The sequence below is a fragment of the Papio anubis genome, chromosome 8, assembly GCF_008728515.1.
Source record: "Papio anubis isolate 15944 chromosome 8, Panubis1.0, whole genome shotgun sequence".
Lineage (NCBI taxonomy): Eukaryota > Metazoa > Chordata > Mammalia > Primates > Cercopithecidae > Papio > Papio anubis.
Window position 1 is genome coordinate 99,112,018 of NC_044983.1, and position 1,153,433 is coordinate 100,265,450.

A 1,153,433-nucleotide genomic window follows, 5' to 3' on the forward strand; every position below is an offset into this window, starting at 1 on the left:
CAGTTTTCTGTAGAGAAAATAAATAAGAAAAAAATTGGTTTCCTGATGCTCTCTAAAGGAAAAATTATCACAATTTATAGACACAATTTTATAACCAAAAAATATACAAGATGAGAATAAAAAGAATGAAAATTTAATTTTCTGATGATAAATTAACACTTTTCATGGCACACTATTTGCAAAAGTATTGCAACTAGTTCCACCTTCTTTTTTGAGACGAAGTCTCGCTCTGCTGCCCAGGCTAAAGCGCAGTGGTGCGATCTTGGCTCACTGTAACCTCTGCCTCCCCAGTTTAAGCAATTCTCCCACCTCGGCCTCCTGAATAGCTAGGACTACAGGCACACACCACCATGTCAGCTAATTTTTATACTTTTAGTAGAGATGGGGTTTCACCACGTTGACCAGGCTGGTCTCGAACTCCTGACCTCAAGGCATTCACCTGCCTCAACCTCCTAAAGTGCTATGATTATAGGTGTGGACCACCATACCCAGTCTCCACCTTCTAATATACATATTAAATAACCAATTAATATAATACATGTTCATGGAAATATTTCTTGAGATTATATTTCTAAATTTCTATCTACCATTTGGAGTACATTTTCAATCACATGTTCTAAAATACTTACAATATTATTTTTCTACCATTTAACTTCAGAAATACAGAAAGCTAATTTGACTTACACAGTGAGGTCAAGACCTATGAACTTCAAATCACTGAGACACAGTCTTTCAATAAGAGTGATATAAAGAATCCAGAGAGAGAAAAAATACTACATAGGCGCTCCAGTCCAATGGAAGAAAATTTACATGCTATTAAAAATGAAGAATTCCTTCATTTTGGGGGCTCTTGGGTAGACTTGAAAGTGCTGAGGCAAATATAAATAAACTTTAAAAATTAGTCAATAAAAATTATCCAAACTAAAATAAAAAGAAAAATATATATAAGTGGGGAATATAAAACAGTGCATCCAAGAGTTAACCCAACCTACCATATGTATAATTGTTCACAGAAAAAGAATAGAAATGAAGGACATATTTGAAGGGATTATGACCAAAAATTTTCCAAAACTAATGAAAGACACCAAATTAAACACAAGAACCTCAGAGAATCCCTGGAAGCACAAATGTCAAATCAAATACCAAACATAAACACATGCTCCTAGTTTGCCTTCATAGTCAAACTGCTAAAACCCAAAGATAAAGAAAAAACTTTGAAAGCGGCCAAAAAAAAATATGCATTGTGTAGCGAGACCCAATGATAAGAATTAGAGAAGATTACTCTTGAGAAACCATGCAAGCTGGAAAACTTTGAAGTCATGTCTATAAATTGAGAGGAAAAAAAAAAAAAAAACCTGACAACCCAGAATCTCATAAACAGTGAAATTAGGCTTTGGAAAATATAAATAAGTAAATAAAAATTATAAAAATGAATAAAATTTAAAAATAAAAACTTTTCCAGATGGACACGTATTGAAGAAATTCATTGGCAGTAGACCTTCACTGCATGGAACTTAAAGGAAGTTCTTAAAACAGAAAGAATATGATACTCCTTGGAAGTACCATATGGAAAAAGAGACCTAGAAAAAGAAATACACGCTTATATTAAAAATAAAATGTGTCTCAAAAACTTAAGAAAAATAGAAAATTAAACCCAAAGAAAGCAGAAGAAATACAAGAGATTAGAACAGAAATCAATGAAACCAAATGCTGGTTTTATGAAAAAAAATCAGTGGAGACTGACATAAGCAAGTTAAAAGAATAGGACTTTCCAACATTTGTCCCTCAACAGCAACATCAACTTGAACAACTATTCACATGTGAAAATACCTTCATGAGACCTAAGGAAACCAGGTGGGAGATTATAGCAACTGAGTGTAGCAAAAAAAATAAAAGACGCACTGAACAGGGTAAGAAGAACAGTTTAATATTTCCTGTTCATCCCTCCCCAACCACAGAGATAAACAGAGATACTCATTGCTAAGGAGAAAAAGAGAGAACAGAACACTCAACTCTGCCTTGAACTCCAATACCAGGTAATTGTTTACTGTTTCACCAGTAAAATGCAGTGCTAGGCAGACCCCCACAGTCTCAGACGTCAGGGTTGTACACACAGATGGAGCCTCCAGGTCCACTCCCGTGCCAGAACAAATCCCACATCCCCAGGCTCCATGCCTGACCACCAGACTTGGTCTTTGGGCCTGCCCGATCTCTAGGATGACTCCAGACTTCTACAATGCCCTCAGTACCAGGCTGGCTCCCATGACCCCAGGCTTCAGGCACACCCCAGCATCAGGCCAGGCCCTGCAGCTCAATCATCAGGCTAGCACCCTCAGAACCAGCCTCCAGACAAGCCTCCGTGGATATAGGCTCCAGGCACACCTAGCACCAAACCAGCCCCCATAGCCCACGATCCAGGCTGTTTGTTATCTGCAGACCAAGCCTCCCAGCCCACCCTGGCATTAGGTGAGATCCCACAGCTCTAGGTTCCAGGCCTGTCCAGTGGACAAGGTCTACATGCAACCTCCAGGCATATTACAGAGCCAGGACAGCCCCAGCCATCCTGGACTCCTGAATACTCCCATTATTATACTGGCTCACATGGCCCCAGGTTACAAGGCATGTCCCAGCACAGCACAAGTGCCTAAAACCCTAGTCATCAAGCCAGCACACAAAGACCCAGCCTCCAGGGTGGCACCTGCAGGTACAAGGTCCAGGCCCACTCAGCACACGACCAGCCCCCGTAGTCCTAGCCTCCAGGCTTCCTTCAGGTTTCAGACCAGCCCAGTAAAACAGAGGCCCATACCACTGCAAACATCAGCCCAACACAGCGACAGGTTAGCATCCTGGTCTAAGGCAAAGGTCAGAACCTGCAAAAACAGATTCTAGGCATACACAATGCCATGCTGGTCCCTGAGGCCCCACCCTCCAGGCCAGCCCTTGTAAAGTCACACTCCAACAGACCAACAGACCAATAGTATGGCAGTAGAACCCAGTGCCAAGACAAACCATATGGAAAGAGTGTCCAAATCCACTCTTGCAGACACAAAACAAGTTCTACCCTAAAAGACTCAGGCCCCAGGACCAACCAAGCAACAGGTCAGGTCCCATGGTCACAAGGTCCATCCCAGTGCACCTGTGCACTAACACCATCCCAACACCTAGCCAGCCCCTCCTGACACAGGCTCAAGGCCAACTTCAATGCCAGGTCAGCCTCTGTGGGCCCCAGTTTAAGGTCAGTTACCACAGAAACAGATTTGAGGACAAAGCCTACAGACCAAATGAATCGGTCCACAACAGAGGTTCCAGGATCAAAGCCCAACCCAACGAACCCAGGGATGAGGGACACACACCTGCTGACCCAGGCACTGGTTCAGTCTGCTCAAGAATTCCAGCAACAAGCCCACCTACCAACCATGCAAACAGCTTGCCCAGAATCACCACACGGGCTGACTGGTGAAGACATTTTCCAGACAAAGACAATCTAAGCAGACTGTAATAAGTCCCTACTTCCTACATACACAGACATCAGCAGAAGGTAAGCATAATCATGAAAAACCAAGGAGATATAACACTACCAAAAAAGCAATCATTTCCAGCAAGGAAGTATAAGAAGATGGTGGAAGAGAAGCCTCCATTAATCATCCTCCTCACAGGAACACCAAATTGAACAACTATTCACACAAAAAAAGCCCTGTCATAAGAACCAAAGATCAAGTGAGCAATCACAGTACCTTGTTTTAACTTTATATATAAAAAAGAGGCACTGAAGAGGGTAGAAAAGACAGTCTTAAATTCTTGATGTCATCCCTCCTTCACCTATCAGCAGCAGCCACAGAGTGCAGGAAGAGAATCTGCGAACTTACGGAAGGGAGAGTGTAGTAACTGTGGGACTCTGCATTGAAACTCAGTGATGACCTGTCACAGATGAAAGCAACACTAGGCAGAACTCAGCCACCCCTCATAGAGGGAGCATTTAGACCAGCCCTAGCCAGAAGAGAATTGCCCATCCCAGGAGTAGGAACCAGAGTTCAGGCAAAGGCAAGCCCCATCACCATGAGCTAAAGGGATCTGGGGTCCTAAATAAACCTGAAAGGCAGTCCATGCCACAAGGACCACAATTCCTGGGCAATTCCTGATTCTGTGCTGGGTTCAAAGCCAGTGAATGAGGGGAGCATGCAACCCAGTGAGATACCAGCTGAGGTGGCAAAGGGAGTGCTTGCATCACCCCTCCTTCAACCCCAGGTAGCAGAGCTCACAATTCTGAGACTCTATCCCTCACTTGGAATAGTATAAAGGACTTTGTCTGGCACCTTGGATACCAGCTCAGCCACAGTAGAATATGGTACCAGGCAGAGTTGTGAGGCCCCCATTCCAGGCCCTAGCTCCCAGACAACATTTTTAGACAAACTCTGGGCCAGAAAGGAACCCACTGCCTTGAAGGAAAGAACCCAGTCCTAGCACGATTCATCACCTGCTGACTAAAAAGCTTTAGGCTCTCAATAGTCAGCAGGAATGCCCAGGCAGTACTCGCCATGGGCCTTGAGTGAGACTCACAGATGTGCTGGCTTCAACAAATTCCCAGTTGTTGTAGTCATAGGAAGAGACTTCACTGTTTGTGGAAAAAAGAGAGAAGAGTGGGAAGAACTTGGTCTTGTGGCTTGGGTGCCAGCTCAGGGGCAGTAGAATAGAGCACCAGGTAGATTCCTAAGATTTCTGACTCCAGGCCCTGGCTCTGAAATACCATTTCTCAGCCTGTGTGGGAAAGGGAGGCAACTCACCATCCTGAAGAAAAGGACAAAAGCCTGGCTGGCTTCAGCTCTTGCTGATTGTAAAGCCCTTAAACCTTGAGTGAACACAGGTGGTACTCAGGCAGGGGTTGCTGTAAGCCTTCAGTGAGGCACAAGGCTGGGCTGGCTTTAGGTCTGACCCAGCGCAGTCTCATTGGTGGTGGCCACAGGGGTACTTGTGCCACTCTTCCCCAACCTCAGGCAGCGCCACAGAGAGAGAGAGAGACAGAGAGAGAGAGAGAGAGAGACAGAGAGACTCCATTTGTTTGGGAGAGAATAAGGAAAGAGAACAAGAGTCTCTGCCTAGTAATCTGGAGAATTCTTCCAGATTTTACCCAAGACCTTATCCAAGGCAGTACCGCTATGAGTCTGCAGCATTCCTGGGATTGGTGTGGCCCCTTGTGATGACACAGCTACACTGATCAAAGACATCGATCACAATATCCAAGTCCCTTCAAATACCTGGAAAGCTTTACCAAGAAGGATGGGTACAAACAACCCCAGACTGTGAAGACTACAATAAATACTCTACTCTTTGATCCCCAGAAACCAAAGAATACCCACAAGCATCAAGACCATCCAGGAAGACATGACCACACTAAACAGACTAAGTAAGGCACTAGGGAGCAATCCCAGAGAGACAGAAATATGTGTCCTTTAAGACAGAGGAATTCAAAATAGCTGTTTTGAGGAAGCTCAATGAAATTCAAGATACCATGGAGAAGGAATTCAGGATCCTATCAGATAAATTTAACAAAGAGATTAAAATAATGTAAAAGAATCAAGTAGAAATTCTAGAGTTGAAAAATGCAACTGACATACTGAAGAATGCATGAGTTTCTTCATAGCAGACTTGATCAAGCAGAAGAAAGAATTAATGACCTTGAAAACAGGCTATTTGAAAATACATGGTCAGAAGAGAAAAAAAAGAATAAGAAACACTAAAGTACACCTACGAGATCTAGAAAATAGCCTCAAAATGGCAAATCTAAGAGTTATTGGCCTTAAAGATATAGATAGAGATAGGGGTAAAAGTTTGTTCAAAGGGATAGTAACAGAGAACTTCCCAAACCTAAAGAAAGATATCAATATTCGAGCACAAGCAAGTTATAGAACACCAAGCAGATTTAACCCAAAGAAGACTACCTCAAGGCATTTAATAACCAAACTCCCAAAAGTAAAGGATAAAGAAAGAATCCCAAAAGCAGCAAGAGAAAAGAAAGAGACAACATAGAATGAAGCTCCAGTATGTCTGGCAGCAGACTTCTTAGTGGAAACCTTACAGGCCAAGAGAAAGTAGCATGATTATTCAAAGTGTTGAAAGAAAACAACTTTTCTCCTAGAATAGTACATCCAGTAAAAATATCCTTCAAATATAAAGGAATCAAGACTTCCCCCGACAAACAAAAGCTGAGGGATTTAATCAACATCAGACCTGCCAACAAGAAATGCTAAAGGGAGTTCTTCAATCTCAAAGAAGAATGTTAATGAGCAATAGGAAATCACCTGAAGATACAAAACTCACTAGTAATAGTAAATGCATGAAAAACACAAAATATTATAACACTGATTGTGGTGTATAAACTACTGATATCTTAAATAGAAAGATTAAAAGATGAATGCATCAAAAATAGTAACTACAAAAACTTTTCGAGACACAGACACTATAATAAGATATAAACAGAAACAACAAAGATAATAAGCAGGGGAATAAAGGTTAAGTATAGTATTTTTATTAGTTTTGTTTTTGCTTATTAGTTTATGCAGTCAGTGTTAAGTTGTCATCAGTTTAAAATAATGGATTCTGATATGTTATTTGTTAACTTCATGGTAACCTCAAATGAAAAAAACACAACGGATACACAAAAAGTAAAATACGAGCAATTAAAGCACACCACAAGAGAAACTGACCTTCACTACAAAGAAGACAGGAAGGAAGGAAAGAAGGAAGAGAGGACCACAAAGCAACCATAAAAAACAAAATGGCAGGGGTAAATCCTTATTAACATTGAATGTAAATCAACTAAACTCTCCAATCAAAAGACACATGGGGCCAGGAGTGGTGGCTCATGCCTGTAATCCCAGAACTTCGGGAGGCTGAGGTGGGAGGATCACTTGAGGTCAGGAGTTTGAGACTAGCCTGGCCAACATTCTGAAACCCCATCTCTACTAAAAATACAAAAATAATTAGCTGGGCATCATGGCGCATGCCTGTAACCCCGACTACTCAGAAGGCTGAGGCAGTAGAATCACTTGAACCCAGGGAGCAGACATTGCAGTAAGCTGAGATTATGCCTCTGCACTCCAGCCTGGGCAACAAAGTGAGACTCCATCTCAAAAAAAAAAAAAAAAAAAAAGACACATGGAGTAGCTGAATGTATTAAAACAAACAAACAAACAGAAAACCCAATGATCTGTTGCCTAAAAGTAACACACTTCACCTATAAAGATACACATAAACAGAAAATAAAGGAATGGAAAAAGGAATCTTTCTATTTAAGATATCAGTATTTTATACACCACAATCACAGTGTTACAATATTTTGTGTTTTTCTGTGCATTTACAATTACCAGCAAGTTTTGTACCTTCAGGTGATTTCCTATTGCAAAAGGAAACCAAAAAAGGAGCAGGAGTAGCTATACTTGTATCAGACAAAATAGATTTCAAAACAAAAATTATAAAAAGAAACAAAGAAGGTCATTATGTAATGACAAAGGGATCAATTCAGCAAAAGAATATAACAATTATAAATCTATATGCACAAAACACTGAAGCATCCAGATATTGAAAGTAAATATTATTAGAGCTAAAAAGAGAGATAGAACCAAATACAATGATAGCTGGAGACTTCAAAACCCCACTTTTAGCATTGGACAGATCATCCAGAGAGAAAATCAACAAAGAAACATCAGACTTATTCTGCACTACAGACCAAATGGAATTAATAGGTATTTACAGAACATCTCATCCAATGACTGCAGAATACACATTCTTCCCCTCAGCACATGGATCATTCTCAAGGGCAGACCATAAGTTAGGCCACAAAACAAACCTTTAAAAAATTTTTTAAAAATAAAATTATATCAAGTATTTTCTCTGGCCACAATGAAATAAAACTAGAAATCAATAATAAGAGAAATTTTGGAAACTATGCAAACACATGGAAATTAAACAATATGCTCCTGAATGACCAGTGAGTCAAAGAAGAAATTAAAACGCAAGTTAAAAAAATACCTTGAGACAAAGAAAAATGGAAACAACACACACCAAAATATATGTGATGCAGCATGGGCAATTCTAAGGGACAATTATAACAATAAATGGGTAGATCAAAAAAAGAAGAGAGATCCAAAATAAACAGCCTAAAATTACGACCAAAGAAACTATGAAAAGAAGAACAAACTAAGCCCAAAGTTAGTAGAAGGAGGGAAATAATACATATCAGAGCAGAAATCAGTGAAATCGGAAATTTTAAAAAATAGAAAAGATAAAACTAAGAGTTGTTTTCTTAAAAAGATAAAATCAACAAGCTTTTAGCTACACTAAGAAAAAGGAGGCTGCTCTAAATGAAATCAGGCATTAAAGTTCACACCACAGAAATACAAAGGATCATAAGACACTGCTATGAACTAATAACAATCCTTCTGAAACTCTTCCAAAAAACTGAATAGAAGAGAATGCATCCAAACTCATTTTATGAGGCCAGCATTACCCTGATACTAAAGCCAGAAAATAAACTACAAAAATAATAAAATTACAGGCCAATATTCTTGATGAACATAGATGCAAAATCCTCAACCAAATACTAGCAAACTGAATTCAACTGCACATATAAAAGGATCATCCACTATGATTAAGTTGGATTCCTTGACAGTTCAGAATGCAAAGATAGTTCAACATATACAATTCTACCGTGATGCACCACGTTAACACAATGAAGGACACAAACCGTATTATCATTTTAATAGATGCAGGAGAAGCATTTGATAAAATTCATATCCTTTCAAGATAAATAAACTCTTAAATTAGATATACAAGAAATATGTCAACACAATACAGGTGTTACATGACAAACCCACAGCTAATATCATACTCAATGGTGAAAAGTTGGAACCTTTCCTCTAAGATCAAGAAGAAGACAAGCATGCCAACTATTGCAACTTATATTCAACACAGTAATGGAAATCCTAGCAAGAGCTATTAAGCATAAGAAAGAAATAGGCATCCAAATTGAAAAGGAAATTTAATTGTCTCTGTTTGTGGACAACACGATCTTATCTATAGTAAACCGTAAAGACTCCAGTATGTTAAAGAGATATCCATAGTCCTATGTTCATTGCAGCATTATTTACAATAGCCAAGATATAGATCAACGTAAGCATCCATCAGTGAATGAATCCATAAAGAAAATGTGTTATATACACACAATGGAACACTATTCAGCTTTAAAAAAGAAAGAAGTCCTATCATTTGTGACAACACAGATGAACTCAGAGGACATTATGTTAAGTGAAGTAAGCCAGGCACAGAAAGACAAATACTACATGATCTCATTTACATGTAAAATCTTAAAAAGTTGAACTCATAGATGTAGAGGGTAGAATTATGATCACCGGAGACTGGGGTATGGGAGGTTAGGGAGATGTTGGTCAAAGGATACAAAATTTCAGTTAGACGGGAGATTCAAGTGATCTATTGTACAACATGGTGTCTATAGTCAATAACAATATATTGTATTTTGAAAATCATAAGAGGGTAGACTCTTTCACTACTTCTAATCAACATCAAACTGAAAATTCTAGCCACTACATTAAGGCAGGAAAATAAAATCAAAATAAAAAGTTTACAGATTACAAAGGAAAATAGAAAACTATTTGCAGTTGCCCTACTTGTCTTTGTTTTTGTGTTCTCACCACAAAAATAAGTATGTGAGGTAATGCATATGGTAATTAGCTGGATTGAATCATTCCACAACATATACAGACTTGAAAACATCATGTAGTATAAGTATACACAATTTTTGTTAATTTAAAATTAAATTTTAAAAATTTTAAAAATTCAAGAAAAAAATCACTAAAATTGATAAACCTCAAGTTAGAATGATGAAAAAAACAAGACACAAATTACCTACAGCAAGAATGACAGAGATTACTACAGAAGTCACAATTAATCTAAATTAATTTAAAAGACTGCAAAGGAATACTATAAGCAACCGTATGCCCATATGTATGTATGTCTTCCTTTGAAAGACAGAAACTAGCATACCTCATTCACCAAAAAAAAAAAAAAAGAAAAAAATAGCTTGAAAAGCTTTATATCTATTAAATAACTTTAATTCATAGTTTAAGAACCTTCCAAATCTAAAACTCTGGTTCTCAATGGTTTCATTGGTGAATGCTACCAAACACTGAAGGAAGAAATAATACCAATTCTACACAGTCTCTCCCAGAAAACAGAGGATGGAACATCTCCCAACTAATCTCTTAATGCCAGTATTACTCTGACCCTAAAACCACACAAAGAAGCCGGGCATGGTGGTATATCCCTGTAGTCCCAGCTACTCAAGAGGCTGAGGCAGGAGGATTGCTTGAGCCCAGGAATGCAAGGCTGCAGAGAGCTATGATTGCACATTGTACTCCAGCCTGGGCAACAAAGCAAGACCCCATCACTTAAAAAAATTACAAAGATACTGGAAGAAATTATAGACCAATAAAGTATTTCTCGTAAGCAGATTTTTTGTAAAAATCCTCAATACTAAAAATATTAGAAAATCAAATCCAAAAATTTGTTAAAAGTAATATCTCACAAACAGGTGATGTTTATCTTAGGAATGTATGTTTGGATACATATTTTAAATTCAAGCAATATAATCTGTCATATTAATATGATTACCTAAAAATGTGCTAAGAAAGCATGTCACACAACTGCTTAGCAAACTAGGAATTGACAGAAACTTCCTTAGCACAGTAAAAGTGCCTGTAAAACAGTCTACCACTAACATCACACTGTATGGTGAAAAATTGAATGCTTTCCCCTAAGATTAGTAATAAAGCAAGGTGTCCTCTTTCACTACTTCTAATCAACATCAAACTGAAAATTCTAGCCACTACATTAAGCCAGGAAAATAAAATCAAAATAAAAAGTTTACAGATTACAAAGGAAAATAGAAAACTATTTGCAGTTGCCCTACTTGTCTTTGTATAAAATCTCAAAGAAACGAACAAAAAAAACCTCTTGTAACAACCAAATGAATTTAGCAAGGTCACAGGATACAAGATCAATATACAAAAAACAATTACATTTGTTTTTAGTAGTAATGAAGAATTGAAAATGAATATTTTTATAAACAGTCTGCAACAACAGCAAAAAATAAAAAAAGAAAAAAGATTCAGGTATAACTCTAACAAGATAAGAACAAGCTTCCTATGTTGAAAACTATAAAACACTGATAAAAGAATCAAAGGAGACCTAAATAATAGGAAAAATATACCACATTAACCAATGGCAAGACTCAAATTGTTAAGATCACAATTCTCTTCAAATCAATCTATTCAATCAATGCCATTCCCAATAAAAATCCCAGCATTGTTTTTTATTAAAAATTGACAAGCTACCTCTAAAATTTATGTGAAACAGTGAAATCCTGGAATAAACAAAAATTTTTTTAAAAAAGAAGAAAGGTGAAAGACTCAAAGTACCTAATTTGAAGACTTAATATAAAAGCTGTAGTGATCAAGTAAACATGGTATTGACAAAGGATAAAGATACATATCAATGGATGCAATGGGAAGTCCAGAAGTGGTACAATACTTAGTGATCATTAACATTTTTTACAAAGGTGCTGAAGTAATTCAATGGAGAAAAAAAAAATTGTCTCTTAAGCAATTAGAAATTTACATGTAAAACTAATGATATCATTTGGATGTTTTGTACCCTCTAAATCTCATATTGAAATGTGATCTCCAATGTTGGAGGTGGGGCCTGTTGGGAGCTGTCTGGGTCATGGGAGTGGATCCCTCATAAATGGCTTGGTGCTGTCCTCATGCTAATAGAGTGAGTTCTTGCTCTGTTAGTTTACAGGAGAACTAGTTGTTTTAAAAAGTCTGGAACTACTCCCTGCCTTTGCTCCCTCTCTTGCCATGTGACATGTCTGCTTCCTCTTTGCCTTCCACCATGAATGGAGGGTTTCTGAGGCCTCACCAGAAGCCAGTGACAGCACTTTGCTTCTGGTACAGTCTGCAGAACCATGAGCCAAATAAAACTCTTTTCTTTAAAAATTACCCAGGTATTTCTTCATAGCAATGCAAAACAGACTAACATAAATAGTAGTTGAAAATCCATGTGTAAAAAACAAAAACCTCAACTTGCATCTTACATCTTATACAAAAATTAACTCAAAATGAATTGCAAAACTAAATATAATGGCTAAAACTATAAAACTTCTAGAAGATAACATGCAAGAAAATCTTTGTGACCTTGGGATTTGGGTCTTGGGAAGGACTTCTTAGATAGGTTAGGAAAATATTTTTTTAATAGGATATAAAAAGTATGTGCCAGGTAAAGTGGCTCACGCCTATAATCCTAGTACTTTGGGAGGCCAAGGTGGGCAGATCACCTGAACTCAGGAGTTCGAGACCAGCCTGGTCAACATAGTGAAACCCATCTCTACCAAAAATACAAAAATCAGCAGGCATGGTGGTGGGCACCTGTAATCCCAGCTACTCGGGAGGCTGAGGCAGGAGAATTGCTTTAACCTGGGAGGCGGAAGTGAGCCAAGATCACACCACTGCACTCCAGCCTGAGGGACAGAGCGAGACTCCGTCTCAAAAAAAAAAAAAAAAAAGTTTGAAAAGAAAGTAGTCATAAACAATATATAAATGAATGAGTGTAGCTGTGTTCCAGTAAAGATTTATTTATGGGCACTGAAATTTGAATTTTATGTTGTTTTTACAATTACAAAGTATCATAAATTTAAAAAAATTAATCAACCATTTAAAAGTATAAAAAACTGTTTTTAACTTACTGGTTATACACGAACAGGCAGTGGGATAGAACTGGCTTGTGTACCATAGACTGCCTACTTCTCCATGATATAGTTTCACTTATATAACATTCTGGGAAAAGCAAAATCAGATTAATGATTGCCAGGGGCTGGAGTAGAGTGATGGGCACAAGACACCTTTTGGGGTAAAGGAAATAGTCTATGTCTTGATTATACTGATAGATTTTATATTTGTCAAAACTCACTCAACTGTATACATAAGAGGTGAATTCTACTGTAAATAAACTATAGCTCAAAAAACCTGACATTAAGAAAAGTTAGATTTCAAAGTGCTAACCTGAAGTCAGCCAGTAAATTAAAAGATAAAATTCCAGGAGTCCTTATATCTACTTCGTCACAAAAGTATACTTCCTTTCTACACCTAATATCAATGAAAACTTTTAAAACCAATTTTATTAACTTTTTCTGTCACTTCAGATAATACACTGTTTTTCCCTGATAATCTCACACCAGGTTTAAGTGAAGCTCTGCTAACACAAAACAAGCACCACTACAGGAGGTTCAGGCCCACAAATGAATGAGCTCTGCATCAGAGCTTCTCCCACCATTTAGAAGAATCATCTTTCCAAGTGTAGAAATATGACACATATTTGTACATTTGTGCCATAGTGTACATTTCCACTGCAACACTGTTGATACACTTCTTATCTTTGAGATGCTTCTCAGTAAATGACTAAACCCCATTGGGAGAAAAAACAAGACAGAAAAATTAGAAAGAGCAATATTGTTTCAGTTCCAGAGACACTGGATTACTAGACAATTTACCAAGTGCTATGGGTTGAATGTCCCTGCCAAAACTCATGTTGAACTTGATTCCCAATGTGGCAGTGTTGGCAAGTGCGGCCTAGGAGTTGTTTGGGTTATGGGACAGACACCTCATGAACAGATTAATGCTCTCCCTTGGGGGTGAGTGAATTCTTGCACTAAAATGGATTAGTTCTCACAAGAGTGAGTTGTCAAAAAGACTCTGGCTTCCTTCCTTTTACTCTCTTGCTTCCTCTTTAACCATGTGATCTCTTCACACCTGCCCACTCGCCTTCAGTTTTCTGTTAGAGTGGAAGCAGCATAAAGTCCTGAACATTGTTCCCTGTATCAGTAAATGGTGCCACCATTCAATTATACAGTCCTGAAATCTAGAATGATTCTGGAATTGTGTCTCTCCCTCAAATGCATAATTTATCTACCAATAAGTCCTTTCAATTTTACATCCTACATGTGCTTTGAATCCTTCCACTTCTCTCCATTATATGCTGCCAATACTATAGGTCTTGCTAACATCAATTCCACCTAATCCAGAGAACAGTCTCCTAGTTATGCTACTCACATTCATGCTTCTTCCCTTCAATCTACTCTGTACACTACAGAAAAAATTATCTCTACTTAAAAAAAGAGTTATTCTTCTCTCACTGCTAATTGTTCTTAGGAAGAAAAATCTTATGAGGACCTACAAAACCTTGGATATACTATACACATCTTTAACTTCATTTTTTTGCAGTTTCTTTTCCCACCTTCTGCTAAAGTCTTTCTTTCCATCCTTTTTCTTTCATCCCATTTTAGTCTATATTTTATACATGCTCTTGCCTCTGTCTAGAATGAATGAATGGATTGCTATGTACACTTTTTTTAATTCTCTTTTTTAAAACCTTAGGTATCCATAATATAATTGATCATACCCTTGGTAGCACTGGTCCATGCTTGGTTCTTGTTCTATTTAATTATTTTCCCTTCCCCAGTTTGATCTCCCTTCCCTGAGGAAACCAGTCTTGTATATTTGCATAGATGGCATGTGCCATTTACTTATTTCCATCTATTTCTGTCACTCAATTTTACATTTTTATATTAAAATCTAAATAGATAAGCCATAGCTAATATGCATGGTACTTATTATGTATCAGGTAAACAGATAGTATTATCGTTATTCATATTATTGTCCCTATTCTACAGACAAGTTATGTGGCTCATAGTAGAACAGCTGGCAAATTGTAAAAGCCAAATCCAAATTTAGTGTTGTTCCAAGAGTTCGTGCTCTTTACCCCTATAGCTGCTGCATCTAGTTCATGCATTTTAATGGCTGTATAATGTTTCTGTTTGGATAATCACATTTTATTCATCCATTTCTTTAAGTTGGCCCTTTATAATTCATTACTCTTTAATATATCTATGCCATATTTGTTAAGTGCATATAAAGTTTTCTCTAGGGCATTTATGCAGAAATATGATGTACATACTAATGTTCACTAGATACTTTTAAACTGCTCTTCCAAATGGATTAACCCTGTTAGTACACCTGCAAGCAAAGTATGAATATTCTAGTTTTCTCTCATCCTTGCCAATGTGTGATTATTATTCAACTTTTTAAATTTTTGCTGATTTGATGGGTATTAATTGATGTCCCATTTTTTAGTTCATAGTTTTCTGATTTCGGTGAAATCCAGCCAGTTTGACTGCCCTTCCTATGAACTGCCTATTCATAACCTTTACTGGATTGGATTTCCTGTATTATTATTCTTGATATGCAGGAGTATATACTATATAGCCTATATATACATAGTTGAACATAGGAAATTTCTTCTCTCAGATTGTTAATTTTGTTAAACAGAAACTTTTAATTTTGAGGTAGTCAAATACAGCAATTTCTCCCTTCATCATTTGTGGCTTTGGTGGCTGGCTATATAAAACAAAATAAAACAGAACAGAACAACCTTACCTAACCCTAAGTCAGGCACCAAAAATTTCTGTGGTTTCTTCTAGTAGCTTTATAATTTTACCAGTCATATTTAGACTTTTAATCAATCTGAAGTTTATTTTTATATGTGCTGTGTTGCAGGGATTTAATGTCAATCTTCTCCATATAGAGACTCTAAATTCCAAGCATCATATACTAGCTAGTTTGTCCTTTCTTCCACTGATTTGTGATCTCAATCTATCGTATACTAAGTTCCCATATATGCATAGGTCTGTTTATGAACTCTGCATTCTGTTTCAATGGTGTTTGTGTCTGCTTTTACTCAAGAACAAGATAATAACAACCAAACTCTAAATAAAACTAAAGATGAAAAAAATCTTAAATATATAAATTTGAATATATAACTTTCTAGTGATGTAGATCAGAAGTCAACAAACATTTTCTGCGAAGCGCCAGATAGTAGGTAATTTAGGCCTTGTGGTCCATACAGTCTCTGTCGCTGCTCAACTCTGCCACTGGGATGCAAAGGTAACCATTAATAATATTAAAACATGAGTTTGACTATATTCCAATAAAATGCTATTTACAAAAGCAGACAGCAGGCAGGATTTTGGTCTACAGGTCATATTTTGCAAATTCTTGATGCAGATAAAAGAGGCAAAGATATAATCATAAAATTAGTTTAAAACTTTTATTACAAATAAATATTTAAATAAATATAAATTTAGAAAGTTTTTTCTACTTTCTTATCTCATAAAGTTATTGTATCTAAATTTTTCATGTATATCTTCTATATCAAAGTCTGCCTCATCACTAAGGAAACTCAATGAATTCAGTATTTTCTAAAGTAAACATTTTTTCACTTCTGAGTTCTGTGAAATAATGAAACTTTTTCAATTCATGTTTACTGTTGTTCCTGGAAATTTTTTTACCAGCCACATAGTTTTGTTGTTGTTGTTGTTTCCCTATTCATATTATAAGTGTGTTTTCATATTCTCCAAAAGTTAACTACCTATATTACTCCTTTTTAAAGTAATCTTTTAAAAAGTTTGTTTACTAGGATTTCCAACACTTGCTACTGTGAGGTCATACCACTGTGAATTTCTTGATTGATGTTAAATTTCTTGTTTCTCTATAGGCCTAGGTATACAAAACTAGATTTGTCTGAGGTCCTTTCAGGATAATATGTTCTCTCCAAGCAGTTCTCTGTAGTTCAAAATAAAGAAATTAAGAGCTCCTCATAAGATAAGATTTATGAGGGATCAAATCGAGCAGTTTCCTTTTACTAGAGGGATGGTTTCAGGGGAAGGGGAGAATCCATATATTTCAGGATATATAGTATTCTGGCTTTGTAACTTGCTTTGCTATCTGGTAAAATGGGTTTGCCTCTGGTCTTCTTCATGGAAACTTACTATTTGTAAAATGAGTTCCTCCATATAAATATTATAACACTTTTATCCAACTTTCTTGGAAATCCTAGAGGGATTTTTATTAAAATTGCATTATATTTATAGATTACTTTTAGGATAATTGACATCTTCACAGTGTTGAGTCTTACCACCTAAAAACATCTATCTGCATTTATTGCCAATCCTCAAAAAAACAGTAACCACCTGTATGGATTACAGGTGATTCTTTTAACTCAAATTTTTCTATCTTAACTTGTGATCCACACCCAGATAGTCCATGAATAGATTGGTATCTCAATTGAATTGATTTCATTTTTAATTGCATGTATTATCTTTTGTGCATTTAAAAACATTTTGAGAAAGAGTCAATAGGCTTCACCAGGCCGTCAAACGGATTCATATACAAAACAGATTAAGGACCTCTAAGAAATATTTCCATGTTCTATATGTTGTTTCAGAAAGAAAGAAAAAGCAAGTTCTCTAACAATGTCATGAAGTTAATATAACCATACTTCCATACTCCTCCTTATTCTCATGCACTTCAATATCACTTCCTTGGAGAGGTATTCCTTAACATCACTGACTAGGTCAAATCCCTCTGTTAAATATTGTCAAAGCACTGTATTATATGACATTTACTGCAGTTGCACCTTTTGTTCATGTATGTAATTATCTCATTAATCTCTACCTCTCTAATTAGAAAAGTCATGAGAATTGCTTTGTTTTTGCTTTCCATTTTATCCCAGTGACTAGCATAATACATGGCTCACGCCACATGTATAACAGAAATTATAACAAACTGTCTCACAGACCACAGTGCAATCAAACTACAACTCAGGACTAAGAAACTCAATCAAAACCGCTCAACTACATGGAAACTGAACAACCTGCTCCTGAATGACTACTGGGTACATAACGAAATGAAGGCAGAAATAAAGATGTTCTTTGAAACCAATGAGAACAAAGATACAACATACCAGAATCTCTGGGACACATTTAAAGCAGTGTGTAGAGGGAAACTTATAGCACTAAATGCTCACAAGAGAAAGCAGGAAAGATCTAAAATTGACACTCTAACATCGCAATTAAAAGAACTAGAGAAGCAAGAGCAAACACATTCGAAAGCTAGCAGAAGGCAAGAAATAACTAAGATCAGAGCAGAACTGAAGGAGATAGAGACACAAAAAACCCTCCAAAAAATCAATGAATCCAGGAGTTGGTTTTTTGAAAAGATCAACAAAATTGACAGACCACTAGCAAGACTAATAAAGAAGAAAAGAGAGAAGAATCAAATCGACGCAATTAAAAATGATAAAGGGGATATCACCACCGACCCCACAGAAATACAAACTACCATCAGAGAATACTATAAACACCTCTACGCAAATAAACTGGAAAATCTAGAAGAAATGGATAATTTCCTGGACACTTACACTCTTCCAAGACTAAACCAGGAAGAAGTTGAATCCCTGAATAGACCAATAGCAGGCTCTGAAATTGAGGCAATAATTAATAGCCTACCAACCAAAAAAAGTCCAGGACCAGAAAAGTCAAGGAAAAGCTTGCTTCTTCTATTCTTCTACATTGTAGGGGAAGAGAAAGAAGACAGGTGAGGCCAGTAGATGATTAGAGGTATGTTCCAGTCTCTTCTTTCCAGGCTTTGACCCAGGATGAGGATGCATTTTGGTTAAATTGAAAGGTACCTTTACTCTTATTATTATTGGAGATCCATGGAAGGGAATCACCCTTTGGGATGCCCTAGCATCCACCAGGGACATAGGTACTTCAGAATGAACTTGGCAGTGCATCATGATTCAGAAAGGCCAAGAAAAGGTCAGACTTGACTTCCAGAACTATCCTTTGTTGTAGTAATGAGCATAACTACATGTCCCAGACATGACACCCATGTATAGTGAGGGATGAGATGACTTTGCAGAAGAAGCTGCCGAGTAGACAGCTTGTGCCATAGAGAAATAGAGGATCATTCAGGGACTAAGAGAAGTTGGCAGTGCTGTGGCAACTGAAGTGAGATCAGGTTTTTTGAGAAGTACAAGTCTGTCTAAGTTGAGAAGAATCAGACTATGGATTCGATGAGCTGCAGGTTGTGTAGCAGCATAAGCCTCACAGAACACCTGAATACTTTCTTGGAGAACAGCCAAAAAAGGAGCAGCAATATAAGAAATAGAGAATTTGTCCAAAGGAGCTATTATTTATCAGCCTACAATTTACTGAGTGACTTTAAAGAAGAATCTGGCAAGTGTGCTGTTGAGAAAAATCAGATCAAAAAGAGAGAAATAAATAAGCTACCTTTCTTTGTGAGTAAATTTTTCAAAGCCACAACAATAGCCAACATAGAAGAGTTTGTAACAGCTAAGACAGGGAAATGCTTAAGGTTAAAGCTCTCAGGAGGATGTGCTGTTGCCTCCTGAGAGATTTAAGGAAGACCAGTCAGACTTTCCTGCTTCAGCCTATAAGTGTGAGTGTTGCTAGAAATGCCATGATTACAGTTCAGGGGAAATCTGGGAGTCTTGCTGCTTGTATCAGGGGCATCAGATGAAGAAAATTTCTGATTTTGTTTATGGATGACAGTATCTCTTAATTGCCTAAGGAATCCTATTAGAAAACATTAACCTTCCAGGATATGAGCCAATGTGTCTACTTTCAAAATCCACCATGGCAGTGCTGGGTGAGGGCTTGTAGTTTAGTAGCGCAGGCTACCCTTGATTTCTGCCTTTTTAGAGACACACACACCATGATTCTGATTGTGGGAACGCTTTAGGGTAATGCTCTGGTTGAGCCTCTGGATTTCCAGACCTCTTGCAGATCTCTGCATCCTTGTTTTTTCCCAACACAATGCGGGCCAGAGGGAAAGATCTATGGTGGGACTGCATTCCTTTTGTAGCATTTATGATAATTATAATAATATTTGTGCAATTATTTGTTTGCTTATTGTCCCCCTGCTATACTTTATACTCTGTAGCAAACTCTATATTTGTTAAGCTTTATTCACCAGCTCTTAGCATAGTGTTTGGCATATAGTAGCCATTTAGTAAATATTGTATAAGTAAATAAATAATGAATTGGTTACTTGCCCATCTATAATAAAATTGGAATTTTATGATTTCAGTTAATTTTTATGGTAAATTACATTATAGTTTCATCTAAGTTTATCTACTAAATGTAATATTATTCTTTTAGTAGAATGTAGTGAATATATTATAGTCACTGGTGTGTTCGTACATGCTAACAACCAGCTCTCTTTTAGAAAAATCTCTGACTTTTGGCATTTTCCAATTTATTTAGTCTAAATACATCCACCACGGCTGATTTCAGCCTAACCCACATTACTTCATGGAATGTGGAGTTGGGAAGAAAGCACACAATTGGTTCTCATGAGTTAGTGAACAACATTGAAGCTCTTTCATATTCATGCCCTAGTAATGTATTGTTCTTCACATACAAGATTGTGCTAGTAATACACATTGAATAAACATGTACTTTAAAAAGACTGTGAATTAGTCAAGGTAATGCTATCAATTATAAAAGATAAACTCAAAAAGTCTTTAAAGCTCAACTTAGTAGAAGTTTAGTTTTCACCTATGTGAAGTCCACACTGGTGAGCTGATCAGCTGAGTGCTCTCCTCCTAGTGATTATTCAGGTTCCCAGGCAGCACCTTTTTTTCCTGTGGTTTCCTTATCTCCAAGATCTTGGCTGAACAGCATGAAGATAGCACATGAGAATTTTTAAAAGTTTATGAAAGTGGCACACCCATTCCACTTATAATCCATTGGCTAGAATATAATTGTATGGTCATGGCTCCCCATGATAACATGGAAAATGTAGTTTTCTAAGAGGAAAGGAAATAAGTTGTTGAATAGCTAGCCAGAATCTTCAACAATTTTCTGTTTATGTAATGGATCAGTTTATACTCTTTTACCTTATTTCCTGTCTGACAAATGCATACACACACTTAGGAGCAGGTTGGCAATGGTTAGAGGTAGTGTCTAGTGAATTCCTTTTTCTGTGCAGTTAGCTGGATCATAGGATCTTGACCTATGGTCTCGTTAGCATCAGTCTTTAACCTATAATCCCTCCCTTTTTTGAATTACTCTATTTTTTTGTCCCTGTTTAGAAGAAAATCATAGTATTTTGCAGACCTTTAGATTGCTCTCAATTATTGTATATACCTAATGTAAGTTTGGTTTTCTTGCTTTCTTTTACTATTCACTGCAGCTGTTATGGTTATTATTTTTGTGGTTTAAAAAAGATATTTGTATTTTCCTTAGTTTTTCCCTTCCTTTCAGGGTGTTTATGGAATAAAACACATGGTAGTAAGTGACAAATTTGGGTCATTAGACATTATTCCATCTCTTAATATTGCTATATTATTTTTTAAATTTTGGCTTATTTACGACTGAAGGTAATAATAATCTATAATTTTGAACCCTACATGTTTTGTATTCTCAGGTTCTAGATGTTTTTGGTAATTATGAGAATTGGTTAATAGTCTCTAACCAGGGAGATTTATACGCATGTGTATTTCTGAGATATTTTAGACAGCATTCCTTATGTGGTTAACGTAATTGGTTAAAGTGTTCTATTAGCAAAAGGCCTGTGACTTTATTGCCAAATTCTATAAATTTTGTTCCATGGACGCAGAGTTTATCTTTAATAGCCATTAATCATTTCATAGCCAATTAATGAAAAATCATTTTACAGCATATATGTATTTGTGAGAGGTATTGGTGTTTGTGAGAAGTAGTTCAATATTGTCACCAATTTATAAGCTAAGCTGCTATCTGTGTAAAGGGCTACAAGTGAAAGTGTCAGTTTTTCTATACTACAATCATATTGGTAATGATGGGGATACAGTCCAAGAAGTGCATCATTAGGCAATTTTGTCACGCGAACATCATGGAGTGTACTTAAATCTAGATGATCTAGCCTTCTACACACCTAGGCTAGATGATATTGTCTGTTGCTTCAAGGCTACAAACCTGTACAACATGTTACTGTATTGAATATTGTAGGCAGTAGTAACATAATGAAAAGTGTTTATGTATCTGAACATATTTAAATATAGAAAAGGCATGGTAAAAATACAGTATTATAATATTAGGGAACCACCCTTCTATATGTGGTCTTTTGTTGACTGAACTATTGTTATGCAGCACATGACAGTACTTGATGTGGGTAGATTTGGAATTCCTGAGCTTAAAGAATTAATAAACTATTAATCCAAGAGAAGGAGGAGATGGTAGAAGAAGAAAAGAAAGGTAACCAAGGTGTCAATACATGAATAAGAAAATACTAGGAGGCGTGATGGCTCACACCTATAATCCTAGCACTTTGGAAGGCTGAAGTGGGCAGATTGCTTGAGCTCAGGCATTCAAGACCAGCCTGGGCAACATAGTGAAACCCCATCTCTACAAAAAATACAAAAGTTAGCTGGCGTGGTGGCCACACCCGTACTCCCAGCTACTTGAGGGACTGAGGCAGGAGGATCATTTTAGCTTGGCAGGTTGAGGCTATAGTGAACTGAGAGTGTGCCATTGAACTCCAGCCTGGGTGACAAAGTAAGACCCTGTTTCAAGAAAGAAAAAAAAAGAAGAAGAAGGAAGAAAGGAAAGGAGGGAGGAAGGAGAGAAGGAAGGGAGGAAGGCAGGGATATAGGATAAGGGAGGGAGGAATATAGAATAAAGGAGGGAGGAAAGGAGGAAGGGAAGGATATAGGAGCTAGTGATTTAGGAGGGAACAAATGATCTAGTCAGAAAAGGAGCAAGCAGTGTGCATAGCCCAGGCAATGTGAGAAGGATATTAACACATGGAGAGTCTTTAATAGGAATCAGACATCCTTCATACCTTACTCATCTGTGTTATATTAATATTCACTGGATATTAGCAGATGAGGAAGATTAAGCTGATAGTGTTTCCAATTCTTTTTCTCATTTTGGGCTCCACAGAAACAATACTATTTGTACAGTCAGCAGTTCACACTAAGGTAAACTGACAAGGCTGAATATGAACTCCTTTGGTCTTAGCCAGTCTGAGGAGCATACTTGTAACCCATTTAACATATTGAACTAGGAATCTCTGCCATAGATTGGTGGATCTCAAATGTTAGCAAACAGAATTACCTGGAGGATTTGGGGTAAAATATTACTGGGAACTGCCCCAGAGTTTCCTATTCAGTAAGTCTGGGGTGGGACCTGGGAATTTGCACTTCTGGTGATACTGATGCTGTTCTGGTGGTACTGATGCTGGTGATATTCTTTGAGAAGCTCTGCTCTAAAATACATTAAGTAACCTGCTTACCTTGTGAAAAATTTTATTTTTCAACTGCTACAAAGCAGCAAAATGCTGTTTCTGCAGATGATAGTGATTGGATAATTGTCTGTCTCACAAGCTCTCATTTCTGTTTCATTTGTTGATTACCAGGCACGAAAGGATGCTCTTTTTCAGTACTCTGAATGTGACCTAATTCAGATAAATTTATATCTTATAATAATCTAGCATAGATTATCACTGAAGCATAAATAACAACTTGTTTAAAATAGAAAAGTTGAAATTCAAACTTCATTTATTTTTGCATTATTTTGTGGATCTGTTTAGCGTGACTTTTTAAAGAGATCTGCAGTACTTGCATTTGTCACAAGATGGCATCAAAAGACTGAGATGCTGACTCAAATTTGATTTTGAGACTGTTGATGGGTTAGATATATTTCATGTCTATTCAAATCAATTATAGCAAAAGAAATTTGAACTGTGAGGCATATTCTTTTTAATTTCAGTGAAATAATGGTGTTTTCACATAAAATACTTATAAAAATAAAATACGTACATATATTGATATTATTTATGACTAATTCTTTAGGAAATTAATGAACATACATCTTGGCCTAATAATATCAAATATATTATTACCATATTTCCCCCAGAAGAATTTTAAAAAACTTAAACTTAGCAAACATTTATTATATCTTACCATTCTATAATTTATAAGGTTTTATTACGTTAGTAGAAGATGTAGTTCCTGCCTTCAATAAGCTTCAAATTTAATTGGGGAGAAAAGAAATGTATATACAATTCAATGAAAGAAAAAAATAATAAAAATGAGCAAGTACAATATTGTGTGATAAGATCTGCACAAACTATGAACTGGAATAATGGACAATCAGGTAAAAAATCTAAGTGGTATTTTACAGAAACATTTTTGTGTCAGTTGAAAATACCATGTTGAACCTTTTACTGTGATTATCTATACTGTTGTAATTTATTTCATGTGAGAAAATGTTTAGCAACCTGGAGAGCTGTGTAAGAGTAAGTATTTGACGTAAAACATTAGCACTCATACACTTGAATTATGAATGCTTATTTTATGATAATATGACTTTTTAAATGATTAATTGAAAAGGATTTTTCGGAAAATAGTGAAGGGTTTTCTGGCCACAGAGATATTAATTACAATATGTTTAGATTTCTGGAATCTGAAAAATATATCTGTTGAAAAATTGAGTATAGAATAGTTGTGCTGGGAGAGGAAAAGGGCTGTTGCTGTTTAATGGGGTGTAGAGTTTCAGTTTTGCAAGAAAAGTTTTGAAGATCTGTTTCACAATGTGAATATACTTACTGCTACTGAGGTGTGTACAATTAAAAATGGTTAAAATGGCAAATTTTATTTTGTGTCTTTTGCCACAGTAAAAACATCAAGTGCATTACTATAGATTATTAGCAATTAATAGGTTTTTTTAAATAGAGGATCAACAAAGCTTGTAGCTTTATTTTAGCCATTAGGTGCTACTTGAAAAAAATAAAAGCCCCCTTAAGAATAATATAATTGCTGATAGAATGTTAACATAATATTAACAGCTAGTTTTCTTTATAATAAGTAATATTGCAGATATTTTAAATAAATTATTTCTAATATTCAACCTCAAAATACAGGGAAATTATCATCTTTATTTCCCTATTTTATCATTAAGGAAACTAAGTTTTATAGATACGAAGATTCAGTTCCTTGTTGAAAGTTGCAAAGTTTCTAATTTTGGAGTTGGTATTTAAACCCAACTGTCTAGCTTCAAAATCTATTTTCTGTGTGTTACACAATGCCTCTAATTTAAATAAAACGAATTAAATAGTACAAATGAACAATCAGCAATTTGGGACTCTAGTTTGCTATCTTTGTGGTCAATAAATGTTATCTATTTCATTAGAATTATTCAAAAAAATTAAGAGAAAGTATGTATTATTTAATTTACAGTAGCAGTTAATTGGGATTATGTTTTAACTTCAGAAGGATAACCATCTAATTTTTTGTTTGCTTGAATTTTTGTCTCTTTTTCTTTGTTTTTAACTTTTGGGAACACTAATTTTTTTCCCCCTATGTCTTCATGTGCAGGTTATGTGGGTATGTAATTTGTGCCGAAAACAACAAGAAATCCTCACTAAATCAGGAGCGTGGTTTTATAATAGTGGAACTAATACACCACAGCAACCTGATCAAAAGGTTCTTCGAGGGCTAAGAAATGAGGAGGCACCTCAGGAGAAGAAACCAAAACTACATGAGCAGACCCAGTTCCAAGGACCCTCAGGTGACTTATCTGTACCTGCAGTGGAGAAAAGTCGATCTCATGGGCTCACAAGACAGGATTCTATTAAAAATGGGTCAGGCGTGAAGCATCACGTTGCCAGTGACATAGCTTCAGACAGGTAAACATTTTGTTTAATCTTTAGGCAAATGTTTTTACTTTTAGTCTTCATTCCAAACAGAGATAACAATACATGAAATGTTTAGGCAACGGTGAGTTGTCTAAGTAATGTAAACATTCGTATGTTTTACATAAATATGTGATGTTCAGGACTTGACCTATCATAGGTTTGAACTATCTTAGATGGGATGTGGGAGTGTTAGGTTATCAGATAGATTTCCCAGAATAAAGAAGTGAAATAAAACAGGGAACTTAGAAGTTTTTGTCATAGGAAAGAGAGACTAGCATTGGACTAATGGGAATGAAGAAGAGATGGCTATAAGACACTTTATAGAGGTTGGATTGATGGGACTAGTTGGAAGTGGGAGTTAAGATAATGGGGAAGGTTAACAATATCTCCAAAGGTTCTATCCTGGGCTGAAGGATGATGTGGTGTTTCAAGCAAGTATATGCAGACCCAACGTCAGGTTTATAGTGAAGGATTTCATGAGTTTGATATATCCATGTGCTAACTCTGTTGTAACTATTTTGGCTCAGTTCTATGGGCTTCTCCGTGTTCAAAGTGTGATACTTAAAATAGTACATAGGGCTCTTATATTTCCTACCTTTGGAAGGAGAATAAAGGATTTTGATGGGAAGATTCTTTTTCTTCCTTATTTATTTATTTATTTATTTATTTATTTATTTATTTTCTTGAGACGGAGTCTTACGCTGTTGTCAGGCTGGAGTGCAGTGGCACGATCTTGGCTCACTGCAATCTCTGCCTCCTAGGTTCAGGTGATTCCCCTGCCTCAGCCTCCCAAGTAGCTGGGACTACAGGTGTGCACCACCATGCTTGGCTAATTTTTTGTACTTTAATAGAGCCAGGGTTTCACCATGTTGGCCAGGATGGTCTCAATCTCATGACCTCGTGATCTGCCCACCTCGGCCTCCCAAAGTCCTGAGATTACAGGTGTGAGCCACCGTGCTCGGCCTATTTTTCTATACCTTATTTTTCTGTTTGAATAAAGATAAATTTAAATTTGGTTTATACTATTTCTGTTGCCCAGAAGTAGCAGGTACATTTATTTCTGTGTTGAATAAGTACAAAGTCATGCATTTCTGCAGAAACAAATTGTATATATAGTATGGTGGGTTCTCAGGTATCAGTTCTAACAAGTAAGACCACTGGGAGTCATTTTAGATGGTGCCTAAAGTCACCACTCCAATATGTTGCTGGATCTTAAGAGAAAAAGAAAACAATGACTGCATCTCTTCTTTTACAAAGTGGTAAAAGGGAACAGCATATGTAATCCTATCTTTGGGGAAAACAGTCATCTTAATCTTGTGGAGACTTCTTCTGGGAGACTGGGTAGAAAGACCTCAGAGTTATCCTATATAGAGGACAAGAAAGTTGGAGTATTTATTTATCAACTCTCCTTTGTTGTTGGTCCAGGGCTGATCATGGGAATTGTTAACTCTCTGAAACTCACTGGCCAGAGAAAGCGCTCAGGCAGCATGTAACAGACACTTATAGTAAGCCGATATTGCTATGTAGGGAATGGTGAATGATGAGGCAATATGGTTGGGTTGCTGGTAGTATCTGCTACACAATGACTTCAGAGATCAAGAAAGTTCCCCAAATGGCAGTTATAATGGTCAAGGTATATGAAAAAATAGATAACCAATGGAGATAGGATTTTTTAAAAAGGAGTGAATGAATAACTAAATAAAATGGATAATGAGCTCTTTTTCATGGCACCTTGGAGGCATTCACCTGCTTCAAGATGAAACTGGACATCTCCTTCCCAGCCACTGGCTGCCAGAAACTCATTGAAGTGGACAATAAATGCAAACTGCACTTTTTATGAGAAGCATATGGCCACAGAAGTTGCTGCTGATGCTCTGGTTGAAGAATGGAAGGGTTATGTGGTCCTAATCAGTGGTGGTAATGACAAACAATGATTCCCCATGAAGCGGGGTATCTTGATTCATGGCCGTGTCCACCTGCTAATGAGTAAGGGGCATTCCTGTTACAGACCAAGAAGAACTGGAGAAAGAAAGAGAAAATCAGTTTGTGGTTGCATTGTGGATGCCAATTGGAGCATTCTAACTTGGTTATTGTTAAAAAAGGAGAGAAGTATATTCCTGGATTGACTGATACTATGGTGCCTCGTCGCCTGGGGCCCAAAAAAGCTAGCAGAATCCTCAAACTTTTCAATCTCTCTAAAGAAGATGATGTCCACCAGTATGTTGTAAGAAAGCCTTTAAACAAAGAAGGTAGGAAACCTAGGACCAAAGCACCCAAGATTCAGCATCTTGTTACTCCACATGTCCTGCAGCACAAATGGCGGCATATTGCCTGAGAAGCAGCATACTAAGAAAAATTAGGAAGAGGCTGCAGAATATGCTTAACTTGCGGCCAAGAGAATGAAGGAGGCTAAACAGAAGCGCCAGGAACAAATTGCCAAGAAATTCAGACTTTCCTCTCTGGGAGCTTCTACTTCTAAGTCTGAATCCAATCAGAAATAAGATTTCTTGAGTAACACATCAATAAGATCAGACTAAAAAAAAAAAATGGAAAATAGGAATATAGACTCCATTTGTTTAAAAATTAACCACATGAGATAGCTTTTTGTGGAGCTTAGAGAGGCAGGTTTAGGAAGAATAAAACGAAATACTAAAGCACTGGGTCATATAATAGAATATTAAGTTTTGGAATGCATTTCATCAGGAAGTTATGCATGTTAAAAATAAATTCAGTAAATTTATGAGTAATTAATTCATCATTATAGACAAGGTAAAGCCTATCTGTAATCTTTATGTTTTTTGTTTTGTTTTGTTTTGAGACAGAAGTCTTTTTGTTGCTCAGGCTGGAGTGCAGTGGCATGATCTCAGCTCACTGCAACCTCCACCTCCTGGGTTCAAGCGATTCTCCTGCCTCAACTTCCCAAGTAGCTGGGATTACAGGCACCCGCCACCATGCCTGGCTAATTTTTTTGTGTTTTTAGTAGAGACGGGGTTTCACCATGTTGGCCAGGCTGGTCTCATACTCCTGACCTCAGATGATCCACCCACCTAGGCCTCCCAAAGTGTTGGGATTACAGGCATGAGCCACTGCGCCCGGTTGCCTATCTGTAATCTTAGAAGAAGATGGTAATGAGAACAAATAAGAATCTTATATTCCTTATTGCCTCTTTCACTCACAACTACTGGCCTGAATAAACAATTGAAATTGACCTATTGTGGGGAGCCAACAGGTTGTAGTTCCTTTTAGTCTTTTCTCTTTTGCCTGGTGCCTTGGCTACTACTGCTAATAAATTCATGCTAAATGACTCAAAGCATACTGTATATCTTCTTTCCAAACCTTATAAATGCCCAACCAATAGCTCCTTTTGTTCACAAAAATTACTTTTAGTCAGGAAAGAAGTTAGAGTTTAATACCAGATTTGGTAGTTATGCCTAGAAAATGGAACTCATTATAACTTACATAAATGTTTATTTGGGAAACACTTTAAAGAGTATTTCTTTTATTTTAAAATGCAGATTATACAGTAGTTAATTAGACATTTATCTGTAGCCAGTATTGAGTCCTTTGAATTTTTTCCCCTACAGCAAGGGGTCAGCAAACTATGAACCTGGGCCAAATTTGACTTGCCACTTGGTTTTTGTAAACAAAGTTCTTTTGGAACACAGCCACTCCTGTTCATTTACTTATTGTCTACGGCTGCTCTCAGCTACAGTTCCATAGTTGAGCTGTTGTGAAAGACCATATGGGCCTCAAAACTGCAAATATAGGACGGGTGCAGTGGCTCATGCCTGTAATCCCAGCACTTTGGGAGGCCGAGGAGGATGGATCACCTGAAGTCAGGGGTTTAAGACCAGCTTGGCCAACATCTTGAAACCACATGTTTACTAAAAATACAAAAATTAGCTGGATGTGGTGGTGTATGCCTATAATCCCAGCTACTTGGGAGGCTGAGGTGGTAGAATCGCTTGAACCTGGAAGCTGGAGGTTGCAGCGAGCCAAGATCGTGCCATTGCACTCCAGTCCGGGCAACAAGCGTGAAACCCTGTCTCCAAAAAAAAAAAAAAAAAAAACCAAAAACTGCAAATATTTGCTCTCTGATCTTTTACAGAAAAAGTGTGCCAATCCCTGCCCTAGAGAGCAGTTCTCTTAGTGTTGTAGAAATTTCTCCCTTTGCCCATTTTCTTTTGTCACCATTTAAATTTTTTCAATTAAACCTATTTTTTTTTTGTTACTTTATCTCCCACCCTGCCTCCCAGCTTCTATCCTTCTGTCTCTGTCTCTCTTTCTTCTTTGTTACCAGAATGGGTTTTCTTGCAGTATTTGAATTGGACAGGGAAGTGGAGGTAATGCTAGGAATATAATTTCAGTTTAAAGCATTAGTAATTTGTTTTTTCAATACCATTCAGAAACCAGTGGCTTCAGAAAGAGAAACTTCAGTTCAACTTAATTTAAATCTCTATGGACTTGTAACTATATTTGAGACAGAAAAGTATGTTACTCTTTTAAGGAGCTTTGATCTGTAACGTGATGCAGTAGTTTTGACCTTTTTAAATGACTTGTTATTTCTCTCACAGGTTTTGGTATAGTGTTTTACAGATAGGTCATTAGTATTTATTGAATGAATGAATATCAAGTTGGCCCTAGACCTTAGCGTTGAGTAGGCGAATACTTACTTAACATATACTCATAAAATTGCAATTCTTTATCAACTTAGATGCAAAATATTTTTGAGTTTCAAGCATGTTTTTATTTCAAAATAACTTGTGAAATACATTTTAAAACTGGATTTTTTTTCTGGTTAGGAAAATAAAATTAGTGAAAATTAAAGTAAAACTGTTTAAAAACATTTAGTTGATATTTCTTACATTTGAAATTATTTAATAGTTGGATGCTTCATAATTTTCGTAGTTGAAAATAAGTGAAATGTAGGAAAGTTTTTTTATTTGCAAAATTTTACTATTTATTTAATATGTAGCAGTTTCTACAACATTTAGAGAAGTTAAAAAGTAAGAAATATGGATAGTTTGTATGGTAGATAGGAAAGAACTAGAAGTCAGAAAACCTAGGCCCATAGTGTCATCATTTCTAGATGTTTATTTTTTTCTCTGTGTCTCCTTCTTCTCATCTCTGGAATGGGAAAAGACAGTCTAAATCCTGAGAAGACCTCCAGTTCCAAAATTCTGTATTGTGTTGTATTTTAAGCTCCTCTGCCATGAGATAAACTTGAAGGCATTCTCTGTCGCTATTTTTTTCCTCCTATAACTGGTAGTTGTATGACAAATTAATGCAGGATTTTCTTCATTCATACTATAATTCATTGTTATAATTCATTCATTCAACAGATATTTATTGAATTTCAGTGTAGTATTTGTTTCTACATTTTACTGCTTGAATGATGACTCTTAATGAAAATACCAAGGGTAATAAAAATATAAAACAATTATCTTGGATCTAAACTTTAAAGTTTTAAGGTAGGTTCAGCATGATGAATATTTAGCAGTTTGGTAATCACCATTTCCTTGTTATCTAATACTTATGACTTTCCAAATATCTCTGTGACATTGATTATTTAAAAATAAAAATAATATTCAAATATGTACTTAACACTTCAGCTTCCAGTACAGATGGAATAATAGTGCCTGGATTTACTCTTACACAATAGGCATAATAAAATAAAATAAAAGGCATCTAGATTGAAAAGAAAGAACTAACACTTTATTCACAGAGAACATGAATATTTATAGAGAACATTAAGGGGATCTATAAAATTGTTACTAGAACTGGTGAGTTTAGTAAGGCTGTAGAATATAGTCAATATCTGATAACCATTTATATTTCTAAATAGTAGCAAGGAAACACTTATAAATAGAAATTAAAAAAATTTTAAGACCATTAAAAATACAAAATAAATTTATACTAGCACCAAAAAATGAAGTACTTAGATATAAATCTAACAAAATATGCACAAGGTTTGTATGTTGAAAACACTGAAACACTGATGAAAGAAATAAAAGAAAGTCTGCATAAATGGAAAGATAAACTGTGTTCACGGATCATACAACTCAGTATTGTTAAGATGTCATTTCTCCCCAATTTGATCTATATATACAGATAGATTCTAAACTTAAAATAGAAATGTTTGAAATAACCAAAACAGCTTTTTACGAAGAACGAAGTTAGAGGCCTAACACTACCTGATTTGAATACATTATAAGTCTACAGTAATCAAAACATTGTGGCATTGGCATAAAGACAAATAGATCAGTGAAACAGAATGGAGAGTCTATATATAAAGCCATTCATGTATAGACAAGTAATTTTTGACAGAGAGGCAACAGCAGTGCAGTAGAGAAAGGATAGTGTTTTCAACAAATGGTGCTGGAATAACTGAATATCCATATCCAAAAAAGTTTGAAGCCTAGTTCTTTTTACTGTATAAAATTAACTGAAAGTGGATCATAGAGATACATGTAAAACCTAAAAGTATAAAACTTCTGGAAGAAAATATTGGATAATATTATTTGATCTTAGTTTTGGCTAAAACTGTAAAGCTTGTAGGAGGAATTAGAGGAGAACTTCTTCCAGATTTTAGAGTAGTCAATAATTTCTTAGACAAGACACAGAAAGCACTAATTCTATAAAATGAAAAAAAATCCACAACAAATTAGACTTCATCAAAATAAAAACTTTTATTCATTGAGACACTATTAAGAAACTGTATAACCACATTGTATTTCAAGAAATTTCAAGAGAAAATATTTGCTTATTGCTTAAAATGCATATTGCTTAAAAAGGTATATGAAGCACTCTTAAAATTCATTAACTTAACCCTAAAGTATAAGAAGTTGGAATAGGCTGTTTATAAAAAAAAAAAATGCATTGCTAGTAAGTACAAGAAGTGTCCTATGTGTTTAGTTATTTGAGAAATACAAATCAAGACTATAAAGTGCCAGGAGCGGTGGCTCATGCCTCTAATCCCAGCACTTTGGAAGGCACAGGCGGGCGGATCATCTGAGGTTGGAAGTTCAAGACCAGCCTGACCAACATGGAGAAACCTCATCTCTACTAAAAATACAAAGTTAGTCGGGTGTGGTGGTGCATACCTGTAATCCCAGCTATACTCAGGAAGGCTGAGGCAGGAGAATCACTTGAATCCGGGAGGTGGTGGTTGTGGTGAGCCAAGATGGCGCCATTGCACTCCAGCCTGGGCAACAAGAGGGAAACTACATCTAAAAACAAAAAACAAAAAATAAAAACCCCAAAAAACTATAAGGAGATACTTTGATATATCCACTAGGAATGCTACGATTTAAAACAACAAAAATTCTGACAACACTTACCTTTTGTGAGAATTAAGAGGAATTTGACTGCTAACATCTTGTTAGTGAAAGTATAAAACAATTAAAATGGTATAAACATGGGAGGCTGAGGCAGGCAGATCATTTGAGGTGAAGAGTTTGAGACCAGCTTGGCCAATATGGTGAAACCCCGTCTCTGCTACAAATACAAAAATTAGCTGGGCGCGGTGGCACATGCCTGTAATCCCAGCTACTCAGGAGGTTGAGGCACGAGAATTGCTTGAACCCGGGAGGCAGAGGTTGCAGTGAGCTGAGATTGCACCACTGCACTCCAGCCTGGGTGACTGAGTGAGACGCTGTCTCAATAAATAAATAAATAAATAAATAAATAAATAAATAAATGGTCTAAACATTAGAAAAGTATTTGACAGTTTCTTATAAAATTAAATATACACTTTCCCAATGACCCAGCAGTTCTACTCCTAGGTATTTAATTAAGAGAGATGAAGTAATATATCTACAAAATACTTGTATGATAATGTTTATAGCAGTCTCATTCATAGAATTTCCAAAATGGAAACTTCCCATATGTCCATCAACAGGAGAATGAATAAACAAACTGTGGTATATTCAAGTATATTCAAATAAGTGTATTATTTATCCATGAAGTGAGGGAACTATTTACATGCACAGAAACATGGATAAATCTCAAAATCATTGTGATGAATGGAAGAAGCTAGACACAAAAGAGTACATATGATATGATTCCATTTATATGAAGGTCAAGAAGAGATAAAACAAATCTATAGAAAAGAAATCATAACGATGTTTTCCTTGAGGGAACTTTCTGGGGTGATGGAAACCTGTATCTTCCATAGGGATATGGATTACTGGGTGATGTATTTGTCAATGGCTATTATAGTAGTAACATTTAAGATATGTGTACTTTTAATTGCATGTAAATTATATTTAGTAAAAAATTAAAGGAGAATTATGTGCATAATTGCTACATTTTAAAATCACTAGTTTCATTGAAATTTTATTAGTAGTAAATATTTAAGACTTATTGTGAAATCGAGTCTAAATTAATGAAATTTTCTTTATAATCAGTGTTTCGATAATGGATCTTTTCAGTAGATTCAGATGCTTATATTTATAGAATGCTGATAGTGTACCTAACACCAATCAACTGTATTTAGAATTTACTAAGTGTGCATTACATATGGTTTAAGGACTATCTGGGTAGTCTGCTTTCATGAAATCATGACCATGATTGTCACGACTCTTATTCGAAGTGGTCATCTGTGCTATGTCGTAAGAAAAAATAGCATAACCATGAGAGAAATAAGATAAAATGTTGTAAAGGGAAATAATTTGTAAAAGGAAAAAAAGTGTGGTTAAGAAAAAGGTTAAACTATACAGCTAAGGAACTAGAAAAAATAAATCACCAATGTTTTTCTTAGGGGTAAAAAGAATCTAATAACCTGGAAGCAAATGATCTCATAACCTTTATTCCTAGATATTTCTTCTTATACTTTTTAGAATACAGGTAAAACAAAAAGGCAACAAAAATGGCTATGTCTTTCGTGCCACTTTCTATGAATTATGCACATTCAATAAATGCTTGGTGCATATGATGAATGAGAGAAAATTGTAATAATTAACAAATGTCTTTAACATGACTGGTGTCTTTTCTGTAACATTTTTATCTTTTATTGAAAGGATGATTAATAGACTTGAAGACAAATAATGATCTGTTCTTATATGGCCAATGCTTAATAGACTTTTTTATTTTCAAGAATATGATATGAGCTCTGAAAGACAAAATATCTCCCTTAAAAAGGATGTTTAACATAGTAAAATAATTGGTTTTACTGCATAGAAGTCAGTTTGTTCTCTTGGAATACATAACTTAAATATTTCAATTTTTAGGTGAAAAAAAGAATCTCTATTTCTATTTTCAACTGAATTAAACTTGAACCATTGTCAACTTTCCTTCATTTAAGTGACCTATAAATAGAGTTGCAACACGTGCCAGCTTGCCTAGGACAGTCCCAGTTTACACATGCTGGCCCGGCATTCTGCATAGATTGACATTTGTTCTGGATTTTATATGAAGTATTTTATTAAGAGTTGCATTAAAATAAGCTGGGGTGAGTTTGGAAGGTCTCCATTTTGTACTTACATAGTGCTCCTGCCATGATTTCATACTGTGTGGGATGCATGTGTGGTGAAGAGTTCTCAACTGAAATATAATCAGCAATAATCCATCTTTTCCCTAACTTTTCAGATACAAGACAGCTAACATTTCTTTTTAAAGGACAGGATGCAAGGTACCACTACTAAAACGAAGTCTGATAGAAAGATCTTTGGTGGTGGTGGTAGAAGTATTTGACATTGCTGTGCCATTTGCCTTTTGATGTATTGGCCAGTTTTGTCATGATCCATCGTTTGGCATTTCAGAGGGGAGACTATAAGGTTGTTGGAGATTATAAATTAGGGTAGGAAATAGAGGCTGAACAGTCCTGTCATAGAATTTACAGAAGGTAGTCTGGATTTTTTTTCTGCAGTGGTTTTGTCATTTATTGTATAGTGTAAATTTATAAATATTTGTGTATTTTATTATTTGGTAATTTTAAAAATTTGCAACAAATATTTCAGCAGCAAGATGCTAAAAATGAAAATGCGTTTTTACTGATGAATGTGTAACTTGTGCAAATTTTTTGTTGACGTTTGCTATCCACTAGGGGGCTAGTAGTCACAGAATACATACTTACAAAAAGAAAAAAATAAACCTGTTGAAGAAGCAACATCAATTTTAAAAGTTAGTAGAATTATTTTAATAAAACCCAGCGATGACAAAGATGTGCAAAGTGCATTTTATAAGTTAGCTGTGAAGCATGACTTTTCCTTTAGATTAGACAGCTATTCTTTTTAATTTTAGTCAATTTCAGTTAACTAAAATTGTGTGTGTGTGTGTGTGTGTGTGTGCAATCAAAAAAGTAAATCATTGGCTCCATTATCAGAAAAACTTTACTTGTAAGTGTTGACATTTTAAAAGGCATTTTAAAACCAATGCTTTTCAACACTAAGACATTTAAATGTTCTCTACAAAAGAAAGGGAAGAATTGAAGAAATTAAACAAATTTCATTATGCAACAGTCATGTGTATCTTCTTCCTCAGTGTATTCCTAGCACCTCACACAGTAATTGATACATAGTAGTGCTCATTAAATAGTTGTTGAAAGACTGAATGAATAGATAAGTAAAAAAGCTTAAGAAAAAAGAAAGAAGAATTATAAGTATATTAGAGTGTCTGACAGAACCCCAGGAAAAGAATGAAGATAGACCTTACAAACAATTAGAGTTATGGACTCAAATGCTATGAACTCTATCCCCATATCTTGCCTCTATTTTTCAGTATATCTGTTCTTTTGTGTCTTTCCAAAATGTTTTCACTGGTCAGCTGTTCTGCGAGGAATGAAAAATGGTCATCAATAGAAATTTGTGAATAAATGAAAGAAAGGAGTTTTATACTGGTCTTCATAATGAAAATCAGTACATTATTGGCATATGTATCATACATCCTGCTTGGGAATTAATATGATAACTTAAATAAAAGCTATTTTATTTATTTTGGTGACTGAGAGATTCAGTAGTCAAAATGTTGTGATGAAAATACAGTTGAGGTCTGAGATAGCATATAGTTGAACAGTGCTTTATGCTAATTACGGTTGATAGAAAATAAATACAAACTGCCATTTGAAAGCTGTTAAAATATTTCATCATTTGATTTCATAATGGTATGCATATAAAAGTATTTTTAAATGGGCTGTATGCATTTTGATCTGATATTGGTTATCAAAATTGATCTGTGGACCATAAAAAAATCATCCTCTCTTAAAAAGATACAAATAGAATTTTGTTTCATGCCTCTTAAACTGGGTACAAAGACAAGGGTAACAACTTCTGAACTCAATCATAGCATATAATTTTAAGTTATCTTTTTTTGCTGACATTTAAAAATGTCAAAACTTGCCATGACTTTGACATTTTTAAAAAGTTTGTTACTTTTCTTCATAGGTTGGAAGTAAAAAAATGAAGTAACATGAAAAGTACACATTTTTATTTATGTATTTTTGATTTTTTATTGATATATAATAGATATACATATTTTGAGGGTACATAGGATATTTTGACACATTCATATAATATGTAAAGATCAAATCAAGGTAGTTGGGATATCCACTACCTAAATATCTTATCTTTATGCTAGGAACATTCAAATTATTCTCTTTTGGCTATTTTGAAATGTACAATTGATTATTGTTAACTAGTATCATCCTACTGATCTATCAAACACTAGGTCTTATTTCTATCTAATTGTATATTTGCATCCGTTGATCAACCTCCTTATGCTCCTTCCCTCTGCCCTTTCTGGCCTCTGGTAACTGTCAATCTACTTTCTAGAGATCATCATGAGATCTACTTTTGTAGCTCCCACATGAGTGAGAACATGTAATATTTGGTCTTCTGTGCTTGGCTTATTTCACTTAACATAAAGACCTCCAGTTCCATCCATGTTGCTGGAAATGACAGGATTTCATTCTTTTTATGGCCAAATAATATTCCATTCTATATATATGTCACATTATCTGTTTATCCATTGATGGGCTCTTAGGTTGATTTTATATTTTGGCTCTTGTGAATAGTGCTGCAGTAAATGTGGGAGTACAGATGTCTCTTTAATGTATTAATTTCATTTCTTTAGGATGTATACTCAGTAGTACAGTTGCTGGATCATATGATAGTTCTATTTTTCGTTTTTTGAGGAACCGCCAAACTGTTCTCCATAGTGGCTATGCTAATTTACATCCCCACCAACAGCGTATGAGAGTTCTCCTTTTTTCCACATCATCACCAGCATCCCTTATCCTTGCCTTTTTGAAGAAATCATTTTAACTGGAGTGAGAAGATATCTCATTGTGATTTGATTTGCATTTCTCTGATTATTAGTGATGTTAAACATTTTCATATACCTGTTGGTCATTTTTATGTTTTCCTCTGAGAAATGTCTGTTCAGATCTTTTGCCCACTTTTAAATTGGATTAGTCAGTTTTTTGCTACTGAGTTGTTTGAGCTCTTTATATATTCTGGTTATCAATTCCTTGCCACATGGATAGTTTGCAAATATTTTCTGCCATTATATAGGTTGTCTCTTCATTTTGTTTATTGTTTTCTGTGCAGAAGCTTTTAAGCTTGATATAATCCCATTTGTCTGTTTTTGCTTTGGCTGCCTGTGATTTTGAGGCCTTAGTCAAAATCTTTGCCCAGACCTATGTCCTGGAACATTTTCCCAATGTTTTCTTCTAGTAATTTCAGAGTTTGGGTCTTCAACATAAGTTTTTAATCCATCTTGATTTGATTTTTTTTTAATATGGTGAAAGATACGGTTCTAGTTTCATTCTTCTATATATGGATATCCAGTTTTCCCAGCACAGTGTATTGAAAAGACTATCCTTTCACCCTATGAATGTTCTTGGTGCCTTTGTTGAAAATTAGTTGGCTATAAATGCATGGGTTTATGTCTGGATTCTCTATTCTGTTTCATTGGTCTGTGTGTCTGTTTTTATGCCAGTACCATACTGATTTGGTTACCATAGCTTTGTAGTACATTTTGAAGTTAGGTAGTGTGATGCTTCTAGCTCTGGCTATTTGGGCTCTTTTGTTGTTCCATATACATTTTAGGATTTTAAAATTATTTTTGTAAAGAATATCATTCAGATTTTGATAAGGATTGCATTTAATCTATAAATTGCTTTGGGTAGTATTGACATTTTAAGTTTTAAATTTAATTTTTTGTGTCCTTTTCAATTGCATTCATTAATGTTTTATATTTTTTATAGATATTTCACTTCTTTAGTTGAATTAATTGTTAGGTATTTGATATTCTTTTTGTAGCTATTGTAAATGAGACCGCTTTCTTCATTTCTCTTTCAGATTGTTTCCTGTTTGCATACAGAAATGCTGCTGAGTTTTGTATGTTAATTTTGTATCCTGCAACTTTACTGAATTTTTCAGTTCTAACAGTTTTTTGGTGGAGTCTTCAGAGTTTTCTCATTTTTAAACAAGGCTAATTTGACTTCTTTTATTTTTCAATTTGGATGCTCCCCCGCCGCTTTTTTTCCCCTCTTGTCTAATTGTTCTGGCCAGGACTTCTAGTATTATGTTGACTAAACATAGTGTAGTGAAATTAGGCATCCTTGTCTTGTTCCAGATCTTAGAGGAAAGACAGTTTTTCCCCATTCGGTATGATATTAGCTGTGGATTTGTCATATATGGCCTTTATTCTTTTGGCATATGTTCCTTTCATATTCTGTTTTTTTTTTTGTAAAGGGATATTTACATCCCTTGAAATTATCATATGAATTTCTCTTGAAATTATCAGATGAATTGGAGTTCCTTTATATGTTACTTGCTTCTTTCCTCTAGCTGCTTTTAGGATCCTCTCTTTATCCTTTACCTTTGAGGATTTGATTATTAGATGACTTGAGTTAGTATTATTTGGGTTGAATCTCTTTGATATTCTCTGACCTTCCTCTACCTGGATATTTATATATTTCTCAAGTTTTGGAAAAATTTCAACATTATTTCTTTGAATAAGCTTTTACCCGTTGCTCTTGTTCAACTCCCTCTTAGACACAAATAATTCTTAGATTTGGTCTTTTCTGGTAATTTTCTATTTCATGTAGATCATCTTTATTATTTTTCATTGTTTTTCTTCTTTCTCCTCTGATCATATTTTCAAATGCTTGTCTTCGAGCTCTCCGATTCTTTCCTCTGCTTGATCCATTCTGTTTTTGAGAACCTCTAATGATTTTTTTCAGTTCAGCTGATGTATTTCTCAGTTGCAAGATTTCTGTTTTTAAAAAATTATTTTAATATCTTTGTTAAATTTGTTAAATTTCTCAGATGAATACTTGAATTGCTTTTCTGTGTTAACTCGGCGATCACTGAGTTTCCTTAAAACTACTATTTTTATATGTGAGAGAGCTCACATATCGCTTTCTCAGTGGCATCAGTAACTGGTTCCTTGGTTTGTCCATTTGGAGAGATAATGGTTTCCTGTTTGCTATTGCTTTTGTGGATGTCTTTCTATGTCTTTGCATTGAAAGATTGTCTATTCCAATCTATCCTGTCTGGCTTGTTTTGTTTTTTACTTGACTTGTTTTCTTAGAGATTCTTTTTAATTTACCTGTTGATTTTTTTTTTTTTCTAGGTTGCTGCCTTCTTTTTGGTGTTGGATGGTACCTTAAGCCAAAGTTTGCCTGGCTATAGTAAATGATTGGGTTGCTGCCCATCCTGAATGGGAAAAGTCCAAAGGGGATATTCTGGTAGTGCTGGGAGGCTGGCCAGGGGTTCATGCCCAGGGGATATGTGGAATTGTAGCATGGTGCTGTGGATTAGCCCCTCTGATTTGGCATCTCCTTTGATTGAGTTAAGGAACAGTTTCCAGGACTGAGATTCAGTATAGAAATTGTGAGTTGGGGAAGTATTCCACGCACTTCATGGTGGGCAGATTATGGGGAAAGACATCAAATATCTTACAGTTTTCTTGGAGTTTTTTTTCCCTCTTTGTGGCCCTGGGAACTATCTCTTCTTCACGTTTGAATTCTGGGATATTGCTCATGATAAATTGGTGCCATATATTTGTTTTTCATTTTCTGTGGGGGTGGAGGGAGTGAAGCCAGCTTGGTTCTTTGTCATTTTGGAACCGGAACAAAAGTATATATTTTTAGTAAAGTTAAAATTATTTTTTCATCAGCAAGTGTTAAAAGTTATTTTGTTCAAAATGACTTAGTATTGTCGCTATAGAGATGGCTTTGATAGGTACTTGAGAAAGTTACTATGCTTATTTTTAAAAACGGTTTAAAATCTTGTTTCCATAATTACTCAAATTTTTTGATTTGCATGTTCTCTGTGAATGTGTTTTGGAGTAAATCTTAAGACTTCTCAGTTTTGGAGAAGAATTTTCTCATGTTTCAAGGTTTATTTCTTCTGTATATTATCTCTGCTATTGTTTGTTTGTTTGTTTGTTTGTTTGAGACAGAGTTTCACTTTTGTCGCCCAGGCTAGAGTGCAATGTCGTGATCTCGGCTCACTGCAACCTCTGCCTCCCAGGTTCAAGTGATTCTCCTGCCTCAGCCTCCCAAGTAATTGGGATTACAGGTGTATACCACCATGCCTGGCTAATTTTTGTATTTTTAGTAGAGACAGGGTTTCACCATGTTGGTCAGGCTGCTATCAAACTCCTGACCTCCAGTGATCTGCCTGTCTCGGCCTCCCAAAGAGCTTGGATTAAAAGTGTGAGCCACCACACCTGGCCTTATCTCCCCTATTCTATATATTTACTGCATACTCCAGCTGCACAGTTTCTGTTTTCTTTTCTTTTTTTCCTCTAACACTGTTACTATTTTTGTTTGAGTGTGTATTTTTATAGACATCCTCTGCAAATATAAGAATATATATGTACACTGTATATATCTATTTCTTTGAAGTGATACCATACTATATATAGTATTTCCTTATCTTTCTTTTTTAATTTAGCAGCATATGTTGGAAATCTTTCTTTACCAGTGGATAGAGTGTTCTTCTTCATAAATTTTAGTGGATGTGTCATATTTATTTAGTCTGTAATGATAGATAGTTAGATTATTACCACATTTTTTTGCTATTACAAATGCTATCATGATACATAATACACATGATACACACATGATACATACATGTGTGTGTGTGTACTTATAGTTTTGCATAATAGCAAATCTGTAAGATAAACGAAAATTCCTAGAAGTACAATCTCTTGGTTAAAGAATGTATGCAGTTTAAATTTTTGTAGTCATTGCGATATTGCCCACTAGAAAGGATACACAAAGTTATACTTCTATCAATAGGTATTAGGGTTTTACTTTCTAGTTCATTAGCCAACACAATATTATACAACTTTTGATCTTTACCAGTGCAATAGGTGAAAAATGATACTGCATTATACTTCTAATTTTTCTTTTTTTATCATAAGTGAGTCAAACTGAGCATTTCTGCATAGGTTTAAGAATAGTTTTTTCTTTTAAAACTCTGTTTATATCTTCTTCCATTTTTCCATTGAGTTTTTGGTTTTTATTTCCATGGATTTTTAGCATCTCCATTTACATTATAGAAAATAACTCTTTGTGGAATGGACTGTATGTTAGTTTTCTGTATCTATATAATGAATGACCACACACTTAGAGGATTATAAAAACATACTTTTTAATTTCAGTTTGTGTAGGTCAAGATTAGGGTACAATTTAGCTTAGCTGGGTCTTCTGCTTAGGATCTCAGGAGGCTGAAATCAAGGTGTTGCCTGAGTCTGAAATATCATCTCATGCTCAGGGTTCTCTTCAAAACTCCCTGGTTGTTGACAGAATTCACTGCCTTGCAATTGTATGACATGCCCTCAGCCCTTAGGGGCTACCCAATATTCTCTATCAGATGGCCTTCTTCATAGCATGGCAGTGTGTTTTTTCAAAGCCAGTAGAGAGTGTTTATGCTGCTTGGGATCTCTCTGACTTCTGTCTCTGACCTCTAAACTCTCTTTTAAAGGGCTAACATGATTTATCAGACCCACTTACGGCCTGATAAAATTAATTTCCCTTTCGATTAGTTTAAAGTCAACTAAGGAGGGACCTTAATCACATCTGCAAAATCACCTCACTTTGTCATATAATGTAACCTAATAATGGGAGTGATATCTCATCATATCCACAGATCCTGCCAACATTCAAGGGGAGGGATGACGACCAGGGTGTGTAAACCAGGTGATGAGAATTATAGGAGCCAGCTTAGAATTCTGCCCACCTCAGATTGCAAATACTTTTCCCCAGTTTATTATCTTTTAGTTTTGCTTATATTACTCTTTTTACCAATGCATAAACATAAACATACATTATGATGGATTGTATTCTTTTTCTTTTCTTTTCTTTTTTTTTTGAGACAGAGTCTGGCTTTGTTGCCCAGGCTGGAGTACAGTAGCACAGTCATGCTCACTGCAGCCTCAACCTCCCGAGCTCTAGCAATTTTTCCACCTCAGCGTCCCAAATAGCTGGGACTACACGTGTGTGCCACCAAGTCCAGCTATTTTTTTCTATTTTTAAATTTTTAGTAGAAATGGCATCTCTCTAGCCTGTTTAGGCTGGTCTCAGACTCCTAAGCTCAAGTTACCCTTCTGCCTTGGCTTCCGAAAGTGGTGGGATTACAGGTATGAGCCACCCTGCCCAGCCTATATTTTTCTTTTATGGCTCTTGATTTATTTATTTTTAATGGAGATATAATTCATGTGTCATAAAATTAACCCTTTAAAAATATACACCTCAGTGGTGTTTAGTTTATTTTTGAAGTTGTCCAACTATTACCACTATCTAATTCCAGAATATTTCCATAAACCCCAGAAAACTTGTGCCCATTAGCAGTCACTTGTCATTCTTCTCTTTCCTCAGTCCTCTGCAACCACTAATCTACTTTATGTCTCTGGATTTGCCTATTCTGTACATTTCATAAAAATAGTATCATGCAATATGTAGCCTTTTGTTACTGGCTCTTTCAGTTAGCATAATGTTTTCAAAGTTCATTTATTATGTAGCATGAATCAGTAATTCATTCCTTTTTATGATGGAATAATATTTCATTGTATGTATATACCACATCTCTTTTATTCATCAGTTGATGGACATTTGAGTTTTTCCTTTTTAGCTTTATAAATAATGCTATTATAGACATTTGTATATAACTTTTTGTGTGGACATATGTTTTTAATTCTGTTGTCTGTATTTTTATTATAAGCATTCTGGGGAGTATGAAGTGGTTTTTCTTTGTATTTCCCTAATGACCAGTGATGTTGAGCATCTTTTCTTATGCTCATTGGCTATTTATATATCTTCTTTGGAGAAATACTGAATCAAATCCTTTGTTGCGGTTCTGCTTAAAAGGCCCTTTCTTCTTCACTAAGATTAATGCATATTTCTGTTACTCTAATACTGTTATGATTTTATCTTTACATTGTAAAAAAAATTGATCTGTCTGAAATGTATTAAAGTATGGTGTTAGGTGAAACATGAACAAAGCCTCCAAGAAGTATGGGACTATGTGACAAGACCAAATCTACGTCTGATTGGTGTACCTGAAAGTAACAGGGAGAATGGAACCAAGTTGGAAAACACTCTTCAGGATATTATGCAGGAGAACTTCCCTAACCTAGCAAGGCAGGCCAACATTCAAATTAGGAAACACAGAGAACACCACAAAAGAAACTTCCCGAGAAAAGCAACTCCAAGACACATAATTGTCAGATTCAACAAAGTTGAACCAAAGGAAAAAATGTTAAGGACAGCCAGAGAGAAAGGGTGGGTTACCCACAAAGGGAAGCCCATCAGACTAACAGTGGATCTCTCGGCAGAAACTCTACAAGCCAGAAGAGAGTAGCAGCCAATATGCAACATTCTTAAAGAAAAGAATTTTCAACCCAGAATTTCATATACAGCCAAACTAAGCTATATAAGTGAAGCAGAAATAAAATCCTTTACAGACAAGCAAATGCTGAGAGATTTTTGTCACCACCAGGCCTGCCTTACAAGAGCTCCTGAAGGAAGCACTAAACATGAAAAGGAACAACCGGTACCAGCCACTGCAAAAACATGCCAAATTGTAAAGAACATTGATGCTAGGAAGAAACTGCATCAACTTACGAGCAAAATAAACCAGCTAATATCATGCCATGATCAAATTCACACATAACGATATTAACCTTAAATGTAAATTGGCTAAATGCCCCAAATTAAAAGACACAGACTGGCAAATTGGATAGAGACAAGACCCATCAGTGTGCTGTATTCAGGAAATGCACCTAACGTGCAGAGATACACATAGGCTCAGAATAAAGGGATGGAGGAAAATCTACCAAGTAAATAGAAAACAAAAAAAGGCAGGGGTTGCAATCCTAGTCTCTGATAAAACAGACTTTAAACCAGTAAAGATCAAAAGAGACAAAGAAGGCCATTACATAATGGTAAAGGGATAAATTCAACAAGAAGACCTGACTATCCTAAATATATATGCACCCAATACAGGAGCACCCAGATTCATAAAGCAAGTCCTTAGAGACCTACAAAGAGACTTAGACTCCCACACAATAATAATGGGAGACTTTAACACCCCACTGTCAACATTAGACAGATGGACGAGACAGAAAGTTAACAAGGACACCCAGGAATTGAACTCAGCTCTGCAGCAAGCAGACCTAATAGATATCTACAGAACTCTCCACCCCAAATCAACAGAATATACATTCTCCTCAGCACCACATCACACTTATTCCGAAATCGACCACATAGTTGGAAGTAAAGCACTCCTCAGCAAATGTAAAAGAACAGAAATTATAACAAACTTTCTCTCAGACCACAGTGCAATCAAGTTAGAACTCGGGATTAAGAAACTCACTCAAAACCACTCAACTACGTGGAAACTGAATAACCTGCTCCTGAATGACTACTGGGTACATAACGAAATGAAGGCAGAAATACAGATGTTCTTTGAAACCAGTTAGAACAAAGATACAACATACCAGAATCTCTGAGACACATTTAAAGCAGTGTGTAGAGGGAAATTTATAACACTAAATGCCCACAAGAGAAAGCAGGAAATATCTAAACTTGACACCGTAACATCACAATTAAAAGAACTAGAGAAGCAAGAGAAAACACATTCAAAAGCTAGCAGAAGGCGAGAAATAACTAAGATCAGAGCAGAACTGAGGGAGATCAGAGACCAAAAAACCCTTCAAAAAATCAATGAATCCAGGAGCTCGGTTTTAAAAAGATCAACAAAATTGATAGACCACTAGCAAGACTAATAAAGAAGAAGAGAGGAAGAATCAAATAGACACAATAAAAAATAATGAAGGGGATATCATCACCAATCCCACAGAAATACAAACTACCATCGGAGGATACTATAAACACCTCTACACAAATAAACTAGAAAATCTAGAAGAAATGGATAAATTCCTGGACACATACACCTTCCCAAGACTAAACCGGGAAGAAGTTGAATCCCTGAATAGACCAATAACAGGTTCTGAAATTGAGGCAATAATTAATAGCCTACCAAACAAATAAAGTCCAGGACCAGATGAATTCACAGCCGAATTCTACCAGAGGTACAAGGAGGAGCTGGTACCATTCCTTCTGAAACTATTCCAATCAATAGAAAAAGAGGGAATCCTCCCTAACTCATTTTATGAGGCCAGCATCATTCTGATACGAAAGCCTGGCAGAGACACAACAACAACAACAAAAAAGAGAATTTTAGACCAATATCCCTGATGAACATTGATGCAAAAATTCTCAATAAATACTGGCAAACCGAATCCAGCAGCACATCAAACAGCTTATCCACGACGATCAAGTTGGCTTCATCCCTGGGATGCAAGGCTGGTTCAGCATATGCAAATCAATAAACATAATGCATCATATAAACAGAACCAAGACAAAAACTACATGATCATCTCAATAGATGCAGAAGAGGCTTTGGACAGAATTCAACAGCCCTTCATGCTAAAAACTCTCAATAAACTAAGTATTGATGGGATGTATCTCAAAATAATGAGAGCTGTTTATGACAGACCCACAGCCAATATTATACTGAATGGGCAAAAACTGGAAGCATTCCCTTTAGGGAAAACTGGCACAAGACAGGGATGCCTTCTCTCACCACTCCTATTCAACATAGTGTTGGAAGTTCTGGCCAGGGCAGTCAGGCAGGAGAAAGAAATAAAGGGTATTCAATTAGGAAAAGAGGAAGTCAAATTGTCCCTGTTTGTAGATGACATGAATGTATATTTAGAAAACTCCATCATCTCAGCCTCAAATCTCCTTAAGCTGATAAGCAACTTCAGCAAAGTCTCAGGATACAAAATCAATGTGCAAACATCACAAGCATTCCTATACATGAATAACAAACAGCCAAATCATGAGTGAACTCCCATTCTCAATTACTACAGAGAGGATAAAATACCTAGGAATCCAACTTACAAGGGATGTGAAGGACCTCTTCAAGGAGAACTACAAACCACTGCTCAGTGAAATAAAAGAGGACACAAACAAATGGAACATTCCATGCTCATGGATAGGAAGCATCAATTTCGTGAAAATGGCCATACTGCCCAAGGTGCTTTATAGATTCAATGCCAGCCCCATCAAGGTACCAATGACTTTCCTCACAGAATTGGAAAAAACTACTTTAAACTTCATATGGAACCAAAAAAGGGCCCACATTTCCAAGACAATCCTAAGCCAAAAGAACAAAGCTGGAGGCATCCTGCTACCTGACTTCAAACTATACTACAAGGCTACTGTAACCAAAGCAGCATGATACTGGTACCAAAGCAGAGATACAGACCAATGGAACAGAACAGAGGCCTCAGAAATAATACCACATATTTACAACCATGTGATCTTTGACAAACCGAACAAAAACAAGAAATGGGAAAAGGATTCCCTATTTAATTAATGGTGCTGGGAAAACTGGCTAGTCATATGTAGAAAGCTGAAACTGGATCCCTTCCTTATGCCTTATACAAAAATGAATTCATGATGGATTAAAGACTTAAATGTTAGACTTAAAACCATAAAAACTCTAGAAGAAAACAATACCATTCAGGACATAGGCATGGGCAAGGACTTCATGACTAAAACACCAAAAGCAATGGCAACAAAAGCCACAATAGACAAATGGGATCTAAGTAAACTAAAGAACTTCTGCACAGCAGAAGAAACTACCATCAGGGTAAACAGGCCACCTACAGAATGGCAGAAAATTTTTACAATCTACCCGTCTGACAAAGCGCTAATATCCAGAATCTACAAAGAACTTAAACATATTTACAAGAAAAAATCAAACAACCCCATCAAAAAGTGGCGAAAGGATATGAACAGACACTTCTCAAAAGAAGACATTTATGCAGCCAACAGACACATGAAAAAATGCTCATCATCACTGGCCATCAGAGAAATGACAATCAAAACCACAATGAGATACCATCTCACACCAGTTAGAATGGTGATCATTAAAAAGTCAGGAAACAACAGGTGCTGGAGAGGATGTGAGGAAATAGGAATGCTTTTACACTGTTCGTGGGACTGTAAACTAGTTCAACCATTGTGGAAGACAGTGTGGTGATTCCTTAAGGATCTAGAATAGAATTACCATTTGACCCAGCCATCCCATTACTGGATATATTCCCAAAGGATTATAAATCATGCTGCTATAAAGACATATGCACACGTATGTTTGCTGCGGCACTGTTCACAATAGCAAAGACCTGGAGCCAACCCAAATGTCATCAATGATAGACTGGATTAAGAAAATGTGGCACATACACACCATGGAATACTATGCAACCATAAAAATGATGAGTTTATGTCCTTTATAGGGACATGGATGAAGCTGGAAATCATTCTGAGCAAACTATCGCAAGGACAGAAAACTAAACACCACATGTCCTCACTCACAGGTGGGAATTGATCAATGAGAACACTTGGACACAGGGTAGGGAACATCACACACTGGGGTCTGTCATGGGGTCGGGGGAGGTGAGAGGGATAGCATTAGGAGATATACCTAACAGAAATGATGAGTTAATGGGTGCAGCACACCAACATGGCACATGTATACATATGTAACAAACCTGCACGTTGTGTGTATGTACCCTAGAACTTAAAGTATAATAATAATAATAATAAAATAAGAAGTAGAAAGAAAAAAAAAAAAAGGCCTGTATTTATTGTTTTTCCCACCAGATGGCGAACATGCATCCTAAAAGCAAAAGATTTACAATTCTCTGTTCCACCTGAACTAGTTGTAGAGGTTGTTTTGTTGACATTTGAGATTGTAGAAAACAAGTCTTCACATGTATCACTGCCTTTCATATTCAAATATGATATTTATTCCCAAATGTTTATCTCTAGTTCTGAGATTTCCCAGTGCTAGACTTGTATTTACAACTCCAAGTTTTATAGTCTTACCTTCTGTTCCACAAATATTTCAAAATCGAGATGTTCAAAATGTAAGTATATACTTCCTCTCAAAGTAGCAGCTTCTTTGTTATCCCCTAGCCCATCTTATTCACCATCAATCATTCTTTTGGCCAATTAAAGATACTTAGGTATCATTTTTCTAATCTTCTTCCTCTTGATTTTTATAATATGTACATATTTATGATTTTGATTAATTTCATCCCCTTCCCCATCAACTCTCCACAATATATTTTTCTGCCTTTCTGGCCTCCTGCTTTTCAGCTTTATTTACTGCTCTCCATTTTCTACTGTGTTTCCTGCAATGTGATATTAAAGTGTAGATATGATGAAGTCATTAAATTGCTCACTTTTGATGCCTTCTCATTTTGCACTTAAAGTTCAAATTCTTAGCTTTCTAAGAGAAATGAACATTTACTGAGTACCTACAATGTTCTAGACTTTGTGAGAAAAAAAATTAATGCATGTAATTTTAATTCCCATAAAAATGTCATAAAATGGTATTTAAGATATCCTTTTATACAAAAATAATTTTTAACATAACAAAATTAGAGGTAGAGTTTCCAGTGGAACATAGGTTTTTCTAACTCAAAAGCCTGTTATGCCCCTTTTTGAGACTCACTATTATCTACCTTTTCTCACCTCATCTCCCACCGCTTTTTTCCCTTTCCCCTATAATCTAGCCTCAGCAGATCACTGAGGAATTTTAAAAAATCTTTCATTCTTAAAATTTTTAGTATTTGCTCATGTTTTTCCTCTTACCTAGAATTCTATTCTTGCTATGTATGTATTAATTCAACAAATATTTATTGAGTATTGATTGTGTGTCAGATTTCTAGATGCTTAGAGTATAGCTGTGAACAAATAGACAAAACTACTTTTTAGTTGATAAAGACAAAGAAATAAGAAAAAACTAATATGTTGGATAGGAGTGTAGCTTTAGGCCTGTGCATTTCGCTGTCAAGGTTGTGTGTAGCAGAACTCCAGGAGGCACAATTCACTTAGTGTGAGTGTCACAACTTGGAGTTCTGCACCTCTGAGGTCCTAGTGACAAGTGCTGTGGAGGAAGGTAGTATAATAATACATGGGAGGAAGGAAAGGGATTTTTTTTGTGGGGAAGCAGTTTATAATTTTAAATAGGGTGTTAGGGAAGGCGTTGCTTAAGATTTAGTTAAGACTTAAAGGAAGTTAAGACTTAAAGGAAGATATCTAAGACATGTAGATATCTGAGGGAAGGGCACTCTAGGCAGAGAAATAGCAAGCATCAAGATTCTTAAGTGAGGGTGTGCCTTGGCATATCGGCCTAAATCTTACCTTTTTCTTCAAAGCCTAACTCAAGTATTCCTAGTTACATGAATCGTTCCTGTATGTTTTTATAGCAAGAATCATATTTTTGCTTAGAAAGGATACCTTTATTAATGCACTTACCACTGTGTGATCTTCAGTATACTTGTCAATGTTTCTTTTTTCTCTTACTCAATTTCGAACAACTTGAGGGCATACTGTCTTTTACATCTTTGGATTTATACATACCAAGTTAAGGTTCTAGAAATTGAATACTAGCTGAATTAGAATGAATTGAACTAAATCACTGAAAAAGTAGTAGCTACCCGTTATCTTCTTCATATCTTTTACTTGTTACAATTATCCTGCGTTTACAAAAACAGAATTTACTTAAAGTATCTGGTAATTTTCCCTGCCCCCTTATCCTCATTTTGCCCCAATGTCTTTGTAAAACCATGTTAACATGCATAAAAGAATTAAACTGCTTGTTGCTACATATCAGATTCATTTTTAGTATTCAATTTTTTCTTAGAAACCTGCAATGATGATGGATCATTTAAAGTGTATTAGCATATTTTAAAAGAAATTGTTATGCCTATTTGCTTTAACCTGTCACATTCTAGCTTCATTTTAAATAATTTACTTGAATGTCTTGCTTTTTTCCATGCTCTCCTATCTATTTTTGGGCAGCATGACTTATGTCCCAGTTTGTCACTGCCGGTCCTGGCTCATATATGTTATCTTGGCATAATTATTAAGAGCACCCTTTTCACCCTCAAAAGTATCCTGGGGTTGACAATGAATTACGTGCTCTTCCTATTCTTCTTTGAGGCTTTCTATGTGATAGCTCATATACAAGGCTGCCCAATACTTGTTAGCCTTATTGAAAATTCCCAGTGGAATCATACTGCAGCAAATATTACTTCAGGTACGTAGTCTACAATATTGATTGAGTATATATTTTATATATAACAGTTTATATGGAGAAATACAAAGACAGTAGAAGATTCTCTGTGTCATATGAATTTATAATCTAATAAGTCAGGATTAATGATATAGTTATATAAACATAAATATTTGAAATGGGCAAATATAAATATATGAAAATGTAATTTAGAAATATATAAAAGTAGTCAAATAATTGACTACTTTTATACATTAACAAATTTAAATGATGAAACCAAATAGGGAAGTTTGGGAGAAGTTTTGTAGATTTGTTAAAACCAACGAAATTTTAATAAAGGAATTTTAAAAGATAGAAGATACAGCATTGTGTAAAAATAGCATGAAAGCAAGTTTGTATAGTATAGACATTCCTATTTTATCAGTTTTTCTTCTGTCACTCTTATTTTATTTTGGTCTTCAGATACAGTGAGGTTTGTTAATCATTTGTCAGTTTATGGCACTTCAGTGATTTGTGTTTTTTTCCCGCTTATGTATCTTTACATAATACAGAATGTTGCTTTGTGTATGTATGTGTTTTAAATTACCTAAAGCATATGGTGCTTTAGATCTTACATTTTAAAAGATTCATTCATGTGGGAATATCAATTTGTTATTCCAGACTGCTGCATTATAAGGTGGTAGAATAATGGCCTCCAAAAATGTCCACACCTTGATCCCTGGAACCCCTGTATGTTACCTTACCTGGCAAAAGAGACTTTGCAGACATGATTAAGTTATGGACCTTGAGATAGGGAGATTAATTTAGATTGTCTATGTGGGCCCAATCTAATCACACGAAGCCTTAAAGGTAGAAAACTTTTTTTTTTTTTTTTTGGCTGTGTCAATGAGGTGAGATGGAAGAAGGAGAGATTCAAAGCAGGAAAGGGACTAAAATGCCTATTGTTGAGTTTGAAGATGGGGGAAGGGGACCATGAGTCAAAGAATTTGCCAGCCTCTGGAAGCTAGGAATCTCCCTCAATTTATAGCCAGCAAGAAAATGGGGACCTTGGTCTTACCACCACAGAGAAGTGAATTCTGCCAATTGAATGAGCAAAAAATAGATTCCCCCCAGAACCTCCAAAAAGAAACTCAGCTGGCATCTTAATTTTAGTCCACTGAGACTTCTACCAGACTTTCTGACCTACATACGTGTAAGACAACAAACTTGTGTTTTGAACCATTAAATTGGTGGTAATTTTCTTTACCTCAACAATATAAAATTAATAGATACTCCCTTTTGTGAATACACTATATTTTATTTGACATTCCATTAGTGATGGATATTCTAGGCTATGTCAAAACTCGTTACTATAAACAGTGAGTCAGTGAACATCCTTGTACATGTCTCCTTATGGACCTATGCAAGACTTTGTAGTCTGTCTATGTAGGTGTATAATTAATGTGGCATAGGGTATGTATACTTTATTTCACTAGTTTTGTTCTCAAGAATGCCTCCGTCCATACTTCTACTTGTAGTGCTTAAGGATTTGTGATTTCCCATATCATTACTAATATTTGATATTACTAAGAGTTTCATGTGTTTGCAATCTGGTAGATATGAGGGGGTATTTTTGTTTTAATTTGTAGTTTCCTCATTACATTGAAGCTGAGGATCCCCTCACATACATATTAGCTACTTGGATTGCCATTACTATGAAGTATTTATTTATCTGTCAATTTGAAAAAATTAGCTCCACATCATTTTTGTCTGTTGTTTTTTTTAGCAGGCATTTTAATGTTGATGTAGTTAAATTCATTACTTTTTAAAATTTATAGTTTGTTTTCTTTTAGTCAGGATTAAAAAGTCAGTCATCATTCAGAATTCACTAGAAATACTCTTTTACACTTCTACTACCAGCTTTACAGTTTTTACTTTTCTCGTGTATATTTTAAATTAATTCAGAGTTCACTTGTGGACATGATGAAGTATGAATCCAAGTTTTTTTTTTTTTTTTTTTCCCATATAGTGAGCCACTGTTTCCAGCAGAAGCTTTTAAACAAACCATTCTCATATCACTGGTTTTTGTACTTATATATAATGTTTATAATGTACTTATATATAATTGGGCCACTTTTGAGCTCTCTGTTCTGTCTTATTGGTCTATTTTCTACCCTGTAATAGTACCACACTGTGAATTTTTTTTTTTTTTTTTTTTTTGGTTCTTTGGCATTTTTTACATAGATGGTTGCATCACTTATAATGGAAAAAGCCTTTTTACTTTTCAAGTCATAAGCCTTTTGTTTCATTTTCTTATCCTATTTTACTGGCTAGTGCCTCCACTAAAAGAAGTGGTGAGAATAACATCTTTGCCTTCTTTCCAGTCCTAGGGTGAATGCTTTGAGTCTTTCACAATGGAATGTGATGTTAACTATAGGTTTTCCATAGATGTCCTTTATTAGACTGAAAAAATTGTCTTCTATTACTAATTTGCTGGTAATTCTTTCATGAATGGCTATGGAATTTTGTCATTTGCTTTTTTTAATGCCTCTGTTGAAATGATCACATGGTTTTTCTTCTTTAGTCCTTTATGTGGTGAATCATACTGACTGTTTTCAAATGCTGCATCAACGTTGCATTTCTGGGATACTCCTCTTGGTAATGATGGTATTATTCTATTTATGTATTGCTGGATTGGATTTACTAATACTTTGTTTGAAAATTTTTAAATTTATGTTCATGAGGGAGAGTTGTATGTAGTTTCCTTTCCTTGTAATATCATTGGTTTAATCAGGGGAATGCTGGCCTCCTAATATAAGCTAGGAAATTATCTTCTATCTTCAATTTTCTAGAATAGTTTTTGTAAAGCTATTATTTATTTAAATGTTTGATAGAATTTGCCTCTACTGCCATTTGGGCCTAGAGTTCTCTTGTAGTTCTGTATTTTTATTTATTTATTTATTCTATGTTTTCTATTTTTGAGACGGAGTCTCGCTCTGTCGCCCAGGCTGGAGTGTAGTGACGTGATCTCGGCTCACTGCAACCTTCGCCGCCTCTGGCAATTCTCCTGCGTCAGCCTCCCAAGTAGCTGGGACTACAGGCGCACACCGTCATGCCCGGCTGATTTTTTTTTGTATTTTAATAGAGACGGGGTTTCACGTATTACCCAGGCTGGTCGCGAACTCCTGAGCTCAGGCAATCTGCCCGCCTCCGCCTCCCAAAGTGCTGGAATTATAGGCGTGGGCCACGGCACCCAGCCAGCAATGTCTTTAAAAACTATGAATTCAGTTTTTTCAATGATTATACAGCCGTTCAGGTTATTTATTTATCCTTGTGCATATGGATATTTTTACAGTCTAGTAAATATATAACCATGGTAGCTATATTTATTCTAGGGATGTCTAATCATTTAAAAAGTATTCTTTCTTTTCCTTTTAAAATATTAGAGGCAGAATAGACATTTTCATACTCTTTTACATCTTAACCTTTTTCATGTTCCATACTAATCTGTATATCTTACACCTATATTTAATTCCAATTTCAACTCACTTTTATATCTGCCAGTACTATTGGGATAATTTTAGTGATCATTTCTCATTGTTTCAGGCTGGACTTAGTGACTTTTTTACTTTTCATCTGAGATATTCAATCATTGTCATTCACCTTTACCTTGCAGAAGTTTTGCCTTTTAGTCTGCTATCCACTTGTTTTGTCCTTCTTATTTAAAGTCTAGGGAAGCTGTTATCTATTTCCTGTAGGGCCTGACTTCACCAGATAGTCCACTTTTGAAGCACTTGCTTTTCAATCATACTTTAACTATTGTAAGCCAATATCCAATGTCATAATCAGTGACATTTAACTGACCAAGACACTACTTGTTACTTGCTATTTCTTGACAATATCTGTAAATTCATTTTTAACAAGCTTTCTTTCAGCGTCATATATTCATTTGTAAAATACATTTTGTTATTGATAATTGTATCAAGGAAAATGCTTTAGTAGTAAAATTGCAAGCAAAGAAAAGCTAGCAAGGCATTAAAATGGGAGTATTTGTTAGCCAAAGGTGGTGGTTTTATTAGCCAGCAGCACTCTTTTTTAAGCTGTTGTGGAGAGAATTTTAACACCAAAATGACCATTTTTGAGACTCTTTAATTTATTCCAACATTAATGTGTGTCTTAGATTACCCAAGTCTCTCATGCATTAACAATATAAAATTTAATAAATTGTAAGGCATTCTTAACTGATATTTGTGTATATGCTCGTATAATCCTTTTTCACAGATATTTTACAGATATATTGGCAGAAGTATATATGTGAGTGTGCATAGTGGACTGTGGGAGTACTTTGCCTCTAGTTGGGCTTTTATGGCAATATTAATGCTATATGCTGACTTCTCACCCACCTTTCCCCTTACCCTTTGGCTCTCCCAATACACACAAGTGAAGTAGTTCTGATATTGGTCAAGGATATAATGGATAAAGACTACAAAATTTGGCAACCATACTAAGGTGAGGCAAGGGTAGGGGCTGGTGAATGTAAAAGTGTTTATTTAGATCTTTTTGTAAAGCAAATAAAACAGTAATAAAGAAAGTGGTTTGAAACAAATTTCTTCTTTTATTTGCCTCACTGGATATTTTTCTGTCTTAGAGCCAATGTGCTAGGACAGACCTGGGTTGAACCAGTTAAGAAGTACCTTTTGGAGGATCAAAGGGGAAGAAGAATGAGACTAAGGAGCTAGCCACTAAATTGATCTTGTTTATTACTGAAGTTTAAGGAGCAGAAATAGTCTTTTCAAGGGTCATACAAGGTCTAGCCATCTCATTAGAGTTTCAAAAAAGATGGGGGGATGGGGAGTTGGAATCAACACTTTTAATAAAGATGAAGATACATTTTCCTATTGTATATTTTTAATTTTCCAAGGATTCAGGCATTTAAATTGGTCAGTTCATAATAACATGAATTGAGCATCATGGTGGAACCTTTGAGATTTTTTACTCATTTACATTGAAGCATCTGCACTTATATTCTCTGCCTTCCTGCTTGTTACTATAGAAAAGATAAGCAATCCCTACTCTAACTGTGCGTGGAACCTACCCTATTTTTATCTACTCAAGGACATAGCTCATGAAATTCTCTGAAATGCAGTATGAGATTGGGTGGGGAATAAAGTTTTATAAAAATAATTATCATAGTTCAAATTTTTATGCTAAATGATATGGAATAACTGAATAACTTGAATAATTTTCATAATTTAAAATGTCTTTTATATTGGGGATTTGACTTTTGCTTATTCTGTTTAAAATTACTGTTATGTGTCAACTGTAAGAGGTAACTTAGACTAAAGTGGTGGTTCTCAAACTTTTTGGTCTTGGGGCCTCTTTACAATCTTAAAAATGCTTGAAGACCTCAAAGAGCTTTTGTTTATGTGGATTATATTTATTGATATTTACCATATTAGAAATAACTGATAAAAATTTTAAAATATGCATTTATTAATTAATTTAAAAATAGCAGTAAATCCACTGTATGACAACTAACTGTATGCAGTAGACAGAATTCTAAGTTATGTACAATGAGTCTTACCCTTCCCTTGGGTACGTATAAAACCTGTGACTTGCTTCTAGCTAGTAGAGTATGGCAAAGATGTTGGGATAGTCAGTTATATAGTTATATTACATTATATGAGATTATGTCTTCAATTGGAGCAAGAGATTCTTCTGCTGGTTTAGAAGTAAATAAACTGCCATGTTGTAAAAGGGCTGTGAGAGAGCCATGCGTCAGGGATCTGTGTGGGGCCTGTAGGAGCTGAGTAGTATGTCTCGGACAGCAAGCGAGAAAGTGAGGACCTAAATCTTTGAGCCACAAGGAACTAAGGCATGCCAACAATCACATGAGCTTGCAAAAGGATCCTGAGCTCAGAAATAAATGTGGTCCAGTGGACATCTTAATAACAGCCTTCTGAGGCCCTGAGTCAGAGGATCATTTAAACCGTACTTGGACTCCTGATCTATGGAAACTGTAAGATAATAAATATATGTTTTTTAAGCTATTAAAAGTATGGTTATTTGTTTTGCAGCAATGGAAAACTAGTACAGCATATTTCAAAAAAAGTAAAGAAAAGAAAAATTTAGTGAGAAAAGTGACACTATTTTACATTTTTGGGAAATTCCATTATTGTCTAACTTAGTGGAAGACAGCTTCTGTATTCAATATGTCGAGATATCACACATAATTTAGCCTCTGGAAAACTCCACTGTACACCCAAGAGAGAATGAGAATCAAAAAGGCAAATAATATTTTAGTATTATACATATAGGTTTGACCCTGCAGATCCTCTGAAAGGCATTTGGGGATTCTACTGAGGGCACTGGATTACACTTTTAAGAACTGCTAGATTTTGGAATAAATTTTCAGTAGTCTCCTCCTCTACCACCAACAGAGTATTGAATTGTATGTAGACAAGATTATATAAGATAACGTAACATATATGGAACACTTAGCTTCCTTGACTGTTTTTCACTTGATTTCTGCTTTTGTCCTTGAGTTCGTCTATGTGGTTTATTTTCTCTACTCCTTCTGGTAAGAAAATACAGTAGATCCTTACTGACTCTCATTTCTAGGAGTAATAGATAGGAATATGTTTAATATGCAGTGAATTGAGACAGTTTTTCTAAATCATCCTGGCATACTTTGACTGTAGTATTTACCTGCAAAGGTGCTGTAGCCATTGAGAGATTTGATTTAAAACCCAAGAGTTTTTAAACTGTAGTTTTTCACTTATAAGAAGTTTATAGGAATTTTCTTTTTTTTTTTCTTTGAGAGTCTTGCTCTGTCACCCAGGCTGGAGTACAGAGGTACAGTCATAGGTGACTGCAGCCTCTAGCTCCTGAGATCAAGCAGTCTTCCTACCTTAGCCTCCTAAGTAGCTAGGACTACAGGCGAATGCCACCACGCCCAGCTAATTTTTTATTTTTGTTAAGATGGGGTCTGACTACATTGCCCAGGCGAGTCTCGAACTCCTGGCCTCAAGCAATCTTCCTGGCTTGGCCTCCTAAAGTGCTGACATTACAGGATGAACCACCACACCCAGGCTTATTTTTTAAAAAGTGTGTTTATCTATTTTTATGTATGTGTTTTTTTCTGTATGTGTAATACTTAATAATGGTACTAATTGTTATTTCTCTTGAGTGTTTTTGTTTAATTTTGTGTGACCATTTTTATTCCTAGGAATCGTGAAGAGTGAATTAGCCCCGTGCATCTCAAGATAGCTTAATACTTGATAAATTTGCTATTGTCCTAGGATTTGGGATGCAGCTTAGTGTTACAAACATTAATATATTGTGTGGATTTCTCCTTTAGTAATCTGCAGCTACTCTTTTTTTTTTAAATAACTAAGTCAGCAAAAATAAATAGTACAGAGAATCAAAATTGTTGTTACATATAATCAACTATTTTTATTTCCGTGATACATACCTGAGAGTTGTTAATATCTATTATTTGACACAGTTGGAAATTTTAAGGTATGATTTGGAACTCTTTGTTTGGAAATAAGGTCTTTCAAGGTTGGTTTGAAGGTTATTGGTAGAACAGTTCTCATTTTGCTTACCTAATTACACAGTACTTGAGCTGGAAAATTAAACTTTTTTTGACTTCCCAATCTCTACTAATGCAATCTCTCTTCCACTTCTTTTCATTTTTTCTTTTATTACATTTCCACCTGAACTTTTTAATCTATTTCTTAGAGTTAGTTTTCACCTTATTTTTCCTCATTGATATTTTCAAATTCCTATTGAGTTTTCTGTATATTCAATCTCTTTAATCACTTTAAACTTCCTTTTCTCTGCCTCAGTTGTGATAAAGCAGGATTAATAAATTTTAGTTACATCTCTCAGAAATATTTACAGTATTTTTCACATAACCAAGATGGCAAGACTACAGTGTGTAGGGAGTCCAAATTGTTGCAATGTAAAATAACTTTTTTATTTCTGTGATATATATCTGAAACTCACTTATATGAAAAACTTAACATAAAGTTTTGAGGTGTAACTAAAACCTCTCTCTAGAAAGTGGTAAGACAACAGATTCTCTTCTATTTCATTTTGTTTAATAAGAATTAGAGTCACGAGGGTGGGAGGATTATGAAGATTCGATTTGTGCCCTTGCAATATTTCTTTTTTCTGCCTAAACGTGTTTGAATCTATGCTTTATTGTTTTATTCTCTCAGAAAGCATAAGGCTTAAGAGTTATGTTTATCTTCAAGGCTGAAGGCCTTCTTCTTTTTATCTGTATTTTTGTATCACCTTTGGATTTTAAATTCCAAGGACCCTTAAAAACTGTAACACTAACTTACATTTTAAGTGAGAGTTCCATAAGAAGTTGCGGAATGACAGAGATACAGTGGTACCACGTAAGAAGCACTGGACTATAAGTCACAAGATCTAGGTACTAGTTCTAACTTTGTGACCAACCATTTGGTCCAAAAAGCCTTGGATGAAACAATGCATCATATCTCTTTTCTGTAGAAGGAGGAGGTTTAGATTCTATTTTAAATGTGATAGGATCTTATCTTAGATAAATCTAAGAGTATTTTTTACTCCTATCTTGACCATGACCAATCAGTGACTAAGTCCTGTTGATTCAACGTCTACCTTTTAAGTCTGTTATTTTTTCTCTATCTTATTATGATCACTTTAATCCACGCCAACTAAAATCTTGCCTGGACTATTACATTAACTTTCTAAATGATCTCTCTGCTTCCACATACAGTGAGATAATATTTTGGTGTATTTATGGTTATATATCCTCCTATGTATTTCTTATTAACTCCTGAATCTTCTCCATTCTGGCTACTAGGACTTGATACATCTGTTGACTCAAAAAGCATTGTTACAGCAGAACACATAATTATTCATGGATTTGATTAAAAATCAGAATCTCAACAGTTTTCCATGCTCTGTAGGATGTGGCTACTGTTTCTTCTTCAGCTATTTGATTTCTCCCTGAATTGACCTCTTGTGGTTCTTTGATTTTGCCATAATCAGTGTCGTCTCTTGATCTTTGTACATCTTTGTATATGTGTATTCCATATCTGGAATACTCCTTTGTCCCACTTTTGGCTTGGCCAATGCTTATCATTTGGTGTTTCTCATCTTGAATCTATTTTTTTTTTGTCTGTTTGTTTAGGAAAACTTCCTATGAACTTCTGAACTCCAAGACTATTTCAAGGTAACCTATTATTACAAGTTTTCTTCACATTTCTAATCTGAATTCTCAATAACACGTATAATTTCTTAGTCTCTGTCTTCCCTGCTATACTACAGATAAAAACTCCTATAAGGGCTGGATGGTGTCCTTGCTACTTCCTTTTTCCTTTTCTTTTTCTCTTCTTCCCTCCTCCCTCCACTCCTTTTTCTTTCTTTCCTGCTTTAGTACTTAGAAAAGTACCTCTGATACTTTAGTCAGTATTTAAATACTTGTTGAGTGAATGAGTGAATTTTGAACAGTGATTTATTCTCCCAATACCTGCATAAAGCACAATACCTTGAATTGCAGTAACCTTAAGATTCGCCACCTTTGGCTGAGGACTGGAATTCAGACTGAGGGCACCATCAAGTGGGGAGGCTCCATCCTCAAGTGGCTTTATAATCAGCACATGTTACTGATGAGAGGATATGAGTAGACTTAGAGGACTGTGGAGGCATATTTGGTATGCCTGGTACTTACACATTTATAGGAGGTCATTTAGCAGGAAGCTGACGTCCTGCTAAATACAGGTAGGTAAAAAATCCAAGGAAATTTGAGATATTAGTCTTGATGTAATCCCTTTTGTAACTAAAGCACGATGGAGCAGAAGGCATTTGGGATTCAGCATAAAATTTTGAAGGAACTTTGTAAGTCAGATAATCTTAGCTTCTGCATAATTCAGTCTTCCTTTACACAAATCCCTTATGTCCTCTTCTTGAATACATTTAAGGGCAGCAAGGTGCAACATAACAGCAATTGCTTGAGCCTTTGTCACAGGACTAATTCTAACCAGTTCACTCTTCAGTAGCTCTCCAAAGACATCTGCCTATATTGGAATAGAAAAAAATGTTCCCATTAGAATCACCATTAATATTGCCTCTAAGCTGAGCCTCCTTAGAGGCAATTGTATTAGTTCTAGTGGCTTCCTGGGCTATGCTGACAAGGAAGGTGGGCAGGGAAAGATAAAAAAGAAAGAAAGGAGAAGGGAGGCAATGAAAGAGAGTCAGCCAAGTACCTTCCAACTCACTGTTTCCCATTGACACTCAATCAGTGGCAAGCAGCTAGTCAGTACTTGTAGCATATTTAACTGAATGTATTATATAGCCAGCAATGACAATATATTCTAGTTTATGAGAAGTGTTCTGTCATATGCAAGTTCTAGTGAAAGCAAAGTACTTTAAACTTTATTGTTATACCTTTGTGTAGATATTTTTTCTTCAGTATTGAACCTAATGATGTCCTTTAAAAATTTTTTATTGTAAATATTTAAGGTCTACAACATGATGTTTTGATATACATATAGATACTAAAAAAGTTACTTTACTCATGCAAATTAACATATCCTAATGTTCTTAAAACTTCTAAGGCACTTTTTTCTGACAGCCAATGTCAAAGTGAAACAAATATTTGTATTTATAGAATAGGTAGCCTTTGGGAGAAAAGATCCCTCACCGCCTTTTTTTCGTAGTGTAATGAGTAGAGAGAAGAATTATATGAAAGAAAGGAATTATGAATGGGCACTCTTGGAGGCCAATATTATTCCATAGTATTTCATTTGTTCACATATTTTGCTGAAACACTTTTAATAGTTGTGCCAATGATTATTATTTCTAATATCTTATATAGTAACAATGTGCAGTCAATATTTGTTTCTCCAGGAATCTAGGTGCACTTGGAAGTTACTAGGTAACAGGTGAGTTGTAGAGGCAGTTTGCAAGTTTAGGTGTGAGTCCTTGAAGTCCCAGGGCTATAAACATTCCTTATATTGTGGCTCTTGGTGAATGTAACTATTGGAGATGGAGTTGAAGCTTATTTATGTTGATATAGCTCCCTGAAATTGTAATGTTGCTTTCAGTGGTTCTCTTGTTAGTTACCAAGGAAATATATACTTGGAACTAGCAGTCCTAACTCTAAAAGGATTTTCCAAATTGTTTTTTCAGGGATCTTGGTCCTTTTTCTTTTAATTGGTAGAATCTCCAGGTGTCACTCTGGACATTCTCATTGTGGAGCTTAAATCTAGGTTTGGTACTCTATAACTAACTCTTATATTCAACAAGAAAGATATTTCTGCTGTTGCCAGCTTTTATTTTTATTTAATTAAATTAATTAATTTATTTTTGAGTTGGAATCTTACTCTGTCACCCAGGCTGGAGTGCAGTGGCACGATCTTGGCTTACTGCAACCTCTGCCACCTGGGTTCAAGTGATCCTCCTGGCTCAGCCTCCCAAGTAGCTGGGATTACAGGCACCCACCACCACACCTGGCTAATTTTTTGTATTTTTGATAGAGACGGGGTTTCACCATGTTGGCCAGGCTGGTCTCGAACTCCTGGCCTCAGGTGATCCACCCACCTCGGCCTCCCAGAGTGCTGGGACTACAGACATGGGCCACCATGCCCAGCTGTTGCCAGGTTTTAGGTGTTGGAACTGCTGTCGCAAAACCTGCTTTTGTACTGGATTATTAAAGCAACCTAGTAATACTTTTGAGAATAATGGCCCTCAAACCAAAGCAGAGTAGGATTAGCCCTTACATTTCTGGTTTAGAAAGAAGAGTGAGAGAGATCACAATTATGGTGCGGCTTCACACATTTGTGGTGGCTTTCACCATGCTTCGCCTTTCTTTTTTGAATTAAATGCCAGAAACTGTTGTGTTATTAGTCTGTTCTGCAGCAATGGTCAGAATTATCGATAGATACAGGGTTGAGTCCCTAGCAATGCTATAAAATGTTTTTGTACATCAGAAAACAACATGTTTTTTTCAGCTGGCCATCAACAAATTTTTAAAACTTATGAAAACCGATGTAACAATTTTGGACTGTTTCCTGTGTTTTATCTGAAATTTTATGAGTAGAAATGTACTAGTCATCTTTAGATTTGTAGTGTGGTTATTTAGGTCTAGGCTGTTCTTCCTTTCTTCCATTCCTGAGTGTACTGTATGGTTCATCCTAAGTTGAAGCATAAGTCAAATTGTTACATTATTATTATTATTATTATTATTATTTTTGAGATGGAGTTTCACTCTTGTCTCCCAGGCTTGAGTGCAGTGGCACGATCTGGGCTTACTGTGCAATCTCCACACACTGCGCGATCTTGGCATACACCTCCGCCTCTCAGGTTCAAGCGATTTTCCTGCCTCACCCTCCCAGGTAGCTGGGATTACAGGTGCATGCCACTATACCTGGCTAATTTTGTATTTTTAGTAGAGGCGAGGTTCTTCCCCTTTCTTTGTGAATTAGATGCCAGAAACTGTTGTGTTATTAGTCTGTTCTGCAGCAATGGTCAGAATGTTGGCCAGGCTGATCTCGAACTCCTGACCTCAGGTGATCTGCCTGCCTTGGCCTCCCAAAGTGTTGTGATGACAGGCGTGAGCCACTGTGCCCGGCCCAAATTACCTTTTTTGAATGCCTTCATCTTCCTTCTTTTGTTAGGAATTCCATCATCTGCCTTTTTTTTCTTATATGTTATCCCTGAGGTCAATTGTTCTATGATCTGTGCCTCAGGGAAATACAGAATACTTTACAACAGAGTACTTTAATGTGCAAAATATATGAAGATACTATTTTCAAAATGTTTGTTCTCTGGACTATCTTTCTTATAACCCTTAGATTTTTATCAGTCGGATGCTTCAAGTAGTAGTGGAACAAGAGTAATGCAATGGAAGAGAGAATGCAGTTGTTTCAATTATATAGATGGGACTACAGATATAAATTTTAAGAAAAGGAAAAATTCCTTTAGCATTTCAGGGATTTTGGTTATAGATTATATATGGTATTTATCTTATGATTTTAATGATTCATTAACTTTATTTAGTTATTTGTTTGTTTTCATGTATGGAATATTTTAATAGAAATGCTTTGGTACTCTTAAAAATTAAAACTAAACCCAGCCTGTAAAATTAAGTATGTCATGAATTATCATGGCTTATCAGGTTAGAGACTTGTGTTGTTTTTAATTCAAGAGCATAACTTTCCAATTTTGATTCTTTTATTTAATTTTTGAGTTGGTGTTAACTTTCTTAAGATTATTTAGCTTAGCCACTAGGCATTTGTAAACCAAGATTCTTAAATAATTTTAATTTAAGAATTTACACTTCTTTTTTTTCTTATTTATTTATTTTTATTATTATACTTTAAGTTCTAAGGTGCATATGCACAAAGTACAGGTTTGTTACATATGTATACATGTGTCACGTTGGTGTGCTGCAGCCATTAACTCGTCATTTCCGTTAGGTATATCTCCTAATGCTATCCCTCCCGCCTGCCCCCACCCCATGACAAGCCCCAGTATGTGATGTTCCCCACCCTGTATCCAAGTGTTCTCATTGTTCAATTCCCACCTATGAGTGAGAACATGCAGTGTTTGGTTTTCTGTCCTTGCGATAGTTTGCTCAGAATGATGGTTTCCAGCTTCATCCATGTCCCTACAAAGGACATGAACTCACCCTTTTTTATGGCTGCATAGTATTCCATGGTGTATATGTGCCACATTTTCTTAATCCAGTCTCTCTTTGATGGACATTTGGGTTGGTTCCAGGTCTTTGCTATCATGAATAGTGCCGCAATAAACATAAGTGTGCATGTGTCTTTATAGCAGCATGATTTATAATCCTTTGGGTGTATACCCAGTAATGGGATGAAAAAAGAAACATGCATTCGTATGTTCATTGCAACACTACTCACAATAGTAAAGACATTGCATCCATCTAAATGCCCATCAATGGTAGACTGCATAAAAAAAAGTGGTACATATATGCCATGGAATACTATGCAGCCATGAAAAAGAACAAGATCATGTTTTTTTGCAGGGACATGGATGGAGCTAGAGGTCATTATTCTTAGCAAACTGATACAGGAAGAGAAAATCAAATACTGTATGTTCTCACTTATAAGTGGGAGCTACATGATGAGAACACATGGACACATGGAGGGGAACAACAGACACTGTGGCCCATTGGAGGGTGGAGGCTAGGAGGAGGGAGAGGTTCAGGAAAAATAATTAATAAGTACTATGCTTGATATCTGGATGATGAAATAATCTGTACAACAAACCTCCATGACACAAATTTACCTATGTAACATACCTGCACATGTACCCCTAAACTTAAAAGTTAAAAAAAACTTAGAAAAAAAACCTTAAAAAAAAAAAAAGAATTTACACTTCAAATATTTTTGAGGATGATGTAAAGAAGTTAGTGCTGAGTTTTGGTTTCTCTTGTCATTTGGATGTTTCATAGTACTAATTAAACAATTTGAGTTATTACAGAATTTTAGGAACTTACTGTTTAAGAAGGAGAAGTCAGGCACAGTGGCCCACACCTGTAATCCTAACACTTTGGGAGGCTGAGGAGGGAGGATTGATTGAGGCCAGGAGTTCAAGACTAGCCTGGGCAACATAGTGAGACCCCCCCATATCTACAAGAAAATCAAAAATTATTCAGGCATGATGGTGCACACCTATAGTCTTAGCTACATGGGAGGCCAAAGCGAGAGGATCAGTTGAACCCAGGAGTTCGGGGTTACACCGAGGTGACAGAGCAAGACGCTGTCTCAAAATATCTATATCTATACCTATATCTATATTGATATAGAAGGGGAGAAACCATTGCTAATGATACAGCTAATCACATGAAAGCTAGTAATCTACTATTTTATTTACTTGAGCATTGCTAAAGAAAAGTTCATGGGCCAACATCATATTTAATATGTGATGGTTAATGATTGTATTATAATTTTAGAGTTCTCCACTGTTTGTAAATTAAATTTTGAGCTTTACTTGTGACTAGTGTATCAAAAAGTATAAAAAATTTGTCATGTTCTTACCCAGAGATAATCAATATTATCATTTTGGTTTATATTGTTGCAGTGTGCTCTCAGATTTTGAACATTTAAAAACCTTCTGAGATATACTACTAAATATTTATTAAAATGTTGTACCAATATACACTCTTACCAATAAATATGGTATAAGATTGTGCATTTTTTGATCCTCTGGTCAATATTTTGTCAATTTAATAGGAAAAATACATTACCTTATTATTTTTATTTGCATTCTTTTGATTACTTTTAGATTGAACTTATTCAAGTGTTGATTAGTTTTTTAGATATCTTCTGTCATGAAATTGCCTTTGCTTCCAAAAGTTCTTTAACACATCTTCTGTTAGAACTCTTATTTTCACTGTCATTTCCAGTGAGACACTAAAGATTCTATAGAGAAAGCAATTGCCATCGTCTATACCATTTGTAAGAGTTAATGTCTCTCTGCTGGACTCAATGTAAATATGGAGCTGATCTTGCTTGGAAGTCCTTTTGAGTTTATCTGATGTTTCTGGAAAAGGATAATCATAAGCCCTACATCCTATCAGCACTAACGGATAGAAGGATAGAGACTTGCACAAGGAAAATATAAATATTTGTCAAATGAGTAAGTGTGATAAGTAAAAGATACTTGAACATAATTATTAGAATTCAGATACCGGCCGGGCGCGGTGGCTCAAGCCTGTAATCCCAGCACTTTGGGAGGCCGAGACGGGTGGATCACGAGGTCAGGAGATCGAGACCATCCTGGCTAACACGGTGAAACCCCGTCTCTACTAAAAAAAATGCAAAAAAAAACTAGCCGGGCGGGTTGGCGGGCGCCTGTAGTCCCAGCTACTCTGGAGGCTGAGGCAGGAGAATGGCGTGAACCCGGGAGGCGGAGCTTGCAGTGAGCTGAGATCCGGCCACTGCACCCCAGCCTGGGCGACAGAGCAAGACTCCATCTCAAAAAAAAAAAAAAAAAATTCAGATACCAGTAATTTGATTCCCTAAATAGTTCATAGTGAGTTTACTTCCAAACACTTTATAATTTATAAAATGCGTTGGTACTTATGAGATTTTAATACAGTAATTTCCCTATGAGGTGATATAGCTTATTTTACATTTGATAAAACCATAGCTCAGATACATAAAGTAAATATGCTCAGGTAATATAACTAGTTTGGGTTGGGGTCAGTACTTAAAACCAGGCTGCCTGATGCCAAATACCGTGTTCTTTCTGTTCTGACAGAAGTCTCCAATATTTATGTCACATGTGAACCTGCACTATATTGAAAATTTAAAACAAACATTATCTGTAAACATTCTTTATAATATTCAGGATATCCATAACAAATTACAAAGTCCATTCAAAGCACAATGTTTTTGATTGCAAATATTGGTTACTCCTGTGTTTATGACCCTTATAAGATGATGTGGCAGACTAAAAATAAACAAGCAAAAAAACCCTGTAGAAACTGAGAACCAAATGAAGTCCTGAGGTGGTTTCCTATCCTGTCTATGTATGTTATTGAAAAAGAATTAACTTTTTGTTAACATGTAGGCATCCATTTATTCAATAATGTTTAATGAACTGCCTACTCTGTACTAGGCATTATGCTAGATGAGTGAGATAAGAGTACAGGACTTAAACTCATGGAATTGAGGGTGAAAGATATTAAACATTTTTTTCAAGTAAATATATAGTCACACATATCAAATGCTGTGAAGAATGAGCACAGGGTGTAATGAGAATGCATAAGAGGGGACCTAATTTAGGTCAGAGAAAGTCTTTCTAAAGGAGGGACATTTGAGCCCTTAAGGATGAGTAGGAGCAAGTTAAAGGGTGGTAATGGAGAAGGAAGGTGGAAGAAATCATTTCTGGGATACTGAAGGAACTAGAAGAAAGCTGCTCAGTAGTATGGGTGTTGTATAGTGAGAGCTGGAAAAATAAGTCTCCGAGGAAGGCAGTTGATATATCATTCACTCTTTCAAATGAGTCGTTTTTAAGTCTCTTTCTAGTGTTTGCATTACTTAGACCACTTTGATGCTTTTTCTTTGACTTGGTCTTCATATCCAATTTTGAAATATAAAAGAAACCTTTTTAATAACAAATGTTGTTTTGCAGTATAATCACCTTCTTACTTAGTAGACTTGTTTCTAAAGGGCTTCTGATTGTTGATAAAAATTAAATCTATTTAAAAGGGGAGACTTTAAATTTTTTCCCATCACAGATAGTACGAGCTGTGAAATTGACTTGAAAATAAGAATTTTTAAAATGTTTGTTTACACTTGTAGAAATTGCCCTTTCATAGATGTGAAAAGTCAACTCATAATCAGAGGCTTAAAAATTAAAGCACTTCAGGTTGCTTCTGCTTGAGGTAAATGGAAGAAACCCATTTAAAGTTACTTGTGAGTTAAAACATTTGAGATATTTGCTGTAACTAAAATACCCTTGATTAGGACACTGGCAGATAGTTTTCCTATTCATCTATCGAAATTGGCCATTTTACAATAGGTGTGCATTTGTGTGTGTGTGTACATGTGCACATGTGTGTACATATGTAAAAAAATAGAATCATAGGGAAGGAGCATAGAAAATGGAGTCCAAAGCAAAGACTCCAAAAGCAAATTATACTTTAAGTTCTAGGGTACATGTGCATAACGTGCAGGTTTGTTACATATGTATACTTGTGCCATGTTGGCGTGCTGCACCCATCAACTCGTCAGCACCCATCAACTCGTCATTTACATCAGGTATAACTCCCAATGCAATCCCTCCCCCATACCCCCTCCCCATGATAGGCCCCGGTGTATGATGTTCCCCTTCCCGAGTCCAAGTGATCTCATTGTTCAGTTCCCACCTATGAGTAAGAACATGTGGTGTTTGGTTTTCTGTTCTTGCGATAGTTTGCTTAGAATGATGGTTTCCAGCTGCATCCATGTCCCTACAAAGGACACAAACTCATCCTTTTTGATGGCTGCATAGTATTCCATGGTGTATATGTGCCACATTTTCTTAATCCAGTCTGTCACTGATGGACATTTGGGTTGATTCCAAGTCTTTGCTATTGTGAATGGTGCTGCAATAAACATACGTGTGCGTGTGTCTTTATAGCAGCATGATTTATAATCCTTTGGGTATATACCCAGTAATGGGATGGCTGGGTCATATGGTACATCTAGTTCTAGATCTTTGAGGAATCGCCATACTGTTTTCCATAATGGTTGAACTAGTTTACAATCCCACCAACAGTGTAAAAGTGTTCCTATTTCTCCACATCCTCTCCAGCACCTGTTGTTTCCTGACTTTTGAATGATTGCCATTCTAACTGGTGTGCGATGGTATCTCATTGTGGTTTTGATTTGCATTTCTCTGATGGCCAGTGATGATGAGCATTTTTTCCTGTGTCTGTTGGCTGTATGAATGTTTTCTTTTGAGAACTGTCTGTTCATATCCTTTGCCCACTTTTTGATGGGGTTGTTTTTTTCTTGTAAATTTGTTTGGGTTCTTTGTAGGTTCTGGATATTAGCCCTTTGTCAGATGGGTAGATTGCAAAAATTTTCTCCCATTCTGTAGGTTGCCTGTTCACTCTGATGGTAGTTTCTTTTGCTGTGCAGAAGCTCTTTAGTTTAATGAGATCCCATTTGTCAATTTTGGCTTTTGTTGCCATTGCTTTTGGTGTTTTAGACATGAAGTCCTTGCCCATGCCTATGTCCTGAATGGTATTGCCTAGGTTTTCTTCTAAGGTTTTTATGGCATTAGGTCTAACATTTAAGTCTCTAATCCATCTTGAATTAATTTTCATATAAGGAGTAAGGAAAGGATCCAGTTTCAGCTTTCTACTTATGGCTAGCCAATTTTCCCAGCACCATTTATTAAATAGGGAATCCTTTCCCCATTTCTTGTTTTTCTGAGGTTTGTCAAAGATCAGATGGCTGTAGATGTGTGGTATTATTTCTGAGGACTCTGTTCTGTTCAAATTCAAAATATGTTTGCTATCTTTTATAAATTATGTGATATTTAATTCAATACAGCTTCGGGCCAGGTGCAGTGGCTCATGCCTGTAATCCCAGCACTTTGGGAGGCCAGGCTGGGTGGATCACTTGAGGTCAGGAGTTTGAGATCAGCCTGGCCAATATGGTGAAAGCTTGTCTCCACTAAAAATACAAAATTAGCCGGGCATGGTGGCACACTCCTGTAATCCCAGCTACTCAGGAGACTGAGGCAGAATTGCTTGAACCCAGGAGGCAGATGTTGCGGTGAGCACCACTGCGTTCCAGCCTGAGTGACAATGAGTGACACTCTGTCTCCCCAAAAAAATAATTAATTAATTAATTTAAAAATAAATAAATAAAGCCTCAGTTTCTTTTCATCCATAAAATGATAGTGGCATTAGCACGTACAATGTTTTCTGGATATTTTAAAATAAATTTGGAAGTGCTTTATGAACTAAAAATACTTTATGATTTTTAGGCATGTATGTGTGTTTGACAAATAGATTGGCATGTACCTATAAAAATCTGAAATAATAAATAATATTGAAGTAATAAAATAATAAACTGAAATAATAAAATAGGGACATTCTTAGTTGAGAAGAAACCCATAATTGAACATCTTATTTTTAAAAATGGTTGTTTAAAAATTTATATTATTACATGTTTAATTTGTGTTGTTCTTTTGTGACATGATTATGCCAAAAAAGAATTCATAGCTTTTAAAAACTTATTGTATTTAAATGTCTATTTATTGATAGTGTGTGGAAAAGGATAAAAAGGCAATGAGTTGAGGTAAAAAGGGCAAAAAGGGCTGGATCTATTAAAGAAATGTCAAAGGTTAGGAGCTATTAAAAGTCAATAAGTATACTAAACATCTCTGTAAGTGAGTTGATATTTAAAATTTGGCCTACACACTAGTTTTAGAGATCTGTTATAGAAAGATGGCTGTACTTTGGTATAGGATAACCTAAATGTTTATCAGAAACAGAATTATTCAATGATAATAGATGATGATGGGGTGGGTTTTCAAGACCATAGGAGCCTTCAGGGAACATTTTCTTCTACAAAATGCTATGACCACCATTATTGAAATAAATTAGTAATAACTGATGAAGTGTCTCTGGCCTTGACTGTAGGGTTTTTCCTCCGCTTGGATTTGGAGAGAAGTTTTAATTTAGTGTGTGGTGTTTAGGTGAATTTTAATTGATAAGCTATAATTTTTTATAATTTATATAATGTATAAATTATGTGAATAACCATGTAGTCACTATGTATATAGCCTTTAGAACGGAACTAGATTCAACATTAATCCACTTTGCTTAAAAATAAATACATGGAGAAATTTTTAAATGAGAAATTAAAACACCTAAATACATGTTTTCCAAATGTACTTCTCTTAGAAGCATGGCATTTTAAATGCAGATGATAAATGCTTTATTGTTGATCATATTTTCATTGCTTCATGACATCAAGAGAAGAATCTACCACTTATTTTTAGAGTGTTCTGGTCCTTTGCAGCAGCTTGCACGTTGAAGAGATATACTCTGTTGCTGGAGTTATTTGTTTTTCAGGAATAGAGAAAAGGGTTGGGGAAATGCATGATTTCTCTTATTCTTACCCAGTGGTAGCTTTGAGAAGATACCTTGTCCCCATTTTTATTACTTCTGATATTTTATTGCTGGCAGCCAGATGTGCTAAAACTCCTGACGACAGCATCTATTCATTGCGTGTTTTTAATAGGCTTAGAGAAATATGAGTAGAGTACATGAAAGCAGCTCAGCTTCACACTTCAGCTGGGAATGCCCAAAAAGCTTACTGCTGTTTAGAATTCTTGCTACAGTCAGGAGAAAGCCGAAAGCTGCACGGGTACTGAATCTCCTACAACTGAATTAGAAGAATAATGACTGTACAATTAACTATCAACCTCTGTTCATTTAAGCACAGTTTTTACAGAGCTCAGGAGAAATATGGAACTTGATTGGCATGTTTTTATTTGATGGTGTCAGCAAATAGATGATTTTAAAGACAGGTGGTAGAGAAAAATAAGAGAAGGGGAAAAAAAAAGAAAGAAAATGCAATTTGAGACATTGCGCCAGGTCTGCAATTCTGTTTTATCTCATTTTCATGGGGTTTTTTCATCCCCACCAAATATCTTACAAAATGAGCTTTTTGGACAAACACTGAACAATGCAAGGTGAGTAGAGCTAAACTGTATTTTCTTTTAATATTGTTATTTTCAGAATAATAATCTTATGTGCCTGTAAAAATTGTTTTGCATTAAAGTGCTAGTATTACAAAGGTGTTATCTTTTTATTGTAAATTTAAGATTTTATGTAGCATTCTTAATTTGATTTTAAGAAGGAAAATAAGCTTACTTCAAAGCAGAAAAAGCATCTTAAATTTAACTAGCTTGACCTCTGAAACGTAATACAGATATCAGGCTGTTTCATTATTTTGTTTTCTAAATACGTAAAATGACTTAAAAATGCCAGATAGATGTTTTCTTTGTGATCATGGCAGTGATTACATTGCATATATAAGGATGGGGCCATATAATCATGTGTGATTTGGTTGAAAATGTGAATTAGCAATTGTGCATGCTCCTGTGAAACATGTGGTAGATGTTTTCTAGGTTTAAGACATTTCTCTCTGCAGGGTAGCTCAATAATCACTTTTAAACAAGATATATTGTGGAACTGCGAATAATGCTTTGCATTAGGTCGGCTAATTTGGCAGGATTCTTTGTTATAAATTCCTATTGCTTTTTCAACCTGATTATTTTTCTGTGGTGAAGGCTGTTAAATTATGAACATATCTTTCAGATGGTTTCTCTGGCTTACACTAAAAGATATTCTATTAAAGAATGCTTTTGGAATGCAGTTTTATCACCCAGCTCTTTGCTCATTTAAGTTGTTTGGCTTTTGAAAATTTCCCATGTTACATACTTAGTATAAAAAAGATCCCATTTTAACTAAATATATGTGGAGAAGACTGAGAAAGAAATTCTGTGAACATAGCAATGCACTGAAACCTTCTGGAAACTGATGGGGAACTAATAGTGCATAAAATATTGAATGATTTTACTCGTCTCTTCTTTTTAGTATCTCTGCACAATGTGAGGCATCTTGTTTTGGAGATTAAAAAAATACCTGTTATACAATATGTATCTTAATTTAGCAAATGAAAACAAGTCTTTTAAAATTTGTTGGCATTTAAAATGTTTACTGATGATAAGTATATTTACAACCTTTACTTTGAATATGGAATAACATATCTATTTCTTATAAAATTTCACTTTCTTTCCTCAATTCAGTTTTATTCAATAAATGAATTGGATTTTGTTTATATTTTATCTTGAGACTAATTAAAAACATAAAACAGTATATGAAATGTTAGGATATGCTAAATTGGATATCTATATTTTAAGATGCTTTTTTCCTTTTTTAAAGTAATACATCACTTTAGTGTCTATAATTTATGAAAAAATATCTATTTTATGTTATATTTAAATTAAAAAGCAAGTATGGCTTTCTAAAAATTTCCATGTCCTGAAGCTACCAGAGTTTTAGGATTTGTACTCATCCTTTATAAACCTTTTCCTTGTTTTAATTCCATCTTTTTTTTTTAATGCTAAGAATTTGTGTGTAAACGTATTAATATTAGGGTTTAGGTATAGAAATTATGCTATTAACAGCATAGTAAGGAATTGGTTTTAAAGTAAGTATTATTAATTTAAAAATCTGAAAATAACTATTTTTTGAGGAAATTGTGTGCATACCTATCACTGTGTACTTGCTTTGGCTTCAAATTTCTTTTATTGTTTGCATGCCTCTAATTTCAGTAAGAGCCTTTAAAGCTGTCATTAAAATCTGGACTTTTATGCTACTGCCCTTAAACATTGGACTATGAAGTTTTTAATACTTCTCTATATGACCAATATAGTTTAACTTGTATTGATTATTATTTGAAATTATCCCAAACTACCAATTAATCAATAAAGAATTTATCTTGCTTTAGGGAAAAAAATCTCTGCCTTTATATGTCCTTAACTTATTAGTCTTTAAAAATCATGTGACCTTATATCACAAATACATCTATGCATCTTCATAAATGATCAGCTACTTGATTTACTTTTAAAATCAATCAAAAGTTCTGCAAATAGTTATTGTTTTACAAGTATGATGAGTGAAAAAATAAGTATATGAATTTTGTGCTTCCACATATTTTAATTTTTTGGTTATTTTTTGTGTTCAGTTTAGATACAAGGGTCTTTTAAACCTTTTATTCTGCTTATATTCTTTTAAACAATATAAGTGCCTATGCATCCTGCATAGGTATTAACATTTTAGTTAACACTAAAGTGGAAAGTAAAGATATAGACTAAAAAATTATTCTTGAACAAAAAAATCATGGAAGAAGAATGACGTGAATATGTCATCAAAATATCTCATATGCAAGAATTTAAATTTTTTTCTGAATAATGGACCTTTCAATTAGACCTCTATGATCTTCTTAAGCATCAATTTAAGCATCAATTATATAACTATCACCTCTGGAAAGAACAGTGTTGGTTGTTAGTACATGAGTAGTGATCATTTAATTGTTTGGAGTAGTTGACATGGAATATTCAGTATTTGTATTGTGACATTAACTATGATCTTTAAATTGATAGAAAAATAGCCATCAATTTGGACAATTAGATATTTTATTCTGAATTGCTTTCTAGTAGGGATTACTAGAATAGTATTATGCATCATCTGTAGACAATATGTTATTAAAAGGGGGCCCTTTCAAGTAGTTTTTAAATTAAGACTTCTGTTTGGTAGCTAATCTTATTCCCAAACTGCAACTCAGCTTTCATTAGGATTTTAGATGGTGAGGCAGTTGACTTCTATGACATATTAGCAATAAAACATTAAAGGATGAAAGTCTTCCATAATAACTGCTCCAGAAAAATTTCCAAGTTCAACTTGTCAAAGGAGGAAAGATTTTTAAATCCACCAATAATACTGTATGTGTCATAAGTCCCCCAACTGGAGATTAATATAGATTGTTAAGTGAATTCATTAACTAATGATTAAATGAAATATATCTATGAGTAATAATTATTAAAATATTTTAGACTAACTTTTTGTTGCAAACCATACAGCACAAACCTTATTTTCATGCTGAAAGTGTTTAGCTTATTCTCTTATTGTATGGTTCTTGAGTGCCATTTTAGTGCATGAAGGAGGCAGCAGGATTCTTTGTTCTTTTACAGCTAAAATGAAACAACTGGAAGTCTATAAAAAAAATTGTCTTCATCCTGCATAAACTCACTTGACTCACTTAATAGGTTTTGATGAAATGCCACTTTAGTTTAATTTTTTGTTATCAAGTTTTCTCATTGTAAACTCTCTCAAGTGAAATTACTTAATCAGGACACAAAGATAATTGCTTTTATCATTAATAAAAAAGTCAAGTACTGAGTTCAATATGAAATCTAATTTTTGTGAGCTTGTCTTTGGAAGCAAACGTAAATATTGAGATGCTAGAAGATATATTTTTTAGCATGGTTCACTGCATTGAGTTATCAATTGCTTTGGGCAATATTCAAATAAACATGCTAATGATGGCTATCTTTTGTGATAAAATTCATCCTCTAAGTTTTTCCATTTGCTAATTTTTAGCCATCTTTTTTATACAATAAAGAGATCTGTATTTTCCTCTAGATGTATTTCTTTGCCATTGAATGTGTGACAGTGAATTTGCTGTGCCTTCTGGCCACACAGGGGCATAATAGAACTGGAATTTATTTAGAGTAGATATTAAAAACAGTCTCTCCGTATATGTACAATGAAATATGCAGACTTTCATATTTAAAAGTAAGAAAAGAAAAAATGTTAGTAGACTGAAGAATATTTGTAGTTTTTTTTTTTTTTTTTCAGTTACAAGTAAGATAACCATATGATCCAGTTTGCCTGGAGTACTCCCAATTTATGCCTGCGGTCATCCAGTGATTATTATTAGTACTATTCTCTCTCAAAGGTGTTGTGATTTGAAAGTAAATTACAGGGCTACTCTAATTATAAAAGTGCAATATAAAGCTTAAATTCACTTAGTTTAAGTGGATTCTTTTCCATTGAAATATTGACACCTTTCTAAAACATTAATATTTTAAGTAAAATGTGATTTGCTAAATAAATGTTTATTTAGTATTATTTTTGGTCAGAAGTTCTTAGTTATTCCTGTAGCATTTATTATTGCTTTGGTTTATAATCAAACCAGTAATTCGTGTTCAGGAATTTTGGCACAGATAATGATTCTTCATCATGGTACGTTAATGACTACTTTGACATTGAAAGAACAACATGCTTACTTTTCATAGTTCTCAGGGTGCTCTCTACACAGTGTGCTTTGTTTGGACTTGGTATGATTCCAGCACAACTGATTTTTCATATTGCAAGAAAAGTCTGTGTTACAAGTTATAAAGCACCCAGTCATCTAATATACACATTTTATGTACATATATATACTTTATTAAACATACATAATTGTGATTATAAAATATTTTTATAACTATAACATTATTCATTATAGACATAAAAGCTTGTAACACAATTATCTATTTAGATTTCTAATCAAAATGCTTTTGATTTAGATACGTGTGTCATTAGTATTTTCACAAGAATATTTACCTGTGGACCTTAGCGATATACTACAATTATTAGTATAGGTCCTTAATCTGACACTGATCTACAGTCTTTAAGCATTTTCTTTATTGAAAACAGTTTTATAAAGCTACTGCTTTTGGTGATGACTGACAGGTAAATGTTAACTCTACTTTTAAATATTCAACTTCTGTGTGATCATAAAGGATTTTGAAAGTTAGAAATAATTACTAGTAAACTTCTTTAATTCTGGCACTACTCACTAAATAGTAAAATGAATTCGTTTCATGTGGGCTATAGGCTTTCTTCTTATCCATCTATGAATTACTCACAAAAAATTCATGGCCCCAACAAAAGAATTCCACAATATTAGTTGTGCTTTCAAATTTGAGAAATTGTAAGTATTTTAGAAAAATGTGTGAACATTTCTTATAGGACAAAATAGAAAAACCCATTGCACATTAAAAATTATAGTATCTTAAAATATGAGGGCTCTTTATTTTGCCTAGTATTTTTTAAACTATGCTTTCTGTTTTGGGCAGAGAACACTTTCAAGGTCTAACTCAATATGTAAAGCAGATAAAAGTAGAGCAACTCCGGTACAGAAAGTGGGACATGGGACCCATGTTTGGTTCTAAGAAACACATTTGGAGACTTTTTTATTCTACTGCTGTCATTTTACTCTTGGACAAACTAAAGTCCAGCTGCTTACTTAAACTCAGGACAGTTACTTACATGGCTTTAAACTTTTCATTTCATTGTAAGTCCTTTGAAATGTCAGACATAGAGTTAATGGAAAAGGACAAGGAAAACTGCTGCATTTAAGTCAGGATTTATTTGTGCCTGAGTTTTCTACTACACATTGTAGCTTTGTGTTGGGTAGTATTGAACATAGCAGTTATGCTCCTATCTAGGGTCTGCTGCTTACTGGCTATGTGTTACTGGTAAAGTTGCTGTCCTAAGAGCTCCTAGAGTTAGGGGCTACATATTTATTAATCTCTGAATTCCCACAGTTATATTCTTCACGCTCCTTCCCAGTCAATACCCACTCTCCTCAGCCTCCAGAACCAACTGTTGTACTGCTTTTCCCCACTAGTGTAGATTAGTTTTGCTTGTTCTGAAACTTCACATAATCAAATTTTATAGAAGCTACTCTTTTTTGGTAAGGCACTTTACTCAGCATAATTTCATCTATTTTTTTGTTTTTATTTTTGTTTTTTGATGTGATCTCACTCTGTCACCTAGGCTGGAGTGCAATGTGATGTGATCTCGGCTCATGACAACCTCCCCCAAACTCAAGTGATCCTCCCACTTCAGCCTCCTGAGAAGCTGGGACCACAGGCATGTGCTACCGTGCCTAGCTAATTCTTTTTTTGGTAGAGATAGGGTTTCACCATGTTGCCCAGGCTGGTCTCAAGACCCTGAGCTCAGGCGATCCACCTGCCTCGCCTCCCAAAGTGCAGGGATTAGACATAAGCCACTGCCTCCAGCCTACTCAGCATAGTTTTAAAACATTCATTCATAATTGTGGCATGTGTGAGTAGTTTTTTCCTTTTCATTGCTGAATAGTATTTCTTTTTATGAATATACCACACTTTCACGTAAGTCTTTTTGTGGTCATCTATTTTTATTTCTCTTGGGCAAATAACTAAAAGAGAAATTTGTGGATCATAGGGTGGGTGTATGTTTAGTTTCATAATGCCACATCATTTTTAAAAACACATTTAAATGGTACTTATCTACAGTTTTTAAGTATTTTCTTTATTGAAAGAAGTTTTAGACTCCCACCAACAATGATTGAAGATTTTGGTGATGCCATATGCTTTTCAACATTTGGTGATATAGGTTTTTAATTTTTATCATTCTGGTGAGTTTATAGTGGCATCTTCTTATGATAATTTTATTATATTTGCCTCATGACTAACAACTCCAAGAACTTTTTCATACTGTTGTTGGCTATTTGTGTATCCTCCTTTGTAAAGTGTCCAATATTTTAAAAATTAGGCTGTGTTTTTATTAAATTCACTAGTAAGTGAATATATATATATATAATGTATGTTTTCTCCCATTCTGTGGTTTGCCTGTTTATTTTCTTAACAATGCCTTTTGATGAGCAGAAGTTTTAGTTCCGATAAAATGTGATTTAGTAATTGTCTTCCATTGTGGTTTTTATTTTCTGTTTGCTCTCTAAAAATTCTTGTTAACCCCTAAGTCAGGAAACTATCTTTCTCTATATCTTCCAGAAGCTTGAGTTTTAGCTTTTTGGTTAACATATATGATCCATCATAAATTAATTTTTGTGCATATAGTGTGAGGTAGGGGTCAAGATTAATATTTTTTCTGGATGGATATCCAGTTATTTCATTACCATTTGCTGAAAAGGCTTAAAGGTTTCTATTCCTCATTGGATGGATTTGTCACATTTGTAGAAAATTGAATAGTTGTATAAGCATGGTTCTATTTCTGATCTGTGCAATACGCCAGTCTTACTTTTTGTAATCTTGATGTCAGGCAGTGTTAATCCTCCACCTTTGTTCTTTTTGTCCAATAGGTTAGATAGTCCAGGTCTTCTGCATATATATATTTCAAATATATATATATTTGAGATAAGGTCTCTGTCACCCAGTGGTGTGATCATAGCTCACTGCAGCCTCCAACTCCTGGACTCAAGTGATCCTTCTTCCTCAGCCTCCCAGGAGCTAGAACTATTTTTGTAGAGTTTTGTAGAGACAAAACTTTTTTTTTTTGTCTTGCTATATTGCCCAGGATATTCTGGAACTCCTGGCTTCAGGCTATCTGCTATACTTCTGCCGTGGCTTCCCGAAGCACTGGGATTACAGGCATGAGCCACTATGCCCAGCCTCATATATTTTTTATAATCACTTTGTTAATTTTGATTTGAGAAGTTTGCTGGGATTAAATCTCGGATTGCAATGTATTTTTGTAGATTGATTTGGAGAGAAATAACATCTTAACATTGAGTCTTCCAGTGTTGTATCTCTTCATTTATTTAGGTCTCCTTAAATTTATCCAAACAATGTTTCATAGTTTTTAGAGTAGAGATCTTGTATGACTTTGTGATAGTTTCCATATTTTAAGTTTTTTATCTCATTATAAATGGAATTCTTTTTAAAATTTCAATATCCGGTTGTTTGATGCTAGTATATTAAAATCTAACTTATTTTTAATATTAACCTTTTATCTTTTAACTTTTTCAAATTCACTTACTAGTTCTAATAGTTGCTTTGTAGATTTGTTATGCTATTCCTTGTAAACAATCATGTCATTTGCAGAGACAGTTTTATTTCTTTTCCAGTATTTATGCTTTTTATTTCTTTTTATTGCCTTATTATAATGCATAGAACCAACAGTATAATGTCAAACAGAAGTTGTGAGAGTCTCTTTGTTAAATAATAGTTTTTTAAAAAAAGTCACAAATGGGCCAGGCGCGGTGACTCACGCCTGTGATCCCAACACTTTGAGAGGCTGAGGCAGGCAGATCAAGAGGTCAGGAATTCGAGTCCAGCCTGACCAACATGGTGAAACCCCGTCTCTACTAAAAATACAAAAATTAGCCGGGCATGGTGGTGAGTGCCTGTAATCCCAGCTACTCAGGAGACTGAGGCAGGAGAATCACTTGAACCCAGGAGGCGGAGGTTGCAGTGAGCCGAGATCGTGCTACTTAAATTCTTAAAAAGAATTTTTAAGAATCGTGCCACTGCACTCCAGCCTGGGTGACAGAGTGAGACTCCATCTCAAAAAAAAAAAAAAAAAAAAAAAAAAGGGTGTGCATTTTGTGAAGTGCTTTGTCTTCAGTAACTGAAATTATTATATAATTCTTATTCCTGATTCCATAATAATGCTAATTGTATAAGTTTAGTTTTTGAATATTAAACCAACTTTGCATTTCTGGGTTAAATACCACCTCATGGGATATTTTCCATGTTATATATTGCTGGTGTAGATTTTCTGTGATTTTCATAGGTTTTTTTTGCATCTATGTTCATGAGAGATTTTAGTTTTCTTAAGTTGAAATGTCCATGACAGGTTTGGGCATTGGGGTTATTTTGATCTCATGAAATGAGTTTGGCATTTGCTTTTTCTCTACTGGATGAACAGTTGGTATCAAGATTGGTGTTATTTATTCCTTAAATATTTGATAGAATTCACCAGCAAAACCATCTGGACATAAAGTTTTCTGTATGTGAAAATTTTGATAAAGTATTCAATTTTTTTGGCTGCATGTATGTCTTCTTTTGAGATGTGTCTGCTCATGTGCTTTGCCTATGTTTTAATGGAGTTTTGGGTATTTGCATGTTAATTTGTTTAAGTTCCTTATAGATTCTGGATATTAGACCTTTGTCAAATGCATAGTTTACAAATATTTTCTCCCATTCTGTAGGTGTCTGTTGATAATTTCTTTTGCTGTGCAGAGGCTCTCTAGTTTAATTAGTTCCCACTTGTCAATTTTTGGTTCAGTTGCAATTGCTTTTGGAGCCTTTATGTCATGAAATTTTTGCCAGGTCCTAGTCCAGAATGGTATTTTCTGTTTTTTTGTTTGTTTGTTTGTTTGTTTGTTTTTAAGTTTTGGGTTTTACATTTATGTCTTTAATCTGTGTTAAGTTGATTTTTGTAGGTGGTGAAAGGAAGGGGTCCAGATTCTATCTTCTGCATATGGCTAGCCAGTTATATCAGCACTATTTATTGAATACGGAGTCCCCTTTCCCCATTGCTTTTTTTGTCAACTTTGTTGAAGATCAGATGGTTGTAGTTGTGTGGCTTTATCTGTGGGTTCTGTAATCTGTTCTGTTGGACTTTATATTTGTTTTTGTACCAGTACCATGTTGTTTGGTTTAATGTAGTCTTGTAGTATAGTTTGAAGTTGGATAGTGTGATGATGCCTCTAGCTTTGTTCTTTTTGCTAAGGATTGCTTTGGCTATTTGGGCTCTTTTTTGGTTCTATGTGAATGTAAGAATCGTGGTTTTTTTTTTTTTGTTTTGTTTTGTTTTGGCTAATTTTGTGCAAAATACTGTTGATAGTTTAAAAAATGTTAAACAGCTCTAATCATTAGAGAAATGCAAATCAGAAACCAGCATGAGATACCATCTACACCAGTCAGAATGGCTGTTATTAAAAAGTCAAAATAACAGATGCTGGCAAGGTTGTGGAGAAAAGTGAATGTTTATACACTGTTGTTGGGAACATAAATTTGTTGAGTCACTGTAGAAAGCAGTTTGGAGATTTCTCAACTCAGCAATCCCATTACTGGGTATATACCCAAAGGAATATAATTGTTCTACCATAAAGGCACATGCATGCATATGTTAATTGCAGCACTATTCGCAATAGAAAAAGCACAGAATCAATTCAGATGTCCATCAATAATAGACTCGATGAAGAAAATATACGTATACATCATGGAATATTATACAACCATAAAAAGCATGAGATTATGTCCTTTGCAGCAACATAGATCGAGTTGGAGGCCATTATCCTAACCAATTTAATGTGGGAACACAAAACCAAATACTGCATGTTCTCACTTATGAATCGGAGCTAAGCTTGAATACACATGGACACAAAGAAGGGAAGAGTAGACACTGGGGTCTACTTGTGGATGGAGGATAGGAGGAGAATGAGCATGGAAAAACTACCTATCAGGTACTATGCTCATTACATGGGTAATGAAATAGTCTATATACCAGATCCCCAAGTTTACTCATGTAAAAAACCTGCACATGTACCCCCAAACTGAAAATTAAAGTTGGAAAGAAAAAGATGATAACAATATGATGACAAAAATACTAAAAATTTTAAAAAGAATTCAATTTCTTTAAGATAGGATTGATGAGGTTTTCTGTTCAATCTTTCTCAATATGGTCAGTTATGTTTTTCAGTAAATTTTTATTTTTATTTAAGTTGACTAATTTGTTGTTATAATTTCATATTTCTTTATATCTTGTTAATATCTATGGATCTGATAGTGATGACCCTTATTTTATTCTGATACTGTTATTTTGTGATGTGTGATCTTTCTCTCATTTGCCTATCAGTTTACCTAGGAGTGTATCATCTTTTTTTTTTTTTTTTTTTTGATTTTGTTACTTTTCTCTCTTGTTTATCTACCATTTCAATGATTACTGTTCCTGCCTTAATTACTCCTTTTCTTCTACTTATTATGGATTTAATTTCCTCTTCTTTTTAAAGCTTCGGAAGGTGGAACTGTATGATTTCTTCTGATTCATGAATTATTTTAAAGTGTGGTCATTTCTAAAGATTTAATTTAAAAATATCTTATTATTTTTTATGATAATATTTTATTCTGGTGAGAGAAATATCTTACTATTTTTTATGATGACATTTTATTCTAAAGAGAGAACATACCTGTATAATCTCAATCAGTTTAAGATTATTGGTATTGGTTCTACTGCCCACTGTGAGGACTATCTTGAACATTCCACATGTATTTGAAAGGAATGTGTATTCTGTACTTGCTGGATGTTGTGATCTATAAATATCAATTATGTCATGATGTTTAATAGTGTTGTTCAGATCTTATGTCTCAATGACTTTTTATCCTATTTTTTCTCTCAATTGCTGAGAGAAATGTGTTAAAAAATTTTAACTATGATTGTCTGTTTAATTCTGTCAGCTTTTGCTCTATGTGCCTTAAAGCTCTGTTACTGGATATCTACACATTTGTGATATTTATGTTTTCTTTTCTTTTTTTTTTTTCTTGAGACAGGGTCTTGATCTGTTGCTCAGGCTGCAGTGCAGTGGTACAACCTTGACTCACCGCAGCCTCATCTTCCCATGCTCAAGCAATCCTCCCACCTCAGCCTTCTGAGTAGCTGGGCCTACAGGTGCAAGCCATCACACCTGGCTAATTTTGTTTATTTTTTATAGAGATGAGGTCTCACTGTGTTTCCCAGTCTGGTCTCGAACTCCTGAGCTCAAGTGATCCTCCTGCCTTGGCCTCCCAAAGTACTGGGATTACAGGCATCAGCCACCATGCCTGGCCTATGTTTTCTTGATTAATTGACATTATAGGAAAGGCTTTGTGAAATGTTTCTCGTTTCCTTGGTATTACTGTTTGTGTATAAGTCTTATTAATATTAATGTTTTTTTGTACTTGTTCTATGTTTATTCTTAGTTTACAGCATTTACTCCCCCTTCCAAATATGAATAGTCAATGATTTTTTTAAAAGACACATATCAAAGTAGAGAGAAAAGCGGTGAGAAGCCTCATCTTTGACCTGCAAGAGGGCTTTTCTTTTCCTTCTGCGTGGCTAATAACACATAGTGTCAGGGAACACTCATTGGAGAAAAACCAGTCTCAGAGTGACTCAAGGTCAGTGGTCCTTTCTAATTGTGTAACTCTGAATAGTCCAAGCCAGATCCTAGGCTTCACTGAGCACTGACCTCAGCCAATTGGCCTACTCTGAACACAGAGGAGCTCCAGAGAATTTTCACACCTTGCTTTGCTTCCTTTGCTTTTTGCTTTCATAATGATATGAAATCTAATTTTTGTAAGCTTGTCTTTGGTAGTTAATAGTATTAACTCACAAGTTTCGTTATACCATTAAGGAAAGTGAGGCTCAGGTAGAGTCCTGACCAGTGATTATTCTTTCGCTGAAATGGAAAACCCAACTAAAAATGGCTTAAGGAAAAAGAGTATTTATCAGTTCACGTAACTGAAAACAAAACAAAACAAAACTGATAGTACTAGTTTCAGCCTCAGCTGGATCTATGTACTCACAAAAAGCCTCAGAGTCCTGTTTTTGTCTCATGGGTCTAACCCTTAGTTGAAGGTGGTCAGGGAGATCACTAGGATAGCTCAGCACCCTATGTCTTTTCCTTTTTTTGTCTCACTAGTGAAAAATGCTCTTGTTCCAAAAACAAAAACATCTTATTTGATATTAATATAACCATGTATGCATACTGTTTCTCTAGTGTGTGTTTTTCTAGTCATTTACTGTCAGTGTATCTGTGGCTTTAATATAAAATGTATCTTTTATCACTTTAAGAGCATAATTGACTCTTACTTTTTTCATCCACTTTGACAATTTTTGCCTTTTACATAGAGTATTTAGTTCATTAACATTTAATATAATTATTGATATATTTGAATTTAGGTATTTGTTTTATGGATTTTGTTCCACTTTTATTTTTGCTTCTTCCTGCCATGTTTTTGAATTATATGAATACGTTGTGGAACTCATTTTTTTAAACTTTTATTTTAAGTTCAGGGGTGCATGTGCAGATTTGTTACAGAGGTAAACTTGTGTCATGGGAGTTTGTTGTACAGATTATTTCATCACCTGGGTGTTAAGCCTAGTACCCATCAGTTATTTTTTCTGATCCTCTCCCTCCTCCCACCCTCCACCCTCCAACCTCCAAAAGGCCCCAGTGCATGTTGTTCTCCTCTGTGTGTCCATGTGTTCACATCGTTTAGCTCCCACTTTTAAGTGAGAACATGTAGTATTTGGTTTTCTGTTCCTGTATTAATTTGCTAAGGATATTAGCTTCCAGCTTATCCATGTCCCTGCAATAGACATGATCTCATTCTTTTTTTATGGCTGCAATTTTTTATTTACCTATTTGCTTATTAGCTACATATATTCTTTACCATTAGTTCTTATTGGTTGCACTTTCACAATCTATTTACAATCATTCACAATCTATTTAGTGTTTATATTGTGCCATTTTATGTGAAATGCTTTAAACAGTCTTACATATTTTAAACAAATCAAGAGAAATGAGTAGTCTTTTACATTTATTCACATATTCCTCATTTTAAGTTTCTTTTCTGAAGATGCAGATTTCCATCTGATAGACTTTTTCTTCAGCCTGGAGAACACCCTTTAGTATTACTTGAAATGCAGATATTCACATCTCCATTTGCTTTTACCTGAGAAAATCTTTACTTAGTCTTCATTCTTTGTGAATATTTTTGGTGGAAATAGAATTCTATTGTTGACAGTCTTTTTTGTTTATTTTTAAATTTATGTTTCTGTAGTTTAAACTGGCCTTCATAAATTTTTGATGAGGAGTAAGTGGTTCATGATGACAAGTCATTGGCACTTGATAGTCTTTCTGTATTTAATTTGCTTTCTTTGGTTTCTTTCAAAAATTTATCTTTATCTTCTGTTATATACTCAGCTTCCTGAGTAACTGGAACTACAGACATGCACCAATTTTTTTTTTAAATTTTTTGTAGAGACAGCATTGATTATTTTAAAAAGAAGTTAGTTTGAGCTTTAGCTATTAACTCTGTTTCCCTTGAGATGACAGTAGCTTAAAATGTAATTTAATTGTTTTAATTTTATCTGAGCTTCTATTTTTTGTAAATTAAAAATCTTTTCTTTTTTCTTTTTTTAAGAAATGGGGGTCTCATTCTGTCACCTAGGCTGGAGTGCTGTGGCACAATTATTGCTCACTGCAGCTTCAAACTCCTGGGTTGAAGGAATCCCCCTGCCACAGCCTCCCAAAGTACTGGGATTGTAGGGGGCATACCACTATGCTCAGCAGAGCTCCTTGAAGTCTTCTTGTGTATGCATGAGATTTTGGCAGTGTTTTTTATACACATAATTTTATTTTTTATTTCTTTAACTTTCTTTTTGTCATATCTCCCTCACTTTCCAGTCTGTTTTTGCTCGAACTCCTTCCTCAGGTTTTTCAAGTCAGTAGGCTCAGACTGGAGTGCAGTGGCACTGTCTCGGCTTACTGCCACTTCCTGCTCCAGGCTCAAGCAATCCTCTCACCTTAACCTCCTGAGTAGCTGGGACTATTGGCATGCGCCATCCTGCCCAGCTAATTTTTGTATTTTCTGTAGAGACAGGTTCTCGCCGTGTCGTCCAGGCAGGTCTTGAACTCCTAGACTCAAGCGATCTGCCCACCTCGGCTTCCCAGAGTGCTGAGATTACAGCATGAGCCACTGCATCTGGCCAAGACTGAGTTTTCTTTTTCCTTTTTTTTTGGAGACGGAGTCTTACTCTGTTGCCCAAGCTGGAGTGCAGTGGCACGATCTTGGCTCACTGCAACCTCCACCTCCCGGGTTCAAGAGAGTCTCCTGCCTCAGCCTCCCGAGTAGCTGGGACTACAGGCACGTGCCACCATGCCCAGCTAATTTTTTGTATTTTTAGTAGAGACAGGGTTTCACTGTGTTGGCTGGGCTGGTCTTGAACTCCGGACCTTGTGATCTGCCTGACCCAACCTCCCAAAGTGCCAGGATTACAGGCATGAGCCACCGTGCCTGGCCAACACTGAGTTTTCTAACATATATTTAGCCTCCAGGTATTGATTGAATTTGGTTAAAATCATAAAAATGAGAAATTCACTTGGTGTCATCTTCCTCCAAGAATCAATTGCTCTCCAGTATTTTTTGTCTTTTTGTTATTGAGGGCCTCAAATAGTTGTGTGTTCATACTTTGTCCAGGATTTTTACTTACCATCTCTGGCAAGGTTAGCTTGAGCAAAGCTGATTGGCCATTATCAAAAAAAGGAATCTGTTCTTTTATATTTTAAGTTGTATTGATCCTATACTTGCTGGTGGGAATTATATATGTAGCTTCTTCTGTAATCCTCAGCTTCATTCTTTATAATTTGTTGCGCTTTTCTAAATATCATTGGTTAGCCTGTTGTTCAGTGGCTGATTTGGAACTGTATGTCCTAATTAAATAATCACTATATTATCAGAGTATACTAAGAATATATAACGTTTAAATATTCTTTCTTTACTACTTTACTTCATCTAGATTCTAGTGACTGTTACTAATGACAAAACATGAGCAAGATATGCAAAGGCTTTCTTCACAGAAAATGCAAGATCGATGTGACTGATCTAATTTTAAAAGAAAACTTCTGATAAGATAAAATGAAGAGACAAAAATCTATCGTACTTTTTCATTACCTTCTAACTGGGTAGGCATCCATTACAAAGACAATTTTCACAGGGAATTTTTAAAGGAAATTTGATTTAGGGTTGTAGTGAGAATGAGTAGGTTAAAGACGAAATTAATTGATCAATTGATCTTCAACTGGTGTCCATCACAGTATAAGAAATGGAAAGTGTGTGCTGAAGAATTTTATGATAATTATTTAAAATTGTGGCTGATCTTTTAAATTAATATGTTTTCCAGCTGGGCGTGGTGTTTGTAATCCCACCCCTTTGGGAGACCCAGGCAGCAGGATCCTTGAGGCTAGGAGTTTGAGACCAGCCTGGGCAATATTGTGAGATCCCCCTCTTTACAAAAACAAGGAAAGAAAGAAAAAAAATAGCCAGTCATGGTGGTGTGCACCTGTCATCCCAGCTACTTGGGAGGCTGATGCAGGAGGATCATTGAGCCTAGGAATTGAACGCTGCAGTGAGCCATGACATGATTGCACCACTGCACTTTAGCTTAAGTGGCAGACTGAGACCCCATCTTTAAATAAATAAATAAATAAAATTTCCTATGCCACACAATGTATTTTTTGCAATAAGTTTCTCTACAATAATTTTTTGGGTCTTTCTGAGTTATATCTTAATTTTAGAACAAAACATGATGAACATAAAAATAGGACACACTACCTTTTCTAGAGAAGTTGAACAGCTTGTTATAAAAACTATTTGCACAAAATGTAAATCTGATGATGAAAATACACATAGAGAAATGTGTGCTTTAAAAAATATTACCATATTTCCCATGAAACACACACAACTAAGGACATTCTTATTTGTATTTTTTAGTGTTGGCGTTGCAACAAATGTATAGATGAGCAGTTTCGATGAAAAGTGGTACCACGGTTTGATTGTACAGTGCACAGATTATATGGAATTGTTCACCTTCATGAACGCACGAATCTTTTAATTTTCTCTACATAGTTTTTTATGACGGTTAATTCAAAGAAGATTCATTACTTTATAAAACACTTAATGCAAATGCACTATATGTTAGTTGTCTAATGTTGTCTAATAAATAACCATAGCTTGGTGGTTTAAAACACTCCACCTGTTTACTGTCTTGCAGTTCTGTAGGTCAGAAGTCCAGGTGGGCTTGTTTGAGTTCCCTGCTTAGTGTCTCACAAGGTTGAAATCAAGGTGTGGACTAGCATTGGCACTTATCTGAATTGTACTTCCAAACAATTCAGATTGCTGCCAGAACCCAGTTCTTCACAGTTATGTGCTGATGTAACTGTTTCCTTACTGGCTTTTAGCTGGGGACAGCTCTCAGCTTCTAGAGGATTCTTAACATTACTTGCCTCATAGTGCCCCGCATTTTCTTTTCTTTTCTTTTCCTCCTTTCTTTTTCTTTTCTTTTTCTTTTTCTTTTTCTTTCTTTTCTTTTCTTTCTTTTCTTTTCTTTTCTCTTCTTTCTTTTTCTTTTCTTTCTTTCTTCTTCTTTCTTCTTTCTTTCTTCTTCTTTTTCTTTTCTTTTCTTTCTTTCTTAGATCTTTTTCCTTCTTTCTTTTCGCCTTCACGCGCTTTTTAGCGATGGTAGGAGAGTTCTCTTCCCGATGATCTATTAGGTTGGAGGTAGGGAGAGGAGATTCTGACGATTAGGCGGATCTGACTTTATTTTGTCAGGATTTGATCACTGGTTCTTAATATATTAGATCAGGGATATGATTACATACGGAGTGAGATTTTTTGTAGAAATGGGGTTTCACCATGTTGCCCAGGCTGGTCTCAAACTGCTGAGCTCAAGAGATCCACCCACCTCCACCTTCCAGAGTGCTGACATTACAGGCATAAGCCACTGTGCCAGGCCTTGTTCCCTCTATTTTCAAAGCCAGCAATAGCATATCAGATCCTTCACCTGCTTGAAATCCTTCTCACTTCCTTTTCTGCTAGCAAGGTTTAAACTACATGTAAGCAAAAGTCATTAGAAATTGTGATTTAGAATTAATACAGCTGTTTTCCTGAGGCACATGACCCTACAGCATTATAGCAAAAGGAGAAGCCAAAGAAAATAGTCTCAATTTTAAAGTAATATTTCCTGCCTCTTAGCATAATTTATTATCTATATTGGTTTCAACAAGACTAAACTATTAGGTAGCTTTTGTTTTCATCATGTGATTTGTGAGAACACAGATGTCAATCTCAACATCTCTCACTCTATTATATAATAATGTCAGAGTGTCCACCATTCTATTACTTCTCAAAAGTTACATATATTTTGGATAGGCGGAAGGTGTAGGTTACCTTTGATTTTATTTCATTCTACTGTTAATCATGTGCAGTGTATTCTACACTTTTATTATTGCATGTTTCGCTTCTAGAATTCTCATTTTTTAAAGTTCCTATTAATCTGCTGAAATTCCCCATCTGTTTTCCTACTTTATCCACTTTTCCACGAAATCCTTTTACATATTCATTGTGTTATTTTAAAGCTTCTCTCTGCTAGTTGCAATATTCTGGTCATCTGTAGGACTGTTTCTAATGCTTCTATTGACTCTGTGTTCTCATGGTTATAGATTAATTTTCTTGCTTCCTTGGATGTCTTGTAACATAGTCTTGTAGGGTAAACACCTAAATGATGTATTATAGAATTTTTATGTTATGTTTTCATCTTGAGGATGCTAATTTTGATTGTGTCAGGCAGTTAAATTAAGGAGGATCACCTTAATCTTGTCAAAGTTTGGTTTTAGGCTTTATTTGGAGAGTCCTCTTTTTTTTTTTTTTTCTTTGTCATAGGGCACAGCCCTTACTTCTAGGGTATGGTTTTTTTACTCTTAATGCGTGGCCTTTGTGAGGCCTCAACTGAATGCCCCGGAATTTTTCACAAATATCTCTCCAAGCTTGCTTGATCAGAGTGTTTTATAGTAGGGTGTGACTTCTGAAATTTCTCTTCAACTTTCAGCCCTCAGCAGGTGCAGTCTGCCAGGCTCCAGATAGCCTGCATATGTACTGCTTAGAGTCTGGGCAGGAACAAGAGCAAAACTTCTATTCCTATTTCTGGAGCTTTTTCACTTAGCTCTCTTTTGTCCTAGTACTTTGCATCAAAAATTCTGGCTGCCAAGACCATACTTTCAGGGATTATTTCTACAGTTCATTACTAAAGAAGTTTCTATGAATGTGTAGAGCAAAACAAAAACAAAAACAAAATTCTAGCTGTCTTAACAAGCCTGAATTTTAATCTCTATTTTTAACACCAGACTGTGCTTCTTATGCTCTGTGAAACCAATACTTTCTGCTTGGACTCCAGTTCCTAATACTACAGTTGGAAGATTGTTTCCAGGTGGAAAGCTAATGTGAAGCTTACCGCTTTCTTAAGAATCTTAGCCTTATGTTCTGTCTTGTCCAACACATTAAAGTGATTGTTTCATATTCTGCCCAGTTTTACAGTTGTTTATAAACAGAAGACAAACCTAATACTAGCTACTCGGGAACCTGTTAATTATTTCATAATGTAATAAACATCCATGAAACTACCCTATCAAGCAAGAGCTAGAACCTTGGCAATCATTTCCTTGACTCCTTCGGTTTGTGGCTATCATGATATTCAGCCCCAAGTTCATCATTCCTGTTTTTTCTCTTATACAGGTTTCTTATATGTATTTCTAAAAATCATTGGTTATTTCATCTTTATAAAAAGGCATTTTTCTATTTTTCCCACTAATTTTACATTGCATTCATATTGTTGTGGGTTGTGGTAATTCACTTATTTTGACTGCTTTATAATATTTTAGAGTTTGAGTGTATCACAGTTTTTAATCCACTCTCCCACAGAGAGATTGTTGGGGTTGTTTCCATGCTTTTGGCACTGTAAAAGTGCTGCTGTGAACATTTTTGTGCATGTTTTCTGTTGCACATATGTAGGAACTTCTCGTGGATACTTTTCGTTCATATGTTAACTTTAGGAAATAATACTGAGGTATTTTCCAGTTAGTTTTAAGGCAATGACAGTTCAGTGTATTCGCTGTATACTGTGGGAATGAAATGGTTCAAGAGCAAAACCTTAATTAAAAAGTTGGAAAATTTAAACCAGGCAGCTGCTGGAAGGTACACTTGTTATTTTGACAAAAATAAAATTATAAAATAAGTGTATCTGAAGTGAACTTACTCAGAAATTTCTTTCTTTTCCTTTTTTTAAAATACCAAAACAATGTATAAAACCGTCCTGCATCAGTGAAGGAAGAGCTTTGAAACAGGCAGGAATGCTAGGTGTAGTTTACAGAGCAGGACTTAAAGAGCACAGAGTATTTTCATTGATAAAGTCTCCAGATTGCTAAGTATTGCCAGAGAAAACTATTGCTGTAGTGAAAACGAATTAGGCTGTCTGAGCTCATCTAGGTCCTTAATGCTGTTGTTAAGGAATTATTTATTTATTGCCAATTAATTAGTGTCATGTGTCCTCCCTCTCCATACATTTTTATCAGGAAATTAATTCCTTTTTGACTTTTATATCCAGAAATAATAAATGCCAAGTCTCTAAAATGTATTTCAAGATCTGAAATTGCTGCTTTTTTTTCTTACTAGCTCAGAAGAATGTTTCCCTACTTTCTCTCATACATAATATTACTTTATAAATATCTCTTTTTACATCTTTTTTATTAAACATCGAAAAATCTAGACTTGATGATTTTCTGTCTTGGTGTAAATGACCGTTATCAGTAACAGAGTACAACCAGGTGAATCATCGTAAGAATTTCAATCTTCACAGCCTGATAGTACTGTCCAATCTACATGTAGCTCCAGAAATGCAGGTGAGCCTTGTTAACTCAATCAGCTAGACATTTTACTCCGTAAAATCTTACAGATGGTTCTGATGTATCAGAAGTCTCTTGGCATCTGTTTGAAACTCTCAAACTGCTTCTACCTATTTTGCTTGAATCCTGTTTGTGGTTACCCTTGGCTACACATCTGTAGACATTTGAGGATTGCCATTAAGAAATAGCTTTACATCGACCAGCCTGGCCAACATGACGAAACCCTGTCTCTACTAAAAACACAAAAATTAGCCGGGTGTGATGGCACACACCTGTAATCCCAGCTACTTGGGAGGCTGAGGCAGGAGAATTGCTAGAACCCGGGAGGCAGAGGTTGCAGTGAGCTGAGATCGCGCCTCTGCACTGCAGCTTGGGTGACAAAGCGAGACTCTGTCTCAAAAAAAAAAAAAAAAGAAAGAAGGAAATAGATAGCTTTATGTCTTACACTTATTCAGCACTAAGCCTACTTCTAGTGCAACTATAATTGAAGTGAAAAAGAAACAAAAGCAACCAAATATGTATGAGATTATGGTAATCAGAAGAATAGAGCTTAACCTCATTTTAGGTATGTTCATAAAATCTGGCACATAAAGCAAAACCCTAGTTTTCTATTGGCTGCTTTTATAATTTCAGTTATTTGATATTAGAATAATGCTTTTTGACTGCCTTCATCCATATTAAGTGAAAAAAATACAGTTATACTTTTTGTTTTTGTTTTACATATAAGAAATAAAAAGGCATAGAAAGAAGAATTAAAGAAACTCTAAAGAAACTGTAGCAAAATGTTAACAGCAATTGCTTTGGGCTTTATAATTTTAAATATAACTAAAAATAAAAAATATGGGAATGATTTTATGAAGATTTAGAAGATGGCCTCGCAAATAACAAACACTAATTAAATAATAACTTATAATAAATTAATTATTATCAATTATTACTGCTTCTTACTGATTAAGCCTTTTCTTTTATTCAGGATTTCACTCTGAAAGATTTCTTGATGTTTAATTACTGTGTCAAAATGTATCAACTTTTCTAAGACTTACTGTCTAATTGCTTTCCCAAAAGGTAATTATGTTTCTACCATGAACACCTAGAATTGCTTTTCATCATTGTCATTGATTGCTTTCATATTGTCCTATTTGTAATTTCATTGGTTGTTATAGAAGTTTTTAAAAAAATTTAAATATTTACTCATCTGTATTAGTCTGCTAGGGCTGCCACAACAAAGTGTACCATAAACTGGGTGGCTTAAACAACAGGAATTAATTTCTCACAGTTTTGGATTCTAGAAGTCCAAGATCAAGGTGTTAGGAGGAGGTTTGGTTTCTTCTGAAGCCTAGCTCCTTAATCTTGCAGATAGCTGCCTTCCTGCTATGTCTTCACTGATCTTTCCTCCTTGTACACAATCCTTAGTGTCTCTGTCCAAATTTCCTCTTCTTATAAGTATACTAGTTAGATTGGATTAGGACCCACCCCAATGGTCTTCTTTTAATTAATCACCTCTTTAAAGGTCCTATCTCCAAATACAGTCAGATTCTGAGATACTGGGAGTTAGAGCTTCAACATGAATTTTGAGTAGGTACAATTCAGCCCACAAGATCATTTAATTATTAATCAAGGATAAATCGATATATTTTCATGAGAATTTAGTGCTGCTGTTTCTGTGCCTGCTTTCTCTAGTTATTAACTCCAACAATTTCATTGTTTGTGATTTCTTTTTGGTTTTAAACAGACAGGGTGTTGCCATCTTGCCCTGGTTGAATTTTGAACTCCTGAGTTCAAGCAATCGCCCTGCCTCAGCCTTGCTAATATACACTCCAGGCATATTATGCACTCCAGGCGTGCACCACTGTGCCTGTCTGTTCTTGATTTCTTAAATGTAATTTATTTTTCAGCAGACAGTGAATGCTTTCAGTAACTTTTAAAGGAAGGATATTGATTATGTTTTTTGAGAATGTGTCTGTTTGAGACTTTTCCCTCATATTCCTCTTATTCCTAGGCATATATGCTCTTTGAATTAATGGTTTTCTTCAAAGTTTTTTAGGGAGCGAAGTGATTATTCTTTTGAAGTCACACTATAATAGAGTAGTGCATATTGCCCATCTATAATACTTTATCATAACTATGGTGAAAACTACCTTATTATTTCTCTTATAGGAATGAATTTTACCACATGATACTATGGCATGTCTATTAATAATTATGTGTCTTTTATATAATCTTTCAGAATCTTATAAAAATTTATGATTGTTGTAATTAAAATAACTTTTTTGTGGCATGATTTGAATTTTCTTTCTGCTATGGTTTGGCTGTATCCCCACCCAAATCTCATCTTGAATTCCCACGTGTTGTGGGAGGGACCCAGTAGGAGCAATTGAATTATGGGGGCAGGTCTTTCCCATGCTGTTCTCATGATAGCAAATAAGTCTCATGAGATCTGGTGAATTTAAAAAGGGGAGTTTCCCTGCACAAGCTTTATTTGCCTGCTGCCATTCACATAAAATGTGACTTGCTCCTCCTTACCTTCCGCCACGATTGTGAGGCTTCCCTAGCCACGTGGAACTGTCAGTTCTCCATTAAACCTCTTTCCTTTGTAAGCTGCCCAGTCTCAGGTATGTCTTTATCAGCAGCGTGAAAATGGACTAACACATTTTCCTTTTAAGACATCCTTGTTTGTGTGTCTTTAATTACTTTCACCAGTTTTTATAAGGTAATATCTGTGAGAAATGTGCTGTATTTTTAGTGTGCTTAGCAGCTTCTAGTACCTTGTATTTTGAAAAGAGGAAAATATTGTAGTCAGTTTAGTTTTCTTCTATTTCCATATTTCATTAAAGGTTTTAAGAGATTCACTTCAGCTGTACTCAAACTGAACTGTCAGTCCCAGATATGGTTCATCAGTCTTGAAGATTGGTTATGATTCTTTTCTTGAACTGTATTTGGTCTTAGTTTTCAAGTCCTCTCTTTTAAAAAAATCTTTCTAAGTTATATCTCAAGCTCACTCCTCTTCTTTGATAACGTCATTGGCTCTGAAAGTCATCATATAGAAATAAAGCCACTTTGTTAGTAACTTTTCTTTGTAGTTTTTATAAATTTATTTTTTCCTAAAAATGGTAAACCTGCAAATACCTTCACTTTTTATTTTCTTTGAACATTTTTCAGTGCTTTTTGGTTAAGAAGAGACAGAGGGAATGAGAGGTTATTCTCTAGTCTTTTTCTTTCATATTACTGAAATTATCTGTCTTTTGTTTCTGCTTCTCCCTATTACCTTTTTCTTCTACCTTAGCTATTCTTTCTGTTTGCCACTCAGTAAAAATATTCAATTTTTAAGGAGAATATTACTTTATTGACTTCGTTGCATTTTAAAATGCTTTTCAACATACTTCAGCATTTCAGCATTTTCCAGCTCCTAATAGAGTAAACTTCTAGCTTCAAGATTATTATTATTTTTTTTTAATTTATTTATTATTATTATACTTTAAGTTGTAGGGTACATGTGCATAACATGCAGGTTTGTTACATATGTATACCTGTGCCATGCTAGTCTGCTGCACCCATCAACTCGTCATTTACATCAGGTATAACTCCCAATGCAATCCCTCCCCCTCCCTCCCCATGATAGGCCCCCGTGTGTGGGATACCCCTTCCTGAGTCCAAGTGATCTCGTTGTTCAGTTCCCACCTGGGTGAGTGAGAACATGCGGTGTTTGGTTTTCTGTTCTTGTGTGATAGTTTGCTAAGAATGATGGTTTCCAGCTGCATCCATGTCCCTACAAAGGACTTAAACTCATCCTTTTTATGGCTGCATAGTATCTCCATGGTATATGTGCCACATTTTCTTAATCCAATCTGTCACTGATGGACATTTGCTGATTCCAAGTCTTGCTATTAGAATAGTGCTGCAATAAACATACGTGGTGCATGTGTCTTTATAGCAGCATAATTTATAACTTGGGTATATCCCCAGTAATGGGATGGCTGTCATATGGTACATCTAGTTCTAGAGATCCCTTTGGAGGAATCGCCATACTGTTTCCATAATGGTTGAACTAGTTTACAATCCCACCAACAGTGTGTAAAAGTACCTTATTTCTCCACATCCCTCTCCAGCACCTGTTGTTTCCTGACTTTTAATGATCGCCATCCTAACTGGTGTGAGATGGTATCTCATTGTGGTTTTGATTTGCATTTCTCTCTGATGGCCAGTGAGATGATGAGCATTTTTCATATGTCTGTTGGCTGTATGAATGTCTTTGAGAAATGTCTGTTCATATCCTTTGCCCACTTTTGATGGGGTTGTTTGTTTTTTCTTGTAAATTTGTTGGAGTTCTTTGTAGGTTCTGGATATTAGCCCTTTGTCAGATGAGTAGATTGCAAAATTTCTCCCATTCTGTGGTTGTCTGTCTCTACCTTGATGGTAGTTTCTTTTGCTGTGCAGAGTTTCTTAGTTTAATGAGATCCCATTTGTCAATTTTAGCTTTTGCTGCCGTTGCTTTTTATGTTTTAGACATGAAGTCTTTTGCCCATGCCTATGTCCTGAATGGTACTACCTAGGTTTTCTTCTAGGATTTTGCGGTATTAGGTCTTAACATTTAAGTCTCTAATCCATCTTGAATTAATTTTCGTATATGAGTAAGGCGAGTATCCAGTTTCAGCTTTCTACCGATGGCTAGCCAATTTTCCCAGCACCATTTATTAAATAGGAATCCTTTCCCATTTCTGTTTTTCTCAGGTTTGTCAAAGATCAGATGGTCGTAGATGTGTGTATTATTTCTGGAGGACTCTGTTCTTGTTCCATTGGTCTATATCTCTGTTTTGGCAAATTAAAGTACCATGCTGTTTTTGGTTACTGTAGCCTTGTAGTATAGTTTGAAGTCAGGTAGCGTGGATGCCTCCAGCTTTGTTCTTTGACTTAGGGATTGTCTTGGAGATGCGGGCTCTTTTTGGTTCCATATGAACTTTAAAGCGTTTTTCCAATTTCTGTGAAGAAACTCATTGGTAGCTTGATGGGGATGGCATTGAATTCATAGTATCACCTTGGGCAGTATGGCCATTTTCACGATATTGGATTCTTCCTATCCATGAGCATGGTGATATGTTCTTTCCATTTGTTTGTGTCCCTTTTATTTCACTGAGCAGTGGTTTGTAGTTCTCCTTGAAGAGGTCCTTTTACATCCTTTGTAAGTTGGATTCCTAGGTATTTGATTCTCTTTGAGGCCACCAGAATGGAAGTTCATTCATGATTTGCTCTGTGTTTGTCTGTTATTGGTGTATAAGAATGCTTGTGATTTTTGCACATTAATTTTGTATCCTGAGACTTTTGTTGAAGTTGCTTATCGCTTAAGGAGATTTTGGGCTGAGACAATGCCTTTTCTAAATATACAATCATGTCATCTGCAAACAGGGACAATTTGATCTTCTTTTCCTAACTGAATACCCCTGATTTTCTTCTTGGCCTTAATTGCCCTAGCCAGAACTTCCAACACTATGCTGAATAGGAGTGGTGAGAGAGGGCATCCCTGTTCCTTGTGCCAGCGTTTTCAAAGGGAATTTTTCCGCTTTTGCCCATTCAGTATGATATTGGCTGTGGGTTTGTCATAAATAGCTCTTATTATTTTGAGGTACGTTCCATCAATACCGAATTTATTGAGCGTTTTAGCATGAAGGGCTGTTGAATTTTGTCAAAAGCCTTTTCTGCATCTATTGAGATAAATCATGTGGTTCTTGTCTTTGGTTCTGTTTATATGCTGGATTGGCGTTTATTGATTTGCATCGTTGAAGCAGCCTTGCATCCCAGGGATGAAGCCCACTTTGATCATGGTGGATAAGCTTTTGATGTGCTGTTGAATCCGGCTTGCCAGTATTTTATTGAGGATTTCTGCATCGATGTTCATCAGGATATTGGTCTAAAATTTCTTTGCTGTGTCTCTGCCAGGCTTTGGTATCGGGATGATGTTGGCCTCATAAAATGAGTTAGAGGATCTCTTTTCTATTGATTGGAATAGTTTCAGAAGGAATGGTACCAACTCCTCCTTATACCTCTGGTAGAATTCAGCTGTGAATCCATCTGGTCCTGGACTTTTTGGTTGGTAGGCTATTAATTATTGCCTCAATTTCAGAGCCTATTATTGGTCTATTCAGGGATCTCAACTTCTTCCTGGTTTAGTCTTGAAGAGTGTAAGTGTCCTGAAATTATCCATTTCTTCTAGGTTTTCCAGTTTACTTGCGTAGAGGTGTTTATAGTATTCTCTGATGGTAGTTTGTATTTCTGTGGTCGGTGGTGATATCCCTTTATCATTTTAATTAAGGCCGATTTGATTCTCTTTCTCTTTTTCTTCTTTATTAGTCTTGCTAGTGGTCTGTCAATTTTGTTGATCTTTTCAAAACCAACTCCTGATTCATTGATTTTTGAGGGTTTTTTGTGTCTCCCTATCTCCTTCAGTTCTGCTCTGATCTTAGTTATTTCTTGGCTTCTGGTTAGCTTTGAATGTGTTTGTTCTTGTTTCTAGTTCTTTTTAATTATGATGTTAGAGTGTCAATTCTTGATCTTTCCTGCTTTCTCTTAGGCAATTTAGTGTTATAATCTCTCTGCACACTGCTTTAAATGTGTCTCCAGAGAGATTTCTGGTATGTTGTATCTTGTTCTCATTGGTTTCAAAGAACATCTTTTATTTCAAGCCTTCATTTTCCGTTATGTACCCAGTAGTCATTCAGGAGCAGGTTGTTCAGTTTCCATGTAGTTGAGCGGTTTTGATTGAGTTTCTAGTCCTGAGTTCTAGTTTGATTGCACTGTGGTCTGAGAGACAGTTTGTTATAATTCTGCCTGGTACATTTGCTGAGGAGTGCTTTACTCCAATTATATGGTCAATTTTGGAGTAAGTAATGATGTGGTGCTGAGAAGAATGTATACTGCCGATTTGGGGTGAGAGTTCTATAGATGCTCATTAGGTCTGCTTTGCTGCAGAGATGAGTTCCACCCTGATATCCTTGTTAACTTTCTGTCTCGTTGATCTGTCTAATGTTGACAGTGGAGGCAAGTTGGAATCTCCCATTATTATTGTATGGGAGTCTAAGTCTCTTTGTAAGTCTCTAAGGACTTGCTTTATGAATCTGGGTGCTCCTGTATTGGGTGCATATATATATTTAGGATAGTTAGCTCTTCCTGTTGAATTGATCCCTTGACCATTATGTAATGGCCTTCTTTTGTCTCTTTTGATCTTTGATGGTTTTAAAAGTCTGTTTTATCAGAGACTAGGATTGCAACCCCTGCTTTTTGTTCTCCATTTGTTTGGTAAATCTTTCCTCCATCCCTTTATTTTGAGCCTATGTATGTCTCTTGCAGGTGAGATGGGTTCTGAATACAGCAGGACTGATGGGTCTTGACTCTCATTCACAGTTTGCCAGTCTGTGTCTTTTAATTGGAGCATTTAGTCCATTTACATTTAAGGTTAAGATTGTTATGTGTGAACTTTTCTGATCCTGCCATTATGATATTAACTGGTTATTTTCCGTTTCGTTAGTTGATGCAGTTTCTTCCCAGCCTCGATGGTCTTTACATTTTGGCATGTTTTGCAATGGCTGGTACCGGTTGTCTTTTCCATGTTGAGTGCTTCCAGGGTCTCTTTGTAAGGCAGGCCTAGTGAGACAAAAATTTAAGCATTTGCTTATCTGTAAAGGATTTTATTTCTCCTTTCACTTATGAAACTTAGTTTTGGCTGGATATGAAATTTGGTTTAAAATTCTTTTCTTTAAGAATGTTGAATATTGGCCCCCACTCTCTTCTCTGGCTTGGAGAGTTTTCTAAGCCGAGAGATCTGCTGTGAGTCTGATGGGCTTCCTTGTGGGTAACCTGACCTTTCTCTGGCTGCCCTTTAAGATTTTTCCTTCATTTCAACTTTGGTGAATCTGGCAATTATGTGTCTGAGCGCTGTTCTTTGTCGAGCATCTTTGTGGCGTTCTCTGTATTTCCTGGATTTTGAATGTTGGCCTGCCCTACTGTTGAAGTTCTCCTGATGATATCCTGGCGTTTTCCAACTTGGTTCCATTTTCCCCCTCACTTTCAGGCACCCCAATCAGACGGAGATTTGCTTTACATAATCCCATTGCCTCTTGCAGGCTTTCGAGTCTATTTCTTTCTTTCTTTTGTTTCTCTTTTTCTGCTTCATTTCATTCATTTGATCCTCAACGCTGATACTCTTTTTCTTCCAGTTGATCGAGTCGGTTACTGGCTTGTGCATTTGTCACGTATTTCGTGTCATGCTTTTTCATCTTTCATTTCTGTTTATGACCTTCTCTTATTAATTAGTTCAGTCACCAATTCTTCCACTTTTTTCAAGATTTTTAGCTTTTGGCGCTTGGCACGTGAATTCTCCTTTTTGCCTCTAAGAAATTTGATGGACTTGTGCTCTTCTCTCATCTCACAAAGCCATTTTCCTGGTCCAGCTTTGATCCGTTGAGCTGCCTCCTTTGCCGGGGAGATGTGCTCTTATTTTTGAATTTCCAGCTTTTCTGCCCTGCTTTTCCCCATCTTTGTGGTTTTATCTGCTCGGTCTTGATGATGGTGATGTACTGATGGGTTTTATGTAGGTGTCCTTCCTGCTTGATAGTTTTCTTCTAACAGTCAGGACCCTCAGCTGTAAGGTCTGTTGAGATTGCTTGAGGTCCACTCCAGACCCTGTTTGCTCCAGCATCAGCAGCAGAGGCTGCAGAAGATAGAATATTTGAACAGCGAAAGTGTACCTGGGTTCGATTCTGCTTTTGGAAGCTTCCTCTCAGGGGTATACTCCACCCGTGAGGTGTGGGGCGTGTCAGACTGCCCCTAGTGGGGATGTGTCTCCCAGTTAGGCTACCAGGGTCAGGGACCCACTCCTTGAGCAGGCAGTCTGTCCGTTCTCAGATCTCAGCCCGCGGTTGGGAGATCCACTGCTCTCTTCAAAGCTGTCAGACAGAGTCGCTGCGCCTGCAGAGTTTTCTGCTGCTTTGTTGTTGTTGTTGTTGTTGTTGTGTAGCTGTGCCCTGTCCCAGAGGTGGAGTCTACAGAGACAGGTGAAGCTGAGCTGCTGTGAGCTCCACCCAGTTGAGCTTCCAGCAGCTTTGTTTTTTACCTACTTCCTAAGCTCAGCAATGGCAGGCTCTCCCCCAGCTCCTTGCTGCTGCCTTGCCGGTAGATCACAGACTGCTGTGTTAGCAATGAGGGAGTTCCTGTGGGCGTGGACCTCCCGGCCAGGTGTGGGATATGATCTCCCTGGTGTGCCTGTTTGCTTAAAGCGCAATATTGGGGTGGGAGTTACCCGATTTTCCAGGTGTTGTGTGTCTCAGTTCCCTGGCTAGGAAAAGGGATTCCCTTCCCCTTGGCGCCAGGTGAGGCGATGCCTCGCCCTGCTTCATTTCGCTGGTCGGGTTGCAGCAGCTTACCAGCACCGACGTCCTAGGCACTCCCAGTGAGATGAACCCAGTACCTCAGTTGAAAAATGCAGAAATCACCGGTCTTCTGTGTCGCCATGCTTGGGAGTTGGAGACTGGAGCTGTTCCTATTCGGCCATCTTGCTCCGCCCTTCAAGATTATTTTTTAATTTTTTTTGTGGAAAAATAAGTTTTCTTAGTTTCCTTATTTCTGTCAAGTCTTTGTTTTTTAACAAAATAAAATCTTATCTTATTCTCAAAATTATACAATTTTATTGTTGCTTGTGAAAGTTAAACCTACAATCACTTCAATTTTAAGCAAGTTTTGTAGAGAATAGTCAAAGATCCTTTTTAAAAACACTTTTTACACATCCAAAATCTCTTGCTTGTACATCACTTTTTTATAACACTTTGTACCATTCTCCTTTTTTATGGGTATACTTGATTTCTGTAGCCAATGTGGTAGGAAAAGCAGAAGATATGGAGAAATGATCTATAATTCTTTCATTATTAGGAAACTGCCACCTTAATTACTACTATCCCTACCTGTTATTACTAGTGAAAATTATTTTAAAACAATTGTAATGCTTACTAATATTTTGATGCCTTACAATTAATCAGTACTTTCACTTATCTTAGATAATCATTACTATGACTCTCTAAATCATGTAGTATTAGTATACTGTCATCATTTTACAGGTTTTAGAAATTATGTTTAGATAAGTAAGTAATATGCCCATGATTTCACAACTGGCAGAAACTAGGACCCAAACCCAGGTGCTCTGACTTAAAATTATGTAGTTTTTCATAGCCAGATACATGTCAAATATGCTTTTTGCTAGGTATAAGAAAAAGGGCTTGAAAGTTCCCACACTGTAGGAACTTAGCATATGTGGGGTAAAGGTTGGGAAGAGCAACAGCCTAAGACAACATCTCTAGTTTTTTGGGGTAGTTCATACTTGAATAGAATAGGAAGATCATGAAGTCCACAGGTCTTAATCCCTAATGCCAACATGGATTCCGATTAATACCTTACTATGGCAGATTCTTCTCTGAGACAAGAATGGGGAAGAGGAAATAGATTTATTATTTGTTGAGCATCTTTCCATGCAATTTTGTTGATCACTTAGCTTCATATTAAAGAGGTAGGATATCATTTAAATGTAGAGCATGAAATTTGAAGTTGGAGAGAGACCTGGATTTTTAAAATAGCTTATTGAAGTATAATTGATATGCAATAAACTGAACATATGTAAAATACACAAATATACACAAGTATTCACCTGTGGAAACATCACCATAGTTAAGATAATATAGCATCAATACAACTGCTGAAAGTTTCTTGTTTAACCCCTTGATAATTCCTGCTTCCTATCCATCTCTGCTCTGCTCTATCCCTGAGTAGCCACTGATGTGCTTTCTGTCCTATGTTAGTATGAGTTTTATGTAAATAAAATTATATTATGTACTCTTAAAAATCTGACAGCTTTCACTTAGTGTGATGAGTTTGAGATTCATCCATGTTATTATGTGTATAAATAATTTATTCTTCATTTATTTTTAAATCCATTACTGAGCATTGGTGTTCCCTTATATAGATATACCAGAATTTGTATAACTGTTCACCTGTTGATGGGCACCTTGGTTTTTTCTACATTTTTGGTGTTAAAGTTGCTGTGAATATTTACTTATAAATCTTCATATGGACATAAGCTTTCTGCTGTAAATATGAGGAGGCAGCAATTTCTTTGAAGAACTTTGCTTTTAATAATATGGAGGGCCATATTATTTTATACTCTGATTTTCTTTCATATTTCCATTCATTTGTCATATATAATCATATATGGAATTTTTAGCTTTCGTATTTCTTTGTAGCTCTGCATTTATTAAACAAGAACCCCTTTCTGAACATAAATTCTAATAACCTATAGGATAAGCCACATTCAGTGGTTTATCCCTAGTCATGAGGTTTTTGTATTCAGTTTCATCTTTTGTTAAGCTTATACCTGGTCCCATAGTCTGTTTCTTGTGAGTTATGGCAATGTTGATTTTATGTATTCCTAGTTTGCTGTGAGTTGTCTGTAAGGAAATGTAATGTCACATTTTAAAGTTTTATATAAGTTACCTTCCCTAACGCTTCTCTTTTTTTTCTGATTCTGTATTCTTGTTTACCTGCTTTGCTTCTTTTTATAGTTGCTAACTGGATCTTCAGTACTTTCTTTAGTTGCAGTACTTTCCTTATTTTCTTTATCTTGACTCTTTTAGTTTCTCTTGAAATGCTTTCTTTCCTCTTTTTCATCTATTCCTAATTAGGAAATTTCTACTATGGTAGTCTTATGCTAGCATGTTGATATTAGTGGAGTAATACTGTCCAGAAAGAATCATAATGATTAGTTAAGTGAAAGAAGCGTAAGTAGAGACTGCGGATTTGAATATGCTGACTACTAACTAAAACATCAAAAATGCAAGAAAGGAAAGAGCAAGCAAGGTGATAGAGAATTTTAGCCTTTTTAGGAATGTTTGGTAACTATTTTTCTGAATTTTTTTTTTTTTTTTTGAAATGGAGTCACTCTGTTGCCGAGGCTGGAGTGCAGTGGCGCGATCTCAGCTCACTGCAATCTCCCGCCTCCTGGTTTCAAGCTATTATCCTGCCTCAGCCTCCTGAGTAGCTGGGATTACAGGCGCCCACCACCATGCCTGGCTAATTTTTGTATATATATATATATTTTTTTTTAGTAGAGACGGGGTTTCAACATGTTGGCCAGGCTGGTCTCGAACTCCTGACCTCAGGTGATCTGCCCACTCTGCCTCCCAAAGTGCTGGGATTACAGGTGTGAGCCACCGTGCCTGGCCTGTTTTCCTGATTTTTAACTGCATTGAGACAGCCCTGGGCCCTAGGTATTTTTTCATTATGGCAAGAGTAATAGAGGGATTTGATCAAATCAAGTGACATAAATGTTACTTGCACTTCACCTCAAAAATTTCAAATTGAAATTTTCTTTCAATTTGTCCCTTACTGCTTTGTTCATTTTCCTGTTTTTTTCAATTTGTTTTGTGTTATATACCAATTGAAGTGCTACCTGCCTTTTTCTTCTACAACTGATTCCATACAGACTGTTTCTTCTCGGCTTTTCCACTTTTGCAGAGACTTGCACAACCTTAGACAAAAACTTGATTATATCCTTTAATTTTATTTGAGAACCTTGACCTTGGTGTAGGTAATAAATTTTGTTAAGTCCTGTCTAGGATGCTGTGTGTCCATTATTTTCTTCCTGGGAAAATTAAAAAGCACCTGTTTCAAACAAAGGCCGCTATTTATCCAGTGCTTTTTATTTGTTCTTTGAACTAATACTTAAGTACCTACAACTTGCCAAGTTCTTTTTTGGCACTGAGGAGGAAGGTAGGGAAAAAGATACTAAGGGTCTCTATTCTTGAAGAACTAATACTTACCTGTGACCTTAACTACAAGGAAAACTTGTATTCAAACAAACCATTCTTAAACTAGGCCTTTTGTTTCACCTGGATTCTGCCCAATTGAAAAGTCATTTGCAGTTGACTGGCTGTGTCACTTCTTTTTAATTAAGGTTGCATGAAATTTGGGGCCTGAGGACTATAAGTCAGAATTTTGATATTTAATTAATATCAATCTTGAAGTCTATTTTCTTTTTACTGCCTTGTGCTTGAAAATTCCAGTTCATTTGAATTTATGCTGAGGCTTAGAAAAAGAAACAAAAAGAGGAGTATTGCCTAGAAGCAGAGCTTAAGATAAGAATTCAGGTGCATATACTTTATAGTGGGAATGCTCTTCAGGAATAAACTGTAAGGGAATGGAGTGAAGCAGGATAGGGAAAGAAGAACTAATCAAGGGCATGGTTTCAGGTTAAGCCTAGTCTTGGGGGTGAAGGACTCTGAGCATAAGTCATTCCTCAGTTTTTTCTCTTATCTGTATACCCCTATCAGAGCTATCCTTGGGCTGAGGGTAACCTCCTACATGAGATGGCTATCATTTGAGGTTATTTCTTTGGAGAACAGGGATACTATGTGCAATTAGCAGCCAATATTCACAGCAGCTGGAAGATGAGTGCACTATCCAGATAAAGGGGATTTAGATAAGCCACCAACAATGTGTACATTAGTGTACCCTTTGTACCAGTCAGAGCCAGTTGCCTCTGATAATTAAATTTACTCTATTCAGGCACAGGTCCTCCAGGATTCTATGCTCACAATTTCTGTTAAAACTTGTCTCTGATCTTTTGACCTTAACTGATACTTATTTATATTTTTTCCACTTTTACTGATTTAGATGACTTACCTGGTAGATTGATTCAGATCCTCATCCCTGCAGAGTCTGAGCTCCTTGTCATCATGTACTTACGGTTTCTCATTTATAGTTGCAGCGTGACTTGGGAATAACAAGTCACTCCAATGGCTAACCTGAATTGTAGCAGCTCTGTTACTTGCTCACAGTGATCAGGGTCAATTACTAATGCCAGTGTGATGATTATTATTTTTTCTGGCACAAGGATTACACAGTGACCGGGCAGTAGCCATAGCTTTATGTGTCCCCGGTTGAAGCATCCCCCACTTTAGGAACCAGGATTTCTTGATTCACAGAGCCTGAAGCAACAGTATTGTACAGATTTCCCGAGTGGATACCTGGCAGTAATGGTTAGTGGTGCCAGTCCTACTTCTCTCCCTTGGTTCTTAGATCCGTGAATTCTACATATCCGGGGCATAGCAGCTTATGATAACCATTGAATTACGGAATATATTATGTCCTGAAGGATAGTGTCCCGTCCTGCAAAGTGTCCACTGTAAGCAGAGTCTTAGCTACATGTTTAATGGAGCATTTTACTGCTGTATCAGACTGAAGAGTTCTGGATGGCACAGTATGTGGTAGGATCAGTGGATCTTATAGTTAGTGTTTTTACTGCAGTAACACTACAAAGAAACATATTTCCTTTGCTTTGTCTTAAATATGTGGTATCCCATGTAGGTAAAGCAGGCAGTCTATGAGCACATGTATAAAGGTACTTGCTGAGGTGCTTTGGGCAGGAAAGGCAAACTCATACTTGGAATGCCTCTTTATATCTGTGTGAATGAATTATTGGCCCTTATAAGGTAGAAGGTATCTAGTGCGGCCAACTTATCACCAGATGTCCAGTTGTTTCCTTGAAGGGTGGAATCATGTTGAGGTTGGGGAGGGGTCTGTGATTGACAGATGAGGCTTTCAGCAGAAGCAAGCGTTATATACATCATGTTAGGAGTAGAATATGCTGTTGGGCACATGCATTGCCTACATATCTGTCAGTATGGCTTTATTCTACTTATGGAGGTGGGTGGAGTTGGTGAGGACAGAGACCAGCAGATATCTCATGATGAATTCATTGGTTTTCTTGGTTATTTAATACCTCTTGTGTAGATCTTCTCTGGTACACGTAAGTATGTAATGCAAGGATCCACACACCCTCAGCCCACTCCCAAAGGTCCATCCACATGCCTCTTTATTAGAACTCCTTGTTCTTAATTTCCAGAAGCCCCCGATCAATCAGCTAAGCTATTCACCACTATTCCTGTCCATATGTGTTATGACCTCAGGCTTCTTTTCTTTTTACACAAAATGGATAACCAGTTTGTGAACTGAAACTCTGCTTATTGGGAGGATTTCTTCTCATTACTTTATTTCAAGGCCAACACTGAACAGGGCTGAAGTGAAGACGCACTCCATTTTTAGTTTACACTCACATACTGAGCTGATCCATTCACTATCCAAGCTTGGCCTTTTTCTTTTTTCTTCAAGTGGATATGAACTTCAGAGGCAGCATGGATGCAATGTGTTAAGTAACTTGGTTGTCTGAGCCACATGTTTTGGGCATCTTCCTTATCCCATCTGGACCTGCTCAACCCGAGGCCCAGATCAGCTACTTCCATTTTATTAGAAATGGAATGCCGCTGAGTCTGTCTGGTCTTATGATTTGGTAGGTTTCATGATGGGTGCTTCTGGATTCATAGTCACTTGGTGTCTTGAGATCAGATGTTCCATTTCTACCCCGACTACATGACATGAATGGTTTTCTGCTTTGACAGTATGCTCTGTTCTAGAACCCTATGGGTTTATGTTGTTCTACCACAGGTGTCTCTAGTACCATGGGTTATATGGGATTGTATCATGTTCTGGACCAATTGTGGATCTCTGGTTTTGCTCTGGGCCCTACTCTGACAGGACCCTCACTTTAGCATAGAAGAATTGCTTAGGCTGAGAATTTAGCCTTCTCTGAAGTTCTCTCAATATTATAATTAAATTCTGTGACTAGTCTTTAGCTCTATCTTCTTTCTAACTTTAAGAGATGAAGAACTCTTTAAACAATGCTAGAGAGGCCTTTTGACTCTCATACTTTGCTTTATATTAGTGGATGACTTCCCTGACTTTGTCATTCTTAATTTGTAATGCATCAGTTTGGCATTCAGCAATGACCATCTAATTCTAGTCTTTTACAATTACTGTTTCTCCCATACCTTTGAAATGATAGATACCACATAATCCAGTGTATCCCTTGCTACCTATAATCTATTCCAATTCACTATAGGTGAAAATCTTAGCAATTGCATTACCACTGTGTGGCAGGGACCACGGACATATTCATTCCACTTACAGCAGTGATGGGGTGTTCATTTCTAGTTGGCCAGCAAGTAATCCAACTCCAGAATTTCCTTCCTAGTGTCTGTCTCTAGGCTCACTCCTGGCATTGTCTTAGGTCAAGTTCATTAGAAACAGAGCTTAAGACAGGGATTTCTGTACACATGATTTAATGAAGGAATGTTCTTCAGGAAAAATCTTTAAGGAGGTGATGGAAGCAAGACAGGAATGAGAAAAGAGCTGAGGAAGCATGTGGTCTCAGGTAAAGCCTTGCCTTGGCTAATCCTCGCTGTTTGTGTATGGGGAAGTGTGTATTTTGGAGAGTTATTTTTTTGAATGTAAATTGCAAGGCACTGTTTTTTCCTTTGAAGCAAGGGTGGCCAACTTTGGTATCACCATATCAGTAGGTCATTAGCTCTAAACCGTACCTGGGGAGGGAATAGCAGTGCTACTTTCCAGTGGAGGTGACTTCTGTTAGTTGAGGGGGCCAGTTCTCTGGAGAATGGAAAATGTTTACAATTATTGTAGCCAACACTCACAACAGCTGCGGGAGGGATTCATAAGACTGGTAAAGGGTATCAGAAAAGGACATTAATAGTCTCTACCATAAGGAGAAACAAAAATTATGTATATCTTCCTGAAATACTGTGGCTTAGGAACTCTCTACAGATTTCAATGTTTTACCATATTATAAAAATTTCAGTGTTTTACCATATTATAACTCTTTTGTCTAAAGAGGGAGGTGGATATATTAGTCATTGAGTAAGTTGGTGAGGAAAAATGTCAAAAAGAAAAATGGTCCTAATATAGCTGTTTACACGTAACTTTGTTTAAGAGGATGGATGTAGCACAAGACAATTACTGAATGGATTCCATACTAGCAGGAAAACAATATTGAATATTGGGAAGTTTGCCAGTATCTTATTTAACAAAGTATTAACATTTTTGTTTTCACTCACTTTTATTTCACTCCAGAAATCATTCTTTATGATTTAAGGTAATATTCCTAATCTAGTCTTTACTGTTTAAATATAGTTATTCAATTACATATGACTACATATTACACAAATAGAAAAATTTCCAAGATTTGTATCTGTGACTTCTATTTGTAGAACAAAAGAATGAAATACTATTCCATTTGAAGAAAACATTATTCTTATGCAATGAGTAATTTCAAAATATAACATATACTTGGTATTGATAATAAATTGTCAAACAAAATTCTTACTCCATCATGATCAGGGTCCCCAAGTCGTTGACAACTCAGTAGATTTCCTCTGGTGCCTGTGCTATTTGGAGTCTTGTTACAGAGGCTGCTAAGTACACTGTCTGATAGGAAGGATCATCTTCCCAATGTAGCTCCCTGGTGCCTGTTTAGTTCTCCAATGAATGCCAGAGACCAAATGCTGTGGTTTTGGTTGAGGGTGAAGAGACTGGAGGCATCCTAGTTCTAATCTCTTTATCTTTTGTGGCCATCTATTCTTTTTGGATGACTATGACTTTGTACTTTTACCTTTTATTTATATTTCTGGCTACAACTCTTAAACGAACAGAGCTAAGAAATAGTCTTGGAGTTTAGTAGGTAAGTCATATATTTTTAATGTGAATGATTGAAATGTACCAGATCTGCTCTGTTGCACATGATCTTCTTTATCTGAAAGTATATTTAGAATCCTATATGTTTCTTATCCAGTATTCACTACTGGATAAGACAACCAATTATTGAGTATAAGGTGCATTAAATATGTTTCCCTGTGTTAAATCTATGATGTCCTTGAGTGGGAAAAGCTTTTTATAACTTTTAGATAAATGCTAAAGAATATCCTAATTATTCACTTATTTGGAGTTTTGGAAAAGTAACTTACAAACTCATATGGTTTTTGCATTGTAAATTATTTTTGTCAAATCTCATGTGAATTTTTATATTCAGGCATAATGGGAAAGGTGCTTAGAGAACAACTATTAATATTTATTTAAACTTTTCTTCATGAAGTAACATAGAAGATCAAAAGGGAAATGAAGTGACCAGACATAATCAAACGTTATATATCTAGTTTTCTTTTTGATAATTCTTAGAGTTAAGTAACTTGGTTTTAAAATGGTTGTGAATGTTCTATTGGTATGTGGTAATGTATTTCTATTAAGAATTATAGGCTGTATGTTTTGCTAGTTTATATTAAGTTGCCTTATAATTTTGATGATTCAGAAATATTTATATTGTCAATAAAACATGAAAAAATCTGATAATATAGGAGTGATTCCTTAAAATAAGAATATAAGAAAAATAACATAAATGAAAAATATATATTCTATATAGTTAGAACAGTGAGATTTCAAATATATGACTAAGAGTAGAGTATATTTTCTTCCTTATCTTTATGTACTGAAAATAGTTTGATTTTAGTATTCTTATAGTTGCTAGCTGCAGACCAATTGTATATGTATAGATGTGTATGCCTGTGTCTATACGAATGCTGTGTACACACACACCCCCCACCCACACACAGAGGCAACTCAAAAGTTTAAGTTTCAAAGAATGACACTTTTCGACTGTAATAAATTAAACCAAACAAATTACGTGCACTGATATGCAAAATGGGACTTTATTCATATTATGATTTCATTTGCTGCATATATTTTTTATTGCAGTGCAAAGACATGTAGAATATGAAAATGAATTGCACTTTTAGAAAAATCATTAATTATTTTATAGTTCCAACACTGAGAACATAACAACAACAAAAAATTAGAGACGGTAGCGGTAATCAAACCTGTAATCCAACTGGAGGCAGACGGAAGCGGATCCGCGAATCAGGAGATCGGGATATCCTAATGCTCGCAGTGAAACCCATCTCTACCAAAAATGAAAACTAACCGGAAGTGATGTGGCGCCTGATTAACCTCGGGAGCTGAGACAGGAGAATGTGAACCGAGAGGCCAGACTTACGGTGACTGAATCAGCCCACCTCCAGCCCTGGAGCAGCAAATGAGACTCCGATCTCAAAAATTAGAACCAGCTAGATTGCATCTTTCTGTATCTCTCGTGTGTAGATGCTACAAATCGTATTCAGGCAGATGGGCATTTAGACATTTAGACCAATCCTCCACTGCAGTTTCTGTATTCTTCTCCCTTACTCCAAGATGGGATAGACACTAATGACCTCCCCCCAGAAAACATTGCCTAGAGAGTGAAGAGGCTATTTTAATGTAGGATTGTGATTGCAACTTCCAGCAAGATTGGATCCTGTTTTTTTCTCTTATGTCAGAAAAGCTGGTTTGCCTGAGGGGAATTAACATTAATAAAACTAAGAAGCAAGCCAGTGACAAAAGAAAGTAGTATGGATATAGTAGCGACGGACTCACATAGGGACTTGGGGGCTAATTTTAACAATTTAATCGTGAATTAATTAAATACATTTAAAAATGATTTCATTTATTTGAAGTCTGAAACTAAGATTATAGGTAGTATTACAGTAGAATTAAATTTTGTAGGTTACAAAGCACTTTCTTTTATTTTTTTACATTTTTTAAAAGATACAAGATGTACATGTGCACATTTGTGCTCAATTGCAGTATACCTCAATGGGTATATTGCAATCAGGTTGCAAGCATGGTACCTAATAGGTAGTTTTTTGACGCAAACCTCACTCTCTCCCTCCTGCCTCAAGTACAGCACAGTGTCTATCGTTCCCATGTTTATGTTCATGGGTGTTCAATATTTAGCCCCCACTTGCAAGTAAGAACATATGGTATATGGTTTTCTGTTCCTGCATTAATTCACTTAGGATTATGGCCGCCAGCTTTATTCATGTTGCTGCAAAGGACATGATTTACTTCTTTTTTATGGCTATGTGGTATTCCATGATGTGTATGTACCACATTTTCTTTATCCAATCTGTCATTGATGGGCAATGGTTGATTCTCTGTCTTTGCTCTTGTGAACAGCACTGCCATGAACATATGAGTGCATGTGTCTTTTGGGTATAATGATCTATTTTCCTTTGGGTGTATACCCAGTAATCAGATTGCTGAGTGAAATGGTAACTCTATCTTAAGTTCTTTGAGAAATCTCCAAACTGCTTTCCACAGTGGCTGAACTAGTTTACATTCCTATCAACAGTATATAAGTGTTCCCTTTTCTCCACAGTCTCACCAAAAAATCTTCTTTTTCTTACTTTTTAATAACCATTCTGACTGCCATGGAGTAGTAAGTATCTCAATGTGGTTTTCAAAATGCATTTCTCTGATGATTAGTGATGCTGAGCATTTTTTTCATATGTTTGCTGGCTGCTTGTATGTCTTCTTTTGAGAAGTGTCTGTTCATATCCTTTGCCAATCTTTTAATTTTTTTTCTTTGCTTGTTGAATTGTTTCTGATGCATAGTTTGTGAATATTTTCTCCTGTTCTGCACATAGTCTGTTTACTCTGTTAGTAGTTTCTTTTACTATGCAGAAACTCTTTAGTTTAATTAGGTAGCATTTGTCAATTTTTGTTTCTGTTGCAAGTACTCTTGGGGATTTAGCCAAAAATTCTTTGCTAAGGCTGAGCTGACAAGGGTATTTTCTAATTTTCTTCTAGGATTTTAATAGTTTGAGGTCTTACATTGAACTCTTTAATCCATCTTGAGTTAATTTTTATATATGATGAAAGGTCAGAGTCTGGTTTTATTCCTCTGCATATGACTAGCCAGTTGTCTCAGCACCGTTTATTGAGTAGGGAGTTCGTTACCCATTGCTTGTTTTTGTCAGCCTTGTGAAAGAACAGATGGTTGTAAGTATGAGGCTTTATTTCTGAGTTTTATTTTCTGTTCCATTGGTCTATGTGTTTGTTTTTGCACCAGTACCATGCTGTTTTGGTTACTGTACAATTATAGCATAATTTGAAGTCAGGTAGTGTGATGCCTCCAGCTTTGTTCTTTTTGCTTAGGACGGCTCTGGCTATTTGGGCTCTTTTTTGATTCTACTTGAATTTTAGAACAGTTTTTTTTTCTAATTCTGTAAAGGATGACATTGGTAGTTTGGTAGGAATTTCACTGAACCCGTAAATTGCCTTGGCCAGTATGGACATTTTAACAATATTGATTCTTCCAATCCATGAGCATGGGATATTTTTCCATTTATTTGTGTAGACCCTGATTTGTTTTTATCAGTGTTTTAGTTCTCCTTCTAGAACCTCCTTGGTTAGCTACATTCCGAGATATTTCGTTTTCCTTTTGGCTGTTGTAAATGGGATTGTGTTCTTGATTTGGCACTCAGCCTGGACATTATTGGTGTATAGAAATGTGACTAATTTTTTACATTGATTTTGTAATTTTTATCGTTCTAGTAGACTTTTGGCAGAATCCTTGGGGTTTTCTAGGTATATAATTATATCATCAGTGAGAGAGAGAGATTGACTTCTTCGTTCCCTATTTGGATGTCTTTTATTTTTTTCTCTTGCCTGATTGCTCTGGCTAGGACTTCAGTAATATGTTGAATAGGAGTCGTGAGAGTGGACATCCTTGTCTTGTTCAATTTCTCAGAGAGAATTGTTCCAGGTTTTGCCTAATCAGTATGATGCTGGCTGTGGGTTTGTCATAGATGGCTCTTATTATTTTGAGACATGTTGTTTTGTTGCCTAGTTTGTTGACGGTTTTTTTTTTAATCATGAAGAGATGATGGATTTCATCAAAAGCTTTCTCTGCATCTATTGAGATGATCATATGCTTTTTGTTTTGAATTCTGTTCATGTGGTAAATCATATATATTGATTTGTGTATCTTGAACCATCCTTGTATCCCAGGAAAAAGCCTGCTTGGTTGTGGTGTATTAACTTTTTGACGTGCTGTTGGATTTGGTTTGCTAGTATTTTGTTGAGGATTTTTGCATCTATGTTTATCAGGGATATTGACCTGATGATTTCTTTTCTCGTGGTGTATCTGTCAGATTTGGCTTCATAGAATAAGTTAGGGAGGAGCACCTCACTTTTCTGTAATATTTTCATTAGGATTGGTATTATTTCTTCTTTGTATAATTGGTAGAATTCAGCTGTGAATGCGTCTGGTCCAGGGCTTTTTTTGGATGGTAGGCTTTTTATTACTAATTCAATTTCAGAGCTCGATATTGGTCTATTCAGGATTTCAGTCTATTCCCGATTCAATCTTGGGAGACTGTGTTTTTCCAGGAATTCATCTATTTCCTCTGTGTTTTCTAGTTTTTGTGCATAGAGATGTTTATAGTATTCTCCAAAGACCTTTTGTATTTCTGTGAGATCAGTTCTAATGTCATCTTTATATTTTCTGATTATACTTATTTGGATCTTTTTTTGTTATTAATCTAGTTGTCTATCAATCTTGTTTATTTTTTCAAATAACAAACTCTTGGTTTCATTGATATTTTGTATGGATTTTTGCATCTCAATTTCATTAGAGTCTTCTCTAATTTTAGTTATTTCTTTTCTTCTACTAGCTTTGGGATTGGTTCATTCTTTTTGTTCTAGTTCCTTTAAGTGCAAAGTTAGATTGTTAATTTGAGATCTTTCTAACTTCTTGATAAAGGCATTTGTCACTTTTCTCTTAACTTTCCTCTTAACACTACTTTAGTTTCATCTCAGAGATTTTGGTAAGTTGTGTCTTTATTTTCGTGAATTTGGAAGAATTTTTTTATTTCTGCCCTAATTTCAGTGTTTACCTATGAGTTATTGAGGAACAAGTTGTTTAATTTCCATAAATTTGTGTAGTTTTGAGAGGTCATCTTGATATTCATTTCTGTTTTTATTGTACTGTGATGCAAGAATCTCTGTGGTATTTTTTTTATTTATTTATTAAGACATACTTTATGACTGAGCACATGGTCAATGTTAGAATGTGTTCCATGTGCAGATCATTTTGTAATGTATTTCTTACTTTTTAGTAGTTTAAAATCTGTGTTAATCTGATACAGGATAGCAACTCTGTTATCTGATATAGGATAGTAACTCCTGCTCATTTTTGTTTTCCATTTGGGTGGTAAATCTTACCACAGCCCTTCACTTTCAGCCTGTTGGTATTGTTACATGTGAGATGGGTCTCTTGAAGACAGAGATGGTTGGAGCTTGTCTTTTTATCTAACTTGCTGTGTCATGAAGCACTTTTATGTACAAGTTTTAACTTACTAATATGTCACGGAGAATACAAAACTTCTGTGTTTCAGATGTGACTTTTATACTGGAATGGCAACATGAAACATTTTTATTCGGAAGAAGCTGTCTTGTCTGCTACACTAAATTGATTTTCAGTTGTAGCTGATTAATTTGTCAAGAATACATTCACATGGCAATTTGAAAGGAGGGGATTAAAGAGAGGAAAGTTGGTGGCCTTTCATAGTTTATGCACATAGTTTATGCCTGAAAGCATTCATTTGTTAAACAACCAAAGCACTGATTCTACTTATGATACATATGGCATATATCTAATACTAGCTACCATGAACATTAATTGAACATTTTAATTAATAGTTTGTTTTATTCAGTTTGCCATCTTTCAGTCCTGGTGGGATAATATAGATAACTCAGTTTATTTTTTATTTTCTATTTTTTCCTTGAGACGGAGTCTCACTTTGTCGCCCAGCATGGAGTGCAGTCGCACAGTCTCGGCTCATTGCAACCTCCGCCTCTCAGGTTGAAGCAATTCTCCTGCCTCAACCTCCCGAGTAGCTGGGATTACAGATGCACGACACAGTTATCTTTAAAAAGATTTTCAATAAATTTAAGCTAAGTTTTTTCTTTTAAGTATTTATGTATAGGTAGAGACAATCAATATCATTACATTGAATTTTGAGTTTTTCCCCTACAAATCTGCAGTCTGTCTTCTTTAAGGTGTGATAATAGCTGAGATACAGTGTTATATAAAATTTTACTCAGGATGGTTCATGAGTTACCGAAGTTAATGGATAAGAAATCAGATAAGAGTTTAATTACAGCCAACAGACACATGAAAAAATGCTCATCATCACTGGCCATCAGAGAAATGCAAATCAAAACCACAATGAGATACCATCTCACACCAGTTAGAATGGCGATCATTCAAAAGTCAGGAAACAACAGGTGCTGTAGAGGATGTGGAGAAATAGGAACACTTTTACACTGTTGGTGGGATTGTAAACTAGTTCAACCATTATGGAAAACAGTATGGCGATTCCTCAAGGATCTAGAACTAGAAGTACCATATGACCCAGCCATCGCATTACTGGGTATATACCCAAAGGATTATAAATCATGCTGCTATAAAGACACATGCACACGTATGTTTATTGTGGGACTATTCACAATAGCAAAGACTTGGAATCAACCCAAATGTCCATCAGTGACAGACTGGATTAAGAAAATGTGGCATATATACACCATGGAATACTATGCAGCCATAAAAAAGGATGAGTTTGTGTCCTTTGTAGGGACATGGATGCAGCTGGAAACCATCATTCTTAGCAAACTATCGCAAGAACAGAAAACCAAACACCGCATGTTCTCACTCATAGGTGGGAACTGAACAATGAGATCACTTGGACTCGGGAAGGGGAACATCACACACCGGGGCCTATCATGGGGAGGGGGGAGGGGGGAGGGATTGCAATGGGAGTTATACCTGATGTAAATGACGAGTTGATGGGTGCTGACGAGTTGATGGGTGCAGCACAGCAACATGGCACAAGTATACATATGTAACAAACCTGCACGTTATGCACATGTACCCTAGAACTTAAAGTATAATAATAATAATTTAAAAAAAAAAAAAAAAAAAAAACACTCATTCTGCCACACAAGAGTGTCTCAAAATAAAATCCTAATAAACTCAACTACTCACCAAAAAAAAAAAAAAAAAAAAAAAAAAGAGTTTAATTATTGATTTACAAATCTAGGTTTACAAATATGTGTTGCATTTAATGAAGACTCTAAGGACATGACTAGTGCCTCAGAATCTTTTATTGAGCTATTTGCTTATTTTGTTATGAATAGGACAGTTATAGTTTATTGAAATTCTTCAAATCAGTTGTATATTATAATGCTCACTTGTTTTTATTTTTGTCCTTACGCAGCTATTTGTTCATATATATTATAAAAAACTGTTAATATTTAACTCAATATTTAATATTGTACTTATTTTAAAGGTCTTCATTTATCAATTTTTTTGGAGTTGTGAAACTTATGTTTTGCTGTGAAATATTTTTGTTTATTTTAGGATATGTATGTATATGCAGTTGTATGTATTCTGGCCGTTGGGTTAATCTCAAAGTAGTAGTTGATCATTAATTCCCCATGAGATACCCAATATTTAGTATTTTTAATTTTATCATACAATTATTGTTATATTCTAATCAATTTGTTGTTTTTAGAATTACACTTAATTGGAAAATCAAAATAATAGTCACCAAATCAAGAGATGTGTCAATACTCTGTGTGATCTTATTATGTCCATTACAACTCTCTTCTCACTTTATTCCTCTACTATGCATTCTCCTCTACTATAGAAGCCACAAAACAAAAAGCTCATCTTTTCATTGTAACTTCAGGTAGCCTTGTGACTCCATTCTGGACAAAGAGAATGTGGTCAGCTAGTGCAGCTTCTCTGGCTTTGACCTTTATCCTTCCTAAGGAGAAATGTCTGAGCTGTAATATCCAAAGTCCAGTATTATAGTGCAATAAGTTAGAGAGAGTCTGGTGTCTTTTGGGCATCATTTAGTGCTGCACCAGGCTTAGATTGACTTCTTGTTGTACAGAGAAATAAATACCTCTCCTGTTTAGATGTTTTATAGATTTTCTAGGACTTGCAGCCAAATGTAGTCTTAACTGATAATTAGGTTAACTTTTTGAGATGAGCTTCAAAAACATTTGCACATTATTGCTAAAACAGGCATGAGACATTGGCCTGGCGAGGCCTGTGTAACCATTTTATATATCTCCTCAGAATACATTTTTGGACACAGTGAATACTGTTTTAACATTTTAAATCCCAGTCATGTCTAGCATAATGCTTTGTAGCTAGTAAAAAATTAAGATATATATGAAGGAATAAAAATTAAGTGAAACAATTTATAAATTATTGGGTACTGCTGGCCAACTTTCCAATTGTATTTTAATATTAGTAGACAGATTATCATGTAAAATCAGAAAAATTAAGTTATGGAGAACCTTAGCAAAGAGATTGGCTGAGCTCATCTAATTCAGAACCTAGTTACCTAAAGTTATTTTTATTTCTCCTAGCTGAATAGTATAGGAAACCTTAACTATATATATTTATACACATATATGTGTGTGTGTGTATATATATGTGTGTGTGTATATATGTGTATATATACGTGTGTGTATGTACGTATACACACACATACATATACATACCTATACACACACACACACGGGATCATAATATACAACAGAATAGTCTACAGAATTATATGATTATAGTGGAGTAGAACTAAAGGGAATCTTCATTCTCTAGTCTGAGCCATACATTTTACAAAGAAGGGGAAATAGAAGCGCTGTGGAATATATTCATTGAACTTGTCATTCATTTATTTGTGTGAATGGGTTCAATCTGAAGTAGTTCTTTATAGCATAACAATAGATATAGATAATTGAAGTTTGAATAAATTTTCAGGATCAAATAAACTCAAGTACTACAAGATAGATCATGAGGCACTAAATTGTTATAATTGGATACAGAGAGGGTCTTTTTCTGTTGGCTTGGAATTACAGACTGGGCAAAAAAAGCATTAAGCATCTTATTAAAAAGAGTTCTGGCAACTATTGGGTCCTGATACTCTTCTCAGGGTTTTCTAAAAGGAAAGAAACTGACGATTACCTTCAGCCCTTAAACCCACTGGAACCTTCACTTTCCATCATATAAATGAGGACTGAGGAAAGGAAAGGGGTAAGAGAGCTATCTGAGTAATAAATCTGGAGCCTAGTGGAGAATGCAGAAGCTTTCTCCTCCCTTTTCCACCACTTTGGGGAGGGATGTACTATTTCCTCCCACCCCCACTGAAGGCCAAATGAAGGGAATCTCCAACAGAATTTTTTGTAGCAATTAGAGGAGCTAACAGAAAGGGGATGATAGCATTCAATTCCCTGGTTGGCCATCTACTTAAGCAGTTAAGTTACCGATCTATCTATCCCTATTCTTATTTCAACACAGAAAAAGATCATTGAAAAGAGGTTAGGTGAATGGGTGTCAGAGAGCAGCCTGTATTTCCGTTTGTGGGGTGGAAAGGAATGTTTATCTAGTATTCATGATTGGCAAGATTATATAGCAGGAACAAGCAAATCTAGTATGTCAATGCTTAACATACAAAAGAGGTTTACTTTTTGTTCTTGTGTAGTTCACTGTGGGTAAGGGGGACTCTCCAGGGTAATTACTTCTTATGTGATCTAGCAGTCCAGGGTCTAACATCTTGAAGCCACACTGTCTAGTGCATGTGGGCAGGGGGAAAAGACTGGAGAATAGGGCATGGGCTTTTTACTACCTCAGCACAGAAATGATAGACTTTCTTTAGGAATTCAGTGGACAGGCTTCATCACTTGACCCCTCCCTAATGGATGGAAATCAGATGTGTGTTCCTCTGTGTGCCAGAAGGGGAGGAAAATTTCATGTCACAAGACCCCGGTAATATCTACCATAATGAATTTTCCGTAGGTCTAATCAGCATCATTGAAGATGGCTATGATTGAGCTATTCTAGATGTCATTATGGAATGGGAAAGGGAAGTTCAACAGAACATAGTTGAGTGCACTGATTGGAGAAATATAATAATATTCTCAAATTTATTCCCTATTGAACTGAGAAGGCTCACTGATCTGCACACATAAGGGAATGGCATGTTTTGAGAGTGCAGGTTCTAGAGTAAAACACACTGGGCCCGAATTTAGGTTTTGTCACTCCTTAGTGTTTCATCTTTTACTTAAGTACTCTGTTTCACTTTTCTTATTTGTACAAATGATAATGTAATAGAACCTTCTTCATGGAGTTGTTTGTGAGAATTAAATGAGATAGTGCAGTAAATCACCATGCATAGTATTTAGCAAACAGTACATATTCAGTAAATATTAACAGCCATTGTTATTGTTAGGCATTTGGGGACTTAGGGAAAGGGTGCGTGCAAGTTTTTTGTGAGAATTAAATGAGATAGTGCAGTAAATCACTATGTGTAGTATTTAGCAAATAATACATATTCAATAAATATTAACAGCCACTGTTATTTTTAGCCATTTGAGGGCTTAGTGAAAGAGTACATACACTAGGAGGTAAATTAGAGATAAAAAAAGAAGTATGCGGGAATATATGACAAATTTTTCTTAATTCAACATTTCTTCTAGGGTCAAGTAAGGGAAACTTTACACCTCCCAGTGAGCAGACATATTGCAAAATAATGTTTTTTTTCCCTACACAATAATTTTAATACTTTGTGCCTGGGTTAGCAGCATCTTGCACTGTGACATTCCTATGCACACATAAGCATTTTATCCAAGTGCAAATGTTAAAAGCAGCATAACTTAAACAATTGTCTATACAAAGGTAAGTAGACACAGTATGTTATATTTTTTCTTTTTAAAATTTGTTTTTATTTTTTATTTTATTTTAGATTCAGGAATTACATATACAAGTTTGTTATATGGATATATTACATAATGGTGAGGTTTGGACTTCTTGCCCATCAACCAAATAGTGACCATCACACAGAATAAGTAATTTGCAGGTCTCCCCCAACTCTTAAACCCCTCATTTTTAGGGTCCCCAGTGTTTATTGTTTCCATTTTTATGTTTATGTATACCTGTTATTTAGCTCCCACTTATAAGTGAGGACATGTGGTATTTGATTTTCTGTTTCTGAGTTATTTCACTTAGGCTAATGGCCTCCAGCTCCACCCATGCTGCTGCAAAGGACGTGATTTCATTCTTTTTGTGGTTGTGTAATATTCCATGTTGTATATATATACCACATTTTCTTTCTGCAGTCAACTGTTGATGGACACTTAGGTTGACCCCATGACTATGTAATTGCAAATCATGCTACAACAAACATATGAGTGCATGTGTCTTTTTGATATAAGGATTCATTTTCGTTCGGGTAATACCCAGTAGTGGGATTGCTGGGTTGATGGTAGTTCTTTTTCAGTTCTTTGGGAAATCTCCATACTGTTTTCCACAGAGGTTGTACCAATTTACATTCTCACTAACACTGTATAAATTTAACCTTTTTCTATGCATCCTTGCCAACATCTGTTGTTTTTTGACTTTTTAATTATAGCCATTCTGAGTGGTATAAGATGGTATCTCGCTGTAGTTTTAATTTGCATTTCTCTGATGATTGGTGATGTTGACTATATTTACATGTTTTTTATCTGCTTTTATGTTTCCCTTTGAGAAATGCCTGTTCATGTCCTTTGTCTACTTTTTAATGGGGTAGTTTGTTTTTCTCTAGTTGAGGTGTTTGAGTTCCATGTAGATTCTAGATATTAGTCCTTTGTCAGAGGCATAATTTACAAATATTTTCTCCCATTCTGTAAGTTGTCTATTTGCTCTGTTGGTTATTTCTTTTGCTGTGCAACAGCTTTTTAGTTTAATTTTATTATTTATTTCTGATGGTGTTGTATTTGCTTTTGGGCTCTTAGTCATAAATTCTTTGCCTAGGCCAATGTCTGAAAGAGTTTTTCCTAGGCTTTTTCCTAGGACTTTTATAGTTTCAGGTCTTACATTTAATTATTTAATCTATCTTGAGTTGGTAGGCTATTAATTATTGCCTCAATTTCAGAGCCTGCTATTAGTCTATTCAGGAATTCAGCTTCTTCCTGGTTTAGTCTTGGGAGAGTATAAGTGTCCAGGAAATTATCCATTTCTTCTAGATTTTCTAGTTTATTTGCATAGAGGTGTTTATAGTATTCTCTGATGGTAGTTTGTATTTCTGTGGGGTCGGTGGTGATAACCCCTTTATCATTTTTTATTGCGTCTATTTGATTCTTCTCTCTTTTCTTCTTTATTAGTCTTGCTAGCAGTCTATCAATTTTGTTGATCTTTTCAAAAAACCAACTCCTGGATTCATTGATTTTTTGGAGGGTTTTTTGTGTCTCTATCTCCTTCAGTTCTGTTCTGATCTTAGTTATTTCTTGCCTTCTGCTAGCTTTTGAATGTGTTTGCTCTTGCTTCTCTAGTTCTTTTAATTGTGATGTTAGAGTGTCAATTTTAGATCTTTCCTGCTTTCTCTTGTGGGCATCTAGTGCTATAAATTTCCCTCTACACACTGCTTTAAATGTGTCCCAGAGATTCTGGTATGTTGTATCTTTGTTCTCATTGGTTTCAAAGAGCATCTTTATTTCTGCCTTCATTTCGTGATGTACCCAGTAGTCATTCAGGAGCAGGTTGTTCAGTTTCCATGTAGTTGAGCGGTTTTGATTGAGTTTCTTAGTCCTGAGTTCTAGTTTGATTGCACTGTGGTGTGAGAGACAGTTTGTTGTAATTTCTGTTCTTGTACATTTGCTGAGGAGTGCTTTACTTCCAATTATGTGGTCAAATTTGGAATAAGTGTGATGTGGTGCTGAGGAGAATGTATATTCTGTTGATTTGGGGTGGAGAGTTCTGTAGATGTCTATTAGGTCTGCTTGCTGCAGAGATGAATTCAATTCCTGGATATCCTTGTTAACTTTCTGTCTCATTGATCTGTCTAATGTTGACAGTGGGGTGTTGAAGTCTCCCATTATTATTGTATAGGAGTCTAACTCTCTTTGTAAGTCTTTAAGGACTTGCTTTATGAATCTTGGTGCTCCTGTATTGGGTGTATATATATTTAGGATAGTTAGCTCTTCCTGTTGAATTGATCCCTTTACCATTATATAATGGCCTTCTTTGTCTCTTTTGATCTTTGATGGTTTAAAGTCTGTTTTATCAGAGACTAGTATTGCAACCCCTGCTTTTTTTTTTCTCCATTTGCTTGGTAGACCTTCCTCCATCCCTTTATTTTGAAAGTCCAGGTCCAGATGGATTCACAGCTGAATTCTACCAGAAGTACAAGGAGGAGCTGGTACCATTCCTTCTGAAATTATTCCAATCAATAGAAAAAGAGGGAATCCTCCCTAACTCATTTCATGAGGCCAACATTATCCTGATACCAAAGCCTGGCAGAGACACAACAAAAAAAGAGAATTTTAGACCAATATCCCTGATGAACATTGATGCAAAAATCCTCAATAAACTACTGGCAAACCGGATCCAGCAGCACATCAAAAAGCTTATCCACCATGATCAAGTGGGCTTCATCCCTGGGATGCAAGGCTGGTTCAACATACACAAATCAATAAACGTAATCCAGCATATAAACAGAACCAAAGACAAAAACCACATGATTATCTCAATAGATGCAGAAAAGGCCTTTGACAAAATTCAACAGCCCTTCATGCTAAAAACTCTCAATAAATTCGGTATTGATGGAACGTATCTCAAAATCATAAGAGCTATTTATGACAAATCCACAGCCAATATCATACTGAATGGGCAAAAACTGGAAAAATTCCCTTTGAAAACTGGCACAAGACAGGGATGCCCTCTCTCACTACTCCTATTCAACATAGTGTTGGAAGTTCTGGCTAGGGCAATCAGGCAAGAGAAAGAAATCAAGGGTATTCAGTTAGGAAAAGAAGAAGTCAAATTGTCCCTGTTTGCAGATGACATGATTGTATATTTAGAAAACCCCATTGTCTCAGCCCAAAATCTCCTTAAGCTGATAAGCAACTTCAGCAAAGTCTCAGGATACAAAATTAATGTGCAAAAATCACAAGCATTCTTATACACCAGTAACAGACAAACAGAGAGCCAAATCAGGAATGAACTTCCATTCACAATTGCTTTAAAGAGAATGAAATACCTAGGAATCCAACTTACTAGGGATGTAAAGGACCTCTTCAAGGAGAACTACAAGCCACTGCTCAGTGAAATAAAAGAGGACACAAACAAATGGAAGAACATTCCATGCTCATGGATAGGAAGAATCAATATCGTGAAAATGGCCATACTGCCCAAGGTAATTTATAGATTCAATGCCATCCCCATCAAGCTACCAATGAGTTTCTTCACAGAATTGGAAAAAACTGCTTTAAAGTTCATATGGAACCAAAAAAGAGCCCGCATTGCCAAGACAATCCTAAGTCAAAAGAACAAAGCTGGAGGCATCACACTACCTGACTTCAAACTATACTACAAGGCTACAGTAACCAAAACAGCATGGTACTGGTACCAAAACAGAGATATAGACCAATGGAACAGAACAGAGTCCTCAGAAATAATACCACACATCTACAGCCATCTGATCTTTGACAAACCTGAGAGAAACAAGAAATGGGGAAAGGATTCCCTATTTAATAAATGGTGCTGGGAAAATTGGCTAGCCATAAGTAGAAAGCTGAAACTGGATCCTCTCCTTACTCCTTACATGAAAATTAATTCAAGATGGATTAGAGACTTAAATGTTAGACCTAATACCATAAAAACCCTAGAAGAAAACCTAGGTAATACCATTTAGGACATAGGCACGGGCAAGGACTTCATGTCTAAAACACCAAAAGCAATGGCAACAAAAGCCAAAATTGACAAATGGGATCTAATTAAACTAAAGAGCTTCTGCACAGCAAAAGAAAGTACCATGAGAGTGAACAGGCAACCTATAGAATGGGAGAAAATTTTTGCAATCTACTCATCAGACAAAGGGCTAATACCCAGAACCTACAAAGAACTCAAACAAATTTACAAGATAAAAACAAACAACCCCATCGAAAAGTGGGCAAAGGATATGAATAGACATTTCTCAAAAGAAGACATTCATACAGCCAACAGACACATGAAAAAATGCTCATCATCACTGGCCATCAGAGAAATGCAAATCAAAACCACAATGAGATACCATCTCACACCAGTTAGAATGGTGATCATTCAAAAGTCAGGAAACAACAGGTGCTGTAGAGGATGTGGAGAAATAGGAACACTTTTACACTGTTGGTGGGATTGTAAACTAGTTCAACCATTATGGAAAACAGTATGGCGATTCCTCAAGGATCTAGAACTAGAAGTACCATATGACCCAGCCATCGCATTACTGGGTATATACCCAAAGGATTATAAATCATGCTGCTATAAAGACACATGCACACGTATGTTTATTATGGCACTATTCACAATAGCAGAGACTTGGAATCAACCCAAATGTCCATCAGTGACAGACTGGATTAAGAAAATGTGGCACATATACACCATGGAATACTATGCAGCCATAAAAAAGGATGAGTTTGTGTCCTTTGTAGGGACATGGATGCAGCTGGAAACCATCATTCTCAGCAAACTATCGCAAGAACAGAAAACCAAACAGCACATGTTCTCACTCATAGGTAGGAACTGAAAAATGAGATCACTTGGACTCGGGAAGGGGAACATCACACACCGGGGCCTATCACGGGGAGCGGGGAGAGGGGAGGGATTGCATTGGGAGTTATACCTGATGTAAATGACGAGTTGATGGGTGCTGACGAGTTGATGGGTGCAGCACGCCAACATGGCACAAGTATACATATGTAACAAACCTGCACGTTATCCACATGTACCCTGGAACTTAAAGTATAATAAAAAAAAATAAAAAAATAAAAAATAAAAAAAATCTATCTTGAGTTAATTTTCATATATGGTGAGAGAGATGGATTCAGTTCACTCTTCTTAATGTGGTTATCCAATTTTCACAGCACCAGTTATTTAATATAGTGTCATTTACCCATTGTTTATTTTTATTGATTTTGTTGATGAACATTACAACCATTACAACATGTTTGTAGTTGCTCGATTTTATTTCTGGGTTCTCTATTCTGTTCCATTGAGCTATGTGTCTATTTTTGTATGAATTCCCTGCTCTTTTATTTACCCTATTCTTGTAGTATAATTTGAAATCAGGTAATGTGATGCCTCCAGCTTTCATTTTCCTTGGATTTCTTTGGTTGTCAGGCTGTTTTTTGCTTCCATATGGCCTTTAGAATTTTTTTTAATTTTGTGAAGAATTATGTTGGTATTTTAATAAGAATTACTTTGAATCTGTAGCTTGATTTGGGGAGTTTGGACATCTCCATGATATTACCTCCTGCAATCCATGAACATGGGATGTTTTTCCATTTGTGGATGTCATCTATGATTTATTTTATCAGTGTTTTGCAGTTCTCCTTGTAGAGATCTTTCACCTTCTTTGTTAAATGTATTCCTAGGTATTTTATTTTGTTGTGGCTATTGTAAATGGGATTGATTTCTTTATTTGGTTCTCAGCTTGAGGTGATATTTGTGTATAGAAAAGCTACTGATTTTGTGTAGATTGATTTTGCATCCTGAAACTTTACTGAAGTCATTTGTTAAGTCTAAGAATCTTTTGAGTTTTCTGTGTGTAAAATCGTGTCATCAGTGATCAGAGATAATTTGACTTCCCCTTTTCCTATTTGGATGTGTTTTATTTATTTATCTTCCTCTTGCCTGATTGCTCTGACTGAGAGTTCCAGTACTGTATTGAATATAAATGGTGATAGTGGACATCCTTATCTTGTTCTGGGTCTTAGGGAGAATGCTTTCAACTTTTCCCCATTCACTATAATATTGGCTGTGAGTTTGTCATAGATGGCTCTTATTATTTTGAGGTATGTTTCTTCGATGCCTGGTTTGTTGAGGATTTTTATCATGAAGGGATGTTGGATTTTTTCAGAAGCTTTTTTTGGCATCTGTTGAGATAACCACTTGCTTTTTGTTTTTAATTCTCTTTACACGGTGTTGAATCGCATTTTCTGATTTGCTTATATTGAACCATTCTTGCATCCCAGGAATAAAGCCAACCTGATTGTGGTGTATTAATTTTTTTATTTGATGTTTGATTTGGTTTGCTAGTATTTTGTTGAAGATTTTTGCCTCTATGTTCATCAAGAATATTGACCCAGAGTTTTCTTGTGGTATGTCTGCCAGATTTTGGTATTAGGCTGATGCTGGCTTCATAGAATGAGTTAGGGAGGTGCCTCTCCTTAACTTTTTGGAATATATGCAGTAGGATTGGTGTAAGTTCTTCCTTGTATGTCTGGTAGAATTTGGGTATGAATCCATCTGATCCTGGGCTTTTTTTTTTATTGTTGGAAGTCTTTTTGTTAATGATTCAATTTCATTATTCATTACTGGTCTGTTCAGGATTTAATTTCTTCTGGGTTCTTAGGAAGTTGTATGTTTCCAGAAATATATCCTAGATTTTCTAGTTTGTGTTTGTAGAGATGTTCATAGTAGTCTTTGAGGATCTTTTCTGTTTCTTTAGTATCAGTTGTAATGTTACCTTTATTGTTTCCGATTGTTCTGATTTGAATCTTCTTTTTGTTTGTCCTGGTTAATCTAACTAGCAGTGTATCAATTTTGTTCATATTTTCAAAGAATGAAGTTTTTTTTGTTATTGTTGTTGTTGGTTTTTTGTTTTTTGTTTTTTTTTTTGATGGAGTCTTGCTCTGTGGTCCAGGCTGGAGTGCAGTGTCGCGATCTTGGCTCACTGCAACCTCGCCTTCTAGGTTCATGCCATTCTCCTGCCTCAGCCCCCCAAGCAGCTGGGACTGCAGGTGTATGCCACCATGCCAGGCTAATTTTTGTTTTTTTAATAGAGACAGAGTTTCACTATGTTGGCCAGGCTGAGAACCAACTTTTCATATTACTGATTCCTTGTATGATTTGTTTTTTGTCTCAGTTTCATTTAGTTCTTCATTATTTTTTTTTCTTCTGCTACTTTTGGGTTTGGTTTATTCTTATTTCTCAAGTTCAGGTGTCACATTAGGTTGTTAGTTTGAGATCTTTCTTTTTTTTTTTTCTTTGAGGCAGTCTTACTTTGTCGGCCAGGCATGCTGGAGTGCAGTGGCCTGATCTCTGCTCACTACAAGCTCCTCCTCCCAGGTTCATGCCATTCTCCTGCCTCAGCCTCCCGAGTAGCTGGGACTACAGGCGCCCGCCACCATGCCTGGCTAATTTTTTGTACTTTTTGGTAGAGACGGAGTTTCACTGTGTTAGCCAGGATGGTCTCAATCTCCTGGCCTAGTGATCTGACTGCCTCGGCCTCCCAGAGTACTGGGATTACAGGCATGAGCCACTGCACCTGGCCCTTTCTGTCTTTTTGATGTAGGCATTTAATACTATACACTTTCCTCTTAACATTCTTTTTGCTGTATCACAGGGGGTTTGGTATGTTAGTTTGGTAGGGGTTTCTCTTCATTTGTTTCAAAAAATTGTTTGATTTCTGTGTTAATTTTATTGTTTACCGAAAAGTCATTTAGGAGCAAGTTGATTAGTTTCCAGGTACTTGTGTGGTTTTGAAAGTTCTTCTATATATTGATTCTAATTTTCTTCCACTATGGTCTGAGAAAATGCTTGTTATGATTTTGATTTTAAAAAATTTCCTGAGACTTACTTTATGCTAAATTTATAACCTGACATATTGTAAAAAAAAAAAAAAAAACGGTTTTCACTATCGAGCACTTGCTGTGTGCTAGGTATTGTGTTAAGCACTGGACATATATTATCTCATTTAATTTTATTAATTATTCTTAAGAAAATTTCTTATTCCCACTAATAGATCACTAAACTGAGGTCATACAACTAACAGTCACAGAGTTACAGCACTAACAATCACAGAGCATCAAGTGTGCCTGACTCGAGCTTGTGGCTTATGGCTTGTGCTTGTGCACCGAAGTATTCTGTCACACCATTTATTATTTAAAAGTTATTTTGGAAAAGCAAAATAAACTCCTTAAGAGAACTTAATTAATTATTATTATCTCTCATCATCAGTAAGGCAAATGAGTTGAGCTTTATATTCAGAATGGATTAATGCTAACCATACTATACTTTCTAAACAAGACCAAATAACAGTGTTTCCCAAACTATTTCCCTTCATAGCAAACATAGAAAATGTTAATATACATTGTATACTTGAATAAACATATGGGATTTGGAGATGTTTATATGAGGTTTGGTAATAATTTTATTATAATTTTATCATAATTATAAAAATAAAAATAAATACAAAGTCTCACGAATTATTATAACTTTCCAACTACCATTAAAATTTTTAATGAGAAATTTGAGTTTCTCTGTGAATATAACTTTTCAATATCAGTTTTTTTTTTCTTTTTTTTTCTTTTTTGTTTTGTTTTTTGAGATGGAGTCTTGCTCTGTGTCCCAGGCTGGAGTGCAGTGGCACGATCTCAGCTCATTGCAACCTCCGCCTCCTGGGTTCAAACGATTCTCCTACCTCAGCCTCCCAAGTAACTGGGATTACAGGTGCACACCACCACACCCAGCTAATTTCTGTATTTTTAGTAGAGATGGGGTTTTGCCATGTTGGCAAGGCTGGTCTTGAACTCCTGACCTCGGGCGATATGTCCACCTCAGCCTCCCAAAGTGCTGAAATTACAGGTGTGAGCCACCACGCCTAGCATCAATATCAGTTTTTATGTTTCAAATGGCTACCTTCATTTCCTGATAACTTAATGTATTTAAATATGATGTCTTTAAATTCTTTATGTTCATTATCAGAAAAAAACTTTACTTAAAAGGTGACAGAAATAGAAGATTACTGCCTTTTCTCTGATTAACAGAAGCACTATTTTTTTTCTATTATTGAGAATTTGGATAATATTTTTAAAAAATTGATTAAAGTATAATATTTTAGTCTTTAACACCTCTTCATTTTCTAACAATGGAAAATTGTATTATTATGATAATGCAATTGGATTTAGTATCATTTCAACTTATTTCTACAAGTGTTTCAATTATTTCACTTGCTCTTCTGTACATATGGATGTTGCTCTTTAGGACTTAAATGACAAATTTCATAATTTTAGTTTCACTTTTGCAGATTAGGTTTTTTATTCTGAATTTATAAACTTTCTTAGAAAACAGTAATATTTTTAAAATGCAGTCCTTAAAATTGTCTAAGAAGTTCATTCTGGTGCTCCAAAATGCCATGTTTATGTGTATCATCAACAAAATATTTTCAGATTACTTGTTTTGTCCCCTAAATTCTTCAGAGCACTTTTTGTGAACAGGGACCACATTCATAATGTAACAGCAGAAAGTGAGTGATATGCTGATTCTACTTCTTTGTATAAAGCTGACAATAACAGAACTACAATGTCTTAGATTTTATTTAGACAATATTTTGATAACATCATTTAATATGGAATTCACATCTACATGTAATGGCTTTTCTGAGAATAAAACAATTACTTGAATCTCAAGGTCTTCAGAATGAATCTTTGTCTTTACACCTCCTGTCATTGCACAAGTATACAGAGTCATGCTGTATTTACTTAAAACCTAATTTTTCCCCCTTTTTGGAAACTTATTTTGGTACTTCTTTGCATAACAAAGTATTTGTGAACAGTCATTTCTCTTCAGAGACTCCAATTTTGCTGCTTACCTAAGCACAGGTACTAATGTCAGTAGATGCATCATCTGTCAAAGATTTGTGCTTTCATAAACTTTTGGATTAATGTTGTCTTTGTATAATCTGACATGGTAATATGTTTACTAATGCTATTCAAAAAAGAGACCTCTTAACATTGGATATTACTGAACAAGATGACAAGTGAATCTGTAATTGTAGAAAGTATTTTGGCTTTTACTATTAATTACACAATCTTATAACCACATCTTTTCAACTTAATCTCACACTTTCGTGACTTTTTTTTTTTTTTTTTTTTTGCATTTTCAGGTGTTTTAAAATATTTAGAATGGCAGAGCTAGGTTCATATAGGATGAATATCTTGTCATAAGGTTCTGTGTCATTTACTTAGCAACACCAATTAACTAGAAATACATTTAGGTTACAGAAAGGAAGAATTATTGCATATACATTTTTAAAATTGTGATATAATCCTTACTAAATGTTTAATATAAAAATTTGAAATTATGATTAAAAGAAGTTTTTACTTAACTAAACTTCAAAATTTCATTTTAATAAAAATTAAATCTGTTTTAAAAGGAAGTATTTAAGGAGATGCTAGCCAGTTATAGTTTCAGAAAATCAGATTTTCTAAATATCATTAAGATTGTCAACATTCTTAAGGTTTTATAAATTGTGTCAACTGAAAAATAAGCAAGTAATAAGCAAAATTGAAAATTCTGAAATAGCATTCATTTAATTTAATAATTAATATTCTGAAATATTCACAAAATACAATTATTATGTATTCTCATTATGATACAAATATTTTGAAAAATCTATTCTGAAAACATAAATGTTTTTAATCCATTTTAAAAATTGGCTTAAATAAATTATATTCAGTTACTCTTTGTCATCAAAACTAACCTTTTAAGTTTTCTAAGGCAAATAACTCATTATAAAACAATGTAAGGAGTTAGTCTTTGATTAATAGTTAAGGTAAAAAGCTAATAATGAATACATAAATGCAATAATAAATGCCAAAGTAGCAATTGAGAGGAATTACAAAATTAGTTGTTCTACTTATGCTTCTATGCTGTGAGATAATAATAATTATGATGATAACCTTGACAAAGATAGCTTGTACTTCTAATGTTAGAAAAATCTGTGAAAAAATAAAATTAAACAAAAAATAAAATTCCATTTTTCTGCAAAACAAAGAACTTTAATAATTAGAGTTAGGCTATGAAGTTAAGAGATTGGAATGATTCACTGGGAAGGTCAGAGGTGCCTGCTACTTACTTTAGTCAGTATAAAACACTTTCTGGAGATGCCTGCTACTGAAAATTTACATACCAAAATAATAATTACCATTGGTATTATGTCTTTCTAATAACTTTTATACTGAAGATTATAATTTTAAACCCATGATGCGTAATAATGTTCTGTTACAAATTTGTTTTGGGCTTAATTTGTTTATTCATTCTTTGTTCATCATATAGCCAACATTTACTAGACATCTTTGGTAGTGCTAGGGATAATTTTCAACAGTTGGGATCACAGAGATTGTAACAACGAAGTAATTCTTAATTTTTTAGCAGTCTTGGTTGGGTACATATACATAAATTGATTAGATAAGGTTCTAGTATTATAAATTTTTTATTTGAAACATTGTCTTAACTCATTAGTGATGATGGGAAACTACAAGGTGAAAACCTAGAAATCATCTTAGTTTTCCTTGAACTTGGATTCTTTTGACTAGCCCAGAATGAATGTAAGTGAATACATTCTTGTCCCTACTTCTGTTTTATTATTAAAAAAATAAAATACATTATAGACTTTACTCTCTGGATTTTTTCTCCTTTATGGTTCCTGAACTATAAATTTTTTGTGTGTTTTTTATTTAAGTTCTAAAAAGGTCATGAATCTGTGCAGTATCTTTTTAAAGAATATCTTCTTGTATTGGGAATGTGTTTAGTAGTCATTATTAATAATAATAGCATGAGTAAATTCCCTTGTGTTAAGATTAAACAAGTTTGATTAAATTTTTTTCATGGTTTTTCAGATAGTATTATCCAAATTAAGTAAAAAGTTACAGTTTTATGTGAATTTTAGTTTTTTCTTTGTAAAACTTTTATCACTTAATAGAATATCAAAAACATGTATTTGAACCTATTAAATGTGTTCACTTGATATAACTCATGAGGAACTTGTGACCATGTTTCCCTATATTTTGTTGAAGTGACGATCTGTAAATAGCTACAAATGTAGTCCTATTGTGGAATAAGACATAGAAAAAACTAATATAAATATAAGCATTATCATTATTAATTTGGCATGTATGTTAAGTATTTAACTTCAAATACTTATTTTATACTAAAATTCATCTAACTATTTAACTGCAAGTACTTATTTTATGACAAATAGCCTTGGAGGGAGCCTGAAGAGCTACTGTTGATGTCCACCAGCCAAAGACAACCAGGAACAGTGTTTTTTTTTTTTTTGAAATGGAGTTTCACTCTTTCGCCCAGGCTGGAGTGCAATGGCATGATCTCTGCTCACTGCAATCTCTGCCTCCTGAGTTCAAGCTAGTCTCCTGCCTCAGCCTCCTGAGTAGCTGGGATTACAGGCGCCCACCACCATGCCTGGCTAAGTTTTTTATTTTTAGTAAGAGATGGGGTTTCACCATGTTGGTCAAGCTGGTCTTGAACTCCTGACTTCAAGTGATCTGCCCATCTTGGTCTCCCAAAGTGCTGGGACTACAGGTGTCCACCACCACACCCAGCTAATTTTTTGTAGAGACCAGGCTTCACCATTTTGGCCAGGCGGGTCTCCAACTCCTGACCTCAGGTGATCTGCCCTCCTCAGCCTCCCAAAGTGCTGGGGTTACAGGCATGAGCCACCACGCCCAACAAGGAACACATTTCTAATAAAAAAAAAAAAGTTGGCTACAGCAAGGCAGGACACAAACCTTGTGAAACTGTGAGTTATCTCAATAAGAAGGTGTTAAGGGGCACTTATACAAGTTGGACTTTTGCATTAGGTGATTTGAGGGAGGATTTTAAAAATGGGGTCTTTGTTGAATTTGATGCTGTTAGAGAGTGGGGGCAGTTTGAGGGTCTTAATTTTAATCTTGGAGATGGAATAAACAGAACAGTGGTAGAGTTTCTACTGGAGAAGAAGTAATAGTCACTTGTGGCAGTTAGGGGAGGGGCATGTTTGGTTATTTTTGGTTGCACGGCATCTTTGCCTTTATCTCTGTTCAGGCAGGATGATGGAATAGTATTGTTTTTCCTTTGTTCTATAACAGTTACAGTGAACCTTTGGCTGATGTTGATATTCTGTGAAATTGTTTATGTGTACTGGGGGGAATCAGAGCCCAACTGGTAGCAACTATGTCAGCTAACAGCTGATAGCAATAAGGACAGCTTTTTTTTTTTTTTCACTAGTTTTAAATTCCTTTTCTACTATTTACCAGTCGTGTGATTTTAGGCAAAGTAAATAACTTTGGGTTCAGTTTACACATCTGAAAAATCGGAATGATAATAATAGTACTGCACAGGATTATTTTGAAAAACGAATTAGTGGATACATGTAAAGTGCCCACAACTCAGTGCTAAGTTTAGCTAAACCACTCTTACCACCACCACCACCACCACTACACCACTGCAATAATAAAAAAAAAAATATATAACATTCTTTATCACACACATTAACTAATGGCATAATGTCTTCAAGTCTTCATACCCATTATAGAAATAGAATCTGCCATGTAGACTTTTATTAGTGATGGGAAAACACTGTCAAATTCTTTCTGTTCAATGTTGTTTATTAAATATATTTATTTATTGGTCAATAGAACATATTTTTTCTACAAACTTTCTTTTTCCTCTATTCCAAATCTTATTCATTTTGCCCCTCAAGAAAAGAAAAACTTAGTCAACGTTTATTTTTTCTTACTTCCTGCATCTAAAGTTCCACAGAATTAACCTCCTAAATATATTTTGTTTCATTCTCTTCCACTGCTTTGATTCAGGACCTCATAGTTTCCTACTTGGATTATTGGAATTATCCAATTGATCTTTATGACACTAGATTTGTTCCTGGTCCCCAGGTTTAACCATAGGATTACAACCAGAATATCTGCTAATACAAAACATCTGATGATATCGCTTTTGTCTACAGGATGAAAGTTCAGAATGCTTGTCATGTTTTATAAGCCTTTTTCAATTTTTACCCAATTTTCATTTATGGTCTCTGCTGCCACTTCTGATTTTGATCCCAATTTCAATTTCTACTTAACTATTTTCTGCATCTTATTTTTGTGCCATTTCAAACTCTTTGTGCAAAGAAGTATGATGTAAATAATTCCAATAGAAAATAATGTAAAAGGGCCAGGCGCGGTGGCTCATGCCTGTAATCCCAGCACTTTGGGAGGCCGAGGTGGATGGATCACCTGAGGTCAAGAGTTCAAGACCAGCCTGGCCAACATGGTGAAACCCCATCTGTACTAAAAATAAGTGGTGGACAGCGCCTGTAATCCCAGCTACTTGGGAGGCTGAGGCAAGAGAATAGCTTGAACCTGGGAGGCAGAGGTTGCAGTGAGCTGAGATTGCACCACTGCACTCCAGCCTGAGCGACAGAGCAAGACTCCGTCTAAATAAATAAATAAATAAATAAATAAATAAAGTCAAAGGGATTTTGTATAATATAAAAATCTAGTATAATTTTTTTTTTTGTGGATACAAATGTGTAGATTCAGTTATACATTCTAGTGCCATCTAGTGGTAACTACTTTCAGGTTTTTTATTTTCCAGATTATCTACTACTTTAAATGCAGTCTGACACTCTTCCTGCTTACTGTCATTACATTAGCCATTAGATCTTTGGAAACCATATTTACAAAGGTTTTTTTAAATGCTCTGACATGTTCTGATTTCATAAACACACTTAAACTCTGTCACAACATGCAACTCAAAAGACTGTAGGATCGGGGTAGAATGGCATATTCAAAGAATTGTATTGATTTTTGGGTGTCTTTAAATTAAAACCGAAGGTGTTTGGTTTTTTTTACATTTAGTTGTTTTGGAAAGTAAAATTAACTCTGTAGTTATAATGCCAAGAACGAATTCTTTCTTTCTCTCCTACTGTCTTGTTTTCTCAAACAGTGACTGAGTCAGACCCTACGTTACGTATTCTTTAATAAAGTCTCTGGATGAACAGCATTAGCAGTTTGGCTACCCATTGAACATTTTTTTCTAGACTCTTGTCTAACTGTACAGGAGTGTGTAAGCAGTGATGTGCTGGTAAATACTTGACAACAAGCTCGCCAAAGAAAAAAGACCTGATTTACAGCATTAGCCTGTTTCCATGGTGTCAGTATCCATGGCTGAGTTTAAGCTACCAATGTGACATCACAGAACACAGAATTAGGAGGAGATGCTCATGATAGACTCTTGGCTCCAGCAGCCACTGATTAAGGAATTATGACGTATGTTGTACTGTTCTATCTCTTATTTGAAGTCACTCTCTCCTTGGCTTGTATTTCATCAGACAACCTGCACATATTTTTGTTCCTAGACCATTTGTATCTATTGTAGCCTTTTATTTACTTGTTTATAACAAGTGTGTTGTTTATTTACTGATGAGCCTAGATGTCTTAGAGAGTTCTCAGTTGAGACGAGTCGGCTTTAGTTGACATTATGTTTAACTATATGTAACATAGATCTCATAACCACATGCTTAAATAAAGAAGTTTATGTTTTTCTCATGTAAAAAGAAGTCTGGAGGTAGACAGCACAAGGATGATACTACTACTCAAGGAAGTTAACAGAGACCTATGTTCCTCTTGCTTAATGCCCTGCTACTACAATGTGTGGCTCTAAAACTCAAGATCAAAAGAGGGCTATTGTATTATAGGTAGTAGGACCACATTACAGTTAAGACGTTGGAAGAATAAAGTATGAAAGGTGTCAGCCTATTGTGCTTATGTCTTTTCACTAAGAATACGTAGCTTTGTAGAAACTGTACCTAATAAACTTCTATCTAAATCTTATTGGCCTGAATCACAGCCATGAGAAAACCCAGAAAAGAAATTTGTTAGACCAGGCACACTGCTGTCCAGAATAAAATTTGGATTCTATTTGTAAGAAAGTAGAGAGATTAGATATTCAGTAGGCAACCAACTATATTTGCCACATTCTCTTTGCCTTTGGTCCTTTTATGGATTTTATAAAGCTATTAATTCTTACTGCTATCTTATCAGCTTTCAGTTTAAGAAAAGTATTATTTGAACCCTAAATCATGAAGTTCTGCGTGCACTAGAGCTGCTTTAACCGAACACAATTCTAGACTTAAAATGTTTTGGTAGATAGGATATCCTCCTTTTTTCTCATATATTCCCTCCCTCATGGATGGAGCTGCTTTAAAATAATATTCCTGGCTTCCTCCTACTCCCTCTTCTGTTCTGCCCCTTGGGATAAGGAAGTGAGCCTAAGTAGCAGTTTCTTTGTTTTTCCTCTTTCTCTTGGGAACAAGATGCTCACAGAGAACTTACATTCTCTCCTGTTGCCTGCCACAAGTTTTATAGAAACAGGCTGTAAAATAGTCTCAGACCAATGTAGTCTGTGCCTGGATGGGTGTGTCTGTATGATTCTGAGTTTTTGTATTAGGAATCTCACTTTTTACTGGAGACCAGTTCTACAATTTCTGTTTTGTCAGTAATGGAGGTAATATTTCATATGTCATCTACCTCTTTTTTCTGTTTCTGAATTAGGTTAGCAGTTGGCCGAGGGATAGTTTATTGAGAATTACTTTAAAAAGGCAGCTTGTTGCTGTCGCTTGAAACATGTTGTGTGTGGTTTGTTGTTCTCTCTTTCTAGCCTTAAATAGAACAAGCCCAATGTCAGAATTATCATGTAAAATTCAATATTAAATATGCAATCTTTTGATTTTTAATCTCAGGAAAGATTTTCATCTCATTAAGTGACTATTTTTACTGTAAAACTGGAAATACTTTAAAGAAACCATATGACTACGGCATATGTAAAGGTGCCAAAGTGCCTATATTTCAGAAAGGAAAAAAAAAACAATTTTCATAGAAACAGAGCTCAGAAGCATCATGACAGCTGATGAGAAAGCAACATACAGATTTTGGGGTCTGTCTATGTCACAGATTCTGTGTCAGCAAAGAAAAGTTTAGGTTCAAGTAATAGAAACCCCAAATGAGGCTGGCTTTAAACTTAAAGATAATTTATTTGTTAACTCATTGAAACTTGAGAAGTACATGAGTTGATTCAGGTGGGGATTGATCCTGAATCTCCGGTAAAGCGACTTAGAACCTAATTTCTTTGTTTCTATTTTTAATTGTCACTATGTGGATATTGACTCCATTTGGGGAAGGCTCTCTGACTTATACCCTTAAATTGTCTTCTAGTAACTGTGAGAGTTACATGAACTCTAAATCGTGAAACAATAAGTCTATGTCTCAGTACTGTCAGACCAATGTCCTTAAGACGCACTGTGGTTGGACCAGCTTAGGTCATTGTGCTAGTCATTTTGAACAGGAATGGTACATTCTCATTAGCTCTGCTAATCATGGCTCAACCCTGAAACAGTTGAAGCCAGTTCAATCAAAACCACAAAGCTTAGAAGGGAGGAGACATTCTTTCTGTTTCAAGAAGAAAGAGAAATAGATGACAGAAAGCCAACAACAAATATTCATTACAGTTGCTTCCAGAGTACATTTCCTATTTTCTTCATTCAGAAGACTTAGTAACCCTAAAAGTCACCTACTTTTAGCTTGTAATCTAACACGTTTTTAGAGAATATATATAAATTAAAGGCTAAACAAGTAATTTCACAGTGTGAAATTATTTTCTATCAGTTACTTTAAAAATTGCTAAAGAAACTTTTCTATAAAAGTTTAAAAACACATAATTTAGAGGAATTTATGTTAAAAACATGTCTAAAAATATGTTAAAAATTTTTAGAATTTAAAAGAGAATTCTAACTGTGTTGTCTAATCTGGTGACTCATCATTCTCATGGTCTCAGACATGCCTCTTAGTTGATATCCCTCTTTTAATGTGGTGTTTAATAAAGAACACCATGTTTAAAATATGATCAGATCACATACAAACACTTGTTGAAATTTAACAACCTTCTTTCACAAAGCTCAGCCTCACCAGCGTCTTTGATTGCATCTGCTTCTTCATCTTATTTGGGGCCTAGCTCCAGCAAGCACCACACTCTTTTGTTTCTTTCTTTCTTTTGGTTTTTTGCTGGCTGGCAGAGGAAATTTCTATAGGAGTATTGGGAAAGAAACTGGAAAGAAGATAAGAGGGCTTTATTGAAGATAGATTTACTTCAAGAGCAGAATTATTAAAAAAAGATTAAATTTTTTTATTTCTATAGCTTTAGGGGTACAAGTGGTTTTTGGTTACATTGATGAATTGTGTAATAGTGAAGCCTGAGCTTTTAGTATACCTGTCCCCTATATAGTATATATTGTACCCAATAGGTGATGTTTTATCTCTCACTCCCATCTCACTTTCCCCAATTCTGAATCTCCAATGTCCATTATATACTCCGTGTACCTTTTATACCCATGGTTTAGCTCCCACTTATGAGTAAGAACATACAATATTTGGTTTTCCATTCCTGAGTTACTTCATGTAGGATAATGGCCTCCAGTTCCTTCCAAGTTGCTGCAAAGGATATGATTTCATTATTTTTTATTGCTGAGTAGTATTCCATGGTATGTATGTACCACATTTTCTTTATCCACTCATCACATGATGAGCACTTAGGTTGATTCCTCATCTTTGCTATCGTAAATTGTACCATGATAAATGTGTGCAGGTGTCTTTTTAATATAATGACTTCTTTTTCTTTGGATGGATACTCTCAGTAATGGGTTTGGTGAATTGAATGGTAGATCTAGTTTTAGTTCTTTGAGAAATGTCTATACTGCTTTCCACAGAGGCTGTACTAATTTACAGTTCCATCAGTGGCATATAAGTGTTCAATTTTCAGCACACTTGTGCCAACATCTATTGTTTTCTGACTTTTTAATAATGGCCATTCTTGACTAGGGTAATATAGTACTCACTGTGATTTTAATTTGCATTTTCCTTGTCGTTAGAGATGTTAATAATTTTTTCATGTTTGTTGGCAACCTCTATATCTTCTTTTGAGAAATGTCTATTCACGTTTTTTGTCTACTTTTCATGGGATTATTTGGGTTTTTTTGCTGATTTGTTTGACTTCTTTGTACAATCTAGATATTCGTCCTTTGTTGCATACACAGTTTGTGAATATTTTCTCCTGTTCTCTAGGTTGTCTGTCTGCTCTGTTGATTATTTCTTTTGCTATGCAGAAGCTTTTTAGTTTAATTAAGTCTTATTTATTTTTGCTTCTGTTGCATTTGCTTTTGAGATATTAGTCATAAATTATTTGCCAAGTCAATGTCCAGAAGAGGTTTTCCTAAGTTTTCTTCTAGAATTTTTATGGTTTTAGATCGTATATTTAAGTCTTTAATCCCTCTGGAGTTAATTTTTGACAATGGAGAGAGATAGGGGTCCAGTTTTATTACTCTGAATGTGGCTATCCAATTTTCCAAGCACCATTTATTGAACAAGGTATCCTTTCCCCAGTGTATGTTTTTTTTTTTTTTTTTAATCCAAACTTGTATTTTTTAAAAAACACCTTATGAAGAAGTAGGGTGGTCTGATTCTTTTTAAATTTTTGTTTCCATAGGTTTTTGGAGGAACAGGTGGTATTTGGTTACATGAGTACGCTCTTTAGTGGTGATTTGTGAGATTTTGGTGCACCCAAGCAGTATACACTGAACCTAATTTGTAGCCTTTCATTCCTCACCCCCTTCCCACCCTTTCTCCCTGAGTCCCCAAAGTCCATCATCCTTATGCCTTTCATCCTCATAGCTTAGCTCACACTTATGAATGAGAACATACAATGTTTGGTTTTCCATTCCTAAGTTACTTCATTTGGAGTGATAGTGTCCATTCCTATCCAGGTTGCTGTGAATGCCATTATTACGTTCCTTTTTGTGGCTTAGTAGTAGTCCATTGTGTGTGGACTGTGTGTGTGTATGTATATATATATATATATATATGTGCAAAAAATTTGTTTATATATTTATATATTTTGTTTTATTTATATATTTTGTGCTTTTATGAATAGAAATTGGTTTATTAAAAGCTTTTTGTAGGAATTATAGAAATGCATATACACACACACACACACACACACACCACACACATATACATATCAGTTTCTTTATCCACTCGTTGATTGATGGGCATTTGGGCTGGTTCCATATTTTTGTAATTGTGAATTATGCTGCTATAAGCATGCATGTGCAAGTACCTTTTTCGTATAATGACTTCTTTTCCCTTGAGTAGATACCTAGTAGTGAGATTGCTGGATCAAATGATCATTCTACTTTTAGTTCTTTAAGGAATCTCATGTTTTCCATAGTGGTTGTACTAGTTTACATTTCTACCAGTAGTGTAGAAGTGTTCTCTTTTCACTGAATCTACACCAACATTTATTATTTTTTCACATTTTGATTGTGGCCATTCTTGCAGGAGTAAGGTGGTATCACATAGTGGGTTTGATTTGCATTTCCCTGATTATTAGTGATGTTGAGTATTTTTTCATATGTCTGTTGGCCATTTGTATATCTTCTTTTGAGAATTGTTTATTCATGTCCTTAGCCCACTTTTTGATGGGATTTTTTTTTCCTTAATTGTTTGTTTGAGTTCCTTGTAGATTCTGGATATTAGTCATTTGTCAGATGTACAGATTGTAAAGATTTTCTCCCACTTTGTGGATTGTCTGTTTACTCTGCTGCTAGGTGTATGTTTTGTTGGTTATAGGTATTTGGCTGTTATTTCTAAGTTACCTGTTCTGTTCCATTGGTCTATATGTCTACTTTTATACAAATACCATTCTGTTTTATTTACTGTAGCCTTATAGTTTAATTTGAAGTCAGGTAACGTGATGCCTCCAGCTTTGTTCATTTTGCTTAGAATTACTTTTTCTATTCGGGGCTCTATTTTTGGTTCTATATGAACTTAAGGATTTTTTTTTTTAACTCTGTGAAAAAATGATGCTGATATTTTAGTAGGAATTGTGTTGAGTCTGTAGATTGCTTTGAGCAGTGTGATCATTTTAATGATATTGATTCTTCCAATCCATGAGCATGGGATGTTTATTCATTTGTGTCATCTGTGATTTCTTTCATCAATGTTTTGTAGTTCTACTTGTGGAGATCTTTCACCTCTAATATGGTTAACCTTTGTTTCCCCGCAAAATCTTATCTTGAATTGTAATCCCCTGATATTTAGGGAGAGACCTGTTGGGACATGATTGGACATGATTGGATTTATGGGGGTGGTTTCTCCTATGCTGTTCTCTTGGTAGTGAGTGAATTCTCACGATATCTGATGGTTTTATAAATGGTAGTTTTTCCTGTACTGATACACACTCACTCTTGCATGCTGCCATGTAAGACGTGTCTTTTCTTCTCCTTTTGCCATGATTGTAAGTTTCCTGAGGCTTCCCCAGCCATGGAGAACTGTGAGTCAATTAAGCCTCTTTCCTTTTTAAATTACCCAGTTTTGGGTATTTCTTTCTAGCAGTGTGAGAACAGAGTAATGCAACCTCCTTGGTTAAGTATATTCCTAGGTATTTTATGTGTGGAGAATCCCACTTATTGACTTGTGTATGTTGAATCGTCCTTTCACGCCTGGAATGGAACCTACTTGGTTGTGGTGAGTTATCTTTTTGATATGCTGTTGGGTTTGGTTTGCTAGTATTTGTTGAGGATTTTTGCATCTCAGTTCATCAGAGATATTGATCTCTATCTCTCTCTTTTTGTTGTGTCCTTTTCTGGCTCTGGTATCAGAGTGATACTTCATAGCATGAGTCAGGTAGGATTCCCTCCTTCTTAATCTTTTGATGGTTTCAGTAGTATTGGTACCAGATCATCTTTGAATGTTTAGTAGATTTCCTGTGTGAATTCACCTGGTCTAGAGCTTTATTTTTTTATTTGAAGATTTTTTATTGCTGATTCAATCTCACTACTCATTATTGATCTCCTGAAGGGATCATCAATTGTGCAGCATTTTCTAGAGATTTGAATATTTAAGAACCTTCATCTTTTAAATACAAGTTGAAAATACTTTCATGAATAAAATAAAATAAAAATTAATTTAACTAGCATCTGATTCATAGAATCTTTTTGTTGTTTTGTAGTTTAAGATCCAATTGTAATCTTAACTGGATAATAAGATTACAATTATTCTCATGAAAACCTCTTAGATCCCAATTTGGGTCCTCAAAAATTTGAATGCATGGGAAGTAGTTACAAAAGCAATAAACAAAAGAAAACATGTTAAGAGTAAAGAGTTAAAAATGGGGAAACTAGTCCTGAAAGGAGAATAAACATTCTAAAGAGAAAAGGAGAAAGAAATTGGAGCCCTAGAAAGATCAGTAGAGAGTGAAGGGAAAACAATAGTGGTATTAAAGGTGATACAAATGAAAGTCTGGGGTAGAGGAATAAGAGGAGCTAGAAACAAGACGATTGATAGAGAAGGGCATTGTCACCAGAGTGTGCATTACAGTTAGAGGAACATCACCAAGAGAACTCACTGAGGTGGTAAAGTGAATGGAAGGAAAAGTAAAGAGGAAGAAGGATTGCTATTAACTGCAGTGTTTCTGAAATTTTCTTGACTTAAGAATAAAAATAAACTGTGGGCAAATGGATTTTTTTTTTTTTCAGTTTAATATGAACTGTGGGGTCTGTATGGTTGAAATTTATTACTGGTTTTACATTCCTATGAAAATGAATTATTTTGAAATTTTATTACATTTCTCTTTGAATTATCTGCCAGTCTTTATTAGAAATCTGAGAGGTAAAAAAATCACATTTTCTATCCACATTTTCCCTCCAATCTTTTCAAGACCTACATTTAATTCTAAAATAAAATTATAGAGGTGAATACCTATACAAATAGTTGAATGGTGCTACCATATATTCCTAGACCCTCATTTAAACTTGCTATTTGTGAGACCTAAAAACAGCACAGCCCTTTTTAATCTTTTTCTACTCATCTAACACTGGCCTTTTCTCAATTTTATATAAAATTATTTGGAATCATTTAAATATAACTTTCAGAGTTGTAATATTAATATCCAGATAACTGGCTTTTGCTAGGAAGGAATTTGTGTGGCCTTATTCTCTTTTTAATTTTTTTTTAAATCACTGAATGAGCATTGAGATGTTAATTGACAAAATGAGCAAAATTTGATTTAAACTTAGTGTCTAACCAACTTCTTAGTTTCATAGTGCCCAGAAATGCCTTGGATGTAGCTTGCATTTGGTGTTCAGTATTGTGAGGCACTAATCAGCTAAGTACCATAATCCTCCTTACAGGGTACATTCTTACTTGATCTGGAGCTATATACAGCCACATAGTAACAGCATTAAAGAATAACATTTTTCTTAACAGACCCATCACTAGAGGATTCTATGACTCCATCCTTGAATGAGTTTTGTTTTTGTGTAATTTTTTAGTAACTGAGTTTTGAAATAAAACAATTGTTAGCAAGTAGAGACTTTCAAATCATCTGATTAAGGATGGCTTCTATGATTTTGCCAGGGCTAGAAGGATTAAATGAAAGCACTGCCTGGCACACTGTTGATGTATTTTTGTCAACATGATGCTTCATGCTCGACAGATGTGCATTGGTTGAACAAAGGTAAAACAATAAAAATAGATTAAATATTAATTGTGATATGTAAAAATTTCTATATTTTTGATTTTTTATAAATATAAATTGATTTATTAAAAGCTTTTTGTAGGAATTATAGAAATGGGCCTTTGTTTTCATGTTTTACAGGATCATATACTTCTGTTAAATCCTTGATTTAATGTGTTTTAACAGCTTAAAATTTTAGAATTTGGTTGCAATGTTACATTTAAACTGTATGGTTAGTTAGCATTGTGTAATTGTATTCATGAAGTATTATATTAGTTTATTTAGCAATATCCGTGCTTTATAAAGATTTTTAAAAACAAGTAGGTATTTTTTTCAGGTTATTGATTTTTCAAGTGTGATTTACATCTTTTTATTTATAAAGTAACAATTTTTTAATGATCTCTACTATTAATGCTTATGAGTCACAAAAATTTTCATATAGGTAGTACTTAATGTAAAATTTGAATTTATAAAAATTAGTAATCTTCAAATTCTGCACTGTATTTCCAGTGTTATAATTTTTAAAAATTGCATATTTCTTCAGTTGAGTTAAAATATGTAAATATTACAATGTAGGTTTCCATGTAATTTTTCAACGTTTATAAATGTTTTCAAATGTTCATTAGACTATATTTTCAGATATTTGATTATTATTTTATCGATATGGTCAGTATTATAGGTGGTATTAGTAACACAAATCACTTAAGATGGTAAAGCCTGTAAATATTAAAATGGAAGTTATGGTAAAAACATGATGAATTAATTTATGGCATATAAACCCTGGATGCCTTTCGGAAATCTGGAAGTGATTTTAATTGGGAAAGAAGCTTCATTGGAGTTTTTCCATCAGTCAGTATGCTTTTTGGACATGGAATTTAAGGAGTCTAATTGGTAGGATTTCCTATGCATACTATTTTGCATAGTTAGAATAACATTTATAATGGAGCATCAGATGTGTTATACAAGCTAGAATATTTAGAAATAGATTGAATAGTCCACATGACAAACAACTGTAAGCAAGGAGTAGAAATGATACTTATTACAGTAGATTTAGGATGTTTAAAATGTGGTTTTCTATAAACTGTTTCTAATTAAGGAGAGAATACTATGGTGAAAGAGAAAACAATTCTAACAATGCAGGTGGCAGTAAAGAGAAGTGAATCGATATTAGATAAATATAAAGTGAATATAAATATATACTGATATTGTTATAACAGAAATAGGGATTGATAGAATGCATAGGATTAAAGATTAAGGCACTATATGATGCCACAAACACATTTTATACTAAAGAAAGGCATAATTTTGGATTCTGCCTCTTAATTTCTCAGGGTCTTTGAAGGATTAAGTGAAATGTAAAATCCTAGATGAATCGTTCCTTTTCCTTTGTATTATAATAGATGAATTAAATACTGCTAAATGCCTTATGGTTCTTTAGAGAAATGTATAAATTATCAATGATATTGTTTTATCTATTAAATGTTTTCCACCTGATGATGATAAATGCTAAGTCTTGTTTATAAAGGCTGGTAGCAAAGATATAGACTAGAAACACATTACTTGAATTTACATTGATTTTATTTAGTTCCTGAAAGGAATATAGTATCATGAAATATAGAAGTTTAAAATTTAAAGGACAGTATATATGAAGTAATTCATAATATAGTTGGTAAAAATTATTTGATAGAATATTTATTATTTAGAAATAATTGATTGCAGGTTCTTCATTGTTTGATACATATATTGTTAGAATGAAATTGTGCCTTGTTTCTCGCATAGTGTTAACATACTGTAAAGTACTATACCTTAAAGTGTATTTTTGAAAACCTAAGTCTTTGTAACAGTGACAATAGTCATCCCAATTTCCGATTATAACCACTGTTCTATTTTTTATAGTGGTTATAATCTTAAATCCAGTACAAATCGACATCTACAGTATGATTCACATATTTCTGGCAAATTTCATAATCTCTAGAACGATGTGATTGCTAGATTTAACAATGAATTCAATTTTCCTAAGGTATGATTTTTAAAAAGTACCTAGATGGCTTGCTAGGAACTAATTATTAATAACCTTTCTCTTGGAACTGAAGTCCTTAATAGGAAATAAATATTTATCAGTAAGATAAAATATACTGTATTCACTTTATACTCTACTTTCAAAAATTCATGTTAATTCTTTAAGATAGGAATGAAGTGTTCCTTTTTTTTCGTACTTCTATACTCAGTTTGCATTAAATATATTATGGGAAATCCTTAATGCATTAAGCTTTCATGTAGGCTTATTAACTTGATGAATTTGTGGTATCAATAAAATCATACCACCTATGAAATGGAAGATGGTTTCAGAATCATTCACCCTCTTAAGAACAAGGAATGTGTCTTAATCATTTCTGTATTCCTAATTTATATTATAGTGTGTGGCATTTATTTCTTACCTAATATATGTTTGTTAAAGTAATATATGAGTTAACATGTAAAATCTATGTCTCTCAATTTAAAGCACAAACTCCTAAGGATTTAATGGTTATATAGTTTGAAATAACTGGCTAATTGCAAAAGTATCACTAAGAACTGTAGATACCTTAAATCTGGTGTTCTTTTCATGATAGACTACTATCATGCCAGAGTATTTTTTTTTTAGTCAAATGTATAAAAGTAATGACAAAAGTAAAATGAATGATGCACAGTGCGCACACACATATACACACAAACATAGGGTGTTACTATAAATTTTTTTTGAATGTTTTGTTTTGATTGTAAATTTTAAACTGTAGGAATCTATGGTTTTATGTAACAATTGTAATCTAAAAGATTTGTAATTAAGTCCTAAATGTTTTTTATATAAATGTAAATGCTAAAAAATGTCATATCCACTTTCTTAATTATGAAACATTTAAGGGATAGACTAATTTTTTCACTTTCTACAGTAGTTATTCCTTTATAGTTCCAGGTTAGAGTTTATCCTGGCTTTGTACTTACATGAGATTTGAAAGGTAGAGGATATACAGAAGCCATTATTGTCATGCGTTAGTTGTTGGCTAGCAGATGGGCAGATATAAAAGTCTTAGTGGCTCCTGGGCAAACTCCTGTTAATTGGCCACCCTGATGCTTTAGGTGGTTGAAATAATTGCTGGCAGATGTCCATAGACTCTTGGCATTCATAGCAGCTTTCTAATGTCCATTTTGAGAACCGTTGTCTCTGCATCTTCAGGCTAAGATCATCAGCATTAACTTTCCTGGCTTTCATTCCTGTAGCCCATTCAACCGTTGTGTAGCTTCTGGTTCCTGAATTAAAACCCTTCCTACCTGGAAAACCTAGAATAACTTCTGTTTTTGTTAGTGAACCTAATTGATAGATTGGCAGACTGTATTCCAAATATGAGGGAAAAAGATTCTGTGACCCAGGGGAGATATTAGAGAAGAGTGCTGATTTTTCCAGGTTGGGTCATTCTACTCTGTCCTTTCTCTGTTCTTGCTTTTGGACTAATAAACCATTGACTAAGAAATTCACAACTGGACTGTTGAATCTTAGTCATCTTTAACTTCAACTGACTTCACTCTTTCATTATCTGCTGTTCATGTTCTGGCAAAATCCCCATAATAGTTTTCTAAACCTTTTCTGTTATCTTCAGGATTCTAATCCTATTGCTTTTCATGACTAATAGTTGATATTATCTGAGTTTATTCCAGAGAAAAGGTTGGTGTGAATATTTTGTTAACAGGGTATTATGTGTGATTGCAAGGTTCACTAGGTTTTACCAGTGTTAGAAGGGTAAGTTGAGAACGTAATAGGCAGTTTCTTCTTCTGAGACTATAAGGAAATATGAGGGGTCAGATGTAGAGACTTAGTAGAATAATATCACCAAGCTGGCCTTAATCTAAATGAAGATGGAATAAAAATAGCAGTTTTTCTGATTTCTAGGATTTTTGTAATGAGTGGATCATTATTATTTATCTATTTAAATTGCTTATATCAAGTTAGATCGATTAAAAAATGTTGGAGACATGATGATAAAATGAAAATGTAGGTGAACCAATACTAGGAATGAACTAGACAGATGATGAATGAAAACGATTTTTAAGAGCCAGCACTTAGTTTTAGTCAGAAAGTATTCAACTCTTGAGCCAAATCAGTTTGGCTTCATTACATTTTCAGGTAACTTTCATAATATGTTAGGTATAGAGAAGATGGAAGAAAATATTTTTCTAAGCTGCTGAATAATAGTTGGTGGATAGTGGAAGTGTATGTAGCAAGCCAAGCAAGGAAATTCGAATAAAGGCTATTTTATAGCAGTGGAATATCATATTATCTAATTTTGGAGCATAAGCATATTCCAGATATAGTGTTGCAGGCACTTAATAACCACAACAAAGTACTTATTTGAACTTAATATAATGAATACTACTGAAACCATTGTTTTGGTATGCCTTTAAAATGAAATTTTAAAAAGGCAAAAGGACTACTTGGTTATCCATCAACCTGCCAGCAAATCAATGAAATGTAAAATTGATAAATTTTTGCTCTTCTCATTGTTCTTTTCCTTTGGTTACTTAGGAAAAGAAGCCCATCTGTGTCCAGAGATCAGAATAGAAGATACGACCAAAGGGAAGAAAGAGAGGAATATTCACAGTATGCTACTTCGGATAGCGCAATGCCTAGATCTCCATCAGATTATGCTGATAGGCGATCTCAACATGAACCTCAGTTTTATGAAGACTCTGATCATTTAAGTTATAGGGACTCCAACAGGAGAAGTCATAGGCATTCCAAAGAATATATTGTAGATGATGAGGATGTGGAAAGCAGAGATGAATACGAAAGACAAAGGAGAGAGGAAGAGTACCAGTCACGCTACCGAAGTGATCCGAATTTGGCCCGTTATCCAGTAAAGCCACAACCCTATGAAGAACAAATGCGGATCCATGCTGAAGTGTCCCGGGCACGGCATGAGAGAAGGCATAGTGATGTTTCTTTGGCAAATGCTGACCTGGAAGATTCCAGGATTTCTATGCTAAGGATGGACCGACCATCAAGGCAAAGATCTATATCTGAACGTAGAGCTGCCATGGAAAATCAGCGATCTTATTCAATGGAAAGAACTCGAGAGGCTCAGGGACCAAGTTCTTATGCACAAAGGACCACAAACCATAGTCCTCCTACCCCTAGGAGGAGTCCGCTACCCATAGATAGACCAGACTTGAGGCGTACTGACTCACTACGGAAACAGCACCACTTAGATCCTAGCTCTGCTGTAAGAAAAACGAAACGGGAAAAAATGGAAACAATGTTAAGGAATGATTCTCTCAGTTCAGACCAGTCAGAGTCAGTGAGACCTCCACCACCAAAGCCTCATAAATCGAAGAAAGGAGGTAAAATGCGCCAGGTTTCGTTGAGCAGTTCAGAGGAGGAATTGGCTTCCACGCCCGAATATACAAGTTGTGATGATGTTGAGATTGAAAGTGAGAGTGTAAGTGAAAAAGGTAAGTTTTCTAATTACACATTTTGCTGTAATTGATTAGATAAGCGTTTTTTTATAGGTTGTATTTCTGAGTGAAAATGTAATAGGTATTACTAGCTTTATTTTAAAAGTCTTTTGATGGTATCGAACGTGTGAAGAAAACTTCATGTTATAAAAAGTATCTTCTGTTGTTCAGGTATAAGAACAACAGAATGATGTTCTATTGATTTTTAAAAATTGCTTTCTTGCTTTGTTTCTGAAAGTTTTCTTGTATCACTTGGCAGCATATTTCAAAAATATCCATTAACTGTAGTTTTAAAAATAACATTAATTTTTTGTCTCCTTATAAAAGTAACAATATGTTCACTATAAAACATCTGAAAAAGTCTTCAAAGCATAAAGAATGAAATGCAAGTTATCCGTATTTCTTTCCCCCGATATAACCATTGTTAACCTTTTATTGTATTTTCCTTCTTTTTTTTTCCTATGCATGTATGGTTTATAGATTTATAAAATTGGTATCTTGCTATGTATAATTTTGTATACTGATGCTTTCAATTGTTATCACATCATAAGTGGTTTTTCCCCAAACCATTAGATGTTCTTTAGTAATACATTTTAAATAGCTACACTAACATTCTATCATAAGATTATATCACAAACTAAATATTTGTTTATTTGGGGCATTGCCGTGGCTTCCATTTGCCAATGTAAATTATAATGGTTGTCTTTATACATACTTTTTGTCTACATCTCTTGAGTATTTCAAAAATATATATTCGTACTTTGGATTATTTTAAGCTTTAATTCAGATTACCAAATTGCTTTCCAAAAAGGTTGTAACATGCTTTACTCTTGTCAGATGTACTTGAGTTTTCAGTCTCAATTCACCAAATCTTTGCCAATTGAATAGCCACAAAAATGCTATCTCTTTGTCATTTTAATTTGAATTTGATTGTAAAGTTGAATGTTTTATACGTTTATCTGCATTTGATATCTTCTGTGAATTATCTGTTCATTCCTTTAATTCTTTCTGCCCTTCTTTCTCTGGGTATTAGTTTTTCTCTTATTGATTTAAAAGCGCTTTTTATATAGTTAGGATTTCACCCCATTTAACTGTTATTTGCCAAATACATTTCTCATTTTAATGTTTACCTAGTATTTTACTTTGTTTATTTGAAACTATTGAATTTAATGTAGCTAAACCTTTGTATTTGGTGATTTTTTTCCATTATTTTCATCTTTAAAAGCTCTTTATTCACTTCCAAATCAATTAAGTATTTAACTGTATATTATGTCATTTTTAAATTATTTTTTAACCATTAACTTTTTAAACATTCTGGAATTTATTTTGGAATATGAGAAAAATATCCCAGATTGATGAGTATCATACCAACCTCCTACTCCCAATTTCCTTATACCATTTGATGAATAGTCAATTTTTTCTTTATAGAATCAACAGGAATCACAAGGGATATTCAAGAACAGAGCTAGGTATGAAATGATTATGGAATCATTTTATACTGTACCAAAATAATTAGCTAGAACACATAAATTGAGAGTTTCCATTCTGAATTAAAAATAAAAACTGTGATATAAAAATAACTAACAAGAAATGAGGGGCCTACAGGAAGAGCCGTAAAATTTTACTGAGTAGCATAAGGAAGATGTGAATAGCGGTTCCTAATTAGGAAGGCTAAGTAGTATAAAGATGCAAGCTCTTTGCAGATAATCTCTTGGAGTTAATAACATTCTAGACATAATACCAATTGGACCCTTGAAGTATTTTATTTCTAAAGTTAATCTGGAAGAAATAACACTTGTAAGAATAGTTAAGAGTAGTGAGGGAGAACTCACTTGACCAGATAGTATAAAATGACAATAATTGAAAATGTGGTACTGCTAGATAATTTGGACATATCAGTGAAATTTTAATATATTAAAACTAATAAATGATAAAATATAAAATGCACAACAATCCAAGAGGGAAAAGATAAACTATTCAACAAATAGGATTGGGGAAATGCATATGCAGTTTTAAAAAATCAAGTTAGGGGTATTTCATATTTGTTGCATTCAAATGATAAATACTAAGAAAAACTTGCTTATTAAAATATAATTATCTATAAAGAGCAACTGTCAATCTTAATTAATTTTTTGTGGAGTATATACAAATTTTATTTTCCCTAAGCTGTAGTACTTCCTTAAGTATATTTAATCATCTTTAGTTTGGTCATTTTTCACATTTGCCAGAGTATATCATGATACTAAAAAATAAGAAAAAGGATAGTTTTGTTATCTTTGGTGGTTTGGTTTAGATTCTATCTGGTAGGTATTTCTGTTATCCTTTGCTAAAGTAATGCCTTCACTTGTACCACATAAAAATGTAAAAAACCCAGAAATGTATCAATTCAGTGCTTGAAAGCTTTTTTATATGTGATATCTTTATTTTAGTATTCTGAAGTATCCACTTATAAAAATCTCATATAAATAAAAAGGTATATATGAGTTAAATTAAAATCCTATTTGAAACAAATTAGCAAAGCTAAAACACTTAGAAAATATAGAAAAAAAATGCCTCTCACATTTTTTTTATCCCCAAACTTGAACTTCTAGTAGACACTGTTGAAAATAGTCCTCTTTCTCATGTATTTAATCATTGTTTCACAGAGGACAGTTTCTGCCAACATGTATTCAGCAGAAAACTACACTTTAATTTGAATTTGGAGGAATAAACTTGAATGAAGTAATCTTTTTTATGTTTAATATTTCCCCAATAATTGAATTCAGTGAGGATAAATTGTAGCTGTTGAGACACTGGGATATTATGGGAAAGAGATTGAATTATATCATGTCTTGGCTTTTCATCATTAAAGTAGCATTTTTTTTTTTTATTATTTGTGGAAAATTGGCAATTCGATTTGGGAATAAATTACCTTTAGAAGTATCTAACATTGTGGTTCATCTTTGATAGTTAACTAATGTTTGAAAATTCTTCCTAATAGTTAAAGAAATTTTGCTAGTGAATTTTAAACATGTTTTTCTGTATTTTTATATGTAGAGACATCATTCTAAGAACCAACCAACTTTTAAAAAATAATCACCATTTTGTTTTATTATCCCTACACTAAATAACTCCAAAGAATGTGTTTTACAACTCCGATATCTTTCTCCTTGTCTTTACTTTTCTGTTTCTTTTCAATTTTGTGCATAATCTTTCAAAAATATGCAAGGCAAATTTTCATCAAGTTATCTAATTTTAAAATGTTAACAACACTTTATAGATAGCACCAAGCAACATTATCATTGCAAAATAATTTTTTTCTAGGTCCTAGTACATCATAGCTTCTACTACGTAGCAGAATCTTTCCTGGTCTATAAATAATAAAATTCCTTGGCAGTTGGTAGCAAGTTTATAATTTACTCTACCTAATTTTTTTTTCTCTGCTGTCCTTTTGGATAGTCTGTTTCTTTTCTTCTTCTATCTTTAAGTTTTGGCTCGTCTCTTACTTGTCACTTCAGATGGATTTCATTATTTTAAATATACAGAGTTTCACTCAAATTTATAATAGATGTCATTTCATTCAGTATATTCTGTTAAATGATGCTGCTAATTACAATGACTGGGCCATTGTTTGTGTAACAAAAACAGAGGTTTCATGGGAAAAGTATCAGTTTTGGAGTAAAAGAAGATGATCAAACCCTTCACTAACTATGTGATTTAGTTCTACCTTTTTAACCACTCTAGGTCTGTTTCTTTACCTATAAATCTGTAAATCGGGATAATAGTATCTCTATTGTTCAGTCATTGTAAGGATCAGATGAGACTGTGTATACCCAATACTCATCATACAGTATTCAAATCATTTTTGGATTACTTAATGTTCTGTGATAGTTAAGACTTCTATAGGACAACTCTAAAGAGCTCTGAATGAAAGTATAATTGTGGTCATATGGATGTGGTCATTTGTGTTGGTTTCGCCTCTTCCAAGATCTGTCCTAAATTGAATGAAGCTTGTTTTCAGGGTAGAAAGAATATGCTTAACTTGTTGAGATGTAATTTTAAGATGTAATTCAATGTCTCACTGAATACTGAACACCTATTTACTCATTTTTCTGCCAAGAACTCTTTCAATACCTATCATTTGCAAGGTGTTGGATTGGATCCAGTGGAAAATGCAGAAATGAGTTACACATTTTTTCTATCCTAGAAATTGAGAATCTAAAATAACTAGCAATATAAGGCCATTGTACTAAACAGGTACCATAGGACTTCAGAGGAAAGAAGCATTAGTTGTATTTACTGATTTTGCGTGCTCTGTATGTCTTGTAACACTTTTCTTTTACTCAGTGTGATATAGTTTGCTTTTTACAACACTAAATTGATCGCTTTCCCATACTTTGTGTTGGGTTAGGAAATTGCAAACTGATGTTTTTTTCATTTTTTTGTTTGTCTGTTTGTTTTTTGCCTTTGGGTTATAGAAGGAGGTAAGTCTTAGATTGCTAATGTCATAGTATTTCTGAATTTAAATATTTTGAACATTCTTCTCAAAGTTTAAAATATATTTCTTTGTAGCCTTTAAAAATAATATTGGATTTCTAATTTTATCTATTATTTTCTTATTGAGTAGTCTATAGCAGGTTTCTCAACCTCAGCACTACTAACATTTGAGGCTGGATAATTGTTGTGTTGCACTATCTCATGCATTGTAAGGTATTTAACAGCATCCCTGGCCTCTACCTACTAGATGCCAGTAGCATCCCTAATCACAGTTGTGACAGCCAAAAATATCCCCAGACATTACAAAATATCTCTTGTGGGGCAAAGTTCACCATCTCCAACCCTCGTCCTCATCCTTATCCCCTTCATTGGGTCTCCTCCCCACTTCACTTTCAGAACCAATTGAGAGGATCATAACTATCATTTTTTTAAAAGGAGTAGACTAGAATAGAGTAGAAAATACCAAAGTCAAGTTCACAGATTAAGGGTAATTGTGTTCAGTAAATTTTTGCTTTGTTACAATGTAAAATATATATTTCTTTCTGTAGATTATGACCAAAAATGTTTTAAAGTTACTCACTTATATTAGAATTTTGTGACTCACTTGATGCTCGTGTTTCGCGTTTAGACCCAGAGAAACGTCTAGAAATTAGTTTCAGTGGCGAGTTAATATCTCGTATAATAGATTCTGAACTTTTCCTTAGATATATTTTAATCTTAATATTATAATCCAGTGTAATTTTTCACTTTAATTAAATAGCCATGTTGTTAACCATTTGACCAACTGCACAAAAGATGCCCCATTTGATCTTCTTTAAGTTACAATCTGTTGTGGGGAGTTTTAGTTTCTTCTGTGTTCCATGGCCTAATCTGACTATTTTTACCTGGTAGTTGCAGGCCTTTATTTTTTCTGTATAAAATTTTGTGTGAGAAGTGGCCTAGCAAATGCAAGAATACATGTGTATGGTAGTTTTCTAGCTGTAAATTATGAAATGTTTGAATCAATTCTTACATGTGAAATTAGCACAACACACTTTTACTTATTTTGTAAGATGAGAAGGTGAATGGAGATGGTGGTGGATTAATTTGGAGAAAAGACCTAGCATAGGAGGAAGGAAAAATAGACTACACCTTTCAGATAGAAGCATGATCCTTTAAGCTTTAAAAACAAACCCAAAAAATATTGGCTTTGTATTTGTCTGAATTTAGATGTTGTCAGTATCATTAGTGAAATTTACTGCCTTACATAGTCTCATAATTTTTTATAATTTTTAAGTAATGAATTTACTATACGTTTGTAAAGAAAATAGGCTATTGAAGACAATGTACATTAGCAGTGTGAGAAAAATATTAATTTATGGTATCTGAGACCAATTAAACATCTGAGGAATTCGAAACCAACTGGACTCAAAAATTTTTAGGACAAGTTCTAATAATAAGAATATGTTAAAAATTATTAGATGGCTAGATAACAATTTTTTTTTTTTTAATTTGAGACAGGGTCTCACTCTGTTATCCAGGCTGGAGAGCAGTGGCATGGTCATAGCTTACTGCAGCCTTGACCTCTTGGGCTCAAGAAATCCTTCTGTCTCAGCTCCCCAAGTAGCTGGGACCACAGGCTTTCACCACCAAGCCCAGCTAATTTTTAAATTTTTGTTAGAGATGAGGTCTTACTGTGTTGCCCAGGCTGGTCTTGAACACGTGGGCTCCAGCAATCCTCCTGCCTCAGCCTCCCAAAGTGCTGGGATTACAGTTGTGAGCCACCACTCCTGACTTGCAATAACATTTACTAAGACTTTCACAAGTAAAATTTTTAAAAAGTCAAAGACTGATTATTCTCTTATGTATTCACTCCACCTATGGGTAAAATAATCTTATGCTAAATAATTATTCCAATTTTAATGTGAGTCTTAGGACTTTACCCTTGAATAAAAAGGACCCAATCACATTGATGTTACTTGGATATAATAAATTCCTCTGTTGCTGTATTAGGCATCATTGTAACTCCTGACCTCAGGTAATCCGCCCGCCTCGGCCTCCCAAAGTGCTGGGATTACAGGAGTGAGCCACTGCGCCTGGCGCAAATTTTAATTGAAAGTGAAAGCTGTTATGTTGGATTAGAATTCAGTAGAGGATGCCTAGATTTTAATATTTAGTAGAGCTTTAAACATTTGATGATTAAATTTCTTCAATGGATAGAAAAATGTATACTTTTATGGAGGATATATTGTTATTATATTATTATTATTATTAATCGATGAGAGACATAAAAGAGTAAATGCCCTTATGGTATTACAAATGGTGTATAGGGCATTTATAATTGAGCTGAAAAGCATTGAAATAGCAGACAAGTTGGGTCTAAGACTAATTCAGTATTTCAAGAGGGTAGATTCATTCATTCATTTATTGATTATTTCTTTCAACTAAAATATATCAAATGTCAATAATATGTAGTACTAGAGTATGAAACATGAAATAAGATAGCATTTTTTCTTGCTCTAGAATTCCACCTTTGGGGTACGGGAGTAAAATCTTAGACTGTAAATTTAACTGCATATATGGTTGACTTATCCTAGAAAATTGTATCTGGGATAGGCTTTTATTTTTGTTAGCCCGTGCTAGAAATATTACACAAGTGAAAGGATTTTAGAGTTGATTTAGCAGCAAAACAACTTGACTTCTTATTTAAGCCTCAACCTTTTGGATATACAATGTAATTTTACTGCATGTGGGAGATTATCCATTTATTATGAAGTCTCACTTGAGAAAATGATCAGATAACGCAGTCTAGATTAGGGATAGTTAAACTATGGTTTGTGTGCCCAATTCAACCCATCACTTTTCTCTGTATCTCTTGTTTTTGAGCTTGGAATGTTTTTTACATTTTTGAATGGTTAAAAAAACTTAAATATTTTGTGATATAAAAATCACATGAAATTTATTTTTTATTATACTTTATGTTCTAGGGTACATGTGCAAAACGTGCAGATTTGTTACATATGTATACATGTGCCATGTTGGTGTGCTGAACCCATTAACTCATCATTTACATTAGGTATATCTCCTAATGCTATCCCTCCCACCTCCCCCGACCCCACAACAGGCCCCGGTGTGTGATGTTCCCCTTCCTGTGTCCAAGTGTTCTCATTGTTCAGTTCCCATCTATGAGTGAGAACATGTGGTGTTTGGTTTTCTGTTCTTGTGATAGTTTGCTGCGAATGATGGTTTCCAGCTTCATCCATGTCCCTACAAAGGATATGAACTCATCCTTTTTTATGGCTGCATAGTATTCCATCGTGTATATGTGCCACATTTTCTTAATCCAGTCTGTCACTGATGGACATTTGGGTTGATTCCAAGTCTTTGCTATTGTGAATAGTGCCACAGTAAACATATGTGTGCATATGTCTTTATAGCAGCATGATTTATAATCCTCTGGGTATTTACCCAGTAATGGGATGGCTGGGTCAAATGGTATTTCTAGTTCTAGATCCTTGAGGAATCGCCACACTGTTAAATTTTAGTGTATATAAACTAAATTTTATTTACACATGCCAACCCAGTCATTTATGTATTGCCTATCGATTCTTTCATCAATACTTTTTTTATGACAGAGTTGAGTGGTCGAGACAGATTACATGTTTGCTGTCATTGCTTTGCAGTGCTGCTCAGCAACTGCAAATTACAGTGACATGTTTATGACTCCACAGTGTTTTGAGTAGCATGCACACAACCATGCTGTGACATTTCATTTATTTTTTATTAACTGTGCACACATTATGTCATATCAAGAAAGGATAAGGAAAGTGGACTTTGAATGTTACAGCTTTAAGGCACCGTGGAATGTGGATCACATGTTACCAGATTAAACACCCATCACAATATTATCAACTCACAGGAAAGCAAAGTCCAGAAAAATTTGAAAATTTAAGTCACCAGATTTGGTGACTTTTCTTAATGAACTTAACCCAAAATTATGAGACAAAAAATAACTATTTTTAAGAGAAATTTATACTGTGGTAAAGTTATTTCAACAATTAATGTTTGAATCTTAACTAATGTCAAGCTGTTTTATATACTTGACTTGGTGTCAAAAGTTAAAACAAAATAGCAAGATCTCTATCCCTGCAGAATTTTGCAGTAGAAATATCTTCTAAGCTCAAACTACAGTTCCAGCAATGTTTATCAGACTTCAGTGTGAATACAAAGAAACCTCCGTATTTCAAAATTTGTTTAATTGTGCAGTTGAGGACCTTCAACTAGAAATGGCTAATCTGCAATATAATAACATGCTAAGCTTTTAGTAGAAGAATCTAGTAAAAACCTAGAAATGTATTACAAGGGATAAATATGCATAGTTAGATTATATGTTTATCAATTGATATCAGTGTTTGGCAGTACCTGTCTGTATGAAAAGAAAATTTTTGAAGATCAAATACCTCTTATTACAGATCAGTGGTAGCAGATGAAATTTTGATGATAGGAAACACTAACATTGAACCCCAGTTACGTGAAATATTATCCTCAAAATGTATAGGTCTATATTTCAAAAATTACAGTCAACTATTTATATTTTAAGTTTCATCAATAAAAATTGTAGAAATTTGTCTTCACTGTTATTACTTAAGACCTACATAATAGCCTCGATTTTGCTCTTTTGCTCCTAAAATATTTGTTATTTGGCTCGTCAGAGAAAAAGTTTGCCGATCCCTGGATTACATGCATTGTTAATTTTCGATAGTTATCTTGAGATCAGTTGATGATATTTTCTAAAAATGAGCAAATAATCATTAATACTTTTTTTAATTTTTAAAAGCTAAAAAAATTAAGTTTTAAAAATTAAACATTGTTATAATTTATTATGCCTTTTTCTGCTGGACATTTATTTTCTTCAGAATTTAAATTACTTTGCTTCACTTTTTAAGCAATATAATTTATTTTAGGAAATAAAATTAGGTGTACTTACTGAGTTGTTATCGTATTTTCCTGTAATTCCTTGACAAGGGGTTTTTTTTTTTTTTTCATTTTTGAACATACTTTTAATAGCTGCTTTAAAATCTTTGTCTGCTAAATCCAATATCTATCCCACTGAGAGTCAGTGTCTTAGCTCAGACTACTATACCAAATTACCATAGACTGGATAGCTTATAAAGCAGATGTTTATTTTTTACAGTTCTGGAGGTTGGGAAGTTTGAGATTAAGGTACTGGCAGATTCAGTGTCTAGTGGAAGCCCTCTTCCCAAGTTGCAAATAGCTCTTTTTGCTGTATTCTTACATGATGTGGGAGAGATAATCTCTCTTGTGTTTCTTCTTATAAATGGACTAATTCTATCATGAGGGCTCTACTCTCATGACTTCCCTAAGACTTCACCTCAGAAACTATTATATTGGGGATTAAGGCTTCAACACATGAATTTGGCAGGAAGGGCATGCAAACATTTAGTACATAGCAGTCAGTTTCTTTGAATGATTTTTTTTCCTAGTTATGAGTAATGTTTTCCTATTTCTTTGAATGTCTTATAATTTTTGGTTGAAAATTGGGCATTTTAAATGATGATCATGTAATAACTCTGGATTCTTACAGATTTTCCTGAGGATTATGTTTCTTTTTTCTTTTCCCTTTTTCAGTAACTTTCTTGGACTTAAAGTATAGAATTTGCCTCCCTGTGGTATGTGTCCCTCTGAAGTCTCTCCTCTTTGGGTCATGATCCAAATTGTTAGCCAAAGATTGGGGCAGAAGTTGTGCTCAAATATCTTGAATTTGAAAGCCTCCACCTTATGCCATTTAATCTTTGTGTGGTATACGGACACATTTAAAGTTCAGCCAGTTCTCAAGTAACTCTTGGGTTTTACTTTCTACCATGCTCTCTCAGGATCTCCCCTGTGACTAAGAAGTGATATAATTTATTAGCCTGATATATGTGGAGAGTGTATTTAGCTTTTCTGAGGGTCTCTTATTTCCATGGTCTTCCTGTTAAATTTCTGACTGATCTGTTTCACCCTTTGTTGGACCACAACCTTAGGCTAGAAAAATTGCTGGTTTTCTGTTTCTTACTGGGTTTGCCTCTTTTAGCTGGAAAAACCTTGGGTTTTCAGCTCCACTCCAAATCAAATTTATGTCTTCTGGTAGCAAAAAAGCTGCTGGTTTTCCCAGCCATCATCACACTGATAGATTTATTGATCCTTTCAGTAGACCCCTTCCATGTTTGTACTCTGGTAGAAGAAAGTTATGGAAGCAACCCTAGGTAAGAAGGTAACATATATCTGTTGTTATTATCTGAAGCTCTAGAAGTTTTTCTCAATTTGGTATCTGCTTTTGTTTGGTTTCCACAGCCATGCAATTGTTGTGACCAATTTTTCAAGACTTATACTTGATTTTTGTGAAGAGAAGTAGTTAACACTTTGTGCCACTACCTAGAAATACCACCTTTTGCATGATTTTGTGAGTCTGGAATTCAGGCAAGGTTCAACTGTGTAGTTTTTCTTCTTCATATGATGCTATAAAGGTTAACACTGGTGGAATTTAGTTGGTGGTATGAGCTCATCTAGAGTGTCCAAGATGACTTCTTTTGCACATCTGATACCTTAGCAGGGATGGTTAGATGGGATTCTGAACCAGTGCACCTACTTTTGGTCTCCCTAACATAGCAGTTTCCAGTTAGCAGGACTTCTTATATGATGGCTCAGGGCTCGCAGAGCTATAATTCTGAGACACCACTTATTCTGTCCTAGCTTTGGACTCATTTGGCATCATTCCTACCATATTCTATTTGGTATTAAAGAAAAGTCACAGAAAATACATGGAGAGGGATCTACAGAAGGGCATGAATACTGGAAGACATGGTTTGTTCAAGGACCATCCAAAGAGCCCAGTTACCCAAAGGGCTTTAAAGCATGATACATACATCTTTTTTTTTTTTCCTTATTCCCATGGATATTTTTACAAACCACTTCTCCAGACATCCTTGTCTTCAATCTTGTCAATTTTTTTTTCCTTGTTGGCCTATTAATTAGCCAAGCCATTTGTCCTGCCTATGTGTTTGTATATATTCTTACTTCATGGCACCTTCTTTTTCTATACAAAGTGGATGGCCATCTGAAGCCCTGCCCTATTTTCTTCATTGCTTTCTTTCAGGGCCACTCTTGAATAGGGCTGTGGTACAGCACCAGTCTACTTTTGGCTTTTATGCACATGCTGAGCTATCCCATCAGTGAACCAGGCATGATGTTTGTCCTCCTTTGTCAGGTAGCCATAAGTGGCCCCTTGTGTGGCCATAGATGTGAGCTGAGGGAGAGATGACAACACAATATTAGTAGATGGTATGGAAGTCTGGGTTACCTTCATATGTGTTTTACTTATGCCCTCTGACCCTACTGATGCTCAAACATGGATCACTACTTCTGTCTTATAATGAATCATTGTTTGGCTTGTCCAGCCTTTCAGTTTTCAGACCTAGCAGATGCTAGCTTATAATGGGCACTTCTAGTTGTTTGGTCATTGAAGATTTATGACTAGATCTTTGTCCTCCGCCAGGGCTAGGAGCATACCAAGAACTGTTTTCCAAGTAGTAGATAGGTTTCCACTGCAGACTACATGGCCTTGTTCCAGAAACAAGTGTGTACATTGTGATTGTCCTAGTGAGACTTGTCATAAGTTGTATATGGCTTCTTTTCCCGCCATAGATGCATCTAATACCATACAGTCTGTTACATCATGTGGCCCAAGTGACAGGGTTGGACTTTATCTAAAGCATCTTCCCGCTCTGTGTTCCATTTTGAACTGGAAGCCTTCTGTGATTCTTGGCAATTGAGTCCAAGCAATATTCCATAGTGTGGAATATGCTACCTTCAGAATCCAAATAGATAACCTACCACGCAGTGTGCTTCCTTCTCATTGGTGGTAGGCACAAGAGGTAATAATCTATCCTTTGTCTCAGAGGGGATGATCTGACCATTCCCATGACCACTAGGTCTCTAAAAATTTCTCTGGTGTTATAGGCCCCTAAATCTTTGTAGAATTTACCTCCTACCCTCTAAAGAGTATATGACTAAACAAGACTTCAAATATAATTACTACTTTCTCACCATGTAGTGAATCAATATGATGTTCTGTGGAATGTCCCTATGGTCTCAGTCTTTTTGGACTGTATTATGGTAGAAGGCAACAGAATTAGCATAACCCTAGAAAGAACTATCAGTATGTCTTTTTTCCATCCCAGGTGTATATGAGTAGTTCTGGTCGTTCTTGATAGGAATGGAAAAAAACACATTTACCAATTCAGTGTCAGCGTATCTTGTACTTGGGGTGGTATTAATTATTTAGGGAAGATGCAACATCTGGCAAGTTAACCTGAGATGGGGCTACTACTTGATTGAGTTTATAGTAGTCCACTGTCATTTTTCAGGATGTATCAATGCACTTGTTTTTTCAGGGGGGCAGACTAGTGAATTAAAAAAGGAATATAATGTGGGCCATCACCTTTGTGTCCTTTTTTTATGTGTAATTTTCACCAGTGGGAGATGGAATTTTCATAGGCTTAGGCTTGATTTTCCCCGTTATGGTAGTTCTTTTTGTTTGTTTGTTTGAGGTGGAGTCTCACTCTTGTCTCCCAGACTGGAGTGCAATTGTGTGATCTCAGCTCACTACAACCTCCACCTCCCGGGTTCAAGCGATTCTCCTGCCTCAGCCTCCCCAGTAGCTCGGATTACAGGTGCCCACCACCACGCCCAGTTAATTTTTATATTTTTAGTAGAGACAGAGTTTCACCGTGTTGGCAAGTCCATTATCGTAGTTCTTAATTCCACAGGCCAAGGAACTAATGTAGGGGTTATTCTGAATACCAAGTATGTCCATTTGGAGACTGCTGTAATTACCACTAAATGGCATCTGTGGAATTATTGAGCCCACCATGGGCCAGACCTGGGCCAGGACTCAATTTATTACTTATTTTCTATATACCTCTAATTTAAAAGTGGGGTTATGATGACACTGGGATTTTCAGTGTCACTGTCAACTCGGTTCATTGTGTCCAGTGGTTCTTAAAATGTGTGAGTTATTTCCTTTCCTGTGTTTACTGTTACCTGAGAAAATAGCTGAATTTACTTTCTGTGGTGTTAGAGTTCTTCCTCCTGGCAACTCATCCTTTCTTTCAGTCACAAAATTCCATGTCTGAAAACTGGTTTAGATCCAGAAACTATGCAAAGAGTTTTGTCTTTTTATTGGGGTGGTTTCCCTTAGCCTCCTGATCATCCATAATTGTTTGTTTTGATTATATAGATTGGGCATATCCTCATTTGTTGCCCATCTGTCTTGCCCCTAGGGATGCTATACTCAATGATCTTCTCCTTAGCTTTGTGTATCAATACTCTGCGGCTACCACTCCTGCCTTGACACTCATTATAGTAATGGCACTCACTATGTATTTGATTGCTAATAGCTGTCACCTGGCCTCTATTTCAGGCTCCTCTTTATCTGATTGTTTTTGGGGACCCCAGTTAAATAACAGTATCTCTTACTGTCAGTCCTATCAGTCAGAGGAAAGCCAACACTGGTATTCTCAATGATGCTGGTGTCTGCCTCCGCAGTGTGTTTCTTATTTCTTTAGCAAATGGAGGGGCATCTGAATCCTCAGATTCAGAGGGTTCAGGGGATCTAGTTTTAGGAATTTCAAGTACATGGAGCTAAGATGTTCCCATCTCATGCCTCAGGTTTCCCTACTATCAGGAATCTGCCCTTAGTATAGCAAACTTGCTGACATGGAGAATTTTACTTTCTTTAGAGCACGTACCTTTATAATTAACATTTGAGCTTATTACTTAGCTGTTTGTGCCCACTAGTTGCAGGAAATGAGACTATATGCTTTCAAGAAAATCTATATACATATTTAAATTATGTATTTTACCTGTCTATCTTTCTAGAATGTTAATTTCTTAAGCTCCTATTTGTACCTGTGGAACTAGAACAGTTTCAAATTGTGTAATTATTAAGATAAATTCTAATAGATGCCATATATACAACCATTTCATCAATTACATGTTATTAAGTAAGAATATGTTGGTAATACCAAAAGAGTAAGATTTTAAAAAATAAGCTAATTATGGATAATGTTTATCATCCTATTTCAAATTCTACTGTACTTTATCCAGCCATGCTTTTGTATTGGAACTTAAGACTTGGTCTAAGCACATGGGGCCTCTAGATCTACTGACATTTTGGTTTGGTTCATATTCTAAAATCTGCTGCTTTCAGAACTGGCAATAAATTAAGAGCAAATTACCAGACACTTAGCGGCTTAAAACAACAACACATGTTTATTATCTCACAGTTTCTGTTGGTTAGGAATCTTAGCATGGCTAAGCTAGGTTTCCTGGAGCTACAATCAAGTTGTCATCTGTGCTGCATTTCTCTCTGAACATTTGATGCAGGGAAGAATCTGATTCCAAGTTTAATAAGATTGTTGGCAGAATTTATTTCCTTTTGACAAGAAGCTGCCATCAGCTCCCCCACATCTCCTAAAGTCTGTTAGCAGTTCCTAGAAGGTATCCACGGTTCCTAAAGGCTGCCTGAAGTTCCTTTGTAACATGGACTTTACATCATGGCTTCTTACTTCATTAAACCAGCAAAGAGAGTATCTAAAGCAAGCCGACTAGCAAGACAAAGTCTTATGAAACTTAACAGTGTCATGGGAGTAAGATCCCATTACCTTGCCATCCCCCCTACCTTGTTTATGAGCAAGTCACAGGTCCCACAAAGGCATGAATACCATGAGGTGGGCATTATGGGCTACCGTCTTAGAATCAGTCCTCTGCACAGTGTCCAACAGTTGTCTCTGAAGCAACTCAATGGAACATAGTTTGCAAACCATTGTCTTACATAATATACCCTATATAAAACCTTTTTGAGTTGGACTTTGTGTTTACTTTAATAGTTTACTAGAACATTTTCTTTGGAATGGGAAAGACTTAAGACTTATTCTCAGTTTTAGTGACTATCTTATGAGGGGAAATGACCCTCTAGGAAGGTTTCAGCATTATATCTCAAAATATAGTTCCTGGGACACTTCTCCTCTGAGAAAGCTTCTGTGTTTCAATTAAGTTTGTGGAAACAATATATTATATAATCCTCTTAGTGAAGCATGGTGTCATTATTATTTGAAAAAAGGCCTACACTCAAGAAATCTATTTAATTGTACTTAAACCAAAGTTTTCCAAAGTTATTTGATTAGAGAACTTTTAAATTACTCAATGCCCTTTAACATTTTGTAGAACCAGTATTCCATGGACTACACATTGGGAAATGCCCACATATATAACTTGACAAGTTGAAAAGGAGGACAGAATACCAAGAAGAGAAAAAAACAAAACAAAACAAAAACGAAAACATAAAAGGGCCATAGTTAAATGTTCCCTACCTAATTAGAATGAAAGTTAATATTTTTTTTTAAATGATGATTATATCATGAACTTGGTGTGACTACACTTTGCAAAGAGCTTCCATTACTATCTTATTTAAAACTCTCAGCAATCTGTTAGATATCACAACTAATTTTTTTCAAAACAGATGAGAAAATGAGGCCTATGACTTGCACAAGTCATAAAATTGATAAGAAGTGAAGTCAGTATTTTAGTATAGCTTTTCTAGCTTCAACTATAAAACTCTTTCTGTTACAACACGCTATTACTTTATAATCATGATGAAGTTGTTGAAGTTGTTGAAGAATGCCTTTATGTACTATGTGATTTAATTTTTAAATATTTATTAACCCAAAAATGAAAAGCAATGATATAAAACAGTTAATAAACTCTTGTCTTAATGTAATGACTGTATGAAAAAATGTTGTAAATAGAATATATGACCATTTTTTCTCTGTGTGTAGAACACACATACACACATAATTAGGTTAGTTTGTATTTTACAATAGAGGTAGGTGAAGGGGAAATTTTAGTCAAAGGTTCAAATTTTTAAATTATTTTTTGTCAGGTCCTCGTATTTAAGTATGTTTAACTTGTGCTAATAGAATAACTGAATACCAGAGTTAGACAGGATTTAGTGTGCTTTTTGTGTAACTTCCTATCTGAAGCATTGACCTTCTCTACATCATGCTGACAAGTGATACTTTAGCCTTTTCTTTGAACACCTGTTGTGATGGAGTGGTGACAGTCTATGAAGGCAGAAAAACATTATTTTTAGATTTTTACTTTGAAGTATTTATAGATTTGTAGGAAGTTGGAAAGATAGTTCAGTGAGATCCTATATATGCTTCACCCAGTTTCCTTAGTGGTTATATCTTGCATAGCTGTAATTAAGAAACTAATACTGGAACAATGTTTTTATAGTCCTAGGACATCTTATCACATATATGGATTCATATAACCACCACTTCTATAACGATGAAGAACTACTGTATTACAGCAAAGATCATTATTACACTTCCTCTTTCTAATGACATCCTACTCCCTCTCCACCATCCCTGACATCTGCCAACCACTAATTTGTTTTTTGTGTCTATATTTTTATCATTTAGAGAATGATATATGAATGAAATCATACAGTATGTGACATTGTGAGTTTTTTTCCCAATTCATATAATGCCCTTGAGGTCTATCCATGTTGTGTGTATAGTTTTTTCCTTTTTATTTCTAAGTAGCATTCCATAGTATAGATATGCTACAGTTATTAATGGATATTTGGGTTGTTTCCACTTTTTGGCTGTTATAAATGAAGATATCTTCTTTGGTGAAATTTCTGTTTATATAAAGCATTCAGCCTTTTATCATTAAGTATGATCTTAGATGTTGGATTTTTATTGTTGTTCTATGTTAGTTTGAGCCAGTTCTCCTCGGTTATTTTTTAGAGTTTTTAAAAATCATGAATACTTTTTCTGCATTAGCACTTAATAGATAAGATCATGTAATTTTTTTTTTCCTTTAACTTTTTAAAATGTGGATCACATTGATTTTCAAATATTTGACCAGTCTTGCATTCCAGGAGTAAACCTCATTTGGTCATAGTGTGTAATTCTTTTTACATATCACTGAATTCTCTTTGCTAATATTTTGTTAAGGATTTCTGTGTTTATAATCATGAGGAGTATTAGTCTACAGCTCATTTATATTTTGTCATTTTCTTTTTTGTTTTCTGTTTGTTCCTTCTATTGCTAATTTTGTTGTTTTCTTTTCCTTGCCTTCCTACGGGTTATTTGAACATTTTTTTTATTTGAAACGCTTTGTGAATTGTGTTTTGATTGACCTAGAGTGTTTAAGTGTATTTCTTTTTGTAGGTTTTTTGTGTGGTTGCTTTAGGTAATATGTTACGTGTACACAACGTATCACATTGTATTGGTGTTGAGTTTAACTAGACTGGAATGTAGAAACCTTAAGTCACTTAAATTCCTTTATTTTCTCCTTTATCTCATAATGGACTTGTCTTAAATATTTTCTTTATATATGTTGAAAACCACATCAGACAATGTATGTTCTGCCTTTAAATATCAAAAACATAATTTAGAAAACTCAAGAGGAGAAAGAAACCCCATATTTTTGCTTAGTATGTTCTTTATTCCTTCTTCATACTTTCAGGTCCCTTCTTTCTTTCTTTCTTTCTTTCTCTTTTGCTTCAAGAACTTCCGTTAGTTATTTTTTTAGGGTAGATCTGCTGGTGACAGAATCTCTTTGTTTTCTTTTGCCTGAGAATGTATTTCTCATTCATTTCTGAGAGATAATTTCATCATATTTAGAATTCAGGTTGACATTTCTTTTATTTTAGCAATTGAAAAATATTGTGCCACTTCCTTCTGGCCTCTCACGTTTCTGATAAGAGGTCCGCTATCATTTGAATTGTTTTTCCCTTTTAGGTACGGTGTTGCTTTTTCTTGCTGCTTTTAAGATATTTCGTTGTTAGTTTTAGTTTGATTATGGTGTATCTTGTTACAGATATCTTTGGGTATTGTTTGTTTAGGGTTTTACATAGTTTCTTGAATCTATAGGCTTATACCTTTGGCCAAATTTGGGGAATTTTCTGTCTTTATTTCTTTGAATACTTTTTTTTTTTTTAACCCATTCACTTTCTTTTCTCCTGGACTTACAATGATATGAGTGTTAGACTTTTTGTTATAGTTTCTTGGCCCTTGAGGCTCTGTTCATTTTCTTTTCTTCTTTTTTTTTTTTTTCTTTATTCTATTTTCTGTCTGTTTTTCAGATTGGGTCATTTTTATTGTTCCGTCTTCAAGTTCACTGAGTCATTCCTCTGTCCTCTCCATTCTGTGGTTGCTTTTTGTATTTCAGTTATTTTTGTATTTTGTATTTTGTATTTCAGTTATTTTTCAGTTCTAAAATTTCCATTTGGTTCTTCATGTGCTTTCTAGTTCTTGTTCTAGAACTGGAAAGCACACTAATACATTTTTGTACTGTTACTAAAAAAAAAAAATTTTATTTTATTTTTCTTTTTATTTTTTTAAATTTATTTATTTTTATTATTATACTTTAAGTTCTAGGGTACATGTGCATAATGTGCAGGTTTGTTACATATGTATACTTGTGCCATGTTGCTGTGCTGCACCCATCAACTCGTCAGCACCCATCAACTCGTCATTTACATCAGGTATAACTCCCAATGCAGTCTCCCTCTCCCCCCTCACATGATAGGCCCCAGTGTGTGATGTTTCACATTCAAATGATCTCGTTGTTCCAGTTCCCACCTATGGTGAGACTTGTCACCGGTTTGGTTTTTCTGTTCTTGTGATAGTTTGCTTGCTAAGAATGATGGTTTCCAGCTGCATCCATGTCCTAGGGACACAAACCATTACTTTTATGGCTGCATAGTATTCCATGGTGTATATGTGCCACATTTTCTTAATCTGTCTATATGTTGGACATTTTGGGTTTGATTCAGATCTTCACTTCAGTAATGAATAGTGCCATTGGCAAACGTATATGTGCATGTGTGTGCAGCGGCTTGATTTATAATCCCTTTGGGTATATACAGTAATGGGATGGCTGGGTCATATAGGTACACATCTAGTTCCTAGATCCTTGAGGTCGCCATGCATGACTCCATAATGGTTGAACTAGTTTACAATCCACCAACAGTGTAAAGTATTTCCTATTTCCTCCACATCCTCTCCAGCACCCACCTTTGTTTCCGGCTTTTGAATAGTCGCCATTCTAACTGAATTGGCCAGATGGTATCTCATTGTGGTTTTGATTTGCATTTCTCTGATGGCTGATGTTGTTAAGGCATTTTTCCTTAATGTCCTGTTGGCTGCATGAAGATACCTTCTTTTGAGAAATGTCTGTTTATATGCATTTTTGCACTTTTTGGTGAGGTTTGTTTGCATTTTCTTATGAAATTTGTTTGGCAGGTTCTTTGTAGGGATTTCTGGATATTAGCTGTCAGGATGATGGGTGCAAAATTTTCTCCCATTCTATGAATTGTCTGTTCACTCTGATGAGTGGGACAGGGGATGCCCTCTCTCACTCCTATTCCAGCAGTGTTGGAAGTTCTGGCTTCCGGGCAATCCAGGCAGAGAAATCAGGAGGTATTCAGTTAGGAAAAGAGAAGTCAAATTGTCCCTGTTTGCAGATGACATGATTGTATATTTAAGAAACCCCATTGCCTCAGCCCAAAATCTCCTTAAGCTGATAAACGCTTCAGCAAAGTCTCAGGATACGAATTAATGTGCAAAGCACAAGCCTTCTTATACACCAGTAACAGACGACAGAGCCAAATCATGAATAGACTGCATTCACAATTGCTTCAAAGGTAAAATGCCTAGGAATCCAACACACAGGGGATGTAAAGGACCTCTTCAGGAGAACTACAAACCACTTGCTCAGTGAAATAAAGAGGACACAAACCAAATGGAAGAACATACCATCTGCTCGGATAGGAAGAATCAATATCATGAAAGTGGCCATACTACCCAAGATTATTTATAGATTCAATGCCATCCCCATTAAACTACCAATGAGTTTCTTCCACAGAATTGGAAAAACTGCTTTAAGAAGGTTTCATATGGAACCAAGAAAGGCCATCTCTGAGACAAATCCTAAGTCAAAGGAGAACAAAGCTGGAGGCATCCTGAAGCTTCAAACTATACTACAGGGCTACAGTAACCAAAACAGCATGGTACTGGTACCAAAACAGAGATGTAGACCAATGGAACAGAACAGAGTCCTCAGAAATAATACCACACATCTACAGCCATCTGATCTTTGACAAACCTGAGAAAAACAAGAAATGGGGAAAGGATTCCCTATTTAATAAATGGTGCTGGGAAAATTGGCTAGCCATAAGTAGAAAGCTGAAACTGGATCCTTTCCTTACTCCTTATACGAAAATTAATTCAAGATGGATTAGAGACTTAAATGTTAGACCTAATACCATAAAAACCCTAGAGGAAAACCTAGGTAGTACCATTCAGGACATATACATGGGCAAAGACTTCATGTCTAAAACACCAAAAGCAACAGCAGCAAAAGCCAAAATTGACAAATGGGATCTCATTAAACTAAAGAGCTTCTGCACAGCAAAAGAAAAAAAAAATTTATTATCTTAGTTCTATACTATTAAGCTGCAAAAAATAAGAATATCCAGTGGTAAGTATTATTAGGTCTATAATAATAGTCTTAATAGTTTTTAGGACTATTTTCTATATGATTTACCATTAATTATCTTATTCTTACAGGGACACTAATTTTACTCATTCAACAAGTTTTTATTTAGTACTTATACATGACAGTTTTTTGTTTTGTTTTGCTTTTGTTTTTGTTTTTGGAGATGAAGTCTCGCTTTGTTGTTGCCCAGGCTGGAGTGCAATGGCACTGTCTCAGCTCACTGCAACCTCCGCCTTCTGGGTTCAAATGATTCTCTTGCCTCAGCCTTCCAAGTAACTGGGACTGGGAGCTACATGCCACCATGCCCGGCTAGTTTTTGTATTTTTATTAGAGACGGAGTTTCATCATGTTGACCAGGCTGGTCTCAAACTCCTGACCTCAGGTGATCTACCTGCCTCGGCCTCACAAAGTGCTGGGATTACAGGCGTGAGCCACTGTGCCCAGAATATAGGACAATTTTTTTTTTTTTGTCAATCAGAGGTTTTAACTTTAGTTTCAAATGGTTAAACAGCTTATGTTTTTTATTTTCAGAACAAAAGAAATTACATGTCTGCCTTTTTGGTAGGTTGCAAGCACAGAGGGAGAAGAGAAATTTTGAGTTGAATTTTCTTACTGTCACATAAACCAGTTAAGAATTTTTATTTACAGGCTTCATACTGTTTTTTCTCTACTGCACAGATTTGTCAATGCTTTGTTGTGGGACACAACTGTATTTTGAAAGGGCTACAGGTTTTCTGAGACACAGATACTCTTAGCTTTTTGGGTAGCCATCCAGGCATGGGCATAAGTATCCTAGGAACTGGTCATCTCCATATACTCCAGTGTGTTTTACTAATATTGTAATTATGAAAAAGCTTGGGAAGCACTTCTCTGGCCCATAGGTTAAAGAATGGGATTCTTTCTACAAATTGCATATCGTGTGTGTTAGATAATAAAGCCTATTCTCTTTCATAAATGAGTTTCTTAAAAGAATTGTCTCCAGTAATTCTCAAACATCTGACCATAATCATCTGGAAGGCTTGTTAAAATACAGATTGCTAGGCCCACTAACAGTTTCTGATTCATTAAGTCTAGGGAGACACCCAGAATTTACATTTCTAACATGTTCCCAGGTGTTGCCGATGATGCTATTTTGAGAACTGCAATTTGAGAACCATTCATTTACACACAACTTTTTCTACTTTTCACTTCCCTTGGTTTTTTGGTTTCTTCAACCTGATTTTAATTTTCATCATTCTATCCAATTGTTCTTCCTGACATCTTTTCTAATCTTCATGGTTGCCAAATCCAATGCATATTTTTAACCTCCTCATCTTATTTGATATGTAAAAATCCTTCAGGATAGTTTATTTCTTCTTTGTTTTAGGCAACTCTATTTGATTTGGAGACCTCCCTCTGTCTCCCTCCTTCCTTTTTTTCTGTGCATGCTGTTTTTGAATCTTCTCTCTCTCCCCCCCTTTTTTTTTTCTCAAATCAAACCCTAAATGTCAGAATTCAGTTTGGGTTCTCTTCATACCTTATTTTACCCTCTATCCCTAAATGATCTCACTTACTCCTGTCTATATGTTAATAATTGCCAATTTATGTCTCCAGATCAAAACTTTAAGTTTTTTGTTTGTTTGTTTTGTTTTTTGAGACAGTCTTGCTCTGTCTCCAGGCTGGAGTGCAGTGGTGTGATCTCAGCTCACTGCAACCTTCGCCTCCAGGTTTCAAGCAATCCTCCTGCCTCAGCCTCCTGAGTAGCTTGGACTACAGTTGTGCACCACCACACCCAGCTAGTTTTTTGTATTTTTAGTAGAGATGGAGCTTCACCACGTTGGCCAGGATGATCTCCATCTCTTGACCTCATGATCCATCCACCTCAGCCTCCCAAAGTGCTGCGATTACAGGCATGAGCCACCATGTCCGGCCAAAACTTTAAGTTTTATTACACCCTAGCCAGTTTCCTTCTTGTATGTGCACTAGGTTCAAATAATATATCAAAATTCAACCACCATATTTAATAAATTCTAAGACGAACATTTTTATATCCTGAAAGTTATGAATCCTATAGTCAATGGTGTCGTATGTTTTATGAAATAGATTCCCTCTTACCCTTCCCTAACAAGAAGTGCTCTTCCTTCTTGTTCTTCTCCATCTTCAATCTTCTCTATCTCATAAATTTTTTCTTCCATTCAGTTATTAATGCCAGAAACTGGGGAGTTAACCTTGACTCTTTAGTCTTTCTTAACACTCAAAAACATCTCAGTCCCTTTTTTCTTACCATGTCTATTGCTATTATCTTTATTCAAGCCATAACTACCTTTTCCAAGGGTTACTGTAAATGTCTTTTAACTTTTGGTGTCATACAGCCTAGTCTCTATGTAGTACTTATATTCATCATTTTAAAATGTTAATCAGATTATGTCACCATTACACTTAAAATCCCTCAATGGTTGAAATTTAAAATCTTTAATATGAAATAAAAGACTTATCTAAGTTGTTCTGTGCTGCCTTACCAGTTTCACTTAGTACCATATTCTTCTTCATTCTTTTTGGTTCAGAAACCATTGTGTTCCTTCAGTTCTTTTATAGCACCATATCACATCTTTCAGTTCTCATCTTAAACATTATTACTTTAGGGGTGTTTGCTGACCCCAAAGTCAAAATTAGATCTTATTGTACTCTTTCATAGTGTCTTGTATTTTCCTATATGATACTGATGATTTGTTCTGTTTCTCTATCCCTACTCTGTTGTAAGCATATTTCATTGTTTTACCCTTTACAGTAGAGCTCAGCACAATACATAGCAAATGGAAGGTGTTCAGTATGTATTTTTAGAAAATAAAATTATAAATAGAATTTTAAAAGATATATGTGAATATATAGACTAAAAAGATATTAAAGATAACAAATATTTTATATTTTGAAATATTGAGCAAATAAGAAGCATGTAAGTTTGGGAAATGGTGGATATACATTCTTAGTTGCCAGTTACATAAATTATCTGACAAAATTTTTTTAATTTACTTTTTATAAGAATGTGATTTCTGAAAAAAGTTGAAAAATTATTTCAGAATATTAAGTGATTCATGATGTTTAAGTAAAGTTTATTTTTACTAATATTGAATGAATCTGTTTTATAATTTTCATACAAATTACTATTTTGTGGAAACAATTTTTTTAACCACCCAAATTTCTTGGGAGGTTTTAGCATGATGAAGAATATCATACTGCATTTCAGAAATGGCATTTAATTATTTGGCTTTTTAAAATACTGGTTATTGGCAAACCAATGTAAACTTTTTAAATGTCCCTTAATCTTTGGAGAACAAACTCATGTCTTTAGACCAACATGGGAGTAAAAAAAATAGCATGAATAACAGTCATAGCTGATAGTCTTTTTCAGCATATACATTTTTTTATTTCTATTTCTGTTTAGTATTATTTCTCTTTTCACAGGACTTTTGTTCTGTAGGCTCTGTCTAGAGATATAAACCTTATATTATACTTTCTATAAATTTTACTCATTTTAAATATTAGCTTTCTTTTGGCATATATATATATATATATATACACATACACACACACACAAAGTTCTTGAGACCAGACAGGATCACACAGTTTAAAATGTTTATAATGTCTCTGTCTGTCCCTTTTTTCACCATCTCCTTTACTGCGCTCTTTTGTCTGACTCTCACAGGAGACATGGATTACAACTGGTTGGATCATACGTCTTGGCATAGCAGTGAGGCATCCCCAATGTCTTTGGTGAGACATGTGGAGCCTTACTATTTAATTTTCGTTATCATTTCACTTTTCCTTTTTTATTTACACCTTTGCATGTTTCTTTTTTGTTTCTTTCTTTCTTTTTTTTTTTATCCCATACCTCTAGGGGACAGTCAAAAGGGAAAAAGAAAAACTAGTGAGCAGGCAGTTTTGTCGGACTCTAACACCAGGTCTGAAAGACAAAAGAAAATGATGTACTTTGGTGGCCACTCTTTGGAAGAGGATTTGGAATGGTCTGAACCTCAGATTAAGGACTCTGGGGTAGATACGTGTAGTAGCACAACCCTTAACGAGGAGCATAGCCATAGTGATAAGGTACTGAGATTGTGGAGCCTGCCTTTTAACCTGCTCATTCGGTCTTCGTTTGCTCTCTGTCACTCATTAAAACAGAACATAATAAAAGGACAGGGCATCTCAAGGGTCACTGTAGCATTTCTTAAGGTGCAGAAAAGAAAAACAAAACCAAACTAAACAAACAACAAACCAAAAAAATCTCTTGCTTACTTGGCTGTTTTTATTGTTTGACGGCATACCAAAAAATAAATATATAAAAATAAATCTTAGGAACAAAGGAATGTTTTGTCTTTCGTTGCATGAGAGAACTTTGTAGTGTTATTAAAAACCACAAATAATAAATAATTTTTGGATTGGCTTATTTGATTGCTTGCATATGTTTTCCTTGGGATGAAAATTAATAGTTTGAATCCCAGACAAAAGGGAGATAATTGGGACTGTTTGCACAGAAAAAGTTGTTTTTCTTTTTTCCCTTTCACTGTCATTTTGGTCTTTTGTTTTATTGTCATAGCATTTTAATGTAGTATTAATTAGTATTAGAGCCCTTGCCATCTGCTTTGATATTTATTATTTTTGCTTTTAGGATAGTGGGACTTTTGAAATCTTTTTACCATATAGATGCGATTGACTGGAACTTGCATTTTGCCTGCTAAATTTTGCATGAAGATATGCCTGTTACTTTTTGATAACTATGAAACTATGATTACACAAATCATTTACTTTCCTATTGAGCATATCATTCATAATAGAATAGTGTCATTATTTACAGAGGCCTTGGTTCAGCCCTGAGAAACAAAGAAACTACTAATGTTTTCAAGGTTATTTAACAATAGATATCATTGAATTATCTAGTAAAGGTAATTTACTAAATAGATCAGAAACCTGAAAGAATCATGAAAGAACCTCTGAGAAGTGAGAAATGTAATCTATTCCCACCTGTAAATGAAGCCTGTTTCTCTCCCATGCAGATTGAGTTGGAAATTTATTGGGGTTTATGTACACTTCATTATTTTAATCTAGAAACCTCTTCAAAAAAGCCCTCATCATAGGGTCAAATTTAATGTTTTAATATGATTTGACTTTTTAATTGTTACTGTAATACAGTCTTTCAAAATCTTCCAAATGTGTTTGAAGAGGAAATTTTCATTTTTAAATTAATTCACTTGCATAGAATTTCAGTGTATCTTTTCTACCTGTGAATTTTTATTTTTCAGCATGTAGATAATTAGTTGCACGCATTTTCAAAATTTCTCAGATTTTGTAGAGCTATTCATTATTGTGTTAGAGAACTGTAAGAACTGGAAGTAATTGGAGTTTGAAAAAAACTTTGAGATTATACTGAGGTTATAAGCATAATATAGTACACCCTTATGAGCAGTGCTTTGAAATGAAAGCTGGTTTGTGTAATCATAACACTGGAATTCTGAAGTTTAGAGAGGTCATACAATCAGAGACCATTTGTCATAAATTGACAAAATCATTTATTTATTTTGTATTTATTTATTTTGTTTGTTGATGCAAAATGTCAGCACCCTGTAACCTGGCAACCATCTAAAGATGGAGATCGTTTAATTGGTCGCATTTTATTAAATAAGCGTCTAAAAGATGGAAGTGTACCTCGAGATTCAGGAGCAATGCTTGGCTTGAAGGTATGTAATAAAATGTATGATATTTTGGCTCTATACTCTTATAGGTTTACCCGGAAAGCAAAGGATAACTTTCAACCTGTACCAATTTAGTAGTGTATTTTTCCATTTTCAATAATTTGTGAAGATTTGCACTCATTATCTAAAACATTTCATTTTCCCACTATTATTTAAGAAGTTGCCATAATTCCACAGTAATACTTGTGTATATATAAATTTGGAAGACATTAAAAGTAACCTCATTAGAATCTACCTGAATCTGAAATACAGTGGTCAAACTCATTTTAACTATACAGTTTATTCTTTAAGTCTAAATCTGTGTTTATATTTTATTAAAGTGATAGTTTTTTATAATTACTCAAAATGAAAACTTGGGAAATGTAATATGTATATTACATATGTATATATATAATTTTGTATAAATGCTGTAAAATGTGTGTGTGTGTGTATGTGCATATGTGCACTTAAGAGAGTACTGTTTGAATTCTAAAAACAAAAATAATTATACTGGGAAATTAAATACAAATATTGATTTATGTTTTACTGTAAAATACCAGGAAATTATTTGGTAAATACATTCAATAGAGCTTTGTTTGGTTTTTGTGCATCTAGTATACCCAATTAAAACCTGAAATGAAAAAGGAATATGCTGGGTGTCATGGTTCATGCCTGTAATTACAGCACTTTGAAAGGCCCAGGTGGGAATATTGCTTTGGACCAGGAGAATATTGCTTTGGACCTACCTAGACAACATAGTGAAGTCCTGTCTCTACCAATTTTTTTTTTTTTTTTTTTTTTGAGATGGAGTCTCGCTCTGTGGCCCAGGCTGGAGTGCAGTGTTGTGATCTCTGCTCACTGCAACCTCTGCCTCCTGGATTCAAGTGATTCTCCTGCCTCAGCCTCCCGAGTAGCTGTGACTATAGGCGCGTACCACCACTCCCAGCTATTTATTTATTTATTTATTTTGTATTCTTAGTAGTGATGGGATTTCACTATGTTGGCCAGGATCATCTTGATCTCTTGACCTCGTGATCCACCCACCTTGCCCTCCCAACGTGCTGGGATTGAACCACTGCGCTCAGCCCCAAAAATTTTAAAATAGCTGGACATAGCAGCACATGCCTGGAGTCCTAGCTACTGAGAAGGCTGAGGCAGGAGGACTGCTTAAGCCCAGGAGTTTGAGGTTAGAGTGGGCTGTGATCACACCACTGCACTCCAGCCTGGGCAACAGCGTGAGACTCTGTCTCTCTCTAAATAAAGTAAATGTTTTAGAGCTAAGTCATTCCTATAAAAGTTGTCCTGTAGAATATAAGAGATATTAGGAAACTTTGGATGTAGGTGGAAATGGGCTATGTATTAGGCCTTTCTTGCATTGCTTTAAAGAAATACCTGAGACTGGATAATTTATAAAGAAAAGAGGTTTAATCAGCTCATAGTTTTGCAAGCTTTAAAGGAAGCATGGTGCCAACATCTGCTTGGCTTCTGGGGAGGCCTCAGGAAGCTTACAATTATGGTCAAAGGTGAAGGGAGAGTACACATGTCACATGGCAAAAGCAGGAGCATGAGAGAGTGGGAGTGGGAAGCAAGGTGCCACATAGGTTTAAATGACCAGATCTTGGAAGAACATTTATTGGGTGGCATCCATGTACTTGCACTCACCTGAGCATTTTATATCTGTTATCCTAGTTAACACTCACAATAGATGAGAAATAGGCTTAGAGAGGTGTTTAACTTCCCCGTGGTCACAAGATGGTGATGATGGTGGAATTTAAATTCAGATTTGACCCATTTCCAGGGACAGTGAGATGTGCCTATAGTCCCAGCTACTTGGAAGGCTAAGGCAGGAGGATTGCTTGAGCCTAGGGTTTCAAGTCCAGCCTGAGCAAAATAGTGAGACCCTTTGTCTTAAAAACAATTTTTTAATCCAGAGATGCCTATTATAGTGTTAGAATAAAGATTAGGAAGTCTTGGCTTCAATTCCAAATACAGGAGTTACTAGTTACATGAAACTGGACAAATAAACTTCTCTTAGCTTTAGATTTCTTATCTATTCAATGAGGATAATTGAATTGTTGTAATATGATTAAATAAACAAACATACAGACATTTAGTAAAGTGCCTGGCAAGCTTTAAGATATCAATAATCATTATAGCTAGTGTAATTAATTAATTATTATTAATGTTTGTTAAGCCAAGAAAGTTTTTAAATATTTACTTAAGGATATAAGTCAATAAGAGCTATACATTTAATTTTCAGATTCAAACATAGGACTAATTAGTTTATTAACTGAATTGCAGCTATGTGTAATTCACTGTAATTATGAAAAAAATGCATGGAATAAGATACACCCCATGATTTTTGAATTCAAATAACTTTCACTCTGTTTAGAAGAGAAAAACCAATTCATTTCAGTCAGTGAAGTTAGTTGCTATTATTTGCTTCACTTGCCATCAAATTGAGATATTTGACTGAATGGTAGTTGATTAGAATCAAAGCATTAATTTTGTAAGATATACAAGTATACATATGACTCCACAGCATTATTCCTAACATTTTTATTCATTTTTAAAAGTTATATTTTAATAGAAACATAAAAATGAAAAATTGAGATTCAGATGGTCTGAAGTTTACATTACTTCTAATGCGATTAAGTAAATTTTGTAATTTTTTTCAAGTAAGATCCATCATCATTATGCACATTATCAGTGTTTCTAAAAGATTACCAATGAAAGTTTGGTGGTGTATCCTAATTATAGTAAAAGAAACAAAAATTTTGTATTAAAGTATTTACATCGATAACTAGAAATGTTTATATAATTAATATGATACTGTAAAATATGTTTTTGGAAATGACAAAAGCAAGAATTTTAGAATAAGGACAAAAATTACCAATTGTTATGTTGTTTCTAAGTTATGCAACATTTCAGCAAATAATGGGTATTAAATGGCAAAACAGTTGGAATATGTGAAAAAGACCTAGCTTTTAGGGCACGTACTAACCTAATAGAGACAATAAATTATTTAAGAAATCATTTTCTGTACACTAAATTAGCATTTTAGATGTTGCAAATTGTTCTAGGTATTTTTTACCTGAATCTTCAACTATGCTCATTTTAACAATATTCCTGTGTTAATACTTTCCTCTTTTAAACAGGTTGTAGGAGGAAAGATGACTGATTCAGGCCGGCTTTGTGCATTTATTACTAAAGTAAAAAAAGGAAGTTTAGCTGATACTGTAGGACATCTTAGACCAGGTAGGGTTTTACCTTTGATTATTTACATTTAAACTGTCCAACTTTAGTAGTTATGAGTTATTTTCATTTATTTAGAAGTGATTTGACAATAACAAAGAGCTCATTTAACTTAGATATAAATCTCTATTCATTAATGGAAAGTCAAAACTATTATTTCTTGAGTCATAGTAGATCAAAATTATTTTTATGTTGACTATATCTTATTTTTTTCTGATGGGTATTCTAATCTGTATATAATATTAACCTATTTTGTTTCCCATAGGACCTTTTTCTTTTGAGAAAATTCTAACGTAGTTTAGAACAAACTTTATGGACAAAGGCATATTTCCCACCATGTGTCACCCCTTATCTCTTTGGTAATGGATACTATTGGAGAAATCCTTGAGTACCTTAAAGAGGATTTGATAATATACTAATTATTAAGATTTTTACAAGAGAGTTTAGACAGTGGAAACCCTTTACAAAAAAACAAGGTGCTCAGTTGCACATATATTGAGAAACCTAGAGTATAAAGTCATAAAATCTTTAAAGAGGCAACTGATTTTGATTGTTGCTTAGAATTTGAATTTCTATTAAGAAATCACATAGAAATAATGTTTATGTAATTTTTTCTTTTAATCATTGTCCTTTTCTGTGAAATACGCTAATCACCATGGTCATCAAATTTTGTGTCACTGGAACTGTTCTGAGTATGTTTCATATTGTATAATAGTTATTTTATCCTATGGAGTTTATTGAAGTTTAAGATGCTGTTAAGTATAATTTATTGGATCAAATTTTCTTTATGAGATTATTATTACTGACACACACTATAGGTGATGAAGTATTAGAATGGAATGGAAGGCTATTGCAAGGAGCCACATTTGAGGAAGTATACAATATCATTCTAGAATCCAAACCTGAACCACAAGTAGAGCTTGTAGTTTCAAGGCCTATTGGGTAAGTTGGTTTCAGTATTTTATATGTGTGTGAAGTTGAATACTGTTAAACTATTTGTAATGTGCCATTTAATAATTTCTGATTGCTTTATGGAAATAAATTATTTTGTAGACAGTAACTTTTTCTCTTTCCTTACCAAAAGCATCACACCAAAAAAAATATCTCTTTATCTAATCATATAGATGGTAGAATATACAGTTACTTACAAAAGAAGAAATATTTACGTGTTTATTCATTTTATTGTAACACCTTAGACGGTGGTTATAGGATTTAGTAGGGGAAGGAGACTATAAATCATCTATAGTCTACACATTTTACATTTTTCAAAATAGAGATTTCAACATAGGAAAGAAAGGGCCAAAGGACATACTATTCCTAGATAGAGGTAATAGTTTATGGAAAAACATGACATCTTTTTTAACAAGGTGAACAAACAGACCCAAAATAAGCAAACATCAAAGTACTCTTTGGCTTTGTAATTTATACCTCTGTTTTATAATGCCTATGCATTAAATGTAATGCCTATAGATTAAAATTGACAATTTCCAAACATTGGCAATAAATGTTAAAGAGGCAACTGAATTACATTATATGCCAAGGCAAAATATATACTTGTATCAGAGTAAAAGTAACAGAAAAATATTACTGTTAGTGAATTATTAAATGCAGATTTAGGGTAAGAGCATTCTAGGGTAAAGCCTACAGAAATCATTTGTTGTAGAATAGTAATGTCCAGTGTTAATTCATTTAGGAAATGATGGGCCTGTATTATTTTTATCTCTTTTTTAAAAATGCTGAAGAAAACGACTTAGGGTGGTAGCTTAGTTTTATTGAAATGTTCCTTTTAAAGTATTAAATCTGGTACTTGAAATTGTATTCATTTTTTATTTTGTCTTTTCATAGTTTTGTATTATGATAAAACTGCAGTGTTTAAGATTAGTGTATTGATCAAATATATTTCTTGGTATTAAAGGATCTTCAAGTCTTGTTTTTGTTTAATATTTTAAATAATTTATAGTCCTTTATGTAATTTACTGAATGAATGTAACCATTAATATTTAATCCTTGTGTCAAATCTCAAATAAAAATATACACTTATTTTTGGTGTAAATATAGTTCCATGGTAATTTGAGATTTCCCCATAAGAAACGTGTTTGTCTTTTCTCAATGATGTTACTACATTTTAAAAGTTTCCGGTGGCTCATGCCTGTTATCCCAGCATTTTGGGAGGGCGAGGCGGGTGGATCCCTTGAAGTCAGCAGTTCAAAACCAACCTGGCCAACATGGTGAAACCTTGTCTCTGCTAAAAATACAAAAATTAGAGTGAGGCAGGAAAACTGCTTCAACCCAAGTGGAGGTTGCTGTGAGCTGAGATCGTGCCACTGCACTCCAGCCTGGTGACAGAGTGAGACTCCATCTTTATTATCTTTAAAAAATAAAAATAAATAAAATAAAATAAAATGAAAGTTTTAATCACAACATGAATATTTTACTTTTTATTTTGGTGATATTTTATTTGTACTTTAATGTTACTGATTTAGAACAGCAGGTAAAACCAAAGAGCAGAAGAGAATAAAAACCTATCTGTAAAACTTATCTTGTTTAATACAAATTTTTTATAATGGATAATTGTGCAGTGAGACACATAGAAAATAAAGTCTGTTTTTAAAAGTATGCTATGGATGCATATGAATTTTATTTCCTTTTAAATAGTTGAGGTTGGCCCAGAATACTTTTATGAGCAATAAGTACTAAGGCTTGTTTCTTATTTATATAATACCACTATTATACACAGTTTTCTTCATTTTACACTGTCCTATTAATAGATTGATAATGATAAAAAATATGAGTTGTATTAATTGTTGAAACAGTTTCTCTTTCTTTCTTTCTTTCTCTTTCTTTTTCTTTCTTTTTCTTTTTATCATTTCAGAGATATACCTAGAATACCTGATAGCACACATGCACAACTGGAGTCCAGTAAGTTTTATTTATTCTAGAAGAAAATGTTATTTATAATTGCATTCATCAGAGGTCAGATGAAGTATTTAGCTAGTAATGTGAAGTAAGAAATATGATACCCTTACTATCAAGTATGTAAGCATATAAAGATGGAAAATTTAGTATTATTTCATATCACTGTGGGAAAAAATACAAAAATGTAGAATATTTTAAGTTTTTTTTAAACATATTGTCTTATTACAGATTTTTAGATAGCATGATTAAGGTATACTGCAATAAACTGCACATACTTAAAGTACACAATTAGGTAAGTTTTGACATACATATATACCTGTGAAACCATCATCCCAACAAAAAATCATGAACATAGTCACTGCTCCCAAAAATTCACCCCCAAAACTTCCCCTAGTTTTAAGATTTACTGTTTGTAACCTCATCCTCATTAAGTAGGGGAAGATGCTTAGAATAAACTAGTGAATAATTACATTTATTCTAATTTATGTTTTTGGAAAGTGGGATAACAGTTCTGATTTAACATCAGAGGAGTAGTGGAACAATAAATACATAAGTTTAAAGTCAAATTTATCTATAATTTTAAACATTATTTTTAGTGGTATTTCAGATGTTAAATTATTTTTTTTCAATGAAGTAAGTTTATTGATTGAGAGTACAGTAAGGGATACTGGGAGAGAGGAAAAAAAGGATTGCAGTTTGAAATATGTTGATCAGGATAGACCACACTGAGAAGGAAGGATTGAAGGAAACATTTGGAGTGGCTGTCTGGGGGGAAATCTTTCCAGGTACAGGATGTGTGGATGCAATGGCAAGAAAGCCTAAGGTGCATTTAAGGAAATTCAAGGAGGTCAGTGTAGCTGAATGGAATGAGCAAGAGGAAGAATGGTATGAATGAGGATAGAGGAATAATGGGCAAATTGCATAGGCCGTGTAACCCACTGTAAGGACATTGGCTTTTACTTTCAGGAAAATTGGGAGCTATCTAGGATGGTTTTGATACTTAGTGTTAAATACTGGCTACTAGGTTGATACTTAGATACTTAGTGTTAAAATCTGGCTACTAGGCTGCAAATAGATTAATAGAGTCGAGGGTAAAAGCAGAGACGCGCGGTGGCTCAAGCCTGTAATCCCAGCACTTTGGGAGGCCGAGACGGGCGGATCACGAGGTCAGGAGATCAAGACCATCCTGGCTAACACGGTGAAACCCCGTCTCTACTGAAAAATACAAAAAACTAGCCGGGCGAGGTGGCGGGCGCCTGTAGTCCCAGCTACTCGGGAGGCTGAGGCAGGAGAATGGCGTGAACCCAGGAGGCGGAGCTTGCAGTGAGCTGAGATGGCGCCACTGCACTCCAGCCTGGGTGACAGAGCGAGACTCCGTCTCAAAAAAAAAAAAAAAAGCAAAGAGACTAGTGAGAAGGCTAATCTAGTGGTAAGACAGTGGTGACGTAAACCATGGTGGTAGCAATGAGGATGGTGAGAAGTGGTCAGATTCTCTATATACCACAATAATTGAGAATGCACTATTAAAATAGATGTTTTTTAACTTTCATATTTACAATTACAAGTTTCTTTAAAGTCTTTATCAGAGTAGTCCTTTGAATGCCATAGCTCTATACTTTAAAATATGGTCCCATGACTTATTTGATTTAGTATCTTTGACTACGTGCTAAATGATTTTATCCAAAGAATATCATGATCATATAAAACTGTAACATAAATAATCAAATTATAATTATTATAAAATGATATTATCATCATTTTCCTTATTGCTACCATTGTATTTAGTACTTATAACTGTGCTTGATGTTGTACCTATACCATCACATTTAATTTTTACAACAATCCTATGGGGTAGGTTAAAATTTTTATTCACCTTTATTACATCTCTCAGATATTGTATGAGCAACATGGAAACCTTTATCTTATTTTAGCTATTTAAAAAGACCCTAGGCTATAATTCCAAAATAGTTTCTGAGGAGACAGGGGTCCTTTCTCAGATTAGATCCAGTCTTTTATTCTTTACATTGATGTTTTTCCAAGCCCCTGTCCTTAACCATCTTTATTCCTGGTTCCTCAATAAATTCTTTTCTTCTTATGGTTGTAATTGCCAGCTGTATGACTTCTAAGTTGACATTATCAAAAGTAGGTATCATTGTCCCTACATGCCTGGATGTTCAAAGAATACATTCTGTTGTGTCTTCTGCTGCCTGAAGTTTAACAACCTTTATTGTAAAAACAACAACGACAACAACGACAACAACAACAAAACCCGGCTTCTTTTTTTTTTTTTTTTTTTTTTTGAGACGGAGTCTCGCTCTGTCGCCCGGGCTGGAGTGCAGTGGCCGGATCTCAGCTCACTGCAAGCTCCGCCTCCCGGGTTCCCGCCATTCTCCTGCCTCAGCCTCCCGAGTAGCTGGGACTACAGGCGCCCGCCACCTCACCCGGCTAATTTTTTTGTATTTTTTAGTAGAGACGGGGTTTCACCGTGTTAGCCAGGATGGTCTCGATCTCCTGACCTCGTGATCCGCCCGTCTCGGCCTCCCAAAGTGCTGGGATTACAGGCTTGAGCCACCGCGCCGGGCCCCCGGCTTCTTTCTTAGTAGAAAGGTTTCATTCGTCCTACTTGCTAGTAATATAAAAGGTATCATTGTTACTTCTAATCCTAAGCCTTGCAGTTTCCCTTTCATTTTACACCGTATTCTCTCTAGAGGTGAGTTTTATCTACCTTCATTTCCAATTAGGCATACAACTCTACAGGTTAATTTCCAACACTAGTCTCTACTTGGACATTTGGTCCCATCTGTACTTCCACTTACCTGCTTTACATCTCCCATTGGATGTCTCAGAGGTGTTGTAGGTTCACTGTGTTCCCAATTAAGTTTTTATACATCCATTCCCTTAAACACAGGTCTCCCTGGCCAAGCGCGGTGGCTCACGCCTGTAATCCCAGCACTTTGGGAGGCCGAGGCAGGTGGATCACGAGGTCAGGAGATCGAGACCATCCTGGCTAACATGGTGAAACCCCGTCTCTACTAGAAAAAAAAAAATACAAAAAATTAGCCGGGCGTGTTGGCGGGCGCCTGTAGTCCCAGCTACTTGGGAGGCTGAGGCAGGAGAATGGTGTGAACCTGGGAGGCGGAGGTTGCAGTGAGCCAAGATCAGCCACTGCACTCCAGCCTGGGTGACAGAGTGAGACTCCGTCTCAAAAACAAAAAAAAAAAAACAAAAAACAGGTCTTCCCCAGTGTTCTGAATCCCAATGAATATCAGCAATGTTCTGTCCAGAGAACATGACAGACATACAGGGAATATTCTTATCCCCAAGAATGAAAATAGTGACAATAAATATTTAATATTTTATTCCTTTTTTTATGCCCCTCACTTCTTTCTGCCAGTATAATTTGTTATATTGTTATATACATCATTTTAAAAATTTAATAATTTTGTACTTATTTTCTTATTATTTGCAAATGTCTTTCAGTTGCTTTATTGATTTATGTTTTGATTAGTCCTTGTTTCTATTTTTAAATTTTTCTTAATATGTCATCGTAAGATATAAATATAGTACACTTAACAGATAGTAACTAAGTCCTGAGGTAGAGGCCTGTCTCTACTACAATTGACACAGAAAATGGTTCACTGTTGGTCTTAAGAGAATCCCTATACTGCACTTTTGCTTCCAAAAAAAACGCTTTAAGAATATTTCAATGTTGTGTCTAAGAAAATGGCCTATATAATGACATTTTGTGGACATAAAAAAAATACATAATTTAAAAGTTATATGGCAAAACTTACTAAATACTTGTGAAGAGCCATTGTTATTTGTTATGTGTAATTATCGTTGCAGGTTCTAGCTCATTTGAATCTCAAAAAATGGATCGTCCTTCTATTTCTGTTACCTCTCCTATGAGTCCTGGAATGTTGAGGGATGTTCCACAGTTCTTATCAGGACAACTTTCAGTATGTAGTCATTACATTTACTCTCCTTTTCAGAATATCAAATAGTACTTTTAAAATACGATGCTAGTTTTCTACAAACCAAGTTATTACTAGAACATAATTGTGCTTTTAACCTTCCACTTTATCATTCTTTTAGTTTTGAAATCCAATTTTGACTCTTTATCATACTGCTTCATTTATTAGAGTTAGATTTTCTGGAATTTAATAACAGTTATATTTTGTGAAGGTACCTAAACTCTTTTTTATGTTAGTAATTATAAGAAAATTCAAGTTCATAATTTTTGCCCTTTACCTTAAGATGACTATAATTTGTCATAGATTTTTAAGAGAAATAAAAATGTTGCACTATGTAAAGATGATATTTCAGATAAAAGTAAATATGAATTCTTCACTGCTTTTCAACTTTAAGGATTTTGGTGTCAGTTTATAGTAATCATTGGAGTTCAATATTGCTATGAAATATAATGATACTTGAGATTTTTTGTCAATAGACAAAATGAAATAAACAGAGAAATATGTAATGGATTGCTGAATACTTCAGATAACTTTGCACATTAAGTGATCCCTGATTTGAACATTTTAAAATAAAACTTAAATATTCATTTATGCATTTTATATTGTGTTGATATCAGAGGAGCTTTACAAATGTAAGTCTTTACTTTTTATTCATTTGTTCTGTTGTCATTCCCTTATTAAACCATTTAAAAGTAGTAACAAAATAAATTTATTCTTATACATTAGAAAAATACCGGTTAATATTACCAGTATTGTTGGGGATTACAAAACTTGAAATTTCACGAGTATTAAAAAGATATTTAGGTTGTCAAGATTCAGACATTGAATTTTGGATTAACAAAAAGTTACAGTTAAAAACTAAATTATTTGAGGCTGATATTTTAAGCCCAAAAAAGATAGCTTTTTGTTAAATTAGCTATGAAATTTTTCCTTTGATTTTTTTTGGGGGGAGAGTGGGAAAGGGTAGTATTTGTTTTTTCTGAAGTATTTTCATTAATTAAAAGGAGTTATAGGAAGTATATGCAAAAAGGAAAAAAGTTCATTTGCAGTCATTAAAAAAGTCATTAGACATGTCTTTTTTAGAATGATTTTGACCATAAAGGTGACAATAACAGAAAAGTTATGTAAGAAAGAATATGTGATGCTATTAGGAGATTGTAAATGTTCCACTAAAATAAATTTCTTCCCTTATTATTTTTTTTCCTTTCTATTTCATAAACAGAGTGAACTTTTTCATTTGAGGCTAGTGGTCTTTTTTCAAGTCTGCAAAATAAGTAGCATCTTTCTACTTATTCTTACATATATCGACAGCACATGTTGTCATTTATAGTTACAAATGTATGTTTTCTTCTACTATGCTATAAAATGCTAATAAATGTTGTTTCTTATTATGGATCCATTTCAGTAGTTCATCCTTAAATAATGTTTTTGGGGCTGGATGATTCCAGTCCATAAATAAAACCGTGTTTGTGGGGGGTGTGTGTGTGTGTGTGTATGTGTCTGTCTGTGTCTGTGTGTATGTATAGTTTGCTTGAGTTCGTAAAGAAGGAGTGGAAGTTAGATTTTCTATAATAAGTAAGCATCACTTTGTTTTCTCATTTGAATCCCAAGGTCTTACTACAGATTGGACTAGGAAGGGAGGACGAGAAGCATAGTTCAGGGATTTAGACAAATTTCAAATTCAACTATTTTTCTTCATGGTTCAAAATTAATATAGTAAAAGGTACAACTGTTAAATATTTGGGGGAAATATAAACTTAAAAGTTTCACTTCTAAATTTATGTGTAACAATGTAAAGTTATAGTATTTAGATTTATAAGTGATTTTGTAATTAAAAATGTGTACTATTTTCTCCTTTTCTTATGACTTCGAAGGAATATGTTCCAGTATGATATTATTAGTAAAACTTTTAGCTGTATATGTTTTGAAATTGTTCACACATATACCCATACCCTACCCTATATATAAAAAATGTTGGTTATAAATATACTACACATTTATTGTGGGAAATCTGGAAAGCACAGAAAATTAATAAGACGTAAAAATCACCTATAATCCTGACACTGAAATATAACCATTCACTACGTATAAATTTTTAAACAAAACTGAAAAAAAAATACTATTTTGAATCCTGATTTTTCTCTTAGTAATATTGTGGACTTTTTCCTGTCTTTAAAAATTCCTCTTAAAATTGTTTTAATGTCCATTTTAATACTTCATTGTAACCTAAATCACTATTTTAGGGTACCTTGCTTGTTTCTAACTAATTTTTATGAATAATGATACTGTGGAAATCCTTGAATATAAATCTTGAATATTTTTGTTAGGACAAAATTCTATTGTCAGAATAACTTTCCAGAAATAAAATTACAATATAAAAAGCAAAGGAAAATTTTAGGATTCTTGAAATCTATTTTCAAATTTTTCCTTCAGAAATGATTTTACCTAATTAAATTCCAATCATCTACTTAAGAAATCTGTGTTAAGTTCTGACCCCCACATCAGGTATAGTACTAGTCACTGCAAATACAAGTTTTTACCTTCATGTAACTTATGAATTTTTTTCTTATATTTTTGCATCCAGGAAAATATAACTAAGATGCTATCTGATATATAATAATTCCCTTTATATTTAATCCTGTCTCTATCAGCCTGGAGATAATTTCGGTTTGCTCTAATGATGTAGAGGTTGGAAAAATATATCTACATATATCAACCCTAAGGAAAACTAGGAAGTCATAAACCAACATTACAATTCCTTTTTCCTTCTTTTCTACCTTTGGACATTTTTGCTGTTGGTTAGTTTTTACTTGGGCCCGTACTTCACTTACAAAATTATGATATTGCTAATGCCTGAGAACAATGATAATTTTTATAGTATGTGAGTTGGCCTTCCTAATATTCTGTCTGTTCATGTCTCAAATAGAAAATATATACATATAATATCATTCTCAAAGGAGATGACTATTAAAAAAAAATGTAAATTTGTTGTTTACATTTTCATGCTCAAGGCTGTTGATTTTTTTAAATGTATGCAATTTATTTTCTCTCCATTTTTGAATTGTCCTGCTGTTTATTATTCTAGGGCATAGCAGTGAAAATGCCATTAATGTATTTGGTGAAGAAAATCAGCATGAATTCAGGTTTATGCCATGTAGGCTGTATGTTAGCATTTTCACTGACAGCACTCCCTTACTAGGACCCTATTTTTAATATGTGTTCTTCCAGAATTTAGCAGTTTTTCTCCTTCAGTTGATTACTTTTGTAGTTCTTAATAGTTTCAATTAGTTTATAGTCTTTGACTATTTTGATAATAGGGCATTAAAAGAAAATATAGCTTTCAATTTTTTTCAAAGTGAGGAAAGGCTCAGAATTCTCTTTCTGTGGGAACGTATTACACAATTGATACTACTGATAATCATATTTTATTTCATTCACTTCATGATCTGTGGTTGATTTATGGTTGCAGTGTTTTTCCAAGTTACTTTAAAAAATATCTTTTGACTCCATTTTAAGTAAATATTACAAATATCCATTTTATATGCCCATTTGAAAGGAATACATAATTTAAGGAGCGGTATATGTCCTTTCTATCTGCCTGGAAACTCCATAGCCTTTTTAAAACTTTCTATAAATGAAAGGTTTTTTTTGAGCTTTTATCTGTTACACTTCATTGTTATGACTTTATTATTCTGAAAGTATTGTATGAAAAGAATGTTCCAAAGATACTAGTGCAATTAATAGTGGAAAGTGATATTAAAAATGCAAAATGGATTGTGGTGTACAAATTCAAATTCCTCATTTGTATGAAGCCTGAATTGTTATAGATATCATCAGGTCTCTCATGCTTACAATAAATGAATTAATAGTAATTACAAATTACAGTGAGACACATAGTGTTTGCCATCCCTATCTGAAATATCCATAGAGACAGAAAGCAGTGGTTACTAATGGACAGCGAGATGGAAAAGTAGGGAGTGATTATGTAAAGTACAGAGTGTTCTGGGATGATGAAAATATTTTGAAACTGGAAGGAGGTGGTAATTCCACAGAATTCTGGACACAGTATTTGCCACTGAATTGTATACTTTAAAATAGTCAGTTGTATGTCTGGTGAATTTTATGTTAATTTAAAAAATATTGTCAACACAAAAATATATTTTTATAGCCATATTTAAAATATAAACTCATGGGTAAAGATTAGGTGTAAATTGCCATAGGTTTCAAAAGGTTGATTTCAGAAGTCTGTGAGATGCATGTATGAGTTCATTTTAGAACATGGAAAAATGTTTGCTTTAAAGGATTCATTTATTTGAAAGTATTATTTCTTTTAAAGGGAATCTTTTATTTTATGACATAATATTTACTTGTAAAAATATTCTGTAACCTTAATATTTTTGGTCTAAAACAAAACAGGTAGGAGGACAGGGGAAATAAAATGCATTTCTAAAGTACCTTGTTTAGTCCCTTTCTTCAGCATGCCAAATTTCTCTATGAATTTCATATATGCCCTCTGTCATTTGCTAAAGCATTATAATAGCCTGTGGTTATGCCGACAGACATCAGTAACACACTCCACATCTGAATATTTCTTTCTTCCTTTGGGAATATTTCCACATAAAAAATAAGACAGCTTAGATTTGAAACTGCCTTGGTTTTGAAAGAGACAGACAGAGAGAGAGAGAGAGAGAGAGATTGAGAGAGAGAGAAAGATGACTCATGATTGAATGACAGTCTGCTTTTAAGTCTGCTTTCCTTTGGGTTTTAGATTTATGTCTTAAATAAACGTGTCTGATCAATGCCAACTGGACTGAGAAAAAGTACTCTTAGTACTCATTATCTGTTTCCAGTTAGCAGTGGAAAGAGAGAAGCCTTTAACTATTTATGACTTTGAAGTAGACAAGAGAGACATCCATAAGAAATGTGAGGAATGGGATGGAATCTTGGTGATAGAAGCAGAATTAAATGCCTTGAAATCCATTCCCAAACCTGATCATGTTCTGATTTAGCTGTTGGAATGCCTAATAAAGGCACAACATTCTGATTATTGTGGTGTCTGTTGGAAACTTTCAAAATGAAAACAAAAGTCAGTAAGAGAAAGGAAATTTGATTTGATTCTGAGAATTTGATTTAGTGATTTAATTAGAACTGGGTTCTGTTTTCTGTCTTTACACTACCTTGCTTTTTGTTTGAGTATGGGCAAGTGTGTCTAGCCCTTTTCTGTGTTTCCTCACTTACAAATTGTGAGTAGAAGCAACTACCTCATAAGGTTGTTGGAAATACCATGAGGCAATAAACTTACAATAAACTGTCAATAAAGCCTTGAAAAAGTCCAACAAACTGTATAAGCAAAAAGAGATAAGATACTGTCATTAATAGGTGTGATTAGCAATAAACAATGTTACCTTAAGTGGTACATAATAAATGTCTGATGATGGTGTTTCAATACTAGAACCTGATAGGGATCCATCAAGTATGAATCAAGTAATTAATCCAATGCATTTCTGCACACTTTTATTTTAATGTGTTTATTCTTTTAAGAAATTCTAAAGCCAACTTGGCTAATAGTTTTTGGACTTTGGGTAGACATACTTTGGAGAAGTCACACAATTACTTCCACAGATGGGTTTTCACTAATAACTCTGTAATACATTTTCAACTAACTTCTTTTTACACTGTCCTATTTTCTGTGTAGTATGTTTAAGGATAAAATATGAAATTTATTGATTCTTGGGTTATGCTTTTAATCATTCTTTCAAAATACATGAGCCCAAATATATTATTTTATATCCAGTCTTAATTCTTGTTTTGTGAACTACATTTGAAAAATTTGATTATACAAATTCTAGTATTTTGTATAGTTTTTAATGTTTTTTGGCATTGGACAAAATTAATTTATTCATTACACTGAAGTACTTAATTTCGATAAATATTGTCATGGAAAAATTGTATTTAAGGGATAGTTGTATGTGTTTGTTTTTACTTTTGGTCTTTTAGTTCCAGTGTGTTGTCCTTTTTGGTTTTGTTTTATTGCTTTTTTCTTTAATTTTGCTTACCAGAGCCAAAGCCTTAGTAGAAGAACAACGCCTTTTGTTCCTAGGGTTCAGGTAAAGGCCTTGTCTGCCTGATAGAAACTAAAGTTGTGTTTAACCCTTATTTGTATGTTTTTGGAAAATGCGTTAGTAGGAAAACTTTTTTTGGTATGTTGCTCCAAACCATATTATTGACTTTCAAATCATTTTATTAGCCAGCTTGTAAAAATTTGCATGGGGATTAGAATATTGAATAAAAATTTAAAGAGACAATCTTTGTTAGTGATTTTATATGATAAACTAAATACTAAACCTTATAGATTTCAAAGTGGTATTTAATGTAGATTCTACTTATATATATGACATTTACAGAAATAGCTAATTTTATACTGTTGATATTTTCCTTTGTTACACTAAGGTTACTGTCTCTTTAAATCACTCATTATGTCACTTAACATCTATATTCTCTTGCATTTTCCAAGTAATAACTCCTTGAGGAGACTGGCAAATAAATTTGTACCTTATTTAAAATATGAATTTTATGCATATTATATATAATGTTCATTTTTTGGAAAGTATTTTACTTTGAAAGAACAAAATTATAATCCAAATAAAATAAGTTGGATTTATTTTGTTAATATTTTGCCATTGTAGTTTTATTTAATTTTATGTAATACTTGGGTACAAGTTGTTTGCCTCTTTTCATTAGGAACCCCTTATATGGTAAAGTAATGGCAATATAGTTTTTTTTAAGTAGTATTATGCTTTCCTTGCTTTGCTGCATGTTGTTTTTTTAAAAATTTGTTGCTTCTGAGTAATACTTATTTTGTTTAAATTTTAAAAATTAAATTATTCTTGTTAATATTATACAATATAAAATATTTACCTATGCTGCTTAGGTCCTACTTAGGAAAATAGTTACATGCTAAAGCTGGAATGAGAAATATTTTAAAACAATTTAAATTATACTAATATTTTATTAATGAAATTGGGGCTGAACAGGAACTATGTCAGGACCAGAATTGTGAAGATATGTTTGTTATATTTGGGGGAATCAACAGCTATATTTTAAACACTTATTTAAAAAGCACAGATAAGAAATTAAGAATATTATAAAGTGATGTACCTAATAAAATCTGTTTCGATTATGTGAACTGGATATCTATTAAAAACTTCAATGCAAGTCCTATAATACAAATAAAAATTAGGACTATATTCAAATACTCAGTTTAAAGCAGTCTATTAAAAGGTATAATTTTGGTCAAATAATTAGTAAAGTTAAAATGTGCCTATTTGCTGTTTATTTTAATATTTGTACATTTGTAATTTATAATTTAGTAAACTCTAAAATATTATACCAAAAATAAGCCATATGTTTACTCTGTATGAGAAATGGACAATATTAGTAACTGATAATGTTTTGGTTTTCCATGGCATAAGGAAATCTGAAAAGAATACTCTATCAGACTTTTGAAATATATATCTCAAATGCTAGTTTTAATGATTTTAAAGGAGAAAAAATATTGCTGGTGGAGATGGCCCCAAGTAATTAGTTTAACCCCCCAAAAGGTTCTCATAGAAATCAATAATTTGCTCTAATAATTTTTAGCTTAGTCTCATAATAATTATTGTTTCTTCAGTGTAACATTTATTGGAAATAAATCTTTTTAACCCTACAGAATCTTTTTTTTTTCCTTTGAGGTGCTTAATATTCATGTCATGAACCTCAGAGAAAGCTTTTTAATGTCTTAGAAAAAATGAAGCCATAAACTCTTTAAAACTGATGAAAATAGAGACTACCATAGAAATCAGTTGGGTTTTTGTCACACATTTATGATACTATCTATAACACCTCTTTGATCTCATATACAATCAGACAATCCTGCATTTCTCTCTTTTTCACTCATATCTTTTGTCAGAAGAATAGTCTCCTTTTGGCCCCTTTTTCTTATCTGTATCTATGTTCTAATATTATTAGAAAAGCAAATATTTTAACTGTTTTCATATATTGGAGACTTTTTTCTTCAAGTTGTTAATCTCTTAATGTAAGGCAGTGGTTCTCAAATTTTAATGCACTTGAGGATCACCTAGGGACTTGTTAAAATCCAACTTCCAGGGCCTCGTTCTGATTCAGTAGGCGAGAGGTGGGCCCAGGAATTTGTAACTTTTTAATAAATAAGTGAGATAATACTGACACGGAAAGTTTATTAGCCCAATGTAAGAAATACTTGTCTAGGGTCTATTTTTGTACTTAGCAGCTCCATTAGAAAAATTTCTTGTTATTCAATAGCAAGATAATACCTGCATTAAATGTAAAAACATAAAAATTGATAACTATAATTTAAACAAGTTGGATATTTCTTACTCTTATTCCTATAAAAGGGCTGATTCCATTTGGCAAAAAAAAAGATGGAAATAATTTTATATACTTTTTTGAGACTGTCAGTTTACCTTTTCTGACTCAAAAGTTGCTCAGTGTCTCATTCTCTAGAATATGAAGTGAGGGACTCAACAAAGCTATGTTGGAATTGGAATTGAATTGCCAGTGTTTATGTATAACCAGTACTGATTTGTAACTGTTATTCTCAAGTTCCAAATTTTGGTTCCATTTCAGTTTCAACATAGTGGTTAGATATGTGCTGAGTTCTGGGCCAAGATGTGGATCAGAGCCATAATTATCATAGATCCTGACATAGTAGAATCAAACAGCTAGGTGTGCAAGTGTGAGGTATGTGTGTGGGAGGTGATAACTGTTAAATCAAGTGAATTCAGCAGTTGGATATGAAGTTCCCTTCCCTAATTATGGCACAGGGAAATTGTTCTCATTTTCTTATCTCAAATAATAAAATGTACTCTTATTATCCTAAGGATATTATTCATCAGTTTCACAAAAGAATGAGACTTAATGTCTGAATAAGGAAAAATTTTAAAGATGAATTCATTATCATTTTAAGTTCAAACTGAAGGAATCTATTGACTAAAGCTACTAGTAAATCCCTTTTGCTTATAATATTTTAAATGTTTTTAACTATGAAACAACATAAAACATTTACTTGAAAATTCCCTATGAATGTTATATAAACAGGATATTATCTACTCAATTCATTTTGAGCACTTATTCTGAACTCAGTTTTTTTTGTAGGGGAACCAAAATGAACTAGTGATTCTTGCATAAGTAAAGATACAGATCAGTCATTTTATATAAAGTCCTTAATTATGATAATGTAATTATGTACATGTTAATAAGCAATCACATTAAGATAATAAAAAGCCCACATGCTTGATCAAACTGAAATGTCTGAATCATTCTTTTATTCATTGAAGTTATTATAGTATATCCTTTTATTTTTAACTAGCCACAATTTACTAAGTAAAATTTATATTCTGTGCTAATGATACTGTAAGAGAATGGGGTGAAGATTGGAAAGGTAAACATTGTGTTTGTGTAGTAAATGTTTGAATTGATAAATTAATATTTTTGCTTTTCAGATAAAACTATGGTTTGACAAGGTTGGTCACCAATTAATAGTTACAATTTTGGGAGCAAAGGATCTCCCTTCCAGGGAAGATGGGAGGCCAAGGAATCCTTATGTTAAAATTTACTTTCTTCCAGACAGAAGGTAAGGATATAAAACAAAAATAAATGTTCTGGAAAATAAATGAGGAAATGTTAATAGCAATGGGTATTTCAATTCTGTATCATTTATTGGTATCATACTAGTGAGATGTGTGAAGTTTAACATAAACGTGATGGTTCTTAGGAATCAAAATAGTGACAGTAAGTTAGATTTTTAAAAACTTAAATGTTGTATATGTGATTTTAAATATTAATTTTAGGCATGTGTGTATTCTTGTATATATTTTCATTATTCAAAATCATTAAAAGTTATGCTTCCTAAAATCAAATTTTTAACACAAATTATAGAGTCAAAAAGCTAAAATACTAGAATTTTTAGTCAAAAATACTAGCTCTTTTAGTCAAAAAGCTAAAAATACTGCTAAAAAGTGCTCATTTCTCTGCAATTTCTACCTCCTCTTTCCAAGATATTATTTCTCTCTATTCTATAAATTTAACAAGTTGTTTTGTATTCATCACCTTATATCATCAAGAAAACTTACCACAAGTCCCAGAATCACCTTCCTCAAGCATTATTTGTTTTGTGTTTATTCTAATCAATATAAATGGTATTGTTCTACCCTTAATTTTTTTTCTTTTTGTTCTACCCTGATTTGATTGGAGAAATACTTTATCTGAAAACAAATCTAATCACTCTGAATTTCAGGCACGTAAAAAATAAAAGAGACTATTCAATAGGCATCATGAAAAAGAAAGAAGGAATGATACCAGTTACCTTTCCCCAGTTATCTGTCTGCATCCCTGCCTCCCACGGCAGAGTGCTCTCAAGATCTCGTTATTTTTTCTCAGGTTGGAAGTGGATAGGCACAGATGTGATCTTAAACATGTTTATACACTTTTGGATTCTCATTGATTTAGTTATTTGGTTCAAGTAGAAAGTCATCAAGGTTGAGTTCGGTACCAAAGTGTCACCTGAACAACAATCTCAGCAAAGAAAAGGACAAAAGAATAGACAATGAACAAAGGCTTTGCATTTTATTTGATACATATTTTGAAGTTTTATACTCTTTTTATATCTTGAAGTTAGTCGCCAGTTAAAATATATTTCTTCTTCTAATTTTAAGTAAAAACATCAAGTGTTTGCATGCTGTTACTGAATTACATTTAATGGAAACCAAAGTTCTAGTAACATGAAAATAAATTTTTAAAAAGGATTAGGTTGGATTTTATTGTTTTTAAAAATTAACTACCTTCTCAGCAATTTGATGATTCATTAAAAGATCAATTATTTATTTTATCATAATTAGGCTTTTATTTTAAAATGATGTCTATAGCATGCTTATTGATCTTAGTGTTTAAATATCTTTAGCACCTTCTCAGTGTTTGACTTATGCAGTATGCTTTGATTCTGAAGGCTTTATTTATACTTCTAGAAAAAGTAAAACTCATTTTTTTTTAACTTGCTGAAAATAAGGTTATTTTTAATGGTTCTTTTTGTGAATTGGTGCTTGGGTACGTACCAAATTGCCTTATTAAATTGTAATCATATATGTTAGGTTTATAAGAAACTTCAGAGATTGTCTATTCTTCTTCCTATTCAACATAGAAATCCTGTCTAAAATTTTCATTCTTTATCTGAGAACTTTTTTCTGTCCTTAAGAGGAAGTTCATGACTTCCTCTTCTTTTTCCTTTCAGATTTTGATAGAAACCATTTTTGTTTGTTTGTTTGTTTTTGAGACAGAGTTTTGCTCTTTTTGCCCAGGCTGGAGTGCAAAGACACGATCTCGGCTCACTGCAACCTCCACCTCCCGGGTTCAAGCAATTCTCCTGACTCAGCCTCCCTAGTAGCTGGGATTACAGGTGCCTGCCACCATGCCCAGCTAATTTTTTGTATTTTTAGTAGAGACGGGGTTTCACCGTGTTGGCCAGGATGGTCTCGATCTCTTGACCTCGTGATCCACCTGCCTTGGCCTCCCGAAGTGCTGGGATTACAGGCGTGAGCTACTGTGCCTGGCCAGATATAAACCATTCTTGAATTAGATAGCAAGGCTCCTGTTAAATACTTTCATCCTGGCCTTCTTGGAAGGACCTTTATCTCTTGAGAAGGTCTCAAAATTCATTCTTCATCAATGAAATATGAGTAGATGTTAAATAAATATTTGTTAAAGCTGTAAGCAAAGGGAGGGAGAGAAAGATCATACATCACAGTCCTTGTTTCAGATAAGTTATTCCCATACACATTATCACTTCTTTCCAGGTATAGAAATAAAATCTCCTACATGGGTTTGCAATGTCATTTTTCTGCCAATGCCTTCATGGTTAATAAAGCTACCTTGCATGTTATCTTGTCCATGTGTATTAACAAAATTCGTTATCAATTTGTATATTTAAAGTCATCTTTCTGCCACATTATATATGTGTGCTTTGGAAACATATAATACCTCTTCATCATTCAAGTAAAATCTATATTAAACTTAAAATTCCAATGAGAAGAAGTTGCATTACTTCCCAATTTCAGAGACAATTCTACCCCTTCTTAGTTCTCTCTCCTCCCTATTTCCCAAAACTCTTGGGACTGTGTTGTGCTGAGATAATTTGTAGCAGTTGATACTGTTCTAACTGGAGCTTGTCTGTCATTTTAGATAGTTCTCTTAGGTAGCTTAAATTGTATTTCCTAGAAAATTGTATTCCTATCCAGCCAGTGATCCTGTCTAATAAGCAAGATTAATGATCTCCAAATAGGTTGGATGTACCCTAGGTGATGTACAGGATAATCCTTTCATGATCAGGAAGAAATATTTGAATGTTTAAAAATTTTTATTTTATTATTTTTAGTTTCTGTTTTCATCTATTTTCCAATATGGACAATATGTTAGTATAACAGTATGGTGACACACGTACAGAGATATACAACCAAAAAGAACATGAAAACCTTTGAACTGGCAATCCCATTTATTGGGATGGTTATCTTGCATTTTCAACTCACATTGTGGTGACTACCTCACATAGAAATAAATTTACAGTGTTTTAAAATACCAAATATATGTCAAATAAATATGAATTTCTTATATTTAAAAAAGTATCTTTATAAAAAATAGATTATAATTGGTCATTAGCTAGAACTTTGTAGATAAGAAGTTGTGAATATCACAATTTACTCCTCTTTTTGTACAATGAGACTTCTGTAGTTTAAATGAATAGTATATGTAATGTTACTGGTTAATTATCATTTAGAAGGTTTTCAGTAGGGCGATGTGTTAAAAAATTATTGAGTTAAGATTCTCAGGTCTGGTTTTATTTAGATTTTGAGAAAGATTAAGTTTTCAATAATTTGTCATGGAAAAAATTTAACATTTATTGTAACTTCACCATTATTGTCATATCTATAAAGTGTGATATAGTATACACCTTAAATTTTTCATAATAATTTTAAAGTTTATAACACTTGCAATGTATGATAATTTGATGGTAAAATATCACCTAACTTGTTTACCGAGAAATTTTAAATGAAAAAATTTTAGGATAAAACTTGTGGTTCTATGTAAGTTCATAATTTGTTGGTTTTTTTCCATAGTGATAAAAACAAGAGAAGAACTAAAACAGTAAAGAAAACATTGGAACCCAAATGGAACCAAACATTCATTTATTCTCCAGTCCACAGAAGAGAATTTCGGGAACGAATGCTAGAGATTACCCTTTGGGATCAAGCTCGAGTTCGAGAGGAAGAAAGTGAATTCTTAGGCGAGGTATCTGGAGTTGTTTTAAAGTTTATGCTATTCGTGTTATCCTGAATGCTTTTATTTATATAACTGTCAGTATAATTTTATATGTAGAATATCTGCAAAGGTAGGCACAATTTCTTTAATGGAATGTATTTCAGCTGCTGCTTTAGGACAAAACTTGAAACTATAGAAAACAGTGGTTGTACATATTCTGACAGTTTTTACATGTCATTTCTTATTTTAGAACTCTCAGTGTTGAATGATAAAAGATTTGTATTTCACAAATACATTGCTTTGTTTTATAGTGATATGTATATATTTTGGTAGTTTACTGAACAGACTGTACCACTAATAAGTAGTTAAACCATTTATTTATGGATTATTTTTAAGCCCTACAATGTAACAGGCACTGTGCTATAGATTGAGCCTTCAAAGGTAAATAAGGAGTGTTACTTACTTCAAGGAATTTACAATTCATTGGTGATACAGACACATGAATAGCAATTAGAATATAACATGCCAATTGATATGGAGGAGAAAATGCAATAGGAATACATAATTGCTGTGCAGAGGAGGGCAGGTGGTCAAAGCAAGTCTTCAAAGAGAGAGAGGAATTTAGCAAATTCAAGGGGAGTGAAATTCCTGCAGAGGGAATAAGAAGACATCAGGGTGAGGAGATATTGGTCAATTGCACTGAAATTGGAAGGGAATATGGTAAGAAATGAGGTTTGAGGCTTAAACTGAGACCTGGGCATGTCACTTAATATATAAACAAATTTAGATTTATCTGGTTGATAATAGGAACCAATAACCAATAACCAATTCTCTCTTTCCCATCTCTGTGGAGTCTCACTTTGTCACAGTGGCACAGTCATAGCTCACTGCTGCCTCAAGCTCTTGGGCTCAAGTAATTCTTCTGCCTCAGCTTCCCAAGTAGCTGGGACTATAGGCACCCACCACCATGCCCAGCTAATTTTATTTTTTTTGTAGGAATGGGTCTCGTCATCTTGCCCAGTCTCATATTTTCTTTAAAAAGAAAATGGTTTGACTGTACTTGAGAAAAGTATTTCCAACTGTAATGTGGAGAATGATTGAAGAAGGCAAGATGGGAAGCAATTACCCAGCTATTAGCATGTTAAGTTACTCACTTTCAGCCTTTTTCAGTGTGGTTGGTGTATTAGTTCATTTTCATGCTGCTGATAAAGACATACCCGAGACTGAGAAGAAAAAGGGATTTAGTGTACTTACAGTCCACATGGCAGAAGGCAAGGAGGAGCAAGTCACATCTTACATGGATGGTGCTAGGCAAAGAGAGAGAGAGATTCTGCAGGGGAACTCCTCTTTATAAAACCGTCAGATCTCGTGAGATTTATTCACTATGAGGAGAACAGCATCAGAAAGTCCCACCCACATTATTTGATTACCTCCCACTGGGTCCTTCCCACGGCACATGGAAATTGTGGAAGTTACAATTCAAGAGGAAATTTGGGTGGGGACACAGCCAAACCGTATCATTCCATCTGTCCCCTCCCAAATCTCATGTCATCACATTTCAAAACCAATCATGCCTTCCCAATAGTCTCCAAAGTCTTAACTCAGAATTAACTCAAAAGTCCAGAGTCCAAAGTCTAAAGTCTCATCTGAGACTAGGTAAGTCCCTTCTGCCTATGAGACTATATAATCAAAAGTAAGTTAGTTACTCCCTAGATACAATGGGAGTGCAGGCATTGGGTAAATACAGCCATTCCAAATGGGAGAAATTGCCCAAAACAAAGCCTCATGCAAGTCTGAAATCCAGTGATACTATCAAATCTTAAAGCTCTAAAATAATCTCCTTTGACTCCATGTCTCACATCCAGGTCATGCTGATGCAAGAGGTGGGTTCCCATGATCTTGGGCAACTCTGCCCCTGTGGCTTTGCAGGGTATAGCCTCCCTTCTGGCTGTTTTCATGGGCTGCCATTGAGTGTCTCTGGGTTTTCCAGGTGCACAGTGCAAGCTGTAGGTGGATCTACCATTCTGGTTGGTGGCCATCTTCTCACAGCTCCACTAGGCAATGCCCCAGTAGGGACTCTGTATTTGGGCTCTGACCCCACATTTCCCTTCTGCACTGCCCTAGCAGAGGTTCTCCATGAGAGCCCCACCCCTGCAACAAACTTTTACCTGGACATCCAGGCATTTCCATACATCCTCTGAAATCTAAGCAGAGGTTCCCAAATCTCAATTCTTGACTTCTGTACACCTGCAGGCTCATCACCATGTGGAAGCTGCCAAGGCTTGGGCTTGCACCCTCTGAAGCAATGGCCCAAGCTGTAGCTTGGCTCCTTTTTGTCACAGCTGAAGCAGCTGGGATGCAGGACACCAAGTCCACAGACTTGGTGTCACAGCATGGGGACCCTGGGCCTGGCCCACAAAACCATTTCTTCCTCCTAGGGCTCCAGGCCTGTGATGGGAGGGGCTGCTATGAAGACCTCTGAATTGCCCTGGAGACATTTTCCCCATTACACATAGGCAATTAACATTTGGCCCCTCATTACTTATGCAAATTTCTGCAGCTGGCTTGAACTTTTCCTCAGAAAATGATATTTTCTTTTCTATCATATTGTCAGGATACAAGTTTTCCAAACTTTTATGCTCTGCTTCCCTTATAAAACGAAATGCCTTTAACAGAACCCAAGTCACCTCTTGAATGCTTTGCTGCTTCAACATTTGTTCCACCAGATAGCCTAAATCATCTCCCTCAAGTTCAAAGTTCCACAAATCTCTGGGGCAGGGATAAAATGCCACCAGTCTCTTTGCTAAAACATAATAAGAATCACCTTTGCTGCAGTTCCCAAAAAAATTCCTCCTTTCCATATGAGACTACCTCAGCATAGACTTTATTGTCCATATAGCTATCAGCATTTTGGGCAAAGTCATTCAACAAGTCTCTAGGAAGTTCCAAACTTTCCCACATTTTCGCGTCTTCTTCTGAGCCCTCCAAACTGTTTCAACCCCTGTCCATTACTCAGTTCCAAAGCACTTCCACATTTTCAGGTATCTTTTCAGCAGTGTCTCACTCTACTAGTGTCAATTTACTATATTAGTTCGTTTTCATGCTGCTGATAAAGACATACTCGAGACTGGGAAGAAGAAGAGTTTTAATGGACTTATGGTTCCACGTGACTGGGGAGGCCTCACAATCATGGTGGAAGGCAAGGAAGAGCAAGTCATGTCTTAACATGGATGGAAGCAGGCAAAGAGAGAACTTATGCAGGAGAACTCCTCTTTATAAAACAATTAGATCTTGCGAGATTTATTCATTATGAGGAGAATAGCATGAGAAAGACCCACCTTCATTATTCAATTACCTCCCACTGGGTCTCTCTCATGACACGAGGGTATTGTGTGAGTTAAAATTCAAGATGAGATTTGGGTGGGAACACAGCCAAACTATATCAGTTTTTTGGTTTTTTTGTTTGTTTGTTTGTTTCTGAGTAAATTAAATGGTAATCTCACGGGAAAAACAAGTCTATAGAAATATTGAAGTGAGTGTTGTCAGCTGAGGAACCAAAGAGTGGTAAACTAAAAATGCTTCTGTATTCCCAGCACTTTGGGAGGCCAAGCGGGGGGAGATCACCTGAGGTCAGGAGTTCGAGACCAGCCTGGCCAATGTGGCAAAACCCCATCTCTACCCAAAATACAAAAATTAGCTGGGCACGGTGGTGGGCTCCTGTAATTCCAACTACTCAGGAGTCTAAGGCAAGAGAATCGCTTGAGCCCGGGAGGCAGAGCTTGCAGTGAGCCAAGATCACGCCACTGCACTCCAGTCTGAGCGACAGAGCAAGACTCCATCTCAAAAAAAAAAAAAAAAAAAAAGCTAAACTAAACTAAAATCCCTTGTGTGACCTTTGGGAAGAAGGGTCACACAGTTGTTAGGAGCAGAGATTCTGGAGCTAACTGAGTGGGTTTATATTCCTGGCACTACCACTTTTTAGCCTTGGGTCTTTGAACAAGTTATTTGACCCATCTGTGCTTCAGTTTGTTCTTCAACCAAGTGGGAATAATACTTTATGCAACTCAGGGTTAATATGAGAATTAAATAAGTGTGTTGTATTGTATGTTTGTAATACTTTGGAACACAGTACCTATAATTTTGAAAATGACTAGGGAAAATTTAGAAAGAGTGAAATAACTCCAGGCATGGTGGCTCACACTTGTAATACCAATCCTTTGGGAAGTGGAGACGGGGATAGCTTGAGACCAGGAGTCCAAGACCAGCCTAGGTAACATAGCAAGACCCCCATGTTTAAAAAAAAATAAAAAAAGAAATTAGCTAGGCATGGTGCTACATACAGGAGTCGTAGCTACTCATGAGGCTGAGGTGGGAGAATTGCCTTACCCCAGGAGTTTGAGGCTGCAGTTAGCTATGAGTGCACCCCTGCACCCCGCCCTGGGTGACAGAGCAAGACCCTGTCTCAAAAACAAAAAAGAAAGAATGAAATATTAACTTGGCTGGGTTGCTTCTTTACCTCCCTTAGGTAAATAGTAATTTATCTTTATGTGGCCATTCTTGTAAACACAAAGCACAAACACTGTCACTTGCACAGCCTCCTAAAAAAAGTAGACATTAATTTCTACAGACTTATATTTTGGGTAAATTTTTAAAAATTTGTGTTATAAAATTTGTATTGTACTATAGTTCATGTTTAAAATCCATTCTTGTTTTTTTCTTGTTTTAAATCTTTAGCAGGATGGTATGATAAATTCAGAATTTTAAATTAGACAGGCTGATTCAGTTTACACCTCTTTCACTTAAAAGCTGGTGTGACCTTAGATAAGTTCTTTTAACCTTTGTTAGCCTTGGTATTTTTGCTTATGAAAATTAAACAATAAGACAAAGCTAGTAATTTTTAAAATAATTATGGCAGATAATATGGCACGGTTCATAATACACAGTAGGCACTTCAAATTTGTTTTACTCTTCCCATTTAAAAGTTCTTATAAAAGTTAATTTTTTTTAACTTTTAAGTTCAGCGATACATGTGGAGGTTTGTTACATAGGTAAACATGTTTAATGGGGTTTGTTGTGCAGATTATTTCATTACCGAGGTATTAAGCCTAGTACCAACTAGTATTTTTCCTGATACTCTCCCTCCTCCTACCCTCTACTCTCCGATAGGCCCTAGTATGTATTATTTGCCTCAGTGGGTCCATGTGTTCTCATCATTTAGCTCCCACTTAAAAATGAGAATGCAGTATTTGGTTTTCTGTTCATGCATTAGTTTGCTAAGGATGATGGCCTCCTGCTCCATCCATGTCCCTGCAAAGGACATGATCTTGTTCTTTTTTATGGTTGCTTAGTATTCCATGGTGTGTATATACCATATTTTCTTTACTTAGTCATCACTGAGGGGGGTTTAGGTTGACTCTAAATAAAAACGCTTTTAAAATTCTAAAATGATATACAAATATTAGTTATTATTACAGTCATTTAAAATGAAAAGTGTTACTTTTGTAACGAGTAGTCAAGGGTCAAAAAAATAAATGTCTTAGATATTTAAAACTATTAAATCACTAAAGAAGTTATAAAAGTTTATTTATTGTCAAAAGCATACTGACAATTTTGCAACGTCTAAATGACCTTGTTTTTCATGTAATAGCATTACTATTATAATTATTACTACAAAAGTTGTAGGACCACTTAACATAATTTCTTTATTATTGGTATATTATAACTGTCCTTTGTCTCTTGGGTTTGTAGATTTTAATTGAATTAGAAACAGCATTATTAGATGATGAGCCACATTGGTACAAACTTCAGACGCATGATGTCTCTTCATTGCCACTCCCCCACCCTTCTCCATATATGCCACGAAGACAGCTCCATGGAGAGAGCCCAACACGGAGATTGCAAAGTAAGTTTTACCAAAATTCTTTCATATTTTTATTGAATTTTCCTAATCTTGAGTTATATGTATGATACAGAATTTGAAGATATCATTGTAAATATTAATAGTCATTTGTTAGTATTTCCATAGCTATTATTGAAGCTTTTGAATTGTTTGAAACACTAAAATAAGGTAGTGCCCATAGCAATCACCTATCACAATGTTGAAGGGGTTTATATTTGTATTTTGGGTGATATGACACCAAATAAGCACATTTACATTTAAATCTTAGTGCTTAGAATCCTAAATATAGGAATAAGATGGCTAATATGAATTTAGCCACATAGCTGTATGCACAAAATTATCATTTTCTCCTTTATTACTCTAGGTATTTTATGAATATGTAGTATACCAAGTATACTATAGTGGTTGAAACCATGAATTTTAATTTCAGACTACCCTGAGTTTAAATATTAATTCTTACACTTTAGAACTGTATGTTTTGTGGCAGATCCTCTCTCTATGCCTCACTTTCTTCGTTCATAAAAGGGAAATAGTAATACCTGCATTACAGGGTAGTTATAAGAATTAATTAGTCTCAATAATATAAACTGATGTTATTGTTACTATTGTTATTATTATCATCAACATTACATTTTGCCCTGGATTTTACAGTCTGAAATGTAAAATACAATTACATCATTCCATAGATGCTTAAAATAAACTCAGAAATATTTTCCAGATTGAATAATGACATTTTAAACTCTTTGCCCCTAAAACTCAGGTCATTATTTTTCTAATCAATCTACTATTGGAAACTGAGGTATATATATACTGTTTTGCATAGTATTCATGGGGTAGTTATATCTTTATGGAGACAGCATGCTCCAGTTTTAACAACATTTTGTCAAGTGCTGCAGGACTCATTGACATTAACCAAATTTTAGAAGTATAAATTTATAAGCACAAATGCCATGTCATTTATTAATCATGGGAAGTATAGCTGGCAGTTTGACAAATGAGTATTGTCTATCTGGATCACACACTTCTGCTGAATAGAAGAATACATTATATATATATATTAGAAGACTGCTTGATTAGTAGAGAATTAGAGGTAAGGATTGATCTTATGGGATACTTAGTAGTCGTAGGAAAACCTAGAGAATTATTTTCAATCCTTTTTAAAATAACCCCTCTACTGGAATTTTATTTCCACTTAATACAGTCTTGTACCTTTGGATGGTATTAATTGAACACTAATTCTACAGCATCAACTTCTTTCAGCCTCCCCACACAGTAAACACTCATCCATTTCTATTTTCAAATGCCATTACGACATCTTTTGTTGTAATAATCATGTTACAATGAACTGTATGTAAATTAATTTTATTCTTTGTGACCATTGTATCTATTCAGTACTTTCTCTCTGAATTACAGTGTGGGATGACGGGTTACTACATAATGATTACTACTATATGTACCAACCTAATGTAATTTATATACTAATTCTTAAAGTTTATAGGCTGCTAACGCTAGCCAGCATCTTCTTTTCATTCGGGATTGACCTTTCCTTCAGTTTTTATTGCAATAACTGGTAGACTTGAGGACTCTCAATACCTGAAACACTTAAATCTATCAACATTTTTCATTTTTTTCCCCATGCTACTTAGGAAGAGTGGATGTGAGAAAAAATGAGATTAGAGTACTGGTTAGCTGTATATGTCATGGATTTTCATGCAGTTGTTATAATTTATCTTGCAGCTTTTAATATTTTCACATCCCCAAATGATCTTTCTGATACTTAGTCAGTAATAGTATTAAACTTACCCATGGGTGACATAATGACTCCATGTTGTACCATGTCAGTCTCGTCACTATCAACTAACCTCTAGTAAATAATTTATTAATGATATGTAAGCCTGAAGATAAGTAAAAACATGTACATACACATAAAAGAAAGAAACAAAAACTAGGAAATAACATTTAGGAATAGATAGAAAGCTAAAAACAACATTACCTTTGGCTAATTAGGCTAATACGATATATTAGTCATAATGGAAGGTACAAGTCAGAATATGAATAAATTACTAATATGTTATAAACTCCTTTGGTGACAAGAACCTCCTTAAGGGTTTTTCTTCATCTGGTGGATAAATATTGCATTTAATTTTAAGTATATGTATCATATTTCAAAGATCATGCCTTCCACCATGATTGTGAGGCCTCCCCAGTCATGTGGAACTATAAGTCCATGAAAACTCTTCTTCTTCCCAGTCTCAAGTATGTCTTTATCAGCAGCATGAAAACGAACTAATACAGTAAATTGATACCAGTAGAGTGAGACACTGCTGAAAATATATGTTGAGAGAACATACAGGTGAACAGTTATCATTAAAAGTGTATAATTCCCCTTTGGGGAATTATTTTGGAATACAATGAACAATTCTATGCCAAAAAGTTAAACAACATGGATGACATGGATAAATTCCTGGAGAGCCACAAATTGCAGAAACTGATCCATAAACAGCTAAAAATCTGAATAAACCTATAATAAGTAAAGAAGTTGAATTAATGAATTGATAATGAAAAAATCTTCCCACAAAGAAAAGCCTAGGCTTCACTCTTGAATTCTTTTAAACCTAAGAAAAGAAACACTAACGTTTCTCAAATTCCTTGATTAGAAAGAGAAAGGGAATACCCACCAATTCATTCTATAAGACCAGTATTTCCCTCATGCCAAAGTCAGACAAACACATTAAAAGAAAAGAAAACTACAGACCAATATTCCTCATGAACATACACACAGACATCTTCAGCAAACTATTAATGAATTGAATCCAACAGTATATGCAAAAGATTGTACACCATAGCCAAAAGGGATTTATCCTAGTGATGTAGAGTTGATTTATTATCCAAAAGTCAATTAATGTAATTCAACATAGTAATAGAAAGAAGAACAAAAACCACATGAATATATGAAAATATGAAGAAAAAGCTTTGGCAGAATTCAGTGCTCATTCACAATTTTAAAAAAAAAGTGAATGGGCATGGAAGAGAACATAGTAGGCCTAGAAAAGAACCCTCCACAAAGTGGGCATAGAAGAGAACTTTCTGATAAAGACCACCTATGAACACCCTTTAGATGACAAACCATATTTCATGGTAATAAATGCTTTCCCCTCTAGTATTGATAACTAGGAAAGGATGTCTCTTCTTATCACTTCTATTCAGCAGTGCACTGGAGATTGTAGTTAGGACAGTCAGGCAAGAAAAATACATAAAAGGCATTCAGAATGGTGAGGGAGAAGAGAGAGAAACTGCGTTTATTCACAGATTACATGATTCTATATGTAGAAGATTCTAAAGAAGCCACACAAAAACTACTAGAACTAATAAACAAGGACAGCAAGGTCCCAAAATACATGAACAATATACAAGAATCTATCCATTAACATTTTGAAAATGAAATTAAGAACACATTTTTGACCAGGCGCAGTGACTCATGCCTGTAATCCCAGCACTTTGGGATGCCAAGGTGGGCAGATCACTTGAAGTCAGGAGTTTGAGACCAGCCTGGCCAACATGGTGAAACCCCATCTCTACTAACAGTACAAAAATTAGCCGGGCATGGTGGCAGGCGCCTGTAATCACAGCTACTCAGGAGGCTGAGACAGGATAATCACTTGAACTTGGAGGGCAGAGGTTGCAGTGAGCTGAAATCGTGCCACTGCACTCCAGCCTGGGTGAGAGAGTAAGACTCCATCGCAAAACAAATAAACAAAAAAAACAACAACAACGATGAATTAAATTTTACAAAAGAAGTTCAAACTTGTACACTAAAAAATCACAAAACATTGTTCAGAGAAATGAAAAAGAGATATAAATAAATGGAGATGTATTCCACATGCATGAATTGGAACAGCCAGTATTATTAAGATGATAGCTCTTCTCCCAATTAGTCTACAGATTAAACCCAATTCCTATCAAAATCTAAGCAGGATATTTTGCTGAAATTAATAAGCAGATTCTAGCCTTTCTATGAGAAAGTATAAGATCTAGAGCAGCTAAAACAAATCTGGAAGATATATATTTCCTCATTTCCATATTTATTGTATAGCTACAGTAATTGCAATGGTATAATACTGGCATAATGATAGACCTATAGATAAATTGAACCAAATTTAGAATTAAAAATTATATTCATGGTCAGTTGATTCTCAACAAAGGATCCAAAGCAAATCAATGGGGGAAATAGTTTTGTTTTTGTTTTTTTTACTAATAATGCTGGAACAATTTAATATCCACATACAAAATACTCAATTTAGACCTGACCTCACGCTATACACAAAAATTAACTTAAAGTGGATAATAGACCCAGCTGTAAGAGTTAAGACTATAAAAGTCTTCAAAGAAAACATAGGAGAAAAATCTTCATTCCTTTGGGTTAGGCAGTTTTCCCCAAAACACCACCAAAGGCTTGATCAATAAAAAATAATACATTGGACTGCACCAAAATTTAAAATATTTGCTTTTGAAGACATCATTAAGAAGACTTTTTTAAAGCCTCAGGCTGGGAGAAAACACAGTCATGTGGCAGCTAATGACCAGATTACTTTCTGAGAAATGTGCCATTAAACATTGTCATCATTGCATGAACATCATAGAGTGCACTTATACAAGCCTAGGTTGTATAGCCTACTATACACCTCAGCAATGTGGTATAGTCTGTTGCTTGTAGGCTACAAACCTGTACAAGCACGTTACTATGCTGAATACTATAAGCAATTGTAGCACAATGACAAGTATTTATTTATCTAAATGTATGTAAATATAGAAAAGGTACAGTCAAAATATGGTATAAAAGATTAAAAAATGATATACGTGAATAGGGTACTTACCATGAGTGGAGATTGCAGAACTGGAAGTTGTTCAGGGTGAGTCGGTGAGAAACTTGGTAAGTGAATGCAAAGGCCTAGCACATTATTGTATATACTACAGTAGACTTTATAAACATTGAAAACTTAGGCTACACTTTATTTATAAAAAATAAAGTGATTATACTGTGACATTGTGATGGCTATGACATCAATAGGGAATTTTTCAGTTCCATCATAATTGTATGGGACCACTATCTTATATACAATTAGTCGTTTACTGAAACATCATTATGCGGCACATAATGTTTATCTGTGAATCTCATATTTGACAGAGGATTTGTATCCAGAATATATAAGGAGCCCTTAAAATGCAATAATAGTAAGAAGATAAATAGTGCTGTCAAAAAGTGGGCAAATACTTGATAGTCATTTGAAAGAATAAAATATATGGATCACAAATAAGGCCATGAAAAGATGCCCAACATCGTTAGTTATTAGTGAAATGCAAATTATGCCATAATTATATTATTTAACACCCACTAGAATGAATGTAATAAATAAGAAAGATGATAACAAATTTTTGCAAGAAGGGCAGAAATTGGAACCCTCATCCATTTGCTGATGTAAATGTGAAATGGTACAGACACTTTGGAAAACATTTTCGTCTTTTGTTAAAAAGTTAAAAATGAATTTACCATATGACCACTAATTTACCTTCAAGAGAAACAAAAGTGAAGATTCACTGAAAGACTTGTACATGAACGTTTACAGCAGCATTATTCACAATGATTAAAAGGTAGAAATAGTCGAAATATTCATCAACCAGTGAATGGATAATAAAATGTGGTATATCTGCACAACTGATTACTATATATAACAAGAAAGAAGATACTGCTACATACTACAATGTAGTCAAACCTCAAAAATATTATGCTAAATGAAAGATGCTAGATGCAAAAGGCCATGTGTTCTATGATTCCACTTACATAACATGTATAGAAGTGACAAATCTATTGAGACAGATTAAGTTAGCAGTTGGCTGGAAGTAGCAATAGACAGTGACTGAAAATGGGTGTGAGTAATCCTTTGGCAGTGAAGGAGATATTCTAACATTAGATTGTAGTGATGTATACACAGATTTTAGAATTTACTGAAAATTTCTAAACTGTATACTTAAAACAGATATTTATGTTATATAAATTATACCTCAATTTTAGTCAAAGCCGGGTATAGTGACCACACCTGTAATCTCAGCACTTTGGGAGGCTGAGTGGGAGAATTGATTGAGCCCGAGAGTTCGAGACCAACCTGGACAACATAATGAGACCCCGTTTTTATTTTTTAAAAAATTACCCGGGTTCAGTGACATGCACCTGCAGTTCCAGCTACTTGAGAGGCTGAGCTGGTAAGATGGCTTGAGCCTGGGAAGTCGAGGCTGCAGTGAGCCATGATCACACTGCACTCTAGCCTGGGCAACAGAGTGAGACTCTGTCAAAAAAGAAAGAGAGAGAGAGAGAAAGAGAAAGGGAAAGAGAAAGAAAAGAAAGGGAAAGAAGGGAAGGAAGGAAACAAGGAAGGAAGGAAGGAAGGAAGGAAGGAAGGAAGGAAGGAAGGAAGGAAAGGGAAAGGGAAAGAAAGGGAGAAGAGAAGAGAAAAGAAAATGCAGTGATAAAACTACAGGATAGATACAATCTCAATTACAGTAAGAGATTTTAGTACTCCTCTATCAATGTTTATAGAACAAATAGAAGGCTTGAAGGATTTATGTGACATTTACAAAACATTCCACAAATCAGAAAACACCTTCCCTCCATGTTCATTGAGAATCACTAAGGTAGACCTTACTCCTGCCCAAACAAGTATCGATAAATTTAAAAGTACTCAGGTCAAAGTGTGTTATCTGATCATGATAGAAATAAAATAGAAATCAATAACAGAAAATCTCTGGACAAGCTTGAAATATTTATAAATGAAGTAACACTTCTAAATAACCATGACTCAAAGAAGTTAAACAGGAAATTAAAAATTATTTTGACCTGAATGAAATGAACACCTAATGTATCGAAATTCATGGGATACAGCTAAAGCAGAACAGTAGGGAAATGTATAGCCTTAAGGACATATATTGTTAATACCAAAAATAACTTGAATCAGTGACAGGTTTTCAGCCTAACAAACTTCAAAAAGAAGAGCAAAATAGACTCAAGTAGAAGAAAGGGACTAAAAGTCAAAATAGAAATAAGTGAAATAAAGACAGAAAGTCAATTGAGAAAGTAAATGCAACCAAAGGTTGCATCTATGAAAATATCAATATAATTGATAAGCCTTTAGGCAGAATGATCAGCAAAGAAAGACAGAAGACAAATTATCAATATTAGGAAAAAGGTGATATCAGTACACATTCTACAAATATTAAAAAGACAGTAAGGGAAAACTGTGAACAACTTGATACAAATACATTTGACAACCTAGATGAAATAGAAAATTTCCTTGAAAGACACAAACTTGAGTCTCTCTCAAGAAGAAAGAAATAACTTGAGTAGCCCAATATCTATTTGAGAAATAGAATTTGTAGCTAAAAATTTTCCCTCAAAAAAATTTCAGGCCCAGATGACTTTATCAATGAAGTCTGCCAAACATGGAAGGGGGATACAATACTAGTTCTTTACAAACTCTTGCAGAATATTATAATGTTGGGAATACCATCCAGCTCATTTTATGAAGTAAACATTACTCTGATACCAACAACTAACATACTAAAAGAAATCTGTACACCAATAAACCTCATGAAAATTTTAGCAAATTTAGCATATTAAATTTAGAAATATGTTGTAAAATAAAAATATAGAAAATTGAATCCACAATACATAAAAGGCATAATATCTCATGACCAAATGTTTTTATACCACGGATGCAATGTTTGTTTAACATTTGGAAAACAGAATGTCACTCATCATATTAAACTGAAAAAGAAAAAAAATATATAATAATCTCAAGAGATCATCTCAAGAAAGAGCATTTGATAAAATCCAATGTTCATCCCTGTAAAAGACCCTAAGCAAAGTAGGGGAGAAAGGAACTTTCTCAATCCAATAAAGAACATGTATCAAACCCTACAGCTAAATCATATTGGTAAAAGACTGCATTCTTTCCTCCCAAGGTCACAAATGAGAAAAAAAAATGTCTGCCCTCGCAACTGTTATTGAAAGTTGTAATTGTGCTTCTAGCTTGTATCATAAGGCAAGAAAAATCAAATGCATCCAGATTGAAAAAGAAGTAAAAGGGTGCTTATTTGCATACATGTTCATTCATATAGAAAGTCAGATGGGATCTATGCAAAAACTATTATAAGAAGTGAATCTATCACGGTTACTGGATATAAGATCAAGATACAATATCAGTATTTCCATGTACCAGCAATAAACAATTGAAAATTGAAAAATACAGTGCCATATGAAAAAGTCAATTCACCACGAACAAGTAGTCTCTATGCCTGGGATGTAAGATTGGTTCAACATGCACAAATCGATAAATGTGATTCATCACATAATCAAAACTAAATAATCGTTTCAATCACATAATCGTTTCAATAGATGCAGAAGTGGCTTTCATTAAAATTCCACATTCCTTGATGTTTAAAACTCTCAAGAAACTAGGCATCGAAGGAACATACTTCAAAATAATGAGAGCCACCTATGACAAATCCATAGCCAACTTAATAGTGAATGGGCAAAAGCTGGAAGCATTTCCCTTGAAAACTGCCACAATTGCTGGCAAGATGGCCAAACAGGAACAGCTCTGGTTTGCAGCTCCCAGTAAGATCAATGCAGAAGGCAGGTGATTTCTGCATTTCCAACTGAAGTACCCAGTTCATCTCACTGGGACTGGTTTGAAGTAGGTGCAGCCCAAGGAGGGCAAGCCAAAGCAGGGTGGGGTGTTGCCTCGCCCAGGAAGTGCAAGGGGTTGGGGAACTCCCTTTCCTAGCCAAGGGAACCCACTAGGGACTGTACCTTGGACTGTGGCCCAGATACTGCACTTTTCCCATGGTCTTCACGACCCCCAGACCAGGAGATTCACTGCAGTGCCCAGGCTACCAGGGCCCTGGGTTTCCAGCACAAAACTGGGCAGCCGTTTGGGCAGACACCAAGCTAGCCACAGGAATTTTGCTTTTCATACCCCACTGGCACCCAGAATGCCAGCAAGACAGAACCATTTACTCCCCTGGAAAGAAGGCTGAAGCCAGGGAGCCAAGTGGTCTGGCTCCACGGATCCCACCCCAATGGAGCCCAGCAAGCTAAGACACACTGGCTTGAAATTCTTGCTGCTAACGCAGCAGTCTGAGCTCTACCTGGGACTCTTGAACTTGGTGTGGGGAGGGGCATCCACCATTGCTAAGGCTTGAATAGGCGGTTTCACCCTCGCAGTGTAAACAAAGCAGCCAGGAAGTTTGAACTGGGTGGAGCCCACCACAGCTCAGCAAGGCCACTGTTGCCAGACTGCCTCTGCAGAATCCCTCCTCCCTGGGAAGGGCATCTCTGAAAAAAAGGCAGCAGCTCCAGTCAGGAACTTATAGATAAAACGCTCACCTCCCTGGGACAGAGCACCTGTGGGAAGGAGCAGTTGGGGGAGCCGCTTCAGCAGACTTAAACGTCCTTGCCTGGTAGCTCTGAATACAGCAGCGGATCTCCCAGCACAGTGTTCCAGCTCTGATAAGGGACAGACTGCCTCCTCAAGTGGGTCCCTGAACTCCGTGTATCCTGACTAGGAGACACCTCCCAGTAGGAGCCGGCAGACACCTCATACAGGAGAACTCTGGCTGGCATCTGGTGGGTGCCCCTCTGGGACAAAGCTTCCAGAGGAAGGAACAGGCTGCAATCTTTGCTGGACTGCAGTCTCTACTGGTGACATCTAGGCAAACAGGGTTGGGAGCGGACCTCCAGCAAACTCCAGCAGACCTGCAGCAGAGGAGCCTGACTGTTGGAAGGAAACTACCAAACAGAAAGGAATAGTATTAACATCAACAAAAAGGATGTCCACTCAGAGACCCCATCAGACAGTCACTGACTTCAAAGACCAAGGTAGATAAATCCACGAAGATGGGGAGAAACCAGTGCAAAAAGACTGAAAATTCCAAAAACCAGAATGTCTCTTCTCCTCCAAAGGATCACAACTCCTCGCCAGCAAGGGAACAAAACTGGATGGAGAATAAGTTTGACGAATTGACAGAAGTCAACTTCAGAAGGCGGGTAATAACAAACTCCTCCCAGCTAAAGGAACATATTCTCACCCACTGCAAGGAAGCTAAGAACCTTGAAAAGAGGTTAGACGAATTGCTAACTAGAATAACCAGTTTAGAGAAGAACATAAATCACCTATTGGAGCTGAAAAACACATCACAAGAACTTTGTGAAGCAACACAAGTATCATTAGCTGAACTGATCAAGTAGAAAAAAAGGATATCAGAGATTGAAGATCAACTCAATGAAATAAAACAAGAAAACAAGATTAGAGAAAAAAGAGTGAAAAATGAACAAAAAGTATGGGACGATGTGAAAAGACCAAATCTATGTTTGATTGGTGTACCTGACAGTGACGGGGAGAATAGAACCAAGCTGGAAAACACTCTTCAGGATATTATCCAGGAGAATTTACCCAGCCTAGCAAGGCAGGCCAACATTCAAATTCAGGAAATACAAAGAACACCACAAAGATACTCCTTGAGAAGAGCAACCCCAAGACATATAATCATCAGATTCAGCAAGGTTGAAATGAAGGAAAAAATGTTAGGGACAGCCAGAGAGAAAGGGCGGGTTACCCACAGAGGGAAGCCCATCAGAGTAACAATGAATATCTTAAGCCAGAAGAGAGTGGGGACCAATATTCAACATTGTTAAAGAAAAGATTTTTTCCACCCAGAATTTCATATCCAGCCAAACTAAGCTTCATAAGTGAAGCAGAAATAAAATCCTTTACAGACAAGCAAATGCTGAGAGATTTTGTCACCACCAGGCCTGTCCTACAAGAGCTCCTGAAGGAAGCACTAAACATGGAAAGGAACAACCAATACCAGCCACTGCAAAAACATACCAAATTGTAAAGACCATCGACACTACGAAGAAACTGCATAAACTAACATGCAAGATAACCAGCTAAGATCATAATGGCAGAATCGAATTCAGACATGACAATATTAACCTTAAATGTAAATGGGCTAAATACCCCAATTAAAAGACACAGACTGGCAAATTGGATAAAGAGTCAAGACCCATCGGTGTGCTGTATTTGGGAGATCCATCTCACGTCTCACGAGCACAGACACATATAGGCTCAAAATAAAGGATTGGAGGAAGATCTACCAAACAGATGGAAAGCAAAAAAAAAAAAAAAAAAAAAGCAAGAGTTACAATCCTAGTCTCTGATAAAACAGACTTTAAACCAACAGATCAAAAGAGACAAAGAAGGCCATTACATAATGGTAAAGGGATCAATGCAACAAGAAGAGCTAACTATTCTAAAAATATATGCACCCAATACAGGAGCACCCAGATTCATAAAGCAAGTTCTTAGAGACCTACAAAGAGACGTATACTCCCACACAATAGTAGTGGAAGACTTTAACACGCTGCTGTCAACATTAGACAGATCAACAAGACAGAAAATTAACAAGGATATTCAGGACTTGAACCCAACTCTGGACCAAGCGAACCTAATAGACACCTACAGAACTCTCAACCCCAAATCAACAGAATATATGTTCTTCTCAGCACCACATTGCACTTACTCTAAAATTGACCACATAATTGGAAGTAAAACACTCCTCAGCAAAGGCAAGAGAACAGAAATCATAACAAACAGTCTTTCAGACCACACTGCAATCAAACTAGAACTCAGGATTAAGAAACTCCCTCAAAACCACACAACTACATGGAAACTGAACAACCTGCTCCTGAATGACTACTGGGTAAATAACGAAATGAAGGCAGAAATAAAGATGTTCTTTGAATCCAATGAGAACAAAGACACAGTGTACCAGAATCTCTGGGACACATTTAAAGCAGTGTGTAGAGTGAAATTTATAGCACTAAATGCCCACAGGAGAAAGCAAGAAAGATGTAAAATTGACACCCTAACATCACAATTAAAAGAACTAGAGAAGCAAGAGCAAACACATTCAAAAGCTAGCAGAAGGCAAGAGATAACTAAGATCAGAGCAGAACGGAAGGACACAGAAACACGAAAAACCATTTAAAAAGTCAACAAATCCAGGAGCTCGTTTTTTGAAAAGATCAACAAAATAGACCACTAGCCAGACTAATAAAGAAGAAAAGAGAGAAGAATCAAATAGATGCCATAAAAAATGATAAAGGGGATATCACCACCAATCCCACAGAAATACAAACTACCATCAGAGAATACTATAAACACCTCAACACAAACAAACTAGAAAATCTAGAAGAAGTGGATACATTCCTGGGCACATACACCCTCCCAAGACTAAACCAGGAAGAAGTCGAATACCTGAATAGACCAATAACAAGTTCTGAAATTGAGGCAGCACTTAATAGTCTACCAACAAAACTAAGTCCAGGACCAGACGGATTCGCAACCAAATTCTACCAGAGGCGCAAAGAGGAGCTGGTACCATTCCTTCTGAAACTACTCCAAACAATAGAAAAAGAGGGAATCCTCCCTAACTCATTTTATGAGGCCAGCATCTTCCTGATAACAAAACCTGGCTGTGACACAACAACAACAAAAAAGACAATTTCAGGCCAATATCCCTGATGAACATTGATGCGAAAATCTTCAGTAAAATACTGACAAACTGGAGCCAGCAGCACATGAAGAAGGTTATCCACCACGATCAAATTGGCTTCATCCCTGGGATGTAAGGCTGGTTCAACATACACATATCAATCAATAAACATAATCCATCACATAAACAGAACCAATGATAAAAACCACATGATTATCTCAATAGATGCAGAAAAGGCCTTCAACAAAATTCAACACCCCTTCATGCTAAAAACTCTCAATAAACTAGGCATTGATCAATGGAATATATCTCAAAATAATACAAGCAATTTGTGACAAACCCACAGCCAATATCATACTGAATGGGCAAAAACTGGAAGCATTCCCTTTGAAAACTGGCCCAAGACAAGGATGCCCTCTATCACCACTCCTGTTCAACATAGTATTGGAAGTTCTGGCCAGGGCAGTCAGGCAAGAGAAAGAAACAAAGGGTATTCAAGTAAGAAAAAGCTAGATCAGATTGTCTCTGTTTGCAGATGAAATGATTGTGTATTTAGAAAACCCCATCATCTCAGCCCGAAATCTCCTTACACTGAAAAGCAACTTCAGCAAAGCCTCAGGATACAAAATCAATGTGCAAAAATCACAGGCATTCCTATACACTAATAACAGACAAACATAGAGCCAAATCATGAGTGACCTCCCATTCACAATTGCTACAAAAAGAAAAAAATACCTAGGAATCCAACTTACAAGGGATGTGAAGGACCTCTTCAAGAATAACTACAAACTACTGCTCAAGGAAATAAGAGAGAACACAAACAAATGGAAAAACATTCCATGCTTATGGATAGGAAGAATCAAAATCAAAATGGCCATACTGCCCAAAGTAATTTATAGATTTAATGCTATCCTGATCAAGCTACCATTGACTTTCTTCACAGAATTGGAAAAAATAACTTTAAATTCCATATGGAACAAAAAAAGAGCCCACATAGCCAAGACAATCCTAAGCAGAAAGAAGAAAGCTGGAGGCATCATGCTACCTGACTTCAAACTATACTGCAGGGCTACAGTAACCAAAACAGCATGGCACTGGTACCAAAACAGATATATAGACCAATGGAACAGAACAGAAGCCTCGGAAATAATGCCACACATCTACAACCATTTGATCTTTGACAAACCTGACAAAAACAAACAATGGGGAAAGGATTCTCTATTTAATAACTAGTGTTGGGAAGAATGGCTAGCCATATGCAGAAAGCTGAAACTGGATCCCTTCCTGACATCTTTTACAAAAAGTTAACTCAAGATGGATTAAAGACTTAAACGTAAGACTTAAAACCATAAAAACCCTAGAAGAAAACCTAGGCAATACCATTGAGGATATTGGCATGGGCACAGACTTCATGATTAAAACACCAAAAGCAATGGCAACAAAAGCCAAAATAGACAAATGGGAAGCTGATTAAACTAAAGAGCTTCTGCACAGCAAAAGAAACTATCATCAGAGTGAACAGGCAACCTACAGAATGGGAGAAAACTTTTTCAGTCTATCTATCTGACAAAGGGCTAATATCCAGAATCTATAAAGAACTTAAACAGATTTACAAGAAAAAAACAAACAAATGCATCAAAACATGGACTAAGGATATGAACAGACACTTCTCAAAAGAAGACATTTAAGCAACCCACAAACATAAGAAAAAAAGCTCATCATCACTGGTCATTAGGGAAATGTAAATCAAAACCACAGTGAGGTACCATCTCATGCCAGTTAGAATGCTGATCATTAAAAAGTCAGGAAACAACAGATGCTGAAGAGGATGTGGAGAAATAGGAACGCTTTTACACTGTTGGTGGGAGTATAAGTTAGTTCAACCATTGTGGAAGACAGTGTGGCAATTCCTCAAGGATCTAGAACTAGAAATACCACTTGACCCAGCCATCCCATTACTGGGGATATACCCAAAGGATTATGAATCATTCTAATGTAAGGACACATGCACACATCTGTTTACTCTGGCATTGTTCACAATAGCAGACTTGGACCCAACCCAAATGCCCATCAATGATAGACTGGATAAAGAAAATGTGGCACATATACACCATGGAATACTATGCAGCCAAAAAAAGGATGAGTGCATGTCCTTTTCAGGGACATGGATGGCGTTGGAAACCATCATTCTCAGTAAACTAATGCAGGAACAGAAAATGAAATACTGCATATTCTCACTCATAATTGGGAGTTGAACATTGAGAACACAGGGACACAGGGAGGGGAACATCACACAGCAGGACCTGTTGGGGGATTAGCGGGTAGGAGAGGGATAGCATTAGGAGAAATACCTAATATAGTTGATGGGTTGATGGGTTGATGGGTGCCGCAAACCACCATGGCACATGTATACCTATGTAACAAACATGCATGTTCTGCACATGTACCCCAGAACTTAAAGTATAATAATAAAAAAAGAAGACATGCATGTGGCCAACAAGCATATAAAATAAGCTCAATATCACTAATCATTAGGGCAATGCAGATCAAAACTACAATGAGGTACCATTGCACACCAGACAAAATGGCTATCATTAAAAAGTCAAAAAATAACAGATGCTGGCAAGGTTGTGGAGAAAAGGGAACACTTACACATTGTTGGTGGGAGTGTAAATTAGTTCAACCATTGTGGAAAGCAATATGGTGATTCCTCATAGAGCTAAATGTAGAACTACCATTTGACCCAGCAATCCCATTACTGGGTATATTCCCAGATGAATATACATCATTGTACCATAATGACACATGCATGTGAATGTTCTTTATAGCACTATTCACAATAGCAAAGACATGGAATTAACCTAAATGCCCATCAATGACCAATTGGATTAAAAAAATGTAGTACATATACACCATAGAATATTATGAAGCCATAAAAAAGAACAACATCATGTCTTTAGCAGGAACATGGATGGAACTGTACACCATTATACTTAGCAAACTAATGCAGGAACAGAAGACCAAATACCACATGTTCTTACTTGGAAGTGGGAGCTAAATAAAGATAACTCATGAACACAAAGAAGGGAACAACAGACACTGGGGTCTACTTGAGGGTGGAGGGTGGGAGGATAGAAAGGAACAGAAAAGATAACTGTTGGACACTGTGCTTAGTACCTGGGTGATGAAATACTCTGTAAAACAAACTCTTGGGACACGAGTTCACCTATATAACAAACCTTCACATGTACCTTCCAACCTAAAATAAAAGTTTAAAAAAGAATAAATGAGCTTAAAAAAATGCTATTCATAAAGAAAAGACGATAGAAGAACTTGATCTTTTTCTTGAACCATATACAAAAAAATGGACTCTAGATGAATTAAAGACTGAAATATAATTTAAGCCTCAGTGAGGAAGCCAAAGCATTTAGTGCTGAAGTAATACCAAATTAAGATATTTATTTTAAAGATTAAACTTTACAAAGTGGTGGGAGAAACTTCGAATTCTTTTAGGAAGGTTTGTAAGACAATGGTTGAGGAATCTGAGAAAAGTCACTTGCCAAAGACCCCAAAGAGGATCTAGTGAAAAAGTCTGTTGCCTCTTCATTTAGTAGTGGTTCTGGAAGTCTCTGTGGGACAAAAGGATAGACTGGTTAGGAAAAACACATCCAAAAAGGAAAATCAAGGAAAACTGGAATCCATGTAGACAAACTGGAGCCTGTGTTTATCTCTCATCCCTTCTCACCCTGATTTTGTGGGCCATCTACAGAAGCAACTGCAACTGATGTCCTTTGTTATGAATCTCCAGATGTGCTTAGCTCAGGTCTGGGAGAAGATTCAAAGAGAGTATTTATCAGGATCAGACAAGCATCTAAAATCCTAGACTTCAGTTTTATCACACCCACTCCAGTCTGGGCAACAGAGCGAGACTCTGTCTCAAAACAAAACAAAACAAAACAAAACCAGAAAGAAGTGAAAGGAGAAATTGCAAAATTGCAATTATATTGACAATCTCTCAAAAATGCACACACAGACAAATGTATATGGATTATTTTTTCTTTTTTATATCGTAATAGGAACATGTTATTACTATTTTGTATACTCTGCTTTCTGTCTGCTTTTAATCTCTGTTGTTTTAATGGTTACTTTTGAAATATTAACATGCATACCTAAAAAAGGTTTGTTTGTTTGTTTGTTTGTTTTTTAGAGATGGAGTCTCACTCTGTCACCCAGGCTGTAGTGCAGTGGTGCAATCTTGGCTTACTGCAACCTCCGCCTCCTGCCTCAGCCTCCCTAGTAGCTGGGACTACAGGTGCACACCTCCATGCCTGGCTGATATTTATTTATTTTTTCTTTTTTTTTTTTTTTTGTATTTTAGTAGAGACGGAGTTTCACCATGTTGTCCAGGCGGGTCTCGAATGCTTAAGCTCAGGCAATCTGCCCGCCTCGGCTTCCCAAAGTGCTAGAATTATAGGTGTGAGCCAGCGTATATCTCTACCTTTTTTTCCAAACCATATAAAATTTTGCAATTTGGTAAACACCCTCTTCCCTATCATCTAACATATTACTAACAGAAGTTTACCTCAGCCTCCAGATTATCATTATAATTGTCATTTTATTCATTCAGGTTTTTTTAGCTTTACCAAAATTTTTACCTTTTTTCTTTTTTTCAATCACCCCTTCATTTTGGGGTAAGTTTATTTTTGAAGTACTTTTTACAGTCATTCCTTCACTGAAGAATTGGGAAAGGCTTTGTTTTTCTGAATATTATTTTTTATTTTTTATTCTTATTTTTATTTTTTTCGGTTGCGGGACTGAGTTTTGCTCTTGTTGCCCAGGCTGGAGTGCCATTTTGCAATGTTGGCTCTCAGCAACCTCCGCTTCCCAGGTTCAAGTGATTCTTGTGCCTCAGCCTCCTGAGTAGCTGGGATTACAGGCTCGCGCCACCATGCCTGGCTAATTTTTGTATTTTTAGTAGAGACAGGGTTTCACCATGTTGGCCAGGCTGGTCTCCACCTCCTGACCTCAGGTGATACGCCTGCCTCAGCCTCCCAAAGTACCGGGATTATAGGCGTGAGCCACTGCGCTTGGCCTCCTGGGTTCTTTTGTTTTGTTTTGTTTCGTTTTGTTTTACTAATAGAAAGTTTAGCTATATATAACATCTAGAATGACTTTTATTTTCTCTCAGTGTCCTGATAATGTTATTTTAATATATCTGACTTTTGATTTGGCAGAAAAGAATCTCCATTTATTTATGTCTTCTTTAACTTGTTAGCAGTTGTTTGGGTTGAATTGTGATCCCCCAAAAAGATATGTTGAAACCTTAACCCTCAATACCTCAGGGTGTGAACTTATTTGTAAATAGCATCTTTACAGGAGTAACTGAGGTAAAACAAGGTCATTAGGGTGGGCCCTAAACCAATATGACTGGTGTCCTTAGAAAAATAGGAAATGTGGACCCAGAGACAGACAATGCACAGAGGGAAGACAATATGAAGATATACAAGGAGAAGATGTCCATGCGACTAGAGTGATAAGTCTACAAACAAAAGAACAGCAAGGTTTCTTGGCAAATACCAGAAGCAAAGAGAGACAAGAAAGGATTCTGTCCAGAGCCATCAAAGTGCATGGCCCTGCTGAGACCTTGATTTTGAACTTCTATCCCCCAGAGATATGAGACAACAGATTTCTGATGTTTTAAGCACCCAGTTTTTAATATCTCGTTATAACAACCATAGGAAACTAGTATAGCAGTGTTTTGTGGTTTGGACATTTTATATTAAATTTATTTCTAAATAGTTCATGATTTTGGAAATTCTTGTAAATGACACGGTTTGGGAATTAATATTCTGTTTGTATATTCCTATTCTGTAAGAAATATTCATTTTTATATTGACTATGTATCCTGCAATCTTGCTAAATTTTCTTACTAGTCTTAATAAGTTTTGTATAGTTTCCTTAAGACTTTATATTGACATGATCATATTCTTTCTTACTTTCTAATCTGTATACCTTTTCTTTCTTTCTTTTTTTTTTTTTGAGACGGAGTCTCGCTCTGTTGCCTGGGCTGGAGGGCAGTGGCCGGATCTCAGCTCACTGTAAGCTCCGCCTCCCGGGTTTAGGCCATTCTCCTGCCTCAGCCTCCCGAGTAGCTGGGATACAGGCGCCCGCCACCTCGACCGGCTAGTTTTTTGTATTTTTTAGTAGAGACGGGGTTTCACCGTGTTCGCCAGGATGGTCTCGATCTCCTGACCTTGTGATCCACCCATCTTGGCCTCCCAAAGTGCTGGGATTACAGGCTTGAGCCACCGCGCCCGGCCTATACCTTTTGTTTCTTTTCCTGGCTGTATTGCTCTTTTTAGGACTTGCAATATAATGTTGAGTAGAAGGACCATCCTTGGAGTGAACATCCTTTACATGTTCTTTATCTTAGGGGGAACATTCAGTATTTCATAATTAAGTGTGATGTCAGCTGTAGGTTTTTTTGTAGATACCCTTTATCAGTTTATGAACATTCTTTTTTTACTAGTTTGCTGAGACATTTTATCACGATTGGGGGTAATAATTTTTCAAATTATTTTTCTAAATCTATTGAAATATTTTTCAACTTGCATGAATTACATGGAATAACTGCAATATACAAAAGTAACACTAGAGAGAAAAATTAAATTTACCACCACTTATGGAGATTCCAATATAATTTGCTTTCCATCATTGACAGGTCAAGCAAACAAAAATTTAGGAAAGTTACAAAAGAATCAGGCAGCACAATTAACAAGTTTAATCTCGTGGTCAAATAAAGAATTCTGCACTTAATTAATGAATTCACATTCCTCTGTTACAACCATGAAATATGTGAGTTATAAATATACTATTTTATAATTCCTTTTGACAAATTTTAAAAATTAACGTAATATTCTCTAATACTGTGTTATCACATCAATTGTAAAAAGAAAGATAAATTGTACTCGTGCTTTTGAAAATTTAAAAAAGTAGAAACTTATATTGTAATCAGCATTTTTTTCAAGCTCTAGCATCTCTGAAATCATGAGTAGTCACTCAGTTGATAGTGTCTTGGATTTAAGAAATATGGTAAATATCTTATAGTCCTAAGAAGAAAATATCTAGAATAGAACGTTAATCAATATACTACATATAAATATTTGAGTAATATAGGGAAGTGCTAACAGGGGAATGTTCATGTTAGTAAACATTAAAAGGTAGAAAATTATAAAGTACTCATCCAATGTAAGAGTTTAGGGAAAAAAATAGTGAAACAAATTTAAAGCAGAAGGATAGAAATCATAAAAGTAGGAACAAAAATTAATAGTATGTGAAACAAATTTCTAATTGATAGGATAATGGAGCCCAAAAGTTCATCCCTTGAAATTAATAGCAAGATAAACCTTTAGTGAAATTTATTGATAGAATAAAAAGAAGTTACAGGATGCAAAGGAAACATAATTGATATATCAGAAAATAAATTGATAACAAAATAAAATTGTGATCATTACAGCAAACACTTTGAAAACTTAGAGTGAGTAAATAAAAATGCAAAAATTGCTTTCAATCCCAGTGCTTTGGTAGGCTGAGGCAGGATGACTGCTTGAGGCCAGGAATTTGAGACCAGTCTGGGCAATATAGCAAGAGCCCCGTCTCTGCAAAGAAAGTTAAAAATTAGCCAGGCATGGTGGTGTGCAACTGTAGTCCTAGCTACTCAGAAAGCTGAGACTGGAGGGTTGGTTCAGCCTCGGAGTTTGAGTTTACAGTGAGCTATGATTGTGCCATTATACCCCAACCTGGGTGACACATCAAGACCTTGTCTCTAAAAGAATAATTAAGAAGTAAAAGTCTAAAATCCGTAAGAAATATCACTGAACTTAAATTCAGGAATGAAAGAATCATTTATCATATCAATATATATGTAATATACATTTACATGTAATTTTCCAAATAAGTATATTAAATTATAGAATCTACACGATTAATTCAATAGATGCAGAAAACACATTTAATAAACATTACATCTCACTCTGCAAACCTCTGCAAACTAACAATATAGAGACCTTCCCCAATGTGATAAAGTGTAACTTTAGCAAATACCATTTCTAAGGGAAAAATATTAGAAAACTTATATTTTAAATCACAATTTTAAAAAGATTGTAAAATTTTTCTAGTTTTTTTTTTCCAGCATTGTAGTTATCAGCATAGCAAGGCAGGAAAAAAAAAGAAAAACACATAACGATTGGGGATGATGATTGTCTACATAGAAAAATTCAAATTAAACCAGAATCACTTTAATAGAAGTAAGAAGAGAGAGAAAAAGACTTTAACAAGGTGATTGGTTAACATTCACAATGAAATTGCATTTCTGTGTCTGAGCAATTAATTTAGAAAACATAGTTCTTAACTGTATAGCTAATAGCAATTGAAATTATAAGATAGAAAGGATATATCCAACAAATGTGGATAATTTGAGTAGCCAAAATTAAAAGTTTTATAGAAAGGCCAAACTTAGATGGAGAAAATGCCATGTACCTGACTACTAAAACAATGCTGTAAAATATGGCACTTCTTTCTGAATTAATTTATTGATTCAGTGAAATTCAAAATCAAAATCCCAATAGGATGTTTTTGTTCAAGATGATAACTTGAATCTAAAATTTATATGAAAGAGTAAAGGGGCATGATCCAAGATGAAAATAATAAGGTGGATGTATTTGCTTCAATATGTAACATTGTAGTAACAAACACAATGAGTTATTGATTTGTGGATAGACAACCTGTACAAGGGGCAAAAAATTAGAATACAGATCATCCTATAGGGACTTTGATTTGAATTGCATTACATTCTTGCAGATAGAATACATTTATTGATGACAGAGGTGACATCACAGATTATTTGGGAAAGGTGGAAATATTAAATAAACAATACTGAGATATGGGTTAGCCATATGGAAAAAGTGAAATTGCATTTATATCTCATACTATACACCAACTCAGTTCAAGACAGATGAGGATGTAAATGCAAAAAGCAAAATTTTTAAATTTTCAGAAGAAAATATGGGAGACTCTCTCTTTGCTTATAAAGCAAGAATTATATATAGGACACAAAAAACACTAATTTTGGCCAGCTGCAGTGACTCACACCTGTAATTCCAGCACTGTGGGAGGCCAAGGCAGGTGGATCACTTGAGGTCAGGAGTTTGAGACCAGCCCGACTACCATGGTGAAACCCCGTTTCTACTAAAAATACAAAATTAGCCAGGCGTAGTGCTGGGTGTCTGTAATCCCAGCTACTCGTGAGGCTGAGGCCAGAGAATCACTTGAACTCCACAGGCAGAGGTTGCCGTGAGCCAAGATAATGCCATTGCACTCCAGCCTGGGCAACAACAGCAAAACTCCATCTCAAAAAAAAAAAAAAAAAAAAAAAAACCCACTAATTTTAAAAGAAAATACTGAACTTAATAACCTGTTTTCGTCAGAATGTCAGAAGATGAGACAATTAGAGAGAACTGAATTGGAATATGTTTAACTTATATAGGGTTAAGATCAAACAGATAAAATCTCAATCTAGAAAGGAATCAATACAATTTTGAAGGAGGCAGCATTTACAAACCAAATATGCCACTTCACCCATGTACCCACACATGGTACAGCTTACAAAGGCTGATAAAATAAACATCATTTGTTGTTGTCATGTTTTATCTGATTTTTTACAAATACCGAAAACTTGTAATCTTTCTGTTCTGGAGTGCACCTGACATAGTAAACTAATCATTACCCTATCCTTGCCCATTTACAGACAAGCTGGGTAGCAGTTCTCCTTAAGTTCTCCTCAATAGCCCATTCATGTGATACCCCTTCTGTCCCAAGTCTTTTTCGAATGTATGTCTGAATTCTCTAAATGCTTTTGTGCCCAGTCTGTTGCGATGTTGTCAGGTAATTCTAGTTTAATATCTATTGGGGCTATAAAAGCTTCAGATTTGATCATATCTAAAGCTTTATGAACATAAGCATTTGGAATGAAAATAATAGAAAGAGTTCATTCAGTAGGGCCATATGATAAAAAAGATAGGTGTCTTCTTCCTCACCATTATGAGGAGAAAATGAGGACTTCAGTTTCTGGCAATAGAGACTTTCCCTGCTGGCAAAGCACAGGTAATAAAATAAACAAATGAAAAAAATTTATCGGGTGCCTTCAAGAGTAGGTTGTAAATACTTGAGGGTAATTCTGGGACATTTTAATGATCTCTGCCTTAGACACCTCATGCAATGTGAGTTCTCAGTGTTTTATAAACCATACATGAAAGCACTTATTTTCTGATAAAACCGATTTCCATGTAAAAAATAATGTATACTGTAAGAAAATAGACAATATCTTTTTGAAATAGCAACACTGTCTTCATTCATTAAATGTTTTCTGATACCAAGGAAGGGAAAAATGCTTTAATAAAGAATTCTGTTGTGTAGGGTGTGTCTGTTCCTGAAACACATGGAGGTGAAAAAAATTTAAAAACAAATAACCACATGTTTGTTTTTATATGCAATAATTTCATATTTAAGCGTGTAGTCAATCTGCTTTAGCCCTCAAAGCTCTGGTTGATTTAGTTTGATGCTATTTTTGCCATAGTAAGATTCACATTTAAAAATTTTGCTATAGATTTGTTTTGTGAGGAAAAACACAAACATGGTGCTCTTGAATTGTAATCACTATGAGTGCCTTTCCTAGTTTTTTTCATGGAAAACATACCAAAATTCACAATTTTTATGTATTAGTATTGTGGATGACTTTTTTCTTATTGTCTTTTCAAAGCAATAGAGAAATAGCTAAACTACATAGTTTTTTTTAAAAGGATATTTAAGATGTCTTAAGTGAGTTTGCTTTCTGAATTATACTTTCTCTGCATGAGCATGAAAAATCAGGAATTGACCATAGTCAATGTATTGGTCATGCATATTAGAAAAAGACGCATTAATGCATTGGAATATAACACACTGTGTTTTGAAATTTATCTGATCTTAAGTGTCTTTATCCATAAGCATCTAAAATTAACTTATCTATTTTCTAATAGATTTTATCAGTGTTGGATAACTTACACATATTATTTAGTATTTAATGTTATTTTAAGCTTTAAATCATTTAGGAACTTTATCTTATATATTTCCAGAATAATAATTATATAAATTGTTAACTCCTCATTACCCATATCCTCACATCATGAAATGTATATGAAAATAAATGACAATAAGCTCATAATGACTTTTTTCTGTACATATTTTTTATTATTAACTGATTCATTCAGAATATTTTCATTTGTGTTTCAGGTGTTTGGGGAATTTTCTTCCTTAAATAATCACAATTTTTAATTATTGCTGTTGTTTACTTCATAGGGTCAAAGAGAATAAGTGATAGTGAAGTCTCTGACTATGACTGTGATGATGGAATTGGTGTAGTATCAGGTAAGAATTTTAGAATTATTTTATAGTATTAAAGCTGGAGGCTGGGCGTGGTGGCTCAAGCCTGTAATCCCAGCACTTTGGGAGGCCAAGACGGGCGGATCACGAGGTCAGGAGATCGAGACCATCCTGGCTAACAGGGTGAAACCCCGTCTCTACTAAAAAAAATACAAAAGACTAGCCAGGTGAGGTGGCGGGCACCTGTAGTCCCAGCTACTCGGAAGGCTGAGGCAGGAGAATGGCGTGAACCCGGGAGGCGGAGCTTGCAGTGAGCTGAGATCCAGCCACTGCACTCCAGCCTGGGCGACAGAGCGAGACTCCGTCTCAAAAAAAAAAAACTGGAGTACAATTCATCATCATTTACCATAAAAGTAAATAAGTAAAAGAGAAATAAACAACTTGCCTCCTCACCCTCCAAAACAGCCTATGGCAACCTATGACAACTTAAACCCCTGAGAAATCCCAATTGCTGGAACACCTGTACCAATTAGACTGAATAGTCTTGAAAGATGCCAGATAAGTAGATCTCAATAAATTTTATATTTTAAGACAATAATAAGGATTTTACAATAAATTGGAAGAGTTCTTGCATAATTCAGACTTTTTTATACTGCACTAATATGGTGGAAAAAAGATGAAATCTTTTTTATGTAACCACCATATCTAAATATGTCAAATATTTAAATCAGAGTTTTTGAAACTTTAAAATTGTTTTTTTATTAAGTATCACGTACAGCTACATTTTGAAATTATAGTATTGTAGTTTAACATATTTGCCTCATTTTAAAGTTAGAAATTTATCCAATGATTTACTATTTTAGGTAAGTATATATCTTTTCTGCAAGTTCTGATGACAATGTTTACATGTAATATGCTTATTGTAAAAAGAAAAGTATTCTATTCCTTTTGAGGTTAAATAACCTAATAGATTTCATAATTATGACTAATTTTACTCTAAAGAAAATATATGTAAGACATGCCACAGTTGCATTAGTGATTGATAATTTTTTTTGCCTATTTTTGTTGAGTCAGTTAGCATGCCTTTATCAGTGTACCACTTTTTAAAAACTCAATGACTATTTTTTCCCTTTCTTTGTACTAAGGGTGAACAGTATAAGACTACAAAAATTCTTTTCATGTATTATGGTTTAGAAGAGTTAAAACTCATAAAGTAGTTTTGAGAAATATTTCTCGTGATCACTTTCTTGGAGATCATTAAATTTTTTTCCTATTTGTATTCTATTCCTTTGTTATTTGACTATTCCATTTCTTATCTTTTGTAAATATCTAGTCCATCAGGTTTTCTTCATCCAAATGATTTCCATTCAGATCGTTCATCTTGATGCCGTTTTTGGATGTTTCTATCCTTTTATTTTCTGTTTTCAAGATAACAGAAATATTTCTTTATTTAATATGATCATTTTAAGTTTTTCCTTTCTATAAAAGGAGTTGTATCTTTTGAAAAAATTGTTTATTTTTCATTTATTTGTGTTAATAGTTTCTGGAATAATTTTTTGGTACTACAGAATTGTGTTTAGAAACCCTCCCTAACTCAAAGTGCTTACTCTGGATTCATTAAGTCTCTCAATATGAAAAACATTCTTTCCTGTCTTGACATTATTGTTACTATTATTTTTCCAGTCAGAAACTGTCTGGTGAATCATTTAATGAGCCTGAAAAGACTGCCCTGAAATATCCTATATTTTGCTATTTTGAAATCCAATGTGATTTTGAGAAATAGATTTTTCATGATATACTACACTTTATTTTTTATTGATTGATTGATTGATTTTTCAGACAGGTCTCACTCTGTTGCCCAGGTTGGAGTGCAGTAGGGCAATCACAGCTCACTGCATCCTCAATTTCCCCAGGCTTATTTGACCCTCTCACCTCAGCCTTACCAGTAGCTGGGACTACAGGTGCACACTACCTAGTTTGTGTACTAACTAGGGTTACTAACTAGGGTACCTTACCTATTGTGTGTACTAACTACTACTAACTAGTCCCTTACTTTTTTCTAAGCCCAGCTAAATTTTGGATATACTACACTTTAACAATACCTTTAGTACTCAAAAATTAGTATGATGGTATAGTAGTTTCTGAAATTATGGTATATGTAGTTTTTTTTTCATAACCCATCACTTTAGTAAATGCTGTAGAAATTACATTTACGTAAGACTTATGATAACCAAGACTTAAACATATATTCGTTCTGTTAAATATTTTTCTTACATTTCTTCTTTATGGCCTTTTCATTTTACAGCTCCAATATTGAAACTAGTTTTAATAGAGAATAAATGCTTTAATCAATAGCTTATCAAATAATGTAAGGGCCACCAGATAAAATAAATAATATATTTTCTGGGTAAAGCAACTCAGATGTGAAATGCAGTATATACATGTACAAAATGCACACGCCCACCTCTCTTAATAATATTTAAACACATAGTATGAGTCAATAAACCAGCAAAATCTATTGATAGTTTGTTGCTTATATGCAGAGATTTCTTTCCAATTGCACATTGAATAAGGTCAGAGTATCAATTACAATCATTCATGATAAACCTGAGCTATCAAAACTGTTCTTAAGTAGGAACTGTTTCAACTAACTTATTCGGTTTTTCTAAGCTTGCAAGGCAGATGTCTCAAATACTAACTATGTCAGAAGTAATATTTTCCATGTGCTTTTTTAAAGTTTAGGGCAGCATTAGGTTTATAGCAAAATTGAGAGGAAAGTATACAGATTTCCCATATGTCTTCCTACCCGAATACATTCATACCCTCTCCCATTATCAACCTCCTCCACCAAACTGGTATGTTTGTTACAACTGATGAACCTACTTGTACACATCATAATCACCCATGATCCATAGTTTACACTGGGGCTCACTCTTGGTGTCAAACATTCATTGAGTTTGGACAAATGGATAATGACATGTATCCATCATTATGTTATCATGCAGAATATTTTCACTGCCTTAAAAATTCATCTTTCCCTTTCTCCTAACCCCTGGCAATTATTGATCTTCTTACTGTCTCCATAGTTTTGCCTTTTCCAGAATGTCACATAGTTGGAATCATACAGTTTGTAGCCTTTTAGACAGGCATCTTTCACTTAGTAATATGCTTTGTCTTTTCATGGTTTGATAGCTCATTTGTTTTTAGTGCTGAATAATATTCCATTGTCTGGATATACCACAGTTTGTTCATTGATTCGTCTACTGAAGGCCATCTTGGTTGCTTCCAATTTTTGGCAATTATAAATAAAGCTGCTATAAACATCTGTGTGCAGGTTTTTGTGTGGACATAACTTTTCAACTCCTTTTCGCAAATGCCAACCAGCACAATTGCTGGATCGTATGGTAAGAGTATAGTTTTGTAAGAAACTTCCATAACATCTGTACCATTTTGCTTTCCCACCAGCAGTGAATAAGAGTTCCTGTTGTTCCACATCTTGCCAGCATTTGGTGTTGTCAGCGTTCTGACCATTCCAGTGGGTGTATAGTGGTATCTCATTGTTTTTGTTTGCATTTCCCTGATGACATATGAGGTTAAACATCTTTTCATATGCTTATTTGCCATCTATTTAATTTCTTCAGTGAGGTGTCTGTTCAGGTCTTTGGCTCATTTTTTTTTAATTGGGTTGTTTTCTTGTTGTTGAGTTTTAAGAGTTCTCTGTATATTTTGGACAACAGTCCTTTATAAAATGTGTCTTTTACAAATATTTTCTCTCTTCTGTAAAGCAGGAATTCTCTTGACATTGTCTTTTGCAGAGTAGTTTTAATTTCAGTGAAATTCAGGTTATTAATCATTTCTTTCATCAATCATGCCTACACTATTATATCTAAAAATTTATCACAATACCCAAGGTTATTTATGTTTTCTCCTATGTTACCTTCTAGGAGTTTTATTATTTTGCATTTTATATTTACATATATGATGCATTTTGAGTTAAATTTTTGAAGAGTGTAATGTCTATGTCTAGGTTCCCTTTTTTGCATGTTGACATCTAATTGTTCCAGCACCATTTGTTGAAAAGACCATCATTGCTCCATTGTATTGCCTTTGCTTTTATGTTGCCAGAGATCAGTTCAATATATTTATATCAGCTTATTTCTAGGCTGTCTATATGTTCCATTGATTTATTTGTCTATTCGTTGACCAATCAGTACCACAGTGACTTGATTACTGTAATTTCATTGTAAGTATTGAAAAATCAGTGTCAATTCTCCAACTTTGTTCTTCTCCTTCAATACTGTGTTGAATCTTCTGTCTTTTGCTTCTCCATATGAACTCTGGAATCTGGTTATTAGACTCCACAAACTGATATGCTGAGATTTTGACTGAGATTGCTTTGAATCTGTAGGTCAAGTTGGGAAGATTGGACATCTTGACAATATTGAGTATTTCTTTATATGGAATATCTATTTATTTAGTTCTTTTTTATTTCATTCATCAGAGTTTTGTTATTTTTCTCATGTAGATCTCATATATATTTTGTCAGATTATACCTAAGTATTTCATTGTTGGGGACTGCTAATGTAAATGGTGTTGCATTTTTAATTTCACTTGTTCATTGCTCATATATAGGAAAGTTATTGACTTTGGAATATTAACCTTATATCCTACAACATTTCTATAATCACTTATTAGTTCCTGGAGGTTTTTGTCTATTTGTTTCAATTCTTTTGTGTTTTTACATCAACAATCATGGCATCACAAAAAGAGTTTTATTTCTTTCTCCCTAATCTGTATGCATATATTTTCTTTTCTTCCTTATTGAATTATCAAAGTACTTCCAGTACAGTGTTGAATACAAGTGGTGAGAGTGGACATACTTACCTTGTTTCTGATCTCAGTGGGAAAGTTTTGAGTTTTTTTTTTTTTTACTGGTAAATATGATGTTAGCTGTAGGGTTTTTTTGTAGATATTCTACATCCACTTGAAGAAAATCCCCCATATTCCTAGTGTACTGGGAGTTTTTAGTAAATTCAGGATGTTAGATTTTGTCAAATTGTCTCTTCCCCATCTGTTGATTTAGTCATGTGATTTTTTTTAATAGCCTGTTGATGTGGTGGATTACATTAATTGATTTTTGAATGTGGAACCAGCTTTGGGTTTCCAAGATTAATCCCACTTATTGTGTATAATTCTTTTTATACATTGTTGGATTCAGTGTGCTAACATTATAATTGGTAATTTTTGCATTGATGTTCATGAGAGATATGTTCTTTTCTTTTAATGTCTTTGTCTAGTTTTGATATTGAGATAATACTGGCCTTATAAAATGAGTTAGAGAGTAGTCTCTCTGGTTCTGTTCTCTGAAAGAGATTGGAAAAAAATGGAATAATTTCTTTCTTAAATGTTTGGTAGAATTCACCAGTGAACCCATCTGGACTTTGTTGCTTTCCATTTTAGAAGGATATTAATTATTGATTCATTTTATTTAATAGATGTAGGTCTGTTCAGGTTGTCTATTTTTGTTTGAGTTTGACATAACTGTGTCTTTCAAGGAATTGGTCTAGTTTCATCTACATTATCGAATTTGTGGGCATAGAGTTTTCATAATATTCCTTTATTATCCTTTTAATGTCCATGGGATCTGTAGTGATGTCCCCTTTTTCATTTCTGATATTAGTAATTTTTATATCCTCTTTCTCTTAATTAGCATGGCTAGAGGCTAATTTATTCTATTAATCTTTTCAAAGAACCAGATTTTGGTTTTGTTGATTTTCTCTATTGATTTTCTGTTTTCAATTTTATTGACCCTAATTCTACTCTTTATTTTCTAACTGCTTACTTTGCATTTAATTTGCTCCTCTTTTTCTATATACCTGAGATAGAAATTTAGATTATTGATTTTAGGTATTCCCTTTTTTCTAATATACATATACATTCAGTACTATAAATTTTCTTCTAAGTACTGCTTTCACTGCATCCCACAAATTTTGATAAATTGTTTTCATTTTTATTTATTTAAAGATATTTTTAAATTTCTCTTGAGATTTCTTTCTTGACCCATGTGTTATTTAGAAGTATATTATTTAATATGCACATACTTGGGGATTTTGCAGTTATCTTTCTGTTACTGCTTTCTAATTTATTGTCATTGTGGACTCAGAGCAGCATTGTATGTTTTAAAAATTAATTTGCTAAGGTGTGTTTTATGACCCAGAATATGCTCTATTTTAGTGAATGTTCCAGGTGAACTTGAGAAGAATGTATATGCTGCTAATTTTTGATGAAGTAGTCCATAAATGTTGATTATATCCAGTTGATTGTGTTTTGAGTTCACTTATCTTCTTGCTGATTTTCTGCCTGCTTGATCTGTTTTTTGTTTGTTTGTTTGTTTGTTTTGAGATAGAGTTTCACTCTTGTTGTCCAGGCTGGAGTGCAACAGTGCGATCTCAGCTCACTGCAACCTCCGCCTCCCAGGTTCAAGTGATTCTCCTGCCTCAGCCTCCCAAGTAGCTGGGATTACAGGCATGCGCCACCACGCCTGGCTAATTTTTTTTTGTATTTTTAGTAGACATAGGATTTCTCCATTTTGGTCAGGCGGATCTCGAACTCCTGACCTGACGTAATCCACCAGCCTCGGCCTCCCACAGTGCTGGGATTACAGGCATGAGCCACCATGTCCGGCCTGTTTGTTTTGCTTTTTGAGACAGGGTCTGGCTCTATCACCCAGACTGGAATGCAGTGGTGCAATCTTGGCTTACTGCAACCTCTGCATATCAGGCTCAAGCGGATCTGTTCATTTCTGACAGAGGGGTGTGGTAATCTCCAACTATAATGGTGGATTCTTCTATTTCTCTATGTACTTCTATCAGTTTTTGCCTGCCATATTTTGATACTCTTCTTGTTAGAGGTATACACATTACAAATTGTTATGTCTTCTTGAAGAATTGGCTCCTTTATCTTTATGGAATGTCCTTCTTTATCCCTGATAACGTTTTTGCTGTCATGTCAGCTTTGTCTAAAATTAGTGTACCTACTTCTGCTTTCTTCCTACTTTTTTTTTTTTTTTTTTTTTTTTTTTTTTTTAAACAGAGTCTGGCTCTGGCTCTGTCACTTAGGCCCCAGGCTGGAATGCAGTGGCACAATCTCAGCACACGGCAGCACACCTCCTGGGTTCAAGCAATTCTCCCATCTCAGCCTCCTGAGTAGCTGAGACTACAGACATGTGCCACCACATCTGGCTAATTTTTGTATTTTTAGTAGAGACAAGGTTTCACCGTGTTGGCCAGGCTGGTCTCAAACTCCTGACCCTAGGTGATCTGCCCACCTCAGCCTCCCAAAGTGCTGGGATTATCATGCCCTGCCTACTCCTGACTTCTTTTGATTAGTATTACCATAGTACTTTTTTTTTCCATTCATTTAATTTATATGATTGTTTTCATTTAAAGTGGGTTTCTTATATAGTTGAGACTCTTTTTTTAATTGACTCTGACAGTCTCTTTTAGTTAGTGCATTTAAGTGAGTGACATTTAAAATGATTATTGATATAGTTGGATTAATATCTACTGTTTTTGTTAACCTTTTTCTTTGTTTATTTTTGTCTTCTATTCTTTTTCAGTGTTTTTGTTGTTTTTTTTTTAATTGAGGATTTCATATGATTCTGTTGTCTTTCCTTCCTTGGCATATCAGTTATACTTCTTTTCCTTACCTTTTTTTGGGTAGGCATTCTAGAGTTTGTAGTATCCATTTACAATTAATACAAGTCTGCTTTCAAATAATTCTTCATAGGTAGTGTTAGTATCATATACTTAGAAAATCCCAATTTCTTCCTCCCACTTCTTGTATCATTGCTGTCATTCATTTGACTTAAATTTAAGCATACATAATTGAATACATTGTTGCTATTATTACTTTGAATAAATTCTTATCTGTTAGATAAATTAAGAATAAGAAAAATAAAAGTTTTCAATTTTACCTTCATTTATTCCTTCTTCAGTGTTCTTTCTTTCTATATGTAGCTTTGAAATTCTGACCTATGTCTTTTTCCTTCTCTCTAAAAAAAAATCAGTTTAATATTTCTTGTAATATTGTTCTACTGGCAACAAATTCCAAATTTTTGTTTGTCTATGAAAGTCTCTTTCTCCTTCACTTTTGAAGGATAATTTCACAGGTCATAGGATTCTAGGTTGGTGGGTTTTTTCTCCCAAACCTTTAAATATTTCACTCCGCTCTCTTCTTACTTGCGTAGCTTCTCTAGAAAAATCATTCGTAATTCTTACTTTTGTTCTTCTATAGAGGAGTGTTTTTTTCTTTTTCTCTGTCTTCTTTCAATAGTTTTTCTTTTTCTTTTTTCTCCCTGTCGTTATTATTTTGCATTTGTCCTGCTTGGTGTTCTCTGAGCTCCCTAGATCTGTGGTCTGTGGCTTGGTTCCTGACATTAATTTGGGAAAATTTCAATCATTATTCTTTCAAATCTTCTGTTTCTTTCTCTCTTTCTTCTCTTTCTGGTATTCTCATTACAAATATGTTATACCTTGTGTAGTTGTTCCACAATTCTTGAATATTCTTTTCTGTTATTTTTCAGTCCTTATTCTCTTTGCTTTTCAGTTTTTGAAGTTTTTATTGACATATCCTCAAGTTCAGCGATTCTTTTCTCAGCTGTGTTCAGTCTACTAATAAGCCCATCAAAGGCATTCTTCATTTCTATTACAGGTATTTCTTTTATCTCTGGCATTTCTTTTTAGATCTTAGAATTTCTATCTTTCTGCTTGCATTGCTCATCTGTTCCTACAAGCTGTCCACTTTGTTTATTAGAGCCCTTCATATATTAATCATAGTGGTTTTAAATTCTCAGTCTTATAAATCCAGCATTCCTGCTGTATCTGATTCTGACACTTGCTCTTTTTACCCAAATTGTGTTTTTTGCCTTTTAGTATGTAATTCTTTCTTTCTTTCTTAATGGTTGCTCTTTTTTTGCTTTTTTATCTAGTCACAAAATGTAATTGATTCATATGGGCCTGGCCTGAACTCTATTCTTGGATCTTTTCTCTATCTTACTCCTTCTTATAGTGATCTCAAGTCTGTTTAAAGTCCATGCCTTTAAATAGTTATCTATATGCTAAAACTCCCAAATGTACATCTCCAGTCAATTCTACTTATTTTTTCTTTAAATTTTTATAGTTTACTGCCCACCTGAGATCTTCACTTGGAAATGTAGTAGATATCTCCAGCTTAACATGTCCAAAACTAAACTTTTGATCCTTTCCACCAAATCATGTCATTTGGTAACTTCATTCTTCTCCTTGAGTCAGAATTTTAGATTTGTTCTTGTCTCTTCTCTTTCTCTCATGTCTCTCAAATCTTTCACAAAATTGTCTTTATTGCTATGCCTTCAAAATACATCCACTTCCATAATCTCCATTATTATCCTAGTTCAAGCTGCTGTTATTGCATGTATGATTTACTACCTTGTCTAGCCTTAAGCAAAAGTTAAAACATGCACAATTTCTGCTTAAAACCCGCTAATGGGTTAAAATCACTCAGATTAAATGCCAAAATGTTTGCAATAATGTACAAGCCTCTACATAATCTTCCCCCTTCCCTCCGAATGTCTCCAATATCTGCTCTTCATCACTTGCTCCACTCCAAGCACCCTATCCTCTTTGCTGTTCTGTGAACATGTGAGATGCACTGCTACCTTGGGGCCTTTTCACTTGTCTTGGAACCCTTCTCTCTGTGTTTATCAGCTTGGAAAAACATCTCATTCAATTCTTTCTGAAATGTCACCTTCTCAATTTGTGTTATCTAGTCTAACCACCCTATATAAAATTACAAAATGCCCTCCTCTTCTGGCATTTTGATTTTCCTTTTTCTTGTTCTGTTTTACTAAATATGTAGTGTATATATAGCCACTAGCTGTATGTGGTTATTTAAATGAATTTAAAAGAAACATGTTTAAATTTTAGATTCTCATTATACCATCCAGATTTCAAATGCTCAATAGTCATGTGTAGTCTAGTGGCTACCAAATTGGACAGAACTGATAGAACAGCATTCCATCATTTTAGAGTTCTATTGGACAATACTGTTCTAAGTTTTATAAGAACAATTAATCTTGTTGCAATTTCTCTAACCTTCAGTATGAATTGTATACTAATATCAGCTTCATCTTCCTAAAGTATTACTTCCATCATCAGAGCAGAATGTAGTATTGGGAGACAGTGAGAGCACTGGAGTCAGAAATATCTTCTTTTAAGTCTCAACCCTCGTATTTGACACTTAATTTAGATTTTTTTTACCTCTGTTTTCTCAAATGAAAATGGAGGTAATATCTTCTTGGCAGAGTTGTTTTCTATTATATAGTATATGTGTTCCTGGGAAAACCTTGTGCTGTGCAAAATCATGGACTAAAAACAGCAGAGCTCTGGAAAAAAAAGGTTAAGAAAGACCGTTCAAAACTCATGCAGCTTTGAAAACTGAAGAGTAAAAATTAAAATAACACAATTAAAAAGTCATGTTAAATTTTAAGCAATAAAAATATTTACTATATAATAGGAGTCTAAAATAAAATGAAAGTATCTAGATGAAAGGAGTATATCTAGATGGAAAGAAGGATAAGTCTGCAAAGTTATGAACTCAAGGGGACGATCCACAAACACCAGTAAAGACTCCCTCAGTACATATATCTAAGACAGAGTTTGTGACCAAAGAGCCAAGAGGAGGAACATGAGATTCTTGGGATGAATGGGCATTGTGTGCAGTTCTGTATTTCTCTGGTTTGCTGCATCCCGCTGTGTTAGTGTACTTTACATTCAGCTGCAATTATTTGGAAGTTGTAGTGGACACTGTTGATGTTCCACCCATATCCCCTTTACCAGCTCATTTACTCATCCAGTTACAGAGAGTGTTGGTTGTTAACAACTCACAGCTGTCCCTCTCTCTGGAGAATTGCCTGGTCAAATGGAAACCACCTCATCCATAAGGTTAAACACCTTGCCGACTCTCCACTGGCAGTCTTTAGCCAGTAAGTGGCTAGCACAGGAGTACAAAAATCCAGGCCTCTTACCTCAAAGTCAGACCAACCCTGGGCAATTGTTCATGTTTCAGAGCATACAATTAGATCAGACTGAGAATACATCATTGCTTAGTTTCTTCCCTTTTTTCTTACCCTATTCTGCTCTTCTCCTTTTTCCTGAGGACACTACTTCACTTATCTATGTGCATGTGAATCTTTGTTTCTAGGGAATCTAATGTGAGATAATACTGTAAAACATTATCAGGATAGGAAATATCACATCTGAACAGTTGTTTCTGAGTTATTTCTGAAACAAATGTTGTAACAGAACACTTTTTTAAAGTGCATAGCAGAGTTCCTAGCACATAGTAAAACGTCAATTAATAATAGCCACAAAGAGTATGATGAAGGTAATGGTGGTGGTGGTGATAATATTACTTCCTGCTCAGAAATGTTCAGGCTCTTTCCATTACCAACCTCATGATGTTTTAGATATCTACAACTTGAGTCAAACTTACTTTTCCTGCTCATTTCCATACTGCTGCCCCACATTGAACTGTTGTTTTTCTACCAACTTAGAAGTCCTTCTACTTTCCTTCCATCTGTCCACATACCAATTGCTTTCTAGTACTCTTTTAGATAGTATCTCTTCTAATATTCTTTGTGTAAATGTGTCAGATCATTGGGCTGTTACTTTCCTCTGATTTGTCATATTTTTATTCTCAGACTTCTACTGTATATCAGCCCTGTCATATACTGTAAGAAACATGGTAGCCAGGTGCAGTGGCATGGGCCTGTAGTTCCAGCTACTTGGGAGGCTGAGGTGGAAGGGTCATTTGAGGCTAGCCTAAGCAACATAGTGAGACCTCCATCTCATTAAAAAAAAAAAAAAGCAAAAACCATTTACACATGTACTACAAATGGTATTCAGGGTGTTTTCTAAAACTTTTATCACTTAAAGAAATGATCTTAATGTTTAGGAGTTTTTTATGAGCTTAATAATTTTAAATAATAATTGTTAAGAATTATTTGAAGCTTTTCTAGGTCATTGAAGAGATGAAAATATTTTTAGAATAAATTTGAATCTTTTATTGGAGATAGTTAACTGTATATAAAATTTTACTCTAAGTTTATATAAAAGCTTTACCCAGCACAATGCCTTAGATATAGTAACTATCTAAATATTTGGATATCTGTCATTCCTTTTTAATTTATGTATTCATAAAATGTTTTGTCATAATATTATGGTTTATTCTTTATACTTTATATTTAATATATTAGAAGTCTTTCAACTTCACCAACATTTTGTTTTTGAGTAAAGTACAAAAGACACAAAGGACTTAGTGTATATATATAACTATAATATTTATTAATTTTATACCTTTAGATTATCGACATGATGGTCGAGATCTTCAAAGCTCAACATTGTCAGTGCCAGAACAAGTAATGTCATCAAACCATTGTTCACCATCAGGGTCTCCTCATCGAGTAGATGTTATAGGAAGGACTAGATCATGGTCACCCAGTGTCCCTCCTCCACAAAGGTAAGACAGACTACTCATTTTATTTGTAGGGTGGCTGTATTACTCAGAGGGACAAAACTAATAGGATATATGTATATATGAAAGGGAGTTATTAGGGAGAATTGGCTCACGTGATTATAAGACAAAGTCCCACCATAGGACTTCTGCAAGCTGGGGAAGGGAGAAACCAGTAGTGGCTCAGTCTGAGTGTGAGTCCATTTTGAAAGCCTTAAAACCAGGGAAGCCGACAGTGCAGCCTTCAGTCTGTGGTCAAAGGCCTGAGAGCCACCAGCAAGCCACCGGTGCAAGTTCCAGAGTCCAAAGGCCAAAGAACCTGGAGTTGGGTATCCAAGGGCAGGAGGAGTGAAAGGAGTTAACCAGCACAGGAAAAAGAAAGAAGCCAGAAAACTTAGCAAGCAAGGTTATCCCACCTTCTTCACCTGCTTTGTTCTAGCTGCATTGGCAGCTGACTGGATGGTGGATTGGGTGGGTCTCCCTCTCCCAGTCCACATATTCAAATGTCAGTCTCCTCTGGCAACATCCTTACAGACACACCTAGAAACGATACTTTGCCAGCCTAGGCATCTTGCATTCCGTTCAAGTTGACACCTAATATGAACCATCACAATGGCATTATAGACCTATTTATCACATATCATTAATAATCTCTAAAGATAAGAGATTCTTGTGGAAAAAGAATTTAAGGAAAAACAAGATGGTTTTATTTATTTAAGGAAAAACAAAATGCTATTCAAGGAAAAACAAGATGCTATACAATAACCTGCATAACGAGAGTAAAATGAAATATGACTTATTTTGTAATTTTAGACTACCTATATGTTATTTTATTTTAAGAGTTCAAAATAACTCAGAAGAACCAGTTTTCAATCACATATTGATATGAGTATATCTAGGTAGAACCAACTAATTATACTCATGAATGATATAGATAATTGGTAATTTAATATATAGGAAAAAATGAAAATTTGACTGATGTTTAGTAACAAATATCAGAATAATAATTTTTTTCTTTCTTTTTTTTTTTTTTTTTTTGAGACAGAGTCTTGCTCTGTCGCCAGGCTGGAGTGCAGTGTTGCGACCTTGGCTCACTGCAGCCTCTGCCTCCTGGGTTCAAGCGAGTCCCCTTCCTCAGCCTCCCGAGTAGCTGGGATTACAGGCCCACACCACCATGCCCGGCTAATTTTTTGTATTTTAATAGAGATGGGGTTTCACCATGTTGGCCAGGATGGTCTTGATCTCCTGACCTGGTGATCTGCCTGCTTTGGCCTCCCAAAGTGCTGGGTTTACAGGTGAGAATAGTAATTTTTAAAAGCATGTGCAGTGGGACGAATGGCTCAGAAAATCTGCAGCTAGCAGTCTTAAGCTTACTAGAAATCTCTGATTAACCCGGTTAAGTACAGACAAGCTTAATGGAATAAGAATCATGGAAATAATAGGTGAAGCTAACAAGACATATGTGCATAATTTACATTGTACATACTTGGAATGTTTAAGAAATTTTGACCAGTTAGAATGACACACTTATACATCCTATTTTAAATAAATAATTGAGTATTTGACTAAGAATTTTAATTGAGTCTTAATTTTACACAGAATATTGGAATGTCTAAGAGAGCTTTAGATTTATTATGTTTGAAGGATATAAGCCACTAAAATAAGATTTATGTAACTTAGACAATTGCAGAAATTAAAAAGAATATCTGATATATTAAGTTGACAAACATGGTTTAAAATGTTTGAAGATGTTGAATTAACAAAGTTTATAAATGGGACCAAAACTATTAAACACTTTTTTAAAAGTACTTAACTGTGGTACACTTATCAATATAATAACATGTGTAATCTGAAATTTAAAGTTTGAGAACTAGTTTTAAATTTGTAACTTTAATAAACTGAACCCTACCCTCCTCTAGGAAAATAAAAGAATGCCTGTGTACGAGGAAAAACAACAATGTTTTTGTTCTTTGTACACTCTACTCAACATAGAACACATTTGTGACCAGATTTGTGGGGATTTTTTCCCACACCAAGCAACTTGCCAGCAGATAGCACCTAAGTATCCTATAATTCAGTTCAATTCTGACACTATAATCTGGAAATTGTATCAGATTTCACATGTTAAAGCGTTAAAGGCTCAGTCCCACAAGACTGTCCCCTACTTCAAATGCCAATTGCAAGTCCCAGATTGTGACCTATCCAGTTGTAAACTGGAGTTTCCATAGCCCCTCTCCTTAATTTGATAATTTGCTTGGACAGCTCACAGAACTCAGTTAAACACTTTAATTATGTTTGCCAGTTTATTATAAAAGACATTTGTTAAAATGCAGATGAAGAAATGCGTAGGATGAGATTTGGGCAACATGGAAGCTCATCAAATCTTGTTCAAAAGTTTCTATAGAGTTTAATCTCCAGCCCTCAACCCTCTTTCTGTAGGTCAGTAGGTGGGGCTGAAAGTTCCAGCCCTGTAATCACTTGGTCTCTCTGTAGACTGGTCCCATCAAGAGGATATCCAGGGGACCCACCCTTAGTAATCATTAGCATAAACTCAGAAGTTATCAGAGGGGATCAGTAACAAAAGACACTCTATCACTTAAGAAATTCTAATGGTTTTAGGAACTCAAGACAAAGACCAAATGTGTTTCATATTATATCACACTTTATTTTTATCAGGTAAAGAACAGTTGAACAGTCCAATAGAAGATAGGAATATCTATCTTTTTAGATATCTACTGTTTTAGATCAGATTATGTTTCATATGATAGAAAACCCATCATAACAGGAGTTCAAACAAAGTGTTTATTCCATTATGAAACAGAAGTGTGTAACTAGACAATCTAGGGCAAAAATGTTAGCTTAAAAAAAGGCATCATTGATAAATTATAGAGAGAAGTAACATTTTTAAAATACAAGTAACCTTATCATTCCAAAAGAACACAGAGAATATGAAAACAAAGGCATGAAAAAATATAACTATATATCAACTAAAATGAAAATAAGATCCCAATTTCAATCAGAAGAAAAAAATGAATGCAATATCAAAAGTGTCATAAAGGACAAAGAAATATATGTTCTAGGAAAAATTACTGAATTCAAAATATATAACCATTACTACCACTTTGAATTAGACAGTCTGTACTTTGCACAAAGACTGGACCAAAAGCCAAGAAAGGGCCAAACTGTAGCTAGAATTTTGCTCAATTGTATGCTCATAAGGCCATTTCTGTAAAGAAGCAGTACTTTTTCAAATTTGCCCTGAGGCATTATAAAAACTAATAAAAATACCTGGGTATAATGATCATGGACAAATTTGTTCCTTAACATATAAAGAGCTTCTAAATATAAGAAGCAACAACTGGCAGGGTTATAGAAAGAAAGAAATAAACAATTTTAGTTGGAAGTTTTAACATATCCCTAACGGAAATCAATAATCAGGCCCCCCCCCCAAAAAAAATTAGCAATGACTTAGAAGGTTTGAATAATGTCAAATTTATTATGTGACTCAACTATGCTATATTTTGTATATGTATCTTTTTGTGTATCTCAATATAAAATTACATACCATTAAAGCAAAGAATGTAAATTATTTTTAACACAACATAACTTTACAAAAATAACTGGTAACAGAAACTCGTTAAAAAGTAAACCTCAATAAATCCCAGATAAATCATTTTCTCTGAATATTATTCAATAAACTTATAAAGCAATTTTGCAAAGACAGTTTTTAAATTCCTAGAACTTAGCTAAAATACTGTGAAATAACTTTTGATTATAAGTGAAATAATTGAGATATTAGGAAATATTAGGATTGAATGACAAATGAAAATGATGCAAGCATTTGTGGGACACAAGCAGTATTTAGGAAATTTTTATCTTAAAGGATATTTATCAAAAAATAGGAATGCTTCAAAATGATGAAATAGGATATTACCTCACAACTGTTAGAATGGCTCTTATCAAAAGGCAAAAAATAATATGAGATGGCAAGGACGTGGAGAAAAGGGAACCCTGGTACACTATTGATTGCAATGTAAACTAATACAGTCATTATTTAATGAAAACAGTATGGAGATACCCGCCAAAAATTAAAATGGAACTACCATATGATTCAGTAGTTCCACTACCAAGTATCAAAGGATATGAAATCAGTATGTCAAAAAGATACCTGTGAAGGGACAAAGCAAGATGGTGGAATACCTACATCATTCATATCTTCACAGGAATACCAAATTTTACCAGCTATCTGTACACTGAAAAGCACTATCACAAGACCCAAAAATCAGGTGAGCAAACACAGTACCTGGTTTTAACTTCATATGATTGGAAGTGACATTGAGGAGGGTTGGAGAGACAGTCTTGAATCACCAATGCCATCCTTCTCCTATCCCCCACCAACAGTTGTTCAACATGGAGAGTCTGTGCATTTGGGAGAGGAAGAGCGCAGTGACTGGGGAACTTTACATTGAACTCAGTGTTGCTATGTCATAGCAGAGAGCAAAGCTGTGCTGGGCTCGGCCAGTGCCTGGATATGGAGGAAGCATTTGGACCAGATTTAGCCGGAGAGGAATCACCCATTCCATCAGTCAGAACTTAAGTTTCTTAGCAAGCCATGCCACAGTGGGACAAAGTGCTCTGGAGACCTAGGTAAACTGGAAAGGACACAAAGACTACAACTCCTGGGCAGCACCTAGTGCTGGGCTGGGCTCAGAGCCAGAGGACTAGGGTGGCACATGACCTAAGGAGATACCAGATGGCATGGCTAAAGGAGTGCTTGTACCACTCCTCCTCCAACCCCAGGCAGTGCAACTCACAGCAATTAAAGTGTCTCCTTCCTTCTGTTTAAGGGGAGGAGAGGAAAGAGTAAAGAGGGCTTTGTCTTGCATCTTGGATACCAGCTCAGCCACAGTAGGAGAGGGAACTAGGCAGAGTCATGAAGCCCCCATTCCAGGCCCTAGCTCTGGCATATTTCTAGACAAACACAGGCCAAAAGGAAGTTGCTGCCTTGAAGGGAAGGACCCAGTCCTGCAGGATTAATCACCTGCTGAATAAAGGCCCCCTGGGCACTGAATAACCAGCAGTGATACCCAGAAACTATGCTGTGGGCATTGGGCTCTGAGATGTGCAGGCTTCACGGGTGACTCAGCACATTCCCACCTGTGGTGGCTATGATGAACGACTGCTTCTGTTTGAGAAAAACAGAGGGAAAACTAACGTGACTTTGTCTTGCACCTTAGATGTCAGCTCAGCCACAATGGGTTAGAGCAACAGGCTCATGGAGTCCCTGAGTACAAAGTTAGTATAAGCTTAGCATTTCTGTACCTGCCCTGGGCCAGAGGGGAGCCTATTTCCCTGAGAGGTGAGTCACAGGCCTGGCAGCATTCACTACAAACTGACAGAAGAAACCTTGGGCTTTCAGTGAACATTGCAGTGGCCTGACAGAACTCCCTTGTGGGCCAGTGGTGGTAGATCCCACAGGGAGAGGCTCTTCTGCCTGTGGAAAGGGGAGGGAAGAGCAGAAAGGACTTTATGTTGTGGTTTGAGAGCCAGCTTAGCCACAGTAGAATAGAACATCAGGCAAATTTCTAAGGTGTTTGACTCCAATCCATAGCTCCCAGATAGTACCTGTAGATCTGCTCAGGGCCTAGGGGAACTTACCACCTTGAAGAGAAGGACCCAAACCTGGATGGCTTTGCCATCTGGTGATTGTAGAGCCCTAGGACCTTGAGTAAACATAGGCAATAGTAGCTAAGTAGTGGTTACAGTGGGCCTTGGGCAAGCCCCAATGCTGTTCTGGCTTCAGGTCTGACCCTGTGCAGAACCAGTGGTGGTAACCACAGAGGTGTTTGCATCACCACAACCCCACTTCCAGGCAGCTCAGCGGAGAGAGAGAAAGAGACTCCATTTGTCTGGGAGAAAATAAGGGAAAAGAATAAGAGTCTCTGGTGATCCAGAGAATTATTCTGAATCTTATCAAAGACCACCAAAGTGGTACCTCTATGAGTCTGCAAAAAACAGCATTATTGGGCTTGCGGCCCAAGTCCCTTTGAATACCTGGAAAACCTTCCCAAGAAGGATGGGCATAACAAGCCAAGACTGCAATAGATACCTAACTCTTCAATGCCAAGACACCAAAGACCATCTATAAGCATCAGGATCATCCGGGAAAATATGACTTCACCAAAGAAACTAAATAAGGCACCAGGGACCAATACTTGAGAAACAGATATGACCTTTCAGATAGAAAATTCAAAATTGCTGTTTTGAGAAAACTCAATGAAATTCTATATAACACAGAGAAGGAATTCTGAATTCTATGGTAAATTTAACAAAGAGATTGAAATATTTAAAAATAATCAAAAGATATTCTGGTGTTGAAAAATGCAATTGAAATACTGAAGAATGCATCAATGTCACTTAAGAGCAGAATAGATCAAGCAGAGGAAAGAATTAGTGACCTTCAAGAGGCCATTTGAAAATGCAAAGAGCAAACAAAAGAAAAACAAATAAAAAACAGTGAAGCACACCTACAAGATCTAGAAAATGGACTCAAAAGAGCAAATCTAAGAGTTATTGACTTTAAGATGGATAGAAAACAATACAAAAGATCAATGAAACAGGTTTTTTTAAAAAGATAAACAAAATTGATAACCTTTAGCCAGACTAACAGAGGAAAAAAGAGAGAAGACCCAAATAAACAAAATCAGAGATGAAGAGAACACATTACAACTGATACCACAGAAATTCAAAGGATAATTAGTGGCTGCTGTGAGCAACTATATGCCAATAAATTGGAAAATATAGAGGAAATGCATAAACTCCTAGACACTTACTAGATTGAGCCACGAAGAAATCCAATAGCTAAACAGATCAATAACAAATAACAAGATCAAAGCCATAATGAACAGTCTCCCAGTAAAGAAAAACCTGAACCCAATGGCTTCAATGCTAAATTCTAACAAACATTTAAAGAAGAACCAATACCAAATCTACTCAAACTATTTCAAAAAATAAAGAAGGAGGGAATACTTCCAAACTCATTCTACAAGGCCATTATTACTTTGATACCAAAAGCAGACAAGATGCATTAAAAAATATATATATATATAGGCCAATATCTCTAATGAATATTGATGCAGAAATCCTGGAAAAACAAAACAAAACAAAACCAAAAACTAGGAAACCAAATTCAACAATACATTAAAAAGGTCGTTCATCATGACCAAGTAAAATTTATCCCTGGGATGCAAGGATGATTCAACATATACAAGCCAATTAATGTGATATATCATCAGAATGAAATACTAAAACCATATGATTATTTTAATTGATGCTGAAAAAGCTTTTGATAAAATTCAATATCCCTTCAAGATAAAAACCCTCAAAAAACTGGGGATACAAAGAACATACCTCAACATGATAAAAGCCATATACAACAGACTCACAGCTAGTATCATACTGAATGCGGACAAACTGAAAGCCTTTGCTCCAAGATCTGGAACACAACAAGGATGCCGTGCATATGAATGAATACCACTCTTATTCAACATAATACTGGAAGTCCTAGCTAGTGCAATCAGACAAGAGAAATAAATAAAGGGCATCTAAATTGGAAAGTTAGAAGTCAGGTTATTCCTGCTTGCAGATGACATGATCTTATATTTGGAAAAAACTAAAGACTCCACCAAAAACTATTCGAACTGATAAATTCAGTAAAGTTTCAGGATACAAGATCAACATAAATCAGTAGCATTTCTATATGGCAACAGTGAACAATCTGAAAAAGAAATCAAGAAAGTAATTCCATTTATAACAATCACAAATAAAATTAAATACCTAGAAATTGACTTAACGAAAGAAATGAAAGATCTCTACAATGAAAACTAAAACATTGGTGCAGGAAATTGAAGATGACACACACAAAAATAGAAAGATATTCCACATTCATGGATTAGTATAATCAATGATGTTAAACTTTCTATACTACCCAAAGCAATCTACAGATTCAGTGCAATCCTTATCAGAATACCAATGGCATTCTTTACAGAAATTGGAGAAATAATTCTAAAATTCATGTGGAGCCGCAGAAGACCCAGAATAGCCAAAACTATTCTGAGCAAAAAGAACAAAACTGAAGGAATCACATTACCTTTCTTCAAATTATGCTACAGAGCTATAGTAACTGAAAAAGCATGATACTGCCATAAAAACAGACATATAGACCAGTGGAACACAATAGAGAACCCAGAAGCAAATCCATACACCTACAGTGAACTCATTTTTGACAAACGTGCCAAGAGCATACATTAGAGAAAGAAAGTCTCTTCAATAAATGATGCTGGGAAAACTGGATATCTATATGAATAATAATGAAACTTGACCCCTATCTCTTGCCATATACAAAAATCAAATTAAAATGGATTAAAGACCTAAATCTAATACCTCAAACTATGAAACTACTACAAGAAAACATTCAAGAAACTCTCTGGGACATTCATCTTGGCAACAATTTCTAGAGTAATACCCCACACACAGGCAAACAAAGCAAAAGTAGACAAAAGGGTACAGTGCCTCACACCTGTAATCGTAGCATTTTGGGAGGCCGAGGCAGGCGGATCACGAGGTCAGGAGATCGAGACCATCATGGCTGACATGGTGAAACCCCGTCTCTACTTAAAAAAAAAAGAAATTAGCCGGGCGTGGTGGCGGGCGCCTGTAGTCCCAGCTACTTGGGAGGCTGAGGCAGGAGAATGGCATGAACCTGGGAGGCAGAGCTTGCAGTGAGCAGAGATCATGCCACTGCATTCCAGCCTGGGCGACGAGTGAGACACTGTCTCAAAAAAAAAAAAAGTAGACAAAAGGGATCGTATCAAGTTAAAAAGCTTCTGTACAGCAAAGGAAATAACAAAATGAAGACACAACCTACAGAATGGGAGGAAATATTTGCAAAGAAGCTATCCATCTGAAAAGGGATTCATAGCCAGAAAGTATTAGGAACTCAAACAACTCTATAGGAAAAAAATTTCAATAAGCCAGTTAAAAAGTGGGCAAAAGATTTTAATAGAGATTTCTCAAAAGAAGACATACAAGTAGCAACCAGGCATATCAGAAGATTCTCAACATCACTGATCATCAGAGAAATGCAGATCAAAACTACAATGACATGTTATCTCACCCCAGTCAAAATGGCTTATATCCTAAAACAATAACAAATGCTGGCGAGTATGTGAAGAAAAGGGAACCCTTGTACACTATTGGTTGGAATGTAAATTAGTACAACCACTATGGAGAACGGTTTGGAGGTTCCTCAAAAAACTAAAAATAGAGCTACTATATGATCCACTATCCCACTCCTTGGTATATACCCAAAAGAAGGGAAATCAGTATATCAAAGAGATATTTGCACTGTTATGTTTGTTGAAGTACTGTTCACAATAGCCAAGATCTGGGAGCAACCTACATGTCCATCAGCAGATTAATGGATACAGAAAATGTATTTGTACAAGATGGAGTACTATTCAGCCAGAAAGAAATGAGATCCTGTCATTTGTAACAACATGGATGGAACTGGAGGTCGTTATGTCAAGTGAAATAAGCCAGGCACAGAAACACAAACATTGCATGTTGTCACTTATTTGTGGGATATAAAAATCAAAACAATTTAACATATGGAGATAGAGACTAGTAGGATGATTACCAGAGGCTAGGATGGGTAGCGGGGGTGAAGGGGATGTGGCGATGGTTAATGGGTACAAAGATTGGAAATAATAAATAGAACCTAGTATTCGATAGCACAACAAGGCAACTATAGTCAAAATAATTCAATTGTACATTTAAAAATAACTAAAAGAATATAATTGGGGCCAGGCACGGTGGCTTACACCTGTAATCCCAGCACTTTGGAATGCCAAGGCAGATGGTTCATGAGGTCAGGAGTTCGAGACCAGCCTGGCCAATATGGTGAAACCCCATCTCTACTAAAAATACAAAAATTAGCCGAGCGTGGTGGTGCACGCCTATAGTCCCACCTACTTGGAAGGCTGAGGCAGGAAAATCACTTGAATCTGGGAGGTGGAGGTTGTAGTGAGCCAGGATTGCACCACTGCACTCCAGCCTGGGCAACAAAGCAAGACTCTGTCTCAAAAAAAAAAAAAAAAAGAAAAAAGAAAAAAAGAAGAGTATAATTGGATTCTGTGTAACACAAAATATAAATGCTTGAAGGGATGGATTTCCCATTTTCTATGTTGGAATTATTAGGTATTTTGTGCCCTTATCAATATATCTCCTATACTCCATAAATACATACACCTATTATGTACTCACAAAGTTAAAAAATTAATATTAAAAAAGATATCTGCACTCCCATGATCATTGCAACATTATCCACAACAGAATTGATACAGAATGAAACTGTCATCAACAGATATACAGGTAATAAAAATGTTAATATACACAATGGAATACTATTCAACTTTTAAAAAGAAGAAAATTCTGTCATTTCTGACAACATAGTTGAACCTAGAGGCCATTATGTTAGGTGAAATAAGCCAGGTATAGAAAACAAATACCAGATGATCTAATTTATATGTAGAATCTAAAAAGTTGCAGTCTCTGAAACAGAGAAAAGAGCCTGGTGGGGTGAGAGGATTGGGGAGATATAGGTCAAAAGACTCAAAATTTCACTTAGACAAGAGGAATAAGTTCAAGAGATCTACTGTATATAATGACAACTATAGTTAATATATATTTGAAAATTTCTGAGAGAGTAAAGTGTTCTCACACAAAAGAATAAATATTTGAGGTAGTACAAATGTTAAATAGTTTGATTTAGCCATTCTGCAATGTATACACATATCAAAACATCATGTATACCATAAATATGTGCAATGTTTACTTGACAAAAAATTTTTAATGAAAATAGAGAACTAAATAAACACTGAATTTAGGAAACAGTACAGAACAATGGAGAAAGTCCTGAAGAAATATGAAGGAGGGAATTAATAAAGATTAGGGAAAAATCAGTGAAACTGAGACAAAATGAGGCACAGACAGTAAGAAAAAGAAGTGAAGATAAGAATGTTTGTTAACCCAAAAGTTAGTTATTTGAAAAGATTGGTGACATCAATACAATAAAAGGACTGTACATGAAAAATGAGCGGTATAAATAAATAAAACGTTGAAAAAGGGAAACAACTACAGATAAGAAAAAGACTTTAAAAATAATCATTATGAAATTATGTTATTAAATTTGTTAATCTAGGCAAAATGGTTAAATTTCTGAAATAGATATATTAAAATTGACACAAGAAGAAATGAAAGTTAAATAAAATAACAACGAATGTTCATGACCAGTCTGGCCAACATGGTGAAACCCCATCTCTACTAAAAATACAAAGCAATTAGCCAGGCGTGGTGACAGGTGCCTGTAATCCCAGCTACCTGGGAGGCTGATACAGGAGAATTGCTTGCACCCGGGAGGTGGAGGTTGCAGAGAGCTGAGATTCTGCCATTGTACTCCAACCTGGGGGAGAAGAGTGAAACTCAGTCTCAAAAAAAAACCAATTAAATAATAATAAAAAATAACAACCAGCAAATAGGTTGAAACAGTACCCAAAGACAAACTACTGTCTTCTCCCTATCCATCCGTAAAGAGAATTCCAGACTAAAAAGTTATTATGGGTAAGTTTTAACCAAGTGTTTGAGAACTAATATCTGTTCTATACAAGTGGCTCTAGAAACAGATAAAGAAGGGAAGTTGCCTAATTCTTTTTCTGGAACTAACATAACCTTAGTTCTAATTCTTAAAGTATAATAAAATATATATGTATTCCATTTTCATTTTTTTTTCAAGGACAGAGTCTCACTATGTTGCCCAGGCTAGACTTGAACTCCTGGGCTCAAGCAGTCCTCTAGGCTCAGATGCTGGGACTATGTGCCTCTGTGCCTAGCTTAAGAAGCCCATTTTAGTTACAAACATATGTAAAAAAAATCTTACTTTAAGTAAATCTAACCATGAGTTTAAATCATGGCAGTGAGACACCAGAAAAATTGTTATGGTAATTCATCTTATTAATGGACTAATGGGGAAATAAATCTTACCAGAGGCAGAAAAAGAATTTTATTGTTCAACTTCTATTCATATAAGATAGTAAACTAGAAGAAAACCACCTACACTTCATAAAGGCTTAATAAAGCAAGCATTATAATGGAAAAACTTTAGAGGAATTTACATTAATAGCAGAAATAAGAGATGGATGTTCATTAATATTGTCACTGTTTGAAATAGTGCTTCAGGTCCTGAAAAGTGCTAAGAAAAGGAAATAAGAGATTTCAGGATTGGAGAGAAGAGGTGAAAAATCATCATTATTTGTTAATGATAGGATTATCTACACAGGAAACCCAATATAATCAAAATATTAAAACTAATATAGGAGTTCTGCCAAATAGCTGTCTATAGATCAACTTATAAAATGAGAAATTACTAGTTGGAAAATGTAATAAAATGTAAGTGCTATTCTCAAAAGTAACCCGAAGTATCTAACAATTCATGTACTAAGAATTCACAGGATCTTTTTAAGTAAGATGTAAAACTTTGGGTAAGCAATCAATGAGAGATACACCCTATGCATGGGTAGAATTACTTCCTATAATAAAGATATCAATTTTCCATAAATTATTTTATAAATCTAATGCCATAACAATCAAAATTTTGTGTGCAAATAAAATACCAACAAATCCATTTTGAAAAAAGAAGAGAAAAATTTGCCAGCAGGCAAGAATAATTAAAACTAGGATGGAACTTGAATAACAGCAGCAAAATAGACATATCGAAGGGAATCGATAGTAAAAGAATAATATGTATGCATTTACAGTGATATTTATATGTGAACTTGACATATGATGATAAAGTGGCACTAAATTAATATGGAAAGGGTGGGTCCGACAGGATAGGAAAATTAGCTCACCAGTGGAATAAATTAAAAACTGGACTCCTGTCTTTCATCCTACAACATGACATGTCATGTCTTAATTGTGTTTTAAAGGGCGGTTGCATGTCATCAGGGATGAGGTAAGAGTTGAAGCAAGAGATTACTTAGGTAGCTTTTTTTTCCCCTTTTTTTTGAGACAGAGATTTGCTCTTGTTGCCCAGGCTAAAGTGCAATGGTGGGATCTCCACTCACCGCAACCTCTGCCTCCCGAGTTCAAGTGATTCTTCTGCCTCAGCCACCCGAGTAGCTGGGATTACAGGCATGCACCACTACGCCTTGCTCATTTTTTATTTTTTAGTAGAGACGGGATTTCTCCATGTTGGTCAGACTTGTTTTGAACTCCCGACCTCAGATGATCTGCCCACCTCAGCCTCCCAAAATGCTGGGATTACAGGCATGAGCCACCACACCCAGCCTAGGTAGCTATTTTTATGGCATATTCACAATTATGGTAGTTTGGACTAGAGTGGTATCAAGGGAGATGGCACAAAGTGTGCAAATTTTGACTTGTTCCCCTAAGCTCTGAACTCATGTCCAACCACCTATGAGGCATCCCTATCTGCAGTCCTATAGGTCATGTATACAAATGTGTCTAACACTGAACATATTTTCTCCATACAAATCTACTCATCCTCTTGAGCATATTATTGAATATCAGTACTAGAGACCTGGTAGTCATCCTTTAATAACTTTGATAGTCCTTATCATATCCCCACTGTTATTAGTTTAATTTGAGCTCCTTATGCTGCATCTGTTATAGCAGTAATCTTATTTAACTGTCAACCTTCCACTGAAACTTATACCTTTAACCGAGATGCAATTAGTGAAAACAAAATTTGGACTTCACCTTATAGTGACTTTGTCTTTTTCTACTGTGCTTTAAAATAAACCTCATTTCTTAGTGTTTCAAATGGTTTACTAAGATACTTAATAGATCTTGTTGTTTTAGTCGGAATGTGGAACAGGGGCATCGAGGGACACGCACTACTACTGGACATTATAATACAATTAGCCGAATGGATAGACATCGTGTCATGGATGACCATTATTCTCCAGATAGAGACAGGTAAATATGATTAAATACTATTAGACCTTATTAGTAATATAATCACTGCTTTCAGGAAGGGGTTACCATAAAATGTTTTCACATATTCCTTTATCTTAGTTTCTAAAACAATGTTTTTCTGTTACAACGCTTACATTATTTCTTATGACTGCCACATTGTTAAAAATAAATAAACACAACCTTTTCTCTGGTAAGAAAAAAACAAAATTATCTTTCTCTTGCCATTTTGGTTTTTTATTTAATCAAACCAGTTAAGTTAGTGAATCTGTATAAGTGATTATAATGTTAATTATAGTGAAGCCAAGATGTTTCATTATTTTTGTCATAACCAATTATTATATATAAATACTTTCATGAGACAAATATTTTAAAGTCTTTTACATTCATCAGAGAAATTGGTGTGACTTTTCACATATAGAAGTATTGAGACAGAGTCTGATTTGTTTAGGAAACATTTTATGATTCATGAAGAGGTTTTTCCTCATGGCTTTCAGTAAACCTTTTAAGCATCTTAAAGATTGATTGCTGTATTTGGAAGAGCTCTCTGAATTTGCTCCATTAAATGTGACAAACTTGGAAGTAACATGGTATGTTATAATGCTTACATTAACTACTATTAATATTTTTAAGTTAAGCAAATTGATAAACTCTAATTCATGCTTTGGTTATACGTGAAGTAAGTGCCATTATATTTCCCCAACTCTTCAAAGGATATGATAAAATAATGAAGGAATTCAGAAGTTCCTTTGTATGCATCCTAAGCTGATTTTAGGAAGAACATTTGGGGGCTTTTAAATAAGCTGATACGAGAAATTACTGTTTACATTTATACACTTAATTTTTTTGTCTAAATTAAGATTATACTTAATTCATGCTTATAATTTCACTGTGATTTAGTATACTTCTCCAAAAGTAAAGAGGGGATATCATAGTCTTCAATAGTGTCTAACAAGTATTGGTTTTTGTGCCTGAGATCTAAGAAGAAATTATATATAAGAAGTTATTAAATTAATATTGCTTTTAGTGATAAATGAAAGTTAATGTATTTTATTTTGTTTTAATTTGCTTAACTTTTTCTTAGTAATCTATGTCTTTAGGGGTAATTACAGACATGCTACCTATAGAAGTTGATGCTTTTCAAGTACAATACTGTAATAGAAAGAAGAGTAACTATGTTGGCATGATTAGGAGTTGAAAGGAGTCATATTAGGATGAATGAAGAGGTATTTTAGTTGCCTAATAGCATTTTAATGAGCTTGATTGTTTCTGGAAATTATTTATATACCAAGTCATAAACTTCTTGTTCCTTGAAGGTTTGTTAATGGAAATGATGAGAGAGAAAATTCTGAAATGAATTTAAACTTTCTTCAATTTTATGTGAAGTTTTATTTTAATGAAAAAATGGACTTTATTTTCTTTAAGACAAGCAAATACTGTCTAAATCTTGCAGAAAAAGATAAAATTAACATCTGGAATTATACTTATAAATAAAAATGATTGCTATCATGTAAAATGCATAATACTTTATAAATATTTAAAGGCAAATGACCCTAGGTTTAATGGCAACACAACTTCCTATTAAAGCCTAGATGATTAATCCTTGGTATTAGTTAATATGGTCATATTAGGTAATTATCATGTCAGAGAGATCCTACAATGTGCATTTTTATATCTATCCCAATTTATGTCTACAACTGAAACGTCATTTTTTTATTTAAAAAATTTATAAATCTTTTAGTTTAGCAAAAATGTTCATATAATTGTTTTCTGAAGTTTTCGAGAAAATTGATCCATGTGGTTTTTATTTTTCTTTTAGACCACTGTTGATGCCAGATCAAAATTTATCTTAATTGTGAACTGCCTTAAATCCTTTTTTCAAATAAGTAAAATAGAATTTTATTTAAATAGGAATATAAAACCATTTCTAATATTATTTGATTATCTGTGTAATCATTTATTAATAGGAATTAAAAAGTTCAATATTATATATATATTCTATCACATTATTAAGCAACAAGTTCTTAATTTCTGTTTTATCTTAATATTCTAAGAGTTTTGGTAATAAAATGCATATGGGTGCATTATGATTTTAGAAAATAAGAATACTCTAGAACTCTTACAGTGAATTTTCATGAATAGCATTTTAATCAATAATAATGTTGATTTAAAAGCCTAAGAGAATTTCCTTTGAGATAATAATAGTAATTTAGGTCTTTTGAGAGGTACAATAAATAACCTTTCTTGTCAGTAAGAATTGATGCACTGGACTAGAATGTATTTTGTTGAATGTAATATTATTTTATTGAATCTTTTTCATAGGATTTGAAACCAAATGGCCTTGATTTTGAATGCAGGATTTAACCTCTTGCTACCTGTGTCTTTGGGAAAATTAACCTCTCTGACACTTGATTTTCTTTTCTGTAAAATTAGAATATCAGTATCAACTTTACTGAGTTGTGTAGATTAAGTGACTCGTATCAACTTTATTGAGTTGTGTAGATTAAATGACACTGCCTCCAATTGTATAGTAAGTACTGAAAATTCCTGCATTTTAAAAGGCTATATTCACTTGCAAATAATTTACATTTAATGTGCTTAGTAATCAAGAAAAAAGAGAGAGAAATCAGCCAGTTCATGTAGTGTTGTTGTTGTTTTGTTTATTTGTTTGTTTTTTGAGACAGTGTCTCACTCGGTCACCCAAGCTGGAGTGCAATGGAGTTATCTTGGCTCACTGCAACATCTGCCTCCCAGGTTCAAGCGATTCTCCTGACTCAGCCTCCCAAGTAGCTGTGCCACCATGCCCAGCTAATTTATTATTATTATTGTTTTTTGGTGGTTTTTTTGTATTTTTAGTAGATACGGGGTTTTGCCATGTTGGCCAACCTGGTCTCGAACTCCTGACCTCAGGTGATCCACCCGCCTCAGTCTCCCAAAGTGTTGGGATTACAGGCATGAGCCACCACACTCGGCCCATGTAGTTTGTTTATGTTTTTGTTTTTGTTTTTGTTTTTTTAAGTTTTGTATATAATGAATGTAGGGCATGAATTGGACCTTGAAAAATGGGCACGTTTATTCAGGCAAGACGAAGAGCAAGGATGGACTATATTGAATGAGAAACGATGCTATTTGACATTCATTAATAGTACTTGGTTAAACTTGGGTGGTGTAAGGAGAAGATATAGTATTTATATCCTTTCTATAGGTAATATAAAAATAATTTATACATAAAATTTTTATTAGGTCTTTGTTTCTCTGCATATCTCACTGTAGTATCATTAGTCAAAATCCTATTCTGCTTTGCAAAGTAAATAGATGCTTTACAAGTAATTTAGAAACCTGGATGCAAGGACTCAGCTAAAACAAGGAATTATTAAGCATATCTTTCATCTTCTACCTCCATTCCCCCGCTTTTTATACCATTGTTTTTCCGATAGGTCCTGGTAACTGCTACAACTAGGAACATAATTTTTCCTGAGGCAGACTATGTGGCCTTAGTATTAGAAATCAGTACAAAAATTAGCCGAGCGTGGTGGCAGGTGCCTGTAATCCCAGCTACTCAGGAGGCTGAAGCAGGAGAATCACTTGAACCCGAGTGGCAGAGGTTGCAGTGAGGCGAGATCGCACCTGGGTGACAGAGTAAGACTCTGTCTCAAAAAAAAAAAAAATTATTTTAAGAGCTTTTTGTTTACTTGAGTTAGTTTACTATTAGAATAAGTATAGAGTATTAGTATTTCTGTAACATGTCAGAAGTACTCCATAGTATGCATTTTTATGTCTATCCTGGAGGCCAAAATACATTAGGGGCATTTATTTCCATAGAATATACTTTTAGTATCATAAGAATACAATTAATACTGGCAAAAGATAAATTACTTTACAAACTTTTTTCTCCTATACATTCAATTAATAAATATATATTCTAAAAAGCAAAATGCCCCATTATATGGACCACTGGCATACCTTACACACTCATGCTATTTCTGTATTCCTTGTCAAGAAGTCACCTACCAGAAAGTATAACACACACTCATAACTATTTGACCAAAAAGAATAGTCTCTTTTTTCCTTTCAGTTGTCAACTATGAAGGAAACATATCTCTAATAGTTTAAAATTATAAAGTAAATGAAAAAAGAAAATTCACTTTACAAAAATAATATAACATTTTATTTTACTTATTTTATTTGCTGTGTTTCAGAAACATTTTAAGATAGTTAAATCATACTGAGTAGAATGTAAGGACTACAACATAAGGAAAACATTAACAATATTAAAGACACATGCCAAGCACAGTGGCTTATTCCTGTAATGCCAGAATTTTGGGAGGTTGAGGCAGGCACATCACTTGAGCCCAGGAGTTCTCAACCAGTCTAGGCCATATAGTGAGACCCTATCTCCACACACACAAAAAAATAAATAATAAAATAAAGTAAAATTATCCCAGATGTGGTGGTGTGCACCTTTTTTTTTATCTCAGCTGCTCTGAGGTGGGAGGATTACATTAGCCCAGGGAAGTCAAGGCTGCAGAGAGCTGAGATCGCACCACTGTACTGCAGCCAGGGTGACAGAGCACGACCCTATCTCTAAATAAATAAATAAATAAATAAATGAAAATTTAAAAAGTTTTTGCATTAAGTAAGGGTTGTTGGAAACTATAGTTTTATTTAAGAATGGAATATTTTATCGCCCATTTTTGCAGTTCTTTTTTGTATGGACTAAAGTGATTCCTAAAGGGGACATTCGGCTAATTTAATATAGTAGAAGAACAATTCATTATAAATAGAATTTTGTGTTGTCTTTTTTTTTTTTTTTTTTTGAGACGGAATCTTGCTCTGTCCCCCAGGCTGGAGTGCAGCGGCGCAATCTCGGCTCACTGCAACCTCCGCCTCCTGGGTTCATGCCGTTCTCCTGTCTCAGCGTCCCAAGTAGCTGGGACTATAGGCGCTCGCCACTACGCCCGGCTAATTTTTTGTATTCTTTAGTGGAGACGGGGTTTCACCATGTTAGCCAGAATGGTCTCGATCTCCTGACCTCGTAATTCACCCGCCTTGGCCTCCTAAAGTGCTGGGGTTACAGGCGTGAGCCACCACGCCCGGCCTTGTGTTGTCTTTAAAGATTCTATTGCTTAAGAATCCAAGTGTCTAGAAATTGGATTAGTAATCTAGTTTAATACTCGAAATAGTAATTTTTTATCATGAGCCTTAGAATCTATGACTTCTTTATTTTGTTTTTGCTTTTTAAAAGTTAGTAAATGTATTGTTTTTCTGTTTTTTTCTTTTACAGTGATTTACTGCTCAGATTGGACTAACTGCAGTTTTAATATAACTTACTTTATTTAAGTCATTATGCATATTTAAGGCACTATGCATACTTATTGCTCAAATTTTATAATGTCCATTAATTTTGGAAAAAAAGTAAACATGGTTCAGTGGAGAAGTGTAATATGTTTTAAGGTTGTACCAAGTGGATGCAGCAAAGGACTTTGAGTATGGCTATGGACCTTAGGTAGATTTTAGAGGGCTTACTAAAACACAAGGGTAAATTTTGTATGTTCATGCATGAGTTTTTATAGTTTTCAACAGAACCTCAAAGACGGTCATGACCAGATAAGGTTAAGAACTAACATGACTAGAGACAGAAAAGAAGAATAAAATAAACTGATGCTTGATAAAGGTGATTCTTGCTTAATGGCTGCTTTGGCTTTATAGGGACAAAGTTAATTATAAGACTCTTCAAGGAAACTATTAGAAATTGGATGATTATATATATATATTTTATAAATTTATAAATTTTAACAAGCTTTGAAGTTTACATATTTTCTGTTATTCTTAAGTAATTTTGGAGAAAACCTATTCCTTTTAAAGCAGTAAAGCCCAACATCACAACTGTTGGGTATTATTTCTCTTCTTCATAAAGCTATGAATACTTTTTTAAATATTTTCTTACATAGGCTCATAATCTTCCAGAAATTGGGTTAGTAATCTAGTTTAATACTTTGAATAGTAATTTTTTATCATGAGCCTTAGAATCTATGTCTAGAATGTTTCTATAATTATATGAACCACATATGAACCACTGCTGTTTTTTGAGAGAAGGTTCATCATGAGAACAGTATAATTTGGATTTTACTTTTAAGTGCAATCCAAAATATACTTGAGTGGGTCAGCCATTGTGCACAAAGATTTAAAACAGACATTATCCTGGTCTAGCTGGACAAATTATCATATATCAACTAATTTTAAAATGTTGAAGACTGTGTGGCAGAAGGATAATAATATTGGAACAGATTGGAGAGAAAATTACTTGATCAGGTGAACTGGAAAAGGCATTACAGAGAAGCTGGACTTCAAAAGTTGAATAAGACTGTGAAAAGTGAAGCAGTGGACATGGAGAATGGTGGGCATTCTTGACAGAATGATGAACATGAACAAAGTCTTGAGTCAGGAAAACACATGATAATTTAGAGAATCTTAGGTAGTCTGTTGTACCTAGATAAGAGGTAGTGGTATGGGGAATGGAAAGGGGTAGAAGATGAAGATTGAAAGTAGTTTAGAACTTTTAGGGAATTTATACTTGTTTTTTGATATCAGGAACCAGTGAAGGATTTTCAGTGAGGTACCGATATGATCAGAAAGCATAATATGCAAATAAACTTCTGTAGACAGGATGAAGATTGGATTGAGTCAAGGGAAGACTGGGGTCTGAAGGTAGGAAGACCTAAGAGAGGGTTGTTTCAATAGGCATAGTAAACCTGATTTAAGGTGGTGGCAAGACAAAAGGTAAAGGAGAGAAATCTGAGTTATTCAGGCATCAGAACAAGCAAGGTTTGTAAATCAATTGAATGTGAAAAATGAGGAAATGGAGGAGTTAAATTCTGAGACTGTAAAACTTGGCTTATTAAATAAATATTTTAATCCTTAGTTGAAGTTCGAATTGCAAGAGATTACAAAAAGAGGAATAGCTGAAGTATTATATTAAGTTCCAAAGGGAGATTAAAGAATTATGTTAGAAATTAGAAGGGACTTCAGAGATGATGGAGTCCTATGTTTTGTAGCGGTACCTGAGAGACTACTATGACAGGTAAAAATGAGGCTAAATGGATAAGGATCTAGGCTTCTTACTCTCTTTAGCCAGCATCATTCTGATATTATTTGATTACTGTATATTGATTCTATATCAAATTTTGTTTGGAAAAAAGTGATCTGCTAAAAAAAAAAAAAAAAAAAAAGTTTGAAAACCACTGCTTGAACCTCCTCATTTCACAAATTGGCACCAATGTCCAAATAGGCAAAGGGTATTGTTCCAGTCTCACAATGAACATGTGTTTTCCTGAAGTGTCTATCTGTCACTCAAGCATTATGTGGAGAGCCGAGAAGCAGATAGAAAAGTGTTGTGCCACCCAAAGAATAATCAGTAATAAAGCAGAGTTACTGTTTACACCATAAAAAAAATTGCATTACTTAGAAAGAATGTGTTGGAATATAAGATCAGGAAATGAATCTTGGAAAACCACTGCCTCTCTACAGAGAAAGGAAATCCAGTACATTAAATGCATGAAGAACCAGTCATATAGGTGAGAGACCAGGCTATATGTACAAATGTGTTAAGAGCCTGAGTTTTGAATTAAGAAACCCCTGACTTTGAAACCCAGTCCTGCCACTTACTATATAGCTCTGAACAAGCACTCACAGCCTCAGTTTATCTGTCTGTGCAAAAGTGGGAATAGTAGAACCTACCTCAAAGAGTTGTTATGAGAAGTAAATGAGATAATGTAGGCAAAGCTTTTAATGGTGTACTTGGCATATAGTTCATTGTTAAATAAATACTATGTTTAATAGCCAAAGAGGTTTTAGAAACCAAAAAAGGAGAGAGTATTAAAAAATAGAGGTTTGAAAATCAATGTCTAATACCAAAGGTAAGTGGACTATGATGAGGATTAAGAGGAGAAGAAAGAATTTTGGAGGGATTTCACATTCATAAGGTAGCTTCGAGAGTGTGGTAGAAGCAGAAGTCAAATTACAGTAAGCTTAAAGCATGAAAGCAAAATCTGGCAGAGGTGGCAAGAATTGTAGGTATGTATTTTACGATGTTCTATATTGAAAAGAAAATGAGCGAGATGCAGTGGCTTGAACGGAAGGAAAGGTTAGCAGGGGTTTTATTTTTAGGGTTAAGTGCAGTTGAAGAAGGGAAGGCAGAAGAGAATAATAAATGAAGCAAGGTCATATGGGAAGCAGGATTACAAGTAGAGGTATCTCTTTAGGTACAGAAGACAAGGACAAGTGAAGATTTAAATGCATGTTTACTTTAGAGATAGAATTGTGGAAGTTGAGAGAGTTCAAGGTTCATTTCCATTGTTTATAGAAATACAATGATAAACTCCTAAGATCAATTGTTTTAGTATTAAAGGTTCTAAGAAAGTAGGAAATTTTAAATTAGTGCTTTGGAAAGAAGAGATAGGTAAAAGATCAGTGTGCTGCTTGAATTGCTTATGGTAGTTATGAGGCAAGAAAGGTAGCAAAGCCAATAGCATGTAATACATAATACGTAATAAACATAGTGAATGGAAAAATGAATGGCATCCAATAAATTTAATAAATACAATTAATAATAAAAGTAATCTGGATCAGTTTGCTCTTAATTAAATGGAATTGTTAAAGCCCTTTGTAGTTATTTTTAATTATCAATAATTAAAAGAGAAATAGTTACCTTATAAATTTCCCAACGTTTATAAGTATTTGAAATTACTTCATTTATTATTTCCTTCTTAAACTTTCTGCTTATTTTATTTTTCTCATCTCATCTTTCCTCCTAAAAAAATGGTAAAGCATCTCTATCATATAACATATTCTAGATGGTGCTAAAGATGTTTAAGTAATAATTGATAATGTTATATTTTTATTGCATTTTATTTTAAAATATTTAGAATATTTTAACCTTTGGCACTGTCATATTACAATGAACACTGGGAGGAATGGGCAAGCTTTCCAATAACAATTTCCATTTGCTTTGCTTACTATCTGCCTATCTTTTTAAATCTCACTTTTTAAATTAAACTATACTTTTTTCACTTCTTTCTTGAGTCTCATTTATATTCTTGTTTCTGCCATGCTTGCAGTCATTTTCTTACTCTACCTCGCTCCAGATACAGTCAGACCATTGACCATCATCACAGGGATGACAGGTATATTTTTCTTACAATTGAGTCTGTTTGTGCAATTGCTTGTGTCTGTGTATTGATATGATATAGGTCACTTTTATTTCTGTTTTTATGTATATACATATATGGTTGTTAATGAAATACAGAAATATCACCCATATAAAATAACATGAAATAAAACATATTAACTAATTGTAGTAGGACATCAAAAATACAGTGTCCCTTTTGTAAATTAGGATCATCTCTTTGGTGATTCTAAAAATTTAGTTTGCCAGGAATTACGGTTAACTCTCTATTATCCATAAAGATAGAGTAACAGTATTCTCTTTAAGTTAACTCCAATTGACTACTCACCTTCCTCAGCAGAGTCCATAATTAGGTATTTAGATGGCATAGGTCTTGAAAACTCACTTTTCCACCTCACTACTCCAGAGTAGAGGAATCTGTCCTTGAAGTGCTTAGGTTGAACTGATTTGTTTGTGGTTACCTTGTCGGAGGTGGCTGTAATCTACTCCTTTGTCATAGTAGGTAATCCATATCTGCAGAGAATACTGAGTCTGTGAGAAAACACTTGTTCATTTCTACCCTACCACCATTTCTCTTTCCAAAGTGGGAATTTGCAGTGAATCACAGATAGTACAGCTACAATGCCTTAAGGAAATATAATTTACATTGGAGGGAAATCTCAGTTTCCTAGCATGTAACAGCAAGAGGGATTAACTAGAAAGAGAGGTTAATTAGAAAGAAAAGGGAGAGAAGATCTCTAAAATTTGAAAAGTTCTCAAGGCTGTATGAAGATTTAGAGATTTGAGCCAGTGACAACATTTGAGATCATTTAGGTAAAGAAATAATGTGGTGGAAGGCTGAGCTAGTATAAATTAGGAATTATGTGCCATGGTTGGTCACCTTGACTATTGTTTCTAAGTGATTCAGAGTTATGTGTGACTTCCTTCATCCCTAGGAAATTAACTAAGAGTTGATAATAAAAGAGTTTATAAAAATTATTAAAAACTAATGAGTAAATTTATAAGTATTTTATTTATATGGGTAAAGGTGAAAGGAAACATAAGAGATAATAGCAACTGCAATTTACTAATAACTTTTGTAATATCTTTCAGCAAATATAATTGAAATTTAGTGCCTTCCAGTTTATTATATGATAATGGTTATTGCTATATTTAATTTTCTTTTGCAATTTTTTACTTTTTTGTTATTCTGCTTCAATCCTAATTATCTTTTGTTGTTTTTTGTTTTTACTGTTGCTATATATTACATTCCCATTATTTTTTACTTTCAGTAATTATACATTTACTTTACAAAAATATGGAAAAGTAGTTATGTAACTGTATTTTGATAATTGACTAAAGCCTTTTTAAAGGTGGGTGATACACATGAATGAGACATTACTGATTATAGACTTACTGTATATACTCTGGTGTCTCTTCATTTCATTCTAAGTTAAAATCATGTCACATCACTTTTTCAATAGTTTGTTTTTTCCTAGTTATCAACAAATAAGTTGTTTGCTTTATGTTACTTAGTTTCTCCATTCACCAATGTAGCTAGAATTAGTTCTTGGTCATCTCAATTTTGCACTTTTCCCCAGATTCTCAACTTCAGCCTAATTGGCCCGTTTTGAAGAAGACATTTATAAATTGTCTTTTGGTGCCACAGTTTGGTTTGTGCTGAGGAAACAGAGATCATTAATGTTTATATTGAAATGTAACATGAAAAAATCTGTTTCCACAAGCAAGTTATCAAATATCTAATGTAGGATTTACTGTGTATATTTACATGTGTATGTAATATTTATTTTATATGTATTAAGGTATTTGCCTTGCCCTAGGACAACAGAAATTCTTGAGGGTCTAAGTCTAGTGACCTAGACAATATGGGTAGAACTCGTAAGAATGAAGTTGCTTAGTTTTTTTTAAAAATATTTTGTACCCATTAACCAACCGCTCTTCATCTCCTTCTCTCTACTATCCTTCCCAGTCTTTGGTAACTACCATTCTATTCACTGCCTCCCTGAGATCAATTTTTTAGCTCTCACATATGAGTGAAAACATGCAATATTTGTCTTTCTGTGCCTAGCTTATTTCATTCAATATAATGTCCTCCGTTTTCATTCATCTTGCTAATCATCCATTTCATACATGATTTTATTCTTTCTTTTTTAGCTGATACTACATTGTGTGTATATATATCACATTTTCTTTATGCATTCATTTGTTGATGGACACTTAGGCTGATTCCATATCTTGGCTATTTTAAATAGTGCTGTAGTGAACATGGGAGTGCAGGTATCTCTTCAATATACTGATTTCCTTTCTCATGGATATATACCCAGCAAAGGGATTGCTAGATCATATGGTAGTTCCATGTTTAGATTTTTAAGAACCTCCATACTGTTTTCTATACTGGTTGTATTAATTTATATTTCCACCAGCAGTGTACGAGCATTCCTCTCCAGCACTTGTTATTTTCAGATTTTTTTTATAATAGGCATTTTAACCTGGGTGAAATGATGTCTCATTGTGGTTTTGATTTGCATTTCTCTGATAATTAGTGATGTTGAGCATTTTTTTATATACCTGTTGGCCATTGTATGTCTTCTTTTGAGAAATGTCTATTCAAGTATTTTATCCATTTAAAAAATCAGATTATTATTGTTATTTTGTGCTATTGAGTTCCTTATATATTCTGGTTATTAATCCCTTGTTGGGTGAATAGCTTGCAAATATTTTCTTCCATTCTGTAGGTGTCACTTCACTTTGTTTATTGTTTTCTAAGCTGTACAGAAGCTTTTTACCGTGATAGAATCTCATTTGTCAATTTTTGCTTTGGTTGCCTGTGTTTTTGAGGTCTTACTCAAGAAATCTTTGCTAGATAGAAGGAGTAAAATCTAGTGTTCAATAGCACAGTCAGGCAACTATAATTAACAATAACTTGCTGTATATTTTAAAATATCTGGAAGAGAAGATTTGAAATGTTCCCAACACAATAAAATGTAAATGTTTGAAGTGATATATATCCCAATTACCCAGATTTGATCATTACATATTGTATGTTTGTATCAAAATGTAACAGTACCCCATAAATATGTATAACTATTATGTATCCATAATTTTTTTAAAAATATTAGCTTTCTCCTAATTTTACTACATACAAATGAATGTGTATTAGTTACAACACAATGTAATAACATGACATCCTTGAATCTACTACCCAAACCAAGAACCAGAACATCTAATTATGTATCTCACATTTCCCTGCACTCTCCTTGCCTATTATATCCCTGTGCCTCTTTCACAGAAGTAATAAATGCTATGTTGAGTTTGCAGTGTAACTTCCTCTTTTTTTACTTTTTTTAAAGGGACTTTGATCATTTGTTATTTACTCTACTAACTTTCTAAGTTTCTCATCCTTCTGACCTCCATCCCAATCCACTTTGAGATTCTTGGACTGATCTTTTTTGGACATGTGTTGAACATGTGAATGCTGACCTAGTAATCTATCCATTCTCCTGTATTTATTTCTGTAATGTTTTGTGCGTGTTATTTTTATATCTTGTACCTTTGTGTGTAATGCAAGTAAATACAACCACCCACTACCCTTCCTTGTTGCTGTTGTTTGTTGACCTCTTAGTAATATCATTTTATTCACGGATTATTTTAGAACCTGGCTTTAGTCTTCCTCAACATCACAATTCCTGCCATCAAGCGAGAGTAATGTCAGCATTTACCTCAATAATGTATTTAGCACCCACTCACTTCCTTAACTTTCTCTAATATAGTGAGCTTTATCTCCAATTCTACTTTGGTCAGTCACTCTCATGACCATACTTCACATTTTATTATCAGTAGAAATTGTTCTAGTTCTGAAATCTTAATTTGAATACTACGCTCTTGGACTCCATGATTGCACACTTTTTTTCTTATTGTTTCATTAAGTTATGTCTACTTCACTTGTTCTTCTGTCTCAGTAGAGAATACTACTCTCTTGACCCCTTTATTTTGTTGCTGTTACCCTCCATCTTTCTTTATCTACTTACGTATCCAGAAGTTGAATCCATTCTCAGAAATATTCTCAATGCTGTTGCTACATTGTTCTTCTTTTACGTATTTAACAAGGTTCAAACCTGGATTACTTTCTTTCTCTTGTAGAATGGTTTTTGGACTAGATTATCCATATTCTTACTTACTTGAGTCAAAATAATTGACCACTTAAAAGTGGACAATAAAAAGTAACTTTTTCATTGAGAGCTGTGGGAAAAAAAAGTAGCATCAGTATCTAAGTATTCAGTTCTCTAGCCTCGGTTTCAAGGTAGCATATACTTGCAACTGGAAATTGTTTCCTAGGAATAAAATATGTGTTAATAGCTTCAATTGGGCCATAGTTTGGCTATATGATATCTGGAACTTTCTAAATGAATGGGATGAATGCAGTAAATTCAACATGACATCTCCAGTTATGCCCACTCCATTAGAAGAAGCTGGACTTTCACTGGTCTACCGTAGTGTATAACATGAAAAATTATGAGGACTACCTCTTTTGGAACAGAAGAATAGAGACTTAAATAATGTTTGCTAAGCTTTTTTTATATTACTTCAAGAGACAATATTAATTAACAATAGAAATCAAAGCAAGTCTTCTGGCCAGGTTATGCTAACTAGTATGAAATAATATTTGGTTCATTGTGCCTTTTAAAATGCACTCATTTAAACAAACATGTTTAGGATGGATATCATGTTACCCTTTATTAATATCTCTATTAAAATATACCCTTTATTTTAATAAATATAACCTTTTTTAACATTTACCTTTGTATCCTACTTATTTTTCTAGTATTCATCCCTGCTTAGAGCTATACACAACATATTAAGGAACTACTAACATCTATTGTGGGCAGCTAGATTTTTATGTAAAGTGTCATGGAAGAGACAACAACTCCAGCTGTATCTTAAAGAATAAATAGGAATTATTTAGATTCATGTGGAGATGAGGGAGGATGTTTGTGACATTTTAAAGAAATGTATGAACAGGGTCACAGAGGTAATAAATATCGTATTTTAGAATTGTTGTAACATTATTCACAAGGCAGGAAATAGGAAGAAATGAATCTGGAATGATAGAGAGGGTTCCACTTATGAAGAATCTCTTGTTTTTTATTATTATTATTATTGAGATGGAGTCTCACTCTGTCGCCAGGCTGGAGTGCCAATGGCAGATCTTGGCTCACTGCAACCTCCACCTCCCAGGTTCAAGCGATTCTCCTGCTTCAGCCTCCTGAGTAGCTGGGATTACAGGCATGTGCCACTGCATCTGGCTAATTTTTGTGTTTTTAGTAGAGACGGGTTTTCCCCATGTTGACCAGGCTAGTCTCGAACTCCTGACCTCAGGTGATCTGCCCACTTCGGCCTCCCAAAGCACTGGGATTACAGATTTGAGCCACCATGCCCAGCCTGAAGAATCTTATATACTCTTTATAAATGTTAAGGAACTTAGATCAAAGACTGTAGGTTCTAGAGGTACCTTGAAGGGATTTAATTAGGAATAGTGATAACAAGCTTGTTCACCTTAGAGTACCTACCTACAGACTATGTGAATGATTGATTTGAAGAGAAAAAATGAAAAGAGAGACATGTAGTGGATGGAAGAACAGAGAGAAAATAGTGGTTTTAATAAACTAAAATCAGCAATACTTGATAAATAATGGAATTTGGATTTTGAGAGAGTGCAGAGTCATGAAAAATTCCCAGTCTTATACCTTGGATAACTAGATTCATAAGGTACCTTAACAGGGTCCAGGTGGGTTCTTAGGGGGGGAATCAGTTTAGGTGTGAGACAAGTTCAGTTTTGGAATTACTGAGAAAGCTAAGAGGAAATGTCTAGCAAGGAATAAAGTAAACAATTTTAAAACTTGAAGTTGCCTAAGCTACATAGAGTAATTTCAGAGTAAATTCACTACTAATGGTAAGCAGTCATAAAAAGTAAGTGAAGTCAGTCTGAGAAACAACGCATGAAATGAGGGCTTAGAAGTTTTTCCCTGCCTGAGGAACATTATCATTAAGTGGCAGAGGGAGGAAGAGGAACTTCTGAGCTACATAAAGAAGAATGAGAAAAGTGGAATGACAAGAGCTAAAGGAATAGTTTCAAGAAGAAAGTAATAACATTACCGTAAAAATAATGAATGAAAAATGCGTGTTGGATATGTCAAGTGAGGTGTCATGGATGACTTTAGCTAGGGTAATTTTAGAAGGAAGGTGGTGGGGGGGAAAGCAGGTTGCAGTAGCCTAAGTATGACCAGGAGATAAGAAAATGAACTTATCAAGAAAGTGTGAAGGAGAAGAATTAGATAGCATATGTGATATCAAAAGATGTTTATTTCCCTTCGATTAGGAAATATGTCCATGTGTTCACACACTGGAGCAAAGGATGTTTTAGAGAAAGATAAGTCAAAAATACAGAAAAAAAGAGAGAATGACTGGAAGAAGAGTCTTAGGAGAGGTAGGAAGTAATCAGACTAAACACACGGGTGGATTTTGTGAGCAGAAAGAAACTGTTATTTACCACTGAGGCAGGAAGAAAATAGGTGGGAGAAGTGAAGCTAAGTAAAAGGATGCTAATAGAGAGAAATCAAGTTAGTTATTAAACCATTGTGAGTGTTTTAATGACTGTGTGAGTAGGAAGATTGGTTAGAAGGGAATCTGAGTGTTTTATGGGAGTGGTTGAGATGATCAGTCATAGAGTCCAGGGTGGATAAGGAAAGAAGAAAGTCAAAGATAGTGATATACACTAGCAGGAATTTGTGGGACTGATGCCAGAATAAAGTAAGGATTATTGAAGTCTTGAAAATCTGGAGATTGGGGTTCATGATTGTTCAATGATTTTCTGCCTTTGCATTGAAATCTTCTAGCACTACCATAGTCAGTCCCTAAAATTAGCAATGACTAAGGGATAGTGATTGGAAGTTGGATAGATAATAGCAACCTGTATTAATAATGAACGTTACTGCCAAGTGGAATGCTTAAGAGAAGTAAGGACTATGTCCATTATGGTTCAGAGGGTAATAGTCAGAAGTGTCTCTAGGGAGCCAACTTCCCCTCCTGGATTCCTGGACTGTGAAATGTGAAAGAATAAGTAGCTTCTGCAGATGAAGGCTACAATGGAAGCAGAGGCTACACAGTTGAACTAAATGTTATTTGAGGCAGGAATATGCAAAAACCATCCTGCAGGAAGGTTGATGTTTAGGAAGTTTATTAATAATGGAATAAGGGTTCTCAAAAATACAAAAGAGAATTAGAAGAGATTAAGAATGATACAGAAGAGAGAATAGGAAATGAAGAATTTAGGGAGAAGAAGATACCAGGGGGCAGTGGGGATTGCCTTTTACTTGATAGCCAAGAATCACAGAGATAAGATAATTGAATAGAACTGATTAAATTAAAATATTCTAAGTTAATTGTCAGTTGTTGTAATACCAGAACTGGCTGAGGGTCCCTGGAAAGGTTTGACCTGTGTCCAGATTAATGATGAGGGCTGCTATGAAGTTTGAAGAGAGGCAATGATGGTCTTATCTCAAGATGGGTATCATAACTAGAACCCTGGTTAAAGAAAGGATTCTGACAAAACTAGTGGAGTCATGGTTCTACACATAGACTGTTTTCTTAAAGATTCCCTACATGGAAGGTAGTGCTGAGTGCTCTTAGTCAATGTGATGTAAGCCAATAACACACTTTCCAAACTGCTATCATTTTTAATATTAGTTTCTCTACATTACCAGTCATCTTCTGTCCTCTTACAACTGTTTTGTTCTCCATCAAAACTAACTTCTTCTTACATTTCTGACTCTAGCCTGTCTTAGTTTCTGTGGAATTTTCCTGCATTTATTATTTCTTGTTTCTGTTGTATTTCAATCTTTCTTCCTTTACTGATTTTATTTCTCCTCAAATTACTGTTGAAGTTGTCTTAATAATACCTTCCGGCCGGGCGCAGTAGCTCACGCCTGTAATCCCAGCCCTTTGGGAGGCCGAGGTGGGTGGATCACCTGAGGTCGGGAGTTTGAGACTAGCCTGACCAACATGGAGAAACCCCATCTCTACTAAAAATACAAAATTAGCTGGGCATGATGGTGCATGCCTGTAATCACACCTGCTTAGGAGGCTGAGGCAGGAGAATCACTTGAACCCGGGAGGTGGAGGTTGCAGTGAGTTAAGATGGCGCCATTGTACTCCAGCCTGGGCAACAAGAGCAAAACTCCTCAAAAATAAAAATATAAATAAACTATAATAATAATAATACCTTCTTTCTTCAAGCTAACTTGAGAGTGGTCTATTTCTCTCTCTCTCTCTTTTTACTTAAGTCAGTTATCTCGAGTATGTGTTTTTACATATACTTCCTTCACTCCTTCATCAGCTCCTAAGCCTTAACCTTCTACAGTTTGACCTCTGCCTCCAGTGCTTTACTGATATTATAGATATAAATATATATATTTGGGTTTGGGTTTTTGTATGCACCTTTTTTGAACTATTTAATTTCTGCTAATAGATCATCATTTCATTTCTGAGGCTGAAAATTTCAAAGGTTTTTTTAATATTTAATTTATATGGTGATTTGTCTAACATTTTTGAGGAAAAAAAATCCCTACTAGCAAAGAAAACGCAGTTCAGTGAAATTAGCAGGCTTAGAATAAAGACAGCCCAGTTCAAGTTCCAGCCCAGAAAACATCAAATTCTGTGAATTCGTCCAAGCTTCTATAAGCCTTAGTTTGCTCATTTCTAAAGTCAGAGAGTTTGGATTATATAACTTCTGAGATTCCTTCTATCGCTAATATTGTTTGCATGCTTCTGAATATTATGTATGTTCTGTATATTTTATATTATATATTTTGTATATTGTGATTTGTAATGTTTGTCATTCATACCTTCTTCTCTGTTTCCACCCTTATTACTACAAGTCAGAGCCTTTTCCTAATCTAGCTCATTCTCTGCAGTACTGTTGAATTCTTCTTCTTAATTTATTACTTGGAAATTACCTTTGTTCAGAAGTTTTTCTTATTACTCTCATTGAAAATTAAACTGTTTAAACCTCTTAACTAGGCATTAAAAATTGTCATAAATTGATTCTGATCTAATTTTTTAGCTAACATTTTACCATATTCTACTTTGTTATTCCTAGCCTTTCCATTTGACTATTTTATCTTCCATCATCTATGTGTCTGCTAAAATTTCCTCATCTGTTCATGCATGCTGTTCATCTTTTTTACTACAGTCTTTATCAAGCAGACTTATTTCAGATTCCCCATTTGATAGTTTCAACACCTATACCATCTCTTAGTCTGCCTTTGTTGGTGGCTTTGTCCTTGACAGGTGGGCCTTATTTGTCATGCTTTTTTGTGTTTCAAATAAATTTGTGTTGAATGTTGAGATCATATCATCAGTAATGATTGGGGCCGATAGTATTTATGCTTGAAAATGAGCACAACTTTTGTTCTGTTAGTTGGGGGGTTGGGGAGCATTAAGCAATCTTCAGACTGCTACATCTGAGTATGAGATTTGAACTGGTACTATGAAGTGACCGCTGCTGGCAGCAGGCAACAGTGCATTTGAGAGATTTGCATTATACCCATTTCTCTATCCACATAAAAACAGCAAAACAAAAGGAATGCTGGTGAATTGTTCAAAATTGATCAGTGAAACTATTGAATCTGTATTCTAGCTTGAGAGCCATACCTCATCAGATATACTGATATAATACAATAGCAATTCATAACTATATTGTTTAGAGATATACCTTTAAAATGTTTGCTATTTTATGGAATCTGAGAATCTGGGAAGTCATAATCAAGATCAATAACTTGGGGGAATAACTTTAATTTTTACGTTTGACAAATCATTATTAAATTTGAACATTCATTGAATATGGGAACTACCTATTTCATAAAAATAAGGATTTTACAGGTAAGATGTAATATTATCTCTCAGTATTCTTAAAATTTATATTTTAAAGATGTATTAATTTGTTCTGCACTAATTATGCTGGGTAAATAATCCTGCTTTGTGGTTTTGTTTCTGTTACTTTTTAAATAAAAATTAAGTAACAATGAAAATTATAAATATTTAATATACTTAAAATATCTTCAAAATATTTACATCTTATATGTTTGTGTGTGTGTGTGTGTGTGTTTAATAATACAGTATATGTTATTGTTCAGTATTGTATTTGTCCCTAATTTTCTTGAGGAAAATGGGACATTTGGTCATTTCTTTGTGCAATTTTCAATAATGAATATATTTTTTAAATACCTTTGTAGATGTGAGAATACTTCTCTTTTTGATAATAAAATAATAGGCTTGTGGGTAATAGTAATTTTTTTCCTACATGAATGATGTCTTGCTTTGTCACATCAATATATATATTATACCATTTTCACATTTTAGATTGTTATTAACTTGGCTGACTAAATATTGTCATTTTTGAATAAGCTTATTTACTTTTAACTAATATAAAATCTTTACATCTAACTCAACAGAAAGATTCTGTAGAATAATGCTGTTATGCCCAATGATAAATTAATCTCCAAAATAATATAATATTCCTATTTGTGCACAATACCTATTTGCTTATTTACCATGATTTCTATGACAAATATTTTGTATCTTGCAATCCTCTTAACATTAGAAATGATGCTAAAATAATGAGCTAGAGTTTTTAAAAAGTTAGTCTTGCACATTAGTGATGACCATGAAAATTGTAATTTTAAAGTTGTCATAATTACTTTAAATTATTTGTTATATACAAATATGTATATATGCTATATTAATTATTCTAAAATGTTTCATTTTTAATGTTTTCTAGTATATTTTATCATGTATTTATACTTCAGTTATGCAGTTAACGCCCAGAAAATCTGTAGATATTCAAGATATTTTAACAAAAATAAAATGTTTCTGCTGGGTATTTTTTTTTTTTTTTTTTTTTGAGATAGGGTCTCACTCTGTCACCCAGACTGGAGCGCAATGGTATGATCACAGCTCACTGCAGCCTCAACCTCCTGAGTTCAAGCATTCCTCCCACTTTAGCCTCCTGAACAACTAGGACTATAAGTGTTTGCCACCACACCCGCTAGTTTTTTTTGTATTTTTTGTAGATATAGGGTTTCACCATGTTGCTCAGTCTGGTCTCAAATGCCTAAGCTCAAGCCATCTGTCTGCCTCAGCATCTGAAAGTGCTGGGATTACAGACATGAGCCACTGTGTCTGGCACTTCTGCTATTCATCAGCTTATTCTATACAGTATGGATATAGAGAAGTCATTTCTTGCCCCAAACCTGGGACTATACTTGTCCTTCGGAGATATATCCAATTTTTTTAAATTTAAGATGTCAGCTTTATAAAGGAAAAGAATAATTCCTAAATAGCTTTACTTTTTACAAGTTTACTTTTCAAGAAAACCTATTACATTTACTTATGACATCTTTCCAATATAAATATGAAATAAGTCTGATTTAATACAGATTAGGTTCTGAGTTACATATTGGGAAAATTTTCATTGATTTCTGAGTTTTAGTATTCTTAGTATTTATCATACCTGTAGAGATACTCTACATTGAGCTTACTTTGATCTGGAGTTGTATCATTGTGAAAGATATGGATGGATGGATGGATGGATGGATGGATGGATGGATGGATGGATGGCAATAACATTGGATTATAGACAAGAGTGCCCACTGACCTCTTCTTCCCTAATAGAGGGAAATCCCTTGCAAGACAGTCCCTTGCATACAATCCCTTGCATACAAATCCCTTGTCCTTTCATTGAATTAGGAAACCTAAAGCACATCACAAAACTGATAAAATAGGTAGGAAGTTGCATCAAATACTTGGAAATTTTTAAAAATATTTTATGAGCAACTATGTTGACCTGAAAAAATGATTCAAAACTGACAACTTCGCTGAATGATTATAAAATTATTTTTCCCTTAGAATGACTGAAAATAAATACTAAATCACATTCTTTCAGTTTTAGTTTTTCTTATGCATAAAGATTGCTATTTAAGACAAAAGTCTTCTAAACTGTTTTCTTTATTGTGGCCTATTGTCAGTTCATCCTCATCTCAAAATCTGCATATGCTAATAATGTGCTTTTAAGACTGGGTTGTTAACAGTAGTATGTATTGTTATCACATTGTTAGTCAACATAAATTAGTGGAGGAGCTGATACACAGTATCCTTTGTGAATGCATGCAGTTTAGAATAACAGCCATTAGATAATGATGGACAGTAGCCTAGATCAATTCAAGTGCAAAAAAAATTAACTATAAATAGAGATTAGAAAATGTAAACTATTCAAAAAGATGTAACAGTGATAGATATTAAATCACTTTTTAAAAGACAATGGAATTATTTACATAAGAAAGATTTAAATTTACAGGTGAGGGGGCCCTAGCTTTTTGAGTGGCTTATCCTTTGGTAATCTGATAAAACCATGGCCACTGTTTTTGGAATAATATTTTATATGCATAACATAAACTAAGGTAAATAAAATGGTTACAGAAGAAACGACTTACATTGAAATAAAGACTCCAAGTTAAGAACCCCAAGTGGGCCCTAAAATGTTTTAAGCCTTGCAAGTGTTTATTATTTCCCACTTTTCAGTTGCTGCTATTCAAAATTAATTATATATTCTCATCTTTAAATTAAAACAAATTCAGAATTTTGGTGGGAGTTTGTGAGTGTTATATCTCAATCCCTTTAAGGGGCCTGATATAAGACTGGGTAATTTAGGCATTACTACTTTAAATTTTCATAGCAGTAACATTGTGTCTAAGCTAGTCAGACCTATTTTTATCCAATGTGGGAGCAGGAGCCTGTGTCAGCCTTCTCTTGTGTGCTGTCAAAGTTTAAAATACAGTAGTTTTCCATTCCCCTTAACTGTGTTGGGACATTTGGGGAAATTTCTACCTTCTACTGTGGTTCTTTTCATTTTTCATTTATTAACCTATTTTCATTTCACACTATGGTATTTATTTAATATATACTTTGTATTTATGGACAAAACTATATAAGTAAAATGTAAAAGATGGGTTAATTTTCAAACAACTTTTTTATAAAGAGACATTTTTCGTAAGGGCTACTTCCTAAGGAGTGACCTCTGTTTTATAAATAATGGTCTCCTTTTGAGGACATAGGACATAGCAACACATTTAAAATAATTCTCTGGTTTTCACTCATTATCATATTTTTCAATTATTAAAAATGATGCTTCACAAAGAAGTGAAACTGCATATCCTAACATTTACTCCACTTTCCACTTGGAAAAATTTCTTGATGGAATCAGAATAAATTAAATTATATATAAACACATGAAATATTAGTCTAATTTTCTGTTAGGGTAATTGTAGCTATTTCCCAAAGTTTTGTTATATAATAAGATGTTTATTATTAATGTAAGATAAATCTTTAAAATAAATGTAAAGATGGATACTCTTAAAAAATAGGTTTTAAGCAATTTAAGAAATAATATATAAAGAGATATACCTTTTGTTTCTGTTTATTATGATGAAGATATATAAAGATGTTAGACTAAAAACATGTAGCAAACTACTGAAGACACTTATTTCTAAAGAAAAGTGTTCTTTAATGAGAACACTTGGACACAGGAGGGGGAACATATGGGGTCAGGGGAGGGGGGAGGGATAGCATTAGGAGATACACCTAATGTAAATGATGAGTTAATGGGTGCAGCACACCAACATGGCACATGTATACACATGTAACAAACCTGCATGTTGTGCACATGTACCCTAGAACATAAAGTATAATAAAAAAAAAGTGTTCTTTTAAAATAGTTTTTCAGAAACCAAAAGACAGCTATGATATTTACACTATGAAGTTACCTTTTCATTTCTCTTGCCATGTAACTGTTACTAATAATTAAATATTTTTTATATATTTACATTTAATGTCAGTTATTTTGACATATTCTGGATGCACTTATATGAAAATACTGAACTTAGATAGTAAATCACATGATAGTATATGGATTTAAAAGTATTTAAAAATGCTCTGACTTATATGTTACCCTATGACTTTAAAATGTTAAATAATCACAAGATATGGTGTAGAATAAAGCCAATATTCACTTTCTAAAGTCACCTAATCTAATATCAACTAGTACACAATTATTTGCCATATAATTCATGACATTTGGGAAATTATGTCCTTTTTTTCTTTTTTTTTTAAATTACTTGCATTTTTCATTATCCAAAATAAGGTTGAGATAACTTATAGGTAAGGTGGATGTCATTGAAACATTAGCTTTGAGGGAGACTAATGCTTTCTTGACTGTCGGTATTATATAAGCATTTCCATTTTTGTGCTTACAACTGGATGGGGAGAAATAATTTTATTTGAAATATACTTTGGCATGTTTTACTTTTGAATTCTGGAGCCAAAGCTAGTGCTTTTAAAGTCCTCTCCCAAATTGTGGGGCTGGTATTAGAAAACATTTATTGATCATGTTAGATGTAAAAGTATTATGCTAGGTTCCAGGGATAGAAAGGTCAACAATGAGAGGCTGCTTAAATTTAAGGATACTTCCTTCAACAAGGATTAAGTTTTGGTATTAGATTTATTTGTGGTCAAAGAGATCATGTTGTTTCAGAATTATTGTTTCAGTTAATACCCATTCTGAATTGAATCAGTTGGCATAGCTAAAGTGCACCGAGATAGACAGCCAGTTAACCAGTTTTCTACAGGGTAATTTTTCTTGTGGATCGGGTTTAAATATGGCTACAGACTTCAAAGTCACCCTATTTTCTTATAACCTCATTTTGATTCTTCTGTTTAAATGTTCAGGTGTATAGTGTTTTCTGAAAGCCTTTTTATATCTTAGTTGGTATAGTACTAAACAGCTTCAGGTGCTACAGAACTAATGCTTATATGGTTTTCTTCACTCTTGAAAATGTTAGGAAAAGTCATTGAATTCTTTAAAATAGAATAATTCACATATTTCACGTATTCCATTTAGGGAATTCATTTTGGAAAGCAAGCAGTTTTGTTTGTTGTTTTTTTATGACTGAGCGACTATTATCTTTGCTGGAAATTACTTTGAAAGGCAGATTTGGTTTTTTAGAAATTCTTAAGAAGTTTCATTTGAAATTGCTCAGAATATGTTGGGGAAAAGAAAAATTTTTACATACTCCATAATTTTAAACAGTTACCTTTTTCAAAATCAGTTTGATGCATCATAACCAAATAGCAGAAGGGCACGAAAGATCAACTGAGCTGCTTTTTGACTAACGTTTCAGGGATTGTGAAGCAGCAGATAGACAGCCATATCACAGATCCAGATCAACAGAACAACGGCCTCTCCTTGAGCGGACCACCACCCGCTCCAGATCCACTGAACGTCCTGATACAAACCTCATGAGGTCGATGCCTTCATTAATGACTGGAAGATCTGCCCCTCCTTCACCTGCCTTATCGAGGTGAAAGATAAATCAATCAGACTAATTTCCCCTTTGCCCCACCAGCACACCATTTTATTTTCCCAGCAACTAAATGGTCTCTTCTATCATCTTTGGCTGATCACTAGTAATAATTGATACTAACCTTTCAATGTAAACACACTATTTATATTCAGTGGATATAATAGTGTGTGGCTACCATTGTAATTTGTTTATTAACTGTCCTGACTGCATTTGTTTTGTGATTTCTCATTAATCAGGAGTCCTGGGTAAATTCCGTCATTAACTGTCATGTTCCTCTCCTACAGAATGAGAAACTATTTGTGTCCATTACACATCACTTTTCAAATCATCATAATGATTACAAATAAAACTAGATTTTTTAGTTTCTATTGATACTACTGTTATGTATTAACCAATATTTTCCTTAGTTAAATCTTGAATTGTTCAGGGTTTTATTTGTAGTTTCATGAGATGTTTTCTAATAAAGGGATGTTTAATATAAGCCTGAGTAAAAATCTCTGGATCAAGGGAGAAAGGTTAGTGTTGAAAGTTTGAAATCTGGTAGAAAGAAAAGTACAGTCTTTTCTTTCTTGATCTGCGAAATTGTCCTCTTGCTTTCAATGGATAGAGTACTAATTTACATTAATAATTCCATGGATTTTACTGTAGGGTTTTGTGTGCATGTATGTGTATGTATGCATATTACACCAAAAATAAACATCTTTTGCTATTTAATCATTCAGATATCCATATTTTGTCTAGTTTTCCTAACCTTTTAATCTGCAGCCAAACTTCTTTTTAAATTGTATTTATACAGCTATCATATGAACCAAATATAGGTATTAAAAATATGTAACTCATTATACTGAAAATTAATATTAATTGTGTGTCTTTAGGTCTCATCCTCGTACTGGGTCTGTCCAGACAAGCCCATCAAGTACTCCAGTGGCAGGACGAAGGGGCCGACAGCTTCCACAGCTTCCACCAAAGGGAACATTGGATAGAAGTAAGTTTTATTTCTAATTATGTCGTTTAGGAAATACACATGGAAGCTAAGGTGAATCAAGATTTTCTTACTTTTGTGTTAGTTTTCTTCTTTTGTTAATTGTATGCCTTGTCTTATTTGATAATAGTTATATTTATAAATATTATGTATTTTTGCATAAAAATTTGTAATATTTCCAGGTAAAATAAGGTATCTTTATTGCTCTTGTACATTTTTAAATTTGAATAAATGCATCTTAAAAAGTAAACATAATAGTCTTAAATGAGCTGTTGGATAATATTTCTTTGCCACAACTAAGTTTATGTAATTGTTGATAGTTATATAAAGTTTATTAGTAACTAGCCAAATCAATTTTCACACACTGCAAAGGACTGGTTAGCTGATGCACAACAATGGTGATCCTTCTCAATACTGGAGAACAAGAAAAAGGTAATCATGAATATACAATGAAAGATGCATGTTGTACTGATGTTTTTATTAATTTTACATTTTTGCATAAAAAGCACTATTTGCTGACACACACATGAACATACTTCCCAAACTTCTATAAATTCTTGGATAAAGGACCTCTAAAAGCATGGATAACTGAATATAACGGTTTTTAAGATCATTTTTTCAATGATCCCTTTATTTAGTAACTGGATGTGTTTTGCAAATAATACATATATATTTAAATCATTTAACTTTTCTCTAGTAGATAATACATTCTGTGCCTTTGGAAATTTCTGTTGTTTTTAACCCCTGTGCTTTGGTTCCCTTTTTTTCCTTTTTTTTTTTCTTTTGTTTTTGTTTTGTTTTTTATTTTTATTTTGTTTCCCTAGACAATGGAGTCAAGGAGATAGAACCTTATGAAGGTCTGTACATAAAGGAGGGTTTGTTTTGTGCTAACAGCCTTTTTGGGGAGCTAGTAAGCAAAAATAAACCCAACTGCAATTGATGTCCCTTTGTTGTATAGACTTATATACAGTAAAATTATTTTGTTTTATGATATCTGACAAAGTATTCAACTTTTTTTTTTAACTTGGAAATTATACCAAGGAGTTAAATTTCTTTGATTGATCAAATAAGAATGCAAGGAGTTTAACTTCTTTTAAATGAGCAGATAAAATGTGCTCTTTCATAAAATTTTTATGTACCTTATAACCAGAATACTAGATTTTGAGTAAGACTTTAACCAAAGATATCAATTGCAGTCTACGTTTACATCATTGAGGATGTACACATAGTTTAGTTATATTTATCATCATATATTTCATTTTTTATTTATGATGATGTTTTTAATTATTAAATTTGGCTTTCTAGAAAATAAAGTTGTTGAATTAGATAGTGATTGTGGCTTGTGTTTCCAACATCATTTTTCATGTTGTAGCAAGACTTACATATAAGACTTACGTATATCAGAGTTAAATATGATACAGTTTTATTATCAAACACTACATTATGACTCAGAAGAAAATACTGAATGGTGATATATGGAGTGTCATACATTTGCTAGATCAATACAAAATCATCTGCCTGTTATGGAAATCTGAAATTAACTTTGTATCTTTAAAAACTTGTTGACTGTTTACTGATGAATCTCTAGCACATAGAATAATGCCTGGCACATTGTAGACCCTCAATAAATCTTTGTTGAATAAATTCATGAAATATTTATTTAAAAAGGGAAAAGCTACCTCAAATAGTATACAAAGTACCACTACAATAATCTTGTCATTCTATATATGTTTATATTAAAATTCATATTTCTGTAAACTATTTGTAACAAATTTGTAAGTGTGCTGCATTTGAGCAGCAATACTTTTATACCCTTATATAACTTGTTGATATAAGTTGTGTTCTTGTTAACTGGATGATGGTCAACTTCTGTTTTGTCATTCTTTCTATTTCCAAGTACCATAATTTTGAACAATCCAGTGATATTGTGACTGATGGTCAATTATGCTGCCTGATAAAAAGACTTCACAGCATTTTTATAGTTCTTAATTATTTGCATAAAATTGGGGGCATAGAATTTTAAATCACTTTTCCTAAGGAAAGTTTAGTAATATTTATGTAACTTTTTTTCTCTTCAGTGTTTTTAAAGATGGAGTTTCAACATCATTTATTGGCATATAAACTCAGAAACTATCATTTGTGCACATTTTTAAAATTGAATTTTTAATGTCGTTTATAGCAATAGACTGTTGAAATACAAGTAGCTCTATTCTTTGTAATAGTAAGTATACTAGAAAACAGAGCCTATTGGTGATGCTGAAAGGGTTGGTGAAGTTTCTTATGGGCTTCTCAGTAAAGATTCTCTTTACTATTGTTTTTGACCCTATAAAATTAATTAAAACCAAAATTTTCCTTTAAAGTCCCCAATTGTGATTTTTCCATTTTTTTAATTTCATAAAAGAAAGAGGAGCCAAAACCTCCCTTACCCTTTTTAGTATGAAATAAAAGGGGTTTTGTTTTATATAAAAGTATGGATGATTTTTTAAAGTGTTTTTATAAATGCTGATATGGAGACTTCAGTAGATTATGCAAACTTTTTTAGTTTTAAAGAAGATATAATATCTCTTTTAGAAATCTCAACTTCAGTTAATCTTCAGTAAGTAGCACAAAATAGACTTACCAGTTGATGGTCTAAATCAAATTATGTTTGGATTATCACCTAAAAAGTTAATTGTGAGAAGTTGTAATTTAATGGCATTATTTTAGAATTAAAGTATTGAAATATTTATTTTCAAATCCTTTTCGACAGCCAACGTATGACCGAGTCATACTTTAACCCTTTATGATTTTGATTATTTTATATTTTAGTCTTTTGTATTTAGCCACTTATCTTTGTTTAGAACCAGAGAAGTAAAATAAGAATAATATAGAAAGCACAATGTACTAAAAAAACTATAAGGCATTGTTATTATTTTATTTTTCCCTTTTATGTACTGCCATTTTGTAAAATGTCTTGTTCTCTTTTTCTAGAAGAAAAGTTATATAACTTTTTTTAGTAATATACCAAGTTTATATATAAAGTATTTTGCCTACTTTACCCAGTTATCCACATATTACAAATATTTTTAAAGTCACAGTTTCTCTTTTACAAAGTCATCATAAAAGCAGACAATGTGATAATTAACCAGTAAATTTATTTACTTTTCTATATCATGTCAGAAACTTATTAAAAGTAATCTATTGGGCCAGGTGCAGTGGCTCCTGTGGCTCACATCTGTAATCCCAGCACTTTGGGAGGCTGAGGCGGGTGGATCGCTTGAGCTCGGGAGTTCAAGACCAACCTGGGTAACGTGGTGAAACCCCATCGCTACAAAAAAATACAAAATTAGCCAGGCATGGTGGTGCACTCCCATAGTCCCAACTACTCAGGAGGCTGAGGTGGGAGGATCACTTGAGCCCAGGAGACGCAGGTTGCAGTGAGCTGTGATTGTGCCACTGCACTCCAGCCTGGGTGATAGTGAGACTCTGTTTCTAAATAAATAAATAAATAAATAAATATTGGTGTATTTATCATTCTGAATAATTTAGAATTTTTTATTTGTTTAGTTTCTTTGAAGAGTAAGTGATACACCTATTTGGTCTTATATTTTTCTTTACCTTTGCTTATGCAAGTACAGAAGTTAATGAAGAAACTGAGCATGTGGAAGAGCAGGGGGAAGAAAAGCAGGGAGAAGAGGTCAAGGCAGGTCTGTCTGACTGAGTATCTAAAATAAATAAGCGAATGTTTTCAAATATGACTTTTCAATTTTACATAAGACTTTAGGCTCCAAATTTATAACTGCACAATGAAGAATAGATTGTTTTTCAGCACTAACTTTAAGATAAATTACATAATTCTATTAATGAATGGGTATTACTTAAGCTATCTAGGCAATTTGTCAGAATATGTAATTTACCCAACTGGCTAAATATTTTCCCTGATGTTTAAATCAAACTAGAATTATAGATAGTGCCCCTGACCAAGATATACACCTACCCTTTACCCAGCTTTACATTCATTTGTTTATTCAAAAAAATTTAACGAGTACCTACTAGAAAACTATACTTTATCATGTGTTGTGGTGAGTAAAGGTTTGTTGAAGCTTTAGCACCTTCTCCCATGGATTTTGAATCTAGTAGAAGCAAATTATAAAGAAATATAGAGCAGAATATAAATTCCATTAAAACATTTATAGACCATGATCATTTTTTCCATTATATTTTTTTCCTAAAGTAAAGCAATTATAGGTTTCTCTTCTTCATCCCAGTTCAATATTACTCTAATATTTATTGTCAATCATAATTTCTCCCCATCTTTCTAAATGAAATGAATACCTTTTTATTTTTGTTGTTTTTAAAGTCTCTATTATGTTTATCTATCATAATGTTTAATGTTGGTGAAAGGATTTTAAAACTTAAAAGATTCCAGCCTGGCCAACATGGCGAAACCCCATCTCTACTAAAAATAAAAAAATTAGCTGGGCATGGTGGTATGCGCCTGTAGTCCCAGCTACCTGGGAGGCCGAAGCAGGAGAATCGCTTGAACCCGAGAGGCAGAGGTTACAGTGAGCCAAGATCATGCCACTGCACTCCAGCCTGGGCAACAGAGCGAGACTCTGTCTCAAAAAAGTTAAAACATTATATAATCAGTAAATCAGTGTATTTTTATATACTACCTTTATCAAATTTTCACTATTTTTATTTGAAACTCAGAATTGAATACTAATCTTATCCAATTGTCAAGTTTAATTGTAACTTTCTTTGAATGATACAGAATATCTTTAATTTTATCAAGTGTTTAACTGACCACTTTTTATTTATGAATAATAGAGTGTTCTTTTTATGCCTTTTTTTCCTCTGCTTTCCATGGTGTGAAAGCAATACCATTACGTATATTATACCTAAGATATATTTTCATGGAAGCATTCTTTCAGTGGAGTTTTTAGTTTTACAACTGAAAACATCTCTTAAGCTACTAGAATTGCTCATTATCAGTAACTTTTCAATGTCGTAAAGGTGACAAATATCAAAGTCATCTGATAATGGAAACAGGCAAGTTTAATTGCATATTTCTAGACATATAGAATTGCTTGGGTTCTGAATATCTAGTATCTAACTTCTAGAATGTCATTTTTCTTCCATTTTCCTGGAATAATTTAGGAATCACATTTTTATGGAATACTATAAGAATGAATTTCATTTTAGCTTAGCTGTTAATGTTTTCCCATTAGCTCATTCCTCTGCATCTCATATAGTCCATACAAACACTGCAGCCTTTCACGCCATTAATTGTCTTCCACATTAAAGTCATTTTTTAAGATAGCATTAGTTTGGGGACTTCAGCAATAGTTAATATCACTTTTCCTTATTTTAAATAAATTAAGATAAAGACGCCCATGTGCTAAACCAGTTTGTTGCTGGTGTTTTATTGTCAAAAGTAATTAGTAAGTTGCATCCGTTTTTAAATTAACATAAAAGCATAACTATATACTATTAAGATGATTTTTCACTTATTTGGTTTTTATTAATTCTCCTATGAGATAGGAAGTATATACTTTTCTCTTGTGTTCATTAATATGGGATGTCATGTGTAGTGCATGGATTTGTTTCCCTATTGTGTGATTTCATCTTTTTTGATGTGCTTTGTTTTTATTTTGGTTATTAATGATCTTAATCATTAATCACTATTGTCTGTTTTCAATATTATAAAGACAATGAGGGAGAAACACCAACACCACCTACTAATGGGAAAAAAGGCAAGTCTTAAAATGAAGTTTATGGTGCCTTTCTAGATATTAAACACTCCGTATTGACATTTGTAATATACTTGAATTGCTTTTTAAAATAAGCATAAGTACAAGTATTAGTCTCAATTTAAGTTATCCAGTATTTAATATGTCTATTCTTTTTTATTTATTTCTAAATAGGAAATTAGTCTTCAAAATACTTACCTTTAATGATTCTGATACAATTCTAGTTTATTGAACTGTAATGGCATTAAAATTGGAAGATTAACTTTGTTGATCATGTTAAGGGAAAGGATTCTGAGGAAGATACTAGTGGTCATGTTATACATTTACAGAATCACAGCATGGATATTTTTCAATCCAGAAATCGTTTTAAAATTGAATTATTTTAAAAACATTTTAAAGTAGAAGTTTAAAGTAGAAAATGAGACAAATTTAATCATAAGTTTAACAATTATATAAAAGGAAGATTTATAACATTTCTGGATTTTTCATAGTTCTATATACATGAATTAAAACTGCCTGGAAAGTAAAAAGATGATTGATTTTAATACTTAGATGTGATTTTCCTATAATTATTGCTGACATAATTCTGTAATCTGCCACAACCAAATTCTATCAAAATGGTAGGACTGTGTATGTTTTGCAGTAATTGATTATCAAATATGTCTACATATATTGATTTAGAATATTAGCATTTTAAAATGATTTTATCAAAAAGTAACATCCCATTCTATATCATAAAATTTGACTCAAGCGATTCTCCTGCCTCAGCCTCCTGAGTAGCTGGGATTACAGGCGCCTGCCACCACACCCAGCTAAGTTTTGTGTTTCTAGTAAAGACGGGTTTCACCATGTTGGCCGGGCTGATTTCAGACTCCTGACCTCAAGTGATCCTCCCGCCTCGGCTTCCCAAAGTGCTGGGATTACAGGTGTGAGCCACCGCTCCCAGCTTCAGATTTCTCCTAACGTCTTTATTTTGCAAAGGCAGTTTCACATGTAAAGTTTTCTAGTGACAATGATTGTTGAAACCTCAGTTATAAGTTTGTTTTTATATGCACACTTATAAATTTGTGTTTTTATCATTATATGAAATCCTCTCCACTGTAAAACATTGCTATTGCTATATAAATCAATCCAACATGTGATATAGTTGAACCTAGAAATTAATGAATAAATTTGTAAGATGAGAACTCTGCACATATTTCACATATGCTAACTTGGTTTTTACTTGGCTTAATGTTTTGATTATACCTATAATTAAGATTTAGTTATTCAATTTGTCCTTTGCTATCTTCTTCTGAGAGAATGGCTTTTTATTTACAGTTTATTTTATATATCACAATAAAGTTCCTAAGTAAGTTTAAGGGAGGACTTTTTTTTTAATTGGTTTAAGCATATTGTGGATACGTTAAAGTATATTGTTGTAGCAGGTGCAGTCAGAAGGATAGTTGCGGCTAGAGGGGTGACTCATATATGAACTTATAGATCATAGTTGGGATTTTGGTTTTTATCACATAAAATGGGAAGGTTTGGATTAAAGTGACACAATACCCCTTTTTTTTTTTAGTAAGATGACTTCAATTGCTACATTGAGAATGCCCTCAAGAATTAAGATTGCTAACAGGGAACATTGTTAGGTTTTGCACTAACCCCGGAAACAGATGATACTGGCTTAGACCAGTGTGATAGCAGTATAAGTTGTTGGATTCTGAATAGATATTGAAGATAAAGCCAACAACATTTCCCAACAAGGTAAAAGAGAAAGAAAGATTCCATAATGACATCCAAGTTTTTAGCCTAAGTAGAAAAATAATGGAGTTTCTATTAACTAATACAGGGAAATACTTGAGAATAATAGATTGAGTGAGAATATCAGTGCTCAGTTTTGGATATGATAAGTTAGAGATGCTGTTAGACATCCAAGTGAAGATGCCAAATTAAATATGGTCTACATTTCATATTAGAGGTGTAGACTGTAGCTATAAATCTGGGACTCATCCATATAAAGAGGTATTTATACTGTAAGACTGGTTATCAAGAGGACAAGTAGACACATGTAGGTAGATAAAGAAGAGGTCCAGGAAGTATAAACTGGACCACTTTGATACTTTGAAGTTGAGAAGATGAAGCAGCCAGAAATGGAGAAATTGGGAGAAGAGTAACAAGTTAAGAAATTACTTGAAGGAGAGAATTATCAAGAATGTGAAACAATCAGCACACTTAGCAAGTAGGAAGTCACCATGTTGACTTTTATTAAGAGCAGTTTTGGTAGAGCGATAAGGGCTAAAGGACTGATTAGAGTAGATTCAAGGGAAGAGAGGAATGGAGACAGCAAGTGCAGACACCTTTGAAAGGCTGTAAAGGGAAGAAAAGAAAAATATCTAGAGCTGTGAGGAGAGGTCGAAGAAACAGAATACATGAAGGATATGTGGGAAACTTCTTGTTCCCTTGGCTTCTTCTGAATCCAGGTCTGCCACTTTGCTGTTTAATGCCATGTGGCCTCGAACCGTGTGCCTATAGTTCACCAAGATATCTATCAGTGTTCTGTGACATAGCTCCTTGATTTAGAACCAAATACTTTTAGATTTGGAAGGAACATTATACATCTTTTGATAAAACTATTTTCCCTTATAGATAAAAGAGGAGAATTCTGGAGGATAACTACCTTTCTTCAATCCACATAGCAGCAGATCTCTAGTCTAGACTGTTAATCTCATGTATTGATATACCATGCCTCTTCATAGCGTTCTATGACACTGTTCTAGATTGTGTTCTCTTTGCATGGACTTCAACTGGTTTTTTGTTTGTTTGTTTTTTGTTTTTTGCTGTTGTTGTAATTGTTGCTTTTAGACGTTAGCTAAAGATGTAGTTCAACCAATATCTTCTATTCTAAATGTATTATACTAGATAGCCATTAAGGATGCAAAGATAAACAAGACATATTTCTTGCCTTTAGGGAGCTCCCAAGGGGAAAAAATAATATAATGATAAGAAATAAAACATAGCTGGTAAAATTACTCTATAATGTGTAACTTACATTAAGTGTCTTAAGATCATGGTACATATTCAGGGTCAATTTTATAAGGAGAAGGTAAGTTTTGAGAGGTTCTGGGTAGGTTTTCAGTACCAAATATTTCTGCCATTACCTGTCATGGTATTTCATATTCCGCTATTACCTAATGGCTTATTTTCATAATACAAAGCTTTTAGCCTTTCTAGAACACTGAAATATAAATATTCCTGAGGGCACAATCCCAAGCTATTATCACATACACATCTTCATAGAAAACAAGTGGGTGGAGGAAATCAAGTGTAGGAAAAGGTGTGGCAGACTGCTAGTTGTCTTGGAAGGGTTATAATCGCAAAATCTGTCCATTCTAAATTATATTATTTGCTGTGTAGATATGCTATAAATTTACTTTTTAAAATAATTTGGTATATTAAAATTGCTTAGAACAAATAGTTGTCACATAATAGGCCAGGTGCAGTGGCTCACAGATGTAATCCCAAAGCTTTAGGAGGCCGAGGCAGGAGGATTGCTTGAGGAAAGCAGTTTGAGACCAGCCTGGACAACCTAATAAGACCCTGCCTCTATCAAAAAAAAATTTTTTTTAATTACCCAAGCGTAGTGGTGTACACCTCTAGTCCCAGCTACTTGGGAGCTTGAGGCGGGAAGATCGCTGAACCCAGGAGTTTGAGGCTCCAGTGAGCTGTGATTGCACCACCACACTCCAGCCGGGGTGACAAAGGGTGACTCTGTCTCTAAAGCAAATATACAAACAAATAAGTTTGAAGTTGGGAAGATGAAGCGGAACAATACTTGTCGCATAATAATTACTATATAAATGTTAGTTATTATTACTATAATTTCTTAGTAATGTCTTGCTATGATTTTGTATTTTCAGCAAAAAATCTGAAAATTTTAGTTTTATATTTAAAGTCAAATTAAGTCTGATTATGATCACCCTGAAGCAGTTGTTAAACATAAACATAAACAAATGTGTGTATATATATACACACACACACACATACATACATATATACACACACACAGTAATGTACCACATAATGCTGTTTTGGTCAATAACAGACTCCATATACAACAATAGTCTCATAATATTATCATACTATATTTTTCCTGTACCTTTTCTATATTTAGATATGCTTAAATACATATATACTTATCATTGTGTTGTAATTGCCTGCAATATTTAGTATAGTAACATGCTGTACAGGTTTGTAGCCTAGGAGCAACAAGCTATATCAAATAGCCTAGGTATATAGTAGGCTACCCCATCTAGGTTTGTGTGAGTACACTTTGTGATCTTTGCACAATGACGAAATCACCTAACAATGCATTTCTCAGAACATATCCCTGTCATTAAGCAATGTATGACTGTATATAGTTTCATAGATTTTTGGGAATTAGTAATCATGATGCTATTCTTAATCAAATGACTTGCATAAGAAACAATACCAGGGTGGAAATAAATAGGATTGGATTGCAGCATAAGTTATCTCATAATGTGCTAATACATTTCTCATATTTCAATGCATGTGTAAAAATCAATATACAAATTTTAGGATACTTTTCTCTAGGCCAGAGAACTGTTTAATCCATTAGGATTTAACAAAAAGTAAGAATTTTTGGAAATGTGGCTGATAAAGTCTAAAGTATCAAATAGTTTTCTTTCCAATTTATTCTTTATGTTTTATTATTGTTGCTTAATTTTGTTTGGTTTTGGAAAGTTAACATCTACAAACTTCCTAATTGACTGTTAGTGATTAATTCTTTGCCAGGATTATATAGACTAAACCCTACCATATCACCTATTAAAAATACACAATGAGATTGAAAAAATATATATTTTGTTCCTTTAATGTGTACAATGTCTACATTGTTTCAAATACAGATAACCTTATAAATAAGAAAGAAAGAAAAGGAAGGAGGGAGGGGAGGGGGGAAAATAAAAACAAGCAAACGTATTTTAAAAGTTTACAAGGGAACCAAAAGTGATAGTTATTTTGACAGTCTTTGTAATTAATGATTGCTTCTGCAGGCATTCTAGGTATTGAATACCATTTAGGGTGATAGGATGCAACAGTGATAGAGGATCTTGGCTTTGTTTTGTTGCCTCTCTCTATTCTCATGAATGCTACTAGGGCAGGGAGAATGTTAGCACCCATATCTTAATTTCCAAATTTGACTAGTATCTACCTAGGAGTGGATTTTATAGTGGAATTGGTGGATATTTCCTAACTATATCATTCCTTCCCAACTTAGATAAATGAACATGTGTCCAAAATTAATATGAGAGGGATTCAGGGATACTTTAAAATACCAAGGGATTTATCATATGTTTTTGAGCAGGATGGACATTCAATCACATCTGTATTAAGAAAAGTAACTTGGTGACAGCAAGCAAGATGGACTTGAAAGAGAAGAAACTGAGGGCATAGGACCATTTAGGGCAATTCAGTCATGCAATATTTGATAGCCTGAACTAAAGCAGAGGTTGGAATAAAGTGGAAGGAATGCCCTTAAGATTTCCTCTCCCCATTCATAATCCATAAGCTTAAGTGTACCTGTTGTTTAAGTGAAGTACTTGTAAATGAATATTTCTAATTTCTTTTCCTAACCTTTCCTTTCATTCTGGGAGACCGTTCCCCTTAAATTTACTTTTGTTTCCCTTTTCTCATCTTATTTCTTCTATGCTTCCAAAGTCCCAACTGACTAATCAAATTTAAGAAAGAACTCCCTTTCACCTCATACCTTCCTGCAAAGTTAGTTATTCTTCAAGGCTATATCATTGTTGACTTCCTAAATGCTATCCTTAAATCATCTTCTCTTTGTTGTTGAAAGTAACTTAATCTTAGGAAGGTGATATGATACAAGACAAAGAGCTTAGTTCTTGAAACTTTGCCTCAAGGCCTGCTTTACAGTGTACTAACTGTGTGACTCTAGACCTTTGCCCCAAGTTAGTTCATCTGAGTACAGGAAATTGTAACGTATTTCTTCCATTCCCAGTATGCTACTTTGAAAATCAAGTGATGTAATGAGTATGAAATTGTAAGCTAAGATAATTTTTCAGTGCTTATCCTTATCAGTCAGCTCTATTTTCTCACCTGTATAAACCACCTAATAGAAGGTCCCATCTGTGTTTTGTAGGGTCAAACGTGATGCCATCTATGAAAGCACATTGGAACATATAATATTATATAAATCTTACTAATAAATGAATTTATGCTATTTTATTTTATTTAGAGAAAGGGTCTCACGGTCACTCAGGCTGTAGTGCAGTGGTGCAATAATAGCTCACTGCAGCCTTGATCTCCTGGGCTCAAGTGATTCTCCCACCTCAGCCTTCCAAGTAGCTGAACTACAGGCACATGCCACTATGCCTGGCTAATTTTTTAAAGTTTTTTTAGAGATAGAATCTCTAAAAAAAAAAAAAAGATCTAAAAAAAGAGAACCTATATTGTCCAGGCTGGTCTCAAACTGTATGCTCTTTAAATTATAGTGTTCAGATAGAATTGGCTACATAGTGTGATAAAGACTAGCTGGAATATAATTACTTTGCAGACATATGGGTTTCTTAAATATTACTTACTAAAAAGTCACCTCATAGTTAAGTCTCCATGAATATAATCATTCTTCAAATTACCTAATATTTATTAAATTAACTTTAATCTATAAAGATGGGATACATACAATGATCATTTAAGAATTTCAAATCTTAAAGCTTGTTCCTCTGTATTTTATTGAATTTTAAAAACAAATAAATTTACAACTTTTAATTACATGCCATTTTATTAATTCTGTTCTTTTTATGACTTTAATTCTGTTTGGGATATACTGAAAGTAAATTTTAGTGCTTTGGAATTTGAAATTTATTAAGCAGAATTTTAATGTCACATTTCTATATTTAAAATGTTAACTGCATATTACATAGTTTATGTGAGAATTTAGGAAAAATATCCCCCCAAATCCCATAGATCCCTGAAGTGTATTTAGATTCTTGTTATGCACATTGTCTAATGTTTCTGATAAGCTCTGATTATTATTTTTGATTTATACTAGAAGTTACATGGGAAGATCAGCAGAGAAAGGTGAATGGTACAATAAGTGATGACAAACCATTGCCGAAAAAGAAACATCAATCTGAGCCAGGTTTGTCAGGCTTTGGAAACCATATGAAAGCATGAGACTACAAGCATTGCATTTCATGCTTTCTAAAATGCGTGTGTGCTTGTTGTACCTCATTTTTCTCATTTTGGTGTGAACTTGATAGTGTGTAGATTCCATTTAGATTAGAGTGGCAAATACTTTATTTCAAGATTTGTTTAGAAAACTAATTACACATACTTTGGGAAAAATATAATTATTTTATTCTTATGAAGATTAGTCCTTTAGGGAAAAAATGACTAATTTAAACACAGATGGTCATCCACTTTACATATTTGATTACGTTGACTAAAACTGAAGTACTTCAATGCAGAGGTACTTGCTTCCCTAAAAACTACAATAAAAGCTTAATATACTATCTAAAGTTTGTCTTTGTAGGATATTTCTATTATTTAACTGCAAATGCTATTGAGATATTTACACCATATATTGGTAATTATTTATTTACAATCTCGGGAGATAAAATATGTTGCCAATCACAAGGAAGAGGGTTAGCATAGTATGTGAATTCAATAAGGAGTCTCTTCAAACTGTTAATTCTACCAGTGAATTGAAACAAAGTGTTTTTGTTTTCTTCTCCCTTTCTTCTTTTTTTATAGAGAGATATGATTAACCCATTTATGCTGGAGGTTGCACATTTTTTGTGTGTGAAAAATCAGACCTTGACAATGAACTTAAGCAGTAGGATATAAATAATTCCCACAAGCTTAGCATTCCAATTATGAAACACTAGGCATAAATGGGTTAAGTAGAAGACAAAACTTGAACCAAGAATAAAATTTAAAAAGGCAAAGTGCAGAGATAATTGATTAACTAAAAATCCAGTACTACTTTTAATTAGTAATTGGATGAGAATACATTGATTCATTGAAAATTTAAAAATTCAAATGGAGTTTTACTAATGATATTATAATTTAAAATGTTGTGTCTGTAGTAATAAAGTATTTTTATGTACTGACTCATTTCATGTTAAAGCTCTAAGATTCATATTTTAAAAGATGTCAATGTAAAAATTAAACTAGTGTTTAACAAGTATTTGTTGCCATCCTGCTGTATTCCAAGCATTTTAGTTGGCACTGACTTATTAGTGTAGACAAGACAGATATAGCAATTACCTGTCTTGCTTATTATGTTTGCATATTATGCATATTATGTCTGCAAAAATACATAATTTAAAAATAATTATACTCATTATTAAGCTATTACAATTGTAATAAGTGCTTTAAGGAGGATAGGATGCTTTGAGAAACTGTATCATGTAACATAAGTCTGAAGAGCAAAGAAAGATGGCATAGTGAAAACTTAATCTGTGAATTTTTTTTAGTAAAACAGTACATACTGAAAATGTAATAAAATAAACTGGAATTCACATTGGGAATTTAAATTTATTCATAAAGTTGTAAGAAAATATATCTCTTTTCAAATCTTCGGTTAATATCAGTTTATTGGGAAAACAGTGATTAGCTTAATATATTTAAGGATATTTTTAAGTAAACAAGATAAATATAAAATCAATGTTTTGTTATGATTTATATATCAAAAATTATTACTGTAAACCTCTCCCCTTGCTACATTGTATGATACATGTTATCCTTGATCATAAACTATTATTTATTTGTTGTCCACTTTGTCATCATGTCCAATACATGAATATGTTTGTGGCCATATATATCTATGTAAATAAGTTACATTGTATATTAAAACACAAAACAATGCAATGTTTAACTAAAAAATATTTTGACATCTCAGAAACACAACATTTTAAAGATCTACTTTAAATATTTTATTTAGTTGAATTTAACTATAGTGCCTTAATGTCATAGTTTAAAATGATTATAGTTTTTTTTTGTTTTGGCGATTATGTATTTTCCTGTATCCTAGAAAATTGGTCCTGGAAATTGAAACCCTAAATGTCGTGAGTAAGTATGCAATATTCTAAGGCAGTAAAAACAATGTTAAATTTTAGTGCTTCATAAATATTCTTATCTGTTTGTTTCTAAAAGGAAATTAGGATATTTAAAGAATATGTTTAATTATGAAAACTTTGGAGTAATAAAATGGGAAGAAAGTAGTAGGATACAGATATAGCAGATTATATTGCAACAACATGTTTATATGAGCCTATGCTTTACAGAAGACATGTTTGGAGTTATTTCTTTTATGTTTAAGTGCATTTATATTAATAATCTATTGATTATAAACAGTGCTTAATATCTAATTTTTATGTGCTGAAATCTAAGAAACCCACTTCAATAAATTGCCAAAGATTCCTCGTCAAAGGGTTGGTTAATTTGGCAAACTTGTGGGATCAGAAAAACTGTATGGGATTGAGCCCAAACTTGAGATGGAAAGTTGGCTGTGCATCAATAGCATCTATTGTTTTCTTTTTCAATTGATGTTTTATGAAAATCTATGCCAGAACAATTTATAATGCCTGGGAATTTGCCATTTCTGGGATGTTTACTAGCAGTAAAAATAACACTTGAATTTTTTATTTTAAATGTGAGACTATAGAACCAAAGAGCTAAATGGCATGACATGGACTAGTAAATGAGTTAACAAGTATTTGGATGAATTTTGAGTACTATGACTAATATCTGCTTTTTTAAAAGAATAATCTTAGTATTTCTCAACTGGGATGTCTTGAGAGGATTATCAGCAAAAGAAGTGATTTGCTTGCAGTATCTTTTTTTTTTTTTTTTTTAAACAGAGTTTCCTCTTGTTGCCAAGCTGGAGTGCAGTGGTGCGATCCTGGCTCACTGCAACCTCCACCTCCTGGTTCAAGTGATTCTCCTGCCTTAGCCTACCAAGTAGCTGGGGTTACAGGCACCTGCCACCGCGCTTGGGTAATTTTTGTATTTTTAGTAGAGATGGAGTTTCACCATGTTGGCCGGGATGGTCTCAAACTCCTGACCTCAGGTGATCCGCCCGCCTCGGCCTCCCAAAGTGCTAGAATTATAGGCATGAGCTACGGCAGCCGACCCTACTTGTAATATTTTTATCTTAATTGACATCAGGATAGATAAAGATCACTGGGAAATGTAATATTTATCATATTAATATCTTTCATGTGAACATAAAATATATGAATCCTATGTATTATTTTAAACCCAAGCTTTTGTAAATAATTTTTAGAGTAAATCATTTAATGTCTTCTTCCTGTAGAATGTGGATTAGAAATTTTTAGGCCTTAAAGTTAATAAAATATTTTTAATGTAAATCAAAGATACATGAGCGTGGATAATTTGTTATCTTTTCAATAAGCAATCTGATCCCAGATAAGAATATTATGATCTTTAGTAATTCGGTAATATTAAATATTGAAAAAAAAAGCTTTACGCAATTGAATTTTATAATTTTTACCTTCTGAGTTTATCTTTCCTTATAGTAATTAGAAATGTTTATAAGAGCATATTTCCACATAAAATATTTTAGGGTGATATTTTATTTACCACACAAAAAAGTAGTGGGAAAGCTACCTTAAATTAGAAGTTCTTCCGGCTTAATGAATGTTTTGGAATTGATACCATTTTGCATATTCTCCAAAATTAGTCTTAGAAACTAATCTTGCACTTACGTAGTTCAGAATTTATTTACTTGGACATATAACTTTAAAATGATTATGAGCTTTGATTTGTTATTTTCTAAGTGTAAGTTATGGTACATCTAGGAAAATCTTGAATTGACACAGCTATTGTTATTGTACCTGAAACCATAATGTGCTCTTATCTTGTATGTTATATGGAATATAACTCTTTTTTTTGGCAACTAAACCCTTTGCTGATATACTGTATGATTTTACAGTATTTTTGAAAGCTGAAAATATTCAGAGTAACAAATTGTTAATATTTTAATATTTAAACTATAATATTTTAATCTGTACATAAGCCCCTAGATTTGGCATTATTTGATTTAATTAATGTATTAACCTTTAAATTTTTTCTAACATGAACATTTCCATACTGTGTTCTTTATGGAATTTATAATTATAGTAAGTAGGGGGTTTTTTTGCTTAATTTTACCTTTGGAATTATGTTTTATAAAACGTATCTTTAGGAAAAGTAAATATTCAATTAAGTGTTTTGTTAGTGAATTTTATACTGTAACATTTTTTTCTTGAGTATTTTGATATTTTGTACTTTTGTTTCTTTTTATTCTTGAATGTTTAAGATTTCTTGAAAGTAGGAAAAATTTATTTTAGTCTAAAGCGGTATTCCAAATCAGTCTTCTTATTAAGTGCCAGTTTAAGCCATCCAGTCTGGAAAAAGGAATCAGGGTTCTGTTCTTGGTCATTATCAGCAGCTTGATAATTTCTGGTAATTTCTGAATTGTTGTAAAATAAGCGTATTTTATTCTTAATGGAAAAAATGATGTAAGACAAACAAATGTTTTATATGACAAATCAGGTGGTAGAATTTGGAATTAAATACTAATATCTTAAGAAGTAAATAACACATTCTTTCATAGTAATCATGAAGTGAAATTTCATGATTTATGAAGTTAGTTGCTCATTTGAAATTAGTTGTTTTCTCTGCATATACAGACAAGTTTGTAATACCAAGACTGTTTTTCAGTAACCATTCTTCTTATGATAAACAGCATGCTATAGTTTGGAAATAAAATGTATTTTATTTTATTTTATTTTATTTTTATTTTTGAGACAGGGTCTCACTCTGTCGCCCAGGCTGGAGTTCAGTGGCACAACCCCGGCTCACTGCAAGCTCCACCTCCTGGGTTCATGGCATTCTCCTGCCTCAGCCTCCCATGTAGCTGGGACTACAGGCGCCCGCCACCACGCCTGGCTAATTTTTTTGTATTTTTAATAGAGACAGGGTTTCACCATGTTAGCCAGGATGGTCTCGATCTCCTGACCTCGTGATCCTCCCACCTCAGTCTCCCAAAGTGCTGGGATTATAGGCGTGAGCCACAGTGCCCGGCCTGGAAATAAATTATTTTAAACTCCCTCAGTACATACTCTCTTTTTTTCTGCATTTAAAAATGTATTACATGTTGGATTTCAAAGACAAAATCAAAGAAAAACAGCACTGCCCAAAATAGGAAGGCATTTAAAAGATAAGCTTTTTAGGCCAGGCACAATGGCTGATTCCTGTAATCCCAGCACTTCAGGAGGCCAAGGCGGGCAGGAGTTTGAGACCAGACTGACCAACATGGTGAAACCCTGTCTCTACTAAAAACACAAAAATTATCTGGGTGTGGTGGCATGCACCTGTAATCCCAGCTACTCAGGTGGCTGAGGCAGGAGAATCACTTGAACCCAGGAGGCAAAGGTTGCAGTGAGCCAAGATCATGCCACTGCAGTCTACCTTGGGTGACAAAGTGAGACTCCTTCTAAAAAAAAAAAAAAAAAAAAAAAAAAAAGGTAACCTCTTTATGTAACTATAGTGAATTTTTAAAAATAGCAAAGTATTTGAAAATAGTGCACCTAATTTAATAGATGGCCATTTAATAGGTTGAAATTATTGTAAATGTTCAGTAATTTTATGGTTGTAGACAAAATTATTGGAAATAATTAGTTTAGAAATGATTACTTCACATCATTTGGATTGAGAAATTTTTCAAAAAGATTTTGTCACTGTGGAGATGTTCTAGTTTGTCATCTGTAAACTTGGTAAGCATTTAGTTTTAATAGGAGATTTCTATTCTGATCTTTGTATCACTGAGGCCCTCTTACTAGGTTCTTACTTAGGCTTCTTTTTTGAAAGGTATTTCTCCTTCCCCCAAAGGAAACATTCTAAGACTCAATGAGCCCTCACACTATGGTTAGCTTCTAATTATATTCAAATTCTAATATACACTTAGAATCTTCATGCTTCTGTTTCATTGTGTCAGGAACCTTGTTAACATAGTGCTTGTTTCTATGAGACATAGACATATTTTATTCAACTGCAATTAAATCTGGTAACAGTACCAAGTGTATGCCTGTTGTAAATGGTGGTAAGTGAGAACATTAGCCAATCAACAGAATCTCAGATAGATACCCAAATACCCTTGGTGCAAACTGCATTTGTGGATAAAGAGGCCCCATGTGTTTGTCTTTTTTTAATTGATTACAGATGATCATTTCTATTTGAACGTAAGATATGTGTTCAGTAGAAACATAACAATAGTTAAAACATTATTACATTGGCAAGGGAAGAATTCTTAGTTTGCACAAAATTTTCATAAAAGCTCACATCATATTCTCATGAACTTGCTATATTACCAAATATGCTTGTAAAAATGATTTTATACATGCATTAATATCTATATATGCAGATATGTAGATATACAATCATGTGCCAAATCATGATGGTTCAGTCAAGGATGGATGTCTATATGACAGTGGTCACATAAGATTATAATACTGTATTTTTACTGTATCTTTTCTGTGTTTGGATATACAAAATACAATTGTGTCACAGTTGCCTATAGTATTGAATAGAATAACATGCTGTACAGGTTTGTAGCCTAGGCACAACAGGACTATATCATAGCCTGGGTGTGTAGTAGGCTATACCATGTAGGTTTGTATAAGCACACTATATGATACACAATAATGAAATCACACCCATCTTGCTTTTTATGTTAAATAGTTTGCAACTTGATGGTATCTTAAATTTTAAAATATTTGTTGTAAAATAATTTACCATAAGTGATGACATGGTGCTTATGAGTTTATTCAGTATAATTTATGTGTCTTTTATTTCATCATAATTTATGAAAATATTTTATTTTGTATGATGGAATGAACAAAAAACACTGTACTTGTTTTTGTTTTTACAAAGAAATTCTTTATATTTTCTGTCTAAAACAAAGATCCAGCCATAATTGTAATAGTACCTGGGCACCTAAAAGAGGGAATACAGTTACTATCCTTAATCAGTCTTAACTGGTTATTGATTAGATGAAAAGGTGAGTTTATTAGTTATAGAAGAGTCTGGTAACTGGTTATTGGATAAATGAAAAAGAAAGAGTTCTCATTAGAACCCTTCATTAACTGCACTAAAAAGTAGAATATTTGACTGTGGCATGGTAATGAGAAATATGGGAGAAGTAGAGGGGATGCTCTTAGCTTCTTTCAAGGTTCACCGAAGTCTGCTAGTCATTATAATACTATATGCAAAATAAGTACTTGTCGCATATTATCATTTGCCTAAGACATGGCTGCTTAAGTAAGGTAGTTGACTATATGTTTCTCTTTTAAAATGAGGCTGTTTAAATGCAGTAGTACATAATAAAACTATAACCACAGGAAATCCAAAAAACCAAAAATATTTTAAATGTATATGATACAACTATATTTATATATTGAGATTTTATGTATTACATTAATTTTTATTTGCTAAAGTTATATTTTTATGTAAGCTTAGTTATGGACTCATTAATGGATTATATTCAGATAAACTATGGCAAATGACTTAATTGATACTTTTAGTTAGTAGTGAAATCATTTTCAAAATATTTCATTTTCATCCCCTTATTAGTCATATAAATTTTGTACTTCCTGAAAAAAAGTTTTTTATTGACTCTAAGATAAGTTTTGCCATATTCCTTACAAGAATGAAAGCATTGGTGAATTACTTGACAGTTGCAGAATGTGCCACTTTGAAAAAAATGTTTCTAATTAAATACTGTATAATAAAATGTCCAGTTCAGGCGTCACCATGAGAGAATTATTTTTTCTTCTTTGACTTTGTATTTTACATGTTTTCATTGGGTCATATAGTGTCTAGTACAAAGAAAATTGACCTGGTAATCAGGAGACCCCTGTTCTATTTCTGGCTCTGCAACTGAACTTGTTTTTTATCATTGGGTAAGTCACTGGAACTATGTGTGCCTCTGTTACTCACTAAAATTAATTAATGAGTGAATTGAGAATAATTTTTCATATTTGGATCCACATAATATGAAAACTATTGGATTGATAACACATAAAGTAATCCAAAATATAGGAAAATACTAGGTGAAGAAAGAAGCTTCATTTATTTGTGTAGTTTTTAATACTTTCTGCAAACAATAAAATCTTTTCTTAGAGATGGAATATATGGAAACCATTATTTCATCCACTTCATACCAATTTCATTTTAACATTTGAGGAAACTCTTTTAGTAGTGTGGAAAATGTATATCTAGGGAAATTTTGTGTTTAAAAACACAATGCAACATATGAAAGTCGGCATTAGCCTAGGTTATTAATAAACTGTGATTTTCCTACCTTATTCTTCTTTGAGAAGCAGGTGGATTGATGATGGAAACAAAAATATAGCATGTATCATTTTAATGTGTATTAGTAAATTTCAGAAGAATATGAAGATTTTTTTTCTAGTGGTTAATCCTGTTAGCAGTATGGTTTGTAATTTGTGATGAGATTTAATGTCCTATTTTCAACAGGTGAAAAAATGTGTTCATATAATAATGAAAATGATATTAAATTTCAAAATGTCATTTCTTTTCCAGTTTTCTATAATTCATACTAAGATTTCTGGGTTTTTTCTAAGAAAAATTTGTCTACATTGGTCATCTTAGCTAGTACTAATGGACTTAGTCTAATGGAAAGTTTTTATTTTATCACTATTCATATAAAGAGACAAATTTGTTATAGGAAATCATTCTCTAAAGAGCTATAATTTTAATATGTTGATATTGCAAGTATATTTTGATGCAATATGCTTTGCTGTATACATCACTCAAAAAGAATGATGCAACTATTGCAGAACTGAAATGTGGTGTTTGATTTTAGAATTTGTAGTAGCTGATTCAGCACTAAGTGTGTAAATTAAAATAGAAAATTTTGGTTTTGTGGCATATTGTTCATCTGTGTCAATCATACTCACTAATATCTGTGGAAGAAATTTTTTCTTAGAATGCTGATTTTAACAGACATTTTTCTGTTTTGAAGTCACTGTGTAAAATGTTATTTGAACTTCTTCACTAGCACTGAGGGAAAAAGTATTTCCAAAACATGTGTCATATCTGTTATAGTTGATGGATTTGGATGGATACATTTTAGCATAAATTTTAATAATCTATAAAGTGGCATTTGTAAGAATCTGTTGAATGAATAGGATTAAAAGGGAATATGATCAAAGAAAATTTGTCTACATTGAAGTTTAGTTTGGATTTTTAATGCTGAAATGAAGCCATATATTTCAGCTACCCTTCTAATAAAGACTTGTACTATAATTATTACTTCATTAAATTTTTATGATATTTTGCTGTATTGAAATAATTCAATTAAATATTAGCCTGATGACCATTCTTTGTGTGCACACTGGTTTACTGGGGAAGCATAAAAGGAATAGAAATCTGTTGAAACTATTTTTATTGCTCTTTTTGGTGATGACTCAATTAAATCTTTTCTTCAGACAATTAAAAGTTCGAAAGCATTGTAACAGACTTTAAATTAACTCAGTAATGTCTTGAACAATGTGGTCATACAACTAACACTGTTTTTACTAATGGTATCTTTCTTCAGCATTGGTGTTCAGGATTTGCTGTACGTAAATAATTGTAAACTTTTGGATCCTCTTTATTTCTTCACTAACTTTATTTTTCTAAATCTGCTAACCTATAGTAGCAAAATCAACTTGCCATTAGTTCTTATGTATTTTTTTGTGGAATGCATTTGATTATATCTTCCCTAAAACTGTACACAGGATTCTTTCTCAAAATGATTTGAGGCCCTTTCCATCAGTGTCACTTTTTACCTTTTGAGTACATCCACTCACTCCCATCTCCTTTGTCTATGTCTGTCCATTACACGATGTGATCACAGAAGAACTGGACTCTACAAGGAGAAGATATGCAGGTCTGTCTCTTCTGCTTTTTTTGTTATTATTTTATTTATCTAACTTGTCCTAGAAATGTTTAATCATTTTTTATTCATTTCATAATTTTTCATTCCTTTGTAATATAACAAAATATTAAATCTTATGAGTATTTTAATTTAGGCATTTGTATATTCAACTATCAACAGCAACTGCTCCAATTAGATGGATAAAAGTAAAATAATTAATTTTTTAATATGTATATATGTAATTTTTCCATAAACTGAATAACTAAAGGCAAATGGAATGTGTGTGTATGTGTATGCTTAGGTACACACACACACAGAGAGAAATATATGTTTGGTTTCAAGCATTTTAGACTTAAAACTAGTTTTTGGTTTTTTAAAATAATTTCAAAAGTATTTGATTTCTAACATGAGTTCATCAGTGTTCTACACTGTGGAGAATACCAAAGACCTAATACCCTAAAAAAGCTATCAATATCACTGAAGAGTTAAAAGATGTGGATAACATGGTCTGTTTATGTGTCAGTGCAGCTTATTCTGACAATATATTCTACAGAGATATAAACTGAAATAAAGCTTATTTCAACTAGACAGTCAGAAAAAGTGTCTTAGAAGAGGTAACACTTGAGCTGAAACTTGAGCATTCATTAAACACATTTGGTACTGTTCTAGGTGCTGGAAGTAACAGGAGACACACAATAGCTCCCTATCCTTGCAGGTGTTTCCTAGTGTGAGTGTATGTATGTGTGTGTGTATATATATATTGTGTATGTACATATATATACACATATATATAAAATATTATGGAATCAGAAAAGATGGTATGATTCCTTTCCCCTGGGAAGGATAGATATTAGTTCAAGAAAGACTTCGTAGAAGAATTTGGTTGAATATTAAAAGCTAGAACACTGTTAGCCTCTTGTGTAGAGAGCATTTCAGGCAGAGGAAACAGTATGGCCAATAGCTTCACACAAGTTTAGGCAAAAGTAGGAGAGACCAGATTTATAAAGATTGTGTAAGTTACTGAAACATATAAAGCAACAGAATAGGTAGATATTTGTTTCTAAAAGATTACTTTGGCAGTTATGTAAAAGATGGACTGCAGCAATATAAGCAGAAAGATCATATATGGAGATAGTGTAATGAATCAGTTAAGAAATGATAATGGTCTGAATTAAGGTATCAGTAGAGGCAATCAATACATGAGAAGTTATATAAAGATGTAGAACCTACAAGTCCTGGTCACTGATCAGACTGGATATTATTGATGCAGGAAGAAGAGGAATAGAATGATTTCAGGTGACTGAAATGTTTGATGGTACATTTTATTAGGATAGGGAATATATGTTGTACAAGTTTCAGGGGAAAGACAGAATTCACTTTTAGAAGTATTCACGTATAAATATCTTGTAGAGATGATTGGTTGTCTGGAATTCAGGAGAGAAGTCTGTGTTAGAGACATAGACTAGGGTAGCATATCAGCATTCAAGTGATGCCATTGGAATTAATGGAATTGTCAGTAGTATGTGAAGAGTAAGAGAGACAAGAATCAAAATTTGGGGATCACCAGCACTTATTTACATTTAAGGAATGGATGAAAGAACAAAAGCCAGAAAACTATGTTGAACATGATTAAAGACAGTAGGATATTCATGAAAGAAGAGAATTTTAAAAAATCTATGATAGAAGTGAATCTTAAGAAAGGGGTATAAGCAGCGGAGACAAAATCTAGAGAAGACAAATATGTTGTTAAATGGTAGAACTAGTCAATAATGATCTTTGCCTTATTGATTCAGTAAAGTTGTGGGTAGAAACCAAATAGAAGGGAAAGGAGATGGAAAAGAAAAAAATGAAGGTAGTTAATATAAAATAGGCTTCTTGATGGCTTGGGGAAATTTTAAAGTTAAGAATACCATGGGAAATGAGACAGGGAGCTCACCAAGGATATCCTGAAGAATGGTTATAGGTTAGCTGAGTGGAGACCCTAAATTTGTGATGGCATTGGTTCTCTAAGATTGTGTAATGATTGGCTCATTAGTACACTTTGGATGTAGTAATTAATCATTTGGATCACAGCTGGAACTTTGTGGGCAGTTATATAGAAAGTAGAGGAGAATAGGGATATTTAGGGTGGCTGGCAAGGGAAGTAGTTGAAGTGATGTTCAAATGGATTGGGAAGGATGTTGTGTTAAATCATGTTTTCATGTAAAATCATGCAGAATTTTTGATGAATTGGGAGAGAAGGTCTCAATGAAAGAAATGAAATTTGTGGTGATATCTAAGGCAATAGAAGCAAACTAAGCAGGTTATTATGAGAGACAATTTAATTATCTTTAGAATTTTCAGATGTTGGACAATTCCAAATAATGTGAAGATAAAATGTTGGTTTTGAGGAGTGAGTTTCCAAGATGGAGCATGGATTACAGTTTGGGAATGCAAATAAAGCAACAAATTTTGATGCTAGCATTTTTATACAGACATTGAAATTATTGACGGCCTCAGCTTGATAGATATGTGAAGGAAATTGCCTGGAATATAGATGGTAGCAACAAGGAAGAATAATGGTATGAACATAAAAGGCATAGACTTCACATAGATTAGAAAAGTAAACATGTGGAAGCAGCAATTCATACCAAGAAGAATGCTGATGCCATTTCCGAGCTTCTATAGTATATATGTAAGTTAAAGGATTTTGAGCAGCTTCCCCTCAGAATGTTTCTGAGGGAGATAGTATTCTTGAAGGGTCAACATTCCATTCATGATACGAAGGGAAATGAACGTTCTCTGATGAAGTTGAGGGATATATTGTATTTAAGTAAAAGGAACAGGGTTTTAGACCACAGTAGAAAAGATTAGGAGGTCTCTAAGCAATGCAGAAAGAATTAGAGAAAGAAGCTCAGGATAGTAGGGTTTTGACGTACCAACTGGAAAATGTTAAGAATGAGTGCTGGTTGGAAGGAATGAACCATGTAATTTAGTAGTAGCAAAACAAGGAGAATAATAAGGAATTTAAGCTTAGAGAGGGAAGAAAATTCAGAGGTACAACTTAAAGGTTGAGCAAAGGAATCTTTATGATATGCATAAAGGCAGAGGAAAAGGACTTGGTTGAGAGAATTTGAAGACTCCAAAGAGGAGAAGATTAATAATGGAAGCAACTTTTCTTACAAAAAAAAAAAAAAAAAATGGTATCTAGGATGTGTGTTGAATGTTTAAATTTATGGAGGCAAAAATGTTTTATTGTCTTCAAATCTTAAGTTCTAAATTAATTATCATAGTTAACTAAACATAATTTGAAGTCTTTCTTAACATACACTTTTAAAATTTTAATGGTAGCTATAGATCTATAACACCCATTTTCCTCCTAGTATGATGAAGTTGAAGCCTGAGCTTTCTGGATTTCTGTTACAGACCCCTAATACTGTAAGGGAGACATGGTCTATATAACCAGCATTGTATTTGGGATTCTACAAACTCACATAAGCCTAGAGATAAATAAAGACTAATGCATTCTCTTCCAAAGTAAGAGTAAAGCGAGAATAATACAGAGGATAGGAAAACATTCAGAGAAAAAGGAAATCATTTTAGAAGAGGAAGCAGTAAATTTTGTGACAAGCAATTCAGAATGTATTTCACCTGTTTAATAAAAGCAAACTAAAGTTAAGGCTTTTCAAAAACTGACTGTAGTATGTGGCCAATAAAAGGTAATATCTTTATTATTCTGTCACTCATATCTCTAATGAATATGCAATGAATATGCAAGTTGGTTATCATTCTTTATAAATTTTAGCCCAAAATATGATGGAGAAACAATTTCACAAGTCCAATTACTTCACTAACATATTTGGTCAAAGTATATGTTTTATGTTTTAAACCACAATTATAAGACCTTCAATTGCATTACAAGGTCCAATTACAATCACTACATCATTCTACACAATAAATGGAGGAATTGATTACACATCTGAAAGCAGCAAAAAATGTTGACTTAGCACTTGCAAATCATAATGAAGCTTCTTTTAAATGAGAAGTAGCATGCTTTATTAGGGTGTATTACACCTTTTCTTACTCATATGAAATTTCATATCACAATTTTTTAAAATCGTTGTTAAGTCTAATACAAAATAATTTTTAAAAATACTATTTGTTAAGTTACATAAACTAATATCTTAAGTTTCAACTACAAAAATTTTTAGAATTACTTTCAGACCTGATTTAGAGCATTTGACAAGATTGGTGCTTGTATAATATACATTTTACTCATAAGGAGATCTCAGCTTAAAAAATGTTTTGTCAGCTGTGTTTCTCACCAGTCTCTTAGATTAATTATTATTATTGTGATATTTATTTTTGTTATGATATTATGTTAATAATTATTAAATTATTATTATAGTTGGATCTGTGCTACCTTAAGAGTTTGAGAAAATATGTTATAAATTACTATTTCAGACTGATCCATTTGTCTTCCAGATACTAATGTTAATTTGAAAAGCTTAACAATTCAAATGGAATAGATTTCAAACATTTCTTAATAAAAATACAGTTGGGAATAAGTAACATATATTTTGTGTTGTAATTATAATGTTTAGTAAAATAATCACTTACTGTCAGGGTTAGCTAAGTGAAACTTCTAAAAATTAATACAATTACAGTACTCTTTTCTGTTTTGGTTCTCTGATTATTCTGAATGTTGCCCATTGATATGTATTATCTTAGTCCATTCAGACTGCTGTAACAAAATGTCATAAGCTAGGTGGCTTATAATGCACAAAAATTTATTTCTTACAGTTCTGGGGACTGGAAAGTCTAAGTAAGATCAAGGCGCCAACAAATTTAGTGTCTGGCTAGGGCCTGCTTTCTGGTTCATTGACCGCCATCTTTTTTTCTCTTTGTCTTAATATGGTAGAAGGGGCAATGGATCTCTCTTGGCCTCTTTCATTATGGCACAAATCCCACAACACCCACATGACCTAATTACCCGCCAAAGGCTCCATCTCCTAATATGCTCACTTTAGTGGTTAGGGTTTCAGCATGAATTTTGAGGAGACACAAATATTCAGACTATAGCATGTATCATTTCAAACTTGTATATCAATTCTTGTCAGATTTGAGTGGCATATATGACATATTTTGAATGCTCTGTGCTTTTATATGGCATATTGTTGCACTTATGTCCTTAACAGTAAAGAGAAGTAACATTCATTATAGTAGTAATTTAATATATGTGCATGTACAGACACATATAAATGCACATATAAGCTGTTCTTGAAATTTTCCAAAATCTTAATTATTATCAATTGTATTTCACATTCTATCCATTTTATAGATACTCTGTGTGCATTGATTACATCTTTTATTTGATTAGTATTGATCAGTATTATTGATGAAAGTCAAAGACGGAGATACTCAAGATGGCTCAGTCATGAAAACCTTATATAACCCTAGTACCCTGAAATCTTGAAAATGCAAATCACTCAGTCTATAAGGAGGCACAAAGTGTCAATGCTATGTTCAATACTGGGATAGATAGTTTAAATGTTAGTATATAGGAATATTTTATATAAGCTTAAGCTTAAATATTTTATTAAGTATTACAATACATCTAAAAAAAGTCTCAAATGAAATATATATGTACATATAAAATATCACATATGACAGCTTCTATTGATAAAGTATAATACTTAAGCTCAATTTACTAAAGCTTATAAATATTCAAATAAAAGAAAATAATTAAAGCTCTTGGAACTCAAAAGAGTAGGGATACCCCAACATGGAACAAATAACTATGGAACAATTAGCTATTTAGTGATTAAGTCAGTCATTTAAAACGAGGTTTGGAATGCACCATTTTGTAGTTATTTTTAGATATAAAATTTCATCTACACTGGAAATTGAATCCTGAATTTAAGATGTTACTGCTAAATTATGAATGTATTACTCATACATTCTGAATACTATAACATTCTGTTTTACCTACGCCTATCACCCACCTTAACTCTGTGTCCTAAAAATTTCAGCTGTTAGGGAAAATATTTGTTCCTGTAAGAAATGTTGGTCTGAGAAGCAGTATAAGAGCAGATTCTGGAACTAAACTGCCTCATCAGCTCCACCACTTACTTGCTCCATGATCTTGTGAAAGTTACCCTGTGCCTCAGATTCCTCATCTGTAAAATGGGAATAATTATAGTACTACCTCAAATGGATATTGCAAAGATTAAGTTAGCCAAAATATGATGTGCAAAACACATGAAAACTGTGTCCACTACAGAGCAAGCCCTATAAAAGAATTTTATTTTTTACAAAAATACATGAAAACTGAATTTTTATTTCAGATCATCTGCATTTTGATGTGTATGCATTGTTTCCATTATCTAGAATTAATTCTTTGTTATATGCATTACAGATATACTAGTTTGTGATTGCTAGTTTAGGAGATAACTGACAAGCAAATCTATGCATCAAGCTTATTGCACCTGTACTCTTAAGCTTTATCATTTCTGAAAAACATAGTTGGGTGGAAGGAGGAAGAGCATTGAAATCAGGTATGAATTATTATTCAGGTTCTGCCTGTCACTAGGGATATGACTTTGGGCTGGCTGCTTAACACTTCTTATTAATCTTAGTAAACTCCAGCTAGATTAAGGGGTTAATTATGTTTTAATGAAAGCATAAAATATTTATTTCTGTGAAAAAAGAAAGCCATCCTAAAAATAAAAGCAATGAAATAAATTTAAAAAGAGGAAGAATCCTGAGTGCAACGTGGCAGGTATAAATTTCGGAATATCAAAATAATCATAAATAAAAGGCACACAAGTTGGGAAGATATTTGCTGCAACTCAGATAAAATGTTAAAAGCCTTAACATCTGAATAACTTTTACAAAGTATATATTCAATAAAACTCTAATAGAAAAAATGGGCAAAGGATATATACAGACATTTCTCTAAACAAGACATGCAGTGGTAAGTAAACATATGAAAAAATTTCATTTCAATCATGACTCAATAAATACTATTTTAAATGAGATATCATGTCCACCTATTTAAAACGCCATGGTGATGCCTGTATGTGGAGAGAAAAAAATTTGAAAAAAAACCATGGTAAGAGTATGATAACAGAGTAGCAGTGAAATTTAGCATAACCTTTCCGTAAAGCACTTCTGCGATATAAACGAAGAACCTTAAAAATGTTCATAAACTTTGGACTCTGTAGAAATAGAAATTCAAATAAAAACATATGTATGATATGTTCACTAAGCATTATTTGTAACAATAAAAATGATCTTACCATGAATATTAAATAATGGGGCAATGGCTAAATAAGTTATATGCATACACAACCATTTAAACGAAGAATTTTTTTGCCATATACATTAGAAACACATTTCTTTTTTGTAATTTGAAAGAAATTGGAAGTAGTATCTGTAAAGAACTTGTTACAAAGTTTCATCCACAGTAAAAAATCAAACAGTGGTAGCTCTTATTAATTATTGCACAACTCAAATTATGTCAAGAGGTTATTTTTTAGATAAATACATTATTAACTCTTTATGATTTATGTTTGTTATAAGCAGAATCAGCAGGATTTTGAATCCAGATTTAATACCTCAGTAACCTGTAATGATGAATTAGTAAGGAGTTTGTATAATACCCACTTCCAGGATTATTTTTAAAAAGGGAAAATTTCTTTTAATAGTAGAACTGGGCATTGGACTATACCTTGAACACTTCATTTGTTCATCCGTAGCACCAGAAACAAGACAAATTACTTCTAGATTTTTCTTCAAAAAAAATAAAAAGGCCGGGCGGTGGCTCACTCCTGTAATCCCAGCACTTTGGGAGGCCAAGGCGGCCGCATCACGAGGTCGGGAGATCTAGACCATACTGGCTAACACGGTGAAACCCCGTCTCTACTAAAAATACAAAAAATTAGCCGGGCACGGTGGCTCACGCCTGTAATCCCAGCACTTTGGGAGGCCTAGGCGGGCAGATCACGAGGTCAGGAGATCGAGACCATCCTTGCTAACACGATGAAACTGCATCTCTACTAAAAATACCAAAAATTAGCTGAGCGTGGTGGCGGGCGCCTGTAGTCCCAGCTACTCCGGAGGCTGAGGCAGGAGAATGGCGTGAACCCGGAAGGCGGAGCTTGCAGTGAGCCCCCCGGGCGAGATCCCGCCACTGCCCTCCACCCTGGGCGACAGAGTGGAGACACCATCTCAAAAAAACAAACAAATAACCGAAACCATGGTTTTATTAAAGAACAATAAAACAAGTAATGTTTTATTCTCTGTTGCCGTTTCTAGAGGCATGTTGGTATAGGCAATAAAACATGAAATTTGAAGGCCAATGTGATCTTGGACAAGTTTCCTAATTTCTCCAATCTCAGTTTCATCATTGTTAAAAAATAAGGTTGAGGGTTGATAATTTGTTTGTATGTGTGCGTGTGTGTATACTTTCAACCAACAGGAAAAAATAAAAATAAATGACCAGCCAAAATGAAAAATTTTCCACTTCAGTAGCAAGCAAATAAATTTCAAAAAAGGAAAACACACAAAAAGACATAGTCTACCACTTTTCTCATTTAGGATTGAAGACTTGTGTTTAAAATTAGAGAAATTTTTCATTAAATGTCTAGCAGGTGGCCAGAAGCATATTGTTAATACAAATCATTTTAAACTATTCAAATTCCTTCTTTAAATAGTTTTCTAATGCCCAAATGTATACTTTGTGCTCAGAATTACAGTCAGTTCTAGATTTCAGGTGTTAGTAGTGAAAATATGAGTCTTTACTAAGATAGGAATACAATTCCAAGAGTATTAAAATCTCCTTATAAAATAACCAAATAATCAGCAAATTTGGCTATGCTAGACTCAAATCATTCCTAGTTATTATATGGTATATTAAAGTGTAATACAATATAATTGCTCTCCATAAAGGAAAGGTTATTTCTGAAATTCATATTCTCCTACTCTAAAGATATTTTATATTCCAAAAATTTATTTGTTCAACAAACATCTATTAAATATGTATGCATCAGGCCTTATTCTAGGTGCTGGAGACATAACAGTGACATAGACATACAAGATCTCCCCACATGGAAATTATCTTTTTGAAAGAAAGTAGTCCCTAAAAAGTTAAACTTAGATAGTTTAAGTGCTCTTATTTAAAATTCTTTTGCAATCTAGTGGGATTGGGGTGGGGAAGGAGCTATTTTTGATGGAATAATCCAGGAAGTCTTATCTAAGGAAGTGATGTTTGAACTAAACCAGAAGAGTCAGAAGAAACCAGATATGTAAAGTAGCCAGGAAATACATCATACTAAAGACCCTTAAACAGAAGATAAAGTAAGGGAATTAAAGTTTAGAAGAGGAGAATAATTTATGCTATAAAGTATTTTTGCGAGCAGGCATTTAAGCGTCAGTGAAGGATAAGGGAGTTTTTAAACTTTTAAGTTTTACAGGAAGATGAATGAGTAAAGTGTAGCACTGGATGGCAGTTATGATTAAAATATATTTGTTAAATTTTCTGAGTTGAAATGAAAGAGTACATTTGTAATAAGCCAAGTTTGTGATCAAGGATTTAGTAAATATTAACATGTACACAATACTTAATATTCATTAGAACATAATGAATTTAAGTTATGATTTTTTTCGGATCCCTTTCTTCCTCTTTGCCCATTTAAAGCTCTATACTTCTATATCTGTGATGAAAACGTAACATATACGAAGGTAAATTGGCCATGCACAGTGGTGCATGCCTGTAATCCCAGCACTTTAGGAGTCCAAGGCAGGGAGGATCACTTGAGGCCAGGAGTTTGAGACCAGCCTGGACAACACAGCAAGACCCCATCTCTACAAAAAATTTAAAAATCAGCTGGGTGTGGTGGCACACGCCTGTAGTCCCTGCTATTTGGGAGGCTGAGGTGGGAGGTTGTCTTGAGCCTAGGAGTTGAAGGCTACAGTGAGCCATAATTGCAGCACTGCACTCCAGCCTGGATAATGCAGCAAGACCCTGTCTCAAAAAAAGTGTGTGTGTATACACACACACACACACACACATATATTTCAAAATAAGGTAAGTTGACATGAAGAAAGCTATGTAAAATAATTTGATTAATACATTATGTTGCATAACTTATGGGAAGAACATAGTTATAGATTATAGATTGTGCTGAGTATGAAGGAGGTTGATAGGCTTGTTTAGAGTAAAGGGGTGAGAATTTAAGGAAATCTGTAAAAATATTAAAGAATGACTATATTATAGCCCAAGGTTGGGTTCATAGGGAAATCAGATGAAATATTACCAAAAAAAATGGACAGAGGAGAAACTGCTCAAAAAGAAAAGGGTCAAGATGTCAAAAGGAAGGAAAGATGCTGGAAAAAGAGGAAAGAATGAAATAAAATCTGACTCTGTGCGTGTGTGTGTGTGTGTGAGAGAGAGAGAGAGAGAAAGAAGAGTCATTTCATGACAATATTTTCGATCATAAGTTTTGGAGAAGGGCATGTCAATCTCTGTCACCTACTAGTTATATGATCTTGTGTAAATTGTCTACTAAGTAAAATTGAGAAAAAAATAAGTCCTATCTCGTAAAGTTCTGCTGATTAAGTGACAGACTTGTAATACATGCAAAACTCTTAGCACAATTCCTGGGATATACAGAGTATTATTATTTTTAAGAATTTGATTTTTCAGAGAACAGTAGTACTAAGTTCTAAAATAGATTTTAACTGTGTAGTCTCTACAGCTTTGTTACATTTCATTTTCTATGCCTTCAGCAAGTAGAATTCTAGACTAAAAACATTACTGAAGAAAAAGAAAAAGCTAGACATAAATGTGGTCAGTGGTTACCTGGGCAGGCAGGAAGAGGACTGACATCAAAGCAGCATCAGGGAATTTTTAGGGTGATAGAAATACTCTGTATATTGATTGCGGTGAGTTTACATGACTAAATCCATTTGTCAAATGTCACAGAACTTTGCACTAAGTTGTGTGAACTTTATGTAAATTATACCTCGATAAATCTGACTTTTAAAATTATTGAAAATACAGAAAATTAAAATGGATTTATATAATACTAAAATAGTTCTAATATACTAATAGAAAAAAATAATTTACCTAATCTAACACATCCCAAGCAACTAAGATCCCTTCCCAAGATAGGGGTCCACAGGGCCATGGTCATGGGTGGGGTTAGCCTGCAGCTTCAGAACTCAAAGTGAAAGAGACAAGATGACTAAGGGGTTTAGCTAGAAATCAAAGAAGGGACTAGAGCTTTGAATCTCAAGCAGTGAGCAAGAAACCAAAAAAGATCGAGATATATTTAGGGCTGACATAGTGTCTGAGAGCAGGCAAGACAGTTAACAAAGAAATAGATTCTGGATATTGTAGATATTCATTGATAATGATTATAGGAGAAGAAGAGATATGAGATATAATTTTAATTTGTTTGGGGCAAGTTGAGTTTCAGGTGCTAATGGGGCCCACTTGGGGATGACTAGGAGACAACTGGAAATGTGAGTCTTAGAGCTTACAGGAAAGGTAGAAGCTGAAGGATAGTGCCTTCAGTATTGATGGGACATTAAAGATATAGAATTAAATAAAAAACTACTCAGGGATAGAATAAAAAAGGAAAGCTATAACAACACTTTGGGAAATGCACAAATTTGAAAAATCAGCTGAGAATGATGAGCCAGCAAAGTAGCTTGATAAAGAGGGAATTGGGAGATAAGTACAGGGCCAAACAGTTGAAGAAAATGTCAAGGACAGTGTAATAATTTTAGCAAATGCTGAAGAAAGGTCCAATAAAATGGTGCTGAGGAATGATCACTTGATTTGGCCGATAGGGTTTTTCTAGTAACCTTTGAGAGAGAAGTTTTACAATATCCACCTAGCTACAGTAATCAGTGATTAGGTTTTTCTTTAAAGTCACCACAAATTAAGTAGAGGGAATTCTTACTAATGAACCACTAGTAAACCACACAACGTGTTGCATTGAACTCAATATTGGAGATACAGTAAGAAGCTTCCTATATTTGGGTATTCTTACTTTATAGCTCAAATATATAAGGCTCAGTTGAATGAACCCAGATGCTCAAGTTATGTAAAAACTCATTGTTTTTATTCTAGCTGCAATAGGTCCCACTTAAAAAACTTGGAATGATAATGAATGATTGATGGCTAGATTGTTAATTACACATATTACAGATCTTCTCTTGGGAAATTCAGTATAAGAACTAGTTCTGACAAGGAGATTGGGAATGTTTTAGAGTAGTTGAGGAAGGAGGACTCAGTGATCAAAACCAATTTTTATTGTGCATTTTCTCAAATTTCTTAACTCTTTTAAAATGCAGTCAACATTTTGGATAATTAAATCACTTAGTATAAATTGTTTTAATATGTAATAGAGTGTAACACTGTATGCAGGTGCTATTTTTATTTCTAGCTTACAGATTGAAAAATTGAAGTACAGGTTAGTTAAATAAATTACCCAAGCCATTTGAAGCTGAAATTTTAACCAAAGCAATGACTTTGTGCCAGAACCCATGTCTTTAAAGCCAAGAAGACCAAACAAAGAATGGGGACACTGTGCAGAGAATATTATGAGGGAACAATACTAGAGGTCTGGGAAGGGGAAAGCAATAAGAGAGGAATTCAGAAAGGGATATTTAACATCCATGGAGACCAGCTCACTCTGGTTTGCAATGATATTTAAGATCCTCAATGTAACTAGTTTTCACACAAGGGCATCTGAAGGGTTAAAAGTCATTGGAGCCAACATTACATTGAGAAAAAAGAAAAAAATTAAATTAAAAACTCAGTCCAGTTTCTCCTAGTCTGTCCTACTGTCTGTCCATCTAATTCTCATCCTTCTTAATCTGAGAGTGACCCCATCTAATTGTTAATTCCTCTTTATTCTCAGTATTGAATGGAAACGTTTTATGAGATTTCCCTATTCATGAAACATTTAGGATGCATTCCTTTGAATTCTAAGGTAATGTTACACTACATGACGTTAGCTGCTCTGTGTAGTCATTCTTGTACACTTAACCAATAACAATGAGCAGCAGCATCTCGGGAAAAAGCAATACAGTTTAGTGTCCAAGCATGAGTACTATCTAAAATCCATATATCTAAATATTTCTTTTTGTCATTAAAAATAATTATTTCAATTTAAGGGTGATCCTAATTTGTCTAAAAATGTCATATCACTTTGTAAAAAAAAAATTAGCCAAATGGATAAAATGTAGCAAAAGTTAAAATGTGCTTCTTTCCTTTTAATCACAATATTGCTACATAAGCTTCACTGATTTTATTCTAATTCATAACTCAAGTGTATAATCATTTTCCAGGATGATCGCCATGAATATAAGGAGGAAATTACTTTCACAAATCCTTCTTATCTGTTCTTATATTAGAGTCATATCACATTTGCAATTTATAATCATAATTTATTTTAGTGATGTTTCTTTAAGTATCAAAAATTTTATTTTTCTCTGTAAGTTTGCACAATTTAATTTTCCAGGCACAGTTTAATCATCTTATTTGACATGTGTGTTGTTTGCAACATGGTATTAGCATAAAGAAAATTAAATATAACATCAGTGAAAATATGAAGTGATATATCTAGCAACTAATATTTTTTTCATTTAGTTATTTTGCCCTATTTCAGTCTTCTTTCTCCATTTATGATTCCACTCTTTTCGAAGGAGGAGAAGAGCGAGGTTCATTATATCAAACTTTCATTAAGGTTTGGGGGACATGATCACACGTGTTGTGTTTGGATCCTTTTAAGAGTATACATAGTATCATAGGATTCTATTATGAATTTTTTCTCATTCTTTACGTGCCTGTTTGTCTGCCTAACATGGAAGGTAAAAGATATCTTTAATACTCTCAAAAATATTTTATATCATAATTTTAATGCCATAGTTAATATAATTTAAATTTAGTTCACAAATTTCATTTAGTTCATACATTTAGATCCCAGATGTGGAATACAGTGGCATTTGATAATTATGTCATATCAGAACATTAAAAGATGAGGATAAGATGTACATACAGGGTGATAATACATGCTACTCTGTTAATCATATCTCCTTTAATGTGGGTATTTAGCAATCATGTAAAAGGTAGAGTGTTCTAAAGTCCATAACACAAATGGGGAATAGTTTATTAACACAGTGAATGTGACTGATATTTGTATCTTTTATAAACAATTATTGTACCTTTTCTTAGAAGCAATTTCAATAACCATTGTATTTCTTCTCTGAGGGACTTTTCATTTTAAAATTTAGTTTACTCTCAAAATATATCTTGCTTTTTCAAAGATACAGGAATTGTGACTAACAAGTTAACTAAGTTACTAGAAGGTTAGTAACATTTTCTTCTATACCTGTCACTGTATATTATGAAAAAAGAAATGTATATAGTGAAGCATTTGCACTTTAGCCTAAAAGATCCTTCTAGATAAGAGCACTCTTGTGACTCTTTTTCCTGGACAAAGTTCCTGGTTTAATGAATTTTTCAATATAATCAGTGTTTCATACGTCCTGTCTGTCTCTCCTGGGCTCTGGCTAATCCTCTCTTTCTTTCTCTCTTCCTCTTTCTTTATCTCTGTCTTTCCGTCACTTCTTCCTTTATTCCATTTTCTTCCCTGCCTCTGCACACATACGAATATTTTGTAAAGGGAAATGTAACGAACGCAGTACCAGGACAAATATTAAAAATTTCTAGAGCACTTTACACTATCTATATTAATGAAATAAATATGATAATATAAAACAAAAAACACTTAAACATCATTTGACTTCAAAGTCAACCAACTGACCAGGCGTAGTGGGTCATGCCTGTAATCCCAGCACTTTGGGGGGCCAAGGTGGGCAGATCACGAGGTCAGGAGATCGAGGCCATCCTGGCTAACATGGTAAAACCGGTCTCTACTAAAAATACAAAAAATTAGCTGGGCGTGGTGGCATGCGTCTGTAGTCCCAGCTACTCGAGAGGCTGAGGCAGGAGAATCGCTTGAATCCAGGAGGCAGAGGTTGCAGTGAGCTGAGATCGTGCCATTGCACTCCAGCCTGGATAACAGAGCGAGACACTGTCTCAAAAAAAAAAAAAAAAAAAAAAAAAAAACAAAAAACAGAGTTATGTAGCAGATGGGATTGTAATGAATATCTAGTCCAAAACTATTCGTTTTACAGATGAAGACTTTTATGCTCAGAAAGTCACATGTTTGTAGGTACAGGACTCGTGAAGCCAGGACTAAAACCCAAGTCTTGTCTCTTTTTTATCTTTTCAACCAATGCTGTTTTTAAACGTTTTCTTTAGCTGGGCACAGTGGCTCATGCCTGTAATCCCAACACTTTGGGAAACCAAGGTGGGAGAATTGCTTGAGCCCATGTTTTTGAGACCAGCCAGGGAAACATGGCGATACCTCGTCTCTACTAAAAATAAAAAATAAAAACAACTGAGCATGGTATGAACACCTGTGGTCTCAGCTACTTGGAAGGCTGAGGCAGGAGGATCACTTAAGCCTGGGAGGTCAAAACTCTATAATGAACTGTGATTGAGCTACTGCATTCGATCCTGGCTGACAGAGCAACACTCTGTCTCAAAAAAAAAAAAAAGTTTTTATTTAATCCTATGTATCATAAATATGCCCATTCCCTAAATCCGAGCAGTTTCAAGGTCCCATCAACTCTATGGTGGTTACTTCCACTGTACTCTGCTAGCATAAACCCTAATCTTCCCCCATGGACCAAGTACATCCTTATTTCTCTTTTCTTTTTTCTTTTTTTTTTTTTTTTTTTTTTGAGACAAGGTCTCACTCTCAGGCTGGAGTGCAGTAGCGCAAACATGGCTCACTACAGCCTTGACCTCTTAGGCTCAAGCAATCCTCCTTCCTCAGCTTCTCATGTATGTGGGATCACAGGCACATGCTACCACCCCGGCTAAATTTTTGATTTTTTGTTGAGACGAGTTCTCACTTTATTGCCCAGGCTGGTTGCAAACTCCTGGGCTCAACCAGTCCTCCTGCCTCAGTCTCTCAAAGTGCTGGGATTACAGGCGTGAGCCATCTCGCACAGCTACATCCTGATTTTTAATATCAAAACCTAAAATAATACTAAAATCTAAGTCCTCTGGATAATAAAATTTCAGTTAGTCTCTTCACTGAATTTAGAGATCAAAAACAAACATATGCTATTTTCTTAGATTACTAGATCCCTCCTAATCAACTTATATCCAAAATAGTTTAGATAACAGTTTCTTTTTACTATAGAGAAAGGAGTCTGTGATATTTGTCTATACACCTCCCTTGAAGTATTTTTTAATGAATATGGTGGAGAGTTAATAGAGAAGCACAAGACAACTACACACAGTAACAAGTAACCTAAACATCTAAAATAGGTTGTTAAGGTTTAGAGCCCAATTTAAAAGACTAGCATTCATAACTGTGAGCCTGGAGGCAATACAATTTTGTAAGTTTCTTTCCTTTTTCATTTCATTCCCTTTTTTCATTAAAGCACATGTGGAGTTCAGGTTTCTTACAACATTCCTAGGAGCAAAGGAAATGTTATTTTTAAACATTGTTATAAGCAAAATCAAATTAATATTCCTCTATTCCAAATGTGTCAGGTGCTAGTAAAAACAATAGAAAAATGCTCAACATTGATTGATTTGGACGTAAATATGCCTCAAAACTAGTGTATCTTAGTTGAACAATTAATTTGTTTACTCTTTAAAATAAAATACTTCAGTTTGCATTAGTACAATATACTAACATAATTTGGTACATAATTCATGCTTTTCATGAAGTATTCATTTCCATGCTTCTTCTCAATTTGTTCTGGTTTTTGTTATTCCTTGCATTACCATCTACTTTTAATAAATAATTTAACGAAAAGCACTCTTGTCCAGGTACGATGGTTCACACAAGTAATCCCAGCACTTTGGGAGTCCAGGGTGGGCGGAACTCTTGAGCTCAACTCTTGTGTTTGAGACCAGCCTGGGCAACATGGCAAAAACCTACCTCTAAAAAAAAAAAATACAAAAAAATAGCCAGATGTGGTAGCACGCACCTGTAGACCCAGCTACTCAGGAGGCCAAGGTGGAAGGATCACTTGAGCATGGGAGGTGGAGGCAGCAGTGAGCAATGATTGCACCACTGCACTCCATCCTGGGCAGCAGAGTGAGATCCTGTCTCAAAAAAGAAAAAGCATAATTTTTTATGAAGTTCTAGTATATAATATATGAAGTTTCATTATAAAATTATAAAATATTTCATTCTAGGTAAGTGATTCTGAAGAAATGATTTTGAAGTACCTTTTGAAAAATTTCTTGCATAAATCCTTAAGTCTCACATCTGAAAACACTAATATGGAAAATTTTAAAGCATGACATTTTTTGCATTAATATTCATAAAAATTGGAAAAATCTATAGTTTATTCAATTTAGAATTATTTCTTTTTATATATCACTTTCAATTAATACATCCAAATTCTTTATTTAACAAATATATGTCCTTATGCTAAATTAAGTAATGAATAATTTCACATCTGCATTTTACAAAGCATTTCACATTTATTTCCAAAACATTTTAATCAAATTACAACAAAAACATATGACTTTCAAACTGGATAATTTGCTTTTCACATAAACATTGTATCTTGTATTTTTTAATTACACTTTTCTTCTTATAAAAGTAACATACAGTTGTGTAAAATTTATAAATCATGTATTAACCTAAACAAGAAATCAAATAGCGTTTATACATACTGTCAATACCCAGTAATAACTGCTAACATTCTGGTGTATAAGTCTTCAAATCTTTTTTGTTCTCTGTCTTATTTATAGGTTGTGTGTATATATATTTTTATAAATATATATTTATCTTTAAAATTGTTCTAAACTATGCTATTATTTTTACTGTTTAATCTGTTTTATAATTACTAATTGCAATACGTTTATAGTATACGAACACACATGTACAACATCCTCATCATTTTTTATGGATGCATTGTATTCTATAAATACACCATTATGCAATTAGATAATTACCTATTTTGCACCTTTAGGAATTTTTTTCCCAATGTCTTTACAATTATCAAACAATGGTATGATTAGTATGCTTGTGTACACATCTTTGCACGCTGACATTTCTTGAGGAAACCTCCTGGGAGGTGAAATTTCAGGGTCAAAATTCAAATGATCAAAATGTGGTCAAAAATTTGATCCAAAATGATCAAAAATATGATCATTTTTAAGTTTTTTCATATACAGTGCCAATAAGTTATATTTTAAAGTAATTTTTTTGCAGTTTTTAGGCATTGAAAGAGCAATTAAAATATTCATTAAAATCGGCCAGGCACGGTGGCTCATGCCTGTGATCTCAGCACTTTGGGATGCCGAGGCGGGCAGATCACGAGGTCAAGAGATCGAGACCATCCTGGCCAACATGGTGAAACCCTGTCTCTACGAAAAATACAAAAATTAGCTGGGCATGGTGGCGCATGTCTGTAATCCCAGCTACTTGGGAGGCTGAAGCAGGAGAACTGCTTGAACCCAGGAGGCAGAGGATGCAGTGAGCCGAGATCGCACCACTGCACTCCAACCTGGCAACAGAGCGAAACTCCGTCTCAAAAATAAATAAATAAATAATTCATTAAAATCAAGTATTTTATTTTCTTCTTGAGTGGCACTGCCCTTTAAAATACAGTTATGACATAAAATATTACACATTCTTATCTCATGAGACATATTAGCAATTTCTATACTTCTCTGTTGAAATTGTTCTTTTTATAGTATATCTCATTGAATCTAAAAAATAAATATGTGTAGCCATGCTTTCCCATTTGTAATTGCCACCTTGAAGTGAGCCAATAGCTGTATACACTGATGATACCTTTTAATTCACTGCACTTCATTTGGTGCATATTTAAATGGTGAATTTAGCATTGAGGGTCCACAATTTGGCTTTTTTAGTTTTGTTCATTTTAAATATGTTATTTCTGTCATTCTCATTATTTTCTGTATCTTCTTTTGTGTCTATTCCACATTGTTTGTATTTTCTTAAAAGTTCATGAAATACAATTTAATAAGATAGTTATCAAAATTATTTCTTCTCAATAGTTTAAGTTAATTAACTTTAATTTTTTTAAAAAATGTGTCTTTTCTATATAAGTAATATACTTCTTTAGCTTCAATTAGAAACAAAGCCTCAGATAATATTTTGATTTATGTTCAGATTATATTTATTATATCACTCTGTACTTTTAAAAAATCAATTAGATTTATTAAAGCTATACTTTGTGTATTTTGTTATCAATTATTTGGATAGTTTCAACAGAAAACATTTTGCATTTGGGAATCCTTCACTACTGATTACAGCTTCATATTTACGCCAATACCTTTAATTCTTAAATTGAACTGAAAAACAAACCTAATGTGTACTTTTTAAAAGAATACTATTTAGAATAAATTTAAGTATAAAGTGCAAATGTTTAATGATCATCCCACAAGTTCTTGATATGTTGTTATGTTAAAAAATATAAACAAAATTTGTTTTCTAAACTCCAGTTATTTCAAAGCAGATGTTAGTTTTGTAAAGACATACAATAATCAAAAACAACTCCACATATGACTGTTTATCAGAAACCTTCATCAAATAGCCAGTTAGTGCAATTCTTTATCTCAACTAAAGGAAAGATTTTTTTAATTTAAGGTTGAATATTTATATAAAAATAGAAGAGATGGGGTAAGGAATAGAGGGAATGTTTTTAAATCACTAAATTATCCACAAGAATTTGAAGTACTAATCAATGCCATTTCTGACTTCCAAGATGTCTATAATTGCAAATTTCTAATTTTTTCCTGAAGTTTGGGGTTCTTTCTTGAGTTTTCATATTGGGCTTAAGAGTTTTCCCTCTTAAGATCCTCGGATTTGAGCATTTTGTTTAAGATTTCAAGATGGATGACTGAGTCAACAATCCTGCCATATTCTGGTCGCTGTTCAGCTTCCTTGTGGATTACGTCACTGCTAAACCTGTGCCCTTACTTCAAAGAAGTTTGGGGTATGAAATTGCGTTGGGACTCCAGGGGCATGCTCATGCTCTTTCACTCTCTCTCTCTCTGTCTTTCTGTGTGTGGGGGAGTGTGTGTGTGTTTGGAAAAGCAAACTTAAAACGATTACTGTTTGCATACTACAGAAATCACTGAAAGTATACTGATGATCTTTGTAGTGTGTGCATGTAGTAAAACCTAAACAACCACTAGCTGGCTGCCAGCTAATGTGGCCATATTCAACTATATCTTTGATTAAAAAAATCCACCTATAAATTAACTTTTTTTTTATATTGGATGCCATAGCAGCTTTATCAGTATAACTTTAACTTTCCGGGCACATTAAATAGCTTTTTAATTTTTTATTTAAGAACAAGTAAATCTCTTCAAAGCCTTGTATCAAAATAAATAGCTACAGAATATGTGATATGATTTAAGGAAATAAGTTAAATCAAGAACAACAAAATATTGGATTTTTTAAGTCAGTGGCTGAAAATGGGCCAGAAGTTTCTAATTTTAAAAATGAATATTTTGAGATATTTGTTAATTCTAGAACATCCACATATACTGTCTTTTTTTTGTGCTCTGCCTTAAAATTTATAAAGTAGAATAAAAATCTTTTATAATTTAAGGAAGGAGATTACTATAAATTAAGGGAAAGGAAGAAAAGTTTTGTTTAAAATGTCATTTATTAAGTAGGAATGCTAACATGTATGGAATTTAGGAGTATTTATATATATACATATCAAAAAACAGAGGGCCATTTCCAGCATAATTTAAATCAACTGTAGTATTTATGAAACAAGAAATTATATTTTCTCTATTTAGTTAATAATTTACTTATATCAAAAAGAATTTGAGATAACTTGAATATTAGTTTAATACATTATACATTAACAGATTATTACATTAATATATATTTACAAACATGTAGAAACTGTCATTGTAAATGTATTTGTGGACAAAATTGGGTTGTCCCATTACCATCTTAATCAAATTTTTTTACAATTTGAAAATATCTTGGTATTTGATTTGATTTCTAAGATATAATTACCCTAATTTTTTAAGCATACTTGAGTTACAAAACCATATCAAACCACTAAGAAGTCTTCTGAAATAAGCATTTTCACATATAAGAAAATGAATCTTAGAGATTCCAAGAGAATTTACTTTCTAAACCTATAAACTGGCATTTTTCAAAATTTTTATTTTGGAAAGTTTGAAATTATTTCAGCAAAATATTAACAGATGGAGAAAAGAGGTAAGTGTTCTGTGGTCGAGTGGTTATTCTTTATTATAGGTTTTTGAGGGCCTTGCATATACAGATTTTTACTGTGAATCTGAGAGAGAGAGGAAATTGAACAAAATTCATTCACTTCATCACTTTCATTTATTTTCCTTTTATAGAATGTATATAGTATATCAGAGCTGAAACAAAGTTTAGGAATTATGTGGTCCTTTCCTCAACTAGTGAACAGCCCTTCTATTTTATTGAGTTCTCTAAATTGCTTTTCATTCCAAGGGAGAAAGACTAAGTTTGGTTGAAATCAAAATATTATTACTGGATTATTTTTCTTAGATAGAGCAAAGGACCAGCAAAGAAAAATCACCTTGCTGGTGAAGAATCCTCTATACTGGATGACTTTATCAATAGGAGACTTTTCTCTCTAAGGTTTTTATTCTACATGGAGTGTTTTCTTTTTGGGAATAGCTTCTACAAATATAGAAAAGGAACAGAAGACTTCATATGAACCAAATAATTTTTGGGTAGGGAGACCTGTTTGGTTACTGTTTGCCCCAAGGGTTTTATTCTCCCAGGAGGATTTGAAGTTATAAGGTAAAAGGATATTTACTCAAGTTTGCTGACTAAAGTAGTCCTTTGAGATTTCATTGGTTAAGACTCCAATGAAGAATTTTCCCATTTGGGAACTGTCTATAGATGATGATTGGGTCTGGAGATGAGAGATTTGTTTGAGAATGTAATTTAACTGATGACATATTTAAATGGTTAGAAAGCTCTGTTTGCATCTTGTTTTGCTTATCCAGCAAATACAGATTAATATTCTCCTTAGATCTGCCAGTGGTCTGTTAAATAAAAGTTATATTGTATAAATCTACCTAATTTTTAAACCATTTCTATAGAGAAAGACACTTTTGCAAGCACTGTTAAACCAATATGCCAGAGACCAAATCTGACTCACTACCTGTTTTGCAAACAAAGTTTTATTGGAATAAAGCCACACTTATTATGTGTGCATTGTCTGCAGTTGCTTTCATGCTAAGGTGGCAGAGTTGTGACAGAGTAATAGTTTTCATATGGTTCACAAAGTCTGCAATATTTGTTATTAGGCCCTTTACAGAAAAAGTTTGCCAGCTACTGCCAGTGTTATTCACATTACTACCTAGTAATCAGAAGGAATTTTAATGTAGCTTTCCTAGGATGTTGCCATCCAGAAAATAGTTTAAATATTGGAAAATTTATATACCTGTTTCTATGTATATATTTATCCCTACATATTTATATCTATATGTGTGTGTGTTTAAACTTGTCAATTGGTGCTATTTATATTATATCAACATGAAACTTTTTGAGAAACTTTCCAAACACACCTTTTAGCTAATATTCTTTTATGACCCATAACTTTGTAATGTTGGGCTCTTTTTTTTTTAATTGGCTTGCCTTTGGAGAAAACATGTTTACCTGAAAGTATCTTTTGAAGTATAAAGAATTCCAAAGTCGTATTTTAATAGACTAATAGATATTTGTATTTGACTATATGTCACATTTACATCATGGAGGCACTCACCTGGTTTTATATGTCATTCAAATTATATTAACCTAGCATTAATATTCCTCACTTTCAAATTTGACTCAGAGTCAATTACTCAAATCATTATTAACATGTGACTATTACAAGAAAGAAATTGTCTCACTTTATCGAATAGTTGATTTAAATTTGCTGGTATTTAGAGGTAATATAGTATAAGTTCTTTTGTATATTTATCTAAGGTTTTCTTTTTGAAACATTTTCTTCCCTTTTCAAATTATTTTAATTAACCAATTTTCCTTTAAAATTTGTTGCTAACAAGAACTATGTAATATGCAATGAGATTTTTGCAAGGCAGAGAGTAATACTGAAAAATTAAAACATTAAAAATTTAAAAATATTGGCTCAAGAGGGGATACCATAACTTCTAGTTATACTGGTACCTTTTTAATCCCCTTTTCCTTTACTCGATTTAAAAAATCAGGTAAGTATTAACATACCTGTTTTTTAATAGGCACACTTACATCTAGTTGTCTTTACTGCAGTTTTAAAGTCATGATCTTAAGCAAGGGGTGTGTGTGTATGTTGACATTCCTACCTAAACACACTGTGTGAATTTACTGACATTTTATTATGGATATCCAGTTGAGTTCGCTAAGCTCATTTTTCCCAGTATGTAGATTTGTACTATATGATCGAGATTTTAAAATTATATATATTTATGAGAAATTGAATATTCCTATAAATCTTTCTTTTAAAAATCATAAATATACTTTTTTTTGAGATGGGATCTCACTGTGTTGGCCAATCTGGAGGGCAGTAGTGTGATCATAGCTCACTGCAGCCTCCCAACTCCTGGTCTCAAATAATCCTCCAGCCTCAGCCTCCCAGGATACTGGGACTATAGGCATGTGTCACCACACCTAGCTAATTTTTTGTTGTTGTTGTGGAGACAGGGTCACGCTATGTTGCCCAGGATGGTCTTGAACTCCTGGTCTCAAGCAATCCTCCTGCTTCAGCCCCTCAAAGTGTTGGGATTATAGGCATAAGCCACTGTGCCTGCCCCGTAAATATACATTCAAAATGCTTTTTCATGTTTTCTAGAATTTGCTAACTGAATTTAGTTCTTGTTCTAACCCAAATTTTTGAAGACTTTCCGAATATTTACAACTGATGTATTTTGAGGTAGCACCTGTTATAGAGGGCATTAATGTCTTTCTGTAAGAGGCTTGCCATCTCACTTTCTTAACTCTTTATATTCTAATTTTTTTATAAAATTGATTTCAGTCATACTTTGTGCCTTTACTGACATGGTATGCTATCAGCAGTATTATTACAAGAACCTCGTTGTTGATCCTAGTTCTAGAAAATTCAAATTCAAAAGTTTCTGATATTTGGATTCACACATATGCTGGGGCAAACTGCTTCAATACATAGCCTAATTTTATGATAATAGTTTCTAAATGCAGTTCTAAAATTGTATTTGAAAGCAACTTATAACTTTAATACCTATAAATAAATCATGATGAATTAAAAGTCAAAGTTCACACGATATTACTATTGTCAAATTTCTGTGCAGTCAAATATATTCCGGACATACACGTACCAGAAATTGTTTTCTATTTAATGAAGATTTGTTATCTTCTCTTTAAACTTATTTATATTTTATTCAGATTGAAATTATTTTACGTATTTAACATCATGTTTTTACTTACCAAATTGTATGCTTTAAATAAATCTTCAAAATTATATGACATTTAATTTGTACATGGTATGTTGAGTGAAAGTAATATACCAGCCTAGCATTTCTTCTTTTATACATCCTGTAAGTCCGACTCAGAAATAAGAACTGAACATTAATTTTATGGGTTTTTTTCTACTCGATAGGTACTATGGATATAGAGGAGAGAAATCGCCAAATGAAAATTAACAAATACAAACAGGTAGCCGGATCAGATCCCAGACTGGAACAAGATTACCATTCGAAGGCAAGACATTTTTCTTTTTAAAAGTTGTGAAATAATCAATCATATGAAACAGATTCTTTCAAACTACTAAATGCAGATTAGTCAGACACAAACATGTAATGCCATGGCCCCATGATATTATTAAGTGCTAAAATTTATGTGTTTGTGTACAGCTGTTAGCAATAGAATTTGCCTTACTTAAAAAAAATTATAAAATACAAAAGATTAAACATCTGAAGGACAAATCTTTTAGAATTTTTCATTTTGTAAAATCTATAGCCCCTCAAAAATGTTTAAGAACTTAAATGATCTTATGATTTTCTTTCATATAGATTTTTTTCCCATTTTATAGTATTTTAATTGAATCTAGTTTATTACTGAATTATTGGATCAAAATACAAATGGTGCCTGGCTTATAATGGATCAACTTACAAGTTTCTGACTTTAGGATAGTGTGAAAGCAATACACATTCAGTAGAAGCCATATATCAAGTACTCATACAACCATTCTGTTTTTCACTTTCAGTATTCAATAAATGACATGAGCTATTCAATACTTTATTATAAAATAGGCTTTCAGTTAGATGATTGTTGCCCAACTGTAGGCAAGTGTCAAGTGTTCTAAACATGTTTGAGGTGGGCTAGGCTTAGCTGTGATGTTTGGAAGATGTATTGAATGCATTTTCAACTTACAATGGGTTCATTGGGACATAACTCCATCATGAAGCAAACAGCATCTGTACATATTCATGAAGTGCTGTTAGAGGTTAAAAAGTCTTTTAGTATGAATCTTTTTTTAACTACTTTTTGGGAATAAGTTGAAGTATGAGGTCTACCAAGGGAGGAAATAAGGTATTAATTAATTGGTTGGTTTTGTTTGTTTGTTTGTTTGTTTGTTTGTTTGTTTTGAGATGCAGTCTCACTCTGTTGCCCAGACTGGAGTATAGTGGTGTGGTGGTGCAATCTCGGCTCACTGCAACCTCCACCTCCTGGGTTCAAGCGATTCTCCTGCCTCAGCGTCCCAAGTACCTGGGACTACAGGCATGCACCACAATGCCTAACTAATTTTTGTATTTTTAGTAGAGACGAGGTTTCACTGTGTTGGCCAGGCTGGTCTCGAACTTCTGACCTTGTGCCTGCCTCAGCCCAAAGTGCTGGGATTACAAGCGTGAGCCACTGCACCTGGCCTATTTCATTTTTCTTTTACTCCATTACCTTTTTATATTCAAGACATTTTTAGTTTTTTGATATTATTCATGGTGAAAGTCATGAAAATACTTTGTTCTGATATAGCTATTGAAGATTTAATAAAAGACTTAAAATAGTAAACTTTACTCATAACATGTAGCTGTTATATGCTCTATGACTTAGTAATTGAATCATTATAGTTGTAATATTTGTGGTCTCTGTGTAATAGAGAAAAGCAATTTGGATTTTTTAAAACTTAGGCTTGTTTTGTTCTTACATAATTTTCAGTTTCTATTACATTTCATCACTTCATAACCTCAAGTACTAATTAAGTAAAGCATGAGTGGCTATGTTGGGTATACATATGTAACAGGTATGTACATATGTACCAGTTTCTAGCTTCTTCAATAAGACAACATAGAGAAGGCAGAGATTCTTAACATCAGCATGTACTTCTAAATTACCAGTCTCTTCCCCAGATTACATTATTACCAACGTGGTGCATACAAAATTATTTATCACAGAATTCTGATATACTGGAAATGTCACAGGACTAAAGCTAGACGAAAGTAAATTTAAGACAAATTAAAATAGCCTTGGCTTTACTCAATAGGTTCTAAATTTCCAGAATTTTTTCACTAAAATGAAAATATGAATAACTTCAAACAGGCACAGTGAATTGTATAGAAAATAGTTCTATAATGCTATAATATTTTAGATACATTCCTAACTATTTGAGTTGGATATCAGAAATGATATCTGTGTTTTTCATTTGTTTGTTTTGTATTTTTGCCTAGAACTAAATAGACACACCTGACCTTTTGTGTTTTTTTTATGTTGTAGTCTCTCATCTGTTCACCTTATATAATCCAGAGGCCAAAGCATAAAGTCCTGATAAAATAAGATATTAAATTTTTTGTAAATATATCTTCAGATAACACAAATTTGTTTGTTGGTTTATATTTTACTATACTTCAGGAAGGAATGTAGATGATTTACAAAAATACTTGTAATAGTCTCAATAATATTGTCAATGAAGAAAAGATCAAGAGAAAATAAAGTCAGCTTAAAACAAGGTAACTCCAGAAGTAAAGTCTGTGGAAAAAAAAAAAAAAATGCATAGTGTAAGATCCTACATACCCGCTACATGTGGACTATATGTCTACCCTGAGCTTCCTAACAAGCAGCAAAGACAGAAAGGGAAACTTGATCAGTTATATGATTTATATTGTTCATACAATAAAGACAAATGTCTTAGAAGCAATAGCCGTGATTCTTGTTATAGAAATCTGACAGAAATTTGTTAAAGAAGGATGGACCAAAGGAATACTATAGGTATAGCTGGGATTTCTTTTTTAATTTTGATTTTACTTCGATTCATGAATAAATGAATGCCTTAAGCTACAAAGTTTTCTAACTTTGACAGCAATCATTTTAAGTTGGGAAAAAATAAATATTAATTTATTTTAATAAATATTAAAAAATAAAAATTAATTGTACTAAGCATTATAATTTCCTAGATATTCTCTAAGGCAGTAGATCAGCAGCAGCAGCATCACTTGGAGACTTTTAGAAATGCAATTGTCTGGGGCCCTTTCAGACCAATGGAATAAAAACTCTGGAGTTGGGGTCCCTGTGGTGTGTGTTTGTTTGTTTGTTTGTTTGTTTGTTTTTGAGACGGAGTCTCGCTCTGTCACCCAGGCTGGAGTGCAGTGGCACCATCTCAGCTCAACCTCTCAACCTCTGCCTCCCGTGTTCAAGTGATTCTCTCAACCTCTGCCTCCTGGGTTCAAGTGATTCTCCTACCTCAGCCTCCCGAGTAGCTGGGACTACAGGCATGCGCCACCATGCCCGGCTAATTTTTTGTACTTTTTTAGTAGAGATGGGGTTTCACCATGTTAGCCAGGATTGTCTCAATCTCCTGACCTCATAATCTGCCCGCCTCGGCCTCCCCAAGTGCTGGGATTACAGGCATGAACCCCCGTGCCCGGCCGGATCCCTGTGTTTTAACAAGTCTATCAGATGATTCTGATGTAGACTACAGTCTGAGAATTACTGCTCTAAGGTGAAGAACTATTGTAAAATTATCCTTTAGATAACTGAGTTGACTTGCTCAATTAGGGTTTCAACTAGAAGCCAGAGGTGAATGATGTCTTCAAAAAAATGCAGACATTTTGAGAATAAATGATCTGACATCTTATAAGGCCTCTAATAATGTCTGACAAATCCTACTGAATGTAGGATACTTATCACTCTGTTTTCTATTGCCAGGATTATGCAGGCAGCTTACCTCAAAATAAAATCAAGTCTCTTGAGTACAACTTTTTAAGGGGATCCAAAATACAACACTATTTTGTACCACAACAAAGTACTTCTTGATGTGGAACTATCTTTGCTGGATCACCTGTCTCCCCAGCATGTGGGGTTCATCTTCCTCTGATATAGGTCAAAGAGAAAGTTACAGAGGAATCTTTTTCAGACATATATAAGTTATATTAATTTTCAATTAATTCCTTAGATTAAAATTTTCAACATCATTTCTCTCTTTTATGATGAGGGCTATTTAGCTTATATTTACATTTTTTACTTTTTATTTTGATAACAAATGCAAATTATAGAGCCTCTGATTGAGCTATGTGTTTTAACATTAGATCTAGTTGCTGAAGAAAATCATTTAACAAATAAGGGAACTAAGATATAGCAAGGTTATGCAATCTATCCAGGTTCCCATAGCCACTAAGTCATGGAAAGTATTACTTGTAGCTAATTTAGTTTTTCAAATTTGACGTAACTGTGATGAAATCCAAAGCCTCAGACATATAAAGCATATGCTCTCTCCTAAGCTGTGTTCCTGAAATTCCAGTGACACCATCGTGAAGCCCTGTGTGGAATCTAATTGTTAGCCTAGGTTTAAAAAAAAAAAAAAAAAAAAACACCGTACCGTTCACATTCTAAATGGCATTGCTCTCTGAATTTCTCAAGACTTCTGCATTGATAGTTTTAAATAATTCCTACTAAATTTAAAGAAATCTTTTTAGTAACTCACTTTGAAAGCATCTATAGAGCAATGCCTATTAAGCTACTGTCTTTCTAAGAATATTTTCAGTGTACTAGAAAACTTGAAAGAAGAGAGTCTATTTTTAATAAGAGCAGCAAAGGCATATACAGACATGATTTCTAGTTAATCAGTGGATGATTTCTCAGGAGTTTCCCTCAAAATAGAATTTATTATACTCAATGTACTCTTGCATGCCTTTTGTACTCTTTTTATCCCAGCTTGAATGTGTTTCATCTATTCTTGGCAACAATTTAAGGATCAACATATTCTTTCTATAAAATCAACTTTCCTTTTTATTTTCTCAGAAAAATGTGATTTATTAAGTTTAACAGTGTAAATTATGGTTCACCACAGGTCAGCTACCCTTCTGTGAGTTACATAATGATAAATTGGCATAATTATTAATACTTAAAAGTCCAATAATGTATTTATACTTTGAAATTAATATGGATGATTTGATAATGCTTATTTAAACATATGAGCTTTAGTTTTTAAATTCGCTATATTTAATATTTTTAAATGTTCCCAAAAGCAATATTGCTAGGAAGATACTCTTTGAAATAGTGGCCCCATAGCATTTCAACAAATAAGGCTCATGCAACAAATAATGTTTATTGGCACAGTATTTATTGGAACTCAAAGCTTATTTCTCTGGAAAAACAATGCTCTTTTTTAAGGAGTGTGTTGTGGCAATACTTCAACAAAATTATCACAAAAATGTCTTACTCCTATTATAGCAGTTATGTCATAATTTTCCATTCTCTTATTTGTCTCCCTGGAATTAAGAAGCAGTGTAATCCATGAGTTGCCCAGATCTCTTCAAATGGAGGCCAGAAGCCTATGATAATCTATTTAACCCATAATAGAATACATTGGGTAGAACAGAGGACAATGTAGTAAAAGAAAGGAAAAGAAAGTTTGTCTACATTTATTGTGCATGCCTGACCCTAAGCACTTTTCACCTACATCCTGTCACTTCTTTCCCAGGCGTCTAGTCTTTTAGGCACCCATTCACAGATCTCAAAGATGTATTGGGGAAAGCAGTTTGATTAAACTAGTTTACATTAAAATATGAATGACAATATAGAGCTTCATTTTTAAAAAAGCCCTTATAAATACAAAATAAACTGAAATTGGTGGACTTATAGGCAGTATTAATAGAAAATATTTCAGATAGTTGAAGTATGTTTGGTCAAGTAAAATACCACTGTTATCTAAACTGTTTATTTCATTTGATTAGCGCTTATGCTCTTCTCAACACTGAAAAGACACATTCAGTGCTAACCTTAAGTATTTTACATTGACATTCAAGGCACAGGCAATGAGGGGAGAAAAGTTGAGGCTTGTTAGAAGTGGTCATATATGAGCTCTTTAAAAATTTAATGTAAGTCAGGAATACTTTTAAGTCTCAAATATCATCAAAATGTGGCAGCAGTGGGTGAGTGGTGTGTTAGAAAGGGCACAGCTTGGAGTCAAGTGGACTCTGCCTAGGTGGCTTGGGGTTAGTTTAACCTCACAGCTTTTTTAATCTATTAAACAAGACTTTGGTATCTATTTTATAGGGTAGTGATGAGGATTAAATGAGATGATGTATATAAGTTGTTTAGCACCTAGTAAATGCTCAATAAATAATGCAGCTAATATTAGTTATTATTTTATAGTAACAACAGCAAATATAATCATAGACAACAGATATGAATCTGACAAGACCAAAAAGAAATGATAAAGAAATGACTAATTTAAGGAAAATGATATCATTGAATGTTCAGATATCATTGAATGTTCCATTTACTCTCAAATAAGGAGATTCAAGCAGCAGAAATCTAAAAGGAAAAATGAAAGTTAGAGGAAAAGAATTTATGAATCTTAAGGGGATATGAAGTTTTTTAATTAAAAGAGACGGGAACATAATGTGTGATGAAAAATTACAAACCAAATTACTGAAATTAAGAAATTATGCTATCACGGTTGACATTAAAGGTGACTGGTCCTTGATGAAGTGATTCATAGACATGCATATGGGTATGGGTGTTTTCAAGTAAATACTTATTAATAGTGATGACATAAATGGACCTGAAAACTAAGACCAAGTTTTTAAAAGGCAAATTTTAAAATGTAGATTAGATAGCCTTATACATATTATCAAGAAGAAACATGACAATACATGAATTTAGATATAATGTAGACATGAAGAAATAAGAGTTATGTTTTAATTTTATAGCAGTGATAGAAATAAAATACTTGGGGAAAAGTATTTTTCTTAGGGAGAAAAATTGAGTTGCTGTTAGTATGTAACTCAGCCCAGTGACAAAATGAGGTAGATAGAGCCAGGCCTTGTGCCTGCTACAGGAAGAGCTGCTGCAGCATCAGTTCTCAAGCTACCAAGAGAACCTAGTATTCATGTAAAACAGACATCATTGTGCAGGTGTAAGATGGAATCCTCTGATAAATAGAACAGAAGGATATTTATCCTAATAGAAGGATTCTAATAGGCATGATCTCATGGAAGCAGTCTCTATTCTACAAGGTCCTCAGGGAGTACAATAAGATGTTTTAAATAGAAAGTAATGAATGAAGCATTCTTCCTTGGAATAAGCAATCTACTGTTTCATGAACAGAAGTTGGATTCAGATTTTCAAAAAAAAACCCTGCTAGGCATAGTCTAACCAGATATCCAGCAGAATAGTTTTCTATTTTTGGATTAGAATTAAGATCACTTACTCATGATTTTCAACTCAAGCCAAGTCAAGTAATCTTATCTTGTACTGATGAAGATGTCAGAGACTATGCCAGTGGCTGTACCTGAATTTCTTCAATGAAACACATCACTTCTGTAAACTCTTATTTTAATTTTTCATATTTTCCTATAACTTTATTTATTTCTTCATGCCTCAGCAAGCAGGTAACTTCAGGTTCTATAGCAGAATCCCAAGAAAAATATCTGGAAATCAGTGAACTGCTGATATGGGAGCATAAGAGAAAAAAGGACAGCCTACATTACTTGGAAGTATTCTTAAATGCCAGACTAGCCTACGAAACTATGAGAGTATGCTGAGCCCTTGATGATACTGCCACCTGCTATACTCCCCACCTCTCCACCAGCTGAGGATACATTTGACCAAGTATTGTACCCCTTTGATTGCTTCTTGGCCCCAAACCAGGCCACAGTCTTCTAAGCTGTCTAAGTTGCTTGTCCAAGCCAGCCATCCTCCAGGATTTTAATTAATCATTTGATGTGTATGTTTTATTTTTACATCACCCTGTGGTGCTTCCTTTACCAAGTGTATTTATGAAGATACATAAACTTAGATTTTGAAATCTAGGTTATTAAACCAGCAAATAAGAGCAGCATTATATAATATAGCTGTAGAAGTGCACGAGGATGCTAATAGTAATCTTATCAAGGCCTGATTAAAGGCTTCAGTCACACTTACAAAATCACCAAATGGTTATATAGCCTAATTAAAAGAGTCATAGTTCAAAATGAAAAAGGATAACATTACATTTTTAAAATCATTTATGTCCTATTTTCCCCCTTCTATGGTTTTTTTAAATTCATGCTTGCAAGGATGGGTTTCTCATTTGTGTGATATTAAACATCCATCAAACTAGCATTTAAAAGTAACTAAAAATTTCTGTATGTGTTTATTTAATTTCTTCCATTATGAGATAAGTAAAAGAAGGAGTGATGTCAAGAGAGAAGGAGCCGTTGGAAGTATAATTTCTTACAATTGGTACACAATATTGTTAATTATTATTACTATTGCAACCACATTTATGGCAGAAATTCTGAAGTCTTGTTTACAGTAATAGAGATATATGGACAGTTTGTTAATCACTCTTCAATATATTTTTAGTGATTAGGGTTAAATAAAGACTATAGAGTAGTATTAAAAGTGTAGACTCCATAACCAAACTGTCTAGATTAAAATCCTACCTCTTCTACTATCTGTATGACCTTGGGCAAGTTACTTAACATCCTTGTGCCTCAGTTTCTTATGCTATAAGGTGTGTTAATAATACCTACCTCAGAGGATTGTTTTCTTTTATCTTTTTTTTTTTTTTTTTTTTTTTTTTTGAAACAGAGTCTTGCTCTGTCACCCAGGCTGGAGTGCAGGGGCGTGATCTTGGGTCACTGCAACGTCTGCCTGCCGGGTTTAAGTGATTCTCCTACCTCAGCCTCCTGAGTAACTGGGATTACAGGCACGTGCCACCACACCCAGCTAATTTTTTTGTATTTTTAGTAGAGACAGGGTTTCACCACGTTGGCCAGGCTGGTTTTGAACTCCTGATCTCAAGTGATCCGCCCGCCTCGGCCTCTCAAAGTGCTAGGATTACAGGCATGAGCCACCACGCCCAGCCAGATTGTTTTCAAGATTGTCTACATATAAAGATAAAACTCTTAGAGCAGAGTTTGATATGTAATAGCAATCAGTAAGCGTTAGCTGTGATATGATAATGATGGTTGTGGAGGTGGTGGTGGTGGTGGTGGTGGTGGTGATGATGATGATGATGATGATGATAGGAAAGAAGGATAAAAGGAAGAATCACTGTTTCCAACAGCTAACTTCCTCTTACCAAAGCCCTTGGGGGTTCAGGTGTATATTTGTTGTCATCAGGAATCTTGTAGAGATAGTTAAGTATATCTTTAAGGTAATCTTAAAAACAGGTGGGGAGAAAAGGATGAAAAGTTAAAAAAAAAATGCTACTTTCAAAAGCCTAAAATTGATTTGTCTTTTTTGCCAATCTATCCAAATTTTTGTCTACCCCAAATTCTTATCGTATAGTTTATATTCCCTAGCAAGCTGATTGTATTTAAATTTTAATCTAAATATCTATCTATTGGTATAGATATACCTGTAGGCAGATATAAAATTATATTGTATTTACACATAATTTATACATCTGTGTTTACACATACATTTACTCGTACCCTAAAGCTCTGAACCAGAGAATTTCTGTCCTCTATGATTTAGCTGATAGAAGCAACAACTATTCACTTATTCCTTGCCTCATTGGAAGAAATTCTCATTTATTTCTTTTCTCTCCTGTTACATAAAAGATCTACAGTTAAAAACTTGGTTGTGGCCAGGCATGGTGGCTCACACCTGTAATCCCAGCACTTTGGGAGGCCGAGGCAGGTGGATCACCTGAGGTCAGGAGTTTGAGACCAGCCTGGCCAACATGGTGAAACCCCATCTCTACTAAAAATACCAAAAATTACCTGGGTGTGGTGGCCGTGCCTGTAATCCCAGCTACTTAGACGGCTGAGGCAGGAGAATCGCTTGCACCTGGGAGGCAGAGGTTGCAGTGAGCCGAGATCGCTGTACTCCAAAAACTAGGCAACAAGAGTGAGACTCCATCTCAAAAACAAAAGAAAGAAAAAAAAAAAAAACAAACAAAACTTGATGGTAACTAATTTTAATGAAATTTTAGATATTTTATATTTTTATTTGTGATTAATCTTTGATTTTAAAAGTTTCTAGTTTATATTTCTTTTTCCTTAATATCCCATATTAGTTGATTAGGGCTGCTATAACAAAATACCGTAGAAGGGGTGGCTTAAAGAACAGAAATGTATTTTCCCAGTTTTGGTGGCTAGAACTTTCAGGTGTTGGCTAGGCTGGCTCCTTCTGAGGCCTTTCCATGGCTTTCAGATGGCTGCCTTCTTGCTGTGTCTTCACTTTGTGTGTGTCTGTGTCCTAATCTCTTCTTATAAGGACACCAGTCATATTGGATTAGGAACTACCTATGTGACCTCATTTTACCTTAATTACCTCTTGAAATGTCCTAGCTTCAAGTACAGTCACATTCTGAGGTACTGAAGACTAGGATTCCAGCATAGGAATTTGGGAGGAACACAATTCAGTCTATAACACATCTCTACAAAGTAGCTAATGATTTTTTAAATTAAAACTTTACTGCATTATGAAAGCATATTTGATTATAATGTGAATAGGGATTTTTAGGCAACTAACTGTAGCTGTTTTGCTTTAAACTTTTTATTTTTTTGATTTTATTACTTTTCTCTATTTCTTCCTATTTTTACAACTGCCTTCTCAAATCCTAAGAGATAAAATATTTTGGTTTTGCAAATACATCTTAAAAACTTGCTGTCTTAGCCATGAAAAACCACATTTAAATATGACTCACGTAGCCATAATTTTATGCTGATATTCAAGCATGGGTCCCTTTCTTTTATATGTATTTGTGAATTGCTACCTTTTACCATATATTCACATTTAAGCCAGGAAATATAAAAAGACTATTTTAAATTACGAATAAGTCATCCAGTATTGCAGTATTATGTAAAAAAAAAAAGTCATTTAAGATGGTGAAAACAGCAACTTGTATATTATAGAATACGGTAGAATTATAGCAGAAATTTTAATTTGTCCGTTTTTAGTAACACAAAGTTTCTAAATACTGACAAAAGAAAGAATTGTAGATAAGTTGCATGCAGCTACTTGCAGGTCAATCTGTGGAGAATAGCTGCCATTGCCAAGAATGCAGTACCCTCCTATAATCACTTAAGAATATAAAGGAGAAGCGTTTCCTTTTACCTTCAGCAAAATTAAAAATAATAATAATAACTGTATGACTTCATCTTTGCTTTCATCAAGCCTCCAGAGTTGCTAGCTTGTTAACAGCTAGAATATTCTACAGGGAATGAATTATAGTAGACCACAGAAGGGAAAGAGGTCTCACTTTATAAAATCAGGGAGGATATGGGAAAAGAAGGAAAAAAAAGTGGTCAAATAGAGCAGATACATTCTTTCCAATCAAATTTCATATAACTGAAAGGATTAAGCATGGAGATATATGTGTATATATATATATTCACACACATATACATATACATATATGAAGTGAAAGAATATGGAAAAGAACAGATAGGTGAAAACATATATACCTTCTGAACCATCCATGGCATTACCACATAAAATACATATATTCTGTTTTATATGTGGATTATTTATGTCTTTTATATTAAACTATACACTTCTTGAGAAAGGTGACGATATTATTCATCTTTATAGTCTCTCAGTAGCATGTACTTTGCCCTGGCCACAATAAGCACTCAATGGGATTAATTTTAGTGAATGAACATGGACGTGGATGCTGAGAGAAAACTAAAATGGTAGGATAGGATAGTTTGAAAAAGGTTCTAGAGCAGGTGAATTTTAAGCATTTTGTATCAATATAAGAACAAAATATGATTTTTAAAAGAAGATATAGGTGAATTATTGCGTAATAGTCAAAAGCATGTTTCCTAATGGGCATACAATTATTGATTTCCATCTAGAGATAATCATAGTGGAAAGAATACTGAGAAAGAATGGGAAGATTGGGCTTTTAATTTTGGTTATGCCATTCATGTAATAAGACTTTGGGTAAGTTGCCCAATAGTTCTTCACAACTCAGCTTTTTCTATCTACAAATTGAAGGAACCTTATAAGCTATAAAGTGTTAAACAAATATGTGGTACTTTGGAGGCAGCATTGAAAAGACCACTATGAATTAGCATTTGGGTTTTAATCAGTCTCATCATTAATTAAGTAAATTATTTAATCTCAGAGTCTAGTCTTAAAATTAGATTTGAAATATATTTTCTGTATTTTGTTTCTTTCAATTCTGATGTTTCATTCATTGATTGAGTACTCTCTGATCAGTGTAAGGCTCTCTACTAGACATGTTCTCACAAATGCCTGAATCTATATAATTTTTAATGAACTTGTGGCATAATAACTATGATTTAGAGAATAAATTTATATGTGTAATGTTTCGCATATTTCACATGAAGTAATTGATAATTAAGTTTGAATTGACACTTGTGTAGAAACCTTTAGTCAATAAAATCAGTTATCCAGGGTAACATGGAAACATCCACATCTATAACTTCAATTTAGTTCAACTATTTATAATACAAATGTCTCTACAATTTTGTTATGTAATGGCTTTGTTCATCAGCACAAAATTCAGCTATAATTTTCTTTAGTTGGAAGGATTACAGATATCATTTATTAGCAAAACAAATATATTGTTTTATTAAACATTTGGAAATTTGATTACTTCTATTGCATCAGTTTTGAAGATTGTAAAATAATACTCCAGTCTGGAAATAATATAGCTAACCTTGAAATATATTTCATATGAAGGAAGGGACTTTGGTGATAACTTCAGAGAATGGAAACATCTCTATAGCACTAGGCGTAGCGAATGGGAGTGTCCATTAATCATAGTTACTTTTTAGTATTTATTATAACATGGGAGGTAGGAGTAATAAAAAACAACTCACAGTTGAACTCCATTCTGATGGATAAATCAAAACTTACTACCTCAGTATAACTTCCTGAGTAACAAAGAAATGGCTGTGATTTTATGATTGACCATTTTCAGATCATTTTTATGACTCGGAATGCTTACAAACAAGGCCAGCAGTCTCCAGGGTCCAGTCACATAAGAACATGTTACTTCTTAAACCCTTTTCGATTTTCTGCCAAAAAAAAATCACCTAAATTTTAAATGAGTTTAAAGGGGTTATTTCAATAGAACATAAAACATGTTTTTATTCAATAGAACACAAAACATGTTTTTCTTTGAGTTAGTTTATATGATATTGTTGTTAAAGTTTTACTTTATTAAAATCCATCCAATTATACTTACAAGCAATGTTATTTTAATGCTGTTTTGTATTCTGATTATTTAGGTCATTTTAGACAGATTTTTCAAAATTTCAAAAAGGGCTGAAAATCTTTATTTTAAGCATATCCCTAAAGTTGAAAGCAATATGAATATTTTAAAAAGAAATAAGTTCTAAACTTGCTTGCCCAGTGTCCCATTAAAATGAATACAAATTATCACTTTTAACTAAAAGTAAAAACAAATTTGATAATAAAAGTGAAAAAAAAAGTTTAATGAAAAGAAATAGACCTTATAATAACAAGTTGTATAATCTTAGTCATATTTCTCAATTTTCTCATCTGTGAAATGAAGAAGATAGATTACATTCTCTCTGAGGTCTCTTTTAGCTTTGAAGCTAAATATGGTGAAGTTGTGAATGACTCAGTGATGAGTAAATAACCAAATGTGTGGTGCAGCACCAGGTAACTTTCCTGGGCTGTTCTCTTGAACAACAACAACAACAACAACAATAACAAATGGTTATATGAGTCTTCTTGCCCTCTCTGTTTTTTAAGACATGTGTATTTTTTTTTTTTTTTTTTTTTTTTTGCGATTTTAGTGGTCATTTAGTGGTCATTGATTATCTTTCTCTTACCTGCAAGTCAAAACTTCATAGCTGGGGTGTTGCTGAAGCTCATCAGCTGTAATTCTGGATTCTGGTTCTGCAACATTAAAGAAGAGAAAATGCCAGAGAAATAACCATGTGAATTACAATAAAATGAAGGAAATAGTGAGTAAAGAGGGAATAAAGAAAGGAAGGGAAAGGGGATAAAGAGAGGGGAAAAAAGAAAAGGAGAAGAGAATTAAAGGAAGGAGAGAGAGAAAGAATGGAGGAAGGCAGGCTAGCATATCCTTTCTATCCAAGAGTTCACTATCAAATTAGAGAAAGGCATGTACATAAGTAATGATGGTACAAAATAGGCTGTGCTGAGTGATGTAATTTTTAAAAATACACATACAAAGGAAGAATAGCAAAAGAAATATTCATTTGGCTGGGAGAAATCTGGGAATAGAATAGAATAGAACACATGAAGTCAAGGACTTGTCAGGCTCAGGAGAGAGCTTAAACAAAGTTATGGCGTTACATGAGCACAAGCCATGTTTAAGAAACAGCTAATAGTTCTTCAGTGTGGAAATATACAACAAATGGGGAGGATATGTATTAGGAGAAAAGAACGGAAAAGTTGACTGGGACAAGACTGTGGAGAACTTTGAATCTCTCAGTTAAAAATATAGAATGTTCTACTACATTTTAAATTTTATGGTTATATTCTTCTAAATTTTTTTATATTATTGTAAATACCCATATTATTTTAATGTCTATATCTTATATGTTAATATCTATATATCCATATTATTTTAATATTTTAATATCTATGTTACTTATGTTCTATATTATTTTTCTATATCTTATACAACCCATACAGAATTATGGGTTTGGAAGATTTTTGAGGAAGTTGCTGATATGAACAAATTTGTGCTTTTAGGAGGTAACTCTAATTATATACTTAAGATGCATTTGAAAAGAACATTACAGACAAGGAGTCCCATTAGGAGGTTATTGTAGTAGTCCAAGCAAGAGGTAATTGTTAGTCTTTGTTCCTTCTTTGTCTGTTGGCTCCATCCCAAAAGGTCTTTCTGTAAGCCCAGTTGATGCTTCTCTGTCTTCTCACACAGGGAACAAGAGTAGTGGGCCTCTTCAGATTTCCAACAGAATGTAATTATATTTGCCCTATCTCTGAATTTGATAGATCAGAGCAATTCTCAGGCCCCTTCAGGTTTTTTAACATTACGTAGTTATTCAGGCTATTATTTAGCCTTGATTCTCTTCAACACAAATACTTTGAGTTACGCTATTACTTTCTAAAGTACTAATAATTGAAAGGGAACCTTATTTCCTATCTCCAGCTCATATATTTTTGTTGTGTTTCTGCCTGCTTCAGATTCCCAGGGCATTGGTCCTACTGCTATGTTCTCATGTCTTATTTCTGTTGCAACTTTTGGGATGCTAGCTTGCCACGTGATATCTGTAATATCTATACCCTATATCCCAATCATTTAGATATTCTTTAAACATTCATAAAAATCATATAATCCATATAATGTTTAAAGAGGGTCACAAAGGGCCAAGTGCCAAGAATTTTTATGGCTAGTGACAGTTTCTTTATGACTTTTCTTAATTCTAGCTAGATCTTATGGGTTTCTGATTTGAGGGCTTGGAGAAGCATTTAGTCATAATAATAACATAAGGGCTTTCAACTGGGTGCATTGGTTTAGATTAGCAGCAGGCATTTTGTTCTACCCTCTGGGGCTTGGATAGACATGAAATTGTATGTATGTGTCAGAATATTATTAATATATCTAAGGGTCTGAGAAAAACAGACTTTGAGAATACTTGTTGACTGAGGCAGATATTTCAGATGACATGAGTTTGAGCTATTACTGAATAATAAAGGGTTTACGAATAAATCTAAGACTAAAGCTATTGAAAAAAATATTTATTTTATGTGGTTACATCTATATCAATACACAGCTAAGTGTTAATGTTATATTACATATTATCTGTAAAAGGTTAAAAATCTTAATCTTAAAAAGGTTAAAAATCTGTTTTATCAGATGTGAAAAAGAAAACTATATATAAGATATTTGAAAGTTGTTTGTAAACCATAAAAAGTAATTAAATTTTAATTATTATTAGTGTTATGGTGATAGATTGTTATAGTCCTCAGTTTAACTTTCCTTAGTATCAAGTATAAACATAATTATAAAAACTAACTGACCGGTTGTGGTGGCTCGTGCCTATAATCCCAGCACTTTGGGAGGTCGAAGTGAGTGGATCCCTTGAGGTCAGGAGTTCAAGACCAGCTTGGCCAACATGGTGAAACCCCGTCTGTACTAAAAATACAAAAACTAGCCGGGTGTGGTGGCGGGCACCTGTAATCCCAGCTACTCGGGAGGCTGAGGCAGGAGAATCGCTTGAACCCGGGAGGCAGAGGTTGCAGTGAGTTGAGATCACGCCACTGCACTCCAGCTAACTGAGCAAGACTCTGTCTCAAAAAAAAAAAAAAAAAAAAAAAAAAAAACCTAACTCAAGTAGAACGGTTTCAGGAATGAATAAACCTGAATTTCCAAGGCAGGTTTGGTATTATCCTACTCTAAGTAAATAAACCAATCTAGTGTGAAAGGACAATACCCTTTTGGTTTTTGTTTGTTTTTTGTGAGACATGCAATTAGGAACCTATTTATAAAGTATTCATAGCCATTTTCATGTTTTTTTCAAGTCAAGGTAAAATTTTTGAGCTTATGGATTAATGATGGTGTATATTTAGTATCATAATCTACAGCTTCTTTTATTTCATCATGGACTATGCCTAATTAATTATCATGGTAAATATTTACTATGTGTCAAGACCTGTGATCTCATTTAAAATTCATATTGGTCCTATTAAGAAGGTATTGTCTCCACAATGTGAATCTAGAAGCAGACTTAAAGAATAGACTTGCCTAGGATTGTGTAGCTCCTAGTAAGTGGAAGAGCAATTACACACTCCTATCTTTCAGCTCTTAATCCCTTGTTCATTATGGTATACTGCCTCTTATCAAAATTAGATGACTATTATGATTTTCATCAATATTGTTGCTTAGGGAATATGTTTATACTATGAGGTCAGAAATTTTTTTCTGATACAGACCAGGAAGAGTTTGCATTCAGGAAAGTGTATCAGTCATGTTTGCACTCAGCTGTTTATAACAAAACACCTGACAAAATTATATGAATAAACAAGGAATTTTACTTCACACAAGAAATCCAAACAGCCTAGGGCTGGTACTGTTACTTAAGACCCAAGCACTCTGTCCCCATCATCACAGAATGCCTGCTGTAGCTGTAGGCTTGAGTTTGAACTCCAGTAAGAAAGGAAAAAAAAAGTGAAAGACATATGGTCATACCAGCTATGTTAGCTCACTGTAATCAGAAACACAGTAGCTCTCCCTAAACTCCTCCCCTAGATTACTGCTTATATTTCGGAGATCATACTCATAAAAAATGATCACCTTACATACAAGGTAGAAAATGAAGTTGTTTTGTTTTGTTGTTATTAAAATCAGTGTGAATTCTTTTAATAAAGACCAAAGTGGGAGAGGGAATATTGAGTAGGCATTCAGCAGCAACTGCCACAAATAAATAGGTATTAAATATGCTAGTTACCAAAAGGAAAGACCAAGGACCCATTCATAACCCCCGATAGCTAAATATTTAGATAATATTTGTTTCCATTACATGACTAAGTAATATTTCTTGACTGATTAGAATGGAGGATACTGGGGAAGGAGGAAGCAAAGATAATTCACAACTTTTCTAGGTTTTAGTTGGATATGGAACCTATTGTGCAGGCAACATAAGAGGTACAGGGAGAGCTGGTTTAGGGTGAAAGAATAAATTTGGTTTGGGCTATATTGAATTTGTTGTGCCAACAAAAGAATGTACAGGAGATGTCTTGTCAGCATCTGGAAATACAGGTCTGAAGCTTGGGAGAGGTGAGAATAAGGATTTTATTAGTCATTACTTGGTAATTAAAATGGGTAGATGATGGATTATATCATCCTGGGGTAATATATTATAGTTAAAAGAAGGCTAAAGATGGGAACTTTGAGAAAATGTGATTTAAAATCAGGTTAGGGAAAACAAAGCTGGGAAAGGAGATTAAAAAGTAACACTCAGGGACATAGACTAGAAACCCTGAGTGGCATTATCTCAGAAGTCATTATGGGAAATTTTCAAGAAGAGAGGGGAAAGAAAAAGACTAAAAAGATACCACTGACTGGTAAATTAGGATGTTATTGGGGAATTTTGTTCAGTGGGTTGTTTTTGTTTTTGTTTTTGTTTTGAGAAGAGTTTTAGTACATGATAGAATGGCTTAAGAGTTGTTGATTCCCTTGAAGAACATGATAAATTCATTTGTTAAGGGCAAAAGCATAAGCTTTGCAGCTACCTGAGATCTCTAAACCTGGGGTTTCATTGCAGCACTGGCATTTCTATCTCTGAAAACTGAGAAATCGATAGAAGTAAATTAAGATTGTTTCTCAAGGAGAAGCTGATTACTAATAGACATTGAGTTCCCACAAAGCCAAGCCTTAGGGAAAGTCATAATTGACTACTGGCAGTAATTCTTCCTCTGTAAATTCTCCAGGAAAAATTATTCACCTCATAAATTTCCTTCACATCAAGCAACAGCTGGTTCGTTTGTAAGTCTTGGCATACATGCTAATGGCTACCCTTTCTTTGACTGCAGCTTTTTACTTTAAGCTGTTCTTGCTATTTCATGTTTCAAAGACTTCTCTGGATGAGTCTGTTTCTGGATCTCTAGAATGGAGAAAATACCTTCTTCACAGATCCAATGTGAACTTTAAATGAGATCATAGGTCTTGATACATAGTAAATATTTATTGTCCCTTACTCATTCTCTCCTCAGGAGTCTTAGTGAGCCCTGTAAACAAAGCCTGTATTCCTAAACCCCACAACCAGTGGTGTGCCCAACTGTCTGTTCAGTGACCACTTGGTAACTTGAAATCTGCCATAATGGGAGTATTTATATCATGGAAATCAGAAAACTCCATAAATTGGAAATTTTTTCCCCAGAAAGCTAGTTGTTAAACATTTACTGTTTAACAGCACTGCCTATACCCACCACAGAGAATGAAATAATTAGGTGACTAAACCCTATACAGCTATCAATGTAGTATCTTGTGCACTGATTTGGTACTTCATAATGGAATAATGCTTCAGTATATAGCCCAGATAAAGCAAATCATTCCATTCATTCATTTGGATCATTAAACGTTCATTGAGTTCCTTCTAAATGCCAGGCCCAGATATAGATAATAAGATTACTGAAATCAACAAAAGTCATTATCCTCTGGGAGTTTATAATCTAGTGGGGTGGGTAGATTACAAATAGATGGATAAATAGCTAGATAGATGATTGATACGTAGATGGATGGATAGACAAGGGAGAAGTACACATAATACCACATGATAAAACTATATATATAATATATAGTTTTAATAATAAAGGCATGAGTAAAGTAGTTGAGGATTATATAGATATAATAAAGGCATGAGTAAAGTAGTTGAGGAACATTCGAGGCAGTTATTAATTCTCTTCGAAGGAGTTAAGGAAGACTTCACAGAGGAGGTGACATCTTAAACTGTGCCTCAGAGGATGACTAGACCTATTTAATGGAGAGGGTATTGAGTATGGCTCATCCTACCTAACTGTACTTCCTTCTGACTCCAGCTATCACAAAGGCCACCTCATAAGGTTTGGGAGAATTAAATAAAATAATCCACATGTATTACTTACAACAGTACATTTCACAGGGTATACAAATAATAATTGTAGCTATTTTAATTACTATACCAAACTGAAGAGGCCATCAGTCCTGAAGACCAACAAGGGAGAAAATTCAGTGCCTCAGTCTCCAGTGAAAATTTTATATACTTGACTCCTTTCCAGACTGAGGCATGCTGTTCATTAGGCTCAGCTTTACTGCAGACTCCTTCCTTTTGAGCTCTGCAGCTATCAGAAATCTTTCAAGCTGGGATTTCATTTGCAGAATTTTGTTTACAAGACTAAATCTTAAATAAGTCCTCCAATGTCTTTGGCATTTTCTCTCTGCCTTCTCCTCCCAATTTTAGACCATTATCACACAATACCTTCTTTAGAAGTTATAGCTGAACAAAATTATCTCTGACAAGTACATTTTTTATACAATTCAGCATTCAGATCAGGCACTGATAAGAGCCTTGGGTAGGACAGAGAAAAACATCATCTTGAAGTAGCTCGTCAAAGAAAAAGTACCTGCAATTGTGTTACTATCAAAGAGCAACAACTGTTTTCTTTCTATTATTATATGAAATAAAAACAAGATGACAAAAATGCACATGGTTATTTAATGACTGCAGTGCCAGAATTCCCTCTGCCCTCTTCTTTCCTCTACCTCCCCTAGACTGATATCAAGAGCCCTGCCCAGAACTTCAGCCTAACTTTTATCTTCCAAAGATTATGTTTGCCTGTTTTCTTCTCCACCCGTGCCCCCCCAGTCTTTTGATTAGCTCAGTATTTCCTTCTTGAGTATGATATTCAGGTATCCAGGTACTTCTTGATAGCATAAGACTTGTTTTTCTTCAAAATTGGGCTTCTATATTATCCAGTATTTTGCTATAATTAAATTTTTGATTATTGTTTTTGAGACAAGTGATATTTAAGGACATTCATAATCCTGCCTCCATCTTTGTCTGAAGATCAAACAACCAGAGTTCTTGAGGTGCTTTAGCAAAATCAGAGTTGGAAATGGCCTAAGAACTTCAAATGACTACTGGAGAAAATGAAACTGATTTTAGAAATTGTAATTTATTTTTTAAGTATATCATTCTAACACTTTAATAATAGCCTTCTTTTCAATAGAGCTCTGTAGGTACACTGTTACTCTCCACTGATGTTAGATATATAGGAAGAACATTAACTTTTCCAAGCCACTTAGGAACTCTTTAGAGTCTGGAACATCCTGAAGAACAATCATTTCCTGTAAATTTTTCTAGTTCATGATCTTCTTAATAGTAATGTACAAAACATTAAAATGTTGTCCGGAAAAACTTCTTTACTCTCTTCCAAGATTTTAATGATCTTTAATCGGAGCACAGTTTTCAGCTAAGATCATATTATTGTTCTTTGTTTTTGTTCCATTAAAGAGAATGATTAACAGGCCATTCATTGTTCATCCATCAGCTATATTGTAATACATGCTAATTATTTAAAACATTATGTATTGTATAGTGCCAAAACAACACCAACCATTTCCTAAATAAATAAATTTACTTACATTCATAGCTCATTACCTTGGTATAATAACAATTCAGCTGCTTTTCTCTCGTTGTTGAAGTGTAGAACTTTTGTTTATCATATTTTAGGAATAGTAAAACTACATTTATCCATTTTAAGTGTTGACTCTATTATTAAGTCGTTTAGTACTTAGATTTTTGGGGATGGGAGTTGAGTTGTATATGTGAATAAGTTAAATTCTAAATATGTTCAAAATGTATTCTTCTGAAATTTTATTTATTAAAAATATTTTTCATATTCTTTCTCACTGGCCAGATTTCTCATTTTTAAAAGCTTATGTCTATTTGTAATGGAAACCTGAGCTAATCCCAATGGTAAACATGCTCAGTGGCTTAGAAGTCAACAGAGAAATACATTTGATGAAAGCCTTGAGTAGATAGCAGAATCATCATTAATCACCATTAAACTAGAGCCTTTAGCTAATTTCTATTCTTTCTTTATATAAACTATTCTATTCAGTGTCCTTCTATTTAATGACCTTCTGCTTTAGGCATTGGAAATAAGCTTTTGCTATTTGCTAAGCATACTATTATGTATTTTGAACATATATTTTGAATATATTTTTCTCAAAAATTCTTAAACTGGAGTGTATTCTTATCTTCCTAGTAAGAAGGCTAAAACTCATAGTTTAAATTAAATTAAGTTAAATCTTTGACTCTTAGGTGCTAAGAGACATACAAAGGTGAGGAAGATACTGTGCTGGCCTTCAGGAGTTTGTAGTCTAATGGCGGTTTGAAAATTAAACATGAACACGTTTATATACACATGCATACATTTATGTATGTATATATAGATATAGATATAGGGCTAGATATAGATATATATATATATAGATATATATATATATATATATATATATAGAGAGAGAGAGAGAGAGAGAGAGAGAGAGAGATAGATAGATAGATACATAGATACATAGACAGACACAGCCCTATGACAAGAGGTCATGTGTGATGAATTACACACACTGTCTCTTGTCGTAGGGCTGTGTGTGAATAAAAGGCATAAAACCTTTACACTATTATAATGCTGTGAAAAAAGGCATAAAACTACAATATGGGGAATCTTATCTTTCCTTAAATTTTGCATATCTAAAATTTTAGCTCAGCAAACTGGATGATCTGAGAAGTCTCAGATAAAGATATGCACAGTGCACACCATGCTAACCTGTCTTTTAAAAGCTAAACAAATTAAAGCCTGTATGCAGCTATGAATCATAGCAACAAGACTAGACATCATGACAGACCTAAAAAGACAAAGCCTAGAGTAGACAAAATCAGAATCCTAACTACTGAAATTGAAAAGCCAAATAAGTAGTTAGGTTTCAGATATGAAAGAAAAGCAAATTGGACAAAAACCAATCAGGAAAGCATGGGATACATGAGTACCTAGTGGCTTTGGATGTCAGGATAATATTCTAAGACAAATATTAAAAATAAGACATGTTCTATGTCGGCCAAGAAGTGTCATATATTTCCTGCTGAGATAAAGATATTCTTCATCCTGCAGTTGGGAATCAGTATTTCCCTATTAGGTGATGGGATATGGATGAACCTGGCCAAATGGGGAAGGCGAAGCCTGAGGACATACTAGGAGTCAGTAGTAAAGTTGGGTTTAAAATTTTAATTTTGTTTTATAAACATATTTTCTGAAGCAGATCTCTTGGAGATATGTAAAAATAATTATGTTTTTGTAGCTTAGAATAGTCTTAATATATTTATTAAATATTTCTACCTAATATTCTTTAGCTAAAGATAGTCCTGAAATTTATATAAGCCAGTATTTGGCTACTATTTAATCATCATCGTCATCATTATCATTGTCATCATTTGTCATCACTTGTTATGTGTCAGATATTGTGCTAAGTACTTTACACACATTGTCTTGCTTAATCCTTGCAGCAAGCCTTGGAGATAGGCACAATTATTATCCATATTTTAATAGATGAAAAACTGAGACTCATAGAAGCAATTGATCCAAGATCACAAACCTAATAATCTATGTAGCCAGAATTCAAATGATTCAGTCCCATTCCAGAGCATTGGCTCTTAATGATTACATTATTGCCCTTACTACTGCCAGAGTTAAAACTTACAGTTTTCCATTTGAATTTAGATGATATAATAATCCCATGAGCAAAAACAAATAAAAAATATATTACCAAAACTGCTTTCATATTCAATAATAAATTACTTTAAAAGAAAGAATAGCAGCTGTTTTTCTTTTTTATTATAAATTATAAGAATCAGAGAAAAGTCCCCCATATGCAGTATAGTATCTATTGAACAATTTTATAGCTTTGAAAAATTTCTTAAAACTTTGATTTTCGTATGAATAAATGCCCAAAAAAAATAAGTAAAATGAAATCTTTCCACATATACCTTACCTTGAGATCACATTTACTTTAAATACATTTTGTGAAAATATATATAGATATGTCATTTATTGTATTATATAGTATACAATATATTATTATATAGTGTACATATTGTATATATTATATAGACAGATATAACATGGATAATGTTGATACCATTCATTTAAATGCTATTCTAGGCAATGGCTTTCATCATTGTCATTTAAGGCAAAATGGTATTTTAAAATGACTTTATTTGAAAAATAATATTATGATCTAAATTGTCTTTGAATAAATGCACTGTATATTAATAATGTTTCTTTTAAAATTAAACCCTCTGGCTCTATTTAAATAAATATTTCCTGGGAAAAAGCGCAATTTTTAGAAGAATTTAATTGTATGCTTTTTGATAATTGAGAGTTTATCTAACAAGATAGAAAGTTAAAGTGGACTAAGAAAGGCTAATTCTCACCTAATTTGAATATATGTTGCTAGATTAATGGATTTAACTAAAATTTTATGAAGCCTTAGGCCTTAGAAATAATTTCTTTACGTTTGAAGAAGAGTCAACTTTTAAAATGGATAGCTAGATACTGAGAGGTTTTGGAAAAAAAAAATCAACAGATAACTTATATCGAATTTACTGTTTATGCTCTGTTGCCACTCAATTTATCTTGGTCAAAATGTTTATATCTATCTAATACTTGCAATGAATTGTCATTCGTGGGGGATTGTTTATTAGGTAATTATTCTCTAAGACATAGCAAGTGGTTGATATAAAATAATCATCTTTCTAAGGCTTTATGGAATTTGCTAATATCTGTGATTAGAAAATTCTCCTTTGCAAAATTAACTAGTTAAGAGTGTTTCAGCATTAAGTTTGAAGCACATCTAAACAAATCAAAATCAATTAGTAGATAATCTCTTAACCCAATAATAGTCATATTTGATGTTTATAGTAAGAATACTGTTGTATCACCAAGTTGTAATAATACCGTAATACTACAGGCTACATTTACTTACATTATGCCAGATACCACATATGTCTTAGTTCTAGACCTTGCAAAAAAAAGATATTATTATCCATTTTTTTATAAGAAGCCTTTTACAGATTAAATGATTTGCTCAGATTTAGTCAACTAGTGAGAGTTTTTCTTACTTCAGGTTTCCAGACTCCAAAGTCTATCCTTTTTACATCTCAACAAGACGACTCTTAGCAAATGATTTTTTTGTTGTCAGAATAAAGTTAAATTTTGACCATTAGTTTTTACATTAAATGTATTTTATGAGACTAGGTCATTAACGTAAAGCATTTACGATGGTTTTTAATTTACCAGAATATTTGAACACCCAAGAATACCCTGCAACCCTGGCTGTGCCAGTTAACTATCTGATTATTTCAATTCCAGGAAGTTTGAACTATTGTAAATAATAATGACTTTTTCTAGTATTTCTAGGATTCATCAAAATCCAGCAGCCACTTTGAAATTAAACCTTCTCTTTTCTCTTGGCTTTTCTAAAAAAGTTAATGGTTGAATAATTAGATTTTATATTATCTCTAGGTTTTCAGTGAAGCATAATGGATTAATTGATGGCTACTAGAATTGGTTTCTATAAGTGATAATGGCAGCTTTATTATACTTGGGATTTTAAAAAAAATTTATTAAAAAATAAAAAAATTATACTTCCTAATATTAAGCCAAATGCTCATTTCCCAGATCTTACCTAAATGTTCTTTCCTGAGGCCAGCGCTGTTTTGAAACTATTTTAATGGCCTTCATTGGGGTGTGGTAAAAACATTCTAATTACTTTGCTGAAAACAAAGGTTTCATATAAATTGAATTTTTCTTTTAGGATAATTGCCATTCACTTTTGTTTTATATGCAACTGAGTGGGATTTTGCAGTTTCCTCTGTGGACAATGAAAGTGCTGAAATAGGAGAAAGCTAATAATTGCTTTGTGTGGTAATACTGACAACTTCTGCGTATTTGTCAATCTGTGTTAACAGTATCGATCAGGATGGGATCCTCATAGAGGGGCAGATAATGTTTCTACTAAATCTTCGGACAGTGATGTAAGTGATATATCTGCGGTTTCAAGGACTAGTAGTGCTTCTCGTTTCAGCAGCACAAGCTACATGTCTGTCCAATCAGAACGCCCAAGAGGAAACAAGAAAATCAGGTGAGTAAGGGGATTTCAACAACAAACTTCTCCAAATATGTTTTAGAAGGTCTTTGTGTTTCTTGGATGAACATAAAATTATATATTTCTAAAAGGTTAATATCTATTTTAAAGTGAGGGGAGCTCAATTTCAGTACATACTACTTTTTAATATATTTTAACACACATTTCGGACTTCTTGCACCGAAAAAAAAATGTTATGGAACTGTGGATAATTTTGCTTACTAGATCACTGGAAATAATACCTTTTTTCATGTTTGTAACTTAAAAATTAGGACCTTTTATTACATCTTTACTGAAATAAAAGTGATGGCTGAGACTTGAATTTTGTATGTTCCAAGGAACATGAAAATAATATATTTTGTTATTAGAAAACGTAAGAATAATACTTTTTCAGTAGTATGCTTTCCCATCCACTTGAATTTTTTATGTATGCATAGAAAAAGTACTCATCTTCTCAAGAAAATTTATGCATGTAGTATATAAGTTAGTATAATTTGTGTTTCTTACTTGTCCTATAGATTTTATAGATGCCTAAGCTAAATTTTGTTTTACTCTTATTGGATTAAAAAATTTATAATAGGGAGATCACAGCTTTTACCTTTTTTCATGTAATTTTGTAAAAGGAAAATGATTTTAAAACTATTACAATTAAGTGCTATTTATACAGTGCTTCTCTGGTATGCACTGAAGTAAGTTTTCAACATTTAAAAGATATAATTTTTACTTATGTTTTGATAGTTTTATTACCTTTCTGTTTAATTTCATAAGTGTTTTTTCTTGACTTTCTTTCTTTTTGTGTGTGTTTATTTGCATGCCTTCAATTTGTGTTGCTTTCAAAAGACCAAAGGGAATAGAAGAGGGAGGGAAAGAAGGGGATAAGCATGAAGAGATAGTTCATGAGAAGGAAGAGGTAAAGGAAGAAAGAATTAATGAGAATGAGAAAGGGAAAGAGATTGCCAAAACGTGTAATAAGGAGAAAAACAGAGAATCAGGAGACGAGGAAAAAACACAAGATATACCCGAGCAAGGGAAAGAAAAAGAACAGTGGAATAAAGAGGATTTGCAAAGGAGATTCTCACAAGATGATGCCAGGTAAAATATGTTATTTGTAGGCATTTCCCATTAGTAATGTAGTCTTTTTTACTATTCCTAAAAATTATTTTGCCATTTACATTTGCTTTATTTTCTTGTGTTTTATCTATTTAGCTTCTAATAATACTAATTAATATGTTGATAAACTATTATCAAATAGATTGATTTATTAAACAGTCTTGAATTTGTATCCACTAGCTCTGAGAGTCTGATTTATTTGGTTCCCAAGTTCGTTATGAGTAGCTGAATCAAATGTAAATTTCCCTGTGTCTCTTTTAACATGAATTACTGTGTATCTTCTTTATCCGTAAGGTCTAATAAAGATCATTGAAAAGAGAAACTTGAAAATTCTTTACCAATATTGAAAACTGCTTCAGACAAAAATAAGGCAAAGTTCTTTAAAATGAACTTCTGAAGTGGCTGAAAAAAATTGAACTTACTTTACAAGAAATATTATGTCCTAGAAACAAACTTCAAAAATGAATGAGAAAACAGGTAGCAAACAGTAGACTTTATTCTGGCTCTGGTTCCCTTGCTGCTTCTTAGTTTTCTGGTAGGTTCTAGTGCAGTTTCAGTCCTGCGGAAGATTACAAAGCAGGAGCAATGTTTTTTAATACTCTGAAAAGAAAGAATAGATACCTTAGGGTTTATTAGAAGGCAAACATGGGTTGTGCTTTTCTTAAACTCGTGCCATTAGATAAATTTCTGCAGAGGGAACTTTGAACAGGGAGAAAGGCAGGGAAAAAATACAGGCAGCATGGCATAAAAACAACTGTATTTTAATTTTCATAGCACAAGCCAGTAAGTAAGTATGAAGCTATCTTTACAGTATTATATGTATTACATACAGTCAACTTAGCACAAGTGTGCAGTAAGACTTTATCTTTCTGCTTGAGGATATGAGGTTGTTCTAATTACATTTATATGAGACTGAAAATTCTAAATTATGTACATTTTGGAGGGATTGAATTTTCTAGTAGTCCAGAATTTGATTTTGTGTTAGTACAAAGCCTGCTCAATAAAAGCACACCTTATTTATAAGCAAGATTTTGCCTTATTATATCTAAGCCCAATCTAAAATTGTGCTTTTCTCACTTTTCTCACAGTGAGACAGATAATTGGGATAGATCTCTACCCATTGAGTATACAATTCAGTGATTTAGCCAGTGTCCCTTCACTTGTTATCTTAGATATATTTAACTGTATTTGTGCTCTATGACAGTTTCTCTATAACAGGCATTAAACACAAAAATGAATCTTAAGGCATATTTTATTATTTGAGTCTAAATTAGTAATTTCAAATCTGTCTTTGGTATTCATCTAACTTTTGATAATTACGTTGGTTTACTAATAAAGATGACCATTTTTCTGATTTGTTGGGCATAGGATTATTTCATCACTAATTCACAGAGAAAAGCTTTCCAAGGTGTCCTTGGAAAGATACATAGAGTTTCCTTTCTTCCAAGAGCAAAGAAAAGAATGAGTCTCTAATGTGTTTTCTACATACTGTATAGATGAGAACACATGAGTCCATTGGTGTTTGCCCGGAGCCCAGATCCCACACTGCCATACCTGGCTTGCTGGGCAGAGATTCAGAGACGACTATAACCTTAAGTTTCTGGTTTTTAAATAGTACTTGCTTCATTATTTCTTCAAAAAAACAGCACATTATTTTCCAAGGAAAAGGGAAAAATGGTATATTCTAGAAATGCAGTTCATCAAAGCACTACACTTAGCTTAAGTAACTGTGTAATACTTCTGGAACTGTAAACTAGAGGAGACCAGGTTGATCTCTGTAGGGAACATATATCCTGGAACATGGCAAGAAGTATCAACGGCAGTTGTTTATAAGGAAATATTGGGGCCAGGTGCAGTGGCTCATGCCTGTAATCCCAGCACTTTGGGAGGCTGAGGTGGGAGGATCACGAGGCCAGGAGATCAAGGCCATCCTGGCCAACATGGTGAAACCCCATCTCTACTAAAAATACAAAAATTAGCTGGGCATGGGGGTGTGTGCCCATATTCCCAGCTACTCGGGAGGCTGAGGTGGGAGAATCGCTTGAACCCAGGAGGTGGAGGTTGCAGTGAGCCGAGATCATGCCACTGCAGTCCAGCCTGGTGACAGAGCGAGACTCCATCCCCAAAAGAGAAAAAGAAAAAGAAAATGTTGGTAGCACTCATTAATCATTTCAACATAGGCTTTTGAATTTGCTTTTACTTCTTAGAATAAATCTCAGTCTTTATTGTGAGGGAAAATATGTCTGAGTATGCCAAGCATCATTTTGTTTTGGTAGTTGATAAACACAATCATAGATTGTTTAAATATTAATAACAGCTTATGTTCTTATACAACATTATTGTAAATAATCTTATTCTATAATACAGGCTGAATAGTCCATATCTGAAATGCTTGGGACCAGACGTGTTTCCGAGTTTGGATTTTTTTCAGATTTTGAAATTTTTGCATATATATAACGAGATATATTGAGGATAGGACCCACGTGTAAACACTAAATTCATTTATGTTTTATAAACACCTTATACACATAGCCTGAAGGTAATTTTATCCAGTATTTTTAATACTTTTGTGCATGAAACAAAGTTTGTCTGCATTGAACGATCAGAAGCAAGCAAAGACATCTGTCTCAGTCACTCGTGTGGACAGTCTGTGGTTGTTTGGCATCATCGCCATTTCTGACTCTGAATTTCTGTGGTCCCAACCAATAGTCACTTTTTTGCACGTATTAACACATAAATACTTAACAGTAAAAAATATGACAAACTATTAATGCAGTGAAAGGGTAATGTGTTCAGGGAACTAAGCAGCATAGTAGCATCACCAGAACACCTATATCAGCTGTTAAGCAATAGCAAAAAAAAAAAAAAAAAAAAAGGCAGGCTTTCAGTCTCTCCCTACAATGTCATGTTTTGATTTAAAGGTTACTGTGCATTGTGGCACTCAGAAAGTTTTGGATTTTGGAGCAGTTAGGATTTCAGATTTTCAAATTAGGGAATGCTCAACCTATATATGATTGACATTTTTTATATTTTATTTGAAATCTAAATTTTATTAAGGGTAGTCCAAAAGTAATTGCAGCTTTTGCCATTACGTTTAATGGCCATTACTTTTAATGCCATTAATTTTAATGGCAGAAGCCACAATTACTTTTGCACCAACCTAATATGAAGAAAAAAAACTTACCTCAAAGTTTAATATTTATAGCAATGCTAGTACTTACAATTAACACAGTAACTAAACAGAATCCATTGTAATTACTATTTTCATTAATTAAATCTAATTGTATGATACAGATCTTACTGCATGATTATGTTCATTTTATAGTAAGTCACATTATAGTAAGTCTACTGAATGTAAAAGGAGAAATGAATAGCAAAGAGTAAGTTCAAAAACAGTTTGTTGTGTTTGAATATAATATTTTTCCTGTTGAGTAATGAGTAATATATTTATACTTAGCTATATTTACACATACATCAAAAAGAAAAATTTTAAAAGTTTAATGAAATTAAACATGTTAAAATTTCTAAGCCTGAGAGTGATACAGTTTCTTAGCCATGTGTGGATGGATGTTTGAGGATAGTTCCATATCCAAAGTGTCATCAGGATGGCCTTAACAAATTCATAAGAATATTTGATGAAATATTCAGAGAGAGGCAATCTTAAGTAATTTGCAATGGAAGATAGAAAAAAAAATACTGAAAAGCATAGTATTGTCAAAATCAGCAATGTTGGTAACTTTGTGTTCAAACTAAAAATCAAGAAATTATTTCTCTATATTCTTATGGTTCTCAGGCATATCTATAAATGCGATGGAATTATCATTACTCTTTTTTAAGAGAATTGCTCTTTTTAAGCTAGAGAATTTTGTAAGGAAAAATTTGTCATCAGTTCAAATTTTCATGAATACCCGATTGTAAGAGACTTAAGCCATTTCAATTATCTAGCAAAAGATCTCATAATCTTTAGAAGGGCAAGCAAAACAATCATTAATGAAACATTTATTCACAATCATTGCTGCTAACATATTCTAGATCAGAGTTAGTGTGAAAACAGATTACATAACCATGTGATATAACTTTATATATACAGCCTATTTATGCCTATATTATAGAATTTTAAAGGGGAAGCAGAGGTCTCTTGAAAATAGTTGTGATTAGGACTCTAAAATATGAAGATTGTCATCCTGATTGCCGTGTATACCTATCCATTTTGTCTGTCTAGGCTTTTTAGCTTGTTAAACAGAAGAATGGATTTTTCAATGATTCACGCACCTTTCCATAGCTTAGATGATAGTACGCAGCAAACAGGAAAGTGAGCATTGCCTTTTATACTGATGATTTGCCTTTATTATCATAAATTCAAGAGGTAATTGGTTCTTTGACCACTGGTACAGCAAACAGCTGAACATAAGTTTCTACTATTTGGTAGATGTTTCCAGACAGTATTTAATATTCCATTCCAATATTCCATCAAGCTTAGTTATTGTTTTTGTTTTTGTTTTTTTTTAATTTTCTGGAAGTGTGTTTCAGTGCCAACTCATCCCAGAGGGTATGATGGGCTATGCTTCTCCACCAAGTATTACATGTGGCTTGTACTTTCTTTTTTGTTGTTGTTTTCTTCTTTATCACTAAGGCTATCTTCTGTTTATCACCAATGAAAATCTTATAAGCCCAAATAACTTCTACTCTCTTTTATGATTGTGCTTAATACTCAACTGGGAACTTTTTAAAAGTACTTGAACATCACTGCTAAAGTTATGGTTCTGCATTTTTAAAACACCACGGGTGATTATGATGCCAGTAGAGTGTAGGTGCTATTCCTCCTCTCTTTTTGGTTGCTTGTATTTCCTAATGAAATTTCAGTTCAACTTGTCAATTCAGGGGGAAAATTTCTGGGATTTTGATAGAGATTGTGTTCCGTTAGGTCAATTTTAGGATTGTTGCCATTTTAAGAATATTAAGTCTTCTAATCCATGAGCACAAAATGTTGTTCCATTTATTTTTTCTTTATTTTTCTGCCCCATATGATCTGCAGAAAACATTTATTTTTTCTTTACTTTCTCATTTTTTTCTCTTATTTTGAGACAGCATCTCACTGTGTCGCCCAGGCTGGAGTACAGTGGTGCAATCATGGCTCACCGCACCCTCTATCTCCCCAGGCTCAGGTGATCCTCCCACATCAGCCTCCTGAATAGTTGTAACTCCAGGGGCATGCCACCACACCCAGCTAATTTTTTAAAAAAATTCTGTAGAGACAGGGTTTGGCCATGTTGCCTGGGCTGGTTTCGAACCCCTGGGCTCAAGCAATCCTCCCTCCTCAGCCTCCCAAAGGGCTGGGATTATGGGTGTAAGCCACCATACCCAGCTTCTTTACTTTCTTGCAATGATGTTTTGTAGTTTTCAGTATATACATATTTTACTTCTTTTGTTAAATTTATTCCAAGTATTTTGTTTAGATGCTATTGTAAATTGAATTGTTTCGTTACTTTCATTTTTCATTGTTCATTGCTATTGTATAGAAATACAATTAATTTGTGTATGTTGATCTTGTATCCTTGCTGTACTCATTTATTAGCTGTAATAGTTTTTTTGTTAATTCCTTAGAATTTTCTATATAGGAGATCATATCACCTGCATTTAAAGATAGTTTTACTTTCTCTTTTTCAATCTGAATCCCTTTTATTTCTGTTTCTTGCCTAATGAATCTCCTCTACTATGTTGGTTAACTTATGGCTAGAACCTCCTCTACTATGTTAAGTAGAAGAGACTCATGGAAAGTTCTTAAAGAAACAGCAATAGACGTATAGAATTACTTTTACAGTAGCTATCCAAGCATTTTTGAGGATATTGTCTCTTATGCTACCATCCATTTTAGAATAATCTAGGTAAAACTTTAAGATTTTATTATTATCTCTCTTAAAGAACTGATATAGCTGTCTTACTGATAGGAAAACAATGTAGCCCATTGTATTTTCTTTTTTATCTAGTCTGTCGGCAAGTTCAAGTGAAATGCCAAAAACATACTAATCCCATTCAATTTCTTTATATATATATATATATATATATATATATAGAGAGAGAGAGAGAGAGAGAGAGAGAGAGAGAGAGACAGGGTCTCACTCTGCTGCCCAGGCTAGAGTGCAGTGGCACAATCTCAGCTCACTGCAACTTCCATCATCCAGGTTCAAACAGTTCTCCTGCCTCAGCCTCCCAAGTAGCTGGGATTACAGGCATGTTCCACCATGCCCAACTAATTTTTATATTTTTAGTAGAGACAGAGTTTTGCCATGTTGCCCAGGGGCTGGTCTCAAACTCCTGACCTCAACTGATCTACCCGCCTCCGCCTCCCAAAGTGCTGGGATTACAGGTGTGAGCCACTGTGCCCGGCCTTCTTGGACTATGTTAATACTACCATATTAGATATAATAATTGAAATTTTTCACCATTGTCTATTTTTTGTTGTACACATTTAAGGTGTAAAACATGATGTTTTGATATGCTTATTTTGAGATATATATATATATACACACACACACACACAAACACACACATCTATACATACACATAGCATTTACTGTAGTCAAACAACTTAACATACCCATTGTCTCATATAGTTACCTTTCTTTCTTTCTTTTATTTTGTGTGTTAGGGGTACCTAAAATCTACTCTCTTGTTTGCCTCCTTTTTGAGGGTTTGTTTTTCTAATTCTATTTTATTACAATTACAAGTTATGTAAGTTTTTGTTACATAACTGAAATTATGTATGCTGCTAAATTTAGTTAGCCGTTTTTATATTTTATCAGGCAAACTTTATTTAGGATTTGATCTCATTGCCAGTCTCTTCTTGAAACATTTTGTTTGCCCTCTTGGCTTTTATGATTGTCTCTTAGGTCTCCGTATACTCTGGCCACCTCTATCTTCTTTGTGAGCTTTCTGTATGTCCTCCATGTTGACATTTTCCAGGATCCCATCCTGGGCCCTCTTTTCTTCACTATCTATACCTATTATCTTGATGGTGCATTCTGCTTCATGGCTTCAAGTAGCATGTATGTATTGATAACTTCCAAATCTATACTTTCAACCCAGTTCTCCTTCCTAAGTATCTGCCAGATCTGTCCACTTGGGTTCTCGACATCTTCCTGTGTGTCCAAGGGGCATGCTAAGCTCAGCATGTAAAATTAAATTCATTATACCTCTCACCAAACCAGCAGCCAAAATAAATAACTTATTCCTTCTTCTATACACTTACTCTCAGTGCAAGGCCTGGTATCTTTGCACCTGCTCAAACCAGAAGCCTGAGCATCACTCTTGATTAGTTCTTCTCCACTGGCACAATTCTTTCCCTCCATTCACCAAATCTTGTTAATTCTAATGCTTAATTGCCTCTGAAATATGTTTATTTCTCCATAATCCCATTTCTCCTTCATAATTTGAGATATTATCTCTCATGGAGATTAGTTTAATAGGAAATTCTTATCTTAAAAAATAACACAAATCTAAGCTGTATTAGTCCATTTTCATACTGCTATGAAGAAATACCTGAGATGGATAATTTATAAAGAAAAAGAGGTTTAAATGACTCATAGTTCCACGTGCCTAGGGAGGCCTCACAATCATGGAGGAAGGTGAAGGAGGAGCAAGGCACATTTTACACAGCAGCAGGTAAGAGACCATGTGCAAGGGAAACGCCCTTTATAAAACCATCAGATCTCAAGAGATGTATTCACTATCGCAAGAGCAGCATGGGAAAAACCTGTCCCCATAATTCAGTTACCTCCCACCCAATCCCTCTAATGACATATGGAGATTATGGGAGCTGTGATTCAAGATGAGGTTTGGGTGGTGACACAGGCAAACCATATCACAAGCTCATTAGGATAATAGCATAAAATATGAGTAGTCAGTTCCTCTGAAGTAGTTAATTTGTGAAAACATCAGAGAAAAAGATCTCTGCTTTGGTAAATAAATAAGCAATGTGGTATATCCATACAATGGAATATTATTCAGCTGTAGAAGGGATCGAACCACTGATTCATACTACAACATGGATGAAGTTTGCAAAACTTACACTAAGTAAAAGAAGAAAGGCACAAAAGGCCATATATTGTATTATTCCATTTATATGAAATGTCCAGAATAGGAGAATCCTTAGAAAAAAAAAGTAGATTACTTGTTGCCAGGGGTTAAGGGGAAAGAAGACTGGAGAATGACTACTAATAGATACAGAGTTCATTTTTGGGCTGATGAAATGTCAAAATAGATAGTGGTGATAGTCACACAACTTTGTGAATGTTCTAAAAGCTACTGAATCATATACTTTAAAAGGGTGTATTTTATCACCTATGAATTATATCTTTTTTAAATGCCAAAAAGAAAGTCTCCAAAAAAAGTGGGGGAAGGAGAATCTATAGTCTATGTTGCTTCTTCTATAAATATGATTTTAGTGGTGATAATATGCAAACAATATTTTGTTTAGGGTTTAGTTTGTTAAGCATCTTTTCTTTTATTCTAATACTCCTTCCAGCCTCCCTTCCCTAAAATATTCATTCATCTTTTTTCTATTTTTTTCATTAGTGCATATATTTTTAAATTTCCAGAGTGCTGAAGATGAATAAAACACAGACCTTATGCTCAAGAAAAGGTGATTTTTTTTCCTTTCCATTACTGTCCAAAATTTATTCTTTGGACATAAATATAATCATTGGCATTAAAATTGTGAACTGTCTACATATTGAAGATTCTCAGTTAATAATTACATATATTATTCTCAAAAATTTAGGAAAATTACTAGGTTAAATGTTGATACGCCATCATATTATTTTCCTATGTGGTAAACTTGAGTGTACTCATGACTTCATAGTCACTATATGGGACCCTGCAAGTGAGAAATTTGAGAACAGGTAACATACATGGTCTGAAGAAAAGATCTGTCTGTAGATAGAGGACTGAGAAGGCACATCTACTAGAGTAAGAACCTGAAGATGGAGGAAATGGGATCAGAAACATAGCTGGATAAACTGGCTTGAAAAAGGAAAAACAAATATGAAAATAGATGTTATTAGATAAGGAGTTGGGAGGTTGGTTAATACTGCCTGATGGCCTCAATTTTCTCAATCACATACAAGGTAGGAATATAAGAGTTTAAAAGTTGAGTTGGGGATTTGAAGATTTGGATTAACTACTGAAGAAAATACGAGAAGTAGCTGACCATGGACAAATTAAAGGGTGGTTGAATAGTTCTGCAAGTTGGAGACAAACAGTTTCAAGAGACACCAGCATGAGAGAGCAGTGTGATCTTTCTCAGCAGCATTGAGACAGGTAAAGTGTAGAAACAGTTAAGTCACACTATAGCATTTATTGATGAGTGCAGTTTTCATGGATGGGGTTGTTGAAAAAAAAGCAGTAGAAGGAAACTGAGAGTGGTTGTATAAATGTCAATGCTAAATAAGAAGGAAGACAAGTTCATGTGGGAACTGATGAAGTAGGATAAAATAGATGAAATCCAAGAATTGGAAAATTATATGATATAGTAAAAATAGGGTTCAGGGAGGTAAGAGATTTTAGTTATAATGTGTCTTTGAGGCTTGTGTGATGGCTTATGTCTGTAATCCCAGCACTTTGGAAGGTCAAGGCAGTTAGATAGCTTGACTCCAGGAATTTGAGACCAGCCTCTTCAAAAAATACAAAAATTAGGCAGGCATAGTGGTGTACACCTGTGGACTTAGCTACTTGGGAGGCTGAGATGGGAGGATCCCTTGAACCAGTGAGGTGAAGGCTGCAGTGAGCTGAGCTTGCACCACTGCACTCCAACCTGGTTGACAGAGTGAGACCCTGTCTCAAGAAAAAAATAAAAAGAGAGAGAGAGAGAGAGAACATGTCTTTGAAATGTAAGATTTTATGTAGATGCTATTCTATTAGTTGAAAAATTATATGACACAGCATTGGAGTGAATAAAGTGTTAACGGAAGAGAAGATAAATATGAAGATAACTGAATTTATGTAGGTTTGGGATTATTGGGTAGTTGGTTAGGTTTTTGTAACGGCTATTTAAGTCCTTTAGGATTGTGGTAAAATTGAGAATTGAAGAAAAGTCTAAGCCAGCTCTCAAGGACTTCAGTAAATGAAGCAATGACCATTAGATACCAGAAAGGGAATAAAAGTGGTGGGGCTTCGGGAGGGGCAGAGGTATAAGTTAGCATAGCCAGTTGTCATAAACTATGAAGAAATTTAAACTTTTAAATAAAAGTGGAAGGTAAGTATTCAAGAAAAAGTAGCAACTAGCCAGAAATATTACAACCTAGGAAGAAGGATAAGTATTTGTTACTAGAAAGAACCTCAGGGGAAACAGCGTGTTCAAGGAAGAACCAGGTTTTAATTAAGATAAGATAAAAGTTGATATTGCATTGTGCATAGTGGAAAGGGTTCCCCTTGCTATTGGTGTCGCCACACTTTCAGGGTGATCATTTCTAGTAACTGATTGTATTTCTAATTCGATGCCATATCTCTCTTCATTGATATGAAATTGGACATCAGTGTCAATTTTAAAAAAAAGTTTTAATACAGAGTCTCATTTTGTCATCCAGACTAAAGTGTAGTGGTGCTATCATAGCTCACTTCAACCTCGACCTTCTAGGCTCAAGCAATCCTCCTACCTCAGTCTCCCAAGTAACTGGTACTATACAGGTACATGCCACCATGCCTGGCTAATTTTTTAAAAAAGTTTTAGAAGGCCGGACACGGTGGCTCATGCCTGTAATCCCAGCACTTTGGGAGGCCAAGGTGGGCAGATCATGAGGTCAGGAGATCGAGACCATCCTGGCTAACACGGTGGAACCCCGTCTCCACTAAAAATACAAAAAAAAAAAAATTAGCCGGGTATGGTGGCACGCACCAGTAGTCCCAGTCACTTGGGAGGCTGAGGCAGGAGAATCGCTTGAACAGGGAGGCAGAGGTTGCAGTGAGCCGCGATTGCACCACTGCACTCCAGCCTGGGTGACAGAGCAAGACTCCATCACAAAAAAAAAAAAAAAAAAAAAAGAAAAAGAAAAGAGAAAAGAAGAAAAGAAAACATAACATTTTAGTACAGACAGTGTCTCATTATGTTACCTACCCAGACTTGTCTTAAACTCCTGACCACAGACAATCCTCTCACTGAAGGCTCCCAGAGTGCTGGGATTATAGGCATGAGCCCCCCAGCCTAAAATTCATTCTCATATCTTACATAAGTTTTAAGAGACTTGTAGAGTTTTACTTTGTAATATAGTTAGTAACTTCTATTTATTTGTATTTCTGTGGTAACTGGTTATTCTCTCCTTATTCAGAGATGCCTGCACAGATTATTTTTTACTGATTAATTTCCTTATAGAAAAAATAACAATTTAGAGTTATATACATTAAAAATGCCCATTATCATTCATTAATATATTCAACTTCTGTTTTATGGCATTACTATTAATCTACAGGTAAATATTATTTCTATTAACTTGTCTGCTATAGGGATAAAATGCATTTCTTTGCTCTTTTCACATTTAATTTCTAACATTTTCCCCACTGATTATACATTAAGGAGTAAAATGAATTTAGTATGAAAGTAGAGAAATCATGAAATTGGAATGAATTATACTGTATGAAATAATTACAGTAGAAAAAAATACTGCAGTAGCTTCCATTACATTCAATATTTATTTTTAAAAGCAAATAAGGGCCAGGCGCGGTGGCTTACACCTGTAATCCCAGCACTTTGGGAGGCCGAGGCGGGCAGATCACAAGGTCAGAGATCGAGACCATCCTGGCTAACATGGTGAAACCCTGTCTCTACTAAAAATACAAAAAGATTAGCCGGGCGAGGTGGCGGGCGCCTGTAGTCCCAGCTAATCAGGAGGCTGAGGCAGGAGAATGGCGTGAACCCAGGAGGCAGAGCTTGCAGTGAGCCGAGATCGTGCCACTGCACTCCAGCCTAGGTGACAGAGCAAGACTCTGTCTCAAAAAAAAAAAAAAAAAAGCAAATAAGTACAATTAATCTATAGCTGTTATTCAAACTAAATGCAGTATTCTGACCAGTGACTCCCTCATAATCATGTTTATCCCTCATGATAAACAAATTTAACATACAGAAGTTCGAATTTTATAGATATAGTAAAAGAAAAAGTTTGAAATAAAAAAAACTTTCATGCATGAGTATTATTGTTAGATGCCATGACATCAGTATAGTGTGGTACTATAGTATGACTTTATTTTCAAATTCTGATTCTCCATACAGAAAAAATGGAATCTAATCTTCAGGATACAAAAGTGAAAAAAAAAAAAAAATCCAAGAACACCTGGCTTGAGACTTTAGGATTTTAAGGAAGAAACAATTCCAGTCTTTATTTTTTAGCCATATCTTGACTTCAACCCTTTCCACTTCTTCTTGACCCCTCTCATTCCAGGATCTTGCCTTTGTTCCTTGTGCATATGTTCACGTTGTCTCTTCTACCTGAAATGTGGCTTCTGGTTTCTTTATGAGTAAAGTACCTACTCATCCTTCACCATTCAACTGACATGTGAATTCTTCCATGACGCACCTTCTCTTCTCTTACTTCACAGATTATATATAATATTCTTTTAAAATAATAGTTTCTCTTGTGATACCCATTTTCTTCCTATGATACAGTTATTTAAGTATATAATTAATCTATCATGGTTGATTAGTTGAGTATAGTATATCTCTCATTTTTATCTTTATTTTTCTGCCTCCCAGTATCTACGATATTTCATACATAGTAGGGACTCAATAAAAGTTTGTATATGAATAAATTAGATTGCAGTAAAACAGAGGAAGTTTACAGGTGTGAAGAGCTCCAAAAGAATAGAGCTTCCAACATAGTACTTCTGACATAATGCAATACCCAATATGCTCGTCACAGTCTTCTTTGACAAAAGTTTTTAAATAGTCCAGGACAGGCTGGTATTGGTGGCTCACACATGTAATCCTAGCACTTTGGGAGGCCAAGGCAAGAGGACTGCTTGAGCCCAGCAGCTCAAGACCATCCTGGGCAACAGAGCAAGACTCCATCTCTACAAAAACTTTTTAAAAATTACCCTGTGATCACACATGCCGAGGCTGAGGCAAGAGGATAGCTTGAGCTCAGGAGTTCAAGCCTGCAGTGAGCCATGATCAAACCATTGCATTCCAGTCTGGGCAACAGAGAGAGATCCTGTCTCAATAATAAATAAATAAATAAATAAATAGTCCAGGTGGTCTTTCCCCTGCCCCCCACAATGGAAATCAACTTCTATTTCAGGAATCAGTGGAAATTACTTCATAGTAATATATTTCATGGCTCATATGTATTCCATTTAGGAACAATTTGGTTGGTTGGTTGGTTGGTTGATTTACTGATATATGATGAATAGTCATTCCCCTCATCTTTTCATCTTTCAACAGAACTCTCTTTACACTATTTACACTCTTTACACTTTTGGGGCATATTCAAAGATTGGTATGAGTTTGCTTAATGTTTAAATTCTAATGGTGTTTTTTGTTATTTTTTCTTTTTTTTATTTAAGAGACAAGGGTCTTGTTTTATCACCCAGGCTGTAGTACAGTGGCATGATCATAGCTCACTGCAGCCTCCAACTCCTTGGCTCAAGTGATCTTCCTGCCTCAGCCTCCCAAGTAGCTAGGACTACAGGCATGCACCACCATGTCTGGCTATTTTTTTTTAATTTTCATTTCTGTTGAGATTGGATTTTGCTGTGTGCCCAGGCTGGTCTCAAACTCCTGTCCTCAAATGATCCTCCCACCTTGGCCTCCCAGAGTGCTTGGATTACAGGCATAACCCACCATACCAAGCCTTTTGTTATCTTTTCTTATGGTTTTCTCCCACTCTTGTTAGATTTCATACAGGATTTTTAGATATAATGTAATTATCATTTGGAGAAGCAAAAATAAGAAAATTTGTAGAATTAGTCTTCTGGGACTTTCTGTGAAAATATTTTGAATAGATACATAGTTGTCTGAAGACAACTGTGTATTTCTAGATAGTCTATTATTTACTCAACTTTCTTTTACTATTTCTGTATATCACAGTGTGAATTGCTACCTTGTATGGTACACCTGTCATATATAGAGACTGAGAGTTCTGATCTGGCACGTTGAGGGTTAGACTGGCTTGCATTGCTAAGCTGTGAATGAGAACTTGATGCCATGTTACACTGACTCATAGTAAGCATACAATGAGTCTTCATCATTTTTCATCATGTGAATTTTTAGTATTATAAGAAATAATACTGCCTGTAATCCCAGCACTTTGGGAGGCCGAGGCATGCGGATCACGAGGTCAGGAGATCGAGACCATCCTAGCTAACATGGTGAAACCCTGTCTCTACTAAAAATATAAATAATTAGCCGGGTGTGGTGGCGGGCACCTGTAGACCCAGCCACTTGGGAGGCTGAGGCAGGAGAATGGCGTGAACCTAGGAGGCGGAGCTTGCAGTGAGCCGACATTGTGCCACTGCACTCCAGCCTGGGCGGCAAAGTGAGACTCCATCTCAAAAAAAAAAAAGAAGTAATGCTTTAAGTCCCCCAAAAACATGCATGAGAGGTAATATAGCATAATGATTAAAAGTTAACTCTGTATTCAGACAGAACTCGATTGAGTCCTTGCTCTGCCAGTTTCTAACAATATAAACTTGGGAAAATAAAAGCCACTCTCTTCATATGCTGGGGATAATAATAGTAATTTTCTTAGAGGGTTGTCATGAGAACTCAATGCAATAATGCCCTTAAGGCACTTAACACTTTCTGGCACATGACAAGCATTTCATAAATAGTAGAGATGGGTTTAAAAAAAAAAATCAGAGAGAGGAAAACTAAATTTATAAAATTCTCACATATTTTAGCTTTTTAGAACTGCACATTCCATAGAAACTTTCCTCACACTTTGCCAGATGACAATTCAGAATAGGATAGATCCATTTTGCATTTCATACAAGAGAAAATATTTTCTGAAGTACCAAAAGATTTCATTATAATTTCACAAAGTAATAGGGTAGAGATTGTGGACAATGTTTATAAGGTTTGTTTCATAGTTTGATATGGTTGACCTTTAGTGGTTATGGAATTAAAATTATTTCATTTCTTAAATTGCCTTCATTTTATTCAGCAAATAATTTTTAACATCTGTATTCTAGACCCTGTGCCAAAATAGGGAAAATAGTTGTTAACAAAACCTATCCCTTTCCCCAAAGAGCATAAAGTCTAGAAGGGAGATGGATAAGTGAACAAATGATTACAATATAGAATAAAAAGTATAAAAAGTGGCCGGGCGTGGTGGCTCATGCCTGTAATCCCATCACTTTGTGAGGCCGAGGCGGGTGGATCATGAGGTCAGGAGATCGAGACCATCCTGGCTGACATGGTGAAACCCCGTCTCTACTAAAAATACAAAAAACTAGCCGGGCGTGGTGGCAGGCGCCTGTAGTCCCAGCTACTCAGGAGGCTGAGGCAGGAGAATGGCGTGAACCCGGGAGGCGGAGCTTGCAGTGAGCCGAGATCGCGCCACTGCACTCCAGCCTGGGCGACAGAGCGAGACTCCGTCTCAAAAAAAAAAAAAAAAGGATAAAAAGTAATTAGATTGATTTGAAAATAATACTTCCCATTGATAAAGCATTTTATAATCCTCTTAAGATTTTCACTTAAAGCTCTCTTTGAAGCTCAGATTGATGGAAAACTGATGTTATAAGTAAGAGGTTATCTAAATTGCCCAGTATTACATCAGTGTCAAAGTAGTGATACAAATCATACGTTTGTAACCAAAGTTCAGGGTTCCTTCCACTTCACTACAGAATACCTTTTGAAGACATAAACTGTATGAGAAAAGATAAGTGAAACTCAGCCCTATATAAGGCAGAAAAACATTCTCAAAAGAAAATCTGTAATTTCTAGCTGCCTCTAACCATTAAAAAGTCTTTTTCTGAATTAATAGCTTAAGAACATATTTGAGAAGCTTAAACAGTTTTTATTATCCTTGATCCACACCAAGCATGAGGTTTTTAAATTGTAAGAAATACAGTAATTAAAACATTACATATTATTTTGCACATGAGTCTCATGGGTTCTCTTGTTTAGTCTTTTTAAAATATTCCAGCTATGTGAATCTGAGAGGGCCTCTAGCTAAAATCAGTCAACAAGGTAAGAATATGAGGTATGAATACTTAGAAATATAAAATTGAATCTTTTAAATCAGTGCTTTTCAAGTGTATTTTCAGAAAGTTAATCCCATGCACTGATGCTTTAAAAAAGTTATTCCACTATCAAATAAATTTGGGAACTACTACACATACAGTCCTTCTCATCAAGATTCATAGCATACCTGAACACTCTGAGAAGCGCTATAATAAAGTTGTATTTAAACCAGCATTTTCCAAACTTTGTTTATGGTGGAACTATTTTAGTGTAATATTTTCAGTTATTCAGGGAATGTGCTTAAAACTCATTGACATGCTTTAGTTTTTCATTTCAAACTTTGGCTTCTATTCTTTCAGTAAAATAAATATTTTTATTCTTGCTGAGTTTAAGCATAAAATTATGGTACAAAATATGGGGTTGTCTAGAAAAGATCTTTGTAACTGAAAAAACTTACTGTAGGGATTGATATTATCTCTAAAGAAGCTGACAGATGGAACTAGGAAATGAATTGTAAAATCAAGTAAGGATTAACAAATCCAGCAAAGAGGAAAAATATTATCCAAGGAATACAAGATGAGATTTCTCTCTCAAGCAATGACTCTAATAGAGGGAATATAAAAATAGTTTATATAGTTCAACAAATATTATGAGAATTGATCATTTTTGCTGACTTCCCATATATATTTTAAAAATTCACTCTGTCTATTGTTTGGGGAATCACTTCAAACAAAGCAATTAAGCCACAGTATAGAGAGATTGAATTGACAAGTGGCCCATTTTCTTTTGTTTGTTTGTTTGTTTGTTTTTGAGACGGAGTCTCACTCTGTCGCCCAGGCTGGAGTGCAGTGGCGTGATCTCGGCTCACTGCAACCTGTCTCACAGGTTCAAGTGATTCTCCTGCCTCAGCTTCCCCAGCAGCTGGGACTGCAAGTGCCTGCAACCATGCCTGGCTAAATTTTGTATTTACTAAGAGATGGGGTTTCACCGTGTTGGCCAGGATGGTCTCCATCTCTTGACCTCATGATCCGCCCGCCTCAGCCTCCCAAAGTGCTAGTATTACAGGCATGAGCCACCACGCCCAACCTCCCGTTGTCTATCTGTCTGTCTTTTTCTGTGCTTCCAACAATACATTGACTTGGAACCATTAGCTGTAATAAAGGAGATTACAGCTCTAGAGCTCCCTTTATGTCATAGATACATGTGTACATGCATGCATATGTGTGTCTATATATACATGTGTATATACCATGCTCTAATCTAGCACATGCTTAGAAGACTGTCTCCCAGTTTCCCTCTTTCTGAATTGCTCTATCCTATTCTTGCCCTAATGTCTGTTTATTTCTGTCTTTGTCATTTTCATTTCCAGGTTGGTTTTACATTGTTATTTAATGATTATGAGTCCATTATTCCCATATCTAATATTTCAGCACATCATTAAAGTTTCCTATTTCTGCTATTAATTGGAATATACCCTCTTCATTAAAAGAATTAATTTTACATATTACACAAAATGAACAAATTCTCTTATATTTGTCAAATAAGATATTCAAGGTCACTCAATGTAATAATGAGTGACTATTATAAGGAGATATTTAGAGACTTTTGTTAAGATAAAATATTGCTACCTCATTTCCTGTTATACTTTCAGAGTCTTCACCATTTTATTTTAATCATGATTTTAACAAATAGTAATGTCAATATCTCATTTGTAGGGTGCTTTTCTGGCTAAAAACTGATTTTATAGCTCATGCATATGTAATATATGTATATATGTATAACATGATATTCATATACTGTATAGATATATTTCTATATAATACCTAATACATATATGATATATGCATACATATATGATATATGTATGTATCATGAGATGTTAACAGCAAACTTGAGAGACTGACAGACCAGATTTTATTATTTACATTCTGAGATGGGGATTCTCCTGGTTTAAGATTCTGTTGCTGCTCTAACTAAATAAATTTAGAATTTAGGTTCAATCTATATAAATGATTATAACTACAAAAGAAAAAGAACTTGTGTTTCAGGCATGCTTCTTTCAGAGAACAGTATTTAGGGCATACTGAAATTTTAGCTTCATGGGAGCAAAGTCTTCATCTGTTCTGAGCACTGCTGTATCCCCAGTGCCTGGAACACTGCCTAGCACAGCATAGGTGCTCAGCAAATACCTGTTGAAGAAAGAATGAATCCCTATTTCAGTCACTTTTAAAACTTCAGTTTTTCATTAAAACTACTGAACTCAGACAATAAATGAGAAAGATAATTCTAAAAATCAAATTTAAATATCAAAGTATTAGGTAAAATGTAGTGCCTTTTTCATTAATCCTTTAACTGTGGTGAAATATAGTCATCATATTCCTTTTGATCATTCTTTTCTGCTAATGATTCATTCTTAAAATTGTAACATAGTACTTCTCTTTCATAATTAGATTATAATATCCAGAAAACCATAGGCCATCATTGGAAAGGACTTTAGAAGTTAACTATCTAGTACTCTGAACTAAACTAGGACTTTTCCTATATCACTGGTTCTCAAATCAGGCTCATGAACAAAACACTGAGGGAGCTTTCTAAAAACATAAATTTTCTGGCCTTGACATGAGAATTCTATTCCAGTTTGTATCTAAATGTGATGAATGCTCTAACGCTATACGATATCACTGACAGTTGATGTCCAATCTGCTTGAACAGTTCAGAGCCCCTCTACCTTATGAGGCAGTTCATATTCTTGGACATTTGTAATTATTATAAAGATTTTTCCCAGTTGGGCCAAATCCTACCTGCCTATAACTTCTTTAAAGAAGACTACTCTTTACTTGGGAGGTGATTGCAAAGATATTAATTTTAAAATTATCTTTTAATTGAGCATGTATCTTACACATTTCTGTATTTATGATATGTTTCGCAGTTTTTAAAACATGAAAACAGGATTGGAAGAAAGAATTGCATCAGGGACTATCATTTTGGAATTGGCCTTAGTTATGCTTGAACCCACTGACATATACACACACACACATATATATATATAATATACATACATGTAATATGTACATATATAATAGTTCTACTTTTATTAGTATAATTCTTCATTTTTTCATAAAGCTTTTATGCTCCAGCCCTACACTGCTGATCCCAAATTGTGGGTTTTTTTTCAAATAGAAGAGACTACTCCCACTATCAAATTTTGTTGAGAGCCACAAGAAGATATGTAAACAATTCAGTGATTTTTTTAAATCCAGTTTTCAGTCTTTCTACCACATTATAAGATTAGATAATGGATTAATGGCATACAAAAAATTAACCACAAGGAAAATATATTTTCATAATCTATTTTGTACATATTTTATTTTAATGTGGCTTGAATAGTTAAATTGAATAAATTTAGATAAAGACCTGAATTTGTCTCTGACAAATAAATTGTTCTGATATTAGAATTCCTAGTTTTTGTCAATGTTGTTTGAACTGAAAAGTAATTTTCATGTTCTTCAAATGTGTTTAAAATACTTTTACTGTTATTTTGAAATTATTATTTACCTTTAAGGTAAAAACAACACCAAAGAGAAATTCTATTTTGGCATTTTAAATAGTATTCCTTTCTGCATTAAGAGTTTGTCATGTTCCATTTATATCTGCATTTCATTTGCTATATACTAGTTGTTTCTCAATTTGTGGTTATTACACAATTTGGTATTAAATCAATATATCATGTATTCATCTTGTATTGAAAGGTTTCTTTGCCTTTAGTACAATTTAAAAACATTGTCAGTTTGTTGTTACTATATGGAAACACAGAAAAAAGGAACATGACAGATGAAGAAGAGAATAAAAAGATGTTGAAAGGATTAGGTACTATTATTTTCCTTAAGGAATATGTAAATTATACTATAAAACATTTTATTAATCTTTTCATTGTATTAAATAACATTAGTAGTATTTAAACCCATTAGAAATTTGTTCATAAATGTTAACCATTAATATTCCTGTTAGCCAAAGTAAGATTCTAGGAACTCAACACTGACTTTGAGAAATCTGGCAATTGCCTTTTTTTTTTTGGTATTGATGGATTAGATATCCATGTCTTAATTATTAGCATAGTTGCTGCAGAAATGATAGATTAAAATATCAATATGCTTACAGTGTTTTTATTCAATTCTTATAATCATTTAAATTTTTCATCTACATTAAAGTATAAGCTTTAATAACTACATTTTTAATTTTTAAGCTTTAATAACTTTTCAAGCTTACATTGAAGGATTGCAAATATTTAACTCTAATAGTATAACATCTGCAAGTCAATATATCTTTGTAAATTGAAAATAACTAGATGCATTGCCTCAGAATATTACTGCATAATATTTTCTAATAATTATTCTGTAGTAACAAAATGTAAGAGTACTGATCTGAAGCTAAGATTATAAATGTATTTCAAATTGCATTCAATTTATTATAAACCCTAAAATGAAATGTTAATAATGGTGATTAAATTCTTAAACTTTCAACAAAATAAATTGCATAGGAATAACAGCCTTTCACTTTTTTAAATTTCAGAAATAGTTGTGTATTCAGTGAGGCATTTCATTCATTAAGTCAAGTATAGTTTCTTTTTTTTTTTTTTTTTCTTTACAATTACTTTATTTTTTTTTTTTTTTTAAATTTATTTATTATTATTATACTTTAAGTTGTAGGGTACATGTGCATAACATGCAGGTTTGTTACATATGTATACTTGTGCCATGTTAGTCTGCTGCACCCATCAACTCGTCATTTACATCAGGTATAACTCCCAATGCAATCCCTCCCCCCTCCCCCCTCCCCATGATAGGCCCCGGTGTGTGATGTTCCCCTTCCTGAGTCCAAGTGATCTCGTTGTTCAGTTCCCACCTATGAGTGAGAACATGCGGTGTTTGGTTTTCTGTTCTTGTGATAGTTTGCTAAGAATGATGGTTTCCAGCTGCATCCATGTCCCTACAAAGGACGCAAACTCATCCTTTTTTATGGCTGCATAGTATTCCATGGTGTATATGTGCCACATTTTCTTAATCCAATCTGTCACTGATGGACATTTGGGTTGATTCCAAGTCTTTGCTATTGTGAATAGTGCTGCAATAAACATACGTGTGCATGTGTCTTTATAGCAGCATAATTTATAATCCTTTGGGTATATCCCCAGTAATGGGATGGCTGGGTCATATGGTACATCTAGTTCTAGATCCTTGAGGAATCGCCATACTGTTTTCCATAATGGTTGAACTAGTTTACAATCCCACCAACAGTGTAAAAGTGTTCCTATTTCTCCACATCCTCTCCAGCACCTGTTGTTTCCTGACTTTTTAATGATCGCCATTCTAACTGGTGTGAGATGGTATCTCATTGTGGTTTTGATTTGCATTTCTCTGATGGCCAGTGATGATGAGCATTTTTTCATATGTCTGTTGGCTGTATGAATGTCCTCTTTTGAGAAATGTCTGTTCATATCCTTTGCCCACTTTTTGATGGGGTTGTTTGTTTTTTTCTTGTAAATTTGTTGGAGTTCTTTGTAGGTTCTGGATATTAGCCCTTTGTCAGATGAGTAGATTGCAAAAATTTTCTCCCATTCTGTAGGTTGCCTGTTCACTCTGATGGTAGTTTCTTTTGCTGTGCAGAAGCTCTTTAGTTTAATTAGATCCCATTTGTCAATTTTAGCTTTTGCTGCCGTTGCTTTTGGTGTTTTAGACATGAAATCTTTGCCCATGCCTATGTCCTGAATGGTACTACCTAGGTTTTCCTCTAGGATTTTTATGGTATTAGGTCTAACATTTAAGTCTCTAATCCATCTTGAATTAATTTTCGTATAAGGAGTAAGGAAAGGATCCAGTTTCAGCTTTCTACTGATGGCTAGCCAATTTTCCCAGCACCATTTATTAAATAGGGAATCCTTTCCCCATTTCTTGTTTTTCTCAGGTTTGTCAAAGATCAGATGGCTGTAGATGTGTGGTATTATTTCTGAGGACTCTGTTCTGTTCCATTGGTCTATATCTCTGTTTTGGTACCAGTACCATGCTGTTTTGGTTACTGTAGCCTTGTAGTATAGTTTGAAGTCAGGTAGCGTGATGCCTCCAGCTTTGTTCTTTTGACTTAGGATTGTCTTGGAGATGCGGGCTCTTTTTTGGTTCCATATGAACTTTAAAGCAGTTTTTTCCAATTCTGTGAAGAAACTCATTGGTAGCTTGATGGGGATGGCATTGAATCTATAAATTACCTTGGGCAGTATGGCCATTTTCACGATATTGATTCTTCCTATCCATGAGCATGGTATGTTCTTCCATTTGTTTGTGTCCTCTTTTATTTCACTGAGCAGTGGTTTGTAGTTCTCCTTGAAGAGGTCCTTTACATCCCTTGTAAGTTGGATTCCTAGGTATTTGATTCTCTTTGAAGCAATTGTGAATGGAAGTTCATTCATGATTTGGCTCTGTGTTTGTCTGTTATTGGTGTATAAGAATGCTTGTGATTTTTGCACATTAATTTTGTATCCTGAGACTTTGCTGAAGTTGCTTATCAGCTTAAGGAGATTTTGGGCTGAGACAATGGGGTTTTCTAAATATACAATCATGTCATCTGCAAACAGGGACAATTTGACTTCTTCTTTTCCTAACTGAATACCCCTGATTTCTTTCTCTTGCCTAATTGCCCTAGCCAGAACTTCCAACACTATGTTGAATAGGAGTGGTGAGAGAGGGCATCCCTGTCTTGTGCCAGTTTTCAAAGGGAATTTTTCCAGTTTTTGCCCATTCAGTATGATATTGGCTGTGGGTTTGTCATAAATAGCTCTTATTATTTTGAGGTACGTTCCATCAATACCGAATTTATTGAGCGTTTTTAGCATGAAGGGCTGTTGAATTTTGTCAAAAGCCTTTTCTGCATCTATTGAGATAATCATGTGGTTCTTGTCTTTGGTTCTGTTTATATGCTGGATTATGTTTATTGATTTGCGAATGTTGAAGCAGCCTTGCATCCCAGGGATGAAGCCCACTTGATCATGGTGGATAAGCTTTTTGATGTGTTGTTGAATCCGGTTTGCCAGTATTTTATTGAGGATTTTTGCATCGATGTTCATCAGGGATATTGGTCTAAAATTCTCTTTTTTTGTTGTGTCTCTGCCAGGCTTTGGTATCAGGATGATGTTGGCCTCATAAAATGAGTTAGGGAGGATTCCCTCTTTTTCTATTGATTGGAATAGTTTCAGAAGGAATGGTACCAACTCCTCCTTATACCTCTGGTAGAATTCAGCTGTGAATCCATCTGGTCCTGGACTTTTTTTGGTTGGTAGGCTATTAATTATTGCCTCAATTTCAGAGCCTACTATTGGTCTATTCAGGGATTCAACTTCTTCCTGGTTTAGTCTTGGAAGAGTGTAAGTGTCCAGGAAATTATCCATTTCTTCTAGGTTTTCCAGTTTATTTGCGTAGAGGTGTTTATAGTATTCTCTGATGGTAGTTTGTATTTCTGTGGGGTCGGTGGTGATATCCCCTTTATCATTTTTAATTGCGTCGATTTGATTCTTCTCTCTTTTCTTCTTTATTAGTCTTGCTAGTGGTCTGTCAATTTTGTTGATCTTTTCAAAAAACCAACTCCTGGATTCATTGATTTTTTGGAGGGTTTTTTGTGTCTCTATCTCCTTCAGTTCTGCTCTGATCTTAGTTATTTCTTGCCTTCTGCTAGCTTTGGAATGTGTTTGCTCTTGCTTCTCTAGTTCTTTTAATTGCGATGTTAGAGTGTCAATTTTTGATCTTTCCTGCTTTCTCTTGTGGGCATTTAGTGCTATAAATTTCCCTCTGCACACTGCTTTAAATGTGTCCCAGAGATTCTGGTATGTTGTATCTTTGTTCTCATTGGTTTCAAAGAACATCTTTATTTCTGCCTTCATTTCGTTATGTACCCAGTAGTCATTCAGGAGCAGGTTGTTCAGTTTCCATGTAGTTGAGCGGTTTTGATTGAGTTTCTTAGTCCTGAGTTCTAGTTTGATTGCACTGTGGTCTGAGAGACCGTTTGTTATAATTTCTGTTCTTGTACATTTGCTGAGGAGTGCTTTACTTCCAATTACGTGGTCAATTTTGGAATAAGTACGATGTGGTGCTGAGAAGAATGTATATTCTGTTGATTTGGGGTGGAGAGTTCTATAGATGTCTATTAGGTCTGCTTGCTGCAGAGATGAGTTCAATTCCTGGACATCCTTGTTAACTTTCTGTCTCGTTGATCTGTCTAATGTTGACAGTGGAGTGTTGAAGTCTCCCATTATTATTGTATGGGAGTCTAAGTCTCTTTGTAAGTCTCTAAGGACTTGCTTTATGAATCTGGGTGCTCCTGTATTGGGTGCATATATATTTAGGATAGTTAGCTCTTCCTGTTGAATTGATCCCTTGACCATTATGTAATGGCCTTCTTTGTCTCTTTTGATCTTTGATGGTTTAAAGTCTGTTTTATCAGAGACTAGGATTGCAACCCCTGCTTTTTTTTGTTCTCCATTTGCTTGGTAAATCTTCCTCCATCCCTTTATTTTGAGCCTATGTATGTCTCTGCGTGTGAGATGGGTCTCCTGAATACAGCAGACTGATGGGTCTTGACTCTTTATCCAGTTTGCCAGTCTGTGTCTTTTAATTGGAGCATTTAGTCCATTTACATTTAAGGTTAAGATTGTTATGTGTGAACTTGATCCTGCCATTATGATATTAACTGGTTATTTTGCTCGTTAGTTGATGCAGTTTCTTCCTAGCCTCGATGGTCTTTACATTTTGGCATGTTTTTGCAATGGCTGGTACCGGTTGTTCCTTTCCATGTTGAGTGCTTCCTTCAGGGTCTCTTGTAAGGCAGGCCTAGTGGTGACAAAATCTCTAAGCATTTGCTTATCTGTAAAGGATTTTATTTCTCCTTCACTTATGAAACTTAGTTTGGCTGGATATGAAATTCTGGGTTTAAAATTCTTTTCTTTAAGAATGTTGAATATTGGCCCCCACTCTCTTCTGGCTTGGAGAGTTTCTGCCGAGAGATCTGCTGTGAGTCTGATGGGCTTCCCTTTGTGGGTAACCCGACCTTTCTCTCTGGCTGCCCTTAAGATTTTTTCCTTCATTTCAACTTTGGTGAATCTGGCAATTATGTGTCTTGGAGTTGCTCTTCTCGAGGAGTATCTTTGTGGCGTTCTCTGTATTTCCTGGATTTGAATGTTGGCCTGCCCTACTAGGTTGGGGAAGTTCTCCTGGATGATATCCTGAAGAGTGTTTTCCAACTTGGTTCCATTTTCCCCCTCACTTTCAGGCACCCCAATCAGACGGAGATTTGGTCTTTTTACATAATCCCATACTTCTTGCAGGCTTTGTTCATTTCTTTTTCTTCTTTTTTCTTTTGGTTTCTCTTCTCGCTTCATTTCATTCATTTGATCCTCAATCGCTGATTACTTTTATACTTTTTGGTCGAGTCGTTTACTGAAGCTTGTGCATTTGTCACGTATTTCTCGTGTCATGCTTTTCATCTCTTTCATTTCGTTTATGACCTTCTCTGCATTAATTAGTCTAGCCGTCAATTCTTCCACTTTTTTTTCAAGATTTTTAGTTTCTTTGCGCTGGGTACGTAATTCCTCCTTTAGCTCTAAGAAATTTGATGGACTGAAGCCTTCTTCTCTCATCTCGTCAAAGTCATTTTCCGTCCAGCTTTGATCCGTTGCTGGCGATGAGCTGCGCTCCTTTGCCGGGGGAGATGTGCTCTTATTTTTTGAATTTCCAGCTTTTCTGCCCTGCTTTTTCCCCATCTTTGTGGTTTTATCTGCCTCTGGTCTTTGATGATGGTGATGTACTGATGGGGTTTTGGTGTAGGTGTCCTTCCTGTTTGATAGTTTTCCTTCTAACAGTCAGGACCCTCAGCTGTAGGTCTGTTGGAGATTGCTTGAGTTCCACTCCAGACCCTGTTTGCCTGGGTATCAGCAGCAGAGGCTGCAGAAGATAGAATATTTCTGAACAGCGAGTGTACCTGTCTGATTCTTGCTTTGGAAGCTTCCTCTCAGGGGTATACTCCACCCTGTGAGGTGTGGGGTGTCAGACTGCCCCTAGTGGGGGATGTCTCCCAGTTAGGCTACTCAGGGGTCAGGGACCCACTTGAGCAGGCAGTCTGTCCGTTCTCAGATCTCAGCCTCCGTGTTGGGAGATCCACTGCTCTCTTCAAAGCTGTCAGACAGAGTCGTTTGCGTCTGCAGAGTTTTCTGCTGCTGTGTTGTTGTTGTTGTTGTTGTTGTGTAGCTGTGCCCTGTCCCCAGAGGTGGAGTCTACAGAGACAGGCAGGTTTCCTTGAGCTGCTGTGAGCTCCACCCAGCTGGAGCTTCCCAGCAGCTTTGTTTACCTACTTAAGCCTCAGCAATGGCGGGCGCCCCTCCCCCAGCCTCGCTGCTGCCTTGCCGGTAGATCACAGACTGCTGTGCTAGCAATGAGGGAGGCTCCGTGGGCGTGGGACCCTCCCGGCCAGGTGTGGGATATGATCTCCTGGTGTGCCTGTTTGCTTAAAGCGCAATATTGGGGTGGGAGTTACCCGATTTTCCAGGTGTTGTGTGTCTCAGTTCCCCTGGCTAGGAAAAGGGATTCCCTTCCCCCTTGCGCTTCCCAGGTGAGGCAATGCCTCGCCCTGCTTCAGCTCTCGCTGGTCGGGCTGCAGCAGCTGACCAGCACCGATCGTCCGGCACTCCCCAGTGAGATGAACCCAGTACCTCAGTTGAAAATGCAGAAATCACCGGTCTTCTGTGTCGCTGGCGCTGGGAGTTGGAGACTGGAGCTGTTCCTATTCGGCCATCTTGCTCCGCTACAAGTCAAGTATAGTTTCTTCAGTGCTAGCTTGACAATAGCATGCTTGATGTCTTTACTGAATCACTAAATATTTATGTTTCCAGTATTTGCATACTTGTAATGAGAATTACATGCAGTAAAATGATCTTTCAAGTGGTTCAGTGAGGAAGGAAGGATTTTTTTTTTTACCATTTATTATAAACTAAATCTTTAATTATTCTTAGCAATATGGAAACAGTTGCTCAGTAAATCTGGTATTAGCCAACTAGAAGTAAACTGACTAGATTTTGTATTAACCATATTTTACCAGAAATAGGAAAGTGAACATAGAAACTGCCTACATCAAGGTAACAGATTTCTTCTAAAGGCAACTTTCACAGAATTTTCTCCAGACCATATTACATTTAATTTCTTGGGACTCCCACAGTTACAGTGATATAATAGTGGTCTGGGGAACTCAAACTTAAAGGCCTAAAGGAGCCAAGCAGGTAATATAAGTGATTGAAGTAAGTCAGGCTTAAGAACTTGATAGTGTTGGGAATGGTGGTGAGCTGGAGAATGTATGCACCCATTAAAGGGAGAAAGTGCTGTTCCCCTTAAGCTAGTTATTGACATGCAGCAGTATTGACAGATCTGCTGCTTCAGGAGACCAGAAACCCTAATTCTTATGTTAACTTTGTAAACAACTCTTTTGGCCAAAGAGAGTATATCAGTGGGCCAGATCCAATGTATGGGCCACCAGTTTGCAGCTACAGTAGTAATTATTGTTGGAATGATGATCATCAATGACAAAAATTTCCAAACAATCAAAAAGGGAATAAATCATATTCTTTGTTTTGTTATTTCTAAGTCAGAAAAGTGCTCGTATGTTTTAGAACAGTCTTTAGTAATATGAATAAAAGTTAACCGGAAGATTGCATTTCTAAAGTATTCCTGTTAATGAAGGCTTGGTGGTTATAATTTCACTGTACTCTCGTGTGTTTGTGTATGTGTTAAAAGCGAATTAAGCCGGGCGCGGTGGCTCACGCCTGTAATCCCAGCACTTTGGGAGGCCGAGGCGGGTGGATCACGAGGTCAGGTGATCGAGACCATCCTGGCTAACACGGTGAAACCTCCTCTCTACTAAAAATACAAAAAAATTAGCCGGGCGTGGTGGCGGGCGCCTGTAGTCCCAGCTACTCGGGAGGCTGAGGCAGGAGAATGGCGTGAACCCAGGAGGCAGAGCCTGCAGTGAGCCGAGATCGCACCACTGCACTCCAGCCTTGCTGACAGAGCAAGACTCCGTCTCAAAAAAAAAAAAAAAAAGCAAATTAAACTCTGGCTTTGCCTCATTTTTCTCAGATAATAAGCAAAATAATAGGATCTTCTATAAATTATGGAGAATACTATTAATCCATAGTATTTCACAGGTATGGAAAGAAATGTTGTAATGAATTTTAAGTCTCTGGAAGTAGAGCTAATTATAGAAATGTTAAATATGTATACATAAATTATCTTGCCCCATGTGGAAATTATGTTTTCTATTTTTTGTAATATGACCACCTAAATTAAGGAGAAATTAAACTTTATTGATATTGCTAGAAAATGGAAAATGGTTAAATCTGTTCTGAAATGGTTTTAATAAAAGCAGCTCTTTAAAATGCAAAATTATATTATTGATTGGTTTAGGATTTACATTTGTATGAAGTGAGTTAGGCTAAGTTTTGTACTTTCAGCTAGTAGTTTTAAAATTTGGGAGATACTATAAAATTTACCATGAAAGATGATGGTTTCAATTTTGTTTTTAACCCTGATAAAATGTTGTGTCTGAAAACAAAAGAGCATGACATGATTATACTTATAAGAATAATTTGGAAAGGTAGATAAGATGTCCTTAAAAAAACATATTTCTTTATCAGTCTAACTTAAGTATAAATGGTAATTATAATATACTTCTCAGATTTGTTTTTTAATGATAAAGAGCTTTTCTTATATCACTCTAAGTATAATAAAGTACATATTGCGTGAATTTGGAATAATTCTGCATACACTGAGTAACATCAATAACTATTCATTGGAAATCTGTTGACAGCTTTGTCATTCTTTTTTCTGATCGAGCAACTTATAAATGTATTTGTATAAGATTAATTCAGTTTTGTTTAAAATTCATCACACTTGGTGGGCCCAGTGGCTCTCACCTATAATCCCAGCCAATCAGGAAACTGAGGCAGGAGGATCACTGGAACCCAAGAGTTTGAGTCCAGTGTGGACAACACAGCAAAATCCCCATCTCAAAATAAAGCAAAACAAAATTTATCACTTTGCATATATTAATAGTTTTAATCATGTCAATAATATAGCTGAGCACAGTGTGTATTTTAGCATGTACTTCTGTAAGTTTTGGATATCTTATAATCTAATGTATTCACACAGGACTATAGTTTTAAGATAATGGACTTTAAAATTTATATAAGAATATATACCTTTGAAATAAATTTCCTTTTATTTTTTAAATAGAAGCAAGGTCTTGCTCTGCCAGCCAGACTGTAGCACAGTAGCACCACCATAGCTCACTGCAGCCTCAAACTCCTGTGCTTGCACCACCATGCCTGGCTAACTGTTAAATATTTTGTAGTGATGGTATCTCTCTCTGTTTTCCAGGCTGGTCTTGAAATCCTAGCCTCAAGCAATCCCCCCTACCTGGGCCTCCCAAAGTGCTGGGATTACAGGCATGACCCAGCACACCTAGCCAAAAATTTATCTTTAAAATTTTCCAGGGAATGTAATTGTGGGCAAAATAATCTTTACATTTTCTATTTGTTTATATGGAGTACTGTCTTCTGCTTTATTTTATCAAAGAAACCCTAATATCTTAATGTATATATTTAGGAAATGTGGTCTTATTTCTTCTAGTGCTTAGTTCTGACATGATATCTACATAGCCTTATTAAAAATTTAGTTGTCCTTGGGCTGCCTAATATCTGTATATATTTAAGTATTTAAATGAATAACTTAAGGGAATTCTTAAGCATTGAATTGATTTCTTATTAGTCAGATTTACGTTATGATTACAGAGATTGTTTAGAATCATATCAAGAATTTAAATGGAATTGGACAACAGTCTGGACAGAATATGAACTTCTATTGGCATTGACAGCTGAATATTTCAGCATTGCAAACAAATTATGAGAAGGGAGTAAAAATACTTCCAATAAGTAACAGAGTTCCTCGTCTTGATACAGGAGTTTCCTTTTTTCAGCCTATTTTACCTGTTTATTATAATAGATAAAATATGAAAATTTTAGAATATTTTATGTAGTGTGATATATTCTTATTACATAAAGGAAGAACTTATAAGAAGTATATAAGAATTTCTTAGGCAAAAGCTCAGTACCAAAGATTCTCCCAACTTCCAGTTGATAATTACCAGAATTCTTGGGGTTTTTGTTTGTTTGTTTTTTGTTATTTTGGTTTTTTTGAGACAGTGTCTTGCTCTGTCGCCCAGGCTGGAATGTAGTAGCGCAATCTCAGCTCACTGCAGCCTCCATCTCCCAGGTTCAAGCAATTCTCCTGCCTCCCAGGATTACAAGTCCAAGCAATTTAACCTCCCAGGATTACAGGCATGTGCCAGCATACCTGGCTAATTTTTGTATTTTTAGTGGAGATGGGGTTTCACCATGTTGGCCAGGCTGGTCTCAAGGTGATCTGCCTGCCTTGGCCTCCCAAAGTGCTAGGATTATAGCCATGAGCCACCGGGCCTGACCAAAATTCTTATGTTTAAGTTTTCATGGTGTTTTAGTCACCTCAGGCTGCTATAACACATTGACTGGGTGGTTTAAAAAAGAGAAATTTATTTTTCACGGTTCTGGGAAGCTTGTGCCAGTATTGTGGGATTCTGGTGAAAGCACTCTTACTAGTTTGCAGATGGCTGTCTTTTCGTTGCGTCTTCACGTGGCAGAAGTCAGAGAGAGAGAGAGAGAAAGCAAGGTCTTTCTTGTCCCTTCTGATAGGAGCAGTAATCCTATCTTGAGGGCTCGACCCTTATGATCTAATTATCTCCCAAAGGGCTCATCTCCAGATACTGTCACATTGAGGATTTATGCTATCAACAAGAATTTTTGAGGGACACAAATGGTCAGCTTACGGTTGGTGTACATAATACATATTCCTTTTATTACTGTATAGAATCAGATTTTAGGACAAGCGCGGTGGCTCAGGCCTGTATTCCCAGCACTTTGAGAGGCCGAGGCGGGCGGATCATGAGGTCAAGAGATCAAGACCATCCTAGCCAACGTGGTGAAAACCCGTCTCTACTAAAAAAAAAAAAAAAAAAAAAAAAAAATCAAAAATTAGCTGGGTGTGGCGGCATGCGCCTGTAATCCCAGCTACTCAGGAGGCTGAGGCAGGAGAATCGATTGATCGCTTGAAACCAGGCGGCGGAGCTTGGCAGTGAGCCGAGATCACTCCATTGCACTCCAGCCTGGCAACCAAGCAAGACTCCATCTCAAACAAACAAATAAACAAACAAAAGAACCATAATTTATTGTACTTTAGGCTTTTGGTATGCTATAAATCTGTGTTTATATATATGGCAGTTAAAGAAAAATGCTTAGCAAAATACACTTTGCCCATAAGAATGAAGAGTAAACATTTTCAAATAATCTTAAAAATGTCACTGTATTCTTATTCTTAAAAGTAAGATTTTCTGAATGTTAAAAATGTTATTTTTAAGTTAAAAAAAATGGTATATTATTTACTTTTGTTTACTTTACAATTTGGTTTCTGAGTATTCTCTCTGAAATAAAATTACAGTACAAATAAAACCTTTCTTCTTTAGTAGTGTATTGTCAACTTCTACCCAACGGGGTCTATGAATCAAGTACTACCAGGCTAACACTCCATAAGGGCCAATTTACTATTCTTACCTATCATATTGCTGCAGTCCCACTCAAAATAAAAGCCATGGTAACTGAAAAATTACACTAGAACCTTCAAAAGGAACACATCTTGTTGCTTGAACAGCAAATGCAAATGAACGTATTAATAAAAGATTATTTTAGAGCTTCATTTGTACTTAAGGACAGTAAGCTACTGTATTTTTAGACAAATGTAGGGCACACTGTAAAAACACAGAGTTACTGTCCAATAAATTTTTTTGGATATTTCCTTATGGTATTATAGAGACAGCACTGAATTGCATAGATTCTAATTTCATCTTGACTCTTAGCACTCTGTGAAATCTGGGGCAAGTATTTTCATTTCTTCAGGCTTCAGTTTTCTCACTCATGTAGAGAGCAAACCAGATGATCTTCAAGTCTCTTCACTCATAAAACATTTAAAATCATCATAATGTTAACATTTAAGTAGCATTTAATGTAAACATTTAACATTTAAAATCCAAAGAATATAAGCTAGATCATAATTTGTAACATAGAAAAGTGAACGCTTAATGCTTTTTATCCAAAAATGGTATTATTATTGAATTATATTATTATTTGAACAATCTAATTACTAACGTTAGTCATTGGCAATTTCTTGAAAAAGTGTCTAGTAACCTTTTCCGCTGTTTTTCTTTCACCATTGAATAGTTTTCAGGTATATTTCTAGACTGTGATGTTTGTGACTGTATGTTAGTAATTTCAGTATCCATCAATCAGAAATAATAATTCATTCTCCTCAGAAGTGTGTATTGCCTTAGATTAAATAAGTAACCTGTTAGCAAAAAAAGTTAAAAGATATTGTTATTCATTATTTTGGTTCATTTTATAATACACAGTGTATGATCAAATTAAGTGACGATTTTTATCTAAAAATTCTTACACAAGTTTTCTGGGAAAAATGATCTTACAACAGGCAGCAACTTAGAGTATTATAAATTAAGATACAAAGAAGGAAAAAAGGGAAAAAAAAATTAGAAGTATTACATTATTCCCTGTCAAGACATAGCCAATTAATTTCATTGTCTTTGGGGTGACAGCATTGTTTATAGGAATTTTTCTAAAAGATCCAGTTCTTTCCCTCTAGTCACCAATCCTGAAAGAAATAAACATGGAGATTAGCTCACTACTCTCTCACCTTAGCAGTATTTTACAAGAAAGTGAGCTAATCAACCTTCTTCTTTCTTTTGTTCTTTCTTCCCACACCATCTCTTCTCTTTCTTTCTTTCTTTTTCTCTCTTTTTTTTCTCTAACCATTTTTCTAGCTGCTGCACATAGGCAATTACGGTACTTCATGGTGAGATACTGAAATACATGAAAACTAGTTGTTGCCTTAAGAAGGTCAAGGCTAGTGGAGGATATGGACATTTAAATAATTATAATACAGCTATAATCACTGCTATTATAAAGATACATTCAATTGTTGAATATTCCAAAGTGATATATATTAAATAACTACTAATTCCATATTTTCATTGAATAAGGAAGTGCAAATAAATAGGGAAGAATCTGGGGAGATATCACTTAAACCACAGTGGAACAGAGGATTTCTAAATACATTAAGGCAGAAGTTCTGAGACATGAATTTACATCCCTAATTCTGCCGTATCCTGGCATATGGTATGTCATCTCAGACCATTACCTTTTTCTAAATGGTAATATTTTGTCATGATCAGACTGTTACTGTTAATCTAAAAATTAATTTTAATTTGGTTTCAATAAGGTTCTGGACTAAAGCAAAAGCAAGAAAGGGATAAGAAAGGGAAAAATACAAGACTATTACAAAGTATGTGTAAATAGATTTTGGTATGTGATTGAATTACTTAGCTCATTTACCTAATAAATATCTATTGAGTGCTTATTAAGTACCAGGCCCTATTCTCGAGGCTTTTAATAAAATAATGGCCAGGCACGGTGGCTCTGGCCTGTAATCCCAGCGCTCTGGGAGACCAAGACGGGAGGATCACTTGAGGTCAGGAGTTTGAGTACCAGCCTGACCAACATGGTGAAACCTTGTCTCTACTAAAAATACAAAAATTAGCTGGGCATGGTGACACACGCCTGTAATCCCAGCTACTTGGGAAACTGAGGCAGGAGAATCACTTGAATCCAGAAGGCGGAGGTTGCAGTGAGCCGAGATCGCACCATTGCACTCCAGCCTGGGCAACAAGAGTGAGACTCCATCTCAAAAAAATAAAATAAAATAATAAAGTAATGAACTAACACACAAAATCCCTGTCATCATGGAGTTTGTATTCTGATGGGGACTGACAAAGAAGTGCAAAATATTGGGTATAAGATGATAATAGTAGAGAAGGGTGACAGTGTGTGTCAGAGGTGATGGGAGCATTGCCTCACTTCCCAGAAAGGAGAATTGGATTTAAATCCCAGAAGTAAGTGGCGATTTAAGAGTTCTGAGCTTTGTGGGTGATTGAAATTAACAGAGATAAAGGGGATATATAATGAGATTTGCACTGGTAATCTGAAAGCTGATTATTAGATGTGAAGCTGTAAGTGCTAGGGTTAGGGTGGGAGTTTGTTTTTACCTGGAGCATGCAGAGTTCTAGGGCTTATTTCCCTCAAACATATAGGGCTGGAGGGGTGATCTTACACAAAGCAGTTCAAATTCAGGGTTCCCTCTTGACCTGAACATAGGAAGCAAAGGGAAAGAAAGAAATAGCAATGACATCAGTGCTCCTATTTTGGGTAACTGTGACTATTGAAAGAAAATCTGGGATGTTAAGAGGGTTAGGAGTTTTCAGTGGATGAAGAGTAATTGATTTTAGAAATTTTGAATTTTCATGTGAGGCCTGAAATTGGCCTGAAGCTAACTGGAGACTGGGTCTGCATATTTCTACTTGATTCATACTTAATCTGGTGAAAGGAAATAAGAGCAATCTATGTTATTAACGAAATAAGTATTAACTTCATGTTTAACTTCAGCTTTTAAAGTAATGGTAGTTTTAAAAGACATTAATTATTCCACCTTCAGATTATTTTAAACTATTAACTCTTCAAATGTTTACATTTTCTATTACACTATGTACTTTCTGAATAGAGTACTGGACAATCAAGTTACCTTTCTTTTCAGAATCCCAAAAAACATGATTCTAAAGAAAGTTTTATTGTATTGCTGAATAAAGAATATATGATTTACCAAATGATGCTGTATTTTAGTATCTTAGTTTTCAATGTGCTGAAGTCATTGCATTGTTGCCATGTTATTTTATATAATATAATTTCCAAAAAATGCTCAATACCTTAGACCGAAGTTGAATGACACTTTTAGACAAAGAAAAACCTACATTTGAAAACGAAAGTGTGGAGATTGTCATTTTAAGGGAGATATTTAATTATTGTTTATAAAATATGGTATAATGCTAACTTTCACTCAACAAGTATATAATTTTATTTTACTAAATGTGTGTGTAGAGGAAATGATCTTATGATATTTAAACAACTCTAAAAAGCATTTCTAATTATTATAGGCAATAATTCTGAAAAGTCTGGTACACAGAAAAATCATCTATATCTTTTATTATATAGAATGCACTAGTTCATTCTACATAGTTAGGAGTTTCCTCCATTTAAAAAAAATAAAACTTTTAAGTATGAAATTTTATAGTAGTTGTAAGAATCAATGAGTATGACAGGTATTATTTACACTAAATTTTTTATTATGTGCATCAGTGGGGACAGTAGGCTGATACAACAGTAGACTTTTTTTAGAAATAGTATTTGATATGCAAAGTAGATTTTTCTGTTATTTCTTCAATACATTCCATGTAGTAATAGGACATGGCCAAATGTAAAACATTGGTAGATTAAAAAAAATAATAATACAAATGGTGATTAGTATTTTTAAAACAATTTAAACATATAGGCCTGATAATACTTTAAATTATTTTCAAAGCTCAAAATGCAAATGGACAAATGTTTAAAATGCACTATAATACAAAATTACTTCAAATCTTATAGGAAAATAAGAGAATAGTAAAGTCAGAAAGTTAATAAGATGCAGAATAAAGTTAAATCAGCTAATTTCCAAATAAAATTTCTATACACCAACACATGAAAAAATTCTAAAGTGGATTTTCTTATACTGTCTGCCATGTGCAATAAAGCAAAACTCAATAAAATAAAGTATGCCTATATGTGGAATCAACAACAAAAGTGGGCCTGTGCAATTATACCAACTGCTATACTGAAAATAACATCTTGGTATTTTTTAATTTAAAAGCAGCCAGTGCAAAAAAAATTTTTTAATTTAAAGATATGCAATCATGTCTATATATGAGAGAAAAACAAAACTTTTTTTCTTAAATACTTCTTAAGTGTATGGTAATCAAAATGACACAAATAAGCTAATATGGTTCTAGATATACTAAGAACTAACTGAAGATAATGCAGAACATATTTAACCAAAAGGGAAAATGCAGATAGCTGGGGCTGGAGAAATCCAGTATTATCTATTATCTGCTTTCTGCTTGCCAGTGGACTTAGAAATTTAACCATAAAATTTTTTCTAAGCACAGGAAAGGCAAAACTAACAAAGTGAGATTAAAAATATGTCACTTGGTTAGATGAATGAGTTAGTGAATTCATTTTACCTTTTACCTTTTCTCACTCAGTGTCACTTTTCGTTAGCCTCTACCAGGGTTCTCAAATGATTTTTGTTTGTCATTCGCAATAGAATCGCCAGAGAAACCTCAAAATGAAATATCTGGCCCTCATGCCAAAAGTATCTTATTAGAATTCCTGAAGCTAAGACCACAGACTGTATTCTTGAAAAGCTCTTCAGGTGGTTGTGGTGAATACTAAAATTTGAGAACTATTTTTCTAATTCATTTAGAAATTGTGTACTTTATATGCTCTTCCAATTGGACAATATAATTCAAGGGCAAAATTTAATGCGTGGCTTTTTGCCCAGATGCCTTGGAGAATGTCCAAATTTATTTTCACCAAAAGCTTTGCCAAAAGAGAAGCAGATCTGTCCAACCTGCAATAAAAGGAGCTGAAGACCAATGATGACAATCAGCATTTTGTGATTTATCAGTTTACCCTATAGAGAATAAGGAGCACTTTGATTTAATGGTCATGTCTATAAATGTTTTACCATTAAATATGAAAAACAAGAAGACAAAGCAGAAAAAAAATAGATCAAATCATAGTGAGTGGGGAGTAGCAGCAGGAGGCAGTGGAGGTGGTAAGCAGCAGACTACCACCTAGAAAAGAGAATCAGCAGTAGAGGAAAGACTAAAATCTAAACAGTATATAGAATTGTATTGTGCTACCCGTGGTAAAGGACTATGTCTGCATACATATAAATCAGAATGTCTAGACCATGTTCTTTCTGAGTTATTGTAGCTGAATAGAAAGTAAGTGTCTCTATGTTCTGGTCAAGTTAAAAGTCTAAACACTTTTGAATGACAATTGACTGAGCAATATGTATTTTAAGAAAGCGAGCTTCTTCACTTCAAGAGAGGCAGCACAAACGCTGGGGCTTTTGTTGCAGCCCTGATTCCAACGCCTTCCTCAAGTTTTATTTCTCAGTTTTCTCATCTTTAATCTAGATAATCATAGTACTTATATCAGATTCTTTATGAGGTTTAAATTAGTATATGTAAACTACTTAGAATAATGCCTACTACATAACAAATGGTTATTGTTATCATTGTTACTTTTCAAACTAAGAGACAAAATTAAAGAGCTTAAGTAAAATGTCAGCAAATCATAAAGCTTTAGAAGGATGCCGTGGCCTTACGAATAACATCTCTGTTACCACAGGAGATATCTTAAATGACCCTAGAGAATATTTTTTTAAAAAATTGATATGTTAATGATGAACAACTTACACGGTTATGTTATATCAGTAAATCAAGTGTCTCCAGTTTGAAAACAAATAAGAATTGACTACCTGTTCTTAAATGTATAGTATTCTTGGTGACAAAAAATTATAGTTCTAAAACCTTTCAAAAGGTCACACATCTTTAACTACTCAAAAACTGCAAGCTAAATCTAATTTTTTCATTTGTGGGGAAAGTTTTCAGAGCCCCAAAATAGTTGATGAATAAATGAATAGCTGTTGATTCCTGAAGGTCTTTTCCAATTTTATGAGAAGTGAAGTTGTAATAAGAGGCTTATCTTTGCTGGTCGCCTTTGTGTTTACAAAGTTTCTCCTCCTCAGAAGCAAAGTTTAGTGTTGGCTGACTTAGGTTTCTTGTGATTGAGGCTAGCAGGTGGACTAGATCAGTGATCCCCAACCTTTCTGGCACCAGGGACCGGTTTCATGGAAGAAACCGGTTTTATGTCTTACTGTGGTTGAGAAAAAGCAAGTCTATTCTAATTTTATTTACTTAATGAAAAGTAATAAAAGTATCGAAGCTGAGAAACTATTGTCTAAATGCAAAATAAAATGTTGGCCAATCAAAAAACAAGCAAACATGTATAAATGCAAAAATAGTTTTTTTACTGTGTTCTCTTACCTTTTTTGCAACTGTAATGAAACATTATTTTTAAACTCACTTGGGGATATCAAAACTTTTCAATGGCTAGATAATAAATAGTGCCAGCCAAATCAAGTGATAGGTACAATCTGATTTTAAATATAACCTATGGGATAATAAAATGCATTGGGGTTTTGCTGATAGGGCCTAAGTCCTCCAATAAAGTACAGTACTCAAGCAAATGGTCTCTAGAACCAGGTTAAGTTGGCTTTACGTTAGAACCACACATCGGCTTGTGACCTTCCCAAATATTCAGTTTCTTCAACAGCAGAATAGGAATAATTACCTAACTTAAAGAATGTTAGAAATGTGGAATGAGATTTTTAAAATATTTGAATGCTTGTAACACAATACCTACCATGGGGTAAGCATTCAATACATGTCAAAGTTAGAAGCTGTTGTTTTTATGTAGTGGAATCAAGATGCTTTGAATGAAGCTGAAAAGTAGCACATTGATGGCATTATAAAAATTATTTTTTAAAAATGCAAGGAATAAACTTCTATAAAGCTGCTTTGGTCTTTTATTTCCTCAGTACTTTTCAAGATAGAAAAATCCCTACAAGTACACTTGCCTCAAGAACTAAGGGATTAAAGAGGAAGGGCAAGTTTTCAAGCTAGTTTTCATCCGTGCTACTTTGAGGCTAGTGCCCATTCAGCTCAAAGTTCTAAATTATCTGAAACACAGAATAATAAATAATATTTATAATTATTATCCTTTTATCAAGAAAAAGTTAAATTATTTCAGTGGCTTTTGTAAAATGCAGGAAAATATGTAATATCCTACTTTTAAATTTTAGTTAAGTATTAACTCTCTAGAATGTTCACTTTTTTCAGGTTAACTTTTTCCACAAGTATGCCTGCTTTTGACTATTCTAAAATAAAGTACCCTAAATTATCTTATTCTAAAAGAAAACCTTGGCCACTTACAGCTGTACTTGTTTTAATTTAAGTTATAATTACATCAGAAGTGACCTAAGGATTCACAAGAAAAGGATAAAACTTGAAGCAAAACCATGAATTCAGCAGACATCTCTTGAGTCTTACCCATCTGGGCTCAATTCCAATCATTGTTCGGCCCAGAGCTGGTTCCTAGTAAGAGTTTGCTATACTGGAAGAGTGAATGAACAGGCAAATCAATGAATGAACAGCATGTGTTGTATATAGCGTTGTGTTAAGAGTGCAGACTCTGAAACCAGACAGTTGGGTTTGAATCATGGCTCTCTCACTTACTATCTTGTGTGAACATGTAACCTTGAATGAGTTACTTAGCCTCACTGTGCCCACTTTTCTCATCTATGTAATTATGATGATAATAATAGTTCCTCATTGGATTGTTTGAGGATTAAGTTAAAACTAGCAAAGCACCTACAACATACACCGCATAGTAAACAGTGATAAATGTTTGCAAAAATAAAAATAAAAAAGAAATAGAAATATAACTTTTGCCCTCAAAGACAAAACTTATACATGAAATGCCAGTACTTACAAAATCATGTACTACTAATTTAACATTACTGGGAATGAATACCAGCTTGGTAACTCATCCGTTGCCAACTGATACTGACTCTGCCCAAAAGCAGCATCTCATTTCCCAAATGCAGGTCACAGGAGATTTGGATCTATTCCAGAGTAACACTCAGCAATTGCTTCATCAGAGTATATCTTAACTCATGTAGCCTAAGGTTCTATAAACAACAAATAAATTTTTATCATATTAAATGACATTAAGCCACTCAATTGAAACAGGTGAAACAGGGAGTTTCTTCTGAGGCAATTTGAAATGATAACTAATTCATTGTACCTAGGGAGATCACCAAATCTGCTAATTTTAGAAGTGGGAATGATCTAGCACTAAATTTAAATTCTTCCCAGTCACTATCTGATCCACAGGGTCATACAGCCAACATGGGCAAGAATGATGAGTACGTCCAGTTTTGGGATGGTGGGGTATTTATAAATTCCTCTGTGCTGATGAGTTGGATATTTGATCAAACAATTGCCAAAGGCCTTTACAAGAGTAATACTTTTTAAATAAATAATGAGTTTTACTTTCTAAACTTTGAGGAATTAAGATACATAAAAATAATCTATCTCTTACATAACAAAATAAATAGTATTGTTTAACTCCCAGCTGTGCCCCCATTTCATTAAATTTTTGGTTTCTTCAGTATGCTAGACTGAATTTAAATTAAAAAATAGTTACACCTGTTTTAAATAGAGTGGCTAAATATCTTTTACATTTGTAACAGGAAAAAAATGTATTTGTTGTTTATAGAATCTTGGGCTCAGTGGGCTAAGATGTGACCTAATTTGCAATTTCTGAATGTTATTCTAGACTAGATGTAAAAATAATTTCTTCCTTCAATTATGCCTTACATCTTGACTTTAAAAGTGGCTGAAGAATAAAGTGGTACATTTTAGACTAAATTGTTTATATGAAGGGACAAAAGTGAGAGTTAAGAATAAGATTTTATGGCCAGACACAATAGCTTATGCCTATAGTCCCAACATTTTGAGAGTGAAGCAGGATAGATCCATTGAGCCCAGAGTTCCAGACCAGCCTGGGCAACATAGCGAGACCATGTCTCTATTAAAAATTTAAAAAAAAAAAAAATAGCCACGTGTGGCAGTGCAAGCCTGTAGGTCTAGCTACATAGGAGGCTGAGGCAGACGGATCACTTGAGCAAAGGAGTTTGAGGTTACCATCAGCTCTGATAATACAACTACACTCTGGCCTGGGAACGAGCAAGACCCTGTCTCAAATAAATAAATAAATACGATTTTAAAACAAATCAATAAAAACATTTCTCGACATCCTGCTGTAGGCGTTAATTGTCTGCACATTGTTGAGAGTATAATCTAAATATAACCTGTGGTTCCTGGAAGATGGAAGGATTAGATTAAGTGGAAGAAGGAGGAAACTGTGCCAGATAGGGTAATGCATTCTGTATCATCATAGAAGCAGAAATGGGTTCATCATCAGACAACAGCTTGGCCTACATAGAACTGAGGACTGTTGTGAAACACAGATGGGCAGAGGAGATTTGTGTGATTTCTTCATTTCTTACTGGAAATTCTTTATTATTTGATGTCTTTACCATTCACTTAGCACTTGCCACGTTTTGCCTTGGGATTGTTTTTTCTTTATGCTTCATCTAGCAATCTAGGTTATAAGTGACTTTAGAACAAATGTTGTGTCTTGTATTTCTTTTTAATTAGCATAGCATTGACTCTAGTGTCTTATACACAGTAGATGTACAAATAATATGTGTTAATTGGTTGACATCTATATATTTCTAAAACATTTATTATTCAGCTGAAGTAACACTGACAAAATATACAAATGCCATGAGGGCAAACAATTGCAATAGAAGAATTTCCATAATGGATATATAGTAAGATCCTGAGAAAACACTGTAATTGATATCCAAAAATTCACTATGTCAGATGCAATGTGGAAATACTAGGTTCATGTAATGATCTGGGTGAACTGTATGCCTAGCAGTCCTGGGTCATACCCACTGCCCAGATTCCAGCTACAATTTGACGCCACCTGGTGGCAGTTTTCGACTCTAGTAAAAATACCCAAAATAAAAATGATTCTGAATCCTGTAGCTGACTGAAACTTTTAGCGTAGTGGCAGAAGTCCAGGTATCTCTTTCTTGGTTTCCCAAGCCTATGGAAGAGGATTGGGGGACCTACTTTCCATCTCCCAGTTTCTCAAAATGGGCTTGGGAGCCTTGCCATCCTCACCACATCCCCATCGTAGGAGATGAGAATTTTAACCCACCAATTTGCCAACAGGTGCTTAGGCAGAAGATGACAGCAAATTGGCAAAAGTGTTATCTAATTTCACATTACTGTAGAAAATGTTATTGCAAAGTTTTTCTGTATATACAGTAGGCATAAAAGAAAATGCATCAAAGTTGTCCAAGCTGGGCGGTGAAGATTAGGTAAGACTTCACAGAGGAACTCTTATTCAAGCAGAGACTTAGTAAACCAAGTGGCCATGTGCAAGAATGGTATTTATGAAAGAGAAAAAAGCAAATGTAAGGGCACATAAAACTGAAATTATGCAGGTATTTCAGATAACAACATATAGTTATGTATTTCTAGAGCATTTAGTTTGAGAGGGAAAAAAGAAGGAGGTGAAGTCAATGTTAGTCATAGGTCAGAGCATTACTCATTTTGTGGGCCATGCAACAGAGCTTCTGTTTTATTCTATAGATGAAGAAGTCATTAAAGAAATTCTCTCAAGAATTTTATCTATAAAATATTACTATGAACACATCTTTCTCATCCATAAAATAGACATCATAGTATAATAGCGCCTACTTCATAGAGTTGTATAAGTTAAAGAGAAAATGTGTGAAGTATTTTGCATAGAGTCCAGCATAGATTATTATATAAGTGGTGGCTATTAGCATTATTATTAATATTACTATAATTAATGATTGGAGTGGGCAAGGCTAGAGGCAGAGATAGGAAACTAAACCAACCTCAACTTGGATAGAGAGTAAGGATAAGAGAACACATGTCTTAAATTTCTTGTATTCTGGTATGGGCAGTTAGATGGATGATGATGTCCCTCAGGTAGTCTGAGGAGGAAATATATATGAATGCATGCATATGTTAATACATTATTTAAAGTAAATATGTTATATTTGATGATACGTAGACAATTTGGAATAATCAACTAATAATCACTTCATCCATTCGCATGTATATGAAAATGAAATTGAGTTGGGTTTCTTTACCCTTAGAAAATTAGAAATTGAGTTGGGTTTCTTTACCCTTAGAAAAGATGGTAAGTGGTTGGAAGCAATCATGCAGTTATTGCTGTAGGAGGTGCATGATACATTAAGCTAAAAACTATTTTAAATTTGTGGAGGAGAGAAAATTGAATCTTTCAAAATAGGAAAATAATGGTGAATAAGGGGAAAGGCAAGAGAGAAAAACATATGCACAGTGGATGGCAACTAAATTTGACCAAGGCAGGAACTGAAGATTGGGGTTTATTGGGAGTATTTCTGGAGTAATACCTTTGTGTAAATTAGATTAACTTAAAACCAAAGAGAGTGATTTACATTTAAAAATATAAGCACTATAGAATTTAGAAAAGAAGCAAACAATGGGATCCAATTGCCACTTTTATGTTATTATTGTGATTATGAAAGAATGTATGGAAGATGAGAGGATAAAAGTAAAGATTCTAATTCTTAATTGCAACTAGTAATTTTCTAAATTCATAAAATACATATTTTCTGTTTCAGTTACAATCAAATGCGTATACACATTCAAATAATTTTGAAAGTTATTCATTTTCCTTGTCTTATTTTCTATGTTAAATAATTAGAACTAAGATAAATGCATTTTAGAGTATTCGTTATTTTCGTGGATGGAATATTCATGTTCTTTATTAATCTAAGCTTATTCATTATTATTTTAAAATTCTGCTTTGCAGACTTTCTTTTTGGGTCATTTTATAATTTGTCTTTTGTAACAGAATTAGATTTTATTCAATAATCTCTGTTTCCTTAAATTTACAGTTGAAGAACTGAGGTCAGAGAAATCAATATCATATGTCTCAGGGTATATGCTGTATATGCTATCTAGAGCTAACGTTGGAACTCCAGTCTCATGAGCCTAGGTACTTACTACCTACATTTGCTAATCATTTAAAAGCATAGAACAACCTTTTAATAGGCCAAATACTTGAATTTCCAACCTTTTTTCTGACCTGCTCTATTACAGGAGGGAATGAAAGCAAAAATGTTGACCAGGTAGACAGAGATAAAATAAACCTCTGACGGTAGGTGTTATAAAATTCCTGACTAAGGGATATAGGAGGACAGATAAGCACAATTACCACAGCATATCATACCTATATGGTAAAGTATTATGGTAACATAAAAAGCTGTATGGTAACAGCTACATGCAGACAGTTTTTACAGGTCTGAAATAATTGAGCAAAACAAAAGGAGTGACCTGAATGTTGTTTACTAAACATCAAATGAAGACTTAGTATTTTTTCACATGGCATGTAGTTTGTATTCTGTAAGTCTCTGCCAGCAATTCTCAAAATGTGCTTGATGGATCTGTACCATCAGCATCACCCGGGAATTTGTTAGAAATGCAGTTTTCAGGTATCACCCCAGACCTAATGAACCAAAAAGTTTGTGTTTTAACAAGCCCTCCAGGTAATTCTGATGCAGGCTAAAGTGTGGCAACTCCTGCTCTAAGCTAAGGGGAATTTGTATTCATCTTCTTATACTACTGGTAAAGTTGGTAACTAAAAACCTAAGTTCTAGTTTCAGACTGCTGGGTTCCAATACTAGCAACAAAACTTTCAGCAAACTTCATAACCTTTCTGCCCTTCACATTCCACATCTGTGTTTGTACCATTTTAAGTGAAGTATGTAACATGTGAAGGTGCTGAGTTGGAAAAGAGCTTGACATTTTTGAGAAATTTAGAAGAGGTTACTGTGGCTAAAGAGTTGTTCACAAAGACAAATGGCTTGACATTTAGGTGAAAGAGAAAGGCAGAGACCAGATCTCCAAAATCTTGTAGGACCCTATTAGAGAAGAGAGTGGGATCCTGAGGTCCTGTGGAAGAATTGATTTTTCCAAAGAGAAGGGACACATTTTATTACAGGCAGAAGAAACAGAGGATAGGGTGCAGAACAATTAGGTTTATAGACTGGTATTTGGAAGGGAATTCCTTCTGATATTTTATATTATATGGATTTTGGATTTTTCCCAAGTACAATGAGAAGACACTGAAGAACTTTAGTAGTAGACTGCCATAAAATGATTTGTATTTTAGAAAAATCACGTGGCTTCTATGTGGTGAATGAGTTGTAGTTGGAACATAAGCATGTAGGATGCTGTTGCAGTAAAGTAGACAGAGTGGCATGGATTTCAATGGTCAAAGCCTGGATGGGGAGAAATGGAAGGATATGTAAAATATTTTACAGATAGAATTTGTAAGACTTAGTGATAGATTAGGTGTGGGGATGAAAGAAAGGGGGAAATCAAGGGTGCTTCTGGATTTTTACCTTCAGCAACTAGGTAAATAGTTATACTCTTTACTGAAATAAGGAACACTGAAGAAGGAATATATTTGAGAGAAGAGATTAAATTCAATTTGGAACAGATCAAATTTGTGATATTCTGTGTAACATCTGAGTGCTTGTTACAAGTAGGCAACTGGGTAGATAGTTCTGAAGTTCAGAAAGAAGCTCAGCCTACTACTTAAATTTGGAGATTATATATATTTACAAATATTCATTAATATATGATATATAGTATCATGTATCATACAAAGAGACCTCAAAAAACTTTGTGAAAAAAATGGAATTAAAAGATAAAAATTTTTTAAAATAAATGTTATTTCTCAACACAAGCCCCAGCAAATTCAAGATACTTTGGGGCCAGGCATGGTGGCTCACGCCTGTAATCCCAGCGCTTTGAGAGGCCAAGGCGGGTGGATGTTTTGAGGTCAGGAGTTCAAGACCAGCTTGGCCAACATGGTGAGACCCCATCTCTACTAAAAATACAAAAATTAGCCAAGCATAGTGGTGAGCGCCTGCAATCCCAGCTACTCGGGAGGCTGAAGTAGAACTGCTTGAACCCAAGAGGCAGAGGTTGCAGTGAGCCAAGATCGCACCACTATATTCTAGCCTGGGCAACAGAGTGAGACTGCGTCTTAGAAAAAAAAAAAAAAAAAAAAAGACACTTTGGAAGTGATAATACCAGTGTATTAGTTTATCCGTAAGAAATTTAACCATGTCACAGCAGTCTTGTTTACGGTATTAACTGAAGAAAAATAGGTGCCCTTTAAAGAGTTTTTAAGATTGGGAAACAAAAAGAATTCAGAAGGAGCCAAATCAGCACTGTAAGGTGAATGGCTAATGATTTCCCATCAAAACTATTGAAAAATTGCCCTTATTTGATGAGAGGAATGAGCAGGAACATTGTTGTGGTGGACACTTCTCTGGTGAAGCATTTCTAGGCAGTTTTTCTGCCCAGAAAAAAGCTTTGGCTAACGTTCTCAAAACACTTTCATAATAAGCAGATGTCGTGATTCTTTGACACTCCAGAAAGTTAGCAAGCAAGATGCCTTGAGCATCCCCCAAAAGTAGTTGCCATGATTTTTGCTCTTTACCAGTCTGCTTTTGCTTTGAGTGGACCACTTCCATCTCTCGAATGTCATTGCTTTGATTGTGCTTTGTCTTCAGCATCGTAGTACTTAAGCCATGTTCTGTCTCCTATTATGGTTCATCAAAGAAATGCTTCAGGATCTTGATCTGACTTGTTTAAAATTTCTGTTGAGCCAGGCGTGGTGGCTGACGCCTGTAATCCCAGCACTTTGGGAGGCCAGGGTGGGTGGATTGCTTGAGCCCAGGAGTTTGAGACCAGCCTGGGCAACATGGCAAAAGGCCATCTTTACCAAAAATACAAAAAATTAGCTGGACATGGTGACATGCACCTGTAGTCCTAGCTACTTGGGAGACTGATGTGAGAGAATCACCTGAACCGAGGAAATCAAGGCTATAGTGAGCCATGATAATGCCACTGCACTCCAGCCTGGGCAACAGAATGAGACCCTGTTTAAAAAAAAAAAAAAAATATGCTGGGCGCTGTGGCTCATACGTATAATCCCAGCACTTTGGGAGGCCGAGGCAGGTGGATCACGAGGTCAGGAGATGAAGACCATCCTGGCTAACATGGTTAAACCCTGTCTCTACTAAAAACCCAAAAAATTAGCTGGGCATGGTGGCGTGTGCCTGTAGTCCCAGCTACTTGGGAGGCTGAGGCAGGAGAATGGCATGAACCCAGGAGGTGGAGCTTACAGTGAGCTGAGATCGCGCCACTGCACTCCGGCCTGGGCAACAGAGTGAGAATTCATCTCAAAAAAAAAAAAAAAAAAAAAAAAACTTGATTGAAAGCTCTGCTTTTGTCTGCAGGTAATCTGAATCCAACAGGTTTGGCACCCATCAAGTGGAAAGTTTACTGAACTTTAATTTTTCAGTCAGAATTGTGTAAGCTGAACCAGTTGAGATGTCTGTGGTGTTGGCTATTGTTTGTGCTATTAATTGTTCATCCTTTTTGATTAGGGCACAAATAAGATTAACTTTTTCCTCACAAATTGATGTGGATGATCTACCACTGGGGGGTTCATCTTGAACATATCCTGTCCCTTCTTAAAACAAGTCATCCATTTGTAAACTGCTGATTTCTTTGGGGCATTGTCCCTATAAACTTTTCATAAAATATTAGTGATTTCACCATTTTCTACCCAAACTTCATCCTAAATTTGTTGTTCTTGCTTCAATTTAAGCAGAATTAATGTTGCTGTGAAAGGGGATCTTTTCAAATGGATGTCTTATCCTTCTTAGTACCTCAAAATAGATCCTATTCAGACATGTTATAACAAGTTAGTATGAGCTTATTTTTGGTACGAAAAAAATTTGAAATTCATGAAGTTTTTTTCATAATATGAATTTTCCATGAATTTTTGAAAACCTCGTGTATATGGTGTAAGGGAATTTCATCTGATAGCTTCTATTTTCTCTATGAAATGTAATGAGAAGTCTGCAGAGAGGAAAGCAGAAGCTGAGAGGTTTGTATAGCATGAAGAAGGTAGGTATGCACTCCTTATTGTATGAGTGGGGAGAACATGTATGCTATAATTTTGAGGCCAATGTTAGTGAACTATAGTGGAGCAACTGCTCTGCTGAATTTTTTTCAAGAATGCTGATATGGGCCAGGCATGGTGGCTCATGCCTGCAATCCCAGCACTTTGGGAGGCCAAGGCAGGCACATGGCTCAAGCCCAGAAGTAGTTAAGACTAGCCTGGGGAACTTGGCCAAACTTTGTCTCTACAAAAAGAAAAAAGTAGAAAAAATTCATCAGGTGTGGTGGTGTATGTCTGTAGTCCTAGCTACCTGGGAGACTGAGATGGGAGGATCACTTGAGCCCACGAAGTCAAGGTTACAGTGAATTGTGATCGCACCAGTGCACTCCAGCCTGGGTGCCAGAGTGAGACCAGGTTTTTAGGTCTCCCAACCTAAAAAAAAAAAAAAAAAAAAAAAAAAAAAAACTGCTGAAATGTTGAGATGTACACAAAGAAGCAGCAAGTGGTAGGATTTATCAGGCAGTTCAGCCAGTTGGATGTCTTATGAGGAGGGATACTCAGAAAGTTTAAGATATTTGCAAAAGAGTGATTGAAATGATGGGCTGTGGAACCTAAGTTGGTTAAGTATAAGTGAAGAGGAAGGGGCTGATATTGGAAAAAAAGTGGAGGGCTCAAAGTTCTCATAATGTTGAAGAGTAAAGATAACTAATTAATTGAGCTAGAAGGAAAGGAGACAGAAAGCCTTGTAGCAACCTTATGGATACTGTTGGGGTAACGTTCTGGATAATGTTATTCCCATTTTATACAATATGGAGACCAAGGCATAAAGACTACTTTGATTATTCAGTTACAACTTGATTAGTGTAGCTATATCTTGAATGTGAGTTTTCTAATTAAATTCAGTTGGCTTACCAGTAGATAATTACTCTGCTTATTAAATATACAAATCATCCATATACTTTGTTCAACACTTTTGCCATAAATGTGTTCAGGTTACAGTGGCGACGTTTTTGATGACCCATTTATTGTCTATCTTATGTCTCTACTCTCACTGAGCATTTTTATCCAATTTTAATTAACATTTAGCTAGAAGCAATAATACAGCACTTAAATTGTCATCCTTAATGGACAAAAAGGGGTGTATGGGAAAATCTACATTTTGGAGTTTTGGAATGTTTTCTAGGGATAATCTAAGGAATAAAGGGAATTTCCAATGTTAATAATTATTTACCAACAAAACTGAAGAGTAAATTTATTCATGTGGATTGTGTATAGCATTTATGCCAGAAGTGTATAACTTTTTATTTAGTGCCAACCATAATATTTTCCATTTTGTAGTTAATAAATTAGTCTGTTCATGGAATCAACCTAAATGCCCATCAGTGATAGATTGGATAAAGAAAATGTGGTACATATGCACCATGGAATGCTGTGCAGCCATAAAAACAAATGAGATTATGTCCTTTGCAGGGACGTAGATAGAGCTGGAGGCCATTATCCTTAGCAAACTAACACAGGAACAGAAATTTAAATACCACATGTTCTCACTTATAAGTGGGAGCTAAATGATGAGAACACATGGACACAGAGAGGGGAACAACACACACTGGGGCCTTTTGGAGGGTGAAGGGTGGGAGAAGGGAGAAGAACAGGAAAAATAACTAATGAGTACTAGGCTTAATACCCGGGTAATGAGATAATCTGTACAACAGATCCCTATAACACAAGTTTACCTATGTAACAAACCTGCACTTGTACCCCTGAATTTAAAAGTTAAAAAAAATCGACTGTACTCACATATTAACAATAATCTAAAAATTAACAAATAAATTAGTCTATGAAATTAAATTTACTTGTATATTCATTATTATCAATCATCTGCATTCCAAGATTATTTTATGAATGGTTTTTATTGAATTACATATTTTTCACATTTGAAATTACCAAAGGTATGGGGATTATTTGGCTATATGAAATCTGAGGGACTGTTTCTTCGAGGCCACAGACCATCTCTGGTTATATAAAATAGCTGCTTCTTCAAATAAATCTAACAAGTTTGTTTCTATTTTTAGTAAAGCCTTAATGCCTCCATGTAATTGTAAATATACATAATAATTAGAGCCAACATATCTTAACCATATTCTAGACGTTGTGCTAATTGCTGTATATATGTTACCTCATTGGGGTTGCTTCGTTAATTCATGAGGATTACCTCATCACAACCTTGAGAGAGTTACATTTGTTTTAAAGATAAACTCATTTATTCAACAAATATTTGCTGAACACTTACCATGTGGCAAACATTATTTTAAAACCTACAATTTACCAATAAACAAAAGAGGAAAAGTCTTTGCCCCATTTAGCTTACAATCGTGTATATAATAAATAGATGGCATAAGATAAATAGCAGAAAGGTATATAATCAATAGAAGATACTTAGAAGTGAAGCATAGTTTTATTCTTGACATCCTCACTGAATAGATTGCCTTGTTTATTTGTTCATTTGTAGGTTTGTTTAATGAGATCACAGATGTAACAATGCTTCATATTTGTGTTAGAAATTCTACATGTTAGAAAAAAATGATTCACCCTTTCTTACAATCCAATGATACTCTTTTAATTATTTTTAAATGTATAATAAATTATTGTTAACTATAGTCACCCTGTTATGCTTTCAAATACTAGATATTGTTCATTTTATCTAATCATATTTTTGTACCCATTAACCATCCCTATTCTCCCCACCTCCACCTCGCCAGTACCCTTCTCAGCCCCTGATAACCATCATTCTGTAATCTAGATCCATGAGTTCAGTTGTTTTAATTTTTAGCTCCCACAAATAAGTGAAAACATGCAAAATTTGTCTTGCTGTGGCTGGCTTATTTCACTTAACAAAACATCCTCCAGTTCCATCCATGCTGTTGTAAATGATGGGATCTCATTCTTTTATATGGCTGAATAGTACTCCATTGTATGTGTGTACCACATTTTCTTTATCCATTTATCTGTTGATGGACACTTAGTTTGCTTCCAAATCTTAGCTATTATGAATAGTGCTGCAATAACCATGAGAGTGCAGATATCTCTTCAATTTGGGTGTATATCTCACAATGGGATTTCTGGGTAATATGGTAGTTCTATTTTTAGTTTCTTGAGGAACCTCCAAACTTTTCTTCATAGTAGCTGTACTAATTTACATTCCCACCAATGGTGTAAGAGGGTTCCCTTTTTTGCACATTCTCGCCAGCATTCATCACCTCTTTTCTCAATAAAATCCATTTTAACTGGGGTGAAATGATATTTCATTGTAGTTTTGATTTGCATTTCTCTGATGATCAGTGATGTTGAATGCCTTTTCATATACTTGTTTGCCATTTGTTTGTCTTCTTCTGATAAATTTCTATTTAGATCTTTTGCCCATTTTAAAATTGGATTATTACATTTTTTCCTGTTGATTGAGCTTCTTGTATATTCTGGTTATTAATCCCTTGTCAGATGGGTAGTTTGCAAATATTTTCTTCGATTCTGTTCGATTCTGTTCCATTGGGCTATATGTTCCATTTTTTCCGATTCTGTTCCATTGGTCTATGTGTCTGTTTTTATTCCAGTATCATGCTGTTTTGGTTAATAGAGCTCTATAGTATAATTTGAAGTCAGATAATGTGATTCCTCCAGTTTTGTTCCTTTTGCTTAGGATAGCTTTAGCTATTCTGGGTCTTTTGTGGCTCCATATATATTTTAGGATTATTGTTTCTATTTCTGTTTAGAATATTGGTATTGTGATACAGATTACATTGAATCTGTAGATTGCTTTGGGTAGTATGGACATTTTTAACAATATTGATTCTTCCAGTACATGAACATGGAATATCTTTCCATTTTTTGTGTCCTCTTCAATTTCTCCTGCCAGTGTTTTGTAGTTTTATTATAGAGATCTTTCACTTCTTTGGTTAAGTTTATCCCAGGTATTTTATTTTATTTGTGGCTATCATACATGAGATTACTTTCTTGATTTCTTTTTCAGACTGTTTACTGTTGCCATATAGAAATGCTACTGATTTTTGTATATCAATTTTATGTCCTGCAACTTTCCTGAATTTGTTTATCAATTCTAATAATTTTTTTGGTGGAATCTTTAGGTTTTTCCAAATATAAAATCCTGTCATCTGCAAACAAAGATAATTTGACTTCTTTCTTTCCAATTTGGATGCCCTTTGTTTATTTCTCTTGTCTGATTGATCTAGCTAGGACTTCCAGTATGATGTTGAATAATAGTGGTGAAAATGGGCATCCTTGCCATGTTTCAGATCTTTCAGGAAAGGCTTTCAGCTTTTCCTCCTTCAGTATGATACTAGCTGTGGTTCTATTGTGTATGGCTTTTATTGAGTTTACGTATGTTCTTTCTATACCCAGTTTTTTGAAGGTTTTCATCCTGAAGGGATATTTAATTTTATCAAATGCTTTTTCAGCATCAATTGAAATTATCATATGCTTTTTGTTCTTCATTCTGTTGATATAATGTATCACACTGATTGATTTACATATGTTGAACCATCTTTGCATTGCTGGGATCAATCCCGCTTGGTCATGATGAAAGATCTTTTTAATGTATTGTTGAATTCAGTTTGCTATTATTGAAGATTTTTGCATCTTAAAACCATGACATGTGCATTCTAACCACTGTATTATTTGTAATATTCTCTTGAATATTTTTCTCTCTCTACATGTCATAATTTTTACCCACCATTCAATACCCAAGTTTATAAAGCTTTTCTCATCTCTGATTCTCAATAGTATCCTTCCCTCTAGTGAAATTTCCTAACACTGGGTTTATGTCCCTTTTCTCTGTACTTATACCTTTTCTTTTGCTAATTTGTATAAGCATTTTCACTCATATTTGTACCCCTAAAGTATATGCCCCTTAGATCGTAACTATGTCTCATGTCTTATTTATTGTTCTTATTGACCACAGGGCCAAAGCTACCATTTGCCTAAATGGAGGCTTTGCACAGTTTAGAAAAAGTGGCACCTCTAGGTAGATAATTAGAAATGGATATTTGCTTTGAACAGAACAGTTAGAGAAAATTCCCTTTTTATGTGAAGAAAACAATGTATTCTTCCTTTTTGTCAATTTCAGCCCCTATATGCCAGAGCATGGAGGGCAGGTACCATTTTAGCCCCCACTTGTGTCCTTGGGACCTAACACCAAGTAGATGCAAGGTAGATGTTTGCTAAAGGAATCAATCAATTTGTGGCAAGATGTTTACTATGGTTTGAATTAGCTGAGTCCAGAAATGTTTGAACTAAAAATTCAAGGAGAAAAAGAAACAAAATGGAAACCAGGTCATCTCTCTAAGGATGATTTAAAAAAAAAAAGTAGCTGAAATCATCAGAGAAGAGATACAGTTTTTGTAAGATACATGTTATAATGAAGACATTTTAAAATCATAATTTTTGTATACATTTTTATCTTAAATCCACAGAGAAAGCAAATGACACCTATTTTTGAAACATGTACATTTTAAATGTAGTTTTTGTGTTTAATTGTTTTTAAGGAAGACAAAACAGCTAGAGAGAGTGTAGGGACATATAACTAGCATAATAAAAGATACTGAAAAATTATCCTTTCATAATAGACAAATGATTAGGAACCATGAGCATGGTGTAATAAACAGAGAAACATATGCTTACGATATATAACATAATACATTTAAAATTTTTCTTTAAAGTAACTTCCTTCAAACTTATGGTGGAGGGAGAGGTCTATTATTCAATAATTTGGTAGATAATTTATAAATTCAAGAGATAGTAAAGGTTCAATATATAGACAGACTTAAGAGTTTAAATGAATTTTTTTATGTTCAGTTAATAAAGGAATATTCCTAATTTCCTTAAAGATTTAGCCTTCATAAATTTATCACTTTTAAGGAAGATAGCCATGATCTCTCCAGAATGCCCTTTGATGTTATATTTGGAGTCATAATACTGAGCTGAATCCCAAGTCTCCTGATACAAGAACCTGTGCATTCTAAGTTCTCACAGTCTTTGGGCAGTGCTGATGTAATACCTGAATAGGCAGTTAAATATGAGTAAGTCATGCAGGCCATGCATTTGTCCCCACACAGGTAGGCCTTATCCTATCTACAGTGCTCATCTTCACTTCATTCCATTTATATTTTGTTTTGTAAATTTTCTCCAACAAACATTCTCATTCCTGCCTCAGGATATTTGCACTTGCTCCTCTCTAAGCTTAGAACACGCTTCTTTTATCTGACTGGGTTCATCATTCAGAGCTCAGATCAATTGTCTCCTCTTCAGAGAGGCCTTCCTTGACAACCTTATTTAATGTTGTCCCCAAACTTTTCAGTCCCTTGTTATTTTATTCCATCTTATTTTCTTCAGATCACATATCACTATCTAAAATTATCAATTATTTACTTGTTTACTGTCTTTCACTATGACAGTATGAATGAAAGCTCCATGAAACAGGAGCATTCTGTCCTTTTCTATGCTATACCTCTTAATTTTGATAATAGTGCCTGCTACATAGCCTACTACTTTTAATTTATTTTTATTTATTTCAAATAATTTTTTATTTTTATTTATTCATTTTTATTTTTTTATTTTGCGATGGAGTTTCACTGTTGTTGCCCAGGCTGGAGTGCAATGGCATGATCTCGGCTCACTGCAACCTCTGCCTCCCAGGTTCAAGGGATTCTCCTGCCTCAGCCTCCCGAGTCGCTAGGATTACAGGTGCCCGTCACCACGCCCAGCTAATTTTTGTCATTTTTAGTAGAGATGGGGTTTTGCCATGTTGGCCAGGCTGGTTTCGAACTTCTGACCCAAGGTGATCCACCCGCCTCAGCCTCCCAAAGTGCTGGGATTACAGACATGAGCCACTGCGCCCGGCCCAAAGTAAATATCTTTTAAATAAGAATGTCCAAATCCTAGGAATGTGACATGTTAAAAGGGAGCAAACTTTAAACTAAGAAACAAATCGTTTTTTAAAAAAAGAAATATTTAATACATTGGAATTTTTGGCATTAACAAGCTCTTGGGAAAGGAATTTTGAAAATTACAGGCCTCCTAGATGCTCCTTAAATTATCCCAAATAAGCAGTGACCTACCTTGTGACCCCTGAAATACTGCTTCCTGCCATGAGACCTAAGACTTAAGAAGGTTAAACATAGATTAATTACTAATGGCTATAATCAAGGCAGATGTTTTTGACTAAATATACGTTGTTAATTAGCCAGATATTTCTCCCTAACCCTGGACATTTTGTGGCATAGACACAGACACACACACACACGCCCTCTAATACGTTTAGATACTATACTAATACATTCAAGCATATTAACATAATGTATTTATATATAGTACTTGCAATAGTGTTAAAAATACTAAACTTTACATTTCTGTCATCTCCAGAAGTCAAATAATTAGTATGAAAAACTCAGTTTTTACATACTCTTCAAAGAGAGGTTTTCATTTAACTAAATTAAGATTTCTTGACATTAGAGTTGACCATTGGAATTTCAGTTGTAAACCAAAACCAAGTTCTTATGCAGCCATATTTGTGTTTTACATGCTGATACTTGCCAGCAAATTAATCAAAGAGACTATGTCATATCATTTTTGTATCCCCATATTTGTCATAATAGGTGTTCATTAAATCTTTGTTGAATAAATGATTACTAGTTTACTAGCCTAAAATCATAGATGGTAATTTGAGTTAAAGTGAAATAAAGTTTGTGATGTAGTAAATTAGGATAATGATAATTTTAGCTGCCACATTTTAGGAAAGAAATGGTATTTAATATAGAGAAGTTTTTACATAAAAGGAGAACTTTAGACAGAAGCCAGATTTTTTTGTTGTTGTTGTTGCTGTTTTTTTCCCTGCAAAGAACATGCAAGAAATGGCACTTTAAAATCCAGACATGTATCCAATAACTGCCAACTGGTGCGATGAAGTATGAGTTATAATAGTAACAGGTATTCAGTTAATTTGTGGCACCTGGCTCAGGGAGCACAACAGTGGGAAGAAAAAGGAAGAAAGCCTTTCAAGATAACATGTTTAGGAGCTTGACCAGTCCTACTGGGTTTGTTTCTAATCTACTAGAATGCTATTGTCTTCAAACTCTTGAACACTACAAGCCCTCTCTATCACCACTTCCTTGCCAAAGGTGTTATAAATAGTTTCACTCCTGGAACTATCTCTGTCTACTTTCTATACTTCAATGTCTTTTCTGTCCCTGTGCCACAGTCCTAATACTCCATTGTATTAGCTGTTAGGCCTCCGTAGAATCACCCCAGTCTTTCATTCCTTGGTAAACTATTTCCAGACTACCTTCTCAGCTCTAATATGATGAAATATTTGTTTTGGCATGACTATGCATTCTTAAGACTCAGAATTTGTCTTTGTCTCATCTTTGCTATTTATTATCTTGAAGCCAAACCACTTACCTCTATTCATTCAAACCTATCAATGAAAACTTTTGGCCCTATAGCATATAAACTTCATTTAATTTAATCACATCTTCCAATAATCCCTAATATGCTATTTATGTATTTGGGGAATACTCATATTTCACTTGCTTTGTAGTTATTTGTTACTTTTCTCCTAATGATTGACAATACTAGATTTGCCTTTTTCTTTAACCATTCAGGATACAACTTTTCAACAACTATAATTTTGCCATAAATCAGTCTCTTGTATTGGCAGTTTTATATATTTAACTTTGAGAATACTAAATATATACAGTTTTTATTGTTTTTCTAAAGCCAAAAATTATAAATATGCACAAAACAATATTTAGAAATGTAAAAACAGTGTCCCTTTCTAGAACTGAACACCCTATATCAACACTCAATATATTGTGTAGTAATCTGTTAGGATTAGCTAGAAATCCATACTGTACCTTTAACGCGTGACATGAACTAATGTGGGTTGAATAATTTGACTTACATAAAAGAAGAAGCGATGTTGGTCCTTGATTGCTTTTTTCATTTGTCTGTTTTAGTTTTTTTTTATTACCAACACTTTTTATGTTTATTCTGGAAAAAACAAAGTAGAAAAAGACAAACTTTTTTTAAAACATAGCTATCAACCAGAAAAAATTAAAATGACTTTTAGCAGACTGGTCACAGTATAACATTTCATATTTTTGGCTACGTACATTTATATTTTTCCCCTAAAAATAAAATTTTTCTGAACACAATATTTTATTTTTCGTCATACTTTCTTCATTCTCCTTTTGTGCAGATGACTGGTACATCATCTCATGATTCTAGGCTTCTCAAATTACTTAGTTTAGCACAAAATATTTCTTCTTTTTTTATAAAACTATTTTTGGATTTCTGTCACTGGAAAAACTCTGGGATGTGAATTTCCCTATGTCCCCTCGTAGTAGGGTGAATCCATATTTAATACATATGTCACCCAAAGCTAAGTTACAAATATCTGCTTCTCCCTCCCCATCCCCCACCATCAAGAATATCTTTTTATGTCCATAAACATTTGTATATAACAGCATTTTCAAAAGTACATTGTCTTTTATTGATGAACATAATTTATTTAAACACCCACTATTGTTGGACATTTGTGGGTTTTCTCCCCTTGTTTTTATTTATTTTTTTTTTTGCTATTATAATCAATTTTGCAGTAAATATCATGATAGCTAAATCTATACACATTGCTAAGTTTTCCCTTGTGATAAATTGTAAACTAGAATTGCCAGGTTAAAGGGTAGGCTTGTTTTTTTTAAGGCTTTTGACATATATTGCCAAGTTGCTCTTTAGAAATCTATCACTGAGATCTCACCAGAAGTATTGAAATATACTGTATTTCCAAACCCTTATGAAATTTCTCTTTTAAAACAATTGCTAATGTAATACGTCTTTTCCTAACCAAATTGAGCATTTTAAAATATTGCCCATAATTACAAATTCTTTACTACAAAGTATTTCATAAATCAAGAGTCCCAAAACTTTAAAAATTTTGGTAGCTTGTGACCAGACACGGTGGCTCGTGACCAGACACGGTGGCTCACGTGTGTAATCCCAGCACTTTGGGAGGCCAAGGCAGGAGGATCACCGGAGGTCGGGAGTTCAAGACCAGCCTGACCAACATGGAGAAACCCCGTCTCTACTAAAAATACAAAAAAAAAAAAAAATAGCTGGACATGGTGGTGCATGCCTGCAATCCCAGCTACTTGTGAGGCTGTGACAGGAGAATCGCTTGAACCCAGGAGGTGGAGGTTGCAGTGAGCTAGATTGTGCCATTGCACTACAGCCTGGGCAACGAGAGCGAAACTCTATCTCAAAAAAAAAAAAAAAAAAAAAAAAAAATGGTAGCTTGTTTTTTTACATTTTTTGCTTATAGTTTTAGATGATGTCCAGTGAAGAAAGAAAAGGAACCCTAGCCGCAACCTTTCTCTCATCAAAACAAACCACTCTAGTGCCACTATTCATAAACTCATCCCTGGTGATCTCTAAGTTCAAGGAAATAAAAAGAGTATCCATCTTATAAAACTTTTAATAACCCCTTTTGGGCCAGGCTCGGTGGCTCACGCCTGTAATCCCAGGACTTTGGGAGGCCCAGGAGAGAGGATCCCTTGAGTCCAGGAGTTGAGACCAGCCCGGGCAACACAGTGAGACTCTGTCTACCCTGCCCCCGCCCCCAAAAAAATTAGCCGGGTGTGCTGGCATGCACTGTAGTCCTAGCCACTTAGGAAGCTAAAGCAGGAAAATCACTTGAGCCCAGGTGTTCAAGGTTACGATGAGCTATGGTTGTACCACTGCACCCTAGTCTGGGTGACAGAGCAAAACACTGTCTCTAAAAAACAAATGAATAAAAATAAATAACTCCTTTTGTAAATAATACTTTATTAAAGTTGTTAGGTTGAAGAGAAGTGTACTTGTTTCAAACCAAGTTCTCATTAAAATATTATCTACAAAAAGATGTATCAGTTCCAATTAGTATTTTATTGTAGTATCTTATTTGATTTTGGTCAAGTTCTTTATGGCCTTGATATTCAAACATAAAAATTCAAATGCAAAAATCACAAGATACAATTTTGTGAGTGTATCTTTGACATCCTTGGTAATTAGTAGATTAGGTAGCTCTTTAGAAAAGTATATGTTTTCAGTGAAAATTTCTTTTTCTTTTTTCTGAGACAGGATCTCAGTCTGTCATCAAGGCTGGAGTGCAGTGGCACCATCTCGGCTCACTGCAACCTCAACCTCTCGGGCTCAGGTGATCCTCCCACCTGTGCCTCCCAAGTAGCTGGGACTACAGGCATGTGCCACCATGCCTGGCTAATTTTTTACTTTTTTGTAGAGATGGGGTCTCACATGTTGCCCGGGCTGGTATCAAACTCCTGGGCTTAAGCAGTCATCTTGCCTCAGCCTCCCTAAGTGCTAGGATTACAGCCGTGAGCTACTGTGCCCACCCAAAAATTGCTATATAACAGAAACACTAGTTTATTCTAACTATGGAACATAGGTTATAATATAAAGCCTTAGTTTCTGTTAAACTTTGGCCCTTTTAAACTATAATAAGCCTTGTCTTTTTACTTTCTATCAAAATCAAACAAAGTTGAAAATTATCAGTTCAGGATATTACAGAAACATATTCTCTTCTCTTTTTTCTTCTCTTCTCTTCTCTCTCTCCTCACCCGCCTGTGCCTTCTCTCTCTCTCTCTCACACACACACACACACACACACACACATACACACACGGACTCGCTCTGTCCTGTTTCTGACTATGTATGCCACATTTTTTCTTAAGATGAATGTGAGGGATATAATAGTATACTTCACTATATATTTTTTTTAATTTCACACTGGGTCTTTTCCCTCTTAAATACTTGGAGAAGATATTACATAGGTTAACAAAAGTAGTATGTGGTCCTAGCCTTTAACCAGATTTTACTCTAGGATAGAAAACACTTTGTTTTTTTGGAAGACCAAGATATTGAATTAGATATAAGAGTTCACCTCAATAGGTTAGTTTTCTAATTCTCATCCTTTATGTAATGTTTAAAGATATTTCTGTTTCTTGATTCTTATTCTTTTTTATTACTTTATATATTAAACATTCATTCTCAGAACCAAAATAAAACTTTCCCCAATACTGAGTCAAAAATTGATGTGTAAATAAGTCTTTTCACTCCTGCAAAACAGACTGCTTCCCTCATATTCCTCCTAGGTTTATGGGGACTAGCTAGATAGCCTGCTTCCAGATTCTTCACTTTCTAATCTACCTCTACCATACCCCAGAAATCGTGGAAAAATCCAAAGTCATTTCTTTAATTACTCCCAGTTGCAGTATTAGTCTTGCAGTAGATTATTAATCAGCTCACATGCCTCAGTGATTCATTGATTGCTTTCTGGTGCACTGTCTGGAAAACTGATAATGATTTTTCTTTCTTTAAAAGAATGCAAGAAGGAAATCTTTCTTTTCTTTATTTTTGTAATATAGATTTATATCAGTAATGATGAAATTAAGTAAAGTAAAATAAAGTATTTTTTAATTCAAAGCTAATGAAAAATAGCAAGTCCTTTCATAAAAATTTAACTATTAGTAGATAAACTTTATTATGAGAAAAGTTACAGGGCCACTCTTGAAATGGATACTATATTATTGGCCTTTTTTTTTTTTTTTTTTTTTTTTTTGGTAAAATTTTCCCACTTGTCTAATTTCTTTTTGAAAGCAACAGTAAAGTACAGAAGAATGTTTTTGTAAACTTCTCCCTTATGTTGTATGCCTACCTAAAGGCATACTTCCACTTGCAGGACAGCATAGTGTCTTAAATGAACCCACTGATTTTTCATGAATTTTTTTCCTGTGGTTATGCAAACTTGCACCTTGTCTTTGACAGTAGAAATAAAATCATAAATCTGATTTTGCATATTTGCTGTAAGGTTGGCCCAGAGTAGCAAAGCACAAAATCAAGACCATGGTACTTGAAATTTTTTAAATCCTAAAAATATATTCCATTAGATGATATAATTTAATTATACTCCAAATGTTTTATCTAAAATGCATTTTCTGTCTTTTCCTTTTTACTCTTGTCCTCACTTTTAATGATCCATCGGCTGACAGTGTCTTTACATCCAAAATGCAAAGCAGACAAATGGGCATATCAGGGAAGAACATGACAAAAAGCACCAGCATCAGTGGAGACATGTGCTCACTGGAGAAGAATGATGGCAGCCAGTCTGACACTGCAGTGGGCGCCTTGGGCACCAGTGGCAAAAAGCGGCGCTCTAGCATTGGTGCCAAAATGGTAGCTATTGTTGGTCTGTCACGGAAAAGTCGCAGTGCTTCTCAGCTCAGCCAAACGGGTAGGAATTTTAATGTTACTTTTAACTTCATATTTGAGTTGTCATTACAAGATATATTTCTTTTCTCCTACTCATTTTATTGCAGTAATATGTGGATGATGACATGTTCCAGAGGGAAAGGGTATTTTAAACTAGTTAACCTTTCTGAGATCAACAATGATGTTTTTTCCAGTGATCAATGAGCCTGCTTCAAAATGAACCTTGGCTAGTGTTCTTAAAATGTAGATAATGTCGTTCCTCCTCAGGGAAGAGTTATGCTGTGACACCCAATTGCCAGTTGCTGATCCTTTGTAAAGATAATCTGAAATGGGGGATATTTGCTTTTCTTTAGGTTCCTCAAGTTGGAACCAGCTAAATTAATTTCCATTCCCAGCAAGATACTGTGAAGATGACTCCTCATATTTTGTGTGAATAATACAGTTCTTGTATTGCTGACAACCCAACTTCCTTTTCAGTTTGTAAGCAACATTTGCCAGTAATGTCAATTTTCTCACTGCAATTTTTATTTCCCTGTTAAAACTTCAAACAGCAATATTCTCCAGCAGCAGGGATGGAGGAATTTTCTGCTGACAGTGAAGATATTCAAAGCTTTGCTACTTTAAAATTCAGTTGCTAAATCACATCTGCAAAAACAAATTATAGACAACACTCCTACTCAGAAAAGCCACTGTTAGCAATTAAGAAATTTGCGAATCAGAGCGATGTCTTTTTTTCAAATGGGTGTTGATAATTAAACATTAAATCCTTGGTATCTTGGAAATAATAGCATATCTTCTACTTAACAAACAAATGCATGTAATATGGTGTTTCTTTTATTGCAAAATAAATTATAGGCAGCTGGATTAAATCTAATTTATGCTTGACTACTAGGACTCTTGTACATAGAAGTCAGATATAAATCTACAGCACAAAATAATTTAAGGTTACTTTAATTCTTGGACCCGGCTAATCTTGATTTTTACAAACTAATTGTAATTCTGGGAATTTAGTCTTATTTACAGTGAGCTGAGATCCGGCCACTGCACTCCAGCCTGGGCGGCAGAGCGAGACTCCGTCTCAAAAAAAAAAAAAACAATATTATGTTGAAATAATTATTTGGTGGTGATTTTTGTTATAGGATTTTTTATTTGTTGTTTTAAAATACTATTTTGCATTTTAATGTGTAAATAGAAGTTTAATTTATGGACAGTGGACATATAGATCATACTTTAATGACTTAAAATTGTTAATATTTATACATAATTAACTATGTTGTGCTAATATGATATATGTTGGCCTTTTGAAATTGAGATTTTTTTATACTTCTCTAATAGAAGTTCATTGCATTTTTTTCTTTAAAACTTACAAACATCTGTCAATCTAAAATTTCTCTAAAAAATAAAGTCTACTAATGTTTTTTAAATTAGGAACCTCAAATGGATGTTAATAAGACTACAATTTAGAAAATATATGAAACGAAATAATTAATTCCATTCATTCAGGGTTGTTATGTATAAATATTGCCCACTTACCGTGTACCAGACACATGAAGAAAAAAGATGAATAGGAAATCATTTATAACCCAAGTTGCTTACAGTCTAATAGAGGACAGATACTTAAACAGATTGCTTCAAGATCATACACCAGTGGTGAATCTAGAATTACATAGAAGGTACACTGGATGCTCAGAGGAAGGCCACTTGACTCAACCTGGAATTCCAGGAATGAATTCCTGGAGATGATACCTAATCAGAGGTATCATCTCAGTGACTCGAGTGGCTGCTAACCAGGTAAAAGACAATTAGAAAGGTGTTCTAGATAGAAACCATAAGAAACAAGGCATAGATCCATGATATGTGCAGGAATGATAAGCAGTTACATAATTTCAACATAAAATATTAGACTGAATAGCTAGAGATGAGGCTAGTAGATAAATAGAGACCAGGTCATAGAGCAGCTCAGATCATAGTTATAGATGATAGGAAGTTTTAAAAGGTTCTCAGTAGAGGATTGATATGGTCATATTTGTATGTACTTTATGTATAGTTTTTAGCCCATTCAGGCTGCCATTTGTTTATGTAACAAATAATTTTTGCATACCTATCATTTGCCAGGGACTATCCTAAAGAAAACAGAGACAGAAATCCTTCTTCTCTTCGAGCTTATATTCCATTGGGGCTACAATAAAGAGGTAAACTTAAGTCCACATCTGGAAAAGAGCATTTAAGGGTGAATTAATGGAGAAGTACAATAATTCAGACAAAAGATAAGCTCCTGAACTCAGCCAGTTGTAATACAGATAGAGAGGGGATGATAGATTTAGGGAATTTTTAAAGAGCAAAATTAGTAGTCAGTTACCTGATTAAGTGACTAATTGGATATGAGGAGGTGAAGGAGAGAAAATTCTAAGATGACTCCCATATTTCTGACTTGCATCACTGAGTGGGTGGTAGTGCCATTAATGGATATTGGAAATACAAGACGAGTGGTTGGGGCATGGTGACTGATGCCTGTAATCACAGCACTTTGGGAGGCCAAGGCAGGCAGATCACTTGAGGTCAGGAATTCGAGACCAGCCTGGGCAACATGGCAAAACCCCATCTCTACAAAAATATAAAAGTTAGCCCTTCATGATGACTCATGCCTGTAGTCCCAGCTACACTGGAGGCTGAGGCATGAGAATTGCTTCAACCCGGGAGGCAGAGGTTACAGTGAGCCAAGATTGGCTGCTGCCCTCCGGCATGGGTGACAGAGGGAGACTCTGTCCTGCACTCCCCCACACAAAAAAAAAAGAGAGAGAGAGAGAGAGAGAGATGTTGGGGAAAGAGGAAGAGAATGAATCTTTGATTTAGGAAATTTTGAATTTGTGATATCTGTGAAAATTTCCAAGTGGAAATGTCTAGAACATTTAAATAAACACTTTTGAAACTTGTGTCAGGACCAGGGACATAAATATGAGAGTTACTTAAATTCATGAACATGGCTGAAATTGCCCAAGAAGAATGATACAGATAAAATAGCAGTAGGCCAAGACAATGCCCTGTGGAGGATTAGCATTTTAGAGTTGTGCGGAGGAAAAGTCCAAGAAGAAGAAGAAGGAACAATCACAAAGAAAAGACCAAAATTATGAGAGGATAGTATCACAGAAGTTAAGATGTAGAATATTTCAAAAACAGAAGGGTCAGTATTTCTAAATGACCAATTTCATGTCTTTACATTTCTGGCATAACTCTCCCATATATCTTTCTTCGATAGTATTTGTATTACAAAATTATAGATCTATTGACCATACATTGAGATTCTGTAACAATACCGATTTGGTTTTCATGTATGAGTAGTTATAGGTTTTTATCTCAAAAACATTGACATGTTGGCAGATTTAAGAAATGTAGTCTTGTTTTTTGTTATATGATAAAGTTCTTCCTATCTATTACATAGCAAATGACAAGGTCTCTTTGTCATTGTCTTCATTACATTTGGTGACATTATAATGGGTACATTTTTAATAGTTCTTAAAATTTGCAGTTATTCATACCTACTCACCTAATAGATTTGACCTGCTGACAATAGAATTCAGATTATCTCTCATTTTAAAGCCCAAGTTTAACTGTAGCATAGCCAAAAATTACTGGACTTCAAACTTTCAATGGATTTCTAAGTTCTGTATTTGTGTGCATATGTATATGTGTTTAAAATAAGATTTTAATTATGCTTTATTTTCTTAAGAAAAAAATGGAATCATAAGCTCCAAAAGTATTTGAAACAAATCTTCAAATTTCAGTATTTGAGCATATATTCTAGTAGCTTAGATATTAAATTATCAAAAGTAATTATCTACAGCAATGAACTAGTTTTATAATGCTGTATCTTATAATAGCTTCTTTCTTCAGACATAAATATATAAGATGTATTGAGTAACTTGCCTGAAACAAATAAATTCTTTGTGTGTTTTCCACTAGTATGTTTGTATTTTCAAAGATTTGTTTAGTATTCTCTTTATTTTCCTGGTCTCTGTGTGAAGATCTATATGTAATTAAGGTAAAGAGTCATTATGTCATGAATGATATATCATAATGATTTCAATTTTTTGAGATGGTATTTACTTTTGTAAAAATAAATATTATTGTACCATCATGGATTTCAAGATCAGACAAGACAACTTACCTCCCTTCTGAAGAGTAGAAACTCAGCAAAACGGGGTCTTCCTAAAGGATAGTGAAATGATTCTGGATGATCTCACAGTAATTATATGTAAATAATAATTGGCAAAGGAGAAACCTTTTATAAAGGTATGTTGACCAACACACATAGTGACTAAGTTATATCTCTCTTCTGTCACACTATTTGTATGTTCCATTGCCTGTTAATTGGAAGCTCATCTTTTAAATCACTGTTTCTAAAGAATTGAGTATGACTTGATAGGCATCATAACCTAGTAGAGAGCATATAGAGGGAATAAGGAGACTTGAAATCTATTGCTTACTCTGGGTTATATATTAAATATGGACTCTTTAAAAACTTACCCAGCAGATCTGAGTCATAGTATGTCTGTCTGACTGATGGAATTGACATGTGCTATCCTAAGAGCATTTCTATAAAGATAATATTTTTAAATGTATGAAAAGTACATTGAAAACTTAAAATCACATAGTAGGTATAAGACATCAATAGCCAATTTATCCTCATGGGGGAATCAAGAATTCTGTTTTAGACATGATTTTGATTTTGAGATGTCCATTAGACATCTAAGTACAGTATTACATGATTAATTGCATAGATTAATTCAGAGCCCAGTAGATCAAAGCAAAGGATGTAATTTAGGAGTAATCTGCAGGTAGCATTTGAAGCCATGGAACTGGATAAGATTATTTATGGTAACTTCAGTCAAGAAGAAAACTAAAGACTGAGCCCTAAGACATTCTACCATTTAGAGGTCAGGAAGAGGAAGAAAATTGATCAAAGACTTAAGAGAAAGCAACCATTAAAGGAAATGTAAAAAAGGATATCTTAGAAACCAAATGAAGAAAATATTTTAAGAAACAGACCATGATCAACTGTGGCAGGGGCTCTGACAGGTCAAGTAAGATGAAGACTGATAATTTACCATTGGATTTGGCAAGATGGAGAAATTTGGTAAATCTTGACAAACCTTGCAGTGGAGGACAAAGCCTGATGGGAGCTTGTAAAGAAAATGAAGAAGTGAGTCAGAGTCAGTGAGAATAAAATTATGAACACCTAATGCTCTTTAAGCACTTATTATGTGCTAGACACAGTTCAGAGCCTTTACATGTGAATCATTTAAACCTCACAACAAAGTTATGAAGGAGGAATGAGTTATTATCTCCATTCGATAGATGGGGAAAAAAAGTAGGGAGACAAGAAATAAATTTCCCCAATTTACCCAGCTAATGTCATGGGTAGAAGTTGGAATTTGAATCCAGACAATCTGGATCTGGAGACTTCACTTTTAATTTTTCTGTTACAGTCTAGAATAGCACTGTTCAATAGAACTTTTGGCAGTGATGGCAATCTCCTATATCTGCACTGTCCTGTACAATATGGTAGCACTAGTCACATGTGGCCATTGAACACTTGAAATGTGGCTAGGGTAAGTAAGTTAACTGACTTCTTGATTTTTACATTTTTAATTAGATTATTTTAAATTTAAATAGACACATGTGACTAGTGATTACTGTACTGGACAGCACAGTTAAAAACAATTCTTTCTAGGATTTTTTTAAACAAATAAATAGAAATTCTAAAATGGAACTATAACTTGGGGGAGAGATAATCAAAGAAGAGCTTTGTTTTTTTAATAAGAGGGACTTACTTGTGGGAACAACTGGGTAGGTGAGATCCTGAACTTAAGTGGAGATCATTGGTTGTAACCTGTGGTCACTCAGGTATCTATGCTCTTTTCATCTTGTAATAATTTATAAGTTCACACAGTACTTTGAAGTCACTCTTGTTATAACATTTAGCAACTGTAATCATTTAGTCATCTATCTCTTGGTTAAACTGTTTTTCTTGTTTAGTTTCTTCTTCTCAGTGTCTGGTGTTATATCACATATGGTGATCCTCAGTGAAAGGCCCATGAACTCCATGAGGCTACATGATTCACTTCCCTGGGGAATGGAAAGAAATAGTAGAACTTACTTTTAATTTTTAATCTAAAAAACAAAAAAGAAATTAAACTTTACAAATATTTAATATATGGCTTCACCTAGAATTCTCACTCTAAATGCAAGATGGTCTCATGCCTTTCTGGGGGTGTTAGTTTTAACTAAACTAATAATGAGAAAATAGGAAAGTGGCTTAAAAAGGTTATAGCGATGAAACTGTGGTTTGAATATAATACCAAGTTTGCAACTTTTACTCCTAGTTAAGCTCTTCATTAGCCCCCAGTGAAGACAATACGACACTTTAAGATCTGACAAGAAGTTTACCAAAAAATTCTGTTATCAAAAAGATTAATAAAATATGGATTTACACCTACTATTATTAACAATAAACCTTACCCTAGGTTTATACTTTACATGGCCTATGGTGTGTCTCTGTGATGTTTCTTTTTCAACTATGACATAATTAAAACTAAATATGAGAAAACTGAACTTGGAAGCAAACTTTCAAAATACTGTATTTACCTAACATACATTACCTGCTGTAATATATACAAACCCTGAAAACTTAATACAAAAGTTCATTTATTGATCAAATATCAGTCCAAAGTAGATATTTCCAGTAGCCTTTTCTGTAGTCATGCAGGGCTCAAGACTTCTTTCATCTTGTGGGCTTTCCCTCTTAGAAGGCCTTAGAGCCCTTTCTCTTCAGCCAGTACATGGGAAGTCTTTACGGACAGGAATTGGAAATGGTAACATCACTTCTGCTTCTATTCCATTGGCTGCTTAGTTACAAAGCTGATGCTGGAAAATGGAACATTGGGAAATATAGCCTTAGAGAGTGCCCAGGAAAAGGAGCAAACAGGTTTAATAAGCAAACTACAATCTAATACTGCCACATAGCATTAAGCCACTGTTTTCAGACATTATAAGGCATTTTACTTCAAATATTTTTCCTAAGAGCATGACTTATTTTATTATTTAAAATAACTATTTGCAAATACTTATTTAATTTTAATCACCTGTTAAAATATCTACATATATTTTATGTATTGTAAAAGTATAGTAGGATATGTGTATCATTAATAAATAATTTTTTACAGAACTGGAAGTGAGATTTTTAGAGGTTTAAAACTACCGACCTAGTATGTAATAGCGCTAAGTGGATGTTTGCTAAGGAAACGTAGAAAAACTCAATTGCTAGCCAACTCACTGTAATCCTGGATCCATCCTTCCTAATGCTTACTTTTTTGGACAGCATTCAGACCAGGTTATACAGAAAGTGACTTGATGTATGCCCTATTAATATACAAGCCTACATTAAATACAATGATATCTGTGGAAACAACTAAGTAATAAGAATAAAAGAGATGTTAAGTAATAGTATTATCTTTTCAAATCATCACAAATCTCAAACTAACCCTATAGGATATGGCATGTTAATGTAGGATTCTAACAATGTGCTTTTACCACTAAATTTAGGCATATTTCTTGCCTTTAAAATTAAAACTATGTTTTAGCCCTTATAATACTATCATTCATTATTTTAAAATATTGACTCATGCTACTCTATGTTATTTACTAACTTCAGGTGGCTCAAGTATTGTAGGCGAGGTAAACAACATTTTCTGGAAGTGAAAGCTGGTGTTAATATATCAAAAATTGTGTTAAGGTATTTATGTAGCATCTAGGCTCAACATGTAGCTAAGAAAGATAGCAGTTTCATTGTTCATGGAAACAAATTTAGTATTTCTCAAATTTGAATTGGATTTCATATTATTTCTTCTAAAAAACATATTTTTAAAATACTTTTAATTGTGGTAAAATACACATGACATAAAGTTTACCTGTTAACGATTTTAAGTGTACAGTTAAGTGTTATTAAATATGTTTATTATGTTGTGCAACCATCACCACAGTCTATCTCCACAATTATTTTCTGTTGCAAAACTTAAACTATGTATCCATTAAGCAATAACTCTTCATTCTCCCCTCTTCCCAGCCCTTGGTAACCACCATTTTACTTTGTCTTTGTGAATTTGACTGTTCTAGATATTTCTACCCATCAGAATTTGCTTCTTTTTTAAGGCTGAATAATATTCCATTATGTATATGTACATGTCTATACCACATTTTGTTTATCCATTCATCTGTCAGTAGGCACTTGGGTTCCTTCACCTTCTGGTTATTGTTAATAATGCTACTTTGAATATGGGTGTACAAATATTTCTAACAGGCCCTCCTTTAAATTATTTTGGGGATATACCCAGAAGCGGAATTGCTGGATCGTATGATCATTTAGTTTTTGTTTTTTGAGGAACTGCCACACTGGTTTTCTAATTATTATTATTATTATTATTGTTATACTTTAAGTTCTAGGGTACATGTGCACAACGTGCAGGTTTGTTACATAGGTATACATATGCCATATTGGTTTGCTGCACCCATCAACTTGTCATTTATATTAGATATTTCTCCTAATGCTATCCCTCCCCCAGCCTCCCACCCCCTAACAGGCCCCAGTGTATGATGTTCCCCTCCTTGTGTCCATGTGTTCTTATTGTTCAGCTCCCACTTATGAGTGAGAACATGCGGTATTTGGTTTTCTGTCCTTGTGATATTTTGCTGAGAATGATGGTTTCCAGCTTCATCCATGTCCCTGCAAAGGACATGAGCTCATCCTTTTTTATGGCTGCATCGTATTCCATGACGTATATGTGCTACATTTTCTTTATCCAGTCTATCATTGATGACATTTGGATTGGTTCCAGGTCTTTGCTGTTGTGAATAGTGCCGCAACAGATATACGTGTGCATGGGTCTTTATAGCAGCATGATTTATAATCCTTTGGGTATATACCCAGTAATGGGATTGCTGGGTCAAATGGTATTTCTAGTTCTAGATCCTTGAGGAATCACCACACTGTCTTCCACAATGGTTGAACTAATTTCCACTCCTACCAACAGTGTAAAAGCATTCCTATTTCTACACATCCTCTCCAGCATCTGTTGTTTCCTGACTTTTTAATGATCACCATTCTAACTGGTCTGAGATGGTATCTCTTTGTGGTTTTGATTTGCATTTCTCTGATGACCAGTGATGATGAGCATTTTTTCATGTATCTGTTGGCTGCATAAATGTCTTCTTTTGAGAGGTGTCTGTTCATATCCTTTGCCCACTTTTTGATGGAGTTGTTTGATTTTTTTTTTCTTATTAATTTGTTTAAGTTCTTTGTAGATTCTGGATATTAACCCTTTGTCAGATGGATAGATTGCAAAAATTTTCTCCCATTCTGTAGGTTGCCTCTTCACTCTGATGATAGGCTGTTTTGCTGTGCAGAAGCTCTTTAGTTTAATTAGATTCCATTTGTCTATTTTGCCTTTTGTTGCCATTTTTTTTTGTGTTTTAGTCATGAAGTCTTTGCCCATGCCTATGTCCTGAATGGTATTGCCTAGGTTTTCTTCTACAGTTTTTATGGTTTAGGTTTTACATTTAAGTCTTTAATCCATCTTGAGTTAATTTTTGTATAAGGTGTAAGGGAGGGATCCAGTTTCAGCTTTCTACATATGGCTAGCCAGTTTTCCCAGCACAATTTATTAAATAAGGAAACCTTTTTCCATTGCTTGCTTTTGTCAGGTTTGTCAAAGATGAGATGGTTGTAGATGTGTGGTGTTAATTCTGAAGCCTCTATTCTGTTCTGTTTGTCTATATATTTGTTTTGGTACCAGTACCATGCTGTTTTGGTTACTGTAACCTTGTAGTGTAGTTTGAAGTCAGGTAGTATGATGCCTCCAGCTTTGTTCTTTTTGCTTAGGATTGTCTTAGCTATGCGGGCTCTTTTTTGGTTCCACATGAACTTTAAAGTAGTTTTTTCCAATTCTGTGAAGAAAGTCAGTGGTAGCTTGATGGGGACAGCATTGAATCTATAAATTACCTTGGGTAGGCCATACTGGTTTTCATAGAAGCTGTACAAGTTTATATTCCTACCAGTAGTGCACAAGAGTTCTAATTTCTTGAGATCCTTGCCAACACTTAATGTTTTTTGTTTTGGGGGGGTTTCCAATAATAGCCATTCTAATGAGTATGAGGGTGGTATCTCATTGTGGTTTGGATTTGCATTTCCCTAATGATTAGTGGTATTGAGCATCTTTTCATATGCTCATAGGTCATTTGTATATCTTCTTTAGACAACTGTTTATTGGAGACCTTTGCCCATTTCTTAATCAGGTTTCGGGGGGTGTTGTGTTGAGTTAAAAATAAACTTTTTTAAAATAGAAAATTATAAGCAGGTTTTTTCAATCTTAGGAGTCATCTGGCTGGGCATGGTGGCTCACGCCTGGAATCCCAGCAGTTTGGGAGGCCAAGGAAGGCGGATCACCTGAGGTCAGGAGTGCAAGAGCAGCCTGGCCAACATGGTGAAACCCCATCTCTACTAAAAATACAAAAAGTAGCTGGGCATGGTGGCAGGCACCTGTAATCCCAGCTACTTGGGAGACAGAGGCAGGAGTATTGCTTGAACCTGGGAAGCGGAGGTTGCAGTGAGCCGAGATGGTGCCACTGCACTCCAGCTTGGGTGACAGAACAAGGCTCCATCTAAAAAAAAAAAGAAAAAAGAAGAATCATCTGTGTATTAACAATAACATGTATTATAACTTATTTGCACTTGTTCAAATCCCATCAGACTATAAATTTCTTGAGGGAAGCAGTTATATCTGATTCATTTGTACATCTCTGGTACCTAAGATAATAGTTGATATCTACAAAATACTCAGTATTTGTTGGAATGCATGTATTAATAAATGAGTGAACAAATGAATGAATAACAATTTAATTAATCTCTTATAGAGAAGGTAACTTGAAACTGTGTTCCTCAAATTATTAAACTGATACATTGATGTTTTGAAGCTATAAATGATCATATGGATATATGTCAAGTGTTTCTTATTTATCATCTCATATTCTAGTGTTTCATTATTGTTTATGGAAATAATAAGTAGAACTCTTTAAAGCTTTTGTTAAGGAATATTTACATCTACAGCTACAAATGCAAATTATCTTGAATTATCCCGTTCCAAACATGAAGGTTGTAGTCATAATCAAATTATCAATAATTTGCTAATGTTTTCTTATGGTATTTTAATCATTTCCCTAAGCCACAAATTTTATTCATACATTTTTTCATTAAATAAACATTTTTATCAACTACACTATTTGTAAGATTCATTTTAGTGGATGCCATGGAAGACAACTTGACAAAACATTGTCCCTACTATCTCATAGCTTCTCTATTCTTAGGATGTTAAAATCTACTAGAGGAAATGAGTTGTTGGCTTGAGTAAACATAAAACAACGTGGAACATGATGAGGATTAGCAAGATTCTGTAAGGGAGTGTGGCAGAATGGAGAAAACATAAATTTTAGAGTTCAAGCAGGCCTGAATTCAGGTCCCAATTCTGCCACATGGGCAAGTTACTTGACTTCTCTGAATCTCTATTTCCTCAGCTTTAAAAACTATGGACTCTATCATCCTACTTCATGAGGTTGTTATGAGCACTTATACTAAGCACTTATAACTTTGTCTAACATATACTAAGTTTCTATTAAATGACAGCTGTTATTATTAATATTATTGTTAACATAAGTTTAGCTGTTATCATTAATATTATTATATTATCATTAATGTAATAGTGGAAATGATTCCTTCCAGCATTGTTGCCAGGGTACCAGTTGATCTTAACCTTGAAGTGTGGATAATGTTTACATTGTGAAGATGCTGAGAATATGGCCTGGATATTTTGGACATGGGAAATATTAGACTCAGAGATATGGAAAGGTATCTTATGTATGAGCAGGCAGAGAGTATTTGACACATAGTGATAAATGAGACTAGCAATAGAGATTGGGGCCGGATTACAAATCATGTTTGTTGAGGGAGTTAGAGCCATAGGGCTGGCAATAGGGATCTATTGTAGAATTTCAAGCAGGGTCATGACAACATAAATTAGAAAGATTTTATCAATAAGAAAGACTAGAGATCAAGAATAAGAGACTTTTTTAATTAAAGTAGAAATGATGAGGGCATGATCTATGGTGTATTAGTTTCCTATTGAGGCTATAACACATTATCATTAACTTAGCAACTTAAAACAATGCACATTTACCGTGCCATCCTAAAACTAGGTGAGCTCTACTGGCTTCTCTGCTCTGTGTCTCATAAGACCAAAATCAAGGTGTCATCCACACTCGGATTTTATCTTAAGACCCAAGGCAAGACTCCATTTCCAAGGTCATTCAGTTGTTGGTGGAGCTCAGTTCCTTGTGGTTGTGGACCTCAGGTTCCCATTTTCCTGAACACATGACCTCCCTCTTCTTCAAGCTGACAAAGGCACATTGAATCCTTCTTGTGCATTTAATCTCTCTGACTATCCATTCTGCCTCATCCCTTCTGCCTTCCAGTCAGAGAAGGTTCCCTGCTTTTAAGGGCTTATGTAATTAGATTGGGCCCACTCAGGTGATCTAGGAAAATCTCCCTATTTTAAGGTTCATAACCTTAATTACATTTGAAAAGGTCCTCTTGCTATGTAATGTGGCATATTCCCAGAGTCCAGGGTGCAATGCATGGACATCTTTGGGGGACCATTCTGTCTACCAGAAATGATAGTATTAGTTGAAGCGGTAAAGAGATTCAAGAAATACTGTAGACATATTTTTGAAGTTATTATTTACATCCTGTATGCTTCCTGGGAGTCAATACAAATAGAAATAAATGTTAATTTTCATAACTTACCTTCCTTGACCAAAGAACACCCACCAGTTATTAAGATTTAAGCTTTTTTTCTAATATAAAATTTAGAAGGGAATTTATCAGTCATTAAAAAACATAATTAGCAATACCATGAATTTGTTGTTTAATTTTCACAACTTGAGATGTAACTATTATCATTACCATTTTACACATCAGGAAACTAAAATGCAGTTTCATGGTTGACAGATAAAGCTCTAAAGCTGGTGTTCTTTATATGATGCCCATTATTGCTAACAGTGTATTTTTATAATTAGCTTTTTTCATATTATTGGGGGGGGGGAATCTTTCTTTTCAAAATAAAAATTCCTCAGGAAAGTACTTTTAATTTAGTATAAGCTTTATTTAATTTAGTATAAGCTTTATTTAATTTAACTGGACATATTTTAAGATGTAAATAGCCAACAGGGATTGTCCATGTTAGTAATCAGTAAAGGAGTGGTAATTGTAAATAAACCATAAAGAATTTAATTCTGAGCCAAGAAACACATACAAGAAACAGAAGTCTTTAATTTCATTAAAATTTATAAGTGCCTTAAGGTTTTTGAGCATCAGAGTATAAACAGAAATGCAATTTTAAGGCCATTTTAAATGAAATCCCCATACATTCTGAATTGGTATGTGGGGCTGCTAGATGCTATTTACTCAATTGAGTCCTTTCCATGTTACCTACTAGAAAGACTTCCAAAGACACAGTTGCAGTTATTTGCTAGAAATATAATAAAATCCTAGCTAAGCAGTAATGATACTAGGAACAATGATATCAGGAGTATGGAAAAAGATAAGACTGTTGGCTCATTGTTCCCTTCGGCTTTGAAAACTATCTGGCATTGCAGACTTTATAGAATGAAAAGCACTAAGATGAATCCATCTTCCCTCTTTGATGCAGCTCTAAGTGGACAAATTCTTCTAATATTATTCTTGGATGAAGTGTTTTTTTTTAACTGACACTCTATTATTCACTGCCATATAAACATTTAATGTAACATATTATTATTCAGTAAATATTTGTTGAACTTCCACTAAGTGACAAACAGCATGGTATGTGCCAACTAGGGTCCTCCTCATATGGTATCTCTGTTCCAGTGGGAAAGACGGGCCTTAACAAATACATAAAGTAATAATTAGTCAACATTACAAAGCTTGCCTTGATGAAAAGTGCCAATGATATATGAGTGTATTGCAGAGGATACTAACCTACTATGTCTCATCTTTCTATCCACAAAGACAAATGACCTTTTGATTTAAAATCCACTGTGTAGGATCTGAATTTGTATACTGTGCATACAATGAGGAAGAGAGGCAATAGTTTCTAATGTAACCTAGGATATGCTTGGGACTAATACAGTGGAAAAGTAGAATCTAGTGTATTTCTCTTAGGCATTAAAGTTTGGTGCTGACATAAGAATGTAATTTCTGTAGCTTTTAATCCAAAGATTTAAAAGGGTGGTTTTGGTTTTGATCTTGTAATGTGAGGAATTTATTGCTTTTTACTTGAAACTTCGTAATTGCTTAGAAAGTGAGAGTAGGATATGAGAGCTGATACAGACGTATGAGTTGAGATGAGGAAATGTTCTGATGAGGAAACTGATGGTGAGGCAACATGTAATACAGAAGTATAAGAAAGAATAGAAAGAATACCACAGAGAGCCTCCAGGAAAGGCACTGTGCTCATAACTGAGGTATTGAGGAATTTTACTTCACCACCTTTCACCCAAATCCTCCTTTCCAAAGGAAATACAGTAGCCCAAAGGTAGGGGAACAGCGGCCACCCACCTCTTATCAAATCCTTTCCAGTCCCATTGACATTTGAAGTATCTCAATTTCTTGTCTCTTTTTGTCTTCCTCTTCCTACTGCCAACAGTCATTTTACCTGGAATTAGAGCCATCTGTGTGAAAGAAACGATAAGTGACCGAAGTTTTCTGATTTGCTGTCAGTCAGAATTCCTCTTCATTTAACCAGTTGTGAAATTATCTTACTGGAAGCACTAGTTTAATAAAATTCTGCTTCAATACATTAAAATAGATTTCTGTTTAAAAAAATACACATTATTTAAGAACTCTGCATTCATTTCATTTATTTCATTTGGAAAGTTTTTTTTCCCAAAAAAAGGACAAAAATGTTTTTTACACAAGTGAAAATACCTGTATTTTAAAAATAAAAATAATAAATTTAATTAACGAACAATGAAAGATATGCCATTTCAGCTATTCACAATAGCAAACACATGAAATCAACCCAAATGCCCATCAATGATAGATTGAATAAAAAAAAAAAAAATGTGGTACATATATACCATGGAGTACTATGCAGCCACAAAAAAAAAAAAATGAGATCATGTTCTTTTCAGGGATGTGGATGGAGCTGGAGGCCATTATCCTTAGCAAACTAATGCAGGAACAGAAAACCGAATACCACATGTTCTTACTTACAAGTGGAAGCTAAATGATGCGGACTCATGGACACAGAGAGGGGAACAACACACTCTGGGGTCTTTGGGAGGGAAGAGGTTGGGAGGTGGGAGAGAAGCAGGAAATGTAACTAATGGATACTAGGCTTAATACCTGGATGATGAAATAATCTGTACAACCAACCCCCATGACACACATTTACCTAACAAACCTGCAAATCCTGTACATGTACCCCTGAACTTAACATAACAGTTAAAAAAAATACGGCATTTCAGATAACTAAATACATATGACTATATGTTTGAAAGTTCACTTCTTATTTCTAACTGAAATGGTAAACTGGAGTTTATTTCCTTTCTCAAGGAAGAATAATATTCTTTTCTTCCAAATTATACAGTATAGTGCACAATTTTAAAGCAATACAGAATCCTCTTTAAACTGTGTTCTAGGATTAATCCTACTAACTGTCAAATCTTTTTGTTTAATGTTTTATTGTGATGAAGACCAAGTGGTTTGCATTATTTGTATATTTGAATACACTTTCATATATTTAACTATGAATTAGCCTTCTTCTTCTGAGTTATCCAATCTCAATCACAATAAAATTCCCTCACAGATTTTACATATTGGATTATTCCTCTTTTTAATCATTTTAAGTACATTTATTATTCCTTAGACTTACTCCTTAGATGTGTATTTATTTTGCATTTATCTTAATGTGTAGAAACTTAAACTGGGAAAAATTGTAACATCTCATATAAAGATACTTTTTTCAGTTTTTTTTAATGGAATATTCGTGTGTGTCAATGAAACCTTATGCTGACTCTGTACCTCATTTTGAATAAGAGAACTATGTAAATTCTTTTAGTTTTAATCTGCTGTATCTTTTTGGTCCTTTATGATTGTTCCATCAGTCTTTATCTATCCTTGGTATAAACTGCTTTTTTTTCTTAAAATAGTCCACATTAAGTTTTGTCCTATTTTCAGTGAAACATTTAAATATACTAAGGTTAGTTTAGATTCCATTTTTCTCAAATATTGCTTAAAATTTTAAATAGAATATCAGACTAACACTAAGCACTTAGATTTTTTAAAAGTATACAAATTTCTAAATATCCATTCAATTATGATTAACTGTGTTTCTATTAAAGAAAAATGGTGTTGTGCAGGCACTATGGAAAATTTAAAAATTACACAAATTACATAAAAGTTAAACAAATCATAGACTTACTCTCAGAAAGCTTAAAATCTATTAGGGAAGAGATGTTAGATAGCCTATTAGTAGCACAAAATGCTGTAAGATTTCAGAAAGATCACTTCTTACTGGAATGGTATTTTGGATGGCTTCTTGAAGGTTTGTAATTTGAGCCAGACTTCAAAGAATAAGTCATATTTCAATGAAATGAGATAGGAATGCACATCAAGCATAGGGAACTTCAGAAGTATAGAGTAAGTTCAGAAAAACATTTAGTATGCAGCAGAGAAAGACAAATGATCTAATTTGATGAAAGTATTGGTTTCCAAACTTTTTATTTAAGCAATTGGAACCCATTTAACTTTAAGAAGCACAGGACAATACAATCTCTAAGGATGTCTTTAGAGCACACTCAAGGAACTAAAACTATGTTCAAGACCTCAAGCATAGAGTATAAGAGATAGAGTTATAAATATAAACTAGAGTCATACAGTTTTATATTTATAACTCTATAAAAATTTATATTTATATATAAATATACTCTATAAATATATCCCAACCTTCCCTTCTGAGTCCCCAAAGTCCATTATATCAATGTTATGCCTTTGCATCCTCATAGCTTAGCTCCCACTTATAAGTGAGAACATACAATATTTGGTTTTCCATTCTTGAGTTACCTCACTTAGAATGATGGCCTCCAGCTCTATTCAAGTTACTGCAAAAGACATTATTTCATTCCGTTTTATGGCTGAGCAGTATTCCATGGTGTGTATATACCACATGTACCTACTCATTGGTTGATGGGCACTTAGATTGGTTCCATATCTTTGCAGTTGCAAATTGTGCTGACATAAACACCTGTGCATGTATCTTTTTCATATAATGACTTACTTTCCTTTGGGTGGATACCCAGTAGTGGGATTGTTGGATCAAATGGTAATTCTACTTTTAGTTCTTTAAGGAATCTCCATACTGTTTTCCATAGTGATTGTAGTAATTTACATTCCCACCAGCAGTGTAAACATGAAAAAGTGCTCGTCATCACTGGCCATCAGAGAAATGCAAATCAAAACCACAATGAGATACCATCTCACACCAGTTAGAATGGCAATCATTAAAAAGTCAGGAAACAACAGGTGCTGGAGAGGATGTGGAAAAATAGGAACACTTTTACACTGTTGGTGGGATTGTAAACTGGTTCAACCATTATGGAAAACAGTATGGCGATTCCTCAAGGATCTAGAACTAGAAGTACCATATGACCCAGCCATCCTATTACTGGGTATATACCCAAAGGATTATAAATCATGCTGCTATAAAGACACATGCACACGTATGTTCATTGCGGCACTATTCACAATAGCAAAGACTTGGAATCAACCCAAATGTCCATCAGTGACAGACTGGATTAAGAAAATATGGCACATATACACCATGGAATACTATGCAGCCATAAAAAAGGATGAGTTTGTGTCCTTTGTAGGGACATGGATGCAGCTGGAAACCATCATTCTCAGCAAACTATGCAAGAACAGAAAACCAAACACCGCATGTTCTCACTCATAGGTAGGAACTGAACAATGAGATCACTTGGACTCGGGATGGGGAACATCACACACCAGGGCCTATTACGGGGAGGGGGGAGAGGGGAAGGATTGCACTGGGAGTTATACCTGATGTAAATGACAAGTTGATGGGTGCTGACGAGTTGATGGGTGCAGCACACCAACATGGCACAAGTATACATATGTAACAAACCTGCACGTTATGCACATGTACCCAAGAACTTAAAGTATAATAAAAAAAAAAAGTGTTCTGTTTTCACCACATCCATGCCAACATATATTGTTTATTGACTTTTAAATTATGGCCACTTTTGCAGGAGTAAGTGGATATTTCATTGTGGTTTTAATTTGCATTTCCCTGACAATTAGTGATGTTGAGCATTCTTTCATATGTTTGTTGGCTATTTGTATATCCTTTTTTGATAACTGCCTGTGTTTTCTGACCACTTTTTGTTGGGATTATTTGCTTTCTTCTTGCTGATTTGTTTGAGCTCTGTGTAGAGTCTGGATATTAGTCCTTTGTCAGATGCAAAGTTGGTGAATATTTTCTCCCACTCTGTGGGTTAGTCTATTTACCCTGCTAATTATTTCTTTTGCTGTACAGAAGCTTTTTAGTTTAACTAGGTCCCACCTATTTATCTTTGTTTTTGTTGTATTTGCTTTTGGAGTTTTAGTCATGAATTATTTGCCTAAGGCAATGTCTGGAAAAGTTTTTCCAATGTTGTCTTCTAGAGTTTTTGTGGTTTCAGATCTTAGATTTAAGTCTTTGATCCATCTTGCATTGAGTTTTGTATAAGGTGAGAGGACCCAGTTTTATTCTTCTACATGTGACTTGCCAGTTTTTCCAGCACCATTTAGTGAATAGGGTGTTCTTTTCCCAATTTATGTTTTTGTTTGTTTTGTTGAAGATCAGTCGGCTGTAAGTATTTGGCTTTATTCCTGGGTTCTCTATTCTGTTCCATTGGTGTAGGTACCTATATTTATACCAGTACCATGTTGTTTTGGTAACTATAGCCTTGTAGTATAATTTGAAGTTGCATAATGTGATGCCTCCAGATTTGTTCTTTTTGCTTAATATTGTTTTGGCTATGCAGTCTCTTTTTTGGTTCCATATAAATTTTAGGATTTTTTTCTGTCTATGAAGAATGATGATGGTATTTTGATGTGAATTGCATTGAATCTGTAGATTGCTTTGGGCAGTATGGTCATTTTCACAATATTGATTCTACCCATTCATGAGCATGGGATGTGTTTCCATTTGTTTGTGTCATCTATGATTTCTTTCAGCAGCGTTTTGTAGTTTTCCTTGTAGAGGTCTTTCACCTCCTTGGTTAAGTATATTCCTAAGTATTTTATTTTCTTTGTGCAGCTCTTGTAAAAGGGATTGAGTTGTTCATTTGATTTTCAGCTTAGTTGTCATTAGTGTGTAGCAGTGTTACTAATTTGTATACATTGATTTTGTATCCTGAGACTTTCTTGAATTTGTTTATCAGATCTAGGAGCTTTTTGGATGAGTCTTTAGGGTTTTCTGGGTATACGATCATATCAGTGACAGTTTGACTTCCTCTTTTCCAATTTGAATGCCCTTTATTTATTTTTTAATCTGCTCTGGCTAGCACTTCCAGTACTATGTTGAATAGAAGTGGTGAAAGTGGGCATCCTTGTCTTGTTGCAGTTCTCAAAAGGGATGCTTTCAACTTTTCCACATTCGGTATGATGTTGGCTGTGGGTTTGTCATAGATGGCTTTTATTACTTTGAGGTTTGTCACTTTTATGCCAAGTTTGTTGAGGGTTTTTATCAGAAAGGGATGCTGGATTTTATCAAATGCTTTTTCTGCATCTGTTGAGATGATCATACGATTTTTGTTTTTAATTATTTTTATGTGATGTATCACATTTATTGACTTGTGTAAGTTAAACCATCCCTGCATCCCTGTTATGAAACCCACTCAGTCATGGTATATTATCTTTTTGATATGCTGTTGGAGTTGGTTAGCTAGAATTTTGTTGACGGTTTTTGCATCTGTTAAATACGTTCATCAGGGATATTGGCCTGTAGTTTTCTTTTTTTGTTGTTGTTAAGTCCTTTCTTGGTTTTGGTGTTAGGGTGATACTGGCTTCATAGAATGACTTAGGGAGAACTCCCTCTTTCTTTGTCTTTTGGAATAGTTTCAGCAGGATTGGTACCAAATTGTCTTTGAATGTCTGATAGAATTGAGCTGTGAATTCATCAGTCCTGGACTTTTTTTGTTGTTGGCAATATATATAATTTACTGATTCAATCTCATTACTTGTTATTAGTCTGTTTAGAGTTTCTGTTTCTTCCTGATTTAAACTAGGAGAGTTGCATATTTTCAGGAATTTGCCCATCTCCTCCAGATTTTCCAGTTTGTGTGTGGAAAGGTGTTCCTAGTAGCCTTCAGTAATCTTTAGTATTTCTGTGGTATCAGCTGTAATGTCTCCAGTTTCATCTCTAATTGAGCTTGTTTGGATCTTTTCTTTTCTTGATTAATCTCGCTAATGGTCTATCAATTTTGTTTATCTTTTCAAATAATCAGCTTTTTGTTTTATTTATCTTTTGTATTTTTTTGTTTCAGTTTCACTTAGGTCTGCTCTGATTTTTGTTATTTATTTTCTTCTACTGGGTTTGGGTTTAGTTTGTTGTTTCTCTGGTTCCTTGAGGTGTGACCTTAGGTTGTCTTATTTGTGCTCTTTCAGACTTTTTGAAGTAAGCATTTAACACAATGAACTGTCCTCTTAACACTGTTTTGGCCAGAGGTTTTGATAAGTTGTGTCATTATTATCATTCATTTCAAGGAATTTTTAAATTTCAATCTTGATTTAATTGTTAACCCAAAAATTGTTCAAGAGCAGATTATTTAATTTCCATGTATTTGTATAGTTTTGAGAGTTCCTTTTGGAGTTGATTTCCAGTGTTATTCCCCTCTCATCTGAGAAGATACTTGATATGATTTTAATTTTCATAAATGTATTGAGACTTGTTTTGTGGCCTATCATGTTGTCTATCTTGGAGAATGTTCCATGTACTGATGAGAAGAATGTATATTCTCTAATTGTTGGGAAAATTTTCTGTAAATGTCTGTTAAGTTCATTTGTTCTATGGTTTAATTTAAGTCCATTTTGTTATTGTTGTTGACTTTCTGTCTTGAGGATCTGTCTAGTGCTGTCACTGGAGTATTGAAGTGACCCCACTATTATTGTGTTTCTATCTATCTCATTTCATAGGTCTAGTAGTAATTGTTTTATAAATTTGGAATCTCCAGCATTAGGTGCATATAAATTTAGGACTATAGTATCTTCCTGTTGAACTAATCCCTTTGTTATTATATAATATCCTTCTTTGTCTTTTTTTACTATTGTTGATTTCAAGTATGATTTGTCTGATATAAGAATAGCTACACCTGCTCACTTTTGGTTTCCATTCTTGTGAAATATCTTTTTCCACCTCTTTACCTTAAGTTCATGAGAGTCCTTATGTGTTAGGTGAGTTTCTTAAAGATAGCAAGTATTTGGTTGGTGGTTTTTTATCCATTCTACCATTCTGTATCTTTTAAGTGGAGCCTTCAGGCAACTTACATTCAACATTAATACTGACATATAATGTACTATTGTACTCATCATATTAGCTGTTACGTACTTTGTTTTTTGTTTTTTGTTTTTTGTTTGTTTTTTCATTGTTATTGTTGTATAGGTCCTGTGAGATTTATGATTTAAGGAAGTTCTCTTTTGGTATATACTGAGATTTTGTTTCAATATTTAGAACTCCTTTTAGCATTTCTGATAGTGCTAGTTTGACAGCAGCAAGTCCCCTCAGCATTAGTTTGTCTGAAAAAGACTTAATCGCTCCTTCAGTTATGAAGCTTAGTTTTGCTGGATAGAAAATTTTTGGCTGACAGTTATTTTGTTTAAGGAGGCTAAAGATAGGACCCCCATCCCTTTGGGCTTGTAAATTTTCTGCTGAGAAGTCTGCTGTTAGTCTGATAGGTTTCCCTTTACAGGTTACCTGATGCTTTGGTCTCAGCTCTTAACATTCTTTCCTTCATCTTAACTTTAGGTAACCTGATGACTATGTGCCTTGGTGGTGATCTTTTGCAATGAATTTTCCCAGAAGTTCTTGGAGCTTTTTGTATTTAGATGTCCAGATCTCTAGCAAGGCAAGGAGGTTTTCCTCAACTATTACCTCAAATAAATTTTCCAAACTTTTAAACTTCACTTCTCCTTCAGGAATATTAATTATTCTCAGGCTTAGCTGTTTTACATAATCCCATGTTTTTTGGAGACTTTGTTCATATTTTTATTCTTTTTTCTTTGTTTGATTGGATTAATTCAACAGCCTTGTCTTTGAGCTCTGTAATTCTTTCTTCTACTTGTTCTATTGTTGAAACTTTCCACTACATTTTATATTTCCCTAAGTGTGTCTTTTATAACCAGAAGTTCTGATTGATTTTTTTTTATTATATATATCTCTGGAAATTTTTTCATTTGTGTCCTGGATTTTTAAAAAATTTCTTTAATTTTGTTTTCACCTTTCTCCGTTATCTCTTTGAGTAGGTTAATAATCAACCTTCTGAATTTTTTATCTGGCATTTGAGAGATTTCATTTTGGTTTGGATCCATTACAGGGGAGCAAGTATGATCTTTCGGTGGTGTTATAAAGCCCTGTTTTCTCATAATACCAGAATCACTTTTATGGTTCCTGTTCATTTGGATAGACTATTTCTTGAAATTGTTCTTGAATTTATTTTCTATTGGACTGTGTAAATTTCTTTTTTTCCCCTCTTAAGGATAAGACTTTAATGTTTATTGTTTATTATAGCCTAATTTGATTCTTGGCTGTTTTATGTGAAGCCTCTGGATGAGTTCCTTATACAGAGTCTTTGTGTGTTGGCTTTCCCAAATGCTGCTTGTAATAGTCTGGTACTTGTTGTGTGGGCAAGTTCACTGTCTCCCATGGGGTTGGAATGACAGGAATCTCTTGAAGCTTATCTCATTTTCTCATGGTGTGTACTTTATGTATTTAATTTTTCTTCAATGTTTTATTTACTGAGTTGATGATTCAGGCTTCAGGCCAATAGGGGAGGTATCCCTTGGGTAGGCAATTGTTGTAGGTAAAGCATATGGGTAGATATAATACCCAATGGTAGACAGAGTTCCCAGACTTGATAAAGGTAACTGGAGGAGCTCTCAGTTAGGGCATCATCTAATTTAATTATTAATAAATGTTAGCTTTTAAGATGTGAAGAAGTCTGGATCATCAGGACTTAAAGAGGAAATACATGGTAGAAATGGGAGGTACCAACTGTAAAGAAACAAAGAAGAAAAAGCCCTAGTTTTCGGGCTAGCAAAGTATGGGCCACCAGCCAGATTTTACCTGCTGCTTTTATGTTTGGTTGGGTTTTTTTGCTTGATAAATAATTTTTATTTGATAAATAAAGTTTGCCCGAACACGGCCAAGTTCATTTGTTATTGTATATTGTCTGTGTTTACTTTTGTGCTCCAGTGGCTAAGATGAGTACTATCTGAGCATCTGTAGATCAAGGAAACCACATGACCCACAAAGCCTAAAATATTTGCCATATGGCCCTTTACAGAAAAAGTTTGCCTACCTATTCTAGTTGATGCTTTTGGATATTCAAACATTTATACTCCAAAAATGAGAGAAATCTTTTTGTGTTTGAGCATAAAGGGAAGTGAATATTGAAGATGTAGGGGAGGATATGACTAAGTGTGGAAATAGATTCCCAAACATCTTCTTGGATAATTTTAAAATCTCAAAATATAAGAAAGAACTTTAAATGTCACTTAGTCCAGCCAGTATTCCACCTCATACTTAATTTTCAGTTCTTTCCAAACTCCAAAAGGAGTTCTCTACTCTTAACTATGTGGATTACATGAAAATTGCCCAGTCAAGAAGTTTGGCTCCATTGTTGTGAAAGAGTGGCATTTTCCACTAAAATAACCTTGAAATGTTACCAGTGTCCATACGTTTGCTATCTAACACATTTTTTGTAGTCTCTGCATAAAATTACAACTTTCCTGCTTACTATGTCTGCTTTTAGTGCATTTAACAATGCCTCCGCTCATTTTTGGTCTTTTATTTTCTGACCAATATAAGTGTTTAAGACTGTGAAACAAGTGTAACAAATTTAATACTCATGCATGAAAGAAAAATTCTTTAAAATGAGTATTCATTTTCAGTCTTCTACTTAATTCAGAATGCTATTGGAAGACTCTTGTTTCATACCTGTTACCTAGAATTAATCTTTCTGGGTTTGGGCATTCTTCAAGAAAAATGACACAAGTAGGCAGTTAGGCTGTGCTGCTTCCTGATCTGTGCAGTTTGGGAAGTTCTGCCCTTTGTGGATAATTATAGGTTAACAATGACATTATTGTTTATTTTAATGAACACTTGATTATTTTATTGAAGTAATATTTAATGTTTTTACTATGGTTTTGATCATGAGAGTTTCTATAATGCTATGAAACATTTTTTACAGAACAAAGAAAAAAGTTATAAGCTATTGCTTTCTTAAAATCTTTACTACCTTAGCTCTTCTGATTTTTAAAATTAAATCTGATTCTAGGACTTAGAGTTTCATGGTCTAGAAGTAGTGGGTAACATTAAAGGATATATTTATTTATTTATTTATTTTGAGACAGAGTTTCTCTAGTCTCCCAGGCTGGAGAACAATGGCGTGATCTCAGCCCACTGCAATCTCTGCCTCCTTGGTTCAAGCAATTCTCCTGCCCCAGCCTCCCAAGTAGCTGGGATTACAGGCATCTGCCCACCATGCCCAGCTAATTTTTGTATTTTTAGTAGAGATGGGGTTTCACCACGTTGGCCAGGCTGGTCTCGAACTCCTGACCTCAGGGGATCCACCCGCCTCAGCCTCCCAAAGTGCAGGGATTACAGGCGTGAGCCACTGCACCCGGCCCTAAAGGATCATTTTAACCATTACTAAAGAAGTTTAGGAAAAGGAAATAGAAGTGATATTTAAATCAGGTTCTTAAACTAGTTGATAATAGGTTTCTTGGCATATTTTGTTGCGGGGTATGGAGGTTAAATGGCAAGCTGAAAGATTATGGGCTTAAAAAAGCACAAAGAGCTAAAAAATAAATTCAGGAGTAATGACAATATATTACCTTCTTAATATTGGTTTACTGCCATATTCATTTAGAAGAAAATGCGGTTTTTTTGTTTTTTTCTTGAGACGGAGTCTTGCTCTGTCGCCCAGGCTGGAGTGCAGTGGCGCAATCTCTGCTCCTGGGTTCACGCCATTCTCCTGCCTCAGTCTCCCGAGCAGCTGGGACTACAGGAGCCTGCCACTATGCCTGGCTAATTTTTTGTCTTTTTAGTAGAGATGGGGTTTCACTGTGTTAGCCAGGATGGTCTTGATCTCCTGACCTCGTGATCCGCCCACCTCGGCCTCCCAAAGTGCTGGGATTACAGACCTGAGCCACCGCGCCCGGCTGAAAATGCGTTATTTCTTAAGCCAAATAACAACGAGACAGGAGAAGCAGGAGAAGTGATAGTCATTTATTTGAACATCAGCTATATTCTTGGTACTTTGCAAAGCACTTTCTAGTTTATTAACTTTTTAAAACCCCATAGTTGCTCTTTAAAATAGATATTACGATTCCTGATTTTACTTCTTACATGAGGAAACTAAAGAAGCAACAGAAAGAAAGGTGTTGCGGGGAAGAAGGAAGGAAAAGAAACAATAAATGATTTTGAGTTAAGTCCTGCTAAAATTGTGAAGCTGGAAAATTTTCTGATATTCTCCACTTTCTGTTCTCTTTGAATAGGGCTGCCTTCCTTTCTATACCTGATCCCTATTAAGTGTTTTCAGATACTTTCACCCTTTTTATTTTCTCAGGAACTAATTGGCTAATACATTTCCATTAAGATACAGAAGGGTTAAAATGCTTAAGTACTCTCTGCAAGTATTTGAAAACTCTTAAGCCAAAATAGTGAATTTGTAAAGGAGATTTTAGTCATTGACAAGTAGAGAGAAAAGTCTGTAGAGACAGAGAGTCTTCCTGTATCTCCAAAATCACCTCTACGATGAATATGTACTCTTCTTTCTTGTACATACACCAAGTGCACCTTTGAAGAGCTGCCATTTTCGTTAAGCCGAAAGATGGGTTATCTGCTAAAATATAATTGCTTTAGCATAAAGAGTTTTCAACAAGTTTTTTTTTTTCCAGAATTATCTGTCATTTATTTCCTACACTTCAGGATCTTTATTTTCTTTCTTTTTAAAAATTTCCTGTTAACTTTAAAAAATTTTGTGTGTACATATTTTTACTGTAGGTGTATATATTTATGGGGTATGAGGCATTTATTTTGATACAGGCATATAATATGTAACAATCATATCAGGGCAAATGGGGTCTCTATCCCTTCAAGCATTTATCCTTTTATTGTGTTACAACGAAATTATACTCAGTTATTTTAAAACGTATAATAAATTATTGCTGACTGTATTCACTCCATTGTGCTAAACTAGATCTTATTCATTCTGTGTGTTTTTGTACCCATTAACTGTCCCCACTTTCCTTTTCAACAGCTTTTAAGGGGCAATAAGAAACACTAAAACTTCTCCAGTTACATTACTGAAAAATGAGTCCCCAGACCACATTGAAACTTACTCATAAAGGTGGATTTTGAAGAACAGAGGCTAAAAGAGAAAGAACAAGTAAAGAAAAGTGTATCATGATGAGTCATATAAAGCTTTCACACCTGAGAGGAATTCTTTTTGTAAAAATTGAAGAAGCATCACCAAACAGGCCTAGTAATCGCTAAAGATTCTGGTTGTCACAGTTTCTAGAGGTGGCCGGTCACTGATGCATGCTCTCTTCTTGCGTTTTTCTTTTCCTCAAAGACTGAAAAGAACTGAGTCAAGTTGCATAATTTTCTTTATATTAGGACATGCTGTAGTAGGATGTGGCTATGTCCAAAACTGGTCCTACTCAACTTCTCAGGATGGCACATTCATATTATCATTCTCTCTCTATTTCTCTATCTGCAGTTCTGTCTGAAGCAGGAATTATAACAATCTCGAGTTCCTCACACCATTGTTTCACAGTTTTATATCTGTAATTCTAACTTGCTTATACCTGGGCTACCTTGCATTGACTCCTGGCAATATGTACTCCCTTACTTCTTGTTTCTTGGCTAATACTGATACAGCTTTGCCTGTATCTCCAACTCTGGCTTTTTTCCTGTCTTCCATTCAGACCTCATCAAAATAAGTAAGATAATTGGTAGAGTCCCTAAGCATTTCCCTTCTGATTGTAATAACAAGCTGAATCAGGATCCAACCTAGAAACCATCTCTGATTGTATTATAAGCTGGACCACCTACCACTATCAACATCATCATACTCCCCAGACTATTCCTGCACAGCATTACTGACCTGGCATCAAATCATAATGAGCATGGTTCCATTCTCCCAGGCTTTAATCCTGGTCCTCAAACTATTGGTTTATTTATTCTATCCTTGCTGTGAAGTTATAGTAACCATAGTAACAGTACAGTATCTTCATAGCTTTGGAGAGTCAAGCTAAGCCTTTTTATAATGAAGAAAATATATTTAAACATTGTATGCCAATGAAAATGATTCATATAATTATATATTAATATATAATCATATATTTTTATATCATTATATATGATAGTGAAAGAAAAAATGAAACATAAATAATTGAATGACAGCCATATTCTTTCCACAAGACTTTCTCAATATTTATGTAGGCTATAGAAGCTATGAACTTGTACCTAAAAGATATAAACGGCACCAGGTTTTATGTACTACTCCTATTTTATCATTAGCAGCCTTTCAAAATAGTTGCTGACTAAAAGCAGTATGATTATTTGACATACCTAAGAAAGCGGCAAATTCAACAAGTGAATTTGTTTTGAAATACGTTAAGGTCAGCAGACACGTGTATAGATCACATCAATGGGTTAATCAACTCATAGATGTGTTTAAATATGTTTCATATGTTTATAATTAACTATAATTATGGATAATAATATAGTGTATTTCATTTGCATCTAGAGGAGATAACCACAATTCTTAAAACGAATTACTTTTCTCTGTGAAATAAGACTGGTAGTAAGAACATTTTGTGGATGTGAAACTGAAACAACATATTAAATGACTTTCTCAAGGTTTCATAGTAATATTAATTATGAAATAAAGACAAAAGTTAGTTCCTTGTTTAATAGTGTGGTGATGGTGCCTTTCTAGTATGAAAATTTCTTTTTAAATTTATGGCTATATTCTATATAACAGCTATTTCCATAGGGACTACATTAGGATGGCAAATTTATGTACTTCATATGTAGTATTTTTACTTTTTTCTGAACTGAGCTGACTTCTCCTTGCTTAATAAGATCTCACACATTTATGCCCAATTTCTAACTTTTACATGTTAATCAATATGAAGTGCTACTGAAAATTTTTCATAACATAAACAATTACAAAATAAAATAAATTTAAATGTTTAAATATGATCTCTTCAAATCGATCACACAGGCAAAGAAGGAATAATTACACGTTGGATTCCTAGATATAAGATAGTCTGCTATTTTCAAATGATCATATAAGAAAAACACAAGTAAACAGATTGAAATTCACTACTAACTACATAGATATAGACTATAAATAACTCTATTGGCTATATATTGTCTGATTGTAGAACCTCCTGAGGACTGAGACCAAATTTTTTTTTTACTATAAAATGCTGGCCTCAGTGTCTATTATTAAATTAATATTTGCTAATTATATAACCATAACAAACAGAGGAAAAGTGGTATTTGATAATAGTCTCTCCATAATGCATTTCTCTTTGAGTTTGGTTCTAGACTTGAAAGAAGATGTCACAGCTTTAATTAAGAACTCTAATGATGGTGTCTACCATATGGAAGCAGACAAGAAATGAGCTAGAGTCTGGGAGACTCTGAGTTTTCTATTGCTACTATAAAAAAATGCTACAAATTTAGAGGCTCAAAACAACACAAATTTATTATTTCATACTTTCTTAGATCAGAAAGAAGTTCAGACACAGTGTGACTCAGCTGGTTCTCTGCTTAGAATCTCACAAGGCCAAAATCAAGGTGCTGGCAGGACTAGATTCCTTTCTGGTGGCTCTGGGGATAAGTCCTCTTCAAATTTGTTTAGGTTGATGGCAGAATTTCCATTACATGTAGCTGTGGGACTAAAGTCCGCATCTTCTTGCTGCCTGTCAGCTGAGGGTCATTCTCAGCTCCTAGAGCTGGCCTTCATTACTTGGCTCATAGCACCCTTCCATTTTCAAAGCCAGCAATGGTGAATCAAGTCCCTCTTATGTTTTCAGCCTCTAATCTTTTCCCCTCTGTTTCTTTCTTCTGAAAAAGCTGTGTAACTGACTCTTCCCGCCTTCTTCTTCTCTTTTAAGGAGTCAGTGCTATTAGGCCCACAGGGATAATCTAGGACAAGCTCCCAATGTTAACACCATTACCTTGTCTAGTGTTTGAATAGCCACAGGTTGGAATCTTGGGGGGACAGCTTTAGAATTCTGCCTACCATACTACCTCAACAACCGTAAGCCATATTATGTAAATGAGGTTATTTAGTTTCACATCAAAATCTACATTTTGTTGTTGCTGTTGATACTACAAGCTTTAGTGAGTTTGTATTTAACTGTTCCAGTTTTTCTATGCTTCAGGGAATTAAGAAAAAGGTACACCCCATCATGCGTACTTAAAACAGATTAGAGGAGGAATATACCAACATGGTGGTAGCAAGAGCAGTTAGCAGAAAAATCTCAAAGAAGTTCTTGGATAATAAGAGAAATTATGCTCAGGTTGTGCCTCTCCAGGTGGAAATTGTTACACCACTGCTAACTTGGGAAAATCTGGATTTTTATTTTATTTAGGAAAATGAGAGTATCTTTGCCATTGCTAAAGAATATCAAGATAATGAGCAATTCCTAAACACTGCCTGAACTGATGGGCTTAATTATTGAACCATAGTCCTGGTGTAATCAGAGACAGTGGCCTTTATTTTTTGCCTCTAAGTCATTGAACATAGGGAGCTTGGGCATAACAATAAGAATGGCTCAGATTAATCTATAAAATAGAGGTTTTTATAGTCTTCTATGAATTAAGAATCAGGATTTTCTTGGTTATATTCTTATTTCAAGGACAGCAAAATGGGGATTTTAATAGTTTGGTAATAGCAACTGCATGAAATATCAGTGCAATGAAATAATTAGATTTCTATAACTATAAGCCTCTTGTAATCATTCAGTTATTCATACTTATGCTTATTATCTTATTAAAGATTCTAAGAAAACACTTCCTGGATTTGTACAGAAAAATATGACTCCATTGTTCTGACCAGTCTTTACTAACAATAATGCACAGGAGAATCCATTTTCACTTGATAAAATGTGGGATTTTGTGCATAATTTTATGTAACCACTAATTATTTACTGCACAAAAATTTCTTCTCTGAAATTTACGTAAAATCTATTTCGTGCTTAGTAAACTTAGCTACTGAAGTTAAGTGGCTCAGCTGGGAAAATGTAGTAAAATAATAGCAAATTATTTTCAAACTGTAAATCTCTAATGAATATACACCTATTCATAATTATTACCTTGGTTTTTTCCCAGGAAAACATGCATCAAAAATATTCCCTTTTCTGTGTTTTTAATTTACAAAACCAATATCTGATTTTATTTTTAAAAATCAAAATAATACAAATACCTATAATAGAAAATAAAAGTTGCTTCCTTACTTACCCACCTCCTCTGCTTTTATCTCATCTCCCAAAGATAACCCCTGTTAACATTTTGTTGCATAATCATACAGACTTTATCATACATTGCAGTATATACTCTCTACATGTTCTATTGCAATTTGCTTTCTGTTTTTCACTTAAAAATATAATTTAGAATCTTTACAGGTCAGTACATGAAGATCTGTCTCATCTTTCAGGGAATTCTGTTGAATATTCTCCTACTGCATAGATTTAATGTAATGCCCTATTGAAGGGCATTTAGGCTTTTCTATACAATGCTACCGTGAACATACTTGCACTGACCTAATGTATGTATGATTTATCTGTAGGATAATTTCTGCAAATAGAATAACTAACTAAAAGGGCATGCTCATTTTTTAATTTTGAAAAATATTGCAAATTACCCTCTAAAAGGATTATACAATTTACATTCTCTCAGAGAGAATATGAGAGAACTTAATTTTGTCCACTCTTGGCCATGCTAGTGTAATATTTTCTTAGTGAGTTTTTTTTTAAATCTTTGCCAATCTGGTACAAATTTTCATTTTCATTTTATTCAGTACTCAACAACAGATTATTAATTGGAGCAGTTGCTTGAGATATGTTCAGAAAAGATATGGTATTTGTTCCCTGGTACTCCAGAAAGTAGATCAGTATGACTAGCTGCTTTCTAAAAACGGGAAGGAGGAGAAGCAATTGTTTCCCTCCCAACCCCAAATATGCATTGTATGTTATGTTGTCAAACAAGAAAACAAAATTAAGCTTTCATTTATACTGTTGCTTTGTAGCTCTTTGAAGCATAAACTTTAATCTATGACTCATTGCTTTTTAAGGTCATTACACTATTTAATGTATTAATATGACATTGGATCTTTGGCCAATCTAAAATCTTTTTCCAGCTATCAAAATTTTCAAAGGAATAAGAAGTAAATTTTTAAAATGTATTAACAAAGTAACTAGGACAAGGGCAAAAAAGTAATCAGAAGCAATATTTATTAAGGGCTTTTATGCCTGTAGCATTCTAATTCTTCTCATTTAAATGTGCTACTGATTAAAAGTGGACAATATGAAGCATTATGAAAATAGAAAACTTTTTTACTTAAAGCAGAGTTTCCCAAAGTGTATCCTACAAAACAATAATTCTTTGGAAGCTATTAGGCATTAAGCAGAAAAATAAGGCTACATCGTCAAATAAGTATAGAAGAAAATATGAGTTAAACAGTTTTAATATGTGTTTTTTTAATTGCAGGACTTCATAAAGTCCTTTATTATGTTTGTGTGCTTTGTGACTCTCCAAAAGCAAAATAGAATCAGTGACTTTTTCCTGACTCACTTTGACGAAATAACCCTTTGTCTATTGAAGCATATCTTGGAATTAATATTCCTTAGAGTATTTTGGAAAACATCTAAACATCCTTAAATTTAAATTGCAGCATGTGTTTTTAAGAAAAGATACACTTAGAAGTAGGTAAAAAATATTATGATTAATTCAGCATTCTAAGATATTGCTTGTTATCATTGTGGGGTCATAGAGAAAATAAGACTTTTCACAGTTAAGAATACCGTGACCCAATGACTGAAGTAGGTAAAATCTTTAATCTGAGCCATCAACCCTTTCTGTTGTAATTTCATATTATGTATCCCAAACTTAAACTGTACTCACGAGTCCATTAAAGGAGCTATAATTATGGTAAAATTTTGGGAAAAATTATGTCAAGATAACAGAAAATTCCACAAGTGTTTGTTTAATTTCACAATTGATTTTTCTTTTTTTTTTTTTTTTATTATTACACTTTAAGTTCTACGGTACATGTGCATAACGTGCAGGTTTGTTACATATGTATACTTGTGCCATGTTGGTGTGCTGCACCCATCAACTCGTCAGCACCCATCAACTCGTCATTTACATCAGGTATAACTCCCAATGCAATCCTTCCCCCCTCCCTCCTCCCCCCTCCTCATGATAGGCCCCGGTGTGTGATGTTCCCCTTCCCGAGTCCAAGTGGTAAAAGTACTTTTATTTTAGATAATTTTTTATTATTGCTTTTGAACTATAAGGGGAAAAGAGTATAACCCAGGATTTTATGAAAATAATGGCACATTTTACTAAATTTACCAAATTAAAATGAAAAAAATTGATTTTTATGCATTAATCTTTGGGTAACATTTGTTGAATATAATTTTTTCTGTGCTTCAACATTTATAATCATTTATTTCTGAAGGAATATTTATGTTTACATAGCCTTTTATTTCCCCTTAAAAGTTAATGATGCACTTTTTACAAATTAAAGTTACTGCTACTCAAGGCAAATGTTAGATGTAGTGTGAGAGTGGTAAAATATCCTTTCCTTGAATCTGATCTTAACTGGTAGACTTTTGCTTTTATGTTAGATCCATTTAGGACTTTTTTCATTATAGAAATATTTTATATAAGTTGAGGAATGTCATATTTGAAAGTTATATTTTCCCTAGGAGATAAATATTTTAATGTACCATTACTGCAGAAACTTTAAATCCCACAAACTACTGTTAATATTAGGAATATTTTCTTCTAATCCATTAGCATGTTTTTATACAATGGGTTCTGTGTATATTCCAAATAATATTGTGACACAAGTATATTCTTATCACAGATATTTTGGTTACAAAGATAATCTGTCATAGAAATATAATACAACTTAAATAGCATTGTATTTTTTAAAACGTACTAAATTTAGAAAAATATCTTCTTCTTAACAGCTTTATTGAGATTAATTCATACAGCACATATTTGCATATTTAAAATGTACAATCCAGTAGGTTTTAGTGTACTCAAAGATATGTACAACCATCTCCACAATTTTAGAACACTTTTATTACCTCAAAAAGAAACCACATACCCTTTAGCTATTCCTCCCCATCCTCATTTCACCCATTCATCCCTCCTGCCTTCACCTTAATCAACCACTAATCTACTTTCTGTCTCTATAGATTTCCCTGTTCTGGACTTTCATACAAATGGAGTCATATAGTATGTGGTCTCTTATGACTGGCTTCTTTCACTTAGCATAATTATTGCACATCTCAATTCACACCGGCCACATTTCAAGTGCTCAGCTGCCATGTGTGGCTTCTGGTTGCCATGTTGGGCAGTGTAGGTTTAGACTTCATCGCTTTCATAGGTGTACATTTTCTTCAGCCTTGGTTTTCTCCTCTATGAAGTGAAGATAATATCCATTTCAATTGGCTAAGATCAAGTTATATAATTTATGTGAAAGTATTTGTACACTGTTTATGAATATTGATGCTTAATTACTTTTAATATAAGCCATGGAACAGCTGCAGCTATTCCAGTAATCCAGCTAAAAGCACACTCTTCCTTTGAGATTTAGGGGAAAAAAAAGAAATAAATGAGGCGTTAAAAATGAATCTGTAAGGATATAGAAGTGACTAAAACTTTTACCCATATTAAATGTTGTTTGCAGCTCTATATTCTGCTCTGCCTGATAGAGTACAACTAAACAAAATAAATCCAATCACTTAGCCCACTAGCTTTCCAAATAATTAAATGATCAAAAGGACTGCTTTCTATGGCAGAATTGATATATTTTTTCTAATTATTTAATCTATGTTCCGTATTAACTTTGGCTGTCAAGAAATTCAAAGTTAAATTTGCAATTCAACCATAGCAATTAAGTAGGACTTTATAATCTGTGTGTTTCTACTAATTTACATAATTATTTTTATTATCTTTTTTACTATATTTTACCATTATTTTTTCATTTTTCTTTATTACGTAAATCCATACATTTTATAAAACCGAGAATATAAGTAATCAGAGACAGAGATCATGCTATTTTGCAGATGCTTAAGGTTAATAAGATTGACATTCGAATTAGACAATTTTGAATACTAAAATACTAGTAACACCATAATGCAGAAGTTCCAGAATACCTTGGGGGGAAAAGTGAACATTATTTTGAAACTAAGCTTTGACTTTTTTTAGAGAGAAAAATCTGAGCTATTAAGGAATATAGAGATGAAATTATTAGGAAATACTACAGGTATTCATTTTTTTAAAATTGAATTCTGAACAGCTCATCAGAGTATAAAATAATATGATTTTATCTCCTGCACGTAAGATCTACAACTTTTGCCATAACTGTTTGAGGTGAAATTTTAGAGTTTATTTTTTAAAGTCTCATTAATTTATGTATTATCACCCTTAGAAAACTTTGGGGAAAGTGGTAGATAGACTTATCTTTTAAATTCCGGACTAGAGTTAAAAACTGTGAAAGCAACATATTTTGGTAAAACTTCCTGTGACACTTAATAACAGCTTTAGATTATGGAGGTTTTCGAGGAAAAAAATTTGTTCCTTTAATTGGTACTGAAACATTGTATCTTTTCCTATGGCCATGGTCTATAAACATGAAAGCGTGGGAGGTGTCCACACACCCCACAAAAGGAAAAGAACAGTGTGCCATCTATGTATGTCATAACTTGTACTCTACCTCAGTTATGTGGAAAATGTATATAATGTGACTTTTTGTCTTAAACAGGTCATCTATATGACCAGTGACAAAGTAACAGTGTTATTACATGAAATGTAGACATACGTATTTCTGAGACTGTGTTTTCTCAAGTCATCATATCCACACTCTACTTAGTTTGCTTATACTAAATTGGGTAATATGCCTCTAAAGAACAAAGACTTTGTCTTCTGTGTAAATTACTATTATTCTTAAGGCATCTATACTCAAATTCATGTGTAAACATGTTTCATGTAATTTTAATTACTTGTTACCCAGCTAAATTAAAAACTACTAGAGAAAAACACCATTTATTATAACTCTTTTACCTACCTCATGATATCTAAACAATGTGTTTATTGAAAAGCGTAAAAAATATGTCTTGCTTGATTCGCCATAATATCCTTTCTGATAGTATCAAGGTGAAATATTTCACAAACTATAGACCTAATTCTCTAGGATTTCTCTTTAGAACTGTTTCCAAATAGATTAAAGAAATTTTCAATGGTTATTAGTAGTTGTTAGTGAATGACTTTTATTTTGTTTTGTTTTGATACAAAAAGATACAGTAAAAAATCAAGATAGCATGATGGACTTCCTAGAAATCCTTAGTAAATCAAAGACTTAGTAAATCAAAGATTTTTAGAAGTAATAAACATCAAGTCAATTGACACTCATCGCCTCCTTTAAAAAGTACTGTGTTTAAGAAAGCTTTTAATATGTATGTACATAGGTATCATGATAAAAAATTAGATTCTAGCGAAAGTTTATAATAGGGAAGAAGAAGATAGAAATTTATGGTCTATGGAATGCCTTTTTGTTTTACGTACATTATTTTGGGTGTACCAATAGTACTAGCTAGTGTCTGTTATGACTGGTGGGTTATAAAATATTTTCAGAGTTAACCCTAGTTTGTATGAAGCATAATTGCCTTGATTATATCTTATTCTTATGAATAAATGAAACTGTGTTTAAATTTACAGTTACATTTTCATTTCACACCAGGAACCTAATTTCAACTCAATAAGCCCTGAGAAAAAAGCATACAATCTTGCTTAGGCCAGTTATTAATTACATTTCATAGTAAACAAAAATGATTCTTTAAACTTGTATGTTGTTCCTTCCTGGTAATAGTAGGTTATATGTAGGTTTTCAACTGTCCTAGGTCTCAGTAACCTTTCAAAGCTGTCAAAGAATGAAGAGCTATTCAACAGGCCAAATAATATATAGGTGTTATTTCCAAAGGGCCAAAAGCATTTTTAGGTTTGCCTGTATCAATGGTATCTGTAGCCCAAAATTCTGACAAAAGGCATTAATGCAGACAGTAAACATTATACTACAAGAGGGCCTTCAGCTATGGAGATAGAAATTAAAGAAATTTGTCATTAAAACTTCAAACAATAAAGTGGGAAAGGACATGAATACACATTTTACAAAAGAAGACATACAAATGGCTAACAGATATATGAGACAATTCTCATTATCATTATCACTAGTCATTAGAGAAATGCAAATTAACCACAATGAGATATTATGTACGCCAGTCAGAATGTCATTAAAAAGACCAAAAATAAGAGATGTTGGCAGATGTGGAGAAAAGGGAACCCTTATACACTGTTGGTAGGAGTATAAATTAGTACAATCAGTATGAAAAACAGTATGAAGGTTTCTGAAATAACTAAAAATCGAATTACCATTCAATCCAGCAATCTCACTTCTGTGTATCTACCTAAAGGAGAAGAAATCATTATATCAAAAAGATACCTGCACCCATATGTTTATCATGGCACTATTTGCAATAGAAAAGATACAGAATCAACCTCAGTGTCCGTCAATGGATGATTAGATAAAGAAAATGTGGTATATATATGGAGTGGAACACTATTCAGCCGTAAAAAAGAATGAAATCAATTCTTTGCAGCAACATGAATGGAACTGGAGACCATTATCTTAAGTGAAAAAAGTAAGACACAGAAAGGTAAATACCACAATTTCTCAGTTATAAATGGGAGCTAACTCATGTGTACACATGGACGTACAGTGTGGAATTACAGATAATGGAGATTTGGAAGAGCGAGGGGATGGACGATGAGAAATTACCTAATGGGTACAATGTACATTATTTGGGTGATGGATACCCTAAAAGCCGTGACTTCACTACTATACAACCTGCGCATGTAGCAAAATTACACTTCTACCTGGTAAATTTATACAAAAGAAACCTCTGAATGATGTAATAAACATCTAAAGCTTCAATATAAATTTATTGTTTTATTCCTCACTAAATATTTTCTTAGCTAAAATATTTCTACTACTCTTTACTCTGAGGGGTTTGACTTCTAGCGATGCCAGAGTAGAGGATACAGTGTGCAGAAACAGTTGGGGAGAATTAGTAGCTCGCTTTGTCTATAGGTCTGACTACCATGTCACTTCATTCTCAGAACTCCAGAGGCTCTCCATAGCCCTTCATGTTAATATCCAAGCCAATCGCTTCTGTATTAATGCCTTCCACTAACTAAATCCTTTTGTCCTTTTAGGCTTCACCTACTCATAGATTGCTGGATTCAGTCCAGAGGGGTCTCCTTATGTAAGGCCAGATTTTTTTACTTATCTATATTAGAGAATATTTTATATTCCATCTCCTTGGCCTTTTGCCTATTCTAGGACCAAGTCAGGATCCAAAAGTAACATTTTTAACCTAAAAAGGCCAGACCTGTAGCGTGACTGCCACAATCTTCTAGATTTCCTAAAGTGCAGGAAAAGATATTGTTCAAAGGAAAATATGACTTGCAGGAAAATAGAGGAAATAACCTATTTGTACAAATTGGTTTAGGGAAAAAAAGGAAAGAAGATGGGAAAAAAAATAGTACTGACGGACTGCGAAATGAAACAAAGCCATAGTTCTAGTCTCACATCTCAAGTTATATGATTTTTAATATACTTTGTCTTAGAAGCAGTCAACTGGTTGATTTTGGAGAAGAGGTAATCTATGCAAAAGTCACTGTGTGGTTCCTGCCTTTTCCTTCATGGATTTCATGAGGCAGACTCTTTGTAGAATATACATATGGAAGCTGTTATTATGAATTCCAAAATAATTCAATGTATTCACTTGTTTTGTTGTTTGAGGTTAATTCCTCTTCACTGTGAGAATTTCAATTCAGTGCTTATAATATGAACAATATAATGATGATAATAGTGTATTTGAGAATAAATCTCAAGCAACATAGTGACGTGACAGGCAAGTAGTTTCCTGCTGCTAGTGAAATATCAATGCAGAATTAAAATAGGCTTAGAAAATAAATCTGTAGGTGAAACTGACACATTTCAAAGCTGACATCTTTTATTCTGTCACTATATTCAGATCTAGCATAGAAATGTAACTCTATTTTTGTTTAGATCTGTTCCTTCTTGAAAACTAAATCTCTTTCAACATTAAAAGCAACACACTTGTATTTCTTAAAGTTTTATTTGGAAGCATGAAATCCATCTTATTTAACTGAAGGTTTTCCTCATATTCATATTTTTATTGAATTATTTAAATGATTTTATGATTAAGAGAATAAAATATATTTCAGATACATTGTTTACTGTTTAGAAATCATGAGATTCTATAGAGGTAAGAACTGCCAAACTCTTTAAGACTTCACCTTGATAAAATTTGACAGGCTTAGTATAAAAAATGTTCCCCTTAACAGTGGATACTTTTCAGAATCACACATATTTCCTAGTAATTTTTTCAAGAGAAGAGTTTTTTTTCTAAACTTCTTTATTGTGAAATAATTTATGGACTCACATGAAGTTGCAAAATTAATAGTGAGAGTCATGAACCCTTCACCTAGCTTCCCTCAGGGAGATGAGCTGCAGATATAACACAGGAGATGTAGAAGTAATCACATATAATAGTATTTATAGGATGAGAATGGATGTAGCCTAACAGTTTGTTCAATAGGACAATGCTTAAATGATCGGTACTAAATTGACAGAGTTCAGCTTGAAGGCCACTTTTATTAGGGAAGGTGAAGTAGGAATGAAGAAGTGAGACTTTTAATGGTCTCATGGATAGATAGATAGATAGATAGATAGATAGATAGATAGATAGATAGATAGATAGACAGACAGACAGATAGACTACAAAATCATCTAGGTATAAAGTTGATCTTTCTAATTTTTTATCTAGAGCTATCCAGAGCTTAAAAATGTCTCAATATTTCCAGCATCCATTTCAATAGTGTTTTTCTTTGAATCAGTAGTTTAATTTTAATTGCCATGTATAATTCAAAAAGAGTATAATAAACATATCTAGTATCCATTATATGCTAGGCTTATAGAAGTTCCTAGATACCCAAATATGAATAAGATTTGTACATTTCCTATGGGTGAAACACTCAAAATTTGCCAAATTAAATATATGCCCAATATGAGAGGTATTCAATGGTTTTCGTAGTAGGCATTGTGCAGAGATGTAGTATCCAAATGACAATTTACTCTAAATGCACGGGAAATGCTCACAATATGTAAGCTTAAAAATAGGACACAAACTTATAGAGTATGATTCATTTTTATTATATTTAATTACAGGTAGTAAATATAACAAAATGTTATTTCCTTCATTCAGGCAGTAAGAGTGTGGGGGTTTATTTCACTAGACTCTTCAATACTTTCCAGGCTTTCTACAATAAACATACGTTACTTTTTAAATTGTATATCTTTTTCTATTCTGAAAAGAAAGAAGCAGTAGTTGTATGGACTGGGACTGCTAGTGAGCATAACGAGTCTTGTGAAGTACAAATATTAGCCTTTCATAGGGCTCACCCATGTCTATAAATTGTTCATCCTTCCATAACTTTAATTGATCTTCATAAATTAAATTATGTTTTTTTGTATTTCAAAAAATAAATTGTGAATTTATTTGGTATTTCAAATTATTTTGTGTATTTCAAAAGTAAATTGTGAATTCTTAACAATTATTATTTTAAGAACAATAAGCAGCCAGACTTTTCTGTAAGTTATCCTGCAAGATGGATGTTTTTATAGGAATCAAATAAAGAAAAGCCTCCAATAAGTTTCGAAACAAGGAATGGGAAGAAGGTGCTGGAGCAGAGCACCTGTTCTTTCCTTAAACCATTTACAGCTTTTGGCACTAGAGATACATTCCACCACCTACAAACACAGGTCTCTGATAGAGAATAAATCATTTGCCCTTTGTCATCAGGACACTGGTCTATCTTCCTGATCCAGGAATGGGACAGAACTGCACTCACTTAGGTGTGTCCCTTTACTTCTGTTACTCTCTTACTGTGTAACTGAATCTAATATTTCTTTTTTTTTTTTTTTTTTTTTTTGAGATGGAGTCTCGCTGTGTCTCCCAGGCTAGAGTGCAGTGGCGTGATCTCGGCTCACTGAAAGCTCCGCCTCCCGGGTTCACGCCATTCTCCCGCCTCAGCCTCCCAAGTAGCTGGGACTACAGGCGCCCGCCACCACGCCCAGCTACTTTTTTGTATTTTTAGTAGAGACGGGGTTTCACCATGTTAGCCAGGATAGTCTCGATCTCCTGACCTCATGATCCACCCGCCTCGGCTTCCCAAAGTGCTGGGATTACAGGCTTGAGCCACCGCGCCCGGCCTGAACCTAATATTTCTATAGAGGTCCAAAGAGTGAAATAACCAAAAGATCCTGGTGTAAACTCTGGCAAGTTTATCTAAACCAGATAGAGAGAGAGAGAGATAAATTCCAAATATATACATTTATATATATATATATACACACACACATATTCTAAATGTATTTCAAATATATGTATAAAATTCCAAATATATATTCCAAATGTATATATAGTATCTCTATATATGCACATTTAAATTATATGTAGTTTCCACAAAATGCAGAATAATGGCTATAAAATTATAATTTGAGGTAGTATATATTTTAAGTTAATTATTAAATTGTGAAGTAAACCAGTTTTTAATCTGAATCTCTGAAGACAAAGAAGAAACCCAATAATTACTTTGCTTCAGAGATCAAAATAGAATATCAGAGCTGGAAGGGACCATCTGATTCAACTACCTCATTGATTGCTTGAATCTTCTCACATCATCTACAAGGGTCATTGGCCTCCAGTGACAGAGAATTCACTACTTAAAGATAAGAGTGACAGACATAGATTACAGCATGGTGGCTTATGTCTGTAATCCTAACACTTAGGGAGGCTGAGGGGGAGGATTACTAGAGGCCAGAAGTGAGAAGTTCAAGACCAGCCTGACAACATAACGAGACCTTCTCTCTACAAAAAGTTAGAAAATTAGCTGGATGTGGTGGTACATGGCTGTAGACCTAGCTGTTCAGGAGACTGAGGTGGGAAAATCATTTGAGCCAAAGAGTTCAAGGCTGCAGTGGACCATGATTATGCCATTGCACCCCAGCCTGTGACAGAGTGGGACCCTGTCTCTAAAAAATATAAATTAATTACTTAAGAATAAAAAGATAAGGATCCTTACTCTATCTTTCTAGGAGCAGATCCTTACTTCATCTTTCTAGGAGCTTTTAGTGTGATTTGGATCTGGCTCTCCGTGACTTTCATCCAATGGTCTAGTTCTACTGTTTGGACTCATTTAGCTCCTGTATGATACTTCTTATTTTAAAAGAAAGTTCTGGTGTCTTGCCTGGATTTCCTTTTTAGGCTTTGTCCTTTTTGTCTATATGATGCAAGTCTCTGAATATTTTGATGTGTCTCCTCCAAATGTATTCAAGTTTGCCTGTATTTCTCCTTAAGTTTAGTACTGAAAAGTGAGTGAGGCTCTGGGTGCGTAATGACTGCATTGATGTAGAGTGGACTATCTCCTCTTTTCCTATAGATATGACAGCATGCATTTTTTTGGCAGCCTATGAGCACATTGACCTTTTGGGTAACTACTTAACAACCTCACCGTTTCATAGATAATTTCAACCCTTCAAAAATAAGAAAGATACCGTTGCTACTGGCAGACTGAATTTTTGATAACAGGTTGCAAATATTTTATAGTTTCATTCCTCCAATCTCACTTTAGGCATTTGAAGAATGATAAATTTAATTCTTCTCTTTTTTTGTTTTTGTTTGTTTCAATCTCTTCTTCTGGTATGGGAAGCAGTAGACAGAGGTGATAAATATAGAATCAAGCAAATATATGTGGTCATTTCATAAGAAGGGCCAGAGGAGGCAAAGGTTTGTTACCTAAATCATTATGCATTTCTGGAGTCTCTCTTTTAGAAGGATCTAGTTTCTCTTATTTCCAACAAAAAAATTTATTTTATTGCAAGCTGTCAATTGAAACATAGTCTCTATTTTGAGGGTATTTATGGTGGGTTTCTCAGCACAGTGAAAATCAAGCCTATCATTCTAAGTCTTAGCTTTGTAAAGATTATGCCATGGATTCTGCTTCCGAAATGGAGACTCTTGCACAAAATTTAGCTGTTTTAAATTCCCATGTTTATGAATCAGCATACTCTACCTAATAGGTATTTTTGTGGTGAAAATCATCTTCTTCTAATTCACTAGTTTCATATATATGAGTCTCAGAACTCTGATTTATCAGCTCTGATTTAGTAAAGTGTGACACTAATCATACATATGTAGAGTGAGTTCTGTGCCTTTCCAAGAAACAATTGAGCTTACGACCAAAAGATGAAAGAAGTTTAGTAGGAAGTACATTGAAAATAGAACATGATTAGAAAGCCAAAAGAAATATTTAGAAGCTGTAGCAGTTTCAAGGAAATTATTATCTAAGTGCCAATTAGTTTGTATTAACCAGTCTTTAACCCTTAGGATATTTGACTCTTTCTAATTAGCTAATAATAAACAATTAAATAGCACAATGAAAATTTGTTAGTGTAGAGCTCATCAACATAGCCCTAGAACAAAATTCTTTTTTTATTATTATTATTACTTTATTTATTTTTAAGACGGGGTCTCACTATTTTGGCCAGGTTAGTTTCGAACTCCTGACCTCAGACAATCCTCCTGCTTCAGCCTCCCAAAGTACTAGGATTACAGACAGGAGCCTCCATGCCCAGTCACAAAATTATATTTAAGTAAATTATCCTATGCCCTGAAATAGAAATTCATTTCCCAAGAAGAGCAGTTATCCTAGAAAAATGTTTGTTCCCAGAAGAATTAAGCCTAGTGAAAATTTTCACTATACTATGTATGAGCCAAAAAATGTGTAGTTTTACTATAAAGAGAAGCTAGGGTATTTATGCAAGTTAATTCATTAGTAAGAGTTCTCTCAACTGCAGGCAGTAGTGATAGGCATTTATGAATTCTAGTAGGAAAAACATATGAAATGCAAATATCAACAGTATCTGCATTGAAAGAATAGGGCCATTTGTTCAGTATAATACAGTATTTAGTACTGAGTGATATACTTTAAAAATGCATACTTTGTGAAACTGATAGGTAGAGTGCTAGTCTGAATTATTTTGTAGTAATTATTATAGACTCTGAAAGGAAAACTCACTGACAGCATTTGTGTCTAAGAAATTCCATTAAAAGAAAGCATAACAATCATATTTTGATAGGAAAGTTCTGATTTTTATACTTTAAATTTTATTTTCTAAATAATATTTCTTGTTATTTGAGCAGTAGTATTTATTTATCATTGTGATACAATAAGGTGGAGATAAAAAAATTTATTTTCTCCATTTTACTTTATTTTATTTTTATTTTTATTATACTTTAAATTCTAGGATACATGTGCATAACGTGCAGGTTTGTTACATATGTATACTTGTGCCATGTTGGTGTGCTGCACCCATCAACTTGTCCTTTACATCAGGTATAACTCCCAGTGCAATCCCTCCCCGCCCCCTCCCCATAATAGGCCCTGGTGTGTGATGTTCCCCTTCCCGAGTCCAGGTGATCTCATTGTTCAGTTCCCACCTATGAGTGAGAACATGCGGTGTTTGGTTTTCTGTTCTTGCGATAGTTTGCTGAGAATGATGGTTTCCAGCTGCATCCATGTCCCTACAAAGGACACAAACTCATCCTTTTTTATGGCTGCATAGTATTCCATGGTGTATATGTGCCATATTTTCTTAATCCAGTCTGTCACTGATGGACATTTGGGTTGATTCCAAGTCTCTGCTATTGTGAATAGTGCCGCAATGAACATACGTGTGCATGTGTCTTTATAGCAGCATGATTTATAATCCTTTGGGTATATACCCAGTAATGGGATGGCTGGGTCATATGGTACTTCTAGTTCTAGATACTTGAGGAATCGCCATACTGTTTTCCATAATGGTTGAACTAGTTTACAATCCTACCAACAGTGTAAAAGTGCCTATTTCTCCACATCCTCTCCAGCACCTGTTGTTTCCTGACTTTTTAATGATTGCCATTCTAACTGGTGTGAGATGGTATCTCATTGTGGTTTTGATTTGCATTTCTCTGATGGCCAGTGATGATGAGCATTTTTTCATGTGTTTGTTGGCTGTATGCATGTCATCTTTTGAGAAATGTCTGTTCATATCCCTTGCCCACTTTTTCATGGGGTTGTTTGTTTTTTTCTTGTATATTTGTTTGAGTTCTTTGTAGGTTCTGGATATTAGCCCTTTGTCAGATGAGTAGATTGCAAAAATTTTCTCCCATGCTGTAGGTTGCCTGTTCACTCTGGTGGTAGTTTCTTTTGCTGTGCAGAAGCTCTTTAGTTTAATTAGATCCCATTTGTCAATTTTGGCTTTTGTTGCCATTGCTTTTGGTGTTTTAGACATGAAGTCCTTGCCCATGCCTATGTCCTGAATGGTATTACCTAGGTTTTCTTCTAGGTTTTTATGGTATTATGTCTAACATTTAAGTCTCTAATCCATCTTGAATTAATTTTCATATAATGTATTAGCTAATATAGAAGGGGTTCAGCTAGTGCCACAAATGAGTATCATTCAAAACAAAATTGCTGCTCTACTTCCTCACTTGAATGAAATGTAAGGACTTGTCTTTCTGGAGATGAAACCCAGAATTTAATGCCGAATAGATCCACGTGATATTTTTTCAAGATCTTAAATTCAGATTTTGGTTTTCTTTCTTTTAGCATGAGTAAGCATCGTAGAAAGTTGTGCATTTATACCTTCTTTCAACAAATATTCCTTGAGCACCTACTGTGTGCAAGCACCGTACCAGTTGTAGAGGATACAGCAGTGAACAAGACAGACACATGGTACCCACTACCACGTGGCTTCTAACTTAGCTGAAGAGACATTTAATGTATCATTACGCTATAATGAGATGTGCTATTGAAAAGAAAGGAGGCGGCACAAGGAAACACTTAGAGAAACTAGAGAAAACAGGGTGGAGAGAGCTTCACACAGGTCTGCACTGAGAGAAAGAGTCTGCTTCTTTTTCTACTCCCCTCTCTCTTTCTCTCTCTCTCCTTCCCTCCTTCCCTCCCTTCTTCCCTTTAATCTCCGTTCTCCCTCCATCTGTTAGAATGGTTATTCTAATTTTCTACATGTTTAATGTGTACCTTCGGTGTGTGTATGTGCTCTTGTAAAATAGTATTGTTTTATATAATTCATAAATGTATTTGTGTATGCTTTTTAATTTAGATTCTTTTTACTTTTCTGATTGAGTACTGTGGTTTTCAGATCCTCTTCCTGGTTTTATTCCTGTATTTCTAATTGTTGCATTGTACTCTGTGGTATTCATTTACTGCATTTTTCCTCGCTGTTCTTCTGATGCCGGACGTCCAGATATACTCCAACTCCTGCCATCACAAATAACGTTGAGTTGTGTATCTTCATATATGTCTACTTATGAGCCTGGGTGAGAATGTCTTTTGGATTTACAGAGTCGAGCCTTCAATGTGTGTTTAATTAATTTGGGGCCAAGGTCTGACAGCTTCTTCATCAGATTGCCTGCTTTCATCTACCTTCCTACTGGCAGTGCGTCAGGATCCCTGTATCGCAACATTTCTGCCAAAGATTGGCATTACTTCCTAATTTTTAACATGCCAATATCAGTACATCTAATATCAACATTAGTGATGGCTAGCATAAGTGACAGCAATTAGTGATATATCATTGTTATGTTAACTTGTGTTTCTCTGATAACTAACGAGTCTGAAAATCTTTTCACACAAGTCAATCTTTCAGTGTGATCTTATGTAAATTTTCTATTCCTAACCCTTGCTCATTTTTATTGGGGTTTCTATCTTTATCCTTTTGGTTTTTGAGTATTTCTGATATTAATACCTTCTTTGACTTGAGACATTATAAAATCTTGCTAGCTGTAATCTGGAAGGTTTTTATTGTTGTTTTTCATTTGGAATGTGATGCGGTAAAATCTGGAAGAATCTAGAATACTGCAAAGCAAGACTCTTCACTATTAAGGCAGTATAGGCATAGGGCCAAGAGCCAAAGATCTCCAAATGGTCTTTTTTCACAATGACTACATTATTTTTCAGCCTGCTTAGAGTACTTTCCTATGGCAAATAATCAATATTAGGAGAATTTTTTCATTCTTTTTTTTTCAAATGAGCAAAATGCTCCTATAGACCCTTTTTGCACTTGAATCTTTGTTGCATATGATTTCTCTGTAATCTTCAGACATTGTGGCTCCAAAATTCATGTGTTGGGGCAAACTTTCTGCAAATATTTTACCAAAATTATGAGCAATTAAGGTTTTTGATATTATAAATATTACTGGGCATTATTTACTTTCTATGCTCTTACAGCTTTTCAAAATCTTTATGGTGATTTATAATCAATGACATTTTTTCTTGAAAACATCTCTAAATCAAGACTGAATGTAAAAATTAAAGATGTTTTTGAGCTATACTACATATAAAATACGGCTTTAGACATAGGGTGGGGACATGAAGGTGAATGGAAATACATTTTTAAAACATAACAATCTTGCTCTTGAAGTTCAATTGGATATATTTACTGACTCATTAGCAAAAATCATTTCTTGACCATCTAGTACATGGCACAAAAGTTGTCTGACCCGGAATGGGTGTTCAATAAATACTTGGTGAATCAATGAATAAATAGACATATTATAACATAGTGTTTAATACTATTTGGTAGAGGCAGACTCCAGATGGTATGGAATCTCAGAAAAGAGGCATCTACTCTGACCTAGAGAGATTGGGAATTGTTCCCTGAAAGATACCTGAACATATTAGTAGAAAATGTCCAAGTAAAGAGAAAAGGAGCAAAGAGGACATTCCAGGTACCTCACCTTCACAAACATGTGGGAGTTAAGAACCTCTGATATGCAAGACAACTCACATAATTCAGTATTACTGAAGCTTGGTGTGAGAAACAAGAAGCAACAGATAAACACGGATAACAGGTGTGCCTTTTAGGTCAAGGAAAGGGAAACTGCTGAAAGCTTTTTAAGCAGAAGAGTGACGTGGCCTAAGCTGCCTTTTAAATAGATCATTCTGGCTTCATGAAGGGTGAACTGGAAAGTATTTAGATTGGAGGTAGAACAACAGAATGGTAATATTTTTAATAATAGACGTTAGAGATTGTGAGGCCCTGGATTAGGGATTAAGAAGAATCGATTTTATAGATATTTAGAAGGTATGAATTAGGGCTTGGTGATCGATTAGATATGGATGGGAAGTTGAGGAAGAGGTAGAATTCAAAGGTGACTCCCAGTTTTCTACCTTGGATGACTGAATGAATGAATGGTGCTCTCACTGACTAAGTGAGAGAACACAGAATTAGGAGCAAGTTTGGCCAAGAAGATAAAGCATTTGGGGATAGTTTGAGTTTTGATACCTCAGGAACTTTCAAGTAATGATGTGTAGTGGGCCTCTGAATAAGAAATATTAAATAATAATGAAGTGTAAGGGTGGCAAAATTTTATCTCCATTCTTTTTTTCTTAGAAGGATCTCTCTCTGTCACCCAGGCTGGAAGGCAGTGGCTTGATCTCGACTCACTGCAACCTCTGCCTCCTGGGTTCAAGCAATTCTCCTGCCTCAGCCTTCCGAGTTGCTGGGACTACAGGTGCATGTCGCCACGCATGGCTAATTTATTGTATTTTAGTAGAGACGGGAGACGGGGATTCACCGTATTGCCCAGGCTGGCTTGAACTCCTGAACTCAGGCAGTCTGCCCACCTCGGCCTCCCAAAGTGCTGGGATTATAGGCATGAGCCACCATGCCCAGCCTTATCTCCATCTTTTTAGGGTTATGGCTGGGCCCAAGAATTAAATTGGCACAAGACGGATTAACAGGACAAATGTGTATAAATTTATTTAATACAAGTTTTATATAATTAAAAGACTTTTTATGCAAATATAGAAACTTACATAGTTGTAGGGATAAAATGCTTAGCTCTTTAAATATTGAGAAGATTTCTTTTTCTTAAGTAATCAAAGACCTAATATGAAGATAACATGAAGCACAGAAAATTATTTTTATAAAACATGAAATATTTGTTTTTTAGGTAGGTGATTTTAAAAGTAAAGAAAAATCTTTCATAATGTTTTTCTACCAAGAGCAGACCAATACTCCAAAAAACACTTCGTCTTTTTAACAAAGACCAAATTCCAAAGTCTTATAGTGAATTTATTAAATTTAGTCTGCTTGAACATGCAAGATTCTCTCTTGTTTTTCCTTTTCAACTTTTTATATCCATTCATTTTTCATGTTTGATTCACTGATTGATTCTGAAACAACCTTTGAGTAACCGTTAAACCTAAACAAATTACTCTTTCCTTAATAAAAATATCTTTCCTATGTTCAGCTTTTCTTACCAAAAATATATCTTATTTTCCTCCTAAGCTTTGTATGTAGCATTGTTTTCTGTTATTATTACTTGTAGCTTTAATTACATACATCAATTAGAATTTTTAATTCTTAGTAATCTTAATTTCTAGTGAAAACTAGAAAACTAAGAAGTAATTATGAACTGATATATAACATCATTCTACATATTAACACCATTTTATAATTTCTAGAAATATGTTTGATGATAGTACAGTTTTTCACTGTGGCACAGGATGTGTTTGCTAACAGACCCAAATGTCCTTTGTTCTGTAATAAGAAGCCCAGTTTATAAGCTGAAACTTACATTTCACAATGAATATTTTTCAGTATTATGGCCTATTTGGAAATCATATAGATACTTAACAAATATCCATCATTTAATTTAACTTAGTATAACTTTAAAGTTTTACGTTGCCAAAAAGATTTTGAAAATAATTTTTAAGTAGACATACTCTAAAAACCATAATTATTGAAAAGTTTATTTATAAACTTCTATCCCACTTACATTTATTTAATTTACTTAGTTTTAACAATTATCTTTGAATTGTTCATGAAAATTTCATGAGACATTAAACAAAGCTAGTCATTATCTTATATTTTTCCTATAGATAAATCAGGCAAATATTTTAAAAATCACGGACGCAAAGAACCTAAAAACTAAGACATATGGATCTTTTAATTCTTTTTATTTTTTCATTGTTGTTTTTGTCATACATTAAGCAATTTATTTTGATTGTATGTTTTGTTCTTAGGTTGAATTTATTGAATTTGTAATTCTACAATCTTAAACATAAGCCTTTTTTTTTTTTTTTTTTTTTTTTTTGAGATGGAGTTTTGCTCTTGTTGACCAGGCTGGAGTACAATGGTGTGAACTTGGCTCACTGCAACCTCCATCTCCTGGGTTCTAGCAATTCTCCTGCCTCAGCCTCCCAAGTATATGGAATTACAGGCGCCCACCACCACACCTGGCTAGTTTTTTGTATTTTTAGTAGAGATGGGGTTTCACCATGTTGGCCAGGCTGATCTCAAACTCCTGACCTCAGGTGATCCACTCGCCTGGGTCTCCCAAAGTTCTGGGATTACAAGCGTGAGCCACTGCGCCTGGCCAACGTAAGCAATTTTATTAGGAAATTCAGGTAGAATAAGTTGTATGTCTGCATTATGTTTAATGTTGACAACTCTGAAGATAAACCTTCTTTAAACTAACACGTTTAAACTAACTTTTTATTTATCAAAGATTACCCCAGATCACATGATCTTGAAAACTTAAAACTCCTCATTGAGGTCTGAAGAGATGGGACTGGATTTTGCAAGGGTAGTCTAAGCCAGGGACTCAGAGAGCCAGAGGATCTTCTAGGGTTGGCAGTCAGGGACAGAGAGTTGGAGGTTAAGGGGAGCATAGATGGGTAGAAAAGGAGAATTTTTGGCAGGTGTGTATTTTAGCTTTTGTTCTAAGTCTGATTTCTATTTAACTTGGTGAGGGTGTCCCTAAGGCTAGCCATCACATTTTTTGTGTCCTCTTTTTAATTTAATCTTTACATAGGTACCAATGAGACAATTTCTTAGGATGTGAGCTCTCTAAAAATAATAATAATAATAATAAAATAAATTTTTTTTAAAAACTTTAAATACAACAGTCAAAATCTTCAAAAGTATACCTATTTTAATTGTGATTCAAAATCAATAAGCCTTTTTTATGGTTCAAAATCAACAATCCGTTTATGGCATTATTATGGAGGCATGCATTATATCCCAAAGATGGCACAGAAGATGCAGTTCGCCTCAAGATCCAAAGTTTTTGCTAAAAAACCAAAGACACTCATTGTTAACAAGGCAACAAAGGTTGAGACAATTAAGACAAATTCTTCTGAGTGCTAGCAGAGTCGCAAAAAGAGACACTCCATAATTCAGACCCCTGGCCAGCTAGCTAGCTGCCCGATGCAAGCCTGACAACTTGTGCTGCTGTCATGGTGGAGACCACAGAGAATATTTTCACTGATCACAAAGCCTAGTTTTCAAGACATAAAACAAGACAAAAGGAGAATCTCATTCTATGATTTTCCTCCTTATGAGAAACCACACAAAAGACAGAGACAAGGAAAACAAGGACTATTTGTGGGAGGCTGTGGATCGATAAGCAATGGGTACCCAGAACCAAATTCACAAGAGTCACAGTTGAAAGAACTAATTCCTACAAATGTTTTTCTCCTGCCAATCCAGATTTGGAAGGAAGGGACAAAGAAAAATGTTTTAAAATTTTTTTTTAATATTTAAAAAATATTAAAAACTTTTCTCTCTCCATGAGGCATTCTAGACAGAGATCCAGGAGGGCTGATTTTGGTAGGAATTTCTACCTTCTGGCTTTTGTCAGTTCTCCTGGGATACTATCCTCAGGGTCTGGAGTGAGTGGGGCATCCCAGCCTTTTAGGTCCAGTCCTCGTCACCAGAGCCTGCCAAGGGAGCACAATTCCACCACCATCTTCTTAGGGTCCTGGATGGGCCCAAGAATTGCACTGATATTAAATAGATTAATAGGAGAAAAGCATACAAATTTATTTAATACAAATTTTACATGACAGGGGAACTTTCATAAGGAAATAACCCAAAGAAGCAGTTAAAGTCAGTTACTTATATAATGAATTGGACAAAGAATAGTAAACTATGAAGAAGCAACTAAATTATGGAGGAAGGCTTAAAATATAACTGTTATTTTAACAAGATCTATATAGGATTTTCTTGGTTCAAATTTCCCATTCTTGATGATAAGATGTAAAAGGGGGGCATCTTTCACATGGGAATTTCATCTTCTATTTTTAAGAAACAACACTGTTAGAGTGATCTTTTCCACCAGCTGCCACTCAAGTGTCTTTAACTGAAATCATCAGTATGCCAGAGTGGTAAATTTTTAACTCCTTCAGCAGGTAGTGTGTGATAAACTCCCAAAGAATGAATAAGAGAAAGGAATTTCAGAGTAGGAAGGGATGCCTGTGGTTCAGCGGATTCAGAGAGCTGGTGGAACTGAACTGAATCTTGAAGGATGGACAATATACCAATAAGCAGAGATGCAGGAGAACATTCTATGAGTGGCACACAATAATGTCTTTAACAGGCTCTGTATATGCAAGGCTGCTGGGACCATAAGCCTAGAGTTGGGAGGAAAGCAACTTGAACTGGGTGGTGTTGGAAATGCTGTGGAGTTGGGCCCCCTTCCTGAAGACCCTGACTTGAAGTCTAAAGTGTGCTTTAAAGAGGAATGTCATGAACGTGGCTCCTACTTGGGGAAAGGAGGTAGGGAATGGCATGACAAGGAAATTGTCTAGAACTGTCAGCATTCAGAGTCAGACTAGAAGCCCTATCATGATTCTGAAGGTCCAGAGGCTAAGAGCTTGAGGAATCGAATAGCTTTCAGCCCCAGGATATAGGAATGGTCAGGGCAGGGCTTAGCTCTGACAGGAAGAAGTTTTGGACAGGAAGATGCATTCTACACCTTACTAATGGATCCAAATGAAGAGAAATAAATGAGAAGCAAAGGGGTATGCTGAGTGGGGAGGTGGGCAGCGAATAGAGAGACTTAGTTAAAACTGTGTGTGTTGAAAAGTAGGAGTAAAATTGGAAAGCTCTTTGTTTGGAAGCCCTGAATTCCAAGATTGGTAGATTAGATTTTGTCCTGTCAATTCACTTAATAGTTTTTTGTTGTTGTTTTCCTTAGAAAGAAACTTATTTTATAAATATATATATTCTAGGAAAATAAATCTGGCAGAGATGTCTAGAAAGGATTAAAACGGAGAAACCGGAGGCAGGAATGCCAGTGAGCAGACTGTGAAGGAATCCAAGCACAAAGTAGTAAGGTCTAGGGCCATGGCATGAGGAGTGGAAATTGAAAAGAGGAATACTTAACATATGTATTTTTAAATCTGAGTTGGTGCCAGAGTCAATAGTCATTTTTACCTTAAAACTATGCCAGTGTGAAGCCGGGTGTGATGCTCACGCTGTAATCCCAGCACTTTTGGAGGCCAAGGCGGGTGGATCACTTGAGCCAGGACTTGGAGACCAGCCTAGGCAACATGGTGAAACTCAGTCTCTACCAAAAAAAAAAAACACATACACACAAAAACACTAGCTGGGCGATGCTCATGACACGCACCTATAGTCCCAGCTACCTGAGTGGCTTAGGTGGGAAGATCACTGGAACCCAGTGAGCCATGATCTTGCCACTGCACTCCTGCTGGTTGACAAAGGGAGACCCTGTCTCAAAAACAACAGCAAAACCTAGCCAGTATGTACTAAAACAAAGGTTGTTTTTGTTTTTGTTTTTCTCTCAACTTTTAGGTTCAGAAGGTACATATGTAGGTTTATTACATGGGTAAATTGCATCACTGGGGTTTGGTGTACAAATGATTTCGTTACCCAGATAGTGGGCATAGTACCCAATAGGTAGTTTTTTAAACCCTCTCCCTCCTCCCACCCTCTCCCCTCAAGTAGGCCCTGGTGTCTGTTGTTCTCATCTTTGTGTCCATGTGTACTCAATGCTGAAACAAAGTTTGGTTTTTTTTTTAATTAATTTATTTATTTATTATTATATTTTAAGTTCTAGGGTATATGTGCATAACATGCAGGTTTGTTACATATGTATACTTGTGCCATGTTGGCGTGCTGCACCCATCAACTCGTCAGCACCCATCAATTCATCATTTACATCAGGTATAACTCCCAATGCAATCCCTCCCCCCTACCCCCTCCCCATGATAGGCCCCGGTGTATGATGTTCCCCTTCCCGAGTCCAAGTGATCTCATTGTTCAGTTCCCACCTATGAGTGAGAACATGCGGTGTTTGGTTTTCTGTTCTTGCGATAGTTTGCTGAGAATGATGGTTTCCAGCTGCATCCATGTCCCTACAAAGCACACAAACTCATCCTTTTTTTTGGCTGCATAGTATTCCATGGTGTATATGTGCCACATTTTCTTAATCCAGTCTGTCACTGATGGACATTTGGGTTGATTCCAAGTCTTTGCTATTGTGAATAGTGCTGCAATAAACATACGTGTGCATGTGTCTTTATAGCAGCATGATTTATAATCCTTTGGGTATATACCCAGTAATGGGATGGCTGGGTCATATGGTACTTCTAGTTCTAGATCCTTGAGGAATCGCCATACTGTTTTCCATAATGGTTGAACTAGTTTACAATCCCACCAACAGTGTAAAAGTGTTCCTATTTATCCACATCCTCTCCAACACCTGTTGTTTCCTGACTTTTTAATGATTGCCATTCTAACTGGTGTGAGATGGTATCTCATTGTGGTTTTGATTTGCATGAAACAAAGTTTTGATCCTAACATAGGAAGTAACTTTTAAAACATAATTAGATATGTGCACTTTGTCTTATTCTTTTTCTGGGAAATTTTTAATTGCTGCGTAGAATTCAGGGCTTTCCAAGCTAATTTAGTAACAACTTAGGGTTTCTGTATTTTTTCAGAACCATCACAAAATTCTCAAAAGATTCTCAAAATAAGTTTTAAGTCTCTTCAATTGAATGTATGTCATTAATGATATCTAGGAGAAGAATATGGTCATGAAAGCTAATGCATAATTGAGGAATGTAAAAAATTCGGCATCATAGATTTAAATGATATTGAATTGACACATCTTAGAAATGCAAGATCTTACGTTTCTATTCTATTTAATTAAGTAGCTAGAAAATTACACAGTTAATTTAGTGTATTTGGGCTTAAAAAATTATCCAGGCTTCTAGTACTGAACCCTTTAAATGATGAAATGAGAAACATGTTAACTTTTGATTTGCTTCCTGATAAGTGGAAATATAAAAATGAGTTTGGAGCATCTATTTTCTTTGGTGATGTGAATGAGTTATAATTCCATTTTGTAGAGCTTTTTAAGTATCAAAAATAGAATTTGTAATGATTTAGAATGCTAATGTAGAAAAATTAATTTCAAAAGCTACAATCCACAGTAATAGTATTCAGATGACTCATTCAGCTCTATTGCAGAAGCTAGTATTAACAGTTTTCATTTTAAAATATTTTCTTTAGAAGAATAATGAAATAAGAGTTGAAGTATGCCTGTTGGTAATACGTAGTTTCTTTATTAGAATTTGTTTAGATAAAATAGTGTGCTTAGAAGCAAATCAGTGAGCCTTATAATTGTGGTAGGCCCTAGGAATTAGAATAACATCATTAATAAAATGGAATTTTTGCCTTTAGGAAACTTGAAGTCTTATGTATATAAAAATACAATAACAAGTGTGTTTTTAAGAGATTATATAAACAATTTACCTTTGTTTAAACTGAACGCATGATACTCAGAATTGGTATAGACATACCAATTTTTAAAAGAGCAGACGTGCTTAGGACATATCATTTAACTTATGGAAATTCACTTTACAGCTGAATTTCATCATACAAAAAGACATGGTATATTGGGACAGCAAAACTGTGCAAGATTTTTTTTAAATCTTAGAATAGATCTAAATAATCCTAAGTAAATTCCTTAAAGTTTTTAAAAGAGACTGGTGAAAGCTTTTGAAAGCACTGTAAAGCTAAAGATTACAGGACACTTTATCTTAAAGCATACTATACAAAAACCGTACCACAGACTGGGTAGCTTAAACAACAGAAATTTAATTTTCTCATAGTTCCTGAGGCTGACAGCAAGTCCAAGATCAAGCGTCCAGCATGACTGGTTTCCTCTGAGACCCTCTCCTTGACTTCAGATGGCCACTTTCTTGCTGCCTCTTCACATGGCCTTTCCTCTGTTCCAGTCCATCCCTGCTGTCTCTTCTTATAAGCACACCAGTCATATTGGGTTAGGACCCCATTCTAATGCCCTGTTAACCTAATCACCTCTTTAAATACTATCTCTAAATATGATTATACTCTGAAGTACTAGGGGTTAGGACTTCAACATATAATTTGGAGGAACACAATTTAATCCCATAACACATGTGAAGAGATATAAATCACAATAAATTTTCTCCAGTTTAGTAGGAATAAGTATATAATGAATTGTAAAGGATAGTGTCTCCACTTAAAGACTCTCATGACTCTGGAAGTGCAAGATATGGGGAAGTATGTTTCCTAAATATTTAGAAGAGAAGTGTAATTGATTCCCTTCACATGAAGTTGTATTCATAGGCAGATTATACCAGTACTTTCTCAAGACACTTTCAAATCTAAGATATTGTCATTCCTCCCAGTCCCTCAAATACAAAATGATATATCAGGCCTAGAAACATGAAAACATTTATAATAGTAATACATTTAGTATAAAATAAATATCAAGTTATTTTATCAGAAATAAATTAATTTCAGGAAAATAAAATAATATATTTTTCATACCAAAAATTTTATCATGTAATGTATTATGTGCAGAAAAGAATTAAATTGGAAAAGATGTGTGAAAAAGCTTTTAAGATAGTAAATTTCTTAAACTTCTACTTTTGTCATGTCTCATAAATATATTATGGCCCAAACACAGAAACCTATTAAAATGATCTCTAAGTGAAGACACTAAGTGAAGAGAGCAACTTAGGATCATTTAAAACCAGTTGAATTTTTAATACAAGTTATAGGAGTTATTAGACATGGAATTAGACACTGTACTTTTTTTTGGGGGGGGGGGACGGAGCCTCGCTCTGTCATCCAGGCTGGAGCTCAATGGTGCGATCTCAGCTCACTGCAACCTCCGCCTCTTGGGTTCAAGCGATTCTCCTGCCTCAGCCTCCCGAGTAGCTGGACTCACAGGCACCTGCTACCATGGCTGGCTAATTTTTGTAATTTTAGTAGAGATGGGGTTTTGCCATGTTGGCCAGTCTGGTTTCGAACTACTGACCTCAAGAGATCTGCCAGCCTTGGCCTCCCAAAGTTCTGGGATTACAAGCATGAACCACAGCGATTGGCCTACTTTTTATTTTAATTACACTAAATAGAACCATTGAAGGAATAAATCCATTAGAAACTATTTCTGAAACATTCGAACGGTTTTTGCTTTGGTGATTTTTATAAACAATGGCTACAGCTACTTCTCAATTGATTAAAGGGACGAGGCAAAGCCAATAGTTTGAGTATTGTTAACTGACAGTTCCTAAGTCTGCAAAGTTGCCCCATGTGGCTATAGCAGAAATAGTTGATGCAGAAGGACTCTCTGTCGCCATTCCACCCACATTAAAAATGCTAGATAAAACAGCAAAATAATTTTGGAACATAAATTTGTCCTGAGTATACTTGGCCATAAACCCTGTGGGCAGTTGTTAACATACGGACGTACATGAAAATATACATATATATGGTGTACAGTATTCTACATTGTGAACCTATCTATATATGCAATATTAGAGAAGAATTAAGAACTTTGTAAGTGCATGTTACATGCTGAAAATCTTTGTGATATTTACATTATAATCATGAAGTAATGCAAACTAGGTAATAAACCTTTAGTCCTGAATGTGGGATTAACTTGAGATGGCTGCTTTGCCAAGCTTAGTTTTACTTAATCAAAAACCTGTCTTAACATGACGCTGTTATTTTAGTGTTCTTCCTCTGCCTTACAGGGGTGTTGTACAGAAGCTGGTGTTAAATTTCTATGGACAGTATTAATTAAATTTGAATATATTAAAAAATTTACACAGAGTGCTCTTAAAAATATTAAACACTTGTCTGAAAAACTGACCTCAATTCCTCAACCACAACCTCTAAAGCACCTGATTTAAAAACAAAAATAAAAAAATTACTTGACCTTTTTAGCAAATCTATGAGTATGTTTTGTTTAAGGAAAGAGAGAAGCTATGACAAAGCTAGAAGTCAGAAGAACTGAGCCCAGAGAAGAATCCTGTAAGAGGCTTGTATTTAAGGAAAGTAACCAGCTCCAAATTACAGTCCCTCTATAAGTTTGCCTATACGTTTTTTAAATGCACTTTTAACAGTCCCTGAAATTTCTCTAGTTAAGGTTATTGTTTGAAAATAAGAATATCTCTGAAAGATGAATAGACTCCACCAGTTTATTTTAATGCTAAATAAGCCTAAGATGACCAATACTTTAGGAGCAGAAGTCTTAATTGAAGGAGGCAGGATGTGGAGCTAATGGTTTTGGAATTTCTGAAGACTTCGGGCATCAGCCTTGGTGACATACTAAAGTGAGAGACAGAGGTTACCTTTAGATCTACCCATCTGGAGAAGCTCAGAGATGTAGGGAGATAAGAAAGCAATGAAGAAAATTTGTTAGGAATGTGAAAACTATACCTTTTCCCCATTTCAGAGTGTTTTTAGGATTTTCATTGTACTAAAGAATAGAGACATAAACCCTCTTTTATTTTCTCATTTTTAAATTTTCTTCCTCTTCTCTCGTTCTCCCCACTGTACTATATAATTACCGGATTCCAGAATCAGAACACAAGCTGATACTATATTAAATATAATGTAATTACTTTCTGGCTTGAATGTTTGCCAGAGATGACCTGGGAAATGAATGACATTTTGATTTACATTATAACTTTTTGAAAATGGTTTATGAGCTGCGAACAACTAACACATAGACACTTCACAATAAAAATTTTGTGAAGCGTCTGTGTGTGTGTGTGTGTGTGTTTGAGCACGCACATACATATGCACCTTCCTCCCTATTCATCATAACTTAAGTTGTGAGTTCTTACAGATAAGAAGCCTTCTATACCAGTGTCTATTGGTGTGTGTTTAGGTCTACTTGTATTAATATCACTTAAAACGATAGTTAAGAATACAAATTTCCTGATAGGTCAATCAAAGTCTCTGCAGCAGAAGCAGCTCTCTAGGGATTATCAGGCACACTCGTCATTGAGAACTGCTTATTTATTTGATTTTTTTTTTTTTTTTTTTTTTTTGAAACGGAGTCTCGCTGTGTCACCAAGGCTGGAGTACAGTGGCATGATCTCGGCTCACGGGTTCAAGCGATTCTCCTGCCTCAGCCTCCCAAGTAGCCGAGATTATAGGCAAACACCATCACACCCAGCTGAGTTTTATATTTTTAGTAGAGAGGGGGTTTCACCATGTTGGCCAGGTTATTCTAAAACTCCTAACCTCAAGTAATCCACCTGCCTTGGCCTCCCAAAGTGTTGGGATTACAGGTGTGAGGCACTGTGCCCAGCCAAGAACTGCTTATTTATATTATGAAGAGGAAAAGGAGGTCCTATATAATAAAGACCCCGTAATCTACCACAACACCATAAAATTTTAGGTTGCCTCATGATTCACTGGTTTCTGTAATTGTCAAAGTTTGTTTTATCAAAAGTCACAGAAAGGGGTTACTGAATTATTTTTATTCTTGTGTTTGGTAATCGTATTAGCACTTTATATTGAAAGTTGAAAAGGGATATTAATTTTTGCCTGGTCTGAATTGTAGCTCATATAAATTCTTATCTCTCTAAACTTTAGAAACAAAAAATTCAAACTGTGACCAAGGCTTTGTTCAGTAATATGTTAACTGCATTAAAAAGAAATAAATTGTTTGCATTTTTATAGATTCATATCATGGGAGATGTTGCCTTGGATCAATTTCAGAAGAACATACCATTAAATTATCCATTTAAAATAATATAAACTGTAATGATGATAATAGTAATACTTCCTAAGTTCTCATTATGTACCAGGCATTGTACTGGGAGCTTCGTATTCACTATCAAATGAAGTAATTCTCACAACAACCTATTAGGTTATTACTATTATCTCCTATTTACAAGTATAGAGAGTTTAAGCAATTGCCCAAGTGTGCCTTACAGCTAGGATGTGTAAAGGCTGGGATATACCCAAGCCTGTCTGATTCCTGAGATTACACGATTAACCACTGTGCCATAATGTCCCTTTGGGTAAGAGTAAGTAAACATCTGACCAAACTGTTTGGAATATGTTCCAAGGAGTAAGGAGGCCTAGCTTCCAGAGAGTTTCATATATTCCTGTCTCTTACAAGAGAGGGATAGAAGGTAGTTCTGTATGGAACTAAGAGAGAGTTCTTTCTTAGTTCTGTGTGGAAGAAAGCAGAAAGTTTTAAATTGCAAGCTATTGAAGCTGGAAGGGAGCTCAGTGATCTTTATAGACAGGATAGAGAAGTTATCTGACCTCTTTTTAGAAAAGAAACCAAGGGACAGAGAGATTAAATTTGCCTAAAATCACATGTCTGTTAAAGAGATATCTAGTTAATGAGAGATTAGGATTAAAAAAAAAAAAAAAAAAAGGCTTCTTTTTTTACATATAAGATTTGAAATGTCTGCCAAAGACCCAGAAGTATGTATGGAGGTTCATAATTCGTCTTGTTTTAGGATGACTAATATCTGGGCCTACCTATGTCTGCTAGGCCCAGCCCATTTTTCCATCATGGATAACCAATGTCTTTGTCCGGCTGCAGAGCTAGTTAATAGAGACTGGAAGATTTTATTAGAGTGGACATGAGATGTGACATTTAAAATACATTTTAAAAAATTTAAATCCAGTTTAATATGTTCTTAATGACTTTGTAGATGGAGTAGAATAATAATATCCTGCTGTCTATGTCATGGTCCTGAGGTTCCTAAGCCTATCCTTGCTTATAACTTGAAATATACTTGTGCATAATATTGTCCATAAAATATATTTGTGGGCCAGGTACGGTAGCTCACACCTGTAATCCCAGCACTTTGGGAGGCCAAGGCAGGCAGATCACCTGAGGTCAGGAATTCGAGACCAGCCTGACCAACATAGTAAAACCCCGTCTCTACTAAAAATACAAAGAAAAATTAGCTGGGCCTGGTGGCAGGCAGCTGTAATCCCAGCTACTTGGGAGGCTGAGGCAGGAGAATTGCTTGAACTCAGGAGGCGGAGGTTGCAGTGAGCCAAGATCATGCCATTACACTCCAGCCCAGACAACAAGTGGAAAACTCCGTCTAAAAAAAAAAATATATATATATATATAAAATATATATATATATATTTGTGAATAATATTCAGTAATAGTGGCCCACTGCATAAATGAGACACAGGTTCTTCATGGATGCAAGTGTAGGTTTTTATTTATTTTATTTTTGTTTAAGGCAGGATCTTGCTATGGTGCCCAGGCTGGTCTCAAACTCCTGGGCTCAAGCTGTCCTCCTGCCTCAGCCTCCCAAAGTACTGGGATTACAGGCATGAGCCACCATGACCAGCTACCAAGTGTAAGTTTTAAAGTCCTCTTCTAACAAGTTATTGTTGTGTTAAACAAGCACTGGATTATGATGCTGTTATAAAATATTCCTGGCCAGAGATATAGTACGTTTCATGAGACCTTGAAAAATACGTTTGGTAGGAATCGACTGACCTTTAAATAGTTCTTTAAACTGAATATGAGAGGAAGAAAAGGTCTATTTAGAATTGAAGAATACTAGGCAGGGCATGGTGGCTCACACCTGTAAACCCAGCATTTTGAGAGGCCAAGCGGGGGCGGATCACCTGAGTTTAGGAGTTCGAGACCAGCCTGGCCAACAAGGTGAAACCATGTCTCTACTAAAAATCCAAAAATTAGCCGGGTGCAGTGGCGGGCGCCTGTAATCCCAGCTACTTGGGAGGCTGAGGCAGGAGAATTGCTTGAACCTGGAAGGCGGAGGTGGCAGTGAGCTAAGATCGAGCCACTGAACTCCAGCCTGGGTGGCAGAGCAAGACTCTGTCTCAGAAAAAAAGAAAAACTTGAAGAATACTTTCTGTAAAGGCTATCAGTATGATATAACAAGAGAAACCACAGTGGACAAAGGTGCTCAGTGATTTGTTAGAATAAATAGCAGAAACCGAATACTACAGGGAAGTCCTGTGGGATCATAAGGAAAACCTAAAATTTGAACATGAAGATGTAAATATAATTTTAGAGGTAAAACTGAGGCTTGAAAAGCCTCCCAAAGTGTTGGGATTACAGGTGTGAGCCCGGCCTGATAGAGACTTTTAAATGGACCCGAAATTCCATGAACTTGACAAAGGAAGCCAAGTACACAGCATTTAAGTGAAGCTGAAAAGAAAAATTATGTAATTTTAAGATTTAATACAGTCTAGAAGATAAAATATTTTCTTAAAAACAGGTCATAAAACTACTACAGAGGCAAAATGGGGTAATTAGAAAGCTATAAATATCTAAACATTTGCAGAAGTCTTTTTGAGGATAATCAGGATAACTGTCCTTCTAGACTCATAGGAACAACAAAGAACTGACAGAGAAGAGCAAGTGTTAGAAATCTTGGGAGAAGGAGACCACATTTCCCTAGATTTCAAAATTAATCAAAATATAGCAGGCAGAATTAATTACTTCCAATTCTATAATTTATATTCACCCTTTTATTACAACACTTAACACATAGGGATATTTGTTTTGTGGTTCTGCTTTTACTAGCTATGAGCTAATAATTGAAATAGACTCTTTCATGGATCTTTTACTCTCTAGGACCTAGTATATTGCCTCACACATTGTAGGTGCTAAAAAAAATCTGTAGGAAGACATTGGTAATAAAATAAAGGAAGAGAAGGCAATAGGCTTAGAGGAACAAGAGAACTATCTTCAAGACTTTGCTCAAATATCTCCTTCTTGGTGAGGAGCACCGACTGTCACCTCCCACCACTCCCTTACTGTGCTATTATGTTGTTGTTTTCAATCACACTCATCTTTCATCCTACTGTATAATTCACTGGCTTATTTCGTTTGTTGTTTGTTGTCTGTTTCCCCTTGCTAGAATGTGAGCCTTGAGGGAGCAAGGATCTTCGTTTTGTATACTAATGTATCTGAAGTACTTAAGATAGTAGGTGCCTAAAAATTCTGTTAAATAAATGAAATATCTGAAAGACTGTCTTGTAGAAGAGGAATTAAACTTCTTGCATGTATGTCCGAAGGACACAAACTGGAAATGTGTTAAAGTTGCAGTTATACTGATTTGACTTAATAATTAGACTTGAGTAGTGAGAAAAGCTTAAAAATACAATCCTGACATATATAATAAAAAATGAAATTGATTCTAATCTTTCAAAAGTAAGGGGAAAGGATATATAAGAAACCATTTTAGGCTGAGCGGGGAGCTTGCAATCACTATGATTTTTAAATACCAAAGAATGAAAGAGAAACAGAGGGACATACAATTAAAGATTCAGGAAAATGATGAAGGGAAATGATGTAGAACTATAAGTACAATACCACAACGGCTGAAGTCCAAATGACCTGCAGATTTTTTGTATAGGTAGAAACACCAAAAACAAGCCAGAAGGAAAAGATAGGAAAACAGGAAGCTGTGGAGAAAGTAAAATGATGTAGTTTAAATATTTTAAGGCTCCCCCATGAAAGAGGACTTTTTTACAATTACAGAAGGCACAGCTAGAACCAATTTCTGGATTTTACAGTGAGGTAATTTTTGACATCATAGTAAGAATAATTATTTATTAATTAAAACCACAAATCTTCATCACTGAAAATTGTTCAAGAAGAGTTTACAGGTAGAAATATTACACTGCATAAAATATTAAGTATCTATTACCTCTTCTGTACTTTGGAATTTCACTGGCTCTTTGGAATGAGGGCCCTATACTTTGAGTGAGAGTGTTCTCAAGGAAAATTAAAGGAGATTCTTTTAAATTGAAAAAGGTATTTATGCAAAGTATTTATTCCTCTTCTGATCTCTACATACACATATCTCTCTTTTAAATGTTGTTCCGGGACCCTTTTGGGAGTGCCATAAATCAACATAAAATTCAGAAGGCCCATCCATGTTTGCCCATAGACTTCTGGATTATCGTGTGGAAATGCAGTATCACAGGGCCTTTCCATCTGACCTTTGCACAGAGGCAGGCTGCTCATTTCTTTTTCTAATTCAAGTTATATTTCTTTCACTGAAATTGACCTGTCAAGAACAGTGCTACATGGTACAACCTGAAGTAATATGTCCTAATATTTTAAATAAGGAGCTTAGTTCAATTATGTAGGATCAAAATGCATCTCTGACACAGACATTCTTGGGATTAGGAGTAAGTTGATCGACTGCAATCTCATGTCTGTTGAAATAAAACTTACATTATAGGCTTAAAACTTAAGAAATATTTCCTCTTCATGTTTGACATTGTGCTTCTTCAGATGAGGACCTAGAATTTAAAATCATTCGAAACTAGAGACACACAGCCAAAATCTAATTTATTTTATTACATTAACTAAACAAGATAACGTGTTCTAAATATTAGGCACTGGATAGGGAGAAAGTGTGCAGTAGGGAATAAAACAGAGTCTTTTTTTCTAATAAAGGTTACAGTTGAGTGGGGGTGGGAAGAGAGTAAAATATAAACAAAGACATTTATAAATATACCTTTGGAATAATATTTATGAGAAAAAGAATAGGACACCATATAAGAAAATAAAATGGCCTTCTACTTTAGATTGGATTGCCAGGAAAGGCCCTATAGGAACAGGAAGTAAACCAGTAACAAAAGATCATGAAGCAGAAAAGAATTTGGCCCTGTTTGAGGAATAAACCAGTGTGATTTCAGTATGGTGATCACCAGGGAGTGCGACTTGTGATAAAATTAGACATACAGGTCCTCCGAGGTTATGCTACGTGTTTGTATTTTATTTTCATTGTGGAGAAAGACATTGAAGGGTTTTTAAGAGGTTCGTGACATGACCCAATATGGATTTTTTTTTTTGGGCGGTAGGGGTGGGGAACAGAGTTTCGCTCTGTTGCTCCGGTTAGAGTGCAGTGGCACAATCTTGGCTCACTGCAACCTCTGCCTCCCGAGTTTAAGCGATTTCTGGCTAATTTTTGTATTTTTGGTAGAGATGGGATTTCACCGTGTTGGCCAGGCTGGTCTCAAACACCTGACTTCAAGTGATCCATCCACCTCGGCTTCCCAAAGTGCTAGGATTACAGGTGTGAGACACGGCGCTCGGCTGGATTATTATTTAAAGATAGTCTTAACTGCTTTATGAGGAATATCTTGGGGGCAAGACTGAAAGTATCTTGGAATAGGATTAAGAGAAATGGATAGTAATGAGATCTGTTTTAGAAGTAGGATCGACAGAATTTTTACGATGATGATTGGACAAGAGGAGGCACATGGTAAGGGAAAGTAAGGAATAAAGGAGGATGTCCAGATTTTTTTTGTTTGAGCAACTATTTGGCTGCTGATGTCATTTATCTAGAGAGGGAAAATAAGAAAAGAAGTAATTTCTGTGGGAAAGAAGTCAAGAGTAGATTGAGAAGTCTGTGAATTATTCTAGTAGTGACGTCAAGTAGACAGCTCTGAGACTCAGATGAGAGGGCTAAGCTAGATATTTACATTTGAGTAAATGGTTTTGGTGTTTAAAACTGGAAATGAAATTATATCCTCTGGAAGGAATGTATAATAAAAGAAGAGGGCCCAAAGTTGAACATGAAGAATGTGTTACAACAGGTGTTGGAGGTGTAAATTTGGTAGAAGAGGTGAAGTCAGCCAGGGTTTTTTTTAAGAGGATGCCACAGAGATAGGAAGAAAACTAACAAGAATGTGATCTTATGGAAGTCAAGAGAGGATAATAATTTCAGATTAAAGAGTGTTCAACTCTGGGGAATACTGCTCAGAGAGCCAATAAGATAAGGACTTGAAAGTCCCATTGGATATGACAACGAGCTGGTCATTGGAACCTTCTAAAGAGCAGTTTTATTTTTATTATTTTTGTTGTTGTTTTACTCTTTTCTGAGTCATTTTATGCCTCTATAATTTGATTTTTTGTGATAGCCAAAGTACTTTATTTTCAGATTTCCTCTTTAGTGCCCTTTTCCTGTTGAATACTATGCTTTCCCAAAGTTATGTTAGAACATGATAGTCCTACAATTTTTAAAATTAATGTCTTGTGATCTTGAAAGTGTGGCATTATTATGTTCAAAACAGGAATACTTAAGCTGTCTTCTTTTTGCTTTGTTGCTGATATTTTAAATGCTTTTGAACTGCATACAAAATGTTCCAAATACACGTTGGTCCATTATTCTCTCTTTACTTTTAATTACACAGCAATACATGGTTTGTCTTCTCTGCTTTTCTGTGTTTACCAGTTCAAATAATAATTAATGGATGACAGTAATAGATTTAACCAATGGTCAGTTCATGAATTATACTATCTACTACTTCTGCTAAGCACCATATTTGCACATGATGCTATTTGATAAATAATATTATTTACTAATGAATGGTTGAGTAATCAATAAGTTCTAGTAAGCTAGCAATCAGTTGTCTTTCATAAACACTTTCAATAGAATGCCTTTTGATGGGAATACATTCATTGGCACTTCGCATATATTTTTCTAAGAAAATATTCAGTATGCAGAAATGTAAGAAGTTTTTAAATGCACAGTTTAACTATCTAGGCTTTACCCAGATCTACAGTAATCGATGTGTATGTAGCCTTTTATCTTCTTTATACTTCAGCACTTGTGAAATGGGGACTAGTAGTGACTAGTTTCATGGATACGTTTTAGAGATGAATGTATAGTTTTTTAAAAAATACTTGAGAGAAGTCATTGTATAAAACAAAATTACTGGCTGGGCGCAGTGGCTCATGCCTGTAACTCCAGCACTTTGGGAGGACAAGGCAGGTGGATCACCTGTGGTCAGGAGTTCAAGACCAGCCTGACCAACATGATGAAACCCCATCTCTACTAAAATTACAAAAAGTCAGGTGTGGTGGCGTGTGCCTGTAATCCCAGCTACTTGGGAGGCTGAGGGAGAAGAACCACTTGAACCTGGGAGGTGGAGGTTGCAATGAGCCGAGATCACGCCAGTGCACTCCAGCTTGGGCAACAAAGAGAGATTCCGTCTCAAAAATCAAAACAAAAACAAACAAACAAAAATTACTATGGCCCGGCATGGTGGCTCGTGCCTGTAATTCCAGCACTTTGGGAGGCTAAGACGGGCAGATCGCTTTGAGCTCAGGAGTTGGAGACCAGCCTGGGTAACATGGCAAAATCCTGTCTCTACTAAAAATACAAAATGTAGAGGGGCATGGTGGCATGCACCTCTATTCCCAGCTACAACCCCAGCTACTTGGGAGGCTGAGGCAGGAGAATCGCTTGAACTAGGAGCAAGATCGTGCTACTGTACTGCATCCTGGGCTATAGAGTGAGACTGTATCTCAAAACATTAAATAAAAATAAAAATAAAAAATAAAACAGAATTATGCATCAGACAGACATAACATCAAAAACCTTTAAAATTAAACCATGCAGAATGCCTAGCATAGGAACCAGAAAAGTTTTTTGTTATTGTTTTTGTTTTTTGAGGCAGAGTCTTGCTCTGTCCAGGATGGGGTGCAGTGGCGCGATCTCGGCTCACTGCAAGCTCCGCCTTCCGGGTTCACGCCATTCTCCTGCCTCAGCCTCCTGAGTAGCTGGGACTGCAGGGGCCCGCCACCACGCCCGGCTAGTTTTTTGTATTTCTTAATAGAGACGGGGTTTCACCGTGTTAGCCAAGATGGTCTCGATCTCCTGACCTAGTGATCCACCCGCCTCAGCCTCCCAAAGTGCTGAGATTACAGGCGTGAGCCACCGCTTCCGGCCCAGAAAAGTTTTTATAGGGATTCTTATGTTACATTGAACACTGTTGTTGACATGACTGTCAGTGATCGTTTCATTAGCAAATTGTTAATGTGTATGTAAAAGTGTGTGTATGCATATATATATATATAGAGAGAGAGAGAGAGAGAACATTATCAAAAACATACAGCTTGGAGAATTATTTTATAATTATTGGAATCACTAGAGAAATGAATACATGTTGCTAATAGATTCTCATTGGCTTGTTTAGATTCAAGGATTGTTTAGATTCAATACATTTTTCTTAACAGACTCCACTATGAGAAAAAAATGGTGTTTTTCTTCCACAAAAGTTTGTGTTAAAACAAATGAGAAAATGTGTGGAAGTAAAGAGGAACTTAGGTTATAGGGGGCAACTCCCTTCTGTTATTCATTTCAAAAGTTCAGCCACAGTGGGGTCTAAGTAAAGGAGATATCATGATTTGGTAAGTCCCAGATAATCATAGGATCAGAGTAACTGCCATCGTGAGATTCAGAGTAATGTTGAGATGGACTACGGATGCAAGGAGGACACAGATATAAGAAGATGGAAGTAGGTGAAGCTCTAATGCTGCAAAGGACTGGGGCAAACTGTCTTAGAAGAGTGACAAAGGAGTAGTCACCCCCTGCCATGATAATTTTATTTATTTTAGAATGTTCAGGTTCTATGACAAGCACCTTCTCAGTCACTACAGAAGGCAGAAAACTAACCCTTTGTCAGCTAATCTTAACCTGTAATCTGAAGTTGAGAATAAAAAGGATCATTTTTAATAAATGAAATTTAATATAATAAATCCTTTATTATTGTTTTAAAGTTGCAGTTACCTTGAATTGTGATAAAATGTGTAACAACTACATTATTTAAGATCATTGTCCTTGAAATGTCTTCCAGTGTCTATTTAGATACAATATAAGATTTATTGAGATATAAATGTTTTGCCTCACCCAGAGAACCTATAAAATGCTGCCCTCGTATTATGAAATATAGTGTTAATTGAAATGAAATTAATGTAACAGTGAATTGCAAAGACTTTTTTTCAGATGTTAGATCAATGCCAAATATCACAAAGAAATGCATAACAGAAAATAAAGGAACTCAAATTTTACACCACAGATTTTCTATGCTGACAAATGGTGGTGGCTAGACAATAAATAAACATTTTTGGAGGAAAGCTGTTACCAATCTTAAAATTTAATATGCAACATTAATATATATTTACATATTATATATGCAATCTAGTTTAGAATATTAAGCTTTTTTCTCCTATATTTTAAAGACTGAATGTCATGATATAATGTCATACCTTTTAAATTTTGTAAGTAAAGGAGTATAAGCTTCACTTGGCTATTTTTATTTTTATGAACCCATTTTATGATTAGCCCCCCAAAAAGTTTGAGTCTCCATATTTTCCCCTAACATCAAACTAAAATTGATAGATGACTGAAATTATTGAGAATCATTGTAGAGTAAACCACAGCCTGTACCAGCCACTCCCAAAGTGAAATCACTTTCCCTGAAAAGCATGCTTTTCTCGGTGAGAATTTTCTCTCTCTCTTTCTCTCTCTCTCTGTCTCTCTCTCTCTCACACACACACACACACATGCACCTATGTTCTTTCTTAACTAAAACTAAATCATGATTTCTTTACTTGAGAGAACAGTATACTCTGTTCCTCTGATATTTGTATACTTCACTAATTAGTAAGGTAGGTTTTAAAAGGTCTTATAAACCACTTCAGGAATTTAGTGCTATTATAACTGAGTGGAACCCAGATTGAGTGACCTAAAAAAGTGAACACTGTCCTCATAAGAGATGATAATTTCACTATGCTCCACAGACACATTGAGAACTGTGTTGAGACGTATGAGAAATTGTTGAGTTTGGGGGGTGTTATAGCTCTCCTTTATACATGCTGTCCCCTCTACCTGGAAAATCTTTAACTCAGTTTTTTCTTTAACTGTAACCTGTTTATCCTTCAAGTGTCACAATCAAAGAAACTTTCTCAGAAAAGTCCCAGCACTTTGGGAGGCAGATCACCTGAGGTCAGGAGTTCGAGACCAGCCTGGCCAACATGGTGAAACCCCATCTCTACTAAAAATACAAAAATTATCCAGGCATAGTGGCACATACCTGTAATCCCAGCTGCTCAGGAGGCTGAGGCAGGAGAATCACCCGAAACGGAAGGCAGAGGTTGCAACGAGCCTAGATGATGCCCCTGCACTCCAGCCGGTGCAACAGAGCAAGACTCCGTCTCAAAAAGAAAAGTCTTCTTCCTTCTGTGACTTCCCCAAATTCCGATCTAAATTACGTCCCCACTCTCATTACACTTTGCAGTTTTCTTTCATAGTATTTAACAATAATTGTGAGTTAATTTTTGTGATTATTTGTTAATGTCTGCCTACTCATTACTTTGTCAACTTTATGAGGAAAAGCACGCATTCCTGTTTGCTCATTACTTTGCTTTCAAGCTTAAGAAAGTGCCTGGGAAATAGTAGTGGTCAACTAATATTTGTTGAACAGATAGAAGAGAAATGAATGGGCCTGATGCAGTGGCCGACGCCTTTAATCCCAGCACTTTGGGAGGCCAAGGTGGGCGGATAACAAGGTCAAGAGATCAAGACCATCCTGACCAACATGGTGAAACCCCGTCTCTACTAAAAATACAAAAATTAGCTGGGTGTGGTGGCATGCCCCTGTAGTCCCTGCTACAGGGTTCAAGGAGAATCTCTTGAACCCGGGAGGCAGAGGTTGTAGTGAGCCGAGATTGAGCCACTGTACTCCAGCCTCGCGACAGAGCGAGACTCTGTCTCGGGGAAAAAAAAAAGAAGAGAAATCACAGAAAGTAGAATAGCTTTGGGGTTTGTTAATTTGGTTACAGTGCAGGCTGTAAATCATGGATCAAGACTTGTGGCTCCTTTGCAAATGTCTTTTCATAGTTTGTTGTGAAGTATGGGAAAGGAGATTGGGGTTTGAAATGTTATCCCATTAGAAAGTTGAGGTGCATAAGGAGTTGCCAGCAGAGGAATCCAAGTTATAAAGCAGTGGTCAAGGAAATTAGAATACATACTGATTTGCCTCTCCTTGTAATTACTTGTATTTATTAGAGAGTTTCTGTTTCATACCACAAATTTACCTCTTAGTGAGACTGTTTTTCCTGGGTAATAGTCTTGTTAGATGTGAGCCACTCACCTTATTGTGGACCTATAAATGAAGCAAATTATATGGAACCATTTTGAATTGAATTTTAGGAGGAAAACATGTTTAATCTATATTATTATTTCCTACTATAAAGTTTCATATCAACAAGACAGACAAACTCTTATTGAAATATTTTTTTTTCTTTGAGACAGAGCCTCACTCTGTCACCCAGACTGGAGAGCAGTGGCATGATCTTGGCTCACTGCAACCTTCACCTCCCGGGTTCAAGTGATTCTCCTGCCTCAGCCTTGTGAGTAGCTGGGATTATAGGCGCCCACCACCATGTCCAGCTAATTTTTGTATTTTTGGTAGAGATGGGGTTTCACCATGTTGGCCAGGCTGATCTCTAACTCCTGACCTCAAGTGGTCAGCCCACCTCGGCCTCCCAAAGTTACAGGTGTGAGCCACCACACCCGGCCCGAAAGACATCTTTAACAGAGTACCTTAAGTGGGAATCAGCTGATGATGAGTTGCTTAGATTGGTTCCTGAGTTGGCTACTTTGCCCACAGCCTTAACTGTTTACCAAATATACTGAGCTACAAATAGAACTACCTTCAGGCAACAGTTCACTTATACCCAATCTAGGTGATGTTTGACCTGGATCTGTAAAACATGAATGTTTTCCATGGGCTCTTTTTTTCCAATATGCTATTGCTTTGACAGACCCCTCGCTCTTCTCTACTGCCTTTGGTCTTTAATAACTTTAGATGACTTTATTACAAATCTTATGTCTTTGTGCATAATAAAACATAAGGTGTCTGCAATTTAAAAAGTCAACTGGACAGTTAAGCAAAAACATCTATGAAAAATGTCAAATTTTCTATTTTTATGTCAGCATGATATCAAGCAGTATAAGCAACTTATAACCATTTATATCCAACTAATATATGACTTAGTTGAACAAAGTGGTAATCAAAAGAAGTCTTTATTGCCATAAATGTTGTAATGAATACATGAAGCTTAGCTAGTAATGAAAAAAAGGAACAGGAATAAGTAAGAACTAGACTTTAATCGTGGTTAAGGGAATTTTTTATTTTTCTATTCATCCCTAATATCATTCTAGTCACACTGTGGTGTAAGGAGTAAATGAATAGTGAATGAATAAATAATAAATGAATAGGAAAAGTGTAAATATGCACACTTTTTACAAATATTGCATAAAGTTATTGGCATTGGTATCTGAAACTTAAAGTTTTTAGATCTTGCCATATAGAATGCTTACACTCACAAAATCTCAAAGTGCTGTTCATCTCATAATGATATGAGAAGTTGCTAGGTGATGTTCATCTGGAATTTCAAGGAAATTATAATAGTCAGGAGACATGTTTCTTCTTTTCTCAAGTGTTTGAGGATATTCTTCTAACATTGCTGTGAAGACTTTGTATGAATTTATCACAAAGCTGGAGCATTGCTTGGAACAGTGGAACAGAATGCGTGAGCAGGGAGTTTCTTAAACTTGGAAACCGTCCTTGCCACTATGACTGCCCTAGAGAGACTAGGAAAAAGAGAAGCCCTCATGAGAAGCCCAAACTCTTGCCCATTTTCAAAGATCAAAAAATAGGCATATATATTAGTTATTATGGGCAGAGTAGGGAAACTTCCATTTTTAATTTTCTTTGTCCCTATTTTCTGCCTACCAAATGTCCTTCAAAATGTTTGGTTTATGATTGACTATACTTCATTTTTGGAAATATACTTTCATGGGTGGCCAAATAGCAATGAATTGCAAATCTTATGAATATATATTTCCTTTCTTCTCTGGAGGCTGAGTTGTTCATGTGATTTTTGGCTGATCTCATACCCATACGCCAATTCCTAAAACTTTTTGAAGACATTCAGTGAGAGTTTTAGATTCCTGGTGATAGCTAAAGACTTACATAAATATGCCATATAAGAAAACAGAACTAATCATGTTAAAAGTTCCTTGTTGTAATCCCAGCACTTTAGGAGGCTGAGGCAGGAGGGTCACTTGAGGCCCGGAAATCGAGACCAGCCTCGACAACATGGTCTTATCATCATGGTCAACAGTTCTTATTAGCAGTTTCATTGTCTAATTGTTGATCTCAGCAGAGTCTCTTCAGCTGTGTCAATTAGCAATTAAAGACTATGGATTATGGAGTCATAAGGCCTGGATTCAAATCTTAGGTTTGCTCCTTGTGACATTGGACAAAATTATTTGTAACACTGTGCCTCAAACTTCATGGGCTTATTCCTGATCTCATTTCTTAATAAGCTATGTGACCTTGAGCAAGAGACATCCTCAATGTGCTTTGGTTTCCTCATCTATATAATGAGTATACTAACAATAATATCTCCCTCATAGGATTGTGTGTGTATTAAATGAGTGTATGTGCTGGTAAGTAAAGTTGTTGAGGAAAAAGGCCTGGCTTATAGTAAGTGGGATGTAAGTGTTAGCCACTATTCTACTAGAGTGTGAGCTTTGTGAAGGTAGAGGAGGATTCTATCCCTATTTGTTCACTGCTGTATCCCCAGTGACTAGAATAGCACCTGGCATGTGGTAAGCACTCAACAAATATTTATTGAAGGAATATGCATCAATTTTCTTGTCTGTGAAATGAGAATAATGGGATTAACTACCTTATATAGTGTTTATGAAAATTAAATGAGGTAATGCATATGAAGAACTAAAGTTACCTATTATCATCATCATTATTATAAAGGGCCATAATCAAAATTAGAGTCCAGATATTTGTTCTTCCCCTGTATTATCTACCTACTCTGCTTTTGTAACTCATTATTTTAATCTTTAGAGTTTTTTTCCCCTTCATTCCTGAGTCAAATCTTACCATTAGTTTTTATCTTACTCAATAAGTTTATTTTCTTACTTCCATGGATATATTATCATAAATCTCATTGCAGAAATAATGAAAATACTAATTATTTAATATTTCTTCTCATACTGTAAATATCTGTTTTTGGTTTTTTTGTTTTTGTTTTTGTTTTTTTTTTGTTGTTTTTTTTTTGAGACAGGGTCCTGCTTTGTTACCCAGGCTGGAGTGCAGTGGCGTGAACATGGCTCACTGCAACCTTGACCTCTAGGGCCTAAGTGATCCTCCCACATCAGCACCCCAAGTAGCTGGGACTACAGGCACGCACCATCACACCTGGCTAATTGTTGTATTTTTTGTAGAGATAGGGTTTCACCGTGTTGCCCAGACTGGTCTTGAGCTCCTGAGCTCAGGCAATCCACCCAACTCAGCCTCCCAAAGTGCTGGGACTACAGGCCTGAGCTGACATGTCCAGCTTGTAAATGTTTTTTGACCGCATCAATTTTTATGCAAGTTTTGGGTTGACTAGCTGAAGTATAACATCTGCTCTTTACTCTTGAAAACTGCTGAGTAAAAACCAAAAATACTTTTGAAAACTGAAATCACAAAAGCTTAAAATTTATTTGTACAATATTGACATAAAACTGGGGATGGAAGAAAAGATTACATATTTTGGATTTCATATTCACATCAAGGGTAATTTCTCAAGACCATTAAATACATTAGCAATTTGAAGTCAGTTTAAAAATATCAACTTCATGGGTTTATCTCTCATGACTTAAATGCAAAGATATTACATTACAGCAAAAAAATAAAAATAAAGTAAAATAATTTAGGATCCTGAGAGGTGGGTTTTAATAAACCAAACCAAAATATATCCACAAATATTCCTATTTAGCATAAAGACACTTGTATGTAAGGAATTAAGTCACAGTCACAGGTAATTGATCTCAGTTGTGAAAACTACTATCGTATCAATCTTCACAACTGATGAATCCTCCTATTACCGACAACAAGTGTATATCAAGAGGAAAGAGGTTAGTTCAGTCTGCAGCATGATTTATAACTTTTCCTGAGAAATTCCCATCTCTCTCAGTAACTAGCCTTTTCTGAGTTGACTGGAAAACACTTAGTGATGGAAGTAGCCATTTGTTTTTCTACTTCTTTTTAGCATAGCCATTTTTTTTTTCCATAACTTCCCAGAGGGACTTACTTTCTCTTCCCTTCCCTTGGTATTAGCCAGCAGCTTGTATTCTCCTCATCACCAACTACATTAGTGGTCCCCAACATTTCTGGCAACAGGAAACAGTTTTGTGGAAGACAACTTTTTCCACAGACCAGGAGCAGGGGATGGTTTCAGGATGATTCAAGGGCATTACATTTATTATGCACTTTGTTTCTATTATTATTACATTGTTGTATATAATGAAATAATTATACAACTCACCATAATGTAGAATCAGTGGGAGCCCTGAGCTTGTTTTCCTGTAACTAGACAGTCCCATGTGGGGGTAATGGGAGACAGGGACAGATCATCAGGCATTAGATTCTATAAGGAGTGCGCAACCTAGATCCCTCACGTGCGCAGTTTAAAATAAGGTTCGCACTCCTGTGAGGCAGAGCTCAGGTGGTAATGCAAGCAATTAGGTGGGAGCAGCTGTAAATACAGAACAGATGAAGCCTTGCTCACTCACCCACCACTGCTCACTTCTTACTGTGTGGCTCGGGGTAGGTTGGGGACCCCTGGCTTACATCATTTGTAGCATAGAAAAGGGGGAGGCTGCCACAGGCGTAACCATGTTCCTGATGGAACTAATACATGGTCTAGACATGATAGAACTACTTCCTGTAACAACCTTTCTGGGTATTTACTTAAGTGACCAAACCTCTATTTCAGGAATAAACTAATTTCACGTAATTTAAAACTTTGGTGATTTTTTAAAAACTATTACAAAAAGTGATACATAAATGACGTGTAACTTTCTAGCCCTGTTAGAGTTGATGGGACTTTAAATACATATAGGGCTATTTAATATAAATGTTTTTATTTTTAAAAAGAATATGGATTTAATGTTGGTATATAGTTTGAATAATCGCTATAGTTTTACAGATGCATTGTCAGCATTTATTTTGGACAAAGTAACTTACTGCACAGTTAAAATCATATTTATAATCTACGATTTATGTAAGTTTATGTGGTATAAGATATCTGTAATATGATATACAGGACGCTGAACCTGAAATCGGGAACCCTGAGTTTGAGTCTTGCTCTGCCACTTTCTAGTTAAGCAAGTCATTTAATGTTAAGTCTTTATTGGCTATTTATAAAGAGATAATGACGACATTCTGTCAGTACTGATGTAAGAATTAAGTGGCATAATTACTATGTTTTATAAACTCTAAAGTACAACATATCTATAAAAATGCGAGTACACACTTGTCAAATAGGATACTATGATAGTTTATCCAAGTTATATCTGTTTATCTTTTCTTCAAAAAGGTGATTTTTATGTTTAATAGTGCAGTATTTTTTCAAGGCCATATTTTGCTTTTAGATGACAATTTATTGTGTATATTTGTGACTCATTTTTTTCTCTATCTTTAAATTAATGAGAAAGTTATAAATAATTTGAAATACTGGATGATAATGATTCTGGAATTACAGTTAGTAATTTTATGTAATAAAACTATATAGTGGCCCATTGCTTGAGAACTAGATCCAAAACTACATATACTACTTGTATATTCTGATGTGGAGGAAGGACATTTTCAATCTTTTATCAATTGTTTATTTTTATGTTAATTTTTAAATTCCTTAGGGGGTGACAGTACTTAGAATGAAATCAAAGAATAATAAATCAACCTATTAAAATATATATAAACCAGAAATATTATTTAATGTTATACATAGGAAAACAATTGAACTTAAAAATTTTTTAAAAAGTAGAATTCTAAATTTTCTCAATAATTTCAGTATATTCCACAAGTTGTCATTCAAGACTAGAAGTCTCTGGCCATTATTGTGGGTCTGTCACTCTGGTACCTCTGTGCCAACACTCTTTCCTTAAAGCTTTCTTCCCCTAAATAAGATTATTTTCTTCCTTCTCTTTCATTCTTTCTACTCTACCGGTACCATTCTTCTATCACTCATCTATATCTGTAAGATCCTAGGAAAAAAGTATCAAAAAGCTTCCCAGGACAACCTTATTCTGAAACTGCAAGAGGGAAGTGGTGGTCATGTAGTAGACACATCTAGACTATTCCAGATTAACTTTTTCCTGGTTCATGAAACCAGGTTATTAACACCGACAAGGCAGGGCCCAGGCAACTCAGGCATAACCACTGATTCCATTCTCAGACTCCCCTTCCCCGGGCAGTCACTAGCAGAAACCCAAGAAATCTTTTTCCAAAATGACTTTCAGCCATCATTGTGATGTCCCTGAGTACCAAAATAAAAGTTTTCCATGCATCCCCAGCCAATTTATTTTATTTTATTTTATTTTTGAGACACAATCCCACTCTGTCACCCAGGCTGGAGTGCAGTGAGACCATCACTGCTCACTACAGCCTCAACCTTGCAGGCTTAATTAAGCCTTTGTCCTGTCTTAGCCTCCTGAGTAGCTGGGACTACAGGCGTGCACCACCACACCTGGCTAAATTTTTACTTTTAATTTTTTCTAGAGATGAGGTGTCACTATGTTGCCCAGGCTTGTCTGAAACTTCTGAGCTCAAGTGATCCTCCCACCTCAGCCTCCCAAAGTGCTGTGATTGCAGGCATGAACCACCTGAGCGCAGCTTGCCAATTTATTTCTTTAAGATTTTCTGCTCAATCCCTCTTCCTTGATACCTTCCCCCTGATCTGAAGTTAGGGATATCCAGTCAAAAGTACTCAAATTTTTCTAAACAAGTAACTTAATCTTTAGGAGAGTCTGACTGGTTGGTAAACTTCCCCATTTCTCTGAGTATAATTAGATTTGTATGGTAACAGCTGTTTCCTCTTAAATATAAATATATTTTCTATATTTGTTTTACCTTTAATCTAAATTTTCTCTTAAAGTACATATTTTATTACATTAGATTCATGTTTTTCAAACTTTTTCAAAAGTGAGAAACATTTTACATCACAGCTCAATACATACATGTGCACATACATAAGCATACATATTCATAAAACAATAGTGCAGTTGATGTACTAACCATATGGGTTGAACTCTGATACTGTATTTTTTTTAAAATCCTAATCAAAACTTAATAAGTTATTTTCATGACTCACTTGTGTCCCACTGTTTAGAAAAACATTAGGTGACCTTTAATAAAGTCCTTGCAGTTTCTAAAATTCTATGATTCTTATAATGAAAATCTCATTTGATAAAATTTTCTAGTCTCTGAATAAAAGTGATGTGGTTTGAAAAAGTACTCATAGCATTCTCTGGTTTTATCAATGTTGTTTTGAAATGCTGATTATTTGAGGAAGATAAATAACGAAAAGGAAATTGGACTAACAGGGAGTTGTAGGAACATTAATGAGAAAGGACAAGTCTTATCAGGAAAACAAAAGCAATAAATCTGGATGAACCTAAGTCTAAACAGCTAAAGTTGTTACTTTTTCTTACCATGGAACTCTTATTTATAGGAAAGTTTCCTAATTTTAAGCGGATTTAAAAGGATTATTACTTGTATGCATTTTTCATACCTTCTAAATTGTGATGTGCAATGGACAAAGAAAGTCTTTATCATACCTACAAGGCTCTGCATGACCTGTGTCTTTCTCTGACTCTTGTCTCTCTGTCCTTCATTCCTTTCCACTCACTCCAACTGCCCTGGCCTCTTTGCTGTTCTGTGGTCACACCAGGACATCACACCTCAGGGCCTTTGCACTAGAGGTTCTCTCTGCCTCAAACTTACTCTCTTCCTGGAATATCTGACTAGCCACTTCCTCAGGTTCTTCATACCTCTGTTCAAATGTCGTACTGTCAGTGAGAACCCAGCCTGACAACTCTTTTTGAATTGCAGTGTCACATACCCCTTAACTTAATTTTTTATTTGCATTCATCTCCTTTTTAGCGCTATATAATTTACTGATTTGTTGTGTCTCTCCCCTGCAACTAAAATGTAAGCTTCATGAGAGCAGGGATTTTTTAGCTGCTTTGATCACTGTTGCATCATCATATAAACATCTACCATGGTACCTGGTATATACTAGGAGCTCAATTAATATTAATTGAATGAGTATTTGAATCTTTCAGCATATCAAGAAAGTAGCTTGTGCATATATACTATATAGGAACTATTTATTGAATAAATGAACCATTTTAGATTGTATAATTCACATTTTACGTTGAAATCCCCTGTTACACACGCCCAATGGTCATGTTAGGCAGGGTTAGGACTGAATAGTAACCTACCTTCCCACCTCCCTAGATTGGGAAATAGGTGGAATGACTTGTCTCAGGTTACAAAAAGTAAGGCAGTCATCTGACTCCTGGGAAAAAGGAATTAAAGTAGCTTTAGGTTCTGGGATAGAGATGTGCAGTTTGCAGATGCATCATGTAATGTTGCTTATAAACTACTTTGCTCTACTCTGTTTGTGTTGTTTCCACATTTATGTTAACAGGATGTTACCTTTTGCTTAGATGTTAAGCCTTACAGTGTTGTCATTCTTAGCCATACTGGGTGGATTATTTAATTTAGAGAAAGAAGGCAATAAAAATTCCTAAAATTAAAACAAAGTTGATAGACATCATTGTGCTCTTCAGTGTTTCTGTTCATCGGTTCTTGATTTCTTTAGTTCACTTTTTATCATTTTAACATTTAACACACGAGAAAGCTTTAATTGTAGGTTTTCGTGGAACTTGGTAAAAATTGAGGAGCCTTTGTGTCATGACTTGAAGAAAATTTCAGTATTTTTTGCCTGTGTTTGAGGAGCGTTTAAAAAATTGTGAACCTGAGGAAAGGGAAAGTGACTACCAGAAATTTACCTGTGTACTCATCTGAGATGCCTAACTCACTGCATCTAATTAGTCACCACTCCCTGGCCCTAACCACGCGGAGGGAAGAGGAAACAGCGGGAGCTACTCGGCGCAGCTGCCCGGTACCTGAGGCGCGCGCCCCGGAGCCACCAGCCCGCCGAGGTGCAGCCGCGCCGCCACCTCCCCCTCCGGCCGCTGATTGGCGGAGACCGCAGCATCAGCGGCATCTCCCTGCGCGGGGAGAGCAGCGAGACTCCAGCAGTTCCAGCCTCCAGGATTCTCAGCTCCCTCCGGGGCGAGACCTCGGACGTTCACTGCGAGCAGCCGCTCCGTCCGCCACCGCCTCTATCTCCTCCTCTAGACCCCTTTCCAATAAAGTGGAGGCCCCGGCGGCCAGGAAAGCCACGTCTCCTCCGGGCTAGGTCAGGGAGGCAGGGGCCAGAGCCTCAGAGTCCCCCGGCACCAACCTGGCTTCTGGCCCACTGGTCCTGGAACCGCTGCGGACGTCGCGCCCCAGCCGCCAAGACGCCGCGTATCTTGTACCGAGGGAAAAGCGGGTCCTCGTCCAAGATGGGCCGGCAGGGCTTGGGGGGTGCTGGCGCTGCAGGGCGCTCCATGCAGCGCTCCCAGAGCCGGAGCAGCCTGTCTGCCTCCTTCGAGGCACTGGCCGGCTACTTTCCCTGCATGAACTCCCTGGAGGAGGAAGAAGGAGGTGAGACACCCCTTCCCCCGTAGTTGGTGTCTCTATCTGTTTGGAAAGTCAGTGGCTGGAGGGTTGTCAGGGGCAGAGAGAACTCCATGTAGCAGTGTCCCAGCTCCTCTGCTCTCCGGGACTGTGCCGGGGGGCGAGAACCCTAGAGCCCTAGAGCACGTCAGGTGAGCAGAGAAGTTGTTTCTTGGTTATTTGGAGAGCTCCACAGGCGCCGACTTGGGAAAAGGCTCTCCTTGTGAAATATTTTACAAGTGCTTGGAAGTTGAATGAGAATGTAGACTGGTGGGAGGCAAGGCGGCGCCTCTTGGGGTGCACCCCACTCTGTTTTGGTTTACTCTTCGCAGTCTGAGTGTTAGCATTTGGCCTGGAGGACAGAAATACTTGAAAACTAAAGGGAAATGCAGCAGCAAAACTTTGAAACAGGAGTCTCAACCTATGAAAACCCACGATCGGGTGAGGGGAAGGAGTTACACAATAGACAGACAGGTGGAGGGTTGATAGTACCGAAGGTGAGTTTGTGCTCAAAGCACAATCTCTGGTGTTTCAGCAATGCCATTGTAATTAAGCTAATAAAAAACAGGGGGAGGATGACTCGCTGTTTTAAACTTTTCAGCAGTTGGTTTGGAGTTCATAAAGTTTTGAATAACATAAGATGTATTTTCTTCATGAAAAACTTTCTTATAAGATTTAACAACTAACACTGAAAATACAATTTGTAAATCAAAATGAGATTTGACTGGTAAATAGTAAGTAGTGTCCCAACATTTGAAATATGTATTAATTTACTGATACGCTGGTTGCAAACTGTGTTCATTTTTAGATGTATATCCAGAGTAGGTTAGTTATCATGATGTTAACTCTATTTTTGTAAATAACAGGGTTGGTTTTGCTTTTATCCCGTGACAATCAATGACCTCTTATTAGGACATCTATAGTGAGCCCTGATTTAAAAGAAATTGCCTGTTCTAAAAACAGATTGAAATAATTTTTTTCTGCTATTTTTCCTGATGGGGGAGGAGAGAAAGTAGAAGATGGAGGATTGGTAATATGTCTGGAAAGTTGTCTTCAAACTAATTTATTAGCTAGAGCTATCCAAGTTTCTTCTAGGTTATTTGTTGCAATATCAGTTGGCTATAAATCAATATAGATTTAACAGCAGGGTACTTCCGTATATAAACATGATTTAATTTTCGTACTAGTCCTTTTCTGTTTTTGTTTGTACATTTACATTTCACTTGCTTCCTATAATTAAATATTTAAAATTCTAGGAAATGTAAACAAGTCAAGAATTAAATTAAATTGAGTAAATGAATGATCATAATTGTAGCTAAAACTTTTAGTACTTATTATTAGTCCGGCACTGTTCTACACTTGACATGTATTCTTTTAGGCCCACAACAACCTTATGAAGCAGTACTTTTATTATCCTCATTTCACAAATGAGAAGACAGGCAGAGAGAGTTCCGAAATTTGCCCAGTGTCACCAGGGTGGTAGGTAATAGAGCCAGTGTTTGAACCCAGGTATTCAGCAACACAGCCTATTCATTCAGCTCCCAAGCTATACTAGATTATTATTTTCTTATATTTGGCCACATTCCCATACCTAGTAAGTGATGAGGCTAGAATTTAAACACTTGTGCCTGAAAATATATATTTAAATAAAACATAGGTTATTATGGACTCATTTCCCAAATTTTTATTTTTACACCAAGTCTTCAGTCTTGACTTTGCTTCAGATAAGATATCATCCTTTTTCTTTAAATTATGATTAGGATCGTCGAGTTTACAAAATATCATTCCAAAAACCTTTTTGAGACAAGAAAAAAATGTATATAAATATGAAATTATTTCAATATTTAAAGTATGTTTGCATAACCATGGCTCACACAGACTAATCCCAAAGGAAGTTCCTACATCTCCACATGGAAATTGGAACAGATTTCTGTCCCGTAATATGCCTTCTTAAGTTGCCAAGACAAAATGTTTTAAATGGGAAGCACCGTTTTTAAAGTTAACCATACAGTTTTGTACTAGTAACTAGAGGGGAGACACTTTCCATAAATTAGAGGTTTTTCCATTGGCTTACATTTTTACAGCCACGAGAAGAAATCTTAACTTTTTTCTTTCATTTTGTGATTCTCTTAACACCTTTGAAAGTCCTGGGATTTTTGAAGATATTTCAACATACTCTGCAGGAGTATGTAAAAGTTAGAAACCGTTGGCCTAAAGCAGTGCTTCTCTACTTTTTTTTTCTTTTGAGACACCCACATAGGATACATGAAGGTCATGTGGATAACATACTCAGGATTATGTTACTATTATCATAACTGTGGGACTCATTTATAAAGAAAGTAAATCTATCCCACCATATGATTTTCACACTGGTTAAGAGCAACTTGTATAAAGAGCACTGATCTACTAACCAGTGTGATTTGACTAAATTAACCAATCAGTTCAGTAAGCAAGTCTGATTTTAAAGCTAGTCTTTTTTGTTGTTGTTGTTCTTTTCAGAAAGAGTGCAATAGCTAAATAATTTCAAGTATACCCTGTCTTCCAGTTCCATATTCACATTTTCTTCTTGTACAGCGTATCTAGTTTCCATTCTGCACAAAAAGTGCTGAGAAATCTACAGAGAGATCATATTCTTTTCGTTCATCCACTCATCCATTCATTCAAAAATATTTATTGAGGTTATTTGATGTGTTAGAAGCTATGAGTCTCTAATGAATTCAGTAGATACGTTCCTTTCCCTCTTAGAGTTTACACCCTAATGGAGATAGGTAGACATTAATAGAAATATCTATGTAATTATAACTGTGACAGGTTTTAGGAAGGTAAAGTGCAGAGTGCAACAAGAGATTATAAGAAAACCTAATTCAGGAGGTAGAAAAGCATGCCCTGAGAAAGTGAGGGTTAAACATTGATTCAGGTGTCAGTGATAACTCTCAGTTTCTCATGAACCAAGCCAGTATCAGCAGCCTCCTACACACCTTTGAAAAGAATTTTCCTGGAGCCCACAACCAGTAAGTGGTGGAGTTAAGCTGTAAACCCCACATCTGTCTTTGAAATTTATAATCTAACTACTCTGTATGTTGCTTCTTCATTATTATATGACATTTCCTTTTAATATGCTATGGTCTTGAAAACCAAGTATAGTAATAAAAGTTACCATTCCATTGTGCACTTTCTATGTGCCACATTCATTTAATTTCATGATAATTTTTCAAGGATGTTACTATTTTCCTCATTTTACACATATGGAAACCAAAACTCAGAGAAGCTAAACAACTTGTCCACAGATCATAAATCTCAATGAAGCTTACTTCAGTGAGGATGAAAGGGACATTCCCATAAACAAAATAAATTAAGATTGTTGATGGTCTTTGTGGAATTGTTTTTGTATATTGGAGATCTTTTTTTTTTTTTTTTTTTCATCATTTTCCCTGAGTATATTCCAGGTAGATGTTCTCCAAATCTCTGAGTTTTTTTTTTTTTTTCAGTGAAAGTAGTAATAGTACCTTCATATTATTTAACAGTTTATAAATTGTGTATACTTATTTTACCATTGAACCCTTTGAGATAAGAATTATTTTCACTATATAAACTACTTGACCTCGACACTGGGTCCACCTCCCTAATGTAGAATATTACTGTGTGTGGAGTTTTCAAACATTAGAGACAATTATAAGAAAGAAGGAACTATTTCAAGGAAATGTTACCATTCCTAAATAAGAGAAGCAACCCCACAACTTCTCACCCTAGATCCAAGGGCAAATGATTATGGCCCTATAATGAAGGAAAATGGCACATTTTCTAATACTTAGGGAATCTGGTTTCTCAGAAGCTATCTTAATGTTACATGTGGCTCTGGGTTAGTGATTCTTGTTTAATTATGTCCATATGTGATAAATTTGGCCTGCCTGATTTTATGATCTGACACCTTTGGTTCAAATATAGTTTGGCAGTCATACAGAAGAGATCCTATCAGCTTAATACTATAAAACTGAATAAATTAACTCATCTAACTTCTTTTACATCCCACTAGCTTAAAAATAAATTATAGGGGCCGGGCGCGGTGGCTCACGCCTGTAATTCCAGCACTTTGGGAGGCCAAGGCAGGCAGATCACGAGGTCAGGAGATCGAGACCATTCTGGCTAACATGGTGAAACCCCGCCTCTACTAAAAATACAAAAAATTAGCCGGGCGTGGTGGCGGGCGCCTGTAGAACCAGCTACCCAGGAGGCTGAGGCAGGAGAATGGTGTGAAGCTGGGAGGCAGAGCTTGCAGTGAGCCGAGATCGCACCGCTGCACTCCAGCCTGAGTGACAGAGTGAGACTCCATCTCAAAATAAAATAAAATAAAATAAATTATAGGAAAACCATCTAAGAAACAAGAATAGCTTTAAGATCACCAGAAAACTGAGGAAAGAGTCTTTGCATGTGATAGTGAAGCTACGAGGAATTAAAATAAAATTGACTAAATAAACTGGAATAAAAAGACCTATTTAACTCAGCCTCACTCTTTAAGAGGTTTATTCATCCAGCAAAAAGAGTATAAAGAGACATACCTTATTCTAATCTTTGTGTATAGTAAATAATATACTTAATTCTTAATAATCAGTCCCATTTGATTAAAATAGTTTAGAATTTTGCCCTTACTCCACTGAAATAAAAAAATTCTTCATACATTTAAATGTAATCCTCTTAAAGTGCAAACATCATACCTCGCACAGTGGTATTCAGTGTCTGTTAATAATTAACAGTATATAGTTCCACCATTCTTTTCACACTGAATATCAGTATAACCGACTGCCATCCATCAATTATATTTATACTGTTTAAAAATGTAACATGTAATAGAGACTTTTTTAAATGCAGTGATCATGGTTTTTGCACATCTTCATGAAGCCAACCTTGGAGGCAGGAGATGGATAGACAGTTATAGGCTACTATGGATCTTTTTATAGGGGATATTATTTTTTCTAGATTATGATTATGTGTAATAAATCATTCCATAAATGAGTTCATACCATATTCAAAAATAGCACAATATTTTTGTAACAGACAAAGTGAAGCAAAAGATTTTGGAATTAAGAAAAGTAAATTGAGTAACAGTTCCACTCAATGCTTATCAAATATTATCTTTTTCATGTAAGATTCAGAATCTTTCACCACCATGTGTCCAAATAGTATCTTTAATTTGAAACTTTAGTAGACTGAGTTCTACAGAGAAAAAAAACCCTTTAATAGAAAAGTAAAATTAAACCCCTATTGGCTTTCATCCTTTAACAGATTCACTAAATTCAAAAACAGTAATGGGAACGAGTTTCCCTGTGGAGACATCTTATATATAATGACTTATACAGGAAACCCACTAGAAAGTTGTAATAACAGCATCCCATTTCTTCCAAGGACTATGTTTTAATATAAATGTTCTCTGCTCTTATTACATAGACCCCTATTTATCGATCAGACAAGATCATTCTGTATATTTATTCTCTTTCATATTGAAATGTTTTTGATTGAGGAGGAGGGAGATTTACCTAATACTGTGTAGATATAATATTATTTGAACAAGTAGAAAACAAACTAACACAAAAATGATAGTATAATTCTAGTTTGGAAGTATCACTCTTTAAATGAAAACAGGGTATTTACTTTAATGTAAATCATGCTTTATGCAAAGATAATTTACTAAGCTCATGAGCAGAAATCCCACCAGGCCTCACATGAACCTAAACTGGGAGCCAGAAGGCTGTTGGGAACCCATGAGCATTCTTTTCCCATTTCTTGCCATTGATTCTGTCTTTGCATGGCTGCTTTTTTCTTTCTCAGCAGCTAACTCTCACCCTTGCTGTGTTACACAGACCATGTGGCCTGTGGAAAATGGCCACCAATGGCATCCAAGTTCACCTGTCACAGTTCCACCCACACTGCATATTACTGTCTTTCTCAGTCCCACTACCAAATTCCCAAAGAAGAGATTCCACTTACCAAGTTTGGTCCATCCCAATACAGCCAGAAGGCAAGGCCATGTATGTATAAATGTAATCACCAAAAATGCATTTCTCTGGGCAAATAAGAAGGGAAGTGGTTATTGTGAGCTTTGTAGACATCACCGAAGGTGTCTGCTTTTGTCTGGGTCATCAAGAACAAAGGATTTGAAGTACCATTTTTTAAAATTTAGATTTTGTGCCAGGCGTGGTGGCTCACACCTGTAATCCCAGCACTTTGGGAGGCTGAGGTGGATGGATCACCTGAGGTCGGGAGTTGGAGACCAGCCTGACCAACATGGAGAAATCCCGTCTCTACTAAAAATACAAAATTAGCCAGGCGTGATGACGCATGCCTGTAATCCCAGCTACTCAGGAGGCTGAGGCAGGAGAATCGCTTGAACCTGGGAGGTGGAGGTTAGGGTAAACCGAGATCGCTCCATTGCACTCCAGCCTAGGCAACAAGAGCGAAACTCCATCTCCAAAAAAAAAAATAGGTTTTGTTTAAATGAGGCTAAAAGGAAAGGAAATTTTATTTTAGCAACTTAAAAATAAAATTATCAGCTGGGCCCAGTGGCTCACACTTGTAATCCCAGCACTTTGGGAAGCCAAGCCAGGTGGATCGCCTGAGGTCAGGAATTCGCAACCAGCATGGACAACAATGGTGAAATCCTGTCTCTACTAAAAATACAAAAATTAGCCAGGCATGTTGGTGGGCCCCTGTAATCGCAGCTACTGAGGAGGCTGAGGCATGAGAATCGCTTGAACCCAGGAGGCAGAAGTTGCAGTGAGCCAAGATCAAGCCACTGCACTCCAGCCTGGGCGACAAAGTGAGACTGTGTCTCAAAAAAATAAAATAAAATTATCGGTTGTTCCCTTATTATTCCTGTAAACCACAGGCCAGGAAAGTAACATGCATCAGTGAAGTAGGATAGGAATAAAACGAAAGGGAAAAGACAAGTACTCAAAGTGCTGGAGAAAGCTTACCTATCTATAAAAGAAGGATGAATAGTCAGTTCCAGCTAATTGATGCCAAACTGAATGTCATCCCAAGGTTGGAAAATTTACTCTTTTTTTTTCCTGAAGGAAAGCTATAAATCTGGTTGTTTACTTAAAACTTTTATATTTTAAAATGTTGGCACATGAATAAAAACTTTCAAACATTATTTGGGCCAAACAAAATACACTTATTGACCAAATGTGGCCTGACATTTAAGACCAACATTTTGCAACTTCTGCCAAGGAAATGCTTCATTCCCAGCTTTTCTCAGTTCTCTTTTTTCTTTCCCATTCTTGTTGTCACCTTGGTAGTTTGGGACACGTGAGCTCATCTTTGAAGTGATCTGGTAACCCCCCAACCTGCTCGCTCACTCTCTCTTTCTCCCTTCTGGACCAATCCAACATCACTGCTCCTGTATCAGTTCTCTTAAACACCGTCTTCATCTTAACACTACCCTTCCTTCAAAAACGTCAGTAAATTTACATCTCCTACTAAATAAAGCCTTTAGCCCAACATTCAAATTCTTTAACAATAGGAGACTTTTTTGTGTGTGTGTATGGTTTAACATCCCCACCTCCCAAGGCTAGTAATTCTATAAAACTAAGCCTTCTTGCTCTTTGTCTCCAAAGTCTTGTTCATGCCTTTCTTTCTATTCTTCCTTTACCACTGTATGTATATCCTGTCTAATTGTCCTTCAAAGCTCAGCCCATATCCCATCTACTGTATGAAGTATTCAGAAGCTATAAGAGCTTCTGTAGGCAGAGGAAAAACTGTGTGGCTGAACTGGAAATCCTGGCTCCACCTCTTCCTACTGGTATGGACTATGAAGACAATTTCTTTCAGCTTTAGTTTCTTCGTTTGTATGTAAAGTGTACATAACAATACCTATCTTGATGAATATCGTGAACTAGTATTATACTTACTATTCCCTTATAATCCCATTTCAAAATATTTTTGCCTTTTCCTGAACCTCTAAATATGTGTTATCTACTACATGAGGTATTAGCCACATGTGACTGTTTAAATTTAAATAAATTTTTAAAAATTTAAAATTTTATTCCTCAGTCCCACTAGCCACCTTTCAAGTATTCAGTAGCTACGTATGACTAGTGATTACCTTATCAGGCAGTGCAGAATTATAGAACATTTATCTCATTCACAGAAGGTTCTACTGGACAATGCAGCTCTAGAAACATTACCACTCATAAAGCACTTAGTGCATATTGCCTTGCATTGTCATTATTTGTGTACTATCTTACCTACTAAATTTAAAAATCACATAGTTGGGAATTATGTGATCATGTATTACAAATTTGTTATCTCCCACAGTACCTTACATTCAGGAAGTACTTAACAAATATGTAGTGAATGAATAAATGAACAAGTACCTGGTCGGTTTCTGTGTTGTTATTGTGGAATGGAAAGAAGCTATTAGATCTGAAAGGGACCATACTGATTAGGTGATTGTTTGCATTCATGCATGTACAAGAGTACTTGAATGTTATGCATTCTTTGTGCTACACCTAGAAGTTGTGTATACTTAGCTTAATATATACTAACAACATATTTTTCTATCATGCATTACAAAGAAACATGTATATGCAACATGTTTCCTTTCAGGTGCCCAGATGCAATCAACAGAAATCAATTCTGGCAATTTAGGCAGAAAAGAAAGGTGTTTGCTAAGGGATCCTGGATAGGTCATAGAATCTCTAGGAAGGCTGGAGATTCTGGGCTGTAGGTTAGGAGTGATGCCCAAAACCATACTGCAGGTTAATCCTGCTAAACTATCACTGCTACCTGGCACAGACATCACAGCTTGCACCATTGTCAGAACTCATGGTAAATCACTGCATGCTGCTACAGGGTAGGGTCACTTTGGGAAAATATATTCTGGCGACCACCCTCATTGGAATGAAAGCCTATGGTGTCTCTGCTTCTTTGCTTTATTAACTTCAGATTCAGAGTTTGGAAAAGTAGTGCCTCAACCATGTGCTTATGCCCTAATTGCAAAGCAGGCTGGAAAAGTGGCACCTGACGATTTCAACTTCTATAATAAAAGGATGGGATATTTTTCAAATGTAGAAAGAAGATTTAAATGCTGGTAAGCCAAAAACATTAACAAATATCCACTTTGTAATATAAAATAATTACCAATGGTAAGAAAAAAAAACTAAGCTCAATATGATTAGCTCTTTTTAATTCTTTTTAAATAAGAGTTTCTCATATTGTTATTTTCCTCTCTGTTCATTGAGCACAAGCAGACAAGAACAGGGTAAAATCTATGGAAGAAATCTAAGGTAAAGAATATGGTGTACTCGATTTCAACTTTTTCTGCAGATTTGACACCCAATATCCATGCGCACTCTTGTTTTTTCATATAGAGCATAATAAATTCCTCCTCAGAAGGACAACCTTAAAATCTTACCCAGCTGTTCGAAATCTAGAATCTTTGAGCAATGTGTAGTCCTGTTATATCTAGATGTGGCTTTTCGTATTATAGTGACCTGCAAGCCTGAAAACAAGTTATCTGCCTCCGTTTTCTGACTCTGTTAAATGTAATTTAAATGTATGGTAGCCACAGAATAACTGAAAGAAAAATTCCCATTTAGAAAGGAGAGAATAGGAAACCCAAAACAATCAGTCATCTATAGGAGTTATCAATCTCACTTGGTAGGAATGGCAGAGATTGACAGTAGAGTATGTTTCTTAGTTTATTCATCTGGCAACCCTGGTTCTGTTTTCAGGAAGGTGTTTCTTTGTTGTTTATTCTCCATGGCCATGAAGGTTTGTATTGAAGAGGTGGCTCCATTGCTGTCATAGCCTGCTTCTTTCTAGTACAGGTTTGGAAACTCCATTGTTATCTTATGGGTTCAACAGAATTTTGTAAGGTAAGCTAGTATTTTTTTTCTATACCAGTAGTGCAGAAATTCAGTAGGTTTACAGTCTGTTTGCTTCAGATCAGTTTCAAGTGTGAGTCACTTCAGCCAAACACTTCATTAGACACAGACTTTCAGCCTAACAACTCTGATATTTTAGTTTCTAGCCTCTGTGCTTTACTCACTTCCTTTGCTTTCAACTTAATGGCAGCCACCTTGATATCATCTGAAAAAAAGGATTTGGGTGGGAAGTCAACCCCTTAGTTCAATTTGGCCAATAGGCTCTCTCCTCTTACATGGCAAGGCCTTTTATTTATGCATAGTTTTTTTCCTGTAGATTTATTATAGTTTTGTATGTTATTCAGTTTCCAAAACTATGCAGATTATAGGATCTGATTCTTTTTCAATACTGTTTATTAAACACCACTACATGTTGTATACTCTATGGCATAGGCTAATTATGATTCCAGGTTTACACCAAAGTACTCTGACCTACAGAAAGATAAGTTACCTGCCCAAAATTTGCAAATAGTCAAATAGGAACTTGAACTCATATCATCTGATTCTAAAATGGCATGTTCATCCGACCGTAAAGTATTGCCTCAAAATATCTAACTTGAGAGTTATGAAGAGTTTGGTGATATTTCACATCCATTCTTGAGACAGAAACAGGCACAGGTATCAGTGAACCGATCCATGATCAAGTACAGATCTGAAAGTTAAAAAAAAAAAGAAAGAAAAAAAAAAAAAGCCAAGGAGTGGGGTAGTGGATATGCAACTCTATCTAAGTAGTTTAACTGTGGATCAGGAATGGATTATTTTCTAATGGGCTTTTACTTGATCCCCCTTAGTGTAGTAATAACAACATCAGACAAGAAGAACAAGGAAGTACCAAAAAATTACAAATGCCAAAAGAGTAACAATGACAGCTATAGTTTCTTATATTTAAATGTGTTCAGAATACCAAAATGATAAGTCTTACTTTTATGGAAAAAATGTAATTATCTTACTGCAGAAGAGTCTTAAGCTTTATTTCTTCATAAGGTCTTACTTCTCATTAAAAGTCGGTATTAACAGTTACAGGAACCCATAATGGGAAACGGGTATGCCTGTGCTCTGGCTTGATACCTCTGTTTTGCAGATGAGGATCAAGACACACAAGAGGTCAAGATCCTTTTCAATTCCACATGTTGGCAAATCCTCAGTTTTTCACGATGTATTCAGTCCTGTTGACAGCTGTGGTATCGTTTGATGAAATCTCTAATTTTTGGTGTGGGTTGGTCCAAAGTGGCACGCTGAGAGATTGAAATGCATATGTGTATTGTAGGGAATAACTTTCTAGCACATTTGTTTCCATTTTTATCATAAATACATGTTACCATCATTTTCATGAAGTCAGAATTTGGCAATGAAAGTGACGTTTCCCCATTTTTCATGAGAGACCAAAAATCGTGAATGATCTGAGTCTCAACACTACCCATAAAACAATGTATTTTAAGTTTATTTGGACATACAAGGAGAACCTGAGATGAGGTTTCAAGTCACTGATTATTCTGGAATTAGAAATTTGTGTCGAAAATACTAAGTGAAGATGGAAGCCCGGCATGCTTTGAGAAACAAGCATAGGTTTTAACATTGCCAAAATTTGAATTCAAATCTCATCTATATCATTAGTCAACTGTGTGAATTGGGCACTTTCCTCATATGGAAAATGATAGTAGTCATCACTGCCATACAATCTTCTTATGAAAACTAGAGATACGTAGATTTTATATCCAAAGCATCTCCACATAGTTGTAAGTCGTGAAACAATAGCTCTTTCCCTCCTTTGTTCTAAATTGAGTAGTTGAGTTTTTTCCCAACTTTTATTTTGAAATATTTTAAATATGAAAAAAGGAATAATACAACGAGCATCCACTACATAGACTGACAGACTTTATTGACTTTATCTTTTATCTTTGTTGCTCTCTTTTCACTCATACACACACATGCATTCACACACATACACCACATACATATGGTATGTATTTTTGCCAAACATTGGAGCATAAGGTAAGTTGCAGACATCATGATAAATCATTAAGTACTTTTAGCATACATCTCAAATTTTTAAAAAATATATATAAACAAAATTAACCCAAAAAACTCTTTATTATCTCATATTCATTCCGTATCAATTTCTTCAGTTCAGTTGTCCCCCCAAAAAAAATGTTTTTTAAAGCTTTTTGTTGTTTTTCTCCTTAATCCAGGATTCAGTCAAGGTTTATTCATTGTATTTGGTTGTTATGCTTAATCTAAAACAGTACTTTCCCTTTTATTTTTCATGACATTGACTTTTGAAGAATCCAGATAAAACTGTGTTGTAGAATGTCCAACATTCTGGATTTTTTTTTTTTATCATTCTCTCTATTCCCTGTATTTCTGGTAAACTGGAAGTTAGACCTAGAGATGTGATTACATTGAGGTTAAATGTCATAGGTGATATAAACTTGATATAGTCCATCAATAGACACCTAATGTCAAGATTTCTTACTCCTAGGCATGCTACATTTCATCACTTGGTTAAGAGGTGACTGCCAGTTTCTCTCTGTGGAAAAGATTTATTTTTCCCTTTAGAATTACTAAGCAATTTCTGGAGTAATACTTTGGTACCACATGAATATTCTGTTCTCTAAAAATTATCCAATAATTTTAATATCCAGTGCTGACCCTTGCCTGACTCAATTATAACACTGGGACTGAGAATTTTAATTGAATTTTTTTGAAACATAATCAAACTTATAAATACACTTAAAATGTGTATTAAGTCTGTCCTTTTACATTGTGTCATACAGTCTGGATTAATATAGTATTGATAACTTCTTTTCTTTTTTTTTTAATATTATTATACTTTAAGTTCTAGGGTACATGTGCATAACATGCAGGTTTGTTACATATGTATACTTGTGCCATGTTGGTGTGCTGCACCCATCAACTCGTCAGCACCCATCAACTCGTCATTTACATCAGGTATAACTCCCAATGCAATCCCTCCCCCCTCCCCCCTCCCCGTGATAGGCCCTGGTGTGTGATGCTCCCCTTCCCGAGTCCAAGTGATCTCATTGTTCAGTTCCCACCTATGAGTGAGAACATGCGGTGTTTGGTTTTCTGTTCTTGCAATAGTTTGCTGAGAATGATGGTTTCCAGCTGCATCCATGTCCCTACAAAGGACACAAACTCATCCTTTTTTATGGCTGCATAGTGTTCCATGGATAACTTATTTTCTTACCTACAGCACTTTCACATATGATGTGACATTTTCTACTTTTCTATAGACAAGTATTTTCAATTTATGTATTGTTTTTACTAAAAATAAGTGGATATATTAATGGATATGCGAATACTATTATGAGTCATACTGCATGTTAATTTTATATACAAAGGCAGACAAAAAGTAGTTACAAATGTAAAAGAATATCAGGAATTAGAGATGTAAAAAATTTGTTTCCAAGAAGAACGTAAGGAGACATGATGACTAAATGTAATGTGGTATCCTGGATCAGAAAAAGCACTTCAGGTAAAAACTAAGGACATCAGAATAAACTTTAGTCAATAGTCATATATCAGTATTAGTTCGGTAATTGTCGCAAATTTACCATACCCATGTAAGATGTTAATAATAGGGAAAACTGGATATGGGGGTACCAGAATTCTCTGTACTATCTTTGGCAATTTTCCTGTAAATCTCAAACTATTCTAAAGTCAAATCTTTATTTAAAATTATTTTAATGTGTTTTAAATGTGAATCTGAATTTTAAGAACAATGATTAAATTTTTTTAAACATGCTTATAAAACAAAAGCCATGAAAACAGTTACAAAATAGAATATTAAATTCAGAGTTTTTAACAGAGCTGTATTCAAAATGGCCAATTTTTAAATGATATTGAAAACAAAAAAATAGACAAATTTAAAACTTTTACAAGAAAATGTAATACTGTCTATTGTATGTATCTGTCAGAATAGGTTGTAATAACAAACAACTAAAAATATTAATGGCTTAACACAAAAAATTTATGTCTCACTCCTGCTACATGTCCATTGAGAATCCTATGTGTGGCTGTACTCAGGCTGATGGAAGGAGACATAGTGAGTCATACATACATCAGCTGCTAAATCTTCCACCCTGAAGTTACATGGGTTAGTTTTGCTCACATTTCATTGGACAAGCAAGCTACATGACCACACCTAACTTCAGAGGTGGGAATAAGTACATGAATACATGAATAGCCCTAACATCTACCATAGTTATGACCTCTGCTTGAAGCTCACCATGCTGTAGCTATTCGATACATAACTTTTATAGTATTAAATAGTTGTGACAAAGCTTTTGGAATGAATGGATACATGTTAAAGTCTGAAACAATTTTGAGTGTCAATTGTTCATTTTTAATTTCAAGTTTATTTTAATTGTAAATGCAGAGCCTGGATTAGCCCAAACGAAATTGTTGGCCCTTTGTCTTTATTTTGTTTAGACTTTTAGAGATTTGAATTATATTTATGATAGTAGCAAGACCTGAGAAACTAAGTGTATGAGCTTTTACACGTAGTTAGAGTAATCCACGACAGTGTCCCCATATTGAGGTCTTGCAGGACCAAATAGATAAATAAATCAACATCTTTCATATCTTGATATAAAATCTGCTGATGGGAGGGAAGTTATAAAATCTGCTGATGGGCACTATTTACAATAGCAAATACTTGGAACCAACCCAAATGCCTATCAATGATAGACTGAATAAAGAAAATGTGGCACATATACACCGTGGAATACTATGCAGCCATAAAAAAGAATGAGTTCATGTCCTTTGCAAGGACATGGATGAAGCTGGAAGCCGTCATTCTTAGCAAACTAACACAGGAACAAAAAACCAAACACCACATGTTCTCACTCATAAGTGGGAGTTGAACAATGAGAACACATGGGCACAGGGAGGGGAACATCACACACTGGGGCCAGTTTGGGGGTAGGGGGCAAGGGGAGAGAGAGCATTAGGACAAATACCTAATACATGTGGTGCTTAAAACCTAGATGATGGGTTGATTAGGTGCAGCAAAGCACCGTGGCACATGTATACCTATGTAACAAACCTGCATGTTCTGCACATGTATCCCAGAACTTAAAGTAAAATTAAAAAAAAAAAAAACTGCTGATAGGAGAGAAGTTATGTCTACAGAGTCTACCACAGAGGTTGATGAAGGTGCTGGAGACAATTGTTATATTTAAATTTTAGGAATTAAAGGAGCAAGGTGGAAGAGAGTAAAAGTACAATTTAGAATTATTAATGATTCTTAAAGATGAAAAAGTCTTCTACCAAAGACAAACTAGCCACTCAGGACCTCAACTTTCTCATTGCTGCAATAAGGGAGTGCATAAACTACATAGATATACTGGCTACCCAAGATTACTTCCTAAAATCTGTGAGTCAATAATTTTAGAAATTCTCATTATAATGCATTTTTAATTATTTAAATGTAACACAAATGGTTTTCTAAATTATACTAACTCTGAGAAATGGTAATTATGAATAAAATGCAAAAATAGCAACTTGTTAAAGCATATAAATTGTAGTCTAAACTAAAATGTAAAGTCAGTTTTCATAATCTGCCAACTATTCTTCATCCTGTTTCCATAAATCATTTTGCATACTGACATTGAGAAAATCCTGAATCCAAAGTAAGTCTGTCTGCAGTAGATGAGACCTTGCAGGTGGGAGCAACCAGGAATGGGTTATGTGAATCCAAGATTTGAAAGGAGGTCACTGTGACATTAAGTTTGACAGTGCATTGTAAGCCCTGCCTTGGGTGGGGCTTACAACAGTTTCCAAGTCAGTAGCAGAAAGGATCTTTTTGTTTTTGTTGTCAAGTAACTCAAAAGGTTTTCTGGTTTCCAGATATTATTAAGGGAAACTGACCCTTTGGTCTTTTGTTTAATCAAATGGCTTTACTGAGGGTGCCAGGTAAATGAGTCATCAGACTAAGCAGAGCAGAATAACAAGGACACCTCCTGTGTTCTGCTTTCTGCCTGTGATATTTTGCAGTTCAAGAATTTGATTTTTACCTGCAGGCATCTTCTCCAAATGTACTTTGGCTTAAAATACCTAATACCAAAATGAGTGATTTAAGGCCTCAACAACAACACCATCTGGGCCTTACCTGAGTATTTTTTGATGTTTCAGTGCACACACACATACACACATTATACATATATGTTTATGTATGCATGTGTATATTTATGTGTATGTGTATACTTTTTAAAATGTACACTTTTTAAAATAATGGCTAAGTTTTTACAGTTTTGATGGTCCACCCCTAAGTCATAACAGGATATTTTAATAAGTCTCCTCATTTAAAAAACTTATCTACAAAGGACTCAGAACTTACTGTATTAGTTTTATATTACAGTGTAACAATTATCACAAATTTAACAACTGAAAACAACACCCATTTATTAATTCACAGTTCTGTAGGTCACAAGTCTGGCACGATTGGCTGGGTTTTCTTTCTAGAGCATCACATGGCTGAAATGAAGATGTTGCCTGGGCTGAGTTCTTGTCTGGAGGTTCTAGGGGAGAAAATCGGCTTTCAAGGCCCTTTAGGTAGTGGACAGAACCCAATTATTTACAGTTGCAGGCCTGAAGTCACTCCTTTCTTGCTGTCAGCCAGGCATCACTCTCAGCAGCTAAAGGCTGCTCTCACATCCTTTCCATGTGGCCCCTTCCCTCTTCAGGCAGACAGAGGTACATTGAATTTTCTTGTGTTTCACATCTCTCTGATTTCCTCTTCTGGAACCAGCCAGAGAAAGCACTCTGCTTTGAAAGGGCTGGTGTGGTTCAGTTAGGCCCATTCAGATAATCACCCTTTCTTTAAGTTGACTGATTAGTAACCTTAATTACATCTGCAAAATCCCTTTTACATGTAGAGTAACATAATCATGGGTATCATCTTAGAGTTCTCCCTACCACATTTTCTTTATGTAGACCTTCACCATTATATAGATTCAGTTTTTAAGTTAAATAACATGACAAATCATTTGGAACATTAAATGTGAATCATGGTAATGAATGACATTCAAGTTAAATTAGTTTTACTGTGAATGTAGCTAAAGATTTTGTGGTGCTGAAAAATTAATTGTAAAATAAGCCTATAAATGTATTTGATAATGGAACATTGAAAAAGACATGTATTAATGGGCTACTATAAATGTTCAGTATATTTTTGGATTTATTTGATTATGTCAGATGATAGTGACTAGCGTATCTCCTCAATGTATGGTGTTAGTCATGGTCTCGGTTATGCATTAATACACAAACTCATAGACATTAGAACTCAAAGATATCAGAAATCATCTGCCCTCCTCCCCCTCCCTTTTTCATAAATGAGGAGCCAGAGACTCAGAGAGGGGATGTGACTCAGAGAGGATAATAGATAGAGCTCACAAGTTAGTGGTAGAGTCAGGCCTAGAATACTTAGTTTCAAATTCCCTCTCTGGTAATAATAACAGTACAATTAACTGAAGCTTTTCTATGCATCAGGCACTATCCTAAGTGCTTTAAATGTATTGTTTTCCTTGATACTCACAAAAATTCCTACCTCATTCCTAATGAGATAGGCTTATTATTGTTGTCATTTCAGTTTGAGGAAACTGAGTCACAGAGCGGGTATGTAACTTGCTTAAGTGTCACCCACCTTATAAATGGTAGAGTGGAGACTAAAAGAGAAGCAGTTTGATGATCCCAGGACCTGACTCCTTCACTGTGCTCTGCTTTTCCCACCCCACTAAGCTGCTTCTAATAGGGCCTTCCATATGCAATTACAGCATTAGCACAGGATAATCTCCATAGACAGCTGCACAAGCTCCCCATTTAGTTATATTCTGACAATGAAGTACTGAATAGCAGAAAATTTGGAGTCTGGGAACTGTCTACAAATGCTGGTTCTGTCACTTACTATGTTGCTTCAGGGAATTATGTAAACTTCTGGGGCCCTTAGATGCTATATCTATAAAATTGGGATTTTTGGCATCGTTATGAAGGGGATACATGTAAGAAGCAATCTGTAAACAAAAGAATTACATGCTGATCATATTATTCTTTGACAAATGGTGCTGGTTCTCATAACCCTATAATGGCAGATTTTCAAGTCGCTTTCGCTGTAATAGAGTCAGACCTTAAATTAAAAACTGTAGATCTTTGACATTGCAGAGGCTGTGTTCTGAGATATTTCAGAATCTCATTTCCTTTCTAAGTCATATGTTTCTTGTACATATCCTCATTCCACATGCTCAAATTTCACTGAAGTTTTATGTGTCACTTGATGGCAATTTTTTCACAAGGGCACTGTTCACAGGAAATGAACATTAAAGCTACATGGAGAGACACACTTGTACAAAATTGTATTACTTCTTGCTTGGGGTGTGTGTTTGTTTGTTTTTGAGACAGAGTCTTGCTCTGTCACCCAGGCTGGAGTGCAATGGTGCAATTTCACCTCACTGCAAACTCTGCCTCCTGAGTTCAAGTGATTCTCCAGTCTCAGCCTCCCAAGTAGCTGGGATTACAGGTATGGGCCACCACACCCAGCTAATTTTTGTATTTTTAGTAGAGACAGAGTTTCACCATGTTGGTCAGGCTGTTCTCAAGTGATCCACCTGCCTCAGCCTCCCAAAGTGCTGGGATTACAGTTGTGAACCATCATGCCCAGCTTACTTTTTGATATAGTTATTTGAGGACTGCTCAAATGAAATCATAAATATTAACTTCATAAATATCAGGATGTACTCTGCATTCTCATTCTTTCATTTCTCCTTAACATTCTCCCTCATTTTTTAAAACATAGATGTGCAGTTTTGGGGTGGGGGTGGGGGCTTGGTTGTTGTTTTGTTTTTTCCTACACCATTTGAAAGTAAATTGCAGAATATATAACATTTCAGGTCTAAATACTTTAGCATGTATCTCCTAATAAGAAAATTCTTTATAATACATGTCATTATTCACCTTAAAAAATAACAGTTTTCTAATATCTAATGTCAAATGCATATTCAAATTTACTTTTATACTGTTTTGCATATAGAATTTCTTGTTTTGCTTTCCCAAACAAGAAGTTCGAGTACACTCATAACATTTGATGGTTAAATTTCTTTGATATATTTTAATCCAGAATAATTCCCTTACCTTATTTCTTTGTTTGTTTTCATTATATTAACTTCTTTTAAGAGACTAGGTCAACTCTCTTGAACAGTAGTCCATGTTCTGATTTTCTCTGATTGTTTTGTGTATGTGTGTCTATCATATATCTTGTTACTCTATCACCTGTTTTTGAAAATTTGAAGTTGGCTCCAAAGATCTGATTAAAAACAGGTTGCATGTTTTTGTCCAGAACAGCTTGACAAGTGATACTGTGTATCTTATATCCGGAGGTGCATATTATTGTCCCCTCTTAGTGCTACTAAGTTTGATCACTTGATTAAGATGGTGGCAGCTGGTCTCCCAGTGTTAAAGTACTTTTTTTTTCCTTTAACAATTAGAATAATTTATGGAACAATTATTTGGCCCATATGAGTATCCTTTCTACAACCTTTCATCTAATAGTGTTAGCCTCCCTTGATGAGCCTTGCTTATATCATTTATTCCAATGGAGGTTGCAAATTGGTAATTTTTAAATTTTATTCCTTTTACATTTACTAATATTATGCTGTAAAGAAGATCTTTCCCTCATTAGTAGGGGATGTTTTATATCTTGCTACAGTTCATATCAGTACAACATGTTTACCATCAGTTATCTAAAATATCAGCCTTAGATTGTGGAACTGAGTTACAGATCAGTCATAATTTATATTTCATATATACTCTTTAAAGCATTTTGGTGTACATTAATGTTGGAAGTAGAGAATGGATGAAATTTAAAGCAGTATTTCAAAATGGTAATTACTTGTAAGAGACCTGGTGAAAAGAGATTTCGACAAATCACTGGCAATATCAGCAAATATTTATAGACCTAAAAATAACTTACTGCCGGGTGCAGTGGCTCACGCCTATAATCCCAGCACTTTGGGAGACTGAGGCGGGCGGATCACAAGGTCAGGAGTTCAAGACCAGCCTGGCCAATGTAGTGAAACCCCGTCTGTACTAAAAATACAAAAAATTAGAAGGGCATGATGATGGGTACCTGTAATCCCAGCTACTCAGGAGGCTGAGGCAGGAGAATCACTTGAACCCGGGAGGCAGAGGTTGCAGTGAGCAGAGATCACGCCACTGCATTTCAGCCTGGGCAACAGTGCAAGACTCTGTCTCAAAAAAAAAAAAAAAAGTTATTAATACCAGGCACTAAAAGAGCTACCTGTATGGTCATATCCCAAAAAGCTGTCAATATTCACAGTGTGGATAAATATTTAAGCCTGAGAAGAAGTGATCGAGTACAAATCATTTGTACTATCACCCTCTTGCTCGAGCTTTGGTAGCCTGTCAACTTTGCATCTCAACACTCATAGCTTTTGTAATTTGGGCTCAATTTTTTGTGGAACCCACTCCCCCATTACTTTACATGTGCTTTGGTCATTGCACCTCCCTTAAATGCACGTGGCTATCCCTATCTTTGCACCTTTGCCCATGCCGTTTCCCTTGCTTACGAAGCTCTCTTCTCACCTCTCGTTAAGTCCCAATCTACCTATTTTTCATGCCCAGCTCAAATCCCACACCCTCTATGACACACCTTCTTCCCTGACCTCTCCAGATAGTACTTCCTATCTGTGTCACATCTGTAGTACTTGACTCAGTTTCCTGTTTGCTCTTCTAATTGGTTTCTATTAGTAAATCACATCACCAAACTATTAAAGATCCTTGAGGACGTGACTGTCCGTGAACAAAAATTAAAAATCTCTTTTCACATTATTTTGGTGGGTTTTTGCATTCCCCTTGGGGTATCTTTCTGAAAGTTACCAAGAGATGTGAAACTGTTGGCAAACTAGGCTCTCTCCTTTGTGTAGATTCTTTTTCCTTCTAATATCTATCACCCTACAAAAACAGACTTTCCTGTAAAAGTTAAGACTGGAATTTGAGGATTACTCACCATCTGTTTCTTTGTAAATTGTGTGAAGGCCTGGTTCTTTTACTATGATTAAAAGAAAGAGGAAAATATGGTGGGCAGAAATTAATCTGGCATTTAAATATTACAATGAAAACAAAAGATAGGCATAAATTAACCTGGCATTTAAGTATTACAATGAAAATAAAGCTTTTTTTTTCCTTATGTTGAATCTTTTTGTTACATTAACAATTTGAACACTGTTTTAAATGGAAATAAAACAATGGTGTTTTGTGCTTACAGATTTTTTAGAAAATCTTCATCCCACTCAACATGACATTGTTTAAAATTGTTTTAAATACCTTTTCTTTCTGTCTCCTTAAAAAGAGCACTTTGTATTTACACAGTTCTTTGCATCTGATGATCTGAGAGCCTTGGCTGATATTTCTTACCAGATAGTGATGACAAAGCTGTTACACTTTTTGTTTCTATCTCTGCAGAAGCAGGAGGTAAAAAACTAAGGAGCACTGTCCAAAGAAGTACAGAAACAGGCCTGGCCGTGGAGATGAGGAACTGGATGACTCGACAAGCAAGCCGAGAGTCTACAGACGGCAGCATGAACAGCTACAGCTCAGAAGGAAAGTGAGTGAGGCCGCATATGATGTGTGTCTCCTCCGCGCCTCACCTGTCTCACTCTCTGTGCTTCCACAGAGACTTTCTAACTCTCATGCTCTTCAGAACCACTTGAATTTTCACTGGTTAATTTCCTGTGAAGAGAACTTTGCTCACCTGCCACTGAGCAATGTGACGTATCTGGCTTTTTATATCAAGTGAAATAGATTTAAGAATAAAGTGTTTTGCCTTAATGGCAAGTTGCTAAAATGTAACTCTTACAATGGAATGCAAATACAGTATTTTGCCCTAGCTTGAAATAATATATAAAAGCCCAAAAATAATAAGCATGCATGCCATACCATGTGAACAATGCTAGTTTTAAGAATCTCTATCCTGAGAATGATTGCTAAAAAATATGGAATGCTGGTGTATACTTAGTTCCATGTTGTAACACACAACTATAATTATTTAATTATATTAAATATAACAGCCAAAAAGAAATGCCACCAAAAAAGTTGGGGAGCCTTTTACATGGTTATCATGTAGCTTTCCTTTGAATCAACTGCCTCAGATATTTTTAAAGCGTTTGTAGCTTGTGTAGTTCTGTCACCAACAAATTAATAGTACTTAGCAACTAAAGATCTGGAAGTGGGGCTGTAAAGGACATTAATAAAGGAAAATGGGGTTTACTGGCCTCAGTGTCATCACCATGGAAGTATTAGATGTTTAGATAACCTGTGTGTGGCCAGTTTACAGATGTGAGGCCATAGGAGCTGTTGGCACAGCATGAATGATATGTCTCAGGATAATTTGTCTAGCATGATAACATAAATACAAGAGATATAAATGGTTTCTATACGTTTGTAAGTAGGCTTATACGGGATACTTACAGAAACAGACTAAAACATTTGTATTAACTGAATATTTGAGAGTTGAGGTCGGGGGGAGAAATAGATTCGCTATTCATTAAAGAAGTCTAAAAAGAGAGGGAAAATCAACTGAAAAGTAAACGTGCACTGAGCACTAATCATTGCAAAGAACTACGTTAGGTACTGTTAGGGATATAAAAATGTTTACACTATAGCCCTTGCTCCAGATGTTTATAGTCTTATTGGAAAAAGAGGATGAATACCCATAAATTCATTCAACAAATATTACCATATCCTCCAGTGGGCCAGTCACCGTGCTGTACATTGGAGATATAAGTCATAGTGGGGAGGGAGTAAATCTCCATGGCTAAGATCATGGGGTTTGCAGTCATATAGGCCTGGTTCTCTCAACTGCGTCTTTTCTTTTCTTTTGTTTCCTTTTCCCTTTCCTTTCCTTTCCTTCTGTAGAACTTTCAGGTGCCTATTACAATATTCCAGGCTTGGTTCTAGGTGCTAGAGATACAGCAGTGAACAAAGCAGACGCCACTCCCCATAAAATAAAATACTCTCCTCACATTTACACTCTAATAGAGAAGACAAACAACAAGAAAAATTGTTAAAATGTATATAAAAGAAAAACTAGTAAAATATATAGTAGAAGGCCGGGCGCGGTGGCTCAAGCCTGTAATCCCAGCACTTTGGGAGGCCGAGACGGGAGGATCACTAGGTCAGGAGATCGAGACCATCCTGGCTAACATGGTGAAACCCCGTCTCTACTAAAAATACAAAAAACTAGCCGGGCGTGGTGGCGGGCGCCTGTAGTCCCAGCTACTCGGGAGGCTGAGGCAGGAGAATGGCGTGAACCCGGGAGGCGGAGCTTGCAGTGAGCTGAGATCCAGCCACTGCACTCCAGCCTGGGTGACAGAGCGAGACTCTGTCTCAAAAAAAAAAAAATATATATATATATATAGTAGATTAGATAGCATACGTGCTAAGGAGAAAAATACAGCAAGGAAGAAAGATGATCAAGAGGTTGGAGGTAAGATGTGACACAGGATAGATGGGGAAAGGGGAAAGGAGATACTCGAATGAAGATCTGAAGGAATTTAGTGAGCAGAGGGATATCTGAAGGAAGAACATTCTAGGATGAAGATTGCTTCAGAAGCCCTGAGGCAGGAGCTGGCCTAGTGTCAGCAGTGAGGAGGGCAGCACTGGGGAGGAAGGGTGAGAGCAGTAACGGACGAGGAATTAGGGCATGTGGCAGGGGTGAGGACAGCTTATATAGACTTTATGTATTGTAAGGACTCTGCTCTTACTGAGTGGGGTGAGAAGATGTTGGATGGTTTTGAGCAGCGGAGTGACAGGATCTGACTTCTGTTTTTGGCAGATCAGCCTGAATGCTGAGCGGGCAAGGGGCCAGGACAGCAAGGGCAGCAACAGGGAGAGCATTCACAAGGCTACTACAGGAATACGGAAGCTAGGGAATGGTGGCTTGGACCAGAGTGTAGCGTTAGTGAGGTCAGATTCTGAATGTGTTTTGACAGTAGAACAAGTAAGATTTATTGATGCGTTTGATGTGGGTAATGAGAGAAAAGATAGTATATTTGTTTGCCAAGGCTGCCTTAATGAAATACGCAGGCTGGGTGGCTTAAACAACAGGAATTTATTTTCTCACAGATCAGTAGGCTAGAAGTCCAAGATTAGGGTGTCCGCAGGTTTGAGTTCTCCTGAGGCTTTTCTCCTTGGCTTGCAGATGGCCACCTTCTTGTGATATCTTCTCACAGCTTTTTCTCTGTGCGTACCTACTCCTGGTGTCTCTTCCTCTTCTTACAAGGACATGGGTCATATTGGATTAGGGCTCCATGCTAATGGCCTCATTTAACCTTCTCTCTTTAAAGGCCTTATGGCCAAATACAGACATATTAAGGGTTAGGGCTTCAACATAAGAAATTTGGGGTGACATCATTCAGTCCATGACAGAGAGGAAGGAAGACAGATGGCTCCAAGGTTGAGCAGTTGGAAGAATGAAGAATGAAGTTACCATTTATCAAGATGGGAATCTTTTGACAGGACCAGAGTTTGGATTTTTTGTTTGTGTGTTTGCAGTGGGGGAACGAGAGCATGGGGAGAGTCCGTTTTAAACAATTTGACTTTCAGGTGCCTATTACATATCCAAGCAGATGTGTAGACTAAGCAGTTGGAACATAGGTCTGTGGCCCAAGGGAGAGATCCAGGCTGGAGATGTCAATCTAGGCAATAGCAGCATAGATGGCATTTAAAACCATGAGACTGGATGAGATTATCAAGGGAATTCAGACATAGGAAAAAGATAAGAGGTCAAAGAATCGAGCTCCAGTGTTTAGTGGCAGAACTAGCACAGGAGGTTAAGGCTGAATGGCAGAAGGGAAAAAAGGGAAACCAGGAGACTAGAGTGTGCAGAAAGCAGTGGGAGACAGTGCTTCAAGGAGGAAGGGGCAAGGTCAGTTGTGTCAAATGATCAGAGAATTTTAGTGGAGTGGCAACAATGAAAACATGATTAGACTTTCAAGAGAGAATGAGAGGAAAGAAATGGAAGACAGCACATAGAGACAATTATTTCAAGGAGAGAAATGGGGTAGTAACTGGAGAGGGAAATGGGGTCAGGAAAGGGATTTTTTTATATGGTGGAAGAAATAACAGCATATTTGTATGCAGATGGGAATGATCCAGAAACATTTCTTCATGTATGAAATAGGAGAAATAATAGAATGTATCATAGTGCAGCTAAGAGGATTAAATATGATAAAGCCTGTGATGGAGTAAGTGCTCAATATGTGCTGAGTGTTACTCATAGAAATCACAGTCTGCCCTTGCGACCAAGGAAGAGAAAGGCTCACCAGCAGAAGCCTGCAGTGCGGTGTGACAGGTGCTTCTGGTGTCATACGTGGGCTGCTGAGAGTACGAAGGAAGAGCCCTGGGAGGTGGAGCGGGGTGTTTGGATCCAGTAAATATAAATGGCAAAATAATAGGACTAGTTTTGCCACAATAACGAGGCTAGAATGAAACCAAGCTTCCTTGAAAATAAACAGGGATTGGGGATTTAATCTCATATGTTATTTTGCTTTCAGTCTGATTTTCCCTGGTGTTCGCTTGGCCTCTGATAGCCAATTCAGCGATTTCCTGGATGGCCTTGGCCCTGCTCAGCTGGTGGGACGCCAGACCCTGGCAACACCTGCAATGGGTAAGGATTTCTGCCACATGATTTCACTATTTTGTTTTAGATTATTGAAAATGAAATTCTCTAAATTTGATAGAATCTTCTCTCTCTCTCTCCCTCTTTTTTTTTTTTTTTTTTTTTTTTTGACAGAGTTTCACTCTGTTGCCCAGGCTGAAGTGCAGTGGCATGATTATGGTTCACTGCAGCCTTGACCACCTTGGCTCAAGAAATCCTCCCACCTCATCTTCCCAAGTAGCTGGGACTACAGGCACACGCCACCATACCCAGCAAATATTTTGACTGTTTTTTTTGTAGAGACAGGACCTCACTGTGCTGACCAAGCTGGTCTCAAACTCCTGGCCTCAAGCAATCCTCCTGCCTCCACCTCCCAAAGTGCTGGGATTACAGGCATGAACCACTGGGCTCAGCCCAATAGAATCTGTAACAATATTATCAACAGGAATTAAGACCTTAGATTTTAGCAATAAAAAATTTTTAACCATTATTTCTCTTTTAATTTTAATGCTTTTTAAAGGAAGATATTATTGATAGAATTTTAAGTATATTTGAATTTAAGAAAATATATGGGAAATGATGAAATGATGTTAAACCAAGGTCTTTGACTCAAGTATTTTCCTTAGTGCATTTGTATATTAAAGCATATTTGTTTCTTCCTCCTTCCATTAGGTGACATTCAGGTAGGAATGATGGACAAAAAGGGACAGTTGGAGGTAGAAATCATCCGGGCCCGTGGCCTTGTTGTAAAACCAGGTTCCAAGACACTGCCAGGTAAAAACAAAAGAGAGTTTTCTATTATTGTCCATAATCCATATTGTTTCAACTTAGAGACCTTTTGATTGGTTTAGACCTTTGATTTAGTTAATCAAGGTTATTAATGGATAGTCCATTATGACTGGTTTGGGGCTGGAGTCATTTGTATGTTTATCCTGAATGAGTGTTCAATGAGGATGATCCGGTGGGGATAATGTAAGTTGTTAAATAAGTACATACATAGTAGAAACCACTGCAAAATAAAAACCATCCCACTTAGAAAATTCATTTTGTCACACCATGTACACAAGGAGTTCTTTTTTCTTATTAGCTAGTCTTTTGTGTTATTCTTCAGTTTCTCTAGAGCTTCAAAATTCTCCTCAGGAATCCGTAAGGCTCTGGAATTAGAATAAAAATAGATACAGGCTCCAAAAGTAGCATAAGCTATGTATGCTGGATATTCTAATTATAAGACTTTTACTTCCTATAATCTGAGGAAAGAAAGGCACTATTATAACTTCTTATGCTACATATTTCGTACTGAAATGTCATTATAATCTAAGGCGCTTGAAGCCATGGAAGGTGCCACAGTGCTCCAAATACATTGTGTAGAGATTGTTTGATAAGATGGATAAAACAATTCCTGAGGATTCTGAAACTTGATTTCTAGCCTCAGCATCTCTACTGATTGACTTGTAATTTTGACTCCTAACTTTTCTATTTCTAGCTTCAGCATCTCTACTGATTGACTTGTAACTTTGACTCAACTTTTCTATCCTTGCAGAAAGTTTTAATTATATAATCTATTGTATAACCTTGCACTGGTGATTAAGACAGTTGTGTTTATATATCTTAGAGCTAGTCAACTCATTCTGCTATAAAGAATATCATGATTTGTACATGCATAAAAAGTGGTTTTTAAGAAGTGTCTGTTGGATAAATTTTAAGCCATAGATTTTCTAATTAGTTGCCTCTTAGCTAATTTGATCAATATCACATGAAATTCCACTACTGTTATACCCACACCACCACCAATAAATAAGTACTTTTGAGTGATAATCACTATTTGTGGGGATGAGTGAATGAAACAATATAGCTTCAAGCATGTTAAATAGATTTAAGTATTGATAAATTAAAGACTGAGTAGGACATCTCTCAGGACTGGAAGCATTTCACTTTATTTAATGCAGTGTGTAAACCTGTATAACCAGTTGATGAAAATAATAATAATAAACTCAGGGGCTATGTTAACATCCCCTAAAACTCTCTGAGAGACACAGTTATCCACTGTTTACCTAGTGATTTTGACAGAATGCGGCTAGGCCAGTGGCATGATTGCTAGCTCTTTCAGCCAAAGATTAAACTGTGGTAAAGGTCACTGTGAGTTGGCCATTTCATGTCCATAGTTTATCGCTTATTCTCCTCTATCTTTTCTTTCCCAAGCACCATATGTAAAGGTGTATCTGTTAGATAACGGAGTCTGCATAGCCAAGAAGAAAACAAAAGTGGCAAGAAAAACGCTGGAACCCCTTTACCAGCAGCTATTATCTTTCGAAGAGAGTCCACAAGGAAAAGTTTTACAGGTATCTACCTAATTGTTTATCCCTTACCTAAGAAAGTATTTTTCATGGAGTCAGACATTATACCCCAAATCTTTTCTGTTGTATTCTTTTATGTTCCTCACAACTGAAATTCTTTGGAAACTTTTCAAAGCGGTGACCAGTGCTGTAAAGCAATATACGTTGTCATTTTCTTTAAAGTGATTTATAGACATGCAAATCTCCACCACACATAAATTCCAGTCTCTCTGGATTTCTTATGACCTTAATGCTTCAGTATAATTTCCCCAATGTACCTTTAGATTCCACTAGTTAAAGACAACTATTTCATTATACAGATTTTAACTTGATATTTGATGTCAGAAAATTAAGTGAATGTACTTTAGTATTTTAATATATTTTACAACTTTTTCTATTTACACAGTTACACTGACATGACTCTACTTTTTATTTTGCCAACAGATCATCGTTTGGGGAGACTATGGCCGCATGGATCACAAATCTTTTATGGGAGTGGCCCAGATACTTTTAGATGAACTAGAGCTATCCAATATGGTGATCGGATGGTTCAAACTTTTCCCTCCTTCCTCCCTAGTAGATCCAACCTTGGCCCCTTTGACAAGAAGAGCTTCCCAATCATCTCTGGAAAGTTCAACTGGACCTTCTTACTCTCGTTCATAGCAGCTGTAAAACTGTTGTCACAGCAACCAGCGTTACAAAAACAAAAACAAAAAAAAAACAAATCAGAGGTTGCAAACCCTGGTAACACTGCATGCTTAATGTTGTGTCTTCTGAGCCTGTTTCTAGGGATACAAAGCGATCCTGTGTTCTCAGAGGAAGTTGCACACATTGTGCCCTAAAGAAGGCCCTCAGGTGAAAGAGCAGAGCTGTGAAGAACTATCAGGTTTGGAATTCAATGACATTCGAGTTCTGGTCCAATCTGAAGCCATGGATTAATCTCAAAGAATCAGTCAGTTTCATGCAACAGAAGCCCTTTTCAATGGCACCTTTATATTTTTATCGTTCCTTTTTCTTCATTTATCTAACCCCAAAGCCCTGATATGCCACAGAAATGGAGCTATACAGCCATGAAGCTGTGTTACAGGTCAAGGAGTGAAATCCTAGGAAGCATCAGGTGAAAAGTAGGAGACCAAAGAAGTGGTCAGGAACAATCATCAGTCCTCCTCTGGCCGGGGATCAGAGCAGTCTGTCCAGCAGGAAGAGTGGCAGACTCCGTAGCTCCACAGGCACGTCCTTTACTAATGCCGAGATGTGTTGGACTCTGAAAAGCAAAATTCTGTGGCTACACTGTACTGAATGAAATTAAAGAAACTTTTTTTGCATGGACACAGATTAGCTGAATACTTAAATTATTTTCTTGGGGCTGCAACTTGCAAAAAATAAAAATAAAAATCAGCCATTTTCAACAGTTTATATTATTTTTAAAAATAAATTTCACTAGTGCATGGTTTTAAAAAGGAGAGAGAATGCAACAGGGTGATACAAAGATACACCATGTTTATTCTTTAATCATAGTCTGTGTTTTGGCAGACATTACAAATGGAAATACTTTCTAGAAGATATTTAAAATTCTCTTTATGTGACAAATAAGTATAATATATTCAATTTATCTCCATCTTAAACATACAAATCTTATGAAGTTCAATATGTGCAGATTTTTCACATCTTTCTCCTCTCACTTTTCCTCTTCTCCCTCTTTTAATCTTTTCTTTCTCCCTGCCAGAGTGAACCTTACACTAAAAAATTACAAGTTTTGATCTGATCCTCTCTTATACCCCATATTTAATTCAGAGCTGTAGATGCCTCTGAATTTGCGAATTTCTCAAGGGAAAAATAATTTTAAGAGCTTTCTTTATTTCAAGCATGTTGAAAAGGATTTTGCAACATGACTTGGGAGTACATTAAAGTAAGTCAGCATGTATTTGAAAAAGAAGATATTTGAACTTTTGCAGTTTATTGTACAGTGCATGGTATTTTTTTTTCACCTTTAAAATTCAGTTTACAGGAAAATTCTAAAATCATGTTGCCATTGTGATGTCCAATAAATTTGTTTTTAGCACCAGCATTATTCATACAGGGATTAAAGTATTATTTGTAGAAGGTCTTAGGTTTTGTTTGTTTTTTAATCAGTTAAAGCAATTTCTTTAGTCAGTTTCCATTTACTATGTGAATAGAAACACTGCTAAAAATTGGGAGCCCTGAAACACAGGGCTGTTTATTCATTCATTTTTCTGTAGTAAAATTCAACTTTTCACAAATTATATTTCTAAAGAAATATAGCAAACATAAATCTGCAACAATTTTAAAGCTCCAATTTTTTGGTGACTCAAAGAAAGTCAGTATGCCTATTAATAGTTATTTGATGCCATCACCAAAAGTCTATGTGAAAATCTCCTAAAGTCAAAACCCCTGCCTTTGGTTTTACAGACAGTTATTACCATTGGGTGGTGCTGCAAGGTCAAATTTCTCCTAAGTTCCCCTATTTAGAGGAAAAGTCACTGGTTATTGTAATAAACCACCCATGGTTCTTTATGTACATTTTGATAACACATTATTATAGCTTGATTTTAATTCTTTGCTTTAATTTTTGAAATCCACACCTCATTTGTTTAAATTAAGGCCATGCACAAATTTTTTTTTAGTTCAGTGCTGACCATTAAAAACTATCATGCTTGATACGGTGCAGAAGTTAAAATGAGTATCACTAAAAATGCCTTCTCTTTATGTGGTGCAATATGAAATACACCAAGACTGTGTCTTGACATTCTGATGGACCCAGGTAAAGTTGTTAAAAGAATGAATAAAACTTTGTTAAAATAATTTAGACACCTGTGTGCCAGCAACAATTGATTTAATAGACCTAGAGTGTCTATACTATCCCTTAGAATAAAGGTTTATGATTTTCCTGATACTAAGATGCAGTCACATAATCTTTTGTGCATATTCCTATACAAATTGTTTCTAATTTTAATAAGAAGGACATGACTGTATGGAATATTTGTACATACTTGTCATTATGCAGTATTTATTTAAAAGTTGGTGTTTGTTTTTTTTTAATTTTCACATCTGCACCTCGACTTGTGGTTTAGTCATGTAACTAGCACTATGCCAGTGACCATTGTTGCCCTGTACATAGTATGTTTGAAAAGTAAAGGGAATTCCAGTTGGAAAAAAAGGGCAGATGAGTCCTGTAATGAACACCAACTAATGTAAATCAAATTCATTCTGGTGATGGTATTTAACACTTTAAATAAAACATTTTCTTTACAGACATCTGCAGTGCTTTCTCTCTGACTTTTCTCCCCACATAGCCCTGAGCCTGCTACAGCTCGTTCCCTGAACTCATGTATCATTTAAAGAATGAAATCACCGTCTCCTACTTCTCAATAACATAAGTAGACTGCTGGTCTTAGCAATAGCCCTCAGTAGAGCACTTCTTCAAAATGCCGAAAGATTTCTGCTCACACTATTAAAAGTTGCTGTATTTTAAAAGATTGTTATTTTGGATTGAGTTGCTTTCTGATTAAATGACTCAGCAACTCACAGATTTTATGAGTGAAATTTTTAAGTTAGTCATGGCCTTCACTGACAGCAGAGTCACAAATACTCAGGCACAGACTCTGCTAGCCCCTGGGTGAAGATGGCGAAGGCATAGCTGGCCTTATGCATATGTGTTTCTGCTAAACAGTTTTGCTTTGTGGGGGGTGGAGGGGGTGTTTTTGGGGTAGGGAGACATGTGGTAACCTGACATATAACAACCTGTCCAGAGACTGGCTTCTATGCGTGGATATGAATGGGTGACAGGATTTCTCCATATCCTTCTGGGGCAGTTCCTCAACTGGGAGAAGGAACGCCTGTGGAGTTCTCATGGGAGTCTGCTTCAGGTCTGAAATTTAAGAGCTAGTTTGAATTCACATTTATTTAGTGATCTAACTGAAATCTAAGTCTAGCTGTCTTTCCATTCTTGGAAACAACCATTTCCTCCATTTCCAAAGACTCAACTCCAGTCCATTTCCCCATACCTATCCCGTATTTTTTTTCCTTTATCCCATATATACCCTCACTCTAGTGAATTGCTTTTATTCATACATTCCTGTTACAAAAATTCCCTTCCCTTTCTCATGTGCCCTCTCCTGAAAATCTCTTCTACTTTTCTCAGTAATAATACATATGAGTCCCTTCTTGCCACTCCCAGCTCACGAATGAGCTCTTTTGGCAGCTCCTGACAAAACCCTAACAACACGGCTGCCATTGACGCCAACACCTTCACTTTCCCAGGGACCCCAGATGCCAAGGCTCTATAGACAACAGTAAAGGATATGATATTCTTGTAGTGGATATGATAGAATTAGGCAACAGATCACCAAAGCTGTCTGCCGACTACTGATGTAACCCTTGTCATTCTGTGCATGTAAAAATCATGTGCTCAACGTGTTTGTCTCAACTCCCTCAGCTCGTGATGCCCTCAGTGTTCTGTGGGCATTTATGCACTGAAGAAACGGGAGTTCGTACAACCCACCTCTGGATTGTGAAATGTGTATTGAGAAATACTTTGCAAAAGAGAAATTTTTTAAGTGAACAAACAACAAATCCGTGCCACTCACATCTTCCATATGCCCTTACTCAGGTCACTTATTCTCCAGGGCATTCATTTCCTCACCTGGAAAATATGGAGTTTGAGGTAGATTCTCATCTATCATTAAATCAACACTTTAACTAAAATGTAAGCTCCTTCAGGGCAGAGACCATATCTTCAGTATCAAAAACTGTTTGACACATAGATGTTCAATAAATATCTGTCCAGTGAAGGTTTATTTAGTCCTAGCTTTTTTTTGAGGCACTATTTCAGGCATAGTAGTGAACAAAACAAACATTAGCCCTGTCCTCATGGGGCTTTCATTCTTCTAAAGAAGACACATTGGGTAAACAATTCCAAGTGTGATAACTCCTAAAGTGAAGCCCCCAGAATGCTACAGGAGTACAAAGCAAAGTGTTTCAACCCAGTTTAGACATTTAGGGAAAGCTTATATCTAAAAAAATGAACAGGAGTTAAACAGAAGGAGATGATGGCAATGGGAAGCAAGAGTGAGATGAAGACTATGTCAGGCGGAGAGAACAACAGGCAAGAAAGTGGAGAAAAGGGAATCATTACCACTTGTATTATCTTTTAGTGTCTAAAACAGTGATGAGCACGTAGGATGTGAATGAGTTGAATGAATGCATCTATAGATTCCTGCATTTGGGCTATTTCTAAAGCATTGAGAGTTTTATTGGGAAGATAGTTTTGATTTAAACTTAATGTGAAATCTATTTCTAAATGAGATAATTGATAAGGTCTAATCTTTCATTATATTTGAAATGGTTCTCAGAATGCTACTTAGTCCTTAATCCCATTAAATGGTTAAGCCTTTGAACATAGGAATCAAAGCCAGCAATTCCATACCCAGCACAGCACCTAGCTCAATGCCGAGCACATTATAGGTGCCAGATATCCAGCATTAACAGTGAATGTCCCTCTCAAATATTCTCAGATAGATTATTGTCGGCCAAGCGCAGTGGCTCACACCTGTAATCTCAGCACTTTGGGAGGCCGAGCCGCGCAGTTCACTTGAGGCCAGGAGTTTGAGACCAGCCTGGAAACATGAGAAACCCCATCTCTACCAAAAATACAAAAATTAGCCAGGCACCTGTGGGAGGCTGAGGCACGAGAATCACTTGAACCCTGGAGGCTGAGGTTGCAGTGAGCTGAGATCACGCTACTGCACTCCAGCCTGGGTGACAGAGCAAGACTGTGTCTCAAAAAAAAAAAAAAAAAGATTGTTGTTATAAACATGGAAGATTCCTGAGTCCTGAAATTTATGTTCATAGTTTGTGTACGGTTACATCAAAAAGACTTTAAACCTGTCGTGTCCTTAATGCATTTTGAGTGCCAGCTTCCTGTAATCCTGCCTTGGGGCAAGGGATCCTATTGCTTAGTATCTTTTCTAATCCATCCAGATTGTTCCTCTGAGACCTGCCATTCCCCTGGCCCCATATGATGGTGGTATAGAGGGTGCAGACTCTTAAACTGGGTCAATCTTTACCTTGCCTGTGAAGATTTGTTATTTTTTTGTTTTGTTTTGTTTTGCCTTGATACCAAAGAGGCAGTCCATCTGCAGTGACAAAAACTATCCCATTGTGGGGGAAAAGGCAGGAGCCTCCAGTGACAGTGTTTTCTGATATAGGATGAAAGTTGGTTTATGCTAAGAAAGTCAACAAAACCAAGTGGAGGCAAGACTTGGAGACCGAGAGTCCTACAGATTCCACGTTCCTAGTTCCATTACGACAGTATCTGTGGCATCCCTGCCCTTCCAAGAAAGCTTACACAGTGTAGCTGTAATTAGTTGGGTTCCTGCTGCTTGAGGTCATGAGTCCTAATTAATATATTTGGCCAAAGATGATTCTAATGAAACTAGAATCTCAAAGGAGCCATTGGGTTCACCTAGGGCACCTCTTAGCATGAAGGGAAACCTTAAGGGGTGGCCATTAAGCCTCTGCTTGACAAATGGATGGAGAAATAAATGCTGCAATCCATTTCATTCCATAACATTTAGCCTAAATTGTATTCCTTAACACTTAGCCTAAGTCTCCTCCCAGTATTTTATACTTCCTGGGATAGCACTACCTTGCAGAAATGTACAGCAAATGGCTGATCGCTTTTCCATAGATAGTCCTTCAAATATTTTAGTGAGCTATGTTATTATCCCCAACTCTTAGAAAGCAGAATAGCATGTTGGCTTAAAATTCCTGTTCTAAATAAGAATGCCTGAGTTTAAATATTGTTTTCTCGTTTGCTGTATAATAACTATGCAATAGCTCTATAGCCTTGAATAAGCCACTTATCATGTCTGTTTTCTTATCTATTAAATGGGGAAGTAGAGATAATAACAGTACCTGACTCACACAGTTGTTGAGAGGATTAAACAATGTAACATAGACAAGGGACTAGCACAATACCAGACGTACAGCTAAGACATAAAGTATTAGCTATTGCTGTGGTGGTGGTGATTGTCATTATTACTATTAGTTTTACTACCATTAGTTTTCTTTTCTCTTCCAGGCACGTATAATGCCTTCAACCACTTGTCACTTACTAGAAACCTCATCATCTTATTTTTCCTCTAAACATACCCTCTCCATTGGCTTAAGCAAATGACTCCGGATGAGTACTGGCTCAAGAAGAGTACTATGGACTCTGCTTTGTAAACACAACCTGTGATTCTGTTGCTGTTTTCTGCAGCTACCTCACATAGCCTTTTCAGACTAGGCTGGTGGTCAAACAAATCTCTCCGATCCTCCATGTGAATTGCTTTCTTACCTGACCTTGTGGAATTTCATTTTTAGCCAAGCATAGATATAAAAGTTTTCTTGCTAAATTTTTTTCTTATTGGTTTTGTCCAATATTCCACCCTATCAAAATCATCACAACTGCCCTAAACCTGCATTCACTCTGAATTTTGCTGAAGGCTTAAGACTTATAAAACATGTCAGCTTTCACTGCCAGCTCTGTGTCACGTGCAGATCTGATAAGGACGTTTCCTCTATTTTGATTCACATCTTTGATAAAATGTTGACTAAAATAAGGCCAAGATCAAAGATTTGTAACTCTTTTCTGGTAATATTAATTGATATCAATAGTATTGTCATCTAACACAAAATGTGTTACATTTTGTAACATATCTACAAAATGACTTTAATACACAAGATCCAAATCAACAGTGTCCAACCTTTTTGGCACCAGGAACCGGTTTTGGAAGACAATTTTTCCACAGACTGGAGTGGTTGGGGGATGGTTCCATGATGATTCAAGCACATTATGTTTATTGAGAATTTTATTTCTATTATTATTACATTGTAATATACAATGAAATAATTATACAACTCACCATAATGTAGAATCAGTGGGAGCCCTAAGCTTGTTTTCCTGCAACTGGATGGTCTCATCAGGGGTGATGACAGTGACAGATCATCAGGCATTAGATTCTCATAAGGAGTATGCAACCAAGATCCCTCACATGTGCAGTTCACAGTAGGCTTTGCACTCCTATGAGAATCTTGATGCCACTGCTGCTCTGACAGGAGGCGAGGCTCAGGCAGCAATAAGAGCGATGGGGAGCAGCCATAAATACAGATGAATCTTCCCTCACTAGTCCACTCCTCACCTCCCACTGTGCAGCCCAGCTCCTCACAGGCTATGGGCCTGTACTGGTCCATGCCCCGGAGGTTCAGGACCCTGATCTAAATCAATCTTTATGACTACTTTATGAGTGAGTAGTAACATCAACTTTATTGTGCAGATAAGGAAACTATAGTTCATATAGTTTAAATAATGTGACCAAAGTCCCCCATCTGAGAAGGGCCATATCCAGATGAAATGTGGGTCTTCTGACAATAAATTGAGTGGGTCAATCAATTGTAGGCCACTTCACTTGACCATAATCCACCACACAGTTCCCCACTTTATCCACAGAGAATTCATTATGGCCTTCTAAATGATTTGCAGAAATACTGATATGTTTTCCTCATAGAGTAATCTAGGTGCCAACAGAAAGCATGTCAGGCAGGGCAGGGTGGGGAGCGAGAAGGAGGTTGCTGGTTATATGCCAACTTTTCTGAGTTACTATTGGGACTTGACGAGAACATGTATATGGACTTGGCATAAAATGGGCACCCATGAATGGCCGCTCTTTTTCTTATCATGAGCCTCAACTCCTGTTTTGTTTCCAGTTAAAGACTATTCTAGTTGCACACAAGAGAAGCAAGAGAGAACTGAAATGCTTCAGCATTTTTCCCTTCATTATCTTTGAGTAGTAGAAGGGATCTGCCCCTTCCTTAACAACTCCTTGGACCCAAAGGAAATAAAAGGAACGTTTTTATCACCTTCAGCATTTTTTCAGCCATTCTGGATTCTAACCCTCTGCTTCTGGCCACTCTTCCTTCAGGCGCACTCCCTGGTTCTATTTGCCCTCATTATGGGTCCAGCCTCCTCCTTTTATATTTATTTGTTAAAATCTGAGTTAAGCAGTGGTGCCTGTCTGTAATTAGACTGGCTTTGGCTTTGGTTTTGTTTATATATTTGTTTTATATAGGCAAATATTTATACATACCTACTTTTTCCCTTTCTTTCTCACTGGAATTTTAGAATAATAAGTTTATTTTTTTCTAGATTTTTCTATGCATCTTTGGCTAGTACCACTCCTGCCAAGGAATCATCCTTACATCCTCTGAATTTTTTCACACATCAATTAAAAATTCCAGGACATGTGTCTGATAACGACCAGCATCCATTTTCCTCATTGTCATGACTATAAAATGAAATAGTGACCTATTCCCAAGTGTTTCAGTGACAAATTTCTACATCACGAACGATTATTTTGTTTTTATTTCTTTAAGAATTATATTCTATTGGCTTGTTCCTGGACTGACACTTACTAGCTGTTCAGCCCTGACAAAGTCATTTATATTCTTTTAGCCTCACTACCCCCATCAGCAAAATGGAAATCATAAAACTACCCAGTTCACTGGGCTGGTAAGGGGATTAAATGAGATTCTGTATATAGAATACATAGTACTATAAGTGCTGTAAAATTAGTGTTCACAAATGCCAATTATTAGCATAGGTAATTGATTAGAATGTCTTGAAAACCATTTCATTCTTTGCTGCACTGTCTCATCTAAGGCACAAGTCTTCTAAGGGAAGCAGAGTCCCCTCTGAACACTGGGAACCAAGCTGGGGTATCCCCTGCTGGATTTGGAGATGACTCTGCTGAACCCCCTCATAGCAGACCTTCCCTGGAGAGGAAGGAACCCCCCACAGGCTCAGCAGTCCACTGCCCACCACTACTTAAAAGAGAGACCCCAGTGAGGAATCCCACACTGCAAGGAAGCTCCAGGCCTTCTCAGAAAGGAGCAGCTGGGCAGACAAGTCCAGCAGTCATCCAAAGGATAGGGCTTTAAAAATGCCCCAGCAGAGTTTCACACCCTTGGGCTGGCTCTCAGGGTCCTGGAGAGTCAGGGAGTTTGGGATGGCAGAGGACGCCTCAGCCCCTGGAAGATCACACTACATAGGAAAATGGTGACCTCAGAATCCTCCTGGGTGGGTCCTCACATTCCTTATCACACAGCTTCTCTAGTTATTTCCTAAGCAAGAAATAGGTCAGGCTCTTCTCTAGTGCTTGCCGCCAAAGGCTGGGCTCCCTGTGTCATAGGTCTGGCTGGTGGGCTGCTGGGGACAGCAAGCTTCTTGGGTGGACTCACAGTCACCAAGGACTGCAGGGCCCCTGTGGACTACAATGGAACTCTGGCAATATGTTGGGGTTACCGAGAACCTGATCCTGTGACAACTCGGTCCCTGTCTGGGTAGTGATGAAGGACAGGGACCTGTGTCTGATGAACAGTCATGAGCTTCCTTGGCAAACCTTATGCTCTTACTGGAGAAATATTGAAGCTGTGGGGAAAGAGACGCGTTGTCTGGGATATTCTTGATTTGCTATAAAACCTCATGTGCTAACATCCATGGAGCTTATACAAGTTGTTTGTGACATGGTAAAAAACTAACAAAAAAATCCTAAAACTTTGGTGGTGGGGGGAGGGGCCTCCCGAGCGTCCTGAGATGCAATGAGTGCTGCGCACTTAAAGTTGAAAACTCAGTCAACTTGTCGGTACAAGCCTGGTTAGGGGAAAATCCCAAACTCACGAAACCAGAAACCTAGATCTGCAGGGCTTGCTCAGAGAGGAGGAGTGATGGGGTTCCACTAACAGGGCTACGGTCTTCAGATCCACTAGGAGACAGGCTCTTAAAAATATCCGGGAATCATCGTCCTTCTAAAAGGACTGGTCTTCTTTCAATAGCCACCTCTAGATACTCATAAACTCATCTTTTCTGTCTTACATCTTTTCTTTTGTCACGACGAATCCCATTTTGGTCCTCAGGTATAAACATTGTGGGCTCTTCATTCAACACTGAACCTCAAACCCTGTCCCTCTTTTTCATGGAAGAAAAAAGGAAATGCGGGCAGGAAAAGGGAGAGGAAAGAAGAGTATAGAGAAAGAAGGAACCAGGGAAGAAAATGTCTCAAAACTACCTACCCCTTAACTGGAATTTGGTCTGTTTTTCCCCATCTAGAATTGCAATCCTTGTTTTCTCAGATCTAGCTCAGAGTGAGGCAGGAGAGTAGGTGAATGCGAGTGAGAACCAGAAGCAAAATGGAAACAGAAACAAACATATGGAGGCTTCATTTAATTACATAGTTACTTCCAGGGTCTTCCCGATGAGCTGAGTGTGCCTTGAAAGGGTCAAGGAGAGGGGTCATGGCTTTAAGAGGACACTTAAATCCTAGGGCCGGCCGAATAAACCTGGGGATGGACAAACCACACTCACAGAGCGTGGGACCACAGCAACGTTGCAATGGAAAGGTCTTCCTTTGGAACACGATGTGTGGCAATGGAAATACCTTGCGGTTACTGCTATCATCCACTGCAGAATCGTGTGTCCATTATTTTTCCTTTCTCTTCTTTTACTAAAGAAGTATCAGAGTACTGGTCTGCCCAGTCAGTGATATTTTTCTCATCTGTTGGGCAGAGTGGTTTATCGGCTGGATTTCAAACACACTATTTTCTACCTAGGAAATAGGATCATGGGGCATAAAATACAGGGTAGGCCCCAAGGAACATACTGGTAGGCACTAGCAAGCAGTCGCCCTGGAAAGAGCCTGTGTAATGTGAGAACTTTTCAATCCTTGGTTTCTAGGTGGTGAAACTCTTTACCAATTGCCACTTGCTCCTGACTCTAGTACGCAGTTGGTCTTCTTGATAATGACGATTCTGAATAACACAGTACACGACAGTCTATTCCCTGAACTGTATTTTTAAAACATATTCTGTTCAAGCACTAGCAGTGACATGGTGGATATCATTCCAGACCTCAAATAGCCTACCTGAATATGACCAAATTGTATGCCTCTATACCTAAAATACGATGTGTCAGTTGCTAGATAAGATCTGCTACACAGGATCTTAGAAGCATTGGTTAATTTTCTTTAGGAAGGCTGCCCAGAAGAGGTGAGTTTTTCTGTCTACTGTTTGCTCATCTGTAAATTGGGGTGCACAATGCCCACTACAGAGGCCTTTGAGAATTTAAATGACAAAAGAAATGACAGCCCAGCATATAATAAGGACTCAGCCAAAGTTGTTTCTTTGTATCAATCAGGCATTGCATTCAGCCATGGATAACAGAGTCCTCAGTAAAAGTAACCTAAAATTATAGAAGCTTATTTTTAATTCAGGGTTACTTCCCAGTTACAAGATGGTAGCTGCAGCTCCTGCTATCTACATTCTAGGAAAAAAGAGAGAGGGGACGAGGGAGGAGTAAAGGGACCAGCCAACTGGGCAGCTACCTTTAAAGATTTCCTGGACGGAAGTCCTGCCCAAGACTTCCAGTCTAAGGAGGAAAATATTAATGGTTTAATATTTAATCATTAAATATGATGCTCTTTTGTTGTATTGAGGAAGTTGCCTCTTATTTTAAATTTGTTGAGACTTTTTTTTTTATTTTTTATCATGAATGGGTGTTAAATGTTGTCAAATGCTTTTTCTGCTTCTATTAAGATGATTGTATGGTTTTTTTTTTCTCCTGTACTCTGTTAATATAATGAATTACATTGATTGATTTTCCATTGTTAAGACATTTGAAAATTTGGCAAGAAAGCTGACTTGATCATGATGTATTAGCTCTTTCTATAGTGCTGGATTCAGTTTGATACTTTCTTAAGGATTTCTGCACCTACATTTATGACAGATACTCGTTTTCAATTTTCTTTCCTCTAATGTGTTGGTCTCATGAAAAAGCTAGTGGAGAAGTGTTTGCCTGCTCTATTTACTGAACCAACTTGTTTAATATTGATGTTATTTCTTTCTTAAATATTTGATAAAAGTCAACAGTGAAAACATGTAGACTTGAAGTTTGTTTTCTTTGCGGAAACATTTTGACTATAAATTAAATTTGTTCAGTAAATAAAAGGTTAATAGAATATCTGTCAGTTTGGGCTATATTTTTCAAGGAATTTGTCAATTTTATATGTTTCCAAATTTTTCATTATAAAGGTATGTGTAATGTTATTATCCTTTTAATGTCTGTAGAATCTGAAATGATGACCTCTCTTTCAGTTTTGATATTGGTAATTTTCTCTCTGTCTTGAGCAGTCTTACTATGAGTTTATCAATTTTTAAAATCTTTTCAACATACCTATTTGGGGATTTGTCATATTTCTCTATTTTTTCCATTTCATTGATTTCTGTTATTATTTCCTACCTCTAATTACTTTGGGTTTAATTTGTTCTTTTCCTAGTTTCTTAAGATGGAAGCTTAGATCATTGTTTTAAAATCATTCTTCCTTTCCCATATACTCTTTATAGTTGTACATTTCCTTCCAAACAATGCTTTAATTGCTTCTACCAAACATTGTTATTTTCATCACCATCCAGATAAAATGTTTTGTCATGCCTGTGATTGCTATTTGAATCCATGGGGTATGTAGAAATGTACTAATTCCAAATATTTGGACATTTTCTAGCTATCTTATTGTTATTGATTTCTAAGTAATTCTGTTTTGGCCAGAAAACAATTTCTTTAAGATTTTGATCTTTTGACCATTGAAGCTTATTTTACTTTTGAGCATAGTGTTTATTTTGGCTGACATTACAAGTGTACTAGAAAAGAATGTACATTTTGCAGTTGTTGGGTGTAGTGTTATTGTTCTATGAATATGAATTAGGTCAAGTTGATTAATATTGTTGTTAAAATCTTCTATATCCTGATTGTCTAATTCTGTCAGTTAGTGAGACAGAAGTATTAAAATCTGTAACTATGTTTGTGGGTGTGTCTATTTCTTCCTTTAGCTCTGTCAGTTTTTTCCTTCATGTATCCTGAACCTCTGTTATTAACTGCATAAGATATATGATTGCTATATCTTCCTGTTGAATTAAATTGTTTATCATTATATGCAGTATCCTTTTATTACTGGTAATATTCCTCGTCTGGAAGTTTATTTTCTGTTGATATACCTATACCTCCTTCTTATGCTTACTGTTTCCATCCTTTTACTCTTCACCTGTTTGTGCCAGTTTATTTAAATTGTTTCTCTGTCTCCTTTGGGATTATATGGCTGCCTTTTGCTTTTTAATCTAGTCTGATAGTTTCTGCCTCTTAATTGGAAAGTTTAACTCATTTACATTTAATATAATTAATAATATGGTTAGGTGTAAGCTACCCTCTTGTTATTTATTTCCAAGTTATCCTATCTAGTTTTGTTTATCTGTTTCTTCTTTTCCTGTCTTTTGAATTAATATGTTTTTATATTCCATTTTCATTCCTCTCTTTGCTTTGTGTTAATATTTTATGGTTGCTTCTAGATAGAGTAGAAGATGGATCCTTAACTTATTACTGTCAATGTAGAGTTAATATTTTACCAGTTCACATCAAATGTAAGACCCTTACAACAGCAAAATTCTATTTACTCTGCCTAACCTTTTTGCTATTGTTGTCCTTTAGTTTGTCTACATAAGTAATAAAATTCTATAATGCAATGTATTATTTTTGTTTTAAATAATTTGTTATATTTCAAAAAATTCAGAGAAGGAAAAAACATTTCTTTGTATTTCTAATAACATTTACTTTTTCTGGTTCTCTCATTCTTTCCTGTAGATCCAAGTTTCCATATGGTGTCATTTCCTTTCAGTCTGAAAACTTTTCTTAAGCATTTCTTATAATATAGATCTGCTGGCAATAAATTCTATAGGCTTGTTGTTCTGAAAATATCTTTATTTCATCCTTTGAAGTAGAATTTTAATGGATAAAGAATTTTGCGTTGAGTGTTTTTACGCCATATGATACTATTTAGTTAATGATGGGTTCTTTTGGTCCTGTCAGATTTGTTTCATTCTTTGAACTTAGAGCATGGCCCTCATACCTAAGGCCTAGTCTTTCTGGAGACAAAACTGCATGTCTGAAGTACTCACTGAGCTGTCTCCACTCTGGCTTGTCTGGAATACAAACATCTCCCAGCTCCACCTTTCAGTTTGCATCCTCAAAATGCTGGCCTCTGGAGTTTAGCCCTTTCATGTACCATCCAGCTCTTGCCAAGGAATTGAAGGGAATTCTTGTGTTAACTTCTGAGATCACTACTCTCAACAGCTCCCTTTTCTCAGGTACTCTGGCCCACAAATTCCAGCTGCTTCCATAGTCCAGAATGCTATCTTCTGACTTCTTAGCTCAGTAGAATCACAACTTTACTAGGCTTGTGCCTCCCTATGTTGTACCAGGTAAGTGTTCCCAGACAGAAAGCTAGAATGCCCGTGGGCTCATCTCTTGAATTTCCTTTTATCAAGATCACAGTCCTGCTCTATGTGTGGTTTTATGCCCCAAAATAATTGCTTCATATATATTATTTGATTGTATAGTTGTTTTTAGCAGAAAGGTAAGTCCAGTACTTTTATGGTTAGAAGCAGAAATACACAGCCGGAAAGTTTACATACTTATTTATTTTTATTGATAATGTTACTAACAGGAGCATAATAACAACAACTCTTGACTGTTTTATAAAGTCTAATTTTTTTATTTTAATTTTTAAATTTTAGAACATATAAAGAATTATACTTCCAGGTTAAATCTTTGTCTGACTATTCCTAGTATCCCCAGAGGCAACGACTATTGTGTTTTTACATTTATTGCTTCTATGTGTGAGTATACTTTTCCTATTCATGAATTTATCCTTAAACAGGAAAATGGATAAGTAACTGAAATGCTTAAGTCTTGTATTAGAGAGATGCTTTGGAGACAGAAGTTGTGTTAGAAAAGGAGGCTGGGCGCAGCGGCTCATGCCTGTAATCCCAACACTTTGGGAGGCCAAGGCAGGTAGATCACCTGAGGTCAGGAGTTCGAGACCAGCCCAGCCAACATGGTGAAACCCCGTCTCTACCAAAAATACAAAAAAGAAAACAAAAATTAGCTGGACATGGTGGTGGGTGCCTGTAATCCCAGCGTCTTGGGAGACTGAGGCAGGAGAATCACTTGAACCCAGGAGGCAGAGGTTGCAGTGAGCAGAGAGCACCCCATTGCACTCCAGCCTGTGCAACAAGAGCGAAACTCTATCTCAAAAAAAAAAGAAGAAGAAGAAAAGAAAAAGAAAAAGAGATTCTAGAGACAGGAACGTTAATTAGAAGATTATTGAAATTATGCACAATGAATGTTGGTGAGGAAGAAGTAAGGGCAAAAATAATAGATAAGGAGGCTGAAAGGCCATTTACAAGGAAGAGATAACATTAAATTTGATTTAAAGCTTGAATTTTAAGTATGTTTATTGGTGTTATTTAAATATTTCAAAATTATGTCCTGTTAAACATTTAATGTGTGTCTCTTATGTGCCATGTACTGAAATTTATGGATGTGATGTTAAGCAAAAATAAAATCATAATTTCTGCCTATACAAATCTTTCTGCTGTGCTCATGGTCTCTTCTGAAGGGTCAAATGTACGTAGTCATTTTTTCAGCCCAATATTTAGCAGGTATGCATTGGTAGAGCCATGCCAGGTTTATATAGTCAGAGCCCATTCTAATTGATTGACATCTTGTTCTAAAATGTTGGTTCTTCATTCTGATTGGCTGATACCTCATGTATCAATTGTTAAATATTTGACTATCAACATGAATGACAAATAGCATGACACTTCAAAGATAAGTTCAACCTATCATAGCCTTTCTTTCATTGAAATAATTAACCCTACAACCCCAAATGATGGAGGATCAGAAACATGATTAAACAGAGGAAACTAATTGATAGCAGGATGAAAAAAGCAGCATATGAAGTGCAATTGTATCAAAACCATGATGTATCACCAACACTCTGCCAAGATGTTTAGACCCATCTTGAATCTGGACTGTGTGAAGTCCAGCCCTATTTTAGTTCTTCTCTTCTTAGATATCCAAGAAATTCTCCTAATCACTTCATGTTAGTCCTCACAATAAACACCCGCCTTCCTTAAGCTAGCTTGCTTGAGTAAATCTCCGTTTATTTAGCCAAGAGACAAGCTAAACTGTAACATCATCTATAATTCAGACAATTTGTCAAACCATGACATGAATATATTCATCAAATCTGAGCACTGTATGAGTACAGGAAGTGGCATAAACATTAAGAACAGATGTGCAGCTGGAAGTCCGGAGACATTTTCTGACCATACTGGGTAAAGGAATTTATTCTAGTTCTCTTAACTTTGGGACTTAAGAGATGATATCAAGCAATAGTTCTCAATCTTCAATGTGCATCAGAATCTCTGAGAAACCCTTGTTAAAATATGAGTGTCTGGGCTCCATTGCCAGAGATTCTGATTCAGTAGGTCTGAGGAAAGGCCCAAGAGTATGCATTTCCAACAAGTGCCCAGTGGTACTAATGCTGCTGGTCTGGGGAACCCACTTTAAGAACCACTGGCATGGATAATTCTCAGAGTAAGTTCATTTTAATGTTCATCTGTTTATGGTTCCCGCCTTTACAGAGTCACCAGCTCCATGGTAACTTATTACTTCACAAAATTCTGCCATCCATATTCCCAAGGTTAGATGGTGTTATGGTTAATATTGACTGTCAACCTGATTGGATTAAGGAATGCAAAGTATTGTTCCTGGGTGTGTCTGTGAGGATGTTGCCAAAGGAGATTAACATTTGAGTCGACGGGCTGGGAAAGGCAGAGCCACCCTCAATCTGGGTGGGCACCATCTAATCAGCTGCCATAGCAACTAGAATAAAGCAGGCAGAAGTTGGAAATAGCAGACTTGCTGAGTCTTCTGGCTTTCGTCTTTCTCCCATGCTGGATGCTTCCTGTCCTGGAACATCAGACTCCCAGTTCTTCAGCGATGGGACTCTTGGACTTACACCAGTGGTTTGCCAGGGGCTCTCGGGCCTTTGGCCACAAAATGAAGGCTGCACTGTCAGCTTCTCTATTTCTGAGGTTTTGGGACTCGGACTGATCCACCACTGGCTTCCTTGCTCCTCAACTTGCAGACGGCCTATCGTGGGGCTTCACCTTGTGACGGTGTGAGTCAATTCTCCTTAACAAACTCCCTTTCATATAGACATATATCCTGTCGGTTCTGTCCCTCTAGAGAACCCTGACTAACACAGAGAGGTAGAGTTGGAAGATAATATCCAAGAGCAACGAGAAGGTCATAAATAAGCCATTACATTGATAATGATTTTCTTTCTCTGGAAGAAATGACAGCAGAGAGATTTGAGGGTTTCCAGAACTTGCAGTGCTGTCAATAAAGAGCCATCCGTATACAATTGAGGTCTGGAGGTATTTATCTAATATACTGTACTGGAAAGGTTAATGATGGAGGATTACAGATGTTTCTAATATCTAGGTGTTTTATTATCACCAGTCTGGCGGTATTTATCTAATACACTGTACTGGAAAGGTTAATGATGGAGGATTACAGATGTTTCTAATATCTAGGTGTTTTATTATCACCAGCAGTAAATCTGTAAATCAAACAAAATGAAATTTCAAAATGGTCCAAGGGTGGACCATTTTTATTAGTCGCAAAACTAAAAAACAACAACACTAATTATTACCTAACCTTGATATTGTCCTCTGTTTTGTCAAAATGTGAAATTCTCACATGAATTATCTTTGCTTAGCCACACAACTTTTCTGTGAATTGAGGTCATGTCCTGGTGCTGCTTCACTCAACTAACAGTTATGGAAAAACAATGGGGCTTTGCCACTGCATTCTTGGGGATGAGGGAGGAGCCAAAAATGTGCAGGATACGGTGACTTCATGTAAAAAACTCACTGTCCAGTAGGGGAGATGAGACTCCTGGAGAAATTATTACTGCAACAACAAGAAATAGAGCACAGCAGGTGCCTTAGGGGTACCAGGATAGTGGAGTCACTTTTGATTGGAGGGATCAGAGATGTTCCTTTGAAGAAAGTGGCATCTCAGCAGAATTTTAAAAGTGAACTTGAATTTTGACATGAGTATGTGGGAAGAAAAGGATTTCAAAGACAGAAACTTAATTCTAACAGCACTGAGGCAAATAAGCTCAGGGTATGTATTAGTCAGGGTTCTCCAGTGAAACAGAATCAATAGAGTATGTATTCATCTGTTCTTAAGCTGCTAATAAAGACATACCTGAGACTGGGTAATGTATAAAGGAAAGAGGTTTAATGGACTCACAGTTCCACATCACTGGGGAGACCTCACAATCATGGCGGAAGACAAAGGAAGAGCATAGAAATATCTTAGATGGCAGCAGGCAAAGAGAGAATGAGAGTCAAGTGAAAGGGGAAGCCCCTTATAAAACCATCAGATCTCATGATTTATTCACTACCACAGAAACAGTATGGGGGAAACTGCTCCCACGATTCAACGATCTCCCAGCGGGTCCCTCCCACAACGTGTGGGAATTATGGGAGCTACAATTCAACATGAGATTTGGGTGGGGACATAGCCAAACCATATCAGAGTATATACTCATTCTATATATAGAGAATGATTTTTTTTTTATAAGGAATTGGCTCATGTGACTATGAAAGTAGAGAAGTCCCACAATCTGCTGTGTGCAAGCTGGAGACCCAGGAATGTTGGTAAAGGAAATTCCAGTCCAAGCCTGCAGGCCTGAGAACCGGGGGAGCTGTTGGTGTAATTCTCAGGCTAACAGCAAGAGAAGACCAATGACCTACCTTAAGTAGGAAGAGAGAGAGAATTCCTCTTCCTCTGACTTTTTGTTCAGAGCCCTCAAAGGTTGAATGATCCTAATACTGGGGAAGGCAATTCACTTTACTCAGTTCACCAATTCAAACAAATATCTTCCAGAAACATCCTTACAGATACATCCAGAAATAATGTTTAACCAGGCCAGACATGGCGGCTCACACCTGTAATCCCAACAGTTTAGAAGGCAGAGGCAAGAGGACCACTCGACGTCAGGAGTTCAAGACCAACTTGGCCAACATGGTAAAACTCCATCTCTACTAAAAATACAAAAATTAGCTGGGTGTGGTGGCACATGCCTGTAATTCCAGCTACTTGCGAGGCTGAGGCAGGAGAATCACTTGAGCCCGGGAAGTGGAGGTTGCAGTGAGAGGAGATCGTGCTATTGCACTCCAGCCTGGGTGACAGAGCAAGATTCCCTCTCAAAAAAAAAAAAAAAAAAAAGGTTTAACCAGATATCTGGGCATCCTATGTCCCAGTCAAACTGACACATAAAATTAACCATCACAGGATATATCCCATTTATAGTGGGCCATGTGGTTTTTTGCTCATGTAAGATCCATGCAAAGGAGTAGGGGAAATGAAATTAGAGGTGAGAGAATGCAGGGTCTTAAATACCAGATCAAGGATTGAGAGTTTATTCAGTAGATGATGGGGACACACCTGAGTTTTGAGCAAAGGCATAATATAACCTAGATATTTACTTTCATCACATTCATGAATGGCTAATGACAAAGGAAGAATAATTGATCATAAAAGGGAAGAGAATGAAAGCAGGAAAATGACTCAAGAGGTACAATAGTGCAAGAATTAAGGGACCAAAGCTAGAAGCAAGGAGGCACCTGTGGGAACCATAAGGCAGAGTTGCAAATAAAGTGGGGACAAAATGTGATGTAGTCACGCATCACTTAACAATGGAGATACCTTCTGAGAAATGTGTCATTAGGTGATTTTGCAGTACCGCACACATCACAGAGTGTACTTACACAAACCTAGATCATATATATATGAAAAACAAATTTCCCAGCAGCATTACTGAATATCAATAATTTCCCCTACTCGGTCTGCAACGCCAGTATTAAGTGCCACATATCAGGCTTCTACATATGCTCCATTATAATCTTATGGGACCACCGTTGTATTTGTGGTCTGTCATGACCAAAACATCATTATGCAGCACATGACTGTAAGTGATTGAATGAAGTTTAGGTTTTTAGAAGCGTGTTCGTACCATTGACCAAAATAAAAAAATTAGGAAGAGACTTCTGCTTCTGGGTTAGGGAGGAAAAATAATGAATATAGATATAGATATGTTGAGCTTGTACTTCTACAAGTAAAATCATACAGAAATGTTGATGGCAGCTGGAGAAGTAGAACTTGAGCTTCAGAGAAAGAAACAAATTGAGATGTATCAGTAAAGATAGATTAGGTTCTGCTACAATAGTAAGCTACATGAGCATCTTAGTGACTTGAAACAGTGCTGCTTATTTGTAACTCATGCTTCATGTTCATTGTGGTTCACCAGGGGCATTGTGTCCATCCTAGTTACTCAGGAGCTCCATTTAATAGAGGCTGTATCTTGATGTTACCAAAATGCCAGGGGTTCAGTCTAGGTCCTGTTGCTTGCAGCACAGAATGCCAATCACTGAGGCAATGAGTACTGACAGGGAAGAGGGCTTTAATCAGGTGCTGCAGCCAAGGAGAATGGGAGATAAAGTCTCAAATCCACCTCCGTGACTGACTAAAATTAGGGGGGTGTATATAGCAGGGAAGCAGGAAAGGTGGGAAAACAGGAATTCGTGGAGGTAAGGAAGCAATCATGATGGATGAGGGGTCTGGAATATCATTGTTCGGATGAAATGATCCGGTGAGTTTTAGTTTCTTGCCTGACAGTAGATTTCCTGAGGAGGAAACTCAAAAGAGACAAACGTTAAGTTTCAAGTTTTAAGTCTAGGGAGGGTCAATTTCTATGTTTATTCAAACAACTGTAAATGTTAGTTCTATGGGACAATTGGGATGATTTCAGTCCCCCTTTCCAATAGATAAGTTCCTCAATCATGGGGAATCTGGTCATCGATATTCCTGGCTGCTTCATGCTGAGGAGGGATGTTGTGGGATCATGAGGAGGCTCGGAAATGTTGCCCCTATAATTGGAATCACTCAGGGGTACTTTTGTCTTGGTTTTAGAGCAACATTTTAAACCACATTGACTAAGATAATAAATTACATAGATAATGCAAATGTAAATAATGCCAAAGAATATGGAGTCAATCCCTTGGGGAAGACAAGAAAATGTTCCTGAAAGCTGCATGTTCCCTTTATGATTTCTTATCTAGGGTCTTTGGGCTTTGAATGCTAACCTAAGACCCTCCGAAGGTTCACAAGACCATGACTGTTTTCCCTGGAGGGATCCCAGAGGGACCGGTTTTACTCAAGTCTGGTGAATCCAAGCCTCAACACTGATTAAGCACAGATGGGTGGCTGGCCAGCAGCACCTCAAAAGGGCCGACCCACTGTGGTTGCAGCTGGTCCTCAGCATGACTTGGTTCTCTGGTTTCAGTTTCAAAGAGTGAGGAGGCACATCCATAGGGAACTGGAGCCTGTTGGAAGTAAACTCAGAGAAACTAGTTAATATATTTCCAAAGGGTAAAGTTAATACCCCTGCTGTTATAAAGCCAGTTTCCCCTGGCTTGCCTAGGAAGCATATCATCTGCTTCATCTGATGTGCTCCACTTGGCATTGATAAGTGGAGTTGAGCAGTCTCCCTTCTCAGGGTAAACAGATCTTACTGGCTTTAAGTGTTCAGTAAGTAAACAGATATTAATGGCTTTTATCTAGTCAACCGGGCTGGCTGTTTTCTTGAGAATAACTTCTTGTGTGTCTGTATTATGTATATTTATCTGTGATTGTTCACTAGCAAGTTGTGGGTTCTGAGTCAACCAAAACATGCTCTTCTACTTTGCAGCATTTAAAACCAAAGACATTGCTCTTCAATTAGTTATTCTCACAACCCATTTTAGTAAAGGTTTCTGAGGAAGCTGATGGTACCCATCTACAAAACAGAACTTATCCTTTTACATTATACCCTCTGGTTTCAATAATTACTTGATTTTGCCTTTCCCTGATATTGACTACCTTTTTGGAAACTGCAGGTCTCCAAGGTAATTTCTGGTGCCCTGGCATAATTTTCCCTTTTATGGGTAGCTTTGAGGCTAGTGATCTGAGTCCAAACAGTCTCACATCTGAGGTTGGTTTCATTTGAATGCCCAACTCAGCACTCTCTTGCTTTCTTTCAAAGTATTATAGATAACAATAACTAAGGAATTGAAATTTTTTTTCCTCATTAGTTCACATTTCCTTATGCATCCAGTGAGCCAGCTCCCCAGGAGCTTAATCCAGCTGTAAATTCCACTGGTAATTTTTAGCTTTAATAATTGAATGCAGCACAGCTGCAGCTCCATATGATGGGTGACCAGAGTGCCATCAAGAATCAAAGGTTGGGGGCGGAGCAAGATGGCCGAATAGGAACAGCTCCAGTCTCCAACTCCCAGCGCGAGCGACACAGAAGACCGGTGATTTCTGCATTTTCAACTGAGGTACTGGGTCTATCTCACTGGGAGGCCGGACGACAAGTGTTGGTCAGCTGCTGCAGCCCGACCAGCCGCAGAGTTTCGAAGAAGCAGGCATTGCTCACCTGGGAAGCCGCAAGGGGAAGGGAATCCCTTTTCCTAGCCAGGGGAACTGGAGACACAACACCCGGGAAAATCGGGTAATTCCCCACCCCAATACTGCGCTTTAAGCAAACAGGCACACACCAGGAGATCATATCCCACACCTGGTCGGGAGGTCCTTATCTACCACTCGAGCCTCCTCATTGCTAGCACAGCAGTCTGCGACCTCCCCGCAAGGCAGCAGCGCAGGCTGGGGAGGGGTGCCTGCCATTGCTGAGGCTTGGGTGCAGGGCAAACAAAGCCACTGGGAAGCTCGAACCCGGGTGGAGCTCACAGCAGCTCAAGGAAACCTGCCTGTCTCTGTAGACTCCACCTCTGGGGACAAGCAGGTAATAACAAAAGCAGCAGAAAACCTCTGCAGACGCAAATCCACTCTGTCTGGACAGCTTTGAAGAGAGCAGGGATCTCCCCCAACACCGAGGTTGAGATCTGAGAACGGACAGACTGCCTGCTCAAGTGGGTCCCTGACCCCTGAGAGTAGCCTAACTGGGAGACATCCCCCACTAGGGGCAGTCTGACACCCCACACCTTACAGGGTGGGAAGTACCCCGAGAAGGTGCTTCCAAAGCAAGAATCAGGACAGGTACACTCGCTGTTCAGAAATATTCTCATCTTCTGCAGCCTCTGCTGCTGATACCCAGGCAAACAGGGTCTGGAGTGGACCTCAAGCAATCTCCAACAGATTCCACAGCTGAGGGTCCTGACTGTTAGAAGGAAAACTATCAAACAGGAAGGACACTCCACACCAAAACCCCATCAGTACATCACCATCATCAAAGACCAGAGGCAGATAAACCACAAAGATGGGGAAAAAGCAGGGCAGAAAAGCTTGAAATTCAAAAAAATAAGAGCGCATCTCTCGCAAAGGAGCCAGCTCATCGCCAGCAACGGATCAAAGCTGGACGGAGAATGACTTTGACGAGATGAGAGAAGAAGGCTTCAGTCCAACAAATGAGCCAAAAGGAGGAATACATGCACTCCAGCTAAAGAAACTAAAAAATCTTGAAAAAGTGGAAGAATTGATGGCTAGAGTAATAATGCAGAGAAGGTCCTAAACGAAATGGTACAGATGTTCCACACAATGAAATATCGCGGATAAATGCACAAGCTTCAGTAACCCACTGATCAATAACTGGAAGAAAGAGAATACGATTGAGGATCAAATAAATGAAATGAAGCCGAGAAGAGAAACCAAAAGAAAAAAAAGAAGAAAAAAGAAATGAACAAAGCCTGCAAGAAGCATGGGATTATGTAAAAAAGACCAAATCTGCCCGATTGGGGTGCCTGAAAGTGAGGGGGAAAATGGAACCAAGTTGGAAAACACTCTTCAGGATATCATCCAGGAGAACTTCAACCTAGTAGGGCAGGGCCAACATTCAAATCCAGGAAATACAGAGAACTACAAAGATACTCCTCGAGAAGAGCAACTCAAGACACATAATTGCCAGGATTCACCAAAGTTGAAATGAAGGAAAAAAATCTTAAGGGCAGCCAGAGAGAAAGGTCGGGCTACTCCACAAAGGGAAGCCCCATCAGACTCACAGCAGATCTCTCTCGCAGAAACTCTACAAGCCAGAAGAGAGTGGGGCTTAATATTCAACATTCTTAAAGAAAAGAATTTTAAAACCCAGAATTCTTACATCCAGCCAAACTAAGTTTCATATAAGGAAGGAGAAATAAAATCCTTTACAGATAAGCAAATGCTTAGAGATTTGTCACCACTAGCCTCGCCTTACAAGAGAGACCCTGGAAGGAAGCACTCAACATGGAAAAGGAACAACCGCACCAGCCATTGCAAAAACATGCTAAAATGTAAAGACTATCGAGGCTAGGGAAGAAACTGCATCAACTAACGAGTACAACTACAGTTAATATCATAATGGCAGGATCAAGTTCACATAACAATCTTAACTCTTAAATGTAAAATGGACTAAAATGCCTTTGGAATTAAAAAGACACAGATCGGCAAACTGATAAAGAGTCAAGACTCCATCAGTCTGCTGTATTCAGGAGACCCATCTCACACGCAGAGACATACATAGCTCAAAATAAAGGGATGGAGGAAGATTTACCAAGCAAATGGGAGAACAAAAAAAGCAGGTTGCAATACTAGTCTCTGATAAAACAGACTTAAACCATCAAAGATCAAAAGAGAATGTTAGCCATTACATAAATGGCTTCATGGGATCAATTCAACAGGAAGAAATAACTATCCTAAATATATATGCACCCAAATGTATGCACCCAGATTCATGTGCCAAGTCCTTAGAGACTTCTACAAAGAGTACCTGCACCTGCCACAATAATGGGAGACTTCAACACTCCACTGTCAACATTAGGACAGATCAACGAGACAGAAAAGTTGGGTCATGATATCCAGGAATTGAACTCCATCTCTGCAGCAAGCGGACCTAATAGACATCTATAGAACTTCCACCCCAAATCAACAGGATATACATTCTTTCAGGCACCACATCAAAATTTACTCCAAAAATTGACCACGTAATTAAAGTAAAGCACCCTCAGCAAAATGTACAAGAACAGAAATTATAACAAACTGTCTCTCAGACCACAGTGCAATCCAAACTAGAACCAGGACTAAGAAACTCCAATCAAAACTGCTCAACTACATGGAAAACTGAACAACCTGCTCCCCTGAATGACTACTAAGTACCATCACGAAATGGGCTAAGAAGAAATAAAGATGTTCTTTGAACCAATGAGAACAAAGATACAAATATACCAGAATCTCTGGGACACATTTAAAGCAGTGTGTAGAGGGAAATTTATAGCACTAAATGCCCACAAGAGAAAGCAGGAAGATCAAAAAATTGACACTCTAACATCGTGAATTCAAAAAGAACTAGAGAAGCAAGAGAGCAAACATATTCCAAAGCTAGCAGAAGGCAAGAAATAACTAAGATCAGAGTAGAACTGAAGGAGATAGAGATTAATAAAACCCTCCAAAAATCAATGAATCCAGGAGTTGCTTTTGAAAAGATCAACAAAATTGACAGACCACTAGGCAAGACTAATAAAGAAGAATAGAGAGAAGAATCAAATCGACGCAATTAAAAAATGATAAAGGATACTACCACCCACCCACAGAAATACAAACTACCATCAGAGAATACCATAAACACCTCTACGCAAATAAACTGGAAAAAATCTAGAAGAAATGGATAAATTCCTGACACATACACCCTCCCAAGACTAAGCCAGGAATAAGTTGAATCTCTGAATAGACCAATAGCAGGCTCTTGGAAATTGAGGCAATAATTAATAGCCTACCAAAATCCAAAAGTCATAGGACCAGATGGATTCGACAGCTGAATTCCTACCAGAGGTACAAGGAGGAGTTGGTTCCATTCCTCTGGAAACTATTCCACCACAGAAAAAAGTGGAACCTCCTCACCAGCCTTATGAGGCCAACATCATCCTGATACCAAAGCCTGGCAGAGACACAACAAAAAAGAGAATTTTAGACCAATATCCTCTGGATGAACATCGATGCAAAAAATCACAAAATACTGGCAAACCGGATTCAAAGCAACATTTCATCAAAAGCTTATCCACCATGATCAAGTGGGCTTCATCCCTGGGATGCAAGGCTGGTCTAACATTCGCAAATCAATAAACATAATCCAGCATATAAACAGAACCAAAGACAAGAACCACATGATTATCTCAATAGATGCAGAAAAGGCTTTTGACAAAATTCAACAGCCCCTTCATGCTAAAACGCCAATAAATTCAGTATTGACGGAATGTACCCTCAAAATAATAAGAGCTACGAGACAAACCCACAGCCAATTATCATACTGAATGGGCAAAAACTGGAAACATTCCCTTTGAAAACTGGCACAAGATATGGGATGCTCCTCTCTCACCACTCCTATTCAACATAGTGTTGGAAGTTCTGGCTAGGCAATTAGGCAAGAGAAAGAAATCAAGGGTATTCAGTTAGGAAAGAAGAAATCAAATTGTCCCTCTTTTGCAGATGACATGATTGTATATTACATTGTCTCAGCCCAAAATCTCCTTAAGCTGGATAAGCAACTTCAGCAGTCTCAGGATACAAAATTAATGTGCAAAATCACAAGCATTCTTATACACCAGTAACAGACAAATGAGAGCCAAATCAGGAATGAACTTCCATTCACAATTGCTTCAAAGAGAATAAAATACCTAAGAATCCAATCCAAGGGATGTAAAGGACCTTCAAGGAGGAACTACAAACCACTGCTCAGTGAAATAAAAGAGGATGCTCAAACGGAAGAACATACCATGCCTAAGATAGGTAAGAATTAATATCGTGAAAATGGCCATACTCACCTGCTGTAATTTATAGATTCAATGCCATCCTTATCAAGCTACCAATGAGTTTCTTCACAGAATTGGAAAAAACTGCTTTAAAGTTCATATGGAACCAAAAAAGAGCCCGCATCTCCAAGACAATCCTAAGTCAAAAAGAACAAAGCTGGAGGCATCACGCTACCTGACTTCAAACTATACTACAAGGCTACAGTAACCAAAACAGCATGGTACTGGTACCAAAACAGAGATATAGACCAATGGAACAGAACAGAGTCCTCAGAAATAATACCAATACTACCCAAGGAGCCATCTGATCTTTGACAAACCTGAGAGAAACAAGAAATGGGAAAAGATTCCCTATTTAATAAATGGTGCTGGGAAATTGGCTAGCCATAAGTAGAAAAGCTGAAACTGGATCCTTCTTACTCCTTATACGAAAATTAATTCAAGATGGATGAGACTTAAATGTTAGAATCTAATACAATAAAAAATCCTAGAGGAAAACCTAGGTAGTACCCATTCCAGGACATAGGCATGTGCAAAGACTTCATGTCTAAAACACTAAAAGCAACAGAGCAGCAAAAAAGCCAAAATTGACAAATGGGATCTCATTAAATCAAAGAGAGCTTCTGCACAGCAAAAGAAACTACCATCAGAGGGAACAGGCAACCTACAGAATGGGGAGAAAATTCTGTAATCTACTCATCTGACAACAAAGGGCTAATATCCAGAACCTACAAAGAACTCCAACAAATTTACAAGAAAAAAACAACCCCATCAAAAGTGGGCAAAGGATATGAACAGACATTTCTCAAAGAAGACATTCATACAGCCAACAGGACACACATGAAAAAATGCTCATCATCACTGGCCATCAGAGAAATGCAAATCAAAACCACAATGAGATACCATCTCACACCAGTTAGAATGTATTAATTAAAAAAGTCAGGAAACAACAGGTGCTGGAGAGGATGTGAGGAAAATAGGAACACTTTTACACTGTTGGTGGGATTGTAAACTAGTCAACCATTATGGAAAACAGTATGGCGATTCCTCAAGGATCTAGAACTAGATGTACCATATGACCCAGCCACGCATTACTGGCATATACCCAAAGGATTATAAATTATGCTGCTCTAAAGACACATGCACATCAAAAGATGTTTATTAAGCGCACTATTCACAATAAAGACTTGAATCAACCCAAATGTCCATCAGTGACAGATTGATTAAGAAAAATGTGGCACATTATACACCATGGAATACTATGCAGCCATAAAAAGGATGAGTTTGTGTCCTTTGTAGGGACATGGATGCAGCTGGAAACCATCATTCTTAGCAAACTATCACAAGAACAGAAAACCAAACAATCGCATGTTCCCTCACCATAGGTGGGAACTGAACAATGAGATCACTTTGGACTCAGGAAGGGGAACATCACACACTGGGGCCTATCATGGAGGAGGGATTACTGGGAGTTATACCTGATGTAAATGACGAGTTGATGGGTGACACCCTCAACATGGCACACAAGTATACATATTTAACAACCTGCACGTTATGTACATGTACCCTACAACTTAAAGTATAATAATAATAAATAAATTTAAAAAAAAAAAGAATCAAAGGTTAATTTAATAACAGCTGTACTCTAGTGTTTTTTGTTTTTGAAACACAATTTTTCTCTTTCCCATCCCCCACTTCTACCAAAGACAAATCATAGTAGACCCAATTTATTTGCAAAAATAAGTGTTAGTCTCACTCTAGGTGGCCTGATTATTTGCATAAAATACAGCAAAAACTATTGTTATCACAGGCTCTTTTAAATTAGGCTCTGCTGGAACTTTTCATAAGGAATCTCAGATTTTATAATAAAGACATCTCAAGCCCAACCTAGGATGTATCTGTGCCTGAAGATACTTGTATGAATTGGGTGAATTCCTCTCTTTTTGAGGACCCAGAATAACTTGAGGTTTCTGGGTCTGTCAGAAAGTGACATTCTTTACTTACTACAGGCCAGGAACCCTGCAAAGGAACTGTGTAGACCAGGTACAAGGCCCGCATTTCCAAGGGGCTTTCATAGGCTCTATAAGTCAGTATCAATTCCTCAAAACATTCTGCTCATATCTGAAAATACATTATTCCAGTCAAAGCCTTGGTAAAATAACCAGTGCCTCCAGTTGTGTCCAGTTATAAAAGAAAACAGATTCTTATTAAACTTATGCAAATAACTATTACTATAAATTAGGAATACACATAAATAGTTTCCAAATTTTGGAGAAATCGGGTAGAGAGAGAAATATGCTTCAAATTTTGATCACAAGATATACTCCACTCAATAGTCAAAGACTATACTTAGCTCAAAAGGGGAAAAAAAAGTCTCCTTGACTCCAAAAACAAAAACAAAAAGAACCAGCAATTTGCAAAAGTAAATTTTGGACTATAGCTGATGGTAAGCTGCTTTTTGAGAAGAATCAAAATGAAACAACAATTGCAGATGACAAAAGTCTTAAGACACCCATAGTTAAAGACACAATTGACAAGGAAATTTGGTTATTTATGTGACAATTTAACATAATAATCATAATGATTCCTGAAAATATACTAAGATAAATCAGGATTTTAGGAATCTCATACAATTTTGGAACACATTTATATAAATATAACCCAAAGAAAGCGAAACACCATTTCATATTTGACAAAACTTCCTGTAAAATTTTAACACATCAAATGAACATAATATGTCCCTCTTGGACTTCAGGGAATCCTACTATCTAAAAAGATAGTTTTAAGTCAAAAGACTGAATTTAGAACTTGAAATTTTGATTTTGGAAAGTTTGTCAAATAACAAAGGTTTAAAACATTTCATATCACAAAATAAGATCACAGGTCACTACAAAATAGGTATTCATTTAGCCAAAATAATAATTATCAAATAATAAGGCCTAATAAAGGCAGTATGAGGCCAAAATAAAAGTGTCTCTCTCTTTTTCCTCTTTTTTTCCTGCAGGTTACTCAAAAGATAAACAGAAATCTTTTATTATCTCTTACTAATATTACATGAACATTTTATTGTAAAGATAAAAACAAATTTTACCTTGGTATGATGTATTATTTATGTTAAAGCTAATTTCAATAAATCTTTATAAATAATTCTATCTAAGTTTAATAAACTTGGCCACAGGTAAGATTTTCATAAACCTTTTATAACCTTTCACAATTTTCTATGAAAGAGCAGATCAATGCTGTAGGAGAATCCTGTGATTCTGACACAGTGGCCCAGACACTGGCCTTGCAAAAGTGTGCTTTTGATATTGTTTACTTTCTAGAAAAACTCTGAACTAATCTTATCCCTCAAAATCAGCCCTTACAATCTCACATGCCCACCTCTTCTGCAATAGTCCCTGGGCCAAGAGAGATCAGACACTTTTAACTTCTGGCCTCATGTCTTATGAAAGCAGTTCATTTTGATTGCCATCTTCTGTCAGGTCTGAAGATGAGGCTTTGATTGGTGTCAGTGTTCAAGATTTAGCAGATGGCAGTGCCTTTTTCAGACCCAGCCAAAGCTCTGTAACTTAACAGCACAAGGACTTTATTAGCAATAGAGAAAATTACATGGATGTAAAACCATTAATTCCTCAGTTCCTCTAAGTCCCAGTATTCCTAAGCAATCAAAAACCTAATAATGATGACACAGGAATTACCTTGGTAAAATGTAAGATTTGAAGATTTGTTTTTGGGAGCATATACCAAAAGGCAAAGAAAGCCCTTCCACAGTGTGACTGCTTCTTTTTTTTTTTTTTTTTTTTTTTTCTTTTTTTTCTTTTTTTTTTGAGACAGAGTCTCACTCTGTTACTCAGGCTGGAGTTGAGTGGCGCAGTCTCAGCTCTCTGCAACCTCTGTCTCCTGGGTTCGAATGGTTCTCCTGCCTCAGTCTCCTGAGTAGTTGGGATTACAGGTGCCCACCACCACGCCTGGCTAATTTTTGTATTTTTAGTAGAGACAGCATTTCACCATGTTGGCCAGGCTGGTCTTGAACTCCTGGCCTCAGGTGATCTGCCTGCCTCGGCCTGCTAAGGTGGTGATTTCTTCTCTTTATGGGAAGCTTATTTAGATAACTTGAAAGTCAAACCTGATGAACAATTTCAACATAGCAAGAAAAGCCAAGAGTATAGAATTAAGTTATTCTAGAGGAAAACGTTGCTTTTCTAGACCTTCAAACTAAACATTCAAGCATCAGGCCACAACATCAGTTAGAATAGGAAGAAAAATAAAGTTACAGGAGCTGACAAAAAAAGTTGAAGGAGAGAGTTATCGTCTCAGTGAGAGAGGAAAAAGCTGAAAACAGCAAGACACAACAAAGTAGAGTTTCAGAGATAGAACTCTGAGAAGTTTTCAAAAAGAAACAGATTATAGAATTAAAATCAAAGCCTCTTATACAAGATCCTTTCTCATACAAAATCACTCTTTTCCTTATAACCTTTCTTTCCAAAAATACATCTTCATATCCATAACTTTTTTACGTGTCTTTCCCCTACTTACTGGTTCCTTTTTTTCCCCTTGTTTCATAAATAACTTTTCCAAGTCCATAATTTGAATCAACCTTTAGATAACTTCTGAATTTAGACAAAATTATTCTTTTTCTCAATAAGGACACATCTTCTTTGGCATGCTCTATATACAGAATTATATATTAACTAGAATTCTTATTTTTAGTAACCTTAAATTTTAGTGAAAACCTAGGATGTAAGAAATCCTGAACTGTCTATCAGAATTTAGCATTTCACAGATGAAACCTTTCCACAATTTTTAAAATCATGGTTCTCTAGGTCATAACCCTTTCTTTATTAGAAATGACCCAGACATCTAATGAGCTTCCAAAATAATTATAAGATTTTTAAAACCACAAAGATTCCCTTACAGTATTTATCCCGTTTATATTTCATTCATTTTTAGCAGTTTATCTAGATGACTTATGAAAACAGCAATATCAGAAAAAGCTAGTAATGATTCCCTTGTTAACCATTTTTATGACCAGTGCCTATTAGGCATTCATCTAGGTAAGACTCTTAAAGGCACACACGTAGGTATTTTCACCCATACCCTAGAAGATTCACCTGTTTTTGTTAAACCAACAACATTAAATTAGTTTTATTCATTAAAAAAAAAAAAAATCACAGAAAGATCATTTTGTTCTTGGCTGGCTTTGCAGTCTTATAACCTTTTGCGCCAAACCCTGACACCTTAAAATTTTTAGCAGAGACAAATATAAAACCCAGACAAAAATATATGCTGACAACTCTGAAGACATTTTTATTTTTATTTTACTAATAATCTTAAAGTCAGCTTGCTTATTACACATTTACTTTAGTCATGTACATTTGAAAAATGCTTGGACTTATTTATTCAACTTATGAGTGCTCTTTTAGTTATAAGCCATTTTGGTACTGTATGAAAACACATAACATTCAGACACACGTACACACATATAAATAAAGAGCCAGTAGCTTTTACCTTGGAATTCTAGCCATGAGATAGCAATACAGACTCACCAGTCTGTAAAAGATAGCTGGATCCAAACGATTTCTGACAAAATTGGGACCTGTCCACATAGCTAAACTTGATTTGCTCTGATAGGTAATCTGATGAAGGCTGTGAACCAAAGTTTTGGGTAAAGCAGTTTCCATGGCAGTTAGATTTCCTTTTAGAGGCCAAACTCTCCCAAACTCCAAAGAATACTGGGGCCAAACACACTACAGAAGAACATTATGTACTAACCAGGCCTAACCCTGCTTAGAACAGCAGCAAAAAATCCTGGATACATGGAAGTCCCTCCTGCTTTCCTGTTCAACAGTAAAATGAAGACTGCACTATAATTCGAAGACCTTCCGAGATGAGATGAGACCTGGCACTTTCGGTGTGGGATGGCCAAGCCCATAACTATATTCAGACCAACCTTGAAGGATGCATCAAAGTGGGCTGAACTGTGGGATCAAATCCCGACCTCCCACAACTGCATCAAAACACACACAAAACAATCAACAAAATGTAATACAACTGTTGCAGCAGCAAACAAGGGCCAAAAGGGCCCAAACTGAAACAGCTGAGGTGCCTCCTCTCTCTGTCTGTTGGGCTGGTTCAACCTGCAAACAGAAAGTCTTTTGAAATTTCTCAAACTGAGAGGAGCTGATCTCACTGTCTGATAACCACAAAAGACACTCAATTGCCAGGACACACAAGCAATTACTAACAAGCCCCAAGAGTGTCCAAACTGAAACAGTCCGAGTGCTTTCCTCTCTGACAGTTGGGCTTGTTCCATCTACAAATGAAAATTCCTGGACTCAGGAAGGGGAACATCACACACCGGGGCCTATCATGGGGAGGGGGGAGGGGGGAGGGATTGCATTGGGAGTTATACCTGATGTAAATGACGAATTGATGGGTGCAGCAGACTAACATGGCACAAGTATACATATGTAACAAACCTGCATGTTATGCACATGTACCCTACAACTTAAAGTATAATAATAATAAATAAATTAAAAAACAAACAAACAAACAAAAAAAAAAAAAAGAAAATTCCTCCAGAATTTCCCAAATTGAGAGGAGCTGATCCTGCTGTCTGAGCCCACAAAAGACACTCACCTACCCAGACACTGATGCCAAATTAAAAAGGCTGTTCTTAGGCAATCAAGAATGCAGTTGGAGCTGGCAATGGTGGGGTTAGAGAGAGAGAGACTGAAACCAATCTCTGGCCAAAAAAAGGTGGGCAGCTCCTTAGGAGGGCTTTTGAAACTCTGCCAGCCCACTGTGGTCAAGCCACAAGAAGCAATGTTCCCAGTTAGGGAACCAAAATCTGTTACTGAAACAGCAGGGGTTTGGTCTAGGTCCTTGTATCAGTCTGTTCTCACATAGATATAAAGAACTACCTGAGACTGGATAATTTATGAAGAAAAGAGGTTTAATTGACTCACAGTTCCATAGGCTGTACAGGAAGCAAAGCATGGCTGGGAGGCCTCAGGAAACTTATAATAATGGTAGAAGCTGAAAGGGAAGCAAGTACGTCTTACCATGGTGGAGCAGAAGAGAGAGAGAACAAAGGGGGAGGTGCCACATACTGTTAAACAACCAGATCTTGTGAGAGCTCACTCATTATCACAAGAACAGCAAGAGGGAATTCCACCCTTATGATCCAATCACCTCCCACCAGATCCCTCCCCAACACTGCAAATTATAATTCGACATGAAATTTGGGTGGTGACACAGAGCCATACACTATCGGTCCTGCTGCTCACTGTATAGAAAGCCAATCACTAAGTCAACGAGTATTGCCAGGGAAGAAGGCTTTGATTGGGTGCTGCAGCCAAGCAGAACAGGAGATAGCTTCAAATCTGTCTCCCCAGCTGACTAAAATTGGGGGGTTTATGTAGCAGGCAAGGTAGGAAAACAGGAATTAGAAAAAAGTAAGGAAGCAATTATGATGGATGAGGGGTCTGGCATCTCACCGGTTGTGGTGCTCTGGTGAGTTTCAGTTCCGTGCCTGAAAGTAAGTTTCCTGAGAAAGAAACTCAGATGAAACAAATGTTAAGTTTCAAGTTTTAAGACTAGGGAGCCTCTATTTCTATGTTTATTTAAAAAAATCATAAATATTTGTTCTAATTGACAATCAAGTCAGTTTCATTCATATATTCTCAATGATTATGGAGAAAGGGAAAGGAGAATAAGGGAAAGGAGCCAAGCATTGGCTTACAAAATTTCTGCCCAGAAGTGACATATGACTTTTTTTCTTACATTTCACTGGCAAAGTGAGTCACATTATCATTCCTGAGATCTGATGAATGCAGAAAAATGATTCTACATGTGCCTATGGCAAAAGGCCACCATTTGTAAACTGCTCTACTGACTTCCATAGGTGCCATCCATGTAAAAGGCAATGATGACAGAGCAGGAGGTACCATCTTTGATGTAAAGAGGAACGAGAGAAAAGCAAAACTCTAAAGATACAACTTCAAAGAACATTCTTATTTATATGACAGTAGGAGGAACACATACTCAAGAAGGGAAAATAAAAACACGTAGACAAGCAAAGGGCTCAGTTTCATCTAGGGTCACATCTGTGAGAAGCATGTCAAGAAGTTTCCTCAGTGCCCAATCTGGAGATAAGTTGATGAGGCAAGGCTGGGTCTAACCTTGAAGAAGACATGGTTGGCCTTCAGGAGAGCTGCTTCAGGGAGGCAAGGGGGCTGGATAAGAAGCCAGTTTGAGAAGGGAGCCATCAAAAGTGGGGGTGGAACCCTGAACTACATGAAAAAGGAAGGGAAACAAGATGGTTGCTTAAGGTAGCAGCAAAATCAAAGCTGCTTTGTTAAATCAAACCTGACACAGTTTTTGATTCATCCATTCAGCAAATATTTATTGAGCATTCACTCTTGCCAAATGCTGTTTTAGGAGCTGGGAGAGAGAAAGCAAACTAAGTTTCCTGTTCCCATGGAACTTATCTTCTAGTGCAGCAGTCCCCAACCTTTTTGGCATAAGGGGCTGGTTTTGTGGAAAACAATTTTTCCACAGACTGGGGCATGGGATGGTTTCAGGATGAAACTGTTTCATCTCAGGTTATCAGGCATTAGGTTCTCATAAGGAGCATACAACCTCAACCCCTCACATGTGCTGTTCACAATAGGGTTTGCGCTCTGATATGGTTTGGCTGTGTCCTCACCCAAATCTTGCCTTGAATTGTGATAATCCCCACATATCAAGGTCAGGGCCAGGTGGAGATAATTGAATAATGGGGGAGGTTCCCCCCATACTGTTCTTATGGCAGTGAATAAGTTTCACAAGACCTGACGGCTTCATAAATGGGAGCTCCCCTGCACAAGCTCTCTTGCCTGCCACCATGTAAGACATGACTTTGCTCCTCATTTACCTTCTGCCATGATTGTGAGGCCTCCCCAGCCATGTGGAACTGGGAGTCAATTAAACCTCTTTCCTTTATAAATTACCCAGTCTCAGGTATGAATTTATTAACAGTGTAAGAACAGGCTAATACACGCTCCTGTGAGAATCCAATGCCACCACTGATCTAACAGGAGGCAGAACTCAGGTGGTAATGCTCGCCTGCACCACACGCATCTTGCCTACTGCTGTGTGGTACTGGTCCATGGCCCAGGGGTTGGGGACCCCGTTCTAGTGGAGGCAACATACAATAAACAAGTAAGCAAAGAAATGAATGAGTAAAGAGATAATTTCCCATTATGTCTAGTTCAGATAAGATAAATTATATTTAGTTCTTCCTTCCCTTCTGAAAGGAAGTAACCATGTGGGTGGGAGGTATGAGCTGAAGAGCATAGTCACACTAGTCAGGAAAGGTCTCTCAGGATGTGACATGTAAGTTGACTCCCAGAGGACAAGAAACATCAGTCAAGCTGATTCTGAGGTTTTGAGCTGGAGTGTTCCATGGCACGCAAAATCTCCAGTGGCAATGTCACAGGGCAAACCCCCAAATTGGGGTTCATCCCAGGAGGCCACATGGGTTCTTGTCTTTGAGCATGAAGGAATTCAAGAGCCAGTCAAAAGAGTAAAGTGAAATCTACTTTATTAAGAGGGTAAAGGAATAAAAGGGTGGCTACTCCACAGGCAGAGCAGCCCCAACATCTTCTAGTTGGCTACTTCTTTGGTTATTTCTTGAGCATATGCTAAATAAGGGGTAGATTATTCATCTGAGTTTTCCAGGAAAGGGGCAGAGAATTCCCATAACTGAGGGTTCCTCCCCATTTCAGGCCATACAGGGTAACTTCCGGACATTGTGATGGCATCAGTAAACTGCCGTGGCACCAGTTGGGATTTTCTTTAGCATTATATATATATATTATATATAGTATTATATAACTAGTGTATAATGCACAGTGAAGATGACCAGAGATCACTTATGTCACCATCTTGGTTTTGGTGGGGTTTGGCTGGCTTCTTTCCCACATCCTGCTTTATCAGTGGGGTCTTTGTGACCTGTATCTTGTGAAACCAGCCCTGCAGAACTCCTGTCTCAAGATCAAGCTCTCACAGAAAATGAGGACTAGATGGAAATTTTAAATGTCTGGGTTTGTACACTTGCGTGTCCATTTGTGTGTAAATACCTACTGTAAATGAAGTTTCTAGAAGACACTTACTTCTCAATATGTAAGATTCATTAGTTTAGAGGCATATGCCTTCTCCCTTAGGTAACTCGGCCACAGAATCATCTTCAGCAGTGTTGGAGCTCAGAAACCATTCTCCAAAATATGGTGCTTTTGACATGCTGAACTGTAGAAGAAGCCTCAAGGTCTCTCCGACCTTCCTCTCCCCACCGTCTTTCTCAAAGCACAGGATAAAGTTGTTAAGTTCCATTATCTCCCTTAAGTCTGGACCCCCCTCCCGACCAAAAAGGAGAACAAGTATTTTTTCTTCCTGTCACTGTAAGACCAAGTATGTAACCACACTTGGACAGACCTTTTCACAAGCTAATGTCTGCCTCTCAGGCTTATTCAAATCCCGAAGAGAAGTGTTTACAAGTTAATCTCTGTTCCAGGATCCATGGTTCTTCCTAGCAAGCCTTTACTGCTCCTCAAAAGAATTCCTCTTCTCCCCTTCCCATAATCTGTTTTGCCAGGATGCTATAGAAGCATCCAAACCCCTTGGCAGGAGGTAATCACTTTGTGATTCTCCTCATGAATTTGTTAATAAAATTCGAATAACTTTTCACCAACTAATCTGCCTTTTGTGAGATGATCTTTCAGTGAGCATTCAGAGGGTAAATAGGAAGTTTCCCTTGGTCCCAACAGCTGCTTGGGAAAGATGGCTGCCAGGTAGCAATCTGCTGAAGCGGATTCTCTCAGTGTTTTCAATAGTGCAGACTCTTTATGATTTTTGAACCAGCCCTTACTGGCTTAACATGCAATGCATCTTCTACTTGGATTTGCCCTAGTTTCAGATGTACAGAATTTAGTCATATACCTGTATGAGGTTGAGCTTTCTCAAATATTACTGTGGGACTTAGGAAGCATTTTCCTGGGTCTGTTCTTTTACCTATGTGGGTTTTTGAAAGAGAAACTTAAACAGATCTCTGTAGAACTCTATGACTAGCCTCTGTAGCTTTAGGAGTTGAAAGTATAAACCAAAATGTATCTGAGACAATCTCAGTCAACTTAGAAGTTTATTTTGCCAAGGTTAAGGACATGCCCGTGGCACAGCCTCAGGAGTTTCTGACATGTACCCAAGGTAGTTTCGATACAGGAGCTAGAAAGAAATTATTTAGGCATTTAGTGAGGGTAAGAGAGTCTTCGGCAAGGTTTCCCTTTTAATAAAAAGCAGCCCCCAAATCATTTTTTTCTAACAAAGAAAAGCCTGAAAAATCAAGCTGCAGACATAAAAAAGCAAGCTAGAAGCTTGAACGGGTGAATGCCAGCAGCTGTGCCACAACATGGAGGCTCCATCTTCCCTTTTCTTTGTCAACCACGGGTACAGTAAAGAAGCAGGCAACATGGCGCCAGCCAGGTAGAGAACACATCTGCATAATAAAAGATGAGGGTGGGGTGGCCAGCATCTTTGTATGCTATGCAAATGGCACACCTGATCCAACCAATCTCATCCTCTATGTAAATCAGACATCACCTCCTCAAACTCATCCATAAAGTCACCTTCTCAAACTCATCTATAAAACCACGTGCATTTCACCATGGAAATGGAAGACCCACTCGGGATCCCCTCTCTGCAGGAGAGAGACCATTTCTCTTTCTCTCGCCTATTAAACATCCACTCTGTTTTTGTTTTTTTTGAGACTCAGTCTCACTCTGTGGCCCAGGCTGGAGAGCAGTGGTGCGATCTTGGCTCACTGCAGTCTCCGCCTCCTGGGTTCAAGCAATTCTCTGCCTCAGCCTCCCGAGTAGCAGGGATTACAGGCGTGTGCCACCACACCCAACTAATTTTTGTATTTTTAGTAGAGACGGGGTTTCACCATCTTGGTCGGGCTGGTCTTGAACTCCTGACCTCATGATCAACCACCTTGGGCTCCCAAAGAGCTGGGATTACAAGCGTGAGTCACCACACCTGGCCTTAAACATCCACTCTTAAACTGACTGCTTGTGTGTTCGTGTCCTTGCTTTCCTTGGCCACGAGGCAACAGACCTGGGGTATTATCTCAGACAAATGGCTCTGCTTCCTCTGCTTCAGTTTGGCTACAGTTTGAATTTATACATTTTAGGGAGACATAAGACATCCATCAATACATGTAAGATGTACATTGGTTCAGTCTGCAAAGGCAGGACAACTTGAAGTGGGAGTGAGAAGCGGGGCTTCCAGGTCATAGGTGGATTCAAAGATTTTCTGATTGGCAATTGGTTGAAAGAGTTTATCTGCAAATCTGGAATCCATAGAAGGAAGTGTCTGGGCTACGCTAAGCAGTTGTGGAGACCAAGGTTCTTATTAAGCAGATGAAGCCTCCAGGTAGCAGGCTTCAGAGACAATAGATTGTAAATGTTTCTTGTTAGACTTAAAAAGGTGCTAGACTCTTTGTTAATTCTCTCCTGGATCAGAAGAAAAGACCTGGAAAGGGAAGGGGAGTCTCTGCAGAATGTAGACTTTTCCCCGCAAGACACAGCTTTGCAGGGCCATTTTAAAATACGTCAAAGAAATGTATTTTAGGGTGCCGGGCGTGGTGGCTCATGCCTATAATCCCAGCACTTTGGGAGGCCAGGGCGGACGGATCACGAGGTCAGGAGTTTGAGACCAGCCTGGCCAACATGGTGAAACTCCGTCTCTACTAAAAATACACAAATTAGTTGGGTATGGTGGCGTGTGCCTGTAATCTCAGCTGCTTAGGAGGTTGAGGCAGGAGAACTGCTTGAAACGGGACCCAGGAGGCAGAGGTTGTGGTGAGCCGAGATCACGCCATTGCATTCCAGCCTGGGCAACAAGAGTGAAACTCTGCCTCAAAAAAAAAAAAAAAAAAAATGAGGAGGGAGGAAGGAAGGAAGGAAGGAAGGAAGATATTTTAGGGTAAAATACTTTGATTTCATTCAGGGCCTGCTATCTGTCATGTGATGCTATACTAAAGTCAGGCTGGGATTTGAAGTCTTATTGCTACAAAAAGAGTCTTAAGATCTCTGTTTTGATGTTAATGCTGGTCAGTTGTCCCTCACTTCTGAAGGGTGGAGGGTATAATGAGGCATGGCCAACATCCCTGACCCTGGCTGCCCATCCTGGCCTGAACTAGGTTTTCAGGTTAACTTTAGAATTCCCTTAGCTGAGAGGAGGGGTCCAATAAAAGGGTTGGAAGGCTTAGAAATTTATTTTTAGTTTACAAAGGCAATCATTTTGGCCATTATGGTCTGAATTAAATTGCCACTAGGAAAAACTATGTATATTTTAAAGTTGGGATGATGCCATTGTGGTGGGATAATCTGGAAGAAGCTTAGTTTGTGTTAACTTATTTCTATTTATTCTTAATATTTGCCTATTTCCCCCCTGCTATAATGTAGCTCCCTGAAGACAAGAATACTCGTCTGTTTTGTTCCTGGATATTTCTCCAGCTCCTAGAAAGTGCCTGACCTGGAGAAGGTGCTCATGAGGCATCCAGTGAATCAGTGTTTCTTCTACTTGTGGGACGGTCCTACCAGCCCCCTATTGACTCCAGTAGGGATGGTACCATGTCTGAGAGGCCAAAGAAGAGACCTGGAGACATAGGATTTATTGGCATGGGGGGTGTGAATTTATATACAGAGAAATCCAGTGGAGGCCGGCTGGACAGGAGAACTGCTATTGTTTGTAAAAAGCATGTTGTGTATAAAGCATTTTCACTTAGCACCCTCTACCTGGAAACCTCCATTTAACCCAAAACAAAGGGCCTCAACTCCCTGTATGGCCTGTGTTCCAAAGAATGGGCTGAGGTTTCAGATGTCCATCACTCAGATTCTGTGAAAGGAAAATCTTGGGGTCCCAAAATTACTAAGCTAAAGGGAAAAGTCAAGCTGTGAACGGCTCAGGTCGAACCTCCCTCCCATTCTATTCAAAGTCATCCCTCTGCTCACTGAGCTAAATGCATATCTGATTGCCTCCTTCTAAAAGCCTTATCAGAAACTCAATATTCAACCTTTTATCTCTCCCCTACCTGTGACCTGGAAGCGCCCTCCCTGCTTCAAGTTGTCCCCGCCTTTCTGGATGGAACCAATGTACTTCTTCCATATATTGGTTGATGTCTCATGTTTCCCTAAAATGTATAAAACCAAGCTGTGCCCCGACCACCCTGGGCACATGTCATCAGGACTTCCTGAGGCTGGGTCACGAGCGCACGTCCTCAACCTTGGCAAAATAAACTTTCTAAATTAACTGAAACCATCTCAGATACTCAAGGTTTGCAATTCCTTAGCTTGGAATTCTGAACACATGTTCTTCTTAGACCATAGGATTCTTCTTACAATATGCTTGTTATTGCTGTAGGGTGCATCTGCCGTACAGGCACTGCCACCTTCCTCCTTGTGCCAGTGTCCCGACGTCCCAGGAAATGCACCAGGCAGATCCAGGCATCTCTGACTGAGGCTGAAGGTTCAGGTCCATTTTTGGTCCGTGACGTCTTTTCTTTTCCCCTCTCACTACTGACTTGAAGGGTCAGCTCTCTCAGGGCTGACTCTGAAAAGCAGTGTCACTTTTCTGCCTGGGCAGAGAACTTGCTGCTGTTTTGTGCCTGTTGCTAGAAAGGTCAGGCCTAGCTTTGTGCTGAGACTTAAGGGATATAATTGTTTGGAAGTTTCTGTGAGGTGAGCATGTATGCACTCCTGGAGCTGATGTCCCGGGGAAAATGGATTCCAGCAGAACAGTCAGTCCAGTGGCTCCTAGAGCTTTGATTTTCATGGGTCTGAAAAGCTATGGGGCTCCAGGAGCATTTGAATAAGGATGATTTAGGGAGATCTACATAATGTTTGTAGCTTTGCAGTTCCCTCCCAGACAACCTGAACTAATGCGTGAGAACAGAGAAAGCTGATTCCCAGAAAGCCAGTCCTTAGGGCCTGAACCCGGCAGGCCCAACTCTCCCATTTTCCGTCTCTCCAAATCCTCAGGGCCAGCACAATCCTGCCTCTGGGAAACACCCTCTGACCTTTATTAACCACGGGAATGTCGCTCTCTCTAAATTCCCTGGCTACCTACTATTTTATCTGTTCATTAACATAGACGAGGCTCCTACTTTGTTCCAAGCAAATGAAAATGACAATGCCATCATCCTCCCCTTGCAGGAAGTTGGCAGGGAGACACACATGCTCATCAGAGTATGCATCACGCATTAATTTTTTTTTTTTTTTTTTTTTTTTGAGACGGAGTCTCCCTCTGTCTCCCAGGCTGGAGTGCAGTGGAGCCATCTCGGCTCACTGCAACCTCTGCCTCCCGGGTTTACACCATTCTCCTGCCTCAGCCTCCTGAGTAGCTGGAACTACAGGCACCTGCCACCACACCCGGCTAATTTTTTGTATTTTTAGTAGAGATGGGGTTTCACCATGTTGTCCAGGATGGTCTCGATCTCCTGACCTCGTGATCCAGCCGCCTCGGCCTCCCAAAGTGCTGGGATTACAGGTGTGAGCCACCGTGCCCGGCCCACACATTCATATTAATGTATACTGCCTTAGGATGCTTTTCACTTCATCTGCATGTGTATACATCTATGTTTTAATTACATATGTATGAACTGGTTTTTTCATAAGACTATAAGCATTTGAGACATTTTGAGATTGGGGCTGTGTCTTATGTGGTAATTCACAGGGTACAGAGTATAAAGCAAATCTACGATCACTCCTTTTGAAATGGAAAGTAAATGGACTTGGGGAGGTAGAGTGCTGCGGTCAGAGCATCTTGTGGAAGAAACGCAGCAAGTCACTCGTGTGTAATAATGAAGTATTCGTGGTTGGTTTCACTTGCACTTTTTCCACTTGAAAAAATCCCCATGAGTTATGAAGCTAGAATGGAACAGAATCCTACTGCTGACCACAGAACGCACTGTGGACTGATCATTTCCAGGTGTATCTTTTCAGGGAAGCCAAATAGGTAATTAAGAAGCAATGAAGGATTTTCCTAAGGGAAAAAATTAAATTGGATCTCTATTTTATACCATACACAGATATAAATTCCAAATGAATTAAAGATCAAGATGCAAAAAGAAAACCCAGATAGCTAATAGAACATCTCTTTATATTCTTGAGATAAGACCTTCCTAATAAACAAAAAAAACATAAAGCCGTAAAGAAAAATATTGAGAGATTTGAGCATATAAAATTAAAAACTTCTTCAATAAAGAAAAAGTATTTTTTAAAAAGTCACCAAGGAGGAGAATATTATCCATACCATATAAAGACCAATGAGAAAGGTAAATTTTTAAAAAGCAATCTATAAAAAAGGAGAAATACAATGACATAGGCTGGGCACAGTGGCTCACACCTGTAATCCCAGCACTTTTGGACGCTGAAGTGGTGGATAATCTGAGCTCAGGAGTTCAAGACTAGCCTGGGCAACATGGCGAAATCCTGTCTCTACCAAAAATACGAAAAATTAGCCAAGCGTGGTGGCGCATGCCCATAGTCCCAGCTACTCAGAAGGCTGAGGCAAGAGGATCACTTGAGCCCAGGAGGTGGAGGCTGCAGTGAGCCAAGGTCATGCCACTGCACCCAGCCTGGATGACAGCGTGAGGGTCTGTATAAAAAAAAAATAATAATAAAATAAAATAAATGACATAAACAGAAAAGTTACAGAATACAAATGGCCAATAAACTTGAAAAAATGTTAACCCTTACAAGTGTTCATGGACAAATCTATTCTTTGTTGATAGGTTTGACAGAGTTTAAAATGATTGACAGTGTTAACTCTTGGTGAGGTTGTGAAGATTTCCTCACACACTGCTGGAGAAAGTGTAAATTGCCCTCTCCTTTTGGTAGGACAATCGTGTAACATCTAACACAATTGTAAATGCACATATCTTTTCATCCAGGGTTTCTGTTCTTGAAATTTACCCTTAGATGGGGTCCAAGAAGATTATACACAGAAAAAATAAGCTACATAAGGTGGAACAATATGTGTGATATACACCATTGATGTCAATTTGTAAAATAAAACATGATTGTTACCTATATTATATATATGTAAACAATGATATTTACTGCAGCTTTTTTTTAGAGTAAAAAATTGAAAACAATCTCATAGGAGAATGGTTAAACTAGTGATGATCTATTCATAACCAGATGACTAGGCAGAGCCTTAAACAGTGACACAGAAATTTATTTTAAGACATGTCATTATATGAGAAAAGCAAGATAGAAAAACACAAGGTCTCTTTTATATCTTTTAAAAAAACATATTGCATCATATGATGTTTTTTCCCCCACTTTGAACATCAAAAATCTGAATACATCTTAAAATCAATAACATCATAGATTAATTGCCAACGTTTTTTCTTTCTTAGTGGTACATAAAATCATTGCATGCCTTACAAACAAAAATATCATATATTTGTTAGGAATGTGGTGTATATATACATAAATTTATTATGCAAATAAGCTTTTTCAAAGTCAGGAAGGATGCCTACTACAATGTCCATAGGAGATAATCTGTAGGATGTGTCTGATTAAACAAGGTAAGGGGATGGGAATGTTTTACTCTATATGTTTCTATGTTTGAATTTTAGCTACATGTGAAATAGGATCCCATTTGAACAGTTAAAAATATATGTGCCTAGAAAAAAAATCTAGTGGAATGTAAGCCAAAATATTATCAGTAGTTTTCTCTGGGTAGAAAAGTCATAATTGACTTTTATTTTATTTTTTGGTTTGTTGGTATTTCTCAATTTTCTTCTACAGTTAATACATATCAATGTATATATTTTTTAAAAGACAGCATGAAATTCCAAGACCTGCTGCATTAACTCCATCAGTAGCAACAGACATGTCAGGAAGCCCTGGGTTTATACCATCAATATACAAACACGCTTGCATCCCTGCTCGCCTACACAGAGAGCCACTTAGGTAATCATGGGCAGAGATGCCTACACTTGTCCTCACCTGAGTGTGTTTATCATGTCATGGGTACCAAAGACAAGTGAAATAGGTCCCTGCTCTCTGGGAGCTTCTGGCCTAACTCAAGGTGTAGGTTAGAGAGGATGTATACAGTATGGAGCGCCCTGGCCCAACCAGTTGACTTGCTGCTGAGACAATCTCATTTTGCTACAATTTGGAAAATGATAAACCACCTGCCTGATGAATTGTGAGTTCCTTAGGTAAGCTAGCAGGATGATTGGGATGAAAAATATTCAACTTCATTAATCCCAGGATCTTCAATTTTGTGACTTAAGCTAAACCTGTGTTTTTATTGCCATTAGTCTATTTTTGTCTTTATCATCATAAAATCCATTTTACAATGTGATTTTATAAAATAAGGTACCTTTCTCTGATTAAAATCTTTTAGAAAGAAAGAAAGAAAGAATTTTATTATTTTGAGATACTGTACCTCTTTGAAGTCATCTGGACTGGGTTTCCTCATTTTGACTAAAAACGAGAGGGCAAGTTCATCAGGGCCTCTGCTTTGAAATGCCATCAGTGGAAGAGAGAAACTGTGGGTCGTTGCCACCATGGCAGAGCCTCCTGTTCCTTGCCAATGGCAAAACTTCTTTAGTGATCACATGGATCCAGTGCTCTCAGCAATGATAAGCTGTATATGTATTTCTTGGTTGCTTAAAGTAAACAAAGAATTTGTTTTGGCTCCAGTGATGTTTCAGACCTTCTCCTACTTAAAATCAAGCTGACTTCGAATCATACATTTTTGTTTCCACACATAAAAATACGATGCCATTGTATCCCCCAGATGTTAGAGACCTAAACACACTCACTTATCCTGTTAGCAGTTTTCTCCTCATCTGACTCTGTTTGGGGAACAGGTATTCACTTCCTCTTTCCAGAGAGGACCTCAGCAGACCATAGCCACATGTTGCGAGGCTCAGCTGGACTCACAGACTCAAGGAAGGACAAGGAGAAGTCTTGTTCTTCCGAAGAGCAGTCTGGTGTATAAGTAAATACGCCAGACCACTTGCATAGAAAACATAGGCTGTTGGGAGAACTGGAAAGAGATTCTGAGGATGAGAGAGTGACTGAGAGGAACGGGAACAATGGTAACTCAGATAATTATTTACGAAGGTAATCAGAGGCAAAAAGATCTTTAATACAGTGAGAAAAAAAGCTAACTACCAACAAGTGACAATTAGGCTGACAGCTGACTTAGCAGCAATGATGGAAGTCAGAAAACGCTAGAGAAGTCTCTTCAAAATGCTGATATAAAATAACTGTCAACCTAGGTTAATACATTTTGTAGAAATATTTCTCAAGAAATATTTCTTGAGCAAAATAAACACATTTTCAGATGAACACTGAGAAAGTTAACCTCCAAACTCACACTAATGGAAAATCTGTCATACCATAAAAAGTTAAGAGAAAAGAAGAAAAAAAGGATTCCAGAATCTAGTTCTGAGATACAGAAAGAAATAAATTGTAATTGTATATAAAGAAATAAATTATTTTAAATTGTAAGTTTGGAAAAAATCTAAAACATGTTATACAAAATAATATTTAACTTGTGGGGTCAAAAGAGCTAACACAATGGACAATTTCTTGTTGGGGTTTTCCTAAGGTCTTTGTATTATTTGAAAGGTGAATTAAAGACATTGATGAACTTTTCATTCTTTAGGATGCATGTTGTAGTTTTTAGAATAACCATTAGAAAAAGAGAGAAAAAGAATAGAACACAGGAAAAATTTAATCTGTTCCAAAAAATTACAGAAAATATAACTTTAAAAATTGGGATAAATGAAAGCATATAATAAAATGTTGGAAGTAAGCTCAAATATATCAGGAGCCTCAAAACATGAAAATGGGCTGAATTATTTACTTAATAATTAGGAACTGTCAAAAAATATTCTGCTATAGTCTAAGACATGACACATGTAAAACCTAAGAACAAAGAAAGGCTTAAAATAAAAGGACAAAAGCAATAATATTTCAGGCAAATACTAACACAAATAAAGTCACTGTTGCTCTATTATATCAGTAAAAACTTTGAGGCAAATAGCAGAAGGCCAGCGCATAATAGAAAAAGTTGAGTTCAGCAGAATATACCATTCTAAATTTGCATAGACCTCTTAGTGAACTTTACAATATGTAAAGAATACTTGATGAAACTACAATGAGTAATCGACAAGCAAAACCATTTAATATACTTGATCCAATGACCATATGTTGAACCCTGAAACCAAAATAAAGTTGGTTCTTTGTAAAGGTTGATACAATACCACATTCCTAACAAATATATGATCTTTTTGTTTGTAAGGCATGCAATGATTTTATGTACCACTAAGAAAACCTCTGGTGGGTTTGACCTAGGAGGAAAAAAAAGGAGAGAAAAAGATATAAAAGCCAATATTAGAAATGAAAAGAGGCTGGGCATGGTGGCTTAAGCCTATAATCCCAACACTTTGGGAGGCCAAGGCAGAGAATCACTTGAGTTCAGAAATTCGAGTCCAGCCTGGCCAACATAGTGAGACCTTATCTCTACAAAAAAAATAGAAAATTAGCCGACTATTGTGGTAGATGCCTATAGTCCCAGCTATTCAGAAGGTTGAGGCAAGAGGATCACTTGAGCCCTATTGTATCTCTTTGAAGTCATCTGGACTGAGTTTCCTCATCTTGACTAAAAACGAGAGCACAAGTTCATCAGGGCCTCTGCTTTGAGATGCCGTCAGTGGAAGAGAGAAGCTGTGGATTGTTGCCACCGTGGCAGAGCCTCCTGTTCCCTGCCAATGGTGAAGCTTCTTTAATTAGGGAGGTTGAGGCTGCAGTGAGCTGTGATTGTGCCACTACACTCAGCCTAGGTAGCAGAGCAAGACCGTACCTCAAAAAAAAAAAAAAAAAAAGAAAAGAAAAGAAAGTAAAAGAAAAATACAAAAATTGGGATTGGGAGGCTGATGTGGAAGGATCATTTGAGCACAGGAGGTAGAGATTCTGTCTCAAAAAATAAAAATAAAAAGTAGAAATGAAAAGTCAACTAAAGATACAACAGAAATAATGAGAAAATAATAGGAACATTGTAATGCATTTAATGCAAACCTGATGAAGTTAGGATTCTCATCTATTATATTTTTCACACACTACAGTATCTCCAGTGCCAGAACTGTAGTCATTATTATTGAGTAAATAAGTTTGAAAACTTAGAAAAAGGATAACTTATCTGAAAAATATAATTTACCAAAACTAACGCACACAAAAAATGGAATCTGTATTTTGAAACGTTTCCAAAAAGGAGAGGTAAATAGGCAGAGCACAGAAGATTTTTAGGGCAATGAAACTACTCTGCAATACTATAATGGTGGCTACATAGCATCACAAATTTGTCCAAATCCATAGATTGTATATCAAGAGGGAGCCTTAACCTGGGCTATTGACTTCGGCCAATAATGCTGTGTCGGTGCCGGTTCATCGATTATGGCAAATGCTCCACTCTGGTGGGATGTTGGTGATGGGGAAGCCTGTGCTGTGGTGGGGGAGGAGGCATATGGGAACTGTATATTCTGCTCAACTTTTCTGTGAACCTAAAACTGCTCTTAAAAAATTAAAACTAAAAATAAACAGTCCAAAAAAACCCCGAAACCTACCCAAAAAGGGAACGCTAGGCTCAGATGCTTTTAGGAGTAAATTCAACCAAATTTTGAGGAATAATTTTTTCAACTTATACAAACTTTTCCAGAGAATAAAAAGAGAAAACACTCCCCTTCTCTGAGGCTAGTAAAATATTGATTCCAAAACTAGATAAGACAGTACAATAAATAAAAATTAAAGCCTATGTCACTCGTGAACATAAAAGCAAAAATTTATACAAAATATTAGCAACTCAAGTCCAGCAGAACATAGCAAAATAATAAAACATGATCAGACTGGGTTTATTCCAATAATGCAATGGTAGTTGAATACTAAAAATCAATGTAATTTATCACACTCATAGATTAAAGGAAAATAAAATAGGATATGCTCAGTAGATGTAGTTAAAGCAGTTAATAGTTATTTAACAGTCTTTTATGATTTAAAATTGTTTTTAACCTCTTAGCAAATTTTGAATAGAGAGAAAGTTTCTTAACCTAATAAAGGATTCCTAAATACCAACTCTAAACCTAAGGGCCCAATAGTGAAACATTAGAAGCGCTTTTGAAAAATTGAAACTAGAGGCCGGGTGCGGTGGCTCACACCTGTAATCCCAGCACTTTGGGAGGCCGAGGCAGGTGGATCACTTGAAGTCAGGAGTTTGAGACCAGTCTGGCCAAGATAGTGAAACCTTTTCTCTACTAAAAATACAAAAATTAGCTATGCATGGTGGCAGGCACCTGTAATCCCAGCTACTCGGGAGGCTGAGGCAGGAGAATCATTTGAACCCAGGCGGTGGAGGCTGCAGTGAGCCTGGATCGTGCCATTGCACTCCAGCCTAGGCAACGGAGCGAGACTCCATCTCAAAAAAAAAGAAAAAGAAAAATTGAAACTAGAAAGATGCCGGCCCATCCCACACCAGCTATTACCACTGTGATCCAACCACACTAGAACCAGTGTAGCCCTGGCTATAATGAAATAAAAATGACAAAAGATACAAAGATTGGAAAAGAAGAAACAAACTATCATTATCTATATAAGATTTTCTACATGAACAAAACCTCATAATCTAAGGATTAATTATCAGAATTCCCAAGAGAGTTTATCAAAATTCCTGCTACTACTCAAAATGCCAAAATCCTTTGCACTTTCAAATATCCACAACAAAGAGTTAGAAAATATAATTTTAAAAATATACTAATTAAAATATCACAAAATAACTGAAACCTAACAAAATAGATATAGGGATAAATCTAATGAAAATGTGAAAGATCTTCATAGATAAAATTATAAAGCTTTACTAAAAGGTATTAAAGGTCAGCCAAGCGCGGTGGCTCACGCCTGTAATCCTAGCACTTTGGAAGATGGAGGCAGGAGGATCACAAGGTCAGGAGATCGAGACCATCCTAGCTAACACGGTGAAACCCCGTCTCTACTAAAAATACAAAAAATTAGCCAGGCATGGTCCGGGCGCCTGTAGTCCCAGCTACTCAGGAGACTGAGGCAGGAGAATGGCATGAACCTGGGAGGCGGAGCTTGCAGTGAGCCGAGATCGTGCCACTGCACTCCAGCCTGGGGGACAGAGAGAGACTCCGTCTCAAAAAAAAAAAAAAAAAAAAAAGAAAGAAAGATTTACACTAATGTAGAAAGACAGTATGTTCATGAATACGGTGACTTAAATACAAAAAGATATTTATCCTCTAACTGACCAATAAACAAAATATAACTCCAATCAATCCCAACAGGAAGTTTCACGGGCCTTGTTAAACTGATTCTACATTTGTATAAAAACCATAGCAAAGACGCTCTTGAGTGAGAACAAAAGTGGGGAGACATTGGCCTATAAAATGTAAAGAGTTATTTTGAGGTGGTAGTAATTAAAAAGAGTGACGTTGGTGCAAAAACAAATAGATCAACAGAACAGGAACTAGGGCTTAGAAACAGACTCATATGTATTTGAAAACTTGATATGCATCTGACATGGCATTGTAGACCAAGAGAAAAAGATACACAATGTAAATGTGTTAGCATTATACACAACTAATTATTCATATGAGAAAAAAGAAAATGTATCCCTACTTCATACCATACGCAAAGATACTTCCAGATGGATCAAGAACTTAAATATGAAATACGAAATATTCAAAGTTTCATAGTAAGACAATATCTTTATGACCTCAGGATAAACAAGAATGTTTTAAGTAAGTCACAAAAAGTGCTAAACCTAAGGGAAAACATAGACAATGACAATTACATTAAAATTAAGATTTTCTATTCATAGGAAACCATCTAGCTTCCAAAAAATCTATTTTCAGAAAAGATACTTGTAGCACATAAAATGACAAAAGGTTAGTATCCATAATTTAAAATGAAATTCTACAAATTAATAAGAAAAAGATAAACAATAGAAAAAAGGGCAAACGTAATGAATATGCCTGTACTAGAAGAGAGTATAAATAGCCAATGACCACAGGAAAACATGTTCAACCTCATTAGCACTCAGGAAATTGAAAATAAAATGTCAAATAGATACAATTTCTCACCCACTAAATTTGCAAAAATTAAAGTCTGGAAATATCAAGTATTGTTGGAATTAAGCTACAGGGAACAGTTAGTCATACATTGTCATAAGGTCAACACAACACGGGGGACATTGATGACTTCGAGAACAGTTGGTGGTTGGTGTGGGCAAATGCCCAACCAGAGAAGATTTTAAGAAATGATGGGAGGAGAGAAACTGAAGGCAGCGAGTATAGATGATTCTGTAAAGAAGAGAAAATAAATAGGTAGTGCCTAATGAAAGAACTCAGGTCAAAAGCAGTTTTCTATTTCTCCACCCTTCCCATGCCTTCAGATGGGAGAAATGGCAGAAAGCGGAAATTTTTGATGCAGGAGAGAGACTGATGGAGTGATGCCCTTGAGTAGGTAAGAGAGGATGGGATGAAGGCATAAGTGGAGGAATTGACTTTAGATAGCAGCATGAATGGTTCACCTACAGGAACTGAGAAACCAGAGGCTGCAGGTACAGGTGCTTGCAGGTGGGTAGGTGTGGTGGCAGCAGTGGATAGAAGCCCTCTGGTGATTCTATTTCCTTGGTGAAATAGGAATCACGATCATTAGCTGAGAGGATCGGGGAGAAGGTGCTGGAGGTCTGGGAAAAGAGAAGCTTGAAATTTTCATCCAGAAAAGCACGAGGTCAAATGGGTTTGGAAAGTATAGTAAGATTGCCCAGAGGCACTAAAAGCCCATTTGAGACCATGGTCATGAGTTTAAGGTTAGACCAGCCAGCAAGATTGTGTGTTTTTTCTTTTGTTTTGTTTTGTTTCCAGCCACATTCAACCACATGAGAGCAGGCGCAGAGGAAACAGAGATTTTCATTTAACCAGGACTGTTTCTTTGCTGAGCCAGCATGACAAATGGAGAGCGGCGGAGAGTTAAGGATATACCAAGAGAGTGATTATAATGATTAACCATGGAATTCTTGCAGAGGAAGATGAGGAAATAGGATATCAAGTGGATGAGTGATAGCATAATAGCTTTAATGTTCTGCTTCACTCAAAGTATGGTTGGAAATGGGGGACTGACAGGAGCGTATAGGAAAGATTAAAGGTGGTGGTCAGGGTAGGATGCATGGAAATGAGATGAGAAACAGTTTTGATTATTGGTAATAAATGTATCTTGGAAATAGAAGTAAGGTAAAATGGAAGAAGGCTTTTAAAGGAGAAGAATTCAAGGAATTGAAAGTCTAGGATGATGGAAGAATCATCTTTATGTAAATCTACACAAATTAACAGGGGCTTATGTTGTGCACAATGATGATGCACTAGGAGTTATAGTCAATAAATATGTAGGGACCCTACTCTACTTCTAGGTCAAGTGGTGTGATGGCTATTGGGAAAAAACATCCACCACTTCAAAGGGTTGCAGGGGAAGCAATAAATTCAGAGGAATATGTGAGAAAACTTTATTTTAAACCATATCAGATCATTTTTTAAAATGAGATTGCCTATATTCTGAAATACTACCAGTTCATTTTGAATAGCTCAAGTTCCTGCTTTACTGATTAATTATTGAGACCTGTTCAGAATATATACTTGTCTTCTCATTTATCAACCATTATTCATTCAGCACATTTTTATTCAATACATACTCAACAAACATTTGCTCTAGGTACTTAAAATCCAACAATGGGAACAAAACAAAGATCCCTACCCTTGTAGAGCTTATATTCCAAGTTGACTTATTTTATTTTCAATTTTGTGCAGAAATCAGAGCTGTGGATTGTCTTGCTTTTATGGTAAGCTATTTTGCTGCAAGTACAGCAAACAAAATGGAGTCAGCTAAAAAGAAAATAAAAACTAATGCTCCAAAGCTGGGCACTGAGTGGGAACATTTTCCTGCCGAGCAGGAAACACAGTAAAGTACAGGGTATAGGTAGGTTCCCAGGGACGGGAAATGAATAAGATCTTTTAGAGCCTTAGTCCATTCTGTGTTGCTGTAACAGAATACCTGAAACTGGATAATTTATAAAGAATGGAAATTTACTTCTCACAGTTCTGGAGGCTGGGAAGTCCAAGGTTGAGGGGCCAGCATCTGGTAAGGGCCTTCTTGTTGCATCATCCCATCCACAAGGAAGAAGAAGGGCCAGGGAGCATGCAAGACAGAGAGAGAGGGAGGGGGCCAAACTTATCTTTTACATCAGGAGCCCACTCTGGCGATAACTAACTCATTCCCACAATAACAGCATTAATTCATTTAGGAGGGCAGAGCTCTCATGATCTAACTAACTCTCAAAGGTCCCACCTCTTAATACCATCACAATGGCAATCAAATTTCACCATGAGTTTTGGAGGAGACATTCAAACCACAGCAGAGCCCAAAGACCAGGAATGATTTCTGTCCCATATTAGAAAGCAAAGTCTCCATGTGCTGTTGACTGACTGAAGAGGTCTAAGTTTGTCAGGCGGGCAAGAAGACTGTGTTACCGGCAGAGGGGATCCGAGTCACCAGGCACCAAAATATGTTAGTGGTAGAAGGTATTTGAGTTACTGGTGGTAAATCCATATGAGTCAGCAGGAACCTTAATTCTTGCCTCCTCAGAAGAAAAGAATTTGACTGAGAGGCATAAGACTGAAAAGGAGACTGAGGCAGGTTTCATAGCAGGAGTGGAAGTTTATTAAAAAGCCTTAGAGCAGGAAAGAAAGGAAAGTATATTTGGAAGAGACCCAAGCTGACATCTTGGAGGTCCAGTGCAGGATGTAATTTAAAATTTCATATGCTGGCCTACTTCCATGTCTTGTGCCCCTTTCCCTTCATTCTTCCCTTAGAGTGAAACGCCTGCATGCACCGTTCCCTGCTTGTGCTTGTGAGGTAAGCGTGTGCACTGTGTTTACTGGAGTTGTGTGCATGCTCACGCGAGGCTTTCTTCCATTTTCTGGTGGAATGCCCCTGGAAGGTCATACTCTGCCATTTTTCCTCTTCATCTGCATGCTTGAGCCCACTTGCCCAATTCCTGAGATCTTATTGGAGCCTGCCAATTACCTATTTCAGGTATTTGTATCTATTGGGAAACTACCTCTCCCTGGCACCAGCTGTAACCTATGATCATTTTAGAGAGGCAATGTGACAACTGCTGGACCATTACCTGATGGTTGCCTGACATTCCTAGTGGGTTGGGGGGAGTCCTCTCCTGCTCCACTCATGCCTGACTAGCTACCTACTGTAACAGCTAGAGGCAGTCAGCTGTGGATGTGGGCCACCCATCCAGGAGCATGGTGTCCAGCTGCCTCTGCTGTATGTGTGACCTGCCCAAGTTGGTTCTGTGTAGGTGTTGGCAGGCTGATGGCCAGACCAGGAATGGTTGGCCATCTGCTATCAGACTCAATCTGTAGTAGTTTCCTAGGGCTGTCAAAACAAAGTACCACACATTGCGTGGCTTAGAACACCAGAAATGTATTGTCTCACAGTTATGAAGGCTGAAAAGTCTGAGGCCAAGGTGTCGCAGGGTCACGGTCCCTCTGAAACCTGCAGGGGAATGCTTCCTGGCTTCTTCCCACTTTGGTGGTTTGCTGGCAATTTTTGGCATTCTTTGACTTGTACATGTGTCCATTTAGTGTTCCACCTTCACACGGGATCCTCCCTGTGTGTCTTCCCTCTGTATGTGTCTATCTCTATGTTTAAATTTCCCCCTTTCAACAAAGATACCAGTCATATCGGACTAGAGGTCCCACTAAAGACCTCATCTTTTACCTCTGTAAAAACTGTATGTTCAGTTCTGAGGTATTAGGAGTTAGGACTTTGACTTTTTTTTTTTTTTTTTTGAGATGGAGTCTCACTCTGTCTCCCAGGCTGGAGTTCAATGGCACAATCTTGGCTCACTGCAACCTCTGCCTCCTGAGTTCAAGCAATTCTCGTGCCTCAGCCTCCTGAGTAGCTGGGTTTACAGGCACATGCCACCACACCTGGCTCTTTTTTTTTTTTTTTTGTATTTTTAGTAGAGACGAGGTTTCACCATGTTGACCAGGCTGGTCTCGAACTCCTGACCTCAGGTGATCCACCTGCCTCGGCCTCCCAAAGTGCTGGGATTACAGGTGAGAGCCACTGTACCTGGCCTTAATAACTCTGAAGGAAATAAAAATATTTTACCCTAAAATGTATTTTTATATGTAAAGAAATATAAATGGCTGCCACAAAGTCAGCAAACAGAAGTGACCTCACAAAGCTGGATTCTGTGGGGAAGAATTTGCATCTGTGGAGCATCTTCATCAAGTGTAGTCAGGCCCTTTCCATGCCTTTCCAGGATCTTAAAGAGGTTGAGAGTCTGACATCTTTAAAAGTCTAAAAAGAATCATTTACCGTCTATTCTGTCAGAGGGAGGCTTTGTCTACATAACAAGGCCATCTTCGCCAGCCAAGCCTCTTCCTTTCTCCCTCCCATAACCTGTCTCGCCACTAAAACCTGGTTTTGGGGCATCCTTTGAGTTCATATTTTTTCTATAATCCCAAGATGACACAGAAGCTTCTAGAACATATTGTTTGGTGGGATCTTCATTCTGAAGGCTCCCATGTATACACATTAAATAAATTGTATGCTTTTCTCCTATTAATCAATCTGCCTCAAGTCAGTGATTTTTCAGTGAACTTTTAGGGGGCCAGGAGACTATAGCCCCCACATTTTGAGGACATAATTCAACCCATAGCACAATCTCAATCCTAATTGATGGTTCTAAACTACAGACCTTACCTGTGTCTAACTGCCACTGCATCTTTCCTTTCTATCTTCCATTGAAACTGCCTTTGCAAAGTTATGACATAAGAGAAATCTGACATGGCTGACCCCATCTTGCTTCTAGGCTTACAGGCTAGCTGTCTTTGCACATTCCTGGGTGTGGGTCGAGCTAACTTCAGGAGAAATTTAATTTATAGTTTAAATTTAATTTATAGTAGCCCTTTCCCAAAACTAAACTGCTCTTGTAAAACTAATGAAAGGTTTTACAAGAGGACATGATGTAGGCATAGTTTAAAAATTATCAGCCATTATTCCAGAGGTCACAAGAGTTGCAACTTCTCCAATTACTCCTGCAGATAACATCACTATTAGAGAAACTAAGATTGGCCTTTTGAGTTGTCTTTTCAGGTTTTTGCATTTCTGACAACTGGATGGCCCCATCCAGACTTGCCAACCAGCCCTGAGGCCCCCACCCAGGAACAGATTCAGTTCAGGAGGACAGCTTCAATTCCCTATGATTTCATCTCCAATCAGTCAGCACTCCCCACTCCCTGGCCTCTTACCCAGCAAACTATCTTTGAAAAACCCTTAAACTCTGAGCCTTTGATGAGATTAATTTGAGTAATAACTCTGTCTCCCATGTGGTGTGGCCGACCTTGCATCAATTAAACTCTTTACTGCAACGCTATGGTCTTAGTAAATTGATGTTGTTTGTATTAGTGGGCAGGAAGAACTGATCAGATGCAGTTATGCCATCATTTCAAACCCCCTGTATTAGTCCATTCTCATGCTGCTAATGAAGACATACCCAAGACTGGGTAATTTATGAAGGAAAGAGGTTTAATTGACTCACAGTTCCACAATGCTGGGGAGGCCTCACAATCATGGCAGGAGGTGAAGGAAGAGCAAAGCCACATCTTACATTGCAGCAGGTAAGAGAGAGCTTGTGCAGGGGAACTCCCATTTATAAAACCATCCAATCTTGTGAGATTTATTCACTACCATGAGAACAGTATGGGGGAAACCACTCCCATGATTCAATTATCTCCGCTTGGCCCTGCCCTTGACATGTGGGGATTATTACAATTCAAGGTGAGATTTGGGTGGGAACACAGCCAAACCATATCACGCCCAGGGCCAACATCACTTGCAGTTCCATACATTTACACAGCTTGTTAGGACTGAATTGCCCTCCACAAAAATTCATACATTGAAGCCCTAACCCCCAATACCTCAGAGTGTGACTGTATTTGGAGATGAGATCTTGAAAGAGGTGATTATAAGCTAACATAAGGTCATGAGAGTGGGACCTAATCTAACCTGACTGGCATCCATATAAGAAGGAGACATTTGGACACCAGGGATGTACACAGAGAAAAGGTCATGTGAAGACACAGCAGGAAGGCAGCCATCTACACGCCAAGAAGAGAGGCGTCAGGAGAAACCAAACCTGCCCACACCTATCTTGGACTTCTAGCCTCCAGAACAATGAGAAGACACGTTTTTGTTGTTTAAAGAGCTAAGTTGCCAAGATAGCCAAATAGGAACAGCTCTGGTCTGCAGCTCCCAGTGTGATCGAAGCAGAAGACAGGTGATTTCCGCATTTCCAACTGAGGTACCTGGTTCATCTCACTGGGACTGGTTGGACAGTGGGTGCAGCCCACGGACAGTGAGCTGAAGCCGGGTGGGGTGTCACCTCAACCAGGAAACTCAAGGGGTTGGGGGATTTCCCTTTCCTAGCCAAGGGAAGCTGTGACAGACTACCTGGAAAAATGGGACACTCCCGCCCAAATACTGCACTTTTCCCAAGGTCATAGCAACCAGCAGACAAGGAGATTCTCTCCTGTGCCTGGCTTGGTGGGTCCCACATCCATGGAGCCTTGTACACTGCTAGCGCAGCAGTCTGAGATCAAACTGCGAGGTGGCAGCCTGGCTGGGGGAGGGGCGTCCACCATTGCTGAGGGTTGAGTAGGTAAACAAAGTGGCCAGGAAGCTTGAACTGCGCAGAGCCCACCACAGCTAAACAAGGCCCACTGCCTCTAGACTCTCCCTCTGTGGGCACGGCATAGCTGAACAAAAGGTAGCAGACAACTTCTGCACACTTAAACGCCCGTCTGACAGCTCTGAAGAGAGCAGTCGTTCTCCCAGCATGGTGTTTGAGTTCTGAGTATGCCTCCTCAAGTGGGTGCCTGACCCCTGTGTAGCCTAACTGGGACACATCTCCCAGTAGGGGCTGACAGACACCTCATATAGGTGGCTGCCCCTCTGGGCCGAAGCTTCCAGAGGAAGGATCAGGCAGCAATATTTGCTGTTCTGCAGCCTCCACTGGTGATACCCAGGCAAACAGAGTCTGGAGTAGACCTCCAGCAAACTCCAACAGACATGCAGCTGGGGGACCTGACTGTGAGAAGGAAAACTAACAAACACAAAGGAATAGCATCAACATCAACACAAAGGTCATCTACACCAAAATCCCATCTGTAGGTCACCAACATCAAAGACCAAACGTAGATAAAACCACAAAGATGGGGAGAAACCAGAGCAGAAAAGCTGATAATTCTAAAAATCAGAGCACCTTTTCTCCTCCAAAGGATCGCAGCTCCTTACCAGCAACGGAACAAAGCGGAATGGAGAATGATTTTGAGGAGTTGATAGAAGTAGGCTTCAGAAGGTTGGTAATAACAAACTTCTCTGAGCTAAAGGAGAATGTTTGAACCCATCGCAAGGAAGCTAAAAACCTTGAAAAAAGATTAGACGAATGGCTAACTAGAATAAACAGTGTAGAGAAGACCTTAAATGACCCGATGGAGCTGAAAACCATGGTGTGAGAACTTCGTGACACATGCACAAGCTTCAATAGCCAATTCAATAAAGTGGAAGAAAGGGTATCAGTGATTGAAGATCAAATTAACGAAATAAAGTAAGAAGACAAGGTTAGAGAAAAAACAGTAAAAAGAAATGAACAAAGCCTCCAAGAAATATGTGACTATGTGAAAAGACCAAATCTGCATTTGATTGGTGTACCTGAAAGTGATGGGGAGAATAGAACCACTTTGGAAAACACTCTTCAGGATATTATACAGGAGAACTTCCCCAGTGTAGAAAGGCAGACCAACATTCAAATTCAGGAAATACAGAGAACACCACAGAGATACTCCTCGAGAAGAGCAATCCTAAGACACATAATTGTCAGATTCACCAAGGTTGAAATGAAGGAAAAAGTGTTAAGGGCACCCAGAGAGAAAGGTTGAGTTACCCACAAAGGGAAACCCATCAGACTAACAGCAGATCTCTCAGCAGAAACCCTACAAGCCAGAAGAGGGTGGGGGCCAATATTCAACATTCTTAAAGAAAAGAATTTTCAACCCAGAACTTCATATCCTGTCAAACTAAGCTTCATAAGAGAAGGAGAAATAAAATCCTTTACAGACAAGCAAATGCTGAGAGATTTTGTCACCACCAGGCCTGCCTAACAAGAGCTCCTGAAGGAAGCACTAAACGTGGAAAGAAACAATTGGTACCAGCCACTGCAAAAACATGCCAAATTGTAAACACCATTTATACTATGAAGAAACTGCATGAATTAATGATAAAATAACCACAGAACATCATAATGACAGGATCAAATTCACACATAACAATATTAACCTTAAATGTAAATGGGCTAAATGTCCCAATTAAAAGACACAGACTGGCAAATTGGATAAAGAGTCAAGACTCATCAGTGTGCTGTATTCAGGAGATGCATCTCATGTGCAAAGACGCACATAGGCTCAAAATAAAGGGGTGGAGGAAGATCTACCAAGCATATAGAAAGCAAAAAAAAGCAGGAGTTGCAATCCTACTCTCTGATAAAACAGATTTTAAACCAACGAAGATCAAAAGAGACAAAGAAGGCCATTGCATAATGGTAAAGGGATCAATTCAACAAGAAGAGCTGACTATCCTAAATATATATGCACCCAATACAGGAGCACCAAGATTCATAAAGCAAGTCCTTAGAGACCTACAAAGAGACTTAGACTCCCACACAATAATAATGGGAGACTTTAACACCTTACTGTCAGTATTACACAGATCAATGAGACAGAATGTTAATAAGGATATCCAGGACTTGAACTCAGCTCTGCAACAAGCAGACCTAATAGACATCTATAGAACTCTCCACCCCAAATCAACAGAATATACACTCTTCTCACCACCACGTCACACTTATTCTAAAATTGACCACATAATTGGAAGTAAAGAACTCCTCAGCAAATGTAAAAGAACAGAAATCACAACAAACTGTCTCTCAGATCACGGCGCAATCAAATTAGAACTCAGGATTAAGAAAATTCACTCAAAACCATACTACTACATGGAAACTGAACAACTTGCTCCTGAATGACTACTGGGTAAATAACAAAATGAAGGCAGAAATAAAGATGTTCTTTGAAACCAATGAGAACAAAGACACAATGTACCAGAATCTCTAGGACACATTTAAAGCAGTGTATAGACAGAAATTTATAACACTAAATGCCCACAAGAGAAAGCAGGAAAGATCTAAAATCAACATCCTAACATCACAATTAAAAGAACTAGAGAAGCAAGAGCAAACACATTCAAAAGCTAGCAGAAGTCAAGAAATAACTAAGATCAGAGCAGAACTGAAAGAGATAGAGAAACAAAAAAAACCCTTCAAAAAATCAATGAACCCAGGAGCTGGTTTTTTGAAAAGATCAACAAAATTGATAGAACGCTAGCAAGACTAATAAAGAAGAAAAGAGAGAAGAATCAAATGGATGCAATAAAAAATGATAAAGGGGATATCACCACAGATCCCACAGAAATACAAACTACCATCAGAGAACACTAAAAACACCACTACACAAATAAACTAGAAAATCTAGAAGAAATAGATAAATTCCTGGACACATACACCCTCCCAAGACTAAGCCAGGAATAAGTTGAATCTCTGAGTAGACCAATAACAGGCTCTGAAATTGAGGCAATAATTAATACCCTATCAACCAAAAAAGTCCAAGACCAGATGGATTCACAGGCAAATTCTACCAGAGGTACAAAGATGAGCTGGTACCATTCCTTCTGAAACTATTCCAATCAATAGAAAAAGAGGGACTCCTCCCTAACTCATTTAATGAGTCCAACATCATACTGATGCCAAAGTTTGGCAGAGACACAACAAACAAAAAAGAGAATTTTAGACCAATATCCCTGAACATCGATGCAAAAATCCTCAATAAAATACTGGCAAACCGAATCCAGCAGCATGCCAAAAAGCTTATTCACCACAATCAAGTTGGCTTCATCCCTGGGATGCAAGGCTGGTTCAACATATGCAAATCAATAAACGTAACCCATCACATAAACAGAACCATTGACAAAAAACACACGATTATCTCAATAGATGAAGAAAAGGCCTTCAACATAATTCAACAGCCCTTCTTGCTAAAAACTCTCAATAAACCAGGTATTGATGGGACATATCTCAAAATAATAAGAGCTATTTATGACAAACCCACAGCCAATATCATACTTAATGGGCATGTATTCCCTTTGAAAACCGGCACAAGACAAGGATACCCTCTCTCACCACTCCTATTCAACATAGTGTTGGAAGTTCTGGCCAGGGCAATCAGGCAAGAGAAAGAAATAAAGGGTATTCAATTAGGAAATGAGGAAGTCAAATTGTCCCTGTTTGCAGATGACATGATTGTATACTTAGAAAACCCCATTGTCTCAGCCCAAAATCTCCTTAAGCTGATAAGCAACTTCAGAAAAGTCTCAGGATACACAATCAATATGCAGAAATCACAAGCATTCCTATACACCATGAACAAACAGACAGCCAAATCACAAGTGAACTCCCATTCACAATTGCGACAAAGAGAATAAAATACCTAGGAATCCAATTTACAAGGAATGTGAAGGATCTCTTCAAGGAGAACTACAAATCACTGCTCAATGAAATAAAAGAGCACACAAATGGAAGAATATTCCATGCTCACGGATAGGAAGAATCAATATTGTGAAAATGGCCATGCTGCCCAAAGTAATTTATAGATTCAATGCCATCCCCATCAAGCTACCAATGACTTTCTTCACATAATTGGAAAAAACTACTATACAGTTCCTATGGAACAGAAAAATAGCACACATTGCCAAGACAATCCTAAGCAAAAAGAACAAAGCTGGAGGCATCACGCTACCTGACTTCAAATACCACAAGGCTACAGTAACCAAAACAGCATGGCACTGGTACCAAAAAAGATATACAGACCAATGGAACAGAACAGAGACCTCAGAAATAACACCACACGTCTACAACCATCTGATCTTTGACAAACCTGACAAAAACAAGAAATGGGGAAAGGACTCCGTATTTAATAAATGGTGCTGGGAAAACTGGTTAGCCATATGTAGAAAGCTGAAACTGGATCCCTTCCTTATACCTTATACAAAAATTAATTCAAGATAGATTAAAGACTTAAATGTTAGGCCTAAAACCATAAAAACTCTAGAAGAAAACTTAGGCAATACTATTCAGGACACAGGCATGGGCAAGGACTTCATGACTAAAACACCAAAAGCAATGGCAACAAAAGGCAAAATAGATAAATGGGATCCAATCAAACTAAAGAACTTCTGCACAGCAAAAGAAACTACCATCAGAGTGAATAGGCAACCTACAGAATGGTATAAAAATTTTGCAATCTCCCCATCTGACAAAGGGCTACAGAATCTACAAAGAACTCAAACAAATTTACAAGAAAAAAACAAACAATCCCATCAAAAAGTTGGCAAAGGATATGAACAGACACCTCTCAAAAGAAGACATCTATGCAGCCAACAGACACAAGAAAAAATGCTCATCATCACTGGTCATCAAATAAATGCAAATCAAAACCACAATGAGATACCATCTCATGCCAGTTAGAATGGCAATCATTAAAAAGTCAGGAAACAACAGATGTTGGAGAGGATGTGGAGAAATAGGAATGATTTTACACTGTTGGTAGGAGTGTAAATTAGTTCAAGCATTGTGGAAGATAGTGTGGTGATTCTTCAAGGATCTAGAACTAGAATTACCATTTGACCCAGCAATCCCATTACTGGGTATATACCCAAAGGATTATAAATCATGCTGCTATAAAGACACATGCACACGTATGTTTATTGCATCACTATTCACAATAGCAAAGACTTGGAACCAACCCAAATGTCCATCAATGATAGACTGGATTAAGAAAATGTGGCACATATATACCATGGAATACTATGCAGCCATAAAAAAGGATGAGTTCATATCCTTTGCAGGGACATTGATGAAGCTGGAAACCATCATTCTCAGCAAACTAGTAAAAGGACATAAAACCAAACATCACATGTTCTCACTCATAGGTGGGAATTGAACAATCAGATCACTTGCACACAGGGTGGGGAACATCACATACCAGGGCTTGCACACAGGGTGGGGAACATCACATACCAGGGCCTGTTGGGGGGTGGGGGACTGAGGGAGGGATGGCATTAGGAGAAATACCTAACGTAAATGATGAGTTGATGGGTGCAGGAAACCAACATGGCACATGTTTGCCTATGTATCAAACCTGCACTTTGTGCACATGTACCCTAGAACTTAAAGTATAATAATAATAATAACAATAATAATAAAGATTTGAGTCTGTGGCATTCTATTATGGCAGCTAGAGCTGACTGATACATTGCTCCATTTGATAGTTCTCCCAGGCACTGCCCCAGGACTCACTCACTGCCCCATGTCATCTCTTTTGACGCACATCTCTGAATGTCAGTGTGTAACACCCATGCAGTAATTTTCATTCTCAGTTTAAGTAGGTAAGTGATATGGTTTGGCTGTGTTCCCACCCAAATCTCATCTTGAAATGTAGCTCCTAGGTGTCTCATGGGAGACACCCGGTGGGAGTAAATTGAATCATGGGGGCGGGTCTTTCCCATGCTGTTCTCATGGTAGTGAATAGGTATAAAACCATCACGAGATCTGATGGTTTTATAAAGGGGAGTTCCCCTACACAAGTTTTCTTGCCTGCCACCATATAAGACATGACTTTGTTCCTCCTTCCCCTTCCACCATGATTGTGAGGCCTCCTCAGCCATGTGGAACTGTGAGTCAATTAAACCTCTTTCCTTTATAAATTACCCAGTCTTGGGTATGTCTTTATTAGCAGTGTGGGAACAGACTAACACAGTAGGCATAGTTTGTTATGCTTCTATCAGCAGGCTGGTGTGGCCTTTGTTGCCCACAGCATGAGGCAGCTATGTAAGGGGTTGACGGAAACAGAGGGAGGAATGGGTTTCAGCCATGGTTGTAGAGAATAAGAAAGTGGATCATGTGGACATTAGGCAGCTCACCTGCAAAGCAGCTTGATAGAAAAGCTCAGTTCATTCTTAAAATTCTTCCTTATTTCAGTAGGTCCAGAAATGGAGAAAGGGGGAAGCCACCCTTCCTAACTCTCCTCTATCCTCCACATCATCCCTGACATTTCTTTGATTTTCCTTCCTTGGCTTTCTCCTGGATACAGCTTCCTTTCCTTAATGGATACCTTTATGTCCCTCTCTCCTATGGTACTTTCCTTCCTCTTCTAGCTCTCCACTGGCTTCCTGATCTTGCCTAGATAACAATAGTTAAAGCTGCAAAGAGACCTAGGTGTTGAACACCTCATTGTTTTGGACTCTGTGGCCATAGCTGTGGATGAGATTGACTTAGGAGTTTACATTCTTGTGTTTTGGAGGCAGAAGATAAACAAACAAGGAAACTATCAGAGTGTAATGTGCTGAGAATTAAAATGAAAAGATGAGATTGCAACTGCGTGCTCCATCAGGGGATGGCTTTAGATTGGGTGGCTTTTGCTGCAGCTCTTGTGATGTTGAGGGTGGGGGGGAATTGACAATTTATGATCCACAACACCATTAACCAGGTTGAGAAACTATCAGATACACTGCAGAGTTCTGCAATTTTGGCTCTAAGTTACAAAAGAAGTGAGTAAGTTTTCTTATCTATACCAGACAGAGGTTGTAACCAGGCCTGGTTAGAAAATGAATAAACAGTGATTCCAAGTGCCATTTTCTTTGTCTGTTTAGAGAATTTTTACTTATCACGAAGTTTTCTTATGAGGTCTTTGATAAGGCAATGGCATGTTATTAAAAGCTATTATCTAAGAAAACAAAACCAATAGATTCATGTTTTACCCTGATGCTATCTTTAAGTGGCAGATGTCCAGGGACATTGGAGAGTAACTTGGGATATTAAAGCCAGGCACTGTCCCTTGGGCCTCAGCCCTAAGTTTAGAGTGTCCTTTCACATGGGGCACCTTTGTAGAAACATCCTCTTGCCCCAGGAGCAAGTTGCTGAGGGCCAGGAGGATTCAGTCCTCCAGGTCTTGGAGGAGCTCCAAGCTCTTGGCCTTGGAGGTGCTCAGAGGTAGCCCTTGGTGTGGAGCTGGAGAGGGACATGGGTGGGGAGCATAGGTGGTGCAGGAGCAGTTGGAGCATCCAGACCCTCCCTCCAGAGGTTTGGATCTTGTTGCTAATGTGCGTTCCAGAACCAGCACATTGACCTTAGGCTCAGGAAGGGACTTACTGGTCAGTTGCTTCTTTTGTGGGGCCTGCCAGGATTTGAAATGAAGCAGAAGCTCTTATAACATTCAGCCATAAATCTAAATCTTTTTTTTTAACTCAAGCAAAATAGTGAGATAACTTGACATTTTGCATGCTTAAATTTAGAACAGATGACAGAAATTGAATACTCACGTCATAAGCTGCTTCATTTAAACAAACACACAGAACCAGACTCTACTTCATGTGACTTGGATCTTGAGAACGCTTCACTCTTTGCCAAAATTTAAAACCCTTAAGGTGGCTAATAAATATGGGCCTGAGAATGAGGTCACCGGACCTCCAGGCCTGGTTCTTTCTTGGCTGACAAAGCCATCCCTCTGGGCCTCAGAAAATCCTTCTCTGAGATGGCCTGGTGTGGTGGCTCTTGTGCCCAGAGGGCACACACAGTCCAAAATGAGCACACACAGTGGTGAGGACATACCTCAGGGTCTGGGAGCATGTGAACAGGGGAATATATGAGACTACCTTACAATTTAGGCCTACTATGTCTAATAATGGTTGTCAATAACTGCTGGAAGCATGCTTTGCTTGTCTTTTTTTTTTTTTTTTTTTTTTTTGCGACAGGGTCGCAGTCCATCACCCAGGTTGGAGTGCTGTGGCAGGGATCACAGGTCACTGCAGCCTCTAGTGTAATCACTCAGTGGGTTCTTCCTGCCTACTGCACAGACAAAACCAGTTCACTGAGACCATGATACCACAATTAAGAAAGGGTTTAATTGATGGAAGGCTGGCCATGTGGGAGATGAGGTTATCACTCAAATCAGTCTCCGCAAGAACTCAGAGGCTGGGGTTTTGATGGACAATTTGGTGGGTAGGGGGGCTAGGGAATAGGTACTGCTGATTGGCTGGGGATGAAATCACAGGGGGGTGGGAAACGGTCTTTGAGCATTGAGTTTGCCTCTGAGTGGGGCCTGCAGGATTGGTTGAGTCATGAGTCATGGGTCCAGGTGGGGTCTATCTATAGGAGCAATTGGGAAAGTCACAAATCTTGTACCCTCTGATTATATGACTCCTGAGTAGTTAGGGATTATATAAACTATGTCTATATTTTAGCAGAATTCAGGTCCCTCCCATAATCTTAATCTCATAGCCTTTCATTAGTTTTTGGTCCCTGAGCAAGGAGGGGGTTAGTTTTAGGGAGGGACTATTATCATCCTTGCTTCAAGGTTAGATTCCTTCCATGATTAGCTTGGCCTGTGCCCAGGAATGAGCAAAGTCAGCCAGCCAGCCTGCGAGGCTAGAAGCAAGATGGAGTCAGCCATGCCATATTTCTCTCACTGTCATAATCTTTGCAAAGGCAGATTCACCAACTCCTGGGCTCAAGAGACCTTCCTGCCTCAGCCTCCTGAGTAGCTGGGACTACAGACATGTACCACCATTCTGGGTAATTTTTAAAATTTTTTTTATTGAGACAGGATCTTGCTATGTTGTCCAGGCTGGTCTCAAACAGTTGGCCTCAAGTGATCCTCCCACCTTGACCCTCCAAAGTGCTGGGATTATAGGCCTGAGCCACAGCACCTGGTTTACTTTGCCTGTCTTAAATCTCCTGAGTCTCATGATAACCTTATGAGGTATTACCTCATAAGGTTCTGAATAAGGATTCTGAAGCTCAGAAAGGTTAAGTAACGCATCCAAGTTCACACAGCTGTAGGTAAGGACCCAGGCACCTGAGTGCACACACCTGCCTCGTAGTCTCTGAGCACTTCCCATCATCACTGAATGGAAGGATGGGAATAGGATGGAGCTGTGATTCTGATCCACAGACGTTCCCTACTGGGAGTGGTCATCTCTGGTTCTGTGTCAGCACTGGGGAGAGAGAGTTGCTTGTTGGAGGGCAGGAGAAGGCATGAATGGAAAATGAAATGAATGATTCTATTGAGAAAAAAAATTATTGCTCCACCACCATGAGAAAGGTACAGTGTTTTAAAATTTCCCTTTTGAGAACATTGAGGCCGATCCTAGAAAAAAGAATCTAATGGAAGAAAAAAAGAGAGGCAAAGGGAGCCCAATAATTTGGGTATAAACATTCCATTTTCAACAATCTTTTTTTCTTCAAATACCACCTTTTCTCACCTTTGTGGGAAGACCCTATAATTTTAGACTTATCTCAACTGTTGCTCCAAAGGCTGGCTGGGGTTGTCAGGCAGGACCATCTGTGCTGGAACGAGATTTCCTGCAAAGACACGATTTTCACTTACTAAGAGCTATACATGACATCATGCACTTTCAACAGGAACTTCTTCACTTTTGCATGTCTCTTCCTTTCCTGCCTAAACAGATGCCTGCCTGTTATTCTACAAGCAAAACAATGGTGAGGCACGTTATTGGATAAGCTGTTTCATTTTCATGGGGCACAGCTGGAGAACCCATATGTAGAGATCTGGCCAGAGTTGATTGCTGGCTTTGCCTGAGGACAGAACATCCAGACCAATGTCAAACATTTATTCAAAGCCAGTGGGTCTAGTCTTTCCAACCCTTTCTTCATGATCTCTACTCAAAAGTTGTTAGAATGAATTCATTTAGCTTTTTGTGGGTTTTCTTATGGATATTCGTTTTTTCTGACTGCCTGGATATACATGTACATCAAGCCTTTTATCACCTAATTTAAGTTCAGTTGATAGACATGTACAAGGCAGGTGCCCTGGAGATGAGGAAGGAAGAGGTTGGGTATCACAGAGTAAAATGATGGTCCCTTAACTCTGGAGGCTTGCATTCAAATTAAGTACCGATCTAATGTTTAAATAGATCAATTCAAATAAATGCATACATAAAGTACCAGAGGGTCATCTGTGTTGGTGCCACACTGTTAAATAATACTGACCGGGAGAATATTATTATTAATGTAATAGTACACAACACCATTTATTGAGCGTATGGTATGTGCCTGGCAGTTGTAAGGTGGGCACTATCCTTGTTTTGATGACAAAACAACAAACTCTGGGTGTTAGTCCATTCTTGCGTTACGATAAAGGAATACCTGAGGCTGGGCAATTTATAATGAAAAGAAGCTTAATTGGCTTATAGTTCTGCAGGCTGTACGAGCACAGTTCCAGTATCTGCTCGGCTTCTGGTGGGACCTTAGGAAGCTTGCAATCATGGTGGAAGATGAAGCAGGAGCAGGAGAAGGGGGAGCAGTCACATGGAGAGAGAGGGAGCAAGAGAGGCGGTGGGGGAGGGGACCACACGCTTTTAAACCAGATCTTACATGAACTCAGAGGGAGAACTCACTCATCACCAAGAGGATGGCTCTAAGCCATTCATGAGGGATCTGCCCCCATGATCCAATCACCTGCCACCAGGCCCCACCTCCAACACTGGGGATTGCATTTCAACCTGAGATTCGGAGTGAACAAACATTCAAGCTGTATCACTCTGTGAAGTGCTAAGGTCACAGAGCTGGTAATGGCAAAGTCGCAGGTCTGCATCCAGATCCTATATTCTGAGCCATGAGGCTATGCTGCCCCCGACGAGGAAGCCAAGGCATGGACTGGCAATGTGACACCATGCATGGGTGCAAAACCTGCTAATGAATTAAGCAAAATGGTATTGTAAAAAAGAGCTGTGTCTGAGGACCTGGGTTTGGGCCCTTTCTGCAGTTTTCTACTTGTGACATTAGGAAAATTGTAGAATAATTCTTTGCACCTCAGTTTCCTCATTTCTCCAATTTTCATACGACTAGCCAACTCTTACATATGTTGAATAGGAAAATACATGTGCAAAGTCCTCACCAACTACTATTAACAGTTTGGATGAGTACGTGCAAAGCAAACGTGGGTGAAACACAGCCTATTTTAACCACTGGTGAATAAAGAAATAGTGCATCTAGGAGGTACCTAAAATAGCATTAGCTTCAACCTTTGTATACTGCAAACAAAATCTGTGTCTGCTCCCTGGGCTGGTAGATCCTTGGTCCTCCCATACCCCATTCTGGTGGCGTGCAGAGTGAACCTATAAACTCCCAGTGGAAATCAATTCACAGAATCACCAGGAATGAAGATGCTATTTCTGGATATATGGGGCAAAGCTCTGTCTTCCCCAATATTTTATGCCTTAAATCACAGAGAAGAAAAACTGTGAGATTTACCTGCCCCAATAGAATCGAGGGATTGTGTGTGGAAAGACTCACACAGAAATTGTAAAACATTTTGCTTTCTTGCTTCCCTTCACCCACAAAGGCCCCAGACCCCTTTAGGAAGATTCAGAAAGTGAATCGCTGGTGCTTCCGAGTGGGCGTGGCCCCTGGCAATCGCTGTCGTCATCGGCTTGCTTCCTGTGCCATCGCAGGCCCCAAGGGCAGGGCTGGTATGACTGCCTGTGTCATTCCTCTTTGCTTTACTTGTCCAGGGCTATGGCTGAGCCCCAGGTGCTGCGGTGCTGTCACATTTCATCAACAGGGGCCCTGTCAAAGAATTCCAAAGAAATCTCCAAGTTGCCTGTCAGAAATGAAACCAAGCACCTCTGTGCCCCAAGCCATGTCCGGCCCAGCCCACATCACCCATGAAGGTTCCAGTAGTAAGAACAGCAGCGACCCATTGAGTTCTTCCTCTGTGCCCGACTCTGGGTTTGGGGCTTTTCCAGAGCTGTCTCCAGATCTCCCAGGTAGCCAGCGGGGAAGGCTCTACCTCATTGTGCAGATAAACAAATTCAGGCTCACAGAGGGACTGGGCTGACATTGGAACCCAGGCGGACACTTCTGCTGAACTTCCTTCCAGTTCAGCAAGGTTAAGACTGGGATTGATTCGTACCTGAAAGTAGCATAGTACTGGAGGAGTTCACATCTCTCATATTAACAATTAGTCAAACTTTTGCTAGATGTCTGACTCCATGTTTTACAAGCAGTATTGCATTATTTTTCACAACAACTAATGATACCCCGCTTTAGGGAGTGAGGGTTTTGGGAACTTAAGTAACTTCCCCATGGGCCACAGCTGTAAGGAGCTGAGCCAGGATTCAAACTCAGGCCCGTCTGAGCGTGAGGTCCTTGCTCTGAACCACTGTCCTCTACTGGCTTTTTCTGCGGTTCTCCGACATTCATCTTAGGAACTCATTAAGCCAGGGCTGCTCCACATGGCAGGCAGAGAGTGGGAAGGCAGCCAGGAAAAGGGCAAGGGGCGTGGAGAAGTCCTGCTCGGTTCTTTGGCTGCCAGCTGTCCCTGTTAAGTCTGATTGGGAACCAGCTCTATGACGTGCCAGGCATTGGCGTGGTGCTTTCACATTTCTTAGATTGTTTCAGTCTCAGAACAAGCTTGTTGAGCAGCTGCTATCACCTCCACTTTAAAACAAGGACATTGAGACTTCATAGATTAGGTGACTCTCCAGGTCACATAGCTAGTAAGTGGCAGAGCCTGGGTGGGAACTGTGGCTCTAGACAGTATTTGAGGAGTGGCTCCTTTGGCAGACACTCTTTGTTGATTGACTCAATGGATAATCCCGCTCCCTTATCCTGGGCATCTCTTTACGAAGGGCAATTTCTTCCTTTCTCAGTCCCTGGTCTGATCACATGACAGTTCAGACCAATGGGATGTCAGCAGAAGTCCATTAGGAGCTTCTGGGAAGGCTGCTGCTTTTTCTGAAGAAAGGGATAGATGCCATTTAACTCCACCTCTTCCCGCCTTCTTCTTGGTTTAATGGGGTCACATTCCTTGAGTAGCACCAGCCATCTTGCAAACTTGTAAGAAAGGCCAAGAGCAGGTGGTCCTGACATCACTGAGCCACCGGATCTACACCATCAGCTGCCTAGCTGTAGGCTTCTCGGTATGTGCAACAAATACATCCCCTTTCTTTTTAAGCCCCTGAAAGTCTGGCTTTCTCTAACTTGCAGCCAAGCATACTCTTGATGAATGCAGGTCCTTATGGGACAGAATAAAGCAGTAGCAAGTCTTGTGATGCCCTGGTCAGGTGAGTTCTATTGGTTAGTAAGCACCAAGATAGGAGTCCATTCATTTGCCAGGCATGAAGCCCTTGGATATGATAATAAAACTCTTGGAATAATGAGAGTCATGTGAAATTGGTATTTTATTTCTCCAAACTAAAATATTAGATCAATGATCAGGCACAGAACACGAACTAAAGTTGATAGACTTTCAGGAGCAAACTTGTGAAGGGCTGTGGTCATCTCTGAGACCCCTTTAGAGCCCACCAAACCCTGATGAAGATCTTTCTGAGAAAAGCAGAAAGGAGAGCAGTCAAGGAGGACGGAAGTCAAAGTTGGTGACCCTGAGATATTTCCCAGGGAGTGCCAGAAACGTGGGGATGTTGATGACTCTGCCTGACTCTCCCCTTGTCCTCCACTCTTTCTCTCTGTCACTGGGTGCAAAATTGGCAATTTCATGCAGGGGCTAACAGTGTAGGCATCAGATTGTCTGAGTTCAAACCTCAGTTATGAATACAACCCAATTATGAGAGTTACTATCCATATAGCACTGGACAAGTTACTTAAACTCTCTAAGTCTGTCCTCCATCTATAAAACAGACTAATAACAATGCCTAATTCACAGGGTTTTCATGAAGCTTAAATTAGATAAGCCACACCATGTACTTAACTCAGGCCCTGGCTTATGGTCATTGATAATGTTAGTTATTGTTAGGGTCTCCAGCAAGAGCAGATGGCTATTTGTCCATGGTGCTATTATCACACAAGAAGGCCTTCTTGCCTCCAACTCTCCTGCTTTCTGCTTTAGTCCTGCTGTGCTGACCGTTATGTGCTCACACTGTTAACTCCCCTTGAAGTCAGAAAAGCCAGTGTTGGGGATGGTGGACAGTCAGAGCCTTGGCCGCTTTCCAGCTGAAGGCCTTGGCCAGTGGCCTTGACTTTCCCAGCACTAGCCTGTTTATACCCAACAAGGCAAACTACCACAGGGCAAGTCAGGACAAGAGCAGGGGTGCCAGGAAAGAGCCAGCCCATGAAATAGAAACGGGTCAACCAGATATCTTCTGGGGGCCCCATTTTGTCTTATGGTTTGAGATTGGGATAAAATTGAATGTAACAAATTTAACTCTGAGTGAGACAACATGGGATTTTTTTTCCTCCTCATTTAAGTCTGGGCAGTTTTCCTATTAGTCAAGAGAACAAGCCATACATCTCACCATGGACACGAGTGCTGGGCACACAGTGCACTGCGCTGCCTCCCCTGTTTCCAGAAAGAGTTGATGGATCCTTCCCCTCACATTTATTTCAGCCTTTAACGTGGCAGAGTAGAATTTCAACAAGACAGAAATAGAAGACAGAAAGGTTGGTCCTGTCAAAAGCTCTTAATATAATTATGAGTCCAACCTCCCCATGCACCCCCCAACCTCCAGGAATAATTAGGCTGCAAGATACTGGGAACCAAACTGAGGTCTGGGAGGAAAGAGACAGGCAGGCTGAGGACAGGCTGATTAGCGCAGTGGCTGCTGCTGTTCTGCAGGAGGAGGACGCTGAGATGCCGCAGCCCTGCGGGCTCCCTGGGAATTCTGCTGGTTCATAACTCCTCCTGCTGGGCACACAGTGCACTGCGCTGCCTCCCCTGTTTCCAGAAAGAGTTGATGGATCCTTCCCCTCACATTTATTTCAGCCTTTAACGTGGCAGAGTAGAATTTCAACAAGACAGAAATAGAAGACAGAAAGGTTGGTCCTGTCAAAAGCTCTTAATATAATTATGAGTCCAACCTCCCCATGCACCCCCCAACCTCCAGGAATAATTAGGCTGCAAGATACTGGGAACCAAACTGAGGTCTGGGAGGAAAGAGACAGGCAGGCTGAGGACAGGCTGATTAGCGCAGTGGCTGCTGCTGTTCTGCAGGAGGAGGACGCTGAGATGCCGCAGCCCTGCGGGCTCCCTGGGAATTCTGCTGGTTCATAAAAGCCCCAGTTAGAGCTTGGCTCATCCCAGGCAGCAATTAGTGACTCTAATAATTTCAGCTGATGCATTTGGGCTGCCTCCTCCCCCGACACTGAACACTTCATAGTGCACAGAGTCTTTGCTGCAGGTTAGTTCTGTGAAATATGCCCTCATTGCACCTTTCCACCCACAGTGTCCACAGAAGGAGGCCGAGGCTCTAGGCTTCAGGCCTGATGGGGGCCTCAGAGGCAGGCCCAGCCCAGAACATCCAGGGTACCAGCAGGAAAGCAGATTCCCTCTTCCCTTGGACATTTGCTTTGTTTAGTGTTTAATTTCTCTTTGAAAGGCAATCTACAGAACGAAGAAAAGCAGTCCCCAAAGTCCATTCTGAGCTGTCTCTTCTCCAGCTTAATTTCCATTCTAATGTTTATGTGGCTCCCACCCGCAGCTGGCACTTGCGATTCCATTTCTGCAGCTATTCTCCCCAGGGTCTACTATCTTGTCAGGGGCTTTCACTGTACCATTTCAGTGTTTGGAGCAGAATTACAGAGTTTGGGTGTTGATGGGGACAGCTCAGGAGTGGTCTAGCACCCTGGAAATGAGCTCCCCCAGCTTCATTCTCTCCAGCCCCAAAGACAGGCTGCCCTTTTGTTCTGCTGGTTGCCACCTGGACTGCAGATCACCTATTCTAGACTAGTGGCGAAGTGACAGCTCTCTGTGCTCTGTACACAGAACAGACTTGGGTCCCTGGAACCTGGTTCTCCATAATTCTGTACCTGGCTTCTGTCAACAGTGGTGCTGACTGTGTCTTTAAGAGGCACTTCAGTTTAGCCTTTTAAAATACTCTCTTAGGCCAAACCAGATTGCCTTGGGTTTGAATCTCAGAACTGCCACTTACCAGCTGTATGAATTTGAACAATTTCTCTAACTTCTGTATGCCTCAGTTTTCTCACATATAAAATTGTGTATCAACAGTACAGGGCCTTTGTTAGCATCAAACAAAGTAATAGATATAAATTTCCTGGAAGAGTGCCAGGCCGGGTGTGGTGGCTCACGCCTGTAATCTCAGCACTTTGGGAGGCCAAGGTGGGAGGATTGCTTGAGCCCAGGAGCTTGAGACCAACTTGGGCAACAAAGTGAGACCCTGTCTGTACAAAAAATACAAAAAATAGAATTAATCAGGCGTGGTGGCATGCACCTGTAGTCACTGCTACTCAGGAGACTAAGGCAGGAGTATTGCTTGTGCCTAGGAGTTTGAGACTACAGTGAGCTATGATTGTGCCACTGCACTCCAGCCTGGGGTCACAGAATGAGACCCTGTCTCAAAAAAAAAAAAAAAAAAAAAAAAAAAGCATCAGGCACAGGTAGCATCAGTAAGGGTTGGATGTAATTATTATTACTATTAGTAGACTTTCCTGGGAGGATGGAGCTGCAGTCCCCAGCATGTCCAGCAGGGTGCGCCCTGCAGTTCAGAGGCACAGAGTGTGCAGGAGGTGGCCTCACTGTGGGCTCCCCTGCATGCCAACTGCTGGATACCCACTTAATGGATCCCATTGGACCAATGAGTGCTTCCATCCCTTCACAGGCTCCATGTTTAGCTTTCTAAACCATCGTGCCTGAAGACTCCTGGAAGGTGACTTGTTTGTGAGGAAGGTAAGAGAGCAGGAAGACAGGGAGGAAATCACCTGGGTTCTGATTCCCATCCTCGGAAGGGCTCAGTCACTGGGCAAAACCCTCACTACTGGCAAGAGGCATAACGGGCATTTTCATCCACACAGACTGGCTCTGAGGGTGCCCCCACCCAGCATGATGAGCCCTTTGGGGAGTGGTCCTTTTGCCAGGGGCTGCTCTGTGCCATCCCGGGCTTTGGAGCGGTGGCTGGTGTGGATGATTCCACCAACAAACCTCTGAAATCAGAAATGAGGCTGTTTCATAATCTCCAAAGGCTGGAGACGTTCCAGGCAGTGGAGAGAGAAGCTGGCCTACTTTAAAGAGCTTCAGAGAAGGAAATTCCCAACTGTCTGCAGACCTGGGAAGAGCTGCCACCTTCAGGCCAAGTGTAGATGACAGGTCTCATCCTAAAATGCTCTGCCACCTGTTCAACCCCTGTGGGAGCCCACACTTCACAAACCTGTCCCCTGCCTGCTGGCAGGGAATTCCTTGGATCTAACCAGAGCCTGTGCCCTGCTCACTATCTATCTACGTGGTCTTGCTTCTGGGCAGGTGTGGATAAAGTCTCTCTGTGCCCCTACTAAATTAGGTCCCCAGGTAGGAGGACATGCAGCTGCCTCTGGCAGCCACTCTCTGCATTTGCCTAACTTGCTTTGTGGCGCACTCTGCCAGCTGCCTATGTTAGCGGCTGCTCCACAGCACAGAACGCAGATTAGAAGTCTATGGGCTCTGCAAGGGTCCAGGCTGCACTGACCTCCTGCAAGCTGGGTGGGGTAGGGTGAACTCCAGGAGCGTGGGTCTCCTGAAGGCTGGGCTTGGGCCCTGGAGGTGGGCAGACCTCTATGTCTGCAACCTGCCACCCAACCCCTCCTTGGGCCTTCAATACCCTGGAGTCACCCATCAGAAAGGCCAGGCCTCTTGATTGCCTGTGATGATCTATTTAGGCTCTGTTTATATCACCTGTTTTAGGCTGACTTTCCCAGGATCAAGGGCCCACCAGTGTTGTTTCAAGTAGACAATGCAGCCCTAGGTTGATTTGAGAAGCTGCTGGTCTTTGGTGTCAGTCACTCCCCAGCCACAATCTCCTCAGGGCCTGGCTTTCCTGCAGTCTGTCCCACCAAGCTCAGCAAATGTCAAGGATGTAGCCAGTTGGAGTGATGTGGGCCCTATAACACCTCCCTGCCATTCCCCTGCTATGGCTCCTTAACTGCCCCTGTTAGAGATTCAACGTCCTGAGTCCCCTATGGAAGAATAGGGGTGAGGTGCTGGCACAGCCCAGGTTTTGGGGCCAGATCTGGGCTCCAGAACATGGGCGATGTGTAGCCTTGTGCAAGAGGTGCCTCTACTCCTCAAGATGCCCACCTGCGTGGTAGGGTGAGCAGTGCCTCCTTTAAAAAGGCAAAAGATGTATACAATCTGAAGAGAAACCAGATTATGCAATGTCTAATTAATGACTGTATGTGAAGGAGTGAGAATGTATAGAAACCTTCTGAGAAGACTGCCACTGCACACACTTGATACTCATTAGCCACTATGTAACTGCCTGATAGGTTGTTCTTGCCTGCTGCACAAACAAAATCAATTTATGGAGACCGTGGCATTGCAGTAAAGAGTTTAATTGATGGGAGGCTGGCCACACCACGTGGGAGACAGAGTTATTACTCAAATCAATTTCCTCTGAGTCTCAGAGGTTAGGGGTTTTCCAGAGATAGTTTGGTGGGCAGGGAGTTAGGCAATGGGTGCTGCTGATTGGTTGCAGATGCAATCATAGCGGTGTGGACAATGGTCCTCAGCCACTGAGTCTGCTTCTGGGTGGGAGCCATGGGACTGGTTGAGTCACCAGTCAGGGTCATCCAGTTTTTAGAAATGCAAAAACCTGAAAAGCCATCTCAAAAAGCGTATCTTAGGTTCTATGATAGTGATGTATTCTGCAAGAGTAACTTCGGAGGTTGCAAATCCTATGACCTCCAGAATAATGACTGGGTAATTAGAGTTCAGGCCCTTCTCATCTCCTAACTCAGTGGGCTTTCATTAGTTTTACAAGGGTAGTTTAGTTTGGGGGAAGGGCTATTATCATTTAAACTATAAATTAAATTTCTCCCAAAGTTAGTTTGGCCCATACCCAGGAATGTGCAAAGACAGCCTGCCTGTGAAGCTAGAAGCAAGATGGAGTCAGCCATGTCAGATTTCTCTTACTGTTATAATTTTGTAAAGGTGGTTTCAATTTGCTGAATTATTACACTAAACCCATGACACCCCAGCTGTTTGGTGAGCATGGCTGCTGGCTGGCTGTGAGGCCTTGCTGAAAGGAGGCTGGGTTAGTTTGAGCTGGGAGAAAGGGCAGGAAGTTGCCTTGAGCCCAGGCACTGCCTGAAAAAAAAAAAAAAATAGCAACAAATCCAGAACTCCCTGAAGCAGAAGAGGGAGGCATTGAAGGTCATTTGGGATAGAAAGTAGGGAGGATAGTAAAGGAGCCACAAATGATTTGCCTGTGTTGTCATTTATTGCCCAAAGATGGCTCATCCTCAGGCTGAATACAGGTTCTGAGGTTTTCTACCCACCCAGCCTCCCTAGTTCTGGCCCCACCTTGCAGCCCACTCATGTCACATCATCTTGTGGCCTTGCTCTTTGCAGAGGCAGCAGATCCCCTGGGATATCCCTGAGAATGCAAACACAGGTCCTTCTACATGTCGGGGCAAAGGCTGGGCAGAAAGAGGGAGGTTTTAAAGGCATTCAGGAATATTTAAGTGGGAGGAATCCTGCGGAAGAATGAGAGGGGACAAGAAGAACTTTCAGCTAACAAGGCTCCTAGGGCACCCTGGAATCAACTGGTACAGCTTGACCAGCCAAAAAAAGGGAGGAAGAGGGACAGAGATGTGTGTGCCTGAAAGATCAGGCTGTTGGATGCAGGCTGCCTCGCTCTTGGTTCTGGGAAGGTTCTCGCTCTTGCTGGCTGGAAGAGAGGTTGGTCCCACAGAAGAGCCTACTTCACCAACTATGCCTCTGACTGTGAGCACCATGCTGCCTCCCCCAGGGCTGCCTACAGAGGGACAGTGAACAAAATGCAGGAGCTGGGCAGGCGTGCAGGGCAGCTGGGCCAGGCTGTGGTGGAGGCAGAGCCAGCTGTCTGCCTGCTCTCCTTCCTGTCTGGAATTGGCCCCACAAGGATCCAGCACCTCCTATCCCAATTCTGCCCCAAGAGAGCACCACCAATAAAATTACAGAAGAGGCACACTGGTGCATCTTCAATGCTACAGACATACATAAGGTAATTTCCCCATACCTGAACTCCCCAGCATGCCAATTGATTTAATTATTCATAACCACCATCCATAACTACTGATCGTCAAAGCAATGAATGAAGCTACTGGAGTTTTTGCTGAAAGAGGTGAACCGGCATGCACTGTCCCAGCCAGTCTGTTCTGAGCTGTCAGGCGCCTCTTCCCCCATTAGTCCCCGAAGCACAAAGCCCTCTCATCAGTCATTTCTGGCCTTATCTTATCGATCCTTTTAATAGCAGGCAGTAACAATTTATTAGCAATTTTCCAGAATCCCTGCCTCTTGGCTAGATGTTTTTCCATCTTGAGAGCTGAAGTCATATTTCTTCTAAATCTGGCTCTCTTCAAGGTACTCAGGGAGGCCAGGCTGAGAGAGCTGTGATGCCTACAGAGAAGGAACAATTAAATTAGGACAGTAATATTATTTTAATTTTTCCACTAATTTTGTGGTTTCAAATGAACTGGGTACGGGGTTGGGGGGCAGGGGGGGATTAGAGGACCCTACAGAGACCAGATGAAGAAACAAGTTTTATGTCAATCTTCTGTTGAAATCTTTCTTTCCATTTTTTGTTCCCCCTTTTGAATTTGATTTTTAAAAGTGAGGCCCCAGGAGGAAGGACCTAGGCAGCGCGTCAGGGGCTGGGTGGGGCCGGAGCTCCTGGAAGCCCAGAGCCTGGCCCTGCTCTAAGCCCCGGTACCTGTGACTCAGGCTTTTTGGTGCCTCAGTTTTACCCAGAAGAAAAAAAAAAAAAAAAGCCTAGGGGAAGAAGAAGAAGCCACTTCCCCATTCCATGACCCGTGAGCTGATTCATGAGCGCTTCTCATCTCTAGAATGAGGAACTGCAAGGGTGACTGGAAACGTGGCCAACCCCCCGCCGCCGCGCCCACCCGGGCCGCCAGACTGCGGGAAGGAAGAGGAGAAGTCTGGCCGCGGGGGGCGCTAGGGAGCCCCTTCTGGCTTCCGGACTGCGGGCCCAGCCACAGCGGTGGAGACTGGGCCAGGGCGGGCGTCTGGGGCTGCGCGAATGCAGCATTTATCCTGCTAATGGCCTAAGGAACAGAAGCCACGAAGACAGCCCCGCAGCAGGACGAACTCTCCAGGCTTCCGGGCTAGAGTCACAAAACCGCCGCGGGAACAGCTGCTTCCCCAGGGAGAGACTCGCGTGTCCTAAGAACACTCTCCTCACCCCAGGAGGCTTTGTCGCCCCTCTTGCCCTCTGCCCCAGCGTCCCTGAGGTCCTGGGATCATCTCCCCTCAAGGCGGTGGGTCCAGGACTGACACGTGCAGCAGCCACTGTGTGCTGTGCCGGCCAGTTCACCAGCCTCCCCTTTAATCTGTGCAACAATAATAGATATTATTTAGCTCAGAACAAAAAACAGGCTCCACAGAGAATAAATGACTTGTCCAAGACCACCCAGCTAGTGACTGGCTTCGAATGCATGTCCATCTGCTTTATTATTTATTTTTCCAGTATTTATATGATAGTAAGCTATCGATGTCTATAGTTATATAAATATATACATATTTATTAATTAGTAAGTGATTAACATATACTTACAATTTATGTTAATATAATTATGTAACTTTAACATAATTTTGTAGCTGATATGGTTTAGCTCTGTGTCCCCAACCAAATCTCATCTCAAATTGTAATCTCCAGGTGTGGAGGGAGGGACCTGGTGGGAGGTGATGGATCGTGGGCTGTTTTCCCTGTGTGGTTCTCCTGATGGTGGGGGAGTTCTCACGAGAACTTGATGGCTTAAAAGTGGCAGTTTCCCCCTGCTGTGTCTCTGTCCTGCCGCATGTAAGACGTGTCTTGCTTTCCCTTTACCTTCTGCCAGAATTCTAAGTTTCCTGAGGCCTCCCTAGTCTTGCAGAACTGTGAGCCAATTAAACCTCTCTTGTTTATAAATTACCCATTCTCAAGTAGTTCTTTATAGCAGTGTGAAAACAGACTAACACAGTAGTTAATTTTATTTTTTATTATTGTTGCTGGAGTTTTTATGCTATTTATTTTTCAAATAGGCAATAGTTCATGTGATTCAAAATTCAAAATATACCAAAAGGAATTCAATGAGAAGTCCCCTCCTCAACCTATGTCCTCGGCTCCCCAGGTCCCTGCTCAGAGGTAGCCACAGTTAATTAGTTTCTTGGCTATCCTTTCAGAGATGGAAACAGAGAAAGATAAAAACAATATGCCTATATATTCTTTTTTACCTTTTTTATACAAATGCTGTGTACAATACACATCATTCTACTCCTTATTTTTCTTCCCCACTTAGTATTTTTTCACACTTAATATTTCTTGGAGATCATTCCATTTCAGTATATAAAGAGCTGCCTAATTTCTATTTATGGCTCCATACTATGAAGATATCATATTAAATTATGTTTCAATTTTAAGGTAAATACTTCCCCGACTCCCTTCTTGTCTTACATATTTATTGTAAAGGTTCCATCTTCTATCTAACTGAACTTTCCGTTTTGAACCTTGATCCCCAGTACTGTGACCTGTTGGTTGGCAGAGTCTCTGCCCAGCCTCGGTCTGGGCCCTTCTGCAAACTGCAGGCCTAACTTTCTGCAGTGATGCCTCCTCCACTGCGTGCTGTGGAATTGGGTCCACCGCTGCTCCATGATCAAGAAGCATTTCTGATGTTATCCCACCATGTGCAGAGCCCATGTTTTCAGGAGTCAAATGAAGTTAATGATCACATCTTATGAATTTAAGGAGAGGACGTTGGGAGAGGCTATAACTCTTGATGTCACTCTGACCCACACATTTAATAATTTTTAGTAATAGGGATTATGGTATAATAAAATTGTAACGCTGGAAATGACTCACCTGATTATACCCTGCAACACTGCAATGGACAAAGAAACACAGAGCAGTGAAGTGAGTTGCTTGAGAACACACCACTGAATAGTGAGAGAGGGGTCTGTCATGACTAGAAAAACGATTATAGCATTTCCTACCCTGGTTGCTGGATATGATGCCAACAGGTAGCTGATGTGGCCTGGGAAGCAATTACCAGACAGCCTCTCAAGATGAGCTCAGGATGTTTACGGTACTTTTACCAAGGACCACTGTGAGGTATATCATTACCGACATTCAAATGCTGATAAAGACATTACAATTTTTGAACATATGTGATAAATGTTTGAACAACTTTTTGATGAAATTAATAACATGGTGGTTCTTTTTTTTTTTTTTTTTGAGACAGATTCTCACTCTGTCGCCCAGGCTGGAGTGCAGTGGAGCAATCTCGGCTCACTGCAAGCTCTGCCTCCCAGGTTCACACCATTCTCCTGCCTGCCTCAGCCTCCCGAGTAGCTGGGACTACAGGTGCCCGCCACAACACCCAGCTAATTTTTTGTATTTTTAGTAGAGATAGGGTTTCACCATGTTAGCCAGGATGGTTTCGATCTCCTGACCTCGTGATCTGCCCGTCTCAGCCTCCCAAAGTGCTGGGATTACAGGCGTGAGCCACCACGCCTGGCCATAACATGGTGGTTCTTAATGAATGCTAACATAATGGAAACATCAGGAAAGACTGACAAGTATGCAACTCCGGTGGGTGAGCGAAAGCTGCCTCTATTACATATTACATCTCTGTACTAAAACTCTCATTTTACGTAAAATATTTGAGTGGGTTACCATATATATATATACCACTGGGAATTCCTCAAAGTCAGGGATGGTGGCTTGTTTCTTCTATAACTGTAGTGACTAGCTTGTCACATGCAAGTTAGACAGGACACTGTATCACTGAACTCCTAGGCCTGGTGGGAGCACAGCAGGCCCACCAGGCATGGTAGGCAGTGAAGCTGAGAGGAGAGGCAGGAGAGGGTCAGGTAGGTCACAAGAGTCATGGGAAGGAGTTTGAACTGAAAACTACAGCAATGGGGAGCAGGTGTGCATATAAGCAAGTTGATTCTACTGAGGCCAGGTACAGGGGCTCACATCTGTAATCCCAACACCTTGGGAGACCGAGGCAGGTGGATCGCTTGAGCCCAGGAGTTTGAGACCAGCTTGGGCAACTTCACAAAACCCCATCTCTACTAAAAAACGACAAAAGTTAGCTGGGTGTGGTGGCGTGTGCCTGTAATCCCAGTTACTCAGGCGGCTGAGGCATGGGAATGGGTTGAATGGGAGGCGGAGATTTCAGTGAGCTGAGATCACACCACTGTACTCTAGCCTGGGCAGCAGAGAGACACTCTGTCTCAAAAAAAAAAAAAAAAAAGTTGACTCTACTGAGCCCAGGAACAGAATAGAAAGTTCTGAAAAAAACATACATCTTATATGAATTTCTTATATGATAAACCTAAAATTTCAAATCAGTGAAGAAAATATGGATTGATTATTTAATAAATGATATTAGGCCAACTGTTGAACCATTTGGATAAAAAGCAATATTAGATCCTGTGGTAGACAGAATCATGGTCCCCCAAAGAGATCCATGTCCTAATCCCCAGAACCTGTAAACATGTTACTTTGCATAGCAAACAGATATGACTGAATTAAGGATCTTGAGATTGGGAGATTATCCTGGGTCTGGGTTCCAGGTGGGCCCAATGTAATCACCAGGTTCATACAAGAGGAGGGCAGGACCTCATGTTCAGAAAAACAGAAACGGTGATGGAAGTAGAGGTTAGAGTGATGCAATTGCAGGCTTTGAAACTCAGAAGAAGACACCAGCCAAGGAATGTGGGTGGCCTTCTAGAAGCTGCAAAAGGCAAGAACACACATTCTTCCCTAGAGCCTCCAGAAAGGAAAACAGCCCTGTGGACACCTTTATTTTGGCCCTGTAAGACCCATGTCAGACTTTTGACATCCAGAACTTTAAGATAATAAATTTGTGTTGTTTTAAGCAACTGTTTTTGGCAATTTGTCACAATATCAATAGCAGAGGGATACAGATCCCAAGTGTCTATCAACATATTGATGAATAAACAAACTGTAGTATATGTCCTCACCAACACTTGGTATGGTTAGTCTTTTTCATTTTAGCCACTCTAACAGATGTGTAGTCCTGTATTGTTGTAGCTTTAATTTGCATTTCTCAGTGACTAATGATGTGCAGCATCTTTTTATGTAATTATTTGCCATCCTTGTATCTTCTTTGGTAAAATGTCCATACTGGTCTCTCATTCCTTTTTGATACAGCTGCCACAGTAACAGGATTTCTGTTAAGATTTGTCTTCTTTACAAAACAAATGGAATACTACTCAGCAATAAAAAGGAACAAACTATTGATAATTACAGTGGATTAAAAAAAGCCAGGTTAAAAAGAGAAAAAAGAATACATACTGTTTATAGTTAGTTTATCAGTTTATGTGTAACCCTTGTTTATAATTATCCCTAGTTTATAATCTATCAAGTACGTATTAGATAGATTAAATGTTTGTATGGGAGACCCCCCAAAACATAACAAACAAACAATTTGTGGAAAGAGGAGAATTTTATAAGTATAATTTCAAAGACAGAGTTATAGCATTTTTAAAAACCTCTATGTTAAAAAAAACCTGTAAATCAAACTACAAACTAGAAAAATATTTGAATTGCATTAAATTGGTAGATAATTATCTTTGAATGGTAGAGTTAAGGATGCTTTTCTACAATTAATGTGCATTACTTTTCGTAAAGAAGACAAATCTTAACAGAAATCTTGTTACTGTGGCAGTTGTATCAAAAAGAATTAGAGACCACTATGGACATTTTACCAAAGAAGATACAAGGATGGCAAATAATTACATAAAAAGATGATCTACGTCATTAATCACTGACAAATGCAAATTAAAGCTACAACAATACAGCACTACACATCTGTTAGAGTGACTAAAACGAAAAAGACTAACCATACCAAGTGTTGGTGAGGACACAAAGCAACTGCAATTCTCACCCTGCTGGAGGGACCATGAAATGGTACAACTGCTTTAGAAAACTTTGGCCATTTCTTAAAAGTTGAGCATACAGCTACCATTTGATTCAGCTGTTCTACTCCTAGGTGTTTCCCCCAAAAGAGTGGAAGCATATGCCCATACAAAGCCTTATATTCAAATGTTCACAGCAACTTTACTTTTAATAGATCCAAAGTGGAAACAACCCAAATGCCATCAACAGATTTATGAATAAAACAATTGTAGAATATTCAGACAAAAGAATACTACTCAGCAATAAAAATGAATAAATTACTGACATATCCAACAAAATGGATAAACCTCAAAATAATACCAGTGCATTAAACAAGCAAAATTTAAAAAAAAAAAAAAAGCACAGTGTGATACCATTTATACCATTCTAAAAAATGCAAACTAATCTATAGTGACAGAAAGCGGATGAATGGTGGCTGGAGATGGGATGGAGTGGGGAGGGACAAGAGGAAGAGATCACCAGGAACTTCAGGGGATGATAGATATATATGTTCACTAGCTTGATTGTGATAATGTTTTCATGGGTGTACACATACGTAAGAACTTAAACTCATCAAATTATACACTAAACATGTACAGTTTGTGGTATGCCAATCATACTTTAATAAAATGGTATTTAAAAGTGGCTTGACTATGAAAAGGCATGGGAAAAACTTAAATGCATATTACTAAGAGAAAAAAGCCAATCTGAAAAGACTATATACTGTGTGATTCCAATTATATGGCATTCTGGAAAAGGCAAAACTGTAGATACAGTAAAAAGATCTGTGGTTGCCAGGGGTTAGTGAAGAGGGAGGGATGAATAGACAGAGTATAGAGGATTTTTAGGACAGTGAGAATACTCTTTACAATTCCATAATAATGGGTACATGTCTTTATGCATTTGTCCAAAGCCATAAAATGTATAATACCAAGAGCGATGCCTAATGTAAACAATGGACATAGGGTAATTAGTGCCAATGTAGGTTCATTGATTACAACAAATGTACCACCCCAGTGAGGGATGTTGATAGTCAGGAGGCTGTACCTGTGTGATGATGAGGGTATGTGGGAAATCTCTCTACTTTCTGCTCAACTTTTCTGTGAACTGAAGACTTCTCCAAAAAATAGTCCATTTTTAAAAGTGGCTTGAACAATTAGGATATTTATTGTCTCCCAAATCAGGGGTCTGGTGGGTAGAGAATATCGAGAGTTGGTTCAATGGTTAAAGGTGATATCAAGGGCACAGGTGCTTCCCATCTTCTGGCTCTGTCACCCTTCATGTTATAAAAAGTGTTGCAGTTGTTGAAGTCACACATGCGGGCACAACAGTGTCCAGTAAAAATGAACGTATTCCTTCCTATGCATCTTGTTTTAAGAGAAAGGAACGCTCTCCTACGAGCTCCTCATAGACTTCCTCTTGTGTCCCATTGGTCAGTGTTGAGTCTCATATCCATGATCTGACTGCAAGGAAGGGAGAGGGCTGCAGGGCAAGCACCCACTGGGGCCACACAGGCACTTGCAGAATTCTGTGCCTTTACTCATGCTCCTTCCCTCTCGCTTCTCTTGGCTCTCCCTTGACACATCTTCTATTCCTGGGAGCATTCAGGAATCCTCCTTTCAGCTTCCTCAGGCCTTTCTATGTAACTTTATCATCCCTCTGTGTAGACTTTTGTATGTGTGCATCTGTCTTAACAGCCAGACATGAGCTTCTGCAATCTCTCCTCTTGCATCAGGGGAGCCCAGGGACCTTGTACAGGGCTTGGTGCACAGCCATGCTTGAAAAGTGGTCTTGGATGGCAGAAAAAAGCAGATGGAGCTTTTCCCATCCTGGGGAGGACAGAAAGGCCAAGCTGGGGAAGCAGCTTCAGTACAGAAGTGAGTGCAAAACACTAAAAGGTTTCATTATAGAAATAGCAGAAATGGTCAAGATCTATCATTGTGAAGGATATAACTGATGATCTCAGAAGAACACAGCTGGGAACATCACTCTGCGATGAAAAGGAGAGCACTTTAGGGCAGAGACAGCACAGCTGAACTCGTAGAATACAATTCTCACATTCTTCATTTAACATGTGAAACTTATTACCTCTAGTAGGTTATTCTGGAAAGACTATAACAATTACTTTAAAAATAGAGATGTAGTCTCACTGTGTTGCCCAGGCTGGTCTCAAACTCCTGGGCTCAAGGGATCCTCTTACCCTGGCCTCACAAAGTGCTGGGATTACAGGTGTGAATCACCACACCTGGCCACAGCAATTTTTAAAGGGTTAAAGGCTACTAAATGGACAAATTGACAAGTCGTGTCTATGTTAGGCCATGCAGCTTCACAAAACATCCTCTATGCTGGTTTCCTGGGCTGGGTGAGTCATGGGTCTGAAGTGAGCCTAGCGTTATCTATGCTTCTGTGACTCATCAAATCTAAAACCACCTCTGCAGGACAGAGATTCCTTGATGGCAGGAGAAAGAATAGAAGATGCTCCTGACCTTAGGGTCATACAGTAATTTCAGCAGTGACTACTCCTTGCTGGGCCCCTGAGGCAGAATCCCAGAGATGTCCTGGAAGTTTAGGCCCTGACTTCATTTGGTCAATGGCCCTGGCGTTAAAATCAGCATGGTTTCTGCTTCTCAGGCCCTCTTAACCAACCATTGCTGTTCTGAGGCTATTCTTCTGAGAAGTGCAGGTGCATACTCAAAGAGTCTAGCTCACTAACTGCAGACTTTCAAAGTAATTAAACAACATTTGAGCTGATCAGGTTAAAATTCCCAGCTGAGCATAGCTTTTCCATTCTCTAAGTTCTCTAGGAGTGCAGGAAAGAAATCTTGCAGCACCAGCTGAATCTCATCTGCCTATATTACAGCCCCTCCACCTTAAGTTGCACCCATCTGTAGGGGTCTCTGAGTTTTAAACCCAATTGACCTCTCCCTTTCTTTCTTTTCCTCTTTCTCCCTTTCTCTCTCTCTCTTTTCCTTCCTTCCTTCCTTCCTTTCTTTCTTTCCTCCTTCCTTCCTTCCTTCCTTTCTTTCTTTCTTTCTTTCTTTCTTTCTTTCTTTCTTTCTTTCTTTCTTTCTCTCTTTCTCTCTTTCTCTCTTTCTCTCTCTCTCTCTCTCTCTCTCTCTCTTTCTTTTTTTCTTTCTTTCTTTCTTTCGTATATCAAGTTTGCTACCTACCTCCTGGCCAAACCAGGCCACATGGTTAAGCCCAGATTCAAATCGGGTGGGAACTACAAAGTTACAAGGCAAAGGGCATGCATACAGAGAGGGTATTAATTGGGATCTAGCACTGCAGGGTGGTAAAAGAGAATGAAAATCGATATGGTGGGGAATACCTTAGCATCTACTAAAGGAGTCATCAGGAAGATATGAGATATGCTGTGAAGGCTTCCCAAAGGAAGGAGAGGAAGGGAAGACCATTTCAGTTGGAAGAAGGATACATTGTGGGAATAAGTCATTTTATTGGAGACTATGAACACTTATGTAACCAATTCCCAATTGATGGACATGTAGGTTGTTCTACATATTCTCTACTACAATCAATGCTGATCTGTGTATCTAGCTATCCAGCTGGCATAGAGAGGTATATGGTAGATTTGTACACACACGTACACATACACATACACACTGCACACACATACCATGCAAATATAAGATAAATTCTTAGAAATGGAATGACTAATTCTAGTAGCTTATACATTTGTACAGGTATTGTCACATCAGCCTTTTCCTTTCACTCCCAAGCTTGGGAATTACTGGGGACTCTCAAAACCAGGTCAGTGACTTCACTTTTGGTTGTGGGGGCTGGGAGCCCCTCCATTTCCTCTTCCAAGTTCTTTCTTCTAGCAGCTGCCCCCAGGTTTGCTCTCCATGATCCAGCAACCTCTGTCTGCACTCCTCTTTCTCAGAAGTCTCCATCTCCTCCTTCCCCAAAAGGGTTGCAACTGCCCTCAGCTTTCCTCCCTCCCTCCTCAGAGAGTACCAACATCTTCTCTCTCTTATCTTTGTTCTTCTTTGTGAGGCTGATATGCTAAATTTCATCTAGTCTTCCCCAAACTCAAACCACTACATCTCTACTGCTGCCTTCTCCTTCTCCATTTCCATCCCCGTCACTACTACAAAGGAATCCTGTCCAGTCAAGCCTGTTGGCTTGCTCCTCCCCTCCTCCCACTCCAGTTCACACTCCAGCCCACTGAAGAGTGGTGCCCACCCCCAGGCCCCTGCCTAAATGGCTCTTCCAGAAACACCAGTGACTTCCCACTCACCAAAGTCTGGGGCCGTTTCCTCAAGATCCTGCCCACTCCCTGACCCTTCCCTTCCTTGGGGCCACCATGGCTGCTTCTGGATGACTCAATCAGACACCCACATTGCAGTCCCATCCTTCTTGTTCAAACGAAAACATCTCACTTCAACAGCTCTCTTCATCTGCAGGACTAAGTCAGCCCCTTACACAAAGGACTCATGAGGGTCATGCAGTCTGTGTGCCCAGCCTGAGCCCACGGGTCTATTCTGATCCTTCTTTTTTTTTTTAAGATAAAAGTTCTTGCAGGTATAATAGGGATCTCCATCAAAAAGTAAAGAGTAATTTTGTAGAAAGGTTTTGAGACTTTCCTAACTCTCTGAAAGTACACAAGCTGGTCCTTTTGACTTGGAAACTAAATTTCTAAGATGGAAAGTCACATGTATGAGTGGGAGGCATGAAACCAATTATGTGACCTGTCTGGGGTCATGAGTGCAGAGGCGGCTCCTACGTGCCATCTGCCTCTTCAAGTATGGATGGGAGGTGGGTATGGCGGATGTTTGTCATTTCCCAATGGCTTGAGTGGACGTGGGGTGTATGGGAGTGAGAGGAAAAGAGGAAAGAGGGAGAGAAGCCATCCAGGCTTTCACAACTCACTCTCTTGTGTTTGAAAATATCTGATTTCATTATTTTCTATAATTAATTTCTAGAGCATCTATCTGAGGAAAATGCTAGAAAGAAATATGCTATTCCTTTGTATCAGTGTTACTCTTTGTTGATATTAAATGACTTAGTCACTTTATGGGGGAAATAAAGAGGTTGATTCATGGTGATGTGACCCTCTCACCACTTCTGGTTCCCTTTTTCCTGCTATATATCAAGACCTACAGCCTTTGGGAAGTGCATTTCTGCATTAGAAGAAGAACTTGAGAGAAACCTGTAAGTAAACTTTCAGAATAATCTTATTTCTAAAATTGCTTTTAAAAAAGTGCTAGTAAATTGAAATAAACAATTATAACCAGAGCATACTTTAAGGCCCCCTCTACCCCAGTGGTCTCCCTATGTATGGATGTATCAGAAAGTCTTTTCACGTTGGTATCTGAATATCCTCCGCTCAGGGAAAACTGCAGCATGAACATCTTCTTACGGGCATAGCCTGGGTGTACTGGAGCCACCCCCCGCTTTATGAATCCCCTCAGCTAAGCCTCCTGGCGGTTATGGGGAGCCCTAGCCTGGCTCAGTCCTGCCTCCCTGACGACGCAGCTCTGGGTGCCTGGCACACACAGCAATGGGCTGAATTGTTCCGTAAATGCTATTCTGTTTACCTAGCAGCGTTCATTAATCTTTTCTTTCTTGTGTGAAGACTGTTTTCACAGAGGAAGGCATTTGCTGGCTTTCCCAAGGCAAGAACGATGAAAACAAAGTCATGAGGAGTTCTCTCTACCTCAAATGAAGGCCGCAGCTCCTGCTCAAGCTATTTTGGCAGTCTGAGAGAACAGTACATTCTGAACCACATTGTAAGTTTGCAAGAGCTTATAAAAAAAAGAAAGGGGAAAAAAAAAAACGAAAAGGAAAAGAAACCCTCCATTCTTCTTTTGTTCCACTCCCAGGTGCTGGGCTTTGATGTTATGTCTCAGAAGTGACTTTTGAACGCCAGCTCCAAGAACCAGCTCCGCTGCTCACTGTACCTTTTATTTCAGAGAGCACGGGGCTAGCGGGGACCTGAGAACTCAGCTAGCCCATGGGAGTTGAGGTCCAGGAGGTGATGTGACCTATCCGAGGCCACACAACCTGGCTTGGGTAGAGGCAGGCTGGGCCACAGGCCTCCGTGTTCGGCGCTCTTTTCCTATGCTGCTCTGGCCTTTGTTCGAATTCCTTTTAAAATGAGATTCACATCAAGCCAATGAGGGAGACTGATGGGCTCAGACTGGTTTCCCACAGGGGACTGGCAGGGCTGGTTGAGGAGTACAGAAAGAACAGAGTGCTTGTCCGTTTGGGTTTATTGTCCCCTGGGGTGTCTGCAGACTGTATCTGGGCTTGTTGAGCATAAGCCACTGGCTTCTGCACAGGCAGAGTCAGAATGAACTGGTATCACTTAATGGGAATCGCGGGACATCAGATGAGGCAGGAGCTTTGGAAATGGGGAGAGAGGGGAGCAATAAGATGCTCCCAAGGTCATTGTCTCCTGGCCTTTCCTCCAGAGAAGGTCACACTTCTTCCTCTCACACTTTCACTAGCAGTAAGCCTGTGGGTTTCTGCTTGCCAGCTCTGGAGCCACATTGGTGATGTGCAGCTTCAATAATCCCCAGTCTAGAAAGCTCCTAGGGTGGGCCGTTCATGTGGAGGTTCTCATTATTTCATGGCTCCATTTTTTTGTGGCTGCTGACTGGACCTTGTATCTGAAGCAAGGACACATTCATCTGCACCTTGAAAGTTGATCTGTGCTCAAAAGACAGTGCTCGGGAATGCCAGTCTCCTTGACTCATCAAAAAGGTGGCCAAACAGAGCTCTGTGGGTGGGGGCTGTGAGCCCTGTGCCCTTCATACTGGGGCTCTCGATGTTCCCACTGGCACAGATCCCCTGCAGGGAAAACAGTCGAGGTGTATGCACCTGCAGAGGTGTCTGCTAGCTAGCGTGGGCAGGGTTGATGTGGAAGTCTGGCTGTTTCTGCTTCCCATGGCAACAGCTTGGCCCTGCATGAAAGCAGGTAAATGTGGGCTCAAGCCAGATGCCCAGACGGCATGGTTCTGCAGGGCTCTCGGTTCAAATCAGGGTTCTTCATCCCTAACCCTGTTCTGCTATTTTCCTGTTCCCTTCCACCTGGCCACACAAAAAGCATTTTAACCCCATGGAAGAGAGATAGGGCCCTTGGTGGCACTCTGCTGTGGACTCCAGCTAAGGCTTCCCTGCCTGAGGTGTGGTAGAAACTGCAGTTCTGAGATAAAAGCCAGAAAGTGGCCATTACTCTAGGGATAGTGCTGTTGGTAAAAGCCAGAAGCAGGTATTGTATCCTGGGGACACAAGCATGTTGAGTCAGGAATAGACATTATTGACAATGGAGGCAAAGTAAAGAGAAATTATAGGCTAAAGGGACCAGGTAAACTTTTAGAAGCTGCCAGAAAAAAAAGATGGAGAGGCAGAGGGAGGGACTCTGTGAGCACAAGAGAGGGGAATAAAACAGTTAGAAATCTTTGGGCAAAAATAAACATTTCCAAGGTATAGAGGAAAACCTTTATGTGTGAGACTGGAACTTGGTTTAAGCATGGTTTATAAATGTCTCCAGGGATAAAAGGGGAAAAGGTAATTCAGAGGAATGGAGAAGAGGAGAGCTAAGGTGAGAAGTGGGCCAGAGAGGAGAGAAGAGAGCCATGTGAGTGTCATCTGTTGATCAAGGCTGCACTCTCACAATCCGTGGCCAAAATCAGCCGTCAGAGTGTTTAAAAATAATTTGAGCCAACAGTTTTTTAAGAACCAGAAGATGTCACCCAAAGAAATCTAGATTTCTGACTTGGAAAAAAAAAGTCAGAAAATCTGGTGACTGCCTCTATAGAGAGCTTTGAAGAAAATCTGCTGGGTTAGAGGCTGCTGTTCCTGCAAGTTAAATGGGGGCGTGGGCTCTCCAGCCCGCTAGAGACCCATAGCCCACTGTCCCACACCCCACACTCCCAAGGAGTATCTGAATCTCCTTACTTCCTTCACTGTTTCCAGTGCTTGTCTGACCCCTGTAGGCATTTGAAAATCTGAGTGATGCCTGCATGGGACAGGATGAGCCCCCATTCCTGACCCCAGCTTAACAGGGAAGGTGAGACCAACACCGAATGCACTTTTCTTCCCCGTCCCTGGGAGAAACAGCTAAGTTGGGAGAGACAGCCCTTGATCTGGACCTCAGACCAGGATGGGCCTGCGTCCAGGGGGCCCGACGTTAAGGGGTGAGCAAGGTGAGCCTAACGCTGGCTGTAACAGTTTCTGAGTAAAACATAGGGGTTCATGAGCTGTACGATGCTGCAGCGTAAGTGTTCACCTGGGGAAAGGAGAGCTGTAGTCAGCTTTAGAAGGCTCAATAAAGCTGTGCTGGCAGAGGAGGGGAGGACCCTGGATGTGGTTGACAATGCAGGACAGCTCATCCTGGCATGGTGAATCTGCATTTCGGGATGCGTGCGTGATTGGGATCCTGGGAATATATTTCAACCAAATTCAGAAGCTGCTCTATGAAGATCATGTCAAAGAGGGGCTGAGCGGTTGTCCATTCTGACCCCTCAGGGTCATTTAAACATGGGTTAAAATCCTGGCTCTTGCACTTATTAGCTGTGTGAGCTTGACCAAGTTATTTAACCTCTCTGAGCCCCAGTTTCCTATCTAAAAAGATATAGCTACAATAGTACAGGGTTAGAAAGCATGTATATCAGATGCTGTGGCCAGGCATAAAGTAACACCTTAATAACTACCGTCTATTATTAGGAGTATTTCACTAAGTCTCAGACATTGACACAAGCTATAGTTTGTCCACTTCTCTAATTATGTATTCTGTGGTGACTGAGGGCCAACTGGGTAGTGTTATGGACAGAATGTTTGTGTCTTATGCCAATTTGTTTGAACCCCCAGTGTGGTTGTATTTGGAAATCGGGTCTCTAAGGAAGTAACTAAGGTTAAATGAGGTCCTAAGTGTGGAGACCTCATCTGATAGGATTAGTGTCCCTATAAGAAGAGGAAAATGTAACTGCCTCACCATTGTGGAAGAGAGAGACAAGAGACTGGCAGCCAAACAGAGCAGTGGGTAAAAGGATTTCTGGGTGCCATGTAAGAAAGGTCTTTGTACTTAATTAAAGGTAACACAGTGTGAAGAGATGCCAGAGAGCTCACCCGCCTTCTCTCCCTGCCATGTGAGGACGCAGAGAGGAGGCAGTTGTCTGTAAGCCGGGGAGGGGTCCTCACCAGAACCCAACCCTGCCAGACCTTGATCTGGAACTTCCAGCCTCCACCACTGTGAGAAATCAATTTCTGCTGTTGAAGCCTCCCGGCCTGTGGGGTTCTGCTATGGCAGCACTGACAGATGACAACAGGTACATGGGAAGTTTTAATTCCATTACTCAGGAACTGTAGTGGAATTTTAAAACAGGACTCATGAAAAGTCAGAGATGAGATATGAATGTGATGGGAAATGTGTCACCAAGTGGTGGAAAACTGGGGGTCTCACTCCTAGCTTAGAGTCCCTTAGCCTCTTTGAATTTTATTTTCCTCGACTGTGACTATCAGCCAGGGAGGTGTCAGTCAAAATCATCTGGACTTGTGCTATCCAATGCAAAGGCTCCAGTTATTTATTTAACTTTAAGTAATTTAAATTTTATTTAATCTTAATTTAAATGTAAATAATTTATTAAAATTAAAAAATATCATAATAAAATAACACTAAAATTAATTAAATTTATTAATTAAAATCAAATAAAATATCAAATTCGATTCCTCAGTGGCATGAGCCCTGTCAAGTGCTCAATAGTCACATGTGGCCAGTGCCTCCTATGCTGGACAGCGCATATATAGAGCACGTCCAGCATCGCAGACAGTTCTATCAGACAGCGCTGAATTCCAGAGCTTGTTACCTGAAGCCTGGTCTTCATGAGAGCAGCGTCAGCAGCACCTGGGAACTTGTTAGGAATGCCAACTCTCAGGGGCCACAAGATTCCCTCCAGTGATCACATACTCAAGTCTAAGAAGCTCTGAGCTATGATTCCCTCCAGCTCAAAAAAGAAAATTTACGAATCTGGGTATCTGCTTGACAAAGTCTTTGAGAAAGAAACCACCTGCTTAGCTTATCAAAATTCCAGTTCACCAATTTGCCTAAGAGGAGAGAATTGAAAGATCTGAAGGAAAATCAGCAGAATGGCCGCACCGCCACAGGAGCAAAAAAGAAATCAGCAGATGTCTAAAGGAGGCATGGGTGGCGCCACCATGCCTGGAGGGTGGTACACCTTGGAGGTTGGTACAATCCAGCGCCTATCTCTTTTTTTGTTGTTGTTTTTTAAAAAGACAGATGGAGTCTCTCTCTGTTGCCCAGGCTGGTCTCAAACTCCTGGGCTCAATCAAGCAATCCTCCCACCTCAGTGTCCCAAAGTGCTGGGGTTATAGGCATGAGCCGCCACGCTCAGCCTCCAGTGCCTATCTCTAAGCCTCCCGTCAGCTTGGGCATTCAATCTTTGCCTAAAGAGCAGAGAATGGACAGTCTTCATTTTCTGTGGCAGCAAAGAAACAAGAAATGAGTTGCATTTACTGGGGACCTTTTATCCGGAGAGTCTTAAGGTTCTTGCTAAGGTTCCCCTCATTAAACCGAAAGGAGCAGGTAGGTCATATATTCAGTTAGGGAAAATGAGGAACAGAGAGGAAATCAATGCCTCAGTCAACGATGCCAAAAGGGCAGACTGGTACATCAGCCTCTGGGCTCGTGGGCCTAAATTCTGCTCTGGGGCTTGAACTGTAAAATAAGAGAAGATACCTTCAGTCCTCTCACCGCGGAAAGTTTTGGTGTCTGGTGACGTGCTGTTTTCAACACAAAACTAAGAAGGATAACATTAGAGCTGTTGCCTGTTAAGAAAACATGTTCTTCTTACAGGACAAAATTGCAGTCGTATATCTTATTTAATTGATATTAGATTTTATTGCAGAATGTTAAAATGTTAATGTGCCCATAAATCTTTTTCATACTTTCAGAAAAATGTCTGTATTAGGAACACACTGTACAAGGATGAAGGCAAGAGAAAGGAAAAATGAATCCAGAATACACATTATTAATTTTTTAGGAAGGAAGCAAAATGGTGCCTCATAAAGGAAATTAGAAAAAAATTAAGCAGCTGGGATTTCTGATTTCCTTTAAAGAAGAATCTGCTAGTTTGAGACATATCCTTAGAGAGTCAACTATTTTGATGCAGGGAACAAAAAGTGAGCAGATAATGGAAATGGGCTTGTGATATCCAGGTCAGCTCTTAACAGCCACTGGCAGAAGGTGTGATGCCTCCAGCAGGGAAAAACAGTGAGCTGAGGGTCCTGTCACATGACGCAGAACCATGGAATTCGGGCATGGTACAGACAACAGGGCCTGGAAGTCTGGCCTGAATCCTGCTGTGCCGTCTCCACTGTGTGATTGCTGACAAATTCCAGTGAGCACTCCAAGCCTCAGTTTCCACTGTATCAGATGCAAATAGCATCTGCAGGCTTGGGGCAGGGATAGAAAGATGCCTTATAAAAAGTGCCTACAATGTAATAGATAATTAACATCTTCTAGGGTATCAATCAAATAATGGTTTGGGGTCAAACCCAAAGCAATGGGAGAGCAACGAGTCATGCCTGGGAGGAGAGGCCGCAGCTCCTGACTTCCTCTGGTGCTAGGTGTCCTGCCCTCTGCCCATCCACCTGCAGAGTCCTCTTGCCTGTGCCATGGAGCCTGTCTGACTCAGTCCACAATGCCAGGGAAGGTTCAGCAGCACAGGGGCCTATGGCAAGGCCCATCTCTATCTTCACCCTTCAGTCCAACCTCTGATTCCAAAAGGAAGCAAGCTTGCAGGAAAAAGGAACTATGGCCTTTTGCTGGCCCCCATTTTCACTACCATTCTAATTCCCTTTCCTGCTGATGCTGTCAGAACATCCTCATATGTGCGATCTGGACTCTGCTAAGGCCAGTTCCACATGGCAGTGACCCCTCTTCAACACTCAAGCTCACCTCATATCTCTTTTCTGCTCTGAGCATTTCTATTCGGATTATACGGCAGGAACTGCAAGCACTCTCTACTCTTGGTGGAGAAATTTACACATTTACTCGTAACCTGCCTATTCCCCCCATTTTATTTCTGCCCTTCGTTAACCTCATTCGGCCTGAACACAGAAAGAATAATTTCCTCACCTCTGTTTGCTCAGTGCACAACCTCTAGCCAATGCCTGGGTTCATCTCACACGACAAATGTAATTCACTGGCTCTCACTGTATTCAGCTACTCCGTAAATTCAGACCCATCCTATTTAATGAGACGGGATTTATTTGAGATTGTTTAAAAATTGATCAATGTCCACATTAAAATCCCATACATGTGATATAACACTTATTAGATATTTTCATGTCAATCAGGAGAGAATATCGATTTTATTTTATATATATGTCACTCCAAATGAATCCAAGTCTCTCTGAGAGCATCACAGACCTAAATCTGTGTGGCTGATGGCGTGTTAGCAGCTCCACAGTGCCTTCATTTTAATTATTCCAGATCTAGGAGAAAAGAAAAGATGATTATCTCAGTGACACAAAATAAATATTCTTCTTTTCTTTGTCAGAGTCTCAGGAGGAAACTCTTCTCAGAGAGCAGGGGCATAAGAGGGAAGAAGCCATGGTTACAGAGCGGAGACACAATGGCCTCAGTCCAAAGCTGCATTTAAGTTTGGATGCCCTTGGTGTGCTTTCTGGTCTGTAAAACTGAGCACAAGGAAACAGATGACTATTAAAGAATAAGCTTTCATAATGCAGTTTATTGACATTTCAGCCTATCAGCCTAGGGTTCAACTATTAAGGCTTATGATATAGGACTGTTACCCTTATCAATAAATGACTCTCTAGCAGACCAGTAGAGAATTCAGTGGCTTAAAATAAATCAGCATTTATGATGGCTCACGTGTCTGTGGTCAGCCGGTGGGTCGGCTGAGAACCAGCTGGTCTCGGATGGCCTCTCTCACATCTGGCCGTTGGATGGCTATTGGCTGAGCTGATGGAATTGCCTGGTCAGGTGCCTTTCGTCATCCAGCATTCCAGCCTGGTATAACAGGCTCAATAATGGACCCCTCAGAGTTGTCCATGTCCTACTGCTCAGAACCCATGAATATATTATGTCGCATGGTAAAAGAGACCCTGCAAATGTGATTAAGTCTCTTGAGATGGGGAGATTATCCTGGATGATCTGGGTGGGCTCAGCGTATTCACAAGGGCTCTTATAAGAGGGAGGAGGGAGGATCGGAGTCTAGAGAGAAGATGTAAGGATAAAAGCAGAGGGAAGATGCAACGTTGCTGGCTTTGAGATGGCGGAAAAAGGGTCCATGAGCCAGGAAATGTAGGTTGCCTCTAAAGCTGAAAGAGGCAAGGAATCAAGTTCTCCCCCAGTGCCTCCAGAAGGACCACAGCATTGCAGGCCCATTTTAGACTCTGACCTCCAGAACTGTGAGAGAATAAATATGTGCTTCTTTAAAACACTCAGTGGTTATCTGTTACAGCAGCGATAGCCGGGAAATGCATCTGGACTTAGCAAGAGCAGAGTTCCACGAGAGCACGTGGAGTGAGTCCAAGGCCCAGGATCGTCACTGGCATTTCTGCTGCATTCGATTGGGCAAAGAAGTCACAAGGCCAGCCCAGATGCAAGGGATGGAGGAATAGACCTCATCTCTTGGTGGTGGAAGGTGGAAGAAGCTGTGAAGTCATATTTCAAGGGAGAGGACACAGGAAGAGTAAATAATTATGGCCACTTTTTCTGCAGTCAGTCTACCCCCATGGCCTTTATGAAGGTCAGAGGACATTCAAAAGCAGTTTCTGACCTTGGTTTCTTTTTCATTTTCAGGACGCAGGGAGCATGGGTATCTGGACCTTAGGCACTGATATCTTCCTAAGTCTTTGGGAGACTTACTTGTCTCCAAGAAGCCCTGGATGGATGGACTTTATCCAGCATTTGGGAGTTTGCTGTTTGGTTGCTCTTATTTCAGTGGGCCTCCTGTCTGTGGCCTTCTGCTGGTTTCTATCATCAATCATGGCGGCTGCTGGCTCCTGGATTATCACATGTGTTCTGCTGTGTTGCTCCAAGCATGCACGATGTTTTATTCTTCTCGTCTTTCTCTCTTGTGGCCTGCGTGAAGGCAGGAACGCTTTGATTGCAGCTGGCACAGGGATCGTCATCTTGGGACACGTAGAAAATATTTTTCACAACTTTAAAGGTCTCCTAGATGGTATGACTTGCAACCTAAGGGCAAAGAGCTTTTCCATACATTTTCCACTTTTGAAAAAATATATTGAGGCAATTCAGTGGATTTATGGCCTTGCCACTCCACTAAGTGTATTTGATGACCTTGTTTCTTGGAACCAGACCCTGGCAGTCTCTCTTTTCAGTCCCAGCCACATCCTGGAGGCACAGCTAAATGACAGCAAAGGGGAAGTCCTGAGCATCTTGTATCAGATGGCAACCACAGCAGAGGTGTTGTCCTCCCTGGGTCAGAAGCTACTTGCCTTTGCAGGGCTTTCACTCGTCCTACTTGGCACTGGCCTCTTCATGAAGCGATATTTGGGCCCTTGTGGTTGGAAGTATGAAAACATCTATATCACCAGACAATTTGTTCAGTTTGATGAAAGGGAGCGACTTCAACAGAGGCCCTGTGTGCTCCCGCTGAATAAGGAGGAAAGGAGGAAGTATGTCATCATCCCGACTTTCTGGCCGGCTCCTAAAGAAAGGAAAAACCTGGGGCTGTTTTTCCTCCCCATACTTACCCATCTTGGCATCTGGGTGCTGTTTGCAGCTGTAGATTATCTGCTGTATCGGCTCATTTTCTCAGTGAGCAAACAGTTTCAAAGCTTGCCAGGGTTTGAGGTTCGCTTGAAGCTGCATGGAGAGGTAGGGACCCACAGGTACTTCTCATGGTGTATCCTGGCTATTTGCTGGTCTGTCTTGCAAAAGATCATGAACCTCCCAAGGCAGGGAAGTGGCTTATTCGCCTTTGCATCCTTGGTGCCTGGCATAGTGCTTGGCACATACAAGGAACCCAACAAATGCAGGTTAAATTGAAGTGAAGTCCTGATGTTAGGGTGTGATTCTGCATTAGTTCCCTGTGGCTGCTGTGACAAATGGCCAATAATTGAATGGCTCAAAATAACAGAAGTTTATTCTCGGATAGATCTGGGGGGAGAAGTCCGAAGCGAGTGTCGCTGGGCTAAAACCCAGGTGCTGTTGCTGCTGTTTGCGTCTTCCAGATTCTAGTGGCCGATGGCATCCCTTTGCCTGTGACCACATCACTCCCATCTCTGCTCTGTCATCGCATCACTTTCTTCTTTGCATGTGGAAAATCTCTCTCTGCCTCTGTCTTAAAGAATGTATATGATTGTATTAGGACTTTTCAGTATAATCCAGGGTAATTTCTCTATCTCAAGATCTTTGACTTACTAACATTTGCAAAGATCCTTTTTCCAAATAAAGTAACATTAACAGGTTCCAGGCACTAATACCTTGTATCTGTAGGGCATCCTCCAGCCTCCTACAGTCAACAAACACTCAAATGTGGAAATAAGTGTCTCTGAGGTTGAACATGAAGTGGATTCCCAAGCAGGACTATCTGGCGTGAACCTAAGAGACAGGGATTTAGGACCTGCCTTCTTCTCATCCTCGAGCTTGGGCAAGTACACTTTGAGCACCTTCTCTGAGCGAGAACTTTGCTGTGCATCCTGAGCCCTTATCAAACACAGGAGGGTTCCCAAGCCATCGGCGCAATGTTTAAAAGGATGATTTTTGAAAAGGGCTCCTAAGTTGCCCAGTAAAATGGCTGGTGCTGGTAGCTGGTAGCACCCACTTTTAAAAATGCTACACAGCTACACTTCGGTGTTTTGAGAGAGACTGGATTACTAGTTCTCAGCCTTAAATGTGTGTTAAGAATTTCCTGAGTTGGATATAGAGTTTCAGGCCTCAATTTACACAGATTTTGTTTTAACTGGGAGAGCATTTTAAATGAGCATGGCTGTGATTTCAAGGTAGGTGGTCCATAGACCACATTTTGAGAAACTCTAGCCTAGGTATTAGAAAGCAAGGACCCTCTAAACCAGAGGTCCTCAACCTTGGATACAGAGTTGCATCACTGTGGAGTTGAACTAACCAACTCAATACCTCTCTCCAGAATCCCCAGAGATTCTGTTTTAATTGAACTGGGGTGAGAGATTTTTAAAACCTCCCAGAGTAATTCTAACGTGCAGCCAAGATTGAGAACCCCTGTTCTAAACCCTTCACTCCAAGAACAAAGCCAGAAAGTTAACTCCTAATTGCCATCAGATGGATCTGTGAAAAATCTTCATTAGCCAGGACAGCATCTGTCTCTGAGCTGGTCCTTCCTGCATCTTGAGGGATCTGGCTTTCTCTTCTCTATTCTCCCTCTCCCTCCTCTTGGCAACTATGGACAGAGAAGATGGTGGGGATGGGGCATCCCATCATTTATCATTTCTTTTCCATTTTCTCTGTGGATATTTGTGCTTATGTTGACATTTCAGAGGATCTGGATATTGTGAGACACTTACCTTATTGTTTTTTAAACCCAGAAATTGCTAGGCTGAATGACATGGGACGTGTATGCACATGTGCAGGTGTGTATGTGCATGTGTGTGATGCATGCTGGGCTTAAGTACACTAGCCCAGGCTGGCAAAAATAATGCAGGTGAACCCCAAAACTTGGGCTTAGCCTAGGAGGGTTCTTGGCTTTGCTTGGGAAAGAATTCAAGAGTGAGCTGACAGTGAAAGAAAGCAAGTTTTTTAGAACAGAGTACAGCAAAATGGCTGCTCCACAGGCAGAGAAGGACTACCCCATAGGCAGAGTGGCCCAGACTAGCACTCCTGGATTGTTAGTCTGCTGCATTTATACCTAGTCTTAATCATATGCTAATTATGGAGTGAGTTATTCATCAGCTTTCTGGAAAAGCCATATAAGACAACTTCTGGGTTATTGCCATGGTATCATTTGTAAGCTGTCATGGTGCTGGTAGGAGTGCCTTATGCAAATATATTATAATTAGCATATAATGAGCAGCGAGGACAACTAGAGGTTTTTTTCATCACCATCTTGGTCCTAGATGATTTTGGCTAGTTTCTTTGTTATATTCTGTTTCTATCCACAGGGTCATGACAGAGGCTCAGTAAGCAAGTCCTGCTGATCTCCTGCCTCAAAAACGCCAACAGCTGTTTCTTTTTTAAAAAAATTATTATTTGTAATTTTTATGGTTATTTTTAATTGACACATAATCATTGTACACATTTATGGGGTATCCAGTACCTGTTTCCATGGGTCTGATTTGCCGTACTGTTCCTCAAGCTGCCCTAGGCTGTGCCAGCTGCTGAGGAAATCACAGAGGAAAAACGGCCACAATGTTGCCTGCAAACCCTCCCGTGAAGCCCCGCTTGCCATTTCTCTCTTTCCCTCTCAGGGCCTCAAATCCCCCTGCTGCATCCACACTTTTCCTCCCCTTTCGTCTGGCTCAGCAGATCTAGTCCCATGGCTCCTGCCCTCCTAAGCCTGGGCTGCTTCTCAGAGTTGATTATTCTGAGCTCTCTGCATCCCCTGAAGAATCCCGTTAATTACAAGTCACGCTGTTGCTCTAGCTATTTGGAGCGGTGGATAATGGAAGTAGTGTTTTAGCTGAAAGCCAAACAAGAATTTCAGACATACTTGATCTTTAGGAGTGGCCAGGAAAAGGGCCTCGCTCCTTCCCTCCCATTCCCCTCCTGTGTTCTCCTTTCTTGGCTTCCCCCCTCAATTCTCCCTCTCTCTCCTACGTTTTTCTTCTCTCTCATTTACTTCTCTCTTAGCCAGTACCCATACCTGTGTTGTGAATTCTCACCATGTTAGATAGAGGGGGAAAAAAGCAAGTTCTGCCTTCCAAAAAAACCCAGCTTTCCAATGACAATGTCCTGACACCTTCTTCTTTGGGCACTGCTGATTCCTGGGGGTGCGAAGATGTCTAGGTTGTGAGGGCCTCCTTGAGGGGCTTATGTCCTGAGAGGGAGGTCACCGTGTACACACGTGAAACAGCAGGGTGGTGGGCACTGGAACAGATGTGAGTACGAGACTGCTGTGGGAGCGCTTCTCAAACTCTCTCCTGCTGTATCTGAGAGACTGTGCTGCCAAGAACCAGCTTCTGCATGACTGGCGATGCCCTACCCTTACACCAGGGTGCCCTTGGGGGCTCCTGGTCTTTACCATTGCCTCACATTTGCCAAGGAAAAGTCACGCAGGAAGAGAAACACTGGCTCAAGGTGTTGCCAATTTCTTTCTCACTTTCGTATGATTTTAAATATATGTTTTAAATAAAGAAGATGGGAAATGACCCAAGTAGAGCTAGCTCTGTGGGTGGGCAGTGTAAATAAAAGTAGCCAGAGTTTCTACTTACTGAGCACCTACTATGTTCACTGCATTTGGCAGCATTAACTTTTCAGGACTGGCTGACACCAGAGCCTGCCCTCCATTCATTGCTTAGTGCTGTGCCAATAAATTGTTTATTTAAGAGAGGAACATATATATTAAAACATTGGGGTACCATTTAGTATATTGCTTGGCATTTTGAAAGAATTAATTTGTCTTCCACATTACCCTCAACCAACCCCATACAAAAGTGTCCACACAAACTTTCTGAAGCCCTGATTCCCAACTGCAAAATCCCCAGTTAAATTTCTAGACAAAATAACTTTGTCCCAGACCGAACACCCGCTGCTTTCTTATTGCAGGATTTCTCATCACTGACTCAATCGATGTGTTTGTTTCTTCAACAGTATTAAAAAGAGTGCATGTCTTTGCTCTGGGGACTGAAATCTTTCTATTTAATTGTAGGCAGACTATTTTTTTAATAAGAGAAAGGGAGAGGCAACACAAATGTTTTTCATTGCTTCGGCACAGTGCTGGGGAAATTATAGAGTTGACTTGACATTTGTGTAGAGGTCCCAGGTTTGGGATTTCCAGAGTCTTCACAGGCAGTGGGATAGATCCAAGGTGCCCAGTGTCCTCTGGGTGTGGTTGGGATCTTTTTGAGAAGTCATTTACCTTTTCCTGGCCCCAGGGCTCTGTGGCACTAGAGTGATAATAACTTACTAAGCACCCCAGTCTGTAAAGCTAATGTTCCTTCCCCAAGGTGTTTAATTTACACTGGGAGTAGTTTATTCATGGGCAGGATCTGGTCCATTAACTCCTGTTTTGCCAAATTAGAAAACAAATCCACTGAGAGATTAAATGATTTTCCCAGGTCAGAGAAAGAAAGAGCTGGATCAGCACACACTTCTCTCGTGGGTGGCTTGACTGGGTGGCTCAATGTCATCTCCTGCCCTCTGTGTCAGTCTGCTGAGGACAACTGGCTTATGCTCTTGCCTTCAAAAAGGAAGGAATGTACCTCTCATGAGCATCCAATAGGGATGAGAAATTTTCCTATTTTTAGGACCTGCCCAAACATGATTTTAGAGTCTCCTTCAATAACGTGGGCTGGAGGGCCAGTGTATCAACCTAGAAGGGAATACAGTACACTAAATAAGAATAATCCCCCTAAGCTCCGGAAGGTAGATGTAGAACATAATTTAATGCCTCAACATCTTTGTGACCTTGTGGTCTGCTTAAGGGGTATTGGGAGGATATTATGGGGTCCTAACGGGCTATGTTCTAAAGCAATCTTCTCCCTGAGTTTAGCTGACTCCCCGCTCTTTCTTTTGTCCCATATGTCCTAACATGTAGAAACAAATATTCCATGAAAATGAGTTATGTGATCAAATTTGTTAGGAAAACTGCTGGCTAAAGTTAAAAGATTCCTCTGCCTACTTCTCAGAGCCTTCAACAGTCTAATGGGCATTGTGATTTTCAAAAGAAGGGATAGAGTGAAAAAATGTATTTAATACACTTCTCTCAAGGGAATCTTTACTGTATTTCTACAAACCCACTTCAGAAAACACTGCAATAGTTACAAATAAGACACATCTCTTCTCCTTTGCTCCAATCATAACACACAAAGGAATATGTGATAGTTCCTTTGGCCAAAGCTCCCTGCATGTTTGAAGATAGTGCCGTGTGCTGCAGGGAAGTACTGAGAAAGACAAGGACTGAGTACAAAAGTGGCATGCATCATGATTATTTTATTCTTTCATTTTAGAAACAAGGAACTCAAGATATTTTCCATGAGTCTTCCTTTAATATATCTGTGTTTGAACCCAACTGTATCCCGAAACCAAAATTCCTTCTATCTGAGACCTGGATTCCTCTCAGTGTCATTCTTGTGATATTAGTGATGCTGGGACTGTTGTCCTCTATCCTTATGCAACTTAAAATCCTGGTGTCAGCATCCTTCTACCCCAGCATGGAGAGGAAGCGCATCCAATACCTGCATGCAAAGCTGCTTAAAAAAAGATCAAAGCAGCCACTGGGAGAAGTCAAAAAACGGCTGAGTCTTTATCTTACAAAGGTAAGGCCAAGATGGTGGTGTAACCTCCAATTGAGGAAGTGTTGAGTTTGAGAGGGAAATGGGAAAGGGGACTTCGAAGCACTTAATGCTTCAGCTTCACATCAGGGCTTGTATCCCAGCAGTAGATAGGACACTGGGGGAAAATGAACAAACATATGTGGCTAGGGCTCTTACTTCTGTGATTTGAATGCTGATCCAAAGGATACTACAAGATATTCTTAATATATTCGTTTCAAGTAAGTATGTTCAGTCATTGTAGAGTGGCGACTGGAGAGGTCCTTAGTGTTGACTATTAAAGGGCAAAGCACAATAAGATATGCTTTCCTAGGTAAAGAAAAAACAGACAGGGAAATGTCTACTATAGCTTTGTAAATGCCAAAGAATTTGTTCATTTTCCAGTGTATGTGTATGTGTGTATAGAGAGAGGATAGATAAAAATATAATAATATATATACAAATATATAAATAAAAGCATAATGACTCATGCATCTATAAAATGGACATATATCAAAAATTTTATGTAATTTAATACATACGTATTAATGAGGGAATGGTAAGAAAAATTACAACCAAAGAATAATTCAAAGAACACACAGATATATATAGGCCATCAGGAATACCCAACGAATTTGCTTAATAGATGCAAAAACTGTCTTTTTCTTTAAGGGTGGATGGGAGGGGTCAGTTGTACTCTACTGGGCGGAGTTCATATGCAGGTCATGGACAAGAATCACTCACATTGTTTCTATCAGCCATCTGCAACTTACAGAGTTGGGAAATAGCCCATAGACAATGGAAGACCAACATAACCCACAAAAATAAGCTTATTTCAGTCTTTTGCTGTTTTCCCCAACATCTTTAACCCTACAATGAAAAATTTAAGTCAGAGGCATTTTAAATGACTCCAACTCCAATGCCCATTTATCCACTTTTCTGTCTCTTCAGATTCATTTCTGGCTTCCAGTCCTGAAAATGATTAGGAAGAAGCAAATGGACATGGCAAGTGCAGACAAGCCATGAGAGACCCTGGGTACTCCTCAGCCACATCGCACCAGCGGTTCTCCTCCGGTCTATGATGGCAGTCACTATTCATGCTGGATAATACAGAACTATATGATGCAGTCCTCTCAGGAGTCTGAGTTTACAGAGCCACCTTGCAGCACGTGGTTATGCCTCAAAGCCAAAGAGCTGCCAGGTAAATGGTTATGTGATCTGTCTTCCAAACAAACCACATGATCTCGCCTGTGTCACAATGTAATAGGACTCTAGCTGGGTCCCTGGTGATGAGTTTCAGCATAGAATAATGTTCAAAGAAAATAAACCAAAAACAGTTGAAATCTCTACGACAGCCTCACAAGCAAATGCCAAGGGGAACATACATGTAAAAAGCCAGTAAACTATCTTCAAACTCTTCTGTCCTTAATGTCTTGCATGTCTATTGCCCCCACAATGGTCTCTTTCCTCCCTGCCCTCTTATTAAAGAACTCTTTCTGAAACCCATTCCTAACAGCTCCTAGTTTCTTCTTACCACCACCTGCACTTCTGCCCTCTACCCGCCTCTATTTTGTTTTCTCCTCTTTTAGCAAATCCCCTGGCTGATATTTATGACAGGGTGGCCTACGTACCATGTGCATCAAAATTTCATACAATTCTTGTTAAAGTATACATTTGGGCCCCTTTTTGTCTTTAACTACACTCCAAATCACTTTTATTTTTATTATTTTATTTTTTATTTTTTTGGAGATGGAGTCTCACTCTGTCGCCCAGGCTGGAGTGCAATGGTGCTATCTCGGCTCACTGCAATCTTTGCCTCTCAGGTCCAAGCAATTCTCCTGCCTTAGCCTCCCAAGTAGCTGAGATTACAGGCGCCTGCCACCAAGCCCAGCTTCTATATATATATATATATATATATGTATATTTGTATATTTGTATTTAGTAGAGATGGGGTTTCACCATGTTGGCCAGGTTGGTCTTAAACTCCTGATCTCAGGTGATTCACCTACCTTGACCTCCCAAAGTGCTGGGATTACAGGGGTAAGCCACCATGCCCAGCCCCCATATCACTTTTAACGAGTCACAGGACACACTGTCTTTTTCTGTTAGGCACGTTTGCCCTCAGTCTGAAGTGCTCTTCCCTGTTGGAAGGACAGACTGGAAAGCAGTGCTGTCACCAAAGGTAATTTTGATCTTGAAAACAGGATTTAGACTCACTCATTAGGGTCCATCTCACTTGGATGGGAAATGCTTATTTAATTGCAGCTTACTCACTTTGATTTAAATGAATGTTAAGTTTCTTGAGACATCCATTGTGAAATGTGCTGTTAATCTTATAGAGGCAGAAAGGTACTGCCCAAGGCAATTTCATAGAGCACCCTTTTTTCACCTCTAATTGTAATGGCCTATAAAAGTATATTGCATTATCGCCTAAGTCACCATTTCTCATCTCACAAATCTCAGTCTGGTTCTATATTTTGTTAGGGGCTATCAAGTGTCTTTCTGATGTGCTTAATAACTCTGTTGTCAGTTGAGTTTCTCTTTGATAGTAAGACACGGTAATTCTAAACACCTTCATGAGAACAGGTCTCTTTTATTGTTCTACTTGGGATAAAAAATGTTATCTTTCCTCTTCTGAGATTTTGTATCTACTACTTTGTCTTTTGGGACCTAATCAATCATAATTGTAATATGGGATATGTTGAAGTCCTCACATGTTACATATTTTTGTCTTAATTCACTTAAGAGAAAGAAGTACACATATCTCACCCTAAGAAAGTAAGAACTAGCGTTCTCATCCAAACTCAATAATAGTGATTCCCAAAAAGTAGTAAAGACTACTAAAGTCAATTGTTGAGATTATAGTATGGAAGAGAGGAACTGGATGAAAAAATGAGTGTGGGTTGAATGTAGTTACATGTCTATATTTAAAAGTCTATATTATATTAGGCTAATAAAACCCCCACACAGTGGGGAGGAAAAATTCAAATTAACAGGTGGCTGAGGCTTTTCCAAGCTTTCCCAGTTCAAAACCCATTTTGGTTTCAATCCATCATGATTACAGTGACATTGTTAAAAGCAGGAAAGAAAAGGAGGTAAGTAATTAGGTAGTGGGGACAATTTATGACCTTTTATTATCTCAATTCTGAGTGTCCATGAACTTTACTTTTGTACTCAGGGAGCAAAAGAAATCAGAATTGAATTTGTCATTGGAGCACTCTGTCAAATGCAAATAGAAAACAAAAAAGGCAATGACAGAAATGAAAGCGTAACAAGCCACAGTCACTGCAATTAAGGCAGAAGGTGTTTGCACCACTTTACTGGATGCTGAGGAAGTACATTGTGGTGAAGGAAGTGCCCCAACCACTGCACTCGGCCTCATTCGACAAAGACAGAGAAGAGCATGCACACTGACCAAAGCGTGGGGCTCAGGTGGTGGACAGGTTTAGAGGGCATAGAGGAGGACCAGGAAAGACTGAGACAAAGATGCAGGCCTTGCCTGCTCACTCATTCTGTAGGGTTATGGTTACCAAAGCTGGCTGATCATCAGAACCATCTCCAGAGGTTAAACAAATAAAATAAAATTACAGACGCCCAAACCTAAACTCAGATATACTGACTTAGGTAGGTGCAGGGAGGGTCCTGGAAGTGTGTACCCTAAGGAACTTCATGGGTGATGCAGATGATTAGGTCTGTTCGTTAACCACTGGTTTAGAGAATTGTGGCAAGCCTTGGAGAGCAGGGATTGCTGATTAAATAAAAACACATTACATGGTATCTATGTAATTATCTGTGTGAACATGCATACAGGACTTTGATTCTACCTGTTACTGAGCCATTCAGTTTCTTCAATAATGCCAAATGCAAATTTCTTGTCAAGAAATGTATTGTTCTCATCATCTGCAGTCCAACTCACTTACTTGTATAAACAAGCACCCAAACAAAAACAAAACCCATGACAACACCATGAATTATACAATTTTAACCTATAGTTACTTGCTTTTTAAATATGATTTGGTACCAAATACTATTTTTTAATTAAACGATTTCAATTTGGAGGATAGTGTAACACTTTTTTAAGAAAATGAAAAGTCACCTTGACTACAACAACCACATGATGTAATTGAAAGAATTATAGAATCTTAGAATGGAGAAGGCTGGATTCAAATCCTCATTCTGCTAATTATTAGTGACATAAACTTAGCAACTTACCTCTTATCTCTCTGAGCCTGTTTTCTTATGTACAGATTGGGGCTGAAAAATATGAGTCTCCCAGCATCTTTTTGAGAACTAAATGAGATGACATATATAAAGCCTCTAGAATACTTCCTGTCTCAGATAAATAAATGTTAGCAATGTTAGCTCTTTTCTTCCTCTTTCTTCTTTCCCATAATTCCCTGCCCAACTCCACTTTCTTCAACTTTTGACAATAGGGTCTGATGCAAAAAGAGTGGAAACAAACAAAAAAAAGAGAATTTCAGTCAAACTTGATATACAACAAAGGTCGGCAAACTTTTTCTGTGAAGGATCAGACGTCAGAGCAACTCTGATGCAACTACTCAATTCTGCCATTGTAGCAAGAAAGCAACCATAGACAGTAAGTAGACAAATGAGCATGGCTGTGTTCCAATACAACTTTATTTGCACAAACAAGTGGCAAGCTGGACATGGCCTGTGGCTGTTTGCCAACACCTGATAATACAGAAAGGTTTTTTAGAAATACATGAGTTGGTGCAGGACATGATGCAATGGGGACTCAAAGTCAGAAAAAACAAGGTTTGAGATCCCTCTTCACCACCAACTAGCTGGATGACTTTGCAAGTCACGTCACCTCTCTAAGCTCAATTTTCTCATCGATAAAGATCAAGGAGTTTAGCTAAAGAGTCTCTGAAATCTCTGCTATCTCTTTAAGCCTATGATTCTTCGGGAGACAGCAGTGTCCTGGAGAGAATCACCAATGGACTGTAACTCAAGTTTCAGCATTTGATGTGTTTGTTCTTTCACAGTTGATCAATGAATCATAAAGAACAACAGAAGCGCTCCACTCCTAAGTATGATTTATTTGATGAAAAAGGGAAAAAATAACATTTGGTCAAAATAAATGTTATTTTCTCCACAGACACAAAGAAGCAATCAGAATGGTTATTCAATTCTAAATGTCATGTGTAATTTCATATGGCTTAAAGTCAGATTGCCATGTCAGTGGCTGAAGACCTGCTAATTGAAAGTCTTGCTTTTTTCTAAGTGAGCAGTACTCTCACTCTAAATGTGATATATTAATCAGGGAGTAAAAAAAATCAATCAAAATTGTTTTTCCAAAGGAAACCATTGTGGAAGTATGTTTGTACTGAAACAGTAAGTGTGCTATGTCCTGCAAGAGGAAATGTTAATATGTACTAGAAAATAAATAGTAAGTTGTTTAAAAACACGTGATGAAAGAAAGGATACTGAATTAAAAATTGGTCTCTAATTCTGGTACTGCTACCAAGTAGCTTAGCCAAAGCACTTGTCTCTCGACTCAATTCAGTTATTCATAGAAAATATCATAATAGTTATTAGTTAGTAAGCCCTTACTAGGCGCCAGACACTGTTTTTAGTGAATTATTTCATTTAATCCTCACCCAAACCCCATGAGAGAGGATCTGCTGCTATTGCTGTTTTGTAGATGAGAAAACTGAGGCACAAAGAGGCTAACTTGTCCACAAGTTACCTATAAAGCATTGAGAAACCTCTGTTGTCATTCCTGATTCCTTTCTCCAATAAAAAGCCTATTGCTAGTGCAGGGATATCTATACAACTAGAAAATTGTTTTCCTGAAAAATCAGCATAATTCTAAACAGTCCTCACTGTTCTTTAGAGTGCAAAAAGTCACGGAATCATTAATTCGGCTTACACAAATGAATGATTTCTCTGTCTGCATTCTTCAACCATGAAATCCTAGACAACTTCCAGAAAGCTGTGGCCCGGAACACCCCGATCCCACTCAGAACACTATTTATAAGAATGCCCCGTATGCAGTAGTCTTTACAGTTTTTCTTTTTCTCAAATGTTCTCTAGCCTATGTAGATGACATTTATGCAATTCAGAGAAAGATGCCTCAACAGGATTAGTCAGCAGCAAAGTCCTCTGACGCAGCTTCTGTGATCTAGTTAAAAATAGGAAAGAGGATGTTTTGCATAAGTCATCAGCATTGTGCGGTATTGGAGAACTGACCACTGTTTTGGTTCCCACATCCTGTTACTTTATCTAAAAACAGATGAAAACCCTGTCCCTGAATTCTTGGACAAGACCTTTTGCTTCTGTGACCTCAGGGCTCAGGTTCTTCTTGTTCTGGGCTCCTTTGGTCACTTCCCTTCACCCCCTGCCATTTACAATCCCAACTGTCAGTCTTGGGCTCAGGGCCTCTGCTTTCCTTCTGCCCTCCCAGGGATTGCAAACCAAGGGCTAGAGTGGTCAGGTAGATAATATGAAGCCAACCAGGTAGATGAGGGTAAATTAGACGACGCCCTTTCTTGAAAGGAGGGCGTCTCTTTACTAAACCTCTGACAGATCGACTGGCTTTTCCCAGAGCAGGCAAAAATCCAGATTGATAGAGAAACTTGCCTAATCTTGAAATGTTAGAAATAAATTAGAATATTAATTTAAAAAATAGAGTGGGGGTCAAATCATAAGCTTTTCAGTTTGTAACCTCTGCCCCATACCCTCTCCTATGAGGAAGTTGTGTGTTACCAGCTATAGAATGAAATTCTACAAAATCTAGATAAACCCTCCCACTTTTTCCAGTTCTTGATTTCTAATTTGGAAAGGGTATGGGATGATGATAGGAGTCCTGGATTCTGATTTTGGCTCTGCCCTTTGCTAACTATGGAACTTTGGATGAGTTGGCTTCACCTTTCTGGGACTCAGTCTCCTCATCTTTAAAATGGGCAATTAGAGGCAATGAGCTTGAGAGCTCTATCAAGCTCTATTAGCCAGTGAGTCTGATAGATCTTCATTCTCGTCTCCCCTTCCTTGCCCTTCCTGATCTCAAATACCAATTCCCCACCACAGTGAGTGACCCGAATATTTTCCTGATTTTCTCAGTTTAGAAGTCAGCTTTATTTGTAACTCTCTTGCTGTCTAACACCCAACCAGTTCTGTTGCTGCAGCATCCCTTAACCCTCCTCTCCACCCCACAATGTTGGCTGTCACCATCATGTCCTCAACAAATCACTACATTTGCTTTCGTCTCTACTCCAGCTTCTCCATCGCCCCTCAGTTTTGCAGTCCCTTCTCCAGAAATGAAACAAAAACTAATTTAAAAGCACTTGGTTCAGAGCTTTTCCCTGGAAGAGAATGTACGTGGAAATTTACAATCCCCATTTCTTATCACAGCCAATCCCCAAATTGCCGCTGCCCTTGAAGGTTAATGGGCATCTTTAAGTCACAAGCTGGGCATGAGGGGGAGGTGCTCTCAAGTGGTCCCTCATTAGGAAATCAAACATTCATACCCCAGGAGGAGCTATAAATATTTAGACACTATCTCAAATATAAGTCTCTAATGCATTATGGACAACAATGTTACCAAATGCCTGGAAAGGAAGAACTCTCTAGTACATTTTTTTTCTCACAAAAGTAGAGAAAGTTTCTCTCTCTTAAAAGTAGAGAAACTGTTATCGCCCAAAAAACAAATTCCTATTTATCACTGGCAGGGCTGAACCTTGAAGGCAAGAAGATTCTGGAGAATTCAAACCTCTCCCCTTTATCTTGTTTTTCAGCTGGTGAATGTATTCAAGCCGAATTCAATCTGTCAGCAGTATCACGCTCCCTCCAAAATCTCCAGTGAAGAATCTTCCCTTGTCTTTTCTGTCTTCTGTGGTTGCTCACACTCCCCAGCATTCCCTGGTTTATGGCATCATAAACCAATTTCTGCTTCTGTCTTCACATGACTGTCTTCTTTCTGTGTCCAACATTCTCCCTTCCTATAAGAACAGAGTTATTGAATTACAGTCCACCATCATCCAGTATGACCTCATTTTAATTTTATTACATCCACAAAAACTCTATTTCCAAATAAGATTATATTTATAGGTACCAGAAGTTAGAGCTTTGTATTATTCCTTTTTCACACTGCTATAGACATACTCGAGACTGGGTAATTTATAAAGAAAAAGAGGTTTAATAGACTCACTGTTCCATGTGGCTGGGGAGGCCTCACAATCACGGAAGAAGGCAAAAGGCACATCTTACATGGCAGCAGACAAGAGAGAATGAGAGCCAAGTGAAAGGGGTTTTCCCTTATAAAACCATCAAATCTCGTGAGACTTACTTCCACGAGAACAGTATGGGGGAAGCTGCCCCCGTGATTCAATTATCTCCCACCAGGTCCCTCCCACAACACATGGGGATAATGGGAGCTACAATCTGAGATAAGATTTGGGTGGGGACACAGCCAAACCATATCAGGCTTGAACATATCTCTTGGGGAGGACACAATTCAACCTGGTACAGTGAACAACCAGCAAAGAATTTCCCCTTCAAGAATCACGCTATGTGCATTATGCAGAATCAACTCTTTAGAACATAACATTTACGAGTCGGTCATAGCACAGCTGCACAGTTAGAATGAACTTTCTATATTTTTGAGTGTACCTCAGCTCTCAATGCAGACAAAAAAGAGTAGGAGAAATCAACACTGGGTTTTTGATACAGTCAGAGGGAAGTTGTTCTAAGGAATTTGGGATTATATCTTAGCCACAATAAATGGTTTGCTACTTAGAGGCTCATTGAGCATTCAGGAAAGGACCTACATTTGCTTGAGATGATGTTCAGGACCTAGACAGAAGACCTCAGCAATACATTGAACTGAGCCATCAGAGGCCATATAGAGAGAGATACCAAATGTGGGAATCAATACAGGGTTTTATGGGAAGGCAGAGAATGGTGGTTAAGGACCTTAAGTAAGGAATAGGTTCAGCTGCTGCACGAAGGGAATGCCTATCCACACCAGCTGTGAGTAGTATACGTGTGGCAGACAGTTTTGCTAGAAGAGGTGAAAATTCACCTTGAAAAGAAAAGGTGAGGTGATCCTCAACCAGTATTAGTGGACCCCATCTGAGTATTTCTTAAAAGTCTTACATGTTTTAGCCTGGGAGCGGTGGCTCACGCCTGTAATCCCAATACTTATAGAGGCCAAGATGAGAGGATTGCTTGAGTTCAGGAGTTCAAGACCAACCTGGGCGACATAATGAAACCTCATCTTTACAAAAACTACAAGACGTAACAAAATTTGCCAGGTGTGGTGGCACATGCCTGTATTTCTGGCTACTTGGGAGGCTCAGATGGGAGGATCACTTGAGTCCGGCAGGTTGAGGCTGCAGTGAGCCAATATTGTGCCACTGCACCACAGGCTGGGAGACAGAGCAAGACCCTGTCTCAAAAAACAAAAACAAAACGAAGTATTACAAGTTTACAAGTTTACAGTTGAAGAAGAGACTATGGTAAAAAAAAAAAAAAATCTATATATCTATATATCTATCTATATATATACACACACACACTATATGAATAGAGAATGGCTCAGCACGATCCATCCTCATTAAAGGTATGCAAACCATGTTAGGGCCTTGGAAAACACAAATAGACCAGTCTAATAAAAATGGCATGGTAAAACAAAATTAAGTGTTCACTGTGACTCTTGTTCCCATATTTGCTTGCGATGATGTTCAGGTCTTCTTCAGTCTTGACGGTGAGCCTACCAGCAGCCAGATGATGGCAGTGACCAGGAGGTGACAGAGTCTACTGAGATGGGTGAAAGTTTGAGAGCCAGACATTATTTTTGGAACCAAACGCTTCTCCCAGAGACTCTTTTCAGGGCTGGCTTTCAATATGTGAGAAGAAAACAGTTTTGAAACGAGTCAATGAAAATGGCTGACAAGAATTATTTCTTGGCGAGGAAGTCGTGAAGAAATTTTATATTTCTAGTTTAAAATGCGTTTAAATGCATTTTCAAAGTTAATTTCTGAGACGACAATGTTCCCTTAATTTAAGAGATTCTGTATCAAGAGTAGATGTAAATACGGCTGGGAATTGCCATGGTTAGAAATCTGAATAAAGTACAGCAGTGCCTGGGAACTAGAGGCCAATTGAGAACAGCATAATGTAGAAGTGAGTTGCCAAGGGAACAAGCCTCCAAGTGAGACACGACCATCCTGCGGGCGGACACCATATAGAGAGATGGGAGGGGGACCAAGAACGTGCTAGGCGGCCAAGAGTCTTCAGGAGGGACAATGAGACAGCCTTCCCATTAGCTATCTGCCACCAGAAGGAAAGCCAACAGCTTCCAAAGCCACCAAAAAGGGGAATACAATTCAGGGCTTCTTGAGTATTTTCAATCTGACCATATTCATTTTGTCATTCAAGTGTTGGGTTACTCCAAAGAACACTGACCGAGTGCCTTCTGTGTGCCAGGCACAGGTGTAGGGCTAGAGACTAAGGAGGCACAGTAGCTCTCTGTCTCTGGTTGCTCTCTGGAAGAGCAAGACCTAAACACAGCCACTGTTTCACTCCTGGGAATTGGGCCTCCTTTTGCCCTGCAGCTCTGGTCCTCTTGCAGTGGGCCAGCCAGGTCGCCTTCCTGGCTGAGGGACACCCTGACCACTGTGCCCAGGATTCCAGCTCCTTCAGAACTGATCTTCTTGGCCTCCACATCATCCCCATGGCAGGTCCAGCACCTGTGATCAGCCTCCCCTGTGCTCCACTGACCTCCTCCCACGCTTCCTGCTGGGCTTTCTCAGAACTTGCCTGGAATGTCCACTTCATTTCACCATCCTGGTCTTCCCAACTCTGTGTGCCTTCCCCATCCGTTCTCATGCTCAGTCCCAGCCTTGACTTTGGCATTCTGCTCCTGGCTCTGGCTTTTGCATGTGACCTTCAGTAGGGATGGGATAGTGACTCATGGAAAATGCTCAAATCAAAGTTGTTACCCTAACCCGTTCCTCTGCACATCAGTGAACATAACCTCCAGCTTCCTCCCGTGGGACCGGGCAACACCTCCTCCTGCTCAGTCGCCAACGATAAGCTTCCTGTTCAGGTCCTCGTTATTTTCTTCATTCCTTAGCACCCTCTCCTCAACAGTGGCCTTCTGTTATTACTGTGATCTCACCAATCTATTTTTAAACTTCCCGTTGCCTTTACAATCTCGTTCATGCTGCATCTTCTTTCACTACAAACCAACTTTCCTTCCAGAGCAACCGACACTGAGCAAGACGTTCGTATTGTGATCACACTGCACTCGGATTGCTTTATTGTTCACAAACTTCTTCTCTTATGGTCCTTTAACAATGCGGTAAAGTAACCAAGGCAGGTATTTTCACCTCCAATTCACCAATCAGGAAGTGAGGTTCAGAAAGGTTAAGTGACTTTGTCCAGGTCACACGCTGAGAAGTGATGAACCCCGTCTTCTCGTTCTAAGTGGGCTCCTTGTCCCTGTCACGTGTCATGTGGCACTTGAGGCTCTGCCTGTTGTGGCACTGAGTCTGTGCCCACACCATGCCCCACTCCTGTTCTAAGACTTCTTCCTTCTTGGTATGAAGCCAGCATCCTCCAAAGAATTTCAATAAACAGAAACACCAACTCATGCCTGCATTTTCCTATTTCCCATTAGACCCAGTGGCATAACCGCATTGTCTAAGGCCCTCCAGCTAAGCTGCAGGATGCTCCATTTTTTCCTTTTTGCCTACAAGCGAAACAACGAGAAAATCCTGGGAGGCTCTCCCTGTCTCAGGAGCTCCCTTGAAATCCCAGCCCTGCCTGCCTAGCATTCCTGCCTGCACTCCGAGAAGCCTCTCCCTGGCACGTTTTTATTAGAAGCGCCCCGAGGGCTGTGTCCACATTTCCTTAATGTTCTGGAAACCTCTTCCCCTCTCCGCAGACCTGTGCAGGGCGGTACATATTGATTGGTGCGGGCGTGCTTGTTCTTCTGGGAAGGAGAAAGCAAGCTTCTTGCAACAAGAAATCCCAAGACAAGATAATTATTTACAGTGAGAGTGGCCCCAAAGTGTAAAGCGACTCAGAGGATTGTAAACCACTTAAGAAAAGGAAACAGAGGTTGGGGAGGCGGTGGCGGGGAGAGAGTAAACAACTCCCAGGGCCCCTGTCTGCAGCGCCCAGGGGAGGGGAGAGGCCAGGGAGCCGCCTCCGGGGGTCTCGCGGGGCCGCCCCTGGGACAGCTGAGCCAGAGACAGGCCCTGCCTGAGCCTCTCTGGGTAAGGAACAGGACCGGAGCGCGCTCGGGGTAAGGGAAGCTTGCGCTCCTTCAGCCCCTTTCCAGGGCCTGCGCTGATTCATGGAAACGGCGCTCACCGGAGCCTCCGCAGTTGCTGTCTTTACCAGCTGACGCCCCGTCCAGCTCTGCGCGGGTCGCGTTGCTTGCAGTCTCATCCTCTCCTCGCCCACACACTTCTGACGACGCTCCTGGTTTCCAGCGAGGAACCTGCGGTCCGGAGTGCAGAGGTCCCTTGACCCTGGCCTCCCAGCCGCTAAACGCTGCTTGTTGGACTCCCAAACGCTGTAAAAATGGGGCTCTCTTACCTCTCTCTGGCATTTGATAGTTTTCAAAGCGATCTGTGCCTCACAACAACTTCATGAGGAAGACTCCGTGAATGCTACCACCTCCAGTTAAAGAAATGGAAGCTCAGAGAGTTTCATTGACTTCCAAGGCCACCTAGCTTAGAAAGGGAGCAGAGACGGGGGTAGAGAGAGTCCCTTGGACGCTGTTCTCAGGACCCCGTTCAAGGCAGATCTAACACTGTGGTCACATCTCATGACCGTGAGCAACGTCGCCTTTTGGAGCTCGCTTCGCACAGAGTTTGATTCTTGGAGAGTGGGCATAAGAGAGGAGACCACCCCTCATATTGTCTTATGCCCAATTTCTGACTCCAAAGAAAGAAGTAAAAACTAAAAGGCAGAAATGAAATCCACAGGCAGACAGCCCGGTGTGCACCCTGGGCCTGGTAGTTAAAGATCGACCCCTGACCTAATTGGTTCTGTTATCTATAGATTACAGACATTGTATAGAAATGCACTGTGAAAATCCCTATCTTGTTTTGTTCCAATCTAATTACCGGTGCAGGCAGCCCCCAGTCACGTACCTGCTGCTTGCTCAATCAGTCACGACCCTCTCACATGCACCCCCTTAGAGTTGTGAGCCCTTAAAAGGGACAGGAATTGCTCACTGGGGGGGCTTGGCTCTTGAGACTGAAGTCTTGCCGATGCCCTCCGGCCGAATAAACCCCTTCCTTGTGTAACTTGGTGTCTGAGGAGTTTTGTCTGCCACTCGTCCTGCTACAGGCAGAGGATGGAAGTAGATGACCTCAGAGGCAGTAAGGATGGAGCACACAGGGTGCCTTGCCAGGCATAGAGAGGAGACTCCTTGAATTAAGGAATTGCTTTGATCCCTGAAGTGCTCAGTTATAGAACTTAGGAAGACAAAGCTGTTTCCTAATACAGTTCTGGTTCTCGCAGTAGACAACTGCTGATTTCCAATGTGACTTTTTCACAGACCCTCCCTGATCATCTGGAAGGACTCGGTTCTTTACCTCTGGGAAGAAGACTGCGGGATATCGCAGGTGGGCTCCTGAAACCTTTTACTGCCATTCGGAGACATTTGCCTTTCAACTCCCTTCTCTTCAACTTTCCTTTAAACTTTTTAACCACCTAAACTCCCAAATCCCTCATTTATATTCACCAATTTATTTTAAAATGGTTATGTGAAGCCTACTTCCTTTTTCCAGTTTTTTAAAAATTGTGGTAAAATACATACAAATTTTACTGTTGTAACCGCGGTAGTTTTAGAATGTACATTTCAGTGGCTTTTAGTACATTCACTGTATTATACAACCGTTGCTACTCTATAATTTCAGAATATCTCTGTCAACCCCAGAAGAAATCCTGGCCCATTGAGCAGTCACTCCCCATGTCTCCCTTCCTTTGGCCCCTGGAAACCACTAATCTGCTTTCTTTCTCCGTGTATTTGCCTGTTTTGGATGTTTCATGTAAATGAACTCATGTATGTGGCCTTTAGTGTCTGGCTTCATTTACTTAGCGTAATGTTTTCAAGGCTCTTCCATGTTGTAGCACGCATCAGTACTTCATTCCTTATTTAATAGCTGAATAATATTTCACTGCATGGATATACCTCATTTTGTTTATCTAGCTGACAATTGATGGACAGTTTTTGTTGTCTCCGCATTTTGGCTATTATGGATAATGTTATCAACATTCGTGTATGGATGTTTGTTAGAATGCCTGTTTTCAGTTCTTTTGGGAATGTCCCTAGGACTGGAATTGCTGGGTCACGTGGTAGTTCTGTTACACTGATGGAGGAACCACCCAACTAACTTCCACTGCTGTGCCTATTCTTTGTCTGGCATCACCTCAGGCACTGGGATGCAACAATGAGTAAGACATGATCTCTGCCTGGTTGAATTCATAACCCAGCTGGGGAGACTGGCACGTGGTAGGGGCAATTACACGAGTGTGTAACTGTTGACTTTGTTTGCTCAAACCCAACCCTTTAAGAGGCTCTGTCAAGGCAAAGACTCTGATGGGAACAGTGCTATGGGATATTAGAACTCCAGTCTCTTGCAGAATATCTGTGACCAATGGAACTCAGAATATATACCATGTCCCATAGAAGCTGAGGAAAGACTGTGACACAGTCAAGAATTGCTTTGGGGCTTGGAATTGGCATAGAAACAGGGAACAAAAGGTAGCACCATTGATTTATTACAAAGCATACTTGTAGGCAGAAGAGAGGAAGGCACTAGGAATAGTCATTGTTAACTAAGTGCTTATCAGGTGTCAGATGCTGTTCAAAATACTTTCATTTAAGCCTCATGAGAATTCAGTGAAGTAGATGAAATACCAGCATTTTAGAGGTAATGACATGGAGCCAAGGGTTTCAGTGGCTTGTTCCAGATGACATAGGATGGGGCTGTGTGATTGACTGGAGAGTTAGCAATCTCTGACCATTTGCTTCTGGTCAACCAGGTGAGTGGGGAGAAGGTAGAGGAGTTGAGAGAAGCAAATGGGTGTGGTTGGTGAGAGGATTGAACTGACATAACTGGGGTACACACGGGTTCAAGAGTTTCAATTATCCTAGATTGGACTGTCGTTTTGCGGTCATTAGACTGAAATTGATTTTTAAATGCCAGAACATTCTCTTGCCACTTAAACATGATCATCAGAGCCATGGGATCTGGCCAAGATTTAACCTGAGAGAAAGAGAGAGGGCAGGCGAGAGGGGAAAGAATGAATGCACAGAATAGATTTGAAGGGACCATAGGAGAAAGTTAAGTAGAAAAAAGTTACTTTATGATTGTCAAACCCTGCTCATGCACAAAGGGGTGATTTACATTCTGGGAGCCTTACATATAACCAGGAAGAATGAAAGAGTCAGCATATATTTGCTGGGGAATTGAATGAATGATGTGCACAGTACTCAAAGGTGCAGGTACATCTCAGGGAAGAGACACGGTGCCAGAACTTGACACTATTTCACATTTTAAATTGTATTTAGTTATCTGTACCTGCCTCATTTCAGAAAAGATTGGAAAGTGCCATCTCACATCATCTTCACTTCATTGCTTCGTGTTGTATTTCTAGATTAGAAAACAGGAGCACATTCAGTGGCAAAATTCATGGGATTCTATTACGGGCCTGGTAAACTGGGAACTTTTACATTAATCACATCTGCAGAATTAGGTGCTCCTGCTCAGAAAATGCAGTTTCCAGTCAAGAAGAATTCACTTTCATATCTCGTTACTTAATAAATTAAAAGTCTTCCCCACTTGCGGTGTTGAATCTTATGATTATCCATAGGGCTGCTATTTTCAGGTGACTTACTAGCTGTGACTTCAAGAAATAAGCTCCCTGGTAGAAACAATGAGAGCTGATTTCTATGAGCACCTACTGTGTGCTGCTGCTGTGCTGGGTGAATTCTTTACACTATCTTATTTAATCTTGAGGTGGATGCTACGATGATTCCAGCTTACAGGTAAGGAAATGGAAGCGTATTCTATTTGGAGAAGACTCACAAATTTAATCTTGGACTCAGCTTTCTCCTCTGTGTATTCAACACCTTCTTTGTTCTCTCTGCTTGGATATCTCACAGGCATCTCAAATATAATGTGTCTAAAACCCGGCCTCTGATCTGTCTCCTGAAGCTGGTCTTGTTTTCTTTGAGAATGGCAGTAACATCCATCCAGTTTCAAAAGCCAAGAAAAGAGGAGTCATCTTTGGTTCCCTTTTCTTGCTGACCTAGTCCTTTACGGTTTTTTGTTGTTGTTGTTGTTGTTGTTGTTGTTGTTGTTTTGGTCAATGTAACCAATGAAATGTTCCTCAAATGTCCCACTTTTCATCTCTACCACCACCACTACCACCACCCTTGTGCAAATTATCACCATCTCTGGCTTAGACACCTGCAACGGCCTCCTTTCTGGCCTGTAGGTTTCCATTCTGGTCCTCTCCAATTCATCCTTTGTGCTATAGCTCCAGTGATCCTTACGGAATGCTGTTCTGATCAGATCAGAACTCTGCCTAAGACCCTTCAAAGGCTTCCTATTGCTCTTAGGATGAAGAAAAACTGTCCTGGTTCCTCTAGGATCATCTTTGTCTTTCTCAGGCTTTCTCAGTCTCTCTCTTTCTCAATCTTAATCTCTCTCTGTCTCATCTTTCTCTTTCATTTTCCCCCACTGCGCCCACCCCATACTTTAGCCTTCATTTTTTACTCACCCTTCCAGGTCCTCACCCTCCCCAGCTCCAGCTGCACACATGGCTCTCTGCAGGAAGCCTTTCCTTCCCTCCTTTGCCTGGTTATCTCCTACCCATTCATCAGGTCTCAGCTCTTACATCACTTCCTCAGGGAAGCCCTCCCTGACCACTCCCCAAATCACCAAATCTTTTCTTTCGGGTTCTTGTTTCACTGCATTCCCCTTCTTTGTAGCACTACAGTTATATATTTATGCTGGCTTGTGATCAATGTCTGTTTTTCCCAGGAGAGCAGAAACAATTTTTTTTTAATTCACAATTTTATCACTGGTGTCAATACCCGGCACATAATGTATACTCAATAAATACTAGTTGTCTAAGGGCAAGAGCTCGCAGTGAATAGGGGAGTGAGGAAGGCAGCTCAGTGTCATATATCCTCTGAGCCTCCCTTTCCTCATCTGTGACATGAAACTAAAAGCTCTTTCTGTCCCTAAGTTTCTGTCTTGCTCTTATTTCTCATCTGAATAAAGTTTAAGTCTGAACTATGTTTGGATATAATGAAGACTTCATCCAGCAAACAACTCTCTCTCTCTATTATAATACTAGTTTTGAGGAATAAACACTTTCAGTTTAAGTTTGGTTTTTGTGAAAACAAAGTTCCGAAACATTTATATCTTTAGAAGAGTGTTGCAGAAGTGTTTTATTCCAATGATTGTTGACATCTCATTCAGCAGTAATTAACTCAAATAATATATTTGGGGAGACTGGAAGTCTTATAGTTTAATTGGCTCATGAGAAAACTGGAAAAGAAAACAGCAAGGTCTATTTCTTAAGTGGTTTCATAAATTACCTGAGGAACAAGATTGTGCTTCGGTGCACCTCAATGGTTAAAATAAGAAATCACTCTTTTTTTTTTTTTTTTGAGATGGAGTCTCGCTTTGTTGCCCAGGCTGGAGTGCAGTGGTGTGATTGTAGCTCTCTGCAGCTCTCAACACCACATCTAGCTAATTTTTGTATTTTTAGTAGAGATGGGGTTTTGCCATGTTGGCCAGGCTGGTCTCAAACTCCTGGCCTCAAGTAATTCACCTGCCTCAGCCTTTCAAAGTGCTGGGATTACAGGCATGAGCCACTGTGCCCAGGCAGAAATCACTCTTTAAGCCAGTGTATTAGTCCTTTCTCATGCTGCTAATAAAGACATACCCGAGACTGGGTAATTTATAAAGGAAAGAGATTTAATTGATTCACAGTTCTGCAGGGCTGGACAGGCCTCAGAAGACTTAGCAATCATAGTGGAGGGAGAAACAAACACATACTTTTTCACATGGTGACAGCAAGGAGAAGTGCCAAGCAAAACGGGGGAAAGCCCCTTATAAGACCATCGGATTTCGTGAGAACTCACTCATTGTCATGAGAACAGCACGAGGGTAACCACCCCCATGATTCAATTACCTCCCACCACACATGGGTATTATGGGAACTACAATCCAAGATGAGATTTGGTGGGGACACAGTCAAACCATATCAATCAGGGAACCCACAAAAGTAAACAGGAGGGCAATAGTCTATCACTATTGGCTGAAGAGTTTGTTTTGTCTTTCAGTTTTAGTGTTGTAATTGTAGTATTGAGCAGCAGTGGCCATCAGGTGTAACTCAGAGGAGACTGGAAGTTTCTAAGATGACATCAGATGGTTTCGTCCTGCTTTGATGTAGAGCAATAAGGCAGTCAAGCTCAAAGAAATAATAGTAGCTGTCATTGATTGAGGGCTCACTTCGTGGTCAGGGCAATGTTAATTGCTTAAGTCTTAGTTAATTCTCCCTCAAAACCAGGAGTAGGTATTATTATTGCCCCATTTTACAGATGAGACTTGTGTGGCTGAGCAAATTTAAGTAATTTGCCTAAGTTACACAAGTGGTAAGTGACAGAGGGAAGTTTTGAATCCAGTCAGTTTGATTCTAGATTTTGTGCTCTGCACCCTTCCCTACACCGCCAGTCGCACCTCCTCCCACGGAGGTGAAGACCGGGGAAGCTGAGAGGGGAGCTGTAACTTGCACGAGCCCCACAGGCAAATGGTGCAGAGCCGGGGCTAATGCCGGGTTTCTGTAGTCAAGCCCACTCTGCATCATGGGAAGTGCCCCTGGCAGAGGCGCTGATGGGCATGGGACAGCCCAGGAACAGCGTGTCCTCATTGACTCTGCTTCAAGGTCAGTTTCCGGATGACTGAAGGGCCGGCGTGACCAGGCCCCCACTGGTCTGTAGCACTTTCTCGGCAGCCGAGCGACCCCCACCAGGAGAAGCAGCCCACTCAGAGGCCCTTGGCACCATGGGTCTCTCCCACCCACCGCTCGCCAGCCTCCGTTTCCCACCTGTGCTCTTGACTTTGGTTTCAAAAGGGAAAAACATCAAATTTGGATTCAATTCTCTTAAATAAGATGTTTAAAAGAAAACAAAACAACCAACCTTCAGGCTGCTCCAAGAGAGACGTCCGTACTGAATGCTAGATATCTCATAAGGAATCAAGCCTGAGTCCATGATAACTGCCACTGATTTCAGAAAATCATTTCTTATGCTTTGGCTTTTTATGTATTAGTAATTGGAGAAAGTTTTTAGCAAGACTGTAGAGATGAGATGATACACTTTAGTGATATTGGCTTGGAAACTGTTTACTGAAAAGACTTAATACAGCTTGGAAACTCCTTTCCGTGTCATCCTGTGTAGCCTGAAAAATTACAGTTAAGGGACCTCTCCGTGCCTCAGTTTCACCATGTATAAAGTGAGAATAATCTCAGTGCTTGCCTCATGTTGTTGGTGGAAGCATCATGTGAACTAATGTTTGTAGAGGGTTTGGGGCTCGTTAGGTGAGCCCTTAATAACTGTGAGTTCCTGATATTTTCTCCTGGGCTCTAATGATGTTCAGGTTCTTTTGTCTTCTGAGTTCTAATGATGTACATCATTCAGGAGTGGGTTATTTCCAAAGTCTTGACTAACAGATACATTAGAGGGGTGATGTGAAGTCAAATGGACCAGAATTCATCTCCTGGGCCACCCACTGACCTGCTGAGTGCCTCTGGGCAGTTACTCAACCTCTCTCAGCCTTCATTTTCTCATCTGTTAAATAATAATAATATAAAATAATAATAATTTGTTAATATTAATAAAATAATAATGATTATTAATAATATTAATGAAATAGTAATATAATATATAATAAACAATATAAACAATATATAATATATAATAATATGATATATAATAAATAGAATAATAATATAATAAATAATACATACTATATTATTTATATAAATTATTTAATATTATAATATTATATTTATTATATAATATATTATAATATATTATATATTATTTTATCATTTATATTATAATATAATATTTAATAATATATAATATATTATAATATATTAATAATTAGTTATATTAATTATTATACAATATATAATTAATAATTATATTATATAATATAAAAAATAGATAATAGATAATACAACATATTATATATATAAATATGTAATAAAATAATAGTAATAATATTGCCCTCATAGGGCTGCAGAGACAATTAAATGATGGCATCTATACAGACCTTAGCACAAGTGTGGGCACTTAATAATATCATTAAGACTCTATTGAGCACATTTATAAGTTTTATTAAAGAAAAAGCTAAGGTCCTATGTGCTTGTGAAGACTGCATCCTGTCAAAACGCAAAAAAAAAAAACAAAACTGACAAACAAACAAAAATATAAATCACTGCTTGAAAACACCCTGAATGCTTTTTCACTCCCGCAGCTGGTTGTGCAAGCTCGCCTAAGCCCACAGTCTCAGAAGGCCACTCCCCAGTGCCATTTATATTTTTACAATCACCATTAACACTAGGATGGCTCTTAAGACAAATGGAGTCCTGACCCCTGGACACAAATAATGATTTGTAGTAGTGTTACTTTTCTTTCATGAATTATTCCTCTCCTCTTCCTCTGTCATCTTCTGTTCCCAAGGTTAATTCATTCCCTCATTAAGGATTTACTGAGCACTTCTCTGTGCCACTCCCTGTGCAAGGCATTTGAGGACCAGTGGCAGCCAAACTAAGGAGTTTGCTTCTGTGTTTTATAAACAGTTGGTGTTTAATAAATGATGGACGCTCTGTGTTTCTTTTTTTTTTTTTAATTTTAACTTGTCCACATATATTCTCCAAAACGAAGTAAAGGGAGAAAGTGCATTTGACAAAAATAAACCTAATTAAATATTTGCCTTCAGGGGGCTCTGTATTGGATACATGGGAATGAAAAGAGTGGCAGTCGTAGTAGGGCAAGAGAAGGAGACAAGGCTGAATCTGTGGGAGAGCTGGGGCTTTGCATGTGCCATCCCAATGTGTCCTTTCAACCATCCCGTGAAAAAGAGGTATGATTAATTACTCTTACTTTTTCAATAGAGAAACTGAGGCTCAGGAAGTTTGCCTATCTTGCTTAACTGGCTCTTGTGACTTTAAAGCCTCTGACAAGTTCTTAATCATTCCCCTGTAGGATACTGCACCATGTATAGAGAGAAAGGAGAGAAAACGGCCTGCTGTAGTTGGCCTGGATGCTGACACTGGGACCTGCTGCACCTGCACGGGTCACTTGAGAGTGAGGCTCTACCCATTCCCCTATTTCAGTCTGCACTGCTACTCAGACAGCTCACAATGCCAGCGCGTGGGACCCAGGCCCACTGACCCTCTCCAGGCCCGCCTGACGCCCTCACCCTGTGCCTGGGCTCACTTATCCTTCCCATTCTTGGCTTCCGTGCTTCTGCAGCTGCCAAAGGAGTTGGAACTACAAAGCATGGTGAAATTCCCCACAGAAGGAGAACAGTTGACTTTGGCAGTCTCTGGGTAGCACATCATTTATTAACTCACTGCATGGCTGTTAACACAGTTATCATAGCTAGCACTGTTGACCATACAGTCTCGGCCTCATAATCTTCACGGCGTCCATGTGTATTGGGCAGATACCCTTATCATTCTCCTCTTACAAATGAAAAAATGGAGACTTAGAAAGATCAATTAATTTACACAATGAAAAGGAGCTCAGCCTCATTAGCGCTCAGGAAATGCAAATTCAAACTTCAATAAGATCCCTTTTACATGGATCTGAATGGCAAAATTAGTAAATTGGACAATATCTGATATTGATGAGAATGTGGAGCAACAGAAACTTGTACACTCTCTTAATGAGGGCATAACTCACCACTTTGGAGGACAATTTGCCAGTATTTAAGTGAGGTGAGAAAGGGCCCACCTTAGGATTCACCAGTCCCACTCCCCTGTGCTAAAGGCATGTGCCCTGGAGGAGCTGTCACACATGTCCATGAGGAAATCTGCACAGAATTGCCTATGACAGTGTTGTTTGTGATAGCAAAGAATGGAAACAATCTAAATGTCTTTTAAACAAGAGAATGCCTAAATAGATTGCGGTGTGGTTATTACCATGCAATCCTACACAGCAATACAGTAAATAACCAGAACTAGGCCTATGAAAACAACTCCCAAACATGTTGACCACAAAAAAGCAGGAATCAAGACAATACATACTATGTTGTGCTTTTGTAAGATTTCACCACATGCAACAGCAGTCCCCAACCTTTTCAGCAACAGGGACTGGTTTCATGGAAGACAATTTTTCCACAGACTGGGGGTTGGGAGGGATGGTTTCTGGATAAAACTGTCCCACTTCAGATCATCGGGCATTAGATTCTCATAAGGAGCACATAACCTAGATTTTTGCAAGCACAGTTCACAATAGGGTTCGCCCTGTGAGAATCTAATGCTGCCGCTGATCTGACGGAGGTGGAGCTCAGGCAGCAATGCTTGTCCGCTGCTCACCTCCTGCTGTGCACCAGTTCATGGCCCAAGGGTTGGAGACCCCTGACATACAAAACAATGCTTAGAAATATGTACATACATAGCAAAGTTATAGGCTGGGTGCAGTGGCTTATGCCTGTAATCCCAGCACTTTGGGAGGCCAAGGCAGGCGGATCACTTGAGGTCAGGAGTTTGAGACCAGCCTGACCAACATGGTGAAATCCCATCTCTACTAAAAATACAAAAATTAGCTGGGTGTGTTGCGGGGAGCCTGTAGTCCCAGTTACTCAGGAGGCTGAGGCATGAGAATCACTTGAACCTAGGAGGTGGAAGTTGCAGTGAGCTGAGATCAAGTCAGTGCACTCAAGCCTGGGTGACAGGGCGACTCTGTCTCAAAAAAAAAGAAAAAGGTATAAATGATGGACACTGGAATAAAACAGCAGATCAGGACACTGGTTACCTTGGGGAAGGAAGGGGCAAACCATAGGGAGACAAACACAGGGGACTTCAACCGTATTGCTGAAGTTTTATTTTCCACACTGGGTGATAGGTTCAGAGATGTGGTTGTGTTAATTTTGATGCCTTTTGTATGTTTCAATAATCTCGTATTTCAGTTTTAAAAATTTCTCAAGGCCTCATCGTTAGTCAATAGAGGAGCCAAGTTTAGGGCCCACCATGAACACATGGTTCCCTCCCAATCCATCACAATACCTAGCGGAGGAGGGAGGCAATGGAAGGGGAATATGGAAAAGGAATGTTACTCATTCCACCTATTCTTTCTGCAGACCTTAAAAATGCAATTGGTTAATGACAAATCTTTCACTGCATAGTGAGGCAGCCTTGAAAACTATGGTATTAAATATTAATAGCTTGAATTATGTTTTTCTGTTGCTTTGTATTATTATTTAGACCTATCTTTCCATAAAAATATTGCAACAAAATCTAATAAAAGCAACAAAGGGATTTCCACATTCATTTCAAATGTGTTTATTGATGCAGAATCCTATAGCTATTTCATTCTCCCACACAGATCTATCAAATAGATAATGACCTGCGCTCTCCATTTAAAGCAGCCTTACACTAAAATGTTCTACAAAGTTTGTCCCTATTTTGTTGAGAGTTCTCACTAAATTTATGAATTTGAGAACTGAACAGGAACTCCCTCACTTCCTCCCTTATCTGAATATTAATAAATATCCATTGAATACCCATCAATTGCATGGTAGTCTGCTAGATGCTGCTGAAATAATAGTGAGCCAGACAGGCCCTGTCCTGAAGAAGCTTTCAGTTTCCTAGAGGAGACAGACAAGTAGAACAGGTGTTATAAGGCAACAAGATAAGGCATGGTGATGGGTGTATGCTTGGCCTCCTACGGAGGAGCATGTCAGATCTGGGTAAGACTCTTAGTGGGGTGCTATTTCAGCTGAATACCAAAGGATGAGTGGGAATTGACTTCGGGGTAAGAAAGCAATTTATATATTCCTTTTGAGGGGATTCAGTAGTCTTATTGTAGACTTCCCATTGTCAACCGAAGTAGAGGAGAGAAATAAATATTTTAAAGTATCTCTTAACCTGAGAAAAAAGAGCTGTAGTTTGATTGAAACAGAAGGATTTTCTTCAGGTGCAGCTCACTGTCCTTTCTCTGTGTGCTCAAAACAAATCACAATTGGGTAAATTGAATTTCTACTACCCTTTGTTAAATGTACAAATATACTCCTAAGTGAGTATGTTGGGGGCAGATGCACCTGCAAGGAGAGCATAATCACCCCAATTTTATTCCCTGTTTTAAAAATCCTGCTTGACCTAGTTACCCAGGAGAAGAAATCTAATCTTAGCTTCTCTGCACACACAGAAGGATCATACCATAGACTAGGAAGTGTAGGGGAAGGAAGGTATTAACGTAGCATCTTTCAGCCATGCTGATTCCATTTAATTCCCTCAAATCCCACATTCATCATTGTGATTGGATAATTTGCCTTGGACTTATTTTAAACTTGAGCATCTAATTTGATTAGGTGGGATTTTCTGAGACTAGATTTCCAAAAGTTGCTGAAGAGACATGGCCAGGAACTCATGCTCTCAAATGAAAACCAACCTCCTAGAATCTCAATCCCACTAGATAGAAGGAGACACAAATAAATCAGATAAGATGTAAAACGAAGATCTCAATGTTTATTAATTACAATAAAAAGTAAAATCACAGAGCTTTTTTAAAACTAATGTAACCATTTTTTTAAAAAGGAAACTATTTAAACAAGAAAATGATTTTTAAAAATTCTAAGAAATCTAGTACAAGCAAAGATGACATTTTAAAGTATCATCAATGAATTTCCACACAGCCTTTCCATCACAACAATATACATTTATACCTTCAATCTTATGCAGCAACAAAGACACAGTGAGAAAGACAGCAATTGCTTCTGAAAGAAAATCAAAGAAGTCTAGAGCGGTGATTTTTTTCTAAAGGATCCCAGGGAGTCAAATAAGGCCTGCTTCTCCATGGGTTGACAACGTTTGGCTGTGAAAGGAATGGCAGCCTCCTTTCCTCTGATTTTACCTTTGAAGAGAATGAAAGGAACTCACTGTAACATTCTCCCTCACAAAGAGATGCAGAATTCAAACCGAGCCCCCAAGAAATGCTATAATCAAAGTAAACACTAATCTTGCTCCTATAAATGTCATTAATAGCATGTTACAGCATTCAATCGCATTTCTTTCTCTTACTAATCTTTCCCTGAATTTTTAACAAAATCATCCTGGATTAGAAGAATAATTCTGGTAGTCTGAAAATGACAAAAAGGTTGAGACCTTGGGCTAGATAGTCTTGTTAAACACACACCGTTCAATAATGAAAGAACATGGCATGTAGCACAGACGGCTTTGCCATTCAAGCCCTCATTATCCAAATCCCTGCAGGAACAGGATTTATGCAGGGAACAAGAGGTTGTCAAAATGTGAAAAGGTGCAGTGCTTCAGTATGTAGAAAGCCAGACCGTTGTCAAACTGTGCCTCTCATTAACACAAATGTCTAACCAGGTCCATTAGGTCAACCTCTGGGGTTAAGTCTTGTGCAGATGGCCACATGTTGAAATGTCTGAAAACATATCACACATTAAAAAAAAAAAAAAAAAAAATTAAGAGTCTAGCAAAATTGCAAAACTGGCAAAACATGTAGATTTCATGAAGTTAGTGGAAGTGATATTAGGGAGATGCTAAAATTACAGCAAAGCCACTGTTAAATGGGGATCTGAGAGAGCAGGACCAGAAGACAACTGAAGAAAGAAAATTGACAAGGATGATGATACTAGACACTTCAGAAAAGAAAGATCAGCCTGTCAAAAGACAGAGAAAACTGATGAAGTGCTCAAATACTTTTGCAAAAATGACTGTATCTGTAATATTATTTCCAGAACTAATTGTGAAATAATCAGATACTATCGAAGAATTTTCCTGGAGGATTATACCCCCTAAAGCAACATTTTATTCATTTTTCATTTATTCTAAATTATAGAATACCGTTGTATTTACAATATGAATATTCGTTTCACCAGATAAGGTCCTAATCCATTTGTAAATTTTGACCATGAGATTGTACTCCCTGTCTTAAGTAGTTCCCTCTGTATGTTATCAGCCTCCTTACTGCATCTTGCTCATAGTTGATTCCCCAAGGCTGTATTGAATGTTTCCTAACATCTCAAAGAATGACTCTCTAGCAAGCCCAAGGCCTACTACAATCTGGAAACCTTATCTAAATGCTCTGCTTTGATCAGTCGTCCCTGGGCTCAATTGTCCTTGAGTCTTAGATCACTGTGAAGCATCTGACCTTGGTCTCTTCAACTCTTATGAGGAGAGATGCTAATTTCATATGCTCTCATGCAGGAAGACTTTTCTTGTCCACAGTCCCTTACCGACAGCACACACTTCAGGGTTGGGCCTGTTTCCTGGTCTCCACTGTGGCATCTTTTTTTGTCACTCTGGATTTCAGTGTGGCGACTTCTCCCTTATAGGGTGCACGCTCCACGGGGGTAGGTGTGCAAGTCTGAAAAAGAACATTTCATTTCTCTTTTGTGGTTTATTTTCTTGAGTTCAAAGTTAAGTGTAGCTCCCTTTAATAATTGTGAGAGCAAAAAAACCATCTTGTAAATTTATCACATGCCTCCCCATCCCCTTGGCCTTTCAAAGAAATTCCTGGCAACCTTGAGAATCTGAATTGTCCCACTTTTTGTGGGTACTAATCTGCAACAGACAGAGGCCCAGGGACACTCACTGGGGCCTCTGCCATATCCTCATGCCCTTCTGAGTCCCACAACTGTCTCCTACTGTCCTTTCCAACATCCGACCTTTTCTTCTAGTTCCAATCCTACTTGCCTGAGTTTGCAGTGCTTCTTTGTACCTCTCCTAACACTCAGAGCAGTTGCTTCAGGTTCTAGCAATTGTGTGTGCTTTCCCCTTTCCTGACTGTCTCTGTGCATTATGAATTGTCCACAGAATCTCACCTCGTTGGTGACCGACTATGCAGCAGAACCCTCTGCTAGATTCAGCTAGAGCTGTCAGTGCTTGAGCAGAGTTTTGAAATCACACACACACACACACACACACAGATAACAAATTACTGTGGGTCTCATCTTGACCACCAAAACTAATACATTGTAGTGATCAACAGTGTGACCTTTGAAGTGAGACAGATCTCAGTTAGAATTCTCCATTTGCCATTTACTACGTGTAGGAAACTGACAAGTTAATGAATGCCTCCAGGCCTACTTCCTCATCCATGAAATGGGGGAAATAAACCTATCTCTCAGATAGCTGAGAATTTCCAGAGCCAAGCATTTTCTTCATTCATTCCGCAGATATTCACTGAGCTCACACAGCCCCAGAGAGTATGCCAAACACCAAGGATCCAACACAGAACAAGGCCCGCAGCCCCTGCAGCCACAGAACTTGAAGCCCAGCACCAGGTGGGCAACTGAGTGCTCAGGAAATGGGGGAACCCCTGCCCTTCCCTCAACAGGCTGCCCACTTTCTGTATCTGTCTAAATGCTTTGCTGGACTTCCATTTTGGCTCACTAGCTACTCAGTCCTTGATCCCTGTCGTCATCTTGAGGAACACAGACACCAGGAAATGAAGCGCCACCCTCCCGTTTCTACCACCTTGGAGCACCACATCTGAAACCTTAAACTCACCTAATACCCCACTCTCTGGCCGCATCCTCCCTTTCAGGTCCTTGGTCCCTGTTTTTTTTTGGTTTTTTTCCCTCTCCTGGCTTTACTTTCCAAGCCAGACTGCATGAATATCACTTAAACCTGGGGTGACTGTACAATTTATCATCCAAAGTAGGACACTTCTGAACATGAAAAGGGCACTAAACATAATTAACATAAGTATAATCCAGGCCCATCCGAGCAAACCAAGATTTATGTCCTTCTTTCAGCTCGTTCCTGCGTATCACCTAGAGGGCTTGCCTCCTCTATGCTCCTCTTGGCATTCATACTCAGCAAAGCCTATGGCATTCAAAGCCTATTGATTTCAGTTCAATCTTCAGGCTCTTCTGCAGTGAGCGCCTCTGGAGCATGTGACCTAAGTGAGCAGACTTTTGTGCTGCCTACTGTGTGCTGTATAGCCCTCCTCAGATCCCACTCCGTCTCCCTCTTCCTACACTACTTCCTTGAACCTACACTACTTGGGATTTTCAGCTGTTCATTTTTTGTCTGTCCTGGACTCCTTCTTGGGAACTGACTGCCCATGCCGGTGACTCAGGTGGGGCCATCACACACAGGGCCTGTCCTCTTCACTCAGGGCTGGGTTTGCTCTACAGGCTGCTCCATCACTTAGAGGATGCTTCCCCAGAACCCAGCTTGCAGGCTCTGGGAACATGCACCACCCACTCCAGGCACATCAGAATCCTTCCTGGTAGCTCCTGGTCAGGGCCATGCTTTTGCATGGGCTAGGCTGCCGCTCTCACTGTTGTGTAATTATCTGACTTCTCTTTTATTACTCAGCTCAGCTAATCATCAGTTTAGGAAACTTTGGCCCTCTGTGCCCTATGCACTATCTTGCTTACCCCAGGTTTCTGGAATAATCTGTACACTTGTCAGTCTCCCCCAGCAGACAGAGGGCTGGTGTGCTACTCTCCTTCTCCATAACAAGCACTCAATAGATATGGGTAGAAGGGATTTTGGGGGAGGGAGGTATGAAGGGGGCTTCCCATCTAAGCCTGCTTTCTTCTTTTTGTGGTTTGGCCTGGCCTGGGCTGACTCAGTTTCTGTCATGCTCTTTTGTTGTGCTGCATCATTTATCTGTTCTCCAGGCTGTACTCTTCTTTTCTTTCTTTTTTTTTTTTCTTTTTTTGAGATACAGTTTCACTCCGTCACCCAAGCTGGAGCACAGTGGCACGATCTCGGCTCACTGCAAACTCCACTTCCTACATGCACACGATTCTTATATCTCAGTCTCCCAGGTAGCTGGAATTACAGGTGCACACCACCACGGCCAGCTAATTTTTGTATTTTTAGTAGAGACAGGGTTTCGCCACTTTGGCCAGGCTGGTCTTGATGACTTGACCTCAAGTCATCCACTTGCCTCAGTCTCCCAAAGTGCTGGGATTACAGGCGTGAGCCACTGAGCCTGGCCTGGGCTGTAATTTTTCTGTGGCCGGCTGCCTACAAACTGCTTTCTGGCTGTTCAGTCATGGAGCCAGTCATGTCTGGCTTGTCACCCTGGTCACGCTGACCATCACACGTCTCTGACCCGACTGGCCGGGTCTAACCTGCATACCGTCTCTCTCTTGCCTGCCTCTGAGGCTCTGGGTGGGCCAGGTCTGCTTTCCTCTCAGAATAGCCGTGGATGGGAGCCACGCCTGCGTGCACGGCCACCTCCGAAACAAGCAGCCGCCTGTCAGGAGCCTTGTGCTGCCTCACACTCCACAGTCTTTCCCTTTGATAGATAAGTTGACAGAAATCAAAGACAACTTAAGTTCTAGTCTCAAGCCTCTCAGCCCTTTTAACCCTTTAATATTTGCTCATCCTTAGAAGTGGGTCACATAAGCTCTATGATGGCTAGATTCATGCCTTCTTCATCTTTGTGCTGTCTGTCGCTCCTGGCATTGTTCTCTGGGCATGTTTTAGGACATCACTAGATGTTCACTGTGACAAAATGGAAAAGTGATGGCACTCCTTCTGCAGAATCTGAAACCGTCACTGCTGCTATTCAAAAGTTCAGCTGCACATTTGTTTTCTAAGTAGACTTAACCTCCAACACTTAGCAATGCTTGTCTTATTCCTTCTCTCTAACGACAATGGCAAACCTCTGTCTGAAGTATGAACTGCCCAGCCTGACACAGACCCCAGCATATGGCAGAGCCATTGCTTAATGCATGTACTTGACACTAGCAGTCAGGGTAAAAATAAAGTGAGCCTCTTTCTCTGGCATCCTAGATGAGGATGGTGATAATAAAGACTCCATCCCTATTCTCCTGGCCAAAAGCATACCTAATTCTTAGAGGACATTTATGCAGCATAAAACACAGAAAAAAACCAGGATGAAGAAACAGAGTATTCTGGATTGAACAAAGACAGCAGGTTTCTCTTCTCGCCTTCTGGGACTCCATGTTCTCCTGATGGTCTTCCTGCCTCACTGGTCAGCCTTCTCAGGCTCCACTGATGCTTGCTCTTCTCCTCCACCTCTGAAGGTTGGTGGGCCCAGAGCTCTGTTGTAAGCCCACTTTCTTCTCTAATATAGTCTCCTTGGTGACCTTAGACTCGCGGTTTTAAATCTATATGTTATGATTCCCACATTTTATCTCCAGCTTTGATGTCTCTTGAGCTCCAGACTCCTTTATCTCCTTTGTGCTCATTGGCTACAGCACAAAGAGGTGTAAAATTGTCTCAAACACAACTAGAACATAAGCACCATGAACCACAGTTGAAACAAGTAGAATGTAAGCTCTTTGTGATCAGACTGGCTGTCTTATTAATGCCTGTATCCTCAGGATCTGGAATAGTGGCTGGTGCTCCACAAACATTTGTTAAATGAAGGGAGATTTCTTGACTATAGGACCTCTTGAAATTTTTGATGATATTGGGCAATTGTATCACCTGAGGGTAACATAATCTAAAATTATTTGACAGCTTTCTCAAGGAATACTTCAAGAGACTCAAGTCCTGAGAACACACCATTGGAAGGCTAATCTGATTATGCGTTTTTTTTTTCCCCCTAGTACATGCTGGTCAAGATTAGATGATCACACCTTGACAGCAATTCTTTCCATCTTGATGGTATCACAATCAAATAAAATGACTTGAGGGTAAAGCCACGAGTGGCTGTTGCTGTGGTTTGAATGTTTGTCCCCTCTCAAACTCATGTTAAAATTGAATTGCCATTGTAACAGTATTAAGAGGTGAGACTTTTAATAGATGGTTAGGCCATGAGGACTCTGCCTTTATGAATGGATTAATGCTGTTATCTTGGGAGTGGATTCCTTATCAAATGACAAGTTTGGTCCCTTTGGCTCTCCCCCTTCTCCTCTCTTTGCCCTTCTGCCATGTGATGCCTTCCTCGGTGGGATGACACAGCAAGAAGGCCCTCTCTAGATGCCAGCTCCTCACTCTTGGACTTCACAGCCTCCTGAAATGTGAGCTAATAAATGTCTGTTCATTATAAATTAACCAGCCACAGATATTCTGTTATAGCAGCACGCACAAAATATAAGTAATACAGAAGACATAAGTGGCATCTCGCCTAGCAGGACATTGGTGGGTAAATGAGAATTGAACTTGAGTTCTCGGTATCTGATGATACTTGTCATTGTGACAAATTAATAGAGAGATGGAAATGATAATTATATAATTTGTGGTTCTATAAATAAACATTAATTCCAATTATCATTACACTTTCATAATTGCAGAAATGCTTTTTGGTTAGGTAAACAAGGAAAAACGAAGACATAAGTTGATAGTAAATTTAGTCATATTGGGCTCAGCATGATGTCTCACACCTCTAATCCCAGCACTTGGGAAGGCTGAGATGGGCTGATCACTTGAGGTCAGGAGTTCAAGACCAGCCTGGCCAACATGGTGAAACCCCATCTCTACTAAAAATACAAAAATTATCCAGGTGTGGTGGCCTACGCCTGTAGTCCCAGCTACTCGGGAGGCTAAGGCAGGAGAATTTCTTGAACTCAGGAGGTGAAGGCTGCAGTGAGCCGAGATCATGCCACTGCACTCTAATCTGGGCAACTGAGTGAGACTCTGTCTAAAAAAAAAAAAAAAAAAAGAGAAAGTTAATCATATTGACTGCTGAGGATGGAATGTGCTGGGATGCTAGATTTTCTTTTTTTTTTTTTTTTTTTTTTTTTTTTTTTGAGAAAGAGCCTCACTCTGTTACTCAGGCTAGAGTACAGTGGTGCAATCTCAGCTCACTATAACCTCCACCTTCTGGGTTCAAATGATTCTGCTGCCTCAGCCTCCCAAGAAGCTGAGATTACAGACATGCACCACCACTCCCGGCTAATTTCTGCATTTTTAGTTAGAGAGGGGGATTCACCATGTTGGCCAGGCTAGTCTTGAACTCCCGACCTCAGGTGATCCACCCACCTCAGCATCCCAAAGTGCTGGGATTACAGGCATGAGCCACCAGGCCCAGCTGGATGCTAGATTTTCTGAAAATAGCAAGATCAACAGAGAAGAATCCCAAGGGTATTAATTATTGAATGCTGTTCATAGAGGCTAAGATACTAAAATACCAATAAAGACAACAGAACTTCCAAATACCAAACAGCAGATGCTGGGTCAACAGCAAACAGACCAAATAAACAGTGACTCCCTGAGAATGAAATCCACGCCTGGCCTGGTGAATTTACAGGGCGCTCGGTACATATTGAACTGAGCTACCCAGGGCTCTGTGAATCACTAGTACATGAGGAAGCCATAGGTGCGACCGGTGATCTATAACAATGAAAAGTGACATTTTGATGATGTTTACAACTTACCAAATATCTCAATTTAATCCTTAAAATATCCTGGCTGGAGTGGGAGAGGGAAAGATTTAAAGCAATAAATAAATAAATAAATAAATAAATAAATAAATATGCTGTGAGCTACAAAGCTGGGCTGTCTCATTTCAGGGCTGGTTCCTCTGGTAAATTTGCCAGTCCAAGAGGAAGTGAACCCTCTGTGCAGAGGGGAGTCTGAGGGAGTAATATCCTGAGGATGGGGGAATGGGTGGCTATTTGTTTGAGTAGAGATTAAACTTTATGGTTAGGATACTGCAGTGATACAGGTTAAAGGGATTGGCTTTGGAGGTAGACAAACCTGGATTTGAGTCCCAACACTGTCACTTAGTAACCAGGTGAGCTCACTGAGCCTATATTTCTTAATCTATAAAATAGGAATATCACTACTTACCTCCAAGGGTTGTTGTAAGAATTAAAGTGTGCTTGGAACAGAATTGGTGGTCAATAAATATTTACTAAACGAATGTTGACTGATTAGATAAAGCATGAAAAAGAGTACTTAGAAAGGGTCTTGTGTATAGTGATGTGCTGGTAAATATTAACAACTATCTCTACCTTCCCTTTTCCTCAGCACCTTTCAAGTCCTAACTTAAAGCACTTGCCTATTTCTGTGGTGTAAATACTCCTTCCCTGGCTGATTTCAAGCTACCAAACTGACACCACTGAATGAAGAGATGGGCAGAGATGCATACATATGTCTCTTGTGTTACCTTGTATTGGTAGTAATTAATCTGAAGAAATTAGGATTATATGGAAAGTGATATGTCTTAAATTATTTTCTCTGAGCTACCACCTTGAGAAAGACATTGACAAATGGTTATTTCAGAAATGGAGAATACCCATCTCAAGGACCAAAGCAGCCATCCACTCGATTTTATCTTATCTACAAGGCAAATTATGCTTATCATTGCAAAGATACAACCCAGTTTAAAAGCTTTGGCAGCAGTATTCTGAAACCATACATTACTCCAAGCTATTCCTGTTACACTGTAAAATGCAATGTGACCCTGATTTTCCAGAAAAGGTTGGGGTTCCCTACCACTGAGAAAAAAGAGATGACTTAACAAATGTCTATACTTTCACATTTTGTTGGAACTTATAATACTCTAAACACACAAAAATTCAAGAAACATAACCCATTTTAACTTAAAGAGCTATATATTTTGGTAAACAATAATACGTAATTTTGCTCAGTCAGAATTATCTTGAACATCCAGGTTGCTGTTACATTTTCCCCTCCCTCTTTCCCTTTACTTTCCTTTCCTTAGACAACTTTTATATGAAGTTGAAATATATTCTATTATGTTATATTTATCAAATAAAATTTGATGCCTCATCTTCTGATTCAATATTTTCCCTTAGGATCAGCTGTCTACATTTTAAAATAAATAAATCAACAATTCCCCAAAGCTGTCAAATCAGATAAAAATGTCTTTTCTTTCCTTTGAAATTTCCCAAAAGATCCAGTAACAGTAATAGCTGAATGGTATGATGCTGACAAATTTTATTATTATGTAATAAAATCATAGATAAGAATCAAGCTGTCATAGATAATCCCACTATTTGAAATAAGGCAGGGACAATCTGCTGGGTAAATTTAGTTAAATTTCCTTCTATGCACCTCTGAAACTATAGCCTTTGCTCCTTCTGTTTGCAGTTTATTCACTTACCAGATGCCTGCTATGTACCAAGTACTGGCAAAAAAGAGTAAGATGCTGCTCTGAAGGAATTAACACTCTAGCCAGGAGACCAGCTGAGTTCAGGGACTGCCAAATGCTGATGTGACTCTGTACTGTGTGCTTTGGGAGTCCAGAATAGGAAGTGATTAATTTTCTTGGTAGGGATAACAGATAAGCAAAGAAATAGCATTGGCTATTCCTGCTTGCCCTTAAACTCTTATCCTCACTCACAAAGAAATCTGAGTATTTGAAATGAAAACCAAAGCACAGACTTTGATAACCTCATGTGAGTTTAAAAATCTAGAGTTTTTATAATTCTTTTTCTTAACCTTTATGTGATATTTTTATCCTGTGAGTTGTCTTTGCCTAATGCCATAAGGAACCATCTCCAGACAGTTCCCAAACCTCATTTAATTTTATCCATTTTATTTAATATCTTTTCCACACCAACATTTTTTTAATAAGGCATTTCTCTGTGATTTGGGTTTCATGACTATTTTCTTCCTTTCGTTTTTTTTGTCTCTACAGAGGTCCAGTGGTACAGTAGGAATCAAAAAGACCTTATCACAAATCCTGACTCTTAGGTTTACTTAATGCTTAACCTAGGGAGTTACTTAATCTTACTGAGACTCAGCTTTCTATTCTGTAAAATGGGAACAATAATACCTATCACTTGGCTTGTTGCATGGATTAAGTAAAATAATGAATATAAACCACTTAGTACAGAGCTTGGCAGATAGTGCTCAAAACAACACATGATAACTATCATGTATTGGTATTTTTAAAACAATGATGCACTAAAATGCCTAAAAATTTGATATTAGAAAAAAGTATTAAGAAACTAAAATAATTCACAGAATTGATAGTGAACTCATAAAAATTGCAGTTGGCATTAATTCTGCCAAAAAATCACAAAACAATTTGCAAAGGAGAACTGATGAAACCAGTGATTTGAGGACCTCTGCTGCCTCAAAACATTTTCTCTGCAAGAAGACTAACGCAAAGCCAAGCATTTAAATATGGTCCATCAGGGTTCCCTGTTAGTCTAGCGCCCCTGCTGGAAGCAACTGGAACTGAGGCCAAGATTGGCTCTGCCTTGGATCCACTTCAGGTGTCACATAATCTATCACCCAGTTCTATTGAACTACTTTATGATATCCTAAATCCACCCTCTCTGTTCATCTCCTAGATTACTGCTATAGTCTCATGAATGCACCAGCTGCCATCAGTGCCTCCAACTTAGATTAATGTTTTCCTTGAGAGATTTTTTTCCAAAACAAATGCTGAGTAACTTATCCTTCATTACTTCATTCAACTCAATGTTTATAATTTACAGTATCTATTATTACTTAAGGATAAAGTTTTTGGAATCAGATAAGCAGGGTTTATGTCCTGGCCCTGCCATATACTTGCTTGTGTGACTTGGACAAATTTCTTAATTTCTTGAAGCTTCAGTTCTTTAACTTTTTTTTTTTTTTTAAGATGGAGTCGCACTCTGTCACCCAGGCTGGAGTGCAGTGGTGTGATCTTGGCTCACTGCAACCTCCACCTCCCAGGTTCAAGCTATTCTCGTGCCTCAGCCTTTGAAGTAGCTGGGACTACAGAAGTGCGCCACCACCCCTGGCTAATTTTTTGTATTTTTAGTAGAAATGGGGTTTTGCTATGTTGCCCAGACTGGTTTTGAACTACTGAGCTCAGGCAATCCATTTGCCTCGGCCTCCAAAACTGCTAGGATTACAGGTGTGAACCACCATGCCTGTCCAGTTCTTTAATTTTAAGTGAAAAAAATACCTCCCTCCCTCCTAGGGTTATTGTGGTGACAGAGACCTTAGCAGTGTGTCTTGCATTCAGTAAGCACTCACTAAATGTTAGTGCTGCTGTTATTTATCACATACATCTTCAGAAACACCTAGGATCCTAGGATTCTTAAACTCAAGTGATTCTCCCACCTCTGCCTCCCAAAGGGCTGGGATTACAGGTGTGGTGAGCTACTGCTTTGGGCCATGCCTTTCATTTAAAAAACCCATTTGAGTGTCACAATTTGTTAGGAAGGAAACATTGTTGTCATTTTCCAGATGAGGGAATTGAGCCCAAGGAGGATGGAGAAACTTGCTCAAGGCCACACAGCTAGGAAATGGTGGCGAGGGCAAGACAGAATTTGTATTTAGGTCTTCTCCAGCCCAAAACTCCACCATTGCACTGGTGGTCATAAAAACGAACCTTGCAGATCTTCAACTGGGAGCACATTTTTTCAAGGGGCTGGGGCTGAGCTCTGAACTCTATTACACTAATGCACAGAGGTCACACCTCCCACAGTGGCTCTCAGCCAATGACTGGGCCTGGCCTGTAGCTGGGAGATCTGAGACATGGCTCTAGGACTCCCTGAAGGCCTTTCTCAGCCTCCCCTAGACTGTAGGGTATTCCAGGATGATCCTTTACCCATTTTCTCTCTTTCTTTTCTTCACTGGTTTCAGACTTAACTTAAAATCTGAGGGCTCTCCCAATCTTTTCCAGCCACCTCCTAGTTTCTTTCACGGGTGTTTCCCCTAATAAAACTCATACACCTTTATCCATCTGGGTGTCTGCCTCTTGGAGGACCCTGACTAACACAATTGCCAAAAGCCCCCACCAGATTCTCCCACAATCTGGAAATCTCGAACTGACCTATCAGTCTGCAAGGGGAAATGCATCCATCCAATAATGATCCTTTCTCTAAAACATGGCATCTCTAATCTCTCATATCAATCCTGACACCCCAGGAACACCTTAAACCAAGTGTAGTGTCAACACCACCACTACCAACCAGATATCCAGGAGCAGGAGACAGTCTGACCTGTAGCAGTATCCCACTGTGGCACACTCACCTGGTCTCGCTGCTTTATTCGTTTGTAAATATATTCAGCAAATGGTTTTCGAGGAATAAACTTCCCATCTCCTGCTGTGACACTGAACACTCCTGCTTCATACACCACTTTGCCTCTTGAAATAGTCACAAGGGGCACCCCGTGGCAAACCATGCCCTCGAAAATGTTGAAGTTAACAGCCTGATGATGAGTTTTTGCTGAGATAGTCCTATATTTGTGAAAACAACAAATAAGTTCCAGATCATCACCAGCTCACTTGATAAATATAAAATACTAAAAGAAGAATGACTTAGAAGAAAATTTAGCAACTCTATTAGGTCATAGCTTCATCACTGTAACAAGTGACTTTAAGAATAGAACAAAACATTAACATTTCATTACAAAGTAATTACATTTTTCTGAGAGAAAAACCCAAGAGATCACTCTTTAAGGTGATTAATGAGGGTACAGTGGGTGGAAGGAGGGCGTTGTCTTTTATGTTCAGATTTTAAAATTATTTGTATTTATATGTTAACATTTTTTCATTTTTAAATTATAAAATATTTTTAAACACAGATGACTGATGAACACACTGACCCTATATCCAGCTCTATGGAATTTTAACTTTTTGTAGATACAATGGAGGCTTCTTCAAAACCCCTTCCCAAATCCCATGCCTGCTCCTGCCTTCCCAAAGGAAATAGCTATTTGATAGTTATCAACTGGATTTGGTAGTTATCAAGGAAAAGTATATATGTAATTTCTTTCATTGTCTGTAGCAAAACTAGAAATTTGAAGATAACAGAAATAACCAAATATGTTGGAATATAATCTCTTAGCATATTCTATGTCATACCTGTGTCATCATTCTCAGTAGTTTAATAATATTTTTCAATCTTACACAAAATGATTGATGACTTCCAGGCTAGGTATTTGAAAATGCTACATGCCTCCTTTCCTTAAATCTCATTAAATGGAAAAGAAAAAAATCTGGCAGCAGTGAATAATATGAGCATAATCTGAGTCCTTTTTTTCTTTAAAATTTTTTATTTCCATAGTTTTTGGGGAACAGGTGGTGTTTGGTTACATGAGTAAGTTCTTTAGTGATGATTTGTGAGATTTTGGTGCACCCATCACCCGAGCAGTGTATACTGAACCCAGTGCGTAGTCTTTTATCCTTCACCCCTTCCCACCCTTTCCCCCTGAGTCCCCAGAGTCCATGCTGCCATTCTTATGCCTTCGCATCCTCATAGCTTTGCTCCCACTTACGAATGAGAACATATGATGTTTGGTTTTCCATTCCCGAGTTACTTCACTTAGAATAATAGCATAATCTGAATTCTGGTAGAAGGTTCTACAATCCCTCTCAGGAATGGATTAAAGAGATAAATTTTGCTAAAATCCTCAAGGCTGAGTGAGTCTAAGGAGGAGCAGCTCAAAGTTCCCCCAGCCTTATCTGGAAGGGCTGAGGAGGAAGCCCCAGCTGCTGTGTGTGTGCCGCAGTCCTAGAAATGAACAAGATAACACTGCCTGGTCCTTGGTCCAGCTGCTTACTTGGTTTCCAATCCCAACATGCCCAGACAGAATTCTTGACTTTTAATGCTGACCACAACCCACCCGCTCAAGTTTGCTCCTCCCTTGAGTTCTCATCTCAGTAAATGACATCACCATTTATCTTTCCTCACCCCTCAAGCCAGCATCAAGCTACTTTGTTCTACCTCCTCCCAAAATAAGACCCCTCTCCTCCTCTCCCCCTCTCCATGGCTCCCACTGGAGTCTACACCATCATCTCTCACCTGGACAACCCCAACACCTCTTACTGGCTTCTTTGTTTCAACTCTTACCACCCCCCCGCCCCCCGCATTCCTTACCACTCTCCACAAAGCTGCTCAAATTATCTTTTAAAAATGAAGATCAGATCATGTCACTTTCCTGCTTGAAACCCTCAGTGGCTCCAGGCTGCTACCTAAGAGCCAAATAGCTGTAAAAAAGCACAGTGATGACAATAATAAAAAAGAATCTGCTCCCAGTGAGAAACAGCTGCCACGGAAAGGAGAAAGAGGAGCATCTAGTATGTCATGGAGATGGTTTATAACATCTTATTTCATCTTTAGAACACCTCTCCAAGGTAGAGAGTATTTTCCACATTTTATAGGAAAAATAAATTGAGATTTAGAAAGGTTATATCATTTGCCAAAGGACATATGACTAGTTTGATGAAATTGGGATTTTTTTTTAAATTTTAATTTTAATTTTTTGAGATCGGGTCTTGCTCTTGTTGCCCAGGCTGGAAGTACAGTGGTGTGACCATAGCTCACTGCAACCTCCTCAGTTCAAGTGATCCTCCCACCTCAGCCTCCCAAGTAGCTGGCACTACAGGCATGTGCCACCACACCTGGCTAATTTTTATATGGTTTTTGGTAGAGACAGGGTTTAGCCATGTTACCCAGAATGGTCTCGAACTCCAAGGCTCAAGCAATCCACCCAACTTGGCTTTCCAAAGTGCTGGGATTACAAGCATGAATCACTGCACCTGGCCTGGAAACTTGGATCTTTTTATATTTTTAAAATTTACAATAAAAATGATCTTTTGGTGTACATTTCTATGAATGTTTACACATATATAGATTTGTGTTGCCATCACAACAATTAAGACACAGAACAGTGCTACCACTACCCCAGACTCACACTATCCCTTTGTAGTCATGCCCTCCCCCAATCCCTAACACCTGGCAACCACTGATCCAGTCTTCATTACTATAGTTTTCTCTTTTCAAGACTGTCATATAAGTAGAATCAAAGAGTATGTAATCTTTCAAGACTGACTTCTTTAATTCCACATTAATCCTTGGAGATTCATCCAATTTGTTGTGTGTATGAATAGCTCCTTTTTTGTTGCTGCATAGTATTCCACTGTATGGACACACCACAGTGTGCTATACATTCACCCACTGAAGGTCATCTGAGTTGTTTCTAAATAGTTTTTTTGATGAATATGAATAGAGCTGTTATAAACATTCAGGTACCTGTTTTGCATGAATATTTCTCTAATGTAAATACCCAGGAGTGAAATTGCTGGGTCATATTTTAAGTGTATGCTGCAGCAAAAAAAAGAGCTTTCAGTGACCTTAGGAACCAACTTACTTATATAAAGAAATGTCAAGGAATCACCAAGAAGCAGGAGGCAGGTACAAATACAACAATAATTTCAAACATTAAGAAGGATGGAGGGGTATTAATCCAGTGGTAAATAACATCACTAAAACAGGAAAATGAAGAAAATATTTAAAGGAATACTAAGTATAGAATGAGTTATGATGAATTATGGTGATGCAAGATACAAACTCCAAGAAAATAAAGCTAGGAAACAATATAGAGGGGTTTCAGACTTTCAGGGTGAAAAGACTTTATATGGCCATTACAATCTGTCAAATATTTCCATAGCCTGGGCAGCTGAAATCCTAAGCATCACAGTTACATTGATGGGAGGGACTCTTGGTATTGTATTACAGCATACTATATAAAGAAGATTTTTGGACTGATGCATTAGTAAGGCTGCTATATGAAGAAAGTAAAATGAATTAAAAATTTGTGCTGAAATGGTTATTTAAAGTACATGAATGGGAGGAAAAAAGAAATTCTTAAGAGTTACTGAAGTTCTTAGGGAAAACATCTAACAGAAGAAATAATCTTTATACACAAAGATTGTCATTACAATGTTGCCTAAACTATTTAAAAACTGAAGCATAACTATTTTCCAAAGTCAGTTCTATAGAATATTAGGCATTTATGAAAGACTAGAATTAAAAATACTGTCAGAAGCAAAAACCCTGATAACTATGTAATATTAATGGAAAAACAGAGATTATATACATTATGTCTACCAGAAAAATATATATGCATGTGGGCAAATACAGGAGGGAATATACAAAGTAGCTTTTTCTGTGGGTTAAGAAAAGGAAGATGGCGGATTCCAAGTATCTTCAGCGTTCTTGTTATACTATTTCCTTGACATAAGTTGTGATCTTAAAATGAGGTTGACACAGCAAAATATCAAATCGGATTTCTTTGCCTTGAAGGTCATTACCTTGACTTTCTCAGCCTTGGGGTTAGCAAGAGAAAGAGGACAATTAGACAACATCTAAGAGATACTTTATAATAAGTCATTATGTAAATGAAGTCAAATTAACACAAAATGTAAATTTGAGGCATTATCACCAGCAGCAAAAGGAATGTGCTTCCACTTTCACATTGGAAGGTGTCTGACAGGGTGTCATTTGGCACCCAACTTTTTCTTTCCAGCTTAAGCTGTAATTCTCCAATCTTAGGAGCTTTCCCACTTCTGAATCCTTGCACATAAGGTTATCTTTTCCCTAAATGCCCTCCTCACTTCTGCCCTTCTCCCTTCCCTAAAACTCCACCCAAGAATCCTGGTCCCTAGAAGCTGACCCTGATGACACAGGGTGAAATTGAACATTTTCCTCGGTCGTTTAGCATTATCTGAAAGTACCACAATGGTCTCTTGACAAGGCTCTCTTTTCCTACTTGGTGCACGTTTTAAGAAAGAGACTAGGTTGGTTTAGCTTCAGCACATACTACGTGCTTTATAAATGTTTATGTGATGATCAAATAAAAAGATTGCATGATTGTCTTCCTGTTTAGTCAGGTCAATTTAAATTCCTGCCTCCACTGTCCTCTGGGACATGACTGTGTTTTGGGAACAGAACACTGAAGTAAATGAGAGGTAAACATCCAGTCCATTTCTGTTGGGTTTTCTAGCATGCTGTCCAGGTTAATCAGTAATGAATAAATAAGTAAAATTGTTATAACTATCATTCTTAGTGGCATCTTAGCTTATATGAAATACTTGTTCACTAATACCTATAAATACTTGGCGATTCTAATATTACCAACTGTAATAAGCACACAGCTCAGTATTATCACTACCTTTCCAAGATGATAATGCTGAAATAGAGCTGTTTCAGAACTTGCCCAAGGTTCACGTAGTTTAATATTGAATGAACTTGTGAGAGGCAGAAACCACTTTCAACTTTTGAGAATACTGTTATATTTGTAACCCTGCCATAAGAAAGTTTTAACACTTGTGGTACAATTTCAATATTTAATTCTAGATAGTTTTAAACATAATAATACAAAACAATATCATCACATGATATATCAGATTACTACCAAACGGTATTTAAAATCTATGCATTTGTTGTGCAGTTTGGGAGATGTGGTCCATTATTGGAACAAATGCAAGTTCAGAGTCACACATCTTTGTAAGGACATCTGTCATTCCTTTGAACACACTTCCTCTGGGAATTCTCCCCATGGCAGAAGCCAAAAACATGTCTTCCCAGCCTTCTTTGCAGCTGGGGCCCAGGCATGTGACCTGGGCTCCTTCAAAATGATGCCCTAGCACCAGACTTTGCCTGGCAAGTTGGTGACACAGGAAGCAGCTACCACAGGAATCCATGTGGAGGACAGAGATGGGTCAATCCTGGGTTTAGGGCCAGCTGTGACAGAGATTCTAGCAGTAGGATCTGAGCTCCACCACAGTGAGGTGATCTACAGTATCTGTGCCTAGGAGCAGGATCAGAGTTCTCTGATGCCCTGTGGGATGCCTGGGGCATCAGTCCTGGCTGTTCCGCCTCTCAGCTTGCTCCTCCAACCTTCCTGGAGAGTCTATGAGCCACCCAGTATCCTTCGATACATTCCCTTTTTGTTTAACTATTTAGAGTGGATTTCTCTTGATTACAGCTAAGAACCCTGCCTGACACAGTTTTTTCTTTCAATTCTTGCAATGTACCTATGGGACTTTTAGAAAAATCTGCTTTTGTGATAATTTGAAAAGCACAAATCTGAGGTCTTTCTTGAATGTGAAGGCTGAGCCCAACTGCCCTCCAGGCATTGCCCGTAAGAGAGGCCCTGGACAGAGGTGAGTGTTTAGCGCAGTATCTTAACACCCTTCTAGGGCCATTGTCATATAGCACATGGGAACAGACCGATCCTTTCAAAACTCACTCTGTGCCTTCCTTTCACTGTAATGAAACATCCCCCAGGTTCTTGTAATTTACCCAAAGTGACTTCTCCTGAAGCAGCTGAGGTCCAGGTGTGAAGGTCAAAGTCAGACTCAATGACCTCCCCTGCAGAGCTGGTGGGCCTCATGTCATCCGACGAGCAGGCAATGCTTTGAAGGCTGGGAGACAATCTTGGAAGAAAGCAAGAAAACAGGCCGGGCATGGTGGCTCACGCCTGTAATCCCAGCACTTTGGGAGGCCGAGGTGGGCAGATCACTTGAGGTCAGGAGTTTGAGACCAGCCTGGCCAACATGGTGAAACCCCGTCTCTACTAAAAATATAAAAGTTAGCGGGGCATGGTGGTACGTGGCTGTAATCCCAGCTACTCAGGAGGCTGAAGCAGGAGAATCAGTTGAACCCGAGAGATGGAGGTTGCAGTGAGCCAAGATGGCACCACTGAACTCCAGCCTGGGCAACAGAGTGAGATTCCATCTCAAAAAAAAAAAAAAAAGCAAGAAAACCCACATCCAGGCTCTGACTAACAGATTCAGCCAATGGACTAATATACTATTGTCATTGGGGTACAGTGACACTGTGAGATATTTGGAGCAGGCATCATGTATCTTTTGCAGTGTATCTAAGTTTTTAAGTGGGCCCCACACACTATCCCATCCTGAGACATGCAGAAGAACAAGAACTGTGGTTTGGCCCCTTGACGTCCATTCTCCCATCTTCTGGCGTCAGCACCCCAATTTTCCTTCAGGAAACTACTTTCCTGCTTTGGAGATAATCTGACAAGATCCTTAGGCATGGTTTTCTGCTTTTCCCTAACCAAGAGATGGGCAATTGCATTCTCTTTCCCAGTAATTTAGAATATTTTGCAGGGTGACAAAAATAATTAAAAGCGGTTGGAGGGTACACCCCTGAGCTCAGACCAATTCCTTCTGCAAGCTGCCTGGGGCCGCCCTGGGCTCCAACCATTCCAAGCCAGAGCAGGGACTGTGCCTTCCATCTGTGAGCGCCCCATGGCCTTCCCACAGAGTGTGTTTTCACTGAAGTGAGCACAGGTTAGTTACCAGGGTTTGCAACCAAAGTCCCTGACTGATAGACACCTTGTTCTCTGGAGAATAATTCCCTTAATGAAGAACCCATGGATGTTTCTGAGGCAGAGTTCAAAAGGCCTGTGACTCAAAAAGAACCAAGAAGATATTTTCAACTATATCTTTCTGCAGAACAGATGCAGATGTGGGGCGATGTTCTCACTCCATTTGTAGGCAAAAGCAAAGAGCTGCAAGATTCATTACTAAACAGTTTTCAAAATTACCAAATGCAAAGCAGCTCAAGAGAGTGGCAATTGTGAAAAATACATTCTCTCTAATGATTGATTGGACAGCTAGATTTTGGCCTGCTCTGGCAGCAACAGGAAGGATACAGAATGATGAAAGGCTGACCATCTAGGGAGTGAGGCTGAGTTCCTGGCCGCTGACTCTTCATTAGCAGGTTCACAGAAAGGGTATTGTCCATGGTCACTCTGCCCCTAGGCAAAAGCTACTCTTTGTTAAGCTCACTTTAAGCCTATATGAAAGAGGCACGTCTCGCTGCAGAGGGGTGTCAAGGCTGTCTTACTGAGTCCCAATTATACACGTCTCCAAGGCAGAAGCAGATACGGAAGCAGAAGCCCTGAAAACATTAAGCTGTTTTCCAACTTAGCCAATAACTTTGATACCACTCACATCACAGCTGCAGAAAAACATTCTGTCCCTTTGCGAATAGCTTTCTGTCAAAGAGCCGCGTGCTCTTCCAGATGAGAAAATCACTGAAGCGGAGCCTGCAGAAGACAGCAACGCCACCCGTGTGCATTCGGGGGAACATTGTGGAGAGGAAGAGAATTGATTAGAGTAATGTGGGTCTCCCCAACCCCAGAGAAATGACTTGTTTTAGGTATTCTGTTCTATTCTGTCCCACTCAGGCACTTTGGCCTTGCAACAGATAGATTCTTACCAGGTTGCCATGAGAAACAAAAAAAGTTAATAGAATCATGTCAGGATTATTAGTGGCATCTTTAAAAATATACCTCATCTCTCTACATTGTGTTGTGTGATGCCTTATATATTCAATGTGAAACAATAATAATCATGACATCTTCCTATGAGGTAGGTATTATTATTATTATTATTATTCCCATGGGCTAGATGAGGATGATGAGGCACAGAAAGATTAATAACATTCACCCCATGTTACATAGCTAGTAAATTCACGTAGCTGAGATATGAATATGATGTATGATACAAGCCTGGGCCTTTGGCTTCAGAGGTTGTGCTCTTAACCACTAGACAATACTGCCCCTTGAAAGCTTTACGGGAAGCTACCTGGAAAGCATGCAGTTGATGAAAACATTCTTAATCCACCAGAAAATAAATAGGAAGCAGCTTGTTTCATACTCCATGATGTTTCTTGGTCTGTTTTCTGTTTAGCAGTAAAGGATTTAGGATGCTATTAAGAACTCCTGAAGCCAAAATTGACCAGTCATTCTTGATGTAATCACCATAGAAGATTTTTTTTAAACGTGTGTTCTGTCTATTTCAAACTACCTCTTCTGTCAATTTCTTAGATGTGACAAGTTATATAAATGGGGAGCAAAGCAGCCACATCTCTGGAAATGCTAAATGGTGCTGCTTCAAGTACATTGTCATTATTAAGCAAAGTTGCCACTCACTGCACCCATCAATCTTCCACCCTCTATTTAGACTTCTACACCCGCCTCCTGCAGAAGAGAAAATGGGAATTGCCTCAGCCACATTATTAAATCTAAATTGGACAATAACTTGGAACTCTATCGGTGCTCAGTAGATGACAAAATACTTAATGCAGGTTTATAAAAATGCTCCCCAAACATTGACTTAAAGGAATAAATTTCACTCTGGTATTTTGTCCTTGGAGGTATGTAATATAGGTCATGGATGGTGATGTAGATCATGGTGAGATAAATTGGATTTAGACATGAGCAAGCTGACCTTGTATGTAGGTACCGTGTCCTTCACCTCCTATGCCTCACATAGTACTGAGCAAACAGAGGCATTTTATATATGTATTTGTTTATCTGCAAATAAGCTATTAGCAAATTTCTGGATTTCTACTTAGCATAAATATTCCATGTTCTATACGGTAGTTTTCAGGAAGTGGGAAACTAAAAATAATTTAGTGTCTTTAAGGAACAGGAACTGAATGTGAATCAGTCAACCTAGCATGATACTAGGATGTATGTCTTATGAATATTAAACAGATAAGTACTTATAGGTAAGGTATGATTATTAGCTTTTGGAAAGCCAGGCTATTGGCCTGACATACTGGTGAGAGTTAGAAATAACTTTCTGGGGTCACGTGTGAACTTGGTCTTATAATTTTATTGTCATCCTTCCCAGGAAGCTGTCTTGCCTTTGGCAAGCTGACACTGCTTGACAGACTACGGGGACAACTTGAGCAGGAAAAGATGTCAGTTTCCTATATGGAAATACACTGGGTAAAACTCACATAACATCCTTCCTGAAAGTATACAATAGGCCAGGGACTTATTGGTATGTTTAGCTTTAGCTCCATATTGTAGGAAGAAAAAGGAATTGAGAGACAGGACTAGCCGGATTTCCTAGGTCGACTAAGAATCCCTGTGCCTAGCTGGGAAGGTGGCCGCATCCACCTTTAAACACGGGGCTTGCAACTTAGCTCACACCCGACCAATCAGGTAGTAAAGAGAGCTCACTAAAATGCAAATTAGGCAAAAACAGGAGGTAAAGAAATAGCCAATCATCCATCACCTGTGAGCACAGTGGGAGGGACAATGATCGGGATATAAACCCAGGCATTCAAGCCGGCAATGGCAACCCTCTTTGGGTCCCCTCCCTTTGTATGGGAGCTCTGTTTTCACTGTATTCACCTTGCAACTGCACTGTCTTCTGGTCCGTGTTTGTTACCGCTTGAGCTGAGTTTTCACTCCCCGTCCACCACTGCTGTTTGCCGCAGTCACAGACATGCGGCTGACTTCCATCCCTCCAGATCTGACAGGGTGTCCGCTGTGCTCCTGATCCAGTGAGGTGTCCACTGCCGCTCCTGATGGGGCTAAAGGCTTGCCATTGTTCTTGCATGGCTAAGCACCTGGGTTCCTCCTAATAGAGCTGGACACTAGTCACTGGGTTCCACAGTTCTCTTCCATGACCCAGGCTTCTAATAGAGCTACAACACTCACTGCATGGCCCAAGATTCCATTCCTTGGAATCCGTGAGGCCAAGAACCCCAGGTCAGAGAACACGAGGCTTGCCACCATCTTGGAAGTGGCCTGCCGCCATTTTGCAAGCAGCCCACCACCATCTTGGGAGCTCTGGGAGCAAGTCCCCGTCCTAACCTACCCCAACAGAATGACTAGACTGTGAAGGGAAGACAGGAAGGAGGGCTGTCAATTTAAGGGATGGAAAAGAGAAGCTGGATAACAGAAATATCTGGGGGACTTACAAACTTTACTCTTTTTTTGAAAGGAAGAAGATGACCTATTTTCCCTCCATCCCTACTGAGGGAAATAAAAAGAGTTAGTAAGCATAAATGCTGACAGATGAAATGTAGTTTGACACTGGAAAGTAACTTCCTGACAACCAGGGAGTGAGGTATGTTAGTAAAAGAGAGAAGGAAAGTCTATGGTCAAGCCAGACAACCATGAAACCCAGAATGCTTGTGTGAAATCCACAAAAATGGGCTGCAGCACTCCTTTAAAGGTCAGGAGAACTTCAAGTTCTGCAATCCTAAGAATCAAGACTTGGCCTCCAACTTTCCTGAGAAGGTAACAAGGCAAACAGAAACATAAATGTCCTTGATTCTATTCCCACGTCACAGCTGAAGGGGCACTCAGAAACTCCAAAGCCATCACAAACATGTTCTTATAACAGGCATAACAAATATTTATGGCCTCTTTGCTCTGAGTTAGGCATTAAAAGCATTATCTTTAATCCTCACAATAAACATATGATATCAATAGTAGTATTATTATCCCTATTTTGTGGATGAGAACACTAAGGCTGAATAAGGTTGCCTAAGACACAGTTGGCACATGGAAAAACTAGATCTTGAACTCAGATTTGTGTTGTAAAAAGGGTTCCCAGCTTATTTGAACCTAATGCAGGATCTGTAAGCTCTTTTGGAAGTGACCTGAGACAGTCAGTAACCATGCAACGCTCACTGTACTAGTACCAAGCTTATATATTTCTGCCAAGGCTAGGAAGTTTTACCTAATGCTCACTGCTCAAAACCACCTGTCGGTTTTGAATTGATGAAGTCACTTAAGATCTAAGTATTTAAGTGGAATTTGTTTAGAATCTTCTAAACTTAAATGAGTAAACAAAATAAGAGTTGTGAATAACAAAGTAACTTCCTGCTTCACTGTCTGAAGACTGTGCTGTGGCAAAATAAGGCAAAAAGCCTTCCAGGCATCAAAGTCTCGTTGGTGTGAACTGGAGATCAGGATGTCCAACTGAAGAGATGACCTTGGATATTCAATGAGAGGAGTCTGAAATCTTCAAATCTCTAAACCAGAGGTTGGCAAACCATGGCCCACAGGCCAAATCCAGCCCACAGCCTGCATTGTAAATAAAGTTTTATTGAAACACAGTCACATTCATTTACATATTCATTACATATTATTTGTTGCTGCTTTTGCACTACAACAGCAGAGTTGAGTACTAGCAACACAGTCCATATGGCCTACAAAGCCAAAAAAAAAAAGTACTATATGACTCTTTACAAAAAGTTTGCTTTTCCCCTGCTCTGAATGTCTCCAGTGGCAAAAACAAACAAACAAACAAACAAAAAGCAACAATAACAACACAAGGCTCCTGAAGAGTAATTGGAAGACCTAAAATTTGGTGTGACAGAGCCACAAATAAGAAAAAAAAATGACAGTCAAGGACCTAAAGGGAGCGAGAACAAAAGGGATGGGGGAAAAAAAAAGTAACCACTAAAAGTTACAGTGGCAGAGGGACACCAATGACCATCCCCACAGCTTCAGGTGTGGCCACTATCCATGAAGCATCTCTGTATTCCAAGTACTTTCAGGTACATTGCCTCACTGAGTCTCTCAACAATCCACATTTGTATTTCCGTTTAACAGATGAGAAAACAGAGACTCAGAGAGCTTGAGTAACTTGTCCTGAGTCAGCAGAGCCAGAAATCAAACTTAGCAGGCTGACACTGACCCCACTCCATTCTCCTGCCCTAATACTCCAGCCATCAGTGTTCATCCCCCGCTTAAAGGATGAAAGCACTATACTCTTCACTCATTCAATTACCTGATACTGGAATTTTAACAGTAATTATCTACTTTACATCTGAGAACTTGGTGACAGCTAATCATCTCTTCCAGCGGTGGTGCATGCTAGCGTTTCATTGACACTCCTGAAATAGAGCATCTTGGAGGCTGTCAGAGCTAGAAGCTCAGCCTCAGGGTCCCAATTAGCAACTAAGTTGTATGGTTCGAGTTTTGGCCAATCTAAAAGGTGTCTGCTTCCAGGAAGCACAGTCAGCTGGCACTTATGTAGTCACTGTAACATCACCTCTGTCGGCCTGGAACAGGCACAAGGCTAATCCAAGGTGGTGATGCTGAAAAGCTGCAGAACCGCAGACCTTGAAACTGACTCAGCTTCACCAGGGAGCATGCCTGAGGGCATCCATGCTGGAGGGGGTGGAGGGGAGCAGTGCGCAGGAGGGCACCATGAGCTGCCTGCCACAGCCAGATGCTCCAGGATTCGCTGACTTGCTCGGCCAAGTTCGTAGGGTGCTTAAAACTCTGGGCACTGTTGCAAAGAATTCACATGTATCAACTCTCAGCCTTTGATATGGGCATTATGATCATTCCCCTTTGACAGACAAGGAAATTGAAGCAAACCAAGGTGAAGTAACTCCCCCTGGGCTACACTGTCAATAAGTGGAGGGACAGATTACCAACCCGGGCAGTTGGGCTCCAGAGACCAAATATGAACCCCTGTGCTGTAAGTGCCCCTTCCTTGCCTGCCCTTCTAAGAGGCTGTAAGCTCTGCAGTGGTTAAGAGTCTAGATACTGCAGTCAAGCAGGCCTGCTCTGAATCCCAGCTCTGTCCTTTCCAGTGTGTGAACTGGGGCAAATGATTTAACCTCTCTGAACCTCCGTTGTTTTCTTCTTAAAATGGTTACCTGCATTGATAATGGCATCTACACCTAGAGCTCTGGTGGAGGGCAGAAGTGACACAGCAGCCATTTTGCACACATGATACCTGCTGACTCATCTTGTGGTGTGAGAATGTGGTCAGGTTTGCAATGCTCCACCTTCCCCCTGGATCCTCCTTCACCTGCTCTGACTCCTGGGCCAGGTGTGTGACTTTGGTCCCATGACCAAAGGCAGCCACCCACACCACATACCCAGGGCAAAGGCAACAAGAACAGGCTTAGGTCTCCATCTTTCCCTGTGGGGCTCCAGCTCCTGGTCGGGGTTCGACCTGGTCCTTGCTCTTCCCACTTCACCTCCATCTTCCCTTCCTGACCACTGGTCTGCAGGCTCCAGCATCAGACATGAAGGCAGCAGCCTTGCAGAGAGTCCAGCCCCTATGAGCGTGGAAGGTCAAGTCATACATATGCATGTGTATGTGTATATTTATGCATGTATATATGCACACATATGCATATGTATAATCACACACACACACAGACATCCAAGTGGATCTACTTTTCTGATTGAACCCTGACTAATATATCCTGGCTAGGTTATTCCTGGAATAGTTTCCTGATCGTTTTGCTTCCAACAGCATTCACCCTTGACATTTTCACTTTCTTTTCTTACATTTACTAATAGCACTTCAGTGGTTGGAAGCCATAGCCAAGGCCATCTATTATGAAAATGATGCTAATAAGGAAAAGTATTCAATTGGAGCTTCCATTTACTGCATGCTATTAAACACTATGTGAGAAGTTTTTCATACATTATTTTATTCAATCCTCATTATTTTATTTAACCCTATGGAAGCAGAGTTTTCTCATACTTATAAATGAAGCAATAGAGGCTCAGAGAAGCCAAGTAACTCACCTCAGAGCATAATATGAGTGTATATGACTCAAATACTATGTGCTTACCCACTGTATAGCGTCTCTCACTATAAGCGATCCATCCAGAACACAAGTCTAGAGTCAAATGCACATTTATATAAAATTTTAACCCCTCTTCTTCCAGAAATACTAAAGCACTTCAAAAGGAAAACGTTAACAGGTGGTAGGATAATTAGGGATAAAAACAGAGCAGGGAAACATTAGAAAAAAAAGATGGTGCCACATACCTGTGGTAGTGGAATTTAGATCTACATAAGAGATTATACTCATTAGCATAAACTTCTATACAAAACCTTTCCCCAAAATAGGCAACCAAAAAATGAATCCATTGAAGGCATGTTGTCATGTTTTCTTTTTGGCCATGCATTCAATTTGTTCTCATAGGTAACAGAAAAACAACAAATGAGGCATGAGAAGAGAAGAAAAGGTTTGCCATATTTTAGGAATTGGAAACACTGCTGTATTGAAAACAAAAGTACCACTTGGTCTTTTATCATTGTTGAAAATCATTCTTGAATCATTAAACTCTTCTTGTCTCTGGTTTCTCTCTTAAATGAGGGAGAATAGTATACTAATTAGGCTTAAAATGTTACCATAAAGTAAGTTAGGTTCTAAGAAATGGGTTTCCTATGTCCAGAATCTTAAGACCACTATTCCATAGCTCTAGCCCATGAACTATATACAACCCTATTCACTTCTGGCTTAAGACAGAAAAAAAAAAAAAAAAAAGTCATCTTGATGGAAGAATGTAGAAACTCCCTACCATTCAATGGGTTTATCACATACTCATTCATTTTACATGCATTTATTAATCACCTACTCCATGCCAGCCATGGTTCTAGGTGCTCGGGATACAGCAGTGAACAAAGATAAAGATCTCTGCCCCCATGGAGCTCACGCCTAGTCATGCTACTTCTGCATTTGGAAGAATCTCTTTGTTATAAATATGATTCTGACATACCTTAGTGAACAAAGTCAATGTTTCCATAATAGTAACATGCTTGTAGTACTTTACAGTTTATACAAAACACTTTCATGTAACTATAGCATTCATTTCTCAAAAGAGCCTTAGGGATTTTGCAAGAAATGTGACAGACCATTTAAATAAAGACACAAATAATATTATGTTACCAAAAGAAACATGAACAAAGGACATGAATAGATATTTCTTCATAAGAAAAAAACCTCAATGACTAATAAACATGAAAAAGTGTTCAATTTCCTTAGTGCTCAAATGTATGTCATTCATAGCTGAAAGGTAACAATTTTTACTTGCAAAAGTAGCAAAAATAAAAGGAAAAGCAAGAGATTGTGCTTCAAAAGATTGTACCCTTTGAAACAGTAATTTTCTTTTAGTAATCCATTCAACAGGAAAATAAGAAATTTGGTTTTAAGTTTTCAAATAGCAAAAAATGTTAAAGCTTTAAGTTACCCATTACTATGAAATCTAAATTAAGGACCTAACATTAAAAAAATTAGGCCGGGCACGGTGGCTGAAGCCTGTAATCCCAGCACTTTGGGAGGCCGAGACGGGTGGATCACGAGGTCAGGAGATCGAGACCATCCTGGCTAACACGGTGAAACCCCCTCTCTACTAAAAAGTACAAAAAACTAGCCAGGCGAGGTGGCAGGCGCCTGTAGTCCCAGCTACTCGGGAGGCTGAGGCAGGAGAATGGCGTAAACCCGGGAGGCGGAGCTTGCAGTGAGCTGAGATCCGGCCACTGCACTCCAGCCTGGGCGACAGAGCGAGACTCCGTCTCAAAAAAAAAAAAAAATTATATAGAGGCCACTAGTCCATGCTGTCAGACAGAGTGCCTTTAAAAATCAAAGGATTCTAAAATATATTTGGATCCTCCAAACATGTGTTTCTGTTTTTATGAGATGGAGTTTCACTCTTGTTGCCCAGGCTGGAGTGCAATGGCATGATCTTGGCTCACTGCAACCTCTGCCTCCCAGGTTTAAATGATTCTCCTGCGTCAGCCTCCCAAGTAGCTGGGATTACAGGCACCCACCACCACTCTCAGCTAATTTTTGTATTTTTAGTAGAGACGGGGTTTCTCCATGTTGGCCAGGCTACTTTCAAACTCCTGATCTCATAATCCTGAAGTGCTGGGATTACAGGCATGAGCCACTGCGCCCAGTCAAACATGTTTAATGGCACTGTGTAATTAAATGTCTAAGGGGCATTCTACTAAAATTGTGGTTACCACTGTGCCTCACCAACATGCCAATCACAAACTAAATGTGCAGGGCCAGGCGCAGTGGCGCATGCCTGTAATCCCAGCACTTCGGGAGGCTGAGGTGGGTGGATCACTTGAGGTCAGGAGTTCAAGAGCAGCCTGGCCAACATAGTGAAACCCTGTCTCTACTAAAAATGTGAAAATTAGCTGGGCATGGTGGTGCACACCTGTAATTCCAGCTACTCAGGAGGCTGAGGCAGGAGAATTGCTTGAAATAGGGAGGCAGAGGTTGCAGTGAGCCAAAATCACGCCACTGTACTCCAGCCTGGGTGACAGAGAAATTAATTAATTAATTAATTAAAATAAAAAATAAAAAAATCTTTTAAAAATACAAACTAAATATGCAGGAGAGGAAATGTATAAACAGGGGCGAAACTGTGATTGACCAAACAAACTGAAATTTGGGATAATTGTTGAATTTTTCTAAGCTTTTTCCTAGATCCCACATTATAAAAGTCATTTACTTTGGTATCTCCCTAGTGATAACTCTCTTGATAACTCTCTAGTGCTTTATCACTTTATACGTGATCATGATATTAATGCTTTTTAAAGTTCTACTATATGCCAGGCACCATATTAAAGGTATTAACTCTTTTCAAAAAGCCCCAAAAGTTGCTACAATTATTATCATATCTACATTTTGCTGGGGAGGAAAGAGCCTTGAAGAGGGCAGTCACTTGCCCAAGGTCCTGCAGCCTGTACTGGTACAGTTCAGATTTAAATACAGTTGCCTAATTTGGCTCTAAATGGCATGTCCCTTAACTATTGGGCCTAATCTTTTACCTTGTATTATAGTGATTTGAGTTATTTGGGGTGTTTCTTATCTGTCTAATTAGATCCTAAGTTCCCTTAGGGTAATAATTTTTTCACTCAACTTTGAGTACAATATATTGCATCCAGCTGGCACTCGATAAATGCTTGGTTCATACATGAGCAAGGCTGCAGTTACTTTGAAGTCACTTCTGACTCCTCTCTTTCCATTTCCAATTTTTCACCAACCTAAATTAATTCATTTTTATCCCCATTTTCCAGGCCTTGATTTTGTTTGCTCTCATCTTGACTTATTCCCTCAGGCCAGACTCCTACAATAGCCTCCTAACCATTCTCCCTGACTCCAATCCATCCTACACACTCATCACCCTAAAATACGATTTAGTCAGATTTCCCCAGCCGACAGGTCTAGACCCTCAGACCCTAGGGTGATCAGGTATGGGTAGAGCTTCTAGACCAACACCTTTGACCAAAAGCAACTTCCTAGAGTGACAATCACAGCTTAGGCTTAGACCGAGAGCGTTTCCAAGGACATGGGAGTTTCAGTGCTCAAACCGGGAAAGTCCCAGGCAAACCAGGGCGAGTTGGTTATGCTACATCCTCCTCCCCATCTCCAAAGTCCCTTCTCTTTACAGCCACGTACTCTACAAAAAACACCATTTTCTACTGGTGCCAGGCAAATTGGGAAGCACAGATTTGGATCAACTCAAATCCTCACTCAAAGACATTCAATAGCTCATGCTCCCTCACATAAAATCTGCTATACTTCACCTAACATTCAAAGCCCTTGGTAGTCTGACCAGGACAAATCTCATCTTCAACTCCTTCCCATCCTGACCCTCTGCTCATTCTCCAGTTTTTATTACCCCACAACTGTATCTTTCCCATTTTCCTCATTTGCCCCTGACTCCACCATCTGGATGACTTTACTGTCCCCATCCACCTATCCAGAGCCACCTTCAAGGATACGGTTAGTGCAAAGCCCCTTCCCAAGGCCAGACCAGTCATCTGGGAAGTCTTCTCCTTTGTCAAAGAGACCAGCACATGAGACCTCCTCCATCTCTAGTACTGATGTGTTGATCTAATATTTTTCTCTTCCAAAACTTAGTTATCCTTCACTATCTTTATAACTTTGTCTCACCAAAATGCAACCTCTCTGATGAGAGGTATTACACCTTATATTTATGTCTCCCACAGTACTCATAATTTCTCACACATTTCTTACACACAATGAACATGCAATCAATATGTGTTTTCAGATAACTGATTAACATTGTCCTCACCCCCTCACCTCCACCATGTGAGGAATTCAGCAATCCTTCTACACAGATAAAGGCTCCGTTTGTTTTTCTTGTGGGTAAATAGCCTTCTCATTATTCTGCCTCCAGAAACTTAGCTCTCTTAAATAAACGCCTGGCAGGAGGACAGAACTGAGAGCAAAGTATGAACATTTCCCTTCCCGAGTGAGAAGAAGAGGGCACAATCATAGCACAGGATGATAGTGGGGGGCTCACAGGAAGAAAACATAACAAAAACATGAAGAAACCACCTTTAAGAAATTGTGGAGAGGGAAAGAGCATTGCAAATATACAAAATGATAGAAAAAACGTAGGGAGAAAAGGACTTCACAGGAAAGGAAAAGATAAAACAAAGCTATTTATTAGAAGACAGTCAGAGAAATGTGCTGAGAGCCCAGCACAAACGCTCAGCTCTACTCTGCGAGGGGCAGCCCCTGTGACCCCCTCCAGGAGGCACCTCCTCCATGCAGACAGCAGGCCTTGAGAGCACATCTGGGGAGCCCTCCCTTGCTCAGACAGATCGCGGCCCCAGTTACCGAACTAAAGGCAGGCATAGTGAACCAATGGAAAATTTCCTTCAGGCAACATAACCTCAGCATAAAAAAAACAGTATCGATCTATTTGCCTCCCAGCCAAAGAGAAATCAAGTTAGACAAAGGAAATTAGGCAATAAGTTTAATGTGATTCCAGCTGCAGCTGCGAAATAAACCTGATGTACTCTGACTCTCCTTCCCAAATGCTCTCTGGTTGGCACAGGTCACTTTTTTTGGGAGGGCACCAAGGAAGTGTTCTGCAGGTACATGAAATCTTTTAAACTTAGAAGTCAACCGCCTGCCGGTGTTCAAAGAAGCCCCGCCGCCAGAAGGACAGGCTTGGAACCGATGTCCAGGAGTGTTGGCAGATTTGCAGGGATGCAGGCCGTGCTCCTGCCAAGTGCACACTTGTAACCAAGGACAGAACGCGCAATCTGTTGCCCTGGAGCACAGAAAGAAAGCACTGACCTCAGATTCACAGATCTTAGCTTCTATGTGATGAGCTCAGGAAATCAAGGGCCAATGCGAATGTTTGTGGAAACTTGATGTGCATGTGTCTTGGGTGGGTGCCAATAGTATATATTTCAAGCACTGTGTGTGCAGTTAGAATGATGAAATAGGTGCAGACTCAAGTCACCAAATAGGTGAATATTCGGCTGTGTTGTCTCAGGGGACTGGAAGGAGTCTGGAGTCTTGTTGTCTCCACTTCCTCCCCCACTGACATTCCAGCTCCAGGCCCACCCCTGCTAGGGTTGCAGGGCCTATCAGCTTTGTTTCTGTGACTCTGGTGTGGTAGATCTGGCCAGAGAGCCCTCTGATTGGTGGGCTTACTCTGGCAGTGAGAGCTAGTACCTGGACCATCAGAATCACAATTCAAAAGACAACTGGGGCAAAAAGCAAAAGCCACCACTTCTCTGCTGGCCATGCCCTTTCCACCCTGGTAAAGAATGGGATTATACCTAATCACTTTGTCTCCACCACCTACCATGTCTCTGGCACATGGCAAGGCCCAAGATACAGTTTGTAATGACTGAATAAATGAATGTGGAACAAGATAAAAGCATAATAGAGAGAAATGGGAATTTCTGCATTTAGTTGCAAAGACCCATACATTTATATGTTTCTATTGGAGAAAATGTGACAGTATTTCATGTAAAACAAATCAGGGGACAGATGAACACCCCAGAGAAACTCTCACACATATATATAAGACATACAGTGTCTGAAATAGTGAAAAATTGCAAACAACCTGAGTGTCCACCAGCAAAAGAATATATCATCAATTATGGTATATTCATAAAGCAGAATAGTATAAAGTAGTGAAAATGAATAAAACAAACCTACAACATCTCAACATGGAAAGTCTAACAATTATAATATTAAGAAAGTTGAACAATACATACAGTACAATTCATATGAAGCTAAGAATACACAAAAATTATATATAATATGTATATTATATATTATGTAAATATATAGTCATGCCTTAGAAATGCATCTATATATAGTAAATAGAAAGAAATGCATGGAAATGATAAACACCAAATTAGGTAGTTGTTGAGATGAGGAAGGAGGCAGACCTGGGAAGGTTAATACACAAGTGTTAGCTATAGTACTCTTTGTACCTTTTGTTTATATTAAAATTGTACTTTTTAAAAAAATTATGGACATTGTAAATTACTGTCTACTCAAAGAGACTTAAAAGTGTAACACAGAAAGCAACCATTTACTATAATCCTAGTCATTTTAACATAAACATCAGAGAAGACCCAATATGTTTTTAAGTTACTCACTGAATAAATGTGGTAAGATATTAAAACCTCATGCAGTTGCTCACAATTACTGTTTTGGATGTACAAGGTGCATTCAAGAAAAATGTTATTTTAAAAAATGCAAAGTTCTGCATTTAGTTATCAAACTAATCAGCCTCAGATATTCCTGCTCTGATGGTATTACAGGTAGGAACATGTCTAGTTCTGGGACTCACATGTTTGCAGGACATGGACAAGTGTGTGTCAAGAGAAGGGAGGGTACAGGAGTGGTCAGGTCATTGGGATTTTGCTACTCATGGGCCTAAGGATCTGGTGAAGAACCTGGGAATGCATATCTCATGATGGGAAGGCTTACTGGGAGCCAATAACTTCTTCAAACATTTGAATGAATAAATGAAAGGACTATCATATGAGAATGTAGATACATTCTGCATAATTCCAAAGGATAAACATGTGAAGGGCTAAGAGGAGATAATTTTTAATGCAACCAAAAGAAGAACGTCCTCATAATTACAGGCATCCCAGAAAGAAATGGACCATTTGGTTAGGTAGTAAGTTCCCTGAAACCAGCAGTAATCAAGCAAACCTATAACATCTGCATTATAGAGATACTATAGAGAACTCCATCTGGGGGCGCTAATTGGACTTTTTGAGTTCCAACGTCTTATCTAATTCTAGGACTCTAAACCAGTGTTTCTCAAACTTGAGTGTGTATCAGAAGTCCCTGGAGGGCTTTGAAAACCTAGATTGCTGGACCCAGCTCCTGGAGTTTTTGAGGCAGCAGCTGAGGTAGGGGCTGAGAGTTGGCATTTCTAAAAACTTCCCAGATGATGTTGATGTTGCTAGTCCAGAAACCATGCTTTGAGAAGGTCTGCTCTTTAAAAAAAAAAAAAAAAAAGTAAATCAGCTTAAGTTTTTTGGTGTTTCAGTCAGGCCACTAAAATGCAGGCCCTTCCTTGAATTACTCACTGCCTCCAAATAGACTTCCACTGTAGTCTTCTCGAGGGAGGGGACCATTTTTATAGATGACTTCTTCTAAGGCCTTTGTAGGAAGACAAGGCTCTTTGCTGTACAATAAGAATATAAGGACCCTGGGATTCTTTTCAGATACTGATATTAAATTTCTTTTGAACCATTTACACTCTGTCCTCTGTTTCCTCCATAACGAATGGCCATAATTTTAAAATAACTGGCCGGAATTAGAGATGAGTCTGAGTCCAAAAAACAGAGTTGTTTGACCCACAGAAGGATCTGACCTGGTGTAAACCATATGCATGGACAGGTCTGGTGACACAACTAGCCACTATCTCTGGGATGCATCTTTGTCAAGCACTGCTTTGGGAAAGAAGACAGAAGTGCTGAGAATTCTCTTCTTTTTAATTCAAAGGGGGAAAAATGTAAAACATGGCTCTTGAACCAGTTCCATGGGCAGATAAAGTTCACACAAAAATGTTAAATCACACATTTGTCCATTAGTATCTGGTTTCTTCACTCAACAAATGACTATTGAGCGTCTATATATACCTGGAACTGTGCCAAAACCTAGGAATACAGTTGTAAATAATACAAGCAAATGTCAAAGATATAAAAACATAGAATCTATGTCAGGTAGGAAGAAAAATACAGCAGGTACTTAGTTAGGAAAACCTATGTCTTTCACACAGACTCACTTGGTGCTTATTTTCTGCCCAATGCTAATGCTGAAAATAAACTGCTTACTCTGGCCAAGCCAAATGATCAGTGATAGAATGGGTTACTGCGATTCATTCTAAGCTGCTTTTCTTTTATAATTTGGGGGAAAATGCAGCTATTAGTAGTAAAGTCCCCAGAAATCATTTCTAGTTCACTTGAAAGGTTCAGTTGCATAGAAATATGTTTAAATAAACAACTTGGAACAAAGAGTGGTTAAAACTGTACACATACGTAACCAGCAAAGCTAGCTTTTTTCATGCATAGCCCAAACTTTTTTTTTTTTTTTAAAGCAAATGTCTTCTGAAGGCCACAAAATGAATCTTAGGAGGTTTGTTTGAACAGTTTCACTGCTAATAATTTTTAAAAGGTGTCAGTTCTGGAGGCTCAGGCTCTCTTAACCAAAACAATCCATCTAAGCTTCTTAATTTTAGTCATTCTGAAATTTAGTGGTGAAAATTAAAGGTGTGCAAGAAACCTGGGAGACGGAGTTTTTATATGAAATATAATTCTAATATCTTTTGGTCCTGTCTGAATTAAGTCATTATACAAAGATTTCTGACTCACAGCTATAGCTAATAAGAGCTCCTACTCATTCCACAAACTGACCACCTACTACTATTATCTATTACCACTGACCACCTACTACATGCCAAGTGCTACTGAACACTGACTATGCACCAAGCATCTTATGACACGACCTTAAAGCTCACAACAAAGCTAGGAAATAAATAGCATTATCATGCCCATTTTACAAACAAAAAAATTGAAATTCAGAAAAATTAAATGACATACCCAAAGTCATACCCAGCTCATAAGTGGCAGACTAGGAATTTAACACCAAAGCCTTTCTCTTCACTCTATGGTACCGCTCCCCCAATAGCCCAGATGGCAGGTTTGATTTTGTGTGGATTAGCAAAAGACATTTGTTCCTCAAGGTGTTTTGCTATCATATGCTAGAAAACTGGCATAGTTACTACCTGTATCTATATCTAGCTATCTAACTATCCACATATATCCGTGGTAACGATGATGTGAAGAGTGCCCCTGTAACTGTGCTAAAGCACAACCTGAACCACATTAGGCAGCAGCCCTGACACCATGTTGCAGCCCTGACGTTGTGTTATAAGACATCACAGTGACAAATCATGGCATAAATCATATTCATTTCCACTTATGCACCCAGGACAAGACCCACACAATGCACACTGGGATGCTTGTGGGTGTGGGGAGTGGCAGGCGCATTAGTGACAGACACTCTCAGAAACAGGCGTGAAAAGCAGCATCTTCAGGCTGATCAACTGTTATAAGCAGGAACCCAGGCTGCTGTGCTGACGTGCATGTGAGTGTGTGTGTGCGCACGCTTTCTTTGAGGAAGAGGAGGATTATAATGCACAAATGAGTCAGAGGATACACAATGTGCAACTTCAAGGGAAAATGCCTCATAGCTTCTGTGAGACAGTCACTGGTGATGTAGCTATCCTAATAAGCCATAACCATCACTCTTTGCCAAAGGGTACCTGATTCCTCCTTTCTTCTCCCTCCCCACGCCCTACAATCCCTACCACCCAAGGATGACAGTTATTCTTCCCCCGCTTTATTTCACACAAAAGGCCCCCTCTAGAATCCAGAAGGGCACCATCATAAGCTGCAAGCCATTACTCTTCACTGAATATAAAGTTAAATTCATTTATCTCCATCTTCAATGAGAAAGGGAAGGAAATTAAGCAGGAAAGATGGCACAATGCCTTCAAGAATGGTGTATTCAAGGTCAAAGCCTGCCATAATTGAGTTAAAAAATAATAAATGAAAACATGTCTGCTCTGCAGAATACGGTCCAGCTAGAAGTCTTCATTAAATGTTCCAGTACACACAATGTGTTAGCTGTGTGTTTGTGTGCTTGAGATTCTGTGAGATACCCTGTAGCTCATAAATACTGAAAAGGGACAGTTACCATAGTAACTAAGTGCTATTTAATGAATACTAAAGAACTGAAGCTCCGAGGATAGTTTTAAATTGCCAGAACATGAGTTACTGCTGCAGCTATGGGCTTGCAAGTAACTGACATGCCACTCTCTCTAATAAGATTTTTAACAAGTTGGCCAATTTGCCTGATCTCCGTCTTGACCACATGACACCACAAGATTCTGTTTTAACATCACAAAGCATGTTCCTGATTTCTTCCCCTGACTCCAGGTATCAAGATCTTCTACAGAAATGGGTCAAACATTCAGAAACTGAAAATGTCCTTAAATTTGAAGCTTTGACCCAAGTAGTGAAGCAGTAGGACACATACTTCCATCATAAGCAATAGACACCAGCTCAATGAGCCGTCAAGCTGAATACAGCAGGCTCTTTTATTTCCGAAAAAGGTGAATGCTCCCTTTACACTAAATGCAGTTTGTTCTTTATTGTGCAATGACACAGAAGAGCTATTGCAGTTGATTTTTGCAGGAACTTTTTACAGGCTAGTGACGTCTTAGGTAATCTTTCATCAGGATGTCCAAACCTTCCCTACTACGCCCACTCCCAATTCTCTCTTGCCATCCATCACCATATGTCAAATTCCTCACCTTGGAATCATCTCGCTTTTTACAGATTTAAAAGGAAAAAATAAGCATGGCTGCCCTGCTTTTCTTTCCACTGGTCTCCCCTGGTAACTCTAACGTGGTCCATTTTTAAGGCTACAGATTGTGTGGCAAGCACACTTACGTCTACATGCCATTAATAAGTAACAAGAATTTTAAAAACGAAAACATCTGTGTACCATGAAGCCAAAAATCATTAGCAAATGCATCCGTTCTCCAGGGGCTGGCTTGTTCTTGCATAACCAGCAGCTCGAATGGCCTGGTTGGAGCCAGCCGAGCTCAGTGTGGGCTGTGGGCGCCCCCTTCAGCATCTAGGGTACAATGCATGTTGCTTTCCTGTTAGATACTAACGAGTCAGCTGGGCAGTTATTTTTGCTAAAACCGTTTGAGGAAATTTTGTAGGAAAATTTGGGCCAATATCTAATGCTGTGGTGAGACAAAAAGCCTGCACATTACCAGCCTGCATTTAATGTTAAAATCAGGCAGGTAAAATTTAAAAGGGAGGCCTTTATTACAAGAAGAAAAAAAAAACCCTATAGATATATTCATTTATTCATTTGATTAAATAACACTTCTCTACAAGGTGAACTCTATTTAAAATTGCCTCTGTCTGTGATAAACACAATTGAAAGTGGAGACAGCCACAACCTCTTCACCTTCTCATTTCCTTCTACAGCCTGAACCTGTTCTCTCTGTGGTGCAATCCCCAGCCTTAACTGCTTCCTCCTGAAACCCCCTATCAATGCCTTGGTTTATCTCACCTCCATGTTTAGTCTTGAGTCACAGAGCCACGTTATCTACTCACCTCTCTCGTACGATTTCATGTCGATGACTGCTCTAACTCCACAAGGATCTTTCTTCTTGGAACTTCTAAGGCATCTTGTTTCTGCCTCTCGTGTGATATTCTTAACCCATCCCTTCTTAGGCTGAGAATATTTGACTTTACATCTCCTCTCCTCTCCTAGACTGTCAGCTTCTTAAAGGCAGGGCGTGGCTGTTGTATAAGCTTGACCCTCAGCCTGCAGCTTGCCGAGGTGCTCCTGTGCAGAGGGAATTTGTGAATGAAGGAGCACACAAAGGTAACTCTTTTGACTTCATTTCTTCTAAGAGCTCTGCTTAACAAACTCATTGCTCCCAACCTAAACTATGAAGGGGCACTTAAAGAAAATAAGACCAGTGAGACAGTTCTTCCTCCTCTCCTTGGTAATAAATCTTTTCTACTTAAATTCATCTTTATCTATTCATTCTTTCAACACAGTCATGTATTGATCACATGCAGTAAGTAAAAAGCATGAAATGGGAAGATGCTATTCTTACTTTTCCTCTCACCATAGCTGGTGCTGAATAAAATCTTTCTAATTTTCATTTATGCTATTTCTTAGTCCTGCCAATCTTCCATGCAGTGTGGAAGACTGCATCCTTCTCATTCACCTGTTCAACATTTATTGTGCTTCTTCTCTATGCTGAACCAAGCTAGGCCTACGTCATATAGGATCATTTAAACAAAAATCGAGAGCGTAACTCCTCACTCCTTAAGTATGGACTGTACATGGTAACTTCCTTCCAGAAAATACAACATGGAAAGGGGTGGGGGAAACAGCTGTATGGTGGAGAAACCTGGAAAATACCACCTCAGCCAGTTCCTCCAGGTAAACACCAGTAGTGGTAAGTTGTGCTCACAGTATGTCTTTTGATATGATGTGATGACAATGGTTCTTTACTTCTGTGATCTTCCTCCCCCAAACCCACAACCAGAGGCTTATAATGAGAAAAACATCAGGAAAATTACAACAGAGGCCATTCTACAAAATACCTGATCGATAGTCCTCAAAACTGTCAAGGTCATCAAAAACAAAGTCAGAGAAATTGTCACAAGTCAGGGGAGCCTAAGGACACAGGACCACTAAATGCAATATTGGATCCCGGAAGGGGAAAAAGGCAAAAACTAAGGAAATATGATAAAGTATGGATTCCAGTTAATAATAACATATCAGTATTGGTTCATTAATTGTGACAAGTGTACCATACTAATGTAAGATAATAATAGTGGCAACCAGTATGGGGTCCATAGGAACTGTCTTGTACTATCTTTGCAACTTTTCTGTAAATCTAAAATATTCTAAAATAAAACATTTATTTTAAAAAATGGAACTAGACCTCAAGAATATTAATGAGAAAGAAAAGGAAGACAGATTGTGGTACAGGATTGTAAGTGGGTTTGCGGGATTCAGTAGAACTGAGGCTGCAAGGTGAGAAGAGGCAGACGGTGACGATGGTAGGGGTAGTGTCTAAGGACAGTGGAAAGCTATGGATGATTCATGGACAGTTAGAAAAGTCTAAAAATATTATTGCACTTCAGAAAGGTCCTAGTTGAGGTCATCAGCATAAATTTTGGTCGGGAACAGCCAGCCCAGATGAGCAACTTTCTCATAACAACCAGGCCAAGAATAGAGAAAGCTGGTGCTATGATCGACCCAGATAAGGGCTCAGCAGTTTCTGCAACAATCTCTCTCCCTTAACGTGAACGACAACAAACGTGTTTTCTCCTTGAATTCTTCCAGATTCATTATTCTACGAAGCCTCCTCTTCAACAGCCCCCTTCTCTCCTTTTTCCCACATTCTGCAATTGAAAAAAAATGAATAATGATAGTGCAAAACTATTCTGATGATGGTTTAGAGGAAAATGTTAAATTAAAGGATTAAAGAAGCAAGATATAGAATAAGTCAAATATGTCACAGAAATCCAAAGGAGGCTCAATCAATTCCATATACCCTGAGATTTTTCCGCTTTTCAAAAAAACAATACAACAAGAAAAGAAAAACAAAAAGGTCACCAGCTTTTTAAAAGGATCTGGAGTCAGAGAAATAGAACCCCATGGTTCATCTGCCTTCCGATCACCACAGGCAAAATAGCTGAGAACACCTAAAAATGAAAATGTCCTGCAAAGAATGAAACTAGTCAAACTAGAGAAATAGAAAATAACCGTAATAATACATATCTTGTCTTTGTGTAACACGTTCTTAGTTGACAAAGCATTTTCACATGTATCTCATGTGATTCTAACCAAAACTTTATGAGGTAGGCATAACAATTCTCAATGATCCCATTTTACACATGAGGGAGTGGATTTTCAGAGACTTTAAATGGCCTTTGATGGGTCTGGGATCAGAACCTACACATTAGGCTCTGGGGCTATGCTGGTTTTCCTTATGTCTGGCACCGAGGTGTACACAATCAGCACACACAGATAAAGAAGCTTCATGCTAGTAAGATAATGCAGAATATGTATCTTTCTCCCAAAAGACACATCTACAAAAACGTTAATATTTAATTTTGTTATCATTATCATGATAAATATATTTGATCATTAATGCGATAAATAATGTCCTTCATAAAGTGAAGGATGGAAATCATAAAAAAAATGTGAAAGAACTTACAAGAGAAAGCGATGGAAAGAAATGTAAAAACATAGGAGCTTTTTAGTTTGACCTTAAGTTAGTTATTCTTAGACTAGAAATGAGGGAAATTAAGCAGGTAATATATATAGACCTTTAAAAAAAATCTACACATCTGGATCATTATGTGCTATTCTGAAACAACTGAATAGGAAAAGAAGGGTAAGACAATGTTATAGAAATCAGTAGCAAAACTTGTGAGAAAGCGGTCTAAATTTATATAGTCTAAAAACATGACTCAAAGAGACATAATCGCAGCCTATAAATATCCTCCAAGCAGCAATAGGTGGTAAATAAAGTGAATTATTCACAACCTTGGGTTCAGGTCATCTCTCTTTGTCCAGTTGTCTAGGGAAGACAGTGCTCTACCCCTGAGCTGGTGTCATCCCTAGAAATTAAAACGGCAGATGAGGGCTCGCCAGGCTGGGCCCTGTTGGAGATACTCAGGTGGAGGATTCAAAAGAAGAAGCACATCGAATGGCCTCCTGAGATTCTCCATATTATTAAGAATTAGAGTGGAGAGTCTCACCACATAATAAAGTGTTTTCATTTTTTCCCTCACCTTTGATAAAGAATGACAGAGAATGAAATCAAATCCAAAAATGCTTTTAGTTATTGGCCCACCTGACTGGAAGACAAAATGGAATATGAAAAATCAAGAACATTATAAAGTGCTCTGCTTTGCTATCAGCAGACAACATGGTACTGAATCTCATGAAAAATCACCCAAGTTTATGAAGTCGAAGTCACTAGGTCAGGGTTCTCATAGCAAACCTGTCACTTACGCTGTTGCACAGCTCCAGTTTTCTCATTGTCATAAGGTCATCAGTAGCTGTCTCTCCTGGTAAAATCACATTTAAGACACCAAAACATTTAAAAAACCCACTGAGAGCTGTGACATACAGATTATTACTGATGATTAACATTAGTATGATGTTCCCTGATGTTATGCTTCAAAAACATCATTTTCCACAAATATTTCTTTCACAGAATAGTTTTCTCCCTTTTGAAAATTTCTAGGTTTTCAGATTAAAGCTCACGATCTCCTTAAGCCACAAGTTATTTCAAAAGGTCTGCCTGAGCCCAGCCCTTGAAGCAGCCTAAATGGTTTGAATTACAGCCAAGATGGCCCTGGGCAGGCCCCTGCTGGGTGTACAGCAGCTCTCTGTAGAGTGATACTTTAAATATCAAGAGTTCTCTAAACACAGCATGCTCATTTCAGCCACAGAGCAATCAAAATCCAAGCAATTTTTTTTCCATTGCCTTTCCAAGCACAATTTTTCTAGCCTTGTAGAGAAGCTGCCTACATTTGGTTTTGCTTGTCTTCATTTTGCATGTAACTATTTTGTATGCAACCAGATATTTAGTCCTTAAATGGGCAATAGTTCCTTATTAACATAAGAAAGACCTTGAACCGTGTCTTGTTGTTATCTTAAGATATTTATGTAAATAAGATGTGTATACCACCCTTTAGAGCATTGCATGGATCTTAACCAGCGATGAGGTGATATGCTGAAGTGTTTAACTGAAGGCTGCTTGCTTGCTATGACTACGGCCTGCCAGCCATGTGAACTGGTCCCTGAGTGCGAAAAGTGGGTGCCCAGAGAGTGTCAAGTGGAAAAAAAACAAGGATTTTCTGTAGGAATATCTGCGGCTTGTTTTCAGGCTTACAGTGATGGTACCTTAGTGCTTCAAATGATCATTGTTTTCCCAAAGGTAACCCAGGAGCACTTCAATTGAAGCTGGGCCTTTGTGACAATATTAGCCCAAGAAACTGTAGACTTTTTTTTCTTACTACAATAAAAACCCTAATAGACTTTGAATAAATGCCCGTACAAGGAGGCAGAAGTCCATGCGAGCGCACATACATACAGACTATTAAAGCATTTAATGGGATTTTCTCCACTACAACTGCAAAGTACATGAAAAACACAAATTAGGCTGCAGGTGTTGCCTGTGCTAATGTCCTATAAGGAGACAATAACAGAGCTCCAGCCTCTATTGACTGCTTTCCTGAGTTGGTGGAATTTGCCAGACCTGCAATATTAACATAGAATTATGGAAATTGGAAACAAAAAGCTGGAATCTACTAGGAATGACAGGCTGAAGATGAACTCAACTGGAAAATTTGGCTAACTGAAAGTGACATCCTTTGTGCTGGAATTTTTCTATCTGAAAGCTTTAAAAAGGCTGTAATTATTTTGAGTTTTCAATTCAACCCTTTTCAAACTAAGCCTTTTATTTCCTTCGTCACTCTGTACCTTTCTTCCATGTGAACTCGGGCATTTGCCAGGCACTGAAATGGTAAATTCATATTGGTTTTATATACAGATCCATTGTCAGAGAATGCAACACAATTTCTGCATCCTCTATGCCAAGAAAAACAAAGGAATATTTGCACATCAAAACCTTTATCTTGTGTACAGGCTCAAAGTACCTGAGCACAGCTAAAGAAGTCATCTAAGGAGAAATGGCTGATTAATGCCAAAGCATTATTTCTTTGCAGGTTAGTGCATTTTCTCCATGATGAAGCCAAGGAATACAAGAACTTAGACTTACCTTGTGGCTTTTGGGTCCCAAATAACAATGTCAGCATCTGATCCTACAGCTATTCTTCCTTTTCTTGGATAGAGGTTAAAGATTTTGGCTGCATTTGTGCTGGTAACTGCCACAAATCTGTTTTCATCCATTTTACCACTGTGCTGTAAAGCAATTCAAAGAATCATTCTAATGATCAAATACTAAAAAGTATCCTATCAATAAAATGACAAGACATGCATCTCTTAAACAAACAGAACTACACCTAATTTCTTATATCGTGGAGCATCTGAGGATGCTGATAAGTATTAAACAGTCATAATGCTAATGATGGAGACGATGGGGTAACATATGGAAGCCTGAAGATGACTTTTCAAAAACCCCATTAATTAGCATTCACACTAATTCTTCCCATTCATCCTAGAATCACAAAAATTGGTATAGGTGACAGCTAGATTTTGGTAATGGTATTTTCGATTCTTATTTAAAGTTTGACAATACCACATTTATGATCTGGCTTATTTATTACAGACCTAAGATTTATGAGATAATCATGTAGACATTAGATAGAATATTATAGAGTGAGAATAGGTGATAATTTTTTTTTTTTTTTGGAGACGGAATTTCACTGTCATTGCCCAGGCTGGAGTGCAATGGTGCGATCTTGGCTCACTGCAACCTCCATCTCCCAGGTTCAAGTGATTCTCCTGCCTCAGCCTCCCAAGTAGCTGGGATTACAGGCATGCACCACCACACATGGCTAATTTTTTGTATTTAGTAGAGATGGGTTTCACCATGTTGGCCAGGCTGGTCTCCAACTCCTGACCACAGGTGATCCACCCTCCTTGGCCTCCCAAAGTGTTGGGATTACAGGCGTGAGCCACTGCACCTGGCTGACAACATTTTTAAATCAGTTGGCAATGCTTTTATTATTTTTTAAAGAATATTATAGAGTGAGGATAGGGGCCAACACTTCTGAATCAGGTGACAATCCTTTTTTTTTTTCATTTTTTGTTTTGAGACATGGTCTCACTCTGTTGCCCAGGCTGGAATGCAGTGGCGTGATCATGGCTCACTGCAGCTTTAACCTCCCTTGGCTTAGGTGATCCTCCCCCTTCTGCCTCCCAAGCATTAGGTTGGTGCAAAAGTAATCACAGTTTTGCCATCACTTTTAATGGCAAAAACTGCAATTACTTTTGCACCAACCTAATAGCTGGGACTACATGGTATGGTATGCCTCACTATGCCTGGCTAATTTTTTGTAGAGATGGGGTTTCACCATGTTGCCCAGGCTGATCTGGAACTGTAATCCTAACACTTCAGGAGGCCGAGGCAACCCACCTGCCTTAGCCTCCCCAAAGTGTTAGGATTACAGGCATAAGCCACCACACCCAGATGCAATCCTTTTGAAAAGATAAAAAAATCAACTCAAGAGGTTCAATTTTATGCAATTGAAGTTTTGCATGAACCAACAATTATGGATAGTCTATTGCAAGAGATTTTAATATGGACAGAATTCAGAGGGATGTGGCTCCTCTAAAATAAAATTTAAAAGTGTTAGGGGTTTATCCCTATTTACATGGTAAGAGGGTACTTAAGGTTTATTTAATTACCAAAGAGTGCTTGCCTTAAAAATCACTAAGAACCATGCCCTGAAAGTAATATTTCCATAAGTAAACCATACTAATGTTTCATAAAATGACATGGTTTTCTATATATTATGAAGAACTATTCAGTCACTGTAAAGCCATTTATATACCAGGGAACTATATGGATGATGAAAACCTGCTATAATAAAGATATTCATTGTAATAACAGAAGTTCAAGTGGAGAGAAGTCGTCGGGGATGGTTAGAGTTGGGGTGGAGGAAGAGGGGGTAAGGAAAATAATCAGCAGAAGATGGGGCTATAGAGATGCTTTGAAGATCTAATTGTAAGTTAATGATTCGACTATCATCCACTAAGTAATGGAGACAAGTAAAGGGTTTTTAAGAGAACAATAGCACAAACAGAACTTTATTTTTGAATGAGAACTCCCATTCGAAACCTATCCTCCCTCTATAATACTGTAAAAATAATAATAAAAGCATTGTCAGCTGTTCTCAGTACAGAACAAGAGTTCTTGTACTGGAGTAAAGAATACATTGTAGCAAGTGAGACCCTAGAGATGGGGACCAGCTGTGAGATTACTGCAAAGGTCCAAACAAAATATGAGCCTCCAACTAGAATGGCAGCAATGAAGAAAGAAATAAGGAGACACTTTGGAAATAAAATTGACAAGACTTGGTGAATAATTCATTAGAGTTAGAAGTAGGTGGTATGTGTAGGGTAAAGGCAATTGAAGAGGATTCTGAAGTGTGAGATGTAATTAATGTGTCATTCAAGGGAGGCATCCTAGGAGATGGGTGAGAAGGGCATGACACTGGGGACCAGAAATCTAACCAGGCAAGTCCCCTCTGCTGGTCTTCACAGCTCCACATGTCAACTGGCTGGCCAAGTTAACACACAGACATTTAGTTATGTGATTCTTCTCCATCCTTAGGGAGAAATTTTCTAGTCATAAGCATTTACATTTTGTTTCCAGACTTTAAATTATTACTTTTGTGACTTCATACAGCAATTTAAAAATATGATATCCAAGGGTCCTTTAAGAAGTGACATCAGGCTGGACATGGTGGCTCATGCCTGTCAATCCCAACACTTTGGGAGGCCGAGGCGGGTGGATCACTTAAGGTCAGGAATTTGAAACCAGCCTGGCCAACATGGTGAAACCCCCTCTCTATTAAACATACAAAAATTTGCTGGTCATGGTGGCGCACATCTGTAATCCCAGCTACTTGGGAGGCTGAGGCAGGAGAATCACTTGAACCTGGGAGTCAGAGGTTACAGTGAGCTGAGAACACACCACTGCACTCCAGCCTGGCAACAGAGTGAGACGCCGTCAAAAAACAAAAAAAAAAAAAAAAAAAAAACAACTGACATCGACAAAGATTTCATGACAAGGAGGTATAAGCATAATGAATACCTTTCGTGTATTTTCGTGTGTGTGTGTGTGTGATGGAATCTCACTCACTCTGTTGCCCCAGGTTGAAGTGCAATGGTGCCATCTTGACTCACCACAACCTCTGCCTCACGAATTCAAGCGATTCTCCTGTCTCAGCCTCCTGAGTAGCTGGGATTACAGGCTCGTGCCACCATGCCCAGCTAACTTTCGTATTTTTAGTAGAGACAGGGTTTCACCGTGTTAGCAGGTTGGTCTTGAACTCCTGACCTCAAGTGATCCACCCGCCTTGGCCTACCAAAGTGCTGGGATTAAAGGTGTGAGCCACCGCACCCAACCCCTTTGTGTATTTTTTATCATTTCAAGTATTTGTGCCAATGACACATGAGGCATTGGAATTCAAGAGCATGAGAAATCAAGCAGAAGGGCTATGCCTTTTCAGAGAATTCAAGAATAACCCTCTTTGTATGCAATCTTAATTCATCTCCTAATGTCTCTGCAAAATGGTGCGATGCATCCTCTAAACTAAAATAAACTATGCAGAGAAGATTATTTCTTTGCTGATGCTATACTGAGGGATGGAATGGTGGCGGAGGTGATAGTACTGCATTCCTCGTATCCTCCCTAGTAAAAACAATCAAAAAGTTTGTTTATGAAAATTTGTGCCACTCTGGTCCTCAAATGGGCAGGATCCTGGCTGAAGAACTAGGCAAAGCAAGGCTGGAACGTTTGAACCCACCACGCCTTTTTCCCATATTACTGACATCCGATCTTCAACACCATTCACCCCATTGGGGATCTTGGTAAAATCATCCTTCCCAAGAGCTTTCTGGCAGGTGTTGAAAGTGCAGTTATCAGTCCCTGTTGTGGTTAGATCATCACTGTAAAAGAAAAAAACACGAGAGTGATGGGGTGAGTATACAGAACACGTTAGGAGGAAACTGCCATAACCTTTACTCATCTCCTGGCTCCCTTCTCAATTGAAGTCAGAAAAATGCAATGGAGAATGAACAGTTTTTTCAAGAACATATTTCATCCGTCTCCTGTCTCTATTCTAGGAAGCACCTTCAGACGACGCACTGATAGGAAGCGTGGTGCAAGACAGGTTAGGAAACCTGGCTTCTAAGCTCAGCTCCGTCACTTACTAGCTCTGTGATATGAGCTTGTCCGAGACTCTGTTTCTCATCTAGAAATGAATAGTTATATGTACTTGATGAAGATAACTTCAGAATCACCAGCAAATATGTAAGAGAAAACTCCTTGTGAGCAGAATACTCCACAAAGACATCACCATGGTGATCCTCATGAATGGAGGGCAGGTCCTCCGGGGCAGTCCCGAGCCACACGGCCCACTGGAATGAACAGAGGGTGAGATTGGCTGAGGATGCTGATATTACCAGGGACAGGAATCCTGCTTTGACTCGTGAGTAATCTTGCGGATGTTGAATCATGAAGGAGGAAGGAAGCTGTAAAGAACAGGTAAGTAAACTCTTGTAAGGTCTGTCATGAAAAACTCTTAGCTTGAGACTGAGTATCTGTGAATAGGGAGTGTCGGGATGTCCATGAAGGGTAGAATTTTCTTTTTTCTTTTCTTTTTTTCTTTTTTTTGAGACAGAGTCTTGCTGTGTCACCCAGGTTGGAGTGCAATGGCACTATCTCTGCTCACTGCAACCTCTGCCTCCTGGGTTCAAGTGATTCTCATGCCTCAGCCTCCCAAGTAACTGGGATTACAGTCATGAGCCACCATGCCTGGCCAATTTTTGTATTTTTAGTAGAGATGGGGATTTGCCATGTTCACCAGGCTGATCTCAAACTCCTGACCTCATGTGATCCGCCCATTTCAGCCTCCCAAAGTGCTGGGATTACAGGCATGAGCCACTGCATCTGGCCCAAGAATAGTAGAATTTTCAAGAAAAATGATCATACCTTCTCAGAAAGTAACAGGGTCACCTACACAACAACCTAGTTCCCAGATTATATCAGCACAGAAAAAAATTCAACAATATTCTGATAAAAAGTAAAGCGTAATGAAGAGCCCTGGGTTTAGGCAACAAGAGATGAAAAAAGTCAGAAAAGAGTAAAGTTTCAGTGAAAGTGATCTGATTTCTGTGAGTCTAGGAAAGGCTTTAGCAACATATCATAGCATAACTAAGTCGATGTTTTTTGTTCTGCAGGTGAGGGTACCCAGGGCCTGTCAGGTCAAGTAGAAGAGAATACTGGGAGGTTAATGGAAGGTCCAGATGGGAGGACGAGCTCCCCTCCACCCAAACCTTCTTTTGGCAATACACTTTCCAGTCATCTGCAAAATGATTACTTAGCCAGTAGATTCATAAGGAAGTCGGGTGTTGAGGGGTCTGGTCGCAAAGGTGGACCCATGACATGGTGGGCGGCATGGTGCCATTCTTTATTCCAGTAGTGTGTGCCATCTGTGCCAAGACTGGCCGCTATGGGTTCGCCATAGACCACCTTCCCTGGAAAGATTAAAAGAAGCATTCATCACTTTAATTTATTCTTAAGAGGACCATATGACAAACACATAAATATTAATCTTTTCTGCCCTAGCAGAGGGTAATAGCTACAGTTTAGCAGAATCCCAAACTATAATTTACTTTTGTGGACAGGATTTAAAAATCCATGATGAACATAAATATGAATGAGAAACAAACCTCTGTAAGTGTAAGCTATTCATATTTTAGATCCATTTTTACGGCCATATAACTTAGCAAAAGCTGGCCGGTACAAGAGCCGTTCTAATGAAACCTTCTCCAAAACCCTACCAGATAAATGCTATTGTTATCTCCATCAAAGGATGAGAATAAAGCTATGGAGTAATAACTTCTCCACTCCATATGTACACTCCACTTACATACACTCCATGTGGTGTGGAGATGGTAGAATTTGAACCCAGGCATATTGACTCCAGTGGTCCTAACTTTTATGCTTTATTACCCTGATGACAGATAATTATTAGTTAGGTCATATGGAATTCAACCACAGCATATTTCTGCTGCAAATCAATTGATAATCTTTTCATGCCCTTGAAAAAAAGAACTCTTCAAAAAACTTGTATTAAATGAAAGAACACTCAGATAATAAATTCTTAGCCAGAAATGCATATTTTAAAAATCATGCAAATGAGGCCATCAAAAAAGCATACAATGTTAGAAAAGTTAATAGTGAATTTGAATTTAAAATCAATCAGAATCCTATCTCTGATTAGCATTTGTCAGAATAATAGTTCTGCTGGCATCAACCTGATCATATTCAGGCAATCATTAAGGAGAGTGCACAGTAGAGAGATGCTGGCATACCAAATTAGTTCACTCTGGTTCATTAGATGCTGAGTTTTAGTTAAAATCCTGATATATGACTGAAATTAACAGATTTCCTCAGAGAGTACTGACAGTAGATGGCCACCAGTTGACTGAGTCATATCAAATTGGAACACAGCACCCTATTATTTCATAGATCCTTCTCCAAACTAGCCATCTTCCACTAGCTAGGTTAGGAATTTGGAAAACCATGAAAGCAAGGCTTACTGAAGCCTAAGAACTTCAATTCTTAAGTAACCAATTATCAATAAAAGTTATCTCCCAGGGACTCAGCCATGGCTAAGTTACTTTGCTTCCATGACGTACCCTACTAGATGAATCCCGTCCCCATTTGGATTCTTACTGCCCTATCCCCAGAAAAGGAGAAACACCATTAGCAATTCTTTCTAAATATAGAATAAGCAGCAATCGTTTTCAGTGAATGAAGAGGTGATGTACTATCTACGGGAGAACTGGGAAGATGGACACGATATTTTATTTGCAAATATGAAGAGACCTTCCTATTCCAAGGGAACGTCTTACAGATGCTTGGACAAGGAAAACTCAGAGACTTGATCTGCAATCGCTTTACAAGTTGCTGACTGAGGATTTTCCATGGTGCTTTATCATCGAGGAAAGATCCTTATCACATGTTCTATTCAATCACTTGGCCCATCAAGGTGATATGGGAATATGGTTCCAAAAGTCCTACAATTTTAACAGCACTCAGGAAAAATTAAAAGTGTCAGCATCTACCGGGAGTCTGCCAGGACTGTTTTGAAACCAGATGACAGGTAATTTCCTTGGAAGGGCTTAGCTCCTTTAAAATGTGACAGGCCACTTTAGTATATACAGCAAGCTCTTCGTTAACTGGGCTGTTTTCTACTTTCTCCCCATTTAGTATCTGTTAATATCCAAAATAAAATTTAAAAAGTGAAAATTCCTAACTGCATATTCTCTCTATTTTCTATTTCATTATTCCTAAGGCATTTTCAAAGGACTAAAAAGCATACAAGAACTAAAAAGGGGAAGGAAAACAGGAGGCCTGGATAATCCATAAATTGGATACTCAAACTGGATAATTCAGCATAATTATGGGTTCTGTTAGATTTGGGCTAAAAATAAAATAACAATAAAAATAGCTAACACATGCATACCATTCTATAGTTTGCAAGGCTCCCAAATACAATCTCATTTGACCTTCATAGTTGCCTTCATGCTGGTTTGACAGATGAAGAAATTGATGCTCCATGAGATTAATGTGCCCAGCACACACTGGCACTAAGTGGTACAGCCAGAATTAGAGTCATAGTATTATAATATCATATCATATGCACTATGTTACTAGGAAAAGTGCCATTTTTTTATTTCTTGGGAAAGAGCATGTATTTCTAAATATTTAAGTCAACCACAGGCTATTTATGGATGTGGCTGAGCATTTTTCCAATCTCACTTACTGGTTTCATTTACTACACTTAGTTGGTTGGCAGTGAAGAGTGCTCTATCTGTCTTGAGCCTGGTACTATCCTGATTACATTAACAACTGGAGGGTTTCAACAACTCTTAGGAGATAGGAACATCTTCATCATTAATCTCCTCCCACTGTCTTAGCAAGCTTTACATTAGGTTGTATCTTGTCTACCCATAGATGTTCTCTCCTTAGTTCTCCATTTTTTGGCTCAAACCCAAACAAAGAAAAGCCTCTGCCCTTTATGATGTAACCTCCCACTTAAACGAGTTTCACCATTTGAGAGATATTCAAGATTTCCCAGTAATGAGCAGGTCAAATCAATCCAAACTCTCCACTGACCAGATGACCCATTTATTAGATGACGGTGTTAGAGCAGATGTTAACACCTTGTCTGGATCTGCCAGCAACGCTTCCTATTGAGTCCTGAGATCTGCTAGAGAAGGTTGAAAAATGCAGAGAAAAAGCATAGGCATCCAGGAGCAAAAGCCCTGGCAACTAAATAGGAGGCCAAACATATTTATAGAAATCAGTCTTCCTAGCCAAAAGCATAGAGCCAAACTTTCCTGGACTTTATTTTGATTCCAAACATTACATTTACAAAGGAAGAAAAGAATTGAGAAGGAAAACACGTAGAAGCAGCTTGGTAGAATGGATCATACAAATTTAGGTTCAAATCCTGCTTTTGCTACTTTTTAGCTAGTGACATTGTACGAGGTAAGTCATTGCTCTTAGTCTGTTTTTCTCATCTGTGAAATGGGATCACAATGTCCCTTTAGTGTGGCAATTTTGTGAAAGTCAAATAAATTAATGTTTATGAAAGTACCCAGAATCTTCCTGGGACCCTGGAGACATTCCATGTTATGGGCTGAATTGTGTCCTCTGTACAAATCCACATGTTGAAGTCCTAACCCCTGGTACCTCAGAATGTAACTGTATTTGGAAAAAGGATCTTTATGGAGGTAGTAAATTTAAAGTGAGGTCATTAGGGTGGGCCCTAATTCAATAAGACTGTGGTTCTTATCTGAAGAGGAAATTTGGACACATATAGGGGAAGGTAACGTGAAGACACAGGAAGAAGGTGGCCATCCACAAGCCAAGGAGAAAAGCCTGGAATACATCCTTCCTCCACAGCTCTCAGAAGGAGCCAACCCTGCTCAACCCTGTTGTCACCTTGGTTTTGGACTTCAAAACTCCAGAACTGTGAGAAAATAAATTCCTGTTGTTTAAGCAGCCCAGTCTGTAACACTTTGTTACAGCAGCCGTAGAAAACTCATACACTCCACAAATGTTAGTTTCCTGATAGCCACACAATTCTATTTTTTTAATGGCCAGCTTTTAACTGCTATGCAATTTGATGTAATGTAAGTCATCTTGTTCTAAATTTAAGGGACAATGGAGTGTTCTGATGTTCATACGCAAGAAAGAAGAAAGGCAGCCTGGCCAACATGGTGAAACCCTATCTCTACTAAAAATACAAAAAATTATCCAGGTATGGTGGTGCACACCTATAGCCCCAGCTACTTGGGAGGCTGAGGCATGAGAATCACTTGAACCCAAAAGGTAGAGGTTGCAGTAAGCCAAGGTCATGCCACTGAACTCCAGCCTGGGCAACAGAGTGAGACTCTTTTTCCAAAAAAAAAAAAAAGAGAAGAAAGGAAACTTGAGACTGAAAATCACCTTGACCCAGTGGCACATTGATTCTGCCTGCAGCACTAGTGCCTAAACATCAGTTCATTGCATGCAAGTAAATGAAACTTGGTGTATTCTTGTTCAACACTGCCAAGCAGCACTCAGCGTGACAACTTGGGAAGAGAGGGGCCACTGTGTGGATTTTTCTCCCCATCTTTTAAAACACAAGAGGAATATATGGGAGTTTACATAAAGAGTTTACATAAAATGGAAAATAGGAATACCAAAGCCTCTGTTGACAAAAAGAGTCAAACTCTGTAAAATACTTGAAGAGATTTATTCTAAGGCAAATTTGAGTAACCAATGGCCTATGACACAGCCCTCAGGAGATCCTGAGAACATGTGCCCAAGGTGGCTGGGACACAGTCTAGTTTTATACATTTTAAGGAGACATGAGACATCAATCAAATACATGTAAGCATACATTGCTCTGGTCCAGAAAGGCAGGACAGCTCAAAGTGGGGGCTTCCTGGTTATAGGTAGATGTAAAAATTTTCTGATTGTCAATTGGTTGAAAAAGTTATTATCAATAGAAAGAAATGTTTGGATTATGATAAGGGGCTGTGGAGACCAAAGTTTTATCATGCAGATGAAGCCTCCAGGTAGCAGGCTTCAGAGAGAACAGATTGTAAATGGTTTTTATTAGACTTAAGGTCTGTGTTGATGTTAAATGCTGATCAGCTTTTCCTGAATTCCAAAAGGGAGGAGGACATAATGAGGCATGTCCAACCCTCCCTTCCCAGCATGGCCTGAACCAGTTTTTCAGGTTAACTTTGAAACACCCTGACTGAGAGGAGAGGTCCATTCAGATGGTTAACGGGTCTTAGAATTTTATTTTTGGTTTACACCTCTCTGCAAGAGAACTTTTTATTTTACAAAGACACGCCTATTAAGTAAAACTTTCTATTATAAGCAAAAATAAAGCCAAACGAAATCAAATCAAATAAACAACAATCAAATATACAAACACATTAAACAACCACAATCTAGCCCAGTTTACTGTGAGCTGCTTGAGATCTGAAATTGTCTTAATCATCTTAGCAAAGCTAATGCCTAGAGCACAGTACCTAGCATGCACTTGGCATCCAAGAACTTTGTTGTTTATGAAAAACATAAAGAAAATATTTGTTCAGTTCAAATGAGCATCATATTTTTACCCTAAATACAGGAACATGGATATAAAATAGAAGTAAACTTTATTAAGACAAGCTAAAACAAGTTTAACTGTAAACCAAAACAACAGCAAATCAGTGCATTGACAATTTCAGTCATAAATGGGAAACAAATAATGCCAGATACATAGCAAGTGGGGCATCAAGTTAAATTGCTGTGAGAAATTGCCACCATTCTAAACAAATCACAGAAAGGTAGTGAATTCATGAGCCTACAGGTTCTACTGGGAAGTACGAAGGTGAACTGAACAAAGTATTTCCTAAAAAGCCATTAATGATCCCATATGCCAATACTGTGGCAGAATAAGAACATGTATAGCTACTCAGACCAAAATTTAAAAAGGGTCTCTGAAGCCAATGACACACATTGACACATACATTCTTCGGACAAAAACTAGACTGTAGTGGGTGATAGAAGTCAGAGACTGGCAGACTGGACTGTCCACATGAAACACAATGACAGCTTGTTTGTCCAACTTCACACTTGGGCTATGGAGCAAGGGAGACAAACTCTGCTTCTGGAAGAAAAGGATAATGCTTTAGGGAGAAACACCTGATTCCCTTGCCTCATCTTTGCAAAAGCATCTTCTCACAAGAAGGGTGGATGAGAACTAACCTAGTTCTATTAGGCTGGTGCAAAAGTAACTGTGGTTTTTCCCATTGAAAGTAATGGCAAAAACTGCAATTACTTTTGCACCAGCCTAATAGTTACTTAAGTTGGACAAAAAAAGACTTAACCATGAAATGGGCATTCTTTGCAAACTGTCAAAGGTGACACCACTTTCGATGGCTTGGACTTGAAAGTTTTCTTCTTTCTGTAACTTGCTTTTCACTTTTTATTGCAGAATGCTAAAAGAAAATATCAAGGCATGAGCAAAAAGAAACCTCAGGCTTTGGATGCACTGAACATTCCCCACCTCTTCTTTCCCAGTTCACATAAAAATCCTGGTGAAGACAGACAAAAGGGAAAGAATCCAGAGCTGCACTGGGGTTGAAAGAAGGATCATGGCTGACTAGGGTTTTGGTAGATTTTAGGAATGTGGAAAGCAGATGGGATAGCAATAATTCATAAAGAAAAGTTAGGCGGGGTGACAGCTTGACCTGAAGGAGTAGAAGGAGTCAAGAAGAGCTTTCCTCCTGGAGCAGAAAGGGCAGTGAAGGGGAGGGGAGGAGGAGGTCTGGGTCTCTCAACACTCACCCTCACCTCTGCTGGGAAATGAAGCTTCTTAGGGTGGTGTTGATGCTAGACTGAGGTCCCCACACCTTAAACTGAAGCTGTCCAGTGACTATGTCCCATTTGCATTCACACAGCAAGTTCAGGAAACAGACATGCTTAGTGGAAGAGAAATCCCATGCCCACTCCCACACTGACCAACTGAACTGTCCTGTCCACATATGGACAGCCAAGGATGACCAGACTTTTGAAGAAAACACAAACAGCACATGCACACACAAAAAGGAAGACCAGGAGTTTTAAAAACTGAAAAATTGGCTGGGCACAGTGGCTCACGCCTGTAATCCCAGTACTTTGGGAGGCAGAGGTGGGCAGATCACCTGAGGTCAGGAGTTAAAGACCAGCCTGGCCAACATGGCGAAACCCTGTCTCAACTAAAAATACAAAAATTAGCCGGGCATGGTAGTGGACACCTGTAATCCCAGCTACTCGGGAGGCTGAGGCAGGAGAATCACTTGAACCTGGGAGGAGGAGGTTACAGTGAGCCAAGATCATGCCAGCCTGGGCAACAGAGCAAGACTCCATCTAAAAACAAACAAACAATAACAACAACAACAACAACAAAAACCCTGAAAAATTGAACTAGAAAGAAACAGAGTAACCCAGGAAACAGAAGAGAATTAAAAAAAAAAAATCTTCATTAGTATTCTTAGATTAAGAAGGTAGGCTGGGCCCAATGGTTCATGCCTGTAATCCCAACACTTTGGGAAGCCAAGGCGGAAGAATCACTTGAGCCCAGGAGTTCAAGACCAGCCTGGGTAACATAGTAAGACTATGTCTTTATATAAAAATAAATAAATAAACAAATAAAGTACAAAATTTTTTTCAAAAAGGAAGATCATGCATCTATCGAAAGAAAAACATTAAAAAGAATAAGCAACCATGGAAAAAAAGAACACTTAAAAAACTAGAACGTTTTCTTGGAAATAAAGGTGTGATTACCAAGACACAAGTTTATTAGAAGGGCAGGAAAACAAAAGTATTTCCTAAATTGTAGAGCAAAAATTCAAATATTTTTTTAAAAGGTGAAACTAGTTAAAGGACATGGAGGACTATGATGGAGTCCCAGGAAAAGAAAACAGAGGAAATGAATATGGAGGAAAACACAGAAGAAATTTTCAGAATCAAAGCTCAGTTGTCAGATTGATAAAGGCCTCTGAACATGAAGGTAAATTTTTTAAAGGCCTACTACTAAATATAGCCTTGTCAGAGGTGTTGCAACCAGAGCGACTCCATCTTGAAGAGGGGCTGGGTAACATGAGGCTGAAACCTCCTGGGCTGCAGAACAGGATGCGGTAAAGAAGCTGGCCAAAGCCCACCAAAACCAAAATGACAATGAGAGTGACCTCTGGTCATGCTCGCTGCTCATTACACACTAATTATAATGTATTAGCTATAATGTATTAGCTAAAAGACACTCCCACCAATGCCATGACAGTTTACAAATGCCATGCCAACATCTGGAAGTTACACAATATGGTCTAAAAAAGGAGGAACTCTCAGTTGCAGGAATTCCCTGCCCCTTTCCTGAAAAACTCATGAATAATCCACCCCTTATTTAGCAGATATTCAAGAATTAACATTAAAAATGCCCAATCAGCAGCCCCTGGGGCTGCTCTGTCTATGGAGTAGCCACGCGTTTGTTTCTTTACTTCCGTAATAAACTTGCTTTCACTGTACTTTATGGACTCACACGAAATTATTTCTTGAGCAAGATCCAAGAACCCTCTCTAGGGGTCTGGATTGGAACCCCTTCCCAGTAATAGTCTTAATGAAATCTCTGGACATCTAAAATGAAGAGAAAGTATAAAAATCTTACAGATAATGAAAAGTTTGTGATAAGAAGACAAGAAATTGTATAGGGATTTGCCTGTTCCTCAGTAACACTGGATGCCAGTAGAGAAGGAAACTGTGCCTTCGTAATTCAGAAGGAAATATTTCGGAATCAAGAATTCCACGCCCATTCAAATCACCCAACAAGCCTGAAGACAAGGAATCAGAAAATTCACCTTTTACACACTTTTCCTTAAAAATTACCTGAAAATCTTCAAAGTAATTCAAGAAAAGGGGAGATATGGAAACCAGGAATCAGTATATCCAACCTCATTATCCCAGAATGACATCTCTACTGCAGGCTTAGCAAGCAGCTACAAAAAATGAAAGTGAAAGTCAGCAGATTCTCCTCCCACAAAGAATCTCTGCACGTAGAGCTGATTCTATTCAATAGAAAGTGTGATGAAGAAGCTAGAACTCTTCATGATATGGTAAAGAAGGCACATATTTCTTTTCTCAACCTATTTTAAAAAGAGCTAATTGGAAAAATGTCAGGAGAAACAAGAAACTTTACAAGACAATAATGGTCTAAATATGTAGCAAACTAAAATAAGGCATGCTTTTGAGTCCTGTTGGAATGAAGAAAACTCACTTGACCTTGACACTTGGAAATAGCTTCTCTGAGAATTAATTTGAATAACACTAACTTGTACTCCAAGTTAGTGCTATAAATTTCTCTGAAGTTCTTTTCTCACTAATAGTTTCTACAGAGAAGAAAATTTCCATAATTTTACCCTGCGACAGTTCTAAATTTTAGACTTAGCCTATAGAGAAAGCATGGAAGACGTAATCAGAGTTACAGAGTCTGTGTAAAGATAATAATACAGCTGGTAGACATCTGGAGGAGGCAGAGAGAGAGAGCACTTAGGGCCTCTAAGTTTCTTCTTCAGCCTATAGAGAAGAGATGTCAGGCTGGGTGCGGTGGCTCACACCTGTAATCCCAGCTCTGTGGGAGGCCTTGGTGGGAGGTTAGCCTGAGACCAGCCTGGGCAACATGGTAAAACACCGACTCTTACGAGAAATTTAAAAATTAGCCATGTACAGCGGTGCATGCCTATAGTCCCAGTCACCCTGAAGGCTGAGGCAGGAAGATTGCTTGAGCCCAGGAAATCGAGGCTACAGTGACCTGCGTTCTTGCCACTGTACTCCAGCTCCTGTGAGATCCTGCCTCTAAAAAAAAAAAGGAATAGCTAAAACACGTAAAATAAAACACGTAAAATTAAATATATTATTTGAATTGACATTTATTACTGACAAAACTCAGGAGGTGAGAAGTTTACAGGAACTAAATTACTCATTTTTCATAGTTGAGAGTCAAGCGATACTGTCAAAAATTACAAATCACTACAAACTTATAGTTTAGGATTTTAGAGGTAACCACCAAAAACTAAAGATAGATAAGTTTAAAATCACTGGCTCTAAAGAATGAGCTGAGAGAGACAGAAGATATTTACTTTCCATTTAATACTTCATCATTTCCGCCCCCAAAATTAATCTTTTAATGATAAAGATAGCGAAATGATGATAATGTCTTAAATAAGAAATTTAAATGTAATGCCAAAAACCAAAAACCAATTACAATTACAAATTTTAAAACACCAAAGCCAGCAAGGTGTGGTGGCTCACTCCTGTAATCCCAGTGCTGTGGGAAGCTGAGGCAGGAAGATCACCTGAGGCCAGGACCAGCTTGAACAACAAAGGGAGACTTCATTTCTACAAAAAATTTTTAAAATTGGCTGGGTGTGGTGGCATACATGAGTAGTTGCGGCTACTTGGGATGCTGAGGTTGGGAGGATCATCTGAGCACAGGAACTTGAGGCCGCAGTTAGCTAAGATTGTGCTACTGCACTCCAGCCTGGGTGACAGAGAGACCCTATCTCTAAAAATAAATAAATAAACCCCAAGCCCATTAAATACAAACTTGATATCCAGGTCTTCCCAACTTCAGATCAATTTCTCCTTTAACAGAGTGGAGAGTGACAGAAAAAGTTTGGTCTTTGGGGACACATAGACTTGGACTTGAATTCCAAGTTTAGCACTTACTAATAAAGTGATCTTTGGCTCAATTCACCAATGTCTCCCAAGCCTCCATTTCATCAATCACAAAAGAGTGGTAAAATTGAGCATGAGGCATTATTATGACAATTTTTTAAAAGACAATGTGTATTAAAACACACTGATAAGATAAGAATATAGTAAAACCTGAAATGAGATAAAAGAGATTAAAATACTACTATGTGCCAGGCACATATTAAGCACTCAGCAAGCTGTTAGTTGTTATCATTACTATCCCGCTCTTCTGGGTATAGAGCTGGCGATTGAACAATAAAATCAAATTTAATAGCATTGTATTTCTAGGCTACCACAATGAAGCAATCAACAATTGGATCTCCTTTGTGCCTCCTGGAGCCGTGATTCTCAGGCTTTCATATCCATATGAATCACCTGGGGTTCTAGTTATAAGTGCACTTTCTGATTCAGGGAATCTGGATGGGCCCCAAGGCTCTGAGTGTCCAAGGAGCTCCCAGGCAATGTGGAGGCTGCACTCTAGGGACCACACTGTGAGAGTCAAGGCCCTTGAAGATAGAATGGGCTCCTGACGTCAGGTGATCCACCCGCCTCGGCCTCCCAAAGTGCTGAGGTTACAGGCATGAGCCACCTCGACCAGTCTGGCCAACATGGTGAAACCCTGTCTCTACTAAAAATACAAAAAAATTAGCTGGGCATAGTAGTGGGAGCCTGTAATCCCATCTACTCGAGAGGCTGAGGCAGGAGAAGCGCGTGAACCCGGGAGGTGGAGGTTGCAGTGAGCCAAGATCACGCCACTGCACTCCAGCCTGGGTGACAAAGTGAGACTCTGTCTCAAAAAAAATAATAAAAATAAATAAAAAACAAAAAAGAATGGGCTGGCAATGGTATTTACAGATGGGAGATTTTCATAGTATAAATGTGTAAAACCGAACAATTTCTTATTTACATCTATCTTGCTCTTTTACATTTAGAAATGATGTAAGATAATAAATGAGTGCAGACAGGGTAGATGCATCTTCTGTAAGAGGTCAGTGTGGTCCAACAGCTCTTGTCCCACTGTACCCGCAGGGATCTGTCCTTTGGTTTGCTGATGCAGTCACCATGTGAACAGCTGGGCACAGTTTATGTCCACCCCTTCCTCTTTGGGCCCCTGCTTGATCCCATGCCTTGGTCACATGCATGGGGTAGGGAATCTTTCAAACTAGTTTATTCTGAAGCAATGTCGCCTCTTTGACAATTGCGCATGAGGGTATTTTCACAAGTATTATACTGTCACAGTAAGTCTGACTCAACTACAACGTTTAGGGTGGTATTTTAAATATTTCGTGTTTATAATTCCTTGGGGAAAATATGAGCAATGTCCCAAAAATTACATATGCAATTTGAACCAGCAATCCCACTTCTAGAAATCTACCCTCAAGATAACCATTTTGTGGTGGGCAGAAAGATGGAGCCTAACAGATGTCCACATCTTAATCTCCATATCCTGTGAATATGTTACTTTACACGGCAAAGGGATTAATAGATATGATTAAATTAAGGCCCTTGAAATGGGGGAAATTATCCTGAATTAATCAGGTAGGCTTAATATAAGGCGCCCTTAAAGTGAAAGAGAGAGGCAAAAAGTCAAAATAATGTGATGTGAGAAGGTCTCAACCATTGTGGCTGGTGCTGAAGATGGAGGAAGGGGCCACAAGCCAAGTAATGCGATGGGCCTCACAAGGGCTGGCAAGGCAAGGGCTTCCTAGGACGTCAGAAAGGGATGCAGCCCTGCAGACACCTTGACTGTAGCCTGGTGAGACCCATTTCAGGCTTCTGACCTCCAGAACGAATGTGTCTTTCACAAATTGAAATGGCATATGCAAAAGGTCATCACTGTGGTTTCTCTTGAAACAGCTAAAGATCAGAAACAACCCAGATGTCCATGCATAGGGGACTCATTGAATAAATACAGTAGCATACTCTGTACTTACAAAAAAGAATGAGGAAAATTTCTGTGTCTAATGTGGGCTGACCTTCAGAACATATTTTCAAGTGGAAAACAAAGCAATGTGTAGACAAGGTGTACAGTATGCTACCTTTTATGTAGGAAAGAAGAACTATATTCTTATTTGGTAAAGAGAAACATGGTAAAGATAGGCCAGAAATAAATTAATAAAAATCATTACTTTTACTGTATGGGAAGAAGGAGCTAGAGAAGGCAAGTAAAACTTCATTGAACATTTTTAGATATAATTTTGACTCTTGGACCATGCAAATGTTTTACAGATTCAAGAAATAATATTGAATTTTAAAATAATTTACAATAAAATTAAAATATCTGTATTTACTAGTTTTCTGCCTATGATCTGTATTCTAAAACCCTCTCTAGACTTTTACTTTGCTCCTAATGGAATTCTATCTCAATGAAAAACAAATACCCAAGATCAAGAAACTGCTTCCTGACAGAACTGTCAAAATTGGAGCTTGAAGATGGGTTAGAAGTGAAAATTTCTGCTGATTTCACTGTTCCTTAAATAATATTCTGACATTACGGACCCGGTACACGACTTAACAAAGCAAATAATTACAGACCAACTCATCTCATAGAGTTGGCAACAGCACCATCTGGTGGGAAAAACCTATAACTTTAAAATTGCAGTACTTATATTTTCTTTTTTAAGGGGTGAAATTCTTTTACATACCGAGAGTAGCAATCAGAAATGGTTAATAAGACATTATTAACTCCTATGTGAAATAAGCCTACTCTTAACACAAAATATTGATGGATTACATTTTAAAAGTGCACACAGCTTGCACAAATCATTACTGAACCTTAATGCAACAAGAAGAAATTTTGACAAAATTTATTTTGGTATCAATTATATACATGCCAAAACCATGCAGTGGGTCATGCTTGTAATCCCAACATTTTGGGAGGCTAAGGTGAGAGGATTGCTTGAGCCCAGGAGTTCGAGACTAACCTGGGCAACATGGCGAAACCCTGTCTCTACGAACAATTTAAAAATTAGCTGGGCGTAGTGGCGCATGCCTGTGGTCCCAGCTACTTGGGAGACTGAGATGGGAGGATCACTTGGAAGTTAGAGGCTGCAGTGAGCCGTGATTTTACCACTGCACTCCAGCCTGGGCAACAGAGTGAGACCCATTATTTTTATAATGAATCTTATAAAAATACAGCCTGTTTTAATAAAAAAAAAAAAAAAAAGCAGCAAGGTTGAATTATAAGACTGTCTCTGATTATCTGTATTCCTAAAATTGAGAGGACAGAAGCTACCATGGGCCTAAAGTCATTGAGTAAAATGCACCTTATTTGTTTTTCGTCCTTTCTCTACCAGTATTGGCAAAAGAATGAAATCATTTATTTGCCCAATGCTTATCAAAAATAGGAGATTTTCTCTTTCCTTTAAGATGAATATTTACATGCTAGACTGAACTAGAGAACTGAGGCAATTAGGCAATTTGGGGTAAAAATAACTTAGGTTTTAAAATCTTAAAATAACTATCATAAAAACACCATTTGGATAATTGCTTCAATTGCTCCAACACCCAAGTGGCTGTCAGATGAATCAAATCAATTCAAAAGAAATTTATTGAGCATGTACTAGGTGCCTTGCACTGCCCTGATTTAGGTAGAGGGAAGGGTAGTGGAGCTGCCTAAGAGATAGGGAAGCTTCTTCAAAATTAATGAAAGAGGGCTAGGCATGGTGGCTCACACCTGTAATCCCAGCACTTTGGGAGGCCAAGGCGGGCACATGATTAGAGGTCAGGAGTTTGAGACCAGCCTGGCCAACATGGTGAAACCCCGCCTCTACTAAAAATATAAAATTTAGCTGGGTGTGCTGGTGCTCACCTGTAATTCTAGCTACTCAGGAGGCTGAGGCAGGAGAATCGCTTGAACCCAGAAGGCGGAGGTTGCAGTGAGCCGAGATCACGCCATTGAACTCCAGCCTGGGCGACAAAGCGAGACTCCATCACAAAAACAAACAAACCTGAGAGGTTTGCATTTAACTATCGTATTTAAAAGTGGCTGCTAGTGGCATTGAGTGTGGGGGCATGTGGCTAAAGGAAATGTCCTGGGGTCCCAAGGATGGAGAAGAAATAACAAATGAAACCTGAAGGTAGAGAGGCAAGGATGAAGATGAACAAAAGTGGGGGAAGACAGACACACATAAGGATAAACGAAACCAGGAGGCTAATAAAAAGGGAGGAAGAAAAGTTGTGAAAATCCACATGCACTCTCTCCTAAACTGAAGCAGAGGCCACAGACATGGACTTTCCTTTTCAGCTAACACTGAGTTCTAAGTGAGGTTACATTCAGGAATTACCGTCTCTCCTTGCATCCGCTATCACCTTAGCTGCAGACTTGCTCATCACATGCACAATGTAGAGAGGACAGTTCACAGCACTGGCTATGGTGATGGCTCTCAGCGTGGCCTCTGCCTCCACTGCCTCTGGGCGGCACAACTCGTGACCCTCAGGGCCTGTTATCCCCAGAGCCAACATCTTCTTTGCTCCCTAAAAAGACAGCAGGAATGTGCATATGTGCAAGGAAGGTTTACTAATGACAGATATCATTATTTTATCATAAATTAAATGCAATGCCAGGCTTTTTATCTGTTAGGTATAGGGGTGTGTGTGTGCGTGTGTGTGTGCATGTGTGTGTGTGTGTGTGAACATGTTCGTGTGGGTGTATATATACAACATGTATATTTGGTAAGAATAAATTTGATATTCTAATCATATAAGTTAATTTTCCATATGCATATTTTACCATCACTTTTTTTTATTGAAAAGGGGAAAAAACAAGCACAGGCAACCAAAGCAAAAATGGACTAATGGGATCACATCAAGTTAAAAAGCTTCCGCATGGCAGAGGAAACAATCAACAAAGTGAAGAAACAACCCATGAAATGGGAAAAAATATTTGCAAACTACCCATCTGACAAGGAATTAATAACCAGAATATATACAAAACTAAAACAACTCTACAGGAAAAAAATTAATAATCTGATTTAAAAATGGGCAAAAGATTTGAATAGAGATTTCTCCAAAGAAGACATACAAATGGCAAACAGGCATAGGAAAGGTACTCAATATCACTGATCATCAGAGAAATGCAAATCAAAACTACAATGAAATATCACCTCACCCCAGTTAAAATGACTTATATTAAAAAGACAGGCAATAACAACTGCTGGTAAGGATTGGAGAAAAGGGAACCTATGTACACTGTTGGTGGGAATGTAAATTAGTAAAACTGCTATGGAGAATAGTTTGGAAGTTCTTCAAAAAACTAAAAATAAAGCCTACCATATGATCCAGCAATCCCACTGCTGGACATATATGCAAAAGAAAGGAGATCAGTATATTGAAGAGATATACCTGCATTGCCATGTTTGTTGCTGCACTGTTCACTACAGCCAAGATTTGGAAGCAACCTAATTTGGAATTTGGAACCTGATTTGGAATCAACAGATGAATAGATAAAGAAAATGTGGTACATATATGCAAGGGAGTACTATTCTGCCATAAAAAGAATGAGATCCAGTCATTTGCAACAACATGGATGGAACTGGAGGTCATTATGTACGTGAAATAAGCCAGACACAGAAAGACAAACATCACATGTTCTCACTTATTTGTGGGATCTAAAAATTAAAACAATTAAACACATGGAGATACAGAATAGAAGTATGGTTACCAGAGGCTGGGAAGGTTAGTGGGGAGGGATGGCTGTGGGGAGAGGGGGAAGGTGGGGATGGTTCGTGTGTTTAAAAAAAAAAAAAGTTAGAAAGAATGAATAAGATCTAGTACTTGATAACACAACAGGGGCACTATAATCAATAACTGCACCTTTTGGCCAGGGCGCATGGCTCACACCTGTAATCCCAGCACTTTTGGAGGTGGAGGTGGGCAGATCACGAGGTCAGGAGATTGCGACCATCTTGGCTAACATGGTGAAAACCCGTCTCTACTAAAAATACAAAAAAGTAGCTGGGCGTGGTGGCGGGCACCTGTAGTCCCAGCTACTCAGGAGGATGAGGCAGGAGAATGGCGTGAACCTGGGAGGCAGAGCTGGCAGTGAGCAGATATCATGCCACTGCACTCCAGCCTAGGCAATAGAGCGAGACTCCATCTCAAAAAATAATAATAATAATAAATAAAAAATAATTGCACCTTTTAAAATAAAAGAGTATAATTGGATTGTTTGTAACACAAAGGGTAAATGCTTGAGGGGATGGATCCCCAATTTTTCATGGTGTGATTCTTATGCATTGCAAGCTTGTATCAAAATATCTCATGTACCTCATAAATATATACATCTACTAGGTACCCCACAAAAATAAAAAAAAATTAAAAAATAAAAGGTGAAAAAGATATGAAGTTATTTCTAATCACAATCTTTGAAAAGCAGTATCTATATTTAAGATTTAATATTGATTCTGACAAACAAAATAAAAATACTATGGATCCTTGTTGAAGTGACTCCCTGTCATACTATGTAATCAGTTTTACTTTTCTTATGGAATAATCCTCTTCACTTGCTCCCCAACCCAACCCACTAAATGGTATTGGACCTGTTCTCTTTCTTCTTCAAAATGTTATTTCTTCCTTACAAAAAGGGCATGAAGTCCAGACTCAGAGTGGTAAAAAGACTTCCTGATGTCACGAAACTATAAAGCAGAAGAGTCCAATTTAAACCCTGGTCTGTTTTTTGTTTTGTTTTGTTTTGTTTTTACAGCTCATGCTCTCATCTCATTATTCCTCTCTGCCTTGTGGCCACTGAGCCTCTATCTCACTCACTTTAATGGGAGCTGAGCCTAGGGAGTTTAAAAAAAAAAAGTCAGCTAATATAAAGGGCAAGAGACAGCTCTTTAAATCTTGCAGGCGGTGTACCCTTCAGGCATTAATAATGGGACTAACATGAGAAATAAATATCATCTAGATTCTTCCAGAGTACATTTTAATATCCAGTTTCTGAAAAGAGCAGGGCTTTAAACAGCTACCTAATACACTGCTTAAGTCATCAGATGACACTGATGTTGTCCACGCTTTGGTATTCTGAACCAGCAGCCTGAGCTTCTGAAAAACAACAAAGCCAAAACTGTGCTGGAGAACACAAAAAAAAGTATTTGTGTTTTCATAACAGCACATGTTTGAGATCTAAGAGCTAGTTTGCAGGGGGAAGTCCTCATTCTAGTGCATATACCACCTGCATAAAGCTGAGAGCAGGGACTCGAGTAAATGGAGTCGGGAGTTTCTGAGTCACAGAAAATCCGTTTCTGAGCCACAGAAAATCCATTTCTGGATTTCTCATGTTCCAATGCATTAAATGAGTTTACCTATGTAGTCCCAATCATCTTCACCTTAAATTATGGCTGCTGTCATTTCTATAGAAGCTTTGGAATGCAAATGCGTACCTCTGCAATTAAGTCTCCATTTTCTGCATGGACCTGGGCAATTGCTCCAATTTCCTTGCATTGAGAGAAGGCTGCGTACAGCTCCAGGTCTCTCACCATGTACAGATCTTTATAGGCCATAAACATCTTGAAAGAGTTAACACCTTTATCTTGCACAAGGATTTTCATTTCTTCTTTAACCTAAAAGGAAGCAGCAACCACAACAACAATATGTTACTCTAATTTAAATGATAATTTCAACATTCTCTAAAACGTTGCATTTGGAAGAGAACTAAGTAAAATAAGGACAACAGTTTAGTTCCACAAAAATGCAATCAAGGCCTTGATCTTTCTCCAAGGTTATACCCCATTTCATCTGATAAACTGCTGCTGCTCTCGTACTTTTAAATCATGAAAAAGTGAACAGCTTTTTCCAAAATACTTTATTTCTGTACTTGGATATAAAATTCTCTGCATCTATCTCCCAATTCGAGAAAATTATTCTAGAAAATGACCTTGAAGCCAGGTTGGCAGCAACAGAAGCAATCATGGATCCAGCAGGAATGAACATTAATGTGAGGTAAAGATTCAGGTTCAAATCTGAAAGCCATAGGTGGAGTTCTTAGAAGGAGGAAGTAGAAGATGCAGATGGACCCAGGCATGCCTGAGAAAGCACGAGCTCAGGGTGTAGCTGTAGAGCCAGCCGTGGCGGGCATGGGACCCATTGGCAGCTCCTAGGAGGTGAGAGCTGGAGACTCGACTCTGGACCTGTTGGAAGCTCAGAGGCCTTCAGGGTTGCCAGGGGTCAGGGGCAAGTTAATATCAAAGCTATCTCAATAATTGCTCCTTTTTTTCTTTTCTTTTCTTTTTTTTTTTTTTTTTTTTTTTTTTGAGACAGAGTCTTGCTTTGTTGCCTAGGCTGGAGTGCAGTGGCATAATCCTGGTTCACTGCAACCTCTCCTCCCAGGTTCAAGTGATTCTCCTGCCTCAGCCTCCTGAGTAGCTGAGATTACAGGCATGCGCCACCATGCCCAGCTAATTTTTGTATTTTTAATAGGGATAGGGTTTTGCCATGTTGGCCAGGCTGGTCTTGAATTCCTGACCTCAAGTGATCTGCCCACCTTGGCCTCCCAAAGTGCTGGAATTATAGGTGTGAGCCACCGCACCCGGCCTCAATAATTGCTTTTGTAGGTCAGATTCAAGTCTCAATAAGGATCAAAAATTTGAAAGGAAAAACTCATAGATTTGACCAAATAAGACTGTTTGAACTTCTATATGTTAAAACACACCCACACCCACCCACCCACACATACACACACAATGAAAAACGTAACGAGCATAGAATTATTGCTCTTAGCTAATAAAAGTTCTTTCAATTTGATAAGAAAAACATGTTGAAAAATGTTGCCAACCATTCATGGAGTAATAAAATGACTAATAACATATGCAAGAAATAAACTTCCTAGTAACTAAAAAGTGCAAAATAAAGCAGTGTAATTCTATTGAGTCAGCAAAGTTTAAGAATGATATTACACGTGAATTTACTCATTGCTATCACTGTTTATTCCCTTGGAAATGTCCCTCCCTTTTCTTGATGGTGCTTATCCCCCAGCAAAGCAGTAAGGACTGATCACCTGTCTACCCCACTAGGATTTCAGCCCCATGAGAGAAGGGGCCTTGTGAGGCTTGTCCACTGACGTGTCCTGGAACAGTGCCTGGTGCATAGTGTCCACTCAATAACTATTTCTTGAATAAATTAATTACTACTTAATTAATATAGAAAAAAGCACTAAAATATTGAGAGTGGACAAGCGATGGAATGTGCTCCAAGTTAGATTGGGACAGTGCACCTCATTTTTTTCCCCCAACAGTTTCTAATTTTTTACAATGAGTACATTAGTTTTATAGTCAGAAAAAAAAATGCTTAAAACATTGTTAGCATATTCACATGATGGGCTTCCAAAGGGGATTATGATCTGCACTGCTTACATGAAATATCTTTTGCTCTCTGAGTAGAAGAGCCCTCATTAATCATCCCTGCCATCCACGTCCATGCAAGAGTCTCATTATACAACTTGCAAGGATATTAGCTTCAGCCTTGCTCCTCCAAAAGTGTGGCACCTGAACCAGCAGCAGCAGCGTCACCTGGTTGCTTGCTAGAAATGCAGAATCTCGGGTCCCATCTGCCCCTAACCTATTGCTATGGGTTGACTTGTGTGACCTCAAAATTCATATGTTGAAGTCCTAACCCCTTGTTTGGAAATAGAGTCTGTGCAGATGTAACTAGTTAAGATGAGGACATGAGCACATGGGCTTTATTCAGTGTAACTGGTGCCCTTATATCAAGTGGAAACTGGGGTGCAGACCTGCCACGGGGAGAACATCATAGGAAGATGAAGGCAGAGATTGGGGTGATGCTTCGACAAGACAAGGAATGCCAAAGGTTGTCAGCAAACTACCAGAAGTTAGGAGAGAGGAACGGAACAGGTTCTCCCTCAGAGCCCTCAGGCGGAACCAACCCTGCTGACCCCTAAATCTCAGGCTTCTGGCCTCCACAACTGGGAGGCCGTCAATGTCTGTTGTTTCAGCCATTCTGTTTGTCGTACATTCTGTTCGCTAGGGTTACAGCAGCCCTAGCAAACGAATAACCCCCCTGAACAGAATCTACAATCTGCATTTTAGCAAGGTTTACCAGGTAACTCTTTGCATACTGAAGTGTGAGAAGCACTGATAAGGACAAACACCATCACCTTTGCTCCATCTTTAAAATAGGAGAATAGGAAAATGAAGACAGGGAAGGAAGGGAGGGAGGAAAGAGAAGAAGACAGAAGGAAGAGAGGAAGGGAGGCAGGGAGGGAGGGAGGTAAAAGAAGAGAAGGGAGGGGAGGGGAGGGGAGGGAAGGGAAGGAGGGATGATCCTAAAAGCATAAGAGTTCAGATGCATCACTAAAAAGGCATAAGAAAAACTAACTTTAGCTGTGGACTATAAACCTTGCTATTATGTTTGCTGAACTACCTGTTAAAGATTGATATTTGTTTTTGATTAACTTGCGGTCTAAAGCCCGAGTTTGTGGGGGACGTGAGACTATGTCCTAATGGTGAACTCTTTCTGGTAAAAAGATTGCTGAATTAAGGGAAATGTGGAAAAACATGTTGCAATTTAAATTTCAAGTAAAAATGTCTTCCAAAATTCACACACAATTTATGTGGGAGGAAATCAACATATTTTAACATCTCTCAAACTTTCTTTTCTATCTAAATCATGTTATTTCTGCCATGCCCTGGGCAATTAGTGGGCATGGAAGGTTGCTTTAAGCTGTATTATGAAATGGTCTCACCAGGTAGTAACATTAGCAGAGCAGGAAGATCACTCGGTCAAGATACCGCTAGGAGAAGACTCTGGAAACAGTCCAGGTCTGTCCCTTCCTCTCTAAAGAAGGCTCATGAGTGGGAAGGCAGGCTTCTAGTTCTAGAGAATTCTAAATTTAGAATTTCCTTGATTTTTTTTTTTGAGAAATTAAACATTTTTTATTGAAGTTCTAACCTGTGGGAAAATACTGTTTAAAAGATTCTGGGGATATTGAATTTAAGAAAAAGAGAAATCAGTATATTAAACACTACACTTAAAGCATTGATGATTCATCAATTAAATATTAAGAGAAGCTGTTATGAATGAGTGTAAAAGATTTATCCTATTGTCTTTATACGATTTTTTAATTTAGTTTTTAAAATTGATAATACTTTGCAGAATTAAAAATTCAAAAGATACAAAAGAATATGCAATGAAAAGTCTTCCTGCCAATTCTGTTCTCCAGTTATCTAGGAAGCAATCAACATCACCAGTTTCTTGCTCTTGTGCACAGTGAGGACAAGAGGACAATGGGAACACATTGAAATTCAGGTGATTTACCTGGTCACTCCACCACGTCACTGCCACGTGAAGGCTGTAGTCACAGCAAACTTTGGGATCAGCCCAGCTTCGCCAGGTCTCAAAGGCCTCAATGAGGGAGCCACCTTTCTGAGGAATGGCGAAATCAATAATCATGGTGGTGCCTCCTGCGAGAGCAGCCTGGAATCATAAGAGGTTTTCAACAAATTAGCTATCAATTTCCTAGTTAAGTCATTTATCATCTTGAACAATGTGCATTTGTAAGCACTTGGGCAAACTCGATGGGTCCAGGAAATTGCAAAAAGATGCTGCCTGTTTAAATGACCCAGAAGGGCATGAATAGACTTTTCATAAATTAAGTTTAAGCTATTAAACCTGCTGGAATTGCTTCTGCAAAAAGAATGTCATATCTGATAAGACGAAAATGGCTTTGACTCAAAGAAAACAGAGTGAGGATTGTAAAGAAAAATCAAAATGGAAAAGTGGAAAAAATGCACACATTTTTGTTCTTGAGAAGCGATATTCATTATTATAAAATTCCATTTTATTAGAATCCATCCTGATGAACTGTATCTCTAACTGTCCTGTGGTCCTCTCAGAATCCTGGGAGACTTACATGGTTCTGGTCTTGCCTCCATTCGCAGAAACCAACTGGTGACCCCTTTGTCTTAGATTTGCACCTGTCCCTCTGTCCACTGCTACCGCCCTGGTCTTAGTTCAGATCCTTCTCATTCCTCACCTTAACTATTGTAAGAGTCCTGATTGATCTTCATCTCCCATTCCCTCCAATACAAACCCCTCATTGCAACGAGAGAGATATTTCCAAAGCACAAATGTGATCACTGAATTCCAAAGATGAAAACTGAGTGCTTCTCCCTGCCTCTGCACAAACTGGAATCTTCATAACATGGTCTATAAATCCCCGCATTCTGCCTCAACTTGCAATATACCCCTTAGCACATTATATTACATTACATCACTGCTAATTTAAAAACTGTTACTAAATCACATGCCTTTGACGAATTATTTAAATTGATTTCAATTAAGCTAAAATCACAAGATGGTTCATTGTTTTTAATTGTTGTATTCAGACACTGTAGGTGAAGAAAACATAGACAGGAGGGATGCTGGCACAGTGGCTTAGACCATGGACCCGGGAGGCTCATGGGCACCAGGGCACAAAGCTCAGCATCAACACTTATTCACTGTGGTCATCTGAGCAATTTCTTAACCTCCGTGTGCCTTTAATTCGCCATCTGCAAAGTGAGGACAATTGTACCTAAACCATAGGCTTGATAGGAGGATTAAACTGAGGTAATGTATACAGAATGCTTAGGTCCAGGCGCCTTGGCTCATGCCTGTAATCTCAGCGCTCTAGGAGGCTGAGGTGGGAGGAGAGCTTGAGCCCAGAAGTTCAAGACTAGCCTGGGCAACACGGTGAAAACCCCATCTCTACAAAAATGAAAAATTAGCCAGGCATAGTGACACACGCCTGCAGTCCTAGCTACTTGGTAGACTGAGATGAAAGGATCACTTGAGCCTGGGAGTTCGAGGATGCAGTGAGCTGTGATTGTACCACTGCATGCAAGCCTGGGCAGCAGAGAGAGACCCTGTCTCAAAAATAAACAAATAAATAAAAATAAAGTGCTTAGTACAGAGTTTGATTCATGGTAAGTGCTTTATGAATTGAGCACTACTATTTCAGGATTAGCAATTTTTCCATCTTGCCTATATTGTGTTATCTCATCACCAGAAATGTGGTCATGTTACAACACAGGAAGGGGCAGTGCCTCTGCCTCTCTTTCCAGCCCCCGCCACCCTCCCCCAGTGGCCTCCAGACATACCGGATGCCCCCATGTCCTACCTGATATGCCAGCTCTATTCTACCCCCACTTTTCTTGCTTACTTCAATAGATTTTTATTTTTCCTTAAGTTACTTGACCCCACTCCAATTCTTTTTGCTCTCAAAAATTTCACTTTTCGTACAGGATCTGGTACATTGTCTCCACCTTTAAATAACACTGCCTTATCTGTGGCAAAATCATACATATTTGCATTTCTTAAGAAAACCCTATTGATGTAATGAAAATACTAGGAAAAAAAAATCCTCAGGCTTTGTATTTTTATTTGAATACAGATTAATCTTCTTACCTTCTTCCTTCTTAAAGTGTCTTCCCAGTATGACAAGACATCCCTTGAGGATGAAGGACATTTTTCTAATAGAATCTGCTGTTAATTAAAGCGTTAGAAGAAAGTCCTCTTTTAGCATCTACTGAACTAGAAAATCAAGCTTAAAGAACTATTCTTTCTATTCTTTCCCTATTAAAATCTGCCATACACAGGATGTGGAGAAACTAGATAAACAGCTGGTGGGAACGTAAAATGGTACAGCCACTTTGGAAAACAGTTTGGAGCTCCTCTCACAGTTAAAGATAGAGTTACCACAGGACCAAGCAATTCCACTCCTAGGCCTATAGCCAAGAGAAATGAAAACATGTTCTCGTAAAAACTTGCACACAAATATTCACAGCAGCATGATCCATGATAGCCAAAAAGTAGAAACTATACAAGCAAAACAATACAATATCCATCGACTCATGAATGGATAAATAAAATCTAATATATTCATACAATGGGATAGTATTTTACCATAAAAGAAAATGAAGTACTGACATACACTGTGACATGGGTGAAGTTTGAAAATATGATGCTAAGTGAAAGAAGCCAGTCATAAAGATTATATATTGTGTGATTCTACTTATATGAAGTGTCCAGAAGAGGCAAATCCATAGAGCAAGTGGAACAGTGGTTGTCTGGGACTGGGTGGAATGAGGAGAGTCCAAGGTGATAGCTAAAGGGTATGGTGTTTCTTTTGGGAGTATCAAAAGTGTTCTGGCCAGGCACGGTGGCTCATGCCTGTAATCCCAGCACTTTGGGAGGCTGAGGTAGGTGGATCACCTGAGGTCAGGAGTTCGAGACAAGCCTGGCCAACATGGTGAAACCCCATCTCTACTAAAAATACAAAAATTAGCTGGGCATGGTGGTGGGTGCCTATAATCCCAGCTACTAGGGAGGCTGAGGCAGGAAAATTGCTTGAACCTGGGAGGCAGAGGTTGCAGTGAGCCGAGAAAGTGCCACTGCACTCCAGCCTGGGTGACAAGAGCAAAACTCCATCTCAAAACAAACAAACAAACCAAAAGATATTCTACAATTGATTATGGTGATGCTTGCACAACTCTGTGAATACACTAAAAGCCATTGTCCTATATGCTTTAAATGGCCGAATTGTATTGTAGGTGGATTCTATCTCCATAAAACCAGAAAAGGTCTACACATCCAAGCCATCATATGTAGCGAAGGAAGTGGTAGATTACACAAATAATTAGGCAATGATTCTGCCCTCAGGGTGTTTATAGGAGAAGCAGAAATATTGTAATAACAGGTAGCAAGTCTACTTTTATAATAAACAGCAGTATAAACAGTAGTATAAAAATTGCTAAAGGGAGGTAAAATTCGCTAAGCTCCCTAGAAGGGGTACAGAGAAAAGATGACTGGGAATTCAGAGGAGAGAAACATCAACTCAGATCAGAGATGGCTTGGATTTCAATCAGGATTAGGACATACACGTGGAAGTTTCCAATTAAGTGTAATAATATCTGACTCACAGCAAGTGCTGTGATGCTGTTTTTGTGCACCATGATGCTCTAGGAACTACTCCAATGTTTTGCATATTTTAACCATCTCAAGAGCTCTACAGTAGGTGCTATGGTTAACTCCATTTTAGAGTGGTGAAAACTGAATACAGAAAACCTAGATGATGGGTTGATGGGTGCAGCAAACCACCATGGCACATGTATACTTATGTAACAAACCTGCACATTATACACATGTATCCCAGAACTTAAAGTAAAATAAAGAAAAAATAAACTGAATACAGAACCTGGCCAAAGTCTCATAGCCAGCAAGGAACAATGGCAGGGTTAGAACCTGAGTCATCAGGCCCTAGAGCCTGAGCCTCCAGGAAATGTGAACTGCATGAGGAGGAGCTCTGAGGAAGAAGATCTGGGGGGAAGAGGTAGCAGCTCAGCAGAAAGTGTTAAAGGGCAGAATTAAGGTGACTGGGGACCATATAAAGTGGTGGTCCCAGAGGAGAAAGACAGGGCAATGACTGTTTTTAGTTGTGAAGGGAGTCAGGTGAGGCGATTTGACTACGATGAGTGAGAAGATGGCAGGCAAGTGGACAGAGGAGGAGCATGATCTGCACTTAGGAGGGATGTGAATGAAGTGCAGAACATTCTGAGAGTGAGGTGCCTGGGGACGTGTCCACCTGGTGGCATTTGCAGACAGGAAGACATACAGACCTGTTTCCAAAGAGCATACAAGACTAGGAGAAAATGTAGGAGTGACCTGGTAGAAGATGCCACAGGGGTCCCGAGATTGGCCGGAATGGTCAGGGAGACAGAAGCCAGACATGACAACATGAGCCACAATAACATGCTTTGGAACATACCAATACTCAGCACGAACACAAAACCACACTGAGCCAAGATAAAATGTTTACAGTGGCTGGTTCTGGGTGGTATAATTCCAGGCCATTTAAATTTTCCCCTACTTAAAATTTATTTTCAATATTTTCTAAACTTTCTATTAAAATCAGAATTTTTATATGAAAAACAAATATCTTACATATAAATATATGACACAAGGCATATATATGTACAGTCATGTACCATAATGGTGTTTTGATCAATGACAGGACCACATATATGATGGTGGCCTCATAAGATCACAGTACCATATTTCTACTGTACCTTTTTTATGTTTAGCAATGTTTAAATACACATTTATTATTGTGATTGCCTATGGTATTCAGTAGAGTAACTACTGAACAGGTTTGTAGCCTATAAGCCACAGGTCATAGCATATAGCCTAGGTGTGTAGTAGGCTCTACCATCTAGGTTTGTGTAAGTACACTCTATGATGGTCTCACAACCACACATTTGCCTAATGGCACATTTCTCAGAATGTATTCCTGCTATTAAGTGACACATGACCATATATGGTGTATAAATTAAATAGAGCTGTTGATGGTCTTCTTACCAGATTGAAGATATGATAGTCAAAGGGCCACTCTTCTAACACTAAAGCAAATGAAAATTCTTGGGGCTACAATTTGAAAGCTCTTAAATGAGGGTTGATCACAAATGTTCCACCTTCCTAATTAACTAGGAGCAGGAAAGAGAGAGGAGAGGAACAGCCACTTATCTTTTGCTTCTTCTTGTTCTGTTTCTTATCCCCATTTTTATCTCCCTCTTCTCAACCCCAGACTGGGAATGAGTTTGGAGAAGCTGTATTGAATCGGAAAGGATGGCTGGGGCCGAATTTCTCTCAAATAGCTACATGAAGCCTAGTTATTTCCTTTGCTTTTATTCCTAATTGACTTCTTTCCATTTTTATTTGTCAGTTAGCCAAACAAAATGGATTTAGCTTTTCTAATCTTGGCTCACAAATCAATTATTTCAGCTCCTAATTACTTTTGCTGTTCTTCCTTGTAAACCTTCCAATTTATTTAAAAAACTCTTTTAGGGGACAGGGGAGCCCATGCTGCTTCCAGAAGAAATGCAGTGGAACAGAAATTGAGACAAACTCTAACAGTGGGTCATAATGTTACACAAGATTTTATTTAAGAATATTCCATTGTAAATTATTACTGAAAGTACAGTAGTTATCTCTTATCCAAGAGGGATACATTCCAAGACCCCCAGTGGATGCCTGAAACTGAGGATAGTATTGAACCCTACATATGCTATGTTTTTCCTATATGTACATACCTATGATAAAGTTTAATTTATCATTGGGCACAGTAAGAGATTAACAGCAATAACTAATAAAAAATAGAACAAATAACCAGCATTGCTCTTGCACTTTGGGGCCATTATGAAGTAAAATAAGGGTGACTTGTGGGTGGCCACAAGCACTGCAATACTGTGACACTTGACCTGATAACTGAGCCAACTACTAAGTGAGTGATGGGCAGAGAGCATCTACAGCATGAATGCACTGGACAAAGGGAGGACTCACGTCCCAGTCCCAGGTAGGATGGAGCAGGATGTCTTGAGATTTCATCACACTACTCAGGATGTTGTACAATTTAAAACTCATGATTGTTTATTTCTGGAATTTTCTGCTTAAGATTTTTGGACTATAGTTGACCTCAAGTAACTGCAGAAATTGAAACTGTGATTCAGGGTACACTACTGTATTCAAATGCATTTTCTCCCCTTTTATGGTGCCACCAAATTTTTATTTCTAAGCTTATCCTAAAACAAGTGACTTTGTTTCACTAAAATCCATCACAGAACCCGCACTACCCAAGTAAAACAAAAAGAAACCCAACAGTACGTTTGAGCCTTAGGGAGAAAAGTTCGTGGCTGAATTTCTAACTCTCTCACAATCATTGAAACCTATGAAAACAAGTTTCATGATCCCAACGTCTGTCCGAAATCCAGAAGCACACTCAGCTTTGTAAAGATGTCTTGCACATTCCTGTCCATGCTTGGCTTCTTGCCTCCCTAAGTTTGGAATATTAACCACACTATCATCCATCCCACCAGAAACTTAAGAGTTACGCTTGACACCCACTTTTCTTCCCTGTATCCCCAAATCCAATCTATCAACAAGACCCTGGAGGCTGTCTCCTATGAACTCCAGGAGCCTCTCCACTCCTGCATCTTCACCTCTACTGCCTGGTGCCACCATCATCTTCCCACGGGGCTAGCACAGTGAAGAAAGGAGAAGGGAGGGAAAACAGAAAGGAAGAGGGCCATAAAGAGGGTGTGTTAATGAGTAGGTTACCACTGTGAGCAACCGGAGTTCAGTCCCCAGAAAATCCTCAGAGCAACAATGTGAACACAACTCCAAGGTAGGAGGTATACCTACTATATGTCTGCCCAGCCATATCTGCCACTTCCCATCTTTTACTGAGTTCTCTTTGCTCTGAAGATGGAGAAAAAGCAATTGTTGCTCAACCCATAAGATCCTGCATGACCTGAACTTTAGCTTTCTCCAAAGCTCTCTATTGAGTTGTTCCCTCTCAACTCATTCACTCCGCTCCACTGACTCTGTCCCTGCCTCTCTTAGGAGACCTGAGTTCTTTCCCATTTCAGAGAGAGACATCATTCATGTTCTTCCCTCCTCTAGCCATTCCTGTGCTGAGTCCAAGCAATTCTTAACCCTGGATCATGCTGGAATAATACAGAAAGCATTTACTCCATTCCCCAGAGATTCTGATTTAATCAATGTTGTTTCATCTCTGTATGTTCTGTGCCCATTGCAGTACCTGGTACATGAATGTTCTCTAAATGTTTGAAGGGGAAAGGAAGAGAAGGACCAGTGAATTTCCCCAAAAGTTAAGAGATGGAATAATTATGATGGTTCACTTTTCCAATAGCAAACTGGGAACCCTGTGTAAGTTGTGTGTTAGTGTGAAATGTCATTTCCCAAAAATATTGCTAGTCCTGGCCCCGGAGTTTCCTAGATCCTTCTATGAAAATGTTAATATGGAATGTCAATGCAGACCACATCTGAAGGCTGAATGCTCAGTTTTTCCAAAGTTCGCTACCAAATCAGTGTTAACTAGGACTTTTAACAAACACAATTTTAATTTATTTCTGTATCTACGCCTCAAATAACTTCTTGATTTCTAAAAAAGATTACATTTTGTTTTACTTTCAGGTGAATTTTAAGGTCTTTGCTTTTATGTGTGAAAAACAGATCCTCAGGCTCAGGAACTCATCCATGACTATCACTATATAATGCAGTTTCCCTGTTAGGTGCAATGAAACATAACAGAAAAATTGAAGTGTCCTTTCTCAACTTGTTACTTGACATGTGAGAAGAAAGCACAAAGCAGTGTTGAGGTATAGATGCTGGGCAGTTGCCCAGGCTCACTTGTCAGCCAAGTAAGCAGCTCAGAAACACAACCAGGTGATGCAGGCCACTGTGACTGATGACTCAGCAAAGGGGAAAATGCCAGATGTCACTGACCTCACATGTTTACTAAAAAATTGTCACAATCATCAAAGCACAGTCTATAAAGCTCAAACTTACTATATAAAATTTCTTATCAAAGTCCAGACAGATTAGAGACCCATATGCCTCTAGTCTGTTTACCACTGAGAACAAATACCATGGTTTTCATCTCTATAACCTCTGCACCAGCCACAATGCCTGGCACTTAGTGGGTTTCCAAGAAATACCTGTTGACTAAATTAATGGAACCTAACAGCCAACTTGAAAAATCCTTAGTTTGGGATTATTCCATAGTAGATGGCAGTTGAGGCTCTAGAATATGCCACTGTAGCATAAAGATTATTTTGAGCTCCAGATATTTGAGAATAGGTGTTGTTTTTTGTTTGTTTTCCCTAAGTCCCAAATCTGCTATAAAGCAAAGCCTCCCCAAAGACCTCAATTATCATAAATTCCCTCTCCAGGGGTTTCATACCAGGGATGATTGACTTATCACTAGAGACTTGAAAGCTGACACCATACCTAAATAGACATTGTCAGAAAACTATCATATGTCCCATATCTCCTTCTAAGGGCCTATTTATCTTTTCTAAAAGTCATTTGTTTTCCTGTGTGTCTTTTCTCCCCGTGACCGTCCCCTATTAAGAAGTTGTTTGTTTTTTTGCAAGTGCCTGCTCCGCCTTCCCTTATTCTGTTAAGATGGTGTAAAACCCCCAAAATCTAGCCTCCTCCTTGAGTCATATTTTGTCCGGGCGCAGTGGCTCACACCTGTAATCCCAACACTTTGGGAGGCCGAGGTGGGCAGATCACAAGGTCAGGAGATCAAGACTATCCTGGCTAACACGGTGAAACCCTATCTCTACTAAAAATACAAAAAAATTAGCCAGGTGTGGTGGCAGGTGCCTGTAGTCTTAGCTACTTGGGAGGCTGAGGCAGGAGAATGGCATGAACCTGGGAGGCGGAGGTTGCAGTGAGCTGAGACTGCGCCACTGCATTCCAGCCTGGGTGACAGAGTGAGACTCTGTCTCAAAAAAAAAAAAAAGGATAGTGTATAATCCCCAAAATCTAGCCCCCTCCTTGAGTCACATTTTTCTGTGAATTCCTACATATGTATGTGAATTTTTTTAATTAGTCTTTTCTTTTGTGAATCTCTCTTTTGTCAGTTTAATTTGCAGGCCCCCAATTACTAAACATAAGAGGGTCAAGGAAAAGATTTTCCTCCCTGACAGAAGCATCATGGAAACCTTGATTTCTAGACTACCTCTCTCAGACATTGGTATCGTCTGGCTCTGTGTCCCCAACCAAATCTCATGTTGAATTATAATCCCCAATGTTGGGGGAGGGACCATGTGGGAGGTGATTGAATCATGGGGGCATATTTCCCTCTTGTTGATTTCATGAGTGAGTTCTCATGAGCTTCCAGAGGCCTCCCCGGTCATGCCTCCTGTACATCCTGTGAAACTGTGAGTCAATTGAACCTCTTTTCTTTAAATATTACCCTGTCTCAAATAGTTCTTTATAGCAGTGTAAGAACAGACTAATACAGACATTGAAAACACCCAGACCAGACATGTGAGAGAGAAAACAAGGGGTGGAGGTGAATAGCATGCCAATGGAATATCAAAGCTGAAAGAAGGCAAGTTGTGGAATCTAAGTTCAGTGAAAGGATTCCTAACATACAACACCCTTAACAGAACCAAAACTTTGGTTAGCATCAAGTGGTTTCAGTTAATCTTTGAGATTTTTTTGTGCTTCTTCTGATTAGTCTGAAGGTTAAGTTTGTAATCATTAAATAGCCATTCAAGGAAACCACGGAATTACAAACCCTCGAAGCTGCAGCATCTAAACTACTAATACAACATGAATGTTCAAAGTTCAGCCTCACCAGTAATTAAAGAGATGATCTTTTAAAGACAGTAAGGAGTGCTACGTTTTTCCTCTGAAATTAACATAGATTTTTAAAAAACTCATTATCCAGGCTAGGCACAGTGGCTCACAGCTGTTAATTCCAGCACTTCGGGAGGCTGAGGTGAGTAGATCACTTGAGCTCAGGAGTTTGAGATCAGCCTGGGCAACATAGTGAGACCCTGTCTCTACAAAAAAAAAAAAAAAAATACATTAGCTGGGCATGGTGGCATGCACCTACAGTCCCTGCTACTCGGGAGGTTGAAGTGGGAGGATTGCTTGAGCCTGGGAGATTGAGGCTGCTGTGAGCTGAGACTGCACCACTGCATTCCAGCCCAGGTGAGAGAATGAGACCACCGTCTCAATAAAATAAAATAAAATAATGTCTTTATCCAATATCGACCAGAATGCAGTGAAATGGGGATGATAATGGGCACATACACTGAAGAGCAGTTTGAACGAACGTACTAAACTCCTTTAAGATGTGTCTAATACTCATTGGCCCAGGCATTTTACTCTAAGGGATGATTTCTGAGGCAATCATCAAGAATATGAATAATAATTTACATATAAGGATGTCTGTCACAGCATTGCGATATAGTGGAAAAAAAACTGGAGATCACCAAAATGTTCATCATGGAGAAGATGAGAGCTGAACCATCAAAGTTTGGGGAAACAGGAAGAAAAATGAGTTTAAAACTTGGAGAAGTCACGTTTGGTTTGGAACATGCTGAGTTTTGAGGTGCTTCTGGGATATCCAGGTTGTGATATCTAGAGACAGGCAGATATTGAGGCCTGATGTTTAAGGAATATGGAGGCTGGAGAGAGAGATCTGAGACTCAGCCTCAGAGAGGATAATGCGGCCACAAAATCACATTATCCAGTGGTATTTAAGGACGGGGGAAATGTTTAATGAACAAGGCTGACTCCAATCAGTATGCCCAATTTGGTAGAAGGAAACAAATGTTTGTTTATATGTCCCCCCCAAAAAAGAAATATCTAGAAGGATAGGGAGCCAAATGTTAAAATTATAGGTGATTTAAATATTATTTTTCTTTATACTCGTCTGCATTTTTCTTTTTTAAAAAAGCAGTTAATTCATTTAACTAATGCATATTGAGTGACTACAATGTGCCAGCATTTTCTTAAGGTCTGGATGATAAGTATATATTGTTTTTATAACTTAAAAAACTCTTTTTGAATTGCTCATCTAACCAATGCCTCATTTCACAGATAAGAAAATGCTGACAATCCTGAGAGAGGAAGTTACTTGCCCAAGGTCACAAAATCAGCCCATACAGCTCCTGAAGCCCAGCCTGGAGCTCTGGAAAGCTATAGAAAAGGGGATTTGATTTGCAACCAAGGTTTTTGAAGCACAGCTCTTCCACAAGTTGCAGAAGCTCTATAAATACAACTGTAAATGCGTGGTGTGCTTAATCACATGCCTTACACTGCCTTGTAAGTAATCACCACAATGGCATTTTACCAAAAAGTTTCAAAGCAAAATAATGTAATTTCCTTTCTCAATAATTTTGAGAACTTTTTGTCCTTTACAATAAAGAAAGAAGAAAAGAGAAAAAGAGAAGTGTGTTGCACGGTTTCCCAATATTTAAAAAGATGTTCCTCCTGCCAGCTGCTGAAACTACTGGGTTTTTAATGCAACTCCACCCACTCCGACCTGCATACACCTCTGAATATAAATTTATGTATATTTGAAAACTTGCCAAACTCTTATACTTCATTCTCTTATAACAGAATGTAATAAAAGCAAAGTCACAATTCTTTCAAATTTATTGAATTCATACTACCTATTGAATAAAAAATTCCATTGTCCTTCCTCATAGATATTGAATTATCTGAAGACCACTGTACATCCGGTATAGACCAACAAAATGAAATATGATTTCTTTAAAGCAGAACATTATTTCCATTAGTTACTTCAGAAAGCTTTTACCTGTAATTAAGCTAATCAATTACAGGCTTTAAACCAATCTCTGACATGAATTAGATTTACGAAATAAATAACCTTTAGTTAATGTATATTCGTTTTTAAAATTGAGTCCCATCACAATCTAGTGATCGATAAATAGAGTACCAGAAACAATATCCTTTTCTATTTGTCAGGTATTATAAATGATCAGCCTGCTGGATGTAGAATGCAAACAGCTATTGGTCTAACCTTTAGGGGCCCATCTCCTGAAAGCATAATATATCATTTTTACTTTATGTTTTTTCTGTACTTAAGGTCCATTTCTGCAGCCTTACAGATGATGTGGCTATAAATGCATGTATTATACAAATGCCTTATAAACCGAATACCTGCAGTGTATATTTATTTTGATAACCTTAACTGCCTCTAGCTTTAGGAAAGTGAAGAGCTACTGTCTTTTCTATGGATGACTCTGCTCTATTTTCGAGAAAAGATGCTTCGCATTAACACGCAACTTATGCGGCTTTGTCATCTATCACTTGCCACCCTGACAAATCTGAACATTAGATGTTTTTTCAAAAGAACAGACATTAATAGGTAACAGCTTTAGCGATGGGTCAGGCAGTACTGAATTTGAAGAGTCACTCGATCAGTTACAGCCCTAGGTGTACAACCTTAGACCTTAGGCAAGTAACTTAGGCTTCAGTTTCCTCAATTGTAAAAAAGTAGACAATGACATCTGGGATTTTTGGAAGATAATGCATAATTTATGACATTGCCTGGTATGCGCTTGATAAAATAGATGGTACTTAAAGGTATAAATAAGAAGATGTTTTTCAAGTTTAACATATCATACAACCAGTATTTACAAAAGGCCTATCTTTGTCTCTAGCTCCCCAAAACAAACACCCACCAACGTTGCTTTGGGGATTATTGTGAAGGCCAGGAAAGAAGACAGAATAACTCTATAATGCCCTTCTTCCAGAATTCAGGCCAATACTGTAATGTTCATGTTTATCTATACTTCCCCATCTGGTTCACTTTATGAAGCCTCAGTTGTTTCTGGGGGTGGCAGTGGTTACCTCTTGGGATCCAACCAACTGTCTCTGAAGTAGACTATTGCAACACAGCCCCTTTGTGAGTACTGTTTAATATTCAACAGGAATTTGGTATTTGCTAAACCTTTGACCTTAGTATCTCTGACCATATCGTTTTCTGCTTAAGATCCTAAACTCATGAAGAACATGTTTTTGTTTAATGTTTTCACAACTTTTAAGTACAGAAATGCTTAGAAGATCGGCTGGTGGATAAATCCTTTGAGATGTTGACAACAACATACTATACCCCATAAGGACCTACATTCTCAGTTAAGAATTGTAAATCTCTCTAAACTAGAGAATCCCAGAATGGCTAAGGAACAGATAGAAGACCAGGAAGACCCCACTTTCCAGGATCTTGGAGCACGCAAAGATAATCTTGAGAAAGAGAGGGAATGCCCCCTGCCCACAGCATTCCAGTTGTCTTCTTTGCTGCTTCATCTGGACAGCAGAAAGAGAATGAAAGTTACTGCTCAGCTGTAAGAGGGAGAATGATGCTAGTGGTCAGAAATAGCAGCTCCCCACCTTGCAGATGGGAGTGTTCAATGGGATGCCCTGCCATCAGCAAAGGACTTTGTTAATGATAAGTCTATGACAACAGAAAGGGCTTGCGCTATGACTGCAAGTTCTGACATTTTAAATACAGGTGTACACACACAGACACATGAACAATATGATCTGAATTTTGTAAAATAGAGCATATTAAAACATGTAAAGGCAATGCACCAAAACATTGGCTGTCACTGAGAGGGAGAGTATTATTAATGTTTTTCTTCTTTTTACTTTCCTATTATTTTTCCAATTGTTTCCTATAATCACATACTGTTTTGATAGCTAAAAAATTCATTAAAATGTAAAAATAAGTTCATTCAAATTCAGTGCATATTACTTTTTAGCAAAAGGGAAAAATGAATACACAAAACAAAGTTTGCCAATTTTTAAAGCAGACAATGATCTGTCCTACAAAAGACTTTATTGACATAATGATAAAGGTTGATAATTAGTAATCAGGGAGAAGCTTTCCAAATGGCGATTTGAGCAGCTTGCCCAGATCCTTCTCTCTGGGTCAAATCTACCTGCCTTCCTTTTTTTCTGTTAAACATTCCCCTCAATCATAGAGGATTGGGGAACTTGGAGAGGGGGAAGAGTAAGGAGAGCAAAACTGTCAGAAATCAGTATATGAATGAAGTAGCTATCACCAAAACTGCTTTGAAAGACCGTCAGCCTGTCCACAGTAACATGGGAAGAGAAAGACAGAGAGGGGTTGAGGGGGTGGGGGGAGAAGGAAGGGAGGGAGCGATGGAGAGAGGGAGGGAGGAAGGAAGGAAGCCTACTATACACTGGACTTAATAGTCCAATTTGTTTCACACAAGGTGTGGTCCAAGTGAAAAGCCAAGGCCTTTAGTGTATCAATACACCTTCACTTTGGAAGAAGCCATTTCTCCCAAGGCAGCTCAAAACACAGGACTCAAGGAGGGTGTGGGCTTTACTTTAGCCCAAGTGCTGAGAGTAGAATTTTCACTCTATGTTCCTGTAAAGCTGCTCTGTTAGTCTCTTGATCTTGCGTTGAGGAGGTTTGGGGAAATGTTGCAGGGGTGTCCAATCTTTGGCTTCCCTTGTCTTGGGCCACACACAAAATACATTAACACTAACGACAGCTGATGAACTAAGAAAAAAAATTGCAAAAGAAAAAAAATCTCATAATGTTTTAAGAAAGTTTATGAATGTGTGTTGGGCCACATTCAAAGCCATCCTGGGCTGCATGCTGCCTGCAGGTTGGACAAGTTTGGTTTAAGTTTCCTTTCATTGACCCAAACTTCTAGGCCTTTGTATCTAGAGAAACCCAAGCCTACCTCCACCTGGGGAGTGGTGATCTGACTGCTCTCCTGCAACATCAGTAAAACTATGGGTACTCCAGCAGCAAGAATGTTGTGTCCCCAGAGCAAGTGGGATGGAGAAGAGAGCCTGTGAGGCTGCGTTGGTGTGTGTGAGTGCTGCGAGATCGTTTCCGGAATACTTTTTCTTCTAAACCCTGGTCGGGGCTATATTTTTTTTCTACTGGGGGTGGGAGTGGGGGCAGAGGGTAGGGGACGGGAACGTGAACACAGTGGGCATCTAGCCCACTCAGACACATCACCCGCTACACTGCTCACTTTGAGTCAAGGCTGTAACTACCAGGTGAATGGATTTTTCATTTGGTTTTGGCTGGGGATAAAGGATGGGTCGAAATGGTTGGAAGAAATGACTGGGACTGCCTACTTTTAAAAAAGATTCTAAAGAAGGTATGGAAGATTTCCGACTGCCACAGAACACCAATCAAAATGGGGTGGCGGGGGGATTTGGGGAGTAAGCGGTATAGAGAAATGAGGTTAAGGGGATGGCCTTAAACTCATCAAATTAACCAAAGGGAGGAGTCGAGGGCGTCTGGTTGAGCCAAGGCTGCTGGGCTGCTGCCCAGAAGGGGCGCCTGGAAAGGACCCCAGCGAAGAGAATCTGAGTCCCCTCTGACACCCGCCGGGGCCGCGCTCCTTCCCGCCCACCCAGCCCCTCGGCACCGCGCTGCGCGAGGTGGCCCTGCTGGGGACCCCGGGACGGCTGGAGAGGCTGCCCGAGGCTCCGTGGGTACCGCGGGGAGGGGGCGCGGCGGGGCGGGTACCTTGGTGCCCTGGTGGAAGTCGTCGATGGACCGCGAGCCCATGAAGGGGAACTCCATGTGCGTGTGTGTGTCGATGCCTCCCGGCAAGACGAGCTTGCCGGCGGCGTCGAGGACCCGCAGCCCCACAGGAGCGCCCCCGGGAGGCAGCAGATCGCGCCCAAGCGCCCGCACCACGCCGTCCTCCACCAGCACGTCGGCCACCTCGGAGAAGTCGTCGTTGACCACGCGACCCCCGCGGATTAAGAGCCGCGAGGGCGCCGCCATGGCAAGGGGCGCGCCGGGTCCTACCCGGCCCGGGATGCGCGCAGGGGCTGGGCTGGGCTGGCCGGGCTGGGGGTGCCCTCCTGCAAGGTTCCCACCGACAGCCCCCGAGCTCTGGCTCGGGCCGCAAATCCGGAGGACGGCGGCCTGGCGGATTTATGACTTGGCCGCACATGCGGCTCCTCCCCCGGGAAGGCTGGGCTGGAGCCCAAAGGCCGGGATTGAAAAGGTCCGCATGGTCCTTGCACACTCAGATCCCAAGTGTTCTGCGCCCTGAGTCGAGGTATCCACCCAGGCTTCGGAGTCATTGGAAGGGAAAGATCTTGGAGTTTTAAGAGAAAGGGACATGCGTTTTTCATCGTAAGATTAGGCGCCTGAGGGAAAGAAATCCACCTCATTCTTCCCTTGGTTGGGGGTGTGTTTGTACCAAAAGACAGATCCAGAGGGAGAAGGAAAGCAAGAACCATCACCAGAAGTAGCAACAAAAATACCCAAACACACCCAAGCCAGAACAAAGCCACTCGATCTGGGTTTCCTTTTAAATGTTCTTAAGCCAGGAGCAAATTATCATATAATCCCAGTAATTGGCAGACACAGGCAAAGATCAGAGTAAAATATTTAATCTATTTGAAATAAAACGACTTGGTGCCAACTATTCTCCACATTTTAATGATACAACACATATCAGCAAGTGTTTCTTGGAAAATAACTGGTACTGTAACTCTAAAGATTTCGATTTCTACTCCCAGCTTTTCCACAAAACCAGTTTAGAGATCTTCAGTTAAATCTTTTATTCTCTTGGTTCCTCAGTTTTCTCATATATAAAACTGAGTAATACTTGTTCTTGCCTTCCAGATTTGCTTTGAGAAGCAAATATGATGATGGCTGTGAATACACCTTAATAAAGTGGGAAGCACCATGCAAATTCACTTAAATATTGGTTTTGTAAGGACTACAAAGCTGACTAGGGGGATTGGTTAGAGGGCTAAGTGAGAAAGATAAACCACATTTCCACCCTCAAGTAGCCAACAGCCAACAGTGACACACATACATATTTCAATATATAAAGCAGAACATTATATATTTGAGAAGGGATAAAGTTAAGAATTTAGAGGAAAGAGTGAGTTTATTTCTGGCTTAAAGAAATCAGATATGGAAGATTTGTGAAGAGATATTTGAACTAGGATACAGAGAATGTGAACATGCAGAGATGAGTGGTGGAAAGAGGACATGGTACTCCAGGTAGAGTGAACACAGTGTGTAAAGGCACAGAGAGGATGAAGGAATGCACTCCCTGTGATTAAGCTATGAGGGATAGGCTTACACTGAATCCTGGACCATCCCTTTGCTTATAGGGGAGGAGGAGGAAGAAGAGACAGAGTGGTCAGAGAGAAGGGAGACCACAGGTCTATGTGATGGAAGACAGGAATGCAGAATTTTAAGAAAGGCAACAGGATGGAATCTTGCAGAAGGGTTATGAAAGGTTGTGGGGAGGTGGGGTGGACATCTGCTGACCAGACATGTATTCTCATCCTTATTTTGTTAATAGTCACTGGCATTTCTGTGGTGGGAAATCCTCTGCCTGAAGTCTCAGAACACTTGTTTTGGAGAAACTGATGATGAGACACAGGACTAGCTGGATTTCCTAGGCTGACTAAAAATTCCTAAGCCTAGTTGGGGAAGGTGATCGCACCTACCTTTAAACACAGGGCTTGTATCTTAGCTCACACCCGACCAGTCAGGCAGTAAAGAGGGCTCACTAAACTACAAATTAGGCTAAAAGCAGGAGGTAAAGAAATAGTCAAATCATATATCGCCTGAGAGCACAGGGGGCGGGGCAATGATCAGGATATAACCCCAGGCATTCCAGCAGGGAGCGGCAACCTCCTTAGGGTCCCCTCCTATTGTATGGGAGCTCTGTTTTCACGCTATTAAATCTGCAACTGACTGCACAGGCTTCTGGTCTGTGTTTGTTACCGCTCCACCTGAGCTTTTGCTCACCGTCCACCACTGCTGTTTGCTGCCATCTCAGACCCACCGCTGACTTCCACCCCTCCGGATCCAGCACGGTGTCCGCTGCGCTCCTGATCCAGCGAGGTGCCCATTGCCGCTTAGTTCAGGCTGGAGACTCACCATTGTTCCTGCATGGCTAAGTGCCCGGGTTTGTCCTAATCAAGCGGAACACTAGTCGTTAGGTTCCATGGTTCTCTTCCGTGTCCCATGTTTTCTAATAGAGCTATAACACTCACTGCATGGCCGAAGGTTCCATTCTTTGGACTCTATGAGGCCAAGAATCCCAGGTCAGAGAACAAAAGGCTTGCCGCCATCTTGGGAGCGGCCCACCACCATCTTGGGAGCTCTGAGAACAAAGACCCACCCATAACAATGGGACCTCTAGCTCTGCGACTGAGCTCTCACCTAGACTCTTCCAATCAAGGCAGGGAATCCTCAAGCCACAGTGATGATACAGGGATGGGCACACGCTCCAAGCTGACTTCTCATGCCCACGAAGTGAGTGCAGATCCCAAGACTTCTTATTTTTAGGTTGAGCAGACAAGAGGCTTGTTCTTTCCTCATGGACTTGAATCCTAGGGAGTGTAAACAAGGGGCTTCTGGGAGCCTTCTAGACAACACAGAGAAATAGCCCTTCTGTGAACAGAGCCAACCTCAAGAACAGGAAGGAGAGATGGAGAGAGGCTGGCCTCTCATGACACTGAGTTCCTGAATCCCACCATGCCTAAAGCCCCCTCCCCTAGACTTTCCACTTTTTGCTTAAGCTGATTTGAGTCTTTTGTCACTTGCAGGTTCCACTGACAGACACTGGGAAGATACCTTCTTCATGTTTCGAGACAAGGTGGTCACATGTGACCTCAGAGATGGCATTTTCAATAGCGGAATGTGAGGTATTATTATTGCCAAATCTCCTAAAGCTTCAGCTTACACAAACCTCAAAATAATTAGAAATTAGAAAGCATCAATAATTTAAAGTTCCATAGATTTGGCTGTCAAGCCAGGAACAAGAAACTCAAGGAGGTTATGCAATTATTGTCAAGGGACCTTTGTGTAAGGGTGAAAGGGGTAATTATAAACATAATGAAATTTCTACAAGCTGTACAAGTAAGCCCCACCTTAGGAAAATAAGATTGGATGTCAGTGCAGTTGTGCCATCCTTTCTGAAACTGTCCAGATTAATGATTTCAAAGGTTTCTTTTATCTTAGACAGTTTACATCATGAAATGCCCTGTAACATAACACAAAACAAACTTCCCACATTTAATTAACTCAAACTTTCATCAGAAAAGGGGGATTGTAGAATGCCACCGAAGCAGGAGGAAATGGCTCACTGAGATTCACTGACAGCAATAAAAGAGAGGTAGTTTTAGGGAGATATGTTAACTCACAGAACAGAAGGGACTTTGCCCCTTTCTGGCCATCATTCCCACACACTAGCTTGCAGGGCAGGTGGCTGAGCCTGGACAAACCTGCTCAGTGGGGGAAACTTGTTCTCAGCACACACTCACCTTCATTTTCTTTGTCCTACGGTACCTCCTCCTTACCCAGACACTCCAGGCCCTCCATGGGCAGTAAACAAGAATCAGGGGACACAATGTTGGCATTGGGATAAAGGTGGGATGCAGAGCTCCTGCTGTTCTTCATTTTTGTTGCTGGGGAGAAAGTCAGTTGCATTGATGAACATATCAAGGATGTCTGAGAATACATTACTCCTCAAAGGAATCGTTTTAAAGAAGCATTTTACATGACGGTTACAAAGACTGTCAATGCTTAACCCATGAAAACACATCTATCTGGAAGTGTAGGTGAGGGTGATTTGGCAAGAAGAGCCTCCCATCCGTTCTTGATGGTCTACAGGAGAGAAAGCCTGGAGAAGCAAGCAGGCTTCTCCTTCACTGAATGGTTGAGATTTTGAGAAACAAGTCCACCAGGGTCAGTTGTATTTCAGTCTTTGGCTATCCTGGAGGTGCCAAGTTTGCTTTCTCTTTGCTCCTGACCCTATCCACTCCTACTACAGGCTCTTGTGAGCTAGGAGAGGTTTTTAGGCTGTTGTTTCCACCGAATGGAAGAGTCCTCTGGGGCACAGGGAAGGAATGGTGAGGGTGGATGAGTGAGACTGAGCAAGGAGAGTTGGGCATCTCAAAGCAGTGCACATGCACCAGCATCTGTGGAAACTCCAGTTCCCTGGACCACTGAGGGATAGAATTCCCTGGCAGGGTAATGTATTTATACTTGAATCAGTGATGAAAGTGGGAGTTGGGAAAGGTAGATGGCATGGAAAGGGTGGAAGAAAATTTAATGAGGAAATAGTAATCTAATCTAATAGTAATCTGATGCTTCTGCAGAGAGCTTGGGCAAGTCACTTAACAGCTCAGGGTCTCTGCCTCCTCCACAGCTAGGTTGGCAAAAGCTTGTAAGACCCACCCTTCCCACTTTTATAATTTTACAATTCTCTGAATGGAGAGTGCCTGGTATAGTCCTAGAATTACACTCTTCCCAGATTCAGATGAGTGAATTGGGAACCAAGGAAAACTTGCCTTCTAGATTCACAACTATTTTATTCCTGGTCCTTCCACTGGGGCCAAGTGGATCCCCTTGGAAAGGAGCTACATGGAGTGTAAAACCTACAGTCCTGGGGATGGGGCGGTGATGCTTGGTGGGACTGGTTTTAAAGTCCTCATACTGAAGAGCAGGTATGACATTTTAATCACTGCTTTAACACGCACGATAGGCAGGGATGGTCTCCCCTGACTCTGGGGGGCCGTGGAGAGAGCTGGCCCACTACACAACTCCAGCGGATACTGTCCCTGAAGCACCACTCCTGGGCAGAAGGAGAAAAGAGGTAATCCACATAACAGTACCAGTGACAGTAGCTGAGATTTGTCCATTACTAACATCAAGTTAGTACTGGGCCAAGTTTTTTCATATGCATTATTTTACTTAATCCTCAGAATTCTTTGAGCTAAGTACTGTTTTACCTTTAACAGATGAGCCTTTTCAGGTCAAACGATTTGCCCAAGATCACATGGCAGTCAATGTTGGAGGCAAGGCTTTCCTTCTGGAAGCTGTAATTTACCCATTATGCAACTCCACGCTCCAAAGCCACGTCCAAATCCTGGCTACACCCGGGCCTCAGATTACGTATGTGAATCAATGATGATCCCAGAATGAAATCTGACATCGTGGACATTACCTTCAGACCTTGCTCACTTCTGTCTGCTGCTTCCAGGCTGGTTCATTCAGTCATCTCAATATTGTATAGCCAGTCGATGTGTTCGCTCAGGTGATCAGTGTCATCAGTGTTCAAAAAACCTATAGTTTATAACTTTATAACTATAGTTTGTAACTTTATAACTGTAGTTATAAAGCAGTCCTTTTGTAATAAATTAACAAATTTGGTGGGAGCAGATTCAACACACTAACATTGAACTGCCTGGGGGAAGAACTTTCGGATATGCTATTGTGTAACTCCAAGAAATTCAAGGAATTACTTATTCAAAAGTTCCTATTTCCAATATTGTCTGGTATTACATGGTGGTGGTGTTTTTTGGTTGTTTGCTTGTTTTTTGTTAAAGATATTCTGATGCTAAACAGGCAGTTTCAAGCATATCCTGGAGAAGCTGGCTCTTACGGTGTACAGTGAGTCCTCCCTAATCCTCAGGGGACACACTGCGGATAGTATGAAACTGCAGATAGTCCCAAACTCGATTGCCATCAACTGGAACACGTTTCTTTTCATATCTTCCACAAACTTAACGCCTCTTCCATCTTAACTAAGCACTCGTCCACCACACACCATGGCGGTAACTCTTGTAGTCTGAGGAGCAACAGCAAAACTAGCACTAATTTCTTTTTTCCTTGTTCACAATTTCATGCATAGAAGTTTTGTTCTCACCATAGATCTCAGCAACCTCAGTATATGATTTTTTCTCTTTCCTTATTAAGTGGAGAACTTTTACCATTTCACTTAAAGAAAACACTTTTCTGCTTCTCTTTAGTGTATCAGAATTGCCGGCATCACTATTCTTGTGCTTTGGGGCCAGTATGAAGTAAAATAATGGTGACTTGAACACGAGCACTACGATATTGGAACAGCCAGTCTGATAACTGAAATGGCTACTGAGTGACTAGTGGGTGGGGAACCTCTACAGCGTGGGTATGCTAGACAAAGGGAGGAGTCCCGTTTTCAGACCCAGGTTAACTGTGGGCAACGAAACCTTGGAAAGTGAAATCAGGGATAAGTGGGAGGACTAAGTATATTAGTTTTATGGCTGCTGTAACAATTTATCACAAACTTGGTGGCTGGAAAGAACACAGACTTATTTGCTTACATTGATGGATGCCAGAAGTTCAAAATTAGCTTCAGTGGGCTAAAGTCAAGGTGTTAGCAGGGCCGATTCCTTCTGGAGGCTCTGAATGGAAGAATCTGTTTCCTTGGCTCTTCCAGCTGTTGGTGGCTGCTGGCATTTATTGGCGGTGGCCACATCGCTTCATTCTTCCATAATCACATAACGGATGCTTCTGTAATCATATTGTCTTCTCCTCTTCTGTGTCAAATCTCCCTCAATCTCCTTCTTCTAAGGATGCATGTAATTGCATTTAGGGCCCACCTGGATAATCCAGGATAATCTCTCTATTTAAAAAATCCTTATCTTAATCACATCTTGGGAGTCTCTTTTGCCATATAAGGCAACATTCACAGGTTCCAGGGATTAGGATCTGGATATATTTGGGGGCTATAATTTAGCCTATCATGGTGCCTAACATTGTTCCCCTTGAACAAAAGGATTCTGCCTTCTTAAGAAATGACAAAGAAACACCAGGCTCTGCTCAAAAGTTTGTCCACCCATCCTGCCAACAGCACTCACTTGTACCCACAGAAACCCTCCTACTCCTTTAACTCACTCATATTGTGTCATAATTTCCAAGTTATTTTGAGTTTTTTAGCAAAATATATTCCAGTAATATAATAAACTTTAGGGGAATAATGAAAGTGTTCCTTTGATTAGAAAAAATATAATAAAGCAAAATAAAATTAGTAAATAGGCTTGTACTTGGGAGCCAGACTGATCTGGAAGTGAACTCTGACTTCATTATCTGTTATCTGTGATTTTTTTTTTTTTTTGAGACAGAGTCTCGCTCTGTCGCCCAGGCTGGAGTGCAGTGGCCGGATCTCAGCTCACTGCAAGCTCCGCCTCCCGGGTTCCCGCCATTCTCCTGCCTCAGCCTCCCAAGTAGCTGGGACTACAGGCGCCCGCCACCTCGCCCGGCTAGTTTTTTGTATTTTTTTAGTAGAGACGGGGTTTCACTGTGTTAGCCAGGATGGTCTTGATCTCCTGACCTCGTGATCCGCCCGTCTCGGCCTCCCAAAGTGCTGGGATTACAGGCTTGAGCCACCGCACCTGGCCATCTGTGATTCTTTGATAAGTTTCTTAACTACTCTTAAGCTCTTGTTTTCCCCCTATTGGTGCTTCCCATCCACAGGGTGGTTGTAAACTTTAAAAGAGATATTCATTTAAAGCCCACAGCACAGTGCTTGCTATATATTATTAGCAAAACCAACTATGTTACTCCCATATTTCAGCAACTTCCTTTTCATTAGTAGTTATAACTTTTAAATATGAGATACACAAGCTTATGAAATGCTTCTTCTGATCTTGAGAATTAAGAAGCAAGATTATTTAACATTAACGAAATACTTGGAATTTTGCTACATAGATCAAACAGAGTTTGAATATTATATATTCTACTTTTTAATAAAAATAGACTAAAATACATGGAGTAAAAGTCATCTTTAAGAAGCATAGAGTTCTATGAATCTTGACAAAAAAAAAATTATGTAACCACCACCATAATTAAGGTAGAGAACATTTCCATGACCCCAAAATAGTTTCTTTGTGCCCTGCTTAGTCAATCCTCTCCCCCACAAATCCTGGTCCCTGGCAACTAACTACACATCTATTATTTGTATTTTATTTTGTTTAAAAAGAAAATTTAACCTTAGACTTGGATATAAAGCAAGCTGCGGGATATCTGCAGAGGAAGAGATCACCTACTTTGGTTTTAAATGTTGTCTGCGAGTTGGCAGCACTGTTTCTGTCTCCTACATATAAAACAAAAATTCTCAATGACGTCAAGGTCTAAAGTGCAAGGTGCACCTCACTGGGATTCACTGCAACTTTTTCAGGAGCCCTGGGAGGCCCTAGGCCAGAATCACAGCTAGGGCTGGAGCAGGGAGAGCAGGCACTGTTCCAGAACCCTCACAACACTGCGTTTAAGTTATGTAGACAAGACGCTGGTGAGGCTCTGATGACCCAGATGTTGGAGGAATTGGTGTAAGCAAGACTTTGAGATACAGAGAGAGGCAGTCATGGTGTGCCCCTTTTTACCTGCACTTCTTCCCACTCTCCTTGAAGTTAGAACGTTTCTACCTCTGCATCACTGTCTATGCGATTTCATTTCACTACACTTGTGTTTCTCGAATATAAATGGAAGGTAATGGAGTTACCTTCCTTTTTCATGAAAAACGTGATTGACATTATACAAATACTTCTTGAGAGGAAATTATTTTTGCTGTAAGAGATATTCATTTAGAACCATACGTGGGAAACACAGTAAATATGTTGTTGCGGGTCGAGAATAACACCTGACTGCCCACCTGTTACATAACCATGTACTTTAGGGCACTAATCAGTGAACTTCTGGGAAACAAAACTATATCATATATTTTTGTATGGTAAAACAGCAGTGCAAAAAGAGTAATTCACTAACTTTTCATTTTTGCCTTATCAACATTCCAATATGGGGCTCTGTGATGGGATTTTAGCATTTGGTCTGTATTAATAAGGACACAGATCAGATTTTTCTCTTATTCCTTTTTTTTTTTTTGAGACAGAGTCTCACTGTGTCTCCCAGGCTGGAGTGCAGGCTCACTGCAGCCTCAACCTCTCAGGTTCAAGAGATCCTCCCACCTTAGCCTCCCGAGTAGCAGGGACTACAGGTGTGTGCCACCACGTTCATTCAATTTTTAAATTATTTGTATAGACGAGGTTTCCCTGTGTTGCCCAGGCTGGTCTTGAAATCCTGGGCTCAAGTGATTCTCTGACCTCAGCCTCCCAAAGTGCTGGGATTACAGGTGTAAGCCACTGCGCTTGGCCCAGGAGTCTTTTTTTAAACTCCTTTGGAACTCCAAACGCAGCTTTAGTATCATTCACTTTTCATTTCAAGAAAGTTCAACTGAGTGATAGAAAAAACAAGTTATTCAACAAATTGTGTTGCAAAATACGTAAGGGTAAGGCTGGAATAAACCACTAGATGGCTTCATGAAAAGACTATTTCTTTGGCTTGTTCAGCAACTTGTCATCAACAAAGTGTCACTACTGATGATTTTGCATCTATATGGACATATAGTTATTACCCTTTCTTCAAAATTGGAAAGGAAAGTAGCTTCTTTGGTCCCTTTGAATATGACTACTGCATCCTTTTGTGCACACTAAGTTGTGAGTCCAGTTTTATAAAAGTGTAAGTTTTTAGATTTATACAATGTATTCTTCACATCAAGCAAAATTTTCACATCATGAGTAAAAGAAAATACAGATCGAGCATATAATTAACTTCAAAAAAGGTTTACTAATGGGAGTTCCTCAAGTAATAAGCTTCCATCTTATATTTCCAATATTATGTAGTTCACATACACTTGATTTACATATTCCTATTCGGGCATTTAACTCTCACATCGATTATACCTGAATACATTGATTATACCTGATGTATGCAGACTTGAACATTTGAGGAAATATCAAAATGTTAGTGACACATACAATAAGGAAATAAGTAACCGCCTTTATTTAGAGATAGAGAAAGAGAAAGAATAACGTTATTCCATCAGTCTCTAACTATGAAATATCTTTAAAATTCTTCTTTCATTCCTCCATCCCACATTTCCCCCCCTTTCCTTAACATCTATTTATTCCTATCTACATTTCCCTCTGGGAAAAGATTATGGTACATAGGGAATTTGCATAAATGACTTTTTTAAAATAAGGCATTTTTATTCTTATAAAAGAATAAAATCTTTTTCTTATAAAAAGATTATTCTTATAAAGTCTTATTCTTATAAAAAAGTATTTCATGGGAACAAGAAAAAATATAAATTAGAAATGAAGTGACAATGCATAATTACTAAAGGCAATAATTCTTCATTTATTTTAGTTCAAGTCAAGCAGTCTTCAAGGGGAAAGAAACTTTCAGGGCCATAGCTTTGTGCTTAGAGCTAAATGGGCTTGGGCTTTAAGAGAAAAGCAAAAAGTTAAATGCAGTTTAACTTTTTTCTTCCAGTTGGCAGAAATAATTCAGTGTTTTAAATAATATTCATATTTGTTTTGAATATTGTCTTATCACCAGTGCCAGAACCTGTCTTGCCCCTAATATTTGCAGTGCTCAGGGCAAGAATATGCATGGCAAACACTTGTCCCTTTTCTTCCTATCCCAGGCCCTGTCCTGCACTGTAAGAGGCCTTGTGCTCGTGCATGTGGACACCGCAGCCCACCTGGCCACAGTCTGTCCACAGCTCCTTACTCCCCTGGTGCCTGGGATATTCATGCTAGCAGCTCCATCTAGCCCCAGGACGATAGATCCCAGGAAGACACCAGGGAGGTCCCACATGTGGACTTAGGACATTTGGATGGGAAAATCTGGGATTCTGGGTACCAAGAGTGTGGTCTAGAAGTGGAGGGAGAAAGAGCAGCACTCATGTCCCCATAACTCTGTGAATTCCTTGCCTCTTAGGGAGGCATGTGGTGCAGAGAGCCAGGGAGGGGTGCTGTCAAGCAGGCCTGCGGTGCTTGAGGTCAAGAGTAGTACTCATCAGAACAATGCCTGGCATGTAGCATTCCCCCATCAATGTTCATGGAATAGTCAGTTATTGAATTTGAACATGCTTGGCACTGGACTATACAGCCTTTTGCATAAATGATTTTATCACTACAGAAACTCCATGAGGTAGGAAATATTACCTCAATCTTACAGATGTACAAGCTATGGCTCAGAGAGGTTAAGTGCCAAAGTAAATTACTTTGATCAGATTTTAATGTCAATGGTACCTACAACCACTACACTCACTACGTTATGGGTGTTTTTTTTTTTTTTGAAATGCAGTTTAGCTCTTGTTGCCCAGGCTGGAGTGCAATGGCACAATCTCTGCTCGCCGCAAACTCTGCCTTGTGGGTTCAAGTGATTCTCCTGCCTCAGGCTCCCGAGTAGCTGGGATTACAGGCATGCGCCACCATGCCCGGCTATTTTGTATTTTTAGTAGAGATGGGGTTTCTCTATGTTGGTCAGGCTGGTCTGGAACTCCCGAGCTCAGGTGATCTACCTGCCTCGGCCTCCCAAAGTGCTGGGATTACAGGCGTGAGCCAGCGAGCTCAGCCCTATTTTTTTTTTTTTTTTTTTTTGAGGCGGAGTCTTGCTCTGTTGTCCAGGCTGGAGTGCAGTGGCGCGATCTCGGCTCACTGCAAGCTCCGCCTCCCGGGTTCACGCCATTCTCCTGCCTAAGCCTCCTGAGTAGCTGGGACTAAAGGCATCTGCCACCACGTCTGGCTAATTTTTTTTTTATTTTTAGTAGAGACGAGATTTCACCATGTTAGCCAGGATGGTCTTGATCTCCTGACCTTGTGATCCTCCTGCCTCGGCCTCCCAAAGTGCTGGGATTACAGGCATGAGCCACCGCGCCAGGCCAGCCCTAGGAATGGCAGATGAATGGTATTTTCTGCAACTCTATTTATTTATTTATTTTTGAGACAGAGTCTCGCTCTGTCCACAAGCTGGCCTACAGTGGCCTGATCTTGGCTCACTGCAACCTCCGCCTCCCGGGTTTAAGCAATTCTTTTGCCTCAGCCTCCCAGGTAGCTGGGACTACAGGCGCATGCCACCACACCCAGCTAATTTTTGTATTTTTAGTAGAGACAGGGTTTTGCCATGTTGGCCGGGCTGGTCTCGAACTCCTGACCTCAGGTGATCCACTCAGCTTGGCCTCCCAAAGTGCTGAGATTATAGGCGTGAGCCACCATGCCTGGCCGGTATTTTTGTAACTTTAGTTTCATAAAGCAACTACTTGTTTCCTGCAGAATAAGCAAGGTTATTTATGGTGGAATAGCTAGATCTAATTCTAAAAGCAAACAGAAAAAAAGGGATATTATTTGTATTTTTGTTCTCTGATCTTTTAAACACAGCTTTATTGAGCTATAATTTACATACCATAAAGCTGACCCATTTAGGGTGTACAATTTAATGGTTTTTAGTACATTTACAGAGTTTTACAACATTCATTTGATCTAATTTTAGAACATTTTCATCATATCAAAAATAAACCTTGTATCCGTTGGCCAAGACAGCATTAGTATTCCCCTCAGGTAGACTAGCCTATAGACAAGTTCCTTCCTGATTACAGGTCCCTGACCTCCCTTTTCTTAGAGCATTTACTTTAGAAAACTTGTCATTGAAAATTCTTTGCCCCTTTGAAATGAAGATAGATCCTTTTCCAGCTTCATGCCAGTTTAATAACCCAAGTATCTCTTTCTCAAGGACCTGGAGTCATTCCTTCAAATGTAATCAAGTTAGCTTGTGCCCCTGTCTCCCAGTCTCTGTGGAAGGGTAGGAGCCTAACTTCCCTAAGTACAAATTAGCAAGCATAATTGGCCTAATTACACTGACCAACCTCCCCTTCTACGTCCTCCAGGACTTTTCCACTAGCTCACCTTAGCACTTCCAAACCTGCTCACCTTTTGTTTCAGCAGACTTGAGTTTGATCTCTCCCCTTATGGTAATAGTCAGAAAAGTCTTCCTTGCCTGTTTTAACTGTGTAGCAGTTTTCCTCTGACATCCACCTCCTTCCAAATTCCTTTCGCCTTCCTCTAGCCCTGAGTGACTATTGATCTACTTTTTGTCTCCATAGATTTGCCTCTTCTGAACATTTCATATAAATGGGATTATATAATTTGTGTTTTTTTGTAACTGGCTTTTTTCATGTAGAGTGTTTTTGAAGTTCATCATGTATCAGCACTTCAGCACAGGATTCCTTTTTGTTGCCAAATAATATTCCATTGCATGAATGTATCACGTTTTGTTTGTTCATTTATCAGGTGATGGCCATTTGCCTTGTTTCCACTTTTCAACGCTCATGAATAAGGCTGTCATGAACGTTTGTGCACAAGTTTTTGTGTGGATACGTTTTTATTTCTCTTGGGTATATACCTGGGAGTGGGATTTCTGGGTCTTATGGTAAGTCTACATTTAGCTTTTGAGACACTGCCAGACTGTTTTCAGAGCAGCTGCACGGTTTTACATTCCTGCCAGCAGTGGATGAGGGTTCCAGTTTCTCCACATCCTCACCAACACTTGTTATTCCCTGTCTTTTTTATTACAGCCATCCTAGTAATTGCAAAGTGGTTGTTTTCTAATATTTTTATATTTTTTGTAAAGCAAATATTATTCCAAAATAAAACATAAACCCTTACAATGAGACTATAACATTTAAAATAGAAAATTAAATCCCTCAATTATTCTATAAGTGAAATACAATAAAGAATTAGTTCAACTTCCAAGAGCTCTACTGCTTCCAATCCCAATGATGGAGGTACTTATTGATGCTTCTTCTGCTGCTATTTGTGTGGGTAAGAACACCCATCCCATATTTGTTCTGGGGATTAGAAACAAAACACATAAGGCATCTAGCATGAGGGTTGGTATTCAGGAAGTACCAATAAATGATTATGTTTATTCAAAAGCAAGGAATTGGTTACAAACAGTTGCTTTGCACACTTGAGTAACAACTCTTTTAATTAAAACAATTTTTTTAGAGACAAGGCTTTGCTCTGTCGCCCAGGCTGGAGTGCAAGGATGCTATCGTAGCTTACTGCTGCCTAGACTTCCTGGGCTCAATCGATCCTCCCACCTCAGCCTCCCAAGTAGCTGGGATTAAAGGCACTTGCTATTATGCCTGCTTAGCTAATTTATTTTATTTTATTTTATACATATCTCACTGTGTTGCTCATGTTGGTCTCAAACTCCTGGCCTCAAGCAATCCTCCCTCCTCGGCCTCAGCCTCTCAGTGTGTTGGGATTACAGGTGTGAGCCACCAAGGCCAGCCTTTGACTAATTACTCTAATGGCAACATGAGATAGAGAAATGGAAATTAGGTTATATGGTAAAATCTCAGTAAAAAATGTCAATGTGCAAAGTACCACCAAAGGAAATAGGAACAGGATGCAGCTAAAACTCACAAAATGAAAATCCCCCCATGGATAAGGGGGGATACCTGTCAAGACCCCCAGTGGATGCCTAAACTGAGGCTAGTACCAAACCCTATACATACTATGCATAAACTTTTTTCCTTCTTCACAATTTCACACATAGATTTGTTCTTATCATAGACCTTAGCAACCTCAGCCTACAATTTTTTTTTCTTTCGTTATTAAGTGGAGAACTTCCAACGTTTAACTTAAAGAACACATTTTCCGGCTTCTCTTTGGCATATCTAACTTGCCAACATCATTACTCTCGTGCTTTGGGGTCAATAGGAATAGTAAAATAAAAGTGAATTGAATTCAAGCACTGTGATACCACAACAATTGATCTGATAACCAAGACTACTATTAAGTGACCAGGGGCATGCAATGTCTACAGTGTGGAGAAGCTGGACAAAGGGAGGATTCACATCCCGCATGAAATGAAGCTGGATGGCATGAGATGTCATCACGCTACTCAGAACAGCACACAATTTCAACCTTATGAATTATCGACTTCTGGAATTTTCCATTTAATATTTTCAGACCAAGCTTGACTGTGGGTAACTGAAACCACAGAAAGTGAAACCTCGGACAAGGTGGGGACTGTTGTACAAAATTTATATTTAAGGTAACTCAGACTTTGGAAAACTAAATCTACAAGGGATTTCCAGGGTCACTTGAAATCAGAGCTCAGTAGTAATATAGAAATATCTTAAAAAGCTGCTCCCATTGTAATGCAATTGAGAATATTCCATTGAATATTGCTAATATGTTGCTTTTTATCATAATTTGTAATTATTACGAGCTCAACATATGTTACTAAGTCCACAGGAAGTAGCCACGTCTTTTCTGTTCTGGGGCTCCGTGGAAGTTCTTCATTTTGGCTTCTGTAAATAATAAAACGGAGTGTGCCAAGACATCACTCTACCTTCGTTTAGTGAATTTAGTTTTTCATTGAGATATAGCCACAAGTTGCCCTGTAACCAAGAAAACAGGACAGTGGCTATTATAAGAAACCTGCTCTTTCAGAAAACTCTAGTAATACACAAAATGCTTAATACATGGTATAGGGGAGCTCTTTTAAAAGACTTTTATTTTGGAAAGTGAATCTATGATATGACAATTAAAATTTGTTTTCAATCTCTTATGTAAAGCTCCAGGAAAGGCTTCTGTATAATTTGTTTCTTGCTTTTTTAAAAATTTGATCTTTTCACTAGTAACCCTTAAGGGTAGGTGTGATCCCATATGAGACAAGACAATCCAGTGATTTATTCAGTTACAAAACTCTTTAGTAGTGGACACAGAATTCAAATGGTGATGTGCCTGATTCCAAAGCCCATACTTTTCCATCTCACTGTACTCTATTACTTCTCCTTAGTAAAGCTTCCAAGTCAGTTTTTGGGGGATATTAAGCTTTTTGGGGTTTGAGCTTCCTTCCAACATATGGAAAAACCTGCCCTAATTGACACCTCAGTATCCTTACTGGAAAACACTCTAAGCAAATTCTCATTTCATTCTCAGTAAACCAGGTGTGTCCTAGGTAGGCAGAAGGCGACTTGGTCCTGTGATGTTCTAACACTAGTTTTCAAATTGTATTAATCCTTAAAACCCTTTGTTCAAATGAAATCTTGCAGGGAAGTCCAACATATAAATAGAATTGCTGTTAGGAGAACACAAGGATGAGGAGCTTATTGAGATAACCCATCAACTGGAGCTACATTGACAGAGCACCCACATTCATTGAACTCATTGATTGAGCTCCATTGACACATGCCTCCTCATCACTGTTCTGCTGCATTCACATCATCTCATTTAATCCTCTACTCCACCGTTACTATTCCTAATTTAAGAACCAGTAGATTGGTTAAGAAGGTTACTCCATGGGTAATTGAGAAGCCTACCAGTTTCTTAAATACATACAGGTTTATTTTTTTCATGGAACTAGAAGTCCAGAGATAGCCAGGCCAAGATTGATGCAATTGCTCAGTGAAATCAGGCTTTTTCTCTTCCTTTTCCATCACCCTTAAAATGAGGCTTTTCTTTTCATGGATACTGGGTATGCAATTAGCAGTGTTTGCTACAAGGTAACTACGTGATCTGAGAAACATTCGGATCTAGGAGTTCTGTAAAGACCTCGCTTTAGTTCCCTGTCACTAAGGTAACTTCCTTGGGCTGCCTGAACTCTGCAGGATCCTTTCATCTGTGTCTGCTTGGTCTTGGAATTCTATTAACTTATCACAAGGGGGCTGTTATCCTTTCTTCTCCCCTGCTCTCTTATTGACCTTTGTTCTGCGTTGCAGTTCACTTTCATGATCCCAGGAATAAGCACACATAAGAAATGGAAAATGATCTGTTTCCATTTCTCTTCAGAAACCACTATTATTTTAGAACTTTTCATGTACAATAGCTTATTTAAATGTATGCTTCAGAGATTTTGAGACAGATTCTCGCTGTGTCACCCAGGCTGGAGTGCAGTGGTGTGATCTCGGATCACTGCAACCTCCACCTCCTGGGTTCAAGCAATCCTCCCACCTCAGCCTCCCAAGTAGCTGGGATTACAGGCATGTACCACCACACCTGGCTAATTTTTGTATTCTTAATAGAGACAGGGTTTCACCATGTTGGCCAGGCTGGTCTTAAACTCCTGACCTCAGGTGATCTGCCCACCTGGCCTGTCAAAGTGCTGGGATTACAGGCATGAGCCACCGTAAGATGTTTTAACATTTAAACAATGACAATAATAGCAAACAGTTACACAGCACCTACTATGAGCCAAGAGCTGCTATATATATATTACAATGCTGTTCCAAGAGCATTATGTATATTAATTTGTTTGATCCTCCAGTAGCCCTATTATCCCCATTTTACAGATGAAGAATGGAAGTACAGGGTGATTAAGTGACTTCCTGAAGGGCACATGCCAATAAGGAGTTGGACAGAAATTAGAATCCAGGCAATCTGACTCCAGACTTTTACCCACTATACTGTTGCCTCTAAGCAATTTAAAAATAAAAATTTTATAGGTTATAACATGTTGAAATATTAATACAAATTATTTTAAATGTGGAGAAATAACTGCTAATCTTTAAATTTTACCAACTGCCTAAATATGTTTATTTAAAATTGCATCAGTGCTGTGATTTCTGACTGAACATGCTAAGGCAAGTTGTTTTATCCTTGTATTTGTAATAAACAGATATGAGATACACATACATGCCTGACATGACAGTGGAGGTGAGTTAATATTATATCCTTTTAGCAAATAAATTTCTAAGGCTGTAAAACTTTTTCTACTTAAAATATTAATAATGGCAACTTAATGTTTCTTGCTATGTATTAGGTACTGTGTTGGGGTAAAGATGGCATGACTTATCTGCTATTCCTTTTATTTAGAGGTGAGTCTATTTCTTTTCCTACTGAATCTGGGTTGGCCAGTGATTTGATAAATAGAATATGGCAGAAGTATTACGTTGGTGCAAAAGTAATTGCCGGTTTTGCCATTGAAAGTAATGGTAAAACTCGCAATTACTTTTGCACCAACCTAATAACATTCTAGGATGTCTGAGACTCGGTCACAAGAGCCTTGCAGCTTCTGCAGAGGTGTACTGAAACATTCATTCTTGGGTCCAGCTTCCATGCACTAAGGAAACAGAAGCAGCCTTGAGGAGACTCTTATGAAGAGGATCCCAGGCTCCTGGCTGAGCACCCAGCCAACAGGCAGCACAAACCTGCCAGCCATTCAGGTGAGCTCTTTGGGGAATATATTCTCCAACTCCAGCAGAGGCCAAGAGGAGCAGAATCAGCCAATACCACTGAGCTCTGCCCACAGTGATCTGTGAGAAAACAGAATGATTGTAGTTGCTTTCAGCACAAAGTTTGGGGGTAGTTTTTTATGCAGCAATAGATGGACAGAACAAGTGCTGAGGCCTTTACAAATGTTATCTTTATTCCTCACAATGATCTTATGAAGAAGCTATTATCCTTACCTCCGGATGACAAAGCTGAGGCTCAGTGAGTTGGCATAATAATCCAGGTCTGTCAACTCCAACTTGATAGATATTTCTCCTGATAAATCTTACTTCACTTTATGATCCATCCTATTCACAGCTGTTGAGTCAGGCATGACTAAGGTTAAATCTTAGTTCTGCCCTTATTGGCTATATGCCCTTGGATAAATAGAAGATAAGTTTGTTACTTCACAGGACTGTGACGATTCCAAGGACACATATAAAGAAATTGGCAGGTGATAGGCACTTAATAATGGGCAAATATTATTGCTTTGAAAATTCCTATAATGCAGAAGCAGCTAGTGGTAAAAGGCTCGCAGAATAGCATTTGATGGTGTGAACATGGGATAGACACATTTAGGAGTAGGCATGTGCAGAAATGTCAGAATGGCCTGACTTCTAATAGGAATAAACCTTGTGACATCACATGATGGTAAACCATGTGTGTATACATGGCCTATGTTTACCTGTGTGTATAATATGGGTATATAATAGATTTCTTTGAAGTCTAGAAAATTCCTGACTAAACAGCTATGTCTGTTACTTCCTCATTTTAAGATTCCTTCCAGCTCTAAAATTCTGTGAATTTTACTTAGCCTCCTTTGACTACCTTGAATGTTGATTACCTTAGGAAAAAAATGCAATCACAGCCAACTGTCAGCTCATGCCAATAACTATATACAATTTGCAATTTGTATGCTATTCCTTAACAAGAGAAAAGGCCTTTCTCTCTACTGCCTGCTTCTACCAATTTTTAAACAGGGACCTTCCTGAGTAAAGCAGGTCCTATCAAGTTGCTGTCATCTTCTCCCTTGGAATTTGGGGAAAAGGTGTGAGGGAAATGGTGGAGCAGGTGAAAGGAGGGCTGTAAACTGCTGTGAACGTTGCTGGATCTGTTGTAGGTGCTCAATTAACACTTAGAAAATTGAATGAACTTGTTCTTCCTTTATCCCATTTAGTCTGTCTTACCCACTTATTTCCAGATTAACAGTGGATGACAGTGGTAAGCAGTAGTAAGAACTAAAACCTCAACAGCTTATCGAAAGACCCCTTCATCCTGTGCTTATATGTTCTTAGTGCTAGTGTATGACATGAGCCAAGAACTGGGCGTCTGGCCCATAGATCCCTTCTGATACAGCTCCTTTTTTTTCCATTCTCTTCCCTACTAATATTGGTGCTCTGACTGACAAGACAAAGGACTGTATCCTGTTGAGAAGACCTAAAATCTGAGTAATCCCTACTAAAATCTGTATCCTGTGAAGAAATAACACACTTTTTAAAAGTGCTCTTGGGACATTTAAAAATTGAAAGACAATAACCGCCCCCCCCCAACACATACACTCTTAACATTCTGTTTTTGATGCCATAAAATGAAAAGAATCAGAAAACAGAACTACCACGCACACCAAAAAATTCTCATTATCTAGGAAAAAAAGCAAAGAAAAGAAATCCTCTTTTATACAACTTTTGGATTAAAGAAGGTATCAAAACTGAAACTTAAGAACATTTAGAAAATAACAGTAATGACATTAATGCAGCCAAATGATTCACCTTAAGCAGTGCTCACACTTAAGTCCGTGTCTTAATCTCTTAAGAATTAAGAAGTAAAAATAAGTAAGTTACATGCTAACTAAACGAGTTAGAAAAAAATAAATAAATAAATAAACCAAGGAAAGCAAAAGGTAGAAAACTTATGAAAGTGGAAATAAACTAATTAGAAAGAAAAAAAATTACAGAATAGAGACATCCAAGCAGTTTGGGGAAAATAAAAAAATACATAATTTAAAAAATAGGTAAACTGTTAGCTACCTTCATCAAGAAAATAAGGGAGGAACTTTGGGAGGCAGAGGCAGGTGGACCACAAGGTCAGGAGACCCAGACCATCCTGGCTAACATGGTGAAACCCCGTCTCTACTAAAAATACAAAAAAATTAGCCAGGCGTGATGGTGGGCGCCTGTAGTCCCAGCTACACGGGAGACTGAGGCAGGAGAATGGAGTGAACCCGGGAGGCGGAGCTTGCAGTGAGCAAAGATCGTGCCACTATACCTGGGCGACAGCGAGACTCTGTCTCAAAAAAAAAAAAAAAAAGAAAATAAGGGAGAAGCATAATACAAACTAAGGGGCAACATCCACACGCAAACAAGAGGAAGAGTTTCCTCAACTAGGCAAATAAATTTGAAAACTTGGATTAAATGGATGGTTCCTGATCCAGATAGGATTAAAAAAAACTACATGGATTAATTACTTAGATGATACCAACAAAGTTGTCAAAAAGCTGCTTGCCAAACATCCACTAAACCCGGATAATTTCACTGAAAATTTTAAGAAACAGAAAATTCCAATCCTATTTAAACTGTTCTAGGGCATGTAAAAGAAGGGAAGTTTCCAAATCCACAAGCATAAAATACTACTTCTCAAAGTGACCACATGTGTATGCACACACATACAAACTATAGACTACTGATTAATACAAGTGCAAATATCCTAAATAAAATATGAAGTGCAGTCTAGCAACAGATTAAAAAAATACACATGGCCAAAAAGAATTTATTTAAAGAATGTAATGATAGTGCAAAATTACAAAACATATTAGTAAAATTCATCTTAAAGGATCAAAGGAAAAAAAATCATGATCATCTCCGCAGATGTTGAAAAGGCATGTGATAAAATTAAACATGCAGTTTTTAAAATAGGGATTAGTTGATACTCCTTAATATGATTAAATCTATCTCAACCCAATTCATTATAGCCAGTTATTGAACATTATTTTAGAAGTACTAGACAATGCAATTAACATACAAAGAGGAATGCAAAATGTAACAATGGTTACATTATCAGTGTTTGCTGATGACAGGACTGTGTAGTTGGAAAACACAAAATAATTAAGTGAAATACTATTACAAACAACAAAAAAATGGAATCAGCTAGCCAGGCAGAAAATTAACATAAATAATTAGCCTTTATATGTACTAAAATTAGGCAAAATTATTAATAGGATTTCATTAATAAAGGCAATAAAATGTAAAAAATTTAAAAAATAAACTCTTAAAAATGTATGAGATCTCTGTAAAGTGTAAAATTCATCTGAAGGACACAACAAAAAACTAATGGGCATGATTTTTAGATAGTGCACCACGGTTTAGATAAAAAGCTTTAACTCATATGATAATGATGTCAAATTCCCCTAAATTAATCTATACAATTAAAACTGTCTAAAAAAAAAAGTACCCATGGATGTTCTGTGGAACTCAACAAATTCTGTCATTCAAATGGAAATATAAATAAGAATATTTGAAACATTTAAAAATCAGTTATTAAAACAATAAAGGATTGGTATAAAAAGAGAAAAGCAGATCAACAGAAGAAAATAGAGTCTAGAAACATACCCAAATAATATGGAAATGTACTATATAAGTTCCATTTCAAATTAGTAAGGAAAGGATCTATTATTTAATAATAATTTTGTGAAAACTAGGTAGTTATCTGGGGAGAAAAAAAAAGTGAAGCCCTAAATTCAGGAGAGATCAATGATTTAAATGTAAAAACACAAGTAACAGCAATGCTTGATTTTACTTTTAATATTCAAACTCTAATGTATTTTTTCCCTTTGAGAAAAAGTACAGAAAATGTATGCATAGTATGTTACAATTTGCAATACTAAAATATAGCATTGATATGCCTATGTACATATATGGTTATTTCTAGAGAGATATACAAGGATCTGGTACTGGTATGTGTCTCTTTCAAGGGAACTGAAAGATGGGTGTTGGGATAGAAGAGGAATTTACATTTTACTATTTGAACCAGGAAGATGTATTAGTTAATTAAAATAATAAATTAAAACATATGCTAGAAAACAAAACCAAAACCCCTATACTTGATAGTATAGTACTAGGGTGTAAAAGATTATTTGGTAACCCGAATTCTGCCAGTAGAATATACTATGGGGTCTAAAATGTATGTGAAAACAATTTAAAAAGAGAACTGACTGTGTTACTTCATCTTGTGAGATACGTCAACTAAAACGCAGTTAATCCATTAAACTCTCTCATCTTGTGAGATACATCAACTGAAGGGCAGTCTCAAGCAAAGTAATATTCAAGTCCTTAGAAAATTTTACCCTCGAGTACTGGTAAAAGCTGCTACTTTACTATAAAGCAGTTAAGGAATGATCTCCTTCTAATCATTTTTATTCTAGATATATTGCATATTTTATGGCCTGAATTTGTATATGCACCACAATTCAATAAAGAACAACTTTGATTTAAAAAGTACCTCAAGGCAATAAAAAAAATCATTTTAATTTTTGATACATATTAAAACATCTTAGTCAGTTCTTCCTGACAGCATAACACAGACAAATACACAAGACTTCAAACATGCTTTAAAATGACATTCAGCAAAGTACTTAAAATTTAATAAATAGCAATAATCACACACAAATACATTTTTCATACTCAATCATTAAACTACTAAAACAGACAGCTAAAGAATAAATAAACAGCAACTGACAATAAAAAAAATATGTCGGGTTTTACAATTCACACTACTTAGAAAGGGGGGATGATCTGAATGATTTCTCAATTTTCTTTTCTTTGAGAGTGTAGCATGATCCCCCCCAGGAATAAAATATATTGAAAAAAAAATCACTCTTACAACAATGTATTTCTTAAATACAACAAATAAATATGAAACCAGCAAAGCAATTTCAAGTTGTAATAAAAATGCCCCCCGCCCCCAGCCAAAAGCTATGGAAATATATAGTCGCTGTGGTAGCAAATAATAGTATTTAAAGTGATAGTGCTTGTGCACTAAGCTCATCTGAGACCTTGATATAATTTTAGTGCAAATCCCTAGGGTCCAATACAAGCGCAACCCTGTATTAGGGAAAGACATTACCAGTTGGAACTTATCTTGTACAATTTTTGTACATGTTTTATAAAGTTCAAGATTTAATGCATAGTAGAATATCTTCATCCACTTAATTCTGTTGCTAAATACAGATGAAAAAAGAAATGACTTGGGATTTTAACATTTGGTTTGTACCATGTTAGAGTATTAAAGTCAACATTAGAAAATCTTTATAAAAGAGTTTTGTTTTTGCCAGTAATTTATCTAACTCTGCCTAAATTTCACATCGTTGTATGTTAAACATAAGAGAAAAATTTTTAGACAAAGTTTGTTTCCCTTTGACAAGTTCATATGATAATGAAATCCGATAATGGACAAATGTTAAACAAACGAAAACGCAGGTGAGTATAAGGGTGTTTTTTTTGTACATTAACAACCTTAACATCTAGTATATTAAGTTACAAGATGTGTTGACAAAAGCATAAACGTTTCAATTAAAATAAGGTATTATTTTGTACAAACAAACCATTTAACATAGGATAGATAAAAATGACAAATGAGTTTCAGCAGTCACATTTCTACAGTGAACTACAGTATCAGGATGAAAACAATCAGAAACAAACGAAAGGACATTATTGAACAATATGAATATGTAATGCATTTTTAGCTGCTAAAATAGTAAACTCTAAGTTCATAGAGTTACAAGTTGTCGAATTTAACCATGCAGGCTAACATATAAGAGTAAGAAATCACCCTGCATTTTTTCTTTTTAAACTAAAACTAGTTTAACTGTAAAGTTACAAAATAATAAATGGATATTGCTCCAACTTGTATACAATCTCCCTTATGTGATTCGTACCTAACAAAGTAACAAAGCCTCATCATCACTCGTTTCGTTTTTCAGTGTTACTTCCAAGCAAGTGTCTGGTATCTGGGCAGTGTGGACAATACCACAGCGCTCACAGGGGCCATCTCGATTACTTGGCCTTACTCCAGGGTTTGTTGCACTATATGGTTGTCTAAGCCCTTGTCCTTGATCTGAGGCAAGATCAAGAAGAGGTCTGGAGCAGTCATTCACATCAAAGTCTGAAGATCCATCAGAAACTGGAATTAGCATTTCAACATCATCATCATCTTCTCTTCCACTTACCCCATTATCAAGTTGTCTCAAAGGACTCTGGTTCTGACTTACGGAACTTGATCGTCCTAGTGTAAAACGTACCCAACGTAGCCCCTGAGTCATACGACTGAGTGCACTTGTAAGCTGGTGACGTGCTGGACTCACACTTGGGGGTTCCACACTTGTCACATCCCTTCCATTATCTGCATGACCACCTCGGGTACTCTGAGTTGAGGAACTTGCACACGCTCCTACTGTCGCCTCTACTGCCGTTGTGGGAGGGACTTTTTGAGGCAAAGGAGCTGCAACCCCACCAGATGCTCCTGCCGTATCTCTTCTCTCATTTTCTGTGTCTGTATCATCAGACTCCACGGAAAACAAACTTCTGTGAGTATGATTTCTCTCAGGTTCTCTACTGGTACTCTGACTAGGGACAACCTCATCTCCATCTGCTGAGACCAAAGCCAATGACCCAGAATGACGTGATCTTGCAAAATTAAAAATACGGTTCCAAATGTTGCTTGATCTGCCTGCCATAGGAAGCCTGACTGAAGTAAATCCAAGCTGAGATCGTACCGCTAGCCTCAGATTTTCCAAAACAGAAGCCTACAAAAATAAGAAAAGGTCTTAAGATACTTAACAACAAGGTCCTAAGATAAAAAATACCCTTCTCTTAAGAATGTGTTGTGGTTAAAAATTCTGTTACTCATTGTTGCTTGGGTCTAAGGAGGAAAAATTAAATTCTCTTACCTAGGTGGGTTCATCCTACTACAGAATCTAATCTACTAATATAACTTGAATCATTGCTGTGTTTAAAATTTTCTTGCTATTCCATTTTATATATGCAACTTAAAAATGATATTTAGTGTCAACTGTAACAGTTGTTTCAAAATCTCACACCATAATCCAATGTGAAAAGCGTACCAAAGCTAGAAAATAAAATTGATACTTCTGTAACTAGGGACATAGGAGAATCTCCACCATAATTGACGAAGTGACCAAAATGAGTTTGTGAAAACCAGGTCTTTTATCTTTTATCTTTTTTTTTTTTAAAAAAAGAACACATTAGATTTAATTTACAAGGCTGAACTTTCCCAAAACATGTGAAAATTGCATTTCACGGAGTTGCTTCTTAAGGATTTGGTGAATGGATACTGAGGATTTAATTATATTGTCACAAATAAAGGAATTATATTTGTAATACACATAGAAGACAAGAAACAAAAGAAGTTAACTTGTTTATATCACTACTCAATGGTATCTAGACATTTAGATTCCTTCTCAATCTTTAAAGTGTTATTTTCTATAGTTTAGTATTAAGCATAAATTATCATATCATTATTCTCTGAAAGCTAGTTAGCTGTAATTAGTGTATATGAAAGGTTGCCCAACTGAATAAAATATTCTTTTTTCTAGATGAACAAGTTTAGTTTATTTTTAAAACCATATAGCATTATATAAGATAGTCTTTAAGCTCCATCTAGTGGTTATAAAAAGAAGTATTCAAACTTGAAATAGCTTTCACCAATCTGGCATTTAGTATTTAAAAATTTTATTTCCAGGAAACAATCTCAAGTTGATATACTCTCCTTCAGATGATGATACTATCTCCTGCCAAAACTCACACCTCTTCCCTTTCCCCTCACAGAATAAAGAAGGTAGAAAATAAGGAAGATGTCCTCTTATGTTCTGTATCTCTTTGTGGCTGGTATTGCATTTATTTATGCTTTCCATATAGGCCTTTCCATAGTGCCATGAACATAATTTATGATAAGTTAAGAAGCTACTATCATAGGAACATTTCATAGTCTAACTTTAGTAAGGCACAGACTGTCAATAAGAAATTTGGATATCGGTACACATGGATTTGCTATACAGATGAGTAAGATTTTTTACCAATTAAGAAGTACCTAACTACAAATTAAAAAAAAGAAAGAAAGAAAAAGTGGTTCACATTTCTAATGAACTTCTCCACAGATCTGCTCCTCAACAGTGAGCGTGCAATTTTTAAGGCTTCATGTTGAGCACTATGCTATTATACCCAGCAGTGAACAAAAGGCTCTTCTGTTATCCTTCTCTGTTGTGCTGCTATTAGCCATCAAGATCAACAATGCCTTCAACATACTTTAATGTTGACTTTAACATTTGGTTTGTCATAGTGAGGTGAAACTCTCTACTTAGTTAAAAGTCAGTTTAATTAGGACTGGCAATCTAACATTTTATGAGGGGATCTCATGAATGTTCTAGGAATAATTTCATATACTTCTTCAGTTTATGAAGGAGAAAGCATTCCTCAAAAAGCATTTCTACTTTGAGTGAGATGGTGAATTACATCATTACTTATTTTTTCCAAAAACTGCTATAAAAATTTGATAATTTGTTACCAAAAGCTTCAAACTTGAGAGTTTAATTTCATTAAATGAATAAAATCTAACTTACCACCCAAAAACATACTTTATTTTAAAATGTTGAAGTAGAATTCTCCCACAAGGGTAAATATAACCTGAGAAACTGGGGTAGTGTGAGGTAATAAAGAATTTAACCTCACCCAAAGCCTCTGTCCTTGGCTTCTGGGTCTCCAAGCCCTTCGACTGTCTTGTCTGAAAGCAGTGTCTTTGCCTGGGGACCTTGGACCAGCCAGATAGTAAAACTGATTTAGAGTGGAAGCTCTGAACCACACCATCAGTGTGATGTAGGGTGAGCGCTTTGGGTCAATCAATCTCTGGATAAGGCTAGAAACTGGGATTGGCCACATGTGCAATTAATCTTGCCTTTGTGCTAGTGCACTAGTACAAACTCCAGACACTGAGGCCTGGGTGAGCTTTCCTGGTTGGTAACACTCCATGCATACTGTCACACGTCTGTGTTGACAGAGTAATGCCCTCCTGTCTCTATGGGGAAAGGACAACTGGAAGGTCCATGTTTGGTACCCTTCTGAACTTTGTCCTGTGCATCTTTTCCCTTGGTTAATCTGTATGTTTGTATCCTCTCCCTGTAATAAACTGTAACCACAAGTAAGTTGCTTTCAGTGAGTTTTCTGAGTCTTCCTAGTAAATCACCAAACCTGAAGGGGATTTGGGGAACTCCTTGAATTTGCAATTGGTGTCAGGAATGAGGACATATTGTGTGAACTATGTTCCCTCTGACTTTATGGGGTTTAGGGGTGGTGGGTGGTAGAGAATGAAGTAGATGTGTAAAATTAACCATGATCTGATTCTTATCTAAAAAAAAAAAAAACTTTCCCCATAGCAGGGCTGATATAAAGAAGCCACAACTTAGGTTTTTCCTACTTTGCACACAAAATTCCAACCAGTGGAACTTCTGAATGATTTACTTAGGCAATTACATATGGAGAAATGTCTTGAAACTACAAATTCTCACCAAAGATTTCCTAAAAGACTCTAATAAGGTGATAGACTGTAATCAGAAATCCCATTTACCAAAAAGGAAATGGTATTCTATTTTGAAAATAATTATATTACTAGGTAAACAATGTTGACCAGTTTTAACTCTAATACTGGAAACAACAATTTTTATAAATGTTTCTGAATGAATTTGCAATTTAAATGTATAAATCCTTATGCCTAAAATGAACGCTGGCACATTTTTAAGCATGACAAGAAAATGTTTTTAATTGCTGAGAAATTTAAAGAATTCAGAAACATATAATGAATTACTATATAAACAAAATGCTATAAATTGTTAAAACACTGTAAAATCAGGCTTGAAGATGTTTTTCCTCAGGTAGAAATGTTAACTTCATTTCAATTACTTTTACTTATAACTAGTTAATCTAGCACGTTATATTACTAGCATATTAATTTTAGTGTTCATTCTTAAATCCTGTAGATGTTCAGGTCAGGTAAAAAATAATTTGCCAAGCTCAATACTTTTGAATTATAATGCACTAAATTATCCTAAACAGTAAAATGCTTCAGACTAGCACAACCACATCAGTGGAATGAAAAATAAACTTTTGTAGTTTGTAGTGTTAAAATGTAATGAAAACTATGACTTCAAATCTTCCATACATTTAAATCCTTGATTGCAAAAATTCTGACAGTCAAGGGTCTTTGCTTTATCATATATACAGGCACAGATTTCATTTTAAGAGGAAATGTAATAGAAACTACACATTGCAATATACCTGATTAGGTGAACAAACAGGAAAATCTTCAACTGGTGGAATTAAACCCTGAGCAATCAATTGTCCATAAGAGGGAGGAGCTTCTCTTCTTAACAATTCTGCTTCCACTCTTGACAACTGTGTTTCAAATGATCTTTGAGAGTAGATGGAAAGAAAAAAGATTAAAAGGGGGAGCTAAGAAAAAGAACAAATTTCCATTATCAGTAATTAAAACAATCTGAATCTTGGCATATTTGATCATTTTAAAGCTTAGTCATTTGACAAACATTTACTGAATATATGTGTTATCCCTACACTAGGAATACAAAGCTGAAGCAAGCAGTCTGTCTTCATGGGGCTTTAAGCTAGTAAAAGCCTGGATCACTGAGTTTTAATGAATGAAAATCCCTGTAAAAGGTGAAGGGAGAAATAATACGAGATTTTACAACTCCTAAGAACACTGTATTTACTGAATATATGTTGAAGCCACCGCGCCCAGCTGGGATCTCTGACTCTTCATTGTGCTCTTTTGTTGCAATGTGGTAAAAAGTTTTCTTGCCATTTACACTTGCCCAAAGAAAAGATGCAGAGGCCAGGTGCGGTGGCTCATGCCTGTAATCCCAGTACTTTGGGAGGCCAAGGCAGGCGGATCACGAAGTCAGGAGTTCGGGACCAGCCTGGTCAACAGAGTGAAACCCCGTCTCTACTAAAAATACAAAAGATTAGGCAGGCGTGGTGGCAGGCACTTGTAATCCCAGCTACTTGGGAGGCTGAGGCAGGAGAATCGCTTGAACCTGGGAGACGGAGTGCAGTGAGCTCAGATTGCACCACTGCACTCCAGCCTGGGTGACAGAGCAAGACTCTGTCTCAAAACAAACAAAAAAAAAAAAGGAAAAAAAAGAAAAGATGCAGTAATGGTTATTACAATACTGTGCATCTGTGTGCCATCTATTAGCCATCTGTTATGTCAAAAGTTCTTTGTTAAATCTATTATTTGTAATTCTCCTGGGACTGAAGGTCATTGTCTCCACAGGGACATCTCTGCCATTAACTTCTCTCAGGTCCCATTTACCCTGGATCATACTGAAAACTACTCACTCTGAAGGTCACCCTTTAACAGTTAACCATTTCTTACTAAACTGAGAACTCTGAAGTGCTGTTGTCACTTAACTCTACAACAGGACAATAGTCTGTGTTCCAGTCGTACCTCCTATTAGCCCTTCATACGCATCCTGGGCTCCAGATAAACTGAACCATGTGCTTACTTTTTGAGCAATGCTGGACATTCCTACTTTTTTTTTTTTTTGAGACGGAGTCTGGCTCTGTCACCCAGGCTGGAGTGCAGTGGCCGGATCTCAGCTCACTGCAAGCTCCTCCTCTCGGGTTCACGCCATTCTCCTGCCTCAGCCTCCCGAGTAGCTGGGACTACAGGCACCCGCCACTTCGCCCGGCTAGTTTTTTTGTATTTTTTAGTAGAGACGGGGTTTCACCGTATTAGCCAGGATGGTCTCGATCTCCTGACCTCATGATCCGCCCGTCTCGGCCTCCCAAAGTGCTGGGATTACAGGCTTGAGCCACCGCGCCTGGCCAGGACATTCCTACTTCTATATATTTTCCCAGGTTATTGCTTTAACACCTTTCCCCTATCTATATTCTACTTATACATTTCAAGTGGCACCTCTCCAATTAAAGCCTTTCCACCTCTCTCCCTTATTAGATTAGGTATTTTTGACTTTATACCATTTTGTTTTACAGCTCTTTACAGCATTACACTTTTGTCATCTTACTCCATGCCCCAATTCCTTCCTCCTAACTGTAAACTGCTTGTGATATTATGCTTTATTCATTTTTCTATTTACCTGTATGCTTTGAACATAGTAGGCTATCACATATCTGGAATTTTTGAATTAGTATTTAGAAAAATACAGGTTAAAACACTAAAACTGAGAGCTGCAGCTTACAATATTCCTATAAAACGGATTAATCTGAAAACAGGAGCTGGTAAATAGATTGCTTTTTCTCATAACTCTAAATATTTAGTTTGTAATGTGTTTGGCCTTTTGAGTCCTGAGCTTTTCACACTAATTTTATACATCATCAACAATCTTTATCCATTTCTAAACTAATATAAAACAAAAATACATTGCTAATCCTCAAAGTACTCATTTCAAATATTTGGGCCTGCTTTTATTGTGGAGAGCATAACCTTATAGTTCTGTCTTGATACTGACCTTCTTTCAAACATTCTCAGAGAATAAAGCTTACAAGTACATCCCAATGCAATGACGAGTAACAGGCCACAGATGAGGCTCCCTATGACGGCAGCAGTGATGACTCTTGTAGGTACGATTACTGGGCAATTCTCTTCATCGCTGCCATCACCACAGTCATCTTGAGAATCACACACCCAACTTTCAAACACGCAACGATTGTTTTTACAATGGAAATTTCCTGGTTGGCAAAAAAAGCAGTTTTTTTCATCTGAGCCATTTGGGCAATGATTCTGGTAGTTGCAGCGATCAGAACGAGGATAACAGACACCGTTTCGGGAACACGGAAATTCTTCCTTCTGGCACATGGTACAATTGATTTCATCCCTTCCATTTGGGCAATGCCAATACCCATCACAACGCTGCTGCTCAGTATAACACCCCCAGTTACCTCCACAGGGTATTTCCCATGGCAAACAGAACCCATCTACTTGGTAAGTAGCATTAAATCCCCTCGCAGCATTCACTTTATCAGCACAAAAATGTACCCTTATCTGTCCAGAAGAAGAAACAACTGTAAGAGGTGCATGAGAATCAAAAGCTGTCAACACACGCAAAAGCTTGTGTGGATTCTCCTCTAATCCATCATATATTTTGACATAATCACCATAACCAGTTCCATCAAGTTTAAAGTCCATAAAGCGTAAAATGACTTTACGGTGATCACCAGTGTCGATTAACCAGGTGCAATTGCTTCCAGGAGGATAAAAGTCTGGGTAATTGGGAGAATTAAAAGTACCATAAAAATATTTCAGCCACTGCCCACACGTTGGCACATCACAGTCTATCTCATCTCCTAGGTCAAGGCAGTCAATGTTCCCATCACATTTTAAAGATTCGGGGAGGCAAGTGTAAACTTTGGTAAAACGGGATAAACACTGGAACTGGTTGTAAGCACAGGGTTGAAAAGCAGTGGCAGTTGGAGGATTAGCTTCTTTGGCACAGATCTCTTCATCGGAGCTATCTCCACATTCATCCATGTTATTACACTTCCAGGCTTCTGGTATACACTTTCCATTACCACAACGAAACTGATCACAAGCACAGTTTGGTTCCTCAGATTTCCCTGTGAAGATGTGAATAGAAAGGAGATGGAAAGAGAAGGAGAAAAATTATAATCTTTAAAAGATATAAAACAGCAAGAGCAATATTTTTATAATAAATGTTCATAAAGCCCAAGTGCTAAGAGTTTTAAAAAACAGGTTGGGTTTATATATATATATATATTTTTAAAGTTCCAGGGTACATGTGCAGGATGTGCAGGTTTGTTACATGGGAAAACATGTGCCATGATGGTGTGCTGCACCCATCACCTAGGTATTAAGCCCAGTATGCATTTAGCTCTTTTCCCTAATGCTCTCCCTCCCATCCTGCCCTCCCCAAAAGTCCACAATAAATGTGGGGCCTGTGTCCATGTGTTCTCATTGCTCAGGTCCCACTTATAAGTGAAAACATGCAGTGTTTGGTTTTCTGTTCCTGCGTTAGTTTGCTGAGGATAATGGCTTCCGGTTTCATCCATCCATCCAGCTTCCTGCAAAGGACATGATCTCGTTCCTTTTTATGGCTGCATAGTATTCCATGGTGTACAGGTACCAACATTTTCTTTATTCAGTCTATTACTGATGGGCATTTGGGTTGACTCCATGTCTTTGCTATTGTGAACAGTGCTGCAATCAACATACGTGTGTACGTGTCTTTATAAACAGAATGATTTAACAGATTGGGTTCTAATGACAAATTAGTACTGGCACACTTACTCAACAATTCAACTTGTTAAATGCTTATTGTTATTTCATGAAGATCTTTGCATTTTGATCTAAAAGAGAGGACTAATTCTGAATTATTCACATTTGTATGATCTGGTCATGCTTTTTAGACACAGTTTAAGAAAAGATGTCTTTTTTTCTGAGACTATAAACTATGAAGGTGAAATCTGTTAGGTCTTTTCTTTGGGGGTATAAAAACAATAATTACCACAAAAATACATTCTGAACTAACTTTCTGGATATGAGTAAGCACCTGAGAGATAAAAGGCTATTCTTAGAATAAATGTATTTAAGATGTTTAAAAAGAAAATTAACCTTAGTATATGAAGTTAATCATTTTGTTAGAATTATACAAAACACTTTTTGGAGGCCCAGCCTTAGGGCATCTGACTTTAGCTTCTAATCCTCAATCTCAGCTGCCTCGAGGGCCTACTCCTAATTAAATGAACATTATTTAGAAGATTAGCTCCAAAGTGACAGAGCAGTTAATACCATAAAATTCAGTTCAATCTTTCTTATTTAAAAACACACCTGAAAAATATGCCAGTCTGAAACCCTTTCTAGAGACGCTGTCATCTGAATGAAACCTAATCCAGATGTGGTCTTGTGAAGAGATATACGGAGGTGGAATTGTGGAACCACAAGCTCTGTAACTTTCAATATTCTTGTATGTTTCTATTGTCAACCAGTCCAAACTGCACCTTCTGGATCCTTGAATATCAAAATCCTGAAAACTGGGGGAAAAAAAAAATCAGAAATATCTATTAAAAAGGCAATTTTGGAAAAAAAAATCATATTACAATGTAACTGAGGATATTATTATAAGCTTCCATATATTGACCGATTCTCCTGGGTCTTCCAGGCATACAACCATATCATTAGCAAATAATAATACTAATTCTATGTTCCTCATATATGTATTTCTTCTCTAGATTGTAGAAAAATACTTCTTCACAAGTAATGCCAGTTTCAAAATAATGTTAAAAAAACAGGTGACAGGTGGCAACTTTTCTTTTTCTTCTCTGTGTGTATGGTTGGGAAAGACCACTCAGAACATCCTGAATTGTTCTGTGTTCCAACCAGAATCACCTCTCCCCAATCTGATGAACTGAAGTAAACACAGAGAAACTCAGCCTTCTCTTAGATTAATACTTGCTTAATAAAAAGTTTGCAGCTGACATTCTTAGGAGAGTAATTAGCACAAATCTGAGCAAGGTAAAAGACTGAAAAAGGAACACATGAAAAATGTTTTTGGTGAAAAGTCCCTGAGTTTGGGAATACTTTTTTACATAAATCACTTTATAGCCAAATACTATCTTGTAGTTAATAAAATGTGGGCATAAGTATAGGTCAAAAGTATCAAATAAATAAAAGCACATAGAAAATTAGTCATTGCTTATGAAAAAAAGAGAAACCAAAATATAGTTTTACAGTATCTGAACATGTCTCACCAAAAAGTAAAGATCTGACTTTATCTTCTTGCCTTTGCCTTATAACTAAGAGATAGTACAGTTAATTACCCAAGGATTATTATATCAGAATGTTTCTTCTTCAAATATTCTGAATAACTAACAAAAGCTGATAGACAATTTGATTGTTTCCAGGTTTGCACTATTATGAACTATGTTTTTAAAACTCCTGACCAGGCACGGTGGCTCACACCTGTAAACCTAGAACTTTGGGAGGCTGAGGTGGGCGGATCACGAAGTCAGGAGTTTGAGACCAGCCTGGCCATGGTGAAACCCCATGTCTACTAAAAATACAAAAATTAGCCAGGCATGGTGGTGTGTGCCTGTAGTGCTGGCTACTCAGGAGGCTGATGCAGGAGAATCTCTTGAACCAGGGAGGCAGAGGTTGCAGTGAGCCGAGATCGTGCCACTGCACGCCAGCCTGGGCGACAGAGCGAGACTCCGTCTCAAAACAAAACAAAACCACCTTATACATGTACATATCTCTCTTACACACAAGAACAATAAATTCTCTAGGACAAACTGTTCTAGAACTAGTATTGCTAGGTCAGAAGAATAATTCCTCTTTAAATCTGACAGATCCTGGCAAAACATGTTTATATGAACTTACAATTCTACCAAGTCTGTACCGTATATCCCACACATTTAGCAAAATGACATATTCTATTTTTTAAAATGTTTTGCCAATTAGGTAGACAAAAGAGATTTATCACTTCTATTTTGCATGTCTTTATTTACTGAGATTGAAATGCCTTTCCAATTTACTGGTTATTTCTATTTCTTTTACTCCAAATTGCCTTGTTTTTCAAATTGCCTCCTTTATTCATTAATATTTCTTATTTAAGAACTCTACATATTATAAACATGAGTTACTTGGGGGCATGTCTATTATGTAAGACATGTCATATCCACCTACATCCACATTCTTTCTCTCCAGCAGTCAATGTGGTCAGTCTTTTTCATTTTAGTCACTGAGGGGTGGTATCTCTTATTGTGGTTTTATGCACACTTCCCTGAAGACAAATTTGCTGAACATCTTTTCATGTGATTGTTGGCCATTTTTATATCTTCTGTGTAAGAATCTGTTCATGTCTTTTGCCCATTAAAACAAAAAAGTTATAAAAATCCCTTTTATATTCTTGGCCGGGCATGGTAGCTCATGCCTGTAATCCCAGCACTGTGGGAGGCTAAGGTGGGCAGATCACTTGAGGTCAGGAGTTCGAGACCAGCCTGGCCAAACAACATGGTGAAACTCCTTCTCTACTGAAAATACAAAAATTAGCTGAGTGTGGTGGTGCAGGCTTGTAATCCCAGCTACTCGGGAGGCTGAGGCAGGAGAATTGCTTGAACCTGGGAGGCGGAGGTTGTAGTGAGCTCAGATCACACCACTGCACCCCAGCCTGGGTGACAGAACAAAACTCTATCTCAAAAAAAAAAAAAAAAGGATTCAAGTCCTTTGTTAGATATGTGTATTGCTAATATTTTCTTCCAGTCTACAGTTTTGTCTTTTCATTTTCTTAATGGAACCTTTTAATGAGCAGAAGTTTAAAATTTTAGTCTTGATGAAGTCTAATTTATTATTTTTGCTCTATGTTTAGTGCGTTTAGTGTCCTAAGATATCTTGGTGTTTCCAAATATCTCAACGATGTTCAACTACTTTTTAAGTACTTCAGAGTTTCAGTTTTTACATTTATAGCTGAGATTTATATAAATTAATTTTTGGTGTTTTCAAGTAGAAAATGAGATTTTTTTTTCTTACATTTATCTAGAACATAGAAGATACTAATTTTTGTTCTATCACACAGTTAAATTAGTCTGATGACCATGAACTTGAGGAGGTGGGGTTTTTTAATACTTTGTTTAAAGCGAGTTTGTTTCTGCTCTGCCCTTAGTCTCAGGGAGAATTCTTAGTTTAAGGACACTGTCTTTACTTGTAAAGTATGACACACAGAGTTTCATTAAAAATCTCAAGGCATTTATTTATGAAGCCCTATACTGGGTCTCGCCTGTGATGGACAGGATTCAAACTCCACATGCTGCCTCTGCTGTGACGCACAGCAGCTGAAATCATATAGTCTTTTCAGCCTTCCCGCTGTTACTTTCCAGCGGGTTCCTCGGAGTCTTCTTTATGCACACACAATTCATGGGTCAGCTAAGGATCTGAGAATAATTTAAATGCAGTTACTTTCCAGTTTGTGGTTCTCTCCTTTCCAGGAGTTATCTTATTAATTAATTTTCAGTTACTGTTGCAGCCTCAACTGCATCCTGACACCTCAAGCTAACAAGACCATGGTGATGTGCTTGAGTTCCAGTCACTCCACGTTGCCCGGACTGGCAAGAATCTTCAGAGAACTGGTAGGAAACAAGCCTATCTCACGAAGAGTGGTTCCTTCTTTCAGGGGTGGAATACTCTCCAGTTTTTGCCAGTTTCTTATTACTCTCCAGATCTTTCAAATAGTTGGTTTTAAAATATTTTATCCAAACTTTATAGCTCTTGTTTATGGGAGGCCTAGTCCCATTCAAACTAGGGAATCCCTTAATAAACTTTTAGTCCACTAAACGTTTAAGATTCATGAAGGCAAAGGCTGGGAGAGCTGGCTCATGCCTGTAATCCCAGCACTCTGGGAGGCCGAGGTGGGTGGATCACCTGAGGTCAGAAGTTTGAGACCAACCTGGCCAACATGGTGAAACCCCATCTCTACTAAAATTCAAAAATTAATTGAGCGTGGTTTTTAATTTTAGTCTTGATGAAGTCTAATTTTTTATTTTTGCTTTATGTTTAGTGCATTTAGTGTCCTCTCTAAGATACCTTGGTGTTTCCAAAGATCCCAAAGATGTTCAACTATTTTTTAAGTATTTCAGAGTTTTAGTTTTTACACACCTGTAATCCCAGCTACTCAGGAGGCTGAGGCAGGAGAATTGCTTGAACCCGGGAGGCAGAGGTTGCAGTGAGCCGAGATGGCACCACTGCACTCCAGCCTGGGTGACAAAGTGAGACACTATCTCTCAAAAAAAAAAAAAAAAAAAAGATTCATGAAAGCAGAAACATTGTCTAGAATAAGAAATAATAAGTAACTGTTCATGTATACCCTATTTGATTTAGTTTGCTAATTCATTTAGGATTTTTAAATGAATAAGTAAAATTACTTTTTGGTTTTTTAAATGCTTCATAATAATTTCTGTAATAAAAGCACTGTTGATGTATTTCTGCTGTGTGCCTATTTAGAATATATTGAGTCAGGGAGAGAGTTTCAATTTCTTAATGTTTTTTGGTTTAATCAGTGTTTCTTAAACTTTTGATCATTTAAATTTTCTTGGAAAATTGATTTTATGTTGATAGTAAATTTTATTACTACAAAGCTCTGTACACAGTACTTTCATACAATTTAAAGACATTTTTTCCTATCTGTGATCTTTAAGTTTGCTTTAAACTGCTTAAAACAAACATATAATTAGCAAATAAAAGTTTTCTCTTCCTTGCCATTTTTTTTATATCACCTATTTCTATCTATTGCACTGTTGCATTGACTAAGAATTCTACTATAACCAGTAAAAGCACACATTTTTGTCTTGGTCCTTGGTGCTAAAATTAACTTTGACATTAACTTTGCTTTTTAAAATTTTTTAACAGACATCCTTTACCAGGTTAAGGAAATTCCTTTTCTATTCATTTGGTAAAACTTGCCTATAAAACTAGTTCTAGAGTCTTAATTTGAACGCTGATTCAACGTCTTCAATGGCTACTGATTCATCAGCTTTCTAATTCTTTTTGGGGCGGAGTCTTGCTCTGTCGCCCAGGCTGGAGTGCAGTGGCGCGATCTCGGCTCACTGCAAGCTCCGCCTCCCGGGTTCCGCCATTCTCCTGCCTCAGCCTCCCGAGTAGCTGGGACTACAGAGCGCCGCCCAGCCCGGCTAGTTTTTTCTATTTTTAATAGAGGCGGGGTTTCACCGTGTTAGCCAGGATGGTCATAGATCTCCTGACCTTTCGTGATCCGCCCATCTCGGCCTCCCAAAGTGCTGGGATTACAGGCTTGAGCCACCGCGCCCGGCCCTTTCTAATTCTTCTTGAATCAATTTTAGTAATATAAATTTTCTTTAAAAAAACCAATTAATCTACTTGTATAAAAGTATTAACATAAAACTGCTTATAATATTCTTATGACATTAAAAATGTTATGTTTATAGACACTTTTGCTCTTTTTATCTTCTTTTTCTTCAGTTTTGCTTTGAGTTTTATCTATTTTCCTGAGTTTTTCAGAAAGTCAGCTTTTTGTTTTATTGAATTTTATTATTTTCCTGGCCTTTACTTCTACTTTAAAATTTACCCTGTAATTCTTTTCCTTTCCTCAGTTAAATGCTGAGCTTATTTATTTTCTAATTTTTAAATCAATGCATTAAAGTAGTAAACTTTCCTAAGTATTCTTTCAATGTATTCTAACAGCTTTAATATGTATTACTTTCACTATGGTTATTTTAAAACCATTTAGTCCCATTGTGATTTCCTCTTTAATTCAGGAGTTATTTAAGAATATATTTCCAAACATACAGGTTTTATTTTTTTTTCCTTTATTTTAATTGCACTGTGGTAACAAAACACAATCTGAATGATGTAGTCTTTGAAATGTATTGAGTTCCTTTGTGATTTAAAACATAATCAATTTTTATAAATGTTTCACAGGCTTTTGAAAAGAATGTGTATTTTCTGTTGAAATAAGTATTAAAGGTGTGTTAAAAATCTCCCATTGGAATTGTGGATTGGTCAAATTTGCTGGGCAATTCTCCACATTTTGCTTTGCATGTATTTCAGGCTATGTAGTTAGGTACATGAAATTTACTGCTGTTTTTTTTTTCCTGGTAGATCACCCTAATTGTTACTAGTATTTTATGCCTTAAGCTCAATTACAATGGATGTTAATCTTCCTAGACTAGCTTTCTCTTGATGAGTAGCTCCAAAGCTAACCTTTTCTATCTCCTTGTTTTGTTTTTGTTTATTTTTGAGACAAGGTCTCACTCTTCCACCCAGGCTGCAGTGCAGTGGTACATTCATGGCTCACTGCAGCCTCAACCTCCTGTGCTCAGGTGATCCTCCCACCTCAGCCTCCTGAGTAGCTGGGACCACAGGAAATGTGCCATCATGCCCAGCTAGTTTTTTGTATTTTTTGTAGAGACAGGGTTTCAACCACGTTGTCCAGGCGGGTCTCAAATTCCTGAGCCTACCTTGGCCTCCCAACGTGCTAGTATTACAGGCACGAGCCATAGCGTCTACCCCATCTCCTCGTTTTTAGACATTCTCTATTAGTTTTAAGTGTGTTACAAACTTTCTACTTGGGAGACAGTTCTCATTTTCCTCTTTTCCTCCTTTTTTTTTTTTTTTTTTTTTTGAGACAGGGTTTCACTCTGTTACCCAGACTGGAGTGCAGTGGCACGATCTTGGCTCTGTAACCTCCACCTCCCGGGTTCAAGCAATTCTCATACCTCAGCCTCCTGAGTAGCTAGAATTACAGGTGTCTGCCACCATGCCCAGCTAATTTTTGTATTTTTAGTAGAGATGAGGTTTCATTATGTTGGCCAGGCTGGTCTCAAAGTGATCCTGACTTCAAGTGATCCGCCCTCCTCAGCCTCCCAAAGTGCTGGGATTACAGGAGTGAGCCATCACATCTAGCCTTTTTTTGAATATATTTTTAAAGTTGCTTTTCCTCTATTAACTGCTCAATATTACTTCTATTTTTAATCAGTGGCTACCTTTTGATACTTTAATTGAAATGCTAAAACACACTTTTCTTCTAATAAAGGCCAAGTAAGAGTATTCAATGTTTCTCCTGTCCCCTCAAAAATCACAAATTGGTTGGAAACAATTTACACCTTTATTTTCACTAACCTTTTATTAAAATTTAGCATTTCCTTCACTTATAAACAACAAACCATGACAGTATTTGTACCACCGGCCACTCCACCACTATTCAAAATTAGAGATATTTTTATGTTACATTTCAGTTTTTACAGGTATCTAAAAATACTAGTTACACTTACATTTTTTTCTTTGAAATTAACCATCACTTGATTTTGTTAATGTGTTAATAAATAAGCATATATTACTACATTACAAATATTACAAAATATCTGATAGCTGTGCTTTAATTGGTTCCCTTTGTAATGCTATGTATTTTTTTAAATGAATTTAAACATATTAATCTGGGAAAGAATACATAGGTTTTACCAGACTATTAGGTGTTCATGGCATAAAGAAAGTTGAGAAATAATCCCTGACAGAATACATCTTAAAACGTTTGGAGTAAATCTGAGTTCCAACTTAATTTTGCTTGGCTGTTTTTCTCAGCATTCAATTTTTTCACACATTCTGGAATTTCGGTTTAGAGGTTTATTTTATGGAAGTTTTTTGGTTTTCTCTCTCTTTTTTAACCCTCTCTTCCTTTATGTTCCCCTGCTTGGGTCTATATTCCAGAATAAGTCTTAAATGATGGTTCAGAGTATTAAAGATCCTGTCATGGAGTCAGCAGGTAACATAGTTATTCATGTTTGTTAGGTTATGCCCTTTCAGCTCTCTAAGCTCTCAGCCCCATATAAATTCAGGCTGTGGTTGGTGGAAGATTTTTCAGCCTCCTGTCTTGAGCAAAATTGCCTGTCCCTAGTCCTTGGCTTCAAGCAGGGTGCTGGTATTCAATCCTCTCTTCCCCATGGATAAGGTGGCCTTTGTTGATTGTAGTGGGTTCCAAGGGAGAGGAATGAAGTAAAAATGCATTTCACCATCTTAAGCAAGTTTTATACAGCTAGCTCTCAGTATTGTTTGTTTTTACTCCATAACTTTAGTTTCCCTCTTCTATCCAGATCTAAAAAATCATATTTCCAATTCCATTTTACTAAGAATTTAAAATTTTTATGTTAAATTCAGGAATGAAGGCTGATTTTCTTTTTTACCAAGATGCTTTAAAGCATCTAGGTACACTAGATAATCACATACTTTTTCTTTTGACTTGTTAACTTGGTAAGTTAATTTAATATTTCCTAATACTGACTCATTTGTATGTCTAAAAGAGCTACGTTTAATTATGCATATGATTCTTTTGAATCATTTAAGATTATGCATTGATAATCATATGTAAAACTTGTCTTTGTGTATATGCATGTGTGTCATCTTTTTAAAGTTATGGTATTAACATGATAATGACTTCAGTAAAGAATTTGAACAATTACTAAAATCACCTTCTGGTCTGTATACATCCAAATTCACTGCTCCCTTCCAGAATTGAGGAAATTCTCCTTTAGCTGTAGAGCTCACTTCAATTTTATTCTGCATTTTAGTATTGTGCTTGGTTTTCAGTGTATTTTACTTCACGAAATCTCAAGGATCCAATACATTATCAAAACCAGATGGCAGTATTTCAATGTAATCTCTTCTGTGCTGGTAAGATTTTCAAGTTTTACAAAACTGAACTATAAGCTGTAAGTTTAATTTTTAGGTTAAAAGGTGAAGGTCTCTATAAATTCTAGTTTTATGCTAACAAACTCCCAATATGTGGTAAAAATGTTATTTTGCAAACACACAGTCATACAACAAGTAACAGAAAATAGGTATATTTACATTTCAACACTGACACTGTTACAGAAAGATAACCTTAATGGTGCATTCTACCCTCAATCAGGCAAGAGGAAAACACTGCCTGGAGGAGGAGAATAACAGCTTTTGTATGTGCCAAGCTCCAGGGTTCCAGAAGAGGTAATGTAGGGTACAGGAAAATAAAAGGAAAACAAACTATTGCCCTTGTTTATGGCTTCCACCAAAAAAAGGAGACAGATGACAGTTATGCTTCTCAGGAGAGACTGGTTTCCTCATTAGTTAATATATACAAAAAAGGAAGACGAAAAAAGATGAGAAAGTAGGTTAAATGTATAAGTCTTATTTTAAAAATGTAAAATGAAGGAATTTGAGTTTATGATCTCCAAAGTCTCTTCTAAATCTAAAATTCTATGCCTCCTACCCATACAATGTTACACACGAAAGCACGTTGAAGGTGCCTTTGTGCTACACTGTCTCTGTGATGGAAATGACATTCTTATTTGTGTTTTGTTCCAACTGCAGTTCTTCATTCAGGCACACTATTTTTTCCCCCGCCGTAGGTAACATTTTTTTCCTAATGGCCTTGATAGAATTTTCCTAAGCAAGCAATATCTAGTTCTACTAAATATATTCTTTACAATCTTATTCCCATACTGTTTTTTTCTGCAAGTAATTTGCTAAATGTTTTAAAATTTAATCTTAACCTTCCTTATTTATATGTCACATTTATTCTTACAATCTTAAACTTATGGTTATTTCCCTTAAGAAAGTCTTTCATTTGTATTCTTAACAAATGCTCTTTTGTTTCGAAGTTACAAAAAAAGATTTTTCTAGATATAGTAACTCTCCATTATCAGCTTGTTTCAAGTTTTATACATACATACACATATACAGACATGCATGACAATCGTGTTTTAACTTATTTAGGTAGAAGGCTCTACTAATGAGACAAAGGTTAAGGGCTCGATATCCAAGTGAATTATTGAGTTTTGTTTATTTGTTTGTTCCACTGCCAAAGATTAGTCTTGACCCTAATAGGCTATTTTGCAAATGTGTATCTTTTGTTAAAAAGCAGCTTAGAAGAATATAGATGATTCAATGCAAATACATTACCACTCTTAGAAAATAGTCAAAACACATACCAGATGGGCTGTTATTCTTACTCTTAAGATGACACCATTAGCTGTTCTTTATCACATCTCCTGAAAAGACTTCTTTTTATATTACTGCATGTTAAGTAATAATAAATGAAAATGGAATTTATGTTTTATAATAAATTATGTAGTAATACAGAAAGGTAGAATTACCTTATAGTAATGATTTCGCCTGGGTTTGCCCTTATGAACCAGCTACAGTTGATTTTTGCAGGATATTCAGAAGGCCAGCCTGGGCTTGTGATTATGCCACTTGGTGCTCGAATTTGCTCTGGAGTCTCTCCACAAGCTGGAAGACAGCCAAAGCAATCTTTGCTTATTATTATACATTCAAAATAGTACTAGGTAAGTCAGTGTTTTTTAAAAACCAAAAAACTTTACACATCAAATAATATCCAATAAGATATGGTAGTATCAACTTTAAAAAGTTATTATTCTAATGAGATATTTCAATTTCCTCCCTTTCAGATAAAGTTTTTTATTCCAATTAAATAGAGTAGTCCCACTTGTCGGACATTTTGCTTTCCATTGTTCAGTTACTTGGAGTCAACAGTGGTCTGAAAATATTAAATGGAAAATTCCAGAAATAAACAACTCTTAAGTTTTAAATTGTGTGCTGTTCTGAGTAGTGATGACATCTCTTGCTGTGCCGCTCTGTCCCTCCTGGGACATGAATCTCCCCTTTGTCCAGTGTATCCACGCTGTGTATGCTACCCACCCATTAGTTACTTAGTAGCCATCTCAGTTATGAGATCAACTGTCACAGTATTGAAGTGCTTGTGTTCGCATCACCCTTATTTTGCCATTATGAATGGTCTCAAAGCACAAAAGCAGTGATGCTGGTAATTCAGATATGTCAAAGAGAGGCTGTAAAGTGCTTCCATTAAGTGAAAAGGTGAAAGTTCTCAACAACAGAAAAAAAATCATATGCTGAGGTGTCTGAGCTCTAAAGAAAGAATGAATCTTATATCCATGAAATTACAAAGAAGGAAAAAGAAATTCACGCTAGTTTTGCTGTGATACCTCAAACTGCAAAAGTTAATGGCCACAGTGCCTAAGTGCTTAGTTAAGATGGAAAAGGCATTATATTGGACAGCAATCAGGTTTGGTACTCTGCAGTTTCAGGTATTCACTGGGGATCTTGAAGGTATCCCCCACAGATAAGGAGGGACTACTGTACATGTTTTGGGCAGGCAAGGAAATTTCCACCTGGATCACTGAATAAGAGTTCAAGATTACTGGCTTTGGCCATGGAGATTGATCTATCCATCTACCCATCTTTTTTCAAAACTCATCTTTCAAGTTTATTTTCTTTGTCATAAACTACCTTTCCAATATTTGCTCACCTACTTTGTTTAGATCCTTAGGAGCATAATGCTGCTTTTAGGGTACTCTAAATAAGCCTAACAATAAGATGCTGGATTGTAATTTTTGTTAAGAAGTTAGTGGACGTTTGAATAAAGATAGTAAAACATTCAAAATTACTGCAAAGCAGTTCTTCAATTTATTCCATTAATACTTCCAAGCTATTTATTACAGTGTTATTAATGATTCCTACATTATTTAAAAGTAAAATCTTGAAATAGTGCTTAAAATATCATCATGTGATTAGATATCTGCATATCACAGAGGAAAATCTTCATGCATATAGAATAAATTAAAACTAATACCAATACTTTCCTGGATTATTCTTGCATTATCTGGAACTCTCGTTGTAAATAGTTAACATTGTCCAGAATTCAGTTGATAATGTGACAATTTATTCTCTCTCAATTAAATACGTGATGTTTAAGCCTTTAGTAGAATTTAAAATCCTAGAACCTCTTATTTAATATAACTTCAACAAATTAGATTACTTGATTTTAAAGTAACAGCAGATTAGAAGCAGAAAATTAGAAGTGGGGAGAGTAGCTGCCAGGGATACATAAACAGTTATCAGAAGTGATGAGTAAGTTTTCAGAAACACAATGAACAGTACATACTAAACTCAAAAACCATGAGCTCATAATTTACACATTATTGCCTGTCTCTCAAAAGGTAAGACTGTTGTATATTGTCATAATAAATTAATATTCATACTGATCTAAGAGTTGTTAAGTGAATAATGAATCGGTATAGGCAAAATGACTGGTATAATACACGGCCTGCACTCCAGTGCTTTTTAAGTTCAGCTGTAGTTTAAAAATCAGGTAACCCAAGAGATGGCCAAATATCACTATTACAATTGTAACTTGGAAAAATAACTTTTTTTTTTTTTTTTTTTTTGAGATGGAGTCTTGCTCTGTCTCCAGGCTGGATGGGGTACAGTGGTGCAAACTCAGCTCACTACAACCTCCGCTTCCCGGGTTCAAACAATTCTCCTGCCTCAGCCTCCCGAGTAGCTGGGACTACAGGCGCGAGCCACTACACCCAGCTAATTTTTGTATTTTCAGTAGAGAAGAGGTTTCACCAGGTTGGCCAGGATGGTCTTGATCTCTTGACCTCATGATCTGCCTGCCTCGGCCTCCCAAAGTGCTGGGATTACAGGCGTGAGCCACCATGCCCAGCATTTTTTTTTTTTTTTTAAAGAGATGAGATCTCACTATGTTGCCCAGGCTGGAGTGCAGTAGCTATTCACAGGCATTAGCACAGAACACTACAGCCTTGAATTCTTGGGCTCAGGTGATCCTCTTGCCTTAGCTTCCTGAGTAGCTGGGACAACAAACAGCATGTCACCATGCACGGCAATTTTTTTTTTTTTCCCGTAACAAAGCTTATACTCTGTTCAATTTAGGTTAAGAATGCTAGGAAGTATACTATGTAATTGAAAGAATTTTATCCATAATGATCAAAATGAAACAAGCTATGTTACTTAGAAGTCAATCCTTATTTCTATAGAATAACCTATTCCCTGAAGAAAACATGCCATCAGAGCCTTAAAAGTATATTCTACTGCAGAAAAAAAGTTCATATCTAAAAATGGATCTGCCCTGGAATCAGGGTCCACTGCCAAAGGGAATCTGTTTTGAATCGCTTTCAGAACAGATTGATAGCATACAGCACACAGACACATCAAGGGCTTAGCATTCATCTCATTGCCAAGGCATAGTCAAAGCTTCCCTTTTTTTTTTTTTGCTGCTGTTTCATTAGTAAATCTCCCTGACAAAAAATTTCTAATTTTAATAAAAGATGTTTTAGAAAAAGACTAAATGTATTCAAATGTAATTCTTTTTAAAGAGTTTATTAATAATAAACTGCCAGTTTGCTTCCACTTTGCTCTGAGTTGTTATTACAATAATTTAATAAAAGGATAGCTAAGTTATTTATAACACCTTCTTTTCTCCCGGACACGGTGAAACCCTGTCTCCACTAAAAATACAAAAATTAGCTGGGTGTGGTGGTGCGCCTGTAGTCCCAGCTACTCAGGAGGCTGAGGAAGGAGAATCGCTTGAACCTGAGTGATATTTTTTTAGATGGAGTCTCGCTCTGTCTCCAGACTGGATGGAGTACAGTCTGGAGTACTGAGGGGCGGAGGCTGCGGTAAGCTGAGATAGCGCCACTGCACTCCAGCCTGGTGACAGAGCGAGACTTTTCATTATCTCCTACCATAGCATTCTGGAGTCGTAGTAAGCTAAAGGAAATCTCAAGTTCATGAAAATATAAACAAACATATAAATAAACAGCCAAAAACAATCATTACCCTTTCCCCAGAATATGGAACATTCCTAACCTTTGACTAAATCGATATTCTAATTATAGGGAAAAACTAGAAAGAATTTTATTAGGTTTTGTTTTAGGAAAAAAATTTCAAGTACATGAGAAACCCATAGGTGGTAGCATCTTAAGTACTCAAATATTTACCGAATGATTCACCTAGTATGGTACTCAAAAATACATTTTGTGAATATTTTATTTTCATACAACTGCCCAAGGATAAGACATACCACCCCTAAATAACATTGGTTATTATACGATTCAATATTTATATTTCTAATTCAATATGTACTTTTATAACATTATTTTAAAATATTAATGATTCTTCCTAATCAAAAACAAAACCATAGTATCCTAAAGTTTCTTACTGAATTAATTATAAATATATATATTGATTTAGTTATGCATATTTCCAACATGACTGAATTTGGAATTTGGTTCCCGATCTAGCCAGTGGCTTTTTATCAACCTATTTTCGCATGTACAATACACTGAGTATGTAGACAAATATGCTCTAGCACAGCCATAATGTATTCCTTTCTATACCTAATAAAGAACACATTTCAAAAGTCAAAGGAAACTATTAAAGCAATTTTTAACTCCTTTTTGGGTTAAGAGTTTGCCTTTGTATACTGGCAGATTTGGAATGAGAAGACCTAGACGCTGTCTGTCTATCTGCCAATGTCTGTTCTATCACAATGTAAACTACTAAATTTTGGGGGGTGCTATTAATAATTTCCTCAGATGTTGAAATAAGGAGTTGCTATTTGAATACCTCTAAGGTCTATTTCAGCCCTCAATCATGCATCTCTTCCCACTATATTTCTGATAGCTCACTGGGATACAATGATAAATTTTTCATTTTCTTCCTTTGCATTTTCTCTCTGACCCACTGAAATAGACTTTCAATTCTGACCTTATCTCCACAGAAACCACGCTAGCAGGCAAAGGTCATCAGTGACCTCACTGCTAAATGCAATGGATACTCATTCCCAAGGTACTTGATCTTTCTGGAGCACTTGACACTGACTACCCAGACTTGGAACTGTACTACCCAGACTTTGTGGATATCACCTCCTCTGATTCTCCTTCTAACTCTATTCTGTGTTAATTTTCTAGCACTAGATCCTCTGTCCTTGGCCAGTCAGCCAGCCAGCCCCTGATACTGGTTTCATGGTTAATTCCAAAGCCCTCTGCTCTTCTCACTCTCAATAGAAGATTTCATTCGCTTTTACAATTTCAACTATGGTCAAGAGTTTAAAATTTTTAACCCAGAGGCTTTGAACAGTCAAATGCCCACTGGACATTCTAACCTCAAATTCAACATGATCAGACCTGTGTGTTTCCCAAATTCGTCTTCAGAATATCCTATATTCTGAATCTATGTCGTCTTATGCAGCATTTGATTGATGGAATAGGTACTTAAGGAAAAAGAAACTGAAGAATACCACAGGCGTTTTCAAGAATTTTTAAGGACAGGAAATAAGTTAGGCCTCACAGAGATTAAAACTGGAAATTTCAGTCAGAAATTGAGCCTGCCTTCTCCACGTCTTAGGGAACCAAGTCCTGTTTTATCTCTTACAAATCTGTCCCAATCTTCCAAAGGATCTCCTCTGGGTCTTCCATTTTTTCATTATTTCATTATTTTTCATTATTTATAAGCTTTATAAATGGTTTCCCAGTCCCAACTTATCATTAATACTTCAGCTCCAGTACCTACTATCATCTGTAATTTCCTTTTTCCTAGTTTATTATATTTATACTACTGTTACTCATTTTACATTATAGATTTGAGGTGGCTTATTATTATAATATTGATAAAATAGATAAAACTTAAGTCTCGGGCCAGGTGTGGTGGTTCATGCATGTAATCACAGCACTTTGGGAGGCCAAGCCGGGCGGATCATGAGATCAGGAGTTCAAGACCAGCCCGGCCAATATGCTGAAACCCCGTCTCTACTTTAAAAAAAAAAAAAAAATTAGCCAGGTGTGGTGGTGCACGCCTGTAGTCCCAGCTACTCAGGAGGCTGAGGCAGGAGAATTGCTTGAACCTGGGAGGCGGAGGTTGCGGTGAGCTGAGATCGTGCCACTGACTCCAGCGTAGGCAACAGAGCGAGACTTTGTCTCAAAAAAACACACACACACACAAAAAAACAAACTTCAGTCTCCATTTCCTCACTTGTAAATGGGGATTAAAATACTAGTACACAGGGTGTTCCAAGGATTATATACAATTATTTTGGTAACAGACATAGCACACTGCTTGCATTACAGTAAACTGTCAGTAAACAATATTACATGATATGCCAAATCAGATGGGTTGGTAGTAATGCCTGGAATGCTGTATTGAGATGGCTACTAAGGCTGTTTTCAGGCTAAGAAAGAGGACAGTGACTGAAAGAGGACGTGGGATTGTTTACTGAGTAAGTGCTAGGCACCGTTATGCACTGCAAAGAATGAGAAAATATGTCATGATTAACCTGACACAGATAAAAGCCATGGGAAGGATAAGGTTGAGACACATACTCACAAAACTTTACTTTAGGAAATAAATCTCTTTTTGTTTGAAATCAAAATTTACATGGCTTGAACTTCATCTTTCTACATTTTGACTATCCTCCCAGTTTAAAATACATCAAACTTGACTTTCTTTTGCTTACATTCATTCTATTCATACCTTTTCTATTGCTTAAACATAGTTATTTCAGCTATGATCTGGCTAATTCTTCCTTAAGAATTAGTTTATATGTAATTGGCAAATAAATAAATCTTGTCAGTACTATGCAGAATTGTGTAAGATCTTATTCCCAGCATGCTAATGATTTGAAATAACCAGAAGTAGAAGTTTTCAGAGTTTAAGAAAAAATATGAAAACCCTATAGAAACTGCCTTTCTTTATTGCAAAATGTGGTTACTTTTTTTGGCTAAAATAACTCCTTGGTTTTTGTCTATATTAAGCTATCCTGGGAAGTTGCAAAATGCAGATGGAAATGTGAAGACATCACACCACTATGAAAACAAAACAATTGATGAGGGATATGCCTGACGTGTATTTTTAATTTTGATTAAATTAGTCTCCATTAGAAGCAAATACCTTTAAGTAGGGGAGCATGAACCTATGCATATATGGCTGCAGAATATAGACTGATTCTAATTGTAAATGTCTACAGGTATTTGACTGTGCTAGTAGTATCTGGATTGATATTTTATTTGCTAGGGTTATACTTAAAAGGTATGTAGTAGTAAGTGATCTACGCCAACACTATTTTCTCAGAAGCCTTGTTAGTCTTTGTTCATTTTGCTTCCTTAATATATCTCTTAATTACTTGTATCAACTTTTTAAATTTACTATTTTTTTTTTATAGAGATGGGGTCTCCCTATGTTGCCCAGGCTGGTCTTGAACTCCTGAACTCAAATAATCCACTCTCCTTGGCCTCCCAAAGTACTGGGACTACAGGTGTGTGCCACCACACCCAGCCAGTATCAACTAAATCATCTATTTAATTTACTTTCGTCAGTTATCTTTTGATATAAACAAATATTCAAGTACTTTGAATAATGACGATCTACATTCTCTACTTTTTATAAATTTCCTATAACCCCAGAAATAGAAATCCCCAAATTAAAGAGGTTCTAAATATTTATTCAAAAGATAGCAACTTTCAAACGTGGATAGCATCTTTTCAGTAGGAACACACAGGCTATGTGACTAGCCCCCACAAAAGCCTATTTAATTTAGTTGATCTAGTGTATAGGAAAAAGACAATGACATTATTATAATGCTAATAATGGTTAAGCTATATGAAAGATTAACTGAATACATATTTTTAAAATTTATCATGTATGCTGTCAATTGAGAAAGGGAGAATTAACTGAAGAATGAATAGGTAGAGATTCTCTGACGGAGTTCTTAAGATTTTGGTTTTAGTTTTCTCGTTTAAAATACAAAGATCTCATTGTATAGTTTAGAAAACAGGGCAAGATCAACTGATGAAGAAACACTGAAGACTCTTCATGTTTATACTTATACTATTTTAATAATCCTACAGAAAGCATAGGACTATTGTTTTAAAACTAGATTAATGCATCATACTTATTATCTTTAAATCAATTATTTAAAAAATTGGAAGTGCTCAAACAACCTCTATTAAGAGGACACATGAAAGAGGGAGGATCACTTCAAAATAATTTCAAGCTGTCTTGCAATCTGAGATTTCATAGTTTCAAAACACCTAAAAAATCACAGAAAAAAACATTAAGTAAAGATATTTATAATTAGAGCTGAACTACTGTCAAAGAAAAAGTACAATTTCCTGTTCCACAGATGAAGAACTGGGTTTTTTTAAACTGACAAGAATTGATACTTTATGACAAAAAGTAGTTGAGACTAAGTTATGTGAAATCTTTGTGATTTTGATTTTAATAAATCACAAAACTGAAATGCAAGTAAGTGTCTGTTTATGTTTACTGACCACCTAACTTCCTAAGACACATATGAAGGGCACAAAAGAAATAGAGAACTCGTGCTCTCATGGAAATTATAGTTTTATAACAATGACATGTACTTCTTAACTGAATTCAAGAAGCATTTAATAGTTAATATGACATCATACCAGATAATACAGTACTACATGATATAATGCATAACAAGTAATTTTAGGCAAAGTGCCACATGTTCAGTTAAACACATGGTGTTATTAAACAGAAACAAAGGCTGACCAAAAACCTGCATTATGCCAAGTATAGAACAGGGAAGGTTCTGCTTGACTACGCACAAACGATTTCTTTCATAGAAGAGAAGGTGGTAGAGCTACAGAAAAGCATACTCTAAACTAGTTAAAAGAATTTAATGACCCAATTCTATAGACAGTAGTCAAGCCAAGATAGACCTACTACAAAAGGAAGTTATGTGATCCAAGTATTTTGTAAAGGTTATTGAGGGAAGAGAAACCAGTGAGGCAAAGAGATCACCTAAAAGGCAATTATAAAAACTCATCTTTTTGTACAATTTTACTTTATGAAAGTTTCACAACAGAGTAAAATCATGCTCACTCTGTTCATAAGCAAAGGATAATAGCATATATAGGTAACAGTGGTTACTGTCATTTGGCCATCTCATTTTTCAGAGTACTGTATAGAGTGTATTATAAAGAATATTAATTCCATTATGGCTGATGAGTACAAAAGCAATTCCAAGTGTTGACAACTAGTAAGAAGGATTTGATTCCAATGGAAATAAATGTACTAAAAAACCCCACCATCTCCAAAATAAAAATTTGGTAAGCAAATGGTGTCTGTTGAATGGCCATATGGGATTAGAGTAAAAATTATTCTCAAAGTTAACAAGGGAATCATCCAATACATTGAAAATACTATGCTTATGCAAACAACTAGAGGCACCCAAACATGGAAAAACCAGAGTCTGTAGTTAGATGACTAGCATCAGATATCAGATACCTCCTGGACTATTGTTAATTTAGGAAATAGCAGTTTGAAAACTTAGAGACTAAGTATGACACACAGTGCTGAGGATGAGATTTCTGCTTCAAGTCAGAAATGTATGGTTTCTAAGTCCAAGGACTGTAAGTATCATTAAAGTGAAGCACGTATGCAGGCCCTGGATCCACAACTGATGATAATGTTATAAAATTACCTAATACTTAATGAACTTACTACCTGTCAGGTACTTTAATGCTTATTATTATTATCCCTACTTAACAGATAAGAAAAAAATGGAGGCATAGAGAAATTTGGTAATTTTCCTAAGGTCACAAAAAAGCTGTAAGTGTCAGAGCTGGGATGGAACTCAGGCAAGAGACTTCATACAAGCTGTATTCTTAACCACTAAGGCAAACTGCTGCCCACTAAAGAACTCCCTATGACATCTGGAAAAATTACCAGGGAGGTGGAAGGGAGCCGCTTCAATAGCATTTAAATGACAAAAGTGGTCTATTCTAGAAAAACGAACTATTGGTCCTACATTAACATGGATTAAAAGGGTAGATAATCTATAATAACACAGAGAACGTAAGTACAGTTAGTAGTTTTGAAATTTCTAAAGATTGATTCCATTATCTAAGAACTATAGGCAGGACTGACCAGCTTCTTAGTATCTTTGGAATTAAAAATGTTATAAACAGCATTCTAGAACCTACTTTTAATAAGAGAACATATATATATATAGTTAATTATGGGTAAGATGCTTAGGGCAAGGAGTAGAATAGAAGCAATAAGGGCATGAAGTGGAGGCTGAGGGAGACATTTCAAAGGAAGAGCAACAGACAGACACTTAAAAATGGACAGTTTGGAAAGCAGGCATATTCAGCATAGAGTCTATGGGCCACTGAGAATACATGGCAAGTGACCAACTGTTGGAATATGCAAGAAAAATAAGTTAGAGTACTATAGTTGCCCTCATTGAAATGTCATGTATAACATAACTAGGCCCTGTAACCTGAACCGGAAACATATGCCCACAGCTAGGCAGAAATGACTTGATTCAAAAGTCCTCTTCCTGTATCTTGACTGCGCTTGTTGCCTAAATAGTGTCTTGATTTCTCTGACCCTCCAGACTCTTTAAATGGGGTTTTCTGACTCCCTGGCACCTGAGCCAAGCTGCGTCATAATGTGAAATGTCACAACAGTCAACATTTTGAGGATGGACAGAGTTGGAAGGGGACAGAGATTGAACATGAGTAAGATTTCCTTAGAATTACTCCAAACTTCATTCTTTTTAAAAAAGAAGTTAGAAAACTGAACTTCTCCCTGTATGGGAATAATTAACTAGCACTTGAACATAGGTTGAGTACCCCTAATCCAAAATGCTTGGGACCAGAAGTGTTTTGGATTTCAAAATTTGGAATATTTGTGCATATATACTGGTTGAACATCCCTAATCCAAAATCTGAAATACTTCAATGAGTATTTCCTGTGAGTATCATGTCAGTGCTCTAAAAGATTCCGGAGCATTTCAAATTTCAGATTTTTAGATTCGGGATGCTCAACTTGTAGCAATATTTACTAGCCTAAGATGGGAAAGGTTTTAATTATGACTTGAAAGTCAAGAATCAGGCAAGCAGAAAAAAATGATATTAATCCATCACTCTCACTTAGGACTCTCATTACTCTCAGACTTATTATTAGAAACTACAAGTGCCATGGCAAGTAGGAAATCTTATATCCAGCTGTTTATAATTTAAATGAATATTCTTCCGCATTAGTACTGACATTTAAGACTGAATACAGCCATATATTTATTCTTATTATTCTAAGTGACATTTTTTAAGGACCAAAATATTTTACTTGGCTATCGGCTGTAATCAAGGCAGGTAATTTCTTGGTATCTTGAAAGCACTAATGTTCAGAACAAACAAACTATAATCAAGGGTTATATGGCAATAAAACAAAACATAAAGTCAGAAGAGACAAAAATATAGATAGAGAAGGAGAAAAAACAAAAAAGAACAAAAAAAAAAACACAGGGTCATAGCACAGTATGAATGAAGATGAGAAGAGCAAAGACACTGAATATACCCACCTAAAATGGAACTAACTAGCCAGCTTCACCCTGAAACTTCTTAGTAAGAATAATTTAGGATTTTGCTAACAATGCATAACATCAGATGAATAGAGAAGATGCATACTTTTATGCCATTTTTAAAGGGCTTATGAGGGCAATTTTTTTTCCTGCAAGCGTATAAAAATTACTGACATGGTACCTACATTTTCCGATTTTAAGCACTACAGAAGACTAAAAGGCTAAAGCAAACTACTACTATTTCCAGAATGGGAAAAATTACTAATTTTTGAAGGTTACTGTGACTCTGGCTGGAAGCATAAAAAGGTAAGGCAGAAATCATCACTTAAGCTAACAAACTGGCCTTGGAGCTCATGGTTTTGTAACCCATCTCTATCAGCTTTGACACAGTTTTTAGTAGTGTTCCAGTTACTGTGTCCTTTGTCAAGGGTGGTACCCAGAAATAAACAATACCAGAGTATGTTTGCATGAATACTAAAGAAGAACTATCATCTGCTTGGTTCTGGATACTGTATTTCCATTACTGCAGTTTAATATCAAATCACCCCCTTACTTATAACAGGCTATTAGTCAACTGATACCCAAGTACAGTTTGCTTATTGACCAAGTGACTGGCTTTTGCACAACAGTTTCATAGTACATTCAATTCAAATTCATGCCTTGGCAAAAATTACTGATAACCAACATGTTATCACACTTTGAAGAGTCATTCCCAGAGTTACAGATTGGAAAAGAAAATGTCAAATGCTTGAACAGAACTTGCCTTTTTACCTTCACTAGGTTTGGCTCACTCAATGAAATGGATATATCCATCCAGATGAACTTCACTTCTACCATCTAAGCACTGCATACTCTGTCACAATACAAACTGTTCTGTCTATAGTTCTGGTACTCACATGTGCTGCTCTAACGCTGGGGTTATTGTTTATTACAACATACAATGAATATTCCTTATCCAAATTCCTTGGGACCAGAAGTATTTTGATTTTTTTTCAAATTATGGAATATGTGCAGATATATCCTTACTAGCTGAGCATCCCAAAACCAAAAACCTGAAGTGTGAAATGCTCCAATGGGCATTTCCTTTGAGTGTTATGTCGTTGCTCAAAATGTTTTGGATTTTGGAGCATTTTGATTTTTGGATTTTCAGATTTGGGATAGTCAACCTGTAATGTAACATAAAAATATAACATAATTATTTTGTTATAAATACATAATTGTTCAATAAATACTTGATATATAATATAAAATAGGTTACAATTATATAACATAAAGATGTTTCATATAAGACATTGGCCACAAGATTAGAGAGTACATAATATAGAAATAATAGCACCATTAGTTTCCTTTCCAAAACTTAAAGGGAGTTCACTACTTTAAAACTTTAAGTGTCTCAGAAGTAAACTCTGAAGGTAGACAATGACTTTAAAAATTATTAGCATCCTATAGTAATTTTTTTTATATAAAGAATGTACTGTCTCATATTCCCTACTCATTTTCTTTATACAAAGGATAGCTTCTTGGGTTCACACTACGTTCTATTTCTATATTCTGAAATCCTAAAAACCCTAATGTATTAATAATCAACTAAAATGTAATAAGCCTTCTTTCTTTTCTTCATTTCAAACATGGATGAAAGACATTTTTATAACGGTGGTCAAAAGAACTAGTGAAATTCTTCTTAGTAAATTTAGCAAGAGGTCCAGGTACTTAATTGAATAACTGTAAAATAATATTAAAATTACATAGGAAAGGTGCAAAGGACCACTTGACCTGCTACTTATTCAGGTAACTTTTCTATATTTAAAAAATAATTGTAAACTTCTATCAGAGATAATTACAATTTAACCTTTATTTCCTTTCAAATTCTTTATTTGGAAGATCTTAAACATTCTAGGATAATAAAAGCTTTATCAAACTAGATGTTCTTCCAGGAAAATTTCAAAATACCATGTTAAAATATTTAAGCCCAAAGCTGTGGTTAAAAACAAAAGCTATTTTAATTTAGTACTCGCCATTATTACAAAATGTTGTTAACTAATCTGAAAGCAAAGTTACTGCAATTTAGAAAATATGTCCCTATTTTAAAGGCCACAACCAAATTAACAGTTGTAAAAGGCATACAGGATTAGCAATGTGCTAGGCCTTCGAATATTAGAATAGAAACTATAAAACGCAAATACGTAAAAGCAAGAAAGGCTGATGACTTTGATAGAATAAAATTCTGACAGCCTAAACAATACTTAAAAACTATCTGAAGTCTATTTTATATACTCTGCTAATTTAGTTAATATGAATAAGGATTAAGAAAGGAAATTCCTAAGTAAATATTCTCTCTCTCAGCTCATAGAAATGTCAGCTTTGCCTGACAAAAGATTTCAAGTCAAATGCAGAGTAGACTCAAAATCAAGGTAATCTCAGAATTCAGTTATCATTAAAAAGTAGGAATATTTGGAAGTTGTATCATTGGTAATTGGAAATACCATGTTAATCTTCCTATGTTAGAAAAAGCTTCTGCCTGAGAAAGCAGCAAGCCTTAACATCTGTTCCTATTAGCAAACAGAAAATATTTTATAAACTTCAGGCTAGTTTTTGCCTAACTATAAAGGAAAGCAAATCTCATTCTCTTATTCTTTGAAATGTCACAACTCCAGGCCATGAATCAAAAAGAAAAGAAAATGTTCCTTTTTTATTTTTAACAGTTTGACAGAAAATAAAAGGTTGAGACTTTAACGGAAACATAATAAGAAAAAAAGTTAAGCAAGAAAAACATGATTATACTGAAAGTAAATGCAGACAACTGTGTAAATTACTACATCTTTTTTGGAAGGCAATCTGTCAGAAAGTTTCTAGTCATTAAATTATTTATGACCTGTGATACAGTAATTTCACTTTCAGAAATATATGCTAAGGAAATATTCTTAGAAATAAAAAAGGCTAGATATACAGTTGACCCTTGAACAACATGGGTTTGAATTGTGTGAGTTCACTTACACATGGATTGTTTTCAATAAATACACTGGAAAATTTTTTGGAGATTCGTGACAATTTGAAAAACCTTGCAGACAAATCACAGACTGGAAATTTTGAAAAAACATTAGGTATATCATGAATACATATGTGTGTAAAATACTATTTTATCATTTAGTACCATAAAAAATACACTAACCTATTACAAAGAGTTAGAATTTATCAAAACTTACACGGACACTTGCAGGCCACACACAGCACCATTTACATTCAAGAGAAGTATAAAGATGAATACTAAATCATAACTGAATAAAATTAATTATAGGACATACTATACAACTAATAATTCTGTAGCCACCTCCCATTGCTATTTTGGTGAGCTCAATTTGCAAGTATCTGCTTAAATTGCTGTGTGATGCTGATCACCTTCATGTGAGCAGTTGGTATCTCCAGTAAATTGTGTGTCACAGTATAATGTGATCTCTGGTGGTTCTCACGTATTTTTCATTTGTTTAGTGCAATACCATAAACCCCAAATAACACCATGGGATCCATACAAAGTGCCACTAGTAATGTTGCAAGTGCTCCCAAGAAGCAAATAAAAGTCACAACATCACAAGAAAAAGCTGAATTGCTTGATATGTACTGTAGACTGAGGTCTGCAATTGCAGCTGCCCACCTTATCAGACAGATGACTCATCTGTAAATAGATAATATAAACTTACAGTATCAATAAATACAGTAGCATACTGTAAATGGATTTTCTCTTATGATTTTCTTAATAACATTTTCTTTTCTCTAGCTTACTTTAAGAATACAGCATTTAAGGCTGGGCACGGTGGCTCACACCTGTAATACCAGCATTTTGGGAGGCCGAGGTGGGGAGATCACTTGTATTCACAAGTTCAAGACCAGCCTGGGCAACATGGCAAAACCCCATCTCTACAAAAACAAAAACTGGCTGGGCATGGTGGTGAGCACCTGTAGTCCCAGCTACTCAGGAGGCTGAGGTGGAAGGATGGCTTGAGCCCAGGAGGTGGAGGTTGCAGTGGGCTGAGATCATGCCGCTGCACTCCAGCCTGGGTGACAAAGCCAGATCCTGTATCAAAAAAAAAAAAAAAAAAAAAGAATACAGCATTTAATACATATAACGTACATAAATTTAATTGAATGTTTATGTTGTTGTTAAGATTTCCAATCAACAGCACGCTAGTGAGTACTTAAACTTTTGGAGAATCAACAATTATACATGGTTTTTCGACTATGCAGGGTGCCCCAACTGCCATCTTGTTCAAGAGTCAACTGTATATGAATATATCTCTTGAGCAAGATCCAAATTAGGCAAAATCCACTGGAAACAACCCATTGTAATGAAGTCACGTGATGGAAATTTTATGCAGGTATTACAATAATGGATATGAAGACTAAGGGAAAAAATGTATATAGTGTTAAATAGAGCAGGAGATAAAATTAGGGATAATTCAAATGCATATAGAATTATTTTTAAGGTATGTACACAAAAGGACAAATAAGAAATTTAATATACTATTATTAATTATTCTAGGAAGGTAGGGTTAATGGGCGATTTTCTAATGCTTTTTTCTAAATGTTTAATGAAACTTGTATAATAAATAGAATTTGTGAAAACAAAAAACTTGATTTAGAAGTAATCAAGAATAAGGAGAACATAAATTATTTCTAGAATATCCTGATTAAAGTCAATATCATAGATTACAGAGTAATTCAGGTTAAAGCAGATATATTTTAAAAAATCAAATACATGTGTTTAATGTGTACAAGGGCTTTGTGGTAAATCAACTTGACCTAAGATATATTTCATTCTATGTAGCAGATAAGCAGTAATTTGGTAATTTTAAACATTTCAAAAAGAAACATATAATTTAGACATTTTTTTAAAAAGTGATTAAAATAGCCTTCCTACTCTCTCGTGTATGCAGTTAAATTACTTGGCAGTTTCTGTGGTACAATTCATACTGATTTTCATATATTATTAAATTTATAAAAATACCATTTGTCTTTTCTCCTTTCTCTAATATATGAAGGGAGATTTAAAATTCTGGACCAAGAAAAGTACTAAATTTTTAAAAAAGTACAAAAATTAGATTTTATCCAATATTCTTTCCCATTATATAACAACTAGATACACACTTTTTGATAATTTAACTACAATTTCTTATGCCAACCCTGTAGCATAAGAACAAGCAAAAAGGCAAAGACTTATCTTTCCTGGCAAGGATTTGAGGAGGAAGAAGATGGAAATAAACAGAATATTAAAAACAGAACAAATTATTCCAAGCACAAGAACCAAAACTATATTATTAATTAGAAATTAGTAATTCCCCAAAAAATTCATGAGTAAACAAAATGAAGCACTTAATTAATACTATGCCTAATTAATAAAATAAGAAAAGTTAATATTAAGTCATTTACTACTTACCAGATATTATAACTAGGCTTTTTACAAATTCATATTCTAACTTAATGTGTTCATTATTTGCCATAATGTGCCTTAGTACATTAAGATCATATTATAGGTACGGTTTGCACATTTACTTCTGCTATTAAGTGATAAGTTCCTTGAGACAGAATATTTTACTCACCACTTACTTCCACCCTCCTTGGCACAAGGTCCTATCAGGTGCTTGATACATGTTAAATGAATTGAATTCATTGCCAACAGGGTGACTATACAGCCTGATTTGTCCAGAACAGTTCTTGTTCTGTCACTGGTGCAGCATAATTAAAAATAATGTATTATTTCGCTTTCAAAGTGTCCTGATTTGGAAAACAAATTACCTGATAACACTAGGTGTAGACAATTAAAATTCTTTCTAAAATCATCAATATACTTTCCAAAGTGCAAACGACAATCGAGCAGGGCACTGAGCACTGGCAAATGGAGTTGCAGAGGTGAAAAGAGCAGGGGAGAGCAGAAATAGATGGTAGCATAGAATACTGAAGCATCTCACCATTTCTGTTGCTTGCTGATCTCAATAGAAAGCAAGTCCTGCATTTTGAGATTCTTCCAAAGGCTAGCTCTCCATTTAGACCAGCACTGAAGGGGCCCTAGTTTCTACTGGGGATGCAAGGATTTCAGAAAACTTATACTCCATTAAACATCACATCTATAGCTCCATACTGGCCTCAGAAAAAAATGCAATGAGGCCAGGCACGGTGGCTCATGCCTGTAATGCCAGCACTTTGGGAGGCCAAGGTGGGCGGATCACTTGAAGTCAGGAGTCTCAGACCAGCCTGGCCAATGGTGAAACCATGTCTCTCTTAAAAATACAAAAATTAGTTGGGCATGGTGGTGCATGCCTCCAGTCCCAGCTACTTGGGAGACTGGGGCAGGAGAATTGCTTCAACCCGGGAGGCAGAGGTTGTAGTGAACTGAGACTGTACTGCAGCCTGGGCAACAGATTGAGTGAGACTCCATTTCAAAAAAAACAAAAAAGGCAAAAAAAAAAAAAAAAAGCAATGACTCTGTGTACCCAGACATACCTTTGGAGACAGCATCCACTTATTTTTAATAATATAATTCCATTTATTTTTAATAATATAATTAGAACAGATTTCATGTATTATTCTTCCTATTCTATGTTAGAAAGATTTTGTAAGATGAGACTTAGAAAAAATAAGCCATGAATAAGGTTTTACTCACTTCTGAAATGGAGTATTTTATTGACATATAAATATATTTAATTAAAACACACATTTTGTTATGGCCTGAATTGTGTTGCCTCAAAAACTCATATTTTAAAGTCTAACCCTAGTACATCAGAACGTAACTGGATTTGGAGAGACAGTCTTTACAGAGTTAAAGAGTTAAAGTTAAAATGAGGTCATATGTGTGGCCCTAATCCAATACGACTGGTGTCCTTGTAAGAGGAGGAGATCAGGACAACACACACAGAGGGGAGACTATGTGAAGAAAGTAAGGCACCATTTATAAGCCAAAGAGAAAGAACTCAGAAGAAACCAACCCTGCTGACACCTGGATCTCAGAATTCTAGCCTGCAAAACAGTGAGAAAATAAATTCATGTTGTTTAAGTTACCCAGTCTGGGACATTTTGTTATGGTAGCCCTAGCAAGCTAATACGTATTTCTAAATATGCATCTGAAATTCAGAAGAAAAAAATATTAAAAAATGTAAAATATCTTTACTTCTGATTTCTTTCTTCAAACAGAAATTTATTGAAGGGTATTATCAATGCTCAACAAGAGCCTAGTGGTCTAATCACAAGCAAACAGCTAAAAATAAGTATAATGTAACTCTTGATTAGTTGACACAAAATTCAGAACATAGTACTGTATCTGTCCAAATTTCCAAGTTTTCATAACTTCTTATACTCTGTATTAATCTGCATAACTCAGCAAATCTGCATTTGCAAGTGATCAAAGAACATTATAAAATCATACATGGTAAGAAAATTGATTCAAAGGGTAAGAAAGACCCAATTAGATTTTAATGTAACAGAGCACAAAATGCTCAATGATATGGTGTTAGACTCCACATTGCAACTAACCTTAAAGAAACTACCTCTTTTTGAGTTTTGGTCTAGTATCACAGAATATTTACGATTATCTGGAAAAGGCTATTAAAATATTACTCTCTTTTCCAATTACACATCACTGTGAGACTGGTCTGTCTCCTAGTACGTCAAACAAAGCATGATGTTGCAAAAGACTGAGTGCAGAAACAGATATGAGAATCTAGCTATCTTCTTTTTTTTTTTTTTTTTTTTTGAGACGGAGTCTTGCTCTGTCGCCCAGGCTGGAGTGCCGTGGCCGGATCTCAGCTCACTGCAAGCTCCGCCTCCCAGGTTCACGCCATTCTCCGGCCTCAGCCTCCCGAGTAGCTGGGACTACAGGTGCCCGCCACTTCGCCCGGCTAGGTTTTTGTATTTTTTAGTGGAGACGGGGTTTCACCGTGTTAGCCAGGATGGTCTCGATCTCCTGACCTCGTGATCCACCCGTCTCGGCCTCCCAAAGAGCTGGGATTACAGGCTTGAGCCACCGCGCCCGGTCGAATCTAGCTATCTTCTTTTAAGCCAATCATTACTTTACAAAATTATAAAACAAAGCTGTTCTTATTGATGTTTTTTGTTTTGAAAAATATATTTTTCATAAAACTATAGTACATATTGATGTAAACATGCAATAGGTTACTGTTATTTTTAATTGAACTAATGAGTTTTAAAACAAATTCTCAGTTTTAATTTCTAACATAGTAAATACTGGTAGCTGTAGCTCACATAAACAAAAACTCTTTTAAGTCCTTGTTATAGACTGAATTGTGTCCCACCTCAAGCCCATATGTGGAAGCCCTAACTACCAATGTGACTGTATTTGGAGATACAGCCATTAAGGAGGTAACTGGGGTTAAATGAGGTCATAAGGATGGGGCCCTAATACCATAGGACTGATGTTCTTGTTAGAAGAAGATGCACAAGAGACCTCTTGCTTTCTCTGAACATTCATAGAAAAAGGGCCATGTGAAGACACAATGAGAAGGTGGCCATCTACAGGCCAGGAAAAGAGGTCTCACCAGGGACCAATCCTGCCAGTACTTTGATCTTGGACTTCCAGAACTGTGAGAAAAATTGATGTCTGTTATTCAAGCTATTCACAGTAGTATTTTGTTGTAGCAGCACACGTAGACTAAAACAGGCCTCAGTAGTTTTTAAAAGTTTATAATGGGTCTTGAGACCAAAATTTTTGAAAACTACTGAATTAAATAGTAACCATTTGGTTGTATAAATTAAAATGTTTGTAAACAAGCATACTTTATAGCTACAACTTGGAGAAGTAGTTATAATTCTCATTATTCAAAATGCAAAGAAAAAGAGAGAAGGCCATCTTTAAAATAACCTTATTGTTATTTGGTATATACAATTATGTATCATTTGAGAACATATTTTTTAAAAAGTGAAACAAACTATGAAAAAAAATTAATGCAGGCACTGAAGCACTTGCTTTGTATTTTCAGGAAACTAGGCTTGTTGATGTGTTTGACCAGAGCATACTAATCCTTAGAGTATTTCTTAAGTCTATAAACTTTCTAAATACAAAGTCAGACATAAAACAAAAGAACAAGATTTGCTTCATGTGAGGAAAAAAGAACCAAATAAATTACAAGATGACACAAAGAAGTTAATCAATGGATTGATAAATACACTAAGTGCAGTTTTAACCACACAAAACTTATCAATATAGGGAAATAATAAATGAATAGTAAGAAAATCTATTTCAATATATGCAAAAATAAATATTTTAGTTCTCCTAGTAACTGTGGTTGATATAGCAAAAATGGTAACAGAGTTGTGGAAGTGACCTATGAATAAAAATTTTAGTAGTTATAAGTCTTTAAGTAATTATAAAGTTATAAAGTAATTATAAGTTATAAAAGCCTAGATGAGTACAAAAAATACATTTACCTCAATGATGAATTTCTGAATTTCATGGACACAAGCATATTGGGTTGCTTTTAATAGCAAATAAACTGCGTGCTCAAATACAATAGTTTTATGTAGAGTAGTACTATAATCTAAAAATCAAGCAAAAAGCTTAATTTCTAAGGCTCTAATCCTAGGGATAGCATTCAAAATCACATTTCAGTAAATTTCATTTCACATACCTTTATATGGAAAGAAAATACTAATTCAACTTGAGCTAACTTTTCCCTAGGTTCAATGTTTGTATGAAAAAATAATTATGCAGTCCATTTGGAAAAGTATAATCAATCCATGGGCATGCAAGTATCAGTTTTATCTTATGAGAATTTCTCCATGTTCCAGTTACTTCATTCCTTATTACATGCTGCAAAAAGCAGTAATAATTTTTATAGCCAAATATCACTTCGTAAGATACCAGGTGGCTCTCAATATTTACCATATAAGTCATGCATGAAATTTAAACATTACAAAAAATGACTTACCAGTTGATACTCCTGAAATATGCACATTTTCAGAATGTTCTGCAAGAGCACCATTTCCTAAAATTAAACATAATGAATAAACTAATATCCAAGATAAAATTTATAAAATTTTTCAGATCCTCCCTTTAAAAGAGAAACAATTACATAGTGCTCCTTTTAATATTGAGAAGCTAAAGTTTCTTATAATAATCTTCAAAACAATCCTAGGAAGCTCAAAATCATAAGAGTAATGGGGAAAACAAACATTTTGGAAATCTCAACAATGTAGTGTTATAGATAAAGGTCGAATAGATAGATCTGATCAACACCAGAAAGAATTTTCTATCGATTAATAATCAAAAGGGAAGTCAGTACTGCTACAAGAAAAAAAGAGAACACAGCTTGTTAAAAATAGCATTCCCCTAAAAGCGTGTCCAAATCAGCCACAAGTCGGTGTAATTTCTGTCAGGGCCACACATGTTGGTACTTAAAAAAAAGAAAAGAAAAGTCTTGCATTGTCTTCTAAATCTTCAAAAAATCTTTCAAATTTTTCTCACCAACAATTCTAACAATCTTAAGTATTGGGAATATTTACTCCCTCAAATTAATGTAAACAATGTCTTTTCAGGTATTTGTCTTAAAATTTTGTATTTTATACATCATTAGTTCTAACTCATTAGTTGGATCTGGCATCACAACAGCTCAGAAACCGAGCAGACAGAGAAAGAATTCTCCTTGGAGTCAGGTGGGGAAGGAAGCTAGTCAGAAAAAGCTTAGAAGACAAAAGCAGAATTTTCTTTCATGGTTGAGAGTGGAGAAAATAGCAAATACTATAATTAACAACTTTTTGTTTACAACTACCACACTTCTATGATTGCTTGAATATTGTATCGCACCCCCCACTCCAATGCACTAAGCTGTAGGAGAACTGAATTTGTGTTTATTTGCCTCCCCCCGTAGGCACAGTTTCTGATACAGAAGAGGCGCACAAATAGCTGATAGATGAATAAATGAGGGATGTCCTGGTGATTAAAACGAAATCATGCCCATTAAGCACTTGATATAGTGCCTGGCACATAGCATTGAACAGGTGTTGATTTTTGTAACTGTGTAAAGTATATTATTATTATTACTAAAGAAAAAATAAGAGTGATAAAACAATATTTTTGGTTCAACTACAGCTATACCGTTCAAAATGAAAACATACATTATGCTTCCCTCAATTAAGAATGAAACAGTGAAAATGATGAGATACGTGGGAGGGCCATATTAAGTATACAAATAAGTGATTATATTCATTTTAAGTACTGTGCATTGATGCAAAAAAAGGCACAATTTCTTTTTCTCATTTATTGTTAAATGCCACACATATAGAATTGAAATGACTAGAAAGACTGTACCCATTTCTTTACCACACACAATTTATAAAAACAGGCAGCAGAAACAAAACATGAAACTGATTCAATAAAATACCTAACAAGGTATGCCAAAGGTCAGTATAAACTGCCTAAATCCTTGCCACTCACGAGTAGACTAGCAGTACTGGCCACCTTGGGAGTGTGTTAGAAATGCAGAGACTCTGGCTCATTCCAGATTATGGAATCTGACTTTATATTTTAACAAGATCCTCCTGCACACTCAGTGATCTACATGCACATTAAAGTTTGAGAAGCACTGGTAAGGTTTGGGCTTAAACCTTCTACTTCTATATTATACACAGCTACAAATCATAGCTATGTAATTTGTAATAGCAACATTTCCAGTATCCGGAAGATAGCATATTATGCTCAGGAGAGTTTTAATATTAGATTTTACTTTTTTAAGAAAGAGACAGGGTCTGACTATGTTGTCCAGGCTGGACTAGAACTCCTGGACTCAAGCAATCCTCCTACCTTAGCCTCCCGAGCAGCTGGGACTACAGGAGTGTACTATCACACCCAGTTAAGATATATTTTAAACATGAAATTTTTCCAGTTGGGTAAACAGAGCAAAAATAGAAGGCAAAAAAGCAGCATAATGTAATATTGAAGATTGTGGATTCTGAGCTATATTGCCAGGATTCTAAAACCAGCTCCATTACTTACTTGGTGTGCAAGTTACCCAATCTCTCTGTGTCTCAATTTCATCTTTTAAAATGGAGATAATACCAACTCATAGGGCTTAGTGAAATTCTTTATTAACAGTAAAAAAAAAAAAAAAAATCTAAAACTATTATCAACATGCACATGAATAAACAGTCTTATAATAAAATATTCAATAAACAATTATATGTGTACTAATTGGATACACATATTAAATTAAAAATGTTTCAGATGAGCAGTAAAGTATGATTTAATTTTAACTTTAAAATTATGTATGTATAGTTTATAATATGCAGATGTTAAACATGTCATATGTATGTCTATGCATTTACATAAACACTGATGAGCCTAAGGGTATATACAAACTGTGGAGGAAAACCTCTGGAACTGGAATTAGAGAGGAAGTTTGAATTGTATACTTTAGCATTGGCCAAATTTGTTACAAACAGGCACAGATTTCTTTAAAAATTTTATTTATATTACAAAAAAAAGATAAACAGGTGAACAGAATATAGTTCATTCCCATCATTCTGGATAAACAGAAATGTGATAAATATCATGCCAATTATAACATATTAAAATTTCATTGAAGTATTAATGATTTTAAAAACGGTTAACCCTTTAAAACAGAAAACATGATACTACTAATTTCCCATACATTTACTCTAGCTTAAAAACAATCCTATTTAGAAGTTAAAAAAAAAATCAATGATAACTTCTGTTAACATCAAAGTGATGTTTCTGCTTCTGAACATCACTTGAAGAAGTGGGCTACTTAATTTATGTGTACTGCCATTCTAAAAAATATTTTTACAAAGATGTCTTTTTTGTAAAAAAAAATATTTTTTTACAAAAATACTTTTCAATCATTTCTAGGTTTCCAGTAGATAGCCCAAAGAAAATTGCTTTGTTAATACAAATTATATCCTCCTTAATGCCCCTCTCCCAAACCCCAAGAATATTTCATATGTACAAATATGAACACCCGCCACCAATCTTACTATGACTACAGTGTTCAAATGCAGTCATTTCAGATATTTTTTCAGACATCACCCTTTAGAGATAGCAAATACTAAAAAAAAGTCCGATGAAACATTCCTTATTTAACTACACATTAACAGCTAATTATGTAATGAAACAGTTAAGTAGATAAACCCTAAAAAAGATTTTTCAACTACAAAAAAGTTTCATTATCACCTAAATCAGAAAATAGTTTGTTATGACAATTTTTTGGTCTCACTAAACACCAACAAGTAATCAACCATTCCCATTTATTGCTCTGTAGTTTTGACTGCAATATGAGAGAGAATCCACTAAAATAGACACTGTTTTAGGAAAGAAACTATACAACAGTGATATGGAGTTTGAGTTCTCGAGTCAGACTCCTGTAATAAAACCCCAGCTCTACTATTTATATAGTCATGAACTTCAAATGACTTCTAAGATTCAGTTTGCTCACTTATATAATGGGGATGTTATCGTAAGAGAATGTCTAAATTTATAGTCTCTGCATCCCTGTTGCTTTATTATCTTTCTGTCTTCTTTTATATATTTCTGTCCTTTTTATTTAAGAACTAAAGTTCTTAAGAATAGCTAATAAATACACCTAAGATTTGATATATATGTACCAGCCAAATCCTAAGTGCCTTACAAGAGTTCACTCAGCTAATCCTTAAAACAACGGTTCATTTTACAAATGAGAAAACCAAAGCTTCTAGCAGTTTAGTAATTTTTTTTCCAAAGAGCTAGTAACTGGATGGATTGAACATTCAAATACATAGTCATTAAAAAGTCTGTATTCCTCACCTCTTAAAAAGAATTCAGGCTCAATACTAATTCCCACGACATAAAAAAGTTTGTGTTCCTTGCTTTTTTTTTTAAAGGATTCAGACATGAATATACTTCTTGCTTATATAAGAAATAGTGCTTAGCTCTCAGAATTAAAATCTACCTGCCACAGCATTCCAATTTATAAGAAAAACATTGGTTTAAAAGTTAAATGACTGGCAACTATAAGAAACGAAAATGCTCAGCTTCCTACAATTGCTTTTCTACTTCTCAGTGAGAGTAGTTATCAAACATAAACACATATATACACATACAAACCAAAAAAGCAAAGATGGTTCCTATTTTATTGTACTTAAGGAAAAAGTTCACAATCCTAATAGGGCTTGTCAAGCTCTCCACAGTCCGATTCTTCCTAACTACTTCTAAATCTTTCTCTCTTGTGACCCACTTTCCCATTCTATCTCTTCTTTCCAGTAATAATGGGTGTCTTTTAGAAAGTATCAACTGTCTCTCTTGCCTTTGGATTTTCATTAAACATTATTTCTTTAGGGAGATATCTCTTGATTCTCCCATACTAGGTTAGGTCATTCTGTTACAGGTTCCTTTAGTATCTGACACTGTCACTTTCTGAAATTTTATCACATTTGTTTTATCTGTGTAATGCCTATATTCCTTACTAGATCTTAATTTTGGGGTGGGGGGAGTATTCTGATGGGACACAGCAGGGTTTTGTTTTGCAACCCCAATGACTAGCACAAAACATAACACATAGCAGGAATACTTAAGTCCATATAAGTAAGAGGCATGCCGAGTCCCTGCTCCTGAAGAGTTGGCAATCTGTTGACAAAATAATTGAAAATATGTAAAACAGAAGCAAACAAAATATAAAACAAAATATAATTAGCAAGCTTCCTATTCAAGGGGAAAGTCTACAGGCTTTTCTTCTAAAAGTAGGGATGAGGACAGGAGTGGCCACTATAGTTACTAATATCAGACAGTGCAATTAGACAAGAATTGTTAAAAAAAAAAAAAAAAAGTAAAACTGTGTCCATGTGCAGATTATATCTACTTGGAAAACCCAAGACAGTCAATAGAAAAATAACTATAAAGAACAGGAAAATTTAGTAAAGTAGTAGAATATAAAATAAGCATACAGAAATCCAAAGCGTTTGTAAATACAAATGACAGCCAGTTGGAAGACATGGCAGAAGACCCCATTTTCAGTTGCAATGAAAAAAGATTTAAAGAAAAAAACTCATGAACCGCTGCTGGTTATAAAAGAGGAAGTAGCAATAGATCAGCAATTTTGCTGTGAACAATTAAAAAAACAGAAAAATATGTAAAAAAAAATGCAGACACTGGACAACAGGTAGTGTAAGACTGTGATCCCTGAGAAAAGGGAAACAAACTAAGGTGAGTCCTATTACTGCCCTTTCTATCTGGAGACTTCCTGGATTCTGGCATATTGAGGGAGAACCCAAACAAAGCAGGGAGATCTTGCTAAACTGAGGAGACAGAGATGAGAGTTTAGAGGGGCTCAGGCAACAGAAACATTCAGAGTACCAGTATCAGTTTTTTAAAAGAACAACAGTGAGAAACACACAAAAAAAAACAAAGAAAAACTCCAAAATTTGCATCACAGTCCTAGTCTTAGGCTGAATGTCAAGCTGCACATGGGTAAGGTAACACCTTAAGAACAGATGTCACCTATTAAGAATAGGCAAAGAATTGCTGCTGAAAGCTTAAATAAACCCTTCCATCCCACAAATCTGGAAGATGCTAAAGTTCTGACCAGCAAGAGAGAACTCCGAAGCGGAGAGACCTTGATAAATGCATGGGTATTAGTAGACCAGGAAGTCCACCCACACCTTAGGAGTAGGGCTAACTTAACTGCCAAGTAAAAGCTACTCTGTAATTATCCTAGCAAAGCTTTAAAACAAGCTTCAACTAGAACTCTCAAAAATTGCCAGTGGGAATATAAAATAGTACAACCACTTTGGAAAACAGTTCTTTCAGGATGAACATATAGATATATGACCTAACATATAGATATATACCCACACCTAGGTAAGGGAAATGAAAAAAGAATTCCAAAAACATAGAGTAAAAGAAGAAACACAAAAGAATTCATTCTGTATGATTCTATTCTATAAAGTTCTAGAACAGGAAACAATAATCTCTAGTGACAGAGAAATCAGTGGTTGCCTGATCTCTCTGTGTGTTATTTTGTCAGGCTGTGTGCTGGCTTCCTCATCAGCCTGACAGAATAACTACAGCACTTCCAGGTACCACATCCAGGGGAAGACAGAGTATTTGTATCTCATCACTTACAACCAAAAGCCTTGATATTCATTCTGTTTAGAACAGCTTAGGTCACATGCCCACCCCTGTCAAGGAAAACAAAATGGAATACGATGATAGACATAAGCCTAGAGTGAGGTGTTGAATTACATTTTCTGAAGCATTTAAGGGCATTGTTAAAAAGAGAAAAAAGATAACTGGATGGTAGGCAACCAACAAATAGCTACTATAGCATTTCCCTTTCAAATAAAATCCAATGCCTTGTCGTTGCATTCAGGATCTACATTGTATAGGCTCCAGATATACTTTTCAATTTTAAATTCCTATACTTCTTGTGCACCAAACACATTAGTCTTCTGCCCTGTTTAAAAAACAAAAACAAATACAACCACTACAACCCACAACCACAAAATTCCTCTTTTCCCTGTACCTTCACTTACCAAACTTTCAGAGAAATTTCAAGGCTCAACTAAATGTTACCTCAGCCATAAAGCTTCTGGAGATCAACCCAACCAGAAGTAATTCTTTAAAACTCCTATGGTCAACATTTTGCATCCTTTAATGAATGAATGGATTCAGGCATTGACTATCAATAACTGCTAACATCAGAAAAAAAGGACAATGAGACATCACACATCATGGGCCTCCTAATGGAAGAACACAAAGGAGGAGAAACCTGAACTTGATCAAATCTCTATCTAAAGCAGCAGTGACTAACAGAACTTCCCACATGATGGAACTGTTCTATCAAGGCACTGCCCAATATGGTAGCCACTAGCCACATGTAGCTATTAATCATTTAAAATGAGCTTTGTACTTTAGCAACTAAATTTTTTATTTTATTTAATTTTAATTAATTTAACCTTAAATTTAAAATAGTTAATGTGGCTGACGGCTACTGTATTAGGCTTTATAGCTCTAAATCCATTTACCAGTTTACTGAAAAAGCAAACAACAGAGGACCATTTTAAATCACATTACAGAGGAACACTCAACAAACTCCAGAATGAAAAACTCTAAATTGTTTCAACAAATATATATATTTTTAAAGTTGTGGAGGAAGTCCACAGATTGAAAGAAGCTTAAAGGAAGTATTGAATAATTACAAACTGTGGACCTCATTTACATTCTGATTCATAAACAAACAGGACATTAATGAGACAACTGTAAACACAAACCAGTTTGGTTTTATAAAACCAAGGAAAAATTAACAATCGTTCCTAAGATAATGGCATGGCACTTAAACTGATTTAAAAAGAAAGCATACTTGTTCTTTTAGAGATGCATTCTAAAATATTAGTGGATGAAATGAGGTCTGGTATTTCTTCAAAATACGCAGAAGAATTTAACAGCCTAGCAAGGAGGCAGATTGGCTCTGGGTTAGTAACTGCTGTTAGGGCCTAGGTTTTGGGTACACAGGGGTTCATTATCCTTTCCTATCTATTTTCACAAATATTTGAAATTATCCATAAGAAATTTTTTAAACAAAAAAATAAAAAAATAAAACCCTCTGATAGCATATTATACAACACACAAAATATTCTGGATTTGAGATTTGTACAAATGACTTATGAATCTTAAAACATGTAGGTGAATTAAGATCAGGGTTAATATCATAAGCATTGTTTTATTCCCCTTCAGTATCTTAATCTAGTATAACATATGCAAATTATGCAAAATAAGTATTTCCAATAATTATAGTTTTAACTTTCTTATTTAGTTTTATGGTAAGACAGCATTGTAAGGAAACTTATAGATAATTCATGTCAAATTATGTGAGAAGATAAAGAAAATGAGGGAGGAGGGCTCAAAACCCAGGTCCCAGAATCCTCAAATCTGATATGTTGTAGCCTGATCATCACTTTTTATTTGTGAAGATATATATGCAGAAAACAAAGCCAGGCAAATACATATTTCTTTTTTACTACCTGTATGGCCAAACTCCAAGATAGTTTGCCAAAAAGGCAGGCTTGATAGTGGAGGCCTCATTTTCCCGGTGTTACATGTCGGCAGGCCTAAAATCTAGAATCAAAGTGTGCAGAGTGGCCCCTTTCTCATTGATTGAGAACATTTTCAGTGAATTTTGGCCCTCTGCTAAATAAGGTAAGGGTGGGGGCTCTATCCAAGAAGGCTGGTGTCCTCTTATAAGAAGAAGAGATACCAGAGATCTCTGTCCACACATGCTATGTGAGGACACAGTAAGAGAAGAGGCCATGTGAGGACACAGTAAGGAGGACACCACATGCCAGGAAAAGAGGCCACATCAGAAACCAGCCCTGACAACACTTAAATCTCGAACTTCTAGCCTCCAGAACTAAGAGAAAACAAATTTCTGTTGTTTAAGCCACCCAGTCTGTGGTATTCTGTTATGGTAGCCCAAACAGACTCACACACCTACCTTCCCCATGTAGGTCTAGATGAAGATTTTTGTGAATCCCTTTTAAGTGTATGACAAATTCAGTACATTCTTCTAAGGAAAGGCTCCATAATGTCTAACAAATACCTACAATGAGATGTTTAATTTTGTAAAAAAGGTTAAGAAATCCCTGAGAAAAAAGATATTTTCCTGATTGATTTAATTACTGGTATCCTAAAAGTATTATTTCTGTAACTTTTTAATTGGGCCATCCATTATGTATTTATATGAACTAGCCTTGAACATATTTTCCACTTAAAACAATAGTAATAATTATTTATAACATTACTTTTAATGAAAATATACATTATAATTTTTAAACCCCATTCTTTTGTTGTTGTTGTTGAGATGGAGTCTTCCTCTGTCACTAGGCTGGAGTGCTGTGGCGTGATCTCAGCTCACTGCAACCTCCAACTCCCTGGTTAAATAAAGCAATTCTCCTGCCTCAGCCTCCTGATAGCTGGGATTACAGGCACGTGCCACCATGCCCAGCTAATTTTTGTATTTTTAGTAGAGACGGGGTTTCACCATGTTGGCCAGGATGGTCTCAATCTCCTGACCTCACGATCCGCCCACCTCGGCCTCCCAAAGTCCTGGATTATAGGCGTGAGCCACCGCGCCCGGCCAAACCATATTCTTAATGGACCTTTGGGAGTTCAGTGTTTTCATATGTTTAGACTTCCTGTAGTATTATGTTGGTAAGATTTTATGTTTGAAATGTCTTGGAAATAAGCATATAATGACAACGAACTACTATGTTGTTTAAAGTACAAATACTAAACAAACACAAGCTCCTAGTATTGAAAGAATGAATCAGGTCCCTTAAAGAACATGCAGAGATCTTATGCATCCTACTGCTGAGCACCTCAGTGAGTGTTCATACAGATGAAAATCATCTTCTCTATTCTAAAATTAGCTTGAGCTACTGATAAAAGAGCTCACAACATAAACTGAAAAAGGAATTTTAGGACTACTAAGTTCAAAGGTTCCTACCTATGACTGTGGTTCACAAGAATGAATATGAGTTTGAAAGAATTCAGAACTCCAGGAAAAAAAATTACACACCTATATTTCTTACAGTAACAGCTTTATTGAAAGATATTTTATATCACAAACTTCATTTTTCAAGTGCATAATGGGTGGTTTTTAGTACATTCAGGAAGTTGTACAACCATCACCACCACCATCTAATGCCTGAACATGTTCATCACCCCCTCAAAAAACCTTGTACCTATCAGCAGTTATTCCCCCTTTTCTCATCCCTACATCCCCTAACAACAGGTAATCTAGTTTTTCTGTCTGTATGGATTTGCCTATTCTGGTCATTTCAAATAAACGGAATCATACAATACATGGTCTTTTGTGTCTGGCTTCTTTTACCTAGCCTTATATTTTCATGATTCATCCTTGTACCATGACTCAGTACTTCGTTTCTGTGGCTGAATAATATTACATTATCTGGATATATCACATTTTATTTACATATTCACTAGGTGACACACATTTAGGCAGTTTCTACTTTTTGTGAATAGCATTGCTATGAATATTTGTATACAAGTTTTTATATAGACATATGTTTTCAATTCTCTTTAGTATACAGAGAGAGTGGAACTGGTGGGTCATATGGTATCCCTATGTTTTCCTTTCTGAGGAACTGCCAAACTATATTCCAAATGGCAATGCCATTTTACATTCCCATCAGCAACATGTAAGGGTCCATTTCTCCACATCCTTGACAACATTTATTATTGTCCATCTTTTTCAATTTAGCTATCCTATGGGTATGAAGTGATATATCATTATGGTTTTGATCTGCACGTCCCTAATGAGTAATAATGTGGCTCTTTTCATGTGCTTATTGGCCATTTATGCTGTTCTTTGGAGAAATGTCCATTCAAATCCTTTGCCCATTTCTTAATTGGCTGGATTGTCTTTCTGTTATTGCTGAGTTGTAAGAGTTCTTTAGACATTGTAGATATTGATCCCTTGGTTAGATACATAATTTGTAAATATTTTCTCCCATTCTATAAGCTGACTTTTCACTTTCTTGACAGTGTTCTTTGAAGCACAAGTGTTTTTAATTTTCAGAACAGCCTAATTTACCTATTTCTTCTTTTGATGCTTGTGCTTTGGTCACAGTTTGTAATTATACAGTTGACCCTTGAACAACACAGGGGTTGGGGGTGCTAACCCTTCTGCATAGTTAAACATCTGCATATAACTTTTGATTCCCCCAAAACATAACTTCTAGAAGCCTATTGCTGACTGGAGGCCTTAACAATAACATAAACAGTTGATTAACACATATTTTCTAAGCTACATGTACTACAGACTTTATTGTATTATTCTTACAATAAAGTTAGCTAGAGAAAAGAACATGTCATTAAGAAAATCACAAGGAATAGAAAATGTATTTACGGTTCATTAAGTGGAAGTGAATTACTGTTTTCATGGTGAGTAGGCAGAGGAGGAGGAGGAAGTGGTAGAGAAGGAGTTAGTCTTGCAATCTCAAGAGTGGCAGACGTAGAATGAAGTTAGGAGAAGTTTGTGAAAGATACACATATGCGTGTGTTTACAGAATACACATAAATATATATATACACACACACACATATACACGTATACCTAAAGAAGCATGCACAAAGACAATGAGTGCTGTTACTCAGGTATTTTATTCTCATTTAAGGAACTAAACTTTTAAGTACAGGCACACCTCTTTTTATTGCACTTTGCTTTATGATACTCTGCAGATACAGTGTTGTTTTTCTGTTGTTTTGTTTACCAAATTGGAGGTCTGTGGCATCCCTACATGGACCAAGTCTATCAGTACCATTTTTCCAAGATAAAGAGGTCTAACTCTCCTGTTATAGGCTAATGCAGCTTGTGACTTTAAGTTGAAGCTAATGATTATTTACCATTCCAAAAATCCCAGGGCCCTTAGGAATTAAGCTAAATCTACTCTGCTTATATAAAGCCTGGGTGACAGCACATCTGTTTATGGCATTGTTTATTGAATATTTTAAGCCCACTCTTGAGACCACCCTCTGAGAAAAAAAAGATTCCTTTCAAAATATTACTGCTCGTTGACAATTCACCTGGTCACCCAATAGTGCTGACGGAGATGTATAAGGAAATCCACATATTTCCATGCCTGCTAACACAACATCCACTCTGCTGCCCATGAATCAGGAGTAATTTCGACTTTCAAGCCTATTATTTAGGAAACACATTTTGTAAGGTTATGGTTGCCACAGCAAGTCATTTGATGGATCCAGGCAAAGTAAATTGAAACCTCTGGAAAGGACTCACCATTCTAGATGTCATTAAGAACATTCATGATTCATTGGAGGTCAATGAACTGTGACCTAACAGGAGCTTGGATGAAGTTGATTCCAACCCTCATGTATGACCTTTGAGGTGTTTCAAGGCTTCAGTGGAGGAAGAAACTGCAGAGTGGTGGAAATCGCAACAGAACTAGAATTAGAAGTAGAGCCTGAATATGTGACTGAATTGCTGCAGTCTCATGAGAAAACTTTAATGGACGAGGAGTTGCTTTTTAGGGATCAGCAAAGAAAGTGGTTTCTTCAGATGGAATCTATTCCTAGGGAAGAGGCTGTGAACACTGTTGAAATGACAACAAAAGATTTACAATATTACATAAACTTAGTTGATAAAGCAACAGCAGGGTTTGAAAAGACTGACCCCTATTTTGAAAGACATTCTACTGTGGGCAAAAGGCTATCAAACAACATCACATGCTACAGAGAAAGCTTTCATGAAGGGAAGAGTTCACTGATGTGACAAACTTTATTGTTGTCTTATTTTAAGAAATTGCTACAGCTACTGCAACCTTCAACAACCACTACCCTGACAGTCAGCAGCCATCAACACTGAGGCAAGACCTTTCACCAGGAGAGGAATTATAACTTGCTAAAGGTTCAGATGATCATTAGCATTCTGAAGCAATAAAATATTTTTAAATTAAGGTATACATTTTTTTAGATATGTCATTTCATACTTAATAGACTATAGTATAAACATAACTTTTACATGCACTGGGAAACCAAAAAATTCACGTGACTCATTTTATTGTGACATTCACTTTATTGTGGAGGTCTGGAACCAAACCATATCTCTGAGGTATGCCTGTATATTACTTTTGCTTCTAATTTTTCTTCTTGGTTTATTAAGCTTTATAGTTTATCACTAAACAGTGGGTAATTAGCTTGTAGATTACATTAGAACATTTCTGCAAAGTAACTAAGTGGCCTGCTTTACTCATATTATGTATCAAGCACAGTACCCAAATTGATAAATCCAGTACATGGTTTGCACAGTATAGAAGAGTATACTGAACCAATAAAGGTAGTTTTTTCTTTCTTTCTTGTTTCCCAGCGGGCAAAATCTTTCACACTGTGGGGCTTGTGACTGAGGCTCAGAGGGGACAGTAAGAGACTAGTGATAAAAATGTTAGAAACCTTTGGTATCAACTCTACTTTATTAACAGTTGATGTAACTGGAGTACACAGAAAAGGGAAAGGCAGTTAGTTATCTTTATAAAATCAGCTTTGTTGAGGTATAATTTATATGCAAAAAATCCATCGACTTCAAGGGTTTGATAAGTACTAACAAATATGTCCAGTCAAGCAACCAACACTACAATCAAGACACAGACCATTTCCATCACCCAAAATAGCTCTCTGATGCTCCCTTGTAATCAATCCCGTTCCCACACCTTTAAAGCTGGACAACCACTAATCACAGTCAACATTTAATAAGCATTACATATTGTATGAATTCATGATGTATTATTAAATCTTCCTCCTAAAGTTGTAAGAATAGATTCCATCGTCCCCACAATTCTATAGCTAGTAAGTTGTAGAGACAGACTGAAATCCAGATTCACTCAATTCCAACATTAAAAATTGAGAGTCTTCACCTAAAAATACTGAATTTCTGGGCTTCTTTTGAAAAAAATTTAGTATCTGTGTATATCTATTTCTGCATACATACCTACTGAGCTGGATCTGTGGCTGACCTCTTTTAGAAGAAGCATGCCATTTTTAGGTGTCTAGTGCCCACTACCTTCCCCTGTCATTCTGAGACCGATACCAGGCTCTCTTCATTCACTTGTATTACCTTCCTGGTCTTTGTCAGCACTTGAACTTGTGACCCCTAGTGTTATTTTGTGAGACCAATTTTTAAAAATTAAAAATCAGAAAGTACACAAAACAGCCAAGTTACACATGTAGAAAAATATGTGGCAGATATATATGTGTTATATATAATTATGTATTACATATTATATTTATAATTATTACAATAGATTATTTATATATTTATATCATATATAATTATAATATAAAAATATATATTTATATATTACTAATTATTTGTATATATTTATATATTATATATTAAATGTATCATATAATATACAATTATTATATATTTTATTATATACATATAATATATATATATGTAACTGCTAGCACTGTTTACTCACTCCCAAGATAGGGAGAAGGGCAGAAATAATTAACTCTTGTTGCTGATACATTTCTATAATGTTTGAATTTTAAAAGTATATATTACTTCTGTAATTAATGTGTACTGAATATGTACCGGAATGCTAACTTCTGAAAAAAGACAACATAAAATTCTACAGCTATGCAGTTTCAAGCTTTTCCTTATGACATTATAATAAAAACATGATTACAGGTAATGTCTTTTTTCTTAATATTATTGTCAAAATAGTATAAGAACTATCATTTAATATAAATTTTCCTCTTCTATAGCAACAGGTCACTTTAAAAAATGTTCTTATACATGAGACTCAGTGATGAGATGAGTATGTAGATACCACATTGCTATTCTTGCTGACATCACTACTAGCACTATGTAGTCTATGTACAGACTAACACAAACACACAGAAACAGTGTTCACTTTTGTAATAACAAAGATAATTTAATGTATTATACTGCAGAAAGAAACGCCTTTAAAGGTAGAATTATAAAGAAAGCAAAATTTAAAAATCAGTGTGTTTAAACTATACTTTTAATAACATTAAAAGAAATTACTGAATTGTTAAAATCAGTCAATAGTATTTGTAGATCTAAATTTTTCTTAACCTTAACGCTATTTTCTTTTTTTGCATCAAACACCCTAGTATTGTCTTTTTCCTATCTTTATTATGTATAAAAGATGAGAAAGCAAGTCGTTTGTCTCTACTTCTAGCACTACTTATGACCAGAGAACATGAAGTTACACATGGTATTTCACTGATAATAAAGGTGGTTCTAGGCTGGGCGCGGTGGCTCATGCCTGTAATCCTTGCACTTTGGGAGGTAGGCAGATCATCTGAGGTTAGGAGTTCGAGACCAGCCTGACCAACATGGAGAAACCCCGTCTCTACTAAAAATGCAAAATTAGCTGGGTGTGGTGGTGCATGCCTGTAATACCAGCTACTCAGGAGGCTGAGGCAGGAGAATCACTTGAATCCAGGAAGCAGAGGCTGTAGAGAGCTGATATTGCACTATTGCACTCCAGCCTGGACAACAAGAGCAAAATTCCAACTCAATAAATAAATAAATAAATAAATAAATAAATAAATAAATAAAGGTGGTTCTCAAGTTTAATGAGTGCCAAGGACATACTAGGTCTAAGATTACTCTGGATCCTGGAGTCATTCATTAGCCCATCTCTTTGCTTCAACTTCAGACCTTTCCTCTCTTTTGGTTCCCTTGTTTCCTCTTGAATATACATTCAAGTAATTCCTGTCCATTAAAAAACAAAAGCAAAACCACTACTTTCTTGCCAGTGCACCTTCTTCCTTACACTTTCCTATTTTGGTCTTTCTCAGCCAACATTTTTGAAAGAAGAATCTATACTGACTAATGGAGCTTCCTTACCTATCATATGCTCCTGGACCCTCCTCAATCTAGCTTTGACCCCTAGCACGTTTCTGAAGCTCATGTGGAAACGGATACCAATGGCCTACTTAGAAAACACTTTATCCTAAAAAACATCAACTCTGAATCCACGTTTTTTTGTTTTTTGTTTTTTGAGATGGAGTCTCACTCTGTCGCCCAGGCTGGAGCACAGTGGCGCAATCTCGGCTCACTGCAAGCTCTGCCTCCCGGGTTTATGCCATTCTCCTGCCTCAGTCTCCCGACTAGCTGAGCCTACAGGCATCTGCCACCACGCCCGGCTAATTTTTTTTATTTTTAGTACAGACGGGGTTTCACTGTGTTAGCTAGGATGGTCTCCATTTCCTGCCCTCATGATCCGCCCGCCTCAGCCTCCCAAAGTGTTGGGATTACAGGCGTGAGCCCCCATGCCCGGCCTCCACTTTTCTTATAGTTGGAGAAAACCATGTAACTACAAAGAATGGTATCACTGTAAATTCATGGTTTTAGTTCATCTGGATACTCAATGCTGTTGTATAACCTTTAAATAATTGACTCAGTTCTATCTCCAATGCCCTTGAAAACTCTATCAGCCCTTCATTATTTGTTTCAAGCTTCCAACAAATTCCTCAACCACTATTCTTAGTAAATCGCCTCTCTTTCCAACTATTCAGGGATCTTTTGGCATATTATCCTCTCCCTTTCTAGAAAGTCTATTCTCAGCATACATGTTTAAAGGTTCAAGTACTCCATGTTAATAGCTCCCAAATTTCAACCCCTAATCTGAACTTTCTCCTAAGCTGCAAATTTTTATTCGACTCCCAGTAGTCACTGGGCACTTATACTGTGCCAGTCACTGTAGTCAGTACTTTTCATACACCATTACTAATTCTTACAGCACCCCTCTAAAATAGATACTATTCCAGTTTTACATGCAGAAAAAAAGACTCAAAGAAGTTAAGAGACTTGTTCAAGGTCACAAAACCAGCAAGTGGTGCTGCCAGTATTTAGGCAAATGTGTCTAGGTCAAAGCCCATAATCTTGAAATAAAAACAAGAGCAGCTAACGTAAGTATGTACTATGTACCAAATGATGGTCTAAAGAATTTCCATGTTTCAGTACATTCAATTTCACAATCACCTTATGAAGGAGCCGTTAGTCCAATTTCTACAATAAATATTGTTTTTAACTTTCTACTGTATGGTTTTGCCTTAATATCCTAGGTACCTCAAAATAGGTAGGTGTGACACTAAACTCTTATCTACCCTCAGTCTGCTCTTTCTCTTATATTCCTTACCTTGGTGAATGACACTAGCATCTCCCTGTTGTCCAAGTAGGAACCTGGAAGTCATTTCAGTTTCTTCCTTATCGTTCCTTCCTTCCTTCCCTTCATGCACTATATATTAAGTTCTCAGTTCTTTCCAACCCTCCTGCTATTTCCTTATTCCATGTCTTTGATATTTCTTTCCTGTCTTACTGCATTAAATATAAGCTTCAAAGGGGCAGAGCACAGAATAGTGCCTGGTTCATATCAGACAGTCAATGAATATTTGCTGAATGTATAAATAAATGAATTAGCTTGAAAACTGGTTTTCCTACTTTTGGTCTCACAACTCTTTGATCCTTTTTGCACTACTCTCTCATGAATCCTCTATCATTCTTTGCAATGCTACCAGAGATCTTTTTTAAAGGCACATCTGATATTAATCTTCAGCTTATAAAACTGTAACTAGTTCAGTTCCTTCTATGTGTTAAGAGTCTCTAAGGCTCACCATAATCTGGCTCTTCTATCCCTCCATCCCTTAAATTTTGCTACTCCTTTTCTGCCTTTACCTTGTACTTATATATTCTGGATTCAGCACCACTAAAATACAAACAGATTCTGAAATTTTGCCACTGTTGAACATGATGTACCCTTTGCATGGAAAAGTCGAGTGCATTGCCACTGGTTACTCTCTAATTCCTTCAACCCAGTTCAGGAAATACACTTCTGTCTACCTTAGGATGAGTCGCGGGTCCTTCTTGATGCTCACATAGTACATTGTATTAGTATGTATTGTGTTATGAGCAAATTACTACCAAAATCTTTATCATATTTGGGGGTTATTAATTTTAAAAAATAATTTCAACTTTTACATACTGGGGGTATATGTGCAGGTTTATTACATGGGTAGACTGTGTGATGCTGAGGTTTGGGGTATGGATCCTATCACCCAGATAGTGAGCATAGTACCCAATAGGTAGTTTTTTAACCCACATCCCTCTCCCTTCTACCTCTAGTAGTCCCCAGTGTCTACTGTTCCCATCTGTATGTCCGTGAATGTTTAGCTCCCACTTAAACGTGAGAATATGTGGTATTTGGTTTTCTGTTTCTGTGCTAATTCACTTACGATTATGGCCTCCAGCTGCATTCATGCTGCTGCAAAAGACATGATTCTGTTCTTTATGGCTGTGTAGTATTCCACATACGTATGTACCACATTTTAACTGCTAGTCTTCCACACCAAATGTTGAGTACCTCAGGGCAAAGAAAGTCCTTCTCCTCTTCTTTCTTCTCTCCTTCCTTTTCTTTCTTACTCTCTCTCCCTGCCTTGCTATTCCCCAGCAACCATCTCCTAATTTATGACACAGTGAGATCTCAGTAAATGTTTGTTGATTTAATGAATAAAAATTATCAGATTTTGGAATTAGGCAAGACACATCCTCTGTATAATTAACAATTTGGTTTCATATGTTACTGTTAGGAGGGTAAGAAGAGAGAAGGAAAAGGAGAAAGAATGTATAAAGAGAAAGCCAGGCATTCTTCTATGAGTGAACTAAGTCAGAAAGCCACAAGTGAAAGATTTCGAATCCAACTGTTCCCTTGAATTAGAGAGAAATTTATTATCACTGTCTTTCAAAATGTTTGGTAAATGACTACCAAATATTTTACATTTTGAGCAGCTTCAGTCTTTAGATTGTAAGGGACTTTGCTCTGCATTAGCTGTAGAACTTTTTGGGGAGGAGGATACCAAGAAAATGGCATGTTTTTTAATTTACCATTTTTGATCTTCAGTGACGCCTGGGTTCTTAACAGCTTACAGCCCATTAATCTAATAAATGTATAAATACGTGTTTTTTTGTTTTTTGTTTTTTGTTTTTGGCACGCACGGTGGCTCACGCCTGTAATCCCAGCAATTTGGGAGGCCGAGGCGGGCAGATCACCTGAGGTTGGGAGTTCGAGACCAGCCTGACCAACATGGGGAAACCTTGTCTCTATGAAAAATACAATTTTTTTTCTCTCAGCAAATAGCTAGCTTTTCACTTACTTCTACTGAAGTCATCTCATAGCTTATCTACTCTTTCATGGAACCTTAAAGTACTATTTTCCAGTTAACCTGTCAGCTCGGCATTTTTCTATAGAAGTATCACATGTGAAGCAGAATTATCCTTTTTCACATAATTGATAAAAGTTATCCAATGTAAGAAAAAAAATGGCGCACAGGAGGCAGGACTAACTTGCAGCTCCCACTCAGACAGACAGAGCAGTGTGCGGAGACCCACATCATGAACTTTTGCTCCAAGAACTACCACAGAAACATAGTAGGAAAGCCTAGAGAATCCACAGATCCTCTGAATGAAGCTGCTTGCTGCTGCAGGCTCTGTGAGACAGCCAAAAACTGTGAGTGCCCAAAGTGTGAGGGGGAAGTGTTTGCCCCTGAACGCACATCCTCACTGGGAAACCTGAGGGTCCAGATTGTTAGGCCTCTGAGCCCAAGCCAAGCCATCGCATCCCCTGTGACTTGCACCTATACACCCAGATGGCCTGAAGTTAATTGAAGAATCACAAAAGAAGTGCAAATGCCCTGCCTCACCTTAACCGATGACATTCCACCATAAAAGACGTGAAAATAGCCAGTCCTTGCCTTAAGCGATGATATTATCTTGTGAAATTCCTTTTCCTGGCTCATCCTGGCTCAAAAAGTTTCCCCACTGAGCACCTTGTGACCTCCACTCCTGCCCGCCAGAGAGCAACCTCTCTTTGACTGTAATTTTCCTTTACCTACCCAAATCCTATAAAACGGTGCCACCCTTATCTCCCTTCACTGACTCTCTTTTCGGACTCAGCCCCCCTGCACCCAGGTGAAATAAACAGCCATGTTGCTCACACAAAGCCTGTTTGGTGGTCTCTTCATATGGATACGCATGACACAGATCATGGGAAAAGAACTTGACCTTACCTGGAGTTGAGATGAATTTAGACAGCTGAGTGAAATACAGGGGTACAGGAAGCAGTGGGAAGAGCCCGGTAGGCACTCTAGGTCCACAGGGAAGCCATTTGTGACTGTCTCCCAGGGGTACTTGGGGAGGGCTGCCAGTGGAACTGACAAAAAACCACAGGGAGAAGAAAACTTCCAATTGAACTTCGTAACAATTTCGACAGAATGTGAAGTTTACTCGACAGAATCTGGGGGAGGGGGCAAATGGAGACTGCAGATACACACACAGAAGCCTTGGCAAGGGGGAAGGCATGAAACCTGAAAGCCCTGCTTGCTTTCTCAGGGGGGAGGTTTGTAGACTGGGCCAAGTTCTCAGCCTTGCTCACCAACTGAATGGAAATAAACTTGGTGCCGTTGGAGAAGCACAGTGGGAGTGAAACTGGCCTTTCAGGCTACATGGGAGCTGGGTAAGGCCTGTCATTGCCGGCCTTCCCCTACTTCCCTGGTGACCTGTATGATACAGCAGAGGCAGCCATAATCCTCCTGGGAACATGACTCTATTGGCCTAAGAACTACACCCCCATTCCCCCATAGCAGCTGCAGCAAGCCTTGCCCAACGGGAGTTTGAGCTCAGCCACACCTAACCATGCCCCCACCTGATGATCTTTTTCTACCTGCCTGGTAGCCAAAAACAAAGGACATAATCTCTTGGGAGCTCTTTGGTCCCACCCACTGCCTGAGAACCTAGGGCAAGCTTGTATCCTCCCTACACTACCACAGCTGATGCTCTCTTGAAAGTGCCACCTACTGGCTGGAGACCAACCAACACAAAACCAGTGCAATAAACAAAAATACAACCAAGGATCCTCACAGAGTCCACTTCACTCCCCTGTATGTCCACTGGAAAGATGCTGGTATCCATGGCTGAGACACCTGAAGATGGATCACATCCCAGGACTTTTTGCAGACACTCCCCAGTACCAGGCCAGAGCCTGGTAGCTCTGCTGGGTGACTAGACCCACAAGTGAAACAACAATCACTGCAGTTCAGCTCTCAGGAATACCTATGGGAAGGGAGAGAACACCACATCAAGGGAGCACCCCATGGAAAAAAGGACTCTGAGCAGCAGCCCTTGAGCCCCAGATCTTCCCTCTGACCTAGTCTATCCAAATTAGAAAGAACCAGAAAAACAATTCTGGCGCTATGACAAAACAAGGTTCTTTAATACCCCCAAAAGATTACACTAGCTCACTAGCAATGGATCCAAACCAAGAAGAAATCTCTGACTTGCCAGAAAAATAATTCAGATGGTCGATTATTAAGCTACTCAAGGAGGCATCAGAGAAAGGTGAATACCAACTTTAAGATTTTTTTTTTTAATGTTACAGGATATGGCCAGAAAAATCTCCAGAGAAATAGACAGCATAAATAAAAAACAATCACAACTTCTGAAGATGAAGGGTACACTTAGAGAAATGCAAAATACATTGGAAAATCTAAACAACAGAATAGAATAAGTAGAAGAAAAAACTTCACAGCTTGAAGACAAGGCTTTCAAATTAATCCAATCTGATATAGACAAGGAAAAAAGAATTAAAAAAAAATGAACAAAGCCTCCAAGAAGTTTGGGATTACATTAAACGACCAAACCTAAGGATAACTGGTGTTCCTGAGGAAGAAGAGAAATCTGAAAGTTTGGAAAACACATCTGAGGGAATAATCAAGGAAAACTTCCCTGCCTTTGCTAGAGATCTAGATGTTGAAATACAAAGCTCAAAGAACACCCAGGTGATTCATCGTAAAAAGATCATCACCTAGGCACATAGTCATCAGGTTGCTCTAAAGTCAAGATGAAGGAAAGAATCCTAAGGGCTGTGAGGCAAAAGCATCACATAACCTATAAAGTAAAACCTTTCAGATTAACAGCAGATTTCTCAGCCAAAACCTTATAAGCTAGAAGGGATTGGGGTCCTATCTTTAGCCTCCTTAAACAAAGCAACTATCAGCCAAGAATTCTGTATCCAGCAAAGCTTAAGTTTCATAAATGAAAGAAAGATACAGCCTTTTTTAGATAAACAAATGCTGAGAGAATTCACCACTACCAAGTGAACACTACACGAACTGCTAAAAGGAGCTCTAAATCTTGAAACAAATCCTTGAAATATACCAAAATAAAACCTCCTTAAACCATAAATCTCAAAGGACCTATAAAACAATAACACAATGAAAACAAACAAACAAGGTATTCAGGCAACAAACAGCATGATGAAAAGAATAGTACCTCACATTTCAATACCAACATTTAAGGTAAATGGCCTAAATGCTCCACTTAAAAGACATAAAATGCCAGAATAGATAATTCACCAACCAAGTATCTACTGTCTGCAAGAGACTCATTTGACACATAAACACTCACAAAGATATTCCATGCAAATGGACACCAAAAGTGAGCAGAAATGGCTACTCTTATATCAGACAAAATAAACTTGAAATCAACAACAGTTTAAAAAAAAAAAAAAAGACAAAGAGGGACATTATATAACAATAAAAGGACTAGTCCAAAGGAAAATATCACAATCCTAAATATATATGCACCTAACACCAGAGCTCTCAAATTTATAAAACAATTACTACTAGACTTAAGAAATGAGATAGACAGCAATACAATATTAGTGGGGGACTTCAATACTCTACTGACAGCACTACATAGGTCATCAAGACAGAAAGTCAACAAAGAAACAATGGACTTCAACTACACCCTAAAACAAATGGATTTAACAGATATTTACAGAATATTCCACCCAACAACTATAGAATATACATTCATTCATCAGCACACGAACAGTCTCCAAGACAGACCAAACGACAGGCCCAAAAACGAGTCTCAATAAATTTAAGAAAATAAAAATTGTATCAAGTACTCTTTCAGACTATAGTGGAATAAAATTGGAAATCAACTCCAAAAGGAATCCTCAAAACCATGCAAACAGATGGAAATCAAATAACCTGCTCCTGAATGATAATTGGGTCAATAATGAAATCAAGATGGAAATTTAAAAATTATTTGAACGGCACGATAATAGTGACACAACCTATCAAAACCTCTGGGATACAGCAAAAGCAGTGCTATGAGGAAAATTCATAACATTAACAGCCTACATCAAAAAGTCTGAAAGAGCACCAATAGATAATTTAAGGTCACATCTCAAGGAACTAGAGAAATAAGAACAAACCAAACCCAGCAGAAGGAAGGAAATAAAGATCAGAGCAGAACTAAATGAATTTGAAACAAATAAACACACAAAATATAAATTTAAAAAAAAGCTGGTTCTTTGAAAAGATAAATAAAATTAAGACCATTAGTGAGATTAAGCAAGAAGAGAGAAGATCCAAATAAGCTTAATTAGAAATGAAATGGGAGATATTACAACTGATATCACAGAAATACAAAAGATCATTCAAGGCTTCTACAAACACCTTTATGCACACAAATGAGAAAACCTAGAGAAGATGAATAAATTCCTGAAAAATAGGAGGAAACAGAAACTCTAAAGAGACCAATAACAAGCAGCAAGGCGGAAATAATTAAAAAATTGTCCACAAAAACAAGTCCAGGAACAGATGAATTCACAGCTGAATTCTATCACACATTCAAAGAATTGGTACCAATACCATTAAAACTATTCCAAAGATAGAGAAAGAGGGAATCTTCCCTACATCATTCTATGAAGCCACCAGCATCACTCTAATAACAAAACCAGGGAAGGATATAACAAAGAAAACTACAGGCCAATATCCCTGAGGACCACAGATACAAAAACCCCCAACAAAATACCAGCTAACCAAATCCAACAGCATATCAAAAAGATAACCCACCATGATCAAGTGGGTTTCATATCAGAAACGCAGAAATGGGTTAACATACACAAGTCAATAAATGTAATACACCACATAAACAAAAATTAAAAACAAAAATCACAATCATCTCAATAGACACAGAAAAAGCATTTGACAAAATCCAGCATCCCTTTATGATTAAAACCCTCAGCAAAATCAACATAGAAGGTACATACATTAAGGCAATAAAAGCCACCTATGACAAACCCATAGCCAACATTATACTGAATGGGGAAAGTTGAAAGCATTTCCCGTGAGAACAGGAACAAGATTGCCCACTTTCACTACTTCTATTCAAGGATGTCCACTTTCACCACTTCTATTCAACACAGTACTGGAATTCCTAGCCAGAGCAATCAGACAAGAGACAAAGGGCATCCGAATTGGTAAAGAGGAAGTCAAACTGTCGCTGTTTGCCAATGATACAATTCTATACCCAGAAAACCCTAAAAATTCATCCTGAAAGCTCCTAGAACTGATAAATGAATTCAGGAAAGTTTCAGGATACAAATTTAATCTACACAAATCAGTAGCACCACTACACACCAACAGTAACCAGGCTGATAATTAAATCAAGAACTCAACTCTTTTGCAATAGCTGGGGAAAAAAAAAAAGAAAACCTTAGGAATATACCTAACCAAGGAAGTGAAATACCTCTACAAGGAAAACTACAAAACACTGCTGAAAGACATCACAGACCACACAAACAAAAGGAAACACATTCAATGCTCATGGATAGGTAGAATCAATATTGTGAAAATGACCATACTGCCAAAAGCAGTCTAAAAATTCAAAGCAATTCCCATCAAAATACCACCATATTTTTCACAGAACTAGAAAAAACAATCCTAAAATTCATATGAAACCAAAAAACAGCCCACATAGCCAAAGCAAGACTAAGCAAAAAGAACAAATCTAAAGGCATCACATGACCTGACTTCAAACTATACTATAAGGCTACAGTCACCAAAACAGCATGGTACTGGTATAAAAGTAGGCATGTAGGCCTAGTGCAGTGGTTCACGCCTGTAATCCCACCACTTTGGGTGGCCAATGCGGGAAGATCACTTGAGGTCAGAAGTTCAAGACCAGCCTGGCCAACATGGTGAAACCCTGTCTCTACTAAATATTAAAAAATTAGCCGGGCGTGGTGGTACACACCTGTAGTCCCAGCTACTCAGGAGGCTGAGGCAGCAGAATTGTTTGAACCCCAAAGGCGGAGGTTGCAGTGAATTGAGATCACGCCACTGCACTCCAGCCTGTGCGACAGAGCAAGACTTCATCTCAAAAAATGACAACAACGACAACAACGACAACAACAACAACAAAAAGGCATGTAGACCAATGGAACACAATAAAGAACCCAAAAATAAAGCCCAATACTTACAGTTAACCGATCTTTGACAAAGCAAACAAAAACATGCATGAAGTGGGGAAAGGACACCCTATTCAACAAATGGTGCTGGGATAATTGGGAGGTCACATGTAGAAGAATGAAACTGGATCCTCATCTTTCACTTTATGCAAAAATCAACTCAACATAGATCAAAGACTTAAATCTAAGACCTGAAACCATAAAAATTCTAGAAGATAACATTTGAAAAACCCCTCTAGACACTGGCTTAGGCAAAGACTTCATGGCAAAGAACCCAAAAGCAAATGTCTCAAAAACAAATAGATGGGACTTAATTAAACTAAAAAGATTCTGCAAAGCAAAAGAAATAATCAGCAGAGTAAACAGACAACCTACAGAGTGGGACAAAATCTTCCCAAACTATGCATCCAACAAAGGACTAATATCCAGAATCTACAAGGAACTCTTATCAGCAGGAAAAAAAACAATCCTATCAAAACATGTGCTAAGGACATGAATAGACAATTCTTAAAAGAAGACATACAAATGGCCAATAAACATGAAAAAAATGGCTCAACATCACTAATGATCAGGGAAATGCAAATCAAAACTACAATCAATACCACCTTACTCCTGCAAAAATGGCCATAATCAAAAAATCATAAAATAACAGATGTTGGCATGGAATGTGGTGAACAGGGAACACTTTTACACTGCCAGTGGGAATGTAAACTAGTACAACCACTATGGAAAACTGTGTGGAGATTCCTTAAAGAACTAAAAGTAGACCTACTACTTGATACAGCAATCCCACTACTAGGTATTTACCCAGAGGAAAAGCAGTCATTGTATGAAAAAGATACTTGCACATGCATATTTATAGCAGTACAATTCACAATTGCAAAAATAAGGAACCAGCACAAAGTCCCATCAATCAACAAGTGGATAAAGAAAATGTGGTATACATACACCACGGAATACTACTCAGCCATAAAAAAGAACAAAATAATGGCATTTGCAGCAATCTGGATGGAACTAGAGACCATGATTCCATGGGAGGTAACTCAGGAATGGAAAAAATCAAACATTTTATATTCTCACTTATAAATGGGAGCTCAGCTATGAGGGCTCAAAGGCATAAGATTGATACAATGGACTTTGGGGACTCGGGGGAAAGGGTGAGTGGGGGTGAGCGATAAAAGACTACACATTGGGTAATTGGGCACAGCATACACTGCTTGGGATGGGTGTACCAAAATCCCAGAAATCACCACTAAATAACTTATTCATGTAATCAACCACCACCTGCTCCCCAAAAACCTATTGAAATAAATTTTTTTAATTAAAAAAAAATAGTTTAGAGAGAAAGGACCTCTTAACAACACTGTATGTGCCTATCCAAAAACAAAGGATATCTCTCCATTTAGTATCCTCTTTATGTTAGAGAAATTTTCTTTATGTAAGTTCTGCATAATTCTTATTAATCACACCATTTGATGTTCAAAAGAAGTTTAAGTTATCCAATGTAAATATATCCAGCTATACATTTCCCCAAATGAAAAAAAGAAAAAATATTTAATTAGCATGTATCTGTTGCTATACTATGTACTTTCCCAAATTTTAATTTACTTAGTTATCAGAACAAATACTTGAGGTAATATTGTCTCCAGTTTACAAATGAAGAAACTAAACTTCAGATATAGTAAATAACTTGCTCAAGGACACGACTAACACATACAACTAATATCCAAACTTAGGTCTGTCTTATTATAAAGATCATGCATCAATTCCCTCACTATAACTTCCAAAATATATATGGGTCTCATTTGGGTTAATAATTTCATTATTTACAGAACAAACGTATCCTTTAATTTTGAAACAATTCCAGGAGTAACTGATATTCCCCCTTCTAAGGCCCAGGAAGTTGAGACTGAAAAATTAACCTGTCAGGACGAAAACTCATAGTTACTGAAGAGCAGAATCAAGTATCAAATACAACGCTCTTCTACTATCAAGACCAGAAGATACAGATCCAGTCTTGATGGATGTCCCTCTGTCAGTCGTGCTTAGATATTGTGGAAATAGGAGTAAGCACACAAGTGTGTTAAGTAACCAAGGAATTAGGGCATTTAAAAGAGTGGCTGGTAGCTGTTTTGCACAGCAACCTAGGAGGCAACACTAAAACCTACTATAGAAAGTAATGATGGCATGATGATACAGTATAAAGTATGTAAGTCTTGACATTAAAGAATCTTGAGATTAATGTGTCTTTGCTATATTTTTGTTTTTGTGAAGTATGTTGAAGTAAATGCCACATATCATTTTACCTCCATATACTTCAACATACATCTCTCTCAAAATACGTTATCCACCTATCTATAATGGTACTACTTAAAATTCATAATAAATCTTGATGTCATTCAGTATAGCCAGGCAATAATCAGATTTTCCTGATTGTCTCCTGTTTTTTTCAGTTTGCTTATTTGAAGCAGGATCAAAACAAGTCTCGAGATTGCATTTGGTTGCTGTGTTTAAGTCCCTCTTAGCCTAGAGGGATACTCCTTCATTTTCCATACCACTGACTAGTTAAAGAAGCTAGATAAGCAGTCCTGTAAAAGGCCCATATTCTGTGGTGTTGCTTCTTTCTGATGTCACTTAACTTTGGTTCATCTAGCTCAAGGATGAGGAAGCCTTTTCTGTGAAAGGCCAAACTGGTAAATATTTTAGGCTCTGTGGGCCATACAGTTTCTGTTGCAACTACTCAACTCTGTCACTGCGGCACAAAAGCAGCTAGACAATATGTAAATGATTCAGAGTGGCTGTGTTTAAAAAACAAAACAAAACAAAACAATGTTATTAAAACAGTCATTAGGTCGAATTTGACTGAAAGGCCATGTTTTGCTAAACCTTGCTACAGAAACTTGATCTTAATTTTACACAGGCTCAACATTTTTGGCTGGAAAACTTCAGAGCTTATGCTGTATGTTTCATACGTGTGACAGAAGTCATACACTATCTCCTTACCCTACTTTTCATAAAACTGAGATTAAGCAATAGGTCCAGGTAGGGCAGACTGATTCCTCCATTGAGAAGTTCCCACGTGATCGTACGTCTAATGCTTTTATCCACTGATGATCATAGCCTGAATAAATTATTTCATTAGGGTCGGCAAAACGATATTCTAATCCTGTCATTACTTCCACATTCATTAACTAAAATTCTGCAAAGAAGTTTCCCTCAACAAATAAGGTTATTTGCTTAACCTATAACCACAGTTCATACAGAGAAAAAGGATAAATGTTTAATTCTTTCTTCATAATTGCTTGTTATCAGAGTATGGAGTTAGTGTTTATTTGTTTTTACTGTATCCAGTAATTCACTGTTGTTGTAGTGGTGTGTGTGTGTGTGTGTTCCTTATTACACATCTATTGTTATACACCAAGGAGTTTTTATAAATTCAGTGCATTTCAACCAACTGACTTCATTATATTCTTTTATCATGTTCAAGTTCTCTCATCTTTTGGTCACTGGGAGCCCCCTTTCTATTGGCCATTGTGTCCTTTTGGCTGGAACTACTAGTCTTTGGTAGCTTCTTTGCCTTCTGATACAACAGAATATCCCTAGTTTCTCTTGTATTTTCTGCCCTAGAATGGAAATCAGTCATTCATTCAATGACCCTTGGATTCTTCCAGTGAGGAATGGTATTTAGAGACCATAATTTAGAGGTTCTAGTTGTGCTCACTGCTATTGTGCAATTATCAGAACATTTTACTGGGGAGGTCATAAGAGGGCAGATAATCTCAAATACTACAAGCAGAAGCTTAAAGTAGTATAATCTTTCTGGAAAACAAATCGTGGCTCTAATTGTGTGACTTTAAAATTATTTTAATTCCACTGTGGCTCAATTTCCTGTAAAACATAAAACAGGCTCCATCTTATATTTTTGATTTAAAGATTAAATGAGTTCATATATATGTAAAGCATTTAGAGCAATGACTGCACACGGTAAGCATTCAATACAAATTAGATATTATTTTTAATGAGAGCTTGGAAAACACTCCAACCTTTGACCTAGTAATTCCACTTTTATAAACCATAAATAATAAAAATTCAAACAAAGATAAAAGCATATTACAGCATTATGTGAACAAAACTGCAAACAATTTAATGTTCAAAATTAGGAAATAGTTTATGGAAAAAAGCGGTAAGGAAAAGAAGACCATGATATGTCAAATAATACCAACAAACCCATCAGCAAAGACGAACATTTCTACTTATCAAGTATGAATGCTCCTTTCATTAAACACTAATCACATTTTTATTTTTATGTCTTTATTGAACATTTGATAAAATAGTTTCATTTTTATATATTTACTAAATTAACAGGTGGTATTTATTTGTATTTCTCTGCTTTTGAAGTTAATCTTTGTTCTAATTTTATTAGCCATCCAATTACTGTTTCTATAAATTGTCTTTTGTCCATCTACTGGAGATGGAAGAAAATTAACATTTAATGTAGAAAGTATTTGCATAGGTTATTTAATAACCTTATATCAAACCTTGAGGGTAGGTAGTGTAAAATCCAATAATCTAGCTTCTTGCCATGTAGAAATCTCAGTTAATAGCAAACCAAAAGTAATTCAGAAAGAATTAATGATCCAGCATGTTTGGCTCATCTATCAGCACCACAAGCAGATGAGTTCTAGTAATAAATTTTAAAAGGTGAATGTATAAGGAATTAATCAGCTTGCTTTTGAGTTGCGTTTTGTTTACGGAGATCTCCAAGTACAACTATAAAAGAGCAATATAATGTAATGGTTAAGAGCACAGATTCTAGGTTATGCTATCTTGGTTCAAATCCTAGATCTTCCATTTACTAATTATGTGACCTTGGCTAAGATAGTTAATCTTTTTGTTTCTCAGCTTCCTTATTTGTAAAATGGAAATAGTATCGAAGCTGATGTATGTATATGTATTTATTTACACAGATTCATATGTTTATCATTTGTTAAGCAAATGAATCTGTGTAAATAAATACATATACATTCATACATTCACAGAGTCTGAATATCTGTATCCCTCCCCAAATTCGTATGGTTGAAATCCTAACTCCTAAGATTATAGTATTAGGAAGTGGAGTCTTTGTACCTCATGAGGTGATTAGGTCATGAGGGCTCTGCCCTCAAGAATGTGATTAGTGTCCTTATAAAAGAGACCCCAAAGAACTAGCTAGCCTCTTTTGCCACGTGAGGACACAGCAAAAAGACACTGTCTATGAATCAGAAAGTGAGCCCTTACCAGACACCAAATCTGCCAGTGCCTCGATGCTGGACTTCCCAGCCACCAGAACTGTGAGAAATTTCTGTTCTTTATAAGCCACTCAGTCTATGGTATTTTGTTATAGCACTCCAAATAGACTAAGACACACATATACATAAACAAACACACAGTGATTAGAATGCTGCCTGGCTCATAGTAACCACTATGTAGGTGTTTGGACAAGAATGAGTGTATACATCAGTCCCTGCTTGAGTCCTGCTACTTCATATAGCATAGCTTGCTATTCAAATACTATACTATGTTGTAACTACTTCAAAATATTTCTACTTTACAATTTTGGTGATCGAGTCATGATTTTTTTTTAAAGTGTTGTAGATGATATTCCAGATATGTAAACGGTAACACAACAGGAAAATCATATATATCACATACACCACAGAGGTTTCTAACCTCTTATCACAGTGCTTCTCAAACTTGAATATAAAATAAATCACAAGGGATCTTGTTAAAATGAAGATTCCAATTTGGTATCTGGCACAGGCTCTGAGATTCTGCATTTCTAACCAGCTACCAGACAGGACCAATGTAGCTGTTTCTACAACAGCACTTTGAATAGCAAGGATCTAGAGGTCATAAATGAGCTTTCAGACATTCTAGAATCAGGCATTATATACAAAATTTTCTGTGAATGCACACAGGGGGATTATTTTCTGAGGAAAGGACCCACAATTCTTATATTCTCAGGTGTAGGGATGAGAGCAGGGGACAGGGCAGGAAGGGAGTAATCAGGGAAGATGAGAAAGATACAAATCAGCTCCTCATAGCTAACTGAAAAAAACAAAATTATCGTTACGAAAAAAAGAAAATTAGGCTGGGTGTGGTGGCTCACACCTGTAATCCTGGAGGCCAAGGCAGGCAGATCACTTGAAGTCAGGAGTTTGAGGCCAGCCTTGCCAACATGGTGAAACCCTATCTCTACCAAAAAATCCAAAAATTAGCCAGGCACACGCCTGTAGTCCCAGCTACTAAGGAGGCTGAGGCAGAAGAATTGCTTGAAGCTGGGAGGTCAAGGTTGCAGTGAGCCTACATCGCACCACTACACTCCAGCCTGGGTAACAGAGCGAGACTCTGTCGAAACAAAAAAAAATTATTCATAAATAGACGTATTACAGACAAATTATAATTTAGAAGACTAAACTGAAGAATCTTTAAATTATAGAATAAAAACAATATAAAAACCTAAGAGACTAAAAAAAAGCCAGGTATTACGAATATTATATTACACTTAATAGAAGTTCCAAATGGAGGAAACTTACAGGATAAAAGGGATTTAAAACACATATACAGGTGTAGACATATATATGTGCACATATACCCATAATAAATACGTATGTGTGCATATATTCATACAACTAGACATATACACATATAAGTATTTTGGAAGAATATCAACATGGTCAGATAAAATGTCTGCCAAATAGCAAACAATAATAATGACTGGAGATACACACACAGACACATACTTGTGAAAACTATAAACTCTAAATAGGAAAAGGAAATTACAAACTTCTAAAAGGACAACTCTTTGGTATGAGAACCAAAATGGTAACTTAAAAGTTACAAAACGATAAAATAACATACACAGAATTCTGAAAGAAAATATTAAAGCCTGGAATTCCATATCCAGTCAAACCATTACTCAAGTGTGAGGGCAAAATAAAAAAACAGTTTTAGCTGTGTATCCGCAAAATATATATACAACCCAGGCCAGGCGTGGTGGCTCATGCCTGTAATCCCAGCACTTTGGGAGGCCGAGGTGGGTGGATCACAAGGTCAGAAGATCGAGACCATCCTGGCTAACACAGTGAAACCCCGTCTCTACTAAAAACACAAAAAAATTAGCCGAGTGTGGTGGCCTGTAGTCCCAGCTACTCTGGAGGCTGAAGCAGGAGAATGGTGTGAACCTGGGAGGCAGGAGCTTGCAGTAAGCTGAGATTGTGCCACTGCACTCCAGCCTGGGCAACAGAGCGAGACTCCGTCTCAGAAAACAAACAACAACAAAAAACAAATATATTTATACACACAACCCATACATGTTTCTTGGTTGGGGGGGAAAGAAGGGAAAGATGGAGTGGGGAGAGAGGCTGGGGGTAGGAGAGAGGGAGAAGGGAGGGGGAAGGGGAGAGGGGAGGGGGAGGGGAGGGGGAGAGGAGGGAGAGAGAACACAGCAAAATAAAATTCAGCCTGATTAAAGACTTCAAGAAAAATGGCAGGTCATTGGCTTGCTGGCACTGTCGTGGTAGGTGTGCTGAAGACCACCGGCCTTGTGGGACTGGCTGTATGCAAGAGTCCATAAGAGAGGCTGAGAATATTGTACACAAAGATTCTTGATATTCTTGAGCAAATCCTTGAAAATTCAGCACACAGAAAGTATACAGAACATGAGAAGCTGGCTATGGTTAAAGCGGAACCAGATGTTAAAAAATCAGAAGACCAACCTCAAGGTGATCAAATAGAAGAGGTGATTCCTCGGGTTGGAACAATTGGTGGTTATCCATATGCAAAAACTGAACCTCTTTTTTAAACCTCATACCTTTTAAAAAGATAAATTATAATGAACTTTAGATCTAAATGTGTAACATAAAACTCTAAAACTTTTAGGAAAAAAGCAGAAGAAAACCTCTGTGATCCGGGATTAGGTAAAGAGCTTTTAGAAATGACACAAAAAACAACTCATAAAAAACTGACAAGTTGAACTTCATCAAATTTTAAAACTTCTCCTTTGCCAATGGCACTGTCTAGAGAATAAAAAGACAAGCTACAGATTCAGAGGGGAAAAAATATATGTAAGAACTCCCAAAACTCAACAGCAAAAAAACCACCAACCCAATTAAAAATGAGTAATGAACTTAAACATTTCACACAAGATGGCAAAGAAGTATATGAGATGTTCAATATCATTAGCCATTAAAAAACACAAATGAAATCAGATGAGCTACCACCATATCCCTTCTAGAATGACAAAAACAAAAATATTAACAATATCAAGTACTGACAAAGATGCAGAGCAACTGGAACACTCTCACACTGCTAGTCAGAATGCAAACTGATACAGTCACTCTGGAAAATGGTTTGGTAGTTTCTTAAAAAGTTAAGCACGTATGTGTAACTTAGGACCCAGCAATTCTTCTCCTAAGTATTTACCCTAAAGTAGGGGTCCCTAACCCCCAGGCTGCAGACCGGTAATAGTCCGTGGCCTATTAGGAACTGGGCAGCAGAGCAGGAAGTGAGTGGTGGGTGAGCAAGCATTACCACCTGATAAGGTCTGCCTATGTCCCCACCCAAAATCTCATATTGAATTGTAATCCCTTTAATCTTTATAATCCCCACATGTTAAGGGAGAGATCAGGTAGAGGTAACGGAATCATGGGGGTGGTTTCCCCCATGCTGTTCTCATAATAGTGAGCGAGTTCTCATGAGATCTGATGATTTATAATTGTTTGGTAGTTCCTCCTGTGTTCATTCTCCTTCCTGTCACCTTGTGAAGAAGGTGCCTTGCTTTCCTTTCACATTCCACCAGGACTGTAAGTTTCCTGAGGCCTCCCCAGCCATGCTGAACTGTGAGAAACTATACCACTTTCCTTTATAAATGGCCCGGTCTCAAGGCAGTTCTTTTTTTTTTTTTTGAGACGGAGTCTCGCTTTGTCGTCCAGGCTGGAGCGCAGTGGCCGGATCTCAGCTCACTGCAAGCTCCACCTCCCGGGTTTACGCCATTCTCCTGCCTCAGCCTCCCGAGTAACTGGGACTACAGGCGCCCGCCACCTCGCCCGGCTAGTTTTTTTTGTATTTTTTAGTAGAGACGGGGTTTCACCGTGTTAGCCAGGATGGTCTCGATCTCCTGACCTCGCCATCCGCCCGTCTCGGCCTCCCAAAGTGCTGGGATTACAGGCTTGAGCCACCGCGCCCGGCCTTCAAGGCAGTTCTTTACAACAGTCAGAAAACAGACTAATGCACCGCCTGAGGTCCACCTCCTGGTGGCAGACTGCGAACCCTATTGTGAACTGCACATGCAAGGGATCTAGGTTGGGCATTCCTCATGAGAATCTAATACCTGATGATCTGAGGTGGAACAGCTTCATTCCAAAACCATCCTCCCTCCCTACCAGGTCTGCAGAAAAATTGTCTTCCACAAAACTGGTCCCTGGTGTCAAAAAGGTTGGGGACCACTGCCCTAGAGAAATAAAAACTTATGTCCACACAGAAACCTGTACTAGATATTTGTAGAAGCTTTATTTATAATAGCCAAAAACTGAAAACAATGGAAATGTCCTTCAATAGGTGAACTGATAAACTGTGGTATATCCATACAACGGCAAGGAATAAAACTACTGATTGATGCAACAATGTGCATGAATCTCCAAGATACTATGCTGAGTAAAAGCAGTCAGTCTCAAATGGTTATGTGTTGGACAATTCCATCTATATGACATTTTTAAAAAGACAAAACTATGGTTAGGAACATCTCAGTGGCTGTCACAGATTAAGGGTGAGAACATGGTTGTGAATATAAAGGAAGAACAGGCAAGAGTTTTCTGGGATGCTGAACTGTTCTACATTCTGATTTTAGTGGTAGTTATATGAATGTGTACATGCGTTAACAGTCATATAACTTTGCACCAGAAAAAAAGAGAGTCAGTTTTACTGTATAATGTCTAAAACAAAATTTAAAAATAAAAAACCAGCTACAAAAATCAACAAAATAAAGAAATAGTGAAAAAAATTAATAAAATAGAAAACAAGGAAAGCAGTACAGCATGAAACCAAGAGCTGGTTCTTTGAGAAGAACGTCTAAAATAAAGAAACCTTTGACAAGTCTGTTCAAGAAAAGAATGACAGACAAGAGAGACAGATAGGTATTAGGAATGACTATGGTGATATAATCACAGATGTAGAAAATATTTTTAAAACAATATTATTTACAACCTTAAAGCAAATATGGAAATATAGGCAAAATAATGTTCTAGAACGTATAATTTAATATAAATTAGCAAAGCTGACTCAAGGATGAAGGAATTAAAAATTAAAGAGTTATTTCTCCAAAGGCATCATGCACATATGCTTTTAGAGTTCTAATAAACCTTTAAAAAACATAATTTCTATTTATTGTAGCTAGCCCCCTACTTAGATGAGGGAATAAAAGAATAAATAAAATAATAAAATAAAGACGAGAGACAAATCATGTATTCTGATTCTAATTCTCTCTAACCCACCCACATACAGCAATCAAATCAAACACTCAGACTCTTATTCTTACGTGGTGGAAAAAATAATGTGAAGTTGAATTGTATACAAATGTAATTTATGCAATTTCTTAATACTCCTTTGTATTTTTCATATGGCTCCTAGCCCCTGTGTAGTGATCCACTCCAGCAGCACCGATAGTAGTAGGTTCTCCTTAATCTCCCATCCTTTGTACCTGGGCAAATACTTTTATATACAAGTAATCATGTTAGTACACTACTAGATTATAGTTTAGATAGCACTGGAGCCATATTCTGGTTAACTTTACGTCTGCTACTTTTTGAGCAAATTAGTTTGGTCTTAAAGTATCATCCACACAAACTGGATGTACCCAACTGACAGAATACAGGAGTCCTACCCCCTGACTTGAGCTCAATCCTCATTTAGCATCTCCATTTTACCTCCCACACAGCTCCTGCCTTCAGATGTGAGTTCCACTTCTCATGGAATTGATCCATCTCCACTGAGGTCTCTTACTGGCTTAATTAGTCCCAAAGCCCACGCATAAGAAGGGATCTACTTCTTACAGGCTCATCTGTATTATCTTGCTTAGTGGAATAAAGTTTAAACATACTAGGAATGAAAACACTTCTCCCCCCAGCATTTATTAGTACGAAACTGTTAATTTTTGCTTTCCTATTACAGTACCTATACAGTTCATAAACAATCACCTCTCCTTTTCTAATCTTAAAAGGTAAAATAATAACTGGAACACTAGAATCTTTTATACTACTTCTAAACACTGAAATCAACAAAAAAAAAAGATTGTAAGTGCATCTAAAAGAATGGATTAACATATGAAAATCAAGCAGAAGAGAGGGAGGTTAGGTTACAGGAAGGAAAAAAAGAGGTAGAGGGCAGAAGAAAGCTAAGACTGACAATAGACTGATGTCATAAATATAAATGCAAAGTATAAAAAAATCAGTAAATGTATTCTAGCAGATTAAAATTTATCATTAGCAAGTTGGTATGGCCTATAAATGAATGCAAAAATGATTCAACATTAGGAATCACATAAATGTAATTTACTCCATTTATAGATAAATTAATTCATTTATTCAACAAGTATTGTCTGGCATTATACTAAATATGTTTTACATATAACTCTGACTCTATGGTAATTGCAAAAACATTAAGACAATGCCACTGTTCTCAAAAAAATTTTTGTTTGTGTTGGAAAATATAGTTATTTGTCATTTTACGTATTTTTATTTTACATGTTATTTACAGTAATATGTAATAGGTTTCTTATTGTCATTTTAAATGAATATTTTAATAATTACTCAATTTTAATTCCTAATATTCTTAAAAACATATATAGCTCCTATATAAAAACCATTTTTTGGATTCCTCAATAACTGTGGAGTCCTGCGACTCGAAAATTTGGAAACTGCTGCTAAACAGAATTACCATATGCTAATATACCATAATTTATTCATCTATTCTATTGCTGATGGACATAGGGGTTGTTTCTAGTCTGGGACTATAACAAATAAGGATGCTATGAATATTCTTGTACATGTCTTTTGGCATACATTATGTACCTGTTGAGTTCATATCTAGGGGCAGAATTGCTGGGCCACAGGACATGTTTACATACAGCTTTAATAGACACTGTTTTCCAAGTGGCTTTCAGCATTTAAAATGTGGTTAGTTGAATTGAGATGGGCTGTAAGTATAAAATTTGCACTGGATTTTGAAGACTGAGCATGAAAAACATAATGCAGAGCTTCTCATTAATAATTACTTTCTATTGTTTACGTGTTGGAATGATAGTATTTTAGATATATTAGTTTTAAAATATTAACATTAATTTCACCTGTTTCTTTTTTTAATGTGGTTAATAGAAAATTCAAAACTACATATATGATTTACATTTGAGGCTCACATTATATATTTGAGATGTTTCTAAGAAGGGCACTTAGTTTTGAGGAACCAGGAAGACTCCCCAAAAGAGGCAGCAATGGGAAGAAAACTGAAGGACAGCAGGAGTTAGCTTAGAGAAGAAAGTGGTGGAGGAAGAAATAAGGCAGGCAGTGGGAGCAGTGTGTATAAAGGCTGGAAGTCACAAGAATGGCAGGAACATGGTGTGGGAGAGGGGGAAGGGCAGGGGTTAAGGGGAATGACCAAGATGAGGCAGAAAGATAAAAACTAGCCAGATCCCCTGCCCCTGAATGATTATTCCTGCTTGCAGAGCACAGAGAAGGAATCCAGATCCGCCAGTGCCCTGCCCACAAGCCATCACCTCCAGTGGGACTAGAGCCCCAAGTCAACATCACCTCCAGCTTACCAGCAGGGGGTCCCTGACACCCTGCCCAGCTGCACTGTCTCCACCACTGTGGTGAACACCCACAGGAAGGCAGGCACCCTGGCACTGCTAGCACTCTGCCACAGGTGCTGCAAGTTGGTCCCCCCAATCCAGTGTAGTTGATTTTGAAGCCTTGAAGAGCCAGAGAACAAAGTCGGGGCCCAATACAAGTACCTCAGAATTACAGCATGTAGTCTAGGAGTTGGGAACTGAGCACTGGCTGCCTAAAATCTTCCAGAAATGAAGCCAGTCAGCTGAATCCACCTTACACCACAAACACTCAAAGTTATCAAATAGGATAAAAGGGGAAAAAAAATCCAAAGATAAGAAACCTCAAAGATTGAAGGTAGACAGTCCCACAAGATGAGTAAGAACCAGCACAAGAACTCTGAAAACTCAAAAAACCAGAGTGCCTTTTTCCCTCCAAATGACCACATCACCTCTCCAGCAAGGGTTCTGAACTGGGCTAAGATGACTGAATGACAGAAACAGAGATCAGAATATGAATAGTAACAAAGATCACTGGGCTACAGGAGTACATTGAAACCCAATCCAAAGAAGCTAAAAATCATAAGAAAACAATATAGGAGCTGACAGACACAACAGCCACTACAGAAAAGAATGTAACCGACCTGATAGAGCTGAAAAACACACTTTAAGAATTTCATAATGCAATCACAAGTATTAACAGCAGAAGAGACCAAGCAGACGAAAGAATCTCAGAGCTTGAAGACTGGCGTTCTGAAACAAGATAGTCAGACAAGAATAGAGAAAAAAGAATGAATAGGAACAAACAAAACCTCTGAGAAATAAGGGATTATGTAAAGAGATCAAATCTACAACTCATTGGTATCTCTGAAAAGATGGGGGAAATGGAACCAACTTGGAAAACATACTTCAGGATATCATCCATGAGAACTTCCCCAACCTAGCTAGAGAAGCCAACATTCGAATTCAGAAAATGCAGAGAACTCAAGTAAGATATTTCACAAGAAGATCATCCCCAAGACGCATAATCAACAGATTCTCCAAGGTCAACATGAAAGAAAAAACGTTAAAGGTAGCTAGAGAGAAAGAGTAGGTCATCTACAAAGGGAAGTCCATCAGACTAACAGCACACCTCTCAGCAGGAACTCTACAAGCCAGAAGAGACCGCGGGCCAATATTCAAAATTCTTAAAGAAATTCCAACCCAGAATTTCATGTCTTGCCAAAGTGTCATAAGCAAAGGAAAAATAAGATGCTTTTCAGACACGCAAATGCTGAAGGAATTCGTTACCACCAGACCTGCTATACAAGAGCTCCTGAATGAAGCACTGAACATGGGAAGGACGGACCATTACCAGCCACTACAAAAACGCATTGAAGTGTACAGACCAATGACACTATAAAGCAACTGCATAAACAAGTCTGCAAAATAACCAGGAAACATTATGATGACAGGATCAAATCCACACATATCAACACTAAGCTTGAATGCAAATGGGATAAATGCCCCAAGTAAAAGACACAGAATGGCAAGCTGGATAAAGAACAAAGACCCATTGGTATGGTATCTTCAAGAGACTCATCTCGCATCCAATGACACACATAGGTTTAAAATAAAGAGAGAAAAATGTACCAAGCAAATGGAAAAGAGAAAAAAGCAATCCTAGTTTCAGACAAAATGGACTTTAAAACACAGATAAAAAAAGACAAAGAAGGGCATTACATAATGGTAATGGGTTCGATTCAACAAGATCTATTTTAAATATATATGCACTCAACACAGGAACACCCAGATTCATAAAGCAAGTTCTTAGAGATCTTCAAAGAGACTTAGACTCCCACATAATAATAGTGGGAGACTTTAACACCTCACTGACAGTATTAGATCATCGAAACAGAAAATTAACAAAGATATTCAGGACCTGAATTCAGCACTAGATCAAATGGACCTGACAGATACCTATAGAATTCTCTGCCCTAAAACAACAGAATATACATTCTTCTCATTGCCAGATGGCACGTACTCTAAAACTTGATTACATAATCCGAAGCAAAACATTCCTCAGCAATACAAAAGAAATGAAATCCTAAAAAACGATCTCTTGAACCACAGTGCAATCAAATTAGGAATCAAGACTAAGAGACTCACTACAAACCATACAATGACATGAAAATTGAATAATCTGCTCCTGAATGACTTTTGGGTAAATAATAAAATTCAGGCAGAAATCAAGAAGTTCTTGGAAAAAGGACGGCACGGTGGCACGTGCCTGTAATCCCAGCACTTTGGGAGGCCGAGGCAGGCAGATCACGAAGTCAGGAGATCGAGACCATTGTAGCTAACATGGTGAAACCCCGTCTCTACTGAAAATACAAAAAAATTAGCCAGGCGTGGTGGCGGGTGTCTGTAGACCCAGCTACTCGGGAGGCTGAGGCAGGGGAATGGCTCAAACCCGGGAGGCAGAGCCTGCAGTGAGCAGACATCATGCCACTGTGCTCCAGCCTGGGCAACAGCGAGACTCCGTCTCAAAAAAAAAAAAAAAAAAAAAAAGTTGTTCTTAGAAACCAATGGAACAACAATACAACATACCAGAATCTCTGGGACACAGCTAAGGCAGTATTAAAAGGGAAATTTATAGCATTAAATGCCCACATCAAAAAGTTAGAAAGATCACAAATTAACAACTTAACATCACAACTAAAAGAACTAGAGAACCAAGAACAAACAAACCCCAAAGCTAGTAAAGACAAGAAATAACCAAAATGAGAGATGAACTGAAGGAGACTGAGATGCAAAAAACAATTCAAAAGATCAACAAATCCAGGAGCTGTTTCTTTGAAAAAATTAATAAAATAGACCACTAACTAGACTAATAAAGAAGAGAGAAAATTCCAATGAGCACAATCAGAAACAACAAAGGGGATACTACCACAGACCCCACAGAAATACAATCAATCATTAGAGAATGTTGCAAACACCTGTATGCACATAAACTAGACAAATCTAGAAGAAATGGATAAATTATTGGACACATACACCCTCCTAAGACTAAACCAGGAAAAAAAGGGCTGAATCCCTAAACAGGCTAATAACAAACTCTGAAATTAAGTCAGTAATAAATAGCCTACCAACCAAAAAAAAGCCCTGATGGATTCACAGCTGAATTCTACCAGATGTACAAAGAAGGGCTGGTACGGTTCCTGCTGTAACTATTCAAAAAAATTGCTCCTCATTCTATGAGGCCAGCATCATCCTGACACCAAAACCTGATGGAGGTTTTAGTATTTAAAAAAACAAACAAACAAAAACACAAAAACAAAAAACTTATTGACAACAAAAGAAAACATCAGGCAAATATTCTTGATGAACACCAATGCAAATATTCTCAAAAAATACTGGCAAACCGAATCCAGTAGCACATGAAAAAGCTTATCCACCGTGATCAAGTAGGCTTTATCCCTGGGATGCAGGGTTGATTCAACATGTGCAAATCAATAAATGCGATTCATCACATAAAGAGAGCTAAAGATAAAAACCACGATTATCTTGACAGATGCAGAAGGGGCTTTTGATAAAAGTCAACACCTGTTCATATTAAAAACTCTCAGTAAACTAGGTATTAAGAAACATACCTCAAAATAGTAAGCGCCATCTATGACAAACAAACCCACAACCAACATCATAATGAATGGACAAAAGCTAGAAGCATTACCCTTGAAAACTCACACAAGACAAGGATGCCACCCTCTCTCATCACTGCTGTTCAACATAGTATTGGAAGTCCCGGTTAGGGTAACCAAGCAAAATAAATAAATAAAGGGCATCCAAATAGGAAGAGAGGATGTCAAATTATTCCTGTTTGCAAATGACATGATCCTATATCTAGAAAACCCCATAGTCTCAGCCCAAAAGCTTCTTAAGCTGAAAACTACTTCAGCAAAGTCACAGGATATAAAATCAATGTGCAAATATCACTAAATTCCTATACACCAACAACAATCAAGCTGAAGCCAAATTAGGAATGCAATTTCATTCACAACTGCAACAAAAAGAATAAAATGCCCAGAAACACAGCTAACCAGGGAGGTAAAAGATCTCTAGAAGGAGAACTACAAAACTATGCTTAAAGAAATCAGAGATGACACAAACAAATGGAAAAACATTCTATGTTCATGGGTAGGAAGAATCAATATTGTTAAAACGGCCATACTGCCCAAAGCAATTTATAGATTCAATGCTATTCCTATTAAACTACCATTGACATTCTTCACAGAACTAGAAGAAACTATTTTAAAATTCATATAAGACCAAAAAAGAGCCCAAATAGCCAAGATAATCCTAAGCAAACAGAACAAAGCTGGAGACATCATGCTACCCAACTTCAAACTACACTACAGGTCTACAGTAACCAAAACTGCATGGTACTAGTACAGAAACAGACACACAGACCAATGGAACACAATAGAGAACCCAGAAATAAGGCGGCACACCTACAACTATCTGATCTTCAACAAACTTGACAAAAATGAGCCATGGGAAAAGGATTCCTTATTCAATAAATAGTACTGGGGTAACCAGCTAGTCACATGCAGAGGACTGAAACTGGACCCCTTCCTTACACCATATACAAAAATTAACTCATGATGGATTGAAGACTTACTAAATGTAAAACCCAAAACTATAAAAACCCTGGAAGACAAGCTAGGCAATACCATTTTAGACACAGAAATAGGCAAAGATCTCAGGACAAAGATGCCAAAAGCAATTGCAACAAATGCAAAAATTGACAAATGGAATCCAATTAAACTGAAGAGCCTCTGTCCAGCAAAGGAAACGGTCAACAGAGTGAATAGGCTACCTACAGAATGGGAGAATATTTTCACATAGTTTGCAAAATATCCAGCAACTATAAAGAACTAATCTAGGCTGGGCGAGGTGGCTCACGCCTGTAATCTCAGCACTTTGGGAGGCCGAGGCGGGCAGATCACGAGGTCAGGAGATCGAGACCATCATGGCTAACATGGTGAAACCCTGTCTCTACTAAACATACAAAAAAAAAAAAAAATTAGCCGGGTGTTGTGGTGGGTGCCTGTAGTCCTAGCTACTTGGGAGGCTGAGGCAGGAGAAAGGCATGAACCCAGGAGGTGGAGCTTGCAGTGAGCCGAGATTGTACCACTGCACTCCAGCCTGGGTGACAGAGCAAGACTCCGTCTCAAAAAAACAAAACAAAACAAAACAAAACAAACAAACAAAAAAAACAAACTAATCTAACATTCAGCATCTATAAAGAACTTAAAACAAATTTACAAGAAAAAAACATTAAAAACTGGGTAAAGGACATGAACACTTTTCAAAAAAAAAGACATACATACAGCCAATAATCATATGAAAAATAGCTCAACATCACCAATCATCAGAGAAATGCAAATCAAAACCACAATGAGATACCATCTCACACCACTCAGAATGGCTAATTATTAAAAATTCCAAAAATAACAGATGCTTGCGAGGTTGTGGTGAAAAAGCAATGCTTGTATGCTGTTGGCAGAAGTCTAAATTAGTTCAACCATTGTGGAAGACAATGTGGCGACTCCTCAAAGACCTAGAAACAAACACCATTGACCCAGCAATGCCATTACTGGAAATATACCCAAAGGAATATAAATTGTTGTATTATAAAGACACATGCATGTGTTATGTTCATTGTAGCACTGATTCATAATAGCAAAGACATGGAATTAACTTAAATGCCCATCAATCACAGACTAGATAAAGAAAATGTGGCACATATATCCCATAGAATACTATGCAGCCATAAAAAAGAACAAGATAATGTCCTTTACAGGAACATAGATGGAGCTGGAGGCCATTATCCTTAGCAAACAAATGCAGGAACAGAAAACCAAATACTGCATGTTGTCACTTATAAGTGGGAGCTAAATGATGAGAAAGAACACATGGACACATAGAAGGAGGGGAACAACACATACTGGGCCCTATCAGAAGGTGGAGGGTAGGATGAAGGAGAGGATCAGAAAAAATAACTACTGTGTACTAGGTGTGAAATGCTGTACAGATATCACTAGATATGATGTAACATATCACTAGGTGATGAAATAATCTGTACAACAAATTGTTTAGTAATTGAGTACAACAAACCCCCACGTAATAATTGTGTACAACAAACCCCCATGACACAAGTTTACTTATATAACAAACCTGCACATGTATTCCTGAACTTAAAAGTGAAAAAAAAGAAACTAGCCAGATCATGAAAGTTCTAGTGAGTTAAATTTATATTTTAAGAACAGGGAACTGCTGTTGGGTTTTAAGCAAGAAAGTTATATTACCAGATCTGTACTTTAGATAAGTTGCTCTGGCTACTGCTAGGTGTGATATGATTCAATCAGGACAAGACTAGAGCCAAGACTAGTTGGGGGCTGTTACAATAATGTAGACAAAAAAAATAATGGGCCTCTACACAAAGAGCACAGCAGTAGAGAGACATGAACCTTAGGCAAAACTACTATTTTCAAAGCTTCAGTTTCTTCTAATAATACCTACCTCACATAGTAATTTTGAGAACTAGTCATGGCATTTTTTGTATAGGTGTTCTGTATTCTCTTGGTAAAACTTTTACAGGCAATAATAATTTCAAGAAACAATTCTACTTCAATATATATCAGATACAAAGATTATTCTTATGTTTTCTCCAATATATGTATAAAGATGCCTTAACTATTAATGAAATTAAGTCACATTATGAAAGGTTTACTCCTTGTATTTGAAAAGGTAAATTCCAACTACTAAACATCCTATTGTGCTCCACTTAATCCTAATATTAAAAGATTAGCACCATTTTTAATTTCTCTAAAAAGTGAAATGTAAGTGAACTAAACGTAGGTATCAAGTTAGTCTCGTTCAATGACAACACATGAGCATAAAACAATTTCACACCTTCACCAAACTGATACCAGCAAGTAAATGAGTTATTAACTATTTAAGAGGAAAATTAGAAAACTGTTCTGTCACTTTTATTTACTTTGAAGTTTTGGTACCTACTAAAGTTATATCTTCTGTAAAGCTACATGATAAAAAAAAAAAAAAAAGAGAGATAAAAGCTCAATTTTTCCAAATCTGCTCTGAAATTCACCCATCTTTTAATACATTCTTGACTCTACCAAAGACAATCTGATTTCTAAGGCAATCTTTATTGATAGCTTAGCAGAAAGCATTTAACTTAAGCAAAAAGGTATTGGAAATCCATCTTTTGCCCCACCCTTTGCTTCTTGCCTGCAATACACTTAAAACACTGTAAAAAGTTATGTTCTATACTTATTTCACTGACAAAATGACTGCCCTCAGAACTGAATTCTCCACAGTAACCTTCTTAAGGTTCCTCCCCTTGTAATTTAAGTCCATCTCTTCCTGTCATCTGTTGTACAACTATTCGCAATGTATCTTAATGCATAGTGTTCATAGCTTTCTCTATTCCAGATTAAGTAACAGAAATCTAACTTGCTAAGGGTCCAAACTGTTCTACTGAATTGAGGGAACAAAAATCACCCTCACATTCTCATTCCTCCTCTTCACTGATGATCTCATGTCATATTACTTTGAGAAAATAAGAACAATCAGATGTAATGTCCACTTTCCCACCCCAAAACCTACAGACCTAAACACACTTGCATCAATATTTTCTTCTTTCCTTCTTACGGCAAGAGGGGAAAAATCCCCTTTTCTCTATCAAAAGGGCAATCTACACGCCTTTATCTCCACTACTACTACCTTGGTCCATGCTCCTGTTATCTCTCACTTGGATTACAGTCAAATTCTAACTGATCATCCCATCTCTACTGTTTCCCACTTCACAACAATACTCCACATAGTAGCAAAAGTGACTGTTTCAAAACATAAATCACGTGATGTCACTTAAATCCTTTGAATAGTTAAACTTAAAATAAAACCTAAACTCTTTACCATGGATTCTAAAGCCCAGAGTTTCTAAGTGTTACTCTAATCTCACCCTGTCGCTCTCCCTTATAACCATTATGCTCCAGTTACAGTGATTTTATTAATTTATCTGCAACTTATCAGCTCTTTCCTGATCCCGGGCCTTTGGTGCATTGTTCTCATATGCAAAGCTCTCTTACCCAACCATAACACAGTTAGCTATAGCTATCCTTTAGGTCTCATAAATGTCCCTTCATCAAAAAGTCTTCCCCTAATTACTCTGTGCCTGTTACTCACTATCTCTGCCCCGTGTTTGTTTCTGTGAGAGCACTTATTACAACTTATTCATTAGACTATAAGCTCTATGAGGGCAGAAACTATGTGCATCAGGTTTTATCTAACACAGTGCTAGACATAAGCAAGGGCTCAATAAATATTTGCTAAATGAACTGAGTGAAGCAACAGCCAGGGTTAGGCTACAATCCTGACTCTACTACTTCATAGTGGTTTGACTTCAGTTAAGTCACAATATCTCTGTGTTTCAATGTTCTCTTTCATAAAATAAAAAAAAGAATATGTATCTGATAGGATTGCCAAATAAGACCTACTAAAGATTAATTGGCAATAAATAAAGACTAATCACGAATCTTTCAATATAAGTATTAAGTACTTGTAAGTAAATAAATGCTATCGAACTTAATTTAATAAATGTTAGTTTCCTTCCTTCCCTTCTATAACTTAGACAGTGAGAATCCCCCAAGCTGATACAGTACTGAAGTAATATATTTATACATACTTAAAAAGAAGAGACTCTGATGACATGTATTTGAATAGATACATTGGTAATTTGTATTTGCAGGATCTAATCCTAAATTTTAGAAAATGGGAATTAAATAATGTGCAACTATCACTTAACTCTCTCCAAAAGGGGGGAGTGATAAGGAGAAAAGAAGAAACACAGAAAAGAAAGGTAAATTAGAAATTAGAGATCATTAACTTCCAATTCCTATATTTAGAACAACCTTCCTCTTCTTATAAAGACATGCAACAAGAACAGGATTAATACCTAAAATAAAAATATTCTATATTTACTTAAATCTATATAATTCTCACGTATATTTCACGTATATTTCTACTGAACTTTCACCCCTTAAATTGTGGTATCACTGGTAAAGTGTAGAGAAAAAAAAAAAAAAAGACAACATCTCATATCAGACACACAATAATTTAATAAGCTCCTTTAATAATTTAATAAGCTTTAAATTTTCTAACTACAAAAGTAAATCTTAACGTTTTCTTTAACTGCTGCTCACTTTTCAGGCTAAAATCCCTTTTATGTTCTTCAAAAGAAATTTTACTTTCTAGGAACCTTATAAATCATTTACTATACATCATTCAAATCTCCTCCATACTGTATCTGGAATACAGCTAACAGTGCTTGTTTAATACTTTCTGCCTGATAACCACCTAGAATTTTGTGGAATGTGCTGCCTACCTTCATATTCTCCCAAGGATATGGATATAATTTAGATTCTGAACTCAAGGAAGGGTTTATGTTAAGCAATTAATTCAATTTTATTCAACGTATTTTATGTAATCAAACTTGACTTTGTAAGAAGTAATTGGTATCTGGTTTAGATTTTTCTCTCATGTTTCAGTTACTTCTATAACCTTTCTAAAATTGGAATTTCTTGTCTACCCTTAAACTAGTTATTAAGTGCTACTGAACATTCCATAAAATTCATGGGAAAAGATTCATCCATTACATATATGCAAGAGTAAAAGGATTATTTTAGGCTACCACAACATCTAGAATACTACTGAGAACAGTAAAGACTGTTTACTGTAATAAGCTGAAAACCAGTTTAAAAATGAATTTTATCACAAGTCAATCAGTATATGCTAGGAACAGTTCTACAGCTATCAAATGCTCTGGCAGCAAGTAACCAAAAAATAACCATCTGCAACTCTTCAAGGTTACTGTAAAATGATATACAAACAACAAACACTCTAAATCACTTTTTTTTTTTTTTTGAGACAGAGTTTCACTCGTCACCCAGGCTGGAGTACAATCATGCAACCTCCGCCTCCCGGGTTCAAGAGGTTCTCCTGCCTCAGCCTCCCAAGTAGCTGGGATTACAGGCGTGCGCCAGCACACCTGGCTAATTTTTATATTTTTAATAGAGACGTTTTCGCCATGTTAGCCAGGCTGGTCTCAAACTCCTGACTTCAGGAGACCTACCTGCCTCCGCCTCCCAAAGTGCTGGGATTACAGGCCTGAGCCACCACGCCTGGCCTCTAAACTACATTTTAAGGCTTCATTCTGGGTAGTGTTTTTCAAGCTAAGGAACTGCAATTTATTAGTGGATCCAAAATTAATTTAATGAGTCCAGACCAGCAAATGAAGAAGGGAAGGGTGAGAAAGAGGAGGAATAAACAGAAAACATCTGAGTGCACAGGTAGTAAGAGTATGGTTTCATTAACTTTTTTCTCTATGTACATAGTACCCTAAGCAATGTGTATTTTAAGGGTAGGTTTGAGTAAAAGTTAGGAAACGCTAATCTGGGAGACAAACAGAAGTGGAAAGGATAAAGCAATGGAACTGTCAGAATTACCAACTTGTGGTTTAGGAGGTGAGCAAGACTAACAGCTTCTACTGACTAGGAGACAGAGGTTTTGGAAACTCCCATAGATTTGTAAAAGCCAGACATCCCTATGTGAAAAATGACAAAGCACTTTTTCCTCTTACAGTAAGCCTAGGACAATGCGTTGCAAAGCTTGTGGTTGTCACTACTGACATTTTTATCCCTTCAAACTTCCAAAGGTGGCAGAGGTCAACCTTTACTCTCTCCTCCTAACTCTTAGGCACATTGAATGCAGTTAAGATACAGTAGCCCCTGAAAGATAATTACAGGTCCTTGAACAACTACTTCTGGAAAACTTTATATTCTAGATTACAATTTAGAGTTTCAGGTAAGACTGGCATTCAGACAAGTTAATTTGGAAGTGTAACAGTCACATATCAGAGCCCATAAAAATCGTCATCTGGAGAGTAGTACCAAAATAAACAAAAAAAAAAGTTTTTATGTATGTGAAATGTTTCAAAAATCTGAAGCACACCTTAGAGTCATTTCATTTTCAAGAGTCACTCTGTGAAGAATTAATATTGGAATTCCCCAAATATTGGCCAATCAACCTGCTTTTCTTTGCTAACAGCGATTCTGAATATTGTTTCATTAATAGAGCTAACTGTTTTTGAAGCTATTTAAAACACACACACACTTTTTACTGTATAGGGGACAGTTTCACAAATTACAGCTAGTATCTGTTCTAAGAGGTTCAAGACGATAGCTATTTCTCAGGATGCATCCACTACCCATTACAACTACTATATATTCTAAGTTACCCAATTCCCGCTATTGTTACAGAACCACATCCCCCCCATACTATTGTTATAGCCCTTTTTCACTATTATAAACCCATACATGGTTAGAGACAGAAGAGGACAAAAAACATGCAGCTATAAAGAGGATTTCTCAGTTCCAGGGTGAAGGGTTCCCTTTAATCTCTGCTGATACAGTTTAATGTTCTGCCTGGGTCACTACCTCCTTTTTTTTTTTTTTACACTTTGAAACTTGCTGTGGCTTGAGACAACCACCTTTGGCATAATCACCTGCTGGTTTTATAATCTGGGCCCACACTGTTGGAAAAAGGAGTTTCAGTCTTTGCTTACTAACAATTCCTCACTGAACACAAATTCCAAAAAGATAAAGCTTTGATAAGCACCCACCAGAAAGTCACTTTGTGTACAAGTACTAAAGAATGCACCAAAACAAATTAAGGGGTTCACAGCCTCTTATCCCTCGAGGCAAAAGACTTGTAGTTCAAACACTGATGACACAGGTTTTAATGAAAGAAGAGCCCATTTATTTATCTATTCTGATCAGACATCACAGAAATTCAATTCTTATTATAGCAAAGGACAAAGCTGGACAATCCTAATCACCCCAAATTAAAGATACCTCTCAATTTCTTCTCTCTCCTGGGCCATTACACCAAACCTAGAGCAGAACTATATCCACCTTCAGGCCAGAAGAAACAACATAATAGCTTATTGATCTCTGGTGTAGACCCAAACCCACAAGTCATCAGGCAAGCAGGGATCACAGCCACTTGAAGCAGCTAACTATCAAAAGCCGTGCACTGGGTTTTTGGTCCCACACAAGCACACCTTTGGCAATTACCTCTACATAAAAAATGGACCAAACCACTCTCCTCACCAAAACAAACAAAAATACTATTAATCAGGTACGGGAGGAACACACCCTGAATTGTACCAAAAAGACTACTATTTCTTGGCTGTAGGTAAATGCCCAATTACGTTCATTAATTCTTCATTTAGTGTCACTTGCCAGGTTTCAAAAGCCACCATCACATTCAATTCCGTAGATAAATGCGTTCAAAAGATAATACTTGCTGACAAATTGGCTGTTGACTAAACCTCACCACCACCACCATTATACTAGTCAAATCAGTGTTTGTGGCAAATGACTTAGACTTTTTATAAGTAAAATTTACCAAAGTAATGATAACTTCTAATTCTTTTTCTGAGGAAATCAAAGCAACACTCCAAAAAGGAAAGGTTAAAACTGAGCTCTCTGAAATACCTATTCAATGTGTTTAACTGATGAACTAAGAACGGTGAAGTCAGAAGTGGAACTCAATTATCTTAAGAGATAAATGTTCTTTGCAATTAATTCCATTCAGCTCTTGCTCAGACCCCAACGCAATACAAAGCTGTCCTCACACAGTCTTCAGCCTTCTCTTAACCCGATCCATCGACTGGAATAAAGTAACAGTGACCACAGCGGCGGACGATGATGGATGAAATTACAATTGAACTGGGGGCCAGGACACCCTAAGAGCGAGAGACTGAGGTGGGGCTGGAAACTATTTTCTGGCCTTCTCCCGCGTGCTGCTCCCGGGAAACCAACAGGATCCTGCACGCCCGGATTCGGCAGAGCCCTTGCCCGCGAGGTGGAGGGGTGGGGAGAAGTCAGCAGGGAGCCTTCTCAGGGACTCGGGTAGGGAAAGGGCTGGTGCGGTGAGAATCTCACCGGTGAGAGAACTTCCTAACCCCGGGTGGGGGCGGACCGTCCCGGCAGCGGCGGGGGCGACCTCCTCTGCTTTCTCACAGTCATACATCTTTGTGTGTGGATTGTGCCGGGCTATGGGTCCTCGAGCAGCTGGCCGCGGGGGCCCTCCAGCGCAGGTCGGGAAGTCCTCCCGCCACCCGCTCGCTCCGCCGGGGCCCTCCCGGCCGGGACCCCCAGCCCCTCTCCACCACCCGAGAGTCTGAAGGTGGGCGAGTGGAGGAAAGCATCTCCGTGTGGGGATACCCGTTCCGCCACATCCACCCCCTCGCCGGTCTTTGTCCCGCCGGCAGCCCGGCTCTCCGCCGGAGTCTCCAGGGGAACCCCAGTCCTGGAGGCCTCGAGGGCCCGGGTCGCCTCAGCTTTGTTCGGTCAGCGGGGCGCGGGGACACGGACACTTACCGTACACCCCAGCGAGGAAAAGCAAGAGCAACGCAGACCTCCACCGCGGAGACTCTTTTGTGCTCCAGCGACGGGCCATAACCACGGCAGATGGAGAGAGAGAGGAGGAGATGGAGGAGGAGGGAGGAGGAGCTGGGGGTAGACGCCGCCGCCGCCGCCGCCGCCGAGCCCCCGGCTGCTCCCTGCGCTCTCCGCGGCGGCGGGAGGGGGAGGGGAGGGGCCGCCGCCGCCCGCGCGCGCTCCCTCCTCCCTCCTCCCTCCGGCTCGCCTGCTCCCACCCCGGACGGTGCGAGAGCCCCACGCAGGGCGAACCTCCTGGGGGCAAGGGCAAGGAGCTTGCGCGCCGGCGCGAGGCGAGGGGGTGGCGGACGCGGGACTCTGGCCTCGCGCCGCTCGGGCTAGCCGGCGCCGCCACTCGCCAGACGGAGCGCGCGCCCATCCGTGCGATCGGCAATCCCTTGGCCCGCCTGCCTCGGTTCCCGCCCCGCGCTCCGCTGGACTTTCCAAGTCTGGGGCCGATTTCCCCGCGACTGGAGCCCAAGGAGCAAGGCAGCGCCAATCGATGAGAGAGCGTGCGAACGCCGACCGCTGGATGCCCAGGGGCTGGAGCGCGGGGTGGATGGAGGAGCTCGGTCGCTGTCCGAGGCCTGGGCTCTGGCGCAGCGGGTGGGGTGGGTACAAGTTGGGAGGCTGAAGGTGCTTCCATGTTGGCGGAGGCGTGGATGGTCTGAAGCTGAGAACTTATGAGTTCCTTCCTCTATCCCGTACCCCTACGTCTGCACTTGCGGTCGGCGCCGAGCTTGGAGTGCCGGCGGGCGCAAATTAGTGCGGCCAACCCGGCAGCTGGTCGGTCAGAGGGCAGTGTGGACTCCCACGCTCCAGGTGCCCGGAAGGAGTCGAGCAAGGCTTGTGCAGAGCCCCTCCAGTCTGGCGTGGAAGCCCCAAGAGGTTTAACATCTCACGCTGGGTCGGGGGCAGCTGGGCCAGGATGCTCAGCGGTGCTGGAGCCGACTTTCGAGGTAGATATATTGAGAGGAGGGTTCGCCCATCACGCTGCAGTTTCCCTAAAGCACTTCCCCACTCCCAACAAATGGGAGTCCTCCTTTACATAGATCCCCAGAACATTTTTCTAAGTACGTCTGTAGTGACGCTGGCACATCATACCTTACACCCTGTGTTTTTAGTGTTTGTCTACAACGTCTTATTTTTATTAGATTTTATCGTTGCCCTTTGTAAGCACTCTCCATGCTATTCATTGAAGACCTACACTGCACCATGCTGTCCTATTGACATAGGTTATCACTTTTTAATCCCAAACATCCTTGTGAGATAAATATTATCCATGTTTTATCTAAAAGAGAGAGAATAAATTACCCATGGCAAGTAAGTTGTTTGACACAGTTTTTCTCATTCCAAAGTCAAGAATGTTTCCCCTATACCACAGCAAACTCTCTAGCACAATGCTTAGTGCCTAGTAATGTGTCTGGAATTGGTGCCTGCCAGGGGGTTCGTGGTCTCCCTGACTTCAAGAATGAAGCTGCAGACCTTCCCGTGAGTGTTACAGCTCTGAAAGATGGCAGGGACCCAAACAGTGAGCGGTAGCAAGGTTTATTGTGAGGAGCAAAAGGGCTAAACTTCCACAATGTGGAAGAGGACCCCAGCTGCTGGTTGGTGGTGGCCAGCTTTTATTGTCTTGTTGTCCCCGCCCATGTTGCCCGTTTCTGTCCTATCAGAGTGCCCTTTTTTCAATCCTCCCCACGATTGGTTACTTTTAGGATTCTGCTGATTGGTGCGTTTTACAGAGCGCTGATTGGTGCATTTTACAGAGCGCTGATTGATGTGTTTTAAAATCCTGTTGTAAGATGGAAAGTTCCTCAAGTCTGCGCTCGACCCAGGAAGTTCTGCTGGTCTCACCTCTCAGTAAGTAAATGTTAAAATTTAAAATATACTTTCTGGGGAATACATTTAGGCTTTCCCTGTATCTCCTGCCAATTTACCCCCTTTTAAGTTTTTTTTTAAAAAACCACAAAAGATAAGAGAAAAATGTATTAATAAGTATTACAAAAATCTAATAATTAACAAATCTTATATCATCTGGCAAAAAAAAGCGACCAGCACTCCAAAAATGTCTTCCGTTCTGGAAAGAGGCAACTTCAGTGTTTTTCACTAAGCAAATTGCAGTTGTCTTTCCTAATTTTAGGAGTCTAAACTCCACTTTCTTGTTTCTTAAGATCGCTTTCTATAAATTGCGCTTCCATGAGAGCTGCGTTAAGAACAGGCCACAAGCAAAGTGATGAGGTTGACTGGACTGCATCCTCCCCTGTCCACTTTTAGTACCTTTCAAGGAACCCTGTCCCAAAGACGAGACACACAGTGCCCTCATCAGTTCCTGTCACACCCCTCCCACCCCTTCTCTTGCTCATCCACCCCAATATGTCTTCTCAGACTTGCCAGGTTATCAACTTTTGGGTATCTGGACCCCCATAACACTTACAATTTGGTGAGGACACCAAAGAACTTTTATTTATGTGGGTCATATCTATTGACATTTACCATTTAGAAATTAAAATAGAAAAAAAGTAAATTCATTTAAAATAAAACATGCATTACAAGTTTACATAACTCTGCTTTCCAAAACAAACACAAAAAATTAGTAAGAAGAGTGGCATTGTTTTTGCACTTCTATAAATCTCCCTAATGGCTGGTTTAATAGAAGACAGCTGGATTCTCATATCTGCTTCTGCATCCAATCTGTTGCAATATGTTGTTTTGGTTGAAGTATATGAAGAAAATCGAGACTCATGCAATGTATAAATTTGCAAAGGGAGAACCTCATGTACTTTCCTGAAATAGTCTTAGTGACACCCCCACTAACCCCCCCCACCACCAGAAAAACTTGCAGAAATGTAGATCCAGGTGTCTTTCTTAATGCCTTCAAAACCTAAGTATTTTGGTTTTTATTAGAAGTGCTCTAATAAGTATTCAATATTCACCAGTGAAGGGTATTTATATTTTATGATGGAAGATTTTTATTTATTGAAAACAATTCTAGTAGGATATCAGATGTTAATAAGCATCACAGCACAGAATAGGTACTCATTGTTACTCCCTTTTTCTCACCTAATCTACCTAGCTGGCCCTCTGGGCTGATACATCAAATTGTTCATCTGTGAGAAAGCACTTTGAAATTCAGAAAACTATAGCTATGCAGTGGTTAATATTGGTAACAATTCCATTGCAATTGTACTACTAGTTGATTTTGCTTGGCCAGTGTTCTGGACTGCATGATTTAAAGCATAAATCATGTCCCTGAGACACATATCATTCTTAATCTGAGTCCCCTGGATCCACAGATGGGCTTCAGTGAATCTTAAGCCTTCTGAAATTACATGAAGATTTTATGTTCATGTACTTTTATAGAGAGAAGACATTATTTTCAGCACATTCTTAAAATATTGTGTCAACCATTTTCTTAAAAGTTTGTGAAAAACTGAATGAGGCAACTGTTTGAGTTGCTGCTTGATCCTTTTCCAAGTGGTTCTGGAGCTCCTCAAGTACATGCAATTGGGAGTGGAGCAGTACAGGGACTGCTTCTTTTTCCCATGACATATTTTGAAAAGGGCTACAATCGTCCACTTTATGGAAACATGCCCTTAAATAATCAATCCTTTTGTTTGATTTTAAACTTTTCTTTTTTCCTTGTTTGGTTATCATCACATACAGTGGTCTAATTTTTATTTGTCACCAATTAAAATTTGCTCCATCCCAATGTAGACTCTGCTTCATTTAGTAGCATTTGAAAATCTCATCAACACTGAGGTTAGACTGGGGAGAATTATCACTCCCACTCTGAGAATCATCTTTTATTGGAAAGAAAATTGATGATAGTAGGTTTTCTATTTGGCATGCTGCCAGAGAAAGTTAAATCCTTTAACTCCCCCTCAAAGGAATATTGTGTTTAAAAAAGAAAAACAAATGAGAAAAAAAACATATAACTAACTAAAAGAAAGACAGTTTTTTAAGATTGAAGTTAAATAAATGAGATCCCTTTAGAAATGAATTCTAATTTCCACTGGAGTTGAATAATATAGGCCATCAAATGAGATCCATCAATCTAGGTAACTTCTGTGCCAGTTCACTAGCACATTTATTGTGGTTAAATATTCTGGGCTGTGACAGCATACCCAACATTGTACCAAGTGGTCAAAGATGTAATCCTGGCTCTAAATTAAATAATCCAAATCCAAATAGATTTAGTTTTGCCCTCACAAGCTCAACTTAATTGTAAAACCAGGCCATAGAGCATGCAATAACTTATAGTGGTAATAACATCTATCTCTTTAAACATATAAAACAATTGCCCTCACCAAGAAAAAAGAAGTAAAGGGAGCAGTAACTACAGACATTGGTATATATAAAGAGATACTCTGAACTTTTTTGTTGTCGTTTAACTGCTAAGTTTCAAAATGCACATAACTTTGTGTTTAAGTTCTCGTGATTGACTGAGGATATGAGCTAGAAATGTATGTAGGATGAAATCTCATTCCATGTCTCCCCATGAGCCCATCAGAAATGAATTGGCAGCTGTGATGGCAATCCAAAGGTTCTTTATAGGGAAATACTGCTAATTTCAGGCATATATAACTTATTTGTTTTTATTCTTCCTAAATCCAAAAAAGATTTGAGGTTCCCCAGTATATTTGGCAAATATAGTTACCCCTTAGTATATGCAGGGGATTGGTTCCAGGACACCTCCCCCTCCCATATAGCAAAATCCATGTTTACTTAAGTCCAGTGGACTCTATGGGACCAGAACCCACCTATATAACAGCAGCCTTCCTATATGCAAGTTTCACCCCATCAATATTTGATCTATGTTTGGTTGAAAAAAAAATCCACATAAGTGGATCCAAGCACTTCAAACCTGTGTTGTTCAAGGGTCAACTATATAGTATACTGTAGTGGATAAAGGCTGACGTGGTTTGGATTCATGACCCCGCCCAAACCTTATGTCCAGTTGTAATCCCGAGTGTTGGAGGAGAGGCCTGGAGGAAGGTGATTGGATCATTGGGGTGGATTTCCCCCTTGCTGTCCTTGCAGTAGTGAGTTCTCATGAGATCCGGTTGTTTAAAAGCATTTAGTATCTCCACCTTTACTCTCTTCCTCCTGCTCCAGCCATTTAGGATGTGTCTGCTTCCCCTTTGCCTTCTGCCATGATTGTTAGTTTCCTGAGGCCTCCCCTGCCATGCTTCCTGTACAGCCTGTGGAACTGTGAGTCAATTAAACCTCTTTTCTTTGTAAATTACCCAGTCTCAAGTAGTTCTTTATAGCAATGCAAGAACAAGCTATTACAAGGTATAAGCCTCAAGAATTTAACCATGCTGGGTTTGATTTAGGTGTTCAACCTTAGTAAAGAAGCTAACTTCTTGTACCTCATATTTCCTCCTATGAAACAGGAAAAAAGTGGGGGCTTCTTTGATCGTCTACATACCTTTGAGATAATAATTCCTAAAATATATTGAATGCCTATGGTATGCTATGTATTCAGTCCTCAAACAATCCTATGATTTTGATACTATGATTATCCCCATTTTTCAAAAGAACAAACAGGCACAGAGATATTCAGCAATTATCTCAAGATCACAGTAAATGGACAGCATTTAGACTCAGGCAATTTGATCCTAGAGCATGCTCTCTTAAATCATTTTACCAAGTTGTATGTAAAGCACTTAATACATCACCAGGCACCTGTGAGGTACTCAATAAATAGCAGCTACTGTTATTAAACATATAAATGACATAAGCAAAATGATCCTATTTTCTCATATCATACAATTTAAAATAAAATCTATGTAGTTATTTTTCTGTCTTATTCTGTTTCCCAGAAATAACCCATACTAACTCGAATTCTGTTTAAGCTGAATAGACATAAGCCTCTTTTAGATTTATTTTTTAAAGTTTTATTTCCTCAAATTTTTGAGAGTAACAAGTGAATATAAATTAGATGAACCATAAGTCTGGCTTTTTGCTGCTTGTAGTATTTTTTTCGTTGACCTTGGAGTCAGTATTTATAGTTTCCTTTGAAGATCAGAGAACCCTAGGTTGCTTATTGCCCTAATCTTCAGAAAAGATCTATGACAGATTTTTTCTGATCTCAAAGAATACATCAAATCATATGAAACTGCTCAGTTATCAGGCCATGAAAACACAGGTCATTTCTACCAAAGAATAGATTACTCCAGCTTCATCATGAAAAGAATATTCTCCTTGGAAATACCCAGGCTGGTTTGCATTTTGAATACATACCAGCTGTGATGGAAAAGAACAGTCTAAGCCTTTCGATTCCCAGAGTCCACTGCCTCACTTGCACAGCACAGGACATGAAAGAAATTGTGTCAAAAGCATTTCAATATAAAAATTTTATTCTTGTATTCAATAAAGCGAATTAAGTGAAAAAAGTTAAGCACTTTAGAACATTATGTTGGCTGGTTCTAGTCACCGGTGCACGTAACTCCAGTCACTACAATGTTTTTTCCTATGTAATTAGTAGCTCTGTTTAAGTACAGACACTCCTCAGATGGTAACTCCAATTTATAAATACCCATATATACACAGTTTCACAAAATACTTTCAGCTTTTAAATGCATGACTTAAAGGCATTTAATGGCAATGAACAGGTAGAGAAGAGACCTGTTATTTGAAGGTTGCCTCAGCTGGCCTGTGAGTGGGGAGGAAAGGGCAAGTCGCAGAGCAGCTGTGCTGACTGTGTTCCTTCTGGATTAGATTCTCAGCAGTTCTAACCTTCAGCACTCCAGAGACCGGGATATATAGGCACCAGGCTCCTCTGGACATTTTGCGCTTTATCATTGCCTCAGACAGGCAGAAGCAGTCACCCAGGCTGCCTGCCATGCACACTTATTCTTCCCCACTCACATCCGATCTTCCTGTTCAGTGGATGATGTCTTTCAAGAAGTCCGTTCTCACAGCATTGGCCACACTCATTACAATAGTTAACCAATTTCCCCACAAGCCTCTTCCTGCTGGCAAGGCATTTCATGGACACTGCTTGTAACTCTGAACAAATGGTGTTAAGAATTGAGACATGGACCTCTCTCTGAAGATGAGAGATGTACTCTGAATTCACTAATCCCATCTATAGCTTATTGATTGGTACATTTGCAGATATGGGGAGTAGAATCAGAATATTTGAATTCTCCTGTCTTCATTGAGGAAGAGAAATAAGGAAAGGGAGGAGGAAAGAAAGCTCCAGATCGACAGGGACTTTTGTGTTTTGTTCACTGGAAGCATCTGAAAGAAGGCCTGTCACCAAATAGATGCTCAGTAAATATTTATTCAGTGAATGAATAATGAAGCTCAAGAATTAAATAGATTCTTGGGGAAAATGAGAAGCAAAGCTATTAGGCAGGGGTAATGCAGTGAAAAGAGAGAGAGAGAGAGAGAGAGAAAGAGAGACAGAGAGAGAAAGATGACAGATACTTATCTAGACATTAGTGCCCGAGTGGCCTTCCAGTGAAAACTGCTAGGTTTGGAGCCCAGGCACAAAGGAAGTGAATCTTGGAGGCCTGATCTTAGGAACAGCCAATAAATATCACTGCAGGATGAGACCCACATATTTGTGCTGATACTCAAGATACTGCGTAATGAGGTTTTTTCAAAACACAAATCTGGTATTGAAGCCATAGTTTTCTATTATTTTACTGTCAATGTTAATATTTCCTCTATACTAGGTTGTGGGCTTTTTATAGTCTCAGCTGGCCTTATATGACCTATAAGTTGGATACTACTTATTTTATTGACTATTAAAATAAACAGGACTTTTGTTCTGTAACTCAGCAGAAGCCCGTAGAAAAGAAGTCTTTTCAAAACATTCTTCAGAAAGCTGTGAGCTAACACTTTGCTTCAGATCTGCAGACAGATTCCAATTCTGTTGTCTATCAAGTTAGACTGTTCCTTGGAATTAGTCTAAGAGGTGATGAAATTAATGCCCAGTGTGAAGTCAGGATCAGGGAGCAGAGAAGGGAACCCAGATAAGCAGACCTTTGCAGTGTAAATTCAAGATGTGTTCAATGCATTATGAATTTCTGGGTCATCAGTCACCAACATATGAGAATGATAAGTTTAAAGAGCCCTTTCCAACTTGGTGAAACTCCAAAATAAATTATCTTTATTATTCATCATTTGCTATTACCAATATTGTCTTCTATCCATCAATGTGTATTTGCTAAAATTGATAGTTCAGCAAAATAAAATCATTTCTCTGAAAATTAACTAGAATGTTATTGAGATTTTACTCATAATCCACTCTATATTTTTGAATACTTGAAATATGCTCAAGATTGTAGACAGTGTAGATGTTCACATTAGCAAACTCAATCACCAAACCGTGGTGGTTCTACTCTGTCAGGCTAGTCCTTGTAGACACAACAGAGCTTATAATCTAGTGGGGGAAACAGATATATCCATAAATATACACAATACTCATTCATTCAATAAATATTTATTGAGCACCTACTATGTGCTGGTGATTGTTTCAGGTGCTGGGACTGTTCAGTGAACAAACATGGTAACAGTAGAGATACATATGTGTACGATAACGCCAGAACCGCAGGGGAGAATTAGAGTTTTCACAGAGGAAAAACACTTGATTTGAGAAATGAAGAATGAGTAGGAGACGGCCAGTAAAGAAGGAGATTTGCGAGGGGTAATACAAAAGCGTTGAAGGCAGAGGAACATCAAGTAGAGATAGGAGAAGAGAACAGGGTGTGTTCTGGGAAGATAAAGTAGTTTGGTATTGCTGATTCAATAGGTGTAGAAGAAGGTGAAGAAATCAAACTATAATCAGGAATTACATCACCAAGGATTATAAGTGACATGCAAATAAATGTGGTTTTATTTTGTATGATGCAGGATTTGGGGAGCCTTGAAAGAATTTTGAGCAGAGGAGTCAGGCTCCATTTTGATAGAGCCCAGCATGGGAGGAAGTGGAAAGGTGGAGAGCAGTCTGGAGGAGGTTACAGACAGCAGCGAGGAGATGAGATGGACTGAGGAGTGCCCGGGAGCAGTAGGAATGGAGAGTAGAGAACACAGTCAATGGTTGTGTAGCAGATAGAATTTAAGACTCTCAGATTTGTAGTTTGAGCAACTAGATGGAGTGAAGTGGGAGAAGAGGACAGAGAAAATAACGAGTATAACTTAGAACCAGCACAAGTAGAGAAATTCAACAGGCAGTTGGGTATACTGTGTATTTCAGAGGAGAAAAATGGGCTCAAGGTAGAAAATGATTGGCATTGATAAGATTGCTTCTGGAGAGGATGAAGTTTCCCTTAGAGAATATGGAAGACATCAGTATTGCAGGGGTCAGAGATGGTAGAGGAAGAGGAACTGACAATAAGAGGAGAGAGAGAAGGTATGGCCAGTGGGTGGGAAGAGATGAAGAAAAGTCTGGTATCGTAGACACCAAGTAAAGAAATTTTTACAAAAAGAGGAAAGATAAAGTGTGTCTGTGCCAGAGAAAGCTCAAGTAATAAAAGGTCAAGAGGTGAAGAGGAACTAACAGAATTGCCTACAAGAAAGTCTAATGCTCTTATCCAGAGGCCTCTACAGAAACTTCTTTGGCCTTTGATTTAGATCAGAGCTGAATTCTTGGTGATCTTTATTTATTTTTTTTCTGATTTCATCAAGAATTTTGTCCTTTTTTCTTTTTTTCCTCTCAGCCTGTTAGGTTACAGCATTATCCATTTCGAAGTTAAACTTAGGGATTTCTAAATTTGGCGTGGACCCTGGATACAACATTGAAGTATGTAGTTTGTCTTCAACACCCAATGGTTCCTTTTTTATTACTCCTCTGTTCTCCCCAGCCTTGCTTGCATTCTCTTTCTTTGACTTCAGGCTCTCAATTTGTTGATGCTTTCTCACCCTCTCCCTTCCTCTATCAGAAATGATTCCTGGCAAAAAACAAAAAACAAAAAACAAACAAAAAAACTTTATAAACAAATCCACTTTGAAGCCAAGTACGGTTACTCCTCTAGAGTATTTATAATTTGATTGGTCATTAGTGGAAGTGTCAGGGTGGAGAGATTTGGGGTCAGGGATGTTTCCCCAATTCCCTTCTAAGGTGACCCCTTACTGCACAGCAATCCTTCCCTGAGGTAGAAGACAAGTTGGTGCAAGAATGCCTAATTATTTCCCTTAGAACCATGCTACACCTTTAGGAGACTTAAAGGTCACAAACATTTATTATATCAGTAATGTTCTTTTTGGAAATTATATTGTTGGCTGATAGTATTTCAGTGTACTCAGTTGCTAACATAATAGCCAAAGAATATGTATCCTTTATCTTGTTTAATGCCAATTACTCTGTCGCTATTTTGCTTGGCGCTATTGGAATAACTTCAAATGTGATGTGGGACAGATGAGTTCAGCTCTACAGAGGCCAAATATATCTATGTCTACTGAATCAGCTGTTCCCTATTACATTTTTTAAGCAGTATTAATAACTGATTTCTGTACAGCCAAGTAGTTTGATCATGCTTTTACTTTAATTCAGTTGTTTAGAAAGGGAAAACAATCTCATTAATCGTTTTTAAGATTAATTTTATGTGTGCAGTTAGTATAGATACCATGTTTCCTAAAACAGTCTTTGCCGAAGTTCTCTGATTGGAAAAAAATAATAGCTCCGTGAGTGAAAAAATTTTACTGTTATGAACTTCATTTTTAAAAGTAAAGGTAGATAACAAGAGGATTTGCCTATTCTGATATGCAGTGGAAAACTCTGTTAACTTTTGTTCAGTGTATCATTTAAAGGGTGTTATACTTTCATGGATATGTTTCTATCTCATGTAAATTATTTATGCTCTTAATCTTTTGTTAACGTTTAAGCCTCAGGGAACAAGTTTACTAATAAATGCTTGTGTAAAAATATTCTTTCACCAAAAAAGAGGAGAAAGAGTACAAGCCCAAAGATATCCTAACCATCAAAGGCCCATTATCAGAGGCATGTGTGGACCAGCGAGCTCATCCTGGCCAGAATGCTCAGTCTTAACACTCCTCATGGGCAGGAAGCAGTGGATTAGCAATGCTTTCCGTTTAAGTTTAATTTGTGTTGTGTAATAAATGCGAAGGAAAATCTTTAGTACGTCCCTTAATAGTCTCACTAGAATAGATTGGGTGAACTGATAATGACTACAGTATTTAAAGAAAAGTACTCTCTAAGAAATAGAAGCATTACTCCAAACGAATGATGAGAAATTTATTATCAGAAAAGAGAGCTAGGCACAGAAATGTAGAAATAGAAATAATCTACTCAGGACCTGGTGTGATTGTATTTTCTCTGAGGTGTTGTCAAGGACCATTAAGCAGAAGAGGCATTTATAGAATCATAAGACTGTCAGAACTGAAAGGGTCATCTTTAGTCCAATCTTCTAATTTTACAGGTGAGAAAACCCAGGCCCATTTTTATAAGGGTAATAATACCTGTGAATTCTGTTGAGGGACAGGCATTCTTGGGGAAATGGGGACCTAGAAGTAGACCTTGGGCAGAGGTGGGGGAGGAAAGACAGACTGGTTTTCAGAAACGAAACCCAAAGTCCCGGAGAGAGCATGGCACAAAGCCAGGCGCAGTGGCTCATACCTGTAATCCTAGTACTTTGAGAGGCTGAGGCAGGCAGATTGCCTGAGCTCAGGAGTTCGAGACCAGCCTGGGCAACATGGCAAAATGCTGTCTCTACTAAAAATACAAAAAATTAGCAGGGTGTGGTGGCAGGCGCCTGTAGTTCCAGCTACTTGGGAGGCTGATTCAGGAGAATCGCTTGAACTCAGGAGGCGGAGGTTGCAGTGAGATGAGATCGCATCACTGCACTCCAGCCTGGGCAACAGAGTGAGACTCTGTCTCCAAAAAAAGAAGAGCATGGCTCATGAAGGGCTGAGAAGGCAGGAGTATTCCAATGCATGGATAGCCCATAGCTGTTACTGGGAGGCCAATCTGTTGGCACGTGTACATCTAGATAGGTAGTGAACCCTGAGCAAGTAGGTGAGGACTTAGTTATTTATCTTCAATCTAGAGGCAGATGTCTTGACCCTAGAAAGAAGGGAAGTCTAACAAGAGCAAGACAAGGATTCAATCCCAGAAAGACTGGGATGCCAATTAGGTTAAAAATAGATAATCAGCATCATTAGACTGGATGTTCAAAGTGAGTATTGCAGCTTTGGAGCAAGAGAGATTCCTAGTACTGGGGCACAGGGTCAGAACTCACAGAAACAAAGTAGAAAAATGGTGTGTTCCAAGATGCTAGGGTAGAAGCCCCTACATTCTTCTTAAGAGAAGGATTTTTCTAAGAAACCCTAGTATGTGGAAATTCAGTGGTTCCAGTTGTGAGAATAGAGCTTCAAATCCCAAGAAAATACATTTAGACACTACTAACATCCTGGACTCAACTTAGTTTAAAGCAATTTTTGTGCATTTTCAGGTTATTTTTCACATTTAATAAATGTCTTAGTCCATTCAATTTGCTATAAAAATACTGTAGACTAAGTGGCTAGTAAACAATTATTTCTCACAGTTCTGAAGGTTGCAAAGCCTAAGATGCTGGCAGATTCAGTATCTGGTGAGGGATTGCCTCCTGATTCACAGTCAGCGGTCTTTTTGCTGCAACTTCACATGGCGGGAGGAAGTGAAGGAGGTCTCTGGGGTCTGTTTTATAAGGACAGTAATCCTGTTTATGAGGTGTCTTCTCTCAAAACCTAATTACCTCCCACAGGCCCCACCTCCAAATACCATCACATGGTCGTTAGGATTTAACATACTAATCTTGGGTGTTGGGAAGGAGACACAAACATTCAGTCTAAGACAATAGATGAACCTAACTTAGGGATTTTACTGTAGCAGTTCTCAAATATAACTTGTATTAGCAACATAGGAATAAAGAAGTAGAAGAAAGCTTGTTCTTTCATTCCTCATTAATAGTATTATTTGTTCTCATGCATGAATTTAATAACAGAACTTTGAATAGTGCCTCTTGCTTTTATTTCCAGCAAAAAGAGAAAAGTGAAGATCAATGAAAATGTAATTAGAATACTATACCAGATTTCAGATAAGTGGAATAATCTGTGTTCTTTGAAAATTAATGTTACTCAGTTCAGCATTTGCTTAGACCCTACCCTGTGAAGGAGCTTTGGACTGAAGGTTAACATGGTGTGATGGTTAATGTTATATGTCAACCTGACTAGGCTGTGTGGTACCCAGTTGTTTGGTCAGACACTAGTATAAATGTTACTCTAAGGACTTTTAAAAATATATATAATTAACATTTAAATCAATAGACTTTGAGTAAAGCAGATTACCCTCCATGATGTGAATGGGCCTCTTCCAATCAGGTAAAGGCCTTAAGAACAAAGACCGAGGTTTCCTGAAAAAGGAATTCTCCTCAGTACTGCAACATAGAAACTGTGTGAGCCTCCATCCTGCTGCCCTGTGGAATTTGGACTCAAGACTGCAACATCAACTCTTGCCTGAAATTCCAGCTGCTGATTTGTCCTACAAATTTCAGACTTGACAGTCTTTACAATCACATGAGACAATTTCTTAAAATCAATCTCTATCTATATATTTATCATCTATTTATCTATCCTTTTGGTTCTGTTTCTCTGGAAAACCCTGGCTCATGCACGTGGCCTGTTTTCACACTGAAAATCAGTCAAATGCAAAAAAGTCTTCAACATCACAAGTATAATAGCTTTGTCTGGTTAGGCCAGAAGCATTTGGATTTCTTTTTTAAATGTTATCAGGAAAACAACACATCTCGATACATTGTACTTCAATTTCCCATGCCAAGACTTGATTGGTTTCATCTAAATTTGAATCACAATACATCCTGCATCTACTGAATCTCTGCCATTTTTCCTTTCAGGAGTTCTTTAAGCCAAGTTTTAGTGGGAGCGTGTGAAAATAACTCTAAGGCCATGGCAAATAGAAAAATCTGATAATTTAAAGGGCACTTTGATGAGTAGCTTAGATCATCATGAATTATGCCAGGCATTTATTTTAAAAATGGTATCAAGTTGAGCAACTGATTTGTTGTTTGCCATCAATTTCAAAACATTTAATTAAACTAGGGATTTAAAAAATACCCTTTCCATCCATGTTTTTATGACGTCTTAATAGTTGAATGTAACCTAAAAGGATCTCCAATTCTCACTTACTGGTTTTGCAAATTGGGTACAGAAAAATTAAATGATTGTGAGTAGTGATTTATTCTCAACCAACAGCCAGATTGAAGTTTTGTAAACATGTCAAATCATGTCAACCTACTCAAAAATCTCCAAGGACTTCCTAACTCACTCTGAGAGAAACTGAAGTCCTTTCAAGTTGTACAAGCCACCCCTTGAGCTGCAACTTCCTTCTATGACCCTGGTTACCACTTTGACTTCATCTCTTAGCATTGTCTTCCTAGTAAGAAAGAGACAGAGAATGAAAGAGAGAGAGAGAAAAATTTTTGATGAATTGGCTCATGCAGTTGTGGGGGCCAGCAAGTCTGAAATCTGAAGGCCAAGTTGGCAGGCTGGAGACTCAGGGAAGAGTTGGTATTGAAGCTCAAATTCAAAGGTAGTCTGGAGGCAAAATTCTCTTTACCTGGGGGAACTTCAGTTTTTGCTCTGAAGGCCTTTTACTGATTGAATTAGGCTCACCTACATTATGGAGGCGAATTTGCTTTACTCAGAGTCTACTGATTTAAATGTTAATCTCATCTCAGAAATACCTTCAAAAAATCTAGCAACATCTAGATTAGTGTTTGATGAAATATCTAGATTCCATGGCCCAACCAAGTTGACACATAAAATTAACCATCACAATAGTATTATGTGAAGAAATGAGAATCAAACTTAAGTGGAAATGGAAAGGAGAAGGAAGGAAGAATGGTGTGGAAGCAGTAATGGGAAACAAGGGGACATGTACTCCATATCCAGTCTGACTTAATGCTGGGTCAATTTGCTACTTAACTAGAGAGTTGTATTGTCCTGTTACATAGGAATGAGATTGGCTCCTGAATCAGGAAACAAAGTAACCAGATAGTTGTAACACATCTTCAGTTGTTAGAGCAAGTTAGGGCACTATAGCTCAGATCATTGACATTCTAGCCATATATGTTGAATATACTTGCTTAATTGTTATAATACTTTGCCTGTTTTCCTAATACCACATATAAAACACTACATGAGATATTTATCACATGTGTTAGAACATAGAAGTATTCTCTATGCTTATGTTTACTCAACATATATTTTTATATTTTCCCTACTTCCTGTTTTTAAACTGTAAAAATGGTTCTAGAATATCATGTGATAATGAGTACTGGGCATTTGACTTTAATAATAGCAACATTGGTAATGATTATGAACTGTCTTCTAATGGCACCATGAATATCATTCAAGGACTGATTCATGTGTCATTTCTAGGCATGAGATCCTAGAAATGTTAATATTCTACCAACTTCACTACAGCAAATAGGACTAAATATGTCATTATATAATCTGTGATATGCTAGCCTAGCATATCAAACTAGTCCAACAAGAAGTTACCATCCCAATTTTTAGTGTTACATTATGCTACATATACATTACCCATTTTTAGCTCCAGATATGTGAATATTTTTGTTATGATTATGGTGAAGACCACCCATTGACTAAGTCTGGTTTTCTTAGAAGGAAATATGTGTATTTCCTATTACACAGTTGCTATTTGACAAACCTTCCAAGCAGAAGTGTACAACTGTGAATCCAAAGACCTTTCTCTTCATTTTGTGAAATTTCTGACAAATTCATCAGTAAATGATTTTGTTATGGTCATATATTTGTTCTGTTTCACTGTTGTTTTTGTTGTTTTCCTGTTTCTTTCGAATATGCTTTCTTCTTGCTTCTCCTGGTCAGGTTTGAGATAGGAGCTTCTTTGATTACTACTCCCTTATAAATATTATTTGAGCAGTGATTTTTTACAAAAGTTACTTTTGCATAATACTCATAATAACCACCATTTATTGAATACCCACACTGCTCTTTATGCATATGAATATTGTTAATATCCATGATTTTAACAATTGAGGTAACCAAAGCTTAGAGAGGTAGAGAAACTTATGTAAGATGTCACAACTAATAAATGGCAGGGAATGATTTGAACCCATCTGTTAGACTCTGAAGTCCTTGTTCTTTCTACTATGTCATGCTGCATACACTAGCTCATTTTATCTTTTTAGCAATAACAAGTGCTGACATTTTTTGAACACTTAATATGTACCTGTTTTACACATTTGACATATATTATGTCTTTAATCCTTAAATAGCCTTACAAGGTAGGGACTGTTATCTTTCCTTTGTAAAAGAAGAAATTGAGGCACAGGAAGAATAGGTAATGTGCCAAAGTCAGATAACTAGTTACTGGTGGAGGTTGGGTAAGTAAAGGAGATGTCATTATGATTCCCATTTTATAGAAGAAGAGACAGATTCAGAGAGATCAATGAGTGGTTCATGTTTACAGAGCTGGTAAGTGGCAAAATTGAGTCTTGTTGCTCTTCTGGTTCCAAATTTCATGGCTTTAACAAGGATAGTATAAAATTATTTTTTTAAAAATAGAGTTTTTAATGGATATTGAAACATAGAAGAGCTGTTTAATGAGAACTCTAAGCATTTGCTGTACATAAATCTTAAATGAAGTGAACACAAACTAGGGATACAGAGGAAACACTAAAAGCACTAAATAACCCTTTCACACCATGAAGGATAACTGTGGGCCATTGAGAAAAAGTAATAAAAGACAGCCCCACCAAGCGTGCAGAAATCAGAAATTAGATTAGTCTTCGGAAACAGGTGTAACTAGCAATTGTAAAGATATTTTTAAATCTATGCGTTAAGGATAACCATTTAACTCAACATCTTTCTTTTCCCTTTTCACCATGTTTAATAGCCAAATAACTTTGGTCACTTCTTTCAACATTTGAAATGCAAGCAATCATGGCTTCATCAGTATAATGCTGTGAAATTTGTAAAACAAAACTTGAGACCCTGAAAGAATCAATTTCTAAACTCCAAATTCCTCCTCGCTCCTATCTTTTAAGGAGTGAGTATAACTATTTACTACCAACAGTAAGTATCAGCAGTAAATGAATTTTCATTTAGGCAGAACTTGTTCTCAGTTCTGATTATCTGAGTAATGTGCTACGATCTCTAGTAGTCATGGCAAACTTGCCAAACTTTCCAGCCTGGCAAACTGTGCACTCATTTAATCACATGTCCAATGGGACAACAACAACAAAATTTGAGACAAAGGAACAATAATAACAGAAATTTATACTCATATAGGAAGTCAGATTTTAATTTTAAAACACTTTAAATATTATAAACAATAAAATGGAGGGGATTATGAGTCTGGTGCAGGTTAGGTGAAACAATGCAATTACCCATCTGAAGGAATCTGTGTTACTAAATTTATATCATTACTGAATCACTCTATGTGGCATGGAGTGTATTTTTTAAATTTTTATTTGCGGTTCAGAAGCATATGTGCAGGTTTTGTCATATAGGTTGATATGGTTTGGCTGTGTCCCCACCTAAATCTCATCTTGAATTGTAGCTACCATAATCCCCACATGTCATGGCAGGGACCTGGTTGGAGGTAACTGAATCATGGGGGCAGGTTTTTCCCATGCTGTTCTCATGATAGTAAGTATTATGAGATCTGATGGTTTTATAAAGGGCAGTTTCCCTGCACATGGTCTCTTGCCTGCTGCCAGGTAAGATGTGCCTTTGCTTCTCCTTCACCTTCCACCTTGATTGTAAGGCCTCCACAGCCATGTGGAACTGTGATTTCATTAAACCTCTTTTTCTTTGTAAATTACCAAGTCTCAGGTGTTTCTTCACAGCAGTATGAAAATGGACTAATTCAGTAAATTGGTACTGCAGAGAGTGGGGCGCTGCTGTAAAGATACATGAAAATGTGGAAGTGACTTTGGACCTGGGTAACAGGCAGAAGTCAGAACAGTTTGGAGGGCTCAGAAGATGATGGGAAGATGTGGGAACATTTGGCACTTCCTAGAGACTTGTTGAATGACTTTGACCGAAATGCTGATAGTGATATGGACAATAAAGTCCAGACTGAGATGGTCTCAGATGAAGATGAGGAACTTGTTGGGAACTGGAGTAAAGGTCACTCTTGCTATGCAAAGAGACTGGCAACATTTTGCCCCTATCCTAGAGATCTGTGGAATCTTGAACTTGAGAGAGATGATTTGGGGTATCTGGCAGAAGGAATCTCTTAAGCAGCGAAGTGTTAAAGAGGAAGCAGAGCATAAAAATTTGGAAAATTTGCAGCCTGATGATGTGATAGAAAAGAAAACCCTATCTTCTGGGGAGAAATTCAAGCCAGCTGCAGAAATTTGTATAAGTAATGAGGAGCAGAACATTTGTCATCAAGACAATGGGGAAAATGTCTCCAGGGTATGTTATAGACCTTCATGGCAGCCCCTCCCATCACAGTCCCAGATGCCTAGGAGGGAAAAATGGTTTCCTGGGCTGGGTCTAGGCCCCCCTGCTGATGTGTGCAGTCTTAGGACTTGGTGCCCTGCGTCCCAGCTGCTCCAGCTGTGGCAGAGGGGCCCAAGGGACAGCTTGGGCCATGGCTTCAGACAGTACAAGCCCCAAGCCTTGGCAGCTTCCACATGGTTTGGTCCTGCAGGTGCAGAGAAGAAATGAATTGAGGTTTGGGAACCTTTCCCCAGAATTCAGAGGATGTATGGAAACACCTGGATTTCCAGGCAGAAGTTTGCTGCAGGAGTGGAGCCCTCATAGAGAACCTATGCTAGGGCAGAAGGAAATATGGGGTCAGAGCCCCCACACAGAGTCCCCACTGGGGCACCACCTTGTGGAGCTGTGAGAAGGTGATCACTGTCCTCCAGATCCCATATTGGTAGCTTGCACCATGTGCCTAGTAAAGCTGCAGATGCTCAGTGCTAGTGTGTGAAAGCAGCCTGAAGGGGGGCTATACCCTGCAAAGCCACAGGGGCAGAGCTGCCCAAGACCATGGGAACCCACCTCTTGCATCAGCATGACCTGGATGTGAGACATGACGTCAAAGGAGATCATTTTGGAGCTTTAAGATTTGACTGCCCCACTGGATTTTGAACTTGCATGGGGCCTGTAGCCCCTTCATTTTGGCCAATTTCTCCCATTTGGAATGGGTGTGTTTACCCAATGCCTGTACCCCCGTCGTATCTAGGAAGTAACTAACTTGCTTTTGATTTCACAGGCTCATAGGCAGGAGGGACCTGCCTTGTCTCAGATGAAACTTTGGACTGTGGACTTTTGAGTTAATGCTGAAATGAGTTAAGACTTTGGGGAACTGTTGGGAAGGGATGGTTTTGAAATGTGAGGGCATGAGATTTGGGAGGGGCCAGGGACAGAATGATGTGGTTTGGCTGTGTTTCCACCTAAATTTCATCTTGAATTGTAGCTCCCATAATTCCCACATATTGTGGGAGGTGCCTGGTGGGAGGTAATTGAATCATGGGATGGGTTTTTCCCATGCTGTCCTCATGATGGTGAATAAGTCTCATGAGATTTGATGGTTTTATAAAGGGCAGTTCCCCTGCACATGGTCTCTTGCCTCCTGCCATGTAAGACGTGCGTTTGCTCCTCCTTCACCTTCCGCTACGATTGTAAGGCTTCCCCAGTCACGTGGAACTGTGAGCCCATTAAATCTCTTTCCTTTATAAATTACCCAGTCTTGGGTATGTCCTTATAGCTGTGTGAGAACAGATTAATACATAGATAAACTGCATGTCATGTAGGTCTGGTGTACAGATAATTTTGTCAAATGAGTAATAAGTATAGTACTCAATAGGTATTTTTTCTGATCTTCTCCCTCCTTCTACCTTCCACCCTCAAGTAGGCTCCAGTGCTTGTTGTTCCCCTCCTAGCATCCATATGTTCTCACCTATCAATAAGAACATGTGATACTTGGTTTTCTGTTCCTGTGTTTTTTGCTTAGGATAATGGCCTTCAGCTCCATCCATGTTGCTGCAAAGGACATGATCTTGTTCTTTCTTTATGGCTACACAGCATTTGTAGTGTATATGTACCACATTTTCTTTTTTCAGTCTACTGTTGATGGGCTTTATATTGGTTCTGTGTCTTTGCTATTGTGAATAGTGCTGCAATGAACATACACATGTATGTGTCTTTATGGTAGAATAATTTATATTCCTTTGGGTATATACCCAATAATGGGATTGATCGGTTGAATGGTATTTCTGTTTTAAGTTCTTCAAAGAATTGCGACATTGCTTTCCACAATAGCTGAGCTAATTTACAATCCCACCAGCATGTATAAGCATTCCCTTTTCTTTGCAACCTCACCAGCATCTATTATCTTTTGACTTTTTAGTAATAGCCACCTGACTGGTATGAGATGATATCTCGTTGTGGTTTTTATTTGCATTTCTCTAATGATTAATGATATTGAGCATTTTAAAATATGCTTGTTTCTGCTTGTATGTCTTTCTTGAAATGTGTCTGTTCATACTCTTTGCCCCCCCTCCTTTTTTTTTTTTCTTTTTGAGACAGGGTCTGGCTCTGTCATACAGGCTGGAGTGTAGTGGCACAATCATGGTTTACTGCAACCTCTGCCTCCCTGGCTTAAGAGATTTTCCTTCCTCAGCCTCCCAAGTAGCTGGAACTACAGGCTCATGCCACTGTGCCCAGCTAATTTTTTTATTTTTTGTCGAGACAGGGTTTTACCATGTTGCCCAGGCTGGCCTTGAACTCCTGAGCTCAGGTGATCTGCCTGCCTCAGCCTCCAGCCTCCCAAAGTGCTGGGATTACAGGCATGAGCCCCTGCACTTGGCCCTTTGCCCACTTTTTAATGAGGTTTTTCGGTTTTTGTTGTAAATTTGTTTGAGTTCCTTATATAGTCTGGATATTAGATCTTTGTCAGATGTGTAGATTGCAAATATTTTCTCTCACTCTGTATATTGTTTGTTTACTCTGTTGATAGTTTCCTTCTTGAAACTAAAGAGCTTTGCAGAAGCTCTTTAGTTTAATTAGATCCCATTTGTCAGTTGTTGCTTTTGTTACAATTGGTTTTGGTGTCTTCATTATGAAATTTTTGCCAATTCCTGTGTTAACAATGGTGTTTCCTAGGTTATCCTCCAGGGTTCTTACAGTTTTAGGTTTTACATTTAGGTCTTTAGTCCATCTTGAGTTGAATTTTGTATGTGGTGTAAGGTATGAGTCCAGTTTCAATCTTCTGTATATGGCTACCCAGTCATTCTAGCACCGTTTATTGAATCCTTTCTCCATTGCTTGTTTTTATTTTTTGTCAAAGATCAGATGGTCATGGGTGTGCAGCCTTATTTCTGGGCTCTCTATTATGTTCAGTTGGTCTATGTGTCTGTTTTTGTACCTGTATCATGCTGTTTTAATTACTATAGCCCTATAGTATAGTTTGAAGTTGGGTAATGTGATGCCTCCAGCTTTGTTCTTTTTGCTTAGGATTGCCTTGGCTATTTGGGCTCTTTTTTGGCTCCATATAAATTTTTAAATACTTTTATTTTTCTAATTCTTTGAAGAATGTCATCAGTAGTTTGATAGAAAAAGCATCAAATTTGTAAATTGCTTTGGGCAGGCAGTATGGCCATTTTAACAATATTGATTATTCGTATCCATGAAAATGAACTGTTTTACTCTTTGTTACAAGTGTCATTTCTGATTTCTTTGAGTAGAGTTTTGTAATTCTTGCTGTACAGCTCTTTCACCTCTCTGGTTAGCTATATTCCTGGGTATTTTATTCTTTTTGTGGCAATTGGAAATAGGATTCTTTTTGTTTTGTTTCCTCTTGCCTGATTCCTCTGGCCAGGATGTCCAATACTGTGATGAATAGGAGTGGTGAGAAAGGGCAACCTTGTCTTGTGCTAGTTTTAAATGGGGAATGATTCCAGCTTTTGCCCATTGATTATGATGTTGGCTCTGGGTTTGTCATGGATGGGTCTTATTATTTTGAAGTATGTTTCTTCAGTGTCTAGTTTACTGAGGATTTTTTTTTACATGAAGGAATGTTGAATTTTATTGAAAGCCTTTTCACATTTATTTAGATTGTCATGTGGTTTTTGTTTTTAGTTTTGTTTATGTGATGAATTACATTTATTGATTTGTGTATGTTGAACCAATTTTACATCCCAGGGATAAAGCCTACTTGATTATGGTGGATTAGCTTTTTATGTGCTGTTGGATTTGATTTGCTAGTATTTTGTTGAGGATTTTTGCATCTATGTTCATCAAGGCAATATTGGCCTTAAATTTTCCTTTTTTGTTGTGTTTCTGCCAGGTTTTGGTATCAGGATGATACTGGCCTCATAGAGTGAGTTGGGGAGGAATCCTTCCTCCTCAATTTTTTGGAATAGTTTCAATTGAAATGACATCAGTTCTTCCTTATACATCTGGTAGAATTAGGCTTTGAATTCGTCTGGTCCTGAGCTGTTTTTTGGTTGGTAGGCTTTTTAATATGGACTCAATTTTGGAATTCATTGCATTCCAAATGTTCCGTTATGGTCTGTTCAGGGATTCAATTTCTTCCTAGTTCAGTCTTGGGAGAGCATATGCATCCAGGAATTTATCCATTTCTTCTGAATTTTCTAGTTTGTGTTCATAGAGGTGTTCATAAATAGTCTCTAATGGTTTTTTTAAAAATTTCTGTGAGGTCAGTGGTAATGTCCCCTTTATAATTTCTAATTGTGTTTGTTTGCATCTTCTCTCTCTTCTTTTCTTTATTAGTCTAGCTAGCAGTCTATCTATCGTTTTAATGTTTTCAAAGAACCAAGTCCTGGATTCACTGATTTTTTGTGTGTGTTGTTTTTCATGCCTCAATTTCATTCAGTTCAGCTCTGATTTTGGTTATCGCTTGTCTTCTGCCAGTTTGGGATTGGTTTGCTCTTAGTTCTCTAGTTCTTTTAGTTGTGATATTAGGTTATTAATTTGAGATCTTTCTAACTTTTGGATGTGGACATTTAGTGCTATAGACTTCCCTCTTACTGCCTTAGCTGTATCCCAGAGATCCTGGTATATCATATCTTTGTTCAAATAATTTCTTGATTTCTGCCTCAATTTTATTGTTACCCAAAAGTCGTTCAGGAGCAACAGGTCATTTATTTTTCATGCAATTATATGGTTTTGAGTGATTTTCCTAGTCTTGATTTCTATTTTTATTGTGCTGTGGTCCAAGAGTGTGGTTGGTATGATTTTGGGTTTTTTGGAATTTTCTGAGTATTTTTTAAATTTTGAATCATGTGGTCAATTTTGGAGTACTGCAATGTGACGAGAAGAATATATATTCTGTTGTTTTGGGGTGGGGAGTTCTGTAGATGTCTATTAAGTCCATTTGGTCAAGTGCTGAGCTCAGGTCCTGCATATCTTTGTTAATTTTCTGCCTCAATAATCTAATACTGTCAGTGGGATGTTGAAATCTCCCACTATTATTCTGTGACAATCTAAGTGTCTTTGCAGGTCTCTTAAGAACTTGCTTTACGAATCTGGGTGCTCCTGTGTTGGGTGCATAAATGGTTAGGACAGTTAGATCTTCTTGTTGAATTGAACCCTTTACCATGCCCTTTCTTGTCCTTTATGATCTTTGTTGGTTTAAAGTTCATTTTGTCTGGAATAAGGATTGCAACCCCTGCTTTTTTCTGTTTTCCCTTTGCTTGGTAGATTTTCTCCATCCCTATGTTTTGAGCCTAGGGATGCCACTGCATGTGAGATGAGTCTTTTGAAGATAGCATACTATTGGGTATTGGTTCTTTATCTAGCTTGCCACTCTGTGTCTTTTAATTGGGGCATTTAGCCTGTTTGCATTCAAGGTTAGTATTGATATGTGCAGATTTGATCTTTTCATTGTGTGGCTATCATGCAGACTTGTTTGTGTGGTTCCTTATAGTGTCACTCATCTGTGGGCTTAAGTGTGCTTTTGTAGTGGCTGATAATGGTATTTCCTGTCCATATTTATCACTCCTTTCAGGACTTCTTGTAAGATAGGTCTGATGGTAATAAATTCCTTCAGTATTTGTTTGTCTGAAAAGGATCTTATTTCTGCTTCACTTCTTAATCTTAGTTTGGCTGGGTATGAAATTCTTGTTTGGAAACTTTTTCCTTTAAGAATGCTGAATACAGACTCCAAATCTATTCTAGCTTTTAGGGTTTCTGTTGAAAAACTGCTATTAGCCTGAGGGGGGTTCTCTTTGTAGGTGACCTGCCCCTTCTCTCTAGCTGGCTTTAACATTTTTCTCTTTCATTTCAACCTTGGATAGTCTGATTATATGTATCTTGGGGATGGTTTTTTTGTGTAGTATCTCACAGGGATTCTCTGCATTTCCTGGATTTGAATGTTGGCCTCTCTAGTGAGGTTGGGGAAGTTCTCATGGACAACATCCTAATATATGTTTTCCAAGTTACGTGCTTTCTCCCTGTCTCTTTCATGGACACCAAAGAGTCATAGATTTGGCCTCTTTACATAATCCCATATTTCTTGGAAGCTTTCTTCATTCTTTCTTCTTTATTTTTGTCTGATTTATTTCAGAGAGCTGGTCTTTGAGCTTGGATATTCTTTCCTCAGTTTGGTCTATTCTACTGTTAATACTTGCAGTTGCATTATGCAATTTTCATCGTGTATATTTCAGCTCTATCAGATCAGTTTGGTTCTCTTTTATAATGGCTATTTCATCTATCAACTCATATTATTTTATTTTGATTCTTGGCTTCCTTGGATTGGGTTTCAACATTCTCCTGAATCTCGATGATTTTTGTTCTTGTCCATATTCTGAATTCCAGTTCTGTCATTTCAGCCATTTCAGCCTGGGTAAGAACCTTTGCTGAATAACTAGTACAGTCATTTGGAGGAGAGAAGGCATTCTGGCCTTTTGAGTTGCCAGATGTCTTGCGCTGGTTCTGTCTCATTTGCATGGGGTTCCTTCAGTCTTTGCAGTTGCTCTTCTTTGGATGATTTTTTTTTTCTTTTTTCTTCTCTGATGCCTTTTGGCTTGATTATTGTATAAGATGGGTTCAATTGACTGACTTCAATTCTAGTCAGCTCTTGGGTCTTGGAGGAGTCTGTATACTATATCCATGCCTACATTTCTTTTGTTGAGTGTTCTGGTCCGTGGGGCTCCCTCAGGCAGGAGCTATAGTTGGCAGACAAGCTGTACACTGGCCAGGTCAGCCCTAATCTGCTGTCCTTGTGCTTCCTGGGGAAACCTGGGGTTGCACCTGCCTGCAGAATTCAGGTGGAAGCAGGACCACTGGGTTGGAAGCTCTCTGGGTGTGGCCCATCTGGTTATGAGAGGCGGGGAGGTGCAGTTGCCCACCCTGCCACCTGGGTGTTTCCAGGGCAACAGGAGGATATGCCCCTCAGCAAATTCAGGCAGAAGTAGGACCACTGATCTGGAAGCTCTAGCACAGCAGTCCCCAACCTTTTTGGCACCAGGGACCAGTTTCATGGAAGATAAGTTTTCCACAGATTGGAGTGGGGAGGGCAGAGCATGGTTACAGGATGCTTAAAGCACATTACATTTATTGTGCACTTTGTTTCTATTATTATTCTTATGTTGTAACATACAATGAAATAATTGTAACACTCACCATAATTTAGAATCGGGGGAACCCTGAGCTTGTTTTCCTGCAACTAGATGGTCCCTTCTGGGGATGATGGGAGACAGTGACAGATCATCAGGCATTTGATTCTCATAAGGATAACACAGCCTAGATCCCTCACATGCGCAGTTCACAATAGGGTTGTGCTCCTATGAGACTCTAATGCTGCCTTTTTATCCAGGAGACAGGAGGCAGAGCTCAGGCAGTAATGCAAGTAATGGGGATTGGCTGTAAATACAGATGAAACTTTGCTCGCTCACCTACTGCTCACCTCATGCTGTATGGCCTGGTTCCTAACAGGCCATGCAGTACTGGTCAGTGGCCCGGGCGTGGGGACTCCTGCTCTAGCAGGCATGGCTTTCCTGGCTACCAGTAGTGGGGGTCAGTGGGGACACCTGCCCTGCCATCCAGATGCTTCTTGGGATAACAGGAGGCTGCGTCCACTGGTTGAATTGCTACAGAAGCAATACCTCTGGGCCAGAAGCTCTAGCAGGCATTGTTTGTACCAGTGGTGGGGGTGGGTGCAGGGGCCAGCTGAATTTGGGACAAGGTGGGACTCCTGGGCCAAGGAGCTGGCACCAAGCCCCATCCAGCAAGGGGGTATGGAGCAAACTTACTATTCCCAGGCACTGTAACTAAAGCCTCTGTTGGGGCCATGGTGACAGTGCTGATCTGCTAAGGGACCCAAGGCTTGTACAGGTCCCCTTGAACTTGAGAGGTGCCCCTGTAAAATGTCCAGGTGGCTTTCTGCATCAGTCTAGAAGCATGGTAGGATGGTGTATGAGGGATCAGGGGAATTCTTCCATTCCCAGTCTTGCATAGTTCCTGTGGAGAGAATGAATCTCCCTGGGGGCTGTCACTCACTCACTCTTTCCCATGTTGGAGAGGTTCACCTGGCTCCACATTGAGCCCAGACAGACTGGTGCCCAGTTTCATTCCTCTCTGCTCTCCATGTCCCCTGGCTGCCTCAATGAATCCATGTGGTTTCTTAGATGATCGGCCTGCGGAGTCAGTGATCACTAGCCCTTTTTTTTCCTCTCCATGACAGTGGTGCACATTAGCTGCTTCAAGTCCACCATCTTGCCCTGCCTGGAGTGTATTTTAAAATCTCTGATCCTTCAATTTCTGTGTGGAGTCAATTATTTAGAACTCAAAATACAAACATGACAAAAATGAACAAAATTCCTCCTGTTGATCTTTTCCAAACTTGGTGTCTTTTAAAATATCTTTTAAGTAGTGTGTTTAAAAATATCTTTTAAAGTTCTGTTAGCCAGGCATGGTGGCTCACACTTTACCAACACCTTGGGAGGCTCAAGTCAGAGGATCACTTGAGGCAAGGAGTTTGAGACCATCCTGGGCACCATAGAGAGATACTGTCTCTACAAAAAATTAAAACATTAGCTGGGCATGATGGCACATGTCTGTAGTTGTAGCTACTTGGGAGACTGAGGCAGGAGGATTGCCTGAGCCCAGGAGATTGAGGCTACAGTGCGCCGTGATAGCATCACTGTATTCCAGCCTGAGCAACCGAGTGAGACCCTGTCTCAAAAACAAAACAAAATAATGTTGTTATACTTGCACAAAAGATGTTTTATTAACTTATGTGCTTCTTATCCCAGGACATTAATTTTTAGTAAGATTATTCCTCCTATAAATGCACCTCTTTTTCACATACACTAATAACATACATTTTACGAGTGATTTTTGTTGTACATTTATAGGAAACAAAGCTTAGCTACTACTGCATTGGCATGTTAGTAGGAAAGGTGTTGGAATCGGTTCATTCTGGATATTTAGTGATTGGAGAAATAATATCATTTAAGACCTCTGATGAGATATTATTATACCCCAACTCTTCAGAGTGTATTGAAATTCTAAGAGTTAAAGGTCAAGTGGAGGAAAAGAAGCCTCGTAAGGAAACTGAGAATGTGTATCTAAAGAGAGTGCAGGGGCTTATCATTGAAACAAAACAAAATTGAGTCACAGTAGAAAGAGGACCATATTTCAAAATCACAGTCCTATTATTTAAGTATATTGGAGAAAGGGTAAGTACCCTAAGTAATTATCTGCACAGAGAAATATTCATAGTGGAAGAAATTCCCTAGGAAAAAAGTCATAACAGTAATCCACCAATATCTTTAAAAAAATTATTGAGGAAGGTGAGCATAATGGAGTTGTTGAGTTTGAAGAGTACACAAAGCTTCTCCAAGTGGTGAAATGTTGAACCAGTGAAAATATATCCGGAAAGAAAAACGTAGCTGATGACTTTGTAGGGTCAAGTGTAAGATAATAATAGTAGCATGAACAGTAACCACATCCTATGTGCCAGGCACTGAGCCAGGTGTTTAATGCACCTTAGCTCTAATCTTTACTGACACTCTTGAAGGTTCAGGGTGCTCGGTCCATAAGCACAGAGTTTTGGAGTCTGACAGCTGGGTTATTGTTGTGACTCCACCACTGCCTGTTCTTGGGGGCTAGGCCAGATCTTGATATGTCTTGCCTCTGATTCTAACAAGTCTACTCTCCCATCTCTACTTCTGAAGCTCTACTCAGCATATACCTCCTTGGATCAGGTAATCTTTTATTTCAAGGAACCAGATCTGAGACTGGACTGCATCAACAAATAGCTCCTTGTAAATCTTGATCTCTGACCTCTGGTACTGGGTACCCCAGTTCTGGCTCTGTTCTTATTATTCTCACCAAATTTTAGTGAATTTCCTCTTACCTAGGTACTGTCTCCCATTGCTTCTAGGATGTGTTCCATGTCCTTCAGGAACTAATGATGAGAAGGAACTAAAGGTTCGATTTTTAAAAATGGGTCAGATCCAGGTAGTCAGATAATTCAGGAAGGAAGAGAAAGTTAAGTAAGGCAAGGTCAGGAGTGTTGGATAACATCTTCAGTAGGAGCCCAGCATGTGCTTGGCCCCAGACCAAGGATATCATTTAAAGTACAGAGTGTAGATGTAAAATAACACAGTTCCTGTTCTTTGACCTCTGCACTCTTAAGCATCAGTAGCATATAGAGGGCTCAGGATCCACAGGTGTGTAACAGTAGCCGGAAGAAACATTCGGAAGTCTGCAGAGGCACACTGCTTCTATGTGGGGCAGGAGCAGAGGAGCTGAGGTTAATGGAAAGGCCTTACTAGATTGTACAGCAAATCTCCAGGCAATCATGAAAACCCATGCTTTCTATGTGCCTTGGAAAATATTATTCAATGAACATTTAATATTTCATTATTGTTATAGTTAGGATTTCAGTTTGAAGGCAGAACCAGATTTTGATGTAGAGATGAGTGTTGATGTAGTTAATTTTTAATGTGCTCTATTATTATTTTTAGACAAGAGGACTGTCTTTCATGATAGTGTTTTTATTCTTTTGACAATGTAAGGGCTATTCACTCATTCAGCAAGTAACATTATTGTCAAATATGTGCTGCACACTATGTTTGTGCTGGGAGGAGAAAGATAAGTAAGTTTCAATTCCTGACATCAAGAAACCCTAAAATAGAGCAAACAGAACTTAGAATATAGTAGAATTATCTTTAGATGCAGTACACTGTTAGGATGGCATGATGCATGTCAGTACTGAATGTCATGGGATTAAAGGATGACTCATTGATTTTATGGGTTTGGGAGGGTTAAGAAACCTCCACAGAAAAGGTTATTCTTGAAATGTGCCTGGAAAGTGAGTAAATGTCTGAGTAAATAAGGACTGAGACACTCCAGGCCAAAGAATGCAGATGAACAGACACAAAAATATAAGAATTGGGGCACAGAGAAAAAAACTGCAATTTGAGAAAAAAAAAAAAAACTCTTACAACATGGTGGATGGATAAAAAGAATGTTAGACTGGAGGCGGAGAGAGCCTGAGAGTCTGATTTCTATGAGACTGAATGAGGCAATAGCCACAAGGTTGAAAACAAGGAGATCAATTGGAAAAATGGTTTTGAAAAGGCAGCATTAATAGGACTTGGTTGTAAGTTGGAATGAAGAAGAGGGAGGAGTCTAAGATGATACCCAGATTCTCAGCTGAGATAACTGGGTAGATAGTGGGCCATTCACTCAGATGAGGAAAGTTCAGAAGAGGAGCAAACATAGAGTAGAGATTGGAGATGGGTTTGAAACGTCTGTGTTTAATCCAGGCAGTAATATAGGTACTTTGAGATTACAGGAGAGGTCTGACCTAGGGGCATGAATTTGAGTGATACTGATATGTAGGCATTAACCGAAGATGTAGAAATGGATAAGATAACATCGGAGAATGTTAATATTGGAAATAAAGACAGTATCCCTGGCAATTACCAACATTAAAGGACTAGGGAGGAGGGGAATCTGGCAAGTAGAAGGAGTGGCAATATTAATAGCATGGGACTGAAGAGAGTCATTCTCTGTTAAGCAAAGGAAGAATTATTCCAAGCAGAGAGATAACAGTATGGTCAGTTGATGCAGAGAAGCCAAGATTCTGAATAAAAAGAGAGTGGTAAATTAGGATGCCAAAGATGGCTTTTACCAGAGCAGTATCACAAGAGTAGTAAGAGCAGAATCTTGACGGCAGTTCACTGAAGAGGCAATAATGGAAGAAAGACTAGTCTTTGGAGGAGCTTGCTGAGAAGAGATGGAGATAGCTAGTGGAGAATTAAAAGCCAATGAGTGTGTATTTTGAAATAGGAAACTGAGCTTGTTTACACTTTTGAGAAGGAGCCTATGGAGAGGGCAAGATGTTGAAATACAGGAGAAAGAAGAAATAACATTTGAAGCAAAGTATTTGAGGATATGGGAGGAAATGGATTCAGGAACCCAGGTGGAGAGGCTAGCTTAGAACAAGAAAGATACTTCTTTGAAACTTGGTGGAAGAAGGTGACATTTGGCATAACCACAGTTCTGCCAAGCATGCTCCAAAACATCCTTCAGACATTCTCTTCCTTATGTTTTATTAGGATAGATAAAATCATCTGAATGTTTTCTTCAGGTTTTCATTCTTCCTCTGATATTTAATCAAACATGGATGCTTGTTTATTAGTTGTGTTTTCATGTTTTTGATTTTTTTGAAGATGCAGTCTTTCTGGTACAAGCATTTGCAAATTAAGAGTTATTAAATCCATAAGAGCTGAAAAACCCTGATTGCCAGCCTTAATTACCAGCTTTAATTCTCTCGGTTGTGTGAATGTTGATGTCACAAGGCAAATTCCAAATGTTTGCTTACGGAAGTTCTTCTGACACAGTGTTTAAGAACTGCAAAAACTGAAGCTACTTTCCTTATGTAATATCCTCTGAAGTTTCCCTGAAAATAAAACCTTTAGTTTCTGGTTACCTACAGCCTGTCTCTCCTTTCTTTCCTGCCTCTCTCCCTCTTGCTCTCCCTTCCTACTTGCATCTCGTTCTTTTCTTCCTTCCTCCCAGCATTTTATTCGGTGCCACCATGCACCAGGCCCTGGAAACATAGCAATGGAACATCAGACATGGCCATGTTCCTTTTGGAGCTTGTATTCCAGTGAAGGAGATGGAGAATAAATAAATACCCCAAAATAGAAACACAATGATTATAATTTGTGTTGTAAAGTGCTGTAAAATAAATAAAGATAATTCTGTGGTAGAGAATGAGGTATGTGTAAGGGGTCAGGCTTCTTTAGATAAGGTGGCCAAGGGATATTTCTCTAAGGAACATTTACTATCCAAACAGAAGATGAAGAAGCAACTATGCAAAGAATAAGGAAAGAGTGTTCTTAGAAAAGGGAACAAGTCTGGCCGGGTCTAGGAATTATAGAGAGGCCAGTGTGGCTGCATCCCAGGGAGCAAGGGGTTGAATAGGCTAAGAGAAAAGGTTTTGTGGGGCCTTGCAGAGTTTTGGGTTATATTCCAAATGCTCTGGGAAGTAAATGATTTTTTTTTCTTACATAGGAAGTTGTATAAATCTACATATACTTTTAAAAGAGTACTTGACTGCTGGATGAAGAGTAGATTGGAGAGGGACACATAAGCAGAGAGATCAGTCAGACATGGAATGGATTAGTCCAGGTGAGAGATGATGGTGGCTCAAACTAGGGTAATGGCAGAGGAGATAGAGACAGTGGAGAGTATCCTAAGTATATTTTGGAGGTAGAACTGACTGATGGACTGAAGGCAGAAGGATTGTGAATGTGGGTAAGGAAAGGATCAGGGTTGACTTGTATGTTTCTGGCTTGTGAAACTGAATGTCCTTTACCATGATTGGGAACACCAGGAAAAGAACAGTTCTGGGAGGTACAGATGGAGAAGCAGCAAAAGATCTGTCCTGGATTTGTTAAATCTGAGATACCTATGAAACATCCAAATGGAGATATCAAATCAGCAGTTGGATATATATGTCTGGTTCCTGGACCTTTTAAATATAAATTTGGATGTCACAAAAAATAGAAAGTATATGAAGGCACAGGAATGACTTGGGGGAAAGTGTATAAAAAAAGAGAAGAGAAGCTCTGGAACATTTAGAGGTCAAGTATTGGAGAAGGAGATGGTGATGGTGACTGAAAAGAAATAGTCAGTGAGACAGGAGGAAACGAAGCCAAAGCCATGCAAGAAGAGTGTGTCAAGAAAAAGAAGTACCTTTCTATGTGGAAAGGTGAGAGAAGTTGCTTAAGATGAGGACAGAAAAGTACCCACTGAATTTTCAACACAAAGATTGTTGATGAACTTTACAAAAATAGTTTCCATGGAATATGGAAGCCATATTGGAGTAGGTTGATAAACACTATAACACTTCTTATTTTAGATTTTATTTGTCTTTTCAAAGATCATGATGAGAGCTAACTCACAAATATGTAAACACATGATTTTACCATTTTAGGAATATTCCTAGGAGCTAATAATGTCCTTGTGGTTTTCACATAGATCTCTTCTCTGACTACAACCAGCTCTCAACTTTTTCACTAAATTCAGATTCAGTACTAGTTACATTTTATGAATGATTTAAGTAAATTGACTGATAATATTGGCTGGTGATAACAAATCAAGTAGAGTGATCTTCCCTTTGAACATACAGATTAAAATGTAAGTTTCCATGAGAACAGAAGTAGAATGTAAGATTAATATGGGCGAATTCAGAAGATATTGAAATCCATATCTCTAGCCCTTATTCTTACATGTATCAGACCCATACTTCTACCTTGAACCCCCTGCCTGAATGACCCAGAATCAACTCAAATTCAACACAGTCTACCGTGGAAATTATTATGTGATTCCCCCAATTGCTCATCTTTCTCATGCAGTTGAGCAAACTAGGAACTAGAAAATGATCCTAGATTTCTCACTGTGCTCTGCTTATTACAAATCACAGATTTCTCCCTTTCTATGTTGTAAATAATTCAATAGAGCAATATAACACTGCCTATTTCTTCTTTTATACCCTCATCATTTCTTGCTTTAATTGTGGCAGCAATCTCCCAACTCGTACTACTACCACAAGTCTTAACCCTCTCCAATCAGCTTTCTATATAGTCACCAACATTATGTTTTAAAAACACTAATGTGCAACATGGAGACTATGTTTGACCTTGACAAGTATAGTTTTAATGAAATGGTAGCAACGAGAGCCACAAGGACTGGGTTGGTGAATTGTCTTATTCTACTTCTTTAGAACCTGATATGACATTGACAATAACATAGAGACCAAATGCATTTAAGTTTTATACTCTATCTCCGTTTTATTTTTCCAGACTTGATTCCCTGCTCTGTATCTTATCTTTTCTACATTTGTATACAGCTGAAATTCTACACTTTTGCTATGCTGGAGTCGTTTTTTTTCCCAGAACATTTTATGTTTCTCACACCCTCATGTTACCTTTTCCTGAAATGCCCTCCATCCTTTTTCCATCTTATTCTTTAGGGTGCAGTTTAAATACCATCTCCGTCAACATCTCCCATAGTATATTGTTGCAATTTTCATCTGGTTGTGTTGTCATTACAGGAGATACCAGTTGCTATTTTAAAGTAAGAAAAACAGGGTTGGGGGAGGGATTCCTGTGGTTTCTACTCTGCCTTACTCTTAAGATAAAAACTTTGCTAACCCCATTTGAAGGAAGCGAGTCATTATCTCGGGGTCCCATTGCAGTTGTTTATTTGTCTACTTCCCTTGCAATATATATCTGAGGTTCTTAATGGCAGGGTCAGTGTCTTATTAATTTTTGTATTCCCAGCACTTAGCTCATAGAAGACACAAATAGATGTAGAATAAATCACATTTAAATGAATACATAGGTGATCCCTAAGGATTAGCTTTGTTCGTGCATGGCAAGGGATAAAAAGGAGGCAAGTAGATCAATGAATTCTAATAAGCATTGTTGTGCAGTTGTATTTTGAAAGATACAACAAGGTGTCTAATAATATAAGGAAGTGATGGTTTCTCACACTAGTTAAATTTCACTGTTGACCTAGTTTTTGCTGAAGAGCACGTGCGGTTTTAGGGCTTACGAGTCAAGTATAGCTCAGCAGTTTTAAAGACTTGAAGAAGAGTCCTGTAAAAGACTGTGTCTATTCAGCTTACTATGGGAATAATCATTCTCTTAATCATATGTTTTAAGGTCTTTTAAAACAGATACCACTTAGAAATGTGTGTGTGTGTGTGTGTGTGTGTGTGTGTGTGTGTGTGTGTGTGTGTGTTGGTGGGGGTTGAGTTTTAGCAAAGCTTTTATTCACCAAAAGAAGACTGGCTGTGTAGTATTCCTGGTGTATATGCACCATATTTTCTTTATCCATTTCAGAACTGATGGGCACCTGGGTTGATTCCATGTCTCTGCCACTGAGAATAGCGCTGTGATGAACAAATGGGTTCATGTGTCTTTTGGTAGAATGACTTATTTTCCTTTGGGTATATATCCAGTAATGGGATTGCTGGATTGAATGGTAGTTCAACTCTTAGCTCTTTGGGAAATCTCCAAACTGCTTCCAACAGTGGCTGGACTAATTTAAATTCTCACACACACTGTATAAGAATTTCCCTTTATCTATAGCCTCACTAGCATCTGCTGTTTTTAGATGTTTTGGACTTTTTTAAACAAAGGTCTTCATAACTGTTATGAGCTGGTATCTGATTGTGGTTTTGATGTATATTTCCCTGATGATTAGTGATGATGAGCATTTTTTCATATAAACATGCGAAAAATGTTGACTGAACCGGGAACTATATAAATTGACTAATAATATTGGTCACAATAAAAGCAAGAAATGATGAGGGTATGCAAGAAGAAATTGGCAATGTTATATTGCTTTATCGAATTATTTACAGCATATAAAGGAGATAAATGTGTGATTAAAAAAAAAGGAGGATAGTAAGAAACCTAGAATCATTTTATATTTGGCTGCTTGTATGTCTTCTTTTGAGAAGTGTCTGTTCATGTCCGTTGCCTGTCTTTTAGTGGGGTTATACTATACAGTCATAAAAAAGAATAAAATCTTGTCCTTTGCAGCAACATGGATGCTGGAGGCCATTGTCCTAAGCAAACTAACGCAGAAACAGAAAACCAAATATTGCATGTTCTCACTTATAAATGAAAGCTAGCTGGGCATGGAGGCTCACGCCTGTAATCCCAGCACTTTGGGAGGGCGAGGGGGGTGGATCACCTGAGTTCAGGAGTTCGAAACCAGCTTGGCAAGCATCGTGAAACCCTATCTCTACTAAAAATACAAAAATTAGCCAGGTGTGGTGGCACACACTTGTAGTTCCAGTTACTTGGGAGGCTGAGGCAGGAGAATCACTTGAACCCGGGAGGTGGAGGTTATAGTGAGCCAAGATCGTGCCACTGCTCTCCAGCCTGGGCAGCAGAGAGAGACTCTATCTCAATAAATAAATAAATAAATATATATATAAATAAATAAACAAATAAATAAAGGGAGCTAAACCTCGAGTACACAGGGACATAAAGATGAGAATAATAGATGCTGGGGAATACAAGAGAGGGAAAGGAAGGAGTGAGAGAAGGGCTCAAAAACAAACTATTATGTACTATCCTCACTACTTGGGAGACAGATTCATTCGTACTCCAAACCTCGGTATTCTGCAGTATGCCTTTGTAACAAACCTGCACATGTGCTCTCTGAACCTATAATTAAACTTGAAAACCAATAACAAAAAAGATGATTGGCTAAAATTCCTGGACTTGGTTGTTTCATAATTGGTAAAATGAAAAATCACATAGCTCAGAAATCAACTAGACAAAAAATGTGTTTTTAAAAGTTATTATGTAGCAATAATCACTACAATTTATAAGTGCTTATCATAGATCTGCCACTATACCTTCTGTTGTGGAGGGAACTAGATAAATTTGCTATAAAAGCATACAAAATTTTAAACGCCTTTGCAAACTTACTGAAGTATTAAAAACACAAAGAGACACTTCAAAAAAGTAATATAAATGGTGATGAGGCAAGCTTACCATATTTGGAAACAAATTTTAAAATGTAGTATTGAAAACTATATAATACTTACATTATCGTAGGCAACTGGATTAGAGAAACACAATATATAGAGACAGATACCATTGTATATGAGAATTTAATACATAATGAAAAAAGTGTTATAAAGCAGTGGAGAAAAAATTGATTATTCAATAAATGGTGCAACAATTGGTATTGTTGCTTTATGAAAACAATCCATTTGTTTTTCAGCTTGCCCTATACACAACAAAAGTACATTTCAGATAGAAAAGGGTTAAATATAAAGTCAAGCCACAAATAATCTAAAAGAAACTAGAATTTACTCTTTATAGTGTTCTTCTGGAAGGGGAGTGGGGGGCTTTCTAAGTTTAGAAACAAAAGGAGCACCAAGGAAAGGATCAGTACTTTGTCTTATTTGTATAGATGAAAGTTTTGCACAGCCCCTTTAAAAAGGCAGAAACCTAAATCCAACCTAAATAAACTGGCAAACAATAGAGTAAGATAAAGCGTTTTAAGCAAATTTAAGAAACAAAAGCGTGATATCGTTGCTCTAGGAGAAATACATACAAATCTCTCTAAAAAAAAACTTTGCACATGTACAAAAGAAATAAAGCTAATAAGTAAACATGGGAAAATATTTATTTTCATTAGCAAGCAAAGAAATATAAATTAAAACAATATTGAAAAACTATTTTTGCATATCAAAATAGCATACATTCAAATTAATGAAAATATTTAGTGATGAAGATGGTGTGGTGAATAGAAACACTCTCACATTGTTGGTGTTTATAGAAATTGTTTTATGAAACTTATTTAGTAATCTTCATTATACCTAAAATAAGGGTCATACACTTTGATTCACAACTCCACTTTTAGGAATCTATCCAAAGGAATTAACGCTAAAACACCAAAACAATTATTATGGGAAAAGATGTATATCAGTGTTTGTATTGGTTTTCTGTGGTCACTGTAATGAATTATCATAAACTTGGTGACTTAAAACAACAGAAGTTTATTCTCTCACAATTTTGGGGTCCAAAAATCCAAAATCAGTAATACCAGGGCCAGGCGTGGTGGCTCACGCCTTCTAATCCCAGCACTTTGGGAGGCCAAGGTGGGCGAATCATTTGAGGTCAGGAGTTCGAGACCAGCCTGGCCAACATGGCAAAAGCCTATCTCTACTAAAAGTACAAAAATTAGCAGGGCATGATGGCACGGGCCTGCAATCCCAGCTACTCGGGAGGCTGGGGCACAAGAATATCTTGAACCTGGGGGGTGGAGTTTGCAGTGAACCGAGGTCGCATCGCTATACTTCAGCCTGGGTGACAGAGAGAGACTCCAATTCCAAAAAAATAAAAAAGAAAGAAAAAAGAAATCAGTATCGCTGGGCTGAAATCAAGGTTTGGCAGGGCTTTGGTCCCTCTGGAGTCTGCAGCGGGGAGAATCTAAAACCTTCCAACTTCTGGTGGCTCCTGGTGTTCTCTGGCTTGTGTCTGCATCATTCCAATCTCTACCTCTGTGGTCTTGTGGCTTTCTTCTCTTCTGCCTGTAGTCAAGTCTCCCCCTACTTCTCTCTTAGAAGGATGCTTGTAATTGCATTTAGGGCTCATCTGGATAATCCAGGATAATCTTCGCATCTCAAGATCCTTAACTGAATCACATCTACAAAGAACCCTTTTCCCCCCACAAAGTAACATTTGCAGTTCAAGAGATTAGAATCAAGGACATCATACCTGCCCTCAAAGAGCTTAGAGTTTGCTGGGGAAGCCAGATGATAAATCACTAATTGCAGTTCACAGTAAAGACATTAAGGGAATCTGATTTTTAGAGTGTTTTGAAAGGGAGGCTATTACATGCCATTTGCAATTTAAATAATAAGTAGGAGCTGGCTAAGGGATAGCATAGGGAGGAAGAACACCACTCACACTGAAATTTGAATTCTTACGCATAATGCACTCTCTTATTTTTGGATCTTTGTTCCTTGGTGCCTTTACAGGTGCTGTTATCCCTTCATGCAACACCTTGCTAACTCCTTCTTATTCCTCAGGTTTTAGCCTACAGGGTGATGCTTCTCTATGCAGTAAAGCTTCTCCCAAGCCTGCCCCCATGGCACTCTGTACTTCCCCGTCACAACCCTTACACTCATCTCTAACTGCCAAATTATTTATTCATATCCTCTACTAATTTGTTAGTTCCGTGAGATCATGATTTATGTCTGTCTTGGTTATTTTTAAGTCTTAGTTTCCTATCTCTTAATAGAGTACCTGGCACCTAGCTGATGCCAGTAAGTACTTGTTGAATGATTGAATGAGTGAGTGTAAAAATGAACTTCCAATTGAGCAGGATTTACTTACCAAGATTCCTTTTTACATTGAAATTCCATTAAATATGCAATTTATCAAATCAGGCCAAGCACCAGATTTGACATAGGTCAGATGGATGCAGGTTCAAGGTTTGTTTTTTCATTTCCAGTTGTGGCTATGTGTCACCTCACATCCCTCGGTCTTATTTTTGGTTTTGTTTGGTCTATAACATTCAGGGCTTGGACAAAAGTACCTCTAAGGTTGCTTTTTGCCAAAACCATGTCTTTGTTCATGGATCTCTCTGCGTTTGCCTTTTCTCCTCTTGTCTCCCTTGGAGAACTCCTGATGCCCCCTTAAGGCACAGCTCAACATCTGCTTCTCTTAACTCCTCCCCCAAAGCTGTTAGGACTCCCCACTCCTCACCAGAACACTTTGCAGATATCATTATTGTAGTATGCACCACATTGTTTCATGATTGTTTATGTGTTTCCTATCTCACTGCCCTTTCCACCACTTTACTTCCAACTAGAATGGCAGTTTTGTGAAACAGATACCATGTTTTCAGGTTTTAAATCTCTTTGTATCTTTACTATGAGTGCAATTTCTGCAACAATTAACAGTGAATACAGCCAGGCACTGTGGCTCACGCCTGTAGTCCCAGCACTTTGGGAGGCTGAGGCGGGTGGATCACCTGAGGTCAGGAGTTCGAGACCAGGTTGGCCAACATGGTGAAACCCCGTCTCTACTAAAAATACAAAAATTAGCCAGGCATGGTAATCCCAGCTACTTGGGAGGCTGAGGCAGGAGAATCGCTTGAACCCGGGAGGCGGAGGTTTCAGTGAGCTGAGATTGTGCCGCTGCACTCCAGCCTGGGTGACAGAGCAAGACCCCATCTCCAAAACAAACAAACAAAACAGTGAATGCAACTGAATTAATTATTCTTCCTTTTTTTTTCATGTTACATATGAGCATTTTAGAATATGGGGTAGGAAGAGGAGAAGAGTGATGTCAATATTAGGGCAAGTCAGTAGCATCTGGGTACCAGCAGTGCAGTGTAATCTTACAGCTTATGGAACTGCTTTCTTCAGCTATGTAAGTTCAGTCCAAATGGTTACTCTGTTTAAATATAATTCTCAGTACATTATAAGCAATAGATGGTTTTGGCTGGCATTGCTCAGAGCAGGCAAAGAAGGCGTAGCTTACCTCTTAGTAGGAAGTAGCAGGTATTAGCCTTTTTGAGCTACCTGGATCCATCTGATAATTTACTCATAGTAAATTGCTTAAATAGAATCTTAGTGGCCTAGAAAGTTAGCACATCTGCCTGAAAGTAAGCTATTTACTCTCTTCTAAGTTATTGGATTAGTCCTTAATGGCCTCTTTAAATCTTAATGACTTCCTCTGAATGTGGAATGGGTAGTCTTTTATGGTATTCTAACTAAGCATTTCAAATCAAATCACATATATTTGTTGAGCTCTGTGAAAAGCATGGTGCTTAGCTGTGGGGCATACAAAGATGAATAACAGTTGCTATCATTGAAGAGGATACTATCTTACTGGGTACACAAGACCGATGTATGATAAGTTAAATAATAATACATGATTTAAATAACAATTTGAGGGACTTACAGAAAAGATTTTATGAAGCAGCAAATGATTAATTGGTAGATTAATTATTCAACTTACATATAGTAGGCACTCCAGAGAGCTGGGAGAACCCTTCAGATTACGTAAAGTTTACGAAGAAGAAAGTATTTGAGATAGGTCTTCAGGAATATCTGATAAGGAAGAAGAAATTTGTGTTATTTGGGGACATAATGGAAATGACCTGTTACCTGGTGAGATACCACTACCTGTTATCAGGAAGTGGTAGGCGGTGGTATCAAACAGACTAATTTTCAGGAGGGAATTCTGTCTGAAACATAGTACCTAGAAGGAAACAAACAGCCAACAACATGTGTCATGACCTAGGCAAGAAGTCAATATCAAGAGATTCAGCATACAGTTTGCTGCATGGTAGCTCATTCCTATAATCCAGCACTTTGGGAGGCTGAGGTGGGGGGACTGCTTGAGCCCATGTTTGAGACCAGCCCGGGCAACATAGTGAGACCCCATCTCTACAAACAAATTAACTGAGCATGGTGGCATATGCCTGTGGTCCTAGCTACTCAGGAGGCGGAGGTGGGAGGATTGTTTGAGTCTGGGAGGTTAAGACTGTGGTGAGCCGTGATTACGCCACTGCACTCCAGCCTGCGTGATAGAATAAGACCTTGTCTCAAAAAAAAAAAAAAAAATTCCAACATAAAGGAGAAAGGTGTCAAAATAATTGGTTGTTCGTAAGAAATTGTTAATTATAGTAACACTGGCAAACAGCAGCAACAATGGTGGCAGCAGCAATCAAGAAGTTTTTTTCTTTTTTTTAATTTACCATCTTTACCATTTTTAAGTGTACAGTTCAGTGGCAATAAATACATTTATATCATTTTGTTCACCTTCATCCCCAATCAACAATTTTTTAGTGTTTTCTAAGTGCCAGGCATTTCTATATTATCTTATTTCACATATTAATTCTTCTAACTAAAAAGAATTTATAGGTTAGGTACTATTATAATTCCCATTTTATAGATAAGGATATTGAGACATCAGTCCTCAAATACATGGTACTAACCAGTTAAACAGCATAAGAAAGTTCTGCCCACAAATGGTACCAGCATGTGGGCAAAGGCTGTCTTGGCAAACTTTTAGTCCTGAGAATTGAACAAGAGTTGTTAGAAGACAGGTTGATTCACAAGGGCTTTAAGCCAGTGTACATCTCCAAGTACTCATTGAATCATGAATTTCAGCTGCAACCATTCAGTGGCATTGGTACCACTTAGTCTAGAGTGACCAGGTACTTTATATGGACTCTATTTCTGCCTGCTCTGTCCTTCTAGCTCTGAGACCTCTGCCTTGATTCCTGCATCCAGCTTTTTTTTTTCTTTTTTTAGACAAGAGTCTCGCTCTTTCGCCCAGGCCAGACTGCAGTGGCGCTATCTCGGCTCACTGCAAGCTCCGCCTCCCAGGTTCACGCCATTCTCCTGCCTCTAATTTTTTATATTTTTAGTAGAGATGGAGTTTCACCATGTTAACCAGGATGGTCTTGATCTCCTGACCTCGTGATCTGCCCGCCTCGGCCTCCCAAAGTGCTGGGATTACAGGCGTGAGCCACCGTGCCTGACCCTGCCTCCAGCTTTTGCATTGGTCTTTGAACCTTGTGTCTTCAGTCTTAAAACTTGGTATTCCCTAGTGGACTTTGTCTTGACTATTGTCTTGATTCCCAGCTGGATTATCTTTAGGGGGAAGTTCTAGTTTCCATTCCAACACCCAGACCCGGTCTTGTAGGACTCAACAGTGTCCTCACCCAATATTCTACACAAGTCAACCTTAGTTGAGCTTGTGAGCTCCCTCCTCACTATTCCTCTAAGTAGGGATAGGGTGGGTGAGTGTATGCATTGGTTCAGACATGAACAGAATTTGGCACATGTTTGGAAATCAATGAGTTTGAGTAGAGTTCTTCAGGGGAAGAGAGGAATACAAGCCTTGTACAGTCCTTTGGGATGAAGACAGGGAGAGCCTTTTATTTTAAAATACTTAAAATGTGGCATTTCTAGAAGTGACTTTTATTTAATGCAAAGATAATTATAAAACCAATACAGCAATGTGTCCTAGATGCTCCAACTCTGGGCTACATCTGCAAAATTGAAATCATAGATGGGTTCTATATTAGATAGATTTTTTTCTTTCCAGTTTCAAGGAATGTATACAACCTCAGGATAGCTTAGATTTGTGTTTCTTAAGGGCTGATTTATTGCACTATCAGGCTCAGATATGTAAAATGAAGATTCCTAGGTCATGGCCCACATCCTCTGGATCAGAACTTCTTCAGGGTTTCAGGTAGTAGATTTTTAATTCACATCCTAGGTGATTGTTATCTACACCAAATTTTTATTAAGAGGAAGACTAAGAAACACAACAGCCAAACAAGCTGGTCTCACAGAAAACTGTAAGGACTTTGTGATTCAGTGTTTCTGGCAATGGGTTTTCTCTCTTTAGTGCTATTGTTACTTATCTTAGTATGCCATCAGTGTAATGACTCTGTTTTTAATTTTCAGTCACAACCTTTGAGCTCACAAAACTACCATTCTCTACTCTCCTACTGGCTACGTCCTGATTTCTGCTTAGTGTGGTTTCTCTCACCTTGCAGATTCTCCTGCCTCATGGCTTGGGCCTCCTGCCTTTTTCTGGCTTTCTGACCACTTGGCTTTTCCACCCAACAGATGGTTTTGTTGTTGTCTGGGTAAAAGTTAGAACATAAGTTGGTTTTAAACCACAGATTAGAAGATCTTTGCACAAGATAATGCTCATGATTTTTATATGATTTTATTTTCTATCCTCATGAATAATTTTAATATTTTCAGGATTATAGAAGAGATAAAACTATGGTTTATATATCTCAAATTATATAGTTAAAAACAACATATTCTATGTTTCCCTTATTTTTCTCCTTCCTTCCTCTAATGGTACCCATGTCCTGCATTTAAACTCTCCAAGAAAGATAACCTAATTTGCTTAGTTGGTCACTTTCCCAAGTAGAGTAGCCCTGTTGGCAGAGTTCTCATGCCATTTCACAGGTTACTGGCCAGCCTTGAGTCAAGCACCCATCCCTGGTCCAGTTAACTGTGGTCAGAGTAGTAAGATCACATGGTCAGCTCTCCTTAAAAAACAGAAACCATGGAACAGTCAAGCATTTAGGACACAAAACCTTCCTCTCTATTATATAGCCACATTTGTAGTTGGCGATTTGGGGCTTTGGGATTAGCCCATTGTAAAATATAATCTGATACATCATCACCTGCCTCAGGTGTCTGGAGTCACTTGAGGATGGATCTAAATATGCACAAAACCCACATCCTCCTGCCCCACTGGGTATTTGTTACTGTGGCCTTACAGTAGAAATGCAGATAGGACTGGGCATATTCCAAGCGTACACACTGATGCTACGCTATTCCAGAGAGGCTAGGTGTATAATAAAGATTCATGAACCTTTATTTCAAGTGCTAACTAAAAACAAGACAGTAAAGTCAGTTGAGGGATTCTATAGATATCACAAAATCACAGTCCTAGAGCTTCTTTAGACCAGGGAATCAATTACCTGCTGGGTTCCTTGAGAAACCATGCATTGTTATTTACAGAAGGATGTCAATTGATTGTTATGGTCTGCACTTTAAAGAACATGAAGCACTGGGTGGCTCAAGCCTGTAATCCCAGCACTTTGGGAGGCCGAGACGGGCGGATCACAAGGTCAGGAGATCGAGTCCATCCTGGCTAACACGTTGAAACCCCGTCTCTACTAAAAAAATACAAAAACCTAGCCGGGCGAGGTGGCGGGCGTCTGTAGTCCCAGCTACTCGGGAGGCTGAGGCAGGAGAATAGCGTGAACCCGGGAGGCAGAGCTTGCAGTGAGCTGAGATCCGGCCACTGCACTCCAGTCTGGGCGACAAAGCGAAACTCTATCTCAACAAAAAAAAGAATAAAAAATAAACAATAAAAAGAACACGAAGCACTGATTTACAGGCACCTGTTTTCTCACAGTGGATATGAAATGCTGGTATTCACTGTGTTCATGAGACAGGAAAAATTATTCAACATATGTCATGATGGTCATCTTACAGGAAAATCTAAATGAATAGTTATTTTTCCGAACACTAACTGTTAAACGTATTACATGGATCATGAAACTCCAGTTCAAAAAGTATTGCTCCTTGCAAAGAGAAGATTCAAAGTTTATAGTCTATAAAGTCTTTTCTGCTGGCATTATTGTGAACATATACTATATATATAGAAGAAGTTCCCAACTATTCATTTAACAAATATTTATTGAGAGTCTGTTGTGTTCCAGACACTACCCTAGCTAGGGGCAAGAAAAAGTCACTGTCTTCATGGAGCTTACCTTTCAGTGGAGGAGCCCAGAAACAAATAAGGTGATTTCAAAGAGCAGGAAGGGGCCCAAGAAAATAGATCAGAGTAATGGACTAAAGAGTAAGGGAAAATGGAGTGGAATACATAAACTAGGATGGCCAGAAAAGGATGCTCCAAGGAGATAAGATTGGAGCTGAGACCTGAATGAACAGCAACAGAACACTTATTTAATGCTAGTGAGAGGTACATGAATACTACACTTTGGTGTAATATAAGGAGAGTTGAAGACACACATGTCCTATGACTCAGGAGTTCCTCACCCAGATATACACTCAACAGAAATGCTCACAAGTGTGTGCCAAGAATTATGTACAAGAATTACCTGTCTCCTTATGTAGTTAGTAATGGTGCTCACATTCATGCCAATATCACAGTGCTCAACACTGAGGATGTGGAGTTGGAATGTGTTGTGTATTTCGGACTGCTGCTGATTTACTGAGAAAGTTATTGCTCCAAAGAATTTCATGTGAGCTGTCTCAACAACCCAAATGTCCATCAACAATAGAATGCATATGAAAATTATGTTATTGTATACAGTGGAATACTTTATAGCAATGAAAATGAATGAATTACATTTATGTCCTCATAGTGGATAAATCTCGAAAACACAATGTGAAGTGCAAGAAGCCAGACGCAGCAGAATACATGATGTATAATTTCATTTATGTAAAGCTCAAAAAGGAGGCAAAACTAAACTCCAGGGTTTAGGAAATGCAAGCCTGGGTGGTCAATCTAAGAACAAGCAGGGTGGTGATTAGCGTGTAAGTCAGGATAGTACTTACCTCTGCAGGGAGGGGAGTTTAATGTTTGGAAGTGGACAGGTAGTTCTTGCATTGCTATAAGGAAATACCTGAGACTGAGTAATTTATCCTCACTATTGCAAGGGCAGTACCAACAGGGATGGTGCTAAACCATTCATGAGAAATCTGCCCCCAATTTCCAATCACCTGCCCCCAGGCTCCACTTCCAACACTGGGGATTTCATTTCAATATGTGATTTGGGCGGGGACACACACCCAAACTATATCAGAGGCTTTTAGGTACTGACAGTGTCTACTGTCCTGCAGAATAATCCCCCATCCTGCTAGCATCTTCTGACCCTGGTTATACCTAGCTAGGTCTTTCCTTTCTGACACTTTGTTGAACTCCACATTGTTACTTTGTGCAACAGAAGAAAAAAATTCATAAAAGCACCACCCATGTTGTATTAGTCAGGGTTCTGTAGAGGGACAGAAGTAATAGGATAGATGTATATATGAATGGGGAGTTTATTAGGATAATTGACTCACACGATCAGAAGGTGAAGTCCCATGATTGGCCAGCTGCAAGCTGAGAAGCAAGGAAGCCTATCAGAGTCCCAAACCCTTAAAAGTAGTGAAGCTGATAACGCAGGCTTCAGTCTGTGGCTGAAAGCATGAGAGCCCCTTGGCAAATCACTGGTGTAAATCCAAGAGTTCAGAAGCTGAAGAACTTGAAGTCTGATGTTCGAGGGCAGGAAGCATCCAGCACAGGAGAAAAATGGAGGCCACAAGACTCAGCAAGTCAAGTCCTTCCAACTTCTGCCTGCTTTATTCTAGCTGCGTTGGCAGCTGATTAGATGGTGCCCACCCAGATTGAGGGTTGGTGTATCTCTCCCAGTCTGCCGACTCAAATGTTAATCTCCTTTGGCATCACCTTTACAGACACACCCAGCAACAGTACTTTGCATTGTTCAGTCCAATCAAGTTGACACTCAGTATTGACCATCACCCATGTATAATTTGTGTACTACTTGTCCAATAAAATAAAAGCAAAGTCAATGCTTATACTTCAAAATGTAGAAAATGAAAGAAAACATTTATGAAGAAGAAATTTTAAAAATTAATGACATCTTTATGTTGTGTTTATATCATTTAAATTATTAAACACAAATGTCATTTTTATCTGCAGTAGAAAAAATTTTATGTTTTATTAAATTACTACTTGCTACTTCATTACTGTTTACCTGTGAAAGACGATGAGTGATTTTTTTTCTTAAACCATATTAGAAGGTGTTCTAGCTATCAGATTATCATAGGTATAGAAAATAATATTTTACATAAAAGCCTTTATACTGAGAATGCCTTGAGGCACTTTACAGAGTAAACATTGGTAGTGAATAACCTTGAGCAAATTTTGCCTTTGTTAACGCGTAGAAAACTCTATACGTATCAAATAAGGAAATGCTGGTGAGAATGCAAGGCTTTTGTAATTATTAATATTTATTTCCAAGACTACTAGGGACACATATATAATAAAATACCTTGCTGAAATACTAAAGGTCAACAATCATAAAAAAAGATTTACCTGTCTACTGATCTACTTGGTAATGATGATCACATTTCTGCTAACATCACGATGCTCACTACCAAGGCTGGGACTTGCAGATGTGTTGTACAATGTGACTGACAACTATTGATTTCCTGAATAACTTAATGCTCAATCCACTATTAGGCAGGGAACCGCCAAGGTGCAGAACAATCTCATTGCAAAGGAAAGCCTTGCATGTTTTTTTCTTTGTTTTGCTATAAAATTTGTCATTTCCTTTTTCCTATGTATGTGTGTGTATGTGCACACATCTGTTCTCCAAAAATGCATTGTATCTGTTAATTAGAGTTTATTACCTAAAGTGATCAAATCTATTATCAGCCCTTAGTCACACTTGGTCTCTTTCTGGCACCTTAAACATGGAACTTGAAGATTGCTAAAACAAGGAAGAATTAAATTGTGTTAGGAATCCAGGGACCCTCTAGGACAGAAGCGTCCAAATTCAATGTTATACAAATCTACTAAGGCAGCCTGCTTGTCCTGTGTAAGGCTCAATGGCAAGGTAGGCATAAACAGTTCAGCGATAGGCTGGTGCAGTGGCTCACACCTGTAATCCCAGCACTTTGGGAGGCCGAGGTGGGCAGATCACCTGAGGTCAGAAGTTCAAGACCAGCTGGGCAACATGGTGAAACCCCGTCTCTACTAAAACTACAAAAATTAGCCTGGCATGATGGTGTATGCCTGTAATCCCAGCTACTCCGAGGCTGAGACATGAGAACTGCTTGAACCTGGGAGGCAGAGGTTGCAGCGAGCCGAGATGGCACCACTATACTACACCCTGGGCAACAGACTCTGTCTCAAAAAATAAATTAAAAAAAAAATAAAAACCTTCAGTGATAAAATTCTGAGATAAAAGTACCATAAATGTTAGAAAAACTTAAGATTTTTAAAGCCAACCAGAGTGTGGCTTGGGCAAAAGTTAGATGATTAAAGGTCAAGAGTTTTTCTGGGGTCTGTGAGGCAGTAGGCATGAGAACCCATCTACCTGCATCCAGGTGGCAGTCTTGAGTTCTGAGGAAGTGTCTGAGTGACTGATTCTAAGAACTAGGATGCCAGGAACCCAGGCCAGAGAAGGATCTTCCTCTCTCACTCCACAAGAAGTAGTGCAGTTCAGCCAGGAGTCTCTACCACAGGAGTGGTTCAGTCCGACTCTCTGCTTTAGGTTGGACCAGCAGAGTTTATGTCCTTAGAACAGCAGGTGCAGAAACAAATGGAGGGTTTCTTCATTTCTTCAGATAGCCTTGGGAAGGGCCTTCTCCTAGGGTGCTGTTCTGGGAAGTGTGGACCCAGAATAGCAGCATCAGCGTCACCTGGAAACTTGGTAAAAGTATGTGTTCTTAGGACCCACTCCACACCCACTCAATCAGTCTCTGAGAGTGGGGATGAGCAATTTGTATTTTGTCAAGTCTTCTGAGTCACTCTGATGCAGGCTAAAGTTTGAGAACTGCTATCCTAGAACAACCAGCCCTCGATAGAGGTGGTGGACTCCTTCAGCTGCACAGCTCTAAGGTGAGAGTCCACCGGACTGGCCCGTTAGTCTCCACAAGTGGTAACTTTGAGCTTAAGTACAAATGGCAGCATCAGCAATTAGTGACAAGTCAGGGGCCAGCGATATCTACATAATGGTGGCAAAAGCAGCATGATTTTGTTTGTTTGTTTGTTTTGAGATGGTCTCACTCTGTCGCCCAGGCTGGAGTGCAGTGGCAAAATCTTGGCTCACTGCAATCTTCATCTCCTGAGTTCAAGTGATTCCCCTGCCTCAGTCTCCTGAGTAGCTGGGACTACAGGCATGTGTCACCACGCCCTGCTAATTTTTTTTCATTTAAATTTTTTCTTTTTAATTCTTAGTGGAGACAGGATTTTGCCATGTTGCCTAGGCTGGTCTCAAACTCCTGAGCTCAGGCAATTTGCCTGCCTTGTCCTCCCAAAGTGCCAGGATTACAGGCGTGAACCACTATGCCTGGCCAAAAGCAGCATAATATTAACTTCTGAAGAAGCCCAGCCTTCATTACTGCTGAGCTTCCACCCATCTCAAGGGAGCTTCTAATGAATTCTGGCCTCAATGGAATTTGAGAGTAGATTGATTGGAGCTTTGGACTCCAGAAAGCAGTGTGGGGGCTTTTTGAATATTCAAGAGAGATGGACCCAGTGGGAAGAGAGGTGGACGTAAGAGGAGGAGAGGTGGACCCAGGAGGAAGAGAGGTTGAATGAACTCTTTGTATTCTGTGATGGGGGCTCCAGTGTTGCATGGGGCATTGCAATGGGGCTGTCATTTGCACCTAAAACTACAAGGAGGGATACTCTAATTATGCAAGAAGGTATTTTCACTTATTAGTTTACATTTTTAATCAGTTTTGTTTAGAATTTTAAAATGTTAAACATCTTTATAGATTCATTCAAGGATCAACATCCAGACTTAAGAATATTCCTAACTTCACTTTGGCGTCTTTAAGATGGTCCTTCTGTCTAGTAGATGCTAGCAAGGAAGGAATCAGTGCTCCTGTCTGTAGGCAACCAAACTGGAAGAGTTTGACACAGCACTCAGCTAAAACGTGCTGCTTTTATTCTCTCAGGAAGATAGAACTAAAAACAACATCACTCTCAGCAAAGAAACTTAATACTCACTACAAGAGAGATGACAGGACCTCTGCCATGCTTATCTATGGCTTATGTTATGAGAGTTAACATTTTTTAAAAATGTGGTGCAGCATGAAGACATTATTAAGATCTAGTGTAAAACAGTGCAAAGCTGAAACCGGAGAAGATTGAGGAAACTAAAGGTATTTATGGAAGGTCACTGCTGCCTTTATTTTTAAATACTTTGTGAAATTTCTTTCTCCCCTAAGGAAACATTGAAGAAAATAATCCTCATACTTCAATGATAAAGACATATTAGATGTTGAAGAAAATGTTGCTACCACAAAGGCTGGTACCATTATTTTGTATTTTACATTCTCCTTAATTTCTCTCACTTCTCCCCACTAAAGAATATATTACATCATCTCCATATTAAAGGGCTGCAGGAAGCTATAGATTTCTCTGCAAAGTTTTTGAAACTGTGGAAATAGCCATACTCATAAATTGATGATGCCTAAAATGATCATGAGCTGTAAAATCTTGCTATAATGATTCTGAGCATATAAATGAGAGCAGAATTTGTTCTAAGCCAGTTATTGCTATACTGGCATTTCGCCAGTGGGGCTGTTGAATTCTGTGACTATATATGATTGGTTACATGTGTGAAATAAGTTAACGGTATTTTTTTTTTATCCAGTCAGCCTCTAGATAGTCTTGCAAGTAGTAATAGGGACTTTTATCAAAATAACACACTGTGAATAATTCTGATTTGAAATGTGATGGGGACCTCAAATCTAGAAAATTTAAGAATAATGTGGGAAACTTGACATGTATGCATGAAGATATCTATAGCTTCACCCCTAGAGATTTTGATTTAGTAGGTCTCGGTGGAAATCTGAGAATCTGCATTTTTAAAACATTAGCAGATGTTTCTGTTATTAACCAGGCTTGACAACCACTGAAGTACTGTCTTATCTATCATCTGTCATCTTCCTCCTTCCCTCCCTCCATCCCTCCCTCCCTCCTTCCTTCCCTCCTTCCCATCTTCCCTTCATTCCCTTCTTTCCCTTCCTTCCCTTTCCTTTCCCTTCCTCCCTCCCTCTCACCCTTCCTTCCCCCCTCCCTCCCTTCCCTCCCCTCCCCTCCCCTCCCTTCCCCTCCTTCCTCCTTCTTCCTCCTTCCTTTCTTCCTTCCTTTCTTCCTTCCTTTCTCTCTCTCAATCTATAGATCTACATAGATATAGGGATTGCATCTGAAACTTGTTCATAAATTTCTAGTTTACAAAATGCATTCTGAGGTAATTACATGAACCTCACAATATCTATTGAGGCAAGCAGGGAAATTTAAGGACAAGGGCTTGAAGCTCAAAGAGGTCCTCAAGCTGAAGTTCTCTTTGTTAATAGGAATATAATTCAAATCCATATGCTTTTGTTTCAAACTTCTTTTCCTGTATCACGAGGGGCTAAAGTCTTGCCAACAGTTTAATGCCATCTTTCTCCTTCAAGAAGATGTGAACCCAACCTTCTGAGACTGGGGATGGGAAGAAACAGAAGAAGCCACCACTTTCTCCATCTTTCAGAATAACCCAGTAGCTTAACCATTCAGTGAGGTGAGAACCAAGAATATACAGCAGTTATATTTGGACAAGGGGTTCTTGACCTGGTGGTAGGCAGGGCTCAAGAATCCCAGAAGATACATACATAGGCTGTATATAGAGTAAGAGAGAGTCCGTGAGCCTTCAAAAATTATATGTAAAATTTTCTATTTACATGTAGTTGAAACATTAGATATTTTTGGTACTCTAGTATGCTGAATTCTGCATTGTTTTAGTAATAGCATCATCCCGGTTTTCTTTGGGAGCATAGCTTCTTCCTCATTGAATCCACTCTGGGAAGGTATTCACAAAGGTGCTTGTGCTTCAGTAGCCCGGGTCTAGGCATATGACCCATGTTAAGCTAATTGAACAGCCACCGTTTGGAATTTAAATCATGAATCAAGTGATACAAGAATGAAATCAGTTGGAGTTTATTCATCCTAGCGGAGATGATCTGAGCATCCTATGACCGAAACCCTTTGGAATTACATAATTCTTATTTTTTTTTTCCAGTCTGTCAGCCTCTTCTTTTTATGTGTGAACTTCTCTATGTGAGTCAGAGTTCTCCAGAAAACGAGGGAGATTTTAAGGAACTGATTCACATGAATGTGGGTGGAGTCTGGCAAGTCCAAAATCTGCAGGATAGGTCAGCAGGCTGGAGACCCAAGAAAGAGTTAATGCTGCAGTCCAAGTCTGAAAGAAGTCTGCTGGCAAGTTCTCTCTCTCTCTCTCTCTCTCTCTCTCTCTCTCTTTCTTTCTTTTTCCACCCCCGCAAATATCTAGGTACCATAGTGTAAAATAGTTGACACATAAAATTAACTATCACATCTCTCATTTGCTTCCATAAATTATTTTTGTTTGTGGAAGCCAAAGATGGTTCTGTGGTTTGCAACCAAAAGAGCTCTAGAGAATGTGTACATTTTTCTGGGAAGAAAGTACAAATTTTTATTAGATCTTCAATTCAGTCAGTAACCCAAAGAATGTTTAGCCTCACTGGCCCAGAGCAACTGGGAAGGAATTTGGTAGGATGTGGCAGTGGGCAGACAGCTGGAGTGCACTATCTTTAGAATTTGAATGATGGTAGCAATGTCCCACAATACCACTTCGTGATTCCTCACTGCATCTCCATTTTAGGGATGATGTTGACAGCCCAGTTTACATGAAAGTGGATCAGCCCTTTGCAGAATCATTTTTTCTCTTCATATCTGTTGTTGGTACATGAATGAATCTATTCCCTTTTCTTGCATAAGAAATATTTAATTAAACAAGTCTTTCTCCAGATGTAATTATGGGTCCAACCATATTAGAATCACCTAGGGTGCACATGAAAAATCCATATTCCTGTACCTTTCCTCTTGCTACCATACACGAACTTGACTTGTTTCAATGTAAGGCAATTCTTCCACTTGTGTACTCAGTCCTATCACCTCTAATTCACTCAAGGACTTTGCATCACAATTACCCTCCCTTCAAGCCCACTCCCATCTCGTGCATCATTAAATTCTCTCTAATGGATCATTCCCTTCAGTACACAAACATACTGTATTATTCCTAGTTTTAAAACAGCTCTCAAGACCCTTTATTCCCATGTAGCTACTGCCTGTATCTCTGCTTCCCTTTTAGCAAAACCTCTTGAAAAAACTCTCTGTACTTGTCTCTTACTTTGCTTTCTTGCTCCAGCCAACTTTAATCAGGCTTTTGTTCCCACTACTCCAAGAAACTGATCTTTTTCAGAATACTAAGGTTACTAACAACCTCAGTTTTGTCAAACCCATGACCAATTCTCAATTTTCCAGCAGCCTTTTAGCCAGTTGATCATTTTCTGATTCTTGGAAAATTCTCTTCACTTGTCTTCAGAGACAGCACACTGACTTGGATTTTTTCCTACTGCAGTAGTTTCTTTTTCCTTGACTTCCCCCTTTCCTTATCAGTAAATTTTGAAGAACTGAAGGACTAGTTTCTCTGCTTTCATAATCTATTCTCACTTCCTAGGTGAACTTTTGCACTATTGAGTCCCCCAATCTTTCCCCATGAATGCCAGTCTTTCATATTCAATTGCCTCCTCAGCATATCCACTTGAATATCTAATATGCATTTCAAACTTAACTCTTGTATCTATGGCTTTTGGAAAATATGCTCCTTCCTTCGGGCACCCCAGTTCAGTCAATGGCATCACTATGTATTTAATTGCTCATGTCTGAGACCCAAGAGCCATCCTTGACCTTTTTCTTTTTTTTTTCACACACCCCACAGCCAATCCATCAACAAATCCTATTGGCTTATATTTTACAGCATTGAAGATCTAGTAACTTTTCATCTCCTGGATGGTCTCCCTGCTCCTGATAGCCCGCTCTACCAATTTTCCATGTAATAACGAGAGTGATAATTTCAAAAGTATATCACATCACATAAGCTACTACTCAAAATCTTTCAGTAGTTTCCATCATACTCAAAATACAATTCTAACTCCTTATCATTGTCTATGTTGCCCTGTGAGCTGCTCTGAGCCTCTGTCTGACCTCATCTTCAATCACATTTCTCATTCACCTTGTGCTATCCTTTTGGGCCTTCTTGCTGTTGCTGGAACGTGTCAAGATTTTTCCAAATTCAGAGACTCTCTACCTTTACTGCTCCTTCTATCGGGAATGCGATTCCCCTCAGATCTTCAAGTCTAATTCAGGTCTTTCATCCAGCGTTAGCTCTCAGAGAGGCATTCCCTGACTATGCTGTCTAAATTAGTCTCTCCAGGCTCCTAGCATCCCGGTAATGTTCTAGTTCTTAACCTGAGTGGTGGTTACAGACATTGTGACTTTATAAAAATATGACATATTATAAAATCTATGGCTTTTAATTTATAGTATATTTCATAGTAAAAAAAATTTTTAAACAGAGGTGAGGCGACTATTATTGAAATGATTTTTTAAATTTCCCTGGAATTGAAGGTCATGAATTTTGAGCCTGATGGGTTAAAAAAGACCGGGTCAAGGCACATTGATTAGGCCACAATGTGGCGACTGGAATGGAGTGGATGTCGGGAGACAAGAGAGGAGGTTTTTGATGGATGTGGGGAGATGTTATAGAAGTGGTTCAGAAGACAGATGACAGAAGCTTGGACCAAGTTTTTCAAAATGGAGATACTTTCTGGAGCTTTTCTGATCTTGAGCAATCTCTTAATTCCTGTCTTGTTGACTCGCACTTTGCTTTATCCACTGCAATCATTCAAAAGTTTTCTTTCACCCCTGGATTCCCAGTTCTTTCTGGTTTCTAGCATCTCCTTAGGACAAGGCCTTCTACTAGAGCGAGAAAGCCAAGGTCATCTGACATAAACTTGGTTCTATCTCTTCACTTTAAGATTTCTCTATCTCTACTGCTTCTTTGCTGTTTCTATCCTGTTTCTGATATATAAAATTTCTTTGCTTTTATTTGCCAAGAAATATTTTCACTCTTGATTCTGTTTATTTCCCACCATCCCTTAAACCAAACTTGAATATTATTCTATCACTGCTGATATGGTTTGGATCTGTGTCCCCACCCAAATCTCCTGTCAAGTTGTAATCCCCAGTGTTGGATGTGAGGCCTCGTGGCAGGTGATTTGATCATCGGGGTGGATTGCCCCCATTGGTGCTATTCTCGTGACAGAATCCTCATGAGATCCAGTTGATTAAAAGTGTGTGGCACCACCTCCTTCCTCCTGCTCCAGCCATGTAAGATGTGCCTGTTTCCCCTTCGCCTTCTGCAGTGATTGTAAGTTTCCTGAGGCCTCCCCAGAAGCAGAAGCTGCTAGGCTTCCTGTGCAGCCTGTAGAACCATGAGCCAGTTAAACCTCTTTTCTTTATAAATTACCCAGTCTCAGGTATTTCTTTACAGCAGTATGAGAATGGACTAATATACCTATCTAGCTTTTCTTCATAGTATTTATCACAACCTGAAATTATATTAGTTGTTTATTTAATGCCTGCATTTCTACCCCTAAAGACAGCAGGGTCTTTGTCTCCTTCCCTGCTTTGTTTCCACCTCCTAGAACAGTAGTTGGAACATAGTAAGTGTTCAATAAATAATGGTTTAATGAACAAATTAATCTTAAGATCTCTGCACTGTTATGTTCAACATATTTCCTATCATTTTCTACTTAAGAAGTAGCACAGGAAAATGGGCAAAATTTAATCATTTTTCTCTGTCAAGGGACTTCCTCTTTCTATTTTACACATATGGTATTTTGCTTTTTTTTCTTTATATATGTTACACTTATAATAAGCAATAAAGACTATTCCATTTAAAATAAGTAAAACAGGCCAGGGATTGTGGCTCATGCCTGTAATCCCAGCACTTTGGGAGAGGCCAAGGCAGGAGGATCACTTGAGCCCGGGAGTTTGAGACCAGCCCGGACAACATAGTGAAATCCCATCTCTCAAAAAAAAAATGCAGCCAGGTGTGGTGGCACATCCCTGTAGTTCAAGCTACTCAGGAGGCTGAGGTGGGAGGGCTGCTTGAGCCTGGGAGGTTGAGGCTGCAGTGAGCCATGATAGTGCCACTGTACTCCAGCCTGGGTGACACTGAGGTTATCTCAAAAGTATTAACAGTGATGGCAGTAATACATAAATTAGGCAAAACAGTACCATGCAGTACTCTCTGCCTAATTAGAATGCTTATTTTTCTTTTACAGCACTCACTGCCTGAAACGATACATGTATTTATTTGTGGTCTGCCTCACTGTCTAGAGTGTCACCTCCCTGAGGGCAGAGACTGTATCTTCTTCACAGTTGCACCCTCTCTGCCTGGAACAGTGATAGGCACAGAGAAAATACTCAAATAAATTTTACTTTTCTCCCCAAACATGCTACTGAATCAAAGTCTCTTGATGATACCCAGGAATCTGAGTTTTTAATAAGTTCCATAGGTGATTCTTCTGAGCTTTAAATTTGAGAACTTTCTGTCAAAATGATCATTACTAGGTATAAATATAGGGCTGCAAAGAATTGCTAAATCTAGAGATTATCCTTTCATTCTATCCTGTTAACCCAAGTAGCCCTGCAGAAGAAAAGACTGAGAAATTAGGCAACCTATAAAGGGAGAATAAAAATGCTTTCTTCTTATGTCCCAATAGTACTGTTAAAACCAGGTAGAAGAAACAGCCTCCTTCAGCTTTTCTATAAGTATTTACAACTAGTATGTTCATTTTTTTCTCTCTTCTATTTAGAATTTTAAAAAATAACTGTTGAGTGTTGTAGGTATTGTAAATTACACTGGTCTAACCTACTTAGGCTGTGTGAGTTTCAAATATGTCTCATCTTACACGGTAGACGTGTAAAGTGTATCACACTGGGACAGAAATAAATCTTGTTAAGAGAAAATTCTGTCAGGTAAGCTTCTTACCTAGTTTTGTCCACTTTAGGATCCAGGTGTCTGTACACATAATAGCTAGAGGTGTTCTTTATCATCTTTTGAAAGTGTAAATGATTTTTTGGTAACTATTCAACCCATAATCTATAATGACAACTATTTACAACTTCCCATACATATGTATATACCTCAAAGTAAAATGATTCTGCTAGCAGTCTTCAGGTTCTTCTCACTTTGGAAACTGAATTAGTCTTTATCCCATAATACAATGGGAACAGTCCTGGATTCTTTTCTTACTGCCCTTGAGATGATGGCTTTTTGAAACGGAGCCTGATGACCTGGTTTCAGCTTTGGTCTCCATATTTATTTTTCTCTTGAGACCTGAATGTATATCAGAGGGCATGTATGGGAGGTTTTACTCCTTTTCAGTGTATTCTAGATATTGTTGGTTATTGTTATATTTTGTCACTTCCTGCCTGGTGTGCCAAAATGAAAATGGATATCTCTTGTATTGGTAAAAAACATGAAAGTGATTGTGATGGTTTTTAAAAAGACATCTGAAAATTCTTTGACACTTCTCCCATCAAGAGGTGGACTTTAAATCTCTTCCCTTTGTGAATGGACTGGCCATAGTGACTCACTTCTAAAACAGAATGTGGCAGAAGTGACACTATGTGAATAACCAGTTTAGGGTAGAAAAGGCCTTTTTTTCTTGGGACATTGACCTTGAAACCCAGCACTGCTCTGAGGAAGCCCAGGCCACATAACAAGGCCTGATAGACAGCCCCCACTGAAGTCCCAACCGGTAACCAGCAACAACCACCAGGCACATAAGTGAGAGGGCCTTTGAGATGCCACCACACCAATCCACCTTTGAATTCGATGGCACTAGAGACTGGAACTGTGTAGCTGAATCTAGTCAACCCTCTGAATTGTGAAGAGATAATAATGACAATTGCCATAGTTTTATGCCACTAAATTTGGGGTGGTATGTGATGTAGCAACAGACAACCACAATAGACATGACATTCCCTTGGTTAAACTTATACTTGCTCTGGGCATTTGATCCTTTTACTTTGTTAAGTCTATGCCTTTTAGCTCCATTAAATTTGTGATGCAAAATGCTGACTCATGTTGAGTGCCATTTTTAGAGAAAGTGGACTTGAGAGAGATTTAGGGACCAGAGGAAACAATAGAGTGGAACCATTTTTGTTTCAATATAAAAAGATGTCACTTGCTAATTGCAGAGAATTAAGATGAATAGAGAACTCAGGGGAAATCAGTGATGGAAAGAGAGTTGATTAATCAGTTGAGTTTATTGTTCAACATGTGGTCTCTCACTTCTGTCTCACCCACCTTCAATCCAGTGTCTGAATACTTTTTCTAAAGCAGCAATCCTGTAATTCACCAACTTACCTTAAATGCTTCTGATGCATTGTCTTTGGTATAAAATCCAATTTCTTTTGCATAACACAACAGAATCTTTATGAGCCCCCGAAGCTGCCCCATCACCTGTCTTTGCAGCCTCAGGATTCCTCCCACCTCCTCTAACGTTCTGTGCTTTGATTGTTTCAATCACAGCTGTACCTGCCCATGCATAATTTTGAAATTGCTCTTCTGTCTCCCTGGAATGCCTTTCCCCGTCCTTCTTTCCATGGCCAATTCCTACTCATTCTTCAAGTTCAAACTTCGATGTTGGCTTTTTCAATGCTGGCTGAGTTACACGCACATTCTGTGTATTCTTTAGGCCCCGGGTGGTTACTTTCTGCCTGGAATTGTCCTTGTCCATCTCCTTTCCAGGCTGTGAGCTCCTTGAAGCTAGGAGTTGTGTCTGTTGAGTCACCAGAGCCTATCATCCCAGGAAGTGGCTCATAGTAAAAACTCATATATGCTCCATAATGCATGAGTTATGGCAGACAGTAAGTGGGAGGAAATTGGAGAATGGTAAGCTACTGTTGTTCCTAGTAACTAGGAGGAAAGTATTATTGTGGTCTTTAACACTTGCAATCTTACTACTTAAAAGTTTAGAATAAAGTGGAACAGATGGGATTTAAGCCGTGAAATAGCTTTGGGGCAGACTCTAAATGGAAATGGAATGAAGAAATCAAATGATTACAAAATAAACTTCATCATGGTAAACTGAAAGAATACATTCTTTATACCTACAATTTTTTGCTTCCATATTGTAGTACACAGAGCATACATTTTGAAGGTGAATTTTACTATTAGTAACTTATTCTATATGCTCTACAACTGTGTGTATGTGTATGTATGTAAAAAACACAAAAATATTTTTGTGAAATTATGTAGCCAGTGGTATGTTAGAGATGCTCATATAGTTTTGTAAGAACCAATTGTTAAATTTTTAGGAATTTTGGAAGCTGGTTATTAAACATGATTAGCTTGGAATTGGCCAGGTTGGTAGTATTTCTTTATTTATTGCTATTTGTTTATTTTTTAGATTGAGTCTCGCTCTGTTGCCCAGGCTGGAGTACAGTGGTGTGGTCTCTGCTCACTGCGACATTCGCCTCCTGGGTTCCAGCAATTCTCCTGCCTCAGGTCTCAAGTAGCTGGGATTACAGGCATGCACCACCATGTCTGGCTAATTTTTGTATTTTTTTGTAGAGACAGGATTTCACCATGTTGGTCAGGCTGATTTCAAACTCCTGACCTCAAGCAATCCACCTGCCTCAGCCTCCCAAAGTGCTGGGATTACAGGCATGAGACACCACATCTGGCCCAATGTTGGTAGTATTTACACTACAGGAACAGGCAAATGCTACACTACGTACGTATTTTCCCCCCAATACCTGACTGATTATGAAATGCTTAGAGGCACAACACTGGATATAGTTTTGTTATATTCAGTGGAATGTTTATATCAAAAGACTGTACAAACTATTTGTCTTTCATAAGTTGATGAGAAGTGAAAGGTGATCGAATGAAACCTATCATGTATGTAGGCAAATGATTGAAAGAACTAGACTGTCTCCTTATAATACGCGCCAAACTTGAAACTTTCAAACATGGTGGAAATAAACACCATCCTTCTTCTATGGCACAAAGTTATTCCTTGTATATTGTCTCTCTTTTCTCTTTTTTGCCTTTTTACTGAGATGACCAAAAAGGAAAAAGAGTTGTGGTTTTCTGAAGTGAAACTTTTGTCATTATTACAATCAAAGCAATTATTTTCCTTTTTTTCTTTTTTCTTTTGAATCTGTAAGTAAATGCTAAATGATTCAGATGTAAGCTTATTATTACAAAAAACGTATTTACTGACTGAGTTATTTGTTCATTCCACAAATATTCTTGGAGTACTTATGATCTGTAGAAGAGGATATAGTGGTAAATATGGCAAACCCAGATTTGCCTTTGTGGAGGTCACAGTCAAATTAGGGAGGCAGAAAATAATTGCCCATGTTGTATTACATGTTGTAAAGAAGTTCAGAGGGAAGAGGAGGAAGTTAACATGAAGCTAATGAAGCTTACGTTTTAGGATACAGTCCCTATTCCCCATGTATGTGTGAGGGCCCGCAGGTAAAGTGGACTTTGTCATGTTTGCAAAACTAAAAGGTAGCCAAAGCACTAGACTAGCAAACGAAAGAGCAACTGGCATGAGATGAGGCTGGAAAGTTAGGTAGGGACAAGCTCATGGATGGCCCTTCATACGGTTGAAAGATTCTGGACTTTTTCCTAAGTATAATAGAAGGGTAATAAAGGGTTTTAAGCTGAGGAATGACATGTTTTAGAAAGATTGCTTTGAACTCTTGTGTGGAGAATGGATTGGAGGGGGAGCAAGAGCACATAAAACACAATGAAAAATGGTCCTGTTGTGAATTGAGAGAGGAAGAGGTTATCTAAGGAGAATGCTAGTGAGATTATTATTATTAGGCTACTTACATTGGATATCATTTTTAATGACCTGGAAGAAGTGATAAAAATAATTTGATTACCCTTGCAGGCAGTAATAGGGAATTATTCATAAAAGTGGAAAAGGACATAATTTTAAAAGCTCTGGAAAAATCATAAGCAGCCAAGAAATAAAACCATATTAATCCTGAATATCTGTGTGCACAAACATAAAGCAACTAAGAATTTCTCAGTTCTCATGGAAGAATGCATTGTGAACAATAGCACGTCTTGTCCAATGTTGTTTTGATTCCGAGAGCCCTATATTGTTTGGTTCAACTAACTGTTTCCAATTAGCTCCTAATGCTTTTAAGTTCTACTTCTCCAAAATGACTACTGACAATTCATTTAAAGAGCTTGCAGAAGGATGTCCATTCATGTTAAATATTGAGCATAGCCTTACTCTTGCCATAAAGCACCAGAGAATCCTCTAATACCATAATCAGCAGGAAGCTCTATAAACAAGATGCCATCAAGTCTGCACAGAACAGAAAGTAAAAATAATCATTGAATAACCTAATTGGCCTTGAAATCTTTATGTAATGTTTGCTGCTTCTTATCACAGATGAAGCATGGAAGAGTGATAAAATGCAACAATTCAATGTTCAAGTCAGAAAAGTGTGAATATTCAGCTTTCATTAAGTCCACTGGAGACAAAACCATCCAAATGAAAAATCCACCTGAATTGTCATAAAACAAGCATTAATTTAAGTTATATCCTTGGAGAATATTCTGTTCAGTTCCTCTAAATGAAAGATCATTTACCTTCTGTTACATAAGCTTAAGTTGTACTAACTATAAACTTACTGTTTCTTCTCTTAATTCCACTTTACAAATCAAGCAGAGCAGATGGTCGTTTTAATGCAGACCATTTCAGAGTCACCAACAAATAAGGCAACATGTCTAGTTCTGCATACAGGGAAGTTAATGTGCTGATGACTAGTCATCAGGTTTATAACTTGTTTATTAATTTTGATTTTTATGATTATTACATTTATTACCAGGTATCTTAGTCAGCTGGAGCTGCTATAACAAAATACCATAGACTGGGTGGCTTAAGTAATAGACATTTATTTCTCACAGTTCTGGCTGCTGACTGCCGCCCTCTTGCTGTTTGCTCAGAGAGAGAGAGAGACAGAGAGAGAACAGAAAGAGAGAGAGATCTGTCTACCTCTTCTTATAAGAGCGTTAACCCCATCATGTGGGTCCCACCCTCATGACTTAATCTAAACCTAATTAGCTCCCAAATGCCTCACCTCCAAATACCATCACATTAGGGGTTAAGGCTTCAGGGTGTGAATTTGGGGGAGGCACATTCAGTCCATAACATGGGGAGAGTAGGATAATTGCCGTAATGAACAGTGTCCATCCCACCCTTACCAAAATTAAAAATGTTATTAGAGCTGCTACATTTTCTTTTCCTAAGCAGAGAGATGTAAAACACTGGGCATTTAAAAAGATAGATTACGTTTGAAGATAAGAAATACAAACAATTTGTGATGCTGATGGTTTGTTTGTGATATGATGTGATTAGATGCTGATTAGAAATATGTCTAATGCTGTAGAGTCACGTGATTTACAATCTAACTGAGCAGAGTGAAAGATTTCTCAAATGATGTAATGAATCAGCCTTTTTAAAAAATAGTTTTATTCAGGCTTTTTGATGGAAGGCCATGAAACTACTGACTGGTATTCTTGCAGGAGTTGGCTGGCCAGGACCCAGGCTGGTGCTTCATAGTGTAACCTAGGAAGTAAGCTAGTGTCATGACTTTGGTACTGTGGAGGTCACTTTTCAGGTAATACTCAGTCTGAATTTATAATCCTTGAGGAAGGTGTAGGAAGGAATAAGGGAGGGGGAAATGGAGACAGAAGGAGAAAACAGGGGGCAGGAGGTGGGAGAAAGAATTCCTAGCTACAGGCAGCAGCAGTAACAGCAGCAGCAATAACAACTTTGGCAAATGAATATTGGTGGAGAATGAAGGCACGTAAATCCCATATTATGTGCATCTGAGTAGTAGCAGATAAAATGATATATAGATATAGCTGTGAAAATAATGTGAGAGATAATAAACTGAAATGCATACAGGAGCCAAGCAACTAACATAAATGTAAACAGGGACCAAGAGGATTGCATAAAAGCATGAAGCGGGCTGCACGTAAGATATTGGTGTCTTTATTGCCACTAAGCACAACACTTATCATGTTATGATACCTTTCAAGGTACAATTTGAACTAAAAGAAAAAATGATCCTATAAAACACACTGAGGTTGGTTTATGAACCCTGAGATACTGTGCTTAGGGTTTGAACTTTGAGCAATTGTATGCAGTGAAATAATTTTCTACAATGACTATAAAAGCCCTGAAAAAAAGAAATTGTTTCTTGTAATGTAGACAAACAAAATAAAACATTTCAGAATCATATTTTTAAAGTATGTATGGCTGAAAGTTTTGTTTCAATAAGTTCCCGAGTGTGGAGGAATTAAAGTTAACATCAAAGGTTCAATTTATATTGTGTATTCTATGTGTATATGTGTGTGTGTGTGTATGTGTGTGTAGTATATATTTGCTTAAGTTAGTAACTTTAGTGAACTTTTCAGTTCATCTCAGACAGTTCGTCTCTTAGAATTAGTCATCGTCAACTCAGCACTTTCTTTGTGTAGTGTAATATTTACAAGTTTAGTTTGTTCCCCGTTGCCTCTGGTTTGAATTATTGTAGTTTTGCTCTCACCAGTTTTTTTTTACCTCCAGTTCCCACTACCCCTAACTCATCATTTCCAGTCATTTCCTAAGGGAGCATCTGGGACTAGCCCAGCTGGGATTTGCATCAAGGCCAGCAGTGGGTATTGAGTATGAGAAGGCAAGACCAGCCTAGACTCTCCTGTTCAAGGTGGCCTACAAGTGGAGGAAGTCAACAGACATGTTGAAATCAGAGTTCACTGGAGAACATGGAGAGTTAAACACTGGAGGGTTCATACCAAAGGCTAAAGGGCCAAAGATAGGTTTGTAAACTACAGATAAAATCCTAAGCTCTCCACCAACTGAACAGACCCCTGCTTGGCCAACGGGACCCCCAGAGAAACCTGAAACAGAGTTCCTGGCCATGACAGGAAGGGAGGTCAGATGTGCCTCATTATACTCCCTCCCTCTTGGAGTTTAGTCACAACTGACCAACATTAATGTCAAAAATAGAGATTGTAAGACTGACAAACAGACTCTTTGTGGCAATAAGATACCAAATTATAAGCAAGACCTAAGGCCATGTGAGGTAAAGGTTAAGTCATGTTTGCAGGCTGTCAATCTTAACAGGTTGCTTGGACCCAATATTTTGTGGCTGACACTGACATAGCATGCTTAAGTTAACATTCCTTTCTGCTGACTCGAAGTTTTAGAGCTTTTCTCTAACCAACTGCAAATTTAAAAATCTCTGAATCCATCTACATATAACCTGTAAACCCCTGCTTCAAGATAGCCTACATTTTTGGGCCACACCAATGTACACCTTCTATGTACTAACGTACAACTTTGCCTGTAACTACTGCCTCCCTAAACTGTATAAAACCAAACTGTAATCTGACCGCCTCAGGATCACTTACTCAAGGCTTCTTGAGTTTATGTTTCCCCTGGGCCACAGTCACTCATACTGACTCAGGATAAACCTCTTTAAAATATTCTACAGAGTTTCGTTTTTCTGTTAAGAGGTTCCTAGCTGGGGGATGAATGAAGAATTTTGAGTTGGGTAGAGTTAGGTTAGGATGAGAGTAGGTGAGGAAACGACAAGAATGGTCCATGGTTTATGTCTGTTGGTCAGTGGGTGTGTACATGGTGATTGGTATCCCCGGCTGGAATCTGGGACCGGGTAGATATTTTTCTCTGTGCTGTTGTTAAAGGGGACTTTCAAAAATATGAATCAAATTATGTTACTCCATTTCTAACAATCAGGTTTAGAATTCTACTTAGCACCTCACTACTTGCCATAACACTCTCTAATATGAAGTCAGAATGTCCTGGTGTGTTACAATCAACTAGGTGTGTGTGCAGTCACATTTAGGTGTGTCTCAAGCAATTTGTTGCTCATAATGATGTACTAAAGTTTGTGAAGATTTTTTTTCCAATACAAATGAGAGCAAGTCTATTCTCTAATTCATGTTTTGTCAGCTTCTCATTTGAGGTGCTTTCTTGATTGGAAATGATAGGTACAGTGTTACAAGTAAGTCTTGGGGAATTGCATATAATCCGAGGCCTATCATAGGCCAATGTTGAAATATTTTGCAAGCTACTACCATTCCAAGTATGTTGATAGTTACTACTAAAAGGTGATTATGTATTATTACAGTGTTGGACTTTATCAAACTGTGGTGTGCTCATAGGAGTGTGTTATGACCTAAAACATTATCTGTCATTTCTCTTTTTTGAGAAAAATATGTTTTGAGATTGGCTAGCAAAATGTGCAAGCTTGGTAGTTTGTGCTGTCCTCTACAGCTTCATCTTTCCCTGTCCTCTATATGTTTGCCAATCTTACCACACTGCTCAGATGTTCACTTCTCCATGCTTTTCCCTTGCTGTTCCTTTTGCCTGGAATGGCTAATATTGGGCTGCTGTGTTATATAATTCCAGACAGCACCATTCCTATTGTATTCTTAAGTTGTTTTCCTAGGAGATAGGAAAAGGGTGGCATTCACAGAGGTCAGAGTTGTCCCTGAAGTTATAAAGGGGAAGTTTTTTATTATGCTCCCTTTCCTCATGGGTATATTTATTGAACTTTATTTTTCCTTTAAAATTTGTTATTGAAGTTCTCTTCCAAAATTATATTAATTATATGTGATGACTTAACTGTTGAAATAAATCAAAGATTACCCAATTTTTAAAAAAATCATTGTAATGTACCCTGTCTCTATTCCCATCCTTAACATCTGAGGTTATCAAGAAAAACACCCTGGTGAAAAAAAAATTTGTAATTTTCTTCAAATTCTTAAAGATTATCTATCTATCTATCTATCTATCTATCTATCTGTCTGTCTGTCTGTCTATCTATCTATCTGTCTATCTACAGCTGTATCTATATCCTTGGCCACTGTTTGTTTTTCTAAAATGACATCCTCTAATACAATTCCTTGCAACATTCTAGACTTTCCTGTAGCTCCATATATATGAATGTGACTCACTATTTTTAAGGACTACATTTAGAGTCCATTGGGGGAATAGTGAGAGTTAAATACGAGGGTGACCTAATAGCAAAGGCCAAAAGGCCAAAAATAGGTTCAAGGTGAGGGGATGAGCTAGGAATTTGGAGTGGTAGGGCCAGGTCAGGGTGAGATTGGCTGATGAACGTAGAAGGATGGTCCATGGGTCATTCATCAGTAGGTGTTTACAGGGTATTTAGAACATCAAGCTGCCCTAAGGGACCAGACTTTCCTGCAGCTTAATAGTCACTGCTCTAGCTAATTATTTTAAAGAGCTGCATTCTCAGCTTGAATGTACCATGATTCATTCAACTTCTCTCCTATGCAGGTTGTTGTAAGTTTTGCCAACTTTCTCAGTGCTATAACAAACATACTTGTATATATACTTGTAGGTTCTGAAGTTTTTGTCTCTATAAAGTACCAGAAGCAGGACTGAGAGGCTAAAGTCCAGGTATATATAAAATTTATTTCCATTGACAGGCTACTTTCCAGGTAGCTGCAGAAATTCTCATCCCTTGGAGAGTTTCTCAATAATAGGATATACTTTTAAATTACATAGGCCACAATCTCATCTTTTTACACTCCACTTACTCTTAGAGTTTGTGAATCAAGAGCCTAAAGTTGAAGCTTTTTACTAGAAGAATACCTAAAGACATTTTTCTTTCTGTTGACGAATATATTCATTATGCCAAAGGAATATTACAGTGATTATCTTGGAACTTGAAAAGGTCAATTTCATTAACTTCAGCAAAACAGGATAGACTGGCAGATACTAGAGTCTGGAAAGCCCACGTCGGTAGGAGTGAGCAAGAGAACAAACCCAGCAAATTCTAGGAAAAAAAAAAAACAACAAAAAACTGGTCCAGGTGATAGGTTATTGTATTAGTCCATTCTTGCATTGCTATCAGGAATTACCCAAGACTGGGTAATTTATGAAGAAAAGAGGTTTAATTGACTCATAGTTCCACAGGCTGTACAGGAAACATTGCTGGGGAGGCCTCAGGAAACATACAATCATGGTGGAAGGCCAAGGGGAAGCAGGAACATCTTCACATGGCAGCAGCAGAAGAGAGATCAAAAGGGGAAGATACCACACACTTTTGAACAGCCAGATCTTGTGAGAACTCTATCATGAGACAGCACTAGGGGATGGTACTAAGCCATTAGAAACCACCTCCATGATCCAATCACCACCCACTAGGCTCTACCTCCTACTCTGAGGATTACAATTCAACATGAGATTAGGGTGCAGACACAGAGCCAAACCAAGTCAGTCATAGAATGAGGAGGCTTATTCAATAGAACAGTTGTAGTCAGAGCAGGTGGCACCAGGAAGACCCAAAGCTGGGTCCAGTAAGCGGGGGTTCAGGAGCAAAGGATATTTGGAGACTCAAGAAAATAGGAGGGAGGAGGTTGACATCTGGGACATTTGTCGGAAAGTGGTAAGGACCAAGTCACCTATGGGAAGCAGCAGGGAGCCATGAATCCCTGGGAGAAGGTCAGCCTTTCTAAGTCAGACAGATCTGCTTTCAAAGTCTGGCTCTGCTGCCTGCTAATCTTTGACTTGGAGAAAGCTGTTAAATCACCATGGATCTTGATTTCTTGATCCGTATGCCTTGTCAAAGAGCTGGCTTAGTGCATAGCACATACAATACATACAGTGTTTGTTGTTATGTACATGCAGCCTAGTATTTCTAGGATTGCTGAATTTTTCCTGTGACAAAGGGTACATTTGTAGGTGTATAGTGTAAAATGAGTTGACAGTTGTATACTCAGACTCCAGCATGCTGTATTTACCTTGTCTTCTGGAGTAGTTGCCTCACTAGAACTAGAACTACATCTAAAACTTAATCACCTTTCCCCGAACCTCCTACTAAAGTCCTCTGTAGGGTGACTGGTTAAAAAACCTGTAGAAAACCTTGAGGCTGTCATTTCCTGACAAGTAACAGCAGTACCTGCAATGCCTTGATGCTGGGGCTATTTGCCGGATTATCTCTTCTTGGATACCCTTCAAGTCCTCCTCTCTTTCTAGTACTTAGGCCTAGTTCTGTTTTCATAAAGTCTCAAAAAGACTTGCCTGTTCATCTGTTTTCATAAAGTCTCAAAAAGCTCTCCAATCAAGCATACCTAAGTTAACAAATGCTGATGCTAAATTTCAGAGCATTGAGCCCATACACCTGGAAAACCTTTTGCCTAATTGTCTTGTTTGGTCTTCAGGTAGAGGTGGTTGAGCCTGTCCCTTAGGGGGCCATAGATATAGGGAACCATTCGGAGCTTGGCAATGTCAGCGTTTAGAACTGGGCATTTATTGCCTGAAGGTGTATGTTATATACCAAGTTCTTCTTGAACAGAGTTGATCCTAATAACCTGAGAACAAGAAAGTACTTCTCAGGAAAGTACTTTATGAATTTCTATGATTTGTTTTGTTAACAGCAAACAAAAAAATGATGTAACAATAAAGTAAGAACCATGCAGTGTGCATACCAGCGATTTTTAGCTGCTCAGAATCCATTTTTCTTCCTTTGGGAAATGGTATCTCAGTTTTCCTTTGGGCTCCCACCCTCATCCCCAACTCTAAGTCCATGTGATGGACTTAAAGATGACCCAAATCTTGCCAGTCAACATTTTTCATTTGCTAGTCATGGCACTTAGTTTAACAGTGAACTGAGCCAATGAAATTCAACCCCAAGACTTTGCTGAACTATTAGGAAAGAGACTGTTATGGTCATTCCACTGGTAGAATACAAGCCTGGAAGTGGTGGTGGTCATCTTGCCAACATATAAGGAGAGTTTATTTGGAGCCAAGTAGTGCCTAAAACTACAATCCTCTGGACTACTTAGTCACGTGAGCTGTTTACATGGTTTTTGCTTATGTCAGTTTGGTTGTATTTCTGTCACTTGCAATCAAAAGATTTCTGACTAATTTAGCTGGGTTCCTGAAGTTGTTGAAATCCAAAGCTAAATGTAATGCTATTGAACTGAAGACTTCTCTAAATTGTTAAAAATCCAAATAGCAAATCTGAGGACTGAATTTGATTTCTGTTTATCATTAAGTTAAAAAAAATTCTGAGCAAAAAATATCACCACACTCCTTCCAAAACTAAAAATGATACACTAGGTAGCAAAAAGGATACCAGCTTGCAATTTTCAGTGGCGTTACTGTTACCTCTGAGCACTACAGGTAAATGCCATAAATTTATCTGAGATCAGATGTTTAATCTAGATTATTTCTATAGTTTCTTCCAATTCTTTAGTTCTAGACAAACTATGTAGAAAATCAGGTATGATTTGATTTTTTTTTGCCATAGTGTCATTTTATGGTGACACTGAAAGGGAGCCATTGACAGTAAGAGTAGCAGGATATTGTACAACATACATAGATTTTGGAGCCAGACAGACATGTTTTAGAATTCTGGCTAAATGACCTTGGGAAATTTACATAACCACTCAGTTTCAGTTTTGTCATTTCATGTAACATGGGGATGACGATACCTAGTTCACCCTTAAAGACCAAGTGAAATGCTGTATACTCAATCTAATGTTGTGCTCGATGCATAGAATCCTTGTTTTTAAGTTCTATAAAGGAGACTTAGTTATAAATGAAGTTTCTAAAGTTACCTGTTATGCGTTTGTGTAAATGATGCCCTCATTCATGCCTAGAAAACCCAGAATAAGTCTGCTACATGTTTTACACATGAGATACCCTTCTCTCCCTAAACAGATATATTTTTAAGTAGTTATCTGAGTTTAGATTTGTTTCAGCAAAGCAAGCGGCAATTATGGGAAACTGAGATTTCTCTAAGACTAGTTTGCGGAAATAATGCATAACTCTGGCTTAGGTTGAGAATACAACCATTTAAAATGCAGACATAAAGACCACTGGAAAGAAAGCTGGGTATTTGTAATGCATAATGATGAAATACTATACAATGTTGATTTTACTAGTGAGTGGATATTTTATTTTTGATATGCTTTATATTTTTAAAGGTTTTGTAATCTGAATTATAGATGATACCAAGTATTTGCTAAGTTCCAAATAGCATCTGTTTCTTGCCATTCAATTTTCATTTTTTCTGGAAATGCATATTTTGATGATGTTAAAGCCATAAATCTTTCTTGACAGTGCTCTGTTAGTTTTAATAAGTAGTAGTCAGGGCCAACTTCCATTTACAGTTGTTGAATGTTAAACAGCATTGGAAAATGTTAAGTTGTTAGATAATTGACTAGTTTTCTCAAACCACCTCTGGGAAACTGGGAATTAACCATGCCTCCTACTCCCTTTTCCACACTCCAAAGGGAATATGCTAATCCACTATTAGCTTTACAGCAATGACTTAATATTCCATTTCAAGAGCTTGTTGTGCACAAGCATTGTGTAAATTGATTTCATTCCATTGGGAATTCACACCCAGAAGCACTGCCCTGACATGAGAGTAGGAGTGAAGAGGACCTCACAACTCTCCCCGCTACAGGGCCCTGCGTGACACATGGTACATGAAAGGGGATCAGTGCATGTTTGTGGAATGAATGAAAAAATAACCACTGTAATTCTCTACTATAATGTTTCTGCTCACAAAACATCCAAATTGATTTAATCCAAAGGCGATGGAAAGTAATTCTGTGTGTGGGAAAACATGAATTCAAGCCTGTTAGTTTTTCTAGTAAGGTTCCTTGATGTGCCTTTCAGCAACAAGGCCTTTGGGACTCTGTGACTCAGGAACACAGTACTTTTCCTGATGGCAAGGCAGCAACAAGATCCTTTGGGGCTGGCATTCATTCCTCTGGAGGCTGGATGTCACTCTTTTTTATTCTCCCATTCCTTCCTCACCTTCTAATACTCATCTGTGTTGCTTTTTTTTTTTAGGCAGAGTCTCGCTCTGTTGCCTAGACTGGAGTGCGGTGGCGTGATCTCAGCTCACTGCAACCTCTGCCTCCTGGGTTCAAGTGATTCTTATGCCTCAGCCTCCCAAGTAGCTGGAATTACAGGTGTGCACTACCAGGTTCAACTAATTTTTTGTATATTTAGTAGAGATGGAGTTTTGCTATGTTGGCCAGGCTGGTCTGGAACTCCTGGCCTCAAGTCATCTGCCCTCGTCAGCCTCCCAAAGTGCTGGGATTACGGGAGTAAGCCACTGCACCTGGCTTGCTTTGCTTTTTCTTATTTGGTTCTATGGTTCTCATATTTTTTGTTAGCGCAAAGATCTCACATATTTAAACTTAAAAAATCCCACACGGCTACATTAAAAAACATCATTCTGAGTCTCTCTCACGTCTATGCAAAGTCACACAGATTTGCCATTTCTTTTCAGGTAGATTGGAAGCATATACTCTGTTCATGGTTTTGTCTATGGTCTCTTTTAGTCCTCACTACAAGTCATGAAAGAATTCTGAGGCATTGTTATTTCCATTTGATGGATGAGGATACAGAGGCTTAAAGAGGTAAAAGTCCTTTTCACTTAAGGATAGTATCTTGGTCTTTAACAGAGATGGCAGGAAATAGAAGCAGACAAGCAGGATGCTATGTCTGGACAAAATACTTTTGAAGTGGACATACCTTTATGGTTAATCTTCCACTTTTGATGCAAGAGGTTTCATTATGAATATGTTTAAAAAATTCATTTATTTTACAATCTTAACAATATCTCTAAGCCACTCCAGGGTCTTGTGTAATGGCTTTTATGTAATATGCCCTTTTAATGACTGCCTCCCTTACTTCCTATATCACCACTTACTTTCTAAAGTATTTTAAGTCCCAGCTCAGATGTTAGTCCTCAGAGATGCCTTCTAAGATTACTCTAAACCCTCCAATCACTCTCTATCCCAATGTCCCATTTCATTTCTTTCATAACTTCTTTTGCTGTTGAAAAATCGTATTTTTTATTGTGTGTATCTCTACTAGGAATGGGAGCTGCCTATGAGAATGGTCCTTGTTTGTCTTACTTGCCTCGCCATCCCCAGTCCTTAGAATAGTGCCTGGATAAATTATTGCATATGCTTCAAGATGCATACTAAAGTAAATGGCGTGACTCTGATCCTTAAATACTGAGGGATTGGCAAGCACAAGGAACTGGTGGGGCCCAGTCACAGACAGATGGAAGATGAATGGCGGTACTTCCTTTCTTTGCCAGCTGTTGGATTTTTCTGGCTTTGTGCACTAAGGTGGGTATAATTAGCTCTTATGGCCTGCCCAAACAAGTGCCCAAGTACCAGTATAAAGTGATCTTTATCTAAGCCCCTATAGGCATTGACTGGGTTGTTTCAAGCCAAAGCAGCCTCAGTACGTACTCATAACTCCTAGGACATTAAATAGACCCTAACTAATCCTAGGGATTTCTGTTTCAATATAGGATCTGTATAGATTGCTTTGAAAATGACCAAACTCCTGGATCCCTGCAAATGACTGTACATAGTGATTCAGATAAAACCCTACTTTTCACCAGGTGCTATGACAATTGCTTTAATACCACTTAATTTCATCTTTAAACACATCTAGAGACATATACTATATATATATATATATATATTTTTTTTTTTTGAGATGGAGTCTCGCTCTGTCGCCCAGGCTGGAGTGCAGTGGCTGGATCTCAGCTCACTGCAAGCTCCGCCTCCCGGGTTTACGCCATTCTCCTGCCTCAGCCTCCCGAGTAGCTGGGACTACAGGCGCCCGCCACCTCGCCCGGCTAGTTTTTTGTATTTTTAAGTAGAGACGGGGTTTCACCGTTTTAGCCAGGATGGTCTCGATCTCCTGACCTCGTGATCCGCCCGTCTCGGCCTCCCAAAGTGCTGGGATTACAGGCTTGAGCCACCGTGCCCGGCGACATATACTATTATTATCCCCATTTTTTAGATGAGGAATCTGAAACTTAGAGAGAGTAAATGACTTGCTTAGGTCCCACTGCTAGTTGAGGAGGGATACAAACCTAGCTGACTCTTCTCAAAATTGATACTTACTGTCTAATTGGCAAAGATCTGATGTCCCATTCTGCTGTGGCCTAAAACCTTTAAGAAAATTATGTTTATCAGCTATGAATGAATGCTCATAGTTCAAGGGTGGGCTTGAGAGACATTGGCAGAAACTTCATTTAGAAGTTAACAAAGAAGTCAACTTAAATCATAATTTTTAAGTCCTGAAAAACAGATGTCTTATGCAAATCAATTTTTGAAAAGAGATATCTTAATTGATTTGAACTATATATGTACTTTGGAAACAGATTTGAGTTCAAAGCTCAGCAGTTATTTAATGCTATGTAACCTTTAATAAGTTTCTTATTATTTTCATATTGAATATGGATTCCAATACCTATCTCACAAAATTTATGCAAGAAGAGCAGCCAGTTCAGTGCTTGGTGCACATAGAATGGGGAACAAAACATTATTTCCTTTTCTTTAAGTATTATGGTTGGGAATTTTTTGGTTGTGAAGTTTTATGTTTTCCTAAATTTCATGTTCTCCCAGTCATGTTAAAATTTTATTTCTATTCGTTTCCTTTCTTTCCTCAAGTATAGTTTAAAGATCACAATTCATTTCTTAAGACTTGTGTATCATTGCTCTGGTAAATCTCTTGGCCTTCATAGTAGTTGATCCAACACCTCATCCCTGACCATAGTGTTTGTTTTTGGCTTTCATTTGACCTCTGTTAATCATTCATGAGTCTATACCACAGCCTCTTCTGACATTATACTTAAAAAGTCCCCCCAAAGCATGCTTTTAAAAAGTTGGGGCCGGGCGCGGTGGCTCACGCCTGTAATCCCAGCACTTTGGGAGGCCGAGACGGGCGGATCACGAGGTCAGGAGATCGAGACCATCCTGGCTAACACGGTGAAACCCCGTCTCTGCTAAAAAATACAAAAAACAAAAACTAGCCGGGCGAGGTGGCGGGCGCCTGTGGTCCCAGCTACTCGGGAGGCTGAGGCAGGAGAATGGCGGGAACCCGGGAGGCGGAGCTTGCAGTGAGCTGAGATCCGGCCACTGCACTCCAGCCCGGGCGACAGAGTGAGACTCCGTCTCCAAAAAAAAAAAAAAAAAAAAAAAAAAGTTGGGGCACAGCAACCTTGAGAGAACATTCTTCTTGAAGGAGTAGTATTAGACCCTGACCAAATGATATCACCTTAAAAAGTTGGATTTTTTTAAAAGTCATTTTTTATGGTAATTGTCTAGAAACACTTATGGTAAGAAGTAAAAATACAAGCATGAAGTAGCTTAGTCATGGCCTATATCAACAACAAAAACAAGGGCCATTAACTTGATTGGAACATATGAATCTGAAAGTGCAGCTATTCAAATAAAAATAGCTAGCTCTTGAGTCCAAGCAGGGTAAAAAACTACCTCCAACAGGAGAGAGACAATGTAAAAGCAATAAAATGTAAATTGTCTATAATATTGCTCTCAAAATAATGTCAATTTGTTTACACTTGACAGGCTACATTTAATAAACTTACCCACAATTTTTGTTCTGTTTATAAGACAAAACAAGCGGATAGCTTGCACATTTGTCACAGACATTTCAGGGCATGTATGCAAAATTATAATAAACATACTCTTTTTACAAACTCCTACTATTACTTTGTTCCTGAAAGCTCTGGGCTGCCAGGCTATTTTTGCATTTCCCAAGTCACTCCTAACTTACCAAGGCGAGCCAAGTGCCATGGTGCACACCTGTAGTCCTAGCTACTCAGGAGGTGGAGGCAGGAGGATTGCTGGAGCACAGGAATTGGAGATCAGCTTGAGCAACAGGGTGAGACCCCACCTCTACAAAAACAAAAAACCCCAAAAACTTACCAGGATGCAAAAAGGCTGCCATCAGTGCTAGAACCCTAGTACTACAATCCTTCTGACTCCATACTGTCTAAAGGTAGATTACTCAGTCATCTCTCTGCATTCTTGTCTTAGGTGCTATTTGCTTAGAGTTGACTGTGAGGCAAGCCTCTGTATCTCTACACGAATAGAACTACAATACCAAAAAGTACTTCTGATCTCCTTTTATTGGTTGTGAATAAGCACTAGTATCCTCATTTTACAGATGAAGAAACTCAATCTCAAAGATGCTAAGTAAGTTACTGAGAAATGCTGAGTCACACTGATACTAAGTCATGCTGTTAGTGAGACTGTGAGTAGCAGTCGCACTATCTGTAAGTTGCAAACTAACTGGACTCAGGGTGACCAGTTTTCCCAGTTTGCTCGGGACTGAGGGATTTCTTTGGAAGCAGGACTTTCCGTGCTAAAATTAGGACAGTCCCAGGCAAACCAGGATGGTTGGTAACCCTAGATGTCTGATTTTAGAAACACTCTTTATCTTTCTGCTTCAGGCTCTAAAATACTTGGCTCTCCTTAAAATCTTTTGCCCGTCATATCCTGCTGTAATCTTCACCCACCCACCACTTCTACTAGTTTAGTCGGCAGACTGTGCTTACCATTGCATTTGCTGTGAGACTCTTACTACAAATTGCAGCCCATTTACCCTCTTTTCTGGGCCACAGGAAGTCGCAGGCTGACAACTCAGTGTCTCTGTGGTTTTCTGAGCCTCTAGCTCTATTGGATTTCTAGCCAGAAAATTATTATTCTTCCTTTTTGGTGACAACTATGTTAAAAAAAAAAAAAAAAAACTCAATTCTCTTGATTTCAAAGATGACAAGCTCTATCAAGAGGGAGAAAGCTAAAGACCTCTGGGCATTGAAATTCTTCCATCCAGATACTCTGATGCTATAATGATGGTTCCTGTTAACCATCAAATCATCTGTCAGGGATGCCTCAGCTGCACTTGGCAATTTCTCTCAGCAGAGGAGCATCCTGATGGTGAAAGGCTCCTGGCACCTGCTCTTACTGGCCTTGCTCTTCTTAGCAAGGATCCTCCCTTTAGGTTCCTCCCTTTAGTTGATCCTATTATTTTTGACAGCTTTGAGAAATAGCAACTGCTTCTAGTGGCTTCTTTTGCTAATGGCAACAATCCTCTTAACAGCAGCTTTTCTGAGACTTTGCTGGGTTTTTTTTTTTTTTTTTTCCCAGAAAGCCCCATGCTTCCTCTATAGCTGACAACTTAGTTTGATACTCAGTAGGTACTAGAATGCTTATTAAGCCCTGTAGTGACAAACCATGGTGCTTTACCATGCTCTATGGCAGTGTTGTTCAAACTGTAGGTCCTTACTCCTTAGCGAGTCAGAAATCAATATAGCAGGTCAAAAGCAGTCATTTTGTTACATGTGGCAGATATCCGAGTTACCCCAAGTTACTGCTGTGACATCCGTATGGGTCTGCAGTAACATCTGTCCTTGCTTCCTCAGAAGAAAGGATTCAACAGAGGGGCATAAAGCAGAAAAAGAGACAGAGGGAAGTTTCAGAGCAGGAGTGGAAGTTTAATTTAAAAAGCTTTAGAACAGGAAAGAAAGAAAAGTTGACTGGGAAGAGATCCAAAAGGGTGCCTGAAGGTCAAAGAGATAAGGGAGTATTTAGTCTTCATCCTAGGGCTATACAGACTCCTCTTTCCCATGATTCTTCCCTTAGGGTGGGCTTCCTGCATGCACAGTGCTCTCTTTACCCTTAGGAACTGAGCACACAGTGTGTTTAGGAAGTTGCATGCATGCCCATCTGAAGCTTTCTTCCTTTTTTCCAGTGGAGTGCACCCGGAAGGTCATATTTCACCATTTTGTCTTTAAGTGCGCATGCCCAGGAAGTTTTTCTCCCTCATTTGCATTCAATCAACACTTTAATGTTAATAGCTGTGGGTCATCAGGAAATGGCCTCTCCCTGGCACCCTTGGTGGGCTGCGAAATTATCATTTTTAGAGAGGCAGTGTGATAATGATACAAGAGGTAAGAAGAAATTACTTAGGTGGATAGTGAGGATACGGAAGTCCTCAGTAAGGTTTTCTTTTTAATGAAAAGCAGCCCCAAATCATTTTCCTTTCTAACAAAGAGCAGCCTGTAAAATCGAGCTACAGTCATAGATGCTGGCAGTTGTGCCAATCATGTTCAAAATGGCGGCCCCATCTTCCCTTCTCTTTATCAGCCACACGTACAGTAAGGAGCAAACAATGGCTCGGGTTAACAGGAGAGTTCATTTGCATAGTAAGATTAGGGTGGGGTGGTCAGACTTCCTACATGCTACCTAAATGTCATAGCTGATGGAACCGATCTGTGAGCCCTATATAAATCAGACACTGCCTCCTCAAACCTGACTATAAAATCCAGCACATCTGCTGCCCACCGGTCCTTTCTGCTGGGAGACCCCTCTCTCTCTATAGAGAGAGCTGTTTCTCTTTCTCTTCTCTTCTGCTTGTTAAACCTCTGCTCATAAACTCCTCATGTGGGTCCATGTCCTAAATTTTCCTGGAGCAAGACGAAGAACCCCAGGGTATATACCCCAGACTACATAGCCACTTAAGTAATTGTTGAACCTGACATTCCTAGTGGGTGGCAGGAGAGCCCTCTCCTGCCCAGCTGATGCCTATCTAACTACCTGTAACAATTTAGAAAAAAAATTTTTTTAAAGACTGATAGAATAGAAAACTAGGAACACATTATATATAGTAAGGATTTTTGTTGTTTCATAAAATTTTATTTCATTATTGTATACATGTGTGACTGCACACATGAAAAAAAGCTTTTAGAAAGATATTTGTGGAAAGACATTCATCATACTGTTTCTGAAAGTAGCAACACATTGAAAACACCTGAATGTTCACTGGGAGGGGATCATAAGCTCCATGAATGCCACATGTACAACATTCATTATTGTGTCTCCCCAGAGCTTAGCACTCATGGCCCGTACATAGGAGCTGCTCAATAAATATTTGCTGATTGGCATTATTGCTGAGAGATTGAAAGCATTCTAAAGCATCTACACAGTAGAATTTAATGCAGTTATTAAAACTATGTTTTCAATAACTTTGTAAACATATGGAAAATATGCATAATATAATATTAAGAGAAAATGTACATTAGATTGAGGAAAGAGAGAGGCGCTCTCATATTGTTTTATACTCAGTACCTGTTTTAAGAAAAAAACAAGGAAGTAAAACCAAAGACAGGCAGCCCGGTGCCAGGCCCGGAACCAGACCTGGGTCTGCCTTGGCCTAAACCCAGTAGTTAAAAATCAACTCATGACTTAGAAACCGATGTTCCTGACATTGTATAGAAGAACATTGTGAAACTCCCTGCCCTGTTCTGTTTCACTCTGACTACTGGTGCGTGCAGCCCCTGTCACGTACCCCCTGCTTGCTCAAATCAATCACTATCCTTTCACGTGAAGTCTTTAGTGTTGTGAGCCCTTAAAAGGGACAGAAATTGTGCACTCAGGGAGCTCAGATTTTAAGGCGGTAGCTTGCCGATGCTCCCAGCTGAATAAAGCCCTTCCTTCTACAACTTGGTGTCTGAGAGGTTTTGTCTGCGGCTCGTCCTGCTACAAGATAAGTGTATATGTAGTTGTGTATATGCATGTGTGTAAAAGATTGGAAGGAAAAACACCAAAATGTTAACTATAGCTATTTCTGGCTAGTAAGATTATGGTTGACTTTAAAATTCTTTATTATTATTTTTTCCGTAAAGTAAACAAGTCATTTTCATAATTAAGAACTTATTTTATTCCTTTGGCACTGCATTAGATAAGTAAACTTACTGAAAACCACATAGTATCCAAGATTTAACTGCCCCACTTGGCCTTTCTTGGAACCTCAAGGTAAGGAAAAATTCCACTGATTCACCCTTGTTCCAAAGGAATGTCCCCACACACACCCTACAAAGGGATCTCTTAAGGGCATACTCACTTACTCAACAAAAATGTATTAACTTCCTTCTTTGTGAGAGCCATTAAGCCAGATTCAAGGGATTCAGAGATGAATGGAGCATGATCTCTCTCTTTTAGGAGTTCATAGCCTGCTAAGGAAGAAAACGAGCAAATAAATAATTCTTGCACTATATAATAAGTGCTCAAGTAAAGATATGACACTGTGCTGTGTGGCTCATGAATTCTGACCTCATCACTCCCTTTTTGCTATATCTTAAACTTTAATAATTTAGGGGCTGGGAAAATATTCTAAATTTATCTTTCCAGTTTCCTTGTTTGCCTGAGGCCTGGGAAAAGCCTTGCAAATCAAGTCCCAGTAACAAAGATGTTCATCCCGCAGCCCTTTAAGTAGAGATGTTAATTAGAGGCAGTATAATGGAGTGATTAAGAACATGGGTTTGGGATTCAGCATATGATGATATAGTTTATAATTTCACTGCTCTGTGACCTATGTAAGTCATTCAATGTATCTGAGTTTCATTCTTCTTATTTGTATTTTATAAGGTTTACTGTATTGAGATTAAAGTATTTAGCATGGTCCCTGGCACAGAGTAGGGCACATTATATGCTAGTAACAGTTGTTTTTCTGGGTTCTGATGGTTCCAAATTGTTGTCTGGACATGTAAAACTAAGTTGATGTTTCTCTTCTGAGCTTTTACTATATAAATACGGGCACCAAGAAAGTTCGAATTTTTTATAAATTAGTTTTTAATACACTAAAGACTTTTGTGAATTGAGATTGAGAAAAATCATTTTGTAGATTGAGAATTGAGAAAAATCATTAAATGAGAAACTGGAAACTGAAAAATCTCATATATATTTTAAGTAAGCCTTAGTAAAGATTTTTGGGGAAGTTGACTGATGACATTTTTGCTGAATGGAGGTCACTGAGAGCAGTCATTTAGAGAAAGGAGGGGCCATTCTAGTAATCACCAGTTCACTTTTTCCTTTGCTTCTCTTGGAAGATTCCAGCTTATGTCACTTTTCTACAGTTCTCAAAGTTTGTGTCTTTGTAGCTCTGATCTAGGAAGATTAGTGTTTGTATACCTCAAAACAAACAAATAAAAATAAAACAATTTTGTCCAATAACGATTTGCTGGCAATTTTGCATTTTGTAAACAAGAGTTTCATTCTTTGAATAGCTGTAAATTTATGATAGAAAGTTTATTTTCCTCCTGTTCTGATTCTGACTCATTTCTACAAGTATCTGAATAAGTTCGAATCCTTTCAGTTGCAAGTGGTATGTCCAGAAGCAGTTGAGCTTCAGGCACAACTTAATCTGATAGACCAAAAGATGCCACCAGGAAGTCTTCTCTGGCCTTGTTAGTTCTTTTCTTCTGTATTAACATCATCCCAATGCAGGCTTTCCCCAAGGGGTGCAGAAGACTGAGCAACAGCTTTAGGCTTACAGAACTTCCAGCTTAGCAGCTGAAGCTAAAAGGGAACTATCTTTCCTGATAGGATAAGTCTGGGCTGATTTTATTGACACAGATTGGGGTCTACATGTGTCCTTACCTATGAAAGGAGAGGTGTTATTTCTGCCCGAATCCTCAAATGAGATCAGAAGCCAGGCAGGCAGAAACCAAGCCAAACAAACAAACAATACCAGAATAAAAACAAGAACAAATGCTCACTATATTATTAACTCAATTAGCTTATTTGAGCTAAACGTAAAATTTAGGATAATGGCTCTGTTAAAATCTTTAGACAAATTAAATTGGACAGAGTTTAATTGAGCGAGGAATGATTTGAGAATGGGGCAGCGCTCAGAACCAGCAGGGGTTCTGCTCCACAATGTGGGCAGACAGCACTGATGGACAGAAAACAGAGGTGAGGAAGAGAAACAGCTTGATTGGTTACAGCTCAGTGTTGGCCTCGTTTGAGCATAGCTTCATCAGTTGACTGCCTGTGACTGACTGAAGCACAGCTGCTGTGATAGGCTAAGACTGAGCTGTTTGTTACAGAAGTACACTCCTAAATTAGGGTTTCAGTTAGTTTATGCTAAGTTAGGTTGCAATTTGTTATGTAAAGACTCAAAGTACCAAAGCATCCTCAGGCCAAATTTAGTTTAATTTAACAGCAACTCATTAAGGCATCTTTCTCTTCCATTTATGATTTTCTCCATTGACATATCTGCTATTATGTATTCTATGCAGATAACTCCCATATCCCTGTCTTCACGCTGGACATCTCACCTTCACTCTAGAACCAAATATCCTCCTTCCTGTTTGGCATCTCTATCTGAATGTCACACCCTCGTCTCATTCATAAATAAATATCTTTCTCTCTCACACACACATTCACAGACACATGGATAATTTAAATGTGGTTTCTGTGTGTGTATGTGCACATATGTGAAAGAAAGAGATGGTTTGCAAGAGTACTTGGTATTTTTAAAAGTACATTGTTGACATATATCTACTAAGCAAAGCAATATTCCCATATCAACTGACTCACTGGCAAAAACAAAAAATTAACAAGCTAACACGTGGGCCAATCAATGTGATCCTTTCACCAAAACAGTAATTAAAGGAATCGTTATAGTTTGATGCTAAGAAGCAGTGAGAAACAATACACTTTTCTGCTGGGTCTTCATAAGAAAATCTGTTAATCTATAAGTGGACTTCTTTTTAAACTGAATGCGCTGCTGATTCCATTGATTGAAAGGATACATGTTGTGGTCCTGGCCCGAGCATTGGCATGTGAACTTGCTGGGACCATACCTTATCACGTCCCACAAATGAGTCGGTTGAGAAGGAAATGCCAGTTAGAACAGATATATGCTCCTGTTTTTATCCATCAGCTTAAGGAGCTGTCATGATTGTCACAGTATACATATTTAAGTTGGTGAGTTTTAAGGTTTTAAATATGAAAATGCCTTATTTTCTGCAAATATTGGAAAGTGTGGTTCTAGTGAGGGAGATGCTAGGCTACAGACCTTAAGAACAAGAAACGAAATGAAGATTTTGTCATAGGAGTTCTCTATAAAAATTGCACTTTTGAATGGAATTATTTTGTACCATTTTTACTTAATTTCTTAAAATGCAAACTAAAAACATGTTTTTATAGGTCTTATGCATTTTGACTTTTATTATGTATGTTGTTAAACACTTTCCTAAAACTGAGCAGAGAATGAGGAAAGACAATTCACCAAAATATGGGTATTTTTCCTTCCTTCAAAAACAGCATTGCCTAAGGCCAAACTCATCATCTTCTGCCCAAACCAGCTCTTTTTTCTTGATTTCTTGTTTCTGCTCATAGCTTGATGTTTTTCAAATGTAGTTTGCCTCTGTGTCAACATCGTGGTATAATATTGATCATGCTTTTGTTTGTGAGTATGTGATGTGAGAATTAATTATGTCTGTGCTTAAAATGGGAAGATGTTCACTTTTTAATGTTTGATTTCCTCTACTCAGAGTTTTTACACTTAGGAAAGTCTTGTTGCTGGGAAAATATCTGGTAAGGGTATACTTAGAGGCCCTTTGGGTTTCTAAGGTGGAGGGTGGAGTGGAAGGACAAAAAGAGTGAGAAAAAATAGTTGCTTATCTTCCTAGCCTGAGTTTGAGAGAGAAAGAAGTTTTAATCCAAAACAATTTGAGTTCACAGAAAGATGTCTAGAGAAAGAATATAGCTGTACATATATTTTTTATTCTGCTGCTTTTGTTTCAAGAGGTGCTTCCAAGAATCAGGTAATAAACAATTTCTATTCATCTTTATAAATATATAATGCTAATAGTATTATAGTAAAAGGGTAGTTTCCCTTTGTAATGGTTTTTAATATTGGTCCATTACATTCTCTGAGCACTTTCCTTGCAATAGTTTCATTTATTCTTTAGTTCTTTGGGCCATCAAAGGCCTCTGCTCTGGCTATAAAGAATGGTATTTAAATGTGCACTGAGCTCTCACTATAGTTTATCATTTTTATTTTCTGTATCTTGTTAACTCTCAGCCTCTCTTATTTATAAGTCCTCTTGCCTAGTATTACTGTTGTCACTGCTGCTACAGAATTTTGCTGATGTTAGAAATAACCACTGTTAGGCCTGGTAAAGACTATAGTTTGAATTGCCAACAGTTCAGATAGACATCTTATCAAAGCAGTGCAATTGTATCCAAAATGTTTGCTGAAATATGTTGGTTACAACAAGGGACAGAGTTTTCAGTTCAAGGAAGACCTGTTTACATCACTTAGTTATGAGGAGTTTGACAGTATCAGTCCCAGTAAGATTATGGGGCATTCAAGGAGTTGATGGCAGTCCAGGTGAGTGCCCTCAATAAGCTGGGTAACTGGTGCAGTACTATTGCAGGCCTGAAGGTTTTCTTCACATCTGTTCACAAGATTTCACAGGGTTGATCAATAAAGTGGCTGGTGGTTCATTTTAGGATAGTGCTTAGATGGCTTTGCATTTTGGTTCTTATTGCTCTAGTTTTGCACAGTCTCTCATTATGATGTATCTGCACCAATATAAGCTTTCCAAATGGTTTCCTTGCCTTCCAACCGACCCTAATCAAATCCATGGTTTACATGGTTGACCATGTTATCTTTTAAAAAATATTATCTTATTAATTCAGTCACTCAGGATTTACTTAACTTTATGGAACACCTATGATGTGCCAGACACTAGTGGGAGACAGACTTGTACACAGAAAATTACAAGACATTGTGCTATGTGTTTTATCTGAGATACAACCACTCCTTGATTAAAACTCTTCCATGGTTCTCTCTTGTTAATAAGAAAATAGTTTCAGTTCTTCCCTGAAATAAAAGATCCTCCACAATTTGAATCCACTTTACCGGCACAGCCTCCTGGCTAGGCCCTTCTCCTACGTGCACCCCATATGTCAACCACACAAATTGTGCTGATGTTCCCAGGAACTGCATCATTCCCCACAACTGGTGGATTCCTACACATTCTTCAAGATTTAGCTTAAGCATTATTATTTCCTTTGTGACTCTGACTCCAGACCTCTAAAGCACAGGTAGTCATTCACTCCTTTTGACTCTTATGGAAATTTTTTATATATTTCTTTTTTGTGGCTCATAATATCCTTTATTTCATTATTATAGCCACTAAATTTTGTGATTCTTGAAGGCAGGAAGTATATCCCATACTTTTCATTTTTCTGATGTTTGGTTTAATGACTAGCACACATTTGATGCATGATGTGTTGTTTTAAGGATAAGTGAATGAATGAATAAGTGAATAAAATATGAAACCAGCATGTGGAGTTAACATTGGAATTTTTTTTTTTTAAATCAATGCTGTTGAAATACTCTTTACTGTTAAGCAATTATCTTCTGGTAGAACACCTGGTACAAATCTATAACTATGTTGGCCAACAACTCAAAGTGATTAGTGCAACCAATTTACTGCAATTAGAAGGAGGACCACACTCCATAGAATTTGAAAGGTGCATTGACTGCACACCTGTACAACCTAAAAAAACTATGACCACTTCAAAAATCATAAAAACATATTATTGTCTCATTAATTGTTAAATAGGCCAATGACGTAGGCATTTTATAAAATGAAGTCAAAGCAAAAAAGCAAAAGGTGAAAAGCAGGCTGTACAAGATTTAAGAAGAAATACCAAGACAAAGAATTTTTAAAAGAAGATAATATAATTCCACATACATATTCACTTATATCTGTATAATAATTTTTATATCTTGTAGGATATTTTTAGAGTTACTAGAGGAAAGAGGATTAGAGAAGGCCAAATTCCATGGAAAGCAGTGTGTGTATGGCTTCCTTCTGGCATGGAATCTGTAGTGCAGTGGTTAAGAGCCTGGGCTCTTGTAGAAGGCTGCTGGGTATGAGCCCTGCTCCATCCCATTCTAGGTATGTAATATGAGGAAAGTCGCTTAACCCCTCTGTTTCTCAGAGAGTAATAATAGTACCTATCTGATAGGTACTGCAAAATGAGAATAATAATAGTACCTGGAAAATGAGAATAGTAATAGTACCTATATGATAGGATTGTGAAAGGGTGTCAAATGGTAAGCTCTCAAAAATACTAGCTTTTATTACTATTTGTTAATTTCCTCTTTGGACTCATATCATATCCTATCTTTTCCATTTTTTTAGCATGTGTCCTTACTGGCACTTGTGTCTTCCACATGTTTTCCATTTTGTATGTTTTTAATATGTTCATGTCAAGTTTCTATATCCCAAATATTGGCATTTTGTTTTATGTAGGAAATGGTAGTAATCATTAGTGGTTGCAGAAGAAGCTCCAAATCCATTAATAACCAAGGCAACAGTATGATTTCATTCTTTTCCTTTGATTTTCTGCTATATATTGCTCAGAAATCCTTGATGTTGCCTACAAAGACTCCAAATCATCTGTTATCATTGAATTTAGGGCTAAAATAAGCATATTTAATTGTAACCCAGTTAATAAAAAGTAAGTGCTGAGAAAAATTATTAAAAGCTTCTGTGTAATTATAATTGTATTCCTGAGCCTAATAATTGGGATAGGATACAATAATTATTGTATTGGTTAGAGCTATACCCTACTTTGGTTTGACAATCAGAGCCAGAGACACAGCAATCTTCCCTCAGATATTGGAAGAACTTTGTCCTCCTGAATGACTCTTTCAAATAATTTCTTTTATGACCAAACTTAGAAAATAAATATCTATTCAGATGATGAAAAATACTAATGTTTGAAGAGTTATAAAAATAAAATCAATGAATGACAACAAAACAAGGCATTGCACATATTATGAAATATAACTTAAGATTTTGGATCTCAATACTTGGAAACATTGAACTATGAACTATGTACTATTATTATCTTAGAAAGCTTTACTCCATTTTAGACAGACTATACCACTTCAAATGGGCTGTTGATGCAAAATGAGCAAAAAAAAGTACATCAGTAGAACTTATTTTAATGAAATGTTAACTGGCCACATTTCAAAATTATATTCTATACTGTCCCGTGACCAAAGATGCTAAAGAACTTCCTATTTAAGAGTACCATGAAAGGGTATGGCTGGAGGGTGAAATAAGAAAAGGCACAGAATGTATTGTATTTATAGAAATTAAGAATAAAAATGTGCTTCAAATGGAATGTTGAGTATCATCCTAGCAACTACTTTTTTGATCAACAGGAATCATGAAAAACCAGAAGCTATGTTAGCTATGCTTTGGACAAAATTACTGCTTTTTAAAAATCAAGTAAATGATTCACAATAGCAAAGACAGAGAATCAACCTAGGTGCCCATCAACAGTGGACTGGATAAAGAAAATGTGGTACATATATACTATGGAATACTATGCAGTCATAAAAAAGAATGAAATCATATCCTTTGCTGCATGGATGCAGTTGGAGACCATTATCCTAAGCAAATTAACACAGAAACAGAAAACCAAATACCACATATTCTCAATTATAAGTGGGAGTTAAACATTGGGTACTCATGGACATAAAGATGTTGCCATCCTTACGTTGCCAATAGATCCTGGGGACTACTAGAGTGGGCAGGTAGGGAGAGTGACAAGGGTTGAAGAACTAACGATGGGGTACTATGCTCAGTAACTGGGTGATGTGATAATTTGTACCCCAAACCTCAACATCACACAATATACCTAGGTAACAAACCAGCACATGTACTCCCTGAATGTAAAATAAAGATTGAAACAAAATCAAGTGAATAAATCAAAAGTAAATAACAAAAATGTGATATATCGGCATACTTCTATGGTTCTCTATTGAACAGATCTTATTGAGAAAACAGTCAATCAAGAGTTCCCTATAAAGATAAAGGATTGAACACATACATCTACAGTCTGCCCCTGAATTTCTAATTAATAACTGTAAAGGGATTTTTAAAGACTGTATGAGTTAGCTTTTGCTGCATAACAATATATGCCCAAAATAAAGTGGCTTAAAACAACAACCATTTATTCAGTTCAGATTCTGTGGATTTGCAGTGTGAGCTGGGCTCAGATAAATGATTTTTTGGTTTCAGCAGGGCTCTTTCATGTATTTGCAGTCAGCTGCAGGTCAAGTGCAGATCTGCTAATCTTGACTGGACTTCCATATCTCCCCAGTCTCAGTTGGGACCACTGAGTTGACTCAGGCTACCATCCAACATCAGGCCAGATCAAGCTTGTCCATAGGGAGAAGAAGGGGATCTTGAGAAAGTGAGTGGAGTGTCTAGGGTCTCTTGAGATCTACCCTTTGATCAGATGCATTGTCACTTCTACCTTATTCTGTTGGCTGAAGCAAGCCCCAAGGTCTGCCTGGATTTAAGGGATGGAAAAATTGGCTTTGCCACTTTCTTAGTGGAGCTGCAAATTTACATTGCAAGGGGCATAAATATGAGGACGAAATTACGGATATTTCTATATTAAATCTACCCCAATGATATAAACCCACAAGGACAAAGAGAACAGAAGACAATAGTAATGAAATTTTGGAAGGTAGAAGGAAAATTAATGAGTAGCAATTGACTTAGAGACACCTGAGAAAGCAGAATCCTAAACTTGCAGTGGGGAGAGACAAGAAGCAATCCAATGTACTAATGTAATCCATAGAATCTTCTAAAGTCTCAGAAATTGATATGCCTGGTATACATGCCAGGTACTTATAGAAATGGGACGATGAAGGTGGAGATAGAAACAGGAAGATTCATTGAAATTCTCTTTAAGTAGTATGACAGACATTCAGATTCTATCCCCCGGTCTGCCCAGTCATTAACTGCTATTGTCTCCCTGTGCTACCCCAGAGAAAACAGGAGATTTAGTTTATGAAGTAGATAAAAACAAGGGTCTCTGGACTTACTGACACCCTAAACACAATTGAGGATTGAGATGTTGTGGTAGGGAAAGTAATGGCTACCAAAGGTGTCCACATCCTAATCCTCAGAACCTATGGATCTGTTAGTTTACATGGCAAAGGGAAATTAAGGTTGCATGTGGAATTAAACTTGTGTCAGCTGACCTTGAGATGAAAACTTAGCCTGTGTTATCTTGGTGGGCCCAATGTAATCACAAGGAAGAGATGTGTGGCACGTCTACTGAATATTCTATCTTCCCTCTTAATATCACATTTTGTGTCATACCCATTTATCCCTGGGATCCCTGAGAAGCAAAAACTGAGTCTCTTGGCATTTCTGCAGCTAGATAACCTATGAAGTTTACACTTCTTTTTTGGATTAACTTTCCTACTTTTTCTCCAAGAAGTTTTTCAACATAGGGAGCATCCTATTTGGAAAGAAGGAAAAAGACTCCTTCTCTGGCAGTGCATATGACACTGATTCAAAGCAAAGTAAAACTTGCTTTTGGCAAGTGCAAGAAAACCCAAACCTTTAAACTCTAAAAAAGAGACTAAAACAAGGAGGGAAGAAAACCTAAATAATGCTGTTAACTGTCCAACTGTGCAATTAAGCACAATGGAGTTTTAAGTGGTCTGCAAACAGGGCCTGAAGAATCTAGTCAATATATGGCAATGGCTCCTCACTAATTGTGACTCTCAAATGAAGTAACTCTCCATGCCCTTCTCTGGAGAACATGATGGAGAAAAAAACCAAACCAAATTGTTCCTTCTGAGTCACTCTGCTTGTTCCTAAAACAGTAATAACAGCAGCAGCAAAACTCTGGTTTTAGCCTGTTGGATTTCTTGCTGCAAGAATTGCTGAAGGGCTCCAGGATCTTTAGCCTGCTTGAAGCTGTCAGCTTCATCCCCCACGTCTTGTCAGCAAATAACAATTAAACTTTAACTTGCCTACTCTTTATTTCTATGGCAGTCTAACTTTTCTTTAGGAGCGTCTGCCTTTTTGGAGATGCAGTGACAACTTTACCGAAAATGTGTTGTGAGTGTCTAGCACATTGACTGGTACAGAGTTGGCCACTCAATAAATATTGGTAGAAGTGAATTGAATAAGATTTAAAAAGTAATTGAAAGGATGGATTAGCAAAATCTTGTTTATAGAATGCATTCTAAGCCTCTTTTAATTGCAGGCATAGTTGTGATGTCCAAGTACTTTCTGATTATATATTGATTCAATTTAACAAATATTTACTGAGCCCTACTAGCCGCACTGCACCAAGAGCTTGAGAGAGAGGAGAGACAGTAATGTGAAACAATATCCACCAGATCCCTTGTTCTCACAGAATTTAAAATCTAGTAGGACAGTTGGACTAGAATAGTAGTCTGTTGTTAAAAGTTGGGTAATAGAAATAGTTGGAATGTCCTTAAGAAAAATCTTACTTAACTCAAAGAGTGCTAGATAAATTAATGAGGAACAAGATTCCTAGCCTGAAAAAAGAAGAAAAAGAAAAAAAATAGGGTTGGGTGTATAGTATTTTCTGAAGGGAAATAAAATGTTTCTAGAGCCGTGCTTTCTTACTCCAGACTTAAGGCTGGTTCCCTTTCTTTCTGGTGTCACTCTGACTCCCTACCTATTTCCCCATCTTTTCCCAAGTAACTTTACTAGGCTTTGACATAAACTGGTCAACATTAGGGATTTCCCACCCAATAGTGATGGTCATACTCCCCAAACCCTATGCTTCACAGATGCCCTCTACTGGTTTGGCTTGCTCATAAGCTATGCTTTTAGGGAATCGGATTCAAAAGTTGAGATTGGTAAAGGATTCTTGAACAAGAAAACACATTGGCCTTGGAGGAATCAATTTTTCTGGGCACTCAGTGTTTCTTGAGACTGTGCCAGGAGCATGAGGGCCACTGCCAGGAATTGAATGGAACTACCAAACCAAAGAGGCCTTAGGGGGTAACCTGTGGAGGATCCCACCTATTTTATGCTTTCTAGGGAGACGATGATCTGCTGTTACCTCTCAAACTTCTTCCAAATGGTTTAGAATTATGCTATGTTGGGAAGAGTAATGACTAACTCTAGTTTGTCTGTCCAGAGCCTTGTGGGAACTCTCTGTTGAGAACTGCTTTTCCTTCTGCTCTAGCTACGTGATTCTGGAGAGAGCCACCTTGTTCTTATTTCACATCACTATATTGCCATAGGTACTGTAATTGGTGCATGGGTGCACAAATTACCCAAAGTGAGAAAATCAAAGTAATCCCTGAGGTGTTCCTAATTGCAGCTGGGGAATGAGTAAGTCCTTCTCAGGTTGTGAGAGGCTTGGGATAGGAAGTTTGCTAGCTCTTGGCCGTTATGTTTTCTGTCATACGGCGTCAGCATGTCTGCAGTGGGATATGATGTATGTGATGTGGAAAGAAAAGCAAAGACAAGAAATACTCAGAGAGCCCTAATGGTGTTGAATCCCTGGTTTCTATTGAGAGACACAGTTTAACTCTGGATAGACTTGATTATTTAATCGTTCCTTCAGTTAGTAGACATACATTAGCATGCTTCCAAATAATTCCCTCTTTTTGTGTATCCTCCTTCACATGGGGTTTCTGTCATTTGCAATCTTTAAGAGTCCTGATTAATAAAAGAATCTGCTCTGATGCAGTCCCCTTTTCTCCCTGTTTCCTATAATCTTCCCTTTGCTTTCTTAAAACACCAGCTATTTCCATTCTTTAGTGTGTAATTCTCTGTTTATTTCTTCTTCATTTCTCCCTGGTCCTTCCTTTCTTTCTTCCCCTTCCATTTTGTTTTTCTTTTTCCTTCCTTTCTTTTCTTTCTCTCTCTTTCCTTTTCTCCCTTCCCTCCCTCCCTCCCTCCCTCCCTTCCTTCCTTCTTTCTTCTTCGTCTTTTTTTTCTTTTTCTTTTCTTTTGTTTGAGACAGAGTTTCGCTCTTATCACCCAGGCTGGAGTGCAGTGGTGCAATCTCGGCTCACTGCAACCCCTGCCCCCTGGGTTCAAGCGATTCTCCTGCCTCAGCCTCCCTAGTAGCTGGGATTACAGGCGCCCACTGCCATGCCTGACTAATTTTTTTGTATTTTTTAGTAGAGACGGGTTTTCACCATGTTGGCCAGGCTGGTCTCGAACTCCTGACCTCAAGTGATCCGCCTGTCTTGGCCTCCCAAAGTCCTGGGATTATAGGTGTGAGCCACTGTGCCCGGCCTCTTCTTCTTCTTCTTTTTCTTTTTTTTGAAACAGGGTCTTGCTCTGTCGCCCAGGCTGGAGTGCAGTGGCGTAATCTCCGTCCACTGCTACCTCCGCCTCCTGGGTTCAAGTGATTCTCATGCCTTGGCCTCCCAAGTAGCTGGGATTACAGGTGCCTGCCATGACACTCAGCTAATTTTTGTATTTTTTGTAGAGACAGGTTTCACCATGTTGGTCAGGCTGGTCTCAAACTTCTGACCTCAAGTGATCCACCCACCTCGGCCTCCCAGAGTGTTGGGATTACAGGCGTGTGCCACCGCACCCGGACCCTTCTTCTCTTTCATCTTTCCTTCATTCACTGCACAGGGGCCTATTGTTCTTCCTTCACCATTCATTTTACATAAAGATCCAGTTTAAAAGCTCTTTTGAAAGTGATTCTTTGGCAGCTGTTATTTGGGATTATGCTAACGATAAAGACATAAAAAATAGAAATAAATGTGTGATTCCAGGCTAGGCATGGTGGCTCACACCTGTAATCCCAGTACTTCGGGAGGCCGAGGTGGGCGGATCACCTGAGGTCAGGAGACCATCCTGGCAAACATAGTGAAACCCCATCTCTACTAAAAATACAAAAATTAGCTGAGCATGGCAGCATGCGCTTGTAGTCCCAGCTACTCGGGAGACTGAGGTAGGAGAATCGATTGAACCTGCGAGATGAAGGTGGCAGTGAGCCATGATCACACTACTGTGCTCCAGCCTGGATGACAGAGCAAGACTGTCTCAAAAAAAAAAAAAAAAAAAGAAGTAAATGTGTGGTTTTTGTTGATTACCACTGGGTTATATAATTACTGATAAGTTTTATGTTTTGTCTTTCTGTGTTTGAGAAAATTCCTATAATAAACATACATTTTCCTTTTATAAAAATATTTTGTTACTGATCACCTTAAATTATACCTACCTGTTCCTTACTTGTGCTTGTTGAGAAAGTACTTAATATTAAAAGACCTGGCTGGGCACGGGGGCTCAGGCCTGTAATCCCAGCACTTTGGGAGGCTGAGGTGAGTGGATCACCTGAGGTCAGGAGTTCAAGACCAGCCTGGCCAATATGGCAAAACCCTATCTCTACTAAAAAAAATACAAAAACAAACAAACAAACAAACAAAAAAACACCGGGCGTGGTGTCTCGTGCCTATAATCCCAGCTACTTGGGAGGCTGAGGCAGGAGAATTGCTTGAACCTGGGAGGCGGAGGTTGCAGTGAGCTGAGATTGCGCCACTGCACTCCAGCCTGGGCAACAGAGTAAGACTCTGTCTCTCTCTCTCTATATCTATATCTATAGATATTTATAGATATAGATATAGATATAGATATAGAGAGACCTGCATAAGGATGACTCTCAAAAAATTGCCTTTAGAGAATTGAGACTTATAGCTTACATGCTTACGTGTCCTTAGCAAATATGGGTGGATAAATGAATAAATGAATAGACAGGTGAAAGAATAAGTGTTTCTCCTAAACAGAAAGTAAGTACCAGTATGGCAAAGCCTGATTCCTTATAAAACCCTCTGATAATTTATCAGACTGTCAATTTTACCAGGAAGTATGTCTGCACTCTTTGACCAAGGATGAATATTCAGTAGACTCTCTGGGCTAAACCTGGATATGGTATATTTGACAGCTTTAAATAGAGAAAGAAAGCTATACTCCTGCATTCATCCCAGCTGGTAAAGGAAAGGCAGATGCTCAATACAAATATTTTAGCAAGTTACAAAGACAGTGAGGAAGAAAAAGGTCAGACTGAAAATAATGCTCTCTCAAATGAAACATTTGGCCAAGGAGAGTCACAGATGCAGTATCTTTGGTCTAAAGGGAACTATAACCCATATGACTTCAGCCTGAGTTGCCACACAGATGGCAAGTTAGGGGAAAATAAGGCAGTTAAGGAGAAACTGAGGTAGTTTAAAGAGAATGATACTATCCAGGATATGGAGAAATTGGCACGTCATATAGATAGAGTACCCATGGAAGTGTATATCGGAATCGCATTTATGCAAAATACTCTGATCATATGTCTCATGCCTTCTAAGCAAGCAGATCCACTTGGGAGAATTCATACTAAGGAAAGTTTCAGGCGTTTGTACTTAGATGTGTGTAAGACTATTGAGCTGAGTGTTTGGTTGCTTTTATAACAAGAAAGAAATGGAAACAAACATTAATGAGAGGTACCTGGTTAAATTATAGCACATCCATTAAATAAATATTATGCAGTAATTAAAAATGGTACTGATTAATATTCATGGAGATGAGAATATACCCAATATATTCACACATACTTTTAAGTGAAAAAGCATATTTTAAAGTAGTGTGCATAAAGTGATCCTGCTTCTTGTTAAAAATATTAATGGAGATATAGCTATAAATACATGTGTATTTTAGAAATTCTGAAAGGTCATGCCATGATATTTGCAGTAGTTGTATTTGGATGGCAGAAATCACAGACATTTAAAGTGTGTTTGCCTATCTTAATTTTCTATCTTTCTATAAGGAATATATGTTAAAAGTATATTAATATAAGTTAAATTAACTTTAAAAGGGAAGATGGGGACATTGGCAAGTCAATTACATCCTCCCTTCTCACATTTCATTCTTAAAGACCCCACTCTCAGTGACTCTCAGTTCCTGGAAGAAGTGGGTGTATTATGTGTCATAGAACCCCATCTATCCTAGACATCCCCCTGGGCATCTGGAATTGAGGTACGGACAAGCAGAGGCAGATGATGAGTGCTTGAACTGAAAGGTCATATAGGGCAGAATCCAGAGTTGTCACTGTTATAAGTCAAACCGTATGCAACTGAAATATGGGAGAATAGAGAGGCCCCAAATAAACCCAGAAAGCCAACCTGCAGAGAAGAAACAGGGGTGAAGGCAGATGTCCAGAGAGGAACAGAACTGAGTGACCAAGGGGCCCACTGAGGAGTGGAAGGCACAGCCTTGCTATCAAACCCTCCAGTTCTGATTCCTACCTGGCCCAATTCTATCTCATTTCTGGCTCTTAGAACATTTATAAAATTGTGTGTGTGTGTGTGTGTGTGTATTTGAATAGAAATCCCATTTACCCAAATAGATTGGAGTGAGTTCCTGTCCATTGAGAGCCTTGATGAAGACAGAAATGTATACCCCAAAACAAACATCAGGGTAGGGCAGTAGTAGTGGGCTTTAAGTGAGCTACCATCCTCAATGCACCATCATCCACAGACTGTGGGAGGCTTCCCATCATATCAAACACTATCTTAGTTTGTTGCTGCCGCTATAAGAAAATACCTTAGATTGGTTAATTCATAAACAACAGAAATCTATTTCTCATAGTTCTGAAGGCTGGGAAGTCCAAGATCAAGGTGCCGGCAGATTTGATGTCTGGTGAGGGCTTGCACTCTGCTTCCAAGATGGCGCCTTGTTGCTGTGTCCTCACATGCCAGAAGGGCATAAGCCCTTTTACAGGGGTCTAATCCCATCCATGAGAGCAGAGTCCTCATGGCCTAGTCACCTCCTAAAGATCCCACCTCTCAATACTGTTGAATTGGAGATTAAGTTTCAATATGGATTTTGGAGGGACACAAATATTCAAACCATAGAAAACACCAAACTGGGATTTTTACTTTTCTATTCTTGGCCCTGAAAGCCATGAAACTGGTGACAGCATTCTCTTTCAGTAATCAATTGAAAAAAAATGAGAAGTAAAACCTTGACAAATGTTTCTCCCAAGGCAGCTGTAATTCCTAACTCATATCTACCAAAAATGTGGTTTTGTGAATGTCCTTAAAGACCTTTGAAGGTGAGGAATTTTACAGTGAGGCTCTCCTATTAAGTATTTTGAGTTTGTTGTGCAGAACTTAGCCTAATGTGCCTGACAGCCTTGGCAAAAAATGCACTATATAAATGCATCATCAATATAATAATATAAATTGAATTAGAATGCTCATTCTGTTCTGCTGAGTTTCTTTCCTGAACTGATTATGTCTGAAATGGCTCTTGTTAGAAGCCTTCTCATTATGAAGAACTCACTGTTCTGTTCCAGCTCTCTGTCAAGTGCCACCTGTTTGGCACTATTTACTCTTATATTTTTAAAGTCAAGTAGCCCATCATGTTAATATTTGAAGTTTAGAGTCATGGCATTAGAATTGCAGCATGCAGCTTCCCTTGGTTATGTTTTTTGCTAATGATGTCTTAGTCTGTTTTGTATTGCTGTAACAGAATACCACCGACCAGGTAATTTATAATGAACGGTAACTTATTTTGCTCACAGTTTGGGATGTTCGAAAGTAGAAGAGCATGGCACTGGCATCTTGTAAGGGCCTTCTTGCTGTGTCATCCTATGGCTGAAGGCAGAGGGCAAGAGAGTACTAGAGAGAGCAAGAGAGGGCTGATATTGCTTTTATTAACAGCTAATGCATGTGGGGCTTAATACGTAGGTGATGGGTTGATAGGTGCAGAAAACTGCAACGGCACACGTTTAACTATATAACAAACCTGCACATCCTGCACATGTACCCCGGAACTTTAAATTAAATTAAATTTTTAAAAAATCCACTCCAGTGATAATGACATAGATCCATCTATAAGGTCAGAGTTTTCATGATCTCGTCACCTCTTAAAAGTTTCACCTCTCAACACTACTGCATTGGGGATTAAGTTTTCAATACACAAACTTTGAGAAAAGTATTTCACAACTAATAATAGTAAGTTTCAGTTGCATTTTGAAGAGTAAAGGATGACAGTTTGGCTATTTGATTGTTGACAAGGTCAAATGGTGGCCCGACAAATAATGATTCCAACATTTTCTCTAGTAACCTTCTAGTTGCATAATTTATCTTTGTGAAAAAGTTTGGACTATTGGCCATGTCCTAAATCGCTTTCCATTTGAGTGAACTGAAGTGTCTAAATTATTTATGGCTAGAGATAGATCTTTTAAAAATAATTGATAGACTTTATTTTTTAGAGTAGTTTTGGAATTACAGAAAATTGAGCAGGAGGTAGTACAAAGAGTTCCCATACGCCTCTCCTCCAACTCTTGCACCAAGTTTTCCCTATTATTAATAACTTACATTCATATGGTATATTTTTTGCAATTAATGAACCAACATTGATACATTATTATTAACTAAAGTCCACAGTTTATTCAGCTTTCTTTAGTTTTTACCTAAAGCCTTTTTTTCTGTTCCAGGATCCCATCCAGGATGCCACATCACATTTACTTTGTCATATCTTCTTAGGCCTCTCTTGGCTGTGTAAAACAAACCCAAATGAGTAAGAGTCCAAAGAGCAAACTCTAGGACAAGAAACACAGTTCCTGAGATTCACCTACTCCTTGTGACTCTTCCATGAGGCATGCACCCCTCTTCCTTTACATTTGTTTATCCCTAAGTATTGCTAATCCAGCTGTAATTTTCACAAATGACTATTAAAAAGTGAGGAATAAGAAAAATTCAAAATGTACAGAATAAATAAATAGTTCAAGGACAATACACTCTGTGAATTACAGCATTTGTATCTACTATCCCAGTACAAGTATCAACATGCTTTATCAAACCCCATTGTTCTTTATTCTAATATGAAGTTGGTGTGTTTTTTTTCTCCCTCCTAGTGTCCTAGGTGACTTGGAGACCTAGTCTGATCACTATCTGTGTTCCTGGCCTTCTGATGTTTCTTTTATGCCCAGTCAAGTACCAAAGTCCTTTCTTTATTAAAAGAGTTTGAAGTTTCTAGATAATTTCTTCCTACTCAGTTTTAGTTTCTAGTTTGAGATACCTGCTGAAGTGGAGAGACCAAGCTTTAGAATGCCTGCAAAGTCTATGGTTTTCTTTTAGAGAGGCACCTTCCTTCCTTCCTGAAGGAACGCTGCAGGCAGTTCTTTAAGCAGGTATGTTCCTGTTGGTACCACGAGACCCTATCTTCTTGGGCAAGGCTGATTAAACCAGATGCAGATTTCTGGCTAAAGAGAAGCTATAAGCTATGAGGTCATGGAATAAGAGCTTTGTTCAACTACAACAACGGGTATTACAACAACGGGTATTAAATGAGACAAATCAGAATTTCTGAAAAGAAATCTAGAGGATGAAGGCAGCAAGGCCATAAGGGAGAAGGGTCTTAAAAGTTCGTGAGTAACAGAAGTTGTGAGTAAGCAGAAGTCACAAGTAGACCAGAATGATGAGTAAGTGGACACCAGATGGCATAGGTGTTACTTGTAGCAGTAGGAGAGGTGAAAGGAGCTGACTCATTACACTAGCAGAACTCTCTGAACTCCTGAGGCTGAGAGGGAGTGACAAGGTAACAGAGGCCTAGAATTGCCTTTGTTCCCAAGCCAGCTTCCAGTTCCTGAGCTTCATTCCTTCTCTTGGTGTGTGTCGGGATGGGGACGGTGGGGGTGGAGGAGGGAGGTCTTTTACTTCCTTCTCTTGGAGATCCAGTCTTTCACATATTTTGAGTGTGCTATCTTCATTTGCACTCTTACACTGTACAGGTCTTATTCCGCAAGGTAACATAAGGGAGGTTTAAATAGCACATGTGCCTGTCTCCATTCAAGCTGGCAGGAGTTGTGATTAAGGCTGCAAGTCACCTAGCCCTCCCTGGCTCAGCTTCTTTGCTTTGCACATCACAGAGAAGTTCCAGGTAGTTTTATAGAGTATTGGTCTTCACCCCCAATATAGGGGGGTAGCCTTATAAAAGTCTAATTAGACCATCCTGTCTAACACAGTGAAACCCTGTCTCTACTAAAAATACAAAAAATTAGCTGGATGTGGTGACATGCACCTGTAGTCCCAGCTACTTGAGAGGCTGAGGCAGGAGAATTGCTTGAACCCGGGAGGTGGAGGTTGCAATGAGATGAGATCATGCCACTGCACTCCAGCCTGGGCAACAGAGCGAGACTCCATCTCAAAAAAAAAAAAAAGTCTAATTAATGCAATAAAAATTATATCATGGGTAAAAAAGGTTGTACCCCCCTCCCCAAATTTCCTTTGCCAACTCTTATCCACTTACACAGAGTTCTTCTGTTAACTGACTGAGCAGAATCAAGTTAGTTACTCTGTTGAATTTCACACTGGTTATGGCAGGGTTCTCTCATAAGCCTTGTCTTCTAATAATGAGCTGTTAATATTTATATATGCAAGGTAATGTTCTAAAAATTTACATATATTAATTCATTTAATCTTCACATCAACCCTGTAAGGAAGGTACACTCATCATTCCTCTTTTGTATGTAAGGACATTAAGGCTTAGAGAGGTTAAATAATTGGTCAGAGTTCATATAGCTATTAAATGGGATTTGAAGTATTATCTGTTTGATATTAGAATCTTTGTTCTTAACCAAGGGCCATGTTCTCTGATGGCCCCCATCTCTATCTCCAAGTCCTTCCCACCTCTGGTGGTTGGCACTGAGATCAACATCCAGCCAACTGCTTGCCTAGATCTGGCTGAGATCTGGTTTCCCAACTATAGTGCTCAGCCTGCCTGTAGACAAGTCTCTGATAAACATCCCTTAAGGGTGAGTATTGGGGAAATCAATTAGAATGGCACTTCACTTTAGAGCCACAAAAATCCAATTCCCAATGTCTGTTTTCTCAATATAATCTGTTTGGCCTAGGTTGCCTCAATATGCTATCATTTTCACAGAGGACTGAACACACAGAACAATATGATTTCCTAGGGAATTGATATATTTTTCTATTTTACCAAAGGTTGGTACTGTTTTTTTTTTTTTTTTTTTTTTTTTAATCTCCAAACAATAAAGCTTACCAGGCAACGGGGCAGTTAATGCTGTGTGCTGATATCCATTCTCTCCATAAGGTGCTTCCAAGGTTGCTGGATGTTGACAAGCACCTATCCTTCTATGGTGGTGACTTTCTTTTGAGTCCCTCTTCTCTGGAGCTGTCTGCTCTGCCCAAGCTACATGGCTGCCCATGTGACAGGCTCCAGCACATGTTGTCTTATAAGTGGTCTGCTCTGCTTCTGGCCCCTTCATTACAGAAGTTGCCATTGCCCAAGGAGGTTGATCTCTCTGTTACTCTGATCTCTTGTTAATGGTCGGAGGACCCCTTCTTCAGTCCCTTAATGTTTTTTCCTAACATAGGCAGAAGGGCAAGGACTGACTCCAAAGTTTAAATCTTCTTATGCCAACCTCAAGTTGCCCAATAGCATCGCTTTCTCTCTTTGCAAATCCCTACCTCCAGGGGGAGACACAGAAATATAGGACTGATAGCTCCCCATGCTTTCTGAGCAGTGTGTGGTGAGAGAACTAGCTTACTATTATGGACTGCTGGCACTATTTTTTGTCTTCACAGGAGCTTCCTTTTCTCTTTCCTTATTGGAGAGGCCTTTCTCTTATTACAGAAAATGCCAGTTACTCTTTTCCTAGCCTCCCTTATGACGAATGCAAAGGCAAGTAACAGCATTGGCTCATGGAACCCAAAGGGGAATCTGCTAAGGGCTTTGGGGAAAGGCTTCTCTTCCTAGAAAAGAGAAGGCATCCTTTTTCTTTCCTTATCTAGATTTTATTTGTATGTGACCCCCAGAACCACTGTAGCCTTTTTGGGCTCATAAAAGGAGGCATCAGCGTCACACTGTGAATGCAAAGCACAAAGGAAAAGAGCATCCAGATCCCTGAGCTGTTGTACCAACCTTGGGAGTGCCCTGCCTTGATTTTTTGTTATAATGTTAGTAATAATTATTGTAACTACTGATAATAGTAGCTAACACTTCTATGCAACTTACTGTGCTCCAGACACATCTAGTTATTATGAGAGACTATAAATATCTGTGTTGTTGAAATCACACCTTCTAGTTGAGTGTTCTGTTATTTGTAGCTGAAAACACCCTAACTGATACATTTGCAGCGCTGATTTTTGTTCTCTCTAAGCCACAGAGGTTAGAGAAAGGCCTCTCTGGGAAGCAGGCTTCAGCATGTGCCCTCCACAATGCATGATCCTCTCATCATGAGATGACTTCTCTTTTCCCAGTTTCCTTCATGAAATTCCTTCTCCCATGCAAGCATCTTGAGTTCTACATGTAAAGGGTCCTGGAAAACCAGGTGTGAACTTGCTATGGCCTTTATCACATCCTGGTGATCTCCAAGTTACACAGATGACAAGAATTAGTACACATAATGTTCCTTGAGGATCTCGCACCAGAACATCTGAAAATGAGGGCTAGGAGTGAGGATGGGGGAGGATATTTCTGAGGCTCCTGCATTACTCTCGTTTCCTTCCTGACTATATAATTTCAAGAAGTCACTCAGATTACCATAGGGGTTTGGGGTCCTCTGAGGACCTGTAATTAGTCCACTGCAGTGAATGTTTATCTGGACGTGACTGCCCACAGCAATCACATTTCCTGGCTCACACACTCTGCTTGACAATACCCCACCTGTGTGGCATGCCTTTATATAATAAAATAAATACTATCACCAAAGAGCTCTAAAAACTGTAAAATATTATACACATGTAACTTACGGTGATCACAAAGATGTATTCATGACCTGCCTTCAATATTACCAGCCCTGGGTCCTAGGGATATATTTAATATATGCTAGTCTGTTTTATCACCTTATTCAACTGCCAGTATAACCTGGTTTTCCATCAAATACATGAATTGTGTCAGAACAGGTCATGTTTTCTTTTATTGCTATTGAATACATCTCACATCTTACTAATAATTATAACTAATGCTGATCAACATTTTACAATTCACAGTTTGCTTTTTTCACATATGTTATTTCCTCGTTACCACCCCCATGGAACTGAGAATATGGAAGCTCAGATTTGCCTAAGATGACTCAGCTAAAACATGTGGTCAAGGCAGGAAAAAAGGGTTCTTTTGAAGCCAAGGAAAGTTCTTTCTGCTATAATGCTCTGAGTCCCCTTTAGGTGATGCGTGGCTTTAAGACTGAAGCAGGGGCTGGGCGCGGTGGCTCAAGCCTGTAATCCCAGCACTTTGGGAGGCCAAGATGGGCGGATCACGAGGTCAGGAGATCGAGACCGTCCTGGCTAACAAGGTGAAACCCCGTTTCTACTAAAAAATACAAAAAGCTAGCCAGGCGAGGTGGCGGGCACCTGTAGTCCCAGCTACACGGGAGGCTGAGGCAGGAGAATGGCGTGAACCCGGGAGGCGGAGCTTGCAGTGAGCTGAGACTTGGCCACTGCGCTCCTGCCTGGGCGACAGAGCGAGACCCCGTCTCAAAAAAAAAAAAAAAAAAAAAAAGACTGAAGAAGGGACTGGGCCCAGTGGCTTACGCCTGTAATACCAGCATTTTGGGAGGATGAGGTAGGAGGATCACTTGAGGCCAGGAGTTCGAGACCAGTCTGGGCAACATAGTGAGACCCTGTTTCTGCAAAGTAAGAAAAAACAAACAAATAAAAAAAACGAACACAGGGGCCAGGTCTTCAAGTAAAGAGGCAGGAACAGGGGCCAGTTCTTAAAGTAAAGAAGCAGAGATTTGGGGAAATTGGTGATAACCTGAATGACCACATGGTGAACTTCTGTGGCTCTAGGGCAAGTTACTAGGGTAAACTGTGTGCTTCAGTTTCCTCATCTGTAAGAGTTCCCAATAGCATCCACCTCATAACATCATTGGTTACATTAGAACAGTACTTGCCACGTTATAATCACCTTATTAGAATTTGCTACTTTGATTTTATCCTATATGAACAATTAGGAGGAGAGAGCTGGGGCAAGTCAGCTGTTTTTCTCTCCTAACAGACTCTTCCATTTTCTCTGTCTCTGGAAAAGTTCAGAATGATATACGGATAACAGAGCTTGTGTCTGAAAGCCCTCAGGGATCAGCTAACCTTGAGTGTAAGCACCTGGTAGTAAAGCGAATCCTGAGCTTAAATGAAAACTGTACTATTCAGCTCTGTTCACTGTTTAAACAATTCCTTTAAAGAGCTCAATAAAAAGGATCAGCAGGATTTTAGGGTATTAACACATCTTCCAATGCAATATTTTAATGAGGTAAGTATAATACAGAAAACCATTGGATTAATCTTCCCTTAAACTACCCATGAGCCCAAGATGCAGATAAAAATATCCTTGGAAAATTGTAGAGAATTTCAGTGAACCCATGCATCAAAAGAAAGAAAATGATGAGTGTGTGACTTCTGACCCCCATCAGGGCTGGTTGGCTTTGTCTCTCCTGAAAATTCCAAGGCAAGAATGATCACAACACAGGGAACTCAACAGTTTTCCTTCTTTGTTCATTCCTTTCTAGATTGCAATCTCTGGCTGAATTTATCTTGGAGGTTGGTTGGAGGGCTGGGGGCAGTGTAGCCACCATAATTGTCCGCAGTTGCTGGTTGTGGGGGACGGCGTGAATAGCTTCTTTGCCGAAGTCCTCAGTGTACGCCCTCCCTGCAAAGACCATCTTTTCCTCTGGCGGGCTCACAGTTTATTTTTAACAACTGGTACCAAGACCTTGTGCTGTTTGTCTGCTTCAGAGTGTGGCAGTTAGGAAGCGCATACGCAATTTCTGAGCATGGGAGTGTTTGTTTGGTGTTAGTCATTAGGGAGCGGCTGCTATCTCCTTTGTCAGTGCTGAGAACTGGGGCCGTTTAAGTTCCTTGTCCTTGTGCATTTAATTTTTAGTTTTTTAATTTTGTCATTTGAAAAATTCCTTTATAAATTACATCATCTTGTAATTTATTTTTTCTTCTCCAAAAAGGAAAGGACTAGTATATATGATCTCTAAAATAAAAGAAATGGACAGGGATAGAAAAAGGAAAGGAGGGAGAGGGGAGAGAGAGCGAGAGCAAGAGAGAGACAGGGACCGAGAGAGAGAGAGAGAGAGAGAGAGAGAGAGAGAGAGAGAGAGAGAGAGACAGAGAGAGATGCTCTTCTTTTTTGCCTTATTTTAGACATTGTGAAATGAGTACAAATTACCTCACCGGACTTCAAGGGGCGGATGGAGTAGATGATTTCTGTGGGTTTGATTTGACAAGCACATGGATTGTCCAATTGTCATGTAATATCTTCACTTTTTGCTCTATCTATTCCCTTGAGTTCAGCATTCCCTTTCGCTAACGAAACAAAAGGCAAATCCCTTTGAGAACACTAACCGTAAAGTTTTTAACACTTGGTGAGAATGGTCATCTTGGACTGCTGGTTTCCAAATTTGGCTGATCATCTCAAGCCCCTGGGGGTGATTGTTAAGCATACAGACTCTGGGGCCTCAACCCAGATTTAGGGAAGAATCAGAATATCTAAGGAGGCACACCTTTTACATTTCTACAAATGCCTCTTAGGCATTTGAATGATTTAGGAATTCCTTTCAGATCTGCAGACCTGGGAGGCTTGTCCTCCTAGAAAGAAAGAAAGGTCAGGTAGCAGAACGCCTGGGCTTTTGGGGAGATCTCCATAGGAAGGAGTGAAGGCAGGAGAGTTTCTGAACGGGCACTGAAGGACTCAAGTGAGACAGTTTGCTTACCTCCAGGTTTTGCTCAAGGTTAGCTATGTCTGTGGAGAATATGCATTAATCAAAAGCCATCTTTATTAATAAATGCCATGAAACCATCACAGAGTTTCTTGTTTTCGTGTCACACTTCAAACATTGATGCCAGTCAACAAGTTGACACTGATTTTCTGGCCTTGACATTTTTACTGGTTTGGCTAGAAGAGCCAATTTGTGTCAAAGAGGAGATAACTTATTTGTAAACACACCCCCTCCTCCTCCACCCACCCACACACATACACACACATACTCACACACACACATATTTTTTTATATCAGTGGGTTATTTCAATTTACCTTTAGGTGTGATAGATAGTCCTGTTGATGAAACATCATCATTTTGGCTTCTGATCCTTTTTTCTTTTGATTTTCTTATTTCTAAAATAAAATAAAGAGATTAGAATAAATTCTATACTTGGGGCACATGAAGATGATAATAGGAGTTCATATGCTGTTTTTAGTGTCTGAAAAGGAAATCAGGATTAAACATTATATATTTATGTTGCAATAAAAGTACATAAGCTCATTGTTCAACTCCCACTGATGAGTGAGTACATGCAGTGTTTTGTTTTCTGTTCCTGTGTTAGTTTGCTGATAATGGAGGAGCACAGGGAGGGGAACATCACACACTGGGACATATCGGGGCGGGGGTTGGGGGCAAGGGGAGGGAGAGCATTAGGACAAATGCCTAATACACGTGGGGCTTAAAACCTAGATGACGGATTGATAGGTGCAGCAAACCACCATGGCACATGTATACCTTTGTAACAAACCTGCACGTTCTGCACATGTATCCCAGAACTGAACATAAAATAAAATAGAAATAAAATAAGAGAAAGAGAGGCCAGAGACCTTTCTCACTCTGATGCACACACAGGCGTAGGGCTATGGGTGGACACAGTGGTAGTCTGCAAGCCAGGAAGAGAGCCCTTACCAGAAACCAAACACTGCAAAAAAAAAAAAAAAAAAAAAAAAAAAAAAAAAAAAAAAAAAAAAAAAAAAAAAAAATTAAAAAGCTTTTATAAAAAAAAAATAAATTAGCTTATTTGTTAGCACTGATTTACTCATGTTGAGCTAAAGTTATGATGGGAGGTTATAAATAAATAAATAAATAAAATAATCAATAACAAAATGCATTTGAAAAGAAAATATTTGAAAACATGGGGTCCATTTGTTTATTCCTTCAGCAGTTTCAGCTAATACTAGGTTAAAATATTGCTCCAAGAAGGATTTAGTTAACAGAATTTAAAATATTTCAAAGCCTTCAAAACAGAAAGCAATGGAAGAAATGTTTTAAATAGGGATACCTTCCATAGACCCACAAAATGTAAATTTCTATTACATTAGAAGACCGCTGTTTCATAGTGGGGCTTTTCAGGAACTAGATTCTTAGATGGATATTTGCGTGCAGGAAGTCGATTGGGGAGGACTGGTAGGAGCAAGCCCTGCGAGGGAGTGAGGTGCTTTTGGGCAATGCAGAAGTTCTCAATCAATCCCACAGAGAGCTCAGGAGCTAGGATGACCTTTCAGAATGGTTACAGTTTCCAAGAAGGCATTCAGCTGAGCTATCAGCCTCAATAATCCAGCGAGTATCTGAAAGTGCATCACAATACCGACCCAAGGCTGGTCCTGCTTTTGTGCAATCACCGATGTTCTGTATCCTCTGATACATATGAATACCTGTTCCCCAGCCCCAGGGTCTGGGTTCTCACATAAAATGTAAAATGCCTCTTTCTTCAGACTTCCTATTTACTAAGGAGTGTTAACAGAGCACACTGAACAACTTTAAGAGCCAGTTCTTTGCACGGTTTCATAGGAGGCGGGTCTCAACATTGAGAGCTCACAAATACCGTTACTGGTAATAAGACTTTACCTATGAAGGACAGCGTGAGGGAGGGAAGAGAAGGGAAGAAAAACTGGTAAGTACAAGCACATAACATATGCCATGTCCTGTGCTAGACTCTAGAGATAAAAATAAAAAGAGAATAAGACATGGTAGAAATGTACAGACTTGCAAATTAGCAATTGCAACAACGTATAATGGGTGCTCTCAATAAAGTATGATTAGGGCCCAATGGAGGTATAACAAAGAGTATGGTTAGTTTACCAAGAAGAATATTCAAGAAAAAGCTTTCCATGAAATTTGAAATTTCTGTGAAATGTGAAATTTGAAGTGAATCTTGAAAGACGATTAAATATTAGCCAGGGAAAAGGTGCAAGGAAAGACATTCCAGATAGAGGAAGCAGGGTATGCAAAGGCCTGGAGGCCTGGACTTGCTTGGAAAACTCCAGTTTTGATATCATCAAAACTTGGGTTTGGGGGAATGTCATGCTGAGTGGCGAAGCTTGAATGTAGGCAGTTCGTAGAGTTTTTTATATCTTGCTGAGCAGTTTGCCTGTATCTTGAAGGCAAAGGGAGACCTCTGAAAGACGTGTGCATGTGTGCATCTTTTTCCATTTTAAACACAGGAGTGATGTGATCAGATGGGCATTTTCAAGAACTCACTTAGGCAGCACATGTCAGTGCTAAGATAAGCAAATGGTAAACTCTTGGAGGGGCAGGCCTTTTTCATCAACATTTTATATAAATGCCACATATGCTCAGGAAATTAAAACCAAAAACGATGGGTACTTCAAAATCTGCTGACTTTGCTTCATCTTTGCTTTTTTTTATTAAATGAAAGTAAATATTGTATTCAACCTTGAGTAGTAAATTTTATTTTAAAAATAAAAACAAGTAAATGTGAGGATTCATATTTATCAGCCCTATCCAACATTATGGTCTTTAAAATTCCACAAACCAATTTACCTTTGCCAGCCTTCTTTAGAAACTCGCGCTGGTTGTTTCTGGTTTATCCAGTAACAATCTTATAACATTTAGACTGATAATTTCTTTGGAATGTGTTTGGCAAAGAAATAAATATTCTTAGATATACAGAAAACTACAGCAAGAATACATTCACATTGTTGGGTGAAGGGAAAGGGACAAGATGGAGGAAGGTGAACAAGCTTACAGTCCATTCCCACACACATCGTCTTCAGACTTAATCACTTACAAATGCATCAGTCATCTCACTCCTTCCATACAGTTATTCCATGTCTATTTTTAGAAATCCTGATGACATTAAAATAGCCACCTGTTCTTCTCTCAATCCTGCTACTCTCACCTACTCCAAAATACATCCACACACCCCAGAGGGCAATTTCATGCAGAGATTATCAGTTGTCTCCCAACCCATCTCCATACGGGGATCAACCCCTCCCAGACCCACAACTGACATTCTTTGTGGGCCGGGGAGTTCATTAGGTCAGTGACCCCATGGGAAACGAACCGCATGGGATATGCAGTAGTCACCAACACACACAGGTGGTGAAGCTAAGCCCTGTCCCATTAGGCACCACCTCACAAAGGCCAGAACTCACTGCCTTAACCGGGCCTCCATCTCTCTGAGGGAAAAACAGTTAATATATATACTGATTCCAAATATGCATACATGATAGCACACACACACTCCATCCCTTTGTGGCAAGAACATTGGGTTTTTTACCATAAAAGGAACCCCTATCATAAATGGAAACATATCCGGGTTGCTAGAAGCTCTAGCCTCCCTAAAGGGTGGCTATAGTTCATTGTAAGAGGACATCAAAAACCTACCAACCCCATTTGCCCAGGCAACAACTGGCCGATACCACTGCAAAATCCATAGCACTATCTACAGAAAAGAAACCTCAATCCCTATGTTTCTTAACTCCTCAATACACCCCTTCTTATTCCTCAGAAGAAAAAAACAAGCTTTTACAGAACCACGTACAACTATTACTACCCCGACCAATCTTTATCCATAACGTGTAGATCCTCCCTGAAGCTCAAACACAGCATCTTAAAGAGATATTCACAACTCTTTACATTGGACATAAGGCCCTATGCAACTTTTAAACCCCATCATTGAGTGTCCATCCCTTCTTTCTCACCTCAAGAGGAATTGTAACAGTGTTTAATCTGCCTAAAAGCAAATGCTCAAGGGGAATACGTAAGCCCATCAAGTCACATCAGCAGCAGAGGGACATCAACCGAGGATTGGCAGATTGTTGATTTCACCCACATGCCTAGGCACAAAAGCTTCGTTACCTACTCACCCTGGTAGATACCTTTTCAGGATGGATAGAAGCCACCCACCACAGGAGAAAGTGCATCCATTAGCCTCCATTCTCATAGAACAAATCATTCCCTCGTTTGGAGCTACGGTCAATCCAATAATCTGATACTTGGCCGGCTTTTATTTCAGTGATCCAGCTAGTGACAGATTCTCTCAACATTACTTGGGCTTCACATTCCATACCATCCCCAGTCATCCGGAAGGTTGAGCGGGCAAATGGACTCATCAAGCAACAACTCACCAAACTTTCCATAGAGACCACGTCAATGCGTGGGTAACCTTGCTTCCCCTTGCACTTACCGACTCTGAGCTACACCTAGAGGCCCCACGGGCCTCAGGTGCTGAACCTTGGTATGGGGCCCCTGCGCACAAGAACTCCTAGCCTCCCCACGCCATTGGCACCCACACCACCTTCCATGCACTTTCTCTCTTAAGACAATTACTTAGAACACGCACGAGAGAGTCCCCTTCCCACCCTACACAAGAAATTCGGAAGCCCCCTCAGCCCTTTCACCAGGCGACAGGTTTTACTCAAGGACCTGCAGCAAAAGGCCTTACCCTAAGTGGAAAGGTCCATACCCACAGTAATCCATACCACTTCCAATATATTTATGCTGGTCCACTGTAAGCATTTTATGAGATACCAGGGCTGCAAAGATGAAGAAACTCAGCCTTTGGTCAAAGAGCTTACAATCTAAGTTCAGAGAAACATGTGTAAACAAATGACAATACAATATGGTAATGTCATGCTATTATAAAACAGTATTTTCAAATAAAATAGACACATAATTTGTATTGGTTGGCATGGTGACAAAAGGTAAAGCATTCAAAATTAAAATACTAAGGTTTAAATTCCAGATATGGGACTTACTATCTAGGTAAATTTGGTCATGTTATTTGAGCACACTGACATATGAGTTTTAAAAATATATATACAAAGGAAATAATGGTTGTACCTTATTCAAAATAATGAGTTCAATAAATTTTCTGCATACAAGACAAGTACATAAAACCTAACAGCATTCATGTATACCTTTTGTGAGAGGTGATCTGCCTGCCATCAGTCCTAAGTGGCCGTGCATATTCTTGCTGTGTATAACAAGAAGACAAGATCCCGACCTGATCATTCTTTGCTCTGGTCATTTCTCAGGGTGGCTTTGCAGCAAGCTACTTTGAGGAATTAGGTAATATTTCCAGCGAAGCAAAGGTTAGGCTTGCTTTTGCTCACTACTCAAGCAGAGAATACCCCAAGCTCAGGGTTCTTCCATAAATGCAGTCTGCTGCATGTATAAGCATCCATAATGGCCACTTTGCTTTGTCCCTGTGGGCAGATGGGACATCCTCATGTATATTGTTAGCGCTTTGCTGTGAATAATAAAGATCTTTCTCTTTGAAGGAGCCTCATGAGATCTTTCTCTGAGGAGCCTTGTGTTTTCTGCCAGAATTCATAAGAAAACAGTAACAACCTGGCTTATTAGTTTATAATTAGTATAAAATCTCAGACCCTGTATGATTCTTGACAATAACTACAATAGATATTTAATGCCATAACAAGAAAGATCTTTCATTGGCAGCGGTAAAAATATAGATTACATAGGAATAATCTACTGAAAAAGTACTTTTGACCTATATGAAGAAAAATGCAATATTTTATTGAGATTAAAGGAGACTAGAGCAAACAATGTCATACCCTCACAGGAGAAGATTAAATATTTTTTAAAAAATCAATTCTTCCTAAATATTTTTATAGGTTAAATGCAATTCCAATCAAAATCCAAATAAGATGCTTGAGAACATTATTTCTTAATTCTAAATTTAATAGGAAAGAACACTTCAAGGGTTTTAGCAATGATATTCTAGAAAAGAGAAGAGGGAAGTTGCACACAGATTAAGGGTGTGAAGGTGGCAGTATGGCAGAGTGAATAATAATAATGTGGCTTTGCCATCAGAATGATCTGAGTTTGAGCCTTGGCTCTGTCATGTGTAACTGTCATGTGTAACTGTGGGACTCGGCCAAGGTACTTGACTACTAAGCCTCAGCTTCCTCATGTGTGTAATGGGGCCTATAATAGCAACTACTTTGAAATGTTCTATGGATTAAAGTACTTAGCAACATGCTTGGCACTTAGCACTCAATAAATGTTGGCTATTATTAGTTTTAACAGATACTAAAATGAATCACAAAGTCATCTGTAAATGGTATAAGAACTTAGACAGCTGAATCTGAATCTATTATCTTTGATCCATTGCATATACATTTACCCATACAGAAAATGTAATTTATAACAAAGGAAATATCACAGAAAACTAGAAAGGGAACATACACACACAAATGTGTACATGTATATATTTATACATATATACATATTTATAGTTTTATAAACACATTTATAATACAGAAAATATACATCATAGAGAAGGAAATACATGTCTGTGTGGTATGTTTATACACACATACATGTATAATAAAGCATCAACTTCAAATGGTTGAGATTCAGTGCTGCACTTGATGAAAAGACAGCCCCCAATAAGATTAATCATTCAGGAGGAAATTCCTTAAAGCACACTAAACCTTATTTGATATGTAATCCTACCTACTAGGAAATACTTTACACAGAATTCCCATTGAATAAGCTCCTCTTTTCTGCTTTTTTTTCAGGGGGCTGCCAAAATCAAGTATAGGCTCTGGTGCAAATGTTAATCACATCCCTTTAAGGGGAAACCCCTCTAAAATCTGATTGCCAAGTATGAGGGGAAAATTGTAAATATGTAGTAAGTTCTGAATTAAATTTAAGGTTATTTTAATTATAAAAGCATTAATGACAGCAGGAAATTTAATGAAATAGTAGACCATGAAATCAGTGTTATCATTTTAATACATAACAGAATATGACAAACTCTATAAGATTCCTGTTCTCTTTCATGTCTATTACAATTTCCTTCTATTGGTTTCTACAAATAGAAAATTACATATAAAATTGAGTTTAACCAAATCTCTGCTAAAATCAGACAATCTGATTTGGTATTATATAACCACACTGAAATTTCATTTAATTTAGAAAGGGCTTCTCCTGGTGCCTTGAATACTAACTACTCTTCTAACAACACGTGTGTGGAGCTCTGGGTTTGACAGGAGAATAATCCTAGTGCTGAACAATAGATCAAGATTTTAACAGAGAGAATGAAGACGAATAGAAATGGAGAGCTTGACCCAAGCCCATATAGGAGAGATTTCAAAAGCATTTCTTGAAATAGTCTGAAAATATTTACTCTTGCTTATCATCTCATGAAAGAATTCTTTCTGAGAAAAAGTTGAAGATTCAGATGTCAGGCCTGACTGTCTTCCAGTACGGCAGGTCTGAAACTCCCCTGGTCTTTATTAAGAATAAAAGGCCTTAGAAAATAGGTCTTAGGTGCTTCAATTGTACTTACAGCATTGTTATTGTAGCTGTCTATTGTAAATTGGTAATTATTTGAGGTCTTCTTCATCTTTCACACACATGAAAGGTACTTCAAAGGTAATATTTTAATAGGGGATTAATTTGTTTATTCTGGAGGGAAGGATAAAATCAAGAAGTTAGGAGAGAGGTGATTCTTTGGGAAAGAGTACTGATTTAAAAGAAAGATGAGGCGGACTCTGGGGTACTTATATATATAACCCTATAACCAGTTCCTTTGACCTAGGTCCTGTTTATAAAGTCTGTGATTGTGAAAATTAATTGAGCCATATAATTATTTGTGCACATTTCTGTTTGCATATTATACTTCCTAGTGTTTTAATTTTTCAAAGTAACTGTTTTTACATTCTCTGATGGAAGTACAGATGGCTGAAATGTAAAAATCTCAAATAGTATAAATGTCTAAGTTAGCATTTAGTGGAGATTTCTAGGTTTGACTTTATCTTGCACATCATAAATTGCACACCATAAAGATAAGATTAGAAGCAAATAACAGGATTCTTATTTTTTTGAATCTGGCTAGTCCACTGTGATTTGTCCAATCCTAACCCCCAAGATCCACACATTGAAAGTATCCTTAGCCATGAAATCCTGCAGAATCCTAAAATGATTGTCTAAAATGAATGCCTAAGCCAGTGGTCTTATTTTGCTTGGTCTTCAAGTTTGCAATTCTCCACCAGCTGGGTACTTGTATTGAATCCCTAACACCTTACAGATATTGAATCACTCATTCATTTGGGCAGGTTGTCTTCAGAGGATCTCAAATATAACTCACTCTAGCCCTTAAGAGTTTCCACATCCAGCCAACTCTCTCCTCCCCTTTGGCTAACTGTACCCAGAGTGGTGTGTCAGATAGTTCTCTCATGTGACTGTAAATTTCTTAAAGAGATAATTGCAAGGTCAGGCTGGGAAGCAATGCAGAATAATAACAGTAGCAGAAAACTAAGAATCAGAATGAGAATCCATTTCAACTCAAGCTTTACTTTTCAATAGCTGTATGACCTTGGACAACCTCTTTGTATAATAGGGGTCAAACATCTGCTCCTCACATATTCATTATGAGGATCAGATCAGGTAATGTATGTGAATGTGTTTTGCATGCCATAAACAGCAGTACCAGAGTTATTACAGTCATGCAGGTTATTTATTGTAGGCTGCGGGTATGTGCTTAGAAGTAAGGAGTTACTATCGCTTTGAAAATATTTTTAACTGTTCTCCTGTAGAGCAGTGTTCGCAACTACATCCAAGGCACAGGAGTGCTGAACTGTTTTTGTTCCACTTCTGGCCACTTCATTAGGCACCTTTCAAAGGCGCCGTGACTTAGCTAAACTTGAAGTGCAGATGCCAAATTACAGTGCCAACCCTGTGGGGTGGGACAGTCCTCTTGCCTTCCAGACAACTGTCTGAAAGAATGTTGTATTTGCCCTCAATTTGCTGTGTTGGGAGTTTCCCAGATAACCAACCAAAAGCGGACAGACTGTGACAGCAGCATCTGGGTCATCTGAGGCATCTTGGAGCAAGTCTGTGCAGAAAATATATGAGTTAAAAATTTCAAGCTCCAATGGTAATGGATAATGGGTCAATGGGGCTCTATTAAAAAGCTGGGTCAGGGGAAAGTGACTTCTTTGGGATGCTCTGGTAGACTGAGACCATTAATTTAGAGGTGGATTGTTTCATGGATCAAGAAGACATTTCCTGGGGGGAAGCTACTGCATAACCTTGGACTGTCTCCTGTGGAATCCTAGGGACCCCATCTCCATTTAATTCAAACAGTGTTTTAAAAAATTACCAGTTTAGCCCTGCAGGAGTTCTGAAATGTGCCTCAAAGGCTCGGTAAGGTTACATAGCCCAGAGGGAGTTGGAAACTAAATTGAATTCTTGAGCTTTACAATTTCTTTGCTCAGCTGGAGCTTACACATTACATTATTTAATGTACTTTGGAGTAGTAGCCTCTGTCTTGTTCTTAAGTCCCAGATAAACCATAACTAATACTTAAAGAATTACAAATTCAGAGAATAGACAGCTGAAGATAAACATAAAGATGTTGGTAATTCTCATGGAAAATAACAACTCTCTATTCCAAGGAATACAGACCATAAATATGCCCATAGACCAGAGTTCTAAATCTTTTTCAAGGGAGGCTGGTGACTAAGCAAGTTAATTATATTATTGTCCTGTGGGCTGAATGGAAGGTCATGTAATGCCTTCAAATGCTTGTTGCAGTTCTATGTTTTATAAGAATGACACTCTCATCAAAGCAGCAATCAAGCCAGCCCTTTTGCGGTAGCCACTTCATTACACGCTTTTCAGAAGCTACAGCACTCTAGCTATAGCCTGGTGCAATTCAAAGAAACAGAAAAAAGGGAACAGACTAGAGGCTGTAGAAGAGGGCCTTGAGGTCAATCTCCCACAAAAAAGGCTAGGTCATTTCTTAGGAGAGAGGTCGGGGGCATAGCTGAAGATCCAAAAACCTTTGTCAGCAAAGGAATTAGTGTCAGGTGCAGGTTTCATCAGAGATCTGGATGGAGAAGGCAGAATTCACTGTGCTGTGATTTTTCAACAGCCAGGCATCTCCCATGCTGGACCTAATGCTGGTGTCTAATGGCTCATGTCACATCCCTTGTGTTAAACATTGGCTTGGCTGAGCTGCCTCTTTAGAAGTACAAATCTTCTCAGGAGAGGCACCTCATTAAGCCACTTAACACTTTAGAGTGAATGAATCTGGCCAGACAGGGGAGGGAGAAGAAAGGGAAGGTGAGGGATGTCAACAATCAAACTACAAATGTATGCAGGGCCTTGCCTAGGGAAGGGAAGATGGGCGAGAGCCTGGCAGAGGAGAGGGTGTTTGCCACTTCTGGCTCACACAGTCCCAGGGTAGTGTCCCTCACAGGTCAGCGGAGGGTTGCCATGAGGAGAGGAAGGCCAATATGCAAGTCCCTGCTGAAGGAAGAGCACCTGCCTGCACTGCCTCTCCATTCTCCAGTTTTCCCCTCTTCTACACTCACTTCCTTACGGCGTTCTTCCCAGTCCTTCCTGTTTGGTTTACAAACCCTTCTGACGTTTGTCTTGTGACCATTTCAAATCCTGTGTAGCTCTTCACTTGGGGAGGGAGCTGGCAGTCAGGGAGGTACCATCTAAGGGTTTGAAAATAGCATGTCTGGCTGGGTGTGGCGGCTCATGCCTGTAATCTCAGCACTTTGGGAGGCCGAGGTGGGCGGATCACTTGAGGTCAGGAGTTTGAGACCAGCCTGGCCAACATGGTGAAACCCCATCTCTACTAAAAAATATACAGAAATTAGCTGGGCATGGTGGTGCATATCTGTAATCCCAGCTACTCAGAAGGCTGAGGAATGAGAATTGCTTGAATGCAGGAGGCAGAGGTTGCAGTGAGCTGAGATCATGTCACTACACTCCAGCCTGGGTGACAGAGTGAGACTCTGTTTAAAAAAAAAAAAAAGTAAAAGAAAATAGCACGTCTCAGGAGACATGAAAGGCCAGGACCTATATCATGCTGCCTCGAGGAGATACAGCCAAAGGGGGATGGAAGGAACATTCTACAGTTCCTGAAGGGCCTTTCGTATTGGGTGGGGAACATTGTCCTCTATCCTCCCTGCAGGTCACACAAAAAGAAGGGAAATGAATGGCAGGTGGGGAATTGAGGCTGGATTTAGTGAAGGGTTATTGATGTGATTTGGCTCTGTGTTCCCACCCAAATCTCATCTTGATTTGTAATCCCCACCTGTCGAGGGAGGGAGGTGATTGGATTGGATCATGGGGGCAGTTTCCCTCACGCTGTTCTCTTGATAGTGAGTGAGTTCTCACGAGATCTGATGGTTTTATAAGGGACTCTTCCCCCTTCACGCTCTCTCCTGGTTCCTTGTGAAGAAGGTGCCTGTTCCCTCTTCTGCCATGATTGTAAGTTTCCTGTGGCCTCCCCAGCCATGTGGAATTGTGAGGCAATTAAATCTCTTTCCTTTATAAATTACTCAGTCTCAGGGAAGTTCTTTATAGCAGTGTGAAAATGGACTAATGCAGTTATCGTCCCTCTTTTTTAAAAAATAGGAGTGAAAGAGGGGTTAGGCTTAACTGGGAATGTACTATGGGGAAAAGTGGAAGAAAAGAAATAATTTGTAAAGTATTATGCTTTTCCATTTTTTAAGGTTACTGAACTCTTTTTCTCTGAATTAAATTGTACATCAAGCTCTAATAGCCAACTTCCCTGGTTGAACTGGGGGTAGGCGGTCAGGCAGCTTGTCCGAGAGCCTCAGCAGGCTTCCTCCCCAGCCTGCTGAGGCTCTCCTGAGGAAATCCGGGCTTTTCTGAAACACAAATTAGAAACCCCTGGAATAGCTTTTTTAGTTTACAAAGCCTTAACATCATTATATTACAGTGGAGGCAATCAGGCCAAGAGAGCTGAAGGGAGTGACTGGCTCATATTTGGTATAACAAGGACCTCCCCAGGCATTCTGGCCACTAGGAAACAACCCATTCCCCAGTGTAACGCACTGCTTCCTTGGAGCTGCCTCTAGATCTCTAAGAACCCCAGCATCTCTACCTTCTGGAACCTCAGTGAGATGGTCATATAGGCTTTGCTGTATTTGAGAGTCATTCCATTCTAAAACACAGAACTAGAGACTTGAGCTATTTGTGGTCATGGAAAGACAGAGAACAAACAAGGATTTGGTGATGAGGGGATCCTTAAGAGTCTGACTGCTCTCCTACAGCACAGATAATCAAACGGAATGGACTGTCCCCAGATCTGGGACTCGGGAGTTAGCCAGAAGCCTGAGAGCAGGACTTGGTGAAACAGGAGGAGGCAGATGAGCCAGCTGATGCTTTTAAACTAATTGAGAAAAGAGAGGCAGATGTGTAATGGAAATACTGGCTTGAAATGGTTAAAATCAGAAAACAAATTAGCACCTGTTTTGTCTAGTTTGGCACCATTCAAATGGAGGTGCAGGCCCCACCTCTGTTGCTCACTCCAGGCACACATTTATGAAACAGGAACACATAATTGTACCTTCTGAGGGTGGTCTACAATTCTTGCTGCCATCTTAGGAGAATGTATTCCTTCTTTCCCTGTTCATGCAGAGTTTGCTCTGTGGCGTTTTAATTGGCTCAGGTGGTTGTACTTAGCACTGTCCCCTCTCTCCTGTCCCTCTCTCTGCCTCCCTTCTCTGATTTCCCTTCCCATCTCCCTTTTAGTGCACCCACATCTTTCTCTCCCCAAAGTGCTTCTTCCTCTCTCTGCCTCCTTCATGTCTCCCTTCAAAGATGAGACTGGGAAAAGAGGGCAGTAAGGGAATTCCACAGCCTGAATACCTTATTGTGTATTTTCTAGTACCCATTGTCAGGGGAAACTGTCCTGTACTTAACACAGTTTTGTATTTTCTGCATGTGCTGGTGTATTTTAAAATATTTCAAAGAAAAAATAATGCTTTCACTTCATGACAAAATATCTGTGTAAAAAGCAAGTCTGGCAGAGAGTGGCTTTGGCAGGAGCTGGGTTGGCCCTGGGCGAGGGCAGGCACCATCCTCAGGTTCCTTACTTTCAGTTGCCATGAACGCCCACTCACCAGGGCTCTCCGTCCTCAGTGGGGAGCATACAACAGGGCAGAGAACACAGGGCCGTTGTTCCAGGATCCCAGATCAACAATTCAACATATTCAGTCTGGCCTTATCAACTCTGGACTCTTCCCTCGCTTGCCTGGGATATTTCCAGTGGCAGTTGAGTAACCAATTTCTGTGGATGTGGCCTCTCACTGGTCTGCACTGTTAAATAAGCAGGAGACCGTAGGCCTGAGGGTGTCTTGTACTTTGAGTTCCTACCTAAACAAACTGAAATCTAATTCAGGAGTATGTTTTGTAACAAATAACTGAGTTTTAGTCAATCACAAGCAACCAACTGATCAGACCATGCCCCAACAAGGCAAACGCCTCATGATACTATGCCCAAATAAGGCAAACGCTTGCATATAGCCAATCAGGTGATTTCTCTACTTCACTTCCATATTTGGCCTATAAAAGCTGTCTGCTTGTGTTGCTGGGTGGAGCCTCTGACCCTCTTCTGGCTCTGAATGTTGTGCAATTCATGAATCGTTCTTTGTTCAAACCCTGTTAAATTGAATTTGTCTAATGTTTTTCTTTTAACAGTATCTTCCCAATTTTACCTTTTCTTTCTGCTTGTTTACTCATCTGATTCTTTACATGTAAGCTCTGGCAGCATGATGTGTTTGTGGTACAGAAGCATTGGCATGGTAATCATTTAAGTTAAGAAAATAATCTTCATATGCAGAAAACTACGATCATGGATCTTGCCCTCTCTCCCTAGTCCATTACTCCCCCTGTGGGTATTAGCTGATTAATGGTATTACTGTCCTATAATTTCTTTGTGTAGTACATTTTCTTTTCTCTATAATTTACATAATCATACTCCAGTCCTTTTGTATTCTACCTGCAAAATGTCCCTTGGCTTTTCCCCCTCTTTTCTATTTCTTGTGTCACTGCCCTAGTCAGGCTCCTGTTATCTCTTATCTCGAAAGATGCCATTCACTGGTTATTTTTCTTTTCCTATTTATTTTCCACATTTCAAATAATTTTCTAACATCTGAAATAAGATTTTTATCACTCCCTGGCCTAAATATTGCTGCTGACTTTTCTCTGGCACGACGTTGAAGTCCCCAGTGACCTAGACCCAGCACACTTTCCAGTCTCATCCCCCATCATATGTTTTCCCGCCCCTCATCACAAACGATTCCATTTTTGATGAGAAGTCAGCCATACTAGGCCCCTCTCTGGTCCTTGAACCTGCTGCATAATTCCTAGCATTTATGCTTGAGGGCAAACTGTTTCCTTTTTTCAGAGTATATTTCTTCCATCTTCAGCCCTACTCAACTTTCAAGGTAGACTCAAATGCTGCTTCCTCTGAATGGTCCTCTTCTGTCACAAGGCAGAATTAAGTACCCCTTCTTTGTTCCCATAGCACTTGGTTCACATGACTCTTGTCATAGCCATCACTTTTCCCTCATTATAGTTATTAACAGATCTGTTTTCTTCCCTTAGCCTGTGAACTTTTTAAGATTAAGGATTTTGTTGTTGTATTCTTAGCATAGATCTTGGTACCTGGTAGGCAACAAATGAGATGCTATCAGCTTGGTGACTGATACTGAAATGTCCCACTTACTCCTGTGGCTGGCACACATAAAAGTGATGTCCCTTAAGGTAACCAGGACAGGAGAAGAAGCCCTGTCTAGGTGAGTGTGATAGGGTGTTAAGATGGGACTCTTGCAGTCTTGAGGTTTTGTCTGAAGCTTGAAAGCTGAGAACAACAGATTCCAAGTATATCCACATCCTAAAGCAGATGTTAGACCATCTATGAGGCATTTGCAAAGGGAGTAATAAAAATAGTATTATCAGCAATATTAAGACTATGAAAGAAAATGTTAAGAATTCATTAGCTGAAGTAGTTTCCAAACTGGGCTCCCAATTTCTTCCTTTTCCCTGGTATACTCAGCGTAGCTGCCAGAGTGATCGAAATCAGTGGTGGCTCTCCTCTCCTCAGAAGCTCTCAGAGTGAACGCCCAAATTCTTGCAATGGTTTCTGAGGCCTGACAAAAGCAACTATCATTTCCCTCTTCAACCTTATCTCCTGTTATGCCTCCCTTTCCTCTCTCTGCTACAGCCACACTGGCCTCCTTGCTATTCTTCAAACATGCAAACATACTTCTGCCATGGGGCCTTTGCACTGGCTTGCCCGGGGTAACCTCATCTTCAAGTCTTTGCTTAAGCATCACTTTCTGAGACCAACACCATCAGCATATTCAAAATTTTGGCCATAAATGCTAGTCTTCCTAAGTCCTCATATGCTCCTCTGCTTTTTTTCCCCCACAGTTCTTAGCACTATAAAATTGAATTTTTCATTATTTTATAGTTTATTGTCTGTCTCTGAGGAAGGGGTTTGATCTTGTTGTTCACCAATTTATACTGAGCTCCCATTCTAGTGATGAAGCTTAGAATACACTTGCTGAGCCAGGTGCGGTGGCTCACGTCTGTAATCCCAGCACTTCGGGAGGCCCAGGCGGGTGGATCATGAGGTCATGAGATTGAGACCATCCTGGCTGACATGGTGAAACCCTGTCTCTACTAAAAATACAAAAAAATTAGCTGAGTGTGGTGGCGGGGGCCTGTAGTCCCAGCTGCTCGGGAGACTGAGGCAGGAGAATCGTGTGAACCCGGGAGGTGGAGCTTGCAGTGAGCCGAGATCGCTCCACTGCACTCCAGCCTGGGCGACAGAGCAAGACTCCATCTCAAAAAAAAAAAAAAAAAAAACTTGGTTTCTGTGCTACTCATTAGCTAAGTCAGAATTTCCAGGAAAGAAAGGATGGTTGATCAAACTCACTTCCCATAACAACCATATTTTTCCTTGGATTTGACTCCTACTCACATGTCAGCTCTTGAATTTTTCAAGAAGGCCCTTTGTCTGAGATGATCTTTTACTATTATTTACTAAGATTTTAAAGAAGCTATGCAAAGTAACATTATTAAAAAAAATCTCGTTTCGAATGTAGGTAACAAAAAGATTTTGTCTTATTTTCCTTTTACTCTATTTTGTCTTTTCAGTGTCTCACTCCACCCCTTTCCCAGGTGAAGGAATTGATTCATCTGTGTATTTTATCTTAAGGAAGAAGAGGGATCAAATGAGCCAACTTTGGCAAAAGAAAAAAAAAAAGAGGAAGGATAAGACACATGAAGTTAGTTTGGATAAACTTGTTGAAGAAACCAATCTTTAATGCCAAGCTCATAAAAACAAGAGGTAAATGTTGTCACAGATTGCAGTATCATAATAAAGCACAAATACTGAGTCCTTATGCCTCTCCACAAATCAGAGAGATATGGTGGAAGGACCATAGGATTTGAAGCCAGAATACTGGGCAACATTCTGACCCATCCTTCAGCTCTTATGTAGACATGGGTCTGTCAATTACTCTCTAAAGTGAGAATAACAATACACAGGCTATCCTATTTCACAGAGTTATGGGCAGGAAAACGAGAAAATTTGGAAAGCACTTTGGTGCTCTACAAATATTGGAATCATTTATTCCAGAATTAGGGGGATTTGTTTATTAGTTTACAGAACAAAGGCATTAAGATTCATTTAAATCTCCATGAAACAAATTCGACATTGTTCCATTTCCTCACACAAGGGAAGAAAATTCTCTTTAATGTGTCTATATTTATCAATGAGGAAATCCAGCCCTCAGCTATCCTCTTCCCCGCAGGATTAAGAAACGTAACAGTGGCAGCTGGAAAAACACAGAACTATGAACAGAAGATAAGAATTACAGACTTTTTAAATGTCTTCATCTCTAGTACTTTCCAGATCAGCAGAATGTTTCTTGTCATTGGTGTTGCTTACGTAGTATGATCAGCCAGAAGGCCTCTCTACTCTCTAAAACTACTCATTGTTGCCTAAAAGTCTATAACTGGAGATCCCATTTCTTTGTATTAAGGCATTAATTTGTGCTCAAATCACTTTAAATTGTTACACTAAAGAAAGGAGAAAATTATGTCTATAGCATCTGGTGTCCCTGGAGAAGTAGGGACACTGGCTAAAAGAATGGCTTAAAAAGACATTGGAGGCCGGGCATGCTGGCTCTTGCCTGTAATCCAGGCACTTTGGGAGACCACAGCAGGGGGGCTTGCTTGAACCCAGGAGTTCAAGACCAGCCTGGGCAACATGGTGAAACCTTGTCTCTACAGAAAAATTCAAAACGTAGCTGGGCATGGTAGTGTGCACCTGTAGTCCCAGGTACTCGAGAGGCTGAGGTGGGAGGACTCCTTGAGTCTGGAGGTGGAGGTTGTAGTGGGCCAAGATTGCACCATTGCACTCCAGCCTGGGCAACAGAGTGAGACCCTGTCTCAAGATAAATAATAAATGCATAAGTAGACAATAAAAATCAACTTTATTCCGTCTGAATTTTACCTTGGGCTGTTCTGTAGAGTAACAATTCCTTCTGCCCTCACCCTGGTGAAAGGTGCTGAACAGCAAGGGTTAAAGAAGAAATGTGAGCGCTTAACATTTCTCTAGGTGTCTTTCTTGCAAATTGAAGATTAAACACAATTTTCACAATGGAGATCAGATTTACCCTTAGAGTGTCTTGGCTTCTGTGAAACTCTACTCCCAGCCAACTGCTGATGTTCATTCCTACCATTTTTAGCATCATTTTTCTTTCTTTATGTGCCATCGAGGAGCCATTGGGGGTTTGGGTTGCCTATCATGTGGCTCAGTTATGAAGCATGAAGTTAGTTATGAGGGCCTAGATCTCTGCCAGGTGCAGCCAGAAGAGCTACTTGGGATTCAGCACAGTCCCTAGGTGATGCTGATGACCCTGGGCTTGCATTGTTATTGTTAAGAGAAGCTTGGGGTCTGTAGAAATTGATTTTGGGAATTTCAGTGCAAACCTCCTTAACCACTGATTTGTATTTTGGGATGCAGGCTTCTGTGTTGGCTTGGTTTATATGGGGCTTGCCACTTTAAATTACTTTTTTTCTTTTTAATAGCACTTCTTTTGGAATGTGGGTATGGAGGGTGGAGAAGTATGGGAAATAATGAAGATGAATCAGTGATGGTTAAGACAAAAAAATTAGATGAGAATTTCAATATGAGACCAACTAGTTTTGCAGAGACCCAACTTCTATGCTGCTTTTGAGGGCAAGTCAAATAGACATAAAGAGGATTCTTAGCCTTCTGCTGTCTGTGCCTATGAAATACTATTTAAAGATGTTGAAGAAATGTAGGAAGAAAACAATTTTGATTGTCACAGGAAAGAATGAATAAAACCCAAGACTTTATGAACCAAAGTAATCATTGCTACTGTAAGAAAATCAGTCGTGCATTACAAAGATCCTCTGTGATCCCAGGACAAAGACTTAACTGCTACTTCTACACATTAGACATTAATGATGAGGGACTCATAACTGTCCAAGAGGGCTAAACCAAAGATGATAAATGCCCAACATTTTTTTTTTTTTTTTTTTGGAGACTGAGTCTCGTTCTGTCACCCAGGCTGGAGTGCAAGCTCCGCCTCCCAGGTTTACGCCATTCTCCTGCCTCAGCCTCCCGAGTAGCTGGGACTACAGGTGCCCGCCACCTCGCCCGGCTAGTTTTTTGTATTTTTTAGTAGAGACGGGGTTTCACCGTGTTACCCAGGATGGTCTCAATCTCCTGACCTCGTGATCTGCCCGTCTCTGCCTCCCAAAGTGCTGAGATTACAGGCTTGAGCCACTGTGCCCGGCCGATAAATGCCCAACATTAAAGGTGTATTATGTAGTACTAACAGTTTTATCTTTGGCTCCAAATGTGAGATGAGAATCTGCCTAGAAATCTAAAAACAGAATTGAAGGTAAAACAAAATTGTGAGTTTGGAAGAATTAAGGTTTTAAAAATGAATATAATCTCCCTCTTTTGCTTACTTGGCCAGCTTCAAGTACACAAGGGGTTTCTCCCTTCTTTCACTTAAATAATGCATTTAATTCCCTGATTGAATTTATTTGGAAGTAATACATTAATTTAGAGCAAGCGTCCTGAAGTCAGGTGGCCTATGTTCAAACTCTGCCATTGACCTTGGGTAAGTTAATTAACCTCTCCAAACTTCAACTTTCTCATTTGCCAAAAAAGCATGGCTGGCATATGGTAAATGCTCAATACATTTTAGGTATTATGACTATAGTAAATACTATTGTCCAGCTCATATTCCTTTTAGCAATGTACCCATCCTTCAGCTGTTTTCAGTGTTGATGCTTAAAGATCATAGCTAATTGCTTTTTTTTTTTTTTGAAGACTTGCTCTTGTCAATAAAGAGGAATCTAGATGAGGAGATTGCAACCCACTCTGCCTTCTGCATGGAGCAGACTAGAGCTAGACTTTTCCCAAGATCCCATTCTTGCTTAACTACTACGTCTTCCCTAATCTTCTTTCCCTCTCTTAGAAGTTATGTTTCTTCCCCTAAAAATCATTTTTTAAAATAAACCACATTCACTTGAATCTCTCTCAGGCTTCTAGTAACCTGACCTAAGACAAGAACCATATTTCTTTGATTTTAAGCCACACGTACTTTCACATTTTAACAAGTTTGAGGTCAGACTGTATCTTAAAATCACTGTAAGCTAGGGTAAAGTTTTCATTTTCTGCACATTGACATGAAAATGTGCAGAACGAGTATCAAGTCTTTGAAGAAAATCCTGGGATAACGGTGGGACATGCTTTTGCTGCATGTCCAATATTCTTGGTGGCACAGAGGACCATGCTTTGTGGAGAAACAGCAATGACTCTGAGTTGAATAGTTGAAAAATTGAAGAGTCAGACTGAATGATTAAAAATACTAAAAATATTTTGGCCTATTTTGCTTTTACTTGCCTTTTAATATATGTAAAACAATATGTAATACATTTTATTGAAATCTAAAGAATCTTTCAAAAATATAAAAAAATTGTAAGTGATGATTGTGACACAGATGATACTTCAGTGCGGTGGGGACGGGATGATCTTGCAGTGAATGCTCTGGGTCTGTTGGATGTCCAGCCGGGGGGAAAAGCATCTCTCTGACACCATACCCCAAATCAACTGCAGATGGATTGTAGATTTAAAAGTGAAAGGTAAAATAATGAAGCTACGGAAACATAACATCAGAGACTATCTTCTTGAGCTTCGGTTGGGCACATATTTATTAAGCAGAACCACAAATGCTTTAATTATAAAGAAAAGAATAAATTGAACCATGTAAAAAGAGCATTTCTTCATCGAAACATTCCATTGAAAGAGTGGCAAAGTCAGTCACAAGGGGGGAGAAAATATTTACAACATGTATATCTAACAAAGGGTTATAGTCTGTGCAATAAAAACTCCTACAAACTGATAAGAGAAACATCCTAATAAAATAATGAGCAGAGGCATGGACAAACAAGGATATAAAATGGTCAATAAACATAAAAAGTGCTTAACTTCATTAGTCATCAGAAAAATGCAAATTAAAACCACACTTGATAACACTGCATACCCATGAGAAGGCTAAAATCCAAACATATCAAGTTGTAAGCTGGTTTAGCTATTGGAACTGAAACTCTTGAATATTGCTGATGGGAATGTTAATTGAGCAATTACTTTGGAAAAATATTGAAAAATATTTTGGCAACATCTGAATATCTACTCTGATCCAGCAGTTCTCCTTCTAGGTTTGTACCCAGTGGAAATGTGTATAAATACTCATCCAAATAAAAGTATAAGAATGTTGATAGCAGCATTATTTGTAAAACCTTCAAAATATAAGCAGCCAAATGCCTATCAATAATGTGATGGATCATTATATTGTGTATATTCATATAATGGAATATTATACAGCAATGAGAATATGTTCTAATAGCATGTAATAATGGGTGAGGATCATCAGTGTAATGTTCAACAAACAAAGCCAGACTGAAAAGAATACATAATTTACAGTTCTATTTATGTAAAATTCAAAAATAGGAAAAAAGTTTTTGTGGTGTTGGAAGCCAGGATAATGGTTACTTTTGGAGGCAGGTAGTATTGACAGCAGGCATACAAGTCTTCTAGGGTTCTGACAATGTTCTTGTTCTTAATCCAGGCTGTTTACCTGGGTGTGGAAATTCATCGAGCTTTATTGATGAGTTTCATACTTTTTATGTATGTGAAATGAAAGCATTGACATTGTTTAATTGGCAGCAGTATTCCCTCCTTTTCTAGCAGTATTTACGTAATATGTCTTGTAATTGATGGCATCTTGGTTGAGGTAAGATATTTTCATCAGTGGTCAGGTAGTAATAGTTCCCTAACTCTGATCTGTCTCTTACTCTGTTTTCCAGTTCATCTCAAGTGCTCAGTGTGGCACCCCATAATCTCTTAACTTTTTCCTTAAGAGTAGAACTGATTCTTAGCTTGATATGTATTCACCTGGAACAAAAATTACCTTGCCTGGACTCCCTGCACCTAGGTATGGTCAATGTGATGGCATTTTGGCCTCTATCAGAGGAAAGGGTATGGGGTAGTGCGCAGGAGAGCGTTAGCTGCCTCAAGTTGCAAATCTTGCGGTTTTCTAAGAAGGACCTGTTTCATGACTGGCCCTTGGCTGATCCCTCAGAATTGAGTCCTTAGAATATTTTAACTGATGAGTGCTTTGTGTGAATCACATTATACCCATTTATCTGGGTAGTTTGTGCCAACAATATGATTTATGATGGATACCTGCTTTCCTTCTTGGGATTTGGGGCTCCAGAGACTGTGGTCAGTCATACAGAAACTACATGCCTGTGTGACTGACACCTGATAAAAGTCCTGGACTCGGCCGGGCGCGGTGGCTCAAGCCTGTAATCCCAGCACTTTGGGAGGCCGAGACGGGTGGATCACGAGGTCAGGAGATCGAGACCATCCTGGCGAACACGGTGAAACCCCGTCTCCACTAAAAAATACAAAAAACTAGCCGGGTGAGTTGGTGGGCGCCTGTAATCCCAGTTACTCGGGAGGCTGAGGCAGGAGAATGGCATAAACCCGGGAGGCGGAGCTTGCAGTGAGCTGAGATCTGGCCACTGCACTCCAGCCCAGCAACAGCGCGAGACTCCGTCTCAGAAAAAAAAAAAAAAAAAGTCCTGGACTCAGACAAGCTTCCCTCTTAAACAAATCTGAACAGAATAGGTTCTCACAACTCGTTGCTGGGAGAAATAAGTGCTTCCTATGTGACTCCACTGGGAGAGACTCTTGGAAGTTTACCTTTGGTTTCTTCTGGACTTCACCCCATGTATTTTTCTCTTTGTTGAATTTGCTTTGTATCCTTTCACTGTAATAAACCGTAACTGGAACATAATGATTTCTGAGTCCTGTGAGTCCTTCTAGTGAATCACCATATGTACAAGTCTTGGGGAACCCTGGTACCGATGGTGTAATGTATTATGATTCAAAAAATATTCCTCTCCCTCAACTTTCATAGGAAGAGTATACTTTCCATGTGATTGATATTGAACTTGACCATGTGACTTTCTTTTGCCAGTGGCATGGGGGTAGAAGGGACTTGGTGCCAATTCAAAACTTATACCCTAAGAGGCATTGCACATTTTTGTTTGCCTTTCTGGGAGCATTTGAACTCTTCCATAGAAAAAACATGTTTCCAGAAGCGTTGATTCTATTAGCCTGGGCAACAGAGTGAAGACACATAAAGCAGACCTAAATCCAACTGCAGCATGGTGCCAAGCCTGGCCAGATCTGCAGCCTGAAGCAGAGATGCTCTGCTGAGGCCAGACTAGATCAGAGAGCCACAGTCACAAGAGTAATGTAATACAGCGTTACTGGGGAGGAGTTAACGGATATGGGCATTTCTAGAAACTTCATTAAAGAACTGTGGGTGTGTATCCTCTCTTTGTCTCCTTTGCTGTCTGGAAGGCCAGATTTGGTCCTAAAGCTCTAGCCAATTTTGTGGGTAGTGATGATGGAGGCCAGACCCTAGAGACAGCTGGAAGGCACGTGGAATCCGAATGACTCTGTGGAGCCACTGCTTCCATCTTGTTTAGACCACTTTTGGGTTAGATTCCCTGTCATATGCAGCTGCACTTAATCCTAACTAATACAGTCAGCACATCCTTATCCACCAACAGGCTCTTAGACTAGGAGACCTGAGAGACAAGACAAATTAGGAATGCTCAGGCAAACCACTTTTACTGTCTCTTGGAAGGTCCTGGGCGATTTTCTGAATATGAATCTGTTACCAGTTTTAGTATTTCCCCCATATTTCATGCCTAAGAATTTCCCACTCTGGAAGAATTTTTTTTTTAAGCTACTGCTAATCCTTGGGATAGTTTATCAATTTATTTAAAAAGAAGTTTTTCTTTTCTTGTCTCCAAGCTCTTTCAAATGAAACCTGAGTGAAAGCCAATATGTAAAGTAAACATGAGCCAAACTACTCTGAAAGAAGGATGGTGACAAAGTGTGCATCTTCTCTTTCTTTGCCCCAGAGGGGTCTCCTCCAAATGGCTCTGGCTCTGTGATACCCAGGACTGTAAGGGGTGTGGGTAGGGGTGGGATGGCAGGTTGAAATCCTATGCATTTTTGGAGAGGAAAACAAAGACCAAAAAGAAAAAAAAAAAAATTCAAAGGGACTAGATTTGGGTTTATTTCCAAGAATCAGAGGTGTCCAATGATAAGGTGGTGTGCCTTGTGAGGAGGTGATGCTCCCATCGAGAAGTGGTGTCCCTTTCATCTCTGGATCCCACTCCTACTTCCCACCCCAGCCCAGGGCTTTGCTGAGAACACTTTATTGAATGTCACATTATTATTCTCTTCAGTGCACTCTGTCTTCCATCTGGGGTGGAAGGGAAACAGTGAGGCAGACAATTACATTGCTGATGTGGGATTTTTAGAGGAAAATTGAGGGAAATTATGGGGACTACCCAGCTGTGGTGAAAACTCCTCACTGTCTTCCCATTGGACCCATTGTTTTTGCGAACTGCAACTATTAAAAATGATTTAAAGTCATTTGCCAACTTTACCATGCTGTTAGATTCACTTGAATCTTACCTAGCTCTTAAAAAGGGTACAGGCAGTCAAAGCACGTTCACTCTCAAAATGGTATGAAATATGATGTCTACTATTTAGAAAGTTGAAATCTACTACACCATCAATGTCAATCTTCCCAACATTCCCTATTCTATTTGATCTTATTTTCTATCTTCTAGATTCTGTCTCTTGTATCACTTCTTTTTTTACCTTGTAATTTTTCCCACTAAAGGTAGCTCTGGGGTTTTGCTTGTTTAGTCCTCTCCTTCTAAATATAGAGGAAACCCCTTGAAGTTTTTATCTTTACCCTTTTATTTTTAAAGATGTTTACTCTTTATGTTCACTTTTACCTTCTTCCTTTTCAGATTCATCAAGAAAGACAGACATCTGAGATGTACGAATATCCTGTAAGACTGACCCAAATCCTGCTGGCTTGGTGAGCTCATCTCCCAGTTGCCTTAGTATCTTAGAGTAGTGAAGAGCTCCAGTGAAGATGAAGGTAAACAGTGAGGTGGTTGTACAGTAGCAACCACAAGCAGACGTTTAGCTAATTAATAAAAGGCAGTGTCTTCAAAGCTTGATGTCAACTTTGGGGACCTGGGTTTAAAAGGGGGTTGTTGTCTGGTTCACTTTGTATTCTCATTTCAGAGGTTGCTTCTCTGCACAATTAACACCAAGGAAATGGAGGGGAAAATATTTTTCTGCAGAAAATGCTCAGGAGACCTCCTAGTAGTTTAGATTATAGGAAAGGAAATGTCTTTAGTGTGACAAAAGCACAAATGGAGCCAGAGATAAGTCACTTTCAAGATGTGCATTTAAGAACTGGAATAATGAGTTACTTTGACTAGAGGCAAAATATATCATTTTACTAGTTGTCTATCACGTTAGGTAACTCTCTTTGGGTGGGGGGAAGAACTTCTGAGATTCTAATTGGGTAGTTTTCTAAAAAACATGCTATATAAGGTTTTAGTGTTTGGTTTTTATATTTTAAAAATAACTCATCCTTGCTTTAAAAAAGTTTAAACAGAAGAATATTGCATTGTTTGGGGTAGGCTAGGCTATGCTGCCTGTGGTAGTCAGCCTCCAGGATGGCCCCCAGGAATCACAGCTCCTGCTATTCATGCCCTTGTGCATTTCCCATCCCCTTGAATGTGGGCTGGATTTAGTGACTTGTTTCTCATTAACAGAATAAGGAAGAAATGATGGGATGTCACTTATAATGTTAGGTTATAAAAAGACTGTGGCTTCCATCTTGTTTCCTCTCTCTATGCCCCTCTCTCTTTTATCCTCTCGTCTCTCTCTCTCTGGGGAAGTAAGCTGCCTCATCATGAGCAACCCTACGGAGAGGTCATGGATGTTTTTAGCCAGCAGCTACCAAGGAGCCGACTTACGAACAGCCATGTGGGTAGGCTTAGAAGCAGATTCTCCAGCCCCAGTAGAGCCTTGAGATGCCTACTGCCTTGGTCAGTACTTTGATGGTAGCCTCATGAGGGTTTCTGAGCCAGAACTCCTCCTGGGTTCCTGACCTGTGAATAATACATATTTGTTGCTTCCAGCCGCTAAGCTTTGGGGGTGGGGGCTGGGGGAGTAATTTGTTATGCTCCAATAGACAACTGCTACATTAATGAACTTCCATTTCTCAGTGCCTTTACACAATAATCCCCTCACACACACACATATGCACACTCACACATTTTTAGTTCAAGTTAGGCATTCCCCTGGGAAGCTATCTTGCATGGGTAACACTGATCCAGGCTGCTTCCTTTTTGTGGTAGGGAGATTGCTTGAAGGACTCACAACTTTAAGTATCCCAGAGATAAAGTGATGTATATCACTTCTGCTTACATGTCATGGGCTGAAACCAGTTATGTGACCCCCACCTAACTGTATGGGAAAATGGAAAATTGCAGAAGTATATGGACAATCAATGAGAATTAAAGGTTTGTGCTACATGTATGGCATAAAAAGGCTCAGACATTTTATACATAACTGAATTGTGCCCTTTCAGATACATACACTCATCATATAAACACATAAGCATATATATATGCATAAATAAGCACAGAGGCATGTCAAATATATATATCTATACACCAGATATATTTTTTAGTGTATAAATTAGATATACATATTTTATATGCCTCTATGCTTATATGATTATATGTAATATATAAATATATGATTATATATTATACATATGATATATACACGTGTAAAATAGAATTATGTCTCTACGTAGAGATCTATTTCATTGGTAATATCTGCTTGGAATTTCATGGTATGGAATGTGCTAGAATTCATTTTGTTGTTCCCTGTTAATGAAGCATAATTTAATCATTTCTGTGGCTACAAAAATGACTTATTAGCCTGATTTTCATCTGCTACTTCTCTAACTTGTCCATATGCCATCATGTGCATGTATTGGAACCAGTCCAAAGAGGGAAAAAAGTCTTGTCTCCACCAGCGCTTGCTTTATCCCATTCTTTCTGTCTGCTTAAACAAAGGGCATTATCGTGTTTGCTCCTTTTTTTCAGGGGCAATAAGAGATAAGCAGTAAGGAAGCTATTGAAGAATTAAACTTCACCAGCCATCATTCTGATAAAAATACAAAGGACAGAAGGAAACTAGCATTTATTAAGTGCAGAGTACTTAGGCACTGTGCTACACATTTGTATATTGATTTCACTAGAACCTCGTGGTATCACTATGAAATCTGTAATTATTATTTAACTCCCACAGTGAAATCTTCTTCATAGGCTTTAAGCACCTCCTTTCCTCCACCCCACCACATATACTCACCGTGTAAAATATATATATATATTTGGTAGAAAGCAGAGTTAACCAGGCTGTAATGACTGCTGCTTTTCTTAATAAAGATACTGTAAAGATCGGTGTGCCCTTTCCCAGAAGATACACCATACATATTTAAAAAGGAAAAAGAACATGCAATGTTTGCAAATTTCCTGGGAAGATTCTGTCTGAAAGTGTGCTAGCTTGCTTTCCAATGTTTCTATTAAAGAACAAAACAACAAATATATATATGTGTGTGTGTGTATGTTTGTGTATATGTGTGTATACACATATATACACATATATACATATACACACACACACATATATATACACGTGTGTGTATATATATGTGTGTGTATATATATCCCAAATGAAGAGAGATATGACTGACTGTCTCCATTGGTCTATTGTTTCCACTTGGGAATTCTATAAAAGGACGAGAACATCCTCTGCCTTTGAAGCAGTTGCCAGTTTATGTCTGTAGTTTCTGAGGGTTGTAGGCAAACTCCTGTGGGTCCTTCTCTCTGACCAAGTAAGCTGTTCCAGTTCAGAGGCATGGGACTGCTGGACAGCAAAATATTTCAACTTTGGCAGAGAGGTGGGAGCAGGGAGAATGATACCTGAATTTTTAATAGCATTTTCATGGATGGGGAATAGAGGGTGAGAAAACTCCCTTCACTGATCTCTGGCTTCTGGAGTTCTGCAACTTCCTTCTGTCTGCAATTCCAAGAAGTAAGGTGAGGCTTAGTCCATAGAGGCAGCCATTTCTAATCCTGGCAGGTACTAAGATAGTATTAGTATTTCAACTTTGCAGATGAATAAACAGAGGCTCAGAAAGATTAAGGACTTTGATCCCCAGCTCTGAATAACCATACAGGCCTTCAAGACATGTGCCTTCTTTACCTGTTTGGATTGAAGTAGGAGATCTCTTAAGGCCTCTTAACGTTTAAAATACGTTATTCTAAGCAGAGCTGTAGCCAAATTATAAACATCTAGAAGAACTCTCCTTCAATCATAATACCTTGAACATTTTCTCTGGATAGCCTAAAAATAAATTCTTACTCTACAGCCCTTTAGCTGGTGGAAAGGTTGGAGACCCCTGAAGAGAATACTCTGCTAAAGAATTTGACCTGCTTAAAGTAAAGGAAAATTTTAGCTATAGACAGTTATATTTTACCATGTTCCTACAAATGAACCAGTAGAGGGTGAAGTTTCTATTGGATAGATATTACAATGGGACTTGTTTTCTACGTATCTGTGGTTCTCGGACATTGTATGGAACCAGGAAAGAGAAACAGAAGCTGCTCTGAAAATCAGTGTTAAATGGAGGTATCCATGCCCAGATAGAAAAGCTATACAAATTAGATTACATTAATGAACAATTTTCCTTTTCTTGGTATTATATATTTCAAAATAGCTAGAAGAGAGATCTGGAAATGTCCCTAACACATAGAGGTAATACATGGTTGAGGTGACAGATGTCCTAAATACCCTGACTTGATTATTACCTTCTATGCATGTAACAAAGTATCATATATACCCTATAAATGTACACTAATATTATGTATAAATTAAAAAGTCAGGTTTTACATCGATACATAATATCACAACAGTAATTCCAGCACTTTGAGGGGCTGAAGTGGGAGGATCACTTGAGGCCAACAGTTTAAGACCAGCTTGGGCAACATAGCAAAAATCCATCTCTATAATTTTTTTTTTTTTAATTAGCTGGATGTGGTGGTGCATGCCTGTAGTCCCAGCTACTTGGGAGGCCAAAGCAGGAGGATCACTTAAACCTAGGATTTTGAGGCCCCAGTGAGCTATGATCATGCCATTGTACTCCTGCCTGGGCAACAGAGCAAGACCCTATCTCTAAAAAAATTCGCAGTGGCTCATGCCTGTAATCCCAGCACTTGGGGAGGCTGAGGCAGGTGGGTCACTTGAGGTCAGGAGTTCAAGACCAGCCTGGTCAACAGGGTGAAACCCCGTCTCTACTAAATATAAAAAAATTATCCAGGCGTGGTGGCACATGCCTGTAATCCCAGCTACTCAGGAGGCTGAGGCAGGAGAATTGCATGATCCTGGGCAGCAGAGATTGCAGTGAGCCGAGATTGGGCCACTGCACTCTAGCCTGGGCGACAGAGCGAGACTCTGTCTCAAAAATAAATAAATAAATAAAATAAAATACAAAAATCAGACTGAAGTATTATAAAAATACCTTTAAAAATGAAGAAAAAAATTAGACTGTCCCTTCAAGAATTGTTTATCATTGGGAGATATGTATGTGTGTTCTAATAGTCTACTTATTCAATAAATATTTACTGAGTGCCTACAATGTGTCAAACATTGATGTCATTGCTGGGAATAAAATAATGAGCAAAAAAAGATATCATGGAGGTTACCATCATGGAGCTGTTTCCTTCCAGAGAAAGAAGAGGGTTCAAAGCAATAATTACCATAAGTAATATGTCAGATGCAAAGGATTACTATGAAGAGAAAGCAGAAAGAGGCAAAAGTGAGTGTGGGGTGGAGGAGGTTTCAATTTTAAGTAGAAGAGTGAGGAGGGGATAGTTTGAGTGCTGAGCCTTTCAGACATCAGAGGAAGGAGTGTTCTAGGTAGGGGATTGCCAGGAAGGACAAGGATGCCAGAGGGGCTGGAGAAGAGTGAAACTGGGGAGAAAAGTGAGAGATGAGGCCAAGTAGGAACAGAGGGGCCAGGCATGTAGTCCTTTAGAGGATGTAATATGGACTGTAGCTTTTATTGAGTCGGCGGGGGGAACACTGTAGGGATTCCAGCATAGCAGTGATAAGGTCTGATTTTGTAGTAGAATCATTCTGGCATATATGTTGGAAATGAGCTAGGGAGGCCATTTGGAATTTCTTGCAGTAATCCAGGAGAAAAATGGTAGCTTGGATGAAGTTACAAGGAGGGGGCAAGAAGTGGTTTGATTCTGGATGTATTTGCTGAACAATTGAATGGGATGTGAGAGAAAGGGAGAGTCACAGATAACTTCTACATTTTTGGTCTGTGCAATTGGAAGCCTGGTGTTACTATTGAAGGGTAATCAGGAGTTCAGTTTTAAACATAAGTTTGAGATGTCAGCCAGCTATTTCAATGACAAAGCATGAGTCATTTATTGAGGAGAGGTATTTGATAGGAGAGGTCTAGACTGAAGAAAAAAGTTTGGGAATCGTAGACTGGTACTCAAGTCTTGAGATTGATGAGCTTACTTAAAAATGGATGTAGACAGAAAAAAGAGAAGATCTTCTGACTGAGGCTTGGGGCACTCCAAAGTTGAGAGGCTGGGAGATGAGTTAGAACCAGCAATGGCATGGAGAAGAAGTCAGTTGAGATGGGAGTAAAACCAAGGGGTGTGATGTCCTGGGAGCCAAGTAAAGAACCTGTTTTAAGGAGGTGGTGATGAACAGGATCAAGTAATGCTGATAGATCCAGTAAAATCAAGACTGAAAACCTGGCCATTGAATTTGGTAAAGTGGAGGTCCTCGATGGCCATAGCAAGGGGAGTTCAGTGAAATGAGGAGTGGAAATCTAAAGTGGGTTCAAGAGATAATGGCATGGGATGAATAACAGACTTGGAAGAGGACCAGACATTACATTGTGCCCCACCAACCCGTGACACTAAAGGGTACCTGCCTCATAGGCCTTCTCTGCTCAGTGGAGGTCTCATATAGATCTCCTAGTTTGAACAATTCTGACTTTGAGATTATTTTAGTGAAAGGAAGAGGATGGATTCTAATGTAATTCAGCTCCTCTTTGCAGAGTGGGGTGGAGATTTACACTGGGGAGAACTGAGGAACTTGTCTGTGTAGTCAGCTTGGGCTGCTATAACACAATACTATAATTTGGGTGGCTTCGACAACTAACATTTATTTCCCATTGTTCTGGAAGTCTAAGAGTGCCAGCGTGGTTGGGTTCTTCGTGAGGGCCCTCTTCCTAGTTCACAGATGGCAGCTTTCTTGCTGTATCCTCACATGCAGAGAAAGAGAGAGAGAATCTCCCCCATGTCTCTTTTTATAAGGGCACTAATCCCATGAGAGCTCTACCCTCATGAATTATTTGCCAAAGGCCCTTCCAAGTATAATCACACTGGGGGTTAGGCCTTCAACATATGAATTTTTGGAACACACAAATATTCAGTTCATCACAGTGTCTGGGAGAAAATGGAGAGTGGATCTTGAGCAGCAGGGAAAGGTTAGGAGATGGTGCACTCCTATGAGGCAAAGTAGCGCATGGGGTATTCTGCAATCAGGTTTTAGATTTAATTTGTTTCATTGTAATCTCACTATTTTCAATCCCTCAATAAAGTTTCTTCACATACAACACACACACACACACCCTTGTGTTTATGGTACAGTTAGGAATATACAGAGGGGTGGCTCTAAGTATTTTCTGGTTGACTCTATGCTAATAACAGGACATATTAAGGGAAGACTGTGGTATAAGAGTTGCAGGCAGCAACCTACAGAGGAGGGAATGAAATTGAACCGTGAGGGAAAACATGGAAATGCAGCTGTCAAGTAGATGTATAAGCATAAAACAAGTGGATCGCCTCTTAAATATACAGGAGAACAGTGGCAATGTCAAATGAATGCTAGCACTTTAGCACATATGATAGGGGGAGAAGCTATGAGGTGGGGAAGGTACCATTCAGGAAGCTTTGCTTCCCTCCCTCCAGCCTTGATTTTTAGGGCTGGCTGTCACTGACCTATCTTGCCATGGTAGCTCTACTCTATACTTCAGATTGAGCATCCTTAATCCAAAATTCCCAAATCTGAAATGCTCCAGTGAGCATCTCCTTAGAGTGCCATGTCAGTGCTCAAAATGTTTTGAATTTTTTGAACATTTAGATTTGGGCTTGACATGGGTTAGCTGTGTCCCCACCCACAGTCTCATATTGAATTGTAATCCCCATAATCCCCACATGTCAAGGGCAGGACCAGGTAGAGGTAATTGGATCAAGGGAGTGGTTTCACCCGTACTGTTCTCATGATAGTGAGTCTCACGGGATCTGATGGTTTTATAAGTGTCTGGCATTTCCCCTGCTTGCACTCTTCTCCTTCCTGCCACCTTGTGAAGGTGCCTTGCTTCCCCTTCCACCAGGGTTGTAAGTTTCCTGAGGCCTCCCCAGCCGTACTGAACTGTGAGTCAATTCAACCTCTTTCCTTTATAAATTACCCAGTCTCAGGCCGTCTTTTATAGTGGTATGAAAATGAACTAATACAGGATTTTCAGATCAGGGGTGCTCAACCTGTACTAGATATTGTTATTCCCACATTACAGGTGAGAAAGTTGAAGCAGAGTAAGATAAAGGGATTTGATCAGGTTCAAGGTTTTTGAATGTGTTAACAGTAGAGCCAGGTTCAGAATTGGCTTACTACTCTCAGTGTAAAGTACTGAGTGCTGTTGATGAAGAAATGAGTAAGATGCAGCTCTTCTCCTTTTCTCAACCTCGGCTTTCCTGTCTTATAGTTTAGGGCAGGGCTTATCAGCCTGGGCACTCTTGACATCAGGGGCTAGTTAATTCTTTTTGGGTGTGGCACCTTGCAGTGTATGATGTTTAGCAGCACCCCTAGCTTCTACTCACTAGAGGCCAGAAGCACCACTTGTGGCAAGCAAAAATGTCTCCAGATATTGCCAAATATCCCCTATGTGAGGAAAACATCTATGGTTGAGAACAGCAGTTTAGAGTCTCCATTCAGCTTGGACTGAGTTCGAGGCAGTCCCTCTGTCACAGTTTCCCAGCAAAGCTGAGTACAGGGGTATCCGGAGGCTCTCGATGCATGCACTCTGTTTTGAGTCTCCTGGGGTCTGTGGGCTGGCCTAATTGTGGCACCTCCTACCCTGGTGGGATCCCTGCACTGTCTGTTCCACAAGGACCTTTCCTTTGCTTGCCCCTGCCTCTAAGGAGGTTCCCTTGTATATATACTTAGCTTTTTACCTCTATTTCCTGTATCCCCTCAAGTGTCCAGAAAAGACAGCAAAGAACAGGTATAAGGTGACTTCTCTGATTCAGTGTCTATAAGCTAAATGCACAGCAAGTATATGTGACTGTTACACTGCAGAAGAAAATATTATACACCTGGATTTGATTGGATTTATCTCTGATCAGGATGAGCACGTAGAGAAGCTGATAGATATTTGTTGGTAGGAAAAAAAAAATTATCACCAGTCAGTCAAAAAGGATTTAATGAATACCGAATCTGAATTTGCTTAGCATGGTAGCTTTAACCCCAGATGTATCATTTCCATACAGAAATGAGGAGGCATTAATTTGGAATTCTATTTTAAGTATTATATATATTTTTAATCTGTCTGATTTTCCCAGCAACCCCTGGATATGCTTGGATTCCTCCAGAAAGCCTGGCTTGTTGCTTGGATTTTGTGTGTTTCAGTACATTCTATTGGAATGTTTTCTTTCAGACATTTATATCTGCCAAGTCCGTGACATTTCTCTCATGAAGCGTGCCTCCACGAGTCACCAAATGCTTATTGTTAAGCTGTAGCTTAATTTCTGCATTGACTAATTCTGCTTTATGCATAAAAGCCTGCTGGGCTTGTGCTCAGGGAGTGGACTCAGGAGTAGCTATTGGGAGGGCAGGGAGAGGTCTGGAGAGAGATTCTCAGACCTTTATCAGTTTGTTTTCCAATTTACATTCATCAGGACAATCTATTCTTAATTTAGGGCATGTTATGATTTAGTGAAAGAACCGCTTCTTACTCCTCCACTTGTGATTTATTAGTAAGTGGTGTCCTGGATGCTGGAAGAAGGCCTGGGATATCATTTGGTTGACAACGTTAAGCTCTTTGGAATCTTCTCCTATATTCTGTTTTCTGAAGTATTTCCTTATGGGAAGGTTTTCCTTATAGTCACCACTTAAATTATGCAGGATAGTTCTTGGTTTTATATATCATTAGAGAGTCATGAGCCTCTGATGCGAGTTTAAATACAGTAGCTCTAGATAATTTTCCCGTGCATGTTCTCATTTGGTCACATGAGGTTTTCAGGAACAGCCACTGTCCCAGCTTTGCCTAACAACCTCCTTCCTGGTCTGCTTGCCACTATACAGACTGATAATATGACCCACTTTCCCAGCCTCTCTTGAAACTAGATATTTCTGTGTGACCTAGGTCAGGCCAATGAGATGATAAAGGAGGTTTACTGGGTTTGGGGAGGTTCTGGGAAAGATTTTTCTTCTCATTGATGAAAAAAGCGTACAAGGATCGTGCTCTGTAACTTCCCTGACTACTCACCTGTTTCTTACTTCTGACTATGGCCATGTGAGATGGCTGATGCTGTGGCAGCCCTCTTGTGACCATGAGGGAAAGGTCTTTCCTCAAGAGAATTGCAGAGATCCCAATTCTGCATCTCTGCCAAGATGTAGAGATCTTGGCATAATAGAAAACCCAACTAAGAGGGGTTTAAATACTAAGAACATTTATTATTATTATTTTTAATGGTAGCTATTGCCAGTGGTGGTTCTATAACCTGCAGCTAAAAGTCGCAATAGCGACTAAAGCTCGATCACCAGCGTTTACACACTTCCTGACAGAGCAAATGCTAAAGGTTCAGGCTTTTGACCTCAGCAGGGTCTTCTTTCTTTATGCCTAACTGTATATATAGTTTATAAAATTAAAGAAATACTTACAAAGTACTTCTACAACTGAACAATAAGATATACAGATAATAGGATACAAAGAGATATAATTTAATTTTGCTTAATTCTTAAGAATCTTTAAAATTTACCCAATCCAGCAAATAAAACAGTAAAAGCAAAAGAGTAGGTCCTGAGATGCAAGTGTCTATATAACATTTAAGTCTGGATTAAGGCAAAACAATGAAGAAGCTCTGAAATTCCATACTCTATGATTTAAATAACATAATAACAATTTAATTTTTCCCCCACCCTTTAACTCTGGAGTCTCCCTTAGATCCTTCTCTACCTTGAAAGCAAGCTGTTAGTACTGTAGAGATCATTCTCTTATTACCTTCAAAGGAAACAACGTAAACAGGCAGCAGTTCCCCAGCAATCTGAGCCAGGTTCATCCACTTCCCTTTGGTTTTCTACATCAAGGCCAGCAGTATTTGAAGTAAAGCCTCTTCCTAACATTTGGAACATTTTTGAAGGGACTTGGTCTTTTGTTCACAACTCAACTTAATTTAAGGACAAATGTAAAGTTGGTAAAAGGTTCAGACATGTAGATGGCGTTTTGAATATAACTGTTTAAGATACAGGACCTTACAGGATTTGGAAACCAAAATTACATTTCGACTGACAGCTTGTATGCAGCAAGATTCATCTCAATGTAATTTTAAAGAGCTGAGAGCCTAAGCTGTGGGAATCAGCCTTTGAAAGAAAAAGATGAGCTCAATATGCCATGGCTGTGCTACTTGAGCAACTACAAGATGTTCAAATATGCTAACTCTGAGCAGGGTAATGCACTGTGACATGTTCAGAGGAGGGATTGAATTCCACGAGACAAGAAAGCCAGTGATACAGGCTTTTATACAAGTTGATTAATAAACTTCTCAAAGGATTATACCACAATCAACTGCTTTCTCTGGAATAATGTACAAAAGGAGGTGAAAAACTTCTCAACTAATAGCTGGTAGCAGAATTCATTGCAGAGAGGGAGCTAGCTCTGATAGGCAAAGCCTTCTAGGATGTCTCTCGGGGAAGATGGTGAGACTCCAAGGCTTGGGTGTCGACTGGTCCTGCAGATGCCCAGAAGAAAATGGCAAACTGCTCAGCATAAGAGGTATTTTAGGCTGGGTGTGGTGGCTGACGCCTGTAATCCCAGCACTTTGGGAGGTGGAGGCAGGTGGATCACCAGGTCAAGAGATTGAGACCATCCTGGCCAACATGGAGAAACCCCATGTCTACTAAAAATATAAAAATTAGCTGGGAATGGTGGCATGCGCCTGTAGTCCCAGCTTCTCCAGAGGCTGAGGCAGGAGAATTGCTTGAACCTGGGAGGCGGAGGTTGCAGTGAGCCGAGATCGTGCTACTGCACTCCAGCCTGGTGACAGAATGAGACTCCGTCTCAAAAAAGAAAAAAAAAAAAGCATTTTATTTTTGGTCGTGTTGAAGGAGGGTGTGAAAGGAGAACTAGAAGTGGAGGACAGGTATAAAGACATGGTATGTGTGTTGGGTTCGGAGAGATCTATAGAGCAAGAGATAGTCCATGAAGCATTTGGGTGGTGCAGGGGCCGAGGACTTCCAAGCACACAAATGTCTTGTTCAGTTTGAAGTTCTTTGCCATATGAACTCTTCTTTGGTCTCCTTTCAAATCTCCAATATGATCTGATAAACACAAAAATTGCCTTTCGTGAGTGGATTTTCTTGTGGAATTTGAGGAAGGGACTGCATCTTACATCTGGACCTAGGTGTTGCAGGCCAAGATAGCACCCATGGGGTGCCAAGGTGTTTTGTAGAGAAGAGATGGGAGCCAGAGGTAAGCAGAACTTAAAGGCACTCTTCTCCCCCAGCCCCTTTTCATTGGAAATGCTTGGAAATCTAGGGGAGGATTTGAAGATTTGAGTAACACCACCTTGTTACTTGCAATATGACTAGTGAGGTCTGTGCTGGGCACAAAATTGGGCATCTTCACCTGGACTCTTCCGTGTGTCTGTGGCTGGGCTGGACACTCTGTTTACTTCTCCAGGAGCACCCTCCACCCTTTTCTGTCCTCTGTGGACCAGGCTTCTGGTGGTTTTGGCTCATGGAGGGGCGGGTGGGGGGTCCTATGTGGAGCTTTAGCAGGAGTTTAGAAGGAGGAAGAAAGAAGAAGGAGTTTAGAGGAAGAAGAAGTTTCTATTTCCTCTAACTTCTTTGCCGTGAGGTCCTTTTGGTTAAATGTGGCCTTATCTGCAGATCAATGCTTCCTTTAAGGGGACTGTCTTTCCTTTCAGGTTTTAATAACCATCCCCCTTCCTTCCTACCTTAGCCCCAGGTAAGGTGATCAATTATCTTGGTTTGCTGGAACTAAGGTTATTCCCAGGACCTCGGACTTTGAGTTTTAAAACTGGGAAGTCAGCCAGGTGTAGTGGCTCACATCTATAATCCCAGCACTTTGGGAGGCTGAGGTGGGAGGATTGCTTCAGACTAGTAGTTCAAGACCTGCCTGGGCAAAAGAGTGAGACCCCCATCTCTACAAATTTTTTTCTTTTTAATAATAAGCTGGTCATGGTGGCATGTGCCTATAGTCCCAGCTACTCAGGAGGCTGAGGTGGGAGGATCACTTGAGCCTAGGAGTCCGAGGCTGCAGTGAGCTACGATTGTGCTGCTGCACTCCAGCCTCTGTGATAGAGTGAGACCCCGTCTCTAAAATATGTGAATAAATAAATTAATTAATTAACTGGAAGTCCCAGGCAAACTGGGATAAGTTGGTCATCCTAGCCCTAGGATGGTTAACAGCTCCACTTCAGGTTATCGAATGATCTCTTCTCTTTCCCCTGTACCTCAGCCCTACTTTGGTAAATAGCGCTCTTGCAAAAACAAACACACCCTCCTGGAATTATCATATTCAGATATGCTTACTCTTTCCTGCTGGGACTTTGCATGATGCTGTGAGTATCCATGAATATCCATGCCCATTTCCTCTCTGGACTTTCGTGTGGCCAAATAAGAGGGCTACACCAGAACATTCCCTACATTTTCCCAGCTCCAGCATCAGACTAACATCTGACAATACCTGACTAAAGTGGTTGAAAAGAAAATCGTGATCTTTAGCTCTTAAAAATATTAAACTATCTACTTTCATCCTATTGTAATCTTCTAGGAATTCTGCCCAAACAATTCATGAAAGGTATTTCCACCTCTTGGCTGCACCTGGGGGAGGCTGAGATGCAGGTCAAGTGGTCCTGGCCCTGGAGAGGGTCATTTCTGGAGGAAAGGAGGTAGAGGTCAAACTATTATCATATTATTACAGTGCAACGTGCTACCTGTGGAATAAGATTAATACATAGTACCCTAGATGCCAAAGGAGGAGTTCCAACCAAGTTCAGGGGGATCACCGAAGGCTCCCTGGAAGAGGGGATACCTGAAATTTTTCCAGATGAGGATGGGCAGAGAACATGGAAAGGGCAGGCATCCTTCTTATAAGGACACCAGTCCTGTTGGATGAGGGCCGCACCCTTATAACTTCATTTGACACTGATCACCTCCTTACAGGTCCTTTCTCCAAATACCATCATATTGAGGGTAAGGGCTTCAATATATGAATTTTGAGGAGACATGATTCAGTCTATAATATGACACATTTGGGGAATATGGTCATGGTTTACAAAGAGCTTTTGTATATGTGTTCTTGGCTTCTATCTTGGTAACTACCTGGTAAAGTTAGCCACGGCTTAAAATGACCCTCCTTTTATTTATTTTTATTCATTTTTTTGTGACGGAGTTTCACTCTTTTTGCCCAGACTGGAGTACAATGGCATGATCTTGGCTCAGTGCAACTTCTGTCTCCTGGGTTCAAGTGATTCTCCTGCCTCAGCCTCCTGAGTAGCTGGGATTACAGGTGTGCACCACCACACCCAGCTAATTTTGAATTTTTAATAGATACAGGGTTTCACCATGTTGGCCAGACGGGTCTTGAACTCCTTACCTCAGGCGATCTGCCCGCCTTGGCCTCCCAAAGTGCTGGGATTACAGGTGTGAGCCGCCGCGCCCAACCTGACCCTCCTTTTAAACCCAAGACCCATGTTCCTCCCAGACTTGCCTGTGGTTACATCAATAATAAGTGGCAGCAGTCAGCTGGGCATGGTGGCTCACGCCTGTAATCCCAGCACTTTGGGAGGCCGAGGTGGGTGGGTCACGAGGTCAGGAGATCGAGACCGTCCTGGATGACACAGTGAAACCCCATCTCTACTAAAAATACAAAGAATTAGCCAGGCATGGTGATGGGTGCCTGTAGTCCCAGCTACTTGGGAGGCTGAGGCAGGAGAATGGTGTGGAGGCAGGAGAATGGTGTGAACCCAGGAGGCGGAGCTTGCAGTGAGCCCAGATCGCGCCACTGCACTCCAGCCTGGTCGACAAAGTGAGACTCCATCTGAAAATAAATAAATAAATAAAATAATAATAATAAATGGCAGCAGTATCTTCTCACATGGGGTCCAGTACTCTCTGCCACACAGTCTGCTCTTTCTTAAGCTGCTTCTGTTAACAAAAAGCAAATGCGGGTGCAATATGTACTGTGTGTACAGATGAACACCTAGGCTGAGGTGAGCAATGCCAGCTCTTTTGTTCGTCTTGGAGTCAGTTTGTGGTGCGGATCTAAGGGTGGCTCTGTTAAATAAAAGCACATTGTGACACTTCAGGGGAGATTTCCTGTTACCAGTTAATTATCACTTACATTTGTCAGGAAGGGAAAAAGTGCCTCTCACATTTTATTTTAAAATATGAAAATCTTGGAGAAGTTCGAGGACAATTTGCTGTTCTTTCACTTCCACAGGCAGCTCCAGAGTCAGGCCTGAAATGTGGCAGAAGGGCTGTCAGTGGGACTCTGTAGTAAGGAGTCCTACAGTGGATGGCTCCTTACTACAGAGTCTGTAGTACTGGCTGTAGGACTGGTGCTTTCACACTGAACAGAATGCAAATAATGCAGTGAGGGCCTGAGAAGGGAAGAGAGGGGATGGAAATGAAAGAGGACCTCAAAGCAATTCACTAGAGGGGATTTGTACCTAGAAGGGTTGCCAATGCCAAGTCAAGGAAGCCAGACACAAAAGACCACATTGTATGATTCCATTGACAGGAAATATCCAGAATAGGCAAATCCACAGAGACAGAAGACAGGTTAGTAGTTGCCAGGAGATGGAGGTTGGAGTGGGGGAGGATAAGAAGTCACTGCTTAATGGCTACAGGTTTCCTTCTAGGGTGATAAAACCTTCTGAAACTGGATAATGGTGATGGCTGCACAACATTGCAAACGTACTAGATGTCACGAATGGAAATTTTTTATGTTAAGAGTATTGCAGCAAAATTAAAACACGTGTGTGTGCACATGTGCATATATACATCATAGGTTCATAATACAAACTTCAATCTCTAAGGTACTTCCGACATACCTAATTAGTTGTCATCCAGATTGTAGCTAAATATATATTTTCACTAAGAAAAAATTTCCATTTCAAAAGTAAACTTCTTTCATTTTTAGGAAGCCCTAAATGTAGAAACTCATTATTAAAGTGAAATATGTATATATGAGAGAGAAAGAGAGAGAAGGATTGCCAGGTGATCAGGTTGAAAAGAGTATCAGGTATCTCAGGTATCAATATCACCTCATATTGATGTTTTTGCTGTAAGAAATGGTGCAGTTCTGGGCAAGAGGCAACAGTCTTGCAAGAATGGCTGTGTAATGCTATGCTCTAATCTGATGCAGGCTTGCTGCCTTTTCTTGAATACATGTTTTTTTGTTGTTAAAAGTCTTGTGTGGGATACAGAAATTATGCTTCAGAGTATTCCAGAATTTGGCTGTAGATTATTCAAAATCTCACCTTAATGAGGCACTGCCATAGATTGGACAGAAATCTAAATAAAATTTTCACAATTTTCTATTCAATAATAATTCTATTTGATAATACTACTATGCCCATTTTTTTTAAATGAGAAAATATGTTCCTTCTTGAAAAAATCCATGAGTAAAACCATATTTACCAGAAACATTATATATTTTATAATGGGTATGCAGTAAAATGTCTTCCAGTCGCAAAGCTCCCAAATGCTTTGATCTGATTTATAAAATACCACTCATTCACATTTCCTGAAACATGTCTATTGTATAAGCCCATATAGTAGACATTTCCCTTTCTGTACTGTAGCCCAAATAGCACATGCATAGTGTGCTATTAGGAGGATTAATAGTTCAGAAAGTATTGTACATCGTGATATAATTAACAGTGAACAGATCAATAGGAAAAAGTCACTGGCTCCGTGTGAGCAGAGCTGGGGGTCGTTTATGTGAGGAAAGGCCACAGCAGCTTCTCTTGACTTCTGACTCACTCAGGCCACGGTACCCCAGTGCCTCATCATCACGCACCAGCTTGCTTCTGTGCTTCTCACAGCTCCTCTGGAGTGTCATGAGTCATTAGGGCTCCATTCTACAGGGGTGTTGAAGAGCTTTGTGGTGACACACAAAAAAGATGTGAATTTTGTCCCTGGGAACTAGCAATGTTTTGTGTGTTCAAAGCCCTGCTTTTAGACTGTTCTCAGCATCAGAACATTTGAACAATGCCTTATCTTTTATCATCATTATAGCAGAAAAATACTAGCCTGAGGATGTGGGCTGTGAAAAGCTGTCTTTTCCAAATACTAAAGGTAGGCAGGCTCTGCCTACCTTTAGTATTTGGTGATGACGGTAGACGATTTCTGCAACCCATGCTCAGATCTGACTCAATGTGGGGAGAAACCAGAAATACCAGGACATCTCAGGAAAAATGTAAGAGCAGCGAGGGAGAAGCCAAGAGGAAAGGAAGCTTTGTTTCAGACCTGAGGAGAGGGAGATGTAACCAGGTTAAGACACAAAGGATGAAAAACATGCATCTTTTTTTCAGAAAGTAGTGAAGCCTGGGGAGAGGAGGACCCACACAAAGCTTCTATTCATTGAAGCTTTGAGACCTGTGATTTTCTCTACATGTGGGAGGGGCAGGCAGCTTGAGGTGAAGGAGACACGGAGAACACAGTGTGATGCTGAAACTTTCCCTCTCTCTCTCCTCCCTTCCAATGGATTTATTAGGCAGGCAGGCAAATCGGTGTGCAAACAATAGGTTTGCTGGAATAACAGCTGGGTAAGTGGCAAATTATGCAATTTTGCAGGCGCACACAGATCTGCAGTTGCGCAGAAGTGAAATTATATGAGGCGAAGGGCTCTACTATGCCAGCTCTGGGGCTGAGTGTTCAGTGCTGGGGAAGGGTTTTATTTGGAGCCTGTCTTACAGCCTGCAGTTCTGTGCTGCGCCATCCCAAGCATGGAGGTGGTGTTTACTCACTCGTGTGAAGGGGATGTTTTAACTCTCCATATTCCCCTCCAGTGTGCAGTATCGATTTTCTGCTGTAAGGAGACAGAAAACCTTTCTTCAAAGTATCTTTGGAGGCAGAGTTAGCTGTGGATCTGGCTTTGTGAGAAAAGGCCTGAATCCAGGGAACGCACAGTCTCTTTCTCAGTCTCAAATTGTGTTTGTATAATTTACTAGTCATAACAAGTTCATGTTTGACTGTTAGTTGTTCAAGAAAAATCCAACAGATTGAAGCTGTTTCATCACTTGATTAGTCTAAAGAAGTCTGGATAATTAGCCTGCTAATTAATACCTATGTCTATTGTGTGGTTTGAGCCAACATATTTTGAAGGTGGTGCCAGTTCAAAAATGTAGAAATAATTACTCTATAAAAATGGGCATAAAGCATCTTTTCATGGGATTTCACCTTGAATATGCAAATGCTTTCTTTTTTGAAATGTGATTTGCAAAAATGAGAAACATTTGAAAATTCTCCAATCTGGACCAGTTTTTTACAGGAGTTTATAGAAACCCTGATCCTGCCTTGCAGGCATAAAAGGCTTACTAGCAGCATCTTGTAAAAGAAAAAAAAATTAACAGAGCTATCCCTTGCTCTAAAAAATCCTCCGTATATAATATGCTGAATTTGTAGTCTTGATAAAGCAGATAATTAGTCTTTTATTATTTTGAAATTAAGTACCCAAGTTCATTGGCTCCCCATTGTTTATCAAGTTAAGTATGGATTTCCTACCCTGGTTTCGAAAAGGACTGGAACATATACAACTCAACATCTATAGGTCCAATGTGAGATGGCAACTTACTTTTATTAGACGTAAATACTATAAAATACAGTCCTCAGACATAGGAGAAATTCCTGATCTTATTTCTCCCAGAGTGAGAGGAAAAGACAGGGTGTTTGAGGCAAAGAGGAACTGGTTTGTCAATGCACTGACTTATTTAAGATCTATTTCCTGAGAAGTAACCGGGGAAGTCTCATGCATAATATTCAAAATGAAAATCTGCCTTTATGAAGTTATTGGTGGCTTCTAGTACTAGAGGTTGAAGCCATAATATATTTTGGAGCTCACCTCTTTGTTTGGAAATAACCAACTTTGGTGGTACCTTTTAGTGATGTAGAAGCGATGCCAATTTGGATAGAAACCAAGAAGGGCTCTTGGTGGAAGGGAACTGGCACGTTTCCGTTTGAGGTTACACGTTCTATAACACATTTGATGGATTAAAGTGATCGTGATTGAAGACAGCTGTTTATAAATGAAGACCTCAAGAGGAAACTCACTTTAAGGAGAAGGGCAGTCTAGAGTGGTGGCCAGGGCCAGCAGCATCATTAGAAAAAGACACAGGATGTGGATGGCATGAGAACACCTCTTGGTAGACAATGGATTATGGTTTTGAGGCTCTGGCTGACAATGGTGTGCTATGAGAGATCGATTCCAGCCCTTCCCTGTACCCCAGGAGGTACTGCCACAGCAGCAGGTTCCTCGCCACCAGAGCATGACTGGGAGAGAGCAGAGGCTGCTCAGGATCACTGGAGTACCTGATTAAGAGCCTGTTTTCACGGAGACCCCATGATGCAGAGAATGGAGCATTTCAGAAGATAGGCACAATTTCCCAGCCCGCTGGAATTCCTGACTTATTCTGTGGCCTAGGAGTTGGGTAAGGGGTGCGGGTGTGTCTTTGTATTGAGGAAGGAAATACATAATTGAGATAAATGGAATTGGTTAATTTTAAAACAAAATTAAATGTGACCTAATCATGTGCTCCAAGAAACAGAATCTATGCATCTATCTATCCATCGATTGATCGATGGAGAGTTAAAGGAAATGAATTAGCTCACATGACTGTTGGGGCTAAGAAGTCCAAAATCTGTAGGGCAGGCTAGCAGACTGGAATGCAGGCAGGATTTCTTCTTCCCTGGGAAATCTCAGTTTTTGCTCTTATGGCCTTTAGTTGATTGGCTGAGGCCTACCTGCGTAATGAAGAGTGATCTGCTTTAATTAAATGTAACTGATTGTAAATGTTAACTATATCTAAAAAATGTTAATTATGTCTGCCTTCACAGTAACATCTAAACTAGTATTTAACCAAACAACTGGGCATCCAAAGCCCAGCCAATTTGACATAGAAAATTAACCATACTGCGTCCGGGCACGGTGGCTCACACCTGTAATCCCAGCATTTTGGGAGGCCAAGGCAGGTGGATCACCTGAGGTCGGGAGTTCAAGACCAGCCTGACCAACATGGAGAAACCCCGTCTCTACTCAAAATACAAAATTAGCCGGGTGTGGTGGCGCATGCCTGTAATCCCAGCTACTCGAGAGGCTGAGGCTGGAGAATCACTTGAAACTGGGAGGTGGAGGTTGTGGTGAGCCAAGATTGCACCATTGCACTCCAGCCTGGGCAACAAGAGTGAAACTCCGTCTCAAAAAAAAAAAAAAAAAAGAAAGAAAAAAAATTAACCATACTGGGGAGACAGGGCAGTCTGGTTATATAGTGTATAAGAACCTACGACTTAGTAATGGAATAATACGCTTATCACAAAATCTAGGGTACAAAGTAGTATGTAGTATGTGCCATAAAAGGGGTTCAAACAGGAGATATAGGGGTGCTAGAGGATTGGGAGTTCCCCTACACCTCAGGTGACCATGACAAAGACATTTCAGATAGAAGGCCAGAAGTTTCAGAGGAACTGTCTTAGGGGAAAGCATTGAATGGGAACAGCACAACATGAGCCAGATAGGGAAGCAGTAGAAGACCAGAAACATACTGCAAATTGGGAATTAAATGGAAGTGAGGGGAATTATTGAGGTTTCTGAGCACAGGAATGACATAAATACACTGGTGCTGCTGATTGTGTATGGGACAAGTGGGTATGCAAGCATTTCTGAAGGTGGTAGTGAGAAACAAAAAAATAATTTGATTGATTGGCAGTAGAATAAGAACCTTTAGAAATCTGTCCCGAGTGACATACATTTCTTGTTGCACATTCTGTCTTCTGTGATCCTGTAACCCCTGAAAGATTGAAGCATGAGAAAGATACATGAATAGAGGGGTGTGTGTGTGTGATGGATATGAACAGGGTTGATTTGCATTTTTGAAGAGTGACATAGATACTCAGATGGAGTATCTATGAGAGGGAGCAGGAAGAGCAGTTCAGAATAGAGGTCAAAGATGAGAAATGTGGGAGTTCAGGTGAGGGAGAGCATTCACATGGGAGAGCCCAGAGAAGACAGTGCAGGAAGCTTCCTTTGATGTGGACCTGGAAGGATGAGGAAAACTTTAAAAGGTAGAAGATAGGGTGAGAGTATTTGAACAAAGACATGGTAAAATATGCATACAATGTGTTTTGGCCAAGACATTGGGTTTGTGGAGGGGGACCAGCAGGAGAATAGGTTTGGAAAGGTGTCCTAGAGATCAATGGCAGCAAGGAATGCATGTAATTTGATAAGCAATTGCAGGAGGTGAGGGGTGTCATTGAAGGTTTGGTTATTGAATAGGGTAGTAATGTTATTAGAATTGTGCTCCAGGAAGACTAATATAATAGAGGTGTTCTGGATAGCTTTGAGAGAGTGATGCAGGATAAATATTCGGAAAGTTAATAGCTATTATCAGCAAAGGGTAGAAATCAGGGCTGAAGCTGTGGCAATTGAATTGAGGGGTCATATTTTAGAGATACTATATAAGTGAAATCTATAGGATGTGACAATTAATTTGGGGTAGAGTGAATAGGAGTGGGAGGGATAAATGGAGATGTTAATATTTCCAGACAGCGTGACTGAAAGAGTAGGAATAATATTAACAGGACAGAAAATTCAGGAAGAGAAATGGTTATAATTTCATCTTTAGACATTTTTGATTAAATATGCTGGTGAGACGATCTGGAAAAATATTTTTAGAACCTAGTTGAAAACATGGTCTGGTAGTTAGGAAAGAGATCAGGATTAGAAATACATCAGTCATGCATTGCCTAATGATGGAGATACATTGAAAAATGCATCATTAGGTGATTTTGTCATTGTGCAAACATCAGAGTGAACTTAACTAAACCTATATGGTACAGCCTACTATACACCTATGCTATATGGTATAACCTACTGTCAGAGGCATGTGAACCGGAGCAACTCCATCTTACATAGCAGCTGGGTAAAATGAGGCTGAAACCTACTAGGCTGCATTCCCAGATGGTTAAGGCATTAGCTAAAGTAACAAGATGAGACACGAGGTCAGCACAAAATACAGGTCATAAAGACCTTGCTGATAAAACAGGTTGCAGTAAAGGACAAAACCCACCAAAACCAAAATGGCCACAAGAGTGACCTCTGGTCATCCTTACTGCTACACTCCCACCAGTGCCACGACAGTTTACGAATGCCATGGCAACACCAGGAAGTTACCTATGTGGTCTAAAAAGGGGAGGCATGAATAATGCACCCCTTGTTTAGCATATCATCAGGAAATAACCATAAAAATGGCCAATCAGCAGTCCTTGGGGGCTGCTCTGTCTATGGAGGAGCTATTATTTTATTCCTTTACTTCTTTTTTTTTTTTTTGAGATGGAGTTTTGCTCTTGTTGCCCAGGCTGGAGTGCAATGACGCGATCTCGGCTCACTGCAACCACCACCTCCCAGGTTCAAGCTGTTCTCCTGCCTCAGCCTCCTGAGTAGCTGGGATTACAGGCATGTGTCACCATGCCTGGCTAATTTTGTATTTTTACTAGAGATGGGGTTTCACCATATTGGTCAGAGGGGTCTTGAACTCTTGACCTCAGGTGATCCCCCCGCCTTGGCCTCCCAAAGTGCTGGGATTACAGGTGTGAGCCACGGTGCCCAGCCACTTTTTTCTATTTTTAATTTTCAAAAACTTTAAAAAAGGTTTTAAACATTTCAGTTAAAAACTAGGACACAAAGCTATACATTATCCTAGGCCAACATAGGGACAGGATCATCAAGATGTCATTAGGTGATAGAAATTTCCAATTTCATTGTAATCTTATGGTACCACTGTGGTATATGCAGTTGTCCATCATTGACAAATGTCGTTATGCAGCACATGACTGGGGTGAACCTATGCCTGGAAGCATCAGCCTTTCACTTCATACTTACAAGGATGATGTGGTGTAGTGGTTAAAACTTTTGCTTTGGCTCCAGGTGGGTCCAGCCCAGCGATTTACAGACTCCATAAATGTTGGGGATATTACTGAGACTCTGTGTGTCTCCGTTCCTTTATCCTTAACTGAAATAGTATGAAAAATTTTAAGTTAATATGCATGAAATACCTGTCTGGGCTGCTGTTGTTGTACCTGCTGGGATGGAAGGGAATTTTCTTCTCTGCTAAGATCTCATGGCTGTGGATATCAGGGCAGCCTTCCTCTCCTGGTCATCCAAAATCTCACTAAAACCTCCTTTTTCTCTGCCAGCATGAGTTGAGTCCACAGAGTGGTGAGAAAGGGTCATTCTAACTCTACTCCTCTGCCTGTGGGTCTTCTTTCTTCCCCTCTGTGTCTTGGGAGAAGAGGAGGTGACCTGAAGGTCAGATTTCACCCTTATTCCCAGGATGTATGCCTCTGGCTTAAGTCTACCGATGTAGACAGAAATAAAAACTTACCTTTATTGTTTCCCTTGGAAAGAGAAAAAATTGTCCTTAATTGAGAAATTCATTTGCACAGAGGTGATGTCTGAAGCTGCAGGGGTGGATGGCATTGCCACTGGAGAGGGGGTGGAGAGAAAAACATTTCAAACAGAACTTTGGAGGATATTATCATTTAGGAGTCATGGAGAAGAAAAACGTGCTATTGTTATCAGCAACAAGACAACATCATGATTACTAACAAGACCTTTTTATGTCTTTCGTTCACCACTGTATCCTCAGCATTCATTCATTCAATTAACATCTAAATATAAACCACTATAATATGCACTAAGCATATAGTAGTCAACAAATTAGGCAAAAATATTTCAGCTCTTATGGAGCTTAGACTATGGCAGACACTCAAAAAAATTGTTGAATGAATAACTAGTTGAACAAGAAACATGTCTGAGTGAATGGAACCTCTATTTAGTGCAAGCACTGCATTTTGCATTCTATATTGATGGGCACTAGGAAATCTTTGCAGAGGAATAAAGATAGGAGTTGATTACTTGGAGAATGGGTAGGACTTAAAGGAATAGAAAGAAGGGCAAATAGTCTAGGCAGAAAGACAGGTGGATACAATGAAAGGACAGAGAGGGGTATTTGCATAATGTCTTTAAGGAATAAAAAACAGCTGGACCAGTTTTAGGGGAGCAGTAGAATGGCTATAGAGAAGTAGGGAAGCAGAGAGTAGAGACAATGAGGCCAAAATACTTGAATTCCTTTATTTTGCAAAACTTTATTTTTTATTTTTTTATTTTTAGAGATGGAGCCTCTGTCGCCTAGGCTGGAGTGCAGTGGTATGTACGATCATAGCTCACTGCAGCCTCGAACTTCTGGGCTCAAGTGATCCTTCCAGTGAGGCTACTATTTTGAGTAAGGGCCTTCTTCCATCATTTCCAAGGTTGACAAACTTGACCATCCTAGAATTTTCTTGTCAGTAAGAAAAAATGTCCCAAGAGGGAGCTAGCACCTGTTAAGCTTCCACTAAATGCCGGACAATAGATGAGGAGCTGTACACATACATATGTAACCTATATTAATAGCTCTACAACACTCTGTGTAACATACATCATGTTTCTTTTTTTTTTTTTTCTTAAATCCGATTATATCTGGGTTGGTACAGGTCAGCCAGGATTGGTAAGAAATTCAATTTCAATTCTTCCTGGGGAGGACTAGGCCTCTTCCCTTCCCTTAGGAAAGCACCGTAACCTCAGGATTGACACAATCCAGGAAAGAATCCCTGGGCTTTGATCCATTGTTAGTTATTAAGATGCTTATATTCTGTGCCTTCTCCGTTTGTCAGCTAGTGCCTGGGACATTTCCCAGCCCTCTCAGTCTCGAAGTGTTCGGTGTTAAATCCCCACCTGTGCATTAGGCACTTCTATTAGACCTTCTGTCATCTTTTGGTTATGAGCATTAGGGAGGACGAAAAGTCTTATGGCCTGGGGCCTCTTGTGGATGGTGAATGTCCATATTGACTCTTTCTCTGCAAGGGCCCCTACAGAGGCTCCTTGGGGGATAGCCCCCTTCTAGGTTAGACCGCCAAAGACCCCTTTGGCCAACCCCAGATTCTCTCCAACTAGACTTCTCATGTATAAATGAAGTACTGGTCTCTGCATCCTTCGACTCCAAGGAATATGAGTCTTGCCCCACAAATGATTCTTCTAAATACTCCTCATCTGGCGTAACAGAGGGAGGTAGGATCACCTCCTTTCCCTCTGCCATGGAAGGGTGACCCAAAGAGAAGGGAAATGACTCAATCCAAAGCCACTCTCACTGCCTGCCCCTACAAAGCCTCAGTGAATGTCTTACCATCTTGTAGTCGTATGTCACTTAACAATGGGGATATATTCTGACAAATGCATTGTTAGGCAATTTCATCATTGTGCGAACATCATAGAGTGTACTTACACAAAGCTGGATGGTAGCCTACTACATGTCTAGGCTATATGGTATAACTGAGGCTCCAGACCTGTACTCCTAGGCTGTAAACTTGTACAGCATGTTACTGTACTGAATAGGCCATTGTAACACAATACTAGACATTTGTACAGCTAAACATGGAAAAGGTACAGTAAAAGTGTGGTATTATAAGGCTGGACATGGTGGCTCATGCCTGTAATCCCAGCACTTTGGGAGGCCGAGGAGGGTGGATCACTTGAGATTAGGAGTTTGAGACCTGCCTGGCCAACGTGGTGAAACCCTGTCTCTCCTAAAAATGCAAAAAGTTAGTTGGGCGTGATGGCGGGTGCCTGTAATCCCAGCTACTCAGGAGGCTGAGGCAGGAAAATTGCTTGAACCTGGGAGGTGGAGGTTGCAGGAAGCCGAGATCATGCCACTGCACTCCAGCCTAGGCGACAGAGTAAGACTGTCTCAAAAAACAAACAAAAACAAAAGTGTGGTATTATAATCTTATGGGACTGCCCTTGGATATACAGTTTGTCATTGACCAAAGCATCATTATGTGGCTCATGACTGTATATAGCCTGGAGCTGGGAGCCTGGCTTTCTCTCTCTGACCAAGGACTCTCTTTACTCTCTGGTCATGCCATCTTGTGAGCTCTATTTTGGGTTCCATAGGCTTTCCCGGATCTTCACTCAGTCTCCCTAAGTAGTAGCATGATGGTGCTTTGGCAATGGCCTGTCTATTGCTGCTCTTTCTCAGCACTTTTTTTTTTTGAGATGGAGTCTTGCTTTGTCTGCTGGGCTGCAGTGCGGTGGCACGATCTCGGCTCACTGTAAGCTCCGCCTCCCGGGTTCCCGCCATTCTCCTGCCTCAGCCTTCCGAGTAGCTGGGACTACAGGCGCCCGCCACCTCGCCTGCCTAAGTTTTTTGTATTTTTAGTAGAGACGGGGTTTCACCGTGTTAGCCAGAATGATCTCAATCTCCTGACCTCGTGATCCACCCACCTCGGCCTCCCAAAGTGCTGGGATTACAGGCGTGAGCCACTGTGCCTGACCTTTCTCAGCATTTTAATAGCTTGGAAGCCTGATTTAAGGTCATCCCTCATTTTACTTATGAGGATTTTCTCTTGCTGATGCTCTTTAAAATCAGCTGACTCAGTGGACTTTCCTAATCCTAAAAGTGATTAGTAAATGACTCAGAATACCAAAAGAAGAACATTCAGTATAGAGGCAGAAGATTCAGTCACAGTCTGAAGCCGATGCTAATTTGGGTTAATTTTGCATTGACTTGGGTCAGATGAGGGTGTTCTGTGCATTAACCAGGCACTGGGACATAAGGCTGTTTCCAGGAGTCATTGTCATTCAATCTACATTTGGAATCCATAAGCTTTCAGTGAAATACGGCCTTTTTTTACCAGGCTCTATGTAACCTTACATTTATCCAACCCTATTATTGGACTGATAGCTAATGTGTTTGGTCATAGTAAAAAGACAAAGATTTGGCCAGGCGCAGTGGCTCTCACGCCTATAATCCCAGCACGAGGTCAAGGCATTAAGACCATCCTGGCCAACATGGTGAAACCCCATCTCTACTAAAAATACAAAAAATAGCTGGGCATGGTGGTGGGCACCTGTCATCCCAGCTACTTGGGAATCTGAGGCAGGAGAATCGCTTGAACCTGGGAGGTGGAGGTTGCAGTGAGCTGAGATCGTGCCACTGCACTGCAGCCTGGGCGACAGAGCGAGACTCTGTCTCAAAACAAAACAAAAAAAGACAAAGATTTATACCACAAACACGTATTCTCAAAAATCTAGAGCAGTGGTGACAAGATGGTAACAAGAAGGGACAGACTTTGTTAAATTTCTGTTGTTGTTTCATTGCTTATCTTTTAGACCTGTGTAAGATATCCTAACTAAAGCCCTCATAACCAACTAGTGTGGTAGAAAGAATACAGTCTTTGGAATGGGGCAGATTTGATTTTGAATAGAGCCCACCAATACCATCTATGTCATCTAGGACAAGATTTTACTCTCTCCAAGCCTTTGTCCTCTCAGTAGTAAAGTGAGGATAATAATACCTATCTCGCCCAGCTGTTGAAATGCCTACCACATAGGAGAGACTCGTGGACATGATGGATTAGCCTATTTAACATCCATTCCAAACTCCTTGTGGTGTATACCCTCACTGCAGAGGTTGGAAAGCTAAAAAGGCCATTTATCAGCTTCTCTTGCAGCTCAAGTTCTGGATGTGTGTTAGGTTCCATCAATTGCATGGACTCAAATAAGACCTGAATATGGGACAGAGTTAAGGAGAGAGAGCTATTGGCAGAGAGTAAAATGCCTGTTATGCAGACATAGTCTATGGCAGAGGCACTGTGATTCTGCTGTCAACAGCTTCGTAAGGGAGTGGCTTCCTGCAGCAGTGGCCATTTCCTGATGGTGGCAAAGGTAGTGTGATTCTGGGGGCTGAGGGTTGTTCCTGGATGTTTAGTGGGGACATTGCTGCTCCAACCCTTCCAGCAATTTTGTAAGCCATCTAATACCTGGTATAAATATTTTTATGCTTAAACTAGTGATAGTATTAATAATTTCTATCTAAAACTGTAACTGAAACGGAGTAAGCTATAGCTAGTCCTCCCCCTCATTATACCTACATATTTGCTGACATTATACACAATTCTAGGAAATGCAACAAGGAATAGGGCACAGTCCTTGTCCTTGAGGAGCTTATTGGTTTGTGGAAGAAACATTTGTAAGTAGATGTATTTTTAAATGGTCTAAGCACCATATGTTATCACAGTGCTTTGAGAGTCGAAGGATGAGGTAAATAACAATGGCTTTATCAGCTAGGAAAGGCTTCAGAGAGATAGATGACGTTTTATAGAATCAAGAAGACTGGGTAAGAGATCATTAGATTGAAAAAACGGAGGAGTGAAATAAGAGAAGGACATTTATAATTAAGAGCTCAGCATTTGTAAAGGGGCAGAGATGTGAAAATGCTTCTGTGCTCAGAGAAGTGTGAGAAGCTTGGTGTGGCTGGGGTGTAGTATAGTGGGAGTAGGATGGGGGGAGATGGGTTTGGAGAGTCATGTTACGACCAGATTGTGTAGAACCATATGTACCTAATTAGAGAATTTGAATTTTATCATCCAGTGAGAGGGAGCCAGCAGGAATTTTGAAGCAAAGGAATGAAAATAAACCTTTTTGTTGTTGTTGTTCATGATGGATACTCGGGCATTAGTGTGGAGAATAAATTGGAGGTTGGAGGATCTTTACAGTTAAGTAGTAACCTGTTAAAAAAATAGTAAGTGAGAAATGAGGGTGGCAGTAGTGATGAATTTGGAATATATTTAAAAAATAAAAATGTATAGGACTGGAGACCAGTTGGATTGGAAGGAGAGGAAAAAGAATATAATGAGGTTTCTTGCCAGAATATAGGTTTCACTGGAGTAAGAACTTTGTTTATAGATTTATCTTTAGTACTGAGAATAGCTAGCACGTCGATAATCGCAAAATAATTCTTAACTGAATGGGGTAAATGGTGATACTGTGAGCTCTATTATCTTGAATAATGATGTTATTCTTGAATGTCTGCAGGGCCCAAGTTCATTGTGTAAGTCTGATGCTTCCGAGAAAGAACTAGGCTGAAGGTATAAACTTAGAAGTCATCAACATAGAGACAGAAGTTAAAGCATAGACAGAGTGTCCCAGGGAGAATATGTCAAATGAGGAGAGAATGAATGGTAAATTTCTGGAGCCCACCAGACCTTAAAAATTTGGCAGAGTAGAGGGAGTTTGTGAAGAACATTGAGATGCAAGGGCCAGCAAGGGACACTATCTGGGAGAGAGTGGTGTGTTACAAAGGAAGGCCAGGAGAAACTTGTAGGTGTACAGCGTCAACTCTGTAGCATGAGCAAATGGGATAAAGACTTAAAATAGGCCATTGGATGTTTAAATTAGGAGGTCTTTAATCACTTTTGCTAATCCTGTTTTAACAGAGTGATAGAGATAGGAGTCAGATTGCAACAGGTTTGGCACTGAATAGAAGGTAAAAAATTAGAGATAAGAAGTGTAGACTTCTATTTCAAGAAGTTTAGAGGCAAAGAGAAGGAGGCAAAAAAGCAGTAACCACAGAGAGCCAGACTCTCCTGTTTAGAAGTGGATAGAAATCTACCCCAAATAGCTTAAGAATATAAAAAAGTGATCGGCTTACTTAACCAAAATACGTGTAGGGAAGGGATGCAGCTGGCCTTAGGAATGGCATAGCCATCTCTTGGTCTCTTAGCTCAGCTTTTCTCTATATTATAGTTTTATTCTCTTGGCAAATTTCTCCAGGAGGAATAGGCTACCGGCAACTTTAGCCTCCCACTGTTACTTTACAATTAAAGAGAAAACAAACTTCCTCATCCCAGCTCCTGCTGGAAAATCCCAGGGAAGAATTTTAATTGGTCTCATTTGGGTCATATGACCATTCATTGAACCAATTACTATGGCCAAGGTCTTGATCATTGGCTAAGCCTGCTTACTCCTAAACCAATCATTGTGATTTAGGCTGCTGTGCTTCTATAAGAAGATGGCAGCCCCCATATGGAACACATGTTGGAGGGAAGAAGAGGTAAGGAGTAAGGAGAAAGAAGCGGGATGTATCAAACATGGCCATGGGGAGAATAACTATGAACAGAACACCTACTCCAAATTTTCTCAACTATAAGAAAGAGAAAACAGCACACTAGGTTAAATTCTAAATAAAATGAGGGAAAACTAAGACAGAAAAATACAGATTTGTTTTTCTAAAAGGTTGAGGGTCATTTCATCCGTCTGTCTTTTCTTGAGACAGAGTTTCGCTCTTGTTGCCCAGGCTGGAGTGCAATGGCGTGATCTCAGCTCACTGCAACCTCCGCCTCCTGGGTTCAAGCAATTCTCCTGCCTCAGCCTCCCAGGTAGCTGGGATTACCGGCATGTACCACCATGCCTGGCAAATTTTGTATTTTTGGTAGAGACGGGGTTTCTCCATGTTGGTCAGGCTGGTCGCAAACTCCCGACCTCAGGAGATCTGCCCACCTCAGCCTTCTAAAGTGCTTTGATTACAGGCATGAGCCACCATGCCTGGCCTGGTTGAGGGTCATTTTTCTAGAGAGTGACCTGAACAGGTGATTTATCTCTCCCTTAGATTCTGAAAGTCCTCAAAAACCACTCTAAGAAACATACAATACAAGCAAAAACATTGTAATTACTGTGTAAATTCAGCGAGTCTCCACATTTGCTGGTTAAAAGGAGAAGTCTAGTGGAGAAGATGATATTAAAGGTACAGGAAAGGGAGGAGGTAACAAGTTCTAGAAGGTGGCATAGAAAGTAGATGTGGCCTTTCTTGGAGAAGAGAGTCATCTTCTCTCTCAGAAAAATACAAAGGATGTATACGTAGATGTTGATACAGCTTGCTAAGGCGTTATAAATATGTTTAGAGTGGAAGGAATAGAGTAGGAAATACTTTGTACTTCGCATAGCCTTTATCTGTGAAGCAAATGGCACAGACTGGCTTTAATGAAGGGATGGTGTGGATGGAGTTAGGAATTTAAAGAGACCAGTGGAAATATCGAACTCGATGATGGAGAGTGTGAACAAGAACAGCCTGGGGATAAAGGATTTTTGAGCAGTGTGATGAATCTTTGATGATAAACCTGAATCACTTAGGGGAAATGGGATGTTAACTAAACAATCATAAAAGCTCCCATTTTGTAACTCTTCTGTAAGTTGAGCACCATGCTAAGCATTTCACTTGTACCGCATCATTCAGCCAGCTCAACTGTCTGTGAATGGGTAGTGTCATCTTCCTTTACAGATGAAACTAAAACCAAAAGAGGGTCTTGCTCAAGTTCATGCACTTAGAAAGTGGCAGAGATGAGGTCTAGTTTTAGGCCTCTTTGATCTCAGAATCAGAGCTCTTACCTTCACAGAACACTTTTCCCCTGGTGTCCACTCTGACATGTTCTGGTCCTGCCTCTAGTAAGATGATGCTGTCAGCAGGCTTCTAATGAACAATTTCATTTTTTCAGGTGCTCAGGCTGTCTCCTAGCTGCGTTGCTTACCACATGCTCAAGGGGGATATCAGGGGGCAGGGAAAGCTCAGATCCCAAGGTTACAACTTTTTACAGCTTCTCCTGGGCCGACTTGTACAGCGAACATTTGCATCCCAGCACTGACCATACCAGCATCATGACCTTGGGCACAACACTCGAGTTTTCTGGGAATGATGGTGAGGTCATCAGATGGTGAGCAGCAGAAATGAACCAAATGGGCTGGGTGTGTTGGCTCACGCCTGTAATCTGAGCACTTTGGGAGGCCGAGGCGAGTGGATCACCAGAGGTCAGGAGTTCGAGAGCAGCCCGGCTAACATAGCAAAACTCTATCTCTACTAAAAATACAAAACGTAGCCAGGTGCGGTGGCGCACACCCATGCTGCTCAGGAGGCTGAGGTGGGAGAATCGCTTGAAACCAGGAGGTGGAGTTTGCAGTGAGCCCAGATCATGCCACTGCACTCCAGCTTGGGTGACAGGGCGAGACTCCGTCTCAAAAAAAAAACAAAAACAAAAACAAATGAACAGAGCCAGATGGTACAGTTATGAACCAAATGAACAGAGCCAGATGGTATAGTTGAAGGTACATGAGATTTAGAGTAGAGAACCCAAATTAGAAAGGGATCTGCCACTTTTCAGCTCGTTTTGGGCAAGTTATTTAAACTCTGTGTACATCCTTTGGTTTTTTTTCCCCCTTCACTTTTTAATATGGTGCTGATATATGCTCCTGGCAGGAATGTGTTAAAAATAAGAGATATTTTAAATAGAGCATCAGAAGAGTGCCTAGCGTACAGTAGGTGCTCAAATCTTAGTTCTTACATTATTAAGTTACTTGTTACTAGGTGGATGCAGGAGGGCCATTTGTCTTTACAAAGAATTAGCCAGTGGATTTGTGCTTTTATACCTTTTCTCCTAGTCATATAGACCAACATTACCAAGTAGGGGTTAATTTTGCTTCCCAGGGGACATTTGGTGATATTTGGAGGCTTTTTTTTTTTTTTTTTTTTTTTTTGAGAAAGGGTCTCACTCTGTTGCCCAGGCTGCTGTACAGTGGCCTGATTTTGGCTCACTGCAACCTCTGCTTCTGGGTTTGTGTGATTCTCCCACCTCAGCCTCCCGAGTAGCTGGAACTACAGGCACGCACCACCATGTCTGGCTAACTTTTGTATTTTTTGGTAGAGATGGGGTTTCACCATATTGGCCAGGCTGGTTTCGAATTCCTGACCTCAAGTGATCTGCCCGCCTCAGCCTCCCAAAGTGCTGAGATTACAAGCATGAGCCACCACTCCTAGCCTGGAGACAGTTTTGGTTGTGACCAGCTGGAGGGGTACTACTGGAAACTAGTGGGTTTGAGGACAAAGACGGCATGAAGCTTCCTAAATGCACAGGGCAGCTCCCCACAATAAAGAGTTTTCTGGCCGTAGTACCGAAGCTGAGAAATCGTGCTGTAAAAGAAAACACTGCTGAAATGGAGCTGGCAAGGAGAAACGGTGTGGGGTGAGATGGAGACAATTTTTTCCCATTTTGATAGGTAACCCAGGTTCATCAAGTAGAGCTTAGAAAAGGCTCTCTCAGTGGAATGCAAGCAGATCGGGTAAACCAGAAGAATGAGTGGCCTCAAGAATACTGCTGCCTCCTTCCTTCCTCACCACATTTGATGAAGGACAGTGACGTGTGTCTGGCAGCTAGCTGCTATTTACCTCTTTGTTAGGGAACATTGCCTGAGGACTCTGGTCAACGTTGCCCGGTGTGTAAAGACTGTGACCACTTTTTCTGAACTAAAAATTGATGATGAGTCAAGTATGAATTTATAGGGATGAGGGGACAGGGCTTTTGACATTCAGACAAGCCTGGAGTTACCAGGTTATATCATTGGAAGACAGAAGACAGGAAGAGCTGTAGGCATGAAGCTGTGAGATCCAGGCACAAATCTCAGCTCCTGTAATTACTGGCTGCCTGATCCTAAGACGTCCCTAACCTTCTCTAAGCCTCAGTTTCTTCATTTGTAAGATTCCATTAGTGAGACTGAACCTCAAGTGGTTAATGTGAGGTTTAATGACATGATGCATTTGAAAGTGCTTTGAAAATTGGTAGGTCCAGTCAGCAAACACATGTTTTAATGAACAATAATAGTGACATATACAAGGTGTGAATATAAAATAATAAGATTGGGCCTGGCACGGTGGCTGACGCCTGTAATCCCAGCACTTTGGGAGGCCGAGGTAGGTGGATCACCTGAGGTCAGGAGTTTGAGACCAGCCTGACCAATGTGGTGAAACCCCATCTCTACTAAATACAAACATTTAGCCGGGTGTGTTGCTGCATGCCTGTAATCTCAGCTACTTGGGAGGCTGAGGCAGGAGAATCACTTGAACCCAGGAGATGGAGGTTGCAGTGAGCCGAGATTGTGTCACTGCACTCCAGCCTGGGCAACAGAGTGAGACTCTGTCTCAATAATAATAATAATAATAATAATAATAATAATATGATAGTTTCTATATTAAAGATACATATTACTGAGTTGGAATTTAGGGACTGCACCAGACATAGGCTTCTTAAGAGAAGGGCCTTTCACTGCTTTGTTCACTTCCTGGCATTTATGCCAAAGAAAAACTACATAGACAAGGTTGTAGTTCTGAGAGAAGATTTTTGTTCTTTCTCTTTTTTTTTACTTTCTTATTTTGCCAGTGTAAATCATATGCAAGGCAGCCCAGCTTTTGAATTAACTGGCTCTCAGAATATAGAGAAAAAGTGAAATGTGTAGTTGAAATTATTAAATGGTAGTTGGCAATTCTGATTAGATGTATTTTGGGCCAGTTTCAATAAACAGAAAGTTCTGTCTTTCATTAACATAAAATTTGAAAAACAGCCCCCTGCTCCCAACAGAATGTTCCTGGGTTTTTGTTTGTATGGTTTTTGTGTCTTATCTCAGGGTGGAAAACTTTTGGCAAGGCCTTGTGATTCATTCATGGCTTATTTCTTGGAATGAAAGTCTTTTTAGAAATGTAAATTTCTTCTGGGGCATGATTGACTGCACTCTCTGTCAGGCTAAGTTTTACTATTTTTACACAGTAGACATACGATAAATATTTTTTGTAGGAATAGAAGAGGAGGAAGATGTAAGATGATGCATGTAAGTGATTATCAGAGTGCCTGGCTCACAGTAGTTGCTCAATAAAAGAGAGTTGCTTGGATTTGTAAATGAAGAGGTACTGTGGGTAAGAATATTTTTTAAAGTGTGCTGTGAATTCTGAAGAAGACATGAGAAAAGTATTCTGAGGGTTCCTATGAATGCCTTTGCTTTCTTGGTAAAAGGGACAGCCGTTGATGGAATTGCCTCTACTCTCCTTTTTCTTATGTTGAATAAGAATATGATGCCCAAAATTGTGGCATAAACTGACAGAGATGAGGCCCAAAGCCACATGTCAAGAATGGCTGAATGGAAAGCTCAAAGGAGCTTTTGGTCCTGGCAGCATATTGGAGCCAGCATATTAGCCCTGACTTGTGATTATGTAAGCAAAAATAAAACCCCTCTTTGGATAAGCCACTAGGTGTTGGGAGTCATCATTATTTACAGCCAGACCTAATCCTAAGGATGCAGCCCACGTTAGACTCAGCACCACATCTGTACACCACCTCCTACCACTGACAGGGTGGCACCCTGAATGAAAGAGCAAAGACATTCCTCTATGTCTCCTTTATACTTGCTTTCAGTTTTGTTTTTTTTAGCAAGTCTTGAGTTATATTTTTACTGACATTACATGTAGGTTTACCATTTCTTGAACTTACTTTCATCCTGTATTCACCAGTGACCACTCATCAGTATAATATATTTAAGAGGAGGGCAATGTCCATACCCAGGTTTCAGGCCCCCCTCAGTTGAGATGTTTGTCAGTGCCCCTGAGGGCCACATAAGTTCACAACCAGAACGCCATGTAGGCACTGAGGAAGCAGGTGGAGAACGTCAGCTCTGCCTGCAAGTGCAGAGATGATCTAGTCTAAGGGTTCCCTGGAGATACATCATAAATGTCTCAAGGAAGGTGGGTGAGTGGGATGCTGGGAAGGACAGGATACATCCTCTCTCTTCCCTCTCTCTCCTCCATTAGAATTTCCCCGTATTGATCTGAGTTGTATGATGTACATTAGAAAAAAGGGTTCTATAACTAGAAAACTGATTTACAGATCAGTCAGATGAACACCATGGAGGTTAATCTAACAAGTATTTGTTGAGAATCCACTATCTACACAACATCGTGACTGGCAGGTCTGCACACTGCACAAACCCCGGGATTCACTTCCCCACACCACGGTGGAAATGCTGCCTGGGAGCTGTGCAAAGAGGTAGCCCAAACTGCCACAGAGATGGGTACAAGAGTGTTCTTAGCTTAAGGCCCTTACGATTGTGTGTAAGGAAGGAATGGAAAAGACCTCAGACACACTGCGGCGGTTGTGTAAGGTGGTGCAAGAAAAACAGAAATCAATTTTGCATAATGGAAGTTTAAAGAGATGATAGGTTTAAAAAGGGGAGGTATCAGAAATGGCTTCGTACTGGAAGTAGTATTTAATATGGACCTCGCATCTAGAGAACTGTGTGTGGATTAGTCTAGACTGGTGAAAGTGAGATCAGTCTTTACTGAGTGTAGGCATAGGTTCTATTTCATTTAAACCTCATGTGAAGCAAGGTTATCATCCCCATTTCACAGATGAGGAAACTAAAAGAAGTAGAATTTGCCCAAGGCCTTATAGCTAACACAGGAGTGGGGGACACAGGATTCAAAACCAAATTTAGTTGCTGACAAGGTCTGTGCTCTTTCTAGGTTCATGCTGGAATAACTTCAGGCAGAGGAGAAAGAAACTATCCACCATGTGAGAAGGAAACGATTCTGTAACTGCCCAAGGGGTTCACCTTGCCCGCTGCCTGGACAGAGCCTATTCATCAGGACAGGGGAATTGCAATACAGAAAGAGTAACTCATGCAGAGCCAGCTGTGTGGGAGACTGGAGTTTTGTTATTACTCAAATCAGTCTCCCCATGCATTCGGGAAGCGGAGTGTTTTTTTTGTTTGTTTGTTTGTTTTTTTAAAATGGAGTCTCTCTCTCTCGCCAGGCTGGAGTGCAGTGGCACGATCGTGGCTCAATGCAACTTCCAACTCCCTGGTTCAAGCGATTCTCCTGCCTCAGCCTCCTGAGTAGCTGGGATTACAGGCATGCGCCACCACGCCCAGCTAATTTTTGTATTTTTAGTAGAGACAGAGTTTCACCACGTTGGCCAGGATGGTCTCCTGACCTCATGATCTGTCTGCCTTGGCCTCCCTAAGTGCTGGGATTACAGGTGTGAGCCACCATGCCCAGCCTTGGGGAGCAGAGTTTTTAAGGATAACTTGATGGGTGTGGGGAAGCCAGTGAGCCAGGAGTGCTGATTGGTCCGGGATAAAATCATAGGGAGTCGAAGCTGTCTTCCTGTGCTGAGTCAGTTCCTGAGTCGGGGGGAGGGCACAAGATCAGATGAGCCAGTTTATTGATCTGGGTGGTGCCAGCTGATCTATCAAGTGCAGGGGCTGCAAAATATCTCAAGCACTGCTCTTAGGAGCAGTTTAGGGAGGGTCAGAATCCTGTAGCCTCCAGCTGCATGACTCCTAAGCCATAATTTCTAATCTTGTAGCTGATATTGGTCCTACAAAGGCAATCTAGTCTCTAGGCAAAAAGGAGGTCTGCTTTGAGAAAGGGCTGTTACTGCCTTTGTTTAAACTATAAACTATAAACTGTTTCTCCCAAAGTTAGTTTAGCCTACGCCCAGGAATGAACAAGGACAGCTGGAGGTTAGAAGCGAGATGGAGCTGGTTCAGTTAGATCTCTTTCACTGTCTCAGTCATAATTTTTGCAAAGGGGGTTTCAATCCTCTAACTATCTGTAACTTATCTAACGCTTAATGACTTATCTAATGCTCATGGCAACCCCAGAAAATCAGTGACATGATCCTCACTTTACAGAGAACCCTGTGCCAAGTTCCACCAGTCGTGGTAATGGTGCAGCTTTGGTTTGTCTTGATTTTAGGATCATTCACCTTCCTGTCATGCAAACGGTCACATGAATCAGGAAAGAATGGTAACCTCTGTGTATGTGTGTGTGTGTGTGTGCGCGCGCGTGCGCGCGCGTGTGTATATGTAGTATCTGTGTGTTTAGGACACTAGATTCTGTTACAAGAATGGTGGGAAGTTGGGAAGTTGACTCTAGCACAGAATGCCAAGTTGAGGAGTTGTGTGAGAAGCTGAAAACTTCAGTGACCCCCTTCTCCTATCTGACTTGTTTTCTGTCAACCATGGGCTTTCTGACAGGCATGGTCTTCTCTCTGGAAAGCAGATCCTGAAGCAGTGGCTTGTGTTCTGGTATTTATTTTGGGAAGTAATCCCAGAGAACAGGAGTGGGGCAGGGAAGAGTGAAACGGAGAAGGAGGGGGAACCGTACAGAAGTGTGGTCTTGAGTCAGTCACTGCTGTGAGAAGCTGGGACTCAACTTCCCTGGTCCCTTTTGAGGAGCCATGGGGAACGTACTTCAGCATTGTCTGGCTAAGGACCGAGGAAGGGACATTGTCTACCAGTCCCTAGCCCCCGAGGGTTAACTCCCTCACACTTGTAGGTCGTGCATGTGCAAATGCTGGGCTGGACCCTGCAGAGTCCTTCCCATGTGTCAGAAACTCATGGTGCAACTGAGGTGTGATGGTGATTGCAGCAGCCAGGGCTGGAGTGAAAGGTGGACTCAGAGGGTTTGAGGTTGGGGCAAGAGGTGTCAGAACAGGAGACTGTCAGAAGGTGCCTGGAGCAAGATTCTGAAGCAAAATTCAACAATCACAGACAGGATGTTGTTTCTTGTCTGATCAATTTACAATCTCTAAATATGAGATTTCTTATAAATGGAATAATGCAATCTGTGGCCTTTGTGTCTGGCTTCTTTCGCTTAGCAATGTTTTCAAGGTTAGGAAACAAATGTTGAAAGGAGTGTTTTTGTTGCACCATCAAGCTATTTGGTCTTGCTTGGTGTTATAACACGGTCCCTGGAGGTGTCACTGCTTGCAGAACAGCGGCCCCTGGTGGACTCGAGGTGAAGTCCACCAGCCCAATGGCACAAACATTTGCCAAGCCACTATCTGAATGAAGAAATGGAGGTATGAGAGTTCTTTTACAAGGCCAAGGGAATTAAAAAAAAAAAAAATCTAGTTTGTGCCTACTACTGAAGCTTTTCTAAAACAAAATTGTATGGGGAAAACATGTCAAACAGGTGTTAGCAATTGTTGGTCATCATGCTCTGTATAATAAGAATCTGTAAGTTTGAGATAAGTATATGGGGCATTTGCATTGCTTGAGATTACTCCAGCGGGATTTGATGGTCCCGCTTTGCTAGCCCCAGTGAAATAGGAAGTGCATTTGGAGAAATCTATATTTAATGTTAAATACCCATACATTAAGCCTAAATACAGCTGTGCTATTACTTTGGCTATTAGTAGCAATCAAGTGTTTAAGCCCTGAACATTTTCCCATCGAAATTCAAGTCTACAGCAAACAAGATAATGAAGAAGCATATTCTTATGTTAATAAGGCTATATTAGATCTTGTCCTCCCTGCAGTGAAACACCTTAAATAGATCTTTGGACAAATATGTGCTCCCATTGTTTGGTTCCTTCACTACTTCAATTTCAGCATTTCCCTGGCCACATTTTCTCCTCCTGACATAAAATTGAACCAAGTACAGTAGAAGAGAGTCACCTAAAAAGAGATTTTGCAGAGAGCAGGTGAGAAGTTCACATCTACTAATCCGAACAAGAGCCCTTTGGGATATGCTTCAATGGCTCTGTGCACTTCTTTTCAGCAACCAGTACACTGGTGATTACTTTAATTATATAATATGTCTGGGTTCTTCCTTCATGAGGTTTGTACGTATACCCTGAAATATACATATGTATGTCTTCCATGAGTATATCTGTATATCTGACCTGCTAGTAGAGCTAAATGTAAAAATAGACTGTGTTTCCAGAGCCTAGGAGAGTGCCTTGCACATAGTAGGTGCTCAGTAAATATTTTTGGATTGATTGTCTAAATGAAAAGTGTTCTGAAGACATGATTTCTAGTTCTGACTCTGTGGCTTGTGTTTTGGCCTACACAAGTAAGTTCTTGTGAAAATCAGATGAGAGAATGTGCTTTAATATAGTACTTTAAAATAGCAAATTTACATAATGCAGCTTATTAAAACCAATGGTCACAATTGGTCTTCTGCAATGTTCAGTTTGGGTCAATTTAATTAATTGAGGGCCTATTGCATGCAAGATATAGGTGTAGATGTTGCTTAGGAGTCCCAGAAAAGTTAGACACAGCCCCTGTTCCAAAAGAGATGAAAATATGTTGATAAAAGGACAGGAAAATAAGATAAATATGAAAAGAAGAATATCTGGTGAATAATTAAAAATACTTAATCACTGGTATGACCGAGGCAATTAACTATGAGAATGAACATCTGCAGTAGAACTGAATATCCTAGTAGAGGTGACATGGACTTTATAATAATGTCTTTACCTGACAAGAAGTGAATAAGGAGCAAAGTAATAGTGCTACTCAAGCTTTCTCATGGAAGTGTATATAACAGCAGATAAGTTAAAAAAATATTTTCTGTGGTCTGAGCCTGTGTGGCCCCAAATGGCACACCATGATTTTGAAATTACTTTGAAGTTCTGGGCTTTATTCGAAACATCATGAACATTTTGCATTCTGTACCATAATGCACCCCATTACCTTGGATTATAATATAAAAATAACACCCTCTACTCCACTAAAAATCTGAATATAATTGACACTCCAGGAAGCCCCACTGAACTTACTTAGGTATACTTGGTTGTTGACCTAAAAGGAAGAAGCTGAGGCAAAATTAATATAGAGAGTTTATTTGGGCCAAAGTCGAGGGCTGCAGCCTGGGATACACTTCCAAGTTGCCTTGGCGGGTGCTCCACAGAACAAAATAGAGGCTCAAATTTTTAAAGAAAAAAGGATGAATCAGGAGCAGGGGTTGGGGGGGGCAGGGGGCGGGGGCGATTGCAAAAGCTGTTTGTCAGGAATTCTCATTGGTTTACAGAAATAACATTTGCTACCAGAAAGGAGTCTGGATCCAGACCCCAAGAGAGGTTCTTGGATCTTGAACAAGAAAGAATTCTGGGTGAATCTATAAAGTGGAAGAAAGTTTATTAAGACAGTAAAGGAATAAATGAATGGCTACTCCATAGGCAGAGCATCCCCAAGGGCTACTGCCTGTCCATTTTTATGGTTATTTCTTGATTATACGCTAAACAAGGGGCGGTCTGTTCATGCCTCCCCTTTTTAGACCATATAGGGTAATTTTCTGATGGTGCCATGGCATTTATAAACTGTCATGGTGCTGGTGGGAGTGTAACAGTGAGGACACCAGAGGTCACTCTCATCTCCATCTTGGTTTTGGTTTTGGTAAGTTTTAGCCAACTTCTTTACTGCAACCTGTTTTATCAGCAAGGTCTTCATGATCTGTATCTTGTCCTGACGTCCCATCTCATCCCGTGACTAAGAATACTTTAACCTTCTGGGAATACAGCCCAGTAGGTCTCAGCCTTATTTTACACAGCCCCTATTCAAGATGGAGTCACTCTGGTTCAAAAGCTTCTGACACATTGATTAGTGATTGACTATACATTGTTGAAGTACAGGGTGTATGCATTTTATGGCTACTTGGCATCAGTTAGTCTACAGCCTGCATTGCAAGTGGCTTCAAGACACAATTATTTTCATTTTTAATTTTTGTGAGTACGTAGTAGGTGTATATATTTATGGGATACATGAGATATTTTGATACAGGCATACAATGCGTAATAATTATATCAGGATAAATGGGGTATGTATCAGCTCAAGGGTGAGTGAGGTGTGCCTTGTGTTACATTTCAAATGCCTTTCTGGGCTTGATAATTTAAAGGGGCTCACATTCCTCAAATAAAAAGTATTTTTCTTTCTCATGGTCATGCTTCCTGGCACTGCAGAGGGTGTATTGCAGCTGAAAGCTGAAGACCCTGTGAGAGAATCACAGGGTCAGATCATTCAATCAGAAGTAGACATTTGCTCTGAGGGATCTACTTCTCTTTTGGGTCTACACCCTCCACGTGTCAGGGACAGCACATCTCCTTCATTTTATTTATTTATTCCAAGCCTAGAAGATGTGCCATTCTGTCATTCACTGTGAAATTTTGGGATAAAATTCTTAGTTTTCCTGTTTCTAGACTAGTTCTCAAGCTTCCTGGATGACTTATCAGGGCTCTGTAAGGGCAGACAGGGTCCGAGATTAGCTTCACACTCTACCCTCCCACCCCCTACTGCTTCTCTGAGGACTCTGGTGATGTTCTGGGGACTAAATTCAATTGTGTTTTCTCAAACTCATCTGACATTTGTTACAGGAAAGGGGTCCAGATCAGACCCCAAGAGAGGGTTCTTGGATCTTGCACAAGGAAGAATTCAGGGCGAGTCCATGGAGTCAAGTAAAAGCAAACTTACTAAGAAAGTAAAGGAACAAAAGAATGGCTACTCCATAGGCAGAGCAGCCCCGACGGCTGCTGGTTGCCCATTTTTATGGGTTTTTAAAAAATTATATACTAAACGAGATGAATCCCCTTTTTAGACCATATAGGGTAACTTCCTGATGTTGCCATGGCATTTGTAAACTGTTGTGGCGCTGGTGGGCATGTAGCAGTGAGGACGACCAGAAGTCACTCTAGTGGCCATCTTGGTTTTGGCCAGCTTCTTTACTGCAACCTGTTTTACCAGCAAGGTCTTTATGGACCTGTATTTTGTGCTGACCTCCTATCTCATCCTGTGACTTAGAATGCCTTAACCATCTGGGAATGCAGCCCAGTAGGTCTCAGCCTTATTTTACCCAGCTCCTATTCAAGATAGAGTTGCTCTGGTTGAAACACCTCTGACACTGTCAGCATTGGGATGTAGGGGACTATTTCCTCCAACTAAACACAAAACCTTTCTGGGACTTTTGTGAGAATGCACATTAGTTTTCTTCTAGTTTCTGCTGTCACCATTGCTGAATTTTCAATGTAGGTGACCTCCCTCTTTACTGTTTATCTCCGGGCAAACAAATCCTGCCTTACTTTCAGTGACTACTAATATAATATAGATGCTAAATGTAGGCCTTCATAGATAATGCCCTCAGCCCTAACCCTGTCTGATCTCCACTGCCATAATCCATCAGCATAGAAGACATTCCACTTGGATATCTTCCCATCACTCAGCCCCAACAAGTCCTAAATATAAGTCATGGTCGTTTTCTTTCCCAAACCCCCTCATCTCATGACTTGCCCATTTCTGCCAGTGTTACCACCTTCCATCCTCCCAGTCATTCGGGCTCAAAACCTTGGTATCATCTTTCCCTCGTCCTTCTTACTGGTACCTTATATCCACCCAGTTGCCAGGACTTACTGGTTGAATTATTACCAGTCATTTAAATTTGATGGAATTAGCAGCAATATTTTACTTTGTACTAATCTCTGTGCCTTTCCTTCTTTCCGCCCATACTCTGCCCCCATCCCCTGTTAGTCTAAGGCCAGGAACATTGCCTGAAGGGGAGTAGGGATTTCAGTGCAGGAATGTAAAGATAAGAATTAGCTTTCTTTTGACTTCCAAACTATGCTCTTGAGAATCAAAAGGGAGAGTGACAGCGCAGGCAGGGTTTAGTGTTTATGCAGCAATGAAGCTTAGAGAGTTAAAGGAGAGAGTTAAAGTGTAAAGGCCACCTGGAGAGTGACCCGGAGGCTATTTTGAGGAAGGATGTGAAAGGCTTGGAAGGTGGAAAATGCCAAGGAGCCACTGGGAGCTGACCCCTTCCCTACCATGCATCCTACCAGCCAGCAGAGCCCCTCATAGCTCAGGGAGGAGGGTGGTCCATCCAGCACTTAATCTCTGTAAATTGTCCCACGGGGTTCCTATTCTCACTGCCCTGCTTGTTAGTCCTTCCAGAAAGGGAGGAGGTGGGACATTCTTAACCTAGCAAGTGGTTAAGGTTCTTAACAAGTGGAAGAAAGAACCCCAACATCTGGACTTGGGTGGGACTCTTTTTACCAACCCCTCTGCAGCTGGTAATTGCCAGATCATCATCAAGGAGGGCTGATAGACTGGGAAAAAATGCTGCACACATACAACCATCTGATCTTGACAAAATCAACAAAAACAAGCAATGGGAAAGGAATTCCTATTCAATAAATGGTGCTGGGATAACTGATTAGCCATATGCAGAAGATAGAAACTGGACCCTTTCCTTATACCATATACCAAAATCAACTTAAGGTGGATTAAAGACTTGAATGCAAAATCTGAAACTATAAAAGCCCTGGAAGACAACCTAGGAAATACTATTTTGGACATAGAACTTGGCAGAGATTTCATGATGAAGACACCAAAAGCAATTGTAACAAAAACAAAAATTGACAAATAGGACCTAATTAAACTAAAGAGCATCTACATAGCCAAAGGAACTATCAATAGAGTAAACAGACAACCCACAGAATGGGAGAAAATATTTGCAAACTATGCATTTGACAAAGGTCTAATATCAAGAATCTGTAAGGAGCTTAAATTTATAAGCAAAAAAGAAAAAAAAAAACCATTAAAAAGTAAGCAAAAGACATCAACAAACACTTTGAAAAAGAAGATAATACGTGTGGCCATAATCATGAAAAATAGCTCAGCATCACTGATCATTAGAGAAATGTAAATCAAAACCACGAAGAGATACCATCTCATACCAGTGAGAATGGCTATTATTAAAAAGTTAAAAAATAACAGATCCTGGTGAGGTTATAGAGAAAAGGGAACACATGCACTGCTGGTGGGAGTGTAAATTAGTTCAGCTGTTGTGGAAAGCAGTTTGGTAATTTCTCAAAGAACTTAAAACCAAGTTACCATTTGACCCAGCAATTCTGTTGTTGGATATATACCCCAAGAAATAGAAATCATTCTGCCATAAAGACACATGCACATGTATGTTCATTGCAGCACTATTCACAATAACAAAGACATGGAATAAACCTAAGTGCTCATCAATGGTAGACTGGATAAAGAAAATGTGGTGTATGTGCACCATAAAATACTATGCAGTCATCAAAAAAGGAATGAGCTCATGCCCTTTGGAACAACATAGATGGCACTAGAGGTCATTATCCTCAACAAAATAACACAGGAACAGAAAACAAAATATTGAATGTCCCCTCTTATAAGTGGGAGCAAATATTGAGTACATATGAACAAAAAGAAGGAAATAACAGACACCAGGGTCTACTGGAGGGTAGAGGGTGAAAGGAGGGTAAGGATTGAAAAACTACCTATCGGATACAATGTTTCTTAACCTGGGTGATAAATGATCTGTATACCAAATCCCTGTGACATGCAGTTTACCCATGTAGCAAACCTGCACGTGTATCCTTGGACCTAAAATAAAAGTTAAATAATTTTTTTTTTTTTTTTTTTTTTTTAAGGAAGGCTGATGGGAAAGTGAAATTGAACTTCTTTCTTTTTCTCAGAGATTTGCATTGTCTGGAGGAGATTTGGAGATACTAGTCTTCCCCTGAGCAGTCCAAAGGTCTGGCTTCCTAAAATATAGTGAAAAAAAGGATAGGATGTAAAAAAAACTATTAAGGAGTTGATTTTATTCAGGCTTTATTCGACATTAGAGAAAATGTTCATTAATCAGGACCATCTCAAAGAAACAGAAAACCTAGAGTTCTATTGAGGTAAATAAACAAGGAGTCCCAAGGAAATGTGGACAGAAAGTGAGTCTTTGTAAATATAAAGTGTGGGACAGTGCGTGTGTGTGTGTGTGTCTCGTTATGTTACCCAGGCTAGTCTCAAACTCTTGGGATCAAGCAATCCTCCTGCCTCAGCCTCCCTAAGTGCTGGGACAGGCGTGAGCCACTGCGCCCTGCCTAGCAAGCAAATCTTATCTGAGTCACGAGCAACATATGGAAGGGCAAGATGGTGCTTTGCGATGTGCCCTTTTTTGGGACACAGTAGGGTTTGGGGGGTCTTTGAACTGTAGCTGTTGTCAGGGAACACAAGGCTCAGATGAAGTTGAGTGTTGTCAAGGGAAGACTGTCAAGCAAACACAGCTATGCTGATACTTCCCACTTTTGCAGCTAAAGGCTTCTTTTCCTATCTTGTTCCCTGTGAGTTGTCAACTAACTCTTAATGAAGAGCAGAAACCCCGAGGTTCTGATCTGCATAAAAATGTTTTATGTGAGGTTATGTTTGGACTACGTGATGACTTTTAAGTTAAAAGGAGGCCCACTTAGTAATCTGCAAAAGCTAAGCTCTGACAGGTGACAGTTTGCCTGGACTATTACATGAAAATCTTCTTTCTTAAAGAAAAGACACTTACATTTTTTTGTTAACATTCCCAGGTCTGCTTTGGTAGGACTCTATGATTTGTGTCCCCTCTGGGCCCTCTTCTAAGTGGAGGTTTTTCAGCCTCTAGATATTTGGGACTTTTTTTTTTTTGGTGGGGACTGTCTTGTGCACTATAACATGTTTAGCAACATCCCTGGCCTCTACCATCTAAATGCCAGTAGCATCCCCGCTTCTGACATCGGGTGCCCATCCCACCCCTGCCCTGACCCTTGTACAATAAGAAATGTCTCCAGTCATTGCCAAATGTCCCAAATGTCCTTGGTGGGGGGGAGGAACCATCCCTAATTGATAACCACTGATTTAAGAGTTTATGCATTAGATTCAGAAAATGCTAGGGTTTGAGTAGGAATAGAGGATATAAGACATACCTTGAGACAGAGTTTAATGAAATAATCAGGTTGCTAGCATATCAGCATGAAACACCATTGGAGGCCAAGGAAGTGGATGGAAAAGCCCAGCATAACAAGTACCAAGTGTTAAACATCCAAAGTAAGGTCAAGGGAAAGACTGGTGACTAATTAGGAGCAACTCGAGAGTTTCCAAATGAACAAACCTAAAGAATAAATGTGTTCAGGTGACTCAAAAGTACACTCAAAGGAGATGAGTTATAGCCACTGGATTCTAATTCTGTTATTTTTATATTTAATCGTTTCATGTTGAGATATGAGTTTTTTGCTTATTCAATTTGTATTAATTTTGTACAATAAAATGGTATTTTATATTTTAAGGGGCATGTGTTTCACCATGCTGTCTTCTTTTTCATATTCCAAATTAAGAGAACTGAATTACTTGGTGTAAGACCCGATTGTACCATCTTCTGTTACAAACCTCACACTGCAGGTGAAAGAATAAGGAGAAAGTTCTTTGAGGGTCTAATAGGCAGTTTCATTCATTTCATAGAGAAAGAAAACACGACAAGATGTTATTGGTAACAGCTTAATGCATGGCTCCTCTCAGTGGCATTTCTGTAACAGTATTTTTTGCTAGTTTTAAATCTGTTGAGGGCAGGGACCATGTCTTGTTTGCTTTCATATCTTTAGCACAGTCCTTGGAACACAGTAGATGCTTAATAAATATCCTTTGAATAAGTGGATGAATACATACAATTTGAGACTCAACTTGGTATTCCATCTAGAGTTTCATGCACAGACAGGCATATTGTGATGGGAAATGGTAGGACAAGGCAAGTAGTTACTTGCCTTGAGAAGTGATCATTATAGAATAGACCTATATAGTAAGGTGGGCCCAACATTTCAACATGATCTGCAACATCCATCATTAGCCCTATGGAGAACATTTATTAACTAGGGCTGTCCATGTGTTCCATGCACTCTCACCTGTGAGCCACAGCTGTCTTCCTCGTAGCTCCAGCTGTATCAAAAGGACTCCATCCTCATTCTGCAACCCAAAACTCTGAGGCTTACATGCTACGTTTGTGCATAAATACAGCCACCCATAAATACAGTTTGTTTCCTTAGACCTTGCTTGCTCTGGAGTTTGCGTGTCTTGTTTAAATATTCTTATGAAATGAAGATGTAGAAATATGCATTATAGGCCTTCTCTTGTATTGCACAATATGGTTGAGTGCCACAAGATTTGTAGCTTGGGAATGCAAGGCACAGATTTAGAGAATCTAGGGGAGGTTTGCCAGAATGAAAGGCATTCCTCTGCTTTTAAGTATTTATTTTAGAATAAATATAGATTTACTTATGATGAAACAGTAATAGTTTTCTTTTTTTCACTCATCTTTTTTATAAATATGTACCAGTTGCATGCTTATTTTGAATGGAGAATTGTGTTAGGGACTCTGAAAGGCCTAAAAATGAGGAAGGCTGAGTCTCTTTTCTTTAAGAGTCTAATCCAGTTGGAGTGACTTGGAGGAATTAAGGTATACTCCCTTCCTATTAAAAAAAGAAAGATACAAAAGAGTGTAAGAGTTAAGCAAAAATGCAACTGGTGCAGCTTCATAAGCTCCTAACTACATTCTGTGATAACAGTTTGACTTTGAATATTCTTATATGGTGTAATGAAGTGAGAAGTTGAATAGAGTAAATCCTCATTGTTCATCCTGTTGTTCATCATTTTGTTAATTCATTTTTGAGAATAAATGAATGCTAATGGGTGTTCCTTTAAATGTACTAGCTAAGTGCCATCATGCTCTTAGTAATTATGGGTTTATTGAGGAAGCAAAGTGGAAGAGAAGTGCTTTTGTCCTCTAAAGGGAAGATTTTAGCTGTGGTTCTAGTTAGCAAACACATACCTTTGGAAACTCCCAGAAGATTGGGGGTGGGGTTGGAGACAGGAAGAGAAGAGAGGGGACACACACACACACAGTTCGATTTTGAAAGAGAACTGACAGAGCCCTATGGGAGAAGAACTATTCTATGTAAGTGGTTAAAGTACTTGGTAGTGTGCACCCAACTAACACAAGTGATGTATTTTTTTAGATAGGAGGATTGGTGGTGTCATTCTCCTTTTACAGAGAAAGAAACTGAACTTTAGAGATAATTTTGACTTGTCTGATGTATAAAAGTGGTATGTACAGAAGACGAGCTTTAGAAATTGAACCTTCTGATTCCAGATTTTATGTGTTTCCCCTCATTCTATCAGGCTCTACCCTACAGTTTAGAGGAAACAGAGACAGTGGAGAGTAGGGGAAACATTGCTTATTGCTCTTTATTTTTGATCCCTCATAAATCCATCCATTCTTTCAGCAGGTACTTACTATGTGTCTAACACACACAGGGCCATACGGCAAATATACATCCCACTTTGAGAATGAAGGTGAGACAAGGGCCAAGAAAAGTCCCTGTTTTTAAAAGCCTGGAGGATTCTTCGAGAGCCGCCCTCTTGCTCTCTATCCTGCCATTCGAAATGACTCATCCTCCATTATATTAAGTGTAGTATCTTTCTAAAACTCTTGGTTTAAGCCTAGAGATTGTTCTAGTCCAAGATTCTAGCAAGATTTTTGTTGCCTGTTGCACGGAAAAGCCAATACACTGAGACAGCAGTGTTGCAGCACAAAAAGAGTTTAATTATCACAGGGCAGCTGAGCAAGAAGAAAGGAGTTATTTCTCAAATGTGCCTCCCTGAAAACTCAGAGGCAAGGGTTTTTAAGGATAATTTGGTGGGCAGGGGTTAGGAAATGGGTGCTGTGGTTTGGCTGGGAATAATATCATAGGGATGTTGACGTTGTCTTTGTGCACTGAGTCAGTTTCTGGGTGGAGTTCACAGGACAAGTTGAGTCAGTTTCTTGGTATGGGTCACAGGTCCAAGTGGCGTCATGTGGGCCACCAGGATGCAAAAGTCGGAAAAATATCCCAAAGACCAATCTTCGGTTTTATAATAGTGATGTTATTTATAGGAGCAATTGGGGAAATTAACAAATCTTGTGACATTCGACTACATGACTCCTGAGCGGTAAGCAATTCTAGAAAAGCAAGCTAGGGAACATGATTGGTTATCACTTAACTGTGTCTATGTCTTAGCAGAATTCACGCCCTTCTCATAATTCTAACCTTGTGCCCTTTCCTTAGCTTTACAAAGGCAGTTTTGGTTCCTGAACAAGGAGGGGGTTTGTTTCAGGAAGGGACTATTATCCTTGCTTTAAAGTTAAACCATAAACAGCATTCTTCCCATTCTTAGCTTGGCCTATACCCAGGAATGAGCAAGGGCAGTTAGCTGGTGAGTTTAGAAGCAGAATGGAGTCAGTTATGTTAGATTTCTCTCACTGTTACTATTTTTGAAAAGGCAGTTTCAAGATGTCCTTGTTTCTTCTTTTGTACCTGCTCCAAAGTGGTCATCAGGTCTTTCTCCATGTGTCTTTAATTTCTAATTCACACAGTGCAGGTCTTCATGACTAAATGTTTTAATTTCTTAATAGACTCCTGAACAACTGCACCTAATCCAGTGTACTTGGCATGGAGTTCCTAGAGTCATATTTGATGAACATATTTTACAGTCTTCCATTTCCTTAAGAATATAATGTCTCCTTTTCCATATCCCACCTTATCCTAACTAACCAACTGTGATAGACTCCACATTGTCCATCTGCCTCTCCTTCCCTCTAAGCCTGTCTCTAAGTATTCCCCAGCATAATTCCTCCACTTTCTGTGGACTAGACCTTAGTGTCTACTGTGTGCATGCATGTGCGCGTGCATGCATGTGCGCGCGCACACACACACACACTTTACTATCACACTTTACTATTCCTCTCTTGAAATTCTTCCTCGAAAATAAAAAAATATAGTTAATAATATCAATTGCAAAATAATTTTATAAGAATTAGATAATAGAATAAGTAAAAATAAAGTGTTCTGCCTGGTACAGAATAGCTTTAAACAGGAAATAAATTATGAATTTGTATTTATCCACACCCTAAAACTCAGTCCACATTGACCACTCTTTTGCTTTGGGCAATCTCCCCTGAATTTATGAATTGAAGGAGTCCAGAATAAACCATTGTGGCATAAAAATTATTTTTAGCTGAAGGCATTTGAGTTCCTAAAATCCCTTATCTGTCTATAAGCAGAGCCTCCCCAAAGAACTCAATTGTCATAAATCCCCTCCCTGGGAGAATTCTAATCTCTTCTTGGAGAGGAGAAGTTGGCACCACACCCAAACAGACATTGTCACAAGATTATCACATCTCCCATCTATTTTCCTAGGGGCCCATTTATCTTTCCAAAAAGTCATTTGTTTTTCCGTAAGTTTCTCCTTGCTCCCCAAGAAGTCATTTGTTCTCCCAGAAACACCTCTTTGTCCCTTCCCATACCCTGTTAACATGGTGTACAAGCACCCAATTCTAGCCACCTCCTTCAGTCACATTTTTTTGTGAACTCCTGCATACATTTGCAATTAAATGTTTTATTTTCTCTTGCTAATCTGTCTTCTGTCAGTTTAATTTGCAGGCCTCCAATCACTAAATTTAAGAGGGTAGAGAAAAGCTTTTACTCCCAATATCATTTATATTATCTAGTACTTGTTACATTACGTAGGTTTGTTTGTTTACGATGCTGTACCTTTTCTCCTCAAGTTGATTGTAAACCGCTTTAGATCAAGGACCATATTTTTGTCTGTGTGTTTGTGTCTCTGTGTGTGGGTGCATGCATGTGGGGGTGCACATGAGTGTACTTTATGGCATCTGTTATAGAGCTATGGATACTATAGAATTAAATATATGCTACAATGTAGCATATAAAAGAAATGATATTTCTGGATGAATGAATAAAGGAATAAAGGAAATCATGGAGATTGGTCATGTGATTATTCTTTAGGAAGCAAAGCTACCTATGAGGGTCTCTTTATAACCATTTACTCTTTTCCAGCCCCTCCTCTTGATTCCTTCTTCTTCAACACCTATACCCAGTTAATTATGTTTTGTCAGTTCAACTTAGCTCATCACTTTTGAATCTGTATTTCTATAAGTCCAGACCATCTGCTTTCTCTTGCACGGATTCATACTCTGCAGGGCAGCCTAGTTGGATGGTACTAAAGGACAGGCATGATTATGTCACTCTGTTGGTTAAAATCCTTTATTGGTTTTCCACTCCCCTTGGGATACGTCCAAATTGCTCAACATGGGTGTCTTAGTTTGGTTTCTTCAGAGGGCAAAGTATGAGACACAGATTTGGGTGGAGGTGGTTTGTTTGGGAGGTGGTCCTACAGGATAGAGTGAGGGAACCAGGAGGGTGAACTTGAGAAAAAAAAAAATCAATACAGGGTTTGTTATTGAGCTGGTCCTTATGGCAGATGACTGGGCTCAATTCCCTGGAGACCATCTGAGGAACCACACAGGGTCCTTCTCAGAATTGTCCCCCAAGGGTGAGATTGGGGCATGTATCTTCTGACAGCATTGACAGCATTTCTGTTGGTTGGAGAACTATACCTGAAGCTGGGTTACCTGCTTCCCTCAAACTTCTGGCTGCTTCTCTGTGTAGGTGAGCAGCTTTCTACAGCCTCAGAGAAAGCCTTGAGGCAGAACACTTACTCTGCAGGGTGTACAACCCACGCTCGATATTCCCAGACTGATATTCCCAGACTCCCCCAGATGTAACTTGCTTTTGCTCACGTGTACATCTGAATCCTTTGCCTGGAATTCTTTTCTCCTTGATGACTTCTGCTTTCCTTTGAATTTTAGGGCAGATATTGCTTCCTTTAGGAAACCTTCCCTACTTGGTGTCCCCATGCCCTGCCATGTGCCCATAGGAAGCAGTTAGTTTGCTCCTCTTTTGTGTTCCCATAACACACCCTTTTAAATTACACTTACTGCTCTGCATTGTCATTATAGTCTACTTGAAGAGTGAAAGTTACATGAGGCCAAGGGCTATGTCTTTTCCATCATTATATCCTAACATAGATCCTATCTATAGATCCTTGCATAGTAGATGGAGCACAATATATGCTCAATAAATAATTATGGAACAAAGAACAAATGAACCACGTTATAGTTGTGCCCTGAATATCTTCTAATGTATTAGTACTCTAGTTTCTAAGAAACACAAAGCCCAACCCAAACTGACTTAAGCCAGAAAGATAATTCAGTACTTACTTAATTAACTGAAAAACCCCAGGCAGATCTAGCCTTAGGGACAGCTTAATGAGGACTCAAACACTGTCCTTGGGATATGGCTCCTCCCCGGAGCAGAGAGGTAAAAGAGAGGCAGATGGGGTGAAGCAGTGATAACCTTAGAGGGGGGCACCTCTGAAGCAGAAATGTAGACAAGGATTCTTGTACAAGTGATTTATTGGGGAAATGCCTTCAGAAGAGGAATGAGGAAAACAGGATAGGGCAGTAGAAGCTAAACAAGGATGTGGTCTCAGCAGGAGTGTGATCCCACGGGGAGCTCTGGAGTGTGAATTGCACCATGAAGTTAGTTCCAACTCAAGAAAAAGGGAATGGCTTTTTGGACCGCAGTGGTCACTTAGTCACTGTCTGTGGGCTGCCTCTGGGGAGTGTGTATGTGTGTGAACCTCTATCTAGGTGGCACCTGTTTGATTGAGGGTAATTCTTCTCATACAGTGAGCTCAGAACTGTTAGCAGCTAGGGAATGGGACATGGGCCTGGTAAAAGAATCTGGGCAATTGTGCCCAGGAAAGGAGAGGTGAAGATCCAAGTGTTCTGGAATTATATGGACTGAGACTCAAGGAAGGTGAGTTAAAAAAAAAAAACTGGATGCTAGGATCCATAGATGGTAAAAAAAAAAAAAAAAAAAAAAAAAGGCAACCTCTGTACATCCTGAAGGTAATGGTCTTTCTTATGAGAGAAGGCACAGCCCTTCATCCTTCTGGTCCCTAGGACTGTGTTGCCCCGAAAGGACACTGTGATAGGTTTAACCTGTGCCATGCTGCATAACAAAAGACTTGAAATCTATCCTTTGGTTCTGTTATTCCCTTGTATTGTCATTATACCTGGTTAATCACTTGAATGGCCAAATGTTTAATTAGAGTAGATATGATAGAAAAAAAAGGGAGCAGGCTGGGCGCGGTGGCTCAAGCCTGTAATCCTAGCACTTTGGGAGGCCGAGACGGGTGGATCACGAGGTCAGGAGATCGAGACCATCCTGGCTAACACGGTGAAACCCCGTCTCTACTAAAAAAAAAAAATATAAAAAACTAGCCGGGCGAGCTGGTGGGCGCCTGTAGTCCCAGCTACTCGGGAGACTGAGGCAGGAGAATGGAGTAAACCCAGGAGGCGGAGCTTGCAGTGAGCTGAGATCCGGCCACTGCACTCCAGCCTGGGCGACAGAGTGAGACTCCGTCTCAAAAAAAAAAAAAAAAAGGGAACAAGTGGAAAGACAGTAAGTGGTGAGGGAGACAAGAGCATAGTTTCTGAGAGAGAGTTTTCCCACTTTCAGCATTTTTGTTTTTTGGATAGGGAGAGAGAAAAAAAATGTACTCCATAATTTTACAATCTTGGGCCTTGTCATTCTTCCTATCATCGGCTGGCAGGATCTGGGAAGAAATCTTTAAAAACCCACTGTAACACATTCAGCTGGGACGAAATGTGAAGCTTCTGTTTCATCCTGGAGCCGTGAGAAGGTTATGACATCTGACCAACCTAAAATAGGAAGAAAGCAGGCCACTCGATCTTCTTTTCTGTCCTATAGTTCCCTTTAATTAGCTCCAGGTAGTGGATCTGAATATATATGGCAGATGGAACATTCACACGTCGTCTGGATCATTGTCCTTCGCAGTCTCTTACTTCAAGCACTGCAGCAGGTTTAAACAACCACACATTTTAGTGGTTTCTCTATTTAGATTTCAATTTGAACATATGTTTGTTATAGTTTCTGAACTCGAGTTAATGTCTTAAGGGGACAACTATGAGAAAATTCCTTAATTGGGGTTCTGTTTGAGTTCGATTATTAAGGATAATGAGTATAACTATTTATTAGTCTAAGGAAGTCCCTCTGCCATGGAAACATCTGTCATGTGAAAATACAAGGCTAGAGACTTTGCTGGTGTACAGTTCCCCTCCAATGATGAAACTTAATCTTACCAAGCATACACACATTAATCCTCACTTGATCTTCAACCTTATGGGATCTATTACATTATTCTGACTCTTTTCCTTTGGTGGTATGCTCCTCCACCCTACCCCCAAGTTTTAATCACTCTTTAGTAATTTGGAGCCCATTTTCATGCTATAGGTGCAATGTTTTTTTCTGAGACGGAGTTTCACTCCTGTCACGCAGGCTGGAGTGCAGTGGCCCAGTCTCAGCTCACTACAACCTCCACCTCCCAGGTTCATGTGATCCTCCTGCCTTAGCCTCCCAAGTAGCTGGGATTACAGGCACCCGCCACCAAGCCCGGCTAATTTTTGTATTTTCAGCGGAGATGGAGTTTCGCCATGTTGGCCAGGCTAGTCTCGAACTCCTGACCTCAGGTGATCCACCTGCCTCGGCCTCCCAAAGTGCTGGGATTACAGGCATGAGCCACTATGCTCGGCCCATAGGTGCAATTTTTGAGAGAGTCCTGGAATTAGGCCCAGTGGGTAGCAGTATGAGTGTAAGTGAACAGTGTGTTAGATACAATCACTGCTGGTTACAGAGATTGCTGCTAGTGGCTGCACACATCTCTCTCGTGTGCTGGGGCATGATATAATACTGAGTGTCTCAAAGTTCAGTTCTTGGTTGTCTTTATGGTTTTTGTCATATCAGTGTATTGCCTGCAAAATTTTTTTTTTTTAATTAGAGATAGGGTCTTGCTATGTTGCTCAGTCTGGAGTGCCGTTCCTGTTCATGGGTACAATCATAGATCATACTGCACCGCAGTCTCCATCTCCTGGCCTCAAGTGGTCCTCCTGACTCAACCTCAAGGTAGCTGGGACTGTAGGTGCACACAACCATGCCCGGCATGTGCACAATTTTTAATTTAAAACTTTTCCCTACATTAACCCACATTTTAAGAGTTTACATACTACTTTAGCCTCATCCTATGTAATAATATCCATGTATCTGAGATTTAGTGTGCCATTTATATACTTTATCTCATTAGCTCTATGGTACACATTTTTCCATAAGTTAACATCTTTGAAGTCATGAGGAATCATACAATGGATGCCAGTTCCCATCCTTCAGCTTTCTGTTGATCGGGCAGCAATCAGGACATAGTTGTCATTGCCTGACACCTTCTGGTGAGAAGAAGAAGGCACCAGATAAAAACGAATGGATGTTAGCGGCACGGATGAAGACCCTGAAGCCAGTGTGGGGAGCGTGCTTGAGGAAATGCAGCTTCACCAATGTTATTGATGGGCTGGATGATGACATCGTGTGGGAAACACAGGCATTGTTGACTTCAAATTTAAAAGTGGTTCCAAAAAGTTGAACACTTGATTGTAAAGAAACTTAAGAAATATTTAGCTAATTACATTTTCATATATGTGTATTTATTTTTATTTATGCCCAAGTGTGTTGTATTTTAAAATTCTATGTCTAAAGAATCCTAAAACTATCCTTTCAGTAAGAGTAAAATAGAAATGTTAAGTGAATGGGGAGGGAGACAAGAGCATAGTTTCTGAGAGATAATTTCCCCACTTTCAGCATTTTTGCTTTTTGGGTAGGGAGAAATAAAGAAAAATGTACATAAATGTTAAGTGATAAGAAAACTTTGGATCATAGCAATGTCCTGTTTTTCTTAGCACTACAGGAAATACTGGTGTATATCACAATTGAAAGTATCTTATACTTGAGGAAATATTACATTATTTTCATTTTTATTAAGAAATTTTTTTTTTCTTGTAGAGACAGGGTTTCACTGTGTTGCCCAGGCTGGTCACAAACTCCTGACCTCAAGTGATCCTTTGGCCACACCATTCTCAAGTGTTGGGATTCCAGGCATGAGCCCCTGTGCCTGGCCTTCCTTTCCCAACATACATTGAAATACCTACCAACCAGTCCATTCATGTGCAATCTGAAAGCTTCTGAAGTACCTCCAGCAGTGTGTGTGTTGTGTTTGAGGCAATGTTAGTGATTAAGTGGAGTTTATTGTGAGTTGGAGGCTGGCCTTATTCACTTACTAGTAATGTGATTTGGGCATCCCTTACTAAGTGCCAGTGCTTTATTTTTTAAACAGGTATCTGGAGTGGATGTCCTCAGAAGCAGATCCTGAGACAAAAATTGGAATGTAAATAGTACCCATGATCCAAGGACACAAAGTGTCTTAGTCCATTCAAGCTTCTATATCAAAACATTATAAAGTCGGTGGCTTATAAACAATAGACAGTTGTTTTTCATATTTCTGGAGTCTGGGAAATCCACGATCACAGTGCTAACAGATTTGGAACCTGGTGAGGGCCTGATTCCTGGTTCATAAATGTGCCTTCTTGTATGTCCTTACAGTGTGGAAGGGGCTAGTTAGCTCTCTGGGGGTCTCTTTTATAAGGGTACTAATCCCATTGATGGAGTTTCTGCCCTCATGACTTAATCACTTCCCAAAGGCCCCACCTCCTAGCACCATCACCTTGTGGGTTAGGATTTTGACCTGTGAATATGGAGGGGACACAGACATTCAGATCATAGCACAAAGATAATGAAAAAGTGAGACAAGGAGAAAACGGGAGCCGACACAGGTATGTTAATGAGCAGGTCATCACTGCGGGCCACTGGGGCTCCACCCCTTTGGGAACCTCTAACCTAGGCCTGTGTAGAGCATGCCTCAGCATTACCCCATCTAAAGGGCGATGAAGCTAGGGTATTTGTCTATCAAATACTGTTCTGTATTAATTGAGCACCGCTCCCAGGGATGTTGTTAGCTCCATAGCATTTCTGGCCTGCCCCATGCACCTGTAGACAGACATACACCTGAAGCCAGAAAACATTCTGAGGCAGAGATGAGTTGGTGACTGCAGGAGGAAGCTATTGACGTAGACGGGAATGGGGAATGCTGTGAGAATGCAGGCGGGGCGTCAGCAACATTTCCTCCAATGGGAATAACAGCACTACCTCAAAGTGCTATTGTGAGTATTAAATGCAATCACATATATAAACACTTGTATGCAGTAAATGTTTACAGATGTTGCTAACTTATCATTAGATATCATTCTCTCCTTGGACTGTTGACTGTCTCACCAGTCTGTTGGGCTGGGATTCAATATTCTATAGCAGTCTCACACTATGTGAGATTTTGCTTTTGTGTATTCTTAGGCACTTGGGTCTCTACCCCTTGGTTAGTGTGTCTTCACTCCAATCGGCCAACTGGAAAAATTTTAAGAAATATGTTCTTTTCTCTGTCTTTGAATGTGATACTGCTGCTTCATCACAGTATGGCATTTAGATGATTCTCCTCTTTTTTGGTATTTGTTCACTTCATTCCATTCCTGATTATGAATACTATGTATTGAATACTATGTATTCAAAGTCTTTTAAAAGTAACTTTATATTTTCATCAGTTACATAAGAATTACATGCTCATATAAGGATCAAACACCTCTCATCCTACCACTGAAAGAATCACTGATAACTTTAATCTTTGGCATTTTCTGGGATTTTTAAAATAAATTTTGGTAGACATTCATCTGTCTCCTACCCATTACTGAAGCTGTCCCTTTCCCTTCCTAACTGCAAATTTTCCCTTATTAACTCCAGATTTTTTGGAACACGGACATTCTCCCCCACAACAATGAGTATTTGTATTAGCTTTACGATTTGTGCTATGGTCTAAATGTTTGTGTCCCCTCAAAATTCATACACTGAAACCTAATTGCCAATGTGATAGTATTAGAAGATAGGGGCTTTGGGAGGTAATTAGGTTAGGAGGGTTTCACCCTCATGAATGGGATTAATACTCTTAGAAGAGACCCCAGAGAGCCAGCTAGCTCCTTTTACCATTTAGGAACACAGATAGAAGAAGCCATCCATGAACCAGAGAGGGAGCCCTCACCAGACACCAAATCTGTGGGCACCTTGATTTTGGACTTTCCAGACTCTAGAACTGTAAGAAATAAATTTTTGTTATTTATAAGCCACCCGGTTTATGATATTTTTGTTATAGCATTCAGAATGGACTAAAATCGTTTGACAGGACTGACCTAGCCCACCTCCAGGAATGGGGTTTAAGTGACCTAAGTCTTTCAGAAAATCCCACCTATTTGACAGAATTTTTGGTTAGTGGTGGGCGTCAACCCAGGCCGAAGCCAACCAGTGCATGATATTTTTCTGGTTTAGAAGTAGTCATAATATCTACAGTGGCCAAACAGATGTAAGGAAGGGGTCTCTGTCCCTTCCCCTGATGAGCAGGGCAGAGACACTGTCCCCCTTCTGCTGGACCAGAATGAGAACGCCTATAGCTTTGATTGCTGCTGACAGCTTTCCATCATATAAATTTGCAAGGCCCGAGCCTTAGCTATTATTGTGTATGGGAGAGTGGCAAGAAATCAAGAAAGAGTGGGTTGGGTCTGTTCCAAGACAGCCAACTCTAGAGACTCCTCAGAGATGGGATAATTCACGTGTCTCCCAAATGTTTTGTTCCATAACCAGAGAGATGCTCAGGATGTTCCCTTGAAGTTCCTCATGAATATCAGTGTCCATAGAGGTAGATAATACAAATGATCATTTTCTCAAAGACTGGGAGAAGGTCAACAGTGAGCGTCAACCCTTTTGGGAAGGCATATGTTTCTAACAAATACTCCTCTAAGGTGCCTTCCATTTTGTGTCTGCTGTAGTGAAGATGTGTCATTATGTTTGCTCTCCTCAGGGGATGAGAAAGTGAAAGAAGAATCCTGATATTCCTTTCTTGTGAGAGATTCTTAGAGTCTGCTCTGCAGTAGCACTGTGTTCTGAGCCGAGACCCAAGTCTGTGGGAGTAGTGATATTTAGTGGTCATGTTCAAATGTGGAAGAGGAGCAGAGATTGCTGGGATAAAGGATCCTAAATCCTCAAAGGGCTCTTTATTACACCTGTAAATTCTTGAGAGATTTCTGAGGAGGGGAAAACTAAGGAGCCTTTGATGCTAGATGTCTGGTTCTGGTGAGCTGGGTTGTACTACGTGGAGCTCCTAAGGCTCTGCCTGTCTAGGTTTGAATCCAGGCTCCATAAGTTCCTACCTTGGTAATCTCAGGCAAATTACATAAACTCACTGAGCTTCCGTTTCCTCATCTATACAAACCATACCCTAATAGCACTTACCTCATAGGGTTGTGGTGGGGATTCAATGAGAAAATGATTATAAAACACTTAGCACAATACCTGGCACAGATTAGCTGCTCAGTACATATTGATCACTATTACGGCTGCTTTGGTGGCTGCTGCTACTGCTGTCATTGTTACTTGCCTAATAAGACTGAAGTGGATTGATACAGAACTCTTATACCAAGAACCAGACCCTCAACATGTGTTTGTGCTCTTATCCCTCCCAGTGAGGGAGCCTGAAGGAAGAGTAGAGGATATGAGGCTCTGCCTGGAGAGTGTGTGCCCTGGAGCAGGGCAAATTCACTCTGCCTTTGGTCTTCCAGGGCTGGGGCATCTCCAGAGAGAGTGAAGCCTCCTCAAGTCTCTCCTACCTCACTAGCCACACGAAAGATGTATTCTCCAGTAGTCAAGCCTGAGAGGCTTTGCATGCAGGAGCCAGAGCTTCAGGTTCTCTTTCTTTTTCTGTTTTTGAGATGGAGTCTCGCTCCATCACCCAGGCTGGAGTGCAGTGATGTGATCTTGGCTCACTACAACCTCTGCCTCCCAGGCTCAAACGATTCTCTTGCCTCAGCCTCCTGATTAACTGGGACTACAGTCATGTGCCACCATGCCCAGCTAATTTTTTTATTTTTAGTAGAGTTGGGGTTTCACCATGTTGGCCAGGCTGGTCTTGAACTCCTGACCTTAAGTGATCCGCCTGCCTCAGCCTCCAAAAGTGCTGGGATTACGGCCGTGAGCCACCACACCTGTCCCGCTTTGCTCAGTTTTCTGTAAGCCCGGCTCTTCTCCCTGGGACAACTGCCCGGCAGGGTCCTTGGCTGTAATCCTCTTTAGGTTTCTTTCTGCGTGATGGACAGGAAGGAAGGAGCAAAAGGTTTTGAGGAAAGAACTGCGCTACTCCTAGAGTCAGTGATACCTCAGAACCTTTATTCTGCACACTTGGACGCTATTTCCAGTTTACAAAGTGTTTTCATCAATATTTTCTATAAATCCCAGTGAATATTAAAAAGAAAAACAGTTCTTGCTTTGGTGGCACATATTCTGAAATTGGAATCATATAGAGAGGATTAGCAACTTAAAGCAAAAGAATTCTTCATAAAAGATAGGAAGCACATGTGATCCACCAGCATACAAATTTATGCATATAATTCATGCATATTCATGATGCATTTCTAGTAACCTAAGAAATATTAGCAGTAGATTAATTTGGGTAGGAATGAGGCAAGCTATGAGTCATTCTAAGGGTTGTGGCTAAAAACAGGAAAGAGGGGAAAAGAATATCTGCTAAGCTCTAGTTGCTTTACATATGTTCTCTAATGTAATTTACAAGCATCAACTTATTAAAGAGGTATTAGTCCCATTGTGTTGATGAGTAAACTGGGCCTAGCATCACAGACAATAAGCAGTAGAGCCCAGATTCAAATCTAGGACTGTTTTGCATTTGAAGCCACATCCTATCCATTAGCACCATAATCTACTTCCTTTAAAAATAGTAAAAAAAAAACCTGCTGTGATATCAAGCTAAATGGAAGTTTTATATCAGTAAGTTGCACTGAGATAACACAGTATGCCCACTCTTGTCATGCTCACTGAATGATAATTCTGCAAGTAAGGGGCCCCACCTATACCTTTGTATAATCTTTTATTCCATTGGATCTCAGTGGAGGCAAGGCCAGACTCTGGATTCCAGCACATTCTTACCTCGTGCTTGTGCTGTTTCTCACATCTGGAATGGCCCTCTTCCCACCGGTTAAACAACACATGTGTCTTTTCTTCTCCTTCCTATTATCTGTTTTGATCCCTGCCCTGAATTTTGGCAGTTAGGCCTCCATTTTCATCCCTAGCTCAGATAGGGGAAACCATGACTTGGGTTTTGTTTCAAATGCCTAGCCCTGAGAAGAAACAAGATATTTAGGCAACTACATGGTAAGTAGATTGCAAAACTGAAAATAGACAAAATTTCCCAGGCCTGGGTGAGGAGAAAAGCAGACCAGAATCAGAGGAGTAAAGGTTTCATGTAGGTGCGTCCTCAAGAAGTCAGCCTTCACAAGGCTGAGTCCTGGGGATGAGGGTGTGAATGGAATCCTCATCAGTTTGGGGAGTTAGGGATCAGAGATGGCCTATGCCCTAGACTATAGGGTAGAGCCTTCAGAAGTGGCAAATTTCCAGAGTTCTTAACTTCATGCACAGAGGGGCACAGGATGGCCACTTCTGCAAAGAAATGGTAGACAGGAGACAAGGTCTGGAGGGAAGCGGTATTGCTGTGGGTAGCAGATAGTATCTGGATACTTCAGAGACAACTTCACTAGCTTTGCAAATAAGTCAAATTTTCATGAAGACGTTCCACCCAGCATCAGGGGAGAAAGTCATCAGTGGGCTGGGTAGAGACGCAGTTTGCTAGGATACATCAAGTAGAAAGGTTGGTGGTAGACTTTACAAATCAAAAACATCTGCAAATCATCAAACAAATATAAATTAAAACAACAGTTGCCACTGTATGATGATTGGAAAAGATAAGAATGATAATACTCAGTGTTGGTGAGGAAAGCTGGTGGGAGTAGAAATTGTTCAAATCCTTCTGGGCAGTTTGGTACCATGAATCAAAATGTAAAGTTTCCTTTTGAGTCAGAAGTTCCAGAAATTTATCCAAAGGGAATGATCAGACGAATTAAGAATATGTATGTGCAAGGAAATTGATCCCAGCTTTGTTTATGGTAGTAAAAAACTGGGTATCACAAACATTAATAAAGAGTAAAGTGAGGCTGGGCATGGTTGCTCACGCCTGTAATCCCAGCAATTTGGGAGGCTGAGGCGGGCAGATCACTTGAGGTCAGGAGTTTGAGACCAGCCTGGCCAACATAGTGAAACCCCATCTCTACTAAAAATACAAAAATTTGCCAGGCATGGTGGCAGGCACCTGTAATCCCAGCTACTCAGAAGGCTGAGGCAAGAGAATTGCTTGAACCTGGGAGGTGGATGTTGCAGTGAGCTGAGATCACATCACAGCACTCCAGCCTGGGCAACAGATTAAGACTCTGTCTCATGAAAAAAAAAAAAAAAAAAGAAGTAAAGTGAATAAATTAAGGACCATCAATATACCATTCAGCAGTCTGCATGCAAATGAATCCAGAGCTCTTATGTAGACATTGCAATGATTATGCAGATTTATATTTATCAACATAGTATGGTGTTTAGATATGTTGTCAAATGATGAAAGCAGCTAAGGAATGGCATATTTGGTATTAAGAATATGCATAGACTAAAGTCTGGAGGTCATCACACAAAAATATTAAAGGTAGGTGTTTTGGGGGCAATTGTGATATTAAAACAAAGCCGATTTTTACTTTCTCGTTTTCACTTTAATGAATTATCTGAAAAATGTTTTTAGAGCAAACATGAATTATAGTTACATATTCAAGCACCTAGGGGTGTGGGATCAGGCACCCTCTAAGGCTCTTCCCTTTCTGCCAGGCTGAGCTTTCCCCCTTCCCCCAATGTACTTTCTCCTCCTCTGAACTCCTGGGGTGGTTAAAATCTGATCTTTGTCCAAGATAGGAGTTCAACAAAAACTGGTGAATAGGAGTTCACCAGATGCTGCTGGTGATGAATCTGCCTTGTTTTGCTTCTCCTACTGCTTCATGAATTCCACTCAATTCTAAATGATTTGAGGTCTAAAATCGGCATCACAATGAACACTTTTTTTGTTTTTTTTCTTTTGAGAAGGAGTCTTGCTGTGTCACCCAGGCTGGAGTGCAGTGCGTGATCTCGGCTCACTGCAACCTCTGCCTCCCAGGTTCAAGAGATTCTCCGGTCTCAGCCTCCTGAGTAGCTGGGACTACAGGTGCGTGCCACGATGCCGAGCTATTTTTTTAATTTTTAGTAGAGACAGGGTTTCGCCATGCTGGCCGGGCTGGTCTTGAACTCCTGACCTCAGGTCATCTGCCCACCTTGGCCTCCCAAAGTGTTGGGATTACAGTCATGAGCCACCGTGCCTGGGCACAATGAACACTTTTTGATGTAGCACCACTAGCACACACGTCTGAGAACCCAGGAGGCCGTAAATAACCCTCTGTGGACCGCTCTAGTATAGATATATTGTTGAGGGTAAAAGGCCATCCCGAATTTAAATGGCATTTCTGAAATGGAGTTTGAGACCTGGTGCGGTAATAGGGTAAATTCCAAGCACGAGGTGATGGTCAGAACTGCAGGGCATCAACGATAAAATAAAGGAGAAACATGCCAACAAGAGCTCTGTCCTGGGATCCTTCTTTCTTTCCTAGTGGTAAACAGGGCAGCTGCTTTTGCAGTGCGTGGGAGGAGCTGTTCATAGGGAATGTTGAACATCTGCCTGGTTATGCTTGTGGGGTACAAATCTTTTATGCTTGGGCAGGAGGGAGAGCAAGGCCTACGTAACCCTTGAACATAATTCAGGGGTAAGATCTGAAAAGCAATGGCCTGAATTACATGCTTCTTCCTAACTCTTGACATGCAAACTGAGAAGAAGACTTCGGTTGCAAGAAAGTATATCATGGAGAAAGAGAGAAAAAAGGAAAGAGGGAAACAAACAAAAAATTGGAGAAAATAAATGAAAGAAGAAGGAAGGAAGGACAAAAGGAACAAAGGAATGGAAGAAAGCAAGAAGTGGTGGGGCACGGTGGCTCACGCCTGTAATCCCAGCACTTCAGGAGGCCAAGGCAGGCAGATCGCGAAGTCAGGAGTTTGAGACCAGCCTGACCAGCATGGCGAAACCGTGTCTCTACTAAAAATACAAAAAATTAGCCGGGTGTGGTGGTGCACACCTGTAATCCCAGCTACTTGGGAGACTGAAGCAGGAGAATCACTTGAACCAAGGAGGCAGAGGTTGTAGTGAGCTGAGATCACACCATTGCACAGCAGCCTGGGCGATACAGTGAGACTCTGTCTCCCCTGCCCCCCCCCCCCCCCCCCCAAAAAAAAAAGCAACTTGAAAGGAAAAGGATCCAGGAACTTTTGCAGGTACTACCTCTGAAAATAGTTGTAAAAGATTTGAAGGCCTTGGACTGTGTTGTCCTGACTATACTTGAGGGAGCTTTTGAGGCCCTTAAAATGTGAAAGATTGGAAGTTGGAAAGACTGGTGGAGGTCTAGCTCTGTCCTTAACCAGCTGAGTGACTTTGGACTAGACACAGTCTCTCTGGGTCTCCCCTTGAAAACATGGGGATGAACTGGGAGTTTCCTTCCAGCTCCAACATTCCATGTCTTACAAATTATAAAAGCAGACATTTGAAAGAGGGATGGGGACAGGATTTGCTTGTGGTGGCTATGTCACAAACTCACCCACCCGTTCAGGTTTCCATTTGCCTTTGTTTCCACTCTGCTCAAAACAGTCATGGTTGGAAGATGTTCTCATAGCTCCTCACAGAACAGTGGGTCCTGCCCCTTGAAACGATGGGTACAATTCACTTTGTTCAGTTAAGACCTGGACTAAGGAGTTGTCCTAAGAATTTAATCAAATTATAGAAATAATAAGAATCCAAGTCCTTTACATACTGATGTTTAGGTTTCATAGATACTCAATCTCTTATCAAATTCCTGAGGATCCGTAAGAAATCTGTGTGGGACTTAGCTCTTAGCGGGCTCCAAAAGCCTCCTGTGGCTGTTATCTCACAGGATAAGGGTAAAACAATGGCTACGGAAAAGCTTCTTTTAGAAAATTTATTACTGGCTGGGCATGGTGTCTCATGCCTGTGATCCTAGCACTTTGAGAGGCTGAGGTGGGTGGATTTCTTGAGGCCAGGAGTTCGAGACCAGCCTGGCCAACATGGTGAAACCCTGTCTCTACTAAAAGTACAACAATTAGCTGGGCGTGGTGGCAGGCGCCTGTAATCCCAGCTACTTTGGAGGCTGAGGCAGGAGAATTGCTTGAACCTGGGAGGTGGAGGTTGCAGTGAACTGAAAATGTGCCACTGGACTCCAGGCTGGGTGACAGAGCAAGATTCCAACTTAAAAAGAAAATATATTAAAACTGAGGTGTGTCATGCATACAGTAAAAGTTAACCTCACTAATGTAGATTTTTCTCTACATTTGCAAATCTCCACCACAAATACAGCTTTTCAGGCCATTTCTGTGTTTGCAGTACCTCCAAATAGCCACATTTAAATATGCCAAAGAAGCATATTTTGGGGTGAAATATTCTAGTTTCCCTTACTGGTCTCCTATGAACCTATACAGGCAGGGCCGCCAACACAGTTTCAGACAGAAAGTACACACTGCTTGGCCGCTACACATACTGGAATATGTAACATGTACTGTGCAATTTTACTTAAACGCTTGGCAAGAGTTTCAAACCTCTTTAATCAGGCGCCATGGGAGTTAGGGAATAAACAGTGAATCCAGGGAAACAGACTCTGTCAAAAACAGATGAACCTGGCTCAGAGGGGAATTGCTGGAGTTATGTAAGGGGGTTACATTTTCCCCCAGAATACTTCGTAAAAGGGCATAATAACAGGAGGCATGCCACTTTGGAACAATCAACCAAACAAATGCCTAATTCATTCGACTTATAGGCCTTCCCAGAAATGCAAACAAATTACATGCTATTCAGCATACTGTCACTAGATGGGGATCTTGAGTCAGTCATCGCTTGTTGGCTTTCTTTATCTCGTGTTTTCTTTATTTGAATCTGTTTTACCAGGGTCTGAATACACATATAATGCAAGTTTACAATTTTGGCGTTTCACATTTTTGTTGAACTTTTTGGGGAAGGTAATTTGGAGTAAAATGGATTTAGTTTTAAATGTATTAACTTAATTAATTTCTCATCTGGGGTCTCAGGGAGATGGAAATGGCCCGATGTACAGGCGGCATGCTATTAATCTGGTGTTTATTTCTGACGGAAGTTACCAGTGTTTATTCACATTGCCCCCACAGGGTGTGGCTGGTTGTAGAGACTGTCATTATACCTTATAACTGATTAAAAGAGGAAATCCTTACTAGAAATTGCTCTGTGTTGGCCAAGAAGTGAACCCAATTGTTTTATTTTCAGAGAATAAGCAGTTTCAATCTCCTTATGTGTAAAACTGTTGCAGCAAAAGCTAACGCTTTTTGCCTGTTTTTATTCCAAATAAAATCCCAGAGTGATTTTTTATATTGAATCACAATGAGACCGTATAGATAAATCCAGAAGTATGCGGTAAAGACCTTTGCCTTTCTCTTTTTTGTTTAGACAGTCATGCCATTCAGGAATAAAATCTGCAGTTTGCTGAAAACAATGATGGAAGCAGCTTGTCATCTTGTCTGAGTTCTCAGCAAACTCAGAAGCTGGACAGTTTTGCCTGTAACATGCTGACCTTCTACCTAGGAATGATGTGGTAGTTTAGCTTTGGCTGCTGTCTGGAATGAGTTTGAGTGTCTCAGGTCATTTCATAAGAAACACAAATGAAGCCCACATAATAAAACATGCAATTTGGGATTATTGCCAGTCTCTGTGAAGAAGATGCCCGGAACCATGTTTCTGAACACTAAATTCCTGTTGCACGTAGAGACTCTCCAGATGGGTCCAGTTCGGGGGGGAAGGAAGGAAGAAAGAGAAGCAAAGGAAATTGTAAACGGCGAGGCATCGTGCTGGAGGAAATGACCTTGGTGACCCAGAGGGAACGCCCTGCAGTCCCCAGGTCCCTGCATTCAAACTGTGCGCACTTCTGAAGCCGGGTGACTTGGAGTCTCAGGCAGAGGCCGCCTCTGCTTTCCCATTTTATGTTCTGCTTTTCAGTGTCTTCAAAGCTGCATGATAAAGAATAATACAGACTTCACTTCTTACAACCTGTCCTTGTCCCTGCCATAGTTCCTACCCACAGGGCAACCAGGGAGACCCCTGCCCGCAGGCCTGTGCAGAGCATGGGCTGTCACACTGTCGTTTGTCTTCTCTGCACCTGTCCAGCTGGAGAAGCAGGCTCTTGGGTCTAGCAGTGGCTAAAGCAGGGGCTTTGTCACTTGGGTTTAACTCTGAAGCAATTTTTCGTAAGTATGGAGCATTCTCCAAGAAATGTCTCAAATTTCGGACTCTGAATGATCACTTTCTTCAAGAGAGGACATTTTCACTGTTTGTCCGAAACAAAAGTAAATCACATTCGTTAGAAAAATTCTAGTCTATTTCAAGAGAAGAAAGCCTAAAAGTCCCTGTAATCCTACCATGTAGATAAAAAGTATGAATGCCTTTCTGCATGTCCCTCAATCAAAGGTCTATGGCTATGTACATATGTAAACAGTTTAAAAAAATTGTGGTCATTTCATAATACTGTTTCGTGACTTTTATTTTTACAAAATGCTACATCATATCTTTCTATATTATTAAGGTTTTATATGTAACCTCACAGTTAATGGCTGCCTTGTAGTCTATTATAAAAAATTCCTTATTATTCAACAGCAGTCTCCCTGAATTTTATTGGTGATACAGACAAAACTGTAATTAATATTCAAGGAAGATTTTTACTGTATATTCTAATTTTCAAATATATGCAATTTGGAAATATTTGACTATTGAACTGTTCCTTCCAGGAGGAGACTATATGCCTTTTATAGAACCATGAGGAACCTAAATCAACATTTATGAAGAATGCAAAAGGCTTCTTCCCCCACCGCATGTTAAAACATCCTCCACATTTATTTACCTGAGTTGTTCATATAAATCTGGATACTCTTACGTGATACACCATTTTAATATGATGGAAAATAGTTACTTTAATCCTTAGAGTTGATTCATATGTGAGTAAATCAAAAAAAAGATGCTGGAAATACAAGATGCATGAAAAATGTTTTAAAGTCTTTACTGGGCTTGAAATGATGAGAGTTTACATAATTAATCATAAGGGGATGTTTTTAGTCACAGAAATGATCATTAGTACTGCACTAGAGTTAAGTAATCTTTATAGCAATATAAAAATGCCATTTTACCCTTAGATCTTACCGAGATTTTGTCTCTCTTTTATGCTCTTTGGCATTACAACACTCAGTAATTGAATCCTACTTAATAATGAGGGTGGGTAATGAAACCATCTAAGCTAATGTGTCCATGGAAATTTCTGAAGCACAAATCCCAAATATCACTACAGTACATTGTGTTAGCCCAAAGCTAGGAAAAAAAGAAATTAAGTTGCAATCATTGTGATGTTTAAAAAATTACTCCTTACTTTAAAAATTGTTAGCCTTTGTTCTTCTTATTCTTTTTATAATGATGTTTTAAGATGCAAATTCTGCATTTTAACTTCAGCTCACATTTTCATCAGTTACTTTGGTGAGCTGTCATAAATTTTAGCTATCCTTCCGAAGTTATAAAAAAGTTTGTGATGAGTTGTTTGATAAACAGGTGACTCATATTTGATCTATTTTGATAAAGAGGCAATAATAAAGACATTCACCAATTCCTATTTGTTTATGTGAGAATATAGGTCAGTGGTTAACAGTGCAGCCTCTGGACACAGAGGGACTCCATTTGTATCAGGGCACTGCCATGGCCTCACTCAGTGATCTTGGTAGGATCATCTGCTATCCCCCACAGGGTGTGTCACCTGAAAAACGAGACAAAACCATGAGAATTAAATGAGAAAATGCAAAGTGCTCATTACTGTACCTGACATAGAAAAGTTCAATAGTGTTAAGTATTATAAAAAGTTGGCTAACACTTACATTAAAAGATAGAGTGAAATTATACTTTATTTTGTCTCTAAACAGAACGCCTGTGGATGAGTGCAGTTGCAGAATTTTGAGTCTATTTGGTCAGAATTAATTGTGTCATCATCTAACTAGAAATCTCCCAAGAACTCAGTTCAGAGACATTTACATTTATAGAAACAAAAGCATACAACGTTGGTCTAGATGTTTTAACTTTTCTCTCATCTGTTCAGTGAAGAGATCCTTCAATTGAGGTACACGTCGTCTTATCACAAATGTCTTCTCATTATGGCTTTTAGCAAATGTAACTTATTGAAAATAGGAAAAGCTGCCCTAAAGTATCATTTAATGAAGCACCTTTAAGTTTAAAAAAGCAAGAATATCTCTTGTGCCTTCGAAATGTAACTTAATTGGTTCCAAACATGAGCAGTTGGATTTTGATCTCAGTCTATAAAAAAAAATCTTTGATTTTGACTATAAGACTTGGTTTAAAATTTAACTGCAAGTAATTGATTTGTAAAATTTCAAAAGCAACTCTTTAATCTTTTAACTAAACTATTAATAAGTTAATAACCTTATTCCATTGAATTTGTTCTTTTATTATAGAAGTCCAGATCCTTGAGTAGGTCTTTGTTCATTCAAAAAGATGCTCTTATTTTTTGAAATGTCCATCTTGCTGTGTAAGAAAAATGAAATTGCAGCATCTTTTCTTAGTTGTAGCTTTTCACTGAAATTTACCTTTAAGAGAAAGTGGGGTGAAGGAGGTCAGGAGAGGGTGACCATGAAGAGTATCTTACCTCATAATCACATGGGCCTTGAATTCTAGCAACTGGTTAAGTAGACTCCAATTTTCTTTAATCATTCCTGATAATAGATACAACTGGGTAGATCATCAGATTTGTTTTTATTTATACATTTTGAAAACAGTATTCTTTTAATGACTCTCACATGGGAAAAAAGTATAAATCTACCCTATAATAAATATACTTCTGTATTCAATTTTTTATGAGAAATTATGCAAACTTTTTCTGTCTATACAACACTTATCAAAATTTCCTTCGTTACTAAAATATTGACACCATCTGTCTTAAGCTTAGAAGGATTGTCTCTTTAATAAGTAAATTTTATGAAAGTTTTGTCTGTTTACTACCTCTCAATTGTTTGCAGATGGATATATTTAAATGCTCTAGTGATGGGAAAAAATGTAGATCAGTTGTCTTCTATTTGAGATCAGTAAGTTCACTGATTTAAAAGTAAAGCAAAAATAAAGTCGCTTTGATAATGTATTTGAGTTTATCAAAGATGGTGACTGTGTAAGTCTGTGTGAGTGAAAGAAAATAGCTACACTTGGCAATTCATGAGAACTGGCTCTTTTGTCAGGTTTTAAAAGTTGGGCATAGGTAACTCTAGCCTCACAGCTCTGTTACGGAGATGGTCAGCAAAGATTCCTAAGCACATTGATACGGTTTGGATGTGTGTCCCCGCCCACATCTCGTATGGATTTATAATCCCTAACGTAATCCTTAATGTTGGAGGTGGGGCCTGGTAGGAGGTGACTGGATTATGGGGGTGGATTTCTTATGAATGGTTAAGCAGCATCCCTCTTGGTACTGTCCTTGTGATAATGAGTGAGCCCTCACAACATCTGGTTGTTTACAAGTATGTAGCACCTCCCTCCTTGCCCTTGCTCCTGGCTCCTGCCAGGTAAGACAGCTGCTCCCACTTTGGCTTTTGCCATGATTGGAAGCTTCCTGAGGCCTCCCCCAAAGCATAAGCTGCTATGCTTCCTGTACAGCCTGCGAAACTGTAAGCCAAATTAAACCTCTTTTCTGAGAAATTACCCAGTCTCAGCTATACCTTTATAGCAGAGCAAGTATGGGCTGCTACACACATATTTTGATCTTTTAAACATTTTTCTTTACAAAGCTCAGACCTTCTAAGAATTCATGGTATGAATTCATGATATGTTTAGGTAGGGGCAGTTAGGAGGATGAAATGTGTATTTTCTTGTTTGTGGATGATCTGACTCCATTAGAATGTAAGGTGTAGGACAGCCAATCGGTTTCATTTGCTGCTGTATATTTAGTGCCTGGAAGTGAGTTAGATACTTAGTAGGGCCTCAGTGAATATTTGTGGAATGACATTGATTGAAAGAAAGAAGAAATGTGTTTAGAGAGGAAGGAGGTACAGAAATGGAGAAGCAATGCCAATTTTCAAACACAGCAGGCAAAGACATTTTAATTTTTCCAGCCCTGAAAGCTTGCAGGTGGGTGACTGATGGTATCAAGTATGAACCATGCAGTGAGTGTCACCTTTGTTCTAGTTCCCTCGGGACACCCCATGGCCTGGAGTATTTGGCTACTCTCTAGCTTCTTGAGTTCTTAGTTCTGTTGGGGCTTCCTCCCTCCTCCAGTTGTCCTGCTTGTGTCAACATGAAGCCTGGGCTTTCTGGGTAAGAAGCAGAACAGTGAGTGGTTGAGATTATGGGTGTGGGCTTCAAACACTTCTGGGCATCAGTCCAGGATCTGCCACCTTGATGTGTCTGATCCTGAGCAAGCTAATTCGTCTAGGTCAGCCTCATTTTCTTCATCTTTACATTTGGACTGATAATAATTATGCCTATCTTGTTGGGTTGCTGAAGTCTTAATGAGAAGATGCCTGATATAAATGCCAAATGATAAAGACACAGTGTAGGTGGCTCATTGCTTTCAATAAGGACAACTTCACAGAGGGATCATGCATGTTAAGCACCAGCATGGGACTGGCTCATGAGAAGCCTTTGAGAGTATGTTACTTTCTATTTCCTTGTATGTGTTTTCATTGTTCCTGGTGTAGAGAAATAAGAGTAGGGAGCAAAAGAGACAGAAAGATTTAACATCACAAAAGATACAGAATAAAGAGGAGCTCTGTACTTAGCAGCATCTCTAGGCTTGTCTTCCCCAAGCTGCATAGCTGTGTAACCATCAACATTGAAATGATCTACATGAAATATACCTTCTCCAGTGTGGGCAGTACAATTCTACAGTCATTTTAGTTTTGCTATTGCAGAAGACACTTTTTAACAGATTTTGTTTTTCCCTTTAAGTTGATTTTTTTTTTTCTTTCTTTTTTTTTGAGACAGAATCTTCCTGTACTGTCAGCCAGGCTGGAATATAGTGGCACGATCTTGGCTCACTGCAACCTCCATCTCCCAGGCTCAAGCAATTCTCTTGCCTTAGCTTCCTGAGTAGCTGAGATTACTGGCGCATGCCACCATGCCTGGCTAAGTTTTGTATTTTTAGTAGAGATGGGGTTTCCCATGTTGACCAGGCTGGTCTCAAACTCCTGACCTCAGGTGATCGCCTGCCTCAACCTCCCAAAGTGCTGGGATTACAGGCATGAGCCACTGTGCCTGGCCTTAAATTGATTTTTAAAAGCCCAAACAGCATTTGCTATCATGGAATAGGCTTAGGGTTGGGAGGCTGGTGCTGCTCAGGCTCCTGATGTCTTCCATGTTATGAAAATGTGCTGCTGTGAGGGGAGTATGGGGCCTCGTTGGTGATCTGCTGGCACAAGGGGTCAGTTCCACCATGACAGTGGTCAATCAATTAATCTCGTAAAAGAAGATGAGACAATTTGACAGACTACTAATATTTGTTTGATGACAAATAGATATCTTTATTAAAATAACTAAGCATAAACGTAAGACAAAGCTACGCATTTTCCCGTAGAGAATATATAATTAGAACAAGCTAATAAAGAAAATAAGCACCTACTGACAACTGGACACCTTTATCATTAACCTTCCACTGTTATGAATGTTAATTCTTTCCCTTGCTTTCTTTTGTAACTTGAAGATAGAAGCATTCAAGCGTTTTCTTTTCATACATCTTCCTGGACACCCTCTACCTTTCCCTAGGTTCTGACTCCTTGACTTTTGGAGTTAAAATATTCATATCTTTCTGGAAACCTGATGCTCTCTCCTGCCTGTTTGCCCTCCTACTTTTTCATGTACTGTTCTCTCAGTCAGGGAAACTCTTCCCTAAGGAAGAGACCCCATCTGGCAAGACTAATTTCTTCAGGGGCCAGGCCTGGGGTGGGATTTGTCCTTTTTGGAGGAAGGTATAATACAGTAGTTTTATTGAGATATAATTCACATGCCATACAATTCATCTGTTAAAAGTGTACAATTCAATAGTTTTGATATATTCACAGAGTTGTGCAAACATCATCACAATCAATTTTATAACATTTTCATCATTCCCAAAAGAAATCCTGTACCCATTAACCCATTAGCAGTCACTATCCCACTCCCACCCCGCCCTCCTCAAGCTCTAGGCAATCACTAATATACTTTCTGTCTCTAAAAATTTGCCTATTCCAGGCATGTTATATAAACATCATTTGCTCTTAAGCTATACTGCACATAATTAGAAGCAAAGAAAGTTCATTAAATGCCAGATTTTAAAATGCATCCCTAAATATTTTTCCTGACCACAGAATTGAAGTCCACTGGAATAAGAGCTGCATTATTTCAGTTATGGTATAATGCAAATGCCAGGACATCACAGATTAAATTTAACAAAGAACACTTTACCTGGTGTTTTAGTGAATCACTATCAGCAACCACATAGCACGAAGCAAAGTTACTTGGCTCTCCTTGTGTATTTCAGGGACACAGTTCTGTTCAATTTGGATAAAATTCTGAAAGAGAAAAAAGCTCTCGCCTAGTATTATTGCAAACGACTTGCCTTTTCTTGTCAGAACTGAATGCTGACATAAATCTTTTTTTCGTAAAATGAACTATTACAATTATTTTTTTCCTGAATGATGGCTGAAACAGATGTATTTTAATCTATAGGGCATAGAAAATGAAATTTACATGTCACTAAGGTCTTTCTGGTTAATAGATGTTTTAAATAGAAAGAAAGCACTAAGCTAAATAAATATGAAGTGATGCTGCTTTGCATAGGATTAAAAAAGCAAAATTGAAGGTCTTTCCACTAAAGAATTGCCTTATAAGGTGAAGGTATTTTATGCCGTCAAATGTCAGTCTTTTGGAATATCATGAAAACGCTGCCTTGATGCTCGTCTTTAAAAAAAAAATTGCAACATGTAGTTGGGAACACTGCCTCTGTCTTTCTAACTTGGTAGAGGTGCTTGGTATGTAAGTGCTCATTCGTTAATACTGTAACATTTTCTCTAGTTTTGTGTGCTAGTGAGCTAAAACAAATGAATTTCATTCATAGCCTGGTTCTAAAAATTTACACATTTTTAAAAATGAAATATCATAAAGCCTATCTAAGTTTTGTTTACGACTGACAGAAAATGTCCATCATAAAAAATGAGAAAATTAAAACTGCCCTTTCAAAATCTTAGCAGACCTTCCCCCCACTGCCCCTTTTTGTAAAAAAAAAAAACACTTCTCCTGGATGATTTCACTATTGTCAAACTAGATAAGGTAAAAATGGCTGCATTTTTCTAAATTGCTTGCATGGGAAACCTTCAAATAACTTTCATGGACAGGCAGGCTACACAGGCGGTGCCACTAATCCATCTCCCCCAACCTATTCAGCTTCCCACCTTCAATGAGATGAATCCCTGGTGGAATCAACCTTGGAAAAATAAAATGGCAGCTCAGATGACCTGAATTGCACCCCAAACACAACAATGCCTTGAAAGTTACTCTTTTCATTGTAGTCAATGGGCTGAAAATATAGGACTTCTATTCCAAATTCACCTCTTTACAGTTAAAAATTGTAGTAAAAATCATTTTTAAAAAAGTGTTTACAGGAAGAGCTCAGGTGTTATCCTAGCCTGATTAAAACTGGTTGTGATTCCCTCCTCCCCTTTTAAATTGCAACCAGACAAACTCTGATATGATGCACAGATTTTTTTTTTAACAACAAACTGAGTTTTAGAATTATAATTTAGAGTGTATTGGATGTATCACCAAAAGACAGGGTGGTTGTGCAATTGTAAGGCGGTATTGTATTGTTGCTAGTCTGAGTAAATCTAAATCTTTTTCAAGCTTTGGTTGAGTGGGTTAATTCCAGGACCTGAATTACAAGTGCAATTTGAATTACATTGCAAATGCTGAACTTACTTCACTTTAACGAAGTGCTTTCTTTTCCCCTTCTCAGACTTATGAATTCTAGCTATTTTGGTGTTTTTCAAATGTTGAAATATTTCAGTTAGCTGTAAAAAACAGCAGTTCCAACTAGAAATGGAGGAAAAGATTTTTCCCCTTTGCTTCTTTGTTTATTAAGTCTCCCTCCCCTACTTTTTTTGGTTTGCCTTTATTTTGTGAAATCTTCACGTTTAGCACAGATTTAAGCCTTTAAAATTGTAGCAACCCCTGAGCCATTTCAGGCAGAATGACATTAACCCTTCAATCCTAAGATACATATTTTGTGAAAATACTGCCACAAACATTCAAAACAGCTCAGCCTTCAAGTTGAGAGGGAAACCCACAAACAGGTAAGAAATTAATATACCATACAAATTGAAATTTCTGATTTAGGGATTTTCCAGGCATAAACAAACATTGATAAACACACTTTCTCAGAAACCCTGTGAGACAAATCCACAGGATGGCAAAGAACAAAGAGATCAAGCTGGGTTTTCAGAGGTGGAATTCCCATCCTCCCCACCCAGGTCTAACCACAGTTCTCCGGGTTGAGGATGGAAAAGTCCTACAAGGAGCAAACAACAGGCATGGGGTGGAACCAGGAGGCTCTCCTGCCACGTGAGAGATAATGTCAGGCATTTCGACACTCACAAGAGGTGGTAGACAAACTGCCTGGTAATTATCTAAGCACATACCAATTTATTTGCGGCATAAAGTCTAAGATCAGGCAGCTCAAGCATGACACTATAGTTTTCAGACTGTGGAGGTATTTATCTTGTAGTCTTCACAAAAGAAGTCTGATTGAATAATTGTTGTCAGAAGACAAGAAAATACAGGTTAATATGGGAGTCCAAAAGCCTGACAAATTTTTAAAGAGAATCTGCTAAATGGGATACGAACACTGTCAAAAATTGCAGTAATCAAGGGCTTTCAGAAAGAGCACTGGGAGTGAGTGATCAATCTAGAACATTGTATGCTGTGGTTGCTGTGTGCATTTGGGGCTTTGTTAATTTCTGCCTGCTCTTCCCTTCCAGTTTAAAAGCCTCCATCCATTAGAGCACGTCTCCTTCATGGGACTGGGGTAATGTGGTGTCTCATTTATTGAGTGCCAAAGAGGACACGAGAAGGCCCTGCAGGAAATGCAGGAGCCCTGTCTGCCTTCAGAGACGATTACTCCAAACAACACTACTGCAAATTTTTCCAGCTTGTATGTTTATTGCTCTGTTTTCATTCTACCATTTTTTGCAACATCACAATTTAATTAAGACCGATTTATCCAGTTCAACATGTAATTAATGAAACATTTTGTTGCACCACTGAATATTTGTAGAATAAATGCTAGCTACATTTGAGAATACATAGTGAAATATATTATTTTCAGCTTTCAGACATATTTAAACAAAACACTGCTCTTTCCTTCAAAAGTGGAAGAGCAGATGGCCCTGAAAAAAATAATACTATCTGACTTTAGTTCTGGATCAAGAAAAAAAACCATGGAATTTTATTTTTAAAAAATCATTTGATGTAGTTCCCCTCTAACTTTATATTTTATAAAATTTCTCCCTTTATGAATGGAATTTTTGTTCTTTGCATAATTTACATGTTATACATAATAGCAAATACAACCTCACAAATATTTATTGTACATTTTTACACATCTGTAACTCGGAATATCTCATTAAACCACTCAGTTAATCCAAGCAAGGTAGACATTTTTCAACTAAATAATTTTTAGAAATCCCCATATTTTGGTCTCATTCATTAACCAAAATATGTTATAAATGTAGGATCCTGTATTGATGAAAAATACAGTGACATTTGTGTCTCTTCTGTTTTCTTTCTGTTTTAAGAAAATAGCATTATGAGGATGGGAATAATGCAATATTCGGGCAGTAACTTTTAAAACAAAGTCAGAGGTTGTAAAATTTAACGTTCTCATAACAGCATTAACTTACCCGTGTTGCACATATAGTACATTAAGGGATCACATTTTGCTGTCTTCCGTGTAATTGGAAATATTCTATATGTACAATCTGAGTGAGTTAATGTTTCTAGGAGAACCTTAACTTTTGCATTTCTTGACTTTTTTATGTTTGAATTTGTAGCCTTAACATTTGCATTAACATAGTTATTTGCATTTCATTACAGCTGAAGTTAGCCTATTCAAGGACTGAAGTTATAAGGGAGTGTTTACTTAAAGGTCTGTTTAAATGAAAATTCTCAACATTTTTAGTTTACATATTTATAGTTAGAAGATATATTAGTTTGGGAGTTTGATTTTTTTTGTGCTAACTTAAGTCTAACCATTTTGATGCATAGTAAGTGTCCAAGAATTGGGTAACAACAGAATAGGTGAGTAAATGGACCTTTGCTTCAAGAGTTTATTGGCAATATAGAAACAGGAAAAAGTGGCAATAGGATCGTGGATTGTTTGGATTAAAAAGCAACTCCTGGCCAGGCGCAGTGGCTCATACCTCTAACCCAGCACTTTGGGAGGCCAAGGTGGGCAGATCATGAGGTCAGGAGATGGAAACCATCCTGGCTAACATGGTGAAATCCCGTCTCTACTAAAAATACAAAAAATTAGCCAGGCATGGTGGCATGCACTTGTAGTCCCAGCTACTTGGGAGGCTGAGGCAGGAAAATTGCTTAAACCTGGGAGGCAGAGGTTGCAGTGAGCTGAGATCACATCATTGCACTCCAGTCTGGGTGACAGAGCGATACTCCGTCTCAACAACAAGAAAAACAAACAAAAAAACTCACAAGAAACTTGTCCCAGAAAGGGAAGAATGTCTCAGCTTTTTATTATATCTTGCTGTTGGCTTTTGCTGTTCTGTATATTTTTAATGTATTATTGTTTTCAATATTCCTAATTTGAAAGGAGGAATAATAATTCCCCAGTTCTGTACACAAAGGAAACAAGTTCCTGAGAGATTATGTAATTATTTCCAAGAAAAAGGGGAGGGAATGCTATACCCCCCAAAATTTCTCAATTCAATTGTGCCTTGATTTTTTGAAACATGAATATAAGCAAATACAAAATGTCAGAGATAAGAAAGGAAAATCATTATGTTATTTATGAAGAAAAAACTAACATGGAAACGCTTTCCTCAGACTAGAGACTCCATAAGAGCAAGAGATGTCCTGTTTTTGTATCTGAGTTTCTAACCCAAACTACAGACATATTAGCTGTCTTTCTAGATCACATAGATAGAAAAAATAGCCAGTTATACTACTGTATGCACTTCCGATTGTATTAACCAAAAGTTATACTTTCAGGAGCACAACTACTTCTTAAAGTGACGTGAAACCAAATGCTCTGTTCTGTCTGATTGTGCTGCTTTATATGTGAAAGGTTTTTAGGCATTTGTGAAAGCTGTATGCTAACAATGTTTTTTAAATATATAAATATCTGTAATAAGGATTTTTTTTCTTGATAGTAAATTGGTTTGTTAAACCTCAAAAGTTGCAAAACCTTTAATAAAATAATTGAGCTTAATAAGCCCATGTTGGAGATAAATATGGATGCCATGCTGATTGAAGTTTTATGGGGAAAGTAGAGGAGAAATAAGGAAAGTATGGAAAGAATCCAGGAGAATAAAAAGTCCCTGCTTTCCTAGGATTTACCATCTAGTGGGTAAGACAGTAAGAAAAGAAGTGCATAACTAAGATTATTTCATGCATTTCAATGCTATAAATGAAACAGGGTGGAAGGGAGCTGTTTTAAATTGGGTATGGGAAGGGTGTAGTTTTGATCTGAAGATCAGGGAAGACCTCTTTGAGGAGTTGAAGTTTGGGGCACAACCTGAAAGGTGGAAGAAGGAGCCACATGACATCTCGAAGTTTCTAAGGAAGAAAGAAAGTGCCTGGGTCCTGAAGCTGGAATTGGTGTGCTTGAGGACCATCAGGATGGTCAGGATCACTGGAGTTCAGTGAGTAGGAGAGAAAGGTTGGCAAAAGCCTGACCATGTGGACCTCACTCAGCAGTGGAAAAGAGTTTGGATTTTACCTTAAGTGCAATGGGAGCCACTGGAATGAGAGACCTGGCTATGATCTATTCATTCCTTCCTTCCTTCATTCATTCATTTACTCATTCATTCATTCATGCACTTATTTGTTTCCAAAACAGACTTAATTCTTTAGAGCAATTTTAGGTTCACAGCAAAACAGAGTAGAAAGTACAGACAGTTCCCATATACCCCTACTCTCACACCTGCACAGCCTTCCCCCTTAATACCTCCCACCACAGTGGTATATTTGTTACAATGAACCTACATTGAGCCATCATTATCAGCCAAGTTCCACAGATGATAATGATAACGTTACTGTTCACTCGTTCGGTTATACATTCTATGGCTCTGGACAAATATGTGACGTCATGCATCCACCATTATAATACAGAGTCGTTTCACTCCCTGAACAATCCCTGTACTCCGCCTATTCATCCCTCTCTCTCCTGGAAACCACTTATCTTTTTACTATCGCCTTTTTTCGTGATGTTTTCCAGAATGTCATATAGGTGAAATAACAGTATGTAGCCTTTTCAGATTGGCTCCTTTCACTTAGCAATATGCACTTAAATTTCCTCCATGTCTTTTTATGGCCTGACAGCTCTTTTTTTTTTTTTTTTTTTTTTTTAAGTGCTGAATAATAATCTATTGTCTGCAAGTACCAAAGTAAAACTTGTTTTTTTTTTTTTTTAATTCAACCAAATGTTACCAGGCAGTATATTTGTCACTGAAGTTATATAGTGATTAGCACAATAAATTTAACCTATGGAACTCACTCTAGTGGGGAAAATAGATGTTGAATAATGAAAAGGACAAATGTAAAACTTCAAGCTGATATGTACTCTGAAGGATTGGGATATCTTTTAGTGGGTATGTATGAAGAAGGAGACTTGTGGTCCAGGAGGGGATTTTCTGACAAAATGAGGCTGACTTGGAATGAGGTCTAAAGGATGAGGTAAGAAGAGAGGCAGAAAGGGAGAAAATAAGACAGAGGAAGCTTGGCCCATTTGAGGAGCAGAAGGTCAGCGTATCTGGAGCCCAGCTCTCAATGGAAGATGGGTGTGAGGAAGGCTAAGGGCAGGCATGGGCTGCCTGAGCAGGGTCCTATGGGCCAGGGGATGGTCACCCTTCCATCCCAGGAGCAGTGGAGTGGCCCCGATGGGCTCCAAGCAAAGAGATGGGCATGCTAGAAGGAACAGAGGACAGCAGGTTGGCGGGCAGGGGAGGAGCCAGCGAGAAGACTGTTCCAGTGGCCCAAGTAGCAGTCACCAGTGGTTCAAACAGGGGTGACAGTAGTGGAAATGCAGAAACACAAATGGATTGGATAGATATGGAGGTGAAATTTGATAGGCCTTAGGGATGAGAACTAAGGGAACAGTTCTCCTGGGTTTCTAGCTAGAACAGGGTGGACTGAGACTGGGAGCACAAGGTAAGGAAAGAGTTGGTTGTAACATAAATTAGTCATATTTTCCCACATTAGGAAAAAAATCATATCACTGAGCTTCTATCAGGCTTATGGAAATGCTAGAAACTAAGGAGAAACCCTTGTTCAAATTGTAAAGAGGAAAACTACCTACTAGGGATGGTGCTTAACAGAAGACCTGTAAGTATGAAATTAAAAGAGGATTTTTTTTTTTTTTTTTTTTTTGTGCTTGGGAACTCAGTAACTGAGCAAAAGTTAGACTCTTACAGATTTTAGGAAAGCTGAGATTTGTTTTGGGAATCAGCAAGATTTCTAAGAATAGTATTACATTTTACTGTAACTCTTTAAGACTACAGACTATAATATAAAAATAACATTTATGGAAAGCATAATATTTATCTAAAACTGCTTATTATTTGCATGCATTATTTCCTATACTACTAAAAAATGGTTATTAAATACATACTGGTATCACCTTCAGTGCTATTCTGGTAAACATCTAATACCTGCTTCTCTAGTGGGGAAGGGGAACCCTCTGCAGCTTTTGCCAATTTCCTGCAGTATAAATTTTCTCATTGTGACAGATTTCAAGCTACCAGGTAATGTCACGGGACATGAAGTTGGGAAGAGAGGCACACAATTCTCTGCTGAGTTTCTGTGAGCCAGCACACCACCAAGTCTCCCTTTTATTAATGAGGAACTTGGCCTTGGAAAGGTTAAGTAACTCACAGAAGTTCACAGAGAGTAAATGGCAGAGTGAGAATTTAAACTCTGGCAGAGACCCGGAAGCCTGTGTGTTTAATTGCTGTGCTGTATACACCAATAGCTGAATCATAATGTTGAAAGGTTGATGTGAACCCAGAGCCCATTTAAGTTCAACTTCTTTTAACAGAGGAGGAAACTGAGTCCAAAAAGCTTTTATTGATTTGCTCAAGGTTAAAACGCTATTAACTGACAAAGCTGGGGCTATAACCATATTCTCTGGTCACTGCCCTACATAATGCTGTATGTAGCTTCTTGGTGGTTCTTTTTTTTTTTTTTTTTTTTGCAATTTTTTTTTTGCAAACCTCATCTACAAAATGTTTAAGTAGTTTATCTTTTAATAGAAAAAAGAATCGTGGGGCTCTTTTCCTTTCCACACATTTAGAGTGAAAATTTAATCACCTGGCAATGTAATTTAAGAGCATCATCCCACTTGGATATGATTAATTGTATATAAAATTTCTAAAGAATAGTCATAAAAATAATAGCAGCCATAGCAGCCATCATTTGCATAGAACATGTGAGTACATTTTACACAAAAGTGATGTCTCTATGAAGATATGAATGTGTTCCTATTAATAGGTACCTTTACAGTTACCTTGCAGTGTAACTATAAACCAACACTAGTTGCATGACTAGTTGCATAGCTAGTTGCATCACTAGGAATTTAGCCATCTTTGGTGACTCCAAAAGCCTACACTTAAAAAGCTGGTCCTGTGCAATTCCAGCTCATTTTAGGGCCAAGTAAATGACACAATTTGCTTTAACCCCAAACTTAACAGTTTAAATGAGAAGGAGAGGATGAAAATGAATTATGGATTGCACATATGCATGACAACCAAAATTTCGAACTTCTAGTGAAATTGCAAAACACAATTTGGCCAAGTTACCAACCCTCTCTGAGGCATACAAAATAGTTACCCATTTCAAGAACTGTTGTTAGGAAAAACTAATTAGTGATAGTAATGCTAATTATTACAGTGATGCTTAGAAAATTTCTGAATTTTAAGAAGACTCTAATTCTTGTAGCAATTGAAAATTGAGAATTGTGTTACTTATGAGAAGACATGTGGTATGAAAGACATTATTGTCATATATTTTTGACCAAAAGTTAAAAAAATCAAAGCAAATTGATGCTACATGTGGAGCAAGTATGCTGCATGTGGAAAACATTTTTATTTCCTTGATGATTAATGAGAAAAGACTTGCTATTTATTGCTTGTTAAAGACTTTATTTCATCTTTCTCCTTAAATCATAGACTATTGAGGATGGAAATAAATACATCTAAGAGTTACATGTAGAAATTATTAAAAGAAAAGTGACTTTCATTAAGGTGAATGGTTCATCACACTTCTTGGGTTTAAATCTGGCCTATCAGTGTTTCTATAGTACAGCAGGTAGATTTGTGGTCTTAGGAAACAAGAACTGAGTTATTATTCTCTGTTTTTAGAATGTGCTGAGCATATACTAGGCCTATGGAAATATGATATCCAAATTAACATTAGATTGAAGGAAAGTGTGAGATAAAATGAAGATCTTAAGTATATGCTTGAATGTTGTAGATGTTCCCAGGGAGAGTCCTTGACCTTTTTTAGAGCTGGCACTTTAAGCCTGGGGACAAATAGTTGCATTTTTGACAGTCATGTGAAGATTGCATTGGGGACTGCAGATGTGAGACCCTTTCTCTGTCAGAACTTAGAATTAAACCCACATCAAAAGCATTTTGAGAAGTGGAAGATCAGTGGGACATAGTAAAAAACTCTTAATGAGCAGATAGACTGCTGTATAGCCTCTGTGATGTGTGTCAACTTAGTCTTGACACAGCCAATTCTCAATTCTCTGTGCAAGATAGAATGTGGGTAACAAAGATAATTGAAACCCTCAGATAATCCGCAGGTTCCATTTTAACCCTCAGTTGTAACTGCTTGCTTTGCAAGCCTTCTAGGAGATCCAGGAAAGAGTTGTATCTCCTCTCTGATGTTGACTCATCAGCATATCCTGAAAGTGTTGAGAAACTATGGAATAAATAGAAGAGGCTGTATCATTCAGGGTCCTGCCAAGAAGCAGATGGTACACTGAGGAGGTGATTAAAAAGAGTTTAATGAAGGGACCATTTTCAAAGGTATTGGAGGGGGGTCAAGGGAAGTCAAATGGATGAGGAAACACCCTGGGATTAGAAACCACCAGAAGCTTCTCCCACTTCTAGGGATGAAGGAGCAAGAGGAGAGAGCTGTGAGTAGAACCAGGCAAGACCTGTCTATAGGGTAGGAGCTGTGGTTTCCCCACAGGATGACAGCCACTGGCAACCACAGCTCCACAGAACAGCAGCCAGGCGAGGCAGCACCAAACTCTCTCTCCTCTGATCTCACCCCAGAGGCTCCCAGTGGCCAAACCCTGTGGAAGCCAGAGAGCAGGGAGGCCTGTTGATGTGGTCCACAGCTGCTAGGGTCCTGGGGCACAGAGCAGGGCAGAGAAGGGTAAAGAGAGGATCTGGAAGGACAGAGAATACCTAGCCCAGAAGGGATGAGGAGAATGATGGGTCATCCAGTCATGCCCCTGCATTTGAACACAAGACCATATACTTTATTTATTTTTAATTTTTTAAATTGAGACAGGGTCATGCTCTGTCTCCCAGGCTGGAGTGTGGAGGCATGATCACAGCTCACTGCAACCGCTGCCTCCTGGGCTCAAGCAATCCTCCCGCCTCAGCCTCCCAAGTAGCTGGGACTACAGGCACCCACCACCATGCCCAGCTAATTTTTGTATGTTTTGTAGAGACAGGGTTTCACCATGTTGCCCAGGTTGGTCTCAAACTCCTGGGCTCAAGCAGTCCTCTCCACCTCAACCTCCCAAGTGTTGCCATTATGGGTGTGAGCCACCACACCCAGTCAAGACTATCTTTTAGAAGAGATACTTTTAGAAAGCCAATGAAATAGAAAATAAAAGAAAACCATATGCTTTAGGAAATGGCTATTTGCATCACGTAACAGGTAAATATTCTGTCCAAGAGAAGGGGAGAGAGATAATAAGGAGAAAGTGCTTCTTTAAATTTTGGTGACAGAAAACCTTAGCTGTGATTAATTTACTTTTTAATCAACAGGGAGTCTTGAGGAGGACTTTGATGAAATCTGAAAGTATGATTCACTCAGATTCTGAAGGCCAATTTGAAGATCACGTTTCTGTTGCCCTTTCTGAATTTCAAATCATTTCCAGTTTTTCAGTGGTTCATGGGAGTGAGTTGGGGGTGAGGGGACTATTACCTGTGTCATCAGTTACAAGAAGGATGTTAAAAATGACCTTTTCTTAGAGATCCAGTTATTGGAAGGCTGAGGCCGGCAGATGACTTGAAGCCAGGAGTTCAAGACCAGCCTGGCCAACATGGCAAAACCCCGCCTCTACTAAAAATACAAAAATTAGCTGGGCATGGTGACACATGCCTGTAATCCCAGCTACTCGGGAGGCTGAGGCATGAGAATCGCTTAAACTAGGGCGGTGGTGGTTGCAGTGAGTCGAGATTGTACCACTGCACTCCAGCCTGGATGATAGAACGAGGCTATGTATAAAAAAAAAAAAGATCGAGTTATTGTCAGAAGTTGAATTATAATACCTCTGAATACTTATGGCTTAACTATTTTAATGTGTTTATTTGCTTATGGATTCAATAATGTGGAAGATCCTGTGTTCATACAGCCTCTCTCTCTCTCTTTCAGTGGTAAAATGTTCTGGGGGATTTCTGGGGCTCACATAAACATACAGGAGCACATGAATGCCTGTCTTCTTCTCTCCTGTCTACTTTCCATGACAGGCTTGGCCCTGACCCATTCCCAAGCCCAATCTTACCAGCACTGGGAGCATGTTAACGTCTTTGCCCTGATAGTTGTTGGAGGCTGGAATAAGTTTCACTGCTATTATCTATGAATTCAAAGTGCTGGGGTAGCCCTGAGTGCCCAGAGCTTACACTGATCCCAGCATGTGGTCCCACTTCAGGTGACAAATCAAGTTTAGGATCAGTGGGTTGTTGTAACTCTACCTGGAACTTCAACTTGCTTGACCAAGAAATTGGCACTTTCTCTAGCCATTGTCAGACCTTCTCTCCCTCCTGAATAGGGTCTAGACCACGATCTCATTGTCTGTCTTGATGCTCTGCTGGTGCTCTGCCCACCATGCTGGGGCTTATAACAAGGAACTTGCTCCTTTCGCTCCACCTCCCTGCCTCTGCTTTATTTGTTTTTGTTTTTGTTGTTGTTGTTTTTTTTTTGAGACAGAGTCTCGCTCTGCCGCCCAGGCTGGAGTGCAGTGGCCGGATCTCAGCTCACTGCAAGCTCCGCCTCCCAGGTTCATGCCATTCTCCTGCCTCAGCCTCCCGAGTAGCTGGGACTACAGGCGCCCGCCACCTCGCCCGGCTAGTTTTTTGTATTTTTTAGTAGAGACGGGTTTTCACCGTGTCAGCCAGGATGGTCTCGATCTCCTGACCTCGTGATCCGCCCGTCTCGGCCTCCCAAAGTGCTGGGATTACAGGCTTGAGCCACCGCGCCCGGCCCCTGCCTCTGCTTTAAATTCTGCCATATTTTCCAGCTTATGAGACTGGGCTTCTGTCTTCAAGCTGAGAAGTGAGCTCCCAAAAGAGGCTTGATGTGAAAGGAGAGATTGAACAAAAACATAAAGTTGCTTCTCTAATCGTGAGGATTTCTGACATCTGGCCTCTTACATTTGCTCTTCACGTGCTGGGTGGGATGTTTTATACCCTCACCTGCCTCCACAAAGCCTGGTGTGGGTTTGCTAACCCATGCTGAAACTGCTGAAGTCAGGCCTGTATCAGGATTGGTGATGGTAGCTTCCCATGCTACCCGGTCCCAGGGTCTTTCTCTGTTTTATCGTCCCATGTTGCCCAAGTCCCCAGTTACCTGGATATGAACTCACCTAATGTGTGACAGATTGCCTCCGATGAATGAATTCCTTATTTTCTAGTGCTTTTTATATATTCAGCAAGATATAAAATTTTATTTTTTCAAGTAACAGACACTTTGGAGTACTTGGACTTTATTATTTGCTCTGAAAAATGTCATGCAAGTTTAGGAAACTTCAAACTCCTCTTTGGTTATTTCATTAGGAAAATGTAATCTCATTTAACTGGCACTTTTACATCTACATTCATGCTTTTAAAACACTGAAGTGAGTGTTCTACAGCTATGTAAAGAAACACATTATCAAAGCATTAGGAAATGATTAAACTGACATTTTCTTAAGAAAACGAAAGGAGCAGGAAAAAGCCATTCTAAAAGGACTGAGTGCTACATACTCCAGATATTATCTTCAGTGCTTACTCAGGGATCTTTAAAGAAGCTTATTACCAAGTACCCTAAGAAGACAAGTGTGGATGTGTACAGATCAGAGGGATGCAAGTTAATGCACCTGCCAGATTTTACTATCGTACAAAGTATGTCAATCAGCACTCAGACCTTGCATTTAAAAATGTGTTCTTTCAGGTTTCCTCTGTACTGTATCATTCATAACTCAATCCTCCAAGTCGGTAACTATTCCACGTTGCCAGTGGTCACAGATGGCACACACGTACACTCACACAGCTTTTGAGGTTATTAACAGTCTTTTCTGGACACAATGAAATATTTTAAAACAATAAAAAGTTTGAATCTTGACTATTCCAACTATTAAAAGCTTCATATCCAGCTAGCATTTATGAAGCATTGTCTTTGTGCTGGGCACCCTTTTCATGTGGTCCCATCTGTGATCTCAGGAGATCAGCATGCAAGGCTCCAGGATCAAGATCCAAATTGTTGGGTAATTATAGTCTTCTATAAGAAAAGAAAATCATACGTGATAAACCAATGTTATTATAAAATTTCTAGCAAGGAGGCTAGCCCCAAAGGAAAGGAGCATGATTAGGAAGTCAAAGATGGCAGGCAGTGGTTTTAAATGGTCTTGCTTATTTTCTAGGACCCTTGCCAGGGATCAGGAAGACAATGCCAAACACTTGCTTTCTTAACATATATGGGAGGAGGAGTGATCAAAATTGGCAGATGTTCTTTCTGCATTGAAAAAACACTTTTCATTTTGACTCCTCAGTAGAAGTTGGCATAGTCAACTATGCTCTCCTCTAAATGCCTTATCTCCTTGACTCCCCGTACCATGCCCTACAACCCTCTCACTCCTGACTATTCCTTTTCAAGGTCACTTACAGTCTCCTCTTCCTCATCCCTTTCCTTGAATGCCATTGTTCCTAGGGGGTTGTGTCCACGGAGCCCCTCTCCTTCCTCACACTCTCTGGGAAGTCGTCTTTATCCCTTGGCCTCTAAGATGCTGAATGTCTTCCTGAGCTTCAGACCCATACAGCTGACATTTGTATTACCTTCTTTGCTTGGAAACTCCATAAACACTTCAGACTCAATGCATTCAGAACCGAGCTCCCTGACTTCTCCTAGACAAGCCGCTTTGGGTATTCACTGTGTCAGGAAAAAGCCTCACCATCTGTTCATATACCTGAGGCACTTTGGGCATCTTTTTGAACTTATTCTTCCTCCCCAATGTGTGTCCATTCTCTAATCCAGTGTTGGCCACCGAATCCAGGGATAGGTTAACGTATAATACCTTTTACATCCATCTTCTTACCATCCCCTCTACTGTTACCTGTTACCTTTGGTGTATTTTGTAGAAAAACTGCATAAAGCAAATAGGCTAGATATTGAGAAATTGGTGAACTTAAGAAAGCACCAGACTGGGGATTTTGAGACCTAGATTCTTATTATTTATTTGTTTAGAGATGGGGTTTCACTATGTTGCTCAGACTGGATTGGAAATCCTGAGTTCAAGGAATCCTACTGCCTCAGCCTTTTGAGGAGCTGAAACTATAGGACTGCCTTATGGTCCCCTGGCAGAGACCTAGATTCTTGTCTTCATGATGTTAACAGCTGGCCAGAAGGACCACAATTGTTTTTTTTTTGAGCAATGGTGTTAGTTTTTTTGAGGGCAGGAGCTGTCTTCTCTCTTTTTCTGTAGAGCCTAGCTCTTACAGATATTTCATCGGTGTTTCTTGAATTAAGGACAAAGATTGGAGGTATTTCCTTAATGTGAAATTTTAATGAAGTCTAGAAATATTCCTGTTTCTGGAAATAAAAACGCTTTAGGTAAAGGTGGGGCAAAAATAAAGTGGATAAAGCAGAGTATTAGAGTAAACAAAGTGGTGTATTAGAGTAAACGTCTCTTAAGATCCTATAAGGGGAAAACTATAAAATAATAAAGGCAAAGCCAGAGGCTAAATCTGAGTTCTGTTCTTTTCCAGCTATATAGACTGTGTGCAGCACTAACTATAATTATGCTGCAGGTCAGAGTGAAGGGGGCAGAGCGTACGTGCTTTTATATGATCCCATTTTGTCGGTTCTGGGTTAGTGTCTTTGGTCGGGTGTCCCACAGGCGGAACCTGAGATGGGGACTCAGTGCAAGTGATTGGTTAAGGAAGTGGTCGGAGGAAAAATTGGTAGGGATTGGAGGAAGCAGGACAGGGTGGGGAAGACGTCAAGTAAGTTTGGCAAAGTCCAGTGGAGGGTAGCATCGCCCTGATGCCACAGGGGGTCTTCTGGAGTGTAGGTTTTGCTTCTAAGTGGTTGCAGTCTCTTGGAAGATAGCTGGGATTTCCTACTCTTGCTCTAGTCAGTTGCTGCCTAAGGCTCACCCCAGTGTGTGTAAGCCCTGTATGCTTCTTCTGTGCTCATGGACAAAACAGCTCCAGTAGCCCCAGAATGGTCCTATGAAGAGGAACGGCAGGGGTGGGCACTGGAAGCAAAAGTCACCGAAGCCATGGTAGTGGCCATGGGAATGGGAAAAGTATGAGATGGAATCCTGGGTGGGGGTACTGACAGGGTTTGCTCTCATTGGCCATCTTTAGATATTCTTGGCCTTTTCAGGATTGGTTGTTTTAAGTTGGAATTCTCACCCGTATTGAGTGAGGAAAACATGATTGTGATGGTTGGTAAATGCTGTTCTGAGAGTCCGTGCTTTGTCCTGTTCTGTGATGATGGGTGGTCAGGGTGGGTTCTTTCTCCTCATTCGAATGACTGTCCTATCTTCAGGATAAGCGACCTGTGCCATTAGAAGAACAGAGGAGACAGCTGAAGCCTTGTTTATTTTTGAGGTAAAGTGTGGGTGTTTCAAGGGGAATTTGCAGATAACGTCCCACTTGCATTGATTAAACCCCAAAGGAGTGCTCTTTTGGGCAAGAGAAGAGGGGAGATTGTGCTAGGGCACTAAGTAATATACCTAAGGTGACACAGGGAGGTTCTTACGGCTTTTGCTCTGAGTAGAGAGACTTGGGTTGGTGTCCGTGGCCTCAACCATAAAAGTGCTGCCTAATATTCTGCTCTGAAGGAAGCAATGATGAATATGAAATAGGAAAGAAATGGGTAAGAGTCTGGTGTCTTGGATCTGTTCTGGATCCTCTCACTACTAGCTGTGTAATCTTGGCTTGGGTGTGGCCTCATGCTCCTCTTCTGTAAAATGGGGATGATAATGCCTACCTGTCTACCTCACAGGGCTGATGTGAGGAACAAAGATTATGCATATTACTGCTCTTTGAAGTTGAGTGCTCTTTAGATTATTTCCCTGTGCCATTAAGCCCAAGTTATTCAATCTCCTCTGCTTTGGTTTCCTCAACTGCACAGAGCATATGAGAAGTAGGCACCTCACAAGGTCGCTTTAAGGTTAAATTTAGATGACCCATGTAAAATGATTAGGACAGTCTAGCAAATACGAAGCAGCCTATAGATACCTGCAATTAAAAACAAGTCAGTGACGTGACAACCTTAAAGCATTTAATTACAGGCATAATCACTTTACATTGTAACATCATTCTATTCTACCTGAATTTACATGATCTTCTTTCATAGTACTTCAGGACATAGTAAATACGTTTATATTGTTGACTTATCAGTCCTGCTTCTTCTCAGCCTCCATCTTTCTTTTCAAGTTCACACATCATAATTCTAGTAGGTTGTTCCTATACCATGGGCCCTATAATACTTGAATAATATCTAATTGAATATGAAAAATAAATAAATAAAACTATTACTCTAAAATGCCCAGAAATATGCAAGATGTTTAGATACGGCTATCTCATGCTTGTTCAAGGGTAGTTTTATTACCAGTACTGTTTTTCGCAACACTTGGGAACAATGCTTCGTTCTCAATACTAATTTTATGATGTCCATTTAGCAAGAAATAGTTAGATTAAACTCAGGCCAAGAATCAGAAGATGTGAGTATTATTCTCAGCTGTTCCATTGCCTCCTTGTATGTCTTTGGGCGGGTTCCTTAACTTTTAAAGGCTGAGTTTCCCTGTCTGTAATCAGTACCTTACAGGGCTGTTGGGAGGATGAAATGAAATCCTATATGTAAAAAAATACTTGGCATGTGGCTTCCACATAGTGGATCCTGGGTGTAGTACAGCAGCATAGTAGATCCTCAACAGTTTTTATTTCTTTTCTTATTACCTTTTTTCATACTTCTCTGACCCCCCAGGTTCCCAATCTATAGGATATAGATTTTAATTTTTGTTCTGCATCTCTGAGGAATTGTTATGGGGCACAGTTGAGATGATGCTCATGAAGGCACACAAGTCATTGCATAGTTGTAAAATATTATTCCCAACAACAATGGCTAGTGATTTATTAATTGATTCAGGAATGTTACTGGGTATCTGTTATGTTACAGGCACTGTGCTCAGTGCTGAGGATACACCATTGACATACAGACATAGTCTCTATTTTCAATACACTTTTAAAAAGAAAATGCATGCATAAATAATCTTCCCTGATACCTGGTTTTAATTAAATACAGTATTAGAACTTTGTTGATAATTAAACCTGTTACTTTTGTTTAAACCAGCATTTCTCATAATTATTTGACCGTAGAACAGCCTCCCTTGTCATTGTTTTTTGTTGGAAAACCCATTGGGGTGCCATGGAGCACAATTTGGGAGGCACCACTGAAGCAAGCAGGATTTCTTTTCCCATGAGGCCTGGCACCTATTCCTTCAGTGTGCTGTATTTGCATAAATCATATTGTGTAGGTGGCTGCCTGCTTCGTCTGTGGTCAGGGCTGGCCCTAGATAGGGTACAACCCTGAAGTGAACATAACAGGAGTCAGTCCTGGGCAGAGAACACAAACTTTGTCAGAAAATAAATTACTGGAAACATTTTTATTAAAGAAGAGTAGTTTTGAGGGTGTGATAACTTCCGTTAAAGCTTATGCAGTTAATCATTCCTTGTTTGGGGTTTGGACTTTCTTCCCTTTGATGTAATTAGCCATTAGGCTTTCTGAAGTACATTTTTCATGTCAAGGAGACAATGGTTTCAAAGGAGAGAGAGGGTGGGGCTGAAGGGAAGGCCAAGTTAATGCACAAAGCAGCAAGAGACAGAAACATATCAACACTTTTCACACAAGCTGTTTGTTAATGGTGCATTAGAACATGATGCGATTTTCACTTTAAATACAGTGGGGTCTTCCTGTTTTGCTGCATTGTAAGCATTTTCTGGAGCTTCTGGTACCAAAGTACCAGAAAGTACCTTGCATGGAGTATGCTTTCAATAAACATTTATGGAATGAATACATTGACTGTCTTGACTAGGTAATTTGTTCAGATAGAGTAAAGCCAGTTTTGATAGGAATGAGGCAACAGGTGGTTAACCAGTCCTGTTTCACTTTGTCAAACCGTCTATTTCAGAGGTTTTAAAATGTTTTAGCAGTTATAATTTTTTCAAATGACATATTGCTTTGAATGATAAACAAATAAGCATAATAGAGCTTCTCTAGTTGAACCAGAAGAGGTTCTGTAGCATCTCCAAACACACACACTCCCCCATCGCACATGTGTGTATATGGGTATGTGGAATGTGGTGTGTGTGGGTGTGTGTGCGCTTGTACAAATTAAAGGAACTTCAAAGCTGACAGTGATCTGAACCGTACCTTCGGAGAGCTTTCTGTAGTACAAGAGAAAAGGCATAAATACAGACAATTATAACCAAAGTTAGAATACATTCAAGTCTAAATAAAAGTATTTCTAACCCAGAGAATATACTTACTTAGTTCTTTGTCTTAGGAAAATACAAAAAATCACAAAGCTCACAGGTTAACATTAAAAACACCAGATTTCTGCCACCCCAAACTAATTATTTCAAAATTATTTTTTGTCATATTTGTATGATTTGTATGGGTCTTTTATTAAATGAAAAAACGACGACAACAAATTCTATTTTCTTTGATGGTTCAATTCCCTTCCCCCGAGCTAGTATCCATGAATTTGGCATGTGTCCTTCCCGCCCTTGCTTAATGTTTCTCCACATATATATGTGTATCTACATATAATGCTTTCTCTGTTTTTCTAAATTTACATTTGTAGTATCAAACTTTTAAGCTTTTTGTATTTTTTTCCCATTCAGCATTGTAGTTTTAAGATAAATACATATTTTAATAAACAGATATAACGCTTGTTTATTTTATTGCTGTTTTAGTATTCCATGTTGGGATGACATCTCTATTCCTTTCCCTAGTGATGGGTATTTAAGTTCTTTCCAATTTTTCATAATTGCAAACAATGTTGCAATAAACATCTTTGTATGTGTGTCCTTGGGTAAGTGTGTAACAGAGTTTCAGTAAGAGTTCCTCCAAGAATAATAGAAATGAGGGGTCACAGGGGATACACTTTACCAGACACTGCCAAATCGCTCTCCAAAGCAGCTCTATCCATTTTTACCTCCAACATCAATGTCTGAGAGTTCCTCTTCTCCACATTCAGGCCAGTGTGTAGAGTGTTTGAACTTTAAAAATTTTGCCAATCTGATGGGTATTTTTATTTTCATTCCTTAATAATTAGTGAAATTGAATATTGCTTCAAAGATTTAGTGACCATTTGATTTTTTTCTGTGAATTTTTAAAATCATTTTGTCACTTTCTTTTTAGGTTAGACTGATTACTTCTCCATAACATATTTTGTAAATGTCTTCTTTCAGTAAGTTGTTACTTTTCCTTAAAACTTGTTTATAGTATTTTTGACATACATAAAGTTTTAACTTTTCTAGTGAATGAGATTTAATTTTTGTAGGTGTGAAATAGATATCTAATTTAATTTTTTTTTAAGAGGCAGAGTCTTGCTATTTTGCCCAGGCTGGCCTTGAACTCTTAGACTCAAGCAATCCTTCCATCTCATCCTCCCGAGTAGCTGGGACTATAGGCGTGTGTCACAGTACCCTGTTTAATTAATTTTTTTTCCTATAAAAATCACTTTTGATTCTTCTGTAGATCCCATTCCATTTACTATTTTGTTCAAATAGGGTAATGGAACATGGGTTAAGAACACAAGTTCTGAAGCTGGAATGCCCAGGTTCAAATCCCAGATCTGTCACTTACAAACTTTGTTATCTTAGATGGGTAATTTTCTGCCTCAGTTTCCTCATCTGCAAAATGGGAGTGATAATGATACTGTTCTTTATAGGTTGTTTGTCATGTCTAAATTAGTTAATGTATGTAAGCATTTAAAACAGTTCTAGAATATAGTAGTACTATATGTATTTGCTATTATAACAAATTCTTCATAAGAATAAATACAATAACCTGAGTATTAAAATGCTATCTTTTAGTTCAGGCATGATAAATGTATTTGTATGTGGCAGGGGGAATCTGGGGCATGATGGTGTACATACTCAGAAGACTAAAATCACATACAACTAACACTTAATTATATGTATTATATTTATGAGTCCCTCCAGGACAAGGACTACAAATGGCTCAGTTTTCTTCCTATCCTTAGTACGTATCCAGTGCTTGGCACAAGTAAACTCTCACCAAGGATCTGATAAATAAATGAATGAATGAGTGAACACATGATTTTCTTACATATATGTTTAGCCATACACTCTACTATTTCCTGTCAGTATTTTCTCAGGATGAAAATTGCCTTAATATCAGCACAAACAAACCCAGGAGGATCAATCAGCTGCAAAATTATTATGCAAAGCATTCCTGAGCCAAATATAAATGACTTTTGGATTATCTGATGTTATGTATTTTCTGCATCACTACCCACTCCATCAGTGTGAATATTCAGATAGGTGTGCTAAGCAATCAAGTGCCTGTTTCACCATCAGGGAGTCCAAGGAAGTAAAACCATCCCAAATTATTTTAGAATGGCCTCCTCTTTGTTAATGCTACTCATTCTGTTTGTGCTCTTGAGTTGATTACTGTGTAAGGCACTCAGGGCTTTTAAAATGGAATTTATTGCTATGAAATTTACCGGTACCTTTATTTGGGAGTGCAAATGTTGTGTCATGGTTCGTATATCAAATTACTGCCCAATCATCCATCTACCCATCTATCCATCTATTCTACAGATATTTAGGGTGATACTGCTGTGTGCATTGGGTAGTACCGTGGAATGTGCAAAAGAGCCTGTTTGTTCCAAGAGCCTGTAGGAAATTATGACACCCATTCATTGAAAAAATGCACAGATTCTAGTGTAAGATTCTCTATCTTTGAATTAAAGCTCTAATATCTGCTGAGATACTTGGGGCAACTATTTGTTAAACAAACTTCCCCAAGTACCCATGAGGAAATGCCAATTATGTGGAAAAGAGCAAATACTTTCTAAAGTTTAGTTTTCATTCCTACGATCTTGGCTCTCAATGGATGCCTTAAATGCTAGTCATAATATCAATAACATGGGAAATATGCCAAAGATATTTGTGAGGATTAGAAACTACAATTGGGGCAACCCAACCATGATTTAGTGTCTGCTTCCGCAAAGGCGTGGGCATGCCATTCATTGTAGCTAATATTTATTGAGTAGTTACTATTGGGCAGGCTCTCATCTAAGTGCTTTTACATGTGTCAATTATTTTAATATTTCCAGCAATGAAGTGAGGTGGGTATCATTACCCCAAATTTACAGATGGGGAAACTGAGCCAGGGAGTAGTTAACTATGTTGACGCCGGTCACCTCATAGCAATTGGCAAAGTCAGAGTCACACTCGGAAGTCTGGCTGCAGAGCCCCGGCTCCAGCTGCCTGTCCTTGCTTAAGATGATGGGTTGAGGACTAGGTTGGACCCACTGGGCAGCCCATGGGCCTGGAGTTTGTCTCTTGGTTCCAGGTTTGTTTCTAGGAAGCACAGGGGCCTGTGACACGTAGAACGTGGAAGCCAGCTTTATATTTTTCTCAAGTGAAAGAACTAGGTCTTGTTCTACAAGAAAAAGTTTCCTTGACCTCTAGGTGATGAGAGTACAGCCTTCTGAATTTAAGTTCAGAGTAGACATTTCTTTAATGTATTCAAGAAATATTTATCATGCACATACATTTGCCAGATAAGGTGTTGTCAGGACATAGTGGATAGCAAGATGAACATGATCCCAGCCCTGAATGAGTATATTGAATTGTACATTATCACTGTATTCCAGTTTATTCTACTTTGGGGAATCAAAGGATTAGTTGAAAGTATTCAATATCTAATATCTATCATCAGGTTTATTTTCTTATTTGTCAACCATTTGCATGCACTATAGGTCAACTCAAGTCCCCCGAAACAATTTGATTCAAACTAATGAGGTATAGCAGAGACTGGATAGTGGTTCACCAAACCTTCCAAGCACATCCCTGAACTACATTTTTTCAGCCCCTTTTGCACTTTTGGTGTGGCTGTGTGACTGAGTACTGGACAATGGGATGTGACCAAAAGAAAGGCACACCATTTAGAATCCTGTTTCAAAGCACCTCTCATGCGATCCTCCACCATCTCTCTTCCCTTGTCTGCTGGCTAGATGCTGACACCCAGAGTGACTTTGGAAAATTCTGTTAGTGTGGGACCTTAAAGACTGCACAGAGCCCAACACCCACCTGCACTACTACTCCAGCCAGTTGGGCTTCCTATAAATGACAGGTCAAATTCTGGTAAACCACTGAGGTTTTGAAATTGATTTGTGGTATTTGCTTTCTCATGTGGACCAGGCTTGAATATTTTTTCTTGTGTATTCTAATAACTTTTTGAAAGTTCAGTTATCTTTTGTTTCCTGATGCCAAATCAGCTCCCTTCTTTCTATTGATCTTTTTCTGTTGTGGCTTCTACCTATAGGCATGTCTAAGTCAGGGCCTTGTTACAAGGAAGATGAGCAGTTATTGAAGAAAGGGCTATGACACCAAATGCATATAGAAGTAACTAAAGAATATTTAAAGTGGGGGAGATTTGGAGAGAAATGTGGACTGCTGTCTGAGGCAGTTTTTTAGCAGGAACAAATACCTTCAGATTTCTGTATTTATTTAACAAAGACATAGTCTTATAAGATATCAGAGAGACATGGAATCTAGAACCTGCTCCCTGAGAATGACAATGGTATCTTCCAATCAAAACAGATACCTATGAGACATGTGTTAATCCTTCCCAAGGGTGTAGTAGCTCCATTATAATTGAAATGCCGCCATTTTTTCAGTGTGTTGGGGTCCTGTGATCCAGCCATTTTCATTGTATTTCCTTTCTGTGTCAGTTTCTGTTCTACAATGATAAAATATTTGAAATTCTGGTATTGAATTTTATCCCCTCATGAGACTTTCCCATTTAGAGACATGGCTCTTTTAGCAGTGCCGAAGTTTTAGCTTCTAAAATTCAGATGCAGAGATTTAAAACAGTGGCAATCTGGGCAGATGTCAGCGGGTGAGAGGTTTCCTCAGCCAGTTCTCATAAAGCACATACCCATACTGCACTGTGGCTTCTAATCCACAAATAAAGCACAGATCCTACCGTGATCATCAGCAGAGTCTCATGTCCAAAGGCAGATATTTTATTCAAATAATCTCACTCTGCTCTGCGGGAAATACCATTTTCATTATGTTTGCAAACATGTTAGCATTCATTAAAATGTGCACTGCCTTCAAGAAAGATTCACGGTGAGCTTTTCCTGTTAGAGGACATATTTGGGAACAGCTTTTGTGAGGCGGAAGTTTATAACATTGGTGGTTTGAAGTGTGTAATATTTTACATTGCTGCTCTCATAAGAAAGTTTTGGAGTACAGGCATCTGGGGTACTTTTCTTCCTCCAGCCATCTGACAGGGCGAGGCCTTCCACAGGCTTTGGAGTTTGTCAGTTTGTATTTTGATAGCTTCCTGTATGTGCCAGATCTGACAACTTGTCACAGAAGAAGGAGATTTAAACATGGGTTCCAGCTCAGGTGGAACCCAGAAAGGATATTTTGTTTTTCTCAGCTAGAATCTGAGAATAAGCAGTCCTTGTGAGTCTTCTTTATGGAACATGTGTTGCAGTTTGAAGATACTTCATTAAGCAACTGTTTTAAAACTACAGTTATAAACTACAGAATTTGAGAATTGGAAGGACCTCAGGACCCTGTTTTCCTATGCAGGACTTCATTCCAGACTGGTTTTGTATTGTTTCTTTCATTCCATGCATGGTGTCCCTATCTGATGTAATACTTTTGAAGGCCTCCTTTTTAGTTCTTTATTGTTGCCCTTATGTCACTTTCTGTGGTCTGTTTGGGTTTTCTTGTCTTAACAGCTTCATATCCTATTTTGTCTGTTGAGAACAGGCTTTGTCCTCTTCCTCCATTGTATGTTTTTATTGCCTGTCTAGGTATTGTTCTGTTATTCTATGGATATGATACTGAGATCTTGAAAGTAAAAAGTGTTCACAAATTGAATATAATTTTTATATAGACTTACATTAAGTTTTCAAAGATGTTTAGTAGTCTGATGAAACACTATCTAGTTCCAGAGGTGCAGCTAGGGCGGAGCCTTTCCTTTCTAGACGAACAAGCACTTATACAGAGGCAGGGTTCTGTAGAGTACACATAAACATTTCAGTAAACTTTAATTTTTAAAATGAGTGTAATCCCCACAGCCATACATGCATTGCACGCACATTATACACACAGGCACATACACACACACACACACGCAAATACCTGTACTTCATAGTAATGGCCAGGGAAGAAAAGGACAAAAAGTGTAATCATACCAAAAGTGATTGGTGCTTAGGGGTATATTGGACCACCAGAGACCTTAAAAATTTGAGTCCAGGCAGACAATGGTTAACCATCACCCCACACCTCAGCAAAATATTTATACTTAAAAATTATGCTGTGACAATCATATCTTTCATTTTAATGGCAGTTTTGAACACTAAAATGAAACCCTGTGTTGTCAAATTGTATCAACCATGTTTGTGTTTATCATTATTTTAGAAAACAATCTGGTAACCAACAGAAGAAAATCTCATCCTTAGAGTCCTCCCTAGGAAGAAGCTAGGTCCCTGGAAGAGAGAAGTGTCCCAGGGATTCTCTATCAATACTTGCTATTTTTATTTCCAGGGATTCTCTATCAATACTTGCTATTTTTATTTCCAGGGATTCTCTATCAATACTTGCTATTTTTATTTTCATTCTGATGTATCTTAAATTGACTGAAAAATTATTTGCCTCTTTATTAGTGATTGATAAAAATGATTGTCATAACAATGAGCAAGTTATTTCACTTTTATTAATTCTTTAAGGGGATTGCAATTCTGGTTTAGTTGGGTTGCTGGGAGGATTAAGGGATGTGATCCTTGTAAAGGTCAGAGCACAGTCTGATACATAATAGGGACTTCATGTTGGTGGCTCTTCCTGGCTCTATCTTTTGGCATCCACTTAGTGGCTGGTATTGTGTTGTCTCCATCCTGTTCTTTTTGTTGCCTATTTGCATATGTTTCCAGGAAATCTAGAGGTCATGCTGCACTCACAAGGATCTACGTTCCTCTTTAGAGCTTTGAGATACTCCCTGGCCATTTAGGGTCTGCTTGTCACAAGCATGGCTCCTACAGCTTCCACAGTTGTTATATGTGAAACTTTGTTTATCGTGTCTAGGGATAGGATACAATGGGATTTATGTAGCTACAATTCAGTCATTGTATTTTACACTAGTATTTGAAGCCATCTATATCTTCTTCTAAACTGACAGAGAATCTGGTAATCTAACCAAAGCATTCACTCTAACCCAAGTAAGATTCAGTGACTTCTGGTGATCAGGGCTCTAGTATTTTGGCCTAATTTGAAGGAGGGCTCTAACTGTAATAGTTACAATGGAATTATAGTTGGAAAAGATCTAAGAAATGCTTGGGCTCATTTCCTCATTTATATAGAGGAAACTGAAGCCCAGAGAGTTTAGGTTGAGTTTTCCAAAGTTACTTAATGAATTAAATTGAGATCTGAGACTGGAACTGGAGTGTTCTGATTTCTAATGTTTCCCCACCCCTCTGTGCTCCATTATATATGGAAATACATGCTTTCTTGCTGGTTGGATACATAAGGCTCCTCAACTCAATAGAACTTGAACAACTAAATGCTTCTGTCCTCAAATTTCTTTGACCCTGGCCTTTCTTATTCAGATAGTCAAATACCTAAAAGCTCTCTGCCAGCAGTGTTCTGTTCATTGATAAATACTGTAAGGATGTTACACCTAATTAATGATAAAATTACAGACATTCAGGGTTCATCAGATATATGTTGAGTACATGTCAAACACTGCGCTTGTTGCTATGGATACAGCAATGGACAATATACATTTTCTCCCATGAAGAAGCTCATAATCTAGTGGAGGAAATAGTCATAAACAAATAGTTGTAATTCAAATAGATATTACAACTTACAGTGTAAACAGCATCCATTTATAGTAGTTTTGAGTGTGTTTGGGAAGCATGTATAGTTTTGAGTAGTATTTTCTTACATTGAAATGAATATATTAGGGTACTTATTAATCAATTCTTTTCCCCCCTCCCATCCCCTTACCATTTACCATAAATTGTATTAAAAGAAATAGTTAACCTTATATCTCAGCATTTAATCTACAGGATACTTAAATGGGACATTCAGCAAAAAGAAGAAAGAATGTCACCCAAGGACCGATAAAAATACATTTTTGTATCATTTTTTGGTGAGAGAGTTTGCATGTTTCAGTCGTATGAGGGATAGCTGTATCATGTTAGGTGGAAGCATGCATTTGCTATTAATTTAGAAGTTAAATAAGGTTAAAAGAAGTATGTATGAGTGCCAAGTTAACAAGGGTTGGGCTTTAATGACTTTGTACAGTGGCAAATGAGCTAAGCTGGAGCTGCATTTCCCAAAATTTCATTAACTGTATAGTTGCTGTTTGGGGAAATTGTGTGAGATATGGAAGGCTGACTGAAGCAGTAGCTTATATGCTCTGAAGATCAGAGAGGGTGTTGGGTGCTACCTCAGCTCATGCACATTGCCCCTGATCTGCAGACTCACTGTGAATGAACATGACACAGTTACTCGGCCCACAATCCTCTAGTACCCACTGATATTCCCTTTCGATGTCACCTACCTTTGGGCCAGGCTCAGGGGCACCTCCAAGGTATAGAGTACCAACTTGTTCTGCAGATCCCCTATGTCACTGAGGTTGCAGGGTGCAACCCACAGATGCAGGTTCTGGTTTTTCCAACTATACCCTTCTTCACTTGGAGCTTTTCTTTTGATTTTTCTGCTTCACTGACCTACAGTGAGTTAAGGACCAGACTTCTTCAATAGTTCCCACAAGTACATAAGGTCTAGTCCCTATTATGAGTCCATTATTTCTTATCACTCACACTGGTTCTGTTTTCTTGAAGAAACTCTTTCAGATCCAAAAGAAGACCTTCATAAACTTTGCATCTGAGAGATGCCTAATATTCAGAATCTATAGAGAAGTTAAACAATTCAACAAGTAAGAAACAACCCTATTAAAAAGTGGGCAAATGATGTGAACAGACACTTTTCAAAAGAAGACATACATGTGGCCAACAAGCATATGAAAAAATGCCCAACATCGCTAATCATTAGAGAAATGCAGATAAAAACCACAATGAAATACCATCTCACACCAGTCAGAATGGCTATTATTAAAAAGTCAAAAAGTGGGCCAGGCTCAGTGGCTCATGCCTATAATCCTAGCACTTTGGGAGGATGAGATGGGGGGATCACCTGAGGTCAGGAGTTCAAGACCAGCCTGGCCAACATGGTGAAACCCTGTCTTGACTAAAAATACAAAAATTAGCCCAGCGTGGTGGCGCATGCCTGTAATTCCAGCTACTCAGGAGGCTGGGACAGGAGAATCGCTTGAATCTAGGGGGTAGAGGTTGCAGTGAGTTGAGATCACACCGTTGTACTCCAGCCTGGGTGACAAAGCAAGACTCTGTCTCAAAAAAGTCATAAAGTAACAGATGTTAGTGAGGTTGAGGATAAAATGGAATGCTTATATACTGTTTGTGGGAATGTGAATTAAGCCACTGTGGAAAGCAATTTGGAGATGATTCTCAAAGAACTTAAAACTGCCATTTAATCCAGCAATCCCATTACTGAGAATATATCTAAAGGAAAATAAATTGTTCTACCAAAAAGACATAGGCACTCGTATGTTCTTTACAGCACTATTTACAATAGCAAAGACATGAAATCAACCTAGATGCTCATCAGTGGTAGATTGGATACAGAAAATGTGGTACATATACACCATGGAATATTATGCAGTCATAAAAGAAAAAAATCATGTCCTTTGCAGACATATGGATGCAGCTGGAGGCCATTATGCTAAGTGAATTGATGCAGGAACAGAAAACCAAATACTGCATGTTCTCATTTCAAAGTGGGAACTAAACATTCAGTATACATGGACGTAAAGATGAGATCAATAGAGGGAGGTGAAGCAAGATGGCTGAATAGAAGTCTCCAGTAATTGTTCCCCTAACAGGAACACCAAATTGAATATCTGCACCTTCATAAGAATCAAAAATCAAATGAACGCAATCACAGTATCTGATTTTAACATCATATTAAGGAAACAATAGTTTCTGCCTGGTAATCCAGGAAATTCTTCTGGATCTTACCCAAGACTACTAACATAGTGCCTCTATGAATCTGCAGGAGTCAAAGTGTTACTGGGATTGGGGTGCCCCCTGAAGCAGAAATTGTTGCAGTTACTAAAGTCATAGGTCGTAACACTCAAGTCCTGGAATACCTGGAAAACATTCCCAAGAAGGATGGGTTTCCTCAAATATCTGGAAAACCTTCCCCAGAAGGATGGTTATAAACAAGCCCAGACATTGAAGACCATAAATACTTAACTCTTCCATGCCCAGACACTGACAAAGATCCACAGGCATCAAGACCATTAAGGAAAACCTGACCATCAAGGAAAACATAACCCCACCAAGCGAATTAAATAAGGCACCAATGACCAATCCCACGAGAGACAGAGATATGTGACCTTTCAGAAAGATAATTCAAACTAGCTGTTTTGAGGAAGCTCAGAAAAATCCAATCCATCACCACCAGTACATGTTTCCCTTCCCCTCTCTGGAATGTATTTTGGTTGAAACAAGTGACTCTATTTAGAATATGAAGACAACATTTTATGATTTTTTTCACCCCTCTTTGGCTTACTGGTGTTAATTGTATTCCTTTCAGTCTGAACATGATTCTCTTTAACAGAGAAGAAGTGAGTACATTTAGAATTGGGGAATTTACTTTTCTTTGTAGACCAAGAATTTCTTTGAATAACTTTGTCCTATTATGTTATAATTTGGTACAATATTTGCTTAGTGTTTATCCAGAAATCCCATGAGCTGTATGAAAGATATGAATACTTCCACTGATTTTTTTCTGTTGTTCACAGCAAATATATTCCTCTTTTAAATCAAATACATCTGTAGGATTTATGATTGATCCTATTCTGGTATCCTAACATTTATGTTTCCTGAGCAATGTAATAAAAATATTTTAAAGAAAACTGGGGAAGATATTTTAAATATAGAAATGCCTAGCATTACCCCAAAACTTGTGGAGAAAATAACTATTATAGAACTATAAATAAATATAAATACATCTTATTATCTTTAAAAATTAATATCCTATGAATGAGATAACACTTGAAAGTGTCAACATTTTCCCTCCTGCATGTCTAAACTCAGTTATACTAGGCATTCTGGGCAGGGTGTGCTGTAGTGTTTTTCAAACTTGCCTGTGCCAAGGCTAAACATTACAGATCCTCAGGACCTTTCTTTAGAAATTATGGTTCTTTAGGTTTAGGATATGTTTATAATGCTGAATGTTTAATAAGTACTCCAGAAGATTGTATTAGGGAACTTCAAAAATTCATGGAGAATTAAAAGATAAAAATGAAAAACATAAACCTTATTTCTCAACATAAACTCCATCAAGGTCAAGACACTTTTGTAAGCAATGAGATCTGCCATTTAGTCCATCCCTAAAAAACTGAGGGTGCATGGAATTTAACTGTGTCAATGCAGTCATTTGTATATGATCAACTAAAGACAAATGGGTGTATGTTACAGACTTTTTAAGATTAGAGAACAAAAAGAAGTCAGAAAAAGCCCAATCAAAACTGTAAGGTGGATGCCTAATGGCTCTCTATTGAAACTCTTGCAAAATCGCCGTTGTTTAATGAAAGGAATGAGTAGAAACTTTGTTGTGGTGGATAAGGCCTTTCTGGTGAAGTTCTTCCAGATTTTTAAAAAAATGTTTTTATTTTTTTGCTAAGGCTTTGGCTAACTCTCAAAATGCTTTTATAGTAGGTAGATGTTATCATTATTTGGCCCTCCAGAAAGTCAGTGAGTAAAATGCCTTGAGAATCCCAGAAAACTGGTTGCCATGGCGTTTGCTCTTGATTGGTCTGCTATTGCTTTTACTGGACCACTTCCATCTTTTGGTAGCCATTGCTTTGATTGTACTTTGTCTTCAGAATTGTACTGTTAAAGCCATATTTCATCTCTTGTTACAATTCTTTGAAGGAAAGCTTCAGGATCTTGATCCCACTTGTTTAAAATTTTCGTTGACAGCTTGGTTCTTGTCAGTAGCTGATGTGGGTGCAATGGTTTTGTGTAAAAATCCTAAGCACACCTTAAATCCCAAGAACCAGAATTTCCAAAGAAGGGTCCTAGGCATCTGTAATCAAGTGGAAAGTTTGCTCAACTTTAATTTTTCAGTCAGAATTGTGTAAGCTAAACCAATTGAGATGTCTATGGTGTTGGCTATTGTTTATGCTGTCCATTGTCAGTCCTTTTCAATTAAGGCATGAATGAGAGAAATTTTTTCCATATGAATTGATATGGAAGGTCTGCTGCTACAGGCTTCATCTTCAACATCATCTTGTCCCTTATTAAAATAAGTTATCCATTTGTGAACTGCTGACTTCTTTGGGACATTGTTCCCATAAACTTCTCAAAAAGCATTTTACCGTTCTTTCACCCCAGATCTACCCTAAATTTGTTCTTGCTTCAATTTTACTTGTCAGAATTCATTTTACTCTGACATGGCTTTTTTTTTTTTTTTTTTTTTTAAACTAATGTCTTTTTCTTCTGAGTGCTTCAAACTTGATCTTATTTAGACCTGTTATAAATTAGTATGAGTTTATTTTTGTGCAAAAACATTTTGAAGTCCATTCATAGTTTTTCATTGTATGCATTTTCCATGAATTTTTTGATAACAGGTGAGTTTGGGAAACAATGGAAAGGACCCATTACTTTAAAATCACCTTACCCATTTGTGAATTCAGGGTCTAAGGCTTACCAGTTGTATGGACTCAGACTCATTATTTAACCTCTTTGAAAATCAGTTTCCTCATCTCTAAAGGAGAAATGTTAACACCCTCCAAAATAATTTTTATGTGGATTCAGTTATATAAAATTCAAAATATGTAGCTATTCCAGGTGCTATTTTTTTTGAAAACGTGGAATCTTTTTTCAAATCTTTTAACCTTTACTCTTGCGGGAAGAGAAAATATAAAAATTCTGAAACAATATAAACATAAATATTTAATTCTTCTCTTTCTTAAAAAAATTTTTTTTAGACACAGGGCCTTGCTGTGGTGCCCAGGCTGGACTTGAACTCTGGGGCTCAAGCATTCCTCCCACCTCAGCTTCCCAAGTAGCTGGGCCTATAAGTCTTCTTGGCTTCAAGTCGTCTTTCTCAACGTAAACAATAGTAGAATCATTTATTAATCTATAAAGTATTTGAGGCATGAAAGCTCAAATTTAGAAGATTGGTAAACCAATTGGTACTGATATCTTTCAGATATTCAAAGACAACACCACAATTGTTATATTTCCATTTTATTAAATGCAAGAAAGTTTTTGTAGATTTCTTCTACACACTTTTAAAAAAGTTTATAGGAAGTTCTGTTGTTTATCAGTTTCTTAAAACAGTGTTTCTCAAAGTGTGTTCCCTGGCCCACCAGCATCAGGATCATCTGGGAACTTTCTAGAAAAGCAAAGTCTCAGTCCCTATCCAAGACTCCTAAATTAGAAACTCTTGAGTTGAAGGCACTGCAATTTGTATTTTAACAAGGCCTTGGAGTAATTCTGATACAAATTAAAGTTCAGGAATTGCTGGTCTAAATCTAGCTTCTGATCCCCTCCATTCTTCCAATCTGTTCATCTTGTGGTTTTCCCATGTAAATAAATGGAAACACTATCTTCCTAGATCTTCATGTCAGAAATGTTGGATTTATCCTTGATTTCTCATTTGCTGGCCACCCTACATCCAATATATCAGAAAGTCCTGCCATTTATACCTTTAATCACCAAAATATCACCACTAAATGCCCTCTACTATTAATATTAATACCCTGATCCAAGTCTCTATTTTCTCTGGCATGGATTATTTAACAATATTCTAATGGACCTCTCTGCTTCCACTTTTGCATTCCTGCAGACTGTTCCAACACTGAAGCCTTCCTTCGTGATGCCTTTAAAACAGAAGCCTGAATATGTTACTTGTACTGAATTGTGTATTGGCACGTGAGCTTCTTTCCATTCTTTTTACATCCCCTTTTTGTAGCCTAGAAGTTGGAGGCCTAAAAACTATATTACCCTGAATTCCTGCCACTAGAATTCTAGGTTAAATGACAACAATTGGAGAAAATTACTAGAGATTTGGAAAGTGGAATTGAAGAAACAGAAGAATATGGTACAGAAGTCATATTATTGTTCCTCTAGCAAAACAGAGGCTGTATAAATTTTGGTAGGCATGAGATTTTGTAGGAGCCTAAGAAATTTTTCTCTGAATTACCTGCCTCTATGTTGGTAGTTTTGCAGCTGTTTCTGAAATTTCTATCACTTTCTGACCCTCTGAAATTTAGTAATCAACATAAGAACTAGTTGGCAGTAGCTTTCTCTGATCTTCATTACTGTAACCCTGCTAATGATTTTATAAACATGAATTTCCCTATATAAATCCCTTCTTGTCTGAAATACCTGGAGTTGTTTCTGTTTTTCTGAGAGAACAGTGATCATTCTTCTGATCAAAATGTTTGATCAGCTTCCCATCTCATTCAGAGTAGAATTCCTTAGCTGCCTACAAGGCCCTGTACAATCTGGCCCCTTTACTTCTAGGATCTCAACCAGTTCTGTGCTCTCTTGCACTAACTCTGTGTCTGTCAGACTGGCTTTCCTGCTGTTCCTTAAAGCAGCCAAGTATTCTCCCACTTAAGTGCCTTTGCACTTTTGTTCCCTCCGCCTTTAGTGCCTCTCCTCCAGATAGTTGCTCGTCTTATGTTCTCATTTCCTTCAAGTTCTTTGCCCAAATGCTATCTTTTCAAAGAGGGCATTTCCCTGACAGCCCAATTGAAAAGTAACTTCTACCCCCAGCACAAGTTATAAGAGGTAGGTGATAGAATTATCTCCATTTAATATATGAGAATATATACAACTAGGAAAGAAAAGCTCATCAAAGTCTCATGGTTTTTAAATGTTGAACCAAACGCTTATCCAAAGGGCTTACAAAACAATTTTGAAAAGACTGGGTGATTAATAAATGTTCATGTTGATGTTGCAGTGATGGGGGATGATTTAAATTCTCTTCAACAAGATCAGTTAGGACTGTCCTATAATAGGGAAGTCCATTGGAGTTTCAGTGATTGATTATAATAGATTTCACAATGTATTATGTTCTCTGGGAGGTTAGATTAGCTCATATATATGTATATTTTTCCTGCAGAGGTAGGTCAGAATAAAAGAAATTAAAATGTATTTTAAAAAATGGATCTTCTAGTATAGCCACTACTCAAAATTCTGGTAAAGGTATTCAGGACAATCTACATATTTCCTAATATCAGCATGTTATAATGATAGGATGGTCTTAGATTAAATTACTCAAATCCTATTAGTTCATAGTATTCAGTGTTAAGAAATTTATTTACTATTGTGTTAAAAGTAATGGCAATAAGGAATTTGAGTTTATAGAAAAATAACAAAATGGAATTACTATGGTAGAAATGCTCCAATAGTTCTCTGTAACCTCCCTTTTTAAAGAATATGTTGATTATTTTCATGAATGCATGGTTGGAGGGGAGTGGTAAGAAGAACAATTTTATGTAAAAAACTTTCCAATTTTTAGTATGAAGAGTAAAAATAAATCAACTGGAGCCAGAGTAATATTGAAAAAGTTTGGCAGAGCTGACTAGAAAAATAAAATGGATCTAGTAATCTCTGTGACCTGGGCTATTTAGCTACAACACTGTGCTCTGCCTCTAAAGAAAACAGTGAACTCTTAACAAAAATAAGATAACTCTTTTAAAGAAAAATGGATAGAACAATTCAGAAATAAATGTAGTTGAAAATGGCAAAGGAAACACAAAGGACAAAATTGTCCTTTATCCAATTTAAGGAGTGAAAAACAACTAGAAGTGTGCTGAGATTCTGTGCTGTAAGAAATGTGAAGAGACAGAATTGAAGGTTGAAGTTCTGGTCACAGTTCTTCTGGAAATGGGCTTTATGTAATATCTGGGCATAGACAGTGAAAAAGCATCCAGAGCTGCTGGCATTTTTTCTCGTTCCCTGTAAACTCCAAAAGACAGGTTTTGTTTTTTTCCTCTCTAAACGTCTATAGTGACACTAAAGGACATCCACAGATTTCTCTATTTCCATAGTTATGTTTCTGCTTTGGCTTATTAAAACAACTGATACTTTACCTTTCTTCCTCTAGTTTTGTATCCACTAATTTATTCTTACAGCATTCAGTGTAATCTTTGCAAATGCAAATCTGATCCTGTCTCTTCTGTGTTAAAAACCATTCAATAACTCTCCGTGGACGACAGCAGCAATTCCCAAAGTCTTTTCCAATAACTGCCACAGAATATTAGTAGATATTAAAGAGAAGATGTGGGAAATTGTAAGTTAAGATTAAGCAGTTTTGTTTACAATAGGTCTTCTCAAGATCCTTAATGTTGATATCCCCAATGAATCTCCAAAAGGGGGAGGCATATAATATGCAAAGTTTTCCAAATTTACTTGATGATGAGATCCATTTCTTTTTCATCAAGTGTCTTGCAGGACTAGTTTGGAGTGGGACATATATTTGAAAATGCTTGTTTATAGCACAGGGCAAATTTATGAGCAAAGCAAGGAATGATTGGAATGATCTGGAACCTATGGACCATTAGTTTGCATTTCCCTAATGTGTTACGCTTTTTTTCTCCTCCATGCTGCAGGTATTGGAAATTCCCCTTAATCTCTCATCAACCCCACCTTTTCCGATCCATTGAGTAACATCTACTTATCATTTAGGACTCATCATTTAGCTTTTTACTGGTTATTTCCATAGCTCCAACTTTGCACTTACTCTCTTCAGCTTGCAGAATTGTTTAACTGGCATTGCTATTTACATAAAGCATTCCTCTGACTTAAGATCTGAAAGCAAGAAAGTGAAGGGAGCTGAGAAAAGCTTGTCAACTCAGTTTATAGAAAGCTAACAGATCTTATTGCTGTCTCCTCATTTTTGGACTAGTAAACAGAAGGAAAAGGGATCCAGGAAAAAATTCTACAAAATAAAAGATGGGCAATAATTCTCAAGATTGTGTAGAAAGAACATTTGAAAACAATTTATTAAAATAAACAGTACATTTTACATAATATATATTTCATTTTTGAATAATATAAAAATATAATCTTGGAAAGAGGATGATATATGTAATAAAGCAAGTTTTAAAGGAAACTAAAATGCAATAACAGCTGGTATATTAACTAGAAATTGGAAATTTACAATGCATAAAGTCAAAATTATTTTAAAGAAAATAATATATTAAGACTGTTTTAGAAGATAGGAGAAACTCAAATAAGTAGTGATAATTAAACAGAAGAATATAGCTATGGATAACAAAGGATAGAAATTTAGGCTAAAGATAATTTATGTTCCTAAAGATGAGTTGGTAATAAATGGAACAGAAGTAATACTCATAAGTGGAATAAAAAGAGGGTAAAGAAATATCTCAGAGCATTTATAGAATAAGATCTCTGTGTACCTGGCAAAATTAAAAAGAGGAAATTAGTATCTGTATCCTGTAGAAAATTTAAAATCATAATAAAGCATCTTATAAGCAAGATTTCAGGCAAGAAAAAAGTTACCTACAAAAGTAGAAAAGTTAGGCTGTCTAACATTAAATGCTTTGGCATAATGGCATAATGTTTACACAATTTTGAAGAGAAAAATTTGTGACTCCAGAAATTTATATCTAGCTGCTTTGCTGTTAAGATGTGAAGGTAGGCCGGGCGCGGTGGCTCAAGCCTATAATCCCAGCACTTTGGGAGGCCGAGACGGGCGGATCACGAGGTCAGGAGATCGAGACCATCCTGGCTAACACGGTGAAACCCCGTCTCTACTAAAAATACAAAAAAAAAAACTAGCCGGGTGAGGTGGCGGGCGCCTGTAGTCCAAGCTACTCGGGAGGCTGAGGCAGGAGAATGGCATAAACCTGGGAGGCAGAGCTTGCAGTGAGCTGAGATCCGGCCACTGTACTCCAGCCTGGGTGACAGAGCGAGACTCCGTCTCAAAAAAAAAAAAAAAAAAAAAAAAAAAAAAAAGATGTGAAGGTAATAGAAGGACATAATTAGGTTTAGACACCATCAAATATATTTCACATGTCCTTTACTAAAGAGTTACTCAAAATATGTTCTGCCAAATGAGAAATTAATGAAAATAAGAGAGTCAATTAAAAAGTGCCAGACATGGTAGCTCATGTCTATAATCCCAGCGCTTTGGGAGGACAGCTCAAGTCCAGGAGTTGGAGACCAGTCTGGGCAACACAGTGAGACCTTGTTCACAAAAATTACAAAAAAAAATTAGCTGAGCATGGTAGTGGGCCTGTGGTTCTAGCTACTTGGGAAGCTAAGGGAGGAAGCTGAGGGAGGATTGCTTGAGCCCTGGAGGCTGAGGATGTAGTGAGGATGATTGCATTTCTGCACTCCAGCCTGGGCAACAGAGCCAAGACCCCATCTCAAAACAAACAAACAAAACGCACACCAAAAAGCCCTACACTAAAATGTTATATATGAACTGAACTGCCAATGAACATTTCAGTCAGATATGTAGACTTAGATACAGTGTTTATAACAATGATTAAAATATATAACTCAAATACAAAAGTTATCAAAATATAAGAAGTAATTGTCAGAAACACAGTATTGGAAGACTTAAATGTACCCTTATTTAATACATAGAATTGGGAAAATGTTACCAAAAGATTTAGTTAGTATTTATAAAATTAACCTACATATAGGCCTCTACATCTAATTTTATCTACTAAATATGCAGAATGTTTTACCTTGTTTTTGAGGTGGCTCATGAAACATTTATAAAATAATCATATATGAGGCCACAAAAAAGCCTCATTCAATTCCTCAAAACGATTTAAATAGATTACTTTCTTTAATATGCAATGAAATAAAATTAATTTTTTTCTGAATTTGCAACCACTTATACTTTAGTTTTCTAAATAATTATTGACTATACGTTAAGATCATAGTTAATAAATAATTTACAAAATACTAGCAATGAGAACACATAATTAAATCTGAGATTTTTTCCAGAGTCATAATAATATAAAGTGATCAGATTTTTAAAAGTGATTTTATTACTAAAGAGGAAGGAATAAAAAATAACTTATTAAAGGCTATGGACCACTTACAGCTTTTGTTTTATATTTCCAAATTTCAGACTTCTCTCGCTCTACCATATATAAAGTTTTTACTAATGTACATTATCACCAGCATGTTCAAGAATATAGATTTTAGTCCATGGTCCTGGCTTTAGTTATTATTTTAAATGCTTGAAAATTTGATATATTTATAAAATATAAAGTGTTTGGTTACCCATGAGGTTAAATATTTTTTTTTTTGAGACAGGGTCTCACTCTGTCACCAAGGTTGGAGTGCAGTGGTGCTGTAATCTCGGCTCACTGCAACTTCCACCTCCGAGGCCCAAGCGATCCCCCCACCACAGCCTCCTGAGTAGCTGGGTCTAGAGGCTTGCGCCACCACTACCAGCTAATTTTTTCCTTTTTTTTCTTTTTTTCTATACATGGGATTTTGCTATGTTGCCCAGGCTCATCTCCAACTCTGGGCTCAAGTGATCCGATCGCCTTGGCCTCCCAAAGTGTTGGGATTACAGATGTGAGCCACGGCGCTTGGCCTAAAGAATTTTTCTATTGTTTGTAGATTTTTATGTTTCTATTATTGCAACTTGACTTTTACGGGAAAGGGATTATAAATTTATCAGAATAACCAAGATAATTTTGAGAAAGAATAACAATAAAGAGGCTTTATGCTACTGGATAATCAGTGCAGAAATGGCACAAGTGCACACACATGGATCAGTGAAAAAGATAACAAGCCCTGTAATAGACTGTTGCCTGGACTGCAGTGGTTTTTAAACATGCATTTCCCATCCCAGGCATACGGAGATACTATATTTCCTGTCTTCTCCTGCAGTTAGAGGTGGCCACATGTTTGAGTTCTAGTCAGTGGAATTCACCTCCCCATAAAAAATTCTAATGGAGGTGGGGGAATCCTCCATGTTCCTTCTCCTGCTAGCATGAGACCGACCAGCACAGACACCTTGCAAGCACCTGCTGAAGTGAAGTCTCAGTATGGAACGTTCTGGGTCCCTGAATCCCTGCTTGCAGGAGAGAGATATACCTGGCATCAGCAAAACTGTTTTGGATTCGATGTGATCAAAATACACATTTATTTTGTGTTAATCCATTAATATTTTGGCATGTTTTGTTACGGCAGCTAGCCTTACTCAAAACATAGGCCTTTACATATGTGCATAAAAATAAATTTACTCCATGAAAATATGAGGTTATTAATTTGGGGTTGCTGTCAACCTGTGTTTTCTGTGGTACCTATCGTATATTAAATGGTTAATTTAATAATAATTATTAACTTGTCACTTCGATAGTTCAGATCTATTGTGAAAAATTTGATTATCCAAAAAGTGGTGTTGGATTACATGATTTAAAATTTGGGAAAAATAACTTGAATCTCTAACTCAATTACTTCTGTTATATTAAGCCGGAGTTCCCCAGTCCCTGGGCTGCAGACCAGTAGTGGTTAGGAACTGCGCCACACAGTAGGAGGTGAGCGGCAGGTGAGCAGGCATTACCATAAGAGCTCCACTAAGAATCAGTGGCAGCATTAGATTCTTACGGGAGCACGAACCCTATTGTGAACTGTGCATGCAATGGATCAAGGTTCCGTGTTCCTTGTGAGAATCTAATGCTGAAGATCTGAGTGGAATTGTTTCATCTCGAAACCATCTCTGCCTATCTGCCCAACCCCTTATCCCCGATCTCTGGAAAAACTGTCTTCCACGAAACCAACCCCTGATGCCAAAAATGTTGGGGACCACTGGTCTATCTGGTGTCAGCCTGTTCACGTTCACATTCTAGTTCTGTGAACTAGTTCTCTTTCTAGGTGTGTGAGAACAGTTAGGATACAATGCAGAAATTTAAATTATTATGAAAACAATGATAATGCATAAATGAGTTGCATTCACTGCTAGTAAAACTTTAAATGGGTAAAATTGGAAAGTAATCAATTTTGTATGTGTGTAAAATGTCTTAAAAATTTTAATAATTTTATTGTACCTATGTAGCTTCTAGGAATTTATTTTAAAGAAATAATCACAAAAGTTTAAAGTATATGCACAATAGGCTGGGCGTAGTGGCTGAAGCCTGTAATCCCAGCACTTTGGGAGGCTGTGGCAGGCAGGTCACCTGAGATCAGAAGTTTGAGATCAGCCTGGCCAACATAGTGAAACCCAGGCTCTACTAAAAATACAAAAATTTAGCTGGGTGTGGTGGTGCATGCCTGTAATCCCAGCTACTTGGGAGGCTGAGGTAGGAGAATTGCATGAACCCAAGAGGTGAATGTTGCAGTGAGCCAAGATTGTGTCACGGCACTCTAGCCTGGGCAACAGAGCAAGACTCTGTCTCAAAAAAAAAAAAAAAAAGTATGTGCCCAATAATGCTCATAGTTGCATTATTTTTAGCAGGGATAATCTGAAGACAAACTAAATGTGTAACAAGGGGAATTGGTTGTAAATGTGGGCACATTCATCAGATATATCCCATGGTGATTAAGGGTGTGGCTTCGGGGCATGTAGGCCTTGCTTTGATTCTTTTCTACTTCAACCACTTCTTTATTTTATTTATTTATTATTATTATTATACTTTAAGTTCTAGGGTACATGTGCATAACGTGCAGGTTTGTTACATATGTATACTTGTGCCATGTTGGTGTGCTGCACCCGTCAACTCGTCAGCACCCATCAACTCGTCATTTACATCAGGTATAACTCCCAATGCAATCCCTCCCCACTCCCCCCTCCCCATGATAGGCCCCGGTGTGTGATGTTCCCCTTCCTGAGTCCAAGTGATCTCTTTGTTCAGTTCCCACCTATGAGTGAGAACACATGGTGTTTGGTTTTCTGTTCTTGCGATAGTTTGCTAAGAATGATGGTTTTCAGCTGCATCCATGTCCCTACAAAGGACACAAACTCATCCTTTTTTATGGCTGCATAGTATTCCATGGTGTATATGTGCCACATTTTCTTAATCCAGTCTGTCACTGATGGACATTTGGGTGGATTCCAAGTCTTTGCTATTCTGAATAGTGCCACAATAAACATACGTGTGCATGTGTCTTTATAGCAGCATGATTTATAATCCTTTGGGTATATACCCAGTAATGGGATGGCTGGGTCATATGGTACATCTAGTTCTAGATCCTTGAGGAATCGCCATACTGTTTTCCATAATGGTTGAACTAGTTTACAATCCCACCAACAGTGTAAAAGTGTTCCTATTTCTCCACATCCTCTCCAGCACCTGTTGTTTCCTGACATTTTAATGATCGCCATTCTAACTGGTGTGAGATGGTACCTCATTGTGGTTTTGATTTGCATTTCTCTGATGGCCAATGATGATGAGCATTTTTTCATGTGTCTGTTGGCTGTATGAATGTCTTCTTTTGAGAAATGTCTGTTCATATCCTTTGCCAACTTTTTGATGGGGTTGTTTGTTTTTTTCTTGTAAATTTGTTTGAGTTCTTTGTAGGTTCTGGATATTAGCCCTTTGTCAGATGAGTAGATAGCAAAAATTTTCTCCCATTCTGTAGGTTGCCTGTTCACTCTGATGGTAGTTTCTTTTGCTGTGCAGAAGCTCTTTAGTTTAATGAGATCCCATTTGTCAATTTTGGCTTTTGCTGCTGTTGCTTTTGGTGTTTTAGACATGAAGTCTTTGCCCATGCCTATGTCCTGAATGGTACTACCTAGGTTTTCTTCTAGGATTTTTATGGTATTAGGTCTAACATTTAAGTCTCTAATCCATCTTGAATTAGTTTTCGTATAAGGAGTAAGGAAAGGATCCAGTTTCAGCTTTCTACTTATGGCTAGCCAATTTTCCCAGCACCATTTATTAAATAGGGAATCCTTTCCCCATTTCTTGTTTCTCTCAGGTTTGTCAAAGATCAGATGGCTGTAGATGTGTGGTATTATTTCTGAGGACTCTGTTCTGTTCCATTGGTCTATATCTCTGTTTTGGTACCAGTACCATGCTGTTTTGGTTACTGGAGCCTTGTAGTATAGTTTGAAGTCAGGTAGCGTGATGCCTCCAGCTTTGTTCTTTTGACTTAGGATTGTCTTGGAGATGCGGGCTCTTTTTTGGTTCCATATGAACTTTAAAGCAGTTTTTTCCAATTCTGTGAAGAAACTCATTGGTAGCTTGATGGGGATGGCATTGAATCTATAAATTACCTTGGGCAGTATGGCCATTTTCACGATATTGATTCTTCCTATCCATGAGCATGGTATGTTCTTCCATTTGTTTGTGTCCTCTTTTATTTCACTGAGCAGTGGTTTGTAGTTCTCCTTGAAGAGGTCCTTTACATCCCTTGTAAGTTGGATTCCTAGGTATTTGATTCTCTTTGAAGCAATTGTGAATGGAAGTTCATTCATGATTTGGCTCTGTGTTTGTCTGTTATTGGTGTATAAGAATGCTTGTGATTTTTGCACATTAATTTTGTATCCTGAGACTTTGCTGAAGTTGCTTATCAGCTTAAGGAGATTTTGGGCTGAGACAATGGGGTTTTCTAAATATACAATCATGTCATCTGCAAACAGGGACAATTTGACTTCTTCTTTTCCTAACTGAATACCCCTGATTTCTTTCTCTTGCCTAATTGCCCTAGCCAGAACTTCCAACACTATGTTGAATAGGAGTGGTGAGAGAGGGCATCCCTGTCTTGTGCCAGTTTTCAAAGGGAATTTTTCCAGTTTTTGCCCATTCAGTATGATATTGGCTGTGGGTTTGTCATAAATAGCTCTTATTATTTTGAGGTACGTTCCATCAATACCGAATTTATTGAGCGTTTTTAGCATGAAGGGCTGTTGAATTTTGTCAAAAGCCTTTTCTGCATCGATTGAGATAATCATGTGGTTCTTGTCTTTGGTTCTGTTTATATGCTGGATTATGTTTATTGATTTGCGAATGTTGAACCAGCCTTGCATCCCAGGGATGAAGCCCACTTGATCATGGTGGATAAGCTTTTTGATGTGCTGCTGAATCCGGTTTGCCAGTATTTTATTGAGGATTTTTGCATCGATGTTCATCAGGGATATTGGTCTAAAATTCTCTTTTTTTGTTGTGTCTCTGCCAGGCTTTGGTATCAGGATGATGTTGGCCTCATAAAATGAGTTAGGGAGGGTTCCCTCTTTTTCTATTGATTGGACTAGTTTCAGAAGGAATGGTACCAGCTCCTCCTTGTACCTTTGGTAGAATTCAGCTGTGAATCCATCTGGTCCTGGACTTTTTTTGGTTGGTAGGCTATTAATTATTGCCTCAATTTCAGAGCCTGCTATTGGTCTATTCAGGGATTCAACTTCTTCCTGGTTTAGTCTTGGAAGAGTGTAAGTGTCCAGGAAATTATCCATTTCTTCTACATTTTCTAGTTTATTTGCGTAGAGGTGTTTATAGTATTCTCTGATGGTAGTTTATATTTCTGTGGGGTCGGTGGTGGTATCCCCTTTATCATTTTTTATTGTGTCTATTTGATTCTTCTCTCTTTTCTTCTTTATTAGTCTTGCTAGCGGTCTGTCAATTTTGTTGATCTTTTCAAAAAACCAACTCCTGGATTCATTGATTTTTTGGAGGGTTTTTTGTGTCTCTATCTCCTTCAGTTCTGCTCTGATCTTAGTTATTTCTTGCCTTCTGCTAGCTTTTGAATGTGTTTGCTCTTGCTTCTCTAGTTCTTTTAATTGCGATGTTAGAGTGTCAATTTTAGATCTTTCTAGCTTTCTCTTGTGGGCATTTAGTGCTATAAATTTCCCTCTACACACTGCTTTAACTGTGTCCCAGAGATTCTGGTATGTTGTATCTTTGTTCTCATTGGTTTCAAAGAACATCTTTATTTCTGCCTTCATTTCGTTATGTACCCAGTAGTCATTCAGGAGCAGGTTGTTCAGTTTCCATGTAGTTGAGCGGTTTTGATTGAGTTTCTTAGTCCTGAGTTCTAGTTTGATTGCACTGTGGTCTGAGAGAGAGTTTGTTATAATTTCTGTTCTTGTACATTTGCTGAGGAGTGCTTTACTTCCAATTATGTCGTCAATTTTGGAATAAGTGTGATGTGGTGCTGAGAAGAATGTATATTCTGTTGATTTGGGGTGGAGAGTTCTATAGATGTCTATTAGGTCTGCTTGCTGCAGAGATGAGTTCAATTCCTGGATATCCTTTTTAACTTTCTGTCTCATTGATCTATCTAATGTTGACAGTGGAGTATTGAAGTCTCCCATTATTATTGTATGGGAGTCTAAGCCTGTTTGTAAGTCTCTAAGGACTTGCTTTATGAATCTGGGTGCTCCTGTATTGGGTGCATATATATTTAGGATAGTTAGCTCTTCCTGATGAATTGATCCCTTTACCATTATGTAATGGCCTTCTTTGTCTCTTTTGATCTTTGATGGTTTAAAGTCTATTTTATCAGAGACTACTATTGCAACCCCTGTTTTTTTTTGTTCTCCATTTGCTTGGTAGATCTTCCTCCATCCCTTTATTTTGAGCCTATGTATGTCTCTGCGTGTGAGATGGGTCTCCTGAATACAGCAGACTGATGGGTCTTGACTCTTTATCCAGTTTGCCAGTCTGTGTCTTTTCATTGGAGCATTTAGTCCATTTACATTTAAGGTTAAGATTGTTATGTGTGAACTTGATCCTGCCATTATGATATTAACTGGTTATTTTGCTCGTTAGTTGATGCAGTTTCTTCCTAGCCTCGATGGTCTTTACATTTTGGCATGTTTTTGCAATGGCTGGTACCGGTTGTTCCTTTCCATGTTGAGTGCTTCCTTCAGGGTCTCTTGTAAGGCAGGCCTAGTGGTGACAAAATCTCTAAGCATTTGCTTATCTGTAAAGGATTTTATTTCTCCTTCACTTATGAAACTTAGTTTGGCTGGATATGAAATTCTGGGTTGAAAATTCTTTTGTTTAAGAATGTTGAATATTGGCCCCCACTCTCTTCTGGCTTGTAGAGTTTCTGCCGAGAGATCTGCTGTGAGTCTGATGGGCTTCCCTTTGTGGGTAACCCGACCTTTCTCTCTGGCTGTCCTTAAGATTTTTTCCTTGATTTCAACTTTGGTGAATCTGGCAATTATGTGTCTTGGAGTTGCTCTTCTCGAGGAGTATCTTTGTGGCGTTCTCTGTATTTCCTGGATTTGAATGTTGGCCTGCCCTACTAGGTTGGGGAAGTTCTCCTGGATGATATCCTGAAGAGTGTTTTCCACCTTGGTTCCATTTTCCCCCTCACTTTCAGGCACTCCAATCAGACGTAGATTTGGTCTTTTTACATAATCCCATACTTCTTGCAGGCTTTGTTCATTTCTTTTTCTTCTTTTTTCTTTTGGTTTCTCTTCTCGCTTCATTTCATTCATTTGATCCTCAATCGCTGATACTCTTTCTTCCAGTTGATCGAGTCGGTTACTGAAGCTTGTGCATTTGTCACGTATTTCTCGTGTCATGGTTTTCATCTCTTTCATTTCGTTTATGACCTTCTCTGCATTAATTACTCTAGCTATCAATTCTTCCACTTTTTTTTCAGGATTTTTAGTTTCTTTGCGCTGGGTACGTAATTCCTCCTTTAGCTCTGAGAAGTTTGATGGACTGAAGCCTTCTTCTCTCATCTCGTCAAAGTCATTCTCCGTCCAGCTTTGATCCATTGCTGGCGATGAGCTGTGCTCCTTTGCCGGGGGAGATGTGCTCTTATTTTTTGAATTTCCAGCTTTTCTGCCCTGCTTTTTCCCCATCTTTGTGGTTTTATCTGCCTCTGGTCTTTGATGATGGTGATGTACTGATGGGGTTTTGGTGTAGGTGTCCTTCCTGTTTGATAGTTTTCCTTCTAACAGTCAGGACCCTCAGCTGTAGGTCTGTTGGAGATTGCTTGAGGTCCACTCTAGACCCTGTTTACCTGGGTATCAGCAGCAGAGGCTGCAGAAGATAGAATATTGCTGAACAGCGAGTGTACCTGTCTGATTCTTGCTTTGGAAGCTTCCTCTCAGGGGTGTACTCCACCCTGTGAGGTGTGGGGTGTCAGACTGCCCCTAGTGGGGGATGTCTCCCAGTTAGGCTACTCAGGGGTCAGGGACCCACTTGAGCAGGCAATCTGTCCCTTCTCAGATCTCAACCTCCGTGTTGGGAGATCCACTGCTCTCTTCAAAGCTGTCAGACAGAGTCGTTTGCGTCTGCAGAGGTTTCTGCTGCTTTTGTTGTTGTTTAGTTGTGCCCTGTCCCCAGAGGTGGAGTCTACAGAAACAGGCAGGTTTCCTTGAGCTGCTGTGAGCTCCACCCAGTTCGAGCTTCCCAGCGGCTTTGTTTACCTACTTAAGCCTCAGCAATGGCGGACGCCCCTCCCGCAGCCTCGTTGCTGCCTTGTGGTTAGATCGCAGACTGATGTGCTAGCAATGAGGGAGGCTCCGTGGGCGTGGGAGTTACCCGATTTTCCAGGTGTTGTGTGTCTCAGTTCCCCTGGCTAGGAAAAGGGATTCCATTCCCCCTTGCGCTTCCCAGGTGAGGCGATGCCTCACCCTGCTTCAGCTCTTGCTGGTCGGGCTGCAGCAGCTGACCAGCACCGATTGTCTGGCACTCCCTAGTGAGATGAACCCAGTACCTCAGTTGAAAATGCAGAAATCATCGGTCTTCTGTGTCGCTCACGCTGGGAGTTGGAGACTGGAGCTGTTCCTATTCTGCCATCTTGCTCCGCCCCTTCAACCACTTCTTAGCTGTGTGAATTTGAATAAGCCACATAATCTCTAGTTTGATTTCTTTATTTATAAAATGGGGCTAATAATAGCACATATTTTTCTTGTAAGGTTGCTAAATGAGAATTAATTGAGATAATTTATGTAAAGCATCTGATACATAGTAGATGGTGGCTACTAATATCAATATGTAAACTATTAGAAACTAGTTACAGATTATGATAGACCATATGTGAGCAGAACATCTAATGAATGTGTGCCTCCTGTCAATAGGAGTCACCTGGGAATTTTTGATTTTTCTTTTTCTGCACCTACCATGTCTAATTCTGCAGCAAGTTCTATCCTTTCACTAATACCTCCTGCCTTTCACCATCCATCATCTCCACTGCCCCAATGTTAGTCTGAGTCACCATCAACTCTTGCCTGGACAACTGTGATGGGCTCCTGGCCAGCCCTGGCATCATTGCTTGTCTTCCTAAAGTCCGTCATCTACATATACCGTGACCAGGCTGAAATTTTAGGGTTTTCCTGAACCCTTTAATCCCTTCTGAAGGCTTCCCATTACAATCAGAATATAATCTAAACTCCCAAAGATGCTCTTGGATCTGGCTCTTCCCTAACTTTTTAACTTTATCTTTCTCCATGATGTGTCTCATTTGCCACATTTCAGAAATGATGGTCTTCTTTTTGCCCCTCATACATTCCAAACTCATTTCCATATTAGGACCTGTGCTCCTGCATACTCCTTTTGCTAGTAATGCTCTTTCCTGAGATCTAAGTCTACCCTCAAGTGTCATCTTCCCAGGGAGGCCTTCAGACTGTCCTAAGGATAGGAGCTTCCATAAGTTACCTTTTACCTCCTTACCCTACTCTACCTTCTTCGTAACACTTATCTTCTTAATTTTCTTACTTAAGTTTTTTCTAGCCATTAGGATGTACATTTCTTGAGGAGAGAAGCTCCGTTTGTCACATTCAACACTGTCCCAAACACCCAGAACAGTTCCTAGTGCATGGGGGCCCACCCAGGCAGTTATTTGTTGGCTGACTGTCCTCCTTGACTGTGTGGACATTTGTATTTTGGACCAGTGGAAGAAAGGGACTTCACTGTTTACCTTGTACATGACATTATTGTAATTTTTTGTAAAATAAAATAAAATAATGATGATAATTCATTGATATGGTTTGACCATGTCCCTACCTAGATCTCATCTTGAATTGTACTTCCCATAATCCCCACGTGTCATGGGAGGGACCCGATTGGAAGTAATGGAATCATGGAAGCGATTTCACCCTTGTGATAGTGAGTAAGTTCTCACCAGGTCTGACTGTTTTATAAGGGGCTTCCCCCTTTGCTTGACTCCCATTCTTCTCCTTGCTGCTGCCATATGAAGGATGTGTTTGCTTCCTCTTCCATCATGATTGTAAGTTTCCCGAGGCCTCCGCAGCTATCCTGAACTGTGAGTCAATTAAACCTCTTTCCTTTATAAATACCCAGTCTTGGATATGTCTTTATCAGCAACATGAGAACAGACTAATACATTTGTGAATTAAGGGTACTTTTAAATCATTTTATTTGTAATCTCTACATTTTATATATTTCTCTAAAAAATCTGATTCTTTTTAGAATCAGAATGTTTTAAAAATGCTATAAAATCTGAATAAGATTAAACATTTTGATTACATATCTTCATAGATACCCAGGTGGTAATTGGTACTAAGAATGCATAATAATTCATACACAGCTAGCCATGTTTAAGCAATGGATAATGATTAATAATTATGGTGTCAATGATGATAATAAACATGGTAATTAGAAAACAGGAATGGTTATGCCTGATTATGGCAGAAATTGTAAGAAACATTCTTCATTTTCTTTCTTTCATATTTTGCTGTTATTTTTCTGTCTCTCAGTAAAATAAATATAATGTTTTCTGTCTAAAGGTGGCCATGTCTTTACTGTGAAATTTCCCATGTGGCCCTTGAATGTACCTGAAAATAGATATAATGCTCTGTGGTGAAAATAAGGCTATAATCTGGAGATGAAAGAAGAGTGTCACTGAATTCAGAAAAATATTCTAAAAGACTGAAACTGAGAAAGGTAGTTATTTCACAAAAAGAGGATGTAATTTTACTTGTGAAAAGATTCCATAGGAGCCTAACAAGCTTCTTAATGTTTTCTTGTATAGAGTTTTTTGAGAATTCCCACTTCTAGCTTTACTATTTACCCATTGTTTCATTCATAAAACATTTTTCGTGTGTTCTACTGTGCCAGGCACTGCACTAGCATTTGGGAGAAAAATTCTGACATGGATAGACACAGTTACATTTCAGAGGAAAATACATGAGCTAGAGCTTGTGAAATAAGGTCCAAACATTGAAAGAAACCAGAGAAGCCTCATGAAGTAGAAGGCAAAGTTAAATTTATATTTAATGCTGGTAAAATTTCTATTTCTGAAGAGTCAAAATGTAAAGGCATCTATTGTGATAATTTACCTGTTTTCTCTTGTAGCTTTTGGTCTGTTTTTACTGTTTTACCTCCATCATTTCTTATTCAGAGGATTGAGTTTATATGGGTGATTTTTCTGGAAGCAATTGCCCTGGGCTGGCAAAGGGTGCAGCAATTCATAACACTACAGTCTATGTCTCCCCCCCACCCATTTTAAAATTTAGCTTTGCTGTTATTTCTTTGACCTGCCCCCACTCCGTTTTCAGATTTGTATACTCGTGTTTCATGTATCAGTGATGATTCCAATTACACGCTAGGTAACAAGAGTTTAATAAAATGTGGCAATAAATTGTGGAAAGACATCATGCATGTGAAAAAAATGTATTAAGAAATGTGTTCCAGGTAGAGCTTCCAGTATTAAATGACTAATCACTTCCACACACATACACAAAGTGAGGGTTTTATTTAGTGGAACTTGGCCTTTCAAAACTAGAATGCCAAGCAGTACCTTCCAACTGGTTTTCTAGCCTGTCTGAGGCATGGGGGCAATTGTTTCTTTTTACAGAAAACTTTTCAGATGGTCTTCAGTGGCCCTTCCACTGAAAGAAAGTAGGATATCTTGTTCAAACTCATATTATTTTTATTTTAATGACAAATGGTAATAAAAAGAATGGGTAATAATTTATGTTCCTTACAACCTAGTGGGCAAATGATCTGAAATTGAATTCAGGCTCTTCCTTTGATTGTGAGCTTAGGCAAGTTTCTTATGTGCTTCAGTTCTTTTGTGGCAACACCGGAAGAGTAATTTATTTACTGAGATATTGTGGAAGATTAGTAATTTTAACAAATGAATGTAAAACATTTAGCCCAGTGTGAGACACAGAATAAGCATTCAATAAAAATACTATCATGTGAGTCAAATTTAAGGATTTGAATAGGTAAAACAGTTCTGGAATAAAGTAAAACAGGCTATGTAGGGGATAGAGATGCTATTGTTTGGCTTTTTGTTTCTTTGTCATCTCCAGATTATTCTTTATGAGACCCGCTTCTCCATCAGCTGTAGCATCAGATGGGCTTAACTCTGCTCACCTTACCTTCATTAACAACTGCCAAGAGGGGTCCTAAATTTCAATCGCCATTTCCTGAGACAGGAATCATGAGTGCAACTCCTTTCTGTCCATTTTGTTTTAAAAGAAAACATCCAGAAAACATTGTAGATAAGGAACCCACTTGGTGATCATCAGGTTGGTCTTCTCATTGCTCATGCCTCAGGAATATTGTCTCTTTTTTTGTCCAAGAGATGGAGCCTTGCTCTGTTGCCCAGGCTGAAGTGCAGTAGCCATCATCATTTACTGTAGCCTCAACCTCGTGGGCTCACGTGATCCTCCCGCCACCTCAGCCATTGAGTAGCTGGAATTACAGATGTGTGCCACTGCACTCTGCTTTCAGTAACATTCTGAGAACCCATAAACAAGCCAGCCACACTTGATTTGTAGGTGAGTGTGTTAAAACAGAGGCCGTCTGGGCTGTAGGCTCAGAAATCCAATCACTTTCTTATTGTGTGACTTTGAGAAAGTTGTTGAACTTTTCTGTACCTTTTTGTTCTCCTGTGTAAAATGGCAATAATGATACCTTATGGTGAAGTAGCAGGGATTAGAGAGCACATCTTTCATAATGCCCAGGATGGTGCTTGGCACGGAAAAGGAATTCAATAAAGGCTAGTTATTGGTGTATTATTGATGATTTGTGAGAATAAAATATCAAGTTAGATGGTAAAACTGGAACTGTTGCATCATATATTTATAAATGAGTTGACCTTTATCCTTAGAGAAGTAACACATAAAAAAGGTTACGCATGATTGCAGTTTTGGATGCAGGAAAATTATGGTGAAGAACAGAGACATTAGAGGCTACATTTTTCTCATAAATGTGTGAGTAAGGAAAGAGACAGTCAAATGATAATTGAAATTATAGTATCAGTCATTATGCACATTATTAGATCCTGTTTCAAATGTAAGTAGACTCTGAAAACAAAATTGTTTTTAAAAAGAGTGCAGATATGCAGGGATTTGGGGGCTCTGCTCTTCATATCTTCTCATAAGAATAATTATAAAAATAGTAAACATTTTTTGCATTTTTACAACACTGAGTGTTACATGTGTGTGACTTATTTAATTCTCACAGCAACTCCATGAGGTGAATACTATTTCTTTTTAGCATTTTACATGAAAAATGACCTTTTCCACTGTATCTTCCCAAGGAAGAGTAGAGATCTCCTTTTTCCCATGGTCCATGAGATTTGGGAAGCCATAGCTTGTCTTGTGTGGAAAGAAAAATAGAGCACTACAAGATCTCTAGGAGGGAAGGAAGCTATATCTTGGACAACCTCTTACGGTTCCGTATCTACTCATATTTATGATAACATATAGTAGTAACATCCCTATTACTAGTATGAATAACATTTATTAAATTATGAATTTCTGCCTTATGATATTTCTAGAAATGAAGGGTATTGAAAAATATGCTTTTAATAAAAGTATGATAGTGTACTGAAGCGTTCATTGAAGAAGGTGACTGATATGGTTTGGCTGTGTCTCCATCCGAATCTCATCTTGAACTGTGACTCCTGTAATTCCCATGTGTTGTGGGAGGGACCTGGTGGGAAGTAATTGAATCATGGGGGTGGATCTTTCTCAGGCTGTTCTTGTGATAGTGAATAAGTCTCCTCGTGAGATCTGATGGTTTTCTAAAGGGGAGTTCCCCTGAACAAGCTCTCTTGCCTGTCACTGTATAAGATGTGTTTGCTTCCCCTTCCACCGTGATTGTAAGTTTTCTGAGGCCTCCTCAGCCCTGCGGAACTGTGAGTCAATTAAACCTCTTTATAAATTACCCAATCTTGGGTAGGTCTTTATTAGCAGCATGAGAACAGACTAATACAGTGACACATACCTTGTCTATTAATTTGGAGATATATATAAATGTGTATATATATTTTACCATTTACAAAAATTAACTCATATATATATATGTATATATAAATTGTTTTTTTTTTAAGGTTTTAGCAAATGTAAAAAATACCTTCATGGGAAAAAGAATAATCAGGGAGAATGATTTCTTATTGTCTTAGCTCAGAGTCAGCTATACTTTGGGAGTGCTAATATGCTCAGCCGATTTGTTTTGGGGGGAAGATAATGATAACATCAATGGGATTTTTACTTAAGTTATAGTGTTTATAAATCAAATATTTTATAATATTTTTACCAAAATATGAAAAAATCACACCTTAGCTAATGTTCCATAATAATCACAGTTTCGTTGATTCTTATAATAACATATTATAAATAATTCAGATTATTTTTATATAATTTTTATAACTTTTATTTTAGATCCAGGAGGTACATGTACAGGTTTGTTACCCAAGTATATTGTATGATGCTGAAGTTTGGGCTACAATTGATCCTGTCACTCAGGTGGTGAACCATAGTACCTAATAGTTTTCAGCCTTCCCCCCTCCTCCCACCAGCAGTCTCCAGTGTGTATTATTCCCATCTTTATGTCTATGAGTACCCAATGTTTAGCTCCCACTTTTAAGTGAGAACATGCAGTGTTTGGTTTTCTGTTCCTGTGTTAATTTGCTTAGGATAATAGCCTCCAGCTCCATCCGTGTTACTGCAAATGACACGATTTTGTTCTTTTTTATGACTGCAATGTATTCCATGGTATATAAGTACCACATTTTCTTTATCCATTCTACCTCTGATGGGCATCTAGGTTAATTCCATGTCTTTGCTATTGTGAATAGTGCTCTGATGAACATACAAGCGCAGGTGTTTTTTGGTGGAGTGATTTGTTTTCTTTTGAATATATACAAAGTATTGGGATTGCTGGGTCAAATATTAGTTCTATTTTAATTTATTTAAGAAATATCCAAACTGTTTTCCACAGTGGCTAACTAACAGTGTATAAGCATTCCTTTTCTCTGCAGCAGCCTCACCAGCATCTGTTGTTTTCTGACTCTTTAATATAGCCATTCTTACTGGCATGAGATGTTATCTCATTGTGGTTTTCATTTGCATTTCTCTAATAATTAGTAATGTTGAGCATTTTTTTCATGTTTGTTGGCCACATTTATGTCTTCTTTTGAAAATTTCTGTTTATGTCTTGCCCATTTTTAAGGGGGTTATTTGTTTTTTGCTTGTTGGATTGTTCCTTATAAGTTCCGGATATTAGAACTTTGTGAGATGCACAGTTTTCAAATATTTTCTCCCATTCTGTAGGTTGTGTGTTTCCTCAGTGGGTAATTTATTTTGCTGTGCAGAAACTGTTTAGTTTAATTAGTTCCTAGTGTCAATTTTTGTTTTTGTTGAAATTGCTTTTGAAGACTTAGGCATAAATTATTTCCCAAGGCCAATGTCCAGATTGGTGTTACCTAGGTTTTCCTCTAGGATTTTTATAGTTTGAGGTCTTATATTTAAATCTTTAATCCATCTGGAGTTAATTTTTATAAATGGTAAAATGTAGGGGCCAAGTTCATACTTTTGCATATGGCTAGCCAGCTATCCCAACCCCATTTATTAAATAGGGAGTGTTTTCCCCATTGCTTATTTTTACCAACTTTGTTAAAGATCAGATGGCTGTAGATGTGCAGCTTTATTTCTGGGTTCTCTATTCCGTTCCATTGGTCTGTCTATTTTTACACCGGGACCATACTGTTTTTGTAACTATAGCCTTATAGTTTAGTTTGAAGTTGGAAGTTGGGTAATGTGATACTTCTGGCTCTGTTCTGTTTGCCTAGGATTGCTTTGTCTGTTCATGCTTTTTTTTTTGGTTCCATATTTATTTTAGAATAGATTTTTCTAGTGTGAAAAATAATATTAGTAATTTGATAGGAATAGTGTTGAATCTACAGATTGCTTTGGATAGTACAGTCATTTCAGCAATATTGATTCTTCCAATTCATGAGCATGGAATATTTTTCCATTTGTGTTATCTACAATTTCTTTCGGCAATATTTTGTAGTTCTCCTTGAAGGGAGTCTTTTACCTGCTTGGTTAGATATATTCCCAGGTGGTTGTTATTTTTAAAATTTTAAAGCTATATTAAATGAAAATGCATTCTTGATTTGGCTCTCAGTTTGAACATTTTTGATGTATAGAAATGCTACTATTTTTATACATTGATTTTGTATCCTGAAACTTTACTGAAGTTGTTTATTAGTTCCAGCAGCCATCTTTAGGGTTTTCTATGTATAGAATCATATCATGGGGTAAGAGAGATGATTTAACTTCTTCTTTTATTATTTGGATGCTTTTTATTTCTTCTGTGATTGCTCTGGCAAGGATGTTTTGAACTATGTTAATTAGGAGTGGTAAGAGTGGACATCCTTACCTTGTTCTAGTTCTAAAGGGGAATGATTTCAGTTTTTGCCCATTCAGCATGATGTTGGCTGTGGGTTTGTCATAGATGGGTCTTGTTATTTTGAGGTGTGTTCCTTTGATGCCTAGTTTCTTGGGTTTTTTTTTTTTTTTTAATCTATGGAGCAATGTTGGATTTTAATAAATGACTTTTTCCAAGTCTATTGAGATGATCATACTTTTTAAATTTTAATTCTGTTTATGTGATGAATGACATTCATTGATTTGCATATGGTGAACCAATCTTGCATCCCAGGAATGAAGCCTGCTTGATCATAGTGAATTAACTTTTTGATGTGTTGCTGGATTTGGTTTGTTACTATTTTGTTGAGAATGTTTGCATCCATGTTCACCAGGAAAATTGGCCTGTAGTTTTCTTTTTTGCTGTGTCTTTACCAGATTTTGGTATCAAGGCGATGGTGACTTAATAGAATGAGTTAAGGAGGAATTCTTCCTCCATGACTTTTTGAAATAGTTGCAGCAAAATTGGTACTTTTTTTGGTTGGTAAGTTTTTTAATTACTGACTCAATTTTGGGACTCTATATTGGTCTGTTCAGTATTTCAGTCTCTTCCTGATTCAATCTTGGGAGAGTGTGTGTTTCCAGGAATTTATCTGTTTAGTCTAGATTTTCTCATTTTTGTGCTTGGAGGTGTTTATCATAATCTCAGGATCTTTTGTGTTTCTGTGGAATCAGTTGTAATGTCACCTTTATTGTTTCTCATTTGTGCTTATGTTTTCTTTGTTAATCTAGCAAGCAGTCTATCTTATCCTTTTGAAGAACCAACTTTTGGTTTTGTTGATTCTTTGCATGGGTTTTTCAGTCTGAATTTCATTCAGTTCTGCTCTCATTTCAGTTATTTCTTTCATCGTGCTAGTTTTAGGTTAGTTTGTTCTTTCTCTGGTTCCTCTAGAAGTGTTGCTAAATCATTCAAGATCTTTCTAACTTTTAAAAATAGGCATTTAGTGCTGTAAACTTTCTTCTAAGCACTGCTTTTACTACATCCCAGAAATTTTGGTGTGTTGTGTCTCTGTTTTCATTTATTTGAACATTTTGATTTCTGCCTTAATTTTATTATTTACCCCAAAGTAATTCAGGAGCAAATTATTTAATTTCTATGTAGTTGTGCAGTTTTGAAAGATCTTGGTATTGATTTCTATTTTTGTTCCACTGTGGCTTGAGAGTCTGGTTGGTAAGATTTTGATTTCTTTTGAATTTATTGAGATTACCTTATGACCAAGCATGTGGTTGATCTTGGAATTTGTTTCATGTGCAGATGGGAAGAATGTATATTTTATGGTTGATGGGTAGAGTATTCTGTAGATGCCTATTAGGTCCAACTGGTCATGCATTAAATTCAAATTGGAAAAAGAATTTCTTTATTCATTTTCTGCCTGGGTGATGTGTCCAATTGAAGTTCCCCACTGTTATTGTGTGGCTGTCCAAGTCTTTTCACAGATCTAGAAGTATTTGTATTATGAATCTCAGTGCTCTAACGTTGAGTGTGTGTGTATTTAGGATACTTAAGTCTCCTGGTTAAATGGAATCATTTATCATTATGTAATGCCCTTCTTCGTCCTTATTTATTGTTGTTGATTTAAAGTCTGTTTTATCTGATATAAGAATAGCAACTTCTGCTTTTTTCTGTTTTCTATTTGCATGATAGATCTTTCTCCAACCCTTTACTTTTAGCCTATGGGTGTTGCTACATTTGAAATGGGTCTCTTGAAGACAACAGATGGATAGGCTAGTTTCAAGAGAGCAGATTAAAGGTTAGTGTTGATATGTGAGATTTGGATCCTGTTATGAAGTTTTAGCTGGTTGCTTTATAGTTTCTGTTGTGGGGTTGCTTTATAGGGACTATGTACTTAAGTGTGTTTTTGAGGTAGCAGGTATTATTATTTTGTTTCCATTTCTAGAATTCCCGTAAGGTTGGTCTAGTGGTAATAAATTCCCTTAGTGCTTACTTGTTTGGAAAATATTTTTTTTTCTCCTTTGCCTATGAAGTGTAGTTTGGCAGGATATGAAATTTGTGGTTGGAAATTATTTTCTTTTAAAATGCTGAAAATAGGCTCCCAATCTTTTCTGGCTTGTAAGGTTTCTGCTGAGAAGACTTCTGTTAGCCTGTTGGGGTTCCATTGGTACATGATAGGACCTCTTTCTCTAGCTGTCTTTGATTTTTTTTCTTTAGCATTGACTTTGGATAGGCTGATTACTGTATGCTTTCATAATTTGCATTTTGTATAGTATCTCACAGGTGTCCTCTGGATTTCTTATACCTGTATATCTACTTCTCTAGCAAGATTAGGAAAATTTTCTTGAATTATTCCCTCAAATGTGTTTTCCAGGTTGTTTACTTTTTCTCTGTCTCTCTCAGGAATGCCAATAATTCATAGGTTTCATCACTTTACATAATCACATATATCTTGAAGACTTTGTTCATTTTTTAATATTCTTTTCTCTGTATTTTGTCCAACTGGGTTAGTTTGAAAGACTGGTCTTTGAGCCCTGAAATTTTTCTTCTGCTTGGTCCAGTCTGTTAATAAAGCTTTCAATTGCATTTTCATAATGATCAGTGATAGTGAGCTTTTTTTCCCATATGTTTGTTGAGGGCATGTGTGTTTTCTTTTTGAAATGTCTGTTTATGTCCTTTTCCCACTTTTTAATAGCTTTTTTTTTTTCCTGTGTAAATTTATTTAAGTTCCGTGTAGATGCTGGGTCTTAAACCTTTGTCAGGTGCATGGTTTGCAAATATTTTCTCCCATTCTGCAGGTTGTCTGTTTACTCTTTTGATAGTTTCTTTTACTGTGCATAAGCTCTTAAGTTTAATCAGATCCGATTTGTCAATTTTTGCTATTGTTGCAATTGCTTTTGGTGTCTTTATCATGAAATATTTGCCAGTTCCTATGTCTGCAATGAGATGGCCAAGGTTATTTTAAGGGTTTTTATAGTTCTGAGTTTTACATTTAAGTCTTTAATCTGTTTTGAGTTGGTTTTTGTACATGGTGTAAACAAAGGGTCCCGTTTTCATTTTCTGCATATGGCTAGCCGGTTATCTCAGCATCATTTATTGAAAAGGGACTCCTTTCCCCTTTGCTTGTTTTTGTCTGCTATGTCAAAGATCAGATGATTCCAGGTGTGCAGACTTTTTTTTTTTTTTTCCTGGGCATTCTTTTCTGTCCCATTGGTCTATTTTTCTGTTTTTGTACCAGTACCATACTATTTGGTTATTGTAGCCTTGTAGTACGATTTGAAGTCAGGTAATGTGATGTCTCCAGCTTTGTCCTTTATTAGGATTGCCTTGGCTTTTGGGCCTTTTTCTTTTGGTTCTGTGTGAATTTTAAAATGGTTTTTGTTTTTCTAGTTCTGTGAAGAATGTCATTGGTAGTTTGATAGGAATAGCTTGAATTTATAAGCTGCTTTGGTCAGTATGTATGACCATTTTAATGATATCAATTCTTCCTATCCATGGGCATGGAATGTTTTTTCATTTGTTTGTGTCATCTCTGATTTCTTTGAGAGTACTTTGTAATTCCCATCGTTGAGATCGTTTACCTCCCTGGTTTGCTGTATTCCCAGGTATTGTATTCTTTTTGTGGCAATTGTAAATGGGATTGTGTTTCTGATTTTGCTCTCAGCTTGGCTCTTGTTGGTGTATAGGAGTGCTAGTACATTGACTTTTTATCCTGAAACTTTGCTGAAGTTGTTTCTAAGCTGAAGGAGCTTCTGGACTGAGACTATCAGGTTTTCTATGTATAGAATTATGTCATCTTCAAATGGATGGTTTGACTTTCTCTCCTATTTAAATGCACTTTATTTCTTTTTCTTCCCTGATTGCTCTGGCCAGGACTTCCAATAGTATGTTGAATAGGAGTGGTGAGAGAGGGCATCCTTGTCTTGTGTTGGTTTTCAAGGGGAATGCTTCCAGCTTTTGCCAGTTCAGTATGATGTTGTCTGTGGGTTTGTCATATATGGCTCATTATTTTGAGGTATGTTCCTTCAATACCGAGTTTATTGAGAGTTTTTAACTCTTGGTCTTTTTTGATCTTTGTTTGTTTAAAATCTGTTTTGTCTGAAATTAGGATTGCAACACATACATTTTTCTGATTTTCATTTGCTTGGTAGATTTTTCTTCATCCTTTTATTTTAAGTCTATGGGTGTCCTTGCATGTTAGATGGATTTCTTGAATGCAGCATACTAATGGGTCTTGCTTTTTTATCCAGCTTGCCACTCTGTGCCTTTTAATTGGGGCATTTAGCCTATTTACATTCAAGGTTAGTATTGATACATGTGGATTTGATACTGTTATTGTGTTGTTATGTCACATTTTTGTGTAGTTCCTTTATAGTGTCACAGGTCTGTGTACTTAAATGTGTTTTTGTATTGGTTGGTAATGGTATTTCCTTTTCATGACCTCTCGTAAGGTGGGTTTGGTGGTAAGGAACTCCCTCAGCATTTGCTTACCTGAAAAGCATCATATTTCTCCTTTGCTGAGGAGGCTTAGTTTGACTGGATGTAAAATTCTTGTTTGAATTTTTTTTTTCTTTAAGAATGTTGAATATAGGCCCTCAATCTCTTTGGACATGTAGGGTTTCTGCAGAGAGATATGCTGTTAGCCTGATGGGGTTCCCTTTGTAGGTAACCCTTCTTTTATCTCTAGCTGCCTTTAACATTCTTTCTTTCATTTTGACTTTGGAAAAATCTAATGATTATATGTCTTAGGAAGGATATTCTTGTGTAAAATCTTGCAGGGGTTCTCCATATTTCCTGGATTTGACTTTTGGCCTCTCTAGCAAGGTTGGGGAAGGTTTCATGGACAATATTCTGAAATGTGTTTTCCAAGCTGTTGGCTTTCTCTCCTTTCTTTCAGGGATGCCAGTGATTCCTCAATTCAGTCTCTTTACATGATCCCATATTTCTCAGAGGTTTTGTTTGTTCCTTTTCTTTTCATTCTTTTTCCCTTATTTTTTGGCTGACTGTCTTATTTCAGGGAGCCAGTCTTCAAGTTCCAACTTTCTTTCCTCAGTTTTGTCTATTTTGCTGTTAATGCTGGTGATTACATTGTGAAATTCTTGTAGTGTGTTTTTCAGCTCTATCAGATCTGTTAGGTTCTTTTTTAACATGACTATTTTTTATGTCAGCTTCTGTATTGTGTTTATTGTGATTCTTAGTTTCCTTCAATTGGGTTTTGCTGTTCTCCTGTATCTCAATCATCTTCATTTCTATCCCTATTCTGAATTCTATCTCTGTCATTTCAGCCAACTCATCCTGGTTAAGAACCCTTGTTAGAAAACTAGTGCAATCAGGTCGGGCATGGTGGCTTATGAGTGTAATCCCAGTACTTTGGGAGGCTGAGGTGGGTGGATCATGACCATGAGGATGGTCAAGAGATCGAGACCATCCTGGCCAACGTGGTGAAACCCCGTCTCTACTAAAAGTACAAAAAAATTAGCTGGGCATGGTGGCACGCACCTGTAGTCCCAGCCACTTGGGAGAATGAGGCAGGAGAATCACTTGATCCCAGGAAGCAGAGGTTGCAGTGGGCAGAGATTGTGCCACTGCACTCCAGCCTGGCAACAGAGTGAGACTCCGTCTCAAAAAACAAAAAACTAAACAAAACAAAAACTAGTGCAATCATTTGGATGTCATAAGATACTCTGGCCATTCCAGTTGCTGGAGTTATTGAATTGGTTCTTTCTCATCTGTGTGTGTGTGTTTCTTTAACTGCTGGGCTGCCTCTGATTGAAATGCTTAGCAAGATTGGGGCAGGGTGATTGTGCTGGAGTGCCAGGTCAGGCAACCCTTCCCAGTGAGGAGAAGTGAGGATCAGGACCTGCATGAAGAACAGTCTGGTCAGTTTTTCATGAAGTGGGTGCACTGTGCTACAGTTCTCAACCAGCCCTTGGTCTCTTTGGACTCTCCAGGGCCTGGGAATAGCAAAGGTAAGGGCTACAAGACAGCAAAGTTGGCAACCTGCTCCTCCCAATGGGAGCTCTGTCCCAGGGAGTCGCAGAGCTGCTACTGTCTTAACAGCCCTGGTGTGGGGGCTGACTGGAGACCAGGCCAGGAGGACCCACCCTGTGAGGAGATATGGGATCAGGGACCCACATAGAAGTCTGTCCACTTTTCCACAGGGCTGCTGCAGTATGCTGGGGGTCCACTCCAATCTCTAGTCACCTCAGATTATCCAGCACCTGAAGGTATCAACAGTGAAGGCTGCTAAACGGTCAAGATGGTTGCCTGCCCCTCCCTCTGAGAGCTCAGTCCCAGGGAGGTAGGGACCTGTTGCTGGCCAGAAAACGCTGGTAGGGGTGGCTGTAGACCCTGACTGGGAGATTCTGCTTAGTGAAGAGAAAGAGAAAGTGGGACCCACATGAAAGAGCACTCTGACTACTCTGTAGAGTTGCTATGCTGTGCTGGGGGACTGCTTTAGTCCCTAGTCACCTCAGACTCCCTAGAGCCCAAAGGCAACAACAGCCAAGGCTGTGAAACAGCAAAGATGGCAGCCCATCCCTACCCCTGGGAGTTGCATCAGAACCACGGACAGCGGGAAAACACTGGTGAGGGTGGCTGGTGACCCTCAGTCTTGCTGCTTTTCTACAGGGTGGTTGCACTGAAGGCAATGATGGCTAAGGTTGAGAGATAGCAAAGACGGTGGCCTGTCCCTTTCTCTGGGAGTTTTGTCTCAGGGAGGTATAATGTTGCTACTGGTTGGCTGGAGTTCCACGCCAGTGGATCTTATCCTGCAATGAGTCGTGGAAGTGGGACCTGCAAACCGTCACTGTTCAGCCCCCTGGATTCAGCCCCTTTCCTAGGGATATGCGTGGGGGTCTAACATCCCACTTTACTGGAATTGCAGCTGCTTCTGCCTGGAAGCCTGGATATCTAAAGCTCCTGGACCTCTGTGTGTGTCTGAGCAGCTGTAGTACTGAGACTCCACGTAGGGCTCTGCATGTCAGACTGCAGGCTCTGGTGGAGTGGGTTCATGAGGGGATCTCCTGACCTGAGGGTTGCAAAGAGCTGTGGGAGAAGCATGGGTCCCTGGGGTCACTCACATACTCACTGCTTCCCTGGGCTGGGGAGGTTCCCCTGGCTCTGTGTTGCTCCTGGGTGAGTGGTCACACTGCCTTGCTTTTCTCCACTCTCTGTGGGTTGAGTTGTTTTCTTGATGAGTCTCAATGCATGTACCTGGATGTTTCTGTTGAAGGTACTGTATTTACTTGCCCCTTCTATTTTTCTCTGTAAGAGTGGTGCACACTAGCTGCTTCTAGTTGGCCATCTTGGGCAGCCTCTGACTCTTTTTTTTCTTACCCACTCCCACAGCCAATCTGTCAGCCTGAAAACTTATTTTAAAAAAGCAAATGAATAAATGATTAAATATATATTTCATAAAATAAGACAATAATGATGGGAGACTGCAGAGATGGAGTGAAATGCTAAATTGACTTTCAATCATGTTTTATATATTTTAACATTAGCAATAAGCTTCTCTGAAATTAATTTCCATATATCCACCCATCATCTTTTAACTAGAAATATTTCAGATTCTCCCTCAGTAATCCTTACAACAAAAACTTTGTAATTTTAGTGTTTTGTTTTGTTACTATAGGGGCTCTATTTTCTCTGATGGCTAACCCTCCATTCATATGTTGACAATCTTGTTGAAATTTAGGATGTTGGATCTCTAGATTTCTCTTTACAATGCAGTTACTTGCAATTCAGTGTCTGCATTTTTAAAGCAACTTTTATTTCTGCTTCCATTACACAGAGTTAATTGTCTATGCTTCCCAAGGCCAGAAATCTTTCTCCACCCTCCAGGACAACAGATTCCTTCTTGGGAAAATCATGAATGGGAGAGGAACTAGTATGTCTGGCCACTTGTGGGAAAGCATAAATGTATTTGTTTAAATGGGAATGGATGGAATTGTTATCTCCCTTTTGCAGATGAGCCAACTGAGTTTACTTACATACCTTGTTTAAGATCATTAAATTAGTAAGTGGCAGACCTATTTTTAAAACCAGTGTAGGAACTATAGGATCCCACCAAAGCCCATGTCCTTTTCATGTAAGAAAAGGATTGGAAACGATCAGAACTTACACGTATGAGATTGTGCTTTGAGAACATGTACTTGGTACCTGGGAAGGGAAAGGGATAGTTGTGAAGAGACAAGTGGTTATTGTGTGTACACTATGTGCTAGGCATTGTTTACCAGTTTAAATAACTTGTTTCTTTGATTTTAGAAATATTACATGACAGTCATAAAAAAACCATGAGAAATACATAAAAACATAAGGAAGAAGACAACACAGCAATTCACAGCTCAGAGATAACCACAGTTGACATTTTGGTGTATTTCTCCTCAGTCTTTTTACTATTAACAGATTGAGATCTGGAATGACACAAAAGGTTCAGACAGTAAAAACAGTTTTGAATACTGCCTTTTCCATTCAAAGTTATATCCTATGCATTGTTCTAGCTAGAATTTGAATAATTACTTGACGTTTTTGGAAGCTATAATTTGATCTGTGCCATTCTTTTGCTGAGAAGAAAGGATTGGTTTAACTAAAGTAACATAATTTTTTTTTTTTTTTTTTTTTTTTTTGAGACAGAGTCTTGCTCTGTCGCCCAGGCTGGAGTGCAGTGGGATGATCTTGGCTCACTGCAACCTCCGCCTCCTGGGTTCAAGTGATTCTCCTGCCTCAGCCTCTCGAGTAGCTGGAATTACAGGCACATACCACCACGCCAGGATAATTTTTTTGTATTTTTAGTAGAGATGGGGTTTTGCCATGTTTCCCAGGCTGGTCTCAAACCCCTGAGCTCAAGCAATCTGCCCACTTCAGTCTCCCAAAGTGCTAGGATTACAGATGTGAGCCACAGTGCACAGCCAGGTTTTTGTAGAAAAAAAAAATTATAGAAAGGAAGTAGGTACAAGATACATTGGAATTTTAAATAGAATATCATTTATATAAAGCAGGCTCTTACATGGCACTTCTGTAGTAGGAAACTTCCTAAAGGCACAACAAGGTGCCTGACGTGGGGGAAACATTCAAACTGAGTAGACTTCTGACTTTTGACCTGTTTTCTGGAAGGGATCCTAAGCAGATCCTAGTAGACTTCAAAGCATACATGAATTTTTTCTGGAATGACCTGGTGCCTCCTCCCTATCCTCTAGTGTCACCTGTCAACACAGTGTTTGCTGAGCTCACACTCTAGGCCAGGCACTCTGTTAGGCACAGGTAATGAGACTCATGAGGCCTTCCCTTTCATAGAGTTTACAGTCCAGGGGCAGGGGAAAGTTAGGAATCTACTCTTTGCCTGCTTACTTGAGGACAATGGTGGAAAGTGCAGTGGAAGAAAAGCAGAAGGTTTTGGGAGGCTTGGGGCAGGGGCAGGTGGGAAGTGGGTGGTGGGGAAAAGCTTTGCTAAGGAAGAGAGATTTTATCTGAGGCTTGAATGATGAGTGAGCTCTGTCTAGGAGAAGTGAATATAGGGAGAGAATTCAGCTGGAGAGAGGACAACATACAAGTTCCTGAAGGAAGAGAGTAGCTTGGGGTTTTCGAGAGGTGGAGAGAGACTAGAGTGGCTGGGGCATAATAAGTGATTTGAAGTGAGTCTAGATAAGTACTGTTGTCTATCTGATGCTGCATCCTTTGATTAATACCACAAGAGAATCTAATAATGCCCACCAGTGTTGAAACACCCACGTCATACTGGTAGTTAGGCCTAGGAAAAGAACAATTTTAATTCTTAGGGAAGGAAATACAAATAAACAAAAATGTTTGAGAAGGCAAATGGAAGAGAGACTGAAATAGGAAGGACTGTAAACTCAAGGCAAATTTAAAAGGCAGTTTTCCTTTTTTTTAATTCCCAGTGTTTATTTAGAGGATAATATGAGCATATTCCTAAGTTTAATGCTCCTTCCTTGTAGAAACATTTTTAAACACATTTTTGAAATTCCAAGAACAGAAGAAGCTAATGCTCACATTTTTATTCTGAATGAATTGCCAGCATTTTATTCAGTAGTTTCACAAAAGAGCTGAAATCTCACTGAGGTTTCTGAATTAAATTAGCTTTCAGAGCCATTTAAAGTTCTTCCATTCTATTAATTCAGCAGACAATCAAGTTGTTCACTTGTTGACTTTTATCCACATCCACTCAATCAAATCAACTATCAAAGAAAGATACCTATTAGTTGTTAATTTCATATGTTAGATAGGAATCCTAGAACTCCTGTTTATATCTGTTTGATAACCTTCTAATCTTTGCCACAGTCTTACTAACAGCAGCATTAACTAGTCTGCCATCTATGTTGATTAACAACACTGGGACTCAGAAAGATGCACAGCACCTGATAAGCCGAACAGTCCAAACTTCTAACAATGCCGGTAGCCCTATGGAAAATGGGCTTCTATCACCATTTTTACAAACCCTTAAAGTCTTTACATCACAGTTTTGTGAATTATTATTTTAATCTAATGTGAAGAGCTTGTTTGAGTGTAGAAGCTTTTATTAATAATTGGTAAGACAATGTTTTACAACATTTTAACCCTTTATTTTGTGTCCTCTGTGTTCGTAGGTTTAGAAATGTTTTTGCCTTATATTGAATTATAAGTATTCTTTGGATTAGATCAGTTCAACAAATGTTTATTTCTAAATGTGTGACTAGCACTTTCTAGGTACATAAAAGATATAGAAAATACAGATCCATATACCATAAAGTTCCATATATTTGAAATTACAGAAGATTTGTCTTATAAGTGGAATTATATTGAATTTAATAGATAGAACAAATAATTATAATCTTTGCTCCATATAGTAACTTCCAGGTCATTTTTCAAGCACTTCTTTCAAAGTCTATTTATATTATCCAGTTTCTTTGCTGAAATCTTAGCAACTGGCCCACAGCCTTTGCCTCCATATTATTTCTGGGAAGTCCTTGGTAACTTCCATATCCCCTTTGTCAATGCTTTCACCACCACGACCTCATGGTTTACGTTTTTAAAACTTCCACTGACCCCATTCTTTATTTCAGTTCATACATTCTTAGGCATGGCTACACCATGGAGCTTGGTTAAGACCATGCTGTGTCCAAGGCTGGAATCTGAAAAGTTCTTTATGACCTTTTCTTCTTTGAATTTTTATTGGTCCATCTGTTCCTTCAGGTGGCTTGTGGGAAGAAAATATTGACAAGAAGTTGGAGCAAAAGAATATGGGATGAGTTATCTTTGATGTGAGACATCCCTAGACACATCTTGAATAAAGTACATAAAGTTGAGATAGAAGGGTTGAATTCTTATCTTACAGGGCTTCACACAGCACATTTTAGATATTAATGTGATAAAATATGATTTAGATTAAATGTGAATTTATCTATATCCTTAGGTTGGTGGACCACAAAGACATCCACATTTCTTGTTCAACTCCCATAAGTATGCAAATGACTCCTTAATCTATTTCTGAGGCCAGTGTCACTCTCCTGAGCTCCAAACCTGGGTATCTTCAAATGTCTCTTCTAGAAAATCTTCAAACTCAACATGTCTCAGTTTGTATTCATCATCAGTCCTCTTACACTAGCATCATCTGTGAATTTTGTTGTTCATTAATGATACCACCATTCTTTAAGCCATCCACATCCTCTTATTTTCCTCCCGCACTTCCACTCCATTGCCAATTCCTGACAATTCTTTCCCCCACAACTTCTCTTAAGTCTATGTCTTTTTTTTTTTTTTTCCCCTGTTCCCAAATCCACTTCTGCAATTCAATTCTGCATTAGATCTCATTCTGAGTACTGCAATCCACATACCTCTATCTGGTTTCCCCAGACTCTCATTTCTTTAATACATCTCACCCAGAAATGAAGATTTCTTTCATTAACCTACTTTGGTACAGTCATTCCTGCTCAAAATTATTCAGTAGTTCATCTTCTTGATGACGTTCAGACCTTTTAATCTTGTTTTCTGGTCCTTTACAACCTGACCAAACTTTCAAGGTTATTTCCTTCTCATATATCTTTTTAATATTGGTATATGTACATATTTGGGGAGTGCATGTGATATTTTGATGCATTCATATAATGTGTAAAGATCAAATCAGGGTACCCTCTCATATGTCTTTATCCATATATCTCTCCACCCATTGTCTTGGGTTTTACATTTTATACCTTAGCTCATGAGGTTCCTTCTGCCTCTAATTCCATTCTACATAACTGTTGCTTACCAAAATGATTTTCCAAACTATTCAAATCATTGTTTCCTACCTTTATTCCATCCTTCCAGCCTTCCTTCCTATAAATAAATGCATTCATAGGTACCTGTTATGTGCCAAAAGGGTACACAGGGCCACCAAGGACCTCACAGTCTAGGGTAGATGACCAGTACATTACTAGGTGTAATCAAATATGTAAGCAAAGAGGAGGAGACTATAATCTATCTTTGAGAAATGAGAAGTGAATCACAGGATAATTTTTGGAGAAAGTTGCAGCTCTGCTGAATCTTAACGTATAATGAAGAATTATCTAGATGAAAAAGGTAGCAGAGAAGGAAGGCTTTTCCAAATATCAGAGCTAGTGTGAGCATAGGCTAGCTGAAAAAAGGAGGTGTTTGGTGAAACCACCAGGAGGCAGGTGCTGTTTCAGCTCAAGGGATGGAGGAAAGGAGAAGCAGCAGATGAAGTCAGAAAGGTGGGCAGGGTTTGGGGAAGAACTGCTGAACTACGTTAAAAACTTTGGAATTTGTCCTATAGATGATGAGAACCATGAATGGATTTCAGTACTGACATGGCTAGATTTGCATTTTAGATACACCAAGCAGGAAGTTATGTTGAGAAGGTATTTGAGGAAGAAAAACCCACAGCCAATAGCAGAAGATGGAAAATGTTAACATAATCTAGGAGTGAGAGAGAATCAAAAGGAGGGAAACAAAAAAATATTCAGCAGCTAATATTGATAGCACTCTCTTAATTGATATTGGAGATTAGGAAGAGAGGAAGAGATCAGTGATCACTCACAGATTTCTAGTTTGCTTAATTGGCTGGATAGTGGTGCTACAAATTTAAGATTAAAAAAATAACACAAGAGGAACAAGCTTAGTGGGGGAAATGAGAAGGAAAGGTTAGAGATAAATGTGAAAGGCCTTATTATCTTATCAGGTGAAGATGAATGAAGTTAGATAATGTACAAGAGGCATGGCATGCTACCTGAAGCTTAGAAAGCAGGTCTCCACTGAGCTTTAGAGTTGGAATTAATCAGCACCCAGGTGGTATTTTATACCTGAATTGAGTCTGTAGCAATGCAGTGTATCCTGAAAGGAAAACTTAAGGGATAGCTAGAGGAAGAAGAGCTGAGGAAGTAGATGGGGAAGAAATCATTGAAGAGGAAGAAACATCAAAAGAATACATTTTTCTTGATTTCAGTATCCCTCTTTTCTTTGAGTTCCCAAAGCATTTGATACTTTTGGTAGAGGGGGCAAGAGGGACATTTCTTCTATTTCTCTTATTGTTTACAATATCCCAATCTGGTCAGAGTAGAGGAAATTTATTGGGCTGTGTTTACTAATGGATGCATTTACCATTGCAAACTGATGTTCTCTTGTGCCCTGATCTCTTTCTTCTCCTTCCTATTGCCTTTAAGAGATACAAAGTGGTAAGCTGTGGCAGGCTCTCTGGAAAGCCTATCTTGCCTCTCTTTTATTACACACTCCGAAATTCTTATCACTTAATGTGAGTAGTTGGAGAATTAAGACTAGGGCATGGTAGCCCAGTGTGAGTTTTGAGCATCAGACACACTCACTAAACCAATTTTACAGGAGAATCCTGCATTGGACTATTGGATCCTGGTCCAGCTAATTCTAAAGTAATAATGTGTCCATTCATCTTTGTCTCTTGTTGTGTTGCTTTCTCAGTACTTCAGAGGAAGGAGAAATTGTGGAGCAAAGGTAGAATTCAGATGTTCATATGTTTCCCTCTCCATCTCAACATTCCTTTCTGGCACTTACTATTTCACACTATATATTTTTATATGTAAATATATTATATATTTTATTTATGACTATATCTCCTATTCCTTCTGTTATATCGTAGGGCCTTTGATATTTCATTCCTATAATAACAAAAGAATTTTCTTAAATTTTCAATGAAATGCCAGATTCTTGGATAGTTTGAAAGATTATGCCAACCTGCAGTATTCTAAGTTGAAGGTGACAAAACATGAGGTATTAGAAGCATGAATTGATAGCATTTTGTGTAATGACTACAAATGTAATTTGAAGTCAGGATCATAGACAAAACCAAGACTTATGAAAATATTATGTTACATGCACTTTTTCCCACCAATCAGTGCCTCATTCAGTGCTTCGTAAACACACTATTATGATATCTTTCCCTTTCTAGCAATGTATGTGGGATTTCCTATAGTCATTTCAGTAGATGCTATAGATATCATGGTATTTGGGGATCCGTATTTCAGTGTAAAGAAGGCAAGGTGTCATGCTTTGACATTGATTTGGTGGGTAATGGTGAGAAAGCGCAAGTGTCTATGGGAATACACAACATACTCTATACTTTTGAAGTGTGTACTGAAGACTTGCAGTGAGGAAATGCCCTTGTACTTCTCCTTTCAGATGTTGTTTTTTATATCTAAGCTTCTCATTGGTTTACTCTAAGCATCCTACTTTCTTGGCTGCAGAGTGCATGAATGGTATCTTGGTGCCTTTTATTATTTTCTTAATAATAATTGCCTTCTCAGTGGCAAGGGAGTCACCTCCCAATGGTAGGGGAGTTACTTAGATCTCTCTCTCTCTCTCTCTCTCTGTGTGTGTGTCTGTGTGTGTATTTTATGCAATCAACTTAGATTTTTGAACATGTGCTTTGAGCCAAGCCAAGTACAAATAATTTTAATTTCCTGAAAAAAGAATTTGAATTAAGGGTGCCAGAGGCTAGATATCACCATTAAACCTCATAATCCTAGCATGAACATGGCTTGACTGCCCAACACCCTGGGCTCAAACCAACTAGATTGGTCTCTGTTTATACATAGTAACTCTCCTTAATTCTAAATGGTGCATTTATATTTTTCAGTTGTAAGTTAATACATTTTTATAAGGGAATAATGTGTTATGGCGATATTAAAAATTTGGAGATTCTCAACGATATGTCACTTCATGAATGTGTTATTAATACCTTCTTTACTTTTAAATATAAGATGGGATTCCTATCTTCAAGGAGGAACCTACAACCAGATTGCAAAATCTAGTTGAAGAGAATGTGAAAAATTCAGCTACAGACGCTAAAAATGCAAAAATAGAGTATGTGAGATGTCAAAAGTCAGTGATCCAAACTTTAGAATGAAGTTTATATTTATCTTAAATATTTTCTTGACCTCTTATGCTTCTGTAAATGTCCCCAGTTCCTGTTAAGTGCCTGGGAAATGGAGCCATTGTGCGTGCTTGGTCCATTTTGTAAGGTGTGGATGATAACTTTTGAAAATTCAAGAGAGAAGGAGTGCTTTATCAATGAATTTGGATGAAATGCATTATATCATATTTGACCATCAAAGTTCTATTTTTCTGAAGTCACTCAGGTGTGGCCACAGAGCCAAGGCTTGAATATTGCTGTCTTGTTTTCTGCTCAAATTCTAGGCATCATGAAAGGCAAAAAATAACTATTATAGTTTTGATGTTTGTTGTGGTCTGAGCTCCTAATCTGAAAAATGAATCTAGAAATGACCCAGAAGTTTCTTCCTGTTTGATGACTGCCTTCTATCAAATCACATTTTTTACCCTAGATTTCTTGGCAAAGCATTTTTCTTGCTTAGTTGAAACCCAAAATTGTAGTGTCTCTGTATCCTCTGAAGTATTGTTTACTTTCCTTCTTTGCTCAGTACAAATGATAACTACAACCTTTAGCTTTGGGGAAGGTGGTTGGGCTGTCTTTCTTTTCTACCAGTCCCTTCTTGAAAACAATATTAAGTGAATCTTTCTTTTGTCCCTTTTCTTTAATTATTTAATTTGGCAAGTACTTTTTAATCTATTCTTCTATGTTCAGAGGATAAGAAAATTGTATGCAATTACAGAAACTTTGTTTTATACCTTTAGTAATTTTTCCATCCATTAATATAAGTTTACTAATTTCTAGTGAATCTTCAACTAGGTCACAAAAGCCTGAATATTTGATTTCTGTTAGAAAGGCTAGGATTGATAAGATATTTCACCATAATTCTATTAATATTAACTTCATATATATATCACCTCCCCTAGAACCTCTAACCGCTCTTTTTGTTTTAAAATTTATTTACTCTTTGTTTTATTTTGTAGTGCTCAAAAAACAAAATAAAACTTCCTGTCTTTGTGTATGGCATTTTGAAAAAGTACAGTTATGACAATCTTATTATAAGTCTCGTTTTAAAATATTCATCCCATCCAGTAATAATGAGGATGCCTTACTTACAATAATTGTGTTAAATGTTTAACATTACAAAGCAGCAAGAGAGCATTTCAAAGCTGACTCTCTTGATCTGACAGCCACAGAGGGATCTTCTTGAGCACAGCTCACAGTAAGGAGGGAATATTTTCATTACTAAGAGAAGATGTAAAAGAAAGAAAATTAACAATTGTTGATCATATAATATGTAATAGGTACTGTGTGAGATGTTTTTTTCATAGCAGTCTTTATAATAACTCTATGAAGTAGGAATTATTATACCTGTCTTATAAACATGGCTCAGAGGTAAAGGACCTTGCCCAAAGGAATATGACTAGAAGGTAGGCAACCCGAGGTTCCCTAACGTGAGGTTCCAATCCAAGTCTACTTGGTCACAGAGCCCATATTTTTTTTCAACGTATCTGTTGCCTTCTAGCATCATAGCAGCATGGAGAAAGAATGGAGCCTAAACCCATTTTACAACTGTGGATCCATGGGAAAGTTGGGCTTCTGGACTGCTGTCTCCCAATTTGTCAGAAGAGAATAAACAAGTTCCCAAGCTGGTTATGAGAATTAAATGAGGTGGTGTATGTATAAATTCTTTGTAGAAAGTAATTGTGACCAACATGTTTTCATTTGTATGGTAGGTTTTCTAAATACTTTAAATATATTTATTGATTTATTCATTATTTTAAAGACCCTATGTCGTTTTTATCCCCAGTTTACATAAGAAACTGAGGCACAGAGAAGGCTAAGTGACTTGTCTAAGATCACACAGGTAAGTTGCAGAACCAGAAATGTTTGAACCTGGGAAATTGAGATTCAGACTGCATGCTTTTAACCATTAGTATACAATATGCTATAAAATATAAATGTTGGAGAATTTCAGATTTCAGAATAAATATCAAAATGATACAAGAAATTAGGTGAGTTCAGAGTCAGCTAATAACTTTGGAGAAGTAGAGCTGCAACTGTTGAACATGTTAGCATATACATGGGCAATAGGAGGTATTTGAAGGAAAGTTGATCTGGCTACTATATGAGGATGGAGCAAGGCAGTCCTTTTGCTTCCACTTTGACCCCTTAACAAAGCTAGACTATCTATAGTGATCCACTTTCCTCAGGGACACTCTAGTGCCATGGTAACATGCCTAGCGAAGAACTTGAAAGATCCTAGCAGGGAAACAGTCTCTTAGATATATAAGCCTAATATATATGCTGATATGGTTTGGGTCTGTGGCTCCACCCAAATCTCATCTCAAATTGTAATCCGTACTTGTTGAGGAAGGGACCTGGTGAGAGGTGATTGGATTATGTGGGCGAATTTCCACCTCGCTGTTGTGATAGTGAGTTCTCATGACATCTGGTTGGTTGACAGGTGTCTGGCATTTTCCCCTTCTCTCTTTTTCTCTCTTCTGCCACCATGTAAGATGTGCTTGCTTCCCCTTTGCCTTCCACCATGATTATAAGTTTCCTGAGGCCTCCCCAACCATGCGGAACTGTGAGTCAATTAAACATCTTTTATTTAAAAATTACCCGGTCTCGGACAGTTCTTTATAGCAGTGTGAGAATGGAGTAATACAAAAAATTGGTACCGGCAGAGTAGGGTACTACTATAAAGATAACCTGAAAATGTGGAAGGGACTTTGGAACTGGATAATGGGCAGAGGTTTGAATAATTTGGAGGGCTGAGAAGAAGACAGGAACATGTGAGAAAGTTTGGAACTTCCTAGAGACTTGCTGAATGGGTTTGACCAAAATGCTGATAGTGATATGGACAGTGAAGTCCAGACTGAGATGGTCTCAGATGATCATAAGGAACTTAGGAGCAAAGGTTATTCCTGCTCTGCTTTAGCAAAGAGACTGGTGGCATTTGGCCACTGCCCTAGAGATCTGTAGAACTTTGAACTTGAGAGAGATGATTTAGGGTATCTGGCAGAAGAAATTTCTAAGCAGCAAAGCATTCAAGACTTGACCTGGCTGTTTCTGAAAGCATCCAGCCATATGTACTCACAAAGACATAATCTGAAATGAGAACTTTTATTTAAAAGGAAAGCAGAGCATAAAAATTTGAAAAATTTTCACAAGGGGCCAATGTATAGCCCAGGCTGTTTCTTCAGAGGATGCAAGCCCCAAGCCGTGGCAGCTTCCATGTGACGTTGGGCCTGAGTGTGCACAGAAGATAAGAATTGAGGTTTGGGAACCTCTGTCTAGGTTTCAGAGGATGTATGGAAATGCCTGGATTTCCAGGTAGAAGTCTGCTGCAGGGACAGAGCCCTCATGAAGAACCTCTGCTAGGGCAATTCAGAAGGGAAATGTGGGGCCAGAGCCTCCACACAGAGTCCCCACTGGGTCACTGCCTAGTGGAGCTGTGAGAAAAGGGCCAGCATCCTCCAGACTCTAGAATGATAGATCCACTGATAGCTTGTACCTGCACCTGCAAAAACCACAGGCACTCAATGCCAGCTCATGAAAGCAGCCACAGGGGCTGTACCCTGCAGAGCCACAGGGGCAGAGCTGCCAAAGGCCTTGGGAGCCCACTCCTTGCATCAGCGTGCCCTGGATGAGACATGAGGTCAAAGGAGAGTATTTTGGAGCTTTATGATTGAATGATTGCCCCACTGGATTTCGAACTTGCATGGGGCTTGTAGCCTCTTTGACCAATTTCTCCCATTTGGAATTGGAGCATTTATCCGATGCCTGTACTCACTTTATATCTTGGAAGTAATTGACTTGCCTTTGATTTTACAGACTCTTAGGCAGAAGGGACTTCTTTCAGATGAGACTTTGGGCTTGGACTTTTGGGTTAGTGCTAGGATCAGTTAAGAATTTGGAGGACTGTTGGGAAGGCATGACTGGTTTTGAAATGTAAAATATATGTGAGATTTGGGAGGGGCCAGGAGTGGAATGATATGGTTTGGCTCTGTGTCCCCACCCAAATCTCATCTCGAATTGTAATGCCCATAACCCCCACTTGTCGAGGGAGGGAACTGGTGAGAGGTAATTGAATCATAAGGGTGGTTTCCCACATGCTGTTCTCATGACAGTGAGTGAATTCTCATGAGATCTGATGATTTTATAAGTCCTTGAGAGTTCCTCCTTCCACATGCTCTCTCTTTCTCACCTGCCGCCATGTAAGGCATGCCTGCTTCCCCTTTCACCATGATTTTAAGTTTCCCGAAGCCTTCCCAACTATGTGGAACTGTGAGTTAATTAAATCTCTCTTTAAAAAAAAAAATTACCCAGTCTCGGGCAATTTTTTCTATTTATAGCAGTGTGAGAATGGACTAATACAGTATTCAATAAATTAGTCGTTAAACAACAGAGTATCAACAGGATACCTGAAGCAAAAACTGACAGAAATGAAGGGAGAAATAGACAGTTCAACAGTAGTAGTTGGAGACTTTACTATCCCACCTTTAATAATGGATAGAACAACTAAGCAGATCAGTAAGGAAACAGAAGATGTGAAGAACACTATAAACCAACTAGACCTGACTGATAATCTGTGGAATTCTCCATTCAGCAACACAAGATACTCCTAAATAACCAATGGGTTAAAGGAATCAAAATGGAAATTAGAAAATACTTTGAGATGAATGAAAATGAAGATGTACCAAAACGTATGCTACAACAGTGCTTTAGGAAAAATTTATACCTATAAATGCCTATATTAAAAAAGAATAGGCTGGGTACAGTTTCTCACACCTGTAATACAAGCACTTTGGGAGACCTAGGTGGGTGGATCACTGGAGCCCAGGAGTTTGAGACCAGCTTGGACAACATGATGAAACCCCATCTCTACAAAGAATACAAAAATTACCGAAGCGTGGTGGTGTGTGCCTGTGGACCCAGCTACTTGGAAGACTGACATGGGAGAATAGCTTGAGCCTAGGAGGTCAAGGCTGTAGTGAGCTGAGATTGCACCACTACTCTACAGCCTGCGTGACAGAGTGAGACCCTGTCACAAAAGATAAAAAATAAATATCTCACATAGTTAACTTTCCCTTTACCTTAAGATACTAAGGGGAAAAGAGCAAACTAAACCTAAAGCAAGTAGAAGAAAGGAAATACTAAAGATTAGATTGAAAATTAGTAGTGATGTCCCAGAATAGTGTTAATAAGTGTTCTAAGATCATATGCAGGCCTGGAAGAAAGCAGTGCCTAGAGAATACTAATGCTTGTTGGAGTTATGAGTTCAAGATTGGTAATAGAAGCATACAAGTCACAAATGTGTACCCCAGATTCTGGGCCTTGTTAGCATAAATCTTCGAGAAGCATTTCCTCTTTTTATGCTTATATTATGAGCATATGTATTAGACTGTTTTCACATTGCTGTAAATAACTACCTGAGACTGGGTAATTTATAAAGGAAAGAAGTTTAATTGACTCACAGTTCCACATAGCTGGGAGACCTCAGGAAACTTACAATCATAGAGAAAAGGGAAGCAGGCTTGCCTTAAATGGTGGCAGGAGAAAGAAAGAGAGTGAGCACATGCAAGGAAGCATGTGAAGGAGGAACTGTCAAACACATAAAACCATCAGATCTCATGAGAACTCACTATTATGAGAACAGCATGGGAGAAAGTGCTCCCATGATCCAGTCGCCCCCCACCAGGTCCCTCCCTTGACAAGTGGGGATTATGGGGATTACAATTTGAGATGAGATTTGGGTGGGGGGACACAGCCAAACCGTATCAAGCACTTACTATATTCCAGGTCTTGTACAAGACAGAATATACACAGGGGAAATCAAAACGGATAGAACCTTACCCTTAAAGCTTATAGTGAGATACAAAGACACTATCAAGTAAACTTACAAATGAAATATAATTTAGAAATTATAATAAAGCTAGTTTTTTTTCTACTAGTTTCTAAGTCATTCATAGTACTTACCATAACATGAAATTATTTTGTTAATTTATTTATGTTTCTATCTTTTCTGATAGCCTGCATGCCATGTATTTATCTATGTATCTATGTCTCTATGTATCTGTTATCTATTTATGTATTTACCAGAAACTCTTGTTTTCAATCCCTGGCACAGTGTTTGGCACTGTGCTCAATAAACATTTATTGAAAGAGAGAGGAATGAAAGAAAGAAAAGAGCAGGACATTAATAGGAGTGAAAATAAAAGACTTAATTTAGTTTTCCAGGATCAGGGAAGACCTCCTTCATGAGTTATTTAAAGATTTGTCCTAAAGGATAAGTAGAAGTCAGGAGAAGGAGGGTTAGACAAAGATACAGGGAGTGGGAATTCAGTTAAGGGACTAAATACTTGAAGGCTATGAGGCAGAAAAGAACTTGTCACATTGAAAAGTCATTTGCGAAAAAGGGAGAGTCCTATAGATGGAGTTGTTAAGGACAAGTCATGAAAGGCTTATAAACTAGAATCAGTGAGTGGATCAGGGTGAAATCCATGTTGTTGGAAAGAAGAGATCCCAAAGTTCAATGACTCAAACAAGATGGCAGTACATTTCTTTCTCACAAAAGATCTGGGAAAGCTAAGGGATCTCTGCTTGGCAGATTTGTCCAGAGATCTAGGCTAGCAGAAGTGTTCTGCCATCCTCAATACTCCTCTTCCAAGATTGCTCCTGTTGTTGCTATATTTAGTTGGTGGAAAGGTGAGAGAGCATAAGGGTGTGGGGCCTCGCATGTGCAAAGGCTGGCGTTTGGAAATGACACACATCATTCCCATTCCTTTTGGAATCATTTTTGGAACCTAATTATATGGTCACTTCTAGATCCTAGAAGAACGGCAAGTTTCAGTTGTCCAGACACCTGTTGTCCAGATGTAACTGTATCACCAGAGAAGAAGGAGAGTATAGATTTAGAGTTGATTCTAAGGGCAGAGAATAATTATTGCAGGTTTTAAGCCAAAGATATATGATCAGATTAACATTTAAAAATGGCTTTTGTGAAAAAATTTATTCTAAAGGCTCAAGAATGGAGGTGAAGAGATTTGAGTGAAAATCAGTGCAACAGTTCAGACATAAATTGGTGGTAGTTTGAACTCCAGTTCAACAGTGTAGTAGAAATGCAGAGAAGCAGTTATTTGAGGTATAATCTGGAATTGTAATTGCCTGGGAAAGTATTGAAGATGTGGATGGGGGTTATGTGAAGGAGGCATATATGTAAAAAATGACTTCTATAGTTCTGATTTGAATAGATGGTGGTGCCATTAACTAAGATGGGAAGGCTGGGGGGAGAAGTAAGTCTAGTGAGAAGATCAATAATTCCATTTTGTATATCTCGTGTTTGAAATGTTTGTTTCCGTATGACTGCAACTGGCTATGGAAAGGTGAAAGGTGGTTAGTAGGATGACCTTCCCAGTTAGACCTGGGCTAGGTAGACCCAATTGGGCTAATTCCCCAAATATGGTCCAATGGATTGTAAATGGAGCCTTATGCTTTGCAGGGCACCTGGAGGCATCATTTGCTTCCGACTAATGAAATACATGAACTTTCTCAAACATGTACTGCTTCGTGTCTCAAGTGTTGGTCCTCTGAATTATCTTTTCTTCTGCTTCATCATTTAATTTCCTCCTCCTGGTTTTCCCAGTCTCCAAGTTCTCTGTCTGACCATCTAGTCTGTTCTTGAGGCCTTCCTTTGGCCCCATGGTATTCTATGCATGCTTCCAACACAGAGTTGATCACAATAAACCATAACTGAACATGAAGTTTTCTCTCTGCCCAACAGATTCAGCTTCCTGAAACTGGTACCTGGCCCTGTTGGTCCGTGTATCCCAAGGGCCTAGCATAGTACTTGGGACAGAACAGATGCTCAATAAATATTTAAGTGGATAAATCATTCTTGAGAAACCCACTCTTTGTTACTAGGAAAGCCTTCTTTATTTAAAATAGTAATTGTATATTTGGAATAGAACTAATTAAAACTTTTAAAAATATAAATCTATGTGCATAAACATATTCAGGGAAAGAATATATTGTAACATGATTAAGCTTTCCGATGACAGTGTTGATTTTTGGGAAAATGTGTTTCTACAATGCAGATTCCACCTTACATTAAAGTGCACAGAGTTGCTTGTGGCTATAGAGATACCCTCTGTCTATGCAAATACTGACATATATGACTAATGTAGATGCCCTCTCTTTTGAGTAAGGAAAAAAAATATTTTCACCCAAATGCTTTTCAATGCAAATATAAGCATAAATAAAGATTTATGTAGAAATTGCAAATGGGTGAAAACAGAATGAATGTGTAAAAGAGGTCAGATGAAAACAAAACAAAAAACCCATGCTGAAAGTTTGTCTCTATGAAATTCGTAGTATTTCCACTGGGTTTTATTTGTTTGTTTTGTGTTGTTTTGTAATATTTATTTTTACTATGCTCCAGGCACTGAAGCATCTCACATGCTTTGTTTCATTCAATCCACTTAACAGCTCCAGGAGGTATATACAATAACTAATGAATTTTAGTTTATACTCTTTCTTATTAGATTTCATGGACTCTAATCAGAATTTTGGGGTAGATTCTTAGATATATTTGCTAACATACTAAACCATAGTAAGCCTGGCTGCCCAATTATAAATGTGAGTGTTATCTCACTTTTATTTATTTTATTTTATTTTTGAGACAGAGTCTCGCTCTGTCACCCAGGCTGGAGTACAGTGGCGCGATCTCAGCTTACTGCAAGGTCCGCCTCCCGGGTACACGCCATTCTCCTGCCTCAGCCTCCAGAGTAGCTGGGACCACGGGCGCATGCCACCACGCCCGGCTAATTTCTTGTATTTTTAGTAGAGGCAGGGTTTCACCGTGTTAGCCAGGATGGTCTCGATCTCCTGACCTCGTGATCCACCCGCCTAGGCCTCGCAAAGTGCTGGGATTACAGATGTGAGCCACCACGCCCGGCCTCACTTTTATTTTTCTTAAAAACAAATGAACATTTGTGCATTTACTATGTTGGACTGGTAGAGTCTTCTATTAAGGTTAAATGCTTCTCATGGAAAGGCTTGCCTTGGACTCTTAGTAATTTGAATCTAGCCACTCTTTTTACATCCTCTTGTGTTTGTGGTAAGCTGAGGAGTTGCAAAGAACCCCAAGAGTGAGTAACTGTCACTGGTCTAGCCTTAAACCACTTTAAAAAAATGCCGCGTGCCATGAACCACAAGTAAGGCAACCGATTTAAGCCTCGTTTTAACTTCAGAGACCCACGAAACTATTGCAATGTGTTGTGAATACTAGGTTTATGACTCCTTGGCTCTGGCTTATGAAGGCCCAGAGGAAGATGATTGTATCATTACTGCAGTAAATGATGCTCCCAGGGGCCCCTTCTTTACTTCCCAGGTCTCCAAATGGTGAGAAGCTGCTGAAACTCTCTTGCATCCTTCTCCTGAAGCTTTCTCTAGATTTTATCAAGAGTTGTTCTTGCCCCATTCTTGAAAACCTCTCTTTCACTAAACCTTGAAGAAAATTTCCATAAATATTACTGTATTGGAATATTCTCACTGGCTTTTAGCTCCTGAGGTTACTCAATTTTTTTAGAAGATCATTAGATTTATAAGAATAAAAATAGTCTTTAATTTGTGCAGTCAGTGTTTTCTCCAGTATGAATGTACTTAATTATCAGATTACGGGGTGTAGGTTGTTTAGGTTCAAATTTATGTACATGTGCTTTACATGGTAAGGATGGATTTACACAGGGGACATTCTCTTTTTCCTCAGTGTAACTATTTATGTATTGCTTAATTTAAAGATTACCCTTGGAGATAGTCTCACAGATTGGGATACTGTATTTTACTCAGTTCACATTTAGTTTCAGGATGCTTGCATTCTATGAAATGTATTTCAAGACTCCCTAAAAAGACAAAATAGACACTCTTTAAGCAGTTTACAAGATACAGATCTTTATCTCCTACAAAGGAAAGGAAACAAGGAAGCTGTAAATAATAAGTTCTGAATAGAAATGACATAAACTGCCTAATCAATGTCTTCCAGAACTGGCAAGTGACACCTCTTTGTTTTTTGCAAATAAAAACCTTCTTCCCGTCACAATATAAACCATTATCTCTGCAGGCAAGGTATATTTAGAAATGTACAAAATGTACATTTCCTGCCAGCCTCTAGATCAGTAGGTGGAGATCTAAAGTCATGCAAATATTACAGTAAATGCAGGCAACCAATTTCTAATTATTCCATATCAGCAGATTTGTGAGGAATATAATTTATTAAAAAAGAACAGTTTATGATCAGCAGACCTTGGTTATGACTGTTTAGGAATTCAGTGCATTTTGATCTAATCACAAAATCAAAATATTCATGAAACACAATGATATCTCCCCAAAGCAGCCGGGCAGCCATTAATTTTGAAATTCGGGTAATTTATTAACACTTATCTGAAGCTGTAAAAGCTTACCTCTGTGTTTGTAATACGGAGAAAAGTGAAAGCAGTTTTAAAACTGATTCCTAATGATTTATAATGGTTTGCTGTAATTTGAGCCAGAAATTCAATTAAAATGTATGTCTAGTTTTGTTTCAAGATCTTTAGTTAAAAATTCTATTAAAATTCTATTTCCTTCTTGCATTAAATGTATCTGTTATCTGCATATACAAGAAATATAAGAAAATTCTATCATTTATTCCCCAGTCCCCATAAATGCTTTAAAAAGCATTCATTTTTATTTCATAATTCTGCTAAGGTAGCATTTGGAATTTATATACAGGAGAAGAAGAATTACTGTATGTGCCATTTTCTTGGTAAGGAAAGAAATCTAACACTGTATACTTTAGGGACAAGTAAAGTAAGATTTGCTACTTTATTAGAAGAAAACAAATAAAGCAGACATTTTTGATTCCAAATTATTAACCTAATGGGATGTCTCTGAGGTTTAAAAAAAACGTAGAAGGAAGCAAGAGCCAGGGAGAGGTGTGGGAAGACAGATGTTCTACTTTCCTGAAACAAATACAAATGAATTAAACTTTGAAGGGATTGTTTGCAGGCGTGAGATTCTTTAGATTTTTTTTTTCAACAAAAACCAAAAACACAATGAGCTCGGTGGCCAGTTGAAGGAGAACTTGATTGGTTCTTGCTTTTTATTTTCCATTATTTTCTTGAACTACATTAAATCTTGGAATAATTACCAAATGCAAACATTAAAAGAGCTGGTTTGGCCGGGCTGTGGCTCAAGCCAATCCCAGCATCTTTAGAGGCCGGGACGCAAGACTGCCAAGGTCAGGAGATCGAGACCATCCTGCATAACATGGTGGAAACCCCGTCTCTACTAAAAAATACAAAACTAGTCGGGAAGGAGGGCGTGGTGCCTGTAGTCCCAGCTACTCGAGGCTGAGGCAGGAGAGATGTGAACTCCAGGAGGCGGAGCTTGCAGTGAGCTGAGATCAGGCCACTGCACTCCGTGGCCTGGGCCATACAGAGCGAGACTGCCCCCAAAAAAAAAAAAAAAAAAAAAAAAAAAAGCTGGTTTGTGTCTTAATTTTTTTCTGGTAACAAGAGTCTATGAGCAGAAATAGTAAATGAAGCTAATAATTCATTGAACATTTGCTATGTATAGATACTTCACATGTGTTTTTAAACATTTCAATCTCCTCAGTATGTATATTAGACAAATGTTATTTATATTTTACTGAAGTGGTAGCAGAGGCAGGACAAAGTTTCATAGGGCTGGTAAGTGGAAGGGTGAGGAAACCAGAAGGTTATGGCTATCTCGCACTCTGGACCTCATGGGGTGGACAGGTGGGTGGTGGTGATGGCACTTCAGAAAGCCCAGAGTCGGACTGAAGTGAGCAAACTCAAAGTTTATGGGCTATTTTGAGAAAGGGGAGGATTCAGTTAGCAATAGCTGTGGGCTCTGGGAAGAAACAGCATTTTCCTTGGTGTATCTCTTGTACCTTGGTAATCATAGGGTTAGGAACCTGCTTGTCCCCCTCTCATGATAAATTGGGAACCCGAGCAGGGTGCAAGTGTTGAAGAAAGGAGAGCTGAGTGTCCTGAAAAATACCAGAACACAAACTGGGTAAATGATGCGTCAAATGATTATAGAGAGAGAAAGAATGAGCAAGCAGGCTAAGTTATAAAGTCATGTGAGCCTGAGACAGAGGGAAGCCTCAGAATGAGATGTTAAAAAAACCAAAGAAGGGGAGGGCCTGCGAATTCCTGCTTGTAAGGTTTTGCTGGCTGGGCTGCAGTGGCTCAAGCCCGTAATCCCAGCACTTTGGGAGGCCGAGACAGGTGGATCACGCAGGTCAGAGATCGGTGACCATCCTGGCTACCATGGTGAAACCCCGTCTCTACTAAAAATACAAAAACTAGCTGGCTGAGGTGGTGGGCCTGTAGTCCCAGCTACTGGGAGGCTTGAGGCAGAGAATGGCTTTAAACCCGGGAGGCAGAGCTTGCAGTGAGCTGAGATCTGGCCACTGTGACCCAGCCTGGGCTTACAGAGCGAGAGTCCGTCTCAAAAAAAAAAAAAAAAAAGTTTTGGTTTTTTAAATTATTATTATATTTGAGTTTATTTAACCCAATATATCTGAATTATTATTATTGCAGCTCTTAAAAACATGCTCAATATAAAAATTTTGTATTTTACATTTTTGGGGGTAATATTGAAACCTAGTATGTTTTGATGCTGCTCTGAAGGTCCCTTGTGAGTATGAACCAGGATCATATAAAGCAGAAGACACCAGTAAATCATGTACTTTTATTTGGCTGCTCCCTTAGCCAGAACCACACTGAGATTTCCCCGTGTTTACCTGGTAAAAGGTACTAATGGCCAGCGAGTTTGTGTTTTGTACTTCCAGGTGGGCCAGAATCTGACATCATCAGGAGACCAGCTCTCCCCTGCACATACAAGGGTTCCTCATGTGGTATCATCAGAGTCTTGGCAGGGCTTTTTTGGAAACCGGCGTGGGTGCCAGAGCTGCTGTGAAAGTGGATATTGATAGAAGCAGATTCAGGAATGAGGTGGGGGTGGGTAGGGGGTGTAACTGCAATTGCTGATGGGTAGTTTATTGATGGAGGAATTTTTCTAGGCATTAATATGCTCCATGGGTCCATCTGCCAACAATGGCTAAGTGGACATGAATGTGAAAGGCCTTAAATGACCTCATCTAAAGCAGACCTGTGAACTAAGGTCTGTGGTCAGATGAAGTAGGTAGGTTAGAGGTAAGGAAGATGGGAGTTGAAAGATCGGGAGTCTAAATGTACCACAGCTACCAGGGTACTCTTACGGTAGAGGGAAGAGGAAGTCAGAGATGCAGCATAATGTGGTAGTATTTGTGGGTATTCTGAATGCAGTGTTCAGTGTTCTTGGGTTGGCTAGGCCAGTATTTGACACTTGAACCATTTCCTGTCATGGGTGGGCTCATCAACAGTCTCTGTGCATGTTGCTGAAAGGTTTGCGTCGGTCAGCTTGGCCAGCCAGAATGGCATTATGACATAACCAGAGCGTCTAGATTCTGGTCGTCCTAATATGTTTATATAGTCGACTACCTTTCTGGAATAAATCTTTCAGCATTCTCTACTTCCCAGGGCCAGGCCTGGGAAGCCCTGTACTTTTGAAAGTGTGAGTCCTGGTATTAGATCAATTATCCAGTTGTATTTCTGATGAGGGGAAAGTTCTTGGCTCATCATTACAAATACCCTCCCGTTATGAAACATACTTGTCCCATCCTGGGCATGAGAACAATTGACAGGGAAGTTCCGAGAGAATCATTTCTTATTATAGCATTCTGATGTCAAGTCCAGGTGAACCTCTATCCACGTTCAGAATGGAAAGTTAACTGAGTAGAAGCATAGCTACAGTGCCCTCTCCAGGTTCCCTGATGTGGCCTTGCCCAGAATGCAAATACACAGAAATAGAGTCCATGGAGATTAGGAAGAAAGATGACTGTGGAAGAATTAAAACAAAAGCAAGATTTAGGAACAAATATGGGCGACATAAAGGGCTTCTGAAGCCACCCTGATTTTCCATTTCTTTCTCTCCTTCATTGCCAGAGAATTTAACTAAAACTCTGACACCAAGAGCCTAGGGCTTTTCTGAGTATTTAGTTTTTGTGAGTTTTTTTTTTTTCTTTTTGGAATGAATTGTTTCTGTTAATTACATTTCTTCCTATTAACTTTATAATCAGGATAATTTTTTGGCAAAGCAGATGGCGTATAGAAGAAATATCTCTGTGAGAGGGTGTGGCTGACAAAAAGTTACATGGCAATGATAATATTTCCAAAGGTTACCTGGTCAAGAAAACCAAAAGACCTTGAAATAAAGTTACTGATGCTTAATGAATGTTAAATAATGCTGCATTGAAGAATGGGGATGGGAGAGGAAATCATTTGATTCTATGTACAAAAGTCTAGTAGTCATTAGGGTCCTGTGGTTATTGAAATAACATAAGAATACTAATAAATATATTAAACATATTTAGAGTTTTTGAATCCAAAAATGCAACATAAAATTTTTAAATAATTTGTTAAAAATCAGAACAGTTTATCCAGGGTTAATTGTCGTGACAAGTAAATGCATGCATATTGTTTTGGCATATATTAATTTATTCAGTTTTTAAATTCACCAATTTTAGTTCAAAGCAATCCTACTATTCCTTTACCATCAAACTTCTTGAAAATAATGTTTTACGGTTGATGTTTTTACTTCCTTTACATTAGCTCTTCACTTTCATATACTTTATGTATAAAGTCCACAGAACCTGGTTGATGCTCCTCCTACTCTAATAAAAGTTTTCATTACGTTCTCTAATGGCTTTGTTTTTAGCCACTATCTTTCTGTATTTCTTTAATATGTGTCTTTCTGTTAACCACACCCTACCTCTCTTCGTTCTTTTCACTTTTGACCACACTCTCCTATTTCTCCTTGATCATCCTTCTTGGTTCCTTCCCAGTCTATTTTGTGGTTTCCTAAGATTCTATTCTTGATCTCTCTTCAGGACTGGAATGCGGGCCTCCTGTTCCTTGGGTCAGACTTTTTCTCTCTCTCTTTTTATTTTGAGTTGGAGTTTTACTCTTGACGCCCAGGCTGGAGTGCAATGGCGCAGTCTCGGCTCACTGCAACCTCTGGCGTCAGGCTTTTTCTAGAGAGTCATCCTATCCTAGATCAAATGTAAGGGCAGGTGGCTTCTGTAGCTGTCATTGTTCTGCTTTCTGCTCCAGTGAATAGCAATTAGATGGGTGCTTCCTCCAGCTAAATATTCATATATCTTCTGCAACTACCCCTAAAAGGACTATTTGATCTCTTTAATAGACACCACACTTTCTGTATTATCAGAATCTACTCCTCTATTTACAAAACTACCTGTGTTGCTGAAGTCAAAGAATAGACATGGCTTAATCTGCATTGTCTTAGCTAAATACATATAGTTTAGTAATCCCAAATACTTTGAATTTCCCTATTGTTGCTTTTTTCCAGTTTGTTGATTTTCTTCTGCTATTAATATATTTTGTCTAAGTTTTAAAGTCATAAATGGTGCTAAGGTTTAAGTAACTCATTCATTCATTCATACATTTGTTCTTTCATTCATTTCTTCCTTCAACAATCTTTCAACATTAAATTACTTGGTTTTGAAAAGGCAATGTCAGAAGTAGACACCCAAGAGTTTTGTATTTAAGGAATTTGAGGCTTGGCTTGAGGGCATTACCGGAAACAAATGAGTATTTTCTGGTGTCATAGTCTGAGAGAAATTGTGTTAGTAATTACTTCTGTCTTTTCATTGCGTGGTCTGGGACTTGCTCCCGGCTCATAGGTAAATATCTGTCTTGATGGCCTTTGACATAAAGTATTTTCCCATGTGCTGGTTAGCAATTTGATTTTATGTTCATAAATTGTTCATTCTTGTTTCCTCACTGTAGATTTGTGGCATTTTCTTTATCTATTTATAAGTTTATAATGCATAGAAGTATTGATGCTTTGTTATACTTGTTGCAAATATTTTCTTTGTACTTGCCTTTTAATTTTGTAAAGTTTTGAACCATCCAACTTTAACATTTTATAACCATACCAATCACTTTGTGAGTTTCTTTACCACATATAAGCTATAAAAGCCTTTCTACCTCCAAAGACTTGATAAATATTTGCTTACAATTTATTTATTTATTTTTTACCATTCTTTCTTCTACATTTATTCTTTATTCCAGCTAAAATTTTAGTATATATGAAGAGGGAAAATCTATTTTTTTTCCTAAATACTTCTAGTATCTTTTAATGTGTTTTAGCACCTTTAAAATGTTCTAATGCCTTTAAAAATAATTTTAAATTGCCTTTTCATCTGTGATACACGTTTTATACCATACTAAATTTTGATACGCTTAGCTGTGTTTCTGAGTTACATATTCTCTTCCATTACTTTGTCTGTCTAGTCTTATCAGATCCTTAATCATCATCGCTTTATAATGCATTAAACTCTGGGAGGGCTAGTGTCTTCCTTCCTCCATTAAGCTTCTTTTATTCAAAATTGCCTTAGTCATATGTTACTGTTTATTCTTACTTTGAGAAATATTGTTGTAGTTTATGGTGTTCTATAAGTTTCTCAAGCTTCAAGTTTTCCCACAGAGAAATTTTCACTGGGACTACCAGAAAGGCTTTTGTCAACATATAAAAGTCTTGCAAAAAGAGCCATGGATAAAATAAAAGTTACAGATTCTAGCTATGACCTTGAGCAAGTTACAATTTCTCTTAATACTACTTTTTCACTTACAAGGTAAGAGCTTTGTTCTGTAAATTTTTAAAGACTTTCTTTCAACTCAGGCTTTTTACATACAGAGTTCTGATGTTAGACATTTAAACCATTCGTTTATTCTCTCATTGAGTTACAGAACACTTCTAAGAACAATGGTTGTAATAGTGATAGGGATGGGATGGGGGAGACAAGGGAAATAAACACACATAGAAAGTATAGTTCCAATTTTCTGGTAATTTACAGTATTATGTATGTTTATCTCTGCCCATAGACTGTAAACTCTGGAAGGGCAGAGCCTGTGCCTTGTTTCTTGTGCCTGACAAATACTAAGTGCACATAAAGATGATTTGTTGAATGAACAAACACTGACTCCTACAAATTGGAAGAACATTTTTCAGGGCCCTCCAAAGGCAACAATTCCATAGACTGCTTTCTCTAACTGTCATTGTCCATGACCTCTTCCTATTTTATCAGCCAATTCAGTTTTGTCTTCCATCCTACACTCTTGGGCCCAGCTCCAGTGACTCAAGATGAGGAGCTGGATACACAGTGAAATAAATACCAGACTCCGGCCAGTATCTTGGTAAAGTCTCATTCCTGAGCAATGGGAATGGGAGGAAGGGTTTAACCCAACCGCCACCCAGGATTTCCTGCAATTGCCCAAGATCCCACCTTCCTATGGCCAATTTTCCTTCACTTTAATCCTATTTCTGGGCACTCCTATTTCTTCTTACAGTGTTTTTGGAGTTTGTATTCATATTTAAAGAGTGTCTTATTTAAACCATAGCTTTCTCTAACTGACTCTGAAGTCATGCCATTCTGGCTGTGGGTATGTCAAGACAGACTTGTGTAAAACCCCCTGCCCAGCCAAATGCCACCTCATTGGTCTTGTCCACCTCATTGGTACTCTACTGGAGCAGTATCATCACCCCAGTGAGGAATTGCTTATTCAGGATCACTGGGTAGCCCCAGAATAACTTCCAAACTGAGGACAAAGTGCTGCTACTGAGAAAGCACTGGGAGCCCACATATTTTTTCCAATATTTTAATTGCAGTAAATACACATAACATGATATTTACCACCTTGACCATTTTTAAGTGTACAGTTCAATGATTAAGTACATTCATATTGTTGTACATTCATTATCACCATCCATCTTCAGAAGTCTTTCATTTGCAAGACTGAAACTCTGTACTTATTCAACAATAACTGCCTATTCTTTCTCCCTCCAGTCCCCAGCAACCCTCATTCTACTTTCTGTCTATAATTTTGACTACTCTAGGCACCTCATATAAATGGGATCATACAGTACTTATCTTTTTGTGACTGGCTTATTACACTTGGTAAAATGTCCTCCAGGTCCATTCATATTGTATGAATATGTGTCAACATTAATGATGAGTAATATTCCATTGTATGTATATACCACATTTTGCTTATCCATTAATTTATTGATGGACACTTGGGTTGCTTCGGTGTTTTAGCTTGTGAATAATGCTTCTATAAACCTGAGTATAACATTTCTTTGAGACTGTGTTTACAATTATTTTGGGTATATACCCAGAAGTAGAATTGTTGGATGATATGGTAATTCGATTTTTAACTTTTTGAGGAACTGCTCTGCTATTTTCCGTAGAGGCTATACCATTTTACATGCCTACCAACAGTGCACAAGGGTTCCAGTTTCTCCACATCCTTGTCAACACTTGTTATTTTCTGTTTTGTTTTCGTTTTTATAGTAGTAATTCTAAATGGTGTGATGTGCTAGCTCATTGTGGTTTTGATTTGCATTTCCCTAATGATTAGTAATGTTCGGCATCTTTTCATGTACTTATTGGCTATTCGCATATCTTCTTTGAAGAAATGTCTATTCAAGTCATTTGCTTATAGGAGCCTGTCTTTTTAGAACTTGCATCAAATCTGTTTTCAAGTTTTTTCATAATATAACTTTCATAATTATATTTGATATAGTTATATTTTTTCATAATATTCAGTGAAAAGTTAATTTTTTCACCATCTATGAAGCCCCTCTGACTCTTTTAGGTAGAATTAGTTGATTCATGTTTTATTTTTTATCTGTATCTTATAAGACCTGTTAAAGCATTTATTCCAGTACATTATAATTGTCTAATTAACAAATGTGTTTCCTCCCACACCCAAGGCTAGCAACCATATTTTATTAGTTTTTGTATACATAATACTTATTGTTAACTCTGACACATAGTAGGTGCTCAGTGAATCTCTGATGAAGGACTACAATATATTCATTATTTACTTTAAAAATAAAATATATATTTCTATAGGCAACTGAGTATGTATATCATGGCTTGTAGCAAACTAATAAAGGTGTCTATTAAGGCAATTTGCATTGTTGCTTTTCCTGCTAAAAAGGAGTTGTGATTTTCAACTCTGAGTGAACATTAAAATCATCTCAATTCCTGGGTTCAACCCTAAAGATGCCAGGTGAGACTTGGGCGCTGTGTTTTTAAATAGTTTTCCAGGTAATTCTAATGTGTGGCCAGGGTTGAGAACCATGAAGAATCACTGAAAAGTGAGATCACAAAGTATGTTGCTCCCTTCCAGCTTTATGGGGCTGAGTCTCTCTGGTATCACATAATAGAAAATAGCCAACACGTGCATGAAAATTAGCTTGTAGATCCACTCGCTTCATAAGCATTTTTGAAATAACCCAATACTTCCACCTATACTTTGTATCCCTTATAATTAATCATATTATAATCCAGTTAGTAGTCCAACAGTCACAAGGGTGTTCCTCTTTATTTTAATTTGAGAGACATGAGTTCAGGTATTATTAATCCAGGCATTTTGAATCCATGGAATCAGGTGAGAAGCATGGCATATCTCTAAGTTTGTGCTATTTCCATGTGGAATGTTATCAAAGTTTTCAGGGAAATGTTGATAACTTCTTTGCACTGGTAGATGTGGATTTTATAATTACTTGTGACTTTGCTTCTTTTATTGTCTCTGGCCCTAGCCTTGGTATTCTTTTAATGTACATTTCTGTACAAATGAGAAAAGCAAGAGTTAAGATGTGGAACTTATGTGTCTGGCCACAGCTGTTCAGAGCAATTCAGTGTGTCAAGCTGAGGTCAAATGAATAGGGAATGTCATTACTAAATGGTAACATTTTCTGAGGGCTTTAAAAAAATTCAAGTTCTTTTTAAATCTACATTTATTTTATCTTTTTTCAGGGTGATAGGTTGCACTTCTAGTTCTTGTCAGAGATTTGTACATTAAAATGACTCTAAATTTAACTATTCTAGAAATCAACTTTCCAGACAGTTTTTCAGGCAGCATCAGCTGAAAGCATACAGTTTTATTTGAGACACAGTCTTCTTTTTAAAGTTGGTAAGATGTACTTGCTTATTTGCAAAGGTGATGTGACATATGCCTATCTACTATGCCTCTTTGATATATTAACAAAGACACTGGGGATTAGGTCATATTTCCAAATTCCATGACCTGAATTATAGGTATCAAAGCAACCTTCTCATGGTTCATTAAATTTAAAATCCTATAATATTTAGAAGTTTGAAACATACATATACCAATTTGGGAGTTAACCAAATGAACAACATACTTGTGTATCTGTGCTGTGTATTATAATAATATGTTGATAAACAGGTGGTTCAGGCTATAAAGTACATTATGTGTATGTCAAATCAGTGATGTAGTATTTACAGTACAAAATTTGCAAAAATGGATCAAGGGCAAAACTGGGTTATTGAGGCAGCATTTTAGCACATGCCAACCCTATTATACTTTTAAGGAACTGTGTCACATGACAAGAGAAAAGTGAGTGTGTTCACCTGTTAATTATCAATGGAATAGAGGTGTATTAGTACATTCTCATGCCGTTATAAGGACATACCCAAGACTGGGTAATTTCTAAAGCAAAGAGGTTTAATTGACTCTCAGTTCTGCATGACTGGGGAGGCATCAGCAAACTTACAATCATGGTGGAAGGCACCTCTTCACAGGGTGGCAGGAGAGAGAATCAGTGCCGAGTGAAGGGGAAAGTCCCTTATAAAACCATCAGATCTCATGAGAGCTCACTCATTATCATGAGAACAACATAGGTGGGGGAACACCTCTGTGATTCAATTACCTCCTACTGGGTCCCTCCCATGGCATATGGGGATTATGGAATTACAATTCAAGATGAGATTTGGGTGGGGACACAAAGCCATATTGAGAGATGAGCAGAAATATAGCTAAATATATAGTGGATATCCAGAAAACGAAACGTTGTTGCCTCATCTGTTTCCTTCAGACCTTTTCATTTCTGTGCACTCTGCTAATTTTCTTTTTGTCTGAGGACTTTCTCCAAAGCTATGGAACTCTATTCAGCTCACTTGCAGACAAGGCTGAAAGGGCCAGAAAATTATTTCTTTTTAGGCACAGCCCTCTCAACCAGTGACAGATAGGAATTGATGGATAAATGCCCTGGATCCCTCTTTCCACAAGTAGAACTCCAAACTACGTGTTCTGTTCCATCTCCCAGACTTTTCCAACTGATCCCAGAAGATCAGCTGAATAATCTCCAGGTGCCCAGAGGTACGACTTGCTTAACACACCATTTCTTGTCTTGCTGCGTTATAAGACCTCTGGCCATCTGTCTTTACTTCCCCAGTATCCTACCAGTATTTCCTGTACCTCCCAAACTTGTAAACTGGTCTTTGTCTTAGGGTCTGCTTCTGGGAGAACTCCAACTATGATAACTGAACAATGATACATGCTTTTCACTTTCATTTTCAAATGGAAGTTTGTGAGAATTCACCTAAAACCTGTTTGCAAAGCAATGCCCTAAGGATCTCTGTGGCTTTGGCTTTGAGACACTCACACCATCTTTTTGAGCCTCAGTTTCTTTATAAAATTAACAGATAGAATCAATGACCTCATTCTAAGATTCTATTATTTTAAGACCTGAATTAGGGTTTCTTCCACCCTCATCCTAGCACCATTTCCGCAATTTACTGCTGGGTGTTACTTCTCTATGTTGGTAAGACCATTCTCTTTCAGGGTCTTCTTAACTAATGCAAACAGGGTTTCTAAAAAGTCCTTCTACCAGATTCTTTATTCGGATACCCTTTTGTCACTTGTCATCAGCTCAGTATCTGGATACCATTTCTCCTACTACCTCCCTGTCCTCTGAGGTTGATAGTCAAGGCCTCAGCTACAGAACAACCAAGATTCCAGGGCCTTTCTCTGCAAAATTCCTCACTTTCTTCTTCCCTCTTAGATGTGTTCTGTCTTGATGCAATTGAATTTGCCTCTCTGTGGGGCTCCCCTAGTCACTGCCTACATGAGGTATAAGCACTTGCTTCTCTATCTGATTTCATTTGTACAGTTCAAAGAAAAGGGATTTCACACCATACTGAATAGATACATACAGCATGACAGGCTGATTCCACAGATGTAGTTAGTGCCTTTTCAGATGGTTGAAATAGTTGCAAGAACCACCAGCATGGCTCACCTTTGGGGAGATGGGAGTAAAGACAAAATGAAATGTGAAGTAAGTGGGAGAAGTGCACATTTTAAATAATTTATTTTTTGAACATGCAAACATGGTGGTTATTTTCCATGGCTTGGCTGGTCTGGAGAGGGCTGCCTCAGGTTCCTGAGCACCTGCGGCTCTGCAGTCTGTCCTCCTGGCAGAGAAATGCATTTCGATTCTGGGTGTTTGTTTTGTTTTGCTTGCAGCTATTCTTAGATTGGAAATAGACACATGAATAGATACAGTACTATGGAGAGACCTTTATGGGGTCGACATGGCATCGCTGTTGCTCAAGAGGGTCTTCCTGGAGAAGGGCTATCACTTATTGTCTTTTGGGGTTGATTTATCTCAATTTATTGGGGCTTTGACATCCAGAGACTCAGGACCATAGTAATTCTAACAGACATCTCACCATTCAAATGAATGAGAACAGACGTGTGAATTATTGGACTTGATTAGATCCAAGGTTAGGCTCTAAAGCACTGAAATAGGATTCTGAATGCAGAGCCCCATGGAGGAGCTAGATTTCCATCAACCAAATCACCCGCCTCAGGAGTGAACTGGGGATTGCAGTGATGCCCAAACCAAATAGAGCTTCCAATGCGGCGGTGGTGACCTTACTCATCTACCAGTGTCTGGGGGTGATTTTATGATTTTTCAAGTTACTTTATTCCCATTGACTTTGAGCTAGGCTAAACTTAGTTATGCCGTTATATGAAACTGCCATGTCTTTCAGTTAGAAGGTCATTTTTAAGTTCCCAAATGTTCCTAGTTTAAATCTGATCAAGGGAACATTGGAGTGGGTAAAGGAGGGGAGCAGTTCAGAGTAGATACAAATAATTTAGACTCTTCACTAGATTGGAGCAAGGTCTGGGGGTGGGGTCTAGAACCAGCCTGTCTGCTGATAGTTCTTTGCAAATTATCATGTCTTAGTTTTGAGGCAGCTCCACAAGCATATGACCTCAGAAAGGTATTTATTATGGATCTTGTGTTTTTACAGTGTTTTTGCTTCACCAGATTTGAAGCCCTTTGCTGGAAGTATCTTCACTTTTCTTATTTTGAAAATTTTAGACAACATTAGTCTGTCAGGGACAGTGATTCTCATCAAATATGCTTCCCATATTACCGGGGCCCCATGAAGTTAGGTGGGCCATCTGGATAGTTCTGACCAATGAAATACTTGTCGTGCTAAGCTGAGGCAGCAAAAAAACCTATGAATGATCCTGTGGTTTCCCTGTCTTCTGCTTTGGTGGATGATAATGTCTCAGATGGTGGTGCTTCTGTCAGTCTATGTTCCTGAGTAACCGTGTGAAGCATGGCCTTGTTTTGACTCACGTTGTGTATGTAATCCAAGGAAAAAATCTACTTTTGTTGTATTGAGCCACTGAGATTTTATGGTTATTTGTTATCACAGTACAAGTAGTCTTTTTTTTTTTTTTTGAGACTGAGTTTCACTCCTGCTGCCCAGGCCGGAGTGCAATGGTGCAATCTCGACTCACTGCAACCTCTGCCTCCTGGGTTCAAGAGATTCTCCTGCCTCAGCCTCCCAAGTAGCTGGAATTACAGGAGTCCACCACCATGCTGGGCTAATTTTTTGTGTTTTTAGTAAGACCAGGTTTCACCATGTTGGCCAGGCTGGTCTTGAACTCCTGACCTCAGGTGATCCACCTGCCTCGGGCTTCAAGAGCGGTGGGATTACAGGCGTGAGCCACCGCACCTGGCCCAATTAGTCTATCTTGACTGCTTTGGAAATTGGTAACTGAGATGGGGTGATGCAGAACAAACTTGTATCATGTTGGTTTGGTGATCAGGTTATGGGTGGTGACTGAGTAAACTGATATTGGGGACTGGAAAAGTGGTGATTGTTGAATGCTGGCTCCCTAAAACATCACCAAAACAACCTGTTTATAAGACAAAGCGGAGTTCATTGCTTACCATGTAAGGGAGAATCCCACCTTGACAGAGCCCCTTGGGAAGGATCATGATATAAGTATAGAATTGGCGAATGTGATGAAATGTGAGTTAAAGTGATGGTAGATGGTTCCTTCACTATAGCAAGTGTATTCTCAGCCTTTGTTAATTTGATCTCTAACTTACTTTTGTTTTTGACAAAGAAGAATTTGAATAGGAAGTTATTATAAGAAAAGCCCATGCTCATTAAATAGCATTTTAAAAATATAGACTTTAAAATGTAGCAGTTCCAGAACACTTTAACAGTGATCTCTACATGAGCTACCTGCATGAAGTATCATCTTCCTCAAGTGGACTTCTAGTGAGACCAGTTAGCAGCTAGAAAATGATCTTTTGATTTTATCTGTTGTCAAAACCACAGGGGACTATCGTAGGCTCTTATGTAATTATTATTGCAGCTCAGTAAACCAACAGAACTGCAGGGTGGGCTTTTATTCATATTGTTTCCTTTCCGTTGCTTCTCAACACCACCCAGAGAAGTTCTTTAGGCATAGATTTAATGATTTAATGATATATCCTCCTTGAGTCTTTCTCAGATCTGCAAAGCAGAGTTAATCCAACCTCACTCTGCTCCCAGAGCCCTTTATTTATTTTTCCATTACAAAATTTAACAGAGGTTGATTTTGTGTGAACAGTTTTTTTGGGTCTATGTCTCTCTTACATTTCTTTTAGTCTCCAATCATGAACTAAAGTTACCTAAAGTTCAGAAGATGTGGGCCACAAGTCAGAAAAATTAACTGTGTTTTATCAATTTTTTCCAATGTAAGTGAATAAACCTCTTGTGCACTTGTTCAATGTAAGACTTTACTAGGTGGATGTCAGGATGGGCTACGTTACAGCACTGTACCAACAAACTTCAAATTTCTATGGTTTGACACACACAAGTTTATATCTCACTCATCTTGTGTATACAAACAGATCAATTTAGATCT

General features: G+C 37.6%; 4 protein-coding genes, 2 long non-coding RNA genes and 2 pseudogenes across 61 annotated transcripts; 6 read left to right on the plus strand and 2 right to left on the minus strand.

Moving 5' to 3' along the window:
• The first annotated feature begins 22,647 nt into the window (after positions 1–22,647).
• RIMS2 (regulating synaptic membrane exocytosis 2) lies at positions 22,648–529,776 on the plus strand. Of its 50 annotated transcripts, none has more exons than XM_031650083.1 (29): positions 22,652–25,658; positions 149,433–150,358; positions 175,326–175,534; positions 177,043–177,162; positions 180,315–180,414; positions 181,230–181,353; positions 183,284–183,330; positions 187,174–187,286; positions 193,361–193,408; positions 196,823–196,953; positions 200,486–200,657; positions 206,376–206,529; positions 230,530–230,598; positions 242,955–243,111; positions 257,044–257,160; positions 266,274–266,339; positions 281,629–281,808; positions 282,687–282,796; positions 283,618–283,650; positions 305,483–305,515; positions 330,212–330,312; positions 355,488–355,660; positions 356,504–356,755; positions 417,933–418,174; positions 519,975–520,116; positions 524,066–524,178; positions 524,842–524,943; positions 526,369–526,508; positions 526,947–529,776. In XM_031650083.1, the coding sequence occupies exons 1-29, from the start codon at positions 25,351–25,353 to the stop codon at positions 527,163–527,165; spliced, it is 4,701 nt and encodes a 1,566-aa protein (XP_031505943.1). In that variant the 5' UTR covers positions 22,652–25,350; the 3' UTR covers positions 527,166–529,776. The 50 variants fall into 50 exon arrangements, with proteins under 50 accessions (XP_031505965.1, XP_031505970.1, XP_031505943.1 ...); XM_031650090.1 differs by lacking the exon at positions 175,326–175,534 and adding an exon at positions 175,134–175,201 and having other exon boundaries at positions 22,654–25,658; XM_031650101.1 differs by lacking the exon at positions 22,652–25,658 and adding an exon at positions 54,456–60,482.
• LOC103887027 lies at positions 26,604–28,532 on the plus strand (annotated as a pseudogene).
• Positions 90,943–91,040, plus strand: LOC116268796 (annotated as a pseudogene).
• Positions 529,777–614,718: 84,942 nt separating the features above from the next.
• Positions 614,719–633,535, plus strand: DCSTAMP (dendrocyte expressed seven transmembrane protein). 2 transcript variants are annotated; one of them, XR_004185895.1, is made up of 4 exons: positions 614,719–616,780; positions 617,205–617,358; positions 631,727–632,035; positions 632,981–633,535. XR_004185895.1 is itself a non-coding variant. In XM_021942554.2 (3 exons), exons 1-3 carry the CDS (start codon positions 625,434–625,436, stop codon positions 633,053–633,055), a joined length of 1,413 nt encoding a protein of 470 aa, XP_021798246.1. In that variant the 5' UTR covers positions 621,242–625,433; the 3' UTR covers positions 633,056–633,535. The 2 variants fall into 2 exon arrangements, 1 of the variants encoding a protein (XP_021798246.1); XM_021942554.2 differs by lacking the exons at positions 614,719–616,780; positions 617,205–617,358 and adding an exon at positions 621,242–626,462.
• A 23,235-nt stretch (positions 633,536–656,770) lies between these two features.
• Positions 656,771–743,211, minus strand: DPYS (dihydropyrimidinase). Of its 5 annotated transcripts, XR_001905775.2 has the most exons (11): positions 742,824–743,211; positions 727,229–727,387; positions 723,340–723,519; positions 720,244–720,433; positions 705,492–705,648; positions 703,917–704,058; positions 700,199–700,341; positions 698,425–698,480; positions 694,989–696,803; positions 669,179–669,386; positions 658,593–658,664 (listed from the first exon to the last, which is right to left on the minus strand). XR_001905775.2 is itself a non-coding variant. In XM_009213464.3 (10 exons), exons 1-9 carry the CDS (start codon positions 743,085–743,087, stop codon positions 658,548–658,550), a joined length of 1,560 nt encoding a protein of 519 aa, XP_009211728.1. In that variant the 5' UTR covers positions 743,088–743,211; the 3' UTR covers positions 656,771–657,182; positions 658,534–658,547. The 5 variants fall into 5 exon arrangements, 2 of the variants coding, with proteins under 2 accessions (XP_009211728.1, XP_009211729.1); XM_009213464.3 differs by lacking the exons at positions 694,989–696,803; positions 698,425–698,480 and adding an exon at positions 656,771–657,182 and having other exon boundaries at positions 658,534–658,664; XR_001905773.2 differs by lacking the exon at positions 698,425–698,480.
• LOC103887028 lies at positions 704,574–705,487 on the plus strand. Its single transcript, XR_650943.2, has 2 exons — positions 704,574–704,656; positions 705,352–705,487. It is a non-coding gene; the product is annotated as an uncharacterized LOC103887028 (long non-coding RNA).
• On the plus strand, positions 737,047–738,692 carry LOC108587325. The gene is made up of 2 exons (XR_001905776.3): positions 737,047–737,264; positions 738,374–738,692. It is a non-coding gene; the product is annotated as an uncharacterized LOC108587325 (long non-coding RNA).
• A 20,724-nt stretch (positions 743,212–763,935) lies between the features above and the next one.
• LRP12 (LDL receptor related protein 12) lies at positions 763,936–858,561 on the minus strand. 2 transcript variants are annotated; one of them, XM_003903054.4, is made up of 7 exons: positions 858,189–858,561; positions 806,882–806,938; positions 785,875–786,010; positions 776,054–776,256; positions 773,718–774,822; positions 771,508–771,640; positions 763,936–767,966 (listed from the first exon to the last, which is right to left on the minus strand). In XM_003903054.4, the coding sequence occupies exons 1-7, from the start codon at positions 858,265–858,267 to the stop codon at positions 767,100–767,102; spliced, it is 2,580 nt and encodes an 859-aa protein (XP_003903103.1). In that variant the 5' UTR covers positions 858,268–858,561; the 3' UTR covers positions 763,936–767,099. The 2 variants fall into 2 exon arrangements, with proteins under 2 accessions (XP_003903103.1, XP_003903104.1); XM_003903055.4 differs by lacking the exon at positions 806,882–806,938.
• Between the last annotated feature and the right edge of the window lie 294,872 nt (positions 858,562–1,153,433).

What these genes read in the sequence shown, in the direction of transcription:
- DPYS (XM_009213464.3), bottom strand. Translation starts at nt 743,087, where the DNA reads ATGGCGGCGCCCTCGCGGCTCTTAATCCGCGGGGGTCGCGTGGTCAAC. An exon ending in ATGGAGACTTAATTGCAGAG is followed by an intron (nt 720,434 to 723,339) that starts GTACGCATTTGC and finishes CTGTCTTTTTAG; the next exon opens with GGAGCAAAGAAGATGTTGGC. An exon ending in GAATAAAGCAGCGAGACCAG is followed by an intron (nt 658,665 to 669,178) that starts GTGAGTGTGCCA and finishes GTTCTTTTTCAG; the next exon opens with ACTTGCACACCTACCCCCGT.
- DCSTAMP (XM_021942554.2), top strand. Translation starts at nt 625,434, where the DNA reads ATGGGTATCTGGACCTTAGGCACTGATATCTTCCTAAGTCTTTGGGAG. An exon ending in GCTTGAAGCTGCATGGAGAG is followed by an intron (nt 626,463 to 631,726) that starts GTAGGGACCCAC and finishes CTTTCATTTTAG; the next exon opens with AAACAAGGAACTCAAGATAT. An exon ending in TGAGTCTTTATCTTACAAAG is followed by an intron (nt 632,036 to 632,980) that starts GTAAGGCCAAGA and finishes CTGTCTCTTCAG; the next exon opens with ATTCATTTCTGGCTTCCAGT.
- LRP12 (XM_003903054.4), bottom strand. Translation starts at nt 858,267, where the DNA reads ATGGCCCGTCGCTGGAGCACAAAAGAGTCTCCGCGGTGGAGGTCTGCG. An exon ending in CTGAGAATGTTTGAAAGAAG is followed by an intron (nt 771,641 to 773,717) that starts GTCAGTATCAAG and finishes CTACTCTCAAAG; the next exon opens with ATCATTTGAAACACAGTTGT. An exon ending in CTGTTTGTTCACCTAATCAG is followed by an intron (nt 767,967 to 771,507) that starts GTATATTGCAAT and finishes TTATTTTTGTAG; the next exon opens with GCTTCTGTTTTGGAAAATCT.
- RIMS2 (XM_031650083.1), top strand. Translation starts at nt 25,351, where the DNA reads ATGTGGGTATGTAATTTGTGCCGAAAACAACAAGAAATCCTCACTAAA. An exon ending in ACATGCACAACTGGAGTCCA is followed by an intron (nt 183,331 to 187,173) that starts GTAAGTTTTATT and finishes TTATCGTTGCAG; the next exon opens with GTTCTAGCTCATTTGAATCT. An exon ending in CTTTTGTTCCTAGGGTTCAG is followed by an intron (nt 193,409 to 196,822) that starts GTAAAGGCCTTG and finishes TTTGCTTTTCAG; the next exon opens with ATAAAACTATGGTTTGACAA.